The sequence below is a fragment of the Pseudophryne corroboree genome, chromosome 2, assembly GCF_028390025.1.
Source record: "Pseudophryne corroboree isolate aPseCor3 chromosome 2, aPseCor3.hap2, whole genome shotgun sequence".
Lineage (NCBI taxonomy): Eukaryota > Metazoa > Chordata > Amphibia > Anura > Myobatrachidae > Pseudophryne > Pseudophryne corroboree.
Genome location: NC_086445.1, coordinates 101377878 through 102531310, shown reverse-complemented (window position 1 = coordinate 102531310; position 1153433 = coordinate 101377878). Strand labels below are relative to the sequence as shown.

Here is a 1153433-nt window from a genome sequence, read left to right as displayed (position 1 = left end):
TTTGTTCATTTTATATCACCTAAAACAGTGTTTAATTACTATACATTATTATTTAGTTTATTTAGTTTTGGTTGCTCCAAACAGAAAAGCAATTGGCTGGGGGACCATGCACGATCAAGCTGCTTTGCCTTGAGAGGACAGATTGTGAGGGGCTGAAGTCTATGGACCAGGGAAGATAAAATAGAATCGTGATCCACAAAGCTGATGTCAATGTTTTGGAAACAATAAAATCGTGAAGGATGAAGCTGAAGTCTGCGAACGGCAAACAAACAAAAACTTTGAAGTGCCGATAAGGAAATGCAAATCCAATCTTTTTATAAAGACTGCTTACCAGGGGTGGACTGGGGTTCTAAAACAGCCCTGGCATTCAGTTTGACATGCATGTGACAAGGGTGTGTGGTATGAGTCATTACTCTCTGTATGCAGGGTGGCCGAGCAGAGCAGCGAGAGCTGGGGCTGTTTGGCCTGCCCCTGTCTCTCTGTGGGGCAGATTTATTAAGCCTGGTGAAGTGATAAAGTGGAAGGTGATAAAGTACCAGCCAATCAGCTCCTAACTGCCATGTTACAGGCTGGGTTTGAAAAATGACAGTTAGTAGGTGACTGGATGGTGCTTTATCACCTTCCACTTTATCACGTCACCAGGCTTAATAAATCTGCCCCTCAGTGCCGTGCAGCCGAGCAGAGCTACTTGGCCAGTCTTTTTGAGCCAGACTTGTCCTTCAGCATTTGCCAGAAGTGTCAGATGGCCAGTCCAGCTCTGCCACTTACAGTTAGGGGCTCTTTGCCTTAAATGCCTTGAGTATTTGCAGATGTCCTCAGTGTGCATTGGTATGTAAGAATGTTGCATCATCCACCATGCTTTTGTTGTGTTTACTGAAGATTCTGCAACTTTATGTGTAGATGGTACAATTCTTGTACAAAGTATCTGGACCTCCGTAGGGGCGGGGGTCTGCCATGGAAACAGAACCATGCCCCATGATGGAGCGCAACATCCCCCTTGGCTTATAGTGAGGGCACCAAATGGCATAGTCACATTTCAACTTTCTTTCATCATAGCAACAATATACAGTATGTTTGGCAACAGATCCAATGTGAATATTCTCCATTCGGATGATGTTGGCTCTACGTTTACAGTCTCTAATGAGTAAATTTGAGTCTCAATGTATTGGTGAGCTTAGCGTTAGATGAGCTTCAGACCTGGTATGATATACTGTAGCCACATTAGAAAACTATCCAGAAGTTGAAAGTAGTGATGAGCGGGTTCGGTTTCTCGGAAACCGAACCCCCCCGAACTTCAGCCTTTTTACACGGGTCCGAGGCAGGTTCGAACCTTCCCGCCTTGCTCGGCTAACCCGAGCGCGCCCGAACGTCATCATCCCGCTGTCGGATTCTCGCGAGGCTCGGATTCTATCGCGAGACTCGGATTCTATATAAGGAGCCGCGCGTCGCCGCCATTTTCACACGTGCATTGAGATTGATAGGGAGAGGACGTGGCTGGCGTCCTCTCCGTTTATAGAGAAGAGAGTAGAGAGTTAGAGACACTATTTGGTATTTACTAATTTTGGGGAGCATATTAGGACTGGAGTACTACTACTTGCTGATAGTGTGACCATTGACCACCAGTTTAATTAATCCGTTCTCTGCCTGAAAAAAAACTATACACAGTGTGACACAGTCACATACCATATCTGTGCTCAGCCTCAGTGTGCTGCATCATCATATGTAATACTGTATATCTGACTGTGCTGAGTGCTCACTGCTCACACAGCTTAATTGTGGGGGAGACTGGGGAGCAGTTAGAGCAGGAGTACATAAATAAATAATATATTTTAAGTACAGTGCACACTTTTGCTGCCAGAGTGCCACACTGCCAGTGTGACTGGCCAGTGACCACACTGACCACCAGTATATTGTGATTGTCTGCTTAGGACGGAGTACTACTTGCTGATAGTGTGACCAGTGACCAGTGACCACCACCAGTTTAATTAATCCGTTCTCTGCCTGAAAAAAAACCGATACACAGTGTGACACAGTCACATACCATATCTGTGCTCAGCCCAGTGTGCTGCATCATATGTAATACTGTATATCATTATCTGACTGTGCTGAGTGCTCACTGCTCACACAGCTTAATTGTGGGGGAGACTGGGGAGCAGTTATAGCAGGAGTACATATTTTAAGTACAGTGCACACTTTTGCTGCCAGAGTGCCACTGCCAGTGTGACTGACCACTGACCACCAGTATATTGTGATTGTCTGCCTGAAAAAGTTAAACACTCGTCGTGTGGTGTTTTTATAAACGCATTCTGCAGACAGTGTCCAGCAGGTCCGTCATTACATAATATATATACCTGTCCGGCTGCAGTACTAGTGTGATATATATATATATATATATATATATTTTAATTTTATCTCATTATCATCCAGTCTATATTAGCAGCAGACACAGTACGGTAGTCCACGGCTGTAGCTACCTCTGTGTCGGCAGTCGCTGGTCCATCCATAATTGTATACCACCTACCCGTGGTTTTTTTTTCTATCTTCTTGATACTAGTAGCTTACTTTAGGAGTCTGCAGTGCTGACAGGCAGTGTCCAGCAGGTCCGTCATTACATAATATATATAAACTAGTGATGAGCGGGTTCGGTTCCTCGGAATCCGAACCCGCCCGAACTTCAGGTTTTTTTACACGGGGCCGAGCGACTCGGATCTTCCCGCCTTGCTCGGTTAACCCGAGCGCGCCCGAACGTCATCATCCCGCTGTCGGATTCTCGCGAGGCTCGTATTCTATCGCGAGACTCGGATTCTATATAAGGAGCCGCGCGTCGCCGCCATTTTCACACGTGCATTGAGATTGATAGGGAGAGGACGTGGCTGGCGTCCTCTCCGTTTAGACTAGAGTACTAGAGAGAGACACTAATTTTGGGGAGCATATTATTAGGAGGAGTACTACTTGCTGCTGATAGTGTGACCAGTGACCACCACCAGTTTAATTAATGCGTTCTCTGCCTGAAAAAAACGATACACAGTGTGACACAGTCACATACCATATCTGTGCTCAGCCCAGTGTGCTGCATCATATGTAATACTGTATATCATTATCTGACTGTGCTGAGTGCTCACTGCTCACACAGCTTAATTGTGGGGGAGACTGGGGAGCAGTTATAGCAGGAGTACATATTTTAAGTACAGTGCACACTTTTGCTGCCAGAGTGCCACTGCCAGTGTGACTGACCAGTGACCACTGACCACCAGTATATTGTGATTGTCTGCTGACCACCAGTATATTGTGATTGTCTGCCTGAAAAAGTTAAACACTCGTCGTGTGGTGTTTTTATAAACGCATTCTGCAGACAGTGTCCAGCAGGTCCGTCATTACATAATATATATCTGTCCGGCTGCAGTACTAGTGTGATATATATATATATTTTAATTTTATCTCATTATCATCCAGTCTATATTAGCAGCAGACACAGTACGGTAGTCCACGGCTGTAGCTACCTCTGTGTCGGCAGTCGCTCGTCCATCCATAATTGTATACCACCTACCCGTGGTTTTTTTTTTTCTATCTTCTTGATACTAGTAGCTTACTTTAGGAGTCTGCAGTGCTGAGTCTGACAGACAGTGTCCAGCAGGTCCTTCATTACATAATATATACCTGTCCGGCTGCAGTACTAGTGTGATATATATATATATTTTAATTTTATCTCATTATCATCCAGTCTATATTAGTAGCAGACACAGTACGGTAGTCCACGGCTGTAGCTACCTCTGTGTCGGCAGTCGCTCGTCCATCCATAATTGTATACCACCTACCCGTGGTTTTTTTTTCTTCTATCTTCTTGATACTAGTAGCTTACTTTAGGAGTCTGCAGTGCTGACAGACAGTGTCCAGCAGGTCCGTCATTACATAATATATACCTGTCCGGCTGCAGTACTAGTGTGATATATATATATATATATATATTAATTTTATCTCATTATCATCCAGTCTATATTAGCAGCAGACACAGTACAGTAGTCCACGGCTGTAGCTACCTCTGTGTCGGCAGTCGCTCGTCCATCCATAATTGTATACCACCTACCCGTGTTTTTTTTTTCTATCTTCTTGATACTAGTAGCTTACTTTAGGAGTCTGCAGTGCTGACAGACAGTGTCCAGCAGGTCCGTCATTACATAATATATACCTGTCCGGCTGCAGTACTAGTTTGATATATATATATATTTTAATTTTATCTCATTATCATCCAGTCTATATTAGTAGCAGACACAGTACGGTAGTCCACGGCTGTAGCTACCTCTGTGTCGGCAGTCGCTCGTCCATCCATAGTTGTATACCACCTACCCGTGGTTTTTTTTTTTCTATCTTCTTGATACTAGTAGCTTACTTTAGGAGTCTGCAGTGCTGACAGACAGTGTCCAGCAGGTCCGTCATTACATAATATATACCTGTCCGGCTGCAGTACTAGTGTGATATATATATATATTTTAATTTTATCTCATTATCATCCAGTCTATATTAGCAGCAGACACAGTACGGTAGTCCACGGCTGTAGCTACCTCTGTGTCGGCAGTCGCTCGTCCATCCATAATTGTATACCACCTACCCGTGGTTTTTTTTTTTCTATCTTCTTGATACTAGTAGCTTACTTTAGGAGTCTGCAGTGCTGACAGACAGTGTCCAGCAGGTCCGTCATTACATAATATATACCTGTCCGGCTGCAGTACTAGTGTGATATATATATATATTTTAATTTTATCTCATTATCATCCAGTCTATATTAGCAGCAGACACAGTACGGTAGTCCACGGCTGTAGCTACCTCTGTGTCGGCAGTCGCTCGTCCATCCATAATTGTATACCACCTACCCGTGGTTTTTTTTTTCTATCTTCTTGATACTAGTAGCTTACTTTAGGAGTCTGCAGTGCTGACAGACAGTGTCCAGCAGGTCCGTCATTACATAATATATACCTGTCCGGCTGCAGTACTAGTGTGATATATATATATATATTTTAATTTTATCTCATTATCATCCAGTCTATATTAGCAGCAGACACAGTACGGTAGTCCACGGCTGTAGCTACCTCTGTGTCGGCAGTCGCTCGTCCATCCATAATTGTATACCACCTACCCGTGTTTTTTTTTTTTCTATCTTCTTGATACTAGTAGCTTACTTTAGGAGTCTGCAATGCTGAGTCTGACAGACAGTGTCCAGCAGGTCCGTCATTACATAATATATACCTGTCCGGCTGCAGTACTAGGGTGATATATATATATATTTTAATTTTATCTCATTATCATCCAGTCTATATTAGCAGCAGACACAGTACGGTAGTCCACGGCTGTAGCTACCTCTGTGTCGGCAGTCGCTCGTCATCCATAAGTATACTAGTATCCATCCATCTCCATTGTTTACCTGAGGTGCCTTTTAGTTGTGCCTATTAAAATATGGAGAACAAAAATGTTGAGGTTCCAAAAATAGGGAAAGATCAAGATCGACTTCCACCTCGTGCTGAAGCTGCTGCCACTAGTCATGGCCGAGACGATGAAATGCCATCAACGTCGTCTGCCAAGGCCAATGCCCAATGTCATAGTACAGAGCATGTAAAATCCAAAACACCAAATATCAGTAAAAAAAGGACTAAAAAATCTAAAATAAAATTGTCAGAGGAGAAGCGTAAACTTGCCAATATGCCATTTACCACACGGAGTGGCAAGGAACGGCTGAGGCCCTGGCCTATGTTCATGGCTAGTGGTTCAGCTTCACATGAGGATGGAAGCACTCAGCCTCTCGCAAGAAAAATGAAAAGACTCAAGCTGGCAAAAGCACCGCAAAGAACTGTGCGTTCTTCGAAATCCCAAATCCACAAGGAGAGTCCAATTGTGTCGGTTGCGATGCCTGACCTTCCCAACACTGGACGTGAAGAGCATGCGCCTTCCACCATTTGCACGCCCCCTGCAAGTGCTGGAAGGAGCACCCGCAGTCCAGTTCCTGATAGTCAGATTGAAGATGTCAGTGTTGAAGTACACCAGGATGAGGAGGATATGGGTGTTGCTGGCGCTGGGGAGGAAATTGACAAGGAGGATTCTGATGGTGAGGTGGTTTGTTTAAGTCAGGCACCCGGGGAGACACCTGTTGTCCGTGGGAGGAATATGGCCATTGACATGCCTGGTGAAAATACCAAAAAAAATCAGCTCTTCGGTGTGGAAGTATTTCAACAGAAATGCGGACAACATTTGTCAAGCCGTGTGTTGCCTTTGTCAAGCTGTAATAAGTAGGGGTAAGGACGTTAACCACCTCGGAACATCCTCCCTTATACGTCACCTGCAGCGCATTCATAATAAGTCAGTGACAAGTTTAAAAACTTTGGGCGACAGCAGAAGCAGTCCACTGACCAGTAAATCCCTTCCTCTTGTAACCAAGCTCACGCAAACCACCCCACCAACTCCCTCAGTGTCAATTTCCTTCTTCCCCAGGAATGCCAATAGTCCTGCAGGCCATGTCACTGGCAATTCTGACGAGTCCTCTCCTGCCTGGGATTCCTCCAATGCATCCTTGCGTGTAACGCCTACTGCTGCTGGCGCTGCTGTTGTTGCTGCTGGGAGTCGATGGTCATCCCAGAGGGGAAGTCGTAAGACCACTTTTACTACTTCCACCAAGCAATTGACTGTCCAACAGTCCTTTGCGAGGAAGATGAAATATCACAGCAGTCATCCTGCTGCAAAGCGGATAACTGAGGCCTTGGCATCCTGGGTGGTGATAAACGTGGTTCCGGTATCCATCATTACTGCAGAGCCAACTAGAGACTTGTTGGAGGTACTGTGTCCCCGGTACCAAATACCATCTAGGTTCCATTTCTCTAGGCAGGCGATACCGAAAATGTACACAGACCTCAGAAAAAGACTCACCAGTGTCCTAAAAAATGCAGCTGTACCCAATGTCCACTTAACCACGGACATGTGGACAAGTGGAGCAGGGCAGGGTCAGGACTATATGACTGTGACAGCCCACTGGGTAGATGTATGGACTCCCGCCGCAAGAACAGCAGCGGCGGCACCAGTAGCAGCATCTCGCAAACGCCAACTCTTTCCTAGGCAGGCTACACTTTGTATCACCGGTTTCCAGAATACGCACACAGCTGAAAACCTCTTACGGCAACTGAGGAAGATCATCGCGGAATGGCTTACCCCAATTGGACTCTCCTGTGGATTTGTGGCATCGGACAACGCCAGCAATATTGTGTGTGCATTAAATATGGGCAAATTCCAGCACGTCCCATGTTTTGCACATACCTTGAATTTGGCGGTGCAGAATTATTTAAAAAACGAGAGGGGCGTGCAAGAGATGCTGTCGGTGGCCAGAAGAATTGCGGGACACTTTCGGCGTACAGGCACCACGTACAGAAGACTGGAGCAACACCAAAAACGCCTGAACCTGCCCTGCCATCATCTGAAGCAAGAAGTGGTAACGAGGTGGAATTCAACCCTATATATGCTTCAGAGGTTGGAGGAGCAGCAAAAGGCCATTCAAGCCTATACAATTGAGCACGATATAGGAGGTGGAATGCACCTGTCTCAAGCGCAGTGGAGAATGATTTCAACGTTGTGCAAGGTTCTGCTGCCCTTTGAACTTGCCACACGTGAAGTCAGTTCAGACACTGCCAGCCTGAGTCAGGTCATTCCCCTCATCAGGCTTTTGCAGAAGAAGCTGGAGACATTGAAGGAGGAGCTAACACAGAGCGATTCCGCTAGGCATGTGGGACTTGTGGATGGAGCCCTTAATTCGCTTAACAAGGATTCACGGGTGGTCAATCTGTTGGAATCAGAGCACTACATTTTGGCCACCGTGCTCGATCCTAGATTTAAAACCTACCTTGGATCTCTCTTTCCGGCACACACAAGTCTGCTGGGGTTCAAAGACCTGCTGGTGAAAAAATTGTCAAGTCAAGCGGAACGCGACCTGTCAACATCTCCTCCTTCACATTCTCCCGCAACTGGGGGTGCGAGGAAAAGGCTCAGAATTCCGAGCCCACCCGCTGGCGGTGATGCAGGGCAGTCTGGAGCGACTGCTGATGCTGACATCTGGTCCGGACTGAAGGACCTGCCAACGATTACGGCCATGTCGTCTACTGGCACTGCATATGATTCTCTCCCCATTGAAAGAATGGTGGAGGATTATATGAGTGACCGCATCCAAGTAGGCACGTCAGACAGTCCGTACTTATACTGGCAGGAAAAAGAGGCAATTTGGAGGCCCTTGCACAAACTGGCTTAATTCTACCTAAGTTGCCCTCCCACAAGTGTGTACTCCGAAAGAGTGTTTAGTGCCGCCGCTCACCTTGTCAGCAATCGGCGTACGAGGTTACTTCCAGAAAATGTGGAGAAGATGATGTTCATTAAAATGAATTATAATCAATTCCTCCGTGGAGACATTGACCAGCAGCAATTGCCTCCACAAAGTACACAGGGAGCTGAGATGGTGGATTCCAGTGGGGACGAATTGATAATCTGTGAGGAGCGGGATGTACACGGTGATATATCGGAGGATGATGATGAGGTGGACATCTTGCCTCTGTAGAGCCAGTTTGTGCAAGGAGAGATTAATTGCTTCTTTTTCGGTGGGGGTCCAAACCAACCCGTCATTTCAGTCACAGTCGTGTGGCAGACCCTGTCACTGAAATGATGGGTTGGTTAAAGTGTGCATGTCCTGTTTATACAACATAAGGGTGGGTGGGAGGGCCCAAGGACAATTCCATCTTGCACCTCTTTTTTCTTTCATTTTTCTTTGCGTCATGTGCTGTTTGGGGAGTGTTTTTTGGAAGGGCCATCCTGCGTGACACTGCAGTGCCACTCCTAGATGGGCCAGGTGTTTGTGTCGGCCACTAGGGTCGCTTAGCTTACTCACACAGCTACCTCATTGCGCCTCTTTTTTTCTTTGCGTCATGTGCTGTTTGGGGAGTGTTTTTTGGAAGGGCCATCCTGCGTGACACTGCAGTGCCACTCCTAGATGGGCCGGGTGTTTGTGCCGGCCACTAGGGTCGCTTAGCTTACTCACACAGCTACCTCATTGCGCCTCTTTTTTTCTTTGCGTCATGTGCTGTTTGGGGAGTGTTTTTTGGAAGGGCCATCCTGCGTGACACTGCAGTGCCACTCCTAGATGGGCCGGGTGTTTGTGTCGGCCACTAGGGTCGCTTAGCTTACTCACACAGCTACCTCATTGCGCCTCTTTTTTTTCTTTGCGTCATGTGCTGTTTGGGGAGTGTTTTTTGGAAGGGCCATCCTGCGTGACACTGCAGTGCCACTCCTAGATGGGCCGGGTGTTTGTGTCGGCCACTAGGGTCGCTTAGCTTACTCACACAGCTACCTCATTGCGCCTCTTTTTTTCTTTGCGTCATGTGCTGTTTGGGGAGTGTTTTTTGGAAGGGCCATCCTGCGTGACACTGCAGTGCCACTCCTAGATGGGCCGGGTGTTTGTGTCGGCCACTAGGGTCGCTTAGCTTACTCACACAGCTACCTCATTGCGCCTCTTTTTTTCTTTGCGTCATGTGCTGTTTGGGGAGTGTTTTTTGGAAGGGCCATTCTGCGTGACACTGCAGTGCCACTCCTAGATGGGCCAGGTGTTTGTGTCGGCCACTAGGGTCGCTTAGCTTACTCACACAGCTACCTCATTGCGCCTCTTTTTTTCTTTGCGTCATGTGCTGTTTGAGGAGTGTTTTTTGGAAGGGCCATCCTGCGTGACACTGCAGTGCCACTCCTAGATGGGCCAGGTGTTTGTGTCGGCCACTAGGGTCGCTTAGCTTACTCACACAGCTACCTCATTGCGCCTCTTTTTTTCTTTGCGTCATGTGCTGTTTGGGGAGTGTTTTTTGGAAGGGCCATCCTGCGTGACACTGCAGTGCCACTCCTAGATGGGCCAGGTGTTTGTGTCGGCCACTAGGGTCGCTTAGCTTACTCACACAGCTACCTCATTGCGCCTCTTTTTTTCTTTGCGTCATGTGCTGTTTGGGGAGTGTTTTTTGGAAGGGCCATCCTGCGTGACACTGCAGTGCCACTCCTAGATGGGCCAGATGTTTGTGTCGGCCACTAGGGTCGCTTAGCTTACTCACACAGCTACCTCATTGCGCCTCTTTTTTTCTTTGCGTCATGTGCTGTTTGGGGAGTGTTTTTTGGAAGGGCCATCCTGCGTGACACTGCAGTGCCACTCCTAGATGGGCCAGGTGTTTGTGTCGGCCACTAGGGTCGCTTAGCTTTCTCACACAGCTACCTCATTGCGCCTCTTTTTTTCTTTGCGTCATGTGCTGTTTGGGGAGTGTTTTTTGGAAGGGTCATCCTGCGTGACACTGCAGTGCCACTCCTAGATGGGCCAGGTGTTTGTGTCGGCCACTAGGGTCGCTTAGCTTAGTCATCCAGCGACCTCGGTGCAAATTTTAGGACTAAAAATAATGGTGTGAGGTGTTCAGAATAGACTAAAAATGAGTGGAAATTATGGTTTTTGAGGTTAATAATACTTTGGGATCAAAATGACCCCCAAATTCTATGATTTAAGCTGTTTTTTTAGGGTTTTTTGAAAAAAAAACACCCAAATCCAAAACACACCCGAATCCGACAAAAATAATTCGGTGAGGTTTTGCCAAAACGCGGTCGAACCCAAAACACGGCCGCGGAACCGAACCCAAAACCAAAACACAAAACCCGAAAAATTTCCGGTGCACATCTCTAATATATACCTGTCCGGCTGCAGTACTAGTGTGATATATATATATATTTTATTTTTATCTCATTATCATCCAGTCTATATTAGCAGCAGACACAGTACGGTATTCCACGGCTGTAGCTACCTCTGTGTCGGCAGTCGCTGGTCCATCCATAATTGTATACCACCTACCCGTGTTTTTTTTTCTATCTTCTTGATACTAGTAGCTTACTTTAGGAGTCTGCAGTGCTGACAGACAGTGTCCAGCAGGTCCGTCATTACATAATATATATATACCTGTCCGGCTGCAGTACTAGTGTGATATATATATATATATATATATATATATTTTATTTTTATCTCATTATCATCCAGTCTATATTAGCAGCAGACACAGTACGGTAGTCCTAGATGGGCCAGGTGTTTGTGTCGGCCACTTGGGTCGCTTAGCTTAGTCATCCAGCGACCTCGGTGCAAATTTTAGGACTAAAAATAATATTGTGAGGTGTGAGGTGTTCAGAATAGACTGAAAATGAGTGGAAATTATGGTTTTTGAGGTAAATAATACTTTGGGATCAAAATGACCCCCAAATTCTATGATTTAAGCTGTTTTTTAGGGTTTTTTGAAAAAAACACCCGAATCCAAAAACACACCCGAATCCGACAAAAAAAATTCGGTGAGGTTTTGCCAAAACGAGGTCGAACCCAAAACACGGCCGCGGAACCGAACCCTAAACCAAAACACAAAACCCGAAAAATTTCAAGTGCACATCTCTAGTTGAAAGTATCCCCACCATAATCTACGTATCTTCACACATTATATATGGAGTAGACAATGAACATTTTGTGAAGGCTCAGCCCAAAATTCTTTATAAATGTATTTAATGTTATGCCCCATAGTAGTGCCCTAGTTTCTTTTATGAATGGCAGCAGTGATTAAGTTCACCCTATGTCACATTTCATAGCTGCCAGTACACATTATGCCACACAGTACCCCCAATTCACATTATGATATATAGTACTCCCTGTTCATATTGTGCCACATTACAGTGCCCCGGTTCATATTATATAACATTAAAATGCCCGCCAGTTCATTGTATACCACACTACAATGAGCAGGTCCAGGGGCATACCTAGATACAGTATATTGCAGGCCCCAAGGAAAAAGTTTGAAAGGACCCCTACATACCACCCAATGGCGAAAAATCTATATAACACATGTAACTGTGACAGGGAAGGTGGGCCCTCTCAGCTCTGGGCCCCATAGCAGCTGCACTTCCTGTACCTATGGTAGCTACACCCTTGGGTGCACTATACTAAGTGCTAAAGATGCTCCTTATAAAGGGGTGGGATTTATAATTACATCACAGGCAGTGCTATCATTGCACCCTCACTGAACTTTGCTTGCATCACGACACGCCTTTACAGCCCAGTCCAGCTATGCTTCATAAGCCACAAGTGTAGATGCAAACAAAAAGTGTGACATCTTCTGTACATGTTAGCGCTCACAGTGCTGAGCATGCGTGGTGTAAAAATAACTCTGCATAAGCCCCTCTATGTGCAAAACAGGAAAATAAATTGGAGTTATAGGGCCGGATGTAATAACGTCTGAGTTTGGCAGCAGTGCGGGATGCTGGATGAACTCAGAGGTTTTTTTGAAGGCGCAATAACTTACAAAGCATAATTTTGCCTTGTAAGTGATTGCTTCTTTAAAAAAATAGTCCGAGTTCGGCTGGAATCCCGCACGGTCGCTGAAGTCGGGCGCCATTACATCCGGCCCATAATATTAAAATGTAATACAGATCCATTCGCTATCATCATATCTTCTAAGGGGTCATTTGTTGCTCAATCCCAGTTGCGTAATTGAAAATGGTCCTTTATACCTGTGAGGAAAATGATACAGTCATAGACAAAATGACAGTTACAATTATACTGAATTGAATTATTTCGAATTCCTAAGGCTGAGTTTTCTTTCTTTACTAACAGACCTGGTGTAACTACAAATAATAGATATACATTACAAAGTCCAGCACAAAGCCAACAAAAATCAGCATCACATTGTTACAGTATAACCTCCACAGACATGTAAGGAAACGGCATACAATTAAAATACCGGATGTCGGAATCCCGGTGTTCAGGAGACGGAAGCCGAAATCCCGACACCCGGAGAAATACCGTCGGATGGAATCCCGACCTCCGCTGGGTATTCCCACTCGGTTGGTGGGTCCACGCCACGAACCGAGTGGGAATAGAACCTGTGGGATGCCAGACGGGATGCTATTGTCGGTATACTGATAGCCGGCATCCCGTCTGCCAGTAAAACATACCGATTCTAAGGAAACAAAAAAAAAATCTGGGTCCATCCCTACTGAAAACCCCACAATAGTATACAGAACAGTTTCTAACGTTACAGTGCAGACGGCTGCAGCAGGCAGATCTACTGCCTAATAGAGATGAGCGGGTTCGGTTCCTCGGAATCCGAACCCCCCCGAACTTCAGCCTTTTTACACGGGTCTGAGGCAGACTCGGATCTTCCCGCCTTGCTCGGCTAACCCGAGCGCGCCCGAACGTCATCATCCCGCTGTCGGATTCTCGCGAGGCTCGTATTCTATCGCGAGACTCGGATTCTATATAAGGAGCCGCGCGTCGCCGCCATTTTCACACGTGCATTGAGATTGATAGGGAGAGGACGTGGCTGGCGTCCTCTCCGTTAGTAGATAGAGACACTTGAGTTGATTACTTAGTAATTTTGGGGAGCATTAGGAGTACTCAGAGTGCAGAGTTTTGCTGATAGTTAGTTACTAGTGACTGACCACTTTATTATTTAATATAATCCGTTCTCTGCCTGAAAAAAAACGATACACAGTCACATACCATATCTGTGCTCAGCCTCAGTGTGCTGCATGATAATATCATCTATGTATATCTGACTGTGCTGAGTGCTCACTGCTCACACAGCTGAATTGTGGGGGAGACTGGGGTGCAGTTATAGCAGGAGTACAGTGCACACTTTTGCTGCCAGTGTGACTGACCAGTGACCACCAGTATATTGTCTGCCTGAAAAAGTTAAACACTCCTGTGGTGTTTTTTTTTTTAATTCTATAAACGCATTCTGCTGACAGTGTCCAGCAGGTCCGTCATTCATTATATTATATAAATATTTACCTGCAGTAGTGTTATATTTTTTTTGTTCATCTCTATCATCTTTATCATCTCTATATTAGCAGACGCAGTACGGTAGTCCACGGCTGTGGCTACCTCTGTGTCGTCAGTGCTCGTCCATAATTGTATACCTACCTGTGGTGGTTTTTTTTTTTCTATCTTCTTCATACTAGTAGTTTAGGAGTCTGCTGACAGTGTCCAGCAGGTCCGTCATTATATTATATATACCTGCAGTAGTGATATATATATATTTTTTATATCATTATCATCTCTATACTAGCAGACGCAGTACGGTAGTCCACGGCTGTGGCTACCTCTGTGTCATCAGTGCTCGTCCATAATTGTATACCTACCTGTGGTGGGTTTTTTTTTCTATCTTCTTCATACTAGTAGTTTAGGAGTCTGCTGACAGTGTCCAGCAGGTCCGTCATTATATTATATATACCTGCAGTAGTGATATATATATATTTTTTATATCATTATCATCTCTATACTAGCAGACGCAGTACGGTAGTCCACGGCTGTAGCTACCTCTGTGTCGTCAGTCACTCGTCATCCATAAGTATACTAGTATCCATCCATCTCCATTGTTTACCTGAGGTGCCTTTTAGTTGTGCCTATTAAAATATGGAGAACAAAAATGTTGAGGTTCCAAAAATAGGGAAAGATCAAGATCCACTTCCACCTCGTGCTGAAGCTGCTGCCACTAGTCATGGCCGAGACGATGAAATTCCATGAACGTCGTCTGCCAAGGCCGATGCCCAATGTCATAGTACAGAGCATGTAAAATCCAAAACACAAAATATCAGTAAAAAAAGGACTCAAAAATCTAAAATAAAATCGTCGGAGGAGAAGCGTAAACTTGCCAATATGCCATTTACCACACGGAGTGGCAAGGAACGGCTGAGGCCCTGGCCTATGTTCATGGCTAGTGGTTCAGCTTCACATGAGGATGGAAGCACTCAGCCTCTCGCTAGAAAAATGAAAAGACTTAAGCTGGCAAAAGCACAGCAAAGAACTGTGCGTTCTTCGAAATCACAAATCCACAAGGAGAGTCCAATTGTGTCGGTTGCGATGCCTGACCTTCCCAACACTGGACGTGAAGAGCATGCGCCTTCCACCATTTGCACGCCCCCTGCAAGTGCTGGAAGGAGCACCCGCAGTCCAGTTCCTGATAGTCAGATTGAAGATGTCAGTGTTGAAGTACACCAGGATGAGGAGGATATGGGTGTTGCTGGCGCTGGGGAGGAAATTGACAAGGAGGATTCTGATGGTGAGGTGGTTTGTTTAAGTCAGGCACCTGGGGAGACACCTGTTGTCCGTGGGAGGAATATGGCCATTGACATGCCTGGTGAAAATACCAAAAAAATCAGCTCTTCGGTGTGGAAGTATTTCAACAGAAATGCGGACAACAGGTGTCAAGCCGTGTGTTGCCTTTGTCAAGCTGTAATAAGTAGGGGTAAGGACGTTAACCACCTCGGAACATCCTCCCTTATACGTCACCTGCAGCGCATTCATCATAAGTTAGTGACAAGTTCAAAAACTTTGGGCGACAGCGGAAGCAGTCCACTGACCAGTAAATCCCTTCCTCTTGTAACCAAGCTCACGCAAACCACCCCACCAACTCCCTCAGTGTCAATTTCCTCCTTCCCCAGGAATGCCAATAGTCCTGCAGGCCATGTCACTGGCAATTCTGACGAGTCCTCTCCTGCCTGGGATTCCTCCGATGCATCCTTGCGTGTAACGCCTACTGCTGCTGGCACTGCTGTTGTTGCTGCTGGGAGTCGATGGTCATCCCAGAGGGGAAGTCGTAAGACCACTTTTACTACTTCCACCAAGCAATTGACTGCCCAACAGTCCTTTGCGAGGAAGATGAAATATCACAGCAGTCATCCTGCTGCAAAGCGGATAACTGAGGCCTTGGCATCCTGGGTGGTGAGAAACGTGGTTCCGGTATCCATCATTACTGCAGAGCCAACTATAGACTTGATTGAGGTACTGTGTCCCCGGTACCAAATACCATCTAGGTTCCATTTCTCTAGGCAGGCGATACCGAAAATGTACACAGACCTCAGAAAAAGACTCACCAGTGTCCTAAAAAATGCAGTTGTACCCAATGTCCACTTAACCACGGACATGTGGACAAGTGGAGCAGGGCAGACTCAGGACTATATGACTGTGACAGCCCACTGGGTAGATGTATTGACTCCCGCCGCAAGAACAGCAGCGGCGGCACCAGTAGCAGCATCTCGCAAACGCCAACTCTTTCCTAGGCAGGCTACGCTTTGTATCACCGCTTTCCAGAATACGCACACAGCTAAAAACCTCTTACGGCAACTGAGGAAGATCATCACAGAATGGCTTCCCCCAATTGGACTCTCCTGTGGATTTGTGGCATCGGACAACGCCAGCAATATTGTGTGTGCATTAAATATGGGCAAATTCCAGCACGTCCCATGTTTTGCACATACCTTGAATTTGGTGGTGCAGAATTATTTAAAAAACGAGAGGGGCGTGCAAGAGATGCTGTCGGTGGCCAGAAGAATTGCGGGACACTTTCGGCGTACAGGCACCACGTACAGAAGACTGGAGCAACACCAAAAACGCATGAACCTGCCCTGCCATCATCTGAAGCAAGAAGTGGTAACGAGGTGGAATTCAACCCTCTATATGCTTCAGAGGTTGGAGGAGCAGCAAAAGGCCATTCAAGCCTATACAACTGACCACGATATAGGAGGTGGAATGCACCTGTCTCAAGCGCAGTGGAGAATGATTTCAACGTTGTGCAAGGTTCTGCAACCTTTTGAACTTGCCACACGTGAAGTCAGTTCAGACACTGCCAGCCTGAGTCAGGTCATTCCCCTCATTAGGCTTTTGCAGAAGAAGCTGGAGACATTGAAGGAGGAGATAACACTGATCGATTCCGCTAGGCATGTGGGACTTGTGGATGGAGCCCTTAATTCGCTTAACAAGGATTCACGGGTGGTCAATCTGTTGAAATCAGAGCACTACATTTTGGCCACCGTGCTCGATCCTAGATTTAAAACCTACGTTGTATCTCTCTTTCCGGCAGACACAAGTCTGCAGGGGTTCAAAGAACTGCTGGTGAGAAAATTGTCAAGTCAAGCGGAACGCGACCTGTCAACATCTCCTCCTTCACATTCTCCCGCAACTGGGGGTGCGAGGAAAAGGCTCAGAATTCCGAGCCCACCCGCTGGCGGTGATGCAGGGCAGTCTGGAGCGACTGCTGATGCTGACACCTGGTCCGGACTGTAGGACCTGACAACGATTACGGCCATGTCGTCTACTGGCACTGCATATGATTCTCTCTCCATTGAAAGAATGGTGGAGGATTATATGAGTGACCGCATCCAAGTAGGCACGTCAGACAGTCCGTACGTATACTGGCAGGAAAAAGAGGCAATTTGGAGGCCCTTGCACAAACTGGCTTTATTCTACCTAAGTTGCCTTCCCACAAGTGTGTACTCCGAAAGAGTGTTTAGTGCCGCCGCTCACCTTGTCAGCAATCGGCGTACGAGGTTACTTCCAGAAAATGTGGAGAAGATGATGTTCATTAAAATGAATTATAATCAATTCCTCCATGGAGACATTCACCAGCAGCAATTGCCTCCACAAAGTACACAGGGAGCTGTGATGGTGGATTCCAGTGGGGACGAATTGATAATCTGTGAGGAGGGGGATGTACACGGTGATGAATCGGAGGATGATGATGAGGTGGACATCTTGCCTCTGTAGAGCCAGTTTGTGCAAGGAGAGATTAATTGCTTCTTTTTTGGTGGGGGTCCAAACCAACCCGTCATTTCAGTCACAGTCGTGTGGCAGACCCTGTCACTGAAATGATGGGTTGGTTAAAGTGTGCATGTCCTGTTTATACAACATAAGGGTGGGTGGGAGGGCCCAAGGACAATTCCATCTTGCACCTCTTTTTTCTTTCATTTTTCTTTGCGTCATGTGCTGTTTGGGGAGTGTTTTTTGGAAGGGCCATCCTGCGTGACACTGCAGTGCCACTCCTAGATGGGCCAGGTGTTTGTGTCGGCCACTAGGGTCGCTTATCTTAGTCACACGGCTACCTCATTGCGCCTCTTTTTTTTCTTCTTTGCGTCATGTGCTGTTTGGGGAGTATTTTTTGGAAGGGCCATCCTGCGTGACACTGCAGTGCCACTCCTAGATGGGCCAGGTGTTTGTGTCGGCCACTAGGGTCACTTATCTTAGTCACACAGCTACCTCATTGCGCCTCTTTTTTTTCTTCTTTGCGTCATGTGCTGTTTGGGGAGTATTTTTTGGAAGGGCCATCCGGCCTGACACTGCAGTGCCACTCCTAGATGGGCCAGGTGTTTGTGTCGGCCACTAGGGTCGCTGAGCTTAGTCACACAGCTACATCATTGCGCCTCTTTTTTTCTTTGCGTCATGTGCTGTTTGGGGAGTGTTTTTTGGAAGGGCCATCCTGCGTGACACTGCAGTGCCACTCCTAGATGGGCCAGGTGTTTGTGTCGGCCAGTCATCCAGCGACCTCGGTGCAAATTTTAGGACTAAAAATAATATTGTGAGGTGTGAGGTGTTCAGAATAGACTGAAAATGAGTGGAAATTATGGTTATTGAGGTTAATAATACTTTGGGATCAAAATGACCCCCAAATTCTATGATTTAAGCTGTTTTTTAGGGTTTTTTGAAAAAAACACCCGAATCCAAAACACACCCGAATCCGACAAAAAAAATTTGGTGAGGTTTTGCCAAAACGCGTTCGAACCCAAAACACGGCCACGGAACCGAACCCAAAACCAAAACACAAAACCCGAAAAATTTCCGGTGCACATCTCTACTGCCTAATGCTAATACAAGTGTCTATACGGCATCATGTGTATAGTCGCACGGACATCATCAGTATTAGCTGGATCGGTATGGGTGACCGGCGGACGGAATGCCAGCAGACACAATACCGATGCCAGCATCCAGATGGTAACGATCCCGACAAGGGGCGAGCTAAATATTCTTGAGTTTGTCCACAAGGTAGCTGCCCAATTGACACCAACAAATGCACATTATGCAGACAGGGAGAACAGCTGTGTACGGTACCGCCGTCGTCAAGGTGTGTATGTACGGCGGGGTAGACATGCAGAGTTCTAAATACCTCTAGATGTGCCCGCTTTTGGACTATGAGCAATTAGTGATGAGCGGGTTCGGATCCTCGGAATCCGACCCGCCCGAACTTCACCTTTTTTTTACACGGGTCCGAGCGAATCGGATCCTCCCGCCTTGCTCGGTTAACCCGAGCGCGCCCGAACGTCATCATCCTGCTGTCGGATTCTCGCGAGACTCGGATTCTATATAAGGAGCCGCGCGTCGCCGCCATTTTCACACGTGCATTGAGATTGATAGGGAGAGGACGTGGCTGGCGTCCTCTCCGAGTCCGTTGTATTATATTAGAACTTAGTTAGTTATAATTGTGGGGAGGATTGGGGACGGGGAGCAGCTGTTAGGGAGTACAGTGCAGGGTTTTGAGTTTAATCCGTTGTTTCTCTGCCTGAAAAAAAACGCTCCACCATATCTGTGCTCACTCAGTGTGCTGCACTGCTGCATGATATATCTGTGCTGAGTGCACTGCTCACACTGCCTAATTGTGGGGACTGGGGAGCAGTTATAGCAGGAGTACAGTGCACAGTTTTGCTGACAGTGACATCCAGTCCAGTATACGTTTGTCTGCCTGAAAAACACTGTGGTGTTTTTTTTTCTTTCTTCATGCTAGTTTGTTTAGCAGTCTGCTGACACTGCAGTGTCCACCAGGTCCGTTATACAGTATATTATATATATAATTAAGCACTAAGCAGCAGTACGGTAGGCCACGGCTGTACCTACCTCTGTGTCGACTCGTCACTCGTCGTCCATAAGTATAAGTACCGTATTTTTCGGACCATAAGACGCACTTTTTCTCCCCAAAAATGTGGGGGGAAAAGTATGTGCGTCTTATGGAGTGAATAAGACGTGTTTGCGGGTAGCGGCGGGTCCTGGATGCTGCTGCTGCACCGTCATCAGCAGAGCGCCCGCATCTCAGAGCCCATCTCAGCAGCAGAGCCGGCATCATGTGACTCCCCCGCTCCCCCCAACCTCCTCCCTCCTCAGGAGTGCACCGCGGGCAGCGTTAGCTGAGAGCCTGGACGCGGGGAACCACTGATACTGTCAGAGAGTGTGTGTGTGTGTGTGTGTGTGTGTGTGTGTCTCTGTGTGTATGCTGGCTCTGATGTGTGTGTCTCTATACGCTGGCTCTGACAGAAGGCTGCACTGCACAGAATCCTTGTAGGAGTCTGAGAAATCACACAAAAATATCTCTTAGAGGTTGGTGAAAACTAGAGAGGCAGCGCAAGGATGATAAAGCAGAAATGGTTCAGAATATTTTTTTTCCAGTTTTCCTACTCTGAAAACTAGGTGCGTCTTATGGTCAGGTGCGTCTTATGGTCCGAAAAATACGGTAATACTATCCATCCATCTACATTGTATACCTGTGGTGTTTTTTTTTTTTCTTTCTTCATACTAGTTTAGCAGTCTGCTGCTGACACTGTCCACCGGGTCCGTTATACAGTATATTATATTTATATATAAGCACTAAGCAGCAGTACGGTAGGCCACGGCTGTACCTACCTCTGTGTCGTCACTCGTCCATAAGTATAAGTAATACTATACTATCCATCCATCTACATTGTATACCTGTGGTGTCTTTTTTTTCTTTCTTCATACTAGTTTAGCAGTCTGCTGACACTGTCCACCAGGTCCGTTATACACACAGTATATTATATTTATATATACGCACTAAGCAGCAGTACGGTAGGCCACGGCTGTACCTACCTCTGTGTCGTCAGTGCACTCGTCGTCCATAAGTATAAGTAATACTATACTATCCATCCATCTACATTGTATACCTGGGGTGTTTTTTTTTTCTTTCTTCATACTAGTTTAGCAGTCTGCTGACACTGTCCACCAGGTCCGTTATACAGTATATTATATTTATATATAAGCACTAAGCAGCAGTACGGTAGGCCACGGCTGTACCTACCTCTGTGTCGTCACTCGTCGTCCATAAGTATAAGTAATACTATACTATCCATCCATCTACATTGTATACCTGTGGTGTTTTTTTTTTTCTTTCTTCATACTAGTTTAGCAGTCTGCTGCTGACACTGTCCACCAGGTCCGTTATACAGTATATTATATTTATATATAAGCTCTAAGCAGCAGTACGGTAGGCCACGGCTGTACTTACCTCTGTGTCGTCACTCGTCGTCCATAAGTATAAGTAATACTATACTATCCATCCATCTACATTGTATACCTGTGGTGTTTTTTTTTTCAGTAAAAAAATGACCCAAAAATCAAAATTTAAAGCGTCTGAGGAGAAGCGTAAACTTGCCAATATGCCATTTACGACACGGAGTGGCAAGGAACGGCTGAGGCCCTGGCCTATGTTCATGGCTAGTGGTTCAGCTTCACATGAGGATGGAAGCACTCATCCTCTCGCTAGAAAAAAGAAAAGACTTGCGGCAAAAGCACAGCAAAGAACTGTGCGTTCTTCGAAATCCCAAATCCCAAAGGAGAGTCCAATTGTGTCGGTTGCGATGCCTGACCTTCCCAACACTGGACGGGAAGAGCTTGCGCCTTCCACCATTTGCACGCCCCCTGCAAGTGTTGAAAGGAGCACCCGCAGTCCAGTTCCTGATAGTGAAATTGAAGATGTCAGTGTTGAAGTACACCAGGATGAGGATATGGGTGTTGCTGGCGCTGGGGAGGAAATTGACAAGGAGGATTCTGATGGTGAGGTGGTTTGTTTAAGTCAGGCACCCGGGGAGACACCTGTTGTCTGTGGGAGGAATATGGCCATTGACATGCCTGGTGAAAATACCAAAAAAATCAGCTCTTCAGTGTGGAAGTATTTCAACAGAAATGCGGACAACAGGTGTCAAGCCGTGTGTTGCCTTTGTCAAGCTGTAATAAGTAGGGGTAAGGACGTTAACCACCTCGGAACATCCTCCCTTATACATCACCTGCAGCGCATTCATAATAAGTCAGTAACAAGTTCAAAAACTTTGGGCGACAGCAGAAGCAGTCCACTGACCAGTAAATCCCTTCCTCTTGTAACCAAGCTCACGCAAACCACACCACCAACTCCCTCAGTGTCAATTTCCTCCTTACCCAGGAAAGCCAATAGTCCTGCAGGCCATGTCACTGGCAAGTCTGACGAGTCCTCTCCTGCCTGGGATTCCTCCGATGCATCCTTGAGTGTAACGCCTACTGCTGCTGGCGCTGCTGTTGTTGCTGCTGGGAGTCGATCGTCATCCCAGAGGGGAAGTCGGAAGACCACTTGTACTACTTCCAGTAAGCAATTGACTGTCCAACAGTCCTTTGCGAGGAAGATGAAATATCACAGCAGTCATCCTGTTGCAAAGCGGATAACTGAGGCCTTGACAACTATGTTGGTGTTAGACGTGCGTCCGGTATCCGCCGTTAGTTCACAGGGAACTAGACAATTTCTTGAGGTAGTGTGCCCCCGTTACCAAATACCATCTAGGTTCCACTTCTCTAGGCAGGCGATACCGAGAATGTACACGGACGTCAGAAAAAGACTCACCAGTGTCCTAAAAAATGCAGTTGTACCCAATGTCCACTTAACCACGGACATGTGGACAAGTGGAGCAGGGCAGACTCAGGACTACATGACTGTGACAGCCCACTGGGTAGATGTATTGCCTCCCGCTGCAAGAACAGCAGCGGCGGCACCAGTAGCAGCATCTTGCAAACGCCAACTCGTTCCTAGGCAGGCTACGCTTTGTATCACCGCTTTCCAGAATAGGCACACAGCTGAAAACCTCTTACGGCAACTGAGGAAGATCATCGCAGAATGGCTTACCCCAATTGGACTCTCCTGGGGATTTGTGACATCGGACAACGCCAGCAATATTGTGAGTGCATTACATCTGGGCAAATTCCAGCACGTCCCATGTTTTGCACATACCTTGAATTTGGTGGTGCAGAATTATTTAAAAAACGACAGGGGTGTGCAAGAGATGCTGTTGGTGGCCAGAAGAATTGCGGGGCACTTTCGGCGTACAGGCACCGCGTACAGAAGACTGGAGCACCACCAAAAACACCTGAACCTGCCCTGCCATCATCTGAAGCAAGAGGTGGTAACGAGGTGGAATTCAACCCTCTATATGCTTCAGAGGATGGAGGAGCAGCAAAAGGCCATTCAAGCCTATACATCTGGCCATGATATAGGCAAAGGAGGTGGAATGCACCTGTCTCAAGCGCAGTGGAGAATGATTTCAACGTTGTGCAAGGTTCTGCAACCTTTTGAACTTGCCACACGTGAAGTCAGTTCAGACACTGCCAGCCTGAGTCAGGTCATTCCCCTCATTAGGCTTTTGCAGAAGAAGCTGGAGGCATTGAAGGAGGAGCTAAAACAGAGCGATTCCGCTAGGCATGTGGGACTTGTGGATGGAGCCCTTCATTCGCTTAACCAGGATTCACGTGTGGTCAATCTGTTGAAATCAGAGCACTACATTTTGGCCACCGTGCTCGATCCTAGATTTAAAACCTACCTTGGATCTCTCTTTATGACAGACACAAGTCTGCAGAGGTTCAAAGACCTGCTGGTGACAAAATTGTCAAGTCAAGCGGAACGCGACCCGTCAACATCTCCTCCTTCACATTCTCCCGCAACTGGGGGTGCGAGGAAAAGGCTACGAATTCCGAGCCCACCCGCTGGCGGTGATGCAGGGCAGTCTGGAGCGACTGCTGATGCTGACATCTGGTCCGGACTGAAGGACCTGCCAACGATTACTGACAAGTCGTCTACTGTCACTGCATATGATTCTCTCACCATTGAAAGAATGGTGGAGGATTATATGAGTGACCGCATCCAAGTAGGAACGTCAGACAGTCCGTACGTATACTGGCAGGAAAAAGAGGCAATTTGGAGGCCCTTGCACAAACTGGCTTTATTCTACCTAAGTTGCCCTCCCTCCAGTGTGTACTCCGAAAGAGTGTTTAGTGCCGCCGCTCACCTTGTCAGCAATCGGCGTACGAGGTTACTTCCAGAAAATGTGGAGAAGATGATGTTCATTAAAATGAATTATAATCAATTCCTCCATGGAGACATTCACCAGCAGCAATTGCCTCCAGAAAGTACACGAGGACCTGAGATGGTGGATTCCAGTGGGGACGAATTAATAATCTGTGAGGAGGGGGATGTACACAGTGAAAGGGGTGATGAATCGGACGATGATGATGAGGTGGACATCTTGCCTCCGTAGAACCAGTTTGTGCAAGGAGAGATTGATTGCTTCTTTTTTGGTGGGGGCCCAAACCAACCAGTCATTTCAGTCACAGTCGTGTGGCAGACCCTGTCGCTGAAATGATGGGTTCGTTAAAGTGTGCATGTCCTGTTTTTACAACATAAGGGTGGGTGGGAGGGCCCAAGGACAATTCCATCTTGCACCTCTTTTTTCTTTCATTTTTCTTTGCGTCATGTGCTGTTTGTGGAGTATTTTTTTGAAGGGCCATCCTGCGTGACACTGCAGTGCCACTCCTAGATGGGCCAGGTGTTTGTGTCGGCCACTAGGGTCGCTTAGCTTAGTCACACAGCTACCTCATTGCGCCTCTTTTTTTCTTTGCGTCATGTGCTGTTTGGGGAGTATTTTTTTGAAGGGCCATCCTGCGTGACACTGCAGTGCCACTCCTAGATGGGCCAGGTGTTTGTGTCGGCCACTAGGGTCGCTTAGCTTAGCCATCCAGCGACCTTGGTGCAAATTTTAGGACTAAAAATAATATTGTGAGGTGTGAGGTGTTCAGAATAGACTGAAAATTAGTGGAAATTATGGTTATTGAGGTTAATAATACTATGGGATCAAAATGACCCCCAAATTCTATGATTTAAGCTGTTTTTTAGGGTCTTTTGAAAAAAACACCCGAATCCAAAACACACTCGAATCCGACAAAAAAAATTCGGTGAGGTTTTGCCAAAACGCGTCCGAACCCAAAACACGGCCACGGAACCAAACCCAAAACCAAAACACAAAACCCGAAAAATTTCAGGTGCACATCACTATGAGCAATGCAGAATCAGGCCCATTATATGTTCCTCTATAACGGAGTCTTATAAGGTATATGCTATCTAGCCTCCGCAATCCCTTCCTGCACTCAAACGTTAACACCCCTGGCACAGTACACCTCTGCAAGCATAAGTGGCTTCAAGTGTAAGCTACAGTACATGCATTTCCATACCACACTACATGTGTCCGCATACAAAGTGCTTGCAGTCACTCCAAACAGCCTTTCTTGACGCACCAGCTCCCAGACCACGTGGCAGTGACATTATTCACTCAAAATGTGCATCTTAGTCACACTAATAATAATAACACAACTGGAAATTACAACTGCTTAGATGGACTGCTTTGATCAATTTGACAGGTGACACTTGTATATCTGTGTGTGTGAATGAATCTGTATAAGAAGTGCTACAATGCATCAGCCATTACTTTTTTTCACACCAAGTTCCATTGTGCTTCATGTGCGACTTTATATGTGTTCAACGCCATTTCCTGTGTGGCTAAAGCCACATTCCAGCGTCTCCAATACAGACTGAGTGGTGTTACACTGTGCCTGCAATGTGAATAAGAAGCGCTACTCTACTACCCTACTCTACTCAGTGCGGGTCAGGCATCCAGGTCCAGGGTCATACAAAGTGTTACGCGGGCCCCGTTAAAGAGGCATGGCTTAAAAAAGGGGCGTGATGATAAAAAATATCAATATAAAAATATAATTGCGAGGTCTCCACAGGGGGACGCAGTTTTAATGCAGGGGGGCGCGGGGGGAGGGCACCTGCTTCCTACCCTACTTGAACGGGAAGCGGGAACCTCTGTCAGGGCCAGCGCTATCTTCCCAGTGATATTTGTGAAGATGACGCTGGCCACAGTGCCAGAGTCTTTGCTTTGTAAGTGTGGCACCATCTTCCCGAAGTGATCACTGGCAAGACGGTGCCGCCGATACTGGCAACAGGTATACTTGAGGGAAAGGTCAGATCCGAGCCCCCTCCGAGCCCCTCCAGCAGCCTGGGCCTGGGTAATTTGTACCCGATCCCCCCTCTCAGCGCCTCTACAGTTGGGAGATTAAAATAGAGGGAGATTAAAATAGTGTGGCACGCGTAGCGTGGCGAGCGCAGCGAGCCCGCAAGGGGCTCCTTTGCGCTCACCACGCTGTCGGTATGCCGGCGGTCGGGCTCCCGGCGCCGGTATGCTGGTCGCCGGGAGCCCGAGCGCCGGCATACCGTACTACACCCATTTGTTGCTCAATACCAGTTGCGTAATTGAAAATGAGCCTTTATATCTGTGAGGAAAATGATACAGTCATAGACAAAATGACAGTTACAATTATACTGAATAGAATTATTGCGAATTCCTAAGGCTGAGTTTTCTTTCTTTACTAACAGACCTGGTGTAACTACAAATAATAGATATACAGATGAGTCCACAGTTATCTTGGCTAGTTTGCTGCGCCTAGGCACACCATGGTTTATTAACATAAACCCTTCATCTATTGTTCTCAGCTGCAATACAATACAGAGAGCAATACAGCAGGGGATGTAGTCATTACAGCAGGGGATTAAGTCCGACTGCCCAGTCTCAGTTAATCCTATTAAAGGTCAAGATAAACATGGACCCATCTGTACATTACAAAGTCCAGCACAAAGTCAACAAAAATGTTACAGTATAATCACCGCAGACATGTAAGGAAATAGCATACAATTAAAATACCGAATGTCGGAATCCCGATGTTCAGGAGACAGACGCCGAAATCCCAACACCCGGTGAAATACTGTCGGCCGGAATCCCGACCTCCGCTGGGTATTCCCACTCGGTTGGTGGGTCCACGCCATGAACCAAGTGGGAAAAGAACCTGTGGGATGCCAGATGGGATGCCGCTGTCAGTATACTGACAGCTGTCGGTATACTGACAGCCGGCATCCCATCTGCCAGTAAAACATACAGATTCTAAGGAAACAAAAAAGAATTCTGGGTCCATCCCTACTGAAAACCCCACAATAGTATACAGAACAGTTTCTAACCTTACAGTGCAGACGGCTGCAGCAGGCAGATCTACTGCCTAATGCTAATACAAGTGTCTATACGGCATCATGCGTATAGTCGCACGGCCATCATCAATATTAGCTGGATCGGTATGGGTGACCGGCGGACAGAATGCCAGCAGACACAATACCGATGCCAGCATCCCGATGGTAACGATCCCGACAAGGGGCGAGCTAAATATTCTTGAGTTTGTCCACAAGGTAGCTGCCCAATTGACACCAACAAATGCACATTATGCAGACAGGGAGAACAGCTGTGTACGGTACCGCCGTCGTCAAGGTGTGTATGTTCGGTGGGGTAGACATGCAGAGTTCTATATACCTCTAGATGTGCCCGCTTTTGGACTATGAGCAATGCAGAATCAGGCCCATTATATGTTCCTCTATAACGGAGTCTTATAAGGTGTATGCTATCTTGCCTCCGCAATCCCTTCCTGCACTCAAACGTTAACACCCCTGGCACAGTACACCTCTGCAAGCACAAGTGGGTTCAAGTGTAAGCTACAGTACATGCATTTCCATACCACACTACATGTGTCCGCATACAAAGTGCTTGCAGTCACTCCAAACAGCCTTTCTTGACGCACCAGCTTCCAGACCACATGGCAGTGACATTATTCACTCAAAATGTGCATCTTAGTCACACTAATAACACAACTGGAAATTACAACTGCTTGGATGGACTGCTTTGATCAATTTGACAGGTGACACTTGTATATCTGTGTGTGTGAATGAATCTGTATAAGAAGTGCTACAATGCATCAGCCATTACTTTTTTTCACACCAAGTTCCATTGTGCTTCATGTGCGACTTTATACGTGTTCAACGCCATTTCCTGTGTGGCTAAAGCCACATTCCAGTGTCTCCAATACAGACTGAGTGGTGTTACACTATGCCTGCAATGAGAATAAGAAGCGCTACTCTACTACCCTAATCTACTCAGTGCGGGTCAGGCATCCAGGTCCAGGGTCATACAAAGTGTTACGCGGGCCCCGTTAAAGGGGCATGGCTTAAAAAAGGGGCGTGATGATAAAAAATATCAATATAAAAATATAATTGCGAGGTCTCCACAGGGGGACGCAGTTTTAATGCAGGGGGGCGCGGGGGGAGGGCACCTGCTTCCTACCCTACTTGAACGGGAAGCGGGAACCTCCGTCAGGGCCAGCGCTATCTTCCCAGTGATATTTGTGAAGATGACGCTGGCAACAGTGCCATAGTCTTTGCTTTGTATGTGTGGCACCATCTTCCCGAAGTGATCACTGGCAAGATGGTGCCGCCGATACTGGCAACAGGTATACCCGGGGGGAATGTCGGACCCGAGCCCCCTCTGAGCCCCTCCAGCAGCCCGGGTCCAGGTAATTTGTACCCGATCCCCCCTCTCAGCGCCTCTACAGTTGTCTTGCGCCATTTGGTGTATTGAGGTTTGCTGTATGAGAAAACGTTTGTATTTATCACATTACCTGCGCAGTATTCATTTTGAAAGTTACATACCCACTCTGGGAGCTACAGTATTAGCATCTTACACCTTTCACCTATTATATGTCCAACTGCATTTATAATGACGTTTACCATAATAATCTATTTTACTCTTTTCACTTAGTGACTGATTTACTTACTTCATATTGAGGTTTGCTTCTCCAGATCGTCTAATTAATCATTTCTTTTAATTCATGATCATCCCCATTGTCATATTTGATAAACCACAGATATAACTTTATTGTCATTTATTGATATTTTTTATCTATGCTGTTGTCCTCTAAGGGGGGTATCCAGTTAGCCGCGATAATGCAATTAGGGTTCGCAGCTAATGTTATCGCATTTATCTCCTGAAAAATCGCCTAATCGCGTCTGTGCACTCCTATTTATCGCACCTATCAGTTTTCAAAATGGTGGTAACGGGATTCACGTGATAATTCTAGCCGGCAAAAGCTAGGTATAGGGGAAAGTGGGAAAATCTGCCTGTACCCCCCAAAAAGCAAAACTGATATAGGAAAATATTATAGCAGTCTAATAATGGCCATAATTAAACTATTTGGTGTAATTAACTTGGGTCAAAACGATGTTATATGCATTTAGTTAAAAAAAGTGAAAAAATGATTAAAAGCTATATTTTTTCTGCAAAATAAGTGCTCTCATTAAATTTGGGGTACACAAAAATGGGTATAAGTATATATTTTGGTCATTTTAGGGTACTTATTAAAAAATTTGGAAACAGACCGATTACTCCCACCTGTAAGTCTAAAAACACTTGTCCCACTCATAAAGCATCCCAATATACCTGTCCCATACCTTGTCCCCGAATTTCCATCACTTTGCATTTTTTTACTCCAAAAATGACATTGTCCAATTAAAAATAATTAAAAACTTCTAAGTGCCTAATTAATCATTTAGGGGGGTGTCCCAGGGGTTCTGAACTAAATCCAGACATTTTTACCTTAAAATAGGGATTTTGCACTACTTATCACTTAAGAAAAAACATTTTGCTATCCCTAATGCACAGAGTGAAAAATAACACTACATAATAATCAGATAATACAAAGATCTCTGTATTATCTGATTATTATGTAATGTTATTTCTCACTCAGTGTGCATTAGGGATAGCAAAATGTTTTTTCTTACTCAGAATTACCCCTCCCTTTTAGCACCTGAGTGACATCACAATCTGATTGAGCAGCTTGCCAATAAATGTGCACTACTCATCACTTAAGGGCCCTACACACTGGCCGATTTTTTGAAAGATATGAACGATCTCGTTCATAAATGAACGAGAACTCGTTCATATCTTTCAGTGTGGAGACTCCTGCGATGAACGATGCGCGGCCCCGCGCTCGTTCATCGCTGGTCTCCCGTCGGCTGTGCATGCAGGCCAATATGGACGATCTCGTCCATATTTGCCTGCACTTCAATGCAGCCGCGTGACGGGGGGAGTGAAGAAACTTCACTCCCCCCGTCACTGCCCCCCCGCCGCCGGGTCGCTCGTCGGCCGTATCCGCCGTCGGGCAGCTCGGCGGCGGGTCGGCCAGTGAGTAGGGCCCTTTACTCAGAGATTCTGAAGAGAAATCCGCAATAAACCCTATGGAGACTTATCACAGATAACTTATCACCAATAATATGATACAGAATTATTACATTTGCAATCATTTATAGAGATGATATCGCGGCTAATTGAATACCCCCCTAAAGGACCAAACAGATGGGGCGATGTGGAAGGAGATGTGTGCTGAACGAACCGCTCAGCACGCATCTCTCCCCTGCTCAGCACAGCATGATGTATGCTGAGCGAGGGGAGGGGGCAAGGGGGCCGCTCATTTCACCCAGTGGTGAAATGAGCAACCTGCTAGATTGTGCCTAGCACCAGCGATAGCGACCCGCGGGACCACGCATCGCCGCCGCCGGCAACCCTACACACGGAGCAATGTTTTCTAATATCAAAGCAATCTAGTCAGATTGCTTAGAAATAAAGTGAACATTGCTCCGTAAGTGTAAAACTGTAAACGTGCCACAAAGTATTTGTTAAATTTTATGTGTTCAATTACACAGATGAAGATTATTAAATGTTTAAGATTTTATTAAAATTGCAAGAAGAGAAATGAAGGAACAGGAAGATAGGGGAAAAGGGAACACATTTTTTTTCCCCCTTTACATTTTCTTTATTCTTCCATTATTTTCATTTTGGGCTCATACTTTCCTATATTCCAATATTCCAATATTGCTTTTTTATTAATACTGGCTAAAGTTTTTTTCTTTCATTTTTCAATGTAGCCTTCTTCTTCTTCTTCTTCTTCTTCATCTTCTTTGTCTTCTTCTTCTGTGCGCACTCTTGTTACCAACAAAAGACATTTTATATTTTTATCTTTGGAGGGGAGTTGTGGAGGATCATGCAAGATATTTTAATTGTAATTGTTATATGAGTCAGGAAGATAATTTCACACAATTGATGAATAATTAAATTAACAAAATCAAAAATCAAATGAAGTTGCATAAAAAAGGACCAGTTGTATAGAGCTGAGCCATCAGTGTTGAAAAATGAGAAGAGAAGTCTCAGAACTGAGCTTACTAAAGTAATTGTTCTGGGATTTGGGAACAAGTTCACCACTTTACTATGTGGTTGCTCCTGCTATAAAAAGGTAAGAGCAATGCTTTTTTCTCAGATATGGGGAGTAATTCCAAGTTGTTCGCAGCAGGAAATTTTTTAGCAGTTGGGCAAAACCATGTGCAGTGCAGGGTAGACAGATATAACATGTGCAGAGAGAGTTAGATTTGGGTGTGGTGTGTTCAATCTGCAATCTAAATTGCAGTGTAAAAATAAAGCAGACAGTATTTACCCTGCACAGAAACAAAATAACCCACCCAAATCTAACTCTCCCTGCACATGTTATATTTGCCTCCCCTGCAGTGCACATGGTTTTGCCCAACTGCTAAAAAAATTCCTGCTGCGATCAACTTGAAATTACCCCCATTGACCTTTCGTATATCACAGGAAATTTTTCTACACTTAGAGGGAGATGTATCAAACCTTGGAGAGAGATGGGGCACCAACTAATAATCATCTTTCAAACATAGCCTGTAACATAACAGTTAGGAGCTGATTTTCTTTTTACTTTATTGCTCTCCACTTTATCTCTCTCCAAGGTTTGATATATCTCCTTCTTAAACTGGATAACACAATACATTCTAAAACCTATTTTTTAAACTACTAATTCAAGTTGACACATCACATTAATACATTGAAATAATATTAATACATAACTGATTTCTTCAAAGTTATTATTTTAAAGTTGTGTCACCTTATACTTTTCATAATATCGCCAATATATCACTTTGATAATTTTATAGATAGGGGCATAGCAGGTGCTATCCACTCAGCAAGGGTATGCAATGCAGGGAGGTGCTGGGCTGAGTAGGTGCTTTCCCTGCTCTGCAACCCTGCTGTTACTGCCTGCTGCCGCTGCGCCTGTCACACTGTATGACAGGCAGGGGGCAGGTGGCGGGAAATGCTGCTCTCAGTGTCAGGTCCCAAAAGCTCCCTCCTTTCTCCTCCAAGCTCTATGACAGGTAGCTGAGCTGGCAGCTTCAAGCTGATCTCCCATGTAAGTAGTGTACATTCACACTCTCTTCCCTGTTTGGGCATATGAGTAAGGGACACTACTTCTGTGGGCATCATGTGTGGCCTTACTACTGTGGGCATTATATGTGACACTACTACTGTGGGCATTATATATAAGGGGCACTACTACTGTGCGCATTATGTGTAACACTACTACTGTGAGTTTATTATGTATGGTGCACTACTACTGTGGGCATTATGTGTGGCACTACTAATGTGGGTGTTATATGTTAGGGGCACTACTACTGTGGGCATTATGTCTGGCACTCCTACTGTGGTCATTATGTGTAAGAAGCATTACTATTGTGGGCATTATGTGTGGCACTACTGTGGGCATTATATTTAATGTGGGCATTATATGTGGCACTACTGTGGGTGTTATATGTAAAGGGCACTACTAATGTGGGCATTATGCGTGGCACTACTACTATGGGCAATATATGTAAGGGACACTACTACTGTGGGTATTATGTGTGGCACTACTACTGTGGGCATTATGTGTAAGGGGCACTACTACTGCTGTGGGCATTATGTGTAAGGGGCACTACTACTGTGGGTATTATGTGTGGCACTACTACTGTGGGCATTATGTGTAAGGGGCACTACTACTGCTGTGGGCATTATGTGTAAGGGGCACTACTACTGTGGGTATTATGTGTGGCACTACTACTGAGGGCATTATGTGTAAGGGGCACTACTACTGCTGTGGGCATTATGTGTAAGGGGCACTACTACTGTGGGTATTATGTGTGGCACTACTACTGTGGGCATTATGTGTAAGGGGCACTACTACTGCTGTGGGCATTATGTGTAAGGGGCACTACTACTGTGGGCATTATGTGTAAGGGGCACTACTACTGCTGTGGGCATTATGTGTAAGGGGCACTACTACTGTGGGTATTATGTGTGGCACTACTACTGTGGGCATTATGTGTAAGGGGCACTACTACTGCTGTGGGCATTATGTGTAAGGGGCACTACTACTGTGGACATTATGTGTATAGGAGACACTACAGTTGGCATTGTGTATAAGAGGTACTACTGTGTAGCGTAACATGTATAAGTGATACTACTGTGTAGCTTAACAAGTAACAGGGTCACTATTATGTGGTGCAATATGAATCAGGGGCACTACGTGCAGTGTAATGTTAATAAGAATATGCTACTGTGTGGCATAATTTGAATTAGGGGTACTTTTATGTGACCATGCCCCTTCCTCATGAGACCACACCCCTTTGGTAAGCACTTCCCCTTTATTACATATGGGAGGTAGGGCACAAATTTATAGTTTGCAGTGGGGCACCGAACACCCTAGCTCTGGCTTTGTATAGGGCCCCCCACAAGTTTGTTGCCCAGGGACCCCCAAAGTCTTCAATCCAGCCCTGATTGGGTATACATATAAGTATATATACCTATAGGCGACATGTCTGATTCTAGTCAAATTTTTCTTGAACTATTCATCAGTATAATAATGTATTACTTGTTCATATTGCTTAATCGGGATGCATTCAGGATGCCAGCGGCCCGGATGCTAGCACTCGAAATATCAGCACTGGAATCCCAACACACGCCAAAATACAGATGGAGCCACGCTAGTTGTGGCTCCGTCTGTGACTAGACACGCCCCCCCAGGAGCACCTATCGCCAAGAGCGTCCCCGTCTGCCTGGGCGTGCGCTCCCGTGACAGAGACGCGCCCCATTCACTCTGAATGGGAGCGTCTCTGTGCACTCCAGGCGTGACTAGGCGGACAGATCGCCTAGTCGTGCCAGGAGTGCTCGTTTGCGATGGAGCCGTCTCAGGTGAGCGCGGCTCCATCTGTACCAGCGCCGGAACTCCAACATCAATTGGAATACATATGCAGGAATCCCGACCGCTGGCATCCTGAACATATGGGGTCTCCTAGATTTTAGATACGAGGATGGGGGGGGGGGTTTCGGCTGCAGGGGAGGGTTAGGCTGCTGGGAAAGGAGGGTTAGGGTTAGGCTACGAGGAGGGGGGGTTAGGGTTAAGCACTCCCGGGGAGGGTTAGGCTGCGGGGAGGGGAGTTTAGGGTTAAGCATCACCGGGGATGGATAGGGTTAGCTTGTGTAGGGGGGGGCTAGGGTTATGCTGCGGGAAGGGACGGTTAGGGGGAGAAGAGGAATTCTGTACATCAGGATGACCGCCGGCGTCCCATCTGCCGGGATTTCATATGTATTCCGTTTAATCCACTATTTATGTGCTGCTGTTGTTGTTGTTTGTTTATATTTTTCTGTACATCGCTAGTTATTATGCAATTTCTTTGCATGTCACTTTAATAATAAATGTTAATTTTTATTTTATTTATGACAACTGTGTATTTGCTTTTCGATTGAACAGTGAGGCGCTGCAGAAACTCTTTATTTCTTGCTTGGTACATTTTATGCTCTGATGATCTGAGTGTACTACAGCTTTTCCATCCTAGTTAATATTTCATACATGCAATCCTAGCTCATATATATATATATATATATATATATATATTTTTTTTTTTTTGTATTAATAAATTATAACTGAACAAAATACGTCATTAGTCCCATGTGTTTTGCTCAGTTATTTGTGGATAACCCAATTTAGAAAATCATGGTACTGTAGATTGGGCACCTCCAGTAGTAACTACCGGCCTGATTTAGAGATAGATGCAAATGCTGTCACAGCTTCTATCCCGGACGCAGCAGCTGTGTGAACATATGCAAATGTGTTAGCAGCTGGAATTTATGTTAATACGCTCCCTGGAGCCCCAAAATTATTCCGAACTGGGACTCGATTCGACTTACAACCCTTAATTTTGGGTTTGTTTGTATTGTAATACAGGAAAACCGAACATCTCTACTTTGGAGTTTCTTGAATTTTAGATTTAGTGGGTTACGGTCATTAGGTCAACACAACTTACGTCAACCACTGAAGGTCGACAATGCCATTAGGTCGACATGCATTAGGTCGATATTGCCGTTGGATTTTTTCATACTTAGCGATCCACGTGGACTACGATTGGAACGGTAATCTGTGCCGAGCAAAGCAGTAGCAGAGCGAGTGCATGCGAGTGAAGCAAGCCATGCGAGGGGACACGGTGCACTAATATGGGTTCCCCGTCACTTTACGGAGAAAACGACACCAAAAACAGTCAAAAACTTCATGTCGACCTTTTGACCTGTCGACCAAGTACATGTTGACCTAACGCCCATGTCGACCTAATGCATGTCGACCTAATGGCAATGTTGACCTTCAGTGGTCGACCTAATGAGTGTCAACCTAAGTTGGGTAGACCCAACGACCCATAACCAATTTAGCAATGGTCTTTTAACCACTTGTCTGACATGGTCGCATCAGATGCGACCAGACCAGAAAGTGCTTTATCTGTCCTGGTCGCACAGGATGCGACCAGTCAGATCAACAGTGTTAGCAGCTGCAGAGAAGGGAAACTTCCCTCCGCTGCTGCTCTCAGAGGGACCGGAAGGTCCCTCTGCCTCCTTGCACCATACCCTCAGTGTTGCTGTTCTGCTGATCATGGCTGATCGGCTAGCACGGCAGGACCCCCCACCCAGCGGCTGCAGACGATAGCAGCCGCTGGGGAAGTGTAAACCAACCCCCCAATCCCCCACCTTGTGTACCTGGCAGCTGTCTGGGCTGTAAAAAGTAATGTCGCGATGGTCGCAATGTTACCAATGTTCCCGACCGATGTTCCGATGTTTGAGAGGAAAAAAAACACATTTTTTTTTTTACTTTTTTTGCTTTTTTTTTTATGAAAAGTATTTTGAATAAGGTTAAATTCTTGTTCTTCAGCTTATTTACTCATTAAAAAACCCGACAATTTTGGAGCGGTTTTTGGGGTAAAAAATCGTCAGTTAAGTGGTTAAAGGTCCATCAGTGAACTTAAACTGGTGACACAATGGTCCTGTTGGTTGACACAGTTTTTGTTGCCTGTGAGTTTAATAACAAAGTGCATGGATTATCCTATTCATAGTTAGTTATTTGAGTCTGTGAGGCTAATTATACATAATACAGAAGGAAAAACCCAAAGTGTTCACTTGCACCCATGAAAGAGAAATGGTTTCTCAGATCTACTGCAAGAAATTACTGCTGAAGACCAAAAGGTTGAATAAATAAAAGCAGGCAAAAGAATATATTAAATTATAGTAATTACCACTGAGAGAGGCAGTAATATCAGTGGAAAGAGGCTTAGTAATATTAAAGAAAATAAAGATATAAAAGTAATTATTTCTATTCAGAAAATCATATCTAGGTGGATACAAAATAATTGCAACATAAAGAACATTTTATTCCAAGATTTCAGAAGGAGCAATAAAAAAGCGATTTATTTTACTTTAATAAAGCCTGTGCTTTCAGAAAGAATGCTCAAAAAATTAAACAAATAATCCATGGGAAAATTTGATGCAATACACTCGGTAAAGATATGTTATCTGGTACTTCTAATTTAAAATGAATGAAAGAATAGAGGAAGAAATACAGATTTAGATGTTACTCTAATTCAAAAGTGGCAGTAACAGTTTTGCAAAATGTTATACCGACTAGTAATCTACTACAGACCTGGACAGCAAAGTGACACAGTGGTTAGTACTGCTGTCTCGTGCTGGGGTCATGGCTGAAATTCTGACCAGGGTCATAGGCTAGCTGGCATCGTTTAGCAAAGCTGGGAAGTACAAGCAGGAGGCACGGGCAATTTTGCCAGCACACCATAACGGAAAAATAGGGGTGATGTACCATGAAGTCGTGATTTGTCTAATGTGGGTGTGGGTAAGGGCATAGCCAGAAAATTTGTGGGACACATAGCAAAATATTGAAGGGGTTCCTGACCCAGAGCTTCAAGAGAGACTCCTCTCCAGAGCAGTTGTTAATTTTATGCCCCATAATAGTGCCCTATTTAATTTTTCTGAACCACAGTAGTGTCCTAGATCGTTATGGCACATTGTAGGGCTGCTAGTAAACATTACGCAACAAAGTACATTATAACATACAGTGTCCCCAGTTCATATAATGCCACACTATAGTGCCTCACCTTCATATAGTGGTACATTATAATGCCCCAGTTCATATTATGTAACATTATAATGCCCTCCAGGTAATTTTATACCACATTACATAAGCAGGTCCAGGGTTTACCAACATATATTGCAGACCTCAAGACTAAAGTTTGCAAGGGCCAATATGTATCACCCAATGGTGAAAAATTTATATAACACATGTTACTTTGGCAGGCAAAGTGGGCCCCTCTCAGCAGAGCCGTAACTAGGTGTGTGCGGAAGGAGCGTTGCACACAGCGCAGTGTCTCTGTGAGCGCACCATCCGCATCCACACTTTGGCCGCCTAAGCTGCAGTGCTGCCCGCTGTAGTGCACTGTAGTGTACATTAGTAGCGCTGCACCCGGCTCCTACCCTGCCGGAGGCAGCGCTGCTAATATACAGTACCGTAGTTACAAAGAGTCTGTGTCTGTGCAGGGGCGGAAGTCCCGGAGTCCATGCAGTTGGTTACCGCCGGGAGCCTCCAGCAGAGAAGAGGTACCTGCTCCATTGCCGCCAGCCAGTTACATTCACTGGCCGCCCCCTGACAACCCCGCTGTACACTGTGTACAGCTTCCGCCCCAGACAACACTAGTCTGGCCGCACCGCTCCCTGGTCCCGTATCCTGACAATACGGCTGGCCGGCTCCCGCCCCCACACTACTCCGGCTGCCCTGCTCGCACCGCGACACCCCCGCTGGCTATCGCCTCCTGACACCCCGGCTGGCCGGCTCCCACACATCAGCAGCAGGTTCAGCAGCGGAGCGGCAGCTGCATGAAGAGCTGGTAAGAAGATGGGACTGACAGGGGAGAGTGACGGGGTAGGGAGAGATTGAATATCTGTGGCTGTGTTTGTATAACTATATATATTGATGAGTGTGTGTACATGTATACATGTGGATGTTTGTGTGTGGCTGTGTGTGTGTACATATACAGCATGTGGTTGTGTGTGTGTATATGTATATATGTGGCTATGTGTGTTTATATGTGGCTGTGTATATGTGTGTGTGTGTGTGTGTGTGTACACACAGTATATGTGAGTGTGTTTGTGTGTTTTATATGTGGCTGTGTGCAGGGCCGTTCTCCCTTACATGTCTCTTCCCTCCCAATGCCTCTCCCCACCCCATGCCTCTTCCCCCCCTTCCCTCCCCTCCCCATGCCTCTTCCCCCCCTCCCCTCCCCATGCCTCTCCCCCTTCCCCATGCCGTAATGTGTAAAAAGGGGGACGCTGTCTACCATAATGTGTAAAAAAGGGGACGCTGTCTGCCGTAATGTGTAAAAAGGTGGACGCTGTCTGCCGTAATGTGTAAAAAGGTGGACGCTGTCTGCCGTAATGTGTAAAAAGGGGGACGCTGTCTGCCGTAATGTGTAAAAAGGGGGCGCTGTCTGCCGTAATGTGTAAAAGGGGCTCTATCTGGTGTAGTGGCGCTACTGAGCAGCGTAATTTGAATGATGGAGACTACTATAATATGTAATATGAATTGGTATTATTGTGTGGCCACGCTCCTTCCACATGAAACCAAGCCCCTATATTTTTTGCGCGCGCCTACCTTATATTTTGCATAAGGGGGGGGGGGGGGGGGCGGGGCGCTGATGCCCTATCTTGCACACAGCACTAAAACGTCTAGTTGCAGCACTGCCTCTCAGCTCTGGGCCCCATAGCAGCTGCACTCCCTGCACCTATGGTAGCTACGTCCTTGGGTGTGGGTAATATAGCCATTGGGCAATAATTTGTTTTACGGAGAAATTTTTATTAAAATACACTAATGATGTCTGTACACTGTTGACAGAATGAAATGTCCTGCATTATACTTTAATTCTTCCTGGAAAACCTCACTGGTGGAAGATTTTCAAGTGCATCTCATTCTCATACTATTATGGTGCTGATGCTTACTGTAGTTTGATTATTTAATGAATGTTGTTGTGCTTTGGCGTTTATCTAATGGGTGCAATGGGCCCCTGGGTCCAGGGAGGTCCCACACCGCACCCATTGCAACACTTACCTTTCCGGAGTCCAGTGACGGGACCTGCAATCGCGGCGGAAATCGCCGCCAAAATGGCCACCGCACATGCACGGTAGCCAAATTGGTCTCCGGATCATGGCGGGCACCATGTTTCCGGAGACCTGCGCATGCGCAGTAGACTCCGGCACAATGCCGGAGTCTACAGCGCCGTACAGAGGAGGGGGCCCACCGGGAGGTGCACATGGGCCCCGTCCTCTGTAGAAACGCCCCTGTTGTTGTGTCATTTAATTTTCCATGTACAGTAGTATAGTTCATATCCAAGTAATAATGTAAATATGAAAACACTGTTTTTCACAAGTACTGTATTACTGATAACTTCAGAGAGAAAAAAATTTGATTAGAAAGCAGACACCAGACCTCTAGTGGCTTTTTATTGTATAGGGTTTGGGTGGACAATGACAGCTGGCTAGGTTATACATTGGTTCATGTTATTGACCCTGTCCGGCTTCCATAGGCAATAGGAGCCCTTCTGTAATAATACAGGTTGAGTATCCCATATCAGAAATGCTTGGGATCAGAAGTATTTTGGATTTCGGATTTTCCATAGTTTGGAATATTTGTATACCATGATGAGATATCTTGGTGATAGGACCAGGGGGGTCATTCCAAGTTGATCGCTCGCTAGCAACTTTTTGCAGCGCTGTGATCAGGTTAAAACTCGGCAGAACTGCGCATGCGTATGCACCGCAATGCGCAGGTGCATCGTACGGGTACAAAGAGGATCTGTGCTGGGCGATGGAAATAACGAAGCATCCATTCGCACAGTCGATCGCAAGGTAATTGACAGAAAGAGGGCGTTTATGGGTGTCAACTGACTGTTTTCTGGAACTGTTTGGGAAAACGCAGGCTTATCCAAGCGTTTGCAGGGTGGGTGTCTGACATCAATTCCGGGACCTGACAGGCTGAAGTGATCGCAGCAGCTGAGTAAGTTCTGGGCAACTCAGAAACTGCACAAAACTTTTTTTGTAGTGCTCAGCTGCACATGCGTTCGCACACTTGCAAAGCAAAAATACACTCCCCTATAGGAGGCGACTATCTGATCGCAGCGCTGCAAAAAATTGAAACCGTCAGTTGCCACCCACAAACGCCTTCTTCCTGTCAATCTCCTTGTGATCGGATGTGCAAATGCATTCTTCGTAAAATTAATCGCACAGCAACAATCCGCTTTGCACCCATACAACGCGCCTGCGCACTGTAGTGCATTCGCATGCGCAGTTCTGACTTGATCGCAGCACAGTGAAAATATCTAGCGTGCAATCAGGTCTGAATGTCCCCCATGGTTTTGCCCATTAGCTAACAAATGTGCTGCTGCAATCAGATCTGAATTACACCCAAAATTCACAATTTTATACACAAAATTCATTTTGTGTATAAAATTGTGTATACACAAAATTCATTTATGTTTCATAAACAGCTCGTATTCTATACTATGCACAGTGGTGGGGGTCAGCTTCTGTCTAGCTAAATAAATAGGCCAATCATTTTCTTGACCGATCTCCCTCAATATAGAAATCATGGGCGCGAAACAATAAACATCTCTTTGATTTATCAAGAAGTAGATCCGTCCATTGTTTATGAACAATCCGTCATTCCACCCGATCCGTTGGGAGGCCACTACGCAAATAAATCTGCTCAAGTTCACCACTCCTCTTTTCCAACTCCTCCTCAGATTTCCTATTAAATATCTTCAATTGGGCGACTCTGGAAATCAACAAACCATGCAGGAAAGCCTTACAGGCATCCCACACCAATGGGGCATTATTGCTAATAGGGTTATTAGTAAAGAACTCCTCCCAGAGCACAATTAGTTCAGAGGCTGCACTCATCTGCGTTAGCCAAAAAGGCTTAAACTTTCAAAAGGATGCCCCTCTAGGTATATCAAAGCCCAAAGACAGCAATATAGGGGAGTGATCAGATATCCCACGGGGCAAATATCTCATTGTGGATACACAGGGAAATAATGAGCGAGTAAGCAGTGCCATATCTATATGGGAGAACTTGAAAAACAGGAGAAACAGCTGACAGATGGGTTTCGCAAATGCCAGATGTCCTCAAGTCCAAACTCGGAGATCAGGCGTGCAGAGGCAGTGGGTCCAGTACTTGTACTCTGGGTAGCAGGCCTCCACCTATCGGTAGACTCATCCATAACAGCATTGAAGTCACCAATGCATATAGTGGGGAGAGAAGGAAATTCCTGCATAAAGGCACACGCCTTCACAAGAATTCCAGAGTTGTAAGGGGGGAGAATATATACAGCAAGCAGTGCAAATGGGGAACTATGAATTGAGTCGGCTAGAAACATCCCAATGGGTCAATTTGAACCTTAGTACACATAAAATTAAAATATTTATGTATCAGCAGCGATACCCCCTAGAGTGAGAATGGAAGGTGGAGTGAAATGTCCACCCCACCCAAGGCTTCTTAAGTGAAAGAACTCGTCCACCAATAAGATGCATCTCCATAAGGCAAACCAAACCTGGATTTTGGGTCTTAATGTATTTTAAAACCAGGGAAAGCTTGACCCTATCATTAAGGCCACGAACGTTCCAGGAGAGAATGTTTACCATGGGGACGCATAGAATTGGAGTACAGAAACACTAAGCCAGCATTGCCCCAGCACGGCATCAGCCACCCCCCATGCAGAAAAATCTCATACACAGAGCAGCACGCATAATACAAAACAATACAAAAAAGGCACGTACGAAAAAAAACCACACGTTAGAAAAATAACAAAACCCAACCACCCCCACCACGCATACCAACCCAAACATAGGACACCTAATCCCGAACATTACAGAGACTCTAGAAGAGAGTCAGACTATAAAGAAAGAAAAAAAATATATAAAAACCCCCCAGGGCAGCTAATACTATAGCCTATAGGACATGGTATTCCCAGCCAGCAGGCTGTAAGAAGCCAGCGGCTAAGCCCCAAACCAGATGGGGAGAGCCATTGTAAACCCCGTACATTTCCCTCTATATAACAAACAATCCCGTAGGAGAACCAGAAAAAACATCCCCCTGCATACTCTAAAAGTACATCAGGGAAATATTAACTATACATCACCCGTATAATACATGAATACACTGAGCATACGGAACAAAAAGAACAATAAAATGTGTGAGTTTAACATCAGGGTGGGGCAGCCCGCAGGACCGGCTGAAAGTCAATCCAGGCTGAAGCCTCCCGGGGAGAATCAAAAAAATGTGTACTATTACCAGCAACCACTCGAAGATGAGCAGGAAAGAGCATAGAGTATTGTAAGTGCAGGGTTCGCAGCCATTGCTTTATGTGCGAGAATTGCAAACAAAATTTCTGCACTTCGGCTGAAAAGTTCTGAAAAGCAGCCACCCGTTGACCTCCGTGATCCAAAGGACCCTGAAGTCTGGCAAGATGGAGAACAGCATCACGAACCTTGTAGTGAAGGAACTTAGCTATAAATGTCTGGGGTTGTGCTTCAGGGGGCAGTGGGCGAGTAGGCACTCTGTGCGCCCATTCAGCGGCAAATTGAGGGGTAAAGAAGTCCTTTCCAAACAAAGATAATAGCCAGGATTCGAGAAAGTGTTCAGGCTCCAAACCCTCAGCCTTCTCCGGTAGGCTCACAAAACTGACATTATTCCTACGGAGACGCCCCTCAATATCAGTCAGTTTAAGCTGGCATGCAGACATTTGAGATTCCAAAGTAGACAGGCGATTAGGGAATCTTCTGAAGTAGAAATGCGGTTCTCAGTAGGAACTGCTATCTAGTCCTGAGCTCCGCTCTGTCCTCATAAAAGACCAAATGCAGAATTTTATACGATAAGGCCCCCAATTCTGAGACCCGTCTAGTAGAATTGGGGGCCATCAGTAACATCACCGTCTTTCATGTGAGGTACTTCTACTGTCATCAGAGGTTCAAACCAGGAGCACTGTAGAAATCGCAATACCACATCCAAATCCCAAGGAGCGGTAGGCGGCACAAACGGAGGTTGGATGTGAAGCACCTCTTGCAAGAAGGTCTGAACTTCAGGCAGTACAGCCAGCTTCTTCTGGAAGAATATGGAAAGAGCCAAAAATTTTAACTTAAGGGATCCCAGACGTAAGCCTTGATCCACACCAGCCTGCAGGAAATGATGAACCTTCCCAAGTGAAAATTGGCAGATGGATATGTGCGTTCCTCGCACCAGGAGACGTATCTCTGCCAGATATTATGATAGTGTTTTGACATCACAGGTTTTCTGGCTTGCACCATAGTGGAAATGACCTTTTTGGAAAGTCCCTTGTGAGCTAGGATGTTCTGTTCAACTTCCATGCCGGCAAACCAAGCCTCCATAAGTCCGGGTAGATGAATGGTCCTTGTTGAAGAAGATCTCTTCTGAGTGGCAGAGGCCAAGGGTCTTCGACGGACATGTCCTGAAGATCCACATACCACGCCCTCTGGGGCCAATCTGGGGCAAGCAGAATTGCTTGTACTCCTTGATGCCAGATCCTTTTGAGCACCTTTGGGATCAATGTAATCGGAGGAAATATGTAGACCAGCTGGTAAGGCCACAGCGATGTCAGTGCATCCACTGCGCACGCCTGAGGGTCTCTGGTTCGTGAGCAATAGGAGCAAAGTTTCTTGTTGAGGCGAGATGCCATCATGTCGATCTGGGGGCAACCCCACTGATCAATGATCTGTTGGAACACGAGGATGTAGGTCCCACTTCCCTGGGTGGATGTCGTGGCGACTGAGATAGTCCTCTTCTCAGTTGTCCACTCCCAGAATGAAGATTGCGGACAGTGCTAGTGCATTTCTTTACACCCAGAGAAGTATTCTTCATACTTCTCGCCTGCAGGCCCTGCTTTTTGTCCCTCCTTGTCGATTGATGTACGCCACAGCCGTGGCGTTGTCCGACTGTACCTGGATTGCTTGATCCTGGAGCAGAAGGGAGGCTTGAATCATGGCATTGCAAATAGCCCGAAGTTCTAGGATGTTTATTGGAAGTAGGGCCTCTTGGGTAGACCAACTGCCCTGGAACTGCACCCCTTGGATGACAGCCCCCCATCCTCTCAGACTTGCATCCGTCGTAAGGAGGTCCAATCCTGAATCCCAAAGCATCAATCTTCCTGGAGATTGGAAGACTGCAGCCACCACAGGAGTTAAATCCTGGCCTGGGGTGACAGTTGAATCATCCGGTGCATCTGAAGATGGGAACTGGACAACTTGTGCAGGATGTCTAGTTGAAAGGGTCTCGCGTGGAACCATCCATCTGTCGGAGAACCATGCAAACCATCTCCTGGAGAGTTCTCACTTTGTCCTCTGGGAGGAACACTTTCTGCACTACAGAATCCAGTAGCATTCCCAGAAACAGAAGCCACTGGGACGGTTCTAGGTGGGACTTCTGCAGATTGAGGATCCAACCGTGTTGTGACAGAAGATGTTATAGTGCAATCTATATGGAGCAGTAGGAGCTCCCTAGAACTCGCTTTTATCAGGAGATCGTCCAGGTAAGAGACCACGTTGACCCTCTGGACCCTGAGCTGGAACATAATTTCTGCCATCACCTTCGTGAACACCCTCGGGGCTGTAGACAGGCCAAAGGGTAACGTCTGGAACTGGTAGTGATCCTTCAGCAGGATGAACCTCAGATAGGCCTGATGAGGAGGCCAAATTGGGATATAGAGGTAGGTGTCCTCGATATCCAGGGACACTAGGAATTCCTGGTGTTCCAGGCCTGCGATCACTGCTCACAAAGAATCCATCTTGAATTTGAAAACCTTTAGGTAAGGATTCAAAGATTCAAAATTGGCATCACAGACCCGTCCGGTTTTGGCACAATGAACAGACTGGAGTTGTAGCCTTGTCCTTGCTGTTGCAGGAGTACTGGAACACTGACTTGGGACTGGACCAACTTTGTGATGGCCTGTAGTAGCGTAACACGCATATTTTCCAAAGCTGGTAAGCTTGATTTAAAAATCTTTGGGGAAGAGCACCGTTGAACTCCAGCTTGTAACCCTGAGAAATAAGGTCCCTTACCCAGGCGTCCTGGCAGGAACCTTCCCAGATGTGGCTGAAGTGACATTACCTGGCTCCCACCTCGATATTCTCCCGGGGTGCGTGGGCACCGTCATGCTGATGTCTTTGTGGAAACTGAACCGGTATTTTGTTCTTGAGAGCCAGCAACGGCTGGTTTCTTAGGTTTACCCTTGGTTCCTCTAGCTGCATTTGATGCACCTCTGGCCCTAGATCAAAATCTGGTGGACCGAAAGGACTGAGTAGACAGTCCCGGGTAAGTACGTCTAGCAGGCGGAGCCCCCGAGGGAAGAAACGTGGATTTCCTAGCAGTAGCTTTGGAGATCCATGCATCCACTTCGCCTCCGAAGAGCCATTCACCTGTAAAGGGAAGAGATTCCACACTGCATTTGGAGTTAGCATCTGCAATCCACTGACGCAACCATATGGCTCTGCATTCTGACACAGCCATAGCAGTGGTTCTAGCATTAATATTGGCAATCTCTTTTAAGAAGTCACAGAGAACTCTTGCCGTGTCCTGAATGTGTTTCAGGAAAGTCTTCGTACTAACTAGGGTCATGTCACCTGAGAGACCCTCCTGAATTTGAGTAGCCCAGGTGTGAATTGCATGTGTCATCCAGCAACCTGCAATGACCAGTCTTCGAGATACTTCCGCAGCCATGTAGATAGATTTTAGTATGGCCTCAATTTTCCTATCCCCCGGGTCCTTTACCATAAAGGAACCCGGAGCAGGAAGTACCACCTTCTTAGAGAGGCGAGAGACCGAGACTTCTACAGATGGAGATTCTTCCCAGAACTTTCTACCCTCAGGGGCAAAGGGGAATGTATGCAAAAACCATTTTGACACCTAAATTTTTTTATCTGGATTCTTCCAGGCCAGTTTAAATAAATCATCCAATTCTTTAGAATCAGGAAATGTGACAGCCAGTTTGTCTTGAGGGAGGGAAAACGACTGCTGATTTGCAGTGTCCTCTAGGGGGAGCTTTAGCACATCCCTTATAGCTAAAATGAGGGGTTCAATACCCTGTGTAGGAGTGGAATCCCCACTTATGGGATCCACATCGTCCCCATCATCCTGTATATCATCATCAGTATCTGATAGAAGTGCAGGTAAAGCACGTTTATGTGGACCTGCAGTAGAGAGGGGGGGGGGGGGAGGATGGGGATCATCAGCCCTGGCAGCTAGATCTGCTACTGCTTTTTGCAGTTCTTGTGTTTTGTTGGCATTTGCAGTGAGCTGAGATGACATATCAGACATCATAGTTTTGATATCCCCGAGCCAGATGGGCTTGTGACTCTCCCCCTCATTGTCCACAGCATTTTGCGAGGACTGACTACACTGCTCACATGATATGGAACCAGATGAAAGAGGGGAGAATCTGGCATTATATACATTGCATAACTTTTGTTTTACCATAATGAAAACACAACACACATACAATACAGACTGATTACAATGCAAAACTGCCCTATTGCATGTGAGAGGAGACGCAGAGGAAGAGAGGACCCAGCACACCCAACACTGCAGAGCCACGTGAGGCTGTCAGCGTTTTACATAACAGTGAGAACTGCTTATACAATGTAATTCCCTTAGAGGAATAATATCTGTGCACAATGAGCGGCTCTACCCCTAATCAACACCCTGTACCAGTGATCCAGCGTGTGACAGTCTGGAGAGGCTGTGTGAGGATGCTGCTGCTGCTTATGCAGAGGAAGGAGCCAAAATGCAGCTGAGCCCGCCCTAATGTAGCTCCGCCCCCCAAAACTGCCTAGTTATATTTATAGTACTGGCCCTGTCTTCTAACCATGCTGTAGCATGAATGCTTGGTACAGCCATTGCTAGCCAGTCTCACGCAGGGGCTATAGCGGGTCCCCCCCAGGAGGGACTCGTATTCCTCACCCACGCTTCTGCCACACCATGAACCGAGGGACCCCCTAGTGGGGCCCCCGGTGTGTACTCACCACCGATGATCACCTTCAGGCAGTGTTAGGGGTCTGTGGCCTGCTGCAGTAGCGACAGCCAAGGTGCAGTGCCCCGCTGAACAAACAACCCCTCAGGAGGTGGTCCTGCAGCGGGGAAACGGCTCCGCACCTCAGGAGGCCGGTGACCGTCCCCTCCCCTAACTCCCACGGTGCAGGTATGCTGTTGCCCAAACAGCATACCGAAATAAAGAAAAGATTTAAAACAAAAAGAAGAAAAACTCTGGAGCTCAGAGATGTGCATCCTCTCCTGAGTGCACTTTTTTCTAAACTGCCTGTGGGAGGAGGCATAGAGGGGAGGGGCCAGCACACCCAGTGGAAAAAAATTAAAGTGCCCTGGCTCCTTTGGACCCCATCTATACCCATTATACTAATGTGTCCCCAATATCCCTTATGCATGCTAGAGAAAAACTCTGTATTTCTGAATTTTGGATATGGGAGACTCACACATAACTCGTCCCATTAAAATAGCCACGCTGAAAATAAGGAAAATAGCAAATGATATACGGAAATGGGTCAGAAACAACATGTAGCGGTCAGGAGCACAGGTCACTTCTCTGTAGCAATGACTGTCAATGGCAATGATTAGCCACCAGGCAATGTATTTAAGCTTGAATATACCAGTAGAATGAATGCTGTCACAAAAAAAACAGTTCTATGAGCTGGGGAGAGAAGTGTGGCAATATAGGAGTGAGGAATATATTATTGGGGATTCTCTGACAACACAAGCTATAGCTATTTTTCGGTGAATCTTTCCCTGAGCCATGACCCTGGTTAACCCGCCAATAACCCGGGTTATTTTGGTGGTGTGAAAGAAGGTATAAGTGACCCCATTATTTTTACATGACTCTTATTATGTAACGCTTTATGGTATTATTTAGAGATGAGCGGGTTTGGTTCGTTGAGATCCGAACCCCCCCGAACTTCACCTATTTTACACGGGTCCGAGGCAGCCTCGGATCTTCCCGCCTTGCTCGGTTAACCCGAACGAGGCGGAACGTCATCATCCCGCTGTCGGATTCTCGCGAGATTTGTATTCTATATAAAGAGCCGCGCGTCGCCGCCATTTTCACTCGTGCATTGGAGATTGAACGGAGAGGACGTGGCTACGTTCTCACCCTGAAAAGCTCCATATCTGTGCTCAGTGTGCTGCAAATATCTGTGCTCAGTGTGCTGCAAATATCTGTGCTCAGTGTGCTGCAAATATCTACGCTCTCTGCCTGAAAAGCTCCATATCTGTGCTCAGAGTGCTGCAAATATCTGTGCTCAGTGTGCTGCAAATATCTGTGCTCAGTGTGCTGCATTGTGGGGACCACCAGTATATAATTATAGTAGTACAGTACAGTAGGCCATTGCTGTATCTTGCAGCTCCGTGTCAGACTCAGTTCTAGACAGTATCCTGATCATCAGTGCTCAATATCTGCTGCATTGTTGTGTGACCAGTATATACTATATATATTATATATAGTAGTACAGTGCAGCATTTTGGTGACTTACAGTATATAGTTGTACAGTACAGTAGGCCATTGATGTATCTTGCAGCTCCGTGTCACTGCAAGTATCCATATCGGTGCTGCATTGTTGTGAGCAGTATATATAGTAGTACAGTGCAGCATTTTGGTGACCAACAGTATATAGTTGTACAGTACAGTAGTCCATTGCTGTATCTTGCAGCTCCGTGTCACTGCAAGTATCCATATCTGTGGTGCATTGTTGTGAGCAGTATATATAGTAGTACAGTGCAGCATTTTGGTGACCAACAGTATATAGTTGTACAGTACAGTAGTCCATTGCTGTATCTTGCAGCTCCGTGTCACTGCAAGTATCCATATCTGTGCTGCATTGTTGTGAGCAGTATATATAGTAGTACAGTGCAGCATTTTGGTGACCAACAGTATATAGTTGTACAGTACAGTAGTCCATTGCTGTATATTGCAGCTCTGTGTCACTGCAAGTATCCATATCTGTGCTGCACTGTTGTGAGCAGTTATAGAGTAGTACAGTACAGTGCAGCATTTTGGTGACCAACAGTATATAGTTGTACAGTACAGTAGTCCATTGCTGTATCTTGCAGCTCCGTGTCACTGCAAGTATCCATATCTGTGCTGCATTGTTGTGAGCAGTATATATAGTAGTAGAGTGCAGCATTTTGGTGACCAACAGTATATAGTTGTACAGTACAGTAGGCCATTGCTGTATCTTACAGCTCCGTGTTACTGCAAGTATCCATATCTGTGCTGCATTGTTGTGAGCAGTATATAGTAGTACAGTACAGTAGGCCATTGCTATTGATATAATAATATTACTGGCACATAATTCCACACATTAAAAAATGGAGAACAAAAATGTGGAGGGTAAAATAGGGAAAGATCAAGATCCACTTCCACTTAGTGCTGAAGCTACTGCTACTAGTCATGGCAGAGACGATGAAATGCCATCAACGTCGTCTGCCAAGGCCGATACCCAATGTCATAGTAGAGAGCGTGTAAAATCCAAAAAACAAAAGTTCATTAAAATGACCCAAAAATCTAAATTAAAAGCGTCTGAGGAGAAACGTAAACTTGCCAATATGCCATTTACGACACGGAGTGGCAAGGAACGGCTGAGGCTCTGGCCTATGTTCATGGCTAGTGGTTCAGCTTCACTTGAGGAATTGAGGATGGAAGCACTCATCCTCCCGCTAGAAAAATGAAAAGAGTTAAGCTGGCAAAAGCACAGCAATGAACTGTGTGTTCTTCTAAATCACAAATCCCTAAGGAGAGTCCAATTGTGTCAGTTGCGATGCCTGACCCTTCCAACACTGGACGGGAAGAGGTGGCTCCTTCCGTCATTTGCACGCCCCCTGCAAGTGCTGGAAGAAGCACCCACAGTCCAGTTCCTGATATTCAAATTGAAGATGTCACTGTGGAAGTACACCAGGATGAGGATATGGGTGTTGCTGGCGCTGAGGAGGAAATTGACAAGGAGGATTCTGATGGTGAGGTGGTTTGTTTAAGTCAGGCACCCGGGGAGACACCTGTTGTCCGTGGGATGAATATGGCCATTGACATGCCTGGTCATAATACAAAAAAAATCACCTCTTCGGTGTGGAATTATTTTAACAGAAATGCGGACAACAGGTGTCAAGCCGTGTGTTGCCTTTGTCAAGCTGTAATAAGTAGGGGTAAGGACGTTAACCACTTAGGAACATCCTCCCTTATACGTCACCTGGAGCGCATTCATCAGAAGTCATTGACAAGTTCAAAAACTTTGGGTGACAGTGGAAGCAGTCCACTGACAACTAAATCCCTTCTTCCTCTTGTACCCAAGCTCCTGCAAACCACACCACCAACTCACTCAATGTCAATTTCCTCCTTAGACAGGAACGCCAATAGTCCTGCAGGCCATGTCACTGGCAAGTCTGATGAGTCCTCTCCTAACTGGGATTCCTCCGATGGATCCTTGAGTGTAACGCCTACTGCTGCTGACGCTGCTGTTGTTGCTGCTGGGAGTCGATCGTCATCCCAGAGGGGAAGTCAGCAGATCACTTGTACTACTTCCAGTAAGCAAATGACTGTCCAACAGTCCTTTGCAAGGAAGATAAAATATCACAGCAGTCATCCTGTTGCAAAGCGGATAACTCAGGCCTTGGCAGCTGTGTTGGTGTTAGACGTGTGTCCGGTATCCACTGTTAGTTCACAGGGACTTAGAGAATTTCTTGAGGTAGTGTGTCCCCGGTACCAAATGCCATCTAGGTTGCACTTCACTAGGCAGGCGATAGCGAGATTTTACCAATTAATATAAGTGATTTATAATTCATTATTAATTACAGTGATCTTGCCAAATGATTCCAGTGATTTTGTCATTTTCTTCCAGTGATTTGGACCAATAATACCATTGATTAGAACGAATAATTCCTGTGATTTTGTCATTTTCTTCCAGTGATTTGGACCAATAATACCATTGATTAGAACAAATAATTCCTGTGATATTGAGGTGTTTGTGTCGCTTAGCTTAGCCATACAGCGACCACAGTGCACCTCTTTTTTTCTTTTCTTTGCATCATGTGCTGTTTGGGGCCATTTTTTTTAAGTGCCATCCTGTCTGACACTGCAGTGCCACTCCTAGATGGGCCAGGTGTTTGTGCCGCCCTCTTGGGTTGCTTAGCTTAGTCATCCAGCAACCTCTGTGCAAATTTTAGGACTAAAAATAGTATTGTGAGGTGTGAGGTGTTCAGAATAGACTGGAAATGACTGGAAATTATGGTTATTGAGGTTAATAATACTATAGGATCAAAATTACCCCCAAATTCTATGATTTAAGCTATTTTTGAGGGGTTTTTGAAAAAAACACCCGAATCCAAAACACACCCGAATCCGACAAAAATTTTTAAGGGAGGTTTTGCCAAAACGTGTCCGAATCCAAAACACGGTCGCGGAACCGAATCCAAAACCAAAACACAAAACCCGAAAAATCTCTAGTATTATTACAGTTATGCTTCTTTAATGTTCTGGATTTAGCACTTGCCTGTTCTGTCTTTTGCTTGTAGGATGTTTTATGTACTATGGGGGTAATTCTGAGTTGATCGCAGCAGGACATTTTTTAGCAGTTGGGCAAAACCATGTGCACTGCAGGGGAGGCAGATATAACATGTGCAGAGGGAGTTAAATTTGGGTGTGGTGAGTTCAATCTGCAATCTAAATTCCAGTGTAAAAATAAAGCAGCCAGTATTTACCCTGCACAGAAACAAAATAACCCACCCAAATCTAACTCTCTCTGCACATGTTATATCTGCCTCCCCTGCAGTGCACATGGTTTTGCCCAACTGCTAAAAAATTTCCTGCTGCGATCAACTTGGAATTACCCCCTATGTTCTATTTCACGACTACAGCGCTGCGGAATCCTGTGGCACCTAATAAAGAATCACAATAATAAAATAAACATTACAAAAAAACAGCAACTTTCAGCTGCCGTTAATTCGGGCTGAGAGGATGATCCTATTCTTATATCACTAAATTTTATGCCTCTGTCTTCCACAGGAAGATAAAATAACATCATTGACTAATGGCTCCATAGAGTTTGATTCATGCACTGAATCAGCCGTGAACTAATAAAAGGTCACAGCTTTCTTACAGCAGATGTCAGCAATGAATGCCTTTCATACAGTTTTCATCTAAGGATCCAAAGACAAATGGCAGTATTTGTAGCATAACCTGCAGTGGCTATTAAAGGAAACCGTTCAGATGTGCACGGAGGAGACATAAAATCGGGTTGTTTAAGAATAGAACACAAAATCTACAGGTATAAATAGAGATCTCATCATAACAGTGAAGGAAATATAACAGTCCAAAGAGAAATGTTGCCATACATTTAAAATTGCCCATTCAGCAGGGCTGACTCACTAAGCAAGACCCCAGGGGCCTAACACTGACGTGATGTGTTATATAACATCAGTGCGCAACATTTCTCATGCACACAAATTTCACATATACTACTGTATTATTTATAACATCTTCTTCTTCTTCTTCTTCTTATTATTATTATTCTTCAAATATTTTTGCTGTTTGTGGAATTGTAAGGAACCACAGTGCTCTGCAATGTTGGGCATACTTGCCTACCCTCCCACATTCTGCAGGAGACTCTCTGTAATAGTAGCAATCTCCCTGACTCCCTGAATAGACCAGCAATCTCCCTGAATGCACCTTGCCCCCATTATGTAGCTGTTACAGTCTTGGGGAAAAAAAAGGAAATAAGAGATACATACATTCAAATGGGCTCATCAGTGCCATTTCCCTGCATTGGTTATACACCACAATGGTTGCTACGGCTACATACATTTTACAGTAAATAAGGTTTCTCGTTGCCACTTACAGTATATGGAACTTCTTGTAAAACACGATACACGGACAAATCTTGAAAAATATCAGTGTCTTTTCTTCAACAAGTAGATCTTACTAACGTTGGGGCTCATTTACATTTGGATGTAAGTCATTTTTATGTAACGCCTCTCAGATGTAGCAGTACGTCCACGCTGATAGGTGTTACTTTCACAGTCTGCCTGAAATGCTTTTTCAAAAGTAAGCAAGTACGATATTGGGTCATGTAGAAAAAAGAGTATATAGCAAGGACAGAAAAGGTAGACAAGACAAATGAGGACGTGAAAGCAAATGGTAGGGAGGGACCTACCTCTGAGAGAGATTAAAATTTAATAAGATAAGGATACAGCTCAGACAAGTGGAGAGAGTGAGATTCAGAACAGAGGTTAGAACAGTAGTGAATTAAGGACCTGTTCCGGTTCACCATCTTTCTGAATATACAGTATAAGAGGAAAGATGGTGAAACCAAAACAGTCATTGGGTGAAGCCAGCTGCACATAGACCCCCAGCATTAAATCGTCCCTGCACACTGGTGTACTAGTCTTTGCTACACCTGTGCGGAGCCATTTTTCTGAATATATCACCAACCTAACACTTTATTAACACTTGTGTTTTTCCCTGTCACATTGTATATATTTTTGTATTATTTTAATCACACCTCACTTGCATAGCACTTATGTGCTTCTTATTAACCCTTACTAATTTTCACCTGTGTGCTGCCCTGGGGTAGCCGTCCTGTGCCGACATGATGGGGTCCCGCACCCCGGACCCACACCTAGTATTAGGGACCCCCAGTGACAGAGACGCCTTGCTGTTTGGCCTGGGGGCTTAACCCTATATCTGCAGATATATGTAACTAAGATACCTGTATTATCTGATTATTATGTAGTGTTATTTCTCACTTAGTGTGCATTAGGGATAGCTATATGTTTTTCTCTTACCCTGAATTACCCCTCCCTTTTAGCACCTGAGTGACATCACAATCTGATTGAGCTTACCAATAAATGTGCATTGAATATATCATCAGAAAGATAGCACCGCTGGACGAGTATAGGGAGCAGGGCACTGCATGGTATCCACAGTAGCAAATCAGTCAGTGCAGGGTGTTGGGATCCATTTTGCCTGTGTGCACCATGCATCCTGCACCCATGAGCGATATACCAAAGTTTGTGGTATATACTGTATAGGAGTAATCAGGGGTGGATTTAGGAATTAGGGTGTCCCTAGGCACAACAGTAATGGCTGCCCCCTTCTGTTCAATTTTAATAATTTCATTGTTTGGTTATAAACCCTCATTATTTATTATTATTATTATTATTATTATTATTATTATTATTATTAGTATTATTATTAGTATAAATTTATTAACTGTAACATTTAATTTTATTTTAACTACAGATGTGTTCACTTACATCTAGCCTCCCTGCTTGTTAAACAGCCCTTCTAGTTATGCCATGCTGTAGCACTGAGCTTCTTTATGTGCAGCGTTTGCCATTAAAATGCGCCTTAATCACAAATGGATCCAAATACAGTATGACGTACAAGCAACTTATGCTGATTCAATGATATGCATCATGCCTATATTCTGTGTGTGACCGCGTCTGTATCTGCATACGAAATGGAACATTACAGTGTTTTCCTAGCAACAGACGCAGACGCACACAGAATGTGGGCATGCCGCATATCATTTTAATCAGCATAAGCTGCTTGTGCATCCCATTCGATTAAGATGCATTTTCAGAAAAAAAGACACTCTATCTATCTATCTATCTATCTATCTATCTATCTATCTATCTATCTAGTAACCAGGGACTAGAATACACGTGCAGTGCGCACAGCAGCTAGTGATATAGTTATCTAATAGGAGGTTCTTCCCACCTCCACCACATAGAATGCACAGATAAAAAATACAAGTACCACTCCACATGCGCTCAGATTAATTGCTTATGGTCACTCCACTCCACCTAGGTAAGCCATCTCTTCTCAGGCTGGATTGACTTAGGTGTATAGTCCACCAATTACACATCAAACGGAAACCGAGAAGGAAAAAAAATGCAAAATAGTGTAATACTGTTTTTTTCTTAAAAGTACCACATTTAATCAATAAAACACATAAAAGACATCCACAGTGAGATGGTGTCCAGTATTTAGTAGAGATGAGCGCCTGAAATTTTTCGGGTTTTGGTTTTGGGTTCGGTTCCGCGGCCGTGTTTTGGGTTCGACCGCGTTTTGGCAAAACCTCACCGAATTTTTTTTGTCGGATTCGGGTGTGTTTTGGATTCGGGTGTTTTTTTCAAAAAACACTAAAAAACAGCTTAAATCATAGAATTTGGGGGTCATTTTGATCCCAAAGTATTATTAACCTCAAAAACCATAATTTACACTCATTTTCAGTCTATTCTGAATACCTCACACCTCACAATATTATTTTTAGTCCTAAAATTTGCACCGAGGTCGCTGTGTGAGTAAGATAAGCGACCCTAGTGGCCGACACAAACACCGGGCCCATCTAGGAGTGGCACTGCAGTGTCACGCAGGATGTCCCTTCCAAAAAACCCTCCCCAAACAGCACATGACGCAAAGAAAAAAAGAGGCGCAATGAGGTAGCTGTGTGAGTAAGATTAGCGACCCTAGTGGCCGACACAAACACCGGGCCCATCTAGGAGTGGCACTGCAGTGTCACGCAGGATGGCCCTTCCAAAAAACCCTCCCCAAACAGCACATGACGCAAAGAAAAAAAGAGGCGCAATGAGGTAGCTGACTGTGTGAGTAAGATTAGCGACCCTAGTGGCCGACACAAACACCGGGCCCATCTAGGAGTGGCACTGCAGTGTCACGCAGGATGGCCCTTCCAAAAAACCCTCCCCAAACAGCACATGACGCAAAGAAAAAAAGAGGCGCAATGAGGTAGCTGTGTGAGTAAGATTAGCGACCCTAGTGGCCGACACAAACACCGGGCCCATCTAGGAGTGGCACTGCAGTGTCACGCAGGATGTCCCTTCCAAAAAACCCTCCCCAAACAGCACATGACGCAAAGAAAAAAAGAGGCGCAATGAGGTAGCTGTGTGAGTAAGATTAGCGACCCTAGTGGCCGACACAAACACCGGGCCCATCTAGGAGTGGCACTGCAGTGTCACGCAGGATGTCCCTTCCAAAAAACCCTCCCCAAACAGCACATGACGCAAAGAAAAAAAGAGGCGCAATGAGGTAGCTGTGTGAGTAAGATTAGCGACCCTAGTGGCCGACACAAACACCGGGCCCATCTAGGAGTGGCACTGCAGTGTCACGCAGGATGTCCCTTCCAAAAAAACCCTCCCCAATCAGCACATGATGCAAAGAAAAAGAAAAGAAAAAAGAGGTGCAAGATGGAATTGTCCTTGGGCCCTCCCACCCACCCTTATGTTGTATAAACAAAACAGGACATGCACACTTTAACCAACCCATCATTTCAGTGACAGGGTCTGCCACACGACTGTGACTGATATGACGGGTTGGTTTGGACCCCCCCCAAAAAAGAAGCAATTAATCTCTCCTTGCACAAACTGGCTCTACAGAGGCAAGATGTCCACCTCATCTTCACCCTCCGATATATCACCGTGTACATCCCCCTCCTCACAGATTATCAATTCGTCCCCACTGGAATCCACCATCTCAGCTCCCTGTGTACTTTGTGGAGGCAATTGCTGCTGGTCAATGTCTCCGCGGAGGAATTGATTATAATTCATTTTAATGAACATCATCTTCTCCACATTTTCTGGATGTAACCTCGTACGCCGATTGCTGACAAGGTGAGCGGCGGCACTAAACACTCTTTCGGAGTACACACTTGTGGGAGGGCAACTTAGGTAGAATAAAGCCAGTTTGTGCAAGGGCCTCCAAATTGCCTCTTTTTCCTGCCAGTATAAGTACGGACTGTGTGACGTGCCTACTTGGATGCGGTCACTCATATAATCCTCCACCATTCTATCAATGTTGAGAGAATCATATGCAGTGACAGTAGACGACATGTCCGTAATCGTTGTCAGGTCCTTCAGTCCGGACCAGATGTCAGCATCAGCAGTCGCTCCAGACTGCCCTGCATCACCGCCAGCGGGTGGGCTCGGAATTCTGAGCCTTTTCCTCGCACCCCCAGTTGCGGGAGAATGTGAAGGAGGAGATGTTGACAGGTCGCGTTCCGCTTGACTTGACAATTTTGTCACCAGCAGGTCTTTCAACCCCAGCAGACCTGTGTCTGCCGGAAAGAGAGATCCAAGGTAGGCTTTAAATCTAGGATCGAGCACGGTGGCCAAAATGTAGTGCTCTGATTTCAACAGATTGACCACCCGTGAATCCTTGTTAAGCGAATTAAGGGCTGCATCCACAAGTCCCACATGCCTAGCGGAATCGCTCCCTTTTAGCTCCTTCTTCAATGCCTCCAGCTTCTTCTGCAAAAGCCTGATGAGGGGAATGACCTGACTCAGGCTGGCAGTGTCTGAACTGACTTCACGTGTGGCAAGTTCAAAGGGCATCAGAACCTTGCACAACGTTGAAATCATTCTCCACTGCACTTGAGACAGGTGCATTCCATCTCCTATATCGTGCTCAATTGTATAGGCTTGAATGGCCTTTTGCTGCTCCTCCAACCTCTGAAGCATATAGAGGGTTGAATTCCACCTCGTTACCACTTCTTGCTTCAGATGATGGCAGGGCAGGTTCAGTAGTTTTTGGTGGTGCTCCAGTCTTCTGTACGTGGTGCCTGTACGCCGAAAGTGTCCCGCAATTTTTCTGGCCACCGACAGCATCTCTTGCACGCCCCTGTCGTTTTTTAAAAAATTCTGCACCACCAAATTCAAGGTATGTGCAAAACATGGGACGTGCTGGAATTTGCCCATATTTAATGCACACACAATATTGCTGGCGTTGTCCGATGCCACAAATCCACAGGAGAGTCCAATTGGGGTAAGCCATTCCGCGATGATCTTCCTCAGTTGCCGTAAGAGGTTTTCAGCTGTGTGCGTATTCTGGAAAGCGGTGATACAAAGCGTAGCCTGCCTAGGAAAGAGTTGGCGTTTGCGAGATGCTGCTACTGGTGCCGCCGCTGCTGTTCTTGCGGCGGGAGTCCATACATCTACCCAGTGGGCTGTCACAGTCATATAGTCCTGACCCTGCCCTGCTCCACTTGTCCACATGTCCGTGGTTAAGTGGACATTGGGTACAACTGCATTTTTTAGGACACTGGTGAGTCTTTTTCTGACGTCCGTGTACATTCTCGGTATCGCCTGCCTAGAGAAGTGGAACCTAGATGGTATTTGGTAACGGGGGCACACTGCCTCAATAAATTGTCTAGTTCCCTGTGAACTAACGGCGGATACCGGACGCACGTCTAACACCAACATAGTTGTCAAGGACTCAGTTATCCGCTTTGCAGTAGGATGACTGCTGTGATATTTCATCTTCCTCGCAAAGGACTGTTGAACAGTCAATTGCTTACTGGAAGTAGTACAAGTGGGCTTACGACTTCCCCTCTGGGATGACCATCGACTCCCAGCGGCAACAACAGCAGCGCCAGCAGCAGTAGGCGTTACACGCAAGGATGCATCGGAGGAATCCCAGGCAGGAGAGGACTCGTCAGAATTGCCAGTGACATGGCCTGCAGGACTATTGGCATTCCTGGGGAAGGAGGAAATTGACACTGAGGGAGTTGGTGGGGTGGTTTGCGTGAGCTTGGTTACAAGAGGAAGGGATTTACTGGTCAGTGGACTGCTTCCGCTGTCACCCAAAGTTTTTGAACTTGTCACTGACTTATTATGAATGCGCTGCAGGTGACGTATAAGGGAGGATGTTCCGAGGTGGTTAACGTCCTTACCCCTACTTATTACAGCTTGACAAAGGGAACACACGGCTTGACACCTGTTGTCCGCATTTCTGGTGAAATACCTCCACACCGAAGAGCTGATTTTTTTGGTATTTTCACCTGGCATGTCAACGGCCATATTCCTCCCACGGACAACAGGTGTCTCCCCGGGTGCCTGACTTAAACAAACCACCTCACCATCAGAATCCTCCTGGTCAATTTCCTCCCCAGCGCCAGCAACACCCATATCCTCCTCATCCTGGTGTACTTCAACACTGACATCTTCAATCTGACTATCAGGAACTGGACTGCGGGTGCTCCTTCCAGCACTTGCAGGGGGCGTGCAAATGGTGGAAGGCGCATGCTCTTCACGTCCAGTGTTGGGAAGGTCAGGCATCGCAACCGACACAATTGGACTCTCCTTGTGGATTTGGGATTTCAAAGAACGCACAGTTCTTTGCGGTGCTTTTGCCAGCTTGAGTCTTTTCAGTTTTCTAGCGAGAGGCTGAGTGCTTCCATCCTCATGTGAAGCTGAACCACTAGCCATGAACATAGGCCAGGGCCTCAGCCGTTCCTTGCCACTCCGTGTGGTAAATGGCATATTGGCAAGTTTACGCTTCTCCTCCGACAATTTTATTTTAGGTTTTGGAGTCCTTTTTTTACTGATATTTGGTGTTTTGGTTTTGACATGCTCTGTACTATGCCATTGGGCATCGGCCTTGGCAGACGACGTTGCTGGCATTTCATCGTCTCGGCCATGACTAGTGGCAGCAGCTTCAGCACGAGGTGGAAGTGGATCTTGATCTTTCCCTAATTTTGGAACCTCAACATTTTTGTTCTCCATATTTTAATAGGCACAACTAAAAGGCACCTCAGGTAAACAATGGAGATGGATGGATTGGATACTAGTATACAATTATGGACGGGCTGCCGAGTGCCGACACAGAGGTAGCCACAGCCGTGAACTACCGCACTGTACTGTGTCTGCTGCTAATATATAGACTGGTTGATAAAGAGATAGTATACTCGTAACTAGTATGTATGTATAAAGAAAGAAAAAAAACCACGGTTAGGTGGTATATACAATTATGGACGGGCTGCCGAGTGCCGACACAGAGGTAGCCACAGCCGTGAACTACCGCACTGTACTGTGTCTGCTGCTAATATATAGACTGGTTGATAAAGAGATAGTATACTCGTAACTAGTATGTATGTATAAAGAAAGAAAAAAAAAACACGGTTAGGTGGTATATACAATTATGGACGGGCTGCCGAGTGCCGACACAGAGGTAGCCACAGCCGTGAACTACCGCACTGTACTGTGTCTGCTGCTAATATAGACTGGTTGATAAAGAGATAGTATACTCGTAACTAGTATGTATGTATAAAGAAAGAAAAAAAAACCACGGTTAGGTGGTATATACAATTATGGACGGGCTGCCGAGTGCCGACACAGAGGTAGCCACAGCCGTGAACTACCGCACTGTACTGTGTCTGCTGCTAATATATAGACTGGTTGATAAAGAGATAGTATACTCGTAACTAGTATGTATGTATAAAGAAAGAAAAAAAAACCACGGTTAGGTGGTATATACAATTATGGACGGGCTGCCGAGTGCCGACACAGAGGTAGCCACAGCCGTGAACTACCGCACTGTACTGTGTCTGCTGCTAATATATAGACTGGTTGATAAAGAGATAGTATACTCGTAACTAGTATGTATGTATAAAGAAAGAAAAAAAAACCACGGATAGGTGGTATATACAATTATGGACGGGCTGCCGAGTGCCGACACAGAGGTAGCCACAGCCGTGAACTACCGCACTGTACTGTGTCTGCTGCTAATATAGACTGTTTGATAAAGAGATAGTATACTCGTAACTAGTATGTATGTATAAAGAAAGAAAAAAAAACCACGGTTAGGTGGTATATACAATTATGGACGGGCTGCCGAGTGCCGACACAGAGGTAGCCACAGCCGTGAACTACCGCACTGTACTGTGTCTGCTGCTAATATATAGACTGGTTGATAAAGAGATAGTATACTCGTAACTAGTATGTATGTATAAAGAAAGAAAAAAAAACCACGGTTAGGTGGTATATACAATTATGGACGGGCTGCCGAGTGCCGACACAGAGGTAGCCACAGCCGTGAACTACCGCACTGTACTGTGTCTGCTGCTAATATAGACTGGTTGATAAAGAGATAGTATACTACTAATATTATATACTGGTGGTCAGGTCACTGGTCACTAGTCACACTGGCAGTGGCACTCCTGCAGCAAAAGTGTGCACTGTTTAATTTTAATATAATATTATGTACTCCTGGCTCCTGCTATAACCTATAACTGGCACTGCAGTAGTGCTCCCCAGTCTCCCCCACAATTATAAGCTGTGTGAGCTGAGCAGTCAGACAGATATATAATATATATATAGATGATGCAGCACACTGGCCTGAGCCTGAGCAGTGCACACAGATATGGTATGTGACTGACTGAGTCACTGTGTGTATCGCTTTTTTCAGGCAGAGAACGGATATATTAAATAAACTGCACTGTGTGTCTGGTGGTCACTCACTATATAATATATTATGTACTCCTGGCTCCTGCTATAACCTATAACTGGCACTGCAGTAGTGCTCCCCAGTCTCCCCCACAATTATAAGCTGTGTGAGCTGAGCAGTCAGACAGATATATATAATATTATATATAGATAATAGATGATGCAGCACACTGGCCTGAGCCTGAGCAGTGCACACAGATATGGTATGTGACTGAGTCACTGTGTGCTGTGTATCGCTTTTTTCAGGCAGAGAACGGATTATAAATAAAAGTGGTGGTCACTGGTCACTATCAGCAAAACTCTGCACTGTACACTACTGAGTACTCCTAATGCTCCCCAAAATTAGTAAATCAAGTGTCTCTCTAATCTATTCTAATTCTAAACGGAGAGGACGCCAGCCACGTCCTCTCCCTATCAATCTCAATGCACGTGTGAAAATGGCGGCGACGCGCGGCTCCTTATATAGAATCCGAGTCTCGCGATAGAATCCGAGCCTCGCGAGAATCCGACAGCGTCATGATGACGTTCGGGCGCGCTCGGGTTAACCGAGCAAGGCGGGAAGATCCGAGTCGCTCGGACCCGTGAAAAAAAACATGAAGTTCTGGCGGGTTCGGATTCAGAGAAACCGAACCCGCTCATCTCTAGTATTTAGCAGTGTGAATGGACAATTGCCGGCTGACGGTGAGAACTGCTAGACCACCAGTTCTGAACTTGTGGTCTATCAGTTCTCACCGTCAGCCGGTAATTGTCCATTCACACTGCTAAATACTGGACACCATCTCACTGTGGATGTCTTTTATGTGTTTTATTGATTAAATGTGGTACTTTTAAGAAAAAAACAGTATTACACTATTTTGCATTTTTTTTCCATCTCGGTTTCCGTTTGATGTGAAATTGGTGGACTATACACCTAAATCAATCCAGCCTGAGAAGAGATGGCTAACCTATGAGGAGTGGAGTCACCATAAGCAATTAATCTGAGCGCTGGTGGAGTGGTATCTTGGTATCTTGTCTTTTTTGTCTGTCTGTCTACATAACATACCATTGTTCTTATTTCATTACAGAATACCATCCACAATTATTGTACATCGAACTAGAATATCTAACACTACCTTCTATACAGTACTTATTTATTCTAATAGACCATACCCTCCAACATTGTACACTCGAAAACCGGTACAAATTAGGAAAAGGGGCATGGCCACAGGTAAAGGGGGCGTGGTGACACACACACATCCGGCTCAGGATATCTATGTATTAACTACCTTAAACTTTTATTCACAAACTCTTCCTCCTGTAGAAGATTTTGAACTATAGGTTTTATATTTTTTCGGGGAAAGAATTGGGGAAAAAAGGATGTCCTTAGCTTCCAACCACTAATTGGCTATTATCCTGACAAAGCCATCCTGTAGCACCCGCCTCTCTACAGTCATCATTATGAATTATAGGGAATTAACTACTGTATATGCCACTCCTGATGCATTAGAGTTCAGATTGACTGTTGGTGTATTACTGTTTCTATACTTCTTACAGTAATAATATGCCTCTTTTAATCCTGAGTTCTATGGGTGGTTTTCAAATTATATATCACGCCCAATCTCCTTTCTAAAATGATCCCTGTTATTCCGCATATCACGCCCATAGTAATCAGGTTTAGCTGTGTAAAGGGTTGGGTGCCTTGCTACCTCAGCGGTAGCAAGCTGAAATGATGATACCACGCCCCTGAGGGCAGAAACAGAATGGGTGTGGAAGGGGGTGAAAATAATTTAGTACCGCCCTATAGGTTAATATTCTCATAAGCTGCTATACTTAATTATCCAGGCGAATCAGTAGTTGTGCTGGAGAATGTTACTTCCCACTCTCTTATTATAAGAAAGAAGTACTCTCTGAGGTACTCCAATGTTATCCACATCTGGAGAGTCTTTTGCACATAATGTGGGGTTGAGTTAACAAAACTGTGCTCCCTTTGGCCCTATTAAGGGATTGGAGGTCCCGATCGCACGCTGCAGTTTATCGCAGCGGTGCGATCGGGACAGAACTGCGCATGCCAGATGGCCAAAGGCCGTCGCTGCGCTACGATCGCCTCTGCCTGATTGAAAGGCAGAGGCGGTCGCGGGGTGGGGGTGGTGGTGTGTGGAACGGTGGCGGTTGCCCACCGTTTCGTGGGCACAGTCCAGCCAATGCAGGCGTGGCCGGACCGTGTGGCGGGTGGGCCGCAGCGGCTGCATGTCTATGGTCGCGATCGTAGCCCTGCAAAATTTTGCAGGGCTACGATCAACTCGGAATCACCCTTATTGTCTGGTGAGGGTCTTAAGTGGGGAGAAGGGGTCTGTAGGTTTATAGATAACAATATAAATGTCTCTCTGTAACAATGAGCTGTAAAGGCGACTGCAGCTGTCCCTGGGCTGCTCTGTTAGTGCTCTTGATAGGTATTAATAAAATGACACAGCCCTACCTATCTCTCCAATGACTCCTCTTCTTCCAGAGCGGATCTTCTCTGCGATGAGGTACACTTTACAAATCACAGTTCTCAGCAGCACAGGGCAGTGCTTCTTTTACAGGAACTCGGCTGCAGGCGGCGACTCTGAGGGAAATCATCTCTTTCCTCTCAAGTCGTTTCCCTCCAGGAGGTCTAGCTCCTTTGCTCAATGCCCAGGAAGAATCTGCCTTTGCTATGACAGCGTCTACTGCAAGCTCGGGAAGACACTTGGTCACGCTGCTTGGAAGCCTCACAGTAGAGCCTGTCAGACAACGCCGATACTCCTCTGTCCCATGTGACAGTCACTTCCCGTGTGGACTTCCATTGCTACATCTTTCAGATGAGTATTTCTGCCCCTATCCTTAACCCTAATCCATACTCCTAATCCTTCCCCTAGTGCCTAACCCTAACTTTCCTCCTGCAGCCTAACCCTAATTCACCACCGCAGCTTAACCCTAACTGTCCTGCCCGTAGCCTAATCCTAACCATCAGCATCTTGAAACTGACATCATTTCATATTGCAACATTTCAGATGTCGACTATTATGAACCTACCAACAGTTTGAAGGCATCGACCTGGTGCCTGTCAACAGTTTGAACCTTGTCGACATTCTGATGTTGACATTGTGGTGTTGACCTTCTGAATGTCAACATGGTTACTATCGACCATTTGTCCACATACCGCCAGGTTCCTGCCCAGGATACTCGTGCCACAAGGCCCCTTCTTTTGCACCACTGTAGTGTAGAAGTAGGTCCTTGGATCTCCATGAGGGGCTCTTTTTTCTACAGTACTTTATTGGACGAGGCCAGACTTCCACAGCTTTCACTTGCACATTGTGAGTTGTTAGAGGCTGATATTATCGATGAATAAATCTATCTACAATGTCTTTGCATAATCTCTTTGTTCTGATTTTATTATACCATCCTCCAGGCTGAGGTTGCTCCCACCCTCTTAGAACTTTATTGTTCTATACACAGACAGCATTTCCTGTACTCATCTTTATTGCAGCCTACACAACTCTCATTCCGAAGTCAGGGAAGGACCCTCTATTACAGTTCTAGTATCACCCAATTATACTCCTTAATGTAGACTTTAAGATCTTATCTAAATGATGGTGTGTCATCTCCATCTCAGTCTACTCACTGCTCATGGGAACACCAGTTGGCTTTTGTTGCAGGCCGTCATTCTATGAAGGCTATTTGCTCTGCTATAGTGGTGGTGACATCATCGTCTTTAACATCTCACTTAGCATACTATAACATCTCCTCGTCCTGGATGCTCATAAGGCTTTTGACATCATATCTTGGTCTTATCTCCATGAGATTCTGTCTCGTCAAGGTTTTGCTACAGATTTCAGGGCCCTGGTGGATTTTTTATGCCACCCCAGTTGCCTCATTTCTTTTTAATGGTTTACGAGGTGGTGAACTCGAGATATTTTGTGGAATGAGCCAGGGCTGCCCTCTCTCCACACTCTTCTTTAATCTGGTTCTCGATCCTATTCTGAGAGTTATTCAGTCATTATTGGTTATTGAGGGGATTCAGATTGTTGATAGGTCCATTACAATTTTAGCTTAGCTGATGATACTGTATCTTATCATAAATCTTTCCAATCCAAAAGATTCCCTGAGTCCTGTTTAAATATAAAATTAAACAATTTGGTTTTGTCTCAGGTTTTGTGGTCCATTTTGAAAAGTTATTTGCACTATTGCTTAAAAGGGGATGCACCAAGGGGGTCATTCCGAGTTGATCGTAGCTGTGCTAAATTTAGCACAGCTACGATCATTCACAATGACATGCGGGGGGACGCCCAGTACAGGGCTAGTCCGCCCCGCATGTCAGTGCCGCAGAATTGCAAAGGCATCGCACAGCGGCGATGCCTTTGCACTTCAAGAGTAGCTCCCGACCAACGCAGCTTTAGCGTGCTGGCCGGGAACTACTCGTCGCTCCCCGGCCCGCAGCGGCTGCATGTGACGTCATGCAGCCACAGTGGCCCGCCCCCCTCCAGTACGGCCACGCCTGCGGAGGTGGCTTAACGCCGCCATCCAGCCCCCTCCCACCCATCGACTGCCTCTTCCTCAGAGCGATCGCTAGGCAACGACGGCTGCCATGCGCCGGCGCACTGCGGCGCCGGCGCATGCGCAGTTCTGACCTGATCGCTGCGTCGCGAGAAACTGCAGCGAGCGATCAGGTCGGAATGACCCCTCCAAAGCATTATGGATGCATAATATTGATCTTCAGTGGGCCAAACCATACGTTATTTAGGCATCAACTTTCAAAAGATATTTCTTGCCATTATTAATATTTCAGCTGAGATTTGTAGACTCCGTTCTGAACTGTTGGGTCAGAAGCATCTTAGGGCTCGATTCAGACCTTATCGTTGCTATGCTTGTATGCACAGTGGGCGATTATCGAACTACTGCGCATGCGTATGAACCACAATGCGCATGCGCGTCACCAAACAGCGACAGGATGGTGCGAAAATTTTTATCACACGGCTGTTCGCAAGGTGAATGACAGGAAGCAGACGTTTGTAGGTGGTAACTGTACATTTTCTGGGAGTGTCTGGAAGAACGCAGACATTCCCAAGCGTTTTCAGGGAGGGTGTGTGACATCGGCTCCGGCCCCGATCAGCCTGATTTCTTCGCACTGAAGGAGTAAGTATTGAGCTACGCACAGACTGCACACACTGCACAGAATGGGAAAAACATTAGATGGTGAGTGTGATGCGAAGGTTTTTCAGCTGTCCGCTGACCAGAGGTGTAACTAGGGTTTTTGGAGCCCAGGACAAGATCAATAATGGCGTCCCCCCACCCCCCCCCCCCCAAAAAAAAAAAAAACCCCAAAACCTACAAAGGAAAGTATGTACGCATGCCACCGGCGTGCACTGAAAAAAATGGCCATGGCCACACACCAAAAGGGGGCGTGGACACTGAAAATGGGACATGCCAGCATGACACTCCAGCTGTTTCATGTCATACTGGGAACATTCTTTTCAATTCCACATGCACCTTACTATCATCATCTCCTGCACAAATTATGTGTCACTGTATATAAAGATGTCAGGTTGTGTATGTATAGATGTAGGTGCAGTGGAATTTTTGAAGTGGGGGTATGGAAAGGTGAAGGGTGCAATTATGCACGTGCTCCGTGAAAGGGGGCGTGGTCACTCAAAAGGGGGGCTGTCCTTCAGTGTAGTAGGACACCTTATACTATCTATTACTGGTGCCCCTTTCACATTATAGCACACGGTATTGAGCCAAAATTCACATTATAGCACACAGTATAAGCCGAAATTCACATTGTAGCACACAGTATGAGTGGAAATTCACATTATAGCACACAGAATGAGCCGAAATTCATATTATAGCACACGGGATGAGCCGAAATTCACATTAGAGCACACGGTAGTAGCCGAAAATTCACATTATAGCACACGGTATGAGCCAAATTTCACATTATAGCATACGATATGAACCGAAATTGACATTATCGAGTGAGGAAATCCTACCCCCTTAATTAACTAATCCTGCAGGGCACTGTGGTGAGGGGAGCCTACCCCCTTAATTGAATAATTGCAGAGTTTAGCAGCGGAAGTATTGCAGCAATTTCTCACCCCAAGCTACGGCGCTTCTGCCACCTCCGACACTCCACATCTTCGGCACCACCTTGGATGCAGAGCACCGCAGCGGGGATACACCCTTTTCAATGTGGTCTGCTGTGCTCCAAAGGGGGATCTTCTCTCCTGCTGCAGGATCCCGATCTGCGCCGTCCTCCCCACTGTTCCGCGCCATCTTCTTTAAGCCAGCTGGGATCTCCTGCGTGTCCTTGCTCTGGTAAGCGGGTGTCCTCTGTGATGCTGGTGCTCCCGCCCCTTGTCAGTCTCCTCCCTTGCTGCAAGGTCCTGGTCCACTGGAGGTTGAATGTCCCGGTCCTGCGGCTGGCTGGACTCCTCTTCTGTGGCGTCTTCTCCACACAGCGCAGATGGCTCTGGTCGCTCCGGTGACAGACGCAGGCGTGGGCAGCTCCTCCTTGGCATTGGTACTCTCTTGGCCCTGCGGCTCGCTCCCTCGCATCTCTACAGCTGGTGCGCAGGTCTCCGCTCCTACTCCGGTCTTCGGTGGGATCCAGCACTGTTTTCCTGCAGCGAAGTCCACTCCCAGGTTGCGCGGCCAACTCTTTCTTCCAGGGTGAGTCCTCCAGGACCTCCGGCCTCCTTCCTATGTGCTGCTGCTGTCTGCACACTGCTAATTTAAAAAAATATATATACAGATGGGTCCATGTTTATCTTGACCTTTAATAGGATTAACTGAGACTAGACAGTCGGACTAAATCCCCTGCTGTAATGACTTAATCCCCTGCTGTATTGCTCTCTGTATTGTATTGCAGCTGAGAACAATAGATGAAGGGTTTATGTTAATAAACTATGTTGTGCCTAGGTGCAGCAAACTAGCCAAGATAACCGTGGACCCATCTGTATATACATTATATACTTCCAGGTCTGTGGAGAAGTGCCGGTATGCCATACCGCTGCATATCGGCCCACTTCGACCACTGTATGTGTGTGTATATATATATATATATATATATAACACACACACACACACACACACAGCCATAGAACACATAACCTTACTTATACACACACATACATGGAGCACACACACAAGTATACACAATTATACACAAACATACTGAACACATACACACATTAATATACACACAGATAGAAAATATACACACATGTAGAAGACATACACACAAATATTATGTACACAAACACACACTTACACTGTCACTGACACCTGAGGTCACTATGCTGCAGGAGATCAATGGCTGCTGGCGGAGCTGAGGCTCGGGCAGAACCAGGGGAACGTTCATCACTAGGTTCCGGCCCCTCACGGCTGTTTGCCGCGATTTGCGGGTCGTTGGGAGGAGGGGCAGAGCCAATATGACACCATTCAATGAGAAATATGTCATGTTGGCTCCGCCACTCACCAACCCACAAATTGCGGCATATAGCCGCGAGGGGTCGGGGCTCCAATTGCTGGCTGGACCCTGCCAGATTAAAAAAATAAATACATTTTGGTCTGAAACCCCCCATGCATCGTGACTCCCCCTGTGACATCACTCAGCACACCATCACCTCCCCCTGCGTCTTCATTCAGCACACCATCACCTCCCCCTGCGTCATCATTCAGCACACCATCACCTTCCCCTGCGTCGTCATTCAGCACACCATCACCTCCCCCTTGCGTCATCATTCAGCACACCATCACCTCCCCCTTGCGTCATCATTCAGCACACCATCACCTACCCCTGCGTCGTCATTCAGCACACCATCACCTCCCCCTTGCGTCATCATTCAGCACACCATCACCTTCCCCTGCATCGTCATTCAGCACACCATCACCTCCCCCTTGCGTCATCATTCAGCACACCATCACCTTCCCCTGCGTCGTCATTCAGCACACCATCACCTCCCCCTTGTCACGAACCGGTCTCTCACCTTTGCGGGTTCTGGGGTTCATCCGTTGCCAGTGCGGTTGCTCGCGGTGCTGTGCACCCGTGTGGGGACACGGCGTGATCAATGGCACAGGTAATGCAGAGTCTGGGAACTGTGAGTGCGGGGACCAAATGGCCTAAGGCACTGCGGTGTGTCTGCTGTAGAGGAGGTGGCCATGTTGGAGACCAAATAGCTAATACAGAGCACTTGTGAAAACACCTGTGGGCAGGTGTAAGCCAATCCCGTGCTTGTGCTGCCTTTAAGTAGGCTGGGATTATGTTACTCTGGGCCAGTGCTTTGTTGTATCAAAGCTGTGCTCTAGCTCTGAGCTCTCTCCGTGCATTCCTGTGTGATTCCCGTGGTCCAGATATCGCCTCCGTTCCCAGAGGTCCGTCTGCAGCCTTCACTGCTGAAAGATCCACCGGCTCTCCGCTGTGCTGTCAGTTAATTGCACTCCTATTGGAAATAGTTGGATTCCCAGTGTCCTGCATGAGGTTACCTTGTCAGTCTGCCTATCATTCAAAGTCTGGAGGATTCCGTTTCTCTCAGCTGTTCGTTTGTTCAACTCTGCATTTAACCCATTCATCACCTTGTCTTCTACTACAGTTTCACAGTGATCTCCGGAACCCGCAAGTAACCCAATTCAGTACTTTTATTTGCTATGTTGTCATTACAAGGATAATTCATCAGTCTCTCAGTTAACTCTCAAAACTCCATTGCCAATTCTTACAGTTAATTCTCCATGTCTGCATTAACCAGTTAAACACAATCTGCAGTTCAGCATCAAAGCTTGTTTATATTTGCTATGTTGTCATAACAAGGATAATTCTTCACAGTCTCTCAGTTAACTCTCAAAACTCCATTGCAAATCCTTACAGTTATCTCTTCATGTCTGCATTATCAAGTTAATCACATTCTGCAGTTCAGCATCAAAGCTTGTTTATATTTGGACAATCCAACATTTATTCATCAGCTTGTTTTGCATATGTTTCCATGAACATTTCTTTTATTTATTTTTGAGTTTTCTCTTGCATATTATTCCTGCAATACTTCAGTATAATATGATGATTAACAACTTGTCAGTTAACCCTTTACTGAATTGTTATTCTGAATAAATATATGAATCGGAACTTTCTTCGTCCTCCCTGCTTTCTTCATAGCCCAGCACCTACACCTGTGGTTGGTTCCGGGTTAACGGATTCACAAAAACACCCGGACCTGACAGTAAGCACTGGCCACATGGATCCGTCAAGTGACCAATTCGCAGGAGGCGGTGCTACGTCAGATATCCTTTCCCGTCTGGAAAACCAGGAGTCTATACAGACACAAATAGTGCAGTTTATGCAAACTATGGCAGACCGTTTAGAGACTCTCCATACGGCTATTAAAACGTCCCAAGTCCAGATTCCAACCCCGGATGTCCCAGTTACCACTACAGCTTCTCCTGTGACGCTGCCTACGTCCCGCTTGCAGTTACCCTCTCCGAGTAAGTTTGACGGAACTCCAAAACTTTGCAGAGGATTCCTGAATCAATGCGAGATCCAGTTCGAACTGATGTCCGCCAGTTTCCCATCAGCTCGTTCTAAGGTCGCATATATTATTGCCCTCCTCTCCGGTCAGGCTCTGGAGTGGGCATCACCATTATGGGAGAGAGGTGATCCTATCCTCTCGAATTACAAAGAGTTCGTATCTTCCTTCCGGAGAATCTTTGACGAACCAGGCAGGACCACCTCAGCATCCTTGGAGATTCTCCGTCTACGTCAAGGTTTACGTCCTGTCAGTCAATATATTATTCAGTTTCGCACGTTGTCTTCAGAGTTAAACTGGAATGAGGAGGCCCTGATCGCCGCGTTTTGGAATGGACTTTCAGAAAGAATCAAGGATGATTTAACTATCCGGGATGTGCCAATTAAACTGGATGAATTGATTTCTCTCTGTAACAAACTTGACCTACGCTACAGGGAGCGATGTTTAGAGAAATCCAGGGCAGAGCGATCCAGTCCACGTGATCATCCTAGACCTCGATAAGATTCTTCATCACAGTCTCTAGTAATGACTGAAGAACCTATGCAGATTGGGCGCTCTCGCCTCACAGAGGAGGAACGACTTAGTCGTCGACAGGGTAACCTCTGCATGTACTGTGGGTCCTCCGAACATTTAGTTAAATTCTGCAAACTCCGACCGGGAAACTCTCGCCTCCTAGCTTATTCAAGAGAGGTTAAGCTAGGAGTTACTTTAGAATCACGTTCTGGGAAAGAGCCGACCTTGTCTATTCAATTAGAAGTTCCAAGTTCTACAGTGAAAGTTTCAGCTCTCCTAGATTCCGGGGCAGCCGAGAACTTCATCTCCTCAGCCTTTGTCATACGGTCTAAAGTTCAAACCATGCCTCTGGAAGCAGCAGTTGCCGTTACAGCAGTGGATGGAAGTCGAATTCCAGATGGTATAATTACTCATCGAACCGTATGTCTCAAGATGAAAGTTGGTGAGCTCCATTCCGAATACCTCTCCTTCTACGTGATTCCCAAAGCCTCTCAAGATGTGATACTTGGTTTACCTTGGCTGCAGAAACATAATCCTCAACTTAATTGGCAAACCATGGTAGTCCTTTCATGGGGTAAATCTTGTACCAAGGACTGTGTAGCTACAATTGTACCTCTTCGGTCAATTAGCCTTTCCGATCTACCTCCGGTGTATCAATCCCTTGCGAATGTTTCCTGTAAGCAAGCAGCAGACTCTCTACCTCCTCATCGTGAATGGGACTGCCCAGTCATCCTGGTTCCGGGCAAGACCCCTCCTAGGGGACAAATTCATCCGCTATCCATCCCAGAGACGCGAGCTTTCCGGGATTGGTCCACTCCTACAACTCTCAAGGGGATTCAGCGATTTCTTGGCTTTGCTAATTTCTATAGGAGATTCTTTAAGAATTATTCTACGTTAGCTGCTCCTATCACAGCCCTAACTCGCAAGGGAGCAAATCCTACGAACTGGTCTTCTGAAGCAATCAAAGCCTTCTCTGATTTAAAGCAAGCCTTTGTGTCAGCCCCCATTCTTCGACAGCCTGATTTGAATCGTCCCTTTCTACTAGAGGTGCATGCATCTACAGAAGCAGTAGGAGCTGTGTTGTCACAAGTCTTTGAAGATAAAAAGGTCCATCCCTGCGGATATTTCTCCCGTAAGTTCCTCCCGGCAGAACGTAATTATGCAATCGGTGAGCAAGAGTTACTTGCCATCAAGTTGGCATTTGAGGAGTGGAGATACCTTCTAGAAGGAGCTCAACATCGCATTACAGTTTATACTGATCATAAGAATCTTCTGTATCTGCAGTCAGCTCAGTGTTTGAATCCACGACAAGCTCGATGGGCGCTTTTCTTCTCACGATTTGATTTCAAACTCACCTATCGTCCAGGGTCTCAGAACAAAAAGGCAGATGCCCTTTCCCGGTCCTTTGCTTCTTCTGAATTAAATGATGCTACCACGAATCAAGCCATTGTGAATCCTACGTCCTTTTTAATGACTCGAACCTCTCCAGTTCCTCCGCCTGGCAAGACCTTTGTCGCCACAAGTCTCCGAAAACGGCTGCTTACCTGGGTTCACTCCTCTTCCTTCATGGGTCATCCTGGGGTTCTAAAGACTCTCAAATTTATTCAACAGTCTTATTGGTGGCCACGTCTCAAAGCCGATGTCCAAGAGTTTATAGCAGCATGTCCTAAATGTGCCCAACATAAGAGTCCAAGAAGTTCTCCACCAGGGTTTCATCCATTGCCAGCCCTAGAGGTTCCAGCAGCAGATCAAGAGCTTCAACGTCTATCTAGCATCTGAAGTTGTGTACGTAAGTCCTTGGTCAAAACTTTCGCTCGTTATAAATCTTTTGTAGATAGAAAACGTAAAACTGTACCGAATTACAAAGTGGGAGACCAAGTTTGGATTTCTACACGCAATCTCAAGTTCAAAGTTCCTTCTAAGAAATTTGCTCCCAAGGTCATTGGTCCATTTCCCATTGTAAAGGTACTCAACCCTGTGTCATACAAAGTCAAGTTGCCACCGTCTTTGAGAATTCCTAACGCCTTTCATACATCTTTACTGAAGCCTTTGATTCTCAATAAGTTCCGTACTACCCAGTCCAAATCTCCTAAAGTTCACTCTTTGCAGAATGAGGAATTTGAAGTTAAAGAGATTGTGGACTTACGTTTCCGATATGGACGTTTACAGTTTCTGGTCGACTGGAAGGGTTACGGTCCGGAGGAGAAATCCTGGGTTTTCTCTGAAGATGTTCAAGCTCCAAGTCTGGTACAGAAATACTTCTCCAAAAATCCTGACAAGGTTCAAAGGTGTTCAGAGACCACCCGTAGAAGAGGGGGTACTGTCACGAACCGGTCTCTCACCTTTGCGGGTTCTGGGGTTCATCCGTTGCCAGTGCGGTTGCTCGCGGTGCTGTGCGCCCGTGTGGGGACACGGCGTGATCAATGGCACAGGTAATGCAGAGTCTGGGAACTGTGAGTGCGGGGACCAAATGGCCTAAGGCACTGCGGTGTGTCTGCTGTATAGGAGGTGGCCATGTTGGAGACCAAATAGCTAATACAGAGCACTTGTGAAAACACCTGTGGGTAGGTGTAAGCCAATCCCGTGCTTGTGCTGCCTTTAAGTAGGCTGGGATTATGTTACTCTGGGCCAGTGCTTTGTTGTATCAAAGCTGTGCTCTAGCTCTGAGCTCTCTCCGTGCATTCCTGTGTGATTCCCGTGGTCCAGATATCGCCTCCGTTCCCAGAGGTCCGTCTGCAGCCTTCACTGCTGAAAGATCCACCGGCTCTCCGCTGTGCTGTCAGTTAATTGCACTCCTATTGGAAATAGTTGGATTCCCAGTGTCCTGCATGAGGTTACCTTGTCAGTCTGCCTATCATTCAAAGTCTGGAGGATTCCGTTTCTCTCAGCTGTTCGTTTGTTCAACTCTGCATTTAACCCATTCATCACCTTGTCTTCTACTACAGTTTCACAGTGATCTCCGGAACCCGCAAGTAACCCAATTCAGTACTTTTATTTGCTATGTTGTCATTACAAGGATAATTCATCACAGTCTCTCAGTTAACTCTCAAAACTCCATTGCCAATTCTTACAGTTAATTCGCCATGTCTGCATTAACCAGTTAAACACAATCTGCAGTTCAGCATCAAAGCTTGTTTATATTTGCTATGTTGTCATAACAAGGATAATTCTTCACAGTCTCTCAGTTAACTCTCAAAACTCCATTGCAAATCCTTACAGTTATCTCTTCATGTCTGCATTATCCAGTTAATCACATTCTGCAGTTCAGCATCAAAGCTTGTTTATATTTGCTATGTTGTCATAACAAGGATAATTCTTCACAGTCTCTCAGTTAACTCTCAAAACTCCATTTCAAATCCTTACAGTTATCTCTTCATGTCTGCATTATCCAGTTAATCACATTCTGCAGTTCAGCATCAAAGCTTGTTTATATTTGGACAATCCAACATTTATTCATCAGCTTGTTTTGCATATGTTTCCATGAACATTTCTTTTATTTATTTTTGAGTTTTCTCTTGCATATTATTCCTGCAATACTTTAGTATAATATGATGATTAACAACTTGTCAGTTAACCCTTTACTGAATTGTTTTTCTGAATAAATATATGAATCGGAACTTTCTTCGTCCTCCCTGCTTTCTTCATAGCCCAGCACCTACACCTGTGGTTGGTTCCGGGTTAACGGATTCACAAAAACACCCGGACCTGACAGTAAGCACTGGCCACATGGATCCGTCAAGTGACCAATTCGCAGGAGGCGGTGCTACGTCAGATATCCTTTCCCGTCTGGAAAACCAGGAGTCTATACAGACACAAATAGTGCAGTTTATGCAAACTATGGCAGACCGTTTAGAGACTCTCCATACGGCTATTAAAACGTCCCAAGTCCAGATTCCAACCCCGGATGTCCCAGTTACCACTACAGCTTCTCCCGTGACGCTGCCTACGTCCCGCTTGCAGTTACCCTCTCCGAGTAAGTTTGACGGAACTCCAAAACTTTGCAGAGGATTCCTGAATCAATGCGAGATCCAGTTCGAACTGATGTCCGCCAGTTTCCCATCAGCTCGTTCTAAGGTCGCATATATTATTGCCCTCCTCTCCGGTCAGGCTCTGGAGTGGGCATCACCATTATGGGAGAGAGGTGATCCTATCCTCTCGAATTACAAAGAGTTCGTATCTTCCTTCCGGAGAATCTTTGACGAACCAGGCAGGACCACCTCAGCATCCTTGGAGATTCTCCGTCTACGTCAAGGTTTACGTCCTGTCAGTCAATATATTATTCAGTTTCGCACGTTGTCTTCAGAGTTAAACTGGAATGAGGAGGCCCTGATCGCCGCGTTTTGGAATGGACTTTCAGAAAGAATCAAGGATGATTTAACTATCCGGGATGTGCCAATTAAACTGGATGAATTGATTTCTCTCTGTAACAAACTTGACCTACGCTACAGGGAGCGATGTTTAGAGAAATCCAGGGCAGAGCGATCCAGTCCACGTGATCATCCTAGACCTCGACAAGATTCTTCATCACAGTCTCTAGTAATGACTGAAGAACCTATGCAGATTGGGCGCTCTCGCCTCACAGAGGAGGAACGACTTCGTCGTCGACAGGGTAACCTCTGCATGTACTGTGGGTCCTCCGAACATTTAGTTAAATTCTGCAAACTCCGACCGGGAAACTCTCGCCTCCTAGCTTATTCAAGAGAGGTTAAGCTAGGAGTTACTTTAGAATCACGTTCTGGGAAAGAGCCGACCTTGTCTATTCAATTAGAAGTTCCAAGTTCTACAGTGAAAGTTTCAGCTCTCCTAGATTCCGGGGCAGCCGAGAACTTCATCTCCTCAGCCTTTGTCATACGGTCTAAAGTTCAAACCATGCCTCTGGAAGCAGCAGTTGCCGTTACAGCAGTGGATGGAAGTCGAATTCCAGATGGTATAATTACTCATCGAACCGTATGTCTCAAGATGAAAGTTGGTGAGCTCCATTCCGAATACCTCTCCTTCTACGTGATTCCCAAAGCCTCTCAAGATGTGATACTTGGTTTACCTTGGCTGCAGAAACATAATCCTCAACTTAATTGGCAAACCATGGAAGTCCTTTCATGGGGTAAATCTTGTACCAAGGACTGTGTAGCTACAATTGTACCTCTTCGGTCAATTAGCCTTTCCGATCTACCTCCGGTGTATCAATCCCTTGCGGATGTTTCCAGTAAGCAAGCAGCAGACTCTCTACCTCCTCATCGTGAATGGGACTGCCCAGTCGTCCTGGTTCCGGGCAAGACCCCTCCTAGGGGACAAATTCATCCGCTATCCATCCCAGAGACGCGAGCTTTCCGGGATTGGTCCACTCCTACAACTCTCAAGGGGATTCAGCGATTTCTTGGCTTTGCTAATTTCTATAGGAGATTCTTTAAGAATTATTCTACGTTAGCTGCTCCTATCACAGCCCTAACTCGCAAGGGAGCAAATCCTACGAACTGGTCTTCTGAAGCAATCAAAGCCTTCTCTGATTTAAAGCAAGCCTTTGTGTCAGCCCCCATTCTTCGACAGCCTGATTTGAATCGTCCCTTTCTACTAGAGGTGCATGCATCTACAGAAGCAGTAGGAGCTGTGTTGTCACAAGTCTTTGAAGATAAAAAGGTCCATCCCTGCGGATATTTCTCCCGTAAGTTCCTCCCGGCAGAACGTAATTATGCAATCGGTGAGCAAGAGTTACTTGCCATCAAGTTGGCATTTGAGGAGTGGAGATACCTTCTAGAAGGAGCTCAACATCGCATTACAGTTTATACTGATCATAAGAATCTTCTGTATCTGCAGTCAGCTCAGTGTTTGAATCCACGACAAGCTCGATGGGCGCTTTTCTTCTCACGATTTGATTTCAAACTCACCTATCGTCCAGGGTCTCAGAACAAAAAGGCAGATGCCCTTTCCCGGTCCTTTGCTTCTTCTGAATTAAATGATGCTACCACGAATCAAGCCATTGTGAATCCTACGTCCTTTTTAATGACTCGAACCTCTCCAGTTCCTCCGCCTGGCAAGACCTTTGTCGCCACAAGTCTCCGAAAACGGCTGCTTACCTGGGTTCACTCCTCTTCCTTCATGGGTCATCCTGGGGTTCTAAAAACTCTCAAATTTATTCAACAGTCTTATTGGTGGCCACGTCTCAAAGCCGATGTCCTAGAGTTTATAGCAGCATGTCCTAAATGTGCCCAACATAAGAGTCCAAGAAGTTCTCCACCAGGGTTTCATCCATTGCCAGCCCTAGAGGTTCCAGCAGCAGATCAAGAGCTTCAACGTCTATCTAGCATCTGAAGTTGTGTACGTAAGTCCTTGGTCAAAACTTTCGCTCGTTATAAATCTTTTGTAGATAGAAAACGTAAAACTGTACCGAATTACAAAGTGGGAGACCAAGTTTGGATTTCTACGCGCAATCTCAAGTTCAAAGTTCCTTCTAAGAAATTTGCTCCCAAGTTCATTGGTCCATTTCCCATTGTAAAGGTACTCAACCCTGTGTCATACAAAGTCAAGTTGCCACCGTCTTTGAGAATTCCTAACGCCTTTCATACATCTTTACTGAAGCCTTTGATTCTCAATAAGTTCCGTACTACCCAGTCCAAATCTCCTAAAGTTCACTCTTTGCAGAATGAGGAATTTGAAGTTAAAGAGATTGTGGACTTACGTTTCCGATATGGACGTTTACAGTTTCTGGTCGACTGGAAGGGTTACGGTCCGGAGGAGAAATCCTGGGTTTTCTCTGAAGATGTTCAAGCTCCAAGTCTGGTACAGAAATACTTCTCCAAAAATCCTGACAAGGTTCAAAGGTGTTCGGAGACCACCCGTAGAAGAGGGGGTACTGTCACGAACCGGTCTCTCACCTTTGCGGGTTCTGGGGTTCATCCGTTGCCAGTGCGGTTGCTCGCGGTGCTGTGCGCCCGTGTGGGGACACGGCGTGATCAATGGCACAGGTAATGCAGAGTCTGGGAACTGTGAGTGCGGGGACCAAATGGCCTAAGGCACTGCGGTGTGTCTGCTGTATAGGAGGTGGCCATGTTGGAGACCAAATAGCTAATACAGAGCACTTGTGAAAACACCTGTGGGCAGGTGTAAGCCAATCCCGTGCTTGTGCTGCCTTTAAGTAGGCTGGGATTATGTTACTCTGGGCCAGTGCTTTGTTGTATCAAAGCTGTGCTCTAGCTCTGAGCTCTCTCCGTGCATTCCTGTGTGATTCCCGTGGTCCAGATATCGCCTCCGTTCCCAGAGGTCCGTCTGCAGCCTTCACTGCTGAAAGATCCACCGGCTCTCCGCTGTGCTGTCAGTTAATTGCACTCCTATTGGAAATAGTTGGATTCCCAGTGTCCTGCATGAGGTTACCTTGTCAGTCTGCCTATCATTCAAAGTCTGGAGGATTCCGTTTCTCTCAGCTGTTCGTTTGTTCAACTCTGCATTTAACCCATTCATCACCTTGTCTTCTACTACAGTTTCACAGTGATCTCCGGAACCCGCAAGTAACCCAATTCAGTACTTTTATTTGCTATGTTGTCATTACAAGGATAATTCATCACAGTCTCTCAGTTAACTCTCAAAACTCCATTGCCAATTCTTACAGTTAATTCTCCATGTCTGCATTAACCAGTTAAACACAATCTGCAGTTCAGCATCAAAGCTTGTTTATATTTGCTATGTTGTCATAACAAGGATAATTCTTCACAGTCTCTCAGTTAACTCTCAAAACTCCATTGCAAATCCTTACAGTTATCTCTTCATGTCTGCATTATCCAGTTAATCACATTCTGCAGTTCAGCATCAAAGCTTGTTTATATTTGCTATGTTGTCATAACAAGGATAATTCTTCACAGTCTCTCAGTTAACTCTCAAAACTCCATTTCAAATCCTTACAGTTATCTCTTCATGTCTGCATTATCCAGTTAATCACATTCTGCAGTTCAGCATCAAAGCTTGTTTATATTTGGACAATCCAACATTTATTCATCAGCTTGTTTTGCATATGTTTCCATGAACATTTCTTTTATTTATTTTTGAGTTTTCTCTTGCATATTATTCCTGCAATACTTCAGTATAATATGATGATTAACAACTTGTCAGTTAACCCTTTACTGAATTGTTATTTTGAATAAATATATGAATCGGAACTTTCTTCGTCCTCCCTGCTTTCTTCATAGCCCAGCACCTACACCTGTGGTTGGTTCCGGGTTAACGGATTCACAAAAACACCCGGACCTGACACCCCTTGCGTCATCATTCAGCACGCCATTGCACTCTGTGTCTCTGTGTGTGTCCCATGCGCTGGGAGCCCATGCTGCTGCTTTCAGGGAGACTGCAGCGCACCTGAGCGCCCTGTGCTGGCATTCTGACAGAGAGGGCGGGATCTATTATAATACAGCAATTGCATATGTACTAACATATGCGATTAACATCGCAATGCGGTAGACGAGCCCCCCTGCTATGTTGGCGGTGAGGTCGGCAGGGGTTTCCTTCACCTCCCAAATATGGGAGGTGACGTTTGCAGGGAGTCCCCGGCATCACAAAGGCTTGCTGGACGGAGGTATGCCGGAGGGGGGAGGTCATCATGAGCATCACGGGGCGGTAGAGGCGGTGGGATGCGGTGGCGGTTTGAAGTCCATAGGCTTCTAAGGTATCGCCACCAACAGATGGCGATACCCTCGGTGGCGAAAACCTGGTGGCCAGGGGTTAGTACATCCACCCCGAGTGAGAGTGTGTTTGCTTGTGTGTGTATGTGTTTGTGTGTGTCTGTGTTGTCCCCCCCCCCCCTCACCCCTTTTACCTTCAGACAGGAGCCGGGACAGGAGTCAGAGAGCCGGGACCCGGGAGTCATGGAGCCGCAAGCAGCGGGGAGCTGAGGGAGCGTGATGCTGGTGCCGCGGTCACGCTCCCTTCCAGCAACAGGAGACTGGCGCAGCGGTAATGGGCAGGACTGGAGGGCAGCATCAGCACATTGAAGGAGGCAGGTGGGCGGAGCAGGTACGATGCCATGGCCGGCGGCGCCCCCTTCTGTTGGGCCTGCCACGACACCCAGGGCACGTGTCCTGCTCGACATGCAATCGCACACTTGCACGAGGCGAATTTACACTCCACCTGGGTGGCGACTATCTGATCACAGGGCAGTGTAAGCAGCACAGCGATCAGGTCTGAATTATGCCCACAGTTTGTTCTACATGGGCAGAAGCTAACTTAACCAAAATTGTATCTTTCCCAAGGTCACTTTGGGGGTCATTCCGAGTTGATCGCTCGCTAGCTTCTTTTAGCAGTCGTGCTAACGCTAAGCCGACGCCCTCTGGGAGTGTATTTTAGCTTAGCAGAAGTACGAACGAAAGGATCGCAGAGCGGATACAAAAAAAAATTGTGCAGTTTCAGAGTAGCTCCAGACCTACTCCTAGCTTGCGATCACTTCAGACTGTTCAGTTCTGGATTTGACGTCACAAACAAGCCCTGCGTTCGGCCAGCCACGCGTATGTTTTTTCTGGCACGCCTGCGTTTTTTTGAACAATACCTGAAAACAGTCAGTTGACACCCAGAAAAGCCCCTTTCCTGTCAATCACTCTGCGGCTGCCATTACGACTGAAAAGCTTTGCGAGACCTTGTGTAAAAATACATCGGCCGTTGTGAAAGTACGTCATGTGTGCGCACTACGCCGCATACGCATGCGCAGAAGTGCCATTTTTTTGCATCATCGCTGTGCAGCGAACATTTTTAGCTAGCGATCAACTCGGAATGATCCCCTTTATTCTTTCCAAACTCTACCTTTGGTATTAGCCTCCAAAGAAGTCCTGGAAACAGACTTTTTCGTACATTTATTTGGTAGGATAAACCCAGTTTTAGTATTAGTAAACTTCAGCATTGTAAAGCCCATGGTGGTATTCATTTTCCAAACGTGGTATGGTACAACCAGGCAGCCCTTCTTAGACAGTTTAAGGACGGGGGCCAAAACTCTAATGTCTATATAGACCATACTTGCCTACCTGACCCTCTCCATGAGGGAGAAAATGCTCTGTTCCTGGACTTTCCTGGTAATGTATGATTGCCATCACTTTCTCCCTCATGGAGAGGGTCAGGTAGGCAAGTATGATATACACACAACCTAAAAACAGGGTTTCTTGGCAGATACTAATCTTTTAGCATTGTTACAGAACTGCAGAACTTACTCCTAGGGGAAATTCAATTAGCCCTTGTAATTTACTGGATGTGAAACAGGGTGGTAGCCTCAGGCTTTAATGCTCGGGGCCAGGCCCGGCGCTACCCGCTCAGCAAAGGGATGCAGTGCAGGTAGGCGCCAGGGAGGAGAGGCGCTTTCCCTGCACTGCATCCCCGCTGCTGCGCCGTCCTGTCCCCCCCTGCTGCCGGCTGCTGTGCCTGTCACTGTATGACAGGCAGCGGCGCCGGCAGATTAAAGCCTCCTCTCCCTTTGACATTCTCTACGGTAACAGTTCTCCTCCCCCAGGCGGCGCTAACATACGCTACCCATTGTTTTCTCCCCAGGCCTCCCCTCGCTGGAATTATACTTGCTCCGCCTCTTTTCCGCCGCGGCCACTCACGACATCCCAAGCAGCTGTGGCATGTGCGCATGCACAAGAAAATAGCAAAGGGGGAGCGCGGCATCAGCGACGCTGAGACCTGAGTTGCCACGGCGGAGCAAGTGTAATACCAGCGAGGGGAAGCCCAGGGACAAAACAACAGGGAGCATATGGCAGCGCTGGCTGGGGGAGGAGAACTGTTACCATGAAGAATGTCAAAGGGAGCGCAGTGAAGGCAGCTGAGTACATCCTGCCCTAACTGATCGGATGAAGGGGGGCGGAGCTTCACGGACGAAAGGGGGCGGAGCTTCACGGGTGAAAAGGGGCGGGGCTACATGGAACCAGAAGACTGCAGTACCACAGAGGAGCGGGAAGATCCTCTTCAAATGTAAGTAGTCTCTCTCCCCCCCCTCCCTCTCCCTTCCTCCCTACCAACTTGACACTTGCCTGCCGTACTGTATAAAATGGGGACACCTGCCTGCCGTACTGTATAAAATGGGGACACGTGCCTGCGTAATGTGTAAAATGGGGACTCTCGCCTGCGTAATGTGTAAAATAGGGACACTTGCCTGTGTAATGTGTAAAATGGGGACTCTCGCTTGCGTAATGTGTAAAATGGGGACACTTGCCTGTGTAATGTGTAAACTGGGGACTCTCGCCTGCGTAATGTGTACAATGGGGGCACTTGCCTGATGTACTGTGCAAAATGGGGACTCTTGCCTGCTGTAATGTGTTAAATGGGGACTCTTGCCTGCGTAATGTGTAAAATGGGGACTCTCGCCTGCGTAATGTGTAAAATGGGGACACTTTCCTGCCGTACTGTGTAAAATGAGGACTCTTGCCTACGTAATGTGTAAAATGGGGACTCTCGCCTGCGTAATGTGTAAAATGGGGACTCACGTCTGCCGTACTGTGTAAAATGGGGACTCTCGCCTGCGTAATGTGTAAAATGGGGACTCTTGCCTGCCGTACTGTGTAAAATGGGGACTCTCGCCTGCGTAATGTGTAAAATGGGGACACTTGCCTGCTGTACTGTGTAAAATGGGGACACTTGCCTGCCGCACTGTGTAAAATGGGGACACTTGCCTGTCGCATTGTGTAAAATGGGGACACTTGCCTGCCGCACTGTGTAAAATGGGGACACTTGCCTGCCGCACTGTGTAAAATGGGGACTCTTGCCTGCCGTAATGTGTAAAATGGGGACTTTTGATGTTTGTTTTTTTCCCCCTGTGGTGGCCGTGATGATATCAGATGAGACCACGCCCATATCAATGAGGCCACGCCCCCTTGCCGGGAGCGCACCCATACTTTTTCTTTTTATAGCTATGGGGGGGAGGGGGGGGGGGCGCTTTTTTTAAATGTAAGGGGGGGGGGGGGCGCATTTTGAAATCTCGCACTGGGAGCCAAATTGGCTAGAAACAGCCCTGGACCACATCCTTTTATTCAGCGGCGCTGTCCCTTTGTAAAGTATGGGAGGGCGCAAAGTTATAGTTTGCAGGAGGGCGCCGAACACCCTAGCACCGGCCCTGCTCGGGGCTATTCAATTAGAGCTCCTTTTTCTCGCCTGGTAAATCATTATTAATAATGGTAACGTCCATTAACTCATAGAATCCAGGAGAAGTTCCCGAACCAATGGGTTAACATAATTGCGGCATCTGAAAACGGGCTATTTATTCCTGTTAGCTGCACCCTGCAGTCTGCCTTTGGGGCTAATTGAATAACCCCGCTGCTTCAATCAGCTGTGGTTAATTACCCTGGCTAATTCCTAATGTTTCTAATAAACTTTTACTGATGTCCACCAAGAAGATGCGGTAAATTGTTTATAATAAATTAATATACACTCCTAAATGACACACATCACAATTGTTTACGTACAAATAGAGGCATTTTACTATTGGTAGTGCTGATTAAGCAAGGCTGAATAGCTGTTTGAACGTGACCTACATGAAAGCTATACAGCAACTCGCCATATTCTTACCACTACAAAATAAAATTGAAGAAAGCACCAAAAATACAGACTTAAAAACTAAAAATGAATTAGCCACACGATTTTCATAAAGTATTTATGTGAACATACCTAAACCAGCTTAAATATAGGCCATTACTATTTAATACAGATGAACAGTGGCAGACAACCAAATGTATCTCTAGGGAAACATCAAGCCCAGACACACACGTTACGTATAATGAGAAATAAAAATAACTTTGTTATGTTTGTCCAACACAAAACACACGTTTCTTAAATTAAATAAAACAAATTTTTGCTATTTGCAGGAAGAAATAGATGAACACAAGTACTGTTCTTGTGTGTCCGCAAGGCATTAATAAGGTGAAGACCGGATGGGCAGTATGAGGGCATAAGGCTGTCAGTTGGAGTGGACATATCACATGTAGGGCCTCACTCTGAGTCGCACATATCCATGTGTGTGTCTTTTGCTGGTTGCACTTCTGTGACATTCCGCCATTCGTTACAAGCCCTTACCTAGGGCACATCAGTGCCTCTAAATGTGTAAGGACTGAGGCGGCCACAGCAAGTGTCTTTAGATGGTCAAATACCACCAGTGTCGGACTGGGGCATGAAGGGCCCACCGGGGGAATGCAGTGGTAGGGGTCCATACTTAGGGGTGTGGTCAGCCTACAAAGGGGGTGTGACCAACCTCCACTGAGGCTTGAAATACACAATACACTTGTGCAGTGTAATGCAGCATATCTACCATGTATAATACAAGTGCACAGTCTGGAACCTGATCCCTAGAGGAAGGAGTGGGCTCCCAGGCAGTGGGGCCCACCGGTGGTTTCCTCTGTACCCTGGTGGGCCAGTCTGACCCTGAATACAACTTTGTGCATCTTTACACTAGAGATGAGCGGGTTCGGTTTCTTTGAATCCGAACCCGCACGAACTTCACTTTTTTTTTCACGGGTCCGAGCGACTCGGATCTTCCCGCCTTGCTCGGTTAACCCGAGCGCGCCCGAACGTCATCATGACGCTGTCGGATTCTCGCGAGGCTCGGATTCTATCGCGAGACTCGGATTCTATATAAGGAGCCCGCGTCGCCGCCATTTTCACACGTGCATTGAGATTGATAGGGAGAGGACGTGGCTGGCGTCCTCTCCATTTAGATTAGATTTAGAAGAGAGAGAGAGAGAGAGATTGCTGTGATACTGTAGATTAGAAGAGAGTGCAGAGTGCAGACAGAGTTTAGTGACTGACGACCACAGTGACCAGTGACCACCAGAGACAGTGCAGTTGTTTGTTTTATTTAATATATCCGTTCTCTGCCTGAAAAAAACGATACACAGTCACACAGTGACTCAGTCTGTGTGCACTGCTCAGCCCAGTGTGCTGCACATCAATGTATTGTATATAAAGCTTATAATTGTGGGGGAGACTGGGGAGCACTGCAGGTTGTTATAGCAGGAGCCAGGAGTACATGATAAATAATATTATATTAAAATTAAACAGTGCACACTTTTGCTGCAGGAGTGCCACTGCCAGTGTGACTAGTGGTGACCAGTGCCTGACCACCAGTATATTAGTAGTATTGTATACTATCTCTTTATCAACCAGTCTATATTAGCAGCAGACACAGTACAGTGCGGTAGTTCACGGCTGTGGCTACCTCTGTGTCGGCACTCGGCAGGCAGTCCGTCCATCCATAATTGTATTATAATATATACCACCTAACCGTGGTTTTTTTTTCGTTCTTTATACCGTCGTCATACTAGTTGTTACGAGTATACTACTATCTCTTTATCAACCAGTGTACAGTGCGGTAGTTCACGGCTGTGGCTACCTCTGTGTCGGAACTCGGCAGGCAGTCCGTCCATCCATAATTGTATTATAATATATACCACCTAACCGTGGTTTTTTTTTCGTTCTTTATACCGTCGTCATACTAGTTGTTACGAGTATACTACTATCTCTTTATCAACCAGTGTACAGTGCGGTAGTTCACGGCTGTGGCTACCTCTGTGTCGGCACTCGGCAGGCAGTCCGTCCAACCATAATTGTATTATATACCACCTAACCGTGGTTTTTTTTTCATTCTTTATACCGTCGTCATACTAGTTGTTACGAGTATACTACTATCTCTTTATCAACCAGTGTACAGTGCGGTAGTTCACGGCTGTGGCTACCTCTGTGTCGGCACTCGGCAGGCAGTCCGTCCAACCATAATTGTATTATATACCACCTAACCGTGGTTTTTTTTTCATTCTTTATACCGTCGTCATACTAGTTGTTACGAGTATACTACTATCTCTTTATCAACCAGTGTACAGTGCGGTAGTTCACGGCTGTGGCTACCTCTGTGTCGGCACTCGGCAGCCCGTCCATAATTGTATATACCAGTGACCTAACCGTGGTTTTTTTTTCTTTCTTTATACATACATACTAGTTACGAGTATACTATCTCTTTATCAACCAGTCTATATATTAGCAGCAGACACAGTACAGTGCGGTAGTTCACGGCTGTGGCTACCTCTGTGTCGGCACTCGGCAGCCCGTCCATAATTGTATATACCACCTAACCGTGGTTTTTTTTTCTTTCTTTATACATACATACTAGTTACGAGTATACTATCTCTTTATCAACCAGTCTATATATTAGCAGCAGACACAGTACAGTGCGGTAGTTCACGGCTGTGGCTACCTCTGTGTCGGCACTCCGCAGCCCGTCCATAATTGTATATACCAGTGACCTAACCGTGGTTTTTTTTTCTTTCTTTATACATACATACTAGTTACGAGTATACTATCTCTTTATCAACCAGTCTATATATTAGCAGCAGACACAGTACAGTGCGGTAGTTCACGGCTGTGGCTACCTCTGTGTCGGCACTCGGCAGCCCGTCCATAATTGTATATACCAGTGACCTAACCGTGGTTTTTTTTTCTTTCTTTATACATACATACTAGTTACGAGTATACTATCTCTTTATCAACCAGTCTATATATTAGCAGCAGACACAGTACAGTGCGGTAGTTCACGGCTGTGGCTACCTCTGTGTCGGCACTCGGCAGCCCGTCCATAATTGTATATACCAGTGACCTAACCGTGGTTTTTTTTTCTTTCTTTATACATACATACTAGTTACGAGTATACTATCTCTTTATCAACCAGTCTATATATTAGCAGCAGACACAGTACAGTGCGGTAGTTCACGGCTGTGGCTACCTCTGTGTCGGCACTCGGCAGCCCGTCCATAATTGTATATACCACCTAACCGTGGTTTTTTTTTCTTTCTTTATACATACATACTAGTTACGAGTATACTATCTCTTTATCAACCAGTCTATATATTAGCAGCAGACACAGTACAGTGCGGTAGTTCACGGCTGTGGCTACCTCTGTGTCGGCACTCGGCAGCCCGTCCATAATTGTATATACCAGTGACCTAACCGTGGTTTTTTTTTCTTTCTTTATACATACATACTAGTTACGAGTATACTATCTCTTTATCAACCAGTCTATATATTAGCAGCAGACACAGTACAGTGCGGTAGTTCACGGCTGTGGCTACCTCTGTGTCGGCACTCGGCAGCCCGTCCATAATTGTATACTAGTATCCAATCCATCCATCTGCATTGTTTACCTGAGGTGCCTTTTAGTTGTGCCTATTAAAATATGGAGAACAAAAATGTTGAGGTTCCAAAATTAGGGAAAGATCAAGATCCACTTCCACCTCGTGCTGAAGCTGCTGCCACTAGTCATGGCCGAGACGATGAAATGCCAGCAACGTCGTCTGCCAAGGCCGATGCCCAATGGCATAGTACAGAGCATGTCAAAACCAAAACACCAAATATCAGTAAAAAAAGGACTCCAAAACCTAAAATAAAATTGTCGGAGGAGAAGCGTAAACTTGCCAATATGCCATTTACCACACGGAGTGGCAAGGAACGGCTGAGGCCCTGGCCTATGTTCATGGCTAGTGGTTCAGCTTCACATGAGGATGGAAGCACTCAGCCTCTCGCTAGAAAACTGAAAAGACTCAAGCTGGCAAAAGCACCGCAAAGAACTGTGCGTTCTTTGAAATCCCAAATCCACAAGGAGAGTCCAATTGTGTCGGTTGCGATGCCTGACCTTCCCAACACTGGACGTGAAGAGCATGCGCCTTCCACCATTTGCACGCCCCCTGCAAGTGCTGGAAGGAGCACCCGCAGTCCAGTTCCTGATAGTCAGATTGAAGATGTCAGTGTTGAAGTACACCAGGATGAGGAGGATATGGGTGTTGCTGGCGCTGGGGAGGAAATTGACCAGGAGGATTCTGATGGTGAGGTGGTTTGTTTAAGTCAGGCACCCGGGGAGACACCTGTTGTCCGTGGGAGGAATATGGCCGTTGACATGCCAGGTGAAAATACCAAAAAAATCAGCTCTTCGGTGTGGAGGTATTTCACCAGAAATGCGGACAACAGGTGTCAAGCCGTGTGTTCCCTTTGTCAAGCTGTAATAAGTAGGGGTAAGGACGTTAACCACCTCGGAACATCCTCCCTTATACGTCACCTGCAGCGCATTCATAATAAGTCAGTGACAAGTTCAAAAACTTTGGGTGACAGCGGAAGCAGTCCACTGACCAGTAAATCCCTTCCTCTTGTAACCAAGCTCACGCAAACCACCCCACCAACTCCCTCAGTGTCAATTTCCTCCTTCCCCAGGAATGCCAATAGTCCTGCAGGCCATGTCACTGGCAAGTCTGACGAGTCCTCTCCTGCCTGGGATTCCTCCGATGCATCCTTGCGTGTAACGCCTACTGCTGCTGGCGCTGCTGTTGTTGCCGCTGGGAGTCGATGGTCATCCCAGAGGGGAAGTCGTAAGCCCACTTGTACTACTTCCAGTAAGCAATTGACTGTTCAACAGTCCTTTGCGAGGAAGATGAAATATCACAGCAGTCATCCTACTGCAAAGCGGATAACTGAGTCCTTGACAACTATGTTGGTGTTAGACGTGCGTCCGGTATCCGCCGTTAGTTCACAGGGAACTAGACAATTTATTGAGGCAGTGTGCCCCCGTTACCAAATACCATCTAGGTTCCACTTCTCTAGGCAGGCGATACCGAGAATGTACACGGACGTCAGAAAAAGACTCACCAGTCTCCTAAAAAATGCAGTTGTACCCAATGTCCACTTAACCACGGACATGTGGACAAGTGGAGCAGGGCAGGGTCAGGACTATATGACTGTGACAGCCCACTGGGTAGATGTATGGACTCCCGCCGCAAGAACAGCAGCGGCGGCACCAGTAGCAGCATCTCGCAAACGCCAACTCTTTCCTAGGCAGGCTACGCTTTGTATCACCGGTTTCCAGAATACGCACACAGCTGAAAACCTCTTACGGCAACTGAGGAAGATCATCGCGGAATGGCTTACCCCAATTGGACTCTCCTGTGGATTTGTGGCATCGGACAACGCCAGCAATATTGTGTGTGCATTAAATATGGGCAAATTCCAGCACGTCCCATGTTTTGCACATACCTTGAATTTGGTGGTGCAGAATTTTTTTAAAAACGACAGGGGCGTGCAAGAGATGCTGTCGGTGGCCAGAAAAATTGCGGGACACTTTCGGCGTACAGGCACCACGTACAGAAGACTGGAGCACCACCAAAAACTACTGAACCTGCCCTGCCATCATCTGAAGCAAGAAGTGGTAACGAGGTGGAATTCAACCCTCTATATGCTTCAGAGGTTGGAGGAGCAGCAAAAGGCCATTCAAGCCTATACAATTGAGCACGATATAGGAGATGGAATGCACCTGTCTCAAGTGCAGTGGAGAATGATTTCAACGTTGTGCAAGGTTCTGATGCCCTTTGAACTTGCCACACGTGAAGTCAGTTCAGACACTGCCAGCCTGAGTCAGGTCATTCCCCTCATCAGGCTTTTGCAGAAGAAGCTGGAGGCATTGAAGAAGGAGCTAAAAGGGAGCGATTCTGCTAGGCATGTGGGACTTGTGGATGCAGCCCTTAATTCGCTTAACAAGGATTCACGGGTGGTCAATCTGTTGAAATCAGAGCACTACATTTTGGCCACCGTGCTCGATCCTAGATTTAAAGCCTACCTTGGATCTCTCTTTCCGGCAGACACAGGTCTGCTGGGGTTGAAAGACCTGCTGGTGACAAAATTGTCAAGTCAAGCGGAACGCGACCTGTCAACATCTCCTCCTTCACATTCTCCCGCAACTGGGGGTGCGAGGAAAAGGCTCAGAATTCCGAGCCCACCCGCTGGCGGTGATGCAGGGCAGTCTGGAGCGACTGCTGATGCTGACATCTGGTCCGGACTGAAGGACCTGACAACGATTACGGACATGTCGTCTACTGTCACTGCATATGATTCTCTCAACATTGATAGAATGGTGGAGGATTATATGAGTGACCGCATCCAAGTAGGCACGTCACACAGTCCGTACTTATACTGGCAGGAAAAAGAGGCAATTTGGAGGCCCTTGCACAAACTGGCTTTATTCTACCTAAGTTGCCCTCCCACAAGTGTGTACTCCGAAAGAGTGTTTAGTGCCGCCGCTCACCTTGTCAGCAATCGGCGTACGAGGTTACATCCAGAAAATGTGGAGAAGATGATGTTCATTAAAATGAATTATAATCAATTCCTCCGCGGAGACATTGACCAGCAGCAATTGCCTCCACAAAGTACACAGGGAGCTGAGATGGTGGATTCCAGTGGGGACGAATTGATAATCTGTGAGGAGGGGGATGTACACGGTGATATATCGGAGGGTGAAGATGAGGTGGACATCTTGCCTCTGTAGAGCCAGTTTGTGCAAGGAGAGATTAATTGCTTCTTTTTTGGGGGGGGTCCAAACCAACCCGTCATATCAGTCACAGTCGTGTGGCAGACCCTGTCACTGAAATGATGGGTTGGTTAAAGTGTGCATGTCCTGTTTTGTTTATACAACATAAGGGTGGGTGGGAGGGCCCAAGGATAATTCCATCTTGCACCTCTTTTTTCTTTTCTTTTTCTTTGCATCATGTGCTGATTGGGGAGGGTTTTTTGGAAGGGACATCCTGCGTGACACTGCAGTGCCACTCCTAAATGGGCCCGGTGTTTGTGTCGGCCACTAGGGTCGCTAATCTTACTCACACAGTCAGCTACCTCATTGCGCCTCTTTTTTTCTTTGCGTCATGTGCTGTTTGGGGAGGGTTTTTTGGAAGGGACATCCTGCGTGACACTGCAGTGCCACTCCTAGATGGGCCCGGTGTTTGTGTCGGCCACTAGGGTCGCTAATCTTACTCACACAGCTACCTCATTGCGCCTCTTTTTTTCTTTGCGTCATGTGCTGTTTGGGGAGGGTTTTTTGGAAGGGACATCCTGCGTGACACTGCAGTGCCACTCCTAGATGGGCCCGGTGTTTGTGTCGGCCACTAGGGTCGCTAATCTTACTCACACAGCTACCTCATTGCGCCTCTTTTTTTCTTTGCGTCATGTGCTGTTTGGGGAGGGTTTTTTGGAAGGGACATCCTGCGTGACACTGCAGTGCCACTCCTAGATGGGCCCGGTGTTTGTGTCGGCCACTAGGGTCGCTAATCTTACTCACACAGTCAGCTACCTCATTGCGCCTCTTTTTTTCTTTGCGTCATGTGCTGTTTGGGGAGGGTTTTTTGGAAGGGCCATCCTGCGTGACACTGCAGTGCCACTCCTAGATGGGCCCGGTGTTTGTGTCGGCCACTAGGGTCGCTAATCTTACTCACACAGTCAGCTACCTCATTGCGCCTCTTTTTTTCTTTGCGTCATGTGCTGTTTGGGGAGGGTTTTTTGGAAGGGCCATCCTGCGTGACACTGCAGTGCCACTCCTAGATGGGCCCGGTGTTTGTGTCGGCCACTAGGGTCGCTAATCTTACTCACACAGCTACCTCATTGCGCCTCTTTTTTTCTTTGCGTCATGTGCTGTTTGGGGAGGGTTTTTTGGAAGGGACATCCTGCGTGACACTGCAGTGCCACTCCTAGATGGGCCCGGTGTTTGTGTCGGCCACTAGGGTCGCTTATCTTACTCACACAGCGACCTCGGTGCAAATTTTAGGACTAAAAATAATATTGTGAGGTGTGAGGTATTCAGAATAGACTGAAAATGAGTGTAAATTATGGTTTTTGAGGTTAATAATACTTTGGGATCAAAATGACCCCCAAATTCTATGATTTAAGCTGTTTTTTAATGTTTTTGGAAAAAAACACCCGAATCCAAAACACACCCGAATCCGACAAAAATAATTCGGTGAGGTTTTGCCAAAACGCGTTCGAACCCAAAACACGGCCGCGGAACCGAACCCAAAACCAAAACACAAAACCCGAAAAATTTCAGGCGCTCATCTCTACTTTACACACAACCAACAGACGCACCATCAATAACTGCACCAAACCCAGGCTAAGTGCAGTTCTTCCATCTGAGTGTGGTCTCCACAGTGTCTGTGTACATAACCGCTTCATTAACACACCTGCGATACACCCATAACATGGACCATCTCTGTGCGTCCAAATAGCCACCTCCCAGTCACCACCCAGGAATGTTCAATAAATTTTTAGTGCTACTGCAACCACTATGATGCAGGATGCATGCGTGGTGTGACTAAAACAAAAATTACTCAGCTGCATCCGACATCGACGTACAGTAGCATGCAACTCAGAATCTGCCCCTAATGATGGTGGTAATGTGACATTTGATAATATGTGGGAGCTGGGGCTGCACCACTACAACACATACTGCCTGCACTCACCAGCTACTTCCTTCTGGTCACTGTGTGCAGGACGTAGCAATCGTGAAACTGCAGCAAATCCTCCAAACATGCAGTTTTCAGTTTCACAGGTTTGGCTGTTTACTGCACATGCACCAAGCTCTGGAGTGTGATATATTCCAGAACATGGACGCAGTAGGAAACTCCATGTTCAGATGGCATTACCCTAAAGAAGCCTATGGGCTTCTTTTCGTGTTTTCCCCTGAGAGGGATATAATCGGATCCCTCCCAGCAACCCTTGCGGCGAGTGAGTTACTCGATACATGTGCTGAAGGACTCCTGGGTCCTAAACCTGGAAGTTCTTCTATCGCAAAGGACAACTCTTACTGGGAGAGCTGTCATTTGCAATTTTCTTCCAGCATATGGCCAGCGTTAATTAATGCCATTAAGGTTGCGATGACTGGCGGGATGTACAGCATGTTCTTGTTGCATCCCACCATGTGACTTGTGGTGCTGCTTAATGAGAATGCATGAGAAAAACAGATTTATATAATTGTACTACACACTCACCATGCTGGGGCTACTGAGTTGGTGCATTGGTCATGGACATTGACTCCTTGTACAATCTCTAGAGGAAGGATCCATAGACAGTGGGAACCAACCACCTGTCCCTGCTGAGGCTCTCCTCTCCTCCACCATTTTGTCTATGAGCCTCCTTTTGATGTCAGAAAAACTGTTTCGACAGTGCCTCTTGGACTTCTTCATGGGCCTACTGCATTCACAGACTGCACCGCATTGGCCTATAATTACTGATGTCTTGTCTCCGTAACATCTGGTTATAACACGGCATTATTGTGATGCACATTTCGGTAATAAAAAAGTGGATTTTATGGCCACATTTAGTTACTGCAGGCCTACTTTCTCCACCTCAACCTCTTGTGCCTCATCTGTCCCTTATCGATCCGTCTTTTTCTCACTACTGTCTCTTCTACCGACTTCCATTGTAAAAGAAATCACAACACAAACAAGCAGGATAAACAACCCAGACAAATAAACCCTACTCCAACACTGAGGCCAAATAAACGCAGACAGCATTTATGAGGGAAAAAAACCCCAGACACACAAAAATGGGTACCAACATGTAACCTGAAAAGACAATAGGAAAAAAGATAAGACCACAATCAGCAGCACTCACCATATAATTTAGAGTCTATTCATGAAGCAGTGAAAAGAGTGGAGAAGTAAGCCAGTGGAGAAGTTGCCCATGACAACCAATCAGTGTTGGGGTAACATTTATAAAGTGCATTCTATAAAATTATACGTAGCAGCTGATTGGTTGCCATGGACAGCTTGTCTACTGGCTCACTTCTCCACTCTTTTCACTGCTCCCAGTAAACTAGTTCTTTCTTTGATGCACTTTATAAGCTAGTGAGATGTCAAATCATGTGAGATGAAACACCAACAGAAAAGAACCATAAAGTGACTGTTGGTTTACTTTGGTCTTTCTGCAATTTCCAATGCTTTTGCAGCATACTTCAATAGGAAGCTACTAAACAAACATTGATAGTTTTCAAAACACTGCCAAAACCGGGTGTGGTATGGAAGGTAGATAGTAACTAGGTCGACAGTGTCTAGGTCAATCACTATTGGTCGACAGTAACTAGGTCGACAGGGTGTCTAGGTGGACATGGTCTAGGTCAACAGGTGAAAAGGTTGACATGAGTTTTTTTAATGTTTTTTTCGTGTTGTTTTCTTCTTAGAGTGACCGGGAACCCCAATTAGTGCACCGTGTCCCCTCGCATGGCTCGCTTCGCTCGCCATGCTTCGGGCAAGGTGCCTTGCTCCGCTACCGCTGCGCTCGGCACAGGTTACCGTTCCCAACTGTAGTCCACGTGGATCGTTAAGTATGAAAAGGTTCAAAAAAAGAAAAAAAAAATCGTCAAAAACGCATGTCGACCTTTTGACCTGTCGACCTAGAACATGTCGACCTAGAGACCCTGTCTACCTAGAAACCCTGTTGACCTAGTTACTGTCGACCAATAGTGGTTGACCTAGTGTCGACCCAGTTACTGTCGACCTAGAGTCCAGATCCCGCCAAAACTGATGCAAGGTATATATATATACAGTACTGTAATTCCACCTCAAAACTGCAGGTGATGCTCATCGGTTACTAAATGACCCATTGCTTGGTAAATTTACCCCTTCGAGCAGATTTATCGCCCTACAAAGACCCTACCCCCTCCAGTAGTGCTGCTGCCTCCTGCAGCAGCACTATTGGAAAATCCATCAATTATGGTGTGCAATGATCAGCGATGATCTACTATATTCAATTTCCCTTAATATCAGGATGAGTGGAATCCACCCTTCGTAGGCTTAGGATGCATATAGAGGACACTTAGCAGCCAAGGGGTTAAAAATGAATGCCACAGAGACTCATCTATTGCGGATATCTTATTGCGTTACTACATACTACCATGTAGTTCTAAAAATGGAATATCGCCATAACCCCTTTCCCAGGAGAGAGCATTAATTCTTTATGTTCTTTACTCTTTATTTTGGTGCACAGCAGGAGGGCTGGGAGGTATAGCGTTAGCCAGCCCAGAAGCTCGCTCACTATGCTGACAGGCAATATCACCTTCTAGGGCAAGCTTTAGGACTCACAGGAAGAAAGAAGCTTCCTCATAGTGCAGCTACATCATGCATAATATCCAATAAGGGTGCTCCCATTGAGATAATGGTAATTGCAGGGTTATGTCGGAATTATAGCTACAGGCATGCGAATTATGAGAAGTGTACTGGCAGGATTTGCTGAGCAGGAGGATCACAGGAAAAGGTGAAAACTCTTCAAACAGGAGCTTGTGGAGCTGCATGAGCATCCTTAGGACCCTTCAGACAGTGCCCTACTTCCCAGAGCCTGCAGTCCCGCCCCCTAAGCGAGTCATGGTTGTAGGGGGCGGGACCAGCACTGGATGGCAAAGAGCCCAGTTTTTGCTTTGTCCCAAATTATAACATAAATGGTGGCTGATTATATTTGCTGGAAAAAAGACTTTGCTACAGCACTAAAGCCTCCCAGGCATCTACAACAATCATGCAGGGTCATTAGTAACCCTTCCTTGGGATCTAGCCTGGTGACCGACTTAGCAGAAATGACATTTTGAACATAAATGAGCCTGCATGCTAAGTTACAATGTCTGAAATCCCTACTGCTCTCAGACTGAATTATCCTAATGCACGCAGCAACAAACATCTCTCTAATACCTTGATTAAATAATTCTAGTCTTCATTGGTTCAGCATAAACCGTCCGCGTCACATTACAAGCTAAATTTAGCCATTTGTTTAGGGAGTAGCGTTATATAAATGGGAGTAATATTCCTGTGAGGTATTATTTATTACTTCACATACCAATGTAATAAGCTCCTGGAAGAGCACTGCATTCTAGCAGAGAGAATTACATTTAAAAAGCCATTATATCTGTCACCATGGAAACAATACTTTAACAATGTAATGAAATGAACTGATACCCACAGGCTTACATTTTATATGGCTTTTGATGAACATTAACATTACCCTATTCTTCTGCAAGTTCTTCAAATTGTTCTGACAGAAACATTAAAAAAAATTAAATAGAATTTAAAGAAAGTTTAAGTTTAACAGAATACTTGGAATAATTGTTCAGTGATTTTTATATGGCACGCACATATTTACGGTATTGTAAATGTTGATTTACTTACAGGACTAAAAGCAACACTTTAAAAAGACATTCAATACACTTTAAATGGAGCCGCTGCGCCCGCTGTAATCAATCCTTAGCTTATGTTCTTTTTACCCAGTTTGCGTACAAAGCTCCGTACTGTGTACGCACTTTGCCGCGATGGTCGTACAAAGTACATGCGGTGCGTACACACACAAAGACACGCCGTAAGCACTTTGCAGCTAAACGTGTGACTAGATTACACTTATATAACACTAGCAGGGAAAGAGAAACAGAACACCAATTTGTATTTCAAAGACTATGTTGGGATCTGACCCACCAACGGTTCTTTACTAGCAGGGGGTTACAATAACAACAATACAATACAATAAGAAAATGGCTACAGTCAATGGTACATACGTTTTGGTTTCGCCTGTGCTTCCCGGTCCGGTCCTCAATCATCAAGGTTGATGATCTTCAGAGATTGAGAGAGTGGCCTGGCCTGCAGCTGGCTGTTTATACATTTGTCCAAAACCTAACATAATGGGAACTGTAATCTCTTTATCCATTGGACACAGGGATGGTCATTTACAGTACAGGAGAGGTCATAGGTCAGTTTGAATAGGTGGGCGATGTCTGTTCCAGGTGCACTTGCAAATGGTCTCCTCTGGGTTCCTGCCACATATCAAGTGTACAGTAAATACAGTTAATATTTATATTCTGCTCCTGCGCATAACTATGCGCAGGAGCGTGCGATCTTCTGCAAACTAACACCGGAATATTGCTCTTAAAATTCCCTACAGCTGGATACCAAACACCTCCTTATAACCTAGTTCTGTCCCCTCCTGTCCTGTAAAGGTGAATCCCTTTGTTCTTATAACATTTAAACATGTGTAACTCACTGGTGTGGTGCAGGGAGACTATGTGTACATTGTGCACTATTTGGATTAAATATGTAATGTGTTTTTTATGGCTTTTCCATGCGATTACAAACACTACCATAATTACTTATACCACACGCTAATACGCAGGACCGCGGGAGCGACCATACGCAAATTGTGAATATGCGCACGCACGGCAGAGCAAGTATGCACAAGGAGGCCGTCTGTGTGTAGTTTGTACGTGATGTGTGTACTGCAATATTTTTCGACTTCGACAGTATAAATGTATTGGAGGCCAGCTATGACCTTGGTATTTGCACCACTGCATTGATGTTCTGGCAATCTGGACACAAAGTTCAAATTTGATTTTGTTGAATCAGAACTTTAGGAGCAGCACTGAGCAAACATCAAGTCAACGTCTAACTTCCGACCCCTTTAATAACATCCCCTTTAACATCCCGCACTTACAGCCACTTAGCATGCGACTCAGAATCAGGCCTGATAAGTGTGCCCTTTGTTTTAAAGTTTTCCAGTAGTTCTTCCAGCAGCATCCCCAGAAAATGTCTATGGCTATATAAGGTTGAGCATCTCTGCTGTAGACGACACTCTGGCATTGCCATCTAAGTAACATACATAAGCATTTATTGGGCACTGATGCCAATTGGTAAGTGTTTCCTGGCTCTTTGCACTTGCAATTAGCGCTATTAAATATCCATTTCTGCACTAATCAATATATTTTATCGCCTAAACTAGGTCAGCTTTATGGCTATCCGTGCCGTATATTTGTCTTCTGAAATAAAAATAAAAACATTTATATGTTTAGAAAAAGATGATTTAACCGATACACTGACTAAATACCATTTACTGAGCACTGAGCTAAATCATTTCATAATGAGACTCCTGGATTGAAGATGTGTTTTGCTTGGCACAAAAATGTGTTTATTAAAAGCCATTCAGAATTTATACCCAAATAAATGTGTGTCTTAAAGGAAAAATGCATGTGTTATGGAATCAACACGCAGATGACAGCATCACAAAGAGACATAGGTGTACATTACATGACACATTGCACAATAAGGGAGCGCCCTCCAATTAAATCATACTGTACATTAAACACCTATCAGCAGTGGTGCTGAGGGGTGGGGGTGTGGGGGGGGAGTATTAATTACCCGGGCACAGGTCTTATAGAGGGGCCCAGTGGAGGCCCAAGTCCCCCCCCCCCCCACATCCTTACTTGGCATAAGAAGCTGCAGCTTTTCTCCTCAGTCCAGTATACACTGTATTTTTTTCTAAAGGTGCATGGCCTTGCCTCCTGTGATTAGGCCACGCCCCTGAAAAGTACCCGGGCCCAGCCAGGCTCTCGACTGCTCTGCCTATCAGACGTTCTCAAGAGAGCTTTCAACCTTCACTTGTAGTGTTTTTTTTTTTTTGAGCCAATTTTGTTTTTCAGCCTATTCAATTAACTACGTTTTCAGAGACACTGCCCCTTTCTATTATGTGGTCCTATACTATTAGTTTCTCTATGGGGCTCTTCATGTAGGTTAGTAATGTCTATGCATCACCCTGACAACAAACATACAAATGCAACACCCAAATCTATAGACAGGCTCCGGTAACAATGGATACTACACAGGCAAGATTACAGAGGATATGATACCCCACAACCATGATGTATCACTTTCACGGATGCTGTGATTGTAGTGAACTACACTTGGAAGAGTGTGGTGGTGTTTTTCTACCCGGAGGAGTGAGAGAGAACCAGTGTGCATGACAGGGTATAGAATGGGCACTTAGGGGTACATTTAATAAGCAGTGATAAGAGCGGAGAAGTGAGCCAGTGGAGAAGTTGCCCATGGCAACCAATCAGCACTGAAGTAACATTTATAATTTGCATACTATAAAATGATACAGAGCTGCTAATTGGTTGATGGGGAAATTTCTCCACTGGATCACTTCTCCACTCTTATCACTGCTTAGTAAATGTTCCCCTTAGTGAGTCAGCAGAAGCAATGGCTGGTGGTGGACCTCCGACGCCGTCCACAGGAGATGTGACAGCTCCCGGAGAGCTAAGTAGCGTGGTCTATGACTGGGGTCTCTAGTACAAGCTGTGACAGGTAATAGCTTATGTATTATAACTAGAGATGTGCACCGGCCCAAAACTTGGGTTTTGGTTTTGGAACTGTGTCTCCTTCGTGTTTTGGATCTGTATTGGTTTTGCCAAAACCGCCCTTGCGGGTTTTAGTTTTGGACATGTATTTTTTTAGAAAAAAATCATAAGAGTAGCTAAAAATCACAGAATGTTGGCCTGTTTTTGTTCCTACAGTATTATCAACATCAATAACATTCATTTCCACTCATTTCCAGTCAATTTTAAACACATCACAATATTGTTTCCATCCAGCGTCGGATCTTGCAGGGTTTGGATTCCATATAAGGGAGCAGCAGCTGGAACATTTTCACTCCCTTTCTGCCACAATGTATGCAATAAAGTGGAAATATGTTTAATTAATACAAACATTAGTTGTGCATAGTGGTCAAAAGCATTCATATTTATTTTAGTGATGAGCGGATTCGGTTTTACTCGGTTCTCAAAACAGAATCTTATTGGCTATCCAAAACACGTGACATCAGTGAGTCAATAAGATTCTGTTTTGAGAACCGAGTAAAACCGAATCCGCTCATCACTAATTTATTTACATGGTACTTCATACCTAGCGTAAAGCTGGCTGAACCACCTTGAGGCCCTCAACTCCAATGAGTGGTTAGCTACCTTCTCCAGGTCAAATATAACTTTCAGGAACTGATCCTACATTGAGGTTGAAAATAATCTGTACAGATGATTACAGCATCTATAAATATATATTCTACAATCAGGAACATCTCTAGAGAGGAGGGAACCTGCGTGCAGACTCCGTGTGTGGGCCCCCTCCTCTCCCGTAGCCGTCGCGCCACTGCTAGTGCTTTCAGCACTCTAGACTCACAATGCCAGAGTCTACAGCGCATGCGCAGGACTACGAAAAATGGCCGCAGCGCCATTTTTCTGGAGTCCTACGCATGCGCTGTAGACTCTGGCACTGTGCCAGAGTCTCTAGTGGTCAGTGCGCTAGCAGTGGTGCGACAGCTACGGGAGAGGTGGGGGCCCACACACGGTCAGCGATGGACTCCGGAAAGGTAAGTATAGGAGAAATGGGTGCAGTGTGTGCGGTATGGTCCCCCCCGGGACTCAGGGGCCCATGTGCAACGCACACACTGCACCCATTATAGAAACGCCAATGTCTACAATATATATTTTTCATTGTTTGTACTGTGGTCAAAATTGCCTAGAAATACCTGGAAATGAATGTTATTGGAGTTACCAATACTCTAGGAACAAAAAAAGCAAAAATCATGTGATTTTAGCTATTTTAGTAAAAAATCTTTAAAAAAATCTGAAACCAAAATCAGCAAAAAGGATCTGACAAAGCTCTTTATCAATAACTTGATCAGGGGCCCTATGTACAGTGCACCCGGAAAGTATTCACAGTGCTTCACATTTTGTTATGTTACAGTCTTGTTCCAAAATGGTATAAATTCATTTTTTCCCTCAAAATGCTACACACAATACCCTATAATGGGGCTAATTCAGACCTGATCGCTGATGTTTTTGCAGAGTGGGTGATCAGGTCTGAAATGTGCATGCGCAGGAGCTGCAGTGCGCTGGTGCATGCCAGAGATGCTATCAGAAACTCAGCCCAGCGATCACCTCTGCCTGATTGGCAGGCAGAGGCTGTTGCTTGGCGGGAGGGGGCGGACCAGCGGCATTAGGCCGCCATTTTGGGAGCACGGTCCGGGCAATGCAGGCACGCCGAACCATGTGGGGGGAGGGCCGCGGTGACTGCATGACATAATTGTCTTTGGACCTCCGAGACAGGATTGGTTCGAGGCACAAATCTGGGGAAGGGTGCAGAAAAATATATGCTGCTTTGAAGTTCCCAATGAGCACAAATGGAAGAAGTTCGGAACCACCAGGACTCTTCCTAGAGCTGGCCGGCCATCTAAACTGAGTGATCGGGAGAGAAGGGCCCTAGTCAGGGAGGTGACCAAGAACCAGATGGTCACTCTGTCAGAGCTACAGCATTCCTCTGTGGAGAGAGCAGAACCTTCAAGAAGGACAACCATCTCTGCAGCAATCCACCAATCAGGCCTGTATGGTAGAGTGGTCAGACTGAAGCCACTCCTTAGTAAAAAGCACATGACAGCCCACCTGAAGTTTGACAAAATGCACCTGAAGGACTCTCAGAACATGAGAAACAAAATTCTCTGCTCTGATGAGACAAAGATTGAACTTGCCAGGCATCATGTTTGGAGGAAACCAGGCACCACTCATCACCAGGCCAATACCATCCCTACAGTGAAGCATGGTGGTGGCAGCATCATGCTGTGGGGATGTTTTTCAGTGGCAAGAACTGGGAAACTAGTCAGGATAGAGGGAAAGATGAATGCAGCAATGTACAGAGATATCCTGGATGAAAACTTGCTCCAGAGCGCTCTTGACCTCAGACTAGCGCGACGGTTCATCTTTCAGCAGGACAACGACCCTAAGCACACAGCCAGGATATCAAAGGTGTAGCTTCAGGACAACTCTGTGAATGTCCTTGAGTGGCCCAGCCAGAGCCCAGTTTGAATCCAATTGAACATCTCTGGAGAGATCTGAAAATGGCTGTGCACCGACGCTTCCCATCCAACCTGATGGAGCATGAGAGGTGCTGCAAAGAGGAATGGGCGAAACTGGCCAAAGATAGGTGTGCCAAGCTTGTGGCATCATATTCAAAAAGACTTGATGCTGTAATTGCTGCCAAAGGTGCATCAACAAAGTATTGAGCAAAGGCTGTGTACACTTATGTATATGTGATTTCTTAGTTTTTTTTTTTTAAACACTTTTTATTGGGTGGATCACAAAGTTGTTACAGAAGAAACAAAACATACCAGGCAAAGTAGGTAGGCAAAGTACAGATGTAACTGCAATGAATTGTAACATCAACAGATTGGATCCATTTTTGAAATTTAAGGTAGTTTAAAGGGTTACTCTCGGCAACGGAGTGGCAGTCCGTCAAAGAGAGTTGGTAGTAGAGATTAGAAGAAAGTAATAATCGAAGAGAAAATAGAAGGAGTCAGGGAAACAGGGGAGAAAGAGCAGGTCAAGTCAGAATGAAAGAAAAGGAGGAGAGAGAAGTGGAGGGGTGGCCTCCAAAGACAAGAGGTTGGTGGAGCAGCAATGCAGGGTATCAAGTTACAAATGGGGAGGAAGCCTGTTGTAAGGCTAGCCAGGGAGACCATATTTTATCAAATTGTTTAGAGGAGTTACGAATAACAGCGGTCATGTATTCCATTTTTTGTACATACCAAATTCGGGAGATTATCACCGGCATTGGGGAGGGAGTCAGGCTCTTCCAGTCCGTGGCTATTTGGCATGTCATAGCCAAAACTACATGTCGAAATAGCTTGTTTTGGTGTCGATTAAGAGTAGGGAGAGTCATAGGGAGCAGAAAGTATTGGGGGTCAGGAGAAATGGAGATTTCGAATAGGCGCGAGAGCAAGGCAATAAGCTCAGCCCAGATTTTAAAAATTTTCGGGCAGGTCCACCAGATGTGTATAAACGAGCCTACGTCTGCACAACCCCTCCAGCATCTATCCGAGGTGTCGGGGAACATAGTATGTAAGCGGGAAGGGACATAATACCAGCGGTAGAGCAATTTGTAGATATTTTCTTTAATTTTAACACATATGGAACTGGAAGTTGCATTATCCCAGATATCTACCCAGTCTTCATTGTCAATAGTAAATCCCAGCTCCTTTTCCCACGACAATTCGTGAGGAGCCCGGGATGAAGTAGATTTGTCGCTAAGCAAAGCATAAATATCGGAAATGAGGCCCTTAGTGTTGGTGCGTTTCTAGCTAATGTATTCGAAGGGGGATAATTTTCTATTGAGAAGGATAGTGGTAATGGTGGAGTGGAAGTGTCTAATTTGCAGATAGTGAAAGAATTCCGAAGTAGGGATTACTGTTCCGTCGCGGATATCTGCAAATTGAGGGAAGGAAGCGTCAGAAGTAATGTCATTAATATACAATATACCGCTCGAGCGCCAGGTTGCATACGAGGATCTACACGTACCCGAGGGGAAGGCTGGATTATGGAACAATGGAATTAGCGGAGACGGGAGTGGGGTCAAAGTAAACCGTCTATTTGTCAAGTCCCATGTCGCTAATGAACTACATACCACGGGATGTGAAAGGACCGTACGGGGGTGCTGGTTCCGGCGAAGCCATAATAGGGAGGATAGTGTGGCCAAACCCATCTTCTCTGCCTCAATCCTCACCCAAACCTTCCCCGTCCCACCCTCGTTGCACCATTGTGCACACTGAAAGAGCTGCGCAGCATAGAAGTATTTTCTAAAGTCCGGGATACCCAGCCCTCCCTCTCTGGAAGGGCGCTGAAGTAGTTTAAGTCTGATGCGAGGGCGTTTACGGTTCCAGATAAAAAAGGACGTTTGGCGTTTCAAGGTCTTAAAAACATAGGGAGGAACATAAATCGGGAGAGTCTGAAACAAATATAAAAGTCGGGGGAGCACACTCATCTTGATAGAGTTTATTCTGCCTATCCAGGAGATGAAGTAATTGGACCACTCCAACAAATCATCTTTGATTGTTTGCAATAAGCGGGGATAATTTGCCTGGAAAAGTTGGTGGTGATGGTGGATCAAGTACGTACCGAGGTACTTGATTTTCTTTTTATACCAGTTATAGGGTAGCATAGTTTGTAAATCATGTTTGAGTGCTGCCGGGATATGAAAATCAAGGACCTCCGTTTTGTCAACGTTAATTTTATAACCGGAAAATTGAGAATACGAACGGATCTCGGATAAAAGAGAGGGAAGGGATTGGGCTGGATCCGTGAGAGAAATTAGGACATCATCAGCATATAACGCAATCTTGTGCTCAGTTAAGCCCGTGGACACCCCGTGGATAGCAGTGTTATTACGAATCTTTGCTGCCAGAGGCTCCATGACTAGTGCAAAAATTAAAGGAAAAAGTGGGCACCCCTGCCTGGTGCCATTGGCAATCCCAAAACTGGCAGATGAAACACCGTTAACCAAAACTTGGGCCGATGGGGAGCGGTAAAGTGCTTTGATCCCCTCTAAAAATTTACCAGAGAATCCCATTTTGCCAAGGACTGCGAAGGCAAAAGACCACGAAATGCGGTCGAAAGCCTTCTCCGCGTCAAGAGCCAGAATGAGGGAAGGAGACTTCCGCTTTTGGATGGAGTAGATTAGGTCTATGGCCCTTCTAGTGTTGTCTGACGCCTGGCGTCCAGGGATGAATCCGATCTGATCCGGGTGGACCAGACCGGGCAGCAGGGGAGCCAGACGGTTGGCTAATATTTTTGCATGTATCTTCAGATCAACGTTCAGTAGTGAGATTGGTCTATAATTTGAGCAACTAGTTGGGTCTTTATCAGGTTTTGGGATTACCACGATATCTGCCCGGGTCGTCTCCGGCAGAAAGGAGGCTCCCTCAAGAATATCATTGAATAAAGAGGAGAGGTGCGGGGCTAGCTCCTTCGCAAACAATTTATAATATTGGGCCGTGAGACCATCCGGTCCCAGAGCGGCTGACGAACGCATAGAGCGTATAGCAGCTATTGTCTCCTCATCCGAAATCCGACTATTAAGGGTATCTAACTGGGTGTCAGACAGGGCTGGAAGGGGGGTATCAGACAAGTATGAGTGCACTCCCCCAACTCCGTCAGGAGACAGAGGGGGCGAATCAGACAGGTTATAGAGGGAACTATAAAACAATCGGAAATCTTCGGTCATCACCTCAGGGTCATATGTATAGGTTCCCCTCTGTGGTGAGTACAACTTATCTATCGCGCCTAGCGCCTGTTTATGGCATAGTTTATTGGCCAGTAGGGAGTCTATTCTATCCATTTTATCATAAAAAAACTGCCGGAGTTTCCGGAGAATTAGTGCTGCACGGTTAGAAAGAAGGGTATTAAGTTGGCCCCGGAGAGAGTCGATTTGAGAGAGCAGAGAAGCATCGGGAGTTTCTTTATGTCGAGTTAGTAAAGTGGCTATTTCTGATTCGAGTGAGCGGATCTCCAGCGCAGCTTTTTTCCTAATTGCCGATGATTTCGCCATCAGAGCGCCACGTATTGTGGCCTTGTGAGCCTCCCAAAGGACACTAAGCGAGATGTCGGGAGACATATTTTAGGAGAAATAGAGTGTAATTGCTAACCGGATTTCCTCCAAAGCAGAAGGATGTTGCAAAAGCGAGTCGTCAAGACGCCATTTATATTTCCTATGAGGTGTGCGGTATATATCTATGAGGAGATAGACCCCAGCATGGTCCGTCCATGTCAGTGGCGTGATACCCGCATCAGTAATCAGTGGTACAAGGGTAGAGGAGATATGAATCATATCGATCCTAGAGTAGTGTTGGTGTGGAGCCGAGAAATGGGTAAAGTCTTTAGCGTGGGGGTGTTGGGATCGCCAGGTGTCACAGAGGCCGTGATGTTTCAAGGAAGCAGTGAGAGTACGGGAGGCCCGAGGTAGGGTCGTCATGGAAGCGTGAGGAGGAGGGCCGGATCTATCTAACAGCGGGTTGATGATGGTATTAAAATCACCACCCATAATAATGCTTCCCTGTGCTTCTTTGGACAGGCATTTAGACAAAGAGTAAAAAAACAGAGATTGATCATGGTTGGGAGCATATATGGAGACCAAAGTGAGAGTCACAGAGCGGAGGGTACCCATTACCATAAAAAAACGTCCGTCTGGGTCCTTTACAGTCCTAGAGTGGATAAACGGGATATTACGGTGAATTAAAATGGCCACACCACGTTTTTTACAGTCCGCCGAGGCAAAGTAGGACTGGGAAAACCATTTACCCCTAAGCCGGGTATGGGAACCAGTGAGATGGGTTTCTTGGAGAAAGGCTATATCGGCTTTTTCTCGCCTGCAGGCACTCAGAAACACAGTATGCTTCCTAGGAGAGTTCAAGCCATTAACATTGACCGAAAATATTTTATGGGACATGGCTATTCATATAAGGGAGTACGACATATTGCAAAAAATGACCAAATAAGGTACAATATGAGCCAGGTGGGGGCCACCCCTCGGAAAGGAGAGAAAGAAAGAGCGAAAATATCAGGAAAAAGCCAGAAGAAAGACGAGTAAGAGAAAAACGTAGAGAAGAAAGAACCCAAACGGGGAAAAATCCCTGAAATTGTGGGTCCCATTCAAGGACCGCAGGAGAAGAGAACTGCATAAAGAACAATGTATACAACAAAAAGGGAGTGTTGAGGGGTAACTGAGGTACCATGCAACATAGGCTAGACTGCCTGGACCATAAAAATTGAATGTGGCCGTGGCCACTTTACAGCTTTAGAGAACAATATATAACGTATAGGACTGTGTCCAAACAAAAGAGGGGGGGGAGAAAAAAGGGGAGGGGGGAGAGAAAAAGACCGGGAGGGGGGGGGAGGGGAGCGATGGGCAAAGGAGGGAGAAAGACCGGCATAGAAATGCATAATCACATACATAGCGTATATGGAAAAAAAAGAAAAACTAGAGTCCAAACTAATATAACATAACAGTAACAACAATAACAAAAACAGTTACGACAAAGGATTTTGGATGGAGGTCAGAGCCTCCGTCAGCCATCTGACATTGCGGAGGCATGGAGGCACAGCTCCGATACAGTGAGGGCAAATAGCAGCGGGGGATCCCCACAGTTCAAGGAGGATCACTGTCCACAGTGCGTTGGCGGGTCACCCTTGTCCAGTCAGGCAGGGGAGGCTGAGGGTGTAGTGATTTAGAAGATGAGGTCGCTGCATCGACTGCAGATGACGCTGGGAGGAGATCAAGCTTAGCCAGTAGTTCCTGCCCTTGGGTCAAAGTTTTAACAGAATGGACGGAGTTGTTGACTGAAACATGAAGTTGAAAGGGGAATCCCCATCTGTATCTTATCTGGTGCTGTTGCAAGACCCGGGTAACCGGTTGGAGATCCTGTCGTTTTTGGATAGTGGAGGGAGCTAAATCCTGGAAGACTTGTAACTGCATACCTTTAAACAGGATCTCTGGGGAGTCTCGTATAGAGGACAGGCCTTTCTCTTTTGAGCGGAAATAATGAAAACGGACAATAACATCCCTGGGCGGTTGAGTGGGAGAAGGTTTTGCACGAAGTGCTCTATGAGCCCTATCACAGAGACACTCTTCGTCTGTTAGGTCTGGTACGAGGTGTTTGAAGAAGTCTCTCAGGAATGACGGCAGCGATGGGCCAAGGACTGATTCCGCAACATTGTGTATTCGTAAATTGTTCCTACGAGAGCGATTTTCTTGGTCCTCTTGTCGTTCTTTAAGTGTCTCCATTTCCTCTTGCAATCTAGTGAGCTCTCTGTCAAGGTGATGTTGGGATCGGCAGAGATCGTCAGTCTTTAATTCCAATGCATCCGTTCGGTTACCAAGAGCTGTTAGGTCCGATTTGAATTCTGCAATAGCGTTAGAGAGTTCCTGTTTAAACGCAGATTGAACTCCCTCTAGTAGGCTCGTCATTACCGCTTGAATCTGAGGGTCGATACCCGCCTCCGACAAGCATGGAGAAGGAGGGGAGTTTGAGGGCATGTTGGGATTCTGCGGGCCCTTCGACTTTGATCCAAAGAAGTTAGTTGGGGCTTGCGCAACCTTCTTGTTTTTGGACATAATGATAAAAATAAAAGAAAAAAATAAATAAAAGAAAGGACACAGACTGTAAATAGAGTATCAGGTGAGCGGCCCAGGCAGGTCAAATTGTAGACTTACGGCTCCATCCCGGGCTCTTGTGGGAGTGAGAAGGCAAGTATTGCAAGCTCTAAAGAACTCGAAGGTCGGAGGAGGGAGCGGCAGCGGCTTCGTAGAGAATAACCAAGGTCAAAATTGTGAAATAAACCAAGCTTCAGTTAGTGTAGATCAAATAGATAACATCAGCGGCCACCAGAGGGGGGTAAAGTGTCAGCTTCAGGTACACCAACAAAGGAGCCGGGAGAAAGGTGCCAAAGACAATTATATATAATGTCCAGCTACACATATATGGCACGTACGATATTGTATTATATTGTATTATATAATAATAATAATAATAATAATAATAATAATAATAATACGGGGGTCCAGGTATCACAATAGTGGAGCCGCAACCCCTCCAGGAGCTATCCTTGCAGCTGGGGCTGAATGCAGCAGGGTGGGGGGGGAGGGCAGAAGGAGGGAGTCTTAGAGGGTGTCAATGATGGCTGAATAATGTAATACAGGGCAGGGAACAATGCTCAGGCAGCCATTAGTAGCAAAGGGGGAGAAGCAGAAGGGCTCTCCTCCAGTTGTTCTGACAGCCGTAGTGAGACTTCAGCAGGAGGGGAGCCACACTGTCTGAGTCCCCCAGTTCCCTGCAGACCAGCAAGCTGCGTTCCCCGGGACCCACCTCAGCAGGAGCCGCCGCCGACCACACTGGCACTGGAGCAATCGTGACTCCGTTAGAAGGAGGAGCGCGCTGTCCATACAGCTCCGGCGGGCGGGAGAGTCCGGGACCCGCTCACTAAGTCCGCGAGCCGGCCGCCGCTGACGGAGGCCAGGAGGACCCGCCCGGCCAGCCACAGCACGATCCCCAACCACCGGGTAAGGGAGGGACGTGGGGGCACCTCTTCCCGGCCGCTCAGGGCGCACCACCGTGGGGAGGAAGCGGGACGTGGGGTGTCCAGGCGCGCCGGAAGTCCGCCCGGGAGACTCAGCACACGAGGCCCCGGCTCTATGATCTCGGGGAGGCTGCAACCCGCAAGGGCAGTTGAATCTGTGCCCTCCGGCTCCGCAGCTCACCCAGGCAGAAGTCAGCAGGGATAGGGCTTGGTTGGCGATGCCAGGTGGGATGCAGCAGGGGATAGAAGGCTCAATAGAGAGGTATAAAGCAGGAGCTGATCCAAGGTACGTCTGCTCTGGTAGTCGGCCAATAGATTTTTTTATTTTTAATAAGTTTGCAAAAATAAAAAAAATAAAACTTTTTTCACGTTGTCATTATAGGGTACTGTGTGGAATTTTGAGGGGAAAAATTATTTTATTCCATTTTGGAATAAGGCTATAACATAACAAAATGTGGAAAAAGAGAAGCGCTGTGAATACTTTCCGGACGCACTGTATATGGACAGATCACCCCTTGTCAGATACACCACCAGATGACAGACAGAGCACCCCTGGACTGATACTGATAGGACACAGTTTTCCCACGCCTCTATTGCTATGTTCCAGGGAGGCTTCATGACCTACCCCAAGATGGCCACTAAAATCTCTACTGAGCATGTGAAAGGGGTTATCTTGTCTTGACTCCAGAGAGACCTGCTATTAACTGCAATCCACAATGAACAAATCCAGTGTTCCTGCACCACTACCCAATGCCTGCATACACTCACCGACTACTGAACTGTATGAAACTCCACTTGCTGAAGTCCCTACCTTCATGAGAACCAGTGTGTAACAGTGAGTACATGTATGGCTGTACCTGCTATCCATCAATAAACTAGCATCACTTGTTATGTAAATAGGCTGTTAATAGTAGTCATCTGCTGATGTGTGCCTATATCACCCTGCATTATCAATACCTGCACACACATCATTCCCAACAGATTTTTCATCTCATTTGTGGGTGTACAAAGAAAGAACGAACGAACACGTATTCATGGGGGTCATTCCGAGTTGATCGCTAGCTGCATTTGTTTGCAGCGCAGCGATCAGGCTAAAAAACATCAGGTATGCCCATGCATATGTGGCGCAATGTGCACGCGTGATGTACGGGCACAACAAATTATGTCATTTTGCACAGGGTCTATTGACCCAGAGTGATTGACATGTACTGGGCGTTTCTGGGTGGCAACTGACCGCTTTTAGGGAGTATGCGGAAAAACGCAGGCGTGCCAGGAAAAAGGCAGGCATGGCTGGGCGGGTTTGTGACATCAAATCCGGAACTGAATAGTCTGAAGTGATTGCAAGCGCTGAGTAGGTTTTGAGCTACTCTGAAACTGCACAAAAATGTTTTGTAGCCGCTCTGCGATACAACCGTTCGCACTTCTGCTAAGCTAATATACACTCCCAGTGGGCGGCGGCATAGTGTTTGCACGGCTGCTAAAAACTGCTAGCGAGCTATCAACTTGGAATGACCCCCCATATTTCTACATATAATGCAACTGGGGAGAAGACAGCACACAGGTTTTTATTCCAGAAACGCGGTAACCAGAGCAAATGCAAGTAATAATCTGCACACACGTAATATCTACAGTATCTGCATACTCCTCTTGTGACATTGTCTACCTGCTTGCAGTTCCATGTGGCTTGCTCTTTATCTTTTCTAGTTAATCTTAATTCATATTGCGTTTCTTCTTGCTTAATTCATAACACTGTGTCCTTTCCTCGTCTTGCACATTTGTCTTGATGACCTTCCAGTATCACCATGTATAATCAGACAAGGCATGTGCTTAAGAGCTAACTTCAGGAGTGACTTCATCAAGAAGGAGAACCCCAAGGACAAGCGTCATTATCCCTCTGTGTTTTCATAAAGGATCGTACTCATAGATCCGATGCCAAGCTAAAATATCTGTTTGTATAATTAATAACAAGCTTTTAATTAAAAGAAACGGGATACTTCACTTAGCACAAGTGACTAAATCTTTATCTCAAGAAATAAAACATCAGCACATATAGAGAAGCACAAGGCACCTTCACAAGATTTATGTATCGGCCTTATCTGTGCCAAGAGCTACCAGCTGCCAAATGGGAAATCTGCAAATACCACTTCTAATCAAACCTAACAAGCTAATTGTATCGATTGCTAGTGGCTGCCGGACATCTATAAAGTATGACAAGTGGAATTTTTTTCTGATGAAAATGATGTACTCTTTCCATGGTAGTAATCAGGTTCTCTAAGAATGCTGGATACAGATAGACAGAACAAAGAATTGTTTCACTCTGCTGAAACATTAGTTTTTCTCAGTAAAATTTGTTACATGAATCAGATTCCAATATATAGGTTTGTATGCCCTCACAAAGAAGACTCAGCAAAGAATCCATTACTTTCCACTGACAATGAAAAAGGCAACTGCAAAACACCTGTGAAAACATCTATAAATCCTATGCTTTGGCATTTTGTGTATGGTTCACACATGGGTAAAGGTAGTCTTTCTGTCACTCGGGCAAAGACTCAGCTCACCAATTTCTTCCCCAGTAGATAGTAGTCACCTTCTACCTATATGATCACCATATAATGCAGAGAGCATCAGTGACCAACATAATATATAGAAAGCCTCAATGACTGCCATATAATACAGGGAACATCTCAGTGACTGCCATTTAATACAGACAGCATCACAGTGGCTGCCATATGCTACAGAGAGCATCATGGTGACCATATAACAACAAGAGAATCACAGTGGCTGCCATATACTACAGAGAACATCAAAGTGACCGTTATATAATACAGAGAGTATAACATTGACTGCCATATAATACAGAGAACATCAAAGTAATAAAATGCAGAGAATTGTCACAGTGTAGCCATATACAACTGTGTCATCATTAGAGATGAGCGGGTTCGGTTCATTGAGATCCGAACCCCCCCTAACTTCACCTATTTTACACGGGTCCGAGGCAGCCTCGGATCTTCCCACCTTGCTCGGTTAACCCGAACGAGGCCGAACGTCATCATCCCGCTGTGGGATTCTCGCAAGATTCGTTTTCCATATAAAGAGCCGCGCGTCGCCGCTATTTTCACTCGTGCATTGGTAATTGAATGGAGAGGACGTGGCTACGTTCTCTCCCTGAAAAGCTCCGTATCTGTGCTCAGTGTGCTGCAAATATCTGTGCTCAGTGTGCTGCAAATATCTACGTACTCTGCCTGAAGAGCTCCATATCTGTGCTCAGTGTGCTGCAAATATCTACGTTCTCTGCCTGAAAAGCTCCATATCTGTGCTCAGTGTGCTGCAAATATCTGTGCTCAGTGTACTGCATTGTGGGGACCACCATTATATAATTATAGTAGTACAGTACAGTAGGCCATTGCTGTAACTTGCAGCTCCGTGTCAGACTCAGTTCTAGACAGTATCCTGATCATCAGTGCTCAATATCTGCTGCATTGTTGTGTGACCAGTATATATACTATATATATATATTATATATAGTAGTACAGTGCAGCATTTTGGTGACCACCAGTACAGTAGTACAGTACAGTAGTCCATTGCTGCATCTTGCAGCTCCGTGTCACTTCAAGTATCCATATCTGTGCTGCATTGTTGTGAGCAGCATATTAGTAGTACAGTGCAGCATTTTGGTGACCAACAGTATATAGTTGTACAGTACAGTAGTCCATTGCTGTATCTTGCAGCTCTGTGTTACTTCAAGTATCCATATCTGTGCTGCATTGTTGTGAGCAGTATATATAGTAGTACAGTGCAGCATTTTGGTGACAAACAGTATATAGTTGTACAGTACAGTAGGCCATTGCTGTATCTTGCAGCTCCGTGTCACTGCAAGTATCCATATCTGTGCTGCATTGTTGTGAGTAGTATATTATTAGTACAGTGCATTATTTTGGTGACCAACAGTATATAGTTGTACAGTACAGTAGTCCATTGCTGTATCTTGCAGCTCCGTGTCACTTCAAGTATCCATATCTGTGCTGCATTGTTGTGAGCAGTATATATAGTAGTACAGTGCAGCATTTTGGTGACCAACAGTATATAGTTGTACTGTACAGTAGGCCATTCCTGTATCTTGCAGCTCCATGTCACTGAAAGTATCCATATCTGTGCTGCATTGTTGTGAGCAGTATATATAGTAGTACAGTGCAGCATTTTGGTGACCAACACTATATAATTGTACAGTACAGCAGTCCATTGCTGTATCTTGCAGCTCCGTGTCACTGCAAGTATCCATATCTGTGCTGCATTGTTGTGAGCAGTATATATAGTAGTACAGTGCATCATTTTGGTGACCACCAGTATATAGTTGTACAGTAGGCCATTGCTGTATCTTGCAGCTCTGTGTCACTGCAAGTATCCATATCTGTGCTGCATTGTTGTGAGCAGTATATATAGTAGTATAGTGCAGCTTTTGGTGACCAACAGTACATAGTTGTACAGTACAGTAGGCCATTGCTGTATATTGCAGCTCCGTGTCACTGCAAGTATCCATATCTGTGCTGCATTGTTGTGAGCAGTATATAGTAGTACAGTGCAGTAGGCCATTGCTATTGATATAATAATATTACTGGCATATAATTCCACACATTAAAAAATGGAGAACACAAATATGGAGGGTAAAATAGGGAAAGATCAAGATCCACTTCCACCTAGTGCTGAAGCTGCTGCCACGAGTCATGGCAGAGACGATGAAATGCCATCAACGTCATCTGCCAAGGCCGATGCCCAATGTCATAGTAGAGAGCGTGTAAAATCCAAAAAGCAAAAGTTCAGTAAAAAAATGACCCAAAAATCCAAATTAAAAGCGTCTGAGGAGAAGCGTAAACTTGACAATGTAACCGATTACGACACGGAGTGGCAAGGAACGGCTGAGGCCCTGGCCTGCGTTCATGGCTAGTGGTTCTGCTTCACATGAGGATGGAAGCACTCATCCTCCCGCTAGAAAAATCAAAAGTGTTAAGCTGGCAAAAGCACAGCAAAGAACTGTGCGTTCTTCTAAATCACAAATCCCCAAGGAGAGTCCAATTGTGTCGGTTGCGATGCCTGACCTTCCCAACACTGGACGGGAAGAGGTGGCTCCTTCCACCATTTGCACGCCCCCTGCAAGTGCTGGAAGGAGCACCCGCAGTCCAGTTCCTGATAGTCAAATTGAAGATGTCACTGTGGAAGTACACCAGGATGAGGATATGGGTGTTGCTGGCGCTGAGGAGGAAATTGACAAGGAGGAATCTGATGGTGAGGTGGTTTGTTTAAGTCAGGCACCCGGGGAGACACCTGTTGTCCGTGGGATGAATAAGGCCATTGACATGCCTGGTCAAAATACCAAAAAAATCACCTCTTCGGTGTGGAATTATTTCAACAGAAATGCGGACAACTGGTGTCAAGCCGTGTGTTGCCTTTGTCAAGCTGTAATAAGTAGGGGTAAGGATGTTAACCACCTAGGAACATCCTCCCTTATACGCACCTGGAGTGCATTCATCAGAAGTCATTGACAAGTTCAAAAGCTTTGGGTGACAGCGGAAGCAGTCCACTGACAACTAAATCCCTTCCTCTTGTACCCAAGCTCCTGCAAACCACACCACCAACTCCCTCAGTGTCAATTTCCTCTTTAGACAGGAACGCCAATAGTCCTGCAGGCCATGTCACTGGCAAGTCTGACGAGTCCTCTCCTGACTGGGATTCCTCCGATGGATCCTTGAGTGTAACGTCTACAGCTGCTGGTGCTGCTGTTGTGCTGCTGGGAGTCGATCATCATCCCAGAGGGGAAGTCGGAAGACCACTTGTACTACTTCCAGTAAGCAATTGACTGTCCAACAGTCCTTTGCGAGGAAGATGAAATATCACAGCAGTCATCCTGTTGCAAAGCGGATAACTCAGGCCTTGGCAGCTGTGTTGGTGTTTGACGTGCGTCCGGTATCCAGCGTTAGTTCACAGGGACTTAGAGAATTTCTTGAGGTAGTGTGTCCCTGGTACCAAATACCATCTAGGTTCCACTTCTCTAGGCAGGCGAAAACGAGAATGTACACAGACGTCAGAAAAAGAGTCACCAGTGTCCTAAAAAATGCAGTTGTACCCAATGGCCCTCATTCCGAGTTGATCGGTCGCAAGGCGAATTTAGCAGAGTTACACACGCTAAGCCTACGCCTACTGGGAGTGTATCTTAGCTTCTTAAAATTGCGACCGATGTAATCGCAATATTGCGATTACAAACTACTGAGCAGTTTCTGAGTAACTTCAACCTTACTCTGCCTGTGCGATCAGTTCAGTGCTTGTCGTTCCTGGTTTGACGTCACAAACACACCCAGCGTTCGCCCAGACACTCCCCCGTTTCTCCAGCCACTCCTGCGTTTTTTCCGGAAACGGTAGCGTTTTCAACCACACGCCCATAAAACGCCGTGTTTCCGCCCAGTAACACCCATTTCCTGTCAATCACATTACGATCGCCGGAGCGATGAAAAAGCCGTGAGTAAAAATACTATCTTCATTGTTAAATTACTTGGCGCAGTCGCAGTGCAAATATTGCGCATGCGTAGTAAGCGGATTTTCATTGCGATGCGATGAAAAATACCGAGCGAACGACTCGGAATGAGGGCCAATGTCCACTTAACCACGGACATGTGGACAAGTGGAGCAGGGCAGACTCAGGACTATATGACTGTGACAGCCCACTGGGTAGATGTATTGCCTCCTGCAGCAAGAACAGCAGCGGCGGCACCAGTAGCAGCATTTTTTTTTTCCTTCAATAGCTCGCTTCCACCCCACCATGTGTTTTTCCTGTAATGTTTACCTCCACTGATTGCACACCTTTCCATTGTGCCCTACATGCAGGGTACATCATACTACTACATAAGCATCAGTTTTCCCATATATGAACTTGGCCCTTGTATGGCTGACCTCCCACAGTGTAACCTTCAAAGTGCGCCCAACATGGCTGCCCCATATGGTACACTTGTGGATGGGAAGAAAAATACATGGACCTTGTGATTTTATTGGAACCCTACTCTAAACTGTAGGACTCTGAAATCACCCCCATTTTGTGTCATCTCTTCTAGGGGTGGACTATTCCACCCTGGGTAATCCTACGCTGAGCGCCCAAGATGGCTGCCGCACTTGGTACCTGTGAGGGTGGAATACACAACCCTTGGAAGTTATTACCCAAAATGCCTACACCAATCCTGCATTATGCTTTCTGTGTGCTTAAGCTTTTCTTTTATGTCTGTGTGGCTTATCTATTGTTGTATTACTTAAATCCTCTATATCATGTGTATTGTTTTTGATGTCTGTAAAGCGCCTTGAGTCCTGTTGGAGAAAGAGCGCTATATAAATAAAATTATTATTATTATCTCGCAAACGCCAACTCGTTCCTAGGCAGGCTACGCTTTGTATCACCGCTTTCCATAAGAGGCACACAGCTGACAACCTCTTACGGAAACTGAGGAACATCATTGCAGATTGGCTTACCCCAATTGGACTCTCCTGGGGATTTGTGACATCGGACAACGCCATCAATATTGTGCATGCATTACATGTGGGCAAATTCCAGCACGTCCCATGTTTTGCACATACATTGAATTTGGTGGTGCAGAATTTTTTTAAAAACGACATGGGCGTGCAAGAGATGCTGTTGGTGGCCCGAAGAATTGCGGGCCACTTTCGGCATTCAGCCACTGCGTGCCGAAAACTGGAGCACCAGCAAACACTCCTGAACCTGCCCCGCCATCAGCTGAAGCAAGAGGTGGTAAAGAGGTGGAATTCAACCCTCTATATGCTTCAGAGGATGGAGGAGCAGCAAAAGGCCATTCAAGCCTATACATCTGCCTACGATATAGGCAAAGGAGGGGGAATGCACCTGACAAGCGCAGTGGAGAATGATTTCAACGTTGTGCAAGGTTCTGCAACCCTTTGAACTTGCCACACGTACAGTCAGTTCAGACACTGCCAGCCTGAGTCAGGTCATTACTCTCATCAGGCTTTTGCAGAAGCAGCTGGAGAGATTGAAGGAGAAGCTAAAACGGAGCGATTCCGCTAGGCATGTGGGACTTGTGGATGGAGCCCTTCATTCGTTTAACCAGGATTCACGGGTGGTCAATCTGTTGAAATCAGAGCACTACATTTTGGCCACCATGCTCGATACTAGGTTTAAAGCCTACGTTGTATCTCTCTTTCCGGCAGACACAAGTCTGCACATGTTCAAAGACCTGCTGGTGAGACACTTGTCAAGTCAAGCGGAACGTGACCCGCCAACAGCTCCTCCTTCATTTTCTACCGCCACTGGGGCTGCCAGGAAAAGAATCAGATTTCCAAAACCACCCGCTGGCGGTGATGCAGGGCAGTCAGGAGCGAAAAACTGACATCTGGTCCGGACTGAAGGACCTGCCAACGATTACTGATATGTCGTCTACTGTCACTGCATATGATTCTGTCACCATTGAAAGAATGGTGGAGGATTATATGAGTGACAGCATCCAAGTAGGCACGTCAGACAGTCCGTACATATACTGGCAGGAAAAAGAGGCAATTTGGAGGCCCTTGCACAAACTGGATTTATTTTACCTAAGTTGCCCCCCCTCCAGTGTGTACTCTGAAAGAGTGTTTAGTGCAGCCGGTCACCTTGTCAGCGATCGGCGTACGAGGTTACTTCCACAAAATGTGGAGAAGATGATGTTCATCAAAATGAATTATAATCAATTCCTTCGTGGAGTCATTCACCAGCAATTGCCTCCAGAAAGTACACAGGGACCTGAGATGTTGGATTCCAGTGGGGACTAATTATTACTCTGTGAGGAGGGGGATGTACACAGTGAAAGGGGTGAGGAATCGGAGGATGATGATGAGGTCGACATCTTGCCTCTGTAGAGCCAGTTTGAGCAAGGAGAGATTGATTGATTCTTTTTTTGGTGGGGGCCCAAACCAACCAGTCATTTCAGCCACAGTCGTGTGGCAGACCCTGTCGCTGAAATGATGGGTTTGTTAAAGTGTGCATGTCCTGTTTATACAACATAAGGGTGGGTGGAAGGGTGGGTGGGAGGGCCCAAGGACAATTCCATCATGCACCTTTTTATTTATTTATTTATTTATTTATCTTTGCATCATGTGATGTTTGGGGCCAATTTTTATTAGTGCCATCCTGTCTGACACTGCAGTGACACTCCTAGATGGGCCAGGTGTTTGTGTCGGCCACTTGGGTCACTTAGCTTAGTCATCCAGCGACCTCTGTGCAAATTTTAGGACTAAAAATAATATTGTGAGGTGTGAGGTGTTCAGAATAGACTGGAAATGAGTGGAAATTATGGTTATTGAGGTTAATAATACTATAGGATCAAAATTACCCCCAAATTCTATGATTTAAGCTGTTTTTGAGGGGTTTTTGAAAAAAAACACCCGAATCCAAAACACACCCGAATCCGACAAAAAATTTCCAGGGAGGTTTTGCAAAAACGCGTCCGAATCCAAAACACGGCCATGGAACCGAATCCAAAACCAAAACACAAAACCCGAAAAATTTCCGGTGCACATCCCTAGTCAACATACACCTATCCTTGTTGTGCCATTTGACACGAGATGTATGGAGCGACTTACAGTAGATGCTCCATTTTCCCCTGAATTGAATGTCTTTTTCACATCATAGCCACATACAAAGCTGCTTATAGTGTCCTAGAAACTATGAATTTGGTATTTTTGTCACAGAGGAATTGGTATAAAGTTGCAGATTAAGCACAATGATGCATAGCACTGCTCACTTATATTGGTCCTCGGTCCTTTTGCCTTTTTACCCAGATTAGCATCTGAGTCACAAACAGCAATTACATGCAGCACCATTATCCAGGGTACCTGTGCATTGTACTTCTGCATATTTTGTGAAAAAGTGCATGGTTATACGCATGGGTATGGCTTAGTTGCAAAGTCTGTGGTATGTCAAACAGGACTATTTGGTGCAATTTGTAGATAGGTGTAGGCAGAGGCATAGCGTGGAGACATGACACCTGGAGCAGGGTCATGTCATGGCGCCTCCACCCACCACCACACATACAGTACATACATACATAGATTCACACACATTTAGGCACAGACATACATAAACACACACACATACTGTACACAGATACACACACACACACACACACACACACACACACACACACACACACACACACACACACACTAATATACACACAGATATACATAAACATGCACATATACACAGATATATACACATATACACACAGATATACACAGACATCCATAAACACACATGTACACAGATATATACAATCTCATATACACACACACACACACACACACACACACACACACACACACACACACACACACACACACACAAACACACAAATATACACACAGATATACACAGACATCCATAAACATACATATACACAGATATATACACACTCATATATATACAGTACACACACATAAACACACAAATATACAAACAGATATACACAGACATACATAAACACACATATACACAGATATATACACACACACATAAATACACAGACATACACATATACACACCGACATACATAAACACACACATATACTCACACATATTGTATACAGATATATACACATAAACACACACACATACATGTATACACATGAACACACATATGAACACAGACATATACACACACACACACACACACACACACACACACACACACACACACACACTTACACACAAACACATTTCCACACAGACATATACACATAAACATACAGTATACACAGACATAAACACATACACACACATATACACACATTAATTCTCACCAAGAGGGCAGCATAGGGATGGCCATCGACCATCGATGATTCAAAATCATTGATGGTTTATGGCCAATGTAGAATACTTTTGCCATCGATGGGGGAGAACCAGATGGTTTCCCTCCATCGATGGAAAGGTATAATCAAATACTTTTTTTTTTTAATGTGGTGCTGGAACACGGAGCATAGCTCCATCCCCCGACACCCGCTAAGTCCCACCCCTGGTTTTTCATTGTTCCGCGGACCAGCCTGCACCTTTCAGTGGTGGCCATTGAGTGGTGCAAACCATCGATGGTTCACCATAGATGGTTTGTGTACCATTTATGGCAACCATCGATGGACACCCACCGATGGCCATCCCTAGGGCAACAGCAGAGCAGCTCCTTGTTCTAGCCTGGAGGGGCAGAGCTTCTATGTGATTGACAGGCTGGTCCTCCGTGAGTAGAAGGAAATGACTGAGGAAAGGGAAGGGGTTGCCACCACACTGCCTGCATGTTCCAGATCACTGAATCCAGAAAGCTTCTTCTGACAAGCCTCCAAACCTCCCCAGTTCCCTAACAACACACCACATTGTACTGGACTCTTTGCATTGCAATCAGTGACATGGAACATGCAGGCAGTTTGGTGGCCACCCCTTCCCTCTCTTCCAGGTATCTCCTCCTACCCCGAAATCCGTCTCTCAGCTGTGTTACAAGGAGCCGGCGCCTTCTTTCCCAGCGGCTCCTGGAGCTCGAGCTCCACTTGCTCCACCCTCCCTACACCCCTGGGTGTAGGTGGACATCTGTTCTACAGAGGTCAACAATGACTGCTATAATACAGAAGGTGTTAGTATCTTCTATACTATATAAAACAGAGAGCATCAATGACCATCATATAATTCAGATAGCATCAATGACTGCCATATGATACTTAGGAATATGATCTTCATACTGTATATTAGAGTGAGCATTAGAGACCATCATATACAGATCTAGCCACGCTCATCGATGCCTATGCATGGGCAAACGCATTGTGGCATAATGCTGTGACTGGTCGCAGACGGCGTTCGCTCCACAGACTTCAATAGGAGCACGTGCGTATGCACGCACACACAGTCTCGGGCACACTTGTCTTGCCTGGGTATGGGTCATTAGGTCGACAAGACTTAGGTCGACAGTCATTAGGTCAACCACTATTGGTCGACATGCATTAGGTCGACATGGTCATTAGGTTGACATGTACTAGGTCCACATGGAAAAAGGTCGACATGAGGTGTTTTTACCTTTTTTGGTGTCGTTTTCTTCGTAAAGTGATGGGGAACCCCAATTAGTTCACTGTGTCCCCTCAGATGGCTCGCTTCGCTCACCATGCTTCGGGCAAGGTTACTATTCCCAATCGTAGTCCACGTTGATTGTAAAGTATGAAAAAGTAAAATAATTGATTTTTTTGAATGACTCATGTTGACCTTTTTTTTGATATGTCGACCTTTGCCATGTTGACCATGAAAAAATGAAGAAAAAAAGTGAAAAGTTCATGTCGACCTTTTTTATGTCGGCCTAGTACATGTCGACCTAATGACCATGTCAACCTAGTGACTATGTCAACCTAATGCATGTCAACCAGTAGTGGTCGACCTAATGACTGTCGACCTTTGAATGCATCGCGGCAACGATGAGGGTGGTTACATATGTAATACAGAAAGCATCAGTGACTGCCATATAATACAAATGAGTGGGGCCACCATATAATAAAGAGAGCATCATAGTGACCCCCAACCCCCATATAATGCAGAGAACCTCAGAGTGACAGTCATATAATGCAGAGAATGGTCACAGTAACCGCCATATACATATGCCTATCCTGAACCATATGACACAAGATGTATGACATGACGGAGATGCTCCATTTTCCTCGGAATTCAATCTCTTTTTCACATCATAGCCACATACAAAGCTGCTTATAGTGTCATAGATACTATGGATTTAGCACTTTTGTCAAAAAGGATTTGGAATAAAGTTGCAGATTAAGCACAATGAAGCGTGCCACTGCTTACTTGTAACGGTCCTCAGTCTGTTGCCTTTTTACCCAGATTAGCACCTGACAGGGGCGTATCTACGGAGGAGGGGACCCGTGTGCAGTCTCCGTGTGCGGGCCCCCTGCTCTCCCATAGCTGGCAGTGCTATTAGCGCTCTGAGCACTAGAGACTCTGGCACAGTGCCAGAGACAACTGCACTTGCGCAGGAGCCTGAAAAAATGACGCGGTGGCCATTTTTCCAGAGACCTGCACAAGCGCTGTAGACTCTGGCACTGTGCCAGAGTCTCTAGTGTTCAGAGCGCTAACAGCGCTGCCGGCTACGGAAAAGGAGGGGGCCCACACACAGAGGACACCAGAAAGGTAAGTATACAAAAAAGGGGTGCAGTGTGTGCAGTGTGGGCCCCCTCTGGACTCAGGGGCCCGTGTGAACTGCACACACTGCACCTATTATGCATAAGCCACTGGCACCTGAGTCAACAGCTGCATAGAATGCCAGCACCAATATCCAGGGTGCCCGTGTATTGTATGTCTGCAAATTTTTTTGTGAAAAGGTGCACGGTTAGACGCATTCACGTGGTTTAGTTGCAAAGTCTGTGGCATGCCAAACAGGGCTATTTGTAGTGATTTGTAGCTAGATGTAGGTGGACACGTGTTATACACAGGGCAACAGTGGCAACCATATAATACTGAAGGCATTAGTGTCTGCCATACTGTATCATACAGAGAGCATCAATGACCACCAAATAATACACGGGGCATTAATGACTACCATATCATGCAGAGGAGTGTAACCGCCATATTAAAAAAGAGAGCATCAGTGGCAGCTATACAATACAGAGAGCATCAGTGACCACCATATAATACAGGGAACATCAGTGGCCACCATGTAATACAGGGAGCATCAGTGACTGCCATATAATACAGAGGAATGAGACAACCCTATAATACAGAGAGCATCAGAAACTGCTATATAATACATATATGTGTCCTCATACATGTTCCCTCAATATGCCACACAGAATGTGATGCCTGGTGGGAGTGGGTCATCAGGTCCCATGCAACTTTGCTAGCTCCAGGCATTTCTTTTTTTTTTGCCAAAAAGGCTTCTTAGTCAATGTGGTTAGGATGCACCAGGAGGCTGTGCTGATTCATTTGATATACAGTATGATACTTGAATAGAATGTGTGACTGAGTCTGTATACGTAGCACAATGGAACTTGTATTGGAAAAAAGCTGTGGCTGCTTCATTGTAGCACTGCACATACAGATTCAGAGACTCAGTCGCACACAGATTTACAAGTGTCACATATCAAATTATTCACTTCACGTTGCTACTTTGGCAAAAAAGACACATTGGGGCCATTGTATTAACCTGGAGAAGGCATAAGGAAGTGATAAACCAGTGATATGTGCAAGGTGATAAACACACCAGCCAATCAGCTCCCATATAAATTAACAGTTAGGAGCTGATTGGCTGGTGCATTATCACCTTGCACTTAACACTGCTTTATCACTGGTTTATCACTTCCTTATGCCTTCTACAGGTTAATACATCTACCCCAATATGCTTGTAGGGGTAAATTTACTAAGACTGGAGTTCTATTTAAGATGGGATGTTGCCCATAGCAACCAATCAGATTCTACTTCTAATTTATCTAGCATCTTTTAGAATATAGTACATGTAATCTGATTGGTTGCTATTGGCAACTTCCTATCTTAAATAGAACTCACATCTTGGTAAATTTACCCTGTAGCGTCTCACAGGACCTGGCTTGCTGAATTAGGCCCAATGTCTTAAGACAAAAGTTGAGTTTGATAATGCGGTTAATCAGCTGAGAGATAGATAATGCTTTCACAGGAGCTTTTAATTCTATAAACTTGGCATTAAATCTGGTCCCTTCCTCTAACCTGGTGAAAGGTAAGAGATCCTCCAAAACTATAACCACATTGCATAAAGATGATGGGCGGGATGTACTAATGTACATCGCCGCCCATCGCCGCCCTGCGCCACGATGCTGATCGCATATGTACTAACATATGCGATCAGCATTGCGGAGGACAGCTCTTCCGATAAGAGCTGTCCTTCGCGATGCGCAGCGGCAGCCTGACTTCCGGGATTCGGCCCCAGAAGTCAGTCTGCGCATGCGCGGGGTGACGGGAGCGGCCGCAGGGCATGCTGGGAGGGATCCGATCGGATCCCTCACACAGCGCCGTGGAGAGAAGCCCATAGGCTTCTATGGACGTACGCCAACTAAAGCTGGCGTACCCCGCCGCGGCGCTGTCCTGCCGGCCGGGGGTTAGTACATCAGGAAAATGCGGTAAACAGGGAGTTTACCGCATTTTCCGCTTAGTACATCCCGCCCGATGACACCAGAGTACAAAGAGAGATAAACATTATTACTAGAGGTGAGTAGTTCAGTTGTGTTGAAAACTGAACACACCCAAACTTTGGGGATCAGAGTAGAACCAAATCCCGGCTTGGAACACTTCTGGGGTTCTGAGTGGACTGAGTCCTGAGACGGTCTTCCCTCAAGTTTTAACCTTGTTTTGGTGAGGATTGAGAAGGATTGTAAAAATGCATACAGTGTACAGTACAGTACTTACTGTAAACACTTCAGAAAATGAAACACATTGATGCATACTGTATACAGAAATGTATACAGTAAGTTGGCGCAGAGAAGTGCAGTGGGATGCAGTTATGTGACCGGTGGTCAGGAAAACGCCGTCACAATACTGACACCGGGATCCCGATCCCTGAATATCCTGCCGCCGACTATTCCCACTCGTTGGTGTCCACAACACCCATAGAGTGGGAATAGAACCTGTGGTGAGCGCAGCGTGCCATCGTGCCTGCTACATTGCGAATGCAGTGAGCCCGCAAGGAGCTTCGTTATGCTCGCCTCCCCACCAGCCATCTAACAGCTGGGATCCCGGCGTTGGTATTCTGCCGGTCACACATACCCATTCCACTGCAGTATACCTATAGAACAATATATATAATACAGTATATCACTATACATTTATAGTCGTATAATTACTTAGATTTCTCATTTAAATCACACTACAAATTTGCAACTTGACACAAGGCAGCGACCCACAGTGCACAGTATAAAATGCACAAAAGAACTCTAACTACTGTTAGCCTATAAATACTGTAGCCTCAGGGGTTTATATCTACTGCCACTGACTGTGGTATTTTTGTTCTTACATCTTACCCCAATTACATCATTCTGTAACTCACCCCTCAATAACATAATGTAACCCTGCTGATAGGATATGCCCCAAAACTTATGTATTGTTAGACCTATTTCAAACTCCACAAAATGAGCAGGAGAGCATTAGGAAGAGATAAGGGGATTATGCAGAAGATAAGAGAATCACTGGGAACTTTACGGAGTGGTGAGCGCTGCAGACTTACTAAGACTTACTGGGAACACCATAGAAATTAGATACAATCTTCTAACAAGAATATTTCTTATTCATACCTTAATCTTTACATTATACAAATACATAACTGCTACATGACTTCTGATGAAATGAAATCATTTCTACTTTTCACTCTTGTTTTACTCCTGCAATCACCTGGGCTGAGATCATTATTTAGCTATTTATTATATGACTAAACAAATTCAACTCAAGATATTGCAATTGGAAAATCTGGTATGAGAAAACACAAATAGTATTATCTCAAAGTAAAAATAAATCAGGATGGCAGGCATGGAATACAAAGAAAATGATCTCTCTCTCTCTTTCTCTCTCTCTCTCTATATATATATTTATTTTTTAATAGAGAGAGGAGCCCATCATTAAAAACTAATGCTGCTCCTCTCCTCTGTGGGAGAATTCAAGTCTTTTGCATGTCAGCAGCCACTAGACGGCGCCTGACAGAGCAATTAAAGTGTGGCTCCATTCAGGCAAGCACAGCCGCCGGCGCTAACATTGCTTTTATGTTGTTCCGTCATTTTGACGAGTTGGTAATTAGTTATGTTATACTGGACCATATGAGTAACTGCTCTCATCCATATGCAGACTATTACTGTGGCACCTTAGGCAGTAGGCTATAAAGGGGGACATGTATCAAAGCTTGGAGAAAGATAAAATGGACAGAGACGCCAACCAATCAGTACCTAGCTGTCATTATACAAACACAGGCTGTAGAATGGCAGCTAGAAGCTGATTGGCTTGTACTTTATTTCTCTCCAAGCTTTGATGCATCTCCCTCCAAGCCAGGTTTACCCACCTTCAGACAATCATTTTATAGCTACCAACTTTTGTGTTGGTACCCTCTGGGAAATCTGGGAGAGGGAAACCCATGTGGGAGCTGCAGGGCTGTGGCTCCATGAGTTGCGTCACTGTGGTCCAGTACCTATGCCGGGATTTCAGGGTTCAAACCCCTGAGCTCCCACTTCATCAAGTAGTCCCACAGACATGCTGGGAGAGTAGCAATTATGGTGGCAACCTTCTGAGGTAAATGAGTGTGCCAGGCATATACAGTATGTGCAGTATAGGTGAAGGTAACGGGTTGGTAGAGCTTGGTGGTCACCATACCAATGCAGTGATTTCGGTATGGAGAGGGGGAGGGTGTGTGAGCACAACAAAGCCCCTTGCTTGGTGGGAATAGTCACTGTTAGTCAGCATGGCAGGGAATGTGAGGGGGCGGGGTGTAGGTGCCGGTATTGTGACCAGCGGTCTCCTGACCGCCTGTCACATAAATACACCCCGAAGGTAACAGCTAGTTAGAAAGGTGCTCTGGGATTTGGATGAGGAAAGAGTGCATCGGGGAAGATAATTATTGCCTCTTTGTATTGATATTCTGTTTACAGTAACTCATTGTTGTATTCCAATGCTAGCGATAGCGCTTTTTGCATGATAAGGTGCTGCCATCCAAATTCTGCACAGCAGCCAGATGTCAGGCACACAAAGCTTCATTCAATCGATTTTTGCAGCACAATTGCCCTCTGTGTCACCTTGTCTGAATAATTCCATTACACCTGATAGATGAACACAGACAATAAAGTTTCCTTGTTAAAAGTAAAAACCCTGAAAGCAAAAAAGAACAAAGCTAGCAAAACCTCCTCTTCTAATATCGCCTGTCATGTAGAGAGGCGGCTGCAGCTGTCTTTATCCACTCAGCCCTTATCCCTAAGTTCTGATGGTGAGAGCGGTAATATAGGCAGAGGAGATCTTGGTCTGTCTCCACGCCTCAGCCTGGACGTGTGACACCTCATCTGATGTTCTGTGCCACGAGCGGCTCGCACATCCCCCAGTAAACGTGCCCTGATTTCTCAGCTAGTTTCTTAGATTCAGGTTTCTGAAGCAGCAAAGTTGAATGCATTTCCTACACTGTCCCCTTCTAACACAGACTCATGTGCTTCAGTCCTGAAATGGTTTGCAGTAAACTAGTACAGGGAGTCTAACGATAGGAAGCAACATCTAGCAGAAGCGAAAAGCCAGGTGAATCTTAGGACACGACACAGGCAATATCACTGTAAGCGTCTCAAGAACAAAAACGTAGGTGTGCTTTTAAAAATAGAATAGCTCAAAGAATCAACAAATCCTTCCCTTGTGTCTTCTATACCAAGAAGAAAATCCGGACCTGAACAATTCCAAAGACACAGCAGAGTATTGTGTAAGACTACTAAACCCCTTACTGACCATGGGGGTCATTCCGAGTTGATCGCTAGCTGCAGTTGTTCGCAGCGCAGCGATCAGGCTAAAAATTGGCATTTCTGTGCATGCGTATACACCGCAATGCGCATGCGCAACGTACGGGTACAAAGACATTTGTGGTTGTGCTCGGGTTCTAGCGAAGTTTTCTTTCTCACCGGCGGCCGTAAGAAGATTGACAGGAAGGGGCGTTTGTGGGTGGCAACTGACCGTTTTCAGGGAGTGTTTGCAAAAACGCAGGCGTGTCTCAAAAAACGCAGGCGTGGCTGGGCGTTCGCTGGGCGGGTGTATGACGTCAAATCCGGACTCGAATAGGCTGAAGTGATCGCAAGTGTTGAGTAGGTTCAAAGGTACTCTAAAACTGCACAAACTATTTTTGCAGAGCTCGGCTGCACATGCGTTCGCACTTCTGCTAAGCTAAAATACACTCCCCAGTGGGCGGCGGCATAGAGTTTGCACGGCTGTTAAAACTAGCTAGCAAGCGATCAACTCGGAATGACCCCCCTTGGGCCTAATTCAGACCTGATGGGCGGGGGGTAGGGGGGGATGGGATTTGCAGATATAACATGTGCACAGAGAGTTAGATTTGGGTGTGGTGTGTTCAAACTAAAATCTAGATTGCAGTGTAAAAATAAATCAGACAGTATTTACCCTGCACAGAAACAAAATAACCCACCCAAATCTAACTCTCTCTGCACATGTTATATCTGCCCCCCCTGCAGTGCACAACATGGTTTTGCCCATCTGCTAACAAAGTTGCTGCTACGATCAGGCCTGAATTAGGCCCCATGTCCATTTGAAGCTTCATGACCTGACACAGCAGAGTATTGTGGAAGATACTGATTAACTAGTAGTATATCTATAATGCATACCTCCCAACTGTCCGAATTTTCGGGGGACAGTCCTATTTTCTTGGGACTGCCCCACTCACGGGCCGCAATGTACCGCGTGGGGGGGGGGGGTGCAGTTGGGAGGCTCCTGACACTCAATGCAGTGGTGAATAGACAGTGTGCGCATGCGCACAGCATCTATTCACTGGAGATAGAGGGAGAGGGGTCATGCCGGCAGCTCACAGAGCGCTGGGCATATCCCCTCAGTGATGAACACAGGGGCGTGGCTTGTGATTGCAAGCACTCCCGCGAAGCCACCCTCTTTCCCCATAGGCCATGCACCCTTTTCGATATTGGACATGGCTTCGCCACGCAAAAGTCATGAATCCCATATCATCAATGTTGAGAGGTATGATAATAGGTCCATGGGGGCCCACAATGCACCTACAGTATACAGCATACTTACCTCTCTGGAGTCCCACATGGGCGATGCACAAATCACAGATGAAAATGCACAAACACCACAGCTGCCAATTTCCCAGAGATTTGTGCATGCACTAGAGATGTTAGTGCACCCCCGTGTTTTGGTTTTGAATCTGTATTAACTTTGCGTGTTTTGGTTCAGATTCTGTATTTTTTCCCCCAAAATTGATAAATACATCTAAAATCACATAATTTATTCTTAAAGTATTATTACTCTCAATAACATTAATTTCCAGCCATTTCCAGGCAATTATGTCCACCTTACAGCTCACAATATTGTTCACCAATATAGGCCCACAACAGCATAAAGTGTCAGGGACAGTGATGATATGACTTGAACATTGTTTCCTGTCATCATCTCCAGTGCCCAGCATTGCAGTCATGTGCTGTACTGTCCACACCCCACTCAGGGCTATAATGGTGGTGAAGTTGCAGCACGATCACCGGAGTCTCAAGGCACCGCATGGGCACCACAAAAGCCGCACACTACAGCCCCTTGACTCAGCAGTAGCTATTCTTGGCTGCCTGAAAAAAGTGCCTCCGTATCCAGTTATATTGTATTCCTAGATGCCAGAGGGGAAACTGGAGGAGAAGCTGAGCTGCCAAGAGGAGCAAGTGAAGAGAACAGGCAAACTAATTCCTAGGGGAGGGAGCAAACTACAAATTATAGAGAAGGTGGAGTCTAGACACAATAATGTATATAAAGACTAGGAAGGTGGGGTACACTAATGTACATACAGTACAGACTAAGGGGATGGGGGCACACTAATGCAAATACAGATTAGGAGGGGGTGGGGCACACTAATGCATATACAGATCAGGAGGGGAGGGGGCACACCAATGCATATACAGGCTAGGAGAGGAGGGAGCACAATGCTGCACATACAGACTAGGAGGGGAGGAGGCACACAAATGCAGATACTTTTATGGACACACCCCTTTTCACTGGCCACAACCCCTTTTACGGCACAGGCAACAGTACTCCATTTTCATTTCCCATACCCCATGACTTTTTTTTTCTTCAGGTGAAGCCCAGAGAGGACATGCAGGCGATAACTCCAGGGGCTCTTCAGGTCATTAGGCTCCACTCCCTTTCCACGGTCCTGCAATTCCAGGTATTACTCTCCCCATCCTGTCCATTTTACTGGGAAGTGGGTGGGATGCTGGAGAACCACACACTCTCCTGGGGAGCCATGGGACTATCAGAAAATTCTGAAGTCTCTCAGACATTCCAGAACTATAGGTAAGTATACAGCAAGTTGTGGTGGCAGATCTAAATATACTGGAGCCAGAGGTGCTGATTTATGCTTTTGCTGGTGGGTACTCAAGCCTGTGACACTTGCCGGCGAGGGGGTGTGCCCCCGCTAAAACTGGCATGGCCTCGCTAAAATTGGTGTGGTGTTGCTAAAATGGGCATGGCCTCGCAGGAAAAGACTACCTTACACCCCAATTTTTTATACTCTGCACCAACAGACCTCGGTCACCACAGGGAAAAAATAAATAACACCATATTAAGCCCCACACAGTAATGCCCCCTGCACCATATTATGACATACACCACAATGCCCGTGATACATTATGCCCTACAGTAAAGCTTCTAATTACTTTTGAATTACTTGCTTGTTGCCAAGGGTTTCATGCGCTGGGTGTCATGATCATTACTAGGGGTTTCATGGGCTGGGTGTCTTGCTCGTTGCTAGGGGTTTTATGCTCTGGAATCCATGCTAATTCACAATGCTGCCACAGTTACCCGGCAACAGATCCTTCCATAACCTGTCTCCTCTACGGTTACCTGGCTGTCTCCTCTCAAGGCAGCCTGTCTCTAGCTGCCTGACATGTCTTCCTCTTATTAATGTGCTGTGATGAGGACATTGCAGCATCAGAGAGACCTGTATGACCAGTTCCTGGGGCCACCGGCGTATCTTCAGAAGAAATGACTGAAGTAAATTATCCTCTAACTGGGAGGGTTTACTTATTGTCCTCTGCTCTAGCCATTGTGTTACGGGAATAGAGCAATCCCATAGTGCACAGCAGCAGCAGTGATGTCTTTCCCTCCTATACTGCAGCACAAGCCGGCGCTTCCATCTAGGCTGCTGCTCAGCAAAGCCTCAGAGAGAGGAGCACCACCCCAGCACCCCCTCACCTCTGGCTGGCATAAAGGGGACAGCCATGGATAAGGAGGACCTGTCACGCTCCTGGTTGGCCATCACTCAGTTGGAGAGGAGTTACAGGGTGTGGCTGTTAGGTTGCCAAGGCAACTTACGGGGGATACGCTGGGAGCACAGCACCGCAGATCGGTCCTCCGATCTGCATGGTGGGCCCTTTATCCGGCTCAGATTCTTGAGACCTGACAGGTGCTAAGCAGCCCAGACAGGCGTGGCGTGTGTGCGCATGCCTATGGGTGCTCATCATTTTCTGTTGGTGCTTGGGCCCAGAAGCACTCATGGAATCGACACCTATGAATGGAGCAATTCAGTATTGCTCCGCTGCAGGGACAGCTGATTTGGAACCAACTGTCACATAAGGCCTATCACTACTACAGTACTTTAGCTGCTAATTAGTAGCAGCAAAAGTTTTAATTGCTGAATTCATGCATGCATGCATACAGCAAGGTCAGGGGGAGTTGGAGTGATCCAAATGGATAGCTTTTCACAAACCATCTTTCCCTTCAATGGGAAGGAGTGGGCTCAGGTCTAAAGTAGAGATGTGCACTTTAAATTTTTCGGGTTTTGTGTTTTGGTTTTGGGTTCGGTTCCGCGGCCGTGTTTTGGGTTCGACCGCGTTTTGACAAAACCTCACCAAATTTTTTTTGTCGGATTCGGGTGTGTTTTGGATTCGGGTGTTTTTTTCAAAAAACACTAAAAAACAGCTTAAATCATAGAATTTGGGGGTCATTTTGATCCCAAAGTATTATTAACCTCAAAAACCATAATTTCCACTCATTTTCAGTCTATTCTGAATACCTCACACCTCACAATATTATTTTTAGTCCTAAAATTTGCACCGAGGTCGCTGGATGACTAAGCTAAGCGACCCTAGTGGCCGACACAAACACCGGGCCCATCTAGGAGTGGCACTGCAGTGTCACGCAGGATGGCCCTTCCAAAAAACACTCCCCAAACAGCACATGACGCACAGAAAAAAAGAGGCGCAATGAGGTAGCTGTGTGAGTAAGATAAGCGACCCTAGTGGCCGACACAAACACCGGGCCCATCTAGGAGTGGCACTGCAGTGTCACTCAGGGTGGCCCTTCCAAAAAACACCCCCCAAACAGCACATGACACAAAGAAAAAAAGAGGCGCAATGAGGTAGCTGTGTGAGTAAGCTAAGCGACCCTAGTGGCCGACACAAACACCTGGCCCATCTAGGAGTGGCACTGCAGTGTCACGCAGGATGGCCCTTCCAAAAAACACTCCCCAAACAGCACATGACGCAAAGAAAAAAAGAGGCGCAATGAGGTAGCTGTGTGAGTAAGATAAGCGACCCTAGTGGCCGACACAAACACCGGGCCCATCTAGGAGTGGCACTGCAGTGTCACGCAGGATGGCCCTTCCAAAAAACACTCCCCAAACAGCACATGACGCAAAGAAAAAAAGAGGCGCAATGAGGTAGCTGTGTGAGTAAGATAAGCGACCCTAGTGGCCGACACAAACACCTGGCCCATCTAGGAGTGGCACTGCAGTGTCACGCAGGATGGCCCTTCCAAAAAACACTCCCCAAACAGCACATGACGCAAAGAAAAAATGAGGCGCAATGAGGTAGCTGTGTGAGTAAGATAAGCGACCCTAGTGGCCGACACAAACACCGGGCCCATCTAGGAGTGGCACTGCAGTGTCACGCAGGATGGCCCTTCCAAAAAACACTCCCCAAACAGCACATGACGCAAAGAAAAAAAGAGGCGCAATGAGGTAGCTGTGTGAGTAAGATAAGCGACCCTAGTGGCCGACACAAACACCGGGCCCATCTAGGAGTGGCACTGCAGTGTCACGCAGGATGGCCCTTCCAAAAAACACTCCCCAAACAGCACATGACGCAAAGAAAAAAAGAGGCGCAATGAGGTAGCTGTGTGAGTAAGATAAGCGACCCTAGTGGCCGACACAAACACCTGGCCCATCTAGGAGTGGCACTGCAGTGTCACGCAGGATGGCCCTTCCAAAAAACACTCCCCAAACAGCACATGACGCAAAGAAAAAAAGAGGCGCAATGAGGTAGCTGTGTGAGTAAGATAAGCGACCCTAGTGGCCGACACAAACACCGGGCCCATCTAGGAGTGGCACTGCAGTGTCAGGCAGGATGGCCCTTCCAAAAAACACTCCCCAAACAGCACATGACGCAAAGAAAAAAAGAGGCGCAATGAGGTAGCTGCGTGAGTAAGATAAGCGACCCTAGTGGCCGACACAAACACCGGGCCCATCTAGGAGTGGCACTGCAGTGTCACGCAGGATGGCCCTTCCAAAAAACACTCCCCAAACAGCACATGACGCAAAGAAAAAAAGAGGCGCAATGAGGTAGCTGTGTGAGTAAGATAAGCGACCCTAGTGGCCGACACAAACACCTGGCCCATCTAGGAGTGGCACTGCAGTGTCACGCAGGATGGCCCTTCCAAAAAACACTCCCCAAACAGCACATGACGCAAAGAAAAATTAAAGAAAAAAGAGGTGCAAGATGGAATTGTCCTTGGGCCCTCCCACCCACCCTTAGGTTGTATAAACAGGACATGCACACTTTAACCAACCCATCATTTCAGTGACAGGGTCTTCCACATGACTGTGACTGAAATGACGGGTTGGTTTGGACCCCCACCAAAAAAGAAGCAATTAATCTCTCCTTGCACAAACTGGCTCTACAGAGGCAAGATGTCCACCTCATCATCATCCTCCGATATATCACCGTGTACATCCCCCTCCTCACAGATTATCAATTCGTCCCCACTGGAATCCACCATCTCAGCTCCCTGTGTACTTTGTGGAGGCAATTGCTGCTGGTCAATGTCTCCACGGAGGAATTGATTATAATTCATTTTAATGAACATCATCTTCTCCACATTTTCTGGAAGTAACCTCGTACGCCGATTGCTGACAAGGTGAGCGGCGGCACTAAACACTCTTTCGGAGTACACACTTGTGGGAGGGCAACTTAGGTAGAATAAAGCCAGTTTGTGCAAGGGCCTCCAAATTGCCTCTTTTTCCTGCCAGTATAAGTACGGACTGTGTGACGTGCCTACTTGGATGCGGTCACTCATATAATCCTCCACCATTCTTTCAATGGGGAGAGAATCATATGCAGTGACAGTAGACGACATGTCCGTAATCGTTGACAGGTCCTTCAGTCCGGACCAGATATCAGCATCAGCAGTCGCTCCAGACTGCCCTGCATCACCGCCAGCGGGTGGGCTCGGAATTCTGAGCCTTTTCCTCGCACCCCCAGTTGCGGGAGAATGTGAAGGAGGAGATGTTGACAGGTCGCGTTCCGCTTGACTTGACAATTTTCTCACCAGCAGGTCTTTGAACCCCAGCAGACTTGTGTCTGCCGGAAAGAGAGATCCAAGGTAGGTTTTAAATCTAGGATCGAGCACGGTGGCCAAAATGTAGTGCTCTGATTTCAACAGATTGACCACCCGTGAATCCTTGTTAAGCGAATTAAGGGCTCCATCCACAAGTCCCACATGCCTAGCGGAATCGCTCCGTGTTAGCTCCTCCTTCAATGTCTCCAGCTTCTTCTGCAAAAGCCTGATGAGGGGAATGACCTGACTCAGGCTGGCAGTGTCTGAACTGACTTCACGTGTGGCAAGTTCAAAGGGCAGCAGAACCTTGCACAACGTTGAAATCATTCTCCACTGCGCTTGAGACAGGTGCATTCCACCTCCTATATCGTGCTGAATTGTGTAGGCTTGAATGGCCTTTTGCTGCTCCTCCAACCTCTGAAGCATATATAGGGTTGAATTCCACCTCGTTACCACTTCTTGCTTCAGATGATGGCAGGGCAGGTTCAGGCGTTTTTGGTGTTGCTCCAGTCTTCTGTACGTGGTGCCTCTACGCCGAAAGTGTCCCGCAATTCTTCTGGCCACCGACAGCATCTCTTGCACGCCCCTGTCGTTTTTTAAAAAATTCTGCACCACCAAATTCAAGGTATGTGCAAAACATGGGACGTGCTGGAATTTGCCCAGATTTAATGCACACACAATATTGCTGGCGTTGTCCGATGCCACAAATACCCAGGAGAGTCCAATTGGGGTAAGCCATTCCGCGATGATCTTCCTCAGTTGCCGTAAGAGGTTTTCAGCTGTGTGCGTATTCTGGAAACCGGTGATACAAAGCGTAGCCTGCCTAGGAAAGAGTTGGCGTTTGCGAGATGCTGCTACTGGTGCCGCCGCTGCTGTTCTTGCGGCGGGAGTCCATACATCTACCCAGTGAGCTGTCACAGTCATATAGTCCTGACCCTGCCCTGCTCCACTTGTCCACATGTCCGTGGTTAAGTGGACATTGGGTACAGCTGCATTTTTTAGGACACTGGTGAGTCTTTTTCTGAGGTCTGTGTACATTTTCGGTATCGCCTGCCTAGAGAAATGGAACCTAGATGGTATTTGGTACCGGGGACACAGTACCTCCAACAAGTCTCTAGTTGGCTCTGCAGTAATGATGGATACCGGAACCACGTTTCTCACCACCCTGGATGCCAAGGCCTCAGTTATCCGCTTTGCAGCAGGATGACTGCTGTGATATTTCATCTTCCTCGCAAAGGACTGTTGGACAGTCAATTGCTTGGTGGAAGTAGTAAAAGTGGTCTTACGATTTCCCCTCTGGGATGACCATCGACTCCCAGCAGCAACAACAGCAGCGCCAGCAGCAGTAGGCGTTACACGCAAGGATGCATCGGAGGAATCCCAGGCAGGAGAGGAATCGTCAGAATTGCCAGTGACATGGCCTGCAGGACTATTGGCATTCCTGGGGAAGGAGGAAATTGACACTGAGGGAGTTGGTGGCATGGTTTGCGTGAGCTTGGTTACAAGAGGAAGGGATTTACTGGTCAGTGGACTGCTTCCGCTGTCGCTCAAAGTTTTTGAACTTGTCACTGACTTATTATGAATGCGCTGCAGGTGACGTATAAGGGAGGATGTTCCGAGGTGGTTAACGTCCTTACCCCTACTTATTACAGCTTGACAAAGGCAACACACGGCTTGACAAATGTTGTCCGCATTTCTGTTGAAATACTTCCACACCGAAGAGCTGATTTTTTTGGTATTTTTACCAGGCATGTCAACGGCCATATTCCTCCCACGGACAACAGGTGTCTCCCCGGGTGCCTGACTTAAACAAACCACCTCACCATCAGAATCCTCCTTGTCAATTTCCTCCCCAGCGCCAGCAACACCCATATCCTCCTCATCCTGGTGTACTTCAACACTGACATCTTCAATCTGACTATCAGGAACTGGACTGCGGGTGCTCCTTCCAGCACTTGCAGGGGGCGTGCAAATGGTGGAAGGCGCATGCTCTTCACGTCCAGTGTTGGGAAGGTCAGGCATCGCAACCGACACAATTGGACTCTCCTTGTGGATTTGGGATTTCGAAGAACGCACAGTTCTTTGCGGTGCTTTTGCCAGCTTGAGTCTTTTCATTTTTCTAGCGAGAGGCTGAGTGCTTCCATCCTCATGTGAAGCTGAACCACTAGCCATGAACATAGGCCAGGGCCTCAGCCGTTCCTTGCCACTCCGTGTGGTAAATGGCATATTGGCAAGTTTACGCTTCTCCTCCGACAATTTTATTTTAGATTTTGGAGTCCTTTTTTTACTGATATTTGGTGTTTTGGATTTTACATGCTCTGTACTATGACATTGGGCATCGGCCTTGGCAGACGACGTTGCTGGCATTTCATCGTCTCGGCCATGACTAGTGGCAGCAGCTTCAGCACGAGGTGGAAGTGGATCTTGATCTTTCCCTAATTTTGGAACCTCAACATTTTTGTTCTCCATATTTTAATAGGCACAACTAAAAGGCACCTCAGGTAAACAATGGAGATGGATGGATACTAGTATACTTATGGATGGACGAGCGATTGCCGACACAGAGGTAGCTACAGCCGTGGACTACCGTACTGTGTCTGCTGCTAATATAGACTGGATGATAATGAGATGAAATCAATATATATATATATATAATATCACACTAGTACTGCAGCCGGACAGGTATATATATTTATTATGTAATGACTGATGACGGACCTGCTGGACACTGTCAGCTCAGCAGCACCGCAGACTGCTACAGTAAGCTACTATAGTAGTATGTATAAAGAAGAAAAAAAAAAAAAACCACGGGTAGGTGGTATACAATTATGGATGGACGAGCGACTGCCGACACAGAGGTAGCTACAGCCGTGGACTACCGTACTGTGTCTGCTGCTAATATAGACTGGATGATAATGAGATGAAATCAATATATATATATATAATATCACACTAGTACTGCAGCCGGACAGGTAGATATATTTATTATGTAATGACTGATGACGGACATGCTGGACACTGTCAGCTCAGCAGCACCACAGACTGCTACAGTAAGCTACTATAGTAGTATGTATAAAGAAGAAAGAAAAAAAAAAACCACGGGTAGGTGGTATACAATTATGGATGGACGAGCGACTGCCGACACAGAGGTAGCTACAGCCGTGGACTACCGTACTGTGTCTGCTGCTAATATAGACTGGATGATAATGAGATGAAATCCATATATATATATATAATATCACACTAGTACTGCAGCCGGACAGGTAGATATATTTATTATGTAATGACTGATGACGGACCTGCTGGACACTGTCAGCTCAGCAGCACCGCAGACTGCTACAGTAAGCTACTATAGTAGTATGTATAAAGAAGAAAGAAAAAAAAAAAACCACGGGTAGGTGGTATACAATTATGGATGGACGAGCGACTGCCGACACAGAGGTAGCTACAGCCGTGGACTACCGTACTGTGTCTGCTGCTAATATAGACTGGATGATAATGAGATGAAATCAATATATATATATATAATATCACTAGTACTGCAGCCTGACAGGTATATATATTTATTATGTAATGACTGATGACGGACCTGCTGGACACTGTCAGCTCAGCAGCACTGCAGACTGCTACAGTAAGCTACTATAGTAGTATGTATAAAGAAGAAGAAAGAAAAGAAAAAAAACGGGTAGGTGGTATACAATATTATATATATATATTATATACAATTATATATATATATATATATATATATATATATATATATATATATATATATATATTAAACTGGTGGTGATTATTAAACTGGTGGTCAGGTCACTGGTCACACTATCAGCAACTTGCAAGTAGTACTCCTAAGCAGACAATCACAATATATATTATACTGGTGGTCAGTGTGGTCACAATGGCAGTGTGGCACTCTGGCAGCAAAAGTGTGCACTGTACGTTATATGTACTCCTGAGTCCTGCTCTCAGACTCTAACTGCTCCCCACTGTCAGTGTCTCCCCCACAAGTCAGATATACATTATACAGTCACACTATCTATCTATCTATCACTTGAGCAAGTAGTAGTACTCCTCCTAATGCTCCCCAAAATTACTACTGTGTCTCTCTCTACTCTAGTCTCACTCTCTTCTCTATAAACGGAGAGGACGCCAGCCACGTCCTCTCCCTATGAATCTCAATGCACGTGTGAAAATGGCGGCGATGCGCGGCTCCTTATATAGAATCCGAGTCTCGCGATAGAATCCGAGCCTCGCGAGAATCCGACAGCGGGATGATGACGTTCGGGCGCGCTCGGGTTAACCGAGCAAGGCGGGAAGATCCGAGTCGCTCGGCCCCGTGTAAAAAAAAATGAAGTTCGGGCGGGTTCGGATTCCAAGGAACCGAACCCGCTCATCTCTAGTCTAAAGTAGAGATGTGTGGGCTCAGATCTCAGAGATCCAAGCTTATCCAAACTTTGCTTATCTGTGTGAATCCAACTGGCGACTCAGGTTTTCCTACCTTGCTAGGATTCCAAAACAAGGCAAAATGTCTTAATCCCGGTGTTAAATTCTCGTGGGTTTTGGATTCTATATAAGGACCCCGCGGCAGGGACTCAGCACTATACTGCGTCCATCCATAAACTCCAGTTAGTGCTGGTTGCTGGTTTGTGCTATGTCCATTGTACTGTGTCCATCCATACACTCCAGTCAGTGACTGCTACTGTATTGTGCTGTGTCCACTCCAAATACTGTATCAGAGGTGTGACTTTGCAGTATCATTTGCAGAAAAAGTAGTAATAAGTAAAAAAAAAGTAAAAAAAATGTTTGTACAAAGAGTGGTGATGTGTGCTCTACATCCAAGCATTTGTTTGCATACACATAAAAGCTTAAAAGTAGAAAACAAATATACTGTTTTATTGTTTGTTCTACATCTGTACGCTGCCCCCCAGTGCATTTGTTTGCGTACATATAATAGTGATGTGGCTCTACACTGTGTGAGCTCAGTTGCGATTTGAAAAAATAGAAAGAAATATATTGTTCTATTGCAGAGCTGGCCAAACCAGTCCTTGAGATCTACCAACAGTTCACATTTTCCAGCCCACCTAGCTGGTGCACAGGTGTATTCATTACTAATTAGGATGTGCTGCATTCATTCCTAACTGGCAATTCTACAGATCTCCAGGAGGCCTGGAAAACATGAACTGTTGGTAGATCTTGAGGACCGGTTTGGCCAGCCCTGTTCTATTGTTTGCACTACATCTGTGTGATATAGATAACGATCAGTAGAGAGATGAGCAGGAGCAGTAAGCAAATACTAGCGATGCAGCTGCTGCCACCAGTCATTATAATACTAGTACAGGGTTTAAGTCAGTACATCTGAAATAAAAAAACAACAACAATATTTTACAGTGGTAAAGAAAAAAACACACCTCGAATAAAGAGAAAGTTTAGAGCAATCAATATTTTTTTTATTCTTCTTTCATTGTATTCTTGCTGCTAGGCCTCACCTCACAGAGAATATGGACCATACAGTTGCCAATACCTACCACATTCAATCAATCAATCAATCAATCAATCAATCATTTTTTCATACTTTTATTGTGTTTTTGCTGCTAAGCCTTACCTCACTGTTACTTAGCTTAAACATCCAGCTAGCTTGGTGCAACCTTTTGGCCTGATCTGGATGAAAACAAGTGTTTTCACAAAAAAAAATGAGTGTGGTTTTGGCAAAACCAAAACACTAAGCTAATACAGATCCAAAACCAAAACATGGTAGTCGCACACATCTCTAGTCTAAAGAAGGCTTTTGTTTCCTCATTCAGCTTTCAGTTTTGAAGCTCATGGCACATAAGGACTGTGGTGTGTGCAGGAGATATCAGTGATAAACTACTATAACCACCTATATAATTGACCCATTTGCATTGATAAAAAAACTCCCCTTGGTGACCTTGAGCTAAAACAAGGGTTTCCATGTGTCCATGTGAATGAAATATTTTGGTTTGTACAGTATATACATGATACTTGCAGAAAACCTGCAGTGGACCACTGCTAAGGGTTGCGAATAAAATGTCATCATGTAGCACCACCACCAGGAGAATAGAAGTCCATGGAATGGGTGTGGTCAATCAGAAATAGATTGGCTGGGTCAAAAGGTCAACAGGGTCAATAGGTCCTATGGAAAAGGAAGACAACTCAAAAGGTTGACCGTTACAAAAGGTCGACACAAGCAAAACATCAACATGGAAATGGTCGACACAAAAAAGTTGACACAAGTTTTTTGGGGTTTCCATGTAATTTTGTATGTTTAACCACATGTAAGCCAAATTAGTTGAAAGGTGTACCCTCGGGACTCGCTTCGCTCACCACGTTTTGGGCAAAGTTACACATGGATGGTTAATGATGAAAAAGTAAGTAAAAAAAAACTTGCGTCAACCATTGTCATATCAACCATTTGAACTTATTGACCTTAAGCACTATAGACCTTTTACATGCTGACCTATTGACCATGTTGAATTTTTAAACCTGTCAACCTAATTCATGTTGACCATATGGGGTCGACCTCTTGACTGCCATTCTAATGACTGTCGACCTATCATCCAGAACCTCATGGAATGTGGCATTACGAAGAGGGTGCAGGTCTATGATAATGCAATTTGCAGAGTATGGTATAATCATGTAGCCCATCCTACCCATTTCACTATTACATGGGTGTTATGCGAAAGGGTTCCCCACTCTTCCAGGAGTCCATGGGCATCCAGAAACATTCAGTAGTATTCTGGACATTCTGGTAGTCTTTGCAAGTATGATGTACAATGATGCCGATTTTACTAAATTGTCACGATCCGGGTATCTGGACGCCATTACTTACCCTTCAGATGCCTCCTAAGGCTGGCTCAGCGTTCCAGGACCGGATCCCGCTGTTCCTGAGTTTCCACATGCAGAATGTCAGAGTGGTGATTTCATCAGCCGCGGCCTCCGCTGTGCCCGCGTGGTTAAATTTGCGCTTGTCAGTCTGGCGTCTCCTGTCTCCTGTGGCCGGCGTCGCCATTACTGTTTCAATTCTCACATGGATTACAAACCAAACTTCCCTCCAAGTGTCTGCATGGGCGCAGCCATCTTGGATTTTGTCATCTGATTATTTCCACCAATCTGCTGTCTGTATTGTTGATTTGCATAATTGCCTAGCCAACCCCTTCCTTGCTGCAGGTATAAGTATGCTGTGCCTGAGCAAGGAAGGCGTCAGTGCTTTGGTTGTCAAACCTAGTTCCAGTTTGTCTCTCTCCTGTGGTTGTCTTCCAGGTTCCAGCTCCTGTCTCCAGACTTCTGCTATAGAGACCCGCACCAGCATTCCATCTGCGGTGTAGCCTGACTCTCCGATCCATTCTGGACTCACCTGTTTCCAGTTACATCAATCACCTGCTTCCAGCTCAGCTTCCAGCAGTGTACAGCTTCTCTTAAAGGGCCGGTGTCCTTTCTGCAGTTTACCACTCTCCACCGGTATTATTATTTCACCGCTCTCAAACTCCAAACTTCATCAATCACCTGCTTCCAGCTCAGCTTCCAGCAGTGTACAGCTTCTCTTAAAGGGCCGGTGTCCTTTCTGCAGTTTACCACTCTCCACCGGTATTATTATTTCACCGCTCTCAAACTCCAAACTTCATTATTATTTCACCGCTCTCAAACTCCAAACTTCATTATTATTTCATTGCTCTCAAGTTCGTTTATTATTTAACTGGTTCCAGCCAGTATCCACTCCGTACCAACAACAGTCTGGTTCCAGCCAGTATCCACAGCAGCCGTTTTATCTTCAGCAACCCAGCCTTTCCTGGAACACCAGCTGGTACGATCCTGGGTTCTCTCCATTGCTACAGTCAAGCCTGGTAAGGACTTTCCAACTAGAAGATTATAAGAACTGTCTCACTCTACCAGTGCCTGTGGCCCTTGCCACCCTGTAGTACCCAGGAATTGTATTTATCCTCTGTTGACTTTTATGTTTCCTTTACTGCTGCTGTGTTACGGAGTTTGTCATAATAAACATCATTGACTTTTATCCTGGTTGTCGTGGTCACGCCTTCGGGCAGTTATTCTACATGTTACTTACATGTCTAGGGGTCTGATACAACCTCCCAGGTTCCGTTACATCTCAGCCCCTACAACTGAGGCTGCCTCCCGTCAGCTCAGGCCCTCAGTTGTGACAGTAAGCACTGACCTAATGAATCCAGCCGGAGACCAGGATCAAGCGGCCAGGCCGATGCAAGAACTGGCAGCCCGACTTGAACATCAGGAGGCTGCACAGGGCCACATCATCCGCTGTCTCCAGGATCTCTCTACACGGCTGGATGGGATTCAAACGACCCTCCGTGGACCTGGCACGTCCGGTGCGTCCACTACAGTAACACCAGCTGTAACCCCACCCACCTTACCCATTTCCAGTCCACATCTTCATCTTCCAACGCCAGCAAAATTTGATGGATCTCCAAGGTTCTGCAGGGGATTTCTCAATCAATGTGAAATCCACTTTGAGCTTCTACCTGGCAATTTCTTCAGTGACCGTACCAAAATTGCCTATATCATCTCCCTTCTCAGTGGCTCAGCCCTTGACTGGGCATCACCTTTATGGGAGAAGTCTGATCCCCTGCTATCCTCCTATACTGACTTTGTAGCTACATTCAGGCGCATCTTCGACGAGCCAGGCCGGATAACATCTGCTTCATCTGAGATTCTCCGTTTACGCCAGGGAACACGTACTGTGGGACAGTATCTTATACAGTTTAAAATCCTGGCATCCGAACTGGCATGGAACGACGAGGCCCTGTATGCTGCATTCTGGCATGGCTTATCAGAACGCATCAAGGATGAGTTAGCTACCAGAGACTTGCCCTCTAAGTTGGATGAGCTAATTTCTCTTTGCACGAAGGTTGATCTACGTTTCAGAGAGAGAGCAACCGAGCGAGGAAGATCATCTACTCCTAAATCTTCTGCTCCTCCTCCTCGTCAACCATCTCCATCCAAGGATGAGCCTATGCAAATTAGTCGTTCCCGTCTATCTCCCGCTGAGCGCCGAAGACGTCTCTCTGAGTCTCTCTGTCTCTACTGTGCAGCTCCGTCGCACACTATCAATGCCTGTCCCAAACGTCCGGGAAACTCCAGATCCTAGCTCGCCAAGGAGAGGGCCGGCTAGGAGTAATGATCTCCTCTCCATCTCCTCATGACTGTAACCTCCCAGTGTCGCTCCAAATTGCTCAACGTTACAGGAACGTCATTGCCCTTCTTGATTCCGGAGCAGCTGGGAATTTCATAACCGAAGCTTATGTTAAACGGTGGTCCCTACCCACCGAGACACTGTCCTCGTCCATCTCTTTGACTGCCGTGGATGGCAGCAAGATTTTTGACGCAGTCATTTCCTTAAGGACTCTTCCAGTTCGTCTGAGAGTGGGAGTTCTTCATTCTGAGTATATTTCTTTTTTAGTGATTCCAAGAGCCACACATCCAGTGGTTTTAGGCCTTCCATGGCTCCGTCTCCACAACCCATCAATTGACTGGACGACTACGCAAATACTGGCATGGGGTCCCTCCTGTGCTGAGACTTGTTTAGCCAAAGTTCTTCCTGTTTGTTCTTCCTTCCCCAGGTCATCTGATGTTCCGCCTCCTCCATATCAAGACTTCACGGACGTGTTCAGTAAAGCCTCTGCTGATATCCTTCCTCCTCATAGAGAATGGGACTGCCCAATCGACCTCATTCCAGGGAAGGTTCCACCGCGAGGCCGAACTTATCCGTTGTCTCTGCCTGAGACACACTCCATGGAAGAGTACATCAAAGAGAACCTGGCGAAGGGTTTCATCCGACCATCTTCTTCTCCAGCCGGCGCAGGCTTCTTCTTCGTTAAGAAGAAAGACGGTGGTCTGCGTCCGTGCATCGACTACAGAGGTCTGAACGACATTACCATCAAGAACCGATACCCTTTACCCCTGATTACCGAGCTCTTTGATAGAGTTAGTGGTGCAACTATTTTCACAAAGCTGGACTTGAGGGGTGCCTACAATCTCATCCGAATCCGTGAGGGTGACGAGTGGAAGACCGCCTTTAACACCCGTGACGGACATTATGAGTACCTCGTCATGCCCTTCGGATTGAGCAACGCTCCAACAGTCTTCCAGCACTTCGTGAATGAGATTTTCAGGGACATCTTGTACCGCCATGTCGTGGTTTATCTAGACGACATCCTCATCTTTGCTAATAATCTCGAAGATCATCGTTTCTGGGTAAAAGAGGTTCTTTCCCGTCTCCGTGTCAATCACCTCTATTGTAAATTGGAGAAGTGTGTGTTTGAAGTTAAAACCATTCCGTTTCTAGGTTACATTGTGTCCGGTTTCGGACTAGAGATGGATCCTGAGAAACTCCAAGCAATCCAGAATTGGCCTATACCCTTAAGCCTCAAAGGGGTCCAGAGGTTCTTAGGGTTCGCCAATTATTATAGAAAATTTATACGAGACTTTTCCACCATTGTGGCGCCTATCACTGCATTAACCAAGAAAGGTGCTAATCCGTCCAAGTGGTCCGAGGAAGCTACACAGGCCTTTCACCTTCTGAAGCAACGGTTCATCTCTGCACCAGTTCTGAAACAGCCCGACACCGACTCTCCTTTTATCTTAGAGGTAGATGCCTCCTCCGTTGGAGTAGGAGCAGTGTTATCCCAGAGGGCCAAAGATGGACATCTACATCCTTGCAGTTTCTTCTCCCGGAAGTTCTCCCCAGCTGAGCGCAACTATGCCATTGGCGATCAGGAGTTGCTAGCCATCAAGCTCGCTCTGGAGGAGTGGAGATACCTGTTGGAGGGAGCTTCCCACTCAATCACCATACTTACCGACCACAAAAATCTTTTATATCTCAAAGGCGCACAATGGGGTACATTTACTAAGATTCGTATTTTCCAAATTCATGTCCAAGTTCAATCACGAATGACATCGACAGTGTAAAATTGCAACTTTTTGAATTGATTACGATGGATTTACTAAGCTGTCGTATTCGGGTTTTTCTTTTGTTCCGATGTCGATGTCATTCGTGGTTTTTTACCTATTTTTACGGCAGTGATTAGCAAAACACTGCCGACTTTTTTTACAATCAATCTCGGCCGGATCTGTGTGATCCGTGCTGGGGTTTTTTTTTTTTTTTTTTTTTTAATTAAACACTGTAAAATAATTTAAAAAAATGCGTGGGGTCCCCCCTCCTAAGCATAACCAGCCTCGGGCTCTTTGAGCCGATCCTGGTTGCAAAAATATGGGGAAAAAAATGACAGGGGTTCCCCCATATTTAAGCAACCAGCATCGGGCTCTGCGCCTGGTCCTGGTCCCAAAAATACGGGGGACAAAAAGAGTAGGGGTCCCCCGTATTTTTAAAACCAGCACTGGGCTCCACTAGCTGGACAGATAATGCCACAGCCGGGGGTCACTTTTATATAGTGCCCTGCGGCCGTGGCATCAAAAATCCAACTAGTCACTCCTGGCCGGGGTACCCTGGGGGAGTGGGGACCCCTTCAATCAAGGGGTCCCCCCCCCCAGCCACCCAAGGGCCAGGGGTGAAGCCCGAGGCTGTCCCCCCCCCATCCAATGGGCTGCGGATGGGGAGGCTGATAGCCTTTGTTGTAAAAGAAAAGATATTGTTTTTAGTAGCAGTACTACAAGGCCCAGCAAGCCTCCCCCGCATGCTGGTACTTGGAGAACCACAAGTACCAGCATGCGACGGAAAAACGGGCCCGCTGGTACCTGTAGTACTACTACTAAAAAAATACCCAAAAAAAGACAAGACACACACACCGTGAAAGTATAATTTTATTACATACATACACACATACATACATACTTACCTTAAGTTCCCACGCAGGTCGGTCCTCTTCTCCAGTAGAATCCAAGGGGTACCTGTTGAAGAAATTATACTCACGAGTTCCAGGGGTCCAGGCTCCTCGGGAAATCCAGGGCTAATCCACGTACTTGCATAAAATAAGAAAACGGAAAGCCGAGCCACGAACTGAAAGGGGCCCCATGTTTTCACATGGGACTCCTTTCCACGAATGCCAGAAACCCACTCTGACTGATGTCTAAGTGGGTTTCTTCAGCCAATCAGGGAGCGCCACGTTGTAGCACTCTCCTGATCAGCTGTGTGGTCCTGTCCTCACTGACAGGCCGCACACGGCAGTGCTACAATGTAGCGCCTATGCGCTACATTGTAACCAATGATGGGAACTTTCTGCCCTGCGGTTGACCTAAAGTGACGTCACCGCTGAGCAGAAAGTTCCCAGCATTGGTTACAATGGAGCGCATAGGCGCTACATTGTAACACTGCCGTGTGCTGCCTGTCAGTGAGGACAGGAGCACACAGCCGATCAGGAGAGTGCTACAACGTGGCACTCCCTGATTGGCTGAAGAAACCCACTTAGACATCAGTCAGAGTGGGTTTCTGGCATTCGTGGAAAGGAGTCCCATGTGAAAAGTAAACATGGGGCCCCTTTCAGTTCGTGGCTCGGCTTTCCGTTTTCTTATTTTATGCAAGTACGTGGATTAGCCCTGGATTTCCCGAGGAGCCTGGACCCCTGGATCTCGTGAGTATAATTTCTTCAACAGGTACCCCTTGGATTCTACTGGAGAAGAGGACCGACCTGCGTGGGAACTTAAGGTAAGTATGTATGTATGTGTGTATGTATGTAATAAAATTATACTTTCACGGTGTGTGTGTCTTGTCTTTTTTTGGGTATTTTTTTAGTAGTAGTACTACAGGTACCAGCGGGCCCGTTTTTCCGTCGCATGCTGGTACTTGTGGTTCTCCAAGTACCAGCATGCGGGGGAGGCTTGCTGGGCCTTGTAGTACTGCTACTAAAAACAATATCTTTTCTTTTACAACAAAGGCTATCAGCCTCCCCATCCGCAGCCCATTGGATGGGGGGGGACAGCCTCGGGCTTCACCCCTGGCCCTTGGGTGGCTGGGGGGGGGGACCCCTTGATTGAAGGGGTCCCCACTCCCCCAGGGTACCCCGGCCAGGGGTGACTAGTTGGATTTTTGATGCCACGGCCGCAGGGCACTATATAAAAGTGACCCCCGGCTGTGGCATTATCTGTCCAGCTAGTGGAGCCCGGTGCTGGTTTTAAAAATACGGGGGACCCCTACTCTTTTTGTCCCCCGTATTTTTGGGACCAGGACCAGGCGCAGAGCCCGATGCTGGTTGCTTAAATATGGGGGAACCCCTGTCATTTTTTTCCCCATATTTCTGCAACCAGGATCGGCTCAAAGAGCCCGAGGCTGGTTATGCTTAGGAGGGGGGACCCCACGCAATTTTTTTTGAACAAATAAGCACTTTCCCACCCCTTCCCACTGATATACATGCACGGATCTCATGGATCCGTGCATGCCTATCCAATCACGAATAAAAAAAAAGGTCTGTTTTTTTTTAGCACTTTTTTACGAGTTGTAATTTTTCACGGCAGTGTTTGTTTGTTTTTTGCTTTGCACTTCTTAGTAAATGACCGAGATTCATACTTAAACAGCCGCGTTTTGACCGATGGTGTATTCATTCGTAATTTTTTACCTGAACTTGCAAAAAATTACGAATGCCCTCATCACTGCCGTGATTAGTGCTTAGTAAATTACCGAGATGACACTTTGATGAAAAAACGGCATCTCAGTCAAAATCGGGAGCTTAGTAAATTTCCCCCAATGTCTGAATCCTCGTCAGGCAAGATGGGCACTTTTCTTCTCTAGGTTTGACTTTAAACTCCAGTTCTGTCCGGGTTCTCAGAATCGTAAGGCCGATGCCCTTTCCCGCTCATGGGAGCAAGAAAATGAGTCCGAGTCTGCAGACAAGCATCCTATTATTAATCCGTTGGCATTCTCCGCGGTAGGGATGGACTCTACGCCTCCACCAGGGAAAAGTTTTGTTAAGCCAGTTCTAAGGAAGAAGCTCATGCATTGGGCCCATGCTTCCCGTTTTGCTGGACATACAGGCATTCAGAAAACCCTTGAATTTATTTCTAGGTCCTACTGGTGGCCAACTCTGAAGAAGGACGTTATGGAATTTATTGCCTCCTGCCCAAAGTGTGCCCAACACAAAGTCTCCCGCCAGTCGCCTGCGGGGCAACTGGTTCCATTATCTGTTCCCCGTCGACCTTGGACCCATTTGTCGATGGACTTTGTTTCCGATCTACCTATCTGCAACAAGTTTAATACCATCTGGGTGGTAGTTGACCGGTTCACCAAGATGGCACATTTCATCCCTCTCACCGTTCTTCCGTCAGCTTCCAAGTTGGCTCAAGTGTTTATACAAGAGATCTTCCGACTTCACGGTCTTCCTGAAGAGATCATCTCGGATCGTGGAGTACAATTTGTAGCCAAATTTTGGCGAAGTTTGTGTCAAGCCCTCCAAGTCAAGTTAAAGTTTTCCACGGCTTACCATCCTCAGACCAATGGTCAAACCGAGAGGGTGAATCAGGACTTGGAGGCCTTCCTCCGTATATATGTGTCTTCCTCTCAAGATGACTGGGTTCAACTCCTTCCTTGGGCCGAGTTCAGCCACAACAATCAATACCATTCCTCATCTTCTTCTACACCATTCTTCATTAATTATGGATTCCACCCTAAAGTCCCAGAATTTCAACCGCTTCTCGCAACTTCTGTTCCAGCAGTGGATGTCACCTTGCGTCAGTTTTCAAATAACTGGAGGAACGTCCGCGCAGCCCTGCTTAAAGCCTCATTCAGGTATAAGAAGTTTGCCGATAGGAAGCGTAGAGCGGTTCCTGCTCTCAAGGTGGGTGATCGTGTGTGGCTGTCCACGAAGAATTTGAGGTTGAGAGTTCCCAGCATGAAATTTGCACCTCACTACATCGGACCCTTCAAGATTGAACAAGTCATCAATCCTGTTGCCTACAGGTTACAGTTACCATCCTTCTTGAAAATACCCAGGACATTTCATGTTTCTTTGTTGAAACCGCTGATCCTGAATCGGTTTCATTCCGCACTTCCTCCAGCTCCCAAAGTTCAGACTCAACGGGGAGTCGAGTACGAGGTGGCCAAGATTTTGGACTCACGTTTCCGTTACGGTCAGTTACAATACCTCATTGACTGGAAGGGCTATGGTCCTGAAGAACGCTCTTGGACCAATGCCTCAGACGTCCATGCTCCTGCCTTGGTCCGAAATTTCCACGCAAAGTTTCCTTTAAAGCCTAAGAAGTGTCCTGGGGCCACTCCTAAAGGGGGGGGTGCTGTCACGATCCGGGTATCTGGACGCCATTACTTACCCTTCAGATGCCTCCTAAGGCTGGCTCAGCGTTCCAGGACCGGATCCCGCTGTTCCTGAGTTTCCACATGCAGAATGTCAGAGTGGTGATTTCATCAGCCGCGGCCTCCGCTGTGCCCGCGTGGTTAAATTTGCGCTTGTCAGTCTGGCGTCTCCTGTCTCCTGTGGCCGGCGTCGCCATTACTGTTTCAATTCTCACATGGATTACAAACCAAACTTCCCTCCAAGTGTCTGCATGGGCGCAGCCATCTTGGATTTTGTCATCTGATTATTTCCACCAATCTGCTGTCTGTATTGTTGATTTGCATAATTGCCTAGCCAACCCCTTCCTTGCTGCAGGTATAAGTATGCTGTGCCTGAGCAAGGAAGGCGTCAGTGCTTTGGTTGTCTAACCTAGTTCCAGTTTGTCTCTCTCCTGTGGTGGTCTTCCAGGTTCCAGCTCCTGTCTCCAGACTTCTGCTATAGAGACCCGCACCAGCATTCCATCTGCGGTGTAGCCTGACTCTCCGATCCATTCTGGACTCACCTGTTTCCAGTTACATCAATCACCTGCTTCCAGCTCAGCTTCCAGCAGTGTACAGCTTCTCTTAAAGGGCCGGTGTCCTTTCTGCAGTTTACCACTCTCCACCGGTATTATTATTTCACCGCTCTCAAACTCCAAACTTCATCAATCACCTGCTTCCAGCTCAGCTTCCAGCAGTGTACAGCTTCTCTTAAAGGGCCGGTGTCCTTTCTGCAGTTTACCACTATCCACCGGTATTATTATTTCACCGCTCTCAAACTCCAAACTTCATTATTATTTCACCGCTCTCAAACTCCAAACTTCATTATTATTTCATCGCTCTCAAGTTCGTTTATTATTTAACTGGTTCCAGCCAGTATCCACTCCGTACCAACAACAGTCTGGTTCCAGCCAGTATCCACAGCAGCCGTTTTATCTTCAGCAACCCAGCCTTTCCTGGAACACCAGCTGGTACGATCCTGGGTTCTCTCCATTGCTACAGTCAGGCCTGGTAAGGACTTTCCAACTAGAAGATTATAAGAACTGTCTCACTCTACCAGTGCCTGTGGCCCTTGCCACCCTGTAGTACCCAGGAATTGTATTTATCCTCTGTTGACTTTTATGTTTCCTTTACTGCTGCTGTGTTACGGAGTTTGTCATAATAAACATCATTGACTTTTATCCTGGTTGTCGTGGTCACGCCTTCGGGCAGTTATTCTACATGTTACTTACATGTCTAGGGGTCTGATACAACCTCCCAGGTTCCGTTACATCTCAGCCCCTACAACTGAGGCTGCCTCCCGTCCGCTCAGGCCCTCAGTTGTGACATAAATACTACTAAATACATAATTTTTGCTTTCTAGCTTCCTCCATTTATTTATATCATGGGTTTATTTTATTAGTGCAGCCCCGAGATACAGCTTTCTGGCTCTTTCAGCATACTGCATATGGTAGAAAACCACAAATATACTACAGTGCAGGTCAGGGCACCAACAGAATAAAATAGACCATATTTAAGTCAAATGCTTAAAAGCTGCAGAGCCCTAAGAGAGTGATCACTTAATCAGTGATAAAAGCCAAAGTCAGATTCTTCACTGCTTCCTTTATTATGCTTTAATAAGCCTATTTAGCTTGTTTAATTGCCATGGATTTGTTATTTTTAGCTATTGCCTTTGATGTTCTAACGCACTTTGAAATAAGCTTATATTAATGGGTATTTCTGAAAGGTTTTTTCTCTGACATAATTTACACATGGTTTATTTCTGAATGAATTGTATGCAGGAATAGATTCTGCTTACAGGAAGAACAAAAACAGATGCATGCATGTCTGTATATGTCTTTACACACAACTCAATAGGGTATGCAGTCAGGATCCCAGCAGTTGAAATCCCAATGGTCAGAATGCCGTTGATGCAGCATCAATGGGCAGACTCCCGATGGATCCCAACGGTAAGAACTGGGGTTCGGTTTAGGGCTAGTGTTAGATCCTAAGGGGAGTGTTAGGGTAATGCTGCAGGAAATAAAGGTTAGGGTTAGGCTGCGCGAAGGTATGGGTTATGGTTAGGTTGTGGGAGGGTTGGGTTAGGGTTAGGTTGTGGGAGAGGTGGGTTATGGTTAAAATACTCACAGGGATCCATCAGGATTTTGGATGTTGAGATGCCGCTGCTGGCATTCTGACCATCTGGAGTTCCACCACCGGGATATCAATACCATTCCCTCAATAAAGGTCCTTTACAGAAAATACTAGTATACATAAATGAACTATAATTAGGAAAAGGGTGCTATCTGGTGTCTACTGAAGTGATGACGTGAGGAGGCCTCTTTTTCCAATCACACTGGTATAACTATGGAAGTAATCTACAGTTATGTTACTATTAGAGTACTCTGAAGAATTTCTGGGGACTGGATGGCACAGCCCTTAGCTGGTTCAATTCATGTCTCACTGGCAGGTCACAGAGAATTTTGTCTGGAGTATACACATCATCGCCATTGCCACTGCACTGTGGTGTCCCACAGAGTTCTATACTATCTCCCTTGCTTTTTGCAGTATACAGTACATGCTACCACATGGTGAAATAATCAGACGTCATGGCCTGGTCTACACTGCTATGCAGATGATACACAACAGTACCTGTCCTTTGCTCCAGGTACTACCCAGAACCCAGTAACAACCCTGAATGGCTTTCAAGATGAGCTCCAGGAGTAGATAAGTGGCAGTTGGCTGTGACTGAACCCTGATAAAACAGAAGTCATTATGGTAGGTCAAAGGACAAGACTGCAGCACAGCCGACCAACCGGACTTATGCTTTAGGTTTCAGAACTACAAAATACTGAGCATTTGTCGAATCTTGGTTATGTCTTCGCTAGTGGCCTGACACTTAAACATCAGGTATGAACCACAATCAAATTCTCATTCTTTCATCTAAGGAACATAGCTAAAATCAAATACTTAATTCTCTCACAAGATCTGCCTAAAGTCATATATGCATTTGTATCATCACATCTACATGGGTTTGTAAGGAACAGATTATGTCAAACCAACCTAATTAGCTTCTACAAGGAAGTGAGCAAGAATCTTGACCATGGAAAAGCAGTGGACGTGGTTTACTTAGATTTTGCAAAAGCCTTCGATACAGTGCCACATAGGAGACTGGTCCACAAATTAAGGGAACTTGGCCTAGGAAATACTATTTGTACTTGGATAGGTAATTGGTGGGATAACAGGGAACAACGAGTAGTGGTAAATGGGATGTTCTCCAGCTGGGCACCAGTAGTCAATGGAATACCACAAGGGTCCGTTCTTGGCCCACTGCTGTTCATTATATTTATCAATGATCTAGGAATAGGCCTGGAAAGCACAGTGTCAATCTTTGCAGACGACACGAAACTGTGTAAGGTAATTAACTCAGAAACCGATGTGGAGTCTCTACAGAATGACTTAGTTAAACTGGAATTCTGGGCGTCTAAATGGAAAATGAGGTTCAACATAGAAAAATGCAAAGTTATGCATTTTGGGACAAAAAACACACTTACAACTTACACTCTAGATGGAGAAAATCTAGGGGTAACTATGGTGGAAAAATATTTGGGGTGCTCATAGATAATAGGCTTAGTAACAGTACACAATGCCAAACTGCAGCAAAGAAGGCAAGTAAAGTGCTTGCGTGCATTAAACGGGGCATTGAGACCAAGGATGAGGATGTAATCCTGCCGCTGTACAAATCATTGGTACGCCTACACCTGGAATATTGTGTTCAGTTCTGGGCCCCATATTACAAAAAGGATATTGCGGAACTAGAAAGAGTTCAAAGACGAGCTACTAAATTGATTAAAGGGTTAGAGACACTGGAATATGAGGAGAGGCTTACTAAATTAAATATGTATTCACTAGAAAAGAGGAGACTAAGAGGGGACATTATTAATATCTTCAAATATGTATAGGGTCATTACAGTAGCGGATCTTGCCACGGGCAAGCAGGACTTTTGCCCGGGGCGCCCCCTTCCAGAGGGCGCCGGCGCCATCCGGAGGGCGCCGCACAATGGCAAGATCCGCTGCTGCTGTGGTGCCCCCTGCTGCCGGTGCCCGCTGTCCCGCTGTCCTGTGAAGGGAAACTAGACGCTACGCATCTAGTTTCCCTTCCTGGAGAGGACCTTAACTGTAATGATGTGCGGTGCGCGTTGACGTCATCGCGCACCGCACAGCAAAGGTCCTCTCCACGAAGGGAACTAGACGCTTAGCGTCTAGTTTTCCTTCGTGGAGAGGACCTTTGCTGTGCGGTGCGCGATGACGTCATTGCGCACCGCACATCCTACTACAGTACAGGGGGCGTAACTTACCACGCCCCCTGTATGAAGCCACGCCCCTAATGCCGCCCGGGGCGCAAGAAGCCCCGGAACCGGCCCTGGGTCATTACAAGGAGCTAGCAACGGATTTGTTTATTAAAAGAACTCTGTATAGGACACGTGGGCACTCGCTGAGGCTAGAAGAGAGAAAATTCCGTACGCAACGTAGGAAAGGGTTCTTCACTGTAAGGGGAATAAAGATTTGGAACTCACTGCCGGAGGATGTAGTAATGGTAGACTCTGTAAATGCATTTAAAAACGGATTGGACAAATTTCTAACAGGAAAACGTATCCAGGGCTATAGCATTTAGCATATTGACATTAAAATTATCTGGGAGTGGTAGGAATCATTGCTGTCAATCAGTACTAAACCATTAATTCAGCATGCACATTATAAAATGAACAGATTAATGCAGAATACAGGTTGAACCCGATGGGCACCTTGCCTCTTTTCAACCTCACTGACTATGTAACTATGTAATACTCCCACATCCTGCCAGCTTTATTTTTACACTGATATCAGTTTGAAGACGCCCCACGTTACATCTTTTTTACTTACAGACATGAATCAAGCCCAGTGTCACAAGTAATAAAGTTAGTTTTGTTGAGTGTTGCATTGATGACTATTCCGTCTTGACACGAGTGCCACTGTCTTCCAAAAAGTCATTTGCAAATAATACCATTTCCACAACAAAGCTCTGTGCTCTTTCAGACAGCTATCACCCAACAGAACTGATGCATATGAGGTCTAATTCAGATGTGTTTGTTCTTGCTGCTGCTGTTGCTATCTTTTGCTGGACACAATCGTGACTAAATGCTAATATGGGCAGAAGCTAACCTGAGCATAGGGACACCCACTGCTGTCTCTTCATTTCTGTCCTACGGTGTACAACTGCTGAAACATTGGTACCATCGTCACATATTGGGTCATCACGCAGATTCAGAGTGCCTCTGAAGACGCCCAGGCTGAGCTGCTGTCCCGGGACGCAGAGTGCTGTCCAATAGCAAGTAAGATCCCAACTGCTTATCTATGCATGGCCAGAAAACACCATCTGAATGGCCATAAAACTGCTGCATTTATCCAATCACTCCCCGTTACCACCCCCAAACGCTGTCATCCTGTCACTCACTCTACGACTAATACCTCAATGCGACCGCCATCGCAATTCAATAAGTGGGCGTCCACACTGCGGCCCAGATGCATTTGCAATAGGAAAACATTGACCAATTAGTGTACGATAGCAGCTTTGGGACCACATCTGAATTACTGTAGGCCCCTTGGATTCAAATGCAAAACCACAAAAATCCCTGATCCCATCACATAGATTATAGCTGGGATTATTACAGGAATGCAGCACACACCTGTGTGTCATGGTTACAGTGCAATAACTTAAAAGTTATATGATCACATAGCTAACAATACAAAGTAGGGGTATTTTACGAGTGAAGGAATTTATATTTGATGGAACAAGTGTACAATTTTGTAGCTTTTAAAAAAGCATTTTGTAAGGATTACATGAGTCACCTGCAAATTCAAATGCGGCCAGCGATTATTAGCAGACTGCAAATCCGCCTCGGGGAACACTCCAATGTTTGCATATGTTCAAGTGATTCTGGGCTAGATGCATCATCGCTTGGAGAGTGATAAAATGGAAAGTGATAAATGACTAGCCAACCAGATCCTAACTGTCATTTTTCAAACAGGGCGTGTGACGTGGCAGTTAGGAGCTGATTGGCTGGTATTTTCTCTCTCTCCATTTTATCACTCTCCGCGCGATGATGCATCTAGCCCTCTTAGCCACTTCTCTCTGTCTGTCAATTGAGTGTTACTTGGTGGTAACCGGGTTAATGCATGCAGGAGAACCATCTCCTCGGCATGTAGTGGGGGTGTAGCTAGGCTTACAACATATTCCAAGTCGTGCCTTAGTTGATAAGTTTTTTGCTTCTGTCATATCCCTTGTACCTAGGATGGGGTAGCTGTTGTGATGATGGCTTCTCTAACTTACAGTGGGAGGGGAACAGTGAAGTCTCAGAGATCCGTGTGACTCAAAATATAGGCGCCTACTGTACTTGCATCAGACTTCCATTCACAGCTAGCGTATGGAGTTTCAGCAGAGTTACATGTACTGTAACATGGGGGACATGTACTAAGCAGTGATAAAAGTGGAGAAATTGCCCATGGCAACCAATCAGCTGCTCTGTATAATATTATAGTATGCAAATTATAAATGTTACTTCAATGCTGCTTGGTTGCCATGGGCAACTTCTCCACTGGCTCACTTCTCCACTTTTATCACTGCTTAGTACTTCTCCCCCAGCGAGTCAGGAGTACAAAGGCAAAACTCAGCCTTGCCTTTTATGGAGTACCCCTTAGTGTCCATGGAAAATCTTACTCCACTAACCCTTTTGATAAGGTAATCTGAGTGCTGATTTAAAATAGAGATGAGCAGTTAGGTTTTCCTGAAATAGGAACACACCTGAACTTAGGGGCTCCGAGTCGAATCAAGTCGCCGTTCGAATCACTTTGATGTTCCGAGTGAATCCCCAGCTCGGGTTCGCTGTCAATTTGGAACTCAGATTTAAAAACCAAACTTGGGTTTTGGATGCATGTAAACAGGTCCAAATATCAATAATTTTTATCAATGTATATCTATTTTAAAGAAGTCCAAAACGGAATCAAAAACTTAATCCAAACCAAAACACTTTGAGCATACCTCCAAACTTTTTCAGCCCTTTAATCAGGACCCTTGTGCGCCTACAGTGCACGCACGTGTAAAGGTGGTATGGCCTCAGGTGGAAGGTGGCATGGCCTCAGGTAAGTTGGAGTTTCCCCGTGGTACGACCCTGGTTTTGTCCTGTTGGGGGCGTGCCCCCAGGCTCACCTCCCTGCACTGATAAGATGCTGTGCACATCTATTCAGGGATCACCCGCTGCTTTGCGGAGGAGAGCAGCAGTGATCACGGGCTCACCTACCCAGCAAGTCAGTGTTCAATTAGTGGGACTGACCCACTGGAATCGGGACAGTAGGGATGTATGCTTTGAGAGTGGATTTACCAAAAGCCAAAACACGTTGATGAATTAGAACCAAAACACGAGGGCTGTGCATAAAGTGGCCAATCCCGGGCCACTTTTTCAATCCCGGTAATCGGGATTGAAAAATGTTCAATCCAGGGATACCCGGGATTGGCTGCATTTCCGTCTCGGGTTTGGACACCCTAGCTGGCCACCCTAGCTGTGAACATCTCTAATTTATTTTAAAATCATGAAGACACTGTCGTTACCAACTGACATGAAATTTCAGAGGAGTTTTAAAAATGAAACCAACTGCAAGTGCTGTATGTAATCATTCAACACCCAACAATTTGTTAAACGGACAGGCTCCAGGAATATTCTTTCATCTACCTTATTAAGTGCCACCAATACACTGTACACACTGCGTCCAATACACGTTTGTACGGTTTTATGCACAGCTGTTTTTAGATGGAACTTGTTATGATTTATTGTCGGTTTCTGCTCTGATTCGATAATGTTTCCAGGCAGTAAGGCTAGATGGTGTTATTATATTGCCATTTATAGTACAGTGACAGAGAGATAGCATCAGGATGAGAAATCTTCCATTCGTACATGAATAGTCTCGCACAGGATACAAAATAGCTGCCTGCCACAAGGCATTGTGGATTTTGATTTCAATTGCTGACAGCAATTCCTACCTCCTTCCTTGAATGTATATGTCTAAACAAATCACCCAGTTTCTTTCTTAATATGCTTATTTCTACATAGCCTAAGAAAAGAATCCATTCTCGTCTAGAAGCGCATTCAGTACGCATGTACTTTCTTCAGAATCACCCTATTCCCCAGCTGGTTGTGGGTCAGGCCTCAGGCTTCTACCTAGCACCATATTTTAATTCTGGGATTTCAAAAGAGCTTTTTGAAGACTGGAATTGAAATAGTCTGACAATTTGCAGCCGGAGCTTGTCAGCACATTGCAGAGCTGAAACGGGTGCACGTCTATTGGAGAGCTTGTTGCTTCCCATACTAATACAGTGTCTCAAAACAGCCCATCAGTGTTTAATTTACCAGACCGATTCCTAATAATGATTTAACATCCGTGCATCCTTGAAATTCTATTGTGGGCCAAAACACATCGGATTAGAAACATTTAGTATACAAAGTTACAAAGAACAATTTAAATTATTTCCAACCAATGCATTCAGTCCCATTTCTTTAATTCTGCAATTTAGAAGAAGGTAGGGGTGACCTGTCTAGGGTTAGTATATTCACTGAAGCAGTATACTGAACTAGCTTTATTATTTATTCATTATCTGGACCACTGCTGGACACATTTCTAAAGAGTACAATAGCATCAATTTTTTATTTTTGGTGTGTGCGATCTGTGTCTGTTTTGCAGCTTTCGCAATGGGAAGTCGCTTCATAAGACACATTTGAATGCGCTATAATTCACAGTAGAATGCCAACACAAAGCTAATCACGCCTTAGTTTGCACCACAAGTTGCACATTAAATTACACCACAAGTCTCAGTAAAGTGACAAAGGGCCTAGGGGGTCATTCCGAGTTGATCGCTAGCTGAAAATGGGGGTCATTCCGAGTTTGATCGCTGGCGATTTTCGCAGTGCAGCGATCAAGTGGAAAAATGGCAAAAATGCGCATGGTACGCAGCGCGCATGCGCTAAGTACTTTAACACAAAACTTTGTAGATTTACACAAGCTCGAACAACGTTTTTTCAATGCTCGAGTGATCGGAGTGTGATTGACAGGAAGTGGGTGTTTCTGGGCGAAAACTGGCCGTTTTCCGGGAGTGTGCTAAAAAACGCAGGCGTGCCAGGTAAAAACGCAGGAGTGGCTGGAGAAACGGGGGAGTGGCTGGCCGAACGCAGGGCGTGTTTGTGACGTCAAACCAGGAACTAAACGGACTGAGGTGATCGCAGTCAAGGAGTGGGTCTGGAGCTACTCAGAAACTGCAGGGAATTATTTAGTAGCAGTTCTGCTAATATTTCGTTCGCTATTCTGCTAAGCTAAGATACACTCCCAGAGGGCGGCGGCCTAGCGTTTGCAATGCTGCTAAAAGCAGCTAGCGAGCGAACAACTCGGAATGACCCCCAATGTTCGCTGAGCAGCGATGATGCAAAAAAAGGAACTTCTGCGCATGCGGCGCAATGTGCACGCGCGACGTACTTTCACAACGGTCGAAGTTGTTTCACACAAAGTCTAGCGAAGCATTTCAGTCGCAGTGCTGGCTGCAGAGTGATTGACAGGAAGAGGGCGTTTCTGGGTGTCAACTGATCGTTTTCAGGGAGTGTTCGAAAAAAAGCAGGCGTGCCAGGAAAAACGCAGGCGTGGCTGGGTGAACACAGGGCGTGTTTGTGACGTCAAAACAGGAACTGAACAGTCTGAAGTCATCGCAAGCGCAGAGTAGGTCTGGAGCTACTCTGAAACTGCACAATTTTTTTTTGTTGCCACTCTGTGATCCTTTCATTCACACTTCTGCTAAGCTAAGATACACTCCCAGAGGGCGGAGGCTTAGCGTTTGCATGGCTGCTAAAAACAGCTAGCGAGCGATCAACTCGGAATGACCCCCCTAATTCAGTAAGGATTGCAAATTCTGCTTAGTAGCAGAATTTGCAATCCTTGTAATCGCATGCTGACCGTCACCCCCCCCCCCCTTGACCAAGCAGAATTTGCAATCACACTGCAATTTCTGCTTGATCGAAAAAAATGGTCTAGCCTCCTGCGCCCGCAGAAGGACCGCCGCCATTTTTCTGATCACAGCGGCTGCGTGTGATGTCACGCAGCCGCCCCGAACATGCCCCCTATTTGCACCACCGCGTCCTGTTTTGAAGCCACGCCCAGACAACACTTCATTTCCACCTAAGAAATGGAGCGTTGCTGCCCCCCTCGCCCCACGAATGCCTCTGCCTGATTGACCGGCAGAGGTGTCCGCATTTTCTGCGGGCGCACGTAGTAAATGCAGGCGCATGCGCAGGATGGGCCCTGCACATGCGCCGACATCCTTTTAGTAATTTTTCCGGTTGGATCACGAATAGCGATCCAACCTGAATCAGACCCATAGTCCCAAATACATTCCGACCTGATGGTTCCTTTGTTCTGTTTCTTGATCCTGGGCCCTTTTAGTCAGCTGTTGAAGGCCACATGAAATCACTGCCTGCGTTTAGGCTACTGCATTTGTCATGGCTGAGAGTGGAAATTGAGCGCTGCCAGTAACTTAGCGGGCTTTTATGAGCATTCTGATTGGTTTAGTCTTCATTATAACGGTTTGCACCATTTGCTTTTTAGAAGTGGTGCATTGAGATGCATATATGGTGCAATTTTAGTGGTGCTTTGGTTGGGACATAGGGGGTCATTCCGAGTTGATCGCTAGCTGCCGTTGTTCGCAGCACAGCGATCAAGCTAAAAATCGGCATTTCTGTGCATGCGTATGCACCGCAATGCGCAGGCACGTTGTACCAGTACAATGAGCAACGTGGGTTTGCACAGAGTCTAACGTCTAACGAACATTCCAGTTGCACTGCCGAACGCAGGAAGATTGACATGAAGTGGGCATTTCTGGGTGTCAACTGACCGTTTTCAGGGAGTGCTTAGAAAAACGCAGGCATGGCAGAAAAAATACAGGCGTGGCTGAGCGTTCGCTGGGCGGGTGTGTGACGTCAAAAGCCGTCCCTCCGCACATGAAGAGTAACTACAGGGCTGGTCTTGTTTTGCACAAAATGATTTTTTGCTGCACAAGCATTTGCACTTCTGCAAAGCGAAAATACACTCCCTAGTGGGTGGCGACAATGCGTTTGCACGGCTGCTAAAAGTAGCCAGCGAACGATCAACTCGGAATGACCCCCATAGGCAAAAAAATGGTTTGCACATGCTCAAAAAATCAAAAAAATTGATTGATTTTGTGCAATGAGTTGCGATTTTGTAGTGATTTTGTAAGAAAATTTACTAAGTGGGGATTTTTTTTAGAACTGGTAATGTTGCTCCTAGCAACCAATCAGATTCTACTTAACAGTTGTCTAGCTGCTTCTAGCAGATATTAGAATCTGACTGGTTTCTATGGGCAAAATCACCAGTTATAAAAAAAAAAAACCCTCCCACCTTAGGAAATTTACCCTCTGGAGTAATTTTGCAAAGGTGATTCTTAAGGCCCCCACACATTATAATGATTTTATGTACGATGTGCTACATTTTGACACATTGGACAAATAAATCGTTAGTAATAGTGTAAATCATGTAGCTTCCACTAACGATAATAATCCGATGCACGGTCGAGTCTTCAGATCTTACCTACTGCAGGCAAGATTTGCCATTCTCCTTAGTGTTAGCCTTAGGTTGTTAGTAGTTTGTTTGTCAAAATGACCACTTGGGCACGATATTGTGAGTCTAGGACTGCTGGGGAGCTGCCGAGGAGATTAATTGAAATCATTAACGACATTGCATCATTTGCGAGTCATTCTAATTTGACACCAATAAGATGTTTGTTCTGATGCTTATTTGTGGCGATTTGTAGTGCAAAGTCGCATTTAACATACATATTCCAGGAAATTAATCCTTAATAAATTTGTGATTAGCAAAATTGTGGCTTTTTCCCAAAAATACAGAAAATCGACCAAAGTCTACTTTTAGTAAATTTACCTCCAGTTGTCTACACATCTCTTCACCACGTTCCCCGATTTCCGAGTTGCCAACTTTCTGGATGCCCCCTCCCCCGTGTTTTGGTTTTGGATCTGTATTAATTTCTTGTTTTGATTTTGTGAAAAACTGTCCTCACATGTTTTGGATCTATATATTTTTTTAAAAATTGATAAAAATTGTTAATATCAGATAATTTGGGCTTTTTTTTTTGTTCCTATAGTATTATTAACCACAATAACATTACTTTCCATCATTTCCAGTTAAATTTGACAATCTCACAGCTTACAATATTGTTTTTATCTAGTTTAAGCCAAAGACTGCAGTGAGCTGGTTGGTTAGTAAGCGACAGAGCAGCGGCCCATCTATGAAACAGGTGTCATATGGTTTACTGGTAGTCAAGTTGCCGGGGGTCAGAAAGCCAACTGTGACATCACGGTGGAGAGAATCCTGACAGGGGCCAGGTAAGAAACCTTATCCTCCCATAATACCCCCTAATCCTCGCTTCTGGCAGCTTAACCCTATCCCTCCCTGGTTATGCCTAAACCCAACCCTCCCTCCCTCCCCACACCCTAAGCCTAACCTTCCCTCCCCGGCAGCCTAACTCTAACCCTCCCCGGGGGTGCCTAAAGCTCACCCCCCTCCCCACAGCATAAACGTAACCCTCCCTTCCCTGCAGCCTAACTCTAACCCTCCCTAGGGGTGCCTAAACCTAACCCCTCCTGGCTAACACTAACAGTGGGTGGCATACTTATGATCGGGATTCCAGGTGTTGGGATTCCTGCATCTGCACTTTTTCTGCTGTCAGAGATCTGGCATCAACATTATGGCCATGTGTTGGGATTCCAGTGTCGGGGTTTTGACTGCCGGCATCCCAACTGCCATCATCAGGGCCGGATTAAGGGCCATATTGGCCTGGAGCTGAAACTGTGCAAAGGCCTAAACTATACTGAGAAGGGGAGGAACTGTGACCAGTGCCGTGTGAGTTTGGCCAGTTCCATGTGGGCATGTGCATCCCCTACACTATTAGACCTCTCTCACTAAATACATAAAAATATCATAACTTTGTAACAATTTCAATACTTATTATTTATGACCTACTCTGTGACGAACTAGGCAGTTGGTCATAACCTTTCTACCATCATGATGGGCCTATTTTTATTTGGAAGCCTGGAGCTTTAGCTCCATCTGCCCCATTGTTTTAATCTGGCCCTTGCCAGTATCCTGACCGCATCCCTATGAAACACTGCCACGCAGCAGTGGCAGAAAAGAAAAGTGGTGTAAGATGGAATTGTCTTGGGCATTCCCACCCACCCTTATGTTGGATATTTAAAAGGACATGCACAGTTAAACAAATCAAGCACTTCAGCGACAAGGACTTTTGTGGTTGAAGTGTCTGGTTTGTTTGGACTCCCACAAAATGCACTACCAATGTGCTAAAGGCAGCTAAACTAACAATACTGTCAATGATCTTTACAGTGGCAATATGTCATCATCATTATCAGCCTTAATCTCACCCTCATCAGTGTTTACATCATCCCTGCACAATGTTAATTCATCCTCGCGGGAATCCACTACCATGTCTCTGTACATTGATGTTCTTTCCGGTAAATGTCTTCTTCCTGGAATTTGTAGTTTATTTTTATGAACATCATCATTTCCACATTTTGAGAAATTGCTTTTTTGGTATAATGGATTTGAGATGGAATTTGTTAGCAGGGACACAGGACCTCAATTAACTGTCTAAAACTGACTGCATTAATTGTGGATATTGGAAGTAGATCTAATACTAGCATAGCCGTCGTGGCATCAGTGATTCACTGTGTGACTGAGTGACAGCTGTCATACTTGCTTCCTCTTGCAAAGGATTGTTTAACAGATAATTGTTGTTTTAAACTTCTAGTAGTCTTCTTGGTCCCCTTCTGGGATGAAGATCCACCCCCAGCATCAGCAAGTTTAGTGCTCAAGGATTCTTCTGAGGAATCCTGGATAAGGGAGTAGTCACCTACCCTTATCAAATTGGATGCAGGACTACCACCAATCATTAGTTAAGATATTGATGATGAAGGGGTTAAGAGGGGTACACATGGAGAGAACTGTGTTTAAATTCTGAGCAATCTGACTAGATTGTTTAGAAATTAAGCACGGATCTCTCCATGTGTAGGGTGCAGGCGACAGCAATGCGTGGTCCCACACGTCGCAATCGCCGGCTCTAGTGAGATCGCTCATTTCACCGTGGGTGAAATTAGCGGCCCCTCCACTGCCCCCATCACGGAACACACATCGCGCTGAGCGGGGGGAGAGATATGTGCTGAGCGGTCTGTGCTAGATCGCTCAGCACACATATCCCCCGTGTGTACAGGGCTTTAGAAGTGGAGATTGCAGGTGCTGGGATCTAGCTGAAAAAAGGGAGCTACCTCATGCTGGATGCTTGTTTTTATTTTTTTAATATAAGTTTCAGGTTTTCCCAGCAACTTTCCATGAACTTGCTGCATATGACGTAACAGGGAAGAGGTTCCTAGATGGTTAAGGTTCCTACCTCTACTTACTGTTGTTTTACAAAATGCTACAAATGGATTTAGGTAAAAAGGATTTAAGTAAAAATAATTCCACACATCAGAGGTACATGTTTTGGTCCTATGTCCAGACATTCCAATGGCCTTCTTCTTATCATGGCCAAGGACTGCTTCCACTGGTGTCTGACTTACACAAACATCATCCTTATCTTCCTTATCAATATCCTCATTAGTGCTGGCATCAGCTACACATATATCCCCCTCATCCTGTTTACTTCTACAGTGGCATCCTCAATTTCTATGTCACCAGCTAATTAAATGGTGGAAGGAGGCTTCTTTACGAGTACAGTATTAGAAAGGTCAGGCTCACACATAGCACTCATGGGCACACTTAGACTCTTCTCAGGGATTGTGGGACATTTCTGAACACTTTTACTGCCTTGGTGTTTTTTTTTTCAGCTCTGATTTTACAGCTTTTATATTTTTGACACTTCTTCTACACTCTGAGTGAGAAGGGCTTGCATCATCATGAGAGACAGAAGAAGATGCATTAATGACAGTTGCAGAACCACCACCATCATAAATAAAGGCCATAAATGAGTTTTCCTTGCCACTGTGTGTGGTGAATGGCATGTTGCCAATTTTATGTGTTTCTGCAGTAAACTTTCCTTGCCATTGTGTGTTGTGAATGGCATGTTGCCAATTTTATGTTTTTCTACAGTAATTTTTCCGTTTATTAGAAGTGTTTTTTTCTTTACCACCGTAAAATATTGTGTTTCTTTTATATTTAAGATGAGTTCGATGACCTGACTTAAACCCTCTATGCCCTGGGAATTGGCTTTTGTAGATGACTTGAAGGACTAGTATTGTCATGACCGGTGGCAGCAGCTGGAGTGCTTGTATTTGGTTGTTGCTCCTGCTCTTCTCTCAACTGATCATTATTGATAATGTCAATTATTACCATTAAGCATAAAGCTATACACTATTACAGACTGAGTATGCTATTTGCGTACTGCGTACCGTAGGGGCACGCACTTAGCATAACAGACGCTAGGCCGTGGGCGCGATGCACGAGCGACACGTACGCTCACGGATTCACGCTTCATATCGAGCACGTTATAGGCGTACCGAGTACCGTACTGCTACGCTATTGGCGTAGCGGACGCTGCTCCGTGAGAGTGAGACACGAGCGGAGCAGATGCTCACAGAATGATATGCAGTAAACCTTATTAATAAAACACAGTAAGAATATGCTTATTCTCTAAACCTTAGTAGTCAGATACTACAATGATGTAACGCTTAAAAACCTTAACAATGTGTATGCTGTTTGAGCGATTGAGACGCTAAGAAAAGCCCTTTGCAATAAACAGTGAAAACACAAGACCTGGTTTGGATTTAAAAACCACAGCAGCTCTAACACCGCCGTGGATGGTTTAGAGAAAAAGGGAAACACAATACAAGTTATACACTACAAACTAACATAGAAATCTAAACAGAATAACAGAAAATAATGTGAACAATGGCGAACAAAATGGCTACAGAGAATAATACATACGTGGGGATGATTCGCATGCGCGACCTGGATCCAGTCCTCAGCATTCAGGGAGAAAGCCTTCAGAGAGAGTGAGGCTGGCCAGGCAATTGTGGTCTTTATATAGCACAACATACATTCACAATACAATGGTACTTTGTATCTCATTGTTCATTGGACACAGGGATGTGTCTCTACATTATAGCAAAGGTCATAGGTGGATTTGAACAGCTGGGCTGTGTCTTTCCCCAACTGCTCTGGTGGGAGGTATCCTCAGGATTCCCGCCGCATGTGTAATTTACAGCAAATACAGTTAATGTTCATAAACTACATTTGTACATAACTATACGCAGGAGCGAGCGATCCTTTCCTTACTAGCATCGGAATGTTACCCTTAAAATACCCTACAGCTGGATACTAGACACCACCTTTCAACCTTTGTCTGACCCTTCCTATCATGTAAAGAGGAATCTCTCTGTCCAGGAACAGTTTAAACTAAACATACTCGCTGACATTGTGTAGGGGAATATTAACTACAAAACACACTATATGGGTTAAATATGCTACGATCGAGTCGCACGCTAGACGCTTACAAACTCTACCGTAAATGCGCATACCACGCGCGTGATCGCCGGAGCGATCTTTACGCAAATAGCGGATATGTGCACCCACGGCAGAGTGTGTGCACGCACAGCGGGCATGTGCATGAGGGGTTAGTACAAGGCATATGCATCATGATATTTTTCGACTTTGACATTATCATTATCCACAGTGGCAAATTTTCCATTAGGAATTAGAGATGAGCGCCGGAAATTTTTCGTGTTTTGTGTTTTGGTTTTAGGTTCGGTTCCGCGGCCGTGTTTTGGGTTCGACCGCGTTTTGGCAAAACCTCACCGAATTTTTTTTGTCGGATTCGGGTGTGTTTTGGATTCGGGTGTTTTTTTCAAAAAACCCTAAAAAACAGCTTAAATCATAGAATTTGGGGGTCATTTTGATCCCAAAGTATTATTAACCTCAAAAACCATAATTTACACTCATTTTCAGTCTATTCTGAATACCTCACACCTCACAATATTATTTTTAGTCCTAAAATTTGCACCGAGGTCGCTGTGTGAGTAAGATAAGCGACCCTAGTGGCCGACACAAACACCGGGCCCATCTAGGAGTGGCACTGCAGTGTCACGCAGGATGGCCCTTCCAAAAAAACCCTCCCCAAACAGCACATGACGCAAAGAAAAAAAGAGGCGCAATGAGGTAGCTGACTGTGTGAGTAAGATAAGCGACCCTAGTGGCCGACACAAACACCGGGCCCATCTAGGAGTGGCACTGCAGTGTCACGCAGGATGGCCCTTCCAAAAAACCCTCCCCAAACAGCACATGACGCAAAGAAAAAAAGAGGCGCAATGAGGTAGCTGACTGTGTGAGTAAGATAAGCGACCCTAGTGGCCGACACAAACACCGGGCCCATCTAGGAGTGGCACTGCAGTGTCACGCAGGATGGCCCTTCCAAAAAACCCTCCCCAAACAGCACATGACGCAAAGAAAAAAAGAGGCGCAATGAGGTAGCTGACTGTGTGAGTAAGATAAGCGACCCTAGTGGCCGACACAAACACCGGGCCCATCTAGGAGTGTCACTGCAGTGTCACGCAGGATGGCCCTTCCAAAAAACCCTCCCCAAACAGCACATGACGTAAAGAAAAAAAGAGGCGCAATGAGGTAGCTGACTGTGTGAGTAAAATAAGCGACCCTAGTGGCCGACACAAACACCGGGCCCATCTAGGAGTGGCACTGCAGTGTCACGCAGGATGGCCCTTCCAAAAAACCCTCCCCAAACAGCACATGACGCAAAGAAAAAAAGAGGCGCAATGAGGTAGCTGACTGTGTGAGTAAGATAAGCGACCCTAGTGGCCGACACAAACACCGGGCCCATCTAGGAGTGGCACTGCAGTGTCACGCAGGATGGCCCTTCCAAAAAACCCTCCCCAAACAGCACATGATGCAAAGAAAAAAAGAGGCGCAATGAGGTAGCTGACTGTGTGAGTAAGATAAGCGACCCTAGTGGCCGACACAAACACCGGGCCCATCTAGGAGTGGCACTGCAGTGTCACGCAGGATGGCCCTTCCAAAAAACCCTCCCCAAACAGCACATGACGCAAAGAAAAAAAGAGGCGCAATGAGGTAGCTGACTGTGTGAGTAAGATAAGCGACCCTAGTGGCCGACACAAACACCGGGCCCATCTAGGAGTGGCACTGCAGTGTCACGCAGGATGGCCCTTCCAAAAAACCCTCCCCAAACAGCACATGACGCAAAGAAAAAAAGAGGCGCAATGAGGTAGCTGACTGTGTGAGTAAGATAAGCGACCCTAGTGGCCGACACAAACACCGGGCCCATCTAGGAGTGGCACTGCAGTGTCACGCAGGATGGCCCTTCCAAAAAACCCTCCCCAAACAGCACATGATGCAAAGAAAAAAAGAGGCGCAATGAGGTAGCTGACTGTGTGAGTAAGATAAGCGACCCTAGTGGCCGACACAAACACCGGGCCCATCTAGGAGTGGCACTGCAGTGTCACGCAGGATGGCCCTTCCAAAAAACCCTCCCCAAACAGCACATGACGCAAAGAAAAAAAGAGGCGCAATGAGGTAGCTGACTGTGTGAGTAAGATAAGCGACCCTAGTGGCCGACACAAACACCGGGCCCATCTAGGAGTGGCACTGCAGTGTCACGCAGGATGGCCCTTCCAAAAAACCCTCCCCAAACAGCACATGACGCAAAGAAAAAAAGAGGCGCAATGAGGTAGCTGACTGTGTGAGTAAGATAAGCGACCCTAGTGGCCGACACAAACACCGGGCCCATCTAGGAGTGGCACTGCAGTGTCACGCAGGATGGCCCTTCCAAAAAACCCTCCCCAAACAGCACATGACGCAAAGAAAAAAAGAGGCGCAATGAGGTAGCTGACTGTGTGAGTAAGATAAGCGACCCTAGTGGCCGACACAAACACCGGGCCCATCTAGGAGTGGCACTGCAGTGTCACGCAGGACGGCCCTTCCAAAAAACAATACCCAAAAAGCACATGACGCAAAGAAAAAAAGAGGCGCAATGAGGTAGCTGACTGTGTGAGTAAGATAAGCGACCCTAGTGGCCGACACAAACACCGGGCCCATCTAGGAGTGGCACTGCAGTGTCACGCAGGATGGCCCTTCCAAAAAACCCTCCCCAAACAGCACATGACGCAAAGAAAAAAAGAGGCGCAATGAGGTAGCTGACTGTGTGAGTAAGATAAGCGACCCTAGTGGCCGACACAAACACCGGGCCCATCTAGGAGTGGCACTGCAGTGTCACGCAGGATGGCCCTTCCAAAAAACCCTCCCCAAACAGCACATGACGCAAAGAAAAAAAGAGGCGCAATGAGGTAGCTGACTGTGTGAGTAAGATAAGCGACCCTAGTGGCCGACACAAACACCGGGCCCATCTAGGAGTGGCACTGCAGTGTCACGCAGGATGGCCCTTCCAAAAAACCCTCCCCAAACAGCACATGACGCAAAGAAAAATTAAAGAAAAAAGAGGTGCAAGATGGAATTGTCCTTGGGCCCTCCCACGCACCCTTATGTTGTATAAACAGGACATGCACACTTTAACCAACCCATCATTTCAGTGACAGGGTCTGCCACACGACTGTGACTGAAATGACGGGTTGGTTTGGACCCCCACCAAAAAAGAAGCAATTAATCTCTCCTTGCACAAACTGGCTCTACAGAGGCAAGATGTCCACCTCATCATCATCCTCCGATATATCACCGTGTACATCCCCCTCCTCACAGATTATCAATTCGTCCCCACTGGAATCCACCATCTCAGCTCCCTGTGTACTTTGTGGAGGCAATTGCTGCTGGTCAATGTCTCCACGGAGGAATTGATTATAATTCATTTTAATGAACATCATCTTCTCCACATTTTCTGGATGTAACCTCGTACGCCGATTGCTGACAAGGTGAGCGGCGGCACTAAACACTCTTTCGGAGTACACACTTGTGGGAGGGCAACTTAGGTAGAATAAAGCCAGTTTGTGCAAGGGCCTCCAAATTGCCTCTTTTTCCTGCCAGTATAAGTACGGACTGTGTGACGTGCCTACTTGGATGCGGTCACTCATATAATCCTCCACCATTCTTTCAATGGTGAGAGAATCATATGCAGTGACAGTAGACGACATGTCCGTAATCGTTGTCAGGTCCTTCAGTCCGGACCAGATGTCAGCATCAGCAGTCGCTCCAGACTGCCCTGCATCACCGCCAGCGGGTGGGCTCGGAATTCTGAGCCTTTTCCTCGCACCCCCAGTTGCGGGAGAATGTGAAGGAGGAGATGTTGACAGGTCGCGTTCCGCTTGACTTGACAATTTTCTCACCAGCAGGTCTTTCAACCCCAGCAGACGTGTGTCTGCCGGAAAGAGAGATCCAAGGTAGGCTTTAAATCTAGGATCGAGCACGGTGGCCAAAATGTAGTGCTCTGATTTCAACAGATTGACCACCCGTGAATCCTTGTTAAGCGAATTAAGGGCTCCATCCACAAGTCCCACATGCCTAGCGGAATCGCTCCGTGTTAGCTCCTCCTTCAATGTCTCCAGCTTCTTCTGCAAAAGCCTGATGAGGGGAATGACCTGACTCAGGCTGGCAGTGTCTGAACTGACTTCACGTGTGGCAAGTTCAAAGGGCATCAGAACCTTGCACAACGTTGAAATCATTCTCCACTGCGCTTGAGACAGGTGCATTCCACCTCCTATATCGTGCTCAATTGTATAGGCTTGAATGGCCTTTTGCTGCTCCTCCAACCTCTGAAGCATATAGAGGGTTGAATTCCACCTCGTTACCACTTCTTGCTTCAGATGATGGCAGGGCAGGTTCAGTAGTTTTTGGTGGTGCTCCAGTCTTCTGTACGTGGTGCCTGTACGCCGAAAGTGTCCCGCAATTCTTCTGGCCACCGACAGCATCTCTTGCACGCCCCTGTCGTTTTTTAAAAAATTCTGCACCACCAAATTCAAGGTATGTGCAAAACATGGGACGTGCTGGAATTTGCCCATATTTAATGCACACACAATATTGCTGGCGTTGTCCGATGCCACAAATCCACAGGAGAGTCCAATTGGGGTAAGCCATTCCGCGATGATCTTCCTCAGTTGCCGTAAGAGGTTTTCAGCTGTGTGCGTATTCTGGAAAGCGGTGATACAAAGCGTAGCCTGCCTAGGAAAGAGTTGGCGTTTGCGAGATGCTGCTACTGGTGCCGCCGCTGCTGTTCTTGCGGCGGGAGTCCATACATCTACCCAGTGGGCTGTCACAGTCATATAGTCCTGACCCTGCCCTGCTCCACTTGTCCACATGTCCGTGGTTAAGTGGACATTGGGTACAACTGCATTTTTTAGGACACTGGTGAGTCTTTTTCTGACGTCCGTGTACATTCTCGGTATCGCCTGCCTAGAGAAGTGGAACCTAGATGGTATTTGGTAACGGGGGCACACTGCCTCAATAAATTGTCTAGTTCCCTGTGAACTAACGGCGGATACCGGACGCACGTCTAACACCAACATAGTTGTCAAGGCCTCAGTTATCCGCTTTGCAGCAGGATGACTGCTGTGATATTTCATCTTCCTCGCAAAGGACTGTTGGACAGTCAATTGCTTACTGGAAGTAGTACAAGTGGGCTTACGACTTCCCCTCTGGGATGACCATCGACTCCCAGCAGCAACAACAGCAGCGCCAGCAGCAGTAGGCGTTACACGCAAGGATGCATCGGAGGAATCCCAGGCAGGAGAGGACTCGTCAGAATTGCCAGTGACATGGCCTGCAGGACTATTGGCATTCATGGGGAAGGAGGAAATTGACACTGAGGGAGTTGGTGGGGTGGTTTGCGTGAGCTTGGTTACAAGAGGAAGGGATTTACTGGTCAGTGGACTGCTTCCGCTGTCGCCCAAAGTTTTTGAACTTGTCACTGACTTATTATGAATGCGCTGCAGGTGACGTATAAGGGAGGATGTTCCGAGGTGGTTAACGTCCTTACCCCTACTTATTACAGCTTGACAAAGGCAACACACGGCTTGACACCTGTTGTCCGCTTTTCTGTTGAAATACCTCCACACTGAAGAGCTGATTTTTTTGGTATTTTCACCAGGCATGTCAACGGCCATATTCCTCCCACGGACAACAGGTGTCTCCCCGGGTGCCTGACTTAAACAAACCACCTCACCATCAGAATCCTCCTGGTCAATTTCCTCCCCAGCGCCAGCAACACCCATATCCTCCTCATCCTGGTGTACTTCAACATCTTCATCTTCAATCTGACTATCAGGAACTGGACTGCGGGTGCTCCTTCCAGCACTTGCAGGGGGCGTGCAAATGGTGGAAGGCGCATGCTCTTCACGTCCAGTGTTGGGAAGGTCAGGCATCGCAACCGACACAATTGGACTCTCCTTGTGGATTTGGGATTTCGAAGAACGCACAGTTCTTTGCGGTGCTTTTTCCAGCTTGAGTCTTTTCAGTTTTCTAGCGAGAGGCTGAGTGCTTCCATCCTCATGTGAAGCTGAACCACTAGCCATGAACATAGGCCAGGGCCTCAGCCGTTCCTTGCCACTCCGTGTGGTAAATGGCATATTGGCAAGTTTACGCTTCTCCTCCGACAATTTTATTTTAGGTTTTGGAGTCCTTTTTTTACTGATATTTGGTGTTTTGGATTTGACATGCTCTGTACTATGACATTGGGCATCGGCCTTGGCAGACGACGTTGCTGGCATTTCATCGTCTCGGCCATGACTAGTGGCAGCAGCTTCAGCACGAGGTGGAAGTGGATCTTGATCTTTCCCTAATTTTGGAACCTCAACATTTTTGTTCTCCATATTTTAATAGGCACAACTAAAAGGCACCTCAGGTAAACAATGGAGATGGATGGATACTAGTATACAATTATGGATGGACTGCCGAGTGCCGACACAGAGGTAGCTACAGCCATGGACTACCGTACTGTGTCTGCTGCTAATATAGACTGGTTGATAATGAGATGTAGTATGTATAAAGAAGAAAGAAAAAAAAAACCACGGGTAGGTGGTATACAATTATGGATGGACTGCCGAGTGCCGACACAGAGGTAGCTACAGCCGTGGACTACCGTACTGTACTGTGTCTGCTGCTAATATAGACTGGATGATAATGAGATGTAGTATGTATAAAGAAGAAAGAAAAAAAAACCACGGGTAGGTGGTATACAATTATGGATGGACTGCCGAGTGCCGACACAGAGGTAGCTACAGCCGTGGACTGCCGTACTGTACTGTGTCTGCTGCTAATATAGACTGGATGATAATGAGATGTAGTATGTATAAAGAAGAAAGAAAAAAAAAACCACGGGTAGGTGGTATACAATTATGGACGGACTGCCGAGTGCCGACACAGAGGTAGCTACAGCCGTGGACTACCGTACTGTACTGTGTCTGCTGCTAATATAGACTGGATGATAATGAGATGTAGTATGTATAAAGAAGAAAGAAAAAAAAAACCACGGGTAGGTGGTATACAATTATGGACGGACTGCCGAGTGCCGACACAGAGGTAGCTACAGCCGTGGACTACCGTACTGTACTGTGTCTGCTGCTAATATAGACTGGATGATAATGAGATGTAGTATGTATAAAGAAGAAAGAAAAAAAAACCACGGGTAGGTGGTATACAATTATGGATGGACTGCCGAGTGCCGACACAGAGGTAGCTACAGCCGTGGACTACCGTACTGTGTCTGCTGCTAATATAGACTGGTTGATAATGAGATGTAGTATGTATAAAGAAGAAAGAAAAAAAAAACCACGGGTAGGTGGTATACAATTATGGACGGACTGCCGAGTGCCGACACAGAGGTAGCTACAGCCGTGGACTACCGTACTGTACTGTGTCTGCTGCTAATATAGACTGGTTGATAATGAGATGTAGTATGTATAAAGAAGAAAGAAAAAAAAAACCACGGGTAGGTGGTATACCATTATGGATGGACTGCCGAGTGCCGACACAGAGGTAGCTACAGCCGTGGACTATTGTACTGTACTGTGTCTGCTGCTAATATAGACTGGATGATAATGAGATGTAGTATGTATAAAGAAGAAAGAAAAAAAAACCACGGGTAGGTGGTATACAATTATGGATGGACTGCCGAGTGCCGACACAGAGGTAGCTACAGCCGTGGACTACCGTACTGTGTCTGCTGCTAATATAGACTGGTTGATAATGAGATGTAGTATGTATAAAGAAGAAAGAAAAAAAAAAACCACGGGTAGGTGGTATACAATTATGGACGGACTGCCGAGTGCCGACACAGAGGTAGCTACAGCCGTGGACTACCGTACTGTACTGTGTCTGCTGCTAATATAGACTGGATGATAATGAGATGTAGTATGTATAAAGAAGAAAGAAAAAAAAAACCACGGGTAGGTGGTATACAATTATGGACGGACTGCCGAGTGCCGACACAGAGGTAGCTACAGCCGTGGACTACCGTACTGTGTCTGCTGCTAATATAGACTGGTTGATAATGAGATGTAGTATGTATAAAGAAGAAAGAAAAAAAAAAACACGGGTAGGTGGTATACAATTATGAACGGACTGCCGAGTGCCGACACAGAGGTAGCTACAGCCGTGGACTACCGTACTGTACTGTGTCTGCTGCTAATATAGACTAGATGATAATGAGATGTAGTATGTATAAAGAAGAAAGAAAGAAAAAACCACGGGTAGGTGGTATACAATTATGGATGGACTGCCGAGTGCCGACACAGAGGTAGCTACAGCCGTGAACTACCATACTGTGTCTGCTGCGACTGGATGATAAATAATGATATAAAAAATATATATATATCACTACTGCAGCCGGACAGGTATATATTATATAATGACGGACCTGCTGGACACTGTCTGTCAGCAGAATGAGTTTTTTATTTTATAGAATAAAAAAACACCACACAAGTCACACGACGTGTGTTTAACTTTTACAGGCAGACATTCACAATACAATATAGTATACTTTATACTGGTGGTCAGGTCACTGGTCAGTCACACTGGCAGTGGCACTCCTGCAGAAAAAAAGTGTGCACTGTTTAATTTTTTAATATGTACTCCTGGCTCCTGCTATAACCTAACTGCTCCCCAGTCTCCCCCACAATTAAGCTGTGTGAGCACAGTCAGATATTATACATAGATGATGCAGCAGCACACTGGGCTGAGCACAGATATGGTATGTGACTGAGTCACTGTGTATCGTTTTTTCAGGCAGAGAACGGATTATATTAAATAATATAAAACTGCACTGGTGGTCACTGGTCAGTCACTAGTATAACTAACTAATACTATCAGCAAAATTCTGCACTCTCTGTCTGAGTACTCCTCCTAAGCTCCAGTAAATGAAGTGTCACTGTCTCACTCTGTCACTAGTATAACTAACTAATACTATCAGCAAAATTCTGCACTCTCTGTCTGAGTACTCCTCCTAAGCTCCAGTAAATGAAGTGTCACTGTCTCACTCTCACTCTCCTATCTATTTCTTCTCTAAACGGAGAGGACGCCAGCCACGTCCTCTCACTATCAATCTCAATGCACGTGTAAAATGGCGGCGACGTGCGGCTCCTTATATAGAATCCGAGTCTCGCGATAGAATCCGAGCCTCGCGAGAATCCGACAGCGTCATGATGACGTTCGGGCGCGCTCGGGTTAACCGAGCAAGGCGGGAAGATCCGAGTCGCTCGGATCCGTGTAAAAAAAGCTGAAGTTCGGGCGGGTTCGGATTCCGAGGAACCGAACCCGCTCATCTCTATTAGGAATGTGAGGTATATGCCTAGGGGCTGCACTTGTTTGGAGGTGACACTTGGATGCCCAAAAAGTACCACTACCCACAAAATATTTCCATTGTACTGTACCATATGCCATCTTGAATGGAGTGTAAATAGTTAGCACATGCACATACTGCCCCTGTAAGCTGTTCTACTTAGTAAATATGTATACATAATTAAAATGTTATAGTGACTTTTTTATTATTATATTAAATTGAATATCATCAAATGAGGGCTTATAACCAAACAATAAAAATAATAACATTAGGCAGGCAAGGGGTAGAGGTTACTGTTATGGGGAGGGGGGGGGGGGGGGGGGGTTAAAGTGGTAATACTGCACTGTGGCCACAGAAAAAAGAACACCAGTGTGCTCCAAAGGTTAATGCTGCCCTTGTATTAAAGGAGCTCTGGGCAACACTATGGGCAGTGACAAAAAATAAACATCAGGTTAATAAATTCTGCCCTTGTATTAGGAGCTCTGGGCTGCACTGCACGCAGTTACAGCACCAACGTGACTGTGCAACAATAGTTAAAGTAATGGTTACTGGCATTAAAAATAAATAATGCTGCTCTTTATTAGGTATCCGGTCTTTTAGTCAACAATACTTAGGTTGACAATCATTAGGTCAACCACTAATGGCCGACATTCATTAGGTCGACATGGTCAACATGGCAAAGGTCGACATATCAAAAAAGGTCAACATGAGTCATTCCAAAAAAATCATTTTTGGACTTTCTCTTACGTCCTAGAGGATGCTGGGGACTCCGTAAGGACCATGGGGTATAGACGGGCTCCGCAGGAGACATGGGCACTATAAAGAACTTTAGATGGCTGTGCACTGGCTCCTCCCTCTATGCCCCTCCTCCAGACCTCAGTTAGATCCTTCTTGGATAAGCGCGTTAAAGCTTTGTCCACCCTGGGCGAGGATTCCCACCGTATCCTGTCCTGTGCAGGGAAAGGGTATGCCATAAGAATTCTCTTGGGAATCTGCCGTTTCTTGTCTGGAGTTTCACAAGCCTTTTCAAATAGCGCGTTCAGCTCATGAGATGGGGGAAACGTTACCTCAGGTTTCTTTTCCTTAAACATGTGTACCCTCGTGTCAGGGACAGAGGGGTCATCTGTGATATGCAAAACATCTTTTATTGCAATAATCATATAATAAATACTTTTGGCCACCCTTGGGTGTAAATCAAAAAAGAAATAAATGAAGCGCCCGTGTCAGTATTGAACAGATTATTATTCTTTTAAATAACAACAATTGAGCCCACGTTCGCTCGACTCAAGGGGCTGTATACACCCCTATAACTAGACAATCAATAGACAACAAAAGAAAAGAGCCAAGCGCTCATGGGTTCATGCTAATGTTCAAATAAACGTATTCAGAGCCGGTAATTATATTTATTAAAAAGATTTGTTTATTAATACTTATAATAACATCGATAGTTAATATCCTAAAATATTGAATGCACCTTAAACAATGAATTGATACTTTTCCTTGCTGGCCAGCAGTTTTGTTATTGGCAAAAGAGAATCAGCTTCCCTCTATGAGGAGTATTTCACTTCAGAGGCTGCGTTGTAACACTGTCAGTATTTGAAACTTAATATAACCGCAAATTAGAGCTGTTTGAAAAAGAAATAATAGAGGGTAAAAGTAGGAAATTTGAGAGAGATGTGGACGATTACAACACCAATCGAGTGCGCTCCTATAACAAGAAACAACCCTTGAGAGGGAGAGTACGCAGTAGATCTAATATAAGATCCAAATTTAATACTCACTCCCGATCAAGGGATTATAATCAACAAAAAGGAGCCAGAGATCAAAGATCCGAGATATCTAATCCCACATACATATCACCTAGAAATTTGAAGTCCACGCAAAAATCTGAAACCAGGACTTATGTACCAACAAATGAACAAGTAGTAAGACCCAAAATAATTAATCAAGAACAGAAATCAGTCAAATATACAACATCTTTTTTAGGGAAAAATCAGTGGAGATACAAGACATTTTCCCCATATCATCAACACAACAGATACGATCCACTACAGACAGAGACCCCAAAAAGAAGAAGAGACCCCAGCATAGAGGAAGACGAGGAGGATATAGAATACAGGGGGAAAAAAAGAGATCTGAGGAATTAGATAGTTTTAGTATTCACAATCTTTCCTCCAAATCCCTTACAACAACTGATATTAAATTATTGAGTAAGGGTCTGAAATTTGCCCCCTCAAAACCTCCAGAGTTTTTTTAATCTTTTTGTTGATTTAAACAGGTACATCCGTACCCTAGCCAGAAAGAGGTATTTTGCCAATAAGAATATAACTAAAAACAAGGAACACGGCACTCCCATAATATTGGATGAAATGGATATAACAGGGATTAATATGCTTGAATCATTGTTACAGGAAAATATTTCTCATAGGGAAACTGTAAGGCTATATGACCAAGATAGGTCCACCAATAGACAATCAAAATTTAAAACTAAGTCTCAGTTTTTTCCGCTACAACACAGGAGTGTTCAGATAGATGTTTTCTATAAAAAGACTCTAGATGAGTTTAATACTTTGTGCTCAAAGGAATCCAAACGTTCAAAATATAGGCAAAACCTGGAAAGGAAAGAAAGAGCTTCTCTCATGAGATTGACTAAAGACCCCTCCCTTGTCATCAAGCCGGCTGACAAGGGAGGGGGTATAGTCATCCAGAATACTTCAGATTACCTATTGGAGGCCAATAGACAACTGGGAGATATTGGATTCTATAGAAAATTAGTTTCCAATCCGACTAATGAATATCTTGTTGCCTTGACTCTGTTGGTTAATAATGCCCTTAGGGATGGGGCGCTGTCGAGGGAAGAGGCACGATATCTGATACCAACACATCCAATCACAGCCACTTACTACCATCTCCCCAAAATACACAAAACACTCATCACACCCCCGGGCCGACCTATTATTTCGGGTGTGGGTTCCCTCACTGCCAATCTGTCACATTTCGTGGACTTTTTTTTACAACCTTATGCAGTCTCATTACGTTCACATATCAAAGATACAACATCATTTTTAAACAAGATCTCTACAATAAAATGGAAAAATTCATATTTTTTTGTAACATGTGACGTTCAGTCACTTTATTCTAATATTCCACATGCCAAAGGCGTTTCAGTGGTTGAATATCTATTAAGGACTTCTGATGTGTTACCATCTAGACTGCAAAGGTTTATTATAGACTCTATCACTTTTATTTTATCACACAATTATTTTTTGTTTAATAACGTATTTTATTTACAGACACTTGGCACGGCCATGGGGACGAGGTTCGCGCCAAGTTTCGCCAACCTCTATATGGGAGCGTTTGAAGACGCTCACATTTGGGGGCGGGACTTTGGCGCGGACCTTGTCTACTATGGCCGCTATATAGATGATTTATTTTTTATTTTTGATGGAGATTTTTCACTTTTCACGGATTTTGCCTCACAACTTAATCGAAACGAGTTTAATTTACAATTCACGTGCACTATCGATCGGACCTCTGTCTCTTTCCTCGACATCGCCCTGTCTATAATAAATGAGAATATTGTTACAAAAACCTTTAGAAAAAAGGTAGATAATTATAATTTTTTGCATTATAATAGCATGCATTTTAAACCTTGGGTAAAAAACATCCCTTATGGACAATTGCGTCGTATACGACGCAATTGCAGTAATCACACTGATTACGAACATCAAGCATCTGAACTTACCTCAGCATTGTTAGAAAGAGGGTATCCGAAACCACTAATTGATTCAGCAATTGAGAGGGTTAATAAATTAAGTAGGGAAGATATATTGATACACAAAACCAAAAAATCACTTTTTAATAAAGGTAATCCACATTTCATTTGTAAATATAATAATGCAGCCAAAAAAATAAAGAAAATAATGTCCAATAACTTTCCTATTCTTCTCTCAGACAAAGTTCTCAGAACTGAGATTGGGGATGTACCATCTGTGATCTTTAAGAAGTCTGAAAGTTTACAACAACATATTTCACCTAGCTTCTTTATTGATAAAAGAGCAGGTGAATCTGTAAATCAACAACCGTCCACACAGTGGCTCCCAATAAAACCTATGGGTTGCTACAGATGTGGACAGGGAAATTGTATCACTTGTTCCTTTATTAAAAATAATACACATACTTTTGAATCATCTGCTCATGAGAATTTTGCTATCAAGTCATTTATCAACTGTAATAGCACATATCTTGTCTATATCCTTGTTTGTACCTGTGGCCTTATTTATGTCGGTAGGACCACGCGCAGATTGAGGGTCAGATTTCTGGAACACAAGCGGAACATTGAGAAGGGTTGTCTGTTCCACAGTGTTTCCAGACATTGTTTAGAACATCATGCAAAAAATGCTAAGGACATAACACTGATAGGTATAGAACACATTAACCCTACCAAGAGGGGTGGGGATAGATATAGAAAACTATGCATAAGAGAGAACTACTGGATACATAAATTGAAGACCCTTGTTCCGGAAGGATTAAATGAGTCCATAGAAATAGATCTCTAGATTCTCTCCTATTGAACCTCTTGTTGTTTCATATAAATTATTAGATTGTCGGTTTATTATTATCATTTTCATTTACTTATTTTTAATTTATTTTTATTTTCAGTTTTATTATTATTTTTTAATATTTTTTATGATTTGATTATTTGGTAACATACATATGTTTAATGGAGCTGTGTAAATACAGCCAAGCTATACATGAGGTTATAATATTCATTGTCTGTTCTCCAGAAAGGTTCTCCCTCATTGTAAATATTTGTTTTTGGGATCTCTACTTGTTTAGTACAATTAGATTATGGTTATATTATGCTATCTGCCACTGGTTTATTATTTCTTGTGTAGATTTATTTATAAACCATACACAACCCTTATTCTGCAATATGCTGCTCCTTTTGATCCACTGTCAAATATGGTTTTATATTTGCTCTTTTTTATGTATATATGTATATATGTATATATATGTATATATATGTATACATATTTTTTACATAATTTTATATATTATCTTTCTCACATTTTAGTTTTTATAGATACTCTATTGAGAAAGTATAACACCTGGAAAACTAGTTTACAGAGCCGGTAAAAATGATTATGTACATTTGTTTTAAAAGGAAAAAACTCCCTGTGAGCTCCACAGCTGTAAGCACTAATTGAAGTTCCTTAAAAGTAATCCTATTAGGGTGAGGAGGGATCACTTTGAAAAAGTCACGTGCTTCCGTGACGAAACGCGTCAGTCTCCGCCCACCAGTTCGTCGCTGCAGCAGTGCTTTTGGCTAGCACGGAGGTGTACGGTCTCAGCAGAGCGGGAGTAACATCGGACTTGTGCCATCTGTCCATCCCGCTACGAGCTCTGCCATTTTGTGATGGAATAAACGGTTGTACCAAAAGATCGTCTCCACATCCTTCCTCCTACGGAATTATCTGCACTTACAGCCGGTGAGAAGATAGAGCAACCCCCGTGGACAAATCAGACACTGCCGAGGACGCTCGGCATAGGGGGCAGGACCACACCGCTGTATTTACAAAGGAGGTAATTGGATACATTTAAACGCTTTCTGCAGCCGTTACACCGCTACACTTTTCATGTGCAACAGTTACCATACTGACTGATACTAAGTTTCAAATACTGACAGTGTTACAACGCAGCCTCTGAAGTGAAATACTCCTCATAGAGGGAAGCTGATTCTCTTTTGCCAATAACAAAACTGCTGGCCAGCAAGGAAAAGTATCAATTCATTGTTTAAGGTGCATTCAATATTTTAGGATATTTACTATCGATGTTATTATAAGTATTAATAAACAAATCTTTTTAATAAATATAATTACCGGCTCTGAATACGTTTATTTGAACATTAGCATGAACCCATGAGCGCTTGGCTCTTTTCTTTTGTTGTCTATTGATTGTCTAGTTATAGGGGTGTATACAGCCCCTTGAGTCGAGCGAACGTGGGCTCAATTGTTGTTATTTAAAAGAATAATAATCTGTTCAATACTGACACGGGCGCTTCATTTATTTCTTTTTTGATTTACACCCAAGGGTGGCCAAAAGTATTTATTATATGATTATTGCAATAAAAGATGTTTTGCATATCACAGATGACCCCTCTGTCCCTGACACGAGGGTACACATGTTTAAGGAAAAGAAACCTGAGGTAACGTTTCCCCCATCTCATGAGCTGAACCCGCTATTTGAAAAGGCTTGTGAAACTCCAGACAAGAAACGGCAGATTCCCAAGAGAATTCTTATGGCATACCCTTTCCCTGCACAGGACAGGGTAAGGTGGGAATCCTCGCCCAGGGTGGACAAAGCTTTAACGCGCTTATCCAAGAAGGTGGCGCTACCGTCTCCAGACACGGCAGCCCTCAAGGATCCTGCTGATCGCAGACAGGAAACGACTTTAAAATCAATTTATACACATACGGGTGCTTTGCTCAGACCGGCAATAGCATCGGCTTGGGTTTGTAGTGCGGTAGCAGCTTGGACAGATACCTTGTCAGCTGATATTGATACCCTTGATAGGGATACTATTTTATTGACCTTAGGTCACATCAAAGACGCAGTCTTATATATGAGAGACGCTCAGAGGGATGTTGGGCTACTAGGTTTGAGGGCCAATGCCATGGCGATTTCGGCTAGGCGAGCACTGTTGACCCGCCAATGGACGGGTGATCCCGACTCAAAGAGGCATATGGAAGTTTTGCCTTACAAGGGTGAGGTTTTATTTGGGGAAGGTCTCGCGGACCTGGTTTCCACAGCTACCGCGGGTAAATCTACTTTTTTGCCTTATGTTTCCCCACAGCAAAAGAAAACACCACAGTATCAGATGCAGTCCTTTCGGTCGCATAAGTCCAGAAGAGGTCGAGGCTCTTCCTTCCTCACCAGAGGTAAGGGTAGAGGGAAAAGAATGCCTGCTACGGCTAGTTCCCAGGAGCAGAAGTCCTCCCCGGCTTCTACTATATCCACCGCATGGCGCTGGGGCTCCACTGATGGAGTCCGCGCAGGTGGGGGCACGACTTCGACTCTTCAGCCACGTCTGGGTTCAGTCGGACGTGGATTCTTGGGCGATGGAAATTGTATCCCAAGGCTACAAGCTGGAATTCGAAGACGCGCCTCCTCGCCGATTCTTCAAATCGGCTTTACCAGCTTCTCCCCCCAGAGAGGGAGATAGTTTAGCTGCAATTCAAAAGCTGTGTCAACAGCAATTGATTATCAAGGTTCCCCTAATACAACAGGGAAAAGGGAATTATTCAACCCTGTTTGTGGTCCCGAAACCGGATGGCTCTGTCAGACCCATTCTAAATTTAAAATCCCTAAACCTGTACTTAAAAAGGTTCAAGTTCAAGATGGAATCGCTCAGGGCAGTTATCTCCAGCCTGGAAAAGGGGGATTTTATGGTGTCACTAGACATAAAGGATGCATACCTTCACGTCCCCATATATCCTCCTCATCAGGCATACCTGAGATTCGCTGTACATTATTGTCATTACCAGTTTCAGACATTGCCGTTTGGGCTTTCCACGGCCCCGAGGGTTTTCACCAAGGTAATGGCGGAAATGATGGTGCTCCTGCGCAGGCAAGGAGTCACAATTATCCCGTACTTGGATGATCTCCTGATAAAAGCGAGATCAAAGGAACAGTTGCAGAAAAGCGTGTCGCTCTCCCTGAGAGTGCTGCAGCAGCATGGTTGGATTCTAAATCTACCAAAGTTACAGTTGATTCCAACGACTCGACTATCTTTCTTAGGCATGATTCTGGACACAGAACAGAAGAGGGTTTTTCTCCCAAAGGAAAAAGCCCAGGAACTCCAGAACATGGTCAGTGACCTGCTAAAGCCAAAAAGAGTGTCAGTCCATCAATGCACTCGAGTACTGGGGAAAATGGTGGCGACCTACGAGGCCATCCCCTTCGGCAGGTTTCATGCGAGGACTTTTCAGTGGGACCTTCTGGGCAAGTGGTCCGGGTCCCATCTTCAAATACATCAGAAAATAACCCTGTCCCCCAGGGCCAGGGTGTCTCTCCTGTGGTGGCTGCAGAGTGCTCACCTTCTAGAGGGTCGCAGGTTCGGCATTCAAGACTGGGTTTTGGTGATCACGGACGCAAGCCTCTGAGGATGGGGAGCAGTCACACAAGGAAGGAATTTTCAGGGACTATGGTCAAGCCAGGAGGCTTGTCTACACATCAACATACTGGAATTAAGGGCCATATACAACGCCCTATGACAAGCGGAGAATCTTCTTCGCGACCTACCGGTTCTGATTCAATCAGACAACGTCACAGCTGTGGCTCATGTAAACCGCCAAGGCGGGACAAGGTGCAGAGTGGCAATGGCGGAAGCCACCAGGATTCTGCGCTGGGCAGAAAATCACGTAAGCGCTCTGTCGGCGGTATTCATTCCGGGAGTGGACAACTGGGAAGCAGACTTCCTCAGCAGACACGATCTCCATCCAGGAGAGTGGGGACTTCATCAAGAAGTTTTTGCAGAGATAACAAGTCAGTGGGGACTTCCTCAAATAGACATGATGGCGTCACGCCTCAACAAGAAACTTCTGAGGTATTGTGCCAGGTCAAGGGACCCTCAGGCAGTAGCGGTGGACGCCCTGGTGACACCATGGGTGTTTCAGTCAGTCTATGTGTTCCCTCCTCTTCCGCTCATCTCAAAAATATTGAGAATCATAAGACGAACAAGAGTGCAGACAATACTCATTGTTCCAGATTGGCCTCGAAGGGCCTGGTATTCGGATCTTCAGGAAATGCTCACAGACGATCCGTGGCCTCTGCCTCTCAGAGAGGACCTGTTGCAACAGGGGCCCTGCGTGTTCCAAGACTTACCGCGGTTACGTTTGACGGCATGGCGGTTGAACACCGAATCCTAGCTGGGAAAGGTATTCCAGAGGAGGTCATCCCTACTCTGTTAAAGGCTAGGAAGGAGGTGAGGGCGAAACATTATCACCGTATCTGGAGGAAGTATGTATCTTGGTGTGAAGCTAAGGATGCTCCTATGGAAGATTTACACTTGGGCCGTTTTCTCCACTTTCTACAGAGATGAGTGGATATGGGCCTAAAGTTAGTCTCCATTAAGGTACAGATTTCGGCCCTATCTATATTCTTCCAGAAGGAATTGGCTTCTCTCCCAGAAGTCCAGACTTTTGTAAAAGGAGTGCTACACATCCAGCCTACTTTTGTGCCCCCAGTGGCACCATGGGACCTTAACGTGATGTTACAGTTCCTAAAATCTCACTGGTTTGAGCCTCTTCAAACAGTTGAATTAAAATTTCTCACTTGGAAGGTGGTCATGTTGTTGGCCTTGGCATCTGCTAGGCGGGTGTCCGAATTGGCGGCTTTGCCACATAAGAGCCCCTATCTAATTTTCCATGTGGATAGAGCTGAGTTGAGGACTCGTCCTCAATTTTTGCCTAAGGTAGTGTCATCGTTTCATATGAACCAACCTATTGTGGTGCCTTTGGCTACGGGAGACTTGGAGGATTCCAAGTCCCTTGATGTAGTCAGGGCCTTAAAAATTTACGTAGCCAGGACGGCGCGGATTAGAAAAACAGAGACACTGTTTGTCCTGTATGCAGCCAACAAGGTTGGCGCTCCTGCTTCTAAGCAGACTATTGCTCACTGGATCTGTAACACGATTCAGCAGGCTCATTCTACGGCTGGATTGCCATTACCAAGTTCGGTAAAGGCCCATTCCACCATGAAGGTGGGCTCTTCTTGTGCGGCTGCCCGTGGCATCTCGGCTTTACAGCTTTGCCGAGCGGCTACTTGGTCGGGTTCAAACACTTTTGCAAAATTCTACAAGTTTGATACCCTGGCTGATGAGGACCTCATGTTTGCTCAATCGGTGCTGCAGAGTCATCTGCACTCTCCCGCCCGGTTGGGAGCTTTGGTATAATCCCCATGGTCCTTACGGAGTCCCCAGCTAGGACGTAAGAGAAAATAAGATTTTAAACCTACCGGTAAATCTTTTTCTCCTAGTCCGTAGAGGATGCTGGGCGCCCGTCCCAGTGCGGACATATTTCTGCATGACTTGTATATAGTTATTGCTTACATAAGGGTTATGTTACAGTTAAGATCAGTCGTTGGCTGATGCTGTTTTATTCATACTGTTAACTGGTTCGTATATCCCAAGTTATACGGTGTGGATGGTGTGGGCTGGTATGAATCTTGCCCTTAGATTAACAAAAATCCTTTCCTCGTACTGTCCGTCTCCTCTGGGCACAGTTTCTCTAACTGAGGTCTGGAGGAGGGGCATAGAGGGAGGAGCCAGTGCACACCCATCTAAAGTTCTTTATAGTGCCCATGTCTCCTGCGGAGGCCGTCTATACCCCATGGTCCTTACGGAGTCCCCAGCATCCTCTACTGACTAGGAGAAAAAGATTTACCGGTAGGTTTAAAATCTTATTTTTTTCATACTTTTCGATCCACGTGGACTACGATTGGGAATAGTAACCTGTGCTGAGCGCAGTGGTAGCGGAGCGAGGCACTTAGCCCAAAGCCACTTGCCGTACGAGGGGACACTAGTGCACTAATTGGGGTTCCCAGTCACTTTCTGAAGAAAACAACACCAAAACAAAAAAAACTCATGTCGACCTTTTTCCATGTTGACTTTAGCCATGTCGACCTAATGACCGTGTTGACCTATTTCATGTGTCAACCTAGTCAATGTCGACCAATAGTGGTCCACCTAATGACTATTGACCTAGTTACTGTTGACAAAACAAACCGCACCCCTTTATTATTGGGCTGTGAAGTGTACCAGTAAAGTGTACCAGTAAATGATTAATATAATTCCTCCGCAGTGCAGTGGGTGAAGAGCCGGTCCTAACCAATATGATGCCATAGGCAAGATTTTGTATGGTGCCCCCTAGCACCACCACTAGTTACACCTCTGACCCTGTGCCCCTTTCCCAGCACCATCACCCCTCACTCATAGCAGTACTCATTTTGGTGTTCCTACTCCTATATTTTACATAGGAACAGTGCGCACATTTGGCGCACATCCCAAAAAGGGGTGTGTTCTTGCTGGGAAGGGGCATGGCCACACAATAGTACTTCCAATTCAAATTACTCCACATAGTGGTGCAACTTTATTCACATTTTATTATGCGATAGTGTCCCTTATTCACGTTACATCACACAGTAGTACCACTTTACCTTATATACATTACTCCTTACATTAGTGCCCCTTATTCACATTACATCACATTGAATTGCTCCTTATTCACATTAACCACACCATATTGCTCTTTATTCACATTAAACCACACAGTAGTGCCCTTTCTATACATTACGCCACACAGTAGAGCACCTTATACACATAATGACACACATTAGTATTGCATTTATACACATAATACACAAAGTAATGCCCCTTACACATATGACACACATTATTAATGTCCTTATAAACATAATGTGCCTTACATATTATGCCAACCTTTATTAATGCCCTTATACACATAATGTCCCTTACACATATGCTGCACATTATTAGTGCACTTATTCACATAATGACACACAAAGGGGTATATTTACTAAAATTCGTAATTTACTGAATGAGGTTAAAGTTCAAACACGAATGACATCGAATGTGTGAAATTGCAACTTTTTGAAATTTTTACGACTCATTTACTATGCTGTCATATTCTGCATTTTCGAGTTTTCCGATGTCGATGTCATTCGTATTTTCAGGCAGTGTTTTACGGGAGTGAATAGTAAAACACTGCCGACATTAACACAATGAATCTCGGCCGGATCTGTGAGATCCATGCAGGGCTTCATTGTGCACCTTTAAAAAAAAAATAAAGTGTTAAAAATAAAAAATAAAAATGCGTGGGGTCCCCCCTCCTAAGCAAAACCAGCATCGGGCTCTTTGAGCCGGTCCTGGTTGAAAAAATATGGGGGAAAAAATGACAGGGGTTCCCCCATATTTGATCAACCAGCACCGGGCTCTGCGCCTGGTCCTGGTGCAAAAAATACAGGGGACAAAAAGCGTAGGGGTCCCCCGTATTTTTTGTACCAGCACCGGGCTCCACTAGTTAGAGAGATAATGCCACAGCCGGGGGACACTTTTATATAGGTCCCTGCGGCCCTGCCATTAAATTACTAACTAGTCAGCCCTGGCCGGGGTACCCTGGAGGAGTTGGGACCCCTTAAATCCAGGGGTCCCCCCCTCCAGCCACCCAAGGGCCAGGCGTGAAGCCTGAGGCTGTCCCCCCCATCCAAGGGCGGCGGATGGGGGGCTGATAGCCTTGTGAAAAAATAAGAATATTGTTTTTTGTAGCAGTACTAAAAGTCCCAGCAAGCCTCCCCCGCAAGCTGGCACTTGGAGAACCACAAGTACCAGCATGCGGTGGACAAACGGGCCAGCTGGTACCTGTAGTACTACTACAAAAAAATACCCCCCAAAAAACAGGACACACACACCGTGACAGTAAAACTTTATTACCGGTGCTGGTACAAAAAATACGGGGGACCCCTACGCTTTTTGTCCCCTGTGCTGGTTGATCACATATGGGGGAACCTCTGTCATTTTTCCCCCCATATTTTTTCAACCAGGACCGGCTCAAAGAGCCCGAGGCTGGTTTTGCTTAGGAGGGGGGACCCCACGCATTTTAATTTCTTAAATTTAACCCTTTCACACCCCTTCCCACTGATAAACATGCACGGATTTCACGGATCCGTGCATGCCTATCAGAACACGGTAAAAAAAAGCAGGTCTATTTTAAAACTGCTTTTTTTTACGATTTGTATTTTTTCACGGCAGTGTTTGGCTATTGCCGACAGTGTTTGTGAAATAGAATTTTTAGTAAATTACTGAGTTGTATCAAATAACAGCCGTATTTGACCGATGGTGTATTCATTCGTATTTTTTTTCTTTGACTTTAAAAAAAATACGAATGCCCTCATCACTGCCGAGATTTGAGTTTAGTAAATTCTAGTGATGAGCGGGTTCGGATCCTCGGAATCCGACCCGCCCAAACTTCACCTTTTTTTTACACGGGTCCGAGCGACTCGGATCCTCCCGCCTTGCTCGGTTAACCTGAGCGCGCCCGAACGTCATCATCCCGCTGTCGGATTCTCGCGAGACTCGGATTCTATATAAGGAGCCGCGCGTCGCCGCCATTTTCACACGTGCATTGAGATTGATAGGGAGAGGACGTGGTTGGCGTCCTCTCCGAGTCCGTTGTATTATATTAGAACTTAGTTAGTTATAATTGTGGGGAGGATTAGGGACGGGGAGCAGCTGTTAGGGAGTACAGTGCAGGGTTTTGAGTTTAATCCGTTGTTTCTCTGCCTGAAAAAAAACGCTCCACCATATCTGTGCTCACCCAGTGTGCTGCACTGCTGCATGATATATCTGTGCTGAGTGCACTGCTCACACTGCCTAATTGTGGGGACTGGGGAGCAGTTATAGCAGGAGTACAGTGCACAGTTTTGCTGACAGTGATCACCAGTCCAGTATACGTTTGTCTGCCTGAAAAACACTGTGGTGTTTTTTTTTTCTTTCTTCATGCTAGTTTGTTTAGCAGTCTGCTGACACTGCAGTGTCCACCAGGTCCGTTATACAGTATATTATATATATAATTAAGCACTAAGCAGCAGTACGGTAGGCCACGGCTGTACCTACCTCTGTGTCGACTCGTCACTCGTCGTCCATAAGTATAAGTAATACTATCCATCCATCTACATTGTATACCTGTGGTGTTTTTTTTTTCTTTCTTCATACTAGTTTAGCAGTCTGCTGCTGACACTGTCCACCAGGTCCGTTATACAGTATATTATATTTATATATAAGCACTAAGCAGCAGTACGGTAGGCCACAGCTGTACCTACCTCTGTGTCGTCACTCGTCGTCCATAAGTATAAGTAATACTATACTATCCATCCATCTACATTGTATACCTGTGGTGTTTTTTTTTTCTTTCTTCATACTAGTTTAGCAGTCTGCTGCTGACACTGTCCACCAGGTCCGTTATACAGTATATTATATTTATATATAAGCACTAAGCAGCAGTACGGTAGGCCACGGCTGTACCTACCTCTGTGTCGTCACTCGTCGTCCATAAGTATAAGTAATACTATACTATCCATCCATCTACATTGTATACCTGTGGTGTTTTTTTTTTCTTTCTTCATACTAGTTTAGCAGTCTGCTGCTGACACTGTCCACCAGGTCCGTTATACAGTATATTATATTTATATATAAGCACTAAGCAGCAGTACGGTAGGCCACGGCTGTACCTACCTCTGTGTCGTCACTCGTCGTCCATAAGTATAAGTAATACTATACTATCCATCCATCTACATTGTATACCAGTGGTGGCTTTTAGTTGTGCGCAAAATATGGAGAACAAAAATGTGGAGGTTAAAAAAATAGGGAAAGATCAAGATCCACTTCCACCTCGTGCTGAAGCTGCTGCCACTAGTCATGGCCGAGACGATGAAATGCCAGCAACGTCGTCTGCCAAGGCCGATGCCCAATGTCATAGTACAGAGCATGTAAAATCCAAAACACAAAAGATCAGTAAAAAAATTACCCAAAAATCAAAATTAAAAGCGTCTGAGGAGAAGCGTAAACTTGCCAATATGCCATTTACGACACGGAGTGGCAAGGAACGGCTGAGGCCCTGGCCTATGTTCATGGCTAGTGGTTCAGCTTTACATGAGGATGGAAGCACTCATCCTCTCGCTAGAAAAAAGAAAAGACTTGCGGCAAAAGCACAGCAAAGAACTGTGCGTTCTTCGAAATCCCAAATCCCAAAGGAGAGTCCAATTGTGTCGGTTGCGATGCCTGACCTTCCCAACACTGGACGGGAAGAGCTTGCGCCTTCCACCATTTGCACGCCCCCTGCAAGTGTTGAAAGGAGCACCCGCAGTCCAGTTCCTGATAGTGAAATTGAAGATGTCAGTGTTGAAGTACACCAGGATGAGGATATGGGTGTTGCTGGCGCTGGGGAGGAAATTGACAAGGAGGATTCTGATGGTGAGGTGGTTTGTTTAAGTCAGGCACCCGGGGAGACACCTGTTGTCCGTGGGAGGAATATGGCCATTGACATGCCTGGTGAAAATACCAAAAAAATCAGCTCTTCAGTGTGGAAGTATTTCAACAGAAATGCGGACAACAGGTGTCAAGCCGTGTGTTGCCTTTGTCAAGCTGTAATAAGTAGGGGTAAGGACGTTAACCACCTCGGAACATCCTCCCTTATACGTCACCTGCAGCGCATTCATAATAAGTCAGTGACAAGTTCAAAAACTTTGGGCGACAGCGGAAGCAGTCCACTGACCAGTAAATCCCTTCCTCTTGTAACCAAGCTCGCGCAAACCACACCACCAACTCCCTCAGTGTCAATTTCCTCCTTACCCAGGAAAGCCAATAGTCCTGCAGGCCATGTCACTGGCAAGTCTGACGAGTCCTCTCCTGCCTGGGATTCCTCCGATGCATCCTTGAGTGTAACGCCTACTGCTGCTGGCGCTGCTGTTGTTGCTGCTGGGAGTCGATCGTCATCCCAGAGGGGAAGTCGGAAGACCACTTGTACTACTTCCAGTAAGCAATTGACTGTCCAACAGTCCTTTGCGAGGAAGATGAAATATCACAGCAGTCATCCTGTTGCAAAGCGGATAACTGAGGCCTTGACAACTATGTTGGTGTTAGACGTGCGTCCGGCATCCGCCGTTAGTTCACAGGGAGCTAGACAATTTCTTGAGGTAGTGTGCCCCCGTTACCAAATACCATCTAGGTTCCACTTCTCTAGGCAGGCGATACCGAGAATGTACACGGACGTCAGAAAAAGACTCACCAGTGTCCTAAAAAATGCAGTTGTACCCAATGTCCACTTAACCACGGACATGTGGACAAGTGGAGCAGGGCAGACTCAGGACTACATGACTGTGACAGCCCACTGGGTAGATGTATTGCCTCCCGCTGCAAGAACAGCAGCAGCGGCACCAGTAGCAGCATCTCGCAAACGCCAACTCGTTCCTAGGCAGGCTACGCTTTGTATCACCGCTTTCCAGAATAGGCACACAGCTGAAAACCTCTTACGGCAACTGAGGAAGATCATCGCAGAATGGCTTACCCCAATTGGACTCTCCTGGGGATTTGTGACATCGGACAATGCCAGCAATATTGTGAGTGCATTACATCTGGGCAAATTCCAGCACGTCCCATGTTTTGCACATACCTTGAATTTGGTGGTGCAGAATTATTTAAAAAACGACAGGGGCGTGCAAGAGATGCTGTCGGTGGCCAGAAGAATTGCGGGCCACTTTCGGCGTACAGGCACCGCGTACAGAAGACTGGAGCACCACCAAAAACACCTGAACCTGCCCTGCCATCATCTGAAGCAAGAGGTGGTAACGAGGTGGAATTCAACCCTCTATATGCTTCAGAGGATGGAGGAGCAGCAAAAGGCCATTCAAGCCTATACATGTGGCCATGATATAGGCAAAGGAGGTGGAATGCACCTGTCTCAAGCGCAGTGGAGAATGATTTCAACGTTGTGCAAGGTTCTGCAACCTTTTGAACTTGCCACACGTGAAGTCAGTTCAGACACTGCCAGCCTGAGTCAGGTCATTCCCCTCATCAGGCTTTTGCAGAAGAAGCTGGAGGCATTGAAAGAGGAGTTAAAACAGAGCGATTCCGCTAGGCATGTGGGACTTGTGGATGGAGCCCTTCATTCGCTTAACCAGGATTCACGTGTGGTCAATCTGTTGAAATCAGAGCACTACATTTTGGCCACCGTGCTCGATCCTAGATTTAAAACCTACCTTGGATCTCTCTTTACGGCAGACACAAGTCTGCAGAGGTTCAAAGACCTGCTGGTGACAAAATTGTCAAGTCAAGCGGAACGCGACCCGTCAACATCTCCTCCTTCACATTCTCCCGCAACTGGGGGTGTGAGGAAAAGGCTACGAATTCCGAGCCCACCCGCTGGCGGTGATGCAGGGCAGTCTGGAGCGACTGCTGATGCTGACATCTGGTCCGGACTGAAGGACCTGCCAACGATTACTGACAAGTCGTCTACTGTCACTGCATATGATTCTCTCACCATTGAAAGAATGGTGGAGGATTATATGAGTGACCGCATCCAAGTAGGCACGTCTGACAGTCCGTACGTATACTGGCAGGAAAAAGAGGCAATTTGGAGGCCCTTGCACAAACTGGCTTTATTCTACCTAAGTTGCCCTCCCTACAGTGTGTACTCCGAAAGAGTGTTTAGTGCCGCCGCTCACCTTGTCAGCAATCGGCGTACGAGGTTACTTCCAGAAAATGTGGAGAAGATGATGTTCATTAAAATGAATTATAATCAATTCCTCCATGGAGACATTCACCAGCAGCAATTGCCTCCAGAAAGTACACGAGGACCTGAGATGGTGGATTCCAGTGGGGACGAATTAATAATCTGTGAGGAGGGGGATGTACACAGTGAAAGGGGTGATGAATCGGACGATGATGATGAGGTGGACATCTTGCCTCCGTAGAGCCAGTTTGTGCAAGGAGAGATTGATTGCTTCTTTTTTGGTGGGGGCCCAAACCAACCAGTCATTTCAGTCACAGTCGTGTGGCAGACCCTGTCGCTGAAATGATGGGTTCGTTAAAGTGTGCATGTCCTGTTTTTACAACATAAGGGTGGGTGGGAGGGCCCAAGGACAATTCCATCTTGCACCTCTTTTTTCTTTCATTTTTCTTTGCGTCATGTGCTGTTTGGGGAGTATTTTTTTGAAGGGCCATCCTGCGTGACACTGCAGTGCCACTCCTAGATGGGCCAGGTGTTTGTGTCGGCCACTAGGGTCGCTTAGCTTAGCCATCCAGCGACCTCGGTGCAAATTTTAGGACTAAAAATAATATTGTGAGGTGTGAGGTGTTCAGAATAGACTGAAAATTAGTGGAAATTATGGTTATTGAGGTTAATAATACTATGGGATCAAAATGACCCCCAAATTCTATGATTTAAGCTGTTTTTTTATGGTCTTTTGAAAAAAACACCCGAATCCAAAACACACCCGAATCCGACAAAAAAAATTCGGTGAGGTTTTGCCAAAACGCGTCAGAACCCAAAACACGGCCACAGAACCGAACCCAAAACCAAAACACAAAACCCGAAAAATTTCAGGTGCACATCACTAGTAAATTCCCGAGATGACACTTTGATGAAAAAACACCAAATCGGTCAAAATCGGGAGCTTAGTAAATATAGTGCCCCTTACACATTTGCTGCAGATTATTAATACATTTACATACATGACACATATAGTGCCCCTTACACATATGCTGAACACTAATGTAGAACCAACCCACTCACACACAGCACTCACATTGCCGCTTACATTGTGACCTCTGCATCTGCTTGGATACAGATGTGTCCACATACATCTTGCCTCAATACGCCAAGCAGCAGGAGTTGCCTGGCGTGAGTCAGCTGGCAGCTCTGCTAACGTCGGTCGCCTTGTTTGATGAAAATACATCTTATCTGCATTACTATGTGGCTAGGATGCACAAGCAGATTCTGCCGATTAAAATTATATGTGGCATGCCTATATTATGTGGGCGACTGTGATTGTATCTGCATATGAAATGCTACGTTACAGCAATTTCCAGGAATACAGCCACAGTGACACACAGAATATAGGCATACTGCATATTATTTTAATCAGCAGAAGCTGCTTGTGCCCCTAGGCATACCAAATGCCCTAGGCATTTGCCTAGTTTGCCTAAGCCTAGGGCCGGCTCTGAGTGGGTGTGCTCCATGTCCGGTGTCTGCTGTGAAATGACATGTGTCAGTGCTGCATGCACTTATTTTGAATCCAAAACCTGCTAGATCCAACACCGGGATGATGACTTTTTTTCCTCATTTTGGAATCCAAGCAAGGTGGGAAAACCTGAGCCCCCACTCAGATTCTATCGGATCCCAGAAGTTCAGATGGGCTCAGTTATCATAGAACCAAGCTCGCTCATCTCAAGTTAGTCAAGCTGCTGCAAATGACACACAGACATACAAAGTGGTGGTTCAGGTGAATCTTACAGAACTCCATCTCGTGGACTAGTGAGTCTCTCCTCATATAGTAAATAGGCTGTGCGGCTGTCCAGCCAGAGCTGGCCATAGGCATAGGCAAACTAGGCAATTGCCTAGGGCATTTGATATGCCTAGGGGCATCAGCAGCTTCTGCTGATTAAAATGATATGCGGCACGCCTATATTCTGTGTGTAGCATTTCATATGCAGATACAGCCACAGTCTCACACAGTATATAGGCATGCTGCATATCATTTTAATCAGCAGAAGCTGCTTGTGCATCCTAGCCACATAAGATGCATTTTCATTAAAAAAGGTGCCCAACGTTAGCATTGAGGCAAGATTTATGAGGACACATCTATATCCAAGCAGAGGTCACAGTGTTAGTGGCAGTGTGAGTGCTGTGTGCATGTGAGTGGGTTGGTTGCTCAGTAGTGTTCGGAATATGTGTAAGGAGCATTATGTGTGTCATGTAAAAATGCATTAATAATGTGCAACATATGTGTAAGGGGCACTACGTGTGTCATTATGTGTATAAGGGCATTAATAATGTGCGGCATATGTGTAACAGGGTACTACTGTATGTTTGTCATGTGTATAGGGGCACTAAAAATGTGCAGCAAATGTGTAGGGGGCACTATGTGTGTCATTATGTGTTTAAGGGCATTAATAATGTGCAGCATATGTGTAAGGGGCATTATGTGTATAAGGGCATTAATAAAGGTTGTCATAATGTATAAGGCACATTATTTTTGTAAGGACATTAATAATGTGTCTCATATGTGTAAGGGGCATTACTGTGTGGAATTATGTGTATAAATGCATTACTAATGTGTGGCATCATGTGTATAAGGTGCTCTACTATGTGGCGTTGCGTATAGAAAGGGCACTACTGTGTCGTCTAATGTGAATAAAGAGCAAAAGGGTGTGGTATAATGTGAATAAGGAGCAATTCAGTGTGATGTAATGTGAATAAGGGGCTCTACTGTGAGGAGTAACGTTTATAAGGTAAAGTGGTACTACTGTGGGATGTAATATGAATTATGGACACTATCGCATGTTCAAATGTGAATAAAGTTGCAGTACTGTGTGGTGCAATTTTAATTGGGGTCACTATTGTGTGGTCATGCCCCTTGCCAGCAAAAACACACCCCTTTTTGGTCTGTGCTCCAAATGTGAAAACTGTTCCTATTTAAAATATAGGGGGTACAAACACCAAAATAAGGACTGCTCTGGGTGAGGGGTGATGGTGCTAGGAAAAAGGTGCAAGGTCAGAGGTGGAACCAGCGGTGGTGCTAGGGGGCACCAGCCAAAATCCTGCCTAGGGCATCATATTGGTTAGGGCCAGCTCTGTGTCCAGCTGAGCAGTGAAGCTACAAATGGGAGCTTTTTTATAGCCGTTCATCTGTCTATCCAGAATATGAGATTAGAACTTTGTTGAAAGTACGCAAAAGTGTGGCCAACTTGTTGGTGATGGCCATCAATACCATGTTAGCACTGCAGGCAGACATCAAAATTTATTTTATTTGACATATTTCTGTGTCTGACACTTTTTTTTTAAGGAATATTGGCAACAATGATGTTAATTTCCAGACATTAAACCTACACAGATGGACTAACTCACCTACGGAGCCTCAACAACACAATCGTCACATTTCCAATACAGATCGTGCGTCACAATCACTCCTACTGCAGCACTGTGCGTACATACAGAGTAACACATGCGCCTTACGGGCTTTTGGGGATTTTCGCACACGTGTGCATCTCTCTGAACATTGACTTTGCCTGCGGCTCAGGCCCTCTGTGTTTGCTCTGCCAGAGAAGTTTCTCCTTCCTAACATCGCATCCTGCCGCAGAGGAGCGAAAGAGGCACAATCAACATATTTAATAAAGAATAAACGCTGTCATTATATTCTTACTTATTATTCAGCTCAGTCACACACATCCTTTAATATATTTTAGCATGCCCCTTTTAAGATTCTTTTATCTTTAACTGCCTCTCCTACAGAATGTCTCCTCTCATAGCCGTCGATAATTAAATCAAAATATATTCACATTCTTATTGATGCAATGTTGTATTTTTGGATGGAACATAATTTTGGCAGCAAAGCTCTCTGTTTCGAGACATATGGGCACATTGCGAACATTGAAGGACAATAGAATAATACAGAGTCTGGAACAAGATCTCATTTAGATCCCCTGTATGAATTGCCACTCATATCAAGACAGGGCTGAGTATCAAGGGTAGTTCTCTCTGTCAGCAGAAATATGGATTTGACAGTTTGAGGTAAGCTTTGTGTTTCATTCCGACCTTTTGGGATTTTCTTATAGAAGTCAGTTAGTTAGGTTGCTATGGAAATGGCCATGTAAGTCTGTTTAACAAGCCATTCATGACAAAATATCTATTTGGGGGTGACCCACACAAAATAAGAGGTCAAGAACAGAGTCTGTGTTACGTGGGATCAGTTGGCCAGGAATACAATTTATTTTCAATGTGGTTTAAATGGAAACACTCTAGACACTTTCTGTCTGCTCAGCATACAAAATTGTTATATGTCTGACAGCAAAGTTCCTGGGTGGGGGGAGTCACTGAATTTTAGGGAGCTGAAAAATTTAATGTGAAGAAATTCTGTATTTGGCCCAACTAAGAGAGAAGTAATGTAAATGCAGCATATACAGAACACTTCCACATACTGTAGGTTACTAACCATTAGCAGCATTTGAAAAATATTTGCATTAGAGATGTGTGGTTCGGATTTAAAAAGAAATCAGATTAACCATGAATTTAGGGGATTCGAGTGTTTCCGAGTCGTAAGTTTCTCACTACAATCAGATCCCGACATGTTCACGGTGTTGTATCTTCTTTGTTTTGGGCTTCCCAGAGTCTGATCTTTTGTGGTTTGGCAGGGCCGCAACTAGGGGAGGGGGGGGGTGGGGGGCTAAGGGGGTATGCGCCCCAGGTGCAAGATTTGAGGGGGCGCAGGTTGTTTTTTTTATTAGCAGTGCTGTGCAGCTCCAGTGAAAAAGCAGATTGGGGGGGGGGGGGGGGGGGGCTGCTCCAAATTACTGTTTTGCCCCGGGTGACGATAATCCTAGTTTCGGCCCTGGGTTTGGATTTCATATAAGTCCCTCCCTCATGATCACGGGTATCATTTCACACTAAAGAGTGGAGGGAGAGGGTGTGGGACAGTTCTGGAGGCTGGAAAAAAAGTTGTTGTTTTTTTAAAACCTTTAAAATGAAATTAGCAGCATTTATTAACACACCGGGTGCTATTAGGAGGAGTAGGAGAGCTGTTATACAACATACCACTACGCTTTACTTCACTGGTTACTGCCTGGCTATCAGTGTCACTCTGCACTGCAGGCGGGAAGCAGTTACTTTCCCGACGGTCGGGATCCCGGCGGTCATAATACCGACACCGGAATCCCGACATCCATGGGAATCCCAGCAGTCGAAATCCAGTGGTCGAAATCCCGTCCAGGGTCCTAAGCGTGGTGAGCACAGCGAGCCTGCGAGGGGACAAGCTGCGCTCGCTGTCGGGATCCCGCATGTTGGGATTCTGGTGTCAGTATTATGACTGCCGGGATCCTAACCGTCGTGATCCCATACTGATTTCCTGCAGACATCATCATTGTCAGTGCACTGTTTGTCACACACACACTGCACAGTGCACAAATGCGCACACACACACACACACACACACACACACACACACACACACACACACACACACACACACACACACACACACACACACACACACACTCTCTCTCTCTCTCTTTTTGCAGAACCAAAAGCCATCCTTAGTGTTTTCCAGGCTGATAGAGGAAAAAAAAAAAATGTTTTTCCTGTTTAAGAAACCCCACCACTAATTACATTTTAGTGTTTTAAAGTGATAAAGCATATCATATTTGCTGTGTGGTGTTACATAAACATAATACATGCTGGGTGTCTGGCCTGTGTGATTCGCTACATACTGCCTATCTGTCTACTAGAAAACAAATCTTATTAATGAAGATGACCAGTTGTTCCTTTTACTTTTATTAAAAACTAAAACAAGTGATGCAACGTATCATTTTAGCTGGGTTACATTACATAATACATACTGGGTGACTGACCTGTGTGATATGTTATGTACCGCCTATCTGTCTACTAAATTTTTTTTTAATATTGAAGTTAACCAGTTGTTCTTGCTCTTTTAAATTTTACAATAGAACAGTCTGTAGAAGAGCAAGTGCAACCCAGTACTAGTGTTGTGGCTTCTGCCAGTCATAGTGCTTATTTAACATCCACTAAAAGTGGTCAAGGGAAAAAAAAAGTGTACAAAAGGGCACCTGCAATCTAGACAGCATTTCACAATGGTCAAGAAAACATTACCTCTAAATATGAGAGGAAAATTTACTGCCAAAATGTTTAAATTGCCAACATGCCATATGCCACATGCAGTGGCACGGAAAGATTAGACTGTGGTCTTTCTTTGCAAGTAGTGGTTCTGCTACTGCTGTTTCATGCAATAAAAAGGCCTATTGCAAAAGCCAGAGCAAAACACAGTCAAGCATCTTCTGTAACCATTCAACACCTAGATGTGTGACCTTTAAAACAGACAAATCAATGTGTCCCCATCCTCCCCCCCAAAAAAATAAGAAAATAAAATAAGAACACTGAGGCTGGAGAAGAAACTGTGCATCTATAAACTGCACAATTTCCTGAGGAGAGTCTAAAGGCATCCACGTTAGGGGATGTAGTTGGGATCCGGGCGGTCGGAATACCGGCAGCGCCACCATAGCTATTCCCACTCCTGGGAGTCCACAACACCCATGGAGTGGGAAGAGAACCTGTAGCGAGCAAAGCTAGCCACCGAGCCCACAGCCTGGTGAGCGTAGCGAGCCCGACAGGGGCTTCGTTTCGCTCACCCCCCTGCCGGCATTCTGACAGTATTTTGACTGCCGGGATTCCGTTCCAACCCCGCGTTAGCTATGTGTAAGTCTGAAATGGAAATTGATATTGCCACTGTGGAAGTGTGACAGGATGAGGGGGATATTTGTGTATCTGATGCTAATAAAAATATTTATGATGAATGTTTTGGACAAAAAGTTGAATTAAGCAGGAGGATATTGTTTGTGTCAAAGTAAGTCAGCCACCAGTCTCAGCAGTTGTTGACAGTGATGTCAAGAAGAAGGACATTGTCATTATGCCTCTCCCTGTTGCGTCATTTGCAGCAAGTTAATGCTATTTTTTTTAATCAAAATCTGAAAAAATCCTGTTAAATAATAACAAGCAACCAGGATCATTTACAAGCAGTTTGGACATGCACATGCAATCTCCACTGCCAACACCCTTATTCTCAACCTCTTATTTAGTGATCAGAGATAGTCTTTCCAAAAAATGTGGAAAGTTAGTGTTCATTAAAATGAATTACAAATTATATGGGGGAGACCTGTGCCGCAAGTTACAACAAACAGAATTTTCTTCTGTCATGATGGAAACCAGTGGAGATGAGCTAATATTGTGTGATAAGGACAATAATATAAACAACAGGTAGGAGGGTGATGGTGGGGATGATGATAAGTCTGACATGTTCCAAATGTGATGATGAATAACAACACTGTTAGCCGCCTTAAGCCCATTGGTAGTTTGATTTGTGGTGGCCCAACAAACCAAGCACTTCAGCCACAAAAGTGTCAGTTCCTGTTGCTGAAGTCAAGGGCGTAGCTACCATAGGTGCAGACAGTGCTGCTGCTATGGGGCCCAGAGCTGAGAGTGGCTCATCTTCCCTGTCAAAGTTACATGCGTTATATATATTTTTCGCCATTGGGTGGTACGTAAGGGTCCTTTCAAACTTTTTCCTTGGGGCCTGCAATATATCTAGGTATGCCCCTGGACCTGCTCATTGTATTGTTATAAAATGAAGTGGAGGGCATTTTAATGTTATATAATATGAATCGGGGCACTGTAATGAGGCACAATATGGACGAGGAGCACTATACATCATATTGCGAATTGGGGATACTGTGCAGCATAATGTGTACTGGCAGCTCTGAGTGAACTTAAGCACTTCTTGGATTCATAAAAAAAAACTAGGACACTAATATGGGGTATAACATTAAGTAAGGCTGTACTATGGTTCAGAAAATGAACTAGGGCACTACTACAGTTCAAAAAATTAACTAGGGCACTATTATAGGGCATAAAATTAACAACTGCTGCAGAGAAGTGTCTCTAGAAGCATTGGGACAGGGGGCCCCTTCAAAATGTTGCTATGGGGCACACAAAGTAATGGCTATGCCCCTGGCTGAAGTGCTTGGTTTGTTAAACTGTGCATGTCCTTTTTAATATACTACATAAGGGTGGGAGGGTCCAAGGACAATCCCATCATGCACCACTTTTATTTTCATTAAGGGCTGTATTTTTGTGGGGCATTGGAGATTTCTTCTTTCTCTCGCAAGTCAATTCTTTACCAGCTCATGCATCTTTTTTATCATGCTGTTTTGTGTTGGCTTGATTTCATTTTTAACCAGCAATAATGTGGTGCCTTAACAGAATTAATTGAGCATCTCCTATATAATAGCCCTGTGATTCTGTGCCTGGGTTTCTAACGCTGGGCGTGGCCAGAAGCTTTCATTGGGTTAGTGGCAGGTCTATCACACCCAGTCCACAGCTGATTGGGCGAGAAACGCCCTCCCACACAGGTTACATCCAATAGGAGGCTCTGCCCTTTGCCTGCTGTGTTTTCACAGAGCAGGATTAGCAATGGGACTGATGGTGATGAAGCTGCAGCTCCAGCCCCACAGCCCAAAATAGTCCCACTGCATCTGCAGCATCACACCCTCCAACACTTTACACATAAACATTGATACACATTCGAAAAGGGGCGTGGCCACGGGTACAGTGACGTGGCCACGCCCCTTTTCCAATACTTTCAATGGAAGCCTGGAGAGTCAAAAAATGGCACAGACCATAAAAAAAAGGGACTGTACCTGCCAAAAAGGTGCAGCTGGTGGGTATGTCACTGCATCTGCAGCAAGTCTCTGCACTGTAGATAGGGGGGAAACATCCTTTTCCTGCAGCATCCTATGGGGGTCATTCCGAATTGATCGCTAGCTGCATTCGTTCCTTGTGCAGCGATCAGTCAAAAACTCGGCACTTATGCGCATGCGTATGTGTTAGGGTCTCCTGCCCTGTGCTGCCACGTCGTCATGGCAACCGGGAGACAAGTGCTAGCGGAGTAACCTGAGCGCAGCTGATACTCCGGTTCGGGTCTTTTGCTGTGCAGTGGTTACAGGCTCTGTGCACGGCAGGGGATCCGGTGCTGGTTTTTGTGCTCACAGTCTGTGAGGTCTGAGTGGGGCGTGGACAGCACCTGCTTTATAAGGCCTCTTCTCAGGTTAAGCAGATGCTGCTGAATCTTTGTTGGTTAGTCAGTTCCTGAAAGTTAGCCAGTACTGTGTAGCTTTGTATTTGTTGTTGCTTACTGCAAATAGGCCTGGGGATTTGGTACTACACTCTGCCAATCCAGACCTAGCAGTAAGACTGGAGTCAGTCGTTTAGCTTGCTGGGGTTCTTTTACTACTCTGTGAACTTAGCAAGTTTGCGGCTGTATTCTAAGACTTGCCTGCCTAAATCCTGTCTCACTGTGCAAGGTGTCAGGTGTCAGTTTAGTGGCAGTAAGCTGAACCTGTGCACTGCAAGTGAGAATTAGGATTGTGGAGACTCTCCTTGTGTCTATCATTCCATCTCTGACCAAGGAGTTTACTGCCACACCCGTTGGTAACCCTTTGGGGTTTTGCTGTTGCCCTTAGCAACAGCATTTCAGGTTCTCTACGTATTAAAACACAACATCTTGCTTTTCCCATCTGAGCATTACTAATACTAGGGAGACACCCAGTTCCTTAGCCTCTGGGCTTCTCTGTTCACTTTGTGTGTATTTTGTTACCCCATCACCTTCTGTGTACGTAATGTCATATTCCCCAGTCTGTCTGTGAGTTCATTTGTTTTGCATACCTATCCGTTCAGACACCAGTACATTCCTGCAGGCACTAGTGTGCATAACAGTTCAAACACCAGTACATTCCTGCAGGCACTGGAGTGCATAACAGTTCTGACACCAGTACATTCCTGCAGGCACTGGTGTGCATAACAGTATGCAGCGCAATGTGCACGTGCGACGTACTATTACAACGAACAATGTAGTTTTACACAGGGTCTAGCGATGCTTTTCAGTCACACAGGCAGCCGCAGAGTGATTGACAGGAAGAGGGCATTTCTGGGTGTCAAATGACCGTTTTCAGGGAGTGTTCGGAAATACTCAGGCATGGCTGACCGAACGCAGGGCGTGTTCATGACGTCAAATCAGGAACTGAATAGTCTGAAGTGATCGTAGGTGTGAAGCTACTTTGAAACTGCACAAAAATGTTTTGTACCCGCCCGCCAATCCCTACGTTCGCAATTCTGCTAAGCTAAAATACACTCCCAGTGGGCGGCGGCATAGCGTTTGCACAGCTGCTAAAAACTGCTAGCAAGCAATCGACTCAGAATGACCACCAATGTCTTGCTGCCAGTCCACCTGCCCCCTCTGACATCAACAATCCCCACTCCCTAGCCGCGCCACAGCTGGATCAAATGCTGCCGCGGCCACCGGCATAGATGTGTATGAAAGCGGCGAAGCGGAAGGCTTTCATAGCCCTCCCTGCGCCGCATACTCTCTGAGCCCCAGAGCCTCCTCTGCGCGTGATGTCACAGAAGTGCCTGCCAGCCACAGTCGCACCCAGATCCCCAGAGGCCCTGACTCCGCAACACAGCACCTGGCCTGGAAGCCCCAAGATGGTTAATGTAACGGATAGAGTGGGTGATATCACAGAGGGTAATGTATGGACGCTGAAACAATGTAAAAGGTGACAGTGCTGTGCAGTGCAGTGGGTGTGCAGTCAGGGCCGGTGCTAGGGTGTTCGCGCCCCCCTGCAAACTATAAATTTGCACCCTTGCATACTTTACAAACGCACAGCGCTTATAATGACCCCTGTAGTACTTAAACACGTAACGCACCCTGTACCAGTGACGCTTACACACATTATGCAGCAGTCACACACACACACACACACACACACACACACACACAACAGACACATATATATACAAACACACATACACACATACATACTGTACATACATTACACACATACACAGTCACACATATATACAGTATACACAGACACTGTATATACACAGACACTCACTCTCTTTCCAGACACTTATCTAATGAAGTCTGGCTGGCCGAAGCTGTAGCAGCTCATCCTCCTGCTGCAGCATGGTCCCATGTAGCTCCGCCCCTTACTCCCATCTAGCTCCTCCCACTTTGGCTCCCTCCCGGCCACTGAATGTCACACAGGGGAGGGGAGGGGGGAGAGGAGGCTTTGTGCTGCCGGCGCCGAGGGGTAGAAAAGGTTTTGTGCTTCTGGCGCCGCTGCATGTGTGACAGCAGCCGGCAGCAGCAGCTCAGTACAGGGATGCAGAGCAGGGAGAACGCCTCTCCTTCCTGGTGCCTCCCTGCACTGCATCCCTTTGCTGAGCGGCTAGCGCCAGCCCTGTGTACAGTGTCACTGACACTGCACAGCACTCTCACCTTTTACATTGATTCAGCCAGTCACTCAGTTCTGCCAGCCAGTCACTATTTTAGCGCCAGTGTCCCAACACGCCGCATTACAGGGAAGTAGACACACTACATAAACTACAACTCCCAGCAGCCCTTAGCGCCGAAGCATTCCGCCCCTTAGTGCTGCTGGGAGCTGTAGTTTATTGCGTACATCTTCTTCTCTGTAATGCGGTGCGTTGGGACACCGGCGCGAACAATAGGACTGCCTGCTGTGCGAGTCTCCAGGAGAGCCACTGCCAAAGGGAGGACAGCAGCCTAGCTGCTCACAGGAGGAGAAGCAGGAGAAGCATTACCCGCCCCTCCCCCACTCACAGTACCTCCGGGCCCCATCCGCGGCTCCCCCACACACCCCCTCCAGCACCCCCGATAGCTCCGGACCCCCTCCACCACCTGCAGCGACCCCGCACCAGTACCTACCGCCACACCACTGCATCCGCCCCCTCCCTCACCCGGGGCAACCCCTGCAACTGCTCCTCCCCCACCCGCAGCGGCTCCGGACCACCACCCGCAGCACCCACACACCCTCCCCCACCTGCGGCACCACTCCCGTGGCACCCCAGGATCCCATTCGCCTCTTCCCATGCGCCCCCTACTCCCCCAACCAAAGCACCTACTAGGTGATTCACCAGGCCCTGCGTGCGCTGTTCACGCCATTGCAAGGGCCTTCCACCCCTTAACCATTTCACGCCCTTTGTCCGTGCAATATTTAACCACTCACACAATTATGATTGGATGTAATACTCCATATAATAAAAATATTGCACGCCACAAGGGTATGCAAGGGTTAAGGGGGTGTAGCCCCTTACGATGGTGTGAAGAGCGCCCGTAGGGCGCGATGAATCACCTAGTATTTAATATTGTTCAGTAATATGCACAAGAGAAATTATCCCAACAGAAATGCTTGTAATCTTGTAGATCATGGATAAGCAGAAAAAATCTCTGTGAACAAGATTTAGGAGAAAAAACATGGGGGTATATTTACTAAGATTCGTGTTGTGACTGCCTTTAGTCGAAATTTAATTTGACTGATATCGGCAATTCAAAATTGCAACTTTTTGAATATGTTTTCGGTAATTTACTAAGCTTTCGAGTTCTTCCTATTTGTATTTTTCGATGTCGATGTCATTCGTATTTCTGGCTGTGTTTTTACGTCCGAATGTGTTTTTTTTTCGGCCGAAGATGTATATTGTGACGCATGATTCGGATTTTTCCGGTGCGGCAGTGTTTTGTGGACTTTGTGGCCGCATTTTAAATTTTTCATTCGATTTTGCAGGTGAAGCGTGATTGGTTATGTGGAATATGTGGGAGTGTCAAAGCGCAGCCATATAAATACGCCCCAAACCGAACGAACTTTGTGGGTTCATTTAGTGGAGAGGAAAGAGGTAGTGCTGTGAGGAGGTTGTGAGTGATTTGGATTTTTGGTTAGCGATTTCTGAGTGCTGAGCTGTGAAAGTTGTCTTGTCTTTATTGTTGTCTTGTTACTTATTAGTGTGTCATATTTTCTGTCCTAGTTTTTTTTAAGTCTCTTGTCAGTGTGTGTGCGTGTGTGTGTGTGTGTGTGTGTGTGTGTGTGTGTGTGTGTGTGTGTGGAGCGCTGTGTAGATGTAGAGGAGGAGTGTGTTTTGTTTGTCTTTATTTTTTAGTGTTTAGTGTTGTCTGTCTTAAGCATGTCTGAGTCAGAGGTTAGTGAGGTTGGGGAGGTGGAGGAGGTTGGTGATGTGGAGGTTAGTGAGGTGGAGGAGGGTGTTCAGGGGGGTGAAAAGGTGGCAGAGAAAGCTCCTGAGTCCTCTAGTAATACTGATGTGGCTCCGCAGCCACATACCAGGACTAAGTCAGGGCGCAATGTGAAGTTCACGTTTGGCGAAAATGTTGCCTTGGTGAGGATGATAATTAAATTTCGTTGCCAGCTCTTTGGTCTGGAGGCAGCTAAGGTGTTAGCAAGGAAAAAAGCTTTAATGTGGCAGAAGGTGGGTGCTGCTGTGAATAGTGAGTTTGTGGTGCGGCGAACAGAGGAGACCTGCAGAAAGCATTTTTACAATATCAAGCGTTGTGTGAAATCGAAAATGGCGAAGGAGGCCAAGTCGGCGCGCAAACAGGAAGGGGAGGACATTTATCACCACTTATTTGGAATATGATGAGCCACTGCAGAACCTGGGGGGTAATTCCAAGTTGATCGCAGCAGGAAATTTTTTAGCAGTTGAGCAAAACCATGTGCACTGCAGGGGAGGCAGATGTAACATTTGCAGAGAGAGTTAGATTTGGGTGGGTTATTTTGTTTCTGTGCAGGGTAAATACTGGCTGCTTTATTTTTACACTGCAATTTAGATTGCAGATTGAACTCACCACACCCAAATCTATCTCTCTCTGCACATGTTATATCTGCCCTCCTGCAGTACACATGGGTGGTCATTCCGAGTTGTTCGCTCGGTCATTTTCTTCGCATTGCAGCGATTTTCCGCTAAGTGCGCATGCGCAATGTTCGCACTGCGACTGCGCCAAGTAAATTTGCTAAGAAGTTAGGTATTTTACTCACGGCATTACAAGGTTTTTTCTTCGTTCTGGTGATCGTAATGTGATTGACAGGAAGTGGGTGTTTCTGGGCGGAAACTAGCCGTTTTATGGGAGTGTGTGAAAAAACGCTGCCGTTTCTGGGAAAAACGCGGGAGTGGCTGGAGAAACGGGGGAGTGCCTGGGCGAACGCTGGGTGTGTTTGTACCGTCAAACCAGGAACGAAACTGACTGAACTGATCGCAGTGGCAGAGTAAGTCCCGAGCTACTCAGAAACTGCAAATAAATTTCTATTCGCAATTTTGAGAATCTTTCGTTCGCAATTTTGCTAAGCTAAGATTCACTCCCAGTAGGCGGCGGCTTAGCGTGTGCAATGCTGCTAAAAGCAGCTTGCGAGCGAACAACTCGGAATGAGGGCCATGGTTTTGCCCAACTGCTAAAAAATTTCCTGCTGCGATCAACTTGGAATTACCCCCTTGATCCCTACGGAGGTAGTGAGGGGGGCGTATGTACGGGATTCTGATCGCCCCAGGGCGGCTGGTAAGTTATGTTTTGTTTTTGTATTGGTTTATATTTTTTTGTGCCTCAAAAATCATCTTTTTTTTTGGTTTTGCCATCAATATTGCTGTCTTATTTTTGCACCTCATCTTCCATTGTGTGTGTGGTCCACACAGAAATGTATGTAGTGTTTATGGTTTAAAACACATAATTTTTTGCCCATTAGTTTTGGATGTGGTAGTCTGAAATAATTTTCAAGACTTTGGTTTTATTTCCCTGCACACCAGTCATTAATGTGGTATGTGTGTATTGTGCAGAAATAGTTTTACTCCTATACAGTTTTTTGGAAAAATAGTGTATTGTGTACCAAAATAAAAGATATGGTGATGTGTGTAATGCATAGGTAATTTTTTTTTGTTGCTTTTGCAAGCCTTTATATGGTGCCACATGTGTTTTTTGTTTTAAAAAGTATAGTGTACAATTTGGCCAAACATGAAGTCAGTGTCTTACAGTTCAATACAATAGAGAATAAGTATAGGGAATATAAACATAGAAGCGTCATTAAGCTGCACATTATAAAGTTTCTGCTTGGATGACAGGCTAAGGATTTTGTGTTATCAAAGGAATTCTTGTTATGAAGATACAGTCAGTAGCGGATCTTGCCACGGGCAAGCAGGACTTTTGCCCGGGGCGCCACCTTCCGGAGGGTGTCGGCGCCATCCGGAGGGCGCCGCACCATGGAAAGATCCGCTACTGTGCCCCCCGCTGTGTCCCGCGCTGGTCCCCCGCTGTGAAGGGAACTAGACGCTACGCGTCTAGTTTCCCTTCGTGGAGAGGACCTTTGCTGTGCGGTGCGCGATGACGTCATGGTGCACCGCACAGCATTGTGGGACCGACACAGACGCTAGGGGTCTTAATTGACCTCTAGTGTCTGTCTATGCTGTGCTATGGGAGAGACATCATGACGTCTCTCCCATAGACCCGAGGAGAGGAGCGGTGCCGGCGGTGGTCTGCAGCAGTCGGGAATCAGGAGCGGGGATTGTAAGTATTATTATTATTATTTTTTTCTTTCAGCGGCGCTACAGGGGGCACAAATGGGGGCGTAACTGGCCACGCCCCATATGAAGCCATGCCCCTATTTTTTGCCCGGGGCGCCACAAGGGCTAGAACCAGCCCTGGATACAGTACGTACAGAAAGAGGCTTGAAAGTGCATGAGGGAAAGGAGAGCTTACATAGTTTGTAGTTGTGTTTAAATGTATGCCGTGTGATTGTGAAAATATGTTTTTCTTACTGGTTTGTAAAATGTACGATATGGCAAACATCAGCTTAGGAGTAATGTGTTGCAACATTTTTATGTAGTTGTTTTTGTAGGTTAACATTTTAAAGTGCATCCTTTCCTTTTGCAGTGTCTAAACATTCACATAGAACTTCTGGCCATGCCTCCACTCTGACTGAAGCAGAGGTTGCTGCTGATGCTGGTAAATACATTAACATTGGGTGTGTTTTAGCCTCAATGTTGCATCAAAAATAACTCAACCACTTTTTCCGAAAGGTCCATCAACACACGAATTGCTCCCGCTGAGGTGCAGCCTGGGTGTGTCATCCAGACCACCACTACAGCCATCACCACGACGACGCATATCCCCTGTCTCAGCCGTGCCCCCACAGCAACTGCTGGACAGTCTGCCACCCATGTCACTGCATTCCCCACAGCTGCCTCGTGAGTTTATTTGCACATTCACACAACACACATATTTACACACACCCTTTACACTACTGAAAACAGTGATAAATAAAATATGCTGTACTAGTGTTGGCCTACTTAAGATGCCATGTTACCTTTAACAACCAATCACAGTAAACTTGACAATTATGTTTCACCTTCTAGAATGAAACACATGAAATGTGAATGAATGAGATGTCCTATATCCCACATTTAGGCAAAATGCAAGCTTACTTTAAATACTGCAATGTTTTCAGACTGATTTACTGTATGAAGAAAATTAGTGCACAACTTAATTGGTAAATATTTCCATGCAAACTAAATGGACAATATTGCCTCAAAACACTTAGGCCAACAAATGTGAGGTGCATATGTGTAAAAACTAAAACACAATATATGTGTCCAATATAGGCTTAGCAACACACACTAAAAAAACCTCACACAATAGTAGCAATAATAAAACAAAACACACTGGCAAAATAAATTTAAAAAAATATATATACTTACACACAACTGCTTTCTATTTTCAGCGGACACGAATCTTCAGGAAAGTCAGCCAGGCCAACTGCAGGCAACAGAAAATGAGGAAACATATACCCTCAATCTAACTGCTATACCACCGCCAGACCCAACAACCACACAGTTTGCAACTCCGCCCACTCACCAGAGTCGAAGTCAAAAATATTACATAGAAAGAACATACAAACTCTACACATATAAGTCGCTATACTTGCAAATACGCGCAGCGAGCACAGCAATATATGGTAACACATGCATTTACATGGACATGCCACAGAGATGGATTCAACACTTATTTCATACAGTACATAATTATAATAATATCAAGCGCCAGACATCATGATGCTTTAAAATTATATAATGAAGTAATGTATGTGTATTATTTGAACGAAGCAAGATAGACCTGTCATATTTAGTATTAAAGCAACCAGATTAATGTGTAGATTAATTTGATACTTGTTATTAAGTTGTAGGACATTGCAACAAATAGTTATGATTACATGTATGAAAACTAAAATCACTCTTATTAGGACATTGGACAGGAAATGCAGGCCAGCCCTTTGGATGTCTTCAAGGCTGAACCTGTTTAGCATACGAAAAGACTAGTGACTCATCATGAATGAGAAAGTTCCCTCCCCAAAAACTAGATAACACATTACAGAGACACACAGTTGCCAGTTGCTGTTTTGTGCCAGACGATGATGGAGGTGCTTCTAGATCAGTTCCTGTATTTATTTGCTGAGAGAGAGAGAGCTATATTAAGAGGAAGATGCATTGAGGGAATGGTATTATATGCTGGCCTGTAACTGTATGTATTTTGTATTAACTGATTACTGTATAAATTGTAACCACGTAACTATATGTATACTGTACATTGTAATATATTGAATCCATATCCTTTTAATAACAAATATATACATCAATGAGCTTTGGAACTCAGATAATGTGTGGGTGTATTGTTTTCTCTTATGGGATGCAGTGTTTTGCGATGTGTAGCGCACATTCATCGTATATGGTAATAAGATGTGCAGGCGTCTACAATATATATTAGAGCGGGCATTTTAAATATTTGTAAGGAAACAATTTGGTATTCACACCAGACACCTGAGCAGGACAGAAGCCCTACCACACCTATAGCACAGTCCCAAGACCAGGCATTTTGGGCCAGCTGGTCCACCCAGCAAACTAATAATTTAGATTGTTTAAGTAAGCAAACACTATATTTCCAATCTTCCCTATCATGTTCCACGCATCAGCAGACAAACTAATGAGCTCACCCGATTGGCAAACACATTAGAATTAATGAGGGTAGACAATAATCACATGATCGATACCTTCCAAAGAGTCATGGATGACAATCAAAGGCTACATCAAACTACCTGCAGATACTGACTGCAAACTAAACCACAAAAAACACCATGGTCAGAATCATGGAGAGCCACACGTCTGCAACTATTGACTTAAATTTGACTCTGACTACACTAACCCAGCATCTCACTCATCAAGGTGAGCACACAAGTTCGAGTTCCTCTACCAGAACCCCCTTGGTGACACCTGTAACGTCCCCTCCCAGACGTTCTGCCAGAAGTCATCCAGACACCAGCGAGAAAGGCCCATCCACCTCAAGAGGCTGACCTGCAAAATAAAATAACATAATCATGTTTTCAAAGTTTTCTTAAAAAATGTTATGGTAGCTGCATTTTTGAGTTTGCACTCACAAGTGTGAGAAGTGCTTTTTGTTTGTTAACTAAGTTTTTTAACAAACTAATGTACAAGTAAAAATAAGGTACAACATGATACAGTTGTTTTGGTATTGTCTACATAACAATTTTCTTAGAGTTGGTTAATGAAATCGTATGCATGCTCACAATCAAGATACATATCTTACTCATGCAGCAGAGGTTAAGTATTTATATTTTTACAAAAGAAAGTTACATTATATCATTCTATTAGGTAACGTTACCTAAGGATTATGTTTATGCATGAGGTTACATTCAGAAACACAAAACAGCACTACGTAAATGATGTGCAAATATAATGTTTACTGTAACAGGACAGAATTTGTAGAAAATTGGAAACAATACAAACACCAAAACAAAGTGTACTGTGGAGCAAAACATAACAGGTATCCTACAAAACACACACAATACAGAACCAACCATAAAAGAACCTTAATACACTTACCTTAGTAATTGACAAGTAGTGATAGATGTTAAACACGCCAGCCAAAAGCAGTTCTATTTGAACATAAAACTTTTGTACAATTCGAGGAAATTTGCGGCCGAGTTTAAGGTGTTTACGGCCGAAAACACAAATACAAATCCTTAGTAAATTACCGTGCTGTATAAAATAACAAGCGTATTTGACCGATGGTGTATTGACTCGTATTTGTGTTTGCGGCTGTGTTAAAAAATCAGAATGCTACTTTCTGGGTTAATAAATTCCCGAGATGCCATGTAGAGTAAAAAATGTAACTCGAATGGATTAAAATTAATTTGGGACTTTAGTAAATATACCCCATGGTATTATCCTTCATACTCAGGCTCTCTAATGCACCTCATAAATGTAGTACAGGCCGGGGAGTGTTACACAATTAGACAGGAGGGGAGGGAGGGGGAGTGTAGTATGGCCAACAGGTCAGCCTCCTAATATTTTTTAGTATGCAAGATAAGCAGCTTTGGAGTTTGCAGTTCTGTAGTGCAACTATTCATTTTCTTGGCTTCTCTTTCAACTCTTCTTTTTTGACCTTTTCTCTTCTAAGTTGCTGCAAAATAGATTATTAAATGTATTTCATTTTCTAAATTAATCAATTAATTAAAATAGTCAATTTCAATCAATTAATTCACTCATCAATCAATCAATGAATCAATGCTTTACCTCACAGGTTCTCAAACTCTGTCCTCATGACCTCACACAGTGCATGTTTTGCAGGCAACCCAGCAGGTGCACAGGTGTATTAATTACTCACTGACACATTTTAAAAGGTCCACAGGTAGAGATAATTATTTCAGTTGTGATTCTGTGAGGAGACCTGCAAAACATGCACTGTGTGGGGTCCTGAGGACTGAGTTTGAGAACCTATGCTTTACCTGCTTACCACTACATACTCCACCTCCATTTCCCTGTACTGCCTTGGGGCTTCTCTTTTTGAAAACGTACTTTCTATGGGGTCATATACAGTGGCGTATCTATAATAGGTGCAGTGTGTGCAGTGCACACGGGCCCCTGGGTCCAGAGGGGGCCCACACTGCACACACTGCACCCATTTTTTGTATACTTACCTTTCTGGTGTCCTCTGTGTGTGGGCCCCTCCTGTTCCGTAGCCGGCAGCGCTGTTAGCGCTCTGAACACTAGAGACTCTGGCACAGTGCCAGAGTCTACAGCACTTGTGCAGGTCTCTGGAAAAATGGCCACCGCGCCATTCTTTTAGGCACCTGCGCAAGTGCAGTTGTCTCTGGCACTGTGCCAGAGTCTATAGTGCTCAGAGCGCTAACAGCGCTGCCAGCTACAGGAGAGCAGGGGGCCCACACACGGAGACTGCACACGGGTCCCCTCCTCCGTAGATACGCCCCATGGGGGTAATTCTGAGTTGATCGCAGCAGCAAGTTTGTTAGCAATAGGGCAAAACCATGTGCACTGCAGGGGGGGGCAGATATAATATTTGCAGAGAGCGTTAGATTTTGGTGGGTTATTTTGTTTCTGTGCAGGGTAAATACTGGCTGCTTTATTTTTACACTGCAATTTAGATTTCAGTTTGAATACACCCCACCCAAATCTAACTCTCTTTGCACATGTTATATCTGTCCCCCTGCAGTGCACATGGTTTTGCCCAACTGCTAACAAATTTGCTGCTGCGATCAACTCAGAATTAGGCCCCATGTCATATAGTTTATTAAAATGCCATCCTGCTGTGGCACAATGTTTCATAGATGTGCTATATTCTTCCAAAGCAACTGCCTTGTATTTGTGCCTCTGCTCTATCACTTTGTTTAGCCAGCCAGCCTTTGGACAATATTGGTGAACAATATTGTGAACTGTGAGATAGTCAAAATTGACTGGAAATACTGTAATGTAATGATATTGAGGCTAATAATGATGTAGAAACAAGAACAGGCCCGAATTCCATGATTGCGGGCGTTTTTATCAGTTTTCATGAAATCCATAACCAATCCCAATCTGAACTGAAACACTTGAGGGTGGTTTTGTCAAAACTGAAAACCAAAACATAGAGGGTGATTTGGGCAAAACCAAAACACGAGGGCCAAAGCACATCTCTGATTTGTATATCTGTTGCAGTAATGCTCTTTTGTACTGCTCTGTTTAGAAACTATGGGTAAGATTTACCAAAGCTTAGAGACAGAATAGGATGAGGACAGTGCACTATGGAGAATGCTCACTGCAGACCTAGCATAGAGAGTATCTGAGGATACTTGTACATACGAAAGCTAATAGCCGCAACACAGGAGACAATGTAGATTCTGATATAACTGTAGTGTGGAGGGTTTACATAGCAATGTGTGATATACTGGAAACTGTGAATAATATAATTGTGTTCTGCGCTTGAAATAAAATGTAGCTGCTCAGATAAAATTAACGATATAGGTGTGGCAAACGAGCGCTAATAATGTGACATGAGTGGCACCTGTAAAAAAATGTTGTTGGTTAAAATGTTAAAAACAACTTGTTTACAGCTCTTTTGTAGAGAATTTGGTTGGTGGTGCTCAGGTTCGAGTGGGGACTCAGGAAACTAACTATCCCTAGCTTACCAATGTCCACGGGATTCCTCAGCCTCGATGTTCTCAGGCAGCTGTCCGTGGCTGGCTGTGTTGATCACGGCTCTCACCGCTGCGTCCAGCGGGAGAGAGGTGTAGCGGGGAAGCTGGAAATTACGTCAGTCCGTGTCTGCCGGGTCTGCCGTGCGGCAGTCTGGTTCTCTCCTCTGTAGTACTACTTATCCACCAACGCATTTCGTGCTGTCCATAGCACTTTTTCAAGGTGAAGGTACTGGAAACTGTGATGAGTGCTAAACAAAAATTACTGGTGCTCATGGTATTACAGGAGCAAACTGGAAACTGTGAACAATACCCAGTAGTAATGACTGGTGCTGAGGATATCACAGGAACACACTGGAAACTGGGGAATGCCCAGTAGTATTGAGTGACTGGTGCTGAGAGTGACACAGCAGCAGATGGAGCATGCTGAACTATGGAGCCAACTCTGGAACAACTGCACACAGGAAGCTAGATAGCAGACTGCAGCAAATGTTCTCGCAAAGGATCATCGCTAAGGGGAGACTTACAGTATATAGGTGCCCTGGCTGCTGATAAGTCACTGGAGTCATGTGCAGGGAATATGAGGTGTAATTCAGAGTTGACCGTAGCAGCAAATTTGTTAGCTAATGGGCAAAACCATGTGCACTGCAGGGAGGTCAGATATAACATTGGCAGAGAGAGTTAGATTTGGGTGGGGTGTGTTCAAACTGAAATCTAAATTGCAGTGTAAAAATAAAGCAGCCAGTATTTACCCTGCACAGAAACAATATAAGCCACCCAAATCTAACTCTCTCTGCAATGTTATATCTGCCCCCTCCCCCTGCAGTGCACATGGTTTTTCCCAACTGCTACCAAATTTGCTGCTGCGATCAACTCAGAATTATCCCCCACGCAGGGCCGGTTCTGGGGCTTTGCGCGCCCTGGGCGGCAATGGGGGCGTGGCTTCGTACAGGGGGCATGGTCATTTACGCCCCCTGTACAGACTAATGTAGCGCTCTGAACTGTAGCCCCCCGCTGGCCGCTGGCCGCTGTGAAGCCCTTCGTGGAGAGGTCCTTTAATGACGTCATTGCGCACCGCACAGTAAAGGACCTCTCCACGAAGGGAAACTCTAGTTTCCCTTCACAGCGGCAAGCGGCAGTGGGGGGGCAGCAGGCAGCAAAGGGCACAGCAGCAGCGGATCTTGCCCTGGTGCGGCGCCCTCCGGATGGCGTCGGCGCCCTCCGGAAGGCGGCGCCCCGGGCAAAAGTCCTGCTTGCCCATGGCAAGATCCGCTACTGCACCCATGGTCTGAGTTTGGCTGAGCAGTGATCAGTTGATTATAGGCAAGATGGCGACAACCATGTCCCGGAGGCGGCGTGAAACCAAACATGTGAAAACAAACAGTCTTTGGCAGCAATACAGCATGGGAGAGAAATGTAACACCATGAAATGACAGTAACGAAGACTGTCAGTCTGGCGCCCGACAAATCTCTCCCTCATGATTTCAGGTGCCAGTCACATGGTAAAGGAATGTTATTGATGATGATGATGATAATAATATAGGAAGGAAAGCAGTCCAAATTACATGAGTTTAGCTGTTTTTATCAATTATTAAAGATATCCAGATCCAAAACCAAAATCAAACCACGTCTGGGTGGTTTTGGCAAAACCAAAACAAGACAATGATTTAGAACCAAAACACAGGGGTCTGCGCACATATCTACTGTTTTATTGGATGTGGATTTGAGGGGATCTGGGGGGTCATTCCGAGTTGTTCGCTCGCTAGCTGCTTTTAGCAGCATTGCACACGCTAGGCCGCCGCCCTCTGGGAGTGAATCTTAGCTTAGCAGAATAGCGAACGAAAGATTAGCAGAATTGCGAATAGAAAATTATTAGCAGTTTCTGAGTAGCTCTAGACCTACTCACAGATTGCAATCAGCTCAGGCCGTTTCGTTCCTGGTTTGACGTCACAAACACGCCCTGCGTTCGGCCAGCCACTCCCCCGTTTCTACAGACACTCCCGCGTTTCTCCCTGACCCGCCTGCGTTTTTCCGCACACTCCCAGAAAACGGCCAGTTTCCACCCAGAAACACCCACTTCCTGTCAATCACACTCCGATCACTTCAACGATAAAAATTCTTTGTTCGGACGTGAGTAAATCTATTAAGTTTTGTGCTAAAATACTTCCCACATGCGCACTGCGAATCATGCGCATACGCATTTCTGCCTTAATCGCTCCGTTGCGAACAACTCGGAATGACCCCCCTGGTGAGGACCCCGGCGGTCCGTATCCCAACAGTCGGAATAACAATGGTGGAATCCCGACACTGCTCGGAATGCCGGTCCCAGCATCCTGACTAGGGACACAATCCCGTTACCAGAATCCTGATTGTCGGGATCCTGACCAAGTGTCTTCTGGGTCACCGGACAGGTAAGCCGCAGGGAGGGGGTTAGGTTTAGGCTGCGGGGGAAGGGTTAGGGTTAGGCTGCAAGGGGAGGGGTGTTTACAGTAGGTTTAGGCTGTGGTAAGAGGGGGTTAGGGTTATGCACCCTCAAGGAGGGTTGGGGTTTGGCTGTGGAGGTGGGATGTTGTGTTAGGTTTAGGCTGTGTAAAGAGGGGGTTAGGTTAAGGCACCACTGGGGAGAGTTGGGGTTAGGCTGCGGGGGGGGGGGGGGGGGGGGTAAGAGGGGCATTATAGAGAGGTATGTATACTTACTTTTCCTCTGTTAGGATTCTCAAAATCGGGATGCCATGTCGGTATGTTGACCACCGGCATTCCGAGTGCCGGCATATCGAACCCAACCCAATTTGATACCATTGCAAATATACAGCAAAAAAAAAGTAGTTTTGTCATTAATTTTACTTAGTTATCAATAGACCTAAAATAAAGCCAAAAGGTGTTTTACACATCAGTATAAATATAGTATTGTGCATTTAAAGAACACAAAGGAAACAAAGGCTGACATGACTCTAATGTCAAATAAAAGATCAATCTCCTTCATTTAATGGAAAAGTTTTGAGAGCATTTCTAATTACTTTACAAAGTTTACAGGGCTCGCTCTGTAATCACCGCTAGCAAAAATTCGTTTTTCAATTTAGAAACAGCAATTAGGAGGTAGAGACAATAAAAGTCACTCAGCCAAAACTGCATTGTTTAACATATATAAATAATCAGTTCTCCTCCCTGTCTCTTCATACACAGGGAAACGCGGTGAAGCGTAGATATTCCATTGCATAAGAATGTACTCGGAAATGTACAGTAAATGCAAATCAGACAGTGCACACTGCTATTGTCACCTGTGTAGCCTGATGCATGCCTCCCAACTCTGGTGATGAAGTCAGGACTAAATTAGGGGGTGTGGCTTACTGGTCAGGAGGCATGGTGTCACGGAGGATGCTGATACCACCAGCCAGGCCGCAGTTTTCGTCATGCTGGGGGCTTGCCCAGCGCTCTGGGAGGAGCTGGACAGCCCCCAGCCTCTTTCAGAATCGGCACAGTGTGGGTGGATAACCAGGGCCGAATTTAGGGGTCAGGCCGCCCCCCTAGGCACATTATTGGTTTCCGTTCCCCCCCCACACGCACACACACACACACACACACACACACACACACACACACACCTTCATCATATCATTGCCCCCTTCATTTAGAGTGCCAGTCCAGATGCCTCAAGACCACCAAAGCAGCCCTTATCTCACCCTATCACCAACTCCTGGACCACAATTTGCTGTCCATTGTCTTACCTCCCTCATTTGCTATATACTATATATATATACATTATATATATACATATATGTATTGGTGTAATGATGACAAAAAAAGAAGAATCATTTGGCTCTTATCAGCAAGGTGTTCCATCCCCCAGCACGTGCCTCACGTACCTAGTGGGAAATCCGCTACTGTGGATGCCAGGTGCAGCAGTATCAAAGTGTCCCCCCCAACCACCACCAGCCCACTGTGGCCCACGGATTTGACAGCAGGACAGTCCCAGTAAATGGGACTGTCCCACTGAAAGCGGGACAGTTGGGAGGTATGATGATGAAGGGAGGTATGAGGTATGATGATGTGAATTATAGATACGCACTCTGATAAACAGCATACTCCCCAACTCTCCTACTTTCAGTGAGACAGTTCAATTGTTCAGGGACTGTCCCACCCGTGTGGGGGTGGAGGAGTTGGGGGCCAAGTAGCTGCTAAACAGATGCAGAGCTTCTGCGAATGGCATCTATTCAGTGCGCACTGGGCAGCCCAACATCTCCTTGAGGGCCAGATGTACTAAGCCTGAAAAGTGATAAATATCACAGTGATAAAGCACAAGCCAATCGGCTCCTAACTGTCATTTTTCAAACACAGCCTGTAATATGGCAGTTAGGTGCTTTATCACAGTGATATTTATCACTTTTCAGGCTTAGTACATCTCCCCCTGAGTGCTTGCACGCCTCCAGAGTGATAAAAATGGGGGAATATCACAAGAACAGCATCCTGCCAGTGAGGCCTTGCCCTTTTTCCGAGGTCCCAAATTGAAACTTACAAATGTTGGGAGGCATAAAACAGGTCTATGGAATGGCAGTGATGAGTCTTTGCAAACAAGTATAAGGGCAATATTTTTTCTGAAGCAACGGCTTTTGGAAGCCAACACATCTCGGCAGGATACTAATCAGGCTAGCACTGGGGAGGAGCTTAGGTTTTTTCAGGCATGTGGGCAGGGCAATCGATGCTGGACCATCTTATTTAAACAATTGTGGGCTAAACATAATAGTATACTAAGTACTGCAAAAGATATAGGTTTGATTCTGTACTGGTATCAAATCATTGATAATTATTATGTTACCCAGTATTCAAATGATATCTAGCCAAGATGCTACTGCAAGTTACACTGGTGGTGCACCCAGAAGTCATTAATTGCTTACTGTATACCTGTTACACAAGAAGAAAAGAAAGAAGACTTCTTTGTGGGCGCACTCTTAAAGTCTTAATTACAATGTTACAATGATGGAGTTAAAATTTAACTTTTAATTGTATCTCGTAGAAAGGTTATCTCCTATGACAAATAGACATAACAAACAACAATACAAGGTAAAAACGGTTGGCAGAAGGAAAATCAATATTAATATTATATATAGCAGATAATCTATTCCCTTATAATTGGGAGATGTCCAGAGGTGAAAATCTCCATCAATAATTAAATAATAGGGGCCAGGCACTATTTATACACTGTCAATGCATCCAGATTAGATAGGGTAGGGCAGCATATGGAATTAGAGGCTTTTTGAGGTTATAAGCGGGGTGCCGAGATGGCAAAAAAAAAAATAAGTGTAAGGAATAGCGTGAATCTGCTGTCAATGTTAGACTGGAGTTGCGAATGCAAAAAGCAAATGCTTGTCATGGTGGAAAATAATGATTAAACACATACAATTTTCCCTAAACAATCCCAAGCACTGACCTTACATCGCCCACCTGTCTAGAACCGGCAGCCAATCAGGAGCCGCAGCTGACGGTCCGCGAGCTCTGATTGGCTCATGAACCAGCGCCTCATTTGAGAGACACGCCGCCTCCGGAGACCGGAAAGAGCACTGAGGGGCAGGAGAGACAAGCACTGCACTCTGCCATCCCCTCACACACAGAACAGCAGCATCTACCCTGCAAAGCATGGCGGTAGGGCCATCAGTACTGCGTACCAGCTGGCAATTTCTTACTGGTACGCAGTACCGCCCCGTACTGCCATACTTGCAGCACTGTTCCTTCTGGTGACATGGCTTCCCAAACTGGGGTCCCTAAGACCTTTGCCCATTATACTAAAAACCTTTCCATTAAGCGCACAATATTCAAATATACCATATACCTTAAATGAATTTTCGAAAATAAACTCCCAACAACCCTTTAAAAAACATTTATGGCTTAATTTGGCGTCATATCAGACGCAGTGGAGCGATGCTTTGCACAAGCATTTTAATTTTGCACATATAGAATGTCAGAACAGATTTGGATGCATGGTATCTGAAATGTAAGGGGCGTTCCTGTACTGTGACTGGGAGGTAACCGCGGGAGGGGCTAAAAAGCTGCACGGAAAAGTTGCAGCTTACGGGAATGTTGCAGGTGTGTTGCTGAAAGTGGTTGCATAGAAAGACGATAACCTGCTCACACAGTAGGCTATACTCAGGTGGAAAACCTGCACCTTGCATAGGGCTCCTGCAAGTTTAGATGGCGCGACATGACTGTTTTCGAAGAACAAAGTACTTCACTCGCTTCCGTGGTTCACATTAGACTAGTGTTAAGTAGTGTACAGTAATTGTTTGAACCAACTTATAATTTAGACAGTAAGTTCCAGTGGGTCAGGAACTAATATTGATGATTTTAAAAATCATATGTTTGCATTACATAAATAGGATAACTGATTAAATATAGGCTAACAAACACATGCTTAGACACACTAATAAATGCTTATATGCTCATTACACACTATTCTAAAAAAAAAAAAAAATGCTGCTTGTACACAAACACACAAGTAAAAAAATAATTTCACAATGCCCAACGATGGTCAATATTCCAAGCATGCTCTATAGTAGGGATGCTCAACCTGCAGCCCACCAGATGTTGTGGAACTACAAATCACAGTATGCCCTGCCACAGTTTTGCTATTGGGAAATGCTAAAACTGTTAAAGGGCATGCTGGGATGTGTAGTTTCATAGCTTCTGTAGGTCACATGTTGTTTGCCGCTGCTCTATAGGTTACAAAACCCAAGTACTGTATCGCCACTGTGGGAATGGGAGAAAAGATGAGGAAAGGATGGGAAAGGAAATGTATGATCTGTAGTTCACATGACATTCATGTGACTCTCACTGCCATATTCCTCACATGCTGGTATTTATTACTGTTGGGATACTGGAAAGATCTGACCCAGGTTTAGAACACACATCTCTTGGGCTGAGTCCACATAGTTTACATTTCACAAACGTCTGATCTCTTTGATTTCACAGATAATCTCCAGCAAATCTGCACACTTGCACACTGTAAATCACTTCTAGAAAACAAAACTCCCACAGTTAGTGTTTCCTTGCTGGAGAACGTTTCCAAGTCCAAGTTTAGCACAGTCCCCATGGGGCTCACCAGGAGCAGTTATTGATAAGAGAGGATGATAACAAACATACAGAGATGTAAACACGTAGGGCCTGATTGTGCGTCAGACACAAGTGGCATTGCAGCTTTCAGCATACTGCGCTTGCGCCAAAATAAGAAACCACCAGGTGGAGGTCACTAATGTGTACACAAGGATACATTGGTTGATGGACCATAGTTTATAGCATAAGGAATTAAGTTATCTGTTATGTGGAAGAGGAGTGAGAGATAAGGGTGACTCAGAAGCAGGCCTGTTGTATCTATATATTTCCATATTGTGCCTGATTTCCATGTACATTTGGTGACCGGCATTAAAAGAACAAACAGAAAGATGGATTTGTTATTCTGCGCATTAAGCTGGAAAATATGCAGCAGATCCTCTCACCTAAACAAGTAAACACTAAAAACTTGTTAATCCAATACACACAATAAAAAAGTGATGATAGGATTTTGCGCTGTTTCCAGAAAGATGTCCTTTTTCCCAAGTAAATATCCACACTTCCAAACCACTTATAGGTACAAGTAGGATATTACATTTATTGGGACAGGTGAATAAAGTGTATCATTTTACAAAGCAGGTTTAAAGTGTCACAGTGCACTAACTACTTGTAAACATTACACTTAAGACACTACAACACATAAAATACATAAAACAATAAAGTGCATTAAAAAGTGCATTAAAGAATAACTCCTTTTTTCATACCCTCTAGGGCTGGTGGTGTGTGCCTGATAGTGGTGAAATGGAATCCATATGTTAGGCCATTCAGCAACGCACCACCCAGCTTTGCCCAAAGCGTTTTGGAGAGAGTCTCTAGGAGTATCAATAGTTTAGCATCACGGCACGACGCGTTTCGGACCAAAGTGAATCCTATTTCAAGTGCATGATTTGCTGAACCACATCAATAACTATTTACACCCTAAATCCAGATATAACTTTTCCTATACTTCCGTTTATGTTTCCTGCGCTCACATTCCATTTGTCGCAGCTGGAAGTGCACGGTTTGCGTTCCACCATTGCCCGGAAATTTGCGATTTGCGTTCCAACATCAGACGGAAGTGCTGTGAGACTTGCGGTCCGCTACTTTAGCCGGGAAACAGATGATGTGTATACCGCTGTTCACCGGATATGGCTTGCGTTCCATCAACTTTATCTGAAGAATACAGGGAGATGTCTGAATCATCACTATGCATTCCACATCAGCCAGAAGCTGTAGTTTGTATTGGAAAGATAATGCGGTTCACAGCGTTCCTTTGTACATACATGTCCCATCATGGTGTATTTAAAACCCAGATATACTGGTGGTGGATGGATTTTTTCTCACAAACAAAAACTCCAAATTCCCCATTAAAAACTACCACAGTACTTCGTATTGCCTATATTGGGAATTGGAGTTTTGTTTTGTCCATTTTTCTTATATTGACTCCGGCAGAGTAAACATGTAAAAATAAAATAATAAAAAAATTATTAGGTCGACAACTTAAAAACAAAGCACCATACCTAAAAATACTTAAGGGAACTAATATATATATTTAAGATGTTACATTATGTCAACAAACCATTTTAACTCGAAATCGGCATTTAAACCCCCAGGAATCAAGCTATTTAACAGATATATCCATTGCATTTCTTTTCTAGCTAATATAACCTCTATATCTTTGGATTTCCATGATTCATTTCCTTGTTCTATGCCTAAAAACCTTTTAATACACATTTCTGAACCATTATGGACTTTCTTAAAATGTTCAGAAAGAGGTGGCTAAGGTTTCCTTTTTTAATATTATATACGTGTTCTGCCCTTCATGTTTTTAAATTCCTCATAGTTTTCCCTATATATGTTAACCCACATGTACATTCTGTCAAGTATATTATATTCCTTGAATGGCAGGTTATGAAACTGTTTATAGTATAATCTTTTCCATTAACCTGAAATGAGGTAGTCTGTCTTTGATTATCATGTTTTTACATGGAGCAACACATAAGGCAAGAACCGCATCTATGGAATCCTTTAGTTCTCTCACTCTTTGATTTTAACTCTTGTAGTGTACTTTTTTTTACTAAATTATCCTTTAAAGATCGGGCCCTTCTATATATAAAAGACGGTTTAGCTGGAGATGTTCTTTTAAAATGGGATCTTCTCTTAAAATTCACCAACTAAAATTATTCAGATTTAAAGACTAAAAAAGATAAAAAAGATAACGTCTATAAAACGGTACCAGCTATAAAAAAGATATCGTCTATGAAAACCTGGTGTGCTGGTACTGTTTTATGGACAATATCTTTTTTATTTGGCAAGGTGACCAAAAATCTTTACATTGTTTTTGTGAGTCTTTAAATCTGAATAATTTTAATATTACTTTGACTTTCACTACAAGCTGTACTCAATTGAATTTTTTAGATTTAAGTATTTATATCAAAGAAAATCATTTATACACTAACATATATAAAAAAGAAGCTGACTCTAATTCATATATAGATATCACTAGCAAACATCATCAGAATTGGCTGGAAGGAATTTCATTGGGCCAGTTTAAAAGAAACTACAGAAAATGAAGTATGTTTGGAAGAGATGGAAAAATTACTAAAAGATTTGAAGAAAAAGGATATTCAAAAAACAGGTTAATTGAAGCTAAAAGGAAGGTAATTGAAACTGATAGACGTGATCTTTTAAAAGACAAGGAAAAAGATGATAGAGGCCAAAAAAACTCAAAGTATGAATGGTCATATATAAGTCAGTACAGCTTGCATAATAATTGGCGAATTTTAAGAGAAGATCCCATTTTAAAAGAACATCTTCCAGCTAAACCATCTTTTATATATAGAAGGGCCCGATCTTTAAATGATAATTTAGTTAAAAAGTACACTACAAGAGTTAAAATATAAGAGTGAGAGAACTTTGTAAAATGATACACTTTATTCACCTGTCCCAATAAATGTAATATCCTACTTGTACCTATAAGTGGTTTGGAAGTGTGGATATTTACTTGGGAAAAAGGACATCTTTCTGGAAACAGCGCAAAATCCTATCATCACTTTTTTATTGTGTGTATTGGATTAACAAGTTTTTAGTGTTTACTTGTTTAGGTGAGAGGATCTGCTGCATATTTCCCAGTTTACTGCGCAGAATAACAAATCCATCTTTCTGTCTGTTCTTTTAATGCCGGTCACCAAATGTACATGGAAATCAGGCACAATATGGAAATATATAGATACAAAAGGCCTGCTTCTGAGTCACCCTTATCTCTCACTCCTCTTCCACATGACAGATAACTTAATTCCTTATGCTATAAACTATGGTCCATCAACCAATGTATCCTTGTGTACACATTAGTGACCTCCACCTGGTGGTTTCTTATTTTGGCGCAAGCGCAGTATGCTGAAAGCTGCAATGCCACTTGTGTCTGACGCACAATCAGGCCCTACGTGTTTACATCTCTGTATGTTTGTTATCATCCTCTCTTATCAATAACTGCTCCTGGTGAGCCCCATGGGGACTGTGCTAAACTTGGACTTGGAAACGTTCTCCAGCAAGGAAACACTAACTGTGGGAGTTTTGTTTTCTAGAAGTGATTTACAGTGTGCAAGTGTGCAGATTTGCTGGAGATTATCTGTGAAATCAAGGAGATCAGACGTTTGTGAAATGTAAACTATGTGGACTCAGCCCAAGAGATGTGTGTTCTAAACCTGGGTCAGATCTTTCCAGTATCCCAACAGTAATAAATACCAGCATGTGAGGAATATGGCAGTGAGAGTCACATGAATGTCATGTGAACTACAGATCATACATTTCCTTTCCCATCCTTTCCTCATCTTTTCTCCCATTCCCACAGTGGCGATACAGTACTTGGGTTTTGTAACCTATAGAGCAGCGGCAAACAACATGTGACCTACAGAAGCTATGAAACTACACATCCCAGCATGCCCTTTAACAGTTTTAGCATTTCCCAATAGCAAAACTGTGGCAGGGCATACTGTGATTTGTAGTTCCACAACAGCTGGTGGGCTGCAGGTTGAGCATCCCTACTATAGAGCATGCTTGGAATATTGACCATCGTTGGGCATTGTGAAATTATTTTTTTACTTGTGTGTTTGTGCACAAGCAGCATTTTTTTTTTTAGAATAGTGTGTAATGAGCATATAAGCATTTATTAGTGTGTCTAAGCATGTGTTTGTTAGCCTATATTTAATCAGTTATCCTATTTATGTAATGCAAACATATGATTTTTTAAATCATCAATATTAGTTCCTGACCCACTGGAACTTACTGTCTAAATTATAAGTTGGTTCAAACAATTACTGTACACTACTTAACACTAGTCTAATGTGAACCACGGAAGCGAGTGAAGTACTTTGTTCTTCGAAAACAGTCATGTCGCGCCATCAAAACTTGCAGGGGCCCTATGCAAGGTGCAGGTTTTCCACCTGAGTATAGCCTATTGTGTGAGCAGGTTATCGTCTTTCTATGCAACCACTTTCAGCAACACACCTGCAACATTCCCGTAAGCTGCAACTTTTCCGTGCAGCTTTTTAGCCCCTCCCCCGGTTACCTCCCAGTCACAGTACAGGAACGCCCCTTACATTTCTGATACCATGCATCCAAATCTGTTCTGACATTCTGTATGTGCAAAATTAAGATGCTTGTGCAAAGCATCACTCCACTGCATCTGATATCAGCACTGCACTGGGAGCGGTATGAAATACCTCCAATCAAAATCCAGATGGTTGAAATCCCGACAGCAATTGACAGACGGTTAAAATCCCGACAAGGTTAAAATCCCGACATGGACAAAATACCGACATTTAAAATACAGACAAGGTCAAAATACCGACATGTTAAATGCCGACAGGTCAAAATACCGACATGTGGTTTTCATTGTTTTTTGTGTGTGTGTCGACATAGGTCGACATAGACACCATATAAGTGTACCGCATCCCCTCGCATGGCTCACTGCGCTCACCATGCTTCGGGCATGGTGCCTCGCTGCGCTTGTCACACTATTATATTCCCCCTCCGGGTCCACTGGGATGGTAAAGTATGAACAAGTCGGTTTCAATGAAAAAATCATGAAAAACTCATGTCGGCATTTTGACCTGTCCGTCAAAACTAAAGGATTCCATAGATGCGGTTCTTGCCTTATGTGTCGCTCCACTTATAAACATAATAATCAAAGAAAGACTACCTCATTTCAGGTTAATGGAAAATATTATAATGTAACATCTTAAATATAAATTAGTTCCCTTAAGTATTGTGGCCGGAGACTCTGGTGGCCACATGGTTAATGGCGGCCACGGCACGTAAGGGGTTAAACTCCAAGTGCCCAGCCCCATTTTGAGGACAATAGGCACTTGGCGCAAATGTTAAACTGCACTGGCGCTAGGCCATTTTTAAATGTATTGTGGGTGCTAGGCACCAGGTATTTAAAATATGCTTAAAAATGTGTCATATGTTATATTGCTGCGCAGTGTGCAGTTGAAGAATGATGAACTGTATGGACAGGGCACTTAAGAGAAAAGTACAAGGTATTTTGTTTCTAAAAATGCCTTGAAAATAGTTCTTGAGACCCTTTTGCATAGGAAGTCGTATGGTAATTGTCCTAGCTCCAGACTTGCTATGTACAAGTAAGTGTCAAACATTCTCTTTGAAATACAAATGAAGGTGGAAGGAAGACTGTTTGTGTTGCAGCCTTTCCTGTTGTAATCCCAAACACTGGGTTTGCATGGAGATGTTAATGAGACAGAAGCATTTGTATTTTGAAGCTATGTGTTAAATGTATCAATGGCGAAGTGTAAACTCCCAGGTGGTAGGAATTGGAGTTTAAATTATACCAAACTTTGTGTGTGACAGGAAGGAGGAAATTGCTTCATGCACTTATATCCTTTTAAAATGTAATTTATTTATATTTTGTAAGATATCCTAATTGGATGGAAAGGACTGTGGTTTGTGATTTTATGTATAAAAAGAGGAAGCCTGTGAGCTCCAGAGAGTATTATACCAGTTTCATTCTGCTGTAACATCTTGCTGTATTGCTGAGTTCTTTTCAGAACTATTTGTTGGCATTAAACATCATCTGCCTCAAGAAGACTGCTTCATCTTGTGACCTACAGGGCTATGCCAAACATAGCCACGTTCTTCGGCTGTCCAGGGTGTAAACAGCATCTCCAAGTTCCGCCTTCCGTCAGCTACCGGTAGAGGCCTAGTCAAGCGACTAGTGGGGATTCGTCAACACCACAAAGGTGTGGTAAGGTGGCGTGTCGACGCATACAGAGCAGAACAGTGGTTCCAAACGCCACGGCAGGTTAGGAGTTTGGTGGTGGCAGCATAAACCTGCCCATGGCGCAGTGGGTGGAGTCAGTAACAGGCAGTTACTGACGGTAAGCGGGAATCCCCTATGTGGCCAGGTCCCGTGTAACCTAAACATCCATTCTGTGTACTGGGAATGGGACGCGAAAGCGGTGAGGGCTTTTGTACGGGACCGTCCAATCACAAGTATTTTTAGGTATGGTGCTTTGTTTTTAAGTTGTCAACCTAATATTTTTTTATTATTTTATTTTTACATGTTTACTCTGCTGGAGACAACAAAACTCCAATTCCCAATATAGGGATGGACAGCGCGGGAATACGAAGTACCGTGTTAGTTTTTAATGGGGAATTTGGAGTTTTTGTTTGTGAGAAAAAATCCATCCACCACCAGTACATCCTGCCGATGTGGAATGCATAGTGGTGATTCAGACATCTCCCTGTATTCTTCCGATAAAGTTGATGGAACGCAAGCCATATCCGGTGAACAGCGGTATACATATCATTTGTTTCCCATCTAAAGTAGTGGACCGCAAGTCTCACAGCACTTCCGTCCGATGGTGGAACGCAAATCGCGAACTTCCGGACAATGGTATAATGCAAACCGTGCACTTCCGGCTGCGACGAATGGAATGTGAGCACTGGAAAAATAAACAGAAGTACATGAAAAGTCATATCTGGATTTAGGGTGTAAATAGTTATTGATGTGGTTCAGCAAATCATGCACTTGAAAAAGGATTCACTTTGGTCCGAAACGCGTCGTGCCGTGATGCTGAACTATTGATACTCCTAAAGACTCTTTCCAAAACGCTTTGGGCAAAGCTGGGTGGTGCGTTGCTGAATGGCCTAACATATGGATTCCAGTTCACCACTATCAGGCACACGCCACCAGCCCTAGAGGGTATGAAAAAAGGAGTTATTTTTTTAATGCACTTTTTTATGCACTTTATTGTTTTATGTATTTTATGTGTTGTAGTGTCTTAAGTGTAATGTTTGCACTTTTTAATGCACTTTATTGTTTTATGTATTTTATGTGTTGTAGTGTCTTAATGTAATGTTTACAAGTAGTTAGTGCACTGTGACACTTTAAACCTGCTTTGTAAAATTATGCACTTTATTCACCTGTCCCAATAAATGTAATATCTTACTTGTACCTAAAAGTGGTTTGGAAGACCGGCATTAAATTTTTTTTAATATTTTCACAATATAGTCTAAAAACATCAGAACAAGAGTAAGTAACAGAGACAATATTGGCTGCTGGATTTTTATTTCCATACACAGGAAAGAAAGCAGGGGTAAGGAAGGATATGTATCAAATAAAACAGTCAGGAGTTTATAAAAGGCTAAGAACCTAATTCAGATCTAATCACTAGGCTGTGTTTTTTGCTGCCCTGAGATCAGGTAGTTGCCGCCTATAGCGGGAGGGTAAAATCGCTGTGCAAATGTGCGATCGCATGTGTTGCAGAGCTGCACAAAACTCAGTTTGTGCAGTCTCTGCGCAGCCCAGGGCCAGTATTTACTAAGAATCCGAGTTTGTCCGATTTGTGTTTTTTTTTCTAAGACCCAATCCGGGAATTCACTAAGCACAAATCTCGGCAGTGTTTGGACTATTCGTAATGCTTTGAATGACAACGTTCACAAATACGAATGAATAGACCATCGGTCAAACGCGGCTGTTATTTCATAGAATACGGGAATTCACTATTCATTCGTATTTGGGTGTTAGTCTCTGAGTGCTCAAATGCGGTCGTATTTTTTTGCGATTCGTTAAATAGACCTGCTTTTTTCAGTCGTGTTTACATGTGTTGCAAATAAAAAATCACTCACACCTGAATTAGGATGCCTATAAAAGGATGTTAGGCCCATTTCAATATACCTACACTCAGAAATGGCAGCAGGACTGTGGGCCAGTGATCTTTTGTGTGCTGTGGGATTCCTCAGACTCAGACATCAGCCTGTAAGTACCCAGGGCCAAGAAACTGAACATGGTCAGCAGGTTGTACAGGTTCCGCGGAGGCTGCGCAGGCCTCGTTTTTTTAGGGGGCGTATAAACTTGAACGCATTGTCCGATGATAAGGTCATACAGATGTTCCGTCTAAATCGTAACAACATTTTCCGTCTGTATGACCTTGTCAAACTGGGCCTAGACCCTGAGACAGCACGCTCTCGCTCTGTCTCAGGCCTGCACAAACTCCTGGCTGTGTTGCACTTTCTGGCTACTGGCAGCTTTCAGGCTGTGTCTGGGGATGTCATAGGAATCTCACAGCCCTCATTTTCCAGAATCTTAACACAGGTGATGTATACCTAACGACCTCTTCTGTTTTGTGTGTGTTTTAATTTCTCGGTGGCAAGTTCTGTCCTAAAATCTCATGTTTATTGTTCTTTAAAATATACACACAGGTGTTGGCTGTTTTGCAGCCCCACATCGAGGCCTCAATCTGCTTCCCTACCCAGGAGTTTCAGTGGCATGCCGTCAGGGTAGATTTCTATGAGCTGGCTGGCATGCCCAATGTGCTTGGAGCCATAGATTGCACACACATTCAGCTGAGACCACCTAGGGGCAGGCAGCACATATATACAAACCGCCATTTCGAACACTCCACAAATGTGCAGGTGGTTTGTGATGCAAATCTCAAAATAATGAGTGTTGTTGCTGGTTACCCTGGGGGCTGCCATGACTCCTTCATCCTCAGTCAGTCATCCCTCTTTGATAAGTTTGAGGACGGACAAATGCCAGATGGATGGCTGCTGGGTATGTAATTTGATATGTGTAGGCCTGCGTATACTTTGTCCAAATACAGGGGCAGATGTATTAACATGTAGAAGGCATAAGGAAGTGAGAAACCAGTGATCTGTGCAAGGTGATAAAGGCACCAGCCAATCAGCTCCAATATGTAAATGAACATTTAGGAACAGATTGTCTGCTGCCTTTATTACCTTGCACATATCACTGGTTTTTCACTTCCTTATGCCTTCTACAGGTTAATACATCTGCCCCACAGTGTGTTACTTATGTGTTGCTGTTAGGGTCTCCTGCCCTGTGCTGCCACGTCGTCATGGCAACCGGGAGACAAGTGCTAGTGGAGTAACCTGAGCGCAGCTGATACTCCGGTTCGGGTCTTTTGCTGTGCAGTGGTTATAGGCTCTGTGCACGGCAGGGGATCCGGTGCTGGTTTTTGTGCTCACAGTCTGTGAGGTCTGAGTGGGGCGTGGACAGCACCTGCTTTATAGGGCCTCTTTTCAGGGTGAGCAGATGCTGCTGAATCTTTGTTGGTTAGTCAGTTCATGAAAGTTAGCCAGTACTGTGTAGCTTTGTATTTGTTTGTTGCTTACTGCAAATAGGCCTGGGGATTTGGTATTACACTCTGCCAATCCAGACCTAGCAGTAAGACTGGAGTCAGTCGTTTAGCTTGCTGGGGTTCTGTTACTACTCTGTGAATTTAGCAAGTTTGCGGCTGTATTCTAAGACTTGCCTGTCTAATCCTGTCTCACTGTGCTAGGTGTCAGGGGTCAGTTTAGTGGCAGTAAGCTAAAACCTGTGCACTGCAAGTGAGAATTAGGATTGTGGAGATTCTCCTTGTGTCTATCATTCCATCTCTGACCAAGGAGTTTACTGCCACACCCGTTGGTAACCCTTTAGGGTTTTGCTGTTGCCCTTAGCAACAGCATTTCGGGTTCTCTACGTATTAAAACACAACATCTTGCTTTTTTCCATCTGAGCAGTTCTAATACAAGGGAGATACCCAGTTCCTTAGCCTCTGGGCTTCTCTGTTCACTTTGTGTGTGTTTTGTTACCCTATCACCTTCTGTGTACGTTATGTCATATTCCCCAGTTTGTCTGTGAGTCCATTTGTTTTGCATAACAGTTCAAACACCAGTACATTCCGCATAACAGTTCTGACACCAGTACTTTCCTGCAGGCACTGGTGTGCATAACATATTCAGCAGCCTAATACTCCTGTTGAAATTTTGTGGGAATATGGAGCATACCCCTCAAAATACGTTGCAACAGGTGGTCGATCAGGTGCAGGTCCTGACTCGACAATTTAATGATTTGTCCATTAAAATGCACACCTCCCAGGCTGCTGGCGGAGCTCCCACAGCAGCAGCACCTGCAGGGGTTAAGGAGCCGAAAGTAAATCTCCCGGATCGTTTTTCTGGAGATCGCTCGCAGTTCTTTTGTTTCAAGGAGAGCTGCAAGCTATACTTCCGGCTTAGGCCTCAGTCTTCTGGGTCGGAGATTCAGCGGGTGGGCATAGTGATTTCCTTGCTACAAGGAGACCCACAGGTCTGGGCATATGGGTTGCAGCCTGACTGTCCGTCGCTTAAAAGTGTTGATGCTTTTTTTACGGCACTGGGCATGTTGTATGATGACCCTGACAAGACGGCCTCAGCCGAGGCTCAGATTTCGATCCTTAAGCAAGGGCGAAGGCCAGTTGAGGTTTACTGTACGGAGTTTCGGAGGTTGGCCCATGATACCCAGTGGAATGACCCAGCCCTGAGACACCAGTACCGAAGAGGTCTTTCAAACCAGATAAAGGACCAACTGGTACAATATCCCTTGCCTGATAGCTTGGATCAGCTCATGCAGTTATCCATCCGGGTGGATAGACGGCTGAGAGAGCGTAGGCTTGAAAGGGAGACTGAGATTTCCTTCCTTCCCAAGGGAACCTCAGACTCTGAGGAATTTTCTGAGGAGCCTATGCAGATTGGGGCTACCCGCCTCTCCTCGCGTGAGAAGATGCGGAGGAGACAGCAGGGGTTGTGTTTGTACTGTGGGAATAAAGGTCATGTGGTAGTATCATGCCCAGAAAAGCCGGAAAACTTCAGGGCCTGAGGGTGATGGGAAATATCCTGTCAGGCCAGAAGTCAGAATTTCCCAAGAAGACTTTTATCATTCCGGTGACCTTGAAGATCCTCGGTCAAACTGTCAAGACTGAGGCCTTTGTGGACAGTGGGGCCGACGGGGTTTTTATGGACCGCCAATTCGCCCTGAAACACTCTGTTCCCTTAGTACCCTTGGCATCGGAAATTGAGATTTGTGGGTTAAACGGGGAACCATTATCCCAAGGTAAAATTACCTCTTGCACTAGCCAGATTTCTTTGTTTATTGGAGCCACACACTCTGAAAAATTGTCCTTTTATGTGACTGTCTGTACTTTTGCCCCATTGGTGTTGGGGTTACCCTGGTTAAGGGCCCACAATCCTCAATTTGACTGGGTCTCTGGGGAGATTCTTAGTTGGGGTACTGATTGTTTCAGGAGTTGCTTGAGCCTTCCAGTCAGGCTCTCGCAGCTAAGTTTGCCAGGATTGCCAGGGTGTTATGCAGATTTTGCGGACGTGTTCTCCAAAAAAGTTGCAGAGGTACTACCTCCCCATCGCCCCTATGACTGTGCCATTGATTTGTTGCCAAATGCTAAGCTTCCCAAGAGCAGGTTGTACTCCCTGTCACGTCCTGAGACTCAGGCTATGGCAGAGTACATTCAGGAGAACTTGGCTAAGGGATTTATCAGACCTTCACAGTCTCCAGTTGGGTCGGGGTTCTTCTTCGTGGGTAAAAAGGACGGTTCGTTGCGACCCTGCATCGACTTCAGGGAATTGAACCGTATCATGATTAAAAACTCATACCCACTGCCTCTCATTTCGGTCTTGTTTGACCAGCTTCGTACTGCCACCATTTTTTCTAAGATTGACCTACGCGGTGCGTACAATCTAATCCGAATAAGAGAGGGGGATGAAAGGAAGACTGCCTTTAATACCCACTCAGGGCATTATGAATATTTGGTGATGCCTTTTGGGCTCTGTAATGCCCCGGCAGTCTTCCAGGATTTCATGAATGATGTGCTCAGGGAATATTTGGATAGATTCTTAGTTGTATACTTAGATGACATCCTAATCTTCTCCCATTCCCTGGAGGAACATCGGAAGCATGTACGCTTAGTCCTCCAGAAACTCAGAGACCACCGGCTTGGGGCGAAGCTGGAGAAGTGCGAATTTGAAGTTCAGCAAATCGCATTTCTAGGATATATTATCTCCCCAGAAGGTTTCCAAATGGAGGGTTCCAAGGTACAGGCAGTCCTGGATTGGGTGCAGCCCACTAGTTTGAAGGCGCTTCAGCGTTTCCTGGGCTTTGCGAATTTTTATAGACGATTTATCGCTGGATTTTCGTCTATAGTGGCGCCCTTGGTGGCACTCACTAAGAAAGGGGCGGATGTTGCTCACTGGTCTTGTGAGGCTAAAGCGGCTTTTGCCCGTCTCAAAAGGGCATTTGTTTCGGCCAAGGTGCTGCGACACCCAGATCCAGAGCGTCCTTTTGTGGTGGAGGTGGATGCCTCTGAGATGGGTATTGGGGCAGTGCTTTCTCAGATGGGAGTGTCTGATAATCGCCTTCATCCCTGTGCTTACTTTTCCCGTAAATTTTCGCCTGCCGAGATGAATTATGACGTGGGTAACCGGGAATTGTTGGCTATTAAGGATGCACTCGAGGAGTGGAGACACTGGCTTGAGGGGGCTAAGTTTGTGGTCTCAATTCTCACTGACCATAAGAATCTGGCATATTTAGAGTCAGCGAAGCGTCTCAATGCCAGGCAGGCACGATGGGCTTTGTTTTTTGCTCGCTTTAATTTTTTGATAACATATCGCCCTGGGTCAAAAAACATCAAGGCTGATGCGCTCTCGCTGAGTTTTGCTCCAATCCAGGAGACCACCGAGGAGCCGTTGCCCATTGTTTCCCCATCATGTATTAAAGTGGGCATTACCCAGGACCTCTTATCATTAGTCCTTAGAGCACAGGAGCAGGCTCCTCCAGACCTTCCGGTAGGTCTTTTGTTTGTGCCTCCTAGGTTAAGACAGCGAGTGTTCCTGGAATTCCATGCCAAGAAGTCGGCAGGTCACCCGGGTATTGCCAGAACTCGGGAGTTGCTATCTAGGGCGGTGTGGTGGCCCTCGGTGGCTAAGGATGTGGATCAGTGGGTTCGGGCATGTGACATCTGTGCCCGAAATAAGACTCCTAGAGGGGTTCCTGTTGGCCCATTACATCCACTCTCTATCCCATCTAAGCCATGGACCCACATTTCAATGGATTTTGTGGTGGACTTGCCCAAATCCTCGGGGATGACAGCCATCTGGGTTGTCGTTGACAGGTTTTCGAAGATGGCGCACTTCGTTCCACTGGTTGGGCTGCCATCAGCCAGACGCCTGTCTGAATTATTTATGCTGCATGTTGTGCGTCTCCACGGGTTGCCACTTGATGTGGTCTCTGACCGCGGATCCCAGTTTGTGGCCAAATTCTGGAGGGCATTTTGTTCCGATCTCCAGATTTCTGTCAGCTTGTCGTCAGGCTACCATCCGCAGTCTAATGGGCAGACTGAAACGGTGAACCAGTCCTTGGAGCAGTTCCTCAGGTGTTATGTCTCCAAGTGTCAGACTGACTGGGTTGCTCATCTGTCCATGGCGGAGTTTGCCTATAACAACGCGGCTCACTCTGCTACAGGGATCTCTCCCTTCCTTTGTGTGTATGGGCATCATCCTAAGGCCAATTCTTTTGACCCCCTGGACTCCACGCCTGGTGGTTCCTCTGTGGTTTCGGTCCTTAGAGGTATTTGGCGGAAAGTGAAGAAAGCCCTTGTGTCTGTGTCATTAGTGACCAAAAGGGTTTTTGATAAGCGGAAAAGACCCTGCAGCTTCAAATTAGGAGACTTCGTCTGGTTGTCTACCAAGAATTTGAAGTTGAGACAGCCATCTCATAAGTTAGGGCCCCGGTTCATCGGCCCTTATAAGATCACCAGGGTTATCAATCCGGTGGCATTTCAGTTAGATCTGCCCCGTTCTTTGGGTATCAATAAAACATTTCATTGTTCCCTTTTAAAACGGGCGATTAGTAATCCTTCTTCCAGTGGAAGACCTTCCCCTCTTCTGATACGTGGCCAGAGGGAGTTTGTTGTTGAAAGGATTCTTGACTCCAAGTTGGTTCGGGGTCGGCTGTCATTTTTGGTGCACTGGAAGGGGTATGGCCCGGAGGAGCGGTCGTGGGTGCGCAGTTGTGATCTTCATGCCCCCAGACTGATACGCTCTTTCTTCTCGCAGTTCCCCGATAAACCCGGTGGTAGGGGTTCTTTGACCCCTCGTCAGAGGGGGGGTACTGTTAGGGTCTCCTGCCCTGTGCTGCCACGTCGTCATGGCAACCGGGAGACAAGTGCTAGTGGAGTAACCTGAGCGCAGCTGATACTCCGGTTCGGGTCTTTTGCTGTGCAGTGGTTATAGGCTCTGTGCACGGCAGGGGATCCGGTGCTGGTTTTTGTGCTCACAGTCTGTGAGGTCTGAGTGGGGCGTGGACAGCACCTGCTTTATAGGGCCTCTTTTCAGGGTGAGCAGATGCTGCTGAATCTTTGTTGGTTAGTCAGTTCATGAAAGTTAGCCAGTACTGTGTAGCTTTGTATTTGTTTGTTGCTTACTGCAAATAGGCCTGGGGATTTGGTATTACACTCTGCCAATCCAGACCTAGCAGTAAGACTGGAGTCAGTCGTTTAGCTTGCTGGGGTTCTGTTACTACTCTGTGAACTTAGCAAGTTTGCGGCTGTATTCTAAGACTTGCCTGTCTAATCCTGTCTCACTGTGCTAGGTGTCAGGGGTCAGTTTAGTGGCAGTAAGCTAAAACCTGTGCACTGCAAGTGAGAATTAGGATTGTGGAGATTCTCCTTGTGTCTATCATTCCATCTCTGACCAAGGAGTTTACTGCCACACCCGTTGGTAACCCTTTAGGGTTTTGCTGTTGCCCTTAGCAACAGCATTTCGGGTTCTCTACGTATTAAAACACAACATCTTGCTTTTTTCCATCTGAGCAGTTCTAATACAAGGGAGATACCCAGTTCCTTAGCCTCTGGGCTTCTCTGTTCACTTTGTGTGTGTTTTGTTACCCTATCACCTTCTGTGTACGTTATGTCATATTCCCCAGTTTGTCTGTGAGTCCATTTGTTTTGCATAACAGTTCAAACACCAGTACATTCCTGCAGACACTGGAGTGCATAACAGTTCTGACACCAGTACTTTCCTGCAGGCACTGGTGTGCATAACAGTTGCTGTATCTTAACATGAACCACGTTACTATATCTGTCTTTTAGGTGATGGAGTATATGGCTGTTTCTCTTGGCTTCTAACTCCATTGTCCCGACCTGATACCCCTGCTGAACACAATTACAATCATGCACATAAGTCCACGCGGAATGTGATTGAAAGATGTTTTGGTGTGCTGAAATCTAGGTTTCGGTGTCTGGATAAGTCTGGTGGCCTTTTGTTGTATAGTCCCTCCAAGGTGACTCAAATTGTGTTCTGCTGCTGCTTTCTTCATAACATGTGTTTGCAACAACATCTGCCACATGTTGAGGAGGAGGAGGAGGAGGAAGAAGAAAGCAGCCAGCAAGCAGAGGAATTAGAGACATCTGGTGATACTTGGAGTACAGATGTAGGGAGGCAGGTTAGGCAAGAGATCATCAATCGCTATTTCTAAGGTAAGTTTGGTTTGCTTATTTCATTTGTTGTGTAATCATAAATAGATGTTTTGCCTTTTTTTTCACACAACCATTACTCAGAATGTGTCTGTCTCCTTGACACATACAAACATACCCTCTCTTTATGAAAAACAAATGTCGCATGTGTATTGTGTGTATTTTTATACTCAAAACAACAGATTATGAGTGGCATGCATTAAGTCTGGATAAGTGTTCGTAAACTTGCAGTGCTAATTTCTTACAAGCCCACATAATCCATTTAGTATTTCACTTTATCACCTTATCATTGTGTGTAACGTCCTAATGCACAGGTTCACAAACTCGGCCCTCAGGACCACACACAGTGCATGTTTTTCACGTAACCCAGTAGAAGCACAGATGTATGAATTACTCACAGACATATGTTAAAAGGTTCACAGGTGGAGCTAATTATGTCACTTGTGATTATGTGAGGATACCTGCAAAACATGCACTGTGTGGGTTCCTGAGGGCAGAGTTTGAGAACCTGTGTTCCCAAAAAACACTTCTCAACATATAATATGTTAGCCTTGAGGAATACTTGTGTCCCTATGTGTGATGCACCATCATATTTAAGACACACAAACTTACTGTAATCAGGAATAATTTATTTCCTAATGTTTGATGCTGTAAACTTGATGATGTGTAAGTAAATACACAGTTTGCCACATATATACATTATTATACACATTCTTTGATTGTTGTTGTAAAAGTACATATTTGTTTGTTTCAGCATCATGTGTAAAAACATTCTTACTAATTTTTAACACACACAAACATGTCCCAACAATACTGACATTCATTTTGTCAATGTTTTTTTAAAAAAACAAAGCCAACATATTAAAAGCTTTTTACGCAACTCAATTGTGTTCTTCTTGTAATGTTGTATAGAGAAGAAAGCAAAAATATGTATCAATAACATTGTAATTTGGATTGTCTGCAAGAAAAGAGAATGATTGGAATCTAGAAAGAGTAATGATTAGAAAAAAATCAAGTGGTCAGTTTACTTCCTGCTAACATGTATGTGTGGCTCCATCAACATTTCCCTCCTCCGATACAAAAAAATGGTAAAGAATAAATGTGCGTACAAATTTTATGTTGTTGTTTGTACCACTTATAATTAATAATGTTGTATAAATTGTCAAGGAGCTAAGTGTTATATATTTTTTCCCAAAAAAAACCACTTACTAACTTTTTTGAGTTACTTATCACAAATGTCTAACTTGTTGTTTTTTTTTACGTTTTTTTGGTGGCTGCTTGTCCTGCCCTTTGCCTTTAGCACTGTCATGTTGTCGTGCTCTGGTGGAGCGTCTTGGTGGTGATGAGACTGGCGTGATATTTGGAGTAGTCGTACCAGAACTGCTGCTTGTTTGCTGTTGGTGCATGCATCTGAGTGTTTCATTCAGGTTAGTGAGGGTGGCATTGAGTTCACGTGTAGCAGCATTTTGATTGTCTACTATTCGGAATAAACTTTCATTAATCTTTTGATTGTTTTGAAAAATGTTCATATAACTTTGCTGTTGTCTGTGCTGTTCTTCCATTAGTCTGTGCTGTTCTTCCATTAGTCTGTGCTGTTCTTCCATTATGCGCTGTAAGTTGCCCATGACCTGTGTAATGTCTGTACGCATGAGTTCCATGGTATTGCCTATTCTGGTTGTTTGTTCATTTTGTCTACTCAGATTTCTTGATATTCTTCTGAGGTGAGATGGTAGGCTTGCAAACATTTGTGTCTGCTTACACAGGCAATCTTCATTAGTGGCCTGCTGTCTAGCCCAAATGGACCAAAACACCTGATCAGGGCCTTGTGTTCCTGGTGTTGTTGGGCTGTGTTGTGGTTGTGGTGTGCTTTGCTGTGGTGGTGTACTCACAGGTGCTGGGGGGCTCATTCCTTGCCTTAATGTCTGCATTTCTAAGATGTTTGTCTCCTCCATGTCACTGTGTTGCTGTTGTTGCAGAGGGATGCTGTTCCCAGGACTAGAAGCTGAAATGTTAAACAAATCTCTGTTAGCTATCCATATGTTTGAGAAATGTAAACAAATCACTACACATGGAACACATGTCATTCACTGTTGCTTTCAACTATTCTGCCTAGCAACATCATAACTCATAGCTTAAATACATACATATGCCTGTTTTTGGCAAATGTGTCTGGTTACTTAATTGTGAAAGCAAACACTTTAGTTTTATTGTAGCTCACACATACTCCACCATAAAAACACATTGGAATACATAATGTGTTACCTTATAGCTTTGTTAAAACAAACATAGTAATGTTTTTATATGTATTTTGCAATGTTACCTCAAACACACATGTGAAATTTGTAAAAACAACCTTACTTTTTGCATTTAAAAAAACATGCTTTTTTGTTGCAGCATCTTACACACAATGTCATACTGTATGGCTCAAGTGGACATACATATCTTTACTGGATGTGGACAAGGCCATTTAGCTTGGATTCCATTTCAGCTTTTACTTACTGCGGTAAGTATTTAAGTTTTTGATGTGTTTTGACTTAATGCGGTTATGAAATATTTTGATTACGTTCTGAAATTTAACTCATTTATTTCAGTTTGATACTCACAATCAATATTAGGGGAGTATGGATGACGTCTTGGAGGTGTGTCCAAAATTTGGAGTTGGGGGACAGAACATACGGACGATAATCTTCGTGGCGGGGTAGCCTGCTGTGTTTGGGCCGGGACATATGACATTGCTTTCTTTTCGGCCACAGGATTTTTGTGGTGATGTCTTACAGAAGTGCCACTTCTGCTGCTCCATACTTCTTTTGATGGACCTTTTAATGAAAGTGCAATTTTGTTATGGCCATTCCTTTACAAGCATACCCTATACTACAATGGACACTTTACCTGCTTCCGCAGCATCATCATCATCAGATGTGATAGGGGTTACTGGCCGACGAGTAGTACTGCTTTTTTCTAACACTGTATAAAAGTTTAAAAAAAATTTTTTGTCCAATACACATATGCACTATGGCAACATCAACACAGGAAAACATGTACAGGACACTGACATAGGCCACAAGTTAAATTTAAGAAAGAAAAAAAAAACACACACATCTTCATTTTGTATTGAAAGGATAAATATTACAGATGCAATATATAAATTGCTCTGTGATGTGGCACTCCAAAGACACATTACCACTATATGAGCCAAAACAAAATGTAGCAATTTTTAAAACAATACACTGCAGTGTGGTGTCACGGTACAAATACAAGCAAAAAATTATCTTAGAAATAGTGTTATTTAATTACATAATTAACATTATCTAATAATGACATTACACATGTAAGTGGTTTCCAAACCACTTTCCACTACTCCAGCATCTAACATGACAACCACTGTTTTTAAAACATTGCACAGGGATCACTTAAATATAAAACATAGTCACAATTTTTTATAAAAAAAACCCCAAAAGGAAAACATTATTGCAGGACAATTCAGAGACACACCAAGTCCAAACTACACATGCAAAATATCTGTCAGAAAAACACATGACATACAATAAAGTAAGATGTTACATTGGCTTTTGTATAAAACATTAACCAAAACAATGTATTTGCTGACACACACTTGAAGATGGGAGTAATATGCAACGTCACATGACACACATTTAAAAAAAACAAAAACAAAACATAGAATGTAAATGCAAATACACATGCTCACCATTCTTCCTGGGCCTATCTGAATCTCGGACATGGGTTGCAGAGACTACTTCAGGAGGTATGACACTCCGCATGGGCTCCTCATACTCCAGATATCTTGCAATATAGGGCTGCCCACCACCGGTTTTCCGAGCCGACTTGGCCTCCTTGGCCATTTTGGACTTGACACGTCGCTTTATGTCATAGTACCGTTTGCGGCACGTTTCCTCCGTCCGCTTGACCACCCCCTCACTATTGACAGCAGCAACTACTTTCGCCCACAACACCGTCTTCCTCCGTGTTGGCACCTTGGCGGACTCAGGGCCAAATAGCTGCCACTGATACTTCATCAGCTCACGCACCAATGCCACATTTTCTGCAAAACTAAACTTGACATTCCGCCCAGTCTTAGTAGTGGTGCGTGGCTGCGGAGCACTCTGACTGTCACTATCACTTGAGGCTGCTGCAGCAACCTCACCCACCTCCTCCACCTCACTAACCTCACTAACACTCACCTCCTCCACCTGACCAACCTCCTCCCCCTCACTCACACCCTCCACCTCACCCACCTCTGAGTCACACATAATTGTGTGTCTAAACAGTTAACACAGAAAAAACAATAGACAAACAACACACTCCTCCACTACCACTACACAACACACACACACACACACACACACACACACACACACACACACACACACTGACAAGGGACTATAAAGAAAAATAACTTGGACTAAAAATGAGACAAAACCACAAAATACAAGACAACAAGAATGACAATATGACTTTCAAACACAATACCACACTCAGAAATCGTTACCAACACTCCTCACCAAACCACAAATTCACCTACCTCCACAGCACAACCTCCCTCCTCCTCACCAATAACTAAACCCACGAGGTGCGGACGGTTTGGGGCGTATTTATATGGTTGCGCACAGACACTCCTACCAACTTAAACACAACCAATCACAAACGGGGATGCAAATCGAAACTGAAAGTGAAAATGCGGCCGCAGGGAAAAAAAAAACCTGCCGCGTTTAACTTAGGAAAAAAAACAGCAAATACAACAAAAACACGTACGCAAACGACAATTACGGCCGTAAATGTGCCAAAAAAAACGACTGCCATCGACATCGGAAAACACGACAACCATAAAGTCGACTGCTTCGTAACTTTGCGTATATGGATTCAAAAAGTTGCACGAAAATGCACCCGATACAAAACGAGTTTAAACACTACACAAACCGACTCAAACAGGAATATTAGTAAATATTGCCCCAGGACTTACTAACCCAGGGGGTAATTCAGATTTGATCGCTGCTGTGTGTTTTCACACAGCGCGCGATTACATCCGAACTACACATGCGTATGCACCACAATCCGCCGGTGCATCGGAAAGCTACAACGGGCTTCGCCGGTCACCGACGGGATAGTGCGAAGGATACATTCGCACGGGCGTTCGCAAGGTGATTACCAGTAAGATGCCATTTGTGGGTGGCAACTGACCGTTTTCAGGGAGTATCCGGGAAATGCAGGCGGGCTCAAGCATTTTCAGGGAGGGTGTCTGACATCAGCTCCGGACCCAATCAGTAGGATTAATTCACACTTCATAAGTAAGTCCTGGGCTGCGCAGAGACTGCACACACTGATTTTTGTGCAGCTCTGCAACAGAAGCGATTGCACACTTGCACAGCGATTTTACCCTCCCCCTGGAGGCGGCGATTATCTGATCGCAGGGCAGCAAAAACGCAGCCCAGTGATCAGATCTGAATTAGGCCCCCAGTGTGAATGAATCCTGCTGATCGGGGCCGGAGCTGACGTCAGACACCCTCCCTGAAAACGCTTAAGTCCGCCTGTGTATTTCCGGAAACTCCCTGAAAGTTTTCAGTTGCCACCCGCAAACGGCCTCTCTCTGTCAATCACCTTGTGAACACCTGTGCGAATGTATCCTTCCCACCATCCCGTTACTGACCGGCGAAGCCCGTTGTAGCCGTCCGACATGTCTGCACATTGCAATGCATACGCATGCACAGTTCGGATCTGATCGCCCACTGTGCGAAAATGCGCACAGATCTGAATGAGTAGAGGCATATTACAGTAAAAAAGGAGGAGGCCTGTGTGCAGTTTCTCTCTGTGCCTCCTCCTCTCCAGTCAGCAGCTCAGTTGGAATCTGAGCATTAAGGTCACTGGGGGGGAAGGGGGTAGGGTCGGGTGACCGGCAGTCGGGATCCCGACAGTCAGCATGCCAAAGCCGAGATACCGGACACCAGGGTGACGGCAGGGAGGCAAGCGCAATGAAGCCCCTTGTGGACTCGGTGGCTCGCTATGCTTGCCACAGGTTCTATTTCCACTCTATGGGTGTCGTGGACACCCATGAGTGGGAATTTTCTGGCGGCAAGGATCCCGGAGTCGGTATGTTGATTGCCAGGATCCCAACCGCTGGTCACCTGCTACATCCCACTAGGAGATACTAGCTCTGTACCAAAGTTCAGTGCGCATGTGCAGGTGTCCGGGAAAATGGTGCATCGGTCATGTCTTACTATGCATGCAAAATGCCAGGAAATTGTCCGCCACACCATTTTCTCGGTCTTTAGGGCTGCCACTGTAGACTCAAGGTTCCAGAGGACTCAATAAATGGGTGCAGGGCATGCGGTGAAACAATATCCCTGATAATGCCGGAAATTGGCGTCAATTGAATTACCCCCCCCCCCAAGGATCAATTAGCTACGGTAATTTACCATGGCTAATTGAATTACCACCTGTCTGACTGCAAATGACAGTGTTTCAGTACCAGAATGCTGCATCTGACCATCGTGTGATCGGCGACATTTAGCTGCTGACAAGACTGAAAGAAATGCATTCGGGCATTTAGGGAAAGCTGTGTAAGAAATAGTCAGTGTGCATGGGAACTTCTGCTGTATGTTGGAGAATTGCTAACCCTACTGAAAACAGCTACAGTACAAAAAATAATTTTCTGGAAATATAGGGGTGCTGGCCGCACCCGGGTGTGACGCCTGGAAGGGGTGACACCAAAATGTCAGCTCCTCAGCAGTGACAGGAGCCAGGTGCTGCAGTGTGAAAGTCTGATACAGCACCCGGCTCCTGTAATAGAAGAGGAGCCGAAAGTGCTGGTAGACAGTCTCCTGGGGCAGCCCAGTACAGTCCAGCATCTACGGAGATGCTGGGCACGACCCCAAAGAGACGATCGCGTGAAGCAACGTCCCCTTTATTTACGTCCATGCACCCTTTTGCCTCCAGCGCGCTGTGATATCAAGGGTGTGCATCGGGTGTCACCACACCCGGTGATGCCTCTGGGTCTGTGTAGCTGTAATCGCAGTGCCACCCGTGATTACTAATAGTTTATATCAAGGAATGTTATTTAATTTGTTAAAATATTCCCTCTATGTACGTTTTCCACAGACTCCTCTACACTTTCTGACACTAATACCGCTTTTACACCAACTGAGGTGGATCGCAGCCGGGAGCCTGACACGGGTGCTACCCGGCTGTGACCTGCCCAGGCCCCTTTCCCACTGCTGTCTCCAACCTGGCATATTGCCGGGTTGGTGACGCTGCTAGTGATGCAGTGGGGGCAGTGCTTGGAGATCACATGGTTCAACACGGCTCCCATTTACACAGCACATCATGACGAGTTAAACCCGTGTTCAACCCTGCAAACTACCCAAGTTGGAATACCGGGCCACTCGACCCGGATTATTCCAATTTGGCCCATTTACACCAACTAGCCACATGGGTTATGCACGCTCATGTGCAATAAGTCGTGTTAGAAGCTGGCAGTGTAACAGGGGGTATAACACTAAAGCTGGATGACATTTTTGTCTGTTTTCCAGTGTTTGGGAGCAAATGGTGGATTGTCATTTGCTCCCATATATATTACCAGATTTTTGTTCCAACCAGAAAGATTGGACAGATGATCTTATAGTGTGTATCTAGCTTAACACAGTTTTATTTACTGTACTAGAATATTTCAGAAAAGTACAGAGGCTGCAGGAGAGCAACTTTCAAGAGCAGCGATTCGTGACTCCAGCGCTTGTCCAAAAAGGGGGCATTGCCTTGGGAGGGAGTGGGCGTGGCTTTGTGGGAATGCTGCGATCGCGAGCCACTCCTCCCATCCCTATCACTGTCCTTAGGACTAGACAAGCGGACTTTTTGCATAATGCAGGACACAGGAAGGACTGTGGCATTCGGATGCAGTCCATCTGTTAACGCTCAATATTCAGACAAACTATATGTGGATGGGACAATGCAGACATCATTGTGACAACAAGATTGTAAATCATTTTAGCTGTATCATCAGTATAACTTTCTACAGTTTGTCATCAGAAATCACTATGTTTAACATTATACTGCATACATCCTCACTGTCCCGATTATTGCTGGACAGTCCCGTTTTTTGGGACTGTCCCGCTGGCCTACCCGCGGATCCCAGTGTCCCGCGGTGGTGGTGGTGGTGTGTGTGTGTGTGTGTGAGGGGGGGGCAGTTGGGGTCCCTCTCTCACATGCTGCTCTGCTTAGCGAGCACTGGGAGAGAGGGACAGGTGGCATGACCAGCAGGTCAGAGAGCACTGGTCATGCCCTCATAGCGATGATAACGGGGGCTCGCAATTGCGGCATTACAGCAAATCCATGCCCCCTTTTCCCAAGGTCATAATGCTTTAAAATTACAACTGTACCGGCATGATGACATCGTTACCGTCCTGTCCACATATACAGTAATTTGTTGACATTTTGGGGGGAATTCAAATGTTTGAAAAGTCGGTTGGGTGTCTGTTTTTTCCTGTCTATTAGAAAGGAAAAAACAGACACCCAACTGACTTTTTAAACATTTGAATTCCCCCCATTGAGTGTCAACAAACCTGATGTATTCCGTTATATTTGCCATAAAATACGTAAGCATTCCCTTGAATTTTGATATCACCAGATATGACAGAGAGAACTCAAGTAACAAAGTAATAATGAGAAAATAATACAGTCCATAAGAGATAATAAATATCTCATCATCTGACCATCATAGGAAAATTTATTTGTTGCAAAGGCTCCAGGCTTTTAGTCTCCAGGCTGAGATATACGGTTCTCCTAAGGCCTCAGGGTAATAAACCACTGTGTCCATTAATTACGGCTAATGCCAGGTAACAAAAGGTCACAACACAGAAGCAGATGACCTAACACTCTGCGGATGTAGCGATTAATAGTTTCTTGCAAACATTAACCACTCAGTTTTGCTCTAAAGAATTTGGATTGAACGCTCTATTTTACAAGCAAACTAAAAGGATCTGAGCTTACAGGATAAAGCTTTCTCAGGTCCTGAAAAGTAATATTTGATTCCTATAACAAAAGTAGAGATTTAAAAAAAAGAGCACACCTAGGGGCCAAATCAATTAGCCGAAAATCGCCTAACACGGCTGAAGACTTGCAGTCGCAACTTTTTGCTATTAAATCTGAAAAGCTATATCAAGTTTATAAGGGTCTCAATTGGAGTATGACCAAATTGTAGGTTGAGTAGGTCGAAAGCACAGTAAGTTTAAATCTATATTTTAAGGTAAAAATTTTGGAACTCAGGCCAGAACCTTTAGTACACCCCTCCCAATGGATAATGGGGGTAATTCAGACCTGATTGCTAGGCTGCGTTTTCTCACAGCCTGCGATCAGGTCTGAACTGCGCATGCGTATGCACCGCAATGCGCAGACGCGACGGACCGCAGCAACAGGGATCGGTGCATATCAAAGGGATGGTGCGAAAAAAGAAATCGCACGGGAGATTGCAAGGTGACTGACAGGAAGAGGGCGTTTGTGGGTGGCAACTGATCGTTTTCAGGGAGTGTCTGGAAAAACGCAGGCATGTCCAAGCGTTGGAAGGGAGGGTGCCTGACGTCAATTCTGGTCCCGGACAGGCTGAAGTGATCACAGCGGCTGAGTAAGTCCTGGGCTGCACAGAGACTGCACAAAATCAGTTTGTACAGCTCTGCTACACATGCGTTCGCACACTTGCACAGCTAAAATACACTCCCCCAGTAGGCGGCGACTATCTGATTGCAGGCTGCAAAAAACGCTGCCCAGCGATCAGGTCTGAATTAGGCCCAATGATACAAAACGGGGGTTTAAGCGCTTTGTAATTGCATAGCGTGGGTCACGGTTGTGCACATGATTAAAATAGGTTGTGACATGCAAGTTATGTTGACCAGCAGTAAAATCTTAATGCAGTTAATTGAATTTCCGCTTACTGTAGGCAAAATCAATTGCAACCAGAGCAAATTATCTATGGTGTGAGAAATGTTAGATTGTTACATTTGTTTAGCATAAATGGGGGGTGGAGCAGGTTCTAATTACCTGGGTCAGCTGCTAAGGAGGACACATCGTGCCTCTTTACATCGCTGCTGAGGAGAACCCAGATGGTCCTCCTCACAACAATCATAACATTTGTTTGAAAAGTGTTGCATCGATGTATAGCCTGTAAAGTATCTATAATGGGTATACGGTATATACTGTGTATACGGTGTTGCATCCTGGTGATGTCATCGTACAACAAAGCACGGACCACCTACAGATGGAGCCACGCTCATTGAGTGTGGCTACATCGCAGGTGGCGGTGAGCGGCGTGCCTTGTCGCACCTGCGACTCTGCTGGCCGCCGTGCGTACACAGAAGCTCCCATTCACTTACGATGCACATGCGCTCCATTTTCTCCCGGCTGACCGACTCGCCTGGCGCGACTAGACACAGATGGAGCCACGATTACAGTGTCACAATACGTGTATTATTATACACTACGGTCTGACTGGCTGTGTCACAGAAAAATAATAGTATAGTACACTCGGGTTTATCACCAAAATAAGAGTAGGTCCTGGGCTACGCACAGACTGGAAAAATCATTTGATGGTGAGTGAGTTGCAAATGGATTTGCAGCTGACCGGTGTACGCAGAGATTTTCACAAGGCATGCGCAGACTTGCACAGGGCAGGTATTCACTCTTTATACACAAAATATACAAAGATAGTAGACCACTGCGCTCACTGCGGCTGCAGTTATATAGAACCCTGGTGTCACTCAACACCATATACCGTGAACATAAACAAACAAAGAGAACTACCCAACTGCGCACAGCTTATGATGATTCACTTAAATGTAGAAAGTTTTTTTGAAAAATACGTCAGTTAAAATAATGGAGAGGAGAACGTTGTCCAATCTTCTTCTCCTCTTCTTTTCTTCCTTTCTGACTCCGATGAGTCCCCTTCAATTTCGCCAAATGTCCCTCAAAAACAGTGGAAGAGCTATATACTACCTACAGACTATCCAGACCACCATTGACTGAGATTGGAAGTACTCGTGAGTGGAGTTCCACTTCCTGGGAAGAGAGTGGAAAAAGAAACCGCTACGTGCTGGATAACATCATAGAAGATTGTAAGTGGGGTACGCTCACCCATCTACATCCTTACATTCATTTGATCTGTCTGAGTTTGGATTACTTTTAAAGATACCTTTATGGGTGTATTAAATATACTTGAAGTGTGAGTACGGTATGCCAGCTTATTTCCACCGGCTGCCAGTATAATTAATTGAATAAAATCGACTGTGATATATTCATTAATTGAGTATCCTTTCCCCCGGTATCTCCCACGCTGGGACACCACTCGGTGAGAATTTGAAAGAATACGACTAACAAACCATCCAGCTAGGAGAAGTTTCGGGTCCATAAAGAAACCTTTATACGTGTGAATTCCTCCGTATTAGACGTGAGTACGGTACGAACCATCTTGTTGAACTATACAATCCAGAACCCCCTGAAATTTAGGACATACTACACAATATTGCTCTTCCACTGTTTTTGAGGGACATTTGGCGAAATTGAAGGGGACTCATCGGAGTCAGAAAGGAAGAAAAGAAGAGGAGAAGAAGATTGGACAACGTTCTCCTCTCCATTATTTTAACTGACGTATTTTTCAAAAAAACTTTCTACATTTAAGTGAATCATCATAAGCTGTGCGCAGTTGGGTAGTTCTCTTTGTTTGTTTATGTTCAGGTATTCACTCTGTTTGGACGGCGACTATGTGAACACTAACCTCTGCAAATTTTCAGAGGAGCGATCAGGTCTGAATCGGGCTCCTTGTTCGATGTGAAACATAGGACAGATTGAACAGGAAGGTCATTTAACAGCAATCTCTATGGAGAATATTCTTTATTTTACCGCAATGAATGCTCCATAGAAAGAAGATCAATTGGTTCACACAATCAAGATGACAACGATGGTATTCAAGAATATTAAATCACTTTGTAGCATTCAATAAAGACTAATTTACTACAGCTCACATTACACTGGATGACTAAATGTGGCTCAGGCCTAACTCAAACAGTGGCTGATAAAGTATCTGATCTATAATCACTTTAATCACATATATGCAAGCATTAATCAGTACAATTTTCAAGAAGACAATGAAAAAGATGAACAAAAAACGAGTAATTTGCAAAATAATTAATTAAAGTCACTGAGACTCAGAAAAATCCAATTTTCTATTTTCCCTCAATATCCCTACACACAGTCCTGATCTTCATCAGCAATAACAACATTGGAGCTCATAGATCCTACAGTGTCACAGTGTTACATTGGGGTTCTGAGGCTTTAACTGAACTTGTTGCACAATGGTTTAGGCAACTCCTTAATGAAATATAGGTTCTGTAATCAATCTTTGACTCTCTGTATCAGGGTAGATGTGTCCCAGCATTCCAATTATGCACAGGGTCTTTGTGGAAAATATGTCTTTAGGTTCCAACTTAGTAAAATGTCTATGTAGCGATTGCTCAAAGTAATAAGTGTCTCTGTACTGACAGTGCTGCCTTTAGACAGGGATCAATCTGCCTCCAATCACTCTTCTCAAGGTGGTAGCTGGGCAGTGTATGTGTATGTGTCAATAGAAATCAGGTTTAACACTCACCCTCCTGCGGTATAACGATCCAGACTCTGTCCATTTAGATCCTGCCACCTCACTGTATAGAACATGTGACCGGGCACTGGTCCACTCTGTTAACTCTTGCTGTACATGTAAAATACCCACAAGTTTGCAAACACTGGGGGGTTTACAATTAAAGGAACCTACGCCTTTTTTTCATGGTGCCACACTCTAATTTTATGAGAGCATAAATATATTTTGTAAGTGGACTTTGATATTATGTTTATACTTCCACATAGCGCACCACTTAAAAATGATTCTGCCTTTGGTTTGGGTTTCTTGGGGTACTTTATTCAATACCATTGTATTTTGTGGTGTGCTTCATAAATAACTTTCCCTTTAGGTGGTCAGTATTATAGACAGTAGGTTCTTTATAATCTCACTTGACCCAGCCTGTAAATAGTAGTGATGTGCACCGGCAATTTTTCGGGTTTTGTGTTTTGGTTTTGGGTTCGGTTCCGCGGCCGTGTTTTGGGTTCGAACGCGTTTTGGCAAAACCTCTCCGAAATTTTTTTGTCGGATTCGGGTGTGTTTTGGATTCGGGTGTTTTTTTCAAAAAACCCTAAAAAACAGCTTAAATCATAGAATTTGGGGGTCATTTTGATCCCATAGTATTATTAACCTCAATAACCATAATTTACACTAATTTTCAGTCTATTCTGAACACCTCACACCTCACAATATTATTTTTAGTCCTAAAATTTGCACCGAGGTCGCTGGATGACTAAGCTAAGCGACCCAAGTGGCCGACACAAACACCTGGCCCATCTAGGAGTGGCACTGCAGTGTCACGCAGAATGGCCCTTCAAAAAAATACTCCCCAAACAGCACATGATGCAAAGAAAAAAAGAGGCGCAATGAGGTAGCTGTGTGACTAAGCTAAGCGACCCTAGTGGCCGACACAAACACCTGGCCCATCTAGGAGTGGCACTGCAGTGTCACGTAGGATGGCCCTTCAAAAAAATACTCCCCAAACAGCACATGACGCAAAGAAAAAAAGAGGCACAATGAGGTAGCTATGTGACTAAGCTAAGCGACCCTAGTGGCAGACACAAACACCTGGCCCATCTAGGAGTGGCACTGCAGTGTCACGCAGGATGGCCCTTCAAAAAAATACTCCCCAAACAGCACATGACGCAAAGAAAAAAAGAGGCGCAATGAGGTAGCTGTGTGACTAAGCTAAGCGACCCTAGTGGCCGACACAAACACCTGGCCCATCTAGGAGTGGCACTGCAGTGTCACGCAGGATGGCCCTTCAAAAAAATACTCCCCAAACAGCACATGACGCAAAGAAAAATGAAAGAAAAAAGAGGTGCAAGATGGAATTGTCCTTGGGCCCTCCCACCCACCCTTATGTTGATATAAACAGGACATGCACACTTTAACGAACCCATCATTTCAGCGACAGGGTCTGCCACACGACTGTGAATGAAATGACTGGTTGGTTTGGGCCCCCACCAAAAAAGTAGCAATCAATCTCTCCTTGCACAAACTGGCTCTACGGAGGCAAGATGCCCACCTCCTCCTCATCGTCCGATTCATCACCCCTTTCACTGTGTACATCCCCCTCCTCACAGATTATTAATTCGTCCCCACTGGAATCCACCATCTCAGGTCCCCGTGTACTTTCTGGAGGCAATTGCTGCTGGTGAATGTCTCCACGGAGAAATTGATTATAATTCATTTTAATGAACATCATCTTCTCCACATTTTCTGGAAGTAACCTTGTACGCCGATTGCTGACAAGGTGAGCGGCGCCACTAAACACTCTTTTGGAGTACACACTGGAGGGAGGGCAACTTAGGTAGAATAAAGCCAGTTTCTGCAAGGGCCTCCAAATTGCCTCTTTTTCCTTCCAGTATACGTCTGACGTGCCTACTTGGATGCGGTCACTCATATAATCCTCCACCATTCTTTCAATGGAGACAGAATCATATGCAGTGACAGTAGACGACATGTCAGTAATCGTTGGCAGGTCCTTCAGTCCGGAGCAGATGTCAGCACTCGCTCCAGACTGCCCTGCATCACCACCAGCGGGTGGGCTCGGAATTCTTAGCCTTTTCCTCGCACCCCCAGTTGCAGGAGAATGTGAAGGAGGAGCTGTTGACGGGTCGCATTCCGCTTGACTTGACAATTTTCTCACCAGCAGGTCTTTGAACCTCTGCAGACTTGTGTCTGCCGGAAAGAGAGATACAACGTAGGTTTTAAATCTAGGATCGAGCACGGTGGCCAAAATGTAGTGCTCTGATTTCAACAGATTGACCACCCGTGAATCCTGGTTAAGCGAATGAAGGGCTCCATCCACAAGTCCCACATACCTAGCGGAATCGCTCTGTTTTAGCTCCTCCTTCAATGCCTCCAGCTTCTTCTGCAAAAGCCTGATGAGGGGAATGACCTGACTCAGGCTGGCAGTGTCTGAACTGACTTCACGTGTGGCAAGTTCAAAAGGTTGCAGAACCTTGCACAACGTTGTTGTCTATCTATCTATCTATCTATCTATCTATCTATCTATCTATCTATCTGTCTGTCTGTCTGTCTGTCTGTCTGTCTCTCTGTCTGTCTGTCTAGATGCAAAGGAAACTTTTTACCAACGTAAAACAGGCGCTTGATACGTGGTTGTACCACTAAGCTGCCGCTGAAAAATCAGGTGAGTCACTCCTGGAATAAGCTAAACAAAAACAAATGGATAGCGGCCCTAAAATTGAGAAATGACTGGATTAATCTTAATTAAAATATTCATTACATTTAATACATCAATATAAAACAATCTCAAAATATGAGTTCATCTCATTCATCATATGCCATAAACAGTATATATAATGAATGCTTAAATGACAATAAAATTCAAATGACCATAAAAAGTTCAGTGTACACCTTCTTCGCTCCTTTAATTATACTGATTAGTATTGAACTATTGGCATCTGTTCCAATTAGTTACCTCTAATGGGTCCAAAAGTCTCTGTTTGACTTAAACACAGCACAGTTCAGCAGTATTGGTATATTTACCGGTCACCATTCATTAGAGGTGGAGATGCTTCCATTAAGTGGAGTCCTTGCTTGGAATCCTATGTCCTCATTTGATCTGGAGGTCACCATCTACGCTCCACGAACTTGGTGTCTGAACCAACCCCGGATCCATTAGGAACTTTATTGTCACATGCACTAAAGAAAGATAGCAGCATCACTTTACCAAATGAGGACATAGGATTCCAAGCAAGGCTCCACTTAATGGAAGCATCTCCACCTCTAATGAATGGTGACCGGTAAATATACCAATACTGCTGAACTGTGCTGTGTTTAAGTCAAACAGAGACTTTTGGACCCATTAGGGGTAACTAATTGGAACAGACGCCAATAGTTCAATACTAATCAGTATAATTAAAGGAGCGAAGAAGGTGTACACTGAATTTTTTATGGTCATTTGAATTTTATTGTCATTTAAGTATTCATGATATATACTGTTTATGGCATATGATGAATGAGGTGAACTCATATTTTGAGATTGTTTTATATTGATGTATTAAATGTAATGAATATTTTAATTAAGATCAATCCAGTCATTTCTCAATTTTTGCACCGCTATCCATTTATTTATGTCTGTCTGTCTGTATATCTTTATAGAATTGAGCACGTTTATGAAACCTCCCCCACTGAATAATCTGGGCATGCTCTCTGTAACAGATAAAATTTCATATACATTTGTGAGTCTGGACTGTTCCTTTTTCCAATTTGCAGTCAAAATCTCAGCAGACAGAATTATCAGCTTTTTATTTTGCTACTATACAAATGAAATGCGATTTTGGCTAGTGATAACGTTTAGCTCACTGTATTGTGTTATTTAGTATCTGTCAGAGCACGTTTCCAATTTTGCTGCATGACCTCTAAAACATCATTATCAAATCAATCAATGCTGAACAGTGCATTTCAGATAAAATGATGTCAAATTGGAAAATTAATGGTTTTGGATTTAAGAATAGTATAATAAATGTTTGTCAGAAGTTACATAGAAAATGTATTTTTGACAAAGTCAGGTCACATTCACATACATTTAAATCAGAGATGTGCAGTTTAGTTTTCCTGAAATATGAACACTTTCAAACTTAGGGGTTCCGAGTCAAATCGAGTCCCAGTTCGGAATCACATTGGGAATCACTCCGGTCTGTTGTCAGTTCGAAACCCAGATTTAAAAATTTTACTCAGGTTTTGGATTGCATGTAAACAGGTCCAAATTACATGACTTTAGTTGTCTTAATTGATTTTTATAGATTTGTTTTATCAATGTTTATGGATTTTTATTGATTATAAAGGAATCCAATATTAGACCAAAAACCAAATCTGAACCAAAACACTTGAGGGTTGTTGTGCGAGAATTAAAACCAAAACATGTGAATCAGAACCAAAACCAAACACAGGGTCTGTGCACATCTCTAATATATATCCACATCTTAAACTTGTTTCACTTGCAAAATACTCATTCTCTATTAGATTGCTATAATTCCTATAACCCCTCTTAGAAAAAAAAAGGTAAAACGTACACACAAAAACATGATATATGAACAAACAACAAAGAAAGCACCTATCAGTACTAGCTCTGCATCCGCAATCAGCTGATCCCAAGCAGTTCACTAGTGTTGTCAACCGTCATTATACTGCGTGATTGTATCCGTCCTAGGACAGCCCTAATGATATGGCCTGGCAGGTGTTTATGCATCACTTTACTGGTCTATATTTCTAAGTACATGATTAGTATACTCGTTACTATTAGTATATTTCAGTAGTATGCTATGACAGGTAATGGCGGTGGGATAGGAATCTCATACATCTGTATGGATGGATCAGGTTTCTGATGGTTTAGAGTAAAATTTGATGGAGCAACTAAGAATGTGGAGAACTTGATTGTAGAGCCACAGCAATGCCTTTGGTATAAAGTTGAGACAAATATCATAATGAAATAGGCTGCCCATACAATTGTATTAAACCCATTCATGACAGGGGCAGTTTAAGAGGGGAGAGGGCTCATGTGAATCGTGTTGGATTCCTCCTCTCTGGAAGCACACTTAGGCCAAGATTTATCAAGCATTGGATAGTAATAAATTGCAAAAGCCAATCAGCTCCTAACTGCCATGTTACAGGTGGCCCAGATTTATCAAGCCTTTAGAGTGCCAGAGTCTATTGTGCATGCAAAGGTCTTCGGGAATATGGCCTTTGCTCCTTGTTCCTGGGAACTTCTCTACTGCTCAAACGCAAATCACTGTGAAAATGGCCTCCTCAACATTTGCCTGGTGATTTCTGCTGCTCTGCATCACCGACCACACGGGACTCAAGAGATGGCAGAGAGGTAAGTATATGGGTGCAGGGTGTGTGGTGTAGGTCTCCCTGTACTCAGGGGCCTCTGTGCACCACACACCAATTATAGATATGTCAATAATTCACGAACATGTCCACTTTCTCAAGACCAATAGTTACTGTGCTGGGGCAAAATGAGTCTGCAGAATAAAATGGTGGGGAGTGGGCCATCCTACAGAACCTTCTGTTTCTAGCTCCGTAAACTGGGTCCCATTGGGTGGCTACCTGGTTTGTACCAGGCGAGCAACCTTACAACACAGCAACGGTGGATATAAATAAAGATTAAATGATAGGTATAAATCAGATTGTTTTGAGTCAACATACTGATAGCATCAAGCACTTGCCGTGTGTTCCTACACAATAATGGCCCTCATTCCGAGTAGATCGCTCGCTGCCGATTTTCGCAGCGCAGCGATCAGGTGAAAAAATGGCATTTATGCGCATATGCATGGTACACTGCACGCATGCGCTAAGTACTTTCACACAAAACTTTGTAATTTTACACAAGCTCGAGCGACGCTTTTCAGTCGCTCGAGTGTTCGTTATTTGATTGACAGGAAGTGGGTGTTTCTGGGCGGCAACTCAGCGTTTTCCGGGAGTGTGCTAAACGCAGGCGTGTCAGGCAAAAACGCAGGAGTGGCTGGAGAAATGGGGGAGTGGCTGGCCGAACGCAGGGCGCATTTGTGACATCAAACCAGGAACTAAACAGATTGCAGTCATCGCAAGCTAGGAGTAAGTCTTGAGCCACTCTGAAACTGCATGAGATTTATTAGTAGCAGAACTGCTAACCTTTCGTTCGCACTTCTGCTAAGCTAAGATACACTCCCAGAGGGTGGCGGCCTAGCATGTGCAATGCTGCTAAAAGCAGCTAGCGAGCGATCAACTCGGAATGAGGGCCAATGTTCGGGTGTGGTTCATCAAATCGACAGTATCTAGGTCGACAATGTTTAGGTCGACCACTATAGGTTGACAGTCACTAGGTCGACATGGATGGAAGGTTGACAGGGTTTCTAGGTCGACATGTGCTAGGTCGACAGGTCTAAAGGTCGACATGAGGTTTTTTGTTTTTTTTGGTGTCGTTTTCTTCGTAGAGTGACCGGGATCCCAAATTAGTGCACCGCGTCCCCTTGCATGGCTCGCTTTGCTCGCCATGCTTCGGGCATGGTGCCTTCGCTCCGCTACCGCTTCACTCGGCACACTTTACCGTTCCAATCGTAGTCCACGTGGATCGTTAAGTATGAAAAAATAAAAAAAAAGAATAATAAAAAAAAAACTCATGTCGACCTTTAGACCTGCCGACCTAGCACATGTCGACCTAGAAACCCTGTCGACCTTCCATCCATGTCGACCTAGTGACTGTCAACCTATAGTGGTCGACCTAAACATTGTCGATCTTCAGACCGAATCCCCAATGTTCTATATGGATTCCACAATAATTTAACCTGCATGTCCAATTCATAATGTAGCAAAAAATAGAATCTTAACTCAGCAATTTCCTGCTACACAGAAGAATGAGGTGGGTGACCAAGGTTTAAAAAGTCAATCCTGATTTTTTTTCTAGTGTAAGGGTAATTTTTCTGACATTTCATCCTTTTAATAGAATAAATGTAGCTTCATACATATTTTCAATTTATCCATAAATTGACAGGGAAATGGTACTGAACTCTGTAAAGCATTTAAAAGTTTTTGTGAAAGTTTCCAAGCTTCTTACCAATTAGTAGTCAGGACATAGGGCTCTGGAATTAATCTTTCCGCAGAGAAAATGCACCACTGCAATGTGCAGGGACTATATTCGTGTGCTATGGCTCACTAGTTTCATAATTTGTTTCCGTTTTTAGGCAATTTTACCTTTTGAATGCCTTTCATTTTAAGCTCATGACACAAAATCTTTCAATTTCCCAAGGGATTTAGTGGTCTAACTTTTATTTCATTGAAAGGTGAAGCCTAATATACAAGTTTTTACTTTGATGAACTGCCAACAAATTCAATTTTGAATTCACCGTCACACAAATTTGCAAACTCAGGTTACATTTTACTGCTGGAAAGTAATAGAAAGTGCTGTATTGAATGCATTCAACTAAAACCCAGACAGGGACGTAACTACCACAGGCAATGGAAGCATTGGCTGCCGGATGCCAGCTGTCAGGTGCAATGAGGAGGGAGAAAGGAGCAACAGTCAGTTTCAGACAGAGGCACTCTCTGCACTGCCTCTGTTACTTCCTGTAACGGGTGTGACCTCTGACCTGTGCCTTCTGCACATGTGCGACTCCCTGCTTCCTCCTCAAGATGCAGGCTGACAATGGGCTGTTGGCAGGGCCATATTATTCATAAGGCTGAATAGACTGCAGCCTAGAGGCTCCACAGGGACTGGTGGCCTGTCAATTTTCTTTGCTGAGACACTATTACCTTCACCTTAGGGCTCCAATGGTTAAAAGCACTTTGTACACCCATAGTCAGCTTAGGTTTGTTTTGAGACAATGGGGGGTGCAGCGGACCAATAGCACACTAGCGCCTGGGTGGTGATGTCATGCCGCCTCCTCCCTTATTACACCTCTATGAGCAATACATTCTAGTCATTACCTTGACTGCATGTGCTCTAATATTCCCACGGGCTATTGGGACCAACCAAAACAGTTATTATTTATATATTTTTAAAAAGAACAAAATGGCAAACAACATGTACAAGGACAAGTCAGGATTTGAAACGAGAACAAAAAAGGAAGAATGATTGCGCTGTGAGAAAATAGGTCAGCAGACTTTATTTCAACTGGTTATCGGTGTCCATATGAATACTGAAATTGTAAATGATGGTATAAACTCTGCTTCCCAGATGTCAGATATAGTGGGGTGAAAGATTTAAGCACCACAGGGGGCCCAAAATACATAAAAGTGTAGTGGCCTGGCCATGTGTTAATACGGCCCTGGTTGCTGGGGGGAGAGACAGTTTGTTAGGGGGTGTTGCCTCGAGACCATACATCCAGGTGCCCTGTCGGAAATTCCACCACTGGGCCCAGCTATTGTACCTGATGAGCCAAACATGTCCATTAAATGTCACAACTTTTTGCACTCACCATTTACAGTGGGCACTATTTATGTACTGTTAAATAAAGTTTATATTTGTTTTAGTAATCAGTTTTTTCCTATTCCCATAAAAGGACTGACCCTGAGTAGTACAGATGAGGCCTGATCCACAGATTGACACATCTTGCGGATTTCAGCATACTGCGCATACGATCAGAAAGAATTTGGTGACTGCGCATGCGCAGGATCGGCGACATGCCTACCAATGGAGATTGCTATTGTGTTCAGATTGATCGTATGTAGATAGACTACACTTCCAAAGAAATGGATGATTGTGGGTGGTGACTGGGTGGAAATCTTTTGAATGCATGGAATTGTTCTGTCTTGTGGGAGACGATCGTAGCGTGCGAATGCAGTTGGGACCTTTTGCACCCAGCATGGGGATGATGCAAGTCCAGAAACTAGTGATAACTGCTGCAGATGGAAAAACAGTGAGTGGGGCAGGCTTCCACATCCAGTTGCTGCATACTAAGGCAGACTGTCCCAGCAGCATAACATGGTAAGTAGGATGCTGGGGCCAAACAGAAAAGAAGGTGCATTTTGTATTTATTCACACAGCGTATGCTCCAACAGTGGATGCAAGCAAGTACAGGAAGTGTCAAACAGTTAATAATGAAGAGGTGATACTGAGTTGAAATGGGGTGAAAAGGGCAGAGTGACATCACTTCCAGGACTGGAAATGTTGCTGTGATCGAACAGCATGGAGGTGGTAAGAGCATAGCCAGATTAAGATGGAGGTGCAGGGGATAATGTACCTTGGGCCCCCTGGCCAGAGCACACTGACATCAATAGAACTCTCTCTTGTGCAGCAGCAAAACCAGGTAGTCAGAATGTGAGCAGGACAGTATGCAATACAGGCAGAGACACAGGAGAATCAGATTTCATGAGCTGCCTGACCAGAGGAGAGATACTGTAGAAGTGGGGAGAGAGCTTCTCCTCCTCCCTGCCTGGTTGAGAGCATTCGGCTCTAGAGAGAAAGACACACATAGAGAGTCCTCCTGAGTCCTCTCCCAGTGTGTAACATGACAATAAAACTTTATAAAATAGTTGTCTCTCAATTAGGTGGAGCTATAGACAGTACCCAGGCATTATTAAAGTTTTAGTTTAAATCTAAAATACATACAATATGACCTATGTTGCAATACCTTTCTTATAAATTAAATAGTTCAACACAGGTGAAGCCAATCATATATTAAGAGGGAAGTCCAGATAGTGAGCATTTTGTCACTCCTAGAATGGGTCATTCTGGGAGGAATGCACAATCTAATATACAACCCCCCCCTGCACAATCTAATATACACCCCCCCTATCCCCCAGGTCCCCCATGTCTTACGTGTCCCGGGCCCCCCAAGGCTTAACCTTGCCCTGGGTTAGAGCTGCGGGCGTCCGTGGGGTAAGGTATTTATTGTGTTTTTATATACTTGTCATTTGCGTGTTTTCCTGAGGAAGGGGAGTTCATCCCCGAAATGTTGACTTTTTTTGCTACCTTTATCATTGTTCTCTCTCTTTCTCTTTCTCTCTCTCTCTCTCTCTCACTCTCTCTAATATACACTGGCGTTTCTATAATGGGTACAATGTGTGCGGTGCACACGGGCCCCTGGGTCCAGGGGGGCCCACACCGCACACATTGCACCCATATTTCATACTTACCTGTCCAAAGTCCACCGCCTGGCGCTGCAGCGGCAGCCGTCACAGCCAAAGAACATATCAAAAATGGCCGCCGCGCATGCGCAGTTCAATTTTTGTCTCCAAAACATGGCGGGCGCCATGTTTCGGGAGACCTGCGCATGCGCAGTAGACTCTGGCATATTGCCGGAGCCTACGGCGCCGTGTAGAGGAGGGGGCACACCCGGAGTGTGCACACGGGCCCCCTCCTCTCTTAAGATGCCCCTGCTAATATATTTATACAGTATATAATTTGCACCCCAGCAATATTGATTGTTGAATTTTGTGAGTGCCACTACACACATTGGACTTTCTATATGAGGACTTTTTGCTTTTCCTCTTAATGTACACCCATTGGAAATGTTTTTTTCCTGCTTTAAGTCTATGCAAATTAAGATTAATGTTTAAATTGTGCATTGCTGCTACTGTTTAAAGATATCCGGATACAAGTAAGGAGTATTGCTCTCCACTTAAGTGGATTATTTTTCATCTGTAATATTTTTTCTGTTTAATTGCTTTTGGGTTTGTGGATCCTTGGGTCCGATATACCTCTGCTCATATATTAAATGGTGATCTGCCTATAAATGCATATTTAATTGATTTGTTTGGGTATTTTCTGCTATGGCCACTAGTTGTGGCTTTCTAGATGATGGTGCATTAAGTGATGCTGAAAGTAGGCAGATCAGCCTGACTGACGATTAAATTTAGAAAGTTCTGTTCAATTAACTGGAATTCGATCATTTGCACTCTGAAACTCCCTTAGATTTGTTTCATAAAGTGCAGCATCTTAAAAAATGTGAGATGGATCTTGCATTACATGGACAATTTTTGTAAGAATATTATTAAAAAAAGCATCCCGCTGGGCTTTAGGGTCAATAACTGTCTCACCATTGGTCGCAGAAGTCTTAGTTTCTGTGTCAAATGTTGTGGGGTGTTAAATAAGTATTCATTTGATCTTATAGCTCTAGTGATAGAAGAGGTGGACACTGAATTGCAAAAGAAAAAAGCTGAGATAAAAAATTGTGAGAAAGACTCATTGCCCATTCTGAAAGCGGATAAATCTGAAAACTGGGTAGAGAGGTTGCAAACACAGATAGATAAGTACAAAATAGATTGTATATCCTTTAAAATGAAAAAACTAGACATTGTTGAATCTGATTATTGGAGAAATTCTATATATAAATGGTTGTCAGGTGACAATAGTGGATCAATATAATTTTCGCTCCAGATGAGAGGCGGGTGTAAAAAAAAGAGGGTGAGAAAAATTTTCACTCCTCTTCCGAAGTTGAATTTTTTGAGAGTCTAACCCCTCTGGTTTATCTTTTTTAGGTGCAGATATCAAGACCGTAAGGAGTGGTTCTGGGCAAAAGCAGTGAGACCACACCCGAGGCGGGGTAGGGGTCAGGGGTCAAAGCCACCCAAGGGGTAAAAGAGGACAAAGGAACTGATTTTTAATCTTTCTTCCCATCCATTGAGTTAAGCTGGAAAATCATTATTATCAAAAGGACTATCATTTATTCGTACAACTCCATTTGATTCTTTTAATTGGTCTGTTGCGTTGAATTAAATTCATTCATAGGCTTTAAGAAGCAGGTTGATGAGCTGTTATGTATGGGTCAGACCCAGGGGTGGATCACTGAGGTGACTTAATGAGACGTTTTACACTGAATTGAGTCATTGTAATGCTGCTTCTTTCTTCACAATGCTCAGAATCGCGGCTTTGCATAGTGGGGGTGAAGCCATGAGGATACAACATGACATCACTCCCCCACACTGTCCACCAGCCTGCCCCCTTCCCTGATCTTCCACCTGGCTGCCCCCTAGTGCAGGGTACAGACAGGCCATAGCCAACTATGGGGTCATTCAGATCTGATTGCTGCTGTGCGTTTTTGCACTGCGGGCGACCAGGTACTACCTGCACAAGTGTATGCACCGCAATGCTCATGCGCGTCGGACAGCATTAAAGGGCATCGCTGGTCAGCGACGGGATTGTGCAAAAAATCCATTCGCACTGGCGTTCTCAAGGTGATTGACAGGAGGAAGCCATTTGTGGGTGGTAATTGACCATTTACTGGGAGTGTTCGGAAAAATGCAGGCGTGCCCAAGCGTTTTCATTGAGGGTGTCTGACGTCATCTCTGGCCCCGATCAGCCTGTTCTCATCACACTGTAGGAGGAAGTCCTGGGCTGTGCACAGACTGCACAAAGTGAATTTTAGCAGCTTGGCGTACACATAGGATCGCACACTTGCACGGCAAATTTACACTCCCCCTGGAGGCGGCGACTATCTGATTGCAGGACAGCAAAATTAGCAGCCCAGCGATCAGATCTGAATCAACCCCTATGTCTGTTCAAACCCAAATTTATTAAATGTATAGAAAAGTTCATCACCACTGATTGGCTTAAGAAATTGGAAGACAAGAATGCAGGATCTCTGTAGACAATGAGGACAATGTACAGCCTTATATAGTAGCCTGTGGGTTGCAGGCACAGACGTGATTCAGCAAGCGATAATTTATGGCAGGATTGAGCTCATGCCGCCACCTTGAAGGCTATTACGTAAAACCTATAATCTAAAACTGGTGGTACCTTTAGTTTATTTGGATACTGCCAGTATTCATCAATTCTTACCTGTCTGTCCATCACCTGCTCAGCAGTCTACAGCCCTAGCACCCAGCTTCACTGGTCCCCATTGCTGTATAAAGTTCCAAATTAAATATCACGTATTAATCTTCTGTTATATACTGATCCTACATTTTCTATCTATTTGTGCAGTTTGTGCTAGAGGAATAAGATTAAACTGTCAGAATTATAATTTACTTAATATAATATTTTTGTTACTTATCAGGAAAGCAAAACATATTACGCAAACATCTTGGAAGGATTATTTAGTTGCGTTTTTTGAATACAGAAGTCATCTTATCTAGGTCCAACTAGCTCAAGGACAAACAGCATGTGAAATGCGACTTCATAAATCACATTTAGGCATCATAAATCAAACAGGGTTTATTGTGTATTTTTTGTGCTTTATTTCAATGTTTTCTGGCAAAAGTAATTTGACCTCCCTTGTGAATTCAAAATGCTTCATTAATATGAAACATATACATATAAAGCAAGCTTGCAAACTGGAAACAATGCTATTATATGTGATAAAGAAAGTATAAAGTAACATTTATATTCTGACATTCTTGAATATTGTTATAATCGAGCAGTAATATATTATAAACAGAAAATGTAATTATAATTATCCTAATGTTATTTGAGGGAATACCATAGATTATAAGGTTATCACATGATCCTTGTCCTCTATAGAACTGCTTTGGTATTTTGTTTTTTAACCTAATTGATTACATCATAGAAAGCAAAGAGGAAGATTCTAGGTAATTAATGATACCACTTTAGGGAGTAATTAGGTTGTGGTGGGGGAAAGATAAAGTTAAGGGCAAACAGACTTTAAAAAGCCAGAAACACTCATATTTTATTATCAGTTTTTTTGGCACTTTTGTATGTTTCAATCAGGAAAAAACCCATAGCATAAAAACATCAGGAAAAAGGTGGGAAAAAATGTTAAAAAGAAAAAACCCAGCTTAAAACATTAAGAAAAAGGTGGAAGAAAATGTTAAAATAGAATAGCCCTACCATGAAAGGAAGAAAAACGCAAATACTATATACATTATTTATGAGTTATTTATAAGTGAATCAATTCTATTTTTATGATATTTTGTGTGTAATTTTCCATTTATATTTCAAAATGTAAACATTTTAAAATAATAAATAAATTCTATTTTCTGTGGATAGACAACATCTTCTATACCAGTTACCATTCACAGCACATTTACTCTCCGTTAGTTCCATGGTTATTCCAGTATTCCCGCGGAGGTGATGATCAGGTGTAATTATGTACTATTACTATCACAGAAAAAAAAATCTGTGCTGTAGTTTAGGAGGCTGAATATACTTGTAATAATGTCATATCGAAATAACTCATTGTTCCATTCACTTCTGTGTCACTTCGGGATCTGTCTTTGCATTTGCACTTCAAATAGATAATCTGGACACGTCTGGGCTTAATTTATTTCACGTCTTCTCAGCTGAAAGTAGAACAGTTTATCCTGCCCTGATTGGATGCCCTTGAAGTGACAAACAATACTTTCCTGTCCTGCTCTTGAATTCCGAAGAAATGCAATGGAAAAACGTATATGCTATATACAAATATATATATATATATATATATATATACTGGGCCGGCAACAGAAATCTTGGGGCCCGGTACAGTGATATCTCTGGGGCCCCCTCAGATTATATGTATATTATCTGCTAATAAATAAATTATATACATACCAGTGACGTGCGGTGAGGTCAGGGGCTGGGGAGGCACTGCAGCTAAACCCCCCCCCCCCCGGAAAAAAAAGTGCAGTCCCCCCACACCACTGAAAGCAGCACCAGGCAGAACCAGCCAGGGGGGATAATGCCATAGCAGGGGAGACACTCAGTGTGGGGTCCCCCTGCCATGCCATTAAACACCCCACAAACCAGTCAGCCCAGGGCTGGAATTCCTCGGAAAGTGGGGCCCCCAAAAAATCAAAATGGGGTCCCCCCTCCCGAGCAACAACCAGCACTGGGCTGATAGCCCAGTGCTATGCCCCGCACCCCTGGTGGCGGTGGTGCGGGGTTCATTGTATGTTCTATTCTTTACAGGTGGCCTACAGATCCCAGCAAGCCTGCCCCAGCACGCTGGCACTTGGAGAACCACAAGTGCCAGCATGCCCGGACATAAATGGCCCACTGGCACCTGTAGTCCACCTGCAAAGAATAGTAATATTGTTCTTTACAGGTGGACTACAGGTCCCAGCAAGCCTGCCCCAGCATGCTGGCACTTATAGAACCACAAGTGCCAGCATGCCCGGACATAAAGGGCCCGCTGGCACCTGTAGTCCACCTGTAAAGAAAATATATAAAAAAAAAACTACACATTCTTTAAAAAAACCTTTATTAAACTGGGTCTTCACCTGGGGGCGGCGGCCTTTAAGCTCTTTTGCGTGGCCGCCGCCTTCCCAGGGCTACCGGCGTCTTCACCTGGGGGGGCGCCACCTCCCCAGGGCTTCTGGCGTCTTCCTTCGGCGTCTTCACCTGGTGGGCGGCGGCTGCTAAGCTCTTTTGCATAGCCGCCGCCCATCCAGGACTTCCACGACGTCTTCGATCTTCAGGAGCTCTTCTCTGCTCCTCCTCCGCCGTGGGACTGACAGCCGCTGCCTCGCGCTGACTTATATAAGTCAGCGGGAGGGGGTGGGGCGATGACGCAGCGGCCATCTTGAATTTAAAAAATGACGCTGAGGCGCCATTTTTGAAATGGGTACCGCTTCCGCTGCCAAACTCTGCACAGTGCACAATAAGCCTCAATGCCGCGTCCCGCCGCTGCCCGCATCTCCGCCGCCAGCACCTCCGCCGCCAGCACCTCCGCCGCCTGGCCCGCCGCATCCCGCACCTCCGCCGCCCGCACCTCCGCCGCCACCGACGCCCACACAGTGATTGACAGCGGATCCAGTGACGGATCCGCTGGCCAATCACTGTGGCCTCACTCACAGGGACGTGCTTTCATAGGTTGAAAGCACGTCCCTGTAGGAAAGCGGCACCTCTAATGGTGCCGCTTTCCCATGTTATTTCAATGGGCTTTTCCTTCCCATTGCCAGGCCCCGCCCGCTCCCCGCTCCCATATCTTTTCTCAATCACTACGGGAGGCACCACGATGGGTGCCTCCCAAACTGATTAGGAACACTTTAATGATGAGCAAAATAATAAAGAAGATACTTATGTGTCATAAGTATCTTCTTTGTATTATTTTACTCATTAATGACAGGGGAGGCACTGCCTCCCCTGCCTCCCCTGACTGCACGTCCCTGATACATACAGTGGTCGAAGTGGAAATTGTGAAGTGGGGGTATGGAAAGTGAAGGTTGCAAATATGCTCTGGAAAAGTGGGCGTTGTCACTCAAAGGGGGCATATCCTTCAGTGTAGTTTACCACACCATATACCCCTTATACACATTATGCACCACAATAGTAGGACCCCTTATACTATCTAGTATTGGTACCCCTTTCACATTATACCACACACATTATACCACACAGTATGAGCCGAAATTCATATTATGCCATACAGTATGAGCCGAAATTCACATTATACCACACAGTATGAGCCAAAATTCACATTATTCCATACAGTATGAGCCGAAATTCACATTATACCACACAGTATGAGCCAAAATTCCCATTATAGCACATGGTATGAGCCGAACTTTACATTATAGGACACGGTATGAGACAAAATTCACATTATACCACACGGAATGAGCCGAAATTCCCATTATACCACACAGAATGGGACAAAATTTACATTATAGCACACGGTATGAGCCAAAATTCACATTATAGCACACAGAATGCCAGCAGGAGGCTCAGGTCTATTGCCACTCATGGGGATCCCGGCATCGGTATGCTGACCACCGGTCTCCCGATTCCAACCCCACCTGCCCAATACAATACTTATATAATGGGATCATCCCTTTCCAAAATTAAGATTCCCAGACCCACAATGGTCAGGCATTCTGTACTGTCTGTGCTGAGCAGCAGCTGAGCCTGAAAGACCAGTCACCACCACAGACATTCTTCTATGATCTCATCTGACATGCATGCATGCAGATACATCCATATGTGCAGAATACAGATGCATGCATAATGTGCATAATGTGCCTGCCCACAGCCCGCCCCAAACCAAACCCAAATACCTGAACATGCTGGAGTTGGAGAGCCTTACCAGCAGCAACGCACAGCCGCTGGCACCGCTAATTAACCAGCTCCGAGAGACAAGCTGCCAGCAGTCCCGCAGTACTGTCCCGGGCACTCCTGCTCCTCACACAGCAGAGACAGGGTGGCATGTGGTGACTCAAAGAGGAAGGATAGTCCGGATGAGCATCCTGCTGTGTGACTGGTGCAACGTCAGTGCACTGCACACGACACGGGGGGGAGTGGCTCAGGCTGACAGCTGACCTGGGCTGGGGGCAGTACACTGAGAGGTGACCACAAGTCTCAGTGGGGTCTGCTGAAAAAAAAGGTCTTAACCACACAGCATTGCTTGTGCAATGCCGCGAGTTATATAATTATTTACATTTATGATGACATGCTGCCGCTGCTGGACCTTGTGTCCCCTCACAATGACGGGGCCCGGGATGGGTGTCCCCTTTGACCCCCCTTCCTGTTGCCGGGCCTGTGTATATATATATATATATATATATATATATACAGTATATATATATATATACAGTATGTATATATATATACATTATATATATATATATATATATATATATACACACTGCTCAAAAGAATAAAGGGAACACTTAAGCAACACAATGTAACTCCAAGTCAATCACACTTCTGTGAAATCAAACTGTCCACTTAGGAAGCAACACTGATTGACAATCAATTTCACATGCTGTTGTGCAAATGGAATAGACAACAGGTGGAAATTATAGGCAATTAGCAAGACACCACCAATAAAGGAGTTGTTCTGCAGGTGGTGACCACAGACCACCTCTCAGCTCCTATGCTTTCAGGCTGATGTTTTGGTCACTTTTGAAAGCTGGCGGTGCTTTCAGTCTAGTGGTAGCATGAGACGGAGTCTACAACCCACACAAGTGGCTCAGGTAGTGCAACTCATCCAGTATGGCACATAAATGCGAGCTGTGGCAAGAAGGATTGCTGTGTCTGTCAGCGTAGTGTCCAGAGCATGGAGGCGCTACCAGGAGACAGGCCAGCCCATCAGGAGACGTGGAGGAGGTCGTAGGAGGGCAACAACCCAGCAGCAGGACCGCTACCTTCACCTTTGTGCAAGGAGGAACAGGAGGAGCACTGCCAGAGCCCTGCAAAATGACCTCCAGCAAGCCACAACTGTGCATGTGTCTACTCAAACGATCAGAAACAGACTCCATGAGGGTAGTATGAGGGCCCGACGTCCACAGGTGGGGGTTGTGCTTACAGCCCAACACCGTGCAGGACGTTTGGCATATGCCAGAGAACACCAAGATTGGCAAATTCGCCACTGGCGCCCTGTGCTCTACACAGATGAAAGCAGGTTCTCACTGAGCACATGTGACAGACGTGACAGAGTCTGGAGAACGTACTGCTGCCTGCAACATCCTCCAGCATGAATAGTTTGGCAGTGGGTCAGTAATGGTGTGGGGTGGCATTTCTTTGAGGGGCTGCACAGCCCTCCATGTGCTCGCCAGAGGTAGCCTGACTGCCATTAGGTACCGAGATTAGATCCTCAGACCCCTTGTGAGACCATATGCTGGTGCGGTTGGCCCTGGGTTCTTCCTAATGCAAGACAATGCTAGACCTCATGTGGCTGGAGTGTGTCAGCAGTTCCTGCAAGACGTAGGCATTGATGCTATGGACGGCCTGCCCGTTCCCCAGACCTGAATCCAATTGAGCACATCTGGGACATCATGTCTCGCTCCATCCACCAACGCCACATCGCACCACAGACTGTCCAGGAGTTGGTGGATGCTTTAGTCCAGGTCTAGGAGGAGATCCCTCAGGAGACCATCCGCCACCTCATCAGGAGAATGCCCAGGCATTGTAGGGAGGTCATACAGGCACGTGGAGGCTACACACACTACTGAGCCTCATTTTGACTTGTTTTAAGGACATTACATCAAAGTTGGATCAGCCTGTAGTCTGTTTTTCCACTTTAATTTTGAGTGTGACTCCAAATCCAGACCTCCATGGGTTAATAAATTTGATTTCCATTGATAATTTTTGCGTGATTTTGTTGTCAGCACATTCAACTATGTAAGGAAGAAAGTATTTAATAAGAATATTTCATTCATTCAGATCTAGGATGTGTTATTTTAGTGTTCCCTTTATTTTTTTGAGCAGTGTGTATATATATATATATATATATATATATATGAATAGTGGAGAACAGCTCCTATGTATATGTATTAGAACACAGGGATCGGAATGATTTTTTTCAGAACCTTTTTACACAACACACCTCATCAGTGGAATGAGTGGCAGCTCTTATACAGTGTGTGAATAAAGATAGGAAAATTGAGTAAATAAAAGCGCCTACTAGTGTCGGTGAAAAGACCTGTGCATTCAGGTGTAGTTATTAAAACAGTAAATAGCAACTTAGCTTTGAATACTTTCAGGCTGATGACTCTTAGAAGTAGGGCATGTGAAGAAAAGATAAAAGCAACATAGTGTGTACTGTTTTTTAAAACCAATAATTTTTACAGCAGCTCAAAAATTAGGAATTTTGGTCATTCCAATAATTTTTAAGAGAGCAGGTTAAAAATAAACAGCAACAATTTTAATAAACAAAATCCTGCCACAAATGCAGGTAACAGACATACAAGAATCTAAGTAAAAAAACAATTCAGTTTGATTTCACAGAAGTGTGATTGAGTTGGAGTTACATTGTGTTACTTAAGTGTTCCCTTTATTTTTAGATAGATAGATAGATAGATAGATAGATAGATAGATAGATAGATAGATAGATAGACAGACAGATATAGTAACATCGTTTTTGAGGTTGAAAAAAGACAAATTGTCCATCGAGTTCAACCTGTTAGCCTTAAAAATATTACAGTAGTAGATCACTAATTTTAACTTTGGTGAATGTTAACCATTATGTCGATTCTTATTTATTTATTTATTTATTTTTTATTATTATTTTATTTTATTAGTTTACTGCTTGATTTACATAGAAACATAGAATTTGACGGCAGATAAGAACCACTTGGCCCATCTAGCCTGCCCCTTTTTTTTTTATCCTTTAGGCAATCTCAACCCTTTTTGAACCTTAGTTCTTTGTAAGGATATTCATATGCCTATCCCAAGCATGTTTAAATTGCTCTACAGTCTTAGCCTCTACCACCGCTGATGGGAGGCTATTCCACTTATCCACTACCCTTTCTGTGAAGTAATTTTTCCTTTAATTTCCCCTGAACCTCCCCCCCCCCCTCCAGTCTCAGTGTATGTCCTTGAGTTCTAATACTTCTCTTCCTTTGAAGAATGTTTCCCTCCTGAACTTTGTTAAGACCCTTGATATATTTGAAAGTTTCTATCATGTCCCCCCTTTCCCTTCTCTCCTCCAAACTATACATGTTAAGATCTTTTAGCCTTTCTGGGTAAGTTTTGTGATGTAGGCCATGCACCATTTTAGTTGCCCTTCTTTGTACACTCTCTAATGTATTTATATCCTTCTGGAGATATGGTCTCCAGAACTGGACACAGTATTCCAGATGGGGCCGCACCAATGACCTATACAGTGGCATTATCACTTCTTTTTTTCCTGCTACTGATTCCTCTCCCTATGCAACCAAGCATCTGACTTGCCTTTCTCATTGCTTTGTTGCATTGCTTTCCTGCCTTCAAATCACTTGAAATAGTGACTCCTAAATCCCTTTCCTCCTCAGTAGTTTCCATTATAGTACCCTTGATACTATATTTAGCCTTTGGGTTTTTGAGACCCAAGTGCATGATTTTGCATTTTTTAGCATTAAACTGTACTTGCCATGTTCTTGACCATTTCTCAAGCCTACCTAGGTCATCAATTATTTGTTTTACCCCTCCCGGTGTGTCTACCCTGTTGCATATCTTTGTATCATCTGCAAAAAGGCATACCTTCCCTTCGAAACCATCTGCAATGTCACCAACAAAGATATTAAAGAGAACTGGACCAAGTACAGATCCCTGGGGTACTCCACTGGTAACATTTCCCTCCATAGATTGCACTCCATTAACTACAACTGTCTGTTTCCTATCCTGCAACCAGGTTCTTATCCATTTAACTGTTTTATAATCCACCCCCACGCTTTCAAGTTTATTTAGCAGTCTGCGATGTGGGACAGTTTCAAATGCCTTACTAAAGTCTAGATATGCTACATCGACAGCTCCCCCTTGATCTATTATTTTCAACACAGAGTCAAAAAAGTCAATAAGATTTGTTTGGCATGATCTCCCACAGGTAAATCCATGCTGTTTTGGATCCTGTAAGTTGTTTGATTTAAGATATTCCACAACTCTTTCTTTTAATAGTTTTTCCATTACTTTCCCTACTACTGATGTAAGGCGTACTGGTCTGTAGTTACTTGCTTCTTCCTTGCTTCCACTTTTGAGCAGTGGAACTACATTTGCTCTTTTCCAGTCCTCTGGAATAGCACCTGTATTTAGTGACTGGTTAAATAATTCTGTTAAAGGTGTAACCATGACATCTTTTAGCTCTTTGAGTATCCTTGGGTGTATCCCATCTGGTCCCATTGATTTATCTACTTTTAGTTTTGAAAGTTCTGTTAGGACCTTTTCCTCTGTAAATGTACTTTCATCTGCTTTATTTTTATGAATGTCCTTGCAACTTAACTGTGGCCCCATCCCTTCTTCTGTAGTAAATACTGAGCAAAAATAATTATTTAGGTGATCTGATATTGCCTTGTCTCCCTCCACCAAATGCTCACTCTCTGTCTTAAGTCTTATTATTCCTCCATTTGATTTTCTCCTTTCACTTATATACTTAAAAAAAGTTTTGCCCCCTTTATATTCTGACTGGGCCATTTTTCCTCAGCTTCTGCCTTTGCACGTCTGATCACTTTCTTAGCATCCTTCTGTCTGTCAAGATACACCTCTTTGTCGTTATTATTTTGAGTCTGTTTGTATTTCCTAAAAGTCATCTTTTTTGCTTTCACACTAGTTAATACTTCTTTTGTGAACCACACTGGCTTCCTTTTCCTGGTGCTTTTCCTAACCCTTTTGATACAAAGGTCTGTTGCCCTTAGTATTGCACTTTTCAGTATTTCCCACCTCTCCTGCACTCCTTCCAAGTTCTTCCAATGAATCACTTAAACATCTACCCATTTTTACAGTCAGCATTTCTAAAATCCAACACCTTTGTTTTTGTGTGACAGGAGTTGGATCCTGTCTTTATACTAAACCATACTGCTTGATGATCACTGGATCCCAGGTGCTCACCCACATATATGTTGGATATCCTATCACCATTTGTAAGAATTAAATCTAATATTGAGTCTTTACAAGTGGGCTCCCTCACCAATTGCTTGAGAGATGCTCCCTGTAAGGAATGTAGAAATTTGACACTTGTAGCTGAACTTGCAAAAGACCCCTCCCAATTTACATCAGATAAATTAAAGTCTCCCATGATTATGACTTCTCTCCCTTTAAATCCATTTTAGTGATGTCCAACAATAGGTTCCTGTCCAAATCCTGCCCCTGGCCTGGTGGTCTATAGATCACCCCAATGCGAATAATGTCCTTCTCCCCAGTTTCTATGGTGTCCCAAAGGGCCTCAGTTTTGTCTTCAATATTTTGTATTAAAGTAGAATTTATGCTTTTTTTCCACATACATTGCTTCCCCTCCTCCTATTCTTCCTATTCTATCCTTCCTAAATAAATTGTATCCTGGTATAGCTATGTCCCAGTCATGATTCTCATTGCACCATGACTCTGTAATTGCCACAAAATCCAGGTTATCCCTTGTCATTATCGCAATTAGCTCTGGAATTTTGTCTCCTAAGCTCCTAGCATTTGTTAGTAGCCATGTCCAGACTGTACAAAATAAATGACAAGTTTAAAGTTGAAATTACCTGTACCATGGGGTATAGACGGGTCCACTAGGAGACATGGGCACTTTAAGAATTTAATAGTGTGGGCTGGCTCCTCCCTCTATGCCCCTCCTACCAGACTCAGTTTAGAAAATGTGCCTGGAGGAGCCGGTCACGCTGAAGGAAGCTCCTGAAGAGTTTTCTGCATTTATTTTATATGTTTGTTATTTTCAGGCAGTGCTGGTTAGCACCAGCCTGCCTGCTTCGTGGGGCTTAGGAGGGGGACAGCCCAACCTCTTGAAGGGTTAATGCTCCCACTCCCCGCTGACAGGACACTGAGCTCCTGAGGGTTCTATTCGCAAGCCCCACCACGGCGAGCATACATTCCTGCAGCACGCCGACACCCCTAACAGCCAGAAGAAAGAAGAATGGTGAGTACTAAGCTGGCGTCCTGTCTAGCAGGTCACCGGCCATTATGGCGGCATGAGGGTATGGAGATGCATGGCTTCTAACCGGGGCGGAAAGCGTCTCCAGACACAGTACACAGCTGCGTCTCAGTACACTGTACACAGTACCCACACTGGCAAACACAACCTTAAAACGGTTTTCTCTCCATTTGAAGCAACAGATTACCTCAGCCACTATAAAAAAAGCGGAAAGACCACGCACCATTGAAGGGGCGGGGCTTCACTATGAGAGGATCTAGCAGCTCACCAGCGCCATTTTCCCTCTGCAGTGGACACAGATGCTGACTGACATAACCCTGTATATCCTTTTCCATTAGGAATTTATCTAGCCCATTCTTAAAAGTAATGACCGAGTCCGCCACAAGTCTGCTGTCTCAGGCTAGGAATTCCAAGTACGTATTGTCCTTACTATGAAGAAACCTTTCCGTCTCTGTGTGCAAAATCTCTTCTCCTCTAACTTAAGTGGGTGTCCACGTGCTCTTTGTGGTGATCTTACCAAAGTCAAATCCTCCACTAGCTCTGTGTATTGACCCCTTATATGTTTGTAAATGTTAAATATGTCCCCCTCTTAATCTTATTTTTTCCAGTGTAAACATGCCTAGCCTATCAAGCCTTTCCTCTTAATCAATTTGGTCGCCCGTCTTTGAACCTTTTCTAGTTCCAGGATATCCTTTTTGTACTATGGTGCCCATAATTGTGCACAGTATTCGAGATGTGGCCTTACTAGTGATTTATATAATGGCAGTATAACACTCTCATCCCGTGCTTCAATTCCCCGCTTTATGCATGCTAATACTTTGTTTGCCTTTTTTGCCGCATTCCTACTTTGGGTACTACTGCTAAGTTTGTTATCTATGTGAACACCTAAATCTTTTTCCAGCACAGAATCCCCTAGTTTCTCCCCATTTAGTATGTAGGTAGTATTTCTGTTCTTGCTACCAAAGTGCATTACCTTACATTTGTCTATGTTGAGCGCATTCTCCATTTAGCTGCCCATGTTTCCAATCTAAATAAGTCATTCTTTAGAGACTTAGCATCCCCGTCCGAATTCATAACCTTACACAGTTTGGTGTAATCTGCAAAAATTGACACTGTACTCTCTAGACCTACTTCTAGATCGTTTATGAAAATGACCCATGTGGCACACCACTTCCTACTTCAGTCCAATTTGAAAACGTTCCATTTACCACCACTCGCTGCTCCCTTTCATCCAACCAATTTCTAACCCAAGTGCATATTGTGCTCCCTAGCCCAAGTTCTCTTAATTTGTAGCTAAGTCTCATGTGAGGTACTGTATCGAAAGCTTTGGCAAAGTCTAATAAGATTACATCCACCTCTTTACCCAGATCTAGGTTCACACTAACCGTTTCATAAAAGCCTATTAAGTTAGTTTGACATGATCTATCCTTTACAAATCCGTGTTGGTTTCTATTAATAACCTTATTGGTTTTGAGGAATTTCTGTATAATATCCCTTAAAATACCTTCCAGTACTTTCCTCACTATAGATGTAAGACTTACTGGTTTATAATTACCCGATTCACATTTACTTCCCTTTTATAAATATCGGCATTACTTCCGCTATACGCCAGTCTTTGGGGAACATGCCTGATTTAAGTGAATAATTGCAAAATCAGGTATAGGGTCTTGCTAATTCTGAGTGCAGCTCCATGAGGACCCTTGGGTGAATTCCGTCTGGACCACATGATTTATTCATCTTAATTTTTTTTGAACGGTCACTGACTACTACCTCACTTAAATAAGCATTAAGCAGTGAGACATTATCATTGCTGAGGTTATGCGTCAATCCCGCCATCTGATCCTCTCTTGTGAATACTGATGAGAGAAACTCGTTTAATTTTTCCGCTATGTCATTGTCGTCTTTGATTAGGATGCCCAAATTGCCTTTTAAAGGGCCTATACTCTCTTTCTTTAATCTTATGCTGTTGGTGTATTTAAAAAACTTTTTGGGGTTTGATCTACTTTCCTTTGCTATAAACTTTTCCGTTTCTATTTTAGACACCCTGATTTTTGTGTGTGCATATTTTGTTACAATCCTTATAGTGCTGGAATGACTCTGCCTTCCCACCCGATTAATACTTTTGAAAGCTCACCTCTTTTTGGCCATTAATTGCTTAATCTTTTTATTAAGCAACATTGGTTTGTAATTATTACTCCTTCTTTTGCTGCCCATGGGAGGGAACTTACGAGTATAACTAGTGAGTAACATTTTTAATACATCCCACTTCTCTGTAGTATTCTTGCCTTGAAACAACATTTCTCAGTCAGTGTCATTTAAAGCTTCTCTCATCATGTCAAATTTGGCTTTGCTAATGTTAAGAGTCTTAGTTGGGCCTATATAGGGCTGCTTTTGAAAACTGATATTGAATGTGACCATATTGTGGTCGCTGTTTCCCATTGGCTCCCCTACTATAATATTTGATATCATATCCCCATTGTTTGTTAATACTAGATCTAAGATTGCATTGTACCTACAGATGGAGCCACGCTTGTCATGGCTCTGTCTGTGACTAGGCGCGCCCACCTGGACACGCCTAATGCCGAGACGGAGAGGCGCCCCATTCACTTGAATGGAGAGCGTCTCCATCCAGGCGGGCGCGCACGCCCAGACGTAGATTCTCAGAATGGGATCGTCTCTGTGCACTCCCGGCGTAACTAGGCAGACGGGTTGCCTACTCATGCTGGGAGTGCACGCCTGCGATGGAGCCATATCAAATGAGCGCGGCTCCATCTGTAGTTGGTTCCTCGATTAGTTGAAGTAAGTAGTGATAATTTAGTATGTTTAATAACCTAATACCCCTGGCAGTATCACATGAATAATTTGTCCAATCAATTTCTGGATAGTTAAAATCTCCCAACATTATTACGTCTCCTAATTTTGCCGTATTTTCGATTTGCTTCAGTAACAATTCCTCATCAGACACATTAATATCAGGTGGCTTGTAGCATATCCCTATAAGTATCTTTTTTGGTCCCTTTCCCCCGCATGCAATTTCTACCCATAACGTCTCCACAGTATTTATAATCCCATCATCAATGTCTTCCTTTATATCAGATTTAAAAAAAGGCTTTACATAAAGACATACCCCTCCAGCCCTTTTATTAAATCTGTCTCTCCTGAACAGCGTAAAACCCTCTAGATTAACTGTTCAATCATGAGATTCATCCCACCATGTTTCAGTAATACTTATAATATCATACTGTTTGTTTCCTGCAAGGACTTCTAGTTTCCCCTTTTTCCCTGTAAGGCTTCTAGCGTTCACATACATACAATTAAGATGTGTTACCTCTACTGCTAGGAACTTTATTTCCTATGTGCATTATCGGTCATCCGTGTTTATTGTTAAACTATGTTTCGGTAGTGCCCTTGGTAATACCCTTTCCGGCTGCTGGTTCCCTCTCCATTTCTCCACCCCCATCCAGCTCACTACCTCCATCCTTACTATTCTCAGTTTTTGACCCATAGTTTCTTGCTAAACCCTCCCCCCAGGCACCTAGTTTAAAATCTCCTCCAACCTTCTAACCATCCTTTCCTCCAGCACTGCTGCCCCCTCCTCATTCAGGTGCAATCCATCGCAACAAAAAAGATGGCGCCTGACTGAGAAGTCCACCCAGTGTTCAAGGAACACAAACCACTCTTTCCTACACCAGTCTCTAAGCCACATATTTACCTCCCTAATCTCCCTCTGTCTTCCTGGGTTAGCACATGACACAGGTAATACTACGGAGAATATTACCCTAGATGTCCTTGCCTTTAGTTTCTGGCCTAAGTCCCTATAGTCAGTCTTAAGGACATCCCACCTACCCCTAACTTTGTCATTGGTGCCAACGTGCACCAAGACTGACGGATCATTCCCAGCCCCTCCCAATAATCTTTCTACCTGGTCCGCTGCTGTAGATATAGATATAGATAGATATATATATATATATATATATATACATACAGGGGGGTGGGGGATATAGCGACCAACGGTGTCTTAAATTAATTCAATAAAAGTGGATCTAAAAGATATATATATAAGTATATGTAATATATAATGAATAACCAGTTCACTTTTATCCACTTAAAAAGTGGGATAAAAACAATGGACACAATGCAATATAATACCAGTTAAAATATGTGTTAAAATATGTAAAACAATTTTAACTTAACTTGGTATGAGGTCACTGCCAGGTAGCCCAACGCGTTTCATCATTCAGACTTCATCAAGGGGACCCCTTGATGAAGTCTGAATGACGAAACGCGTTGGGCATATTTTAACTGGTATTATATTGCATTGTGTCCATTGTTTTTATCCCACTTTTTAAGAAGATTTGCTGCTCAAATTTTAGTATAGTAATTTTAGTATAGCTGTATAATCATTGTTTATTTTAATGTATTAATAAATTCACTTTTTATAGATTCATTTGATCTGGTTATTCATTATATATTACATATACTTATATATATATCTTTTAGATCCACTTTTATTGAATTAATTTAAGACACCGTTGGTCGCTATATCCCCCACCCCCCTGTGTGTTTTTAATCCGTTGCTTCAGGGAACCACCATCCCTGTGTTTTGGGGGACAGCTGACGCCCTATATTAACCCTTAGGGAGTGTCATTTATTTCAACTATACGTGATTTTTGGTGTTGTACACAAGTGGCGCAATAATCTCCCCCCTACTTTTAATATATATATATATATATATATATTATACGAAAAATCCCTTTTGGCCGCGCTGACGTCCAGATCAAGCTGCACCTTTGAGGTAACTCTCTGCTAGTGGAAGTTGGGGAACAAGTATAGAGATGAATACCTCAGATGCAATAATATAATTGTACTATACTGAAACACCTTTGATAAATGGTCACAATGTTACAGTGTGATAAAGTAAATGATTAACAGGTTTTCACATTGAATACCTGAACATTTATTTCTGATAAAAGAACAGAGATATTAAAATAAGGTTTTTTTAAAAATACATACAGATGGGTTCACCGTTATCTTGAGTAGTTTTCTGTGCCTAGTCACAACATGACTTATTAGCATAAACCCTTCATCTATTGTTCTCAACTGCAATACAATACAAAGAACAATACTGCAGGGGATTAAGTCTGACTGGCCAGTCACAGTTAATCCTATTAACCGTCAAGATAAATGTGGACCCATCTGTACCGATGCATATCAATCTATATACATAGTAACTCCTGTGATATGTCATATATCAAAAGGGTGTGTTGTTAGGCTTATCTCTTCACCCTTGCGGGTGTGTGCTGAAGTGGTTATGTAATCCGAGAACAAACCTACGCATTTTGCCCCCTCGGGACTTCTTCAGGGGTATGGTTCGTAGTGGTCTGTAATGAACACTCTCAGCGATGATTAACAATCTCAGGGTAGATTGGATCCCCAAATAAGCTCTGATAGGCCGGAGGTCTTCCTGGGGTAAACAACCATAAATATAAAATTCCAACTGGAAACAATAGACTGAGTCAATTTCTCTGTGTGTGTCTCTCTCTGTTCAGCAGGCATAAAAAGTAATATTTCAAAGAAATATTACCCTACATGTCCTTGCCTTAAGTTTCTGGCCTAATTCCCTATAGTCAGTCTTAAGGACATCCCACCTACCCCTAACTTTGTCGCTGGTGCCAACGTGCACCAAGACCGCAGGGTCATTCCCAGCCCCTCCCAACAATCTTTCTACCCAGTCCACTACTGTAGATATGTGTATATATATATATACATATACACACACACACACACACACACACACACACACACACACACACACACACACACATATATACATATATATTTTATGCTGTATATAAATATTAATAGCAGAAAGATGGCTTTTATGAGTGATATATTTTTATGATGCCTTTGTCTGAGCAGGGCATATACCAAATTAAAGGCCTTGGTCCGTAGATTTGCAGAAAAATATTGGTGTTGTAAATGGTCACTTCGTTTCAGAGTTATGTGGTAAAAGTCCACTGGAAACTGTGACAGTTGTCGCAGCGACCCACAAGGCAGGGATTTTTTGCAACTTGACTCCTAAGGGAGTGAGAAGGAGTAAAATGTGCATCAGCTAGTATATATATATATATATATATATATATATAAAGTCAGTGACATGCAGTGGGGTGAGGCAGGTGAGTCAGAGCCTTTCCTGTCATAATAATGTTTTTGCCAGAGATTTGATGTATAAAGTATATGAAAAATACAAAGAATATGTTTACAATATCTTCTTTGCATTATTCTAATAATTTGTAAACTCTGGAGTAAGAAGTCTATGAGCCTGCTTAGCTTTTCTGCACATCTCTAATCAAAACTAACCACATTTCCAGGAGTGTATATTGATGCACCCGTGTATAATGAACAGATGTACCCTTTTGCTCATATTTTGTGTGTAAATCTAGCTCTGGTGCTAGCCAGTGTCTCCTCAGCCTTTTAGCTCACCGCACGTCCCTGATATATATATATATAGATAGATAGATAGATAGATAGATAGATAGATAGACCGCACACTCCCTATTGCACTAATTAATCAATAAGATAGAGATAGATTGATAGGCTGCCTTCTTACACTAAGCTCTCTGTTAGACTTAGCTAGGTTGAGCTATATACAAAACAATAGTGAAATTGGCGTCTTAGGGAACTAATTTTGGCCCTAGTGGATTTCATAAAATGAATAATAAGTTTCAAAACATATATTTTATTTTAAATTAGATAAAACATACAGCAGTGTTCATATAAATATGAATATCTTCATTGTATCAGCCCTCTAGCACATACAATAGGGGTCTGATTTGACAAGTATACTTAAATACTTCTTTCGTGATGTCCTCCTTCCAATATTGTAGATTGGAGGCAGGGCCGGTTCAAGCCCGCTCTGCGCCCCGGGCAGGAAACGGGGCGTGGCTTAATACAGAGGGCGTGGTCAGTTACGCCCCCTGTACATTAGTAGCGCCGCTTAAATGCTGAGCGGTGCGCAATGACGTCATCGCGCACCACACAGCAAAAGGTCCTCTCCACGAAGGGAAACTAGATGCGTAGTGTCTAGTTCCCTTCGTGGAGAGGACCTTTGCTGTGCGGTGCGCGATGACGTCATCGCGCACCGCTCAGCAAAGGTACTCTCCACGAAGGAAAACTAGACGCTACGCGTCTAGTTCCCTTCACAGGAGGCACAGACGGGGGACACAGTGGGCAGCGGAGGGCACAGCAGTGGCGGATCTTGCCATGGTGCGGTGCCCTCCGGATGGCGCCAGCGCCCTCCGGAAGGCGGCGCCCCGGGCAAAAGTCCTGCTCGCCCGTGGCAAGATCCGCTACTGATTTGAGGTCACATCAGGACAAGATAGAGTACCCGGCGCGTTTTGTCTCATAGAGACTTCATCAGGGGCGTATCTACAATGTCAGAACATAATCATTTAAGAATTTCAACATAATTACATAATACAAATATACAATATAAAAATACATATATATGAATTTGAACATCATGAAAAATAAAGTCCTGGAGTATAGACTGAGGTAAAAAAATTAGTACTAAGAGGAATGGAGATCATAAACATGCCTTAGTAACTATGTATATGCGGGAATTAAACCAATATATGGTGTTCTTGAATACTTTTATTTCTGAACAGATCTTGCGTTGTCAAACAAATTAGCTTTTGTGCCTATTGGAAAGGTATCCCATTTTAATCAATCAATATAGGCCATTTTAAACATTCAAATAGGCCTCAAATAGACCGCACGTGCAATATAAACTTGTTAGTAATATCAGGCCCACATACCTGACAGTATCAGGAGAAAAGCATATGGTACTTGAAAATTCAAACTCACAGGATAGTTTTTTCTTAAGATTAGCGGAATGAATCAACCTAGTGAGATAGGACCAGTGTCCAATAAAATAGCCATCTCTCCAACACCTCAATATTTACAGGGGATTCATTGCCTAGAATATGATATATTCAACATTCATTAAGTCAATAATTCAGACCCTTGTTTTAAATATCTTTATATGCACATGTAATTGGGTCAGACATATATGTCACATAATAATTAATATGCCTGAAAATCTTTATAGTATTTAAACTAATAATCCAGATCAAATTAGTAGCTAGTGCTCTAAAAGCATGTCACAATTTTACAACACAATTAATGGGTTCAAGTTCATTATACATAGATTGTAATTCATTATACACAATGCATAATAGCAAGATATACAGTAAGTGAGGTCAAAATCAAGGCAGTATATTATCCACTAGAGAACTTCTATATAGCTTATGGTGGGGTGTAGTACGGTATGCCGGCACTCGGGCTCCCGGCGACCAGCATACCGGCGCCGGGAGCCCGACTGTCGGCATACTGACAGTGTGGCGAGCGCAAAGGAGCCCCTTGCAGGCTCGCTGCGCTCGCCACGCTGCGGGCACTGTGGCGCAACATGCACGCCACACTATTTTATTCTCCCTCCAGGGGGGTCGTGGACCCCCACGAGGGAGAATAGTTGTTGGTATGCCGGGTGTCGGGATTCTGGCGCCGGTACACTGTGCGCCGGGATCCCGACATTCGGCATACAGAAGACAACCCCTTATGGTGGCCAATTTAGATGGTTATACATACCAACAGTGCATAGGTGTACAGAATACTATTATTTCTTTATTTATTAACAGTTACTTATATAGCGCACACATATTCCGCAGCGCTTTACAGAGAACATTTTTACCCATTCACATCAGTCCCTACCCCAGTGGAGCTTACAATCTATATCCCTATCACATGTACACACAGGCACATTCACACTAAAATCCCTAAATTGTTAATATATGTAGTATTTAAACTGGCATTATATATAGAACCGATAATGATACTTTCATAAACCCGAATAGAAGGAAGGATAGAAAGATAAATAGAGGGTAGGACCTACATAAAGGAGGCTATGTCTATACCCTCATTCAGACCATGAGGTGTTAAAGAATTTAAAGTATAGATCCAGAAACTTTCCTTTGTGGCCAAGGCTAGGTCCCTACTGCCTCCTCTAGATGGCTCTGTAACTAATTCCAGAATGGTAAAACGGAATGATTACTGTAGGCAGTAATCTAAGGTTATATTTATTCACTTTATATATTATATTTTTTTTACATTTTTCAATATATAATATTCACTTATACATCAGTTGTTCCCTTTAGGCGTTATAATAATAGTAATAATTAGCACACTCTTTAATATTAAAAGCCCCTTTATTCTAACTGAAACATAAAGTGGGAATACATTATCCTATATATCTAATTCTAATTCTAATTTACTAATACTTTAAGTCCCCTGATTATTTATGGAATGCAAAGCAGAAGTGTTTTATCCGCCAGTGGAACGCATTTAATAACATGGTAGACATGTTATTACTATCCTTTACCCTCTAAGTTCCCGAATTGCTATGTGGAATGCAAAGCGGAACTATTCCACCCGTTGGTGGGATGCATGTAGTAATGCGTTCCATGACATAAGATTTTTTACCGGAAGTACGTCACCCTGGAACGCATATAGGAAGTAATGTATGCCGTGGGTGGAACGCATACCGGGAATGCGTTCCACCGCGGATATTAGTGCTATTTAGTCACCTTCAGCTATTATCTATATACTATCCTTAGGCTGGTGAAGGTTCAGGCCACTAATACATCAATTATAAATGAATAATGTAGCACATAGAGGTGTTGTGGCTCTTTAAAACTGACCTTCCCCCAGTCACCCAATAACTAATAGGGAGGAAGTGAGGTTACTCTTAGTGGGGTATAAATTCCCCTCCATTCTCATTCACTTCACTTTACTACTGAACTCTGACAGATACACATCAGGCTATTGTAAGTACTCTTAGTTTGTAGTTGTTTTCACTGCTCCCATATATGAAATAAGGATGTTTGTACTTTGATACTGTATATATCCTTTGTGGAGTTCATTGTATGTACTTTTGCTTCAATTGTAATGTGTAAACTTTAAAGGAATTGGATAAATTTATGCAATATTTATTTTGATATTTTACTTAATTGTTATGGGCAATATTTACTTTACTATACACATCGATTATTAGGTGATCATATGGAAGTATTTTAGGACCTAATCAGGAAAATATTAAGAATTCTCTGTAATTGGGTTATATTGTCCCACCGAGAATTATCTCAATCAGATCTGTATGTTTATGTGTTCTGAATAATAATTAAAATGGCTAGTATTAATTATATCATACCTGAATATAAATAAGCAACACACATTCCTATGGTCTGAATAGATTCGGTATTTATAAGGAGTTTATTAGGTATATATAAACCCTCACAGATTAACTTCTATTACTGGTTAGGTGAAGTCAGTCTATCACCCTGGAACCAATAACAGTTTAGTAGTATTCTCTACACCTATGCACAGTTGGTATGTATAACCATCTCCATTGGTCACCATAAGCTATATAGAAGTTCTCTAGTGGATAATTTATTCAATTATTTCCTATTTTCTTTTTAGGTCCAACGATAGTGTGGGCCTTTTTATACTACAGTTCCCTCTGAGGATTTTTTTCAGTAGAAGAATCCTATTTGAAATTTATATTGATTGTATATGTGTAATACACTAATTTGGTATGTACATGTAACTCTACCTGCTCTCCTCTCTCTTGACTATTTAATTGTGAATCTTTTTTAGTAATATGAATTTATATGTTAGTTTCCAGATCACTTCAAGTTGGCACTTCTAATGATACATCTTTGTTTATCATGTTGTTTTTTTCAAATTTACTGGTATGTATTTATTATGTATTTATATTTACCTGCTATTATCAATACTGTGGTACTGAGTTGTTCTGTTTATCACTTAGATAATGTACCCCTGAGGAAGTCCTTTGGGACGAAATGCGTTGGATTCAATGTTCTTTTGATTTCAGTGCTACCATCTGAGCAATAATCCGGCCAAGAAAATTGTTATATCTAACTGGAAGGATTTGAATTGTATTCTTACGAAAATCTGTATATGTTTGTGCTTTCCTACTTTTTTAATGGAACTGTGAATAAATTTTAATCGATTTACATTTTATTATTTCTATTATGGTTACCATGTTTTAAATGTCAAGACTGTACTGTCTAGACAAATGAGACTAGTGCAATCAGAATAGCATTTTGTATTCCTTTCCCGAGCCTCTACTAGCGGGAGGCTTTTCTAGAGGTGCTGCTCTATACACACCCTAGCGTAATTGGGTATTTGTGTATATATATATATATATATATACATACAGGTTGAGTATCCCATATCCAAATACTCCGAAATACGGATTTTTTTGGGTGAGACTGCGATAGTGAAAACTCTGTTTTCTGATGGGTCAATGTACACAAACTTTGTTTAATACCCAAAGTTATTAAAAATAATGTGTTAAATTACCTTTAGGCTGTGTGTATAAGGTGTATAGGAAACAAATTAATTGTGTCTATGTATACAAACTTTGTTTAATGCACAAAGTTATTATAAACTTTGTTTAATGCACAAAGTTATTAAAAATATTGGCTACAATTAACTTCAGGCTGTGTGTATAAGGTGTTTATAAAACATAACTGCATTCTGTACTTAGACTTGGGTCCCATCGCCATTATATATCATTATGGTATGCAATTCTAAAAAAAAAATGTGGAAAAATCCGATATCCAAAATACCTCTGGTCAAAAGCATATTGGATATGGGATACTCAACCTATATATATATATATATATATATATATATATATACAGTATATGTTGTTTTTCTGAGGAGAGCTCTAATTCGATTTGTCTCAATCTTACCACTGTACCATCAAGGAATTGATAATGTCGATATTATCTTAAACCATAAAGCTATACCTTTAAACACACCTTTACCATGGAGCCGCTACGGCCGCTAAACTTAATATGCACTCTATGTACCTTTTACGCTATTTGCGTAAAGAGTCCCGTACCGTGTACGGACTCTGCGTACAAACGCCGTGCTGGGGGTACTAAATACATGCAGCGCGTACACACTCAATTAATACACTTTAAAACCTTATACAGTTAGGCAATGTAATACACTTTAAACCCTAGCAGGGAAAAGAGGACACAACACCGATTTGTAGTTAATCACTGGGTTCCGACACCACAGAGTAATATATCTGAAAGGGGGTTTAACAATACAAATTATGCACTAAAATACAACAGAGTAAATGGCTACAGTCAATGTACATATGTGAGAATATTCGCATGCGCTTCCTGGTCCAGTCCTCCGCTAATCAGGTAGATAGCGTTGAGAGTCTTGTGACCGGCCAGGCAGCAACAGGCTTTTTATACAATACTTCCAAAAGCAATACAATGGATACTGTAATCCCTTTGTCCATTGGACACAGGGATGCATCCTTACAGTACAGGAGAGGTCATAGGTTGATTTGAAAAGGTGGGCGATGTCTTTCTCAACTGCTCTTGTGGGTGGTCTCCTCTGGATTCCCGCAGCATACATAATATACAGTAAATAGTTTATATCTATATTCTGCTTCTGCACATAACTATCCACAGGAACATGCGATCTTCCGCAAACCAACACCGGAATGTTACCCTTAAAATACCTTACAGCTGGATACCAGACACCACCTTATAACCTTAGTCTGTCCCCTCCTATCATGCAAAGGTGAATCCCTTTGTTCTGGAATCATTTAAACTGTTGATACTTGCTGATGTGGTACAGGGGGACTATGTGTACAATGTGCACTATTTGGATTAAATATGGAATGTTTTGATAGCCCTCCATGCGTTCACAAACTCCGCCGTAAATACCCACACCACTCGCAGGACCGCGGGAGCGACCATACGCAAATTGCGGATATGTGCACGCACGGCGGAACAAGTGCACACGTAGTGGGCATGTGTGTGTATTTTATATGTGCTGCGTGTTCTATAATATTTTTCGACTTTGACAGTCCACCCTTTGGCAGTCATCAATAACTGCCACTATCTAATCACTAAACAGAAAAATATCAATACAATATCTACAAACGATTGGATGGTAGGAGGAGAGTTGTAGGTGGGAAATGTATGACCTAGTGGGATAGTAAAAAGCATGTATGTATGAATCCATGTCTGAGGGGCATGTATCATCGTGCCGTATATGTTCTAGATAAGCTTCGAGGTATTGCGAAGTATACATTAAATCCTTCTAATCCCGTATTAAGGGTCTGTAAGTGGGTCAACAAACACCACCGAGCTCTTTTTGGCTTCTTGTTCCAACAAATGGGGTGCACATTTAGTTGATGATACATGGAGGGGGAACATATGTGAGTGCTAGTATATGTGGATATCACCTGTCTTCTATGTGTGTCATTAACTGAAGGTTGTAGAGATGAAGATAAGACACATATCTAAAATACATTCACATAACATTTTCATAATCATTCTTGGGTAGGATCGATGTCTTTTCCGGATCGGTGTATCTGGGCAGAGGGGGAGACAAAGGAAAAACGGGTGAAAGAAACAGGCCATGGAATTCATTTGCAATCCTTATCATAACACTGTCTCTATGGATGGGTCGTAAATTAAATCTGCTGCTGTAACAATGCCCCCGCTCCTTAAACTCATCAAATTTGTGCTGTGCTTGCGCCGCGTTAGAATTCGAAAACACCTAAATATCAAACCAATAATTATGACGACTCCCAGGATACAAAGGAGAAACTTTCCTACACTCATAATAACATTTTGAGCCCACTCTCCTAATCCTGAGAACCAATTTCGTGGGTTCAACCATGAGACCCAGCCGGTCAGCTCATTACCCACAGCGGTCAGGGTAAGGTTGTGTCTCCTCCGGAACTCCCACTTCAACTGCAATATATCATCCATCTTTTGATTGATAATCTCTGTGGGGTCGTCAGTGCTGTTTGTAATATACGTGCAGCACTTCACACCATATTGAGTTGCCAAAGTGACACAGTACCCACCTGTCACGGCTGTGATATAATTGAGGACCATCCTTTGCTGGATCAGTTCTGTCTTGTAAGCTTGCAACTCCCTACCCGTATACCTGAAGGTGTCGTCATACATCTATACAGTGATATTATCTATCAAGTTCGCTAGCGCATGGATATACCTAGAATTTATAATTCCTCTGGCAGTACGGGTGATGTCTAATGCGAGAAGGAATTGAATCCCGGTGGATTTGTGGATCAAATCAGAGGCTACGTGCTCTGTCCTATCTATGAGGTGTCTCTTGACGATGTGTTCATAGTGAGTATGAGTATAAGGAGCCTGAGCACTGCGGTGAACATCTTTCATATTATCATGGGTTATGGTCATGACGTCTGGCAACACTCTTCCAACATAACACAATCCCTCTGAGTTTGGGGCAAGCCACTTATACGCCTTCCTCCCACATATGAAATAGGCATCATCGGGGAGAACATATGGGACAGAATATGACATTACCATATTACAAACTTTCCAAGTGAAAAACCCAATCCCTAGTTCTCCCATCTGTTCAGTACAAGTATCAGGCTGGATGATATGAGCACAGTACCCTGGTGATACTTCTCCAACCCACATGGTCTTGCTTCCTCGAGTATACCTATACCGAAAATACCTTCCACTGTTGGCTATTTGGCGTACAAGTTCAGAGTCTATGGGTAGTGTGGCCGGAGAGCCCCAGCCACGAGGCAAATGGCCGCCGCAGCACTGAAGGGGTTAACCCCTAGTGCCCGGCGCCATTTTTACAGACAATGGGCGCTTGGCGCCAGATTTGAAAATGTATTGGGCGCTAGGCGCCGTGTTGTATTAAATGTTTAAATTGTATTTTAAGATGTGCCGTGGTCCCGGACCTCTCCGGAGACCACGGCAGGGAGGACAGCCCCCCGGCGCGCTCAGCAGTGTGTGCGCGCCGGGGGAGAGAAGGCAGCCGCTGACCGCCGGAGTCCGGGAGCTCCGCTCCCGGCAGCGGTCGGTGAAGCCCCCGGGCGCACTGGAGTGTGCGCGCCGGGGAGAAGGGTGAGCACTGCGGCTGGGAGCTCGGCTCCCGCTGCAGTGCTCTCTGTAAGAGCCGCCGCTGGGGGCCGGGAGCTCTGCTCCCGGCGCCTCAGCCCAGCACGGGTGGCCAGCCGCAGCAGCCGGGACGGACGTCCCGGGCTGCTGGGCGGCGAGGGGGGTGCGCCGCAGCCCGGCTCCCCGCCAGACGCTGCGGCGAGGCTACCAGACAGGCGCCGCTCATGGGGGACCGGGCTAGCCGGCTCCCTAGCGGCGGGGGTGCAAATAGGCTGCCGAGCAGGATGGTGAGCGCTGGGGTCCGGGAGCTACGCTCCCGGCGCCTCAGCGCTGAAACAAGCCAGAGTCACGGCGGCCGGGACAAGTGTCCCGGGCCACCGGGCTTCGGTACAGGGGGGTGCGCCGCTGCGTGCGGCGAGGCCACTGAGTAGTGCCATGCTGGGGGGACAGGGAGAGTCAGCTCCCTTGACCCCAGAGGCAGGAAGGCAGGCTGGAGGATGGGGGAAGCCAGCCCCATACCTCCAGCACTGAGAGAGCCCTAGCAGCCAGGCTGCAGGGCTAGTACAGTATTCCACAAACCAGACATTGTGTAAAATAATAGGAAGTACAGTGTGTTGTAAGGCACTGCAGTGCCTAGGTATGTGGAGCCTGTGCAGGCTCAGAGTGTATTTAAATGTATAAACATGTACAGTGTGATTTAAATGTAATGTATTTAAAGGTAAATTGCACTTACTTGGTTGTGTGTCCCAGGAGGGGGGAACCCATGGCTGTGCAGGCTGATGGATTCTCCCAGACCTTTTCCCCAAAAACGGAATGCTTTCCCATCCAGCCTCACATTTCCAAGGGGCACAGGGAGAAAGAGAAGCAGCTCAGCTATGAAACGGGCTGAGTGGTTTCTTGGAGCTCCATGGAGATCGGCCGTGGTGGACTAGAGACCTGGACCGGGGAGCCAGGCTGCCCAGCTCTGGAGCCCGAATCCAGGCTGCAGGCAGTGAGCTGGGTCCCGGGCAAGTTTTTGGAGGTCAGATTTAGGAGGGAAAACTTCCCCCAGCCAGACTGAACGGCACCGGGGAGTATCCTGACTCTCCCAGATGGGAGAGTCAAAGAAGACCGACCACTCCCCACTGTCCATAGGGAACAATGTTAGCTGTGCATGAGACCAGAGCATGCACAGCTTATGGGTAAACATTGATTGGTTGTGCACCACAGGGCGGGCTTACCCCCTGTGGTAAGGGGTCTTGGAGAGGGATAAAAGAAGGGCAGCTGGCCCATAGGAGGTGTATTATTCCATCTTATTCTGCTGAAAACATCTGATTGTATGCTGTTACCCCTAGCAATAGGGAGGAGCCTTTTTAAAGGTTATTTGAGCAATAAACATCTTTGCCTCAAGAAGACTGCTTCATCTTGTGACCAACAGGGTTAGGCCAAACCTAGCCCCGTCCTCCGGCTGTCCAGGGAAGTACCTAGCGTCTCCAAGCTCCGCCTTCCACCAGCTACCGGTAGAGGCCTAGCAAGTGGCTAGTGGGGATTCGTCAACACCACACAGGTGTGGTAAGGCAGTGCGTCGGCACATACAGAGCAGAACCGTGGTTCCAAACGCCACGGCAGGTTAGGAGTTTGGTGGTGGCAGCAAAAACCCGCCCACAATGCAGTGGGTGGAGTCAGTAACAGGCGGTTACTGACGGTAAGCGGGAATCCCCTATGTGGTCAGGCCTCGTGCGGCTTGACCTTCCAATCTGTGCGCAGTCAACGGGATGCGAAAGCGGCGAGTGCTTTCGTACGGTACCGTCCTGTCACAGGTATCTTATCAGCTCTGTGTGAAAAGGCCATGGTCTGGTTATTCCATGTCACCTCCCAATTTCCTGGTTTTCGGTAATTGGAAATGTTGAAACACACTAAGGATCTATCTACATGATACTGGTGGAGCTTCAAACTAGGGGGCCTAGAAATATTAAATTTCTTGTCCACCGGTCTCCCACCCCGTAATTCGAGTACCTCATCTATTGCTAAAGGGTACGGTACTAATCCTGACTTGCTCTGACCTTGAGGTACTTGTGAGCACACCCAGCATTCTGTCTGGTTTAAGACCTTACCCACTAGTGAGTGGTAATCACTCAATGGATGACGGTCCATGTTGATATTAAGGCTGGACTGACATCTCTGGATGCACCCATCCTCGACTATGTTCTCACAATTCCTACAAATGCAATTTTCCTCAGCCAGTAACCCTTCACAGTGCCTCCGAGCTCCCTGACTACCAGATCGCTTTCTGATACTCGCCTTTGCTCGAGTGATGTGTTGCTCTTGAGATTCTACAAATACATCCTCGCCATCAGAACCCCTTCCAGATCCTTTCTCGACCTCTCTGGGACCATCACCGAAACAGACTGTCCTGTCCAACAACAGGATTAACAGGAAAACCCGGAACGCAGTGTCTTGGGGTAAGTCCATCTTGTTAAAGGAAGAGAAGGGAAACAAGAAGGGGGATAAAGGGAAGGAGAGAAGGAGGGTAGTGGGAGATGGAGAAAATAATAAAATAAAAAGAAAAACTGGTGCAACAACCGCCTCTGGTCTTGTTGTTCTCCGCGCTCAGGTGCCGTGACAACAGTCCTGCCTCTCAGCCTTCCCGGAACAGACACTCCAGTGATACGATGTTCTCTACACTCGGCTCTTTGTCACGGGTTCTCTCTGGGTCAGCGACCTTCTTACAGTGGGACAAGTGGACCCAAGTCTCTCTTTCGGCAACCTTTAATGCTGTCATGCTGGTTAGTAAGACTTGGTACGGTCCTTCCCACCTGTCAATGAGGCAACCTGAGCGTAGAAAATTTCGAATCATTACATAATCCCCAGGTTCAATGTCATGACAATTACTGTTCGGTAAGTCAGGAATCACCAGCTTTAGATTTCTGTTTTGATTCCTCAGCTGCTGGCTCATCTTAACCAAATATTTTACAGTCACTTCGTTATTGCATTTCAAATCATCCTGGGGGTCTATCATTACATGGGGTTGTCGACCAAAAAGAATCTCAAAGGGTGATAGGTTAAGGGGGGACCTGGGAGTGGTTCTGATGCTGTACAATACTAGTGGCAAAGCTTCTGGCCACAACAATCCAGTTTCAGCCATCACTTTGCTCAGCTTGTTCTTAATAGTGCTGTTCACTCTCTCCACCTTCGCACTCGCCTGTGGGCGGTACGGAGTATGCAGCTTGCTATTAATTCCCATCAGTTTGCACATAACCTGAAAGACTTCACCTGTAAAATGGGTACCCCTATCACTTTCAATTATTCTAGGGATACCATATCTACACACAAATTCCTGCACAATTTTCTTTGCAGTGAACGTAGCAGTATTTGTGGCAGCAGGGAACGCTTCTACCCAATTGGAAAACACATCAATACAGACTAACACAAATTTTAAATTCCTACAGGGTGGTAACTGTATGAAATCAATTTGTATTACTACAGGGTGGTAACTGTATTAAACCAATTTGTATTACCTGAAAAGGGCCGTCTGTCGGAGGGATATGGGATGGTTCTGTTGGTATTGACTTTCCAATATTCTTCCTCAAGCAAGTAAGACATGTCATTGCTCTCTTATCCGCATGAGAAGAGAATCCTGGCACACACCAGTAGGCTCTCACCAGCTTACACATACTCTCTTCACCCAGATGAGTCAGACAGTGTGCCGCCTCAGCTAAGCTTGGAAGATATGCTCTGGGGGCCACTGGCTTACCCTGTCCACCTGTCCAGAGTCCTGAGGACTCCTGGCCATACCCCTTTGACCTCCAGACCGCCTTTTCCTGTGGAGAACACAAATTTTGCATTTCAATTAATTTTTGTGTGTTGATTGTGTTGAATGTCATCAGTGATGTGATATCTGTTTGTATGGGGGTGCTGGCTGCTGATTTAGCAGCTTCGTCTGCCCGGCTGTTACCAAGTGAGATTGGCTCTTGGTTGTAAGTGTGTGCTTTGCACTTGATAACAGCCACTCGGTCTGGTTCTTGTATCGCTGTTAGAAGCCTTTTTATGTGGGATGCATGCGCTACAGGTGTGCCAGCTGCCGTCATGAAATGTCTGAGGCACCATAGGGCCCCGAAATCATGCACTACTCCAAAGGCATACCTAGAATCTGTGTATATATTGGCTGACTTACCCTTGGCCAATTCACACGCTCTGGTTAGGGCGACCAGCTCAGCAACTTGTGCTGAGTGCGGTGGGCCCAGGGGTTCGGCTTCTATGATACCTCTGTCATCTACGACTGCGTATCCAGTACACAGGTCTCCCAAGTCCGTCTGTCTGTGGCAACTACCGTCAGTGTAAAAAGTAAAATCTATACCTTCCAGTGGGTTGTCACTAATGTCGGGACTTGCAGTGAAAGTCTGGTTCAGGTATTCCATACAATCATGCGTGTCAGTGTCTGCACTAAATCCTCCTTCACCATCATTCTCATCCTCCACCCTTTGTGCCTGTCCAGGCACACCCGGCAGATAAGTTGAGGGTTTAGTGCGCTGCATCTCTTTATGGTGATGTTTACAGGGGCTATTAGTGCTAATTCCCACTTTGTAAACCGTGCCGATGAGACATGTCTGGTTTGGGCGGAGTTCAGTAAGGCTGACACTGCATGAGGTGTATGGATTGTCAGATTGTGTCCTAACACTACGTCTTCGCTTTTACTTACTAGCAAGGCTATCGCTGCAACACTTCGCAAGCATGTGGGGAGAGACCGCGCTACAGTGTCCAACTGTGCACGGTAGTAAGCTACCGGCCTGCTGGCATCACCATGTCTCTGGGTTAGGACACCTGCCGCACACCCAGCACTTTCCGTACCATACAATTCAAAGGGTTTCCCATAATCTGGCATGCCTAATGCAGGTGCCTGTGATAGGCACTGTTTGAGTCTGTCAAATGCTAGTTCGGACTCATCTGTGTGCGAGATCCGATCTGGTTTGTTCGAAGAGACCATTTCTTGCAAAGGTAAAGCCAGTATGGAGAACCCTGGGATCCAATTTCGGCAGTACCCACACATTCCAAGAAAGGTGCGGATCTGTTGCTGGGTTTGTGGCAGAGTCATGTCGCGAATCGCCTGTATTGTATCAGCGGTGAGGTGTCTAAGTCCTTGCGTCAAGCAATGTCCCAGATATTTTACCCTGGTCTGGCACAGCTGCAACTTATCCTTTGAAACCTTGTGTCCCGTATTAGAAAGGTGAAACAGAAGCTGTTTCGTGTCTTTCAAGGACGATTCGAGTGAATCAGAACACAGCAGTAAGTCGTCTACATACTGTATTAATACTGATCCGCTCTCAGGTTGAAAGGATTGTAAACAGTCATGCAAAGCCTGGGAGAAAATACTTGGGCTGTCAATGAAACCTTGGGGTAGAAGAGTCCAGGTGTACTGTACTCCCCTGTATGTAAATGCAAACAGGTATTGGCTGTCAGGGTGCAGAGGGACAGAAAAGAAAGCAGAACAGAGGTCAATGACAGTGAAAAATTTTGCAGTAGGGGGAATTTGCATGAGGATGATAGCTGGATTTGGCACTACGGGGAATTGGCTCTCAACTATCTTGTTTATCCCCCTTAGATCCTGTACTAGCCTGTAACCCCTCCCCCCACTCTTTTTCACAGGGAAGATGGGACTATTGGCAGTGCTGGACATCCTGACTAGGATGCTCTGTTGTAGCAAGCGCTCTATGACTGGGTACACTCCTAATTCCACCTCTGGCTTCAGAGGATACTGAGGGATTTTTGGAGCTATCCTACCATCTTTTATTTGCACTACTACTGGAGCTACATTCACCATCAATCCAGTGTCTTGTCCATCTTTGGTCCAGAGGGATCCAGGTATTTGTGAGATCATTTCCTCTACCTTTGATGGACACCTGTCTATAACAGCAGAGTGTGACATTAGCCTTTGTGGGGTGTCTAACATATCCTGCACTTCCTGAACGTGATTCTCGGGTATATCCAAGAAAACACCCTCAGGAGTACAATATATGACACACCTCATTTTACACAATAAATCTCTCCCAAGTAGATTAGTCGGTGCCGATGCAGCTAGCAAAAAGGAATGCTTGGTCTGCAAAGGTCCTATCGTAATCTCCGCAGGTCTACTCAAAGGGTAGTGTTGCACTACTCCTGTTACTCCCATTGCCGAAATTGTTTTACCCGTAGTTTTCATACCTACCATCGAATTTAACACTGACCTGGCCGCCCCTGTATCTACAAGAAAAGGTAATGATCTACCAGCTACATCAACTGTGACCTCAGATTCACTACCAAGGCTAGCAATCAACTTCACTGGCTGCAGACTACAGGTGTGGTCCAACCCCTATTGTATATTGTGACCCTCCCGCAGCGCACTGGCAGCTACAATATGTGAGGGGGGTAACTGAGAATTTTCGGAGGTCTGCCAGTCTCTCCTAGGTGGGTACCTCCTTGTTTCCCCTGAATGTGGCTCATAACTTCTCCTATGCGATCCCTGATCCCTATTATGTGTATTATAGTGTGGTTCATATCCTGGTCTAGGGGGTCGGTATACCTTATGTGTGTTTGTATACCTACAATTCCATGCAAAATGTCCTTCCTTCTGACAGTTATAGCATATTACTACACGTGACTTACCATTAGGGGTCTGGGGTTTTGGCTGATGCGGTTTTGTTGTAAGAGCATTTATACTTACTGTCATCAGCTTATCCCCCTGTGACTCCCTGTGCTTAATGACATTCCGATCGTGCTCGATAGCGGACTCTCTTAATGCAGCCACCGAGATACCTCTCCAGTTAGGTAGAGTGGTTTGTACCCTTGTTCTTAATGTCTCTTTTAAACCGTCCATTAATACTGACACAGCTACCTCCCTGTGATGTACATTGTCCTTAATGTCCTCGATCCCAGTGTATCTAGCCATTTCCTGCAGTGCTCGGTGGAAATATTCAGATGCCATTTCACCTTCTTTTTGTCTTATGGAAAAGATTTTATTCCATTTGACAACAGTAGAGAAATATACTCCTAATTGCAGATTGATTTGTCGTACATTCTCCTGAGTGTACTCATCAGTGAGAGGTACTTCTGCGTCTAATTTACAATCAGTAATGAATTTCGCGGGGTCAATATTGGAAGGTAAACATACTCGTAGCACTGTTCACCAATCTTTGTTTGTGGGTTCGGTGGCGTTACCTAATTCTTTAATGAACCTCTGGCATGCAACTAGATCCTTTCTGGGATCCGGAAATTCAGACATAATTGTCCTCAATTCTGTCCGGGACCAGGGACAATGCATAGCAATGTTCCTGATGGGAGTGACTCCTTGAGCGTCAGTCTTCCCATTGGGGACTGCAATCACCCTGACAGGATTTAATTCAATTACGTCATTCTGAGTTGACTCCACAATCTGAGGTGCTATTGTCTCTGCATAATGTATGGTACCGTACTTACCTGTGGACACGACCTCACTTATCCCTCCGCTAGGGGGCCTTACTACTGATCTTACTGGTTGGGCCGTGCCCACCTGAGTATTCTGTATGGTGGCTGCTAGAGAGAGTGCCGATATCGTGCTGGGCTCATCTTCTTGCTCGCAGTCCTGGGGAAAATTTAAAATGGGATACAGCTGGCAAGGAGTAGCGTTAGTAGATTTATCAATTATACTCTTATCGGATACCAATATGCCATTGTCTGTAGCCACTTTCTCCCCTGCAATATACGGTGGTGGTGGTGCGGTTGCCATCATTTTCCTGCTAGGTTTGGAACCTGCTGCGTGAGCTAATTCTCTTTGCATATCGCCTTCTTGCTGCCATAAATTTAAACAGTTTGTGTGTCTGACCCTTTGCTTTCGGGATTTTATCAGACATATCCTAATCCTTAAATTCTGCAATACCTCTGGTTCAAAACTGCCTACCTTAGGGAATGGTTCCCTATCTCCCGCAGTCATACGTTCCCATTCATTGCACAAAACTTCTGTGTGTGTTCCATACTTCTCACACATTATGAACCTCGCTGACCCCCTGGGCCGCGGTATGTCAACCTGAACCCTGGTTGAACGTCCCTTACTTGAGCAACTGGCCCCCATATTTTTGCAGGTATTGTCCTTTCGGCTAATCCCACAAAAAACCCCAAAATACTCAATATAAGGCAACAGTGAAAGTTCTCTGAGTGCTCTTCACCCGCTCACCGCCCACGTTGGCCAGTACTACCATACACTGTCGATAGCGAAGGCAATGTACCCAACTTAGGGCCCTATGTAACCTCTATTTACTGGAAGTTTCTGGGAATAACTTACCCTTTCAAGTAAATATAAGTTGTTGGAGATTTCCTGAGAGAGAGCAGCGACAACTCCCTAAACCTTTATTATACACAAATCACGCTTGCGTATGCTATATACAGCGCTAATGATACCGCGATTTTACGCAAAGCTTGTAAAAAGTGTATCACGTTGCGCAAAATATTGCACCCACGAACGCGGGGTCCAATCGCACAGCGTATAGGTACTTGTTACTTATCCGCCGTACGACAACTGGAATCGATTTTCAGGCTGCGAAACCTCAGCCAGAGCGTATAAAAAAAAACTAAATGGGTAAACCTTCGCTAACCCCCTGGGCTGCGGTACTCTAAACCTCGCTGACCTCCTGGGCCGCGGTACTCTGCTTCCTTGCTCCTTTGCACTTCAATCTATATTAATGTGAGTCAGCTATCTCACGCCACCAAGTCTCAACTCACTTGGTGTACCACTTGACGGGATCCCGAATTCCCTGGGTCCACAAAACCTTTATTATGTTTGCTCACTCACGTTCGTACACTCAAATACACTTTGGTTTTTTTCTGTACAGAAAATTATCTTTCATTCAGATAAACAGCCTTAGTACCAGAGGCAATGCAGTAAAAAAGGTTTTATTTAAACTAAATCTTGGAAACCGAGCAATTTGTGCTAATGTAGCGTGGCTACTGTCCCGCCCCTAAACTAAACAATGCTATTGTGTAATTTGTACTTAGCGGTCGTACCCTTACGCACGTTGCGTAAACACGCGACCGTGTGTATGTCTTCACGTTGCGTATGCAGTCCCGTACTTTGTCCGAGACACGTGTACAAAAACCGTACGTCCGCAATAGTACAAATCCCACACTTCTATAAATGTAAGCGATATTACCTATAATCGTTTACTTAACACAACACAGTTTCTCTCTGTATAAACCTGTTTAACTAGGCCAGACTGTATTTGTGTTTTACGTTTACTTCCTTAATATTTATTCTATATTTTTAACTAAATAGCAACAAATTTCTCCGCACAGGTCTAAATGAATCTAGTAATCAGTATTTATGGCAACAATATGAGCAGGTATACAAAGTACAGGTGTACGCTTGTGTTGTGTGCGCATTTGGCGCCAAACAGAAATTTACAGACTTTTTAAATAGCTTTGCGTATTTACTTTACGGGTCCCACCAGCATCCCTACAAACCATGGAGAGCAGACGCCATCTAATCAGCAATAAAATAGAGTTTCCCAGTGTATCCTGCGGCCAGAAAAAGGTTTACGTAGGATACCTGTCCACCCTTTGCTGATAGATAAAGTCTGCTTTAACCTGCTAGGCTGCGGGTATGTGGAAAAACCGGACGATGCCCCCAATTGATAATTTCGATATTATCTTAAACCATAAAGCTATACCTTTAAACACACCTTTGCCATGGAGCCGCTACGGCCGCTAAACTTAATATGCACTCTATGTACCTTTTACGCTATTTGCGTAAAGAGTCCCGTACCGTGTACGGACTCTGCGTACAAACGCCGCACTGGGGGTACTAAGTACACGCAGCGCGTACACACTCAATTAATACACTTTAAAACCTTATACAGTTAGGCAATGTAATACACTTTAAACCCTAGCAGGGAAAAGAGGACACAACACCGATTTGTAGTTAATCACTGGGTTCCGACACCACAGAGTAATATATCTGAAAGGGGGTTTAACAATACAAATTATGCACTACAATACAACAGAGTAAGTGGCTACAGTCAATGTACATATGTGAGAATATTCGCATGCGCTTCCTGGTCCAGTCCTCCGCTAATCAGGTAGATAGCGTTGAGAGTCTTGTGACCGGCCAGGCAGCAACAGGCTTTTTATACAATACTTCCAAAAGCAATACAATGGATACTGTAATCCCTTTGTCCATTAGACACAGGGATGCATCCTTACAGTACAGGAGAGGTCATAGGTTGATTTGAAAAGGTGGGCGATGTCTTTCTCAACTGCTCTTGTGGGTGGTCTCCTCTGGATTCCTGCCGCATACATAATATACAGTAAATACAGTTTATATCTATATTCTGCTTCTGCACATAACTATCCACAGGAACATGTGATCTTCCGCAAACCAACACCGGAATGTTACCCTTAAAATACCTTACAGCTGGATACCAGACACCACCTTATAACCTTAGTCTGTCCCCTCCTATCATGCAAAGGTGAATCCCTTTGTTCTGGAATCATTTAAACTGTTGATACTTGCTGATGTGGTACAGGGGGACTATGTGTACAATGTGCACTATTTGGATTAAATATGGAATGTTTTGATAGCCCTCCATGCGTTCACAAACTCAGCCGTAAATACCCATACCACGCGCAGGACCGCGGGAGCGACCATACGCAAATTGCGGATATGTGCACGCACGGCGGAACAAGTGCACGCGCAGTGGGCATATGTGTGTATTTTATACATGCTGCGTGTTCTATAATATTTTTCGACTTTGACAGAATATATATGAATGAACAGAGGATTCATATATATTCCTTGATGGTACAGCGGTAAGATTGAGACAATTCTAATTGGAGCGCTCCTCAGAAAAAAAAAAAATTCTATACTATCTTCCCAGGCCCATATTGACAAGGGGCCTAATTTTGAGGAAGCAGCCTAAGATATTTAATAAGTAAATCTTTAAAGAAATTAGCTAAAGCCAATGGTTGTGGTTCATATCCACCACTTATTATATTTGAATTGAATCCTTGTGGGTAAAAGTTACCTCGCATACAAGATAGCACACTAAAGAACCTCCAATATATATTTATAAATATATAGATAGATAGATAGATAGATAGATAGATAGATAGATAGATAGATAGATAAATATTGTGACTAGTCCGCGGTAATTATGCACACGTTTTTTGCTGCGGGCCTGGTAGCGATGAGTAGCTCCCGGCCAGCACGCTAAAGCTGCGCTGGCCAGGAGCTACTCTTGAAGTGCAAAGGCATCGCCGCTGTGCGATGCCTTTGTACTTCTGCGGGGGCCGGCACTGACATGCGGGGCGGGATAGCCCTGTGCAGGGGGCGTTCCCCCGCATGTCAGGGAAGAAGATCGTAGCTGTGCTAAATTTAGCACAGCCACGATCAACTCGGAATGACACTCAATATCATAACAAACTGCAATTTAATGGAAGAAAATAACCTCCCAGTGTGGATGGATTACTTAAGAGTACAGTGAGTGTTATAGATGACCATCATTTGTACCATAATAATGATCAAGCTATGACCTCAAAACTCCCAAAAAGAAAAAAAGAAAAGAAAAAGAAATAGATTGCATGCTCAGAAGGTCACAAGGGCCCTCATTCCGAGTTGTTCGCTCGGTATTTTTCATCGCATCGCAGTGAAAATCCGCTTAGTACGCATGCGCAATGTTCGCACTGCGACTGCGCCAAGTAACTTTACTATGGAGAAAGTATTTTTACTCACGGCTTTTTCTTCGCTCCGGCGATCGTAATGTGATTGACAGGAAATGGGTGTTACTGGGCGGAAACACGGCGTTTCAGGGGCGTGTGGCTGAAAACGCTACCGTTTCCGGAAAAAACGCAGGAGTGGCCGGGGAAACGGTGGGAGTGCCTGGGCGAACGCTGGGTGTGTTTGTGACGTCAACCAGGAACGACAAGCACTGAACTGATCGCACAGGCAGAGTAAGTCTGGAGCTACTCTGAAACTGCTAAGTAGTTAGTAATCGCAATATTGCGAATACATCGGTCGCAATTTTAAGAAGCTAAGATTCACTCCCAGTAGGCGGCGGCTTAGCGTGTGTAACTCTGCTAAATTCGCCTTGCGACCGATCAACTCGGAATGAGGGCCAAGATGTAAAAAAATGAAATAGTTAAAAAAAATAATAAAATGAGGAAAGCTTATATTAGAGAGGAAAAAATAACATTTAAAGAAAACAGGTAAAGTTGAATTTTTTATTAAGAACAACAGGTGCCAGTGCATTAAGGCGTATTTCTATCATGTTTCACGCCGAAGAAGTACTGCAGCTTGCACATTTACCCCCTCTTTTGAGTGGTGGAATATAGTCAATCAGTATAACTTTAAAGTCCAATAGATTATGACCCATTTTATGACCCATTTCTATGAAATGCCTGGCAACAGGTGGCGTGCCAGTGTCAAATGAAATAGAGGCTTTTTAAAGGGAAGATCTGGTAGAGCTATCCGCTCTTTTAACATCTGAATCATTTTGCCAATGTTGATCTGGTTACAAGGCACATTATGGCATTTATTACATATTTGCCTTCACAAGTAAGCTAATGATGAATCTTATAGGATACAGTATATAAGAGATACAGTAGAATCCTTAAAATGTTACCTAGTGAAAATGTATAGGCCAACAGTCCATGTTGGAACGTGGTTATCCAACAGATGGAAAAGTAGTCAAGAAGAAGCCGCAGGTCAGAAATCAATGTTTTACACAAGAAAAGGTTCATAGAACAATCACCTAGCACTGACTGCTAGGTGAGGTCTCACTATAAGTGTTAGGGGGTGTGGTTCCAATCACAAACAGGTTAGTTGGCAGCGCATGTGCAGGTGTGTTTACACCATATAGAGAATAAATTGAAAGCGCTATCCAGAATAAAGACTTAGGGGTATATTCAATTAGCAGTGATAACGGACTTTTCACGTGAAAAGTCCGGTTTTCGGGTGAAAAAACGGACTTTTCACGTGAAATGCAATTACAGGCTATTCAGTTATCCTGGAAAATTTATCAGTGATCATTTTTTCACTAATTTCACTTCACCTTCTCTGAAGCTGGTGAAAAGTTGGGAAAAGTCACTATTTTAAGGTAAAAATGTTTGGATATGGTACAGAACTCCTGGGACACCCCCCTTAATGACTAATTAGGCACGTTGAAGTTTTTAATTGGCCAATAATGACATGTCATTTTTGGGGTGAAAAAGTAAAAAGTCATGGAAATTGGGGTTCAAGGTATGGGACAGGTATATTGGGGTGCTTTATGAGTGGGACAGGTGTTTTTTAGGCTTGCAGATGGGAGTAATCAGTCTGTTTCCACTTTTTTTTAAAGTACCCTAAAATGACCCAAATATATACTTATACCCATTTTCATGTACCCCAAATTTAATGAGAGCATTTATTTTGCTCAAAAAAAATAGCTTTCTATAATTTTTTTGCATTAAAAAAAAAATGCATATAACAGCCATTTCACACAATTTAAGTCCCCAAAAACGCTCTAATGTGATCTCTAACACACTTCTCTTCTGTTTTCCTATGTTAGTTTAGCATTTTTTGGGGTACAGGCTGATTTCCCCATTTTCACCTGCACTTTTCACTGCAAGAATTTTCACGTGAAACCCGATCGGAATTGAATAGGTCAAATCGGGCGCAAAATTGCCGCGAATTTGCGGATAATTGAATACCCCACTTAATGTAAAAAAATGTTTTATTTATGATAAAACACTTGATATAAACACCTAATAAAAATCCACCTAAATGGCTACAATATGCCTCATTATTAGTGAAATTAATTAACACAGCTACCACTATGGTTATACTGGCAATGAATATTTCTTTCCTGGATGAAATAATGTAACATGTAATGTGATACAATTTACTCCACAATGTACAATCTTTAGTACTCAGTAACCACACTATATTAATTCAAATGGACCACTTAATTTCACAGCCCAAGCATATCTAGAGGAAGTGCATATAAATGATATTAGCTAGTAAACTCCCGCTGGGACAGTGTTGTGATGTAATGTGTCCAAATAGAACAAGCTGGATTAATTGCAGAGTGACTGTCGATATTAATGTCTCTTACAGAAGCAATCAGCTGGTTAACTTCTGACGGGCGTCCCCGTCTGTATAAAAGTTATGGAGTAAAGGTTCATATAATATAGTTCACATTAACTTATATATCCACTGCAGCTGTAACAGGCAGTGACGTGCGGTGGGGTGAGGCAGGTGAGGCAGAGCCTTTCCTGTCATACTTACGTTTAAACCAGAGTTTTGACTGAATAAAGTATATGAAAAATACTAATAATTTGTTTGAAATATCTTCTTTGCGTTATTCTAATAATTTTTATAGCCCAAACTCTGGAGTAAAAAGTCTATGGCAGGGGAGGCAGTGCCTCACCTGCTTATCTTTTCCGCACATCTCTAATAAAAACTAACCACATTTCCAGGAGTTTATACTGCTGCACCTGTGTATAATGCCCAGATGTACCCTTTGGCTCATATATTGCATGTGAATCTGGCTCTGGGGTTAGCCAGTGCCTCCTGAGCCATTTAGCTCACCGCAAGTCCCTGGTAACAGGTGTATGGCTTAGCTCACCAATACTTTCAACTACCGCGTCTCCCGCCGGGCTCCGTCCCCGTCACACTCAGCGCTCAGCGGCTCCACTGCTGGCGTCAGCGCTGTGATTCTCCCGTTGGTATGGGTTGTGTGTGGGCGGCTTGGATAGTGAAAGGTCCTCCGGCCAGTAGTTATAAACTCCATTGGCTAATGAGTGTTAGCCTGTGATCAGGGGGATTATGCAGAGTCTCACCGGCACTTGGAGGAGAAGATAGCTGCTTAGAGAGGCTTGTGTCCACAACAGGTTTAAACCCCTGCCCGCATAAGTTAATGTGAACTATATTATATGAACCTTTACTCCCATAACTTTTATACAGACGGGGACGTGATGGTCATAAAGGGCATAATAATGTATCCACTAAAATATATATGTGAAAGATGTAATCTACAGTAGGAAATAGTAGTACAAAAATAACGTGATTCCTATAGATGGTCAAAATACCGACAACCATTGATTGATGGTCAAAATAACGAAAAGGTCAAAATACCGACATGATCAAAATACCAACATTTAAAATACAGACAAGTTCAAAATACAGACACCATTTTAAATGTTAATATTTTAACCTTGTCTGTATTTTGACCTTGTCGGTATTTTGACCATCGGTCAATTGTCAGTTTTTTGACCGTCAGGATTTTGATTGTAGGTATTTCATACTGATCCCACCATAAGGGGCCATATGGGTGCAGGAGTATGTCAGCTAAAAAACATTTGGTCTACCAGGGGAGATTCTCGGTACTCAGATATCCCCGTTGCGTGCACCACTGCATATACACAGGGCCATAGTGAGAGGTGTTTCCTTGGGAAGAACCGAATGCCCATCTTCCTGTATGACATAATGAAGTCACAAGCACGGGGACAGGATGTGTTGGCACCAGAGGCAGAACTCTGGGAGGCAACGGAGTCAGCTGCCGCCGGGCTCCTGCTTTGAAGGGGGGCACCTCTCCTCCTGTTCTGTGTGTTTAGCGACATTAATCAATTAAGTTAATTGACAGCAGCCAGTAACTCTTCCGTAGGCAACTTCCCCACTAACCACTACACCTTACAAATCACACCCTCTTTTTTATAGATATACTGGAAGCAGACACCTTACTGATGAAGCTATTTGCTCCTATAAAGGAAGCATGAGAATTCTAACTATATGACCTTATTTCTCTGACAAGAACAAGTAACTTCATATAGTTAGAATTCTCATACTTCCTATGCAACAGCAGATATCTCCATCAGTAAGGTGCATGCTTCCAGTGTAATAAGTTGTGGGTTCTAATCCTGGATATGACACTTGCAAATTAATCGTCAGAGAAATAATCAGCATTGTGAGGGACTGAGCAGATCTATGTAGTGTGTGCCTGGACCCCTACATAGATCTGCCTAGTTGCAATGGTTTTGTAGTAGCTTCATATAGTTAGAATCTGCAGGCTTGCTATATGCAGGAGCACATTATATATATATATAGAGAGAGAGAGAGAGAGGGACACCAATATTTTTCTTGCCTCCGGGCAACTGGGACAAACTTACGCCACTGGTTGGCACAGGGTGCATCTCAGACCTGCTGCAATGCTGCCTAGACGTAAGAGAAAAGAGTGTGTTGGCAGTGTTTATTAATCAATGCAAATATAAACATAAAACATAACTTAATGTTAACAAATATGAAATTGCATAAAGGAAAAATCCAGTAAAATGAAATAACAGCTGTAGTTTTCTTCTTTAAAAATGAAATAGGTAGTGTAACAGGTCAGAGTTTAAAGAGTCACTTCCTAAGGTCAACCCACCCCTCATTTAGCACATCTCTATATACTGTAATGAGAGTGGACTTTAGGTCTGATCAGGGCAGCCATCAGGGGGGACTTCGGGGACTGAAGTCCCGGGCCCCATAGAGAGGGGGGCCCACTACTAACTCCTACCGACAATACCTGGAGAGCTGCACAGGTAGCGCAACAACAGCAGGCTGATGTGCAGGGAGGACTTAGAACAAGCCTCTCCTGTGCATCAGCTTTGTGAATTGTTTCTGCCGGTCCACCAAGCTTCACCTATATGTAACGTCATGATTTGTGACATCACATAGGGGTGATGTGGTGTGGCAGAATCTTATTTTTATCAGGGGGGGGGGGGGAGGGGGCGTCTATTTTTCGGTCCCGGACCCCACAATTTCTTATGGCAGCCCTGGGTCTGATGCACTTAGAATTCGCCCACATCCCTTTCCCCACCACCCCTTTTCTTCACTTTTTCCCCCTTGTCTTTTTTTAATATAGCTGCATTATTTTATTGCGTTAGTGTTTTCTTTTTAGTGTTTCTTTGTTTGCCACATGTCTTCTGTGTCATTTAATAAAAAATAGTTTATAGAAAAAAAAATGAAATGGGAATCTTCTTTCCTACAGCGGACCATATGGTAATTTCAATCAAGTAATGGGAATAGACAGCAGTGACTTAGATAGAGCTTTGATGCAAATGATAAAGTAGTATCTGCTGCAGTCAAGGCACAATTAGAAGCTGCTAGATAGTTTTGCTGATTCTGCGTCCAGGTCCAACAATGGGGCAGATGGAATACAGCTCCAGGCTTACACATAAAAATTGGCCCATCATCATGACAGTATGCTGAGTAGCCACTGAGCTGGCCCCAAAGTCGGATTTTATTCTATTTTCTTCTCAAAATAATGCAATTTTTCTATTGATATATTTAAATAGACATTGGGGCTGATAGTGCATGGGATGTACATGCCCATATGTCACTGTCAAAACACACACACACACACACACACACACACACACACACACACACACACACACACACGACTGGTCACAGCATCTCTATTTTTCACAATAGGCCCTGTATCATTTTCAGCCAAAGGCCCATGTGGCTGTTAGTCGCGCCATATCTGTGTCTATATCCAGGTCTACTTGAGTCACAAGTACATGAACATGCCCTTTCTGTTCTTGCTCTGGGCTTTGCCCCTCCACTCCAGTTTCTTTTAACCATGTACAAGATTATTTAGCTGATATTTAGCCAATAAGGTTTAACCAATAAGGTTAAAGCCAATAAGGTTTAAGGGGCGTTTTAAGAGAGGAGGGGGCCCGTATGCAGACTCTGGGTGGGCCCCCTCCTCTCCACAGCGCCGTACGTTTCCGACATTGAGCCGGAGTCCACTGCGCATGCGCAGGTCTCCGGAAACATGGCGCCTACCATGGTCCGTAGACAAATTTTGAACTGTGCATGCATGGTGGCCATATTTGGTTGGATTTTTGCCGCAAATGCAGTGGCTGTAGCGCTAGTCGCGGGACTCCAGAAAGGTAAGTATAAACAACATGGGTGCAGTGTGGGCCCCCCTGGACCCAGGAGCCCATGTGCACTGCACACATTACACCAATGATGTCATTGTGGGTTTGATTTACAAAGCACAATATATTGAAGCATGGAGTGCTCTACAGAGCTATCTCTATGAATACTCCTTTAATGAAGCATTCTCCTTTACCAAAATGGCCACAAGTGCCATCTTGCTTCTGTGGGGCAGATTTACTGGTGAAGTGATAAAGTGGAAAGCGATAACACTCCATCCAATCAGGTCCTACCTGTCAAGTTACAGGCTGGGTTTGAAAAATGACAGTTAGAAGCTGATTGGCTGGTGTGTTATCACCTTCCACATTATCACTTCTCCAGGCTTAATACATCTGCCCCTGTATTTGAATGCCTTCAGAGACTTACAAGTATCCTGCGTTGGAATACTGCACAAAACTGCTAGATTGTTGCACCACCACCTTCAAACATCACCTGTGCTCTGCATGTTCTGCTCAAGCTCCATTCCATCCAGATTGCTGTGTATAACAGTGAAAATGGTTGTATAAACAACTTTTACTGCACTTTACATAAACCAAACTCCTGATTACGTACAAGGGATGTTTAGTGCATCTGGTCTTCGATGGTATCTACTATCATAACCTGCATTCCACTACTAAAAGTACAAACATATCATTACAAAATGTACCTCGATTTGTACAAGTGCACCTTGATTCACAGTTTTGCAGTGGAGCAGAAGTTGGGTAGAGACCAAGGGTGGGCTGGGCAAGAGGGCATGTTCCCCAGAGTTGAGTTTTTTGGGCTTGCATCCAGCTTGCCATGTAATATTTCATGTATCCACTAAAGGCTGCCTATGCATGATCTATTATTATTAGTATTATTATTAGAACATTTTATTTATAAGGCGCCACAAGTATTTTGCAGCGCCGTACAAAGGCCACTACAGGGAGACAAAACTTAACATTACAGTAAATAAATAACAAAAATAGAGTACAGGTAACAAAGAGCACCACAATTGTCAAAACATAATACAGTTTATATGTACGTAGCGAGTGAGTGATCAACGCACTACTAGGAGCTGGTGGCCATAGATAGAGATGAGCCTTTACCAGCAGGAGAAAAAGCGGGTAAAGATGGTTGCTGAGTGGGAGAGGGCTGCGAGTGAAATGTGTCGAGAAGAGGGTTTTGACAACAAGAGGAAAGAGGGCCCTGCTCTGAAGAGCTAACAATTTAGTAGGAAGGGGCGACAGACAGATGACATAAGTTGCAATCAGGCGGGAGGTAGCCTGATGGCAGGATGTAAGCAAAGGGAGATGATCAAGGCATGAGGCAGGGGGATGGAGGAGCAGCCTCAGGACTAGGTTATGCTTTGATGAATAGGTGGGTTTTCATTGCCCGTTTGAAGCTTTGCAAGGTCGGGGAGAGTCTAATGGAACGGGGGAGCGTGTTCCACTGAAGGTGGATCTATGTGACTGCATCATTCATATCAAATGGGCTGATTAGGAAAAGTTTATGAAGACTTGGCCACCGTGATTCAGCCACCTGACCAGTCATCTTAGCTGTTCTCTAGGACACAGCTTCCCTCACAGTTGCCAAAGCTCCACCCATCCAGAACTCTGTGGTGTCCCTCAGAAGAAGGGCCAGACAGGCAGCAGCAGCCCTATGATCTTCTGTTTTGAAACTAGGTATGGCTGTTGATAATTTAATGATCACAATTGATGGTGCCATCAGAGGTTAACATTGATGGCATGAAACCACTGACAGGGAAAACTGCAGTGGGGTAGTCAAATGGCGAATTAATAAATCTCTGTGGCTCCTGTTGAAAAAAAATATAAAATGTGGCACCTTACACATCCCCAGCTGGAACATTGATGAAGCAAGGCAAGTGTGGAGGAGCCTCTTAATGAAATAAGGGTGAGGGCCTGGATTATTTATTAGTGTGGAGAGAACTAATCATTAAATGTAATGTGGATGGGATATTTTTATATTAGTGTGGTGGGGATTAATCATTGAATATAATGGAACTAAGGATTGAGACAATTATAATGGATTGTAATGGGGGTAGGTGGCTGGGTTGGTTATTGATGTGATGTATGGTAAATAATTTAATGCAACTGGGGTGGTGACTGGGCTATCCAGTTAATAGTGTGTTGGGAGATAATCATTTAATGGCGGATGGGAACTATTTATTGCTGTTTATTGAGGGCTGTTTAATATAATATAATATAATATAATAGTGGCATCTTGACATGCTTATTAATTTGAGGTGGGGAGAATAAGGGCTATTTATTAAACATGAATACTTTTTTTTTTAAAGATTCATATTGCATAAAAAAGTATTTACGCAAACTTCAAGGGATTGATATTAGACATATAGGGAGTAAGAGACAGGATGGGGATTAACCCCTGGTGCCCCCCAGCACACCAAACTATATGGGTAACATGACTTGAATACCTACATATAATAGAAATCCAGAGGTCTTCGTTACATATATCTGCAGAAATATGGCAAAGCCACCAGGCCTCGACAAGGCTCCTCTGATGCTGGTGGTCCTAAACCTAATACTATATCTGGGCCTGGGGTGCAGAACCCCACAAACCGGCACAGGCCAGCCACCCCAGGGCAGCACACATGTGAGAAGGTAAAGTGTTAGTATGTGTTAATTAAAGGGAACGCAAAATCTGTATACAAAAAGTGATACACTAGTGACGGTGTAATTAAAAGACCTAAAGGATTAATAACAGTGTTAAGGGGGGTGCTAAATAAATATTATAGTGTGCTACCCCACAGCAGCCCAGCCACTCCAATCAGGGGGAACTGCACCCCAGACCCATCTCCTAATAATAATAATAATAATAATAATAATCCTTCTGGGTCATACTAAATATAGTGCCACATGATAATGGCACCTACCAGATATACCCAAATTGAGAGCTAACTTACCTGGGGCCACCCCTGGGATCTCCATATGGCACTGTAGGAACCAGCATGCCCTCCAAACACTGGTCCCATCTATGCCTCTCATACTAGCAAAACAGAATGCAAGTTGCTCATATCAATTTGACAATATACTTCAGGTGCTTGAAAGGGAGGGGTAATTCTAAGCAAGAGACAGGATGGGGATTAACCCCTGGTGCCCCCCAGCACACCAAACTATATGGGTAACATGACTTGAATACCTACATATAATAGAAATCCAGAGGTCTTCGTTACATATATCTGCAGAAATATGGCAAAGCCACCAGGCCTCGACAAGGCTCCTCTGATGCTGGTGGTCCTAAACCTAATACTATATCTGGGCCTGGGGTGCAGAACCCCACAAACCGGCACAGGCCAGCCACCCCAGGGCAGCACACATGTGAGAAGGTAAAGTGTTAGTATGTGTTAATTAAAGGGAACGCAAAATCTGTATACAAAAAGTGATACACTAGTGACGGTGTAATTAAAAGACCTAAAGGATTAATAACAGTGTTAAGGGGGGTGCTAAATAAATATTATAGTGTGCTACCCCACAGCAGCCCAGCCACTCCAATCAGGGGGAACTGCACCCCAGACCACCAGCATCAGAGGAGCCTTGTCGAGGCCTGGTGGCTTTGCCATATTTCTGCAGATATATGTAACGAAGACCTCTGGATTTCTATTATATGTAGGTATTCAAGTCATGTTACCCATATAGTTTGGTGTGCTGGGGGGCACCAGGGGTTAATCCCCATCCTGTCTCTTGCTTAGAATTACCCCTCCCTTTCAAGCACCTGAAGTATATTGTCAAATTGATATGAGCAATTTGCATTCTGTTTTACATATAGGGAGTATTTTAATTTGAACGCATACCCATTAGCCCTTTGTACTACTGCAATGCTATCTGCTGTCAGAGATTAACTGTTAATCCCTATTTTCAGTGACACACATTTCACCAAGCAAATGAACTTTATTCAGTAAAGTACATTTTTTTGCTCCTAAATACTCCACCAATGTAATAAAAGTCTGAAAAAAATAGAAATGTGACTCATATAATAAAGACATTTCCCATACCCCTCTTCCTTTTATGATTTAATTAAAATATAAATGAAAATCCAACCACTTTATTCTATGAGAAACATTTCAATCAATTCATAAATGTTACATTTTTAATACTATATACAGGTCTACTTCTGAGTATCCTTCCTTTACGAGAGTATACACCACGTTATTTCCAAAACCGGGAAGAGACCGGGTGTGGTTCATTGGGTCTACCCTAACTAGGTGGAGGGTCATTAGGTCACCACTATTGGTCAACAGTGACTAGGTAGACTCCTGAAATAGGTCAACACGGCCAATAGGTGACATGTAAAAAGGTCGACATGAGTTTTTTTTAAAATTTGGTGTAGTTTTTCTTCATAAAGTGACCGGGAACCCAAATTAATGCATCGTGTCCCATCACATGGCTCGCTTCGCTCGCCATGCTTCAGGCAAGGTGCCTCGATCCGCTACTGCTGCGCTCAGCAGAGGTTACTATTCCCAATCGTAGTCCACGTGGATTGTAAAGAATGAAAATGTTTAAAAAATGACAAAAATTGTTACAAACTCATGTCGACCTTTTCATGTATCGACATTTGCCATATCGACCTACTGACCATGTCAACCTAAAGACCATGTCAACCTAAAGCATGACGACCACTAGTGGTTGACCTACTGACTGTTGACCTAAGTATTGTCGACCTAAAGACTGGATACCGAAGAGATCCTATGTTAGTGGACTCTTATAGGCTGATCACTCTTTTAAACACGGACTTCAAAAGTGTTTCAAAAATAACTAACTCCCATCAATTAGATTTTGTTTGCTAATGCAACTCAGTAAAGGCAATTTGAACCACAACTGCAGCAATGATAGCCTCTGTTCACAACCCTGGAACTAAAATGCTTGAATACACATAAGACCTTCGACACCGTGGCTTGGCACCATTTGAATAGGGTGTTGGAACATGGAGATTTTGATAACAATTTATTAAACTTATTCACTATTTTTATTTGCAGCTCTCAACAGCTTTATTGATGGCACGAGAGGCGAGCCTTTAATTAGACAACGTGGCACGAGACTGGGATGCCCGCTCTCATCACTTCTTTTTCAATAGACCCATTATTTAGGATTCTTCAAGTTACTTCTGTGTTTAAGAGACTATCTATAGGAGACGTGGAGATAAAGTTATCTGCCTTTGCAGTTGATGTTATGCTGTACATTGACAATCCTAAAGACTCTCTTGCAAAGATTTTAGATCTATTAAGTGAGTTCGGCAAAGTGTCAGGGTTTGAGGTGAATTTAACAAAATCAGTGGGGATGTACTTGGAGCCAGGGGTCACTAAATCAATGTAAAGTAAACAAATTCAATTGACCTGGACAAAATCTCACATTGTATATTTAGGCATTAAACTTCCAAAGTACCCTTTGGAATTATATTGGATAAATATAAAAGAAGCAATTACAGCTAACGCATCTAAACTAGTGGGTTGGAACCACTTATTGCTTTCATATCTTGGCAGAGCTAATTTAATTAAAATGACTACTTTCCCGTGTCCTCTTTAGCTCATACAATCTCTGCCTCTATTACTTGGTAAGGTGGATGTGGCTAAAATCAATGCTTTGTTTAGGTGATTTATATGGAAAGATAAAAGACAGCGCAAAGCATTGTTAAAATTACAACAACTTCAATCAGGAACATTTAAAATGTCCTTGAGAAGTTTGCATACCTATAACTATGTGTTTAGAAATCTAGGATCAGTAGGCTGAGAATGTGTTACATACTGAGTCTGACTTACTGTGGTACTCCCATATATTATATACAAATTAATGCCTAAAGTTTGTTAGCACAAACATGTGCAATACATAATCCTATTTCCTTCACAGCAGGTAATATTTTCTGCATATATGTAGAACACATAATTGTTCCAGATATATAAAAATATAAAACCTTACGTCCAATGTTAATTTTGACAAGGATTTTAAATTTACTTCTAGTCCTAATTGCTTTTGTTGCTTTGTTTTAGTTAAGATCTCGTCAATGGAACTCAGTTTTCATTTTAATTTCATTTTAGTCTAATTTTAGTCCTGAAATAAACTGTAGTCGACGAACACTTTTAGTTAAAATTTTTGTAGACAAGATTAACACTGCTAGGCTTCACTTATCTCTGGTAGAAGGGATGTTATGCTTACTGCTTGAACCAAGTATTAATTTTTACTGATTATTTTATGCGCATTTATGCCATGTAATTTGGGGAAAGTTTTATTAATGTTTATTGATTCTAATGCAAGTTATTGTAAATGTGAGATTGTATCCGTTGTTCAAACTTGAAACAGTACGCTTAATATCTGTGATGTGATGCTTTAATAAAAATGCTTAAAAAAAAGAAAGAGAAAAATTAAAATGTATTCTTTGTTTCCTGGTGTTTGAATCATAAATCCAAGCTATAATAAACCTCCCAATAAAAAAAAGTGAAAACTTCCCATTTGAACTGGTTCATCTCTGATGGGAAAAATTTTAATGCCCTGACGTACTCGATTTGTTTCATAAAAAGATTGCAGCTGAATTGTATTTTTAATCAGGAGCAATTTCATGTCTACCAAACACAGCCCATGCATTAACCAGATAATGCAATCTGAGGCTGCAGGTTGTTGAGATGATACTTTTGCAAACACTAATTTATTATAGAGTGAATTGGAAAGAGCAAGTAGCCATGTGAAGAGGAATGAAGTGGAGAATGGAAGAAAATACATTATGTTTGTCAGGTGAAGTCTTCGCCTGAACTAAAACAAGAGGTGCTTATATGAACAATAACAGCTAAACACAATTTGCTCTTTTAGAGGAAAATATTCTATAATAGTGCAGATGTATTGAAAAGTATTTTTGTTTTCATTGAAGCTAATTCAGTTCAAATCACTCTTAACTACCATGAATGATGTTAACCTTTAAGCAGACGGACTACTTTATCCAAATTACAGTACATCTTTTTTATAGCAATGCAATATGTTAGCAATTACTTGTACTGCTTGACAATCCGCTATCTCCTGCTGTCTCTATTAATCAAAACACTGTCCTCTGATTGGCCACTCATTGAGTCCTTAAGAATGACAGTTAGAACACAATTTTTAAAGTGGATGATCCCATCAGTATTTCCCTTTCTACCAAACTAGGGGGTTTATTTACTAAAGGTGCATACACACGGTGAGATTTTTACTATGTGATCTTGACTATGCAATATTGACTAGGTGTGTTTGCAATTTTGGTTATGTGTGATTTTGGCTATGGCCGATTTTGACTATACTTTGTACTAGATAGTCAAAACTGACTTGCCTGCACAGTCTATCTAACCTTGCAATACCAACCCCGCAGGAGAGCGAATCGGTATCAAATTGGTATCACAAGCTGGCTAACACCTTGCGATATGCACTTTACTTAAGGTAATATCACACCGTGTGTACACACCTTAAGACTTGGATGTAGATAAAGTAGATGTAGATAAAGTACCAGCCAATAAGATCCTAATTGCCATGTCACAGACTGGGTTTGAAAAATGACAGGAGCCGGTTGGTTGGTACTTTTGTAACAATGTAGTAATCAGATAAGTAGTAAGTTAAAATAGATATAACTGTGTTTGCCAGGTAAGTACTTATTTACTTTTAATTATACCTTGACTTATTCTCCCTTCTAGCTTTCTTAAGGACTCAATGAGTAGAAGAACTCACAATCACAAGATATTCAAATGAAATTACAATTTTGAAATACAGTGCAACTTGTACATTCAACACAATAAAAATAACATATTTTATTTTACTGGAACACGTCGATTTGTCTCTTCTTCACTTTAACCGAAATAATGCACTGTTCAATGGTGGTCATTCCGAGTTGTTCGCTCGCTGCTATTTTTAGCAGAATTGCTAATAGGCTAAAATCCGGCAGTTCTGCGCATGCGTATGCACCGCAGGGCGCACGCGCTAAGCAATTTTACACAAAACTATGCTATTTTATTTACGGGGCGAACAAAGCTTTTAAATCGCTCTGCTGATCGTAGTGTGATTGATAGGAAGTGGGTGTTTCTGGGTGGAAACTGGCCATTTTCAGGGAATGTGCTAAAAAAACGCAGGCGTGCCAGGTAAAAACGCAGGAGTGGCTTGAGAAACGGGGGAGTGGCAGGCCAGACGCTGGGCATGTTTGTGACGTCAAACCAGGAACTAAATGGACTGAGGTGATCGCAATCTAGGAGTAGGTCTGGAGCTACTCAGAAACTGCAAGGAAATACTTAATAGCAGAATTGCTAATCTTTCGTTAGCAATTCTGCTATGCTAAAATACACTCCCAGAGGGCGGCGGCTTTGCGCTTGCATTTCTGCTAAAAGTAGCTAGCGAACGAACAACTCGGAATGAGGGCCAATATGCAATAAACACTCTGATAGTATTAAACTGAGCTAGACTAATAGCAATATCACCTTTCAAAGTCACACTACAACATTACTATTGCAGTCTATCCGAGTACTCCTTCCTTGCTCTTTACCTCGTTGGTGCACATATAAAGAATCCTGTCCTACTGGTACCAGTGATATTTGTTGAGTCTCTCTTAGATAAACATGATATGTCTCTGAGACAAATGGGGCAATATCACGTCCTGAGTGATTAGATTCCACTGTTTTTTATGTCACTTGCTGCCTCTCACTAAACATTAGTGATGAGCGGGTTCGGTTCCTCGGAAACCGAACCCCCCCGAACTTCACCCATTTTACACGGGTCCGAGCCATACTCGGGTAACCCGAGCGCGCCCGAACGTCATCATCCCGCTGTCGGATTCTCGCGAGATTCGGATTCTATATAAGGAGCCGCGCGTCGCCGCCATTTTCACTCGTGCATTGGAAATGTTAGGGAGAGGATGTCGCTGGCATCCTCTCCGTTTATTAATGTTGCTGCAAATATTTGTGCTTATTGCTTAATTGTGGGGACTGGGGAGCAGCTGTATTATATAGGAGGAGTACAGTGCAGAGTTTTGCTGACCAGTGACCACCAGTATTATACGTTGTCTGCCTGAAAAACGCTCCATATCTGTGCTCAGTGTGCTGCATATATCTGTGCTCACACTGCTTTATTGTGGCGACTGTGGACCAGCAGTATTATATAGGAGGAGTACTGTGCAGAGTTTTGCTGACAGTGACCACCAGTATATATAGCAGTATGGTACGGAAGGCCACTGCTCTACCTACCTCTGTGTTGTCAAGTATACTATCCATCTAGATTCTATACCTGTGGTGCATTTTAGTTTTGCAGTTTGCTGATAGTGACCACCAGTATATATAGCAGTACAGTACGGAAGGCCACTGCTCTACCTACCTCTGTGTCGTCAAGTATACTATCCATCTAGATTCTATACCTGTGGTGCATTTTAGTTTTGCAGTTTGCTGACAGTGACCACCAGCATATATAGCAGTACGGTACGGAAGGCCACTGCTCTACCTACCTCTGTGTTGTCAAGTATACTATCCATCTAGATTCTATACCTGTGGTGCATTTTAGTTTTGCAGTTTGCTGATAGTGACCACCAGCATATATAGCAGTACGGTACGGAAGGCCACTGCTCTACCTACCTCTGTGTCGTCAAGTATACTATACATCTAGATTCTATACCTGTGGTGCATTTTAGTTTTGCAGTTTGCTGACAGTGACCACCAGTATATATAGCAGTACAGTACGGAAGGCCACTGCTCTACCTACCTCTGTGTCGTCAAGTATACTATCCATCTAGATTCTATACCTGTGGTGCATTTTAGTTTTGCAGTTTGCTGACAGTGACCACCAGCATATATAGCAGAACGGTACGGAAGGCCACTGCTCTACCTACCTCTGTGTCGTCAAGTATACTATCCATCTAGAGTCTATACCTGTTGTGCATTTTAGTTTTGCAGTTTGCTGACAGTGACCACCAGTATATATAGAAGTATGGTACGGAATGCCACTGCTCTACCTACCTCTGTGTCGTCAAATATACTATCCATCTAGATTCTATACCTGTGGTGCATTTTAGTTTTGCAGTTTGCTGACAGTGACCACCAGTATATATAGCAGTACGGTACGTAAGGCCACTGCTCTACCTACCTCTGTGTCGTCAAGTATACTATCCATCTAGATTTTATACCCGTGGTGCATTTTAGTTTTGCAGTTTGCTGACAGTGACCACCAGTATATATAGCAGTACGGTACGGAAGGCCACTGCTCTACCTACCTCTGTGTCATCAAGTATACTATCCATCCATACCTGTGGTGCATTTCAGTTGTGCGCAGTATATATAGTAGTAGGCCATTGCTATTGATACTGGCATATAATTCCACACATTAGAAAATGGAGAACAAAAATGTGGAGGTTAAAATAGGGAAAGATCAAGATCCACTTCCACCTCATGCTGAAGCTGCTGCCACTAGTCATGGCCGAGACGATGAAATGCCATCAACGTCGTCTGCCAAGGCCGATGCCCAATGTCATAGTAGAGAGCATGTAAAATCCAAAAAACAAAAGTTCAGTTAAATGACCCAAAAATCAAAATGAAAAGCGTCTGATGAGAAGCGTAAACTTGCCAATATGCCATTTACGACACGGAGTGGTAAGGAACGGCTGAGGCCTTGGCCTATGTTCATGGCAAGTGGTTCAGATTCACATGAGGAATGAAGCACTCATCCTCTCGCTAGAAAACTGCAGTGCCACTCCTAGATGGGCCAGGTGTTTCTGTCGGCCACTTGGGTCGCTTAGCTTAGTCACACAGTTACCTCATTGCACCTCTTTTTTTCTTTGCATCATGTGCTGTTTGGGGACTATTTTTTAAATCTGCCATCCTGTCTGACACTGCAGTGCCACTCCTAGATGGACCAGGTGTTTGTGTCGGCCACTTGGGTCGCTTAGCTTAGTCACACAGCTACCTCATTGCACCTCTTTTTTTCTTTGCATCATGTGCTGTTTGGGGACAATTTTTTTGAAGTGCCATCCTGTCTGACACTGCAGTGCCACTCCTAGATAGGCCAGGTGTTTGTGTCGGCCACTTGTGTCGCTTAGCTTAGTCACACAGCGACCTTGGTGCGTCTCTTTTTTTCTTTGCATCATGTGCTGTTTGGGGACTATTTTTTTGAAGTGCCATCCTGTCTGACACTGCAGTGCCACTCCTAGATGGGCCAGGTGTTTGTGTCGGCCACTTGTGTCGCTTAGCTTAGTCACACAGCGACCTTGGTGCGTCTCTTTTTTTCTTTGCATCATGTGCTGTTTGGGGACTATTTTTTTGAAGTGCCATCCTGTCTGACACTGCAGTGCCACTCCTAGATGGGCCAGGTGTTTGTGTCGGCCACTTGTATCGCTTAGCTTAGTCACACAGCGACCTTGGTGCGCCTCTTTTTTTCTTTGCATCATCTGCTGTTTGGGGACTATTTTTTTGAAGTGCCATCCTGCCTGACACTGCAGTGCCACTCCTAGATGGGCCAGGTGTTTGTGTCGGCCACTTGTGTCGCTTAGCTTAGCCATCCTGCGACCTCGGTGCAAATTTTAGGACTAAAAATAATATTGTGAGGTGTGAGGTGTTCAGAATAGACTGAAAATGAGTGTAAATTATGGTTATTGAGGTTAATAATACTATGGGATCAAAATGACCCCCAAATTCTATGATTTAAGCTGTTTTTGAGGGTTTTTTGTAAAAAAAACACCCGAATCCAAAACACACCCGAATCCGCCAAAAAAATTTCAGGGAGGTTTTGGCAAAAAACACTGCAGCAAAACCGAATCCAAAACCAAAACACAAAACCCGAAAAATTTCCGGTGCACATCTCTACTAAACATGCAGTAAACTCCTCAGGGAAGATGAGAATTAGGACAGATTTATTATGGTATTTTATAATCCAGTAGTATTATAATCCTGGTTGATCCTTAAAGAGAGTGGAATATCAGAACCATGTATCTAGAGTTCACTAACTAACACTGTCAATCACTGTTCCTTCCAGTAGGTGTGAATGATATAGTTTACTTGTGAACTCAAACTCAGCTGCTGCAAATTTATTACCACAGTCTTATGCCTGAGAAAACTAATACTCATGTGGTACAGTAGGTGGTGAGTAATTCAGAGTCTAGTATCAATTTCTCCTTACTGTTTGTCTATTAGAAAGACTCTGGAGCATCAGTAGACAGTTACTTCCATCAATCCAGCCCTCAATTATTAGCTGAATGTCTCCGTATTATGCAGGATATAACTCAGGGCTTTAGTGTAGAATGCTCACTAAGCAGCGTTTAATAGGAGGAGCTGCATATAGAAGTCAGTTCATATATAATTCTGTGTGAGACTATCACTGATGTCTGTTGGCAGCAATTAAATCAGTCACTGCAACTATCCTGACTGGACTGTTACAGACACACAATCAGGATACCTTATTAGGGCTCTCCGGTCCCTCCTCCAGATCCGCCCCGCTGCACTGCTTACTATGGGAGAGAGGGATGATGTCCCCGCCTGCTGCTGTCACTCCGTTTCAGGTCGTTCCCCAGAGGTGTCTCCAACCCAGTCACTCAGGCTTTACCAAGGGGAGGAAAGTCTGCCCTCTACCTTCGTCATCACTGACCTAGGCCGCCTCCCTCATCACTGACATGCGAGTTCTATGGGCGACCAGACCCGCTCCGCTCGATCACCGGAGCTCGTCAATTAAAGCAGGTACCGTCCTGAACCCAGTTACGATGCTGTCTGAGGCTGACTACACAGAGTAGAGCGTCCCTGTCAGTGCAACACCTCCGCACTATTTCTCCGTCCCCTCAGAGCTCTCCCAGCAGTTTCTCAGCAGCCCAAAATGTCCTCCCCACAGTTACCTCGGGGCTCCCCCAACTGCCACAAACTGTCCCTTCCTGTGCCACCTGACAGCGCTCATGTGACCTGCTCCTGACATCATGAGCAACTGCCAGGGATGCTGGGAATTATCTTCATTACAGATTAAAATAACTTTGTCTGACATATTATCATAAATAATTACCCATACACATACATATTATTGGGGCATGAGGCAGCACATATAAGCTCACATTTTCAAACAAGTGTGATACCCATATATCTATACAGAGGGCCATTTGCTCGGGTATCACACTTTATCACCGTCCACTTTTTCTCTATCCAAGGCTTAGTAAATAGACAACTTAGGGTATTAATTGGTATGCTGTCAAATTCCCAGCAGTTGGGATCCCAGCAGTCTGAAGACTGACAGAGGGAACCCGATGGACAGAAACCTGACACATCCAAGAGGTAAGTACTGGGGATCGGGATAGGGACCAGGTGGGGGGCTAGGGTTAAGGTGCTGGGGGAGTAGGGTTAGTCTGCACTAGTGGGAGGTTAGGGTTAGGTTGGCATAGGATTAGGGGTTGGCTACAAAAACTAACTGGAATGTGTTGGTATTCTGGCAGTTAAGATTCTGGATCTGCTAGGATTTTGTAGCCAATCTGTTTATTGGACCTAGTTCTGTTTGATAGAATTAAGCTGGCCATACACTTCTATATATTAATAGTGAATGGACACATATTATGTGTGACTTATTTCTATGATACCGTTGTCTGAGTAGGGCAAGCTATATACCAAATTAAGGGGTATATGCAATAGCGGGCGAATTTCAGAAAAAGTCGAATTCCGGAACGTTTTCGCCTCAAAAAATCAATTCGCCTATGCAGTGCAGTACTTTATCGCAAAAAAACGGACCTTCAAAATTCGACTTTTGTCAATTCGACTTTTTCCGCATTCGACTTTTCTGCAATGGTACAGATGCTGCAATTCGCCTCAAGCATATTCAATTCAAGTTTGGAAATTCGCCTGCAGTACTTTTCGACCGCAAATTCGCCTATTTTAGTCCGCCTCAGTTGACTGGCGGGTTCTCAAAAAAATTTTTTAGAACATCATTTTTTGGGATATTTGAGGATTGCTAGTAGCATATCTATTTATATTTGAAAGGATTATCTACTTGGTTTGTCTTTTTTTGACTCACAAGTATTATTTAATTGATTTTTTAAAGGAATATTTTTTTCTTCAATCTCCTGAGGGAAATTTACCCATGATTCCACAGTTTTACCCAGGATACACTTCTGCAAAGCCCCTCCTATCTCCTCACTCCTGGGTTTGAGACTGAGAAGGAGCCATTACAGTCAGCTCTCTTGTGGAATCGTTTTTTTAGGAAAATCCCTGCGTTTTAAAACACATTCCTATTTTTGTACTGACTACAATGATGGAGCCTTTTTCTGACCAGATTGTGTTGTTCATGCTGGCTGCAAGCTTGATGGAGGAAGAAAGTGCAGATGAACATCAGGATCCAGGTCAGCAAATGTCTGCATTGGGTGAGCCAGTATTGCGGGTTTCATTTCCACGTCCACGCCAGTATCGCACTAGGCGTGAACTGGAGGATCTCAGCGAGTTCGAGGTGATACAAAATTATCGCTTATCGACTCGCGACATATATTCGCTGTACGCTCTGTTGGAGGCCGACTTGGAACCTCGGGCACGGTCAAATCGTGCAATCAGCGGTTTTCAGAAACTGCTGGGGACGTTACATTTTTTGGCGTCAGGCACATTCCAGCCTACACTGTCTCAAACATGCGGTTTTTCTCAGTCGACTCTGTCGCGCTGTATAACCCAAGTCATTAGGGCTTTCCGCAAATTGACGATCCAGTACATCACATTTCCAGAGACGGACAGCGAATGTCGTGAGATCAAATTAGGCTTTTACAACAAATACAAATTTCCCAATGTGCTGGGCGCGATTGACTGTACCCACGTGCAGATCAGACCGCCACGTAATTCAGAGGAATGTTTTCGGAACCGAAAACAGTTCCATTCCCTGAACGTGCAGGCGGTCTGTGATGTAAATATGAGATTTTTGAATATTTTTGTGGGATTTCCTGGATCATCTCACGACTCCTTCATCCTAAGCCAGTTATCGCTGTTTGACAAGTTCGAAACAGGAAACATGCCTGGTGGCTGGCTGTTAGGTATGTATTTTCATTTTTTTATTATTTTATTATATTTTTTTTTATTATTTTTTACAAGTACCTAACATTTTTTTTATATTTTCTATAGGCGATGCGGGTTATCCAAACAAACCGTGGCTGTTGACCCCATTGTCTAATCCTGTTGGTAGAGCAGAAAAACGTTACCAAGAGAAACACATTGCATCGAGGGGAATAATTGAGCGTGCCTTCGGTGTACTTAAAAGCCGGTTTCGATGTTTAGACACTTCCGGCGGTGCTCTTTTGTACTCACCGTCGAAGGTTTGCGGCATGGTAAATGCATGTTGTATTTTACACAACATATGTGTCGCAAACCGTTTGCCGGTGACTCTTCGTCGTAGTGCTTTCCTACGCGGGAACCGGTCTTCTGCTCTACCGGTGGGTATGGACGAAGGAGAGGATTCCCGGCGGACAGTGATACAAAATTTTTTTGCAGTTACCTGTGAGTATACTGACAACATTTGTATTATCGTGTAAACTGACATTGGATTTTTTTAAAAAAAACCTCTTCATTTATCTATTACAGAGTTTTACATCCTGTTGATGTGTATCCCCAGGCCGTGTTTATACAGTTTGTTCCCCCCTGTTTTATCCTGTTTGGTTACCGCAAATATTTGACCCTTTTATCCAACTCTACCATGGGCGACCTAATGGTGATGTGGACCTGACCCTCCGCCATGTAGCAGACAACCCCCTCAGGTGAGATGGATTGCCCAGAACTCCCTTTGTCCAAAATCACCCCGGCATGTCCAAAGTGCAGCACTCCGGCATTTGCAAGACTGCACATCCAAACATTCCCTCCTGATACACCAATGCTGGTCAGGGAATGTTTGGATGTGTAGTGATGCAAGTGCCGGAGGGTTGCATTTGGGCCGCTGTAACCCGCTTGTGTTGTGTGGACTGTTGTATGTACCTCTTTTTTCAGCCCCAGGGTGACACTATCACCCATACCTGGAAGCTTAAACTGTTCTCTTCCACCGGTCCTGCGGTGTATCTTCCCAAGTGGCGTGGATGTGAGGAGACACGACATTTCACCTGATGTTCCATGGGTGACCCTACTGGTGATGTGGACCTGACCCTCCGCCATGTAGCAGACAACCCCCTCAGGTGAGATGCAATTGACCAACAAAACTCCCTTGTCCAAAATCACCCTGGCATGTCCAAAGTGCAGCCCTCCGGCATTTGCAAGACTGCACATCCAAACATTCCCTGAAACAGCAATGCTGGAGCGGGGAATGTTTGGATGTGTAGTGATGCAAGTGCAGGAGGGTTGCATTTGGACCCACTGTTCCCCGCTTGTGTTGTGTGGACTGTTGTATGTACCTCTTTTTTCAGCCCCAGGGTGACACTATTACCCACATCTGGTAGCTCATACTGTTCTCTTCCACAGGTCCTGCGGTGTATCTTCCCAAGTGGCGTGGATGTGAGGAGACACGACATTTCACCTGATGTTCCATGGGTGACCCTACTGGTGATGTGGACCTGACCCTCCGCCATGTAGCAGACAACCCCCTCAGGTGAGATGCAATTGACCAACAAAACTCCCTTGTCCAAAATCACCCTGGCATGTCCAAAGTGCAGCCCTCCGGCATTTGCAAGACTGCACATCCAAACATTCCCTGAAACAGCAATGCTGGAGCGGGGAATGTTTGGATGTGTAGTGATGCAAGTGCAGGAGGGTTGCATTTGGACCCACTGTTCCCCGCTTGTGTTGTGTGGACTGTTGTATGTACCTCTTTTTTCAGCCCCAGGGTGACACTATTACCCACATCTGGTAGCTCATACTGTTCTCTTCCACAGGTCCTGCGGTGTATCTTCCCAAGTGGCGTGGATGTGAGGAGACACGACATTTCACCTGATGTTCCATGGGTGACCCTACTGGTGATGTGGACCTGACCCTCCGCCATGTAGCAGACAACCCCCTCAGGTGAGATGCAATTGACCAACAAAACTCCCTTGTCCAAAATCACCCTGGCATGTCCAAAGTGCAGCCCTCCGGCATTTGCAAGACTGCACATCCAAACATTCCCTGAAACAGCAATGCTGGAGCGGGGAATGTTTGGATGTGTAGTGATGCAAGTGCAGGAGGGTTGCATTTGGACCCACTGTTCCCCGCTTGTGTTGTGTGGACTGTTGTATGTACCTCTTTTTTCAGCCCCAGGGTGACACTATTACCCACATCTGGTAGCTCATACTGTTCTCTTCCACAGGTCCTGCGGTGTATCTTCCCAAGTGGCGTGGATGTGAGGAGACACGACATTTCACCTGATGTTCCATGGGTGACCCTACTGGTGATGTGGACCTGACCCTCCGCCATGTAGCAGACAACCCCCTCAGGTGAGATGCAATTGACCAACAAAACTCCCTTGTCCAAAATCACCCTGGCATGTCCAAAGTGCAGCCCTCCGGCATTTGCAAGACTGCACATCCAAACATTCCCTGAAACAGCAATGCTGGAGCGGGGAATGTTTGGATGTGTAGTGATGCAAGTGCAGGAGGGTTGCATTTGGACCCACTGTTCCCCGCTTGTGTTGTGTGGACTGTTGTATGTACCTCTTTTTTCAGCCCCAGGGTGACACTATTACCCACATCTGGTAGCTCATACTGTTCTCTTCCACAGGTCCTGCGGTGTATCTTCCCAAGTGGCGTGGATGTGAGGAGACACGACATTTCACCTGATGTTCCATGGGTGACCCTACTGGTGATGTGGACCTGACCCTCTGCCATGTAGCAGACAACCCCCTCAGGTGAGATGCAATTGACCAACAAAACTCCCTTGTCCAAAATCACCCTGGCATGTCCAAAGTGCAGCCCTCCGGCATTTGCAAGACTGCACATCCAAACATTCCCTGAAACAGCAATGCTGGAGCGGGGAATGTTTGGATGTGTAGTGATGCAAGTGCAGGAGGGTTGCATTTGGACCCACTGTTCCCCGCTTGTGTTGTGTGGACTGTTGTATGTACCTCTTTTTTCAGCCCCAGGGTGACACTATTACCCACATCTGGTAGCTCATACTGTTCTCTTCCACAGGTCTTCCGGTGTATCCTTCCTAAGTGGCGTGGATGTGAAGAGACAGTTCCCCTGATGTTCCCTGGGCAATCTACTTACGTACAATTCAACTGCATTACAAATTTTAATAAAAACCACAGGAAACTTCTATTTTTAAAAGTTTATTGAAGAAAAAATTTTTTAAATAAAGTTTGAAAGTTAATTAAAACAAAAAAGTAGTTTGTTCTTCTTTACATTCTTTTCTTGTGTATATAGATATCTGTGGGGAAAAGAAAAAAAAAGTATATTAAAGTAAAGACACACTAAATTCATGTTCATTTTTTTTTCAATGAAAATTTGTGGAACAACACAGCCCAGCATGACCCATTGCTGGGCGGTGTTGTACTACAAAGGCATGCGGTTCAAAGTGAAAGAGTGGCGTCAGTGGTCAGCACTTTGACACGCTAACATTTGTGGAACAACACAGCCCAGCATGACCCATTGCTGGGCGGTGTTGTTCTACAAAGGCATGCGGTTCAAAGTGAAAGAGTGGCGTCAGTGGTCAGCACTTTGACACGCTAACATTTGTGGAACAACACAGCCCAGCATGACCCATTGCTGGGCGGTGTTGTTCTACAAAGGCATGCGGTTCAAAGTGAAAGAGTGGCGTCAGTGGTCAGCACTTTGACACGCTAACATTTGTGGAACAACACAGCCCAGCATGACCCATTGCTGGGCGGTGTTGTTCTACAAAGGCATGCGGTTCAAAGTGAAAGAGTGGCGTCAGTGGTCAGCACTTTGACACGCTAACATTTGTGGAACAACACAGCCCAGCATGACCCATTGCTGGGCGGTGTTGTTCTACAAAGGCATGCGGTTCAAAGTGAAAGAGTGGCGTCAGTGGTCAGCACTTTGACACGCTAACATTTGTGGAACAACACAGCCCAGCATGACCCATTGCTGGGCGGTGTTGTTCTACAAAGGCATGCGGTTCAAAGTGAAAGAGTGGCGTCAGTGGTCAGCACTTTGACACGCTAACATTTGTGGAACAACACAGCCCAGCATGACCCATTGCTGGGCGGTGTTGTTCTACAAAGGCTTGCGGTTCAAAGTGAAAGAGTGGCGTCAGTGGTCAGCACTTTGACACGCTAACATTTGTGGAACAACACAGCCCAGCATGACCCATTGCTGGGCGGTGTTGTTCTACAAAGGCATGCGGTTCAAAGTGAAAGAGTGGCGTCAGTGGTCAGCACTTTGACACGCTAACATTTGTGGAACAACACAGCCCAGCATGACCCATTGCTGGGCGGTGTTGTTCTACAAAGGCATGCGGTTCAAAGTGAAAGAGTGGCGTCAGTGGTCAGCACTTTGACACGCTAACATTTGTGGAACAACACAGCCCAGCATGACCCATTGCTGGGCGGTGTTGTTCTACAAAGGCATGCGGTTCAAAGTGAAAGAGTGGCGTCAGTGGTCAGCACTTTGACACGCTAACATTTGTGGAACAACACAGCCCAGCATGACCCATTGCTGGGCGGTGTTGTTCTACAAAGGCTTGCGGTTCAAAGTGAAAGAGTGGCGTCAGTGGTCAGCACTTTGACACGCTAACATTTGTGGAACAACACAGCCCAGCATGACCCATTGCTGGGCGGTGTTGTTCTACAAAGGCATGCGGTTCAAAGTGAAAGAGTGGCGTCAGTGGTCAGCACTTTGACACGCTAACATTTGTGGAACAACACAGCCCAGCATGACCCATTGCTGGGCGGTGTTGTTCTACAAAGGCATGCGGTTCAAAGTGAAAGAGTGGCGTCAGTGGTCAGCACTTTGACACGCTAACATTTGTGGAACAACACAGCCCAGCATGACCCATTGCTGGGCGGTGTTGTTCTACAAAGGCATGCGGTTCAAAGTTTCTTGAATTAAACATGGTTCTACTCACCTTGGTACGCTCAACACAAACTTATGCCGTCCACTTCATTTTTCCTCATCAATCCTATGAATAAGTAAAAAACACAGACTAGTGAATAGTAAATTCACACAATGAAAGTCTACTGTACATCATTACAAAAAGGATTTTTGGAAGAAAAAGGGGGTATCAGAATAGCTCTTTGGCCCATCATACATGTAGCCGCAAGGAGCTTTCATCCGTTACCACACGCGCCCGCATACATGCCCGCGCATGTATGCCTACACAAAGCTCCTTGGTAGTACCCGGTCACGGGTGGGGAAGGCCAACAAAGAAAAAACAATAGTAAGAAAAACAACAAACTAATGGGAGGGGAAGACAGGGATACATGAAAAACATTTTAAAGAAAATAAAATAATACGACCGGGTTTATGGTGGAAGTCTGTCCGGATCCTCTTCTTCCCCCTGATAGGGCGTGGATGTCCTGGGAGGCTGGGGAGTATGTTGACTGGCCCTCGGTGCCCATGCTGCTGAAGATTGTGCGGCCGGTGGTGGAGGCATCTGGGGGGTGGGGTACATCCCTGTATATCCCTGGTACATCTGTGACTGACTGTACTGGGATGGGACTCGAGGAAGGGTACGATGCGTCCTTGTGGCTTGCGACGGCGGATATGGTGGATCACCAGCGTGTTGATGAGCTGGTACTGGGAGCTTTTCATAGATCATCTGCAGTGTGGTTGCCATGACCTGTTGGCTGGAAGCGGAGTGTCGATGACTATCCGACATGTTCTTATTACTTTCTGCCAAACATGTGGTGTTTTCCACAAGCTTGACCAAGGAATCGGACATAATGTTAAGTACGTTCCTATTCTCCCTATGATCTTCAAGTATGATCTGTAGTATTGTGGCCGTGCTGTCGGAAAGAGTCTTCTGCAGTTCATGTAGACTGTTGGACATTTTCTCCATTGTCCTCTCAATGTTGTCCAGTCTGCTTCCCACAACATTTGTGTATGTATCCTGGCGTGTCCCAATCTCTGATGCCAGGGTGTGAACCCTCTGAACATTTGAGGGATTCTGCCCTTCCTGGATGTCTGCCACCACATGCATTTGGGCAGCTGAAAAGAAAATTAGACAATATTATACACATTCATCATACATTTTTTTGAAGGCTCACAATTCAATTTACTCACGCAGGGATGTAGCAACTGGAGCGTCCTGCACTTCCACCTCGCCATCCTCTGACGACTCCTGTAGGAGGAGATCCGGCCTGAAGTACGAACCAATCCCCGAAGCTAGTCCGCTGCTGGTTCGTGGCACCACTGTTTGCAAAATAATTTTTTTGGAAAAGTTAATAAACTTTACACAACTGCTGCCCCCCCCCACAAAAAACAAACAAACAAACAAACCTTCTCCATCCTGTGATGCCGCTGCTCCAGGAGCTCCACTTGTCCTCGTTTCGGAAGACTTTTCAAGGGTCTGGCTGGATACATCTGCACGGCTGTCCTCAAACCCAAGAAAAGTTTCGTCAGTTAACCCTGTAGACTCAAACAGATCGGGTGATGGGTCCACAAGGGTTGTGTCTTGAGGCTCTTCAGTCACAGTCCCAGAGCTCCTGGAGAGAAGACGATCTGGTGATGGCCTGCGCGCAGGAGCTGTAGTTTGGCGCCCATCTTGTGGTGTGGTCGCCGACGGTGTCTGGCGCACAGGTGAGAGTCTGTGCGCTGACGTCGTCTGGTGCACAGGTGACCAACTGCGCGATGACGAACTGTGGCGCACAGGTGACGATCTGTGTGCTCGCGATGCTTGCGGCGCAGTTGATGGTCCGCGCGCTGCTGCCGATGCCTGCTGCACAGGTGACGGTCCGTGCGCTGGCGATGTCCTGTGCGCAGGTGATGTCCTCTGGGCAGGTCTGTCTGAAAAAAAAAAAAGCACATTAGCACATACAAAAATTTTAAAGGGAACTACAGCTCATGTGAAAGTATTCTTACCATCAGACCTCCTTTTGGACGGCTGGTCTCCCGCCTTCCTCCGTCTTCTGGGCGGTTCTTCCTCCTCGGGAAAGCCAGCAGGACGGCTGGAGTCCACACCTCCGCGAACTCCTTCGACCATGGCAGGGTTCATGCGCCTTCTAATAACGTCCTCCCAGGGTAGCCACTTCAGATTGAGAGCCGGGCCACCTCCCGTAGCTGTCTCATGTCGGCGCTGAATCCCCATCTTCTTCTTGGTCTGTCTGCGGCAATCACTGTACCGCTTCAAGCAATTTCTGGTGCTCCGGCGGTTTCCAGAAATTGCAGTTACTTGACTGGCGATGGATTCCCAGATGTTCCGCATTACCTTAAATGCTGTTTTCTGTGCCCTTGGTCCATACAAAACGTCGTAGGACCTGTCGACGCAATCCACTAGGACACAGTTTTCCGCCTCAGTGTATCTGGGTCCACGCGGCTTTTTCTGTCCTGCATCTTCACCAGAGGCTTCCTCCTCCGACTGCTCCTCTGGCTGGCTTCTTGCCTTTAGGGATTAAAAAAAAAAAAAAATTATTTTTAAATAAGATCGGTATGTACCTGTGAGTGTCAGTATCCCTGGCATTGCACACCTATTACAGTAGGTGTGCATGGCATTGCACAAACTACAGTGGGTAAAGTTTGATGCTATTTGTGTCTGCAGGTGTGGTTAAGTACCTTTTTACTAGGCTTTTTCTTGGACTTCTCATGGGCCCTTGACGACCGCGGCTGGTCACTAGATGCCTGGTCGGTCGCATCCGCCTCCTGGGTTGGCTCCCACTCCTCATTGCTATGCAGGGATAGATCCGAGGGGGTGGGGGAAGGGGCGGATCGGGTCTGATTGTCCCTTGACATCTCTGTTATAAAAAAAAAATACATACATGTATAAATGGCTGCCCCTCACAAAATGGCTGCCCCTCACAAAATGGCTGCCCCTCACAAAATGTTGACCAGGCTGTCGACTCAACTTGCTCCAAATCACCCCAAAATGGCCAGAAAGCATCCCAGCACACTCAGGAGGCACCACACAGCAAAATTAGGCGGGAAAACACATGTTTGAAAAACAATCAGCAGCACATGTCAACCTGGCTGTCGACTCAACTTGCTCCAAATCACCCCAAAATGGCCAGAAAGCATCCCAACACACTCAGGAGGCACCCCACAGCAAAATTTGGCGGGAAAACACATGTTTGAAAAACAATCAGCAGCACATGTCAACCTGGCTGTCGACTCAACTTGCTCCAAATCACCCCAAAATGGCCAGAAAGCATCCCAACACACTCAGGAGGCACCCCACAGCAAAATTAGGCGGGAAAACACATGTTTGAAAAACAATCAGCAGCACATGTCAACCTGGCTGTCGACTCAACTTGCTCCAAATCACCCCAAAATGGCCAGAAAGCATCCCAGCACACTCAGGAGGCACCACACAGCAAAATTAGGCGGGAAAACACATGTTTGAAAAACAATCAGCAGCACATGTCAACCTGGCTGTCGACTCAACTTGCTCCAAATCACCCCAAAATGGCCAGAAAGCATCCCAACACACTCAGGAGGCACCCCACAGCAAAATTTGGCGGGAAAACACATGTTTGAAAAACAATCAGCAGCACATGTCAACCTGGCTGTCGACTCAACTTGCTCCAAATCACCCCAAAATGGCCAGAAAGCATCCCAACACACTCAGGAGGCACCCCACAGCAAAATTAGGCGGGAAAACACATGTTTGAAAAACAATCAGCAGCACATGTCAACCTGGCTGTCGACTCAACTTGCTCCAAATCACCCCAAAATGGCCAGAAAGCATCCCAACACACTCAGGAGGCACCCCACAGCAAAATTAGGCTGGAAAACACATGTTTGAAAAACAATCAGCAGCACATGTCAACCTGGCTGTCGACTCAACTTGCTCCAAATCACCCCAAAATGGCCAGAAAGCATCCCAACACACTCAGGAGGCACCCCACAGCAAAATTAGGCGTGAAAACACATGTTTGAAAAACAATCAGCAGCACATGTCAACCTGGCTGTCGACTCAACTTGCTCCAAATCACCCCAAAATGGCCAGAAAGCATCCCAGCACACTCAGGAGGCACCACACAGCAAAATTAGGCGGGAAAACACATGTTTGAAAAACAATCAGCAGCACATGTCAACCTGGCTGTCGACTCAACTTGCTCCAAATCACCCCAAAATGGCCAGAAAGCATCCCAGCACACTCAGGAGGCACCCCACAGCAAAATTAGGCTGGAAAACACATGTTTGAAAAACAATCAGCAGCACATGTCAACCTGGCTGTCGACTCAACTTGCTCCAAATCTCCCCAAAATGGCCAGAAAGCATCCCAGCACCCTCAGGAGGTACACCAATGCTAATAGAAGACCCAAAAAAGTAATTTAAAGAATAAAAAAAAAACGTGAAAAACTACCCCAAAACACAAGTCTCCCCCAAAAAATGCAGCAACACAAGCAAGGGGCTATACACATACCTGCACACATGCACACATGCACAAACACCCCATGTACACCTCATGGCAACCCCCACTACACAAACACATACATGCAACACCAGACACACATGTGGTACTTACCTACAAATGTAGTAAAAGCTCCTAAAATGGCTCTGCTCCGGGGTAACAGGAATCCTCCTGACTGTCCTGGAATAAAGCCTGCTGGGGTGTCCAAACGATATCCACAGCAAACAACCAAATTGCTAGCTCTGCTCCTCCTCACACCTCTCTGCAGGTTCACAAAATGGCTGCAGAGCACATGCAGCAAACAAGCCCTAATAAAGGGCTGCTTTAGGCGGGAAGGCGAATTCAGTACGCCCACTACTCGCCGATTGGCCGTAATCCGCCTGCGGGAGGGGCGAATCAGTTTTTCATTGAATATTGAGAATTCAGGGTCCCGGCGACAGGGCTGCGGCTGGCGATAGCGGGCGAATTATACAGAGGCGGATCTAATGACGCGATTCGCCCGCTATTGCATATACCCCTAAAGCTCTTGGGGCATATGTATTAACATGGAGAAGGCATAAGGAAGTGATAAACCAGTGATAAGTGCATGGTGATAAGCGTACCAGCCAATCAGCTTAAATATGCAAACTGACAGTTAGGAGCTGACTGTCTGGTGCGTTTATCACCTTGCACTTATCACTGGTTTATCACTTCCTGAGGCCGTCTCCAGGCTTAATACATCTGCCCCTTGGTTCGTAGGTGTGCATAATTTTATTGGCATTGTAATTGGTTGCTTTGTTTCGGAGTTATTTGGCAAAATGTTCACCAACTAATTACAACGCATCTTTATTGAGCTCTTTGAAAATGTGACAGTTGGTCAACTGTGCCTGTGCATCTGCCAGGTGACCTGGAACATGTGACCTGTTGGGTGGTCTGGAAACTGTGACAGTTACATGCAGCCACTCAATAAGAAGAGATACTATGGGGTATTGACTCCAAAGGGGTGGAAAGGGTTAAATGTATTGCTGGTGAGAAATTGGAGAAAGGGTGTCGCAGGGCACCAGTTCAAGCAGCTTGGAGTGGGTGCCTGTGTCCCTAGAGCAATAGCGGGCAGCTGTGGTGGTGCACATGTGGTATCTTGTACCCTAGTTGACCATCCCAGTTGCATCCCATACTTAGTTACAGCCCTCAGTGCCATGCGGTGAGTTTAATGGCTGGGGAGGAACTGGCTAAAATCAAATTCAGATTTTCACACATATATATGAACCCAATGGTTCATGTGGGCATGATAAACAAGTGCAGCAGTATATTCTGCTGCAATTTTGATGAGGTTTGATCAGAGATGCACAGACCAAGTAGGCAGGTGGGGCAGTGTACTGTCATAGACCAGTAAACTTCAGAGTTTTGACTATAAACTTGATTAGAATAATACAAAGAAGATATTTATAATGCACTGCTCAAAAAAATAAAGGGAACACTAAAATAACACAAGAATTTGGCAGGAGAAAATACTCGTATGAGCAAAATTAATTATAAATTTTACGTTCCTTATATGTCCACAATGATTTTCTTAATCCTCTGTCTTCAGTGCTTTTATGATTTGTTGTGATCAAAAGTTTCTCAGCTCCGGTCGATGTATGGAAAAAAGAAAACAGGTAATGTGTAGAAATGCTTTACACCCGTTTCATTTAGTATAGCCCACTGGACCCAGAGAAGAAGATACAGATATTCTGCAACTCGTACCCCAACTCATAATGGAGTGTCCCAAACTGTGTACGTAGCAGTTTCTTTATAACAGGACCATGTGTGACCTCCACCAAAGGATCTATAGGGAAGGATGCGTACCCTACTCACTTGTGAGGAGGGAGATCTCAAACCATAAAAGGTTTCTTTGATCTTGATATGTTGTGTGTACACTAATTCCTTTTTTATCCTCTATCTCAAAATAATTTTGTTGAACCAGGAATCCTCAGTTGCAGTGGGTATGCAAAGGAGAGATAACAGAACAATGTGTAGGAATATCATATGACTAATCAATCGTATAGACCCCACTAGGTCCCACGGGGAAAAAAGTGATGGTGATTTATAACGGGTGGTCTTCAGTATGCCGGCGGTCGGGCTCCCGGCGACCAGCATACCGGCGCCGGGAGCCCGACAGCCGGCATACCGACACTTATTCTCCCTCGTGGGGGTCCACGACCCCCCTGGAGGGATAATAAAATAGTGTGGTGCGCGTAGCGCGCCACCGTGCCCATAGCGTGGCAAGCGCAGCGAGCCTGCAAGGGGCTCATTTGCGCTCGCCACACTGTCGGTAAGCCAGCGATCGGGCTCCCAGCGCCGGTATGCTGGTCGCCGGGAGCCCGACCGCCGGCATATCGTAGTGAACCCATTTATAACGCGTACCACAACTCACAATGGAGTGCCCCCAGATGTGTACGTAGCGATTTCTTTATAACAGGACCACATGTGACCTACACCAAGAATTAGACAGAGAGGATGCGTACCCTACTCACTTATGAGAGGGAAGATGGCAGGCCTCAAAAGGTTTCTTTAGTCTTGTCAAATAGTAATCACACTGATACCTCCTTGTCCTCTATTTCCACTCTTTTAATTCAGCCCAGAGATCTCAATTCCAGTAAACACATGGAAAAAAATAGCAGACAATGTGTAGAAATGCCTTATGGCTATTTAATACATAGCCCTCTGGACCCAAAAGGAAAAAGAATAGGGGTAGTTTGTAAGGCGTACCCTAACTCACAGTGGTGAACATCACGGAATGTGTGTAATGGTTTCTTTATAACGAGACCACGTGTGACCTCCACCAAGAGATAATGGGGTATATGCAATTGTGGTCGAATTTTGGCTGGAATTCGACCGTTTTTAAATTCGACACAATTCGACAGTCACATTCCCTCCCGCCGGGACCCGAATTTGACATATTCAATAAAAAACGGATTCGACAGTCCCGCTGTCGAAAAACAGACCAATTGACGGATAGTGTGCGTCCTGGATTCGACTTTTTGGATGGCACAAAAGTGTGTAAAAAACCCAGAAAAAAATTGTGTGGGGTCCCCCCTCCTAAGCATAACCAGCCTCGGGCTCTTTGAGCCGGTCCTGGTTGTAAAAATACGGGGGGGAAATTGACAGGGGATCCCCCGTATTTTTACAACAAGCACCGGGCTCTGCGTCCGGTCCTGGTGCAAAAAATACGGGGGACAAAAAGCGTAGGGGTCTGACCATGAGTGACCTCACCGCTGACCGCAAAGTTCCCACCATTGAAGATAATGGAGCGGCTGTGCTATGTGTCGTCTGACAGCTCAGACGCGCACAGCCAATCAGGAGAGTGCCACGACGTGGCGCTCCCTGATTGTCTGAAGAGACCCTCTGTGACAGGAGTCACGGGGGGTCCCGGCATTTGGGGAAAGGGGTCCCATGTGTAAACATGGGACCCCTTTCACTGCGTGGTCCGGGTAATGTGGTTTGTTTTTTTGCCAAGTACGTGGATTATAAAGAGAAGAGGACAGATGCTACACAGGATTTTTGTGAGTATAATTTTATTTTCAGGTACCCCATGGATTCTACTTGGAGAAGTGGACCGAGCCTCGTGTCAACATAGGTAAGTATGTGTGTGTCGGTATGCATGTATGTAATAAAGTTTTACTTTCACGGTGTCTGTGTACTGTTTTTATTTGGGTATTTTTTTTGCAGTAGAACTACAGGTACCAGCGGGCCTGTTTTCCCCCCGCATGCTGGTACTTGTGGCTCTCCAAGTACCAGCTTGCGGGGAGGCTTGCTGGGACTTGTAGTTCTGCTACAAAAAAACAATATTCTTTTATTCGACACAAGGCTATCAGCCCCCCATCCGCAGCCCTTGGATGGGGGGGCAGCCTCAGGCTTCACCCCTGGCCCTTGGGTGGCTGGAGGGGGGGGGACCCTTTGATTTAAGGGGTCCCCACTCCTCCAGGGTACCCCTGCCAGGGGTGACTAGTTGGGGATTTAATGCCACGGCCACAGGGACGAGTATAAAAGTGTCCCCTGGCTGTGGCATTATCTCTCCAGCTAGTGGAGCCCAGTGCTGGTGTTAAAAATACAGGGGACCCCTACGCTTTTTGTCCCCCATATTTTTGCACCAGGACCGGACGCAGAGCCCGATGCTGGGTGTAAAAATTCAGGGGATCCCCTGTCAATTTCCCCCCCGTATTTTTACAACCAGGACCGGCTCAAAGAGCCAGCGGCTGGTTATGCTTAGGAGGGGGGACCCCATGCATTTTTTTTTTCAAGACTTTTAACCCATTCCCACCCCTTCCCACTGAAAAACATGCTCTGATCTCTTCATATTATTTTAGTCAGTAAAAAAAAAAAAAAATATTATTTTAAAAATATATAATAATACTTGTGGCTCCTAATAGACAAGCCAAGTAGATAATCCCTTCTAATATAAATAGATATGCTATTAGCAACAAAAAAACACAAAAAAAACATGTTTTGAAATTTTTTTATTAGATTCCGCCAGCAAAATGAGGTGGACTGAAATTGACGAAATGACTGTCGAAAAGCACTGTTGTCGAATCAACATTCTTCAATTCAATATACTTTTGTCGAAAAGCGACATTTTTACCATTGCAGACATGTCGAATTTGACAACTGTCGAATTTCAAAAAGTCGAATCTGAAACGGACTTTTTTTGTCGAAAAGTACTGTATTGCATTGTCAAAAAAAAAATTTGTGTCGAAAATGCCCCGTTTTTTGACATTTGCGGAAATTCGACCGCAATTGCAAATACCCAATAAAGGGTGCGTACCCTACTCACTTCTGGAAAAGGAAGTGATAGACCACAAAAGGTTTCTTTGATCTTATTAATGCATACCCTACTCACACGGTCAAACGGCGGTATCCCTCATATCTGGATTTCTTTTATCCATATCACAAAAAAATACCGTAGTATCCAATAGCAAGTAACAATGTGTGATAGTTCTTTTGGTCCCCGATGCTGCTAAAAAAATTAGAGTCACAATGCCAGTATCCGTCAATGCATTTCGGCTCTTATTGGAGCCTTTGTCAAGACATACTGGCACTGTGAAATACCTGGATAATTAACTGGTGGATAGCCAATCACGTCCCACCAGGAAGTGACTTCATAATTATGTACAGATACTTTAAATCTTGTAATAACCATATAAAAATCATATATCATTCATGAATATGACTATAAACATCATTCCGAATCCTGCTATATTAATCTCTAGTTTGTAACCAGGAAAAAACTTCTAAAACCAAAAGGTGCCTGAACCCGGAAGTAGATGCACGACAATCTCTCCAATTGTTCTTCCGTATTACTAAAGCAATACCAATACAGCAAAATCCCACATCACTCTCGAAGCAAAGAGGAAACATAGGTCCACCCAGATCCTATTTAGGTGATTGGATTGTGGTGCTGAATTTGAAATAGTGGGGAACGGCTTCTGCGTTCCACCACCGTATAATATGCGTGTCAGACACCATTTCTTTCTATACCGGAAGTGCGTGTCCGCTCCTAGGCGATGGGATAAACCACGCATGCGCAGTATAGCATGCGTTCCATCGCTAAGGAAATAGAGGGCGCCCTATGCGTTCCATAGGAGTGTGTATTTGCGCTTCACACACAAAAAATGTCAAAACAGATATAATATTATTACTAAAGCAAGCAGAACAAACGCCTGCTTGCAGAGAAAATATCTGTTTCTCCACTAAAAGAGACTACAATCCTGCTCCTATTAAAATCAATGTATTGAATATGGAAATCCAATCACATAAATTGGTACACACAAAAAAGATAAGTCACGCATATTACTGCACTATTGCCCAAGGCGGTGCTGATAGTCCAAAACCCACCAGACATCCACCATGGGAAATAGTTCACAAAAAAAGCCATATAGTCATAAGATGTACATTATAGATGGCATATAATGCATATAAATGTTGCAAACTCATTATACATTGATGTTACGATATATGTACATCAAGAATGGCATATAATTCATCATTTTTTTGAAGGCCGGAAGATTGGTCGACACATCATCATGTTCAGATTATTCCAAATTACTCAAAAATGGTCCATACCTAAAATAAACTGAGAATATATATCAGAAGCCCCCTTGTGAGACCATATGCTGGTGCGGTTGGCCCTGGGTTCCTCCTAATGCAAGACAATGCTAGACCTCATGTGGCTGGAGTGTGTCAGCAGTTCCTGCAAGATGAAGGCATTGATGCTATGGACTGGCCCGCCTGTTCCCCAGACCCGAATCCAATTGAGCACATCTGGGACATCATGTCTCGCTCCATCCTCCAACGCCACGTTGCACCACAGACCGTCCAGGAGTTGGCGGATGCTTTAGTCCAGGTCTGGAAGGAGATCCCTCAGGAGGAGCATGCCCAGGCGTTGTAGGGAGGTCATACAGGCACGTGGAGGCCACACACACTACTGAGCCTCATTTTGACTTGTTTTAAGGACATTACATCAAAGTTGGATCAGCCTGTAGTGTGTTTTTCCACTTTATTTTTGAGTGTGACTCCAAATCCAGACCTCCATGGGTTAATAAATTTGATTTCCATTGATAATTTTTGTGTGATTTTGTTGTCAGCACATTCAACTATGTAAAGAACAAAGTACAGTATTTAATAAGAATATTTCATTCATTCAGATCTAGGATGTGTTATTTTAGTGTTCCCTTTATTTTTTTTGAGCAGTGTATATATATATATATATATATATATAATATATACATGCATATACATATCTATATTAATAAAGATATATATATATATATATATATATATATATATATATATAACTCATCTGCCTCTGTATTGGGGGCCCTCTATCTGAAGGGCCCCGGGCCCCCCATAGTCTTAATCTGGCTCTGAACCCACCTCTGGTTCTGTATCCTCTTGTGAGAAGAAGATTTTAAAAACGTATTCAAGGAGGTACATAATATGTGAGTTTTAATAATTATGATGGAAGTGGGTAGATTAAGTGAAAGACAGATAAAGGAAAGAAGGGCTGATAAATGTAGTAATTTTGCTAGACAATGAACCTCCCCAATCGTAATTTCTGTTACCCTGGTCTTTTTCTGTATTTTTATATAGATAAAGATGTCAAAAAATGTTATTTAGGAAGTCGTTCAGCTTGAATATAGGTTGTTTTCCACTAAGAGGGACATTTAACCATCTAGTCAATAACTCAATACCTCTGATCCCAGCGAAAGCCTGCAGCTACTCTGCTCACACTAAGTTTATTTCAAAAAGCATATTATAGCAATATTTCAGTCCCCTTCATTGCTGGAGGGACCTATAATGTAATAGTATTAACAGTGTCCCTGACAGTAAGTGGGATGAAGCCAGATCTGCAATGTAGCACACTCTCTCTCTCTCTCTCTCTCTCTCTCTCTCTCTCGGGTAAACAAACACATTCTTGGATCTATTTTGGGAAACTCATATAAATTCTAAAACATTCTATTAATGAGTTCATTACCTCTAGCAGTTAATTGCAGATTGGACTTGATTATGCCAAGGAACTGAAACATACTGTATATGAGAGCAGGAATAGGAGCTGCAATATGTTCGTAGGCAATGCTTTAGAAATCTATGGCTAGTGTAAAATTCGGTATGGCTTCATGTGCGTTTGATAAGGCAGACTGAATTACTGGAGACATAGAACAGAATACTGCTTAGAAACATCTTACTTTAGCAAAGTTGCTTCACATTCATATGTGCAGTAGATATAGACCACAAAGTGCAACGCTATTAGCTTGTGGTTCTACTCTGTTTCAGAGAATACAATGAGAACAAATAAACATGGAATTATAAAATAACAGTGATAATGCTACTGTTTGCTGTTAAATGGAGGTAAAATATTGGGGGGCATATGTTTCAAAGCTTGTCGATTAATAAAGTGGAGAAAGATAAAGTACCAACAATTCAGATTCTAACTCTCATTTTTCAAACACAGATAGCTAGGAGCTGATTGGTTGATACTTTATCCATACCTCTCAACTGTCCCACTATTAGAGCCTAATTCAAGGTTGATTGTAAAACAAAAATTTTCTCTAATGGGCAATATCATGGGCAGTGCTGGTGGTGCAGATGTAACAGGTTCAGAGAGAGTTAGATTGGGGTGGGGTGTGTTCAAACTGACATCTAAATTGCAGTGTAAAAATAAAGCAGCCAGTATTTATCCTGCACAGAACAATATAACCCACCCAAATCTAACTCTCTCTGCACATGTTATATCTGTTATAGCCCTTATCTATTATTTTAGTCATCCAGTCAAAAAAGTCAAAAAGATTTGTTTGACATGATCCCCCCAGTAAATCCATGTTCTTTGAGATAATCTACAACTCTTTCTTTTTAGAGTGTTTGCATCAGTTTTTCTACTACTGATGTAAGGCTCACTGGTCAATAGTTGCTTGACTCTTTCTTGCTTCCACTTTTGTGCAGTGGGACTATGTTCATTCTTTTCTCGTCCTCTAGAATTACTCCTGTAGCTAGTGACTGGTTGAATAATTCTGTTAATGGTGATACCAGCACCTCTGTAAGCTCTTTTAGTATCCTAGGATGTATCCCATTTGGCCCCATTGATTTATTCACTTTCAGTTTTGAGAGTTCTGTTAGGACTTTCTCCTCTGCAAATGTACTTGTTTCTACTTATTTTTTCTTAATATACCTGCAACTTAACTGTGGCCCCTTCCCCTCTCTTTCAGTAGTGATACTGAGCAAAAATAATAATTAAGATGATCAGTTATTAAATGGTCTCCCTCCTTGCCACTGCTGTCCTGTGACATCTCTTGTACACCTGATTGCAGGCTCCTCCAGCAAGTGCCTGCTTCCACTGTAAGTCAGGATTAGCTACTCTCAGCTTAGTACTTTATCCTGACTTCTATTTCTAGTGGTCCCAGTCCAGACAAGACACAGATTCATATTGCATTGGGAGTGTAATAACACCAAACTGGGGCATGCCGGCATACCTAGAGATTCAGAAGCATTTGGTCTCTCACTGTCACCTTCACTGTCATTACAAAACATACTTGAGTGTATATTTACTAAATAAAGGCTTTTAAAAAGCCTTTAGTAGTGCCAGCAGAATTCAAAACGGCAACAATATTAAATGCAATGCACACAAGCTTTTGACTTTAATATTGGCATTTTAAGTCCAGTGGGCAAAACATGCTATGTTAGACAGTGGTATAACTCCATCTAAAGGCAGCCCAAGGTATTGCCAGCAAGGATAGCTGCTTAAGGTCCAATGTCTCAGGGGGCATGGTCAATCAGTGGCGGTGTCAGAATAGAGCTTCAGAGACACATCTGTCTGCCACTGTCCTTTTGGCATCTCTTTTAGTCACCTGGCTGCCTGAAGTCAAGGGATAGTTCACTCTGATATACATCTACACCTCTCTTTTATTTTTTAAACTTCCTTGCAAATTCCATTTTGCCAGCTGTCTTCCAACTGGTGGTGGAGGATTATAGTACTTTCAGTGACTGGAGACTTTGACTACTGTATTTCAGTAGGGTAATGGAGTCAAGGACAGACTTGGACGGTTGGTATGTTATGTTAATGGGTAAACTGGGGAACAAAGAACTCACTCTTGCCATTCTGGGGGTGATTCCGAGTTGTTCACTCGTTAGCTGCTTTTAGCAGCATTGCACATGCTAAGCGTACGCCTACTGGTAGTGTATCTTATAGTGATGAGCGGGTTCGGAACCTCGGGATCCGAACCCGCCCGAACTTCACCTTTTTTTGCACGGGTCCGAGCAACTTGGATCCTCCCGCCTTGCTCGGTTAACCCGAGCGCACCCGGACGTCATCATCCCGCGGTCGGATTCTCGCGAGATTCGTAATCTATATAAGCCGCGCGTCGCCGCCATTTTTCACTCGTGCATTGGAGATGATCGTGAGAGGACGTGGCTGGCGTCCTCTCAGTTTCTATGTTCAGTGGGCTGCAACTATCTGTGCTCAGTGTGCTGCAAATATCTGTGCTCAGTGTGCTGCAAATATCTGTGCTCAGTGTGCTGCAAGTGCAAATATCTACGTTCCCTGCCTGAAAAACGCTCCATATCTGTGCTCAGTGTGCTGCAAATATCTGTGCTCAGTGTGCTAATTGCTTTATTGTGGGGACTGGGGACCAGCAGTATTATATAGTAGGAGGACAGTGCAGAGTTTTGCTGACCAGTGATCACCAGTATTATACGTTCTCTAGATAATATACAATGGGCGCTATGTTTATTATACTTTCAATTAATTGCAGCTCACACAAGAAGGATCTGGAAGTCCTCCTAAATAAGGAAACACTGTACCTAAGCAATTATAATAAGATCATACGTGTGAGCGCACATATATTAAAAAATGTGGTTAATTAGGCTGCTGGTTAGATAAATAAAAATACTTTTATTATTATAAAGCAGACTGAATACATAAAAGAATATATTTAAAAACCATCAAAATGGAAATCACAGAATGAATTTATACATATATCCCCGCTATGGCCAATTGGACTTCATGTGATTAGTATTAAGCATGCATGCCTGTGGAGTTAGTTGGTTAGTTAGAACAAATCATAGTTCTTATATACAGTCCTGGTCGTTAGTACTGTTCAGTCCCTTCAGTGAATTTTTGGTAGTGCTGTTAGTATGTAATTGATTACAGGAACCAAAGGTTGTCCCTTAATATATTTTAATAGCACAGTCCATGAGAACAGCTTTCCTCAGGTAATGTTATATGTTACCAGTTGCACTGGTTGGGAGTGTGATACTGATGGTTTGTTTATAATCAGTTATTCCCCCGTCGTGACACTCGTATGGGCAATGCTTACCCTCCCACTCTGCGGCGGTTCACGTGTCCACGGCTGGGTTGAATCACACTGAGGGCAAGAACTTTGTCCAACTTGGCGGTAACACGCTCCAAGCGTGGGATTCAGCAGGGAGCGCTCGGCCGCGCGTCGCGGCTTCCGGATTGAGCAGTGCTTCCGGCTTCCGGTTTCCGATGCGCTCCACCTGCGTTCCACTTGACGCTGTTAAGTCACCTGACGCGTTTCTCCGCCTTTTTTGGGAGGCGGTTTCATCAGAGGTTCTCTGCCTGAAAAACGCTCCATATCTGTGCTGCATTGTAGTATATAATAGGAGGACATGCAGAATTTTGCTGACCACCATTATAACTATATATAGCAGTACGGTACAGTAGGCCACTACTCTACCTCTGAGTCGTCAAGTATACTATCCCATCCATACCTGTGGTGCATTTCAGTTTTGCACAGTTTGCTGACCACCAGTATATAATATATAGCAGTACGGTACAGTAGGCCACTGCTCTACCTACCTCTGTGTCGTCAAGAATACTATCCATCCATACCTGTGGTGCATTTCAGTTTTGCACAGTTTGCTGACCACCAGTATATAATATATAGCAGTACGGTACAGTAGGCCACTGCTCTACATACATCTGTGTCGTCAAGTATACTATCCATCCATACCTATGGTGCATTTCAGTTTTGCACAGTTTGCTGACCACCAGTATATAATATATAGCAGTACGGTACAGAAGGTCACTGCTCTACCTACCTCTGTGTCATCAAGTATACTATCCATCCATACCTGTGGTGCATTTCAGTTTTGCACAGTTTGCTGACCACCAGTATATAATATATAGCAGTACGGTACAGTAGGCCACTGCTCTACCTACCTCTGTGTCGTCAAGTATACTATCCATCCATACCTGTGGTGCATTTCAGTTTTGCACAGTTTGCTGACCACCAATATATATAATATATAGCAGTACGGTACAGTAGGCCACTGCTCTACCTACCTCTGTGTCATCAAGTATACTATCCATCCATACCTGTGGTGCATTTCAGTTTTCACAGTTTGCTGACCACCAGTATATATAATATATAGCAGTACGGTACAGTAGGCCACTGCTCTACCTACCTCTGTGTCATCAAGTATACTATCCATCCATACCTGTGGTGCATTTCAGTTTTGCACAGTTTGCTGACCACCAGTATATAATATATAGCAGTACGGTACAGTAGGCCACTGCTCTACCTACCTCTGTGTCGTCAAGTATACTATCCATCCATACCTGTGGTGCATTTCAGTTTTGCACAGTTTGCTGACCACCAATATATATAATATATAGCAGTACGGTACAGTAGGCCACTGCTCTACCTACCTCTGTGTCATCAAGTATACTATCCATCCATACCTGTGGTGCATTTCAGTTTTCACAGTTTGCTGACCACCAGTATATATAATATATGGCAGTACGGTACAGTAGGCCACTGCTCTACCTACCTCTGTGTCATCAAGTATACTATCCATCCATACCTGTGGTGCATTTCAGTTTTGCACAGTTTGCTGACCACCAGTATATAATATATAGCAGTACGGTACAGTAGGCCACTGCTCTACCTACCTCTGTGTCAATAAGTATACTATCCATCCACACCTGTGGTGCATTTCAGTTTTGCACAGTTTGCTGACCACCAGTATATAATATATAGCAGTACGGTACAGTAGGCCACTGCTCTACCTACCTCTGTGTCGTCAAGTATACTATCCATCCATACCTGTGGTACATTTCAGTTTTGCACAGTCTGCTGACCACCAGTATATAATATATAGCAGTACGGTACAGTAGGCCACTGCTCTACCTACCTCTGTGTCGTCAAGTATACTATCCATCCATACCTGTGGTGCATTTCAGTTTTGCACAGTTTGCTGACCACCAGTATATAATATATAGCAGTACGGTACAGTAGGCCACTGCTCTACCTACCTCTGTGTCATCAACTATACTATCCATCCATACCTGTGGTGCATTTCAGTTTTGCACAGTTTGCTGACCACCAGTATATATAATATATAGCAGTACGGTACAGTAGGCCACTGCTCTACCTACCTCTGTGTCGTCAAGTATACTATCCATCCATACCTGTGGTGCATTTCAGTTTTGCACAGTTTGCTGACCACCAGTATATATAATATATAGCAGTACGGTACAGTAGGCCACTGCTCTACCTACCTCTGTGTCATCAACTATACTATCCATCCATACCTGTGGTGCATTTCAGTTTTGCACAGTTTGCTGACCACCAGTATATATAATATATAGCAGTACGGTACAGTAGGCCACTGCTCTACCTACCTCTGTGTCATCAAGTATACCATCCATCCATACCTGTGGTGCATTTCAGTTTTGCACAGTTTGCTGACCACCAGTATATAATATATAGCAGTACGGTACAGTAGGCCACTGCTCTACCTACCTCTGTGTCAATAAGTATACTATCTATCCATACCTGTGGTGCATTTCAGTTTTGCAGTTTGCTGACCACCAGTATATAATACATAGCAGTACGGTACAGTAGGCCACTGCTCTACCTACCTCTGTGTCGTCAAGTATACTATCCATCCATACCTGTGGTGCATTTCAGTTTTGCACAGTTTGTTGACCACCAGTATATAATATATAGCAGTACGGTACAGAAGGTCACTGCTCTACCTACCTCTGTGTCGTCAAGTATACTATCCATCCATACCTGTGGTGCATTTCAGTTTTGCACAGTTTGCTGACCACCAGTATATAATATATAGCAGTACGGTACAGAAGGCCACTGCTCTACCTACCACTGTGTCATCAAGTATACTATCCATCCATACCTGTGGTGCATTTCAGTTTTGCACAGTTTGCTGACCACCAGTATATATAATATATAGCAGTACGGTACAGTAGGCCACTGCTCTACCTACCTCTGTGTCATCAAGTATACCATCCATCCATACCTGTGGTGCATTTCAGTTTTGCACAGTTTGCTGACCACCAGTATATAATATATAGCAGTACGGTACAGTAGGCCACTGCTCTACCTACCTCTGTGTCAATAAGTATACTATCCATCCATACCTGTGGTGCATTTCAGTTTTGCAGTTTGCTAACCACCAGTATATAATATATAGCAGTACGGTACAGTAGGCCACTGCTCTACCTACCTCTGTGTCGTCAAGTATACTATTCATCCATTCATGTGGTGCATTTCCGTTTTGCACAGTTTGCTGACCACCAGTATATATAATATATAGCAGTACGGTACAGTAGGCCACTGCTCTACCTACCTCTGTGTCATCAAGTATACCATCCATCCATACCTGTGGTGCATTTCAGTTTTGCACAGTTTGCTGACCACCAGTATATAATATATAGCAGTACGGTACAGTAGGCTACTGCTCTACCTACCTCTGTGTCAATAAGTATACTATCCATCCATACCTGTGGTGCATTTCAGTTTTGCACAGTTTGCTGACCACCAGTATATAATATATAGCAGTACGGTACAGTAGGCCACTGCACTACCTACCTCTGTGTCGTCAAGTATACTATTCATCCATTCATGTGGTGCATTTCCATTTTTGCACAGTTTGCTGACCACCAGTATATATAATATATAGCAGTACGGTACAGTAGGCCACTGCTCTACCTACCTCTGTGTCGTCAAGTATACTATCCATCCATACATGTGGTGCATTTCAGTTTTGCACAGTTTGCTGACCACCAGTATATATAATATATAGCAGTACGGTACAGTAGGCCACTGCTCTACCTACCTCTGTGTCGTCAAGTATACTATCCATCCATACCTGTGGTGCATTTCAGTTTTGCACAGTTTGCTGACCACCAGTATATAATATATAGCAGTACGGTACAGTAGGCCACTGCTCTACCTACCTCTGTGTCGTCAAGAATACTATCCATCCATACCTGTGGTGCATTTCAGTTTTGCACAGTTTGCTGACCACCAGTATATAATATATAGCAGTACGGTACAGTAGGCCACTGCTCTACATACATCTGTGTCGTCAAGTATACTATCCATCCATACCTATTGTGCATTTCAGTTTTGCACAGTTTGCTGACCACCAGTATATAATATATAGCAGTACGGTACAGAAGGTCACTGCTCTACCTACCTCTGTGTCATCAAGTATACTATCCATCCATACCTGTGGTGCATTTCAGTTTTGCACAGTTTGCTGACCACCAGTATATAATATATAGCAGTACGGTACAGTAGGCCACTGCTCTACCTACCTCTGTGTCGTCAAGTATACTATCCATCCATACCTGTGGTGCATTTCAGTTTTGCACAGTTTGCTGACCACCAATATATATAATATATAGCAGTACGGTACAGTAGGCCACTGCTCTACCTACCTCTGTGTCATCAAGTATACTATCCATCCATACCTGTGGTGCATTTCAGTTTTCACAGTTTGCTGACCACCAGTATATATAATATATAGCAGTACGGTACAGTAGGCCACTGCTCTACCTACCTCTGTGTCATCAAGTATACTATCCATCCATACCTGTGGTGCATTTCAGTTTTGCACAGTTTGCTGACCACCAGTATATAATATATAGCAGTACGGTACAGTAGGCCACTGCTCTACCTACCTCTGTGTCAATAAGTATACTATCCATCCACACCTGTGGTGCATTTCAGTTTTGCACAGTTTGCTGACCACCAGTATATAATATATAGCAGTACGGTACAGTAGGCCACTGCTCTACCTACCTCTGTGTCGTCAAGTATACTATCCATCCATACCTGTGGTACATTTCAGTTTTGCACAGTCTGCTGACCACCAGTATATAATATATAGCAGTACGGTACAGTAGGCCACTGCTCTACCTACCTCTGTGTCGTCAAGTATACTATCCATCCATACCTGTGGTGCATTTCAGTTTTGCACAGTTTGCTGACCACCAGTATATATAATATATAGCAGTACGGTACAGTAGGCCACTGCTCTACCTACCTCTGTGTCATCAACTATACTATCCATCCATACCTGTGGTGCATTTCAGTTTTGCACAGTTTGCTGACCACCAGTATATATAATATATAGCAGTACGGTACAGTAGGCCACTGCTCTACCTACCTCTGTGTCGTCAAGTATACTATCCATCCATACCTGTGGTGCATTTCAGTTTTGCACAGTTTGCTGACCACCAGTATATATAATATATAGCAGTACGGTACAGTAGGCCACTGCTCTACCTACCTCTGTGTCGTCAAGTATACTATCCATCCATACCTGTGGTGCATTTCAGTTTTGCACAGTTTGCTGACCACCAGTATATATAATATATAGCAGTACGGTACAGTAGGCCACTGCTCTACCTACCTCTGTGTCATCAACTATACTATCCATCCATACCTGTGGTGCATTTCAGTTTTGCACAGTTTGCTGACCACCAGTATATATAATATATAGCAGTACGGTACAGTAGGCCACTGCTCTACCTACCTCTGTGTCATCAAGTATACCATCCATCCATACCTGTGGTGCATTTCAGTTTTGCACAGTTTGCTGACCACCAGTATATAATATATAGCAGTACGGTACAGTAGGCCACTGCTCTACCTACCTCTGTGTCAATAAGTATACTATCTATCCATACCTGTGGTGCATTTCAGTTTTGCAGTTTGCTGACCACCAGTATATAATACATAGCAGTACGGTACAGTAGGCCACTGCTCTACCTACCTCTGTGTCGTCAAGTATACTATCCATCCATACCTGTGGTGCATTTCAGTTTTGCACAGTTTGTTGACCACCAGTATATAATATATAGCAGTACGGTACAGAAGGTCACTGCTCTACCTACCTCTGTGTCGTCAAGTATACTATCCATCCATACCTGTGGTGCATTTCAGTTTTGCACAGTTTGCTGACCACCAGTATATAATATATAGCAGTACGGTACAGAAGGCCACTGCTCTACCTACCACTGTGTCATCAAGTATACTATCCATCCATACCTGTGGTGCATTTCAGTTTTGCACAGTTTGCTGACCACCAGTATATATAATATATAGCAGTACGGTACAGTAGGCCACTGCTCTACCTACCTCTGTGTCATCAAGTATACCATCCATCCATACCTGTGGTGCATTTCAGTTTTGCACAGTTTGCTGACCACCAGTATATAATATATAGCAGTACGGTACAGTAGGCCACTGCTCTACCTACCTCTGTGTCGTCAAGTATACTATCCATCCATACCTGTGGTGCATTTCAGTTTTGCACAGTTTGCTGACCACCAGTATATATAATATATAGCAGTACGGTACAGTAGGCCACTGCTCTACCTACCTCTGTGTCATCAACTATACTATCCATCCATACCTGTGGTGCATTTCAGTTTTGCACAGTTTGCTGACCACCAGTATATATAATATATAGCAGTACGGTACAGTAGGCCACTGCTCTACCTACCTCTGTGTCGTCAAGTATACTATCCATCCATACCTGTGGTGCATTTCAGTTTTGCACAGTTTGCTGACCACCAGTATATATAATATATAGCAGTACGGTACAGTAGGCCACTGCTCTACCTACCTCTGTGTCGTCAAGTATACTAATCATCCATACCTGTGGTGCATTTCAGTTTTGCACAGTTTGCTGACCACCAGTATATATAATATATAGCAGTACGGTACAGTAGGCCACTGCTCTACCTACCTCTGTGTCATCAACTATACTATCCATCCATACCTGTGGTGCATTTCAGTTTTGCACAGTTTGCTGACCACCAGTATATATAATATATAGCAGTACGGTACAGTAGGCCACTGCTCTACCTACCTCTGTGTCATCAAGTATACCATCCATCCATACCTGTGGTGCATTTCAGTTTTGCACAGTTTGCTGACCACCAGTATATAATATATAGCAGTACGGTACAGTAGGCCACTGCTCTACCTACCTCTGTGTCAATAAGTATACTATCTATCCATACCTGTGGTGCATTTCAGTTTTGCAGTTTGCTGACCACCAGTATATAATACATAGCAGTACGGTACAGTAGGCCACTGCTCTACCTACCTCTGTGTCGTCAAGTATACTATCCATCCATACCTGTGGTGCATTTCAGTTTTGCACAGTTTGTTGACCACCAGTATATAATATATAGCAGTACGGTACAGAAGGTCACTGCTCTACCTACCTCTGTGTCGTCAAGTATACTATCCATCCATACCTGTGGTGCATTTCAGTTTTGCACAGTTTGCTGACCACCAGTATATAATATATAGCAGTACGGTACAGAAGGCCACTGCTCTACCTACCACTGTGTCATCAAGTATACTATCCATCCATACCTGTGGTGCATTTCAGTTTTGCACAGTTTGCTGACCACCAGTATATATAATATATAGCAGTACGGTACAGTAGGCCACTGCTCTACCTACCTCTGTGTCATCAAGTATACCATCCATCCATACCTGTGGTGCATTTCAGTTTTGCAGTTTGCTAACCACCAGTATATAATATATAGCAGTACGGTACAGTAGGCCACTGCTCTACCTACCTCTGTGTCGTCAAGTATACTATTCATCCATTCATGTGGTGCATTTCCGTTTTGCACAGTTTGCTGACCACCAGTATATATAATATATAGCAGTACGGTACAGTAGGCCACTGCTCTACCTACCTCTGTGTCATCAAGTATACCATCCATCCATACCTGTGGTGCATTTCAGTTTTGCACAGTTTGCTGACCACCAGTATATAATATATAGCAGTACGGTACAGTAGGCCACTGCTCTACCTACCTCTGTGTCAATAAGTATACTATCCATCCATACCTGTGGTGCATTTCAGTTTTGCACAGTTTGCTGACCACCAGTATATAATATATAGCAGTACGGTACAGTAGGCCACTGCACTACCTACCTCTGTGTCGTCATGTATACTATTCATCCATTCATGTGGTGCATTTCCTTTTTTGCACAGTTTGCTGACCACCAGTATATATAATATATAGCAGTACGGTACAGTAGGCCACTGCTCTACCTACCTCTGTGTCGTCAAGTATACTATCCATCCATACATGTGGTGCATTTCAGTTTTGCACAGTTTGCTGACCACCAGTATATATAATATATAGCAGTACGGTACAGTAGGCCACTGCTCTACCTACCTCTGTGTCGTCAAGTATACTATCCATCCATACCTGTGGTGCATTTCAGTTTTGCACAGTTTGCTGACCACCAGTATATAATATATAGCAGTACGGTACAGTAGGCCACTGCTCTACCTACCTCTGTGTCGTCAAGAATACTATCCATCCATACCTGTGGTGCATTTCAGTTTTGCACAGTTTGCTGACCACCAGTATATAATATATAGCAGTACGGTACAGTAGGCCACTGCTCTACATACATCTGTGTCGTCAAGTATACTATCCATCCATACCTATTGTGCATTTCAGTTTTGCACAGTTTGCTGACCACCAGTATATAATATATAGCAGTACGGTACAGAAGGTCACTGCTCTACCTACCTCTGTGTCATCAAGTATACTATCCAGCCATACCTGTGGTGCATTTCAGTTTTGCACAGTTTGCTGACCACCAGTATATAATATATAGCAGTACGGTACAGTAGGCCACTGCTCTACCTACCTCTGTGTCGTCAAGTATACTATCCATCCATACCTGTGGTGCATTTCAGTTTTGCACAGTTTGCTGACCACCAATATATATAATATATAGCAGTACGGTACAGTAGGCCACTGCTCTACCTACCTCTGTGTCATCAAGTATACTATCCATCCATACCTGTGGTGCATTTCAGTTTTGCACAGTTTGCTGACCACCAGTATATAATATATAGCAGTACGGTACAGTAGGCCACTGCTCTACCTACCTCTGTGTCAATAAGTATACTATCCATCCACACCTGTGGTGCATTTCAGTTTTGCACAGTTTGCTGACCACCAGTATATAATATATAGCAGTACGGTACAGTAGGCCACTGCTCTACCTACCTCTGTGTCGTCAAGTATACTATCCATCCATACCTGTGGTACATTTCAGTTTTGCACAGTCTGCTGACCACCAGTATATAATATATAGCAGTACGGTACAGTAGGCCACTGCTCTACCTACCTCTGTGTCGTCAAGTATACTATCCATCCATACCTGTGGTGCATTTCAGTTTTGCACAGTTTGCTGACCACCAGTATATATAATATATAGCAGTACGGTACAGTAGGCCACTGCTCTACCTACCTCTGTGTCATCAACTATACTATCCATCCATACCTGTGGTGCATTTCAGTTTTGCACAGTTTGCTGACCACCAGTATATATAATATATAGCAGTACGGTACAGTAGGCCACTGCTCTACCTACCTCTGTGTCGTCAAGTATACTATCCATCCATACCTGTGGTGCATTTCAGTTTTGCACAGTTTGCTGACCACCAGTATATATAATATATAGCAGTACGGTACAGTAGGCCACTGCTCTACCTACCTCTGTGTCATCAACTATACTATCCATCCATACCTGTGGTGCATTTCAGTTTTGCACAGTTTGCTGACCACCAGAATATATAATATATAGCAGTACGGTACAGTAGGCCACTGCTCTACCTACCTCTGTGTCATCAAGTATACCATCCATCCATACCTGTGGTGCATTTCAGTTTTGCACAGTTTGCTGATCACCAGTATATAATATATAGCAGTACGGTACAGTAGGCCACTGCTCTACCTACCTCTTTGTCAATAAGTATACTATCTATCCATACCTGTGGTGCATTTCAGTTTTGCAGTTTGCTGACCACCAGTATATAATACATAGCAGTACGGTACAGTAGGCCACTGCTCTACCTACCTCTGTGTCGTCAAGTATACTATCCATCCATACCTGTGGTGCATTTCAGTTTTGCACAGTTTGTTGACCACCAGTATATAATATATAGCAGTACGGTACAGAAGGTCACTGCTCTACCTACCTCTGTGTCGTCAAGTATACTATCCATCCATACCTGTGGTGCATTTCAGTTTTGCACAGTTTGCTGACCACCAGTATATAATATATAGCAGTACGGTACAGAAGGCCACTGCTCTACCTACCACTGTGTCATCAAGTATACTATCCATCCATACCTGTGGTGCATTTCAGTTTTGCACAGTTTGCTGACCACCAGTATATATAATATATAGCAGTACGGTACAGTAGGCCACTGCTCTACCTACCTCTGTGTCATCAAGTATACCATCCATCCATACCTGTGGTGCATTTCAGTTTTGCACAGTTTGCTGACCACCAGTATATAATATATAGCAGTACGGTACAGTAGGCCACTGCTCTACCTACCTCTGTGTCAATAAGTATACTATCCATCCATACCTGTGGTGCATTTCAGTTTTGCAGTTTGCTAACCACCAGTATATAATATATAGCAGTACGGTACAGTAGGCCACTGCTCTACCTACCTCTGTGTCGTCAAGTATACTATTCATCCATTCATGTGGTGCATTTCCGTTTTGCACAGTTTGCTGACCACCAGTATATATAATATATAGCAGTACGGTACAGTAGGCCACTGCTCTACCTACCTCTGTGTCATCAAGTATACCATCCATCCATACCTGTGGTGCATTTCAGTTTTGCACAGTTTGCTGACCACCAGTATATAATATATAGCAGTACGGTACAGTAGGCCACTGCTCTACCTACCTCTGTGTCAATAAGTATACTATCCATCCATACCTGTGGTGCATTTCAGTTTTGCACAGTTTGCTGACCACCAGTATATAATATATAGCAGTACGGTACAGTAGGCCACTGCACTACCTACCTCTGTGTCGTCAAGTATACTATTCATCCATTCATGTGGTGCATTTCCATTTTTGCAGTTTGCTGACCACCAGTATATATAATATATAGCAGTACTGTACAGTAGGCCACTGCTCTACCTACCTCTGTGTCGTCAAGTATACTATCCATCCATACATGTGGTGCATTTCAGTTTTGCACAGTTTGCTGACCACCAGTATATATAATATATAGCAGTACGGTACAGTAGGCCACTGCTCTACCTACCTCTGTGTCGTCAAGTATACTATCCATCCATACCTGTGGTGCATTTCAGTTTTGCACAGTTTGCTGACCACCAGTATATAATATATAGCAGTACGGTACAGTAGGCCACTGCTCTACCTACCTCTGTGTCGTCAAGTATACTATCCATCCATACCTGTGGTGCATTTTAGTTTTGCACAGTTTGCTGACCACCAGTATATAATATATAGTAGTACAGTACAGTAGGCCACTGCTCTACCTACCTCTGTGTCGTCAAGTATACTATCCATCCATACCTGTGGTGCATTTCAGTTTTGCACAGTTTGCTGACCACCAGTATATAATATATAGCAGTACGGTACAGTAGGCCACTGCTCTACCTACCTCTGTGTCATCAAGTATACTATCCATCCATACATGTGGTGCATTTCAGTTTTGCACAGATTGCTGACCACCAGTATATAATATATAGCAGTACGGTACAGTAGGCTACTGCTCTACCTACCTCTGTGTCGTCAAGTATACTATCCATCCACACCTGTGGTGCATTTCAGTTTTGCACAGTTTGCTGACCACCATTATATATAATATATAGCAGTACGGTACAGTAGGCCACTGCTCTACCTACCTCTGTGTCGTCAAGTATACTATCCATCCATACCTGTGGTGCATTTCAGTTTTGCACAGTTTGCTGACCACCAGTATATAATATATAGCAGTACGGTACAGTAGGCCACTGCTCTACCTACCTCTGTGTCGTCAAGTATACTATTCATCCATACCTGTGGTGCATTTCAGTTTTGCACAGTTTGCTGACCACCAGTATATATAATATATAGCAGTATGGTACAGTAGGCCACTGCTCTACCTACCTCTGTGTCGTCAAGTATACTATCCATCCATACCTGTGGTGCATTTCAGTTTTGCACAGTTTGCTGATCACCAGTATACAAGATATAGCAGTACGGTACAGTAGGCCACTGCTCTACCTACCTCTGTGTCGTCAAGTATACTATCCATCCATACCTGTGGTGCATTTCAGTTTTGCACAGTTCGCTGACCACCAGTATATATAATATATAGCAGTACGGTACAGTAGGCCACTGCTCTACCTACCTCTGTGTCGTCAAGTATACTATTCATCCATACCTGTGGTGCATTTCAGTTTTGCACAGTTTGTTGACCACCAGTATATAATATATAGCAGTACGGTACAGAAGGCCACTGCTCTACCTACCTCTGTGTCGTCAAGTATACTATCCATCCATACCTGTGGTGCTTTTCAGTTTTTGTGCACAGTATATATAGTAGTAGGCCATTGCTACTGATAAATATATTACTGGCATATAATTCCACACATTAAAAATATGGAGAACAAAAATGTGGATGGTAAAATAGTGAAAGATCAAGATCCACTTCCACCTCATGCTGAAGCTGCTGCCACTAGTCATGGCCGAGATGATGAAATGCCATCAACGTCGTCTACCAAGGCCGATGCCCAATGTCATAGTAGAGAGCATGTAAAATCCAAAAAACAAAAGTTCAGTAAAATGACCCAAAAATCAAAATTAAAATCATCTGAGGAGAAGCGTAAACTTGCCAATATGCCATTTACGACACGGAGTGGCAAGGAACGGCTGAGGCCCTCTCCTATGTTCCTCATGACTAGTGGGTCAGCTTCACATGAGGATGGAAGCACTCAACCTCCTGCTAGAAAACTTAAAAGACTTAAGATGGTAAAAGCACAGCAAAGAACTGTGTGTTCTTCTAAATCACAAATCCCAAAGGAGAGTCCAATTGTGTCGGTTGCGATGCCTGACCTTCCCAACACTGGACGGGAAGAGGTGGCGCCTTCCACCATTTGCACGCCCCCTGCAAGTGCTGGAAGGAGCACCCGCAGTCCAGTTCCTGATAGTCAAATTGAAGATGTCACTATTGAAGTACACCAGGATGAGGATATGGGTGTTGCTGGCGCTGGGGAGGAAATTAACAAGGAGGATTCTTATGGTGAGGTGGTTTGTTTAAGTCAGGCACCCGGGGAGACACCTGTTGTCCGTGGGACGAATATGGCCATTGACATGCCTGGTCAAAATACAAAAAAAATCACCTCTTCGGTGTGGAATTATTTCAACAGAAATGCGGACAACTGGTGTCAAGCCGTGTGTTGCCTTTGTCAAGCTGTAATAAGTAGGGGTAAGGAGGTTAACCACCTAGGAACATCCTCCCTTATACGTCACCTGGAGCGCATTCATCAGAAGTCATTGACAAGTTCAAAAACTTTGGGTGACAGCGGAAGCAGTCCACTGACACCTAAATCCCTTCCTCTTGTAACCAAGCTCCTGCAAACCACACCACCAACTCCATCAGTGTCAATTTCCTCCTTAGACAGGAAAGCCAGTAGTCCTGCAGGACATGTCACTGTCAAGTCTGACGAGTCCTCTCCTGCCTGGGATTCCTCTGATGCATCCTTGAATGTTATGCCTACTGCTGCTGGCGCTGCTGTTGTTGCTGCTGGGAGTCGATTGTCATCCCAGAGGGGAAGTCGGAAGACCACTTGTACTACTTCCAGTAAGCAATTGACTGTCAAACAGTCCTTTGCGAGGAAGATGAAATATCACAGCAGTCATCCTGCTGCAAAGCGGATAACTCAGACCTTGGCAGCCTGGGTGGTGAGAAACGTGTTTTCGGTATCCACCGTTAATTCACAGGGAACTAGAGAATTGATTGAGGTACTGTGTCCCCGGTACCAAATACCATCTAGGTTCCATTTCTCTAGGCAGGCGATACCGAAAATGTACACAGACGTCAGAAAAAGAGTCACCAGTGTCCTAAAAAATGCAGTTGCACCCAAAGTCCACTTAACCACGGACATGTGGACAAGTGGACCAGGGCAGACTCAGGACTATATAACTGTGACAGCCCACTGGGTAGATGTATTGCCTCCCGCAGCAAGAACAGCAGCGGCGGCACCAGTAGCAGCATCTCGCAAACACCAACTCGTTCCTAGGCAGGCTACGCTTTGTATCACCGCTTTCCATAAAAGGCACACAGCTGACAACCTCTTACGGAAACTGAGGAACATCATCGCAGAATGGCTTACCCCAATTGGACTCTCCTGGGGATTTGTGACATCGGACAACGCCACCAATATTGTGCGTGCATTACATCTGGGCAAATTCCAGCACGTCCCATGTTTTGCACATACATTGAATTTGGTGGTGCAGAATTATTTAAAAAACGACAGGGGCATTCAAGAGATGCTGTCGGTGGCCAGAAGAATTGCGGGCCACTTTCGGCATTCAGCCACCGCGTGCCGAAGACTGGAACACCAGCAAACACTCCTGAACCTGCCTTGCTATCATCTGAAGCAAGAGGTGGTAACGAGGTGGAATTCAACAATGCTTCAGAGGATGGAGTAGCAGCAAAAGGCCATTCAAGCCTATACAGCTACCTACGATATAGGCAAAGGAGGGGGAATGCACCTGACTCAAGCGCAGTGGAGAATGATTTCAACGTTGTGCAAGGTTCTGCAACCCTTTGAACTTGCCACACGTGAAGTCAGTTCAGACACTGCCAGCCTAAATCAGGTTATTCCCCTCATCAGGCTTTTGCAGAAGCAGCTGGAGAGATTGAAGGAGGAGCTAAAATGGAGCGATTCCGCTAGGCATGTGGGACTTGTGGATGGAGCCCTTCATTCGCTTAACCAGGATTCACGGGTGGTCAATCTGTTGAAATCAGAGCACTACATTTTGGCCACCGTGCTCGATCCTAGATTTAAGACCTACGTTGTATCTCTCTTTCCGGCAGACACAAGTCTGCAGAGGTTCAAAGACCTGCTGGTGAGAAAATTGTCAAGTCAAGCGGAACGTGACCCTTCACATTCTCCCGCAACTGGGGCTGCGAGGAAAAGGCTAAGAATTCCGAGCCCACCCGCTGGCGGTGATGCAGGGCAGTCTGGAGCGAGTGCTGACATCTGGTCCGGACTGAAGGACCTGCCAACGATTACTGACATATCGTCTACTGTCACTGCATATGATTCTGCCACCATTGAAAGAATGGTGGAGGATTATATGAGTGACCGCATCCAAGTAGGCACGTCAGACAGTCCGTACGTATACTGGCAGGAAAAAGAGGCAATTTGGAGGCCCTTGCACAAACTGGCTTTATTTTACCTAAGTTCCCCCCCTCCAGTGTGTACTCCGAAAGAGTGTTTAGGGCAGCCGCTCACCTTGTCAGCAATCGGCGTACGAGGCTACTTCCAGAAAATGTGGAGAAGATGATGTTCATCAAAATAAATTATAATCAATTCCTCCGTGGAGACATTCACCAGCAATTGCCTCCAGAAAGTACACAGGGACCTGAGATGGTGGATTCCAGTGGGGAAGAATTAATAATCTGTGTGGAGGGGGATGTACACAGTGAAAGGGGTGAGGAATCAGACGATGAGGAGGAGGTGCACATCTTGCCTCTGTAGAGCCAGTTTGTGCAAGGAGAGATTGATTGCTTCTTTTTTGGTGGGGGCCCAAACCAACCAGTCATTTTAGTCACAGTTGTATGGCAGACCCTGTCGCTGAAAGGATAGGTTTGTTAAAGTGTGCAAGTCCTGTTTATACAACATAAGGGTGGGTGGGAGGTCCCAGGGACAGTTCCATCTTGCACCTCTTTTTTCTTTCATTTTTCTTTGCATCATGTGCTGTTTGGGGACTATTTTTTGAAGTGCCATCCTGTCTGACACTGCAGTGCCACTCCTAGATGGGCCAGGTGTTTGTGTCGGCCACTTGGGTCGCTTAGCTTAGTCACACAGCTACCTCATTGCGCCTCTTTTTTTCTTTGCATCATGTGCTGTTTGGGGACTATTTTTTTAATCTGCCATCCTGTCTGACACTGCAGTGCCACTCCTAGATGGGCCAGGTGTTTGTGTCGGCCACTTGGGTCGCTTAGCTTAGTCACACAGCTACCTCATTGCACCTCTTTTTTTCTTTGCATCATGTGCTGTTTGGGGACTATTTTTTTGAAGTGCCATTCTGTCTGACACTGCAGTGCCACTCCTAGATGGGCCAGGTGTTTGTGTCGGCCAGTTGGGTCGCTTAGCTTAGTCACACAGCTACCTCATTGCGCCTCTTTTTTTCTTTGCATCATGTGCTGTTTGGGGACTATTTTTTTGAAGTGCCATCGTGTCTGACACTGCAGTGCCACTCCTAAATGGGCCAGGTGTTTGTGTCGGCCACTTGGGTCGCTTAGCTTAGTCACACAGCTACCTCATTCGCCTCTTTTTTTCTTTGCATCATGTACTGTTTGGGGACAATTTTTTAAATCTGCCATCCTGTCTGACACTGCAGTGCCACTCCTAGATGGGCCAGGTGTTTGTGTCGGCCACTTGGGTCGCTTAGCTTAGTCATCCATCGACCTCGGTGCAAATTTTAGGACTAAAAATAATATTGTGAGGTGTGAGGTGTTCAGAATAGACTGGAAATGAGTGGAAATTATGGTTATTGAGGTTAATAATACTATGGGATCAAAACGACCCCCAAATTCTATGATTTAAGCTGTTTTTGAGGGTTTTTTGTAAAAAAAACACCCGAATCCAAAACACACCCGAATCCGACAAAAAAATTTCAGGGAGGTTTTGCCAAAACGCGTCCGAATCCAAAATACGGCCGCGGAACCGAATCCAAAACCAATACACAAAACCCGAAAAATTTCCGGTGCACATCACTAGTATGTTAGCATAGCAGATTTGCTAACGAAGGGTTCGTTAATTGTCTCGTAACGATTACCCCGCAGTTTCTGAGTAGCTCCAGACTTACTCTGCCAGTGCGACGAGCTCAGTCCTTTTCGTTCCTGGTTTGACGTCACAAACACACCCAGCGTTCGCCCAGCCACTCCCCCGTTTCTGCAGACACTCCTGCGTTTTCAACTAGCACGCCTGCGTTTTTCCGCACACTCCCATAAAACGGCCAGTTTCCGCCCAGAAACACCCACTTACTGTCAATCACACTACGATCAGCAGAGTGATGAAAAAACTTTGTTACGCAGTGAGTAAAATACCAAACTTTTGTGCTAATTTACTTGGCGCAGGCGCGCTGCGTACAATGCGCATGCGCAGTTTGCGACTAATCGCTCCGTAGTGGAAAAAAATAACGAGCGAACAACTCGGAATGACCCCCTCTGTGCACTCTTTTCTTGGGTGATGTTGTTTTCTCCATTCTTTCTGACCTGTACAGTTTTTGGAAGAGGAAGACTGTGGTTTGAGGCGACATTAACACTGTCCTCTACGCACTCCTAGACAAGTTACAGCACTCTCCTTTTCCACTAGTCATAGTGGGCTCTAGGACACTGAATAAGGCTATCTTTTATGATGTGTGGAGAGTTTTAACTGCTTCTTAAGAGACAACACCTTTATTCTCACCCCCACATGACACATAGTTCTGGACTGATTTTCTTTGCTGGTCCATCCTGACCTAAACTCCAGTATATTTAGTTTCTCCAACACATAGAAGCCATTTTTCTCCTCTTAGAGGTCAAAAGTAGGGAGATGCTTCTAGCGGTTGAATAGAGCAGGCATCATTTACCCTGCACAAAAACAATATATAACCCACCCAAATCTAACTCTCTCTGCACGTTATATCTGCTCCAAATCCCCCCCCCTCCCTCCCCCCCCCGCTGCAGTGCACATGGTTTTGCCCATTAGGGGAAGATTTTGCTTTTGCAATCAACTTTGAATTAGGCCCTCAAAATAGATACTGTATCACCAAGGGGGTGCAAAGACTGGTTATCTAAAATATACATAACTATAAATATGTATTCATTGTGAACATAGAAACGTCAGAGCAATAAAGTAGTTTAAAATAAGAATCTCACTTTTACCAATAATGAGTATTAAGCGTTTTCTCTGATATATACTGTATAATACCAAATTTCATTCATTGAAAGTAATGCCTGGTGCTCCAAATTAGTAATTGCTGGCAATACTAATAAGCTCTAGAATTTTGTCAATACAGTTTTGCTAGTTGGGGCAATGCAATCAGAAAAATATTGTAGTTCTCGTATTAAGGTGGCGGTGAATGCGCCCGGATATATGTTTCTGTTTATCTGGGTTTATTCAAAATTCTGTAGTTCCAAAAAATGAAAATCCAAGATTATTTTAAGCTAAATCAGGTGCCATCTATTAAATGATCCTAACCAATGTAAGTCTAGGGCAGGTGAGCTGGCAACTGTACATACCCTTGTGGTGACAGTATAAAGGAAAGAAGGAGAAGGCTCTGCCCCTTTTGTCCTCTAACAGCTCTCACTGGCTGCCTGACTGTACACAGTCAAGCAGCCCTCACTGTCTTCCTGACAGACAAAGAGGGTCCCTAACTGCCCCTTACCCCGCTACTCCCCAAGCTAGGCTCTCATGTTACCCTCTTCCCCAGAAGATCCCTAACCAAATATTAGGGAGTACACAGTCAATAAGGTAACAGTATGAGATCCCGGTGTATGGTATCCCAGCGTGCGAAATACCGACGCCAGGATCCCGGAGTTTACAAGACTGACAGGGGTCAGTTAAGGGTGTTCTACCATCTCCTCACCCTAACCTTTCCTACCAGCATCCTAACCCTAACCTCCACGCTTTGTGCCTAACCCTAACCACCACTCAGAGGTGCCTAAACCTAACCCTCCTACCCCGTAGCCTAACCTTAAACCTTCAAGCGGGGGTGCCTAACCCTAACCTGCCCTCCATGCAGCCTAACCCTAACCCCCCAGGATGCAGCCTAGCCCTAACCCCCTGGCACGCAGCCTAAACCTAACCTCCCCCATGGCTTACCTGTGCAGCGCTGCGGTGCCTCCTCATTCAGGATCCTGGTTGCCCCCTTTCTGAATGCTGGTGTCGGCATTCAGAGTAGTGAAGGGATCCCGGTGTCGGTATTTTGACTGCCGGGTTCCCAACAGCCAGGATACCATCTGCTTCCCGTCTATAAGAGGGCACACATTGCAAATTACATAGTATACTGTATAAGGCAAGCAATCCCAACTTCAGCCCTAAATGCACATGAATAGTGCAGGTTTTAGTGATATCCAGGCTTCAGCTCAGATGGTTAAATCAAGAGTTATTAATTAAGTCAAGCATGGATATCACGAAAATGTGGACTGTTTGTGTGCCTTGAGGACCAAGATTGGGAATGCCTGGTAGAAGGGGACACATGGCATCACATAGTATATCAAACACATATTAGTGGGTACATATATAAGGGAACACACACACATTAGGAGGAACAAAGTAAGTAAGGGCACACACATCAGTTAGTACATAGTATAAAAGGGGGCATGAATATTAGGGGGTACACAGTATATTAAGGACACTTATTAGGGGCACATAGTATATAAGAAAACACACATTAGGGATACTTAGTATATAAGGGGACATGTATATTAAGGGGTCCATAGTATATAAGGGGATACACATTAGGAGGTACATAGTATAGAAAGGACAAACATTAGGGAGTGTATAATAAATAAAAGGACACACATTAGGGGCTACATCGCATAATATAAGGAGAACAGTTCTGTGTATGCAGAGTTGTAAAATATGTGGGCCCTCACTTCCTGGTGCCTTTTTATACAGTGCATTAATCTGGTAAATTATCAAGCATGGAATGTATTTAGAAAGGGGCCCAGACCATACATTCCCTAATGGTTATCCAAGCCTCAGTGTTGGCTAGCCACACCCCTAATCATGGGCCCCTACCACTGCATTTCCCCGGTAGGCCCTTCATGCCCCAGTTCTACTCTGTGTCTATGCCTGTGCCACCATATAGTACAGGAGATACAGATAACAATGTGCACTTTCCATTTCTGCCAGTTCTTTAGTTCCGCAAAACAAAATATTGTTTTTGGAAATGTTGCATGTGAGGAAATGAGGTCTGTGACAATTAATATAGATATGCCTCATTTCCCATGTCAAATATGTACTTTTTATACCCATACATTCAATTCGTCTCACCCAATACTGGCCCTCATTCCGAGTTGGTCGGTCGCAAGGCGAATTTAGCAGAGTTGCTCACGCTAAGCCGCCGCCTACTGGGAGTGAATCTTAGCTTCTTAAAATTGCGACCGATGTATTCGCAATATTGCTATTACAAACTACTTCGCAGTTTCAGAGTAGCTCCAGACTTACTCTGCCTGTGCGATCAGTTCAGTGCTTGTCGTTCCTGGTTGACGTCACAAACACACGCAACGTTCGCCCAGGCACTCCCACCGTTTCTCCAGCCACTCCTGCGTTTTTTCCGGAAACGGTAGCGTTTTCAGCCACACGCCCCTAAAACGCCGTGTTTCCGCCCAGTAACACCCATTTCCTGTCAATCACATTACGATCGCCGGAGCGAAGAAAAAGCCGTGAGTAAAAATACTTTCTTCATAGTAAAGTTACTTGGCGCAGTCGCAGTGCGAACTTTGCGCATGCGTACTAAGCGGATTTTCACTGCGATGCGATGAAAAAGAACGAGCGAACAACTCGGAATGAGGGCCTCTGTGTTTAAATCAACCTTAATATTGTTAATATGTGCAGTTGTGTTGTTATCTGTTACCCTTTAGATACTGTATTCATGTTAGACCTAGTTTCCTATTGTTTGCTAACAGCACAGTGGACACTCAAAGGGTGAGTCATATAAGGTACCATTGTCCCTTTTTGTTTACTCCCTATTGTCCAACAGTGAGCTGACCAGACATGGTGGATCTCTGGCTGATGTAATTACCTTGATTAGAATATGTATTGTATTCCAATGCTGTAAGATCCTAAGACAAAGAAGTCACACACACTCCTGAAATACGACGCTACTGGAGGTATAAATAGAGCTAACCAGAGAGCTGAAGGAGAGATTCTATGCTCCTTGACTAAGAAGTAATATTCTGTCAGGAGTTTGTGGTGGAAATTGTCATGTGGAATTGGAATACAGATGTGTGCTGAACTGTTTGTAACCCATTCTGTTTAATAAACCACTGTTGGTTTTTCATCCACCTCTGTGCCTGAGTGATTTGGAATCCGGTATCTTCACATTGCACGTAATAAGGCTCTCCAGAAGGTGACTTGCTAGGGTTTGCACTCAGTGGCTGATTCAGAGGTGGACGCTAATGGCAATCTAGCTGCGTCTTTGTAAGCGGCGGCTGTGCAAGATTATGCAACCGCCTTAGGAGGCATCTTAAGTAAAAAAGACGCCCACAGCAGGTTTCTGAGATCAGCTTATTGAGATCATCTGCGTGACCATTGGACATCTGAGTAACCCTCAGGTTACTCAGGAAGTCTGGTGAAATCACACTGCCAGGGCCAGTGAAGCAGCATCCAAGGACACAGCCACTAGCTACGGCAGAACCAGAAAATGGGGCAAGAGTGCTGACTTTTTCTGGAATGCTCCCCTAAATGCCAACACCATGTTAATCATGCTGCTGCCTTTGAGGTAATGCAGGCTTTTTCAACCAGTGTGCCGTGGCACACTAGTGTGCCGCGACCAGTTGCAAGGTGTGCCGCAGAGCCAGAGCAGCTTCCTGCACCTACAGAGTGAACTGTTGGCCCAGGCTCTTCTTAGAGGATCAGTCGTGCTCCGGCCGTGACATATGCCTTGAAAACGGTGTGATATCATAGGTCACGGCCGTCGCGACTCACCACCCAGCCAGCCCACCTGCCTGCATACACATCTTCCAGTTCCCACCTGCATACACAGCTTTCCTTGCCAACCCACATTCACACCTGCCCGACCGCCCGCTGCTCAGTATTCGCAGAACTCCACTATGAACAAACCCCGCCACTGAGGGACAGGGAGAGAGGACAGCTGATAATAATATTTGTTATTTTATTTCTCCTGTAGGGAACAACAGGATTTCAATAGGATTTATGTGGGGAGAATAAGAATTTATAGATTTATGGGGGGAACAATGTGAATAATTCATGTGGGGAGCAATAGGATTTATGTGGGGAGAAATGTGATTGATTTATGTGTGGAGCAATAGGATTTATGTAGGGAGGAACATGATTTATGTGGGGAGCAATGTGATTGTTTTTTCTGTGTAGGCCAATGTATGTGTGGATTTTTTTTTTACTGTGAGGGCCAATGTGTGTGTTTTATTTTTTTCTGTGGGGAACTGATGGTGTGCCTTGGCAATTTTAAAATATTGTTCAATGTGCCGCGAGTAAAAAAAGGTTGAAAATCACTGAGGTAATGTGACCAATGATTTACTTTATTGGAGATTTAATTTCTTTGGAGATTTACATAAATATCAGATTTACATACATCTCTGAATCAGACCTACAATGCATTTACTCCACATCTTTACTGACAATGAGTACATGTACTGACTGTTGGCAGTTGTGCCATAAATAAGGGACAATTGAGATTAAGGAACTCTAAACTAACAGACATACATAAAAGAGCGCAACATTAACCTGCAATATCTGTTTTCCAATAATTTTGACCATTTTTTACAGTGAATTGTGTAAAGTCACTGCTGGTAATATCTCATACTACATGATTTATGGTTTCAATATAATTTGTAGCTGTACTTTCCTCTGTGGGAAAGCGTTAATGGTACTATAAGAAAAAGCCTAAAGTCAAAGAAAAAGCGCAACAAAAAATGATTTAAAAAATGTATCGAAAAGTGCAACAATACACAAAGTACATAAAACTGGTTATGTAGAACTATAGTGTGCTAGGGAGAATTTCATCAGATTGTGATCAACACCATAGGTGTTAACTATATACATCAACCGTAAGATCAAAATCTTGGGCTCATTTAAATGCATTAGTAAATCTCATTTTTAATTGTTTAATTGTGAACAGTATTTTACCTGAATGCGCTAAAAGATCAGAGAATTTACCAGCTAGGACCAACTTGTAAAGCTGGGTTCACATTAAACGATGTGTACCCAGCGCAATGTCGTCAGTGACGGGATCCGGTGGCAGGGCCGGCATTGGCAAGTGCACACACACACACTGGTATCCAGTCTTTTGGTCGACCTCACTGAGGTCGACCACTATTGGTCGACATTCATTAGGTTGGCATAGTCAGTTGGTCGACATGGCGACACATGAAAAGAGCAACATGAGTTTTCAAATTTTTTAAACTGTTTCTTACTTTACTATCCACGTGGACTACGATTGGTAATAGTAACCGAAGCATGGTGAGCGAAACGAGCCATATGAGGGGACACAGTGTACTAATTGGGGTTCCCAGTCACTTTACGTAGAAAACGACACCCAAAAAAAAAAAAAAACATTGACCTTTTTTCTGTGTCGATCTTTTCTGTGTCGACATCATGGCCATGTTGACCTATTTCAGGTGCCGACCTAGTCACTGTCGACCAATAGTGGTCGACCTAATGACTGTCAACCTAGTTAGGGTTGGCCCAATGATCCACAGCCAATGCCGGCTACGACAAGCTACAGCGGGATGGGGGGGAGCTATGGCGATGCTGGTGATAATGCATTTTGCAGCATGGCCCTCACTATTGATGTCGCCTGTCGGATGTTGCCGACAATGCGCGGGAGTCCTGAAGAACTCAAAATGTATACTACAGTATGCCTTGGGAGACTAATAAAGAAAAGTAATACACAGTGCAGCACAGAAGCACCTGCATTTTCCTTTTCTCTGTGCGGTCCTACAAGTCTCAGCAAGGTAGCACCCCTCATGTTTAAAATTAGGGTGTGCAATCTCCCCCGCCCTTTACTCTTTAATTGTGTAAAGCACCCCACCCACCTGTGCTTTAATTGTGACCAAGCCTATCTACATCAGTTGCCACCTGCACAGATGAGTACTGAGACACCAGCTAAGATGTGTTTAAGGAACAGCATGCCTCAGGATTTTTCCACTTGTTTATATTATTTTGTTTCGACATGTTTTGAATTAAGTATATTGTGGGTTTTTTTTTCATTCTGTTGAATAAGCTATTGATTTTCTACATCACAGACTGTAGCAAAAATAGTACATACAGTACAGTAGTGAGTCAGCATTATCCATTGTCCAAGAGCATTCAGGCAATTTCACTTATCTTATCATTTTTCTTCTTTCGCACAACTGGTAATTGTTTTACACTTTAAAAAAAAAAAATTCTGATTGCATCAGAATGTGCTACATAGACGAGCACTGAATGCACCATTATTTCCTTTTCAAACAACAGCAGATATTGTAATGATAGTTTTCTGGAGAGTTTTTTGTCTCACTGAGCTGAACTAGATGGAACAATAGAACAATAGGAGCAGAGAGTGTGTATTGTCTCCATTACTACAAGCAATTATTGCTGCTGAAAGGAAGGAGAAGTAGTATAATTGGGTTATGCTTTACTAAATGTGGTCAAAACCAGACCCAAAATATCATAATTGTCATAACAGCAGACGAATATAGGTGGTCATTCCGAGTTGTTCGCTCGGTAAATTTCTTCGCATCGCAGCGATTTTCCGCTTAGTGCACATGCGCAATGTCCGCACTGCGACTGCGCCAAGTAAATTTGCTATGAAGTTAGGAATTTTACTCACGGCTTTTTCATCGTTCAGGCGATCGTAATGTGATTGACAGTAAGTGGGTGTTTCTGGGCGGAAACTGGCCGTTTTATGGGTGTATGTGAAAAAACGCTACCGTTTCTGGGAAAAACGCGGGAGTGGCTGGAGAAACGGAGGAGTGTCTGGGCGAACGCTGGGTGTGTTTGTGACGTCAAACCAGGAACGACAAGCACTGAACTGATCGCAGATGCCGAGTAAGTCTGGAGCTACTCTGAAACTGCTAAGACTTGTGTAATCGCAATATTGCGAATCTTTCGTTCGCAATTTTAAGATGCTAAGATTCACTCCCAGTAGGCGACGGCTTAGCGTGTGCAAAGCTGCTAAAAACAGCTTGCGAGCTAACAACTCGGAATGACCACCTAAGTCAATATAAAAAATAAACTGTATAAATAGCAACACCAAATGTATATAAACAATTTTCCACTTACTGAAGTAAATACAGTGGGTGGGATGTAATAAAGTCCGACTTTGGCAGCCGTGCGGGATGCTGGCTGACATTTCTTAAAGGGGCAATCATGTACAGGGCACGGGTTAGCCTTGTACATGATTGCCCCTTTAAAAAAACATCTGAGTTAGGCCGGTATCCTGCATGGCCACCGAACTCGGACGTCATTCAACCCGGCCAGTATGTTGATAGAAAATCAGATCTAATCCCCATAAAATAAGTAATAACCAGGTTACGTATTTTTGTATTTGTAGTGAGGACATTGGTACTTGTATGTTTATATAGATTTACAACTAATGGCCTGCACTCAGTACCAAATGTAGTTGCCGAGTACCTTCAGTAGAAAAACAAGTGAAGCAGATAGAAAGACCGTGCCGCTCTTAGGAATTGGTACTGTAACAAAAAATCTTGGTGCTGACCAGCTACGTGCAAGTCAACGTTTCAGTTTCAGTTTATTCAACTTTCACCAGGGCATTACATGTCCTGACGAAAGTTGAATGAACTGAAACGTTGACTTAACTTGCATGTAAGTGGTCAGCACTGGGATTTTTTGCTACAGCAGCAAGTTCAGAGAAAATAATATATATATATATATATATATATATATATATATATATAACCTGTTTTTGCCCGCCACCCTCAACACCTGGAACCAACTTTCTCTGGTGCACATCCAGACGCTATGTATATAGATATATTCAGTAGTTATACATGTGGTATCCATATATCATTCAAGGCAGTTTATCCACACATTAAACAATGCCTCGTCATTCAACAATAAATCAAAACTAAATAATATTTCTCATACGTCCTAGAGGATGCTGGGGTCCACTTCATGACCATGGGGTATAGACGGTTCCGCAGGAGCCATGGGCACTCTTAAGACTTTTCAATGGGTGTGAACTGGCTCCTCCCTCTATGCCCCTCCTCCAGACCTCAGTTTTAGAAATGTGCCCAGGCAGACTGGAAGCACTCTGAGGAGCTCTACTGAGTTTCTCTGAAAAGTGTTAGGTTTTTTTTATTTTCAGGGAGATCTGCTGGCAACAGACACCCTGCTTCGTGGGACTGAGGGTGCAGAAGTAGGAACCAACTTCCTAAAGAGTTTCATGGCTCTGCTTTTGGCTGACAGGACACCATTAGCTCCTGAAGGGAACTGAACGCTAGCTGTTCCTAGATGCTCACTCCCACAGCACGCCGTCACCCCCCTCACAGAGCCAGAAGTCAGAAGACAGGTGAGTGTTAGAAGACAGATCTTCAATCAAGAAAGTGACGGCTAAAGGTACCACGTGGCTGGCGGGAGCGCAGTGCGCCATGTTGCCCACACATACACAGGCACTGCAGGGTGCAGGGCGCGGGGGGTGGGGGGGGGCCTGGGCAGCAAGAAACTTATGGAAACTGGCATAAATAAGGGGCATAAGTTGCTGAGGCACAGTCCTATCCCCGCCAGTATAAAAAAATTGCCTCATAAAAGCTGAGGAGAAACACACCATTGAAGAGTGGAGCTTCCTCCTCAGTCAGCCAGCACACTGCTCAGTGCTATTTTCTCTCTCTCCTCAGGCTGCAGAGACAACACTTGTCCTCCTCCACTACTAAACAAGTATCAGGGTGCAAAACAGGGGGGGCCAAAGTGAATTTGGTGCTATATAATTGTGTGATTAACATTATAAAAGTGCTGAATGTCAGTGGGCATTTTGTGTTCACAGACATTGTGTTACTGGCGCTGGGTTGTGAACTGGCAAAATCCTATCTGTGTCCCTCTGACAGATTTTACTGTGGGTCTGTCCCCTATAAATCATGGAGTGTCTGTGGTGTGGTTCTGCACATGTGTGACATGTCTGTGGCAGGGAACTCTGTGGAGACATGTTAGGGACACAGAGGTGTAATATGACACCAAGAGTCTGACTGGGTGAAAGGTTACATGATAGTGTGAATCATATCAGTAAGAGGTTGGACTGAATCTCATACAGAAAATTAAAATAATCTGTTGAAGATGTGATTTTTAATAGTTCTGCCTTTCATCCACGGGGACCTTTCTGGGTCACATACAAATTTGCACAAGTAGTACAAACTGATACCGACACGGACTCTGATTCCTGTGTCCACACTAGTGATTCCAGGGGAATAGGTCCTAAGTTAGCAAAAAAGCATTCAAAACATGTTTTAGCTATAAAGGAGGTATTAGAAGTTACGAAGCCCCCTCTTTTACCACAAGGAGAGGGTTTACTTTAGTAAAGAAGTAATGTAATTTTCCCTCCACCTTAGGTCTGATTTAACCTGAAAAGAAATTTCAGATTCCCAAAAGGAATTCAGGGAGCTTACCTTTTTCCAAAAAAGGTGGGAGTCACCCCACATTTTAGACAGGGCCCTGTCATAAAAGAGAAAAGGTTTTTTTATCCCTGCGCCTGGAATGGCTTCACTTAAGGAGCCGACAGACCGCAAGTGAGTGAGGTGATTTATTGATGTGGCCAATGGGACACTACTCAGGCCTACCATTGTCTGTGAGTGGGTGAGTAGTGCTATTGAAAAGTGGTCAGAAAACTTGTCATTAGACATTGACACAATAGATGGAGACGAGATACTCCTAACGTTAGGTCATATCAAAGACGCTGCTGCGTACGTACTAGAATCCATGAAATATATTGGTTTCTTGGGATCAAGAACCACTACCATGGCAGTATCGGCTCGGAGGGCGTTGTGGATTCCCCAGTGGAATGCTGATGCAGATTCCAAAAGAAATATGGAGGCTCTCCCGTATAAAGGTGAGGCCTTGTTTGGTGATGTTCTGGATGCGTTTGTCTCGGCGGCTACCACAGGTAAGTCGACATTCTTTCCTTATGCTCCTACACCGGCGAAAAAGACACATCACTCTCACGTACAGTCCATTCGGCCCAACAAATACAAAAAGGCCAAAGATCTCCCTTTTTATTGCAGGTAGGGGAAGGGGAAAAGGTAAGAAATCTGCAGCGTCTCCCAGATCGCAGGAGCAGAAGTCCACCCCTGCTTCTGCCAAATCTGCAGCATAACGTTGGGGCTCCCTTGTGGGAGACCGCTTGGGTGGGAGCACATCTGAAACTTTTCAGCCAAATCTGAATTCAATCTGGCCTGGACCAATGGGTCTTACAAATAGTGTCCCATGGGTGCAAACTAGAGTTTCAAGACGTCCCCCCATGCCAATTTTTCAAATCGACCTTGCCAGCTTCTCTTCCGGGAAGAGAGGCAGTAACAACGGCAATTCAAAAATTATGTCAGGATCAGGTCATTGTCCTGGTACCCTTGGCACAGTAAGGAGAACGTTTTTTATTTAAACCTCTTCATAGTTCCGAAGCCGTACGGCTAGGTCAGACCGATTTTAAACCTGAAAAATCTGAATCTCTACTTGAAAAGGTTCAAGTTCAAGATGGAATCCCTGAGGGTAGTGATTTCCAGTCTGGAAGAGGGGGACTTCATGGTGTCAGTAGACATAAAAGATGCTTACTTGCATATTCCCATTTATCCACCTCACCAAGCTTATCTGAGATTCGCAGTACAGGATTGCCATTACCAGTTTCAGACGTTGCCGTTCGGATTCTCCACGGCACCGAGGGTATTCACCAAGGTGATGGCAGAGATGATAGTCCTCCTTCGTTAAAAAGGAGTTAATATAATTCCTTATCTGGACGATCTCCTGATAAAAGCGAGATCCAGGGAACAGTTGGTGCAGAACATCACACTCTCCCTGTCAATATTCCAACAACACGGTTGGATCATGAATTTTCCAAAATCGCAGTTGGAACCGACGACAAGATTGTCCTTTTTAGAGATGATTCTGGACACAGAAGAACGGAGAGAAATTTTTCCAGTGGAAAAGGCTCTGGAAATCCAGAAAATGGTCAAACAAATATTGAAACCAACAAGCGTGTCGATCCATCAATGCATTCGGTTGTTGGGGAAAATGGTAGCGGCCTACGAGGCCATACAGTTTGGCCAATTTCATGCCAGAGTATTCCAGTGGGACCTATTGGACAAGTGGTCCGGATCCCACCTACACATACACCGGAAAATAATCCTGTCCCCCAAAGCCAGGATTTCGCTCCTGTGGTGGCTACACAGTTCTCACCTACTAGAGGGACGCAGGTTTGGGATTCACGACTGGGTCCTAAAAACCACGGATGAAAGTCTCTGAGGCTGGAGAGCTGTCACACAGGGTGAAAGCTTCCAAGGAAAATGGTCAAGTCAGGAAGCCTACCTTCACATAAACGTTCTGGAATTGAAAGCCATTTACATCGGCCTTCAACAAGCGGTACATCTTCTTCAAGATCCCGTGCAGATCCAGTCGGACAATGTAACAGCAGTCGCGTACATAAACTGGCAAAGCGGAATGAAAAGCAGAGCGGCAATGGCAGAGGTGACAAGGATTTTCCTCTGGGCAGAAAGACATGTTAGAGCTCTGTCAGCAATTTTCATTTCGGGAGTGGACAACTGGGAAGAAGACTTCCTCAGCAGACACAATCTGAAATCCAGGAGAGTGGGGCCTCCACCAAGAAGTCTTTGCAGAGGTGACAAGTCTTTGGGGAGTTCCTCAAGTAGACATGATGGCATCTCGTCTAAACAAGAAGCTTCAGAGATATTGTTCCAGGTCGAGAGACCCTCAAGCAATAGCAGTGGATGCACTGGTGACCAAGTGGGTTTTTCGGTCGGTATATGTTTTCCCTCCACTTCCACTGATTCCAAAAGTTCTCAAAATAATAAGAAGAACAAGAGTTTGAGCAATCTTCATTGCCCCAGACTGGCCAAGGAGGGCTTGGTATCCAGATCTTCAGGAGTTGCTCATAGAAGATCCTCGGCCTCTTCCTCCTCGAGAGTACCTACTACAGCAGGGGCCGTGTGTGTATCAAGACTTACCGCGGCTACATTTAACGGCATGACTGTTGAGCGTCAGATCCTAGCCCGAAAGGTTATTACCAAGGAAGTCATCCCCACTCTTATTCAGGCCAGGAAAGGAGTAACGTCTAAACATTACCACCGTATTTGGAGAAAATATGTGTCTTGGTGTGAATCCAAGAAGGCTCCTATGGAAGAGTTTGAGTTGGGACGTTTTCTCCATTTTCTGCAGGCTGGTGTGGATGCAGGCCTTAGGTTGGGGTCAATCAATGTCCAGATTTCAGACTTATCAGTTTTCTTTCAAAAACAATTGGCCTGCTTTCTAGAAGTTCAGACGTTCGTGTAAGGGGTTCTGCACATCCAGCCTCCATTTGTGCCTCCAGTGGCACCATGGGACCTTAATGTGGTGTTGCAGATCCTTCAATCGGGTTGGTTTGAGCCTCTACAAGAAAAAGAGTTGAAGTTTCTCACTTGGAAAGTGGTGATGCTTTTGGCGTTGGCATCCGCAAGGCGGATGTCTGAACTGGGGGCCTTGTCCCACAAGAGCCCTTACCTGATCTTCCATGAAGATAGGGCAGAGTTGAGAACTCGTCAACATTTTCTTCCAAAGGTGGTTTCCTTTTTCCACATAAACCAACCTATTGTGGTGCCAGTTGCTACTGACACGTTCGCTGAGTCAAAGTCTCTAGATGTGGTTAGAGCTTTGAAGATTTATGTCGCTAGAACAGCTCGAATACTGAAAACAGAGGTTTTGTTTGTCCTGTATGCTCCCAACAAGATTGGGTGTCCTGCTTCCAAGCAGACTATTGCGCGCTGGATCAGAGGTACGATTCAGCAAGCTCATTCTACGGCTGGATTGCCGTTACCGATATCGGTGAAGGCCTATTCTACTAGGAAGGTGGGCTCCTCCTGAGCGGCTGCCCAGGGGGTCTCAGCATTACAACTTTGCCGAGCAGCTACTTGGTCAGGGTCAAACACATTTGCAAAATTCTACAAGTTTGACACCTTGGCCGATGAGGACCTTAAGTTCGGTCAATCGGTGCTGCAGGGTCATCCGCACTCTCCCGCCCGTACTGGAGTTTTGGTATAAACACCATGGTCATGAAGTGGACCCCAGCATCCTCTAGGACGTATGAGAAAACAGGATTTTGATACCTACCGGTAAATCCTTTTCCCCTAGTCCGTAGAGGATGCTGGGCGCCCGTCCCAGTGCATACTTTACCTGCAGTTTTGTTATTAGAGTTACACAAGTTGTGTTATATTAGTTTCAGCATGTTGTTGTATTTGGTTCATGCCTGTTGGCGTGTGTTCTGTTGAATGCCATGTTGTGCGGCATGGTTGAGGTGTGAGCTGGTATGTATCTCACCACTAGTTTAAAGTAAATCCTTTCCTCGAAATGTCCGTCTCCCTGGGCACAGTTCCTATAACTGAGGTCTGGAGGAGGGGCATAGAGGGAGGAGCCAGTTCACATCCATTGAAAAGTCTTAAGAGTGCCCATGGCTCCTGCGGAACCGTCTATACCCCATGGTCATGAAGTGGACCCCAGCATCCTCTACGGACTAGGAGAAAAGAATTTACCGGTAGGTATCAAAATCCTGTTTTATAAGATGTTAACTGTATATAATGTGACAAACCATTAATCACAGAAATTATGTCCATTGTGATTACAGATTATTACATAATCATATTGGGACTGATTCAGAATTATATGCTCTTTACACAGCCGCTGCATCTATGTGCGAAATGATGCAAAAGCAGGAAGAAGCATCTCAAGTAAAAAGACAACTGCATCTGAAAATGGAATCACGCTGCCAGATCCAGTGAAGCTGCATCCAAGGGCACAGCCACTGACTTCGGAACACACACCATCATGCCCTTCATTTTTTGGAACACTGCCCGGCACAAGGCACTAGTAAGCATCTCTGCTAAATAGTGATGAGCGGGTTCGGTTCCTCGGAATCCGAACCCCCCCGAACTTCACCCATTTTACACGGTTCCGAGGCAGACTCGGATACTCCCGCCTTGCTCGGTTAATCCGAGCGCGCCCGAATGTCATCATCCAGCTGTCGGATTCTCGCGAGATTCGTATTCTATATAAGGAGCCGCGCGTCGCCGCCATTATCACTCATGCATTGGAGATGATAGTGAGAGGACGTGCAGTGTTCTCTCAGTTTCTGTGTTCAGTGTGCTGCAAATATCTGTGCTCAGTGTGCTGCAAATATCTGTGCTGAGTGTGCTTGCAAATATCTGTGCTCAGTGTGCTGAAAATATCTACGTTCTCTGCCTGAAAAACGCTCCATATCTGTGCTGCATTGTAGTATATAGTAGGAGGACAGTGCAGAATTTTGCTGACCAGTGACCACCAGTATTATATAGCAGTACGGTACAGTAGTCCACTGCTCTACCTACCTCTGTGTCATCAAGTATACTATCCATCCATACCTGTGGTGCATTTTTGTTGTGCGCAGTATATATAGTAGGAGGACAGTGCAGAATTTTGCTGACCACCAGTATATAATATATAGCAGTACGGTACAGTAGGCCACTGCTCTACCTACCTCTGTGTCATCAAGTATACTATCCATCCATACCTGTGCTGCATTTTAGTTGTGCGCAGTATATAGTAGGAGGGGACAGTGCAGAATGTTGCTGAGACCACCAGTATATATATAGCAGTACGGTACAGTAGTCCACTGCTCTACCTCTGTGTCGTCAAGTATACTACAAAAGTTCAGTAAAATGACCCAAAAGTCAAAATTAAAAGCGTTTGAGTAGAAGCGTAAACTTGCCAATATGCCATTTACGACACGGAGTGGCAAGGAACGGCTGAGGCCTTGGCCTATGCTCATGGCTAGTGGTTCAGATTCACATGAGGATGGAAGCACTCATCCTCTCGCTAGAAAACTGCAGTGCCACTCCTAGATGGGCCAGAAGTTTGTGTCGGCCACTTGGGTGGCTTAGCTTAGCCATCCAGCGACCTTGGCGCACCTCTTTTTTTCTTTTAATCATGTGCTGTTTGGGGACTATTTTTTAAATCTGCCATCCTGTCTGACACTGCAGTGCCACTCCTAGATGGGCCAGGTGTTTGTGTCGGCTACTTGGGTCGCTTAGCTTAGTCACACAGCTACCTCATTGCATCTTTTTTTTTCTTTGCATCTTGTGCTGTTTGGGGACTATTTTTTAAATCTGCCATCCTGTCTGACACTGCAGTGCCACTCCTAGATGGGCCAGGTGTTTGTGTCGGCCACTTGGATCGCTTAGCTTAGCCATCCAGCGACCTTGGTGCACCTCTTTTTTTCTTTGCATCATGTGCTGTTTGGGGACTATTTTTTAAATCTGCCATCCTGTCTGACACTGCAGTGCCACTCCTAGATGGGCCAGATGTTTGTGTCGGCCACTTGGGTCGCTTAGCTTAGTCACACAGCTACCTCATTGCACCTCTTTTTTTCTTTGCATCATGTGCGGTTTGGGGACTATTTTTTAATCTGCCATCCTGTCTAACACTGCACTGCCACTCCTAGATGGGCCAGGTGTTTGTGTCAGCCACTTGGATCGCTTAGCTTAGCCATCCAGCGACCTTGGTGCACCTCTTTTTTTCTTTGCATCATGTGCTGTTTGGGGACTATTTTTTAAATCTGCCATCCTGTCTGACACTGCAGTGCCACTCCTAGATGGGCCAGGTGTTTGTGTCGGCCACTTGGGTCGCTTAGCTTAGTCACACAGCTACCTCATTGCACCTCTTTTTTTCTTTGCATCATGTGCTGTTTGGGGACTATTTTTTAAATCTGCCATCCTGTCTGACACTGCAGTGCCACTCCTAGATGGGCCAGGTGTTTGTGTCGGCCACTTGGGTCGCTTAGCTTAGCTATCCAGCGACCTTGGTGCACCTCTTTTTTTCTTTGCATCATGTGCTGTTTGGGGACTATTTTTTAAATCTGCCATCCTGTCTGACACTGCAGTGCCACTCCTAGATGGGCCAGGTGTTTGTGTCGGCCAGTTGGGTCACTTAGCTTAGTAACACAGCTACCTCGTTGCACCTCTTTTTTTCTTTGCATCATGTGCTGTTTGGGGACTATTTTTTAAATCTGCCATCCTGTCTGACACTGCAGTGCCACTCCTAGATGGGCCAGGTGTTTGTGTCGGCCACTTGGGTTGCTTAGCTTAGTCACACAGCTACCTCATTGCGCCTCTTTTTTTCTTTGCATCATGTGCTGTTTGGGGACTATTTTTTAAATCTGCCATCCTATCTGACACTGCAGTGCCACTCCTAGATGGGCCAGGTGTTTGTGTCGGCCACTTGGGTCGCTTAGCTTAGTCACACAGCTACCTCATTGCACCTCTTTTTTTCTTTGCATCATGTGCTGTTTGGGGACTATTTTTTAAATCTGCCATCCTGTCTGACACTGCAGTGCCACTCCTAGATGGGCCAGGTGTTTGTGTCGGCCACTTGGGTCGCTTAGCTTAGCTATCCAGCGACCTTGGTGCACCTCTTTTTTTCTTTGCATCATGTGCTGTTTGGGGACTATTTTTTAAATCTGCCATCCTGTCTGACACTGCAGTGCCACTCCTAGATGGGCCAGGTGTTTGTGTCGGCCAGTTGGGTCACTTAGCTTAGTAACACAGCTACCTCGTTGCACCTCTTTTTTTCTTTGTATCATGTGCTGTTTGGGGACTATTTTTTAAATCTGCCATCCTGTCTGACACTGCAGTGCCACTCCGAGATGGGCCAGGTGTTTGTGTCGGCCACTTGGGTCGCTTAGCTTAGCCATCCAGCGACCTTGGTGCACCTCTTTTTTTCTTGCATCATGTGCTGTTTGGGGACTATTTTTTGAAGTGCCATCCTGTCTGACACTGCAGTGCCACTCCTAGATCGGCCAGGTGTTTGTGTCAGCCACTTGGGTCGCTTAGCTTAGCCATCCAGCGACCTTGGTGCACCTCTTTTTTTCTTTGCATCATGTGCTGTTTGTGCCACTTGGGTCGCTTAGCTTAGCCATCCAGCGACCTTGGTGCACCTCTTTTTTTTCTTTGCATTATGTGCTGTTCAGGGACTATTTTTTGAAGTGCCATCCTGTCTGACACTGCAGTGCCATTCCGAGATGGGCCAGGTGTTTGTGTCGGCCACTTGGGTCGCTTAGCTTAGACATCCAGCGGCCTTGGTGCACCTCTTTTTTTCTTTGCATCATGTGCTGTTTGGGGACTATTTTTTGAAGTGCCATCCTGTCTGACACTCCAGTGCCACTCCTAGATAGGCCAGGTATTTGTGTCGGCCACTTGGGTCGCTTAACTTAGTCATCCAGCGACCTCGGTGCAAATTTTAGGACTAAAAATAATATTGTGAGGTGTTCAGAATAGACTGAAAATGAGTGGAAATTATGGTTATTGAGGTTAATAATACTATGGGATCAAAATGACCCCCAAATTCTATGATTTAAGCTGTTTTTGAGGGTTTTTTGTAAAAAAACACCCAAATCCAAAACACACCCGAATCCGACAAAAAAATTTCAGGGAGGTTTTGCCAAAACGCGTCCGAATCTAAAACACGGCCGTGGAACCAAATCCAAAACCAAAACACAAAACCCAAAAAATTTCCGGTGCACATCACTACTGCTAAAGCACTGCATCGCTATCCCCAAGCTCCAGCAGCATGTCAGTCATATGATTTATGGATCACTATAAGTGATATCGCAGACCCAGATCTGCACATGTATATTGTGCCTTCTATGCATGCGCAGATCTTAAAACTTTAGAGATGTGGGTTGACATCAAATTAAAGTACATCTCTGAATCAGACCCTTTGCCAATAAATGATTACATTGACAGGGAAAAATTCAAAGAATTGAATCTGAAAGTAAAAATTCAATGATATCTTAATTTCCAAAGCTATTTTCCATGTACTTGGAAAAGCAATTTGATAATTTCAGTAGAGAATAATATAGTAGTTACTGTTAAAGGATCCCTGTGAAAGACCATTTTTCAGTCTTTCCGCATGACCATTTCTGTGTCTAATCCAAGATTTTTGTTTGTCACTATAACCCTTTCAATGGATAAGATAATAATTATTGTTATTATCCTTTATTTGTATGGTGCTACAAGGGTTCCGCAGCGCCGAATTACAGAGTACATAAACAAATAATCAAAACAGTAAAACAGCAACTAATGGGTCCCACACACAGCGCGATCCACCTCCGAGTTGCCCGACGGTGGATACGGCCGATGGGCGACATGGCGGCAGGGGAACAGTGACGGGGGGAGTAAAGTTTCTTCATTACCCCCGTCACCCGGCTCCATAGCAGTGCAGGCAAATATGGACGATCTCATCCATATTGGCCTGCATGCAGAAGCGACGGGGCACCAGCGATGAACAAGCGCAGGGCATGCATCTTTCATCGCTGGTGCCTCCACACTGAAAGATATGAACGGTATCTCGTTCATTAATGAACGAGATCGTTCATATCTTTCATTACTATAGTGCAGTATGTAGGGCCCATTACAGTTGAAGACAATATAGGACAAGTACAGGGTAAATAAATATAGATTCAGCAGCAGATGACACTGGAATAAGTATCAGGTAGCAGAAGACTGCTGGATTTGGCGCAGTTGTACAGTATTAAAGTAAGAAAAGGATAAGTACATGAGGGAAGAGGGCCCTGCTCGTGAGAGCTTATAATCTAAAGGGGAGGGGTAGACAAACAGGGGTGACACAGATGGGGTACATAGAGAACATGGAACAGAGGATTAGGATGAGATTTGGCTGGGTTTGGTGAAGAAGTGGGTCTTAAGAGCACATTTGAAGTTTTGTAGAGAGGTGATAATGGCCTTGATCATAATCATTATCCTAGTCTATAATATTTTCAGCTTCAAACTGCTGACTATTAACAAGAACTGGAATTAGAGAGGGTGTGGCTCAAAAGATCGACAATGAATAGGTCGACTCCGTATAGTCGACATGCATTATGTTGACAGCATCAAAAGGTCACCAGTGCCAAAATATCGGCATGGAAAAGGTAGAAAGTACAAAAAGTGGACAGGTACAAAATGTCGAGAGGTTCAAAAGGTCAACATGAAAATGGACGACACCATTTTTTTTTAATCATTTTGTATATTTAATCATATATAAGCAAAATTAGTGGAAATATGTACCCTTGCAGGCTCACTTCACTCACTGTGCTTTGGACAAAGTGCATCACTACGCTTCTGCTGCACTCAGAGCAGGTTATTAATCCCAATCATAGTCCTTGTGAATGGTAAATGATGAAAAAGTTGAAAAAAAAACTTGTGTTAATCAGATGTGTGTTGACAATTTTCATGGCTACCTTTTGAATTTGTTGACATGCATCACTGTCAACCTTTTACTTCTCGACTTTTTGTACCTGTTTACCTTAATGCCTGTCATAGGGTATTGACCTATTGACTTATCATCCAGAACCCATTAAAGAGGTAGGGACCTTAGATCGAAAGTTCAGCAAATAAAACACTGGTTTAAATAGCAAGTAGTGGAAAGTTCAAGGAATCCTTACAAATTTGGCAGATACAGGTTGAGTATCCCATATCCAAATATTCCGAAATACGGAATATTCCGAAATACTGACTTTTTTGAGTGAGAGTGAAATAGTGAAACATTTGTTTTTTGAAGGCTCAATGTACACAAACTTTGTTTAATACAAAGTTATTAAAAATATTGTATTAAATGACCTTCAGGCTGTGTATATAAGGTGTATATGAAACATAAATGAATTGTGTGAATGTAGACACACTTTGTTTAATGCACAAAGTTATAAAAAATATTGGCTAAAATTACCTTCAGCCTGTGTGTATAAGGTGTATATGTAACATAAATGCATTCTGTGCTTAGACTTAGGTCCCATCACCATGATATCTCACTATGATATGCAATTATTACAGAATACGGAAAAATCCCATATCCAAAATTCCTCTGGTCCCAAGCATTTTGGATAAGGAAGACTCAACCTGTATAACTGAAAAGTGACAGAACTTAACTTTCCAATGCTCAATATAGCCAGGATTGACTTAACTGCACAGTATATCTTTCCTTGCGATAATGACCCTGCGGGAGTGCGCATCGGTATCACATCAGTATCGCAGCGGGCTAAAAACAGTGCAATTTGCACTAACTTTCCTTGCGATTTTGACTATACAGTATAGTCAAATCGAAAGGATAAATCTCACTGTGTGTACACAGCTTAAGGTTAGAAGGTCAGACCCTATTCCTAAATCTGAAATTACAGCTCTTCTTATGTTGATCAACAATTTAGCAGAAATTGCCACTTTCAACAGAGCTTACTAAACCTACTTGTAGATGCTCTTATGCAATGTGCAAAGGTTCCATTAATACCAGATGATTCCAGTTGTGGATTATCTAAGGAAAATGCCTTTGAGTGTTAAACATGCACTCAGAAAAATGGACGACAGCCAGACAATGACTGTGGAGCATTATTACAGACAAACTCTACCCATGGAAGTGATTCTGTATAGCAGATCTTTGAGGTATAAAACCATAATTCAATATTAAAACCCACTGACCATTGAGCAGATGTAACATGTGCAGAGAGATTTAGATTTGGGTGGATTATATTGTTTCTGTGCATGGAAAATACTGGCTGCTTTATTTTTACACTGCAATTTAGATTTCAGTTTGAACACACCCCAGCCAAATCTAAATCTCTCTGCATATGTTACATCTGCTCCACCTGCAATGCAACATGGTTTTGCTGAATTGCTAACATTTTTGGTTTGCTAACAACTCTGAATAACTCCCCATGTCTCAGAAAACCAAGAAAAGCCAACAGGCTTCTGCAACTTTCTTTGGAAGCAAGTCCAAAGTTTCTCAGGGCCAGATGTAACACCTGGAATCTCCCTCCTCTCCTCCTTCTGGAGAACCAGATATTGAAACCCAAATGCAAGCAGTAATGACAGGGCTGCTAGAGGGAGTACAAATGACCTTTAAGCAGGAACTTTTTAAAGCAATATCAGAATTAAAAGCTGATATGGCATAACTTGGCTCCAGAACGGATGCCTTGGAATCCAAAATGGGTGACCTATGTCACCTGCAGCATCGCCTTGACAAGGAACTCTCTAGACTCCATAATGAGATATAATTGTTGAAAGGCAGGATGACTAGGAGAACCGCTCTTTGTGCAACAACAACCTAATCCGAATTCTGCTAAAAAGCAGAATTCGCTATCCTTTTGCTTGCATGCTGGGGTCCGCCCATCGCAGGGAAGGCCACCTAGCATGCTACCTGCCACCTCCCCACTGCAACTATGCCGAAATTACGATCACACCACAATTTCAGCGTGAACACAGAAAGCAAGGAAGCCTCCTGCCAGCACAGCCTGGCTGCTTGGGCAGGAGGGCCACCACCATATTTTTGATCAGATCAGCTGTGTGTGACGTCATGCAGCCACCCCAATCACGCCCACGTTTGACTGCCGCCACCCCATTTCCTTGAAGCCATCCCTGCAATGCTCCGTCTTTGCCTATGAAAAGGATTATTGCTGACCCCCTCCCACCCTGCAAATACCTCTGCCTGATTGACAAGCAGAGGCATTCACATTTACTGTGGGGTGACTGCAGTAAATGTGGGTGCATGCACAGGATGGGCCCTACGCATGCTCCCACATAATCATCGTATTTTTTATGATTGGATCGCCAACTGCGATCCAACCTGAATAGGGTCCTTTGTGCCTAAGCTCATGGATGAATCTGTTCATGTGATAGAGCTCATGGAGCCCTTAGATCCAAGTCCTCCTTGTCTCAGCCTCCCAGGGATATTATAGTTCGCCTTCATTACTATTGGTCAAAAGAAATAATTTTGTCATTGACTTGATACTCCTCTGTGGTATCCTTTCAGAATATGCAGCTGCAAATATTCCAGGACTTGGCTCTCTTGATGATTTATTAACGTTGGGACCTTCACCCAGTCACGAAGATTTTCCATCAGCTTCAAATCCGTTACAGATGGGGTTTCCCTTAATAACTCTGTATACACTAAGAAGACCTTAACCCAGGGTCAACAGTTGTTGACCTTGACCTCTTACCGGGCTGACCTCTGCTTCTGCTACCTCAGCAGCCTCCAGAAAAACATCAGCGCTTCCAACCACTGCCACCAGATTGGACTAGAATGACTCGTCATCAGGATAAAGACAGCCACCCCATCTGATCCTTTGAGGTTGTCCTCAGAACTTTATCCTCAATGGGTAGTTACTTCAATCACCCAGAGACTTTTATTTGTGGTGGATGGGCTTCTTCTCACTTCTGTTTTGATACAACCTGAAGTATCCTTTAAATTTGCCAATTGCTATGTACAATGTTATGTCCTCACTAGTAATGACATTTACTGTTCAGCTGAAGTGCCTTTGAAAGGTTATTCTTTCTATTTTCTGTCTTAATTGGTGGACACACACTGTTGCTGCTCCTAATTCCCTCCGTCCCTTCCCCTTTCCTTCCCTTTGCATCCCATAGAAATGACACAGGTAATTTTCACCATTCTTGGAGTTTAATATAGATTTTTTATTTTAGTCCGAAATATTAGGTATCAGGCTGGTCTGATCATGTTGCAGTTCTACCACTACCCCCATGCTCCCTCTTTTTGATTGTTATAGCTATCAGTATCTGTGGCAGTCTTCTTACGGGACCTATTTTTACATTGTTTTTGCCCACATGGGCACATTTCCCTACCTGTCTTTTTTTAGAGTTTTTTTCTCTTCTCTTACTCTCTACTTCTTCCTTTCTCCTTTGGGGTGGGCCCTGATGGCTGCATCTCTACTTAATGGCCTCCTTGCACTCTATTAACGGAGATTATAAGTACACTATACCATGTTGCTTAAGCTACTGTCCATACATGTGATTGAGCTTAATTTCCCTAGGAAACTCATGGTGGTCCTGGGTGCCTATAGGAGGGAGAAAGTTGACATAGTCTTTCTTCAAGAGACTGATATCACGGGATTCTACTCCCAGTTCCAAGGTAAGCAATTCTTCCAGACCTTCTTTGTATGAGCCAACTGTAAGAAATGTGGAGTTGACATATTAATCTATCACAACATCCCATGTGTACACACTAGTGGTAGACCCAGAGGGATATTTTGTAATGATACTTGGTAATCTTTGCTCGAAAGTTTTAACCTTAATTTCAGTGTATGCTCTTAACCAGGACCAACTCCAATTTTTTCATTTAGTATTTTGTCATATTGGCAGAGTGGCACAGGGAACATATCATACTGGGGGGAACTTCAATACTGTTATTGACCCTGTTGTAGATAAATCTGGTCTTCCAGTCCATAAAATGGGCATTCTCCATTACAGGGCATCCTGTACTCTTGTTGCCTCCCTTAAACAAAACAACCTCCATGACTCATGATGCCTCAGGCACTCCTTGGCCAGGGACTATACCCACTTCTCTGCTCCACACCAGCTTTACTTGTGAATTGATATGAACCACTTCTTCTCTTCCATTGCCTTTTTGGTGGATGCTAGAATCACCCTGTTTGCGTGGACTGACTACATGGGAGTTGACGTTTTATTGGACCTGTAGAACACTCCTCCGCATCACAGAGAGCGCAAATGGTGCCTGGATGAGTACCTTTTACAACGACTTTCTGCTTTACCAGAAATAAAAGTAGCTTTACGACAATACATTGATGAAAATGCTTCTTCTGAAATCTGACCCGGTATTCTTTGGGTGGCGCATAAGACCACCCTGAGAGACATAATTATAGCCATGGTCTCCGCAATTTGAAAAAAGCAGCACAAGAAATTCTCTCTCTTGAATCACAAGTCTCTGTTTTAGTCACCCAACATAAACAGTCTCCCTGTGCCTCTTGCCTATACCAAATTTAATGCCTGAAGGGTCAGTTGAATACCCTTCAGTCTCATTATGCTACACTTGTTCTACAGAAGCTATGCCAATGTTTTTATGATATTGTGGACAAAATAGACTCCTTACTTGTAAATAAATTGAGGCGTAAGAAAGCAGCAGGGATGATAGATAAATTATACTCTCGTAAGTTGGGTTCAGTTATCTACAACCCCAGTATTCAGAGACTTCTTATCGTGGTTTCAGAATTCTTTAGATCTGGCTTGGGAACCTGGTTATGAGCTGAGGCATACAGAAAATAGTGAGGCTTGATGTAACTTGCACTCATAGGTTTTACAGGAAATTAAGCACACTAGTGACACACAGGAACCACAGACTGGTGACATGCAGTATAGTTACTGGCAAAACAGAACCAAAATCCAAATCAGGAATCTGAGTCTTATGTAACCAGAAAAGAGCTTGAGGAAGCTATATCCCTGGTACTGCTCTGAAGCAAGACCTGGCCCCATAATCCAAATGAGGAACTTAGAACAGAGAAGCAGACCAGGTAAAACAGTACTGGGAACCTGAATGCACAGACCGCAACCCAACCATGAACTCTAGACCTGGAACCAGCACCCTGTCCTGCCAGCCCAAGACAACACACACAGGACTGGGATTTGTATTAACAAGAGATATGCCGTTTAACCTGTGTGAAACACAGAGCAATGCTTTAGAGCACAGTCCAAGGAAGTAGTCAACCCAGACGTAGAACAGGATAAATGCAGATGGTACAGTATCTGGTGAGTACAGCAGCAGCTGGAATGAACTGCAGGTACACAGTCCATGGCAACGATGAGGTATCTGGAAGCAAGTCTGTATGCAGCGTGGAAGCCACAGCGCTGGTGGATGGTAATTCAATGGTAGTGTGAAGTTCACTAAATGCCAGCAGTGTGAGAGTCGCAGCACTGATAGATGTAATAACAGCAGCATGTGGTAATGCAGGTAACGGCAGCAGGATACAGAGAAGGAGAGTAGTCACTGGAGAATAATAACATGATACACTGGAGCCTAGAACAATATTTGGAAGGAACACAGCTGTTCAGGCAATGAGCTGATCCTTGAGGCTGATTAATAAAGGGAGTAGTATCAGCTCATTAGTCTGGCTGAGCAGGCGAGCAGTCAGGTAAAAGGTAATCACTGAGTAAGTCAGCATGGAGGTTTGGATACAGCAATGAATGAATATTAAACCCTGTAAGGGCGGTCTATAGTTTGTTAAATAACTTAGCGGACCCATCCTTGTCTTCTCCTATTGGATGTGAAAGAGTGTGTTCTTATCTGTCAACTGTCTGCCTACCATGTATCTTGGAGCCACAGCTGTCCATCTTAAATGAGAATATCTCAGTAGAGGAGACAATTGCTACGATCCTCAGCAGGTCTGGGTCCCAACCGGGTTAAAAGCCAAATATTGCAAACTATTTGTGAAGGAATTACCTCTTTATTTAAAGACATATTAGAGGGTTAGAACTTTGCTTCTGCCACAGGCTGGTATGGTAATTAAAAAGCCTGACAGAAACCCAGGCCAGTATTTACTAAAAATCCGAGTTTGGCCGATTTGTGTTTTTTTTTCTAAGTCCCAATCCGGGAATTCACTAAGCACCAATCTCGGCAGTGTCTGGTCTATTCGTAATGGTTTGAACGTCAACGTTCCGAAATACGAATGAATAGACCATCGGTCAAACGCGGCTGTTATTTCATAGAATACGGGAATTCACTATTCATTCGTATTTGGGTTTTAGTCTCTGAGTGCTCAAATGCGGTCGTTTTTTTTTGCGATTCGTTAAAAAAAGCGGCAAAAAAATAGACCTGCTTTTTTCAGTCGTGTTTACATGTGTTGCAAATAAGAAATCACTCACACCTGAATTAGGATGCCTATAAAAGGATGTTAGGCCCATTTCAATACACCTACACTCAGAGATGGCAGCAGGACTATGGGCCAGTGATCTTTTGTGTGCTGTGGGATTCCTCAGACTCAGAAATCAGCCTGTAAGTAACCAGGGCCAAGAAACTGAACATGGTCAGCAGGTTGTACAGGTTCCGCGGAGGCTGCGCAGGCCTCATTTTTTAAGGGGCGTTTAAACTTGAAAGCATTGTCCGATGATAAGGTCATACAGGTGTTCCGTCTAAATCGTAACAACATTTTCCGTCTGTATGACCTTGTCAAACTGGGCCTAGACCCTGAGACAGCACGCTCTCACTCTGTCTCAGGCCTGCACAAACTCCTGGCTGTGTTGCACTTTATGGCTACTGGCAGCTTTCAGGCTGTGTCTGGGGATGTCATAGGAATCTCACAGCCCTCATTTTCCAGAATCTTAACACAGGTGATGTATACCTACAGTAACTACCTCTTCTGTTTTGTGTTTGTTTTAATTTCTCGGTGGCCAGTTCTGTCCTAAAATCTCATCCCTACCCAGGAGTCTCAGTGGCATGCCGTCAGGGTAGATTTCTATGAGCTGGCTGGCATGCCCAATGTGCTTGGAGCCATAGATTGCACACACATTCAGCTGAGACCACCTAGGGGCAGGCAGCACATATATACAAACCGCCATTTCGAACACTCCACAAATGTGCAGGTGGTTTGTGATGCAAATCTGAAAATAATGAGTGTTGTTGCTGGTTACCCTGCCATGACTCCTTCATCCTCAGTCAGTCATCCCTCTTTGATAAGTTTGAAGACGGACAAATGCCAGATGGATGGCTGCTGGGTATGTAATTTGATATGTGTAGGCCTGCGTATACTTTGTCCAAATACAGGGCAGATGTATTAACCTGTAGAAGGCATAAGGAAGTGAGAAACCAGTGATCTGTGCAAGGTGATCAAGGCACCAGCCAATCAGCTCCAATATGTAAATGAACATTTAGGAACAGATTGTCTGCTGCCTTTATTACCTTGCACATATCACTGGTTTTTCACTTCCTTATGCCTTCTACAGCTTAATAAATCTGCCCCACAGTGTGTTACTTATGTGTTGCTGTATCTTAACATGAATCACGTTACTATATCTGTCTTTTAGGTGATGGAGGATATGGCTGTTTCTCTTGGCTTCTAACTCCATTGTCCCGACCTGATACCCCTGCTGAACACAATTACAATAATGCACATAAGTCCACGCGGAATGTGATAGAAAGATGTTTTGGTGTGCTGAAATCTAGGTTTCGGTGTCTGGATAAGTCTGGTGGCCTTTTGTTGTATAGTCCCTCCAAGGTGACTCAAATTGTGTTCTGCTGCTGTTTCTTCATAACATGTGTTTGCAACAACATCTGCCACATGTTGAGGAGGAGGAGGAGGAGGAAGAAAGCAGCCAGCAAGCAGAGGAATTAGAGACATCTGGTGATACTTGGAGTACTGATGTAGGGAGGCAGGTTAGGCAACAGATCATCACTCGCTATTTCTAAGGTAAGCTTGGTTTGCTAATTTCATTTGTTGTGTAATCATAAATAGATGTTTTGCCTTTTTTTTCCAAAAACCATTACTCAGAATGTGTCTGTCTCCTTGACACATACAAACATACCCTCGCTATATGAAAAACAAATGTTGCATGTGTATTGTGTGTATTTTTATCTCAAAACAACAGATTATGAGTGGCATGCATTAAGTCTGGATAAGTGATCGAAAACTTGCAGTGCTAATTTCTTACAAGCCCACATCATCCATTTAGTATTTCACTTTATCATTGTGTGTAACATCCTAATGCACAGGTTCACAAACTCGGCCCTCAGGACCACACACAGTGCATGTTTTTCTCGTAACCCAGTAGAAGCACAGGTGTATGAATTACTCACAGACATATGTTAAAAGGTTCACAGGAGGAGCTAATTATGTCACTTGTGATTCTGTGAGTAGACCTGCAAAACATGCACTGTGTGGGTTCCTGAGGGCCGAGTTTGAGAACCTGTGTTCCCAAAAAACACTCCTCAACATATAATATGTTAGCCTTGAGATATACATGTGTCCCTATGTGTGATGCACCATCATATTTAAGACTCACAAACTTACTGTAATCAGGAAAAATTAAATTCCTAATGTTTGATGCTGTAAACTTGATGATGTGTAAGTAAATACACAGTTTGCCACACATATACATTATTATACACAGTTTTTGTTTTTTGTTGTAAAAGTACATATTTGTTTGTTTCAGCATCATGTGTAAAAACATGCTTAATAATTTTAAGCACACACAAACATGTCCCAACAATACTGACATTCATTTGGACAATGTTTTTCAAACAAAACAAAGGCAACATATTACAAGCTTTTTACGCAACTCAATTGTGTTCTTCTTGTAATGTTGTATAGATAAGATAGCTAAGATATGTATCACTAACATTGTAATTTGGATTGTCTGCAGGCAAAGAGAATGATTTGAATCTAGAAAGAGTAATGATTAGAAAAAAATCAAGTGGTCAGTTTTCTTCCTGCTAAAGACATTCTGCCTGGCTGGCAATTATTGTATCTGCAGGCAAAGAAAATGATTGGAATCTAGATAGAGTAATGATTAGAAAAAAATCAAGTGGTCAGTTTACTTCCTGCTAACATGTATGTGTGGCTCCATCAACATTTCCCTCCTCCAATACAAAAAAAAAATGTTAATGAATAAATGTGCGTACTAAATTTTTTTTGGCCCACTTATAATTAATGAGTTTGAAAAAAGGGTCAAGGAGCTAAGTGTTATATTTTTTAAGCAACAAAAACACTTGCTAACTATTTTGAGTTACTTATCACAAATGTCTAACTTGTTTTTTTTCACGTTTTTTTGGGTGGCTGCTTGTCCTGCCCTTTGCCTTTAGCACTGTCATGTTGGCATGCTCTGGTGGACCGTTTTGGTGGTGATGAGACTGGCGTGATATTTGGAGTAGTCGTACCAGTACTGCTGCTTGTTTGCTGTTGGTGCATGCATCTGAGTGTTTCATTCAGGTTAGTGAGGGTGGCATTGAGTTCACGTGTAGCAGCATTTTGATTGTCTACTATTCGGAATAAACTTTCATTAATCTTTTGATTGTTTTGAAAAATGCTCATATAACTTTGCTGTTGTCTGTGCTGTTCTTCTATTATGCGCTGTAAGTTGCCCATGACCTGTGTAATGTCTATGCGCATGAGTTCCATGGTATTGCCTATTCTGGCTGTTTGCTCATTTTGTCTACTCAGATTTCTTGATATTCTTCTGAGGTGAGATGGTAGGCTTGCAAACATTTGTGTCTGCTTACGCAGGCAATCTTCATTAGTGGCCTGCTGTCTAGCCCAAATAGTCCAAAACACCTGATCAGGCCTTGTGTTCCTGGTGTTGTTGGGCTGTGTTGTGAGGGTGGTGTGCTTTGCTGTGGTGGTGTACTCACAGGTGCTGGGGGGCTCATTCCTTGCCTTAATGGCTGCATTTCTAAGATGTTTGTCTCCTCCATGTCACTGTGTTGCTGTTGTTGCGGAGGGATGCTGTTCCCAGGACTCAAAGCTGAAATGTTAAACAAATCTCCGTTAGCTATCCATATGTTTGTGAAATGTTAAAAAATCACTACACATGGAACACATGTCATTCACTGTTGCTTTCAACTATTCTGGCTAGCAACATCATCACTCATAGCTTAAATACATACATATGCCTGTTTGAGGCAAATGTGTCTGGTTACTTAATTGTGAAAGCAAACACTTTAGTTTTATTGTAGCTCACACATACTCCACCATAAAAACACATTGGAATACATAATGTGTTACCTTATAGCTTTGTTAAAACAAACATAGTAATGTTTTTATATGTATTTTGCAATGTTACCTCAAGCACACATGAGAGTTTTGGAAAAGCAAACTTACTTTTTGCAAACAAACCAACATGCATTTTTTGTTGCAGCATCTTATACCCAATGTCATACTGTATGGCTCAAGTGGACATACATATCTTTACTGGATGTGGACAAGGCCATTTAGTTTGGATTCCATTTCAGCTTTTACTTAATGTGGTAAGTATTTTAGTTTTGGATGTGTTTTGACTTAATGCGGTTATGACTGATTTTGATTATGTTCTGACATTTTACACATTTTTTTCAGTTTGATACTCACAATCAAGATGAGGGGAGTGTGGATGACGTCTTGGAGGTGTGTCCAAAATTTGGAGTGGGGGTACAGAACATACGGACGATAATCTTCGTGGCGGGGTAGCCTGCTGTGTTTGTGCCGGGACATACGACCTTGCTTTCTTTTCGGCCACATGTTTTTTGTGGTGATGTCTTACAGAAGTGCCACTTCTGCTGCTCCATACTTCTTTTGATGGACCTTTTAATGAAAGTGCAATTTTGTTATGGCCATTCCTTTACAAGCATACCCTATACTACAATGGACACTTTACCTGCTTCCGCAGCGTCATCATCATCAGATGTGATAGGAGTTACTGGCCGACGAGTAGTACTGCTTTTTTCAGACACTGTATAAATTGAATTATATTAAAAAATCATGTTATTGTGTATACATCCACCCATTATGCTTATAAACATTTATTCTTTTAGAAATGCTTGGTTTTTATTTAAAACAAACATAAGGACCAGAAATTTAAAAAAAACAATGACCAAAACGCATATGCACTATGGCAACATCAACACAGGAAAACATGTACAGGACACTGACATAGGCCACAAGTTCAAGGAAAGGTTTTAAAAAAAAAACAAAACACAACTTCATTTTGTATTGGAAGGAAAAATATTACAGATGCAATATATAATTTGCTCTGTGATGTGGCACTCCAAAGACACATTACCACTATATGAGCAAAAACAAAATGCAGCAATTTATTAAAAAATTACACTGCAGTGTGGTGTCACGGTACAAATACAAGCAAAAAAAAATGTTTTTTACATTAAATAATTAACATTATCTAAACCACTTTCCAGTACTCCAGCCTCTAACATGACAACGACTTTTTAAAAAAAATTAAACATGGATCACTTATATATAAAACATAGTCACAATTTAAAAAAAAAAACCCAAAAGGAAAACATTATTGCAGGACAATTCAGAGACACACCAAGTCCAAACTACACATGCAAAATATCTGTCTGAAAAACACATGACATTCAATAAAGTAAGATGTTACATTGGCTTTTATATAAAACATTAACCAAAACAATGTATTTGCTGACACACACTTGAAGATGGGAGTAATGGTGGTCATTGCGAGTTGTTCGCTCGCAAGCTGCTTTTAGCAGCTTTGCACACGCTAAGCCGCCGCCTACTGGGAGTGAATCTTAGCTTATCAAAATTGCGAACGAAAGATTAGCAAAATTGCGAATAGACACTTCTTAGCAGTTTCTGAGTAGCTTCAAACTTACTCGGCATCTGCGATCAGTTCAGTGCTTGTCGCTCCTGGTTTGACGTCATAAACACACCCAGCGTTCGCCCAGACACTCCTCCGTTTCTCCAGCCACTCCCGCGTTTTTCCCAGAAACGGTAGCGTTTTTTCACACACTCCCATAAAACGGCCTGTTTCCGCCCAGAAACACCCACTTCCTGTCAATCACACTACGATCACCAGAACGAAGAAAAAACCTCGTAATGCCGTGAGTAAAATACCTAACTGCATAGCAAATTTACTTGGCGCAGTCGCAGTGCGAACATTGCGCATGCGCAGTTAGCGGAAAATCGCTGTGATGCGAAGAAAAATACCGAGCGAACAACTCGGAATGACCCCCCAATATGCAACGTCACATGACACACATTACAAAAAAAAACAAAAAACAAAAAAAAAATGCAAATACACATGCTCACCATTCTTCCTGGGCCTATCTGAATCCCGGACATGGGTTGCAGAGACAACTTCTGGAGGTATTACACTCCGCATGGGCCTCATACTCCAGATAACTTGCAATATAGGGCTGCCCACCACCGGTTTTCCGAGCCGACTTGGCCTCCTTGGCCATTTTGGACTTGACACGTCGCTTTATGTCATAGTACCGTTTGCGGCACGTGTCCTCCGTCCGCTTGACCACCCCCTCACTATTGACAGCAGCAACTACTTTCGCCCACAACACCGTCTTCCTCCGTGTTGGCACCTTGGCGGACTCAGGGCCAAATAGCTGCCTCTGATACTTCATCAGCTCACGCACCAATGCCACATTTTCAGCAAAACTAAACTTAACATTCCGCCCAGTCTTAGTAGTGGTGCGTGGCTGCGGAGCACTCTGACTATCACTATCACTTGAGGCTGCTGCAGCAACCTCACCCACCTCCTCCACCTCACTAACCTCACTAACACTCACCTCCTCCACCTGACCAACCTCCTCCCCCTCACTCACACCCTCCACCTCTGAGTCACACATAATTGTGTGTCTAAACAGTTAACACAGGAAAAAAAAGACAAACAACACACTCCTCCACTACCACTACACAACTCACACACACACACACACACACACACACACACACACACACACACTGACAAGGGACTATAAAGAAAAATAACTTGGACTAAAAATGAGACAAAAACACAAAATACAAGACAACAAGAATGACAAGACGACTTTCAAACACAATACCACACTCAGAAATCGCTACCACCACTCCTCTTCAAACCACAAATTCACCTACCTCCACAGCACAACCTCCCTCCTCCTCACCACTAGCTAAACCCACGAGGTGCGGACGGTTTGGGGCGTATTTATATGGTTGTGCACAGACACTCCTACCATCTGAAACACAACCAATCACGAACGGGGAGGAAAATCGAAACTGAAAGTGAAAATGCGGCCGCGGAAAAAAAAAAACCCTGCCGCGTTTAACTTAGGAAAAAAAACATCAAATACAACAAAAACACGTACGCAAACGACAATGACGGCCGTAAATGTGCCAAAAAAAACGACTGGCATCGACATCGGAAAACACGAAAACCATAAAGTTGACTGCTTCATTACTTTGCGTATATGGATTCAAAAAGTTGCATGAAAATGCACCCGATACAAAACGAGTTTAAACACTACACAAACCGACTCAAACATGAATATTAGTAAATATTGCCCCCAGTGTCTTAACTAATGGGCAATTTAATTGTTAAACATAGATCTCAAAATTTAGCTAGCCTCCCCCATCCAGTCCACCCAGACCAGGTAGGATTCATACTGGATCACCATGTATCCGACAATACTAGAAGGGCCATTGATTTAATCCACTATATCTATAGACAGAAGATTCCCTCATTCTGGCATTGGATGAGGAAAAAGCATTAAATCACATTTTGTGGCCCTTTGCTTTAGAATTACACCAAAACATGGGTTTCTCTGGAAAATTCTATGCTGGTATTTCAGCCCATATCACTTCCCAATGGCAAGGGTCTCTGTCAATAATGTCACCTCTTCTAGCTTTGGAATCTCCAATGGAACTAGACATGGTTGCCAACTTTCAATACTAATTTTTGCTTTAGTTATGGAGCCCTTAGCGTAAAGGATCTGCTGCAATGCAGATATTACTGTGGTGAGATCCAGACCCTCAGAGCACAATCTGGGGTTCTACACTGACGATGTCCTAATTTCCCTTATCAACCCTGCTCAAGGCCTGCAGCCTCTCCTCTCCGAGATTGATCTTTACTCTCAATACTCATGCTATAAAATGAATACCAGCAAAACAGAATTGATTGATTGTTATATACCCATCCTTCTCCAAGCTATCAATAGAGGCTAGCTACATTCCCATTTACTTGGCACAAACAAAAAAATCAAATATATAGGCATTTATCTAGCTTATTGCCACCACCACCAGATTTTTCAAGTCAAGTTCCCCTTCATCTTAGACAAATTAAATCCTACCTTCACGTGTGGTCTAGTCACTTTATATCTTGGATAGGTCAGGTAAACTCTGTGAAGATGAACATACTCCCTTGGATCTCATACCTCTTTCAGACTCTCCCGATATATATACCTTACTATAGGTCGGATGTAATAAAGTCCAAGTTGGCCGGAAGTGAGGGTTTTTGGCTGAACTCAGACATTTTTTAAAGTGGCAATTATGTACAAGGCAAAACCATACCTTGTAAATGATTGCTGCAGGATTTGGATTTAATCTTGTCTTGCCTTGTGTTCATGATATTGCCCAGATGTTCAAGTAATCTGACCTTTAATGGTATGGTTGTTTTGCCAATGTAGATCTTGTCACAAGGGCATCTTAGTTCATAAACCACATCTGATTTTTGGGCAATATTCCATTTCCTTCTATATCTATCATGGAAACTAGTTAAGATCAGTGTCAGTTTGAAGGATTGGCCAATGTTTTTGTAATATGGTATTCATTTCATGCCATTTATTTTTGAACGTACCTGTAAGTCTCTCCGGGTTTTTTTTAATGGATTTTAGGTTTCGGCTTAAGTCTCTTGAATATGTTTTGATTTTCCTTTTAGCGGGCTTAATGATTTGATTGCTGTATCCCTTTTGTTTTAATCCGCCACAAAACTTTTTTTTTCTCACATGAAAATGTTCAACATTTAAACTTTATTGAAAAAACCAAACCAGAAGCTTGCCTTTTTTAGCGTCAGGCATGTACTCCTTCATTAAAATATGTTTAAAATAAAAGGTTGCTGTTAACCTTTTGTTTTGCTCAAGAAATAAAATAAATTATAAGAAACAAGAAAAAAGAAAAAGAAAAGACTAATAATAAAAATAGAAATAAAAATAAAGATAAATATAAAAACAAATATGAAATAAAAATAAAAATTAAATAAAAAAAGAGGAAATAAAAATGGCTAGGAGTAAAGCTAAAAAAAAAATACCAATGTAAAAGGCGAAAATAAACTAAAAGAGGGTTTTTGGAATAAAACAAGATTTTTATGAGTAAATAAGGTATGTGTCTTTTAAAAAGGGTGGGGGGCAGAGGTGTATGAATGAGATTCACCTTTTTATCCTATTTTTGTTTCACAATATTTCTTCTTTGTTCCTTATGATGAAGCTTTTTGATGTCAATCTGTGTGATATTTGTTCTTCATGATGAAGCTTTTTTTTCTTTCTCTTTCTCTTCCGATGAAGGCTCATTTTGACAGTAAGTTTCAGGTTGAGGTCATTGGTATTTAGAATGGATATTAATTATTTTTATTTATTTTGATTGCCATCCCATAAAAGTAAGACATCATCAATATACCTTTCGTAAAGGAGAATATGGTCTGTATATTTCTCATGACCCTCATGAAATATTATTTCTTTCTCCCACCATGAGAGGTAGAGACCGGCGAATGCATATTGCTGTACCTCTAACCTGGAGATAGAATTTTTCATTGCATGTGAAATAATTCTTAGTTAATATTATGTCCAGTAGTGAGTGGATAAAATAATTAAATAATTGATGTCTTCCCATATCTACAAAGTACTTAACTGCTTGTATTACCTTTGTTTGGTCTATGCTGGTATAAAGACTCTTAACATCATACATTGTTATCCATATTCCTGGGTTGACTGAGAGAACTTGTAGTTTCATCAGGACATCCATAGGGTTCCTGATGTATGATGGCAGACATAAAAAGAAAGTGTTGCAAGTATTGATCAGCATATATACTCACTTTCTCCCACTCCAGAGATGATTGTTCTCCATGGAGGGGCAATTTAATTTTTATGAACCTTAGGTAGCAAGTATAAGGTTGGTATTCTGGGTTTGTAATTTTTCAGGAAATTACAATCGTTCTTAAATATTATCCCACTTTATAAAGCTTTTCAGATAATGTTAGTATATTTGTGTTGGATATCAGCAGTCGGATTAAACAGCAAAGGTTTGTAACATGAACAATCATTAAGTTGTTTATTTAATTTTTCAATATACATTTGGTATTTAGCAGAGAGTAGATCTTTCTCCTCTTGTTAGATTGTCATTTTGAAAGATAGAGGAACTTGCTTGAGTAAATAAGTTATCCAAGTCTATTGCCACCAAATCCAAATAGGCTTTCTAAGGTGGACAAATGTTAAAGTCTTGAAACAATTAATATTTATTCTTAATTTTAGATGCATTGTAAGGTTGTATGACATGAGTATTGTCCTCTTGACCGGACTCATGTTCTTCCAATATTTGCAGGATATTTTGATCTTCAAAGGTAAGGCTAGATGTAGCGTCAGAGTCAATTTTGTAGCTTCAGAGTCAGAGTTTGAAATTGTTCTTGAAGTTTACATTGGTTACTGTAAAATTTCTTCAAGAGAATCTTTCTTGTAAACGGGTGAATACCCTTTTCACATTCAAACATCAGGTTTATAAAGTGGGGAAAGTCCTTTAGATAGTAGAGAGATCTAATCAATCATAACGGTTCTATCAGTCAGATTGATGGTTCTCAAATTATCTTGTGCTATTTCCTGTAGCGTCTCTGTTCTCTGGGCTCCTCTCTCCAATCGCACATGTCTCTCTTTCTTCTTTCTCCCCTTAACCCACTTGATCTTATGCTTGCCATACCTATTCCCTCTCTGATTTCCTTTGGGGTTTTCTCTAAATAAATCCTGCTGCGATCTCTTTATTAAACATACTGGAGGAGCTTTCACCTTCTGAAGAGTCCACATCTGAGGATGTATAATTAGTAACATTCATATTTCTGTTATATATAATATATTTTCACCTGTATACATTTTCCTATGCAAAATCAATCTTGTCTCTGTGAAACTTTCTGTGTTTTCTCTCAATAACACTCGGTTCAAATTCCTCAATTTCCGTTTTGCATTTATTTTATGTACAGATGTAGCCATGCTCATCTAGCGTAGCTACATCGCAGGCGGGCTCTCTTGGCGCGGCTAGGTGATCCGGGGCCTAACCTCGCCGAGGCAGCATACAGAGATGCTCCCATTCATGCCCACGATCACCCTGGTGTGCTGGGGCACAGATGTAACCACGACGAGCGTGGCTACATCTGCAGTCTGGAATTTATCCAGGGATTCAAATTTTTTACATTTATCTAAGTTGTGACTTCCTGTGTTTACTGATTTAAGAGTAATTCATCATTTTTTATGGTGATTTTCATTAGGGCATTGAGTTAGAGTAACTTCCCATTCTTTTTTCATATCCATATTGGCTAATTTGAATATTGGGAATACTTTGGGCATAAGGCCTTTTGTTGTTATGTTGTTCTTGATGTAACTATTAAAAGTTGTTTCATTCCACCAGGTTTTCCTCTGTTTCATAAGAATTAGCTTTCATGAATAAAGATCATCCAACCAATCTCTGTTTAATGAATCATTCGATAATGCATCTTTGGCAAAAATTAGATCCAATCCATTTTTTAGTCTTTCCCATCTTTCATCAAGATCTTTTGTTAGATTAAATGTCGCCATCCTGGACAAGAATTCTCGATTGGGTTAGGTATAGAAAAATGATCTTTCTATATTCATTTATAAGAGGTAAGTATTAAATAATATGAAGTAAATCATATATAATATGTTATTATACTGTTCTAGAAGTACTGTAAAGAATGTTGGATGACCAGTTTTCAGTAACTGTAGACAAGGCAATATGGGGGAAGGACTGAACTTCTGCACTAGTGGTTTTTAAATCACCTTTGTAGAATTCTGCAAATATTATTAACAATAGATAGTTCAATTTCTAGTGTGGGGGTGCTGCCCAAGACAGTGGCAACACAGCACAAAAAAGAGCAAGAAAGAATTGTCTCTTGGTTGGTGCACTTAGAGAGAAAATTGGTATAATATTAAAATGTGCCTATTATTTGTTATCAATTAAAATGCCTTGCTATGTGAAAAATAAGACAAACATGAAGTGAAAAACAAGAAATAACAGTGATTATTAAAAAATTAAAGACTCACTGTGTATTTATTGATTGTACTCAGGCCCGGCGCTACCTGCTCAGCGAAGGGATGCAGTGCAGGGAGGCGCTGGGAGGAAGAGGCGCTCCCCCTGCTCTGCATTCCTTCCCTGCGCTGCGCCGTCCTGACACCCGTGCTGCTGCTGCTGCCAGCTGCTGTGCGGCACTGGCAGCATGAAAAGCCCACTCCCCCCCTCCCCTCACTTGTGTGTCAGTGGCTCGGTAAGTATCAAAGGAGGGGGCGGAGCTACACGGACCAAAATGGGCGGAGCTAAACGGGACAGAAGGGGCGGAGCTACACGGACCAGGCTGCTGCAGTGCTGTACTGAGGGAGACAGTGGCTTAGGTAAGTGGAGGGTGACAGAGAAATGTGTGTGTGTGTGTGTGTGTGTGTGTGTGTGTTTGTGTGTATGGTGGGTGTGTATGTGTGTGTCTATGTGTGTGAATTGTGTGTGTGCGCACACGTTTTATGGACGCTACTACTGGGGGGGTGCATTACGTGTAAGGACGCAACTACAGGGGGGCATTACATATAATGACGCTACTACTACTACTACTGGGGGGCATTACGTATAACGACTCTACTACTACTGGGGGGCATCACATGTAAGGACGCTACTACTACTGGGGGGGCCATTACGTGTAAGGACGCTACTACTACTGGGGGGGCATTACGTATAAGGATGCTACTACTACTGGGGAGGCATTATGTATAAGGACGCTACTACTACTGGGGGGGGCATTATGTATAAGGACGCTACTACTACTGGGGGGGCATTATGTATAAGGACGCTACTACTACTGGGGGGGCATTATGTATAAGGACGCTACTACTACTGGGGAGGCATTATGTATAAGGACGCTACTACTACTGGGGAGGCATTATGTATAAGGACGCTACTACTACTGGGGGAGCATTACGTATAAGGACGCTACTATTACTGGGGAGGCATTATGCATAAGGACGCTAATACTACTGGGGGGGCATTATGTATAAGGACGCTACTACTACTGGGGAGGCATTATGTATAAGGACGCTACTACTACTTGGAGTGCACTACGTATAAGGACGCTACTACTACTGGGGGGTGCATTACGTATAAGGACGCTACTACTACTGGGGGGCCATTACGTATAAGGACGCTACTACTACTGGAAGGGGCATTATGTATAAGGACGCTACTACTACTGCTGGGGCATTATGTATAAGGACGCTACTACTACTGGGGGAGGCATTACGTATAAGGACGCTACTACTACTGGGGGAGGCATTACGTATAAGGACGCTACTACTACTGGGGGGTGCATTACATATAAGGACGCTACTACTACTGGGGGGCCATTACGTATAAGGACGTTACTACTACTGGAAGGGGCATTATGTATAAGGACGCTACTACTACTGGGGGGGCATTATGTATAAGGACGCTACTACTACTGGGGGAGGCATTACGTATAAGGACGCTACTACTACTGGGGAGGCATTATGTATAAGGATGCTACTACTAATGGGGGTGCATTATGTATAAGTAAGCTACTACTACTGGGGAGGCATTATGTATAAGTAAGCTACTACTACTGGGGAGGCATTATGTATAAGGACGCTACTACTACTGGGGGGGCATTATGTATAAGGACGCTACTACTACTGGGGGGGCATTATGTATAAGGACGCTACTACTACTGGGGGGGCATTATGTATAAGGACGCTACTACTACTGGGGAGGCATTATGTATAAGGACGCTACTACTACTGGGGAGGCATTATGTATAAGGACGCTACTACTACTGGGGGGGCATTATGTATAAGGACGCTACTACTACTGGGGGGGCATTATGTATAAGGACGCTACTACTACTGGGGGGGCATTATGTATAAGGACGCTACTACTACTGGGGAGGCATTATGTATAAGGACGCTACTACTACTGGGGAGGCATTATGTATAAGGACGCTACTACTACTGGGGGAGCATTACGTATAAGGACGCTACTATTACTGGGGAGGCATTATGCATAAGGACGCTAATACTACTGGGGGGGCATTATGTATAAGGACGCTACTACTACGGGTGGGGCATTATGCATAAGGACGCTAATACTACGGGTGGGGCATTATGCATAAGGACGCTAATACTACGGGTGGGGCATTACGTATAAGATAAATAAGATTGTGCTACATTTTGGCGTAATTTTAAATGAGGTTACTATTGTGTTGCCATGCCCCTTACTTGTGAGACCACACCCCTTTTCCCGGCGCGCGCCAAAGGATTATGGGAGGGCGCAAATTCATAGTTTGCAGGGGGGCGCCGAACACCCTAGCACCGGCCCTGATTGTACTTATTCACTTTGTTACTGATGCCAAATATATGTGTGAATTTAATCGTTATCCCCCAATAACATGTCAAATGGGTTCATCAGAGGAGTAATAATTTCAGCTCATGGAGGTGTTAAGTACTCCTAAAGTATCTATAGTATGAATGTACTGTAATTCCAATAACCAAGATCACAACTTGTGTTTCAATCAGTGTTACCCACCTGGATTCTAAGTTAATTTTAAACTCTTTTGTTTATGTTAATGAATAACATTATATGGCTTAACATTATAAAGAATTGCTTTTAGCAGAGATTGCAGATGTGTATTCCTCAATATATATCTGTTGTCAACTAGGGTGCGTGTTTCGAAAATCAATGTTGTGCACTCCACATATTGGGGGTCATTCCGAGTTGATCTCTAGCTGAAAATGTTCGCTGCGATTGAGTAAAAATCCGGCACTTCAGCGCATGCGTATGCGGCGCAATGGGCACGTGCGACATACTTTCACAACGGTCCATGTATTTTTACACAAAGTCTAGCAAAGCTTTTCAGTCGCAATGGCAGCCGCAAAGTGATTGACATGAAGTGGGCGTTTCTGGGTGTAAACTGACCGTTTTCAGGGAGTGGTCGAAAAAACACAGGCGTGCCAGGAAAAACGCAGGCGTGGCTGGCCGAACTCAGGGTGTATTTGTGACGTCAAATCCGGAACTGAATGGTCTGAAGTGATCGCAAGCGCTGAGTAGATCTGGAGCTACTCTAAAACTGCACAATTTTTTTGTGTAGCTGCTCTGCGATCCTTTCGTTCGCACTTCTGCTAAGCTAAAATACACTCCCAGAGGGAGGCGGCATAGCGTTTGCACAGCTGCTAAAAACTGCTAGCAAGCGAACAACTCGGAATGACCCCCATAGTCAAGTATACTAGAGGCTTCTGACAAAGGTGTCTCTTGCCTCGTCTATTATACAGATATACATTTTCAGGAGAGCTTGTGTAAATTAGAGATGAGCGGGTTCGGTTTCTCTGAATCCGAACCCGCCAGAACTTCATGGTTTTTTTCACGGGTCCGAGCAGACTCGGATCTTCCCGCCTTGCTCGGTTAACCCGAGCGCGCCCGAACGTCATCATGACGCTGTCGGATTCTCGCGAGGCTCGGATTCTATCGCGAGACTCGGATTCTATATAAGGAGCCGCGCGTCGCCGCCATTTTCACACGTGCATTGAGATTGATAGGGAGAGGACGTGGCTGGCGTCCTCTCCATTTAGATTATAAGAGACTGAGAGAGATTTACTGGAGCTGACTAGGAGGAGTACTGTTACTGTAGAAGTGTAGAGACTGAGTGGAGAGAGTTTACTAGTGAGGACAGTGCAGTTTACTTTATAATCCGTTCTCTGCCTGAAAAAAGCGATACACAGCACACAGTGACTCAGTCACATACCATATCTGTGTGCACTGCTCAGGCTCAGGCCAGTGTGCTGCATCATCTATTATCTATATATAATATTATATATATCTGTCTGACTGCTCAGCTCACACAGCTTATAATTGTGGGGGAGACTGGGGAGCACTACTGCAGTGCCAGTTATAGGTTATAGCAGGAGCCAGGAGTACATAATATATTATATAGTGAGTGACCACCAGACACACAGTGCAGTTTATTTAATATATCCGTTCTCTGCCTGAAAAAAGCGATACACACAGTGACTCAGTCAGTCACATACCATATCTGTGTGCACTGCTCAGGCTCAGGCCAGTGTGCTGCATCATCTATTATCTATATATAATATTATATATATCTGTCTGACTGCTCAGCTCACACAGCTTATAATTGTGGGGGAGACTGGGGAGCACTACTGCAGTGCCAGTTATAGGTTATAGCAGGAGCCAGGAGTACATAATATATTATATAGTGAGTGACCACCAGACACACAGTGCAGTTTATTTAATATATCCGTTCTCTGCCTGAAAAAAGCGATACACACAGTGACTCAGTCAGTCACATACCATATCTGTGTGCACTGCTCAGGCTCAGGCCAGTGTGCTGCATCATCTATTATCTATATATAATATTATATATATCTGTCTGACTGCTCAGCTCACACAGCTTATAATTGTGGGGGAGACTGGGGAGCACTACTGCAGTGCCAGTTATAGGTTATAGCAGGAGCCAGGAGTACATAATATATTATATAGTGAGTGACCACCAGACACACAGTGCAGTTTATTTAATATATCCGTTCTCTGCCTGAAAAAAGCGATACACACAGTGACTCAGTCAGTCACATACCATATCTGTGTGCACTGCTCAGGCTCAGGCCAGTGTGCTGCATCATCTATATATATTATATATCTGTCTGACTGCTCAGCTCACACAGCTTATAATTGTGGGGGAGACTGGGGAGCACCACTGCAGTGCCAGTTATAGGTTATAGCAGGAGCCAGGAGTACATATTATATTAAAATTAAACAGTGCACACTTTTGCTGCAGGAGTGCCACTGCCAGTGTGACTGACCAGTGACCTGACCACACTGACCACCAGTATAGTTAGTAGTATACTTATATTGTGATTGCCTGAAAAAGTTAAACACTCGTCGTGTGACTTCACTTGTGTGTTTTTTTTTTTTTTATTCTATAAAAATAAAACTCATTCTGCTGACAGACAGTGTCCAGCAGGTCCGTCATTATATAATATATAATATATACCTGTCCGGCTGCAGTAGTGATATATATATATTTTTTATATCATTTATCATCCAGTCGCAGCAGACACAGTATGGTAGTTCACGGCTGTGGCTACCTCTGTGTCTCTGCACTCGGCAGGCAGTCCGTCCATAATTGTAATACCACCTAACCGTGGATTTTTTTCATTCTTCTTTATACATACATAGTTACATAGACATCTTCTCTTTATCAACCAGTCTATATTAGCTGCAGACACAGTACAGTACGGTAGTTCACGGCTGTGGCTACCTCTGTGTCTGCACTCGGCAGGCAGTCCGTCCATAATTGTATACCACCTAACCGTGGTTTTTTTTCATTCTTCTTTATACATACATAGTTACATAGACATCTTCTCTTTATCAACCAGTCTATATTAGCTGCAGACACAGTACAGTACGGTAGTTCACGGCTGTGGCTACCTCTGTGTCTGCACTCGGCAGGCAGTCCGTCCATAATTGTATACCACCTAACCGTGGATTTTTTTCAGTCTTCTTTATACATACATAGTTACATAGACATCTTCTCTTTATCAACCAGTCTATATTAGCTGCAGACACAGTACAGTACGGTAGTTCACGGCTGTGGCTACCTCTGTGTCTGCAGTCGGCAGGCAGTCCATAATTGTATACTAGTATCCATCTCCATTGTTTACCTGAGGTGCCTTTTAGTTGTGCCTATTAAAATATGGAGAACAAAAATGTTGAGGTTCCAAAATTAGGGAAAGATCAAGATCCACTTCCACCTCGTGCTGAAGCTGCTGCCACTAGTCATGGCCGAGACGATGAAATGCCAGCAACGTCGTCTGCCAAGGCCGATGCCCAATGTCATAGTACAGAGCATGTCAAATCCAAAACACCAAATATCAGAAAAAAAAGGACTCCAAAACCTAAAATAAAATTGTCGGAGGAGAAGCGTAAACTTGCCAATATGCCATTTACCACACGGAGTGGCAAGGAACGGCTGAGGCCCTGGCCTATGTTCATGGCTAGTGGTTCAGCTTCACATGAGGATGGAAGCACTCAGCCTCTCGCTAGAAAAATGAAAAGACTCAAGCTGGCAAAAGCAGCACAGCAAAGAACTGTACATTCTTCGAAATCCCAAATCCACAAGGAGAGTCCAATTGTGTCGGTTGCGATGCCTGACCTTCCCAACACTGGACGTGAAGAGCATGCGCCTTCCACCATTTGCACGCCCCCTGCAAGTGCTGGAAGGAGCACCCGCAGTCCAGTTCCTGATAGTCAGATTGAAGATGTCAGTGTTGAAGTACACCAGGATGAGGAGGATATGGGTGTTGCTGGCGCTGGGGAGGAAATTGACCAGGAGGATTCTGATGGTGAGGTGGTTTGTTTAAGTCAGGCACCCGGGGAGACACCTGTTGTCCGTGGGAGGAATATGGCCGTTGACATGCCAGGTGAAAATACCAAAAAAATCAGCTCTTCGGTGTGGAGGTATTTCACCAGAAATGCGGACAACAGGTGTCAAGCCGTGTGTTCCCTTTGTCAAGCTGTAATAAGTATGGGTAAGGACGTTAACCACCTCGGAACATCCTCCCTTATACGTCACCTGCAGCGCATTCATAATAAGTCAGTGACAAGTTCAAAAACTTTGGGTGACAGCGGAAGCAGTCCACTGACCAGTAAATCCCTTCCTCTTGTAACCAAGCTCACGCAAACCACCCCACCAACTCCCTCAGTGTCAATTTCCTCCTTCCCCAGGAATGCCAATAGTCCTGCAGGCCATGTCACTGGCAATTCTGACGAGTCCTCTCCTGCCTGGGATTCCTCCGATGCATCCTTGCGTGTAACGCCTACTGCTGCTGGCGCTGCTGTTGTTGCCGCTGGGAGTCGATGGTCATCCCAGAGGGGAAGTCGTAAGCCCACTTGTACTACTTCCAGTAAGCAATTGACTGTTCAACAGTCCTTTGCGAGGAAGATGAAATATCACAGCAGTCATCCTACTGCAAAGCGGATAACTGAGGCCTTGACAACTATGTTGGTGTTAGACGTGCGTCCGGTATCCGCCGTTAGTTCACAGGGAACTAGACAATTTATTGAGGCAGTGTGCCCCCGTTACCAAATACCATCTAGGTTCCACTTCTCTAGGCAGGCGATACCGAGAATGTACACGGACGTCAGAAAAAGACTCACCAGTGTCCTAAAAAATGCAGTTGTACCCAATGTCCACTTAACCACGGACATGTGGACAAGTGGAGCAGGGCAGGGTCAGGACTATATGACTGTGACAGCCCACTGGGTAGATGTATGGACTCCCGCCGCAAGAACAGCAGCGGCGGCACCAGTAGCAGCATCTCGCAAACGCCAACTCTTTCCTAGGCAGGCTACGCTGTGTATCACCGCTTTCCAGAATACGCACACAGCTGAAAACCTCTTACGGCAACTGAGGAAGATCATCGCGGAATGGCTTACCCCAATTGGACTCTCCTGTGGATTTGTGGCATCGGACAACGCCAGCAATATTGTGTGTGCATTAAATATGGGCAAATTCCAGCACGTCCCATGTTTTGCACATACCTTGAATTTGGTGGTGCAGAATTTTTTAAAAAACGACAGGGGCGTGCAAGAGATGCTGTCGGTGGCCAGAAGAATTGCGGGACACTTTCGGCGTACAGGCACCACGTACAGAAGACTGGAGCACCACCAAAAACTACTGAACCTGCCCTGCCATCATCTGAAGCAAGAAGTGGTAACGAGGTGGAATTCAACCCTCTATATGCTTCAGAGGTTGGAGGAGCAGCAAAAGGCCATTCAAGCCTATACAATTGAGCACGATATAGGAGGTGGAATGCACCTGTCTCAAGTGCAGTGGAGAATGATTTCAACGTTGTGCAAGGTTCTGATGCCCTTTGAACTTGCCACACGTGAAGTCAGTTCAGACACTGCCAGCCTGAGTCAGGTCATTCCCCTCATCAGGCTTTTGCAGAAGAAGCTGGAGGCATTGAAGAAGGAGCTAAAAGGGAGCGATTCCGCTAGGCATGTGGGACTTGTGGATGCAGCCCTTAATTCGCTTAACAAGGATTCACGGGTGGTCAATCTGTTGAAATCAGAGCACTACATTTTGGCCACCGTGCTCGATCCTAGATTTAAAGCCTACCTTGGATCTCTCTTTCCGGCAGACACAAGTCTGCTGGGGTTGAAAGACCTGCTGGTGACAAAATTGTCAAGTCAAGCGGAACGCGACCTGTCAACATCTCCTCCTTCACATTCTCCCGCAACTGGGGGTGCGAGGAAAAGGCTCAGAATTCCGAGCCCACCCGCTGGCGGTGATGCAGGGCAGTCTGGAGCGACTGCTGATGCTGACATCTGGTCCGGACTGAAGGACCTGACAACGATTACGGACATGTCGTCTACTGTCACTGCATATGATTCTCTCAACATTGATAGAATGGTGGAGGATTATATGAGTGACCGCATCCAAGTAGGCACGTCACACAGTCCGTACTTATACTGGCAGGAAAAAGAGGCAATTTGGAGGCCCTTGCACAAACTGGCTTTATTCTACCTAAGTTGCCCTCCCACAAGTGTGTACTCCGAAAGAGTGTTTAGTGCCGCCGCTCACCTTATCAGCAATCGGCGTACGAGGTTACATCCAGAAAATGTGGAGAAGATGATGTTCATTAAAATGAATTATAATCAATTCCTCCGCGGAGACATTGACCAGCAGCAATTGCCTCCACAAAGTACACAGGGAGCTGAGATGGTGGATTCCAGTGGGGACGAATTGATAATCTGTGAGGAGGGGGATGTACACGGTGATATATCGGAGGGTGAAGATGAGGTGGACATCTTGCCTCTGTAGAGCCAGTTTGTGCAAGGAGAGATTAATTGCTTCTTTTTTGGGGGGGGTCCAAACCAACCCGTCATATCAGTCACAGTCGTGTGGCAGACCCTGTCACTGAAATGATGGGTTGGTTAAAGTGTGCATGTCCTGTTTTGTTTATACAACATAAGGGTGGGTGGGAGGGCCCAAGGACAATTCCATCTTGCACCTCTTTTTTCTTTTCTTTTTCTTTGCATCATGTGCTGATTGGGGAGGGTTTTTTGGAAGGGACATCCTGCGTGACACTGCAGTGCCACTCCTAGATGGGCCCGGTGTTTGTGTCGGCCACTAGGGTCGCTAATCTTACTCACACAGTCAGCTACCTCATTGCGCCTCTTTTTTTCTTTGCGTCATGTGCTGTTTGGGGAGGGTTTTTTGGAAGGGACATCCTGCGTGACACTGCAGTGCCACTCCTAGATGGGCCCGGTGTTTGTGTCGGCCACTAGGGTCGCTAATCTTACTCACACAGCTACCTCATTGCGCCTCTTTTTTTCTTTGCGTCATGTGCTGTTTGGGGAGGGTTTTTTGGAAGGGCCATCCTGCGTGACACTGCAGTGCCACTCCTAGATGGGCCCGGTGTTTGTGTCGGCCACTAGGGTCGCTAATCTTACTCACACAGCTACCTCATTGCGCCTCTTTTTTTCTTTGCGTCATGTGCTGTTTGGGGAGGGTTTTTTGGAAGGGACATCCTGCGTGACACTGCAGTGCCACTCCTAGATGGGCCCGGTGTTTGTGTCGGCCACTAGGGTCGCTTATCTTACTCACACAGCGACCTCGGTGCAAATTTTAGGACTAAAAATAATATTGTGAGGTATTCAGAATAGACTGAAAATGAGTGTAAATTATGGTTTTTGAGGTTAATAATACTTTGGGATCAAAATGACCCCCAAATTCTATGATTTAAGCTGTTTTTTAGTGTTTTTTGAAAAAAACACCCGAATCCAAAACACACCCGAATCCGACAAAAAAAATTCGGTGAGGTTTTGCCAAAACGCGTTCGAACCCAAAACACGGCCGCGGAACCGAACCCAAAACCAAAACACAAAACCCGAAAAATTTCAGGCGCTCATCTCTAGTGTAAATATGTATCTCAAAGGAGAATTCTGCTGACAGTGGCACTGTCTATCTTAAATAATATACTGGTCTATTTTATTGGTGAATCTTCACCTTAATCTTGTACAACACTTGCCATATTACTCTGTGCTACGTCTAGTACACAGGCGACTCCAACAGAGTCTTTATCAGTAATATTGAACACAAATTGCTAGAATGTAAAAAGTTCCCTTTATACTATAGTCTGCTGACTATGACAATGGGCACCTTATACGTTGTGCAGATTAATTACTTGATTAATAGAAAAAAGTTGTATTCTAATTCACACCAATGAAAGTATATTTTTTCCTATATATATATATATATATATATATACAGGTTGAGTATCCCTTATCCAAAATGCTTGGGACCAGAGGTATTTTGGATATGGGATTTTTCCGTATTTTGGAAAAATTGCATACCATAATGAGATATCATGGTGATGGGACCTAAATCTGAGCACAGAATGCATTTATGTTTCATATACACCTTTATACACACAGCCTGAAGGTCATTTTAGCCAATATTTTTTATAACTTTGTGCATTAAACAAAGTGTGTCTATATTCACACAATTCATTTATGTTTCATATACACCTTATACACTCAGCCTGAAGGTCATTTAATACAATTTTTTAATAACTTTGTGTATATAACAAAGTTTGTGTACATTGAGCCATCAAAAAAAACAAAGGTTTCACTATCTCACTCTCACTCAAAAAAGTCTGTATTTCGGAATATTCCGTATTTCGGAATATTTGGATATGGGATACTCAACCTGTATATATATACCGCAACAAGGTGCACTCTCGCCAAAATCAGTCTCTGAGTCCACTTGTTGAGTCAACTCGGTTTAATCAGTTTCAAAAATGATGCCGTTAATCATCGACGTTTCGGTCCATATGTGGACCTTTATCAAGACAGGCACTTCACAACATCTAAACAATAAACATTAAAAACAAATAAAAGCAATGTAGTATGAAAAAAACAAAATCACCTACACCATCACCACCAGTGCCTCCAAGGCCCTAATGACAGTCAAGGAATGGCTGGGGAATACAACTGGACAGTATTAAACGTGCTTATGGTGCATCACGTGCCCATGCTCCAATGATCAAGGGAAACTTCCACCTACACCTCATGCCTCAACGAGGAACAAATATACTTAACAGGTGAGATTACCTGGGCAAAACACCAATATCAGTATAACCTGATGTATGGTTCCTTTTAAATAGGACCCACTGTAATTAGAATAAGACATGTGGCCTGTCAGTGAAACCAACCAGGAGCAACTAAAAGTATATGAAAAAAACAACTAAGGGGGTATAAAACGTGCAACCCAATATAAGTCATACCTGGTGCAATATAAGACAACATTTAGCAGCTATTGCTCAATCAGCTAAGGTCAGCATGTCATCTGTAACCAAAAAGGAAAAAAGTACTTACAGACTGTTCGAAGAACAAACACCAAGGATAGCAGCAGAGGTAGCATACTTACAGCTCAGGTGCCATGAGCCTAATGGTAGCTGCATGCTGCATAGAACCAAAGCTAGGCTATTTAAGGCACTCAAACAGGAAGTGCCTATTAAAACTACAGAAGTGAATGAACACTGCTACAGGGGAAACCAACCGGTCTGATCGATAACCCTGCATACTAAGATAAGTAGTGCAGTGGCCGAATCAAATATGGGACACAAAGAACACCATAAATGTGTGAAACACATTCACTTACATTTAAACTGGACGCGCGCCGGGCACGCGACTTCCGCGTTCCACCAACCGGAAGTTGATGCGTTCCACTGACCGGAAGTAATGCGGCCTGGCACCGCCGAGCGGCGAAGCCGCTGAGAATACACAAACCCAAGAAACGGGGTATAAACAAGTAGGGCAATGAGGCAACTTTTCAAGGGTCAAGTGAGGTGGAGCCTATGGTATCATAACAGTAATCAAACTCTCGATCACTACAAAGTCTGGCCCCTGCTGGAAATGACATCAGGGCTCAGCAGGCTCTCGAGGGGTCAATAAGGCTGTCAATCACAGGGTATGTCTCAGTATGTAAACCCTGATCCTATGGTATTATATGGGTGAATGTGTTACGTTCCTGATGCTCAGAACTAGAAAGATGTTGCGAAGTCAGTCCAGAGCACCAGGACGTGACGCTGAAATAGGGAGGGAACGGGAATAGCCCCTCGCACCCTACCTCCGTTGTTTTACCCGTGTGGTCAGTTCACGCCTGAGTGACTTTGGTTTCTTGGGCCCACGGCAGCCGCGTTTGAAGGGCGGATTAGGTCTGCCCAACTCCGATGCCCCCAGGTCTTAGAGTGAGACAAAGCGTGAACCGAGACAGGATAATAACAAGGGGACCTCTAACTAAAGCAAACAGAAGCTAGGGGCTACTAACTACCCTAAAACTAAATATATGTGCGGCACGCCGCCAAAGGAAAAGAACAACAAAATATATCACTGTCCACTCCCCCACATGGCACCGCCGAGTTCCGGGGAGGACAGTGAAAAGCGGAAACCTCTGCAAAAACCACCAATACAAAAAGTACCAAAAGGACTAAGCGGCCTAGGCCGCAACACGTGGCAGAAGCCGCTACTCACGAAACCGGGAGAGAACCCCAACAAACGAGAACCCCCAGATGACTGCAACAGGTTCACTTGAACAGGAAGGATTCCCAGGACCGGCTTCAGAACTCCAGGACTCAGGAGCACAGGGAGCAGGATCGACCAGATACAGCTGACCAGGAACAGACGTTACAAGGCAGGAACAGCATACAGGAAGCTATCACCAACGTCTGTGCCAGGTAGTGAGGGAGAATATAACAGGGAGCCCTCCAATAGCTGCAGCGAAGCTTAATTAGTAATGTCGTGCAGCTGCCCTGCTGCACGACCAGAGCTAGCAGGTGTATTGATTGATAGGAAGCAACGTCTGTGGCGTCCCCGTTGCTAAGGGTCCGGCGGCTACGCGCGCACGGCGTCCCAGCGTTGCCAGGGACCCGGCGGCTCAGCGCGCACGGCGTCCTGGTGTTGCCAGGGACCCGGCGGCTCAGCGCGCACGGCGTCCTGGCGTTGCTAGGCGCCGGGCGGGCAGGAAGGGAGGAGCAGCAGCGGCCGTGAGCGTTGCTCGGAAGCAGACCGAGCGGCGCCGCGGACCGCGGCACCTGATAGTACCCCCCCTTGAGGAGGGGTTAAAGAACCCCTAAAGCCGGGTTTCTGAGGAACTTCCTGAAAGAATAATCTCTTAAATTTAGGGGCATGTAGATCCTTATCCAGGACCCAAGACCTTTCTTCCGGGCCATAGCCTTTCCAGTGAACCAAAAAATAAAGCCGGCCCGAGAAACTTTGGAATCTAAAACCTTCTCCACCAAGAACTCTTGTTGCCCCTGAACATCCACCGGAGGTCTACCCTGGGAAGTCTTCCGAGGGAATCTCCTGGAAGAAAAATACTGCTTCAGAAGGGATCAGTGAAAAGTATTGCCAATTTTGAGTGATTTAGGCAAGCGTAGCCGAAAAGCAACTGGGTTGACCTTCTTAATGATAAGGAACGGTCCAATAAATTTGGGTCCCAATCTAGCCGAGGGTTGTCGGAGCTTGATGTTGCTGGTTGACAACCACACCTTATCTCCAACCTTAAAAGTGCATGGGCGTCGGAACCTATCAGAAATTTTTTTCTCTCGGAAGGCAGCCTTCTTAAGGGCAAGGTGCACCTTTTTCCAAATCATTCTGAGACGGGAAGTTAAGGTCAACGAGGAGACTGGAAAATGAGGGTAAAAAGAATTGGCTCTAGGATGAAAGCCCAAGACCCACAAGAATGGGGACTCCTTGGTGGAAGAATGACAAGAGTTATTATAGGCAAACTCGGCCAAAGGAAGAAATTCAGACCAATCATTCTGAAGTTTGGCCGAATATAGCCGTAAATACTGTTTTAACGACTGATTAACACGTTCAGTTTGTCCGTTAGACTGTGGATGGTACCCAGATGTTAAAGAGAGTTTCATATTTAATGAGGCACAAAAACGTTTCCAGAAACGGGCGATGAATTGCGGTCCCCGATCAGAGACAATATCCCTGGGTAAACCATGGAGCCTGAACACATGGCGGAGAAATAAAACTGCCAACCCTTGAGCAGAGGGTAATCGGGGGAGAGCAATGAAGTGGGCCATCTTACTAAAACGGTCTACTACCACCCAAATGACTCGAAATCCAGCTGAAAGAGGAAGGTCCACCACGAAATCCATGGATATATGTGACCATGGCCTGAGAAGAACGGCTAAAGGTATGAGTTGCCCGACCGGCAACGATCGAGATACCTTGTACTGAGCACAAACCTGACAGGAACGGACAAATTCCCTTACATCTTTAGAAAGATTAGGCCACCACACTGAGCGAGAGATTAACTCCAAGGTCTTAGTGATACCCGGATGACCAGAAACCTTATTATCATGAAACTCAGCTAGAACAGTGCCTCTCAGAAATTCAGGGACAAAGAGACGATCTGCAGGAGTGACTTTGGGAGCCTGCTGCTGAAGCTGGACTAGCTGTGTAAATAAATCCTGTGTGAGGCCAGCCCGGATGACAGACGATGGAACTATGGGGGTAGTAGCCGGGTGGTTGTTGTGAACCGGAAGAAAACAACGTGACAGGGCATCGGCTTTTGTATTCTTGGAACCGGGCCTGAAGGTGATAATAAACCTGAAACGAGTAAAAAACAACGCCCAACGTGCCTGTCGAGCATTAATCCGTTTAGCTGACTCAATATACTGCAGGTTCTTGTGGTCAGTAAACACTGTTTACTAGCTCCTTCCAGCCAATGCCTCCACTCCTCGAAAGCCCATTTAACTGCCAACAATTCTCGATTACCAACATCATAGTTGGATTCTGCGGAGGAGAATTTCCTGGACATGAAGGCACATGGGTGTAATTCCTGAGACTCCGGGTCTTCCTGAGAAAGGATAGCCCCCACTCCAACCTCTGAGGCATCTACCTCGACAATAAAGGGGAGCTCCGGGTTAGGGTGTCTGAGCACTGGAGCTGAGACAAAGGCCTGCTTTAAGGCCAGAAAGGCAGACTTGGCTTCAGGCGACCAATTGGAAGGGTCCGCTCCTTTTTTAGTCAATGCTACTATAGGAGCAACCAAATCAGAGAAGGTATGAATAAAACGCCTATAGCAATTTGCAAACCCTAAAAAGCGCTGAATTGCTTTTAAGTTCGTGGGTTGTGCCCAATTTAGGATGGCCTGGAGTTTTTTTGGTTCCATGAAAAACCCCTTAGGAGAAATAATATACCCCAGGAAAGACACTTCTGTGATGTGGAAATCACATTTCTCCAGTTTGGCGTATAAATGATTTTCCCGTAACTTCTGAAGGACCAGTCGCACATGGGTAATATGTTGTTCTAAAGACTCGGAGTAAATCAAAATGTCGTCTAAATAAACGACCACGAACTTTCCTAGAAAGTCGTGAAGGACGTCGTTAATGAGATCTTGAAATACAGCAGGAGCATTTGACAGCCCAAACGGCATCACCAGGTATTCATAATGTCCCGACTGTGTGCTGAAAGCCGTCTTCCACTCATCCCCAGATTTAATTCGGATGAGATTGTAAGCCCCTCTAAGATCGATCTTGGAAAAGATAACGGCAGTCCGGAGCTGATCAAATAGTACTGAAATCAGTGGCAAGGGGTAGGTGTTTTTAACAGAGATTTTATTCAAAGCCCAAAAATCAATACATGGTCTGAGCGACCCATCTTTTTTCTCAACAAAAAAGAACCCTGCACTCAATGGAGATTTCGAGGGCCTAATGAAGCCTTTTTTTAGGCTCTCCTGTACATAATCATTCATTGCCGTAGTTTCCGGCCCAGACAGGGCATATAGTCTCCCCTTAGGTAAAGAGGCACCGGGAACTAAGTCAATAGCGCAGTCATAAGACCGATGAGGAGGCAGAATATCCGCATTACCCTTTGAGAAAACATCGGCAAAGTCCTGATATTCCAAAGGAATAAGTTCTGGGGTGATTGCCGCAACCCGGACTGGACGGGAAATACATTCCTTAACACAAAAGGGACCCCATCGGGAAATCTCCCCAGACTGCCAATCTATGGTGGGATTATGAAAGGCAAGCCAGGGGCAACCCAGAACTACGGGGACAGCCGGACAATGGGTAAGGTAAAATTCAATTTTCTCTGAATGTAGTGCCCCCGCTGTCAGTTGTACTGGAGGTGTGCGTAAGTGATTACCCCGTTAGAAAGCGGACCACCATCCAAGTCGTGCATGGTGATACGTTTATCCATTGATAAAGCTGATTATTTACCTTAGAACACAAGCTATTTATTAATATCGTGAAGCCGTAATGGCCGCTGTCCCTCGTGCACGTGCTACGCACTTCGTACGCTATTTGCATACAAAGACCTTGCACGTGGTACGCAAGTTACGTGCACACGCTGCGCTGTGAGTACGGGATACACACAGCGAGCGTACACACAGATAATAACCTTTTAAACCTTACACAGAGTATGCTTATACTGTAATTCTTAGTGTTGAGATACTGCAATGATATAACACTGTTTAACCTTGGTCTGTAAGCTAGCTGTTTGAGCGATTGAGACGCTCCGATTACCCTCAGCAATGTAATAAACACACAATACCTTGCTAAGGTTCCAACACCTTTACTAACAATATTTAGCTAAGTAAAAAGGGAAAAAACAGTTAACAGTTCATACACTACAGGCTAACATTAATAACTAACAGAATAACTAAACAGTAATATACACAACAGCGAACGATCGCAAACACAAATACATAGGCTAAAAATGAATGGCTTACATTAAACGGGTAACAAAGTGGCCACAGAGAAACATACCATACGGGGAACACTCGCTAGCGCAACCGGATCCAGTCCTCCAATTATCAGAGATAAATGTTGATGAGAGAGAGTACTGGCCGGTCTGGGGACAGTGACCCTTATATACACAACATACAGTGTACTACAAAGGGCCCTACAATCTTATTGTTCATTGGACACAGGAATGTCTCCTCGCATCATAACAAAAGGTCATAGGTTAGTTTGGACAGGTGGGCTGTGACTATATCAAACTGCTCAGGTGGGAGGGAATCTCAGAATTCCCGCCGCATGGATAATGAACCGCAAATATAGTAAATGTCCAGAAACTACTAATAGACATAACTATATGCAGGAGCGATTAATCTTTACCTAACCAGCACCGGATTGTTTCTAATAAAATGTTCTTTAGTTAGGTACCAAACACAACTGCTCAAACCCTGTCTGACCCTTTGTACCATGCAAAGAGGAATTCCTCTGTCCAGGGACCAGTTACATTAAACAAACTTACAGTTATTATTAAGGGGAACATTATCTATAAAACATACTATTTGGATTTATTATTTAACGATTGAGTCGCCCGCTAGACGCACACAAACTCTACCGTAAATGCACATACCATGCGCTCGAGCGCATGGCCGAGGAGGCGCCGTCACGCAACTGCGAATATGCGCACGCACGGGAGAGAATGTGTACGTGCAGCGGGCAAGCGCATAAGGTGAATATATGGCAACGTATAGCATGATATTTTTCCGACTTTGACACCATAGGTATCTGTGGAACGCCCAAAGCCTGAGCCCAACCAATATCCATGAAATTTCCCGCAGCTCCACTGTCGACGAAGGCCGACACCAACGTACTGAGGCTACCAAAGGAAATTTTTACAGGAACTAATAAGGAATCATTATAGGAGATTAACTGCAGACCCAAGTGAACCCCCTCACTATTCAGCGCGTTTCCCTGCTTATTCGGGCAATTACGTGCGATATGTCCCTTGCCACCACAATACAAGCAAAGACCAGAATTTAGCCTTCTGGTTCTTTCCTCTGGGGACAGCCGGGAGAGTCCCATTTGCATGGGCTCCTCGACGTCCTCAGGGAAAGTATACACACATGGACTAGGCCTGAAACTAGCTCCTCTTTCAGCCCTCCGCTCCCGGAGACGACGATCAATTTTAATAGCAAGCTCCATGAGTTTGTCTAGAGTCTCTGGAGCGGGGTACTGAAGGAGACTGTCTTTAATAACTTCAGACAAACCGAGGCGAAACTGACTGCGCAGGGCTGGGTCATTCCAGCCACAGTCGTTCGACCAACGGCGAAACTCGTTACAATACGCCTCTGCTGGATTTTTCCCTTGCTTAAGTGCACGCAGGTGGCTCTCAGCCGACGCTTCTCTATCAGGGTCATCATACAAGAGGCCAAAGGACTTAAAAAAGGCATCTACAGATAGCAAGGCAACATCATCGGCTTTTAGCCCAAAAGCCCAGGTTTGTGGATCGCCTTGTAGTAATGACATCACAATCCCGACCCGTTGAGACTCAGTACCACAGGATCGGGGCCTTAAACGAAAATAAAGCTTAGAAGCTTCCTTGAAATTAAAAAAATCCTTTCGGTTACCCGAAAAACGGTCAGGTAGATGCATCTTTGGTTCTGGAATCATACTCGGGGAGGCTCGCAAAAGATCTTCCTGCGATCTCACCCGAAGAGTAAGATCCTGAACCATCTGAGTTAGTTCCTGAATCTGGTTGGCCAAAAGCTGGCTGGGATTCGGTCCTAATACTGCCGGATTCATGAGGCCGAATTTCAAAGCCCACCAAACACAAATAACTCTTTTTTTGTCTTTTTTTTGTGTGTGTTTTTGGGCCGGTGATAATGTTACGTTCCTGATGCTCAGAACTAGAAAGATGTTGCGAAGTGAGTCCAGAGCACCAGGACGTGACGCTGAAATAGGGAGGGAACGGGAATAGCCCCTAGCACCCTACCTCCGTTGTTTTACCCGTGTGGTCAGTTCACGCCTGAGTGACTATGGTTTCTTGGGCCCACGGCAGCCGCGTTTGAAGGGCGGATTAGGTCTGCCCAACTCCGATGCCCCCAGGTCTTAGAGTGAGACAAAGCGTGAACCGAGACAGGATAATAACAAGGGGACCTCTAACTAAAGCAAACAGAAGCTAGGGGCTACTAACTACCCTAAAACTAAATATATGTGCGGCACGCCGCCAAAGGAAAAGAACAACAAAATATATCACTGTCCACTCCCCCACACGGCACCGCCGAGTTCCGGGGAGGACAGTGAATAGCGTAAACCTCCGCAAAAACCACCAATACAAAAAGTACCAAAAGGACTAAGCGGCCTAGGCCGCAACACGCGGCAGAAGCCGCTACTCACGAAAACGGGAGAGAACCCCAACAAACGAGAACCCCCAGATGACTGCAACAGGTTCACTTGAACAGGAAGGATTCCCAGGACCGGCTTCAGAACTCCAGGACTCAGGAGCACAGGGAGCAGGATCGACCAGATACAGCTGACCAGGAACAGACGTTACAAGGCAGGAACAGCATACAGGAAGCTATCACCGACGTCTGTGCCAGGTAGTGAGGGAGAATATAACAGGGAGCCCTCCAATAGCTGCAGCGAAGCTTAATTAGTAATGTCGTGCAGCTGCCCTGCTGCACGACCAGAGCTAACAGGTGTATTGATTGATAGGAAGCAACGAGGAACGCGGTTCGTCTGTGGCGTCCCCGTTGCTAAGGGTCCGGCGGCTACGCGTGCACGGCGTCCCAGCGTTGCCAGGGACCCGGCGGCTCAGCGCGCACGGCATCCTGGCGTTGCCAGGGACCCGGCGGCTCAGCGCGCACGGCGTCCTGGCGTTGCTAGGCGCCGGGCGGGCAGGAAGGGAGGTGCGGCGGCCGTGAGCGTTGCTCGGAAGCAGACCAAGCGGCGCTGTGGACCGCGGCACCTAACAGAATGATGTGTGGGCAGATTAAATGCCTGAGGGGCATAGCGACCAAAAATCTCACCAACCTCATACCAAATACATCTTAATCCATCAGACCAACAGAGAAATATTTCAAATTTAAAGAAATATACACAATGGGTAAAGGTTCAAATATTGTTTGACATAAAAGTAAAATCGGTCGTTGTATGGTGAGATGATTAGTCAAATGGCCCCCTCATGGTGTGTCAAGGACCTGGGATGGCTACGGGAATGAAAAACAACAAAAACTAACATAAAACACTTATTGGACCATAAGTGTACATAATAAATAATAAACGGATAAATGAGGAACATCAGAAGGAATTCACAGTATACATAGACATCTTGAATTGTATATGATTACGTATTCATACTGATGCGCCATATACTTAATCAAGTTGAAAGGTAACGAATGGGACAATCCAATAAAGTAACACCTACAAAAAAATGTTGAGAGGATTAGCCTCATTGAGGCCTCTCGGAGCTACCGTATTAAGTTTATGAATCCAGAAACTTTCCCTATGTTTTAGAGTTAGTGTTCGGTCCCCACCAGATTGGGGGGAGGAACCCAATCAATAAGTTGACATTTGAGGGTGGCTACTTGGTGTCTAGCAGACACGAAGTGTCGTGCCACTGGTTTATCAGAGGTGCCTGAAAGCAGGGCAATGTGGATGGACGAACGGTGGTTGGCCATTCGATCACGGAAGGGGCGCGTCGTCAGTCCGACGTAGCAAAGCCCACAAGGGCATTTTAGCAGGTAAATGACATAATCCAATCGACAATGAAGATGGTACTTGATGGAGATCTTTTTCCCTGTATGGGGATGGTAGAGAACGGGGCCACTTATCATCGATCTGCACGTGGTGAATCCCCCACATGAGAAACAGCCCGGCTTGGCCTGCATAAGATGAATATTAGACTTATTTTGTTCAGGGAAAGTGGTCGGCCTCATCAATAACTGTTTTAAATTAGCACCCCGCCTATAGGCCACCATTGGTGCTGGAGCCCTAGCAAAGGGCAAATGATTGTCAGATGCTATTATGGGCCAATGTCTCCGTAATGCTTTTCTGGTGACATTTGAAGTACTGTCGAATTGGGTGGAAAAGATCATACGATTCTCACTAACTGTGCTTTTAACCTGTTGCCCATTAAAAATATTATTCACTTTCTTTAGACACCTTGTGAGTACCGCTCTGGAATACCCTCGTTCCAAAAAGCGGGTGGTTATTTCAGCACATTGTAGGTCTTTGAGTGTAGAGGTGGAATTGATCCTCATTGCTCGGAGATATTGTGATATTGGTAAACCCTCTTTTAGTGCAGGAGGGTGATGACTGTTCGCATGTAGGGTCAAATTGCGGTCCATGGGTTTACGGAACATGGTGGTATCAAGATGATTCCCATTTTTGATAATATTGACGTCCAGGAAGTTAATGGTCGTAGCTGACACTGAGTATGTGAATTTTATAGGACTGTCTTGTGAGTTAAGTTGACTCACCATATTAGTGAATTCAAGTTCGGAACCTTCCCAGAGCAAAAAAATTTCATCAATAAACCTTTTAAAAAAAGGAATATGATGCCCATATCTCGGCAACAGATAAGTGTTCTCATAATGGGCCATGAAAAGGTTTGCGTATGACGGGGCCAAGTTTGACCCCATCACCGTTCCAGCAATTTGTAAAAAGTAGTCGTTTTTATACATGAAGTGATTGCAAGTCAAGACCAATGAGGTCAATTCCAACACAAACTCGGTGGGGTACTCTTTACCGGGAAAGTTAGAAAGAAATGTCCGTATTACCTCTAAACCCTGCTGGTGGGGTATAACCGTGTATAAAGAACACACATCCATCGTAACCAACAAAGTGTGATCACTAAGCTTGTCAAAATTCTGGAGATGGGACAAAAAGTCACCAGTGTCCCTAAGATAGCTCTCGGTTTTTAAAACTAAAGGCTGTAAAATGCTGTCAACAAAAATGGCAATGGGCTGCAAAAGAGAACCTTCTGCAGCAATAATAAGTCTGCCTGGAGGGCATACAAGCGTTTTGTGAATCTTAGTTAGTGTGTGCAAAATGGGACACCTGGGTGAGACTATAGTAAGATATTTAAGTAAATCCTCAAAGATGTATCCCTGCTCATAGCCTAGCTTCAAACACTGATCAATTTTAGATTTGATCTTAGGCATAGGATTGACGTTCAATTTGCGATAAGTCATAACATCTGCTAGTTGTCGGTTAATTTCTGTATCATAGTTAGTCCAATTTGGGACAAAAATAGCACCGCCCTTATCTGCAGGGCGGATCACTATATTAGAGGAGTCGCTAAGTGTTTGTATTGCTGTCCTTTCAGAAGGAGAAAGATTATCAAACATTTTTTTAGTAGGCAGGATTTCCGAATCCTGTTGTACCAGCCGTAAGAATGTTTTGATGATAGGGTTAGAGGATGGGGGATCAAATGTGGAATTGGGCCTGAAGTCTGACTTTACTTTATCGGTGGATTTATTGGCAAAAAATTCTCGTAGGCGAAGGGAACGCCCACATTTATATTGGTCAATAGACCTTTTGAACGAATTGGTTCTACAGGTGGGGACAAACGATAAACCCCGGGCCAGAAGTTTGGTTTCAGCTTCATTTAACTCAATGCTTGATAGAATGAAAACATTGTTTATTGTCGTCTCCTCCTCCCTCTTCTCCCGGTACCCCCCTCTCCTCGGGTGCGGTCGGTGCCGCTTCTTAACACCCTGGAACGATTGAAAGGTGTCTCGCCTCCTCGCTCTTAAAAAACGAGTAGAATCACTCGTTCCCTCATAGTAGTCGGTTTCGGAGGTACAGGCGGAGGAGACGAAGTCATGAGAAAAAGGTTGAGCCTTCCACCTTACATATGGCCTCTTTTGACGTTCATTGGTGCTACTCCCTAGTAACCAGTGATATACTGTATGATTTTGGTAGTCGCTGGTTACAGTGGACAATTTTTTTCGTTTAAAAGAGATTAGATCACATTTGTAGTTATCCACCTGAGACTGTAATCGCTCAATCCAATTTTGGGTCTTGTCATTCTCCAGCACGGTGGTGTGGCACTTGATAATGGTATCAGTGTCCGTTGATCATTTTTTTAGTTCAGTACCGACTTCCTCGACCACAAGGGTCATGAGGTCTAGTGAACACTTGTATAGTACTCCACACCACCGGCTGCAGAAGACTGTATTGTTTCTACCCAATGTCGGAACATTGGAAATTCGAAAGCCTCAGGGAATCTGTTTTCGTCTAAGATATTCGGAGAGAAACTGACCATGTAAGGTCAAATCAACCTCTCTTGTTTATGTTTCAACACCTTATAAAATAAATCAACAGGTGTTTCAGAGGGTAATGCTTCAAATTCAAGCTTATCAAACAATAATTTCTCAGTATCCTCATCTGTGAAGGAGACAATACCAGTTTCTGCTTGGGCCAACAGCCCATCATCCAACAGGTATACCCCACTTTGTGTCATAACACTGCTTCAGCAAAATAAATAATGAATAAATCCTAGAGAACATAAAATATCCAGAACAGTACAAATCTTTAGACAAACAACACATATATCATTCCCGATTGAAATGGTGGCTGTATATGGAGAAGTGTGATCTGGTATATAAGATGGGTGTCAGGAAGTAGGAACTGCTTAATGCAGCAGTTCAAACAGGAATATCCACAGAATGTCCTGCACTCTCATCAATACATAAAAGTAGGTATGCGGGTGCTCCTAATGACCATATATGGCCACCAATATACCGCAACTACCACCGAAGTGGAAGGTGCACTCTCGCCAAAATCAGTCTCTGAGTCCACTTGTTGAGTCAACTCGGTTTAATCAGGTTAAAAAATGATGCCGTTAATCATAGACGTTTCGGTCCATATGTGGACCTTTATCAAGACAGGCACTTCACAACATCTAAACAATAAACATTAAAAACAATTAAAAATCAATGTAATAAAAAACACAAGTACCAGCGCTGGCTGTAAGAATTATATAAGGACGGTTTGCTGAATAAAATGTCAATTTATTAAATCATTTAAAAAGACAGGTGTGAAATCCTGTTATTGATCTAAATAACACTTAAAATATAAAGTATAATAGTGCCCACTGGGTATAGTCACTTATACATCCACTTTCCTTTGGGACATATACAGATTTACACGGCTAGGACAGTCTCCAAAGTGGCAATCACTGTAGCAGCAGATAATTACCGGTTTCCACAGATGAGATGTTTAATGGCATCAGCTTTAGGAAGGGTCCATTGCTAGCTGTTTGTGTGGATCCGGTTCTTTATCCTTGGGGAATGAATCCTGAGGAAGCTGGATCACCTTGTTGCCAGCGAAACGCGTTGAGCCCTATACCCCACCTGGGCACCACTCCACGACACATTGGGACTCTGACATTCTCGGCATTCATTTGGACTTTGCTCCTATCACTGGGATTCATTCCCCAAGGATAAAGAACCGGATCCACACAAACAGCTAGCAATGGACCCTTCCTAAAGCTGATGCCATTAAACATCTCATCTGTGGAAACCGGTAATTATCTGCTGCTACAGTGATTGCCACTTTGGAGACTGTCCTAGCCGTGTAAATCTGTATATGTCCCAAAGGAAAGTGGATGTATAAGTGACTATACCCAGTGGGCACTATTATACTTTATATTTTAAGTGTTATTTAGATCAATAACAGGATTTCACACCTGTCTTTTTAAATGATTTAATAAATTGACATTTTATTCAGCAAACCGTCCTTATATAATTCTTACAGCCAGCGCTGGTACTTGTGTTTTTTATTCTATTATATTCTGGGATCTGACCATCCCCATACCAGCTGCTGCTGACTGCGCACTTACATATTCTTTTACTTTTCTAAAAATCAATGTAGTATGAAAAAAACAAAATCACCTACACCATCACCACCAGTGCCTCCCAGGCCCTAATGACAGTCAAGGAATGGCTGGGGAATACAACTGGACAGTATTAAACATGCTTATAGTGCATCACGTGCCCATGCTCCAATAATCAAGGGAAACTTCCACCTACACCTCATGCCTCAACGAGGTACAAATATACTTAACAGGTGAGATTACCTGGGCAAAACACCAATATCAGTATAAACTGATGTATGGTTCCTTTTAAATAGGACCCACTGTAATTAGAATAAGACATGTGGCCTGTCAGTGAAACCAACCAGGAGCAACTAAAAGTATATGAAAAAAACAACTAAAGGGGTATAAAACGTGCAACCCAATATAAGTCATACCTGGTGCAATATAAGACAACATTTAGCAGCTATTGCTCAATCAGCTAAGGTCAGCATGTCATCTGTAACCAAAAAGGAAAAAAGTACTTATAGACTGTTCGAAGAACAAACACCAAGGATAGCAGCAGAGGTAGCATACTTACAGCTCAGGTGCCATGAGCCTAATGGTAGCTGCATACTGCATAGAACCAAAGCTAGGCTATTTAAGGCACTCAAACAGGAAGTGCCTATTAAAACTACAGAAGTGAATGAACACTGCTATAGGGGAAACCAACAGGCCTGATCGATAACCCTGCATACTAAGATAAGTAGTGCAGTGGCCGAATCAAATATGGGACACAAAGAACACCATAAATGTGTGAAACACATTCAATTACATTTAAACTGGAAGCGCGCCGGGTACGCGACTTCCGCGTTCCACCAACTGGAAGTTGATGCGTTCCACTGACCAGAAGTAACGTGGCCCGGCGCCGCCGAGCGGCGAAGCAGCTGGAATACACAAACCCAAGAAATGGGGTATAAACAAGTAGGGCAATCAGGCAACTGTTCAAGGGTCAAGTGAGGTGGAGCCTATGGTATCATAACAGTAATCAAACTCTCGATCACTACAAAGTCCGGCCCCTGCCGGAAATGACATCAGGGCTCAGCAGGCTCTCGAGGGGTCAATAGGGCTGTCAATCACAGGGAATGTCTCAGTATGTAAACCCTGATCCTATGGTATTATATGGGTGAATGATGTGTGGGCATATTAAATGCCTGAGGGGCATAGCGACCAAAAATCTCACCAACCTCATACCAAATACATCTTAATCCATCAGTCCAACAGAGAAATATTTCAAATTTAAAGAAATATACACAATGGGTAAAGGTTCAAATATTGTTTGACATAAAAGTAAAATCAGTCGTTGTATGGTGAGATGATTAGTCAAATGGCCCCCTCATGATCTGTCAAGGACCTGGGATGGCTACGGGAATGAAAAACAACAAAAACTAACATAAAACACTTATTAGACCATAATTGTACATAATAAATAATAAACGGATAAATGAGGAACATCAGAAGGAATTCACAGTATACATAGACATCTTGAATTGTATATGATTACGTATTCATACTGATCCGCCACATACTTAATCAAGTTGAAAGGTAACGAATGGGACAATCCCATAAAGTAACACCTGCAAAAAAATGTTGAGTGGATTAGCCTCGTTGAGGCTTCTCGGAGCTACCGTATTAAGTTTATGAATCCAGAAACTTTCCCTATGTTTTAGAGTTAGTGTTCGGTCCCCACCAGATTGGGGGGGAGGAACCCAATCAATAAGTTGACATTTGAGGGTGGCTACTTGGTGTCTAGCAGACATGAAGTGTCGTGCCACTGGTTTATCAGAGGTGCCTGAAAGCAGGGCAATGTGGATGGACGAACGGTGGTTGGCCATTCGATCACGGAAGGGGCGCGTCGTCAGTCCGACATAACAAAGCCCACAAGGGCATTTCAGCAGGTAAATGATATAATCCAATCGACAATGAAGATGGTACTTGATGGAGATCTTTTTCCCTGTATGGGGATGGTAGAGAACGGGGCCAATTATCATCGATCTGCACGTGGTGCATCCCCCACATGAGAAACAGCCCGGCTTGGCCTGCATAAGATGAATATTAGACTTATTTTGTTCAGGGAAAGTGGTCGGCCTCATCAATAACTGTTTTAAATTAGCACCCTGCCTATAGGCCACCATTGGTGCGGGAGCCCTAGCAAAGGGCAAATGATTGTCAGATGCTATTATGGGCCAATGTCTCTGTAATGCTTTTCTGGTGACATTTGAAGTTCTGTTGAATTGGGTGGAAAAGATCATACGATTCTCACTAACTGTGCTTTTAAGCTGTTGCTCATTAAAAATATTATTCGCTTTATTTAGACACCTTGTGAGTACCGCTCTGGAATACCCTCGTTCCAAAAAGCGGGTGGTTATTTCAGCACATTGTAGGTCTTTGAGTGTAGAGGTGGAATTGATCCTCATTGCTCGGAGATACTGTGATATTGGTAAACCCTCTTTTAGTGCAGGAGGGTGATGACTGTTCGCATGTAGGGTCAAATTGCGGTCCGTGGGTTTAAGGAACATGGTGGTATCAAGATGATTCCCATTTTTGATAATATTGACGTCCAGGGATGTTAATGGTCGTAGCTGACACTGAGTATGTGAATTTTATAGGACTGTCTTGTGAGTTAAGTTGACTCACCATATTAGTGAATTCAAGTTCGGAACCTTCCCAGAGCAAAAAATGTCATCAATAAACCTTTTAAAAAAAGGAATATGATGCCCATATCTCGGCAACAGATAAGTGTTCTCATAATGGGCCATGAAAAGGTTTGCGTATGACGGGGCCAAGTTTGACCCCATCGCCGTTCCAGCAATTTGTAAAAAGTAGTCGTTTTTATACATGAAGTGATTGCAAGTCAAGACCAATGAGGTCAATTCCAACACAAACTCGGTGGGGTACTCTTTACAGGGAAAGTTAGAAAAAAATGTCCGTATTACCTCTAAACCCTGCTGGTGGGGTATAACCGTGTATAAAGAACACACATCCATCGTGACCAACAAAGTGTGATCACTAAGCTTGTCAAAATTCTGGAGATGGGACAAAAAGTCCCCAGTGTACCTAAGATAGCTCTCGGTTTTTGAAACTAAAGGCTGTAAAATGCTGTCAATAAAAATGGCAATGGGCTGCAAAAGAGAACCTTCTGCAGCAATAATAGGTCTGCCTGAAGGGCATACAAGCGTTTTGTGAATCTTAGGTAGTGTGTACAAAATGGGACACCTGGGTGAGTCTATAGTAAGATATTTAAGTAAATCCTCACAGATGTATCCCTGCTCATAGCCTAGCTTCAAACACTGATCAATTTTAGATTTGATTTTAGGCATAGGATTGACGTTCAATTTGCGATAAGTCATTCATCTGCTAGTTGTCGGTTAATTTCTGTATCATAGTCAGTCTAGTTTTGGACAACAATAGCGCCGCCCTTATCTGCAGGGCGGATCACTATATTAGAGGAGTCTCTAAGTGTTTGTATTGCTGTCCTTTCAGCAGGCGAAAAATTATCGAACATTTTTTAGGAGGCGGGATTTCCGAATCCCGTTGTACCAGCCGTAAGAATATTTTGATGCTAGGGTTAGAGGATGGGGTTCAAATGTGGATTTGGGCCTGAAGTCTGACTTTACTTTATCGGTGGATTTATTGGCAAAAAATTCTCGTAGGCGAAGGGAACGCCCAAATTTATATTGGTCAATAGACCTTTTGAACAAATTGGTTTTACAGGTGGGGACAAACGATAAACCCCGGGCCAGAAGTTTGGTTTCAGCTTCATTTAACTCAATGCTTGATAGATTGAAAACATTGTTTACTGTCGTCTCCTCCTCCCTCTTCTCCTGGTACCCCCCTCTCCTCGGGTGCGGTCGGTGCCGCTTCTTAACACCCTGGAATGATTGGAAGGCGTCTCGCCTCCTCGCTCTTAAAAAACGAGTAGAATCACTCGTTCCCTCATAGTAGTCGTTATCGGAGATAGAGGCGGAGGAGACGAAGTCATGAGAAAAAGGTTGAGCCTTCCACCTTACATATGGCCTCTTTTAACGTTCATTGGTGCTACTCCCTAGTAACCAGCGATATACTATATGATTTTGGTAGTCGCTGGTTACAGTGGACAATTTTTTCCATTTAAAAGAGATTAGATCACGTTTGTAGTTATCCACCTGAGACTGTAATCGCTCAATCCAATTTTGGGTGTTGTCATTCTCCAGCACGGTGGTGTGGGGCTTGATAATGGTATCAGTGTCCGTTGATAATTTTTTTAGTTCAGTACCGACTTCCTCGACCACAAGGGTCATGAGGTCTAGTGAACACTTGTTTAGTACTCCACACCACCGGCTGCAGAAGACTGGATTGTTTCTACCCAATGGCGGAACATTGGAAATTCGAAAGCCTCGGGGAATCTGTTTTCGTCTAAGATATTCGGAGAGAAACTGACCGTGTAAGGTCAAATCAACCTCTCTTTGTTTATGTTTCAACACCTTATAAAATAAATCAACAGGTGTTTCAGAAGGTAATGCTTCAAATTCAAGCTTATCAAACAATAATTTCTCGGTATCCTCATCTGTGAAGGAGACAATACCAGTTTCTGCTTGGGCCAATAGCCCATTATCCAACAGGTATACCCCACTTTGTGTCATAACACTGCTTCAGCAAAATAAATAATGAATAAATCCTAGAGAACATAAAATATCCAGAACAGTACAAATCTTTAGACAAACAACACATATATCATTCCCGATTGAAATGGTGGCTGTATATGGAGAAGTGTGATCCGGTATATAAGATTGGTGTCAGGAAGTAGGAACTGCTTAATGCGGCAGTTCAAACAGGAATATCCACAGAATGTCCTGCACTCTCATCAATACATAAAAGTAGGTATGCGTGTGCTCCTAATGACCATATATGGCCACCAATATACCACAACTACCACCGAAGTGAAAGGTGCACTCTCGCCAAAATCAGTCTCTGAGTCCACTTGTTGAGTCAACTCGGTTTAATCAGGTTAAAAAATGATGCCGTTAATCATCGACGTTTCGGTCCATATGTGGACCTTTATCAAGACAGGCACTTCACAACATCTAAACAATAAACATTAAAAACAATTAAAATCAATGTAGTATGAAAAAAAAAATCACCTACACCATCACCACCAGTGTCTCTCAGACCCTAATGACAGTCAAGGAATGGCTGGGGAATACAACTGGACAGTATTAAACGTGCTTATAGTGCATCACGTGCCCATGCTCCAATAATCAAAGGAAACTTCCACCTACACCTCATGCCTCAACGAGGAACAAATATACTTAACAGGTGAGATTACCTGGGCAAAACACCAATATCAGTATAACCTGATGTATGGTTCCTTTTAAATAGGACCCATTGTAATTAGAATAAAACATGTGGCCTGTCAGACAACCAACCAGGAGCAACTAAAAGTATATGAAAAAAACAACTAAGGGGGTATAAAACGTGCAACCCAATATAAGTCATACCTGGTGCAATATAAGACAACATTTAGCAGCTATTGCTCAAAAAGCTAAGGTCAGCATGTCATCTGTAACCAAAAAGGAAAAAAGTACTTACAGACTGCTTTCAGGCACCTCTGATAAACCAGTGGCACGACACTTCGTGTCTGCTAGACACCAAGTAGCCACCCTCAATTGTCAACTTATTGATTGGGTTCCTCCCCCCCAATCTGGTGGGGACCGAACACTAACTCTAAAACATAGGGAAAGTTTCTGGATTCATAAACTTAATACGGTAGCTCCGAGAGGCCTCAATGAGGCTAATCCACTCAACATTTTTTTGTAGGTGTTACTTTATTGGATTGTCCCATTAGTTACCTTTCAACTTGATTAAGTATATGGCGCATCAGTATGAATACGTAATCATATACAATTCAAGATGTCTATGTATACTGTGAATTCCTTCTGATGTTCCTCATTTATCCATTTATTATTTATTATGTACACTTATGGTCTAATAAGTGTTTTATGTTAGTTTTTGTTGTTTTTTGTTCCCGTAGCCATCCCAGGTCCTTGACAGATCATGCGGGGCCATTTGACTAATCATCTCACCATACAACGACCGATTTTACTTTTATGTCAAACAATATTTGAACCTTTACCCATTGTGTATATTTCTTTAAATTTGAAATATTTCTCTGTTGGACTGATGGATTAAGATGTATTTGGTATGAGGTTGGTGAGATTTTTGGTCGCTATGCCCCTCAGGCATTTAATCTGCCCACACATCATTCACCCTTATAATGCCTATGCCACAGGCGACGTAAGAACTGACATCCAACTTTGAGGATTGATACAATCGCTGTGAACAAAAAAGACCAGACCTACTGACGAAGTCGAATGACGAAACGCGTATGGGCGTGGTCTGACGTTTGGATTTGGAACTGAGAATGCTGGTTTGCACGGTGGGGTAAATCATATGCCGGTTATACGAGCGGTGGTTTGACCGCCTTTTATGGTACGGGTTTTTACTTGTCACCGATTTGGACTTTTTAAATAAAATTGCTGTATTCTTTTAATGCACTATTGGCGCTCCCTGCTTCTTCAATTTCTTGGCAGGACTACCACCCGTTCGGGATCGGGTAACATTGGGGAAGCGACAGCTGGAAATCCCAGAAGTGCGCACTGACAAGTCTCCTCCACCAAATAATATTGGCTGTCAGTGAGTTTGAGGAACATTGCTCCTAGTCCATCTTTTGACTTGTAGTTCCACGGGACTTTTTATATATATATATATATATATATATATAAAAAACTTTTACCTTGTTATTTGCGCTCATACTATCTGTTCTCATATATATATATATATATATATTTAGGATAAAAATATTCTGCTACTGGCACTCCTTTCATTTATCCATATATATTGCATATATTACTTTGGGGATTCATGGTGACTGATGTCTAAGATATGAACCTCCTAGTAATATTCAGTATATGTGTCTAACTTTTAGTCACCTGACATAATGTGAGTAATTTCATTTATTCTGATGATTTTTACTGTATGGTGTTAATTCTAAACAAAATTTTGGTTTAATTGGATATATAATCACACCAACATCCTGTTTAGTATCGTTATAGCAACTAATAATGTTCACCTTAAATAGATACAAAATGTAATCTTAGGGACAGTATACAGCTGTGGCTATTGCACTGTATTTATTTAAAGTATGTATTTCCAATACAAGAAACAATATTTATATATACAATTTCACTATGTTCTTTAGAGCTTTGGCACTATGTGTCACTTAAGCGAGTTCAGTGTTATGTTGGTGGGATCATCAGGGTCCGGGCAGGATCCCAACGGTCAGGATCCCAGTAGTCAAAATACAGATGCAGGAATCCTGATACTACTCAGAATGCTGGTGCCGGCACCCTGACTGGAATCACAATTGAATCCCAATCCCGGTGGCGAAATCCCAACTGCCAGGATCTTGAACAGGGCTGCGGGAAGGGTGGATTAGGTATAGATACCACTAGGGAGAGTTAAGATTAGGCTGCATGGGAAGGGGAGGGTTAGGTTTAGACTGTGGGAAGGGGGGGGGGGTAGGTTTAGGTACCACCAGGGGAGAGTTAGGGTTAGGCTGCATGTGAGGGGGAGAGTTAGGTTTAGACTGCGGGAAGGGGGAGTTAGGTTTAGGTACCACCAGGGAGAGTTAGGGTTAGGCTGCATGGTAGGGGGGGTTAGGTTTAGGCTGCAGGAAGGGGGTTTAGGCATAGGCACCACTGGGAAGGGTTAGGCTGTGGGGAAAGATGGCTACATTTAGGCTGTGGGAAGGGGGGTTAGATTTAGGCACCACTGGGGAGGATTATGGTTAGGCTGTATGGGTAGGGAGGGTTAGGTTTAGGCTGTGGGAAGGGAGGGTTAGGATTAGGGGCATTGGAGGAAGGTAAGTATACTTACCTTGCCCCTGTCAGGATTCTAACCATCAGGATGCAGCGGTTGGTATTCTGACCACCAGCATCCTGACAGCTGGCATACCAAACCCAACTTGGAACATCCACTTTATTGTTAACCTCTTAATAGGTACTTTACAGTCTCTATTTCTAATACAATATACCAAGTATCAATATACCTGTGAGGATACAGGCTTTATTGTGTAACACCTGTATGTTGAAACACTGTTCCTAATTACAATGCACCTCTCAGACACCATCAGTTTAAAGCTCCTCTGCACACATATAGTATTAGGGATACATATAATCAAAATATTTATTCAACATTTGTGAATCCATGATCGTGAAAATGCCAACGTGCACGTTTCACATAAAATGATTTTTAAAAAGGCAAAACTGATTGTTTACATGCCGCGGGAGCCAATCATTACGTGGTGGTGACTCATGTGATTTCTACAGCCAATAACCCCTCACTGGTGGGTGTTGGGAAATGTAGTCTTTACAGCAACACCTACAGTACTTTCCATTCCATGACCAATTACACTCATGGAAGCCAGGAAATGTCATTTCTGCTGTGGTCTCACTTACATATAGTCCCATGATCCAGCTGCTGCTGTGAGTGGATATTCATCCCTGAAGGGGACCAGGAAGACTACTTGTAGAAGTTCAACAAAACAATTGTTAAACAATCCTTTGCACGTCAATTTTGACCGCCTCACAGCTCACAATATTGTTTTCATCCAGTTTAGGCCAAAAGGTTGAACCAATATAGCCGACTAAGCTAAGCGACAGCAGTCGGTGGCACAAACATGTGGCACTTAAACGTCGGACAAGGTTCCCAGCTGTGCTGAAAACACTTTCTGAGTACACACTGGAAGGTGGGCAACTTAAGTAAAACAAAGCCAGTTTGTGTAAGGGCCTCCAAATTGCTTTTTTTTTTCCTGCCAGTGAATTAGATGACTTACATGCCTATTTGGATGCTATCACTAAAATAATCATCAACCATTCTTTGAATGGTTACCATATTATATGCAGTCATGGTAGACATGTCACTTATTGTAGGCACTTCCTTCAGTCCGGACCAGTTGTCAAAAGTTTTTGCTAACTGATCTGCATCAGCACCAGTTGGTCTTTTTTAATAAAATAGTGTTTTTTTCATGGTAACTACAGTTGCTAGAGAAACTAAAGGGGCAGATGTTGCCATGTCACATTCCACTGAAGCTGACAATTTGCTTACCAATAGCTCTTTGCATCTCTTAAGATTTGTGTCCATTGAAAAGAAAGACACAACTTACACCTAGAATCAAGTATGGTCACCAAAATATAGTAATCTAATTTCAAAAGATTGAAGACCTTTGGATCCTGGGAAAGAAATAAAGGTCTTGATCTACATGTCCGACATACTTAGCGGAATCACATAATTTCAGCTCCTCCTTCAGTTTCTCCAGCTGCTTTTTTAAGAGTCTAGTTAGGGGAATTACCTCACTTAAGCTGGCATTGTCTGAACTAACTTCACATGTGGCAACTTCAAAGGATTTGAGAACCTTGCTAAACACAGAAAGAATTCTCCACTGCACTTGACTAATATGTATTCCCCCTCCTTTCCCTATGTTATAGGTCATTGTGTAGCCTTGGATGGCCTTTTTCTGTTCCTCCATCTGCTAAAGCATATAAAGGGTTGAATTCCACCTCATTACTACCTCTTGCTTCAGGTGGTGGCAGGGCAAATTGAACAGTTCTTGCAGATGCTGCAATCTTCTACATGCACTTGCTGAATGGCAAAAATGTCCCAAAAATGTTTTCAGGCCACAGAAAGCATCTCCTACATGCCCCTGTAATTTTTTAAATAATGTTGCACCACAAAGTTAATGGAATGCACAAAACATGGGACGTGTTGGAATTCACCCAGCTGTAATGCTCTCACAATATTGGTGGAATTGTCCGAAATCACAAATCCCGAGGAGAGTCCAAGCGGAGTAAGCCATTTTGCAATTATTTCCCTGAGTATTTCTAAGATGTTGTCAGTGGTATGGCTCTTAGTCATTCACAGAGTGCCCTGCCTCTGAATGAGCTGGCATCTGTTAGATGCTGCTGTTGGTGCTCCTGAAGGCAATACATCTACCCAGTGGGCTGACACAGTCATGTGATCTATAGTTTGCCCTGTTCCCCTTGTCCACATATCTGCGGTTAAGTGGACTGTGGGTATAACAGTATTTCAGAGGATACTAATTAAGTTTTTTTTAACATTCTTGTACATACTAGGAAATATTTTTCTAGTGAAGTGGAATCTAGATGGGATTTGGTAGCGGGGACACAGGACCTTCATTAACTGTCTAAAACCCACAACAGTAATGGCGGATTCTGGACTCACACCTAATATCAGCATAGCTGTTTTGTCATCAGTAAACCACTATGCAACTGGGTGACCGCTGTCATACTTGTTCCCCCTTGCAAAGGATTGTTTAACAGTCAATTATTTTGTTAAACTACTACAAGTAGTCTTCCTGGTCCCCTTCTGGGATGAAGATCCACTCACAGCAGCAGCAGAAGGTGTACCACTCAAGGATCCTTCTGAGTAACCCAGAAAGGATTCAGTCATGCTTATGAAATTGAATGCAAGACTACTTTGGTTTATGATTGAGGATATTGACGATGAAGGTGTTGGTGGTGAAGATTGCAGGTTCTTGGGTCTAACAAAGAGAAGAGAGCTAGATGATGCTGGACTGGTTGTTAAATTTTTTAGCCAAAGTTCCTGAATTGGGGTACCACCTAGAGTGTCACAATACGTGTATGATTATTATTGCACTGCGGTCGGACTGGCAGTGTCAAAGAAAATAATAGTATAGTACACTGGGGTTAAGCACCCAAAAAATATATATTTTTACCTTTTATTGTGTTTACACTGGGGCAGAGCAACCCTGGATGGACACAGTAGCAGCCCCTTGATGGACAACACAGCACCCCCTTATGTACAATAAAGCACCCCTGGGGACAGACATAGCACTCCTTTATGTACAACAAACACCCCTGGCGATGCACCACCTACAGTTGGGGTACCACCTACAGCATCACAATATGTGTATGATTATTATTACACTGCAGTCTCATTGACAGTGTCACAGAAAAATAATGGTATAGTACACTAGGGTACAGCACAAATACATATATATATAGCTAGAGAGAGAGAGAGATTTTTATTATTATATTTTTAGCTTTTATTTTTTTTACGCTGGTGCAGAGCCCCTGGATGGATGTATGGATGGACAGAGCACCTCTGGAGGGTACAGTAACCATTTGATGGACTGACAGAGCACCCTAGATTGACAGAGAACCCCTAGATGGACTCAGCAGCCCCTTGTCAGACAGAGCAGCCACTTGATGGACAACACAGCACCCCTTTATGTACAACAAAGCTCCCTTGGGGAAGAACCACCTACAGTTGGGGTGAAATCCTACAGTGTCAGTGTATGATTATTATTACACTGCGGTCTGACTGGCAATGTCTCAGAAAAACTAATAGTATTGTACATTGGGGTATAGCACAAAAAATATATATATTTTTTGAAATTATATTTTTACCTTTTATTTTTTTTTACACTGGGGCAGAGGCCCTGAATGGACGAGAGAGGACCACTGCAGGACACAGCAGCAGCTTCATGGATGGACAGAGCACCCCTAGATTGACAGACCACCCCTGGATGGACACAGCAGCCCCTTGATGGATGGACAGAGAAGCCCTGGAGGATGCAGCAGCCCCTTGATGGACAGACAGAGCATCCCTGAATGGACACAGCTGCCCCTTGATGGACAACACTAGGATGGACAAGAGAGCCTCCCTGGAGGACACAGCAGCTGCTTGATGGATGTACAGAGCACCCTTAGATTGACAGAGCACCCCTGGAAGAATACATCATCTCCCTGTTGGACACAGCAGCCCCTTGATGGACAGACAGAGAACCCCTGGAGGATGCAGCAGCCCCTTCATAGACAGAGAGAGCACCCCTGGATGGACACAGTAGCCCCTTGATGGAAAAACACAACACAGCATCCCTGGATAGACAACACAGCACTCCTGGGGTTGGGGCTGAAATGCCGGTAGTTGGGATTCCAGCAGTCAAAATACCGACGGTGGCATCCTGATTATTAGAAACCCGACAGGGGTTGGGAAACAATGCTAACTAACTCCCTAATCCTAACTCTTCCCTCCTACAGGCTAAACCTATCCCTCCCCTGACCACAGCCTAACCCTAACCCTCCACAGTGGTGCCTAACCCTAACTACCCCTTACCACAGCCTAAACCTAACTTTCCGCCCCACCACCACAGCCTAAATTTAAGCCACCCAGGGGTGCCTAACCCTCCCTCCCCACAGCCAAAACCTAGCCCTCCCTTTCCGCAGCCTAACCCTAACCTCCCCTCCCTGCGGCTTACCTCTCTGGCGGGCCAGCAGTCCTTTGATCTGGATCCTGGCTGTCAGAAGGATGGCGCTGGCATTGTGATCTTATTCGGGATACTGGCGCCGGCATTCTGATCCAGGTCGGGATTCTGGCATCGGTATATTGACAGCCAGGATCCTGACCGTGGGATCCTAACCAGAGCCTCACAACTTGACGGACACAGCATGGACATGTCTGCTCAATACAAGCTCCACAGCTGGAGTGAAGATAGCGTGATCACTGGGAACCTTTATAGAATCCGAAACCTGCAAGAGTTTGACACCGGGAGCATAACGTTTTGCCTCGTTTTGTGATCCGAGTCAGATGGGAAAACCCGAGACAGACTCAGATCCCTGCTCAGATTGGTATTTTCCGGGTGGGCAGGTTATCAACTTCCCACTCCAATCACCCACTTCTCTGAGAAAGTCTGTGGATGTGGAAGACTGCTGTATTCTATCTTGATAGTCTCCTGGACATTTAGATAGCGTAGACCTGTATACATTTAAGTAATGAGGGGTCAGGGTGTAGTCCTCAATAGGTAATAACCAATGCTTCAATGTGTAATTTTCACTCTTGCCACCAAGGGGCGCACTTACACAAATTAAGTAGCACTATGAGTAAACATTTTTTGCACTTTGTAAATGAGCCTTTGGTGGGGTAAATTGCGCTTTTGTTTGTCCCTGATATTTATATCTTTATCCTTATAGTTATTACAATGGAAGTTCCCAAGCATGCAACAACTTAGGAAGTGTTTCTATTTCAGCTGCTATATGTCAGTTTTGTCACAACATACTGTAGAAGATAAATACAGTCTTCTGTTTTGAAAGTGCCGCATGTATTGTATGGGTGAATCGGGAGTGCAAGTGTAATATCCTGGGTTTTGTTTTTTTCAGCTTTCTCACTGAAATACAATGTTTACATATGAGCCACTGAGTTGTTTGAAATACTGTTGCTAATTACGCAGCTTAACGGTTTTCCTGTCACTTCAACAGCTCAGTGCACATCTGACAAATAGGAGTTTAGTGAGATGTTAAAGATGAAATCACATGCCTCAGATGCCGCATGAAGTTGTGGAAAAAACTGGCTTTCCATAGAGGTAAAAGTATTTCAGACCAGTCTGTGTGAGACTACAGGGGTGATTCCGAGGTGGGCGTAAGTAAAGCATAAGGCATAAGCATCCAATGTTTTACTTCTGCGCATGCATCCGAGATGCACTGCGCCTGCATCCCAATGGTTTCCGCCGGGGATGCATCCCACAATTACATGGCGAGCCATGCAGCTTTAAAGGGCGTTCCTGGGCAGTGACTGGGTGGGTGACTATTAACAGTGGGTATGTTGGGGAATGTCAGGGACAGCATCTGGGAGCATGTCAGGGACTGCATCAAAAAGCAGTTCCATGTTCCCTCGCATATTCTGAGTAATCGTTGGCTGCAGCCAATGTCCAATCGAAGGTGTGCACACATTGTCAGATTTGTGAGGCGGCCAGTAGGTGTCTTGGCAGCATGCCCGTTTTGGCTGCATCATTAGCATATACCAGTGGTAGCCAACCCTGGTCCTCGAGAGCTACCAACAGTTCACGTTTTTCAGCTCACCTAGCAGGTGCACAGGTGCAGTCATTACTCACTGACTCATTTTAAAAGATCCACAGGTTGAGCTAATTACTTAACTTGTGATTCTGTGAGGAGACCTGGAAAACGTTAAATGTTAATAGCTCTCGAGGACCAGGGTTGGCTTCCCCTGGCATATACTGTAGATGTGACTATAAGAAGAAAAAAGTATACTCTTGTGTGGGTGCACACTTCACGAACAAATTCAGTTCAATCTGACAATTTATAAAACATCATTTTTATTAGAGATACTGTAAAATATGTTTGTGTGTCTAAGTACAAAAGGAATGAAAGTAACAACTGTTTGTCCCTGAAACTGTCCTAGTCAAAGGTAAAATACCGTATTCCTGGACAGACAACCAGAGTCAAATTTTCAATTGATTCTACTCAAATTGGATTAATAATTCACAAGAGGCCAAGTCATGTGTTGAGATGACTGCTTAAACACCCTCCATTCACTAAATAAATAGTAAATGTTTTTCAAAGTACACTTCAAAGAATGATGGTGCTTTAAGGGTTGCTATTAAGTTACTGGCGGCCAGGACCACGATGGTCAACCTCCCGACGCCAGGATCCCGGCCGCAAAATGGGGGGGGGGTGCGAGTGCAATGAAGCCCCTTGCAGGCTCGTTGGCGAGCTGTGCTCGCTACAGGTTCTATTCCGACTCTATGGGTATCATGGAATAGTCCCTGTTAGTCGGCATGCCGATTGTTGGGATTGAGAGCCGGCGGGATGTCGTGGTCAGTATTGTGACCGCCAGCCACATAACTACAGGATTAGGATATATGTTGAGCCTTAGTATGAAGGAAGAAAATTTTTTGAATCTGCTGTCAGTGTTAGGCTCATAGTATCCTAGTTTCTACAACCTACAAAATTCGGTATTCCCAGGAGGTATCCCATCCAAGTACTAACCAAGCCCATCGCTGTTTAGCTTCAAAGATCATGGGGTCCCAGTGTGGTATGTTAGTAGGTTAATGGTTTTGCCTCCTCTGGGATCACTGATGAGAGTTCACCTAGCAATGAGGTTTTAGTATTAGGTTAGGGTGCCAGAAGATGGATTCAAGAACTGCATATATGAAGTAAAGTACTGGACTTCAGAGAATGATTTCCAGATTAAATATAGTATATAGCATATAGATAAAGAATTTGCTGCTACGGTGTCTACCTCCAAGCATCCCCTATGTCTGCTGCTAGAGTGAAGTTTAGTAAAAGCTCTGAAGTAGCTGTGAGGCTGTATAAACATGGACATCTATAGTACTGCAAAGAGGTTCATAAAAACAAGGGGAAGAATATCAGGCCATTGTAGTGGTACTGATCCTGTAGGGTGTATAGTTAAAAGCAAAATACAAACTAATTCAATTGATCTTAGATATAGAGGAGTCTATTTACTTATATTTGTTGATAAGGCTGATTTCCCATTGCCGTTTTTCTGCGCCAATAAAAATCACCTATTATTGTACTCAGTGAGTAAGATATCACCGAGGCAGATGAGCAATACACATTAGTCTCGGCAGTGTGGACCCAGATTTGTATCGTACCGATTCACCAGGCCAGTCTGAGGGGATATGCAAGCAGTTCATTTATATGCAGTTGAACTGAAATCCCAGACTTGGGGCTAAATGTAATAGGGTGCAAGTTCAGTAAATGTGCGAGTTTACCACAAAACTCACATATTTTGCAGAATTTACACATGTAATTGGGTGCAAGAACATGCAAACTCTATATATTAATACATTGTACACAGATACATTGTAGTCAATGATGGGAACAGCAAGGTTGACCTCTAATAAACTTGCAGTTCCCATCATTGACTATTACGTATCGGTTCCCATCATTGAAGTCAATGTAGCGATTCCCACTATTGACTTTGATGGGAGAAGGGGTGATTGTCTGGTTGCACACAACTAATCAGCAGGCTGCTCCTTCAGAAGCTTCTACTGATTGGCTGCCAGATCTCCTACTGACAGCAGTCACATGGAGGCCAGCATTCGCGAGAGAACTTTGGGTGTATTGGGTTGTTATTTTTTAACCCCTTGGAGGCCTACAGAGAACATGATCTACACAAGTGATAGGTGAATATAGAATTTTTTTTACAGCTACTATGGATTCTACTGGACAAGGGGACATGGTCTACACAAGGAATAGGTGAGTATGGAGGTTTTTTTCCCAGCTATCATGATTCTGCTGGACAAAGAGACATGATCTACATCAGGAATAGGTGAGTATGCGTGTGAGTGTGTTTGTGTATTAACGTTTTACTTTCACAATGTATGTGTCCTTTCTTTTTTTAACATTTTATTTTACAAGGGTACTATAGGAACCAGTGGTCCTTTCAATAGGTTCTCCAAGTATCAGATTGTGGAGAAGGCTTGCTGGGACCTGTAGTCCTCCTGTAAACAACAATATTATTTTACAAAAATCCAACTCTAATGCTACCAACTTGGCACCCACAGTCCAGTGCTGCCCCAGGCTTCAGCCCAGGCCTTGGGTGCCCTGGAGGAGAAAGCCTTATAATGGGGGGGGGTTCCCCACTTCCCCAGGAAGACCTGACCTGGGTTGACTAGTTAGGTGGGTTAATGCTTCAGCCACGGGACACCGTCAAGTGTGTCCCATGGCTGTCGCATTACCCCCCTGCTAGTGGAGCTCGGTTCTGGTTCTAAAAATATGTGGAACCCCTATTAATTTTTCCCACCATACGTATTTTTAGAACCGCTCCAAGATCCCAGGGATGGTTCTTAAAGTTCAGGGGAATCTCATGCTTCCCCCCCCCCCCCCCCCCTGAATTGTAAGAACTAGGACCAGCTCAAAGAGCCTAGGTCTGGTTATGCTTTACGGGAGGGGGGACACCCTCACACCATTGGGGGGGGGGGACCCACACACCATTTTTCCTTACTTTTTTGCTAACTTTTACCCACTGAAGTATGCACGGATGTCCCAGATCTGTGCATGCTTCTGAGAAACTCGCACCTTGTAATGAAACTTGCATTACAAAGTGTGAGTTTAACCACTAATAATTTTGCACTGACTTGCATATGTAATAGTCTTGAACAGTGCTTAAAGTGGTCTAGAGAGGTGGTGGAACTCACCCCACCTCCCCAAGGTGCCCATGTAATAAAGTTATTTTGCGTGCCTATCTTAAAAAGAAAGGGGTGTGGTCACACAATAGTAATAATGCCCACAGTAGTAGCACCCCATAATACACATAATGCCCACAGCAGTAGCTCCCCTTATACAATGTCCACAGTAGTAGTGCTCCTTATGCAGTGTCCACTGTACTGGTAGTGCCCACAGTGGTAGTGCCCCTTATATAGAGCCCATAGTAGTGGTGCCCCTTATGCACTGGCGGCAATAGTAGTGCCCCTTATGTTCCCAGGAGTGATGCCCCTTATGAAGTGCTCCCTTTACAATGCCCTCATTAGTAGTGCCCCCAGTAGTAATGCCCTTAATGGTAATGCCCCTGTGTAGTATTGCCCCCAGTAGTAATGTTGCCTGTAGTAATGCCCCCAGTCGATTAGCCCCATGTAGTTTATCCCCAGTAGTTACACCCCCAGTGGTAATGTCCCTGCAGTTATAACCCCAGTAGTTTAGCCCCTGTAGTTTAGCCCCCATGTAGTTTACCCGTTAGTAATGCCCCCAGTAGTTTAGCCCCAGTAGTTTGCCCACTTGTAGTTTAGCACCCAGTAGTAATGCTCCCAGTCGTAATGCCCCCCCTGTAGTTTGCCCCTTGTAGTCTAGCCCCTGTAGTTATGCCCCCAGTAGTTTAGCACCTGTAGTAATGCCCCCTTTTAGTTTGCCCCCTTGTAGTTTAACCCCCAGTAGTAATGCCTCCAAGTAGTAATGCCCCAGTAGTTTAACCCCTGTAGTTATGTCCCCAGTAGTTTAGCCCCCTGTAGTTTGCTCCAAGTTGTAATACCCCTGTAGTTATGCGTTATGCCCCCAGTAGTAATTCCCTCCTGTAGTTTGCCCCCAGTAGTAATGCCACCAGTAGTTTAACCCCTGTAGTTATGCCCCCAGTAGTTTAGCCCCCCCTTTAGTGATGCCCCTGTAGTTATACCCCCAGTAGTAATGCCCTCCTGTAGTTTTCCCCCAGTAGTTAGCCCCCATTAGTAATGCCCCAGTAGTAAGCCCCCGTTAGTAATGCCCCCAGTAGTTAGCCCCATGTAGTTTGCCCCCATGTAGCTTGCCCCCTTGTAGTTTAGCCCCCTGTAGTAATGCCCCCAAGTAGTAATGCCACCAGTAGTTTAACCCCTGTAGTTATGCCCCCAGTAGTAATGCCCCTGTAGTTATACCCCCAGTAGTAATGCCCTCCTATAGTTTGTCCCCAGTAGTTAGCCCCTGTTAGTAATGCCCCCAGTAGCTTACCCCCTTGTAGTTTGCCCACAGTAGCTTGCCCCCAGTAGTAAAGCCCCCCAGTAGTAATGCCCCGCCAGTAGTAATGCCCAGAGTAGTAAAGCCCCTAGTAGTAATGCCTCCAGTAGTAATGCCCCCCAGTAGTAATGCCCCCAGTAGTAAAGCCCCCCAGTAGTAATGCCCCCCAGTAGTAAAGCCCCCCTGTAGATGCGCCAGTACACATACAAATAAAACCAAAACACCATACTCACGAGCCCCGCTCTCGCGTCTGACCACTGCAGTCCTTCCGGCGTCCGCTTCTCAACACTATGGAAGAGACGTCATGACATAGCGCCCAGTGACAGAGCCGGAAGCTGGAGCTCAGTAGTGAGCTCCTGCCTCTGGCTGCCCGCTGTGGAGAGAGAGCCATGCGCCTGCTGGTAACACAATCTCAGCGAGCACCCAGCATCTTCCAGCGGTGCCGGGCTACCATCGGGTTAGTTGAGTCAGAGGAGATGGAACTGCATTCTGTCTCCAAGTGGAACTGACAGAACGCAGTTCCGCCCCGTTCCAGCTCACTTTAACCCCTGGTCTCGAACTCAAAGAATCATAGGCTATTACAGTTACGAGTTGCAGGACAAGCTCGCACCTTCAAAATGTGCGAGAAGGTGTGAGTTTGACTCACACAAAATACTCACACCCTGTTACATTTAGGTAGAGTAGACCTGTATGCATTTAATTAATGAAGGGCACTTCTTTCTCTTGATAATTGCATCATGTCAGGGCTGTTTATAAGCTCCATCACAGTCCTAATCATGGCCAGCTTGATTCAGGCACAATGATTCCTTTTAAGTTGAATAAGATAACAATAATTATCTGTTTACGCTATCTACTCAATTTTTCTCCATTTAATACATTAAAATATCCACTTTAATCACTTATAGTCTCAAGAGTTGTCTATTTTTTTCACTTCACTCAATTTATTTCACTGCACTTAATATATCGCCTGAATACGGTATTTCAAAATATATTAAATACCATTTCAGTAATGAATATTTCAGTAGCAGAATATATTTTCAGCCTTGAGTGCCTTAGGTTTGTACCGGCCTTATTTCCCTTTCTAATGCTATTTTGAACACTTTCTTGCTACAAATAACTGTTCAAGAGTTTTGTTTAATTCAAATTGATTTGAGAAATACAATTTATGGATGGGCGCCTTAGTGTGCAGTGACTGCAACCTGAAAACGCTGTTGTGTTGCTAATCCCGTGTCACAGTAGTGGGAGATCTGCCTCTCCTTTCTTCTCGGAATGCTTACTGATACAGAAACACCTGAATGGATGTTTTATTTGTGAGGACTAGATAAAAGTAAAACACAACTTTTTTTTTTTGTCGAGGATTAGGTGAACGTTTCAAGTGAGCTCGCAAATGTGCAAATTTTCAAGGAAACCAATATATTTCAGTGGGCTGAACGAAGGTTTATAAATCCATGCTGGCGATCTTTAAATAACATGTTGGAGTGGAGTGGTGCATATAGGAAACTTTATCTGTAAAGACCGCACTTTTCTTTAAAAAATAATATGCCGAAAAAAATACAGTATTCTTAAAAATAATATAGTGAAGCATTTTACAGGTTGGGTATCCCTTATCCAAAATGCTTGGTACCAGAAGTATTTTGGATATCAGATTTTTCCGTATTTTGGAATAATTGCGTACTATAAGGCGCCCATAACTTTATTGTGATTAACATAAACCTTTCTTAAGCTAGCTTATCACAAAAATAAAACGACACACACTGAAATAAAGACACGGACACGGTAGCTGGAGTTAAAGGTCAGACGATATTTATTGATCGCTGACCAACTCTTTAAACTATAATTGTAATTGAAATTGGAATTAATTTAGATTATAAAGTTACATTTAGATTGGAGGATGGCAAAGGAAAAGTCGCTACCAGACACCAGCTCCAGTCACTTAGAGGAAATCCAACAAACCAAGGAGGGGACTACCAAAACCCCGCCTCCTTCCTGCATAACCCGCATTGTGCTGGCTTCACCACTCTTTTCTCTGGCAAACGTTCGGTTCCCGCAGGGGAACGTCTAAATGTCCAACCGCAAGAGAAGGACACACCTGCTGTCCTTCTAAAGAGGGTGCCCCACAATGACCACTTATGCCTGTTTGACCGCTGGTTGGTAGCGACTTCCCGCCAATCTGGCTGTCAATAGCCAACTGTAGAGGACAAGAACAAATAAAAATAATCAGGGAGGGCGGGAGGGCATACAATAATGGCAAGAGGAAGTCTGAGGCACATGACTATGCCTTATATACTATACTGAGACCAACCCCTTAAAGCTTGACGGACAACCCTATGATCCTATAGGAAAAAACAACCGGAAACCATGATCTACCTAGCAACTGCTTAGTCATAACACAACCAATCACAAAAAATTGGGCTCTTATATGGCCTCAGGCTTATGCAGCCTTCAGCTAATCTAATGAGATATCATGGCGATGGGACTCAAGTCTAGGCACAGAATACATTTATGTTTCATATACACCTTATACACACAGACTGATGGTTATTTTAGCCAATATTTTTAATTACTTGGTGCATTAAACAAAGTGTGTGTACACTGAGTCATCAGAAAACAAAGGTTTCACTATCTCACTCTCACTCCAAAAAATCTATATTTCGGAATATTCCGTATTTTGGAATATTTGGATATGGGATACTCAGCCTGTAGTAACATAAGCTGACTCCTCTCCCCTGTTTCCTATGTAACATATAGAAGTATGGATGAACATTGTATGGAAAGTTTTGACATTTTATTAACAGAAATGTTTATTTACGTGGGAAAATATAACATTTACATTTTAAAAAAGGTTTTAAATGTATTTAATCAAGCCTGAATATTTCTTGATAATGAGCCTCCTTTCAAGGCTAAACCAATAATTTTGACCCAAAAAATTGAACATTAATTTAAAAACAACACAGCCATATTGAAAATGAATACTGATAGATTGCCAGAGTGGCGGTTTGTCAAAATATTTTCTGCTAATATTAAGGCCCTCATTCCGAGTCGTTCGCTCGGTAATTTTCTTCGCATCGCAGTGAAATTCCGCTTAGTACGCATGCGCAATATTCGCACTGCGACTGCGCCAAGTAATTTTACAATGAAGATAGTATTTTTACTCACGGCTTTTTCTTCGCTCTGGCGAACGTAGTGTGATTGACAGGAAATGGGTATTACTGGGCGGAAACACGGCGTTTTCGGGGCGTGTGGATAAAAACGCTACCGTTTCCGGAAAAAACGCAGGAGTGGCCGGAGAAACGGGGGAGTGTCTGGGCGAACGCTGGGTGTGTTTATGACGTCAAACCAGGAACGACAAGCACTGAACTGAACGCAGATGCCGAGTAAGTCTGAAGCTACTCTGAAACTGCTAAGTAGTTTGTAATCGCAATATTGCGAATACATCGGTCGCAATTTTAAGAAGCTAAGATACACTCCCAGTAGGCGTAGGCTTAGCGTGAGCAACTCTGCTAAATTCGCCTTGCGAGCGATCAACTCGGAATGAGGGCCTAAGTTTCTACAATTGTGACCTTAAAACTGGTGTTAAATATTAGGAGGTAAGGAACAGTCAACCTCAGAAAGGAACAATCCACTAGTTTAATGAATGAGCAGGGGCAGTTCGAGGGGTGGGCTATAAGAGCCGTTGCCTGGAGTGCTGATACTGGAAGGACGCAGCCGGAATCAGGGTTACAGTAGCGCACGCAGGGGGGGCGGGGTTTCTGAGTACCCAGAAACCCCCTCTGACAGCCCAAATTTATCTTTTTGAGATGGAGACAGCATGGCTCGCATTTCCCCAAGCCATCTCTGACTGCTCCGCATCCGGAGCCTCTGTCAAGCTTCCGTGGCTGGTCCCTCCTCCAGACACCTCTGTGCACTGACTGCACCAATCGAAAAACCCCACCAGCATTCAGAATCAGATGCATACATAGTACATACCCCAGCAGGCGTGCGGGCTCCTCTCTCTCCTGACACTGTCCTGCTCGGCCGCCCAGTCTCTCTCAACCCTCTCTCTCTCGTTTCCTTCTCATGTCTCTCTCTCTTTATACAAATATCCAGCACTTGCCGTGCTCATTAGCAGTATATGATTGTAATATGGCGGCTCTCGGAGACTTGATTAAGTGCAAAAAGCTGCTGTTTATTTCAATAAACAGAACCATTTTGCACTTTATCGAAACTCTGAGTGTATATATATATATATATATATATATATATAACATATCTGGAAACCCCCCTCAACAAATCCTTTGTTTGCCCCTAGGTTACCACCTTGCTGGAATCTGGAGCATTAGCAATTCCGGATGGGTGGTGTCAGGAATTGACAGCATCAGCTAGCGCAGTCTCCGCTTTGTCCTACCTCCCCTCCTGATCCGTGCAGCTGCTGCCTCTACTCTGCTCCGTCACCCCCCCTGGTCAAACCCCATGGTCTGTCCCACCTCTCCCCTGCTACATACTGCCTCCCCATGCTCCCTATTGCCTCCCCCTTGCTCTGTGGTGCTGTGTCTCCCCTGCTCTGTACCGCCTCCATCCTGTTTCAAGCAGCCGCTTCCTCTGCTTCGGCCTTTCCCACCTTCCCCCTGTTTCAGGTTTCGTTTCTACTATCCCTCAACAGTGCGATCGGCCTGCCAAGACCACCTTCCTGCCCCAGTAATGCAACCACATACCTCATAAAGAAGATTAAAGGTCAGATCTTCCTCTGTTCCAAACCCCTAGATTGCCCCATCTAGTATAGAGTGGTCAGTGACTGACCTCACAGGGTTTTCCTGTAGTCCAGCACCCCCAGTGATTTAATTGGGTTAAAAGAGGAGGCAGGGTCTCTGCAGCCTAGAGAGAAGTCATATAAAGTAGACTACTACAGGTTGAGTATCCCATATCCAAATATCCCAAATACGGAATATTCCGAAATACGGACTTTTTGAGTGAGAGTGAGATAATGAAACTTTAGTTTTTTCAATGGCTCAATGTACACAAACTTTGTTTAATACACACATTTATTAAAAATATTGTATTAAATGACCTTCAGGCTGTGTGTATAAGGTGTATATGAAACATAAATGAATTGTGTGAATGTAGACACACTTTGTTTAATGCACAAAGTTATAAAAAATATTGTATTAAATGACCTTCAGGCTGTGTGTATAAGGTATATATGTAACATAAATACATTCTGTGCTTAGACTTAGGTCCCATCGCCATGATATCTCATCATGGTATGCAATTATTCCAAAATACGGAAAAATCCCATATCCAAAATACCTCTGGTCCCAAGCATTTTGGATAAGGGATACTCAACCTGTAATTAGCTGAGTGTACATATGTTAGATTTTCGTCTTTTTCCCTAGCCCTGGGCTCCACTTGGTCTAGAACCGTCCCTATGAATGCAGCTCCCAATATTTTATGTGAATTGTGCTTATATTTAACTTAATATTCAGGCAAAAATCACTGTGGAAATAACCCCAGCTCATAATTCCTTTAGTGTTTTAAACACAATATTCATTGTCCCTGAGCATACAAGTTGCATGGAAGATGTGAAGTGCATGGGTGCCTGTAACCAAACAAATAATACCGTAAGGAAAAAGACATGGACTCCATTTGGTGTGTTGCGCCCTTCGACCCCCCCCCCCCCCCCTTCCCTCCCAGGGTTTTCAAACAAAGACTGCTGATAAAATTGCTAAATCCACAGCTGTTTGGAGATGCTGAGTTACCACATACATATAACATTTAGTAAATGCTCGGCAATCCGACCCTGGTTTGTTTCAGACACAAAGTTGCATGCTTTATTTACTTGCATGAATTAAGCCATGTGCACCCATATAGTGTCATTACACAGGGCTTGGATACAGTCAAGATTTCATAGCAGAATTACTATTGCTCATACTTTTAAATGTTTATGTTGTGCATTACTCCAAAAGTACAGTAAGACTTAAGAAATTCACATAGAGAAAAAGGGATGCAGGTGCACTATGCAATCATTACTACTCAAAATTTAAATAAATATTACAATTAAATATCATATGAGAGGTTGTTAGCATAAATCTGGCCAAAGAAATGGGCAGTCTAGAGCTCCTCCCCCTATGGCCAATCTTAAGCAATTCACACTGGACCTATGTCTGTCCTGCAGATTTATTGCTACAAGCGCTTCTGATCCACTAATGAGGATATTAACCTGTGTAGAGTAAACCGGGTCCCTTTTTTTCCCATAACAGTCTATCTGGCTCAGACATTGGGTAAATCCCAGACCATGACCAGAGGAGCAGGCCCAGGTCAGATAACCCAGGCTGAACAATTTACACAAACACACAACTTGGGTTTTCCCGGGCCCTTGCCTTGGTGAGAAAGGGGTGTTTGTGGTCTAAACCATTATTCAGCCTATCAGTGCTCTAAGGCAGTAATATCACTGCTTTCTAGTTAATTAAAAACCAGAAACCTCCTGAATATTGTTTCAAAAGACAGTATGGGTTCCTCAACGGGGGTGGTCTTCAGTATGCCGGCGGTCGGGCTCCCGGCGCCGGGAGCCCGACAGCCGGCATACCGACACTTATTCTCCCTCGTGGGGGTCCACGACCCCACTGGAGGGAGAATAAAATAGTGTGGCGCGCGTAGTGCGCCACCGTGCCCGTAGCGTCGCGAGCGCAGCGAGCCCGCAAGGGGCTCATTTGCGCTCGCCACACTGTTGGTAAGCCGGCGGCCGGCCTCCCGGCGCCGGTATGCTGGTCGCCGGGAGGCCGGCTGCCGGCAGATCGTAGTGAACCCCCTCAACGGTGTTCAGATCACTGTGCATTTTAACTCATTACAAAACCTATAATGCATCATACAGGTAAAATGCGTGGAAATTCCTATAGTGCCTTTAATGGCTGGCGTCCAAAATCTTTTCTAAATGCTGTAAAAAGTCCTAAACAGATCTACTGACAGTATAACAGTGGCCAATACATCCCCATAAAATCTCACTATAATTCCACAAAATTCTGTGTTTAACAAGTTAGAAACTGTAATGTTGGTTTGATGGACATAATCATGAGGCATATTGGCAAACATGTGTCTCTATCATGTGTAGCCAAAATCAGTGAAATGGCACAACCTTTACAGCAATAATTAGATGTGTAGAGTGAAGGGATTTGGGTTTGGAAATGGAAGCGGTGTCATTATAGCGCCATCTGTTACGGCAAAACAAATTAACGGCAGAATATACAGTAGTTCAGATTTAACCCTATAGGCTATCTGCCCATATAAGCTGTTTGCAATGGGACTAATTAAATGAATACATTTATTAAATGAAGTGAAATGTGCAATTCGGACAGTTCATATAAAATAGAAAATATAATCAATGTGGCTACTTATTAATATTACAGCTGAAGCAAGCATGAATTGGGAGACATGCATTATTAGCCAGCTGTAATTGCAACTAAAATTATTCTTTGAGGAAATATAGCCGTACCATAAGATGCCATATGTTGGCAATTAGAGATTGTTTTTCTGTTTGTGAATATTTATTATGATTGGGCAACTAATCAGTCAATTAATGCTATTTGCATTGTAATATTTTGAGCGTGTGCAGTGTATAAAATAGTTATTAAATAAAAGTATATGTTCTTGTCTTTGACAATGGTAATTAATGATTAAGGGGGTTATTCGGAAATGGACGCTAATTGCTAGAATCAGGGGTGTAGCCAGAACTTTATGTGCCCCATAGCAACCTTTTGAAGGCCCCCCCGTCCCAATGCTTCTAGAGACACTTCTCTGCAGCAGTTAATTTTATGCCCCATAATAGTGCCCTAGTTCATTTTCTGAACCATAGTAGAGCCTTATTTAATGTTATGCCCCATAGTAGTGCCCTAGTTTCTTTTATGAATCGTAGTAGTGCTTAAGTTTACCCTATGTCATGTTTAAGAGCTGCCAGTACACATTATGCCGCACAGTACCCCCAATTCACATTATAATATATAGTGCTCCCCGTTCATATTGTGCCTCATTTCAGTGCCCAGGTTCATATTATATAACATTAAAATGCCAGCCAGTTCATTTTATACCACACTACAGTGAGCAGGTCCAGGGGCATACCTAGATATATTGCAGGCCCCAAGGAAAAAGTTTGAAAGGACCCCTACATACCACCCAATGGCGAAAAATGTATATAACACATGTAACAGTGACAGGAAAGATGGACCCCTCTCAGCTCTGGGCCCCAGAGCAGCGCCACTGCCTGAACCAATGGTAGCTACGCTATTATAATGCTGCAGGATGTTTCTGAGGTAAAAAGATGCATACTGCTAGCATCGGAGATTCGAGTGCTGCTTCTGGGGATGCAGCATCACATTACCGTCACAATGTTTGCTGCAATAGCCATCTGAGAAGCCTAAGGATGCTGAGATTGGCCGACTCATCTATGCTGCCATTTTGGGAACGTTGCCCCGCGCCACCCCCTCCCTATACTCAAAGGTTCGGCTAGGACTTAGAAGGCACTGCATGTGATGGCGCAGTGACCGTTCTGCACATGCTCAGAGTGGGTCCTGCCCATGCGCAGTCCATCCGCCATAATAATTGTACTCAAACCGTTGTAATGCATACAACTATGATGGGTCTATTTACTAAGACTTAGATGCCGATAAAGTGCACGGAGATAAAGTCCCAGCCAATCAGCTCCTAACTGTCATATTTCAAACCCAGCCTGTGACATGGCAGCTTGGAGCTGATTGGCTGGTTCTTTTTCTTTATCCACTTTATCACCATTCAAGGCTTAGATAATAGATCCCGTAGACTCTTAATTATTTTGTATGCTTAATTGTGCTATTATCTGGATTCACAATGCATGCATTAAGTGTGAAAATAAAACATACTTTTATTAGACTATCAAAATATATTTATTAAAAGCCACAATTTATTTACATCTCTACCTTCCTTTCATGCCATTGTGTATAACCTGTTGTGTCTGGAACAAACCATGGGGGCATGGTCGCTGCTGTGCATTTTCGCACAGCGGGCAATCAGCAATAGACTGCACATGCGTATGCACCGCAATGCGCATGCGCGTCGGCCATCAACAACAACGGACATCGCCGGAAAGCAACAGGCTGGTCAAGTCAAATCGTACAGCCATTCCAATGCTGATTGACAGGAAGCGGGCATTTGGGGGTAGTAACTGGCCATTTTCTGGGAGTGTCAGGGAAAACGCAGGCGTTCCCAAGCATTTTCATGGAGGGTGTGTAACGTCAGCTCCGGCCCCGATCAACCTGTTCTCATCGCACTGTAGGAGTAAGTCCTGGGCTGCAAATAGACTACACACAGTGGAAAAAACATTAGATGGTGAGTGAGGTGCGAACGGATTTGCTGTCCACTGACTGAGGGATTTTTAGCAGCTTGGAGTACACATACGATCACATACTTGCACGTTGAATATATACTCCCCTTGGGCGGCTACTATCTGATCGCAGGACAACAAAAGTTTAGCAGCCCAGTGATCAGATCTCAATCACCACCCATGTTGCCATCTAAGGGGAGCAAATACATATATATTGTTTCTGTGCAGGGAAAATACTGGCTGCTTTTGCATGTCACCCACAAATGTCAGACAGCTTTATTTTTACATTTTTAAATCTTTCTGCATATGTTGCATCTGCCACACCTGCAGTGCAACATGGTTTTGTCCAGTTTCTTGCTTTTTTGCTTTACTTACAAACATGAATCAGTTCCAACGATACAGACAGTGCTGCAGAATATGTCAGTGCTTTGCAAATAGAAAGTAATCATAGTTATTTTAGTAACAATGGGGGTCATTCCGAGTTGATCGCTCGCTAGCTGCTTTTAGCAGCATTGCACATGCTAAGCCGCCGCCCTCTGGGAGTGTATCCTAGCTTAGCAGAATAGCGAACGAAAGATTAGCAGAATTGTGAATAGATAATTCTTAGCAGTTTCTGAGTAGCTCCAGACCTACTCACAGATTGCGATCAGCTCAGTCCGTTTCGTTCCTGGTTTGACGTCACAAACACGCCCTGCGTTCGGCCAGCCACTCCCTCGTTTCTCCAGACACTCCCGCGTTTTTCCCTGACACGCCTGCGTTTTTCCGCACACTCCCAGAAAACGGTCAGTTTCCGCCCAGAAACACCCACTTCCTGTCAATCACACTCCGATCACTTCAACAATGAAAATTCTTTGTTCGGACGTGAGTAAATCTACTAAATTTTGTGCTAAAATACTTAGCGCATGCGCACTGCGTACCATGCGCATGCGCATTTTTGCCTTAATCGCTCCATTGCGAAAATCGGCAACGAGCGATCAACTCGGAATGACGACCAATATTTGGTTTTCTTTATGATGTTTCTCTTCTACACTACAGCATGCCTGTTTTTTCTGCTGCAAACCGCACAGTAATATACAGTAATCCACATAGTTCAGTTCAACAATTATAGGTCTGTGGAACTGAAGGGATTGAGTCCTCCAGCAATGTGAACTGTGGCATGATCAGTTTCCTGGCCTCAGGTAATAGGGGAGTGTGGCCGCACAGCAGGAAACAGGTTATATTGTGATGAAAATCCATTTAATTAAGCTGAAGCTTAGAGGGTCATTTACAAAGCTGCAAATCTGCGGTGCCTCAGTGTAATTGGCATGTTGTGATGTTCTATGCCTGGTTATGAGCGGTTGTATCCATGGATGAGTATGTGGCTTCACGTTACAAGATTGTGGAGGCCGAGGCTGTAAAGTGATTAGAGAAACTGTGAGGGATCCCTTACTAAATGCGGACGAGCAAATGGCCTCATTTTTACAAATACTCGGAGGTGGTGGGAATCGGGCATGGCTTTTGCTCCTGTGTGGTACACTTAAAAAGGAATAACTTTTAAATGCACACATACAGGAGAACAATGTAAAACAAAAAAATATTTAAAATAAAGATTGAGTCAATGGGGGTACATTTACTAAAGCTTCTGGTGGTGTTGCCTATATCAACCAATCAGATACTGTCTATCTTTTTTTAGGTTGCAATAAAGAAATGATAGCTGGTATCTGATTGGTTGCTTTTGAATCACTTTCATTTATCAAAGTTTTAGTAACTCTACCTCAATGTCCCTTACATCCAAGGAGTTTTATTACCCTTTTGCTGCTATGTGCCACCACCAAAATGTCTTCTTAGATGGGCCCGCCTTTTTTTCACACTGCATCATATTTTCCAGAATTTTGTTTTCTTTATTTTATCTTTACTAAAGCAAATGTTATAATATTTATTTCAGGTCCTAGGTCATTTACTTGGAAACTTCGGTATGGACAATGTACCAAAACATGCTTACTTTATTTAAGGAACATGTTTATATTCACATGTGCAAGTGTAAGTGGATGAAATAAATAGTGGTTAATGGGCCTGGTGCCTGGTGCATTTTCATGGTCGGCTATGAGTGATTGTCATGCCGTGCTCTCCAAAAATGCAGATGTTCCAATGTAGGTGTGATTGTGTGTAATGTATACTTGTTATGTGCCTAAATACAGTAAATATATTACACTGCACAATGCAAATGATATGCTTGACTAATTTTCTCCTGGTGCTCTGACCTTGCTTCATTACTGCTCTAGTGGTTATCTGCCTGCCCTGACCTTGCATTTGGATGCTGATTTCATGTTGTAGCTGTCTGTCTGTTGCTATTGCCTGCCCTGACCATGACCTTGACTTCTATATCTCTGAACTTACATTTTGTTTTATTGATGACATTTCCTAACTGTTGCCCTTAACCTCTCATCAATAAGCCCTCTGCGTCATTGCCATCATTTATAAACCAGCAGCTCATAATCTTCTATAAAATTAGAATTTTTTTTTTTAATGTTCACCAGTATAAAAAACAAATAGGAAATGAGCAATGTGCCTCTTTCTCTTTGGACACTTTGCCCACAATGATAAAAAGTCAGGATACGTCAGATTCAGTGAGTCTGAGGAGAGACCCCCCTCCCCCCAGGCAATCTGGTACATTTGGTCGGATTCAGATTTGGTCACTATTTTGATATTATTTTGATCGATTATTGGCTGACTGAGCATGTGTAACCCCCGGGAGATATAGAAAGGCACCACATACCTTAATTTGGTAGCCGTTGCATGATCAGGTTACTTTGGTTCTTTTGTTCCAGTAAAGTTAGGAATCTACTTGCTTTAAAAGAATGGACAACTTTGTACTATTATAGCAGTTTTATTGAAGTGACCTCGAACCCTGATCATAAGTGACAACTTCCATCAATGGCAATAATCACATCTACCAAACAGGTAAGTACTGTAGTTGGCGCTGTAATATTTATGTGCACCTGTGAGTCGGCACGCTGGGCAATATGCTACCACGACTATGGAGAGTTCTCTCCCAGCGCAAGACAATGCTACCACCCAACCCCGTCCACAATTCTAATACTGCGTAATACCAGGTACCTGAGTACAGATGCAAATAATTTCCTTCTCCACATTTACCTTCTAAACGTATCAGGTATTATACTAGTGTTCAAGTATGGTATACCATATAAGCCTAATACTAGGTACCCAAGTATATTTGACTAGTGTAACACTCAAGTCCTGAAATGTTACCTGTGCACAGGATTTCAGTACTGTATGTCCTCAATAGGCTTTCCACGTCGAGTGACATGCCACAGTCCCCAAGTAACAGCCTTTTTAAAAAGTTATTAAGCAATATAGTCCCGAGTTCGGAGACCTGAGGTGGGGAGAGTCTGATATCCTGTCTGTAGTTTAAAACCAGTTAGCACAATATCATTTACCCCCACCAGATGGTGCAATTTGTTCCATAGATGCGTATCAAGGTTTAGATGTGGTATTCAATGTCCTCCCCATAACTTCTAATGCCCCTGATTCGGGGTAGTATAATTAGATGGTGATAAAATAAAGTCACTACTAGTTAGAGGGCCTTCCTCCCCCCTCACCGACAGCTTATACAGTCTCAATTAGGAACAGCTCTGTAATACTTGGCTGAAGAGGGCTGTTGGGCTGGTACTTTACTGGTTAACCCTAAACTCACATGATGGTGGGCACCCATTGGGTCTCTCTCTACACAGTGCCTGGGGAGGAATCACGGGGCTCCACTTTCCTCTTTGGTAAAGGTGTCTGAGTCCCTGATACTGTCTTGTCACTATTGGGGGTCACGCAATAACACAGGAGACTAAACTTTTCTGACATGCACATTATTCTGCTTCTCTGGACTTTTGTCTGCCACGTTCCTGCTCTCCCCTGGCGCTGTCTTGCATTACAGGATCTCTCTCTGCCGGCGGGACACTCTGTTCCCCACTGGCCTCTGCTGCCACCGTGCACCCACTGGACTTTGATCACACCACTCCCAGCTCACTCTAGCGGCCATCTCACACCCGCTAGATCTCGGGACTGCTTCTCCATCAGTGCATCACCGCTGGGGACTCGTGGATGCCAGGATCGCAGGAAGCGCCCGCCGGACCTCTGGACTGCTCCTCCTCCAGCGTATCACCACAGGAGACTCGTGGTAAGCACCCGCGGTCCTCTGATGCCGCCTCTCCATGCCCTTACTAGCGTGACATCACATGCCAACCTTCACTAGCTGCTCCACACTTGACCAGTGCTCCCTCCTCTTCCTGAGCTTCGCCAGCCAATCAGTTCTCCCACTTCCCAGGGATGTCAATCATCAGATCTGGCCAGTCTCGCCCCTCTGTGGAGCATGAAAGGTCCCTGGGCACACTTAATCCCTGAAATGCTCACACGTCCCTGTGCCTTCACAGTCCACCTTGGCAGTATATAAACACCACCCTGTGGGGTGTTACATATGTATCTTAGCCGCAATGAACCACGCAGCGATTGAATTGCAATGAAATGTGACTACGCTTGCAGTGAAGACTTATTTGCAAGTTATTGATAAACTTGGGCCATATTTGTGCGAGGTACCGGGGAGTGTCATCAAAAATTCAGGTGCATCATGACAGTTTTTGTGGCACCAGCGTCTCAGTTCACACGGTCATTCTGCGTGAGCATAGGGTTTATCAGATGGTCACTTATTAAATGATCTGAGCCCACTTCTGCATGTTTTTACGCAGTTGCATAGGTCTACGAAGCCACCGGTGGGCATTGCAATACATTTCCAGGAAGCCGTAGCATTAGCATATGTTGCATGGCAGCTGCATCAAAAATCACAGTTGCAATTGCATTAGTGACTACATCTGCTTCAGGCCCATTGTCCACAATTTATTAATAGGAGAATATAAATCTGTTTGGCTTTAAACTGGAAATTAAAAGAGCTCCCCTATGATAGACTCCTGGGCCAATAATTATTTTCTAGATGCTTCATTAGTTAAGCAATTGGATGACACACAAATTATATTGTCCATTATTTTCAGCAAAGAAGCAGGATCAGCAAATGGTCGACCACTCGAAGCAGAGACTATTCCCTGTTTTCATTGGAATGTAATAGAAAATTGGTTAGCCCTTAGAAACTGAGCCTTTTTATCTTGTAGACTCTGGAATATCCAGCGATTCCAAGATTTCACTGGATAAAACAGCACAATCCACAATAGATAGGGAAAAAGTAGATTGTCATAGTTTTGCCTGCTCACCTGGCCTAAGGCTGTCATGTAAATCTCATTACTGCATGTATGCCTTGTGATTGTTTTAAGTTAATGCTTTTTGGTAATGAAATGATACAAGAGAAAATATTTCTGTGCCTTCATTTGTAATAAGTTTCTTGAATGTAAGCAGACAAAAACAGGATGGCTTCAGACTCTTTACTGACTATAAGGGCCTCATAAAATACAGCATAAAAACAAATATCCCTTACAGTTCATTTCTGAACTTTTAAATAAACTTAAACTTTACCTTTGAGGGTCTTATAATTTAATAAGAACCCATGAAGGATATGAATGGAAGACAGCACTTAACCCATCTAATTGCCATTATGAATATGCTCTATGGTTTATGTAATGCACCAGCTGTTCCCCAAGTCTTTGTTAATTGTATATTTAGAGATTATTTAGGCAAGACCTTGGCAAGTTATCTGGATGACAATGTTATTTTTCCTCTTCTATCATTGATAGCGTTTCTCTTGCCCTTGTCTGCAGATGTCATCTATGCACCAAATTCAAACTAGGAGCACCTACAGTTCTAACAACACTCTGAGGCAGTGATGTAAGATTAACCCCTACGTGTTTGAGTAATAGCACAGAATAAAAGAACACACAGATAAAGTTAAAAGTGACATTTTATAGAAGTGCAGAGAACACAGGACACAGTATGAACTTTGCTAAGCTAAAAGGTTCAGAGAACTACACTACATGGAAGTTTGCCATGGAGATGCAGCTTAAGCGGGAAAAGTTGTGGAAGGTCACAAAAGACCCAGGAGCAGGTCCCAACCCAGATGATGTAGACAGAGCCATTGGGACAATAGGTTTAGCTGTGGAGCAGCATGTCTATTCAATAATCAGTGGGAAAGTGTCAGCTAAGGACATGTGGACAGCCCTGCAAAGTGCGCATGAAGACAGGGGTCTGATGAAAAGGATAAGTTTGAGACGCGTGCTATATGGAATGAAACTGAGTGCCTGCAAGGACATGAATGATTATATTGATAAGTTTAAAAGCTTCAGATTGTAGGATGAGAAATTCCAGTGGTGCGCAGAAGCAGTGTGATAAGCCAAACGAGTCAGAACTGAATGTAGCAGACAGTCACAGGAAGGATTGCTGGTACATGGACTCAGGGGCCACTAGGCATTTCAGTTGCAATCAGAATTGGTTCAATTCTTTAACACCGTGTGTACCCACTACAGTTACAGGGATTGGAAATAAAGTCCTTACTGCATCACAAGCTGGGACAATCACAGTGCGTTTAAGAATTGGAGGAGAAATAGTTGTTACAGACATCCAAGATGTATTGTTCGTTCTAGATTTGGGAAGTAATCTCATTGCTATCAGTGTCCTAGGGGAAAAAAGGCCACAGAGTCCAGTTTGAAAAGGGCAAGTGTATGGTGCAAAATTAAGAAGAGGGGCTGTTATTGCTTCAGCAACCCAGTACAACCAACTATATGTCCTGGACACTGAGGAGTGTACTGCAATGATGGCTACTGATACAAACCAGTCAATGGAGCTGTGGCACAAATGCTTAGGTCATCTATGATATGACAATGTCCAGAAACTGCTAGATGAATGGTAACAGGGATCACCATGAGCAACACTGAAAGACCCATGTGTGAGAGTTGCATAAAAGGCAAGCAAACTCGGAACCCATTTCCAAAGTCAGTTAGTAGATCAGGGACACCACTAGCACTAGTGCACAGTGACGTGTGTGGTCCAATGGAGGTAGAATTGATCAGTGGCTACAGGTTTTTCATGACTCTCATTGATGATGCCACAAGAATGACACACGTATACTTCATTAAAGAAAAGAGTGAAGTCATTAACAATATTGTGGAATACAAACATCTGGGGGAGACTCAGAGGGGTCAGAACCTAAAGATCCTGAGATCAGACAATGGTGGAGAATATGATAACAAAGTATTAGTCGCATTCCTTAGGCAATATGGCATAACGCATCAGCTAACAATTGCCTACAGATCGGAACAGAATGGCGTGAGTGAGCGGGCAAACCGTGCAATTGTTGAAAGAGCACGGACTATGTTAAGTGATGCTGGCCTGGAAAATAAATTTTGGGCAGAAGCAGTATACCTAAAGAATCTTGCACCTACAGTGGCCATCAAAGGCAAAACGCCACTGGAGGCGTGGTCCAGAGAAAAGCTAAGTGTCAGTCTACTTCATGTCTTCGGGAGCAAAGCTTTTGCACATATACCAAAGGAGAAAAGGAGAAAGTTAGATCCAAAATCCATAGAATGTATAATGCTCGGATACTGTGATGAAATCAAAGGATACAGACTTTGGGATGTTACAAACAAACATCTTCTTAAATCCAGAGATGTGGTATTCCATGAGACAGCACCACATACTGGGGCAGTGGAGCAAGAAGAGAATGTATTGCTAGATGTACAGGCAGCATAAAGCATGTCTGAATCTGATAGAGTCAAATCAGGGAACACAAGTTCCATAAGGAGCAACAAAGGTGTTCCAGCCAATAAATACAGTGAGCAGTACGCAAACATAGCTTACTGTGAACCTCAAAACATGCAAGAAGCAAAGTCAAGCAGTGATTGGACAGAGTGGAAATCAGCAATTGATACAGAACTGTCAGCACTGGAAGATAACAGTACATGGACTATAGTTGATAGGCCAAGTAACTGTATAACGATCAAGAACAAGTGGGTCTTCTGCAAGAAGTTGAATGCAGATGGTACAATAGCTCATTACAAAGTATCCCTTGTTGCCAAGGGATATACCCAGAAGTCCGGAGTCGATTACGGAGAGGACTACTCACCTGTCACAAGGTATAGCACTTTAAGGTTAGTGATTGCTATTGCTACACTACATGATCTACTGTTATACCAGCTACACTTTGATTCTGCATTCCTAAATGGAGAGTTTGTTTAGGAAATTTATATGGAAGCACCTGAACACTATGATGTGAATATATTCCAAACAGGAAAAGCTTGTCTCTTAAAGAAGTCACTATACGGCCTCAAGCAAAATGCTCGTTGTTGGTATGTGAAGTTGGATGCAGTGTTACTAGAAATAAACTTTGTTAGGTCAGAGACTGATCACTGACTATACCATAAGACTAAAGAATAAAATTGTTCGCCATAGCTGTGTATGTGGATGATTTACTTCTGGCAGGTCAGGAAAATCACATCTCTGATATGAAGCACCAGCTACAACAAAGATTCAAGTTGAAAGATCTAGGCCCTTATCACTTATTAGGCATGAAAATGTAACAAATCCTAAAAGAAGGGACTGTGACGATTGACCAACAAACATACATTGAGGCAATAATTTCCAAATATGGAATGACAGATGCAAAACCAGTAAGCACTCCCATTGACAAAAGTGTAAAGATGGTCAAGGCCATGTCACCAAGCAGCCAGGGGGAGAGAGAGCAAATGCAAGAAATCCCTTATCAGAATGCTGCTGGTAGTTTGATGTACGCAAGTATTGGGACACATCCTGACATCACACATACAGTGAGTTGGGCAAGCCAAATTACAAATAATCCTGGGAGACCACACTGGATTGCAGTAAAGAGAATCTTAAGGTATCTCAAAGGTACAAGTTCACTAAAGCTGAGATTTACAAAATCAAATGACACCAGCTTGAAAATATTCTGTGATGCCGATTAGGGGTCAGATAAGGACGACAGATGTTCCTACTCTGGATACTTGTTTGCACTAGCAGGTGCAGCTGTCAGCTGGGCAAGTAGGAAACAACCCACAATTGCTCTTTCTACAACAGTGGCGGAGTATATGGCACTCACAGAAACTTCAAAAGAAGCACTTTGGATAAAAGAGACTTTTTTTTTTTTTTATTATCCCCCAATGTTTCCTTAGTGATTTTTCTACATTCCTATACTGACTAGTAAAGGATGTGACAAATGCCCAGTCATACTTCGTTCCCCCCTTCTCCTTTTCTTTTGATACAAGTAATTGATCCCTATCAATGAGGGCTACCTTACTTTTCACATTGTCGATCTTCTCTTTCGGGTAACCTGATGCTGTAAATCTAGCTGCCATATCCTCTGCTTGTGTCTCATATGTCTGCATCTCTGTGCAGTTACGCTTTAAACGTCGGAACTGGCCTTCTGGAATTGAGCCCAGCCAGTCCGGATGATGGCAACTCGTTGCTCCTATGTACATACTAGAATCCGTAGGTTTCTTAAAATTCATGGTTTGTACTTTCCCATTCTCTATAAATACAGTGATATCTAGGAAATTAATCCTAGTCTTACTTTTCTCAAATGTGAAAAAAATATTTAAAATGTTGGTATTGAGATATGCAAAAAATTGATCTAAAAGCTCCTCTCCCCCTCTCCAAATAAAAAAGACATCATCTATGTATCTTTTCCAGGTCACCAGGTTCGCCCCGAAGGGACAGTGGTTCCAGATATAATCCTCCTCCCACTGCCCCATAAAAAGGTTGGCATAACTTGGGGCGAACCTGGTGCCCATAGCTGTCCCGATGTTTTGCAGATAAAACAAATTATTAAAAGAGAAATAATTATTCTCTAAAATAAATAAAACACCCTTCCGAATAAAATCCTGTAATCCTTCATCCAGTTCGCTTTTTTCTAGGGCTGTTGTCAGGGATTTCATGCCTGCTTGATGATCTATAATTGTGTAGAGGGACCTCACATCAGCCGTAACTAGCAAAAGTCCCTCTTCCCATTGTATTTCTGCAGTCACCTTTAAAAAATCTTTAGTATCTTTCAAATGTGATCTATTTTTTAAAAAAATTTGTAGACAAATCAAAGTCTGGCATGGAACTATACTGACGGTTATAGAGACTTTCATTACCGTGGCAACAGGGACGCTGTTTTGGCCGACGCATGAGAGCGGGATGACGTACACCGCTGTAAGACGTATTTCCGGATCAGGAGCAATGGGTCGCAATGGCAATGGGGACGCGGCCGGACGCAGGGATTACAGAGAGGGACGGGTTGCCAGGGCAACGGGGGAAGTGACGCACGGGTCCAGCAGAGGACCACAGAACTTTAGGTGATTGATGTATAGGGTCCAGCTGGACCTGTTGAACTATGATTGGTGCCCTGTTTAGTTAAATATCAGGATTTGTAAAGAGAGCTACATTGCACATTTTGCACCTTGAAAAAGACCCCAGCCCGGGGTGGAAACGCGTTGGTGAGATCCAGGGAGGTGACCACGGGTTTGCAGTGGAGTGGAGATACGGTTATAACAACATCTGACCGACTACTGGGGGAAATCCGGAATCCCTGCAGCTATATCTTCATGCCTATTTAGAACTGTTTAACCACAGTTCTGGAACATCTGGTAATACCCACTGCACCTGTTAACACTCCAGGATTTGTGCTGCTATTTTATTTGTTTTACTTTTGTGTGATAATAAATGGTGTTATGCTATATACATCTTTTTTCTTCCATATGATTTACTACGAGGACAAATAGATAAGGAATACGTCAGATTTTGGACGTCTAAACACAAGCGCTGGTTAAGTTTTATTCTCCATTTTTTACATATATTCAGTGTAAGGAGGTGGATGTAATCTTTTTAGACTTTGCCAAAGCTTTCGACACAGTAATAATAATAATAATTTTATTTATATAGCGATCTTTCTCCAATAGGACTCAAGGCGCTTAATAGAAACATAGCATAATATAGTAACAGAAAATAATAAAGTACAGTAATCGAGTGGGGCAGTATGGGGTCAGAAGCTGCTTCCGGTACCTTGGGACCTGGTCATGTAGGGCTTTGAAATTCAGTAAGCCAATCTTGAAGATGATTCGCCATCTTACAGGCAGCCAGTGAAGGGAGTAGAGGATGGGTGTTATGTGGCTAGAACGGGGCTGATCGGTTAACAGCCTGGCAGCTGTGTTTTGCACCAGCTGTAAGCGGTGCAATTCTTTTGCTGGGAGACCAAGGTAGAGGGCATTACAGTAGTCTAATCGAGATGATACAAATGCATGGATGACTTTTGGCAGATCATCTGAGGGAATTAAGTGCTTGATTCTGGCTATGTTCCTCAGGTGAAAGAATGAGTATTTGATTGTGGCTGATATCTGATATTTAAGGGTCAAGCCACCATCCAGGACAACGGCAAGATTCTGCACATGATCAGTGGTTTGTAATTCTGAATCCCCGAGTGTAAGTGCAGTTGGTTGGCTATGCTGCAGTCTTGACCTTTGATGTTGCGGTCCTATCATAAGGACCTCTGTTTTATCCGGGTTCAGTCGCAGCTAACTGGCACTCATCCATTCCTGGAGTTCAGCTAGACAGCCATTTAGGTTTGCTATTGAGTTATCAGTGCCCGGAGCAAAGGACAAGTACAGTTGTTTATCATCTGCATAGCAGTGGTAGACCAGCCCATGGCACCTGATTATTTCACCCAGCGGGAGCATGTATACTGCAAAACAATGGCACTGATGGTGATGAGTATACTCCAGACAATACTCTCTGTGACCTGCCTGTGAGAAATGATTTAAACCAGCTTAGGACTGTGCCATTCAGTTGCTCAATCAGAAGCCCATGGTTCACGGTATCAAATGCTTCAGAGAGATCCAGAAGGATTAATATTGAACAGTACCACACATGCGACTTATCTATAAGCGACAAGAAATAGGGCTAGGGAGCACAATATGCATGTAGGTCAGAAATTGGTTAGATAATAGGGAGCAGCGCATTGTGGTTAATGGATCATTTTCAAAATGGACTGAAGTGCTAAGTGGTGTCCCACAAGGGTCTGTACTTGGGCCACTATTGTTCAATATTTTCATTAATGACCTAACAGTAAGTCTACAGAGCATGGTGTCAATTTTGCAGACGATTTCAAATTGTGCAAGGTTATAAATACGGAGGGGGATGCTGAGTCTCTTCAGAACAACTTAGTTACAGTAAAAGCATGGGCAGCAAAATGAAGATTGCACTTCAATACAGACAAGTGTAAGGTAATGCACTGTGGTAGCAAGAACAAAAATAACACCTGCATACTAAATGGGGTAATATTAGGGGATTCTGTACTACAAAAAGACTTAGGTGTTCACATAGATAGCAAACTAAGCAGCAGTACCCAAAGTAGGATTACAGCAAAGAAGGCTAAAAAGATATTAGCATGCATAAAACGGGGAATTGACGTAAGGGACGAAAGTGTTATACTCCAATTATATAAATCACTAGTGAGGCCACATCTTGAATACTGTGTACAATTTTGGGCACCATACTACAAAAAGGATATCCTGGAGCTAGAAAAGGTGCAGAGGTGGGCGACCAAACTAATTAAGGGCATGGAGATGCTGGATACGAGGAAAGGCTTGCAAGGCTAGGCATGTTTACACTGGAAAAGAGGAGACTAAGAGAGGACATGATCAACATTTACAAATATATAAAGGGCAATACACAGAGCTTGCGTGGGACCTGTTTTTGGTAAGATCAGCTCAGAGGACACGTGGTCACTCTCTAAGGTTAGAGGAGAGGAGATTCCGAACAAAGCGAAGAAAAGGTTTTTCACGGTAAGGACGATACGTGTTTGGAATTCCCTGCCTGAGGGAGTTGTAATGGCGGACTCAGTCAACACCTTTAAGAATGGGTTAGATAAATTCCTAATGGATAAGGGTATCCAGGGTTATGGTGCGTAGTCACGCACTATAGTTATAAAAAAAAAAAAGAGGAATAAAACACAATGGCTGACATCAGCATCAGACAAAATTAGTCCAAAATTAATACTGCATAGGAGACCACAAATAGGTTGAATTCGATGGACAAATTGTCTTTTTTCAACCTTAGATACTATGTTACGTTACTATATCACCTGTTACTTGCATTCTTGAATGAATGTGGACTGGAATATGTTTAATGTTGATTTATTCTTACTATTTTTGCTTCATAACCATGTTTTCGGTTACAGGTATGACTTATTGAAAAATGTTTGATAAAATGTCATGTTCTTTTATATGTGACCGGCGACAGTCTTGAGCGATGGGGAGTGTTAGATAATGGTGCTCTCTGTACCTGTCTCCTATACATAGAATCACATGGGCGCATCTCCTAGTGTTCATCCCTCTAGTGCCGGAGTGTCTCATCGAGGCGGAGCCGAGTATATGCAGCGCTCCTCCATCTTAATGAGTGTGTCTGAGCTGAGACCGGAGAGAGGAGCTCAGAGAGTGAGAGTGTGAGACTTACAGCGTTCCACGTGTGCCACATGTACCGCGCCACCGAAGCGTACACAAAGAGCTGGGCGGTGCATTGCTTCTTAACAGCGGGAGTCAGACTGTACGGCCATGCAGTCCTCCGTCCCTTACCACCGGAGCCATCCCCTGCTGTCATACCACAGCCACATCAGCCTACTGATAAGGACCACATACAGTATGCGCCTTTTGCATTACCACTTTTGCACACAATGAGGGTGATTCTGAGATGGACACAAGTGGCAATGCACACAGATCTTGCTCATATCAGCATACTGTGCATGCACCAGCTAAGTCTTTCAGGGGGGGAGACTCTCAGGTAGGTCTCTCTGTCATGTGATTTGGCCTATCTTTGGAACTTGCCTGTGGTGCTTATTACTTTTGTTGTGATTAACCACCATCCTACTGTGGGGTCAGCGGCATATAGGGACACAGTGGGGTCAGTGGCATATAGGGACACAGTGGGGTCAGTGGCACATAGGGACACAGTGGGGTCAATGGCATATAGGGACACAGTGGGGTCAGTGGCATATAGGACACAGTGGAGTCAGCGGCATATAGGGACACAGTGAGGTCAGTGGCATATTGGGACACAGTGGGGTCAGCGGCATATAGGGACACAGCTGGGTCAGTGGCATATAGGGACACAGTGGGGTCAATGGCATATAGGACACACTGGAGTCAGCGGCATATAGGGACACAGTGGGGTCAGTGGCATATAGGGACACAGTGGGGTCAATGGCATATTGGGACACAGTGGGGTCAGCGGCATATAGGGACACAGTGGGGTCAGTGGCATATAGGTACACAGTGGGGTCAATGGCATATAGGACACAGTGGAGTCAGCGGCATATAGGGACACAGTGGGGTCAGTGGCATATAGGGACACAGTGGGGTCAATGGCATATAGGGACACAGTGGGGTCAATGGCATATAGGGGCACTGTGAGGTCAAATGGCATATAGGTGTACTGTGCGGTCAATGGTATATAAGTGCACTGTGGGGTCAATGACATATTAGGGTACTGTAGAGGCAATGGAAAATATAGGGGCACTGAGGGAGCATTACCAAATAGGAGGACTACAGTGAGGTTATATGGGCCACATGGTATACTATTTTGGGTTATATGGAGACATATTATGGTACAATGTGTGGTATTTCTGTGGGGGCACATGGGGCACTATTGTAGGGGCACATAGGGCACTGTTGTGGGGGCATAGGAGGCACTATTGTCGAGCATATAGGACACTATTTATGTGGCATATCTATGTGGCACTATGGAATTAAATAAAAATGTTGTTGGATAGAGAGGAGGGGGTGCTTTACAAATTCTGGAACAGTGTGCTAGTAGCCCTGGGGCCGCACTGGTGCTGGTTGCAAAAGATCCGTCTTAAAAAGATATCCCACTTCCGTCTGTACACTATGATCAAGCGTGAAAGTCAGCCTGTACACTCACAACACTCCTACTAGGAAGAAGAGATCTGTGCAGTTGCAATGTCGCCGCCCAGTAACGCTTATTTCATAAAGAGCGTGGTCTGTCATGTCAGAATGGATAAATTCCTACGCACTAGCAAACTCCATCCGTGTGCCTAAGTCTGACCTGGCGCATGCGTAGTCATCGATTTCTGTCTTTGGTGCATGTAACATCATTAAATACAATTAAATTAAATATAACCATCTGTTGTCTTCCCCAAATCGTATAGGAATCTACTTTCCAGTCAATGGGGTCTATTCATGAAGCAGTGAAAAGTGTGGAGAAGTGAGCCTGTGGAGAAGTTGCCCATAGCAACCAATCAGCTGCTCCGTACAGTTGTATAGTATGCAAATTATAAATGTTACGCCAATGCTGATCGGTTGCCCTGGGCAGCTTCTCCACTAGCTCACTTCTCCACACTTTTCACAGCTTCATGAATAAACCCCTAAATGTAAATGTCAGTTAAGTAATGCACACAGACAGCCACAATCTCTATAATATAGTAGCCACACTAATGATTTAAGTACCATCATTTTAGAAGCAAGTAATGATGCTTATCTTCTTATTTTACCAAGCGCCTGCAAGATATATACTGTATATACTCCCAGTGGTGACACCAGGGTGATACTGTATGCTGCCAATAGCTCTCTGATGTTCAAGAAAAACAAAAGGATTTTTCCCACGCACTCTGCGGGCTGTTAGTAACAAGAACTGTATACTATATAATAATAGAAAATTTAGAGCTCTTCGTTACATATTGTTTGCAAAAAATATGATAAGCCTCCAGGCCACTTCATGGCCTGGAGGCTTATAAAAGTGATACACAAGTGCTAAATGAATATTATGGCATGCCGCACCAAGCAATTATATGACCAATAGTGGATGGAATTATTATTATTGTTATTATTATTATTATTACTATTATTATGCTGTGTGTGAGTTTGGGGAGTGGTTAACCCCCCCCCCAGGTTTGGTGTGACCATAATATTCATTTAGCACTTGTGTAACACTTTTATTTTTCCACTAATTTTACTCTTTTGATTATTTTACTAACACCCTTATTTTTGTATCACTTTCTAACATATAGCTCCTGCTTCTTTCTTATTAACACATATTAACACTATAGTATGTCAATGGTGTGCTGCCCTGGGGTGGTTGGGCCTGAGCCGACTTTGTGGGGTCCACGCCCTGGACTTATACTTAGTATTAGGGCCTCCAGTAATAGAGCGGCCGTGAAGTGGCCTGGAGGCTTATCATATTTTTTGCAAAATATATGTAACGAAGAGCTCTAAATTTTCTATTATCATATTGTACACAGTTCTTGTTACTAACAGCCCACAGCGTGTGTGGGAAAAATCCTTTTGTTTTTCTTGTCTAGAAGTAATCCGCTCCTGCAGCACCTGAGGAGTATTACCAGTTTGATTAGAGCAGTTTGCCATTATATATTGCAGCTCCCTGATGGTGCGTGTGTCTGAAAGGAGGGTGTGGTCTTGCAGAAAGGGTGTGTGGCCTGGTCAGAGCCCCTGTTCTGCATCACTTTGGGGGGGTGGTCTCATGGAAGCTCCCGTTCTACATTACTCTGAGGGCGTGCCCAGCATCCCGGAGATAATTGTCTGCCCACGGAGACTCCTACTGCACTGCAAGCTCCTTCTCAGTGACAGGTGCCAGGCCATGCAGTATAATGTCGCTCTGCGGCACTCAGCTCCTATCACTGCGGATTAGCCAGCATTTTGGTGTCACACCCTCCGAGGAGCCCCGCACCCCTAGAACCAACCTGTGTCCAGGTATAACTTAATTGTAATAACCCATAGTGAACATGACCAAGGCTTCTTAGTGGCCAGATGTACTAAGCCTTGAGAAGATATAAATTTCACTGTGATAAAGTACCAGCCAATCAGCTCATAACTGTCATGCTACAGGCAGGGTTTGAAAAATGACGGTTAGAAGCTGATTGGTTGCTCACTGTGCAATCTATCACTTTTCAAGGCTTAGTATATATGGCCCTGTCCCTTTTGTTCCCATTCTGCTTCTCCACATCATGTAGAGTTTTCACAATCTGCATAAAGATATGGGGGTCTATTCATGAAGCAGTGAAAGAGTGAAGAAAAGGACCAGTAGAGAAGTTGCCTGTGGCAACCAATCAGCTTTGAAGAAAGTCTTTATCAAATACATTCTTTAAAATGTAAGGGAGATGCTGATTGGTTGCCATGGGCAATGTCTCCACTGGTCTGTTTCTCCATTCTTTTCACTGCTTCATGAAAAGACCCCAAAGTCATATATTTGGTTTTTTTTGTACACATGTGCAGTAAAAAAATAAAGCTGCATACTGTATATTTCATCTCTAAAAAATGGTGGCTCATTGGAAGCCCTATTCAGGGTGTGGCCATGCACAGGTGAGTGGGAGGGAAGGGAGGGAGAGGGGCACAGGTGCCCAGATTCCCCCGCTAGACCAGCTCTACTGACTACTGTATTATTATTGATAATTGTTTTACTGCTATATATAGAACTGCAGAAGAAGGCTGTATGACATTTAGTGACCTTATTTAAGAAGGCCTGCAGGGTTTTTCCATAAACAGTATTTTTCACCTCGAAAAATCATATCACAGTTATTCTCCCCCTTATACAACTATATTTTGTAGTACGTTTAAAACATCACCCAAATGTAACACTGTTAGCACCTTTCTCCTGAAAATGGCACCAGTCAATCCATCACGCACAGTTTACCCATTTTAGACTATTAAAAAAGCACAAGGGGTTGATTTACTAATGCTACTAAAAAAGACAAGTGGTGTTGCCGCAGCAACCAATCAGATACTAGGGCCGGGATGTAATGAAGTCTGGATTTGGTGGCCGTGCGGGATGCAGGCTGACCTCGAACGTTTTTTTTTTAAAGGGGCAATCATTTACAAGGGTAAACCATGCCTTGTAAATGATTGCCCCTATAAAAAACAAGTTTGGCTAGCATCCATCACGGCCGCCGAACAAAAACTTCAGTACACCCCGGCCTAGATATTTTTTCTCTATTGCATTCTAGAAAATGACAGAATATGATTGGTCGCTATGGGCAATGCACCATTTTATTTTGAAGATTTAGAAAATCTGCCCCCCAAATGCCCACTTTTACTTGTCGCAGTGTGTCAGAGTCGTGTATGAGAGTCACAGGCACGCGTCATCTGTTCAGAGCAGATGCAGCCTGCTACATCGTGTCTATGGTGTTTGAGCACAGACATTACTTTTAATTGAATATTTACAGTATATTCAATGGGGAATTACTGTTCCGTTATATTATTATGTGCTATTCATGGGAAATGCCTTCTCCTCCTTCCTGTCAACGGGCTCATTAATTATACAATGAGAAAGCTGGTTGCATCACAGACAGACGACAGTGAAATTCAGATGTTTGGCTCACAAGCCCCACAAATAAAGCTGAAAAATAAGATTATGCCGTGACAAAGTTGAGAAGCCAGTTGAGAATATTTTAGATGTAACTGGATTATGTGACTGTCAGTGCTCTTTAAATAGATGAAATTAACCAGGACGTTTTTGAATAAAGGATCAAAAATATTATTTGTTATTTATATTTTATACAATAATGCATTTATTGTGTATGTACATAGATCAAGTAATAATGTTTTGGTGCAAGAAAAAAGTTGAAATCCTTCCCGTCTCCTGCGTCTGACCTTGGGAGTAGCTCATCATAACACACATGATTAGAATTGCAGACCATGCACAACCAGAAGTCTGTTGCCGCTGGCTTATAACGTCAGATAGAGATGCTGTAAAATATGTGTATATTATATGTATATAAATCAGGAACCTCACCAGCGCTCTGCTCTCCAACGTTTGACTAAACTTTAACATTCTGCATCATGGAAATCACTAGCACAGAAGTCCTATGACATACTGTATATAGGTCACCAAGGGTCTAGCTCTAAGGGGGATATCCAATTACTGTTGAATTGACATCGGATCCGAAAAACGTCAGTTTTTTAGACTTTTTTTCCGATGTTTCAAACAATTCTTTTTACAAGCTATCCAATTTGGAACGCCCGTAAAAAAAAAGCTGACCTCCCGAAACCACACAGCTTCAGGGAAACCTGTGTGTTTTTGGTAGAAACAGCCCCATTTTCGCAAGAAAACAGGGCTGTTTCAGGGGATTTGGTTTTGCCTGCCTGAGGCAGGCGAAAGAAAATCCCTGATAACAGCGGCAACCTGCAGTGTCCCTCGTCCACCACAGCAGCTGCAGGCTGGGACTGCAGGGAGGGCGTCGCAGCCCAGGACATGGCACTTGGTGCTTAACCCCGGCAGGAAAGCTGTGGTAGCGCCACAACCTAAATCCCCCATCTTCCCCCACCCCTGGTCACATGGGGAGCGATCATGGGACCGAAGGGTGCTGGCTCTGCAGTGCTGCACCGGGAGCTGTCAGGAGCAGGGCCGTCTTTTCGTATGGGCTCAATGGGCTCTTGCCCAAGGGCCCCAGGAGTCTAAGGGACCTAGGCTGATATCTGAGGGTCCCCTCTTTCCAGGGGTACCAGATTTTTTAAAATCGGCCCTGGGGAACCGGAGATATCTGACTTCGAAGCAGTGGTCCCCATCCAAGACTGTTCATTGCTCTTCCCAGCCAGATATCTCGGGTTCTGTCTGACTTAGACTTTTTTTAAGTGCATTCTCCAAAAGCTGGGACTCTCCCCTTTCAGTGGACACTGGCAGCTTGTCTCTATTATGCCCAGAACCGGAGATATAAGCCTTCAAGCAGCTGATCCCTGCTCCAGCTCCACACATCTGGTTTGCAGTTTTATATTTTTGCCAGTGGATTGCGCCAGCTCCTGAACTCTGATCCCCAAGTCCCCAGAACCTCTTGAAAGGTGGGACTCTCTAGTTTTTTATCGCATTCAAAGCTAAGAAATCTATTTCCAGGAACTGGAGATATCTGCAGTCAACCAAGCTGCCCTCCCACCGGAAAAGGATGAATATTAAGTCCACTCCACTATCCACCCCTCCACTGCGTATTACACCCCCCCTACCACCCTGGAAGTTATGTACCAGGGCCCCTTCATTCAACCCAATGCCTCTTCTACAGTTTAGTGTTCTCTCTCCCACCCCATCTTACACCATCTGTGTAGTAAAGAAGTAATTAGCAGAAATTACTGCTCCAGGTCCTACATACTGAGTGGCAGATAGAACACCCCCTACCGCCCATGGGACATCAATGCTGCTGCTGATAGAACCCCCCACCCCTACCGCTGGAGGATGGGTAGGGGGCCCAGGCATGGCTGTGCCCAGGGGCCTGCACTGCTGTTAAGACGGCCCTGGTCAGGAGCCAGACCCCTGTGCAGCATCAGTTAACCCCCGATAAACTGCCGCTCGTGCCGGCTTATCGGGGCTAATTAGATAGCCCCAGGCGGCACAATTAGCCCCGGTAAATTACTGGGGCTAATTTGATATCCCCCTAAGTCGCACACTGTCCACATGCAATGCCAAAGTTCACGTACAGTAGTTGATTGACGTTTTGCAACTGCACATGCACGTAAAGGGCATTATTCAGTTGTGTTACAACACAAAAAAAGTAAGCAATTTGGCAAAACCATGATTAACTGCAGGTGGGGCAGATGTAACATGTGCAGAGAGATTTATATTTTGGTGGGTTATATTGTTTCTGTGCAGGGTAAATACTAGCTGCTTTATTTTAACACTGCAATTTAGATTTGAGTTTGAATACACCCTACCCAAATCTTACTCTCTCTGCACATGTTACATCTGCCCCACCTGCAGTGCAACATGGTTTTGACGATTAGTGTGCTTTTTTTGGTTTGCTAACAAACCTGAATAAGGTCCAAAGTTCTGAAAACCACTGCAACACGTGCATTACCAAGAGGTTATGCACAAAGATGAGACGATCGTCAGATGGTATCAGAATAAGAAAGGTGGCGGAAAAGTGAAAGGCGTTCCTGGGCTGTGACTAGGAGGTGGCTTGAAATTAACAGAAAAAAAGTTTGTCTTGTTAGCGTCTTATGGGACTGCAAGTGGCTGCATTCCCTGATGCACAGCTGCAAGCACCGGTGGCCCGGGATCGGACAGAGAAACGGCACCTGTTATGTGGAAGAATGCCCTAATCTGTACTGCAGCGAACTCAGGCGCTAAAAGTGAAAGTCTCAGTCTTTGCACAATTTGACACACCGAATCAGAATCAGTAATCCTAAGTGATGGGACTACTGACGCTAAAGGCCGTGGTGTCATTGTGGGATAGTAAGGAGAGGACAACGTCCCAGGGACACCATTCTGCTCTTCTGGGCATGAAGAGCGGTGGTAGGTGGGTGTGACAATGAATAAGCATTTAGGAAATGAGAAGGTGTGACAAGAGCAGGGCGTAGGGCTCTCAAAATAAAGATTGAGCAAGCTTGGCATCCCGTCTTGCTACTAGTCACCAGAGGTGAGGAGTAGTGTTAGACTTTTATTATATAGGAGGGGAATATGTACCAAACTTGGAAAGAGATAAAGTACAATCCGATCAACTCCTGTCATTTTTCAAACACAGCCTATTAAGAGCTGATTGGTTGATACCTAATCTTTCCACATTATTGCTCTCCAAGCTTTCATACAGTACACATGATCCTGTGTGCAGTATGGGCTCAATTAATTAATGATACAACATACCCACTGCATATTTAATTTCGTATCACTGTGATATTTATGAATATAACATGACTTACCTGTCCTTCAAGGTCCAGAGGTGTCCCCCTCCTTCTCCGCATCCTCTCCTGAGTTGCAAGCAGCCTAATTCTGACAGTGATGGGTTACTGACTGGTCTATTCGAGAAGCAGTGAAAACTGTGGAGAAGTGAGCCAGTGGAGAAGTTGCCCATGGCAACCAATCAGTGTTGAGGTAACATTTCTAAAATGCATTGTATAAAGTGATACGTAGCAGCTGATTGGTTGCCATGGGCAACTTCTCCACTGACTCACTTCTCCACACTTTTCACTGCTTCATGAATAGACCCCTAAGGCACATGCTCGATGGCTGTCTGCTCATGCGCATTGTACTTCAAGCCAGAGTGGGCTCAGCAAACCCTGGGAGGCTATTGATGGCTTAGCGCCAAGCTTAGCTTACCGGTCGTTTGCTAAATACTGAACAGATGCCCTAACCTCTTTAGAAGCACCAAATGGGTTTTGTCTAATTTTCTTAAATGTGACCATGTGGATTTGTTACGCACCGCTGATAATCACTACATATTCCTCTAAAAAAAATGTCTACACCCTGCCCGTATTTAGTTTCCAATCTGACTGATGCCAAACAGACAGCTACAATGACTGCTACCACTTTACATTAACCAGGGGCGGATTTAGGACTGAGGGCACTTATCAACACAACAGTAATGGCTGCTCCCCGCCTGCCTAATTTTTATTTTTATTGATTGATTATAGGCCCTCATTTGATGATAGCCAATTTAATAGAATAATAAAAAATTATTATACATATATACTAAGTAGGACAGCTTACAGGGGCAGTATGTGCATGTCCTACCAGTTTACACGCCATTCAAGATGGCATATAGACATATTTTGCAGCTATCGGTACTTTTTCGACTGACAGTATCAACACCAGCATCCAAGTGCCTCCCCTAGGCACATGCTTCATATGCCTAATGGGAAATACACCACTGACGTTAACTTTATATACTAGCATTCATCCAGAGCATCAAGGGGGTAATTTGGAACGCAGCCCACAATTCCCCTTTATTAGGGTGGTTGCTTCTTTGTATGGACAAACTGGACACTACTTGTCCAGAAGAACTCTGCACTGGATGCAACTGCCAATGTGCCACACGAGGAAAGATCCTTGGTGCCAGCCCCTTTGATTAGCCAATCTAGGCATAGCTCACTATCTAGAGCCCTCACATCACCCAAGCCAGGAATCCCACCAGCTAAAAATGGAGATTTCTTCCTGGTAACAAGAGAGGGGACATGTACTAAGCAGTGATAAGTGTGGAGAAATGAGCCAGAAGAGAAGTTGCCCATGGCAACCAATCAGCTGCTCTGTATAATTTTAAAGTATGCAAATTATAAATGTTACTTTAATGCTGATTGGTTGCCAGGAGCACTTCTCCACTGGCTCACTTCTCCGCTCTTATCACTGCTTAGTACATACCCCGCTTTTTAACTTGCATGTACGTCTGATCAGACTCCCAGACCTCTTTCAAGGATATGGCTTTAGGGGTCTATTTACTAAGCCTTGGGTGGAGATAAACTAAGTAGACGGAGTTAAAGTACCAGCCAACCAGCTCCTCTCATTTTTCAAACACAGCCTGTGACATGGCAGTTAGGAGCTGATTGACGGTACTTTATCTCCATCCAAGGCTTAGTAAATAGACCCCTGAGACTCTAATAACTTTTGTTGTGTGATGACAAAAGCTTGATGCACTTGGTCACTACTAGAGATGAGGGGGTTCGGTTCGTTGAGATCCGAACCCCCCCCACTCCACCCCCGAACTTCACCTATTTTACACGGGTCCGAGCCTCGGATCTTCCCGGCCTGCTCGGTTAACCCGAACGAGGCCGAACGTCATCATCCTGATGTCGGATTCTCGTGAGATTCGTATTCCATGTAAAGTGGCGCGCTTCGCCACCATTTTCACTCGTGCATTGGAGATTGAACGGAGAGAACGTGGCTACGTTCTCTCCCTGAAAAGCTCCGTATCTGTGCTCAGTGTGCTGCAAATATCTGTGCTCAGTGTGCTGCAAATATCTGTGCTCAGTGTGCTGCAAATATCTACATTCTCTGCCTGAAAAGCTCCATATCTGTGCTCAGTGTGCTGCAAATATCTGTGCTCAGTGTGCTGCATTGTGGGGACCACCAGTATATAATTATAGTAGTACAGTACAGTAGGCCAATGCTGTATCTTGCAGCTCCGTGTCAGACTCAGTTCTAGACAGTATCCTGATCATCAGTGCTCAATATCTGCTGCATTGTTGTGTGACCAGTATATACTATATATATATATTAGTGATGAGCGGGTTCGGTTTCTCGGAATCCGAACCCGCCGAACTTCAGCTTTTTTTACACTGGGCCGAGCAGGCTCGGATCCTCCCGCCTTGCTCGGTTAACCCGAGCGCGCCCGAACGTCATCATCCCGCTGTCGGATTCTCGCGAGGCTCGGATTCTATCGCGAGACTCGGATTCTATATAAGGAGCCGCGCGTCGCCACCATTTTCACACGTGCATTGAGATTGATAGGGAGAGGACGTGGCTGGCGTCCTCTCCGTTTATAGAGAAGAGAGTAGAGAGTTAGAGACACTATTTACTAATTTTGGGGAGCATATTAGGACTGGAGTACTACTACTTGCTGATAGTGTGACCAGTGACCATTGACCACCAGTTTAATTAATCTGTTCTCTGCCTGAAAAAAAACGATACACAGTGTGACACAGTCACATACCATATCTGTGCTAAGCCTCAGTGTGCTGCATCATCATATGTAATACTGTATATCTGACTGTGCTGAGTGCTCACTGCTCACACAGCTTAATTGTGGGGGAGACTGGGGAGCAGTTAGAGCAGGAGTACATAAATAATATATTTTAAGTACAGTGCACACTTTTGCTGCCAGAGTGCCACACTGCCAGTGTGACTGACCAGTGACCACACTGACCACCAGTATATTGTGATTGTCTGCTTAGGACGGAGTACTACTTGCTGATAGTGTGACCAGTGACCAGTGACCACCACCAGTTTAATTAATCCGTTCTCTGCCTGAAAAAAAACGATACACAGTGTGACACAGTCACATACCATATCTGTGCTCAGCCCAGTGTGCTGCATCATATGTAATACTGTATATCATTATCTGACTGTGCTGAGTGCTCACTGCTCACACAGCTTAATTGTGGGGGAGACTGGGGAGCAGGTTATAGCAGGAGTACATATTTTAAGTACAGTGCACACTTTTGCTGCCAGAGTGCCACTGCCAGTGTGACTGACCAGTGACCACTGACCACCAGTATATTGTGATTGTCTGCTGACCACCAGTATATTGTGATTGTCTGCCTGAAAAAGTTAAACACTCGTCGTGTGGTGTTTTTATAAACGCATTCTGCAGACAGTGTCCAGCAGGTCCGTCATTACATAATATATACCTGTCCGGCTGCAGTACTAGTGTGATATATATATATATTTTAATTTTATCTCATTATCATCCAGTCTATATTAGCAGCAGACACAGTACGGTAGTCCACGGCTGTAGCTACCTCTGTGTCGGCAGTCGCTCGTCCATCCATAATTGTATACCACCTACCCGTGGTTTTTTTTTTCTTCTATCTTCTTGATACTAGTAGCTTACTTTAGGAGTCTGCAGTGCTGACAGACAGTGTCCAGCTGGTCCGTCATTACATAATATATACTTGTCCGGCTGCAGTACTAGTGTGATATATATATATATTTTAATTTTATCTCATTATCATCCAGTCTATATTAGCAGCAGACACAGTACGGTAGTCCACGGCTGTAGCTACCTCTGTGTCGGCAGTCGCTCGTCCATCCATAATTGTATACCACCTACCCGTGGTTTTTTTTTTTCTATCTTCTTGATACTAGTAGCTTGCTTTAGGAGTCTGCAGTGCTGACAGACAGTGTCCAGCAGGTCCGTCATTACATAATATATACCTGTCCGGCTGCAGTACTAGTGTGATATATATATATATATTTTAATTTTATCTCATTATCATCCAGTCTATATTAGCAGCAGACACAGTACGGTAGTCCACGGCTGTAGCTACCTCTGTGTCGGCAGTCGCTCGTCATCCATAAGTATACTAGTGTCCATCCATCTCCATTGTTTACCTGAGGTGCCTTTTAGTTGTGCCTATTAAAATATGGAGAACAAAAATGTTGAGGTTCCAAAAATAGGGAAAGATCAAGATCCACTTCCACCTCGTGCTGAAGCTGCTGCCACTAGTCATGGCCGAGACGATGAAATTCCATCAACGTCGTCTGCCAAGGCCGATGCCCAATGTCATAGTACAGAGCATGTAAAATCCAAAACACCAAATATCAGTAAAAAAAGGACTCAAAAATCTAAAATAAAATTGTCGGAGGAGAAGCGTAAACTTGCCAATATGCCATTTACCACACGGAGTGGCAAGGAACGGCTGAGGCCCTGGCCTATGTTCATGGCTAGTGGTTCAGATTCACATGAGGATGGAAGCACTCAGCCTCTCGCTAGAAAAATGAAAAGACTCAAGCTGGCAAAAGCACAGCAAAGAACTGTGCGTTCTTCGAAATCCCAAATCCACAAGGAGAGTCCAATTGTGTCGGTTGCGATGCCTGACCTTCCCAACACTGGACGTGAAGAGCATGCGCCTTCCACCATTTGCACGCCCCCTGCAAGTGCTGGAAGGAGCACCCGCAGTCCAGTTCCTGATAGTCAGATTGAAGATGTCAGTGTTGAAGTACACCAGGATGAGGAGGATATGGGTGTTGCTGGCGCTGGGGAGGAAATTGACATTCTCCTACCCACCCGAACTAAGTTCTGATCAAAATGTTATCCCACTCCTACTTCTGCCACTAGTTACCTGCTATTGTGTTTTTTTTTTTTTTTTTCTCCATTGATCGCTTCCAACCCATGTGTTTTTCCTGTAATGTTTACCTCCACTGATTGCACACCTTTCCATTGTGCCCTACATGCAGGGTACATCATACTACTACATAAGCATCAGTTTTCCCATATATGAACTTGGCCCTTGTATGGCTCACCTCCCACAGTGTAACCTTCAAAGTGCGCCCAACATGGCTGCCCCATATGGTACACTTGTGGATGGGATGAAAAATACATGGACCTTGTGGTTTTGTTGGAACCCTACTCTAAACCGTAGGACTCTGAAATCACCCCCATTTCGTGTCATCTCTTCTAGGGGTAGACTATTCCACCCTGGGTAATCCTACGCTTAGCGCCCAAGACGGCTGCTGCACTTGGTACCTATAAGGGTGGAATACACAACCCTTGGAAGTTATTACCCAAAATGCCTGCACCAATCCTGCGTTATGCTTTCTGTGGACTTAAGATTTTTCTTTTATGTCTGTGTTGCTTGTCTATTGTTGTATTACTCAAATCCTCTGTATCATGTGCACTGTTTTTGATGTCTGTAAAGCGCCTTGAGTCCTGTTGGAGAAAGAGCGCTATATAAATAAAAATTATTATTATTATTATTATAAGATTCTGATGGTGAGGTGGTTTGTTTAAGTCAGGCACCCGGGGAGACACCTGTTGTCCGTAGGAGGAATATGGCCATTGACATGCCTGGTGAAAATACCAAAAAAATCAGCTCTTCGGTGTGGAAGTATTTCAACAGAAATGCGGACAACATTTGTCAAGCCATGTGTTGCCTTTGTCAAGCTGTAATAAGTAGGGGTAAGGACGTCAACCACCTCGGAACATCCTCTCTTATACGTCACCTGCAGCGCATTCATCATAAGTCAGTGACAAGTTCAAAAACTATGGGCGACAGCGGAAGCAGTCCACTGACCAGTAAATCCCTTCCTCTTGTAACCAAGCTCACGCAAACCACCCCACCAACTCCCTCAGTGTCAATTTCCTCCTTCCCCAGGAATGCCAATAGTCCTGCAGGCCATGTCACTGGCAATTATGACGAGTCCTCTCCTGCCTGGGATTCCTCCGATGCATCCTTGCGTGTAACGCCTACTGCTGCTGGCGCTGCTGTTGTTGCTGCTGGGAGTCGATGGTCATCCCAGAGGGGAAGTCGTAAGACCACTTTTACTACTTCCACCAAGCAATTGACTGTCCAACAGTCCTTTGCGAGGAAGATGAAATATCACAGCAGTCATCCTGCTGCAAAGCGGATAACTGAGGCCTTGGCATCCTGGGCGGTGAGAAATGTGGTTCCGGTATCCATCATTACTGCAGAGGCAACTAGAGACTTGTTGGAGGTACTGTGTCCCCGGTACCAAATACCATCTAGGTTCCATTTCTCTAGGCAGGCGATACCGAAAATGTACACAGACCTCAGAAAAAAACTCACCAGTGTCCTAAAAAATGCAGTTGTACCCAATGTCCACTTAACCACGGACATGTGGACAAGTGGAGCAGGGAAGGCTCAGGACTATATGACTGTGACAGCCCACTGGGTAGATGTATGGACTCCCGCCGCAAGAACAGCAGCGGCGGCACCAGTAGCAGCATCTCGCAAACGCCAACTCTTTCCTAGGCAGGCTACGCTTTGTATCACCGCTTTCCAGAATACGCACACAGCTAAAAACCTCTTACGGCAACTGAGGAAGATCATCGTAGAATGGCTTACCCCAATTGGACTCTCCTGTGGATTTGTGGCATCGGACAACGCCAGCAATATTGTGTGTGCATTAAATATGGGCAAATTCCAGCACGTCCCATGTTTTGCACATACCTTGAATTCGGTGGTGCAGAATTATTTAAAAAACGAGAGGGGCATGCAAGAGATGCTGTCGGTGGCCAGAAGAATTGCGGGACACTTTCGGCGTACAGGCACCACGTACAGAAGACTGGAGCAACACCAAAAACGCCTGAACCTGCCCTGCCATCATCTGAAGCAAGAAGTGGTAACGAGGTGGAATTCAACCCTCTATATGCTTCAGAGGTTGGAGGAGCAGCAAAAGGCCATTCAAGCCTATACAACTGAGCACGATATAGGAGGTGGAATGCACCTGTCTCAAGCGCAGTGGAGAATGATTTCAACGTTGTGCAAGGTTCTGCAACCTTTTGAACTTGCCACACGTGAAGTCAGTTCAGACACTGCCAGCCTGAGTCAGGTCATTCCCCTCATCAGGCTTTTGCAGAAGAAGCTGGAGACATTGAAGGAGGAGCTAACACAGAGCGATTCCGCTAGGCATGTGGGACTTGTGGATGGAGCCCTTAATTCGCTTAACAAGGATTCACGGGTGGTCAATCTGTTGAAATCAGAGCACTACATTTTGGCCACCGTGCTCGATCCTAGATTTAAAACCTACCTTGGATCTCTCTTTCTGGCAGACACAAGTCTGCTGGGGTTCAAAGAACTGCTGGTGACAAAATTGTCAAGTCAAGCGGAACGCGACCTGTCAACATCTCCTCCTTCACATTCTCCCGCAACTGGGGGTGCGAGGAAAAGGCTCAGAATTCCGAGCCCACCCGCTGGCGGTGATTCAGGGCAGTCTGGAGCGACTGCTGATGCTGACATCTGGTCCGGACTGAAGGACCTGACAACGATTACGGACATGTCGTCTACTGTCACTGCATATGATTCTCTCCCCATTGAAAGAATGGTGAAGGATTATATGAGTGACCGCATCCAAGTAAGCACGTCAGACAGTCCGTACTTATACTGGCAGGAAAAAGAGGCAATTTGGAGGCCCTTGCACAAACTGGCTTTATTCTACCTAAGTTGCCCTCCCACAAGTGTGTACTCCGAAAGAGTGTTTAGTGCCGCCGCTCTTCTTGTCAGCAATCGGCGTACGAGGTTACATCCAGAAAATGTGGAGAAGATGATGTTCATTAAAATGAATTATAATCAATTCCTCCGTGGAGACATTGACCAGCAGCAATTGCCTCCACAAAGTAGTACACAGGGAGCTGAGATGGTGGATTCCAGTGGGGACGAATTGATAATCTGTGAGGAGGAGGATGTACACGGTGATATATCGGAGGATGATGATGAGGTGGACATCTTGCCTCTGTAGAGCCAGTTTGTGCAAGGAGAGATTAATTGCTTCTTTTTTGGTGGGGGTCCAAACCAACCCGTCATTTCAGTCACAGTCGTGTGGCAGACCCTGTCACTGAAATGATGGGTTGGTTAAAGTGTGCATGTCCTGTTTATACAACATAAGGGTGGGTGGGAGGGCCCAAGGACAATTCCATCTTGCACCTCTTTTTTCTTTAATTTTTCTTTGCGTCATGTGCTGTTTGGGGAGTATTTTTTTGAAGGGCCATCCTGCGTGACACTGCAGTGCCACTCCTAGATGGGCCAGGTGTTTGTGTCGGCCACTAGGGTCGCTTAGCTTACTCACACAGCTACCTCATTGCGCCTCTTTTTTTTCTTCTTTGCGTCATGTGCTGTTTGGGGAGTGTTTTTTGAAGGGCCATCCTGCGTGACACTGCAGTGCCACTCCTAGATGGGCCAGGTGTTTGTGTCGGCCACTAGGGTCGCTTAGCTTACTCACACAGCTACCTCATTGCGCCTCTTTTTTTCTTTGCGTCATGTGCTGTTTGGGGAGTAGTTTTTTGAAGGGCCAGCCTGCGTGACACTGCAGTGCCACTCCGAGATGGGCCTGGTGTTTGTGTCGGCCACTTGGGTCGTTGAGCTTAGTCACACAGCTACCTCATTGCGCCTCTTTTTTTCTTTGCATCATGTGCTGTTTGGGGAGTGTTTTTTGGAAGGGCCATCCTGCGTGACACTGCAGTGCCACTCCTAGATGGGCCAGGTGTTTGTGTCGGCCACTTGGGTCGCTGAGCTTAGTCACACAGCTACCTCATAGCGCCTCTTTTTTTCTTTGCATCATGTGCTGTTTGGGGAGTGTTTTTTGGAAGGGCCATCCTGCGTGACACTGCAGTGCCACTCCTAGATGGGCCAGGTGTTTGTGTCGGCCACTTGGGTCGCTGAGCTTAGTCACACAGCTACCTCATTGCGCCTCTTTTTTTCTTTGCGTCATGTGCTGTTTGGGGAGTGTTTTTTGGAAGGGCCATCCTGCGTGACACTGCAGTGCCACTCCTAGATGGGCCAGGTGTTTGTGTCGGCCACTTGGGTCGCTTAGCTTAGTCATCCAGCAACCTCGGTGCAAATTTTAGGACTAAAAATAATATTGTGAGGTGTGAGGTGTTCAGAATAGACTGAAAATGAGTGGAAATTATGGTTTTTGAGGTTAATAATACTTTGGAATCAAAATGACCCCCAAATTCTATGATTTAAGCTGTTTTTTAGGGTTTTTTGAAAAAAACACCCGAATCCAAAACACACCCGAATCCGACAAAAAAAATTCGGTGAGGTTTTGCCAAAACGCGTTCGAACCCAAAACACGGCCGCGGAACCGAACCCAAAACCAAAACACAAAATCCGAAAAATTTCCGGTGCACATCTCTAATATATATTGTATATAGTAGTACAGTGCAGCAATTTGGTGACCACCAGTATAGTAGTACGGTACAGTAGTCCATTGCTGTATCCTGCAGCTCCGTGTCACTTCAAGTATCCATATCTGTGCTGCATTGTTGCGAGCAGTATATATAGTAGTACAGTGCAGCATTTTGGTGACCAACAGTATATAGTTGTACAGTACAGTAGGCCATTGCTGTATTTTGCAGCTCCATGTCACTGCAAGTATCCATATCTGTGCTGCATTGTTGTGAGCAGCATATATAGTAGTACAGTGCAGCATTGTAGTGACCAACAGTATATAGTTGTACAGTACAGTAGGCCATTGCTGTATCTTGCAGCTCCGTGTCACTGCAAGTATCCATATCTGTGCTGCATTGTTGTGAGCAATATATATAGTAGTACAGTGCAGCATTTTGGTGACAAACAGTATATAGTTGTACAGTACAGTAGGCCATTGCTGTATCTTGCAGCTCCGTGTCACTTCTAGTATCCATATCTGTGCTGCATTGTTGTGACCAGTATGTAGTAGTACAGTGCAGCATTGTAGTGACCACCAGTATATAGTAGTACAGTACAGTAGGCCATTGCTGTTTCTTGCTGCTGTGTCAGACGTGCGCCCGTTTTCCGCCATTAGTGCATTGGAATTTAGACAATTGATGAAGTTATTGTGTCCCCGGTACAAAATCCCATCTAGATTCCACTTCACTAGGCAGGTGATAGCGAGATTTTACCAATTAATATCAGTGATTTATAATTATTAATTACAGTGATCTTCCCAAATAATTCTAGTGATTTTGTCATTTTCTTCCAGTGATTTGGACCAATAATACCATTGATTAGAACGAATAATTCCTGTGATTTTGTCATTTTCTTCCAGTGATTTGGACCAATAATACCATTGATTAGAGAACGAATAATTCCTGTGATTTTGTCATTTTCTTCCAGTGATTTGGTCCAATAATACCATTGATTAAAATGAATAATTCCTGTGATATTTAGGTGTTTGTGTCGCTTAGCTTAGCCATCCAGCGATCACAGTGCACCTCTTTTTCTCTTTTCTTTGCATCATGTGCTGTTTGGGGACTATTTTTTTAAGTGCCATCCTGTCTGACACTTCCGTATATGTCCAGTGGTACTGCCATTTGATATAATTCCCGACAGTACTGCCATTTAATTCCAGTGATTTTGTCATTTTCTTCCAGTGATTTGGACCAATAACACCATTGATTAGAACGAATAATTCCTGTGATTTTGTCATTTTCTTCCAGTGATTTGGACCAATAACACCATTGATTAGAACGAATAATTCCTGTGATTTTGTCATTTTCTTCCAGTGATTTGGACCAATAATACCATTGATTAGAATGAATAATTCCTGTGATTTTGTCATTTTCTTCCAGTGATTTGGACCAATAATACCATTGATTAGAACAAATAATTCATGTGATATTGCGGTGTTTGTGTCGCTTAGCTTAGCCATCCAGCGACCACAGTGCACCTCTTTTTCTCTTTTCTTTGCATCATATGCTGTTTGGGGCCAATTTTTTTAAGTGCCATCCTGTCTGACACTGCAGTGCCACTCCTAGATGGGCCAGGTGTTTGTGCCGCCCACTTGGGTTGCTTAGCTTAGTCATCCAGCGACCTCGGTGCAAATTTTAGGACTAAAAATAATATTGTGAGGTGTGAGGTGTTCAGAATAGACTGGAAATGAGTGGAAATTATGGTTATTGAGGTTAATAATACTATAGGATCAAAATGACCCCCAAATTCTATGATTTAAGCTGTTTTTGAGGGTTTTTTGAAAAAAAGCACCCGAATCAGACAAAAAAATTTAAGGGAGGTTTTGCCAAAACGCGCCCGAATCCAAAACACGGGCGAGGAACCGAATCCATAACCAAAACACAAAACCCGAAAAATTTCCGGTGCACGTCTCTAGTCACTACCTTCATGACAGAGGTAAGACCAGGGATTTACTTAGAAAGAGCAGCAGACGGAGATCAGTGAGGAAGTAGTCTGTGACCGATTAAAACATTTAAAGATTAATAAATCACCAGGGCCCGATGGTATTCACCCAAGGGTTCTAATGGAGCTTCACTCTGAACTGGCAAAACCGCTATCTTTGATCTTTAAGGATTCAGTTATATCAGGTATAGTTCCCACAGACTGGCGTATAGCGGAAGTAGTGCCTATATTCAAAAAGGGAAGTAAAGCTGAACCAGGTAATTATAGACCAGTTAGTCTTACATCTATAGTGGGGAAAGTATTGGAAGGTATTCTAAGAGATAGTATTCAGAAGTAGAGATGAGCGGGTTCGGTTTCTCTGAAACCGAACCCGCACGAACTTCATGTTTTTTTCACGGGTCCGAGCAGACTCGGATCCTCCCGCCTTGCTCGGTTAACCCGAGCGCGCCCGAACGTCATCATGACGCTGTCGGATTCTCGCGAGACTCGGATTCTATATAAGGAGCCGCGCGTCGCCGCCATTTTCACACGTGCATTGAGATTGATAGGGAGAGGACGTGGCTGGCGTCCTCTCCATTAGAAATTAGATTAGAAGAGAGAGAGAGATTGTGCAGAGTCAGACAGAGTTTACCACAGTGACCAGTGCAGTTGTTGTTAGTTAACTTTTATTTATTTTAATATATATCCGTTCTCTGCTATATCCGTTCTCTGCCTGAAAAAAAACGATACACAGCAGCAGCCAGTCACACAGTGTGACTCAGTCTGTGTGCACTCAGCTCAGCCCAGTGTGCTGCACATCAATGTATAAAAGGCAAAGCTTATAATAATTGTGGGGGAGACTGGGGAGCACTGCAGGTTGTTATAGCAGGAGCCCCCAGGAGTACATAATATTATATTAATTTAAAATTAAACAGTGCACACTTTTGCTGCAGGAGTGCCACTGCCAGTGTGACTAGTGGTGACCAGTGCCTGACCACCAGTATAGTAGTATATTCATTGTTGTATGTATTGTATACTATCTCTTTATCAACCAGTCTATATTAGCAGCAGACACAGTACAGTGCGGTAGTTCACGGCTGTGGCTACCTCTGTGTCGGCAGTCGGAACTCGGCAGGCAGTCCGTCCATCCATAATTGTATTACAATATATACCACCTAACCGTGGTATTTTTTTTTCTTTCTTTATACCGTCATAGTGTCATACTAGTTGTTACGAGTATACTACTATCTCTTTATCAACCAGTGTACAGTGCGGTAGTTCACGGCTGTGGCTACCTCTGTGTCGGCAGTCGGCAGGCAGTCCGTCCATCCATAATTGTATTATTATTATAATATATACCACCTAACCGTGGTTTTTTTTCCATTCTTTATACCGTCGTCATAGTGTCATACTAGTTGTTACGAGTATACTACTATCTCTTTATCAACCAGTGTACAGTGCGGTAGTTCACGGCTGTGGCTACCTCTGTGTCGGCAGTCGGCAGGCAGTCCGTCCATCCATAATTGTATTATTATTATAATATATACCACCTAACCGTGGTTTTTTTTCCATTCTTTATACCGTCGTCATAGTGTCATACTAGTTGTTACGAGTATACTACTATCTCTTTATCAACCAGTGTACAGTGCGGTAGTTCACGGCTGTGGCTACCTCTGTGTTGGCAGTCGGCAGGCAGTCCGTCCATCCATAATTGTATTATTATTATAATATATACCACCTAACCGTGGTTTTTTTTCCATTCTTTATACCGTCGTCATAGTGTCATACTAGTTGTTACGAGTATACTACTATCTCTTTATCAACCAGTGTACAGTGCGGTAGTTCACGGCTGTGGCTACCTCTGTGTCGGCAGGCAGTCCGTCCATCCATAATTGTATTATTATTATAATATATACCACCTAACCGTGGTTTTTTTTTCATTCTTTATACCGTCGTCATAGTGTCATACTAGTTGTTACGAGTATACTACTATCTCTTTATCAACCAGTGTACAGTGCGGTAGTTCACGGCTGTGGCTACCTCTGTGTCGGCAGTCGGCAGGCAGTCCGTCCATCCATAATTGTATTATTATTATAATATATACCACCTAACCGTGGTTTTTTTTCCATTCTTTATACCGTCGTCATAGTGTCATACTAGTTGTTACGAGTATACTACTATCTCTTTATCAACCAGTGTACAGTGCGGTAGTTCACGGCTGTGGCTACCTCTGTGTCGGCAGTCGGCAGGCAGTCCGTCCATCCATAATTGTATTATTATTATAATATATACCACCTAACCGTGGTTTTTTTTCCATTCTTTATACCGTCGTCATAGTGTCATACTAGTTGTTACGAGTATACTACTATCTCTTTATCAACCAGTGTACAGTGCGGTAGTTCACGGCTGTGGCTACCTCTGTGTCGGCAGTCGGCAGGCAGTCCGTCCATCCATAATTGTATTATTATTATAATATATACCACCTAACCGTGGTTTTTTTTTCATTCTTTATACCGTCGTCATAGTGTCATACTAGTTGTTACGAGTATACTACTATCTCTTTATCAACCAGTGTACAGTGCGGTAGTTCACGGCTGTGGCTACCTCTGTGTCGGCAGTCGGCAGGCAGTCCGTCCATCCATAATTGTATTATTATTATAATATATACCACCTAACCGTGGTTTTTTTTCCATTCTTTATACCGTCGTCATAGTGTCATACTAGTTGTTACGAGTATACTACTATCTCTTTATCAACCAGTGTACAGTGCGGTAGTTCACGGCTGTGGCTACCTCTGTGTCGGCAGTCGGCAGGCAGTCCGTCCATCCATAATTGTATTATTATTATAATATATACCACCTAACCGTGGTTTTTTTTCCATTCTTTATACCGTCGTCATAGTGTCATACTAGTTGTTACGAGTATACTACTATCTCTTTATCAACCAGTGTACAGTGCGGTAGTTCACGGCTGTGGCTACCTCTGTGTCGGCAGTCGGCAGGCAGTCCGTCCATCCATAATTGTATTATTATTATAATATATACCACCTAACCGTGGTTTTTTTATACCACCTAACCGTGGCAGTCCGTCCATAATTGTATACTAGTAAACTATCCAATCCATCCATCTCCATTGTTTACCTGAGGTGCCTTTTAGTTCTGCCTATAAAATATGGAGAACAAAAAAGTTGAGGTTCCAAAATTAGGGAAAGATCAAGATCCACTTCCACCTCGTGCTGAAGCTGCTGCCACTAGTCATGGCCGAGACGATGAAATGCCAGCAACGTCGTCTGCCAAGGCCGATGCCCAATGTCATAGTACAGAGCATGTCAAATCCAAAACACCAAATATCAGAAAAAAAAGGACTCCAAAACCTAAAATAAAATTGTCGGAGGAGAAGCGTAAACTTGCCAATATGCCATTTACCACACGGAGTGGCAAGGAACGGCTGAGGCCCTGGCCTATGTTCATGGCTAGTGGTTCAGCTTCACATGAGGATGGAAGCACTCAGCCTCTCGCTAGAAAACTGAAAAGACTCAAGCTGGCAAAAGCACCGCAAAGAACTGTGCGTTCTTTGAAATCCCAAATCCACAAGGAGAGTCCAATTGTGTCGTTTGCGATGCCTGACCTTCCCAACACTGGACGTGAAGAGCATGCGCCTTCCACTATTTGCATGCCCCCTGCAAGTGCTGGAAGGAGCACCCGCAGTCCAGTTCCTGATAGTCAGATTGAAGATGTCAGTGTTGAAGTACACCAGGATGAGGAGGATATGGGTGTTGCTGGCGCTGGGGAGGAAATTGACCAGGAGGATTCTGATGGTGAGGTGGTTTGTTTAAGTCAGGCACCCGGGGAGACACCTGTTGTCCGTGGGAGGAATATGGCCGTTGACATGCCAGGTGAAAATACCAAAAAAATCAGCTCTTCGGTGTGGAGGTATTTCACCAGAAATGCGGACAACAGGTGTCAAGCCGTGTGTTCCCTTTGTCAAGCTGTAATAAGTAGGGGTAAGGACGTTAACCACCTCGGAACATCCTCCCTTATACGTCACCTGCAGCGCATTCATAATAAGTCAGTGACAAGTTCAAAAACTTTGGGTGACAGCGGAAGCAGTCCACTGACCAGTAAATCCCTTCCTCTTGTAACCAAGCTCACGCAAACCACCCCACCAACTCCCTCAGTGTCAATTTCCTCCTTCCCCAGGAATGCCAATAGTCCTGCAGGCCATGTCACTGGCAAGTCTGACGAGTCCTTTCCTGCCTGGGATTCCTCCGATGCATCCTTGCGTGTAACGCCTACTGCTGCTGGCGCTGCTGTTGTTGCCGCTGGGAGTCGATGGTCATCCCAGAGGGGAAGTCGTAAGCCCACTTGTACTACTTCCAGTAAGCAATTGACTGTTCAACAGTCCTTTGCGAGGAAGATGAAATATCACAGCAGTCATCCTACTGCAAAGCGGATAACTGAGTCCTTGACAACTATGTTGGTGTTAGACGTGCGTCCGGTATCCGCCGTTAGTTCACAGGGAACTAGACAATTTATTGAGGCAGTGTGCCCCCGTTACCAAATACCATCTAGGTTCCACTTCTCTAGGCAGGCGATACCGAGAATGTACACGGACGTCAGAAAAAGACTCACCAGTGTCCTAAAAAATGCAGTTGTACCCAATGTCCACTTAACCACGGACATGTGGACAAGTGGAGCAGGGCAGGGTCAGGACTATATGACTGTGACAGCCCACTGGGTAGATGTATGGACTCCCGCCGCAAGAACAGCAGCGGCGGCACCAGTAGCAGCATCTCGCAAACGCCAACTCTTTCCTAGGCAGGCTACGCTTTGTATCACCGCTTTCCAGAATACGCACACAGCTGAAAACCTCTTACGGCAACTGAGGAAGATCATCGCGGAATGGCTTACCCCAATTGGACTCTCCTGTGGATTTGTGGCATCGGACAACGCCAGCAATATTGTGTGTGCATTAAATATGGGCAAATTCCAGCACGTCCCATGTTTTGCACATACCTTGAATTTGGTGGTGCAGAATTTTTTAAAAAACGACAGGGGCGTGCAAGAGATGCTGTCGGTGGCCAGAAAAATTGCGGGACACTTTCGGCGTACAGGCACCACGTACAGAAGACTGGAGCACCACCAAAAACTACTGAACCTGCCCTGCCATCATCTGAAGCAAGAAGTGGTAACGAGGTGGAATTCAACCCTCTATATGCTTCAGAGGTTGGAGGAGCAGCAAAAGGCCATTCAAGCCTATACAATTGAGCACGATATAGGAGATGGAATGCACCTGTCTCAAGTGCAGTGGAGAATGATTTCAACGTTGTGCAAGGTTCTGATGCCCTTTGAACTTGCCACACGTGAAGTCAGTTCAGACACTGCCAGCCTGAGTCAGGTCATTCCCCTCATCAGGCTTTTGCAGAAGAAGCTGGAGGCATTGAAGAAGGAGCTAACACGGAGCGATTCCGCTAGGCATGTGGGACTTGTGGATGCAGCCCTTAATTCGCTTAACAAGGATTCACGGGTGGTCAATCTGTTGAAATCAGAGCACTACATTTTGGCCACCGTGCTCGATCCTAGATTTAAAGCCTACCTTGGATCTCTCTTTCCGGCAGACACAGGTCTGCTGGGGTTGAAAGACCTGCTGGTGACAAAATTGTCAAGTCAAGCGGAACGCGACCTGTCAACATCTCCTCCTTCACATTCTCCCGCAACTGGGGGTGCGAGGAAAAGGCTCAGAATTCCGAGCCCACCCGCTGGCGGTGATGCAGGGCAGTCTGGAGCGACTGCTGATGCTGACATCTGGTCCGGACTGAAGGACCTGACAACGATTACGGACATGTCGTCTACTGTCACTGCATATGATTCTCTCAACATTGATAGAATGGTGGAGGATTATATGAGTGACCGCATCCAAGTAGGCACGTCACACAGTCCGTACTTATACTGGCAGGAAAAAGAGGCAATTTGGAGGCCCTTGCACAAACTGGCTTTATTCTACCTAAGTTGCCCTCCCACAAGTGTGTACTCCGAAAGAGTGTTTAGTGCCGCCGCTCACCTTGTCAGCAATCGGCGTACGAGGTTACATCCAGAAAATGTGGAGAAGATGATGTTCATTAAAATGAATTATAATCAATTCCTCCGCGGAGACATTGACCAGCAGCAATTGCCTCCACAAAGTACACAGGGAGCTGAGATGGTGGATTCCAGTGGGGACGAATTGATAATCTGTGAGGAGGGGGATGTACACGGTGATATATCGGAGGGTGAAGATGAGGTGGACATCTTGCCTCTGTAGAGCCAGTTTGTGCAAGGAGAGATTAATTGCTTCTTTTTTGGGGGGGGTCCAAACCAACCCGTCATATCAGTCACAGTCGTGTGGCAGACCCTGTCACTGAAATGATGGGTTGGTTAAAGTGTGCATGTCCTGTTTTGTTTATACAACATAAGGGTGGGTGGGAGGGCCCAAGGATAATTCCATCTTGCACCTCTTTTTTCTTTTCTTTTTCTTTGCATCATGTGCTGATTGGGGAGGGTTTTTTGGAAGGGACATCCTGCGTGACACTGCAGTGCCACTCCTAGATGGGCCCGGTGTTTGTGTCGGCCACTAGGGTCGCTAATCTTACTCACACAGCTACCTCATTGCGCCTCTTTTTTTCTTTGCGTCATGTGCTGTTTGGGGAGGGTTTTTTGGAAGGGACATCCTGCGTGACACTGCAGTGCCACTCCTAGATGTGCCCGGTGTTTGTGTCGGCCACTAGGGTCGCTAATCTTACTCACACAGTCAGCTACCTCATTGCGCCTCTTTTTTTCTTTGCGTCATGTGCTGTTTGGGGAGGGTTTTTTGGAAGGGCCATCCTGCGTGACACTGCAGTGCCACTCCTAGATGGGCCCGGTGTTTGTGTCGGCCACTAGGGTCGCTAATCTTACTCACACAGCTACCTCATTGCGCCTCTTTTTTTCTTTGCGTCATGTGCTGTTTGGGGAGGGTTTTTTGGAAGGGACATCCTGCGTGACACTGCAGTGCCACTCCTAGATGGGCCCGGTGTTTGTGTCGGCCACTAGGGTCGCTTATCTTACTCACACAGCGACCTCGGTGCAAATTTTAGGACTAAAAATAATATTGTGAGGTGTGATGTGTTCAGAATAGGCTGAAAATGAGTGTAAATTATGTTTTTTGAGGTTAATAATACTTTGGGATCAAAATTACCCCCAAATTCTATGATTTAAGCTGTTTTTTAGGGTTTTTTGAAAAAAACACCCGAATCCAAAACACACCCGAATCCGACAAAAATAATTCGGTGAGGTTTTGCCAAAACGCGTTCGAACCCAAAACACGGCCGCGGAACCGAACCCAAAACCAAAACACAAAACCCGAAAAATTTCAGGCGCTCATCTCTATTCAGAAGTTCCTTGAAGTCAATAAGGTCATTAAAAGGAATCAACATGGGTTTATGAAGGACAGATCCTGTCAAACCAACTTACTTGGCTTTTATGAAACAGTAAGCGCAAACCTAGATCAGGGTAAAGACGTGGATGTAATCTTTTTAGACTTTGCCAAAGCGTTCGATACTGTACCACACATGAGACTTATCTACAAGCTACAAGAATCAGGGCTAGGAAGCACAATATGCACTTGGGTCAAAAACTGGTTAGATAATAGGGAGCAGCGCGTTGTGGTTAATGGATCTTTTTCAACTTGGACTGAAGTGCTAAGTGGTGTGCCGCAAGGCTCAGTATTAGGACCGCTATTGTTCAATATTTTCATTAACGACCTAACAGAAGGTTTAGAGAGCATGGTGTCAATTTTTGCAGATGATACCAAATTGTGTAAGGCTATAAATACAGAGGAGGATGCCAAGTCTCTTCAGAACGATTTAGTTAAATTAGAAGCATGGGCAGCCAAATGGAGAATGCGCTTCAACACAGACAAGTGTAAGGTAATGCACTGTGGTAACAAGAACAAAAATTACACCTACCTACTAAATGGGGTAAAATTAGGGGATTCTGTACTGGAAAAGGACTTAGGTGTCCTCATAGATAGCAAGCTAAGCAGTAGTACCCAAAGTAGGACTGCAGCAAAGAAGGCTAGTAAGATATTAGCATGCATAAAACGGGGTATTGATGCTAGGGACGAGAGTATTATACTCCCGTTATATAAATCACTAGTGAGGCCTCACCTTGAATACTGTGTACAATTCTGGGCACCGTACTACAAAAAGGATATCCTGGAGCTAGAAAAGGTACAGAGGAGGGCGACCAAACTAATTAAGGGCATGGAGACGATGGAATACAAGGAAAGGCTTGAAAGACTAGGCATGTTTACATTGGAAAAGCGGAGGAGACTAAGAGGGGATATGATCAACATCTACAAATATATAAGGGGACAATACACAGAGCTTGCGCGGGACCTGTTTTTGGTTAGATCAACACAGAGGACTCGTGGACACTCGCTCAGGTTAGAGGAGAGGAGATTCCGCACAATACGTCGTAAAGGCTTTTTCACGGTAAGGACAATACGTGTTTGGAATTCCCTGCCCGAGGGAGTTGTAATGGCGGAATCTGTCAACACCTTTAAGAATGGGTTAGATAAATTCCTAATGGATAAGGATATCCAGGGTTACGGGGCATAGTCATGCATTATAGTTACTATAAATAGGGATAAAATGCAACGGCTGACAGCAGCGTCAGAAATTTTGGTCAAATCATCATGCATAGGAGACCACAAATAGGTTGAACTCGATGGACAATTGTTTTATTTCAACCTCAGATACTATGTTACTATGTTACTCCCTATATGGATGGGTTGTGTGCAATGGTATGGTGTAGTATATAATGCTATACTATAAAGCTATAGGGCGGTATCCTATTAGCTGCAGTAAATTAAAGTGGCTATTTACCTTACCCTGGACTATCCAATTAGTCCCTATGCTGGCATTTATCAAGGATTTTGAGGCAGGCGAAACTAAAATATCAGTGATAAGAAGCCCTTTATTCCCAATCATGAAAATATATACTGCAGGTCGTATGTGTTTTCGCAAGAAAAACTGAAATTTTTCTGATAAAAAAAATGGTGTTTAACTGGATACCCCCAATTAAAAAAATATATAAAAAATCAGATTTTTTTTTTTTTTTTGCGAAAAACACCTGTTTTTCACATCCAATTTTTTTTTTGTGGCTCATAGGATGCTCCCTACAGTATTTCAGTGGTTTTGTGTTACTTAACAAAGCATGTTTTTTTTTTACCTCCCAGGGGTATCAGGTGTGCTTAGTTGGTGATGTGGTTGTCTCCAATTCATTCTGTGGCAGTTCTCACCAGTCTGCAAGGATCGGATTACAGGCAACATGGACCAGGGACTGAAAAAGATCATGGACCTATAGTGAGAAGCACAGGAGCTGTGACCAGTACTGTGTGGGTGTGGTCAGTGTTGTGTAGGTGTGGTCAGTGCTGTGTAGGTGTGGTCAGTGATGTGTGGGTGTGGCTAGCGCCATGTGGGCAAAATATATATTAAGCACAACTGATGAGAATATCTAAAAATTGAAAACAAGTAAAGAATGTGGCCATACAGTAAAAGTAAGCTGAACTTTAACGTTTCCAGGGTTGGCAGGAGATCTATATGGACCTGGTAATTTGGGGGTGTGGCCAATTATGGGAGGGGGTTTGGCTATGCCGGCTGTGTATGGTGGGGGCCTATTAACATGTGTGCTGTCATGAAAGAGATATGGCTGCGACCCTTACTACTCACCCCCCCCCCCCCCCACCCCTTGGATTTGCCCATTGTCTCCATTATGTGTATTTCTGGTGCAAACTCCAGTTGGGTTTATTTATTAAGTGTCAGGTTCTAAAACCTGGCACTTCCAATTCAGTTTATTATGCACACAAAATTTAAAAGGACAATGCGTTTACTAGCCATCATTAGCTAGTAAAAGTATTGCTCTCTTAAATTTGGAGCCTAAAACCTGACGTTTAGTAAATAAACCTGCAAAACTCTGCATAGTTTAAAAAGACCATACACATTGACATGCGCTTTGAGGACACAATGATGGGAGCTCTCGTTAACATGCTTGCATGTCCGCTATTTTTGTTTTACGTAAATGAACATAATGACAAAGAAATTTAGATTGATAGATTTTACATCATTCTCCCGTGTCTGTATTTTTACCCAAGCTGAATTATCATATTATATCTCTATGTTTGACCTTGCATGTAGACTGTTTCCCTTTGCCCTGAGCATGAAATTATATTAAAAGCATTTAGAACCCTTTTTATCTGCAGCATTGTATGTATGGAATTGTCAGTATTCTAAATTGTAATACGGAAAGCAGAGGTTTTCAGAATAGGCTGATGCTACGTAATTACATTTGATAAAAGAAAGGTCGGTTATCATTATCTCAGTGTGGGTTTTTCTCTTCTCAATCTCTTCTTTTATTTTAAAATACAAATTATCTTATTCCCTTAGACCGCAGAGGTATAGTGAAGAGGCAGAAAATGGGGGTCTCTAGTGAAGAAGATTAGTCTAAGTGAGCCCATCAAACAAATTTCAGAGCATAAGTAGAAGTCATTAGGAGAAATTGTTTCGGGTTATATGGTAGGTTCTGGATTATAGAAATTTCATTACAAAAGTGCAACATTTTATAACCTCTTTTCATCTTTTTTTCGTTACTATCTTACAAGTTCGAAATTAGTTTAATGCAGTGGTTCTCAAGCTCGGTCATCAGGATACCACACAGTTCACATTTTCCAGGCCACCTAGCAGGTACACAGGTGTATTCATTACTCACTGACACATTTTAAAAGATCCACAGGTGGAGCAAATTATTTCACATGCAATTGTGTGAGGGGACCTGGAAAATATGCACTGTTTGGGGTCCTGAGGACCGAGTTTGAGAACCTATGGTTTAAGGCAGTGATCTCCAACCCGTAGCTCGCGAGCTACCGGTAGCTCGCTGTAGTATTTTTGGTAGCTCACAGAGCGCACGGGCTTGGGCAGTCACTGGCACTCCTCCTCGCTTCATTTTTAAAATGGTGCCGGCCGTCAGCCAATAAGAGCTCATGGACCGGCAGTGGTGGCACCTGATTGGCTGCCTGACCGCGAGTTTTGATTGGCTCACTTACCAGCACCATATTTTAAATGCCCGACGCCGGACACTCTGTCACCCTCACCGCAGCCGCTCTCCGGACTTCACAGGAGAGGCGCGCGCTGCGCTCTCCTCCCCTTCTGTCCCTCATACAGGAGGAGCAGCACCGGGGGCAGTAGAAGAAGCCAGCAAGGGTTAGCACTGTGTGGGGCACTGTATCGGACACTGAGGGGGGGGGGGGGGCATTTTATCTGGTGCTGCGGGGGGCATTTTAAATGGCACTGTGGGGGGAATTGTATCTGGCACTGCTGGGGGGCATTATTTGTGTATCTGGCACTGCTGGGGGCACTATTTGTGTATGAGGCACTGCTGGGGGGCATGATTTGAATATCTGGCACTGCTGAGGGGCATTATTTGTGTATCTGGCACTGCTGAGGGGCATTACTTGTGTATCTGGTACTACGTGGGGGGGCATTACTTGTAGTTGTGAGGCCACACCCACTTTTGCAGGAACACACACGCATTGGGGGGAGGGGGTAGCTCCTTCAGAGGTTTTATTTTCCGAAAGTAGCTCACACCCCAATTAAGGTTGGAGGCCACTGGTTTAAGGCAAAGCATAATTTTAACCCTGGTATATGGAGCTAGTGCAAAATGCCCCATACGGCAAAGGTGCATCCTGTGGGTGAGAGGGAGGTGGGGAAAGCATTGATTACCCGAACTGGGCTAGCCATCAAGATAGAGAAACGCTCCCACCCTTGCTGTGCACAATCTTAATAGTGACTTCTTACCCTAGTGAGTGTGACCCACAGTGCTTTGCCATGCCCCCTTTTAGGCAATGGAGCCCACCAAATATCTCTGTGGACCTGTTGGGTGTAAAACTCCAAGTAGTTTGCCATATTCAGGAATTTCTGATTGTCACGATACAATTCATTCTGTTGAGTATCTACTTTTTTAGGGTCCAAGAATATTAATACACTAATTTGTACAGATGAGCGGGTTCGGTTCGTCGAGATCCGAACCCCCCGAACTTCACATGGTTTACACGGGTCCGAGGCAGCCTCGGTTCTTCCCGCCTTGCTCGGTTAACCCGAACGAGGCAAAACGTCATCATCCCGATGTTGGATTCTCGCGAGATTTGTATTCCATATAAAGAGCCGCGCGTCGCTGGCATTTTCACTCGTGCATTGTAGATTGAGCGGAGAGGACGTGGCTACATTCTCTGCCTGAAAAGCTCAATATCTGTGCTCAGAGTCAGTGCTGCATTGTGGTGACCACCAGTATATAGTACTATAGTACAGTAGCCCTTTATTGTATCTTGCTGCTCCGTGTCACTTCTAGTATCCTGAACAGTGCTCAGTGTCACTGGTCAGTGTCAGTGCTGCATTGTGGTGACCAGTATATAGTAGTACAGTACAGTAGCCCATTGCTGTATCTTGCTGCTCCTTGTCACTTCTAGTATCCTGAACAGTGCTCAGTGTCACTGGTCAGGGTCAGTGCTGCATTGTGGTGACCAGTATATAGTAGTACAGTACAGTAGTCCAGTGCTGTTCTCGCTCCCCAGTGTCAGTTCTAGTATCCTGAACAGTGCTCAATATCTGTGCTCAGTGTCAGTGCTGCATTGTGGTGACCAGTATATAGTAGTACAGTACAGTAGCCCATTGCTGTATCTTGCTGCTCCGTGTCACTTCTAGTATCCTGAACAGTATCACTGGTCAGTGTCATGTCAGAACAAAATGTTTTGGAGGTTGTGGAGGTGTCTTCCTCAGAGGAGTCTGTACCAGTTACTCAGGATTGCCTTTGGCTGGATAGCCTAGGAAATAAGATTCCTCAGAGTTCATTAGGGCATACTCTATTAAGTTGCTGGAAAAAAGCTACGAAGAATGCTCTAGATATGGATCAGTCCATTTCATCTAGGACCCCCTCAGCTCCTGATACACAGGTCTTGCAGGCCAACGCGGACATCAATGCCGACACAGGGATCGACACAGAAGTAAGAGGGGGGCACTATGATAGATTGGAATATCAAATTCAGCAATTTATCAGTGCCATTAGAAATACCTATACAAATAGAGGAAAATTCTTGTATGCTAACTGCAAAATCATTAGTGACATTCCCGGTTTCGTAAGAGTTGAATACCCTATTTGAAAGATTCTGGTTAAACCCAGAAGAGGTTTTTCACATCCCCAATAAAGTACTTAAGACATATCCCTTTCCTGAGGAGGATAGAAGGAGATGGGAGATTCCTCCCATAATGGACATTTCAGTGTCCAGGCCATCAGAGGTACTTACATTACCTGTACCAGGCTCAGCCTCGTTAAATGGAGCCAACTGACCGCAAGATAGAGACAACTCTAAAATCCATTTACATGGCTACTGGAGTCGCCTTAGGCCCACTATTGAATGCACTTGGGTAGCCAGGACTATGTTAAAATGGTCAGACAATTTAATAGAATACCTTGATACAATCCATAGGGATGATGTTGTCTTGATTCTAGGTCACATAAAGGATTCGGCTAAATTCATGGTGAAAGCCATGAGGGACATTGGGCTGATGAATTCTAGAGCATCCTCCATGGCAGTAGCGGCTCGCAGAGGTCTCTGGATCCACCAATGGAACGCAGATGCCGAATCCAAGAGGTACCTCCCCTTCGCAGGTGAGACACCGCTTGGGGACACTCTAAATACAAATCCTTCCGCAGCACCACCTGTGAGAAGACGTAACTCTGCTTCTCTGATGCAATCCCCTTGGGCTGCCAGATCGAGAAAATTTGGGAGGGCCTACTTCTGCATGAGGCTAGGCCATAGAAAGAGCAGAAAGTCTGCACCCTCTACAGGTGCACGGGTTCAGAGGTTGGATTCTACTCCCTTAGCGTCCTCAGCGTGACGCGGAAGGACTCCCATGTGGGGGTCCACTGGGGGGGGATCTCATCTACATCACTACAGGGGAGCCTTAGTGATTATTATTATATCCCGGGTAATAAAAATGATTACCCAGGGTTAGAAACTGGATTCAGGAGTTTCCCCCTGGCTGTTTGTTTAATCAGCCCTGCCAATTGTTAGGACAGTGGGTTTGTCCCTGTCATATAAAAAAAAAAGTTTTTTTTAAAGTGCCTACATGTCTGACACTTCCGTATGTGTTCAGTGGTACGGCCATTTGATATAATTCCCAACATTACTGCCATTTAATTCCAGTGATTTTGTCATTTTCTTCCAGTGATTTGGACCAATAAATAATACCACTGATTAGAACGAATACTTCCTGTGATATTGAGATGTTTGTGTCGCTTAGCTTAGCCGTCCAGCGACCGCCATCCAGCGACCTTGGTGCACCTTTTTTTTTCTTTGCATCATGTGCTGTTTGGGGACTATTTTTTTAAGTGCCATCCTGTCTGACACTGCAGTGCCACTCCTAGATGGGCCCGGTGTTTGTGCCGCCCACTTGGGTCACTTAGCTTAGTCATCCAGCGACCTCGGTGCAAATTTTAGGACTAAAAATAATATTGTGAGGTGTGAGGTGTTCAGAATAGACTGGAAATGAGTGGAAATTATGGTTATTGAGGTTAATAATACTATAGGATCAAAATGACCCCCAAATTCTATGATTTAAGCTGTTTTTGAGGGTTTTTTTAAAAAAAAACACCCGAATCCAAAACGCACCCAAATCTGACAAAAAATCTTAAGGCAGGTTTTGCCAAAACACGTCCGAATCCAAAACACGGCCGCGAAACCGAATCCAAAACCAAAACCCGAAAAATGTCCGGTGCACATCTCTACTAATTTGTAAAGTTCAATAATACAGTTGGTTTATTATAAACCAAGCATGTGCTTAGATTAGTAGAGAGAATATGTTTGCATTAATCTCTTATAGGGTGTCATGACATATGGGGTGTCATGACATGTGGGTGTAAAAGAGTCACTAAACATAAGCACCTTATCTGTCTAAAATTCCTACTCAAAATTCATCACACCTCTCACTTTCTGCCACCACTAACATTTAGCTTAAGGGCTGACATTATCCTTCCAAGTTGCAATTACAATCTATGTTAGGCAGAGATACTGTAAACCAAACAATTAACTACAGAGTGGCCATAATTAAACTTCCCTTATTCAGAGCTGTCTGTAGGTTTATCTAACAACCAGGATGTCTCTAGATTTGATAGTGAGACTAATTAGGATATGGGAAGCAGGATTCCATGAAAAAAAAATTAGTGCAAAAAGTTGTACAATGTGAAAGGGTGAAAATGGACAGACAAATGAATAACAAGAATATACTGTAATGAATGATTACCTTTATTGTGCCACAATATGTGTTGTATTTTACTGGTATGACTACTATCACTATATACATTTAATGTACGGATTGGAAGATAAACATTCCACAAACTCAAGATTACGTTGGTGATTCTCAAAATAAGGTCCTCACTGTTGGAGACATTCCCCTATACATGGCCATTAACCACCAATGGCTTGTAGCCGCTATCAATGTTTTCCCCATTGATGGGGGGTGGCTGATGCTACTCATCTGTGAGATGCCTGCAACATAGAAACATAGAATTTTAAGGCATACATGAACCACTTGGCCCATCTAGCCTGCCCCTTTTTTTATCCTTCAGGTAATCTCAACCCTTTTTGATCCTTAGTTGTTTGTCAGGATATTCATATGCCTGTCCCAAGCATGTTTAAATTGCTCTACTGTCTTAGCCTTTATCATCTCTGATGGGAGGCTATTATACTTATCCACTACCCTTTCTGGGAAGTAATTTTTCCATAAATTTACCCTGAACCTTCCTCCATGCAGTTTCAGTGCATGTCCTTGTGTTCTACTACTTCTCTTCCTTTGGAGAATGTCTCCCTCCTGGACCTTGTTAAAACCCTTGATATATTGGAAAGTTTCTATCCTGTCCCCCCTTTCCCTAATAACTATACGTATTGAGATCATTTAGTCTTTCCAGGTAAGCTTTGTGATGTAGGCCATGTACCATTTTAGTTGCCCTCATTTCTACGCTCTCTAATATATTTATATCCTTCTAGAGATATGGGAGCTGGATGTAATGGAGTGTGACACGGCCGGAGCTCCGAGATTCCAGCCAAACTCATAAAAAATTTTAAAGCAGCAAACATTTACAAGGTTTAGGGTTAGGCACCAAAAAGTTAGGATTAGGGTTAGGGTAGGGGGGAGGGTTAGACAACTTACTGCCCCTAGTTGGTATTTCAACTGTTGGGATGCCCCTGTTGGTCTCCCTGACCACCGGCATCCCGACAGCCGGAATTTCATACCCAACATGCTATCCACAAAAGAAAGGTATCAGCAATGTAACAGTCACCGGAGCATTGGTCTGTATTGTACAATGGTCACAGTAAAGGGCACCACACAGGTTCAGTGTGCGGGTATATGGATGGTGAATTAATGAATTATAATGGTTGCTATAGTAAATGGGCTTGGGCTACAGTTTGCTGACCGTTTTCTGTGGTGCTAATGTAGGTTGTTCCAACACTGAGCTCCTGGCTATCTCTGTCTGGAGAATTATGCTTAGGACATGTATGTTTGTATGTGCATAACTCAGAGAAGTATATTTGATGTTGTAAAATACTGACTAATATCATATTAGGATCTACACTCTCATTAAGTATTACATTGCTAATGCTGCTCGTTTCATCTATCTTTATTGTGATATAATCATTAGTGTAAGGAGACCAACCAAGGATTGCTTTTACCATACTTGCACCATGATGTACATTTGAGCCGTCTTTGGTTAATGCCCGGTCTTATGTAGTCTTTTTTTTTTTTTTTTTTGTGGTGCACTGGTCAGGGAATCTATGTAGGGCAAAAATAAAAACTCCTTTAAGCCCTCCTGTGTCTTGTTTGTAACAATAAAGTACTCCAGTCCATCCCATACTGTTCCATCATTCATCAGGTGCAATATCTGATAGAGCAGCCATTGCGTAGGATAAGTACATGCAGGTGGTATTTACCTATCACCAAAGCCACCAAAATTAAGTTCATCCTGTCACCTGTTGGTCTAATACACTTCAGGTCTCCGTAGGTGACCCTTAGGGAGATGAATAAGGTTTCTAGCATAATAACATCTCATGATGGAGACAACTCTGAAATGCCTGTACAAAATCTAAAAGGGACTCAGCTAGGCTTGTACATAAATTGCTTATAGTGCCCACAAATACCATACATGTAGTTGTCTCAGTTTGTGTATCTCAATATACACCCCCATGGGGCTGCAAATTATAATACGCAATGTACAGGCGATTTAGGGGTGATGTTGGGTGCCGTTGCCACAATGGTGTTACACTCGTCGATAGCTCAGAATTGAATTGACACCAAGTTCAGAACACAGGCTACTGCTTTCTTTCTCAACCCATCAAAGTTTATTATACATTGGCAAATTTAGACATACAACACATAGGTTAATAGATAAACTGGTGTATACAGCTGTCCAGAGTTTGATGAAGCCTATAAATCCCCATGCTCCTGTGATATGTGGCCACCAGGGTGCTCCAAACTGCCCAGAGTCCAGTGCTGTTGACACTGCAACCTACAGAATATGGTCGACCTACTTGACTGACAGATGCCTTCTAATGGCATGACATAATTACCAACATATAATGACTGCCTAGCAATCAGTCAGGCAAGATGTTCAGAGAATGTCATTCGTTGGATGATAGAAGAGGCTTGAAGCTCTTCAGCCAGCAACATTACTGTAATAAGCAGTGCCTCCCAGCTAGCATAACCCTTTACCGTAGGTTAGATCTTACTCCAATCACTTTCCCTATATGAATGAAGAAGACATCTAAATGAGAGCATGGAACATGGTATATTTACATTCCTACATACAAGGAGATTCGGTTATCTCTCTGTGATACATCTTGGTATAAAATGCTCACTCAGATATTTTGCCACAAGCTAACCCTGATGATAGTGTGAGGAATATAATGACAGTGCGAGGAATTTATATTGTGTGTGTCATTGGGCTGAGGCACAAGAGTTGTGTAAAAGGACAAAGAGGGAGATGTACTAAACCTTGGAGAGTGATAATGTGGAGAGAGATAAATTACCAGCCAATCAGCTCCCAACTGCCATGTTACAGGCTGTGTTTGAAGGGGTAGCAGTTGATTTACTGACGGATACAATACTGATGGTCGTAATCCTGACAGCCATTGACCGACAGTCAAAATACAGACACTGTCAAAATACCGACATTCAGAATGCCGGCATGTTTAAAATAAGAATACCAATATTTGAAATGCTGATATGTCAAAATGCCGACATGCGTTTTTAAGGATTTTTTGCCCCAAAACAGACTTGTTCATTATTTACTATCCCAGTGGTCCTGGAGGGGTATGTAATAGTGCCCGAAGCTGTGCTCGCCATGCGAGAGGACACGGTACACTTAGATGGTGTCCATGTCGACCTATGTCAACATTTACACAGAAAAACTAGAAAAACTCATGTCAGTATTTGACATGTCGGCATTCAAATGTCGCATAATGAATGTCGGTATTTTGCCTATGTTGGTATTTTGACTGTAGGTCAATGGCTGTCGGGATTATGATCGTCGGTATTGTGTCCGTTGGTAAATCATACTGAACCCGTTTGAAAAATGACAGGAGCTGCTGGGCTGCCACTTTATCTATCACCACTTAGTCACTCTCCCCGGCTTAGTACATCTGCCCCATAAGGCGGGATGCATCAAGCATCACATTTTCAGTGCAATACATCCCACCACTGATCGCATGCATAACGGCGTTTAGTAACACCAATTTGCAATTAAAAATGCAAAGGACAGCTCTTCCAAAAGTGACCTAAAATGGCAATTTTGGAAGTTTGAATGCATTTTTGAGAATAGTGCGCCCCGTCCTACGGGATAAAAGTACTAAGGGTTGATTTGAGGGTTTTAGTCGTTTTACCATCACTTTTGACAATCGACCATTTACTGAAGTAAAAACTAACGGCAAAACGATCAAAAAGCAAACTTTAGAACAGTGTAGAACATCAGACCAACTAGTGGTATTTTTACATAGACAAGTATAGGAGCTGCAGATTTGCCGATGGTTGGATTTAAAATTGACCGTAAAACGTCAAACCCACCCAAACAATAGACCTACTGTACCTGAGACAGGCAAGATTTGGTGGAGCATTGCACAGATCGCTATGATCTCTGCAGGCTTCCTTAGGTGTAAAACTATGTAGATAGTTAAATACCCCCCCAAAAAATGGTGTCCCCATACACACCCCTAAAACCGCTTCTGAGAATCGGCTGGTATTGGAAAATAGGTGGAACTAATGGATTGGGGTTATTTCTACTTTCCCATAACCAGCACCAGGGGGATAAAGCTACAGCAGGGAGACACACAGCGTGGGGTCCACTGCCATAATGTCAAGCAGCCTCAAACTGGCCTCTCAAGTCTGAAATCCCTGGAGATTTTGAGACCCCTCTTCCCCACACCCTCTTGGCTTTGGGTACAGGGGGGAAAAAGAAATAAATAGTTAAATAATATTATTTTTATAGGTACCATACAAGTCCCAGCAAGCCTACCCCAACATGATGGCACTTGTCAAACCACAAGTGCCGACATGCTTGGACATTACGGGCACCTGTAGTCAACCTGTAAAAAAAATATTCAAATAAAGACAGAACATGGACAGCGACTGTCGTGAGCATTTATTAAATTAACACTCCCCCACACATCCTTTGTTCTCTAGTTTATTTCTCACAGAATCTCGGGAAGAGGTCCTCTTCATTCCATGTAGGCATTCATGGGTCTTGGCAAAATACAAAAATGCAGAACTTCACTTTGATGGGCTGTGATGAAAGCGACAGCGTCACTCCCAAAAACTTTCAGCTGAAATGAATGGGACTGCGCTGATTAGCATAGAGCGGTAGCTCCCAAATTTTTTTTTTTTAAATCTATCTAGGCACTTCTAGTTGCCATCGGTTTTGATAGGCAAGGTCAAAACTGTCGTCAGATACAGTCGGCAAAAATGACGGACACAGATGTTCAATCAAAACTGAAATCTGACAGTAAATTGTCTTTTTTTTTTAGCAACACGTCATCTATACCCATCGTGAACCGTCGGGTTTGGAATAGTATAAATAAAATACATTTGCTCCTTAGATAGGAGTGGATGTTGTATTGTCATGGAAGATGTTGGCTTCCTCAGTATTTTTATTTTATCGCTGATTATGAAAACTGTTTCCGTTGTCTCTGATACCGCTTTCAGAGCGCAAATGCCGGGTAGCACCCAATAATTGGAAACGGTCCTTCCCGGGTGCGACCCGGCATTGGACCCTGAGAACTGGCGTCCCAACCCGGCAATATGCCGCATCGGCACTGGCATTTCTATAATGGGTGCAGTGTGTGCGGTGCACATAGGCCCCCTGAGTCCAGAGGGGGCCCCCACCGCACAAACTGCACCCATTTTCTAAATACTCACCCCTCCGGAGTCCAGCAGCGACGTTTACGGCAGTATTAAAACTCTGTGAAAATGGCCCAGCGGCCATTTTCACAGAGTTTGGCACATGCGCAGTAGAGAAATCTCAGGGAAAATGGCCACTGAGCCATTTTCCCAGAGATCTGCGCATGCACAGTAGAATCTGAGTGCTCTAGTGCTCAGACTCTGAGCGCTGCCGGCAGAGAGGAGGGGGCCCGAATGGAGGAGGCTGCACCCGGGCCTCCTCCTCTCTTAAAGCACCCCTGCGGATCGGGTTGCCATCGGGGGCCGCGGCAGCATCCGGTGCGGGGAGGAGGCGGCGCTGGGAGGTGAGATCATCTCCGTGCTGCCTCTCCCTATGCTGTGAACGGGTACCAGGTTGCATTGACCCAGGTAATCCGTTCATACTGCACCTGACCTGGTAATAACCCAGGAAAAACACTTCTTTATTCCCGGCTTGAATTACCGAGTCAGGCGGATGGGAGTGACCCTTTCACACCGCACAGCGACCCACGTTGACCTGGCAATATACTGGGTCGATATCGGGTTATTTGTGCGGTGTGAAAGGGGTATCAGTGATTGCTGGATACATACAGATTATGTAACCTAACCTAATTCTTTTTGAATGAAATTAGATAAAAACTTTGGACGCTAAAAATTTTTTTTTAGAACGCGTTATTTTAATAAAACGAAAATATCTCCACATTGGTAGTGCTTATTCTAAGCTGCTCCCAAATGACCTAGCAGTCACATAGATAATTAACATAAGAACGAGTTATACAAGTTACTCAATTAGAGAGCGCGTAACAATTTATTAATTTACACAATAATTTGATATATTAGAGATAAAAAAATACATATATAACAATAAAATCAATAATAGATTTGAGCAAGCCTACTGTACATCCAGAAAAGACTTATGGTTAGCTCTCCAAGATGTTTGGAATAATGTAACCTCCCTGCTGCATTCCTTCAAAAACTGTGTGCAAGTGTACCTAGAAGAATTGATGCTGTTTTAAAGGCAAAGGGTGGTCACAGAAAATATTGATTTGATTTAGAGTTCTCTTCATTCATCCACTTTGCGTTTGGTTAATTGATTTAAAAAAAAAAACACTATTACTATTTCTATTTTTTAAAAGCATTCTTACTTTGCAGTATTTTTTCCACACCTGCAATTTTGCACAGTACTGTACAGTATGTTTCTTGCAGGGTAGGGCTATGCATCAGAGTTTGGAAAGAGATAAAGCACTAGCCAAGCAGCTCCTGTAATTCAGACCTGATCGCTCGCTAGCGTTTTTTTGCAGCGCTGCAATCCGGTCAAAACTACGCATGCGTATGCACCGCAATTTGCAGGTGTGTCGCACGGGTACAAAGCAGATCACCGCTCAGCGCTGGGTTTGTGCAAAGGATCCGTTCGTACAGGCATTCGCAAGGAGACTGACAGGAAGAAGGCGTTTGTGGGTGTCAACTGAACGTTTTCTGGGAGTGTTTGGAAAAGCGCAGGCGTGTCCAAGCGTTTTCATGGAGGGTTCCTGACGTCAATTCCGGTCCTGGACAGGCTGAAGTGATCGCAGCGACTGAGTAAGTTCTGGGCTACTCAGACACTGCACAAGATCTGTTTGTACATGTCTGCTACACATACATTTGCACACTTGCAAGGCAAAAATACACTCTCCTATGGGCAGCGACTATCTGATCTCAGCAGTGCAAAAAAACCCTAGTGAGCAATCAGGTGTGAATTAGGCCCACAGTCTGTAAAATGACAGAAGCTGATTGGTTGATTGCTCTCCAAGATTTGATTTATCTCCCCCAGCATGAGAGGCATAACTGTGCCTTTGAATGTGTGAAGATACTACTCTGTGGGGTCTATGCCGTATTTTGGATTTGCATCAGCACCGCCACACTGTGTCCCCAGTTTTGACAAGGAGATCAGTTCTGCAGATGTGCATAATATAATCTTTAAATAGTTAAAAAAAAAAAACTTTCTAAACTAAATTAAATATAAAAATTTTTTTAGGATTGGTTTTGAAGAGATGGGGTTATTTTTTCTTTTTTTACATTCCTTACACACTACAGTTTATGCCCGTGTGTGTGGGTCGGGTGCGGGGTGGGGGGTGGAAGGGGGGGGTGCAACAACGCTTGGATAGAGATAAAGTGGAGAGAGGTCAGAGGAAACATGTATCAATGCTTGGAGAAAGGCACAGTGGAGAGAGATAAAGTACCAACCAATCTGCTCCTGTCTTTTTCAAACACAGCAGCTCTTTGATACATATACATAGTCCCCTTTATCTCTCTCCAACCTTTAATACATACGCTCCATAGCACCAACCAGTCAGTTCCTTACTGTAATTTTTCAAACACTGCCTGTTAAATGGCAGTTAGAAGCTAATTAATTGGTACTTTATCTCTCTCCACTTTATCTCCCTCTGATGTTTAATACATCTCCCCTTGTGTGAGAGAACATGAAAGAGATAGTGTAATGTATGTACTGTATCACTGCATGCAGTGGTGATGTCTGTGCCCCCGGGTGAGAGTGTTCTATACACAGTATACTGTATGTGCCACCCTGCTGGAGGGGTACTGCTTTGTGCAGCACTATGCCGGTGAACTGTGTGACTGTGGCAGAGCTGCACTAGCTTGCCATAGTGTGTAATTGGTACCCATAACTCACTATTACAGCTTTGTGTGTCAGAAGGAGGGGGACGTGCCTGTACATCACAGCTGTGAGCAGGAATTTCCACCAGGCACAGTGGTTGGATTTCACAGACCCTTTCTTCCTCCTCTTTGGCCATTGCAATAAGGGTGGGTGGGCTTGTCCCCTTCCCATGCCCGGGCACAGTGTGTCAGGCTGGTGACAGAGGACCAGCATGTGATGATATTGCAGCAGCAGCAGCCTGGGCAGGAGGAGAGGAGGAAGACACACATATAGGATGGGAGAAGGAAGAGCAGCTGCTGCTAAATGACAGAGGGAAAGAGGAGCAGCCAGACGCACGGTGCACCCAGCCGCACAGACACAGGAACAAAAGCGATGCACAGGGGGTGCCAGGCGGCAGAGCCACGCCAGGACCCTCTATATAACTGAGGAGCTGGAGCCCGGCATCGCACCCCAGCATGCCCGCCACCCTCCGCAGCCTGGCATAGCGCACTCAGCAGCTCATGGTGGTTCCCCCAGCGCCGGCAGCATGGCCAGGAGGAAGATCTCATCCGAATCCTTCAGCTCGCTGGGATCTGACTATCTTGAGACCAGTCCGGAGGAAGAGCCAGAATGCCCCTTGGCAAGGATGTGTTGGAACGGCAGCAGAAGCCCCTCGGGGTCGCAGGAGCAGCACCCACCGCCGGCTGTTGGCCCCAGAAGGGCGACCAGAAGGAGACGGGTGAATCTGGACTCCCTGGGGGAGAGCATCAGAAAACTGACTTCTCCCACGGTAAATGAGAGGGACCCTGTAGCGACCGGGCACAGATGGAGGGGGGTGGACCGGTTAAAGATATATAGGGATGCATGACCTGTCGGAACCAGTTACAAATAGGGGTGCATGACCCTGCAGCGATAAGTTACAGATGGATAGGGAAGCAGGACTCTGTAGGGATCAGTTACAGCCAGATAGGGATGCCTGACCCTATAGGCACCAATTACAGATGGATAGAAGTGGATGACCCTGTAGGGACCGGGCGGTTACAGATGGATAGAGGTGGATGACCCTGTAGGGACCAGTTTCAGATGGATAGAGGTGGATGACCCTGTAGGACCGGTTACAGATGGATAGAGGTGGATGACCCTGTAGGGACCGTTTACAGATGGATAGAGGTGGATAACCCTGTAGGGACCGGTTACAGATGGATAGAGGTGGATGACCCTGTAGGGACCGGTTACAGATGGATAGAGGTGGATGACCCTGTAGGGACCAGTTACAGATGGATAGAGGTGGATGACCCTGTAGGGACCGTTTACAGATGGATAGAGGTGGATGACCCTATAGGGACTGGTTGCAGATATATAGGGATGCATGACCTGTAAGGACCAGTTACAAATAGGGGGGCATGACCCTATAGTGATAAATTACAGATGGATAGGGATGCATTACCTGTAGGGACCAATTATAGCCAGGTAGGGATGTATGACCCTGTAGGGATCAGTTATAGATGTATAAGGATGCATGACCCCGTAGAGATCAGCATGACCCTGTAGAGATCAGCATGACCCTGTAAAGATATAAAGGGATGCATGACCCTGTAGGGGCTGGTTACAGTTGGATAGGAGTGCATGACCCTGTAGGGATCAGTTATAGATGTATAAGGATGCATGACCCTGTAGATATCAGCGTGACCCTGTAGAGATCAGCATTACCCTGTAGATATCAGCGTGACCCTGTAGAGATCAGCATTACCCTGTAGAGATATAAAGGGATGCATGACCCTGTAGGGGCTGGTTACAGTTGGATAGGGGTGCTTGACCCTGTAGGGATCATTTACATATGGTCAAGATGCATCACCCTTAGGTATCGGTTACAGATGGCTAGGGATACACAACCCTGTAAGGACTGATTACAGATGGACAAATATCTATGACACTGTAGATAGCGATCACAAATGTATAGGGATTCATAACTCTGTAGGGACCAGTTACAAGATGGATAGGGATGCATGGCCCCATAGGGATTGGTTACAGATGGATATGGATACATGACCTCGTAGGGATCGGGTACAGACGGATAAGGATTCATGACTTTGTCAGGACCAGTTACAGATGGATAGGGGTGCATGATCCTTTAGGGACCAGTTACAGATGGATAGGGGTGCATGATCCTTTAGGGACCAGTTACAGATGGATAGGGGTGCATGATCCTTTAGGGACCAGTTACAGATGGATAGGGGTGCATGATCCTGTAGGGACCAGTTACAGATGGATAGGGATGTATGACCGTGTAAGGATTGGTTACAGATACAGTAGATATGGATACATGACTCTGTAAGAATCAGTAACAAATGGATAGGGGTGCATGACCCTGTAGTGATCGATTATAGATGTATCAGGATGTATAAACCATTAGAAACTAGTTACAGATGAATAGGAATGCATGACCCAGTAGGGGTCAGATACAGATGGATAAGGGTTCATGACTTGAAGGGATCAGTTACAGATGGATAGGCATGCATGATCCTGTAGGGACCAATTACAGATTAATAGGGATACATGACTCTGTAGGTACCGGTTACAGTTGGCTAGGGCTGCATGACCCTCTAGGGACTGGTTACAGATGAATAGGGATGCATGACCCTGTTGGGGTCAGTTACAAAATTATAGGGATGTATGACCCAGTAGGAACCAGTCACAGATGGATAGGGTTATATGACCTAGTAGGAACCAGGTACAGATGGATAGGGATGCATGACCCAGTAGGAACCAGTTAGAGACGGATAAGCATGTATGACCCAGTAGGAACCAGTTACAGATGGATAGGGATGTATAACCCAGTAGGAACCAGGTACAGATGGATAGAGATGTATGACCCAGTAGTAACCAGTTACAGATGGATACGGATGTATGACCCAGTAGGAACCAGTTACAGATGGATAGGGATGTATGACCCAGTAGGAACCAGTCACAGATGGATACGGATGTATGACCCAGTAGGAACCAGTTACAGATGGATAGGGATGGATGACCCAGTAAGAACCAGTTAGAGACGGATAAGCATGTATGACCCAGTAGGAACCAGTTACAGATGGATAGGGATGTATAACCCAGTAGGAACCAGGTACAGATGGATAGAGATGTATGACCCAGTAGGAACCAGTTACAGATGGTTTGGGATGTATGACCCAGTAGTAACCAGTTACAGATGGATACGGATGTATGACCCAGTAGGAACCAGTTACAGATGGATAGGGATGTATGACCCAGTAGGAACCAGTTACAGATGGATAGGGATGTATGAGCCAGTAGGAACCAGTTACAGATGGATAGGGATGTATGACCTAGTAGGAACCAGTCACAGATGGATAGGGATGTATGACCCAGTAGGAACCAGTCACAGATGGATACGGACGTATGACTCAGTAGGAACCAGTCACAGATGGATAGGGATGTATGACCCAGTAGGAACCAGTTACAGATGGATAGGGATGTATGACCCAGTAGGAACCAGTTACAGATGGATAGGGTGTGTGACCCAGTAGGGACCAGTTACTGATGGATAGGGATGTATGACCCAGTAGGAACCCTTACAGATAGACAAAGATGTATGACCCAGTAGGAACCAGTTACAGATGGATAGGGATGTGTGACCCAGTAGGAACCAGTTACAGATGGTTAGGGATGTACGAGCCAGTAGGAACCAGTTACAGATGGATAGGGATGTATGACCCAGTAGGAACCAGTTACAGATGGATAGGGATGTATGACCCAGTAGGAACCCTTACAGATAGATAAAGATGTATGACCCAGTAGGAGCCAGTTACAGATGGATAGGGATGTGTGACCCAGTAGGAACCAGTTACAGATGGTTACGGATGTACGAGCCAGTAGGAACAAGTTACAGATGGATAGGGATGCATGAGCCAGTAGGAACCAGTTACAGATGGATAGGGATTTATGACCCAGTAGGAACCAGTTATAGTTGTATAGGGATGTACGAGCCAGAAGGAACCAGTTACAGATGGATAGGGATGCATGACCCAGTAGGAACCAGTCACAGATAGATAGGGATGTATGACCCAGTAGGAACCAGTCACAGATGATAGGGATGGATGACCCAGTAAGAACCAGTTACAGATGGATAGGGATGTATGACCCAGTAGGAACCAGTCACAGATGGATAGGGATGGATGACCCAGTAAGAACCAGTTATAGTTGGATAGGGATGTATGACCCAGTAGGAACCAGTCACAGATGGATAGGGATGTATGACCCAGTAGGAACCAGTCACAGATGGATAGGGATGGATGACCCAGTAGGAACCAGTTACAGATGGAAAGGGATGTCTGACCCAGTAGGAACCAGTCACAGATGGATAGGGATGGATGACCCAGTAAGAACCAGTTACAGATGGATAGGGATGTATGACCCAGTAAGAACCAGTTACAGATGGATAGGGATGCCTGATCCAGTAGGAACCAGACACAGATGGATAGGGATGTATGACCCAGTAGGAACCAGTTACAGATGGATAGGGATCTATGACCCAGTAAGAACCAGTTACAGATGGATAGGGATGCCTGACCCAGTAGGAACCAGACACAGATGGATAGGGATGTATTACCCAGTAGGAACCAGACACAGATGGATAGGGATGTATAACCCAGTAGGAACCAGACACAGATGGATAGGGATGTATGACCCAGTAGGAACCAGTTACAGATGGATAGGGATGTATGACCCAGTAGGAACCAGACACAGATGGATAGGGATGTATGACCCAGTAGGAACCAGTTACAGATGGATAGGGATGTATGACCCAGTAGGAACCAGTCACAGATGGATAGGGACGTATGACCCAGTAGGAACCAGTCACAGATGGATAGGGATGTATGACCCAGTAGGAACCAGTCACAGATGGATAGGGATGTATGACCCAGTAGGAACCAGTTACAGATGGATAGGGATGTATGACCCAGTAGGAACCAGTCACAGATGGATAGGGTTGGAGCGAGATGCAGGAATCTAGAAAAGTGTATGCATATATTAATTAGCACTTGTGGGGCCCAAGACCATTAAATGTAGAATTAATGAAAGAGAATCCTTTACACCCTGTGAGGACAGCATATAGGGACTGGCATGTCAGCCACTGAATGTCAGGCACTTAGTATAGATGAGTGACATTTGGCCGGACTGCCATTAGACATATGCTGCTCATTAGTGTCACAGCATCCAGAGACATGAGCCAGGTAGATGTACTGTATGGCCATATCCTACTTCAATGCCAGAGTATCTTATAGATTCCCTGGTATCCTATAGAACCTATAGATATCTCCTGTTTTCTAGCACATGATAGGTATGTAGAAGTAAAGATATATATATATATATATATATATATATATATATATACTGTGTATATATATATATATATATATATATGTGTGTGTACATTTATACAATGATGTCCATATCGAAACCTTCATTTCCATAGAAACACTATTCTATATATAAAATCCAGACATTGCAAGTAAAATGCAACTTGCCGTATTACTTATTATTTTACCTGATTTATCATGTGCTATTTTTTTGTAATATTACTATCGTTAACGTAAACATTAATGTGTGTGTGTGTGTGTGTGTGTGTGTCTGTATGTATGTATGTATGTGTCTGTGTGTGTGTGTGTGTGTGTGTGTGTGTGTGTGTGTGTGTGTGACTGTATGTGTGTGTGTGTGTGTGTGTGTGTGTGTGTGTGTGTGTGTGTGTGTGTGTGACTGTGTGTGTGTGTGTGTGTGTGTGTGTGTGTGTGTGTGTGTGTGTGTAGAGTGTTATGTAATTTGTAGTAGAGCTTACAGTACAGTAGAATTTTGTCTAGTTTGTGACGTGTACTCTGGTTAAGGAAACAGAACACATATATGGGGATACCCCAGGATAGGTTCATAATGATCTGATTTAAGGATGTTTTCATGTTGTATAGTGAGATAATCCTGTGTACAAAAACACAAAGGCACAGGGGTAGCTGTAATGGATTTAGTACTGATATACTATTTGTGTGTATTAGCAGTACATGGCTGTGGACCTTCGTCAGAGGAATAGACAATTTGTGGGGGTGTAGGTTGTGATCAAGGGTTGGGAGAATATAGAAACAGAAGGGACAGCACTGACATACCCCGTTTATCTTCACGTAGCTAGGAAATGATGAGAGCTAAGGGGCGTATAATCGGGGAAGAGAGCCTGGCTCATTATAGTCTACACAGTGCTTTGTCATCTGCAGTGTGTATTTAATGTCACAAGTCAAATCCACAAACCCAGCTAATTGCACAGTGACCTGAAATGCTTAAAGAGAACATGTTTTGTGAAGTAAATAGTAACAATCAATATAGAATACATAGTCACGTAAATCAGTTGTGAGTTAACTTCCTTGCACAGTAAATAAGGGGCAGATTTTTGGAGAGAGCTCGGAGAGAGATAAAGTACAAACCAATCAGCTCCTAACTGTCATCTTTTCAAAAACAGCCTGTGACGTGGCAGTTAGGAACTGATTGGCTGCTACTTTTTCTTTCTCCACTTTATCTCTCTTTAGGCTTTGATAAATCTATCCCTTAAACTAGTGCTTTAAAAAGTACATACTGTATGAAGAAGTAAATCTTTCCATACCTACGTGTAATAATGTATACCCAACACTTAGCGGAGGCAGCCATTTTGTATACAGTAATAATATTGCATATATATGATCACAAGTAAGTACTGACCAACGTTCTTCATGTCTCAGTGGTATATGTATTTCAAATGAATTAATAGTTTGTAGCCTCAAAAATATTGGTTAATTAAACAAGATGCTTAATTTCACTGTATGTAGGTAACTGTGGATTTTAGTGGTACACCTTAGCTACCAATACTTAGATAGGAGTCGGAGTACTGTAAGTAGATTTAGAGTGCACAGTATAGAGGCATCTGTTGATGTGACCAATAATCTTGTGACTTCTAGTGGTTGCTCTCCTATCCTCAGCCCACCATTCTGGAGCAGGGTGAGGTTACAGTGGGTGGAATTTGTGCAGATCATTAACCCGTGTCATGTCCGTTCTGTCCACATACATCTTTATGATGTGCTTATTATATACACGTTCATTGTGAAATTACAGTATGTTTTTATTTATTTATAAATACTGTTCTTGGCTCATACACACCTTACATAAAAATTCCCTTCCCCAACAGCAAGTGTTCTGGTTTACCCCCTTTCTAAGCCAGCTGTCTCTGTCTGACCATTATCATTCAGTCATATATAGGGGGTAATTCCAAGTTGATCGCAGCAGGAAATATTTTAGCAGTTGGGCAAAACTACAGTATATGCACTGCAGGGGAGGCAGATATAACATGTGCAGAGAGAGTTAGATTTGGGTGTGGTGTGTTCAATCTGCAATCTAATTTGCAGTGTAAAAATAAAGCAGCCAGTATTTACCCTGCACAGAAATAAAATAACCCACCCAAATCTTACTCTCTCTGCAAATGTTATATCAGCCTCCCCTGCAGTGCACATGGTTTTGCCCAACTGCTAAAAAATTTCCTGCTGCGATCAACTTGGAATTACCCCCATAGTTAGCAATTTAAATTTGATACATTTCCATGAGTATATGAATATATAGAACATATTGTACAGTATATAGAACAGTAAAACGTCCAACATTTTCATAATTGCCCTAAGCAACAAACCATTACAGATTGGGATACATGCACAATTTTTGATCTCTCCTCACAACTCTTCACCCTATTAAGTTATTTTATTTTATTTATTTATGTAGTATGTATGCACTGTATGTATGTATGTATGTATGTATGTATGTATGTATGTTTGTATTTATGTATGTATGTATTTATTTATTACTTTCTACCTCCCTTCATCCACATTTATTCTCCCATCAGAGCATTCCTCTGATGCCTCAATAATACAAAAGTGCCTCATCATTCTAGCTTACCACCTTTCTTGATATCCATCAACTCTCCTTAATTTTCCTATCATCATTATCTTCAGTACATAATTATTCTTCCTCATACCCTTTGGCTTCTTCACATCTCTTAATACATCCTCATTCTCCCTCAGACCCCGCTGAGTCCCTCACCACCTCATCTAATGCCCTCAACCGTCCCATCCATCATTTTTATAGTTGACTGATCATGATGTATCACAATTATGGAACTAAGCCAACACTGTACTTTAATGAAAGTTACTGTAGCTGAAACAGTAAATTTATCAGAAATGTCAGGGTGCATGAATAATCATGATATTTAGAGTCCTAAATTATTATATACCATTAATGGCGCAGTTGCCGTCTTATCCACTGTATTTTTGGTGTGGAATAATGTAGGACTTTAAACTTCATTTTTTCCACACATGGTCACTTTTGAGCATAAGCTGATACATGTCCATTCCTCAGAATTGCTACAATGTTTCAGATAACTATATAATTGTATCGTACATTACTTGATCAGCCATTAGATATGTAAACTGATTAAAATTTTATGAGTAATTGAAATAAACCAGAAATGTCCTTTAAATGTGTATTCCAGATTACATGTCTTAGCATACGGTATTAGCAATTGTAAACTTGCAATATTTGCAGTCAGTTCTTATGCAATATGAGTAATGTGCCAACAAATATAAAACTATAATAGCCCACCCTATAAAACTATAGTTTCCCACCCTATAAAACTATAGTAGCCCACCCTTTGACAGTGCTGTAGAGTTCAGCATAGTGTCAACGGGATCCAGTCTCTAGGTTGACAGTAACTAGGTCGACCACTATTGGTCGACAGTAACTAGGTCGACAGGGTCTTTAGGTCTACATGTTCTAGGTCAAAAGGTCGACACAAGTTTTTCACAATTTTTTTCGATACTTAACGATCCACGCAGACTACAATTGGGAATAGTAACCTGTGCCGAGTGCAGCGTTAGCGGAGCGAGGCACCTTGACCGAAGCATGGCGAGTGAAGCAAGCCATGCGAGGGGACACGGTGCACTAACTGGGGTTCCCGGTCACTGTACGGAGAAAACGACACCAAAAAAACATAAAAAACTCATGTCAACCGTTTGACCTGTCGACCTACACCATGTCGACCTAGAGACCCTGTCGACCTAAACTATGTCGACCAATAGTTGTCGACCTAGTTACTGTTGACCTTGCATACCACACCCGTGCCAACACAGGAAGCCACTTACCCAGTGTAACACAGCAGTGGCGCAGTTTTGGTCCTGCTATACGCCTTGATATGTCCAAGTGAAAATAGAGTATCACCTCAACAAATAGGCTTGCAGACTAACATGCAGAGGCAGAACTCTGGGAGGCAACTGAGTCACCTGCCGCCGGGCTCCTGCTTTGAAGTGGGGCACCTCTCCTCCTGTTCCGTGTGTTCAGTGACATTAATCAATTAAGTTAATTGACAACAGCCAGTAACTCTTCCGTAGCCAACTTTCCCACTAGTCACTACACCTTACAAATCACACCCTCTTTATTATAGATATACTGGAAGCAGACACCTTACTGATGAAGCTATTTGCTCCTATAAAGGAAACTTGAGAATTCTAACTATATGAAGTTATTTCTCTGACAATTACAAGTAACTTCATATAGTTAGAATTCTCATACTTCCTATGCAACAGCAGATATCTCCATCAGTAAGGAGCCTGTTTCCAGTGTAATAGGTTGTGGGTTCTAATCCTGGATATGACACTTGCAAAATAATTGTCAGAGAAATATTCAGCATTGGGAGGGACTGAGCAGATCTATGTAGTGTGTGGTAGAGATGAGCGGGTTCGGTTTCTTTGAATCCGAACCCGCACGAACTTCACTTTTTTTTCCACGGGTCCGAGCGACTCGGATCTTCCCGCCTTGCTCGGTTAACCCGAGCGCGCCCGAACGTCATCATGACGCTGTCGGATTCTCGCGAGGCTCGGATTCTATCGCGAGACTCGGATTCTATATAAGGAGCCGCGCGTCGCCGCCATTTTCACTCGTGCATTGAGATTGATAGGGAGAGGACGTGTCTGGCGTCCTCTCCATTAGAATAGAGATAGATAGATTAGATAGAGAGAGATTGTGCAGAGTCGCAGACAGAGTTAGTTTACCACAGTCAGTGACCAGTGCAGTTGCTAGTTAACTTTTATTTAATATAATATATCCGTTCACTTCTCTCTGCTATATCCGTTCTCTGCCTGAAAAAAAAAACGATACACAGCACAGTCAGTCACACAGTGTGACTCAGTCTGTGTGCACTCAGCTCAGCCCAGTGTGCTGCACAGTCATCAATGTATAAATTAAAAGCTTATAATTAATTGTGGGGGAGACTGGGGAGCACTGCAGGTTGTTAGCAGGAGCCAGGAGTACAATTATATTAATTAACAGTGCACACTTTTGCTGCAGGAGTGGTGACCAGTGCCTGACCACCAGTATAGTATTGTTGTATACTACTAATATCTCTTTAAATATCAACCAGTCTATATTAGCAGCAGACACAGTACAGTGCGGTAGTTCACGGCTGTGGCTACCTCTGTGTCGGCACACGGCAGGCAGTCCGTCCGACCAGAATTGTATTATTTATTATTATATACCTACCACCTAACCGTGGTTTTTTTTTCATTCTTTATACCGTCATAGTGTCATCCTAATTGTTACGAGTATACTACTATCTCTTTATCAACCAGTGTACAGTGCGGTAGTTCACGGCTGTGGCTACCTCTGTGTCGGCACACGGCAGGCAGTCCGTCCGACCAGAATTGTATTATTTATTATTATATACCTACCACCTAACCGTGGTTTTTTTTTCATTCTTTATACCGTCATAGTGTCATCCTAATTGTTACGAGTATACTACTATCTCTTTATCAACCAGTGTACAGTGCGGTAGTTCACGGCTGTGGCTACCTCTGTGTCGGCACACGGCAGGCAGTCCGTCCGACCAGAATTGTATTATTTATTATTATATACCTACCACCTAACTGTGGTTTTTTTTTCATTCTTTATACCGTCATAGTGTCATCCTAATTGTTACGAGTATACTACTATCTCTTTATCAACCAGTGTACAGTGCGGTAGTTCACGGCTGTGGCTACCTCTGTGTCGGCACACGGCAGGCAGTCCGTCCGACCAGAATTGTATTATTTATTATTATATACCTACCACCTAACCGTGGTTTTTTTTTCATTCTTTATACCGTCATAGTGTCATCCTAATTGTTACGAGTATACTACTATCTCTTTATCAACCAGTGTACAGTGCGGTAGTTCACGGCTGTGGCTACCTCTGTGTCGGCACACGGCAGGCAGTCCGTCCGACCAGAATTGTATTATTTATTATTATATACCTACCACCTAACCGTGGTTTTTTTTTCATTCTTTATACCGTCATAGTGTCATCCTAATTGTTACGAGTATACTACTATCTCTTTATCAACCAGTGTACAGTGCGGTAGTTCACGGCTGTGGCTACCTCTGTGTCGGCAGTCGGCAGGCAGTCCGTCCATCCATAATTGTATTATTATTATAATATATACCACCTAACCGTGGTTTTTTTTTCATTCTTTATACCGTCATAGTGTCATACTAGTTGTTACGAGTATACTACTATCTCTTTATCAACCAGTGTACAGTGCGGTAGTTCACGGCTGTGGCTACCTCTGTGTCGGCAGTCGGCAGGCAGTCCGTCCATCCATAATTGTATTATTATTATAATATATACCACCTAACTGTGGTTTTTTTTTCATTCTTTATACCGTCATAGTGTCATCCTAATTGTTACGAGTATACTACTATCTCTTTATCAACCAGTGTACAGTGCGGTAGTTCACGGCTGTGGCTACCTCTGTGTCGGCACACGGCAGGCAGTCCGTCCGACCAGAATTGTATTATTTATTATTATATACCTACCACCTAACCGTGGTTTTTTTTTCATTCTTTATACCGTCATAGTGTCATCCTAATTGTTACGAGTATACTACTATCTCTTTATCAACCAGTGTACAGTGCGGTAGTTCACGGCTGTGGCTACCTCTGTGTCGGCACACGGCAGGCAGTCCGTCCGACCAGAATTGTATTATTTATTATTATATACCTACCACCTAACCGTGGTTTTTTTTTCATTCTTTATACCGTCATAGTGTCATCCTAATTGTTACGAGTATACTACTATCTCTTTATCAACCAGTGTACAGTGCGGTAGTTCACGGCTGTGGCTACCTCTGTGTCGGCAGTCGGCAGGCAGTCCGTCCATCCATAATTGTATTATTATTATAATATATACCACCTAACCGTGGTTTTTTTTTCATTCTTTATACCGTCATAGTGTCATACTAGTTGTTACGAGTATACTACTATCTCTTTATCAACCAGTGTACAGTGCGGTAGTTCACGGCTGTGGCTACCTCTGTGTCGGCAGTCGGCAGGCAGTCCGTCCATCCATAATTGTATTATTATTATAATATATACCACCTAACTGTGGTTTTTTTTGCATTCTTTATACCGTCGTCATAGTGTCATACTAGTTGTTACGAGTATACTACTATCTCTTTATCAACCAGTGTACAGTGCGGTAGTTCACGGCTGTGGCTACCTCTGTGTCGGCAGTCGGCAGGCAGTCCGTCCATCCATAATTGTATTATTATTATAATATATACCACCTAACCGTGGTTTTTTTTTCATTCTTTATACCGTCGTCATAGTGTCATACTAGTTGTTACGAGTATACTACTATCTCTTTATCAACCAGTGTACAGTGCGGTAGTTCACGGCTGTGGCTACCTCTGTGTCGGCAGTCGGCAGGCAGTCCGTCCATCCATAATTGTATTATTATTATAATATATACCACCTAACCGTGGTTTTTTTTTCATTCTTTATACCGTCGTCATAGTGTCATACTAGTTGTTACGAGTATACTACTATCTCTTTATCAACCAGTGTACAGTGCGGTAGTTCACGGCTGTGGCTACCTCTGTGTCGGCAGTCGGCAGGCAGTCCGTCCATCCATAATTGTATTATTATTATAATATATACCACCTAACCGTGGTATTTTTTTTTCTTTCTTTATACCGTCATAGTGTCATACTAGTTGTTACGAGTATACTACTATCTCTTTATCAACCAGTGTACAGTGCGGTAGTTCACGGCTGTGGCTACCTCTGTGTCGGAACTCGGCAGGCAGTCCGTCCATCCATAATTGTATTATTATTATAATATATACCACCTAACCGTGGTTTTTTTATTGCGCCTCATTGCACCTCTTTTTTTCTTTGCGTCATGTGCTGTTTGGGGAGGGTTTTTTGGAAGGGCCATCCTGCGTGACACTGCAGTGCCACTCCTAGATGGGCCCGGTGTTTGTGTCGGCCACTAGGGTCGCTAATCTTACTCACACAGCTACCTCATTGCGCCTCTTTTTTTCTTTGCGTCATGTGCTGTTTGGGGAGGGTTTTTTGGAAGGGACATCCTGCGTGACACTGCAGTGCCACTCCTAGATGGGCCCGGTGTTTGTGTCGGCCACTAGGGTCGCTTATCTTACTCACACAGCGACCTCGGTGCAAATTTTAGGACTAAAAATAATATTGTGAGGTGTGATGTGTTCAGAATAGGCTGAAAATGAGTGTAAATTATGTTTTTTGAGGTTAATAATACTTTGGGATCAAAATTACCCCCAAATTCTATGATTTAAGCTGTTTTTTAGGGTTTTTTGAAAAAAACACCCGAATCCAAAACACACCCGAATCCGACAAAAAAAATTCGGTGAGGTTTTGCCAAAACGCGTTCGAACCCAAAACACGGCCGCGGAACCGAACCCAAAACCAAAACACAAAACCCGAAAAATTTCAGGCGCTCATCTCTAGTGTGTGGCTGGACCCAGTGGCGGTTCTTGCCACGGGCAAGCGGTACTTTTGCCCGGGGCGCCGCCTTCCGGAGGGCGCCGGCGCCATCCGGAGGGCGCCACACCAGGGCAAGATCTGCCACTGTGCCCCCCGCAGTGCCCTGCTGTGCCCCCCCCCCCCGCTTTGAAGGGAACCAGACGCGTAGCGTCTAGTTTCCCTTCATTGAGAGGACCTTAGTTGTGCGGTGCGCGATGATGTCATCGCGCACCGCACAGCAAAGGTCCTCTCCATGAAGGGAAACTAGACGCTACGGTCTAGTTTCCCTTCGTGTAGAGGACCTTTGCTGTGCGATGCGCGATGACGTCATCGCGCACCGCACAGCATAGCGGCACAGACACTAGGGGTCATAATTGACCTCTAGTGTCTATGCTGTTCTATGGGAGAGACGTAATAACGTCTCTCCCATAGATCGAAGAGAAGAGAGAGGGGAGAAGAGCGGTGCCGCCGGCGGAGGGGGTCTGGATCAGGAACGGGGATGGTAAGTATTCTTTTTATTTATTTTTTTATTTTCTTGCAGCGTCGTGACCACGCCCCCAAATGAAGCCACGCCCCCATATTTTGCCCGGGGCGCCACAACTCTTAGAACCGGCCCTGGCTGGACCCCTACTTAGATATGCCTAGTTGCAACAGTTTTGTAGTAGCTTCATATAGTTAGAATCTGCAGGCTTACTATGCAGGAGTAAATTACATACATGGGGGGGACACCAATATTTTTCTTGCCTCCGGGCAACTGAGACAAACTTACGCCACTGCTAACATGACAAGGGTTGTGGGAGAACAGAAGTTTGTACAGGATGAGGGGAACTGGGTGTCGTGAAGGGAGATGATAGTACAGCTATTAAAATGGCATATTGGTGGAGAGGGTACAGTTTTAGTAATGTTCATTGCTGTGCAGAGTGGCAGACACATTTTAATTTTGAAGAGATAACTTGATTCATCTTTGATTCATACCTGCTGGGTTTTAGAGCATCATCAATGTTTATTATTTGTCATTACAAATCATAGAAAATACAAATCATAAGTGTAAACAGAACAAGTATATACTGTGGTTCAGACCTGAGACATAGGCTGGAGAGGGGATAGGGTCGTTAGGTCGACCACACTTAGGTCGACAGTCATTAGGTCGACATGGTCACTTAGTCGACATGGAAAAAGGTCGACATGCGTTTTTAAAAAAAAAATGTCAAATTTTTTACACTTTTTCATTCTTTACGATCCACGTGGAATATGCTTTGGAATAGTAACCTGTCCCATGCAGCGGTAGAGGAGTGAGGCACCTTGCCCGAAGCATGGTGAGTGAAGCGAGCCATGCGAGGGGACACGGTGCACTAATTGGGGTTCCCAACGACACCAAAATAAGTAGAAAAACAACAACTCATGTCGACCTTTTTACATATCGACTTTGTTCATATCGACCTAATGACTGTGTCGACCTATTTCAGGTGTCGACCTAGTCACTGTCAACCAATAGTGGTCGGCCTAATGACTGTTGACCTAATGCATATCGGCCCTATGACTCATACCCGATAGAGAGGCCCTTCTTTTAAGAACTCAGTCTTGTTTTATGCTGTACATTGTCTCTGCGTGGCATTTCTGCATAAAAGTGCATATGCACTCACAAGAGTAATATCTACTAAAGTTCCCACTGTATGTCCCCCGACCTCTCTTGATTGTTTAAGCTGTTAATAAGTCATTGGATTTATTTATTTATTTTTGAGAAAAGTAGACAGTTAACTTTAAAGCAGCAATACCCAATAGAATATTTTTATTTTTAATTGCAAGTTAAGTACCCTTCTGCAGTCATCACACATAGGGGGTAATTCTGAGTTGATCGCAGCAGCAAGTTTGTTAGCAATTGGACAAAACCATGTGCACTGCAGGTGGGGGCAGATATAACATGTGCAGAGAGAGTTAGATTTGGGTGTGGTGTGTTCAATCTGCAATCTAAATTGCAGTGTAAAAATAAAACAGCCAGTATTTGCCCTGCACAGAAACAAAATAACCCACTCAAATCTAACTCTCTCTGCACATGTTATATCTGTCCCACTTGCAGTACACATGGGGGGTCATTCCGAGTTGTTCGCTCGGTAAAAATCTTCGCATCGCATCGATTTTCCGCTTAATGCGCATGCGCAATGTCCGCACTGCGACTGCGCCAAGTAAATTTGCTATGCACTTAGGAATTTTACTCACGGCATTTTCATCGTTCTGGCGATCGTAATGTGATTGACAGGAAATGGGTGTTACTGGGCGGAAACAGGCCGTTTTATGGGCGTGTGGGAAAAAACGCTACCGTTTCCGGAAAAAACGCAGGAGTGGCTGGAGAAACGGGGGAGTGTCTGGGCGAACGCTGGGTGTGTTTGTGACGTCAAACCAGGAACGACAAGCAGTGAAATGATCGCAGACGCCGAGTAAGTCTGAAGCTACTCAGAAACTGCTACGAGGTGTGTAATCGCTATATTGCGAATACATCGTTCGCAATTTTAAGATGCTAAGATTCACTCCCAGAAGGCGGCGGCTTAGCATGAGCAAATCTGCTAAAATTCACTTGCGAGCGAACAACTCGGAATGACCCCCATGGTTTTGCCCAATTGCTAACAAACTTGCTGCTGCGATCAACTCAGAATTACCCCCATAGTAATTTCTCTTAGCTAGCCTTCAACAAATCAGTATCAGCTTTCATTATCTCTCTGGAGGGTCAAACCTTTAAAAAAGGCTTCCTCACGCAAACACAATTAGCCTAGGCAAGATCACAGCACTCAGCATGTCATGTGATGGCAGTGGGAGGAGAAGGAGGATGTCACAGGACAGATAGAGCTCAGAGAGACATCCCAAAGCTACTCTGCTCACTACATCATCTATAGGATCTTGTGTCTGTGGTTGCCATGAAAATCCCAAATCATAAAACATGCTAAAGAAATGTCAAGTGAAAATTGGTAAACATCAATATTTTATTCTTACAGCCAACTCTAGGGAGTTTTCCGCCTCTCTGCACAGCTAGGTGTACTGCATTGTATAGACATCCGAAAGCTGAGTAGACGCACCTTGATTTGTTGTTGTAGCTGGGCATCCATGGTTTGATCAGAATGTGCACCGAGATTCTCATGTTACTTCTAGAAGTTATATTACAGGGTTTATAATAATACACAGTATCAGTTTGTACTATGTATGAATATAGTTTTAGGGGCTCATTTATCAAGCCTTGAAGAGTGATAAATAGCGAGGTGATAAAATATCAGCCATTCAGCTCCTAACTGCCATGTTACAGACTGGGTTTGAAAAATGACAGTTAGGAGCTGATTGGCTGGTACTTTATCACTGTGCTATTTATCACTCTCCAAGGTTTGATAAATCCGGGCATCAGGTGCTTTAAGTGTAGACCTGCATCTGAACCTTAGTTTGTTGGCTCTTATGGATCAATGCTTTAGTACGGGGTCAGGGAACTTTTCTACCTTTTACCCCAAAATATATTTAGTTACGCCGATGTTACCCCCTTGATTTGAAAGGAAGGAAATCATATATTATTGTGCATATATACTGGTTATCGCTGTTTATATGGCATTTCTGAGATACTGTATATATATATATATATATATATATGTATATGTATAGTATCTCAGAAATGTCATATATATATATATATATATTTTTTTTATATATACAGGTTGAGTATCCCTTATCCAAAATGCTTGGGACCAGAGGTATTTTGGATATCGGATTTTTCCGTATTTTGGAATAATTGCATACCATAATGAGATATCATGACGATGGGACCCAAGTCTAAGCTCAGAATGTATTTATGTTACATATACACCTTATACACACAGCCTGAAGGTCATTTTTAGCCAATATTTTTTATAACTTTGTGCATTAAACAAAGTGTGCCTACATTCACACAATTCATTTATGTTTCATATACGCCTTATGCACACAGCCTGAAGGTCATTTAATACAATATTTTTAATAACTTTGTGTATTAAACAAAGTTTGGGTACATTGAGTCATCAGGAAACAAAGGTTTCACTATCTCACTCTCACTCAAAAAAGTCCGTATTTCGGAATATTCCGTATTTCGGAATATTTGGATATGGGATACTCAACCTGTATATATATTTATAAATTATTTTATTTATTTTTTATTATTTTTGCTAATTATTTTTTGCCAATGAATGGGTTAATTAGCACTTTCTCCCCAAAACACCAGAATGACTGTAAGAAAGATGGATGAGGGTGGAAGGAGGGGGGACAGGCGACTTTTAGGAGGCAGATGGTCACATCCTCAACTCAGTAATGTCAGTGGGACTTTCCCACAGTTATGTGGGCCACTGTCTGATTTTGCGGAACTCCGTCAGTGGTCAGTCACAGAACACTTCAAGTTCTGTGTGTTTGTTGGCGGGCTGAGGGCGGGAGGACAGGACAGGGCAGGATGGGCGGGAGTGAGGGAGCGCGGTGTGACGTCAGCACATCACGAGCCAGGCGGTGCTGGACAGGGCTGTGTCTCGCCAGCGCGACCTTCCATTACCCCCAGGAATTTCATTTTTACCCCATTTGGGGTAATTTACCCCTGTTCCCTGACCACTGCTTTAGGAGCATCAATGTATCTTAATAGATACATTAAAGTTGTTATTCAAAAATGAGATTGCTGTTGATCCTGAGTCACAATATGACTTTGTTGTTTAAAGATGAAGCAGGCTGGCAGAATATTGTTATTATTTCATTTATTTAGTGCAATCATATTCTGTTGTGCTTTACAATTGGGAACAAAAGAGAAATAAATAGACTGGGTAGTAACAAACACACAGAGGGATAAGAGGGCCCCGCTCACAAGCTTACAGTTTTATAGCAGAATAGGTATTGGATGCATGAGAAGAAGTGCTACATGTTGCACATTGGTCCAGGCAGGATGATTGGTGGCGATATGATCCTGGGGTCGGCGGGTTATGTGAGTGTACAAAGAGAACTATGTAAAGTGATGTGTGGACTGTATAAAGGTTAACACTAGAAAGTTTGGAGGATAGAAAGTCTTGCCGTGCATTGGAGAAGGGTATGGGTCATTAGGTCGACCACTATTGGTCGACATGCATTAGGTCCACATGGTCACTAGGTCGACATATACGAGGTCGACATGGAAAAAGATCGACATGAGTTTTTTTACTTTTTTTTGGTATCGTTTTCTTCGTAAACTGACGGGAAACCCCAATTAGTGCACCGTGTCCCCTCGCATGGCTCGTTTCACTCGCCATGCTTCAGGCAAGGTGCCTCGCTCCACTACCGCTGCGCTCAGGTTACTATTCCCAATCGTAGTCCACGTGGATCATAAAGTATGAAAAAGTAAAACATTTTTTTTTGAAACTCACGTCGACCTTTTTCCACATCGACCTAGTGACATAAAGCATGTCGACCAATAGTGGTCGACCTAATGACTGTCAACCTAAGCGTTGTCGACCTAATGACCGTATCCCTTGGAGGGTACAGGCTCAGTAAAGCCCTGTGACTGTGGACAGGTAATTAGTGTAGGTGAGAGACACAGATCTTGCGCAGAGTGGAGGAGACGAGTTGGAGGTTTTTAGGATAAGAAAAAAGATGTTTGTTGGTGTTGGTAGGTTGATAGCCTTATACTGATGTTGGTAAATACAGGTAACCAATAAAAGGCAGAAGATGAACGTTTTGCAGAGGAAGATCACCCCCCCACAGCTACAATCAAAATAGATTGTAGGGGTGAAAATCTGTTTAGGGGGAGATCAGAAAGGAGACTATTGCTATAGTCATTGTGGGAGATAAGCGCATGAATTGAAGTTTTTGCAGTGTCTTGTTTGGCTTGTGTGTGATGTGGATGTATTTTGGATATGTCTCTTATGCTGCTTTCACATCGCAAACCCTGCTTTTAAAACGTTTCTTAAAACGGGTCTGAGCAGTTATACCCCTTTCACATCGCATGTTGTAACCAGTATATTACCGTTTCATTACCGTTTTGGTACCTTTCACACTGAACCTGTTTCACCCATAGAAAACAGTGGTTGTCATTTTAAATGGACTTTTCTGGCCCACACATATGACGTTTTTACACAATAAACTTATTAATAATTTAGGTAGTCGTACGCTGGAACCCAGCAGCTTCAAGCATCTTTACCATGTTTTTGTAGATTATTGCATCCTTCGCTGTCCCAGTGATTTGTCTAGCAATTTCTTTATCCCCTCTGATCCTAAGCAGCTCCCTAACCTCATCATCACTCCAATTTGCCATTTTAAACTGTATTCTGTATAAAAAAAATGCTTCTTCACTCTCATGTGTTTCCTCCAGTTTATTTCCTGCTTCTGCCTGGTGACATCACACATGGAGACAGCCTATCACCTTCTGTGCTTTGGAAATACCATTTTTGAGCCTTTCACATTGCACAATGAAACGGGTCTGAACCGTGTAGGACCTTGCTTTTTACCCGTTTTAAAATACCGGTAAATACAATGTGGCGCTTTCAGACCGCAGCTAGACCCGTTTTTGGAAGGCTTAAAAAACGACAATTTACCGGGTTATAGCTGCGGTGTGAAATTGCTATTAGTGTATGTAACATGATTTGGATACAGACTGAATGTGAGGCACAATGACAGTTCAATGATGACACCTAGGCAGTGAGTATAAGGTATAGGATTTATTGCTTTGTTCTCGACAGGAATAGAGCTGCCAGGTCAGCAACTGTTATTGGCTGATGGAAATATTATTTACTCTGTTTTTGAAAGATTGAGGTTGCAATGGCGAGATGACATCCAAGGTCAAATGGCAGAAAGACAGTCAGTGACACAGGCCAACATGGATGGTAAGAGATCTGCGGCGGGATGTACTAAGCATTGCTTCCACATCTATACTAATCGCATAAGTACTTACACTTAATTAGTATAGCAAAGGACAGCTCTCCTAATAAGAGCTGCCCTTTGCAGTGTCGGGACTGCTAGGTTTCAGTCCCAGGAGTCCATCCACGCATCCCTCCCAGGAGAAACTGTGGAAAGAAGCCACTAGGCTTCTAGCGTTACCCACTGCATTCAAGCCCGGAATGCATCACATTCCAGGGCTTAGTACATATGGAAATGCGCCCAAATCCAGAAAATTTCCATTTTCGGGGTTTTAGCCGCATTTTCCCTTTAGTACATCCCACCACTGGAGGGGATTGGTAAATTGGGTATCTTCTGCATACAGATTATACCAAATGCCGCAGCAAGATCTATGGGAATTAGAATGAATAATGGAGTTTAGTTTTAGCAGTGATCAAATCATTGACCACCTTTGTCAGTGCAGGGTCTGCGGAGTGTTATGATTGAAAACAGGGCCGGGCCACAGGGGAATCCCCCAGTGGGCCTCACTGCCAGGTCTCCAGGTGACTGTGCACTTGAATTATACATATGTTACCTTATACCACACAGGATTATGGTATAAACTGGCAGAAATGAATGCTATAAGTTGTGGAAGGAAAGAATGTGTGTGAAGCAGGTGTAGGCAAGTCTCTCAAGCAGTTTGTTAGGACATACAGTAGGAGCTGAGAGATAGGATGGTAAATTAGAGAGTTTGGGCCAGAATTCTGTTTTCAGAATACCTCTTTTTAACAAAAATGCCAGTACACCTTTAAAATATTATTTTTATTCTGTGATACTAAAGATACAAGATGTAGCTGCATAATTATTAAAGAATATTTGTGGAATATGCCCCACCCATTTTCAGAGGACATCCACAAATATTAAGGATCCCCGGGATTTAAAATGGAGGGACTGCAGCAGATACCTCTGATGTATGACATGGTCCCTTTATTTCCATAGATTCCTATGGAGGCTGTTATGCAGTCAGATTTACCAAGGTTTGTATTCGGAGGCTGGCCCCATCCACTAACGCTAATTGTAGATGGTGTTAGCCTAAAGTAGCCTATGGGCTACCGTATCAGCGATCCTTTAGGAGAGGGTTCCACACAGCTGTGCATGCACAGGATGCAGAGAGATAGCATAAGCCAGGACTCTGCCTAGAGCTCATCGCCGGCACAGGCTCTTATTGGCTGCATTCCATAACATATCGCATTCCAGAGCTTGGATCAGATGGGTAACACCATCTTTAGATGGCAATGCCCAATAGAAGTCTGTGGAATTCTTATCTCATGTTCCTCTGAGAGGAACCCAATGGGATTCCTCCCAGTACCCCCTGTGCACGTGTTGAAGGACTCGTGGGTCCTAAACCTTGAAGTCACTCAACAGGAGAGCTGTCCTTGTGAGTCTAATAGCATTTCTAGGTTACTAATGCTGGTATGTACCAGATAAGTAACGGGATGTATGGCGGATGCAATGCATAGTACATACCACTTAAATGTCTGAAAATGTAGTGATGTCTATAAATCATACTTGCTGACTTTAGATACAGAGGGCATATACAAAGTCATAGTTTAGGTAATGCCTGGCACACCAATCAGAGATGACGTGAATCGCATTACTACAATGACATGGGCCTTAATACCGAAGTCTTCCACCACTGTGCAATAATGCATTTTGCATAACTACGCAATGGGCAGTCATCCCCGACAACACGTATTATGGGGGTCATTTCAAGTTGATCGCTCGCTAGCTATTTTTTGCAGCACTGCGATCAGATAGTCGCCGCCTACGGGGGAGTGTATTTTCGCTTTGCAAGTGTGCAAACGCATGTGCAGCCGAGCAGTACAAAAAGTTTTGTGTAGTTTCTGAGTAGCCCAGCACTTACTCAGCCGCTGCTATCACTTCAACCTGTCCTGTCCCAGAATTGACGTCAGACACCCACCCTGCAAACACTTGGACACGCCTGCGTTTTTCCAAACACTCCCAGAAAACGGTCAGTTGACACCCATAAACCCCTTCTTCCTGTCAATCTCCTTGCGATCGGCTGTGCAAATGGATTCTTCGTTAAATCCATCGCCCAGCACCGATCCGCATTGTACCCATACGATGCGCCTGCGCATTACGGTGCATACGCATGCGCAGTTTGGCTGAGTTTTGACCTGATCGCAGCAAAGTTGTATTATTCTTCTTTAATCCAGGGAATAAATAGTGTGACAAAAGTGAATGTCATCTGAATGGTAGATATTTTTTATAGACTTTGTTTCCAATGCAGAACCTATTTATTTGAATGCAATTTTGTACTATTCACTCCTCTTGTAATTACCCCCTTCTATATAATGAACATGTGCTCAATCCGCCCACAGGCAAAGGCAATTAATACTAAAGCAAGGCTCTGTTACCGCTTCCTGTTAGTCAGCTGTTAAACATGATAAGATACAAAGTGATACATATAATCATTTCATTCTACAGTGCTGCATTTATATATGATGTGATCAAGTAAAGAAGCTGATGTTTTACGATGGAGGGATCATTATGTTTCTTGCATGACAATTAAAGCTTCTATAAAAACGCATTGCAATAGGTAAAAATGTGCAGCCAAAATCAGATTTTGGTACCGGTTAGAAAATGAATGCAAACAATGACTAATATTTTACCTTTTACAGGTCAGATCAATTGCTATATCATTTGGGATGCTGTTAGGAACCCGGCAGTTGGGATCAGGGCTGCCATCAGGAATTGTGGGGCCCGGGACTGACAAAAGAGACAGGGCCCTCCACCCCTATGTGATGTCACACATCGTGAAGTTACATATGGGTAGAGCATTACGGACCAGCAGGAACGATTCACAGAGAGCTGATGCACAGGGAAGGCTTGATTTAAGAAGTCCTCCCTGTGCATCAGCCCGCTATTGTTGTACACATCTGGTGCAGCTCTTCAAGTATCTGCGGTAGAAGCCAGAGGTGGGCCCCTCTCTCTGTAAGGGCCCGGGACACCAGTCCCCGCAGTCCCCCCTTGATGGCTGCCCTGGTTGGGATCCTGACAGTCATTATACTGACAGCGGGATACCGACGGTAGGAATCCTGAAGGTACATTAAGCATAGGGTTAGGCCATTGGTTCTCAAACTGTGTGCGCCTCGGGATACTTGCAGAGGTGCCCTGGGTTGGTGATCCAGGACCAGTTAAAATTATTTATGGTCAATGTAATAGGCGAAACCAGTGCTGCTGGCTGTCAATCATAAAATATGTGGATAAACAGAACCAAATCTTGTCCCTCACCATATAATTAAACCTAAGGATGACCTACAGTATAAACACAATTTACTTACCGTATTTGCCGGCGTATAAGACGACTGGGCGTATAAGACGACCCCCCAACATTTCCACTCAAAATATAGAGTTTGTTATGTACTCGCCATATAAGACTACCCCCTCTTCCGCACACCTTCCACACACCAAATAAAACGTAAAAGAACATCAGATTTGATTTGATTTCTCAGGAACACAGGCAGGCAGCCCACAACCCAGAGGAACTCTGGCAACACACTGTATTTTGCTATGCTATACTGTACTGTACAATGGTGCAGTACTGTGGTTGGCTGTTGGCTGTATACAAAGCCTGATTGGATTGGTCCCTGCCGTCTCCCTGTCACTAGCAGCTGTCTAGTCCGCCCTTGAATCCAAGGTACCTGTAGTACCAGTATTAGTACCAGTATTAACCCACCACATAAAGCTTCCCTGCAGTGCTGCCGCTGTCCCCCCTGCCTAAGCCGCTGTCCCCCCCCCCCCCCTTCTTATGCACCGCCTGTCACTGCTGAATGTCGGCTCCTGCTCAGTGACATGAGCCGGGTGCTGCACTGTAACAATACGTGCAGCACCTGGCTCCTGTCCCTGTGTAGGAGCCGGACTTCACACAGCTTCACCCGCCGGCAGCCGTACACTCACCGTACAGATAGAGGCACTTCACGGGGGAAGTGGGGTGGGCAGCCGACATCACCTTCTTAACCCCCTGGATTGCTGAAAACGGCGGTCCGACCTCGAGGCCACGCCCCCTTATGCTAGGCCACGCCCCTGTTTCGCGACTTCCCACAGCGCGACTTCCCGCCCGGCGTTTTAAGACGACCCCCGGCGTATAAGACGACCCCCCGTTTGGAGGCATGTTTTTCAGGGGTAAAAAGTCGTCTTATACGCCAGCAAATACGGTAATTTAAAATGTATTTCTAAATTTCTCTAAACTTTTGGCCTAGGGGGGTCGTGAAAAAAAATTCTGATACTCTAGGGCGCCGTGATTCCAAAAAGTTTGGAAACCACTGGGTTAGGCACAAAGGGGAGGGTTAGGGTTAGGCTGCAGAGGCGGTGTGGGTTAGATGTAGGGATAGGGTAAAAATAGCGTGATCCATCAGGATCCCAACTGCCAGGATTTCGGCCCAACCCATATAATTTACCTGTGTATAACATACGGTAAAAAGTGCTATTTAATGCTGGTCTTGAGTATACAGTAACTTTACAATAAAAACTTGTCAAATCTGAGTTTGTGCCCCTCAGGGAGTATTCAGTTAGCGGCACTGGCAGTGACTGAAAGGTGATGGCATTTGTCTTTCTAAGTACCTTTCAACTAACAACATCCCAGATTTTCCCTCGCACCCCTTAGAGGCACATTGTAAAATCAGTCATACTGAGCTACCCCAGGGCCGTCTTAACAGCAGTGTAGGCCCCTGGGCACAGCAATGCACTGGGCCCCCTACCCATCCTCCAGCGGTAGGGGTGGGAGGTGCTATCAGCGGCAGCTTTGAAGTCCCGCGGGCACTAGGGGGTGTTCTATCTTCCACTCAGCATGTAGGACCTGGAGCAGTAATTTCTGCTAATTACTCCTTTACTGCACAGATGGGGCTAAACTGTAGAAGGGGGAATTGGGCAGAATGAAGGGGCCCTGGTACATGACTTCCAGGGTGGTAGGGAGTGTTTAATACGTAGGGGAGGGGTGGATAGTGGAGTGGGCTTAATATTTATAAATTTCCGGTGGGAGAGCTTGCTTGACTGCAGATATCTCAAGTTCCTGAAAATGTATTTCTTAGCTTTGAATGGGATTAAAAAACCAGAGAGTCCCACCTTTCAGAAGGTTCTGGGGACTTGGGGATTTGAGTTCAGGGGCCAGAGCAATTTACCAATGAAAATCTAAAACTGCATATTAATCTAAAACTGCACTGGAGCAGTGAGCAGCTGCTTGAAGGCTGATATCTCTGGTTCTGGGCATAGAAGAGACAAGTTGCCAGTGTCCACCAATAAGGGAGAGTCGCAGCTTTAGGATTATACCTTCAGAAAAATTCTAAGTCAGACAGAACCCGGGATATCTGGTTGGGAAGAGCAATTAACAGGCTTGGATGGGGACCACTGCTTTCAAGTCGGATATCTCCGGTTCCCCAGGTCCGATTTGCAAAAATCTGGTACCCCTGGAAAGAGGGGACCCTCGGCTATCAGCCTACGGCCCTTATACTCCTGGGGCCCTTGGGCAAGAGCCCATTGAGCCCATACGAAAAGATGGCCCTGAGCTACCCTAATAATTAGTGCAGTACGCGGCTGCCAGTGGCAGTGTCACATTACTGCTAATTGCATATGGTGGCAGGAGAAGATCATCCTTGACCTTCCAGCATCCCTTATTCAACATAATGCAAAATACTTTGCTCCCAATCTACAAACTCATTTTCCAATTGCAGTAACCTGGGTTCAATTCATTAATTAATGAGAGGTCTGTTTTAAACCATGAGTTCATTAATTAATTAATTCTAAATCACCTATCTAGATCATCCCATGTCATTATTGCAATTAGTACTTGGATTTTATTTCCTAAGCTCCTAGCATTTGCACACATAGCTCTTAGAGTTTTGTTTGTGCTTCTCCTAGCTATGTTTAGCTCTTTGCCTAAGTTTATTTGGTTTTTATCTGAATTATCTTCTTTTGCTGTGGATATGCTTCTTATTCCATGTGCCTGCAGAAAAAATAGGTTTGGGGAGCAGATTGCTTTATTCATATTTGGTTCACTGTCCCCCTCTGCTAGCGTAGTTCTTGATGAAGCATCCAAACTGTTCACTTAGTATTCTCGTTCCCCTTGAAGATGGGTAGATGCGATCACTTTTGTATAAGCTTCTATCTTGCCAGATGGTTTGGCTTTGGCCTATAAATCCAAATCTCTCCTCATTACTCCTCTTATTTAGCCAAACATTGAAGCTTCTGATGCGTGAGTTCTATCTTCCCCTCTGTGTACGAATGATACTTAGGAAAAAGTTACAGTGGTTGCTACCTGCTTTAGAGCAGTCCCTAACTTCCTAAATTCATAATTTTTGACCATTACTTCAGCATTGGCCAGGTCATTTGTCCCAGGTGGACAATGACATCCATCTCCCCATCTTTTCTTGTTGCCTTCACAGTTCTTAGCATGTGCTCTTTACCATTATATTTTATTATTACTGCTAAAACCACACATTTGGTATGGGTCGATAGGCATAGAAAACCTTAGATGATATATCATAGCAACCAAATGTTCAGAGGTATGCCATCTCATTCCTACTTAGTAAATGTTGAGTGGTATACTATCTCAGTTCAAAACTAAAAGATGTTAGGAGGTATGCTATCTCAATTCCAAACTACGAAATGTTCATTGGTATGCTCTCCAGGGTTGTAAGTTCATCCCAGTTGCCCGGAGGCAATTCGGAGTTTGGTGCTCACCCACCTTGAAAAAAGGGAAAACAAATAAGGTGTGCTCTCAGCTGGTCTAAAGGGACCAGAGCCCACAGGAAATTGGCAGGGCTCCAGCTACGCTATGTGACAATGGCCGGTGGGTCAGGGTCAGACTCACAAGATTAAGCCGTTTGCAGCATGCAGAATCAGCATTCACAAGTAGGCCCCATTTCACAGTCCAGAAGCAGCGGCAGAAGCAGCGGCAGATGCACTGTTGCTGCAGGGCAAGGTGAGCGGTACCAGGCAGGAGCCGTCCTGCCTCCTGATGCAGGTGTTAGCAGAGTTCCTGGGAAAGTGCAGCAGCAGCTGCAAGAGCATTGCAGATCTCCGTTGGAAGAGCAGTGGTCACACTTAGATCCACACAGGTGCTGCAGTACATGCAGGTGCCCCTTCAGAGCTTGGAGCCCGGAGGCAGGCATCACCATTGCCTCTGGGAGTTCCACCCCTTTTGCTATCTCATTCCTACTTAGTAAATGTTGAGATGTATGCTATCCCAATTTAATACTAAAAGATGTTCAGAGGTATGCTATCCCAATTCCAAATTACCAGATGTTCAGAGGTATGCTATATCATTCCTACTTAGTAAATGTTGAGTGGTATACTATTCTAATTCAAAACTTAAAGATGTTAAGAGGTATGCTATCCCAATTCCAAACTACCAAATGTTCACAGATATGCTATCCCAATTCCAAACTACCAAATGTTCAGAGGTATGCTCTCTCAATTCCAAATTACCAGATGTTCAGAGGTATGCTTTCCCAATTCCATGCTACCAGATGTTCAGAGGTATGCTTTCCCAATTCCATGCTACCAGATATTCAGAGGTATGCTTTCCCAATTCCATGATACCAGATGTTCAGACGTATGCTACAGTATCTCATTCCTAATTCGTAAATATTGAGAGGTATGCTATCCCAATTCCAAGCTACCAGATATTCAGAGGTATGTTTTCCCTATTCCATACTACCAGATGTTCAGACGTATGCTATCTCATTCCTAATTAGTAAATGTTGAGTGGTATACTATCCCAATTTAAGACTAAACAATGTCAAGAGGTATGTTATCCCAATTCCAAACTACCAAATGTTCATAGGTATGCTATCCCAATTCCAAGCTACCACATGTTCAGGGGTATGATATCTCATTCCTAATAAGTAAATGTTGAGTGGTATACTATCCCAATTTAAAACTAAATGATGTTCAGAGGTATGCTATCCCAATTCCAAACTACCAAATGTTCAGATGTACGATATCTCATTCCTACTTAGTAAATGTTGCGAGATATGCTAGCCCAATTCCAAATAAAAAGATGTTAAGAGGTATAATATCCCAATTCCAAACTGACAGATATTCAGTGGTATGCTATCTCATTCCCAGTTGGTAGACGTTGAGAGGAATGCTGTGCCATCCCCGATTAGTAAATGTTGAGAGGTGTACTTACTATTTAGTAAAATTACCATATTGCAGTTATATAAATCTATGCTCTTTATATGACTGAAATGTATTTTGAATAGGTTTGAACTAAACAACATTGAATTACTTACCTGAGATGTTGTTATAACATATTTACGATTTAAAATCACAGATACTTTAGCTCTTTATTCTTACCTATTAAATTTTATAACCACAAGTATTGCTCCCAGGTTGAACAGACATTTTTAGATGAATATTTCCTTAAGAAGACACCTAAAATGAGATAATAATTGTGTATTACCTGATTGATATATATATATATATATATATATATATATATATATAAAAATTTTTACATCTTGACGAAATATTAGAACATTATTAGCTCAGGATATAAATAGCCATGGAACAAGATCTACGTGGTAAGCATTAGATAAAGCAATGTACTAGAAAACAGTTGCTAGGCAATGTTTTAGTTCTTGCCTTGGAAATGCTAACTTCAAAACCTGTAACTAATGATAACTTCAGTATTTTAAATTTCTCCACTAACTTGTGATGACATTATTCTGTATTCTTTGCCTGTTTTACCGAACGTGGATTTTCTGTACTATTTGCATAATGAAGGCTTAAGCAACCAAACATTCCAACATTCGGTAGAGATTCGCCACATGTTTAATCCCCTGTGCTCATGGGTTAACATTACTTCTATTTCAATACTTCCCAACGTTTTGCATTGTAAAATTGGGATCCCTAAGATGCTGAGCTGTCCCCAGACTGTCCCTGCACTGTAAATAGGTGCTCCTACACATACATACATACATACATACAAACACACACACACACACACACACACACACACACACACACACACACACACACACTATTCCTACTGTGAGACACTGCAGCATTCGGGTGGGATGGTGGGACAGTCCCCTAAAAAGTGGGACTGTCCCGACAATAGTGGGGGACAGTTAGGAGTTTTTAATTTCCATGCTATTTTCATGAAGCTAGTTCCTGATTCCTGCACGATTCAATTAGAAACTGCAGATTGCAGACGTTGTATGTTAACTTGGGGGTTATACTTTGTGAGTTCAGCACTACAAAACACTGAACTTGTGCGGAAACTTGACATTGTCCTGGATGATGGCTTGACGCTTAAACATCAGTTTCCTAACAATCAAATCCTTATTCTTTCATCTGAGGAACATAGCCAGAATCAAGCACTTATTTTAGAGATGAGCGGGTTCGGTTCCTCGGAATCCGAACCCCCCCGAACTTCAGCCTTTTTACACGGGTCCGAGGCAGACTCGGATCTTCCCGCCTTGCTCGGTTAACCAGAGCGCGCCCGAACGTCATCATCCCGCTGTCGGATTCTCGCGAGGCTCGTATTCTATCGCGAGACTCGGATTCTATATAAGGAGCCGCGCGTCGCCGCCATTTTCACACGTGCATTGAGATTGATAGGGAGAGGACGTGGCTGGCGTCCTCTCCGTTAGAATAGATAGAGACACTTGAATTGATTTACTACTAACTTAGTAAGTTTGGGGAGCTTTAGGAGTACTCAGAGTGCAGAGTTTTGCTGATAGTTAGTTACTAGTGACCACCACCAGTTTTATTTATTATTTAATATAATCCGTTCTCTGCCTGAAAAAAAACGATACACAGTCACATACCATATCTGTGCTCAGCCTCAGTGTGCTGCATGATAATATCATCTATGTATATCTGACTGTGCTGAGTGCTCACACAGCTGAATTGTGGGGGAGACTGGGGTGCAGTTATAGCAGGAGTACAGTGCACACTTTTGCTGCCAGTGTGACTGACCAGTGACCACCAGTATATTGTCTGCCTGAAAAAGTTAAACACTCCTGTGGTGTTTTTTTTTTTTATTCTATAAACGCATTCTGCTGACAGTGTCCAGCAGGTCCGTCATTCATTATATTATATAAATATTTACCTGCAGTAGTGCTATATTTTTTTTGTTCATCTCTATCATCTTTATCATCTCTATATTAGCAGACGCAGTACGGTAGTCCACGGCTGTGGCTACCTCTGTGTCGTCAGTGCTCGTCCATAATTGTATACCTACCTGTGGTGGGGTTTTTTTTTCTATCTTCTTCATACTAGTAGTTTAGGAGTCTGCTGACAGTGTCCAGCAGGTCCGTCATTATAGTATATATACCTGCAGTAGTGATATATATATATTTTTTATATCATTATCATCTCTATACTAGCAGACGCAGTACAGTAGTCCACGGCTGTAGCTACCTCTGTGTCGTCAGTGCTCGTCCATAATTGTATACCTACCTGTGGTGGGGTTTTTTTTTCTATCTTCTTCATACTAGTAGTTTAGGAGTCTGCTGACAGTGTCCAGCAGGTCCGTCATTATATTATATATACCTGCAGTAGTGATATATATATATTTTTTATATCATTATCATCTCTATACTAGCAGACGCAGTACGGTAATCCACGGCTGTAGCTACCTCTGTGTCGTCAGTGCTCGTCCATAATTGTATACCTACCTGTGGTGGTTTTTTTTTTTAATCTTCTTCATACTAGTAGTTTAGGAGTCTGCTGACAGTGTCCAGCAGGTCCGTCATTATATTATATATACCTGCAGTAGTGATATAAATATATTTTTTATATAATTATCATCTCTATACTAGCAGACGCAGTACGGTAGTCCACGGCTGTAGCTACCTCTGTGTCGTCAGTGCTCGTCCATAATTGTATACCTACCTGTGGTGGGTTTTTTTTTTCTATCTTCTTCATACTAGTAGTTTAGGAGTCTGCTGACAGTGTCCAGCAGGTCCGTCATTATATTATATATACCTGCAGTAGTGATATATATATATTTTTTATATCATTATCATCTCTATACTAGCAGACGCAGTACGGTAGTCCACGGCTGTAGCTACCTCTGTGTCGTCAGTGCTCGTCCATAATTGTATACCTACCTGTGGTGAGGTTTTTTTTTCTATCTTCTTCATACTAGTAGTTTAGGAGTCTGCTGACAGTGTCCAGCAGGTCCGTCATTATATTATATATACCTGCAGTAGTGATATATATATATTTTTTATATCATTATCATCTCTATACTATCAGACGCAGTACGGTAGTCCATGGCTGTAGCTACCTCTGTGTCGGCAGTGCTCGTCCATAATTGTATACCTACCTGTGGTGGGTTTTTTTTTTCTATCTTCTTCATACTAGTAGTTTAGGAGTCTGCTGACAGTGTCCAGCAGGTCCGTCATTATATTATTTATACCTGCAGTAGTGATATATATATATATTTTTTATCATTATCATCTCTATACTAGCAGACGCAGTACGGTAGTCCACGGCTGTAGCTACCTCTGTGTCGTCAGTCACTCGTCATCCATAAGTATACTAGTATCCATCCATCTCCATTGTTTACCTGAGGTGCCTTTTAGTTGTGCCTATTAAAATATGGAGAACAAAAATGTTGAGGTTCCAAAATTGGGAAAGATCAAGATCCACTTCCACCTCGTGCTGAAGCTGCTGCCACTAGTCATGGCCGAGACGATGAAATTCCATCAACGTCGTCTTCCAAGGCCGATGCCCAATGTCATAGTACAGAGCATGTAAAATCCAAAACACAAAATATCAGTAAAAAAAGGACTCAAAAATCTAAAATAAAATCGTCGGAGGAGAAGCGTAAACTTGCCAATATGCCATTTACCACACGGAGTGGCAAGGAACGGCTGAGGCCCTGGCCTATGTTCATGGCTAGTGGTTCAGCTTCACATGAGGATGGAAGCACTCAGCCTCTCGCTAGAAAAATGAAAAGACTTAAGCTGGCAAAAGCACAGCAAAGAACTGTGCGTTCTTCGAAATCACAAATCCACAAGGAGAGTCCAATTGTGTCGGTTGCGATGCCTGACCTTCCCAACACTGGACGTGAAGAGCATGCGCCTTCCACCATTTGCACGCCCCCTGCAAGTGCTGGAAGGAGCACCCGCAGTCCAGTTCCTGATAGTCAGATTGAAGATGTCAGTGTTGAAGTACACCAGGATGAGGAGGATATGGGTGTTGCTGGCGCTGGGGAGGAAATTGACAAGGAGGATTCTGATGGTGAGGTGGTTTGTTTAAGTCAGGCACCCGGGGAGACACCTGTTGTCCGTGGGAGGAATATGGCCATTGACATGCCTGGTGAAAATACCAAAAAAAATCAGCTTTTCGGTGTGGAAGTATTTCAACAGAAATGCGGACAACAGGTGTCAAGCCGTGTGTTGCCTTTGTCAAGCTGTAATAAGTAGGGGTAAGGACGTTAACCACCTCGGAACATCCTCCCTTATACGTCATCTGCAGCGCATTCATCATAAGTCAGTGACAAGTTCAAAAACTTTGGGCGACAGCGGAAGCAGTCCACTGACCAGTAAATCCCTTCCTCTTGTAACCAAGCTCACGCAAACCACCCCACCAACTCCCTCAGTGTCAATTTCCTCCTTCCCCAGGAATGCCAATAGTCCTGCAGGCCATGTCACTGGCAATTCTGACGAGTCCTCTCCTGCCTGGGATTCCTCCGATGCATCCTTGAGTGTAACGCCTACTGCTGCTGGCGCTGCTGTTGTTGCTGCTGGGAGTCGATGGTCATCCCAGAGGGGAAGTCGTAAGACCACTTTTACTACTCCCACCAAGCAATTGACTGTCCAACAGTCCTTTGCGAGGAAGATGAAATATCACAGCAGTCATCCTGCTGCAAAGCAGATAACTGAGGCCTTGGCATCCTGGGCGGTGAGAAACGTGGTTCCGGTATCCATCATTACTGCAGAGCCAACTATAGACTTGTTTGAGGTACTGTGTCCCTGGTACCAAATACCATCTAGGTTCCATTTCTCTAGGCAGGCGATACCGAAAATGTACACAGACCTTAGAAAAAGAGTCACCAGTGTCCTAAAAAATGCAGTTGTACCCAATGTCCACTTAACCACGGACATGTGGACAAGTGGAGCAGGGCAGACTCAGGACTATATGACTGTGACAGCCCACTGGGTAGATGTATTGACTCCCGCCGCAAGAACAGCAGCGGCGGCACCAGTAGCAGCATCTCGCAAACGCCAACTCTTTCCTAGGCAGGCTACGCTTTGTATCACCGCTTTCCAGAATACGCACACAGCTGAAAACCTCTTACGGCAACTGAGGAAGATCATCGCAGAATGGCTTACCCCAATTGGACTCTCCTGTGGATTTGTGGCATCGGACAACGCCAGCAATATTGTGTGTGCAATAAATCTGGGCAAATTCCAGCACGTCCCATGTTTTGCACATACCTTGAATTTGGTGGTGCAGAATTATTTAAAAAACGACAGGGGCGTGCAAGAGATGCTGTCGGTGGCCAGAAGAATTGCGGGACACTTTCGGCGTACAGGCACCACGTACAGAAGACTGGAGCAACACCAAAAACGCCTGAACCTGCCCTGCCATCATCTGAAGCAAGAAGTGGTAACGAGGTGGAATTCAACCCTCTATATGCTTCAGAGGTTGGAGGAGCAGCAAAAGGCCATTCAAGCCTATACAACTGACCATGATATAGGAGGTGGAATGCACCTGTCTCAAGCGCAGTGGAGAATGATTTCAACGTTGTGCAAGGTTCTGCAACCTTTTGAACTTGCCACACGTGAAGTCAGTTCAGACACTGCCAGCCTGAGTCAGGTCATTCCCCTCATCAGGCTTTTGCAGAAGAAGCTGGAGACATTGAAGGAGGAGCTAACACTGAGCGATTCCGCTAGGCATGTGGGACTTGTGGATGGAGCCCTTAATTCGCTTAACAAGGATTCACGGGTGGTCAATCTGTTGAAATCAGAGCACTACATTTTGGCCACCGTGCTCGATCCTAGATTTAAAACCTACGTTGTATCTCTCTTTCCGGCAGACACAAGTCTGCAGGGGTTCAAAGAACTGCTGGTGAGAAAATTGTCAAGTCAAGCGGAACGCGACCTGTCAACATCTCCTCCTTCACATTCTCCCGCAACTGGGGGTGCGAGGAAAAGGCTCAGAATTCCGAGCCCACCCGCTGGCGGTGATGCAGGGCAGTCTGGAGCGACTGCTGATGCTGACATCTGGTCCGGACTGAAGGACCTGCCAACGATTACGGACATGTCGTCTACTGTCACTGCATATGATTCTCTCACCATTGAAAGAATGGTGGAGGATTATATGAGTGACCGCATCCAAGTAGGCACGTCAGACAGTCCGTACGTATACTGGCAGGAAAAAGAGGCAATTTGGAGGCCCTTGCACAAACTGGCTTTATTCTACCTAAGTTGACCTCCCACAAGTGTGTACTCCGAAAGAGTGTTTAGTGCCGCCGCTCACCTTGTCAGCAATCGGCGTACAAGGTTACTTCCAGAAAATGTGGAGAAGATGATGTTCATTAAAATGAATTATAATCAATTCCTCCATGGAGACATTCACCAGCAGCAATTGCCTCCACAAAGTACACAGGGAGCTGTGATGGTGGATTCCAGTGGGGACGAATTGATAATCTGTGAGGAGGGGGATGTACACGGTGATGAATCGGAGGATGATGATGAGGTGGACATCTTGCCTCTGTAGAGCCAGTTTGTGCAAGGAGAGATTAATTGCTTCTTTTTTAGTGGGGGTCCAAACCAACCCGTCATTTCAGTCACAGTCGTGTGGCAGACCCTGTCACTGAAATGATGGGTTGGTTAAAGTGTGCATGTCCTGTTTATACAACATAAGGGTGGGTGGGAGGGCCCAAGGACAATTCCATCTTGCACCTCTTTTTTCTTTCATTTTTCTTTGCGTCATGTGCTGTTTGGGGAGTATTTTTTGGAAGGGCCATCCTGCGTGACACTGCAGTGCCACTCCTAGATGGGCCAGGTGTTTGTGTCGGCCACTAGGGTCGCTTATCTTAGTCACACAGCTACCTCATTGCGCCTCTTTTTTTTCTTCTTTGCGTCATGTGCTGTTTGGGGAGTATTTTTTGGAAGGGCCATCCTGCGTGACACTGCAGTGCCACTCCTAGATGGGCCAGGTGTTTGTGTCGGCCACTAGGGTCACTTATCTTAGTCACACAGCTACCTCATTGCGCCTCTTTTTTTTCTTCTTTGCGTCATGTGCTGTTTGGGGAGTATTTTTTGGAAGGGCCATCCGGCCTGACACTGCAGTGCCACTCCTAGATGGGCCAGGTGTTTGTGTCGGCCACTAGGGTCGCTTAGCTTACTCACACAGCTACCTCATTGCGCCTCTTTTTTTCTTTGCGTCATGTGCTGTTTGGGGAGTGTTTTTTGGAAGAGCCATCCTGCGTGACACTGCAGTACCACTCCTAGATGGGCCAGGTGTTTGTGTCGGCCACTTGGGTCGCTGAGCTTAGTCATCCAGCGACCTCGGTGCAAATTTTAGGACTAAAAATAATATTGTGAGGTGTGAGGTGTTCAGAATAGACTGAAAATGAGTGAAAATTATGGTTATTGAGGTTAATAATACTTTGGGATCAAAATGACCCCCAAATTCTATGATTTAAGCTGTTTTTTAGGGTTTTTTGAAAAAAACACCCGAATCCAAAACACACCCGAATCCGACAAAAAAAATTCGGTGAGGTTTTGCCAAAACGCGTTCGAACCCAAAACACGGCCACGGAACCGAACCCAAAACCAAAACACAAAACCCGAAAAATTTCCGGTGCACATCTCTAACTTATTTCCCTGAGAAGATTTGCCAAACGTCATACATACATTTGTATCTTCAAGCCTAGACTATTGTAATTCCCTCTGCCTTGGTCTCCCAGCGAAAGAATTGCACAGTTTTTACAAAATGCAGCTGCCGAGCTATTAACCAACCTGCCCAATTCCAGCCGCATAACACCTATTCTCTACTCCATCCACTGGCTGCCTGTAAGATGGTGAATTGTTTTAAAAATTGGCTTACTGACTTTCAAAGCCCTACATGACCTGGGCCCTAGATACTTAAGACAGCTTTGATCCCTTACTGTTCTGCTCGATTACTACAATCTGTAGATGAAGGACCTGTGATCAAGCATTGCGAAACGTACGTCAGGAAAGGAATACTGGGTGAGTCACGTGGTGCGCACACGTGACTCACGGGTCCGTCAGTCACAGTTAGCACTGTGGTAGCGTAAGCGGAGGAAGCGGCTATCCGCCGCTGATTGGAGCAGCCTTGGCAGGCGAGTCTCTGTGCGGCCAACGAGTGGGAGTGAGCACCCGATCGTGAGGACATTCTTGCACGGGACCCTGGGGCGGCATTTCCCCTCCTCTCCGAGGCTAGCTTCAGGAGTGGTAACCGTATGATCAACCACATAGATTCTCCTGCATGCTGCTAAATTTTACATGACACCTGAGACATATTATGCACACTGTTTTCCTCTTTATTGCTGTAAATGTCTTTATCTCCTCATATAGTATTATGCACTAATTGTAGCAGGATTGATACTATCAACTAAAGTGTCAATGGGTTGCTGATTAATATAACTGCACAAGATCACATTGTATCATTTGCAAATCACAGCAGCAGTAACACTATCTCTTAACTGCTACCTTGTTGCCAATAGACGTATCTGCTTAAGGGGGAACAGCTGTTTATGAATATCAGTTAATCCCAATAAGTTTGCACACGTTTTTCTTCTCTATTGCTGGAAATGTCTTTTCTCCTCATATGGTATTATGCACTAATTGTAGCAGGATTGATACCATCAACTAAAGTGTCAATTGGTTGCTGATTAATATAACTGCACAAGATCACATTGTATCAATTGCAGAAGTATCTACACAAAGGGGAACAGCTGTTCATAAATATCAGTTAATCCCAATAAGTTTGTGTCTCAATTATTACATCAGGATCTCAGCACTTGCCAATAACTGCTCAACGTTTAAATTGGTAGCTTTACACCCTTGGTGGAGCACGATTTTCTAACCCATAATTGAGGTTGTGAACCTAGTATAACTTCAATGTTTAAACTAAAACTTAGTAATATTGAGCAAATTGATGTATCTTATGTGTTATATACATCTGTGACTAAGCGAGTACCTACAGTACAATAAAGAATTTTAAGGAGTGTACCGCACTTGAGACCTAAGTGTAGGTTTAATATTCTCTGCACTGCCTGTTAAAAGGGCATCAGGGAGTACCTACCGTAGGTCACTCTGCTTGATACCTCCTCTTTCTTTCTTCTGGCCTAGTTGGGTGCACTTGCCCTCTCTCATTCCTCGTCCTATACCATTGGGCAAGACGAGAGAACAGCAGAAGGGCAGTCATACCTGTATCTTGGCCACTATACACATCTCTATCTAGTGCCAAAATCGTTATCAATACTGTCTGATAACCGGTGATTAATTGAGATACTTGTGCCATTTGCCATTAGCATAATAATTTTCTAAGAATATGCATTTTGGAGATTATGTACAGTTTAAAGAGAATTACTGCAATCTTATTGAACTGATGTGCTATTTATAAGTCTCTGGTAGAGTTACAAACCTCTGCAAACAATTAATGTGAATAACCATCATTATCATAATAATAATTTTTTCATACAGGTGGTAATATCACTAGGTGGGTGGATAACTCACTTATGCCCACCACTAACAGCTCCACAGATATTTCGTGCTGACTTTCAGGACTTGTACTGTTGTACAGGTGACCCAATCGAAGTTACGTATTAGTGACCCATGATTCAAACCAATTGCCCTGTGGAAATTGTGTATGGGCTATATGACTGATTAGATGATGGTCACACCTTTCAAATTTTACCACTTCGATCCCCAACGCATTGTGTTAAGGGAATCACCATATAAGACGGACCTTAAATACATTTAATGATTTAGGCTGAGGCCATTTTCAGAATAATATACACATTTTTCAAAAAAACATTTTCGCTCATGATCACACATTTATTTAATGAATGAGTATTTTTTAAGGCATATCAATAAATTGTTATATTTTATGATTGTTTCTTTTATAAAATTATCTTTTGTGTTATCTCAGATAAGAGTGCTCCCTACCAGGGTCATCTTTTGTCTTTTCTAAAAGTCTTCCTTTGTTCCGATATATGTTTCTATACCCTTGGGAGCACCACTGACCGTCAAAATCCTAGTTACCAATATACCAATTGGTGTTGGTATACTATTGACCAATTAAGGGAAAGAATATCCCGCGAGTGTCAGTTTTTCTGAGTTAACAATATAATTTACAGTTTTTCCTGTGCGGCCGTCCACAAACCTCTCTTTTTTACTAAGATTTGCCAAACGTCATACATACATTTGTATCTTCAAGCCTAGACTATTGTAATTCCCTCTGCCTTGGTCTCCCAGCGAAAGAATTGCACAGTTTTTACAAAATGCAGCTGCCGAGCTATTAACCAACCTGCCCAATTCCAGCCGCATAACACCTATTCTCTACTCCATCCACTGGCTGCCTGTAAGATGGTGAATTGTTTTAAAAATTGGCTTACTGACTTTCAAAGCCCTACATGACCTGGGCCCTAGATACTTAAGACAGCTTTGATCCCTTACTGTTCTGCTCGATTACTACAATCTGTAGATGAAGGACTAGTAACAGTACCTAGAATCTCCCGGAATTCATCTGGGGGTCGAGCTTTCAGCTTTGTGTCTCTGACTCTATGGAACGCTCTTCCTTGTACAGAGGCCCCACTCTAGAATCCTTCAAAAATAAGGTCCATACACATTGGGCGTTTTTGCCCAGCGTGTATGAACAGCGATGATGGCTGACATCGCTGGGCTGAAAAGCGCTCAGTGCATACACACTGAGCGCTTTTCCCCGCTGCCCAGCGATGTCAGCGGGGGTGAGCGGCTTTCCATAGCAGGACGCTATGGAAAGCTGCTCACCCCGCCGTTCATCTACTGGTAATACCAGTAGATGAACGGCGGCTGCCAGTGATGAAGCGGGAGCGCACATCAGCGCTCACCGCTCATCAGCGCTCACCGCTCATCGTTTGGCCATACACACTGGGTGGCTTTGAGCTGAAAGCAGCTCCAAACAGCAAAAGTGACCTACTTTCAGTTCAAAATCGCCCAGTGTTTATGGGCCTATAGGCTTAAGACTTTCCTGTTCACTCAAGCATTTCACCAATGCCCCTTGTTAAGCTTGTTTTGAAATGATTGTGCTATAATGTCAAATGTAAAGCACTTTGAGTCCTATTATGAGAAAAGTGCTATATAAATAACATTATTATTATTATTATTAATAATAATAATAATAATAATAATAATAGTAAGTACAGTATGTAGTGTGCAACCTTTGTGACGTTCAGGAAGGAATGGGGAAATCATCCTGAATGCCCCCCAAAAAGGGGCAAATAAGATGGCAGTGTATTGCATAAATAAAAGTAGAGAGCAAGAAAAATACTGTGCTCTCTCTCTCTCTCTCTTTCTCTCTCTCTCTCTCTCTCTCTATATATATATATATATATATATATCTATCATTTACACTCTGAGATGGAGTAAAATGTAGCTACCATTTTCTGAATTAACTTAAATAATAAAAAAGGGGGGAATGGTAATGGTGAACTATTCACCATAGGGAGTGCATTATATAACAATCAATACATATAAGAATGTTTTTACATTTAAATCAAAATAAATATGCATAACAAATTATCTATTTATCATTCACATTTACATATACTTCCTACATCATCACAGACAGCAGATTATTACCGTGCAGCCTACAGTTCAATAGTCCTTATAAATATTGCCAACAGATTACTTCTAGTCCATTAGATTAGGTTTTATTAATCATGTTAATTTGTTCCATCAAATTTTAAACAGAAACTTTTGGTTGCTTGCTGGATGCTGCAATCAAGGGAGAGTGCTGCCTACGTTAATGTGAATGGTATACAATTTTTTTTAATGTATATTTATTTTGAATTCTGATTTTTTTTTAAATGTAAATAAAATTTCTCTTATATATTGATTGTTATATAATGTCCTCCCTATGGTGAATAGTTCACCATTCCCCCTTTTTCATAAATAAAAGTGTGTAGAGTATTTTGGGGTACATTAAAATGCATCTGTGATTTTTAAGCATGTATTTATTTAATAATGAATACCTGATCTACCAAAATACCTCTCGATCCACACAGAAAAATGCCCACCTCTGACTTCCACCACACCCATATATTCAAATGTCCACAAATGTAGACCAAAAAATAGTTTAAACTTGTAAAAGCTCAATGTTGCAAGTTTCCAGCAATAAGAGATTGACCTATGGTCAGTGGCACCAAAAGGAAGGGGGAAGCTGTGGAACTTACTGTCATTCGGAACTTACTGGAAGTGAATCTACTACCGACCTACTGTATATGCAGAAAGGAATAGTATCAATCCGAACACACACACCACCCACCTCTGCCCTGCAGAGTCACATATTGGAGCAAATTAAGTTTTCTCTTACGTCCTAAAAGATGCTGGGGACTCCGTAAGGACCATGGGGTATAGACGGGCTCCGCAGGAGACATGGGCACTATAAAGAACTTTAGAATGGGTGTGCACTGGCTCCTCCCTCTATGCCCCTCCTCCAGACCTCAGTTACATCCTGTGCCGAAAGGAGACTGGGTGCATTACAGGGGAGCTCTTCTGAGTTTCTCTCAAAAAGAATTTTGTTAGGTTTTTTTTTTCAGGGAGCACTGCTGGCAACAGGCTCCCTGCATAGTGGGGCTGAGGAGAGAGAAGCAAACCTACTTAAATGATAGGCTCTGCTTCTTAGGCTACTGGACACCATTAGCTCCAGAGGGAGTCGGAACGCAGGTCTCACCTCGCCGTTCGTCACGGAGCCGCGCTGCCGTCCTCCTAGCAGAGCCGGAAGATAGAAGCCGGGTGAGTATACGAAGAAAGAAGACTTCAAAGGTGGCTGAAGACTTCAGATCTTTCATGAGGTAACGTGCAGGGGTAACGCTGCGTGCCATTGCTCCCACACACTACACACACTGCAGGCACGGATGGGTGCAGGGCGCAGGGGGGGGGGGTTGCCCTGGGCAGCAATAAACCTCTGGGACTGGCTCATAGGAATATACAGGCTGTGGTGGCAATATATTTTATAATCCCCCGCCAGTATAAATAAATTTGAGCGGGACCGAAGCCCGCCCCTGAGGGGGCGGAGCTTGATCTCACAGCATTAACCAGCGCCATTTTCTCCACAGCACACTGCAGAAGCTGGATCCCCGGACTCTCCCCTGCTGAACACGGTGACAGAGGGCTCAAAAAGAGGGGCGGGGGCACTTGTAAGGCGCAGTGAGTGTATAGATTTATCTATATGATTATATAAAAGTGCTGTTTATCTGGGAATTTGGTTTCCAGGGTTATTGGCGCTGGGTGTGTGCTGGCATACTCTCTCTCTCTGTCTCTCCAAAGGGCCTTATCGGGGAAACTGTCTTTATATATATATATATATATATATACAATCCCTGTGTGTGTGTGGGGTGTCGGTACGCCTGTGTCGGCATGTCTGAGGCGGAAGGCTCTTCTAGAGAGGAGGTGGAGCAGATGATTGTGGTGTCTCCGTCGGCAACGCCGACACCTGATTGGTTGGACATGTGGAATGTTTTAAATGCAAATGTGACCTTGTTACATAAGATATTGGACAAAGTAGAGTCCAGGGATAATACGGGGAGTCAATCAATGGCTTTGACGGTGTCACAGGGCCCTTCAGGGTCTCAAAAACGTCCCCTATCCCAAATAGCAGACACTGATACAAACACGGATTCTGACTCCAGTGTCGACTACGATGATGCAAGGCTACACCCAAGGGTGGCCAAAAGTATTCATTATATGATTATTGCAAAAAAATATGTTTTGCATATCACAGATGACCCCTCTGTCCCTGACACGAGGATACACATGTTTAAGGAAAAGAAACCTGAGGTAACATTTCCCCCATCGCATGAGCTGTGTCACAACTGAGGGCCTGAGCTGACGGGAGGCAGCCTCAGTTGTAGGGGCTGAGATGTAACGGAACCTGGGAGGTTGTATCAGACCCCTAGACATTTAAGTAACATGTAGAATAACTGCCCGAAGGCGTGACCACGACAACCAGGATAAAAGTCAATGATGTTTATTATGACAAACTCCGTAACACAGCAGCAGTAAAAGGAAACATAAAAGTCAACAGAGGATAAATACAATTCCTGGGTACTACAGGGTGGCAAGGGCCACAGGCACTGGTAGTGTGAGACAGTTCTTATAATCTTCTAGTTGGAAAGTCCTTACCAGGCCTGACTGTAGCAATGGAGAGAACCCAGGATCGTACCAGCTGATGTTCCAGGAAAGGCTGGGCTGCTGAAGGTAAAACGGCTGCTGTGGATACTGGCTGGAACCAGACTGTTGTTGGTACGGAGTGGATACTGGCTGGAACCAGTTAAATAATAAACGAACTTGAGAGCGATGAAATAATAATGAAGTTTGGAGTTTGAGAGCGGTGAAATAATAATACCGGTGGAGAGTGGTAAACTGCAGAAAAGGACACCGGCCCTTTAAGAGAAGCTGTACACTGCTGGAAGCTGGGCTGGAAGCAGGTGATTGTTTGAGAGCGGTGAAATAATAATACCGGTGGAGAGTGGTAAACTGCAGAAAGGACACCGGCCCTTTAAGAGAAGCTGTACACTGCTGGAAGCTGGGCTGGAAGCAGGTGATTGTTGTAGCTGGAAACAGGTGAGTCCAGAATGGATCGGAGAGTCAGGCTACACCGCAGATGGAATGCTGGTGCGGGTCTCCAATTTACAATAGAGGTGATTGACACGGAGACGGGAAAGAACCTCTTTTACCCAGAAACGATGATCTTCGAGATTATTAGCAAAGATGAGGATGTCGTCTAGATAAACCACGACATGGCGGTGCAAGATGTCCCTGAAAATCTCATTCACGAAGTGCTGGAAGACTGCTGGAGCGTTGCTCAATCCGAAGGGCATGACGAGGTACTCATAATGTCCGTCACGGGTGTTAAAGGCGGTCTTCCACTCGTCACCCTCACGGATTCGGATGAGATTGTAGGCACCCCTCAAGTCCAGCTTTGTGAAAATAGTTGCACCACTAACTCTATCAAAGAGCTCGGTAATCAGGGGTAAAGGGTATCGGTTCTTGACGGTAATGTCGTTCAGACCTCTGTAGTCGATGCACGGACGCAGACCACCGTCTTTCTTCTTAACGAAGAAGAAGCCTGCGCCGGCTGGAGAAGAAGATGGTCGGATGAAACCCTTCGCCAGGTTCTCTTTGATGTACTCTTCCATGGAGTGTGTCTCAGGCAGAGACAACGGATAAGTTCGGCCTCGCGGTGGAACCTTCCCTGGAATGAGGTCGATTGGGCAGTCCCATTCTCTATGAGGAGGAAGGATATCAGCAGAGGCTTTACTGAACACGTCCGTGAAGTCTTGATATGGAGGAGGCGGAACATCAGATGACCTGGGGAAGGAAGAACAAACAGGAAGAACTTTGGCTAAACAAGTCTCAGCACAGGAGGGACCCCATGCCAGTATTTGCGTAGTCGTCCAGTCAATTGATGGGTTGTGGAGACGGAGCCATGGAAGGCCTAAAACCACTGGATGTGTGGCTCTTGGAATCACTAAAAAAGAAATATACTCAGAATGAAGAACTCCCACTCTCAGACGAACTGGAAGAGTCCTTAAGGAAATGACTGCGTCAAAAATCTTGCTGCCATCCACGGCAGTCAAAGAGATGGACGAGGACAGTCTCTCGGTGGGTAGGGACCACCGTTTAACATAAGCTTCGGTTATGAAATTCCCAGCTGCTCCGGAATCAAGGAGGGCAATGCCGTTCCTGTAACGTTGAGCAATTTGGAGCGACACTGGGAGGTTACAGTCATGAGGAGATGGAGAGGAGATCATTACTCCTAGCCGGCCCTCTCCTTGGCGAGCTAGGATCTGGAGTTTCCCGGACGTTTGGGACAGGCATTGATAGTGTGCGACGGAGCTGCACAGTAGAGACAGAGAGACTCAGAGAGACGTCTTCGGCGCTCAGCGGGAGATAGACGGGAACGACTAATTTGCATAGGCTCATCCTTGGATGGAGATGGTTGACGAGGAGGAGGAGCAGAAGATTTAGGAGTAGATGATCTTCCTCGCTCGGTTGCTCTCTCTCTGAAACGTAGATCAACCTTCGTGCAAAGAGAAATTAGCTCATCCAACTTAGAGGGCAAGTCTCTGGTAGCTAACTCATCCTTGATGCGTTCTGATAAGCCATGCCAGAATGCAGCATACAGGGCCTCGTCGTTCCATGCCAGTTCAGATGCCAGGATTTTAAACTGTATAAGATACTGTCCCACAGTACGTGTTCCCTGGCGTAAACGGAGAATCTCAGATGAAGCAGATGTTATCCGGCCTGGCTCGTCGAAGATGCGCCTAAATGTAGCTACAAAGTCAGTATAGGAGGATAGCAGGGGATCAGACTTCTCCCATAAAGGTGATGCCCAGTCAAGGGCTGAGCCACTGAGAAGGGAGATGATATAGGCAATTTTGGTACGGTCACTGAAGAAATTGCCAGGTAGAAGCTCAAAGTGGATTTCACATTGATTGAGAAATCCCCTGCAGAACCTTGGAGATCCATCAAATTTTGCTGGCGTTGGAAGATGAAGATGTGGACTGGAAATGGGTAAGGTGGGTGGGGTTACAGCTGGTGTCACTGTAGTGGACGCATCGGACGTGCCAGGTCCACGGAGGGTCGTTTGAATCCCATCCAGCCGTGTAGAGAGATCCTGGAGACAGCGGATGATGTGGCCCTGTGCAGCCTCCTGATGTTCAAGTCGGGCTGCCAGTTCTTGCATCGGCCTGGCCGCTTGATCCTGGTCTCCGGCTGGATTCATTAGGTCAGTGCTTACTGTCACAACTGAGGGCCTGAGCTGACGGGAGGCAGCCTCAGTTGTAGGGGCTGAGATGTAACGGAACCTGGGAGGTTGTATCAGACCCCTAGACATGTAAGTAACATGTAGAATAACTGCCCGAAGGCGTGACCACGACAACCAGGATAAAAGTCAATGATGTTTATTATGACAAACTCCGTAACACAGCAGCAGTAAAAGGAAACATAAAAGTCAACAGAGGATAAATACAATTCCTGGGTACTACAGGGTGGCAAGGGCCACAGGCACTGGTAGTGTGAGACAGTTCTTATAATCTTCTAGTTGGAAAGTCCTTACCAGGCCTGACTGTAGCAATGGAGAGAACCCAGGATCGTACCAGCTGATGTTCCAGGAAAGGCTGGGCTGCTGAAGGTAAAACGGCTGCTGTGGATACTGGCTGGAACCAGACTGTTGTTGGTACGGAGTGGATACTGGCTGGAACCAGTTAAATAATAAACGAACTTGAGAGCGATGAAATAATAATGAAGTTTGGAGTTTGAGAGCGGTGAAATAATAATACCGGTGGAGAGTGGTAAACTGCAGAAAAGGACACCGGCCCTTTAAGAGAAGCTGTACACTGCTGGAAGCTGGGCTGGAAGCAGGTGATTGTTTGAGAGCGGTGAAATAATAATACCGGTGGAGAGTGGTAAACTGCAGAAAGGACACCGGCCCTTTAAGAGAAGCTGTACACTGCTGGAAGCTGGGCTGGAAGCAGGTGATTGTTGTAGCTGGAAACAGGTGAGTCCAGAATGGATCGGAGAGTCAGGCTACACCGCAGATGGAATGCTGGTGCGGGTCTCTATAGCAGAAGTCTGGAGACAGGAGCTGGAACCTGGAAGACAACCACAGGAGAGAGACAAACTGGAACTAGGTTAGACAACCAAAGCACTGACGCCTTCCTTGCTCAGGCACAGCATACTTATACCTGCAGTAAGGAAGGGGTTGGCTAGGCAATTATGCAAATCAACAATACAGACAGCAGATTGGTGGAAATGCTCAGATGACAAAATCCAAGATGCCTGCGCCCATGCAGACACTTGGAGGGAAGTTTGGTTTGTAATCCATGTGAGAATTGAAATAGTAATGGCGATGCCGGCCACAGGAGACAGGAGACGCCAGACTGACAAGCGCACATTTAACCACGCGGGCACAGCGGAGGCCGCGGCTGATGAAATCACCACTCTGACATTCTGCATGTGGAAACTCAGGAACAGCGGGATCCGGTCCTGGAACGCTGAGCCAGCCTTAGGAGGCATCTGAAGGGTAAGTAATGGCGTCCAGATACCCGGATCGTGACAGCACCCCCCCCTTTAGGAGTGGCCCCAGGACACTTCTTAGGCTTTAAAGGAAACTTTGCGTGGAAATTTCGGACCAAGGCAGGAGCATGGACGTCTGAGGCATTGGTCCAAGAGCGTTCTTCAGGACCATAGCCCTTCCAGTCAATGAGGTATTGTAACTGACCGTAACGGAAACGTGAGTCCAAAATCTTGGCCACCTCGTACTCGACTCCCCGTTGAGTCTGAACTTTGGGAGCTGGAGGAAGTGCGGAATGAAACCGATTCAGGATCAGCGGTTTCAACAAAGAAACATGAAATGTCCTGGGTATTTTCAAGAAGGATGGTAACTGTAACCTGTAGGCAACAGGATTGATGACTTGTTCAATCTTGAAGGGTCCGATGTAGCGAGGTGCAAATTTCATGCTGGGAACTCTCAACCTCAAATTCTTCGTGGACAGCCACACACGATCACCCACCTTGAGAGCAGGAACTGCTCTACGCTTTCTATCGGCAAACTTCTTATACCTGAATGAGGCTTTAAGCAGGGCTGCGCGGACGTTCCTCCAGTTATTTGAAAACTGACGCAAGGTGACATCCACTGCTGGAACAGAAGTTGCGGGAAGCGGTTGGAATTCTGGGACTTTAGGGTGGAATCCATAATTAATGAAGAATGGTGTAGAAGAAGATGAGGAATGGTATTGATTGTTGTGGCTGAACTCGGCCCAAGGAAGGAGTTGAACCCAGTCATCTTGAGAGGAAGACACATATATACGGAGGAAGGCCTCCAAGTCCTGATTCAACCTCTCGGTTTGACCATTGGTCTGAGGATGGTAAGCCGTGGAAAACTTTAACTTGACTTGGAGGGCTTGACACAAACTTCGCCAAAATTTGGCTACAAATTGTACTCCACGATCCGAGATGATCTCTTCAGGAAGACCGTGAAGTCGGAAGATCTCTTGTATAAACACTTGAGCCAACTTGGAAGCTGACGGAAGACCGGTGAGAGGGATGAAATGTGCCATCTTGGTGAACCGGTCAACTACCACCCAGATGGTATTAAACTTGTTGCAGATAGGTAGATCGGAAACAAAGTCCATCGACAAATGGGTCCAAGGTCGACGGGGAACAGATAATGGAACCAGTTGCCCCGCAGGCGACTGGCGGGAGACTTTGTGTTGGGCACACTTTGGGCAGGAGGCAATAAATTCCATAACGTCCTTCTTCAGAGTTGGCCACCAGTAGGACCTAGAAATAAATTCAAGGGTTTTCTGAATGCCTGTATGTCCAGCAAAACGGGAAGCATGGGCCCAATGCATGAGCTTCTTCCTTAGAACTGGCTTAACAAAACTTTTCCCTGGTGGAGGCGTAGAGTCCATCCCTACCGTGGAGAATGCCAATGGATTAATAATAGGATGCTTGTCTGCAGACTCGGACTCATTTTCTTGCTCCCATGAGCGGGAAAGGGCATCGGCCTTACGATTCTGAGAACCCGGACAGAACTGGAGTTTAAAGTCAAACCTAGAGAAGAAAAGTGCCCATCTGGCCTGACGAGGATTCAGACATTGTGCGCCTTTGAGATATAAAAGATTTTTGTGGTCGGTAAGTATGGTGATTGAGTGGGAAGCTCCCTCCAACAGGTATCTCCACTCCTCCAGAGCGAGCTTGATGGCTAGCAACTCCTGATCGCCAATGGCATAGTTGCGCTCAGCTGGGGAGAACTTCCGGGAGAAGAAACTGCAAGGATGTAGATGTCCATCTTTGGCCCTCTGGGATAACACTGCTCCTACTCCAACGGAGGAGGCATCTACCTCTAAGATAAAAGGAGAGTCGGTGTCGGGCTGTTTCAGAACTGGTGCAGAGATGAACCGTTGCTTCAGAAGGTGAAAGGCCTGTGTAGCTTCCTCGGACCACTTGGACAGATTAGCACCTTTCTTGGTTAATGCAGTGATAGGCGCCACAATGGTGGAAAAGTCTCGTATAAATTTTCTATAATAATTGGCGAACCCTAAGAACCTCTGGACCCCTTTGAGGCTTAAGGGTATAGGCCAATTCTGGATTGCTTGGAGTTTCTCAGGATCCATCTCTAGTCCGGAACCGGACACAATGTAACCTAGAAACGGAATGGTTTTAACTTCAAACACACACTTCTCCAATTTACAATAGAGGTGATTGACACGGAGACGGGAAAGAACCTCTTTTACCCAGAAACGATGATCTTCGAGATTATTAGCAAAGATGAGGATGTCGTCTAGATAAACCACGACATGGCGGTGCAAGATGTCCCTGAAAATCTCATTCACGAAGTGCTGGAAGACTGCTGGAGCGTTGCTCAATCCGAAGGGCATGACGAGGTACTCATAATGTCCGTCACGGGTGTTAAAGGCGGTCTTCCACTCGTCACCCTCACGGATTCGGATGAGATTGTAGGCACCCCTCAAGTCCAGCTTTGTGAAAATAGTTGCACCACTAACTCTATCAAAGAGCTCGGTAATCAGGGGTAAAGGGTATCGGTTCTTGACGGTAATGTCGTTCAGACCTCTGTAGTCGATGCACGGACGCAGACCACCGTCTTTCTTCTTAACGAAGAAGAAGCCTGCGCCGGCTGGAGAAGAAGATGGTCGGATGAAACCCTTCGCCAGGTTCTCTTTGATGTACTCTTCCATGGAGTGTGTCTCAGGCAGAGACAACGGATAAGTTCGGCCTCGCGGTGGAACCTTCCCTGGAATGAGGTCGATTGGGCAGTCCCATTCTCTATGAGGAGGAAGGATATCAGCAGAGGCTTTACTGAACACGTCCGTGAAGTCTTGATATGGAGGAGGCGGAACATCAGATGACCTGGGGAAGGAAGAACAAACAGGAAGAACTTTGGCTAAACAAGTCTCAGCACAGGAGGGACCCCATGCCAGTATTTGCGTAGTCGTCCAGTCAATTGATGGGTTGTGGAGACGGAGCCATGGAAGGCCTAAAACCACTGGATGTGTGGCTCTTGGAATCACTAAAAAAGAAATATACTCAGAATGAAGAACTCCCACTCTCAGACGAACTGGAAGAGTCCTTAAGGAAATGACTGCGTCAAAAATCTTGCTGCCATCCACGGCAGTCAAAGAGATGGACGAGGACAGTCTCTCGGTGGGTAGGGACCACCGTTTAACATAAGCTTCGGTTATGAAATTCCCAGCTGCTCCGGAATCAAGGAGGGCAATGCCGTTCCTGTAACGTTGAGCAATTTGGAGCGACACTGGGAGGTTACAGTCATGAGGAGATGGAGAGGAGATCATTACTCCTAGCCGGCCCTCTCCTTGGCGAGCTAGGATCTGGAGTTTCCCGGACGTTTGGGACAGGCATTGATAGTGTGCGACGGAGCTGCACAGTAGAGACAGAGAGACTCAGAGAGACGTCTTCGGCGCTCAGCGGGAGATAGACGGGAACGACTAATTTGCATAGGCTCATCCTTGGATGGAGATGGTTGACGAGGAGGAGGAGCAGAAGATTTAGGAGTAGATGATCTTCCTCGCTCGGTTGCTCTCTCTCTGAAACGTAGATCAACCTTCGTGCAAAGAGAAATTAGCTCATCCAACTTAGAGGGCAAGTCTCTGGTAGCTAACTCATCCTTGATGCGTTCTGATAAGCCATGCCAGAATGCAGCATACAGGGCCTCGTCGTTCCATGCCAGTTCAGATGCCAGGATTTTAAACTGTATAAGATACTGTCCCACAGTACGTGTTCCCTGGCGTAAACGGAGAATCTCAGATGAAGCAGATGTTATCCGGCCTGGCTCGTCGAAGATGCGCCTAAATGTAGCTACAAAGTCAGTATAGGAGGATAGCAGGGGATCAGACTTCTCCCATAAAGGTGATGCCCAGTCAAGGGCTGAGCCACTGAGAAGGGAGATGATATAGGCAATTTTGGTACGGTCACTGAAGAAATTGCCAGGTAGAAGCTCAAAGTGGATTTCACATTGATTGAGAAATCCCCTGCAGAACCTTGGAGATCCATCAAATTTTGCTGGCGTTGGAAGATGAAGATGTGGACTGGAAATGGGTAAGGTGGGTGGGGTTACAGCTGGTGTCACTGTAGTGGACGCATCGGACGTGCCAGGTCCACGGAGGGTCGTTTGAATCCCATCCAGCCGTGTAGAGAGATCCTGGAGACAGCGGATGATGTGGCCCTGTGCAGCCTCCTGATGTTCAAGTCGGGCTGCCAGTTCTTGCATCGGCCTGGCCGCTTGATCCTGGTCTCCGGCTGGATTCATTAGGTCAGTGCTTACTGTCACAACTGAGGGCCTGAGCTGACGGGAGGCAGCCTCAGTTGTAGGGGCTGAGATGTAACGGAACCTGGGAGGTTGTATCAGACCCCTAGACATGTAAGTAACATGTAGAATAACTGCCCGAAGGCGTGACCACGACAACCAGGATAAAAGTCAATGATGTTTATTATGACAAACTCCGTAACACAGCAGCAGTAAAAGGAAACATAAAAGTCAACAGAGGATAAATACAATTCCTGGGTACTACAGGGTGGCAAGGGCCACAGGCACTGGTAGTGTGAGACAGTTCTTATAATCTTCTAGTTGGAAAGTCCTTACCAGGCCTGACTGTAGCAATGGAGAGAACCCAGGATCGTACCAGCTGATGTTCCAGGAAAGGCTGGGCTGCTGAAGGTAAAACGGCTGCTGTGGATACTGGCTGGAACCAGACTGTTGTTGGTACGGAGTGGATACTGGCTGGAACCAGTTAAATAATAAACGAACTTGAGAGCGATGAAATAATAATGAAGTTTGGAGTTTGAGAGCGGTGAAATAATAATACCGGTGGAGAGTGGTAAACTGCAGAAAAGGACACCGGCCCTTTAAGAGAAGCTGTACACTGCTGGAAGCTGGGCTGGAAGCAGGTGATTGTTTGAGAGCGGTGAAATAATAATACCGGTGGAGAGTGGTAAACTGCAGAAAGGACACCGGCCCTTTAAGAGAAGCTGTACACTGCTGGAAGCTGGGCTGGAAGCAGGTGATTGTTGTAGCTGGAAACAGGTGAGTCCAGAATGGATCGGAGAGTCAGGCTACACCGCAGATGGAATGCTGGTGCGGGTCTCTATAGCAGAAGTCTGGAGACAGGAGCTGGAACCTGGAAGACAACCACAGGAGAGAGACAAACTGGAACTAGGTTAGACAACCAAAGCACTGACGCCTTCCTTGCTCAGGCACAGCATACTTATACCTGCAGTAAGGAAGGGGTTGGCTAGGCAATTATGCAAATCAACAATACAGACAGCAGATTGGTGGAAATGCTCAGATGACAAAATCCAAGATGGCTGCGCCCATGCAGACACTTGGAGGGAAGTTTGGTTTGTAATCCATGTGAGAATTGAAATAGTAATGGCGATGCCGGCCACAGGAGACAGGAGACGCCAGACTGACAAGCGCACATTTAACCACGCGGGCACAGCGGAGGCCGCGGCTGATGAAATCACCACTCTGACATTCTGCATGTGGAAACTCAGGAACAGCGGGATCCGGTCCTGGAACGCTGAGCCAGCCTTAGGAGGCATCTGAAGGGTAAGTAATGGCGTCCAGATACCCGGATCGTGACAAGCTGAATGCGTTATTTGAAGAAGCTTGGGAAACTCCAAACAAAAAACTGCAGATTCCCAAAAGAGTTCTTATGGCGTACCCTTTCCCGGCACAGGACAGGGTACGGTGGGAATCCTCGCCCAGGGTGGACAAAGCTTTGACGCGCTTATCCAAAAAGGTGGCGCTACCGTCCCCAGACACAGCAGCTCTCAAAGATCCTACTGATCGCAGACAGGAAACGACTTTAAAATCAATTTATACACATACTGGTGCTTTACTCAGACCGGCTATAGCATCGGCTTGGGTCTGTAGCGCGGTAGCAGCTTGGACAGATACCTTGTCAGCTGATCTTGATACCCTAGATAGGGATACCATTTTGTAGACCTTAGGTCACATCAAAGACGCAGTCTTATATATGAGAGACGCTCAGAGAGATGTCGGACTACTAGGTTCAAGGGCCAACGCGATGGCGGTCTCGGCTAGGCGAGCACTGTGGGCCCGCCAATGGACGGATGATGCCGACTCAAAGAGGCATATGGAAGTTTTACCTTACAAGGGTGAGGTTTTATTTGGGGAAGGTCTCGCGGACCTGGTTTCCACAGCTACCGCGGGTAAATCTACCTTTTTGCCTTATGTTCCCCCACAGCAAAAGAAACTCCTCAATATCAGATGCAGTCCTTTCGGTCGCATAAGTCCGGAAGAGGTCTGGGATCTTCCTTCCTCGCCAGAGGTAAGGGTAGAGGGAAGAGAATGCCTGCTATGGCCAGTTCCCAGGAACAGAAGTCCTCCCCGGCTTCTACTAAATCCACCGCATGACGCTGGGGCTCTCCTGAGGGAGGCCGCACCGGTGGGGGCACGTCTTCGACTCTTCAGCCACATCTGGGTTCAGTCGGATGTGGATCCTTGGGCGAGGGAAATTGTATCCCAGGGCTACAGGCTGGAATTCGAAGACGTGCCTCCTCGTCGATTCTTCAAATCGGCTTTACCAGCTTCTCCCCCAGAGAGGGAGATAATTTTAGCTGCAATTCAAAAGCTGTGTCAACAGCAAGTGATTATCAAAGTTCCCCTAACGCAACAGGGGAAGGGGTACTATTCAACCCTATTTGTGGTCCCGAAACCGGATGGCTCGGTCAGACCCATTCTAAATCTAAAATCCCTGAACCTGTTTTTAAAAAGGTTCAAGTTCAAGATGGAATCGCTCAGGGCAGTCATCTCCAGCCTGGAAGGGGGGGATTTTATGGTGTCATTGGGCATAAAGGATGCATACCTTCATGTCCCCATATATCCTGCTCATCAGGCATACCTGAGATTCGCTGTACAGGACTGTCATTACCAGTTTCAGACGTTGCCGTTTGGGCTTTCCACAGCCCTGAGGGTGTTCACCAAGGTAATGGCGGAAATGATGGTGCTCCTACGCAGGCAAGGAGTCACAATTATCCCGTACTTGGACGATCTCCTGATAAAAGTGAGATCAAAGGAACAGTTGCAGAAAAGCCTGTCGCTCTCCCTGGGAGTGCTACAGCAACAGGGATGGATTCTAAATCTACCAAAGTCGCAGTTGGTTCCAACAACTCGGCTGTCTTTCTTAGGCATGAGTCTGGACACAGAACAAAAGAGGGTTTTTCTCCCGAGGGAAAAAGCCCAAGAACTCCAGAACATGGTAAGAGACCTGTTAAAACCGAAAAGTGTGTCAGTGCATCAGTGCACTCGAGTACTGGGAAAAATGGTGGCGACCTACGAGGCCATCCCCTTCGGCAGGTTTCATGCTAGTACTTTTCAGTGGGATCTTCTGGACAAGTGGTCCGGGTCCCACCTTCAAATACATCAGAAAATAACTCTGTCCTCCAGGGCCAGGGTGTCTCTCCTGTGGTGGCTCCAGAGTGCTCACCTTCTAGAGGGTCGCAGGTTCGGCATCCAGGACTGGGTTCTGATGACCACGGACGCGAGCCTCCGAGGATGGGGAGCAGTCACACAAGGAAGGAATTTTCAGGGACTGTGGTCAAGCCAGGAGGCTTGTCTACACATCAACATACTGGAATTGACGGCCATATACAATGACCTACGACCAGCGGAGAATATTCTTCGCGACCTACCGGTTCTGATTAAATCAGACAACGTCACAGCCGTGGATCATGTAAAGCACCAAGGCGGGACAAGGAGCAGAGTGGCAATGGCGGTAGCCACCAGGTTTCTGCGCTGGGCAGAAAATCATGTAAGCGCTCTGTCAGCTGTCTTCATTCCGGGAGTGGACAACTGGGAAGCAGACTTCCTCAGCAGACACGATCTCCATCCAGGAGAGTGGGGACTTCATCAAGAAGTTTTTGCAGAGATAACAAGTCTTTGGGGACTTCCTCAAATAGACATGATGGCGTCACGCCTCAACAAGAAGCTTCGGAGGTATTGTGCCAGGTCAAGGGACCCTCAGGCAGTAGCGGTGGGTGCTCTCGTGACACCATGGGTGTTTCAGTCTGTCTATGTGTTCCCTCCTCTGCCTCTCATCTCAAAGATACTGAGAATCATAAGGCGAAAAAGAGTGCAGACAATACTCATTGTTCCAGATTGGCCGCGAAGGGCCTGGTATTCAGATCTTCAGGAGCTGCTCACAGAAGATCCATGGCCTCTTCCTCTCAGGGAGGACCTGTTACAGCAGGGGCCCTGCGTGTTCCAAGACTTACCGCGGCTACGTTTGATGGCATGGCGGTTGAACACCAAATCCTAGCTGGGAAGGGTATTCCGGAGGAAGTCATCCCTACTCTGATAAAGGCTAGGAAGGAGGTGACGGCGAAACATTATCACCGTATCTGGAGGAAGTATGTTTCTTGGTGTGAAGCCAAGAATGCTCCTACCGAAGACTTTCACTTGGGCCGGTTTCTCCAATTTCTACAGACTTGAGTGGATATGGGCCTAAAGTTAGGCTCCATTAAGGTACAGATTTCGGCCCTTTCTATATTCTTCCAGAAAGAATTGGCTTCTCTCCCAGAAGTCCAGACTTTTGTAAAGGGAGTGCTGCACATTCAGCCTCCTTTTGTGCCCCCAGTGGCACCATGGGACCTTAACGTGGTGTTACAGTTCCTAAAATCTCACTGGTTTGAGCCTCTTCAAACTGTTGAGTTAAAATTTCTCACTTGGAAGGTGGTCATGTTATTGGCCTTGGCATCTGCAAGGCGGGTGTCAGACTTGGCGGCCTTGTCTCATAAAAGCCCCTATCTCATTTTCCATGTGGATAGAGCAGAGTTGAGGACTCGTCCCCAATTTTTGCCTAAGGTGGTGTCATCGTTTCATATGAACCAACCTATTGTGGTGCCTGTGGCTACGGGAGATTTGGAGGATTCCAAATCCCTTGATGTAGTCAGGGCCTTAAAAATTTACATAGCCAGGACGGCTCGAATTAGAAAAATAGAAGCTCTGTTTGTCCTGTATGCAGCCAACAAGGTTGGCGCTCCTGCTTCTAAGCAGACTGTTGCTCGCTGGATCTGCAACACGATTCAGCAGGCTCATTCTACGGCTGGATTGCCGGTACCAAATTCAGTAAAGGCCCATTCCACTAGAAAGGTGGGCTCTTCTTGGGCGGCTACCTGAGGCGTCTCGGCTTTACAGCTTTGCCGAGAGGCTACTTGGTCGGGTTCAAACACTTTTGCTAAATTCTACAAGTTTGATACCCTGGCTGATGAGGACCTCATGTTTGCTCAATCGGTGCTGCAGAGTCATCCGCACTCTCCCGCCCGGTCTGGAGCTTTGGTATAATCCCCATGGTCCTTACGGAGTCCCCAGCATCCTCTAGGTCGTAAGAGAAAATAAGATTTTAAACCTACCAGTAAATCTTTTTCTCCTAGTCCGTAGAGGATGCTGGGCACCCGTCCCAGTGCGGACTAAATTCTGCAAGACTTGTATATAGTTTTTTGCTTACATAAGGGTTATCTTACAGTTTTGATCAGTTTCGGGCTGATGCTGTTTTGTTTCATACTGTTAACAGGTTAGTATATTCCATGTTATACAGTGTGGATGGTGTGGGCTGGTATGAATCTTATCCTTAGATTAACAAAATCCTTTCCTCGTACTGTCCGTCTCCTCTGGGCACAGTTTCTCTAACTGAGGTCTGGAGGAGGGGCATAGATGGAGGAGCCAGTGCACACCCATTCTAAAGTTCTTTATAGTGCCCATGTCTCCTGCGGAGCCCGTATATACCCCATGGTCCTTACGGAGTCCCCAGCATCCTCTGCGGACTAGGAGAAAAAGATTTACCGGTAGGTTTAAAATCTTATTTAAATAGTCATTGCTTTGAGCTGTCCTCCTACTAATCAGACTGAAAGGAGCAGACTACATTGGCCAAGTGGTTCTTATCTGTCATCAAATTCTATGTTTCTATGTTAATCTTTATCTCCTCTTCAAATTCCCACAGTGTGGCAAACAAAAATGGTTGCCAGACTCATACACAGTCAGTCTGCTGGACAGTTACATACCAATAGCCCTCACCATTTCTCGTAATGAGGAGGGGGTGTGGGGGTGTCAAGGTACAGACAGAACTATTGTAGCTAGGACATTCCAAAGCCTTTCCTTTAAATCATGTGCTGTGTGATTGTGGTTGCCATGGTTGTACAGAATAATAGATTAGTTTATAGCAACCTGGAGAAAAAACTATGTAACCTGTTCAGTGATTAGATTCTTTTTATAGCCGGCCGCAGCAGTGTTTTTTTTTTTTTTTATAGAATTGGTGTGTTTTTTTTTTAACGTAAATAGATTACCCAACTGAATTGTAGTTTTTGCCATGTCTCTTCCCCTATGCCTCTCGTAACGGGTCTTGTAACGATGTATGAGTATGTGACCTATATGGGAATGTGCTATCACAGTGTGCTACAATTGTTATTGTATAATAAAAAAATTCTATGGTAATCCCCAATCCTGATATTTCCCACATTACACTGCCTATGAAACGTTTGTTTACTGTATGTGATTTCTAAATCACAAGAAATACGCATCTGTCCTGGAACCTGAGAAATGTTCCGAGATATAGATTATCTGTATTAGGCTGAGAAACAGCAGATATCGCTGTCTCTTTCTGCCTGCACAATCCGAATCTTTGTTGCTTTTATTAAAGATTTTAACTCTTTATTGACTTTCATCTCACTCTTCAGAAACCGCTGTAGGGGACAATATGGATTACCTAGAGGGTAAACTCATTAAATGATACCTCCTGAGAAATATCTCTTTTTAAAAGAAATAATTCTACAATGTGCATTATTATTATTATTATTGAATAAGGGATGACAGCCACGGAAGGAAGTTAATTGAAAATGATATTCAGGCTGTGTGAGTTCCATCTCTGTTGAATGTCAGTGACACAATTAACCTAAGAATTGTATTGGAGGATGCATTATTGGAGCAGCAATTGTAATGTTTTTATTTTTTTTTAATCATGAAGTGTCGTACTCAGGGCTTAAAGTGGTCCTGGAGAGGTGGGGGAACTCATCCCCTTTATCACCTGCGCGCCGTAGGCGCGCGTCGCAGAAGGGTGTGTGGCCTCACTAAGAAGGGGCGTGGCCACACAATAGTACCCCCAATTAAAAATCCGCTCCATTACACCTAATTACATCACTGTTACTTTAACGTTAATGAAAAAACTGAGCCAGCCTAAAACTACACCTGCAACCTGGGAAGCATGTAACCCAATGCACAGCCAAGATGGGGGGACCCCAGTTGGATACATACAGAGCAGTATCACTATATATACACAGCGAGGGGGTCTCACCCCCGGTACTCACAGAAAGATCCCGAACAGCAGTGCAACAACTCCGAGCTCCTGTAGCAGCACCCTCATCGTCCACTGCAAGGGCAAACACAGGATTTGGTAGGATGGGGGTGTGTGTGTGTGTGTGTGATATATAAATAAAATGCCCCCGCACACACACTGGGACTGCAGACTGTACATACACACGCACACTGGGACTGCAGTCTGCCCCACCACACCATGACTGCAAATTACAAACACACACTGGGACCGCAGACTGTCCTCCCACCCCCACCCCCCCCACACACACACAGACACTTAAACTGCAGAATACATTACACACATGCTCACCCCCCCCACACACACACACATATACACAATGGTACTGCAAATTACACACACGCACATATGCTGGGACTGCAGATAGTACACACACACTCCCCCTCTCCCTCCTTCCCCAGGGACAGCAGCAGCTCACACACATCTGACCTGTGTAATAATGGGAGGCACTGGCAGCTGTGGACTGGAGCCGAGGAAGACGGAGTTCCTGCCGATGAGTAGTGCAGTGAGTGTCTGCAAAAGCTCTTGGGAGCTTCCTGGTCCCCTGCACTGCTTGGAAAATGAAAGGGCTGCACGGAGCTGTACCGCGGCAGCACAGATCACAGTTCAAGCTTGAGGCTTCTCTCACAAATAAATAAACAATAATCGGTGCACTGTGATGGGTCTGCCTGGCAGTCCTCCTGCATCGCAGTGCAATGATTATTGTTTATTTATTTGCTTGTTTGTGAGAGAAGCCTCAAGCTTGAACTGTGAAATGTGCTGTCCACCGGCATCATAGGGATTGGGACAGCCGGAGGCACTGCACTGGAGGGAGGCGGCTATCCGGGTACTGCACACTGCTAGATGCGGGAGAGAGGAGGGAGCACACCTCTGTCAGTGGGACGGAGGAGTAGCAGGGTGCGTCAGTGGGTCCCAGCTGTAGTGAGGTTTGACGTTGTCAGCAGCCGTCAGCCATTCCTGCGGACCTGCTGCTGATCAAAAGAAGAGGCCGCTCTTTGAATCTGATTATGGCGCCGATTGTGCACCAATCATGGCTGGCGGACCGCCAGCCAATGAGAAGATGCCACTAGGCAGCTTCTCATTGGCTGGCGGTGCGCGAGCCATGATTGGCTCACAGGCTCACCCAGTTGGAAAAAAAAAAGCCTTGCTTTCTTTTTATTGGCAGCCGGTCCGCCCATGAGCCAGGATTGGCTGGCGGGTGCTGCAAGCTACCAAGTTCACTGATCAGACGCTAGTGGTCGGACGGAGGCGGAACTGGTTCCGCCTTCAATTTGAAGTGACTGAACGCAGTTCCGCCCTGTTCCGGCCCACTTTAAGCACTGGTCGTACTTGCCTGCTTTCCTGGAATGTGAGAATCCTGAATGTTTTGTAGGTCTCCTTCCTGAACTTAGAGCCAGCCTTAACCAATTTATTGCCCTAGGCAAGAATATGTCGTGGTATCTTTTGTGCATGGCAAACGTGAAAAAGGAGGAATGGCCTCATGGAAGGGGAGTGGTCTTATGGAAGGGTGTGGCCTCATGGAGCTGTACTCCCCTTCCCTCATTGTGTTGTGCCCACCATACCACACAGTCCCATCCCCCCTTGTGTGTCTCCAGCCCCAGCCAACACAAGCTCCAGATTGTTATTAAAATAGTGCACTCTAATATATATATTACCTCAAACATGAATAAATCCCTGCAGACTCCGGCCCCAGCCCACACAAGTGTCTCTCCAGCCTTTATGATGTCTTTGGCTGCCCACCGCCACAGATCCCCTGCCCGTCTCAGCGTTGCTGCATGATATCATGACACCGCACACGCTGTGCTGCAATAAACTAAAACAAAACTTCATTGCACCAACGACCACCAGTGCAATAAAGCTACAGCCCAAAATTGCTAACTAGAATTTAGATGTCCAGCCTGCCCAGATGCCACTAGCATTTGCCTATACTGCTGCCTACGCCTAGAGCCGGCTCTGCCTGAACTCTTGGGATAGTAAGCCACTCTCCTGCCCATTTCCATTCAGTACGTTTTAGTTTGTGGTGGGGGCACCCTGAGAGTGGCATGTGATACTCAATCAAAAGGATTGGTGCAGCAATTCTAGTGCTCAACGTCAATGAAGTCCTGTTGGTTTGCTAGGGCTGTAGGGTTGTCTGACATTAGGCAGGGATCGGTCCATGTATGTTCCAACTGATGGGATTTGTTTACAAATATAATTTACGGGATATGAGAATAAGGTCTTTGTGTAAGATTTAGTCTGGTGTTGACATTTGTCACGCATTGTATAGGTTTTTAGTCCTCATACACTGTGAGTAAAGGGCACTGATGAAGGCGTGCTGTAGGTTGGCAAAATACTTCATGGGATTTAAAGAGCCTATAAGAATTATTAGCTAGTAGCTACTAGCGGATGTCACGTTCATTCCAACAGCACCACCTAGATTATGAACATTATGAAAGGGGTAAAATGCATAGTGAATATATGGAATAGAATGCACAGTTCATGTATGTAATAGAGTGCATAATGACTAAGTGTAATAGAATACACAATAAATTTAATAAAATGCATAGTTTGTATACTGTATATATTCAGAGGCATAACTCCCAGAGACACTGGAGGCACTGGCTGCCGGGCTCCAGCTGTCAGAGGGGCACCAAGAAAGAAAGAATGAGGGATCTACTGAACTAGGACACTCAACTCATTTCATAGTGATTTGCTACAGTTACAAACCTTCTTTGCAGCCCCCTTCAGCTGAAGAGTCTTGGAATGTGTAATAACAGATAAAAGTGTGTACTGTATGTAGTGAGCTACAGTTCTGCTGTTGTTTCTTCTATGGCGAAAGAAAGGAGAACAGAAGAGCAGAAGTTGTTTTAAGGAAATGCACTAATTACTATAATAAAACTTTTAGAGTGTTTTTTATTAAAGCTCAGAGAGAAATAAAATTGTGAGAGATAATGTACCAACTATACCGCTCCTAACTTTCATTTTTCAAACATAACCTGTAAAATATAAGGCAGAAGCTGATTGGCTGGTACTTTATTTCTCAGAATTTTGTCTCTCTCTGAGCTTTGATACCCCACCCCCGGGGTTCTATTTATTATAATTTGAAGCCAGCACCCAGAACTAAAGATTCCTTATCGTCACAATTAGCGGCAATAAGGAATCTTTATTCTCCCAGCTGTACCATCAACAAGTCGCTGGGACGTCAGAACATGTGCAAGCCAGAGCCACTGGGAGGGGGGGCACCACCTTCAATTTCTCTCCCATGAGCCTGCTAGGAATATGAGTATTAAAATAAATAATGAAATTTACATAGTAGATGTTTTAGAATGCATAGTGATTCTGCGTAATAGAATACATGGTGAATATGGGTAATAGAATTCATAGTGAATATGGATAATAGAATGCATAGTGAATATGGGTAATAGAATTCATAGTGAATATGGGTAATAGAATGCATAGTGAATATGGGTAATAGAATGCACAGTGAATATGGGTAATAGAATGCAATATAATGCATAGTGAATATGGGTAATAGAATTCATAGTGAATATGGATAATAGAATGCATAGTGAATATGGGTAATAGAATGCATACAGTACAGTAGTGAATATGGGTAATAGAATGCATAGTGACTACGGGTAATAGAATGCATAGTGAATATGGGTAATATAATTCATAGTGAATATGGGTAACAGAATGCATAGTAAATATGGGTAATAGAATTCATAGTGAATATGGATAATAGAATTCATAGTGAATATGGATAATAGAATTCATAGTGAATATGGGTAATAGACTGCATACAGTACAGTAGTGAATATGGGTAATAGAATGCATAGTGACTACGGGTAATAGAATGCATAGTGAATATGGGTAATATAATTCATAGTGAATATGGGTAACAGAATGCATAGTAAATATGGGTAATAGAATTCATAGTGAATATGGATAATAGAATTCATAGTGAATATGGGTAATAGACTGCATAGTGAATATGGGTAATAGAATGCATACAGTAGTGAATATGGGTAATAGAATGCATAGTGAATACGGGTAATAGAATGCATAGTGAATATGGGTAATATAATTCATAGTGAATATGGGTAACAGAATGCATAGTAAATATGGGTAATAGAATGCATAGTGAATATGGGTAATACAGGGCCGGTTCGAGCCCTCTCTGTGCCCCGGGCAGGAAATGGGGGCGTGGCTTAATACAGAGGGTGTGGTCATTTACGCCCCCTGTACAGTAGTAGCGCCGCTTAAATGCTGAGCGGTGCGCGATGACGTCATCGCGCACCGCTCAGCAAAGGTCCTCTCCTCCCCTCACAGACAGCAGCCACACAGTGAGCAGCACGGGGGAGGGGGGGGGGGGGGTCGTCGTCATGTATAGCTGGCACTGGGGGAATTGCTGGCACTGGGGAGTCATGTATAGCTGGCACTGGGGAGTCATGTATATCTGGCACTGGGGGGCATATCTGGCACTGTGGGCATTGCTGGCACTGTGGGGACATATATATCTGGCACTTGGGGGACATATCTGGCACTGTGGGGACACTGGCAATGGGGGCATAGCTGGCACTTTGGGGACATATATATCTGGCACTAGGGGCATAGCTGGCACTGTGGGGACATATATATCTGGCACTGGGGGCATATCTGGCACTGGGGGGAAATGTGTATCTGGCACTGTGAGGCATATATGTATCTGGCGCTGTGGGGACATATTTGTATGTGGCACTGTGGGGACATATGTTTCTGGCAGTGTGGAGGCACCCATTTTTTTAAATTTTTATATGTATGTAGCACTGTACTGGGGCATTATATGTATTTGGCACTGTACAACATGACTAAAAATGGAGTTATGACAGAAGGTCATACTCCTACAAACGTCATAACGAAAAGGTGTGCGCACAAAATAGGGTGTGGCTTTGTGTGATACTGGCTCTTGCCCTTGACTACAGATCTTTTCTGGCTCTTTGACTCTGACTGGTTGGCGACCCCTGGGTTAGAGCATAGGAAGACTATGTTCTGACCAATCAGAGAGTCCCAATGCATACCTGGGGCAGTAACAGTCAGCGAACTCGATGTTTATTAAATTTCCTCCAAAGTGTAATTTTTATATCTTATATCTTATTACTTTACAGACAATTTTCTGCTGCTTAATTGTGGTCAGTCTTAGGCAATTAAAAAACTAATTTGAGATGTAATTAGTTGTGCAATTTATTAGAAAATGAGGGATGATATATTGCCTACCTGATTAGCTTTTAACTGATGTCATTTAAATTTGTTTTTTTTATGGTAAATTAACTGATTTTCAGTTTTATAAGATACACTTAACTAAGTGATGGCATAATCGTACAGTCATAAAATATAATCTCACAGTTTGACCCATTTTACGGTCTACAAAATGCCCTACTAATGAATTTCCCATTTCATCTTTATTTATTTATTTATTTTTAATTCAAATCTTTCTATCAATTCTGAAACACATCTATTATTTTTTAGTTGAAACAGGCAGTGCCACTTGTGCACTAAAACATACACTTTACATTTGCATATCCTATTTTTCTGTCTTGTGTACATCATATTTGTATACTCTTCATGACTCCCGATTTTCAGGGCCAGAAGACTAGGCCACCTTCCAGTATTATTTTCTTGTAAAATGAGTGTTTGCATCATTGCACAGCGTTGGGCGGGGTCTGAAGACACAAAGTGCATCATCATGCCACAGTCCTCCATTATTTGAGGTGGGGCTGTAACAATGGTGGTCATTCCAAGTTGATTGCTAGCTGCATTCGTTCGCTGTGCAGCGATGAGGCAAAAAAATGGCACTTCTGCGCATGCGTATGCGGCGCAATGCGCACGCGCAAAGTACTATTACAACGAACAATGTAGTTTCACACAGGGTCTAGCGAAGCTTTTCAGTCGCACTGCTGGCCGCAGAGTGATTGACATGAAGTGGGCGTTTCTGGGTGTCAACTGACTGTTTTCAGGGAGTGTTCCAAAAAACGCTGGTGTGTCAGGTAAAACGCAGGCGTGGCTGGACGAACACAGGGCGTGTTTGTGACGTCAAAACAGGAACTGAACAGTCTGAAGTCATGGCAAGCGCTGAGTAGGTATTGAGCTACTCTAAAACTGCACAAAACAACTTTGCCGCCGCTCTGCAATCCTTTCGTTCGCACTTCTGCTAAGCTAAAATACACTCCCAGTGGGGCTGCTAAAAACTGCTAGCGAGCGAACAACTTGGAATGACCATCAATGTTACTTATATTGCACTCCCTGCCCTTACCTCCTGGACTTCTCATCTGGGATCTCCCAGTATGGCAAACATAGACACACACCGGAACTCCTGGCACATTTATAGCAGTTTTGAATTTATTGCAAAGAACTCTACATATGTATGCACATTGCTCTTTCTTGTGTGCTCCTTTTCCTATGTGCGCCAAAAACATGTATGGGTCCTACTCTTTGATTTTTAAATTATTTGAAGTTATATACTTCAGTGTGGAGAAAAGAAAACTCTATTTATTGGGGCACTCTGAGGGGTCTATTCATGAAACAGTGAAAAGAGTGGAGAAGTGAGCCAGTGGAGAAGTTGCCCATGGCAACCAATCAGTGTTGAGGTAACAATTATAAAGTGCATTATAGAAAATGATACTTAGCAGCTGATTGGTTTCTATGGCAACTTCTCCACTGGATCACTTCTCCACACTATTCACTGCTTTATGAATAGACCCCCTTAATCTAGTGTAAAACTTCACATTTATTTATAAATAAGGGACTCACAATTCTAACAAAACAAGACATATAACATACTCTAAAATCATTACAGGTTGAGTCTCCCTTATCCAAAATGCTTGGGACCAGAGGTATTTTGGATATGGGATTTTTCCGTATTTTGGAATAATTGCATACCATAATGAGATATCATGGTGATGGGACCTAAATCTAAGCACAGAATGCATTTATGTTACATATATACCTTATACACACAGCCTGAAGGTCATTTTAGCCAATATTTTTTATAACTTTGTGCATTAAACAAAGTGTGTCTACATTCACACAATTCATTTATGTTTCATATACACCTTATACACACAGCCTGAAGGTCATTTAATACAATATTTTTAATAACTTTGTGTATTAAACAAAGTTTGTGTACATTAAGCCATCAAAAAACAAAGGTTTCACTATCTCACTCTCACTCAAAAAAGTCCGTATTTCGGAATATTCCGTATTTCGGAATATTTGGATATGGGATACTCAACCTGTATTACTTCTGGTATAAAAATTTTTGGAACATGAATTACTACAGAAACCAAATGCTCATTTTCAGCATTTAATAATAGACAACATTTTCAAATAGCTGTATACTTAATTAACAATTTAGATAGTAGGTATACAGCCGACAGTCAACAAGTAATCACAGTAAGAATGTCTTTTAGTTCCCCATCAAATACCCTAACGTCTTTAATGTAAAGACCGAATAGGAATTGTAACTCCTAAATATAGGCTGATGTAATGTTGCAAACTTTAAACATTCTAATGTGAACAACGTAACAAATGGTCTAGCAATAGTAAGATGATATGCACACCTTCTAATAATAACTCCTCAGTTGTGCAATAAGCATGTATTTAAAAGTATGTTTCACTACTGCGGGAAAGGAGATAGAAAGGTGGAAATAGTGTATATAGTGTGTACCGGGTTTCTGCTATTAGCCATTTGTCATAGACATTGGACGGGTAATGAGGGCGCCCTATAGGTAAGCAAATATTAGCTCTGCATCTGCTTTTAATCCATATTTATCTCAATAGGTAAGAAAACTGTAGTTTAATGAAAGCACAGATGAAAAAAGGTCTATTGATGTGGATTGTCTGAAGCAATAATATTTAAAACAGATGTAGTATGAGTGGCCAGCAGCTGGGATCCTGGGGGACAGCATACCGGCGCCGGGATTCCGACCGCCGGCATACCGACAGCTGGGCAAGCACTAATGAGCCCCTTGTGGGCTTGCTGCGCTTGCCACGCTGCGAGCACGGTTGCGCAGTGCTATTTATTCTTCCTCCAGGGGGGTCGTGGACCCCCAAGAGGGAGAATATGTGTCGGCATGCCGGCGGCCGGGATCCCAGCGCCGGTATGTTAGTCACCGAGATCCATGCCAGCGGCATACTGAAGACCATCCATTTGAAACATATACATTGGTAATAGACAAATATTTTGACAATTGTGGGTGTTATATATTGTGTAAATATAAATTATCTCCAGGGCATCTTGGTGATTTCCATTTAATCAAAGTCAAAGTATTAATAACCCATTAAAACGGGATCCGGTCAGGATCCCAGCAGTCAGAATACCAATGACGGAATCCGGACACTATTGAAATGCCGTCACCAGCATCCCGAATAGGGTCCCAGGCCCGGCGCCGGAATCCCGATGGCCAGGATCATGGACGAGCAACCACCGCCATGCCAGAGTGGTAAGCCATGGCGGGGGGGTATATTTAGGCTCCGGGAAGGGGGGTTAGGTTTAGTTGCCACCAGTAGAAGGTTAGGGTTAGGCTTCGGGATGGGGGGGTTAGGTTTAGACTACAGAAATGGAGGGTTAGGGGCCGGGGGGAGGTAAGTCTACTTACCCTTCCCTGTCGGGATTCTAACCATTGAGATGCTGCGGTCGGTATTCTGACCGCCGGCATCCCAAATGCCAGCAAATCAATCCCGACCCCATTAAAACATATTGTGACCAGAAAGATATAGTAAGGAAAAGGAGCCCCATGTTTATATGATTGAATTCTACTTTTGTCCATTTTTCCCTTGGGGCAGCAGGGAAGGGTCAATAAGAGGACCAAACATATATAACAGAAAGATTCGTTATTCTGGCCACCAATGTATCACAGCTATTCATCTGCTGTGTATCGATGAGAGTCAGTGGCGGATCCAGGGGGGGGGGGGCACTCGGGCCCGTGCCCCCCCTGTCATTTGTGGCCCCATCCGTCCCCCCCGCTTGTCTCACTGAGACACGCTGCCGCTCAGTCCGGCGGCAGCGTGTCTCAGCTGTCAGGAGGAGAGCGCGGCTATCTGGCGGCGTGGTGCGGACTTCAAACCAGCCGCCGGTTCGTGAGCCAATCAGAGCTCGCGGACCGGCAGCCAATCAGGAGCCGCCGGTCCGCGAGCTCTGATTGGCTCACGAACTGGCGGCTAGTTTGAAGTCCTACACGCCGCCAGACATAGCCGCGCTCTCCTCCTGACACCCTCAGAGCCAGCCGGGCAGAGAAGCAGCAGCGGTAAGCAGCTGCAGAACTGCTGTGGGAGCATTTGTATAACTGCTGAGGGGGCATTTGTATACCTGGCACTGTGAGGGAAATTGTATACCTGGCACTGTGGGGGCAATTGTTTACCTGGCACTGTGAAGGCAATTGTTTACCTGGCACTGTGGGGGCATTTGTGTACCTGACACTGTGGGGGCATTTTTGGATCTGGCACTGTAGGGGCATTTTTGGATCTGGCACTGTGGGGGCATTTTTGGATCTGGCACTGTGGGGGCATGTGTGGATCTGGCACTGTGGGGGCATTTGTGGATCTGGCACTGTGGGGGCAATTGTGGATCTGGCACTGTGGGGGCAATTGTGGATCTGGCACTGTGGGGGCAATTGTGGATTTGGCACTGCACTATTGGGGGCATATGTCTGTGTATCACGTCTCATTTTAATTGGCCACACTCACTATATGACTGCGGGCATTACTACAGGCAACATTACTACTGGGGGCAATAGGGGCATTGCATAAGGGGCACCACTACTATGGGGTCTTTATAAGGGGCACTACCAGTACAGTGGACATTGCATAATGAGCGCTACAACTGTGGGCATTGTATAAGAAGCGCCACCTCACATGCACCGAAGCCGCACGCAAATGTACTTCCCCTTCCATGGTGCCCCCCCTATCATTTTCTTCTGGATACACCCCTGATGAGAGTACTTGGAATAGGAGGGAGAAGAGTAATGATACTTTACCTACTTGGTGTAGTCTCTCCTTACAGGACACAGGTAGAGACCCCGTATCCGCAGTCTCATGCTGAGGCCGATCTTTCCAATGTATGTTTCGTCCTTAGTTACTGGCTTTTTTATAGGTATTGAGAGACTGACTCTTAACTCTTTCATATGAAGGGTGAAATTAAAAATACCTGTCTTTTCTCCATTTGTTACATGGACCCCTTTATAACAATTTAAGTTGTCAACATTAGTCAATGATGTGTACCTGTGCAAATTAATTAATGACATTTATTTATCTTAGAAAACAGACAAAAGAACAGAGATTACTGTATTAGACAGCTATAAAATCTTCCCTATTGCAAAAAATGACCTGTCTACAATGGCAAGTAATACTACTTGTACATAATATAAAATACTTATTTTGTTTCCAAAAAGGCTTAAAAAATTTGCATTTGTCATCAACCAAAAGAGACAATTCTAATAACACATGCTAGCGAAGGTTTATTTCGTATAGTGCACCTGAGGTTGTTCGTGGTAATGAAGTCTGTTAGTTATATGTATGTTGCATCAATAATTGCATTTTCTTGCACACATTATTTAAAAAAATATTTGAAATCGTTTAGGCAAATTATCTGACTCACTATCTGTATAATACCCCTTTCACACTGCCAATGCCGGATCCCACCCGGGAATTGGAAATGGGTCCTTCCCGGGTGGGATCCGGCATTGGTCGCTGCTGCAGGCTTCCCCGACCCCGACCCAGCAATATGCCGGGCGGTTTGCCGTATCAGCAATATGCCGGGTCGATTCCAGGTTATTTGTGCGGTGTGAAAGGAGTATAACTGTAAATGTAAAATATAAAACATTAGATCCATTTATATATGTGAGCATATAATGATACAACTATGCGGCATATCCAATTTGCCGCATGTTTATTGTCCCACTGCTTATTGTCTGACCAATACCTTGGGCTTTACGAGAAAGTGACCTCTTCCTCTCTACCCGGGCCCAGGTCTGATGGAGCGGCCCAGGTGTCCTCCCCCTTGCCCTCTTACTTGGCTGCAGCAGCTACAGCTCTTCTCCTCAGCGCAGCACACGCTCAGTGTCGGACTGGGGCATGTAGGGCCCGCCGAGGGAATACAGTGGTAGAGGCCCATGTTTAGGAGTTTGGCCAGTCTCTAGAGGGGGTGTGCCCAGCCGCCACATTGGTTTGCCTAACCATTTTGCATGGGTTGGTCCCCTAGATAAATATATACAGTAAATACTGTAGTGCATGCATGATAATGTACTAGATTAGTAACAACACAGTCTGGAACCTAATCCCTAGAGGAGACGGTGGGTCCCCAGGCAGTAGGGCCCACCGGTGGTTTCCCCGGTACCCCTGTGGGCCAGTCCAAGCCGTGCAGGGCTGCAGTGTGGCCATGGAGGAACTTGAAGTACTTTTCTATATTTTATTCTAAGGGTGCATGGCCACACTTCCTGTGATTAGGCCACACCCCCTGAAAAGTACCTGAGCCCATCCAGGCTCTCTACTGGCCTGCATACTGTACATGAGACAATTCACCTTTAAAAATGGTTGCGTCATCCCATCATCTTTCAGATGAAATTATTTCAAAAGTACTGCAGTACATTGTAATATAATTAAAATATTAATCTAGATTGCAAATCTTTTTTTGAAGCAAGTTGAAATAAGTTTAATATATGTGGTCAGCTTTTGTATTACACATCAACAGTGAAGGGGAAAAAGTGACATGTTTTATTACAGATGTATCCATTTACATCTAGCCTCCCTGCACGTTAAACAGTCCTTCTAGTCATAACATGCCGTGGTGTGACTCGGTAGCGCCAAGTGTCTTTATGTGCAACTTTTTCCATTAAAAGTATTATTTCCAAAATGATGTGAATAGGATGCACAAGCAGACTCTGCTGATTACAGTGATATGCAACATGCCTATATTCTGTGTGCGGTCGTGGCTGTATCTGCATACGAAATGCAGATACAGCCGTGTTACAGTGTTTTCCTGGATATACAGCTGCAGTCGTACACAGAATATAGGCATGCCACATATAATTTTAATCAGTAAAATATGTATGTGCGACCTATTCCCATAGCGATGCGAATAAGACACAAGTTATTATACTGCATTTCTATCATTTTTTTTTATTTAAGTCCCTATATTTTCACTATAATGGTTTGATATTGAAAATTGTTCTTGTTATAGAATCATTAGCTTCTATGATGGTGCTAATTAGTAAGTTAGAATTGCTCATTATTCAGAGGGGGTGCCACTACTATTTGTCTCTTCCCCACAATCCCTTTCTCCAAAAATCCCCAAACTTGGATGCCGCAGGCACTTGCAGGGGTGCCAGTACCAAATCAGATTATGTATGGCCGATGTGATAGGCAAAGCAAGTGCCGGTGACTGCCAATCATAAAACATGTGGAGAAACAAAAATGTAACACTATCCACCACCCCATAAGTGAACCTCAAGCTGGGGACACACTGAGCGCTATTGTCAGGTGTTGATGTGATGTGATAACCTGACGATATTGGTAGCGACAACATGTACGCTAATGAAGGACGGAACAGTGATCGTTCCATACTTCATTAAACATCACTCAGGTACCGATATGTGGGCCCATCGGGCTGACATATCGGCTGGGCACACATCGCTCCACTGTGTCCCCAGCTAAAGGAAAAGAAAAGCACTATTTACTCAACTGTAGTCTAAACCTAACAATTTATGTAATGGAGGTTTACCAGATATACCAGGTGGAGGAGGCATTCCAGTTTTGGCACTTTTGGAGGAGAAACCTGTTGGATTCAGCAGCAAGGACGGATGTGAGTGGCGCTCCCGGGATTCCCACTTTATCACACAAGCTGTTTTTGAACTGTATAAAACACAGTTCCACCTTATCTGGTAAACCTCCATTACATAAATTGACTGGAATACCTACCTTGTCGAAAATATGCCATTTGCACAGACCTTTGGATTTTAACCTATATTTATGTTGTTTGCTAATTAAAAACTGTGTTACACTATATTCTCTATCCCATATTTTTTGTTACATATACAATTGACGGGGATGATCTGATGAGAATTGAGTGAATTATTGAATGAACAAACAGAAGCGCTGGTTAAGTGGTTTTTTCCATTTTCTCTGTTTACGTTTGCACTATTGGTGAGGGGTTAAGGATACCTCCAGGAGTTTACCACTGACAGACTGCTTCTTGCGCACGGAACAGTTCTTTTAATCTCTGGTTCTATGGTCAATGGTTTTTGACCGTCGGGATCTTGATTGTAGTTAAATTGACCACATCCCGATTCGAGAGCGTTTGGGAAACTGTCTTTATCTTTTGCCAGGACTATCCTGTCGCTCTTACTGATGAACAAAACTATTTGGAGCATGGTCTTTTGGTAAGGGACATTGAAGATGGATTACAAACTTTATTGGGCACATCCAGAAAGCTCTGAGAATATGACGGAGAGCAGGAAAAGATGTCAGACTCGACCACATGAGTTTCCTCATAGCCTGCACAGATTGATGACATAAAAATGTCTGGCATATGTACTCCCCGTGCTAGGCCCAATTCAATTTAAATCATTATTATTTTTTTAACCTGACAGTTTTTTAATATTGATTATTACTGTTTGTTTTGATGTTTGCTTTATCAAAGGTAACATTCTCATATTGCACTCATCCGGTCCTTCATTTGGAGGAATTTAGACTCATAAATAGATTCATGGAGCAGTTTTATAGTCCATCTGTTCAGATGCTTTATACAATTCTCATTTTACATGTAAATCAGATGCCATGAATTGCAAATTGAACTGACTAGAAAAATTCTCTGTAAAGCACTCCCTACAGTACTTCCACATTAGGATACGTTGTGTCCTTCCCGACATTACTGTACGTTGAACATTTACCACCTTCTCAGACTGTGCGTGGACATTTTAGTGCCCTGGCCAGAAGGCCCCTATTTTTTTCTGGCACCTTAACCATCAACCTTTCAAATGTATTCTATGGCACCAAATTACCTTCCCTCAGTTTTCTTTCACCACTGCAAGGATCATCTGAGAGCCGCTCTTTTTAGCCTGTCTTTTAATTCTTCTTCTTGTCTGCCTGCCATTTTCTGGCAGCTCCTGAGGGCTCCTCTTCACTGTGAGTGATATGACGAGATGATGTCACATGCGCTGGTAGAACAAGAAGCTGGTCGTGTCTTCAGCCTGTGTGCAGCTGTGGTTAGCACTTAAGCCTGGTCGCACCGCACACTGGGACTAATTAATGTTTGTACTTAAATGCAATTGTGATTCTCTTGGCTGTGGAGCTGCTAATGTTAGTAAGTGAGGCTGCCACCTGGAAATAATAATAATCATTTTATTTATATAGCGCTCTTTGTCCAATAGGACTCAAGGCGCTTAACAGATATGTAGCATAATATAGTGTGCAGAAACAATGACGTACGGAACAGCTTTTTATAAAATACAGAAGCATGGGCCTAATTCAGAGTTGATCGCAGCAGCAAATTTGTTAGTAGTTTGGCAAAACCATGTGCACTGTAGGTGGGGCAGATGTAACACGTGCAGAGAGAGTTAGATTTGGGTGGGGTGTGTTCAAACTGAAATCTAAATTGCAGTGTAAAAATAAAGCAGCCAGTATTTACCCTGCACAGAAACAATATAACCCACCCAAATCTAACTCAAATCTGTCACACCTGCAGTGCACATGGTTTTGCCCAACTGCTAACAAATTTGCTACTACGATCAGGTCTGAATTACCCCCATGTAGATACTAAAGGGACATTATGGAAATGCTTGATTAAAAAGGAAAGTCTTGAGTCTACTTTTGAAGGATTCTATAGTTGGGGCCTCTCGCACTGTGCGGGGAAGTGAGTTCCATAGAGTCGGAGCCGCATGACTAAAAGCTCGACCCTCAGATGGATTACGGGAGATTCTAGGTACTCCCTGCCTGAGGGAGTTGTAACGGCCAACTCAGCCAACACCTTTAAGAATGGGTTAGATAAATTCATAATGGATAAGGATATCCAGGGTTACGGGGCATAGTCACGCACTATGGTTATTATCAGTGGCGGATTTAGGGGGGGGGCACCAAGGCACGTGCCCCCCCTGTCATTTTTAACAGTCTGCGCTGCTACACGCACCCGGCACCCGACATGTCCCCCTCTCCTGTTAGTTGCTGCTCTGCATGTGTGTGTTCCTCCTCCTGATTGGCTCCCTGGAGAAATGTGACCTGCAGTCAGTGCAGGTCAGGAGCCGAGCAGGAGGAGGAACACAGATCCAGGCCACGGCGGCGGCTGAGGGACAGTGCACCGCTGCCGCCCGCCGCCGCTGGACAGCGCACCGCTGCCGCCCGCCGCTGAGGGACAGCGCACCGCCGCCGCCCGCCACCGCTGAGGGACAGCACCAAGGAACAGTGCACAGCAGCGCAAGGGTCCGGGAGAGCAGCCGCCAGCCGAGCAAGAAGACGACGCCTGCCTGACTGGCCCTGCTTTCTACTGGTGAGTGGTCTTTTGTTTGGGGAGGGGGGGGGGGGGGTGACCCGGGGACGGGATAGAATAGTTCTGCTGCCTGCTGTGAGTGGTCTTTTGCTGGGGGGTGATCTGGGGAGGGAGAGAATGGTGCTGCTGCCTGCTGTGAGCGGTCTTTTGCTGGGGGGGGAGTGGGGGTGACTGGGGGAGGGAATGGTGCTGCTGCCTGCTGTGAGCGGTCTTTTGCTGGGGGGGGGGGGGTGACCTGGGGAGGGAGAATGGTGCACTTTGAGCGCGGTTGATTCTATATCCGAGTGGGAGAAGGGAGCTTCTGACGTACTTAGGGGAGGAGATACGTCACCAGGGGGAGGAGCTACGGGCAAACAGGGTACCCGAAAAGTACCCTCGCGGGCTCGCTTCGCTCGCCACCTGATTACTAAATGTAATAGTTGGTGGCGTGGATAGTAGAGGAACTATCCCGCTGGCATAGCTCCTCCCCCTGATGGAGATGGTCCCTTAGCCCACTTGTTTCTAGCATCTACCCTTTGAGCACATTGAGCACTTGACCACACACCCTCACACAATTGGTCACACCCACTAAAACTTGGTCACGCCCACTCCACTTCTGACTCCACCCCTCCTTGATAGCACAACCACTTATGGTGCCCCCCCTGTAATTTTTTTCTGGATCCGCCCCTGGTTATTATAAAAAAGAGGGGTAAAACGTAACGGCAGTCATCAACTTCAGTCAAAATTTTATACAGAATAATCGTGCATAGGAGACCACAAATAGGTTGAACTCGATGGACAATTGTCTTTTTTCAACCTTAGATACTATGTTACTATGTTACTGCTAAAAGTCCTTCATCTACAGGTCGCAGTAATCAAGTGGGGCAGTATGGAATCAGAAGCTGCTTCAGGTACCTTGGGCCCTGGTCATGTAGTGCTTTGAAACTCAGTAACCCAATCTGGAAGAAATGAAAAAAGACGCTCACTGTAGCCATCGCAAGCTCAGTCGCAATTGCATAGACATTAGCGGACTATACGCAATTACATCAGGGTGGTCTATGGGTTCGCAGACTAGCCACAGCAGTAGTGACTCAGATGCCAAGTATTTGAACGTATGATCACGCAGACATCAGTAGATACACGCCTCAAAAACGGGCATGACAATGCGTTTCTACAGTCATTCCCCTTAAACTCCCCATTAACAAATCCATACGGCCACTTCCTGTCAATCACTCTGCGTCAAAGTTCTCAGTGTAATTAGGATCGCAGCAGCACCCTCACGCATGCGCATTGCGAGCGCCGCATATACACAGCTTACCGATAATCGCTGCATTGCGTGAACATCGGTCTTTGTGTACAAAGATGAATTAGGTTCACTGTACTTCTCTGAAATGTACTGTTCAGGAGACACACATCTAAATAAAAATTTCAGAAAAGACCATTATGCTATATCCTTTCTCCACATTTTCTATTTTAGGTATTGCTTCCCTCCAAGCATAACTTAATTTTGGAGCTAAGGCATATTGGCTGACACAGATATTATTCTGGGACAGACAGCAGAAAGCTTCTTTATATGCTGATCCTATGCTATTCTCCTGTAGTATGCAGCGGAGATGGCTGTGGGGAACAACTACAGGAGCTGCACGGATGGTAGCTATAAAGGGCTCTGTGACCATGGATTCCTGAACCTCATCTTGTACAAAACAGAGCTTCTTCTCCATACTTGCTTACTGAACCCGGATTGTACGGGAGAATCCTGAATTGTGAATGGCTCTCCCGGACTCCAGCAACAGCAGGCGAGTTTCCCGCATCCATTGATAGCCGCTTGCTGCCAGCCACTTTTTGAGTGAAGTGTGTGGTCTGGGTGGCATAATGACGTGATTTGAGGTAAAGACAACAGAAAAATAGGTTGTATCTGCCACCACCTCCACTAAGTTCTCCCTTACTGTCGATAAAGCTTCACAATTCCAGTAATCACTGCATTGTGTAGAAGGGGCGGGGCCAAGATGGAGCAATTGTGTCGCTACACACATGCCCACCTACTTTCCCAAGACATGTCCCTTTCTGAGCCGACCTGGCTGTTTCCTCTTCAAGTTCTGCTTTGGCGCATATGCGTGTAGTCTCTTAGTGGGATTGTACAGTGCAAACCTGTGCAATTAATGTTACAGAATCTGGCATAAGTTTTTAACTATGGGGGTCATTCCGAGTTGATCGCTCGCTAGCTACTTTTTGCAGCCGTGCAAACGCATAGTCGCTGCCCATGGGGGAGTGTATTTTCGCTTTGCAAGTGTGCGAACGCATGTGCAGCCGAGCAGGACGAAAAAGTTTTTTGCAGTTTCTGAGTAGCTCTGGACTTACTCAGCCGCTGCGATCACTTCAGTCTTTTTGGTCCCGGAATTGACGTCAGACACCCGCCCTGCAAACGCTTGGACACGCCTGCGTTTTTCCTACCACTCCCAGAAAATGGTCAGTTGCCACCCACAAACGCCTTCTTCCTGTCAATCTCCTTGCGATCGGCTGTGCGAATGGATTCTTCATTAAATCCATCGCCCAGCAACGTTCCGCGTTGTACCCGTATGATGCGCCTGCGCATTGCGGTGCATACGCATGTGCAGTAGTAACCTGTTTGCTGCGCTGCAAAAAACGTCAGCGAGCGATCAACTTGGATTACCCCCAATGTTCCATGTGCCTTTGGTTTTCTTACTTACTGTAATAAATGTACTGTTACAGTCCTGTCATCTTTGTATCAATACTCTCAGGACTGAAGCTAGAGCAAGCATCTTCTTATTACTGTACATCTGCTTTCCTACCAATGACTTGCAAATGAACCCACGGTCTTTCATCTCCACTCCCTGTTGCTAAATCAATGTTTTACATGTAGATAAATAAAATATGTATTTTTCCACCATAGCCGCAGTGGTTATGCTCTTTAGGCTACACAGTACGATGATGAGAGAGCCATTTCTCTGCCAATGTCTAATTGCTGCTATCATTTTGTTTCCTCTTACTACAACAATTAAAAATTTAAAATGGAATGTTATCTCCTTTGCACTGGGACTCCATTCCAGATGTTTCCATTTAACTTTGATGAGTGTATCCCTTTAATAATATGTTTCTCGTTGTATAATATACTGGCATAGGGCTCTGTTTCAGACAGAGAAAAGCCTGGAGAAAAATGATTTAGTTCTTCTCAGTATCTATCAAGGTGTTAGTACCAGCCACAGCACTGGTGGGGCTGGAGGTGACCCCTGTCGGTTATGAGGTTAGGGCATTCAATTAAAATATGCTTCATTATCTGGAATTGAAAATCCAAGTCAGGGATTCAGTTTGTGTTTTGGTTACAAAATGAATTTCATATTTTGTTTTTTTGTTTCCCAAACCACCCACAAATCATATATGTTGGAGCTATTTTTGAACTTACATGTATATTTATATCATTGATATTCATTTAAGTATTTAAAAAAAATGTAAGTTCATTTTCCAATGATACCCTCACAATTGATCAAATAACTGCTGCTGTCCATATTATTGCTACTCCCATCCATCTGTCATGTCCTACTAACCCCCCCCCCCCCCCCCCCCAATATCATGTCCCTACCAAATACCATGTCCCTACTACAACCTCCCTCCACATGTCATCTGTGTCCCTATGTCTACTGCTGTTCCTACTACTGCAACAAGAGCAACAACTCAGCCTCTGGTGTCCTCTTGCTACTGATACTTACCCCATATATGATCCTGTGTCCTATCTACTTCTACCCTGTGCTCAATCAATTAAAATTTATTATAGGGGACGGTGGGCCTTCAGAATTTTTTTTAGAGAAGCTAATTAGTGCATGTCAGTGAGCTGCAATTAGCAGCACATTGACATAGACCAGAAGTTGGACCCTACAACACACAAGCCCTTGATCAGGCAGCATAGAGTACAGGGTCAGGGAGGCAGGTACTATCAGGGTAATGTATGGACACCAGGCAGCTTCATTGTAGAAAATGAGGGCAAGCAGTGGTTAACCAGCAAGCAAGTGACCTGCAGGACTAGCTTGTCATTCATCACCAAAGCTGGAATGACAAGCAGTCTTACATCCTCAGAAGCGGTAGGAGCTGGATCATCACCAGGCAAGCCAAGGCCCATAGCAGACCCTGTGGATGTTACTGGCAGGTCTCCAAATAACTATCCATAATACGTGAGATGTGACAATTTCCTGGAAATAAAGTTTTGCCTCACTTTGAGTTCAGATTGCGGTCGGAGGAACCGAATACTGACCCAGTTCTGCTCAGTACCCAAATGATCAGTACTGTTGGATTTCTCGGAACCCCTGATCTCTAGTTATGCATGGGCATATCCACTAAGACAAACCGAGCGAAACAGTAAGTCTATTCTTACTGCTAAATCTACTCTTACTGCTGTGACCAGTATGAGTGTCACTTAGTTGCTACAGCCAGAGGCGGATTGGCCACAGGGCTTACAGGGAAGATTCCCGGTGGGCCGACGCACCCGTGGGGCCTGTTTTGTTTGAGGACATGTGGTCCTATTTATAGACATAATGAATAAGATGCAAAATAATTTGTATATATGAAAATTACTGCCACTTAGCCTGTGATTGCAGATGATCTAGTGTATGCTCTGTCTGCCTGCTTGGATGACATATACGATTGAGTGAATAGTGATTGGGATACGGTTGGTGTAATAAGCAAGAAAATATATCTTTCTAAAGAATGATATAGTTTCCTAAATTCTGACGGTGTATCATATAATGTGCTCATAATATTTAATTGTATTTCTTTTTAACTTCCCCCTTGATGCTGGACATGCCCACTATCTGGAAAGTCTTGGGGGGAGGGTGCTGCTGCCATGGCCCATGGCTAGACCTTACACCTCCGGTGCTGCCCATGTGGGGCCACTAGTATAAATTTTTCCAGGGCCGCTTTTTGTTCCCAATCCGCCCCTGGCTACAGCAATAGTTTCTTATTATTCATGGCCATAGGAGGTTTTCTGTGTCTGTGGTTAGTGAATCTTAATTAATAGGCCCACTGGTGTTAGAAAGGTTCCACTACCATCTGTAGTCAATCTGATGTAATATGGTTAAGAAATGACATAAGACTTTGTCGCTTGATTTAAAAAATGCCGTGTCTGATCAATCGTAAGGCTGAATAGGCTGCAGCCTAGGGAGCCAGGACTCTCAGGGGCACCATGCAGTTGGCAGCTGGGGAATAAAATGAAGACCTAATTAATTCCATGCTGGCAGAGACTGCACATATTAATTATTAAAGCTTAAGAGACAACTTGAGGCAGTGTTGAGGAAAGTTATTAATGAGACTCTAAGATGGCTCATGCAATGTGACCATGTGAAATACTGCTAAAATCTTTACGTACATTGGGGCTAATTCAGACCTGATCGTAGCTGTGCTAAATGTAGCACATCTATGATCAGCTTCCCTGACATGCGGGGGGACGACCAGCACAGCGCTAGTCCGCCCCGCATGTCAGTCCCTGCCCCGCCGCACAAGTACAAAAGAATCGCACAGCGGCTATGCTTTTGTACTTGAAGAGTAGCTCCCTGCCAGCGCAGCTCCTGTGCGCTGGCAGGGAGCTACTCATCGCTGCTTGGGTCGCAGCGGCTGCGTGTGACGTCACGCAGCCGCCACGCCCCGCTCCCCCAATGGTCCGGGCACGCCTGCGTTGCCCGGACCATGCTCCCTAAATGGCGGTCAAACGCAGCTGGCCTGCTGCATCCCGCCCAGTGACCGCCTCTGCCTGACTGACAACTGTCTGGCATGTGCCGGCGCACTGTGGCTCCGGCGCATGCGCAGTTCAGACCTGATCGCTGCTGTGCGAAAACGCACAGCAGCGATCAGGTCTGAATTAGCCCCCTTGTGCTACAGCGCCTGAAGAGCCTCATGTAATTATTGTTACAGTCTTCCTGGGGATCCGGTCTGAAGATCGACAGTATCTAGGTCGACAATGTTTAGGTCGACCACTATAGGTCGACAGTCACTAGGTCGACATGGATGGAAGGTCGACAGGGTTTCTAGGTCGACATGTGCTAGGTCGACAGGTCTAAAGGTCGACATGAGTTTTTCACATTTTTTTTCTTTTTTTGAATTTTTTCATACTTAACGATCCACGTGGACTACGATTGGAACGGTAATCTGTGCCGAGCGAAGCGGTAGCGGAGCGAAGGCACCATGCCCGAAGCATGGCGAGCGAAGCGAGCCATGCGAGGGGACGTGGTGCACTAATTTGGGATCCCGGTCACTCTACGAAGAAAACGACACCAAGAAAAAAAAAAATCCCCATGTCGACCTTTAGACCTGTCGACCTAGCACATGTCGACCTAGAAACCCTGTCGACCTTCCATCCATGTCGACCTAGTGACTGTCGACCTATAGTGGTCGACCTAAACATTGTCGACCTAGATACTGTCAATTTGATGAACCACACCCGTCTTCCTGGCATTCCCCAGAGGTCAGAGTCTCCTTTTTGCCCACAAACATCATTAGATCATTAGATGACAAGATCAAACATGTCAGTTGTACAACCTTCATTATCTGCACGTTGGCAGTACGAATGGTGAAGTCCTGAGCATGCATATGCACTGTGCTCTGTATTTAGCAGCATTACAGGGGGCGCTATGAGTGTATTAGCCTATTGCATCCGCAACACTTATACAGTGCAAAACACTCCGTAAATGGCATGAACTTTTAAAAATAGAGTCCTGAGGATCTGAATGTGCAAATAAAATTTTTCTTTGAACAGTTTGCACAGGTTCAACAATACTCAAAGGGTTATTCATGAATTTGGAAAACTGCTGCCCCATATTGTCAATTCTGTTTTGTGATGTAATTTAGGATTTGTCTACGTATGAGTGATTTAGCTTGTCAGGATGGTGTGGATTCTGGCTGTGCAAAGCTTTACACCTGATGTGCAGGTTCAAACGTTCCTGGCTAAGGGGCTGATTCTGAGTCATAACATATCTGCACAAGGATGCACTTAGCGCATAGTGCAGATGCAACGTTACAGATCTTTGCGTATTGTGGGACTAATTCAGAGTTGACCGCAGCAGCAAATTTGTTAGCAGTTGGGCAAAACCATGGGGGTCATTCCGCGTTGTTCGCTCGCAAGCGGATTTTAGCAGATTTGCTCATGCTAAGCCGCCGCCTACTGGGAGTGAATCTTAGCATCTTAAAATTGCGAACGATGTATTCGCAATATTGCGATTACACACCTCGTAGCAGTTTCTGAGTAGCTCCAGACTTACTCGGCATCTGCGATCATTTCACTGCTTGTCGTTCCTGGTTTGACGTCATAAACACACCCAGCGTTCGCCCAGACACTCCTCCGTTTCTCCGGCCACTCCTGCGTTTTTTCCGGAAACGGTAGCGTTTTTTCCCACACGCCCATAAAACGGCCTGTTTCCGCCCAGTAACACCCATTTCCTGTCAATCACATTACGATCGCCAGAACGATGAAAAAGCCGTGAGTAAAATTCCTAACTGCATAGCAAATTTACTTGGCGCAGTCGCAGTGCGGACATTGCGCATGCGCATTAAGCGGAAAATCGCTGCGATGCGAAGATTTTTACCGAGCGAACAACTCGGAATGACCCCCCATGTGCACTGCAGGTGGGGCAGATATAACATTTGCAGAGAGAGTTAGATTTGGGTGGGTTATTTTGTTTCTGTGCAGGGTAGATACTGTCTGCTTTATTTTTCTACTGCAATTTAGATTTCAGTTTGAACACACCCCACCCAAATCTAACTCTCTCTGCACATGTTACATCTGCCTACCCTGCAGTGCACATGGTTTTGCCCAGCTGCTAACAAATTTGCTGCTGCGATCAACTCCGAATTACCCCCTGTGTGTCCATCCTATCCTGAGTTGGATACAACTTGGCTGTATCTGTCTTTCCGTGAAACAGGGATGTAAATTGGGCGGTCGCACTTAACTATTCTAACTTGTGAGAGTGTCATGGGCGTGTACTGTTACCAGGGTCAGTTTGCCTGTTACGATGACTATGCAGGCATGTAGAGTGCCAGCCAACAGAAGGCGCTGTGAATACCTCCCTCATACTGCAGCACCATCTTCAAAGTGATCCATCAGCACTATGCACCATTCTTGAATGTAATGTTGGTGTTAGGCGCTGGTTGTGTAAAAAATAGTATTTTAATGTTCTTGATGTTCCACAGCGCACCGGGAGACTGTGTATAGAGTCACTGCAGTCAGTACTTAGTCTCAGGGCTGCAGGGCTGTGTGCAATGACCACTGAGGACCTGGGGCTTGTCTCCCGGCACCCCAGCACTACACAGCCTCAGTAATCTGGGATGTTAATCCCCGCTTCAGTGGGGGAGAGCTCTAGTACTACAATATGCAGGGCTGAGTGACGTACACTGGCGGAACAGGGAAAGCCAGCGATTCCAGCAGTAAACACTTGGGGGATCATTCCGAGCTGATCGCACGTAGCAACTTTTTGCTGCTCGTGTGATCAACCTGACGCCGCATATGGGGGAGTGTATTTCAGCATAGCAGGGCTGCAGTTTCAAGCAAAACTAAACCTGGGCTGCAGTTACTCACCCAGTGACATCAGACATCCGCCCTCCAAACGCCTGCGTTGGACTCACCACGCCTGGACAACGGTGAGTATCCGCCCCAGAACGTCTCCAGCCTGTCCGTCTTCTTACGATCGCCGCTGCAATCACATTTGTTGCTGGCGGTGTCGTTGTCGTCAGGCAGCGCCGCGCGTGTGCAATACGTCCGCCGCGCATATGCATTTCCGACCCGTTCGACCCGCAGCGAAGAACCGCTACGTGCGAACGGGTCGGAATGACCCCATTGGTGTGCTGCTCTGCATTTGGGGAGAAATACAGCCTGTACAGAGTCCCAGGCTACAGGAGTGGGACCAGGTGTTGTGCACTGGGCACTGGGTGTGCTGGGGACTGAGAGAGTAGCTCCCAGTACCACCAGTAGTGTAGGAATTAAAGCACACGTGTGCAAAATAAAGGGTATTACAATATAATATGTTGTAAGGCACTGTAGCCATACTACAGTGCCTGGCTGTGTTAAGCCTAGTGCTGAGCACTAGGCACAGAGAGTTATATATAATTCCAAAAAAGAAGGTTTAAGACTGTATTTAAAGTATTTAAAGTGGAATGCACTTACCATTTCCCTGGTATTCTATGGGGTAATCTGGAGCACCCTGTGGGCTGCTGGGCCCCCCTGTCCACCTCCCAGGAGACTCAGCTTCGGCATCTTGGCTGCCCATTTCTAGAGCTCAGGTTTGGCTAGAGATGGGCTAGATCCCTTAGCTGAATCCTGGAAGTAAGTTTTGGAGGAAACAATCCCCCCCACTCTAGACATGCCGGCATCTGGACGTCGATTATCAACCCATGTGGGCTCAGGCATAGAGGAGTGTACACTCCCCATTGTCAATTAAGGACCGTGTTAAAGGAGTGCCTGCCTCGTGCATGCCAGGCACATGTACTTAACTTGATTGGGTAAAAGCCAAAGGGCGGACTTGCGTCTGTGTTATTGTGTATTAGAACAGAATAAAGCCCTGAGGTGTGCATCTCTTCTACAATATCAAGAATTGTACTTCTGAACATTTGTAAGTTGCGATACCCCCAAGCAATACCTGCAAAGGGAAGAGTCTTTTTGAAGACTTTGTGAGCAAAACACTGGGGGGTAATTCAGACCTGATCGTAGCAGCAAATTTGTTAGCAGTTGGGCAAAACCATGTGGGTCTTTCCGACCTGATCGTAGCTGTGCTATGATCGGACCGCGCCCGCCTGCGTTGGTTGGACCGCACCCACAAAATGGCGGCCGAACACCGCCGTGCCGCCCCCCTCCCATCCAGCGACCACCTCTGCCTGTCAATCAGGCAGAGGAGATCGCTGGGCAATGACAGCCGTCGGCTGTCAGCCATGCGCCAGTGCACTGCGGTGCCGGCGCATGCGCAGTTCTGACCTGATCGCTGCGCTGCATGCAACTGTCCCTTTTTGCTTCATTTGGTACAAAATGCTTAGCATGGCTAAGACTAAGGTGCGATTGAATGGATTCCCACATTTATTTATTTTTTTGGCAACAAAAGAATTCATATAAAGTAGCAGATTAAAGCTGCATATCTTGTCGCAGATTCCATTGCATGGCTAATTTGGCCATACGACTTAAATTGGGAAAGGTGCATGTGGACACATTTGTACACAGAAGTAAATGGTATCAGGTACCAATTGTAGGAGTTGGTGGCAGAGTTATCCACCCTCTCCCCAGTGGCTGGAGTTACTGAAAGGATGAGATAATCCCACAATAGCCCAAATCCAGTGGGATCAAAGAAATTTGTGACCACCTGGTACACTGAGGTGTTTGTGGTCACACCCCTAAATGTGTTAAAAAGGAAAAAAGTTATTATGTACACATTACCTATATCATTTATTGTTTAACCTTTATACATACAGGAATAGTGAGTAATGGAGATATTTTATTATTCATATACATGGAATTAGGCTGCTGTGTATAGGTAAACCAACATGTATTACTTTTGTGAGTACTGCAGGAAATGTGAAAAAGCTGTAAAAACAAAATAATAAAAAGCTGTAATTAAAAAAAAACCTTTGTTGTTGATTCATTATAAAGTCATGCTAGAAACAAGGGATAGTTCTAGTAATACACGTACTGTAGTGTAGACTGTTTTGCATGTTGGTAATGCAATGCAACAGTTTTGAATTTGTACAGCATTTGTATAAACATTTCCTGAGAATTTAAACATCCTCCTACACACTGAGAACACACTGTAGTACAGGAAGGCATTACTAAAGGGTTGTGGAAATTATGGTAGTTTAGAGGATAAGATTTTGATGACTTTAGGGCTTTATTGCTGCAAGGTGCAGCTATAGGCCCTCATTCCGAATTGTTCGCTCGGTAATTTTCTTCGCATCGCAGCGATTTTCCGCTAATTGCGCATGCGCAATGTTCGCACTGCACTGCGCCAAGTAAATTTGCTAAGAAGTTTGGTATTTTACTCACGGCATTACGAGGTTTTTTCTTTGTTCTGGTGATCGGAGTGTGATTGACAGGAAGTGGGTGTTTCTGGGCGGAAACTGACCGTTTTATGGGAGTGTGTGAAAAAACGCTGCCGTTTCAGGGAAAAACGCGGGAGTGGCTGGAGAAACGGGGGAGTGGCTGGGCAAACGCTGGGTGTGTTTGTGACGTCAAACCAGGAACGACAAGCACTGAACTGATCGCACTGGAAGAGTAAGTCTCGAGCTACTCAGAAACTGCACAGAGAAATCTTTTCGCAATATTGCGAATCTTTCGTTCGCAATTCTGCTAAGTTAAGATTCACTCCCAGTAGGCGGCGGCTTAGAGTGTGCAATGCTGCTAAAAGCAGCTTGCGAGCGAACAACTCGGAATGAAGGCCATAGAGTATTATGTGCGGTTTACAGAAAATGCTAACACAGATATGTTAAGATGCAACCATGGCAGACAACTGTACATATTGGGAACAGATGGGGCTGATTTTGAGTTGTGAGCAAAGTAAAAAAGAGCAAGTAACTTTGCACCTTGGTCATACCATGCTGCATTGCTGGATGGGGGAGGGGGGGGGGAGGAGTGGGCAGATTTACAGTGTGCAGAGAGATTTATACTTGAGAGCAGAGGTTAAAGTGGGCAGGAACAGGGTGGAACTGCGTTATGTCACCTCTAATTGCAGGCAGTACCAGTTCTGCCTCCGCCCGGCCATAACTAAGCATCAGGTCCCAGCTGCATTGTAAAGTTGGCAGCAGCTACCAGCCAATCCCGGCTCTGGAACAGGCTACAGTGCCAATGAAAAGAAGGGGCGGCTATATCAAACTGTGACGTGAGCTAATCACAGCTCGTGGACCACCAGCCAATGAGAAGCTGCCAAGCGGCAGCTTCTCATTGTCTGCGGCCTGCGAGCCAATGAGTCCCTTCAGTTCATACCGCAAGTTCAGCCCCCATAGTCTGATTTACCAAGATCTGGATTGGTCGTTTTCTGGAGCTTCGCTCAAATAGCTAATGACCAGTGGTGGCTCCAGAGGTGGAGCTGCAGCACAGTCCAGAATTAAAATAGGTGAGCCACACCTACTGCCGCACCAAACGCTGCCAAAAATCGCTGTCCGGGACTCTCTGGCTCCCCTATTTGAATTTTGGACTGTGCTGCAGCCCCTACAATGACATCTGCAGATGACGTTAGCCTATAGTAGTTGTCAGTCCCTGGTGATGACCGATGCCCGTGTATGCGCAATGACCGAACCAGGAAGCAGTGTGATATCCTATGCAATTACACTGCTTACAGCTCTTCCGATAAGAGCCCATCTCCCAACAAGAGCAGAATAGTAAACTCAATATTTATTTTCACATCGTGAATGTGGGCGCGAAAAATATTTATCACATCCTCATTAAAAAAGGGGATTGTGATAAATACTGGGTAGGGTGCTGGATCCCTCTGCTCAGCTATTATGTGTTTCAGATTATTGTAACTAGGGTGTAAATAAGACTAATGTGTTACAAAAAGCCTAATAAGTGTAATATGAATCAGTAAGATGATGTATCTATTGTTGTATTTGTGGCAAAATAAGAGAAATGGTGTAATGTTACAAAAAAGCATTCTAAATACAGAACTTCACTTCTAACTGCATAAAACTCTTACCAATGATTAGGGCTGCCATGAGAAATTATGGGGCCCGGGACTGACAAGATAGACAAGGCCCCTCCCCCACTCCCTAAAAAAAGATTCTGCCGCACTGCTCCACCCCTATATGATGTCATACATTGTGACGTTACATAAAGGTGGGGTGCTGCGGACCTGCAGGAACGGTTTACAAAGAGCAGATAAGGCTTGTTTTAAGAAGTCCTCCTTGTGTATCAGACTGCTGTTGAGTTACAGACTGGTGCAGCTCTACAGGTGTTGGCAGTAGGAGCCAGGGGTGGGCCCCCCTCTCTGTAAGGGCCCGGGACACCAGTGCCCACAGTCTCCCCTCTGATGGCTGCCCTGCCAATAATGCAAATTGAAACATGTTGCTAGTAAAAGTAATTTTGTATCTTTTATTTCTGATGATACAATAGAATTGACAGTTACAGTAACGATGGGTAGTACAACTAATCTTAAGCAGAGCTCTATGCTGGGATTTGAAACTTGAGTTGATCAACACAAAATATCAACAAGACAGAGGGAGGAAGTGTGGGAATAGGGGTAAGAAAAGTGGGGTATCAGTTCTTACAACGGGATGTAGAAGTCAATTTGGTTTCTTCTTCTCATGGTATTGGCAGCACTGTAGATGCTGCCAGGTGTGTGGCTCCAGCAGGTCCGCTGTGATATATGTGCCGAGCCACAGATTGACTGTAGCTGTTGTTAATGCCCGTCGGCTACCCAGTGGATGCAGAGACAGCCTCCACAATCACAGGGACTGGCAACCTCACCGGGACAGTGCTGGATGTAATTACCGCAGCGGCGGCTGCACCGCAGAGGTTGCAGTATACAGCCCGCAATTGCAGGCAGAAGCTAGCTCACACAGAATCTCTATGCTGCCAAGTGCTGCTCACCTTGTGCCAGAGTCAGCAGGTCAGTTGCTTGCACTATTCTGGGGTGACCCAGTAGTCCTTCCATGACCCAACCTGGTGAGCTGCAGAGATGGCAAGTGCACCGACCGCAGCTTCAAATGACAAGTCACTCGTCCGACACCGCTCAGGTTCCTGAGGAGTCTACTCATGAAGCAGTGAAAAGAGTGGAGAAGTGAGCCGGTGGAGAAGCTGCCCATGGCAACCAATCAACACTGAAGTAACATTTATCAAATACATTCTATAAAATTATACGTAGCAGCTGATTGGTTGCCATGGGCAACTTTTCCACTAGCTCCCTTCTCCACTCTTTTCACTGCTTCATGAATAGACCCCTGAGACCGGTAGACTTATCAGGACTCAGTCAGATGTATTGCAGCAGTGGCAGGTGTGATGATGACAGCCACAGTACAGACTCAGGGATTCCGGCAGGCTTGGACTGGCCCACAGGGGTACAGGCGAAACCACCGGTGGGCCCCACTGCTTGGGGCCCACCTCCTGCTCTAAGGATTAGGTTCCAGACTGTGCACTTGAATTATACATTATACATATGTTACCTTATACTGGACTATGGTGTATTTTCTACAGTGCATTACTGTTATTAATCTGGTACATTATCATGCATGCAGCATCTGAATTACTGCATATATTTATGAAGGGGCCCAAACATTGCACTCTCTAATGGTTAGTCAAACCAATGAGGTGGCAGACCACACCGCCTCTGCGGACAGGCCACACCCCTAACATGGGCCCCTACCACTGCATTCCCCCAGTGGGCCCTACATGCCCCAGTCCGACACTGGATCCCGGACTGATAAGGGCAGCCCCTGATAGCCAGTGTCTACCTACTTATCGTTCAGTTGAATTAGAACAGTGATCATCGTGCCACTAGTTGGGAAAAATCAAACATGACTGACCATTTAAAAAAAATAAAAAAATCAGCATTTGGGAGCAAACAAACGATAGCCAGTTTAAGTGGACAATTACTGAGTCACACAGGGCAAGTTTCCCTTCAGTAAATGAAATCACAATTTAAAAACTGTATATTGTCTTTACTCACGTTGTCTTTGCCTTATATTCATTTATGTTTGAAAATCGCAATTAAGTGTGACAAATATGCAAAAAGAAAAGAAAACAGGAAGGGGCCAAAAACATTTTCACGCCACTGTATGTATCAGACTGCTAAAAGCCGAGAATGGCAATTCATCAAAGGTTTAACACCAGAGAAATCTCTTAGCCTATTCACCACAGATTTATGAAGTTCCTGGCGGCCGTAGATGGCCCCTCAAGTGGCTAGACGTTCTGATTTACATTGAACTAGTAGAAAAGGCATACCTCCCAACTTTCCCAATTTTCGTGGGACTGTCCCGCTGTCCCTCTCACAGGCCGCAGTGTCCCACGGTAGGGGTGGGCAGTTGGGAAGCTCGTGACACTCGCTGCTCTAGACGCTGTGCATTTGCGCACAGCATCTATTCACGGGTGACATAGGGTCTGGGTGCATGCCAGCAGGTCAAAGAGCGCTGTGCATACCCCTATAATGATGGAAAACCGGGGCCTGGCTCGCGATCTCGACACTCCCGCAAAGCCACGCACCATGTTTTATAGGCCATGCCTTTTCACCAGTGCGTGGCTTTGCTGCACTAGGGAGTCCTGCGTTGTTATCTCCCGATGTTGGGAGGTACGGGAAAGGTCACCTTACTGCGCAGGAATAGTCCAAAATGGTGCAGCCACTATATCAACTAGGGAGAAACACAAACTTCCCAAAATGAAAATGTACAAATAGGATGATTGATATAGAAGGCGTTACCGTATTTGGATTAATGTTACATTTTTCAAACAATAGACTTTTTTACCATTAAATAATGGAATATGCATATATTTTTTAACACAATACTCTGCTAGAGCAGGCAGGCAAAGACACTTGATATAACAGTAGAATAAATAGTTAAAAAGTTAAAAACATTTCAGGTGAAGGTATGACCCATTTTTCTCACTGATATTTGGCGGTGCAGTGGGCTACCACAGCAAAAGAAGTCCCGGGCATGAAGCTCGGGACTACCGCACAGGCTTAATTGGAGAGACTGGTAATCAGCGCTGGTCATCACCTTTCTGGTCCCTTTATGGCTTCCATTCAACGCGTTTCGGATAAGACTATCCTTCCTCACGTATGGCAATCAAAGACTGGTTATTCATCAAAGGTTTAACTCCTGAGAAATCTCATAACCTATTCACCGCAAATTTATGTAGTTCCTGGTGGCCACAGATGTCCCCTCAAGTGGCTAGACGTTCTGATTTACATTGCAAACTTATTTTTTCATATGGAGTTGTGCCGCCAGAGAGCTTTGTCACTAGGACCTTCATTCAGATGTGGTTGGATGTGCTGCGTCTGTCGCAAAGTACAGATTATCTACATGTGCAGGATCTGTTCTGCACATGTGCGATTGTGTCATGGGATGACGGAAGCAGATCGGCATCAGACTGACAATGATTGACAGTCTAATGCCGTTTGGGGGCGGGGAAGAGGCCACAACAGCCTTCACTTCTGCAAACAGGGGCAAGTCACTACTCTTGCAGGAGAGGGATGAGGCCAGGATCTCTGTCAGAGGACGGAGATTTCCTGGCCTCTAGGTAGCAGCTGCGGCGGCTGGCTTGCATGACCCTTGGGTCAAGCAGCCAACTGATGGTGTGAATACCAAGGTATATTTTGGGCGCTTGTTATGAGTTGTTGAGTCAAGCAGCTGCCAAATAACAGGATAGTCAATCCCATACAGTGTACAGTGCATCCGGAAAGTATTCAAAGCGCTTCACTTTTTCTACATTTTGTTATGTTATAACCTTATTCCAAGATGGAATAAGTTATTTTTTTTCTCAGAATGCTACACACAATACCCCATAATGTCAACTTGAAAAAAAAAGTTTTTTTTTGTGATTTTTGCAAATTTTTAAAATATAAAAAACTAAGAAATCACATGCACATAAGTATTCACAGCCTTTACCATGAAGCCCACAAATTGAGCTCAGATGCAGCCTGTTTCCACTGATCATCCTTGAGCTGTTCCTACAGCTTAATTGGAGTCCACCTGTGGTAAATTCAGTTGATTGGACATGATTTGGAAAGGCACATACCTGTCTATATAAGGTTACACACTTGACAGTGCATGTCTGAGCACAAACCAAACATGAAGTCAAAGGAATTGTCTGTAGACCTCCGAGACAGCATTGTCTTGAGGCACAAATCTGGGGAAGGGTACAGAAAACTATCTGCTGCTTTGAAGGTCCCAATGAGTCCCAGTGGCCTCCATCATCCATAAATGGAAGAAGCTCGGAACCACCAGGACTCTTCCTAGAGCTGGCCGGCTGTCTAAACTGAGCGAACGGGGGAGAAGGGCCCTAGTCAGGGAGGTGACCAAGAACCTGATGGTCACTCTGTCAGAGATACGGCATTCCTCTGTGAAGAGAGGAGAATCTTCCAGAAGGACAACCATCTCTGCGGCAATCCACCAATCAGGCCTGTATGATAGAGTGGACAGACAGAAGCCATTCCTTAGTAAAAAGCACATGGCAGCTCGCCTGGAGTTGGCCAAAATGCACCTGAAGGACTCTCAGACCATGAGAAACAAAATTCTCTGGTCTGATGTGACAAAGATTGAACTCTTTGGTGTGAATGCCAGACGTCATGTTTGGAGGAAACCAGGCACCGCTCACAACCAGGTCAATACCATCCTTACAGTGAAGCATAGTGGTGGCAGCATCATGCTGTGGGGATGTTTTTCAGCAGCCGAAACTGGGAGATTAGTCAATAGAGAGAAAGATGAATGCAGCAATGTACAGAGACATCCTGGATGAAAACCTGCTCCAGAGCACTCTTGACCTCAGACTGGGGTGACGGTTCATCTTTCAGCAGGACAACGACCCTAAGCACAGTCAAGATATCAAAGAAGTGGCTTCAGGACAACTCTATGATGTCCTTGAGTGGCCCAGCCAGAGACTAGACTTGAATCCGATTGAACATCTCTAGAGAGATCTGAAAATGGCTGTGCACCGACGCTTCCCATCCAACCTGATGGAGCTTGAGAGGTGCTGCAAAGAGGAATGGGCAAAACTGCCCAAAGATAGGTGTGCCAAGCTTGTGGCATCTTATGCAAAAAGACTTGAGGCTGTAATTGCTGCCAAAGGTGCATCAAGTATTGACAAAGGCTGTGAATACTTATGTACATGTGATTTCTTAGTTTTTTATTGTTAAGAAATTTGCAAAAATCTCACAAAAACTTTTTTCACGTTGTCATTATGGAATATTGTGTGTAGAATTTTGAGGGGAAAAATGTATTTATTACAGTTTGGACTAATGCTTTAACATAACAAAATGTGGAAAAAGTGAAGCGCTGTGAATACTTTCTTAATAAATACCTGGATGGGTAAAGGATATACATTTAATAGCAATTAAAATAAAGAGTGAAGAGTATATATTCAATATAAACACGTTAAATGAACCAGGTACACAAAAAAACACCTGCACCTCCCAGTAAGCAGGTTTCTAAATTAAGACCAATCTCTGAGGTGATTAAGTGTCCGTTGCTATTAGTACCCCCATTATTGTGTGTCCAGAAGAAATGCTAGCTCCTTAAAAGGAGGTTTGGTATGGGTGACCGGCTAGTCACCATATCGACGCCGGGATCCCACTGTTTAGATAGCCGGCGGGGGGCGTGTGCAACGAAGCCCCTTGTGGGCTTGGTGGCTCGCGCTATGGGTGGACACCCATGACTGGGAATAGTCCTTGTCAATCATCATGCTAACTGTCGGGCTTTCCACTGGGCGGGATTCCGGCGTCGGTACAGTGACCGGCGGTCTACCGACTGCCAGTCACGTAACCGCATCCCCTCCTTAAAAGTGGCACTGTCCATGTTTATAGTTACTGGTTCACCATTAGAGGGATACTGTCCTTCATGAGAACAAGTATTGAATGCGGAAGTCCCCAAGTCCTTTGCTTGTTTTTTTGCTTAGCCAACTGATGGTGCCGGGAAGACCCGATACTGCATCCTAGAACGGATCAGTAATGCAGCAAGAAGCGTGACCATATTAGTGCTATCGCTGCTGCTTCGATGTAAGCAGCAGCGATAGCTGCTCTAACCACATCTGAATGAGGGACTATGTGCTATAGATATACAAGGAAGTGAATTATCGTTTCTTATTTTCCAACAAAACCTAACATCCTAACATCGAATAGGATTGGGTGGTGTTGCTGGGGCTCGACTAGCAGCTTAGGCAGGTTAAATAGCGGCGATACTACGTTATGTATAGCTGCAATAGGCAGTAATACAGAATGATAATTAACATCAATATTGACTAAAAATAGTTTAATAACCTCCATTTATTTACAGCTAAATTGACTCTGCTCAAAAGAGTATAAATTAAAAATAGGTCTGGTTATTGAGAGGCAGACCACCTCCAGCCATGATGGGGTTAATGCCATGAAGATCTTTCCTATCTATCCAGCCATCTATTAAACACCTTCTTTCCAAACACAGTCTCTGTGCGGAGAAAAGCGCACCTGTAAAAGTTGACATTTTGAAAATAAGCCTTATCGTTCTATTGCTCTGCAATCTGGCACATTCAAGTTGATGGTGGCTCATTTTCTAAGGCTGGAGGCAGTAACCAGTAGTACTTAATGCTCTGTTTGAAAGCAGAATCCTGGGTGCAGTACATCCATGACACATACAGCAGGAGAAGAATAGATTCAATTTGTCAGCTAAACAATCCCCCTAATCTCCCAGCGGAGATGCTTTCGTTCTCCGAAAAGGTTAGACAGTCCCACTCCCGAGTGATGTGCATGTACAGAGCAAGGGCTCTCTCTCATCACCTCCTACCATTTATCAAGGTGTAAAACATGCAGCATTAACTGTACAAAGAGATCGAGAGATCAATGCTTAGTGGCGCCCTTTCTTTACAAGTCAGTATTTTTGTTCAATTTTTTATAACTGTCTACTGAAATCTGTAGATGCTCTTGTGTTGTGTTTAAGTTTATTGTTTAATAGCTTTAGATGATATCATCAATGGCGACTAATATTATTTATTTATTAACTTTCTTATATAGCGCAGCATATTCTGTTGCACTTTATAATTGGTACAACAGTGATAAAACAAACTTACAATCTATAGGATAATAGGCAATGATAACCAAGGATATGTGTTACATATTGCATATTGGTTCTGCCAGATTGTAAAGGTTCTTAATTGACTGCATGATAGGGTCACCCAGCAATGTTGGCTAAGGGCCAGGAGGATGTAAAAGTGAGGAAAGACAAATATGTGAGGTTATGTGTGGACTGTACAGAGTGGATGTAATTAGATAGGAGATATTGAAGGTTACGTGGGTGGCTCCGGAATTTGATAAGCTTGTCTGAAGAGGTGAGTTTTCAGGGAACGCTTGACGGTTTGGAGACTAGAGGTGAGTCTTATTGTGCATAGGAGGGCGTTCCACAGAGAGAGTGCAGCCCGGAAAAAGACCTGTAATTTTGAGTGGGAGCAACTAATGAGTGTGGATGAGAGATGCAGATTTTGTGCAGAGCGGAGAGGTCAGGTAGGGAGATATTTTGAGATGTACATTGGTGCAGTTTGGCTAATGGCCTTGTATGTAAGGAAAAGTGATTTATTGAATACGGTAGAATACCGGAGACCAATGGAGGGACTGACAGAGTGGATCGGCAGACGATGAACGTCTAGTAAGGAAGATTAGCCTCGCAGCTGCATTCAGAATGGATTGTAGTGGTGAGAGCCTATTTTTGGGAATGGAGACTTCAGCCAGTGATAACTGTACAATAGCATGTCATGGCTTCATTTTTAAAACAGAGGATTGTTGCCCAGACAATTCGTTTACACTGACCTGTAGAGTGATTGCTTTAACGATATTCAGACACACTAAAAGGAGAATAGACTTCTGGGTAAATCCATTTTCATGGTCCTTTAAGTCAAAACCTAACCGGTGTTCTTTTTAAATTAAAAACCATACTTACCAACACTGTAAATAATCTAATCTCCCAAACCACCCAAACCCTGCATTTATCTGCCCAAAAATGTTACGTATGTGCAAAATATCACTCAGTTTGTGTAATCCCTGTCTTTTTGAGATCTGTAAATCGTGACAGTTCGGAGTATGGAAATGGTCTTGTGCAGGTACAAAGTATCCAGCTGCAGACAGCTGGTATCAGACCTTCTCTGGCCTCCTTAGTGTAGGCTTTTCTGGTTGGTATATAAATTGCATACATTCAGCCACACTATGGAGCATATTTATTACTATTCATTAAAAAAATGTGAATATAATGCAAAAATATTGATTATATTCACGGGTTTGGCATCAGTCACATGACTGCTGGCATCCCATCCATCGAGATCCCATATTCATATTGTGATTTTTGCATTTATCACCTGAATGTATTGAGAGAGAGCTCTGCTCCTGCAAATCCCTCCCCGCACTTCTCATGGTATTCTTTCACAAAAAATACTATGAGAGTGTGTCTGTGCATGCACCACCGGCAACCCTCCACTGCCCCCCCTCCCCACGCCCCCGGTCCCAACTTCTATCCCTGATGGGTTTGCCCTTTGATCAGCCTGTAGTTTCTTTAGACACACAGGATGGTCACAGAACCCGGCTCCTGGCTCTGCTCTTCCTGTCAGTATGCAGGAAAGGAAGAGCAGGAGTGGGGAAAATGGAGGGAAGCATGCATAATGTCATCTGAAGATGATGGTAATATTGCAAGGCTCCCTCCAATATTTTTTAACAAAAAAAAAGGGCTTTTAAGGGCTCGGAAGAGAATTAAGTGTTTGGGGGAGAATTTTGTGAATTCTCCTCCAAAAGCCCATTCATACTGTAAATTTCAATGAAACAAATATAATGCAAAATGGGGTGAAAACACCCGTTTTCACATTATTTTAGTTAAAAAAAAAGATAAATACGCCTCTAAATGAGGAGAAATTAAGAAGATTTCTAAAATAGGATTTATAGTACAATATGTAATAATTCCAAAAATACAATACACTGCTGGATAATACAATTTTTTTGTGCTTTTCATTTAAAATATTTTTATGTATGTATGTTGTGTGTAGTTTGTTGTCTTTGTTTACCAGTAATAGGCCACACTCATAGCACTCACGGTTTTAAACCATCATACATTATACAGGTTGAGTATCCCTTATCCAAAATGCTTGGGACCAGAGGTATTTTGGATATCGGATTTTTCCGTATTTTGGAATAATTGCATACCATAATAAGATATCATGGTGATGGGACCTAAGTCTAAGCACAGAATGCATTTATGTTACATATACACCTTATACACACAGCCTGAAGGTATTTTAGCCAATATTTTTTATAACTTTGTGCATTAAACAAAGTGTGTGTACATTCACACATTTTATTTATGTTTCATATACACCTTATACACACAGCCTGAAGGTCATTTAATACAATATTTTTAATAACTTTGTGTATTAAACAAAGTTTGTGTACATTGAGCCATCAGAAAACAAAGGTTTCACTATCTCACTCTCACTCAAAAAAGTCCGTATTTCGGAATATTCCGTATTTCGGAATATTTGGATATGGGATACTCAACCTGTATATCGTACTGTGACTATTCTGAGTGAGATCAAAGAAACATATGGTCTTAATACGTAATAAGAACAATAAAATCTTTATATATTTTTATCATACATAGTTCCTTATCTTTTTGTCCTGGAGTTTGCGCTGGGGAACCCCTCCCCCCCTTTCTGAGTATATCTTATTCGAGTGGAGTTAGGTAGTGACCCCACTTTCTCCAGCAGCATTAAAGGAAAAATAGTAACTTGTCTTCCCTATAGCGCAGTGTCACCACCCCTGTTCTGGATAATACATGACATTCCTTTGAGTCAATGCAAAGCCAGTGAGTTTTCTGAACATGACAGCAGGATCAGTTGATATAGAACATCATCCTTTAGAAAGCTTACTTCTGTCTTATTTAAGCCCCTTTCGCATCGCCAATAACGAATCCCACCCGGGAATTGGAAACAGGTCCAGACCTGGCAATTTGCCGGGTCGGTTGCCATAGCAACAGGGGGGGGGGGCGGCAGCGGGGGCGGAGGCGGTGCTGGGAGATGATCTCATCTCCGCGCTGCCTCTCCCTATGTAGTAAATGCTTACCGGGTCGCATCGACCCAGGAACCCGTTTACACTGCCACTGACCCGGTATTCAACCCAAGAATAACACTGCTTATAGCCTGGGTTAAATAACCGGGTCAGGCAACCCGGGAATTCGACCATGGCCCTTCCACCCCGCACAGGACCCGCGTCGACATGGCAATATGCCGAGTCGATACCGGGTTATTTGTGCGGTGTGAAAGGGGTATTAATCTCCCCAGTACAGGTTCAAAACCTCATGTGAAGAATGCTATTAAATCTATTAAATGATTCTTATTGTTGTATTGATTAAGTACAGACTTAAAATAACATGAGAAAAATGATCATTTAAGAAACGCCATTCCTGCAAAATATAATTGTAGTGGAATAAATTGTTCAGTTTAACTGTATCGTGCCCAGTTCACAAAGGATCAGAACTTAAAAGCATTGCAGGATAACTCATACACCAGTATACTCTACTGTACATTCTCTCATGAGCAGGGCCCTCTCTACCCTATTTCCATGTTTGTCATTTACAGTATATTGTTTACCTTGAATATCTATTTTCATCAATGTCTGGCACTTTCAGTACTGTATCTTACAAATCAATGATATTACTAACATAATAATTTTGGGTCTATTGCATCAGTTTTATTGCATGTCGACATAGATTCTTCTGGTTATGCAGGTTAGTCAGGTAATTTTTGGTTTTGCAAACTCAAGGTCAGCCCTCAGAGATAGATCAGTGTTATTAACTGCCCTATTGTTTATAGTATTTTACTTGCACAAAAAGGAGGCAGCCATTTTGAACTTTGGCAGGGACTTAATGATGGCCCTTGCATTTGCCCCTTAGTTCTAAAAGTAGGCAAGCTTGTAATTATAACTGAGTTACATAGAAACATAGAATTTGATGGTAGATAAGAACCACTTGGCCCATCTAGTCTGCCCCTTTTTTTTATCCTTCAGGCAATCTCAACCCTGTTTGAACCTTAATTCTTTGTAAGGATATTCATATGCCTATCCCAAGCATGTTTAAATTGCTCTACAGTCTTAGCCTCTACCACCTCTGATGGGAGGCTATTCCACTTATCCACTACTCTTTCTGTGAAGTAATTTTTCCTTAAATTTCCCCTGAACCTCCCCCCCTCCAGTCTCAGTGTATGTCCTCGAGTTCTAATACTTCTCTTCCTTTGAAGAATGTTTCCCTCCTGAACTTTGTTAAGACCCTTGATATATTTGAACGTTTCTATCATGTCCTCCCTTTCCCTTCTCTCCTCCAAACTATACATGTTAATATCTTTTAGCCTTTCCGGGTAAGTTTTGTGATGTAGGCCATGCACCATTTTAGTTGCCGTTCTTTGTGCACTCTCTACTGTATTTATATCCTTCTGGAGATATAGTCTCCAGAACTGGGCACAGTATTCCAGATGGAGCCGTACCAATGACCTATACAGTGGCATTATCACTTCTTTTTTCCTGCTACTGATTCCTCTCCCTATGCAACCAAGCATCTGACTTGCCTTTCTCATTGCTTTGTTGCATTGCTTTCCTGTCTTCAAGTCACTTGAAATAGTGACTCCTAAATCCCTTTCCTCCTCAGTAGTTTCCATTATAGTACACTTGATACTATATTTAGCCTTTGGGTTTTTGAGACCCAAGTGCATGATTTTGCATTTTTTAGCATTAAACTGTAGTTGCCACGTTCTTGACCATTTCTCAAGCCTGCCTAGGTCATCAGTTATTTGTTTTACCCCTCCCGGTGTGTCTACCCTGTTGCATATCTTTGTATCATCTGCAAAAAGGCATACTTTCCCTTCAATACCATTTGCAATGTCACCAACAAAGATATTAAAGAGAACTGGACCAAGTACAGATCCCTGGGGTACTCCACTGGTAACATTTCCCAACATAGATTGCACTCCATTTACTACAACTGTCTGTTTCCTATCCTGCAACCAGGTTCTTATCCATTTAACTGTTTTATAATCCACCCCCACGCTTTAAAGTTTATTTAGCAGTCTACGATGTGGGACAGTGTCAAATGCCTTACTAAAGTCTAGATATGCTACATCTACAGCTCCCCCTTGATCTATTATTTTTGTCAAATAGTCAAAAAAGTAAATAAGATTTGTTTGGAATGATCTCCCACCAGTAAATCCATGCTGTTTTGTATCCTGTAAATTGTTCGATTTAAGATATTCCACAACTCTTTCTTTTAATAGTTTTTCCATTACTTTCCCTACTACTGATGTAAGGCTTACTGGTCTGTAGTTACTTGCTTCTTCCTTGCTTCCACTTTTGTGCAGTGGAACTACATTTGCTCTTTTTCAGTCCTCTGGAATGGCACCTGTATTTAGTGACTGGTTAAATAATTCTGTTAAAGGTGTAACCAGCACATCTTTTAGCTCTTTGAGTATCCTTGGGTGTATCTCATCCGGCCCCATTGCTTTATCCACTTTTAGTTTTGAAAGTTCTGTTAGGACCTTCTCCTCTGTATATGTACTTTCATCTACCTTATTTTTATGAATGTCCTTGCAACTTAACTGTGGCCCCATCCCTTTTCCTTCTGTAGTAAATACTGAGCAAAAATTATTATTTAGGTGATCTGCTATTGCCTTGTCTCCCTCCACCAAATACACACTCTCTGTCTTAAGTCTTATTATTAGTCCACAAAATGGCTGCTTCCAATAAGAAATCTATTATAGCGATGTATGGTCAATAAAATTTTTGACTAATACTTTAAATTTCACATATTTTTATGTCTAGGACTCTATTCATAATTATATAAGTGGGATATAATGGAGTTCGAGATAGCCGGATGTGCGGAATGCTGGCTGATTTCGGATGTTTTTTTAAAGGGCTAATCACTTACAAGGCATGGTTTTGCCATGTAAGTTTTTGTCCCTTTAAAAAAATGTCCATGATCGGCCAACATCCCGCACCTCTGGATAGCTCAAACTCCATTACATCCTGCACTTGTGGAATAATATGTAACCCATAGTTCCTACTCCCAATTTATTATCTCAAATCTCAGGAGCATATTTATCAAGCTATTTATTCAAGCATACATTTTTACCATAGCAGTTATTTATCGAAAGCTGAAATGAGAAGATTTGAGATATCTGAATATTTCAACTAAGTTGCTCAGAACACCGCAAGTTCCCATTATTGTCAATGGGGACTGTGGTGTGAAGTAATTTATCAATCTTCAAGAAGCTTAACTTCTCAGCACTTGATCCTCACATAATGATGGCCATCAATGTCTCTCTCATCGATGGTTGAGGCCGAGAGTTTTTCCCCATCAGCAGCAAAACCATCGATGGTCGATGGCCATCTCTGCCCTGACATCTAAAACTATTTGATGACAGTGTTAGTCACTAGAGCTACAATATCACTAGAGAGGGATCTTCCTGTTTGAACTGTATACACATATGCAGTACAAACATCTGATGGGCAAAACAAACACCTGATGGGCAAACACGCACAGTACTAACACCTGATGGGCGAACGTGCACAGTACAATCCCTTGGTGGGCAAACATCCACAGTACTAATACCTGATGGCGAACATGCACAGTACTTACACCTGATTTGCGAACATATAGAGTACTAACACATGATGGGCAAACATGCACATTACTAACACCCAATGGGGAAACATGCACAGTACTTACACCTGATGGGCGAACATGCACATTACTAACATATAATGGGCAAGCATGCACAGTTCTTACACCTGATGGGCGAACATGCACAGTATTAACACCTGATGGCTAAACACACACAGTACTAACACCTGATGAGTGAACATGCACAGTCCTAACACCTGATGGGCAAACATGCACAGTCCTAACACCTGATGAGCGAACATGCACAGTACTAACACCTGTCTGGCAAACATGCACAGTATAAACACTTAATGGGCAAACATGCACAGTACTAACACCTGATAGGCAAACATGCGCAGTACTAACACCTGATAGGTAAACATGCATAGTACTTACACCTGATTTGCGAACATATAGAGTACTAACACATGATGGGCAAACATGCACATTACTAACACCCAATGGGAAAACATGCACAGTACTTACACCTGATGGGCGAACATGCACATTACTAAAATCCAATGGGCAAGCATGCACAGTTCTTACCTGATAGGTGAACAAGCACAGTACTAACACCTGATGGGTGAACATAAACAGTACTAACACCTGATGCGCAAACATGCACAGTACAAACACCTGATGGCCGAACATGCACAGTACCAACACCAAGTCAGATCCCACAAGTACATTCCTTCGCTGTTCGTTCTGAACAGTGGTAGAGGTTCACGCAGACAGCGGACTTACCATTCTCAGCGCAGCACCTCAGCCAGTGAAACTGACGACATATCTACATCAGATCATCCTTCTTCTATGCAGGGGGCCCCTTTAGGGGCAATCACCAGGGCAGTTGCGTCCGGCAGAAGAAAACACCCACCCGCAGGGGCGGGCAGTCGAGGCGGCAAAAGGGGCGGGCGCCCCCCGAGATCGACTCGGACGTAATCTTCAACCTGTCCTCTAAGTCTCTCTCTCCGGTGGAAACAGCTGTCTTGGCCAAAGGACTGGCATACGTCCCTACCAAGTCTCCGGATAAATTCAAATGGAAGATTGAAACGTTCAAATTTAATAGATCTCTTAAACTCCGTGAACACTTTGACAAATCCACCACTCTTCTAGTTAAACCAAGTTCACAATTCCACAGCAGGAAATTCGGCTCTGCTTCCGAATTTGATCCTGTATCCACCAACTCGTCCATCAAAACCTTCACACGTATGATGGACAGTCTGCAAGATGCTCCTGTTCCCCGGGCCCATCAAAATCTTACCAGAGAAGAACAGCTGGCCCTGAAATCCCTGCATGAGAGGCAGGACATAATCGTGAGAGGAGCAGATAAGGGTGGTGGTATTGTCGTCATGGACACGGACTTCTATATTGCGGAATGTGACCGCCTTTTGGCCGATAGTGAGACTTACAGTAAATTGCCAGTAAATCGCACTGAAGAATTTAAAGCTGAGCTCGATGAGATTTTAAGCGCAGCTTTGGCTGAAGGGCTCATCACACAAGAAATACACAAAAAGTTGTGTTGTAGGTTTCCTGTCACCCCCATATTTTATGCTATTCCCAAAATGCATAAAGATGCTCAGCATCCCCCCGGTCGGCCTATCATATCCGCCAGGGGTTCACTGTGTGAGGCACTGGCCATTTATCTAGATGGGTATCTACAGCCTTGTATTCAGGCTACTTTTACTCACTTGAAGGATTCCAACACTTTGTTGAGAAAGCTGGTCAACTTTGGGCCTGTTGATAATCACACGACACTAAATACTCTTGATGTAACTAGCTTATATACCTGCATTCCGCACCAAGCAGATTTATCTGCAGTAAGATATCTTATCACCAGTAATTCACTGTATACCGGTCCAGACATAGATTTATTTATTACATTATTGGAGTTTACGTTAACTCATAATTATTTTTTCTTTAATGGTCGTTTTTTTATTCAGAAGAAAGGATGTGCTATGGGGTCAGCGGTAGCTCCGTCGCTGGCCAATACATACATGTGGGAGATAGAACGCAAATTGTTCTTTGAACATGTGTCCATCTCCAAGCACATTTCATTATATGTCCGGTATATAGATGATTTACTCTTGTTTTGGACATATGAATCCGAAGCACTTTGCACTTTAATTGAGGATCACAACAGGTCAGCTAGTCCGGTTAAGTTCACCCTCAATTCTCATGCTAATGAAATCTGTTTTTTAGATATCAAAATCATTTTACACGATGGTAAGATCCTTACCACACTTTACAGCAAGCCCACAGACCGTAACACTTTGTTACGGTATGATAGTTTTCACCCTAGATCCTTGGTGAGGGGTTTGCCGTATTCTCAGTTTCTCAGGGTTCGCAGAATCATCAGCGAACCTGATGACTTTGAAAAACAGCTAGATTTAATGTCTGAGAAGTTTCGTCAGAGGGGTTATCCACATGATATCTTGAAACAGGCACGCAAAAAGGTCATGGCCCTCAGTAGAAGTGAGGCACTGAGGGGTGATAGCCCTAAAGCAAAAAGCGACAAAATAACCTGGGTCAATGAGTTCAACACGAATAGCTCTAGGACCAATAAACGCATCAAACAAATGTGGCCCATTATTAGTTCTGACCCTAGTTTATCGTCCCTTAAACACACCAAAATAATGCCTTGCTATACACGCAGCGCCAACATCAAGGACCTAGTGGTCAAAAATGATGTCACCGGCTTTAAAACAGCCACAACAGCCACACACTTTTTGAGTCGTAAGCCCGGCTGTTTTAAATGTTTAGGCTGCACCACATGCAGCTACATGCTGACGGGTGATTTTATTTTACATCCGCATACAGGGAGAAAAATCAACATCTCATGGCCTTTAACCTGTAGTTCCTCTTTTGTAATATATGTATTGATTTGTCCCTGCAGCCTATATTATGTAGGCAAGACCCAATGCCTGTTCAAGGAACGTATGGCCCAACACAGGTCATCTATTAGGGCCGCCCTGAACACCGGCAAAAGCGACCAACCGGTCGCCCGCCATTTTACTCAGATGCGTCACAATTTGGCAGCTATTAGGTACAAAATTGTGGACCACATCCCAGTTTCCCACCGTGGAGGGGACAGAGCAGCCCAATTACTCAAATTGGAAGCCCGGTGGATTTTCAAATTAGATACCATCCACCCCAGAGGCCTCAATGAACAACATAATCTACAGTGCTTTCTTTAGATGGGCTTGACACCAGCTATCCATGTGTCGTGGCTGCTGCCTAATATGTCTGTGTAGTCAACTCATAATTTTGTGTTAGAAGTTAATTTCATTTTTTAACCTTTTTTGGGTCTACAACCCAAAATAACTAAAAATAAAAATAAAAATAATAAAACATAAGATAAATAATTTATTTAATTTTTTCCTTTTTCTTTTGATTATCCCAGATGCTTTGGCCACATATATCTTTTTAAATGGTACCCTTCGTATAAAGCATACAGCGATTATAAGCGGCCAATGCTATCCCTCCCGGTATTTAGCGAGATGAGGAGTAGGGTCCAGGTTTTGGTAGACGGCATCAGATTAATTTAGTACGAAACATATTTTATGAAGTTAATTAGATCCAGACACTTTGATTCAGGGTACCTATGGTTGAGAATCAGGTTGGTCTGGATATGATCATGGTTGCTATGATAATGGTTATGCAGGGCTGTTGTCTATAGTTAATCTGTGCGTTTATGTATTATGCATTCATATTCACTTTTTCACATGTTTTTTTGTCTGTTTTAATATTTACTGTATATTTGTTGCTATGTATCTAGGCCACCAGTTGTTATATTGTTTTTAAATTGTAGGTGTCACTTGAGACGGCGCAGCGTCGCGATGCTGCGCCGCGTCTCCATGGTAACCTGGTGTTCCTTTGGCTGCCGCCGCGTCATCAACGGGCCCGTGTGGTTGGATGACGCGACTTCCGGGCGCCGCTTGACGCACGTTGCCGGAAGTGCGGGCTCCACACTCCGGACGGCGTGGACGCGGAGACAGCCGGAGGTACCCGGGATTGGTAAGGTATTTAAGTTGTGTTCTTTATTATTGTCACTAGTTTGCAGTGTCCTGAGGAAGGGGGTCCGTCCCCCGAAACGTTGACCAATAAATGCACTTTCTATTGTGATTTACCTGGATGTGAAAGTCTCTGAGTGCCGCCGTTCCCCTCCACCTTGCATATTGGGGCTACCATACCCCTAGGAGGGCACCAGAGCGATACCCCGTCGGGGATAAAGGAGTGCCGGGCTGTTTCTATGGAATATATATATATATATATATATATATATATATATATATATATACAGGTTGAGTATCCCATATCCAAATATTACGAAATACGGAATATTCCGAAATACAGAATTTTTTGAGTGAGAGTGAGATAGTGAAATCTTTGTTTTCTGATGGCACAATGTAAAAAAACTTTGTTTAATACACAAAGTTATTAAAAATATTGTATTAAATGACCTTCAGGCTGTGTGTATAAGGTGTATATGAAACATAAATGAATTGTGTGAATGTAGACACACTTTGTTTAATGCACAAATTTATTAAAAATATTGGCTAAATTGACCTTCAGGCTGTGTGTATAAGGTGTATATGTAACATAAATGCATTCTGTGCTTAGACATAGGTCCCATCACCATAATATCTCAGTATGGTATGCAATTATTCCAAAATACAGAAAAATCCGATATCCAAAATACTTCTGGTCCCAAGCATTTTGGATAAGGGATACTCAACCTGTATATATATATTTACTGCATAAAAGTCGCTTAAACTATATTTTTTAACCAAAACCAAATAAAGGTTGAGTTTTAACTTCTGATCACATGAACATACTGTTGAATTTGATCTGAGTGCCCCCAACAGAGAGTCTTCTTTCCTTTCTCTTTTGTGTTTCTGACTATTATATCTGACTCTGGGGTGCACCGCAAACACCTCCAATAGCTGGGACACCACGATAACCCTATTAAAATTATATGTTAGTTGGCTTTACTTGTGATTTGTTTCCCTTGGTATAAATCCTGTTGCAGGTCACAGGAAACCATAGGGCATTCCAGTGCGGAACCCTCACCCTGTGTTTCTTCTTAGATCCTAACTAACACAGATTCCACTAAATGATACACAGTGACATTGACCCACTTACTGACACATCTTACTGACACACTAACACACACACACACACACACACACACACACACACACACACACACACACTACTCACTGACACATACCCCTTACTGACACAACCACCACTTACTGACAGCCACTCCTTACTGACAAAACATTGACACACACACACACACACACACACACACACATACATTAGAGATGAGCGGGTTCGGTTTCTCTGAATCCGAACCCGCACGAACTTCATGTTTTTTTTCACGGGTCCGAGCGACTCGGATCTTCCCGCCTTGCTCGGTTAACCCGAGCGCGCCCGAACGTCATCATGACGCTGTCGGATTCTCGCGAGGCTCGGATTCTATCGCGAGACTCGGATTCTATATAAGGAGCCGCGCGTCGCCGCCATTTTCACACGTGCATTGAGATTGATAGGGAGAGGACGTGGCTGGCGTCCTCTCCGTTTAGAATAGATTAGAGAGACACTTGATTTACTAATTTTGGGGAGCATTAGGAGTACTCAGTACAGTGCAGAGTTTTGCTGATAGTGACCACCAGTTTTATTTATAATCCGTTCTCTGCCTGAAAAAAGCGATACACAGCACACAGTGACTCAGTCACATACCATATCTGTGTGCACTGCTCAGGCTCAGGCCAGTGTGCTGCATCATCTATTATCTATATATAATATTATATATATCTGATTATCTGTCTGACTGCTCAGCTCACACAGCTTATAATTGTGGGGGAGACTGGGGAGCACTACTGCAGTACCAGTTATAGGTTATAGCAGGAGCCAGGAGTACATAATATATTATATAGTGAGTGACCACCAGACACACAGTGCAGTTTATTTAATATATCCGTTCTCTGCCTGAAAAAAGCGATACACACAGTGACTCAGTCAGTCACATACCATATCTGTGTGCACTGCTCAGGCTCAGGCCAGTGTGCTGCATCATCTATATATATTATATATCTGTCTGACTGCTCAGCTCACACAGCTTATAATTGTGGGGGAGACTGGGGAGCACTACTGCAGTGCCAGTTATAGGTTATAGCAGGAGCCAGGAGTACATAATATTATATTAAAACAGTGCACACTTTTGCTGCAGGAGTGCCACTGCCAGTGTGACTAGTGACCAGTGACCTGACCACCAGTATATATAATATTAGTAGTATACTATCTCTTTATCAACCAGTCTATATTAGCAGCAGACACAGTACAGTGCGGTAGTTCACGGCTGTGGCTACCTCTGTGTCGGCACTCGGCAGCCCGTCCATAATTGTATATACCACCTAACCGTGGTTTTTTTTTCTTTCTTTATACATACATACTAGTTACGAGTATACTATCTCTTTATCAACCAGTCTATATTAGCAGCAGACACAGTACAGTGCGGTAGTTCACGGCTGTGGCTACCTCTGTGTCGGCACTCGGCAGCCCGTCCATAATTGTATATACCACCTAACCGTGGTTTTTTTTTTCTTTCTTTATACATACATACTAGTTACGAGTATACTATCTCTTTATCAACCAGTCTATATATTAGCAGCAGACACAGTACAGTGCGGTAGTTCACGGCTGTGGCTACCTCTGTGTCGGCACTCGGCAGCCCGTCCATAATTGTATATACCACCTAACCGTGGTTTTTTTTTCTTTCTTTATACATACATACTAGTTACGAGTATACTATCTCTTTATCAACCAGTCTATATATTAGCAGCAGACACAGTACAGTGCGGTAGTTCACGGCTGTGGCTACCTCTGTGTCGGCACTCGGCAGCCCGTCCATAATTGTATATACCACCTAACCGTGGTTTTTTTTTCTTTCTTTATACATACATACTAGTTACGAGTATACTATCTCTTTATCAACCAGTCTATATATTAGCAGCAGACACAGTACAGTGCGGTAGTTCACGGCTGTGGCTACCTCTGTGTCGGCACTCGGCAGCCCGTCCATAATTGTATATACCACCTAACCGTGGTTTTTTTTTCTTTCTTTATACATACATACTAGTTACGAGTATACTATCTCTTTATCAACCAGTCTATATATTAGCAGCAGACACAGTACAGTGCGGTAGTTCACGGCTGTGGCTACCTCTGTGTCGGCACTCGGCAGCCCGTCCATAATTGTATATACCACCTAACCGTGGTTTTTTTTTCTTTCTTTATACATACATACTAGTTACGAGTATACTATCTCTTTATCAACCAGTCTATATATTAGCAGCAGACACAGTACAGTGCGGTAGTTCACGGCTGTGGCTACCTCTGTGTCGGCACTCGGCAGCCCGTCCATAATTGTATATACCACCTAACCGTGGTTTTTTTTTCTTTCTTTATACATACATACTAGTTACGAGTATACTATCTCTTTATCAACCAGTCTATATATTAGCAGCAGACACAGTACAGTGCGGTAGTTCACGGCTGTGGCTACCTCTGTGTCGGCACTCGGCAGCCCGTCCATAATTGTATATACCACCTAACCGTGGTTTTTTTTTCTTTCTTTATACATACATACTAGTTACGAGTATACTATCTCTTTATCAACCAGTCTATATATTAGCAGCAGACACAGTACAGTGCGGTAGTTCACGGCTGTGGCTACCTCTGTGTCGGCACTCGGCAGCCCGTCCATAATTGTATATACCACCTAACCGTGGTTTTTTTTTCTTTCTTTATACATACATACTAGTTACGAGTATACTATCTCTTTATCAACCAGTCTATATATTAGCAGCAGACACAGTACAGTGCGGTAGTTCACGGCTGTGGCTACCTCTGTGTCGGCACTCGGCAGCCCGTCCATAATTGTATATACCACCTAACCGTGGTTTTTTTTTCTTTCTTTATACATACATACTAGTTACGAGTATACTATCTCTTTATCAACCAGTCTATATATTAGCAGCAGACACAGTACAGTGCGGTAGTTCACGGCTGTGGCTACCTCTGTGTCGGCACTCGGCAGCCCGTCCATAATTGTATATACCACCTAACCGTGGTTTTTTTTTCTTTCTTTATACATACATACTAGTTACGAGTATACTATCTCTTTATCAACCAGTCTATATATTAGCAGCAGACACAGTACAGTGCGGTAGTTCACGGCTGTGGCTACCTCTGTGTCGGCACTCGGCAGCCCGTCCATAATTGTATATACCACCTAACCGTGGTTTTTTTTTCTTTCTTTATACATACATACTAGTTACGAGTATACTATCTCTTTATCAACCAGTCTATATATTAGCAGCAGACACAGTACAGTGCGGTAGTTCACGGCTGTGGCTACCTCTGTGTCGGCACTCGGCAGCCCGTCCATAATTGTATACTAGTATCCAATCCATCCATCTCCATTGTTTACCTGAGGTGCCTTTTAGTTGTGCCTATTAAAATATGGAGAACAAAAATGTTGAGGTTCCAAAATTAGGGAAAGATCAAGATCCACTTCCACCTCGTGCTGAAGCTGCTGCCACTAGTCATGGCCGAGACGATGAAATGCCAGCAACGTCGTCTGCCAAGGCCGATGCCCAATGGCATAGTACAGAGCATGTCAAAACCAAAACACCAAATATCAGTAAAAAAAGGACTCCAAAACCTAAAATAAAATTGTCGGAGGAGAAGCGTAAACTTGCCAATATGCCATTTACCACACGGAGTGGCAAGGAACGGCTGAGGCCCTGGCCTATGTTCATGGCTAGTGGTTCAGCTTCACATGAGGATGGAAGCACTCAGCCTCTCGCTAGAAAACTGAAAAGACTCAAGCTGGCAAAAGCACCGCAAAGAACTGTGCGTTCTTTGAAATCCCAAATCCACAAGGAGAGTCCAATTGTGTCGGTTGCGATGCCTGACCTTCCCAACACTGGACGTGAAGAGCATGCGCCTTCCACCATTTGCACGCCCCCTGCAAGTGCTGGAAGGAGCACCCGCAGTCCAGTTCCTGATAGTCAGATTGAAGATGTCAGTGTTGAAGTACACCAGGATGAGGAGGATATGGGTGTTGCTGGCGCTGGGGAGGAAATTGACCAGGAGGATTCTGATGGTGAGGTGGTTTGTTTAAGTCAGGCACCCGGGGAGACACCTGTTGTCCGTGGGAGGAATATGGCCGTTGACATGCCAGGTGAAAATACCAAAAAAATCAGCTCTTCGGTGTGGAGGTATTTCACCAGAAATGCGGACAACAGGTGTCAAGCCGTGTGTTCCCTTTGTCAAGCTGTAATAAGTAGGGGTAAGGACGTTAACCACCTCAGAACATCCTCCCTTATACGTCACCTGCAGCGCATTCATAATAAGTCAGTGACAAGTTCAAAAACTTTGGGTGACAGCGGAAGCAGTCCACTGACCAGTAAATCCCTTCCTCTTGTAACCAAGCTCACGCAAACCACCCCACCAACTCCCTCAGTGTCAATTTCCTCCTTCCCCAGGAATGCCAATAGTCCTGCAGGCCATGTCACTGGCAATTCTGACGAGTCCTCTCCTGCCTGGGATTCCTCCGATGCATCCTTGCGTGTAACGCCTACTGCTGCTGGCGCTGCTGTTGTTGCCGCTGGGAGTCGATGGTCATCCCAGAGGGGAAGTCGTAAGCCCACTTGTACTACTTCCAGTAAGCAATTGACTGTTCAACAGTCCTTTGCGAGGAAGATGAAATATCACAGCAGTCATCCTACTGCAAAGCGGATAACTGAGTCCTTGACAACTATGTTGGTGTTAGACGTGCGTCCGGTATCCGCCGTTAGTTCACAGGGAACTAGACAATTTATTGAGGCAGTGTGCCCCCGTTACCAAATACCATCTAGGTTCCACTTCTCTAGGCAGGCGATACCGAGAATGTACACGGACGTCAGAAAAAGACTCACCAGTGTCCTAAAAAATGCAGTTGTACCCAATGTCCACTTAACCACGGACATGTGGACAAGTGGAGCAGGGCAGGGTCAGGACTATATGACTGTGACAGCCCACTGGGTAGATGTATGGACTCCCGCCGCAAGAACAGCAGCGGCGGCACCAGTAGCAGCATCTCGCAAACGCCAACTCTTTCCTAGGCAGGCTACGCTTTGTATCACCGCTTTCCAGAATACGCACACAGCTGAAAACCTCTTACGGCAACTGAGGAAGATCATCGCGGAATGGCTTACCCCAATTGGACTCTCCTGTGGATTTGTGGCATCGGACAACGCCAGCAATATTGTGTGTGCATTAAATATGGGCAAATTCCAGCACGTCCCATGTTTTGCACATACCTTGAATTTGGTGGTGCAGAATTTTTTAAAAAACGACAGGGGCGTGCAAGAGATGCTGTCGGTGGCCAGAAAAATTGCGGGACACTTTCGGCGTACAGGCACCACGTACAGAAGACTGGAGCACCACCAAAAACTACTGAACCTGCCCTGCCATCATCTGAAGCAAGAAGTGGTAACGAGGTGGAATTCAACCCTCTATATGCTTCAGAGGTTGGAGGAGCAGCAAAAGGCCATTCAAGCCTATACAATTGAGCACGATATAGTAGGTGGAATGCACCTGTCTCAAGTGCAGTGGAGAATGATTTCAACGTTGTGCAAGGTTCTGATGCCCTTTGAACTTGCCACACGTGAAGTCAGTTCAGACACTGCCAGCCTGAGTCAGGTCATTCCCCTCATCAGGCTTTTGCAGATGAAGCTGGAGGCATTGAAGAAGGAGCTAAAAGGGAGCGATTCCGCTAGGCATGTGGGACTTGTGGATGCAGCCCTTAATTCGCTTAACAAGGATTCACGGGTGGTCAATCTGTTGAAATCAGAGCACTACATTTTGGCCACCGTGCTCGATCCTAGATTTAAAGCCTACCTTGGATCTCTCTTTCCGGCAGACACAGGTCTGCTGGGGTTGAAAGACCTGCTGGTGACAAAATTGTCAAGTCAAGCGGAACGCGACCTGTCAACATCTCCTCCTTCACATTCTCCCGCAACTGGGGGTGCGAGGAAAAGGCTCAGAATTCCGAGCCCACCCGCTGGCGGTGATGCAGGGCAGTCTGGAGCGACTGCTGATTCTGACATCTGGTCCGGACTGAAGGACCTGACAACGATTACGGACATGTCGTCTACTGTCACTGCATATGATTCTCTCAACATTGATAGAATGGTGGAGGATTATATGAGTGACCGCATCCAAGTAGGCACGTCACACAGTCCGTACTTATACTGGCAGGAAAAAGAGGCAATTTGGAGGCCCTTGCACAAACTGGCTTTATTCTACCTAAGTTGCCCTCCCACAAGTGTGTACTCCGAAAGAGTGTTTAGTGCCGCCGCTCACCTTGTCAGCAATCGGCGTACGAGGTTACATCCAGAAAATGTGGAGAAGATGATGTTCATTAAAATGAATTATAATCAATTCCTCCGCGGAGACATTGACCAGCAGCAATTGCCTCCACAAAGTACACAGGGAGCTGAGATGGTGGATTCCAGTGGGGACGAATTGATAATCTGTGAGGAGGGGGATGTACACGGTGATATATCGGAGGGTGAAGATGAGGTGGACATCTTGCCTCTGTAGAGCCAGTTTGTGCAAGGAGAGATTAATTGCTTCTTTTTTGGGGGGGGTCCAAACCAACCCGTCATATCAGTCACAGTCGTGTGGCAGACCCTGTCACTGAAATGATGGGTTGGTTAAAGTGTGCATGTCCTGTTTTGTTTATACAACATAAGGGTGGGTGGGAGGGCCCAAGGACAATTCCATCTTGCACCTCTTTTTTCTTTTCTTTTTCTTTGCATCATGTGCTGATTGGGGAGGGTTTTTTGGAAGGGACATCCTGCGTGACACTGCAGTGCCACTCCTAGATGGGCCCGGTGTTTGTGTCGGCCACTAGGGTCGCTAATCTTACTCACACAGTCAGCTACCTCATTGCGCCTCTTTTTTTCTTTGCGTCATGTGCTGTTTGGGGAGGGTTTTTTGGAAGGGACATCCTGCGTGACACTGCAGTGCCACTCCTAGATGGGCCCGGTGTTTGTGTCGGCCACTAGGGTCGCTAATCTTACTCACACAGCTACCTCATTGCGCCTCTTTTTTTCTTTGCGTCATGTGCTGTTTGGGGAGGGTTTTTTGGAAGGGACATCCTGCGTGACACTGCAGTGCCACTCCTAGATGGGCCCGGTGTTTGTGTCGGCCACTAGGGTCGCTTATCTTACTCACACAGCGACCTCGGTACAAATTTTAGGACTAAAAATAATATTGTGAGGTGTGAGGTATTCAGAATAGACTGAAAATGAGTGTAAATTATGGTTTTTGAGGTTAATAATACTTTGGGATCAAAATGACCCCCAAATTCTATGATTTAAGCTGTTTTTTAGTGTTTTTTGAAAAAAACACCCGAATCCAAAACACACCCGAATCCGACAAAAAAAATTCGGTGAGGTTTTGCCAAAACGCGTTCGAACCCAAAACACGGCCGCGGAACCGAACCCAAAACCAAAACACAAAACCCGAAAAATTTCAGGCGCTCATCTCTAACATACATACACACTTATTGACACAGACACACTTACTGACAGACACCCCTTACAGTAATTCTGTTAGGAAGTGGTGTGTCTGTCAGTAAGGGCCTTACTGACACACACCACTTACTGAGACACCAATTACTGACAAACACTATTTACTGACACACACAAAACAGAAACTTACTGATACAGACCACTTACTGACAGACATTATTTACTGATACACACACACAGACAAACTTACTGACACAGACCACTTACTGACATACACTACTTACTGACACAGACCACTTACTGACAGACACTACTTACTGATACACACAGACAAACTTACTGACACAGACCACTTACTGACATACACACAAACTTACTGACACAGACCACTTACTGACAGACACTACTTACTGACACACACACAAACTTACTGACACAGACCACTTACTGACAGACACTACTTACTGACATGCACACAGACAAATAAACTTACTGACAAAGACCACTTACTAACAGAAATTACTTACTGACACACACAGACAAACTTACTGACACACACAAACTTACTGACACAGACCACTTACTGACAGACATTACTTACTGACACACACACACACACACACACTTACTGACACAGACCACTTGCTGACTGACATTACTTACTGACACACACACACACAGACAAATACACCTACTGACACAGATCACTTACTGACATACATTACTTACTGACACAGACCACTTGCTGACAGACACACTTACTGACACAGACCACTTACTGACAGACATTACTTACTGACACACAGACAAATACACCTACTGACACAGACCACTTACTGACACAGACCACTTGCTGACAGACACACTTACTGACACAGACCACTTCACCTACTGACACAGACCACTTACTGACAGACATTACTTACTGACACGCAAACAGACAAATACACCTACTGACACAGACCACTTACTGACAGACATTACTTACTGACACAGACCACTTGCTGACAGACACACTTACTGACACAGACCACTTCACCTACTGACACAGACCACTTACTGACAGACATTACTTACTGACACGCAAACAGACAAATACAGCTACTGACACAGACCACTTACTGACAGAGATTACTTACTGACACACACACGCTTACTGACACAGACCACTTACTGACACACACAGACCACTTGCTGACAAACTTACTGACACAGACCACTTACTGACAGGCATTACTTACTGACACACACAGACAAATACATCTACTGACACAGATCACTTACTGACAGAGATTACTTACTGACACACACAGATACACTTACTGACAGACATTACTTACTGACACACACAGATACACTTACTGACACAGACCACTTACTGACAGACATTACTTACTGACACGCACACAGCCAAATACACCTACTGACACAGACCACTTACTGACAGAGATTACTTACTGACACACACACACTTACTGACACAGACCACTTGCTGACAAACAAACTTACTGACATACACAGACAAATACACCTAATGACACAGATCACTTACTGTAATATGGGCCTGGTGTGCTCTGCCCCTACTAAGGTGTCGCACGTCCGAGGCATGCACTGTGCAATCCATAACCCACCTCTCCTCACAGAGAGCAGCCCACTCCCCCAGCGCAGGTCCTTCAGACAGGCCAGAGAGCGGAGCTTTTGTCTGTTGTGGCATGATGACGCGTTGGATTGGTCTGGGGCGGAGCTTCAACAGATATAGGGCGGAGCTTCAAGTGGTATGAGGACAAGCTCCGGACTGGTGTGGGGGGCGGAGCTTCGGCTGGTCTGGGGGCGGAGCTTAGACGGGATCAGGGGCAGAGCTAGTATGAAGACAGCTTCTGATTGATCTGGGGGCGGAGCTTCGATTAAACCAGGGGGCGGGCTGAGTTCCGGCGGGTCTGGGCAGCAGCGCATCAGAGTGTCAGACTGACAAGCCAAGGCCATGGGGTGTTATGCACAGTGGCCAGCTGGTGCTACGTTGGGCACCTTGGGAGGTGAGTGCGGTGAGCTGCTGGTGGTGACAGGATTATTTTTTTCCTGTCAACACTTGCTGCACCGCATTGGCTCCTGTGGGCCTATTTTCAATGGGGGGCCTGGAGCTGCAGCTCCATCTGCCCCATTGTTAATCCAGCCCTGACCGTGTCATTCGTTGCAGCAATCATCGCACAGAATAAGTAACTACAGGGCTGGTCTTGTTCTGCACAAAATGTGTTTGCAGCCGCTCTACTGCACAGGCGTTCGCACTCCTGCAAAGCGAAAATACACTTCCCCATGGGCGGAGACTAGGCATTTGCACGGCTGCTAAAAGTATCTAGCGAGCGATCAACTCGGAATGAGGGCCTAAATAATGTTAGCTTTCCTATTGCCCATCCCATTTAATTTATGACTATACCCTCTTAGACTCCAGACCCATCTCTTTCATCCATTCTGCCTGATCTTGAGCAACAAAAGCATTTCAAGGGCATCTCAAACACTACCTGCTCCTGTCTGCCTGGCACTGGATAATGCAGTACTGATTTTCTCATAAACAAACATTATCCAACGTTAGTAAACATTCCAGTCTGCCCCGGTTCTATAAATCTCATTTGCTCCATAATACGACTGTAAATCTAGTCCAACATTCTTCTTCATTGAATTCCACGTCTATCCTCTTTTTGCGTGGTCATACCACACATCCATCACCCTTATTGTAAACCAGATATGACTTAATCAGGTCAGGTTCATACATAGCCTTCTACGCTCTCACATAAATAGTAAATCAGATGCTATCAGACCTCATCCTCAGTACATTATCTGACTGAGAAAAAAAAAATAGGCTGAAAAAGAGAATCATTTTTCTAAAATACAAAATCAAAGGTTAAAGAGAACAAAAGAGAAATAATTCCGCTATTTTCATTGCTGGCAAAAGAATGTGGATCCTGGTTTCCTTGTGCCTACAGTAAGCGCTTCTTCTGTTTTTTTATTCTGCAGCCTCAGACTATTCAGCAGACGTTACAGAGAACATTGCAGTATTATGAGCATCAAGTCATTGGGTAAGGACAAACTCTAGAGAATATTAATAATAACTAACCACTCAAGTGGATCATTTTGTTCTGGGGACTGTTCAGTGTGTAATGTTAATGTTTTCCTCTGTAGGACAAAAGCTTATACAAATAGTAATGATTACAAAATGTCGTGGATTACTTTGCTGCATTATTTTCTTATTCAATTAAGTAAATGGGAAAAAAATATAACCTTTTATTTTTGTTCCAGAAAATAATGACCAAGCCCATCATATGTAATCTTTATAATAAAATCGAGTGCTGATAAAAAATGATGTCATCTTAGTGGCATGGCACTAAATAAAAATAAGAATACTGTATACTGCACTTCCACAGACTAAGGTCACACTCAAGGCACACATGCCCAGGGGGCAAATTCAGACTGGATCGCTGCAACGGCAGCGATCACAGTCTAAATCCCTTTGTGGAGTGCACACGTGCACCCCAGGAGACCATTGCGATGCTAACAGTATCCCTGGGTTGCGATCGCCTCTGCCTGATTGACAGGCAGAGCTGGTCGCGGGGCTCGAGGGTGCGTGCCAAGGGCGTTAGAAAACCGTTGACGGGGCACGGTCCGGGCAACGCAGGCATGTCCATATCGTTGTGGGTGCGGGACGTGGCAGCTGCGTGACATCACATGCAGCCACTGCGTCCCGGGATGCGACTGGTAGCTCCCTTCCAGTGCGCAGGAGCTGCGCAGGCAGGGAGCTACTCGCCGGGTGGAAAAGCAATGCTGCCGTGCGATGCTTTTGCACGCTTGCGTGGGAGAGGGCTCAGCCAGGCATGCAGGGCGGACTAGTGCTACTGCTGGGCGTCCCCCCGCATGTCTGAGTAAATGATCATAGATGTGCTAAATGTAAAGTAGAAAGAGCCCTATTTTTATTTTATTTTTTGCTTTAATTTGCAACCTAAAAAGTACATTTCTGCAGCAGGTTACATTAGTTTCCACAGGGAAACATTGGGGTGTAGAGTGGATCTTGATCCAGAGGCACCAACAGGCTAAAGCTTTAGGCTGTCCCAGGATGCATTGGGGCCTCCTCTGTAACCCAGCCTCCAGGCACTGTGATCTCAGTTTGCACTGGGCATCCCTGAAAAAGCTTTTTCTTCAAAACTGGGCTGTCAGCGCTGTATGTTATGGTGACACTTCAGCGCTACAGATCCATCACCTCCCAAGTGGTGTCTCATACTCCCGCTGGCTCAGTTCCCGGGTACTTGCGGCGGAGACGCTCCAGCTTTAGGCACACGGTCGCAGTCGCTCTCCTTGTTCACGTGGCTGCTACGTGGAGGAGTAAGAGGGTTCCCCAGGTGGGACCCGCCATTAAATCGCATTCCGTCCACGACCTAGGGAGACGGGTCGCAGTGCTGGCGTGGACACTGTCACCGAGCAGGGACCCCACTACACAACCTGGGCGTATTGAGTACAGGTCGGGTGTACTAACACCCAATTTAATAAGGCTCACAGTACCCGGGGTGGAAGTCCAGCATAGGGGAGTCTGCGTTTGACCTGTAGCACCTCCCCTGGCCCAGTGCGCCATCTACTGCAGATTTTCCCGCCCTGGAGCTGCCTCACACTGTTCCTCACTCCCTGACTGAGACACTGGGCACCATCTTATAAGCATAGTTGCAGCTAGTCTCTGGGACTGCAGGGCAAGGTCTCTCTTGTAAAGCCACCTGTATACAGTGCTGTGACTTTACAAACACTTGAGTATTCTACATGTCTTTATACAGACAGCGTTAGCTAAGAAAAAGTGTACCTATTACAGGATATATTGTACGAGTATATATATCTGTACATATAATAGTCCAGTGCAGTTTTATTGTCATAATAATTATCTGCATTGCCTGTGACTGTGTGTGCCTGTATCTGCTGTGTGGTTTCACTTTCAGTGTTTCCCAGATATATCTATCACTATATTCTGTACCCTAAGGGACTAGGTACGTCAGGGTCATATATATAGTGAGTCACAGTATTTACCTATTACGTGTATTCTACTGTGTGTCACATAATACTGGGGTGTTGTGTACTGTGTCTACAGTCACATACTAACTGATTTATTTGCAGGTATTGTACTATTGTCTGGCTTTATCATACTAATTCGCTCTGTTGTTGCATTTGTGTACAATGTCTAACAAGAAGTCTGTGGATGCTCCTGCATCATGCAGAGCATGTGTCAAAGATTTACCGGAGGGGAAAGCTGTGTATGATGGTCTGTGTACTATGTGTCATACATCTCCCAGTCAGCCCGCAGCTCCTGTAACCAATCAGGAGTCACCCTGGGCTGCGTTCACAAATCTACTGGGACTCTGGTGGAACACCTTACGCTCCCTATGGGACCACCTGTGCCATTACAGCCACAAATTGTCCCTATGGTTAATCCGCCTTGGCCAGAAAATTTGTCTAACTAGCTGCAGCAATTAAATCAATCCTTGGTCAGACAAAAGTCTACTCTACTCTGGGTCATCTCTGCGGGCTGCTTCCTCCTCACAATCCACGAATCTCTCAGGTGTTTTTTTTCCATTGAAGAGGACGGGGGGCACACTGTCCTGTCAGACACTGAATCAAGTGTTAATGACAAGGATACGCCATTGCAAATTGATGTCCCTGCCCTTGTGGTTGCTATTAAGCAGATCCTACAAATCACTGATGATGAGAATTCCACTACTGTGGCTAAGAAAACTGATATGTTTAAACGGCAGAAAGTGGTTAAGAATCTATTACCCCAGTCTGGCCATTTAGTGGACATCAGGCAGGAGCCCTAGTCTGATCCAGGGAAGAAATTCCCTCTGTCTAAACAGACCTTGGCTTGCTATCCTCTCCATGCAGAGTTACAGTATGTAACAAGTGGGAAACTTCACTGCCGGTGGATTCTCATGTCACCCGCCTAGTGGTGTTGTCCACTCTGCATGTCACCACTGTCACTTCACTGAAGGAACCAACAGATAAGCTTGTTGAGGGATGCCGGAAATCAATTTACTCCATTACAGCTGCTGTACATAGACCCACTATTGCGACCTCTTGGGCTGCATAAAGAATTGAAGCATGGGTTCAGGCATTAGAGGAAGAGCTGCCCAAGGATATATCTGACAATGCCAGACAATACCTGTCTCACATTACCACCGCCGCCTATTTCATTCAGGAGGTGTCCTCTGAGGCGTGTGTGTTGGCAGCCAAGGCATCAATTACCTCTGTCCTGGCTCGCCGTATTCTGTGGTTGAGGTCATGGAAGGTGGACATAGACTCCAAAAAGACCTTGGAGGTACACTTCACTGGGGACATTTTGTTTGGGGAAGACTTGAATAAAATTGTGTCTGAATTAGCAACCGCTAAGACTGCTTTTCTCCCAAATATTAATCCTTCTGCACAGAAGGTAAAAGGTGCTGTACCACCTTTCGTTCCTTGTGGCCTCAAGGAAAAGCAAAAGGTCAGGCATGCCCGAGACAATCTCGTGCTCCAAAAACCACCAAACCCAAGGCAAAGCAGTCCTGGGCGGCCTGTCAGCCTGCTTCTTAACAAGACAAGCCTGCCGCATGACGGGGCGGGCCTCCCCCTTGGGGACCCCAGGGTGGGAGGCTGATTTCTGAAGTACACCCAGGTCTGGTTAAAGAACACTTCAGATGCATGGGTGCGGGAAGTTGTCTCTCATGGGTATGCAGTCTCCTTCAAGAGATGTCCCCCTCACCAGTTTTGCACCACAGTTATCCCTACGGATCTGTCAAAGGGACAAGCTCTGCAAAAGGTTGTGGGTTCCCTCCTGAATACAGGAGTGGTAGTGTCGGTTCCTCTGGCCCAGAGAGGCAGAGGTTACTACTCAACCCTGTTTCTAGTTCCGAAGCCCAATGGGTCTTTCCGGCCTATACTCAACCACAAATCCCTGAACAAGTTTGTGAGAGTGTCCAAGTTCCGTATGGAAACACTGCACTCGATTGTACTGGCAATGATACCCGTAGACTATATGGTATCCCTGGATATACAGGATGCGTATCTGCATATATCTTTTGCCATGTCGCATCAGCAGTATCTGCGGTTTGCTATTGGCAACCTCCATTATGAGTTCCAGGCTCTGCCATTTGGACTGGCTACAGCTCCTCAGATCTTCACCAAGGTCATGGCCGTAATGACGGACAATCTCCTTCGCCAGGGAGTCAGGATCCTGACGTATCTGGACAACTTGCTGATTCTGGCAAACTCCCATGATGTCCTCCTCAGTTATTTGCAACTGACGGTAAGCTTCCTATAAGCCCTGGGGTGGCTCATCAATTGGAAGAAATCCTCGCTGGTCCCAGCTCAGAGCATGGTGCACCTGCAGAGGTTAGTCTTTTCCAAGTGGGATGGCCTACCTCATTGGATCAGATCTCACATGATCACTTTGACTCTGGAGGTTCGTCTGTCACTGACCTGGTGGCTACATGACCCGCAATTGAGCAGGGGCCATCCCTTCTGGATCCCCGACTGGGTCCTGTTGACAATGCCAGTCTGAGGGGATGGGGTGCAGTGTTGGAACAACACTCTTTTCTGGGTGAGTGGACCAAGGAGGAGTCACTCCTCCCAATAAACATTCTGGAGTTGCGGGTGGTGTTCAATGCATTGACTCTCGCCCTGCCTCTGGAACAGAACAAGCCTGTTCAAGTACTGTCAGACAATGCCACTACGGTGGCATACATAAATCATCAAGGCGGCAATCGAAGATGCATGGCTTTGATGGAAGTGTCAAAAATCCTTTGTTGGGCGGAGCGCCATCTGCCAGCAATATCGGCAGTGTTCATTCCGTGCATCCTAAACTGGTAAGCGTACTTCCTCAGTCACCAGGACATGCACGCCAGAGACTGGAGTCTTCATCCAGAAGTCTTTCAACTCCTAGTGGACAAGTGGGGGCTACCAGATGTAGATCTGATGCCGTCTCAACACAATCACAAGTTTCTGGTCTATACATCAAGGACCAATGATCCCCAAGCAGCATTCCTGGATGCACTGGCAATTCCATGGAACTTTCGGATGCCCTACGTGTTCCCTCCAGTGTCACTCCTGCCCAGGGTCCTGCGGAAGTTCAAACAAGAAGGAGGATTTCTACTTCTAGCCGCTCCAGCGTGGCCAAGACGGCATTGGTTCTCAGACCTGCAGGGTCTATCGACAGAGCGTCCTCTTCTACTTCCTCAGCGCCCAGACCTCCTCATACAGGGCCCTTGTCTTTATCCGGACCTGGCCAGGCTGGATTTGATGGCGCGGCCCTTGAAGCATCACTCCTGATAGCCAAAGGATTCTCTGAGGCGGACATCCATACTATGTTAAAAGCCCGTAAACCGGCTTCAGCTCGGATTTATTGCAGGGTCTGGAATTCTTACTTCACCTGGTGTGCTGATAAGAATTATGATGTGTACAGATTCAGAACTTCCAGAATTCTGGCTTTTCTGCAAAGAGGCCCGGACTTAGGCCTTCGTCTGGCCTCCCTCAAGGTTCACATATCTTCCTTGTCGGTATGGTTTCAGAGAAAGATTGTGTCTATACCTGACGTTCATACATTCACTCAGGGTGTCTTACAGATTCAGCCTCCCTATGTCCCTCCTGTGGTCCATGGGATCTGTCTGTTGTCTGAATGCCCTGCAAGAGTCTCCATTTATTATTATTATTTATTCATTACCAGTTATTTATATAGCGCACACATATTCCGCAGTGCTTTACAGAGAATATTTGACCATTCACATCAGTCCCTGCCCCAGTGGAGCTTACAATCTATATTCCCTACCACATGTACACACATACAAAATCACACTAGGGTTAATTTTGTTAGGAGCCAGTTAACCTATCAGTATATGTTTGGAATGTGGGAGGAAACCGGAGTACCCGGAGGAAACCCATGCAAGTACGGGGAGAATATACAAACTCCGAACAGTTTGGGCCATGGTGGGAATTGAACCCATGACCTCAGTGCTGTGTAGCAGTAATGCTAACCATTACACCATCCGTACCGCCCGTTTGAACCTCTTGAGATGGTGGGGGTAATTCTGAGTTGATCGCAGCAGAAAGTTTGTTAGCAATTGGGCAAAACTATATGCACTGCAGGGGGGGGGGGGCAGATATAACATTTGCAGAGATCGTTAGATCTGGGTGGGGTGTATTCAAACTGAAATCTAAATTGCAGTGTAAAAATAAAGCAGCCAGTATTTACCCTGCACAGAAACAAAATAACCCACTAAAATCTAACTCTCTCTGCAAATGTTATATCTGCCCCCCTGCAGTGCATATGGTTTTGCCCAATTGCTAACAAACTGGCTGCTGCGATCAACTCAGAATTACCCCCGGTGGACCTTAAATGGCTCACGGACAAGGTCTTGTTTTTACTGGTTATTGCCTCTGCTAGAAGGGTGTCGAACTTAGGCGCTTTGTCCTGTCGTCCACCCTTTCTAATGTTTCATCGTGACCAGGCAGTTCTTAGAACTCACCCAGCTTATTTACCTAAGGTGGCGTCATCTTTTCACCTAAACCAAGAGTTTGTGGTTCCACCCTTTATCTCTTCTGATTTGTCCCCCAAAGAGCTGTCTTTGGATGTGGTACGGGCTCTCCATATATATGTGGAGAGAACTACCTCTATCAGGAGGTCAGACTCCCTTTTTGTCTTGTTTGGTTTTCACAAACGTGGCTGGCCTGTGAATAAGCAAACTTTCGCCAGATGGATTAAAATGGTGATTGCACAAGCTTATGCGCAGGCTGGTCTCCCAGCTCCTGCTGCTATTAATGCCCATTCTACTCAGTCTATTGGACCTTCTTGGGCGGCTCGCCATGGCGCATCCGCAGAACAATTGTGCAAGGCAGCTACGTGGTCCTCTGTGAACACGTTTATTAGGTTCTTTGTCTTTGAAACTTCCGCCTCCCAGGATGCTTCCTTTGGACGCTGGGTTCTCATACCTGCTAAGGCGCGTCCCCTCACTTGAGTAACTGCTTTAGGATGTCCCCGATGTTTCTCTGTGGAAACCAATGTAACCTGCTGCAGAAAAAGAGAGTTATGGCAGACTAACCATTGTTAACTCTCTTTCTGCGAGGTATATTGGGTTCCGCAGGGCACCCACCCTGACGCACCTAGCTTCTATGGGTTTATATGGCATTAGCTGCTGGTCCCTTCTCCTGTCGTGAGAATGTGGTTCTATGTGACTAACATATACCTTCTCTCTTACCTGCTCCTGCATTGGACTGGTTAACGAAACTGAGGAGACCCCAGTGCATCCTGGGACAGCCTAAAGCTTTAGCCTGTTGGTGCCACTCTACACCCTGATGTCTCCCTGTGGAACCCAATGTACCTCGCAGAAAGACAGTTAACAATGGTAAGTCTACCATAACTCTCCTTTTTAATGATAATTTAGCATTATTGTTATGATCCAGACACTCAGGTCAGGGGAGATCTTATACTGTGAGACCTGAGTACCAGGATGTAATGCTGGAAAGGGGAAACGGAATGGGAATAGCCCCTGGCGCCCTACCTCCGTTGTCTTACCCGTGCTGTCAATTCACTCTTGCGAGACTATGGTTTCTTGGGCCCATGGCAGCCGCATTTGAAGGGCGGATTACGTCTGCCCAACTCCGATGCCCCCTCAGGTCTTAAGGAGAGACAAAGAGTGAACCGAGGCAGGGTAATAACAAGGGGCCCTCTAACTAAACAACAAGGCCAGGGGCTATTGGCTAACCTGAAACTAAAAGTATGCGCGGCTTACCGCCAGGGAAAAGAACAACCAAAATAATCCACTTGTCCACTCTCCTACACGGCACCGCCGAGTACCGGAGAGGACTATGGAAGCGGAAACCTCCGCAAATGCTCCAATGCAAGAAAATAATACTAAAGCGGCCTAGGCCGTAACACGCGGCAGGGCCGCCACTCACGAAACCAAGTGGGAACCTAAATTGACTGCCACAGGAAAATGAGGACCAGGAGAACTCCTTGGGACCAGATGACAAACTCCAAGATTTCAGGGACTCAGAGAACTGGAGAGACCGGACACAGCAGACCAGGAACAGACGTTCACCAAACATGAGCAGCATGCAGGAAGCTATCACCGGCGTCTGTGTGATGCACTGAGGAGGCATTTAACAGGGAACCCTCCAATAAGAGCACAGAGCCTAATTACAATAAATGTCGTGCAGCTGCCTTGCTGCACGACCAGAGAACATGTGTGAACACTTAATTAATCAATCCCTGCAACGGGGAACGCGGTCCGCCTGTGGCGTCCCCGTTGCTAAGGTCCCAGCGGCTCGGTGCGCCCGGCGTCCTAGCGTTGCTAGGGACCCGGCGGCTCAGCGCGCCCGGCGTCCTAGCGTTGCTAGGGACCCGGCGGCTCAGCACGCACGGCGTCCCTAGTTGCTAGGCGCCGGGCGGGCAAGGAGGAGGGTGCAGCGGCCGCGGTCGTCGCTTGGAGATGGACCGAGCGACGCCACGGATCGCGGCGCCTAACAATTATGGTTTTGCTGCTCCAATAAGTGCCAGTCCTGGTGAAGAGCTGGAAGCAGATTAAAAGCACAAGCGTCATCAGGAGTCGACAGATACCCCTTTCACACCACACAAATACCCCAGTAAATTGCCGGGTCGACGCGGGTCGATGTGTGGTGTAAAAGTTGTAAGTCCTGAATTCCTGGGTCGCCTGACCCAGTATTTCAACCCGGGAATAAAACAGGGTTATTGCCGGGTCAGCTACGGTGTGAACGGGTAACCCAGGTTGATGAGATCCGGGACCCGTTCACAGTATGGAGGAGGTGGCGTGGAGATGATCTCATCTCCAAGCACTGCCTCCACACCTGCCCTTGATGACGCAGTCACAGCCTCCACTCCCGCTCCCAATGGCATCTCAACCCATCATTCGTTACCTGTAGCAGACCACTCTGCCTCTAGGACGGGACGTCACTTCATGCAGCTGGGAAGCTGCTGATCCCTAATATTGAGACATCTACATCAGGTAAGGAGACTGTGTCCAAATAAGGGAAGGAGCTACTTTATGTAACTGTTTTTTATTACCAAAGAACAAAAAATCTGTCTAATCGTCCCGCGTGTCGCGCAGTCTGAAAAAAAGGCTGCCCTATAGTTCCCGTGGCCAGGAACAGTGTTTCTCCAGAACACCACAAATTGCTAAACAAAGAAAAATTTTGGCTACGGGTACCATCAGGCGCCTAAATTCAATGAATGTCAAAGTGCTTTCATGCAGAATATATAAAACCAAAAACAAATATACAACCCTTAAGGTCGACGTGAAAGTCCAGTTCTCACTCCTCACACTTCCTCCTCTTATTGTGATAGCATGTAAAACAGAGGGGAGAAGGAAACCACATGTGCAGTACAGTAATTTAATAACATATACACACATACAAGGGACATGGGCAATCACAATAAAGGGTCACAGTAAAATGTGCAGAATAATAAAATTTTCCAGGTGTGACAGCCACAAGGAGATATGCAGAACAATTACCAGAGAGTCCGAGAACCCAAAAGAGTTCTCAAACACGTTCTTTAATTTCCAAAGTCCACCCGGGCAGGAGCTGGAAGATCCTCTGGTCTTTGAAAATGCAGACGACCATAGGTGCTGACCACAGATGAAATACGCCAAAGCGTTTCAACTCCTGTTCCTGGAGTCTTTCTCAAGGCTGGATTTCATCTGTGGTCAGCGCCTATGGTGGTCTGCATTTTCAAAAACCAGAGGATCTTCCAGCTCCTGCCCGGGTGGACTTTGAGAACTCTTTTGGGTTCTCGGACTCTCTGGTAATTGTTCTGCATATCTCCTTGTGGCTGTCACACCTGGAAAATTTTATTATTCTGCACATTTTACTGTGACCCTTTATTGTGATTGCCCATGTCCCTTGTATGTGTGTATATGTTATAAAATTACTGTACTGCACATGTGGTTTCCCTCTCTCCTCTGTTTTACATGCTATCACAATAAGAGGAGGAAGTGTGAGGAGTGAGAACTGGACTTTCACGTCGACCTTAAGGGTTGTATATTTGTTTTTGGTTTTATATATTCTGCATGAAAGCACTTTGACATTCATTGTATTTAGGCGCCTGATGTTTTTTATTACCTCTGACAGATGAGTGCTGACATTCCTTATTTCCACACGAAAGTCGGCCGGGCTGCCCCACTAGACGACAAAAAGACTAGCAGGAGGGAAGGAGGCCCCTGCACGCTCAAACATGCCTCCGCAGGCAGTGTACGTTCCCAGCACAGTTTGCGCTTCTTTAAACGACCGGAATGATGCCATGATATCACGCCGATCATTTACATCCAAAGGAGTCTCATACACCGAGCAGAAGAACAGCATCGCTGACACTGAACAGGCTGGTAGCTGCTGTGTCATGTAGCACACAGACGAACACTTTTGCAGCTAGAGCACCCTCTATGTGTAGCACTATAATCGGCCACTTACCTCACTTAATTATAGGACCAACCGTGCCAGTGAGTGAACATCAGATGCCTCTCTGGTAGCTGGACTATGGGCCTAATTCAGACCTGATCGCTGGGCAGCAATTTTTTCAGCCCTGTGTACAGATAGTTGCCGCCTACTGGGGGAGTGTATTTTAAATGTGCAAGTGTGCAAACGCATGTGTAGCAGAGCAAGGGCCGATTCTAGACCTTGTGGCGCCCAGGGCGAAAGTTTCCTGTGTTTCCCCAACCCCCCCCCCCCCCCTTCACAAGCAAAGTAGAGTTGGTGCACACCGAAGTTGCGCGCCCAAAAATAGGGGCATGGCTTCTTCATAGGGAAGGGGCTTGGCCACAGTTATCCCCCTGTACTTGTGCTCCCCTGTAGCTGTGCCCCCAGTAGATGTGTCCCCAGCAGCTGTGCCTTCTGTAGCTGTGCCCCCAGTAGCTGTGCATCCTGTACCTGTGCCCCCAGTAGATTTGCGCACAATAGCTGTGCCCCTGTAGCAGTGCCCCCTACCTGTGCCCCCAGTAGATTTGCCCCCAGTAGCTTTGACACCTGTAGCAGTGCCCCCAGTAGTTGTGACCCCTTGTAGCTGTGCCCCCAGTTGATTTGCCCCCAGTAGCTGTGCCCCCTGTAGCAGTGCCCCCTGTAGTAGTGCCCCCAGTAGTTGTGACCCCTGTAGTAGCGCCGCTTGCAAACACCCAAAAAAAAACCAACAAAACAAAAAAACAATACTTACCAGCCCCGCTCCTGCTTCTGGACTGCTGCTGCTCTGTCCTCCGTCTCTGGCTGCCGGCTCCTCTCTATGGGAGAGACATCATAACGTCTCTCCCGTAGCAGCGCTGCACAAAGACTAGAGGTCAATTATGACCTCTAGTGTCTGTCACTGGAGGCGGCTGCAGCGGGCGCCCACACAGCCCACGGCGCCTGCTGCAGCCAGGGAGAGCGGGGATCAGGAGTAGCGGCGCCCCGGGCAAAAAGCCTGCTTGCCCGTGACAAGAGCCGCTACTGAGCAGAGCTGCACAAACTGATTTTGTGCAGTCTCTGCGCAGCCCAGGACTTACTCAGCCGCTGTGATCACTTCAGCCTGTCCGGGACCGGAATTGACGTCAGACACCCTCCCTTCCAACACATGGACATCCCTGCGTTTTTCTAGACACTCCCTGAAAACAGTCAGTTGCCAGCTACAAATGCCCTCTTCCTGTCAGTCATCTTGCAATCGCCCGTGCGATCACTTTTTCGCGCCATCCCATCGCTATGCACCGATCCCCGATGCATACGCATGCTCAGTTCAGACCTGATTGCAGGCTGTGAGAAAACACAGCCTAGTGATCAGGTCTGAATTACCCCCCGTGCGCAGTAGCTTCCCCATGGTGTCTAGGAAGTAGAGTCTTTCACTGAAAGACTTCAACATGGGTAAGGTGCTTCACAGCAATGTGTTAGGTGCTTCACAGCAATGGGTAAGGTGCTTTACAGCAATGGGTGAGGCAATTCACAGCAATGGGTGAGGTGCTTCATAGCAATGGGTGAGGTGCTTCACAGCAATGGGTAAGGTGATTCACAGCAATGGGTGAGGCGATTCACAGCAGTGGGTAAGGTGCTTCACAGGGACAGTTTCAATTCAGCTTCAAGCAGTCACTGTTCGATAAGTCAAACCTGGGCAGTGCAAAATCACTTTTATTGATCAGTGAAAAACAATAAATAGGCCCCTAGTTTCTCCATTTAATGACTGCAGGATGAAGCCTGGGTGACAGCTTGTGCTTCCTCATGTAGTTAATGTGTGAGCAGTGCAGCCAATGCAGACGTTGGTCAGGAGGCAGGGAGAGCTTGACTCTGCTGCATACTTACCTACTTGACATTTCTCCTCTCCGGGAGAAACCCGGAGAGGAGACGCTGCAGAAGACTTGGGGAGGCGGACTGTGACTACATCAGGAAACGCAGCGATTCGCGGGTCCGCGGGAAGGGGCTAAAATGATGCGACTTGCGTAATTTTAACCCCTTCCCACTGCACGGACCAGCGAATACGGGAGATTGTCTCCATTCTGTCCGCATCACTAGGGTGCGAGCAGGATGCGGGAGACCTGCTTACTCTTCCGGGGGTGTGGGGGAGCTACCCCAAAAAACGGGAGCCTCCCGCAGGTTCCGGGAGAGTAGGCAGGTATTCTCTGCTGCAGCGTCTAGTCATCAGTAGCTCCCAACTTTGGCCAAGTCTAAACTGAGATGGCGGCGTTACTGCATCTTAAGTGCATCGGCACTTGCATATTTGCGCACAGCCCCTGCATACTGGATCGCAGCTGCGAAGGCATTTGCATACCTCTCTGAATCAGGTTCTTAGACCGTAACCGAAGGTTAGTGACATCACTTTACCTGGTTGGTCATTCAGTAGGCTTGACAAGAGGGAGTAGGCAGAAAACATTTGTTGGCACCTTGTGGACGTAGCCTATGGGAGGCCGCTGCTGCTGCAGTCAACTCTGAATTACCCCCTATGTCTTGTTACTAACAAGATCTTGGTAAACATAACCTAGAATGCATTTTGAGGAAGCATATCGGCTGCACTGTACTATTCTTAGCTGGTCTTTAGAGTCGGGTTTTCCTCGCATTAAATAAATCTGACCAAAGTAGTATCAAGATTTTTAGATAAAGTCTTTTTTGTTTTGTTTTATTTTTACAGTGTGCATGCAAGCGAACATACACACACACATCGTCTTTGCAAATTATCAGAGGGTTAAAAAAAAAAAAAGCTTATACTGTATATATTATTATAAATTTCATTAAATTCTCATGAATGGAAAATTGTATTGATTTGTGCACTCGGTGACCTACCAAATTAAGTTAAGTCTGTGCAGTCTACTTACTGCATTGAGCTGTAATCTTTTTATGCGGAAAGAAGCAGGGCGAGTTAAACCCCACTGGAGATAAATTGACAAACCTTTTGCAAGCAAAGATTCATTTAGAGAGATGAACGAGAAAATAAAAGATCACAGAAGGGTAAAAACATTAATTTTCACATTCATTCGCTTTGACTAGAAAGGGATTGATGTACAATATTTGTCTGACCTCTGAAGCACTCGTGATTTGATTTATCCTTTCATTCACTTGAATTACATTATAAGAATGTTTTTCCAACTTTTTCATGCACAGGGCACTTAGATTAAGATGCACAGATAGCTGTGTAGGAACCACAAACTATAAAACAAAGCCTGTGTAGCATGACTTGTCGACATGCAGCATGTCAGCATGTCATAGGACGCAGCATCGGATCTCTCTCCCACCATCGGGCGGCATGTGGCACCCATGCTGCCACGCAAGCCGCCCATCACAGAGGCCAGTAAATCTCCGTCCTACGACAGAGTTCCCTTACCTCTTCCCTCCCCCTAAACGGTGGTGACATGCATCCGTTTTCACACACGGAGGTCATCACTGACCCCACCCCACCCCGTACGATGTCGCAGGACCCATTTCCACACATGCAGAACGGGTCCTGCACACACGCAAAGCACCAAGGGGGTCATGCAGACCTGATCACACGCTACATTTTTTTGCAGCGCTGTGACCAGTTCAGAACTGCGCATGCATATGCTCCGCAATGCGCAGGCGCATCGCCCCCTAGTGACGGAAATCGCCGGACAGTGATAGGTTTAACGAAGAAAGCGATAGCATGGGCGATCGCAAGAAGATTGACAGGAAGTGGCCGTTTGTGGGTGTCAACTGACTGTTTCTAGAAAGTGTCCGGAAAAACGCTGGCATGCCCAGCCATTTGAAGGGAGGATTCCTGACGTCAGCTCCTGGCCGGATCATCGCAGCGGTTGAGTAAGTCCTGAGCTGTGCAGAGACTGCACAAACTTTTGTTTGAGCAGCTCTCCAAACAAGCATTGGCACCCCTGCACATCAACTACCCTCCTGTAGGCGGCAACTACCTGATCGCAGCACTGCAAAAAAACGCCTGCGTGCGATCAGGTCTGAATCACCCCCCAAATTCAGTACTTTGACATGATATAGCAAATACTACTGCCCCTGAATTACCTTCTATGTCTACCCGGATGATATACTGACATGTTAAACTGTCGACACACCATCTCTGATGGTTTAGTGCAGAGGTTCTCAAACTCGGTCCTCGGGGGCACACACAGTGCATGTTTTGCAGGTAACCCAGCAGGTGCACAGGTGTATTAATTACTCACTGACACATTTTAAAAGGTCCACAGGTGGAGCTAATTATTTCACTTGCGATTCTGTGAGGAGACCTGCAAAACATGCACTGTGTGGGCCCCCGAGGACCGAGTTTGAGAACCTCTGGTTTAGTGGCTTCTTACCTTCTCCTGGTGGCTCCAGCATCTTCTTCTGGGTCACGGTGGTGCTGTGACAGTGACTTCTGGCGTGGACCTGGGATGCTGCAGCATTCCAGTGAGTATCTATGCCTAATCCCAAACTCTGATCCTCTCCCTGGTACCTAACCATCCCCCCACCTAAGCTTCTCAACACTAACCTCCTCTTCCTCATGATCCTAAACCTCCCATCGGCACTAACCCATTTCACTTAGCGACGTTTTAGATGTCCGCGTTGTAAACCTGTCAACTGTTTGAGTATGTCGACATGTTGCTTATTGACAGTTTGAAACATGTTTACATACTGATGTTGACATTTCTGGTGTCGACATTATAAATGGCGGCATGGGTACCTTCTGACCGTATACTGAAGATGTAACACCTTTATATTATACAGTACACAAGTACATGTCTGCATGCTGCTTATAGGAAGAACCTACATGCAGACTTTGTGATATTCTAGTTCATAGTAGGACAGCACATGCTGGCAAAGTATAAATGTCCATAAAGATCCTACATACAATATTTTAAATAATGTCTTTAAAAAATGATTGTATTTTTGCATAAGGTATCAGGCACCTCATAGGAGACACTGTAACTTACATTAAATCAGCAGCCCCATGAAAATAATAAGGCTATACAACTATAAGAAGCAACTTGGTAATTACCTTTTTTTCTCCTTGGTACTGTATGTTTCTTCAGATTACTGTTAATGACTGATATTTCTGCAGATATTCCACAATGTCATGACAACCACAGTCACATGATGTAGTGAGCAGAGAGGCTTTGGAATGCTCCCTGAGTTCTCTCTTCAATGTAAAATACACGTCCCCTCTATGTATTGCTGACTGACTGTGTTTGTGTCTATCAGCAATACTTGCTTTCCCTCCAGAGACATTTTGAAAATGTGATCATTATTTTTGTGAGAGAAGAATTAAGGAAACTTATTCTCAGATGCATGCTTAACCACTTAAATGTCAAAGTTCTGGTACAAATGTTGCTGGAAAATTGCAAATTTTGTTATTTGATCAAGTTACCTCACTAACCGTTCCTTCTCGGTGTCTGCCTCCGGCACCACCTCACATCCTTCCATCCTTCCTGTTGGTGTCCCTCAGGGTTCTCTCCTTCGCCTCCTTCTGTTCTTCCTGTACACCTCTTTCCTGGGTGCGATCATTAACTCCTTTGGCCTTCAGTACCACCTCTTTGCTGATGACACACAACTCTACCTTTCCTCTGTCCCGCACTGTCCTCTCATAGGTTTCCAGCTGCCTCTCCACCATCTCCTCCTGGATGTCTGAGCGCTCTCTGAAGCTTAACATGGACAAAACTGAACTCATTATCTTTTCCCCAGCCAGAGTAACACCCCCTACCAATATCTCTATCACTGTTGACAATACCATCATCCCCCCATTCCCCAACTCCGCTGCTTGGGCGTCACTCTTAATTCCTACCTCTCCTTTGCACCCCACATCCAAGCTCTTTCGCAATCCTGTTGGTTCCATCTACGCAATATTGCTTGCATCAGGCCATTTCTCTCCCAGAGTGCAACTAAACTCATTATCCACTCACTGGTCATCTCACGGCTCAACTACTGCAGCATTCTCCTCACTGGCCTCACTCACTCCCGTCTCGCTCCCCTCCAATCTGGTCTCAACTCCGCAGCTAGGCTTATCTTCCTCTCCTACCGCTCCACTTCTGCCACACCCCTTCAACAAACTCTGCACTGGTTCCCATTCCACTAGAATTGTGGTGCTCATTGTTACCTGTAGTCGATCTTTGTTATTTATTTACTGTAATGTTAAGTTTAGTCTCCCTGTACTGTTCTTTTGTATGCCCTTTGAACGGCGCTGCGAAACACTTGTGGCGACTTATAAATAAAATGTAATAAAGATAATAACAATAATAAAAAGTTAACAACACTTTTTTAAATGAATGAACATATTCTTTGACAAAAATGTTTTGTGAGTGTCTCACATACCCCATATATCCATTGGAAGTAGCCCCCAGTGGTAATAGACCCATTGATCTTTTCAGTGCCGTAACTAGGCATTTTAGCGCTGTGTGCAAGAAATGACATTGGCGCCCCCCCATGTAAGATAGGGGCAGTGCGCGCCGCAGTCGCGTGAAAAAATTATAGGGGCGTGGCTTCATGGGGAAGGGGCGTGGCCACAAAATAATAGCAATTCATACTACGGTGCACAGTAGTCTCCATTATTCAAATTACGCTGCACAGTAGTGCCACTACACCAGGTAGAGCCCCTTTTATACATTACAGCAGACAGTGTTCCCCTTTTTACACATTACAGCAGACAGTACCCCTTTTTACACATTACAGCATACAGTCCCCCTTTTTACACATTACGGCAGACAGCGTCCCCTTTTTTACACATTATGGCAGACAGCGTCCCCTTTTTTACACATTACGGCAGACAGCGTCCCCTTTGTTACACATTACGGCAGACAGCGTCCCCTTTTTTACACATTACGGCAGACAGCGTCCCCTTTTTACACATTACGGCAGACAGCGTCCCCTTTTTACACATTACGGCAGCCAGTCCCCCTTTTTACACATTACGGCAGCCAGCCCCCTTTTACACATTACGGCAGCCAGTCCTCCTTTTTACACATTGCGGCATCCAGTCCCCCTTTTTACACATTACGGCAGCCAGTCCCCCTTTTTACACATTGCGGCAGCCAGTCCCCCTTTTTACACATTGCGGCAGCCAGTCCCCCTTTTTTACACATTGCGGCAGCCAGGCCCCCTTTTTACACATTATGGCAGACGGTGTCCCTCTGAGAGAAAGAGAGAGAGAGAGAAGAGAGAAGAGAGAGAGTGAGAGAGAGACATACCATCTCCGCGCTGGCAGTCAGGCTCCTCGTGCAGCTCCCTCGGTGCAGGCATCGGAGAAGGAGGAGGAGGGAGGGGGACTGGAGCCGCAGCAGCGCTATGTCATTGGTAGTAAGCGCCGCTGCAGCAGCCCCCTCTCCTTCCGTATTGGCTGCCCGGCGCTGCTGTGGATGCTGGGATGGAGGAATCGCATCCCAGCATCCACAGCAGCGCCGGGCAGCCAATACGGAAGGAGAGGGGGATGCTGCAGCGGCGCTTACTACCAATGAAATAGCGCTGCTGCGGCTCCAGTCCCCCTCCCTCCTCCTCCGCTGCCCGGCGCTGTAGCTCTCCTCCCCAGTGCGGCGGCGGCGCACGGCGCAGACTTCAGAGGCGGCATGTAATGAGTCAATTTGACTCATTACATGCCGCTGGCCGTGCGCCCTCAGGGCAACTGCGCTGTGTGCCAAGCCCACTTGGCACACACGTAGTTACGGCACTGGATCTTTTTCCCCACCATCATAGTGGTAAAAGAGACACCATGGGGTATATTTACTAATATTTGTGTTTTAGCTGTTTTTAAGGGTGTTTGATCTCCAATGGTATCGGGTGCATTTTACTGCAACTTTTTGAATCCTGATACGGTCATTTACTAAGCTGCCGAGATTTCCACATTCGTTTTTTCCGATGTCGATGTGATTCGTAATGTCAGGCAGTGTTTTACGGGAGTGATGAGTAAAACACTGCCTGACAAAACACAAGGAATCCCGTCCGGATCTGTGAGATCCGTGCAGGGCTTCATTGTGTGCATTGTGAGCAGTGCAGAATGGGTTAAAAACTGAAAAAAAAATTGCGTGGGGTCCCCCCTCCTAAGCATATCGAGCCTTGGGCTCTTTGAGCCGGTCCTGGTTGTAAAAATACAGGGAAAAAATTGACAGGGGATCCCCCATATTTTAACAACCAGCACCGGGCTCTGCGCCTGGTCCTGGTGTAAAAAATACGGGGGACAAAAGACGTAGAGGTCCCCCGTATTTTTCACACCAGCATCGGGCTCCACTAGTCAGAGAGATAATGCCACAGCCGGGGGACACTTTATATTGGTCCCTGCGGCCCTGGCATTAAATCACCAACTAGTCACCCCTGACCGGGGTACCCTGGAGGAGTGGTGACCCCTTTTATCAAGGGGTCCCCCCCTCCAGCCACCCAAGGGCCAGGGGTGAAGCCCGAGGCTGCCCCCCCATCCAAGTTCAGGCGTGCACAGCCAATCAGGAGAGTGCCATGACGTGGCGCTCCCTGATTGGCTGAAATTACCCTTTTTGACAGCAGTCACGGGGGGTCCATGTGTTTTATTCATGGATCCCCTTTCAGTGCGTGGTCTGGGTAACACGTTTTTTTATTTTGCCAAGTACGTGGATTACAAACAGAAGAGGACCGATCTACACAGGATTTTTTGAGAGTGTAATTTTTATTTACAGGTACCCCTGGATTCTACTGGAGAAGAGGACTGACTCTTCGTGTCAACATAGGTAAGTATGTATGAATGTAAGTGTGCATGTATGTAATAAAATTGTACTATCACGGTGTGTGTTTTGTTTTTATTTGGGTATTTTTTTTGTAGTAGAACTAAACAGGTACCAGCGGGCCCGTTTTCCACCCACATGCTGGTACTTGTGGTTCTCCAAGTACCAGCTTGCGGGGGAGGCATGCTGGGACTTGTAGTTCTGCTACAAAAACCAATATTCTTTTTTTTACACTATGGCTATCAGCCCCCCATCCGCCGCCCTTGGATGGGGGGGGGGGGGCGGCCTCGGGCTTCACCCCTGGCCCTTGGGTGGCTGGATGGGGGGGACTCCTTGATTTAAAGGGTCCACACTCCTCCAGGGTACCCCGGTCAGGGGTGACTAGTTGGTGATTTAATGCCAGGGCCGCAGGGACCAATATAAAAGTGTCCCCTGGCTGTGGCATTATCTCTCTGACTAGTGGAGCCCGATGCTGGTGTGAAAAATATGGGGGACCCCTACGTCTTTTGTCCCCCGTATTTTTTACACCAGGACCAGGCGCAGAGCCCGGTGCTGGTTGTTAAAATATGGGGGATCCCCTGTCAATTTTTTCCCTGTATTTTTACAACCAGGACCGGCTCAAAGAACCCGAGGCTGGTTATGCTTAGGAGGGGGGACCCCACGCAATTTTTTTCCAGTTTTTACACTAAACAGACCCTTTCCCATAGATAATTATGCACAGATCACACTGATCCGTGCATGATTATCCAAACTCGCCTGGAAAAAGCAGGTCTATTTTTTTGTTGGTTTTTTTTTTTAACGAATCGCAAAAAAATACTCCCGCACTTGAGCATTCAGAGACTAACACCCAAATATGAATTAATAGTAAATTCCCGTGTTGTATGAACAAACAGCCGCATTTGACCGATGGTCTATTCATTCGTATTTCCGAACTTTGCCGTCAAAAACATTACGAATAGCCCAAACACTGCTGAGATTTGTGCTTAGTAAATTCCCGTGTTGCCACTTTGAAAAAAAAAACACAAATCGGACAAACTCGGATTTTTGGTAAATATACCCCCATGTTGTACAACCCCCATCTCCTGGTGTAATACTGCATGTCCCTTTTTTTTTTTTTGCACACACAGCCCCATCCATCCCTGTGCCCCAAAGTCAAATCTCATAATTTGGCATAACACCTCTTCCACCACTCCCAGTACAAGTAATAACACCCTTGAGTTATTATGCGCAACCCCAAAAGGGAATTACCCTCCTTCTCCTATATTCAGAGCTCCCTGAGAATCGCGGGAGCGCACAAACCCTCAATAAGCCGATTTTCGTGCCAATTTTTTGGCGATGTCCTCGAAAAGTCTGATCGTGGTAAATTACCACATTTTTGCTGCTAATTGAATTCCCCCCATAATATCAAGGAAGGAATATGTCAAGTAATTAATTTTCTGTTTCCCGGAGTAAAGCTATTACTGAAACATGTTTCTTCACTTTTAAATATGTGGCCCCTTAATGATCCAATAAATTAGCACTAGTGATGCTAGCTAACAAATCTCATGGTGATATTCTGCAGTGCCATGTGTGAAATGATTTGCCTGAATACTATGTGTTAATTAAGGATTTGCTAACCGTTTAATGAGGGAAAGGCAGGCAGAAGGTTACACAGTGGTAAGGTTGTATTATTTGTTTCTTACGTGTAATCATTTCTTTTAAAGCTGTCGTGATGCAGAGAAGAATTTACACAATGCTTCAGTGAAATGTACCTACGCCGGTCTCTCTGGGAACGAAGACGAGGAGGATGTCTCAGGGATTCTGCAGTGTACGGCTAATGTGCTCGGTATGTTATCTGCATCGTTGCAATGTCTACATTTCCCTGATTTATTTTAAATCTTTGTAATGAAATATTCAGTATGTGTATATTATGTGTATACAGGGGTAGGAGAAAGTTTATATGTTTATTTTCTTTTACAGCTGATATTGATTGTGTTGTTTTTTTTATTATAAAATACATCACTATTTAAAGTACACTACATACAAAAATATTTTAAAACATTCTACATACTTATAGGGTTGCCCATGTTTTAATAAAAATAAAAGAGGGTACCCTAACAGCTCCCTATTACCTGTAGTTTGAAGGACAGAACATGTGCGGCACTTATTGCTGGAAGACCCTTCCTCTATTAGGATTTGGAAAATTACTGTATATATCTATTGAGCAAGATTTTATATTACACTCTAAACGGAAGGATGGGATAGATTATACATTTAGCTCTACTGAGGAAATTTGGATGGATTGTAAATAGATCTCTATTGAAAGGGTTTGTATAGATTGTATATATATATACTAGTGATGTGCACCGGACATTTTTCGGGTTTTGTGTTTTGGTTTTGGATTCGGTTCCGCGGCCGTGTGTTGGATTCGGACGCGTTTTGGCAAAACCTCCCTGAAAATTTTTTGTCGGATTCGGTTGTGTTTTGGATTCGTTTTTTTTTTACAAAAACCCCTCAAAAAACAGCTTAAATCAAAGAATTTTGTGGTCATTTTGATCCCATAGTATTATTAACCTCAATAACCATAATTTCCACTCATTTTCAGTCTATTCTGAACACCTCACAATATTATTTTTAGTCCTAAAATTTGCACCGAGGTCGCTGGATGACTAAGCTAAGCGACACAAGTGGCCGACACAAACACCTGGCCCATCTAGGAGTGGCACTGCAGTGTCAGGCAGGATGGCACTTCAAAAAAATAGTCCCCAAACAGCACATGATGCAAAGAAAAATGAAAGAAAAAAAGGTGCAAGATGGAATTGTCCTTGGGCCCTCCCACCCACCCTTATGTTATATAAACAGGACATGCACACTTTAACAAACCCATCATTTCAGCCACAGGGTCTGCCACACGACTGTGACTGAAATGACTGGTTGGTTTGGGCCCCCACCAAAAAAGATGCAATCAATCTCTCCTTGCACAAACTGGCTCTACAGAGGCAAGATGTCCACCTCCTCCTCATCGTCCGATTCCTCACCCCTTTCACTGTGTACATCCCCCTCCCCACAGATTATTAATTCGTCCCCACTGGAATCCACCATCTCAGGTCCCTGTGCGGCTGCACTAAACACTCTTTCGGAGTACACACTGAAGGGGGGGCAACTTAGGTAAAATAAAGCCAGTTTCTGCAAGGACCTCCAAATTGCCTCTTTTTCCTGCCAGTATACGTACGGACTGTCTGACGTGCCTACTTGGATGCGGTCACTCATATAATCCTCCACCATTCTTTCAATGGTGACAGAATCATATGCAGTGACAGTAGACGCCATGTCAGTAATCGTTGGCTGGTCCTTCAGTCCGGACCAGAGGTCAGCACTCGCTCCAGACTGCCCTGCATCACCGCCAGCGGGTGGGCTCGGAATTCTTAGCCTTTTCCTCGCACCCCCAGTTGCGGGAGAATGTGAGGGAGGAGCTGTTGACGGGTCACGTTCCGCTTGACTTGACAATTTTCTCACCAGCAGGTCTTTGAACCTCTGCAGACTTGTGTCTGCCGGAAAGAGAGATACAACGTAGGTTTTAAATCTAGAATCGAGCACGGTGGCCAAAATGTAGTGCTCTGATTTCAACAGATTGACCACCCGTGAATCCTGGTTAAGCGAATTAAGGGCTCCATCCACAAGTCCCACATGCCTAGCGGAATCGCTCTGTTTTAGCTCCTCCTTCAATGTCTCCAGCTTCTTCTGCAAAAGCCTGATGAGGGGAATGACCTGACTCAGGCTGGCAGTGTCTGAACTGACTTCACGTGTGGCAAGTTCAAAGGGTTGCAGAACCTTGCACAACGTTGAAATCATTCTCCACTGCGCTTGAGTCAGGTGCATTCCCCCTCCTTTGCCTATATCGTGGGCAGATGTATAGGCTTGAATGGCCTTTTGCTGCTCCTCCATCCTCTGAAGCATATAGAGGTTGAATTCCACCTCGTTACCACCTCTTGCTTCAGATGATGGCAGGGCAGGTTCAGGACTGTTTGCTGGTGCTCCAGTCTTCGGCACGCGGTGGCTGAATGCCGAAAGTGGCCCGCAGTTCTTCGGGCCACCGACAGCATCTCTTGCACGCCCCTGTCGTTTTTTAAATAATTCTGCTCCACCAAATTCAATGTATGTGCAAAACATGGGACGTGCTGGAATTTGCCCAAATGTAATGCACGCACAATATTGCTGGCGTTGTCCGATGTCACAAATCCCCAGGAGAGTCCAATTGGGGTAAGCCATTCTGCGATGATGTTCCTCAGTTTCCGTAAGAGGTTGTCAGCTGTGTGCCTCTTCTGGAAAGTGGTGATACAAAGTGTAGACTGCCTAGGAACGAGTTGGTGTTTGCGAGATGCTGCTACTGGTGCCGCCACTGCTGTTCTTGCTGTGGGAGGCAATACATTTACCCAGTGGGCTGTCACAGTCATATAGTCCTGAGTCTGCCCTGCTCCACTTGTCCACATGTCCGTGGTTAAGTGGACATTGGGTACAACTGCATTTTTTAGGACACTGGTGACTCTTTTTCTGACGTCCGTGTACATTTTCGGTATCGCCTGCCTAGAGAAATGGAACCTAGATGGTATTTGGTACCGGGGACACAGTACCTCAATCAAGTCTCTAGTTGCCTGTGAATTAACGGTGGATACCGGACACACGTTTCTCACCGCCCAGGCTGCCAAGGCCTGAGTTATCCGCTTTGCAGCAGGATAACTGCTGTGATATTTCATCTTCCTCGCAAAGGACTGTTGGACAGTCAATTGCTTACTGGAAGTAGTACAAGTGGTCTTCTGACTTCCCCTCTGGGATGACGATCGACTCCCAGCAGCAACAACAGCAGCACCAGCAGCAGTAGGCGTTACACTCAAGGATGCATCAGAGGAATCCCAGGCAGGAGAGGACTCGTCAGACTTGACAGTGACATGGCCTGCAGGACTATTGGCTTTCTTGTGTAAGGAGGAAATTGACACTGAGGGAGTTGGTGGTGTGGTTTGCAGGAGCTTGGTTACAAGAGGAAGGGATTTAGTGGTCAGTGGACTGCTTCCGCTGTCATCCAAAGTTTTTGAACTTGTCACTGACTTCTGATGAATGCGGTCCAGGTGACGTATAAGGGAGTATGTTCCTAGGTGGTTAACGTCCTTACCCCTACTTATTACAGCTTGACAAAGGCGACACACGGCTAGACACCAGTTGTCCGCATTTCTGTTGAAATAATTCCACACCGAAGAGGTGATTTTTTTGTTTGTATTTTGACCAGGCATGTCAATGACCATATTCGTCCCACGGACAACAGGTGTCTCCCCGGGTGCCTGACTTAAACAAACCACCTTACCATCAGAATCCTCCTTGTCAATTTCCTCCCCAGCGCCAGCAACACCCATATCCTCATCCAGGTGTACTTCAACAGTGACATCTTCAATTTGACTATCAGGAACTGGACTGCGGGTGCTCCTTCCAGCAATTGCAGGGGACGTGCAAATGGTGGAACGCGCAACCTCTTCCCGTCCAGTGTTGGGAAGGTCATGCATCGCAACCGACACAATTGGACTCTCCTTGGGGATTTGTGATTTAGAAGAACGCACAGTTCTTTGCTGTGCTTTTGCCATCTTAACTCTTTTAAGTTTTCTAGCGAGAGGATGACTGCTTCCATCCTCAGGTGAAGCTGAACCACTAGCCTTGAACATAGGCCAGGGCCTCAGCCGTTCCTTGCCACTCCGTGTCGTAAATGACACATTGGCAAGTTTACGCTTCTCCTCAGACGATTTTGATTTTGATTTTTGGGTCATTTTACTGAGCTTTAATTTTTTTGGATTTTACATGCTCTCTACTATGACATTGTGCATCGGCCTTGGCAGACGACGTTGATGGCATTTCATCGTCTCGGCCATGACTAGTGGCAGCAGCTTCAGCACGAGGTGGAAGTGGATCTTGATCTTTCCCTATTTTACCCTCCACATTTTTGTTCTCCATTTTTTAATGTGTGGAATTATATGCCAGTAATAGATCAACGTATAATACTGGTGGTCACTGGTCAGCAAAACTCTGCACTGTACTCCTCCTATATAATATACTGGTGGTCCCCAGTCCTCACAATAAAGCAGTGTGAGCACAGATTTTTGCAGCACACTGAGCACAGATATGGAGAGTTTTTCAGGCAGAGAACGTATAATACTGGTGGTCACTGGTCAGCAAAACTCTGCACTGTACTCCTCCTATATAATATACTGGTGGTCCCCAGTCCCCACAATTAAGCAGTGTGAGCACAGATATATGCAGCACACTGAGCACAGATATGGAGCGTTTTTCAGGCAGAGAACGTATAATACTGGTGGTCACTGGTCAGCAAAACTCTGTACTGTACTCCTCCTATATAATATACTGGTAGTCCTCAGTCCCCACAATAAAGCAGTGTGAGCACAGATACATGCAGCACACTGAGCACAGATATGGAGCATTTTTCAGGCAGAGAACGTATAATACTGGTGGTCACTGGTCAGCAAAACTCTGCACTGTACTCCTCCTATATAATATACTGGTGGTCCCCAGTCCCCACAATAAAGCAGTGTGAGCACAGATATATGCAGCACACTGAGCACAGATATGGAGCGATTTTCAGGCAGAGAACGTATAATACTGGTGGTCACTGGTCAGCAAAACTCTGCACTGTACTCCTCCTATATAATATACTGGTGGTCCCCAGTCCCCACAATAAAGCAGTGTGAGCACAGATATATGCAGCACACTGAACACAGATATGGAGCGTTTTTCAGGCAGAGAACGTATAATACTGGTGGTCACTGGTCAGCAAAACTCTGCACTGTACTCCTCCTATATAATATACTGGTGGTCCCCAGTCCCCACAATAAAGCAGTGTGAGCACAGATATATGCAGCACACTGAGCACAGATATGGAGCGTTTTTCAGGCAGAGAATGTATAATACTGGTGGTCACTGGTCAGCAAAACTCTGCACTGTACTCCTCCTATATAATATACTGGTGGTCCCCAGTCCCCACAATAAAGCAGTGTGAGCACAGATATATGCAGCACACTGAGCACAGATATGGAGCGTTTTTCAGGCAGAGAACGTATAATACTGGTGGTCACTGGTCAGCAAAACTCTGCACTGTACTCCTCCTATAATACTGCTGGTCCCCAGAATAAAGATATTTGCAGCCCCCTGAAACAAAGTGAGAGGACGCTAGCCACGTCCTCTCACTATCATTTCCAATGCACGAGTGAAAAATGGCGGCGACGCGCGGCTCCTTATATAGAATCCGAATCTCGCGAGAATCCGACAGCGGGATGATGACGTTCGGGCGCGTTCGGGTTAACCGAGCAAGGCGGGAGGATCCGAGTCGCTCGGACCCGTGAAAAAAAGGTATGGTTCGGGCGGGTTCGGATCCCGAGGATCCGAACCCGCTCATCACTAATATATACAGTATACAGGTAGGTCTATATAGCATGATTGGACTTCTAGAGGAGGACTGAAAAGCTTGCCATTAGCGCGCTAATGAGGAAAGTTGTGTGGATTGTATATGGAGCCATATTTAGGGAGATTGGACGTATTTTGTATTGAGTTCTAGAGGAGGACTGGATGGATTGTACATTTTCTTGTTATTATTTTTTATTGGTTATGTACCATAAGGTGCAGGCAGCACCATAGAAGAGGTAACATAAAAGTAGAGATGAGCAGGTTCGGTACCCAGAGAACCGAACCCTACTGGACTTCACTGCCCGAGCCCGGATCTGAGCCCAGCTCGTTTTTTCCCGTCTGACTCGGAAACCAGAACGAGGCAAAACGTCATCATCCCGCTGTCGGATTCTTGTGGTCTTTGGAATCCATATAAGGAGCCGCGCGTTGCCGCCATTTTCACTCTGGCATTGGAGAGTGTAGTGAGAGGACGTGTCTCCGTCCTCAGTGCCCTGTATCAGTACAGTGGTAGTGTCTTGTGCTGCATCAGTCCAGTCACAGTGGTGGTGTCCTCTGCTGCCATATGTCCTGTGCTGCTGTTTAAGTCCAGTCCATTGCAGTGGTGCTGTGTTGTCCTGCATCAGTCCAGTGGTGGTGTCCCTGTGCTGCTGTATATGTCCAGTGGTACTGCCATATATGTCCAGTGATAGTTGCCGTATATGTCCAGTGATACTGTCATATATGTCCAGCGGTACTGCCGTATAAATCCTGTGATACTGCCATATATGTCTAGTGGTACTGCCATATAATTCCAGTGATACTGCCGTATATATCCAGTGGTACTGCCGTATAAATCCAGTGGCATTGGCGTATAAATCCAGTCCAGTGATACTGCCCTGTATGTCTAGTGATACTGCTGTATAAATCCAGTGGTACTGGAGTAAAAATCCAGTCCAGTGATATTGCCGTATATTTGTCCAGTGGTACTGGAGTAAAAATCCAGTCCAGTGATACTGCCATATATTTCCAGTGGTACTGCCATATAAATCCAGTGGTACTGGCGTATAAATCCAGTCCAGTGATACTGCTGTATATGCCCAGTGGTACTGCCGTATAAATCCAGTGGTACTGGCTTATAAATCCAGTCCAGTGATACTGCTGTATATGTCCAGTGGTACTGCTGTATAAATCCAGTGGTACTGGCGTATAAATCCAGTCCAGTGATACTGCCGTATATGTCCAGTGATACTGTCGTATAAATTCAGTGGTACTGGTGTAGAAATCCAGTCCAGTGATACTGCTGTATATGTCCAGTGGTACTGCCGTATATATCCAGTCCAATGACACTGCCGTATAAATCCAGTGGTACTGGCGTAAAAATCCAGTCCAGTGATACTGCCGTATATATGTCCAGTGGTACTGCCACATAATTCCAGTGAAACTGCTATATATATATATATATATATATATATATACATACCCTGTTGCAAAGCGGATTACTGAGGCCATAACAACTATGCTCTAGTGTTAGACGTGTGTCCAGTATCCGCCATTAGTGCAGTGGGACTGCAGTGCCACTCCTAGATGGGCCAGGTATTTGTGCCGCACACTTGTGTCGCTTAACTTAGTTATACAGCTACCTCATTGCACCTGTTTTAAATCTTTGCATGATGTGCTATTTGGGGACTAGTTTTTTTTAAGTGCCATCCTGTCTGCCACTGCAGTGCCACTACTAGATGTGTCAGGTGTTTGTGCCGCACACTTGTGTCGCTTAGCTTAGCCATCCAGCTACCTCATTGCACTTCTTTTTCTTCTTTTTATCATGTGCTGTTTGGGGCCTAGTTTTTAAATCTGCCATTCTGTCTGCCACTGCAGTGCCACTCCTAGATGTGCCAGGTGTTTGTACCGCCCACTTGTGTCGCTTAGCTTAGTCATACAGCCACATCGGTGCAACCTTTTGGCCTAAAAACAATATTGTGAGGTGTGAGGTGTTCAGAATAGACCGGAAATGAGTGGAAATGAATGTTATTGAGATTAATCATACCGTAGGATCAAAATTACCCCCAAATTCTGTGATTTTAGCTGTTTTTATGTTTTTTTCAAAAATCATCCAGATCCAAAACCAAAACACGAAAGTGTGGTTTTGTTAAAACCAATCCAGATCCAATACACGAGCATGGAACCAGAACCAAAACACAAAACACTAAAAGTGCCCGCCGCACATCTCTACATAAAAGCCAATAAAGTAAACAACATAAATGAAATGCACAACAGTAAACATTCTAAGCATTCTCAATACACTGTATACAGGAATTGCAATAAAACCACAGACAGGGAGTGACAATTTCAGGGAAAGGGTACGGTAACTCAGGGCCATAACTAGGTGTGTGTGTGGAGGAGGTACCGCACATAGCACTTCAGGGTAAGGGCCACTGTTGGCGGCACTTGTCAATTATCTGTTTTTATTACTTTCACTTGCAGCTTCCCCCCTTTTTGAAGACCAGCATCTCCTGACTGCCCCTGTCCCTAATACCTTTACAACATTCATGAACTCAACTAGAGATTTCTTTGTTGTTTAGTCACACTGTCCTTTATTATATTTCAAGATTCTGATCCCGGGATTCAAACCCATCGCCTGTGGCATTGCAGTCAGACCAGCTATTCATTGAGCTATCTGCCCTTGCATAGAAAGGTAGATAATTTTAAGCTAGTGAACTCTAACTATTTGAAGCTTACAGTACCTTGTATATTGTGAAAAAATGATCAGCACTGCAGCTGAGCAGATTTATATAGTGTGTGGCTGCAAGAGATGGGATGTGTGGCTGCACACTAGCATGGAGCATTATTGCATGGTCTTTCTCTGGGATCAATCTTGTTATGCCCCTTCCCCACAAGGCTTTTTTGCTTTATGTCCCTATTAGAAAAATGGGGGGGCCAATTCTCTCTCTGGAACAGGGCACAAAAAAGTCTAGTAACGGCTCTCCTAACTCGCTGTAGCTACAGTCATCAGGCAGTGGTGACTTGCATGGTAAGGCAAATCAGCTCTTTGTGATCGTGAACCCATCATATGGGTGAGCAGACAGTGTCAGAGTAACTGAAGGGTAAAAGAAGACAAAAGACAGAGAGAGCTGGTGATTAGGATAGTCCAAGGAAAGGAACATGAGGGAGAAGGCCCTGTCCGAGAGCTTGGTGGAGGAAATAAGGGAGGATTTAAGATTTTAACTGGTAGGCTGTAGTGAAAAGGTGGGAAAGTGAAGGAGAGTGAAAGAATGTAGGATTTGGTTAAAGAGATTGTGGCGGAAGAAAGGATGTTTGACAGTGTCAAAGGCAACATAAACATCAAGGAAGATGAGAAGAGAGAAGTGATCCTTAGGTTTGATGGTGAGAAGGTAATTTGGGACCATGGTATGGGCAGTTTTCTTGGAGTGGAGAGGGAATAAATTAGAGTGAAGAGGGTCAAGAAAATGGTGGGTATATATGAGTACGGTCTTACTGAGGAGCATGGAGGTAAAGTAAATGGGAGAAGGGACATAGGATGGTAGTCGAAGAGAGAGTCAGGATCGAAAGAGTGTTTCTGGATGTGTGAAACAAGGGCATGTTTGAAATAGGATGGCATTGAGCCAGCAGAGATGGACAAGATGAACAGATGGTGTAATGGTTGGCATTACTGCCTCACAGCACTGAGCTCATGGGTTCAATCCCCACCATGGCCATAACCATGTGGAGTTTGTATATTCTCCCCGTGCTTGCATTGGCTTACTTACGTTACTCCAGCTTCCTCCCACAATCCAAAAATATACTGGTAGGTTAATTGACTCCAGACAGAAATGAACCCTAATGTGTAAGTGTGTGTGTATACATGTGCTTAGGGCAGACTAGATGGGCCAAGTGGTTCTTATTTGCCGTAAAAATCTATTCTAAGCTAAATTATGGTAGGAAGAAGCAAAAGGACAGATGGAGTAAACGTTGGAGGAATGAGTTCATGAGGTCAGGTGTTAGGGGAGGCAATCATAAGAGGGTGTAGACTTTATCTCCAATGTTGGAAAGAAGATGGAGAAGGTGGTCTGACCAGATGGGTGAAAGCAGGGCAAACATAGGAGGCTGGGAAGAGGAGATGACATACTTGGCTTCAAATTTGGTAGTGAAGTGGGTGGCAATATGAAATATAAAGGGCAGAGAAGGAAGAAGGAAGGGGAGGAGTAGGTATATTCAGACATTGTACGGAGGATTGCACGGGAGTTATTTTGAGGAATTTTGGATACATTTAGAGATTGTATATAAAGCTACAGCATACTTAGGAGGATTTAATATATTGTTCGCAAAGCTCAGAAAGAGAATTGGATTGTATAAAGAGCTCTATACAGAAGTATTCAACAGATTGTATATAAAGCTCTATACAAAGGGATTTAATAGATTGTAATTAGAGCTCTATTGAGGGAAATTTAATAGATTATACATATAGAGCTCTATAGAGAAGGATTCAATAGATTGTATATAGAGCTCTATACAGTGGGATTGAATATATGTATATAAGCTTAATTGAAAATAGTTGGATAATTTGTATATTGAGTTCTATTGAGGAGGAATATTTGGATTGTATGCAGAACTGTACCGAGCAAGACTGAACTTATTATAAATAGAGTTCTAGAAGAAGATTGGATACATTGGATATGTAACATTCTTAAGTAGTATTTCAATGATCATTTATAGATCTATATGGAAGAAGATTCAGTATATTTTATATAGAGCTCTATTGAGTATCGAATGGTAAGTATACAGACTTCTATTTAGGAAATTAGACAGAATGTACACTGAGCTCTGTTAAGGGTGTCTGGCTGGATTGTAGAAAGAGCTCTGAATTTGTATTGTCAGATTGTATATAATACTCTGCGGAGGACAATTGAATTTTTTTTTATACAGAACTCTATTGATGAGGATTAGACCTATTACAATACTCAGCTGTGATCTCCAGTTGCACTTCAGGGAAAATAAGATACATGAGTTGAGAACCTTGTATTATTGTATCAGGTGTCACAGTCCTAGTGGTGGAAGAGATAGGAATGCACATAACTTGGCTTTCCCCAGCGCCCCCCGCTGTGATCTACACTGATTGATTTTAGTAGTGATGCGAGTTTCCAGCACTTCAGTCACTGTAACAAAGTGACTAACGACGTGAGAGATGTATCATGGTGAGGAGAGAATAGAGAAAGACAGTGCAGGGCTATCTTAGCAGCTTTATAAGCCTAGGCAAAACAATGCATTGGGGCCTGTACCCACCCATTACATTAAACTAATTTATTATTATTATTATCCTTTATTTATATGGCGCCACAAGGGTTCCGCAGCGCCCAATTACAGAGTACATAAACAAATAATCAAACAAGAAAACAGCAACTTACAGTTGACGACAATATAGGACAAGTACAGGGTAAATAAACATAGCTTAGCTACATCAGCAGATGACACTGGAATAAGTATCAGGTGGCAGAAAACTGCTGGATTTGGTGCAGTTGAAGATTATTAAAGTAAGAAAAGGGTAAGCACATGAGGGAAGAGGGCCCTGCTCGTGAGAGCTTACATTCTAACGGGGAGGGGTAAACAGACAGGGGTGAGACAGATGGGGTACATAGAGAGCGTGGAACAGAGGTTTAGGATGAGATTTGGCTGGGTTTGGTGTAGAAGTGGGTCTTGAGAGCCCGTTTGAAGTTTTGTAGAGAGGTGGAGAGTCTGAGGGGGAGAGGTAGGGAATTTCAGAGAAGTGGTGCAGCGCGTGAAAAATCTTGGAGGTAGGAGTGGGAGGAAGTAATCCGTAGGCAGGAGAGTCGGCGAGCATTAGCAGAGCGAAGAGGACGGGTGGGAGTGTAAAGCGAGATAAGATCAGAGATGTAGATGGGAGAGGAGTGGGTGAGGGCTTTGTAAGCAAGTGTGAGAAGCTTGAAATGGATTCTGAAAGGGAAGGGGAGCCAGTGAAGGTCTAGTAAGAGAGGAGAGGTGGACGTAGTGCGTTTGGTGAGGAAAATGAGCCGGGCAGCAGCATTGAGGATAGATTGGAGTGGAGAGAGGTATTTGTCAGGAATGCCAGTCAGGAGGAGATTACAGTAGTCCAGTCTGGAGATGACCAGTGAGTGGATAAGAGTCTTAGTAGCATCCTGGGTCAGAAAGGGTCTGATCCTGGAAATATTTTTTAGATGAAAACGGCAGGTTTGTGAGAGGTGCTGAATGTGAGGTTTGAAGGAGAGGGAGAAGTCAAGGATTACTCCAAGACAGCGCACTTGGGGGGTAGAGGAGATAGTAGTGCCATCAATAGATAATGAGATTGTAGGAGGTGAGGTTATGCGGGAGGGAGGGAAGATGATCAGCTCGGTCTTAGACATGTTAAGTTTAAGAAAGCGCTGGGACATCCAGGAAGAGATAGCAGAGAGACAGTTGGAGATACGAGTGAGGAGAGTAGGGGAGAGGTCTGGAGAGGAAAGATAGATTTGAGTGTCATCAGCATAAAGATGATATTGGAAACCAAAAGAACTAATGAGCTTACCTAGTGAGGACGTATAGAGAGAGAAGAGAAGAGGACCAAGGACAGAACCTTGGGGTACCCCTACAGTTAGTGGAAGTGAGGGGGAGGTGGAGTCATGAGAGGAGACAGAGAATGAACGGTTAGAAAGGTAGGACGACAACCAAGAGAGGGCAGTGTCACGCAGACCAATGGAGTGAAGGATTTGCAGTAGGAGAGGATGGTCCACAGTGTCAAAAGCAGCAGAGAGATCAAGTAGAATAAGTAGAGAGTAGTGTCCCTTAGATTTAGCAGCATGGAGGTCATTGCATACTTTTGTAAGGGCAGTTTCAGTGGAGTGGAGAGGACGGAAGCCAGATTGGAATGGGTCAAGCAGTGAGTGTGAGGAAAGAAAGGAAGTAAGGCGGTTGTAGACAATACGCTCAAGGAGTTTGGAGGCAAAAGGGAGGAGAGAGACGGGTCGGTAGTTGGAGAGAGTGTTTGGATCAAGGGTAGGTTTTTTAAGAATAGGAGAGATGAGTGCATGCTTAAAGGCAGAGGGGACAGTGCCTGATGATAGGGAGAGATTGAGAAGGTGGGAAAGATGGGAACAAGCAGAAGAAGAGAGGTAGCGGAGGAGGCGGGAGGGGATAGGGTCAAGTGGGGAGGTGGTGAGGGGACAGGAACGAATGAGGGCCATGACTTCCTCTCCAGATGCATGGGAGAAAGATGACAGAGTTGGTGCGAGGGATGGGGAGGGTTGGTAAGGGATGGGAGAAGGCTGGTTACTGATAGTCTGGTGTGATGTGATGTCCTGACGTATGGAGTCAATTTTGGATGTGAAGTAAGTGGCAAAGTCAAGAGCAGAGAGTGAGGAAGGGAGACGAGGTGGAGGTGGGCAGAGGAGTGAGTTGAGAGTGGCAAAGAGGTGCCGGGGGTTGGAAGACTGGGAGGAGATGAGGTTCTTGAAGTATGACTGTTTAGCAAGAGAAAGGGCAGCACTGAAGGATGAAAGCATAAGTTTGTAATAAGTTACCCCTACTGCAGTCCCGCTCCCTCTCTCCACATGCAGTGAATGGCTGTAAGTAGTTATCCAATTGGTGGATAACTCTAGCCGTCCACCAATCAGCATGCGACAGCCTGCTCAAAGGCCCACAGAGACGTGGGGCCTATACGTTAACATGGCCCTGAGGTGGTAGTATCCCTCTCCTATTTTATACTTCCTTACCATGTCCTTACCATGTCTATCAATGCGCTTAATTATCTTCCTTCCTAAAACAATTTTGGGCAACTTTCTATATGTTTCTGTCATTTTATTTTAGTTCTAAATAGATAGCTCATTAGTTCTATATACTACTACTACTACTACTACTACTACTACTACTACTACTACTACTAATAATAATAATAATAATAATAATAATAATACTTATTTTTGTAATACCTTCATAAAATGTTAGCATTTTATTTATTCGCTCGCTGCCGATTTATTCGCTCGCTGCCGATTTTCGCAACGGAGCGATTAAGGCGAAAATGCGCATGCGCATGGTACGCAGTGCGCATGCGCTAAGTATTTTAGCACAAAACTTAGTAGATTTACTCACGTCCGAATGAAGAATTTTCATCGTTGAAGTGATCGGAGTGTGATTGACAGGAAGTGGGTGTTTCTGGGCGGAAACTGACCGTTTTCTGGGAGTGTGCGGAAAAACGCAGGCGTGCCAGGATAAAACGCGGGAGTGTCTGGAGAAACGGGGCAGTGGCTGGCCGAACGCAGGGCGTGTTTGTGACGTCAAACCAGGAACGAAACAGGCTGAGCTGATCGCAGTGTAGGAGTAGGTCTCGAGCTACTCAGAAACTGCTAAGAATTTTCTATTCGCAATTCTGCTAATCTTTCATTCGCAATTCTGCTAAGCTAAGATGCCGTCGCATATCACTGATTTTTTTATATAATAAATAAGTCTGGAAATTGTTCACATATCTAATAGTAAAATCTCCCAGATATTTCAAGATATTATTTTTTTGTATTCCCCACTATAAGTTATTTCTTCTAGGAGTCTGATGGGATTTTTTTAAAACTAAAGTGTGGGTTTATAGAAGTAGAGATGTTGCCCCTAGCAGCCAATCAGATTCTAGCTATTATCTTTGGGAGGTGCTAGATAAATGTTAAGTAGAATCTGATTGGTTGCTACTGGTAACATCTCCTGTTCTATAAAGCCACACTTTAGTAAATATTCCCCTGAGCGTCTGGAGTTATAAGTTGCTTTATCTTTCTAAGGTTGTGACTTCTCCTTAATGTTTTTATTGGTGGGAAAGTGAGCAAGTAGTAGTTATACATTGAGCACATGTTTGTCAGACATCTGCTCTCTGTTCAGACTCCTTGGAAATCTATAGGACACATTTATCAACGAGTTTTATATTACGCAACAAGTTTTAAAAGCCACTGAGTATGATAAATCATGCTCCAGCCAATCAGCTCCCAACTGTCAAAACACATGGCAGTTAGGAGCTGATTGTTTGGAGAATACTATATATTTTATTTTGCAATTGCTGTGCCAGTGATAGGGTTAATATAATTTTGCTCTATACATGAAGGGGATATCGCTGGTGGTAACACTGATATTTCAGGCAATAAAATAACCTGGGGGGAATTCAGTTGGTAGCGCAGGCAGCTGTCTCTCCTGCACGCCGGAAAGAGCTATTCAATTGTTGCTCCTTTTGGGCGCGAACAGCTGCCGGCATTTCAGCTTGCACCTCCTGGGTGTGGCGAGCTGACGTGCTAAAAGTGACCTGTTTGGTCCCCCAAATGGCACTTTTTCACGAATGCGCCCATTAGTTTAGTTGGGTTTAGCTGCATAAAGCAACACTAATGAGCGCGATAAGCAGCATCTGTTTAGACAGGAGATCGGGCAGAAATAACAATTGAATTCCCCCCATTGGCTGTAAGTTTTGCTGGCAAAAGCCTTTGCGTGAGGAAGCCTAATTAACAAGTAGCAATGTACCTGCACTGCTACCATGTCAGGAAGATCATTCACCTTTTTATATTTTATAAATTTGGTGTTTTATAAATGTAGTTTTTTCATTTTTTTTTTGTATATTTAATCTATTGGTTTCTGATTTATAAACGTATTTATTTTTAATGGAACTGAGATGTGCCGCTTAGAGAGAAATGTTTAAGTATGTTTAGATAAATCAATAATTTGATGTAAAATGCTGTTTCATTTAACCACTTAACTGACATTTTTTTTAACGTTTAATAAAATGTAAGATGTTTTCAAAAATATATTTAAATATTTTATAAAAACATATATTCTTAGGGGGTGTTTTGCACCTCACTTCCTACCCGCATGCCCATAGGCCCACATTGTAAAATACTTTCCCTCCCCAAGCAAAAATAGCCCGCCTTGTGGCAAAATAATCCCCAGCATTATTACACTCTACTAGTAATAGATCCCTGGGGCAGAGCCCCCACCCTCACCACCACTACTTATGGCTTCCCTTCCCCCTGTATCACTATAGGAGAGAGAATTGACTGCATAGGAAAGGAATGAGTTAAACATCTTGTGAGGGGTGGACCTAGCTGTTAGGAAGTACAGCCTTTGGAAAAAGGGGAGGGTTATTATATATAGGGAATGCTAGGCCAGATCAGTCTCTCTTGCTGCTGATTGCCTTGTGAGTGGGTGAGTGCTGCATAGCAGAGTCTCCCCATTTTGATTATTCGGTATCCATATTTATTTTATATCAAGCTCTCCCCTGCATCCCTCACTCCAGTTAGCATGGCTTCCCGCCCTCGACGTTCCGCCGGGACACCAGCTCGGTACCGCGCATCGGGCGGTGGGGCTGGGCCCGAGGACGGGCTGGCTGGCCAGGGAAACGGTGCCCCGTCCCCTGGGGCCTCCACAGGCTTGGACAGGGACACGGAGTGGCGGACCAGGTCAGCCTTGCCGCTGGGGGCCAGGGCCGGCTTTGCCGGCCGGGCGCGGGCGGCGGGGAAGGCCGGAGGTGCGGGCAGGCCGCACAGAGGTGGAAGGGCAGCAGCCCTCACCTCCGAGCGCGGCGGAGGAAACATCACGGCCGGATGCCCACGGGCGCACGCATGCGCGCTGCGGCGGGCGCCCGTCGACGGAGGTCCACTCGTCTTCGGTCGCTTCCCCCTTGTCAAGGCCAAGTAGTGGTGCCAGGCGAGGGGGGGGGACCAGGCGGGAGACGGCTATTAGCCGGGCGAGGCCTGTCGCGGGGCCTCGCCCGGCGGAGGATCAAGGAGATGCGGCCGGAGGCTTGATCGCGGGGAGCGGTGGGACGCGCGCACGGGGTGCGCGCGCGCCCACGCTCGACACAGGCGGCGCCGTTCGCGCACGGGTGCGCGCAGCGGCGCCGCTGGTCTCCCTGTCTCCCCAGCTCACTCCCCTGCAGCCGGAGTCCGGCGGGGAGCGGGGGAACAGGAGGGGCAGGGTGCTTTTCAGAGGCAATAGGGCCGTGCAGTACAGGGGGGACTCACGAAGCGGCACCCTCCCAGCGGACGGAGGAAGTTCTGAAGGGCTTTCAAGAGAGGAGGCCAGGGTTTGGTGGGGAAGCGGGCCGCTGATGGTCAGGGGCGCTGCCGTTTCCCCACCTGGGAGGTCTGGGGGCCTGACGTCGGGAACCCAGCTGGCGCCGGTCGTGCGTCGCGCGGGCAGGCGCGCACCTACACCGGCTGGGGGACCCACGAGGGACGCCGCCGAGTTTTGGAGTGGACAAGACCCCTCCGGGACACTGGCGTCGGCCTTGGCCACGGTTGTGGCGGCACTGGGACCGCTGGCCGCGGCCGCATACCCGGAGGTGGCAGGCAGTTCCGACACGCATGCAGTGGCAGGCGGCTCAAGTGCACGGACGGTTTCGGCGGCGCAGCGAGTTGCCCGCGCCTGCCGGGAGCTCGGGGCGGCCGCGCGCAGCTGGATCATAGTGCAGGTCAGGACGGGCCTGGGCGTGCAGCGGAGACGCCACCCCCCCCCACGAGGTGCCCGGCATGGGACGCGACTGCTCTCTGGGTCTTTTGCTCCTTTCTCTTCTGCAGGTGATCGCGGTGGAATGGAGATGGCGGGGACCGAGGATGAAGATGTCGATTTTGCCACGCCGGAGGATTCCGTGTCTGAGCAGTCGACGGCTTCAGGTGAGGTGGGGCAGTCGGGATCGGGCTCCTCCACGCGCTCTAGTTCTCGAAGCTCTTCCTCTTCCTCCTCTTCCTCTTCTCTGTCGTCGCCCGCGTCCGAAGTCAGTAGCACGACTAGGGCAAAGAAGCGCGCGACGAAATACGCCAAGCGGGCGGCGGGTCAGCAGGAGAGACGGAAGAGGCGCAAGCGGCTTTGCGAGGACGCTCGCAGGGCCAAGAAGCGGCGCGATTTGCCGGGGGTAGTCCACTGCGATTACACCGCCGTGCTGCGGGGACTGAGGGACAGCTGCCGTAGGAAGATTTGCAGGGGTGATTACGTTGATATGTTCGTATTGACGAAGGACGCAAAGAAGGACTGTAAGTCGGCGTCAGCCAAGAAGGGCATCGGGGCCGAGGCTTTCCGTACCCTCGATAACTGGCTGGCCGGTTTTTGCGTCTTCGCGGCTTGTTACCTGGAGGATAGGCCGGACGAGCATATGAATGTCATCCGATACCTGCATTTAATCCACGACATGCAGCGCACGTCGTCGGGCATCGAATGGAGGATGTACGACGAAAAATTTAGGGAAAAGCAGGACTGCTTGCAGGTTATAGACTTCGGTTGCAAGGATGTCGAAGTCTGGCTGCAAGTCACCCGGGCCTCTCAGCAGGCTAGGGAGCACCGGATTCCGGGGGCAGACTGGCCGTCCGCGGAGGGGGTCAGGCCGTCGCAAAAGGGAAGTGCTTCGCGTTTAACAATGCGACCTGTTCCTTCGGCAAGCAATGTCGATTTCGACATTTGTGCTTGCAATGTGGCGGCTCACACCCAGCCTCGGCCTGCTTCAAAGGCAGTCGACAGGGTGCCCGGAGTAAGCAAAGTTACTCAAGACCTGGCGCAGGCGGGAGCGCTCCGCAGAGCTCCAACGCCAATTAAGTTGGATACAATGGGCAAGTGGTTAAAGTGGTATCCGAATGGGGAGGACGCACAGTTTTTGTTTGATGGTTTTCGTTTTGGTTTTCGCTTGCCTGTTGCGAGCAGGGTTTCAGTTTGAGCCCCGCGGAATCTCCAGTCTGCTCGTGCCTTGCCATCGGTTCTGCGAGAGAAGGTGGACAAGGAGGTTAGGCTGGGTAGGATGGAAGGACCGTTCAGCTCACCCCCGGTGGATGACTTGGTCATCTCCCCGGTGGGGGTGGTTCCAAAGAAGACTCCAGGTGCTTTCAGGCTCATTCAGCATCTTTCTTACCCGTCGGGGTCATCGGTCAACAACGCGATACCGCCGGCTCATTGCTCGGTGGTTTATCAGTCGTTTGACGAGGCGCTAGAGCTGGTCCGTAGTTACGGGCCTGGGGCCCTTATGGCTAAGATAGATGTGGAATCCGCCTTTCGGTTGCTACCGTTGCATCCAGACTCATTCCGCTTGATGGGTTTTCGGATCGGATCGGAGTATTTCATCGACAAGTGCTTGCCGATGGGATGTTCCGTGTCCTGCTCATTCTTTGAACGGTTTAGCACATTCCTTCATTGGTGCGTGGAGTCTTCGTCGGGGGGTCACGGGGTCGCCCATTACCTCGATGACTTCCTGTGTGTGGGTCCGGCGAATTCACCACGGTGCGGCGACTTGCTGTTCAGCACCCGGGCTCTGTTTTTTCACTTCGGCGTTCCCGTGGCCGAGGACAAAACAGAGGGGCCGGTCTCCTGTTTGTCATTTTTGGGGATAGAGATCGACACGGTGGCGGGATCGTGTCGGCTGCCTCAGGACAAGGTTGCGAAACTCCGCGAGACTATCTGCCGGTTTGGAAGGTCGCGCAAGGTCACTCTGCGGCGGGCGCAGTCCTTGCTGGGCATTTTGAACTTTGCTTGTCGGGTAATCCCGATGGGCAGGGTTTTCTGCCGGAAGCTGGAAAGGGCGACTGCGGGTTGTGCCAGACCACATCATTTCGTGCGCTTGTCCTCCGAGATTCAGAGGGATTTGGCCATTTGGGCCTCGTTCCTGGAGGACTTCAACGGGGTGTGCATATGGCAAGCACCAACAGTCGACAGCGCCGGGCTGCAGCGGTTTACCGACGCGGCGGGTTCCTCTGGGTTCAGTTGCTACCTGGAGGGATCTTGGTGCGCGGCCTCGTGGCCGGCGGAGTGGCATCGCGAGGGTTTCACTAAGGACCTGTTGCTCCTGGAGCTTTTCCACATTATGGTGGCGCTGGAGGTTTGGGGCGATCGTCTGGAGCATCGCAGCATCTTGTTCAGATGTGATAATCTGGGCGTGGTGCATGCGATAAATAACCAGAGGGCAAAGTCGCTGGTGGTCCTGAGGGTGCTGGGCCAGTTGCTGTGGACATGCCTGCGTAGGAATGTGTGGTTCCGCGCACAGCATGTTCCTGGTTTGGAGAACGGAATCGCCGACGCGTTGTCACGAGGGCAGTGGGACAGGTTTTGTTTGTTGGCACCCGATGCCGACGAGCGCGGTTTTCAATGTCCCGGTTATGTCTGGCAGGTGATCGGGCCGGACTGGAGGGTCTAGCTATGCGGTCAGTCGCGCCGAACACGCTTAAGGCCTACGGGCAAGCTTGGAGCGAGTGGGAGGAGTTCGCCCGAGGACGAAGTCAACAAGGTAAGAGCGGGCATCGGATGATGCTTTCTTTTATTTGGCAGCTGTATGTTTCGGGTAGGTCCAGAGCGGTGGTATCCCGGTACTTGGCTGGTATTTCGTTCATCAGCAAAATCAATGGCGTCCCTGACGTGACAAAAAGCGGGATTCTGCTGAAGGCGATGAAAGGATGGGCGCGCGTGGCGCCGCCGTCGCCTGATGGGAGGCGGCCCATTGATGCGGCCTTGCTTCCGGCTGTCATCGGGGCGGTTGGCGGTATCGCGTCGTCCATGTTTGAGTCGCTGTTGTTCAGTCTGGCGTTCTCAATGGCTTACCACGGGGCCTTTCGGGTTTCGGAGTTGGTAGCGCCTTCTAAGCGAGCAGATTCGCGCATGCTTGTCGGGGACGTGGTGGTGGGTGAGAGGTCCTTGCTATGCAGATTGCGTCGCTCTAAGACGGACCAAGTGGGGAGAGGTCGATGGGTCACTTTGGTTCCGGCACTTGAGGAGAGCATTTGCCCAGTGAGGTTGGCAGTTCAGTATGCGGCTGTACGGCCCGACGGTGGGGGGTCATGGCTGCTGCATTATGATGGGCTGCCGGTGACTAAATATCAGTATCGTTGGATGCTGGGTCGCTGTCTGGCGAGTTTGGGCCTTCCACCCGCTGCTTTCGGGACGCATTCCTTTCGCATCGGGGCTGCGACGTCGGCTGCGTCGGCAGGGTTTTCCGTAGCTGAATCCAGGCGGTGGGGCGATGGAAGTCGTCAAGTTACAGACGATATATTCGCCCCGTTGCATGAGATGTTTGCTTGCGCGGGGTTTTTTGTTCAATTGTAGTTGTTATAAGTCATGTTGTTACAGTTCAGTACGTTCTTGTGTGGTACGTCTGTTTGTCTTCCCGTTTTTTATCCTACTCAGGGATTAGCCACTCGCCGCTGCTGGCATAAGCCGCAGCGGGGGTCTGGAGTTCTTTTGCGATTTTTTGCCTGACTTGACGGACTGAATTCTAATCCACAATTCGGCTGATCAGTTCTAATCAAAGTCCCTCAGCAGGTTTTTACGCTTTCACCTCCAGCTGAGTTCTTACATGTTTTTTCCCATTATATCCCCCCCCCTCCCCGTTTAATTTCTTAATTTTAATTTTGATCTTCCCATTTGTGTGTTTATGTTCTGCTTCAAATTGGCTGGAAACGTGCGCAGATCGGCTAGGCCGTGACTTCTGCAATAAACGAAAACTCAATTTTTTCTTTTGGCAGATCCTTCAGGTTAATGCGTTTAATAACAATGCTATAGATAATTAGTAACCAATTCTACCCCCTTTCCTTCTCTTCAGGTTGGTTTGACGATGACTTGGCTATCTGGGTGGTTGGCCACTCTTATGTGTATTGGGCAGCCAGGTTTTTGGCCTCGGAGGGGGCACAGATGTTTCCTAGGGCTCAGGGAGTTCGTTGGCTTGGTTGGCGGGGGATGATGTGGAAAGATCTGAAGAGTAGACTAGTCAGTCAGGCCAGCGAGCATGGAGTCCCTATGGTGCTGGTTGTCCATCTAGGTGGCAACGACCTGGGGAAGAGGACATCTTTGGAGCTGCGGTGGGCCATGATACAGGATCTGGCCAGTGTGGCCGCAGCATGGACAAATTGTGTCTTGGTGTTCTCTTTGATGGTGCCAAGGTTGAGTTGGCGAGGTGTGGCGGATGGTCGCCTGATTGATGAGTAAAATAATCACCAGCGCTAAAATGATATTGATAGTAAGAGTAATGATTGAATAATATTCTGAATAGAATTATAAAAAAAAAAAAAAAAAATATATAATCAGGACGGTAGGTTGGAGTTTAAATAGTATATATTAAATTTTAATAAAAAATTATAATAAAAATATACATATAATCACAGGTGTTTAAAGAGCAAAATTAGGAATTAAAAATATTCAATTGATAGAACACATCCACATATTTCCTCATCACAGTCTAATTCATACCCCGGCTAGGACTTCCTCTGGAATATTATCCGTATAATGTTTGTTTGGAGAATAGTTAATGCAAAGGAGTGTTGAAAAATCCCTTCTTAAGCATACCAATGCAGGCGTATCAGGCGGATTGGGAAACTCCAATTTTCTCCACAGATAAATGTCCAAGGAAATGCAGTCCAATTAGTGCCGTATGGGTGATGATGGTATTGATAAGGTCCAGTGAGGATGGAAGAGAGTTTGGGATGTGTCCTGCGGTCTCTAACTCAACGCGTTTCGCTGGTGTGGACACCCAGCTTCTTCTCCTGAAGAAGCTGGGTGTCCACACCAGCGAAACGCGTTGAGTTAGAGACCGCAGGACACATCCCAAACTCTCTTCCATCCTCACTGGACCTTATCAATACCATCATCACCCATACGGCACTAATTGGACTGCATTTCCTTGGACATTTATCTGTGGAGAAAATTGGAGTTTCCCAATCCGCCTGATACGCCTGCATTGGTATGCTTAAGAAGGGATTTTTCAACACTCCTTTGCATTAACTATTCTCCAAACAAACATTATACGGATAATATTCCAGAGGAAGTCCTAGCCGGGGTATGAATTAGACTGTGATGAGGAAATATGTGGATGTGTTCTATCAATTGAATATTTTTAATTCCTAATTTTGCTCTTTAAACACCTGTGATTATATGTATATTTTTATTATAATTTTTTATTAAAATTTAATATATACTATTTAAACTCCAACCTACCGTCCTGATTATATATATTTTTTTTTTTTATTTTTTTTTTTATAATTCTATTCAGAATATTATTCAATCATTACTCTTACTATCAATATCATTTTAGCGCTGGTGATTATTTTATTTATATTGCTGCTATACCTTTTTGGGGATTTACCACCCCCTACACCAGCAGCTCTCTGATAGCGCACTCCATTCTCTGTGTACTGCCTGATTGATGAGGCCAGGCAGAAGGTGAATGGGGCGGTGGCGAAGTGGGTGTTGTCCCACGGAGGCAAAGTAGTTCGCCACCCTAGGATTCGGTTCCGAGACAGTCACCTTTTTCGGCCTGATGGTGTGCATTGATCCAATGAGGGGATGATGTTTTTCCTGGAGGATCTGTGTTTAGTGTTGCAGGAGTTAGGGTGAGGTTATGGTGGCGGTGCGAAGACTCTGGGGAAGAGTCTTTCGCTGTTGGCGGAAAAGAACGGCAGTTTGTAGTTGTATGGTTAGCTGTAGTGATTTACAGTTTGGTGTGGTTTAGGTGCACTCACCTCCATCGACTTATAGGGTCGCTCGATCACCCGACCGGGGGCAGCGGCAGGCACCCATCAGGGTGGGTAGTCACTGTGGGGGTTGAGTTGGGCACCTATTACCGATTTTACAGTTTGTAGTTAAATTAGGACAGTTTTGAATTGTAAGGTTAGCGTTAGTTAAATAGAGCCGTTCTTTTTTCTGCCACCATATGCTGGCTGAATCGGCATGTTAACAAAGTTTTTTCATTTACAGGTTTGCTATGGTTAGGGTAAAATAAATAGCTAGCAATTTTTCTGCCAAATTCAAGTCTCTGTGTCTTTATTTCTTGGTATTAGAGGTAATGAATGCTTTACTTTGAATTAAGGGGTCCACCAAGTATCACTAGGATGTTTATAGATTATTTAGTGTTTATATACAGTATATATTTGTATTAAACAAAAAGCACTATTCCACGGCACTCACCTATTCCTAGATTTGGAGTACAGTGTGTGACTGTTTTGTTTAAATAGAAATCACAGGGGCTCTGCTCTCGCTATATTAACTAACAATAATAGACAGTGGAATTTTAGTTCATGTATTGATCAATGCATTTAAGCCTGCAGCCCCCGACAAGGGACCCCACTATACTGCAGGTCCTACTCTATTGCTCAAAATAATTATAATGAAAATAGCTGTCACATGAGTGTTAAACTTCAGGTGTGCTATCGAGTCTAAAGCTCACAGCAACTTTACTTATATAGTTGAGAAAGTTACCAACACACCTGTTTTAAAGCACTTAGGAGAACAGCTGACACTAGCTATAATTAAGTTAAAACAAGGTGCATAAAAAAATGTGATCACATAAAGATTAATTAAAACCTAAATTAAATGTGTTGGTAACGGTCTCACCTTGATGCAGTGTTTTTGTGGACACAGTCAGGACAACGCAGACATGCCTGGACCATTTTCGGGGTGGCTGTGTGACATCACACGCAGTCGCTCGGAGAAAAAAAATGGTTGCTCAGGAAAGGGTTGACCACAAATCAATGCGTTCACAATTACATTGCGAACACATCGCAAGGCGCCGCCACACACTTGCTGGGCAGCCTTGCCGTGTGCTGGATGGCCCCCAGCATGTGAGGAGATGGATGCAGCAAGATTTGCGTCCATCTCTGAATCACCCCCTTAATTTTTATTGTCCTTATGTGCAAATGAAGAATGGTTAAAGCACTGTGCCTAAGACAAGGACAGTCTCTCACAATGACCTTCAATCTGAAGACATACTAGAACTATATTGTCAGCTAGAGAATACAGTAAGATGACTTATACCACCTAATAATGTGGGCTTTTTTTGCTAAGCCCAAACTGTATTTTGTATTTAGAGATGAGTATTGATTTAACGGAGCAAAGATGATTGAGGACATCATCTGAAATATCCCATGATTGAATTGCTTTTTGTCCAATTTACCAGCAGGTGTTAATCTGTTTGAAACAGGTTCTCTGTTCTCAGATGTCTGGAAGCTATTTCCAAACAAGCAGTTTAGGACACTTCAAAGGGAATGGATCCAGAGAGGCTTCCCGATTTTATCGTGTAACCTTTTGAATATGCATACTGTAGCAGGCAATATGGAGACTTTGATTAATTCCCCATAGGAATTAAATATTTAAGCTGTTGGATAGAAATTAAACAAACTGAAAGGAAATTTATTTTCTGCTACTATTCTTTTTAGTGGGACATGACGTTTGAATAAATTGGTTTGGAAATCTAACTGGACAGTTTTTTCTGTTTCCGAAAATGTTGTTTAATCCACGCTGTTGATTTTATGTATTTATAATAGTTACCACTTCAAATTCAGAAAACTGGGATATTGCTCTTCAAATAGGGTCTCAAAGTACACACAAATTACATTTTAGTGTTCAATTTAACTCGTAATCAAACAAATCACAAACGAGTTCCTGTTCAAACTGTACCACTACACATACCACCTAAATATTACTGACCTGATGATTCCCCTAACAAGAGGATACAGATATGGGGAATCTGTATAGGAATGGGCTTGAGCAGGAAAGTGTGTGTGTGTGTGTGTGTGTGTGTGTGTGTGTGTGTGTGTGTGTGTGTGGTGGGGGGGGGGGAGAAGGGTTTTGGAGAAGGTGTTAAAGGGTCATCCATGTGCATACAGTATCTCTTGAGAATGGTCCGTGAATAACCTCTGATAGCTGCCAGTCAGTGACCTAGAGCAACTGAATATCGCTTAGCTACCTCTGTGATGTTGTATTGGTACACTGAGGTGATACTGCGATAAGGGGCATTAAAAGACTAGTCCTATCGCTTACTGTTAATAAATAGGCCAATAGATGTGAAAATAACATTAAGCAATTATATCAAATTGGAGGATGAAAAAAACTGGATGCACGATCTAACTAGTCTTTTAAAGGGATATAACAAAGCAAAGTAAGTGCACCAGGCTGATAGGGTTGGGTATGAAATCCTGGCAGTCAGAAGACTGACAGTGGAATCCCGACAGATCCCAGTAAGTATTTTCACCCTGCTCCTAATCCTAAACCACCCCTCCCGCAGACTAACCCTCATCTCCCTCTCCTGCAGCCTAATCCTAACCATCCCCCCACAGCCTAATCCTAACTGACCCCCCGCATCATAATCCCAACACCCCCTCCTACAACCTAACCGCCCCCCCCCCCCCGCAGCCTAACCCTAACCTCCCCCTCCCTCATCCTAACCCTAACTGTTCCCCTCACAGCCTAACCTCCCTCAACCTAACCCTAGTCCCCCCCCACAGATTATCCCTAACTGACCACCCCCGTAGCTTTAAACTAACCTCCCCCACCCCAACTCTACTCCTAGGGTTTAACCCTAACCATCCCCCTAGTCCATAACCCAAAGACCAGTGCTTAACTCCAGGATCCATCATCCAGACTGCAAGTATTTTTATTGCATCCCAACTAATAACCAAGCCCCTATTATGTGTGCACTGCGGACCTGATTCAGAGATTATTGTCCAACTGTGCATGCTGGGATTGTCTTGAGATGGCAGAGATTTAAGTAATTGACAGTCACTGACCATTTGGGTGAGGTAACGGGGAATGGCGGCAAAAACGCAGACATGTCACGACCGTTATCAGAGTGTGTCTCAGCCTGCGTCTGTTATCCTGTACGCAGGAACAGTGGCTCTAGCGTCTTACTTCCTGTGGCCATGATGTGTGTCCTTTGGGCTACTCAGAATGGACTGATCTGTGGCTCTGAGAACACTTTCGATGCTGTGGCAGCATCAAAGCACATCTCTGAGGTAGCAGTTGATTTACCGACAGACACAATACCGACAGTCATAATCCCGACAGCCATTGACCGACAGTCAAAATACAGACACAGTCAAAAAATACCGACATTCATTATACCAACATGGTCAAAATGCCGAAATAGTCAAAATACCGACATCTGAAATGCCGACATGCGGTTTTAAGGAATTTTTGCCCCAAAACAGACTTTTTCATACTTTACCATCCCAGTGGACCTGGAGGGGGAATATAATAGTTTGGCAAGTGCGGCGAGCCATGCGAGTGGACGCGGTACACTTAGACAGTGTTAGTGTTGGCCTATGTCGACATTGACACAAAAAGCAGAAAAAATCATGTCGGTATTTTGACATGTCAGCATTTTTAGTGTCGGTGTTCTGACTATGTATTTTGGACATGTCGGCATAATGAATGTCGGTATGTTGACCGTGTCAGTATTTTTACTGTAGGTCAATGGCTGTCGGGATTATGACCGGCGGTACTGTGTCCATCTGTAAATCAGGACAGAACTTTTACAAAAAAGAAAAATTATCATCATTTATTTTACTTATTTTTTGGCCGAGATATATAAGGCTATCAACTCATCTTTAAGGTTCAATGTTAGAAATTATTTTATTGCTTTTCATTTTTTTATTTTCCTAAAGCTCTTAAAAGTAAATAATTATCTCCCTACTCCGCTACAGACAGTGGAAGCTACAGTCACGTGTATATACCTGTAGGATGAAGTTCTAATGGCAATTGAGCCAGGTGTTAGACCTTCTACAGCAATGATGGTCATTTTTAAGGCCCCCATACATCTGAGATATATTGGAGCAGTGTCCCAATCCCCCAATGGCCAGGTCCAATAATTGGGAATATTACACATGTTTAAAATTCCAGATTCCCAGATCCCGACCAGAAACGGTCATTATCTGCAAATCAGGCATTTTTGTCATGTTTTATTTCCCTGATTCCCCAAAGGATTCTTGATCCTCGACTGATCAGCATTTCAGGTAGAGATGTGTGCAGACTCCTGTGTTTTAATTTTGGTTCTAATTCATCATCATTTTTTGGTTTTGGCAAAACCACACTCAAGTGTTTTGGTTCAGATTCGGTTTTGGCTCAGGTAAAAAAAAAAATCTTTAAAAGAAAAATTGATAAGCATTGATAAAAAGCAATCATTAAAAACAGCTAAAATCAGATAATTTTTGCATCCCTAAATTTGGATTTAAAACCCGAATTCCGAACCACGGGAAGATCCGAACCAGGACCCTCTTTGAAACTAATCTCCTCGGGAGATGGTTCTGTTTGGAACCGCAAAAGTTAGGTGGATTCGGATTTCTGTAGAACTGAACTGCACAGGGAAAGGGAATCGAGTCATAGATGCACGGTGGAACGGGCATTACCCCAATATATCTCAGATTTATGGAGACCTTCAGTTTTATAAATAGAAAAAATAGTCAAACTATTTTTGATTGAAAAACTAAAGATAAATACTTCTTGGCATGCAATATTCCCTTAAACAGTTAATAATAAATACCATGTGTTTCTGACTGTTTATATCTGTATTGTTTCAGGTCTGAAGTTTGAAGAATTGCAAGAAAGGTTTGGTGAGGAGTTCTTCAGCATCTGCTTCGAGGAGAATGAAAGAGTTTTACGAGCTGTTGGCGGGACGCTACTTGACTTCTTCAATGGGTTTGATGCATTGTTGGAGCACATTAGGACTTCAATTGGAAGACAAGTGACCCTTGAATCCCCCTCTTTCCTATGCAAAGAGCTTGCTGATGGGACCCTTGTGCTCAGTTGTTTTCACCTTCATCCCATGGTAGGTTTTGCTATGCTTGGCATGATAACGGCAGTGGGGAAGAAGATCTACCAATTAAAACTTGACGTGGAACAAATAAACAACGTGACTGAGAAATTGTTTCCTGAAATTATAAACCCAGGTAACTGTAAATCTCTTATCTTTAAAATCAAGGAATGTGATAATGCAAACATCACAAAATTACCTCCAATAAGATCGTCCCAGGTTCCATCTGACTTGAGGATCAGTATCAGCACATTCTGTCGAGCATTCCCCTTCCATCTGATGTTTGACCCCAATATGCTGATCTTGCAGCTCGGAGAAGGACTCCGGAAACTGATAAAGTGTGAAATCCACAAAACATTGAAGTTTCATGATAGTTTTGAAATAGTTTCACCGAAAATCATCTGTACTTTTGAACAAGTCCTGTTGAGACTGTCAACTCCCTTTGTCATACGGAATTCCCTAGATACGGCTGGCCTTGAGAATAAAGACAAGGTAATGTGCTTAAGATATTCACTGTAAATTTCAACTGTATTAATCATTATTAATGCCTGATGGCTACAACATACTGTAGATACTACTGATTGCACATTAATAAGATTCATAATATACACCAAAATGTATATCTATACAGTATCTGTATTTCTATCTGCATGTCTGTCTCTCTGTCAGTGAATGTACCTATGAAGTGGTGCTATAATTCTAGAACAATGGTGCATAGAGCACCAATCACTAGGAACCAATTACGCAGCCCATCTCTAAGTGCACCAAATTTGCATAGTAACCCCCTGGAGTGCACTAGGCTTCTGGGGCACAATTTGACATATCAAGAGACATGGGGTAAAGGAATCCGCAACCCTCCACTTTAATGTTTGGTAATGTTTTCTGCTGTTAAGAGGGAGAGAGGAATCCGAAACCTCTCTGAATGTAATACAAAGAGCAAGTTTCTCTTCAGCACAGTTTTTACTAAACCTGAATCAGCCCAGTAGTACAGTGTGTAGTCAATACAGGTTGAGTATCCCTTATCCAAAATGCTTGGGACCAGAGGTATTTTGGATATGGGATTTTTCCGTATTTTGGAATAATTGCATACCATAATAAGATATCATGGTGATGGGACCCAATTCTAAGCACTGAATGCATTTATGTTTCATATACACCTTATACACACAGCCTGAAGGTAATTTTAGCCAATATTTTTTATAACTTTGTGCATTAAACAAAGTGTGTCTACATTCACACAATTCATTTATGTTTCATATACACCTTATAGACACAGCCTGAAGGTAATTTAATACAATATTTTTAATAACTTTGTGTATTAAACAAAGTTTGTGTACACTGAGCCATCAAAAAACAAAGGTTTCACTATCTCACTCTCACTCAAAAAAGTCCGTATTTCGGAATATTCCGTATTTCGGAATATTTGGATATGGGATACTCAACCTGTACATATATTGCTGGATGTCCTTACATGGTTTACAGTTGTTCTCAATGTTCGTTTAGTACAATAGAGTGCAAACACTTGGTTTGATGTGTAGAATAATGACATTAACCAGTTACATGATCGGGGAGTGGGTAGATGCGTCTCTGTGAATCCTAGCTACTGTATGACTATTGGTCATAACTCACAGAGGGCGGCATGTACCAAAGCAAAAATGTGTTAAAAACCCAATTTTCTGGGTATTTACTGCATTTTCAAATGTAGTAAACCCTGGCCGCCAGGGCTCCGACGCGGAAGGTAATGTCAGCTTTTCCTGGCGTTACCGTATAGCAGCCTATGGGCTTCTTTCCGCATCATGCTGTGTGAAGGATCCGACTGGATCCCTCCCAGCATGCCCCATGACTGCCACGTCCCCCTGCACATGCGCACACAGACTCCCAGGGTCAATACCCGGTAGTACAGAGATGCATCACAAAGGATAGCTCTGAGCATAAGAGCTGTCCTTCGCAACACTAATTGCATATGTTAGTGCATATGCGATTACTGCCGATGCGATGTGTGGCGGGATGTACCGGCAATGGGGAAGCAGCTATGTATTGTATACTAGCCACTGGGGAAGGAGCTTTGCATTATATACTAGTCCCGGGAGAAGGAGCTTTGTTTTGTACACCAATGACCAGGGTAGGAGCTCTGTATTGTACACTAACCACCAGTGAAGGAGATTTGTATTGTACACTAGCCACCAGGGAAGAAGCTTTGTATTGTACACTAGCCACCAGGGAAGGAGATTTGTATTGTACACTAGCCACCAGGGAAGGAGATTTGTATTGTACACTAGCCACCAGGGAAGGAGCTTTGTATTGGACACTAACCACCAGGGAGGGAACTTTGTATTATACAATGTTCATAAGGGAATGAGCTCCACAATGTACACTAGTCACCAAGGAATAGGCTCTGTATTGTACACTAGTTACCATCCAATGGCTTCTCTTTTATAATAGCCACAGAAATGGGCTAAGTTCATGGTCATTGTGTTGGAACTAGAGATGAGCGGGTTCGGTTTTACTCGGATTTACCCTAATCTCCTTATTGGCTATCGGACGTCACGTGTTTTGGATAGCCAATAAGAAAAATCCAGAAAATAAGAAATGGCGATAATTCTGGCGTAGAGTACTGAGTAAATCCGAACCCGCTCATCTCTAGTTGGAACATGGCATATTTTGCCTAATTCAGACCTGATCGCTGCTGTGCAAAATCGCACAGCGGGTGATTATCGAATGACTGCGCATGCATACAGATCGTAATGCACAGACGCGAGGCGAAACTGCGAACAATTCAGTGTCTTTTTTTATTGCTAGGCGAACGCAGGCTGATTAACAGGAAGAGGATGTTGGGGGGAGGGGGGTACCTGGCTGTTTTCTGTGTGTATCAGGAAAATTGCAAGCATTCCCAAGCGTTTTCAGGGAGGGTTTGTGACGTCAGCCCGATCCGGGCTGTCCGGCCCGATCAGCCTGGTTGTTTCGCACTGTGGGGGTAAGTCCTGGGGTACGCACAGACTGCACTATTTATTCGATGGTGAGTGAGATGCGAACGGATTTGTAGCTGACTGGCGGTCTCTTCTCTTTTGTAGCACTTGTTGTTGGGTTCACTACTGGAGATTGTATACTGGTACGCCTTTTTGCATAGTGGTTTAATGTTTGACAAGTGTTGAAACTGTGGCATGGGAAGGCCACCTTTGCCTTATGTGTGAAAACAACTTGTTCCTCCATTGTGTTTAAGCCAGGATGTTGCATTTGCTAATGCCTTGTGATTGCATATTATTTAATGAATTACTGCTTAAATATTTTTTTAGATACTAGAACCTTGCTATAATAGCATGGTACCGGCAAAAAGGCTGATGCTGTATTTATTTGGCCGATATAGCTGCACTGTATTGATGATGGACAATGCATCTATGTCAGTGTCCGTCACAATATAGGTCTTACAGGACATCTATAGGCTACGTGGAGCTCTGTAGGACTAGTATTGTGTCAATTAATGATATGGCGGAAACCATGCATTGATGACCCACTGCTGCATCTAGTACTGTCCCGCCGGTGGGTTCCAACTGAATCCAGTCATTAGGGTTCTAACTCAACCCATGCCTGGAGAATAGTTATCTCATTGATGTAACTTGTCTGTCAATGCAAAATTTTCATCATGGGGTCTATTCATGAAGCAGTGAAAAGAGTTGAGAAAAGGACCAGTGGAGAAGTTGCCTATGGCAACCAATCAGCTTTGAAGGAAGCCTTTTTCAAGTACATTCAATGCAAGGGAGATGCTAATTGGTTGCCATGGACAACTTCTCCACTGGTCTGTTTCTCCTCTCTTTTCACTGCTTCATGAACAGACCCCCATGTCCCTTGATTGCTTCTGCTTATTCACGTCACATTAAGTCAAGGGGCCTCATTCAACATTGAACAAAAAATATGACAAGAATGCAAGATTAAGTTCTACACTTACCTTTTTATAAGTATGAGTATTTTTGGGTGCTCTTAAGATATATATTAATCTTAACAACTAGAGTATGGATGGTCCGGAGAATAGATAAGCCAATCATCATTATCAACTTATGTCCAGCATTTACTGTAGATACATCCAGGGCAAATATACAGCTGCAATCATCATAAACTTCCTGATAATTATAATTGCCATATATTTAATTACTAAAACAAATGTGTGTTTAAAATTAATCTTAATATAATCCATAACTTAAGCCAGTGCTGTACATACTGAGTTAGTTTCCACATAATTGAGATATGGGCATCACGAAGCTTCCCTCCAACAACAAAAAATGTGACACCATACTGGAAAGAGCTATTGCTCAAGTGACCAAAGTGGGAAGGGGAGACATCATGTGAGTTGATGATGTGAGCATACCATACAATATCCTGGTAGACGGCTTTGTTCTCAACAGGTTCTATTCCCACTGGGTTGGTTTCGTGGACCCACCAACCGATTGGGAATACTGGGAAGGTGTTGGGATTCTGGCTGTCAGTATATCACCCGGTTGTCAGGATTCCGGCATCAGTCTCCTGAATGCCGGGATCCTAACAATCGGTAAATTGACTGCATCCCACGCAAATACATTTTGCTTAGTTATGACTTACGGTAGGGCCAAATTCAGTAAGAATTGCAATTGCAAAACTGCTTGCAGCAGCATTGCAAATGCAATCCTTTGCAGTGCAAATGCAGGAGGAGGTGCATACCACATCCTTCCTGCATTTGCGATGCCATCACATCTGTAATGAGCATAGCAACCATCTGTCATCTGCGACAGCAAGCTAAGTACGCCTGAGCTTACTCAGGCTGCCGTCAAGGTGCGGCTTGTGAGGCCAAGGAAATTGTGTATCGCAATGCAGTCCTTGGCCTCATCGTTCCCGGGGCTCAATCAGGCAGAAGTGTTGGCATCCCTGCTTTGCGATCACAGAACCTGTTCTGCACATGCACAGAATGGGTCCTGCTTGCGCGCAGTTCCCGATCATCGGGGAAAATGCAGTAAGGATCGCATAAGCAATCTTTAATGAATTAGGCCCTTGGTTCATAGTGTGCAAGAATTATCATTCTGCCCGAGAGTGCTGGGCAAATTTACACATGTTGTGGACATCTACATAGGTGATGCAAAACTGGGAGTCTGAGACACAAATATAAAATCACATATAGCAATGTACCGGTACATGCATGTGTCACGCGTAAATAGAATACAAAACGATAGAGCAAGGTGGCAAATTCCGCCACTGGAAAAGGAGAATGTCATAATTATCTCGCTACCCTTGTAACTTAAACAATTTCTTTATTCATAAAAGATAAAGTGGGAGATGGATCAAAGGTTGGAGAAAAATAAAGCAGAGAGAGATAATTTACCAACCAATCAGCTTCTGTCACTTTTAAAAATGACAATTATGAGCTGAGTACTTTATCTCTCTCCACTTTACAATCCGCAGAATTGATTTTGCCTTGGAAAGTTTACAGACTTCTGCACCACTTAGCCCGTGATTGCAGATGATCTAGTGTATGCTCTGTCTGCCTGCTTGGCTGACATATAAGATTGATTGAATAGTGATTGGAATATGGTTGGTGTAATAAGCAAGAAAATATATATTTCTAAAGAATGATATAGTTTCCTAAATTCTGAAGGTGTATCATATAATGTGCTCATAATATGTAATTTTATTTATTTTTAACTTCCCCCTTGATGCTGGACATGCCCACTATCTGGAAAGTTTTGGGGGGAGGGTGCTGCTGCCATGGCCCATGGCTAGACCTTACACCTCTGGTGCTGCCCATGTGGGGCCACTAGTACAAATTTTTCCAGGGCCGCTTTTTGTTCCCAATCCGCCCCTGACTTCAGCCAATGGCCCTCATTCCAAGTAGTTCGCTCGTTCTTTTTCATCGCATCGCAGCGATTTTCCGCAAACTGCGCATGCGCAATGTTCGCACTGCGGCTGCGCCAAGTAAATTTGCTAAGAAGTTTGGTATTTTACTCACGGCATTACAAGGTTTTTTTCTTTGTTCTGGTGATCGGAGTGTGATTGACAGGAAGTGGGTGTTTCTGGGCGGAAACTGGACGTTTTATGGGAGTGTGTGAAAAAACTCTGCCGTTTCTGGGAAAAACGCGGGAGTGGCTGGAGAAACGGGGGAGTGTCACTGTCTGGGCGAAAGCTGGGTGTGTTTGTGACGTCAAACCAGGAACGACAAGCACTGAACTGATCGCAGTGGCAGAGTAAGTGTCGAGCTACTCAGAAACTGCTTAGAAATTTCTATTAGCAATTTTGAGAATCTTTCGTTTGAAAATTTGCTAAGCTAAGATTCACTCCCAGTAGGCGGCGGCTTAGCGTGTGCAATGCTGCTAAAAGCAGCTTGCGAGCGAACAACTCGGAATGAGGGCCATTGGACGAGTCAAATCAGTGAGATAATTATTTGAACACAGAACAATTTGGAAAATGTTTTTGACCAATCACGTTTCCAGTGAAATATGCTTGAAGGGTACCCATTGCATGCACACAGCAGAGGCGGAAATTTTGTGGGCTAAAATAGTAATCATGAGAAGGCAGCTGGTCAGTTACTTCCCAGGAGACTACTGTCCTCATCGAGCCATGAAGTACACAATTCCTGCTTAATCTTTGTGCAGGTGATGATTGCCCATTAAGTGATGGTGATTGCTATTTTATTCTGTGATCGAAGGGAGGATGACAGTAATGGCATAGCCAGGGGGGGGTGCAGGTTGAGCAGTAGCTCCATCATCTGAAAATTGGCATCTATGTTGGTCCCAGCGGGATGTAACCATGACATCAACAAAAGCATCCACCAAGGGCGTAGTGAGTGGAGCGTGGGCTCCTGGCACCAGCAGGGATAGGTCTAGGCTCATTTACCCAGGCAACTGTGTCATTTGCTGCAGTTCCCCTGTACCCTGCTCTACCACCTCCATGGAGCATCATCATCAAATAATGTTCTGGCTTCTTCCCTCACATGACACAGTTCATTGTCAGTTTTTAGCCACATGAATGCCCCACTCAAAAAAATATCTTCTCTTTATTATTTGTGTGACTGTCTGTTTCCCTCTCAGCCTCCCCCCTTCCCACCCCCTCCTTCAGTTTACCCTCATCAGCTATGAATTGCACAAGTATTTTGGTAGTACTTGTTTATTAATAAATGAGAATATCTATTCACCAGCTATCCCTTTCTCCCCGAGTCAAGGACCTGGAAAAACCCTGGGTCCATGCCGTAGGTTGGATGCAAGTTAGAAAGGATGTACCGGGTTACACTTCATGGGAAATGACCAACAAATTTAATTGGTCAGTCAGAGGCGTCAGAGGACGATACAATGATGTAACAAACGGACTACTGTGAAAGGCAAGACCTGTTTTTCCAGGGACTGAAGCGTGGTGATGACAGTTGCAAAATGGGTTCAATCCAGGTTTAATTTCCGTCCTTCTATAAGTTTCACATTTATTTTTATATTTAACAGTAGTTTTAAATTTACTCAATAGTGTGTACACAGGATATCAGAAGTTATCAAGATCATTTCATGTCTCATAAGACTCAGATTGTGAGAACAATCTTTCAAGCGTGTACCTAGCTTTACTGTAGTGGCCAATCCTTTTGTCAGTCAAGCAGGAGCCTTATCCACGTCAATAACAGTCTTGGCTTCCAGCTCACAATCACTGATTTCTTCACAGTTTTAAGTAGCAGTTCTTAGCTGGCTATCCAATATCAGCATCCAGGCTCTCTGTTAGAAGTCTTATGTCAAAGGGTTGAGACTTGTCTCCTACACATTACTGTACTCTTATTATCTGAGGGTTGGAGAACAAGTCTGGCACTACCCATCTCCATTGAAAAACCCCTTCCAGCAGCAGTTCCATTCTATCTGGATATGTAAGTCACACATTAGCTCTTCCTGATCACATTCTAATCACTGAGTTTTGAGAAAAGGAAGGCATTTTTCCCAATGCAGATCTGTGGCCCCATTATTGTAGATCTGCAAAGTATTGCCATGTGGAAACTGACCAGTCCAGCGCAATAGCCTAATACTGCTATCGGTTGTGACACGAGCCAACACTTATCGCTTCACTGGAACAGGCTGTTCTTGATTCCATCTCAACAGGATTGGACATCCCCTAGGTGGCAATAGCACACTTGAAGATCCAGTACTAGTGCCATCAGAAAAAAACACGAGTAAAATAGACATTAAACTGAATACATATTTTGGGCTTAACCTTTGTTGACTATGCCGGTAGATGCTGCTCATGCAACCTGGGATCAGAGGGAGAAAAGCAAATTTCTTACAGTCCGGACAGTGGGGGATATTTAATTAAACATAATTATCTCATAGAAGCTGAAAAATGTGATATTTACAGTATGTTCTCTGGAGATGGCGATAAATATATCCACTCCAGTGACAGTTGCAGAGCAGTCCAAAATTCAAACAGGGGAGCCATACCAACTGCCAGTCCCGAACAGCAATGTCTGGCAGTGTTTGGGGTGGCAGTTGGTGTGGCTCCCCTATTTGAATTGTGTACTGCACTGCAACTGCCACTGGAGAGGAGATATTTATCGCCAGAGAACATAATTATCACATTTTCCAGCTTTTATGAGATAATTATGGTTTATTAAATATCCCCCTTTATGAGCAAAGAGGTGCAGCAAGGGTGGTGTCAAATTAGCCCCTCTTTTCCTCACACAGCCCCTTACTATACTAACTCTACACATGACCTTCCCTTCCCTCCTGTCTATGTTCAAGGAGATGTAAGCATCAAATACGGCCAAGTCTGCATATGGAGACCAGTGCCTGATTCAGAGATGTACGCAGTTTCGATGTTGCATGGAGTGGAGCAATTGGCTCATGCTCCAAAGCTCCACTGCGCATGCACAGCAATTATTTATCAATAAGACATGCACAGGGGATTTATTCACAAAGTGAGTGACAGGTAGTCAGCGTTTGGGGGAGGTAACAGGCGGAGTGGCTAAAAAAAAATGGAGGCATGTCGGGACTATTTTTTGGGTGTGCCAAAATCAACCACTGCAAATTTTCTTGCAGCTAGAGAGCCCTCGACGTCCTAGGAGAAAACATAGACAAACGGCTTCCATACATCAGCAATCAATTGGGCAAATTTGGCACTTTGCAGATGATTGTGTAAATAAATCTGCAATGTATGAGGTTCACAGATCGCAGATTCAGACCAAAAATTGATTGGGATTGTTAAAACATGTTGAATTTCACAGATCAATTGGGGCGGTGTTGTTTGCTAGTGAATGTTAACAATCAGCAGATCTGTAGACCATTTCTACTGAACTGATGGGCCTTTCAAGATTGGCAGGTCTGTATTTTCTGAAAATGACCTGCAAACCACTGAAAAATATCTGTAATGTTTGGGCACAGAATGGTAGATTGGGGAATCTTTCAATCTGGGCAAAAAATCTCAGAATCTGCAAATTGTTTCTTTGTGATTGCTGATGTATGGGGGCATTTAGGGGGTCATTCCTAGTTGATCGCTAGCTGCATTTGTTCGCAGCGCAGCGTTCAGGCTAAAAAACGGCAGTTCTGCGCATGCGTATGCGGTGCATGACGTACGGGCACAACGAACTATACAGTTTTGCACAGGGTCTAGCGATGCATTTCAGTCGCACTGGTTACCACAGAGTGATTGACATGAAGTGGGCGTTTCTGGGTGGCAACTGACCGTTTTCAGGGAGTGTTTGGAAAAACGCAGGCGTGCCAGGGAAAATGCAGGCGTGGCTGGGCGAATGCTGGGCGAATGCTGGGCGGGTGTGTGACATCAAATCCGGAACTGAATAGTCTGAAGTGTTCGCAAGCGCTGAGTAGGTTTTGAGCTACTCTGAAACTACACAAAAACTTTTTGTAGGCGCTCTGCGATAAAAACGTTCGCACTTCTGCTAAGCTAAAATACACTCCCAGTAGGCGGCGGCATATCGTTTGCACGACTGCTAAAAACTGCTAGCGAGCGATCAACTCGTTAGTCAGAAGTTCAATGGGGGTCATTTCAAGTTGATCGCTCGCTAGCAACTTTTTGCAGCGCTGCGATCAGATAGTAGCCGCCTATGGGGGAGTGAATTTTCACTCTGCAAGTGTGCGAATGCCTTTGCAGCCGAGCGGTACAAAAAACAGTTTGTGCAGTTTCTGAGTAGCGCTGGACTTACTCAGCCGCTACGATCACTCCAGTCTTTTTAGTCCCGGAATTGACGTCAGACACCCACCCTGCAAATGCTTGGACACGTCTGCGTTTTCCCAAACACTCCCAGAAAACGGTCAGTTGACACCCATAAATGACCTCTTTCTGTCAATCACCTTGCGATCAACTGTGCGAATGGATTCTTCATTAAATCCATCGCCCAGCACCGATCCTCTTTGTACCCGTACGACGTATGCACCAAAATGTGCAGTTTTGCTGAATTTTAACCTGATCGCAGCGCTGCAAAAAGTTGCTAGCGAGCGATCAACTCGGAATGACCCCCAATGTCCGATGTGTGTCCAATGTTTCTGCTTTTGTACATAAGCACTGGATGTAAGCAATGCCGGATTACCAAATAGGCAGAGTAGGCATCGGTCTATGGCCTCCTTTTAGGGGCCCCACGACATCGGATCAAAATAATATTGATTTGATCTTTAAAGAAAATTACAATCAAGCTTTCTTACATTGTTTCAAAAAGATAGAAAAACTTAATCAACTCAAAGAAACAAAATGTTTACCTTAAAGACTCTACAGAGAAAGTACTGTATTAATGTAATGTACTCATTAACAATTTAAAGTATATAAACCATGGACTGTTAGTTGGTAAAATTAAAAACTTATAATTTGAAAGCAGGGCCCCGAGATTTCGACTGCCTTGGGCTTGGGGCCTCCACAGGGTTTAATCCGGCATTGGATGTGAGATGTCGGTAGTGGGCGTCTCTATGCGGAATATGGCTTCTGAGTCATTAGTATATTTTCGCAGTGTCACAACTAGCGGAATCGCATCTGTGATGCATTTCCATATCGCTGAGTCAGGCCTTCTGTGTGCATGCACTGTGCGGAAATGTGTATTTTATGCCAGAGGAAAAGCATGAGCCCCAGTATGCTCCTGTTTGAATAGAGAAACATTTTCTGCCCTGTTTTACATTTGTAGCAGATCAGTTTGGTTTATCTGCAATTACGCTGTTTATTTAACAATTACCCCAGTAATTACAGTGAGTGACTGTACTTTTAATCTCCTAATCATGCACTTGATTTGAAAATCATAACATCTCTGCATAATTATATATGCACATATACCTAAGAAAACATTATAAATGTCACTTCTAAAACCTAAAGCAGTTAGTTTTCAAATGACAAAGTTGATTGCTGTTTTGTGCCATAAAACTGAGTTATTACCTTCAGAAAGCTGTAGCCACTGTGTAAGGTCCAAACGTCTGTATTAGTTTATGTACTGGTGTATATTATAAGGCAGTGACAATACACATAGGAGGATTCCAGCAAATCTTTTGTCTTTCAACCCCTGAAGGATGTGTTGGTATTATGGCCTCCCCTCTTAGGTACATAGCATCCCCTCCCCCTTTATTCCCCCCCCCCCCTAAAAATCATAAAATACCACCGGTGTAACATCTTTTTACATTAAAGTTCACCTCTGACTCAATTCTCACTTCTTATTCTGAGGATAATATTTGAACTAACTAGCTTGCACAATGACACTCAACCGGATAATTGTCCAATAAAACATTACATATTCTGCACACACACCGCAGAAGTAAATGCAGACAAAAAGTAGCGTTTTACATACTGCAATACCATGAATGGCATGCACTGGAACTCCACAGCTAATTGAATCTGCCTCTCTTGGTCATGTATGCCCCTAAGCTACTGAGTTTCCCAACCAGTGACATTATGGGGGAGATCAGTGCCATCGAGGGTGGGGGGGTAGGTGCCTTGCTGGAGCGGCCCGGCAGGGGCTCAAGCATGCAGCCACTCCCTCCAGCCCCTAACATGCTGTGTCTCCCCAGCCCAGCACACGCTGCTGTGTGCTGTGCTGCAGTGGAGCCCAGGGAGTCTGTTGCTAGTCAGCTGCCTCGTCTGGCTGTATGGGAAGGGGGTGGCATTCACACTGATCACCCCCTCTCCCCCCTTCCCCAGAACTGCCACTGGCTCCCCAGATCTGCTTATGGCTCCCCTTGTTCAGCGGGTTTTATATTTTATCTAAAGGGGCGTAGTCACATACCCCGGTATTAGGCCACACACCCTACATTACTCTGGCCCGGCCAAGCTCTCTGCAGCTCTAAGGTGGGGGGGGGGGGGAGCATCAAACATTCTTGAGTGGACATGTGGACTTGCACAAATTAACCAATCAACTTCTAGCTATCATTTAGTCTATAAAATGATTGGTTGCTGCTACGCGCAACTTCACCTGTCCTATTTAGAAGGTTTGATTTTTATTTTTTAGCAAAGTAGCATTTTTATTCTTAAACTAGTCTTTAAAGGACATTGGTAGCAACGTAAACACCTAAATTAAAGCACACAACTTTATCTGAACAATTTACACTCGGATTTTGGATGTTTAATCCTTTGATGTCTCGTCTTCTTTTATCTATCTTTTCTTTACCCACCTTGTTTGCTGGAAGTATATTTTGGTGTCAGAATGTTTTTACTCTAATCGCTGTTTCCTACTCAGCAGGAATTTCTTTTTCTATTACAGACAAGTCATCAAAGGCCATTGGAACAGTTATTTAAGGGAAAAGCTCAGTATGACGCCATAAGGTTAATATTTCAGGCAAACAAGTGGCACTTTTATACCTCAAGGGTTGTGATCTATAGAAATAATCCAAATGAATCAGTGCTATCCTGAAGGTGGCACATGCTTGCTTACTTACTTTTACTTCCTCTCTGGTGGTGTGACCAGAATCTTCTCTTCATTAGGCCCCGTCCCATTCACAGAAGATGCTGCAAATCTCAGATCTGTGGGGAGGGGGTGAGATTAAAATGCTGCATTATACTGGCCAGGCTCCCTCCCTATGGACCACCGATTCTCTCTAGCAAGGGGGCAGGATGCGGGAGATTTACCTACTCTGTCAGGGGTCTTCTGCACTTTGCTGGGTGCGCATTGGGTATGGGATCTCGGCGGCCGGAATCCTGGCAGCAGGGTGAGTGCCAGTAAGCCCCTTACGGGTTTGCTGCGCTCGCTACGCTACGGTCTCAGTGCGCTCATCACAGGTTCTATTCCTAACCTATGGGCGTCGTGGACACCCACGAGTGGGATTAGCCCTGGTGCAGCTGTCGGTATTCTCGGCGGTCGGGATCCTGGTATCAGTATTCTGACCGCCGGGATCCCGACCGCCAGGATATTTACTACAACCCCTGGGCACTGTTTGGTAGACATACAGAATCCTTGTATTGAATACACTACAGATAGGTGCAGTCTACAGACTACTCGCCATGATTCAAGTATATTCAATACAGTGTAATGAATACACTAGATCTGCTTTGGTGGTCCCACACTACTGCATGAAACTAACACTTACAGGTGTTAGAACATACAGTGCAGGTGGTTTTTATGGCTTATCGGTGTATACACATATAGATAGATAGATAGATAGATAGATAGATAGATAGACAGACAGACAGACATATACTGTAGATTGATTGCAGCAGCGGATCAACCTTGCGCAGAACGCTGTGACTATCAGGCATCTGAGCAACCCCTCTGGTTTTCTGCCACAGTAAAGCTGCCAAAACCTGAAAATCTGCATTTGAAGATGAAGACACTGGTTTTGGGACACCCCCAAAACAGAGACATCACACCTCTATTTTGAGCATTGCCCACCTTCTCCTCCTTGCGCACTGCAACCCTTGTGCATGCCCAGTCCCGAAGCCATCGGTCACTTGCAACTGAATCTGGACTGCGTCCAGATACTGAATCAGGCCCATAGTTATTAGGATGTATGATATACAGCAGAGGTTCCCAAACGCGGGTCTCAAGGCACCCCAACAGTCCAGGATTTAGGTATAGCCATGGCTCAGCACAGATGGTTAAATAAAATTGACTGAGGTGCTAATTAAGGGGTCTATTTACTAAGCCTTGGATGGAGATAAAGTACCAGCCAATTGGCTCCTGACATGCCACAGGCTGTGTTTGAAAAATGACATTTAAATGCCGATTGGCTGGTACCTTATCTCCAGCGACTTTATCTCCAGCTAAGGCTTAGCAAATAGATCCCTTAGTCACCTGTGGCCAAGCATGGATACATGTACAACCTGGACCGTTGGGGTGCCTTGAGGACCGCGTTTGGGAACCTCTGATATACAGTAAAAGCATTGTCATTACATTGTGATTTGCTTATTTTTCATTTTCATCAGTGCCGCAATTCAGATGCAAATAGCTGTGACTTATGTCTTCATGAATACATAATTCATAGCACATATAGTGGATTTAGCTAAATACAAAAAAATATTCATGGACTGCCTGTACTGCAGAGAAGATCTACATTTTGCTCTTAGTTACTCTATAATATACAGTTACATTCATTTTGTTTTACTGAACAACATGAATAAGATAATTCATTAATGTGGAATCCAAAGACCATTAATTATGTTGCCCAGCAGCTTCTCAAACAGGTAAAACCCAAATAAGACACCACACAAGTGAAATACATTTCATCATTCCAAAATACACATAATCATTTGGCAGCAATAAATAGCTGTAATTCATGCAAATCTTACACTGTGACACTTAGAAAAGCGGATAAATATAGTTTGCAATACATAGTATTTGTTGCCAGGCAACACAAAAAGGCGACTGCTAGGATATGTGCTTCAATTGAGAATAGAAACTATATATTCATTTACCCCAACAATAGTGCCCAAAGAGGAGCTAGGCCAAGAAAACACTAACATCATTCCTGAATCCTGTATAAGCAAAATCTAAATAAAACATGGCCACTATCCTCAACCTCTGATCCTGATAGGCCAAAGTCCTGGATTATGGACATGTGTCCAGTCTGATAGGCAACATATTGTCTGGTCTTACATTCTCTACGGCACAGTGTGCGATGACTGTCCCATGAGTTAGCACGTTTTCTGGCTTATGTGACATTGAAAGGTGCCGATCACAGCAGAGAAGGTGGTTCTGGGGCACTTGCTAATTCAAAGGTGTTTAAGGGTAAGGGGGTGGTCTAGCACTTCAGAAATTCTAGATATGGTCCCATTGGCATCACCAATGCATGCTGATTATCATGTCGGCTACCCCCCTCTGAAGGAGCCATGGACATGTCCTGATTTTGAAATCTTAAATATCAGGATGTAAGAATCAGTGTCCTTTTGCAATCATTCAATGCCAATTTGCCTATGGTAAATGCACCAAGTTAATATGTCGGGATCCGGTCAGGATCCTGGTTGATCGAGATCCTGGTGTCAGGTCTCTGGTTTTGTTTGTCCCGGAGGGGGCACTAGTGGGTCAGTGTTGGTGTGATGTACAAAGCGTGGAGGCAGTATAAAAGTCCTGCGCATATGCACTGATGTTTATTAGCACAGAGGTCACAGAGCAAATGATATAACAGTGGATGATAACTAAGAACCAACAGTGAAGCAAATAATGATTGATAACTGAATCCAAGAAATAACTGAAAGTCTCTAGCAACGAAATATGAAATAACTTGGTAACTGAATGCAAATGAATTGGAAAACAGAACTCCGATAATACTTGAAAAGCACACAGTCTCTGTATGATACAATATGGAATAACTTGGTAACTGGATGCAACAGAACTCCGGTATTATTTGAAAACACACAGTCTCTGTATGACACAAGTCCTTATGGCCACGCAAGGCCCAAGCAGGAGACAGTCCCACTACAACAAGTTTTGTTTAACTGCTGAATGCAAAGGTGGATAAACTGATAACGAAGAGCACAGGTAAAGTAATGAAGTGAACACCTGAGGAGAGTCTCTTACTGCTGATGAACTGTGGCAGGCTGTAACTGGAGTCCGTAATAAACAGGAGAACTGCAGAGTGATGAATGGAATGATGAGAGTAATCACGGTGAATCGCTGGAGACAGGAACACAGGAACCAGGAGAACTAGACACACCATATGTGACTCATTGTCCGAGGCATTGTGACTGAGCCTGGACAACTTATACCCCTTGCTCTGCGGTGATTGGTCACTGTACTCTGGCTGGAAGCACATCACTGGATTGGATGCCTGGGTCAGCAGAGTGCAGAAGTCATGGCGGCTCCCATACAGACCGGACGCCGGCACACAGCAAGACACACACGGAGCTAGACTCAGGGGTACTTAGCGACACTGAAGATGACGCTCGCGGTCAGCGCATCCATGCAGCCGCAACTGGGGCCATGACCTCCGGAGGCCTGCACACCAGCGCACTGGTAAGTGAGACGCTGCTGAACGCCGATTCCTGACAGTACCCCCTCCTTTATGGGTGGGCACCGAACACCCTCGAGGCTTGGCAGGGGAGAGTCTATGGAAAGCTTGCACCAACCGTGGGGTGTGAACATCTGTGGCGTTGATCCAACTCCTCTCCTCAGGACCATATCCGGACCAGTCAATCAGATATTGCAAACAACCATATCGAAGCCGAGAGTCCAGGATCTTCTCCACCTCGTATTCCACACCCTGATGAGTCTGTACCTTTGGAGCTGCTGGAAGAATTCTCTGGAAATGATTAAGAATTAATGGTCTGAGGAGAGAAATATGAAATGAGTTGGGAACTTTCAAATAAGAAGGCAGTTTCAACTTATAAGCCACTGGATTGATAACACACTCTACTGGAAATGGCCCAATAAACCGTGGAGCAAATTTAATTGAAGGAACTCTAAGACGGAGATTTCAAGTAGATAGCCAGACTTTGTCACCCGGCTTTAAACTAGGAACTGCTTGTCTTTTTCAGTCGGCAAAAACTTTATACTGATGAGATACTTTCTTAAGGGATAAATTAATCTTTTTCCAGATCTGAGAAAACTGTTGAAGTGCTGAGGCAGCCGCAGGCACATCTATGATGGGTAAATCTTGAAAATCCGGTACTCTAGGATGTTGACCATAAACTGCGAAAAAAGGAGTAGTATCTGTAGAGGTATGATAACGGAAATCATGAGCAAACTCCGCCCAAGGCAATAAATCTACCCAGTCATCTTGCGAGGAAGAAATATAAAGTCTTAAGTAGGTCTCAATCTCTTGGTTTACCCTCTCTGTCTGACCATTTGTTTGAGGGTGATAGGCCATGGAGAATTTAAGTTTAACTTGCAGCGCAGAACACAGAGCCCTCCAAAATTTCGCCACAAACTGTACTCCTCGATCAGATATTATTTCTGTTGGAGGTCCATGTAACCTATAGATTTCATGAAGAAATAACTGTGCCAGCTTTGGAGCAGAGGGCAACCCCATGAGTGGAACAAAGTGAGCCATCTTTGAAAATCTGTCGACCACTACCCAGATGGTATCATACCCTTTGGAGGGAGAAAGATCCAAAATAAAGTCCATTGACAGATGAGACCAGGGACGCCTTGGAATAGAATTTGGTAGCAACTGGCCCGCAGGAGCCTGACGAGGAACTTTGTGTTGACCACACTTAGGACAAGAAGCTATAAATTCTTGGATATCTGCTTTCATGTGAGGCCATCAATAAGTTTGAGATAGGAACTTGAAAGTTTATAAGACTCCATGGTGACCGGTAAATTTGGACGGAAGATTTGGACGAAGCTCAGGAGAAACAAACATCTTGCCTGGAGGTGGAACTTGAGACACACCCGTAGCTGCAAATACCACAGGATTGAGTACTGGTCGAGAAGTATGTTCTGCCGATTCCTCACTTTAGCTCATAGAGCGAGATAATGCATCTGCCTTAACATTTTGTGAGCCAGGTCTAAACATTAACTTAAAGTCAAATCAAGAGAAAAATAGGGCCCACCTTCCTTGCTGAGGATTCAGACACTGCGCTGCCTTTAAGTAGAGGAGGTTCTTGTGATCCGTGTAGATGGTAGTAGCGAATCTCGCACCTTCCAGCAAATACCTCCATTCTTCAAGAGCCAATTTGATTGCTAACAGCTCCTGGTCACCGATGGCATAGTTCATTTCAGCAGGCAAGAATCTGCGAGAGAAAAACCCACAAGGGTGAGTCTTACCATCAGCGCCCAAGGGGACAGGACTGTGCCCACACCAACCATCGAGGCGTCCACTTCCAGAATCAAGGCCTTGTTGACATCTGGCTGTTGTAACACAGGAGCTGAAGTAAAAGCCTGTTTAATTTTATGAAAAGCAGACAGCGCTTCGTCAGACCATTGGGAAGGGTTTCCCCCTTTCCGAGTAAGGCAGGTAATTGGAGCTATTAATGTGGAAAAGCCTTTAATAAACTTTCTGTAGTAATTAGCAAAGCCAATAAAATGTTGAACTGATTTGAGTGTTGTTGGAAGAGAGCTAGTGATGTGCACCGGACATTTTTCGGGTTTTGTGTTTTGGTTTTGGATTCGGTTCCGCGGCCGTGTTTTGGATTCGGTCGCGCTTTGGCAAAACCTCCCTGAAAATTTTTTGTCGGATTCAGGTGTTTTTTTACAAAAACCCCTCAAAAACAGCCTAAATCATAGAATTTGGGGGTCATTTTGATCCCATAGTATTATTAACCTCAATAACCATAATTTCCACTCATTTCCAGTCTATTCTGAACACCTCACACCTCACAATATTATTTTTAGTCCTAAAATTTGCACCGAGGTGAATGACTAAGCTAAGCGACCCAAGTGGCCGACACAAACACCTGGCCCATCTAGGAGTGGCACTGCAGTGTCAGGCAGGATGTCACTTCAAAAAAATTGTCCCCAAACAGCACATGATGCAAAGAAAAAAAGAGGCGCACCAAGGTCGCTGTGTGACTAAGCTAAGCGACCCAAGTGGCCGACACAAACACCTGGCCCATCTAGGAGTGGCACTGCAGTGTCAGACAGGATGGCACTTCAAAAAATAGTCCCCAAACAGCACATGATGCGAAGAAAAAAAGAGGTGCACCAAGGTCACTGTGTGACTAAGCTAAGCGACCCAAGTGGCCGACACAAACACCTGGCTCATCTAGGAGTGGCACTGCAGTGTCAGACAGGATGGCACTTCAAAAAATAGTCCCCAAACAGCACATGATGCAAAGAAAAAAAGAGGTGCACCAAGGTCGCTGTGTGGCTAAGCTAAGCGACCCAAGTGGCCGACACAAACACATGGCCCATCTAGGAGTGGCACTGCAGTTTTCTAATGAGAGGATGAGTGCTTCCATCCTCATGTGAATCTGAACCACTAGCCATGAACATAGGCCAGGGCTTCAGCCGTTCCTTGGCACTCCGTGTCGTAAATGGCATATTGGCAAGTTCACGCTTCTCATCAGACGCTTTTAATTTTGATTTTTGGGTCATTTTACTGAACTTTTGTTTTTTGGATTTTACATGCTCTCTACTGTGACATTAGGCATCGGCCTTGGCAGACGACGTTGATGGCATTTCAACGTCTCGGCCATGACTGGTGGCAGCAGCTTCAGCACGAGGTGGAAGTGGATCTTGATCTTTCCCTATTTTACCCTCCACATTTTTGTTCTCCATTTTATAATGTGTGGAATTATATGCCAGTAATATATCAATAGCAATGGCCTACTGTACCGTACTGCTATATATTATATACTGGTGGTCAGCAAAATTCTGCAATGTCCTCCTACTACTGCGCACAACAACTAAAATGCACCACAGGTATGGATGGATAGTATACTTGATGACACAGAGGTAGGTAGAGCAGTGGACTACTGTACTGTACTGCTATATATTATATACTGGTGGTCAGAAAAATTATTCACTGTCCTCCTACTACTGCGCACAACAACTTAAATGCACCACAGGTATGGATGGATAGTATACTTGACGACACAGAGGTAGGTAGAGCAGTGGACTACTGTACCGTACTGCTATATATTATATACTGGTGGTCAGCAAAATTATGCACTGTCCTCCTACTACTGCGCACAACAACTTAAATGCACCACAGGTATGGATGGATAGTATACTTGATGACACAGAGGTAGGTAGAGCAGTGGACTACTGTACCGTACTGCTATATATTATGTACTGGTGGTCAGCAAAATTATGCACTGTCCTCCTACTACTGCGCACAATAACTAAAATGCACCACAGGTATGGATGGATAGTATACTTGATCACACAGAGGTAGGCAGAGCAGTGGACTACTGTACCGTACTGATATAATACTGGTGGTCACTGGTCAGCAAAATTCTGCACTGTCCTCCTACTATATACTACAATGCAGAACAGATATGGAGCGTTTTTCAGGCAGAGAACGTAGATATTTTCAGCACACTGAGCACAGATATTTGCAAGCACACTGAGCAGAGATATTTGCAGCACACTGAGCACAGATATTTGCAGCACACTGAACACAACTGAGAGAACGCTGCACACGTCCTCTCCCTATCATCTCCATTGCACGAGTGAAAATGGCGGCGACGCGCAGCTCCTTATATAGAATACGAATCTCGCGAGAATCCGACAGCGGGATGATGACATTCGGGCGCGCTCGGGTCAACCGAGCAAGGCGGGAAGATTCGAATCTGCCTCGAATCCGTGTAAAATGGGTGAAGTTCGGGGGGGTTCGGATTCCGAGGAACCGAACCCGCTCATCTCTAGAAGAGACCAGTTCTCTATAGCTTCTAATTTAGCTGGATCCAATTGAAGGTCTGTTCCAGAAATAATATATCCAAAAAAGATATTGAAGGAGCTTCAAACGTGCACTTAGATAATTTGCCGTACAGATGATTCTGTCGAAGAACCTCTTTTACCTGTTGGTATGGCCGTATGGCCACGCAAGGCCCAAGCAGGAGACAGTCCCAATACATACCTCCCAACTGTCCCGATTTTGGCGGGACAGTCCCGTTTTTCACGGTCTGTCCCGATGTCCCACCCGCGGGTCGCAGTGTCCCGCGGGTGGGGGGACAGTTGGGAGATCCCTCCCTGTCACTCGCTGCTCTGTGGAGAGCAGCGGTGAATAGATGCTGTGCGCATGTGCACAGCGTCTATTCACGGCAGAGAGGGACAGGGGGCATGACCAGCAGCTCTCACAGCGCTGTTCATGCCCCCATAATAATGAAAATGGGGCGTGGCCTGCAATTGCGGCACTTGCCGCGAAGCCACGCCCCTTTCCATTAGGCCGCGCCCCCCTCCACCGCTGAGATCAAAGTTGGGAGGTATGCCAATACAACAAGTTTTGTTTAACTGCTGAATGCACAGGTGGATATACTGATAACGAAGTGCACAGGTAAAGTAATGAAGTGAACACCTGAGGAGAGTCTCTTACTGCTGATGAACTGTAGCAGGCTGTAACTGGAGTCCGAAATAAACAGGAGAACTGCAGAGTGATGAATGGAATGATGAGAGTAACCACGGTGAGTCGCTGGAGACAGGAACACAGGAACCAGGAGAACTAGACACACCATATGTGACTCAGTGTCCGAGGCGATGTGACTGAGCCACGGACTGGAACTTATACCCCTTGCTCTGCGGTGATTGGTCACTGAACTCTGGCTGGAAGCACAGCGCTGGATTGGATGCCTGGGTCAGCTGAGTGCAGATGTCATGGTGGCGCCCATACAGACCGGACGCCGGCACACAGCAAGACACACACGGAACTAGACTCAGGGGTACTTAGCGACATTGAAGATGACGCTCGCGGTCAGCGCATCCATGCAGCTACAACTGGGGCCATGACCTCCGGAGGCCTGCACACCAGCGCGCTGGTAAGTGAGACGCTGCTGAACGCCGATTCCTGACACCTGAAACTCGATATGTCACATACTGTACCTTTTAGTGAAACTGCTGTAACCATCTCGGTATTTATCAAATTTTCAGAAAACCATTTGCATATTTTGTCACTTTAATCTAATGCTAATGTGATATTTAATGCACCATTTACATAATCACTGTAAGAAGCTATTTTAACAGTTCACCTAATCTTATTACTCTTTACCATTTTTTTTTTTTGCTGCATTCACCTACTGTAACTATGTTATAATGGCTAGTATGTTATTACATTAATGTCTTATTTTGTGAAGGTTTTTCTCTTATGTTCCCAGTTATCAGGCTGCGTTGAAAGTTCTGCTGTATTAAAGAACTAACCATAGTTATTCCAAAAAGCAGTTTAGCTCATCTCTAGCCATATTACAGTCTAGCCTCACCTAGGCAGGCAGCTTGAGGGTAGCTGCTGGTATATGTAGTTCTATTCTAGTAGCTTTGGTAGGTGTGTACAGTATGATACAAATCGGCCACTTTTTATAGACACTCCAGAAGTACAACTCCATTGGGTACTACTGGTACCAGATCACAGCTACAAGAGATTGTGCTATATTTTGACATTCATCACGTCGATATTCATGCTGTTGACATGAGAATAATGTCAATGTGCTTGGTGTGTCAACATTGACCATGTTGACATTCATCATGTTGACACTAATGAAATGTCAACATGATTAGAATGTCGACAAAACGTCCCTGCTGGTCCTGTGGCTCCAGCTGCTCTCCTGGGAATGGTTGTGACTTTGCACAGATCTTGTGGGTGCTTAATGCAGTAAGTATATTGCTAATCCTCCCCCTAGTGCCTAACCTTCCCTCTCACAGCCTGAACATCCACCTACAGTAGTATCTAACCCTATCCCTCCACCTAGTCCTAACCTTCCCTCCCATAGCCTAACCTTCGCCCAGTGCCTAACCCTAGCCTTACCTGGTGTAGCCAAACCTTCTCCCTAGTGCTTAACCCTCCACCCTCCAGTAATGCCTAACCCTAACCTCCCCTTCTACAACCTAACCCTCCCCTAATGCTTAACCCTAACTTACCTTCTCACAGCCTTACCCTGAGCCTAAATGTCTAACCCTAACCTTCCCTTCTATAGCTTAACCCTCCCCCTAGTGCCTAACCATAACCTCCCCTCTCACAGCCTAACCCTCCCCTAGTGCCTATCCCTAACCTTCCTTGGTGCTCCATACCTCTGGAATTCTCTACCTCTCCCTATCAGACTCGCCATCTCAATACAAAACTTTAAATGGGTCACAAGACACACTTCTTCATCAAACTCCACCATCTTTCATCCCTCTTCTGTGACATCTAGAAGAATTGTAAGAAGTTTCTCATGGCAACCAATCAGCTTTGAGGTAACATTTATTAAGTGTGAGATCTTGCGATGCTTGTGAAATCTCGCAGATGCCCAATGGAGCCAGTCGGGAGGAGAGACACAGCGCGTCAGCACTAGGCTGCTGCACTGTGGCGCTGGCAAACAAGATGTTAATAAATCTTGGTGGTACTGCTTCCTGCTTCACCTCAGTAAATAGGTTAAGCAGAAATCGCTAAAGTGACACGATACTGTATGTGCCGCTATAATACATCTCCCATTTTGAAAAAACAAAATTTTGACCCTAACTCTCTCGCAAACTACTGCCCCATCTCTCAGCTCCCTTGCCTCTCTAAGGAACTTGAGAGACTTGCCTACACTCGAATCACACACTTTCGTAACTCACACAACTTATTGGACCCACTTCAGTCAGGCTTTTCGTTCCCAGCACTCCACAGAGACAGCACTGACAAAAGTGGTTAATGATTTGGTCACTGCGAAGTCTAAAGGCCATTACTCACTTCATATTCTTCTAGATCTATCTGCTGCTTTTGACACTGTAGACCACTCTCTTCTCATACAAACACTAAAATCCCTAGGTCTCAAAGACACAGCCCTTTCTTGATTGCTATCCTACCTCTCTGATCGCTCCTTCGGTGTTCGCTTCTCTGAATCTACCTCTTTCAGTTGGAGTACCGCATGGCTCAGTCTTAGGTCCTCTGCTTTTCTTCAATCTATACCTCATCTCTTGGTAAACTAATCAGCTCTTATGGATTTCATCTGTAAGCAGATGATACTCAAATCTACCTATCCTCCCCTGATTTGTCTCTATTTGTACTAGATCGTGTCACTGAATGCCTGTCTGCCATTTCATCTTGGATGACATCTCGCCACCTGAAACGTAATATTTCAAAAACAGAGTTAATTATATTTCCATCGGCCAATAGTAGGTACCAACCTGATATCTCTATCACACTCAACAATCAACCCTACCCCACAAGCTCGCTGCCTAGGTGTCATCCTTGACTCTGATCTGTCCTTTGCTCCCACATTCAATCTGTCTCAAAATCATGTTACATGCATCTAAAAAACATATCCAAAATACGACCATACCTTACACAAGACACTGCTAAAACTCTAATCCATTCTCTCATTATCTTCCACATTGATTATTGCAATAGTCTCCTAACTGGTCTTCCCAAAATGAAACTCTCACCACCACAATCCATTATAAATGCAGCTGCGAGGCTAATCTTCCTCGCTAGACGTTCATCATCTGCAGATGCACTCTATCAGTCCCTCCATTGGTTACCTGTATTCTACCGTATTCAATATAAAATACTTTTACTCACACACAAGGCCGTTAACCAAACTACACCAACGTACATCACTTCGCTTATCTCAGAATTTCTCCCAACCTGACCTCTTCGCTCTTCACAAGATCTGCGTCTCTCATCCACACTCATTACTCACTCCCACTCATGATTGCAGGTCTTTCTTCGAGCTGCACCCACTCTGTGGAATGCCCTACCAGACTCTCCCCTAGTCTCCAAACCTTCAATCGTTCCCTGAATACTCACCTCTTCAGGCAAGCATATAAAATTCCAGAACCGCCCACATAACTTTCATAAACCTTCCTATCAAATCGCATCCACTCTGCACAGTCCACACATATCCTCCCATGTCTTCTCATTCTTCACTTATCCTTCCTCCCGACCCCGGTTCATCATTGCTGTGAGACCATATCATACAGCCCACCAAGAACCTTTGCAATCTGGTGGACAGCTATGCCATAGATAGCACCCATTCTTGTGTATCCATACCTGTTTCCCTATAGATTGTAAGCTTGCGAGCAGGGCCTTCCTACCTCTATGACTGTTTGTTATTACCCAGTTTTGTTATATCATTGTTATTTCCAATTGTAAAGCGCAGCGGAATTTGCTGCGCTATACAAGAAACTGTTAATAAATAAAATGAATAAATACATCTCCCCCTTGTGCCACCGCAGCCACTTTTCCTACATGGGACGGGAATCCGGACAAAATCCTAAATTATTATCCTACGTACTGGAGACAGATACTTTTTTTTTTTTAACATTAGGACATAAATGAGAATAAAGATAATGGAAACAAGATGTTGACGAAGACTTGGCTGATAACGGACTAACCATTTGATTTACATAGAAATGATTGTGAAATTGTTGGCAATGAAAACCAGCAAGAGAGAAAATAGATCTCACAAAACTCCGGTGCTGTCTGGGTCATGCAGGAAAAAAAAACATTGATTATGACGAGATCATCTTGACGGTCCCACAAGTTTTTGGCCACATTTTTTTGTGAACTGCTTGTTCATCCGTTATAAGCATCTTAGAGCAGCTACGGAGATACATCAAGTCTTTAAGAGAAATAAAGTAGAAAAGTTGCCCATAGCAATTAATCAGCTTTTAGCTGTCATTTTATAGACTGTGCTAGATTTATGTTAGCTAGAAGCTGATTGGTTGCTACAGTAGGGGCAACATCTCCACTTTCCAAGGTTTGAAACATCTCCCCTTGTGAGTCATAAGCATCTCAGTTGCTTCTCATTGGCAGCAGAATGGATTTTACTGAGGGTAACAGGGCAGAATTCTGAACAGCAGCACCCCATGAGCGAAGCAGCTGGATTCTGAGTGGTGAGTATGGATTGTGCCGTTATTTCAGTCACATTCTCTGCATCCAGGATGGGGTAGGGGCAAGTGCTGTTATTAGTGATGACATGGCCCAAGGGCTGGAAGCAATGTGATTGCATAGATACGGATACAGAATACAGGCAGATAGTCAGATAGGACAAAGGATCGCTGTAGGCAGTGTCAGACTGGCCCACAGGGCTACAGGGGAAACCACCGGTGGGCCCCACTGCTTGAGGGCCCACTCCTTCCTCTAGGGATCAGGTTCCAGACTGTGCACTTGTATTGTATATGGTAGATATGTTGCATTACACTGCACAAGAATATTGTGCATTTCAAGCCTCTGTGGAGGCTGGCCACACCCCCACCTTGTAGACTGGCCACACCCCTAAGTATGGGCACCTATCACTGCATTCCCACGGTGGGCCCTTCATACCCCAGTCCGACACTGGCTGTAGGCATCTGGAATTGTGACTCCATACCTCCCTGTGTCCCAGTTTTGACAAGACAATCCTGCTTTTTGAGCATTGTCCCGACATTCCAGTGTCCCGCAGTGTAGTGAAGGGGGGGGGAGTTGCGTGGCCCTCTCTCACCGCTGGCTTGCTTAGAAGAGCTAGTGGTGAATAGCTGCAGCGTGCATGTGCACAGAACTATTCACTGGACAGAGGGACTGGGAGCATGCCACCAGCATGACGAAAATGGGGGGGGGGGGATGGTTTGCGGGTACAGCTTTCCCCATGAGGCCATGCTTCTTGCAGTGATGCCACACATCATTTCCCTGTGCATGCCTTTGGCGCGAGCAATTGACCCAGCCGCCACTTTACAATAGTTGAAAGGTAGGCAACTGCATTATCTGCTGCTCAAAATTGTCATCCCGGCATTGAAGATCCCGATGTTGGAGCGGGTAAGTATTTGTAAAACCCCACTCCTCCCCTAACCCTGGTGGTGTCTAGGACTAACCCTCGTGGTGGAGGAGGGGTGGCTAGGGCTAACCCCCCTAGTCCCCTAACCCTGACAGTTACCCCGATACTTACCTTAGGCGGCTGTCTGTGTTCCACTGCCCGTCTCCCAAGTGCTGTCGGGATTCTGGTGTGGGTCACATCGTCCATCAGGTTGCTAAACACATCCCAAAACTATGTACTCAATTAATGTTTTTAATCATACAGCTAGATCAAGGTCCTATTCCAAAGACCAATACTGTTACACTGTCCCAGCATGTTAATAAAGAAACTGTGTGCCTTATTTAGTAATAGTGAGAAAATTAGTGATGTGTTTTAACTTGTAGCAACCAATCAGATAGCAGCTTGTATACCTTCTCTGGTCAGTAGAGGTGAATATGGTTTCTTAGACAAGCTGACTTTGTACAAACCAGACACACGTAACTCTCAGAATCCAGCTTTGGGCTAACTCTAATCTGCTTCTGCAGCAGTTGGACATACTTTGGGTCTCTGGGGTGAAACTGGCATCTGCTGTAGACCAGAAAGGGAAAGTGTCTCCCATGACAGCTAGCTTATTACAAACTACAGAGAATTTCTTCTGCCCAGATGTCAGCACATGTCCTGTAAAGGATATTTATCATTTGTTTAGAACAAGACAATTTACTATTAGGACATCATCTAAATGACATTATGGTGAGGAGAGAGCTGTTGAACATATTGTGAATGTCTGCTCCATTTATTATTAAACTTGTGTTTAGCCGCTAATCATTATCATAATTGGCAAGGAACTGAGGCAAAAAAAGCTTTTCAAATGTCAACTATCCGGCTTTGACCTTTCTAAATATTAAGGTAAATATTTGCCTTCGGAGCATGCAAATAACTTTCCTCGGAATATAAATCTCAATGTCAAATGTTGTGCATTTTCATTCTGCTATGCATATGATAATACGTTGCCTGAATCCATGATACTGAATTATAGGACAGTAACCATTAAGGTAAGTAATTACAATTTGAAATACAGGTTGAGTATCCCTTATCCAAAATGCTTGGGACCAGAGGTATTTTGGATATGGGATTTTTCCGTATTTTGGAATAATTGCATACCATAATGAGATATCATGGTGATGGGACCTAAATCTAAGCACAGACTGCATTTATGTTACATATACACCTTATACACACAGCCTGAAGGTCATTTTAGCCAATATTTTTTATAACTTTGTGCATTAAACAAAGTGTGTCTACATTCACACAATTCATTTATGTTACATATACACCTTATATACACAGCCTGAAGGTCATTTAATACAATATTTTTAATAACTGTGTGTATTAAACAAAGTTTGTGTACATTGAGCCATCAGAAAACAAAGGTTTCACTATCTCACTCTCACTCAAAAAGTTCCGTATTTCGGAATATTCCGTATTTTGGATATTTGGATATGGGATACTCAACCTGTATTCTAAAAATATTTTTTAAAAAGGTAACAATTACAAAAAAATAACTGAATTGAAACTGACTCACATTTATTTAAATTACAAACTATTTTTTGATACTGCTGTAGAAAATAATGTACATCCACGTAAACCAGGGCAGGGGGTGAGACCGCTACAAGGCAGAGAGATAAGCGGGACCAGTCTACCCGCTGAGGTCCCTGCTCTGCTCTTGAGAACATGAACAAATGAGTGCATGGTGAACCCAGAATAGGGGAACCAGCATTGCCAAGCCAACTCCCCCAAATTTTGCTTTTGGGTACGGCAGCCCAGAGATGCCACCTCAGCTCCATGACACAATTTTTTGATAAAATTCAGGAGGTTAATCATTTTGATCCATCCCAATATTCCAGGGAACAAATAGGGATAAACAGAGGCTCCCTAAAACCCTGCTATCCCACGGTGACTTTGGTTATACAGACATTTTTTACATCTTATTCTTCTATTAATGGGGGTAATTCTGAGTTGATCGCAGCAGGAACTTTGTTAGCAGTTGGGCAAAACCATGTGCACTGCAGGGGAGGCAGATATAACATTTGCAGAGAGAATTAGATTTGGGTGGGTTATTTTGTTTCTGTGCAGGGTAAATACTGGCTGCTTTATTTTTACACTGCAGTTTAGATTGCAGATTGAACACACCACACCCAAATCTTACTCTCTTTGCACATGTTATCTGCCTCCCCTGCAGTGCACATGGTTTTGCCCAACTGCTAACAAAAATCCTGCTGCGATCAACTTGGAATTACCCCCAATAAGTAGAAACCAGGGGGTATATTTACTAAGCTCCCGATTTTGACCGAGATGGTGTTTTTTCTTCAAAGTGTCATCTCGGGAATTTACTAAACTCAAATCTCGGCAGTGATGAGGGCATTCGTATTTTTTTGGAAGTCAAAGAAAAAAATTACGAATGAATATACCATCGGTCAAATACGCCTGTTATTTGGTAGAACTCGGTAATTTACTAAAAAGTGTAATTCACAAACACTGCCGGCAATAGCCAAACACTGCCGTGAAAAAATACAATTCGTAAAAAAAGCTAAAATAAAACAGACCTGCTTTTTTTTACCGTGTTCTGATAGGCATGCACGGATCCATGAGATCCGTGCATGTTTATCAGTGGGAAGGGGTTGGATTGTGTTAAATTTGCTGGACAAAAATATGTGGGGTCCTCCCCACTAAGCAGAACCAGCCTCGGGCTCTTTGAGCCGGTCCTGGTTCACAAAATATGTGGAAAAAAATGACCGGGGTTCCACCATGTTTCATAAACCAGCACCGGGCTCTGCGCCTGGTCCTGGTTCCAAAAATACGGGGGACAAAAAGCGTAGAGGTCCCCCGTATTTTTGAAACCAGCACCGGGCTCCACTAGCCAGGTACATAATGCCACAGCCGGGGGACACTTTTATATTGGTCCCTGCGGCCCTGGCATTACATACCCAACTAGTCACCTCTGGCCGGGGTACCCTGGAGGAGTGGGATCCCCTTAAATCAAGGGGTCCCCCCCTCCAGCCACCCAAGGGCCAGGGGTGAAGCCCGAGGATGTCCCCCCCATCCAAGGGCGGCGGATGGGGGGCTGATAGCCTTTTGTGAAAATGAGAATATTGTTTTTAGTAGCAGTACTACAAGTCCCAGCAAGCCTCCCCCGCAAGCTGGTACTTGGAGAACCACAAGTACCAGCATGTGGTGGAAAACCGGGCCCGCTGGTTCCTGTAGTACTACTACTAAAAAAATACCCCCAAAAAAACAGGACACACACACCGTGAAAGTAAAATTTTATTACATACGTGCACACCACCATACATACATACTTACCTATGTTCACACGTGGCTCGGTCCTCTTCTCCATGTAGAATCCTAGGGGTACCTGTGAAAAAAATTATACTCACATAATCCAGGGTATCTTCTTTCCTTTGTATAATCCACGAACTTGGCAAAAAAATAAAACGAAAACCCGACCACGCACTGAAAGGGGTCCCATGTTTACACATGGGAGCCCTTTCCCCGACTGCCAGGACCCCCCCTGACTCCTGTCAAAGAGGGTCCCTTCAGCCAATCAGGGAGCGCCACGTCGTGGCACTCTCCTGATTGGCTGTGTGCTCCTGTAGTGTCTGTCAGGCAGCACACGGCACAGATACAATGTAGCGCCTATGCGCTCCATTGTAGCCATTGGTGGGAACTTTGCGGTCAGCAGTTGACCGAAAGTAACCTCACCGCTGACCGCAAAGTTCCCACCATTGGCTACAATGGAGCGCATAGGCGCTACATTGTATCTGTGCCGTGTGCTGCCTGACAGACACTACAGGAGCAAACAGCCAATCAGAGTGTGCCACAACGTGGCGCTCCCTGATTGGCTGAAGGGACCCTCTTTGACAGGAGTCAGGGGGGGTCCTGGCAGTCGGGGAAAGGGCTCCCATGTGTAAACATGGGACCCCTTTCAGTGCGTGGTCGGGTTTCCGTTTTATTTTTTTGCCAAGTAAGTGGATTATACAAAGGAAAGAAGATACCCTGGATTATGTGAGTATAATTTTTTTCACAGGTACCCCTAGGATTCTACATGGAGAAGAGGACCGAGCCACGTGTGAACATAGGTAAGTATGTATGTATGGTGGTGTGCATGTATGTAATAAAATTTTACTTTCACGGTGTGTGTGTCCTGTTTTTTTGGGGGTATTTTTTTAGTAGTAGTACTACAGGTACCAGCGGGCCCGGTTTTCCACCGCATGCTGGTACTTGTGGTTCTCCAAGTACCAGCTTGCGGGGGAGGCTTGCTGGGACTTGTAGTACTGCTACTAAAAACAATATTCTCATTTTCACAAAAGGCTATCAGCCCCCCATCCGCCGCCCTTGGATGGGGGGGGGACAGGCTTGGGCTTCACCCCTGGCCCTTGGGTGGCTGGACGGGGGGGACCCCTTGATTTAAGGGGTTCCCACTCCTCCAGGGTACCCCGGCCAGGGGTGACTAGTTGGGTATGTAATGCCAGGGCCGCAGGCACCAATATAAAAGTGTCCCCCGGCTGTGGCATTATGTACCTGGCTAGTGGAGCCTGGTGCTGGTTTTAAAAATACGGGGGACCTCTACGCTTTTTTTTTTGGAACCAGGACCAGGCGCAGAGCCCGGTGCTGGTTTATGAAATATGGGGGAACCCCGGTCATTTTTTTCCACATATTTTGTGAACCAGGACCGGCTCAAAGAGCCCGAGGCTGGTTTTGTTTAGGGGGGGACCCCACGCATTTTTTTTTTAAATTTTTTTACAATGTTCTTTTTTTTACGAAAGGTGCACAATGAAGCCCAGCACGGATCTCACAGATCCGGCCGAGATTCATTGTGTTAATGTCGGCAGTGTTTTACAATTCACTCCCGTAAAACACTGCCAAAAAATACGAATAACATCGACATCGGAAAATTCGAAAATGCAGAATACGACAGCTTAGTAAATTAGTCGTAATAAATTCAAAAAGTTGCAATTTTACACTTTCTATGTCATTCGTGTTTGAACTTTAACCTCATTCGGAAAAATACGAATTTTAGTAAATATACCCCCAGGCATACATAATTATCACACCGACCAAATTAAACATTATTTTTATAGAATATACTTTAGATATTTGTTTATTTTAGGGGTGTGCACCTGGCCATTTTTCGGGTTTTGTGTTTTGGTTTTGGAATTATATCTCCTGTTTTGGATCTGGACTGGTTTTGCCAAAACCACCCTTGCGGGTTTTGGTTTTGGATCTGTATTTTTTCGATAAAAAAATCATCAAAACAGCTAAAATAACAGAATTTGGGGGTGTTTTTTTTCCTACAGTATTATTAACCTCAATAACATTAATTTCCACTCATTTCCAGTCAATTGTGACCACCTCGCTGCTCACAATATTGTTCACCAACATAGGCCAAAGCCTGGCTGTCTAATCTAAGCAACAGAGCAGCAGCACAAACACACGGCAGTTATTTCTTATTAAAAGTGTTTTACAGATTAGTAATGTATTAGCAATAAACAATCAAACCAACTCACAAGTATTATCAATAGAAAACATTCCAACACAGAAATTTCCTGTGTACAATATCATTGCTCTAAAGTAGTTACCAAACAGCAAACAAAAAGAATGTGTAAAATAGCAATAGCAGACATTGATGTCCATAGACATAGGCACATGACCCCAGCACATGTCTATTCTCAGTGCCCAGTCTGTACCTCCCTCCTGGGGGCCCTGGGTCACTGACAACTGTCATTCTGTGCCCATGTAAAGCCCAGATCAATCAGCCTTTTTGACGAGCAGCTCCCCAAAATGTCCCCAATCACAAAAAAACAGCATTCCGTACCTGCATAGTACAGTGCGGAATACTGTGGGGGACACAGTTAAATATTGACCAGGTTACAGTGCTGGTCGGATACAGTGCTGGTCAGACACAGTGCGAGTTACAGTGCAGGTTGGATACAAAGCGGGTCGGATACAATGCAGGTTACAGTGTGGGTCAGATATAGTGCAGGTGGATACAGGGCAGGTCAGAGTGTGGGTTGGATACGGTGTAGGTTACAGTGAAGGTTGGATACAGTGCATGTCGCATAAACTGAGGGTTGGCTACAGTGCAAGGTCAGATACAGTGCGTGTCGGATACAGTGCGAGTGCAGGTCAGATACAGTACGGGTCGCATACACTGTGAGTATGTATATATTATGGGTCAGATACAACGTGTGCCAGATAAAGTGCAGGTTACAGTGTGGGTTGGATACAGTGCAGGTCAAATACAGTGTGGGTTGGAAACGTGCGGGTCAAGTACAATGCAGGTCGGATACAGTGTGGGTCGGATACAGCACGGGTTTCAGTGCAGGTCAAATACAATGTGGGTCGGATACAGCACAGGTTACAGTGCAGGTCGGATACAGTGCAGGTTAGATAAACCAATAGTGCATTTACTGTGACAGAGGGTCCTCAGCCCGGGGTTGTCAGCGGTGTCTTCAGTGTGGTGGTGCCAGCAGTGTCGGCAGTGCAGGGGTGCCAGCGGTGTCCTTAGTGCGGTAGTGTCGGCAGTGCAAAGGTGTCCTCAGCGCGATAGTGTTGGCAGTGCAGGGGTGCCAACGGTGTCCTCAATGAAGTGGTGTCCGCAGTGCAGGGGTGCCAGCGGTGTCCTCAGTGCGGTGGTGCCGGCAGGGTAGGCTGTGCAAGGGTGCCAGCAGTGTCCTCAGTGCGGTGGTGATGGCAGTGTCCCCAGGGCTGGGGTGCCAGGAGTGTTGGCAGTATGGGCGTCGGTGTCGGCAGTGCAGGCATCGGTGTCGGCAGTGCGGGCAGCGGCACTATTAGCTCTGTGGAGGCATCCATCTTGCCCATAGTAGCCTATGGGAAGATGCTGATTGGCTGAGAGCCATGACAGACTGCTCTCTCAGCCAATCAAAGGTCTTCCATAGGTTACTATGGAGACCGGCGTCCGAGCCAAAACCTCAGGATCCGACAGCGAGATCCTGAGGTTTTGCCTTGATTGGGTATCCGAGTCAGGCGCACATAACCCGGACTCGGATCCGGGCTCAGATCTCCAAGTTCAGGCGGGTTCGGTTCTCAGGGAACCAAACCCGCTCATCCCTAGATTATATTTATTTATTTCGTTTAAACACTCATAAACGGCAAATGTCCGATTGTTGCCATAATACAACAACCCATTATCTTAAATAAACACAGGGACAACAGTATGGCATTAAAAAAAATGGTAAGTCTTTTTATTTATAGTTAAAGATTAAGGGGTCTATTTACTAAGCCTTGGATGGAGATAAAGTGGGCGGAGATAAGGTACCACCCAATCGGCTCCTAACTGCCATGTCACAGGCTGTGTGTTTTAAAAATAGCAGTTAGGAGCTGGTTGGCTGGGCCTTTATCGCCGTCCACTTTATCTCCATCAAAGGCTTAGTAAATTTGGTGGCAACACTCAGAAAGAACGGCAGCTAAAACAAAATAGCCAGATACCTTCCTAACTATACAATAAGAAACTTGTGAGGCAGATGTAACAAAGCTTGGAGAGAGATAAAGTGGAGAGAGATAACATACCAACCAATCACCTCCTGTCATTTTTCAAACACAGCCTATAACATGGCAGCTAGGAGCTGAATGAATGGTTGGTACCAGTGGCGGAACTAGCGAGCAGTGGGCCCAGGTGCGACAAAATGCTTTGGGCCCCCCTCATCCCATCCAAGTCCACCCCCTCACCCCTGGAGAGGATCTGGTGAGGGGGACCTGCTCAGGGCCAGGGAAATGGATACCTAGCAACAGTGCCGTAACTAGACATTTTAGCACTGTGTGCAAGAAGCGACATTGGAGCCCCACTCCTGCATGCAAAACAGAGGCAGTGCGCGCCGCAGGCGCGTGCAAAAATATATAGGGGCATGGCTTCATGGGGAAGGGGTGTGGCCACAAAATAATACCAATTCATATAACGGTGCACTGAAGTCTCCATTACTCAAATTACACAGTAGCACCACTACACCAGGTAGAGCCCCTTTTACACCTTACGGCGGACAGATTCCTCTTTTTACACATTACGGCAGATAGCGTCCCCTTTTTACACATCAAGGTAGACAGCGTCCCCATTTTACACATTAAGTCAGACAGCGCCCCCCTTTTTACACATAACGGCAGACAGCGTGCCCCTTTTTACACATTACGGCAGACAGCGTCCCCCTTTTTACAAATCACGGCAGACAGTGTCCCCCTTTTTACACATTACGGCAGACAGCGTCCCCCTTTTTACACATTACGGCAGATAACATCCCCCTTTTTACACATTATGGCAGACAGCGTCCCACTTGCTACACATAAGAAAGAAAGAAAGAAAGAAAGAAAGAAAGAAAGAAAGAAAGAAAGAATGAATGATACTTACTCTCTCTGCTGGCAGTCAGGCTCCTCGGTGCAGCTTCTGGCAGAGATCCCGGGCAGGAGAGGTGGAGGGAGGTGGAGGATGGAGCCGCAGCAGCGCTGTGTTATTGGTGGAGGCGCTGCTGCTGCTGTCCCTGTCCTTCACCATAGGCTGTTCTCCGCCGCTGTGAATGCTGGGATGTGCTTCACAGCGTCGGAAGACAGACTATGGTGAAGGAAAGGGACAGCAGCAGCGCCTCCACCAATAACACAGCGCTGCTGCGGCTCCCTCCTCCACCTCCCTCCTCCTCCTTCCCCCCAAGGCCTCTGCGCTCCTCTCCTGTCCTCGGCGGGCGGCGGTTGCCCGCAGCACACAGCGGCATGTAATCAGTCAGTTTGACTCATTACATGCTTTGGGCACCTGGATAGTGGTGGGCCCCAGTGCAAGGCACTGCCTGCACTGGCGGTAGTTCCGCCACTGGTTGGTACTCTGTCTTTCTCCACTTTATCGTTCTCCAAGCTTTTATACATTTCCCCCTAGGTCACCGCCCGTAAACCAACCCTTAATACCTTTATACCCAAACAATCATTACTATTAACCCCTAACAGCCCTAAAGCTAATAACTACAGCCAGCCAATTTTTCAAAACAACCCTGCACTAGGAGCACAATCCGCCCTTAACCTAGGGGTTTAAGGTTCATCATGCCAATTTATTTGTCCTCCGTCGTCAGTATTAAATATAAATGAGAATTATTCTGCCTGAGATGAATAGAGCAGTGTTTCTTTCATTGAATAACACATAATTATTCCAGAGAATACCTTGACAACACACACCTTTAGGGTTCCATAAGTACCTCTAGAATAGAGGATGATTATTAAAAACATTGGTTTTCTTTAAAGAAAAAAAAAACATGACACAAAAAGACTTCTTAAGGAACTTTTACATCCTAAACACTTTGTGATAGATTATTGTGTAAAACTTTATAAAAATTCTTACATCAAAGAAATTCAGAAGGGCGTCTTCAGATCCCTACTCATAAAAAAAACAACCCAAAAATTAGACTTTATAATAACTTATTGCCTCTTTTATCTGTAATTTTACTGTTTCGCCCGAGCAGATTAATTATGGCTGGACAATTTATGAGGCTTTGAAATGAGTTTCTGAATGGATGTTTTTTTGGGGCTTTTTCTTTTTTTTTAGAAGACCGTATTGGGAAAAGCAAAAAAAAAAATAGATGCGAGATGTTTTGCACTGATGATTTCTGTGAGTCCCCAGGAAAATCCATGTCTTAGCAACTCACATTTACAATTCAATAGAATTTTAAATCAGCCGAGATGAATGAATCTTGTGCACATTTGATTTATAAAGACAGTTTAATATGAGCAGTGCTTGAGTTTCAAAAAAACACATTAGTCCTTGATATCGTACAAATGTTTTCTCTCCAGTGTACTCCATAAATCATTTAGATCCGTTTTATATGTGCATATTGTCAGGCCTATTTATATTGGAACTGCAGCCGTCTTGTGAAACGCACTCTCTTATGGCACCTTAACGCCTGAACTAAGGGACCCGTTCACTAAAGGCTGAATGTCTTCTAATCAGAAGTGACTGTCTAAATTGAGAGATCACTTTGATCCTATGAGACTTTGCTATTGCCATGGCAATGGCTTTGGAGACTGAGAAGGGCACTTCGTATTGGTTCTCCATCTATACCTAGATAGATACAGTCTTGTGTGGAATTTTGAGACATTTTTGTAGCTGTTATGCTGAATGTTCTCCACATTCAGCATTTGGCTACAGAAACGTGAACGTTTCTCCAGGGGTTGCGGTCAATTTAACTACAGTCAAAATCCCGACAACCACTGACCGAAGGTCAAAATCCTGACTAGGCCAGGATCCCGACATGGTCAAAATACCGACATTTAAAATACCGACAATTCCCACTTTCTTATTTGTCAGGACGTGGAACCCCGCCACAGAATCAACTGACGCTGGGGTTGTCCCAGCTTTATTTAAGGACTAAATAAAAAAAAAAAATACATATACTGTCTAGAGGGAATACAGTTATAATGCTGTCAGTCGGGATCATGGGGGTCCGGATACCGACACCGGAATCCCGACTGCTGACAATGCCACAAGTCGGAATCCCGTCCAACGGGCTATTCCCACTTGTGGGTGTCCACGACACCCATAGAGTGCGAATAGTACCTGTGGTGAGCGCAGCGAGCCACCGAGCCCACAAGGGGCTTCGTTGCGCTCGTCCCCCTGCCGGCATTCTGATTGAATGACATGCTGTGGTGTTTGGGGTGTAGGCATGTTTTGTAGGCATGACGTCCTAAGGGTCATCGTTTTCGGATGCAGATTTCTGTACCCGGCAGAGGAGTTCCAACGGCCATTCTGAGTATGCTGAAGTGACGATGGTGATCCGATGTTGTGTTATCGGATGCAGCACTTGGATCACAGTTGCGCTGGCAGGAAGCGACTATTTCCTACAGACAGAGCTGGATTAAGGCTTCGGGGGGTCTGGGGTACTTAAGACAGGGGGGCCCTAAGATTTAAAATTAAAATCATGTGGGTTCCGGTAGCAGGTGCTGCTGACAAATGTACCCTCTACCGCCCCTGCAGCGGCATGTCTGTCGCCGGGCCTGCTGACCGAGCAAAGAGGGCGAGTGTAGAGAGGGAAGGGTCGGGTGGATGATGGACGCGGGTGTGGGCGGGCGTAGCGAGCGGCCGTAGGTAGCGGGATGTCTCTACGCGCAGGAAGTCTGTGCGGACGGCCGTAGAGAGCGGGCTGTCGGGCTTACAGTGTAGTCACAGTCAGGAATAGAACTGCACGCTCGGCAATGAGTCAGCTACAGTCGTGTGTGAGGGGGTGCTGAACATTAGGGGGTGCCAGGCACCCCGCCCCCCCCCCCCGTGCGCACGCCTATGATAAATATGTCTATAATACATACATTTACATATATATATATATATATATATATATACATACACACAACACACATATATATACATATATATATATATATATATATATACATACACACACACACACACACGCGTGTGTGTGTGTGTGTATATATATATATATACACATATATATATATATAAAAACCAGAACATATTGTAATGCAGCCTTACGTTTTTTTATGTGCTTTTGCACAGGTACAGGTAGCCAAGGAGTCCTCTGAGCTGGCTGAGAATGGGTGCTGGGCTTACTGCTGCCTCCACAGAGTCCACGGGCGGCTGTCCTCCTCCTCCCTCCCTGCAGCCTGCGCGCCCAGCCAATGACTGAGCCGCAGGCTGCTGTTCCTCACACTATTGGACAGCTGAGCCGTCACTCAGCTGTCCTTCTACCACAGGCAGTGGAGCCGCCGCTGAGAGCCGGAAGCCAGAGGCGTCAGGGACGGCTATCGCTGAGCTGCCCTGTCGCTGCGTGTGGCGCCGGCTCCCGGGAGCGCAGGGCAATACCGCAGATCGGATCTCTGTTCCGATTTGCGGCGCCGACGGGGGGCCCTTTGAAAAAAGGGGGCCCGGGGTACTTATCCCCGGGACCCCCCCCTTAATCCGGCTCTGCCTACAGACACCTCCTGCAGCATTAGAATATTAGTTGTACAGCATTGCATAGACCGTACATTTCTGAATCAGGCCCCAGAAATGGGTTTTCATGTCATATTATGTGAGACACCATCAGCTGAAGGCACATAAATAATGTGTGGGGGGAGGTCTGGTCTAGGTCGCTACCGTGCTTTTCTCTTACGTCCTAGAGGATGCTGGGGTCCATATTAGTACCATGGGGTATAGACGGGTCCACCAGGAGCCATTGGTACTTTAGGAGTTTAATAGTGTGGGCTGGCTCCTCCCTCTATGCCCCTCCTACCAGACTCAGTTTAGAAAATGTGCCCGGAGGAGCCGGTCAGAGCTAGGGGAGCACTACAGAGTTCTTTTAGAATTTTTTTTTTCTTTATTCAGAGTCTGTTATTTTACAGGGAGGCTGCTGGCGTCAGCCTCCCTGCAGCGAGGGACTGAGGGGGGGGGGAGCAGTGTCCGCCCTGCGGGGTCTTGAGCCACTGCCCCCGCTGACTGGACATTGAGCTCCACAGGGGTCTGATCGCGCCCCGCCACAGGGGAACGCTCGCCCCGGCAGCCACCCGCCACCCCCTTGCAGAGCTGAAGTGTGGCGAGTGAGTCACTGTCCCCTCTTGCAAGCGGGGGGACAGTGTGAAGAGGGCACCTAGAGGGTAGGAGCGCGGTTAAGACTGGAAGGCTCAGCGGTACTGCGGTGCGGCGCTGGGAGGGGCGTCCTGGGCTGGCTCCGGTCCCTCCACTGACCACTACAAGCCTGTCGGGGTCTGCGGATTCCAGGCCAGCACAAAATCCTCCGGCCAGTATAATCTTTCAAGGAGCGGGAAGACAGCGCCATTGAGGGGGCGGAGCTTCTCCTCAGAGAGGACCCAGCAGCGTTCAGCGCCATTTTCCTGCCTGCAGCTCACTGCCAGTGGATACACAGGTCCCTCCAGAGCGACTCCAGCTATCTGTACGGTACCAGGGGGTTGTAGAAGGGAGGGAAGGCTGTATGAAGACTGTGTCACCTATTAAGGGACACAGTCAGCGCGAGTTTAGGGTCTCCCTATACCAGTGACGTGCGGTGGGGTGAATACTCTAATAGCGCTGTGTGTGGGTTGGCTCCAATCTCTGTGTGTGTCTGCCATTCTTGGGGGGGAAACTCTGTCTGCCAGTACCCTGTGTGTTTGTGGGGTGTTTGGTGGGTGTGTGACAACATATCTAGGGACACTGTTTCATATGCTGCAGAGGATTTGTCTTCCCAGGAAGACTCCATTCCATGTAATCAGGATTGCACTGTTTTAGCACAGATCCCAGCTAGAGAGCCTGAATGGTTAGTCTCTCTGAGGGGGGCCATTTCTCAGATTTCTGATAGATTTGCTAGGACTGAGCATGCCACTCAGGTCCTTCAGTCCTCTATGTTTGTATGGTCTGATACTGCCTCCTCGGGGGCCCCCGCGGTACATTCTCACAAGCGTGCACTTGCAATTATGCAGGATGACACGGACACCGACTCTGACACTGCAGACGTGACAGGGATGTGTTAAGGGGGTCAGCATCACTTGCCAAGGGGGTGCAGTTGATGATTGAGGCTGTTAGGGATGTTTTACACATTTCGGACACAGCCCCGGAACAGGTGGAGGAGGCCTTCTTAACAGATACTAAGAAGTCCCCCCTTACCTTACCGGCATCCAAAGAATTAAATGCTATCTATGAAAAGGCATGGGGAACTCCAGAAAAGAAATTCCAGATTCCCAAGAGAGTCTTGGTAGCTTTTCCCTTCCCAGAGGAAGACAGGAAGAAATGGGAGTCCCCACCAATAGTCGACGCCTCTGTCTCCAGGATGTCCAAACGGGTGGTGTTACCGGTCCCGGGATCTACCGCCTTAAAGGACCTGGCAGATCGCAAGGTGGATGCTACGCTGAAATCCATTTACACGGCTTCAGGGGCTATATTGCGGCCTACTATAGCCTGTGCTTGGATTGCTAAAGCTATTGCCAGGTAGTCAATCACTCTGCAGGAGGAATCGACTACGCTGGATAAAGGTGATGTTGATTTATTTTTACGTAATATTCAGGATTCTGCAGGGTTCCCGGTGGATTCCATGAAGGACCTGGGTTCCAAGGCTGCGGGGATCTCCTCCATGTTCGTCTCGGCTCGCAGGGGTCTCTGGCTGCGCAACTGGTCTGCGGACGTGGAATCCAGGAAGTGTGTGGAGGGCCTACCATACAAAGGTCAGGCTCTCTTTGGGGAGGCGCTGGATGAGTGGATTGCCACGGCTACCGCGGGTAAGTCTCCTTTTCTCCCCTCAGCTGCACTGGCTACGAAGAAGCCCTTTTCATCAGCCACGTCACAGTCCTTTCGGCCCGCGAGGTCTAGAAAGAACAAGCTTTCGAACACCTTTTTCAGAGGTGGTCGTGCCAAGGGAAAGAAACCTGCTCCTGCAGGTTCCCAGACCCAGAAGCCCACTTCTGATACCCCTAAGTCCTTCGCATGACGGTGGACAGCTAGGCCTGGAGGAGGGTCAGGTGGAGGCAAGATTCCGTCAGTCAAGCCACGTCTGGGTGTCGTCGGGTCTGGACCCCTGGGTCCTGGATATAGTGTCCAGAGGGTACAGACTGGAGTTTCAAGATCCCCCGCCTCACCGTTTCTTCAAGTCAGGCTTTCCACCCCTACTGGCAGACAGGATGATTCTTCTGGAGGCCATCAGAAAATTTGTGGTGTCAGAGGTCATTGTTCCAGTCCCACTTCAGCAGTGGAACAAGGGTTATTATTCAAACCTTTTTGTGGTACCAAAACCGGATGGCTCGGTACAGCCTATTCTAAACTTAAAGTCTTTGAACCCTTATCTCAGGGAGTGCAAATTCAAGATGGAATCTCTGAGAGCTGTCATCTCAGGACTGTCGGAGGGGGAGTTCCTGGTGTCTCTGGACATCAAGGATGCTTACCTCCACATTCAAATTTGGGCATCAAACATATCTCAGGTTTGCGCTGTTGGACGATCACTATCAGTTCCAGGTGCTGCCGTTTGGCCTCTCCACAGCACCGAGGATCTTCACCAAGGTGATGGCGGAGATGATGGTTCTCCTCTGTAAACAGGGGGTGAACATAATTCCATATCTGGACGATCTCCTGATCAAGGCGTCGTCCAGGGAGAGGTTGTTGCGGTCCATCGCGCTCACGACACAGCTGCTCAGGAAGCACGGTTGGATCCCTGGGTCCTGGATATAGTGTCCAGAGGGTACAGACTGGAGTTTCAAGATCCCCCGCCTTACCGTTTCTTCAAGTCAGGCTTGCCAGCCCTGCTGGCAGACAGGACGATTCTTCTGGAGGCCATCAGAAAATTTGTGGTGTCAGAGGTCATTGTTCCGGTCCCACTTCAGCAGTGGAACAAGGGTTATTATTCAAGCCTTTTTGTGGTACCAAAACCGGATGGTTCGATACAGCCTATTCTAAACTTAAAGTCTTTGAACCCTTATCTCAGGGAGTGCAAATTCAAGATGGAATCTCTGAGAGCTGTCATCTCAGAACTGTCGGAGGGGGAGTTCCTGGTGTCTCTGGACATCAAGGATGCTTACCTCCACATTCCCATTTGGGCATCAAGCATATCTCAGGTTTGCGCTGTTGGACGATCACTATCAGTTCCAGGCGCTGCCATTTGGCCTCTCCACAGCACCGAGGATCTTCACCAAGGTGATGGCAGAGATGATGGTTCTCCTCCGCAAACAGGGGGTGAACATAATTCCATATCTGGACGATCTCCTGATCAAGGCGTCGTCCAGGGAGAGTTTGTTGCGGTCCATTGCGCTCACGACACAGCTGCTCAGGAAGCACGGTTGGATCCTGAACCTTCCGAAGTCTTATCTGGAGCCGACAATCGGCTGTCTTTCCTGGGAATGATCCTTGACACGGAAGTGCAGAGGGTATTTCTCCCGGTGGAGAAAGCATTGGTGATTCAAACAATGGTCCGGGATGTCCAAAAGCCTACCCGGGTATCGGTTCATCAATACATACGCCTTCTGGGGAAGATGGTTGCCGCCTACGAGGCTCTGCAGTACGGCAGGTTTCATGCTCGACCTTTTCAGCTGGACCTCTTGGACCAGTGGTCGGGCTCTCACCTACACATGCACAAGAGGATACGCCTGTCTCCGAAAGCCAGGATTTCACTCCTCTGGTGGCTGCAACTTCCGCACCTTCTGGAAGGGCGAAGGTTCGGAATTCAGGACTGGATCCTTTTAACCACAGATGCAAGTCTAAGAGGTTGGGGAGCAGTCGCTCTGGGGGAAACCTTAAAGGGACGATGGTCGGATCAAGAATCGCTTCTCCCAATAAACATCCTGGAACTCAGGGCCGTGTACAACGCCCTTCAGCAAGCAGCACACCTTCTACAGGATCGGGCTGTTCAGGTGCAGTCGGACAATGTGACCACAGTGGCCTACATAAACAAGGCAGAACGAAGAGCAGGGCTGCCATGTCAGAGGTGTCAAAAATCCTCATCTGGGCATAAAGGCACGCGGTGGCGATGTCGGCAATCTTCATTCTGGGCGTAGGCAACTGGGAAGCAAACTTCCTCAGCAGACACGATCTCCATCCAGGGGAGTGGGGCCTCCGTCCGGAGTTGTTCGAGGAGGTAACCGGTTGGTAGGGGGGTTTCTCACATAGACATGATGGCCTCCCGCCTCAACAAGAAGCTAGAGAGGTACTGTTCCAGATCAAGAGACCCACAGGCGGTGGTAACACCTTGGGTGTTCAAGTCAGTGTATGTGTTCCCTCCACTTCCTCTGATACCAAAGGTTCTTCAGCTCGTGAGAAGAACAAAGGTTCTGGCAATCCTCATTGCTCCGGACTGGCCAAGGAGGGCTTGGTACGCGGATCTACTGGATCTTCTGTTGGAAGATCCATGGCCTTTACCTCTTCAGGAGGATCTGCTCCTGCAGGGACTGTTCGCTGATCAAGACTTACCACGGCTACGTTTGACGGCATGGCGGTTGAACGCCAGATCTTAGCTCGGAAAGGTATCCCGAGTGAGGTCATTCCTACCCTGATACAGGCCAGGAAGGGGGTAATGTCTAAACATTACCATCGCATTTGGAAGAAATATGTTTTTTGGTGTGAGGCCAAGAAGTTTCCGGCGGTGGAGTTTCAACTTGGACGTTTTCTCCTTTTCCTGCAAGGAGGGGTGGATATGGGACTGAGATTGGGCTCCATCAAGGTCCAGATCTCTGCTTTGTTCATCTTCTTCCAAAAACAAATGGCTGCTCTTCCTGAGGTTCAGACCTTTATGAAAGGGGTTCTGCACATTCAGCCTCCCTTTGTGGTGCCCAAGGCACCATGGGATCTTGATGTGCTGTTGCAGTTCCTGCAATCTGCTTGGTTTGAGCCTCTACAGGAGGCTGATCTCAAGTTTCTCACGTGGAAGGCGGTCACCTTGTTGGCCTTGGCTTCTGCACGACGCGTGTCGGAATTGGGGACTTTATCTTGTAAAAGCCCCTATCTGATCTTCCATGAGGACAGGGCGGAACTTAGGACTCGTCCACAGTTCCTACCTAAGGTTGTGTCGGCATTCTATATCAACCAACCTATTGTGGTGCCAGTGGCTACTTACTCCTCAATTACTTCAAAGGCCTTGGATGTAGTGAGGACTTTGAAGATTTACGTGAAGAGGATGGCTCGTCATAGGAAAAGTGACTCTGTTTGTCCTCTTAAGATCCCAAGAAAATTGGATGTCCTGCTTCTAAGCAGTCGATTTCACGCTGGATCAGGTTCACTATCCAGCATGCCTATTCCACGGCAGTATTGCCGTGTCCGAAATCTGTAAAGGCCCACTCTACTCGTAAAGTGGGCTCTTCCTGGACGGCTGCCCGGGGAGTCTCAGCGGTACAACTCTGCCGAGCAGCTACTTGGTCTGGGTCGAACACGTTTGCCAAGTTTTACAAGTTTGATACTTTGGCCTCTGATGACCTCAGGTTTGCTCAAGCAGTGTTGCAAGAGCTTCCGCGCTCTCCCTTCCGTACTGGGAGCTTTGGTACATCCCCATGGTACTAATATGGACCCCAGCATCCCCTAGGACGTAAGAGAAAATAGAATTTTTGGTTACCTACCAGTCAATCCTTTTCTCGTAGTCCGTAGAGGATGCTGGGCGCACACCCAGCGCTACGTTTTCCTGCTTTGGTTTTATAGTTCAGTTCTGCCTGGTTCCTAGGTAAGTTCTGCATTATTTACGGTTTTCAGCTGTTGCTGAGTTTTTCCGACATGTTGGCCGGACTTGCATGTTGTGTGAGCTGGTATGAATCTCGCCACTATCTGTGTAATTCCTTCTCTCGAAGTTTGTCGTCTCCTCGGGCACAGTTTCTAGAGTCTGGTACTAGGGGCATAGAGGGAGGAGCCAGCCCACACTATTAAACTCTTAAAGTGCCAATGGCTCCTGGTGGACCCGTCTATACCCCATGGTACTAATATGGACCCCAGCATCCTCTACGGACTACGAGAAAAGGATTTACCGGTAGTTAACCAGAATCCTATTTTTACTTACAATGGATATATGTTTTCATCTGACATAGGTAAACAGGCTTCAGAAGCACTACAGGCTATTTCTGTTACCTATGAGACAACAAGATAACCACTCAGTGACTTATTTACTGCCAATAATTCCTTCTTTATCTACATGATCAAGACATTTTTTTAGACATTTCTAATGTCAGAAAATTATATAAAAATTATTATGTAAAGATAAATGATGTAGCTCAGTAGACAGGCCTTGCTTGGAGTATATCAGTACTATGGTAGGTGCAGGGGAAGCGGCTGCTACAGGGCCCGGCCATCCCCCTGCACCCAGTTATGCTGCTAGCAGGCAGGAGCTCACCTCCTGACCTCTCTGGGAGTCTACTACCCCTTAGCAGTGTGCTGCTGCAGGCACATCTTCTGTCCCAGCCGTCTACGTTTATCGTCACTGATGCTGGGAGGAGGCATGGGTGTGCTGAGCCTGCCGAAACATCCCCGGACCACAACCATGCCTCCACTCAGCATTGGTGGGGAAAGATGGATCCAGCGGGGAGACCAGATGCTGGGCCATTGAGGCAGTCACAGGGCCCAGGTATTGAAGGGGGTGTGGCTAAATATGGGAAATGTCATGTTCCACCTAGAAAAAGTAATGGAAATACTATTCACTGAGTTGAGAAGCGGCGCCACACGATGCAAAGGAGAACAATTATCCCCCTCAGCTGCTGGCTCCGCCCCCTCCAAAAGGCTCCAGCTTGTGTCTGTCGATCATATGGGGTCGACCTAGTAATGACTGTTGACATAGTGCATGTCGCCTTATAATCCGGATCTCCTGTTTAAAACTCAATGGTCTTTAGTACATGTATGATAGCCAAAACATTTCTAGTGTATATCAGTGGCGCACCCAGGGGGGGTTTCCGAGTACCCAGAAACCCCCCTCCACTAAAAAAAAAAAAAAAAAAAAAAAATATATTTTTTTTTTTTTTAGCTGCATGAGTTTTATTAATGACTGTCTAGCGTCCTCTGCAGCCTGCTGTCTTCCTGGTGGCACTTGCAAGTACAATAAAAGTCTACTTTATTTTAATTATAGTACATATATATCCATGTGCATACATATATACACATGTATATACATACATACATACATACATACATATAAACACACACACACAGATACAGTATGATATATATATACATGTGTATATATATGTGTACTGTATGTGTGTGTACATATATATATATATATGTATGCATGTTTAATATGCTATGTATATGTATATATGTATGTGTGTGTGTATGTATATATATATATATATATGTAGATATATGTATGTATATATATATATATATATACACACACACACACACATACTAGTTTTACGGACCCAGCATATACTGGGTCACCTCAGTCCCCACCCCGTGATTGGCTCCGCCCAGTTCTGGAAACCCCCCCATGCAAATCCTGCGTTTGCCACTGTATATGTATATATGTTGTGTCTGCAAATCACATATTTTGCCTTTATTGAATAAACATCTATTGCAGCCATATGATGGAAGGCTTATTTTCACTGCAATCTATGTACAGTAAGTGACTGATGTAAGCAGGAATAAGCTGCCAGGTATGAATTGTAATTGGTGTATAAAGCAAGCCATTGTCATGTGAAAGCTAGAGACGGCAAGTCTGTATTTATGGATCAACACACCTTTCGGATTCAATTATTTCATGTGTTTGTCCCACTATAATAACAGGCTGTCATCTGGTGACATGATTCAGACATTGGCCCTCATTCCGAGTTGTTCGCTCGCAAGCTGCTTTTAGCAGCATTGCACACGCTAAGCCGCCGCCTACTTGGAGTGAATCTTAGCTTAGCAAAATTGCCAACGAAAGATTCGCAATATTGCGAAAAGACTTCTCTGTGTAGTTTCTGAGTAGCTCGAGACTTACTCTTCCAGTGCGATCAGTTCAGTGCTTGTCGTTCCTGTTTTGACGTCACAAACACACCCAGCGTTCGGCCAGACACTCCTCCGTTTCTTCAGCCACTCCCGCGTTTTTCCCAGAAACGGTAGCATTTTTTCACACACACCCATAAAACGGCCAGTTTCCGCCCAGAAACACCCACTTCCTGTCAATCACATTACGATCACCAGAACGAAAAAAAACCTCGTAATGCCGTGAGTAAAATACCTAACTGCATAGCAAATTTACTTGGCGCAGTCGCAGTGCGAACATTGCGCATGCGCAATTAGCGGAAAATCGATGACCACCATTAATCTAACAGCTAATGATAGACATTAAGCATCATCATGGACCGGAGGTCCGTGGCTGTGATACAGTGGGGTCATATACGGTGACTTCTTCAGCAGGCAATTTATGCTATTGTATGTGCACAACAGGCCGACTTGAGAACAAAACTACTGGACTGACATCTTTAATTCTATTATTTGCATAGATTATGGACCTCATTATAGTGATACCAAAAGCCACTAGAGGAGCACGATATTCTCTCTTTTTCAAACCACGTTGCAATGCAGGGGCTACAAATGCACTCATTGTATTTTTGTTTTCTTTTTGCATATAGGGTAAATACTGACAGCTTTTGAATGTAATTTTAATTCCAGATCATTACTAGATAAACTAGATAATCAGGAAATAATATGCTAAATGCCCCTTCTGTGCTTCGGCATACCGGAGGTCATGTGGCCAACACCAAATCCCGACACCACTCAGGAGAACGGTGCAGGAAGGGTGGGGGGGTGGGGGGGTAGGGTTAGGCACTGGTGGGGTTAGGGTTAGGCACTAAGGGGGCACCTCCAGTGGGTTAGCCATAGCTGCTACCCCTGGAGGGATAGCCATTGCCGCCACCCCCAGAGAGTCAGGGTAGGGTAGGGTTAAAATGCTTACCCCGTCCGGTGTCGGGATCTTCAGTGTCGGGATGCCGCTGTTGGTCCTGTGACCGCTGGCGTCCGACTGCTGGTATTACATACCGAACCTGTTCTATCTTTCCCTGAAATTCCTCATGATAAGGGGGGTAATTCTGAGTTGATCGCAGCAGGAAATTTTTTAGCAGTTGGGCAAAACCATGTGCACTGCTGGGGGGGGTGGGGGGGGGCAGATATAACATTTGCAGAGAGAGTTAGATTTGGGTGGGTTATATTGTTTCTGTACAGGGTAATTACTGGCTGCTTTATTTTTACACTGCAATTTAGATTGCAGATTGAACTCACCCCACCCAAATCTAACTCTCTCTGCAAATGTTATATCTGCCTCCCCTGCAGTGCACATGGTTTTGCCCAACTGCTAAAAAAATTCCTGCTGCGATCAACTTGGAATTACCCCCAAGGTCTGGGAATGCAACATTTTCTACATACACAAAAACATGGAGTATTTACTCATTCTCTCATTCTTAGACCATGCATAAATTATAGCTAACAAAAAGGAATGCTGGCTGTGCCTCAGATCCTTCATACAGTGCATCCGGAAAGTATTCACAGCGCTTCACTTTTTCCACATTTTGTTATCTACAGCCTTAAACTGGAATAAATTCATTTTCCCCCTCAAAATTCTACACACAATACCCCATAATGACATCGTGAAGAAAGTGTTTTTGAGATTTTTGCAAATTTATTAAAAATAAAAAACTAAGAAATCACATGTACATAAGTATTCACAGCCTTTGTTCAATACTTTGATGATGCACCTTTGGCAGCAATTACAGCCTGAAATCTTTTTGAATATGATGCCACAAGATTGGCACACCTATCTTTGGGCAGTTTCGCCCATTCCTCTTTGCAGCACCTCTCAAGCTCCATCAGGTTGGATGGGAAGTGTTGGTGCACAGCCATTTTCAGATCTCTCCAGAGATGTTTAAGTCTGGTCTCTAGCTGGGCCAATCAATGACATTCACAGAGGTGTCCTGAAGCCACTCCTTTGGTATCTTGACTGTGTGCTTAGGGTCGTTGTCCTGCTGAAACATGAACTGTCGCCCCAGTCACTCTGAGGTCAAGAGTGCTCTGGAGCAGGTTTTCATCGAGGATGTCTCTGTACATTGCTGCATTCATCTTTCCCTCTATCCTGACGAGTCTCCCAGTTCCTGCCGCTGAAAAACATCCCCACAGCATGATGCTGCCACCACCATGCTTCACTGTAGGGATGGTATTGGCCTGGTGATGAGTGGTGCCTGGTTTCCTCCAAACATGATGCCTGGCAGTCACGCCAAAGAGTTCAATCTTTGTCTCATCAGGCCACAGAATTTTGTTTCTCATGGTCTGAGAGTTCTTCAGGTGCATTTTTTAAAACTCCAGGCGGGCTGCCATGTGCTTTTTACTAAGGAGTGGCTTCCGTCAGAGATAGTTGTCCTTCTGGAAGGTTCTCCTCTCTCCACAGAGGAATGCTGTAGCATATATACAGTATAGGACTCAACAATTGGTTGCATTTATCAAATTTTCTTACTGCTTAGCCATCATGAAACTAATATGAAAATGAATATGAAACAGTGATGGCCCTTCCCCCTTCATAGTGTACTTTATGACGGCTTATCATGTCTGCATGTAGAAATAAAGTATGATTTATTGTATTGCACCACCACTATAAACATACGTACATGGAAACTGATACTGTTGCTGGACTCGTGAATAATATCCTGGGTTGCAGTTCCCCAGAATACTGTAGATCAGCAGCATACTGTACATGATTTGATTTTCATGGAACGTGTCAAACCCATACTGTATACAGCAGCATACATTTTTATGACACCTTTCAGGGAGTCCTCTTTTAATCAATTTACACTCATCAGTATATAGGAACATAGGGGGTAATTCAGATCTGATCGCTAGCAGGCAATTTTTGCAGTCCTGCGATAAGATAGTCGCCGCCCATGGGGGGAGTGTATTTAAGCTGTGCAAGTGTGTGAACGCATGTGTAGCAGAGCTGTACAAACAGATTTTGTGCAGTCTCTGCGCAGCCAAGGACTTACTCAGCCGCTGCAATCACATCAGGCTGTTCAGGACCGGATTTGACGTCAGACACCCTCCCTGCAAACGCTTGAACACGCCTGCGTTTTTACAAACACTCCCTGAATATGGTCAGTTGCCACCCACAAACGCCCTCTTCCTGTCAATCCTCTTGCGAACGCCCGTGGAAATGGATTCTTCGCACAAACCCGTCGCTGACCGGCGATCCGCTTTGTAGCTGTCCATAGCAATGACAAAGGCTCCTTTCCCAATAGTCTCCAAACCTACTTATTATACTGTAATGAAGTAAAACAGGTGAATATGGAGCTTATTGTGAAATTAGGCTGAATAGCACCAGAAATGCGTCAGGCTGTGTTTATTGTCTCAGAAATGGTCACTGGATTTAGTCATGTGCTTTGGTGTCCTAAATACAAAATACCAGTGCCTCTGGCCAGTGTCGGACTGGGGCATGTAGGGCCCACCCGGGAAATGCAGTGGTAGAGGCCCATGTTAGGCGTGTGGCCAGTCTGCAGAGGGGGCGTGGACTGTCACCTCATTGGTTTGATTAACCATTAGAGAGTGCAACGTCTGGGCCCCTTCATAAATATATACAGTAAATTCAGCTGCTGCATGCATGATAATGAACCAGATTAATAACAGCAATGCACTGTAGAAAATACACCATAGTCCAGTATAAGGTAACATATATATAATATATCCTTAGAGCAGGAGTTGGGCCCCCAGGCAGAAGGGCCCATCGGTGGTTTCCCCTGTACCCCTGTGGGCCAGTCCAAGCCTGCCTCTGGCTTCCTCTGTGGTTACTACTTTGCTATCTTTCATATTACAGTCTCTAGCATGTGTTTTTTTGTTACCCAAATATGGAATTTGGGGAAATATAATACAATACAATACAATACAATGTGACTGTATGTGTATGATGTGCCTCTGGTATACGAATGACTGGGTCTAGCTTTGCCTGTTCCACCAAGTAATACATTTACTACAGTAAAAAAAATTCAAAATGCTGACATGCGTTTTTAATGAATTTTTTCCCAAAAACATACTTGTTCATACTTTAGCATCCCAGTGCAGGGCCGTAACTAGGTGTGTGCCGATGGTGCCTTGCCCACAGCGCACATGCACTGCAGGCGCACCATCAGCAGCACCCCCCCCATGTACGGCCGTCAGCCATCTAGTCCACTGAGTCTGTAATCCCCGCTGCCTGTCTCCCACTGCCGCCTCTGCAAGAGACGGGGAGCGGTGCCGCAGCCGCTGTGTGGCAGCACACACCCCCCGTCCCGTTATTCCTTCACTGAGACCCACCGCCCCCGCCGCCGCCTTTGAGAGCGGTGTGCTACAGCAGGTGGCAGGACATGAAGCCATGGATGCCGGATCGCCTCCCCCTCAGGTGATTCTGACACAGGGCGGAACTGCAGGAGAGGGAGACAACGGAAGAGGGCACTGGCTGAGTGACCCGCGACCTCGCCGGGAGGAAGTCGGCTTGAGGACAGAAAGATGCAGTGTCGGTCAGGGTGAGGAGAGGGAGCGGCGCTATCTTGAGGGCAGCCGGCGGTGGATGTGCGGGTGCTTGCTGTGGAGTCAGATGGATTTGAGGACTGCAATCAGGTCTTGCCAATTCTCACATATACAGTCTTGGTCCTGGTCCTCATATTAATATTTAGAGCCATAAAACTAACCCTTACCACCTCTCCCCCCCTCCCGTGCAGCCAAACCCTACCCTGCAGCCAAACCCTACCCTTAGTGTCTTACCCTAAATCTTCCAGTCACGCAGCCCCCTAGTATCTGACACTGACCCTCCTATCCTGCAGCTTAACACTAAACCCTCTCCTCCCGCAGCCTAAACCTCCCAGTGCCTTACCCTAACCCCTCACTCGCAGCCTTACCCTAACCCCTCCCCCTCAGCCTTACCTTAACCACATCCCCGCAGCCTTTCCCTAACACCTCCCTTGCAGCATTACCCTAACCCCATCCCCCGCAGCCTTACCGTAACCCCATCCCCCGCAGCCATGCTGGGGAATGCAGCATGACCCCCACTGACCCCCACCTGCCATCGCTCATTGCTGGCAGCATCGGCAAGTGTGTATGCACACACACTCTTCCTGCCATAATGTGTAAAAAGGAGAACTCTGTCTGCCTAATGTGTAAAAATGAAATGCTGCTTCCTTATTGTTGACAACACTGTCTGCCGTAATGTGTAAAAAGGGGACGCTGTCTGCCGTAATGTGTAAAAAGGGGACGATGTCTGCTGTAATGTGTAAAAAAGGGACGCTGTCTGCTGTAATGTGTAAAAAGGGGGATGCTGTCTGCCGTAATGTGTAAAAAGGGGGACGCTGTCTGCCGTAATGTGTAAAAAGGGAGACGCTGTCTGCCGTAATGTGTAAAAATGGGCACGCTGTCTGCCGTAATGTGTAAAAGGGGCTCTACCTGGTTTAGTGGCGCTGCTGTGCAGCGTAATTTTAATATTGGAGACTACTGTATGAATTGGTATTATGTTGTGGCCACGCCCCTTCCTCATGAAACCACGCCCCCATATATTTTTCACGCGCCTACGGCGCGCGCTGCCCCAATCTTGCATATTGGGGGGCGCCAACGCCGTTTCTTGCACACAGCGCTAAAATGCCTAGTTACGGCACTGTCCCAGTGGACCTGGGGCCTGAAGCATGGCGAGCGGACGCGGTACATTTAGACGTGTCCATGTCTGTATTTTGACATGTCGGCATTTGAAATGTCGGTATTCTGACTGTCGGCATTTTGAACATGTTGACATAATGAATGACGGTATTTTGACTGTAGGTCAGTGGCTGTCGGGATTATGACCGTCAGTATTGTATCCGTCGGTAATTCATACTGAACCCTTGAAAAAGCTGTTACTTCTGTAAAATGGCAATATTGGTGGTCATTCCGAGTTGTTCGCTCATTGCCGATTTTCGCTATGCTGCGATTTGTTGCTAAATGCGCATGCGCATGGTACGCAGAGCGCATGCGCTTAGTTATTTAACTAAAAACTTAGCAGTTTTGCTGTTGTCTGTGGGGCGCTTTTCAGTCGCACTGCTGATCGGTGAGTGATTGACAGGAAAGGGGCGTTTCTGGGTGGTAACTGAGCGTTTTCCGGGAGTGTGCTAAAAAACGCAGGCGTGTCAGGGAAAAACGCGGGAATGTCTGGAGAAATGGGGGAGTGGCTGGCCGAACGCAGGGCGTGTTTGTGACGTCAAACGAGGAACTAAACGGACTGAGCTGATCGCAATCTAGGAGTAGGTCTGGAGCTACTCAGAAACTGCAAGGAATTATTTAGTAGCAGTTCTGCTAATCTTTCGTTCGCTATTCTGCTTAGCTAAGATACACTCCCAGAGGGCGGCGGCCTAGCGTTTGCAATGCTGCTAAAAGCAGCTAGCGAGCGAACAACTCGGAATGACCAACATTATTCCAAGCAAAGCACATTTCCTGCAGTGACACGCCAAGAAGAGGCTTGCCAAACTAAATTTATCCCCGAGTCTTATCCCTTCATCCTGCACTCCTCCTAGCCAATTACATCACCTACTGACAGTGCACCAATGGGTTGACTGTTTTTGGAGCAATACACCCACTTCCACAACTGCCACTGCAATAATGCATGAAAAATGCATTAAACTCAGATGTGAATTAAAAAAGAAGTCGAAAACGTGTGTGGTATAATGTGTCGACAGTTATCGTGTCGGCAGTCATCATGTCTAAACTGGTTGAATGTTGACATGATGAACCATCGACAAACTGTGTCTGGTGGTCTATTGGCTTTTTAAATATTCCCGGCAGTGGCTCTAGCATTTTTTTCTGGGTCTCCGCGTTGCTGTGAGAGTGACTTCCGGCTGGGACCTATGATGCTTCAGCATTTCAGTGAGTATATCTCCCCCTTTCCCTAACTCTCCCCCTAGTGCCTAAACCCCCCTGCACCCTAACATCCCTCCCGCAGCCAAATCTAACCCTAACTCTAACCTCATCCCTCACAGCCTAACCCTAACCTGCCCTCGCAGCCTAACCCACCCACAAAGCCTAACCGTAAATTCCCCCTGCTTCTTAATCTTAACCCTTGCCCACAGCCTAACCTTAATCCCCCCAAAGGTTTAACTCTAACCTCCCCCCACCAGGGCCGTAACTAGGGGGGGGGGGGCTAAGGGGGCATGCGCCCCGGGTGCAGGATTGAGGGGGAGCCAAGGAGTTACAGAGGGGCAGGGTTGTTTTTTTTTACCGCCAGTGCTGTGCTGCTCCTGTGATACAGCAGACAGCTCCCGGGGCAATGTCTCTGACCCACCTGTCTGCCTGCAGCTGGCTGCAAAGCTGTGCAGGTGAGCTCCAGTACCTGGGATCTCTCCTATGCCGGCTACTGTCCTAAACTCTCTTCTTTGCCATGCAGTGCTGTGACTAGTGTGCGGTGCACCGTACAAGCTATAGAAGCACACTGTGCTCCCAATTAGCAGTATCAACCTCTTCTTTGCCTCCCAGATGGGGGGATTTGGTGTATCTTATAGGGGGGTGTAATGTAGTGATGTAGTGTACAATATAGGGTATGTAGTGTAGTAATGTACTTCAGTATATACAGTAGGGGCATGTAGTCCACTGATATGGTGTAGCATATAAGGGGATGTAGTGTAGCAAATAGGGTATGAAGTGCAGTGTATAGGGACATGTAGTGTAGTGATGTAGTTCAGCGTATAGGGGATGTAGTATAGTGATGTAGTGCAGTGGATAGGGGAATGTAGTGCAGTAATGAAGTGTTATGATATAGTGCAATGTATGGGGACACACAGAGGAGTATGTAGTTGAACACTATGGCGGGGCATGTGACGCCTAGGGTATTTGAGGCACATAGGGGAATATTGTCCAATATTAGTATCTTCTTTTCTCAAAATTTTGATAATCTGATTATTTTAGTCTGACAGGGTTTGTTATTTTTTGTTTTTGTTTGTTTGTTTGTTTGTTTTTGGGGGTGTGTGTGTGCCAAATTACTACCTTGCCCCGGGTGACGAAAATCCTAGTTTTGGCCCTGGGCCCCCACAGCCTACCCACACCTCCCCTGAACTCTAACCTCCCCCTCACAGCCTAACCCTAACCCAACTGCAGCCTAACCCTAATCCCCCCGGAGCATAAACACAACCTCCCTTGCAGCCTAACCGTACCCCCCCCCCCAACCTCCCCCCCGCAGCCAAACCCTAACCCTCGCTCAAGGCTAAAACTAACCTACCCACCGCAGCCTAACCCCCTGATCCGCAGCCAAACCCTAACCCCCTCGCAGCCTAACCCTGATCGTCGACATCCTGAAACTGCCAACATTTCACATGCCGACATTTCATATATCGGTATTGTAACACCTGTCAACAGTTTGAGGAGGACGTTGACCTGGTGCCTGTTGATAGTTTGATCCATATCTACATTCCGAGGTTGACATTGTGGTGTTGACATTATGAATGATACGGATAAACATTTGCACAAAAGATAAGCCAGGCTGATTTCCGTGTTTGCACCGATGGGCTGTAAATTTATTTCTAGTTCTACATAGAGATGAGCGGGTTCGGTTTCTCTGAAACCGAACCCGCACGAACTTCATGTTTTTTTCACGGGTCCGAGCAGACTCGGATCCTCCCGCCTTGCTCGGTTAACCCGAGCGCGCCCGAACGTCATCATGACGCTGTCGGATTCTCGCGAGACTCGGATTCTATATAAGGAGCCGCGCGTCGCCGCCATTTTCACACGTGCATTGAGATTGATAGGGAGAGGACGTGGCTGGCGTCCTCTCCATTAGAAATTAGATTAGAAGAGAGAGAGAGATTGTGCAGAGTCAGACAGAGTTTACCACAGTGACCAGTGCAGTTGTTGTTAGTTAACTTTTATTTATTTTAATATATATCCGTTCTCTGCTATATCCGTTCTCTGCCTGAAAAAAAACGATACACAGCAGCAGCCAGTCACACAGTGTGACTCAGTCTGTGTGCACTCAGCTCAGCCCAGTGTGCTGCACATCAATGTATAAAAGGCAAAGCTTATAATAATTGTGGGGGAGACTGGGGAGCACTGCAGGTTGTTATAGCAGGAGCCCCCAGGAGTACATAATATTATATTAATTTAAAATTAAACAGTGCACACTTTTGCTGCAGGAGTGCCACTGCCAGTGTGACTAGTGGTGACCAGTGCCTGACCACCAGTATAGTAGTATATTCATTGTTGTATGTATTGTATACTATCTCTTTATCAACCAGTCTATATTAGCAGCAGACACAGTACAGTGCGGTAGTTCACGGCTGTGGCTACCTCTGTGTCGGCAGTCGGAACTCGGCAGGCAGTCCGTCCATCCATAATTGTATTACAATATATACCACCTAACCGTGGTATTTTTTTTTCTTTCTTTATACCGTCATAGTGTCATACTAGTTGTTACGAGTATACTACTATCTCTTTATCAACCAGTGTACAGTGCGGTAGTTCACGGCTGTGGCTACCTCTGTGTCGGCAGTCGGCAGGCAGTCCGTCCATCCATAATTGTATTATTATTATAATATATACCACCTAACCGTGGTTTTTTTTCCATTCTTTATACCGTCGTCATAGTGTCATACTAGTTGTTACGAGTATACTACTATCTCTTTATCAACCAGTGTACAGTGCGGTAGTTCACGGCTGTGGCTACCTCTGTGTCGGCAGTCGGCAGGCAGTCCGTCCATCCATAATTGTATTATTATTATAATATATACCACCTAACCGTGGTTTTTTTTCCATTCTTTATACCGTCGTCATAGTGTCATACTAGTTGTTACGAGTATACTACTATCTCTTTATCAACCAGTGTACAGTGCGGTAGTTCACGGCTGTGGCTACCTCTGTGTCGGCAGTCGGCAGGCAGTCCGTCCATCCATAATTGTATTATTATTATAATATATACCACCTAACCGTGGTTTTTTTTCCATTCTTTATACCGTCGTCATAGTGTCATACTAGTTGTTACGAGTATACTACTATCTCTTTATCAACCAGTGTACAGTGCGGTAGTTCACGGCTGTGGCTACCTCTGTGTCGGCAGTCGGCAGGCAGTCCGTCCATCCATAATTGTATTATTATTATAATATATACCACCTAACCGTGGTTTTTTTTCCATTCTTTATACCGTCGTCATAGTGTCATACTAGTTGTTACGAGTATACTACTATCTCTTTATCAACCAGTGTACAGTGCGGTAGTTCACGGCTGTGGCTACCTCTGTGTCGGCAGTCGGCAGGCAGTCCGTCCATCCATAATTGTATTATTATTATAATATATACCACCTAACCGTGGTTTTTTTTCCATTCTTTATACCGTCGTCATAGTGTCATACTAGTTGTTACGAGTATACTACTATCTCTTTATCAACCAGTGTACAGTGCGGTAGTTCACGGCTGTGGCTACCTCTGTGTCGGCAGTCGGCAGGCAGTCCGTCCATCCATAATTGTATTATTATTATAATATATACCACCTAACCGTGGTTTTTTTTTCATTCTTTATACCGTCGTCATAGTGTCATACTAGTTGTTACGAGTATACTACTATCTCTTTATCAACCAGTGTACAGTAAGGTAGTTCACGGCTGTGGCTACCTCTGTGTCGGCAGTCGGCAGGCAGTCCGTCCATCCATAATTGTATTATTATTATAATATATACCACCTAACCGTGGTTTTTTTTCCATTCTTTATACCGTCGTCATAGTGTCATACTAGTTGTTACGAGTATACTACTATCTCTTTATCAACCAGTGTACAGTGCGGTAGTTCACGGCTGTGGCTACCTCTGTGTCGGCAGTCGGCAGGCAGTCCGTCCATCCATAATTGTATTATTATTATAATATATACCACCTAACCGTGGTTTTTTTTCCATTCTTTATACCGTCGTCATAGTGTCATACTAGTTGTTACGAGTATACTACTATCTCTTTATCAACCAGTGTACAGTGCGGTAGTTCACGGCTGTGGCTACCTCTGTGTCGGCAGTCGGCAGGCAGTCCGTCCATCCATAATTGTATTATTATTATAATATATACCACCTAACCGTGGTTTTTTTTTCATTCTTTATACCGTCGTCATAGTGTCATACTAGTTGTTACGAGTATACTACTATCTCTTTATCAACCAGTGTACAGTGCGGTAGTTCACGGCTGTGGCTACCTCTGTGTCGGCAGTCGGCAGGCAGTCCGTCCATCCATAATTGTATTATTATTATAATATATACCACCTAACCGTGGTTTTTTTATACCACCTAACCGTGGCAGTCCGTCCATAATTGTATACTAGTAAACTATCCAATCCATCCATCTCCATTGTTTACCTGAGGTGCCTTTTAGTTCTGCCTATAAAATATGGAGAACAAAAAAGTTGAGGTTCCAAAATTAGGGAAAGATCAAGATCCACTTCCACCTCGTGCTGAAGCTGCTGCCACTAGTCATGGCCGAGACGATGAAATGCCAGCAACGTCGTCTGCCAAGGCCGATGCCCAATGTCATAGTACAGAGCATGTCAAATCCAAAACACCAAATATCAGAAAAAAAAGGACTCCAAAACCTAAAATAAAATTGTCGGAGGAGAAGCGTAAACTTGCCAATATGCCATTTACCACACGGAGTGGCAAGGAACGGCTGAGGCCCTGGCCTATGTTCATGGCTAGTGGTTCAGCTTCACATGAGGATGGAAGCACTCAGCCTCTCGCTAGAAAACTGAAAAGACTCAAGCTGGCAAAAGCACCGCAAAGAACTGTGCGTTCTTTGAAATCCCAAATCCACAAGGAGAGTCCAATTGTGTCGTTTGCGATGCCTGACCTTCCCAACACTGGACGTGAAGAGCATGCGCCTTCCACTATTTGCATGCCCCCTGCAAGTGCTGGAAGGAGCACCCGCAGTCCAGTTCCTGATAGTCAGATTGAAGATGTCAGTGTTGAAGTACACCAGGATGAGGAGGATATGGGTGTTGCTGGCGCTGGGGAGGAAATTGACCAGGAGGATTCTGATGGTGAGGTGGTTTGTTTAAGTCAGGCACCCGGGGAGACACCTGTTGTCCGTGGGAGGAATATGGCCGTTGACATGCCAGGTGAAAATACCAAAAAAATCAGCTCTTCGGTGTGGAGGTATTTCACCAGAAATGCGGACAACAGGTGTCAAGCCGTGTGTTCCCTTTGTCAAGCTGTAATAAGTAGGGGTAAGGACGTTAACCACCTCGGAACATCCTCCCTTATACGTCACCTGCAGCGCATTCATAATAAGTCAGTGACAAGTTCAAAAACTTTGGGTGACAGCGGAAGCAGTCCACTGACCAGTAAATCCCTTCCTCTTGTAACCAAGCTCACGCAAACCACCCCACCAACTCCCTCAGTGTCAATTTCCTCCTTCCCCAGGAATGCCAATAGTCCTGCAGGCCATGTCACTGGCAAGTCTGACGAGTCCTTTCCTGCCTGGGATTCCTCCGATGCATCCTTGCGTGTAACGCCTACTGCTGCTGGCGCTGCTGTTGTTGCCGCTGGGAGTCGATGGTCATCCCAGAGGGGAAGTCGTAAGCCCACTTGTACTACTTCCAGTAAGCAATTGACTGTTCAACAGTCCTTTGCGAGGAAGATGAAATATCACAGCAGTCATCCTACTGCAAAGCGGATAACTGAGTCCTTGACAACTATGTTGGTGTTAGACGTGCGTCCGGTATCCGCCGTTAGTTCACAGGGAACTAGACAATTTATTGAGGCAGTGTGCCCCCGTTACCAAATACCATCTAGGTTCCACTTCTCTAGGCAGGCGATACCGAGAATGTACACGGACGTCAGAAAAAGACTCACCAGTGTCCTAAAAAATGCAGTTGTACCCAATGTCCACTTAACCACGGACATGTGGACAAGTGGAGCAGGGCAGGGTCAGGACTATATGACTGTGACAGCCCACTGGGTAGATGTATGGACTCCCGCCGCAAGAACAGCAGCGGCGGCACCAGTAGCAGCATCTCGCAAACGCCAACTCTTTCCTAGGCAGGCTACGCTTTGTATCACCGCTTTCCAGAATACGCACACAGCTGAAAACCTCTTACGGCAACTGAGGAAGATCATCGCGGAATGGCTTACCCCAATTGGACTCTCCTGTGGATTTGTGGCATCGGACAACGCCAGCAATATTGTGTGTGCATTAAATATGGGCAAATTCCAGCACGTCCCATGTTTTGCACATACCTTGAATTTGGTGGTGCAGAATTTTTTAAAAAACGACAGGGGCGTGCAAGAGATGCTGTCGGTGGCCAGAAAAATTGCGGGACACTTTCGGCGTACAGGCACCACGTACAGAAGACTGGAGCACCACCAAAAACTACTGAACCTGCCCTGCCATCATCTGAAGCAAGAAGTGGTAACGAGGTGGAATTCAACCCTCTATATGCTTCAGAGGTTGGAGGAGCAGCAAAAGGCCATTCAAGCCTATACAATTGAGCACGATATAGGAGATGGAATGCACCTGTCTCAAGTGCAGTGGAGAATGATTTCAACGTTGTGCAAGGTTCTGATGCCCTTTGAACTTGCCACACGTGAAGTCAGTTCAGACACTGCCAGCCTGAGTCAGGTCATTCCCCTCATCAGGCTTTTGCAGAAGAAGCTGGAGGCATTGAAGAAGGAGCTAACACGGAGCGATTCCGCTAGGCATGTGGGACTTGTGGATGCAGCCCTTAATTCGCTTAACAAGGATTCACGGGTGGTCAATCTGTTGAAATCAGAGCACTACATTTTGGCCACCGTGCTCGATCCTAGATTTAAAGCCTACCTTGGATCTCTCTTTCCGGCAGACACAGGTCTGCTGGGGTTGAAAGACCTGCTGGTGACAAAATTGTCAAGTCAAGCGGAACGCGACCTGTCAACATCTCCTCCTTCACATTCTCCCGCAACTGGGGGTGCGAGGAAAAGGCTCAGAATTCCGAGCCCACCCGCTGGCGGTGATGCAGGGCAGTCTGGAGCGACTGCTGATGCTGACATCTGGTCCGGACTGAAGGACCTGACAACGATTACGGACATGTCGTCTACTGTCACTGCATATGATTCTCTCAACATTGATAGAATGGTGGAGGATTATATGAGTGACCGCATCCAAGTAGGCACGTCACACAGTCCGTACTTATACTGGCAGGAAAAAGAGGCAATTTGGAGGCCCTTGCACAAACTGGCTTTATTCTACCTAAGTTGCCCTCCCACAAGTGTGTACTCCGAAAGAGTGTTTAGTGCCGCCGCTCACCTTGTCAGCAATCGGCGTACGAGGTTACATCCAGAAAATGTGGAGAAGATGATGTTCATTAAAATGAATTATAATCAATTCCTCCGCGGAGACATTGACCAGCAGCAATTGCCTCCACAAAGTACACAGGGAGCTGAGATGGTGGATTCCAGTGGGGACGAATTGATAATCTGTGAGGAGGGGGATGTACACGGTGATATATCGGAGGGTGAAGATGAGGTGGACATCTTGCCTCTGTAGAGCCAGTTTGTGCAAGGAGAGATTAATTGCTTCTTTTTTGGGGGGGGTCCAAACCAACCCGTCATATCAGTCACAGTCGTGTGGCAGACCCTGTCACTGAAATGATGGGTTGGTTAAAGTGTGCATGTCCTGTTTTGTTTATACAACATAAGGGTGGGTGGGAGGGCCCAAAGATAATTCCATCTTGCACCTCTTTTTTCTTTTCTTTTTCTTTGCATCATGTGCTGATTGGGGAGGGTTTTTTGGAAGGGACATCCTGCGTGACACTGCAGTGCCACTCCTAGATGGGCCCGGTGTTTGTGTCGGCCACTAGGGTCGCTAATCTTACTCACACAGCTACCTCATTGCGCCTCTTTTTTTCTTTGCGTCATGTGCTGTTTGGGGAGGGTTTTTTGGAAGGGACATCCTGCGTGACACTGCAGTGCCACTCCTAGATGTGCCCGGTGTTTGTGTCGGCCACTAGGGTCGCTAATCTTACTCACACAGTCAGCTACCTCATTGCGCCTCTTTTTTTCTTTGCGTCATGTGCTGTTTGGGGAGGGTTTTTTGGAAGGGCCATCCTGCGTGACACTGCAGTGCCACTCCTAGATGGGCCCGGTGTTTGTGTCGGCCACTAGGGTCGCTAATCTTACTCACACAGCTACCTCATTGCGCCTCTTTTTTTCTTTGCGTCATGTGCTGTTTGGGGAGGGTTTTTTGGAAGGGCCATCCTGCGTGACACTGCAGTGCCACTCCTAGATGGGCCCGGTGTTTGTGTCGGCCACTAGGGTCGCTAATCTTACTCACACAGCTACCTCATTGCGCCTCTTTTTTTCTTTGCGTCATGTGCTGTTTGGGGAGGGTTTTTTGGAAGGGACATCCTGCGTGACACTGCAGTGCCACTCCTAGATGGGCCCGGTGTTTGTGTCGGCCACTAGGGTCGCTTATCTTACTCACACAGCGACCTCGGTGCAAATTTTAGGACTAAAAATAATATTGTGAGGTGTGATGTGTTCAGAATAGGCTGAAAATGAGTGTAAATTATGTTTTTTGAGGTTAATAATACTTTGGGATCAAAATGACCCCCAAATTCTATGATTTAAGCTGTTTTTTAGGGTTTTTTGAAAAAAACACCCGAATCCAAAACACACCCGAATCCGACAAAAAAAATTCGGTGAGGTTTTGCCAAAACGCGTTCGAACCCAAAACACGGCCGCGGAACCGAACCCAAAACCAAAACACAAAACCCGAAAAATTTCAGGCGCTCATCTCTAGTTCTACTTCTACAGTGCTTGTTCTCAGTGCTTGTTTTAAAATCCAAATTGCAAAAACCTATGGTAATCTTATACTGCACACAGCGTTTTATAGTGCTTCTTTTTATTGCAATAAATCTGCATCCCTTAATTAACATTGCTGAGCATTTTTTAAAGCAATTTAATAAAAAACATATAGTAATATATAATAGTAAACTAAACACTGCAATAGACAGTTTAAAACGTCAAATGCTTTGATGTGAATGAGCTTTTACATAAAAAAGATGATAATAATAATAATAATAATAATAATAATAACACATTATGCTTGTGCTAACAATGTTGTGATTTTCTAAGTACAATAAAAAACAATCTTAGAAAGTAACAAATCAGTCATTTGATTCTCCTGTAATCATGTTACGGTGTTCTTGCATACTCTCTACAGTGTACAGTCATCTCCCAGCGTTACAATACTTCCTGCACTGCGTATCTGCTTCCCACTGTGCAATGATTACATTCTATAAATACAATCACAATCATTTCCCTTTTATCCGTGACACTGGAGTCTGCGCCGTCTCCCGTACTGCTGTTATCTTGCCTCATTGCCAAGTTTAGATTTATTCTTTAATATATTATTATTATAATCTTAGTCTTCAGCTTTTTATTCTGTGCCTGCATGTTTATCTCATTTTTTTCTTTTTATACTGGCTTTTGCTGCATGGCATTGGCATTTTACTGTACAGGAAATGCTTTCTTGTTTCTTCAAAACTTATGGATATAGTATATTATAAATGATAATAATCGTCATCATCGATTTCAAAAGAATTTACACAGTGGGGATACGGTCATTAGGTCGACAAAACTTAGGTCAACAGTCATTAGGTCAACCACTATTGGTCGACGTTCATTAGGTCGACGTGGTCACTAGGTCGGCAAGTACTAGGTCGACGTGGGAAAAGGTCGACATGCGATTTTCCAAAAAAAAACTATTTTTATTTTATTTTTCATACGTTACAATCCACATGGACTACGATTGGAAATAGTAACCTGTGCCGAGTGCAGCCCGAAGCATGGTGAGCGTAGTGAGCCGTGCGAGGGGACACGGTGCACTAATTGGGGTTCCCTGTCATTTTACGTAGAAAACGACAAAACCCCCCAAAAAACTCAAGTCGACCTTTTTCATGTCGATCTTGTTCATGTCGACCCAATGACCACGTCAACCTAATGCATGTCGACCAATAGTGGTCTACCTAGTCAGTGTCGGACTGGGGCACGAAAGGCCCACCGGGGGAATGCTGTTTTAGGAGCCCATGCTTAAAGGTGTGGCCAGGCTCCACTGGGGCGTGGCCAGCCACCACAGAGGTTTGGCTAACCATTACAGAGTACATTTTCTGTTCCCCTTGGTATAAACAATATTATTGTGAAGTATAATGTAACATAAGTATAATACATAATTCATGTGCACTAGGATAGAGTCTGGAACCTGATCCCTAGAGGAGGAGGAGGGCCCACCGGTGGTTTCCCCTTTTCCCCTGTGGGCCAGTCCGACACTGTACCTAGTGACAGTCGACCTAAGTGTGGTTGACCTAATGACCCATACCCACATAGTGCATTAACCAGAAAGATATACAGTACTTGGCAAGCAAGGTATTGGACATAGAATGCATAGCTCTGACGATGTCTGGATGATGAAACGTGTAAGGGGCGTGGCCTATACATGCACTGAACGTCTTGCTGTAGAAGGATCTATGTAAAATCTCGCCAAGACTATGGTTGTATTGTTCTACCTGCTGATGTTGGCCTCCGCTGTGGAATGCTTGCCAGTAAGTCTTCCTGACACTATTTGCACAGACCGATGAGTGGATTTGGGTAAAGGGGGAGACGCAGATAAGTGGTTTCAGTGCTTATGAAAGAACACTGATCTCATAGAATTTTGAGACTATTCTGTGGCAAATCATTATTGTGGGACATGTAATTCATGTGGACTGTAAAATGCACACCACTGTTTTCTCTAGATATATAGTCTGTATATACACAATCACAGCACCCCTCACAAGTCGCCAATAGGTCAAACAATGCAGGTGCCCTCCTCCTTGACTAATCACTGGATCTCCATGTATATAACAAACTATATAGGTGACACTCGATGCAAACATATGAAACTGGACGCGGCTACCATGTCGATACCAGCGTCCAGTTTCATTTGTTTGCATCAAGTGCCACCTACAGTATACACTTTGTTGTACTATATGATTTGTAAAAATGAACGGTATCCTCTTTTGCTGCAGGGGAATGAGCAAGGGGTAAGAGAGAGAGGCTTGTATCAAATGTAATTCTAGACTGCAGTTAATACTGTTTCACTTGTTCTTCTAGTAATGGATTTAGAAGTTACGGTGTGTGGATTTTCAATAACTCAGTGGACTGAACCACCTGCAAATATAATCGTCCACTGTGACACAGCACTATTGATGTAATCTCCATGTCCCTTTCTTTGATCTCATAAAAAATAAAAAATTTGCTAGGAGAATTTGGGTTAACCCACAAAGCGGAGTGCAGGAAGCATGTACTCTCCTGATTTGTGGCATAGTGGTTGGCTTTGCTTTCTTACAGTGCTGGGGACATGGGTTTGAATCTGATTAGGGACCTATCTACAGTATGTGGAGTTGGTGTGGGTATCCTCTCAGTGGGCCTGATTCTGAGTTATACACAATGCCAATATTTATGGACTTGAGATTATCAGTAAAATGGATATGTATCTAAGCCACACTGCGCATGTACCTAGGTACCTTAGCTATGCCACTCAGAGTGTGAATGTATTTGCAGAGTGACTGACAATCAGAGACTGCTTGGTGGAGGTAACGGGGAGTGGTGGCAAATACACAGCTGCGTCACCAGCGTCCCAATTCCTGCAGCCATTCTTTTTAACCATAGGTTACTCAGATGGTCGATTATGAAAGGATGTGCGACTGGCACTGCATCTTTGTAGGCAGCCACTTGGATTGGCAATATAACCTGTGGGCGTTTCAATGCATTTCCAGACGGTGGCAGCATCAGCAAAATTGTGCACATTAGCTGCGTGCTAAGGGCCTAATTCAGTAAGGATTGCAAATTCTGCTTATTAAGGGCCGCCCATCACAGGGCAAGGCCGCCCAGCATGCCACCCACCGCACACCCACTGCGATCATGCTGTAATTGTGATTGCGACACAATTACAGCGTGGTCGCAGAAGCTGTGGATGGCTCTTGCCGGCGCAGCCTGGCTGCGACGGCAGGAGTCCCATCGCCATTTTTAGATCGGAAAGGCTGCTTGTAATGACACGCAGCCGCCCCTAAAATGCCATCAACATGCCCCCATTTCCCCGGCGCTGCCCCAGAAACGCTTGGTTGTGGCCCCCACCGAACGCCTCTGCCTGTCAATCAGTTAATGTGACCCAATAACATGAAGTGCACGTGCAGGATGGGACCTGCGTGTGCGCTGAGCGCACCTTTCTTAAAAAATGTGCTTGCATCGCGAATTAGGCCCTAAGACAGTAGGTTATTAGGCTTCTAACAAAATGAGTCCTGGTGTGTATCCATATGGTGGCGGGTTTCACTTATTCCACTGGGGAAATGACTGATGCATACTTGCCGACTTTAAATATATTCTCCCGGAGTGGAGACACTGCAGGAGACTGGGGCTGGGTTAAGACATCATTAAGCCCCACCCCCACGTCGGGAAACTCAGTGATTCGCCGGTCCATAGGAAGGGGGTGGGACTAAAATGACGCAATTTGCATCATTTTAACCCCTTCCCCATCCCACGGACTCTCGTATACGGGAGTCTATCTCTTCATCCTGCCCGCATCACTAGGGTGCGAGCAGGATGCGGGAGGCCTGCGTACTCTTCTGGGGGTGCGGGCAGCTACCCCCAAAAAAACGGGAGCCTCCCACAGCTTCCGAGAGAGTAGGCAAGTATGGACTGATGTGACTGATTACATTCTGTCTGCAAAGCTATGTATAAATATGTAGGCTCTACATAAATAACTGTTAATAATTAAATGAGCATCAATCTGGAAATTCCAATACTATTGATTGATCAATATTCAGTAAAATTACCATAATTGATAAATAAGGGGGAAAAAACTGAAAATATCAAGTGACACTTCCCTATGTGGACACTTTTACTGTGTAATAACACTATCCAATTTCATTTTGGAATTTATCCTATATTTCGTTAATGCTCAAAATAAAATCAGACGTACTAACACCCACCAACTTGCTATAATTATTAGTTGGTCCATGCATGGATGACATGAGTGGGGAATGTTATATCTGAGAAATGATGGCAACATAAAGATAACAAAGAAATTGTGTGCTCCACATGTGACATTAATAAGCTGTTATGATTTAGAAACTTAATAAAGTGTTTTAATAACAATCAGTTAAGATTATCTGACCTCAGAGGTTTACTTAAATGCTCATCGCTATTACTACTTCCGTGGAGGGATGCAGTCAATTTACTGACAATCAAAATCCAGACGGTCGAAATCCTGTCAGCAACTGACCGACGGTCAAAATCCCGACAAGGTCAAAATCCCGACATGGACAATATACCGACATTTAAAATACAGACAAGGTCAAAATACCGACATGTAAAATGTTGACAGGTCAAAATGCCGACATGAGTTTTTCATGATTTTTTCATTGAAAACGACTAGTTCATATTTTACCATCCCGGTGGACCTGGAGGGGGAATATAATAGTGTGCCGAGCGCAGCGAGGCACCGTGCCCGAAGCATGGCGATCGCAGGGAGCCATGCGAGGGGACGAGGTTCACTTATACGGTGTCCATGTTGACCTATGTCGACATACACGCTAAAAAACAATGAAAAACTCATGTCGGTATTTTGACCTTGTCGGTATTTTAAATGTCGGTATTTTGTCCATTTCGGGATTTTTACCTTGTCGGGATTTTGACCGCCGGTCAATTGCTGTCGGGATTTCGACCGTCGGGATTTTGATTGTAGGTATTTCATACCGATCCCTCCGTGGGTGTGGGGGGCTACCAGTAAAATCGTGATTCTCCCGCAACTTCCAAGAATGTAGGCAAGTACTGTATGTATTGGTGCATGATGCTGAATGTAGAATGCAGTACTTCTGCTAAAGGGGTCATGTGACACAGGCAGCCTTTGCACTTGATTGTTATATGTCACATTGACATGGTATCTGGTTGATAGGTCTACAGTAAAAAGATAGACAGTCAATAAGTCGTCCCCAAATGACGGGGTCAGAATTCTACAGACAGTGATTAGAGCGACATGTTCAAATGGTCAACAGGTTGAAAAGATTGACATGACAATGTTTGACATGCATATGGTCATTTTCTGAAAAAACAAAGTCAACTTTTTCATCAATTTCCATCCACATGAACTATGATTGGGAACAGTAACCTTGCCCGAAGCGTGGCAAGTGAAGCGAGCTCGCAAAGGAACACATGTCCACTACTTTGGCTCAGATATGGTAAAACGTACAAAATAACACCAACAAAAGAGAAAACATATTGCTATATTTGACAATGATTAACTCCGTAAACATGTCATAGGGACTGCTCATATATATTATACTAGGTGATTCATCGCGCCCTACGGGCGCTCTTCACACCGTCGTAAGGGGCTACGCCCCCGTAACCCCTACAGAAAGGTGAAGGTGTAGAGTAATGGGTGGTGGAGTTTCACATGGCTTTGTAGTGTTCATGGGAGGAGTGGGGTAGGCGGAGGTTGATGGTTTTGTTGATGTTTAGGAGGAGGTGGAGGGGTGGTGTATTTGAATAAGCTGTGTGTCAAGGATGGGGCAAGGGGGTTGGGTGGATGTTAGTGTGAGGCGTTGTGGGTGCTGGGCATGTGTGTGTTGTGCGAGTGTGGGGCAACAGTGTACATGGTGTGTTGTGTGAATGTGAAAGGGGGTGGGTGTAGTGAGGTGGAGGTGTGTGTGTGTTGGCGTTGTCCTGTGATTGTGGTATTGACTGGTTGTGTGGAGGGTTGGTGTTGTAGGTGGTGTGTGTGGTGGATGGTTGTGTGTAAAATTGACTTGTGGACAGGGATGTTGGTGCAGAGGTGGTGTTGTAAATGGGGTATGTGGATGTTGTGAGTGGTGGAGGGTTGCCAGGGGGGGTATGGAACTGTTGAAGGGGGAACTGATGTGCTGTGTGTGATGGAGAAATGTGTGGTGTGCAGGTGGGTTGAGGGTGTTTAGCATTTGGCAGGGTGTTCATAAGTGGTTAGGGGGTGTTGTGAGTGTGGTGGGTTGGTTAGGTGGGTTAGGGTTTGAGGATGTATGTGATAGGGAGAGTGGGGGTTGTGTTTGGAGTGTTGATGGTGGTGATGGTAATGGGTTTGGTGTGGTGGTGTGAGTGTTAGTAGGTTAGGGCTGTGGGTTGGTAAGATGCTGGGGAGGGTGAATGAACGTGTATGGGCTTACCCATGGATGGGGGCCAGTGACTGCGTATATAGTGGGCAAGCGGTAAGGGATGGTGTAGGTGCTAGGAGGAATTGTATTTGTTGGATTTGTGTTTGTGGGGTACACGGGGACATGGGAGGGTGTTGGAAGGTGGGGGAGTTGCACATGGGGAGTGTGGTGGGATGATGTAGGGTATTTGGGGTAGTGTGGTGTAATTTAGGAAGGGGGGTGGGGATTGTTGTAGGGGGATGGTGAATGGGCTGGTCAGGTGTATGGGGCAATGGTTGGGTGGTGTCTGTGTGGATGGTGAGTGTTAGGTTGTATGTGGGATGTGCTTGTGAGGTGCAGGGGATGTGGTGGAGGTGGGTGAGTTGAAGGCGTGGGTGGGGTTGTGTTGAGGGGTAGGGGTTTGTTTGTGGTGGGAGTGTTTTATGATGTAGGTAGTGACAGTGTGCAGAGTGGGATGGTATTGTGTGAGGTGGATGTGGAGGATGGTTTTTTGGAAAAGGGGCGTGCGGATGGGGGTGATGTTTTTGAGGGGTGGAAGAAAATGTGGTTTGTACATGATGTGAGTAGTGGGTGGTTAGCATTGGGAGGGATGGCAATAAGGGAGGGTGAAGGTAAAGTGTGTGTGTGTGTGTGTGAGGGAGGAAGGGTTTGCGGGCAGGTAGGTTGAGAGAGGGTGCAGGGTGTGTCTATGGCATGTGCAAGGGGGACTTGATGGGGGTGTAGGGTGTGGGTGGGGGTGTATGTTGGTTAAGGGTAGGTTGAAAGGTTGGATCTAATAGGTTTAGGGCGGCTTTGGTGTACATTGTGGAGGGGGGTGAAGGGACTGTGGTTCGTGGACTGTTTTGTGTGAAGGGGTACATGGATACGGCTGTCTGTCCGTAAGAAGCTGTGGTTGGTGGCTGACCACAGTAAGGCTGGACGGTGGATGTGGTCCGGTCACTGTATACTTTGGGCTAGGGGTGAGGTTGGTGGAGGGGGCCTGAGGTACTGCACTTGGCGGAGTTGTAGGTGTGTGGATAAGGGATAGGGTGTGTAAAGGTGCCATGGCGCAGGGTTGTCTGGATAGCGTGAGGTGTGTAGGGTCGTGTGGTGTGTGCATGGGAGGATGGGGGGTGAGTAGGCTAGGGGGATGTGGAAGGCTGTGTTGAGGTGCAAGGTGGGATGTATTTATGGAAGGGGTGTGTTAGGTATTGTGCTTGGGTGGTAGATGGATGTGTTTGTGAGGTGTGGTGGTTTAATTGTAGTGGGGGGGGTGTAGTGTGTTGAAGTTGTGGGTGGGTGAGGTTTTTGTTCAGAGGTGTGATTTGTCAGATGGCTAAGCTTGTGCTTTGGTGCAGGGGGTGTTGGATGGGTGTTGTAGTTGTGGAGGGTGTGTGGGAGATATGGGGTTGTGGGATGGGGTTGTGGTGTGCGGGGGGTGTTGTACAGGTGGTTGCGGGGGTGTGGGGGTGTTTGTGAAAAGTACTGCTGGTTGTGTAAGTTATTTTTTTTGTTGCTGGTGGAATTAGGGAATTAGTGCCTTTAGGATATGGCGGTAGTGTTGTCGGGTCATTGGTGTTTTGATGGTTTGGGCGAATAAGTTGGTTGCAGAGGGAGGGAGGTGGGTGTGCGATAGGGTTAGGGTGGTGTTTGGTTGTTTTTTGGAGGGTTATGAAGGGAAGGTGCGTGGTGGACTGTTACTTGTAAGGGGCGGCTAGTTAGGCGTGTGGTGTTCTGTGATTTATGGTGCTTTGGCAAGTGTGTGGAGTGGCTTTGCTGCCTGTATATGTTGTTGCGTAGTGGGGAGGGATGGTGGTGGTGACCGGAGGTGCAGTGTGGGATGCAGATGTGGGTGGGAGGTGGATGGGGGAGGGGGTTTGAAGTTTGCATGGGTGGAGGAGGTGCACATAAGATGGGTGGGTGCATGGTGGAGTGTTTTGGTGGGTTTGTGATGTGTGCAGGGGAAGGGGAGGGGAGGAGACGGAAGGGGAGGGGAGGAGACGGAAGGGGAGGGAAGGGGGCAGGGGTGGTGGTGTCTGGATTAGTCAGATGGTTACGGTTGTGCTGGGGTGCAGGGGGTATTTGAGGGGTGTTGTATTTGTGGAGGGTGGTTGGCCGGTATGGTGTTATTGGGGGTGGGTGATGGTCTTGGGGTGTGTGCGGGTGTTTTGGAAAGGTGGTTGTGGGTATGTGTGTTAAAAGTAGTGTTGGGTGTGTTTTGTGTTGGGTTGACCCTAATTGGTGTAGGAGTGGTTGTTCTTGGGTGGTGGTGTAGTCCAGATGGGCAAGGTGTTTTGTGGGAGGGGGGAGAAGGGGGGGGGAGGGAGTGTGTGTGTGTGTGTGTGTGTGTGTGTGTGTGGAAGTGTGTGTGTGTGTGTGTGTGGAGGGTGTGTGTGGAAGAGTGTGGAGGGTGTGTGTGTGTGTGTGTGTGTGTGTGTAAGAGTGCGGAGGGTGTGTGTGTGGAAGAGTGTGGAGGGTGTGTGTGTGTGTAAGAGTGTGTGTGTGTGTGTGTGTGTGTGGAAGAGTGTGTAGGGTGTGTGTGTGGAAGAGTGTGGAGGGTGTGTGTGTGTGTGTGTGTGTGAGAGGTAGAAGTGGTAGCAGTGTTAGATTGTGGGATGTTTGGTGTCCGTGGGGTGGGGGTGGGGGGGTGGTAGGTAGGGTAAGCCACATGCATTAGAGGGGTCTGGGGGCAGCAGACAGCAGAGGCTGGTAGAGAGGCAGGTGCGGCGTGTAGTCGGGGTGATGGTGGGCGGCATGAACGTGTGGCTTAGTTCCAGAGCAGCGTGTGCCGGCGGCTCCTGGGCAGCGTGTACATGTGGAAGCTGGGTAGGGGGGGAGGGGGTTGCGGAGGCAGGCTGTCGGAGTGCGGGTGTCAGGCGGCTCCCGTCCAGTGCTGCCCGTGAGTGGCTGGAGGTGGGAGCTGGGGACGGGGTGGTTGCGGAGGCAGGCTGTCGGGGTGCGGGTGTCAGGCGGCTCCCGTCCAGCGCTGCCCGTGAGTGGCTGGAGGTGGGAGCTGGGGACAGGGTGGTTGCGGAGGCAGGCTGTCGGGGTGCGGGTGTCAGGTGGCTCCCGTCCAGCGCTGCCCGTGAGTGGCTGGAGGTGGAAGCTGGGGACGGGGGGTTGTCGAGGGAGGTTTTGGTGGTGCGGGGGTTAGTGGGTTCCCGGCCAGTGTGTTGCGCCAGTGGCTGTATGTGGGAGCTAGTGCCTAGGTGTTGGGGAAGGAGGATTCGGTGCGTTGTGTGTTGCGGGGGAAACCAAGGGTGGGGTGTGGGTATGTATTGTGGTACCGTGCACGGTGGAGTGTTTCCCTCTGATGGTGGCCGGTTTGTGTGGCTGATACTGCTGGCGCTGTCCACCTGGCTATGAGTAGGTAGTGTTGTGCTGGGACACAGCAGAAGCAGGTGACTCCGCCCAGCCCTGTGACTCCACCCAGCGTTACGGCCACGCACAGAGTCACAGATTTGGCCTAATATATAGGAGATGTTACAATAATCCAATGTTCTCTAAAGGTCCAACAATTAATATCTGAAACTCATGTGTATCAAAGTCTGTGTAGTACTGTTCACACAAAACTGTACCTCAAATAACTGAAAGAACAACTTGTTTGGGGGAGGTCCTTTTCTAACTAAACAGGAAGTTCAATCACAGCTTGCAAATGCTCTCTGCCCAAATGCACTGTTTCGATTGGTTGATGCATTTATTCATAGGGTGATGTCACAGCAGTTCAAATAACTACAGTCTTAGGTTTTTGGCCTACATCAGATCCTAACAGGTCTAAATGTAAAGAAGGAAACGTCTGCCGTTAGTAACGGAGATAGGAGAAAATATTTAATTTTTTAACTGAGCTACCATGCAATGTATGGTTACTGCTGAATAATGTATTGTACCTTTTCTGAGTCATTTTGTAAGATTTGCATTTTGGAGTTAGAGTTCCTCTAATTCTATATTATATTTCATTATTGCAGGTGATGGAGGTAAAAGGACAAATGATCCACGTCCCTGAGTCCAATTCTATCCTGTTTTTGGGTTCTCCTTGTGTTGACAAACTGGATGAACTGATGGGACGAGGCTTGCATCTTTCTGACATACCTATCCACGATGCCACCCGTGATGTCATATTAGTTGGTGAACAAGCCAAGGCTCAAGACGGACTGAAAAAACGCATGGATAAATTGAAAGATACTTTAGAAAAGACCCACCAGGCTTTGGAGGAGGAGAAGAAGAAAACAGTAGACCTTCTCTGTTCGATATTTCCAGGAGACGTAGCTCAGCAGCTTTGGGAAGGGAAGACTGTGGAAGCCAGGAAGTTTGACGAAGTCACAATGCTCTTCTCGGACATTGTTGGGTTCACCGCGGTCTGTGCTCAGTGCACGCCCATGCAAGTGATTAGCATGCTGAACGAACTGTACACTCGATTTGATTATCAATGCGGCTTTCTGGATATATATAAGGTAACACTCACATTTGCAATTTCTTTCTCGGTATTAAGTAATTCACATGTACAGCAAAAAGTAATACAGGTGTCTACCATATCCAAAAATCCCAAACTTTTTGAGCGTGATGATGGTTCAATGTACACAGACAATTAAAAATATTGCATAAAATCACCTTCAGGCTATGTGTATAAGGAGTATATAAAACATAAATGAATTCTGTGTTTGGACTTGGGTCCCATTCCAAAGATATCTCATTATGGCATGCAATATTGAAATTACGGAAAAATCAGTGTCGGACTGGGGCCTGAAGGGCCCACTGGGGGGATTTAGGGGAATGGCCAGTCTCCAAAGGGGGTTTTGCCTGCCACCACATTGGTTTGCCTATCCATTAGAGAGGGCATGGGCTGGGCCTCTTGACAACCCTGGGGGTTTCCCCTGTGACCCAGTCCAACCCACAGACGTGAGATATTCAGAAAGACCGCTTTGGCATGAGAGCAGTGGAGGTGAATGCTGACAGGTCTGAGAAGTGGAAATTAAGATGATTTATTTAGAGAAAATGTGGAAAGTCCACACTTTTTATTGTATTTTATTGCGTTTTCATACAGGGTTCTTGGACATTGGGAATTACCGTATATACTCGAGTATAAGTCGACCCGAATATAAGCCGAGGCACCTAATTCTACCACAAAAACCTGGGAAAACTTATTGACTCGAGTATAAGCCTAGGGTGGGAAATGCAGCTCTAGCCGTACACAGCCCTCAGTGCCAGATATGCCCTCATACTGCCAGATATGCCCTCATACTGCCAGATATGCCCTCATACTGCCAGATATGCCCCCACACTGCCAGATATGCCCCCACACTGCCAGATATGCCCACAGTGCCAGATATGCCCCACAGTGCCTGATGTGCCAGATATGCCCTCATGCTGCCACATATGTCCCTCATGCTGCCACATATGACCCTCATGCTGCCACATATGCCCCTCATGCTGCCACATATGCCCCTCATGCTGCCACATATGCCCCTCATGCTGCCACATATGCCCCCTCATGCTGCCAGATATGCCCCCTCATGCTGCCAGATATGCCCCCTCATGCTGCCAGATATGCCCCCTCATGCTGCCAGATATGTCCCCTCATGCTGCCAGATATGTCCCCTCATGCTGCCACATATACCCCCTCATGCTGCCAGATATGCTCCCTCGCCAAGTGCCAGGTATGCCCCACAGTGTTGTTACTTACCCCTCCGTCGATCCCGCGCTGTCTTCTGGAGGGACACGAAGCGCACAGCACGCGCCTCTCCTGTGTCCCTCCTGCATCTTCGGCGGCCGCGGCAGGTCTATTAAAGGAAGTGCCGGTTCGTGATCAGAGGTCACGAACGGGTACTTCCTGTAATAGAACCGCCGCTGCTGCCGCCGGAGATGCAGGAGGGACACAGGAGAGCCGCGCGCTGTGCGCTTCGTGTCCCTCCTTCACACTGCTCTGCCTCTGCCTGTCACTGACTCGAGTATAAGCCGAGGTGGCTTTTTCAGCACAAAAAAAAGTGCTGAAAAAGTCGGCTTATACTCGAGTATATACGGTAATTCATTGGATTTCATTTAATTCTTATGCAAAATAATTTTTCTTTTCATGCTATTGGGAGATTGCGGCAATGTAGTTATGTTTTTATTATTTTTTATTTAGAAAGGTTCTGTAGCACTGTACATAGGTTATAGAATGAACACCAAGTTGCATATGAACATCATTGAGTAAGTTATGGCTTACCTACAGTCATAATTTCGGCAGTGACTCGGTAGACACCAGAAAGCCGACATCGGGATTCGGACGTGGTATATTAATCATGCGGACATTATAAATTAACTTTATGCAGTCCACTGTAGGAGCATGTTTAAAGTTATAATGGCTGCACGGTTAAAACATTTTACTTAGCATTTTAATCATGTTGGGATCTCTGCACCGGCTTATTTGCGTCTGTGGAGTTACCGTATGCATAGTGACTGTAGACATCTGAGCTGCATCCCACACAGTTGTGGATTTTACCTTGTTGCTGTAGGATTACTACCCCTCCCACAGTAAATCTGCCACGTGAAGTGTCTGCCTAGTGCCATAGGAAGCACTCACTGCAAATCACAGCCACACAGGCAGACCTAGGGAGATGTGTTTTTACCCCCCTGGGAATGCCAGTCCGCTTGCGATTACAGAGAGAGTGCTTCCCTTGGGACGCCACACCCCTGCTATAACGTCAGCCATATGTGACTTCTATGGACTTCAACTGATACATTCCCTAGAAGACAGCTTGTTTAGCAGTGCCAGAGTTAATACCCGCCACTGGACCTAAGCCCTGCCTTACTGCAGCCGGACCTAAGCCCTGCCTCACTGCAGCTGGACCTAAGCCCTGCCTCCCGGTGATAACAGCCATCAATCACTGGGAGAAGGCGAAGGATGCGAGCGGACTCCCCAGCCAGACAGCCAACAAGCCACCACTTATCCCACATCATAAGTCTGTGCAAATCACAAAATTACATTGAAAAAACAAATGGGCGAAGAACCGGTTTTAAGACTTTACAATCTGCAGTACATGATCTACTATCTTAACTGATTGGGATTTTGTATGGAGCACCATGCACTAACATATATATACCCCTGTGTCTTCTTCCAATGCATCTGGCAACCTTCTCCTCGTTATGTTTTGTATCTGTGCTCCTCTAATCTAGGAAGAAGCACTGTTGGTGAATTAGGTGTGCATGGAATCATAACAGTCAAGTTACACTAATTTATTATAAACTACTGTAGTGATAATAGCTATAATTTATGACTTTTGATGTCATCACTTCATTGTTCTTTAGGTAAAATGTTTAGAACAAATGACAATATACAATTTTCCAAGTTAAATAATGACAGTCTTGTTCATTGATATAGTCACATAGCTGTTCAGTGACTAAAACATGCTTATAATTGGAGATGTGTGCCGACCCTCATGTTTTGGTTTGGTTTTAAGTTTTGGCAAAACTACCCTCAAGTGTTTTGTTTCGGGTCCGGATTTGGTTTTGAATCTCATGAAAATTAATTGATTGATTCATTGATTCATATTGATTGACTAAGTAATTGACTGAAATGGATTAGTTCATTTATAAAATTTGAATTAAAGATTTGGGGGTATATTCAATTAGGGTCGGATCCATTCCGACATGCATTTGTCGGAATGGATCCGACAACCCCTATTCAAATCTCATCTCAATTCGACTTTTAAAAAGTCGAATTGAGATGAGGGACCCAGAGGAGGAGAGGGGGGAGCCGAGGGGAGACCAGCGGGGCCAGCCGCGGACAGATGGAGGAGATCAGTGCTACAGTTGCGCTGCAGGAGGATGTCACACAGCCTCACGGCAGTGTCCACCCGGCTCCAGCAAGCGTGACCTCACTTGCTGGAGCCGGGTGGACGCTGCCTTGAACGGTGCGGCTGTGAGACATCCTGCTGTAGCTCTGTGCTGTAGCGCTGCCCTCCCCTGTATGCCCACGGCTGTCCCCCTGTCTCCCCGGGGCTCCCCACCTCCTCCTCTGGGTCCCACATCTCAGTCCGACATTTTTTTATGTCGGACTGAGATGGTCGAAAAGGGGGCCAAATCGGGTTTGGCCCCATTTTCGACACAAGCACGTGGATCGGCAGCTATTCCGCCGATCCACGTGCTTTTCGACAAGTCGAATTCCTCGACTTGTCGAAAAATTTGGGGTTTGATTGAATAGGTCGAATCATGATTCGACCTTAAAAAGTCGAAAACTGCCGTCTTTTCAACAGACGGCAGCTTTCGACATCAGTTGAATATACCCCTTAGAATACAATGTTGATAGCCAGCGAATCCCTACAACAAGGGTTCAAAGGGAAGTTGAGAAAATTAATACCTGTAGTTCCAAATCAGCTTATCTTACTCTAACAAATGTTATGAGGCTGACCTACTGGTCATATAACACCCCCCCCCCTACTTCCTATTTGTGTAATACACCCCTCTAGTACATTTATGAGGTTCACCAGGGAGTCTGAGTACGAGGAATAATATAATATTTTTTCTCCTAAATCTAGTCCACATGCAGAGGTTTTATGCTAATCCATGATCTACAAGCTTGCAAGCATATTTATTGACTGTTGTTAATAATTTCTCTTGTGCATATTACTAAATAATATGAAATATGCTCCATAATTCTGTATTTGTTTGTTTTGTGAGACACCACATTATTTCTAGTTAAAAATGTGTGGCAAATTAGTAATGTATTAGTGCAATAACTAACAAAAATGTTTTATTGCCCTCTCCAAAAAAAATAGTATATAAATTGTTATTCTTTCTAATTCATTTATTATATACTGCCAGTCATGCACCCACAAGACAGCATCACAGAGGAGCATCAACAATGCCTTCTCAAAATACAGCCCATAATTGAAAGAAAAGTGGTGCATGATGGCATTGTCCTTGGGCCCTACCATCCACCCTTATGTTGTATGTTAAAAAGGACATGCACAGTTTAACAAACCAAGCACTTCAGCGACAGAAGTACCACTTTTGTGGCTAAAGTGCTTGGTTTGTTTGGGCTCCCACAAATCATGCTAAGAATTGGCTTAAGGCGGCTAACAGTGTTGTTATTCACTGTCACATTTGGAACATGTCAGACTTATCATCATCACCCTCCTCACTGTTTTTAATATCATAATCACGCAATATTGTACTTAGCGGCACAGGTCTTCACCATAGAATTTGTCATTTATTTTAATGAACATCAGTTTTTTTCACATTTTTTGGAGGTAGCTCCTTATCCTATTGCACTTCCACAGTAGCATCCTCAATTTCTATGTCTGAACAATCACCATCCTTACTTTAACTACTACTCATCCTCACATTTGCAGAGGGTACATGAATGGTGGAAAGAGGCTCTTCTAGGATTCCAGTGTCTGAATCAAAAATGTCAGACTCAGACATAGCTAACATATACACCCCTACACTCTCCTCAAGAATTTGCAAAGATTCTGAAATGCACAATTTGTTCTTCAACCATGTTTTAGGGCACTGATTTGTCTATTGTAAAAGTGACAGATCTAGGTGTTGAAAGCAAGGTTACAGAAGATGCCTGACTGTTTGGCCCTGTCTTTCACAAATTCTGCGATATGCCTTTTATTGCATGAAAAGCAGTAGCAGCTCACAAAGAAAGGCCATGGTCTGAGCCTTTCTTTGCCACTGCGTGTGGTGTAAGGCATGTTGGCAATTTTATATTTTTTGGCAGTGAATTTTCCTCTCATATTTAGATGTAATGTTTTCTAAACCATTTTGAAATGCTGTTTAGATTTGAGGTGACCTTTTGTACACTTTCTTTCCCCTTGACTACCTTTTAGTAGATGTTGAAGAAGTAATATGACTGGCAGCAGCCGCAGCACTAGTACTGGATTGCTCGCCAGGCACTACCAGTAATGTAAGAATGATAAAATACCCAATGGGTAGAATCAGGCGCTTTTGGGTGAGTTTTTCTAATTCTGCTGATAAAATGTAGGTGTTAGTCAAACCTACCAACCAATTAAAATACACAAAGAAATAGCAGCGCTAAATAGTCATAATGAATTGAATGGATGGATGAATGAATGAACAGGTGAAAACAATTTATTAAAACAATCTAAAACCATGCATAACAGATCCCCTAAATTTGGGGGTGTTGAGATTTCTAAAAATCAGAACCACACATCTCTATTTATAATATGTAGCAGGGCACATTATGCCATATATTACAAAGCATAATAGCACCAGAAATGTTTTATTTTTTTTCTGGTATTTGTGCAGCCCTTGGTAACAGGCTTCTCAATAAGATATCCAATTCTTACAGCACCAAGTAATAATCTAATTACTAAAAATATTTGATATTATGCAGCAAAAAATATATAATTGTACACAATAAAGAAAAATGACTGCAGACTTATATTTCCAGATTACTTGAAGGTAAGTAAGCAGCATAGTCCAGCATTGGGAAATAATAATTTGCAACTGATATTGCTTTAATTAAAATACAATACAATATTAATTCAAAGCTACTGCACAGGTCCCAAATGTCTCTAATATCCTGTTCCAAAAATGTATAGAACCTCTGATTTAATGTACTGTACATTGTCAACATGCTCATGCTGTCTATATAACTTGAAATGCCGTAGCAGCTCCCTCCCCCATATAGAAGAGAAATAGGAGTGTGAGAAACAAGTTGGTGTCTTTGATCCAGCATTTTCTTTCATGACTTACACAATTCCCACATTAAATTAGACATGCTTGCCTCTAGGGAGCATTAGCGTTGCTGTTCCCATGTTCCTGTTTTGCTGTGGATCCTGAACAGTAGGTTGCAGGGAAGACTCTTGGTGAAAATGAGTCATACATTAGGGGCTTGAAGCTTGTAGCTTGTATTTTCGTTACTACCTATATAAATAAAATAACAGAACATGTTCACACAAATATTTGGCTGTAGAATTGTCAGACTTGCCAACTTTGGAAAAACGATTTCTAGGAAACTGTACAAGGAACACCTAGGTGTGACAACAAAGGGGGCATGTCCTACTCTGGCCAAGGGGAATGACTATTTCCACCCCCCCTTTCCTGCTCATCCACCGTGCTGCACCAAGGGGGCAAGTGCTACTCTGGCCAAGGGGAATGTATAGGTTCACCTCTCTCTCACGCTCATCCATCATGCTACACCAAAGGGGACATGTCCTACTCTGGCCAAGGGGAATGTCTATCTTCACCCCTCTCTCCCACTCAATCACCGTGATATACCAAAGGGGTCATGTCCTACTCTGGCCAAGAGGAATGTCTATTTTTACCCCTCTCTCCCACTCAACCACTGTGCTACCCCAAAGGGGTCATGTCGTACTCTGGCCAAGAGGAATGTCTATCTTTCCTCTCTCTCCCACTCAACCACCGTGCTACACCAAAGGGAGTATGTCCTACTCTGGCCAAGGGGAATATCTATCTTTACCCCTCTCTCCCACTCAACCACTGTGCTACACCAAAGGGGTCATGTCCTACTCTGGCCAAAGGGAATGGCTATCTTTTCCCCTCTCTCCCACTCAACCACCGTGCTACACCAAAAGGTGCGTGTCCTACTCTGGCCAAGGGGAATGTCTATCTTTCCCCCTCTCTCCCACTCAACCACCATGCTACACCAAAGGGAGCATGTCCTACTGTGGCCAAGGGGAATGTCACTCTTTTCCCATTTCCCACAGTGCTCATTTTGGCAAGGATATGCAATTTAGTTTTAGTTGCTGACTTAAATTTGTAGTTTGTTTAAAGTCACATTTTAGTCTTTTTTATTGCGTCATTTTAGTCAAGATTTAGTCAGTGGATCCCAGTTTTCATTTTAGTTTAATTCTAGTCATTGTTTTAGTTGGAACTTTTGCAAACAGCTTAATGATACTGTAATGGATTTTGCTGAAGAAAGAATTATTTCCTTGAGAAGTTTTCAAACAGTACCTTTATCTATGTGTTTAGTAATCTAGGCTCTGTAGGCTGAGAATGTGTTTCATACTGAGTCTGACTTACCGTAGTACACCCATATATCATATACAAATGAATGCATTAAGATTGTTAGAACAAACAAGTGCAATACACAGGCATATTTACTTCATAGCAGGTCATATTTATTTTCTGCAATTATCTTGAACACATACTTAATCTTTAAAAATGTAAAACCCTATTTCCAGTGTTAATTTTGACAAGAATTTTAAATTTAGTTTTATTCGCTTTTTTTTGCTTTGTTTTAGCTAAGATTTAGTCAGTGGATCTCAGTTTTAATTGTAGTCTAATTTAGTATAATTTTGTTCATGAAATACACTGTAGTTGACGATTACTTTTAGTCAAAATTTTTGTTGACAAAATTAACAATGCTCTCCCAATCAAGGGAGCATGTCCTATTCTGGCCAAAGGGAATGTCTATCTTACCCCCTCTCTCCCGCTCATCCACCATGCTGCACCAAAGGGAGCATGTCCTATTCTGGCCAAGAGGAATGTCTATCTCCCCCCCCCCCCTCCCACTCATCCAGCACACGCTGCATCAAAGGGAGCATGTCGTATTCTGGCCAAGGGGAATGTCTATCTTTCCCCCCTCTCTCCCGCTCATCCACCATGCTGCACCAAAGGGAGTATGTCCTATTCTGGTCAAGAGGAATGTCTATCTTCCCCCCTCTCTCCCGCTCATCCACCATGCTGCACCAAAGGGAGCATGTCCTATTCTGGCCAAGGGGCAAAGCAAAGGGTCAACAAAGATAATGTCAACATGGTTAAAATGTGAACGTCATTAATGTTTACAACTACAAAATGCTGACATCTCTATGAGGCTTAGCATTGGGTTGGGTTTTTATTAGAGTTACTGTTTGGGTTAGTGTTAGGGAGGCCAATCCCGGGATCGTCAGTATCCCGGGATTTCTGCCCAAAAACGACCGGTATTCAATCCTGAGATTGGAAACTCCAATCCCGGGGATTGAGGGATCAGCATTGAGCATCCTCAGGACGCTCAGACGCTGGCCAGCTTCCTCTTCCCGGCTCCCCAACGCAGTGTGACGTGCAGTGAGAGGTCACACTGTGCCGTCACACACCGCTGGGAGCCGACGGGAGAGTGAAGCTAATTGTTTCCACCCGCCCGCCATCCCGGTGCTATGATGAGCTATGTGTGCGGGGCGGGGTGAGGAAGGCGGCCACACACGGAAACACCAATCCTGGGTATCCCAAGATTGACCATTTTTCAATTCCGATACCCGAAATTGAAAAAATGGCCCGGGATTGAAAAAAATAGCCCGGGATTTGCCTCCCTAGTTAGGGTTGACAATGGAGATAGGGTTAGGGTTACTGTTAGGGTTAAAGATAGACTAGAAAAACATTATGTCAAGAAGATTCTAAGAATGTTGAAATTATGACCATGTTGACATTTTTCATGTGCACATAATGGGGTCAATTCAATTCAACGCGGACTGAATAGCACCCGGAGGGCGCAACAGGGTCTTTAGTCGCGAGAACGGGCATTCTCTGACTAAACTGCCTTGCCGCTTTTTGCGCAGTTCTAGGTCACAAAACAGCATTGCAGACCTAGTGTTGTCAGATTTCTGCGCTTACCCCCTCTAGTCAGGGACAACATCGCACTTAACTGAATAGCTCCGTGAGCTCCCTTCCAGCGTTATTCAATCTGCATTAAATTGAACTGACCCCAGTGATTGTCAACATTGAGAATGTAGAACACATATACTGACAACCCCTGACAGTGCAAATACTATATTGAGATTATATATTGTGTAAGGGTGTGGTTCGTTTTATCGACAGTATCTAGGTCGACAATGTTTAAGTCGACCACTATAGGTCGACAGTCACTAGGTCGACATGGATGAAATGTCGACAGGGTTTCTAGGTCGACATGTGCTAGGTCGACAGGTCTAAAGGTCGACATGGGGAATTTATTTTTTTTTTGGTGTCGTTTTCTTCGTAAAGTGACCGGGATCCCAAATTAGTGCACCGCGTCCCCTCGCATGGTGCCTTCTCTCCGCTACCGCTTCGCTCGGCACACTTTACCGTTCCAATCGTAGTCCACGTGGATCGTTAAGTAGGAAAAAATCCCCCCCCCAAAAAATGTGAAAAACTCATGTCGACCTTTAGACCTGTTGACCTAGCACATGTCGACCTAGAAACCCTGTCGACCTTCCATCCATGTCGACCTAGTGACTGTCGACCTATAGTGGTCGACCTAAACATTGTCGACCTAGACACTGTCGATCTTCAGACCGGATCCCATTGTGTAATGAGTCTCATACCACAGGGTTACATGTTAACTAATGTTATGGAAGTTTAGTATTTATTCATAAACAATAAATGCAATAAAGTTATATATAGTGGAAATTTATATTTCTATTATTTCCCACCGATATCTGTATAAACTGTAGGTAGGAAAGTTCACCAAGACGGTGTAAAATGGCATGTGCAATCTGCTAAACCAAGCAATTTTGCTCAAAATTAGGACAACATCAAAAGGCTTCATCTGGACCTGGAACCCACGGTTTTATAAATGACCCTTACAGTCTTCAAAACACTATTCGAGATGACTCATTATCATTAATTTCCAAAGGAGTTACATTGGATCTGATAAGAATTATACACTAAACTGCTCATTTTTAAAACATTCGGCCTTTTCCATTTGACATTAAATTCCTTTTCTGAAACGTCGCATGACAAGAGATAAAGAATTAAAGCGGTGTCCTAGGACTGTGGTGTCACACTGAATTAAAGGTTGTGAGTTTAACTAAAGTGCTGTTTTCAGAAGATTTCGATTAAAAATGTAGACTGTTTTTCTCCGACAGAGAGAATGGATATCTGTGGTAATAGCTTGCAGAAAGTGCAGCCATTTAAAACATGAATGCACAATTAGGATAATTGGATGTTGCTGCCATACAGTGAATGTAATCATGTTCTCAGGAAATTCAGACACAGCTTTATTGATATACTGTATTTAACATTGAATTCAGAGGTATGGCATTGGCAATTTCTAACCAAGAACGTTAATCTATTTCTTTTCTCGGTAATGTTTTACTCTTGTCTGTCGTGGATCTACATCCATGATTTGTATCATGCTTGCCTACTTTTTGTCTGCTCCCTACGGTGCAGCAATTTTTGTCAGCCTCCTGGCCTTTCTTGGAGGGTAGGCAAGTATGATTGTAGACTTCCTGTCAGTGATGTATCTGTACTGGGTGCAGGGTGTGCAGTGCACACAGGCCCTGGGCAACTTATATCTCTGGAGTCGATGCTGCACAAATGAGTGGGGGAAAGATCAGGCAGCATTTTCCTGAAGATTTGTGCATGCACAGTACCAAAATCACAGGGAACTTGGTGCCATATTCCTGGAGACCTGTGCATGAGCAGTAGGCTGAGTCTACTCACATGTGCTGCATGCAAGAGGAGGGGGACAGTATGCAGACTGCACGTGTCCCCTCCTCTCTTTATCCGCCCTACTTCCTGCATTGTGTAACTATGGGAAAAAATACAGAGGGTTTAAATCATACTTGCCTACTTTCCCGGAAAGGCCGGGAGGCTCCCGAAAATCAGGTGGCACTCCCGCCCCCCCGTGGAAGTGGGCAAGTCTCCCACATCCTGCCCCCCCACCGCACTCCCCATTCACAGCCAACCCACAGTCCCGTGGCAACCCAGTACAGGACAAGTGGGCGAGGCGATGATGTGATTCGCGCAAAATCACGTCATCGTAGCCCCACCCTCTGCTTTACAATGCTGGTAATGTGGGCATTGTAAAGCGGGGGGTGGGCTATGATGACACAATTACATCACCACACCCCCAACCTGCCTCCTCTATGCCCCCCGTGTGACCTGGCTGCTCCCTTCCGGAGGGAGCAGCCAGAAAGTAGGCAACTATGGTTAAGTCTAAAGTAAAAATGTACTATAATAATATACATGGCCTGGTACTACTGGCAGAGATGGTCCATGTGCCTGCAGCCTGTTTTCCAGGGTCATCAGAAATATTTGTAAACAATTATTTTTTGTAAAGCATTTTATATTGATCAGTGCTGTAACAAGGTGTGTGCACACTGTGCCTTGCACACAGCGCACTTGTGATAGGAGCGCATCATGCCCCTTGACCCCGATTGAGCTCCCTTGTAGTGTGCAAGTGACAGACTGAGCGGGTTCCGTGCGTACCCACTGCTGCTCTGTTTCAAAGTGTCCCGGCTGCTCCTCCGACAGCCCTGGTGGTCTAGTGTTTTACGCGTCTGCTATCTGACCGTGACTGTCGGCTCCAGCCACGGTCACACACGGCACGGGGAGCCACGGGCCGTTGTTACAGCGTGTACAGCGCTGTAACTCCTGTAAACTCCAGCGCTGTAACGCTGTAAAGTGGAGGCAATGTGTTAGAGCCTCGGCCATCGCTGCAGCAGAAGAGAGGACCTGGTTCTGAGATGAGCTCGGTGACGGAGTTTGGGGTGGAGGGAGAGGCGGCTACTGCTTCTGCTGCTGTTGTTGCTGCTCCAGCACTCTGAACAGCCTGGATCTTCCTGTGGTACCGCTCATCATGTCACATATGGTAACAGGTAAGTATAATTCTCTATCTCTTTCTCAAAGGGGGACTCTGCTGACTATTGTGTAGAAAAGGGGGACTGCTGCCTATTGTGAAGCAAATGGGGACTCTGTCTGCATAATGTGCACAAAAAGGGGACTATGCAGCCATAATATATAAAAAAGGGGACTCTACCTGTTTAATGTGTAAAAAGTGGGACTCTGCTGCCGTAATGTGTAAAAAGGGGAGCTCTGTCTGCCGTAAAATGTAAAAAGGGGGACTCGGCAGCCGTAATGTGTAAAAAGGGGACACTGCTGCCTAATGTGTAAAAAGGGGCACTCTGTCTGCCTAATGTGTAAAACGGGGGACTCTGCTGTCATTATTTGTGAAAAGGGGGATACTGTCTGCCGTATTGTGTAAAAGGGGACTCTACCTGGCGTAATGTGTGACAGGGGCTCAACCTGATGTAATGTGTGTAAGTGATGCTACTGTGTGGCGTAATTTGAATAATGGAGACTACTGTACAGTGTAATATGAATCAGTATTATTTTGTGGCCACGCCCCTTCCCCAGGAACCTATGCCCCTATATTTTTGGTGACCCTGTAATATGATAGATAGATAGATAGATAGATAGATAGATAGATAGATAGATAGATAGATCACATATCGAAAGGGCATATTTATAAAAAAAAATGACAGGATATTCCTCTAAAAACAGCCATTTTCAGGGGATATCTGCAAATATTAAGTATCCCCCGAATGTACCATGGGGTGGTCTTCAGGCTGCCGACTGTTGGGATCCCGGCGCACAGTATACTGGCGCGGAATCCCGACAGCCGGCATACCGACAGATTTTCTCCCTCGTGCGGGTCCATGACCCCCCTGGAGGGAGAATAAATAGCGTGGTGCACGTAGCGCGCCACTGTGCCCGCAGCGAGCCTGCAAGGGGCTCATTTGCGCTCGCCACGCTGTCGGTATGCAGGCGGTCGGGCTCCCGGCGCCGGAATGCTGGTCGCCGGGAGCCCGGCCGCCAGCATACCATACTACACCCTGTATCATGGAGGGACCACAGCAGATATCCTCCATTTCCAAAAGCAGCCACAACCTTCATAGGTTTCCATGGTTTCTGCGAAGCTGTCAGATTTTTCCAACCCCTGTGGGGGCAGTAAAGCTGTCAGATTTGGCTCCGGCAGCTACAGCCATCTGAAGATGGCGTTAGTTTGTATTAGTCTAAAGGCTACATTTCATAAATATTACCACTGCACATGCTTGGTTGGTAGACTGTGAATGTGAGGAGTCTCAATAGAGGAGTGAAGAGATCGCTGATGCAGAGACGGCTCCTTTCTATTTTTAGACATTCATTTCATTTCTTATTGCCACAAATTAGAAACAGTCTAATGGTCTTGATAAAAATGTGCCATTATCTATTTAATTATAAAAAAAAAAAAATGAAATTGTTATTTACTTCTTATTATTTATTAAAAGTTATTTATATAGTACACTCATATTACACAGCACTGTACAGAGAATATTTAGTCCTACCCATCAGTCCCTTCCCCAGTGGAGCTTGCAATCTATGGGGCCCAATTATCAATGAGTTTTAGCTATTCAAAGATGACAGAAGCTGAATGGCTGGAGCGACATTTTTCATATGCAACGAGTTTTAAATCTCTAAAACTTATTTATAACTGGGAAATTATATACCCTACCATAGGGAAACACTAAGGTTTATTTTGCCTGAAGACAGTGTACCTATCAGGCAGGGGCGTTTTAAGAGAGGAGGGGATCCGCGTGCAGCCTCCGTCGCAGGCCCCCTCTTCTCCGGCAGCAAGTAGACTCTGGCATACTGCAAGAGTGTACTGTGCATGCGCAGGTCTCCGGAAACAAGGAGTGCGCGCTCCTTGTTCCCAGGGACATCTCCAGTGTGCATGTGCAAATCACTCGGATATGTCCACGGCAGCCATTTTCCGAGTGATTTATGCCTGCACTAGAGGGCAGTCGCCGAGGGACTCCGGAATAGTAAGTATATTAAATGGGTGCAGTGTGTGCGGTGTGGGCCCCCCTGCACCCAAGGGCCCGTGTGCACCGCACACACTGCACCCATTATAGAAACGCCAATGGTACCTATAGTATAAGTATATTTTTGGAATGTAAGAGGAAACCCAAAAATACCGCAGAAATCCACGCAAACATAGTGGACAACATTGTAACTATACACACAGAGATGATGAATTAGGGGCATATTCATCATCCTTTAATTGTCACAATTTCTACAGGGGGGTACACACGGAGAGATCCGTGCTTAATTTCCAAACAATCTGACTAGAGTGCTTAGAAATTAAGCACAGATCTCTCCGTGTGTATGCCCATAGCGATAGCAATGCGCGGTCTCGAGCGTCGCTGTCGCCGGTTCTAGATTGTGCCTGCATGCAGGCACAATCTAGTCAAGTCACTCACAGCACCTCTGTATGAAGTGAGCAGCCCCCCGCCGCCCCCCTTCCGCTCAGCACACATCGCACTGAGTGCTGAGCGGGGGGAGAGATGTGTGCTGAGCGGTCTGTGATAGATCGCTCAGCACACAACTCTACCATGTGTACCCCCCTTTACAGTGACCCTTTACTGAAATAAGATGCTGGGGGTAGGGGTGGGGGTAATGATATGGGTGGGGGGGGGGCTACAGCATGACCTCTGAGGCTGGGCAGTGGCGGTAATAAGGTGTAGGCGGGAGGGGGTATGCGGCTGCTGAGGGCCCAGGCAAATAATGTCCCGGTGGGTGGAGGGGGGCTATGGCTGCAGAAATGAAAGTGTCAGCAGTATACAGTGAATATTAATAGAATATTCACTCCCTTGTTCAGGTGCTGCACATGCACAGCATGAAGAACACAGAGGAGACAAGTGTGCTGCAAAGGGGAAAATTGTCACTTTCCGAAAAACTGTCTCAAACAGACCCTTTTTTTCGGAAGTGTTAATATTATGATAAGGGCATAATGAATACTGAAAAAATGTGAAAGAATACAATGAGAATTTAAAAATAAAAAAATCTCATTGCACAATTTTTTCATGATGAATATGCCCCAGATAACCACACAAACATAGGAGACAACATTCTAACTATACACACAGAGTTAGACTAGTTAGGGAATTAATCTCAGTGCTGTGAGGCAGTAGTTATAGACCTGGGTCTAATTTTGACTGTTTGATCAGATTAGAGGATATGCCTATTTAGAACCAAATTAAATTGCTCTACCCAAAGCTAAATCTTTAAATGGCAATGGTTTGTTTGGTAAAGATGCTCTTTCCCACTGACTGCAGTAACCTGGCAGAAGAACACCTACAGTAGCTTCAGGCAAATCCAGATTGTGTAAAAGAAAATAACTCATACATAGAGCAGTTCCTTCTAAATCTTCTAAATTGCCCTTTAGTAATATTCTTAATCTAAAATATTTGACGATTGCTTTTAAAGTGAGTATTACTGTTGCAATCTACAGTTTTATGGTAGGTTTCTAAGATAAACGTATTGCCATAGGCTGTGAGGGTGATATCCAAATATTTTATTTATGATTAATCATAACTGCTAGTAAAATAGAGTAAAGGATTTGGTACTGTATTTAAGCGAGTGATAAATAGAATGTATATCCCATTCCAAGTGAAAAACAAATCATCAATATATCTGGAATAGAGCACTAACTTAACTCAAAACGGACTTTCGCAGATATATTACTCTTCAAAAATACCCATGTATAAATTGGCATTACAGTAGTTTAAGTCCAGAACAAATTTGGCAGTTCTAAGGTTCTATAGAGTGTGTGTGTTTAAATATAAAATGTATGTAAGACAAAAGCTCATGTTGCCGCCTCAAGTGTATTAAGGGATTTATGTACTATGCCTCGGAGAGAGATAAAGTGGAGAGATATAAAGTGACCATACTGTATCATACAGCCCATTGAGAACCTTTGCAATCTGACTGGGCCATTATGCAGTAGCAGGGACGTGCAGTCAGGGGAGGCTGTGCCTCCCCTGTCATTACTGTTAAAAAATAATACAAAGAAGATACTTATGACACATATTCTGTGTCATAAGTATCTGCTTTCACCTTTGTATTATTGTAATAATTTTTATCGGCTTTAAAGCTGAGTTAAATGTGTTTAGGAGGCACCACTCACAGTGCCTCCCACTGACAGTGTAAAGGGCAGGAAGCGGTGGGCGGGGCCAAGCGTTCGGCAATGAAAGCCCATTAAAATAAGCAGCTGAAGCGGCACCTAACGGAAGTGCCGCTTTCAGCCCGTCCCTCTCACATGCAGATACAGTTGAGCAGTGGCTTCGCTGAAATCGAGGGAGCGAAGGCAAATTATTATTATTTACATATCCCCGCCCCTCCCCTCCCTTATTTTACTGAATATGTGCAGCGGCGATGGATGCTGTAAGTTGCAGCCGCTGCACCCACCCCTTTCAGCTGCTGTCTGGCCGGGAATGCAGACATGTCACAGTCTGACATGTCTGCTGCAGCATAGCCAGCAGCAGCAGTGCCCGATGCCCATCTCTTCCCTATTTGTATGGCTGTTCCCTCCCAAGAGACCAGCCACCAGTCTCCTGCATCTGTATGTACCGTCGCAATACCCTCCTGAGGCTCCGCCCCCTCACGACAGAGGCCACGCCCCTTTCCTGCTCTTGTTGGGAAGATCTGATTCCTTCCCAGCCAGCTCTGTGGGGTGAACCAGGCAATACAGTATATAGACAGTGACTGCAACCTCCCACAGTCAAAAGTAAGTATCTGTGGGGGATGGGTGTGTTTTTTTTATACATGGGGGTTGGGGTATATATTAATATTAGCTAGGGGTGTTGTGTTAGTATTATCTAAGGGAGTGGGTTGGTAAATAGTATTGTGTGGGGTGGGGGTTGTATCACTGTTATGGGGTTGTGTACTATCTTGTATTATAGTATGCTGAAGTTACTTGAAGATGGTGTAATGTGTGTGTGTGTGGGGGGGGAAGTAATGTTTTGTGAAAGTTGAGGAAGTGTATGTATTATTGTTGTCTATGTACTGTACATACAGAGCACATGGATTTTTTTAATTTTTTTTACACACACACACACACACACACACACACGGTATGCGGTTAAAAAAACGATTGTCGGGATCTCAGCTGTCTCAATACAGACACCGGGATCCCAACATACCGCCACTGGAATATCGGCGAGGTTAGTGATTCCCCCTCTGTGTGTGTCCATGACATCCATAGAGGGAGACTAGAACCTGTGGCGAGCGAGACTCAACACTGAGCCGGCAACGTGGTGAGCGCGGAGGGCTTTGTTGCGCTCGCCCCCCCTCTGCCGGCATTCTGGCTACTGACATTCGGCATCCCATGCAATGGAATCCCATACCGATCCCACACAAAGGTATATTCAGCAAGGAGGGGGTCTGTGTGTCATCTCCATCCAGGCCCCCATCTCTCTAGCCGGTGGTGCAAGTGAGTAGACTCTGGTGCTGCCCTAGAGTCTACTCACCAGCTTTTCCCAAAAGTCAATTGTGCAGGTTTTTGAGGGAGGATGGGTGGTAGGCTAAAATGTAGGGTAGGGCGCAGTGCCACCGTGCACCGGCCCTGCTCCCAGCAACACCTGGAGCCCTGATAACAGAGTAGTAACCCCAGCATCCTGCAGCCCTGTACAGGTGGAGCTAGGAAGTACTGAAGGATGAGCAACCCCGCCACAGGGACCAGGTTTGTTGTTTCCTCTCTCTGTTACCGGTGGCGGCGGGGGCTGGCTAGGATTTGCAGGGGAGAGTGGCGGGTACTTTACTTTGACATGGGCTAAGCTCATCGGGGACCGGGCTGTACTGCTTATGTTCTATGCTGTACTGCCAACATGCTCTCCTTAGTATCACCCTCTCCCTTTCACCCTCTTCTGTCACCCACTGCTGTCACCCTCTACCTGGCATCACCCTCTTCCTGTCACCCTTTCCCTGGCATCACCCTCTTTCTGTCACCATTTCCCTGGCATCACCCTCTCCCTGGCGTCACCCTCTCTCTGGTGTCACCCTCTTCCTGTCACCTACAGCTGGCACCCTCTCCATGTAACCCTCTTCCTGTCACCAGCTCCGTGGCATCACCCTATCCCTGTCACCTACTGCTGTCATCCTTTAACTGACATCGCCCTCTTCTTGTCACCATCTCCCTGGCGTCACCCTCTTCCTGTCACCAGCTCCCTGGTATCACCCTCTCCCTTTTACCTACTGCTGTAAAACTCTCCCTGGTGTTACCCTCTTCCTATCATCCTCTCCCTGGTGTCACCCTCTCCCTGTCACCCACTGCCTCTCTCTGTCACCCTTTACCTGTCACCGTCTCTCCGTCATCCTCTCCCTGTCACCCACTGAATCTCCTCTGCATCACTGTCTCCCCATCACCATCTCTCTCCAGTCACCCACTGCCTTTCCAAGGCATCACCCTGTCCTGATCACATGGATACAGCATTCCCATTGAGGCCATGCCCCTTGTTGTGAGGCCACACCCTCATTGCAAGACTACACCCACTTTTCCAGGAGCATGTGTGACTTTGACGCATGCAAGGACAGTGGTGGCAGCGGGCACGGACTCGGCGGCGGTAGCTTTTATCAACAAGGCTCGGCGGACATTATGGCTGCAGTGCCTCACCAGCCACTAACCTCACCGCACGCCACTGTGCAGTAGGTAGCACCTACTCTTGTGTATCCTCTCTAGTCCCCTATAGATTGTAAACTTGCGAGCAGGGCCTTTCTACCTCTGTGTCTGTCTGTGATTTCCCAGTTTTGTTCGATTACTGTTGTTCCAATTGTAAAGCGTAAATGGAAAATAATAGAAACTGTTAATGAATAATAAATACTAAAGTACCAGCCAATAACTGCCATGCTACAGACTGTGTTTGAAAAATTACAGGAGCTGATTGGCTGGTGCTTTATCTCCAACCATTTTATCTTTCTTCAAGGGCTTAGTACATACCTGTATGTCTCTAAGTCAGCCTCTAAGTCACAAAAATGTATTATTTAATTAATGGACAAATATAAGTTAGATACATAAAATATATGTGACAGATATATATATATATATATATATATATGTTGATGAAATTATTTATACTTATGTCACACTGAGCTTTACATTTATCTATGTACCACATACTGTACAGTGTAGTGTAAAAATACAGTTGCTGCACTTTTCCTATACTTGCATAAGTGGATGTGTGTTTTTAACATTTGCGACCAATCAGATACAGTCATTACCATCATCAGTGTACAACTTACACTGACATATGCAAGCTGTGGTTGGGAGCTTTGGTCCAGTCTTTTTAGTCAATTCTCAACCCGCCTACCACACTCACTTAGGGGTATATTCAATTAGGGTCAGATCCATTCCGACATGCATTTGTCGGAATGGATCCGACAACCCTTATTCAAATCTCATCTCAATTCGACTTTTAAAAAGTCGAATTGAGATGAGGGACCCAGAGGAGGAGAGGGGGGGGAGCCGCGGGGAGACCAGCGGGGACAGCCGTGGGCAGACGGAGGAGAGCAGCACTACAGTAGCGCTGCAGGAGGATGTCACACAGCCACCATACCTCACGGCAGTGTCCACCCGGCTCCAGCAAGCGTGACCTCACTTGCTGGAGCCGGGTGGACGCTGCCGTGAGCGGCGCGGCTGTGAGACATCCTGCTGCAGCGCTGTGCTGTAGCGCTGCTCTCCCCTGTATGCCCGCGGCTGTCCCCCCCCTCCCCCCCACCTCTCCTCCTCTGGGTCCCACATCTCAGTCCGACATTTTTTTATGTCGGACTGAGATGGTCGGAAACGGGGCCAAATCCTGACGAATTTGGCCCTGTTTCACTCAAAAGTATGTGAATCGGCAGCTATACCACCAATTCATGTACTATTCCACAAGTCGAATTCCATGACTTGTCGAATAAAAACTGCTGGGACTGAATAGGTCGAATCACGATTCGACCTTAAAAAGTCGAAAACTGCCGTCTTTTCGACAGATGGCAGTTTTCGACACCAATTGAATATACCCCTTAATGTACTTTGGCTGCCCCTGCATACCCTCTACCTGTGTCTATCTGCCTATTCCAACCCCAGTCTTGGCCTCCTATATTGTACGTAGGTCTAGAGTACCCCGGAAAATAAAGAAAAGAAGCAGTGTTAAATATTGCTGTCTATTACAGATACTGCATGTCCAAGACCGTGGGACGGTTTTTGAGGGAAAAGGGACATGTCAAAATAGCGTGATTGAAAAAAAGGGGTGTGGCCAAGTGGAGATATCATCAAAGTGGGGGTATAACTATAAAGGAGACAGGTTAAAGGAGACAGGTTTTCCCACCTTTGGGAAGACATCTTAGAGCTGGGTAGCATGAAATGAGCTCCTGTGCCCCCCTTGAGGGGATACAGGTCAGGGCCATTCCCAGCATTTCATAGTTGCCAGGCTTCATAACCATTCAGTGGTATAACCATACCCTTGTGCATGAGCTCTTTAGTCAAGATGTGGATACCACCAGCCAGCCATTAGATAGGCATCTGAAAGATGACAACCATCAAATACCTGCAATTCGATGGAAAGAGTACTTTCCTTGGGAACATCAATGGTTGGAGCTGCGTGGCTATATTAGTCATCCCTGTAGGACTGCAGCTGAGAGCACACTGTTGAGATTGTCATAGCTGATTGGTAGAAGTCTGTATACTGCTGCCCCGTGTGATGGAGTATGGGTCAAAGAGAGGCATATATGTATGTGACTATCCGTATATTGCTGGCAGAGAGGCAGACTGGGTGTGAGGCATTGAGTACATTGTCTGTGGAGAGGCACAGTGTAGTAGCACACAGGGGTGAACTAATGCACTTGCGTAGGGTGTGTCCTACATTAAAGCTGCCAGTGTAGGACCAAGTGCACTTGTGTGTGCTTTAATACTGGGCTGGTGGAAAAGAGTGTGAGGTACTATAACCGCATCCTTTAAGATTTGCACTAAAATTTTCTGACTGGTCACATCAGATGCGATCATGTCAGGGAAAGCCCAGCCCGGCGTGGGTGGATCAGATGCGATCATATCAGGGAAAGCCCGGCCCGGCGTGGATGGATTAGATGCGATCATATCAGGGAAAGCCCAGCCCGGCGTGGATGGATTAGATGCGATCATGTCAGGGAAGCCCAGCGTGGACGCTTCAAATGCAGTGATGTCAGAAAGCCCAGCCTGGTGTGGACCCATCAGATGCGATCATGTCAGGGAAAGCCCGCTCGGCGTGGATGCATGTGATGTGATGGTGTCCGGGAAGGCCCAGCCCGGGGTGGATGCATCAGCTGCCATCATGTCAGAGAAGGCCCAGCTCGGCGTGGGCGCTACAGATCTGATTGTGTCAGGGAAGTCCCAGCCCGGCGTGGATGTATGTGATGCGATCATGTCAGGGAAAGCCCGGCATGGATGCATCAGATGTGACCACACCAGGCAAGCGGTTAAAGAACTGTTGCTGCATATGTCTATACCGGTGAATGTGTGACTGTTATGGAGCATATATATACACTGCTCAAAAAAATAAAGGGAACACTAAAATAACATATCCTAGATCTGAATGAATGAAATATTCTTATTAAATACTTTGTTTTTTACATAGTTGAATGTGCTGACAACAAAATCACACAAAATTATCAATGGAAATCCAATTTATTAACCCATGGAGGTCTGGATTTGGAGTCACCCTCAAAATTAAAGTGGAAAAACACACTACAGGCTGATCCAACTTTGATGTAATGTCCTTAAAACAAGTCAAAATGAGGCTCAGTAGTGAGTGTGGCCTCCACGTGCCTGTATGACCTCCCTACAACGCCTGGGCATGCTCCTGATGAGGTGGCGGATGGTTTCCTGAGGGATCTCCTCCCAGACATGGACTAAAGCATCCGCCAACTCCTGGACAGCCTGTGGTGCAACGTGGTGTTGGTGGATGGAGCGAGACATGATGTCCCAGATGTGCTCAATTGGATTCAGGTCTGGGGAACGGGCGGGCCAGTCCATAGCATCAATGCCTTCGTCTTGCAGGAACTGCTGACACACTCCAGCCACATGAGGTCTAGCATTGTCTTGCATTAGGAGGAACCCAGGGCCAACCGCACCAGCATATGGTCTCACAAGGGGTCTGAGGATCTCATCTCAGTGCCTAATGGCAGTCAGGCTACCTCTGGCGAGCACATGGAGGGCTGTGCGGCCCCCAAAGAAATGCCACCCCACACCATTACTGACCCACTGCCAAACCGGTCATGCTGGAGGATGTTGCAGGCAGCAGAACGTTCTTCTTGGCGTCTCCAGACTCTGTCACGTCTGTCACATGTGCTCAGTGAGAACCTGCTTTCATCTGTGAAGAGCACAGGGCGCCAGTGGCGAATTTGCCAATCTTGGTGTACTCTGGCAAATGTCAAACGTCCTGCATGGTGTTGGGCTGTAAGAACAACCCCCACCTGTGGATGTTGGGCCCTCATACCACCCTCATGGAGTCTGTTTCTGATCGTTTGAGTAGACACATGCACATTTGTGGCTTGCTGGAGGTCATTTTTCAGGGCTCTGGCAGTGCTCCTCCTGTTCCTCCTTGCACAAAGGCGGAGGTCGCGGTCCTGCTGGGTTGTTGCCCTCCTATGGCCTCCTCCACGTCTCCTGATGTACTGGCCTGTCTCCTGGTAGCGCCTCCATGCTCTGGACACTACGCTGACAGACACAGCAAACCTTCTTGCCACAGCTCGCATTGATGTGCCATCCTGGATGAGTTGCACTACCTGAGCCACTTGTGTGGGTTGTAGGGAGGTCATACAGGCACGTGGAGGCCACACACACTACTGAGCCTCATTTTGACTTGTTTTAAGGACATTACATCAAAGTTGGATCAGCCTGTAGTGTGTTTTTCCACTTTAATTTTGAGGGTGACTCCAAATCCAGACCTCCATGTGTTAATAAATTGGATTTCCATTGATAATTTTTGTGTGATTTTGTTGTCAGCACATTCAACTATGTAAAGAACAAAGTATTTAATAAGAATATTTCATTCATTCAGATCTAGGATGTGTTATTTTAGTGTTCCCTTTACTTTTTTGAGCAGTGTATATATATATATATATATATATATATATATATAGTGGCATGCAGTTAATTTACCTACAATCAAAATCCCGACGGACAAAATCCCGATAACCATTGACCGGCGGTCAAATTCCCGACATGGTCAAAATACCAACATTTAAAATACCGACAAGGTCAAAATACCGACATTTAAAATGTCGACAGGTCAACAAGTCGACATGATTTTTTCATGATTTTTTTTTATTGAAACCGACTTGTTCATACTTTGATGTTTTTGACCTGTCGACATTTTAAATGTTGGTATTTTGACCTTGTCGGGATTTTGACCATCGGTCAGTTGTTGTCAGGATTTGGACCGTCTGGATTTTGATTGTAGGTCATACTGATTCCATATATATTATAGCACACTAAAATAGTGGTTACTATCAGGGCCGGATTAAGGCTGGTGGGGGCCCCCGGGCAATGAACGTGTGGGGGCCCCCACCACTAAAAATTGCGGCCAAAGAAACCCCCCCCGTACGCGGGCGGGTCGGCGGGCACTCGCACACTCACACACATACACACAATGACTCACACACACATACTCACCCACATATGGAGCAGCAGCTTCACAGCTGCACACGCCGGTGGCTCAGTCAGTGTCTCGCGGGGCAGTGAAGTGAAATCCCACGAGACGCTGACTGATCCGCCGGCGTGTGTTACTGAGTCACACATTAGGGGCCCCCACAGACAGCGTTTTAAATTGGAGCAGTCTGTCAGCAGCCGCCGAGGAGCTCCGTGTACACTCTGTGTACACGGAGCTCCTCGGCGGCTGCTGAGGGAAACTGCTCCGATTTATAACGCAGTGTGTGGGGGCCCCTAATGTGTGGGGGCCCCGGAACGGCCGCCCTTCTCGCCCCTAGTAAATCCGTCTCTGGTTACTATTCTTTGCCTGGTAGACCTACCCTTTAAAATCAATCTGTGAAAATGTGCTGTAGTAGTTATAATTAATTTTCCAAGTTTAATAATTAGCTTCTGGCAACAGACCTTCCTAATGATACAGTTATCATCTCCAAGTCTCATTACACGACTCTTTAGAGCTACCCACGATTGATTATTGTGGGTAAATATTTAACAAGTATCTGTTTACGCGTCCAGTATCTGTATATGTTTTTCCTGTCTGTTTTTTATCGACAGGAATAAATAAAAACAGCGGAAAAAAGCAGCGGATCAGATTTTTCCCAGAATACTCCTGAGCTTGCCAGGATTCCGAATCATTAAGTTGTATGAAACGCCCTGAGGTCTTGTGAGAGCTATTGCTTCTTAATTAGGCTCTCAGGGAAATCGCTAAGCTTTATAACTAAGGCACATAGGTCTTTAAAGAAAGGACTCTGCCAGATGAACATATCCAATAAATCCCTTGGGTGAATACTTAAAACAATCCCACTGTACAGGAGATGGGAATTCCAGCAGTTAGGGCCTTATATTTTACTTATTTAGTATGCACAGCAATCAATTGAAGAAGAACTATTGCATATCGTGTCAATGAAAGAACAATGTGTCATGTAAGATTAATTATTACACTTCATGATGGTTTATTAATTAATTCCTGATGTGCGCTTACCTTGTACAAGATGTAGCAAACAATCCTGACTTATACTGACTGACATGTTGTTGGGAAAATAAAGGGTTCTAGAGATGATCTACACGTAAAAGCTAATTTATATACTGTATTATACTGTATTTGGGCTGGTATATCGATAAATTAGAGATGTGCACCGGAAATTTTTTGTGTTTTGTGTTTTGGTTTTGGATTCGGTTCCGCGGCCGTGTTTTGGATTCGGACGCTTTTTGGCAAAACCTCCCTGAAAATTTTTTGTTGGATTCGGGTGCGTTTTGGATTTGGGTGTTTTTTTTTTCAAAAAACCCTGAAAAACAGCTTAAATAATAGAATTTGGGGGTCATTTTGATCCTATAGTATTATTAACCTCAATAACCACAATTTCCACTTATTTCCAGTCTATTCTGAACACCTCACACCTCACAATACTATTTTAAGTCCTAAAATTTGCACCGAGGTCGCTGGATGACTAAGCATAGCGACCCAAGAGGGCGGCACAAACACCTGGCCCATCTAGGAGTGGCACTGCAGTGTCAGACAGGATGGCACTTAAAAAAATCGGCCCCAAACAGCACATGATGCAAAGAAAAGAGAAAAAGAGGTGCACTGTGGTCGCTGGATGGCTAAGCTAAGTGACACAAACACCTCAATATCACAGGAATTATTCGTTCTAATCAATGGTATTATTGGTCCAAATCACTGGAGGAAATTGACAAATTCACTAGAATTATTTGTTCTAATCAATGGTATTATTGGTCCAAATCACTGGAAGAAAATGACAAAATCACTGGAATTATTCGTTCTAATCAATGGTATTATTGGTCCAAATCACTGGAAGAAAATGACAAAATCACTGGAATTATTCATTCTAATCAATGGTATTATTGGTCCAAATCACTGGAAGAAAATGACAAAATCACTGGAATTATTCGTTCTAATCACTGGTATTATTGGTCCAAATCACTGGAAGAAAATGGAATGGATGGATACTTGCAGTGACACAGAGCTGCAAGATACAGCAATGAACAACAAACGAATCCCCTCCTGCGCTATAAATGTTATGATATGGCTCAGAGTTCAATGAAAAACAAATATATAACTTATTATATTATATATATTTTTATTTTATTTGATAGTATTTCATATAAATATATGAATAAAATACACTTCAGACCGGTCAAATATGAAAAAACATTAATAAATCTCTTGCCTAACTATAGGAGGTGGATCTTAGATGAACTTCTGTGCACAGAAAAAATGTAAAAATATGTAAAATTAATAAAAAATCAGTCCATATGAAAAAGGTTACCAGCTAGATTCACACCCATGAAATAGGTAGCATAATTCATGTGTTGTATTGTAATGGATATCCTCAATACGTTACCACTTTGCAAAGAAGACAATGTTGTGCAATAGAACTGCTCCCCGCAGGAGCCTTATATGCGGCTTGCACCAGTGGTTGTCACACGGGAAAGTTCAAATGACATGTGAGACGGACTCGGGCTGCGGGAACGGCGCTTCACTAGCGCCTGCTGTGCTGATATTCCACCCGACTTCCAGGCTCTATGAGTCCACGTCTCCGAGTGCCGTATGCAGACACCTAAGTCACGGTTGTGATGTCCCGTTCTCCGTTGCTTCCACAGAAAATGCTGCTGAATGAAGATCTATTATAAGGGTGTAATATAGCTGGTATATGGGTCCAAAAAGATCTGCTTCTGACGCGTTTCGCTCCTCTTATGGGGGCTTCCTCATAGAATTCTATGAGGAAGCCCCCATAAGAGGAGCGAAACGCGTCAGAACATCAGCACAGCTGAATATCAGCACAGCAGGCGCTAGTGAAGCGCCGTTCCCGCAGCCCGAGTCCGTCTCACATGTCATTTGAACTTTCCCGTGTGACAACCACTGGTGCAAGCCGCATATAAGGCTCCTGCGGGGAGCAGTTCTATTGCACAACATTGTCTTCTTTGCAAAGTGGTAACGTATTGAGGATATCCATTACAATACAACACATGAATTATGCTACCTATTTCATGGGTGTGAATCTAGCTGGTAACCTTTTTCATATGGACTGATTTTTTATTAATTTTACATATTTTTACATTTTTTCTGTGCACAGAAGTTCATCTAAGATCCACCTCCTATAGTTAGGCAAGAGATTTATTAATGTTTTTTTCATATTTGACCGGTCTGAAGTGTATTTTATTCATATATTTATATGAAATACTATCAAATAAAATAAAAATATATATAATATAATAAGTTATATATTTGTTTTTCATTGAACTCTGAGCCATATCATAACATTTATAGCGCAGGAGGGGATTCGTTTGTTGTTCTAGTGTTACCGGTGTAGTGCCGGTTCTTTTTGACTTGACTTACCCCAAGTCAAGCTTTCTCCTGCAGCTGGTTTGTACGCAGAATGAAACATCGTTTATAAAGCAAAGATTTTTTACCAGTAATACTATTATCTAAATATGGTAATGATACATTAGCGCCTGGTTATAGTTTTTTTGTAAGATACAGCAATGGCCTACTGTACACAACTATATACTGTTGGGTCACCAAAATGCTGCACTGTAAAACTATATATATACTGCTCACAAAAATGCCGCACAGATATGGAATGGATACTTGCAGTGACACAGAGCTGCAAGATTCAACAATGGCCTACTGTACTGTACTACTATAATTATTATATAGATGACAGATATAAAGTTACATTGTGGGGGAATCCAGTATACGTTCTGTCACCAGGTACCAGTGAATGACCACATCATGTATATATATATATATAGGTGACAGATATAAAGTTACATTGTGGGGGAATCCAGTATACGTTCTGTCACCAGGTACCAGTGAATGACCACATCATGTATATAGGTGACAGATATAAAGTTACATTGTGGGGGAATCCAGTATACGTTCTGTCACCAGGTAGCAGTGAATGACCACATCATGTATATAGGTGACAGATATAAAGTTACATTGTGGGGGAATCCAGTATACGTTCTGTCACCAGGTACCAGTGAATGATCACATCATGTATATAGGTGACAGATATAAAGTTACACTGTGAGGGAATCCAGTATACGTTCTGTCACCAGGTACCAGTGAATGACCACATCATGTATATATATATATAGGTGACAGATATAAAGTTACATTGTGGGGGAATCCAGTATACGTTCTGTCACCAGGTACCAGTGAATGACCACATCATGTATATATATATAGGTGACAGATATAAAGTTACATTGTGGGGGAATCCAGTATACGTTCTGACACCAGGTACCAGTGAATGACCACATCATGTATATAGGTGACAGATATAAAGTTACATTGTGGGGGAATCCAGTATACGTTCTGTCACCAGGTACCAGTGAATGACCACATCATGTATATATATAGGTGACAGATATAAAGTTACATTGTGGGGGAATCCAGTAGATGTTCTGTCACCAGGTGCCAGTGAATGACCACATCATGTATATATATAGGTGACAGATATAAAGTTACATTGTGGGGGAATCCAGTATACGTTCTGTCACCAGGTACCAGTGAATGGCCATATTATGTATACAGGTGACAGATATAAAGTTACATTGTGGGGGAATCCAGTATACATTCTGTCACCAGGTACCAGTGAATGACCACATCATGTATATAGGTGACAGATATAAAGTTACATTGTGGGGGAATCCAGTATACGTTCTGTCACCAGGTACCAGTGAATGACACAGAAGGGATAGATGACATTCTTTACAAATGACTCTTCAGACATGGGGGCATATGTAACAGGGTCCGAGTTTGCCAGGAGTGTGGGATACTGGCCGGTCTCGGCAAAACCATACCTTTGTAAATGATTGCAGCTTCAAAAATACATCTGAGATCGGCCGGCATTCCACACCTCCCGCAAACTTGGACCCTATTACATATGCCCCCTAGGGCGAGATGTACTAAGCATCGCATCCACGATGCGATACATCCTGCCACCTATACTTAGAAATGCAATTAAAATTGCAAAAGACAGCTCTCCCAATAAGAGCTGACTTTTTTGATAGAAGGACTTCCGGGTTTAGGACCAGGGAGTCCTTCTGCACCAGCTCAGAGTGACACGCCGCCGCGAAGGGGGCTGGGAGGAAACTGATTGGATACCTCTCAGGGGGAATTGCAAAAAGAAGCCAATAGTCTTCTATTGGGTAATGGCATATAAAGAGGGCGTTATTTCCCTGACCCAAGCTCTGGAATGTATTGCACATATGGGAAATCCAGCCAAAACTCAGAAAACTGGATTTTCGAAGTTTTGATCACATTTTTAGTATTAGTACATTCCGCCCATACTGTATTATGGATGATAGGACAGGGAAAGGGAAATAAGCAGCAATCAGGAAGAGATGGGATTTGACAGAATGCTTAAAAGTTTGAAGGTTGAGGGAGTCAGTTCAGGCAGGTTGGTGACTTCCAAAAGTTGGGAGTAGGAGAAGAGAAGTCCTGTAGGTGGGAGTGAGAGTTGGTAATCAGATAGGAGATGAGGCACAGACACATGTGACACGTACTGTAAGAAGACCTAAGGGAGAGCATCTTGTGATAAGGGGGGAAATGTATTAAACCTTCAAGTGGATAAGTTTTTCATAGCAACCAATGAGCTTTTAGCTAGCATTTACCAAGTTGCTATGGGCAATGCCTCCACTTGTCCTCTTCTTCAATCTATAGAAGGTTGCAGATGTCTCCCCCATGGTCAGAGTTATATGTGAGGAAGCTGTTGCTGCAAACTTTGAAGATGAGGGTGAATAGCATGAATTCTGATTCTTGGGAATATTGGGAACCAGTGTAGAGGTTTGCAGAGTCATGTAGTGGCTATGTGGAGCGAGATAAGAAGACCACTCTGACTATGGTATTTAAGACAAATTGTAGTGGCGATAAATGGGTGAGGAGGTAGCAGAAGTAAATAAGGAAGATAATGAGAGCTTGGGAAAGAGTATTGAAATGTACTGGGATTTTTTTTTACATAGGAAGTGACATGACATGGCGAGCAACTCTATGTGTGCAGTGGACTGGAAGAGTCTGATATTCTCAGTGGTGAGGGACACCAGGGGAATAGGGTAATGACGCTGGTAGGTAGGACTGTAGCATTGTGACATCAATGGGGAGATGGTGCACATTCTGTTGGACATGTATGGATAAACAGAAGATATGTTATGTGTGTTTCCTGCAAAGTGGTGGAAGTGAAGGCCAAATGATCATATAAGCTCATCAAGAGAAGTAGTTAAAATAGAGAAAAACACATAACCAACGACAGAGACTTTATCAGATACCATAACTGATAGAGGCAGTAGAGTGTAGAAGGTGTCAGAAGTAAAGATACTAGAAAAGATAGGAGTTAAATCAGGAGAAACAAGTGCCACTAATGCCAATGCAGTAAAGGATGTGCCGAAAAGGGTGGTCATCTATAAATTAATTGCAGAAGGACGAGTTTTATGAGTGACATATTTTTATGATGCCGTTATCTGAGCAGGACACATCATATAACAATTAAAGGTCTTGGACTATAGATTTGCAGAAAAATATTGGCATTATAATTGGTTGCTTCATTTCGGAGTTATGTGGCAAAACATCTGCTTGCCATTTACAATGTGGACATTTTACAGTTGGTGAACTCTCCCTGTGCACCTGCTAGGTGACCTGAAATATGGGACCTGCTGGGTGGTCTGGAAACTGTGACAGTTATTTGCAGCCACCCACTGAGCAGGTATTTTTCGAAATTCAACTCCTAAGGAGGTGAAAAGCGGTAAAATCTTCTGCACAGCAAACCTTTGCCTGGTTAAAACCAGGCACATCAGTTAGTTTGTATCAATATTCGGACAGTGGTCAGTGGTCACTAAAGTAGGGAGAAGTGGTTCAGGCAGTATTGGTGGTGTGTAGGGGGCAGATTGCAGAGGGTTGAGGAGGGAATAAGAGAAGAGAAACTGGGTTTATTGTTCACAAGACGCAAAGGGAAACAGAGAACCAGGACAATAGGTGGAGAGAGAAATACAATTGAGGGGAATCCAGTGGCGCACCCAGGGGGGGTTTCCGAGTACCCAGAAACCCCCTCCACTAAAATATTTTTTTTTTTATTTTTTTTTAAGCTGCATGAGTATTATTAATGGCTGCCTACCGTCCTCTGCAACCTGCTGTATTCCTGGTGGCACTTGTAACTGCAATAAAAGTTTATTTTAATTATAGTACATATATATCCATTTGCATACATACATATAAACACACACACACACACACGATAGATATATATATATATATATATATACATGTTTAATATGCTATGTATATGTGTATATGTATGTGTGTGTGTGTGTGTGTGTGTGTATGTATATATATATATATATATATATGTATGTGTATATATATATATATGTGTAGATATATGTATATATATACACACACACAGACACACTAATTTTACGGACCCAGCATATACTGGGTCACCTCAGTCCCCGCCCCCGTGATTGGCTCCGCCCAGTTCTGGAACCCCCCCCATGCAAATCCTGCGTTTGCCACTGGAATCGGTCACCATACCACTAGTCAGGATCCTGGATTTCACAATACCGACGTCAGAATCTCGACTAGTGGGGAAATACCAACAGCGGAATCCCGGCGCCACAGGCTTTCCTGTCTCTATGGGTGTCCATGACACCCATAGAGGAAGAATAAATCCCATGGCGAGCGCAGGGAGCCACCGTGCCCACAGCGCGGTGAGCGCAGCTAGCCCGCAAGAGGTTTGCTAGCGCATACCCCACTGCCGGCATACCCGTGGTCGGGATCCCACTGTTGGTATACTGACGGCCATGATCCCAACCGCCGGGATTACATACTGATCCCCAATTGAGAGATGATTTTTTTTTTTTAAGATTAACGCAGGTTTGAAGGCAGTGTGGAAAGTGCCAGTGGGGAGGCATACGGTGAAGAGGTGAACTAGTTGTGGGTACAGGGGAGAAACGGGTTGGGAGGGAATGGCTCAAGGGGGCAGGTTGAGATGAAGAGGAAGAAAGTTGTGTGACGGTCTTATCCTCAGTAATGGGAGAGAAAACACAGGACAGACAGGGGAGGGAAAGACAAGGTAAATGTGGGTGCTGTATCTGATAATAAGACGTTTCTTGATGGATACTGTTTATTTACTTGAAAGTTTTGAAGTACAGTAGATGATGTATCTGGAATGCCTAAAACTAGTTTTATTTTTAATAAATATGTCCAGCTAAAAAGACGTCAGATCATGCTGATTTACAGTGGAACATATACTTTAGTTTAACTTGGCTAGTGCCGTTGAACCAATATGATATTTGTACAAATTCCAGATTCCCAGGATTCAATGATAAAATATCCCTATATCCTAGTCCTGGCATTTTGAGCAAAGTAGATATCCTTCTCACTATCTATTCTTACTCTTTTGGCTTTCTTAGTTAATATTTGCTGAAGGGGAATATGTATAAGGCAAAAAAGTATATAATAATATTGAGTAAACCTGACACACTAGAGAACATAGTGCTTTAAGGTCAGCTGAAACATACTGAGATACACTGACTGGACAGCAAAGTGCCCAAGAAGATTATTTTAAAACATTGGCAACTATAGGTCTGATTCTGAATTGCAGCATGTCAGAATGTGACTGCATTTTGCCACTTCTAGTAAACTGCGCAAGTGTTGTAGCTGACAAATGTAACTTACAGTAGCTAATAACTACATACAATATATATATATATATATATATATATAAACATATATACTGTGAAAAGGGTCACAAACGCTGGATTAAAAAGTTCATGCCACTGGCGTATTTACAATGGGTACAGTGCGTGCGGTGCACACGGGCCCGCGGGGTCCAGGGGGGCCCACACCCAGTGGCGTCGAGAGAGGGGCGGAGAGGGTACAAATTACCTGGGCCCAGGGCTGATAGAGGGGCCCAAGTTCACACCTCCTTTGATTAGGCCATGCCCCCTGAAAAGTACCTGAGCCCATCCATGCTCTATACTACCCTGGCTGGGGTTCATGCCATGCTCCTGTGAGTTGGTGCTTCTGATGTGCTAGACACGCCCCCAAAGAGGGGGCAGGGGGGCCTAGGAAGTTGTTGTATCGGGGCCCAGAATTTCTCTTGCCAGCCCTGCCACACCGCACACCCTACACCCATTATTTTTAATACTTACCCTCTGGAGTCCAGCGGCGCAGAAGCAGCGCTGCAGAGATCATGGGGAGAATGGTGCAGCGCCATTTGCCTGGTGTTTCGCTCATGCACAGTAGGAAAATCACTGGGAAAATGGCCACTGCGTAATTTTACCAGTGATCTGCTCATGCGCTGTAGACTCTGGGACAGCGCTAGGGTTCCCTAGGGTCCCTAGTGCCCAGAAATCATTGCTGCCACCTAGAGAAGAGGGGGCCCATAGAGAACCTGCACACAGGCCTCCTCCTCTCTAGAAACGCCCCTGGCTGTGATGTAACCCATAGTAACCAATTTTCAAGTGGAGAACGTGCCAAAATCAACCAGTCATAATCTACCTATTATTTAGCTAGTACATTCCATGACATGATAGTTAAAATCTGATTGGTTGCTATGGGCAACTTCTCCACCTGTCCTTTTTTGAAGACATCTCCCATCTACTGGTACATCTCCCCTTATATCTTACTACAGTATTAGTTTGGGAAAACCAGTTATCTTTTGGTTACTATGGGTTACAGAAAACCGTGTCTTTATGGACAACATTATGAAATCATTCCCAATCTGTGCCTCGTTAGCTATTGTTGAATGTACTGTGAATAATATCATCCCTAAAGCTAAGGAATCAAGTCAGCACATTGCAGCTTAGTGACACACAGCTATTAGTGTCATAGGATTCTGTCTTGATCCAGCTGCATGGAATATGTAAAAATACTAACGGAACGTATTGATATCTTGGATGATTTTACTCCCCAGGCTGGCTAGTGTCAGAGTCAGGTAGTATCAGATGATTATGACATAATTCTGAAACAGAATAAGTTTACTAGAAGAAATACAGTATAATGCTGAATTGCAGTGGCTGGGCTGCTTCAAGGCATCACAATGTAACACTTATTTTAGCACTTTATAGCACTCTGTTTGTTTGTTATCCATGTAACACTTCTCACACATTTATTTTTCACCCCTGTAACACCCCTGACACATAGTAGCTGCTCTCGCTTCTCTAACACGCTTTAACACTTCACCTGCTACAGTATCTCTCACTGGTGTGTTAACTTCGGGTGGTTTGGTTGGGCTGGCTTGAGGGTGTCCCACGCCCTGGACTTGAACCCAGAGAACTTACCCGATGATGAGGTTACCTGGACGCTGTGAGTAAACCCATAACTTTGGCCAAAATAATGCAAAAAAAACCTCTTTTACTTGATGTTTGATTGCAACATTTACTACAATTCTGATTAATAATGTTTGGAAAGTGCAACTGCATTCTTTGTTTCTGTGTGGCACTAAATGGGTGTGCAGTCTAGCCCCCCCCCCCTCCCCCCCATAATACTGAAACATGAAATGTGTTTGATATTGAGGACTGTATATTAATTTGGGTTCTAGTCCCGATAATTAAGATTTCTTATCACCACTTATTATATCAATATAAAAATAAGTTTCACAGCAATGTGATATAGTCACCTGCAGGGACAGGGGCTCCGAAAGGAAGCCAGTTCCCTGGTGTGTAAGAAGGGATGAGATTGCTAATACAGGTTGAGTATCCCATATCCAAATATTCCGAAATACGGAATATTCCGAAATACGAACTTTTTTGAGTGAGAGTGAGATAGTGAAACCTTTGTTTTTTGATGGCTCGATGTACACAAACTTTGTTTAATACACAAAGTTATTAAAAATATTGTATTAAATGACCCCCAGGCTGTGTGTATAAGGTGTATATGAAACATAAATGAATTGTGTGAATGTACACACGCTTTGTTTAATGCACGAAGTTATAAAAAATATTGACTAAAATGACCTTCAGACTGTGTGTATAAGGTGTATATGAAACATAAATGCATTCTGTGCTTAGATTTAGGTCCCATCACCATGATATCTCATTATGGTATGCAATTATTCCAAAATACGGAAAAATCCGATATCCAAAATACCTCTGGTCCCAAGCATTTTGGATAAGGGATACTCAACCTGTACGATCACATGCCTTCTTCTTCAGGACTCTGTGGCGCCACTGAACTTTATTATTATTATTATTATTATTATTATTATTAATATCATCTAGAGATGTGCGGCGGGCACTTTTCGTGTTTTGTGTTTTGGTTCTAATTTCCCGTTTGTGTTTTGGTTTTGGAAAAAAAACGGCCAAAATCACAGAATTTGAGGGTAATTTTGATCCTACGGTATTATTAACCTCATTAACATTCATTTCCACTCATTTCCAGTCTATTCTGAACACCTCACCTCTAGTGGTCAGTGCGCTAGCAGCTACGGGAGAGGAGGGGGCCCACACACAGTCAGCAATGGACTCCGTAAAGGTAAGTATAGGAGAAATGAGTGCAGTGTGTGCGGTGTGGGCCCCCCCTGGACTCAGGGGCCCGTGTGCACCACACACACTGCACCCATTATAGAAATACCAATGCACCTGGTCCATCTAGGGTTGGCACTTACAAGTTCAAAAACAGAAACAGTATGAACAAAACAAGAAAGAAAGTGACTACAGTTCAGAACATTAGTTGGGCTTAATTCAAGGTTGATTGCAAAACAACATTTTCCTCTAATGGGCAAAACCAGGGGGGTAATTCAGACTGGATCGCTGCAGCTGCAGTGACCGCAGTCTAAGTCCCTATGTACCTGGGCGCACTGCGCATGCGCACCCCCGGAGCCCAGTGAGATGCTAAAAGCATCTCAGGGCTGCGATAGCCTGAGATCACCTGCGATCGCTGTTAGAATGCCATTGGCGGAGCACGGTCCAGACAACGGAGGTGTGTCTGGACCATTGCAGGGCAGGCTGCGGTGGCTGCATGACATCACACGCAGCCACTGCGACCCGGGACGTGGCGAGTAGCGACCTGCCAGCGCGCAGGAGCTAAGCTTGCAGGAAGTTACTGTGCGGGTGCCAGAGAATCGCCGCTGTGCAATGCTTTTGCATCTGTGCGGGGGGGGGGGGGCAGGGCCTGACATGCAGGGTGGACTAGCCCTGTGCTGGGTGTCCCCCCACATGTCTGAGAAACTGACTAAATTTAGCACATCTACAATCAGATCTGAATTACTCCCCATGTGCGCTGCAGGTGGGGCAGATATAACATGTGCAGAGAGAGTTAGATTTGGGTGGGTTATATTGTTTCTGTGCAGGGTAAATACTGGCTGCTTTATTTTTACACTGCAATTTAGATTTCAGTTTGAACACACCCCACCCAAATCTAACTCTCTCTGCACATGTTATATCTGCCCCCCCCTGCAGGGCAGTGGCGCACCCAGGGGGGTTTCCGAGCACCCAGAAACCCACCTCCAGCCTGTTGTCTTCCTGGTGGCACTTGTAAGTGCTTAATAGAAGTTTACTTTATTTTAATTATACAGGTTGAGTATCCCATATCCAAATATTCCGAAATACGGAATATTCCGAAATATGGACTTTTTTGAGTGAGAGTGAGATAGTGAAACCTTTGTTTTTTGATGGCTCAATGTACACAAACTTTGTTTAATACACAAAGTTACAGTATTAAAAGTATTGTATTAAATGACCTCCAGGCTGTGTGTATAAGGTGTATATGAAACATATATGAATTGTGTTAATGTAGATACACTTTGTTCAATGCACAAAGTTACAAAAAATATTGTCGAAAATGACCTTCAGGCTGTGTGTATAAGGTGTATATAAAACATAAATGCATTCTGTACTTAGATTTAGGTCCCATCACCATGATATCTCATTATGGTATGCAATTATTCCAAAATACGGAAAAATCCGATATCCAAAATACCTCTGGTCCCAAGCATTTTGGATAAGGGATACTCAACCTGTAGTACATACAGTATATATCCATGTGCATGCACATATATACATATATACATATATACATATAAACACACACACACACACACACACACACACACACACACACACACACACACACACACACGATATATATACATGTGCTGTGTATATATATATATATATATATATATATATATGCATGTTTAATATGCTATGTATATGTGTGTGTATATATATATATATATATATATATATGTGTGTGTATATACGGTATATCTATGTGTGTAGATATGTGTGTATGTTTATATATATATATATATATATATATATATATACACAGACACACTAGTTTTACGGTCCCAGCATATACTGGGTCACCTCAGGCCCCACCCCCGTGATTGGCTCCACCCAGTTCTGGAAACCCCCCCATGCAAATCCTGTGTTTGCCACTGCTGCAGGGCACCTGGTTTTGCCCATTAGAGGAAAATTTTATTTTGCAATCAACCTGACATTAGGCCCATTGTTTTCAAACATTGCTGCATCAGTAGTCATAATTACCAAATAAGCAGTAGGGCAGCAGAGCCCAAAGGCTAGGAGCCATTGTAGCTGGTGGGGAATTCTAGCGCATTTGTTTAGAGTAAAACCATAAGACTGGCTAAATCTTAAGGACCCCATACACTACAACGATATGTCTGAGCGAGGCTGAAGTCGGATGTAATTTCCCTTGAACTCCCCCGGGACCTTCCCGGCAGTGATTCCATACTATTTGGTACTTTTGTGCTATTTTTGCATGTGATATATCGCATGTGATTGATGAAGCTGCTATACATCGCATGCAATATATCGTACGGCATACAATTGTACCATGAGATATATCTGATTGGCTGGATAGAGGGCTCTGGGAGCTGGGAGTGTCCTGAGAATGCCAGTCAAACTTCCCTGTGATACATCGCATGCGATATGTCACATGCACAAAAAACACACTTTTTTCATCCGATTCCATCCAATTCCGATATATCATTAGTGCGGCACCAACAGCCTAGGGGATCATATCCGACAGCCATGGGGACGTGCATCAGATTGGATACGATCTAAAAACACATACGATTGTACACAATTTCATACAATATATCAGACGGATATATCGGAATTGTATGAAATCGTGTAAAATCGTCCTAGTGTATGGGGCCCTTTATACTGCCATACTTTCCAGTACAAATAAATACAGCTGGCCACTAAACTGCAATAACCAGGGTACCAGTTTATCGGAGCTGGTCTATATTAAAAGCAAAAAATATGCTTGAAACTAATATGTTACAGGAATATGAAAATTCTGCACTAAATCCAATTTAAGGGTTATAAATCCAATCATGAAGCTTATTAGGTCCTGGAAAGATGGAATTTATATCTTACACCACAGGCTGCCATAAACCTCAATATAAGACCCCAACTATACTCCAATAGACCCCTGCTGGGATTTCATGTACCGTTTTGATTATTTCCTCTGCAAAGACAATAATTATCTGTACTGGCTGTCAGTCAGTCAGTCAGTCAGTCAGTCAGTCAGTCAGTCATATCACTGCATCATTGGCACTTACATTTGGGTAGGAATAATATATTCAGGGAGGATGCATAGTACATGCTGGGACTGGTAATTGTAGTTTACTCTTCAGAGCAAAAATAGTATAAGCAGGGAAATTTAATCACTTTAAATGTACAGTTTTCACTGTAGTGTTGTCGAGGATAGTCAGGGGCGGTTCAAGAGAGTTGAGGGCCTATGAGGTGTCTCCATGTGGACCTCTCCTCCCTGGCAGCACAGTAGATTCTGGCAGGGGCGTAGCCAGAACTTTGTGGGCCCCATAGCAACATTTTGAAGCAGCCCCCGTCCCAATGCTTCTCTGCAGCAGTTGTTAATTTTATGCCCTATAATAGTGCCCTAGTTTATTTTCTGAACCATAGTAAAGCCTTATTTAATGTTATGCCCCATAGTAGCGCCCTAGTTTCTTTTATGAATCGCAGTAGTGCTTAAGTTTACCCTATGTCACATTTCAGAGCTGCCAGTACACATTATGCCGCACAGTACCCCCATTATGATATATATAGTGCTCCCTGTTCATATTGTGCCTCATTACAGTGCCCTGGTTCATATTATATAACATTAAAATGCCCTCCAGTTCATTTTATACCACACTAAAATGAGCAGGTCCAGGGGCATACCTAGATTTATTGCAGGCCCCAAGGAAAAGTTTGAAAGGACCCCTACGTACAGTACAGTGCCGTAACTAGGCATTTTAGCGCTGTGTGCAAGAAACGACAGTGGCGCCCCCCCCCCCCATATAAGATAGGGCAGTGCGCGCTGCAGGCGCGCGTAAAATTTATAGGGGCGTGGCTTCGCGGGGAAGGGGCGTGGCCACAAAATAATAGCAATTCATACTACGGTGCACAGTAGCCTACATTATTCAAATTACGCTGCACAGTAGCGCCACTACACCAGGTAGAGCCCCTTTTATACATTACAGCAGACAGCGTCCCCCTTTTTACACATTACAGCAGACAGTCCCCATTTTTACACATTGCGGCAGCCAGTCCCCCTTTTTACACATTGCGGCAGCCAGGCCCCCTTTTTACACATTGCGGCAGCCAGTCCCCCTTTTTACACATTGCGGCAGCCAGGCCCCCTCTTTACACATTGCGGCAGCCAGTCCCCCTTTTTACACATTGCGGCAGCCAGGCCCCCTCTTTACACATTGCGGCAGCCAGGACCCCTTTTTACACATTGCGGCAGCCAGGACCCCTTTTTGCACATTGCGGCAGCCAGGTCCCCTTTTTACACATTGCGGCAGACGGTGTCCCCCTGAGAGAGAGAGAGAGAGAGAGAGAGGGATATACTTACCTTCTCCCCGCTGACAGGCTCCTCGTGCTGGCATCTCCCTCTCGGTGCAGGCAGTGAGGTGAGAAGGAGGAGGAGGGAGGGGGAGCAGGGAGCCGCAGCAGCGCTATTTCATTGGTAGTAAGCGCCGCTGCAGCATCCCCCTCTCCTTCCGTATTGGCTGCCTGGCGCTGCTGTGGATGCTGGGATGAAGGAACCGCATCCCAGCATCCATAGCAGCGCCGGGCAGCCAATTCAGAAGGAGAGGGGGATGCTGCAGCGGCGCTTACTACCAATGAAATAGCGCTGCTGCGGCTCCCTGCTCCCCCTTCCTCCTCCTCCTTGTCCGCTGCCCGGCGCTGGTCTCTTCTCCCTCCAGCGCGGCGCACGGCGCACACAGCAGAGGCGGCATGTAATGAGTCAATTTGACTCATTACATGCCGCTGGCCGTGCGCCCTCAGGGCAACTGCGCTGTGTGCCAAGCCCACTTGGCACACACGTAGTTACGGCCCTGGTACAGTACCACCCAATGGCGAAAACTGTATGTAACACATGTAACTGTGACAGGGAAGGTGGGCCCTCTCAGCTCTGGTCCCCATAGCAGCTGCAGTCCCTGCACCTATGGTAGCTACGCCCTTGGATTCTGGCTTTGTGCCAGAGTCTACTGTGTACATGGCTGGATAAAGGCTTTAGGGGCCCGGGGCACCTCTGACTGGGGACCCTAAAGAGAAACATTTGGGATACAGGGATAAGGTTATTGTGTGCAAGTCTTCAGCATGTACATGAAAAAAGGATGTGGTCACACATCATGCCCCCATTTTAGGTGCGCACATCCCTGCTGCAGCTGTTGGGCTGGACCCTCGTGCGAATAGCAGGGGAGAGTGTTTCCTCCCAATCCGCCCCGCGGGACACTGCAGCCCACACATATACACATACATACAGTCACACACATACATACATACATACATACTGTCATACACCAAACCACATACACACATACATACATACTTACATACATACTGTCACATGCACTTACATACAGTCACATACAGCCCTGTGCATCACCTGTCCTGCGAACAGCACTCAAAATGTCATAACTAATCGCCCCAGGAGGCAGGCAGGTGGGTGGGTCACTAGCCTGCTGCTCTGAGCATCATACAGACGCTCCAAGCAGCAGAATAACTCCCATGGTACTAGAGGAGAAGACATACGGGTATATACAGTTAAAGCCGGATCCATTCCGACATGAATTTGTCAGAGTGGATCCTGTCGGATTTGGCCGTTCCTGACATCTCAAACCGACTTTAAAAAAAGTCGGATTGAGATAAGGGTGCTGAGGGAGAGCAGCGGGTAGACGGGGAGAGCAGCGGGGAGATGTCGGTGAGCACCGGGGAGATGGGGAGAGCATTGACTACAGCAGCTTAGCCGGAGGATGGGGCACCGCTGTCTGACCTCACTGCAGCGTCCACCCCCTTTTCTGGTGCCTGAAAAGGGGGGGTGGCCTACTAAAAAGGGGGCATGGCTTCACGGGAGGGGGAGCTGCTGGCATGCCCCCTCTCCCTCCACTGAGTATGCGCAAAGCGAGTGACAGAGCCTCCCAATTGCCCCCCACCACCACCACCACGGGACACTGCGACCCACGGGTGGGACAACGGGACAGTCCCAAAAAAACGGGACTGTCCCGCAAATATTTTCTAGTATCATTGGCCAGTATTTATCACACATCGCATCTTGAATGTGGTACATTCCATCACATGCATAGCGGCATTTAATAATGCCATATGCATGTAAAATGGTAAGAACTGTCCTTTGCAGTGAGGGGACTTCCAGGTTTATAACCGGGAGTCCTTCTGTACATGCGTGCCTTTTGGGAATACTGGGAATTATGCGGAAAGTGGCCCATATACTTGTATAAAGATGGCATTGCCTACAGTATCTGGTTCAGGCTCTGGAAAGTTTTGCAGCCCTGAGTTTGAAACATACGGGGATTGTGGTCAATACTCAGATGTAACATGTGCAAAGAGAGTTAGATTTGGGTGGGGTGTGTTCAAACTGAAATCTAAATTGCAGTGTAAAATAAAGCAGCCAGTATTTACCCTGCACAGGAACAAGATAACCCACCCAAATCTCACTCTCTCTGCACATGTTACATCTGCCCTCCCCTGCAGTGCACATGGTTTTGTCCAGGCTGGGATCAGATCTGAATTACCCCCATAGACAGCTACTACATGAGTGTCAGTATCATGCAAGTCTGCTTCAGCGCGTAACCATGCTCCCACTCTCTGGGCATACACATAGCAGTGTCATGCAAGCTACACTGTGCACACTTACTTCCGGCCAGTGTTAAATGACGCCCAATATGAGAAGATTTTAAACCCAATCAATATTCTGTATTAACAATAATTGAGCTTGCCGTTTCCTGGACTTCATTTGCTTTTTTGCTCTCTATAATTAGCATTTCACTGCATTATTGAATTTATGTTAAAATTTGTTTAAAGAGTTTTTTGCTGATGCATCAACTGTGATTTTTATTATTGAACTTAACATTGCAGGCTGTTAGAGAAACAAGTCTACCTGTTCATATAGGGGTATATGCAATTGCGGTCGAATTCCCGAAATTGTCGAATTTCGGGTCATTTTCGACCAAAAAAAAAATTCGCCTATGCAATTCAGTGCTTTCCGACCAAAAAACGGACTTTCAAAATTCGACTTTTTGAAATTCGAATTTTTGCAAATTCGACTTTTCTGCAATGATACAAGTGCTGCAATTCGACCAAAGCATATTCAATTCAAGTTTGGAAATTCGACAGCAGTGCTTTTAGACAGCAAATTCGTCATTTTCAATCCGCCACACTTTGGAGGGTGAAAACAAATAAAAAAATTTTAAACATGTTTTTTTTTGTGTTTTTTTTTTTTGGGAATAGCAGATCTATTTATATTAGAAGGGATTAGGTACTTTTTTTTTTTTTTTTTGGAGGCACAAATATTATTTATATATTTTTTAAAATATTATTTTTTTTTATTTTTATTTTTATTGCTGGAACGGTAAAATCCTAAAAAAAAATGGCGTGGGGTCCCCCCTCCAAAGCATAACCAGCCTCGGGCTCTTCGAGCTGGTCCTGGTTCTAAAAATGCGGGGGAAAAATTGACAGGGGATCCCACGTATTTTTAAAACCAGCACCGGGCTCTGCGCCTGGTGCTGGTGCCTAAAATACGGGGGACAAAAAGCGTAGGGGTCCCCCGTATTTTTAACACCAGCATCGGGCTCCACTAGCTGGACAGATAATGCCACAGCCGGGGGTCACTTTTATGCCGTGCCCTGCGGCCGTGGCATTAAATATCCAACTAGTCACCCCTGGCCGGGGTACCCTGGGGGAGTGGGGACCCCTTCAATCAAGGGGTCCCCCCCCCAGCCACCCAAGGGCCAGGGGTGAAGCCCGAGGCTGTCCCCCCCCATCCAATGGGCTGCGGATGGGGGGGCTGATAGCCTTTTGTGATCATGAAAAGAATATTGTTTTTTCCAGCAGTACTACAAGTCCCAGCAAGCCTCCCCCGCAAGCTGGTACTTGGAGAACCACAAGTACCAGCATGCGGGAGAAAAACGGGCCCGCTGGTACCTGTAGTACTACTGGAAAAAAAATACCCAAATAAAAACAGGACACACACACCGTGAAAGTAAAACTTTATTTCATACGTCGACACACACATACTTACCTATGTTCACACGCCGACATCGGTCCTCTTCTCCATGTAGAATCCAGGGGTACCTGAAAATTAAAGATCAATATACTCACCTCAGCCATGGTCCAGAGATAAATCCACGTACTTGTAGAAAAAAACAAAACGCAAATACCCGACCAAACGGACTGAAAGGGGTCCCATGCTGACACATGAGACCCCTATCCCCGAATGCAGAGAGACCTGTCAGTGACAGCTGTCACAGAAAGGTCTCTAAAGCCAATCAGGAAGCGCAACTTCGTTGCGCTCATCTGATTGGCTCTGCGCGTCTGAGCAGACAGCGCATCGCACAGCCCAGTCCATTATATTCAATGGTGGGAACTTAGCGGCTAGCGGTGAGGTCACCCGCCGGTCAGCGGCTGACCGCGGGTTAACCCCACCGCTACCCGCAAAGTTCCCACCATTGAAAGTAATGGAGCGGCTTTGCGATGCGCTGTCACAGCACAGACAGCGCACAGCCAATCAGATGAGCGCCACGGAAGTAGCGCTTCCTGATTGGCTGAAGGGACTTCAGTGACAGGAGTCACGTGATGTCCCGGGATTCGGGAGAAAGGGGTCTGATGTGAAAGCATGGGACCCCTTTCTTAGTCCGGTATGGATCGGTGTTCGTTTTTTTGTTTTGCCAAGTACGTGGATTATCTCTGGACCTGGATGTACCTCTGGACGCTGGAAGGTGAGTATAATTTTTTCACAGGTACCTCGGATCGTCGGAGACCGTGGCAGTCGGCGTGTGAACATAGGTAAGTATGTGTGTGTCGGTAGTGTGTAATAAAGTTTTACTATCAAGGTGTGTGTGTGTACTGTTTTTATTTGGGTATTTTTTTTTCAGTAGTACTACAGGTACCAGCGGGCCCGTTTTTCTCCCGCATGCTGGTACTTGTGGTTCTCCAAGTACCAGCTTGCGGGGGAGGCTTGCTGGGACTTGTAGTACTACTGGAAAAAACAATATCTTTTTATTATCACAAAAGGCTATCAGCCCCCCAATCCGCAGCCCATTGGATGGGGGGGGACAGCCTCGGGCTTCACCCCTGGCCCTTGGGTGGCTGGGGGGGGGGGGGGGGCCTTGATTGTAGGGGTCCCCACTCCCCCAGGGTACCCCGGCCAGGGGTGACTAGTTGGATATTTAATGCCACGGCCGCAGGGCACGGCATAAAAGTGACCCCCGGCTGTGGCATTATCTGTCCAGCTAGTGGAGCCCGATGCTGGTGTTAAAAATACGGGGGACCCCTACTCTTTTTGTCCCCCGTAATTTTGGCACCAGCACCAGGCGCAGAGCCCGGTGCTGGTTTTAAAAATACGGGGGATCCCTGCCCAATTTTTCCCCTGCATTTTTAGAACCAGGACCAGCTCGAAGAGCCCGAGGCTGGTTATGCTTTGGAGGGGGGACCCCACGCCATTTTTTTTCCGGGTTTTTCCCCGTTTTTTAAAATCGCGGCAAAATCCGCCAAATCGGCCGATTTTCGCCCGCGATTCTGGCGAATCCGTTTTTCATTGAATATGGTGAATTCCGGAAGCCACCTTCCGGAATTCACCTGTCGAATTAAGTCGAATTAAAAAACGGCGAAAAATTGCCGCGATTCGCCGTGAATTGCATATACCCCATAATGATTTAAAAGGCAAATCAGATTGATTTTTATTGCGACATTATTAAATGATCGCCACTTTAAGAAAAATGGTCAGACTCACCGTCATCACGCGGGATGCAGTCAGTTTACGTCCAATCAAAATCCCGACGTTCAAAATCCCGACACCAATTGAGCGATGGTCAAAATCCCGACAAGGTAAAAATCCCAACATGGACAAAATACCGACATTTAAAATACCGACAATGTCAAAATACCGACATGTAAAATGCAGACAGGTCAAAATACCGACATGAGTTTTTCATGAGTTTTTTCATTGAAACCGACTTGTTCATACTTTACCATCCCAGTGGACCTGGAGGGGGAATATAATAGTGTGCCGAGCGCAGCGAGGCACCGTACCGGAAGCATGGCGAGTGCAGCGAGCCATGCGAGGGGACACGGTACACTTTATATGGTGTCCATGTTGACTTATGTCGACATACACACACAAAAACAACAAAAACCGCATGTCGGTATTTTGACCTGTCTGCATTTTACATGTCGGTATTTTGACCTTGTCGGTATTTTAAATGTCGGTATTTTGTCCATGTCAGGATTTTGACCTTGTCGGAATTTTGACCATCGGTCAATTGGTGTCGGGATTTTGAACGTCGGGATTTTGATTGGAGGTATTTCATAGCGATCCCCATCACGCAGATGTCTGTCGCAGGCTATTTAATTCCCCCCGACGGGCCTGATTCAGATGTGGACACAGAAGAGCCTATTGATGGTCATCCATTTGTGATTTTATGCAAGTAGAGGTGTTTCTCATAGCAACCAGTCATCTTCTACTTTCATTTAGCGCCTTCTAGAGGATAATAGCTAGAATCTGATTGTTTGCTATGGGCAACATCGCAACTTCTAAAAACCCACACTTTAGTAAATATACCTCTATGGGGTAAATTTACTAAGATGGGAGTTCTATTTGAGATGGGATGTTGCCCATAGCAACCAATCAGGTTCTACTTCTCATTTATCTAGTACCTTCTAGAAGATAATACCTGAAATCTGATTGGTTGCTATAGGCAACATCTCATCTTAAATAGAACTCCCATCTTAGTAAATTTACCCCTAAGAGTCAATGATACCAAAGAAATTAGCAGTCACCACTGGCACACTGAAGTATAATTATTTTAATAATGGCAGTTTTTCTGTGGTACCATTTCTGATTCTCCAGTGACAGACAGTATACCCCTCATTTGTATTCTGCTCGACAGAAAGAGGGAAAGATTTCTGGACTATAACATTTCAGTCTATAGAGATGCGATGCAGATTAAATTAATTATTCACTAATACAGTAATTATAGTTTAAAAATATCCCACATTTATAACAAACAAAAAAAGTACCTCTAGAGATGGAAACCACAAGGTCACTAGAGGTGAAGGTTGTGGTTTTCAAAGATTATAATGTAGGGAGACTCCTGTATACTTTCAGAGGTGATTTCCCACCATTGAAATTTATTGGGATTGGTTTGAGTGACAGCTCAGCGGCTCACAGCCAGTCAGGGGGCAGCTTTTACTTGGAATGGACTGATCTACACAGGAAAATAGGTGAGTTTTTTTTTTTTTATACAGATGTTGTGGCTTACTACTGTAGAAGAGAACCGAGCGGGCAACAACTCCTATCAAAAGGGGACGTGCAATTTACACAGGTTCTTTTAAGTGTCAAATGTCAACAGCTATGATGTTGACATTATAGACATGCCGACTGGCAACATGTCGAAATTCTCAGAATGTGGACATTAGGGTTATGCTGCAGGCAGGAGGATTAGGGTTATGCTACTGAGGGAGGTTAGGGTTAGGCACGAGTGGGACTAGGGTTAGGTATATGGTAATAATGTAGGAATGCCCGAGGATCAGACATCTGGCCCAGAAATGACGGTCACATGACCGGCAGGATCCGGAAGTGGATGTTGGAGTTGCTGCAGCTGCCAGGACCAGGTCAGTCACCACTGGGCCACCAGGGATGATACAGTATGCCTATATAATCACATGTTGACGTTTCATCACTGTCTACATGGGTAATGTCAACATGATCAAAGTGGACATTATAACCATATCTACATTCTCATAATGATTGTCCACATATGAGTATCATACCACACTCCTACATACATACCTCCCAACATTTTAAGTTAAGGAAATTTGCAAATATGCGTGTCTGCATTAAGAAGGGGCATAATCATGTACTTCGGGGGGTGTCCATGACTCCAGACAAGCTGGACTTCCCACTCCTCCCCACCTCCTTGTGTGAGAGCCGCATACATCCGACTTTCCACCTATGAATTGGATACACCTCCCAAACTTCCGACCGAAAGCTGTCTCTTTAGGAGGATGGGGCTTAGCCCTCAAATTGTGACCATCCCACATAATCAGACCATTGGATGGTATGAGGGCATGGGACTTAAATTAATGAAGCCTTCCTTTTAGATAGGAAATTAATTTATGTTTGATGATAAATACTGTAGATTACTTTTCAGCATTTCATGATAAGAAATAAATAAAAAAAAAGTTAAACCAAGGTATAAATAAGGAGTAACAAATTGACTCATACTAATCTTCTGGTCTATTTTAATGCATTTTGCCATGGGAAGAGAAAGGATTTGCTAAAGTCATTTTTGTGTGTTTTCTGTGCTTTTGTTGAAGCAGTGACACCTTACAAAACGTATTTCAGGCAGACAAACAAAGTAAGGATTTTATTTACGAGTACACATGCTGTTTCCATTTCATATAGTATGAGTTCTCTAAAGACATTTAAAGATGGATTCCACCTACAGACTTCCCTTGTGAAGCCTTGGCTCTGCTCCACCTGATCCGTCAGAACGTAGAACCTTTAAAGGGTTGGCACACATAACAAGGAGAGAATGGTGAAGGAACATATCAGTTATACAGTATGCTCCCTCACCACTCTCCCCATGAATTCCAAGCCTTTCTCCTCACACAGGCTACTACTGTTGTACTGCTGTGCATCTCTGCTGTATCTCTGTTGTACTGATGATGTCACCAGTGCTGTGTGCAGAGCACTGGCAACATCATGAAGCAGCAGCATGCACTGTGTACTGTAACACTCCATCCTACTCCTACACTCAGGAAAACATTGTGATTGTGCTGTATAGCTCCCCAAATTCAGGACTACAGGATAAGTACAGTCTGACTTTGCTGCTTATTCCTACTTGTTCTAGCAAGATCCTGGAATGTTGCAACCTGTTTCATAGAGCGATACAGTAGGTACACTTTAGACACCACTACTCCCACCCAACACTGGCATTAAATCAATAACACCCACATTTAACTAACAGACACCCTTACCCCAAGTAGCTCAGTCATGAAATGAATCACTTATTATCACTTAAATTTAATACAGATCCCCACATTGCTTGATTCCCGACCCCCCACCCCCACAAAATATTAATAGTCTCCTAAAATGGAAACTGCTAAATGAATAAATCCAAATAGTGGCTACTCCAGATGTGGGACTGCAGTGCAGTCTACAATTCAAAAAGGGAAGCCACCCCAACTGCAACTGAGTCCCGGCCGGCAGTGCAACTGGCAGTGTTTGGGGGGCAGTTGGTGTGGCTCCCCTTTTTCAGTTATGAACTGTACTGCAACTCCACATCTCTAGCCACCACTGAACACAGATATGACATTAGTAAGGGATGTGTCAAAGCAAGCTTCATAAAATGTGTATATCTGCTAAGCACACCCACTATGATGATGTCACACCCCAGTGTGTCCCGGCTAATCCCCTGTCCAATCCTTACTCTACCCATGTCAGAAGGGATGTATAATGTCAGTAGGATGTCATTCCCCATTAACTGTCTAGTAAGAGAGGGTTTGTAAGGTTTTTGTGCAACACACTGGTGATAACACTATTCGCACTATGGGGGTGATTCCGAGTTGTTCGCTCGCTAGCTGCTTTTAGCAGCATTGCACACGCTAAGCCGCCGCCCTCTGGGAGTGTATCTTAGCTTAGCAGAAGTGCAAACGAAAGATTAGCAGAATTGCGAATAGAAAATTCTTAGCAGTTTCTGAGTAGCTCCAGACTTACTCAGCCATTGCGACCAGCTCAGTCCTTTTCGTTCCTGGTTTGACGTCACAAACACACCCAGCGTTTGCCCAACCACTCCCCCGTTTCTCCAGCCACTGCTGTGTTTTGCAACTCGAACGCCTGCGTGTTCCCGCACACTCCCATAAAACGGCCAGTTTCCGCCCAGAAACACCCACCTCCTGTCAATCACACTACGATCAGCACAGCGATTAAAAAGCTTCATTATGCCGTGAGTAAAATACCTAACTTTTGTGTAAAATAACTAAGCGCATGCGCTCTGCGAACCTTGCGCATGCGCAGTAAGCGACTAATCGCAGTATAGCGAAAATCGGCAACGAGCGAACAACTCAGAATGACCACCTATATTAAGTATACATAAATTTGCAATGGTTGTTGTTCAAATAAAAAAAAAAATAAGACCTGAATTTTGAGTGGAATATGGGATGATAAGAGAATACAACAAGCTCAGAATTACTGTTTTATTAAAGAGGGGAATACCAATTCACGTGGCCCGTGCTAGAACCGCTGCCCCAAGCAAAAAGCCATGGAGAAAAAGCTATTGTTTGGTAATTAGGTCAGAGGGAGAATCAGTCACCCCCCCCCCCCCCCCCCATCCCCACGGACACAGGGGCCCGTGTTCATAGCACACATTGCACCATTCATAGAAACACCAATGCCCTGAAGGTCATCTAGCCACCTCCTTCAACATTTATAATAGAGATGTGCGGTTTGGTTCTCCAGAAATCCGAATCCAAAACTGGAGCCGAAGCGAGTCCCGGTTTGGCTCTTCCCGCGGTTCGGAATTCGTATTTCAAATCTGAATTGCAGGTTTTGGATTGCAAAAATTACGTGATTTTAGCTGATTTGGCGATTTTTATCAGTGATTATCGATAGTCAATATTTTTTTTAACTGTACCAAAAACCGAAACCAAACCAAAACACTTGAGAGTGGTTTTGCCAAAACCAAAACACGATTATGAAGTAGAACCAGAACCAAAGCACGGGGGTCAGCGCACATCTGTAATTTATATATAATGCCTAAAATTTACCTTCAAACCTTCTGGATATTCTCTGGGGAGAAGTGTCTGTGGCAAACAGTGTTAAAATAAAATATTTGGGGATCTGGGCTGTTCATATTGATCCCACATGCACTCCTACCCCTCAAATGACTCTTAGCATAAAGTAAGTTTGACTTGTAGTCAAACCAGAATGAATCTTCCAAATGCACCTCTCCCCAGTGCCTGGCTCATATTATACCCTAGTACTCTTGGCACTTATAACCATTATCATCCCTTTGTCACATATAACCAATAGTCACACATCATATGGAATGTAGTTAATATCCCGGCACTCAGAATCCCGACGTTCAGAATGCCAGTAAGTACTGGGAGTTAGGTTTAGGGTTAGGCACAGGATTAGGCATTAGGGGGAGGGTTAGGGTAAGGTACTAGGGGGAGGGTTAGGCAGGGTTGGACTGGCCCACAGGGGTACAGGGGAAACCACCGGTGGGCCCTACTGGGTGTGGGCCCACCCCCTCCTCTAGGAATCAGATTCCAGACTGTACTGTTAGTAATCTAGTGCATTATTATGCATGAACTACAGTATTTACTGTATATATTTCTAGGGGACGAACACTTGCAAAATCGTTAGGCAAACCAATGTGGCGGCTGGGCACACCCCCTCTAGAGACTGGCCACACCCCTAAACATGGGCCCCTACCACTGTATTCCCCCGGTGGGCCCTACATACCCCAGTCCGACACTGGGGTTAGGGTTAGATTGTGGGGGTGTAGGGTTAAAAGACTTACCAGTATGCATTTTGACTGTCGGGATTCTGTGCCTTGGGATATTGATACCAACCCATTATATGTATACTGGGAAAATATAACTTGTAGGATGCATTTAACTGTGATCACTATTGGGGTAAAAAAAACCTACTGGGTTGTAGATTACATTTTCAAACATGAAGTAGAAGCATTATAAGTGTAAACCGGTTAAAATACATTACTGAGCACAATGAGAGCCTAGAGACTAAATGTAATAGACTACAAGTTTCTGGAGGTGTGGGACTTTGTGCGAGTCTGACGATTTTATTTTAATAAGCAATCATTTACAATGCGAAACCAACCTGGTCAAAGTCACGCACCTCCAGAAACTCGGAGGCTATTGCATTTAGCCACAAATATCCAGTAGTTTTATACAGTGACTCCAATTAAGATGTAGGAACATCTCAATGAGGATCATTGGAAACAGGATGCTCCTGAGCTTAATTTTGAGCTTCATGGCAAAAGGCTGTGAATACTTATGTACATGTGATTTCTTATTTTTTTTTTTTTTTAATAAATTTGCAAAAATCTTAAAAAAACCTTTTTCACGTTGTCATTATGGGGTATTGTGTGTATCATTTTAAGGGGAAAAATGAATGTATTCCAGTTTGGAATAAGGCTGTAACATAACAAAATGTGAAAAAGTGCAGCGCTGTGAATACTTTCTGGATGCACTGTATATAAAAAAATTTTTTATGCAGATACACTATTCAAATCACAGATGTACAGTAACTATACTTAGACAGGATGTGAAGCAATTACATACCTGATCCAACCAGAAACTGGGTGTTTCTGAGAAGATCAGGGCAAGTATTGTCAGATTAGGGTGGAGCTGATATTGTCCTGATTTTGCATATGTAAATTTTGGCATCCAAGTATTTATCTAGCAATCTAATTGAAGAGTCCATCCACATTTTCGCATAGGACTGGAGGGTGAGTGCTAATTATTCACCATGGCTTCCTTATACAGTATGTAGCAAAAGCCAATGAGACCGCACCCCAAATAGTCCACATATCAAACCCTGCAAGGTCCCAACATTCAAGGTAATTGGCATTGTCTGTCTATCTTGATGTCAGTGCTGAACTACTGTAGACCTACCACTTATTCTAGTAAAGAGCATCGAAACCATTTGTATAGTTTCTACTTCACACGAAAACTAATTACGTCAACTAATAGAACTATGCTTTTTTAATGTACTGTAGAAGGTGAAACTTCCATACCTGTTACATCGATGACGTGTGTTGGATATGATTCTAGGTTACATCTGCATCATAATTTCTCTATTCATATATACGACTATTTAACTGGCATTGGACAGTACTGGCACTCTGTTCTAACTGCCATGTTGCAGGCTCTGTTTAAAAATTACAGAAGCAGAGTGTTGGTACTTTATCTCTATCTGAGCTTTGAAAAATCTCCTTCTAAGTATTAAGGGCCTGTTTCAGAGATGGACGCTATTCACACTAGAGATGAGCGGGTTCGGTTCCTCGGAATCCGAACCCGCCCGAACTTCAGGTTTTTTTACACGGGGCCGAGCGACTCGGATCTTCCCGCCTTGCTCGGTTAACCCGAGCGCGCCCGAACGTCATCATCCCGCTGTCGGATTCTCGCGAGGCTCGTATTCTATCGCGAGACTCGGATTCTATATAAGGAGCCGCGCGTCGCCGCCATTTTCACACGTGCATTGAGATTGATAGGGAGAGGACGTGGCTGGCATCCTCTCCGTTTAGACTAGAGTACTAGAGAGAGACACAAATTTTGGGGAGCATATTATTAGGAGGAGTACTACTTGCTGCTGATAGTGTGACCAGTGACCACCAGTTTAATTAATCCGTTCTCTGCCTGAAAAAAAACGATACACAGTGTGACACAGTCACATACCATATCTGTGCTCAGCCCAGTGTGCTGCATCATATGTAATACTGTATATCATTATCTGACTGTGCTGAGTGCTCACTGCTCACACAGCTTAATTGTGGGGGAGACTGGGGAGCAGTTATAGCAGGAGTACATATTTTAAGTACAGTGCACACTTTTGCTGCCAGAGTGCCACTGCCAGTGTGACTGACCAGTGACCACTGACCACCAGTATTGTGATTGTCTGCTGACCACCAGTATATTGTGATTGTCTGCCTGAAAAAGTTAAACACTCGTCGTGTGGTGTTTTTTTTTATAAACGCATTCTGCAGACAGTGTCCAGCAGGTCCGTCATTACATAATATATATATACCTGTCCGGCTGCAGTACTAGTGTGATATATATATATATTTTATTTTTATCTCATTATCATCCAGTCTATATTAGCAGCAGACACAGTACGGTAGTCCACGGCTGTAGCTACCTCTGTGTCGGCAGTCGCTCGTCCATCCATAATTGTATACCACCTACCCGTGGTTTTTTTTTCTATCTTCTTGATACTAGTAGCTTACTTTAGGAGTCTGCAGTGCTGACAGACAGTGTCCAGCAGGTCCGTCATTACATAATATATATATACCTGTCCGGCTGCAGTACTAGTGTGATATATATATTTTATTTTTATCTCATTATCATCCAGTCTATATTAGCAGCAGACACAGTACGGTAGTCCACGGCTGTAGCTACCTCTGTGTCGGCAGTCGCTGGTCCATCCATAATTGTATACCACCTACCCGTGTTTTTTTTTTCTATCTTCTTGATACTAGTAGCTTACTTTAGGAGTCTGCAGAGCTGACAGACAGTGTCCAGCAGGTCCGTCATTACATAATATATATATACCTGTCCGGCTGCAGTACTAGTGTGATATATATATATATTTTATTTTTATCTCATTATCATCCAGTCTATATTAGCAGCAGACACAGTACGGTAGTCCACGGCTGTAGCTACCTCTGTGTCGGCAGTCGCTGGTCCATCCATAATTGTATACCACCTACCCGTGGTTTTTTTTTCTATCTTCTTGATACTAGTAGCTTACTTTAGGAGTCTGCAGTGCTGACAGACAGTGTCCAGCAGGTCCGTCATTACATAATATATATATACCTGTCCGGCTGCAGTACTAGTGTGATATATATATATATATTTTATTTTTATCTCATTATCATCCAGTCTATATTAGCAGCAGACACAGTACGGTAGTCCACGGCTGTAGCTACCTCTGTGTCGGCAGTCGCTGGTCCATCCATAATTGTATACCACCTACCCGTGGTTTTTTTTTCTATCTTCTTAATACTAGTTGCTTACTTTAGGAGTCTGCAGTGCTGACAGACAGTGTCCAGCAGGTCCGTCATTACATAATATATATATACCTGTCCGGCTGCAGTACTAGTGTGATATATATATATATTTTATTTTTATCTCATTATCATCCAGTCTATATTAGCAGCAGACACAGTACGGTAGTCCACGGCTGTAGCTACCTCTGTGTCGGCAGTCGCTCGTCCATCCATAAGTATACTAGTATCCATCCATCTCCATTGTTTACCTGAGGTGCCTTTTAGTTGTGCCTATTAAAATATGGAGAACAAAAATGTTGAGGTTCCAAAAATAGGGAAAGATCAAGATCCACTTCCACCTCGTGCTGAAGCTGCTGCCACTAGTCATGGCCGAGACGATGAAATGCCAGCAACGTCGTCTGCCAAGGCCGATGCCCAATGTCATAGTACAGAGCATGTAAAATCCAAAACACCAAATATCAGTAAAAAATGGACTCAAAAATCTAAAATAAAATTGTCGGAGGAGAAGCGTAAACTTGCCAATATGCCATTTACCACACGGAGTGGCAAGGAACGGCTGAGGCCCTGGCCTATGTTCATGGCTAGTGGTTCAGCTTCACATGAGGATGGAAGCACTCAGCCTCTCGCTAGAAAAATGAAAAGACTCAAGCTGGCAAAAGCACAGCAAAGAACTGTGCGTTCTTCGAAATCCCAAATCCACAAGGAGAGTCCAATTGTGTCGGTTGCGATGCCTGACCTTCCCAACACTGGACGTGAAGAGCATGCGCCTTCCACCATTTGCACGCCCCCTGCAAGTGCTGGAAGGAGCACCCGCAGTCCAGTTCCTGATAGTCAGATTGAAGATGTCAGTGTTGAAGTACACCAGGATGAGGAGGATATGGGTGTTGCTGGCGCTGGGGAGGAAATTGACAAGGAGGATTCTGATGGTGAGGTGGTTTGTTTAAGTCAGGCACCCGGGGAGACACCTGTTGTCCATGGGAGGAATATGGCCATTGACATGACTGGTGAAAATACCAAAAAAATCAGCTCTTCGGTGTGGAAGTATTTCACCAGAAATGCGGACAACATTTGTCAAGCCGTGTGTTGCCTTTGTCAAGCTGTAATAAGTAGGGGTAAGGACGTTAACCACCTCGGAACATCCTCCCTTATACGTCACCTGCAGCGCATTCATAATAAGTCAGTGACAAGTTCAAAAACTTTGGGCGACAGCGGAAGCAGTCCACTGACCAGTAAATCCCTTCCTCTTGTAACCAAGCTCACGCAAACCACACCACCAACTCCCTCAGTGTCAATTTCCTCCTTCCCCAGGAATGCCAATAGTCCTGCAGGCCATGTCACTGGCAATTCTGACGAGTCCTCTACTGCCTGGGATTCCTCCGATGCATCCTTGCGTGTAACGCCTACTGCTGCTGGCGCTGCTGTTGTTGCTGCTGGGAGTCGATGGTTATCCCAGAGGGGAAGTCGTAAGCCCACTTGTACTACTTCCACCAAGCAATTGACTGTCCAACAGTCCTTTGCGAGGAAGATGAAATATCACAGCAGTCATCCTGTTGCAAAGCGGATAACTGAGGCCTTGACAACTATGTTGGTGTTAGACGTGCGTCCGGTATCCGCCGTTAGTTCACAGGGAACTAGACAATTTCTTGAGGTAGTGTGCCCCCGTTACCAAATACCATCTAGGTTCCACTTCTCTAGGCAGGCGATACCGAGAATGTACACGGACGTCAGAAAAAGACTCACCAGTGTCCTAAAAAATGCAGTTGTACCCAATGTCCACTTAACCACGGACATGTGGACAAGTGGAGCAGGGCAGGGTCAGGACTATATGACTGTGACAGCCCACTGGGTAGATGTATGGACTCCCGCCGCAAGAACAGCAGCGGCGGCACCAGTAGCAGCATCTCGCAAACGCCAACTCTTTCCTAGGCAGGCTACGCTTTGTATCACCGCTTTCCAGAATACGCACACAGCTGAAAACCTCTTACGGCAACTGAGGAAGATCATCGCGGAATGGCTTACCCCAATTGGACTCTCCTGTGGATTTGTGGCATCGGACAACGCCAGCAATATTGTGTGTGCATTAAATATGGGCAAATTCCAGCACGTCCCATGTTTTGCACATACCTTGAATTTGGTGGTGCAGAATTTTTAAAAAAACGAGAGGGGCGTGCAAGAGATGCTGTCGGTGGCCAGAAGAATTGCGGGACACTTTCGGCGTACAGGCACCACGTACTGAAGACTGGAGCACCACCAAAAACGCCTGAACCTGCCCTGCCATCATCTGAAGCAAGAAGTGGTAACGAGGTGGAATTCAACCCTATATATGCTTCAGAGGTTGGAGGAGCAGCAAAAGGCCATTCAAGCCTATACAATTGAGCACGATATAGGAGGTGGAATGCACCTGTCTCAAGCGCAGTGGAGAATGATTTCAACGTTGTGCAAGGTTCTGCAACCTTTTGAACTTGCCACACGTGAAGTCAGTTCAGACACTGCCAGCCTGAGTCAGGTCATTCCCCTCATCAGGCTTTGCCAGCCTGAGTCAGGTCATTCCCCTCATCAGGCTTTTGCAGAAGAAGCTGGAGACATTGAAGGAGGAGCTAACACAGAGCGATTCCGCTAGGCATGTGGGACTTGTGGATGGAGCCCTTAATTCGCTTAACAAGGATTCACGGGTGGTCAATCTGTTGAAATCAGAGCACTACATTTTGGCCACCGTGCTCGATCCTAGATTTAAAACCTACCTTGGATCTCTCTTTCCGGCACACACAAGTCTGCTGGGGTTCAAAGACCTGCTGGTGAGAAAATTGTCAAGTCAAGCGGAACGCGACCTGTCAACATCTCCTCCTTCACATTCTCCCGCAACTGGGGGTGCGAGGAAAAGGCTCAGAATTCCGAGCCCACCCGCTGGCGGTGATGCAGGGCAGTCTGGAGCGACTGCTGATGCTGACATCTGGTCCGGACTGAAGGACCTGACAACGATTACGGACATGTCGTCTACTGTCACTGCATATGATTCTCTCCCCATTGAAAGAATGGTGGAGGATTATATGAGTGACCGCATCCAAGTAGGCACGTCAGACAGTCCGTACTTATACTGGCAGGAAAAAGAGGCAATTTGGAGGCCCTTGCACAAACTGGCTTTATTCTACCTAAGTTGCCCTCCCACAAGTGTGTACTCCGAAAGAGTGTTTAGTGCCGCCGCTCACCTTGTCAGCAATCGGCGTACGAGGTTACTTCCAGAAAATGTGGAGAAGATGATGTTCATTAAAATGAATTATAATCAATTCCTCCGTGGAGACATTGACCAGCAGCAATTGCCTCCACAAAGTACACAGGGAGCTGATATGGTGGATTCCAGTGGGGACGTTGATAATCTGTGAGGAGGGGGATGTACACGGTGATATATCGGAGGATGATGATGAGGTGGACATCTTGCCTCTGTAGAGCCAGTTTGTGCAAGGAGAGATTAATTGCTTCTTTTTTGGTGGGGGTCCAAACCAACCCGTCATTTCAGTCACAGTCGTGTGGCAGACCCTGTCACTGAAATGATGGGTTGGTTAAAGTGTGCATGTCCTGTTTATACAACATAAGGGTGGGTGGGAGGGCCCAAGGACAATTCCATCTTGCACCTCTTTTTTATTTCATTTTTCTTTGCGTCATGTGCTGTTTGGGGAGTATTTTTTTGAAGGGCCATCCTGCGTGACACTGCAGTGCCACTCCTAGATGGGCCAGGTGTTTGTGTCGGCCACTAGGGTCGCTTAGCTTACTCACACAGCTACCTCATTGCGCCTCTTTTTTTCTTTGCGTCATGTGCTGTTTGGGGAGTGTTTTTTGGAAGGGCCATCCTGCGTGACACTGCAGTGCCACTCCTAGATGGGCCAGGTGTTTGTGTCGGCCACTAGGGTCGCTTAGCTTACTCACACAGCTACCTCATTGCGCCTCTTTTTTTCTTTGCGTCATGTGCTGTTTGGGGAGTGTTTTTTGGAAGGGCCATCCTGCGTGACACTGCAGTGCCACTCCTAGATGGGCCAGGTGTTTGTGTCGGCCACTAGGGTCGCTTAGCTTACTCACACAGCTACCTCATTGCGCCTCTTTTTTTCTTTGCGTCATGTGCTGTTTGGGGAGTGTTTTTTGGAAGGGCCATCCTGCGTGACACTGCAGTGCCACTCCTAGATGGGCCAGGTGTTTGTGTCGGCCATTAGGGTCGCTTAGCTTACTCACACAGCTACCTCATTGCGCCTCTTTTTTTCTTTGCGTCATGTGCTGTTTGGGGAGTGTTTTTTGGAAGGGCCATCCTGCGTGACACTGCAGTGCCACTCCTAGATGGGCCAGGTGTTTGTGTCGGCCACTAGGGTCGCTTATCTTACTCACACAACTACCTCATTGCGCCTCTTTTTTTCTTTGCGTCATGTGCTGTTTGGGGAGTGTTTTTTGGAAGGGCCATCCTGCGTGACACTGCAGTGCCACTCCTAGATGGGCCAGGTGTTTGTGTCGGCCACTAGGGTCGCTTAGCTTACTCACACAGCTACCTCATTGCGCCTCTTTTTTTCTTTGCGTCATGTGCTGTTTGGGGAGTGTTTTTTGGAAGGGCCATCCTGCGTGACACTTTAGTGCCACTCCTAGATGGGCCAGGTGTTTCTGTCGGCCACTAGGGTCGCTTAGCTTACTCACACAGCTGCCTCATTGCGCCTCTTTTTTTCTTTGCGTCATGTGCTGTTTGGGGAGTGTTTTTTGGAAGAGCCATCCTGCGTGACACTGCAGTGCCACTCCTAGATGGGCCAGGTGTTTGTGTCGGCTACTAGGGTCGCTTAGCTTACTCACACAGCTACCTCATTGCGCCTCTTTTTTTCTTTGCGTCATGTGCTGTTTGGGGAGTGTTTTTTGGAAGGGCCATCCTGCGTGACACTGGGCCAGGTGTTTGTGTCGGCCACTAGGGTCGCTTAGCTTACTCACACAGCTACCTCATTGCGCCTCTTTTTTTCTTTGCGTCATGTGCTGTTTGGGGAGTGTTTTTTGGAAGGGCCATCCTGCGTGACACTGCAGTGCCACTCCTAGATGGGCCAGGTGTTTGTGTCGGCCACTAGGGTCGCTTAGCTTACTCACACAGCTACCTCATTGCGCCTCTTTTTTTCTTTGCGTAATGTGCTGTTTGGGGAGTGTTTTTTGGAAGGGCCATCCTGCGTGACACTGCAGTGCCACTCCTAGATGGGCCAGGTGTTTGTGTCGGCCACTAGGGTCGCTTAGCTTACTCACACAGCTACCTCATTGCGCCTCTTTTTTTCTTTGCGTCATGTGCTGTTTGGGGAGTGTTTTTTGGAAGGGCCATCCTGCGTGACACTGCAGTGACACTCCTAGATGGGCCAGGTGTTTGTGTCGGCCACTAGGGTCGCTTAGCTTACTCACACAGCTACCTCATTGCGCCTCTTTTTTTCTTTGCGTCATGTGCTGTTTGGGGAGTGTTTTTTGGAAGGGCCATCCTGCGTGACACTGCAGTGCCACTCCTAGATGGGCCAGGTGTTTGTGTCGGCCACTAGGGTCGCTTAGCTTACTCACACAGCTACCTCATTGCGCCTCATTTTTTCTTTGCGTCATGTGCTGTTTGGGGAGTGTTTTTTGGAAGGGCCATCCTGCGTGACACTGCAGTGCCACTCCTAGATGGGCCAGGTGTTTGTGTCGGCCACTAGGGTCGCTTAGCTTAGTCATCCAGCGACTTCGGTGCAAATTTTAGGACTAAAAATAATATTGTGAGGTGTGAGGTGTTCAGAATAGACTGAAAATGAGTGGAAATTATGGTTTTTGAGGTTAATAATACTTTGGGATCAAAATGACCCCCAAATTCTATGATTTAAGCTGTTTTTTAGTGTTTTTTGAAAAAAACACCCGAATCCAAAACACAACCGAATCCGACAAAAAAAATTCGGTAAGGTTTTGACAAAACGCGTTCGAACCCAAAACACGGCCGCGGAACCGAACCCAAAACCAAAACACAAAACCCGAAAAATTTCAAGTGCACATCTCTAATTCACACAGCAGCTGTTTTTTATGTCTCTTGAAATTATGCCTCTTGCTGGCTTCTTGTGATCCGTCGCTGCGTCCGAAGAGGCAGCATCGGATCATTTGGGTGAACATTGGTCATCTGAGTAACCCTCAGCTTACTGAGGATGTCCACTGGCTTCTGCACGTCCAGAATATGGGAGCAACACCCCCCCCCATTTTCTGCAACACTGCCTGATGGCACCCCTATTCGGCTTCCAATCAGCTTAGGGGCACTACGAGTAATGTTGTAGAATGAGATCTGCACAAGCACAGCTCAGACCATCTAAGATGTATGTAGACCAACGGTTTCCATACATCCAGTGTTGGACTGGAGCATGAAGAGCCCACCGGGGGTATGCAGTGGTAGGGGCCCATGATTAGAGGTGTGGACAGCCACCGCAGAGGTTTGGATAACCATGATAGAGTACCTGGTCTGGACTCCTTGATAGTTTGCATAGTAATTAATGCTAGTGCATGCATGATAATGTGCCAGATTAATGACAGCAATATACTGTAGAGAATACATCCTAATCCTGTGCAGTATGAGGTAACATATGTATAATATATAATTCAAGTGCACAGTCTAGAACCTGATCCCTAGAGGAGGAGGGGCCCCCAGGCAGTGGGGCCTACCGGTGGTTTCCCCTGTACCCCTGCGGGCCAGTCCGAGCCTGCATACATCTCTGCATGAGGCCCGAAGACAAACACATTTAACACATTCATTTTAGAGCCCACATTTCATTGTCCATGCCACATACCTTTATGCTGCCACCACTGAGATTTTATTATACTCAAAGTCTAGAAGGCCTGGTACTTTAGATGTTTAATAGACATACGCTAATAGTATACTGCAAAGACATACGCTAATAGTATACTGCAAAGACATACACTAATAGTATACTGACATACGCTAATAGTATACTGCAAAGTAGACAACGGTAGTTAAGAAAAGCTTGAAAAGAAACTTACAGTAGGACACCCAAGAACTACAGATACATAAATTACATTGCTGGACTCCACTGTTGCCTCCTGGGCCTCCTACTCTGCTCTCGAAAAAGCATAGTGGGGACCTCTTCTGATCATGCCCATTCAGCCATATGCACAGATCATAAGAGGCATCTGCCTTGCTCTTTTGAGCAGGGGCCTCAGGGAGAGCTGACCCCTCACCTCTAGTTCTCACCTTGGTCACACCCATTGTACTGCCTGTAGTTTTGCTCTTCCCAAAGGCACTTGCAGAAGATATATTGTCGTACCAATATTTAGTAGTTGCAACCTAAAATGTTGAACACATTTTTTTTTTCTTATTTTTTTTTAATCTGTTTGCTCAAGGTCTCTGATAACCAGTCATAAATTCAGGGTACCCACACTTGAGAAAAGAGGGGTCCCATCTTTCAAATGGAGACCCCTAGTAGCTATTTTCTTTGATCTCCTGTCAATGTTATCCTACAGTACAGAACACAATGGTCTTTCATAGGGGAAGCAGGGATACCGACGCCGAAATCCCGACAGCCAAGGGAAACCCGGCGGTCAGATTCCTGACTGGGGCCTGGAATGCCCACTCAGGGGGCTGTCCAGCCACCCCTCGAGGGGAAATAAATTAGTGTGGTGAACGCCACCCTTCGCGAGGGGACACGCTGCGCTCACTGGGGGTCATTCAGAGTTGTTCGCTCGTTATTTTTTTCTCGCAACGGAGCGATTAGTCGCTAATGCGCATGCACAATGTCCGCAGTGCGACTGTGCCAAGTAAATTTGCTATGCAGTTAGGTATTTTACTCACGGCATTACGAGGTTTTTTCTTCGTTCTGGTGTTCGTAATGTGATTGACAGGAAGTGAGTGTTTCTGGGCGGAAACTTGCCGTTTTATGGGTGTGTGCGTAAAAACGCTACCGTTTCAGGGAAAAACGGAGGAGTGTCTGGGCGAACGCTGGGTGTGTTTCGAGTAAGTCTCGAGCTACTCAGAAACTGCACAGAGAAGTCTTTTCGCAATATTGTGAATCTTTCGTTCGCAATTTTGATAAGCTAAGATTCACTCTCAGTAGGCGGCGGCTTAGCGTGTGCAATGCTGCTAAAAGCAGCTTATGAGCGAACAACTCGGAATGACCCCCCCTGTCGGGATTCTGGGAACAGTCTTATAACTGCCAGGATCCCGATCGTTGGGATCCCATACTGAATCCTTTCATAGATGGGGTGGCCACAAAATGTGCCCTCTTTTCCCCATATGGGCACAAACGCACATGGGAGCACAGTCGTATATCACTAGTTGTCTGGTTATCACCTGTGACCCAGGAGGCTGCCTTATCTTCTTAGAAGCCCAGAAGAGCTCCCTTAGATTAATGAGGCTACATTACAGTACATTCCAAAAGAGTAGGCAAGTGTGTTATAAGACTATAGTAGCAAAATAAAAATGTCTTCATTTATAAATAAAAAGTGACACAGCTATAGTATGACAATGGGCAGAGTAGATGGACCAGATATTTCCTTTCTGCTGTCAAAGTTTTGTTTTGAAAATAAAAAACAACTCTCCTTAACAGCGTTGAAAACCTAGCAAGCACTTACAAGTCATTTTTATTTTATCATAGTAGATATATTATTTACAGTATTTATTGAATTACTTACTTTGCAAGTGATGACATAACCCACATTTAGGACACGTTAATGTAGGGTACAGTAAAAGGAGATCTGCACTTTTTTAAGCAGCGTTCAGTATTAGTATTTACTGGATTAAATATTCTAGATTGATAATAGACCATTCTGCTGTGTCACAGTGTTATTGGCGATGAAGTTTGTGTGTGAGAAAGTATTAAATATTTTAGAAACCCAATTTATTGATAGGCATCATCTTTTTGTAGTTCAGTTTTTAAGCCACATGAAAATATTAACTGAACTGTAGCTCATTTTGTGGATTACTGATCTGTGTTTTTATATCTACTGCTGATTAGTAATTTCTAAGTAAATCCGTTTTTCATGGGAGCGGTAAAATATTCCCTACTTGTCTTATTTATTTTGATTTCACTGGGATTTGCTCAACTTGTTCTTGGTCCACTGCACAGTAAAAACCTACGGTATATTAGGCTGGGCAATGAATGAAACATAACTTTAATGGTTGACTTGTTGTTTGGTCTAGCTTGTAATTTTTTATATCCCTAATGCTGAACTTTACATAATCATTCTCCTGTAAAGCAGTTATGCAAACAATACCATTTTTCAGGTCAGTGTAGATGATTATTGCTATTGTTCAGATTATGTGCCAAATACAAGTTAATTGAAAAAAAATATATATATATATGTTATTAATAAAAAACTTTGAACGCTTGTAAATATTTTTTCAGTATTTTAAAGATGTAAGATTTTTACAGGTATAATTTGGCAATAATTTCCTATCATCGCTAATGTAGAAAATCAGTCATGGACATAATTTATAATCAGCCTCTTTGCCCTGGCCAATGAGTGGGGCTCATCTTCCCCTGTAAATTGCGGACAATTGGTGTTGACCATTGACTGGTCTTCCATCGATGGTCAATGGTTTGTTTATGCACAAGTACAGTTGGCACATGTGTTATAAACATCTGCGATTTACCATCAGGCACAGCCATCGATATTGTACTATTGCTAGTGAAACCACTCGCCGCTAGCAACAGACCATCGATGTCATCTAAACCATTGATGGTCAATGTCCAGCCCTACAACAAGCCCCACTCGTACCTGGGATGGCTGTAGTGCTACTTGTATTTCCAGAGACCTTGTATCATTGTGTTCCTTGTTTAACAAATCGGAACAACCCAACTAATCTTTTCACCGGTGGGGGCTACATGAATGGCTGATTTCGCCGGAGATAATGCTTTGATGGCAGTTACTCCTTGATAAATACGGTAAAGCCCTATAAACTTTTGGTCGATAGGGCTTTTTCAATACATTAGAGATTGTTCTCCATCAAACTGATCATTTTGGATATACACTTCTTTCATTTTTGTGATTTTAACAGAATGGCAAAGAAGCATCTGAACTTTTGGCACAAATACTTTGCCTAAAAGTTACACTAAGGGCAAGTTTCAGAGGTGGAAGCTGTGGCAATATCGGATGCAGGCAATGTTTTCCTTCTGTGCATGCTTCAGCAGGGCTGCTGGCATCCAAATGGAGACTGCGCTTCAACACAGACAAGTGTAAGGTAATGCACTGTGGTAGCAAGAACAAAAATAACACCTACATACTGAATGGGGTAAAATTAGGGGATTCTGTACTGGAAAAAGACTTAGGTGTCCTCATAGATAGCAAGCTAAGCAGCAGTTCCCAAAGTAGGATTGCAGCAAAGAAGGCTAATAAGATACTAGCATGCATAAAACGGGGAATTGATGCAAGGGACGAAAGTGTTATACTCCCATTATATAAATCACTAGTGAGGCCACATCTTGAATACTGTGTACAATTCTGGGCACCGTACTACAAAAAAGGATATCCTGGAGCTAGAAAAGGTTCAGAGGAGGGCAACCAAACTAATTAAGGGCATGGAGACGCTGGAATACAATGAAAGGCTTGAAAGACTAGGAATGTTTACATTGGAAAAGAGGAGACTAAGAGGGGATATGATCAACATCTACAAATATATAAGGGGACAATACACAGAGTTAGCGCGGGACCTGTTTCTGGCCAGATCAACACATAGGACTCATGGACACCTGCTCAGGTTAGAAGAGAGGAGATTCCGCACAATATGTCGTAAAGGCTTTTTCACGGTAAGGACAATACGTGTTTGGAATTCCCTGCCTGAGGGAGTTGTAATGACGGACTCTGGGGGTAATTCCAAGTTGTTCGCAGCAAGAAAATTTTTAGCAGTTGGGCAAAACCATGTGCACTGCAGGGGGGGCAGATATAACATTTGCAGAGAGTGTTAGATTTGGGTGGGTTATTTTGTTTCTGTGCAGGGTAAATACTGGCTGCTTTATTTTTACACTGCAATTTAGATTGCAGATTGAACTGACCACACCCAAATCTATCTCTCTCTGCACATGTTATATCTGCCTCCCCTGCAGTGCACATGGTTTTGCCCAACTGCTAACAAAGTTCCTGCTGCGATCAACTCAGAATTACCCCCTCTGTCAACACCTTTAAGAATGGGTTAGATAAATCCCTCATGGATAAGGATATCCGGGGTTATGGTGCGTAGTCACGCTCTATAGTTACTATAAAAAAGGGATAAAATGCAACGGCTGAAATCAGCATCAGACAAAATTTTAGACAAATTATCGTGCATAGGAGACCACAAATAGGTTGAACTTGATGGACAATTGTCTTTTTTCAACCTCAGATACTATGTATGTTACTATGTATCTCTCTGGGCCTCGGTACTCAGAGGGGGAGTGGCCAACTCAGAGAGGTGTGGCCAGGTCCTCTCCTTACTAGCAGATATACTATGTGCATGCCTGTGCCCCACACAGGGTGGCGCAGTGGCTCAGGGTAAGCTAGTCAGAGGGGCAGAGTACTGGCGTGTGCTAGCTGAGGAGAGAGTCTCTTTTTCACTGCCTAAAGTTCCGGTGCAGTTTGGTAGGCAAGACGGATGTGGGTCCCCGCCAGGCCCCTGCAACAGGCCCAAGTAAATAGTACCATCCATCTCTGCTGCCCTGTGCATCCAAGCTGCACTATGCATGTCCATCTGAGATACAGATCAAAATTACATAAAGATCCATGTAATATCTGCAGGTGCTTCTGGGTAGTAACTGGGAGGGAGGGCTAGTGCAATGTCCAAGAGTGAATCATAATTTGCACATCAGCGAATTAGCCTTGCAGCCAGTGGGTGTCTCAGGAGTTAGACCATCAGTTGCAAAATTAGCATGCGAGACACAGTAGCGGCAGCATAAAAAGACGAAGTTGCGGCTGCTAGGGTTCTTCTCTGAATCAGGCCCTAAGTGGCCAATTCTATTAGCTGTGTTGGCCACAGGAGAGGTCAGAACTAGAGATGAGCGCCTGAAATTTTTCGGGTTTTGTGTTTTGGTTTTGGGTTCGGTTCCGCGGCCGTGTTTTGGGTTCGACCGCGTTTTGGCAAAACCTCACCGAATTTTTTTTGTCGGATTCGGGTGTGTTTTGGATTCGGGTGTTTTTTTCAAAAAACCCTAAAAAACAGCTTAAATCATAGAATTTGGGGGTCATTTTGATCCCAAAGTATTATTAACCTCAAAAACCATAATTTCCACTCATTTTCAGTCTATTCTGAATACCTCACACCTCACAATATTATTTTTAGTCCTAAAATTTGCACCGAGGTCGCTGTGTGAGTAAGATAAGCGACCCTAGTGGCCGACACAAACACCGGGCCCATCTAGGAGTGGCACTGCAGTGTCACGCAGGATGGCCCTTCCAAAAAACCCTCCCCAAACAGCACATGACGCAAAGAAAAAAAGAGGCGCAATGAGGTAGCTGTGTGAGTAAGATTAGCGACCCTAGTGGCCGACACAAACACCGGGCCCATCTAGGAGTGGCACTGCAGTGTCACGCAGGATGTCCCTTCCAAAAAACCCTCCCCAAACAGCACATGACGCAAAGAAAAAAAGAGGCGCAATGAGGTAGCTGACTGTGTGAGTAAGATAAGCGACCCTAGTGGCCGACACAAACACCGGGCCCATCTAGGAGTGGCACTGCAGTGTCACGCAGGATGGCCCTTCCAAAAAACCCTCCCCAAACAGCACATGACGCAAAGAAAAAAAGAGGCGCAATGAGGTAGCTGTGTGAGTAAGATAAGCGACCCTAGTGGCCGACACAAACACCGGGCCCATCTAGGAGTGGCACTGCAGTGTCACGCAGGATGTCCCTTCCAAAAAACCCTCCCCAAACAGCACATGACGCAAAGAAAAAAAGAGGCGCAATGAGGTAGCTGACTGTGTGAGTAAGATAAGCGACCCTAGTGGCCGACACAAACACCGGGCCCATCTGGGAGTGGCACTGCAGTGTCACGCAGGATGTCCCTTCCAAAAAACCCTCCCCAAACAGCACATGACGCAAAGAAAAAAAGAGGCGCAATGAGGTAGCTGACTGTGTGAGTAAGATAAGCGACCCTAGTGGCCGACACAAACACCGGGCCCATCTAGGAGTGGCACTGCAGTGTCACGCAGGATGGCCCTTCCAAAAAACCCTCCCCAAACAGCACATGATGCAAAGAAAAAAAGAGGCGCAATGAGGTAGCTGACTGTGTGAGTAAGATAAGCGACCCTAGTGGCCGACACAAACACCGGGCCCATCTAGGAGTGGCACTGCAGTGTCACGCAGGATGGCCCTTCCAAAAAACCCTCCCCAAACAGCACATGACGCAAAGAAAAAAAGAGGCGCAATGAGGTAGCTGACTGTGTGAGTAAGATAAGCGACCCTAGTGGCCGACACAAACACCGGGCCCATCTAGGAGTGGCACTGCAGTGTCACGCAGGATGTCCCTTCCAAAAAACCCTCCCCAAACAGCACATGACGCAAAGAAAAAAAGAGGCGCAATGAGGTAGCTGACTGTGTGAGTAAGATAAGCGACCCTAGTGGCCGACACAAACACCGGGCCCATCTAGGAGTGGCACTGCAGTGTCACGCAGGATGGCCCTTCCAAAAAACCCTCCCCAAACAGCACATGACGCAAAGAAAAATAAAAGAAAAAAGAAGTGCAAGATGGAATTGTCCTTTGGCCCTCCCACCCACCCTTATGTTGTATAAACAAAACAGGACATGCACACTTTAACCAACCCATCATTTCAGTGACAGGGTCTGCCACACGACTGTGACTGATATGACGGGTTGGTTTGGACCCCCCCCAAAAAAGAAGCAATTAATCTCTCCTTGCACAAACTGGCTCTACAGAGGCAAGATGTCCACCTCATCATCATCCTCCGATATATCACCGTGTACATCCCCCTCCTCACAGATTATCAATTCGTCCCCACTGGAATCCACCATCTCAGCTCCCTGTGTACTTTGTGGAGGCAATTGCTGCTGGTCAATGTCTCCGCGGAGGAATTGATTATAATTCATTTTAATGAACATCATCTCCACATTTTCTGGATGTAACCTCGTACGCCGATTGCTGACAAGGTGAGCGGCGGCACTAAACACTCTTTCGGAGTACACACTTGTGGGAGGGCAACTTAGGTAGAATAAAGCCAGTTTGTGCAAGGGCCTCCAAATTGCCTCTTTTTCCTGCCAGTATAAGTACGGACTGTGTGACGTGCCTACTTGGATGCGGTCACTCATATAATCCTCCACCATTCTTTCAATGGGGAGAGAATCATATGCAGTGACAGTAGACGACATGTCCGTAATCGTTGTCAGGTCCTTCAGTCCGGACCAGATGTCAGCATCAGCAGTCGCTCCAGACTGCCCTGCATCACCGCCAGCGGGTGGGCTCGGAATTCTGAGCCTTTTCCTCGCACCCCCAGTTGCGGGAGAATGTGAAGGAGGAGATGTTGACAGGTCGCGTTCCGCTTGACTTGACAATTTTCTCACCAGCAGGTCTTTCAACCCCAGCAGACTTGTGTCTGCCGGAAAGAGAGATCCAAGGTAGGCTTTAAATCTAGGATCGAGCATGGTGGCCAAAATGTAGTGCTCTGATTTCAACAGATTGACCACCCGTGAATCCTTGTTAAGCGAATTAAGGGCTCCATCCACAAGTCCCACATGCCTAGCGGAATCGCTCCGTGTTAGCTCCTCCTTCAATGTCTCCAGCTTCTTCTGCAAAAGCCTGATGAGGGGAATGACCTGACTCAGGCTGGCAGTGTCTGAACTGACTTCACGTGTGGCAAGTTCAAAGGGCATCAGAACCTTGCACAACGTTGAAATCATTCTCCACTGCGCTTGAGACAGGTGCATTCCACCTCCTATATCGTGCTCAATTGTATAGGCTTGAATGGCCTTTTGCTGCTCCTCCAACCTCTGAAGCATATAGAGGGTTGAATTCCACCTCGTTACCACTTCTTGCTTCAGATGATGGCAGGGCAGGTTCAGTAGTTTTTGGTGGTGCTCCAGTCTTCTGTACGTGGTGCCTGTACGCCGAAAGTGTCCCGCAATTCTTCTGGCCACCGACAGCATCTCTTGCACGCCCCTGTCGTTTTTTAAAAAATTCTGCACCACCAAATTCAAGGTATGTGCAAAACATGGGACGTGCTGGAATTTGCCTATATTTAATGCACACACAATATTGCTGGCGTTGTCCGATGCCACAAATCCACAGGAGAGTCCAATTGGGGTAAGCCATTCCGCGATGATCTTCCTCAGTTGCCGTAAGAGGTTTTCAGCTGTGTGCGTATTCTGGAAACCGGTGATACAAAGCGTAGCCTGCCTAGGAAAGAGTTGGCGTTTGCGAGATGCTGCTACTGGTGCCGCCGCTGCTGTTCTTGCGGCGGGAGTCCATACATCTACCCAGTGGGCTGTCACAGTCATATAGTCCTGACCCTGCCCTGCTCCACTTGTCCACATGTCCGTGGTTAAGTGGACATTGGGTACAACTGCATTTTTTAGGACACTGGTGAGTCTTTTTCTGACGTCCGTGTACATTCTCGGTATCGCCTGCCTAGAGAAGTGGAACCTAGATGGTATTTGGTAACGGGGGCACACTGCCTCAATAAATTGTCTAGTTCCCTGTGAACTAACGGCGGATACCGGACGCACGTCTAACACCAACATAGTTGTCAAGGCCTCAGTTATCCGCTTTGCAGCAGGATGACTGCTGTGATATTTCATCTTCCTCGCAAAGGACTGTTGAACAGTCAATTGCTTACTGGAAGTAGTACAAGTGGGCTTACGACTTCCCCTCTGGGATGACCATCGACTCCCAGCAGCAACAACAGCAGCGCCAGCAGCAGTAGGCGTTACACGCAAGGATGCATCGGAGGAATCCCAGGCAGGAGAGGAATCATCAGAATTGCCAGTGACATGGCCTGCAGGACTATTGGCATTCCTGGGGAAGGAGGAAATTGACACTGAGGGAGTTGGTGGTGTGGTTTGCGTGAGCTTGGTTACAAGAGGAAGGGATTTACTGGTCAGTGGACTGCTTCCGCTGTCGGCCAAAGTTTTTGAACTTGTCACTGACTTATTATGAATGCGCTGCAGGTGACGTATAAGGGAGGATGTTCCGAGGTGGTTAACGTCCTTACCCCTACTTATTACAGCTTGACAAAGGGAACACACGGCTTGACAAATGTTGTCCGCATTTCTGGTGAAATACTTCCACACCGAAGAGCAGATTTTTTTGGTATTTTCACCAGGCATGTCAACGGCCATATTCCTCCCACGGACAACAGGTGTCTCCCCGGGTGCCTGACTTAAACAAACCACCTCACCATCAGAATCCTCCTGGTCAATTTCCTCCCCAGCGCCAGCAACACCCATATCCTCCTCATCCTGGTGTACTTCAACACTGACATCTTCAATCTGACTATCAGGAACTGGACTGCGGGTGCTCCTTCCAGCACTTGCAGGGGGCGTGCAAATGGTGGAAGGCGCATGCTCTTCACGTCCAGTGTTGGGAAGGTCAGGCATCGCAACCGACACAATTGGACTCTCCTTGTGGATTTGGGATTTCGAAGAACGCACAGTTCTTTGCTGTGCTTTTTCCAGCTTGAGTCTTTTCATTTTTCTAGCGAGAGGCTGAGTGCTTCCATCCTCATGTGAAGCTGAACCACTAGCCATGAACATAGGCCAGGGCCTCAGCCGTTCCTTGCCACTCCGTGTGGTAAATGGCATATTGGCAAGTTTACGCTTCTCCTCCGACAATTTTATTTTAGGTTTTGTAGTCCTTTTTTTACTGATATTTGGTGTTTTGGATTTGACATGCTCTGTACTATGACATTGGGCATCGGCCTTGGCAGACGACGTTGCTGGCATTTCATCGTCTCGGCCATGACTAGTGGCAGCAGCTTCAGCACGAGGTGGAAGTGGATCTTGATCTTTCCCTAATTTTGGAACCTCAACATTTTTGTTCTCCATATTTTAATAGGCACAACTAAAAGGCACCTCAGGTAAACAATGGAGATGGATGGATACTAGTATACAATTATGGATGGACTGCCGAGTGCCGACACAGAGGTAGCTACAGCCGTGGACTACCGTACTGTACTGTGTCTGCTGCTAATATAGACTGGATGATAATGAGATGTACTATGTATAAAGAAGAAAGAAAAAAAAAACACAGGTAGGTGGTATACAATTATGGATGGACTGCCGAGTGCCGACACAGAGGTAGCTACAGCCGTGGACTACCGTACTGTACTGTGTCTGCTGCTAATATAGACTGGATGATAATGAGATGTAGTATGTATGTATAAAGAAGAAAGAAAAAAAAACCACGGGTAGGTGGTATACAATTATGGACGGACTGCCGAGTGCCGACACAGAGGTAGCTACAGCCGTGGACTACCGTACTGTACTGTGTCTGCTGCTAATATAGACTGGATGATAATGAGATGTAGTATGTATAAAGAAGAAAGAAAAAAAAACCACGGGTAGGTGGTATACAATTATGGATGGACTGCCGAGTGCCGACACAGAGGTAGCTACAGCCGTGGACTACCGTACTGTACTGTGTCTGCTGCTAATATAGACTGGATGATAATGAGATGTAGTATGTATAAAGAAGAAAGAAAAAAAAACCACGGGTAGGTGGTATACAATTATGGATGGACTGCCGAGTGCCGACACAGAGGTAGCTACAGCCGTGGACTACCGTACTGTACTGTGTCTGCTGCTAATATAGACTGGTTGATAATGAGATGTAGTATGTATGTATAAAGAAGAAAGAAAAAAAAAACCACGGGTAGGTGGTATACAATTATGGACGGACTGCCGTGTGCCGACACAGAGGTAGCTACAGCCGTGGACTACCGTACTGTACTGTGTCTGCTGCTAATATAGACTGGTTGATAATGAGATGTAGTATGTATGTATAAAGAAGAAAGAAAAAAAAAACACGGGTAGGTGGTATACAATTATGGACGGACTGCCGAGTGCCGACACAGAGGTAGCTACAGCCGTGGACTACCGTACTGTACTGTGTCTGCTGCTAATATAGACTGGATGATAATGAGATGTAGTATGTATAAAGAAGAAAGAAAAAAAAACCACGGGTAGGTGGTATACAATTATGGATGGACTGCCGAGTGCCGACACAGAGGTAGCTACAGCCGTGGACTACCGTACTGTACTGTGTCTGCTGCTAATATAGACTGGATGATAATGAGATGTAGTATGTATAAAGAAGAAAGAAAAAAAAAACACGGGTAGGTGGTATACAATTATGGATGGACTGCCGAGTGCCGACACAGAGGTAGCTACAGCCGTGGACTACCGTACTGTACTGTGTCTGCTGCTAATATAGACTGGTTGATAATGAGATGTAGTATGTATGTATAAAGAAGAAAGAAAAAAAAACCACGGGTAGGTGGTATACAATTATGGACGTACTGCCGAGTGCCGACACAGAGGTAGCTACAGCCGTGGACTACCGTACTGTACTGTGTCTGCTGCTAATATAGACTGGATGATAATGAGATGTAGTATGTATAAAGAAGAAAGAAAAAAAACCACGGGTAGGTGGTATACAATTATGGATGGACTGCCGAGTGCCGACACAGAGGTAGCTACAGCCGTGAACTACCGTACTGTGTCTGCTGCGACTGGATGATAAATAATGATATAAAAAATATATATATATCACTACTGCAGCCGGACAGGTATATATTATATAATGACTGACCTGCTGGACACTGTCTGTCAGCAGAATGAGTTTTTTATAGAATAAAAAAAAAACACCACACAAGTCACACGACGAGTGTTTAACTTTTTCAGGCAATCACAATATAGTATACTATACTGGTGGTCAGTGTGGTCAGGTCACTGGTCAGTCACACTGGCAGTGGCACTCCTGCAGCAAAAGTGTGCACTGTTTAATTTTAATAATATGTACTCCTGGCTCCTGCTATAACCTATAACTGCTCCCCAGTCTCCCCCACAATTAAGCTGTGTGAGCACAGTCATATATTATACATAGATGATGCAGCACACTGGGCTGAGCACAGTGAGCACACAGATATGGTATGTGACTGAGTCACTGTGTATCGTTTTTTTCAGGCAGAGAACGGATTATATTAAATAAAACTGCACTGGTGGTCACTGGTCAGTGGTCAGTCACTAGTAAACTCTGCACTCTCTAGTACTCCTAAGCTCCAGTAAATCAAGTGTCTCTGTCTCAATCTCACTCTCTCTCTTCTAATCTAAATGGAGAGGACGCCAGCCACGTCCTCTCCCTATCAATCTCAATGCACGTGTGAAAATGGCGGCGACGCGCGGCTCCTTATATAGAATCCGAGTCTCGCGATAGAATCCGAGCCTCGCGAGAATCCGACAGCGTCATGATGACGTTCGGGCGCGCTCGGGTTAACCGAGCAAGGCGGGAAGATCCGAGTCGCTCGGATCCGTGTAAAAAAAGCTGAAGTTCGGGCGGGTTCGGATTCCGAGGAACCGAACCCGCTCATCTCTAGTCAGAACGCTGGCACCACAGCATTTAAAACTAAAAAAGTAATACATTTGAATTACAACATAAAGTAAGAATCACCCGTGTTGTTGGTTTTCGGTAGCCGCTTACTGTACAGGAACTTTGCCCTGCAGTGAAACATAAGCACATTCAACTTCTCCCATAATATTGCTTTGTTCCTGCACCTGCTGATATATCGTGCTCTCTGCTTGTTTACAAATATTTATGTTCTTGCAACCATCTGTCCTTAAAGTGAGTTACATTTTTATTACTTCAAAAACTGCTTTATATCGTAACCCGCCACAAGGATCTCCAAAGTAGTTGGAAATTTCATGCAAAATCCTATTTGACTTTGTAGGCAGATGAAATAGTCAGTGATGCAGCTACCGTGTTTGAAGATGGGGCTGTCATGAAACCCTATGTAGTCTACAGACCGAGTAAGTCATGGTGTAATCTGTTAGCTTTCTGTTCTAAAGTGTTTAAGAGAATCTGCAGTATTTATTAGAGATGAGCGGGTTCGGTTCCTCGAGATCCGAACCCCCCGAACTTCACCTATTTTACACGGTTCAGAGGCAGCCTCAGATCTTTTCACGCCTTGCTCGGTTAACAAGAATGCGCCCGAACGTCATCATCCCGCTGTCGTATTCTCGCGAGATTCGTATTGCATATAAAGAGCCGTGCGTCGCCGCCCTTTTCACTCGTGCATTGGAGATGATAGCGAGAGGACGTAGCTGCGTTCTCTCAGTTTCTGTGTTCAGTGTGCTGCAAATATCTGTGCTCAGTGTGCTGCAAATATCTGTGCTCAGTGTGCTGCAAATATCTACGTTCTCTGCCTGAAAACGCTCCATATCTATGCTGCATTGTAGTTGTGCGCAGTATATAGTAGGAGGACAGTGCAGAATTTTGCTGACCACCAGTATATATATAGCAGTACGGTACAGTAGTCCATTGCTCTACCTCTGTGTCGTCAAGTATACTATCCATATCTGTGCTGCATTGAAGTTGTGCGCAGTATATAGTAGGAGGACAGTGCAGAATTTTGCTGACCACCAGTATATATATAGCAGTATGGTACAGTAGTCCATTGCTCCACCTCTGTGTTGTCAAGTATACTATCTGTATCTGTGCTGCATTGTAGTTGTGTGCAGTATATAGTAGGAGGACAGTGCAGAATTTTGCTGACCACCAGTATATATATATAGCAGTACGGTACAGTAGTCCATTGCTCTACCTCTGAGTCGTCAAGTATACTATCCATATCTGTGCTGCATTGTAGTTGTGCGCAGTATATAGTAGGAGGACAGGGCAGAATTTTGCTGACCACCAGTATATATATAGCAGTACGGTACAGTAGTACATTGCTCTACCTCTGTGTCATCAAGTATACTATCCATATCTGTGCTGCATTGTAGTTGTGCGTAGTATATAGTAGGAGGACAGTGCAGAATTTTGCTGACCACCAGTATATATATAGCAGTACGGTACAGTAGTCCATTGCTCTACCTCTGTGTCGTCAAGTATACTATCCATATCTGTGCTGCATTGTAGGTAGACAGTATATAGTAGGAGGACAGTGCAGAATTTTGCTGACCACCAGTATATATATAGCAGTACGGTACAGTAGTCCATTGCTCTACCTCTGTGTCGTCAAGTATACTATCCATATCTGTGCTGCATTGTAGTTGTGCGTAGTATATAGTAGGAGGACAGTGCAGAATTTTGCTGACCACCAGTATATATATAGCAGTACGGTACAGTAGTCCATTGCTCTACCTCTGTGTTGTCAAGTATACTATCCATATCTGTGCTGCATTGTAGTTGTGCGCAGTATATAGTAGAACACAGTGCAGAATTTTGCTGACCACCAGTATATATATAGCAGTGTGGTACAGTAGTCCATTGCTCTACCTCTGTGTCATCAAGTATACTATCCATATCTGTGCTGCATTGTAGTTGTGTGCAGTATATAGTAGGAGGACAGTGCAGAATTTTGCTGACCACCAGTATATATATAGCAGTACGGTACAGTAGTCCATTGCTCTACCTCTGTGTCGTCAAGTATACTATCCATATCTGTGCTGCATTGTAGTTGTGCGCAGTATATAGTAGGAGGACAGTGCAGAATTTTGCTGACCACCAGTATATATATAGCAGTACGGTACAGTAGTCCATTGCTCTACCTCTGTGTCGTCAAGTATACTATCCATATCTGTGCTGCATTGTAGTTGTGCGCAGTATATAGTAGGAGGACAGTGCAAAATTTTGCTGACCACCAGTATATATATAGCAGTCCGGTACAGTAGTCCATTGCTCTACCTCTGTGTCGTCAAGTATACTATCCATATCTGTGCTACATTGTAGTTGTGTGCAGTATATAGTAGGAGGACAGTGCAGAATTTTGCTGACCACCAGTATATATATAGCAGTACGGTACAGTAGTCCATTGCTCTACCTCTGTGTCATCAAGTATACTATCCATATCTGTGCTGCATTGTAGTTGTGCGCAGTATATAGTAGGAGGACAGTGCAGAATTTTGCTGACCACCAGTATATATATAGCAGTACGGTACAGTAGTCCATTGCTCTACCTCTGTGTCGTCAAGTATAGTATCCATATCCGTGCTGCATTGTAGTTGTACGCAGTATATAGTAGGAGGACAGTGCAGAATTTTGCTGACCACCAGTATATACATAGCAGTACGGTACAGTAGTCCATTGCTCTACCTCTGTGTCGTCAAGTATACTATCCATATCTGTGCTGCATTGTAATTGTGCGCAGTATATAGTAGGACAGTGCAGAATTTTGCTGACCACCAGTATATATATAGCAGTACGATACAGTAGTCCATTGCTCTACCTCTGTGTAGTCAAGTATACTATCCATATCTGTGCTGCATTGTAGTTGTGCACAGTATATAGTAGGAGGACAGTGCAGAATTTTGCTGACCACCAGTATATATATATATATATATATATATATATAGCAGTACGGTACAGTAGTCCATTGCTCTACCTCTGTGTCGTCAAGTATACTATCCATATCTGTGCTGCATTGTAGTTGTGCGCAGTATATAGTAGGAGGACAGTGCAGAATTTTGCTGACCACCAGTATATATATATATATGGCAGTACGGTACAGTAGGCCATTGCTATTGATATATTACTGGCATATAATTCCACACATTAATAGATGGAGAACAAAAATGTGGAGTGTAAAATAGGGAAAGATCAAGATCCACTTCAACCTCGTGCTGAAGCTGCTGCCACTAGTCATGGCCGAGACGATGAAATGCCATCAAATTCGTCTGCCAAGGCCGATGCCCAATGTCATAGTAGAGAGCATGTACAATCCAAAAACCAAAAGTTCAGTAAAATTACCCAAAAATCAAAATTAAAAGCATCTGATGAGAAGCGTAAACTTGCCAATATGCCGTTTACGACACGGAGTGGCAAGGAACGGCTGAGGCCCTGTCCTATATCCATGGCTAGTGGTTCAGCTTCACATGAGGATGGAAGCACTCATCCTCCCGCTAGAAAAATGAAAAGACTTAAGCTGGCAAAAGCACAGCAAAGCACTGTATGTTCTTCTAAATCACAAATCCCCAAGGAGAGTCCAATTGTGTCGGTTGCGATGCCTGACCTTCCCAATACTGGACAGGAAGAGGTGGTGCCTTCCACCATTTGCACGCCCCCTGCAAGTGCTGGAAGGAGCCCCCGCAGTCCAGTTCCTGATAGTCAAATTGAAGATGTCACTGTTGAAGTACACCAGGATGAGGATATGGGTGTTGCTGGCGCTGAGGAGGAAATTGACAAGGAGGATTCTGATGGTGAGGTGGTTTGTTTAAGTCTGGCACCCGGGGAGACACCTGTTGTCCGTGGGACGAATATGGCCATTGACATGCCTGGTCAAATTACAAAAAAAATCACCTCTTCGGTGTGGAATTATTTTAACAGAAATGCGGACAACAGGTGTCAAGCCATCTGTTGCCTTTGTCAAGCTGTAATAAGTAGGGGTAAGGACGTTAACCATCTAGGAACATCCTCCCTTATACGTCACCTGGAGCGCATTCATCAGAAGTCATTGACAAGTTCAAAAACTTTGGGTGACAGCAGAAGCAGTCCACTGACAACTAAATCCCTTCCTCTTGTACCCAAGCACCTGCAAACCACACCACCAACTCCCTCAGTGCCAATTTCCTCATTAGACATGAAAAACAATAGTCCTGCAGGCCATGTCACTGGCAAGTCTGACGAGTCCTCTCCTGACTGGGATTCCTCTGATGCATCCTTGAGTGTAACGCCTACTGCTGCTGGCGCTGCTGTTGTTGCTGCTGGGAGTCGATCGGCATCCCAGAGGGGAGGTCGTAAGACCACTTGTACTACTTCCAGTAAGCAATTGACTGTCCAGCAGTCCTTTGCGAGGAAGATGAAATATCACAGCAGTCATCCTGCTGCAAAGCGGATAACTCGGGTCTTGGCAGCTGCGGTGGTGTAAAACGTGTGTCCGGTATCCACCGTTAATTCACAGGGAATTAGAGAATCGTTTGAGGTACTGTGTCCCCGGTACCAAATACCATCTAGGTTCCATTTCTCTAGGCAGGCGATACCGAGAATTTACACAGACGTCAGAAAAAGACTCACCAGTGTTCTAAAAAATGCAGTTGTACCCAATGTCCACTTAACCACGGACATGTGGACAAGTGGAGCAGGGCAGACTAAGGACTATATGACTGTGACAGTGTGACAGCCCACTGGGTAGATGTATTGCCTCCCGCAGCAAGAACAACAGTGGCGGCACCAGTAGCAGCATCTCGCAAACGCCAACTCGTTCCTAGGCAGGCTACGCTTTGTATCACCGCTTTTCATAAGAGGCACACAGCTGACAACCTCTTACGGAAACTGAGATATATCATCGCAGAATGGCTTACCCCAAATGGACTCTCCTGGGGATTTGTGACATCGGACAACGCCACCAATATTGTGCGTGCATTACATCTGGGCAAATTCCAGCACGTCCCATGTTTTGCACATACATTGAATTTGGTGGTGCAGAATTATTTAAAAAACGACAGGGGCGTGCAAGAGATGCTGTCGGTGGCCCGAAGAATTGCGGCCCACTTTCGGCATTCAGCCACCGCGTGCCGAAAACTGGAGCACCAGCAAACACTCCTGAACCTGCCCTGCCATCATCTGAAGCAAGAGGTGGTAACGAGGTGGAATTCAACCCTCTATATGCTTCAGAGGATGGAGGAGCAGCAAAAGGCCATTCAAGCCTATACAGCTACCTACGATATAGGCAAAGGAGGGGGAATGCACCTGACTCAAGCGCAGTGGAGAATGATTTCAACGTTGTGCAAGGTTCTGCAACCCTTTGAACTTGCCACACGTGAAGTCAGTTCAGACACTGCCAGCCTGAGTCAGGTCATTCCCCTCATCAGGCTTTTGCAGAAGAAGCTGGAGAGATTGAAGGAGGAGCTCAAACGGAGCGATTCCGCTAGGCATGTGGGACTTGTGGATGGAGCCCTTAATTCGCTTAACCAGGATTCACGGGTGGTCAATCTGTTGAAATCAGAGCACTACATTTTGGCCACCGTGCTCGATCCTAGATTTAAAACCTACGTTGTATCTCTCCGGCAGACACAAGTCTTCAGGGGTGCAAAGACCTGCTGGTGAGACACTTGTCAAGTCAAGCGGAATGTGACCCGTCAACAGCTCCTCCTTCACATTCTCCTGTAACTGGGGCTGCGAGGAAAAGGCTAAGAATTCCGAGCCCACCCGCTGGCGGTGATGCAGGGCAGTCTGGAGCGAGTGCTGACATCTGGTCCGGACTGAAGGACCTGCCAACGATTACTGACATGTCGTCTACTGTCACTGCATATGATTCTGTCACCATTGAAAGAATGGTGGAGGATTATATGAGTGACGGCATCCAAGTAGGCACGTCAGACAGTCCGTACGTATACTGGCAGGAAAAAGGCAATTTGGAGGCCCTTGCACAAACTGGCTTTATTTTACCTAAGTTGCCCACCCCTCCAGTGTGTACTCCGAAAGAGTGTTTAGTGCAGCCGGTCACCTTGTCAGCAATCGGCGTACGAGGTTACTACCAGAAAATGTGGAGAAGATGATGTTCATCAAAATGAATTATAATCAATTCCTACGTGGAGACATTCACCAGCAATTGCCTCCAGAAAGTACACATGGACCTGAGATGGTGGATTCCAGTGGGGACGAATTAATAATCTGTGAGGAGGGGGATGTACACAGTGAAAGGGGTGAGGAATCGGACGATGAGGAGGAGGTGGACATCTTGCCTCTGTAGAGCCAGTTTGTGCAAGGAGAGATTGATTGCTTCTTTTTTGGTGGGGGCCCAAACCAACCAGTCATTTCAGTCACAGTCGTGTGGCAGACCCTGTCGCTGAAATGATGGGTTTGTTAAAGTGTGCATGTCCTGTTTATACAACATAAGGGTGGGTGAGAGGGCCCAAGGACAATTCCATCTTGCACCTCTTTTTTCTTTAATTTATCTTTGCATCATGTGATGTTTGGGGCCATTTTTTTTAAGTGCCATCCTGTCTGACACTTCAGTGCCACTCCTAGATGGGCCAGGTGTTTGTGCCGGCCACTTGGGTCGCTTAGCTTAGTCATCCAGCGACCTCGGTGCAAATTTTAGGACTAAAAATAATATTGTGAGGTGTGAGGTGTTCAGAAAAGCCTGGAAATGAGTGGAAATTATGGTTATTGATGTTAATAATACTATAGGATCAAAATGACCCCCAAATTCTATGATTTAAGCTGTTTTTGAGGGGTTTTTGAAAAAAAAACACCTGAATCCAAAACACACCCGAATCCGACAAAAACTTTTCAGGGAGTTTTTGCCAAAACGCGTCCGAATCCAAAACACGGCCATGGAACCGAATCCAAAACCAATACACAAAACCCGAAAAACGTCCGTTGCACATCTCTAGTATTTATGGGTTAGAAATCAGATTAAGGGACATATCTCTCAATATGAAGCAAAAATCATAGCCAATAAGAAATTAACATTAGCTGGGATGTATCCAGAAACACCTGCAGGGGCAGCAGCTCAGATAGCGTTAGCTGCAGTGGTGCAAGTAGAAAAAAAATCTTAGCGGTACTGTGTGTGCATGGTGAAGGCACATGGAAAAAAATGGGTGGAGCCACATGCCGCAAGGGGTGTGGTCACTGAAAATGGGGGGAAGGGGGTGTCAACATGACACGCCACCCATTTCTTGTCACTCTGGGAACATTCCTTTCCATTCCAAATGCACCTTACCTATATGGTTGTTTCTCACAATAGGGATCCTCTGAAAAAATGTATCCTTCCTGGTCCGACAGCGTCTTCAGTCGGTATTCATTATTCATGTAGGAAATCACATGGTCTGGAAGATGCCTGTTTGTGTAGGAATTAGAGATGTGCACTTGAAATTTTTCGGGTTTTGTGTTTTGGTTTTGGGTTCGGTTCCGCGGCCGTGTTTTGGGTTCGACCGCGTTTTGGCAAAACCTCACCGATTTTTTTTTGTCGGATTCGGGTGTGTTTTGGATTCGGGTGTTTTTTTCAAAAAACACTAAAAAACAGCTTAAATCATAGAATTTGGGGGTCATTTTGATCCCAAAGTATTATTAACCTCAAAAACCATAATTTACACTCATTTTCAGTCTATTCTGAATACCTCACACCTCACAATATTATTTTTAGTCCTAAAATTTGCACCGAGGTCGCTGGATGACTAAGCTAGTGGCCGACACAAACACCTGGCCCATCTAGGAGTGGCACTGCAGTGTCACGCAGGATGTCCCTTCCAAAAAACCCTCCCCAAACAGCACATGACGCAAAGAAAAAAAGAGGCGCAATGAGGCAGCTGTGTGAGTAAGCTAAGCGACCCTAGTGGCCGACACAAACACCTGGCCCATCTAGGAGTGGCACTGCAGTGTCACGCAGGATGTCCCTTCCAAAAAACCCTCCCCAAACAGCACATGACGCAAAGAAAAAAAGAGGCGCAATGAGGTAGCTGTGTGAGTAAGATAAGCGACCCTAGTGGCCGACACAAACACCGGGCCCATCTAGGAGTGGCACTGCAGTGGCACGCAGGATGGCCCTTCCAAAAAAACCCTCCCCAAACAGCACATGACGCAAAGAAAAAAAGAGGCGCAATGAGGTAGCTGTGTGAGTAAGATAAGCGACCCTAGTGGCCGACACAAACACCGGGCCCATCTAGAAGTGGCACTGCAGTGTCACGCAGGATGTCCCTTCCAAAAAACCCTCCCCAAACAGCACATGACGCAAAAAATTAAATTAAGAAAAATTAATTAATTAATTAAATTAAGAAAAATTAAAGAAAAAAGAGGTGCAAGATGGAATTGTCCTTGGGCCCTCCCACCCACCCTTATGTTGTATAAACAGGACATGCACACTTTAACCAACCCATCATTTCAGTGACAGGGTCTGCCACACGACTGTGACTGAAATGACGGGTTGGTTTGGACCCCCACCAAAAAATAAGCAATTAATCGCTCCTTGCACAAACTGGCTCTACAGAGGCACAATCTCCACCTCATCATCATCCTCCGATATATCACCGTGTACATCCCCCTCCTCACAGATTATCAATTCGTCCCCACTGGAATCCACCATCTCAGCTCCCTGTGTACTTTGTGGAGGCAATTGCTGCTGGTGAATGTCTCCACGGAGGAATTGATTATAATTCATTTTAATGAACATCATCTTCTCCACATTTTCTGGATGTAACCTCGTACGCCGATTGCTGACAAGGTGAGCGGCGGCACTAAACACTCTTTCGGAGTACACACTTGTGGGAGGGCAACTTAGGTAGAATAAAGCCAGTTTGTGCAAGGGCCTCCAAATTGCCTCTTTTTCCTGCCAGTATAAGTACGGACTGTGTGACGTGCCTACTTGGATGCGGTCACTCATATAATCCTCCACCATTCTTTCAATGGTGAGAGAATCATATGCAGTGACAGTAGACGACATGTCCGTAATCGTTGTCAGGTCCTTCAGTCCGGACCAGATGTCAGCATCAGCAGTCGCTCCAGACTGCCCTGCATCACCGCCAGCGGGTGGGCTCGGAATTCTGAGCCTTTTCCTCGCACCCCCAGTTGCGGGAGAATGTGAAGGAGGAGATGTTGACAGGTCGCGTTCCGCTTGACTTGACAATTTTCTCACCAGCAGGTCTTTGAACCCCAGCAGACTTGTGTCTGCCGGAAAGAGAGATCCAAGGTAGGCTTTAAATCTAGGATCGAGCACGGTGGCCAAAATGTAGTGCTCTGATTTCAACAGATTGACCACCCGTGAATCCTTGTTAAGCGAATTAAGGGCTCCATCCACAAGTCCCACATACCTAGCGGAATCGCTCCGTGTTAGCTCCTCTTTCAATATCTCCAGCTTCTTCTGCAAAAGCCTGATGAGGGGAATGACCTGACTCAGGCTGGCAGTGTCTGAACTGACTTCACGTGTGGCAAGTTCAAAGGGCATCAGAACCTTGCACAATGTTGAAATCATTCTCCACTGCGCTTGAGACAGGTGCATTCCACCTCCTATATCGTGCTCAATTGTATAGGCTTGAATGGCCTTTTGCTGCTCCTCCAACCTCTGAAGCATATAGAGGGTTGAATTCCACCTCGTTACCACTAGAGATGAGCGCCGGAAATTTTTCGGGTTTTGTGTTTTGGTTTTGGGTTCGGTTCCGCGGCCGTGTTTTGGGTTCGACCGCGTTTTGGCAAAACCTCACCGAATTTTTTTTGTCGGATTCGGGTGTGTTTTGGATTCGGGTGTTTTTTTCCAAAAAACCTAAAAAACAGCTTAAATCATAGAATTTGGCGGTCATTTTGATCCCAAAGTATTATTAACCTCAAAAACCATAATTTCCACTCATTTTCAGTCTATTCTGAATACCTCACACCTCACAATATTATTTTTAGTCCTAAAATTTGCACCGAGGTCGCTGTGTGAGTAAGATAAGCGACCCTAGTGGCCGACACAAACACCGGGCCCATCTAGGAGTGGCACTGCAGTGTCACGCAGGATGGCCCTTCCAAAAAACCCTCCCCAAACAGCACATGACGCAAAGAAAAAAAGAGGCGCAATGAGGTAGCTGTGTGAGTAAGATTAGCGACCCTAGTGGCCGACACAAACACCGGGCCCATCTAGGAGTGTCACTGCAGTGTCACGCAGGATGTCCCTTCCAAAAAACCCTCCCCAAACAGCACATGACGCAAAGAAAAAAAGAGGCGCAATGAGGTAGCTGTGTGAGTAAGATAAGCAACCCTAGTGGCCGACACAAACACCGGGCCCATCTAGGACTATTGGCATTCCTGGGGAAGGAGGAAATTGACACTGAGGGAGTTGGTGGGGTGGTTTGCGTGAGCTTGGTTACAAGAGGAAGGGATTTACTGGTCAGTGGACTGCTTCCGCTGTCACCCAAAGTTTTTGAACTTGTCACTGACTTATTATGAATGCGCTGCAGGTGACGTATAAGGGAGGATGTTCCGAGGTGGTTAACGTCCTTACCCCTACTTATTACAGCTTGACAAAGGGAACACACGGCTTGACACCTGTTGTCCGCATTTCTGGTGAAATACTTCCACACCGAAGAGCTGATTTTTTTGGTATTTTCACCAGGCATGTCAACGGCCATATTCCTACCACGGACAACAGGTGTCTCCCCGGGTGCCTGACTTAAACAAACCACCTCACCATCAGAATCCTCCTGGTCAATTTCCTCCCCAGCGCCAGCAACACCCATATCCTCCTCATCCTGGTGTACTTCAACACTGACATCTTCAATCTGACTATCAGGAACTGGACTGCGGGTGCTCCTTCCATCACTTGCAGGGGGCGTGCAAATGGTGGAAGGCGCATGCTCTTCACGTCCAGTGTTGGGAAGGTCAGGCATCGCAACCGACACAATTGGAGTCGGACTCTCCTTGTGGATTTGGGATTTCGAAGAACGCACAGTTCTTTGCGGTGCTACTGCTTTTGCCAGCTTTAGTCTTTTCATTTTTCTAGCGAGAGGCTGAGTGCTTCCATCCTCATGTGAAGCTGAACCACTAGCCATGAACATAGGCCAGGGCCTCAGCCGTTCCTTGCCACTCCGTGTGGTAAATGGCATATTGGCAAGTTTACGCTTCTCCTCCGACAATTTTATTTTAGGTTTTGGAGTCCTTTTTTTACTGATATTTGGTGTTTTGGATTTGACATGCTCTGTACTATGACATTGGGCATCGGCCTTGGCAGACGACGTTGCTGGCATTTCATCGTCTCGGCCATGACTAGTGGCAGCAGCTTCAGCACGAGGTGGAAGTGGATCTTGATCTTTCCCTAATTTTGGAACCTCAACATTTTTGTTCTCCATATTTTAATAGGCACAACTAAAAGGCACCTCAGGTAAACAATGGAGATGGATGGATTGGATACTAGTATACAATTATGGACGGGCTGCCGAGTGCCGACACAGAGGTAGCCACAGCCGTGAACTACCGCACTGTACTGTGTCTGCTGCTAATATATAGACTGGTTGATAAAGAGATAGTATACTCGTAACTAGTATGTATGTATAAAGAAAGAAAAAAAAACCACGGTTAGGTGGTATATACAATTATGGACGGGCTGCCGAGTGCCGACACAGAGGTAGCCACAGCCGTGAACTACCGCACTGTACTGTGTCTGCTGCTAATATAGACTGGTTGATAAAGATATAGTATACTCGTAACTAGTATGACTATAAAGAAAGAAAAAAAAACCACGGTTAGGTGGTATATACAATTATGGACGGGCTGCCGAGTGCCGACACAGAGGTAGCCACAGCCGTGAACTACCGCACTGTACTGTGTCTGCTGCTAATATATAGACTGGTTGATAAAGAGATAGTATACTCGTAACTAGTATGTATGTATAAAGAAAGAAAAAAAAACCACGGTTAGGTGGTATATACAATTATGGACGGGCTGCCGAGTGCCGACACAGAGGTAGCCACAGCCGTGAACTACCGCACTGTACTGTGTCTGCTGCTAATATAGACTGGTTGATAAAGAGATAGTATACTCGTAACTAGTATGACTATAAAGAAAGAAAAAAAAACCACGGTTAGGTGGTATATACAATTATGGACGGGCTGCCGAGTGCCGACACAGAGGTAGCCACAGCCGTGAACTACCGCACTGTACTGTGTCTGCTGCTAATATATAGACTGGTTGATAAAGAGATAGTATACTCGTAACTAGTATGTATGTATAAAGAAAGAAAAAAAAAACCACGGTTAGGTGGTATATACAATTATGGACGGGCTGCCGAGTGCCGACACAGAGGTAGCCACAGCCGTGAACTACCGCACTGTACTGTGTCTGCTGCTAATATAGACTGGTTGATAAAGAGATAGTATACTCGTAACTAGTATGTATGTATAAAGAAAGAAAAAAAAACCACGGTTAGGTGGTATATACAATTATGGACGGGCTGCCGAGTGCCGACACAGAGGTAGCCACAGCCGTGAACTACCGCACTGTACTGTGTCTGCTGCTAATATATAGACTGGTTGATAAAGAGATAGTATACTCGTAACTAGTATGTATGTATAAAGAAAGAAAAAAAAAACCACGGTTAGGTGGTATATACAATTATGGACGGGCTGCCGAGTGCCGACACAGAGGTAGCCACAGCCGTGAACTACCGCACTGTACTGTGTCTGCTGCTAATATAGACTGGTTGATAAAGAGATAGTATACTCGTAACTAGTATGTATGTATAAAGAAAGAAAAAAAAACCACGGTTAGGTGGTATATACAATTATGGACGGGCTGCCGAGTGCCGACACAGAGGTAGCCACAGCCGTGAACTACCGCACTGTACTGTGTCTGCTGCTAATATAGACTGGTTGATAAAGAGATAGTATACTCGTAACTAGTATGACTATAAAGAAAGAAAAAAAAACCACGGTTAGGTGGTATATACAATTATGGACGGGCTGCCGAGTGCCGACACAGAGGTAGCCACAGCCGTGAACTACCGCACTGTACTGTGTCTGCTGCTAATATAGACTGGTTGATAAAGAGATAGTATACTACTAATATTATATATACTGGTGGTCAGGTCACTGGTCACTAGTCACACTGGCAGTGGCACTCCTGCAGCAAAAGTGTGCACTGTTTAATTTTAATATAATATTATGTACTCCTGGCTCCTGCTATAACCTATAACTGGCACTGCAGTGCTCCCCAGTCTCCCCCACAATAATAAGCTGTGTGAGCTGAGCACAGTCAGATATATATATACATTGATGCAGCACACTGGGCTGAGCAGTGCACACAGATATGGTATGTGACTGAGTCACTGTGTGTATCGTTTTTTTCAGGCAGAGAACGGATATATTAAATAAAACAAACAACTGCACTGTCTGGTGGTCACTGTGGTCGTCAGTCACTAAACTCTGCACTCTCTTCTACAGTATCACAGCCTCAGGTCAATCTCTCTCTCTCTCTCTCAACCCTAATCTAAATGGAGAGGACGCCAGCCACGTCCTCTCCCTATCAATCTCAATGCACGTGTGAAAATGGCGGCGACGCGCGGCTCCTTATATAGAATCCGAGTCTCGCGAGAATCCGACAGCGTCATGATGACGTTCGGGCGCGCTCGGGTTAACCGAGCAAGGCGGGAGGATCCGAGTCTGCTCGGACCCGTGAAAAAAACATGAAGTTCGTGCGGGTTCGGATTCAGAGAAACCGAACCCGCTCATCTCTAGTTACCACTTCTTGCTTCAGATGATGGCAGGGCAGGTTCAGTTGTTTTTGGTGGTGCTCCAGTCTTCTGTACGTGGTGCCTGTACGCCGAAAGTGTCCCGCAATTCTTCTGGCCACCGACAGCATCTCTTGCACGCCCCTGTCGTTTTTAAAAAAATTCTGCACCACCAAATTCAAGGTATGTGCAAAACATGGGACGTGCTGGAATTTGCCCATATTTAATGCACACACAATATTGCTGGCGTTGTCCGATGCCACAAATCCACAGGAGAGTCCAATTGGGGTAAGCCATTCCGCGATGATCTTCCTCAGTTGCCGTAAGAGGTTTTCAGCTGTGTGCGTATTCTGGAAAGCGGTGATACAAAGCGTAGCCTGCCTAGGAAAGAGTTGGCGTTTGCGAGATGCTGCTACTGGTGCCGCCGCTGCTGTTCTTGCGGCGGGAGTCCATACATCTACCCAGTGGGCTGTCACAGTCATATAGTCCTGACCCTGCCCTGCTCCACTTGTCCACATGTCCGTGGTTATGTGGACATTGGGTACAACTGCATTTTTTAGGACACTGGTGAGTCTTTTTCTGACGTCCGTGTACATTCTCGGTATCGCCTGCCTAGAGAAGTGGAACCTAGATGGTATTTGGTAACGGGGGCACACTACCTCAAGAAATTGTCTAGTTCCCTGTGAACTAACGGCGGATACCAGACGCACGTCTAACACCAACATAGTTGTCAAGGCCTCAGTTATCCGCTTTGCAGCAGGATGACTGCTGTGATATTTCATCTTCCTCGCAAAGGACTGTTGGACAGTCAATTGCTTACTGGAAGTAGTACAAGTGGGCTTACGACTTCCCCTCTGGGATGACCATCGACTCCCAGCAGCAACAACAGCAGCGCCAGCAGCAGTAGGCGTTACACGCAAGGATGCATCAGAGGAATTCCAGGCAGGAGAGGAATCGTCAGAATTGCCAGTGACATGGCCTGCAGGACTATTGGCATTCCTGGGGAAGGAGGAAATTGACACTGAGGGAGTTGGTGGGGTGGTTTGCGTGAGCTTGGTTACAAGAGGAAGGGATTTACTGGTCAGTGGACTGCTTCCGCTGTCACCCAAAGTTTTTGAACTTGTCACTGACTTATTATGAATGCGCTGCAGGTGACGTATAAGGGAGGATGTTCCGAGGTGGTTAACGTCCTTACCCCTACTTATTACAGCTTGACAAAGGCAACACACGGCTTAACAAATGTTGTCCGCATTTCTGGTGAAATACTTCCACACCGAAGAGCTGATTTTTTTTGTATTTTGACCAGGCATGTCAATGGCCCTATTCCTCCCACGGACAACAGGTGTCTCCCCGGGTGCCTGACTTAAACAAACCACCTCACCATCAGAATCCTCCAGGTCAATTTCCTCCCCAGCGCCAGCAACACCCATATCCTCCTCATCCTGGTGTACTTCAACACTGACATCTTCAATCTGACTATCAGGAACTGGACTGCGGGTGCTCCTTCCAGCACTTGCAAGGGGCGTGCAAATGGTGGAAGGCGCATGCTCTTCACGTCCAGTGTTGGGAAGGTCAGGCATCGCAACCGACACAATTGGAGTCGGACTCTCCTTGTGGATTTGGGATTTCGAAGAACGCACAGTTCTTTGCGGTGCTACTGCTTTTGCCAGCTTGAGTCTTTTCATTTTTCTAGCGAGAGGCTGAGTGCTTCCATCCTCATGTGAAGCTGAACCACTAGCCATGAACATAGGCCAGGGCCTCAGCCGTTCCTTGCCACTCCGTGTGGTAAATGGCATATTGGCAAGTTTACGCTTCTCCTCCGACAATTTTATTTTAGGTTTTGGAGTCCTTTTTTTACTGATATTTGGTGTTTTGGATTTTACATGCTCTGTACTATGACATTGGGCATCGGCCTTGGCAGACGACGTTGCTGGCATTTCATCGTCTCGGCCATGACTAGTGGCAGCAGCTTCAGCACGAGGTGGAAGTGGATCTTGATCTTTCCCTAATTTTGGAACCTCAACATTTTTGTTCTCCATATTTTAATAGGCACAACTAAAAGGCACCTCAGGTAAACAATGGAGATGGATGGATACTAGTATACTTATGGATGGACTGCCGAGTGCCGACACAGAGGTAGCTTCAGCCGTGGACTAACGTACTGTGTCTGCTGCTAATATAGACTGGATGATAATGAGATGAAATCAATATAATATCACTAGTACTGCAGCCGGACAGGTATGTATATTTATTATGTAATGACTGATGATGGACCTGCTGGACACTGTCAGCTCAGCAGCACCGCAGACTGCTACAGTAAGCTACTATACTATAGTAGTATGTACAAAGAAGAAAGAAAAAAAAAAACCACGGGGAGGTGGTATACAATTATGGATGGACTGCCGAGTGCCGACACAGAGGTAGCTACAGCCGTGGACTACCGTACTGTGTCTGCTGCTAATATAGACTGGATGATAATGAGATGAAATCAATATAATATCACTAGTACTGCAGCCGGACAGGTATGTATATTTATTATGTAATGACTGATGACGGACCTGCTGGACACTGTCAGCTCAGCAGCACCGCAGACTGCTACAGTAAGCTACTATACTATAGTAGTATGTACAAAGAAGAAAGAAAAAAAAAAACCACGGGGAGGCGGTACACAATTATGGATGGACTGCTGAGTGCCGACACAGAGGTAGCTACAGCCGTGGACTACCATACTGTGTCTGCTGCTAATATAGACTGGATGATAATGAGATGAAATCAATATAATATCACTAGTACTGCAGCCGGACAGGTATGTATATTTATTATGTAATGACTGATGACGGACCTGCTGGACACTGTCAGCTCAGCAGCACCGCAGACTGCTACAGTAAGCTACTATACTATAGTAGTATATACAAAGAAGAAAGAAAAAAAAAACCACGGGGAGGTGGTATACAATTATGGATGGACTGCCGAGTGCCGACACAGAGGTAGCTACAGCCGTGGACTAACGTACTGTGTCTGCTGCTAATATAGACTGGATGATAATGAGATGAAATCAATATAATATCACTAGTACTGCAGCCGGACAGGTATGTATATTTATTATGTAATGACTGATGACGGACCTGCTGGACACTGTCAGCTCAGCAGCACCGCAGACTGCTACAGTAAGCTACTATACTATAGTAGTATGTACAAAGAAGAAAGAAAAAAAAAAAAACACGGGGAGGTGGTATACAAATATGGATGGACTGCCGAGTGCCGACACAGAGGTAGCTACAGCCGTGGACTAACGTACTGTGTCTGCTGCTAATATAGACTGGATGATAATGAGATGAAAACAATATAATATCACTAGTACTGCAGCCGGACAGGTATGTATATTTATTATGTAAGGACTGATGACGGACCTGCTGGACACTGTCAGCTCAGCAGCACCGCAGACTGCTACAGTAAGCTACTATACTATAGTAGTATGTACAAAGAAGAAAGAAAAAAAAAAACCACGGGGAGGTGGTATACAATTATGGATGGACTGCCGAGTGCCGACACAGAGGTAGCTACAGCCGTGGACTAACGTACTGTGTCTGCTGCTAATATAGACTGGATGATAATGAGATGAAATCAATATAATATCACTAGTACTGCAGCCGGACAGGTATGTATATTTATTATGTAATGACTGATGACGGACCTGCTGGACACTGTCAGCTCAGCAGCACCGCAGACTGCTACAGTAAGCTACTATACTATAGTAGTATGTACAAAGAAGAAAGAAAAAAAAAAACCACGGGGAGGTGGTATACAATTATGGATGGACTGCCGAGTGCCGACACAGAGGTAGCTACAGCCGTGGACTAACGTACTGTGTCTGCTGCTAATATAGACTGGATGATAATGAGAAATCAATATATATGTATATATAACATCACTAGTACTGCAGCCGGACAGGTATATATATTTATTATGTAATGACTGATGACGGACCTGCTGGACACTGTCAGCTCAGCAGCACCGCAGACTGCTACAGTAAGCTAGTATAGTAGTATGTATAAAGAAGAATGAAAAAAAAAAAACCACGGGTAGGTGGTATACAATATTATATATATATATATATATATATTATATACAATTATATATATATATATATATTAAACTGGTGGTGATTGATTATTAAACTGGTGGTCAGGTCACTGGTCACACTATCAGCAACCTGCAAGTAGTACTCCTAAGCAGACAATCACAAAATATATTATACTGGTCTGGTGGTCAGTGTGGTCACAATGGCAGTGTGGCACTGACTCTGGCAGCAAAAGTGTGCACTGTACGTTATATGTACTCCTGAGTCCTGCTCTCAGACTCTAACTGCTCCCCACTGTCAGTGTCTCCCCCACAAGTCAGATAATTAATACAGTCACACTATCTAATCTATATCACTTCAGCAAGTAGTAGTAGTATAGTAGTACTCCTCCTAATAATGCTCCCCAAAATTACTACTACTGTGTCTCTCTCTACTGTCTCACTCTCTTCTCTAAACGGAGAGGACGCCAGCCACGTCCTCTCCCTATGAATCTCAATGCACGTGTGAAAATGGCGGCGACGCGCGGCTCCTTATATAGAATCCGAGTCTCGCGATAGAATCCGAGCCTCGCGAGAATCCGACAGCGGGATGATGACGTTCGGGGCGCGCTCGGGTTAACCGAGCAAGGCGGGAAGATCCGAGTCGCTCGGACCCGTGTAAAAAAAACTGAAGTTCGGGCGGGTTCGGATTCAGAGGAACCGAACCCGCTCATCTCTAGTAGGAATAGGAGCATTTTCCTAACACCATCCACAACAGCGGCACGATCAAGTAGAAGGAGCGGAACAAGAGACTGAACCCGGTCACGTGACTGAAGACCAGGAAGTGTCTGCGGGTCACGGACGACGGAGAAACATCAAGGAGACAGCTTGCCACTGACACAGCCAGCAGTGGAGAAGGAGAACTAAGATGAGTCTCTGTAGGCGGAGGGAGTGCAGCAACGAACCGCTCTGAGAGCGGTCGCAGTGCGTGCATCTCCCCCCCCAAGACAGGCACCGAACCCAGGCTGACCAGCCTCCGACCTGTGACCGAACACAGTCACAGCGACGGCGGCAGAAGCAGGGGGAGGTTAGACCAGTCCGGAGTCCCTTTCTTTCTCACGCAATCTCCACTACTGCTTGAGCATCAGTGACGGCATGTCATTTTAAACAAGTGCACTCAATTCATACAGACCAGCGGGACGCCGCGGCCTGTAGTTTAACGAATAGACTTTTCCACCTTTTTCATTTTTTCCTAATCCACTTATCAATTTGCTTATGGACTTCATTTCATTATATCTAGAAGCAAGCGTGCTCCTGCACAACTAGCATAAGGCTTATTATAGCCAAACAGAGCTCATTCACGCATATATACGAATTCTGGACTATCAATTATTGTATTTAAATAAATATCATTTTGAAACGTATTCAAACATTTCACCATTTATTGCACTAGTGCATATACATGCACAATTAGAAACCGGGGGTGAGCGCAGTGTAAAAATCTCTATTCTTGTGTAGTAGGAATAGAACCAAAGTCATTGTAATACAACAGAGGTTTAACCAGACTCATGCCCCTTGTGGCAACTCGTGCCCCCTGCATCTCTCAGCTACACTGTGTCTCTCAGCCTGCCCCCCCCCCCCCCCCCCCATTCACTCTGTCTCTCAGCTTGCCTTCTCCCCTCACTGTGTGTTTCTCTGTGTTCTCCTCTGTGTCCATCATCAGGCTCCCCCTCTGTGTCCATCAGGGACGTGCAGTCAGGGGAGGCAGTGCCTCCCCTGTCATTAATGATTCAAATTATATAAAGAGGATACTTATGACACAGCTACTGTGTCATAAGTATATGCTTCAGCCTTTATATTAATTACATGATTTTTATTGTGTAAAATTGTTTGAAATGCGTATCAGAGGCACCGCTCTCGGTGCCTCCGATTGTCGTTGTAAAAGAGCTGGAAGCGGGGGGCGGGGCGAATCATCGGGCGGTAAATGCCCATTAAAAATAGCCCTGTAAGCGGCATCTCTGGAAGTGCCTCTTTGACAGGTGCGTGCTTTCAGCTCATATGAAAGCACGCCCCTGTCACTAGAACAGATGTAATTGGGCAGTGGGCAGGGCTGTTCTGCAGATGGGCCGGTCCAGCTAAGCAGCAAACATGCTGTGCTCGGCGGCAGGGCCCATTGTTTTATCTGGCGCTGGCCATCACCAAGTCTCCCCCCTTCCCGTGCCAGCTGCCACAAGCATTAGCCACCCACACCCCGTCCAGCTTACATGTGCAGCTGCCAAGTCGTCCCCCCCCCCCCCTCCGGCTTACATCCCCGGCTGCCAAATCCCCCCCCCCCTCCGGCTTACATCCCCGGCTGCCAAATTCCCCCCCTCCGGCTTACATCCCCGGCTGCCAAGTCCCCCCCCCCACCGGCTTACATCCCCGGCTGCCAAGTTCCCCCCCTCCCCCCTCCTCTCCAGCTTACATCCGCGGCTGCCATTTCCCCCCCCCCCTCCAGCTTACATCCACGGCTGCCATTCCCCCCCCCCTCCAGTTTACATCCATGGCTGCCATTTCCCCCCCCCCTCCAGTTTACATCCGCGGCTACCATTCCCCCCCCTCCAGTTTACATCCGCGGCTGCAATTCCCCCCCCCTCCAGCTTACATCCGCGGCTGCCATTCCCCCCCCCTCCAGCTTACATCCGCGGCTACCATTTCCCCCCCTCCAGTTTACATCCGCAGCTGCCATCCCCCCCCTCCAGTTTACATCCGCGGCTGCCAGTACCCCCCCCTCCAGCTTACATCTGCAGCTGCCATTACCCCCCCCCCTCCAGCTTACATCTGTGGCTGCCAAGTCCCCCCCCCCTCCAGCTTACATCTGCGGCTGCCAAGTCCACCCCCCCTCCAGCTTACATCTACGGCTGCCATTCTCCCCCTCCAGCTTACATCTGCGGCTGCCAAGTCCCCCCCCCCCTCCAGCTTACATCCGCGGCTGCCAAGTCCCCCCCCTCCAGCTTACATCCATGGCTGCCATTCCCCCCCCCTCCAGTTTACATCCGTGGCTGCCATTTACCCCCCCCCCTCCAGTTTACATCCGTGGCTGCCATCCCCCCTCCAGTTTACATCCGTGGCTGCCATTTCCCCCCCCCTCCAGTTTACATCCGTGGCTGCCATTCCCCCCCTCCAGCTTACATCCGTGGCTGACATCCCCCCCCTCCAGTTTACATCCGTGGCTGCCATTCCCCCCCCCTCCAGCTTACATCTGCGGCTGCCATTCCCCCCCCCCCTCCAGCTTACATCTGCGGCTGCCATTCCCCCCCCTCCAGCTTACATCTGCGGCTGCCAAGTCCCCCCCTCCTCCAGCTTACATCCGCGGCTGCCAAGTCCCCCCCCTCCAGCTTACATCCATGGCTGCCATCCCCCCCCCTTCCAGTTTACATCCGTGGCTGCCATTCCCCCCCCTCCAGTTTACATCCGTGGCTGCCATTCCCCCCCCCCCCTCCAGTTTACATCCGTGGCTGCCATTTCCCCCCCCCCTCCAGTTTACATCCGTGGCTGCCATTCCCCCCTCCAGCTTACATCCGTGGCTGCCATCCCCCCCTCCAGTTTACATCCGTGGCTGCCATTTCCCTCCCCCCCCTCCAGCTTACATCCGCAGCTGCCATTCCCCCCCCCCCCTCCAGCTTACATCTGCGGCTGCCATTTTCCCCCCTCCAGCTTATATCTGCGGCTGCCATTCCCCCCCCTCCAGCTTACATCTGCGGCTGCCAAGTCCCCCCACCCCCCTCCAGCTTACATCTGCGGCTGCCATTTCCCCCCCTCCAGCTTACATCCGTGGCTGCCATCCCCCCCCCTCCAGCTTACATCTGCGGCTGCCAAGTCCCCCCCCTCCAGCTTACATCTGCGAACAGAGCTGCATGGGAGGTCCTGCCCCCTCCCAGGGCGCCGACTGTCACACACAGCGCCAGCTCAGGGGAATGTCTGTGGGCTGCAGTGATGAGCTGGCCACTGCTGCATGCAGGCTGTAAAGATGGTGCGGAGGTGCACGCCACCAACCTCCCCAACCTGATCGCAGGCCGTATCCACCTCCGTGTTCAAGCTCCCCAGGGTATAGACGAGTGTGAGCTCAGCTACCAGATGAGCGGAACCCATCAGCTGTCCGAGTGTCCGTCCTGCGTGAGCATGGAGGAAGTAGCCGGGACCCGGGAGCTTCAAAGAGAAGGTGAGATCCTTTTCTAACTTATGCTCCTCGTGTCCCTTCCACTGCCATCCTGCCCACTTCTTCCCACCACTACTCCAATTCCTGCCCCCCCTTCTATAACTTCCTGCCTGCCACCTATTCTGAACTACTGTTACTCAAATCATGTCCCCAACTACTTCCATCCTTCCCCCTGCTACTACTCTAAGTTGGGCCCCTGATCCCTACTACTACTCCCAGCCTGCCCCCACTGCTCCTCACTACTACTACTCCCACTCCCAGCCTGCCCCCACTGCTCCTCACTACTACTACTCCCAGCCTGCCCCCACTGCTCCTCATTACTACTGCTCCCAGCCTGCCCCCACTGCTCCTCACTACTACTACTCCCAGCCTGCCCCCACTGCTCCTCACTACTACTACTCCCAGCCTGCCCCCACTGCTCCTCACAACTACTACTCCCAGCCTGCCCCCACTGCTCCTCACTACTACTACTCCCAGCCTGCCCCCACTGCTCCTCATTACTACTACTCCCAGCCTGCCCCCACTGCTCCTCACTACTACTACTCCCAGCCTGCCCCCACTGCTCCTCATTACTACTGTTCACTACTACTACTCCCAGCCTGCCCCCACTGCTACTCATTACTACTACTCCCAGCCTGCCCCCACTGCTCCTCATTACTACTGCTCCCAGCCTGCCCCCACTGCTCCTCACTACTACTACTCGCAGCCTGCCCCCACTGCTCCTCACTAGTACTACTCAAAGCCTGCCCCCACTACTCCTCACTACTACTACTCTCAGCCTGCCCCTGCTCTCCACCACTACTACTGCTCTCAACCTGCCCCCTGCTTCCAACTAGAGTGTACAGAGCTTGTGCTCCATGCCTCACATTATACTTAGAGATGAGCGGGTTCGGTTTCTCTGAATCCGAACCCGCCAGAACTTCATGTTTTTTTTCACGGGTCCGAGCGACTCGGATCTTCCCGCCTTGCTCGGTTAACCCGAGCGCGCCCGAACGTCATCATGACGCTGTCGGATTCTCGCGAGGCTCGGATTCTATCGCGAGACTCGGATTCTATATAAGGAGCCGCGCGTCGCCGCCATTTTCACACGTGCATTGAGATTGATAGGGAGAGGACGTGGCTGGCGTCCTCTCCGTTTAGAATTAGAATAGATTAGAGAGACACTTGATTTACTAATTTTGGGGAGCATTAGGAGTACTCAGTAGTGTACAGTGCAGAGTTTTGCTGATAGTGACCAGTGACCACCACTTTTATTTATAATCCGTTCTCTGCCTGAAAAAAGCGATACACAGCACACAGTGACTCAGTCACATACCATATCTGTGTGCACTGCTCAGGCTCAGGCCAGTGTGCTGCATCATCTATATATATTATATATCTGTCTGACTGCTCAGCTCACACAGCTTATAATTGTGGGGGAGACTGGGGAGCACTACTGCAGTGCCAGTTATAGGTTATAGCAGGAGCCAGGAGTACATAATATTATATTAAAATTAAACAGTGCACACTTTTGCTGCAGGAGTGCCACTGCCAGTGTGACTAGTGACCAGTGACCTGACCACCAGTATATAATATTAGTAGTATACTATCTCTTTATCAACCAGTCTATATTAGCAGCAGACACAGTACAGTGCGGTAGTTCACGGCTGTGGCTACCTCTGTGTCGGCACTCGGCAGCCCGTCCATAATTGTATATACCAGTGACCTAACCGTGGTTTTTTTTTTCTTTCTTTATACATACATACTAGTTACGAGTATACTATCTCTTTATCAACCAGTCTATATATTAGCAGCAGACACAGTACAGTGCGGTAGTTCACGGCTGTGGCTACCTCTGTGTCGGCACTCGGCAGCCCGTCCATAATTGTATATACCACCTAACCGTGGTTTTTTTTTCTTTCTTTATACATACATACTAGTTACGAGTATACTATCTCTTTATCAACCAGTCTATATATTAGCAGCAGACACAGTACAGTGCGGTAGTTCACGGCTGTGGCTACCTCTGTGTCGGCACTCGGCAGCCCGTCCATAATTGTATATACCACCTAACCGTGGTTTTTTTTTCTTTCTTTATACATACATACTAGTTACGAGTATACTATCTCTTTATCAACCAGTCTATATATTAGCAGCAGACACAGTACAGTGCGGTAGTTCACGGCTGTGGCTACCTCTGTGTCGGCACTCGGCAGCCCGTCCATAATTGTATACTAGTATCCAATCCATCCATCTCCATTGTTTACCTGAGGTGCCTTTTAGTTGTGCCTATTAAAATATGGAGAACAAAAATGTTGAGGTTCCAAAATTAGGGAAAGATCAAGATCCACTTCCACCTCGTGCTGAAGCTGCTGCCACTAGTCATGGCCGAGACGATGAAATGCCAGCAACGTCGTCTGCCAAGGCCGATGCCCAATGTCATAGTACAGAGCATGTCAAATCCAAAACACCAAATATCAGTAAAAAGCCTCTTTTTTTCTTTGCGTCATGTGCTGTTTGGGGAGGGTTTTTTGGAAGGGACATCCTGCGTGACACTGCAGTGCCACTCCTAGATGGGCCCGGTGTTTGTGTCGGCCACTAGGGTCGCTAATCTTACTCACACAGCTACCTCATTGCGCCTCTTTTTTTCTTTGCGTCATGTGCTGTTTGGGGAGGGTTTTTTGGAAGGGCCATCCTGCGTGACACTGCAGTGCCACTCCTAGATGGGCCCGGTGTTTGTGTCGGCCACTAGGGTCGCTAATCTTACTCACACAGCTACCTCATTGCGCCTCTTTTTTTCTTTGCGTCATGTGCTGTTTGGGGAGGGTTTTTTGGAAGGGACATCCTGCGTGACACTGCAGTGCCACTCCTAGATGGGCCCGGTGTTTGTGTCGGCCACTAGGGTCGCTTATCTTACTCACACAGCGACCTCGGTGCAAATTTTAGGACTAAAAATAATATTGTGAGGTGTGAGGTATTCAGAATAGACTGAAAATGAGTGTAAATTATGGTTTTTGAGGTTAATAATACTTTGGGATCAAAATGACCCCCAAATTCTATTATTTAAGCAGTTTTTTAGTGTTTTTTGAAAAAAACACCCGAATCCAAAACACACCCGAATCCGACAAAAAAAATTCGGTGAGGTTTTGCCAAAACGCGTTCGAACCCAAAACACGGCCGCGGAACCGAACCCAAAACCAAAACCCAAAACCCGAAAAATTTCAGGCGCTCATCTCTAATTATACTACCCATTCCAACTAACGGGTGTAGTATGGTTTGCCGGCGGACGGGGTCCCGGCGACCAGCATACCGGTGCCGGAATCCCGATCGCCGGCATACAGACAGCTGGGCGAGTGCAAATGAGCCCCTTGTGGGCTCGCAGCGCTCACCACTCTGCGGGCACGGCACGCTATCTATTCTCCCTCCAGGGGGGTCATGGACCCCCAAGAGGGAGAAAAGATGTCGGTATGCCAGCGCTGGTATGGTGGTCGCCGGGAGCCCGGCCGTCGGCAACCCCCGTCCTCCTGCACATACAGTACCCCTTCAGGCCAGCGGGTACATACACAACCCACTTTACTACCTCTTCCCCCCTGGCTCCAGGGACACACATTCTCCACCCTACACACTGGACCCCTAGACACAGTACCCCCCCACAATGGGGCAGTAGCCATTAGCAGTAGCTGGCATTGGCTTGGCGGCGGTAGGAGTCTTCGGCGGGACTCAACAGACAGTATGGCTGCAGTGCCTCACCAGCCACTGACCTCACCGCACGCCACTGGGGTCCATCATCAGGCTCCCCCTCTGTGTCCATCATTAGGCTCCCCCTCTGTGTCCATCAGCAGCCTCCCCCTCTGTGTCCATCATCAGGCTCCCCCTCTGTGTCCATCATCAGCCTCTCCCCTCTGTGTCCATCATCAGGCTCCCCTCTGTGTCCATCATCAGCCTCTCCCCTCTGTGTCCATCATCAGGCCTCCACATCTGTGTCCAACATCAGCCTACCCCCTCTGTGTCCATCATCAGGCTCCCCTCTGTGTCCAATCATCAGGCTCCCCCCTCTGTGTCCATCATCAGGCTCCCCTCTGTGTCCATCATCAGGCTCCCCTCTGTGTCCATCATCAGCCTCCCCCTCTGTGTCCATCATCATCCTCCCCATATGTGTCCATCTTCATCCTACCCATATGTGTCCATCATCAGCCTCCCCCCTCTGTGTCCACTATTAGCATCGCCTGTCTGTGTCCAACATCAGCCTGCCCCCTCTGTGTCCATCATCAGGCTCCCCCTTCTGTGTCCATCATGATCCTCCCCCTCTGTGTCCGTCATGATCCCCCCCCTCTGTGTCCATCATCAGCCTTCCCCCTCTGTGTCCATCATCAGCCTTCCCCTTCTGTGTCCACTATTAGCATCGCCTGTCTGTATCCAACATCAGCCTCCCCCCTTTGTGTCCAATCATCAGGCTACCCCCTCTATGTCCATCATGATCCTCCGCCTCTGTGTCCAATCATCAGCCTCCCTCCTCTGTGTTCATCATCAGCCTCCCCCTACTGTGTCCATTCATCAGCCTCTCCCCTCTCTGTCCATCATGATCCTTCCCCTTTGTGTCCCATCATCATCCTCTCCCTCTGTGTCCAACATCATCCTCCCCCCTCTGTGTCCATCATCAGCCTCCCCCTCTGTGTCCATCATGATCCTCCCCCTCTGTGTCCATCATGATCCTCCCCCTCTGTGTCCATCATCATCCTCCCCCCTCTGTGTCCATCATCTGCCTCCTCCTCTGTGTTCATCACCAGGCTCCCCCCTCTGTGTCCAATCATCAGCCTCCCCCTACTGTGTCCATTCATCAGCCTCCCCCTTCTGCATCCATCATGATCCTTCCCCTTTGTGTCCATCATCATCCTCTCCCAGTGTGTCCATCATCATCCTCTCCCTCTGTGTCCATCCTCAGGCTCCCCATCTGTGTCTCCAGCCCAGCCTTATCTCTAGCAGCCTGCTGTCTCCTCCATCGACGTGTGCCCCTCTTCGTGCTCTTCTTGCTGAGTAGGCAAACAGGAAGGGGCACCGCCACTGGGTCCTCTTCGAGCCTGTGAGCATGCTCCCGGAGAAATAGGAGGTGCTGCTGCTGTGCTGTCACGCCGCCGAACTCCCTGAGTGAATCAGTGATGCAGGCTTTTTTAAAAATAGCGGAGCCATGGCAATAAGGTTGTCGGATGGTACGGTGTACCAGCTACTCATTTCTTAATGGTACGCCGTACCAGCCCGTTCCACCATACTTTCACTACTGGTTAGCTGCAGGGGCTTGATAAATCTGACGGCTTTACAGCCCTCATAGAAAACTATGGGGGCTGAGGCTGGTGTCAGAAAAGGAGGGACAGCGGCAGATATGGACAGTTCTCTTGTAATCCCTCTAATTTCTTCTGTTACACCAGTCCCAGGTATTTCTGTATGAAGATATGTTTCTGTTATTGTCCAGGCTAATTCTTTCCAGTGAAGCTGGTGATTGTAGTCTGTTTTTCAATTGGTTAACTAGGCAACACCATTTGAGTTCATAGGACTATGCAGGACAATGCGCAATGTTGAGCTACCATATACATGTATATAGGGCATAACCCGGACTTCATATGATGTTGAATTGAATTGACCCCATAAAATTGTGAAGAAGGGAAGAGGTCAGGGGAGAAGAGGTAGATTTGGATGTTGTCAGCACAGAGGTGGTATTGGAGGCCCATTGAGCTAAGTTTTTCACCAAGATACAGGGCGGTAACTAGGGTGGTGCAACATGTGCCACTGCACAGGGTACCGCAAGGCAGTGGTGTTGTTCTGCAGCACTTGGTAATTTTCTGTTTTAATCAATCTCATTTGCAACTTTCTCCTCTTTAATCCCAGGGATCACCTGGCAGCTCGCATCTCCCTCTCACATCCCTAAGCACCATCAGTCACACACTCCTTTATTTAAGACACACATTTCAAAACACTCTCATACTTCCCGTACAGGAAAAAAATGATTTATGAGTAAGGTGTCTGACTGCAATATGGAAGGTTTTGAGTTTGAACCCTGGGTATGACAGTATTTTGAAATGTGTGCTTTAAATAAAGGAGGATGTGACTGAAGGTCCTGGTTATGACTGCTAAGAAATGTGAGATTTAAAATAAAGGCTAATGTAACGTAAGGACAAAGAGCTCTTCATAAATAATGCTAGTGGGGAATGCAATATAATTCAGGTTGAACACGATGGACCACTAGTCTTTTTTTTAACCTCACCGACTATGGGGGTAAATCAGAGTTGATTGCAGCATCAAATTTGTTAGCAGTTGGGCAAAACCATGTGCGGTGAAGGGGTGGTGGCAGATATAACATGTGCAGAGAGAGTTAGATTTGGGTGGGGTGTGTTCAAACTGAAATCTAAATTGCAGTGTAAAAATAAAGCAGCCAGTTTTTACCCTGCACAGAAACAATATAACCCACCCAAATCTAACTCTCTCTGCAAATGTTATATCTGCCACACCTGCGGTGCACATGGGCCCTCATTCCGAGTTGATAGCACCAGGCAACTTTTTGCTGCTGGTGCGATCAACTAATCTCCGCCTACGGGGGAGTGTATTTTAGCATAGCAGGGCTAAGATCGCTTGTGCAGCCCTGCTATGCTAAACAGTTTCACACAAAACAAGACCAGCCCTGGACATACTTACCCTGTGCGACGGGTCCAGTGATGATGGTCACGGCTTTGACGTCAGACATCCGCCCTCTGTTCGCCTGGAAATGCCTGCGTTTTTCTTACCACTCCCCGAAAACGTCTTCAAACGGTGAGTTGACGCCCTGGAACGCCTTCCTGCTGTCAATCTTCTTGCGGTTGCCGTTGCGACCTCTTTCTTCGCTGTCAGCATCGTTGCACGCCGCGCAAAGAAGTGCAGCGTGCGATCGGGTTGGAATGAGGGCCCTGGTTTTGCCCAAATGCTAACAAATTTGCTGCTGCGATCAGGTCTGAATTACCCCCTATGTTACTGTAAGAGGATTGTCGTCCAAATCCATTTACTTGGGAGTGTTCTGTACGTATAGGTGTTGTATAAGTAGCAGAGCAGGGGATCAAGTATGGAGCTTTAGGGAACCCCCATATGAAGTGGGGACAGAGAAAGAGATGGTAGAAAAACAGAATGGGTGACTGGAAAGATAGGAGAGCACAGTGTTGCACAGACACATGGAGTGAAAGTTATGTGGGAGTGTGTGGTATAGGGTATGGGAAGTAACAAAGAAATCAAGAAGGATAAACACTGTAAAGTAATCCTTTAATTTACTGTATATAAGAGATGATTGTTGGTCACTTTGGTGAGGGAACTTTAGGGGATAATTGGAATGGAACTCTGGAGATTTATCAACCTTTATGAAGAGGACAGGTGGGGAAGTTACACATACGGACCAATCAGATGGTAGCTGTGATTTTATACAGTGTTCTTGTTAAACGATAACTAAAAACTGGTTGGGGTGCCCGTCAGATGCTTTTATTTCTACCAGGGTGAAATGTTCTAGGATATACAAACCATTTCCATTGTACCATACCGTACACCATCTTCAGTGGAGTGTGGATGAATAGGACATGCATGCGATACAGTACAGTGGAAATATTTTTTACTTACTGGGAAATGGAAGCATCCAGGCCTGGGGGCTGGCCAATCAGCTGAAGCATCTCTCTGAGTGGTGAAACTTTAGTAATGTGGATGGATGACTTGCACCAGAAGTGTCTGAAATTTGGGAAGACCAGGGATATGCATCCTGAGACATTAGAACAGTTTAACTTCAGTTCCAGGTACTAAAGTTGTAGTTTACAGATAGGGACAGTGTCGGAGTGGGATTATTAAGGGCCCATCGGAGGCTTGGACAGATATTAGAGAACTTGTAACTGACTCTCTAATAGAGTAACATTGTTTAATTTGAGTGCAGTGTCTAGAACTTGCAGTGTCTAGAACTTGATAACTTGTCTAGAACCATGTGGGCAAGTCTGACCCTGGATAGGGAGTTTTGTCCTAGCGCTTTCTACAGATGGAGCCACGATCATCTTGATTCTATGCTGCACCTAGTCACACCATAGTTTATTAGCATAAGCCTTTCTTCTATTGTTCTCAGCTGCAATACAATACAGAGAGAACAATACAGCAGGAGATTAAGTCATTACAGCAGGGGATTAAATCCAACTGCCCTTGCTCAATTAATCCTATTAAAGGCCAAGATAAAGATGGCTCTATCCGTATGTCTTATTGGTGTGCATAAATGATATAACTTCCTCCCATTAATGTGGTTATAAAATAAAAAGAACAGAAAATTAGATCATAGTTTATACTTTTGTACAGTTGTGTAGGTGTATGGTGCAATATAAAAACTCACCATATAAATGACAAAGGTAGATGTTGGACAATCTTAACACTGTTGTCCTGTAGTAGCTGCTCAGCAACATTGTCCTCTTTACATCCGTGTGTTCAGTATCATGGATACAATACTCAGGAGATAGGGAAAAACGTGAAACATACAATTGTGTATATCTTTCAAACCTAGTGATGGATACAAATGTTTATAATGGTTGCACTCACCTTTAGTAAATTACTAGCTGTAGTACCTGGTGTTGCCGGGATAAAATCTTGAAGTTATTAATTTATCAATGAGTTGGATGTAACTGTCAACATTTTAAAAAGAATTAGCAACTTATCAGCTCTTCCAACACACCCATGAGGTGGCTGCCCAGTGTGTTTTTTTTTTTTTTTTTTTGGAGTGTTACCAGTGGCCCTAATCCCCAGTTTTTCTTTCTGTTCAGTTTTATAATAATTTTTTACATTGCGAGATGGGTTTAAAGTTTCCCTTCTGTTATCAATGTTGCTATTCCAAGGCTTTTGGGTACACAAGATTGTTTGTGTTCCTGCCTCAATTTCTGTCAATTATTTTAGGTTATTTCAGTCAGTTATTTCAGGTAATTGAATTATGGTTGTTTCTGTCACTCATTACAGTTCATTAACGTTTTCATCCAAATCCATCCAGTGGCAGGCCCAGAACAGTTCAAGGTTCTGTCTGGCATACACCAACGGGAGGTCCAACCAGGACCTCAATCCCCTAGTATGTCTTTTGGGATACAATGTTGTCACTGTGTGAAGTTTTCATCTAAATCCATCCAGTGGAAGGCTCAGGATAGGCTCCCTGGGTCAAAGTTCTGGCCAGCATACACCAACCCGGAACCTAACACCCCCCCATCTAAAACCTGTCCAGGATCCAACTGGACCACCTCCCATTGGTTTCATCCCAATCGGTGCAGGGTTGTCCGAATGCATAACCGGACAGACAAACAAACATACCAATACATTTTATATATTTTAAGATTATTCTAAAAATCATCCATCTGCATGACATACTTATAGAATTTATCTTAAAGTAATACTGTACTTTCACTTTAAAAATGCTTTGTTGTGTTGATGATACGTCATGTTGTTGTGAGGTTTCCTTCCACCAAACACTTGTTTACAACAAAAATTATGTTTTTAATATTTGTTGTACTGTCGCTTTGTCAAATTGTCACGTTGTCACTATCTGGTTTAAAAACTTAGATTTTTTTATACAAAACAACTGTAAGATTTGGCAGCTTCACCTTCAGAGATGTGGAAGATATCTATATACAAACAAACTTACTCTTTTATATACATATTTTATATATATATATATATATATATATAAAATACTAAAAAATCCCTTAACGCGCTCTAAAAATGGAAGAAGCTATAAATTTAACGTATATTGATTTCTCCAAACCTATACCTTAATTGATGGGCAAGCTTCCACACAGAGATGATCCCCCGTCGAAAGAGACTAATAATAAACTGAAACAGAATGTATCTCTGTGGAGCGCACCTATTGTAATATGTCTTAATATTATACTATCTAAAGATTCAATTTAATATAATTATATATTCGGTTGCTGATGAAGATAGGATAACTTTACAAACACACCTTTTTTCTTCAAAAAACACTTATTTTTTATTTCTAAAAATGATTTAAGATTTTCATCTCATTAAAACAAATTAATAAACATTTTCACAATGTGTTTTTTGTTCATTGTATACATAGTATTGAATTACAACTTTTCCAAACAATAAAACATGTACTTTCACCCAACGCGTTTTGTCTTATATAGACTTCTTCAGGGGTGTTTTTTTTTATAGGTAACGGATAATTATTTAATTTGAAATGGCTGTTTTTTCATGAAAATATAATCCATATTAAACTGGAAGTTATTTTTATTAAAAAACTCCCATAATTTAGCTGTGTTTGTAGAGCTTTCTATTTGAAACCACTGAAAATTTGTATTATTCTTAACAGACTTTTTATTTATAATCCTCCCACAATTTTTCATATATCAACTTTGTGAGTTTTGAATCTGTATTTGCTTTGGATCTCTATTTAAAAAAAACAACAACATAAAAACTGCTAAAATCAAAGATTTTGGGCCTGTTTTTGTTCCTATGGTATTATTAACCTCAATAACATTAATTTCCACTCATTTCCAGTCAATTGTGATCCCTCACAGCTCACATTATTGTTTTCATCCAGTTTAGGCCAAAAGGTTGCACCGAGGTAGCTGGATGACTAACTAAGCAACAGCAGTAGGTGGCACAAACACGTGACACTTAAATTTCCAACATGGCACATCTAGGAAACAGAATGACACTGCAGTGGTAGACAGGGTGCTAGTTTTATAAACTATACAAATGTTTGTCATCACAGTCAGCAATGCTCTAAATAGCACATAATGCAAAAAAAAAAGAGGTGCAATTTGGAATTGTCCTTAGGCACTCCCACCCATCCTTATGTTGTATATATTAAACAGGACATGCACAGTTTAACAAACCAATCATTCCAGCGAAAGGAACTGTCACTTGTGGCTCAAATGATTGGTTTGTTTGGGCCCCCACAAAACAATTTTTAAAGACTACCTCGGATTGGGGTAAAAATAATCCCACACCCAAGAGGTGGCTTTTTTGGGCCTATGACTAGGCATCGCAATGGCTTTCTTTTTATCACGGTCAACAACTGCAGCCACCGGTGGCTGACTTACACAAACAACATTATCAACATCCTCCTCGGTGTCAGATAGTAGTAGTATACACATATCCCCCTCATCCTGTTCCACCTCCACACACAAATCCTCAATTTCTATTATGTCCTCCTCATCATTACCATCTTTACTTGTACTGCTCCCCACATGTGCAGATGGTTCAGAAATGGTGGAAGAAGGTGAAAGAGGCTTCTCTATAAGGACAGTGTGAGAAATGTCATACTCACACATAGCTGACGTGGACACCCCTAAACGTTCCTCAAGAATGTCTGATGGTTCTGAGTCTGAATGCACAATTTGTCTTAATGTCTTTGCAGCTAACTTTACTTTTGATTTTTTTTCTTTACCACTGTAAAATTAAATGATTTTACATGCCCCGACTTAAGTCCTCTATGCCCCTGGGCATATGACTTAGTAGATGATACTGACGGACTTGTATCGTCATGACTGGTGGCAGCAGGGCCGAAACTAGGATTCTTGACACCTGGGGCAAGGCAGTAATTTGGCGCCCCCCATGCACACACACACTTTGGAACCATGTCAAAAACACAGTAAAAAACAGTTTGCAAAGTGACAACCAGCACCGTCAGGGTGCATCCAGCACACATTCACTAGGAAAATGCATAGGAACACAAGAAAACTAACAAGCACCTCAGATAAAGTATTGTCGGGGACTCTGACTGGCCAAATGCTGTAGGACTACAAAACCCAGCATGCCAGTCAGGACCTAAGGCAAATTAAAGAGAAAGAGTACCAACTTTCTGGGGAGGGGAGATACACAGTGTGGGTTATATTGGCTGCATAGAGGAGTCCCTAGGACTGGCTGGTGTTATATGCCTAATATAAGCCATGCAATCACTGGGGGGAGGACTGCAACTGGACAACTGCTGTAGGACTACACAGCCCTGCATGCCAGTTGGGACCTAGGACCACTCTTTGGAGAGCAGCAGCTGTCCTGGCGTATAGAGACCTCACCTCAGTGCCCAGACTACTTATCGGCGGCTGCTGCTTCCTTTTGCCCTGGCCTGGGGGAGCTGCCGTGCAGGAAGGGGGAGGCCCTGAGGAACAGGGCCGGGGGCAGACATAGTTTACACAGGCACAGGAGTGTGTGAACGGCCAGTCCCGCCCCATTCATAAGTGTTCTAGTTGCCAGGGCTGTAGTTTCCCAGGAGTCCACATTGGTGGTACTGAGAAGCGGGGACCTACAGTGAGGGTTCTGTCTGGGACCCGGCAGTAGGTAGCCCCTAAGGGCCCTGTCCTCCTCTGGTGGAGCTGTGTGCGGGAAGGGGGAGGCGCTGGGGAACAGGCCTGTGGGCAGACATCGCTTACACAGGCAAGGAGTGTGTGAGCAGCCACGGACAGCACTCCGGAAATGAAAGGGGGCAGCTGGAGAGTCCTTGGTCACCGCCCTTGACAGATTCATTAGTGTTCTAGTTGCTGGGGAGGGGGGAGTTTCCCAGGAGTCCACGCTGGTGGTTCTGGGGAACGGGTACCTGCAGCCATTGTTCTTGGGGGCTAATTCAGACCTGATCACTAGGCTGCGTTTTCGTACAGTGGGCGATCAGGTCTAAACTATGCATGCGTATGCACCGCAATGCGCAGGCATGTCGCACGGGTACAAAGCGGATAGCCACTCAGCGATGGGTTTGTGCGGAGGATCCATTTGCACGGGCGTTCGCAAGGAGATAGACAGGAAGAAGGCATTTGTGGGTGGCAACTGACCATTTTCAGGGAGTGTTTGGAAAAATGCAGGCGTGTCCAAGCGTTTACAGGGCAGGTGTCTGATGTCAATTCCGGTCCTGAACAGGCTGAAAAGTAAGTCCTTGGATACTCAGACACTGCACAAATTCTGTTTGTGCATCACTGCTACACATGCATTCGCACACTTGCACAGCTAAAATACACTCCTCCTGTAGACGGCGACTATCTGATCGCAGCATTGCAAAAATCGCCTGCGATCAGGTCTGAATTAGGCCCTTGGACTTGGCAGAAGGTAGCCTCTTAGGGTTGAGAGGAAGGAGGGGAGGTAGAGTACCCATCTCTGCACCCTCTCAGATACTGCACCCAGGGCGCATGCCCCCTTAGCTCCCCCCCCCCCCATAGTTGCGGCCATGCTTATGAAAATAAAATAAAAATTGTATAGTACACTGGGGTACAGCACACAAAAATATTCTAATTATATTTTTAGACTTTTTCTTTTATAACTTTTATTACCCCTTTTTTCAGATACAGCAGCCAGAGCACCCCTTTTTCAGATACAGCAGACAGAGCACCCTTTTTTCCGATACAGTAGACAGAGCAGCCCTTTCAGATACAGCAGACAGAGCACCCCGCTTAGACTGATACAGCAGACAGAGCACCCCGCTTAGACTGATACAGCAGAGCACCCCTTTTAAATACAGCAGACAGAGCACCCCTCTTGGACTGATACAGCAGGTCACCCCTTTAAGATACAGCAGACAGAGCACCTATTTCAGATACAGCAGAAAAAGCACCCACCCCACGCCAGACAACACAGTACTGAGATGGACACGTTCGCCCAGTACACTCTCCACAGCTGGAGTGAAGATGGCGCTGATCACCAGGGACCTTTATAGAATCCAAAACCCAAGAGAATCTAACAGCGGGATGAAGTCGTTCGGCCTCGATTTGGGATCCGAGTAAGACAGGAAGTCCCAAGCCGGACTCGGATCTGGACTCAGAATGCAAAGTTCGGGTGGATCCGGTTGTCGGAGAACCAGACTCGCTCATCTCTAATCTATATAAGTCGCCCATAAGTTTATTGTACTAATCTTCGAGTTGCTGTCATTTACCGTCCACCTGGCATTTCCTCCAAATTCCTCGACAACTTTGCTTCCTGGCTACCTCACTTCCTCTCTTCTGACATTTCCTCCATTATCCTAGGTGATTTCAACATCCCTATCGATAACCCCACAAAACCACCTGCCTCTAAACTCCTTAACCTCACCTCTTCACTTGGTCTCTCCCAGTGGACCACCTCACCCTCCCATGTGAACGAGTGCTCACTGGATCTGGTTTTCACTCACCGCTGTGATATTTCTGATTTCTCCAATTCCCCTTTTCCCCTCTCTGACCACCACTTGCTCTCATTCAACTTATCTATCTCTGCTCCCCCATCTCTCCCTCCTAAGGCTACCATCACTAAGCGTAACATTGAGGCTATTGACACCTCATCCCTATCCTCCCTGTTTGACTCACTTCTCTCTCCTCTTCTCTCTCTCACATGCCCTGAACAAGCCACATCCCTATACAATGCATCTCTTACTTCAGCCCTTGACTCTGTTGCTCCGCAAACCACTATTCACCCTCGCAGATCAACACCTCAACCCTGGCACACCAAATGCACCAGATATCTACAAAAATGCTCACGTACTGCCGAGCGACAGTGGAGGAAATCATGCTCTAAAGCAGACTTCCTCCATTTCAAATTCATGCTCTCATCCTTCAGTGCTGCCCTTTCCCTCGCTAAACAATCATACTTCAAAATCCTCATCTCTACCCAGTCTTCCAACCCCCGGCACCTCTTTGCCACTGTTAACTCCCCCCTCTGCCCACCACCACCTCCTCTCCCTTCCTCGTTGTCTCCTCTTGACTTTGCCACTTATTTCACATCCAAGATTGACTCCATACGTCAGGACATCACATCCCACCAGACCAGCAACCAGCCATCACCCATCCTTTGCCTCCCCTCCCCTTCCCTCTTACCAACTCTGACATCTTTCTCCCATGTATCTGGCGAGGAAGTTATGGCCCTCATACATTCCTCCCCCCCCCCACAACCTCCCCACTCGACCCTATCCCCTCCCACCTCCTCCGCTACCTCTCTCCTTCTGCCTGTTCCCATCTTGCCCACCTTCTCAATCTCTCCCTCTCATCAGGCACTGTCCCCTCTGCCTTCAAGCATGCTCTTGTCTATCCAACTATCGACCCATCTCTCTCCTCCCCTTTGCCTCCAAACTTCTTGAGCGTATTGTCTATAATCGCCTCACTGCCTTTCTTTCCTCTCACTCACTGCTTGACTTATTCCAGTCTGATTTCCGCTCTCTCCACTCCACTGAAACTGCCCTCACAAAAGTCTGCAATGACCTCCATGCAGCCAAATCTAAGGGCCACTACTCTCTGCTTATTCTTCTTGACCTCTCTGCTGCTTTTGACACTGTGGACCACCCTCTCCTTCTACAAATCCTTCACTCTCTTGGTCTACGCGATACTGCCCTCTCCTGGCTGTCCTCCTACCTCTCTGATCGTTCCTTCTCTGTGTCCTCTCATGATGCTACCTCGCCCCCACTTCCACGAACTGTTGGTGTCCCCCAAGGTTCTGTTCTTGGTCCTCTCCTTTTCTCTCTCTATATGTCCTCTTTAGGTGAACTCATTAGTTCTTTTAACTTCCAGTATCACCTCTATGCTGATGACACTCAAATCTACCTCTCCTCCCCTGATCTCTCCACGGCTCTCCTCACTCGTACCTCTAACTGTCTTTCTGCTATCTCTTCCTGGATGTCCCAGCGCTTTCTTAAACTCAACATGTCTAAGACTGAGCTGATCATCTTCCCACCCTCCCGCACAACCTCACCTCCCACAATCTCATTATCCATTGATGGCACGACTATCTCCTCTAGCCCCCAAGTACGCTGTCTTGGTGTAATCCTTGACTGCTCCCTCTCCTTCAAACCACACATTCAGCCCCTCTCACAAACCTGTCATTTTCATCTCTAAAACATTTCCAGGATCAGACCTTTTCTCACCCAGGATGCCACTAAGATCATTATTCACTCACTGATTATTTCCAGACTGGACTACTGTAATCTCCTCCTAACTGGCCTCCCTAACAATTACCTCTCTCCACTCCAATCTATCCTCAATGCTGCTGCCCGGCTTATCTTCCTCACCAAATGCACTACGTCCACCTCCCCTCTCCTACAAGCCCTTCACTGGCTTCCCTTCCCTTTCAGAATCCAATTCAAACTTCTCACACTCACTTACAAAGCTCTCACCCACTCCTCTCCCATCTACATCTCTGACCTTATCTCCCTTTACTCTTCCACCCGTCCTCTTCGCTCTGCTAATGCACGCCGACTCTCCTGTCTTCTGATTACTTCCTCCCACTCCTATCTCCAAGATTTTTCACGTGCTGCTCCCTTCCTCTGGAATTCTTTACCTCTCCCCCTCAGACTCTCCACCTCTCTACAAAACTTCAAACGGGCTCTTAAGACCCATTTCTTTACCAAACCCAGCCAAATCTCATCCTAACCCTCTGTTCCACGCTCTCTATGTACCCCATCTGTGTCACCCCTGTCTGTCTACCCCTCCCCTTAGAATGTAAGCTCTCACGAGTAGGGCCATCTTCCCTCATCTGCTTATCCTTTTCTTACTTTAATAATCCTCAACTGCCCAAATCATGCAGTTTTTTGGCCACCTGGAGCTTATCTCTGTCATTTACTGGTGTAGTTATGCTTAGTTACCCTGTACTTGTCCTATATTGTCTTCAACTGTAAATCACTGTTTTCCTGTTTTGATTATGTGCATATGTACTCTGTAACTGGGCGCTGCGGAACCCTTGTGGTGCCATATAAATAAAGGATAATAATAATAATAATAATAATAATAATAATAATAATAATAATTGTAACACACTTAAACATATATATATATATATATATATATATATATATATATTTAAACTAGCTTAACACTAAGAAATAACGACACGGACACCAACTGCTAGATTTAAAATGTCAACAGGTATTTATTGTTTGATGACCTAATTTTAGCCCTGTATTGGAGGATGGCAAAGAAAGGCGCTACCAACTCACCAGCCCCAGTCAACTAGAACAGCCTCCTAAAGCATAACCCGCAATGTGCAGGACTCACCACCCTTTAATCTAGCAGGGCAATGGACGAAACCGTCCGAAGTCCACCCGCAGGGGGAGGACACACTCGCCGTCTTCCAAAAAGGGGTGCCCCACAATGACCACTTATGCAAGCTTTTGACCACTGGCTGGTACCGACTTTCCGCCCATCTGTCTGTCAAAGCCAACAACTATAAGAAAACAGAAGGCAAAATAGCGAACCAAAAATCAAAGTGACAAAATGCAGGGTGGGTGGGAGAGGCTTCCAAATGGCAAAGAGAAAGATTGCCCCCAGGACCTGCCTATTCAATTTCATACTGTATTGTACACTCCTCCTACAATCTCTCTAATAGGCAGACAAAAACACTTGACCCAAAATGACATCACTAAGCTAGTACTGCCCTGTCTTTAACCCATTAGTCACAAAAATCAGGGCGCTTATGTGGCTTCATGCTTAGGCAGCCTTCAGCTTGCTTTATTATTATTTTCACAACTCTTTTACCTTGATATCAATCTATTGTATTCGAATGTGGACATTTGTTGGTATTTTGTAATTTGCTTGTTTTATTTACTATGAAACATTTAATGTGTTGTGTGAGCCGTATCACAGGCATTTTTTATTCAAATTACTGATATTAATTTCTAAGACCTGCTGTAGGTTTGCAGTCTGCCTGGCTTATCATGTTGTTTTTTCTAACTGAAACAGGTGGAAACTATCGGTGATGCTTACTGTGTGGCAGCTGGGCTGCACAGGAAAAGTAAAAGTCATGCCAAGCCAATCGCACTAATGGCTTTGAAGATGATGGAACTTTCTGAAGAAGTTCTCACACCTGATGGGAGACCTATTAAGGTAAGATATATTCTTATCACTAAAATGAGAAGCACATACAGTATGTGGATATTATTCTGCCATACTATACATGTTTCTCTTATCCAAACTGGTACAAAATAGAGCATCTACAGTATATAAGATTTGTGAGTGCTGGTAAAAATGACCAACGAGAACACACATGGGACCTTACATGCAGAGCACATGCCGTCTGCAATTAGGGGGTAATTCAGAGTTGATCGCAACAGCAAATTCGTTAGCAGTTGGGCTAAACCAAGGTGGTCATTCCGAGTTGTTCGCTCATTGCCGTTTTTCGCCACGGAGCGATTAGGAGGAAAATGCGCATGCGCATGATACGCAGTGCGCATGCGTTAAGTTATTTAACACAAAACTTAGTAGATTTACACAAGCTCCAGCAACGTTTTTTCAACGCTCGAGTGATCGTAGTGTGATTGACAGGAAGTGGGTGTTTCTGGGCGGCAACATGGCGTTTTCAGGGAGTGTGCTAAAAAACGCAGGCGTGCCAGGTAAAAACGCAGGAGTGGCTGGAGAAACGTGGGAGTGGCTGGCCGAACGCAGGGCGTGTTTGTGACGTCAAACCAGGAACTAAACAGACCGAGGTGATCGCAGTCTAGGAGAAGGTCCGGAGCTACTCAGAAACAGCAATGAATTATTTAGTAACAGTTTTGCTAATCTTTCGTTCGCATTTCTGCTAAGCTAAGATACACTCCCAGATGGCGGTGGCTTAGCGTTTGCAATGCTGCTAAAAGCAGCTAGCGAGCGAACAACTCGGAATGAGGGCCCATGTGCACTGCAGGGGGGGTGGGGGGGGGCAGGTATAACATCTGCAGAGAGAGAGTTAGATTTGGGTGGGTTATTTTGTTTCTGTGCAGGGTAAATACTGGCTGCTTTATTTTTACACTGTATTTTAGATTTCAGTTTCAACACACCCCACCCAAATCTAACTCTCTCTGCACATGTTATATCTGTACCCCTGCAGTGCGCATGGGGGGTCATTCCGAGCTGATCGCTCGCTGCCCATTTTCGCAGCGCAGCAATCAAGTAACAAAAAGGCATTTCTGCGCATGAGTATGGGCAGCAATGCGCACGCGCGTCGAACGGGTACAAAGCCCGTTGTGGTTGTGCACAGGTTCTAGCAAAGTTTTTCTTCGCACTGACGGCCGCAAGAAGATTGACAGAAAGGGGGTGTTTCTGGGTGTCAACTGACTGTTTTCAGGGAGTGTTTGCAAAAACGCAGGCGTGTCTGAAAAAAAGCAGGCGTGGCTGGGCGTACACTGGGTAGATGTATGACGTCAAATATGGACACGTATAGGCTGAAGTGATAGCAAGGGCTGAGAATTTTCAGAGCTACTCTGAAACTGCACAAACTGTTTTTTGCAGCGCTCGGCTGCACAAGCGTTCGCACTTCTGCTTAGCTAAAATGCACAACCCAGTGGGCGGCGAAATAGCGTTTGCACGGCTACTAAAACTAGCTAGCCAGCGATCAGGTCGGAATGACCCCCGCGGTTTTGCCCAACTGCTAACAAATTTTCTGCTGCGATCAACTCTGAATTAGGCCCCTAGTGTCTGGTTGGTGCGACATCTGAATGAAGATAACCCTGCACAGGAAGAGGAACTGCAGCGCATAAATAAGAGAGTCATAGTGGAGAAGAGTGAGAGACAGAGGTGTAGGAGAGAAACAGACTCACTGAGGGGCAGAAGAGCAAAAGTGAAAAAGTGGGTGAAAAAGGAATAGGGGGATAGAAAAAAAGAGAAAAATGGACAGAAAGAGGAGGGAAGCAGGACAGAGTAGGCGATGTATCAATTTTTGCAAATAAATTGCAATAGTCCTGCATATTAGATCACCGGTATGCAGGATTACGTATACGCTGGGACAGCTCTTCTGATATAGACCTGTCCCAGTGATGCTAATCTTTCGTTCGCAATTCTGCTAAGCTAAGCTAAGATACACTCCCAGAGGCCGGCGGCCTAGCGTGTGCAATGCTGCTAAAAGCAGCTAGCGAGTGAACAACTCGGAATCACCCCCATAGTGTATTCATTTGTTGTTTTCTATCTATACTGTTCTTGATGTCTTTCAATAAGTAAAACTGCTATAAAACGAATAAAAATTACAATTACCTAAAAACAAAAACAATAATGTTTATGCAGGTGTCCATATATCATGTAATATGACATTTATTTGATGCACAGTTATACATCATTGTAGAGAAAATACCTAATAACACAAAGAGTGCAGTATAGTGTGTGTGTATATATATATATATATATATATATATATATATGTTTCATATACATGTTACAGCTTCTGTTGAAGTTGGTGGTTGGTTCTGTACCTTTTGTTTTGGCAATGACCTAACATTCTGATTGGTTAGTCCAGTGTCATCCAATCCTGCGAAAGTTGATCAAATTGACTACTAGCTGATTCCACCACCTTGAGTTGTCTGTTCATTGGCTACAGACTGATTCTCTACCTGCCTAATGCAAAACTGTTTACATGGCATACAAGGTTTTTAGTCACTGATAGAGCAACACTGAATGGGGTAGACGAGTGTCTGAGTACAAGTGACTCTTATAGCCTGTCACAGTGATTTTTTTTTTCCATGGGATTACTAATTTAATTAAGTAAAGAACAAATTTAGATTTTGCCATTTAAAACTTCTTTCTTGCCACAGCCCAAATGTAAATGTCTGAGAGGCGCTTTCCCTACTCTGTGACCTTACTGATGTGCGCTCTTGCTGCCATCTGCCAGCGCCTGTCACTCTGACAGGCAGTAACGGTGCCGGCAGCAGGAAGAGCGGTTCCCCCCTTCCTGCCTTCTCACCATCACAGCCCTTACCTTGGTGGCAGTGTGAGCAAAGCCAGCGCTGAGGTGACCCGCTGAAAGGAGCCGCGCTGCGTGTTACTGCAGCGCTGACAGGCTCCAGTAACTCACGTCTCCCCACCAGACCCAGTGTTTACCGGATCCAGCGGGGAAGGAAGTGGCAGCCGCGGCGGAAAACGCAGGAGGTCAGTGATGACAGGTGCAGCCCACCCTGAGAGGCGGCCCGGGCAGTACTTGGAGTGCAGTGACGGGCTTCCATCTCTGCCTGTCCGGAGCAGAGGCGGAAACCATGAGCTTGGGACTGTGGGCGCCAGGCAAGCAGGAGCGGGAGGAGCGTCAGTTGGGGGGGAGGATATGCGGCCACTCGGGGTGTATGTAAAAGGTGTGCCAACAGGGCAAATGCGCTGTGGGCAATGCACCTTCTGCACACACCTAGTTATGGCCCTGTATAGCAGTATATACTGTACTAACACAATACAGTAAAAAGCTGCTGCTGCAGAGTATGATAGTAAAGGAAATGTTATTCCATATTAATAAAAGTAACCAAAAATAATTTGTTCAACTAAACTTAATTGAAAATGTTGGCTAAATGAACCTGAACAATATATTTCTTATTTCAAGTCAGTCTGTACTGTGTATGACAGCATAGTTGCCAACTGTACAGAAAATAAATAGCCCGCATTCAGCTGATCCCATACCATCCACAGTACCAGCTGCATGTCAGTATAAATGCATTACGTATACACATAATACATTCCAAAAGCACAGATGTCAGGGCTTATCCTTCCTCTTACAAACCTGCACGTATCTAGCAAAATGACAGCGTGATGTATTTTTACATACGTGCAATTGTTGCTAGTCCTACTGTAGTTAAAATAAAATATACTCACCTCTCAGAAATTTAGGCTAACATGCAGTAAAGGGTGTTTTCTAATTCACACCAAATAGCAATATATAGGATGGAAGGACAGTTACTAAGACAACATTGAACTACTGTATATTTAGAAACAAAATAATTATGGCGGATCTTCTGCTTCTTTATGTTAATAACAGGATCTTCATTTGAAAGGGGAGAGTCTCCTGTTAGGTCCTCTTAGTAGTTATGGCCTGAAAATGATCACACAATAACATTATATACTATATTATATCATCAGAGATGAGGATGTCAGGGGTAGCAGTTGATTTACCGATGGACACAATACCGACGGTCATAACCCTGATAGCCATTGACCGTCAAAATACAGAGACGGTCAAAAAAACGGCATTCATTATGCCGACATGTTCAAAATGCCGACATAGTCAGAATGCCGACATAGTCAGAATGCTGACATATGAAATGCTGACATGCATTTTTAAGGAATTTGTGCTCAAAAACAGACTTGTTCATACTGTACCATCCCAGTGGACCTGGCAGGGGAACATAATAGTGTGCTGAGCGCAGTGGGGCACCGTGCCCGAAGCATGGCAAGCGCAGCGAGCCATGCAAGGGGACACGGTACACTTAGATGGTGTCCATGTCGAAATATGTCAGTATTTTGACATGTCGGCATTTCAAATGTCAGTATTCTGACTATGTCTCCATTTTGAACATGTCACATAATGAATGTTGGTATTTTGACCGTATCAGTATTTAGACTGTAGGTCAATGGCTGTCGGGATTATGACTGTAGGTATTGTGTCCGTCGGTAAATCATACCATAATCTGCGATAGTCAGTATTATGTACAGTAGTGATGTCCAATAAAACATCTGTCTGTATCAGTTGTAAAAGTAATGCCCAATAAAATTCCACCAGAAGTACCTTGGGGCAGATGTACTAAGCCTTGTAAAGTGATAAAGTGAAGAGAGATAAAGTACCAACCAATCAGCTCCTGTTATTTTTCAAACACAGCCTGTAACATGGCAGTTAGGAGCTGATTGGATGCTGCTTTATCTCTCTCCGCCTTATCACTCTCCAAGGTTTAGTACATCTGCCTCCTAGTATCTAGGTTTGAATCTGAATGTCCATTCTTACCTTGTTTTCCACTAACATTCCCTGTCCTGTCTCAATGCCTTGGTTCCCCATTTCTTTGAACCTGGTTCCTCATCTCCAAGTCTAACAATCCTTTACATCTCTATGTAGGTATCTGGAATTAGGAGACTCTGCAGAAAAGTTCACCCTCCTACCATTTTAACAAAATTTACATTTTTAGCCTTTAAGTCAAGAGTATATTGATGCCCATTGACCATTGATGGTTTGTTACTGATGGTCGATGGTTTTACCACAGATGGAGGAGGGCTAAGCACGCCCAATTAATTAGCCCCATTCATGTCACCTAGACACCACCCCCTTTCCTGATAGGACCACTAACTTGTCGTGATTGAGAGCAGGGATACCCACTGATCATTGAAACCATCAATTGTGTAAAACACTGATGGCACCATCGATAAAGACCATAGGTCGTGAGTGAGCTCTCCAAAATTTGTAAGTCCGGGAGAGTGAGCAAGAATGACCTAGATGGCAATGCACTAAGTTTGGCTCCATCTCGTCTCCATTTGTCAAAAAAAAAAACATCCATTGAACTAGGAGCTAGAGGCTTAGCAGATGATCTGACTATAAGGATAGCAGTATAATTCCAGACAGTACTGTGTAACATAATGCAAGACCAGATCAGCCCTTGTGTGACATAAATAGGGCTCAATTATATTTTTTACTTTATTTTAGTAGAAAACCTGGAGAAGTGCTCACATACTGTATAAATGATGATAATATGAATGCTTATTTTCTGCAAATGTGTATTTCTGCATTCTCTAGTCTTGATACTTCGCCTGGACTTCTTGGCAGACTGCCACTGACATTTTCTAAAAATGAGATGCAAGTTGGCTGACGTGCTTACTGAAGAGATTGGCATTGTATCATTAGCAGAGAGACTCTCATGCAATTCTTTCTCCCCCTATGCAAAAGTAGTCATTATTAGAATCATACTATTGTGTCTTGTCTAACAAATAGCAGATGTTTTGTATGAGTTTATAAGAAAGTTTCTTAGAAATGTCACCTTGAAAACGTTCCTAAGCAACCGTCTATCTCTTACAGTTGTCTGTTCATGTCAGGCAGCCGAATACAAATAAATGTTCTTTTTTTTAGGCAATATAAAAATTACTTTCAGATGTTAGATTAATATTCAATGCACCAGTGCCAACATTAGATGTGTGATGTGTGTAAGAACAATGGGCCCGATCCCGGTGGAACTTACACAATGGTGTATCTATAATGGGTGGCAGGGTGTGAGGCGCACACAGGCCCTACTGCCCAGGGGTGCCTACACCGCACACCCTCATCAGCGCTGCAGAGCAGCAAAAATCATTGGGAAAACAACATGGCGGCCAATTTCCTGAGGATTTGTGCATGCGAAGTAGAGAAGCCCTTTGGGAACAAGGCACAAGCACCATGTTCCTGGAGACCGGTGCTGCGCTGCCAAAGAGGAAAGGGTCCGCACATAACCTGAACACAGGCCCTTTCATCTATTAAACCGCCCTGGGTTTGTGCATGTTTGATGGAAACTGGGAAAGATACTGTATATGAAAAGACCCTTGGAGGACACCTACAGGAAGAGGAAGGGATGGTTATATGGTGTCAGAGGTAGAGACAGAAGAGAAGGGGTTGGTTAGCCAGGAGGTGAACAATGATGGGACACAGTCCACTGGATTGGAGGATGTGACGGAGGAGGGGGTGGACAAAAGCATTAAACATGGCAGACAGATATGGGAGGATAAGGAGAGAGAATGCCCAAACACTGTCTTCTATAAATGACAATTTGTATCCAGGAGATAATATTACGAAGTTTAGGGAAACATATTTTCTGTGTATTGTAATGATTTTGAGGTGATGTTCGTGATAATAATAATAATAATAATAATAATTTTATTTATATAGCGCTCTTTCTCCAACAGGACTCAAGGCGAATACTGAACATTTCTACTGTGTGTTCTAATTGAAAAATAATTTAAAATTGGGAACAGCAGAACACTTATGACAATACTTAAAGGAATCCAAAACCTAACAGTCTAGTTGGCATAACCTGAGATGTTCAGGATTACCTGTGCACTTGCTGTGCAGTTGAATACAAACTTCTGTCCTCTGTTATCTTTCAGCTGTCTTCTGTTTAAAGAAGCTGACTACAGTGTCCTTCAATGGGATAACTGATGGGAAGTCTTCTACTGTATTCATTATATCTACCCAACTGGTCCCAATCTTTCCTACATATTTTCTGAAAGTTACCGAAGCTTTTACAATACATATTGATAAATGTTATCAGTAGATCTTTTGTATAAGATAACCCACATGCTTTAAGATTAATGATCATTTAAATGAATATGTGAAAAAAATAAATTGATTTCTAAAGCTTTGATACTGTATGGTCCAATAATAGTATTATCTGTTTGCAGATGAGAATAGGCATTCATTCCGGCTCAGTGTTTGCTGGGGTTGTTGGTGTGAGAATGCCTCGGTATTGTCTGTTTGGAAACAACGTCACATTGGCTAGCAAGTTTGAATCAGGGAGTCACCCTCGACGCATTAATGTCAGTCCAACAACATACCAGTAAGTACTTGTACTGTTTATATTAAGATTTTAACCTTTATTCATTCTTTAATGTATATTTATATTATCTATAAGGTATCCTTCTTCCTTTACTTAGTGTTTTTCTTATTTAATATGAAACTACATTTAATTTACTATTTCATTTCCACATTTCCCTGTATTTATATCACCTCCTGCTAATATGAAGACGAAGGGGACCTATAAATGTTCTGCATATTTAAGTGGTTTCTAAGTCATCACTAATGTTTTATATTCTCATAGTAGCTCTGCCCAGATGATTCAGTTATGAGATAACATCATAGTAGCCAACTTTCTGGCTGAGGGGACTGACAGGTCGGTGGTCAAGGGGGTGTGGCTGTCAAGAGAGCAGAGCAGGGAGAGTGACTCTGCACTTGTATCATTGTGGCCCCTCCACTATCATTGTTGCAATTGCTAGTATTGTAAAGTGGAGGCGGGTCCATGATGACATGATTCAAAATTAGTGGGCAGCTATGGGTTGCCTGCGGATTCCCTCCAGGAGACTTGTCTACTTTTCCAAATATCTGGGAGAGACACCCAAGATTCGAGAGTAGGCACATATGGATAACAAGCCTGATTATTTTGGAGTTCTAGCAACTTTAAAACAGGTAAAAAATTAGCGAAAAGCAGTGGCAAGTTATATGGCCGTGCCAAGGAGTCTTCACACCATAGGTAATTTAGAAGGTCTACTGAATGCAATCCCAGTATATATGCTGGGCTGAGTGAGCTCAACTATTATTGCTCTTGCTATCTCTCTTCCTTCTTTTGTTATCTCCACGACCTCCTGTCTTCACTCTCCACTGTCTCCCTCATCCCACCAGTGAAGCACTCCTGGTAGCTGCACAAAAAGGCCAGTTGACAATGAAGGCTTTATTATTGGTTGGCTGATACTCTCCCCACAAACAGCTACAGTTGTTATTCCATTACCTTATGTATGAAGTGTACCCCTTGCTAGTTTGTGGGCTCATTTGGCTGGGGTCATCATTACTTTCGGTTTTGTGTCTTTATGCAATATGTAATTTGTGTTGCGATCAGTATCAGAACTCCCAGAGGCAACAGCCAAGTGTGCTGGGGGGAGGGCACAGAGAGGAGAGGAGGGAATACCAGTATATTTAGTCCTGTGCTGTTTGCACACTGTATAGCCATCCCCACGAACCAGAGTGCCGCAATTAAGACCAGCAGTGAGTATTTTAAGGGAGTGGAGGATCAAAACTTTGGTCAGTTGGATGGCAGATAATGAGATGGTGTAATCAGGTGATCCTGCCTCCAGTCACCGTACTTCCACCACTAGCCTTAATCCTATTATACTGTTCTTAATAATACTACAGTGGTTTATAAAAACAAAGATGTTAAAAATAATGATGATGATGAAGTACAGTATGTTTAAGATAGTCAGCAAGATTGAGTATTAAGACCATTCTAAGGCCCCACTTTCATATATGCAGTCTATTGTAGGAAATGTTCTCCATGTAGAAATAGGCTATGCCATGTTGAGCTATGTACATAGGTATGTGCCCAGTTTGCACTCGCTTACACCTTAGGCATCTACAATCTCTACTTAAAGTGCCCCCCTCTCCCCCTGTATCTCTGCCGATAGGGCCAGCCTCTTTTTGAATCCAAAATGGCCGATGTGAAACTGCTGTATCTGACAAGAGGAATTTCACATTGGCCTTCTTGGGTTTAAAATGTGGCAGCCTCTTTCCTGGGAGCCAGCTGAGATGCAGAGAGGAGACAAGGGGAGTAGCCTATGTCCCATGGGAGGGTGGTCGAACAATCAAGTTACGTCCTGGAGTGCGGTGGTACGTGATTGTGCACATCTGTGGCTCTGTGTGTATGTGTGTTTTTGTTTTACACAAAATTCCCATTTAAGTTAGGAGTAGCTAAAAAATGAACATTTCTACTGTAGGTAAACAGTAAAACTTGTCTAGCTTCAGGCTATTTGTATTCTTCATTTGACCTCCAGCTGAGTATTGAGGCTAGTTAATAGGATTAAATTAGAGATAGGGTCGACACATATAGAGGAGCCTACTGGAATGTACAGTAATCCATCTTCTGGTTCGATTTAGCAGCAAAAGGTGTATAAACAGAGAGATAACAGACTAATTTCTCCAGAGGCCGTCCAGGGATTGAAGATACGGGATAATTGAATTACATATTTAAGAGGATCTATCGCTCCTGTGACGTGAGCAAGGATTTTTATATTGGAATATAGGAGAAAAAACTACACATAGCATTTCACATTTCATACTGTGCCTCCAAAAAATTAAATTACAGCTATGTTTTGTTGAAACAGTGGTATAGATAATAGAGTTCATGAATAAAGAGAAAAGTGAGGTAGAGTATGAGCAAATGGAACACACATTTTTAATTGCGGTTGGATTACTTGATCCTTGAACCAACTCTACTGTCTATCATACATCTCTGCATGTAGGAGAAGATTTTTCAAACGTTCGAGAGAGAGAAAGTGGCGTAGATCCCCATAGCAACCAGCTTCTGTCATTTTATAGACTGTGCTAGATAAAACATAAAAGGTGATTAGTTACTATTGGCAACTTCACTTTATTTCTCTTGAAGGTTTGATACATCTCACCTGTAGCCTCATAAATTAACATATAGCATCATACTGAAACCATAGTACCCTCATAATATTTCTATAATGTCAACATAAAACTTTAAAGGCTACCAAATCCTCATGCCTTGGAGTACTCATCCCATTTCTAGGGTCACTCTACTGCCTTTTGGAGCTTGAATTCACTCAAGAGCCATGACCCAATGTCCTGACTCTTGTGTTCCACTGCTGTGGATTACTACCATTGCTTATAGTCTACCCGCAGAACTCAATGTGGTACTTCTTGTTGTTTTTTTGTATCAATCCATTCAATTGAGATTTTTCAAAAGCAATGGGGAATGGGTACAAAAAAAGGAAGGGAAGGGAAATGAGAACATTAACACATATAACATAACATAACATAACAGATCAGTTAAATTCAGGAAAATCTACAAGAGCAATGTACTATAGCATGAAACAACAATGCTTAGGGGATTGATCCCAAAATGGGACAGCATTATGGCACTCCAACAAGGCTGAACATGAGAGAAAGGACAACAGACTTTGGGGGGCTGAAAGTGGGTTGCTCCTTTGCCTCCAATCACATATAAAAGAGAACCACTTGACCACTTGGGAGGATACAGAGGTAGAGTAGGGGGCACTGGCTGACTAGAAAATAGAGAAAATGCAGCTGCATACTCATACTCTAGTACTAAACATTGCTTATCTGAATAATTCTAATAAACTCTGCAACATAAAGTAAAATGAAGGTGCTTGGCATAATTTTGTCCAAAATATGGGCCCACCAACCGCGACCAGGTGACCCTATCTGTGGGTCCCTAAGATTAAGGTTCAAGTTCAGAACACAGGACCCCCCAGGCCAGCACAAATCAACAGACCCAAGGCATCACACTAGTGAGAATTAGCAGTGTGTTTATAGTGTTACATAAGAAGCAGCAGCTATGTGTAGAGAGTATTACATAGGTGAGAGGTAAGAATTAGGGTGTTCAAAAGTTTTACATTGGTAATAAAAAATGTAGGTTCTAAAAAAGTGCTAGATTAAGTGTTACACTGTGATGCTCCAAAGCAGCCAGGCCACAGCAACCCAGGGGGCCCCACACTCCAAACTCATCCCTAAAACTAACAATTAGCTGTCTCAATCAGGAAGGCATACTGAGTTTTGAAAACAACTGTGTGTTTAGGAGGTGTGGAAGTGTACAAGGCAATAGAAATTTGGTAGCATTTTTGTTATTGTCTAAAACAGTGCAGTGGTTGGTGATGTTCAAATGCAATTTCTAACTCTATATTGTAAATGGATATGCACAAGCTTATCACAGTTAGCAGCACAATAAGAACCATACTTGGAACCTGTGTACAGGCTTGGACTGGCCCACTGGGGTACAGGGGAAACCACCGGTGGGCCCTACTGCCCGGGGGCCCAACTCCTGCTCTAAGGATCAGGTTCCAGACTGTGCACTTGACTTCTACATTAGACATATGTTACCTGATACTGGACTATGGTGTATTTTCTACAGTGCATTGCTGTTATGAATCTGTTATTAATCTGGTACATGATCAGGCATGCAGCAGCTGAATTTACTGTGTATATTTCCGAAGGGGCCCAGACATTGCACTCTCTAATGGTTAGTCAAACCAATGAGGTTGCAGGCCACACCCCCTCTGCAGACTGGCCACACCCCTAACACAGGCCCCTAGCACTGCATCCTCCCGGTGGGCCCTCCATGCCCCAGTCCGACACTGCCTGTGTATATTCAGGCCCAAAAGCAATAGCCTGCGAGATGCAACCAGCTGCAAGATTTCGGCGATGTAGGTGCTAGATTTAAAGTGCCTATTTGTGAAGGCAAAATCATTACAGTTTATGTAGTGTCTACATCAACAAGATCTCGCTGCTCTCTTAATGAATGCAGATTAGCTGGCGCTGCAGATGGAACAAGGCAATAGGACATGCTCCAACTATGGTCTGTCCTGCATTCACTTCACAGGGTTCAGTGATCACTATTGGAAGTGCTGATTGAGCTGCGTTTAAACAACTGGACTCAGCATAGATACAACAGATGCAAGGGAAGCCCCATTGTGTAAGAAGCTTACACAACATAACTACAACCAATCAGGCTGTTTCTAATGATATTACTGCCGTGTTCCATTGAATGGAAACTTACGCAACCTCTTTAGATCAGTATGCAGTCAATGGGGTATATTTACTAAAATAGGAGTTCTGTTTAAGAGGGCATGTTGCCCATAGCAACCAATCAGATTCTACTTCTCATCTGTCTAGCACCTTCTAGAAGATAATACCTGGAATTTGATTGGTTGCTATTGGCAACATCCCATCTTAAATAGAACTCCCATTTTAGCAAATTGACCCCAATATGTCAACATTCACTATGTCAACAGTCATATGGTCAACACCAGAATGTCAAATGTTGTGACATCAACATGGTTAAAATGTCGATATTGAACATGTTGACATCTGCAAAATGTTGACACACTTAAAATATAGATGTGGCATGTCAACATAGAATGTTGACAGTGTTAGTGTACAAGTTATCAATAGGGTTAGGCTAAGTTTTAGGATTCGGGTTAAATTAGGGTTAGTATTAGGGTTAGGGTTAAATATTAGAATTAGGGTAAGCATTAGGATCAGAGTTCGGATTAGGGTTGGGGTTAGCGCTAGGATTAGAGTTAGTGGTTAGGGTCAAGATCAGGATTGACGTTAGTGGTACGCATCAGGATTAGGGTTACAATTGCTTGTTGACATTGTCACCATGTTGACTTTTTGCCATTATTGAAAAGCTGCACTTCAATCTTGTGAACGTCAAATGTGAACGTTGACTTAATATATAGAACCCCATTAGATCTTCAGTTCTTACAATTTGACAGACATTATCAAGTGCATCCTATGGCTATAGGGAAGTGCCCCAATGTTAGTCATCTTCTAGGAACATATCCCACAAACATCTTTCTACTTTACACGGCAGAATTGGAGTGATTAGCCCGGGAGCTCTACTAAAACAAAACGTTTTTACCAACAGCAACGGATGTGTGTATTGGGCACAATTCTAAAAATGTCAGCGTTTTCAGACAAAGGAAAGCAAGTATACTGTATATTGTAAGTTTTTCACTTAAATGGGGAAAATTGGCCTCACATTTATATTGCCTTATTAGTTATTGTAAGCTGTCAAATTATTTATGCAAGCTATTTGTTTTGTCCTGGATTTATTCAGCAGTATAGGTGGTAACAGCCGCAGTCTTTATTCAGACCTGACAATTAAACTGTAAAAAAATAACGCTGCTGTTTCCAGGCACAGTACATTTTCACATAAGCATTTGATTGATCCGATCCTCCATATTGTGTTTACAGTTGCCTTTCTTCACCTGTGCCGGACTATAACTGTAAATATAATTTTAGTTGTTTTAGTGAATCCAGAAGTTATTTTAATATATATAAGGGAACAATCTCTGGATATATGGGCACAACAAGCTTGGACTGTCAACATGAGGCAGATCATCCATTAGAGAACCAAGGCTCCTGCCTAGGACCCAGGGAACAGAAGGGGACCCTATTACCCAAACCCTTTTTAGGTTACATTTTTATTTACGTAGGAACACAGAACAATATATTGCCCAAGGATCTGCAAATGTTGAAAACCTCGGGATGTAGTCAGCTACCCGACGCACTGGATGCTGTCAGGTAACCGACCCCAGAACCCCGACACATCGTGGAGTCCCGGCGCCAGATCCCTGACAAACGGCATCCCAGTGGTGATCATTAGGCTGAGGTTTGGTCTGGGGGGTAGGGTTCGGTACTGCAGGGTTCGGCATTACAGGGGGGGATAACCGTAGCTGCCACCCCCCAAGTCTAAGCCCTAGCTGCCACTGTCCATCATTAGTCGCAGCCGACATCCCCTGTATCCTTAGCCGTCACCACATGCGGATTAGGGTAGGGGCAGAGGAGGGGTAATTTATTTACCCCGCCCCATGTTGATATTATAAAAAAATGGGATGCCACGGTCACATGACGGCATCCTGATCGTCAACATTTTATATCACACCCAAAACTTCCACTATAACCATCTGCAATGCTGGTATTCGGGGTCCTCTGTTCTCCCTTTACTGTCCTGAACAGTAATGAGTCTGTTGTGCCCCAGTCCCCAACCTGACAGCAGTGTTCACCCACTACCTCTAGGATGACTCTTGGTTCTGCTGACATAGGCTAATGCTGCCTAATATACCCTACTCTACTGGAATCTTCAGGACACTCCTAAAGTAGGGAAGGAAGTTCGCTCCCACATCACACCCATTTCTCAAGCGAAGTGTTATGCAGCAGGGAGTGATGTGAATTGTGTCACCATGGACCACTTCAAGACTCAGTGTCATGTTTCACATAGCGACAAAAAATAAAGATAGGTAAGTATGTTATGTAGACTTTCCACAAATCTAGGCTTGAGTCTCATTGCAGGTAGCATCATCTGCTAGAGTCTGCACGGAATTTTTTTTCCTGGCCTGACGCTTCTGACAACTAAGCTTTTTCCATCCTGCTTTAAAGTATCAGTTATGGAACCAACATCGAAGACTATGCTGACCATGAACCAGGAGAGACTACCTGGCCTCGGGTGGCTTTTCTTTTTTGAAGAAAAAAAAGAACTCTGATTTGTTTTTAGGAAAGGGATAAATCCATGTTGCGTTAGAATGGATGATAACCTTATTCTGCCTCATCATACTTCCATCCTACATGATGTTTTCTCTTGTCAGTTCTCTATTATTTACTGCGGAATGTAACCTGATATTACTGTTTATGTAAAATCAATGCATGTATCCTTGGCTTTGTCTGGAAACAAGTGCGGAATTTAGAACACTTTATTTATTATTATTCAGACAGGGATAAGATTTCCAGGAGGTTTTGCTTTCCACATCATAATAGCCTTCAGCTGTGATTCTACAACAATTGCTCATATTACAGATAATTATAGCACTTCTTTAAAAGGATGAATACTAATGATATTTTTGCAAAGCTAATTGCTCTTTTTTTTGCATCTATTTCTCGTGGTGAGAAAACAGCACAGGGGGCCCTCTAATCACTTTCACATTTTTATAAATTACTGACAGATAATCCCCAAATGTCTACCCCACTGACAATGTGTAGAGGATAATCACTGTATTGTGTTGATTTCAGGTGAAAAAAAAGGGAAATGCACAGTACTGTGCAAAAGTCATACTTACCTACTCTCCCTGAAATTGCAGGAGGCTCTCGATTTTTGGGAAAGCACCCCTGGTAGAGCAGGCAGATCGCCTGCATCATGCCCGTACCCTAGTAAAGCGGGCACGAAGCAAAGATAATCATCTGCATTGCGGTGTCCGTGGGGAGGGGAAGGAGCTAAAACAACACGAGTCACTGTGTTTTCCCAAGGTTGGGGCAGGACTTGATGACGACAAAGCCCTAATATCCCCCCTCCCCCCAAAGATCCTTGCAGTGGTACATATAGCTCTGAGTGCTGCTCACTGTAACGTAGATCAAGCGGAGAGATGTGGCAGGGAGGGGAGCCTTCCTTTGAGCTCTGTAAGGGGCAGATGTACTAAGTCTTGGAGATTGATAAAGTGGAGAGAGATGAACTGTCAACCAATCAGCTCCTGTCAATTTTCAAACACAACCTGTAGCATGGCAATTAGGAGCTGATTGGCTGGTACTTCATCTTCCCCCAATCTTGAAGGCTTACTACATCTGCCCCAAATTAGTTAAAACAATATATTTAATCAAAGATAGAGGTTCCTTCCTATCTATATTAGCATATCAGCAAGTATGTTAATGTAAGATAAACATGTTTGCTACAAACTTAACCAAACACATCTGACAGTAAAACAGGAAGGAGCTGGGAGCTGCCGGTGAAGACTCGGAGGATCACCGGTTGCCCATCACTTGCATAGGCCTATTCCTTTTTCTAAGCTCTTTAAATGAAGTGCTAATAGTGTTTGTTTGTTTTTTTGTTTTTTTACAGAGTATATGTATTTTCTGTAATTATGTTTGTATTCTCTTTCCCTGCACACAGGCTTTTAAAAGGGGAAGAATCTTTTCAATTCGTTCCCCGGTCACGTGAGGAGCTTCCAGAAAACTTTCCAAAGGAAATCTCCGGGATCTGCTATTTCTTGGAGGTGACAAGTGGTCAGAAACAGCCAAAGCACTCCATAACATCTGTGAGAATGAGAAAGGTTTCCTACAACATTGGCACTATGTACCTGAGGGAGACGAGCGTATGAAATCTTCAACAGATCAAAGACTCTTGAAAAAAAAAAAAAAGCACAAACCCTTAACTGGGTCAAGACAGGAGTATAGCGCATCCTTCTGTGCCATTAAACTGCAAAGAACTCAGCGCTGAGAACTCTGCATTAAGCCAGGCAATAATTCTTTATTTTGGTGGTGAGTGACATGTGTCCGGAATCAAGCTGGTGATACACGGAGGGTAGAACACAGATGTTCCGTTCCTCTGTGTTTCCATTTGAACAATGATCCATCTCACCCCAAAATATCCAATCTAGGAGTCCACAAAATGTTTCACAATATTCATACTTATAATAAGAGACTATTTTAGGTTATATTTTGTCACAGTGTTTGTACACCTGATTTTTAACCATCTGCTTGTGAACACCTTGAACATTCACCATGTGAATGACAGCTCCGTACCCAACCAGGATTTCATAGCCAAACTCCACAGTGTCGTGCAATTGTTAGTTAAGTGACCCGTAATGATATAAAACTCATTTCAATTTGGAATATTACCATGGCCAATATAATTGTAACACAGAATCATCATAAGTTATGATCTCATAGTTTTGTGCAATACGCAGCTGTCATACCACATTGGTAGGCGACTATTTTCAATGTAGTGTTACGAATTTCGGTTTCTGGTTGTTGTTTTTTTAGTTTCGTTTTACCTGTATAAGCAGGATTTTTAATCAGCATGTGTATAAAAATAATATATATTTTAATTATGTCTAGTTGCGTAAAACTTAATATGCAGCATCACATGAGTGTATTACGGTAAGAATATAACTGACCACCATTAGCATCTGAATGTAATTTATAAATGCTGTTATATTGTAAACAGGAAAGCATTTTTTCTGACCATTTCTATTGAAATATTTAACCGTTCATCAGTTTCTTCACTGTATATAATGATAGGAACAAACATTTTTTAAAAATTCAGCGAAACGCGTGACTTCCTGTATATCATTGCATTAAAATAGTTGTCAGTGTAACAAATGGCATTAATACGTATACCAAGTATTACTCTATCCTAACTAACAGCCATGCTTACACAACAAAATTTAGGCACTTACAAAAATGCACTGTATGGACACTTAAATTTACAATAATTTTATAAAGAAATATATTAATGCATATAAAAAAAAATCAGCCATTGTTTTTGTAATGTTTGATAATTTAATTCCTGAACATTTAGTAAAAAGGTAATTGTAATAATTTACCAAACTAAGGGCCTAATTCAGACCTGATCGCAGCAGCAAATTTGTTAGCTAATGGGCAAAACCATGTGCACTGCAGGGGGCAGGGCAGATGTAACATGTGCAGAGAGAGTTAGACTTGGGTGCTTTTGTGCAGGGTAAATACGGGCAGCTTTATTTTTACACTGCAATTTAGATTTAATCTAACTCTCTCTGCACATGTTATATCTGCCGCCCCCCCTTCCCCCCGCAGTTCACATGGTTTTGCCCATCTGCTAACAAATTTGCTGCTATGATCAGAACTGAATTAGGGCCTAAGGGGGTAATTCTGAGTTGATCGCAGCAGGAACTTTGTTAGTAGTTGGGCAAAACCATGTGCACTGCAGGGGAGGCAGATATAACATGTGCAGAGAGAGTTAGATTTGGGTGGGTTATTTTGTTTCTGTGCAGGGTAAATACTGGCTGCTTTTTTTTACACTGCAATTTATATTGCAGATTGAACACACCACACCCAAATCTAACTCTCTCTGCACATGTTATATCTGCCTCCCCTGCAGTGCACATGGTTTTGCCCAACTGCTAACAAAGTTCCTGCTGCGATCAACTCAGAATTACCCCCTAAGTACTGTGATGTTTTTTTTTTACTTTGTCCTAACATTTCATCTTAAGACACACTTTGAAAGATGTTCTCCCTTTTTCAGGTCAAGCAGTACTAAATTTATTTTTTACCTATTTCTAAGCATTTTGATGCTTCTGAGACCTGTAGAAAGGAGAACATCTCTTCAGAAGTTGGTCTTGAAATATTAATTGTTATTCTGAATATAAAATCATCAAATATTACAGTAGTCAACTTTGAAAATTCACAACTGAAGTTCTTTTTTCCGCCAGAATGAATAACTAGTAGAAAAAAAAAATGTAATAATCATTTTCTTCCTTTTTTTATATAATGGAGGCGGGTGAGACTATAACACACAACCAAAACTAATAGCAGGCATTTTGAGGAAAATGTTGATGTTTCGTTGATTTAGCTATGAGGTTTAAAGCAGCAATTGTATTGAAGGTATGCGGTTAGCATCCCAGTAGTTGGGATGCCAGTGGTCATGTGACTGACACCGGAATCCCGACACCACGTGGAATCCCAACGCGTGGAACACCAACCGCAGATTGGGGTGAGTGTTAGGGTTGGGGGGGGGGGTTAGTGTTAGGCACTAGAGGTAGGGTGGTTAGCAACAGCGGCCACCCCCCAAGTCTTAGCCCTAGCAGCCACCCCCCAAATCTTAGCCCAACCCACCACCCCAGGCGGGTTAGAGATAGGGGACAGGTAAAATAATTACCCCATTTCCTGTTGGCATTGAAGGGATGCCTGTGTCGGTCATGTGACTGCTAGCATCCCGACAGCCGGGATCCCATACCCAATGAAGGTGCTGCCTTTAAAACGGGTGTAGTATGGTATGCCGGCTGTCAGGGTCCCGGCTCACAGCATACCGGAGTTGGAATCCCGACCGCCGGCATACCGACAGCATGGCGAGCGCAAATGATCCCCTTGCTCGCTGCGCTCGCCATGCTGCGCTTACCACATTGCGGGCACAGTGGCGCGCTATGCGCGCCACGCTATCTATTCTCCCTACAGGGGGTCGTGGACCCCCAAGAGGGAGAAACGGTGTCGGTATGCCGACTGTCAGGATTCCGGTGTTGGTATACTGTGCGCCGGGACCCTGACAGCCGGCAAACTAAAGACCAAAAACAAAACAATTGCTGGTTTAAATAGTTCAACTAAATCACAGATACAGCTGCACGTTTTTTCTACCTGCTGCAGGCAATTACATTGGGTGTATAGAGGGATGCATGAAAATATTAACACAATTAACTACTTTCACTACTAATCACAGTTATTGAATTATTGGGAAATAGTTATCTGGCTTCAAAAACTAACCCTTAGAAGATAATTTGGGATTTGTGCTCTTCCTTTCACTTTAGGTGGCAGTTTATTTACTTATTGGACACAGGTATCAATGTTGCTGCCCCTGTCTATGGAAAGCTTTTATGAAATCTATAGAGTAGAAATATTTGCACAGTATAATCACTGTCATTTATAGCAGGAAGTGCGAAGCAAAAATTCAAAGAGACAATCTTTAAGATTGAGGGGAGACACTGCGGACCTGATACATGTTTGTAACTAAAGCAAAAAAAGCAAGTAACTTTGTGTCGGGAACAAACTATGTTACCATGCAAGGGGAGCAAATACATTTATATTTTTTCTGTGCAGGGTAAATACTGTCTGCTTTTCTATGTAACATATAATAATAATAATAATAATAATAATAATACTTTAATTTATATAGCACTCTTTCTCTAATAGGACGCAAGGCACTTAACAGATACATAGCATAATATAGTACAGAAAATATTAATAATGAAGTACAGAACAGCTTTTCATAAAATACAGAAGCATGTAGATACTAAAGGGACATTATGGAAATGCTTGAGTAAAAAGGAAAGTCTTGAGTCTACTTTTGAAGGATTCTATAGTTGGGGCCTCTGTGGGGAAGTGAGTTCAACAGAGTCAGAGCCGCATGACTAAAAGCTTGACCCCCAGATGGATTACGGGAGATTCTAGGTACTGCTAAAAGTCCTTCATCTACAGATCGCAGTAATCAAGTGGGGCAGTATGGGGTCAGAAGCTGTTTCAGGTACCTTGGGCCCTGGTCATGTAGTGCTTTGAAACTCAGTACATAAAATTTAAACTTTATTTTTACACTTCAATTTATATTTCCGTTTGAACACACCCCACCCAAATCTAACTCTGTCTGCTAGAGGCGTTTCTAGAGAGGAGAGGACCCGTGTACAGATTCCGTGTGTGGGTCCCCTCCTCTCCTGTAGCTGTCACCGCCACTGTTACTGCTCTCAGCACTGAGACTCTGGCACAGTGCCAGAGTCTACAGCGCATGCACTGGGCTCTGAAAAAATAGCCGCCGTGCCATTGTTACGAAGTCCTGCGCATATGATGTAGAGTCTGGCACTGTGCCAGAGTCTCTAGTGCTCATTGCGCTAGTAGCGGTGGTGACGGCTACGGGAGAGGAGGGGGCCCACACACAGTCACCGATGGATGCAGAAAAGGTGAGTATAGAAGAAATGGGTGCGGTGTGGGCCCCCTCTGGGCCCATTATAGATGTGCCACTGTTCTCTGCACATGTTACACCTGCCCCACCTGCAGAGCAGCAAGGTTTTGCCCAGTTGCTTGCTTTTTTGCTTTACTTACAAACATGAATCTTGCCCTCTTAGCAGTGTAGGGCCGTAGAGAACAGCATTGGGCCTAGGCACTGCTGGAAGGGGCAAGTCCTAAACAGGGGGGCATGCCCATGTCCCCAACAAGGACTTGCGTGCTCCACCTGGGGTGCCATTCAGATCCAGGAGTAGGGGGGGTTGTGAGGGAGCACTGCAATCTTACCATGCTTGCTCCTCAGCCGGCAACATGTTCCCAGTGATTATTGGGAAGATGTTGCCTGTTCACTAAAGAGCCTTTGCTCTTTAGTGTTTGCCAGAGTCTTTGCTTTTAATGTGTGGCACCATCTTCTTGAAGATGTCACTGGGAAGATGGTGCCGGCCAAGGAGGATGGACCTGCTTCTCAGATATAGGTCAGTATACTTGAGGGGGAAGCAGCAGACCCAGGCCCCTCCAGCAAGCCCGGGCTGAGGTAATTAGTACCCGCTCCCCCCCCCCCCCCTCCCTCTGGGCGCAGTGTGACACTGTGCATAGCTTTGGCTACCTTGGATGGTTCGGGTTTGTGCAAGTCATGCTAATGTATTTCCTGTCCTCCTATTGACTTGCTTTCTTCGCAGTCATGGTCATAATATGGGCTTATAAACTTGGGGCCTGATTCTGTGTCTCATGCAATTTTAAATGCAACAGTATCAAAGGTTTTTTTTTTGCCTACTTCTCATGCATCACGGGCAACATACATCTCTGGGTGGCAACTGGGCAGCAAAAATGTCAACACATGCAAGAGAACCATATCTTGGGTGTGTCTTAAGTGTGTAGCTAGAGTTGTGTGTAAACACTGTAGATGCCAAATTAATTTGTATCTCTTGGGGTAGGTTTAAGTGCCAATGATAATGATGACAGCTTCTCTCACCTATGGAGAGAGTGGACAGGCTATTGCATAGGTACGTACGCTTTAGAATGTGCATATAGAAGCCTTCACTTTCAGTTTGCTTTGTTTTGCATGGTGGGCATCCAGAGTTGCATTTGCATTATGTATGACTGAGAATAATACTCGGTTTGTCATGCATGTCATGTATGTTTCAGCTATGTTAGGAAGCTTTAACGGTTGGCCTACCTTTTAGAACTCCCCTCAGGGTAATCCCAAAGGAGAAGTCAAAAGGAAATGTGAAAGGAGTGTGATGGCCCAAATTTATCCTTGCCCTTGACAGAATTCATCACAAAGTGGGGGTTGTGAGTTTATGGTAATGCCCCAAGAGTAGGGAGAACTAGCCAGGTGGCTGACTGTTCCTTTGCCGAAATTCTGGAGTCTCCGGGAGAGTAGGCAAGTAAGGTCTGACCTATATGACCCTATTACTTGTGTTTAAGTGGAAGGTTTGCATTGTGAACAAATCTTATACATGTAGCACACATATTTCTAAGTGCGTTCATTCTGGTGCGTTTCATTGAAGAGCTACATGTTTTTATACACTGACAGTTACAGTGATCACTTTAGTTGGGTGAGGAATGTACGGTAGTCCAGGAGAAAATAATCTATGTTGCAGTTGAATAGTAAAGAAGGAAAAGCAGGAAGCTAGAAAGCCGATAGGTGATGTGCTGCTGATGATGTTAGTTAATAATAGTTTGTGAAAAGTTACAATTTCCCAAATATTTAAATAGAAGCCATATTGAATATGTGTTAAGTGTATAAGTGATTTCTACACTTCACAAATTCATTCAAACTCCTTCTTCCCCAATTTTGTTTAAAAATAGAATCTGAAATACAGTATGACACAACTTTCTCAAGAAAGCAGAGATGCCATATTTACATAGTGGGATTAATTGAACCAAGTAGTTTAGTCTGGATTTATAGCCACATGCAGAACGCAAACTCTGCTGTTAACATACTATCCATTACATTTAAATCTTTGTGGGTAGGATCTTCGATTTGCTTTCAAAAACGTATCTTACCCTATTCTAGATTCTTCACAGCAGTTCTAGGTATGTGCGGGTCTGTGTATACGGGTCTGTGTATACACGCAACAGTAATTATTCTTCATGATTGAAATGTTAGGAGATATAATATCACAAAGCACCATTTATACTATGCTAACATTATGTTATCTAAATGAGTTTGTGTGTATATTAATAATACTTGTGAATTGCTTGTATCCCCTGCCTTTTATAAACTGTGTTTATGCCATAGCCAGTACCAAACACAAGATAACTAGTGGTAATTTCTATGACAACATCAATTAGAATTTAAACCAGCAAGCCTACACTAAAGTGGAGACCCTGGAAACTACAACCATTATGTCGACTGCTTCAATGTGCCGCCTATCCTCTACAGGGGCGTAGTGGAGGCATGGTTAACAAAGTTATTTTAATAATAGTTGCGTGGCTGTGCGCTCCACAAGGGGGGGTGAAATATTAACATGGGGGTGGGGGCTGGGGCATGCAGGGGAGGGCACACTCTTCCTACCTTACTTGGTCTGGATGCGGCTCCCTCCTCCCGGACAGCTCCATCTTACCAGTGATATTTGGGAAGATGACACTGGCCATTAGAGCGCAAAGATTCTTTGCTCTCTATGTGAGGCGCCATCTTCTTGAATATATCATCGGGAAGACGACGCGGCTGCCAGCCACAGCACAAATATGCTCGGGGGGAGGGGTGTGTGTGTTGTGGATCCGGGCCCCTGCCGGCCATCCAGCATCCCTGACCAAGGTAATTTCTACCCCCCCCATCTTGGCGCCAGCCACTGATCCTCAAGGAGCTACTGATTTTTTAATGCAGCTCTACGACAGCCAGACCTCTCCATAGATAGTAATAGCAATATCATGCCAGGAACTACATCCAAATAAAGAGGTGAAGAGACATTCATGCAAAATAATAACAAATAATAATGTTGTTGTTTTTTAAGAAATACCTTGTAAAGTGATCCTTATGTATTGCCCTTTTATAGCCTAATAACAATGTTTAATGATCACTTTAGAGGACATTGTGTATACTGTGTTCATGCCCTGTCTACATATTTTCCATTTATATATATATATAAAAAATATATGTATAACATAAAACACCCAATAATTGCATGGTAAAGTATTGTCATAGGAGCTCCTGAAATTATCTACAAATGGTATTATTTGTTATTCAATCAAATTTATTCTGTAATACGATTGTTTTATTTTAGGTTTATTGTAAGTGCCATAAGTCTCAACATGTTATTCATCAATACATTATTATTGTATATAGAGTATTTCAGAGTCATCTATATAGTCACTTTAAGGCTGTAGAAGATGTATGATTGACATAATTTAAGATTTTTATTAGACAAGTGTTAAAGTTATTACACAAATTTTAAGAAAAATGATGTCATTAGTTTGGTTGAGTACGAAAAAAAAAAAAAAAGCAATTGCCAAGAGGTGACCAAAATATCACAGATATAAAACTTATTTTGGTCCACAATATAAAGTCTCATTTTTCCTAACATGCACTAAAATATCTATGAATGTAACCATTTACTAACATTAATAAAACTGAAGATATATGGTTCATAACTAACGTTTATACGTGTTTCAGTTTTTGTATGTAATGGCCATATCTTTACACCAAACACTCTTCAGCAAAGCAATTCGGCAAGCTCAGATAGCCCACAGAGATTGGGTCTAGAATCAACCGATGAACTGATTCTTGGGAAGGTCACTAACAGACGAATACTTGACAAGTGGAATTAATACAATTGTTATTTGAATGGTATTATGGAACAATAATTTACAAAAGAGGTTAAAAAAAAAACATTTACATTTGCATCTTTAGTAGTGTTGCTCAACTTTAGTCTATAAGCTTTAAAAAAAGGTATTTTTTCTGCTGCAAATGTGGCAGCGCAGTAGACAACTGTCATACGTGTCAGGTCTTGTACGCGGTACAACCTATTCATAAAGACTTGGTTAACTCCTGAATAATTAGGGGACATGTGATGTTGGAAATTTATTTTTTTCATTATTCTAAAAACATTCAATTGGAAGAAAGTGTTTTTATCTTGTTTTGTACTTCGTCACTAATTTTTGTAATAATTCTTAATCTTTGTTTCTCAGAATACTTATTACTTATATTTACTTTTGCATGTGGTCTAGAGAAGCTAACATTGAAGCTGATGTCCAGTTTTGGACAACCTGTTCCCTCTGCTCTGCCTCTCCATTTACCTTTAAGCTGGGAACCATTTCACAACAATCCACCTGGCCTCTTCTATAGACCTTCACGGAAGTCTTTTTTTAAGAGGACCAGAGAAGTTGAGTCTTCCTGCACTGCAAGCTCAGAGTGCTATATGTCTTTCGATGGGTCCTGATAACAATAGATCAACAGATTAAGGGGTGTGTGTGTGTGTGTGTGTTGGAGGGGGGGGGGGGGGGGACACACAAAAGACGGATCAAAGTGGGTTCTTCATGGGTACTTAATATCTTATCTTCATGGGTACTAAATATCTCATCTCAATGGGGCATTCCTTACAAATGACATAGAGCAGGGGTATTGAATGTGTGATCCTCCTGCCATGGTTTTAGCATGGCCTAACAGTAAAACTGTGCCAGGGCATGCTGTGATGTATAGTTCCACAGCAGCAGGATTCATGGGGGGGGGGGGGATCCTTCTGTGCATGCATGTGTGTGTGTTAGGTCATGGAACCAGTTTATGGCTGTGTCAGCCAACATTAATGCGTGATAATGTCACACGCCGAATACACTGTCCAGTGCTGGTCACCAGGAGATACCAGAAGATATGTATAGAGATGCCATGGCAACATGTAAACAATAACATAATGTAGTAAAGACCCTGTTGTAGAATACTTGAAATGTGCAAAACATACAAGAGTGAAAAAGTGCATAATATACAGTACGTACATGTAAAACGTGCACCAATACCCATGCTATCAATAATAACATCCATGAACCATTTCATGTGTAAAAAACAGTTAGTGCATAGACACCGAAATATACGAAATATCCTTAATAAAGCAAACACGCTCACTGAGTGTTGTAACATGTCCACCACCAGTATCTACTATAGAGCTAGCTATACAGTACATTCATATACAGATTAGTAATAAAAGATTTAAGCCAGCACCAATCAGTACAAGTGCTACTCCTAACGATTAGTTCTGCACCATGTATTATAGAGTACCCATTTGGACAGGGGCTCTGAGTGGATGAGATGTGCTCTGAGTGATGCTGGGGCTCCTGCACATGGACTTTTTTTTTCATTGTCATCCGATAACAAAGACGCTGATGTGTAATCTGCAACAGCAATTTTTAGTTGAGATGGATCCATAAAGATTCTAAAAATATTTACAGTATAAAAGATTGTGCACCATCTACAGTCGTGCTGACTGTGCTTTCATTGTCACTGGAGGTTACACTTTTTTCCTGTACTGTATTGAGGTATGTGCAATGTCTCAAAACTGATATTTACTCTGCGTAAAACAGCATGAAATATATAAATAAATATATATATTTTTTAATCTTTCGAGTTATTCGGTCACAGCAAACAAATTATTCTATTTTTTCTCTTGTTTTTTTTATTTTTGATTATTAACAGAAACTACATGTAGCTAGACATGAGCAAAGTTTTAAGAACCGTTTTATGAAAATTCACCTCATTCCGCTTTTGACCGCAGAATTATTTGACCACAGAATTTGGCAAATTCCTTGTTGGACTTTAGCATTCTGTATTGTAATTTACCCAAAAATATTTTTATTCCATCCAGACGTCCCCCATCATTTTTGTTTTCCACATAACCTCTTTACACTGTTACTTCAGCATAGAGAAGAATGCGGAATTGACAAATACTTTATAGTGCCATCAAATAAGCAACATTAAAAGACTGTGGGGCAGATGGGTGTGGTATAGCTCATAGACAGTTAAAAGATAGACAGCCATTAGGTAGACACTATATGGTCGACAGTCAAAAGATAGACACGGTCGAAAGTCAAACAGGGTCAAAACAAGTCAGACAGTCAAAAGTCAGAAATTCAAAAGACTGACAAGGTCAAAAGTCCGACAGGGTCATAAGTCAGACACCAAAAATATATATATTTTTTAGTGTTTTTAAACATTTTTAACCCAAAATTTTTTTAACCCACGCTTCGGGCTCGGTGTCTCGCTTTGCTCGCCACAACTTTGCTAAGGGTAATTTATTGTGACATGGATAGTAGTGATGTCCTATAGATTGTAAGCTTGCGAGCAGGGCCTTCCTACCTCTATGTCTGTCTGTTTTTACCCAGTTTTGTTCTATTACTGTTGTTCTAATTGTAAAGCGCAACGGAATATGCTGCGCTATATAAGAAACTGTTAATAAATAAATAAATAAATGAGCGGGTTCGGTTCCTCGGAATCCGAACCCCCCCGAACTTCACCCTTTTTACACGGGTCCGAGGCAGACTCGGATCCTCCCACCTTGCTCAGTTAACCCGAGCGCGCCCGAACGTCATCATCCCGCTGTCGGATTTTCGCGAGATTCGGATTCTATATAAGGAGCCGCGCGTCGCCGCCATTTTTCACTCGTGCATTGGAAATGATAGTGAGAGGACGTGACTGGCGTCCTCTCACTTTGTTTCAGGGGGCTGCAGTGCAAATATCTTTATTCTGGGGACCAGCAGTATTATAGGAGGAGTACAGTGCAGAGTTTTGCTGACCAGTGTCCACCAGTATTATACGTTGTCTGCCTGAAAAACGCTCCATATCTGTGCTCAGTGTGCTGCATATATCTGTGCTCACACTGCTTTATTGTGGGGACTGGGGACCAGCAGTATTATATAGGAGGAGTACAGTGCAGAGTTTTGCTGACCAGTGACCACCAGTATACGTTGTCTGCCTGAAAAACGCTCCATATCTGTGCTCAGTGTGCTGCATATATCTGTGCTCACACTGCTTTATTGTGGGGACTGGGGACCAGCAGTATTATATAGGAGGAGTACAGTGCCGAGTTTTGCTGACCAGTGACCACCAGTATTATACGTTCTCTGCCTGAAAAACGCTCCATATCTGTGCTCAGTGTGCTGCATATATCTGTGCTCACACTGCTTTATTGTGGGGACTGGGGACCAGCAGTATTATATAGGAGGAGTACAGTGCAGAGTTTTGCTGACCAGTGACCACCAGTATTATACGTTCTCTGCCTGCAAAACGCTCCATATCTGTGCTCAGTATGCTGCATATATCTGTGCTCACACTGCTTTATTGTGGGGACTGGGGACCAGCAGTATTATATAGGAGGAGTACAGTGCAGAGTTTTGCTGACCAGTGACCACCAGTATTATACGTTCTCTGCCTGCAAAACGCTCCATATCTGTGCTCAGTGTGCTGCATATATCTGTGCTCACACTGCTTTATTGTGGGGACTGGGGACCAGCAGTATTATATAGGAGGAGTACAGTGCAGAGTTTTGCTGACCAGTGACCACCAGTATACGTTGTCTGCCTGAAAAACGCTCCATATCTGTGCTCTGTGTGCTGCATATATCTGTGCTCACACTGCTTTATTGTGGGGACTGGGGAGCAGCTGTATTATATAGGAGGAGTACAGTGCAGCTGACAGTGACCACCAGTATACGTTGTCTGCCTGAAAAACGCTCCATATATGTGCTCAGTGTGCTGCATATATCTGTGCTCACACTGCTTTATTGTGGGGACTGGGGACCAGCAGTATTATATAGGAGGAGTACAGTGCAGAGTTTTGCTGACCAATGACCACCAGTATTATACGTTCTCTGCCTGAAAAACGCTCCATATCTGTGCTGCATTGTAGTATATAGTAGGAGTACAGTGTATAATTTTGCTGACCTCCAGTATATAATCTATAGGAGTACGGTACAGAAGACCAGAGCCGGATTAAGGGGGCTCCAAAAGGGCCCCCTGCCACACTGCAGATCGGATCTCTCTTCCGATCCGATCTGCGGTGCTGTGCTCCCCGGCTCCCGTCCTCACTGCAGCAGCAGCTGCGCACAGACAGGACAGCTGAGCTGAGCGACGGCTCAGCTGTCCAATTATGTATCAATGAAACAGCCTGCGTGCCCAGCCAATGACTAAGCGGCAGGATGCTTCATTCATACTTTATTGGACAGCTGAGCCGTCGCTCAGCTCAGCTGTCCTGTCTGTGCGCAGCTGCTGCTGCAGTGAGGACGGGAGCTGGGGAGCACAGCACCGCAGATCGGATCGGAAGAGAGATCCGATCTGCGGTGTGGCAGGGGGGACGGGAGTGCAGGGCACATACATCCCATAGCGCTCTACCTCCCAACATACCCTACTCCAGTCCCCCCATACAATACACCCCATAACCCTCTACCCCTGCCACACACCCTATTCCCCCACATACACCCCATAATCCTCTACACCCCACAGCCTAGTCCCCGTGTTCACCCCACATACACCCACATTCTCTAACCCCACCACACATCCTACTCCCACTGTCTCCCACATTCACACCCCATAAACTCCCTCCTAACCCCCGCACCCGCACCTGGGAAGGGACCTCCTCTGGGATATACAGTGGAGGGACGGGGACCAAAGGGGTGTCAGGTACAGGAGGCACAGGGGAGTGGGTATGTGAGGCTGACAAGGGGCATGGTATACAGCCGGCTCTAGGCTTGTGTTGTACCCCACTAGTCCCTGCGAGGCCCTGGGTGTGTGTGTGTGTATATATATATATATATATATATTCTGCCTTCTCTATTAGGGGCCCCACTCTCTTAAGTGCCCCGGGCCCCCCATGGTCTTAATCCGGCTCTGCAGAAGGCCACTGCTCTACCTACCTCTGTGTCGTCAAGTATACTATCCATCCATACCTGTGGTGCATTTCAGTTTTGCACAGTTTGCTGACCACCAGTATATAATATATAGCAGTACGGTACAGTAGGCCACTGCTCTACCTACCTCTGTGTCGTCAAGTATACTATCCATCCATACCTGTGGTGCATTTCAGTTTTGCACAGTTTGCTGACCACCAGTATATAATATATAGCAGTACGGTACAGTAGGCCACTGCTCTACCTACCTCTGTGTCGTCAAGTATACTATCCATCCATACCTGTGGTGCATTTCAGTTTTGCACAGTTTGCTGACCACCAGTATATAATATATAGCAGTACGGTACAGTAGGCCACTGCTCTACCTACCTCGGTGTCGTCAAGTATACTATCCATCCATACCTGTGGTGCATTTCAGTTGTGCGCAGTATATATAGTAGTAGGCCATTGCTATTGATACTGGCATATAATTCCACACATTAAAAAATGGAGAACAAAAATGTGGAAGGTAAAATAGGGAAAGATCAAGATCCACTTCCACCTTGTGCTGAAGCTGCTGCCACTAGTCATGGCCGAGACGATGAAATGCCATCAACGTCGTCTGCCAAGGCCGATGCCCAATGCATAGTAGAGAGCATGTAAAATCCAAAACACAAAAGATCAGTAAAATGACCCAAAAATAAAAATTAAAAGCGTCTGAGGAGAAGCGTAAACTTGCCAATTTGCCATTTACGACACGGAGTGGCAAGGAACGGCTGAGGCCCTGGCCTATGTTCATGGCTAGTGGTTCAGCTTCACATGAGGATGGAAGCACTCATCCTCTCGCTAGAAAAATGAAAAGACTTAAGCTGGCAAAAGCACAGCAAAGAACTGTGCGTTCTTCTAAATCACAAATCCCCAAGGAGAGTCCAATTGTGTCGGGTGCGATGCCTGACCTACCCAACACTGGACGGGAAGAGGTGGCGCCTTCCACCATTTGCACGCCCCCTGCAAGTGCTGGAAGGAGCACCCGCAGTCCAGTTCCTGATAGTCAAATTGAAGATGTCACTGTTGAAGTACACCAGGATGAGGATATGGGTGTTGCTGGCGCTGAGGAGGAAATTGACAAGGAGGATTCTGATGGTGAGGTGGTTTGTTTAAGTCAGGCACCCGGGGAGACACCTGTTGTCCATGGGACGAATATGGCCATTGACATGCCTGGTCAAATTAAAAAAAAAATCACCTCTTCGGTGTGGAATTATTTTAACACAAATGCGGACAACAGGTGTCAAGCCGTGTGTTGCCTTTGTCAAGCTGTAATAAGTAGGGGTAAGGACGTTAACCACCTCGGAACATCCTCCCTTATACGTCACCTGCAGCGCATTCATCATAAGTCAGTGACAAGTTCAAAAACTTTGGATGACAGCGGAAGCAGTCCACTGACCACTAAATCCCTTCCTCTTGTAACCAAGCTCCTGCAAACCACACCACCAACTCCCTCAGTGTCAATTTCCTCCTTACACAGGAAAGCCAATAGTCCTGCAGGCCATGTCACTGTCAAGTCTGACGAGTCCTCTCCTGCCTGGGATTCCTCTGATGCATCCTTGAGTGTAACACCTCCTGCTGCTGGTGCTGCAGTTGTTGCTGCTGGGAGTCGATCGTCATACCAGAGGGGAAGTCGGAAGACCACTTGTACTACTTCCAGTAAGCAATTGACTGTCCAACAGTCCTTTGCGAGGAAGATGAAATATCACAGCAGTCATCCTGCTGCAAAGCGGATAACTCAGGCCTTGGCAGCCTGGGTGGTGAGAAACGTGTTTCCGTTATCTACCGTTAATTCACAGGCAACTACAGACTTGATTGAGGTACTGTGTCCCCGGTACCAAATACCATCTAGGTTCCATTTCTTTAGGCAGGCGATACCGAAAATGTACACAGACATCAGAAAAAGAGTCACCAGTGTCCTAAAAAATGCAGTTGTACCCAATGTCCACTTAACCACGGACATGTGGACAAGTGGAGCAGGGCAGACTCAGGACTATATGACTGTGACAGCCCACTGGGTAGATGTATTGCCTCCCGCAGCAAGAACAGCAGCGGCGGCACCAGTAGCAGCATCTCGCAAACACCAACTCGTTCCTAGGCAGGCTACGCTTTGTATCACCGCTTTCCAGAAGAGGCACACAGCTGACAACCTCTTACGGAAACTGAGGAACATCATCGCAGAATGGCTTACCCCAAATGGACTCTCCTGGGGATTTGTGACATCGGACAACGCCAGCAATATTGTGCGTGCATTACATCTGGGTAAATTCCAGCACGTCCCATGTTTTGCACATACATTGAATTTGGTGGTGCAGAATTATTTAAAAAATGACAGGGGCGTGCAAGAGATGCTGTTGGTGGCCCGAAAAATTGCGGGCCACTTTCGGCATTCAGCCACCACGTGCCGAAGACTGGAGCACCAGAAAATAGTCCTGAAACTGCCCTGCCATCATCTGAAGCAAGAGGTGGTAACGAGGTGGAATTCAACCCTCTATATGCTTCAGAGGATGGAGGAGCAGCAAAAGGCCATTCAAGCCTATACATCTGCCTACGATATAGGCAAAGGAGGGGGAATGCACCTGACTCAAGCGCAGTGGAGAATGATTTCAACGTTGTGCAAGGTTCTGCAACCCTTTGAACTTGCCACACGTGAAGTCAGTTCAGACACTGCCAGCCTGAGTCAGGTCATTCCCCTCATCAGGCTTTTGCAGAAGAAGCTGGAGTCATTGAAGGAGGAGCTAAAACAGAGCGATTCCGGTAGGCATGTGGTACTTGTGGATGGAGCCCTTAATTCGCTTAACCAGGATTCACGGGTGGTCAATCTGTTGAAATCAGAGCACTACATTTTGGCCACCGTGCTCGATCCTAGATTTAAAACCTACGTTGGATCTCTCTTTCCAGCAGACACAAGTCTGCAGAGGTTCAAAGACCTGCTGGTGAGAAAATTGTCAAGTCAAGCGGAACGTGACCCGTCAACAGCTCCTCCTTCACATTCTCCCGCAACTGGGGGAGCGAGGAAAAGGCTAAGAATTCCGAGCCCACCCGCTGGCGGTGATGCAGGGCAGTCTGGAGCGAGTGCTGACATCTGGTCCGGACTGAAGGACCTGCCAACGATTACTGACATGTCGTCTACTGTCACTGCATATGATTCTCTCACCATTGAAAGAATGGTGGAGGATTATATGAGTGACCGCATCCAAGTAGGCATGTCAGACAGTCCGTACCTATACTGGCAGGAAAAAGAGGCAATTTGGAAGCCCTTGTAGAAACTGGATTTATTTTACCTAAGTTGCCCACCTTCCAGTGTGTACTCCGAAAGAGTGTTTAGTGCAGCCGCTCACCTTGTCAGCAATCGGCGTACGAGGTTACTTCCAGAAAATGTGGAGAAGATGATGTTCATCAAAATGAATTATAATCAATTCCTCCGTGGAGACATTCACCAGCAATTGCCTCCAGAAAGTACACAGGGACCTGAGATGGTGGATTCCAGTGGGGGCGAATTAATAATCTGTGAGGAGGGGGATGTACACAGTGAAAGGGGTGAGGAATCGGACGATGAGGAGGAGGTGGACATCTTGCCTCTGTAGAGCCAGTTTGTGCAAGGAGAGATTGATTGCTTCTTTTTTGGTGGGGGCCCAAACCAACCAGTAATTTCAGTCACAGTTTTGTGGCAGACCCTGTCGCTGAAATGATGGGTTTGTTTAAATGTGCATGTCCTGTTTATACAACATAAGGGTGGGTGGGAGGGCCCAAGGACAATTCTATCTTGCACCTCTTTTTTCTTTCATTTTTCTTTGCATCGTGTGCTGTTTGGGGACTATTTTTTTGAAGTGCCATCCTGCCTGACACTGCAGTGCCACTCCTAGATGGGCAAGGTGTTTGTGTCGGCCACTTGTGTCGCTTAGCTTAGCCATCCAGCGACCTTGGTGCACCTCTTTTTTTCTTTGCATCATGTGCTGTTTGGGGACTATTTTTTTGAAGTGCCATCCTGTCTGACACTGCAGTGCCACTCCTAGATGGGCCAGGTGTTTGTGTCGGCCACTTGGGTCGCTTAGCTTAGTCATCCAGCAACCTCGGTGCAAATTTTAGGACTAAAAATAATATTGTGAGGTGTGAGGTGTTCAGAATAGACTGAAAATGAGTGGAAATTATGGTTATTGAGGTTAATAATACTATGGGATCAAAATTACCCCCAAATTCTATGATTTAAGCTGTTTTTGAGGGGTTTTTGTAAAAAAAAACACCCAAATCCAAAACACACCCGAGTCCGACAAAAAATTTTCAGGGAGGTTTTGCCAAAACGCGTCCGAATCCAAAACACGGCCGCGGAACCGAATCCAAAACCAAAACACAAAACCCGAAAAATGTCCGGTGCACATCACTAAGATAGTAAATGAGGCAAAAGTTATAAAAAAAACACAGAAAAACAAAAAACTTTTTTTTTGTCTGACTTATGACCCTGTCTGACTTTTGATTGTCTGACTTTTGACCCTGTTGGACTTTTGAATGTCTAACTTAGTTTTGACTGTCTGACTTTTGACCCTGTCTGACTTTTGACTGTCGACCATATAGTGTCTAACTAATGACTGTCTATCTTTTAACTGTCTATCTATAGACAGGAACCCGGGCAGATTTATTAAGCCTGGTGAAGTGATAAAGTGGAAGGTGATAAAGCACCAGCCAGTCAGCTCCTGTCATTTTTCAAACCCAGCCTGTAACATGTAAGTTAGGAGCTGATTGGCTAGTACATTATCTCCTTCCACTTTGTTACTTCACCAGGCTTAATAAATCTGCCCCTGCATCATCTTAATTTCACACATCAAAGGTCAGTAGCGGCTCCAGAGGTGTGGCTGCAGTGCAGTCCAAATTTCAAATAGGAGAGCTGCACCAACAGCCAGTGAGTCAGTTTGGGATGACAGTTGGTGGCAGTAGGTCTGGCTATTCTATTGGAAATTTGGACTGCACTGTAGCCCCACCTCTGGAGGCGCCACTGCCCAAAGTCCTGTTCTGCTGCAACTTAGCACATCTCTAGCTATAGCCTTGCTAGCATTTTAGTACACGTAGGTTGATGTATGAAGCAGTGAAAAGATGTTTCCTAATCAGGACTACTCCTATATCACACACCTGGACTGAATACTGTCATAAAAGAGTTCCAGACCAGCCACCACAGCCAATACGGACCTGCAATCTTTGAAAGCTGGATTGGGAATCACCAGCAAGGAAAGGACTAACACTTTTTCAACCGCACAATCTGAGGATTTATCTTCTTCATGGGACTATGGGCCTAATTCAAGGTTGATTGCAAAACAACATTTTCCTCTAATGGGCAAAAAAACCCATGTGCACTGCAGGTGGGGCAGATATGACATGTTCAGACAGACTTAGATTTGGGTGGGACTTAATGCTCATATGAGATTATTTTAGGAATGGACACTCCTGCACAAATGTATTTGAATTTAGATTATATTACCAGGTGTTATGACAATTTAACATGAATTTGAAATATTATTATTGTTAAAATTATTATTCATTATTATTGCTGTTTTAAATGTTAATGTATAATAAACATGAATTAGATTTCATAAAGAAAACTAATATCAATTGTTCCATCTGGTAAGGTATATTCACTTTTAGCGCTACTATCTTCCCTTTCTTTTCCTAAATTTCCCAATCAGCCTCCAGGTAACATTTATCTAGTATATTCTATGAAATGATAGGCACAAGCTTCTCAACTCGTTCACTTCTCCAGTCTTTTTACTGCTTGATACTCCAACACTACAGTGCACTGGTTTCCAGACTATAGGTTGACAGTCAAAAGGTCTGCAGTCAATAGGTCGACCACTAATGTCGGCATGTAAAAGGTTGGCAGTGCTTATGGTCCATAGGTGTAAAAGTTTGACAGGTTCAAATGGTCAATGTAACAATGTCGACAACATGGCCGACACAACTTTTTAAGGGGTTTTTTTTCTTCATTTTTCCAGTCTTTTTCATACTCTACTAACCATGTGGAATACACTTGAGAATAGTAATAACCTGTGAGGGAAGTGACCCATGCAAGGGGATGCAGTACACTAATTGGGGTTCCCTATTCTCTGACAGCGAAAAGGACACCAAAGATATTTTTAAAATGATGCGTCAACATTTTTCATGTCGACCATTTTCCCATGTCAACCTTTTGTACCTGTTGAACTTTTTTATTGTCTACCTTTTAGATGTAAATCTAATCACTATATTGACCATGTCAACCTTTTCCATGTCGGCCATATGGGGTCAACCTATTGACTGTTGACCTAATTAGGGTGGACCTAATGATGGAAAAGACCTAAAGTATTTGGTGAAACTTTTTGTTTTAAATCTAAAGTTGGTTTAGTTCAAAGGATAATGGATTTTTTAATGCAAATTAGAAATAATGTAATGTTATCTTCCCAACATGTAAAGTAAATAAAACATATTTGTTAATATTAGCTGGAAATGTACATTTCTATATAATAAAATGTGTTATGTGAAATATGTCTTGTAATATGTGTAGCTAAGTATAGCTAAGTTTAAAAAATATATATATGCTGTATAATATATTAGTTTTACTAAAAATAAATATAACTGCCTTATACCTGTGTCATATGGGTAACTATAAACTCATACATACAGGACGCTACATAGAATGACAAAAGTTACATCTATTCTAGTAAAAGAGCCTAAAACATATAGGGGATATTCAATTACCCGCACCGACTGTGGGTGTAAACGTATCGTCGGAGGGGGGGGGGGGGGCTATCTAATTAGCCCCGATAAGACGGTGCGTGCTGCAGCTAATCTGGGATTTTGTTTCACCTGCCTCCGGCAGGCGAAGCAGAATCCACGATAACAGCCCCGTTTTCATCCAAAAATGTCGCTATTTCACCCGAAAACACACAGGTTTCACTGAACCTGTGTATTTTCGGGTGAAAATTCACTTTTTAACGGCCGGTCAAATCGAATAGGCCAACCACAAAATCCGAAGAAACATCGGGAGATTTTTCTCCCGATGTCTCTTCGGGGGCTAATTGAAAATCCCCCTAACTCTGAAACAAAAATTTTAATTGAAATAATTTGCTTTTTATTTTTTATTAGCGATAATGGATTTCATCTTTTTTTTTTCTTTTAATGACACTGCCTCTTATTATAGTATGAACCTTCTTTGGTGTGCTTCCACCAGTGACTTGATTCATGTAAGGCAGCACAGACAGCGTAATGGTTAGCATTACTGCCTCACAGCACTGAGGTCATGGGTTTTATTCCCACCTTAGCCCTAACTGTGAAGTTTATTTATAAGCTGCTCATAACTTTATTGTGATTCCATAAACCTTTTCTTTAAGCTAGCTTATCACTAAATAAACCACACAACACACTGAAATAAAGACACGGACACAGTAGCTGGAGTTAAAGGTCAGACGATGTTTATTAATCGCTGACCAACTCTTTAAACTAATAATTGAGGCCGAATTAGAATTGATTCGAATATATATATTTAAATTTAGTTTGGAGGATGGCAAACAGAAAGTCACTGCCAAACACCAGCACCAGTCACCTAGATGAAAAACCACCAAACCAAGGAGGGGAGTACACATACCCCGCCTCCTTCCCGCATAACCCGCATTGTGCTGGCCTTACCCCTCTCTCTCTGGCAAACGTTCGGTTCCCGCAGGGGAACGTCTAAATGTCCAACCGCAAGAAAAGGACACACCTGCCGTCCTTCTAAAGAGGGAGCCCCACAATGACCACTTATGCCTGTGTGACAGCTGGTTGGCAGCGACTTCCCGCCAATCTTGCTTTCAGTAGCCCACAGCAAGAACAAAAAACGTAGCCGCATTCTGGGAGGGCGGGCGGGCATAAAATGAATGGCAAGAGGAAGTTTAGCAAAATGGCCACCACCTATATACTAACATAAGACCCTCCTCTTCATCTTGATGCACAACCTTCTAATCCAATAGGAAAAAACCAACCGGGAAAACTGATCTGCCTAGCAACTGCTTAGTCATTTAAACAACCAATCACAAAAAGTTGATCGCTTATATGGCCTCAGGCTTATGCAGCCTTCAGCTTATCTAAGCCGCTCATAACTTTATTGTGATTCCATAAACCTTTTCTTTAAGCTAGCTTATCACTAAATAAACCACACAACACACTGAAATAAAGACACGGACACAGTAGCTGGAGTTAAAGGTCAGACGATGTTTATTAATCGCTGACCAACTCTTTAAACTAATAATTGAGGCCGAATTAGAATTGATTCGAATATATATATTTAAATTTAGTTTGGAGGATGGCAAACAGAAAGTCACTGCCAAACACCAGCACCAGTCACCTAGATGAAAAACCACCAAACCAAGGAGGGGAGTACACATACCCCGCCTCCTTCCCGCATAACCCGCATTGTGCTGGCCTTACCCCTCTCTCTCTGGCAAACGTTCGGTTCCCGCAGGGGAACGTCTAAATGTCCAACCGCAAGAAAAGGACACACCTGCCGTCCTTCTAAAGAGGGAGCCCCACAATGACCACTTATGCCTGTGTGACAGCTGGTTGGCAGCGACTTCCCGCCACCAAGGTTTACCAAACCGCCACCGCCATCCGCAACCACAACATTAACCAAACAAGAAACTAACTAGCTCTACCGAAAAAGACCAAAAATATCCTCCAGAAAAAACTGCACTCCTTCCGGCGAAAGGTGAACCCCATCGTCTCTGTAGAACTGCCTGTTCCGTAGCACCAGCAAAGGATGCTTGATTGCCACTCAGCCTATGGCCTTGACAAAAAGAGACACCGTAGAATTCACCTTTTTGCGTGCTTTCTCCAGCGCCGAGAAACGCACCGCACCACGCCAATGGAAACGGGGCACCATTTCCGACCAGACGATGCATACCCCAGGCCAGTGACAACGGATCGCCACCACATCCGCCTTTATAGACAAAATCAAGTCTATGCCTTTCACTCGGCCTAGATCATTACCACCCAAATGAATGATAATACAACTGGGGCGACCCCAGCAGCGCTCCCGAGAAAAAAGGACGCGCAACAGATCACCCCATAACATACCCCTAACACCTAACCATCTCAATTGCCTGGACCCAAAAATCTCAGTCGCCCTAGATGCCATGGGATGTTTTTCCGCCCAAAAAATATAGGAATGACCAACCATCCATATGTGGTCTCCAAAATTGATGACAGCTGCAAAAGAAATATCCTAACATCAGATTATGCACATAATCCATAACTTAAACACAACGTAACAAAATTAAACCCAAGTGAAGGAGAAAACTAAAAAAAACTCCCGTGGACCTTGATAGAACAGCCAATTGAAATTAGGCCCCCTCGGAGGAAAAATTTTAAAAATTCACTTCACACCCTCGATTCCTGAACGGTAAGCGTTCAAAAACCGACGAGTAAACACGTTTTTGGGTTAACGCAACAGGCGCACTTATAACTTATCTATACGGACATAGGACTTATAGGAGGCCGACTTCCAGCGACCCAACTCCCGAATAGCCGCAGGTGATGAACCGGCAGCCGCCGCATGGGTAGCCGCCCCAATCCGAAAGGAATGAGTACCGAAGTCCGCCTCCTGCAAGCCCAGCGCCGTCAAACATTTCTTGAACACAGACGCAAACTGAAATTTTGTCAGAGGGTCAGACTGCGCGTGCACCAGCAACTGGTTGCCCCCCCGGAGGTCTGAACCGCACATACTCTTGCGTCAACCGCAGCGGGCAAACGCCCGGTTCCTCCTGAGCCTCCAAGGACAACCAGCGACCCCGACCTGTTTGATCTGTCTTGGATCGCACAATCCTACAGAGCAACAGGCCCTCCTGCAAGCGCACATTCTCGTAGAGCAAACCTGAGTCCCGGGACGCCTTGCTGCCCGCCACTAATTCGCTCACCCGGAAAGCCCCGAAAAAGGCCAGGGCATACGCACAACTAAACAATGCCACCTCAAATTCCGAGGACGCAATCTGAGGTAGCACACGCAGCAATTCTGCTAGCAGTTGCAATGTTATTGGCCTACGGGAATCCGCAGGCGCCGGGTGCAACCTAGCCCAACCTTTCAGCGCTCTGGAAAGGACAAACGACCCCATGGGGTCAGTCACCCCGTGGAGCCGCGAGTGAAAGGCGATGCCCGCAAGGGCAGTAGCCATGGCCGCTTTTGACCTACCGTTTTGGTAATGTTCCCAAACAAAGGTCAACAGGGCGTCGGCCGAGGACTCACCTGCTACCCCGTACCTACTCTGAAAGGCCGACCAATCCCGCCATGCTGCATCATACGCTCGTAAAGTGGAGGGAGCCAGAGCGCACCTGGCTAAAGCAGTTAACCCGATTCGACCATCTGCCAAACAGAAGGAGGGCACTGTAACCCCTCCGCCTCCGCTCCCGGAACCAACGTCCTGAATTTGTCAAATTGGAACTGGGACAATGCATCCGCAATTCCATTGTCAACTCCAGGAACGTGGCGAGCCCTAAAATTAACATTGCGCTGCAAACAAACTAACACTAAATGCCTTAGCAGTCTCAGTGCCTGCGGTGAGGAGGAACGCTGATTATTAATCGCATGCACTACCCCCAGGTTGTCGCAAAGGAACAAGATGTCCCTATTTGCGAACCGTCCGGCCCATAACTCAAGCGCCACTATGATAGGGAACAGTTCCAGCAACAGAAGGTTCTTGGTAAACCCGCGCGTTACCCAAGATGCCGGCCAAGTCGCAGCGCACCATGCGCCAGCGAAGAACGCGCCAAACCCTAGACTGCCTGAAGCATCCGTGAACAACTGCAGCTGCTCACTGGAACAACAAGGAGCGGGCCACAAAACCTCCTTGTTGAAGGACCCCAGGAAAGAGACCCAAATCCGCAAATCATCTCTGATCTCGCGGGAAAGGTACACGGAGTGATTCTGCCGTACCGTCCCCGCCGTGGCCCGCTCGAGTTTGCGACAGAAAATCCTACCCATGGGGATAATCCGACACGCAAAATTGAGAGAACCAAGCAAGGACTGCACCTGCTTAAGCCGAACCCTGCGTTTGCCTAAACAATCTGTAATTAGACCCAATAGCTTCCGCACCTTATCGTCGGGCAAGCGACAGCAACCCCCCACCGTGTCAATTTCGATACCTAAATAGCTAAGACAAGTGCAAGGGCCCTCGCACTTATCTTGAGCGACCGGCACCCCTAAAGCGCAGAATAACGACCTGGCCACCGAGAGAATGTCCCCACAGACCGAACTGTCCCCGGGCCCAACAAAGAGAAAGTCGTCCAGGTAGTGAGCCACCCCCGTTTGCCCGGAGGCGGTCTGGACGCACCAGTGCAAAAATGTGCTAAAGCACTCAAAGTAGGCACAGGAAACCGAGCAACCCATGGGGAGACACCGATCCACGTAAAATTCGCCCCCTAATTTGAAACCCAGAAACCGCAGGGAATCTGGGTGTAGCGGGAGTAGACGAAAGGCCGACTCCACGTCCAATTTCGCCAACAGACTCCCCGGACCACAATCCCGCACCAAGCGCAGCGCGTCGTCAAAAGACTGATATCGCACCCTGCACTTGGCCTCCGGAATAGCGTCGTTGACCGACAATCCCGGAGGGTGCGACAAGTGCTGTATCAAACGAAACTTGCCCGCGGCCTTCTTGGGCACCACCCCTACTGGGGAAATGCACAAGGAGGGCAGCGGGGAAAAGGCGTAGGGCCCGGCCATGCGCCCCAGACCAATCTCCCCGTCAACTTTCCGCCGGACTTCCTGCGGGAATTCGCGAGCCGATCTCAAATTCTGGCGCGCAACCACATACACCGAATCCGAAATGGGCAAACGAAAACCGTGCCGGAAGCCCTCCAATAGAAACGATGCCGCCGCGTCATCGGGGTACAAGGTAAGCCAGCGCTGCAACTCGGGAACTAGAATCGGGGAGAAGGCCTTACTTGCCAATTCCCCCGGCCTCGGTGGAAGCGGCGGGCTTACCGCCTGTCGCCGCGGTGCACTCCTTGGCCGGGTGACTTGCTCCACACAACCTACATGAGTGGCGAAAACGACAACTCGTTCCTTTGACGCACTTGCCGTCGTTGTAGGCAAAGCACTTGCCTTTCCCCGTCAATCGGGAAACCGCCGCCCCGGCCGCCCCAAGCTTCTTGGCCGTGACGTCCGGGGTGGGTTTGACCTGTTGCGTGACCTCCAACCACACCTCAACATCCTTGAAACCCGCGGGGAGGATGGGGTTGCCATCCTGATTGCGACGAAACTTCTCGTCGTAATCCCGCCAAGCGGAACCCTTGGATTTCAAGTACATATCGTGTACCAGAAACAAATATTTAACCAAGTTGGCATACTCCGAGGGCCGAGATTCCATGTAGCACGCCGTGAACACCAAAAACCCCCTCAGCCACTGGTGAAAATTGCGAAACGCACTTTCCCCAATACCACCCGGCTTCTTGGCTGCGTCAAAGCCTTGCCGCATTTCCTCCGTAAGGGTGAATATGTCTACATACTTCCCCTTACGGATTTTTTCCCGCATGCGCTTGCGAACCCCCCTTGTAACGGCAGTGTTGGCGCAATGAACCATCTCCCCATAACGGGGGGGGTCAGGAGGGACCACCGGCGCAGGAGCGGCCACCCTATGCGCCTCCTTAGCCATTCGCCGCGCGATGAGTCTAGCTAATTTACGCGGGCGCCGCGGAGAGCCGGATGACACGCTGCTAAAAGATGAGGAACTACAAGTTGTAACGTGTAAAGGAATGTGTAGCTCACCGGAGTTTGAAGGACCCGGAACCGCGTCGTCCGCTGCAGCCGCCTCCGCTGATGGCCGCACCTCCACGTTCGAAGTCGCGGTCGTCCTCGACCCTCGTCTCCTGCCGGGCGTAGCCCCTGAATTGGACGGGACCTGTGAGGGAGAAACAGAGGGGACAACAGGCGCAGGGGGAACCAACACATCATTAACAAGTGGATGAACCAGCGGAGGCGGAGGGCCCGCCCCGCCGCTCCCCGGCGTATGGCCGCCTGGAAGCTGCAGGGGGGGGGACCCCCACCGCGGCGTACCCGACCGACTGCGTAAAGGCCACCCCACTGACTGCACCGAAACTCGTGGGGTAAGGCGGCCGCCACGCAATATGCGGCGGGCAGGCGCTTGCCCCCGCCCATCCGGATGACACCGGAAGGAACTGAGGGGGCGCCGGGAGAGGGGGCCAACCCTGCGCCACCTGACTCCCACCGCCCGGTGCCTGCCCTAACTGCAGGCCCGCAAAGGCCGGAAAGGGCACCGCGACTCGGGGGCCGCCGACCGACCATGTGGTCTGCACGCCGGCGCCCGCCCCGGTCCCGTGCGGGGAAAATTGTGTGCCGGACGCCGTCGCGAAGCCCATGGAAGGCATGCTGGCGGCCAAGGGGAATGCCGGTGCCGAAGGCCACGAAAAACCCCCGGGGAAGGTCTGGCTCCCCGCGAAGCCTTGCTGCGCTGTTAACGAAAGCGCCGCGCCGGGCGTCATGTAAGCCGCCGAGACGGCCGACTGTGTGGACCTGAACTGAAATGGACCGGGCAGGGCGTGGGGAGGGGTTTGAAACCCTACAAACGGGGATGCCTCTAAAGGCGGCGGGGCGACTGACGCCCAGGGGCCGCTCAAGCAGGCCCCCGCGGACGGCGGGAACCCCTGCCATGTGACTGCCGCCGGGGTGGGAGCGGCAGCAGCCGCTGCCACGTCCCCCGCCCCAGCAACACCGGGCCCAAAACGCCCCTCATTAGTGACCCCGTCCGAGGATGTGCCAGGCCCATCCCCAGAGAGGGGTAAACTGGGGCCCTGCTTAGTTCCTAGGACAGCGGGAGCCACTACCCGCTGTCCCGGACTCATATTCCCCTGCTGATCATCTTCCCCCCCCTCGCCCCCCGCAGCTCTGCCGCGGCCGTCCGGCACCACTTGTGCCCCCAGGACGCCGCTGAGAGCCGTACTCGGGGATGGAGGAGGAGGACCGGCGCCGAGAGAGGGGGAGTGCGGCGAGGCCTGGACTGCTGAGCGCGCCGGTGCGCGCGGCCCGGCGCCACGTGACGAGCGGTTGCTGGCCGCTTGTCTCCGTCCGGCTGGGAAGCGGGCTGTAACTGCCCGCCCCCGCCGCGTGTCTACGACAGGGGAAAAACTTCTCCGGAGCACTATGCTCGGGGAACGCGAGCGGAGGCCGCTCCCCGCCTCCACGAGGCGGCGGGGGGGGGGGGTGCTGAACGTCTGGGACGCGGCATAACGGCGGGGGGGAGATACTGATAAAAACCCACTGGCACCTGGTGAGACAAAGTGCAGCAACAGGGGGGAGCAACAGGGGGATATAATGCCCAGAGAAGCAAAATGCAGAATAACAATGTAATAGCAATTTGAAAAGGAATGATATACTCAACCTTCCTGGGCCATAAAATGAATGGCAAGAGGAAGTTTAGCAAAATGGCCACCACCTATATACTAACATAAGACCCTCCTCTTCATCTTGATGCACAACCTTCTAATCCAATAGGAAAAAACCAACCGGGAAAACTGATCTGCCTAGCAACTGCTTAGTCATTTAAACAACCAATCACAAAAAGTTGATCGCTTATATGGCCTCAGGCTTATGCAGCCTTCAGCTTATCTTCTCCCTGTGCTTGCGTGAGTTTCCTCCGGGTACTCCGGTTTCCTCTCACAATCCAAAAATATACTGGTAGGTAAATTGGCTCCCAACAAAATTAACCCTAGCGTGAACGTGTGTACATGTGGTAGGGCTATAGACTGTAAGCTCCACTGGGGCAGGGACTGATGTGAATGGCCAAGTATTGTGATTGCCGTGTGCTCACAGACTCAGTGAGTTTCGATCGCAAATTGATTGAAAGTAAGTGACCGTTTATGGGGGGCAACATGGCGTTTGTGGGGAGTGGCAGAGAAAATGCAGCCTTCCAGCGCACCGAGGGCTAATATTATTCACTGCTGCTGGAGAAGGTCCGAGCCTTGGCAGATCAAACAGCATTTTTAAACACATTTTTAAGTACCTAGCGACATTAATGCATTTTGGCTGGGACCTAGCGCCTATTGTCTTTTTAATAATGGCACAGCAGCACAGGGTTAACCCTTTCAGTGCCATGGCGGCCATTTTCTCCACGTTGGTCAGGGCCTCCGGACACACTTGCAATTAAAACCATGGTGGCGGTGCGACTGCATCCGCATTATTCTGCTTAGGCATGGGTCAACCGCAACTGTCGACGGTACTCGGTTTATCCATATGGATCGCAGCTCTGAGAGTTGTGAGTGCATCATTGGGCGTTTTTTACCATTTCAGGGCGGCTCTTCACTTGTGATTTTTAGCAGAAGCAGTTTTGAGACAATCGCAATTTCAGTCTCAATGGCGAACCATGCTGAATGAGGGCCAAATTACCAAGCCATCAGCTCCTAACAGTCATTTCTAAAACACAGCCTGTGACATTGAAGTTAAGAGCTGATTGGTTGGTACTTTATCTCTCTCCAAGATTTGCGATATCTACCCCATAGTGTGAATACATTTATCATAAATTCTTAATTTGTATCAGAATCTCTACTGGCTGGTGTTAAAATAGTGTCTTCATTTTCATTTATTTATCTATGTCATATTGTTAGCACTTTAGGTTTTTTCCAGTGCAAGTTAGAACTGACAGCTCAGTCCCTAAAGTCTTAGGGCCTAATTCAGACCTGATCGTAGACGTGCAAAATTACGATCAGCCACCATGACATGCGGGGGGATGCCCAGCACAGGGCTAGTCCGCCCCGCATGTCTGGGTCTCCCCCCACTACACAGGTACAAAAGCATCGCACGGCGGCGATGCTTTTGTACCTGAAGAGTAGCTCCCTACCAGCACAGCTTCTGCACGCTGGCAGGGAGCTACCCGTCACTCTCCGGTGGCAGTGGCTGTGTGTGGCGTCGCACAGCAGCTGCAGCCCTCCCCCGCGCGGTCCGGGCACACCTGCGTTGCCCCGAACGCGCGCCCCCCCCCCCCCCAAATCAGCGACTCTAGTTCAGGTTAGACCTTTTAGCTTAATGCCTTCAGAATTTGGGACAGTTCCAAGCTCAATCCCTGTAGTGCTAGGTAGAGATCCTCCTGAAGCGCCATGACTCCACTGCAAATTATAGCTCCTTTCTCAGTGCTACCAGTACAAGTTAGAGATCTTAGCTCAATGCCTCCAGTACAAGTTAGAGCTCCTAGTTACAAATACGAAGTTCAAACTCTCAAACTGGGTAAACAATGAGTCCATGTGTAACGGGATGATACGGCGGCCATCGAGCCGACATATTGTTATCACGGTACACATCAAAACGATGTGCACGGTCCTGCATGCGATATCATCCAGTCGGATGTGCAGCATGGCTGTCCAGACGATATTGCATGCGAATATGGGAGCACGCTATTTGCCGGTGCACACTAGAAGATCCAGCCAATATAGCGTTCTTATTTGGCCGGAAACAAGATATTGGGCCGATATCATCTCAGTGAGTACTCACCCCTAGGGGTCTATTTACCAAGCCTTGGACAGAGATAAAGTGTACGGGGATAAAGTATCAACCACTCATCCTGTCATTTTTCAAACACAGCCTGCAATATGGCATTTACGAGCTGGTACTTTATCTCAGGTGTGGATCATTGGGTCGACTAGTATTAGGTCGACAGCCAATAGGTTGACCTCATATAGTCGACATGCAACTGCTTGGCAATAGGTCAATAGGTTGATATGTAAACGGTCGACAGGTATAAAAGGTCAACAGGGTAAAAGGACGTCATGAAAATGGTCGACATAAAAAGGTTGACACAAGTTTTTTTTTCTTTTTTGGGTGTCATTTTCTTTGTTAAACCACATGTGACCCCAATTAGTGTAGTTCGCCCTTCGCCCCCTCGCATGGTTCACTTCTCTCGCAATAGCTTGGGAAAGGTTACTATTCCCAATTGTAGTTCATGTGGATGGTAAACTGTGAAAGAGTTGAAAAAAAGAAACAAGAAAAAAAAAAACCTTGTGTCGCCCAATGTTGACCATTTGAATCTGTCGACATATTGTACCTGTCGGCAGAATGCACGTCGACCACATGGGGTCGACCTATTAACTGTTGATCTAATAATGGTTGACCTATCATCCAGATACCACTAGCACACTGCATCATTTGCAAGACAGTGCTGCCTCCCGTGCTTTGCCCTACACATCAAGGGGTTACTGTCACTATGGGGGACATGTACTAAGCAGTGATAAAAGTGGAGAAGTGAGCTAGTGGAGAAGTTGCCCATGGCAACCAATCAGCATTGACATAACATTTCTAATTTGCATGCTATAAAAGTATACAGAGCAGCTGATTGGTTGCCATGGGCAACTTCTCCACTGGCTCACTTCTCCACTTTTATGACGGCTTAGTACATCTCCCCCTATATATGATAGTAGAAAATCATTAGCAAAAATGTTTTATGTGAATAAACGCATTGTTTCAAAGCTGAAAAGTTTTAACTTTGTAACCCACAGCCGGTCTATCTTTGCTAGTTTCATTGTTCACGAAACCATAGCAACCAAAATAACATTTGCTGTCGTAAGTGTAAACTGCTAGGCAATCAAAGGAAATATCTGATTGGACGCTACGTTTTAGTAAACATTCTCAACTACAGTAGAGTCACAGGGGTAAATTTACTAAGGTGGGAGATTTTTTTAGAACTGGTGATGTTGCTCATAGCAACCAATCAGATTCTACTTAACATTTATCTAACTGCTTCTTGAAGATAATAGATAGAATTTGATTGGTTGCTATTTTGCAACATCACCAGTTCAAATAAAAAACCTCCCATCTTAGTAAATGTATCCTGTAGAGAGCTCCAATGTGTTTATGTACTACTATCATTGAGTTTACAAAGAAAGCCAATAAGATAAGATAAGATAAGATAAGAATAATTTATTGTCACTATAACATGAACATGTATAGTGAAATTACATGCAGTTCTCATATCATATACACCAGATAAAATTAGTGATGTGCACCTGAAATTTTTTGGGTTTTGTGTTTTGATTTTGGGTTCGGTTCCGTGGCCGTGTTTTGGGTTCGGACGCGTTTTGGCAAAACCTCACCGAATTTTTTTTGTCGGATTCGGGTGTGTTTTGGATTCGGGTGTTTTTTTCAAAAAACCCTAAAAAACAGCTTAAATCATAGAATTTGGGGGTCATTTTGATCCCATAGTATTATTAACCTCAATAACCATAATTTCCACTAATTTTCAGTCTATTCTGAACACCTCACACCTCACAATATTATTTTTAGTCCTAAAATTTGTACCGAGGTCGCTGGATGGCTAAGCTAAGCGACCCTAGTGGCCGACACAAACACCTGGCCCATCTAGGAGTGGCACTGCAGTGTCACGCAGGATGGCCCTTCAAAAAAATACTCCCCAAACAGCACATGACGCAAAGAAAAAAAGAGGCGCAATGAGGTAGCTGTGTGACTAAGCTAAGCGACCCTAGTGGCCGACACAAACACCTGGCCCATCTAGGAGTGGCACTGCAGTGTCACGCAGGATGGCCCTTCAAAAAAAACCTCCCCAAACAGCACATGACGCAAAGAAAAAAAGAGGCGCAATGAGGTAGCTGTGTGACTAAGCTAAGCGACCCTAGTGGCCGACACAAACACCTGGCCCATCTAGGAGTGGCACTGCAGTGTCACGCAGGATGGCCCTTCAAAAAAAACCTCCCCAAACAGCACATGACGCAAAGAAAAAAAGAGGCGCAATGAGGTAGCTGTGTGACTAAGCTAAGCGACCCTAGTGGCCGACACAAACACCTGGCCCATCTAGGAGTGGCACTGCAGTGTCACGCAGGATGGCCCTTCAAAAAAAAACTCCCCAAACAGCACATGACGCAAAGAAAAAAAGAGGCGCAATGAGGTAGCTGTGTGACTAAGCTAAGCGACCCTAGTGGCCGACACAAACACCTGGCCCATCTAGGAGTGTCACTGCAGTGTCACGCAGGATGGCCCTTCAAAAAAATACTCCCCAAACAGCACATGACGCAAAGAAAAATGAAAGAAAAAAGAGGTGCAAGATGGAATTGTCCTTGGGCCCTCCCACCCACCCTTATATTGTAAAAACAGGACATGCACACTTTAACGAACCCATCATTTCAGCGACAGGGTCTGCCACACGACTGTGTCTGAAATGACTGGTTGGTTTGGGCCCCCACCAAAAAAGAAGCAATCAATCTCTCCTTGCACAAACTGGCTCTACGGAGGCAAGATGTCCAGCTCATCATCATCGTCCGATTCATCACCCCTTTCACTGTGTACATCCCCCTCCTCACAGATTATTAATTCGTCCCCACTGGAATCCACCATCTCAGGTCCCCGTGTACTTTCTGGAGGCAATTGCTGCTGGTGAATGTCTCCATGGAGGAATTGATTATAATTCATTTTAATGAACATCATCTTCTCCACATTTTCTGGAAGTAACCTCGTACGCCGATTGCTGACAAGGTGAGCGGCGGCACTAAACACTCTTTCGGAGTACACACTGGAGGGAGGGCAACTTAGGTAGAATAAAGCCAGTTTGTGCAAGGGCCTCCAAATTGCCTCTTTTTCCTGCCAGTATACGTACGGACTGTCTGACGTGCCTACTTGGATGCGGTCACTCATATAATCCTCCACCATTCTTTCAATGGTGAGAGAATCATATGCAGTGACAGTAGACGACTTATCTGTAATCGTTGGCAGGTCCTTCAGTCCGGGCCAGATGTCAGCATCAGCAGTCGCTCCAGACTGCCCTGCATCACCGCCAGTGGGTGGGCTCGGAATTCGTAGCCTTTTCCTCGCACCCCCAGTTGCGGGAGAATGTGAAGGAGGAGATGTTGACGGGTCGCGTTCCGCTTGACTTGACAATTTTGTCACCAGCAGGTCTTTGAACCTCTGCAGACTTGTGTCTGCCGTAAAGAGAGATCCAAGGTAGGTTTTAAATCTAGGATCGAGCACGGTGGCCAAAATGTAGTGCTCTGATTTCAATAGATTGACCACACGTGAATCCTGGTTAAGCGAATGAAGGGCTCCATCCACAAGTCCCACATGCCTAGCGAGATCGCTCTGTTTTAGCTCCTCCTTCAATGCCTCCAGCTTCTTCTGCAAAAGCCTGATGAGGGGAATGACCTGACTCAGGCTGGCAGTGTCTGAACTGACTTCACGTGTGGCAAGTTCAAAAGGTTGCAGAACCTTGCACAACGTTGAAATCATTCTCCACTGCGCTTGAGACAGGTGTATTCCACCTCCTTTGCCTATATCGTGGCCAGATGTATAGGCTTGAATGGCCTTTTGCTGCTCCTCCATCCTCTGAAGCATATAGAGGGTTGAATTCCACCTCGTTACCACCTCTTGCTTCAGATGATGGCAGGGCAGGTTCAGGTGTTTTTGGTGGTGCTCCAGTCTTCTGTACGCGGTGTCTGTACGCCGAAAGTGGCCCGCAATTCTTCTGGCCACCAACAGCATCTCTTGCACGCCCCTGTCGTTTTTTAAATAATTCTGCACCACCAAATTCAAGGTATGTGCAAAACATGGGACGTGCTGGAATTTGCCCAGATGTAATGCGCGCACAATATTGCTGGCGTTGTCCGATGTCACAAATCCCCAGGAGAGTCCAATTGGGGTAAGCCATTCTGCGATGATCTTCCTCAGTTGCCGTAAGAGGTTTTCAGCTGTGTGCCTATTCTGGAAAGCGGTGATACAAAGCGTAGCCTGCCTAGGAACGAGTTGGCGTTTGCGAGATGCTGCTACTGGTGCCGCTGCTGCTGTTCTTGCAGTGGGAGGCAATACATCTACCCAGTGGGCTGTCACAGTCATGTAGTCCTGAGTCTGCCCTGCTCCACTTGTCCACATGTCCGTGGTTAAGTGGACATTGGGTACAACTGCATTTTTTAGGACACTGGTGAGTCTTTTTCTGACGTCCGTGTACATTCTCGGTATCGCCTGCCTAGAGAAGTGGAACCTAGATGGTATTTGGTAACGGGGGCACACTACCTCAAGAAATTGTCTAGTTCCCTGTGAACTAACGGCGGATACCGGACGCACGTCTAACACCAACATAGTTGTCAAGGCCTCAGTTATCCGCTTTGCAACAGGATGACTGCTGTGATATTTCATCTTCCTCGCAAAGGACTGTTGGACAGTCAATTGCTTACTGGAAGTAGTACAAGTGGTCTTCCGACTTCCCCTCTGGGATGACGATCGACTCCCAGCAGCAACAACAGCAGCGCCAGCAGCAGTAGGCATTACACTCAAGGATGCATCGGAGGAATCCCAGGCAGGAGAGGACTCGTCAGACTTGCCAGTGACATGGCCTGCAGGACTATTGGCTTTCCTGGGTAAGGAGGAAATTGACACTGAGGGAGTTGGTGGTGTGGTTTGCGCGAGCTTGGTTACAAGAGGAAGGGATTTACTGGTCAGTGGACTGCTTCCGCTGTCGCCCAAAGTTTTTGAACTTGTCACTGACTTATTATGAATGCGCTACAGGTGACGTATAAGGGAGGATGTTCCGAGGTGGTTAACGTCCTTACCCCTACTTATTACAGCTTGACAAAGGCAACACACGGCTTGACACCTGTTGTCCGCATTTCTGTTGAAATACTTCCACACTGAAGAGCTGATTTTTTTGGTATTTTCACCAGGCATGTCAATGGCCATATTCCTCCCACGGACAACAGGTGTCTCCCCGGGTGCCTGTCTTAAACAAACCACCTCACCATCAGAATCCTCCTTGTCAATTTCCTCCCCAGCGCCAGCAACACCCATATCCTCATCCTGGTGTACTTCAACACTGACATCTTCAATTTCACTATCAGGAACTGGACTGCGGGTGCTCCTTTCAACACTTGCAGGGGGCGTGCAAATGGTGGAAGGCGCAAGCTCTTCCCGTCCAGTGTTGGGAAGGTCAGGCATCGCAACCGACACAATTGGACTCTCCTTTGGGATTTGTGATTTCGAAGAACGCACAGTTCTTTGCTGTGCTTTTGCCGCAAGTCTTTTCTTTTTTCTAGCGAGAGGATGAGTGCTTCCATCCTCATGTGAAGCTGAACCACTAGCCATGAACATAGGCCAGGGCCTCAGCTGTTCCTTGCCACTCCGTGTCGTAAATGGCATCTAGAACTACTCTCATCTCCGCCAGTTATCAAACCCACCAGAGTGGTATCATCTGCAAACTTTATCACAGAGATTGTTTCTGAATTAGACTCACAGTCAGAGGTATACAAGGAATATAAGAAGGGGCTTAAAACACAACCCTGCCGAACTCCTACGTTTAATACCAGTTCCGAAGACAAGTCAGAGCCCAGTCTGACTACGGGCGATCTGTCAGGACATCCAACAGCCAATTGCATATGGCCGTATCATATCCGATCTCTAAAAGCTTTTTTACTAACACCGCTGGCACTACCGTGTTAAAAGGTGAAGCTATAATCCACGAATAACAATCTAGCATAGGAGTCTCTATTTTCAAGATGACAAAGTACCTTGTGAGGCACCATAAGAGCTGCGTCTTCAGTTGATCTGTTCGATCGATAGGCAAACTGATTAGGGTCAAATCCCAATGGTATGACACTTTTTAGATGGACCAGAACAATTCTCTCAAAACATTTAATAATCAATGAAGTGAGAGCAATCGGACTATAGTCGTTCAGACCAATGACCGACGCAGTCTTCTTAGGAATTGGAATGATTATTGAAGTTTTAAAACACTGTGGGACAGTACATTGACAGTAATGTACTCTCGTATATTATAAAGAACAAATGAGGAAAGGACTCAGCGTGAACTAATAAATTCAACAGTGAAATACAAATATTATTGTGGAGACTGCAATTATGCATGCACAGTAGCTAATAGTACCATTAGGAGTGTTAGAAATAAAACGCATTTGAATCGTATTTTTATAACACACCGACGTTTGCTATATGAGGTTTTCATGCAACACCGGCGGCTGACACCCCCTTTATTTCGTTTCTTTTTGTTTTATTTGTAATACCACACGTTGGCATCTTCCGCCATCATTATCAGATCAATGCTTATGGCTGGTTTGTTTCTGCCCATGCTGTTTTTTGCAGACAGCAGTCAATTAAATATCAATTTTCGGAGGCTATATTTAGCAGCCAGCCTGCTGTATTCTCAAATTTGAGGCTAATAAATGCATCAGAAAATGACATTACCAGCAGAAAAAAATGAAAAGAGATTTCGGCAGCATTTTCGGAACATTCCGTTATAGCATAACGCATTTTGTAACATTAATCCTTGGAAGGGAAGCTACAGAATTCAGGGATCCATTACCTGCACAACAGAAGTTTCAACCCTGCGGCATGTTTCAAGTCATTTATAATCGAAGACAAAAGATGCCAGTTAATGTTGCCACGGAGACAGTGACGACTTTTATGAATAAATCAGCAAGCCAAAGACACCAAATGTATCTAAGTGTGCAGTAAACAGTATGCTCACTCCTTACTAAGTTATTGAACGTTAATCTGTTTCAATCAAGAGATAGCGATAGCTTCTGATGATGATAAACTAGGAGTTTATGATTGGAGGAGTCATTGAGATTTTCATTATTTTTAATATCGTTTAATTATAAGCCGCCACAAATACCCGCAGTGCCGTAAGTTTTTATTGGCTATTCAGCCCGTAAAACTTTATGTGTACCTGGCATATGAGCAACATTTTTTATTTTCCTTTTTTTTTTTTGCCAAAAGTTCCTACATTTTCCAATTTAAAAAAAAAAGTGTTTTGATTTTAAAATGGCATTTTTATACAAATGTACATTCAATTGTTTTTTTCCTTTTTAAATGTCCAATATATTGGGGGTCATTCCGAGTTGTTCGCTCGCAAGCGGATTTTAGCAGATTTGCTCATGCTAAGCCGCCGCCTACTGGGAGTGAATCTTAGCATCTTAAAATTGCGAACGATGTATTCGCAATATTGCGATTACACACCTCGTAGCAGTTTCTGAGTAGCTCCAGACTTACTCGGCATCTGCGATCATTTCACTGCTTGTCGTTCCTGGTTTGACGTCACAAACACACCCAGCGTTCGCCCAGACACTCCTCCGTTTCTCCGGCCACTCCTGCGTTTTTTCCGGAAACGGTAGCGTTTTTTTCCCACACGCCCATAAAACGGCCTGTTTCCGCCCAGTAACACCCATTTCCTGTCAATCACATTACGATCGCCAGAACGATGAAAAAGCCGTGAGTAAAAATCCTAACTGCATAGCAAATTTACTTGGCGCAGTCGCAGTGCGGACATTGCGCATGCGCATTAAGCAGAAAATCGCTGCGATGCGAAGATTTTTACAGAGCGAACAAGTCGGAATGACCCCCATTGTTCCATACGAGTATGGGTCGTTGGCTTGACACAACTTAGGTCGATAGTCATTAGGTTGACAACTGAATGTCGACATGGGCATTAGGTCGACATGCACTAGGTCGACACTTGCATTATGTCGACATGTACTAGGTAGAAAGGTGAAAAGGTCGACATGAGTTTTTGGACTTTTTTTGGTTTTCGTAAAGTGATGGGGAACCCCGATTAGTGCACCGTGTCTCCTCGCATGGCTCGTTTCGCTCACCATGCTTCGGGCAAGGTGCCTCGCTCCACTACCGCTGTGCTCAGCACAGGTTACCGTTCCCAATTGTAGTCCATGTGGATCGTAAAGTATGAAAAAGTAAAAAAAAATTTTTTTTAAACTCAAGTCAACCTTTTGACCTGTCGACCTAGTACATGTCGACCTAATGCCGATGTCGACCTGGTGCATGTCGACCTAATGCCCATGTTGACCTTCAGTGGTCGACTTAATGACTGTCGACCTAAGTTGTGTCGACCTAACGACCGTATCCCGCATGCAAAATGGAGAGATTGGGAAATAGAGGGGCATGTCACGTGAGAGTTACAAATGCAGGGAACTCTTTTTGGGGGGTGTTTCTGTTTGCCCAGAACCCCCCCTGCTCTTGGTTTGCAGCTCAGATTATCAACAATAGTAATAATATATTATACGATTACTAGAGTTGCTGCCACATCATGCATTTTAAAGCTAGGTACACACTATACAATTATTGAGCCAATTTCCAATAATCGGAAAAACAATCAAAGTTATTGTATAGTGTGTAAGAACGATAATTTTGGTGCACATCTTGCCCACACACACACAAACAATCAATTTCCGATCTGTCGTCCCAAATCAAAAATCTCGGCCACAATCTCTCGATACCGACCAGTGTGTGTGCATTCTCAATAATCTGCCCATATTTCCTTGGTTTACCTGTCACTATGTTATCCTCCTTGTGGGCGGACATATGCAAATGCAGTGTGATGTGGCAGAAAATTGGTAACTTTAAAAAAAAAAATCTTTTAGTGTGTAGCTCAGATATTGGTGCCTACAATTTCCAGAAAAATCGTCCGATTGTCGGGCCGACCAAAATCTGACAGTGTGTACCTAGCTTTAGGGACAGAGCAGACCTGCTGCACATGCCCAGTGGTAGCAGCTTCTTCTACCAAATTTGCTTTGTGTGTGTGGATCTGAACCCTCAATCAGTGCACTGGACCAGAGAGTAGCTGCCAAGAAGAAGAGACAGGCGAATTACCACGAAGTGGAAGAATGTGCTTACAAAATGCATTTCTGTCCCCTACTGATTCTATTATGTTTATTTATCTATTTATTTATTTATTCATTTATTTATTTATTTATTATGTAATGTTTAACTTTTCCTGAACACTTATTTTATTTATATTAGTTAAATATGTATAATACAGCCTATACTATAGACCATCTATAATGTTAAATATTAATACTGTATTCCATATACTATCCACTGTATTAAAAGACCAATGTGTAGATTAATGTCAAGGGTTGGTACTAGGTTCTTCCACCCCTCCCCCAGACTCCCGCGCTTGCTCCAATGTCTCCAATGGGAGATTGTGGATTACATTTGGAAACCCCCCTCTAGAAATTCAGGTTTGCCTCTGCCCACTTCTGGTTCCTGTGGGTTAAAATTAGCACAGGGGAGACTGATAACAGTAGAACAGAGGTAATGCATTTACATCTACACAGTCCAGCTTCTAACCATGCTTTCTAGTTCTTCAATATTCCCAGAACTGCACAAGAAACTGGGAACTACAGAAGGGCAGACAAGGTTGGCAGTACTGAGTAGATAATTGCATAACAAGAAAGACAAAGACTCAGTATCTAAGACAAGGCTGATAAATGCCAGGCGTGAATTGGTACAGACTATGGTAGGACACACATTGACAATAATGTGACAAGACTACAACTAAGATTAAAATCACTAAGACCACAGAAAAGGTCTTTTTCGAGACGTTTTCAACTGTGAAGATCATATTTGAAGATCAAGGTTCTGTAGCTCTATTATCATGTCTGCAGACCCCTAGGGAGTGGTTTCATTTGAATTTATGTAAAGTATATTCAAATTAATGAATATTTTATGTAATCTGTTTCAGTAGACAATACTCTCAAAATGCAATATCCAATACAGATTGGGGCCTTCCTACAGCTCGTGAATGTCTAGTTCCGCTACTATATCTTGTTCTACTTCTAAATAAGAAATTGAGTGGAAGATGTACCAAGCCTTCTAAAGAGGACAGGTGGAGGTGTTGCATAGCTTCTAGCTAATTTATCATTTATCTAGTACAGTCTATAAAATGATATAGTATCTGATTAGTTGCTATGGGCAACTATCTCCCCTTGTCCTCTGTAGAAATGTTGATACATCTGCCCTTGTATTCCAGTGCCTAATATTCCTGTTGCCCCCCAAAAATGACTAATATAAATTTTTCTTAACTACTACAATATCTAGAAGTCTGATAATAAATTGCTGTTGTGTTGCTGTAACACTGGTCAAATTAAATGTTGTGATGTTCATAATGTTGACAGAATAGTGGCTCATGGTGGTGCGGCATTACTGACCTCCGTTCATCTCTGGGAGTGAGGTAGTGTCTTAGGGTCTGGTTGTGTCAGGTAATGTAGAATTCTGGTATGCTAACCCCTATCCCTAACCCTTCCCCCACAGTCTAACCCTAATGGAAATGCCGATATTCTGCAGAATGTCGGCATTTGACAAGCCGACATTTCAGACATTCTGCGGATGACAGCTTGTACAGTGATGACATTTCAACAACGTCAGCATCATTATAACTGTCGACATTCAAATGTTGACATTATGACTGTCACATCTGCATTCCCGTTAGTACAGTACATTCCTCATACAGAAAAGAAAGTCAGGACCAAATAGTTTAAGCCCCCGATCTGATCCGTTATTTTCCAATGCACCAAGCCCTTGCCCAAATCTTTCTATTAAAGCCTACATTATACAGAAACCTCATGCTAAAAACGGGATCCGGTCAGGATCCCAGCCGTCGGGATCCGGGCAGTCGAAATACCGATACCAGAATCCCGACACTACTTGGAATGCCGACACTGGCTTCCCAATTAAGATCATAAGCCCGGCCCCAGGATCCCAACCGAGTGACTGCCAGGCTGCTGCAGGAGAGGAAAGCTACGGGGATGGGGGGGCATTAAGTTCAAGCTGTGGGGGGGAGGCTTATGTTGTGGGGCAGGGGGGTTAGGTTTAGGCTGCGGGCAGGGGGTTTAAGGTTTAGGCACCACCGGGAGGGTAAGGGTTAGGCTGCGGGGGGGGGGGGTAGGTTTAGGCTGTGGGGACGGGAGGTTAGGTTTAGGCACCCCTGGGGATGGTCAGGGTTAGGCTGCAAGGAGGGTTAGGGGGCCATTGTGTGACGGTAAGTATATTTCCCTTCCCCTGTCAGCATTCTGAACATCGGAATGCCACGGTATTCTGGCCGCCGACATCCCGAACGCTGGTATTTCAGTACCAACCCTAAAAATGTTTATAGCATTAAAACACCTTATTCCAGTCAGTTCATTGGGGGGTCATTCTGAACTGCGCATGTGTATAGAGTGCAGTGGCGTTCGGTGAGGTCATTGGCTGGTGAGGCACTGCAGCCATAATGATACGCAAAGTCCGGCAATGAACCTTACCGCCACTTGTGATGTCATGGAAGTAGGCTGACAGTGCCTGCCTACTTCTATTTTTTTATTTAAACATTTATTTATTTTTTGCAAATATGTTTTAGGTAGCCCTTGAGTTGAAATAGTTGGGGCATTGGGATCAGAGTTAGGTACCCCTCTTTTACACATTACGGCAGACAGCGTCCCCTTTTTACACATTACGGCAGACAGCGCCCCTTTTTACACATTACAGCAGACAGCGTCCCTTTTTTACACATTACAGCAGACAGCGTCCCCTTTTTTACACATTACGGCAGACAGACCCCCTCTTTTACTCATTACGGCAGACAGCATCCCCCTTTGTTACACATTACGGCAGACAGCGTCCCCCTTTTTTACACATTACGGCAGACAGCATCCCCTTTTTACACGTTACGGCAGACAGTCCCCATCTTTTACACATTACGGCAGACAGCGTCCCCCTTTTTTACACATTACGGTAGACAGCGTCCCCTTTTTACACATTACGGCAGACAGTCCCCATCTTTTTCACATTACGGTAGACAGCGTCCCCTTTTTACACATTACGGCAGACAGACCCCCTCTTTTACTCATTACGGCAGACAGCGTCCCCCTGTTACACATTACGGCAGACAGCGTCCCCCTTTTTTACACATTACGGCAGACAGCGTCCCCCTTTTTACACATTGCGGCAGCCAGTCCCCCTTTTTTACACATTGCAGCAGACAGCGTCCCCCTTTGTTACACATTACGGCATTTTTTTTTTACACATTATATCAGCAGACGAGAGAGAGAGAGAGAGAGTGAGTGTGTGTGTGTGTATGTGTGTGTGGTACTCGCCTTGGGGGGGGCACGATCCACTATACACAGACACACTCTCCTAGGGTCCTGGCAGCTGCGGCGACGCTCCGGAGCGGACAGCCGGCGGCAGCAGGAAGAAGCAGGTCTCAGGGGCTGAGTAGTGATGGCGGCGGCGGGACTCAGGTACGACAGCGGCGGCGGGACAAGGGGAAGGCGCACCTTACACTTGTTACAAGTATATAAGCGAAAGGAGAAAAACAAAAGGCGGAATTATAAAACTAAAGACGGACACTGGGAGTCTTGTTGAAGGAGACAATTTAATAGCAGATCATCTTAATGATTATTTTTGCTCAGTATTTACTACTGAAAGAGAGGGGAAGGGGCCACAGTTAAGTTGCAGGGATATTCAGGAAAATGAAACAAGTACATTTACGGAGGAGAAGGTCCTAACAGAACTCTCAAAGCTGAAAGTGGACAAATCTATGGGGCCAGATGGGATACATCCAAGGATACTAAAAGAACTTAAAGAGGTGCTGGTAGCACCATTGACAGAATTATTCAACCAGTCATTAGCTACAGGAGTAATTCCAGGGGACTGGAAAAGAGCAAACGTAGTCCCACTGCACAAAAGTGGAAGCAAGGAAGAGGCAAACAACTACAGACCAGTGAGTCTTACATCAGTAGTAGGGAAATTGATGGAAACACTCTTAAAAGAAAGAGTTGTAGATTATCTCAAATCCGGCAATTTACTGGATCCCAAACAGCATGGATTCACTGGGGGGAGATCATGTCAAACAAATCTTATTGACTTTTTTGATTGTGTGACTAAAGTGATGGATAAAGGTGGAGCCATGGATATAGCTTATCTAGACTTTAGTAAGGCTTTTGACACAGTTCCACATCGCAGACTGCTAAATAAACTTGAAAGTTTGGGATTGGATATTAGGATTATTGAATGGATAAGATCTTGGTTGAAGGATAGAAAACAGAGAGTTGTGGTAAATGGAGTGCATTCACAGGAGGGAAATGTTACCAGTGGAGTACCCCAGGGATCTGTACTTGGACCAGTGCTTTTTAATATCTTTATTGGTGACATTGCAAATGGCATTAAAGGGAAAGTATGCCTTTTTGCAGATGACACAAAGGTATGCAACAGGGTAGACACACCAGGTGGGGTAAAACAAATGATTGAGGATCTAGGTAGATTAGAGGAATGGTCAAGAGTCTGGCAATTACAGTTTAATGCCAAAAAATGCAAAATCATGCACTTGGGTCTCAAAAATCCTAAAGCTAAATACAGTATTAATGGCACTATACTGGAAACTACTGAGGAGGAAAGGGATCTAGGAGTCACTATTTCAGATGACTTAAAAGCAGGTAAGCAATGTAACAAGGCAATGAGGAAGGCTAGTCAGATGCTTGGCTGCATTGGGAGAGGAATCAGCAGCAGAAAGAAAGAAGTACTAATAATGCCACTGTATAGGTCATTGGTACGGCCTCATCTAGAATACTGTATTCAGTTCTGGAGGCCATATCTTCAAAAGGATATTAATACATTAGAAACTGTACAAAGGAGGGCAACTAAAATGGTGCATGGCCTACATCACAAAACATACCCAGAAAGACTAAGAAATCTCAATATGTATAGTTTGGAGCAGAGAAGGGAAAGGGGGGACATGATAGAAACTTTCAAATATATCCAGGGTTTTAACAAAGTCCAGGAGGGAAACATTCTCCAAATGAAGAGAAGCAATAGGACACGAGGACATGCACTGAGACTGGAGGGGGGGAGGTTCAGGGGAAATTTGCGGAAAAATAATTTCACAGAAAGGGTAGTGGACAAGTGGAATAGCCTCCCATCAGAGGTGGTAGAGGCTAAGACAGTAGAGCAATTTAAACATGCATGGGATAGACATAAGGATGTCCTTACAAAGAAATAAGGATCAAATAAGGTTAGAGATAAAAATAATATAAAAAAAAAAAAAAAAAAGGGGGCAGACTAGATGGGCCAAGTGGTTCTTATCTGCCGACAAATTCTATGTTTCTATGTTTCTATGATAGAGACCGGGACTCGCAGCTCCCCTCCTGCTCTGTGGATTCCGGACGCTGCTGCTGCTAGTCAGTCTTGGCGACAGGGGCGTGCTATGGGTTGAAAGCACGCCCCTGTCACTCCCCTGTCAAAGCGGCACTTCCACTAAGTGCCGCTTCAGCTTCATTTTTTAATGGGATTTTACTGCCCAATTCTTAGTCCCGCCTCCCCGCTTCCTGCCCTTTTGCACTGATAGCGGGAGGCACCGACAGCTGTGCCTCCTTAACTCTTTTAACTAATATTTTAGACACTAGGAATCATTAAAATAATATAAAGCCTAATGCATATACTTATGACACAAAATATGTCATAAGTATTTTCTTTATATTATTTTAATGATTATGACAGGGGAGGCACTGCCTCCCCTGCCTCCCCTGACTGCACGTCCCTGATAGAGTGCAATGCGCAGGCGCGTCGTATGAGTGCAAAGCGGAGTGCAAAGCGGATCGGCGCCTAGCGATGGATTCTATGTTGATATCCGTTCGCAAGAAGATTGACAGGAAGGAGGCATTTCTGTGTGTCAACTGACCATTTTACGAGAGTGGTTGGAGAAACGCAGGCGTGTCCAGGCGTTTGCAGGGCGGGTGTCTGACATCAATTTCCGAGACTAAACAGGCAGAAGTGATTGCAGCGGCTGAGAAAGTTCTGAGTTACTCAGAAACTGCACAAATTGTGTTTGCATCTCTCGGCTGCAAAAGCGATTGCACCCTTGCACAGCAAATATACACTCCTCGGTGGGCGGCGACTATGCGTTCGCACGGCTAATAAAAACAGCTAGCGAGCGATCAACTCGGAATGACCCCCATTGTTTTAACCTATTGGATGAATATGGAAATTCTTCCGTTTGCATTAAAACCAAGGGACCAATCTGAGCTAATGGATCTCCCTAGAAGTCACTAATATTAGAGGAAAAATATATAAATCGGATTTTCTTATAATTTTAATTTTTCTAAGTAAACCTTTGTTCCTTTTTAGCTACTCAGAACACCTACGAGAATTCACAACTGGAAGGGCACAAAAGTACTTATAACATCATCACTTGAGAATAGAAGGATAATCCCAATTATTGCAGACTTAATTGCCATTATTTGTACTTGTGAAAAGAGAAAAGCCCATTTAACTAAGTACATAGTTTAGGACACAGCATGGCTTGTTGCTCCTTATAGTTTCTTATGGGGGGGTTTTCCTAAAAAGAATGTTTATGAAAGAATAGCTATTACATATTCATATTGCCAGGATAATTTGTTTTTGACAATTATACAGTATATCACAAATTGTCTAAACCTGCAATTACATTTTCAATGCTATTTAATTTTTATAATGTCCAATTACTTTCTTTAATCTGTAATGTCAGCAGCAGCACGTAATTCTGATGCATTAATTTAGCTACGGACCTCGTTACGTCAGGACTACAAAAGTGGTTTTGAGCGAGTGAGTGTGGGATTAGCTGCTTGTTCCATTAAACACAACTGAGGGGATTAATCACTTGACAGTGATATGAGGCAATGCACAAGTGCGATGCGGTCCTTAGGTCGACCTTATCTTAGGTCAACACTCAGTAGGTCAACCACTATTGGTCGACATGCAATAGGTTGACACCTGGAAAAGGTCTACATGAGCATTATGTCAACATGGCATATGTCGACACATGAAAAGGATCGATATAAGTTTTTAACTTTTTGATCTTTTTCATACTTTACGATACACGTGTACTACAATTGGGAATAGTAACGTGCCCGAAGTTCGCTCGCCGTGCGAGGGCATACAGTGGACTGATTTGGGTTCCCAGTCACTTTACAAAGAAAACAACACAAAAAAACGTTAAAAAGTTGTGACGACCTTTTCCATGTCGACCTGCTGACCTTATCGACCTATTTCAGGTGTCGACCTACTGCCTGTCGACCAATAGTGGTCGATCTAATGATTGTTGACCTAAATAGGGTTGACCCAACAATCCCATTCCGCACAAGTAGATCACTGTACAACAAAGTGATTAAAAAAGTTTGTATAGCAAAGATGACTTTGGAAACAATAAATTACAAAATGAGCATTATTATTAATGTTAGCAATCGAGATTGCACAATTAAAAAATGGCATTTAGGCTTACCCTTATTATTTGTGCAATGATATTTCACATATACAGTATTAGTGTACATACTAAGTGGGGTAATGATGTACAGTAACTGTATAATTACACATGCCAATGCTTAGTTCTGATAAGACACTTATTTATATTTAAATTATGGGATCCTGTTGTTTTAGAAGAAGAGTGATGGTAAAGGCTTTTAACATTAGGAACCCAAGAAAAAATGGTTATGGATCAATAGATCGACCTGAATTAGGTCGACAGTCAATAGGTCAACCACTATTGGTCAACATTGACATGGTCGACACATGAAAATGTCAACCTGACATTTTTATGCTTTTTATGCTTTTTTATGTTGATTTTTTTGCGTAACAGGACCAGGAAAGTATGAAAAAGTAAGAAAATAGTAAAATGTCATGTCAACTTTTTCATGTCTCTCGTATTGACCATTTTAATGTGTCGACAATTTTCCTGTGTCGACCATGTCAATGTCGACCAATAGTGTTCGACCTTTTGACTGTTGACCCAATCCATATTGACCTACTATCTGTATACCAGGAAAAATATACTATATAATTTTTTGGAAGATCATATAAGGTCTTGCACCCAACAAGGAGCACCAAGAGCACCAAGGAAGAAGCAGCCACTTGGAAAATACCAGTGAATCAATTGAAAGAGCACAAATACAGCTATGTAAAAGTGTATTACAGTCCTACAGTACTGAAGGAGATCTCTAAGGTGTTCAAAGAAGCAAATGATTGTGACCCCTATGGTTTCCATATCACATCTAAGTTCTTGACGAAGGCAAATCATTCACCCTAGTTGTCTGGATGAAGGTTCAAGCACATTACAGGTTAGGCATGTAGAATATGAATCCAGCTACCTGATACTGTTATAACACTATCATATAAATAATGGTATAGTCTGCTTTGCCTCCTGAACCCTGCCTATATATATATACTGACATCATAAATGTTGACACTTGGAAAATATAGATTTGAATGAAATGCTGACATAAAATGTCGACGTAGTGAAGATATTGACATTACTGTTAGGGGCTCAGGGTTAGAGTTATGGGTTAGTAGATAAGTCAGCTAGCCTATGTTTTTTCAGCTGAAACAGCAATCGGCAGCTCACATCCATTACCAGTACTAACACATTAAAAAGTATACTGTGAGTATCGCTAATACAGCCAGGTGTAGCAGATGATGCAGAAACTGAGGAGTGCTCATATGCAGTTGTTGGATCTCAAACATGCACAAAATAGAGCATACAGCAGACATATGAACCAGCGCCTTTAGCTGAGTGCCTTCTGAGGGTCCCACTGATTGCACTGCATGGAGTGGTACAAAAGGTAAAGACTCGCAAAGCAGGAAAACAAGATCTGAACTGGCATTGAGGAGTTATGTGGTAGTAGAGGGATGTGGCTTTGTGGTCAGACTGGACCATCTACTGCATGTTTAGTGGTGGCAACAGATCACCCTTTTGCATCATCCCCTCTCCTCAGAGATAATAGGTTCCCATACAGTGTCAGATTTTACCTATGGGGTGCAGGGCTGCAGTCTCCCCCCCACACCCTCCCCCCCCACCAGTAAAATCCACAACCACAGTGATCTGGTTGCAGTGACTGGCAGTGTCTGTGACTGGCAATGACGTGACTTCCCATTGGAGGTGCCACCTACCAGTCACCAGCATAACAAGCAGTCCCATTCAGTGTTAATTTTGTCAAGGATTTTCAATTTAGTTTTAGTCTTAGTCACTTTCTTAAAATTTGACTAAATTTTAAAAGCCACATTTTAGTCTTTTTTTTTCTTTGCGTCTTAGTCAAGATTTAGTCAGTGGGTCTCAGTTAACATTTTAGTCTAATTTTAGTCAATGTTTTAGTCATAACTTTGCAGTTTAATGAAGAACATTTCTCTATTATTCCCTTGATATTTACTTTGTATACCTTTCACTGTGTCACGTGTTAAATAATCACGGTAACAACAAACAAGTTCAACACAATGATATTTCCTTCACAGCAGGTCATTTATTTTCTGCATATATCAATTCAAGAATACAATTGTTCTTTAATTAAACATTTTAAAACCTTACCCTACTTAAGTACTGTAAGTAGTAGTTGAAATTCAATTCACACAAGATGTAAAAAGTAATGTACATATACATACTAGTAGTACGTACTGATAAAATAAAACTGTATTATTCTCTCTTATGTCCCAGCCTTGCTCCCCCTGTTGTGATAGGTCCAGATCACTCAGGTCCCTTGCCAGTGCCCTATAACATGACAACAGAAATATACCTGCTTGGCAGGCAAAAGCCTGTGATGCAGCAGCAGGCATTGCAACTATTCTAGGGCCAGAGAGGCTTGATAAAAATTTATAAAAAAGACAGTATTAATTAAAGAATACAATAAAGCACTAGAAAAATACAACCTGGCTGATACAAGTAGTAGTACAGTACTTATACAAAAAAATTAAGCCGTAAGGATGCATATCCTTATGTTAATATATAGCTATTTAGCTCAACTCAGTGATTTTCGTGACAAAGAGTTGTTGTGCAGCGCAAGTAAATCTAGCGCTAGAGAGGATGGATAAAACTGTATAAAAATACAGTATTATTAATTAAGGAATTAAAAAATCAATCACTAGAAAAATACAACCTGGTTGATCCTGATACAAGTAAGTAGTAGTACAGTAGTACTACTACTGCTACAAAAAAAAATGAAGCCGCAAGGATATAGCTATTTAGCTAAACTGAGTGATTGTCGTGACTTACATACAGTTGATGTTACTTATTTAATTTCAGGAAGGCACTTCTCTCTAAGATGACCCTTGCCCTATTGCGATGGGCCCTTGACAGGTCCCCTGTTACACTAAACACCCGCACGTCAAAAGCCTATGATGCAGGCATTGCAAGTAAATCTAGGGCCAGAGGCTTCAAATTCACATATGCCACAGAGTTTTGTGTCAACCAAAAGTCAATCCTACGTTCCAAATTGGAGATCTTTTGAGTTGAAAGCTCTTCTTTGCATTTCCTTAAATCCTGTTGAACACTGGGCTTGGGTGGTTTTGAGATTGAAGATGCCGACCTGGTGGACAAAAACCTAAATCGCAGTTGCTTTACTCCTGAGGGCACCTCTTCAACATCTGCATCATCATCCTTCATTGATGTATCCCCATCATCTGTCTTCAACCCATCCTCCACCTGTGCTGTGTATGTTGTGGATGCACTGAGGAGGACACATTTTTCTGCTTCTTCCAAAAGTTCATTGATTCCATTATCTATGTTTTCAATTTGTGCATTTCCAGCAACTGTTGGGTCAAGAAACAAGCAGCAACTGCAAGTAGAGATAACTTTGGTTCATTGGGAAATAGGAAGTAGATGAAGCATTGTTCCCGGTTTACTTTCATTTTATCTGCCACTCCACGCAGGTCTCTGTGAGCTGATACCCGAGAGAACTGGGAGAGGTGAGTAATCAAGTCCAGTAAGGCTAGCACTATGAAAGACAGAGACATTATATCACTTTGAAGTGTTTTTATATGGTCAGCAAAGGGCAGCAAGAGATCTCGTACAGCAGTTAGCTTCATCCACTCACTTGGCAAGAGAGAATCCCAACCCATTTCATCTGCAACATGGACCACAGAATCTTTTACCTGAGGAAGGTGTGAAACCATCTGAAATGTGCTGGACCATTTTGTCACACAATCTTTAATTAGAGTAAGTCCACAGAGCTGGCGAAGTTTCTCCATTGTAACTGAAGACCTTCGAAACTGCTTGACAACTGCTTTCACCTTTTCCAAGAGACGTGCAACAGAGACTTCATTGTGGACAATGTTGACGACTAACTGCAATGTGTGAACAAAACAGGGTGTCCGCTCCATAATGCCTCCATACATGAGGAACAGACCAAGTGAAAAACAAAGTACATCATTATTTTTTTAAATGAAAATGTTTTTTGTAAATGTACTTTTATTTCAAATGTAATAAATCTAATAGTCTTACCTTGACTCCTCACTATCATGTTCTCCCTCACTCTCCTCATCCTCTTTGGAATCTGCACAGCTTATTTCCTCTTCATCCAGTCTGAATGCAGCAAACATGTTGCTCCCATTATCTGTGATGACTGTAAGAATCTTGTTTTCTGGTATTCCCCACATTCCAATGCACTGGTCAACACAAGCTTTGATGGAATGAGCAGTATGTGGATGGGAGATCTCTTCAAGACTGAGAAATATGTGTTCAGGTTGGTTCTGCACAGTGCAAAAGTAACAAGCACTTATAGCAAGGTAGGAAGCAGTAAGTCCCTTGGTTGTCCAAATGTCTAGACCAATAGTTATTTTCCGTCCATTGGCTACTCTATCTTTAAATTTCTTTCATTCATCCATATAAATGCTATCAATGAGGTTGTCAATTCTGGTTTTCTTAGGGATGGTCAGTCTCCTGCCAAACACCTCAATCATGTGAATTAAGTCTTTGTCCTCCACTGTCCGGGCTGACAGACCACTACGACCTATCCACAAGGCTAGAGCTCTCTCTTTACTTTTTTGTTCTTTTGCATCTAGATGGTACTTTGAAGCCAAAGCAATCACATTCGGAAGAGTTGTCTGTTGTTTATCTTTATCTTTTTCCCTGCCTGTTCTCTGTACAGCGATAGTCTCTGGAATCTGGAGGATTAAAAAAGTGTTTTATATTATTACTACAGCCGAGGCCATTGAATTACATCATAATCAGTCTATGTGGACAATGTTCCTTCCCAGATGTATTATCACTATTTGTATTGGTCCACGTCACTGAATGCTGCACTGAACTGAACTGTTGTTAACTCTATACACTAAACACCACAAGCTCGCTGCCTAGGTGGTGTCATCCTTGACTCTCTGAATTGTCCTTTTGTTCCCCACATTCAATATGTTTTGACTCAAAATCATGTTACAATCTGTCACAGATTATATCCAGTCATCCACACACATAAGACTCTCTACTAGTCTCTCAACTCCAAACCTTCAAATTTAAGCATTTCCTGAAAACTTGCCTTTTCAGGGCAGCTTATCAAATTCCAGAACCACTGACATACGCTTCACAAGCTATCTAATTTACATACCCAGCCTACACAGTCCTCCCAACTCCACACATATTTTCTCTTTCTCCACTTCCACATTCTCCTCCTCCTGTATGACTGGATCGGAACTGATCATAGTACAGATGGGTCCTCCGTTATCTTGGCTGGCTGGGGCATTAGTCGCGGTCAGGAATACGCAGCATGCCGGGGCACAGGGAGGCGCGCCTGGTCGCAGAGAGGCGCGCCTAGTCGCAGGGAGGCGCACAGAGAGTTTGTCGTTACCTTTAAGTGTAATACCTGCGATCATCCACCAGATGTCGCTTTTTACAATCACCACTGTGCATGCGTGTGGTTTCCCGTAAAATACAATACTGAAATACATAGTAAGAACTACTTTACTAGTGCGTCTCATTATGCTACATTATTTCATACAGTATATACAGTACAGACGCAAATAGTACAGCATATACAGATGCAAACAAACGTGATAAAGCCACAGTATGGTCAATTTACAGTACTTTAGGAATATGTGAGCGTCCAAGTCCCGCAGACAAATCAACATAAAACCAGTAGTGTACACAGACGCAAACGGACGTGTTACAAGTACATTGGGGGTCATTCCGAGTTGTTCGCTCGTTGCCAATTTTCGCTATATTGCGATTAGTCGCTGACTGCGCATGCGCAAGGTTCGCAGAGCGCATGCGCTTAGTTATTTTACACAAAAGTTAGGTATTTTACTCACGGCATAACGAGGTTTTTTCATCGTTCTGGTGATCGTACTGTGATTGACAGGAAGTGGGTGTTTCTGGGCGGAAACTTGCCGTTTTCTGGGCGTGTGCGAAAAATGCTGGCGTTTCTGGGAAAAACGTGGGAGTGTCTGAATAAACGGGGGAGTGTCTGAGCGAACGCTGGGTGTGTTTGTGACGTCAAACCAGGAACGAAACTGACTGAACTGATCACAATGGCTGAGTAAGTCTCGAGCTACTCAGAAACTGCTAAGAAATTTCTATTTGCAATTCTGCTAATCTTTCGTTCGCAATTCTGCTATGCTAAGATACACTCCCAGAGGGCGGCGGCTAAGCGTGTGCAATGCTGCTAAAAGCAGCTAGCGAGCGAACAACTCGGAATGAGGGCCCTTGTTGCCTATTGATGTTAGGGATATTGTATGTTAGCATCCTAATCCTGTGGATTTATTCATCTGTCGGCGGCGAAGTGTCCGAGTGGTGAAGTGTTCCGCTTCTCAAGCTTAGAGTCCCGGGTTAGATTCCTAAAGTACGAATGCATGTTAGTTTCTTCCACACACTTTATTAGTTGTTTTGTTTTTATATCTATCGTACCGTAGTATACTTTCACATTCAATACAAGTGTGCACACAAGTGTTACATAAAGCAGGGCAAAGTTGCAGGAGCGTTTCTACTGTTAAGGTTCTATGCACCGTACGGTACACATACAATTCTGTAGCAGGGCAGACTCAATGGAAATGGCTACCGCCTGTGACTCCTTGCCCCATGGAGGCACTCAGCTGCGGAGCAAGTAACAGCACAGGTTTTGCAGGCTATGGGCCAATGCTAAAGAAGCGCCACAATCCCCTAGCTAAAATACAGAGGGGCGATAGGGATAAGCGAGCTCTGTGCACATAGCGATACACCGGACTCAATCGCATAGCAAGTTGACAAAATGGTCGCCGCCCAATTCCCCCCACCTCGTGGCAGCCCTCAGCTATGGAGCGAGCGACGGCATAGGTTTTGCAGGCTACTGGGCAATGCTGAAGGGGCGTCACAATACGCTAGCTACTCCGGCTGTACTTCTGTAGGATCTCCCTGCGAGCCCTCTGATAGGCCCTAATCTTCTCCTCATTGCTGGCGAGAGGTCTGTCTTGCTAGCAAACGAGGAGACGAAGCTACCCAAGAGAATAGGGGCAATCCCTGGCAGACATACTGTACTGTATACAGTTAATAACCGCAATGAGCATCTCAGATATCGTGCGTTCCGGGCATCCCAGGTTGTTACGTCAGTTCCCCTTGGTTTTGATTATGCCTTTTCTTTAAACGCTGTATTTTCAACTGCCTCGCCCTACCCTCATCCCACTTTCTCCTGGGAGCCTGCACAGTTCATGCAGTAGACAAGGAGGGAGTTAAGATCAGGTTACAAGACATGTACAACAGTATACTGTGTAGGAAAATCACATAGAGAACTGCAGTCGCGTTGATACTGTGTAGATGTGTAAATGGTACAGTAGCAGTGATCATTTCTCATTAAATACAACACAGATTCTCACAACATAGATTCTCTAATGCCGACGATTTACAGTACTGTGTTGCTCAAACAGTTAGTTGTGTCAGAATACACTAATTTATATTTACCGGTACTGTATGTCTATTGGTGCTCATTACCGCTGTGTATTGTATATAGCGGAATGAGTCGCTCCTGCAGATATGCTCTGATTTATGTGAAACCTGTGTGCACCCTTTCATTGAATGTGTTACAAAGACAAAAAATAATAATAAAGTGAATGTCACGGGAACACACACAAAAAGAAGTTGGCACTTTGGAAATCGAACCCGGGACTCTCAGCATGGAAAGCGGGAGCCTTCATTGCTAGCCCACGACGCTTCATGGAAGATTCACAAGTTCATGTGTAAAAGTACTGCAAAGAGCGATTCCTTCCCATTGGTGTTGGTTTATGCCTTAGGGGACTCGGATGCTCATACATGTATTTCAAAAGTACAGCATTTTCCACCGCCTCCCCCTACCCCCATCGCCCTTCCCCCCTGGGAGTCTGTACAGTTCATGCAGTAGACAAGGAGGGAGTTCAGGTCAGGTACAATACACAAACGCCGACGATCTACAGTACTGTGTTGCTCAAACAGTTAGTTACGTCAGAATACACTAATTTATATTTACTGGTACTGTATGTCTTCGGGTGCTCATTACCGCTGTGTTTTGTATAAAGCAGAATGAGTTGCTCCTGCAGATATACTCTGATTTATGTGAAGCCTGTGTGCACCCTTCCATTGAATGTATTACAAAGAAAAAAATAATAATAAAGTGAATGTCACAGGAACACACACAAAAAAAAGGTTGGCACTTTGGAAATCGAACCCGGGACTCTCAGCGTGGGAGGAGGGAGCCTTCATCACTAGCCCACGATGCTTCATGGAAGATTCACAAGTTCATGTGTAAAAGTACTGCAAAGAGCGATTCCTTCCCATTGGTGTTGAGTTATGCCTAAGGGGACTCGGACGCTCATACAGTATTTCAAAAGCACGGTATTTAGTGCACTGTACATACTTTAAAGTCAATGAGCTACATTATTCTTTTCACACATTAGTTGCGTCTGCATACACAATCTTTAGTTGCGTCTGCATAGACAAGTGTTTTAACATGTTCGTTTCTGTCTGTATAAACTATTTATTTATTTAACTCTCTCCATCTGACCACTGGTCACCATCTATTAACATTACAGTCGTCACTGACCATTTGCCAGAGCTTGTAGATCAATCCGCCGCTATTCAATCTAAAGTACTGGATTAGTGGAGCATTAGCCACCCAGTGGTGGAGATGTGTATTGCATGCTGAGTATCTAGTCGCGCCTCAATGCGCCTGTCTGTGATTAAACTCAGCAACCTAAGCTATCGCGTAGGCATGACTAAACCTCCGTCTAGGTGCAGAAAGAGCCAAGATAATGGAGGACCCATCTGTACATACAGGGCAGGCCAATATATGACAGTTTTTCTTGGGCAATGTTATGTTATTGAAATAGCAATCAATCAACATATACAACAAGTCATATTTACCTTAGAAAAACTGAAGGATGGCATGTCTTCAAGTGTCTCTTCAAATTTGTAGTGTTTTTTCCAGCCATCTTAATTCCACACAGCACTCCATCCTCACTGGAAATAATACAATGTGTATTTCTTTCAGTTTTACAATAACTGAAGTGTGTCCATAAATCATCTTTCCATTTCCTTCCCACTGCCAATGCTGTAGTCGCAGGCAAAGTTTCAGAACTTTCAGCATCATTCAACACTGCATGCCCCCACATTATATGCCACACTGCCTGTTCATGCCCCCACATTATATCCCACACACTGTATGTGCATGCCCCCCACCCCAGTTCACATTATACATGCCACCGCAACACCATATATATATATATATATATACACACACACAGTGTATAAAGGATCAGCAGCACTCCTAGGAATTTTTAAAGCAAGTAAAATATATTAAACCAAGTATACATATATATATGCCACACTGCCTGTGCATGCCCTCACATTATATGCCAGTACCACACACTGTACGTGCATGCCCTCCCTGCCCCAGTATAAAGTATAAAGGATCAGCAGCACTCCTGGGAATTTTTAAAGCAAGTAAAATATTTTAAAGCATTACAGCAATTACAAAGTCCACAACTGTGTCCACCAATGTTTCAGGGCATGGTATACCCTTTTGTCAAGGTGGCAGTCGGACCAATGAAGCAGACAAAACAAAAAAAGCATATATGAACAAATATATATATATATATATATATATATATATATATACACACAACACATGTACCGGCTCTCCCATCAACTGTGATAAATATAGCGTCGGGTGCCCGTGCTATATACGTAATACACTTCTCCAAAGGCACAGCACTCCAGACGGCTTGTAAATAATGACAGACAGCAGTATATAGCAACGTTTCAATGTTATTCACATTGTCCTCAGGCTTACAAACAGTGTGATACATACTTACATAAATAGAGACCTCACCAGGTGTGAAACGCCGTCATCCCGAAAGCGGGACAATCACCCGCCCGGCGGCGTGTCCGTCAATGATGACGTCATCCATGTGCTCACCAGTCACCATAGCAACCATAAACATTGTCACTGGATGCACCACATGCTAATCTATGCATACAGCATTGACCATTATGCCCACTAATCTGTTAATACACATACCGCATGCTCCTATTCCCATAGCGACTTAACTAGAACCATATTTAGACAGTAGCATTTTATCTAAAATAACTCAAACTCAGATTTTCATTTAAACCTCGTGGTGACACAGTATCTAAGCGTTGTATCCACTGCGCCTCTCTTTGCAACAATTTTAACCCCCGGTTACCACCTCTTAATGACGGCGCAATGTGATCTATCATTCTGTATCTCACCGATGTCAGCGAGTGGCGAGCCACACAGAAGTGACGTGCAACTGGCTGGTCACTTTTACCAGTCTGAATAGCTGCCTTGATTGCCGACCTATGGGCTGTCATACGTTCCTTGAAAGATCTCTCTGTCTTCCCGATGTATGACAGCCCACAGGGGCAAATCAATTGATATACTATAAAACGCGACCCACATGTGAGTCGGTGTAGGATTTGATACGTTTTCCCAGTGTGGGGATGTTGAAATTTATCTCCTGATATTAAAAACTGGCAAGTAGTACATGTACATCTATAGCACCCTAATCTCATGCCGTGGAATACTGATTGTGGCTTGGGGTCAAATATATCTGTTCTAACTAGTATATCCCGCAGATTTCTGGTTCTTTTATAACTGGACATGATTCTAGTATCGGTCAATTTTAAATCCGGATCTGATTGTATGAGATCCCAATGTTTTTTAACTGAACCATTAATAGAGTTACTAACAGAATTGAATTCTTGTACCCATGGAATGCATGGTTTGTGTGACCGATTTTTTTGTGGATAAAGTAATTGTTGTCTATCTAAAGCCAAAGCTTTAATTTTGGCTTTCTCTAACAGAGCAGGATGGTATCCTCTCGCCAAATTTTTTTTTGCCATATCATCTATTTGTTCTATTACTAGCTTAGGGTCTGATGTAATGCGCTTGGCCCTCAGAAATTGGGAATAAGGGAGACCCCGCTTGAGAGGTAGTGGGTGACAACTTTTAAAGTGTAGTAAGTTGTTTCTGTCTGTAGCTTTTGAAAATAATGATGTAACTATTCTCCCCTCAGAGATAGTCAATTGCACATCTAAAAACTGGACCGTTTCCGCTGACGTTGAATACGTCAGTTTGATGGGGTGTTCCTTATTGTTATGTGCCTCTATGATGGAAACAAAAGACTCTTCCGTACCCTGCCAAATCACTAGCAGATCGTCTATATATCTGCAGAAAAAGATTATATTACGTGAAATCTCTGTGTTGGCAAAAAACAATTCCTCCTCAACTCCAAACATGTAAATGTTTGACTATGATGGGGCCACACTGGACCCCATCGCACACCCTTGGCGCTGCAAATAAAATCTGCCATCATATAGAAAGTAGTTTTTACACAGTGTCATTTCTAATAATTTCAAACATAACGAAATGTCTGGTCCATCATAATCACTTTGTGCATTTAAAAACCTATCCACTGCTGCCAGACCTCCCTTATGGGGTATAGACGTATATAAGTTCTGCACATCTATTGTACAGAGCAGTGTATTGGTCGGCAGAGAGGATAAGTTTTCAATGCGTCTCAATAATGTACTGGTATCTAATAGATACCTAGGCATGCGCTGTATGTAAGGCTGAAATATCTCATCCAAAAAGATTGCTACCGGCTGGAATAACGAGCCTCTCGCCGATATAATTGGGCGGCCGGGAGGCTTGTCAAGCCTCTTATGAATTTTTGGTGTTGCATACAAAATGGGGACTAATGGATTAGCTGGAATTAGCACATTTCTAACCTCCTCTGGAATAAGATTCGTCTGTACAGCTACATCTAAACAATCTATAAGGTCCTTGGAGAATCGCATCGTAGGGTCACCCGTTAGCTGACAGTACGTACAACCATCACCTAATTGGGACTCAATCTCATCTTTATAGTCTTTGAGATTTTGCACTACCAGGGCACCCCCTTTATCTGCTGGTCGAAATATTAAGTCTCTATTGGCTACCAGATGTGCTAATGCCTCATGTTGGCCCTTCATCAAATTATCCCTGACTGGGGTAGTTTATCCACTAATTGGTCACAGTCCTGTTCAATGAGACGCATGAATGTGCATATGGAAGCATTACTTGATTGCGGATCGAATGTCGACTTCGGCAAAATTTTCTTTAACTTGTCTGGCACTTCCATACTGGCTGCGGCTGGAATAGAGGTCACCTTTGGTGGCTGTTTTGCAAAAAATTCTTTGAATTTTAAAGTTCTGTTTAAGTTATACTTTTCAATCTTCCATTGTAATTGCTGTGGTTTTGGCAATGGGACAAATGACAGTCCTTTCGATAGAACCTGTAGCTCTACCTCGTTGAAAGTATAATCTGAGAGGTTGATTATGGGACTTTCTTCCCCTTCGGCGGTTTGGCTGCTTTGCCTCGTCCTCTGCCTTTTCCATTGCTAGCCTCATCGCGTAAAGGCACGCCATCTTGGTCGCCTTGTATTTTGGCCCTGGTGGTTACCCCTAAAGGGCCACGCTTCTGTGATGATGCGGCATGTGTATCAGACTCACTTGCTGTTGAATTATATTCATTAGATGAGTCTTGGTTGTGTTTATTACCATGGCGGCGACGAAAAAAAGGTCTTTTTTGGCCATATTGTGGCTGATTATCATTCCACCGGTACACATTATTGTTGTCATAATCTTGTTCCACTTTACTTTTCTTCTCTGCCTTAAATTTTATCAACTCTCTCTTATACGTCTGTAATTGATTATTTAATTTATCATACCAATGTTATGATTTCAGCACTCTGGTCAGAGGAGATCTTATGGCAAGGACCGGAGCACTGGAACGGAATGCTGGGGAAGGGAGCAGGACAGGAAAATAGCCCCTGGCGCCCTAACTCTGTTGTCTCACCCGTGTTGTCAGAAATCCCCTGCGAGACTATGGTTTCTTGAGCCCTTGGCAGCCGCGTTTGAAGGGCGGATTATGTCTGCCCAACTTCGATGCCCCCTGGTCTTAATGAGAGACAAAGGGAAACCCGAGACAGGGTGATAACAAGAGGCCCTCTAACTAAACAACCAGGCCAGGGGCTAAGCAAACTCAAAACTATAATATGTGCGGAGAAACCGCCAGGGAAAAGGACAACCAAAATATCCACTTGTCCAATTCTCCTACCCGGCACCGCCGAGTACCAGAGAGGACTTGTGGAAGCGGAACCCTCCGCAAATGCTCCAAACACAAAATATAAAAGGTAAAGCGGCTGAGCCGCAACACACGGCAGAGCCGCAACTCACGAACACCACTGGATATAAAACGGTGATCAGTCAGGACTCCAGGGAACCAAACGACCTCTTGGGATGAGATGACAACTCCCGAATACCGGACTTCTGAGGACTGGAATGACCGGATACAGCAGGACTGGAAACAGACTCTCAGCAAACAAAGGCAGCATGCAGGAAGCTATTACCGGCGTCTGTGAGAAGCCCTGGGAGTGTATTTAACAAGGAGTCCTCCAATCAGCTGCTAAAGGCTGATTAGAATAAATGCAGTGCAGCTGCCTTGCTGCACGGCCAGAGAGCAGGTGAATATCTTAATTTCCTAAAGCCTAGCAACGGGGAACGTGGTCCGCCAGTGGCGTCCCCGTTGCTAGGGTCCGTGCGGCTCAGCACGCCCGGCGTCTAGCGTTGCTAGGGAGCCGGCGGCTGTATGTGCATGGCATCTCTAGTTGCTAGGCGCCGGGCCGCGCAGACCATCAAGCGGACCCCGGCGCCTAACAGTACCCCCCCCTTGAGGAGGGGTAAAGGAACCCCTAAAGCCAGTTTTCTGAGGAAATTCCCGAAAAAATGCCCTCTTGAGCCTCGGGGCATGAAGATCCTTATCCAGGACCCAAGACCTTTCCTCCGGACCATAGCCTTTCCAGTGAAGCAGAAAATACAGCCGATCCCGGGACAATTTGGAATCGAGAACCTTCTCTACCAAGAACTCCTGTTGTCCCTGTACATCCACTGGAGATCTACCCTGAGAGATCTTCCGAGGAAATCTACTGGAAGAAACGTATTGTTTCAACAGGGAACAATGAAACGTATTTCCAATCCTGAGAGATCTTGGTAAACGTAACCGAAAGGCAACTGGGTTGACTCTTTTAATAATAAGAAATGGCCCAATAAATTTGGGTCCCAGTCTAGCCGAGGATTGTCGAAGCCTGATGTTGCGAGTCGACAACCACACCCTATCTCCCACCTTAAAAGTGCAAGGACGTCGGAGCCTGTCAGAAAATTTCTTCTCTCGAAAGGCCGCTTTTCTGAGAGCAAGGTGCACCTTTTTCCAAATGGCTCTGAGATGGGAGGTTAAGGTAAGCGAGGAGACTGAGGACTGGAGCCGAGACAAAGGCTTTTTTCAAGGCCCGGAAGGACAACTCAGCTTCACGCGACCAGTTGGTAGGATCCGCTCCTTTCTTTGTCAGAGCTACAATGGGAGCAACCAGGTCAGAAAAAGAATGAATGAACCTCCTATAATAATTCGCAAACCCTAAAAAGCGCTGAATTGCTTTTAAATTGGTGGGTTGCGCCCAACTAAGGATGGCCTGGAGTTTCTTTGGTTCCATGGAAAATCCCTGAGGGGAAATTATGTACCCTAAAAAAGATACTTCCGTGACATGAAACTCACACTTCTCCAGCTTGGCATATAAATTATTCTCACGTAACTTTTGAAGAACCAGACGCACCTGGGTAACATGTTGTTCCATTGATTCAGAAAAAATCAGGATGTCGTCTAAGTAAACGACCACGAATTTCCCTAGGAAGTCACGGAGCACATCGTTAATGAGGTATTGAAAAACTGCCGGAGCATTGGACAGGCCGAACGGCATCACCAGGTATTCGTAGTGACCCGACTGAGTACTGAAGGCCGTTTTCCACTCATCTCCAGATTTAATTCGGATGAGGTTGTACGCTCCTCTAAGGTCAATTTTAGAAAAAATCACAGCAGAACGTAACTGATCAAAGAGTACAGAAATCAACGGCAAAGGATAGGTGTTTTTAACTGAGATCTTATTCAGGGCTCTAAAATCAATGCAAGGTCTAAGCGAGCCATCCTTTTTCTCCACAAAGAAGAAGCCTGCACTTAAAGGAGATTTTGATGGTCTAATAAATCCTTTCTCAAGGCTCTCCTTTACATAATCATTCATAGCCGCAGTTTCTGGCCCGGATAATGCATATAATCTTCCCTTTGGCAATGCGGCACCAGGAATTAACTCAATAGCACAATCATAAGGCCGATGGGGAGGCAGAATGTCCGCATTGCCTTTGGAGAAAACATCAGCAAACTCCTGGTATTCCACCGGAATGAGTTCTGGAATGATAGCTGCTACTCTGACTGGAAACGTGATACATTCCTTATCACAAAAAGTACCCCAATGTGAAATCTCCCCCGACCGCCAATCAATGGTGGGATTATGAAAGGCCAGCCAAGGGTGACCCAGAACAACTGGAACTGCTGGGCAATGTGTAAGAAAGAACTCGATTTTCTCGGAATGTAGAGCTCCTACTGTAAGTAGTACAGGGGGTGTACGGAGAGAAATAATCCCATTAGACAGCGGACTCCCATCTAAGCCATGCATGGTGACACACCTACCCAAAGGTAACTGAGGAATGCCTAAGGCCTTAGCCCAAGTTAAATCCATAAAGTTTCCTGCAGCTCCACTGTCAACAAAAGCCGACACCGAAGAACTGAGGCTGCCAAAGGAAACTTTAACTGGGACTAAAAGGGAGTTATTCGAGGAGATAAGCTGCAGACCTAGGTGAACCCCCTCACAATTCACCTGGTCAAAGCGTTTCCCGACTTGTTCGGACAATTACGAGCAAAATGTCCCTTACCCCCACAGTACAGACAAAGACCAGAATTTTGCCTTCTGGCTCTTTCTTCAGGAGACAGCCGGGAGAGACCCATCTGCATGGGCTCCTCTACGTCTTCAGGAATGGAATATACACACGGACTTGACCTTACAGGTGCTCCTTTTTCAGCCCTCCGCTCTCTGAGACGACGATCAATCTTAATAGAAAGCTCCATGAGTTTATCGAGAGTCTCAGGAGCGGGGTACTGAAGGAGACTGTCTTTTATAGACTCTGATAAGCCGAGGCGAAACTGACTGCACAGGGCTGGGTCATTCCAGCCACAGTCGTTCGACCAACGGCGAAACTCCGTACAATAAACCTCCGCAGGATTTCTACCCTGTCTGAGAGCGCGCAACTGACTTTCAGCGGACGCCTCTCTATCAGGGTCATCATACAAGAGCCCTAAAGACTCAAAAAAAGCGTCAACTGACAACAATGCCGGATCCTCTGCTCTTAAACCAAATGCCCAGGTCTGAGGATCCCCCTGGAGCAAAGAAATAATAAACCCGACCCGCTGAGATTCAGTACCCGAGGAAGTCGGTCTTAAATGAAAATAAAGTTTACAGGATTCTTTAAAATTAAAAAACTCTTTTCTATCACCAGAAAAACGGTCAGGCAAATGCATCTTTGGTTCAGGGACTACCCTTGGGGAAGCTCGCAAAAGATCTTCCTGCGACTTCACCCGAAGAGAAAGATCCTGAACCATCTGAGTAAGTTCTTGAATCTGGCTGACTAAGAGCTGACCAGGATTTGGCCCTAAACCTGTTGGATTCATGAGGCCGATAAACTCTCACAAAACTGAATGAGAAAAAATTAAACCCCGTTTAATTTTAAGTTTTGGTATGGCCGGTAATAATGTTATGATTCCAGCACTCTGGTCAGAGGAGATCTTATGGCAAGGACCGGAGCACTGAAACGGAATGCTTGGGAAGGGAGCAGGACAGGAAAATAGCCCCTGGCGCCCTAACTCTGTTGTCTCACCCGTGTTGTCAGAAATCCCCTGCGAGACTATGGTTTCTTGAGCCCTTGGCAGCCGCGTTTGAAGGGCAGATTATGTCTGCCCAACTTCGATGCCCCCCGGTCTTAATGAGAGACAAAGGGAAACCCGAGACAGGGTGATAACAAGAGGCCCTCTAACTAAACAACCAGGCCAGGGGCTAAGCAAACTCAAAACTATAATATGTGCGGAGAAACCGCCAGGGAAAAGGACAACCAAAATATCCACTTGTCCAATTCTCCTACCCGGCACCGCCGAGTACCAGAGAGGACTTGTGGAAGCGGAACCCTCCGCAAATGCTCCAAACACAAAATATAAAAGGTAAAGCGGCTGAGCCGCAACACACGGCAGAGCCGCAACTCACGAACACCACTGGATATAAAACGGTGATCAGTCAGGACTCCAGGGAACCAAACGACCTCTTGGGATGAGATGACAACTCCCGAATACCGGACTTCTGAGGACTGGAATGACCGGATACAGCAGGACTGGAAACAGACTCTCAGCAAACAAAGGCAGCATGCAGGAAGCTATTACCGGCGTCTGTGAGAAGCCCTGGGAGTGTATTTAACAAGGAGTCCTCCAATCAGCTGCTAAAGGCTGATTAGAATAAATGCCGTGCAGCTGCCTTGCTGCACGGCCAGAGAGCAGGTGAATATCTTAATTTCCTAAAGCCTAGCAACGGGGAACGCGGTCCGCCAGTGGCGTCCCCGTTGCTAGGGTCCGTGCGGCTCAGCGCGCCCGGCGTCTAGCGTTGCTAGGGAGCCGGCGGCTGTATGTGCACGGCGTCTCTAGTTGATAGGCGCCGGGCCGCGCAGACCATCAAGCGGACCCCGGCGCCTAACAACCAATTAGTTTCCTCATCCGCCTCCATAGCCGGTTTGTGTATGGCTTCAATTTCTGCAATTTTCTCTTTGATTTGATTCATTTCTTTAGTGCTTTGCTCAATGATTAGCAACATAAGATCCATAGAGCATCGATTCATTATGCCCACCCACTTTCTGCAATAGGACGGGTCATGACGGCCTATTGTAGGCACATTTTTGATTCTGAGTCCGCGGGGTATCTTTTTCAACCGATAGTACTCGCTGAGTGATAAACAATGATACAGGTTGAGTATCCCTTATCCAAAATGCTTGGGACCAGAGGTATTTTGGATATGGGATTTTTCCGTATTTTGGAATAAGTGTATACCATAATGAGATATCATGGTGATGGGACCTAAATCTAAGCACAGAATGCATTTATGTTTCATATACACCTTATACACACAGCCTGAAGGTAATTTTAGCCAATATTTTTTATAACTTTGTGCATTAAACAAAGTGTGTGTACATTCACACAATTCATTTATGTTTCATATACACCTTATACACACAGCCTGAAGGTCATTTAATACAATATTTTTAATAACTTTGTGTATTAAACAAAGTTTGTGTACATTGAGCCATCAAAAAACAAAGGTTTCACTATCTCACTCTCACACAAAATAGTCTGTATTTCGGAATATTCCGTATTTTGGAATATTTGGATATGGGATACTCAACCTGTAGTAGAAATCTATCTCTTTGCGTTTAGATTTTAACAGCTTGCGAAAAACATTGTCCAGCGAACTGGCCTCCGCTTGATCCTGTTATACAGCATCATATAGTATCCCCTCTGCCTCGGACTCTGAATACATATGTATAATGCCAAGCGGACTGACCCTGATCATATAGCCACTGATATTATCCTTATTTGCAGTGGGTGCCGACATATTGATTGAATGTGGTATGAGCAAACTAAATCACACTGCTGGATGATTAAAGTGCCAGTGCAGAGTATAATAGCTGATATGGTGCACTCCCCCTTACTGAATAGTGCAAAAAAATGTATTAAAGTGCAAACAATGCAACAATAAAAGTATTAAAAAAGTTACCAACAGGCTTGTAACTGAGCCATGGATGCCTGGATGTGGACTCTTGAATTACTGCTGGGGAGCCTTGTAAGATAACCGCAGTCACTGCCCCCAGTGCGGCTAGGTAATAGACACAACACATGTACCGGCTCTCCCATCAACTGTGATAAATATAGCGTCGGGTGCCCGTGCTATGGCCCTCATTCCGAGTTGGTCGCTCGGTAAATTTCTTCGCATCGCAGCGTTTTTCTGCTTAGTACGCATGCGCAATGTTCGCACTGCGACTGCGCCAAGTAAATTTGCTATGAAGATAGTATTTTTACTCACGGCTTTTTCTTCGCTCCGGCGATCGTAGTGTGATTGACAGGAAATGGGTGTTACTGGGCGGAAACACGGCATTTTATGGGCGTGTGGATGAAAACGCTGCCGTTTCCGGAAAAAACGCAGGAGTGGCTGGAGAAACGGAGGAGTGTCTGGGCGAACGCTGGGTGTGTTTGTGACGTCAAACCAGGAACGACAAGCATAGAACTGATCGCAGATGCCGAGTAAGTATGAAGCTACTCTGAAACTGCTAAGACGTGTGCTAATCGCAAAATTGCGAATACTTCGTTCGCAATTTTAAGAAGCTAAGATACACTCCCAGTAGGCGGAGGCTTAGCGTGAGCAACTCTGCTAAATTCGCCTTGCGAGCGATCAACTCGGAATGAGGGCCTATATACGTAATATACTTCTCCAAAGGCACAGCACTCCAGACGGCTTGTAAATAACGACAGACAGCAGTATATAGCAATGTTTCAATGTTATTCACATTGTCCTCAGGCTTACAAACAGTGTGATACATACTTACATAAATAGAGACCTCACCAGGTGTGAAACGCCGTCATCCCGGAAGCGGGACAATCACCCGCCCGGCGGCGTGTCCGTCAATGATGACATCATCCATGTGCTCCCCAGTCACCGTAGCAACCATAAACATTGTCACTGGATGCACCACATGCTAATCTATGCATACAGCATTGACCATTATGCCCACTAATCTGTTAATACACATACCGCATGCTCCTATTCCCATAGCGACTTAACTAGAACCATATTTAGACAGTAGCATTTTATCTAAAATAACTCAAGTTACTTTATTTGCAGCACCAGGGGTGTGCGAAGGGGTCCAGTGTGGCCCCATCGTACTCAAACATTTACATGTTTGGAGTTGAGGAGGAATTGTTTTTTGCCGACACAGAGATTTCACGTTATATAATCTTTTTCTGCAGATATATAGACGATCTGCTAGTGATTTGGCAGGGTACGGAAGAGTCTTTTGTTTCCATCATAGAGGCACATAACAATAAGGAACACCCCATCAAACTGACGTATTCAACGTCAGCGGAAACGGTCCAGTTTTTAGATGTGCAATTGACTATCTCTGAGGGGAGAATAGTTACATCATTATTTTCAAAAGCTACAGACAGAAACAACTTACTACACTTTAAAAGCTGTCACCCACTACCTCTCAAGCGGGGTCTCCCTTATTCCCAATTTCTGAGGGCCAAGCGCATTACATCAGACCCTAAGCTAGTAATAGAACAAATAGATGATATGGCAAAAAAAAATTTGGCGAGAGGATACCATCCTGCTCTGTTAGAGAAAGCCAAAATTAAAGCTTTGGCTTTAGATAGACAACAATTACTTTATCCACAAAAAAATCGGTCACACAAACCATGCATTCCATGGGTACAAGAATTCAATTCTGTTAGTAACTCTATTAATGGTTCAGTTAAAAAACATTGGGATCTCATACAATCAGATCCTGATTTAAAATTGACCGATACTAGAATCATGTCCAGTTATAAAAGAACCAGAAATCTGCGGGATATACTAGTTAGAACAGATATATTTGACCCCAAGCCACAATCAGTATTCCACGGCATGAGATTAGGGTGCTATAGATGTACATGTACTACTTGCCAGTTTTTAATATCAGGAGATAAATTTCAACATCCCCACACTGGGAAAACGTATCAAATCCTACACCGTCTCACATGTGGGTCGCGTTTTATAGTATATCAATTGATTTGCCCCTGTGGGCTGTCATACATCGGGAAGACAGAGAGATCTTTCAAGGAACGTATGACAGCCCATAGGTCGGCAATCAAGGCAGCTATTCAGACTGGTAAAAGTGACCAGCCAGTTGCACGTCACTTCTGTGTGGCTCGCCACTCGCTGACATCGGTGAGATACAGAATGATAGATCACATTGCGCCGTCATTAAGAGGTGGTAACCGGGGGTTAAAATTGTTGCAAAGAGAGGCGCAGTGGATACAACGCTTAGATACTGTGTCACCACGAGGTTTAAATGAAAATCTGAGTTTGAGTTATTTTAGATAAAATGCTACTGTCTAAATATGGTTCTAGTTAAGTCGCTATGGGAATAGGAGCATGCGGTATGTGTATTAACAGATTAGTGGGCATAATGGTCAATGCTGTATGCATAGATTAGCATGTGGTGCATCCAGTGACAATGTTTATGGTTGCTATGGTGACTGGGGAGCACATGGATGACGTCATCATTGACGGACACGCCGCCGGGCGGGTGATTGTCCCGCTTCCGGGATGACGGCGTTTCACACCTGGTGAGGTCTCTATTTATGTAAGTATGTATCACACTGTTTGTAAGCCTGAGGACAATGTGAATAACATTGAAACGTTGCTATATACTGCTGTCTGTCATTATTTACAAGCCGTCTGGAGTGCTGTGCCTTTGGAGAAGTATATATATATATATATATATATATATATATATATATATATAGTTAAATTATATAAGGAAGATAAGCCTAGCTGCGGAGTTGAGGACAGATTGGAGGGGAGCAAAATGGTAGCAAGTGAGGCCAGTCAGGAGAACATTGCAGTAGTCAAGTCGTGAGATGACCAGTGAGTGGATGATAAGTATAGTTGCACTAGATTGCGCCAGAGCTTGGATGTGGGGTGCAAAGGAGAGGGAGGAGTCAAGAGTGACGCTCAAGCAGCGGAGTTGGGGAACGGGGGAGATGGTGGTGTTGTCAACAGTGATAGAGATATTGGTAGTGGGTGTTACTCTGGTTGGGGGAAAGATAATGAGTTCAGTTTTGTCCATGTTGAGCTTCAGGGAGCGCTCAGACATCCAGGAGGAGATGGCAGAGAGGCAGCTGGAAACCTGAGAGAGGACATAGTGGGACAGAGAGGTAGAGTTGTGTGTCATCAGCATAGAGGTGGTATTGAAGGCCAAAGGAGTTAATGAGCGCACCCAGGGAAGAGGTGTGCAGGGAGAACAGAAGAGGTCCGAGGACAGAACCCTGAGGGTCACCAATAGGAAGGATGGAAGGGTGTGAGGTGGTTGCGGAGGCAGACACAGAGAAGGAGCGGTTAGTGAGGTAGGAGGTAAACCAGTCAAGGACAGTGCTAGAGCGGCTAATGTTTTGGAGTGTGCCGAGGAGGAGAGAATGATCCACGGTATCAAAGACAGCAGAGAGGTCCAGACGGATAAGCAGAGAGAAGTGACCCCTGGATTTGGCCAAAAGCAGGTCACTGGTGACTTTCACCAGGGCAGTCTCAGTGGAGTGGAGTCGGTGAAAGCCAGATTGTTGTAGATCAAGGATGGAGTTGTCAGAGACGTAGCACTGAAATGGTGTTAAACTTAAAAGAATGTCCCACTCCTGAGTCCGACTCCCGGTCAGTGCTCTGGTGCCTGTGCTGTTTGAAATTGTGATAGCATCCTCATCCTCTCATCTGTCTGTCCGGTCACCGCACAGTGACCACCACATAGTGACTCACTTTTCCCCACTCCGAATCTAGATTCCACTCCAGTCACACCACACTACGCCACGAGTCCCGTATCCCACGTCCAGCATCCTGCAGTGCTTCCTGGGTAGTTACTATCGTGAGACCTGCGGGCGGGGCCGGCGGCGTCCAAATGAAATAGACACAGCTTTTTCGACTTGCAACTAATACATCAGTATCTTATGAACATTGCATGCTTCATTTAGTCATACCCCATAAAAACGAAGCTTCTGACATGGAATATTACAGAGGCAACCCGTGCCGTGGCTTGGTGTTAAAGGATCTACCTGGATTGTGTGTCCTGGGACCGCTACCATCATGACCAATGTCGAACCCGGGACTAACCCAGGTACCTTGCAGTGTGAAGGCGCAACTTGGGTTATCTAAACCCGGGTTACGCTAATGGAACAGAGAGGATCCGATCTTTGGATGAAAAAGATCTGCAAACCACTGACAATATCACCAATGTATGGGTGCATGATATGGGTGTATTAGAGAATCATTAAATCGTGTGGAAAAAACATAGACTCGTTTTTGTGTGATTGCTAATGTATGGGCCCCAAAAAGTACTTTTTTCAATGAATACTTGTCACTGCAAGTGACAATTTTCAATTGTATTGAAACTGATTCTCTTTTCTTCTGAGTAATGTGCTATTATTTGACCTTATTACAACAGTTTTTTAGATCAATTGGAACTACACGTCTATTACAGCATATACCACTTTAAATTGCTATGATAGTTATTGCTTTGACACATTTTACGGTATTCCAAATGATGGATGTTGCTAATTAATATCTTTTATATAATTACATTTGCCTGCTGGCTTATACAGGTACTGTATAGTGAACCTCTGATCCATTTTTAGATATATGTTTTTATAATATCTTGTATTACTATATATTTCACACACATGTTCGTTTTTAATTCCATCCTAAGCGCTGTCAATATAATTTCATATTGGCTCCTAGACCCCTTTTCCCCCTGGCAACAGGTAATGGTGGCCAGGGAGGTAAACATTGCTTGGTTTCGATTTGAGAAACAGGCCACAACATCTGATCTGTTACTACCTGCAGTACAGCTAAGGAAAATCATTGTTGTCTGAGAATCATTCAATGATACTAATCAGCCAAAAAAGACATGGAATATTGAGGCAGATGTATTAAGCCTGGAGCAGTGATAAAGAAGTGATACTGTAAGTGGAAGGTGATAACTCACCAGCCAATCAGCTCCTAACTGTCATTTTTCAAACCCGTAATGATTGGCTGGTGCGTTATCACCTTCCGCTTTTCACTTCTTTATCACTTCTCCAGGCTTAATACATCTGCCCCAATATTCCATTATGGCTTACGTGACACTGGGCCTAATTCAGAGTTGATCGCATCAGCAAATTTGTTAGCAGTTGGGCAAAACCATGTGCACTGCAGGGGGGGCAGATATAACATGTGCAGAGAAAGTTAGATTAAAAAAAGAAAAAAAGAAAAAAAGCCATGTCGACCTTTTCATATGCCGACCTGTTACGTGTCTACCATGTTCATGTGCCGACCATGTGTCCATGTCGACCATGTCAATGTTGACCAACAGTGGTCGACTTAATGACTGTCGACCATAACATGGTCGACCATCCAAACGGCTACCCATCTTTTGTATGTGTTACAGGGCAGGTGCAAGCATACAGTAATGGTGATGACTTCAGTAAACAAGGTTTAAAAGTTGCCAATGCGTAGGCATATATAATTTGAGTTACGGCTCAGCCACTATTTTTTTTTTTATATATTCTGTCTAGGCTGTTTCAAGTTAATTTCTACACTCTTTGGTATTTACCTTATTCCCTTACATATCTGTGGTTACGTGGATAGTAGTTACAATGGAATTTGTAGGCCAATAATTAGGTTTTTTTTTAACCTCCCAGTACAGGTAAGGAATCGCTGTTCTGGTAAAATGAAATTGAGGTGGAATTTGGTATCGGGAACGCAGGTCCTCACTTAACCATCTAAAACCAGATGCCTTTATGTCCTGCTGGCCATACTACCGGCCCTCCTCCTTCATAAATTTTCTCAATCAAACAATTAATTTAAATTAACCAACCAACCAACCAACCAACCAACCAACCAACCAACCAACCAACCAACCAACCCTTCTTTTTTTAACAGCAACTAAGGAGAGAAATGGTCATAAGTATTTTCGATCATTAATACAGGTTGAGTATCCCTTATCCAAAATTCAAAATCCCACATTTTTTGTTCCCATACTGAGATAATAAAATATATATATATATATATATATATATATATATATATATAAAACTACAGATATGTATACATATAATTTATATAATATATATGCTATTATCTCAGTATGGGACCGAAAATTTTTAGATTTTGAATTTTGGATAAGGGATACTTAACCTGTACCATTCCCAGTTCCCGCATTAATTAAAATGTTCGGAATCAAACAATTAAATAAAATTAACTTATGAATCAATCCTTACTTCCTTTACCTGCCTACCACTCCATACATACTCCAACTCCCTCGGGTCTCTTATCTAGTACTTGATTAATTAAAACATTCCTGGTTACTTTCTATAGGGTTACATTCTATAGGGTTATTAAACTGCTTTCCTGTATTGCACTGCAGTGCCACTCTGTTTCCTAGATGTGCCATGTTTGAAGTTGAACTGCCAAGTGTTTGTGCTGCCCAATGCAACCTTTTGGTCTAATCTGGATGAAAACAATATTATTGTGAGGTGGTCAAAATAAACTGAAAATGACTGGAAATTAATGTTATTAAGATAACAATACTGTAGGAACTATTGTAGGTCCAAATTACCTGATTTTAGCAGTTTTTTTGCATTTTTTAAACTAAAATACAGATCTAAAATGAAAACACACATAGGTGGTTTTTGTCAAATTAGAACCAAAATGAAAACACAAAATTAATACAAATCCAAAATCAAAACACGTGGGTCAGCGCACATCTCTAGTTTTTGTGGGATATCCCACAAATAGTCTATGCTAAATAGGTCCCTCCCCCTATTAATATAATGGGGAAATGCACGTATTAAGCACTATTTTATGTTTACAAAAAAAACCTATCCACTATATTTTTTGTTCTGAATTGACATCATCACTTTTTCAAGTATGAATAAATCAATTCACTTTTGCCCACATCCTCTATCTTTGTTTAAAATATGCATCAGTGTTTTACCATTTTCATTTAACCTTAGATACTAATAAATTCTTTATCAGCATATCCTAATATTTTTACCAAGTATTCAGTACCATTGTAATACATAATTGAAATGAATCGGTGATATAAAATAAAATAATTTCCCGGTGTCGTAGATATAATCTTGTTTTAGGAGAGAGCTTGACTGTAGTGGATGGAACTCGGTTTTGATGTGAATCCTTCAAATATATTTAGATGGGATTTATCATTTCAATAATTTTATTAAACGACCTCTTCAAATGATCCTGATTAATTCAACTTGAAAGCAAACAGATTAAAATGAGTCTATGATGAAAAATCTTACAGAACACAGGTCTGTAGATAAACAAAATAGAATGGATTTATTTTAAAATCTAATTTTCTGTAACATATTCAATATTTTTACCTATCGGAAAAGGTATTATTCTGCGTCTGCAATCTTCAGTTGCTCTGCAATTATACAATTTACCAATAGCAACTAATTATATGTACAGTAGTATGGTTTTACAATGATATTCAAGATCCAAAGTCTAAATACTACAGACTTTTATTTCTATTAGGTCACAACTGATAAAAAAAAAAATTCCAGGACCATTTTATTCCATTTCATTTTTCAGAAACTCCCTTACAGTTGATATCTGCAGTTTACCTCCAAGACTGTAAAATCTTATATATATAAATATATATATATATATATATATATATATATATATATACTAGAGATGAGCGGGTTCGGTTTCTCTGAATCCGAACCCGCCAGAACTTCATGTTTTTTTTCACGGGTCCGAGCGACTCGGATCTTCCCGCCTTGCTCGGTTAACCCGAGCGCGCCCGAACGTCATCATGACGCTGTCGGATTCTCGCTAGGCTCGGATTCTATCGCGAGACTCGGATTCTATATAAGGAGCCGCGCGTCGCCGCCATTTTCACACGTGCATTGAGATTGATAGGGAGAGGACGTGGCTGGCGTCCTCTCCGTTTAGAATTAGAATAGATTAGAGAGACACTTGATTTACTAATTTTGGGGAGCATTAGGAGTACTCAGTAGTGTACAGTGCAGAGTTTTGCTGATAGTGACCAGTGACCACCACTTTTATTTATAATCCGTTCTCTGCCTGAAAAAAGCGATACACAGCACACAGTGACTCAGTCACATACCATATCTGTGTGCACTGCTCAGGCTCAGGCCAGTGTGCTGCATCATCTATTATCTATATATAATATTATATTATATATATCTGTCTGACTGCTCAGCTCACACAGCTTATAATTGTGGGGGAGACTGGGGAGCACTACTGCAGTGCCAGTTATAGGTTATAGCAGGAGCCAGGAGTACATATTATATTATATAGTGAGTGACCACCAGACACACAGTGCAGTTTATTTAATATATCCGTTCTCTGCCTGAAAAAAGCGATACACACAGTGACTCAGTCAGTCACATACCATATCTGTGTGCACTGCTCAGGCTCAGGCCAGTGTGCTGCATCATCTATATATATTATATATCTGTCTGACTGCTCAGCTCACACAGCTTATAATTGTGGGGGAGACTGGGGAGCACTACTGCAGTGCCAGTTATAGGTTATAGCAGGAGCCAGGAGTACATAATATTATATTAAAATTAAACAGTGCACACTTTTGCTGCAGGAGTGCCACTGCCAGTGTGACTAGTGACCAGTGACCTGACCACCAGTATATAATATTAGTAGTATACTATCTCTTTATCAACCAGTCTATATTAGCAGCAGACACAGTACAGTGCGGTAGTTCACGGCTGTGGCTACCTCTGTGTCGGCACTCGGCAGCCCGTCCATAATTGTATATACCACCTAACCGTGGTTTTTTTTTCTTTCTTTATACATACATACTAGTTACGAGTATACTATCTCTTTATCAACCAGTCTATATATTAGCAGCAGACACAGTACAGTGCGGTAGTTCACGGCTGTGGCTACCTCTGTGTCGGCACTCGGCAGCCCGTCCATAATTGTATATACCACCTAACCGTGGTTTTTTTTTCTTTCTTTATACATACATACTAGTTACGAGTATACTATCTCTTTATCAACCAGTCTATATATTAGCAGCAGACACAGTACAGTGCGGTAGTTCACGGCTGTGGCTACCTCTGTGTCGGCACTCGGCAGCCCGTCCATAATTGTATATACCACCTAACCGTGGTTTTTTTTTCTTTCTTTATACATACATACTAGTTACGAGTATACTATCTCTTTATCAACCAGTCTATATATTAGCAGCAGACACAGTACAGTGCGGTAGTTCACGGCTGTGGCTACCTCTGTGTCGGCACTCGGCAGCCCGTCCATAATTGTATATACCACCTAACCGTGGTTTTTTTTTCTTTCTTTATACATACATACTAGTTACGAGTATTCTATCTCTTTATCAACCAGTCTATATATTAGCAGCAGACACAGTACAGTGCGGTAGTTCACGGCTGTGGCTACCTCTGTGTCGGCACTCGGCAGCCCGTCCATAATTGTATATACCACCTAACCGTGTTTTTTTTTTCTTTCTTTATACATACATACTAGTTACGAGTATACTATCTCTTTATCAACCAGTCTATATATTAGCAGCAGACACAGTACAGTGCGGTAGTTCACGGCTGTGGCTACCTCTGTGTCGGCACTCGGCAGCCCGTCCATAATTGTATATACCACCTAACCGTGGTTTTTTTTTCTTTCTTTATACATACATACTAGTTACGAGTATACTATCTCTTTATCAACCAGTCTATATATTAGCAGCAGACACAGTACAGTGCGGTAGTTCACGGCTGTGGCTACCTCTGTGTCGGCACTCGGCAGCCCGTCCATAATTGTATATACCACCTAACCGTGGTTTTTTTTTTCTTTCTTTATACATACATACTAGTTACGAGTATACTATCTCTTTATCAACCAGTCTATATATTAGCAGCAGACACAGTACAGTGCGGTAGTTCACGGCTGTGGCTACCTCTGTGTCGGCACTCGGCAGCCCGTCCATAATTGTATATACCACCTAACCGTGGTTTTTTTTTCTTTCTTTATACATACATACTAGTTACGAGTATACTATCTCTTTATCAACCAGTCTATATATTAGCAGCAGACACAGTACAGTGCGGTAGTTCACGGCTGTGGCTACCTCTGTGTCGGCACTCGGCAGCCCGTCCATAATTGTATATACCACCTAACCGTGGTTTTTTTTTCTTTCTTTATACATACATACTAGTTACGAGTATACTATCTCTTTATCAACCAGTCTATATATTAGCAGCAGACACAGTACAGTGCGGTAGTTCACAGCTGTGGCTACCTCTGTGTCGGCACTCGGCAGCCCGTCCATAATTGTATACTAGTATCCAATCCATCCATCTCCATTGTTTACCTGAGGTGCCTTTTAGTTGTGCCTATTAAAATATGGAGAACAAAAATGTTGAGGTTCCAAAATTAGGGAAAGATCAAGATCCACTTCCACCTCGTGCTGAAGCTGCTGCCACTAGTCATGGCCGAGACGATGAAATGCCAGCAACGTCGTCTGCCAAGGCCGATGCCCAATGGCATAGTACAGAGCATGTCAAAACCAAAACACCAAATATTAGTAAAAAAAAGGACTCCAAAACCTAAAATAAAATTGTCGGAGGAGAAGCGTAAACTTGCCAATATGCCATTTACCACACGGAGTGGCAAGGAACGGCTGAGGCCCTGGCCTATGTTCATGGCTAGTGGTTCAGCTTCACATGAGGATGGAAGCACTCAGCCTCTCGCTAGAAAACTGAAAAGACTCAAGCTGGCAAAAGCACCGCAAAGAACTGTGCGTTCTTTGAAATCCCAAATCCACAAGGAGAGTCCAATTGTGTCGGTTGCGATGCCTGACCTTCCCAACACTGGACGTGAAGAGCATGCGCCTTCCACCATTTGCACGCCCCCTGCAAGTGCTGGAAGGAGCACCCGCAGTCCAGTTCCTGATAGTCAGATTGAAGATGTCAGTGTTGAAGTACACCAGGATGAGGAGGATATGGGTGTTGCTGGCGCTGGGGAGGAAATTGACCAGGAGGATTCTGATGGTGAGGTGGTTTGTTTAAGTCAGGCACCCGGGGAGACACCTGTTGTCCGTGGGAGGAATATGGCCGTTGACATGCCAGGTGAAAATACCAAAAAAATCAGCTCTTCGGTGTGGAGGTATTTCACCAGAAATGCGGACAACAGGTGTCAAGCCGTGTGTTCCCTTTGTCAAGCTGTAATAAGTAGGGGTAAGGACGTTAACCACCTCGGAACATCCTCCCTTATACGTCACCTGCAGCGCATTCATAATAAGTCAGTGACAAGTTCAAAAACTTTGGGTGACAGCGGAAGCAGTCCACTGACCAGTAAATCCCTTCCTCTTGTAACCAAGCTCACGCAAACCACCCCACCAACTCCCTCAGTGTCAATTTCCTCCTTCCCCAGGAATGCCAATAGTCCTGCAGGCCATGTCACTGGCAATTCTGACGAGTCCTCTCCTGCCTGGGATTCCTCCGATGCATCCTTGCGTGTAACGCCTACTGCTGCTGGCGCTGCTGTTGTTGCCGCTGGGAGTCGATGGTCATCCCAGAGGGGAAGTCGTAAGCCCACTTGTACTACTTCCAGTAAGCAATTGACTGTTCAACAGTCCTTTGCGAGGAAGATGAAATATCACAGCAGTCATCCTACTGCAAAGCGGATAACTGAGGCCTTGGCATCCTGGGTGGTGAGAAACGTGGTTCCGGTATCCATCATTACTGCAGAGCCAACTAGAGACTTGTTGGAGGTACTGTGTCCCCGGTACCAAATACCATCTAGGTTCCATTTCTCTAGGCAGGCGATACCGAAAATGTACACAGACCTCAGAAAAAGAGTCACCAGTGTCCTAAAAAATGCAGCTGTACCCAATGTCCACTTAACCACGGACATGTGGACAAGTGGAGCAGGGCAGGGTCAGGACTATATGACTGTGACAGCCCACTGGGTAGATGTATGGACTCCCGCCGCAAGAACAGCAGCGGCGGCACCAGTAGCAGCATCTCGCAAACGCCAACTCTTTCCTAGGCAGGCTACGCTTTGTATCACCGCTTTCCAGAATACGCACACAGCTGAAAACCTCTTACGGCAACTGAGGAAGATCATCGCGGAATGGCTTACCCCAATTGGACTCTCCTGTGGATTTGTGGCATCGGACAACGCCAGCAATATTGTGTGTGCATTAAATCTGGGCCAATTCCAGCACGTCCCATGTTTTGCACATACCTTGAATTTGGTGGTGCAGAATTTTTTTAAAAACGACAGGGGCGTGCAAGAGATGCTGTCGGTGGCCAGAAGAATTGCGGGACACTTTCGGCGTACAGGCACCACGTACAGAAAACTGGAGCACCACCAAAAACTACTGAACCTGCCCTGCCATCATCTGAAGCAAGAAGTGGTAACGAGATGGAATTCAACCCTCTATATGCTTCAGAGGTTGGAGGAGCAGCAAAAGGCCATTCAAGCCTATACAATTGAGCACGATATAGTAGGTGGAATGCACCTGTCTCAAGTGCAGTGGAGAATGATTTCAACGTTGTGCAAGGTTCTGATGCCCTTTGAACTTGCCACACGTGAAGTCAGTTCAGACACTGCCAGCCTGAGTCAGGTCATTCCCCTCATCAGGCTTTTGCAGAAGAAGCTGGAGGCATTGAAGAAGGAGCTAAAAGGGAGCGATTCCGCTAGGCATGTGGGACTTGTGGATGCAGCCCTTAATTCGCTTAACAAGGATTCACGGGTGGTCAATCTGTTGAAATCAGAGCACTACATTTTGGCCACCGTGCTCGATCCTAGATTTAAAGCCTACCTTGGATCTCTCTTTCCGGCAGACACAGGTCTGCTGGGGTTGAAAGACCTGCTGGTGACAAAATTGTCAAGTCAAGCGGAACGCGACCTGTCAACATCTCCTCCTTCACATTCTCCCGCAACTGGGGGTGCGAGGAAAAGGCTCAGAATTCCGAGCCCACCCGCTGGCGGTGATGCAGGGCAGTCTGGAGCGACTGCTGATGCTGACATCTGGTCCGGACTGAAGGACCTGACAACGATTACGGACATGTCGTCTACTGTCACTGCATATGATTCTCTCAACATTGATAGAATGGTGGAGGATTATATGAGTGACCGCATCCAAGTAGGCACGTCACACAGTCCGTACTTATACTGGCAGGAAAAAGAGGCAATTTGGAGGCCCTTGCACAAACTGGCTTTATTCTACCTAAGTTGCCCTCCCACAAGTGTGTACTCCGAAAGAGTGTTTAGTGCCGCCGCTCACCTTGTCAGCAATCGGCGTACGAGGTTACATCCAGAAAATGTGGAGAAGATGATGTTCATTAAAATGAATTATAATCAATTCCTCCGCGGAGACATTGACCAGCAGCAATTGCCTCCACAAAGTACACAGGGAGCTGAGATGGTGGATTCCAGTGGGGACGAATTGATAATCTGTGAGGAGGGGGATGTACACGGTGATATATCGGAGGGTGAAGATGAGGTGGACATCTTGCCTCTGTAGAGCCAGTTTGTGCAAGGAGAGATTAATTGCTTCTTTTTTGGGGGGGGTCCAAACCAACCCGTCATATCAGTCACAGTCGTGTGGCAGACCCTGTCACTGAAATGATGGGTTGGTTAAAGTGTGCATGTCCTGTTTTGTTTATACAACATAAGGGTGGGTGGGAGGGCCCAAGGACAATTCCATCTTGCACCTCTTTTTTCTTTTCTTTTTCTTTGCATCATGTGCTGATTGGGGAGGGTTTTTTTGGAAGGGACATCCTGCGTGACACTGCAGTGCCACTCCTAGATGGGCCCGGTGTTTGTGTCGGCCACTAGGGTCGCTAATCTTACTCACACAGCTACCTCATTGCGCCTCTTTTTTTCTTTGCGTCATGTGCTGTTTGGGGAGGGTTTTTTGGAAGGGACATCCTGCGTGACACTGCAGTGCCACTCCTAGATGGGCCCGGTGTTTGTGTCGGCCACTAGGGTCGCTAATCTTACTCACACAGCTACCTCATTGCGCCTCTTTTTTTCTTTGCGTCATGTGCTGTTTGGGGAGGGTTTTTTGGAAGGGCCATCCTGCGTGACACTGCAGTGCCACTCCTAGATGGGCCCGGTGTTTGTGTCGGCCACTAGGGTCGCTAATCTTACTCACACAGCTACCTCATTGCGCCTCTTTTTTTCTTTGCGTCATGTGCTGTTTGGGGAGGGTTTTTTGGAAGGGCCATCCTGCGTGACACTGCAGTGCCACTCCTAGATGGGCCCGGTGTTTGTGTCGGCCACTAGGGTCGCTAATCTTACTCACACAGCTACCTCATTGCGCCTCTTTTTTTCTTTGCGTCATGTGCTGTTTGGGGAGGGTTTTTTGGAAGGGACATCCTGCGTGACACTGCAGTGCCACTCCTAGATGGGCCCGGTGTTTGTGTCGGCCACTAGGGTCGCTAATCTTACTCACACAGCTACCTCATTGCGCCTCTTTTTTTCTTTGCGTCATGTGCTGTTTGGGGAGGGTTTTTTGGAAGGGACATCCTGCGTGACACTGCAGTGCCACTCCTAGATGGGCCCGGTGTTTGTGTCGGCCACTAGGGTCGCTTATCTTACTCACACAGCGACCTCGGTGCAAATTTTAGGACTAAAAATAATATTGTGAGGTGTGAGGTATTCAGAATAGACTGAAAATGAGTGTAAATTATGGTTTTTGAGGTTAATAATACTTTGGGATCAAAATGACCCCCAAATTCTATGATTTAAGCTGTTTTTTAGTGTTTTTTGAAAAAAACACCCGAATCCAAAACACACCCGAATCCGACAAAAAAAATTCGGTGAGGTTTTGCCAAAACGCGTTCGAACCCAAAACACGGCCGCGGAACCGAACCCAAAACCAAAACACAAAACCCGAAAAATTTCAGGCGCTCATCTCTAATATATACACAAGCAGAGGGACACGGCACTCACAGGTCTAAAAGTCACGCAGCGAAATGGTTCAATACATCAGACTGAGCTGCTTGTAGCTTTTCAACATATCATTTAATTCTAAATTTCGTCAGGACATAGATAAAAAACAATCAAAAATGTTTACCTTAAATACCCAGCACCAAACAGACCGCCACTGTGCACAGCATCCACGTCCTCGTCGGGGGCCTATGACGTCACCGTAAGGCGATGTGCGTTGTCCAGCACCGTTTCCACGGCAACCCGCCAGACGTGGCAGAGGCATATAAAACAATATGGACAAAAGTAGATTTAGGTAAAATTTATATTGACATCAAACTAATTAAGTTCAAAGTTAGTTTGGTGGTGGACAACAAAGAACAAGCAACTACTAGAACATGCCTACAAAAAACACTTGGTGTTGAACTCTCCAGAGAAAGCATGCCTGGACAGTCTGTGCCATTTCCCTGAAACTGAGTAAGGAGGGCACACTCATCTAAAATACGAGGGTGGTTCAATAAGTAAGGTATCAAGACCTCGTACATGTGTAATTTTCTCTATTTCATTCTAAGTTCCTGCCAGGCCAGAGCAAGTAGGCCACTGCTTTCCCTCATGGCCATTAGACTGCGCCTCATATCAGTTATTCTATCCCAGCATCAGGTGTAAGATGGCAGGGCTGGCGGAAACATGGTCGAACGCTGAGGTGCATAGTGTAATCAGATTTATAAGTCTGAAGGGCAGCTGAAATTCATCGCCAACTTGTCGAGGTGTACAGTGATAATGTCATGTCATGGAAACAGGTTTGGATTGGTGCAATGCCATGTTTCCGCCTGCTTACAGCTGATGCTGGGACAGAATGACTAATATGAGTGGAAGCAGTGGTATACCTGCTCTGACCTGGTGGGAAATTAGAATGAAATAGAAAACATTACACACATGAAAAGTTTTGTTACCTTACTTATTGATACACCCTTGTATATAAATAATTAACCAAACTACCGCTCTTTCTACCACAACAGAAAAACATACTAACAAAGATAGTGGCGGCATGGGGGTCAGTAGACACCTGGTGGGACCAATAGTTCCCCTTCGCACATTGAACGCATGCACAGGCCAAAAAAAATGTGGCCTATGATAATAATTAATAATAATTTTATTTATATAGCGCTTCTACAGGACCCAAGGTGCTTTACAGACATCAAAACAATGCACATAATACAGAAGATTTAAGTAATACAGCAATTGACAAGCCACACAGACATAAAAACAAAACCTTGAGCACACAGTAAAAATATTGCAGGATTGGTATAGGCATTTTGGGTAACAACTTCCAAGGGTTGTATATTCCAGGTACCAGGTGAGGCAGCCATCTTGGGCATGCTACTTCGGATTACCCTGGGTGGAATAGTCTACCCCTAGAAAAGAAGACACAAAATGGGGTGATTTCAGCATCCTAATGCTAAGGGTAGGGTCCCAACGAAACAGTCAGGTCCATGTATTTTTCATTCCATCCAAAAGTGTATCAGATGAGGCAGCGATGCAGGTGGGCGCACTGCGAAGATGGGCGCACTACGAAGGTTACGCTGTGGTAGGTGAGCCATACAAGGGTCTAATGCATACATGGGAAAACTGACAATTGTGTTGTAGTAGTAGTAGTAGTAGTAGTAGTAGTAGTAGTAGTAGTAGTATGATATATCCTGTATGGAAAGATCCACCTGAAGAACATCCTACCCACAGAGGAACCATCCAAGGCCACCATCTGGGGTGCACTGCGTAAGTCACACTGGCAGGGTGTGTAAACAGTGGAGGTAAATATTACAGGCATAGCACACAGTTGGGTGAAAGAGAGAAAAAAACACATGGTAAAAAAACATTTGCAGGTAACCAACAGAATGGGGAAGATTAGGATAAAATTATTTTGATAAAACTATAAATGTCCTGGTCTCATGGGAGCAGAAAGGATGGGTATGAGAATGTGGGAGCACACTCATGTCCGACAGAAATGTCGCTGCTGAGCCTGCTCCTGGTGCTCTTCCCCATAGCTCCCTGCTTATGTTGAGGGCTAGACCTGGGGGCAGACCTGATGTTTTCAGCCGGAGGGGTGGTAAGCCTGGTCCTGGAGTTCTCATTGCAGAGGTGTGGAGAGGCCACATAATGACCCTAAGCTTTGTGGTTATAAGACAGTCCTTCTATAGAATGTTGGTTTGTTGTTTGTTTGTTTGTTTCCTTTCAGTGTAACGCAGGATTAACGCTACTATTGATTTTAACATGCCATTTTCTAACTAGCCACTTCATATACTAGGCACTGTAGTGTCCCAAAGGACTGGCGTCCTAACCTATGCTGAATAAATAGGACTACTGAAACATGTGTTCATCCTGATTACAACCCCCACCCCCACATATCAACCCTCCACCTCCAGCAAAAGGTGTTATTTAAATTTAACAAATGTAAGGACAGTAAACCACACTCGGGGGTAAATGTATGAAGCAGTGATAAGAGTGGAGAAGTGAGCCAGTGGAGAAGTTGCCCATGGCAACCAATCAGCTGCTCTGTATAATTTTATAGTGTGCAAATTAAAATGTTGCGTCAATGCTGATTGGTTGCCGTGGGCAACTTCTCCACTGGCTCACTTTTCCACTATTATCACTGCTTCATACATTTACCTGTCAGTCACTATAAGTTCTTAACATAGTACAGATATAAATCCACTTATAACTAGAGATGAGCGGGTTCGGTTCCTCGGGATCCGAACCCCCACCGAACTTCACCTATTTTACACAGGTCCGAGGCAGCCTCGGATCTTCCCGCCTTGCTCAGTTAACCAGAACGCACCCGAACGTCATCATCCCGCTGTCGGATTCTCGCGAGATTCGTATTCTATATAAGGAGCTGCGCGTCGCCGACATTTTCACTCGTGCATTGGAGATTGAACGGAGAGGACGTGGCAGCGTTCTCTCCCTGAAAAGCTCCAAAATCTGTGCTCAGTGTGCTGCAAATATCTGTGCTCTGTGTGCTGCAAATAATCTGTGCTCAGTGTGCTGAAAATATCTACGTTCTCTGCCTGAAAATGCTCCATATCTGTGCTCAGTGTGCTGCAAATATCTGATCAGTGTGCTGCATTGTGGGGACTGGTGACCACCAGTATATAATAATTATAGTAGTACAGTACAGTAGGCCATTGCTGTATCTTGCAGCTCTGTGTCACTGCAAGTATCCATTCCATATCTGTGCGGCATTTTTGTGAGCAGTATATATAGTATTACAGTGCAGCATTTTGGTGACTAACAGTATATAGTTGTACAGTAGGCCATTGCTGTATCTTGCAGCTCTGTGTCACTGCAAGTATCCATTCCATATCTGTGCTGCATTTTTGTGAGCAGTATATATAGTATTACAGTGCAACATTTTGGTGACTAACAGTATATAGTTGTACAGTAGGCCATTGCTGTATCTTGCAGCTCTGTGTCACTGCAAGTATCCATTCCATATCTTTGCTGCATTTTTGTGAGCAGTATATATAGTATTACAGTGCAGCATTTTGGTGACTAACAATATATAGTTGTACAGTAGGCCATTGCTGTATCTTGCAGCTCTGTGTCACTGCAAGTATCCACAGAGCCGGCCATAGGCATAGGCAACCTAGGCAATTGCCTAGGGCATTTGATATGCCTAGGGGCATCACCAGCTTCTGCTGATTAAAATGATATGCGACATGCCTATATTCTGTATGTAGCATTTCATATGCAGATACAGCCACAGTCTCACACAGTATATTGGCATGCTGCATATCAGTTTAATCAGCAGAAGCTGCTTGTGCATCCTAGCCACATAGCAATGCAAATAAGATGCATTTTCATTTTTTTAAAAAGTGCCCAACGTTAGCATTGATGCAAGATTTGTGAGGACACATCTGTATCCGAGCAGAGGCAGAGGTCACAGTGTTAGTGGAAGTGTGAGTGCTGTGTGCATGTGAGTGGGTTGGTTGTGCAGTAGTGTTCAGAATATGTGTAAGGAGCATTATGTGTGTCATGTAAAAATGCATTAATAATGTGCAACATATGTGTAAAGGGCCACTATGTGTGTCATTATGTGTATAAGGGCATTAATAATGTGCGGCATATGTGTAACAGGGTACTAATGTATGTGTGTCATTATGTGTATAGGGGCACTAATAATGTGCAGCAAATGTGTAGGGGGCACTATGTGTGTCATTATGTGTATAAGGGCATTAATAATGTGCTGCATATGTGTAAGGGACATTATGTGTAAAAGGGCATTAATAAAGGTTGTCATAATGTGTAAGGTGCATTATGTTTATAAGGACATTAATGTGTCTCATATGTGTAAGGGGCATTACTGTGTGGAATTGTGTATAAATGCATTACTAATGTGCGGCATTATGTGTATAAGGTGCTATACTATGTGGCGTTGCAAATAGAAAGGGCACTACTGTGTCATCTAATGTGAATAAAGAGCAATAAGGTGTGGTGCAATGTGAATAAGGAGAAATTCAGTGTGATGTAATGTGAATAAGGGGCTCTACTGTGAGGAGTAACGTTTATAAGGTAAAGTGATACTACTGTGGGATGTAATATGAATTATGGACACTATCGCAAGATAAAATGTGAATAAAGTTGCAGTACTGTGTGGCGTAATTGGAATTGGGGTTACTATTGTGTGGCCATGTCCCTTCCCAGCAAGAAGATGCTCCTTTTTGGGCTGTGCGTCAAATGTGCTAACTGTTCCTATTTAAAATACAAGGACTGCTATGGGTGAGGGGTAATGGTGCTGGGAAAGAGATGCAAGGTCAGAGGCAGAACCAGCGGTGGTGCCAGGGGGCACCAGACAAAATTTTGCCTAGGGCATCATATTGGTTAGGGCCGGCTCTGAGTATCCATTCCATATCTGTGCAGCATTTTTGTGAGCAGTATATATAGTATTACAGTGCAGCATTTTGTTGACTAACAGTATGTAGTTGTATGGTAGGCCATTGCTGTATCTTGCAACTCTGTGTCACTGCAAGTATCCATTCCATATCTGTGCAGCATTTTTGTGAGCAGTATATATTGTATTACAGTGCAGCATTTTGGTGACTAACAGTATATAGTTGTACAGTAGGCCATTGCTGTATCTTGCTGCTCTGTGTCACTGCAAGTATCCATTCCATATCTGTGCGGCATTTTTGTGAGCAGTATATACAGTATTACAGTGCAGCATTTTGGTGACTAACAGTATATAGTTATACAGTAGGCCATTGCTGTATCTTGCAGCTCTGTGTCACTGCAAGTAACCATTCCATATCTGTGAGGCATTTTTGTGAGCAGTATATACAGTATTACAGTGCAGCATTTTGGTGACCAACAGTATATAAGCACATGAGGGAAGAGGGCCCTGCTCGTGAGAGCTTACAATCTAAAGGGGAGGGGTAGACAGACATGGGTGACACAGATGGGGTACATAGAGAATGTGGAACAGAGGGTTAGGAATCAGGATGAGATTTGGCTGGTTTGGTGAAGAAGTGGACCCTCAGAAGGCACAAGTCAATACTTAACATTGCAACATTTTACTGGGCTATGCAGGAGAAAATTAAAAATAGGGGGGAAAAAAAAGAATCAATAACTTCTTCCGCTTTCAAAAAGGTCAATGGAAGCTGAAATAATGGACAACTACCTCATGGAAGCCAGATACAGTATACCAAACAGTACTTAGCAGAGTTAGGAATGAGTGCTTATTAAATACAGTAACATTTTGTCATAATATTTCAGAAACTGCATGGCTGGTCTCTTGCACTCTTTTGCTCTAATACACCACCTGCTTTAGGATTTATATTCAAAAACATTATGTCTCCATAATCCCAAAAACGTCAGTCATCATGGAAAGTGGTTTGTTCCTTTGTAAGGGAAAGAGAACAAACGTTCTCAAACAACGGTTTCTCAATTTCTTTTTCCTCTGGGAAGGATTGTGGATTCGCAGGAATATCTGAGCATTTCTGTAATCAGAAAGCAGCGACTTTCTACAAATGTTTACGAATAATTCCTGTGATTTTGTCATTTTCTTCCAGTAATTTGGACCAATAATACCATTGATTAGAACAAATAATTCCAGTGATTTTGTCATTTTCTTCCAGTGATTTGGACCAATAATACCATTGATTAGAATGAATAATTCCAGTGATTTTGTCATTTTCTTCCAGTGATTTGGACCAATAATACCATTGATTAGAATGAATAATTCCAGTGATTTTGTCATTTTCTTCCAGTGATTTGGACCAATAATACCATTGATAAGAACGAATAATTCCAGTGATTTTGTCATTTTTTTCCAGTGATTTGGACCAATAATACCATTGATTAGAACGAATAATTCCAGTGATTTTGTCATTTTCTTCCAGTGATTTGGACCAATAATACCATTGATTAGAACGAATAATTCCAGTGATTTTGTCATTTTCTTCCAGTAATTTGGACATATAATACCATTGATTAGAACAAATAATTCCAGTGATTTTGTCATTTTCTTCCAGTGATTTGGACCAATAATACCATTGATTAGAACGAATACTTCCAGTGATTTTGTCATTTTCTTCCAGTGATTTGGACCAATAATACCACTGATTAGAATGAATAATTCCTGTGATATTGAGGTGTTTGTGTCGCTTAGCTTAGCCGTCCAGCGACCACAGTGCACCTCTTTTTCTCTTTTCTTTGCATCATGTGCTGTTTGGGGCCAATTTTTTTAAGTGCCATCCTGTCTGACACTGCAGTGCCACTCCTAGATGGGCCAGGTGTTTGTGCCTCCCTCTTGGGTCACTTTGCTTAGTCATCCAGCGACCTCGGTGTAAATTTTAGGACTAAAAATAGTATTGTGTGGTGTGAGGTGTTCAGAATAGACTGGAAATGAGTGGAAATTGTGGTTATTGAGGTTAATAATACTATAGGATCAAAATTACCCCCAAATTCTATGATTTAAGCTGTTTTTGAGGGTTTTTTGGAAAAAAAACACCCGAATCCAAAACACACCCGAATCCGACAAAAATTTTTAAGGGAGGTTTTGCCAAAACGCGTCCGAATCCAAAACACGGCCGCGGAACCAAATCCAAAACCAAAACACAAAACCCGAAAAATGTCCGGTGCACATCTCTACTTATAACAGCTTTCTAAAGTTTTAACTGTGCAATGTAATCACTGCTATAATATAAAAACACAGTTCACTTAAATCCAATGAAAGTACTAATTGATCAAATTACCTAGTAATACTGTATTAACAATAGTTGAAATTGTCTGCAATTGTGATCCGAATACCTAGTTATACCTAGTTAACAATAGTTGAAATTGGCTGCATGATGAAGGGGCATGGCCTTGCGGAGTGCCCCCTCTACCATTGCAGATCAGCGTTGCCTAGCGGGAAGCCCCCCTCCCTCGTTACATCACTTTAGGGGTGTGCCCAGCATCCCCGAGATACCGGGTAGCCCAATTGTGAGTTTCCTATTAGGCACGTGCCTAGATGCGACACCTGTTTGGGGGCGGCACTTGGATGCTTGTGTTGGTACTGTCAGCCCAGAAATTACCAGTAACTGCAAAATATGTCCACTGTACTGTACCAAATGCCATCTTAAAAGGAGTGTAAATGAGTAGAACATGCACAGGCTGCCCCTGTAAGCTGTCCTACTTAGTAAATATGGATACATAATTAAAAATGTCATAGCTAGTGGCTTTTTTTTTAATTCTGTTAAATTGGACATCATCAAATGAGGGCTCATAACCAATCAATAAAAATAATAATAAATAATAATCTAATTATAGTCAGGCGAGGCGTAGCCATCACTGATGTGCCTAGATGCTCCCTTACCCCTAAATGCGCCCCTTGGGCTGCCCGCAGAGGCTTGTGCCTGCAATCCCAGCTCCTTCTCAATGACAGGAGCCGAATGCTGCAGGATAATGTCACACTGTAGCACCCGGCTACTGTCACTGCAGAGGACCCAGCATGTCGGTGTCACCCCTCCAAGCGTGACACCTGGGATCGGCCTGAACCCCCCCCCCTTCCCCATTTGACGCCTGTGACCAGTGGCAGTTCCAGAGTTAGGGCTGCAGCACACACAAACTACCAGTGAGTTTGGGATGACAGTTGGTGGCAGTGGGTGTGGCTCCCCTACTTGAAATTTGGACAGCGCTGCATCCCCACCTCTGGAGCCACGGCTGCCTGTGACTGAGGGGGACATGTACTAAGCAGTGATAAAAGTGGAGAAGTGAGTCAGTGGAGAAGTTGCCCATGGCAACCAATCAGCTGCTCTGTATATAGTATGCAAATTATAAATGTTACATCAATGCTGATTGGTTTCCACGGGCAACTTCTCCACTGGCTCACTTCTCCACATTTATCACTGCTTACTTAGTACATGTCCCCCAAAGAGACCTGCTTTCTGGTGATGAGCACTACTATCACAAACCAACCACACACACACACACACACACACACACACACACACACACACACACACACACACACACACACACGAGCCTTATAGGCTGTAATAAATTTAATTTCAAAGACTATGCAAAAGTTCTAATTCTTAAAGGTCACCCTGCTCCTACAGCCTCAGGGTTTCACTCGGCTCAGGTAGATTGTCACTGCCTTATGCTAATCTTCCCAGCACTGTGGACATCTCCATTGCTTTCTAATACCATATAAAGATACAAAGTGGGGCTGATGTAGAGCTAAACGCAATGTTTTTGCACACTGGGCTGATTCAGAGATGGGTGCAGTATACATGTAGCTCATCATTGTGATTTACATTTACACATGGTATATTGCATGCAATGGTATACACTATCAAATATAAAATGCATTGTTTGGCCAAGAGATACTTCATTGGTATGAAGTATGAGAAGACGTCATAGGGGCTAATTCAGATCTGATCGCCGCGGTGTGTTTTCGCACAGCGGGCGATCAGATCTGTACTGCGCATGCATATGCACCGCAATACGCAGGTGGGACGGAACCGCAGCAACGGGGATCACTGGGCAGCGACGGGATGGTGCGAAAATTCCGAACGCACCGGTGATTGCAAGGAGATTGTCAGGAAGATGTTGTTTGTGGGTGGCAACTGACCGTTTTCAAGGAGTGTCCGGAGAAACACAGGAGGGACCAGGCGTTTGGAGGGAAGTTTCTGATGTCAGCTCCGGCCCCCGATCATCACACTGGAAGAGTAAGTCCTGGGCTGCGTAGAGACTGCACAAAATGAGTCTGTGCAGCTCTGCTACACATCCGAATGCACACTTGCACAGCGAATCCCCCCCTCCTCTGTAGGCGGCGACTTCCTGATCGCAGGGATGCAAAAAACACACCCTAGCGATCAGGTCTGAATTACCCCCATAGTGTATACTGTATTCACTGCCTGCTAGGATCTTATATACAGAAGAGGAAGAAAATAAATATCTGCAAGCAGCCAATGCAGGAGACATTAAGCAATAAAATGAAGAAGGTGATCGCTTAGGAGATCATCAATAATACATACATTACATGAGGAAAAGTGCAACAAAATTGTTGTCATCTATTATTCAGTGTTTGATAATCTGTTCCAACTTGATAATGACCTTTCTTTGTTTTATTAGATTTATTTTTTTAATAACTAACTGGACTATTAAAAAAATGAAAGGTTAAAATATGTAGTATCATAACATTTTACAAAGATGTGATTACAGTGAGGTTAAGGAGCGGGAACATATCTGAGATAGCTGGAAACATCCATATACTGTACAGTAGGCCAAAACAAGGAATCCAGAAGGGTTGAGTATGGGTGACAGGGGCTTGGAATCCCGTCGGTCACCATACCGCCGCCGGTATGAGAATGCTGGGGGATGAAGCCCCTTGCGGGATGTCGAGGGGGCGGGATGTAGGCGTCGGTATTGTAACCGGCGGTATCCTGATCTCCTGACCGTCAGTCACATAACTACATTCCATCCAGAAATATTACTGTATTTTTGAACTACTGTACTCCTGTAGATATCACTTTTAAAAAAGTCCATTCTACGTTAAAAATCTGATGAAACGTTGGAGGTCATATGCTACTTCATAATAACCTCTTTATATGGTGTTTACATTCGGGAAATCAACATTTTCCTCTACAAAGAAATGCCACTGGTCACCAGGTGTCTCAAGGGAAGTTCCCCTGTGTTTGCATGCCCGAAGGAATCAACAGCACCAACAATATACACTGCTCAAAAAAATAAAGGGAACACTAAAATAACACATCCTAGATCTGAATGAATGAAATATTATTATTAAATACTTTGCTCTTTACATAGTTGAATGTGCTGACAACGAAATCACACAAAAATTATCAATGGAAATCAAATTTATTAACCCATGGAGGTCTGGATTTGGAGTCACCCTCAAAATTAAAGTGGAAAAACACACTACAGGCTGATCCAACTTTGATGTAATGTCCTTTAAAACAAGTCAAAATGAGGCTCAGTAGTGTGTGTGGCCTCCACGTGCCTGTATGACCTCCCTACAACCCACACAAGTGGCTCAGGTAGTGCAGCTCATCCAGGATGGCACATCAATGCGAGCTGTGGCAAGAAGGTCTGCTGTGTCTGTCGGCGTAGTGTCCAGAGCATGGAGGCGCTACCAGGAGATAGGCCAGTACATCAGGAGACGTGGAGGAGGCCGTAGAAGGGCAACAACCCAGCAGCAGGACCGCTACCTCTGCCTTTGTGCAAGGAGGAACAGGAGGAGCACTGCCAGAGCCCTGCAAAATGACCTCCAGCAAGCCACAAATGTGCATGTGTCTACTCAAACCATCAGAAACAGACTCCATGAGGGTGGTATGAGGGCCCGACGTCCACAGGTGGGGGTTGTGCTTACAGCCCAACACCGTGCAGGACGTTTGGCATTTGCCAGAGATCACCAAGATTGGCAAATTCGCCACTGGCGCCCTGTGCTCTTCACAGATGAAAGCAGGTTCTCACTGAGCACATGTGACAGACGTGACAGAGTCTGGAGACACCAAGGAGAACGTTCTGCTGCCTGCAACATCCTCCAGCATGACCGGTTTGGCAGTGGGTCAGTAATGGTGTGGGGTGGCATTTCTTTGGGGGGCCGCACAGCCCTCCATGTGCTCGCCAGTGGTAGCCTGACTGCCATTAGGTACCGAGATGACATCCTCAGACCCCTTGTGAGACTATATGCTGGTGAGGTTGGCCCTGGGTTCCTCCTAATGCAAGACAATGCTAGACCTCATGTGGCTGGAGTGTGTCAGCAGTTCCTGCAAGACGAAGGCATTGATGCTATGGACTGGCCCGCCCGTTCCCCAGACCTGAATCCAATTGAGCACATCTGGGACATAATGTCTCGCTCCATCCACCAACGTAGCGTTGCACCACAGACTGTCCAGGAGTTGGCGGATGCTTTAGTCCAGGTCTTGGAGGAGATCCCTCAGGAGACCATACACCACCTCATCAGGAGCATGCCCAGGCATTGTAGGGAGGTCATACATGCACGTGGAGGCCACACACACTACTGATCCTCATTTTGACTTGTTTTAAGTGTCACAACTGAGGGCTGGTGCTGACCAGGGGGAAGCCTCAGTTATAGGGGCTGAGGTATATGTGTACCTGGGAGGCAGTACAGGGTTCTTAGACATGCAGGGAACCTTTAGAACAAATGCCCGAAGGCGTGACCAAGACAACGAAGGAAAGTTCAAAGGTTTATTAAACACAGTTCAGAGGAATACTGATGACTTGGTACAGGTAACAGGAATCACAGTTCAGAGAAATACTTGGGATCGATGACGGAACACCGATGGTGACTTGGAATCTATGACGGAACACTGATGGTTACTTTGGGATCGATGGCGGAACACTGATGGTTACTGGAGATCGATGGCGGAACACCGATGGAGACTTGGGATCGATGGCGGAACACCGATGGTGACTTGGGATCGATGGCGGAACACCGATGGAGACTTGGGATCGATGACGGAACACTGATGGTTACTGGGGATCGATGGCGGAACACCGATGGAGACTTGGGGTCGATGGCGGAACACCGATGGTGACTTGGGATCGATGGCGGAACACCGATGGAGACTTGGGATCGATGGCGGAACACCGATGGTTACTGGGGATCGATGGCGAAACACCGATGGTTACTGGCAGGGCAGAGCACTGCTGGAAGCTGGTGTCGGTAACTGCCAGTCACAGGATGCAATGATGAGACACTGCAGAGTCAGGCTGTACTGCAGAGAAAGTCCATGGGAGGACTGCACACTGGGATCACTGAAGACAATTGAAGCACTGACCTCTTTCCACCCCAGGAACAAGATATTTATACCAGCTGGGAAACAGGGATTGGCTGGATGATTAACCAGAGACCAGAGTGCAGCTGCTGGGTAATCAGGCTGAGAGCAGAGTGCAGCTGATAGGCTGAAAGGTAACATGTGATTAGGAAAACATGGCTGCGCCCATGTTAGCTTTTGGAGGGAAAGATTGTTTTTAACTTGCATGTGAAACTTAACCCTGATGCTGCCAGAATCACAGTAAAGAGATTAGAGACAATGAGATGCAGCGTGCTGCACACAGACAGTGCAGATGGAATCCAGGCTTGGAACACTGGGACAGTCTCAGGAGGGACTTGGAAGGTAAATACTGATAAGGAATTACCTGGATCGTTACAGCACCCCCTCCTTTAGGAGTGGCCCCAGGACACTTCTTATAAGTTCTTTACCTGAACAAACGGAAGGATCTAGATTGAGTCCTGATGAACTTGAACTGGCTGGAACCAGAGGAGACTGTACCGGACTTATGGACGAGACCAGATTGAGTCCAGACAAACTTGAACCGGCTGAGACAGGTGGAGTCTTTAGACCGACGGATAGGGCAGCATTAGATCCGAAGGTACTGGAGTCGGCTGGAACCGAAGGAGGCTCATCCGGACAGACGGATGGGACCGGATTGGGTCCGGAAAAGCTTGAACCGGCTGGGACCAGAGGAGTCTTTGGATTGACATTCGAATCAGCTGGAACTGAAGGAGTCTTTGGACCTACGGATGGAACCGGATTGGGTCCAGAGATATTGGAATCGGCTGGAACCGAAGGAATCTTCAGACAGACGTATGGAACCGGATTGAGTCTAAAGACAGTTGAATCAGCTGGAACTGAAGGAGTCAGAATCCGGTTAGAACCGGAATGAGTGGTATCCGATTGTTCATTTAGACCATCCTGGATCTGGTCCATGCTAGATGCCAACAGGGTGGTGCTCTCTGAAGACGGCAAACAGGAGTTAATAACTGCATCTGTAGCACAAAAATTTCCATCTGGGAACTTGGCTCTGGATACTACCCTTGGGACTGAAACTTTGGTGACCCCTCCTGGGGTTGATGAATCAGACACCTCTCTCAGGGTTGTTTTCTCCAGCACCCCTCCTGGGGTTGACAGATCAGAAACTCCTTTTTGAGAAGACTCATATGCCCCTACTAGAGCTTGAACATTGGATACCCCTCCTAGGGCTGTAAACACAGACGCCCCTTCTTGGGCTGTAGACAGAGACGCACCTACTTGGGCTGAGTAAAGAGCATCATCATTCCAGGAAAGCTCAGAAGCTAGGATCTGGTACTGTACCAGATATTTACCGACTGTTTGTGTCCCCTGACGTAGCTGGAGGATATCAGAGGAGGCTGAGGTCACACGACCTGGTTCGTCAAAGATGCACCTCAAGGTTGCCACAAAGTCTGCATATGAAGAGAGCACGGCATCCGACTGCTCCCATAGAGGTGATGCCCAATCGAGGGCGGAGCCACTGAGGAGGGAGATGATGTAAGCAACCTTGGTGCGGTCAGTTGGGAAACTGCCAGGCTGTAACTCGAAATATATCTCACACTGATTTAGGAAACCCCGACAGGCTTTTGGGGAACCATCAAACTTGGCAGGTGTCTGTAAATGGAGACAAGGAGCAGAAACGGGAATGGTGGGTGGGGATACCACCAAAGGTACTGCAGTCGGCACACTGGACGCCCCTGAACCACGGAGGGTTACTTGTATTCCATCCAGCCAAGAGGAGAGGTCCTGGAGACAGCGAATCACATGGCCCCGTGTAGCCCCCTGATGTTCAAGGCAGGCTGCAAGTTCTTGCATCGGTCTGGTCGCTTGGACTTGGTCTCCGGCCGGATCCATGGGTCAGTGCTTACTGTCACAACTGAGGGCTGGTGCTGACCAGGGGGAAGCCTCAGTTGTAGGGGCTGAGGTATATGTGTACCTGGGAGGCAGTACAGGGGAACCTTTAGAACAAATGCCCGAAGGCGTGACCAAGACAACGAAGGAAAGTTCAAAGGTTTATTAAACACAGTTCAGAGGAATACTGATGACTTGGTACAGGTAACAGGAATCACAGTTCAGAGAAATACTTGGGATCGATGACGGAACACCGATGGTGACTTGGAATCTATGATGGAACACCGATGGTTACTTTGGGATCGATGGCGGAACACCGATGGTTACTGGAGATCGATGGCGGAACACCGATGGAGACTTGGGATCGATGGCGGAACACCGATGGTGACTTGGGATCGATGGCGGAACACCGATGGAGACTTGGGATCGATGACGGAACACTGATGGTTACTGGGGATCGATGGCGGAACACCGATGGAGACTTGGGGTCGATGGCGGAACACCGATGGTGACTTGGGATTGATGGCGGAACACCGATGGAGACTTGGGATCGATGGCGGAACACCGATGGTTACTGGGGATCGATGGCGAAACACCGATGGTTACTGGCAGGGCAGAGCACTGCTGGAAGCTGGTGTCGGTAACTGCCAGTCACAGGATGCAATGATGAGACACTGCAGAGTCAGGCTGTACTGCAGAGAAAGTCCATGGGAGGACTGCACACTGGGATCACTGAAGACAATTGAAGCACTGACCTCTTTCCACCCCAGGAACAAGATATTTATACCAGCTGGGAAACAGGGATTGGCTGGATGATTAACCAGAGACCAGAGTGCAGCTGCTGGGTAATCAGGCTGAGAGCAGAGTGCAGCTGATAGGCTGAAAGGTAACATGTGATTAGGAAAACATGGCTGCGCCCATGTTAGCTTTTGGAGGGAAAGATTGTTTGTAACTTGCATGTGAAACTTAACCCCGATGCTGCCAGAATCACAGTAAAGAGATTAGAGACAATGAGATGCAGCGTGCTGCACACAGACAGTGCAGATGGAATCCAGGCTTGGAACACTGGGACAGTCTCAGGAGGGACTTGGAAGGTAAATACTGATAAGGAATTACCTGGATCGTGACATTAAGGACATTACATCAAAGTTGGATCAGCCTGTAGTGTGTTTTTCCAATTTAATTTTGAGTGTGACTCCAAATCCAGACCTCCATGGGTTAATAAATTTTGATTTCCATTGATAATTTTTGTGTGATTTTGTTGTCAGCACATTCAACTATGTAAAGAACTAAGTATTTAATAAGAATATTTCATTCATTCAGATCTAGGATGTGTTATTTTAGTGTTCCCTTTATTTTTTTGAGCAGTGTATAAGTGACGCAACACAGTTTATTCATAAACACATAGTAACGGAGCAGAAATGTAAGTACTGAAGGCTGGAAACACAGGTAACCGCGGTTTACAGTAAATGAGGAAAGCCTCCTTCGGGTCCTACTGATTCCAGTTCCTCCAAACCCGATCCAGTTCACTCCAGTGTTTCAAGTAATGAACTCCTGTCAACATGTCCAGAGTCCACAGTTCTTGCAGATATCGCAACTGCCTCAACCCAGATGGAGGCTCTAAACATCTTACCCCAAGATGAAAATTCTATTGTTCAGTCAACTTCAGCTGGGAACTCCAGTCAGTTGGTTCCAGAGATGATGTCCTCTCTCCACCCTGGAGCATCTCAAGTTGAATCTACTCCTGCTTCTGAATTTTTATTACAGTCAACTACTCTCAAGTCTCCTACAGTACATTGTCTTCCGAGACTTCAATTGACATTCAGCCTTCCAAGTGTCCACTTGATACTCCAGCTCCCATTTACTTTAATAGTATGCTCAGTTCCGTGCATTATCGAGCCAATACCTCGCTGTTACTGAGTCGGGATCTTCAATGAGTATTACTCCAGTCAATGCAATCAGATATTTTCTCCTATTCTTTAGAGGTAAAGCACTGGATTGGGCAAATCCTCGCATTGAATCTAAAGATCCTCAACTGAATGATCTTGCCGCCTTCCTCGAAGCAGCACAACAGGAGATTGCTCCAAAGTTAGGCCTTTTAAAGCCACCTGGGCAATCTGTCCAATTTGTCAATAGTCTGCCTACTGCTAATTCCTCCCCAGCATCGCTGTCTGTGCAAGATCAGGCTACATTAGACCAAGCTATCAATGATTTCCAAGCCACGAAGAAAGGAAACTTCACAAAACAGGGATCTCAGACTTTGGATTTGAAAGTTGCATATACTTTCATGCCTCCATTTTACAGCAACGTTTATGAAAGTATTGACTGCCCGGGTTCTGCATCTACTCAGTCTTCTGAACAGTCTGCCGGTTCTCAATTTTTCGATCCAACGCTTTCCAAGAATAATCAGGCTTTGTTGAATCATTGCATCAGAGATTTCAAGAATTACAGGAATTGTAGAACTTCAAAACCAGTTAAAAGTCTACCATCTGTTGACTTAAGAATTGACAACACTTCTGTTAACTCCATTCCTGGTGTCTCACATAGTTTCAAATTCATTAGACCACAGGTTGACACAGATATGGTTGTTCCTAAACCAAAGACTTCCATGACCACACTAAACCTGGACTCTGAAAGTGAGTTTGTTGATGATGACTCAAGTTACATTATGGGAGGTTCTATCCTTCCTAGCTATGTCTTCTCCCAGGAAGAAATTTCAGAACTGCCAATAAGATCTGTGGGTTCTCAGAAGAATGTTCTTCACAGATGTCAATCGAGTTATCATAAAACTACAGTTTCATGTATTAAGTGTCCTCAAACTTCAGTTCCTAGGGAAGGTTCTTATGCAACTGATCCGTTGAACTTCTTAGATGAAGTAAATCTGTCTTAAATGACGGTGAATGGTCTACTTGTTCTGATGATAAAAGTCTTTCTTCCGAAGTTGGGAAGACTTTTGAGGACCTCTGCTTTTGTTTATTCAGAAGCTCTGTTGAATTTCGCTATTCCAAGTTCTTCTACAAGGATCCTCAAGTTCCAATGTGGGTGTTCGGTGCCTACTCATAAAGGGGGGGGGGGTGCTGTCAGGAATCTGCCTTTTTGCATCACGTCACTTACCGGTGCTCTGATGTGCTGGCTTCTGGAGGTCACATCCTCAGCCTGGCAGCATGTTCCAAGATTGCCTGCAATGTGCAGAGACTCTCTATAGTGTGTACCCCGATTGCCATACAGTGTGTACCCCAATATATTCCCACCATCTCCAGAGTATGGGCACCGCCATGGCACCTGCAGTCAGCTGACTTGGTGCTATCCTCTCCAGAGCACTGGAGCTCTCACATGACTAGACTCTACAATCCCTGCTGACCAGGGGGTATATAGCCAGAGTTCCTGCTCAGTATCATTGCCTTTGAACAACACATCACATCCTGTGAACAAGCATCTCCTGGCTCCAGTCTCCTGAGACTTTCCTGTGTCAGTGCTCTGTGGAACTACAGGCACCAGCCATCTAGTTCAGTTGCAGCTCCATCTGTATTCTGCTCCAGCATTCACTAGCAGTCAGACTCTCTCCAGGTGCAGCATTATTACTCACACATGTTCGTTAGCTGCCTGCAGCAGTGCCATTCTATCTTCATTGTGAATCATGCTTTATTCCACAGCTGTCTCCTGCTTAGCCAAACCTGGTTCCATTGCTACTTAGTGTACCAACTGCCCGTGTCATTCCAGCACCTGCTCACCATCTGCTTCTATGCTGATCATCAATTGTTCCTGTTCACAATTGATTCCCAGGCCAATAGTCCTCTGTTGCTGTTTACAACCGGTTTCCAGGCCGACCATCGATTTCTCCAGTTCAACATTGGTTTATCATCATCTGTTCCTGTTCTCCATTGGTTCCCGGGCCAATTATCATCATCATCATCATCATCATAATTGCTCCTGTTCACCATAGGTTCCCAGGTCGATCATCAACTGCTCCTGTTCACCATCAGTTCCCAGGCCAATCATCGGTTGCTCCCAGTTACCATCGGTTCCTAGACTTAACTATCTCTAAGTGACTGTTTATTTCAGAGACTCTATCAGCTTCCTTGCTGAATCATACGTTTAAATACCATTTGCACACATGTGCAGGAACTCTCTTCAACCTCCTTGGTTCATCCATCTCACCACCACTGACTCAGTAGTGCCCCCTCCGGGAACAGACACAAACCCATACCTGACATCTGTCTGATGAAGTATACATGTGTCATCCTTGTAAAGTCATCTGTAGACGGCACAAAGTATCTGTATCCCCTTACAGACTTTACTTCCATTGAACCACACACATCTGAATGTACTATTTCAAGTGGTTTTGTGGCTCTGCTTATTGATTTTGGAAATGGATGTGTTTCCCCACAATACAGCTCTCACATATGGGTTTCTCTGCATTAGTGAGACATTCTTGTGATGATCCCATTTTGTAGTTGTTGATACTTGTAATATCCAAGTTGACAAAATCTATACCAGAATTCTAGTGACTGCGAGTCACTTGACATCATTGCGTAACAATGCTGTGTATCAAAGACATACAATTTGCTCACATCTTGCGCCTGTAGCAATGACTGTCCCTTTTCTGTTTCGCTCAAAACATTTTTCTCTAGTGAAGTGAACTATGTGGCCTCTTTGTTCTAGGACATTGTTGGTGATAAGATTTGTTCCCAATTCTGGCACATAAAGTTTGCATTGAATTTCTTTGACTCTTGTTCTTGTTACAATTTTTAAGCAAGCTTCAATTGTTCCAACTTTTGAAGCTGTAAGCACTAGGTTGCCAATCCCTTTAATGGTGAAAGTGTCACAGTTGATTAACATGGTAAACCACTCCTCATTGCATCTGAAATGCCTTCTTGAATCTGAATCGATATACCACCAATCTTTTTTGCTGCTATCTGTAACACACAGGGCTGATTCATCTTTGCTGTTGCATTTCTTTCTTTGCATAGAATCCACAATATTTTACAGTCAATTGCTCTGTAACCTATCTTGGGACAATTGTAGCACTTGATCTTGAATTTTCTAAATCTCTAACTTTTTGTATGCAATGCTCTAGTCTCAGCACTTGAATCACAGGGCACACATTCTTAAAAATAACTTTTCTCTGACTGTGCCTGTATTTGATTGCAATGCCTAAAATAAGAAATCAAAATCAGGTGTAAAGGTCTGTAAAATTGCTGTCGCAATCTCTTCATCAACTTGCACTCCAAGATCTGCTGAGAAACAGACATCATTTTGTCTATGTAATCACTCATACTGCTGCATTCAGTCAACTTTGTGTTATACAATACACGTCTCATGAGACCTCCATCCTGGTTCTCTGCAGTAGTGTGGTCCACATGTCTTCAGATGACATCTTCCCATGTATAATAGAGTAGACATGTTGCTCCACACTCTCCACAGCTCTATGGCTCTCTCTACATCATCTGGACTTGGATCTACACCGGGATCTATTGTAACCTTCAGCAGTCATTCACACTTCAATTGCATTTCCATAGCAAACGTAAGGTGGTATAATTCTCTGCACCTTTTAGCTTGATAAATCCCATTATGCGTGTAGCGCCTCTTTTCATTCTTCTTGAAGATCATTCTCTGTACTTCTACATTGTGCTGGAAACACTGCTGTCTTCTGTCTGTGTTATATGGCAGTTTGCACTACATGTATGCTTCAGACGGCATCTGTACGCTGTTCTGGGTATCCTAGTAACTTGAGGCTTGTACACTTAAACTTTGTGTGTCTGTACCCATAACCTGTTATAAATGATGCGTGTGCAGGTGTTCATATTGCACAGTTTGAGAACCACTGACCCAACGAATGGTCTGGCAGGTCTGAGTAAGGGTATTTCTAGTAAAGTACAGCGTCGAATCACTGTTACTCATAGCTTTGTAGTACAATGCAAAAGCAAGACTAATATAGATATTTGGTATTGTAGAAGACTGGAACTGGTGTGTTTGGGTCTAGGCTTACATACCATGGATATAAGATGTATGCTACTTCTTTGTGTACCCCATTAACTTCCAAAGCAGTGGTAGCACCAGGGTCAGTGACATTTGGGGGGTCATTCCGAGTTGATCGCTAGCTGTTGTTGTTCGCAGCGCAGTGATCAGGCTAAAAATCGGCATTTCTGCGCATGCATATGCACCGCAATGCGTATGCGCGTCGTACGGGTACAATGAGCATTGTGGGTTTGCACAGAGTCTAACGAACATTCCAGTCGCACGGCTGAACGCAGGAAGATTGACATGAAGTGGGCGTTTCTGTGTGTGAACTGACTGTTTTCAGGGAGTGCTTAGAAAATGCAGGCGTGGCAGAAAAAACGCCGGCATGGCTGGGCATTCGCTGGGCAGGTGTGTGACGTCAAAAGCCGTCCCTCTGTCGGTAGAATCAACGCACACAAAGAGTAACTACAGGGCTGGCCTTGTTTTGCACAAAAAGATTTTGCAGGCGTTCTGCTGCACAAGCGTTCGCACTTCTGCAAAGCGAAAATACACTCCCCAGTGGGCGGCGACAATGCGTTTGCATGGCTGCTAAAAACTGCTACCGATCGATCAACTCGGAATGACCCCCATGGTACGCTAAAAGTACTTGAAGGAAGCGTGGCCAATAGCAAGGGGCATAGCCTATATGACCACCCAGATTGCTGGCCTGTCCCTGGAGACTCTGCCTGCATTGCTGTATCCTGCTCAGTGACAGGAACTGGGTGTTGCACAATAATATCTCAGTGCAGCACCCAGCTCCCAGTTACTTGAGGGAGCTGGAAGAGTGACTCCAGGGTGTGGCCCGAACCCCCGCATACCCCTAGCGATTCCTCTTTCCAAAGCCAGATTGAAATCTCTGGATTATTTCCAATCAGTTATGAAGGATAACTCATGTGCAATGATTTTGTTATACACCGAAGGGGTTATTCAATTTGTCCCGAGGGTGCGGGTGATAAGTATCGCCGCCGGGGGCTATTTAATTGGCCCCGATAAGCCGGCGCGTGCTGCGGCTTATCGGGGGATTTGCTTCACCTGCCTCCGGCAGGCGAAGCAAAATGCCCGATAAAAGCAAAACGGGGCTATATCACCCGAAAACACACAGGTTTCACTGAACCTGTGTGTCTATGGATGAAAAACCAGGTTTTACCGGCCGAGCTAATTAAATAGCCCGACCGCAGCGCCCGAAGAAACATTGGGGGTTTTTACTCCCAATGTCTCTTCGAGCCAAATTGAATATCCTCCACAATATTTTAGCTCATTTTTCATAACTCCCAGAAAATTATTCAAAAGTTTTGAAGTAAAATGAAACACTTTCCTACTTTTCCAGGGATTTTGATTCTAAAACTGATTTCAGTAAACTGTTACATGTTTCTAAGGCAGGCATGTGGAAACACTCATGTGGAAAATAATTGATAAACTCGTAGAATAATTGATATTAAAGCCAGTGCCAGGGGAATTAGTAACATAGGGTCACATAAATTATCAGTCACTTGCAATTTGGGACTTTCCATCAGAATATCTGACATTTCCATGTATCTATGAGACCAGTTTTGATAACCCCATTAATCTCATTTTTGCACATGAGAGAGGTGTCACCTGTCAGCGATGAACAGCTGGTGGGAGACAGCTACTGTTCAATCACTGCCTTGTATACTGAATTATTTCTCTATAATACAGTGTGTATATCTTTTCCTGCAGTGAGAGTGCTGTAATTAAATCCATCATTATTGTTTTGCTAGAAATAAGAGAACAATGGTGTAAAGGCTACCACTAGCTAACCTGACAAGCAGGAATGTTATTAAAGGTTAAAGATTATCAATGTAATATACAGAGTATCTGGTCACATGGTTGCTATTAACTGTGTCGACACTCATAATGATGACAACACAATGCCAACATCAAAACGTCAATATGGTTACAAATGCCGATGGGCACCAAATTGCATAACTCCCAACATGAGGGGTAATTCTGAGTTGATCGCAGCAGGAACTTTGTTAGCAGTTGGGCAAAACCATGTGCACTGCAGGGGAGGCAGTTATAACATGTGCAGAGAGAGTTAGATTTGGGTGGGTTATTTTGTTTCTGTGCAGGGTAAATACTAGCTGCTTTATTTTTACACTGCAATTTAGATTGCAGATTGAACACACCACACCCAAATCTAACTTTCTCTGCACATGTTATATCTGCCTCCCCTGCAGTGCACATGGTTTTACCCAACTGCTAACAAAGGGGGTAATTCCAAGTTGATCGCAGCAGGAATTTTTTTAGCAGTTGGGCAAAACCATGTGCACTGCAGGGGAGGCTGATATAACATGTGCAGAGAGAGTTAGATTTGGGTGTGGTGTGTTCAATCTGCAATCTAATTTGCAGTGTAAAAATAAAGCAGCCAGTATTTACCCTGCACAGAAACAAAATAACCCACCCAAATCTAACTCTTTCTGCACATGTTATATCTGCCTCCCCTGCAGTGCACATGGTTTTGCCCAACTGCTAAAAAAATTCCTGCTGCGATCAACTTGGAATTACCCCCAAAGTTCCTGCTGCGATCAACTCAGAAATTACCCCGATGATCCATTCCAGGAGGGACAAAATCCTCTCTACCTGCACTTCCATCTTATTATATGATTGGTGTCATCTGTTTGAACTATTTAATTGATAAGAAAGGTGTTTCAGCAGAGGTGATTACAATCATAAATGAAGAGGGAAGTCCAGGTAGAGAGCATTTTGTCCCTCCTGGAATGGATCATGTTGGGAAGTAGGAGATTGTCATAAGCGAAATTGTCGATAGGCTCACAATGTCAACATCTGAAATGTCGCCATGTGAAATGTCGCCATTCTGAGTATGCAGATGGTTAGTGTTTAGGCAGCGGCGACAGGGCTACAGTTAGGCTGTGGGGGGTGCTAGGCTGCAGAGAGGGAGGGTTTGAGTTAGAGGGGAGGAATTGGATTGGGGACAGTGGGAGAAATACTCACCGCCAGGACATGGAAGATGACACTAGAGCCACCGCTGCCACTGGGAGAAAAAAAGAAGCTAGCAACTAGGCCACCAGGGACAGTTTGTTGACAGTTCATCATGCCCACGTATCATCCAGGTAGAATGTCAACATGGTCACCGTCAACATGCTGCATGTCGACAGTTCGACCCTATCAATATTCTCATGTCGACCTGATGACTGTCGACAAGTTATACAACACCTAAATACAGAGATATGTTTTTTAATTCATTTGTCAGCAAGTGATGAAGTATAAGTACATAAAAGAGATGGTGCTGTCCTAATTAGAAGTAGTCTTACCACAATGAGTAGAACAGTGAGGGGTCAAAGTACTTTTTTCTCTCCTACATCACTCTATCCTCCCAATAATATCACTATCATAGAAAGGCTGCTTAGCTTATTCAGCATTCATCTTCATACAGCCACTTCGGGAGCTCCCCTCCTGGAGATCCCAGAGAGGAGGCCCAGTGGCAAGTGCAGTGGGCATGACAAATCTGTTGGCATAATCATAGCTCTACCCCTATGGTTTATAGCTGCAAATTGCCCAGCCCATTTCACTAAATTTCCCCGCTCTCCCTGCTCTCCCATGAGTAAGGGGGAATTTGAAAGTCTTATTTTCTGAACATTCTGGGAGAAAGACAGGTATGCAGATAACCATGATAAGGGCGGTGAATGTATTTGATATAACCTCACATAAGCATCGCACACAAAAAACAGCATTCACAAAAGAGCAGCACATCCCCACCTTACTGACAGCAGCACATCCCTACCTCACTGACAGCAGCACATCCCTGCCTCACTGACAGCAGCACATCCCTGCCTCACTGACAGCAGCACATCCCGCCTCACTGACAGCAGCACATTCCCGCCTCACTGACAGCAACACATCCCGGCCTCACTGACAGCGGCACATCCCCGCCTCACTGACAGCGGCTCACCCCCACCTCACTGACAGCGACACATTCCTGCCTCACTGACAGCGGCACAACCCAGCCGCACATCATGGCCTCACTGACAGCGGCATATCCTGGCCTCACTGACAGCGGCACATCACCGCCTCACTGACAGCAGCGCATCACCGCCTCACTGACAGCAGTGCATCACCGCCTCACTAAAAGCAGCACATCACTACCTCACTGACAGCGGCACATCACCGCCTCAATCATAGCCTCACTGAAATCCCTGCCTCACTAACAGTGGCACATCACTGACAGCAGTGCATCCCCGCCTCGCTGACAGTGGCACATCCCCGCCTCACTCACAGTGGCACATCCCCGCCTCACTGACAGTGGCGCATCCCTGCCTCGCTGACAGAGGCGCATCCCCGCCTCACTGACAGCGGCACATCCCCGCCTCACTGACAGTGGCGCATCCCCGCGGCACATCCCTGCCTCACTGACAGTGGTGCATCCCCACCTCACTGACAGTGGCACATCCCCACCTCACTGACAGTGGCACATTCCTGCCTCACTGACAGCGGTACATCCCTGCCTCACTGACAGTGGTACATCCCCGCCTCACTGACAGCGGCACATCCCTGCCTCACTGACAGCGGCACATCCCTGCCTCACTGACAACGGCACATCCCTGCCTCACTGACAGCGACACATCCCTGCCTCACTGACAGCGACACATCTCTGCCTCACTGACAGCAGCACATCACGGCCTCACTGACAGCTGCATATTCCGGCCTCACTGACAGCGGCACATCACCGCCTCACTGACAGCGGCACATCCCTGCCTCACTGACAGCGGCACATCCCAGCCTCACTGACAGCGGCACATCTCTGCCTCACTGACAGCAGCGCATCACCGCCTCACTGACAGCAGCACATCACTACCTCACTGACAGCGGCACATCACCGCCTCAATCATAGCCTCACTGAAATCCCTGCCTCACTAACAGTGGCACATCACTGACAGCAGTGCATCCCCGCCTCGCTGACAGTGGCACATCCCCGCCTCACTGACAGTGGCACATCCCCGCCTCGCTGACAGTGGCGCATCCCTGCCTCGCTGACAGTGGCGCATCCCCGCCTCACTGACAGTGGCGCATCCCCGCGGCACATCCCTGCCTCACTGACAGTGGTGCATCCCCACCTCACTGACAGTGGCACATTCCTGCCTCACTGACAGCGGTACATCCCTGCCTCACTGTCAGTGGTACATCCCCGCCTCACTGACAGCGGCACATCCCTGCCTCACTGACAGCGGCACATCCCTGCCTCACTGACAGCGACACATCCCTGCCTCACTGACAGCGACACATCTCTGCCTCACTGACAGCAGCACATCACGGCCTCACTGACAGCGGCATATCCCGGACTCACTGACAGCGGCACATCACCGCCTCACTGACAGCGGCACATCCCTGCCTCACTGACAGCGGCACATCCCAGCCTCACTGACAGCGGCACATCTCTGCCTCACTGACAGCAGCGCATCAGCGCCTCACTGACAGCAGCACATCACTACCTCACTGACAGCGGCACATCCCTGCCTCACTGACAGCGGCACATCCCTGCCTCACTGACAGCAACACATCCCTGCCTCACTGACAGCGACACATCTCTGCCTCACTGACAGCGGCACATCACCGCCTCACTGACAGCGGCACATCCCTGCCTCACTGACAGCGGCACATCCCTGCCTCACTGACAGCGACACATCCCTGCCTCACTGACAGCGACACATCTCTGCCTCACTGACAGCAGCACATCACGGCCTCACTGACAGCGGCATATCCCGGACTCACTGACAGCGGCACATCACCGCCTCACTGACAGCGGCACATCCCTGCCTCACTGACAGCGGCACATCCCAGCCTCACTGACAGCGGCACATCTCTGCCTCACTGACAGCAGCGCATCAGCGCCTCACTGACAGCAGCACATCACTACCTCACTGACAGCGGCACATCCCTGCCTCACTGACAGCGGCACATCCCTGCCTCACTGACAGCAACACATCCCTGCCTCACTGACAGCGGCACATCTCTGCCTCACTGACAGCAGCGCATCAGCGCCTCACTGACAGCAGCACATCACTACCTCACTGACAGCGGCACATCCCTGCCTCACTGACAGCGACACATCCCTGCCTCACTGACAGCGACACATCTCTGCCTCACTGACAGCAGCACATCACGGCCTCACTGACAGCTGCATATTCCGGCCTCACTGACAGCGGCACATCACCGCCTCACTGACAGCGGCACATCCCTGCCTCACTGACAGCGGCACATCCCAGCCTCACTGACAGCGGCACATCTCTGCCTCACTGACAGCAGCGCATCACCGCCTCACTGACAGCAGCACATCACTACCTCACTGACAGCGGCACATCACCGCCTCAATCATAGCCTCACTGAAATCCCTGCCTCACTAACAGTGGCACATCACTGACAGCAGTGCATCCCCGCCTCGCTGACAGTGGCACATCCCCGCCTCACTGACAGTGGCACATCCCCGCCTCGCTGACAGTGGCGCATCCCTGCCTCGCTGACAGTGGCGCATCCCCGCCTCACTGACTGCGGCACATCCCCGCCTCACTGACAGTGGCGCATCCCCGCGGCACATCCCTGCCTCACTGACAGTGGTGCATCCCCACCTCACTGACAGTGGCACATTCCTGCCTCACTGACAGCGGTACATCCCTGCCTCACTGTCAGTGGTACATCCCCGCCTCACTGACAGCGGCACATCCCTGCCTCACTGACAGCGGCACATCCCTGCCTCACTGACAGCGACACATCCCTGCCTCACTGACAGCGACACATCTCTGCCTCACTGACAGCAGCACATCACGGCCTCACTGACAGCGGCATATCCCGGACTCACTGACAGCGGCACATCACCGCCTCACTGACAGCGGCACATCCCTGCCTCACTGACAGCGGCATATCCCAGCCTCACTGACAGCGGCACATCTCTGCCTCACTGACAGCAGCGCATCAGCGCCTCACTGACAGCAGCACATCACTACCTCACTGACAGCGGCACATCCCTGCCTCACTGACAGCGGCACATCCCTGCCTCACTGACAGCAACACATCCCTGCCTCACTGACAGCGACACATCTCTGCCTCACTGACCGCAGCACATCTCTGCCTCACTGATAGCGACACATCCCTGCCTCACTGACAGCGACACATCCCTGCCTCACTGACAGCGACACATCTCTGCCTCACTGACAGCAGCACATCACGGCCTCACTGACAGCGGCATATCCAGGCCTCACTGACAGCGGCACATCACCGCCTCACTGACAGCGGCACATCCCTGCCTCACTGACAGCGGCACAACCCAGCCTCACTGACAGCGGCACATCTCTGCCTCACTGACAGCAGCGCAACATCGCCTCACTGACAGCAGCACATCACTACCTCACTGACAGCGGCACATCCCTACCTCACTGACAGCGGCACATCCCTGCCTCACTGACAGCGACACATCCCTGCCTCACTGACAGCGACACATCTCTGCCTCACTGACAGCAGCACATCACGGCCTCACTGACAGCGGCATATCCCGGCCTCACTGACAGCGGCACTTCACCGCCTCACTGACAGCGGCACATCCCTGCCTCACTGACAGCGGCACATCCCAGCCTCACTGACAGCGGCACATCTCTGCCTCACTGACAGCAGCGCATCACCGCCTCACTGACAGCGGCACATCACCGCCTCAATCATAGCCTCACTGAAATCCCTGCATCGCTAACAGTGGCACATCACTGACAGCAGTGCATCCCCGCCTCACTGACAGTGACGCATCCCCTCCTTACTGACAGCAGCACATCCCCGCCTCACTGACAGCAGCGCATCCCCACCTCATTGACAGCAGCACATCCCCGCCTCACCGACAGCGGCACATCCCTGCCTCACAGACAGCAGCACATCCCCACCTCACTGACAGTGTCACATTCCCACCTCACTAACAGTGGCACATCACCGCCTCGCTGACAGTGGCACATCCCGGCCTCACTGACAGCGGCACTTCACCGCCTCACTGACAGCGGCACATCCCTGCCTCACTGACAGCGGCACATCCCAGCCTCACTGACAGCGGCACATCTCTGCCTCACTGACAGCAGCGCATCACCGCCTCACTGACAGCAGCACATCACTACCTCACTGACAGCGGCACATCACCGCCTCAATCATAGCCTCACTGAAATCCCTGCATCGCTAACAGTGGCACATCACTGACAGCAGTGCATCCCCGCCTCACTGACAGTGACGCATCCCCTCCTTACTGACAGCAGCACATCCCCGCCTCACTGACAGCAGTGCGTCCCCGCCTCACTGACAGGGGCGCATCCCCGCCTCACTGACAGTGGCGCATCCCCGCCTCACTGACAGTGGCGCATCCCCGCCTCACTGACTGTGGCGCATCCCGGCCTCACTGACAGCGGGGCATCCCCGCCTCACTGACAGTGGCACATACCTGCCTCACTGACATCGGTACATCCCCGCCTCACTGACAGCGGCTCATCCCTGCCTCACTGATAGCAGCGCATCCCCGCCTCACTGACAGCAGCGCATCCCCACCTCATTGACAGCAGCACATCCCCGCCTCACCGACAGCGGCACATCCCTGCCTCACAGACAGCAGCACATCCCCACCTCACTGACAGTGGCACATTCCCACCTCACTAACAGTGGCACATCACCGCCTCGCTGACAGTGGCACATCCCTACCTCACTGACAGCAGCACATCAATGCCTCACTGACAGCGGCACATCCCTGCCTCACTGACAGCGGCACATCCCTGCCTCACAGACAGCGGCTCATCCCCACCTCACTGACAGTGGCACATTCCCACCTCACTAACAGTGGCACATCACCGCCTCGCTGACAGTGGCACATCCCTACCTCACTGACAGCAGCACATCAATGCCTCACTGACAGCGGCACATCCCTGCCTCACTGACAGTGGCACATCACCGCCTCACTGACAACAGCACATCCCCGCCTCACTGACAGCATCACATCACCGCCTCACTGACAGCAGCACTTCCCTGCCTCACTGACAGAATCACATCACCGCCTTACTGACAGTGTCCCATCACTGCCTCACTGACATCCCTGCCTCACTGACAGCGGCACATCCCTGCCTCACTGACAGCAGCACTTCCCTGCCTCACTGACAGCATCACATCACCGCCTCACTGACAGCAGCACTTCCCAGCCTCACTGACAGAATCACATCACCGCCTCACTGACAGTGTCACATCACTGCCTCACTGACAGCAGCACATCCCTGCCTCACTGACAGCAGCACTTCCCTGCCTCACTGACAGCATCACATCACCGCCTCACTGACAGCAGCACTTCCCAGCCTCACTGACAGCAGCACATCACGGCCTCACTGACAGCGGCATATCCCGGCCTCACTGACAGCGGCACATCACCGCCTCACTGACAGCGGCACATCCCTGCCTCACTGACAGCGGCACATCCCAGCTTCACTGACAGCGGCACATCTCTGCCTTACTGACAGCAGCGCATCAGCGCCTCACTGACAGCAGCACATCACTAACTCACTGACAGGGGCACATCCCTGCCTCACTGACAGCGGCACATCCCTGCCTCACTGACAGCGACACATCCCTGCCTCACTGACAGCGACACATCTCTGCCTCACTGACAGCAGCACATCTCTGCCTCACTGACAGCGACACATCCCTGCCTCAATGACAGCGACACATCTCTGCCTCACTGGCAGCAGCACATCACGGCCTCACTGACAGCGGCATATCCCGGCCTCACTGACAGCGGCACATCACCGCCTCACTGACAGCGGCACATCCCTGCCTCACTGACAGCGGCACATCCCAGCCTCACTGACAGCGGCACATCTCTGCCTCACTGACAGCAGCGCATCACCGCCTCACTGACAGCAGCACATCACTACCTCACTGACAGCGGCACATCACCGCCTCAATCATAGCCTCACTGAAATCCCCGCATCGCTAACAGTGGCACATCACTGACAGCAGTGCATCCCCGCCTCACTGACAGTGACGCATCCCCTCCTTACTGACAGCAGCACATTCCCGCCTCACTGACAGCAGTGCATCCCCGCCTCACTGACAGGGGCGCATCCCCGCCTCACTGACAGGGGCGCATCCCTGCCTCACTGACAGTGGCGCATCCCCGCCTCACTGACTGTGGCGCATCCCCGCCTCACTGACAGCGGGGCATCCCCGCCTCACTGACAGTGGCACATACCTGCCTCACTGACATCGGTACATCCCCGCCTCACTGACAGCGGCTCATCCCTGCCTCACTGATAGCAGCGCATCCCCGCCTCACTGACAGCAGCGCATCCCCACCTCATTGACAGCAGCACATCCCCGCCTCACCGACAGCGGCACATCCCTGCCTCACAGACAGCAGCACATCCCCACCTCACTGACAGTGGCACATTCCCACCTCACTAACAGTGGCACATCACCGCCTCGCTGACAGTGGCACATCCCTACCTCACTGACAGCAGCACATCAATGCCTCACTGACAGCGGCACATCCCTGCCTCACTGACAGCGGCACATCCCTGCCTCACTGACAGAATCACATCACCGCCTTACTGACAGTGTCCCATCACTGCCTCACTGACATCCCTGCCTCACTGACAGCGGCACATCCCTGCCTCACTGACAGCAGCACTTCCCTGCCTCACTGACGGCATCACATCACCGCCTCACTGACAGCAGCACTTCCCTGCCTCACTGACAGAATCACATCACCGCCTTACTGACAGTGTCCCATCACTGCCTCACTGACATCCCTGCCTCACTGACAGCGGCACATCCCTGCCTCACTGACAGCAGCACTTCCCTGCCTCACGGACGGCATCACATCACCGCCTCACTGACAGCAGCACTTCCCAGCCTCACTGACAGAATCACATCACCGCCTCACTGACAGTGTCACATCACTGCCTCACTGACATCCCTGCCTCACTGACAACGGCACATCCCTGCCTCACTGACAGCAGCACTTCCCTGCCTCACTGACAGCAGCACATCCCTGCCTCACTGACAGCAGCACATCACCGCATCACTGACAGCGGCACATCCCCGCCTCACTGACAGCAGCACATCCCCGCCTCACTGACAGCAACACATCCCTGCCTCACTGACAGCGGCACATCCCCGCCTCACTGACAGCGGCTCATCCCCACCTCACTGACAGCGACACATTCCTGCCTCACTGACAGTGGCACAACCCAGCAGCACATCATGGCCTCACTGACAGCGGCACATTCCTGCCTCACTGACAGCGGTACATCCCTGCCTCACTGACAGTGGTACATCCCCGCCTCACTTACAGCGGCACATCTCTGCCTCACTGACAGCAGCACATCACGGCCTCACTGACAGCGGCATATCCCGGCCTCACTGACAGCGGCACATCACCGCCTCACTGACAGCGGCACATCCCTGCCTCACTGACAGCGGCACATCCCAGCTTCACTGACAGCGGCACATCTCTGCCTCACTGACAGCAGCGCATCAGCGCCTCACTGACAGCAGCACATCACTACCTCACTGACAGCGGCACATCCCTGCCTCACTGACAGCGACACATCCCTGCCTCACTGACAGCGACACATCCCTGCCTCACTGACAGCGACACATCTCTGCCTCACTGACAGCAGCACATCTCTGCCTCACTGACAGCGACACATCCCTGCCTCAATGACAGCGACACATCTCTGCCTCACTGGCAGCAGCACATCACGGCCTCACTGACAGCGGCATATCCCGGCCTCACTGACAGCGGCACATCACCGCCTCACTGACAGCGGCACATCCCTGCCTCACTGACAGCGGCACATCCCAGCCTCACTGACAGCGGCACATCTCTGCCTCACTGACAGCAGCGCATCACCGCCTCACTGACAGCAGCACATCACTACCTCACTGACAGCGGCACATCACCGCCTCAATCATAGCCTCACTGAAATCCCCGCATCGCTAACAGTGGCACATCACTGACAGCAGTGCATCCCCGCCTCACTGACAGTGACGCATCCCCTCCTTACTGACAGCAGCACATTCCCGCCTCACTGACAGCAGTGCATCCCCGCCTCACTGACAGGGGCGCATCCCCGCCTCACTGACAGTGGCGCATCCTCGCCTCACTGACAGTGGCGCATCCCCGCCTCACTGACAGTGGCGCATCCCCGCCTCACTAACAGCGGGGCATCCCCGCCTCACTGACAGTGGCACATACCTGCCTCACTGACATCGGTATATCCCCGCCTCACTGACAGCGGCTCATCCCTGCCTCACTGATAGCAGCGCATCCCCGCCTCACTGACAGCAGCGCATCCCTACCTCATTGACAGCAGCACATCCCCGCCTCACTGACAGCGGCGCATCCCTCCTACACTGACAGCAGCACATCAATGCCTCAACGACAGCAGCACGTCCCTGCCTCACTGACAGCAGCACATCCCTGCCTCACTGACAGCGGCACATCCCTGCCTCACAGACAGCGGCTCATCCCCACCTCACTGACAGTGTCACATTCCCACCTCACTAACAGTGGCACATCACCGCCTCGCTGACAGTGGCACATCCCGGCCTCACTGACAGCGGCACTTCACTGCCTCACTGACAGCGGCACATCCCTGCCTCACTGACAGCGGCACATCCCAGCCTCACTGACAGCGGCACATCTCTGCCTCACTGACAGCAGCGCATCACCGCCTCACTGACAGCAGCACATCACTACCTCACTGACAGCGGCACATCACCGCCTCAATCATAGCCTCACTGAAATCCCCGCATCGCTAACAGTGGCACATCACTGACAGCAGTGCATCCCCGCCTCACTGACAGTGACGCATCCCCTCCTTACTGACAGCAGCACATCCCCGCCTCACTGACAGCAGTGCATCCCCGCCTCACTGACAGGGGCGCATCCCCGCCTCACTGACAGTGGCGCATCCCCGCCTCACTGACAGTGACGCATCCCCTCCTTACTGACAGCAGCACATTCCCGCCTCACTGACAGGGGCGCATCCCTGCCTCACTGACAGTGGCGCATCCCCGCCTCACTGACTGTGGCGCATCCCCGCCTCACTGACAGCGGGGCATCCCCGCCTCACTGACAGTGGCACATACCTGCCTCACTGACATCGGTACATCCCCGCCTCACTGACAGCGGCTCATCCCTGCCTCACTGATAGCAGCGCATCCCCGCCTCACTGACAGCAGCGCATCCCCACCTCATTGACAGCAGCACATCCCCGCCTCACCGACAGCGGCACATCCCTGCCTCACAGACAGCAGCACATCCCCACCTCACTGACAGTGGCACATTCCCACCTCACTAACAGTGGCACATCACCGCCTCGCTGACAGTGGCACATCCCTACCTCACTGACAGCAGCACATCAATGCCTCACTGACAGCGGCACATCCCTGCCTCACTGACAGCGGCACATCCCTGCCTCACTGACAGAATCACATCACCGCCTTACTGACAGTGTCCCATCACTGCCTCACTGACATCCCTGCCTCACTGACAGCGGCACATCCCTGCCTCACTGACAGCAGCACTTCCCTGCCTCACTGACGGCATCACATCACCGCCTCACTGACAGCAGCACTTCCCTGCCTCACTGACAGAATCACATCACCGCCTTACTGACAGTGTCCCATCACTGCCTCACTGACATCCCTGCCTCACTGACAGCGGCACATCCCTGCCTCACTGACAGCAGCACTTCCCTGCCTCACGGACGGCATCACATCACCGCCTCACTGACAGCAGCACTTCCCAGCCTCACTGACAGAATCACATCACCGCCTCACTGACAGTGTCACATCACTGCCTCACTGACATCCCTGCCTCACTGACAACGGCACATCCCTGCCTCACTGACAGCAGCACTTCCCTGCCTCACTGACAGCAGCACATCCCTGCCTCACTGACAGCAGCACATCACCGCATCACTGACAGCGGCACATCCCCGCCTCACTGACAGCAGCACATCCCCGCCTCACTGACAGCAACACATCCCTGCCTCACTGACAGCGGCACATCCCCGCCTCACTGACAGCGGCTCATCCCCACCTCACTGACAGCGACACATTCCTGCCTCACTGACAGTGGCACAACCCAGCAGCACATCATGGCCTCACTGACAGCGGCACATTCCTGCCTCACTGACAGCGGTACATCCCTGCCTCACTGACAGTGGTACATCCCCGCCTCACTTACAGCGGCACATCTCTGCCTCACTGACAGCAGCACATCACGGCCTCACTGACAGCGGCATATCCCGGCCTCACTGACAGCGGCACATCACCGCCTCACTGACAGCGGCACATCCCTGCCTCACTGACAGCGGCACATCCCAGCTTCACTGACAGCGGCACATCTCTGCCTCACTGACAGCAGCGCATCAGCGCCTCACTGACAGCAGCACATCACTACCTCACTGACAGCGGCACATCCCTGCCTCACTGACAGCGACACATCCCTGCCTCACTGACAGCGACACATCCCTGCCTCACTGACAGCGACACATCTCTGCCTCACTGACAGCAGCACATCTCTGCCTCACTGACAGCGACACATCCCTGCCTCAATGACAGCGACACATCTCTGCCTCACTGGCAGCAGCACATCACGGCCTCACTGACAGCGGCATATCCCGGCCTCACTGACAGCGGCACATCACCGCCTCACTGACAGCGGCACATCCCTGCCTCACTGACAGCGGCACATCCCAGCCTCACTGACAGCGGCACATCTCTGCCTCACTGACAGCAGCGCATCACCGCCTCACTGACAGCAGCACATCACTACCTCACTGACAGCGGCACATCACCGCCTCAATCATAGCCTCACTGAAATCCCCGCATCGCTAACAGTGGCACATCACTGACAGCAGTGCATCCCCGCCTCACTGACAGTGACGCATCCCCTCCTTACTGACAGCAGCACATTCCCGCCTCACTGACAGCAGTGCATCCCCGCCTCACTGACAGGGGCGCATCCCCGCCTCACTGACAGTGGCGCATCCTCGCCTCACTGACAGTGGCGCATCCCCGCCTCACTGACAGTGGCGCATCCCCGCCTCACTAACAGCGGGGCATCCCCGCCTCACTGACAGTGGCACATACCTGCCTCACTGACATCGGTATATCCCCGCCTCACTGACAGCGGCTCATCCCTGCCTCACTGATAGCAGCGCATCCCCGCCTCACTGACAGCAGCGCATCCCTACCTCATTGACAGCAGCACATCCCCGCCTCACTGACAGCGGCGCATCCCTCCTACACTGACAGCAGCACATCAATGCCTCAACGACAGCAGCACGTCCCTGCCTCACTGACAGCAGCACATCCCTGCCTCACTGACAGCGGCACATCCCTGCCTCACAGACAGCGGCTCATCCCCACCTCACTGACAGTGTCACATTCCCACCTCACTAACAGTGGCACATCACCGCCTCGCTGACAGTGGCACATCCCGGCCTCACTGACAGCGGCACTTCACTGCCTCACTGACAGCGGCACATCCCTGCCTCACTGACAGCGGCACATCCCAGCCTCACTGACAGCGGCACATCTCTGCCTCACTGACAGCAGCGCATCACCGCCTCACTGACAGCAGCACATCACTACCTCACTGACAGCGGCACATCACCGCCTCAATCATAGCCTCACTGAAATCCCCGCATCGCTAACAGTGGCACATCACTGACAGCAGTGCATCCCCGCCTCACTGACAGTGACGCATCCCCTCCTTACTGACAGCAGCACATCCCCGCCTCACTGACAGCAGTGCATCCCCGCCTCACTGACAGGGGCGCATCCCCGCCTCACTGACAGTGGCGCATCCCCACCTCACTGACAGTGGCGCATCCCCGCCTCACTGACTGTGGCGCATCCCGGCCTCACTGACAGCGGGGCACATCTCTGCCTCACTGACAGCAGCGCATCACCGCCTCACTGACAGCAGCACATCACTACCTCACTGACAGCGGCACATCACCGCCTCAATCATAGCCTCACTGAAATCCCCGCATCGCTAACAGTGGCACATCACTGACAGCAGTGCATCCCCGCCTCACTGACAGGGGCGCATCCCCGCCTCACTGACAGTGGCACATACCTGCCTCACTGACATCGGTACATCCCCGCCTCACTGACAGCGGCTCATCCCTGCCTCACTGATAGCAGCGCATCCCCGCCTCACTGACAGCAGCGCATCCCCACCTCATTGACAGCAGCACATCCCCGCCTCACCGACAGCGGCACATCCCTGCCTCACAGACAGCAGCACATCCCCACCTCACTGACAGTGGCACATTCCCACCTCACTAACAGTGGCACATCACCGCCTCGCTGACAGTGGCACATCCCTACCTCACTGACAGCAGCACATCAATGCCTCACTGACAGCGGCACATCCCTGCCTCACTGACAGCGGCACATCCCTGCCTCACAGACAGCGGCTCATCCCCACCTCACTGACAGTGGCACATTCCCACCTCACTAACAGTGGCACATCACCGCCTCGCTGACAGTGGCACATCCCTACCTCACTGACAGCAGCACATCAATGCCTCACTGACAGCGGCACATCCCTGCCTCACTGACAGTGGCACATCACCGCCTCACTGACAACAGCACATCCCCGCCTCACTGACAGCATCACATCACCGCCTCACTGACAGCAGCACTTCCCTGCCTCACTGACAGAATCACATCACCGCCTCACTGACAGTGTCCCATCACTGCCTCACTGACATCCCTGCCTCACTGACAGCGGCACATCCCTGCCTCACTGACAGCAGCACTTCCCTGCCTCACTGACAGCATCACATCACCGCCTCACTGACAGCAGCACTTCCCAGCCTCACTGACAGAATCACATCACCGCCTCACTGACAGTGTCACATCACTGCCTCACTGACAGCAGCACATCACAGCCTCACTGACAGCGGCTTATCCCGGCCTCACTGACAGCGGCACATCACCGCCTCACTGACAGCGGCACATCCCTGCCTCACTGACAGCGGCACATCCCAGCTTCACTGACAGCGGCACATCTCTGCCTTACTGACAGCAGCGCATCAGCGCCTCACTGACAGCAGCACATCACTAACTCACTGACAGCGGCACATCCCTGCCTCACTGACAGCGGCACATCCCTGCCTCACTGACAGCGACACATCCCTGCCTCACTGACAGCGACACATCTCTGCCTCACTGACAGCGACACATCTCTGCCTCACTGACAGCAGCACATCTCTGCCTCACTGACAGCGACACATCCCTGCCTCAATGACAGCGACACATCTCTGCCTCACTGGCAGCAGCACATCACGGCCTCACTGACAGCGGCATATCCCGGCCTCACTGACAGCGGCACATCACCGCCTCACTGACAGCGGCACATCCCTGCCTCACTGACAGCGGCACATCCCAGCCTCACTGACAGCGGCACATCTCTGCCTCACTGACAGCAGCGCATCACCGCCTCACTGACAGCAGCACATCACTACCTCACTGACAGCGGCACATCACCGCCTCAATCATAGCCTCACTGAAATCCCCGCATCGCTAACAGTGGCACATCACTGACAGCAGTGCATCCCCGCCTCACTGACAGTGACGCATCCCCTCCTTACTGACAGCAGCACATTCCCGCCTCACTGACAGCAGTGCATCCCCGCCTCACTGACAGGGGCGCATCCCCGCCTCACTGACAGTGGCGCATCCTCGCCTCACTGACAGTGGCGCATCCCCGCCTCACTGACAGTGGCGCATCCCCGCCTCACTAACAGCGGGGCATCCCCGCCTCACTGACAGTGGCACATACCTGCCTCACTGACATCGGTATATCCCCGCCTCACTGACAGCGGCTCATCCCTGCCTCACTGATAGCAGCGCATCCCCGCCTCACTGACAGCAGCGCATCCCTACCTCATTGACAGCAGCACATCCCCGCCTCACTGACAGCGGCGCATCCCTCCTACACTGACAGCAGCACATCAATGCCTCAACGACAGCAGCACGTCCCTGCCTCACTGACAGCAGCACATCCCTGCCTCACTGACAGCGGCACATCCCTGCCTCACAGACAGCGGCTCATCCCCACCTCACTGACAGTGTCACATTCCCACCTCACTAACAGTGGCACATCACCGCCTCGCTGACAGTGGCACATCCCCGCCTCACTGACAGCAGCACATCAATGCCTCACTGACAGCGGCACATCCCTGCCTCACTGACAGTGGCACATCACCGCCTCACTGACAACAGCACATCCCCGCCTCACTGACAGCATCACATCACCGCCTCACTGACAGCAGCACTTCCCTGCCTCACTGACAGAATCACATCACCGCCTTACTGACAGTGTCCCATCACTGCCTCACTGACATCCCTGCCTCACTGACAGCGGCACATCCCTGCCTCACTGACAGCAGCACTTCCCTGCCTCACTGACGGCATCACATCACCGCCTCACTGACAGCAGCACTTCCCAGCCTCACTGACAGAATCACATCACCGCCTCACTGACAGTGTCACATCACTGCCTCACTGACATCCCTGCCTCACTGACAACGGCACATCCCTGCCTCACTGACAGCAGCACTTCCCTGCCTCACTGACAGCAGCACATCCCTGCCTCACTGACAGCAGCACATCACCGCATCACTGACAGCGGCACATCCCCGCCTCACTGACAGCAGCACATCCCCGCCTCACTGACAGCAACACATCCCTGCCTCACTGACAGCGGCACATCCCCGCCTCACTGACAGCGGCTCATCCCCACCTCACTGACAGCGACACATTCCTGCCTCACTGACAGTGGCACAACCCAGCAGCACATCATGGCCTCACTGACAGCGGCACATTCCTGCCTCACTGACAGCGGTACATCCCTGCCTCACTGACAGTGGTACATCCCCGCCTCACTTGCAGCGGCACATCTCTGCCTCACTGACAGCAGCACATCACGGCCTCACTGACAGCGGCATATCCCGGCCTCACTGACAGCGGCACATCACCGCCTCACTGACAGCGGCACATCCCTGCCTCACTGACAGCGGCACATCCCAGCTTCACTGACAGCGGCACAACTCTGCCTCACTGACAGCAGCGCATCAGCGCCTCACTGACAGCAGCACATCACTACCTCACTGACAGCGGCACATCCCTGCCTCACTGACAGCGGCACATCCCTGCCTCACTGACAGCGACACATCCCTGCCTCACTGACAGCGACACATCTCTGCCTCACTGACAGCAGCACATCTCTGCCTCACTGACAGCGACACATCCCTGCCTCAATGACAGCGACACATCTCTGCCTCACTGGCAGCAGCACATCACGGCCTCACTGACAGCGGCATATCCCGGCCTCACTGACAGCGGCACATCACCGCCTCACTGACAGCGGCACATCCCTGCCTCATTGACAGCGGCACATCCCAGCCTCACTGACAGCGGCACATCTCTGCCTCACTGACAGCAGCGCATCACCGCCTCACTGACAGCAGCACATCACTACCTCACTGACAGCGGCACATTACCGCCTCAATCATAGCCTCACTGAAATCCCCGCATCGCTAACAGTGGCACATCACTGACAGCAGTGCATCCCCGCCTCACTGACAGTGACGCATCCCCTCCTTACTGACAGCAGCACATTCCCGCCTCACTGACAGCAGTGCATCCCCGCCTCACTGACAGGGGCGCATCCCCGCCTCACTGACAGTGGCGCATCCTCGCCTCACTGACAGTGGCGCATCCCCGCCTCACTGACAGTGGCGCATCCCCGCCTCACTAACAGCGGGGCATCCCCGCCTCACTGACAGTGGCACATACCTGCCTCACTGACATCGGTATATCCCCGCCTCACTGACAGCGGCTCATCCCTGCCTCACTGATAGCAGCGCATCCCCGCCTCACTGACAGCAGCGCATCCCCACCTCATTGACAGCAGCACATCCCCGCCTCACTGACAGCGGCGCATCCCTCCTACACTGACAGCAGCACATCAATGCCTCAACGACAGCAGCACGTCCCTGCCTCACTGACAGCAGCACATCCCTGCCTCACTGACAGCGGCACATCCCTGCCTCACAGACAGCGGCTCATCCCCACCTCACTGACAGTGTCACATTCCCACCTCACTAACAGTGGCACATCACCGCCTCGCTGACAGTGGCACATCCCGGCCTCACTGACAGCGGCACTTCACTGCCTCACTGACAGCGGCACATCCCTGCCTCACTGACAGCGGCACATCCCAGCCTCACTGACAGCGGCACATCTCTGCCTCACTGACAGCAGCGCATCACCGCCTCACTGACAGCAGCACATCACTACCTCACTGACAGCGGCACATCACCGCCTCAATCATAGCCTCACTGAAATCCCTGCATCGCTAACAGTGGCACATCACTGACAGCAGTGCATCCCCGCCTCACTGACAGTGACGCATCCCCTCCTTACTGACAGCAGCACATCCCCGCCTCACTGACAGCAGTGCATCCCCGCCTCACTGACAGGGGCGCATCCCCGCCTCACTGACAGTGGCGCATCCCCGCCTCACTGACAGTGGCGCATCCCCGCCTCACTGACTGTGGCGCATCCCGGCCTCACTGACAGCGGGGCACTTCTCTGCCTCACTGACAGCAGCGCATCACCGCCTCACTGACAGCAGCACATCACTACCTCACTGACAGCGGCACATCACCGCCTCAATCATAGCCTCACTGAAATCCCCGCATCGCTAACAGTGGCACATCACTGACAGCAGTGCATCCCCGCCTCACTGACAGGGGCGCATCCCCGCCTCACTGACAGTGGCACATACCTGCCTCACTGACATCGGTACATCCCCGCCTCACTGACAGCGGCTCATCCCTGCCTCACTGATAGCAGCGCATCCCCGCCTCACTGACAGCAGCGCATCCCCACCTCATTGACAGCAGCACATCCCCGCCTCACCGACAGCGGCACATCCCTGCCTCACAGACAGCAGCACATCCCCACCTCACTGACAGTGGCACATTCCCACCTCACTAACAGTGGCACATCACCGCCTCGCTGACAGTGGCACATCCCTACCTCACTGACAGCAGCACATCAATGCCTCACTGACAGCGGCACATCCCTGCCTCACTGACAGCGGCACATCCCTGCCTCACAGACAGCGGCTCATCCCCACCTCACTGACAGTGGCACATTCCCACCTCACTAACAGTGGCACATCACCGCCTCGCTGACAGTGGCACATCCCTACCTCACTGACAGCAGCACATCAATGCCTCACTGACAGCGGCACATCCCTGCCTCACTGACAGTGGCACATCACCGCCTCACTGACAACAGCACATCCCCGCCTCACTGACAGCATCACATCACCGCCTCACTGACAGCAGCACTTCCCTGCCTCACTGACAGAATCACATCACCGCCTCACTGACAGTGTCCCATCACTGCCTCACTGACATCCCTGCCTCACTGACAGCGGCACATCCCTGCCTCACTGACAGCAGCACTTCCCTGCCTCACTGACAGCATCACATCACCGCCTCACTGACAGCAGCACTTCCCAGCCTCACTGACAGAATCACATCACCGCCTCACTGACAGTGTCACATCACTGCCTCACTGACAGCAGCACATCACAGCCTCACTGACAGCGGCATATCCCGGCCTCACTGACAGCGGCACATCACCGCCTCACTGACAGCGGCACATCCCTGCCTCACTGACAGCGGCACATCCCAGCTTCACTGACAGCGGCACATCTCTGCCTTACTGACAGCAGCGCATCAGCGCCTCACTGACAGCAGCACATCACTAACTCACTGACAGCGGCACATCCCTGCCTCACTGACAGCGGCACATCCCTGCCTCACTGACAGCGACACATCCCTGCCTCACTGACAGCGACACATCTCTGCCTCACTGATAGCAGCACATCTCTGCCTCACTGACAGCGGCACATCCCTGCCTCAATGACAGCGACACATCTCTGCCTCACTGGCAGCAGCACATCACGGCCTCACTGACAGCGGCATATCCCGGCCTCACTGACAGCGGCACATCACCGCCTCACTGACAGCGGCACATCCCTGCCTCACTGACAGCGGCACATCCCAGCCTCACTGACAGCGGCACATCTCTGCCTCACTGACAGCAGCGCATCACCGCCTCACTGACAGCAGCACATCACTACCTCACTGACAGCGGCACATCACCGCCTCAATCATAGCCTCACTGAAATCCCCGCATCGCTAACAGTGGCACATCACTGACAGCAGTGCATCCCCGCCTCACTGACAGTGACGCATCCCCTCCTTACTGACAGCAGCACATTCCCGCCTCACTGACAGCAGTGCATCCCCGCCTCACTGACAGGGGCGCATCCCCGCCTCACTGACAGTGGCGCATCCTCGCCTCACTGACAGTGGCGCATCCCCGCCTCACTGACAGTGGCGCATCCCCGCCTCACTAACAGCGGGGCATCCCCGCCTCACTGACAGTGGCACATACCTGCCTCACTGACATCGGTATATCCCCGCCTCACTGACAGCGGCTCATCCCTGCCTCACTGATAGCAGCGCATCCCCGCCTCACTGACAGCAGCGCATCCCTACCTCATTGACAGCAGCACATCCCCGCCTCACTGACAGCGGCGCATCCCTCCTACACTGACAGCAGCACATCAATGCCTCAACGACAGCAGCACGTCCCTGCCTCACTGACAGCAGCACATCCCTGCCTCACTGACAGCGGCACATCCCTGCCTCACAGACAGCGGCTCATCCCCACCTCACTGACAGTGTCACATTCCCACCTCACTAACAGTGGCACATCACCGCCTCGCTGACAGTGGCACATCCCCGCCTCACTGACAGCATCACATCACCGCCTCACTGACAGCAGCACTTCCCTGCCTCACTGACAGAATCACATCACCGCCTTACTGACAGTGTCCCATCACTGCCTCACTGACATCCCTGCCTCACTGACAGCGGCACATCCCTGCCTCACTGACAGCAGCACTTCCCTGCCTCACTGACAGCATCACATCACCGCCTCACTGACAGCAGCACTTCCCAGCCTCACTGACAGAATCACATCACCGCCTCACTGACAGTGTCACATCACTGCCTCACTGACAGCAGCACATCACGGCCTCACTGACAGCGGCATATCCCGGCCTCACTGACAGCGGCACATCACCGCCTCACTGACAGCGGCACATCCCTGCCTCACTGACAGCGGCACATCCCAGCTTCACTGACAGCGGCACATCTCTGCCTTACTGACAGCAGCGCATCAGCGCCTCACTGACAGCAGCACATCACTAACTCACTGACAGCGGCACATCCCTGCCTCACTGACAGCGGCACATCCCTGCCTCACTGACAGCGACACATCCCTGCCTCACTGACAGCGACACATCTCTGCCTCACTGACAGCAGCACATCTCTGCCTCACTGACAGCGACACATCCCTGCCTCAATGACAGCGACACATCTCTGCCTCACTGGCAGCGACACATCTCTGCCTCACTGACAGCAGCACATCTCTGCCTCACTGACAGCGGCACATCCCTGCCTCACTGACAGCGACACATCCCTGCCTCACTGACAGCGACACATCTCTGCCTCACTGACAGCAGCACATCTCTGCCTCACTGACAGCGACACATCCCTGCCTCAATGACAGCGACACATCCCAGCCTCACTGACAGCGACACATCCCTGCCTCACTGACAGCGACACATCTCTGCCTCACTGACAGCAGCACATCTCTGCCTCACTGACAGCGGCACATCCCTGCCTCACTGACAGCGACACATCCCTGCCTCACTGACAGCGACACATCTCTGCCTCACTGACAGCAGCACATCTCTGCCTCACTGACAGCGACACATCCCTGCCTCAATGACAGCGACACATCCCAGCCTCACTGACAGCGGCACATCTCTGCCTCACTGACAGCAGCGCATCACCGCCTCACTGACAGCAGCACATCACTACCTCACTGACAGCGGCACATCACCGCCTCAATCATAGCCTCCCTGAAATCCCCGCATCGCTAACAGTGGCACATCACTGACAGCAGTGCATCCCCGCCTCACTGACAGTGACGCATCCCCTCCTTACTGACAGCAGCACATTCCCGCCTCACTGACAGCAGTGCATCCCCGCCTCACTGACAGGGGCGCATCCTCGCCTCACTGACAGTGGCGCATCCCCGCCTCACTGACAGTGGCGCATCCCCGCCTCACTAACAGCGGGGCATCCCCGCCTCACTGACAGTGGCACATACCTGCCTCACTGACATCGGTATATCCCCGCCTCACTGACAGCGGCTCATCCCTGCCTCACTGATAGCAGCGCATCCCCGCCTCACTGACAGCAGCGCATCCCTACCTCATTGACAGCAGCACATCCCCGCCTCACTGACAGCGGCGCATCCCTCCTACACTGACAGCAGCACATCAATGCCTCAACGACAGCAGCACGTCCCTGCCTCACTGACAGCAGCACATCCCTGCCTCACTGACAGTGGCACATCCCTGCCTCACAGACAGCGGCTCATCCCCACCTCACTGACAGTGTCACATTCCCACCTCACTAACAGTGGCACATCACCGCCTCGCTGACAGTGGCACATCCCGGCCTCACTGACAGCGGCACTTCACCGCCTCACTGACAGCGGCACATCCCTGCCTCACTGACAGCGGCACATCCCAGCCTCACTGACAGCGGCACATCTCTGCCTCACTGACAGCAGCGCATCACCGCCTCACTGACAGCAGCACATCACTACCTCACTGACAGCGGCACATCACCGCCTCAATCATAGCCTCACTGAAATCCCTGCATCGCTAACAGTGGCACATCACTGACAGCAGTGCATCCCCGCCTCACTGACAGTGACGCATCCCCTCCTTACTGACAGCAGCACATCCCCGCCTCACTGACAGCAGTGCATCCCCGCCTCACTGACAGGGGCGCATCCCCGCCTCACTGACAGTGGCGCATCCCCGCCTCACTGACAGTGGCGCATCCCCGCCTCACTGACTGTGGCGCATCCCCGCCTCACTGACAGTGGCACATACCTGCCTCACTGACATCGGTACATCCCCGCCTCACTGACAGCGGCTCATCCCTGCCTCACTGATAGCAGCGTATCCCCGCCTCACTGACAGCAGCGCATCCCCACCTCATTGACAGCAGCACATCCCCGCCTCACCGACAGCGGCACATCCCTGCCTCACAGACAGCAGCACATCCCCACCTCACTGACAGTGGCACATTCCCACCTCACTAACAGTGGCACATCACCGCCTCGCTGACAGTGGCACATCCCTACCTCACTGACAGCAGCACATCAATGCCTCACTGACAGCGGCACATCCCTGCCTCACTGACAGCAACACATCCCTGCCTCACAGACAGCGGCTCATCCCCACCTCACTGACAGTGGCACATTCCCACCTCACTAACAGTGGCACATCACCGCCTCGCTGACAGTGGCACATCCCTACCTCACTGACAGCAGCACATCAATGCCTCACTGACAGCGGCACATCCCTGCCTCACTGACAGTGGCACATCACCGCCTCACTGACAACAGCACATCCCCGCCTCACTGACAGCATCACATCACCGCCTCACTGACAGCAGCACTTCCCTGCCTCACTGACAGAATCACATCACCGCCTTACTGACAGTGTCCCATCACTGCCTCACTGACATCCCTGCCTCACTGACAGCGGCACATCCCTGCCTCACTGACAGCAGCACTTCCCTGCCTCACTGACAGCATCACATCACCGCCTCACTGACAGCAGCTCTTCCCAGCCTCACTGACAGAATCACATCACCGCCTCACTGACAGTGTCACATCACTGCCTCACTGACATCCCTGCCTCACTGACAACGGCACATCCCTGCCTCACTGACAGCAGCACTTCCCTGCCTCACTGACAGCAGCACTTCCCTGCCTCACTGACAGAATCACATCACCGCCTTACTGACAGTGTCACATCACTGCCTCACTGACATCCCTGCCTCACTGACAACGGCACATCCCTGCCTCACTGACAGCAGCACTTCCCTGCCTCACTGACAGCAGCACTTCCCTGCCTCACTGACAGAATCACATCACCGCATCACTGACAGCGGCACATCCCCGCCTCACTGACAGCAGCACATCCCCGCCTCACTGACAGCAACACATCCCTGCCTCACTGACAGCGGCACATCCCCGCCTCACTGACAGCGGCTCATCCCCACCTCACTGACAGCGACACATTCCTGCCTCACTGACAGTGGCACAACCCAGCAGCACATCATGGCCTCACTGACAGCGGCACATTCCTGCCTCACTGACAGCGGTACATCCCTGCCTCACTGACAGTGGTACATCCCCGCCTCACTTACAGCGGCACATCTCTGCCTCACTGACTGCAGCACATCACGGCCTCACTGACAGCGGCATATCCCGGCCTCACTGACAGCGGCACATCACCGCCTCACTGACAGCGGCACATCCCTGCCTCACTGACAGCGGCACATCCCAGCTTCACTGACAGCGGCACATCTCTGCCTCACTGACAGCAGCGCATCAGCGCCTCACTGACAGCAGCACATCACTACCTCACTGACAGCGGCACATCCCTGCCTCACTGACAGCGGCACATCCCTGCCTCACTGACAGCGACACATCCCTGCCTCACTGACAGCGACACATCTCTGCCTCACTGACAGCAGCACATCTCTGCCTCACTGACAGCGACACATCCCTGCCTCACTGACAGCGACACATCTCTGCCTCACTGACAGCAGCACATCACGGCCTCACTGACAGCGGCATATCCCAGCCTCACTGACAGCGGCACATCACCGCCTCACTGACAGCGGCACATCCCTGCCTCACTGACAGCGACACATCCCTGCCTCACTGACAGCGGCACATCTCTGCCTCACTGACAGCAGCGCATCACCGCCTCACTGACAGCAGCACATCACTACCTCACTGACAGCGGCACATCACCGCCTCAATCATAGCCTCACTGAAATCCCCGCATCGCTAACAGTGGCACATCACTGACAGCAGTGCATCCCCGCCTCACTGACAGTGACGCATCCCCTCCTTACTGACAGCAGCACATTCCCGCCTCACTGACAGCAGTGCATCCCCGCCTCACTGACAGGGGCGCATCCCCGCCTCACTGACAGTGGCGCATCCTCGCCTCACTGACAGTGGCGCATCCCCGCCTCACTGACAGACGCGCATCCCCGCCTCACTGACAGCGGGGCATCCCCGCCTCACTTACAGTGGCACATACCTGCCTCACTGACATCGGTATATCCCCGCCTCACTGACAGCGGCTCATCCCTGCCTCACTGATAGCAGCGCATCCCCGCCTCACTGACAGCAGCGCATCCCCACCTCATTGACAGCAGCACATCACCGCCTCCCTGACAGCGGCGCATCCCTCCTACACTGACAGCAGCACATCAATGCCTCAACGACAGCAGCACGTCCCTGCCTCACTGACAGCAGCACATCCCTGCCTCACTGACAGCGGCACATCCCTGCCTCACAGACAGCGGCTCATCCCCACCTCACTGACAGTGGCACATTCCCACCTCACTAACAGTGGCACATCACCGCCTCGCTGACAGTGGCACATCCCTACCTCACTGACAGCAGCACATCAATGCCTCACTGACAGCGGCACATCCCTGCCTCACTGACAGTGGCACATCCCCGCCTCACTGACAGCATCACATCACTGCCTCACTGACAGCGGCACATCCCTGCCTCACTGACAGCAGCACTTCCCTGCCTCACTGACAGCATCACATCACTGCCTCACTGACAGCAGCACTTCCCTGCCTCACTGACAGAATCACATCACCGCCTCACTGACAGTGTCCCATCACTGCCTCACTGACATCCCTGCCTCACTGACAGCGGCACATCCCTGCCTCACTGACAGTAGCACTTCCCTGCCTCCCTGACAGCATCACATCACCGCCTCACTGACAGCAGCACTTCCCAGCCTCACTGACAGAATCACATCACCGCCTCACTGACAGTGTCACATCACTGCCTCACTGACATCCCTGCCTCACTGACAGCGGCACATCCCTGCCTCACTGACAGCAGCACTTCCCTGCCTCACTGACAGCAGCACTTCCCTGCCTCACTGACAGAATCACATCACCGCATCACTGACAGCGGCACATCCCCACCTCACTGACAGCAGCACATCCCCGCCTCACTGACAGCAGCACATCCCTACCTCACTGACAGCAACACATCCCTGCCTCACTGACAGCAGCACATCCCTGCCTCACTGACAGCAGCACTTCCCTGCCTCACTGACAGAATCACATCACCGTCTCGCTGACAGTGTCACATCACTGCCTCATGGACATCCCTGCCTCAGTGACATCCTGTGTTGCGTCCACCTTTGGTCAGCCCCATAGATGTAATGCTGTTAACCACATTTAAAAGGGTATTGGGTTCTAACATGCTGGTATTTCAGTGTCCCCATAGAGACTGTCAACATCCTGACCATTGACAATCTAACTTCACCCCTCCATAAAGCATTCTTTATGGAGGTGGAAGAAAGAGACAGAGGAACATCCCAGTGAGAAATAGTCCCAATATCCCTGATTATATTTATGTCTTTATAAACACAGCTGTACCCCAGCTTTATTATGCTGTAGATCTCTCTAATAGCAGAGGAAGTTCCCTTAGCAGAGTCAAAGGGAGATTTTATATGAGGATATTTGTCCTCCCACCGCAATAGTTATATCCAGCTGTATCAGATAATTAATGAAATAAGGAATAACCTAAATACTGTTGTTATGTGAGAAATAGACTTTAATTGTATTTATTTATTGTGTTCAATTTCTTATTTTGTCTGTTTATTTAATAAATATCTCTCAGTTGTGTCCCGTATCTATATTATCATCCTTTATACGTTGGGTGTTATTCAGATGTTGTCAAATACGAACATAAATTCACCAAACTGAATAAAATCGAATAAAAATTGTGCCTTCAGCATGGTTACACTACCTCCAACTTAAATATTGGGTAGATGAATTGGCAAAAAGCCCTAAAGTTTTTCAAACTCCCCCTGATCGTATTTTGAATAGGTTAACTAATCCCTCATCGTGCGGTGCTATTTACTGTTGGTACAGTTTGCTCTTACCTCCAGACTTGACAACTAAGACCTCTCCCCAACTTGGTTGGGAGAATGATCTTCAGCGTACATTCACTCTAAAACATACTTGCCTACCTGACCCTCTCCATGAGGGAGAAAATGCTCTGTTCCTGGACTTTCCTGGTAATGTATGATTGCCATCACCTGTGGTGAGCTAGTTAATTGATAAGAAAGGTGTTTCACCACAGGTGATGACAATCATACATTACCAGGAAAGTCCAGGAACAGAGCATTTTCTCCCTCATGGGGAGAGTCAGGTAGGCAAGTATGCTCTAAAACACAGGTTCTCAAACTCGGTCCCCAGGACCCCACACAGTGCATGTTTTGCAGGTCTCCCCACAGAATCACAAGTGAAATAATTATCTCCACCTGTGGACCTTTTAAAATGTGTCAGTGAGTAATTAATACACCTGTGCACCTGCTGGGTTACCTGCAAAACATGCACTGTGTGGGGTCCTGAGGACCTATGCTCTAAAACTATGGGAAACTATACATCTCTCTTCTTTTTCCTTGTCCAAATGCACTAACCATGCTGAAATGCACATTCAATTACTAAACGGATTTAATTTTACCCCTTCTAAACTACACAGGATTTAGCCCGCTACTTCTAAATTCTGTTGGCATATGTGTCACTCTGAGGGTACTGTTCTCCATGTCTTTTGGGAGTGCCCTGCCCTACGTCCCTTTTGGACTAAAGTATTTCAGCTTATTCAGGATGTTATCGGCCTTACCCTAGCTCAAGATCCCTCATTGGCTCTTTTACACTGGTATCCTAATGCTGTCCCTAAATCCTCTCGATATGTTCTGGGCCACATCTTGGTGTCCGCAAGAGCTTCCATTGCCCAGCACTGGAAATCTCCTTCTCCCCCACCTTTTGAGAAAGTCAGGGCCGTTTCTTGGGGCAGGCGAGCAGTGCAACCGCACTGGGCGCACGCCGCGGCACTAACTATGGCTCCTTGCTTCCCCCTCCTATTTCTCCCCGAGTAACCTGCTCGGGGGCGGAGTTTCACGGAATGACGCGGTTGCGTCGTTACGTCACGACGCAACCCCGTCACTCTGCGAAACTCCCCCCCCCCCCCGAGCGGAGTACAGAGGGGGATCCAAGTTAGGAAGAGGGAAAGGCCGGCGCGAGGAGCGACTGGTGAGGCAGGCCAAAGAGCGGTAATCGCCTCTGTAAGTATTCTCTCTCTCTCTCTCAATGTGTAAAATGGGGACACCTGCCGTAATGTGTGAAATGGGGACTCTTGCCTGCCGTAGTGTGGGGATTTAATGTATCGAGGGCACTGCAGTGTGTGGCATAATATGGTGCAGGGGGCATTACTGTGTGGGGCTTAATATGGTAGTATTTTTTTTTCCTGTGGTGGTCGTGATCTGTTGGAGCAGGGTCAAAAACTGGATTGTGAGGTAGTCTTTTCAGACGAGGCCATGCCCATTTAAATGAGGCCACACCCATTTAGATGAGGCCATGCCCCCTTGCCGGGTGCGCGCGCAATTTTTTTTTTTATCTAGTTGTGTGTGTGTGGGGGGGGCACATTTTTTATGTCATGGGGGGCGCATTTTTAAATCTCGCACTGGGAGCCAAATTGGCTAGAAACAGCCCTGGAGAAAGTTGTATCCAAGACCCACTTCCATTTTGAAATGGAGACTAGGGAGAATGTATACTCTTCTGCCCCATCTTTCCCTATTATGAAGTGGTTCCCATGGCATGTTTACGTTACAGAGGGAAACTGTACTACCAACTCCACCCCGTTGAGCACTCCTTTCGGTTTGAATGATACCCCAACTGAGGACGTTACTTGACCTGTACGACATACTGTACCTATTGTATTTGCTTGATTCTGTTGTATAGCCTGTCTCCTTTTTCTTTTGTTTTATTGCCCACTCTCTTTTCTGTATTTCTTGGTTTTTTTTTTTACAAATATTCTTAATAAAAATTTAATGTTGAAAAAAAAAAAAAAAATCGACAAACACTTATGTATTCCTATTGGCCCAAACATAGCAAGCATCATAACCTCATTATAATAACGCTGGCACACACCCAACCTAATGGAAAGGGAGTTTTGTGGTGTGCGAAGAGTGTTTGTCAGGAGACAGAGCGGGAAAACCATTTAAGAGACACAAAAAGAGTGCTGCAAGTTTTGTCTTGTCTACGGGCTCGATTCAGGTTGGATCGCTAATCGCGATCCAACCGCAAAAATTCCTAAAATGATGTATGTGCATGCGCAGTGCCTGTCCTGCGCATCCGCCCGCAGAAAATGCGAACGCCTCTACCTGTCAATCAGGCAGAGTCGTTCGCAGGGTGGCAACGCTCCATTTCCTAGGCGGAGACTGAGCGCTGCAGAGGCGTGGCTACAAAATGGAGGCTTGCCGGCGTGATGGGGGGTGTATTTAGGGTGGCTGTGGGACATCACACGCAGCCACCACAATCAAAAAGATGGCATTGCGTCTCCTGCGGGCGCAGCCAGGCGGCAACCTTAATTTTAGCAATCAAGCAGAAATTGCAGTGCAATCGCAATTTCTGCTTGATGGAGAGGGGGGAGAGGTGGTCAGCATGCTGGGCAGCCTTGCCCTGCGATGGGCGGCCCGCAGCATGCGTTCACAAGGATTGCAAATTCTGCTACTTAGCAGGATTTGCAATCAAAACAGAATCAGGCCCTATTTCTGTATTTTGTTGTCATTTTGAAGTTTGTCACATTTTTGGTCTGGTCTCATTTATTATTTATGTCTTTCTCTGTGTTTCTGTGTGTGTACCTGTGGAGAGTGTTTTCTTTTTTTTTTCTTTTTTTTTTAAGTTTAGGTGTGTTTAGGACTTCCGTTTCCGGTCTCATGCAGGACGCAGCTTAGCCCTGCTGCTCCGTCCAACACCCGGCGATCAGACCTTCTCAAGGCTGTAAAAAGCCTCCAGCACCTCTCACCCAGACACCCAGGGACACAGCGGGACCCGATGGACAAATACCTGGCATCCCCGCCGGCTTCCAAGACACCGCAGTCCCGCCAGGAGAAACGCCGCGCGGACCCTGTCATGGCGCCAGACGCTGACACGGCGCCCACCGCCCCAGCACATAAGAAAGCCGCAGCTGCAGCGACAGAGGACCCAGATTCTCCCCAGGTACGGAGATCCCCTGACTCCCCAGTCACCTACAGGGACATAGTGGAAGCAATACAGAACACCATGAAACCCTTACTGACGCAAGCAGTATCAGAGATCACACAGCAGCTGCAGCACCTGCAGGGAAGAGTCTCAGATGCAGAAAACCATATTGGCTCTCTGTCCCACGATCTCTCAGAAGCACAATGTCACATCCTGAGGCTGCAGAAAGAAAACAATCAGCTTTGGAACAAAGTAGATGATATCGAGAACAGAACACGTAGATGCAATATCAGGATAGTGGGAGTTCCAGAGTCAGTGAAAAGCACAGATATAACAACATTCATCACTACAACCCTCCCCAAACTATTGAAGATAGAAGCAGAATGTAAAGACCTAATAATTGAAAGAGCACACAGAGTGGGTCCCCCACCCAAACCACACGACAAAAGACCCCGTGTCATAATATTTAAATGTCTCAGCTATCTGCATAAGCTGGCTATATGGAAAGCTTCCAGACAAATTCCTGAACTGATATGGGAGGGAAAACGCTTACGTCTATTCCAAGACTTCTCAGTAGAACTCTCCAGGGCACGAAAAGCCTTTTCACCAATATGTACAGCCCTTGTCTCAGACAAAAGAAGATTTGCACTTATGTACCCAGCGCGACTACGCATCTTCTATGATGACAAACATTATGTCTTTAACTCTCCAGACGATGCACGTGCTTTCCTGAGAGAGGAAAATGGAAGAACACCTGAAGACATCTCGGACCCCTCTCCTCCACAAAAATAGACATTTCTCATCCCACCCCATCCAGATATATCTTCACACCTTAACACAGCTTTAGCAAGATAAATATTATAATTGTTATCAGGCTTTTCCTCATTAGATAAACCTCCTGCTCTACAATGCATTTACCAAATACATTCAACATATAGACCACTATCAACACCCCCCCCCCTTTTTTTCCCCTTCCCCTCTAGCCCCTCTTCCCTAACCCCCCCCTATCCCCTATACCTCTCCTTCTTATCCCCTCACCCCCCCCCCCTCCCCTTCCCCCCCACCTCTGTACCCACACTTCTGATTCTGACCGCCCATACCATAAAGAGACACACCCCATCTAACACCATGATCTATATCCCCCTTATATTACTCCTTCTCTACACCCATATATACACCTCAACCCACACTACCCTGTTACAATATCACATTCACTAACTCTAGAGAGGCTGCGTTGCTACTATCTTGGGTACTGGAACGCCTGACATGTACCGATAAGTTTTACTCTAAATATGCAATTCACTAGAAAAGAATTGCTTAATTCTTACCATTTTTTTTTCATGTTACGGAAGCATTATACCATTTGGTATAGGAAAGATACATTCCTCACGAGATACTTATTCATGAAGAATCTATTTTCTTTAGCAGTTATGATGTCTTGTCTCCCCCCCCCCCTCTGTGTCCCATCCTCATGTTTTATCCCTACAGCTAGTTACGTCGTCAAGTATAGAAAGATGCATGTGATGCTCCTGATTTTACCTACTGATCAAACTGTATGTCCACACTGAAGATCGGATCTGTTAATGTGGGAGGCTTCAACTCGCCTGCGAAACGACGTAAGGTACTGGTATACCTAAATAAACAAAAACTAGACATAGCTTTTATACAAGAGTCACACCTCACAGCTATAGAAACAATTAAGCTTCAGATGCTCAATTGGAGACTCTTAGCATCAGCACCCTTTAACACTAAATCCAGAGGAGTAGTTATATTGATCTCCAAAACTATCCCTTGTCAGACCCTATCAATCGAAGCAGACCCAGAAGGAAGATTTGTCATAGCCTCAGTCAAAATTAACTCCACCAACTATATCTTATGCTCCATATACGCCCCCAACTCTAAACCTAAATCCTTTTTCTCTACTTTAATACAGAAACTCCTACCACATACCTCTTCGAAAATAATTCTAGGAGGAGACTTTAATTTAATCTCTCACCCTTACTTAGATAAATCCCAGCATAAAACAATAGCCCAGACACTACCTAAGATAGGAGTCCCATACTTTCTAAATATGAACAGTCTAGTAGACGTATGGAGAGCCCTTAACCCTACGGAACGTGAATACACATGCTTATCTTCAGCACATAACACCCTTTCTCGTATAGATTATGTCACTATATCAGGAACCCTCCTTCCCCAAGTCACAGACTCAGGTATAGAGCCAATAATCGTATCAGATCATGCCTTGGTATGGTTCACTTTAAAAACCCAAAATGAAACCTCTACACATAGAACTTGGAGATATCCGGCCCAACTGAATAATTCTCCAGCATTCATAGCACACCTCCTAAAAGCCTGGGAAGATTATCACGAACATAACATACACATATTAGCTACAGACCCCTCCCTTTACTGGATGTCTGCGAAAGCAGTACTCAGAGGATCCATCATGCTATATGAAGCCCAGAGGAAGAAAAGGAATTCGCTCCATTATATTTCACTTCAACAATCCCTCTCCAACGCATACTCTATATATTCCCAAAATCCCTCTCCTACCAACAAATCCCTATACTTAACAACCAAACTTAAATTTGATGAACTGTTACAATCAATTTCAGACAAATCCCAATTCTTCTCTAACTACCGATATCATAGATTCGGTAATAAGGTTAGCAAATTTTTAACAAATATATTAAATGGCACGAGACCCCCAATGAGAGTCCACCCACTACTCCTTCCAGATGGTACACATTCCTCCTCAAACAAACAAATTACCCAAATAATGAAAGACTTCTTCACTGACATATACTCTACCGCCCAACCAGTAGCACCCTCTAATCCAGGAGAGAAAACACCTGACACAATCAATAAAGAGAATTCTTCTCTCCCTGCAAACCCTCCTAACATCTGGCAGTCACTGTCATATCCTCAAATTCCTCAAGATTCAATCCCATCACTGAGTAGCCCAATCACGGCAGAAGAAGTGAGAGAGACGATTAAAACACTAAAACCAGCAAAAACCCCAGGCCCAGATGGATTCAGCGGCGAATTTTATAAATTACTTATTGATCGATTGGCTCCAGTATTAGCCTCAGTTTACAATAACATACTATCTACTGCTTCACTCCCCTTATACTTCAACTCAGCAATTATTAAACTGATCCCAAAACCGGGAAAGGATCCTGCACTTCCGGGATCTTATAGACCAATCTCGCTACTAAATAATGACTATAAGTTACTCACCAAAATCTTATCAACTAGATTGAACCCGATACTCCCTCTAGTAGTCCATTCAGACCAGACAGGATTCATTAAAGGTAGACATTCTGTCACAAACATACGTAAAGTTTTAGCAGCAGTCCAGGCTGATAGAGGGGGAACAGATGAGATCGATGGAGAAATCATTCTCTCTGTAGACGCTGAGAAGGCCTTCGATTTGGTTCAGTGGTCTCATCTCTTCCTCACTCTGGAGCGTTTTGGATTCCCTAGCGTATTTATATCCTTCATCAAGACAATATATACATCCCCAACATCCCAAATTGCCTGCAACGGATTCCTCTCATCCCCTTTCCCAATACAGAAAGGAACCAGACAGGGATGTCCTTTATCACCTCTACTATTTGCTCTGGCAATTGAACCTTTGGCAATTGCACTCCGACAGGCACCCCAATTTTCAGGTATACACATCTCAACCACAGAATTAAAACTCTCATTATTTGCTGACGACATGATTCTCTTTATCTCTCAACCAACAAAATCACTACCAATTATACTTGATCTCATTTCCTCATTCAGCCCAATCTCAGGATATAAAATAAACATCACTAAATCGGTAATCCTACCCATCCGTCCATTAACTCCTAAGCTCAAAAATCATCCAGCCCTTTCCCAATTCCAGATCCAATCATCACAGATTGCGTACCTTGGAGTACAAATCACAAATTCCCCCCCAACACTTTATTCAGCTAACTTTAATCCACTTTTCTCTAAGATACATACTCAATTACAATCCTGGGCTAAACTCCCTTTATCATTATTTGGAAGAGCTGCGGTCTTAAAAAGTGTCATCTTCCCAAAAATCTATTATATTTTACAAATGATTCCATGCTTAATATCAAAAAAAGACATCTATACACTAGAAAAAGCCTTATCTTCCTTCTTATGGAATGGTAAGAAATCGAGAATCGCATTAAAAAAACTTTACAGAACAAAAACCTCAGGAGGCCTCAATCTTCCCGACTTCTCACTATATGCACTCACCACTCACTTCCGATATATTGCTGACTGGCTCAACCAGACCTCCGCCTATACAAATAAAACACTAGAGCAACACATATTCCACCCATATTCACCAGGAGCTCTCCTTCATACTCCGATCAACCTTATCCCCAAACATATTCTACAACATAATCTATTTAGACATACATATAACACCTGGAATAAAATTAACAGAATACTTAAATCTTCTCGCACCAAAACCACATACACCCCACTATGGGGCAACCCTAACTTCCCACCATCTATATTAAACAAAAATCTAAACCACTGGGCAGAAAAAGGACTAAATCTTGCAACAAAATTATTCGACCCAGGAGGCAATATACTCCCCTTTTCTTCACTCAAAGAATTGTACTCAATACCTAACTCCCACTTCTATCTCTATCTCCAAACACGCCACTTTGCATTATCCCTGAACCCTCCCAACTCAAGTCACAAAGAGAACCATCCCCTAGATACATTACTCAAATCTCTTCAAAAAAAGAATTTCAAATCTAAACTATTATACCACATCCTATCTTCCACAAACTCAGAAACCTACCTAGAGACGCTTACCCGCACTTGGAAAACAGACATTCCCACTATCTCAAGAAATGACCTCTTCAATAATAGAACCCCCCAGATAATGAGCATCCTCCAATCAGTATACTTGCAAGAAGTCCATTTTAAATCTATTCATAGAATATATATAGCCCCAGCTCAGAGGCGATTTATGGCAAATCTAGAATCGGGAAGATGCCCGAAATGCTCTATGACCAATGCAAAGTTCTACCATTCCTTCTGGGCCTGCTCGAAGATATTGAAGTTCTGGCGAAAGGTCATTGCCTTCCTTAACTCTTCTCTCATTACAAATTTGGAGGCAAACCCTCTTGCATGCCTCTGTCTGAACTTTGAGAGTTGGAATCTCCCCACTGCAGATCGTGATATATCCCACTTTCTCGTCGTAGCCCTAACCATGGCAAAGAAGCTCATTCTCATACATTGGATAGAGAAGAACTCCCCATCTATTCAAGAATTAAAGCATAAACTACTACAACTCATCTACTTTGATAAGAGAACCCTATCACTAGACCCAAATGGAAAAGTAAAGAAGTTTTCACAAAAATGGTCCAGATATGTGAACTCACTAGACCCTGTAACACAAAAAGATATCTGGGATAATCTTCATAATCCTTTGATTAAAACCTAAACCGACATTTATTAACATTAATAAATCTTAGGCATCCGTGCACTTTGAGAAGTAATCTAAACCCACATTTTGACTTCTACCTTCCCCCCCCCCCCCCCCACCCCCCGTCGATGTCTTTGTCTGTACTGTAAGGTTTCTCTATTTTTGGTAACAAATAGTCATGTCTTAGAAATAATACCTATATCTTAGTCAATGTTTACCATAATTCCTTCTTCCTATACTGTTCATTGATTAATACAAGAGATGAAAAAGCCTAAGCAACAACTGAATATCTCAAGTAACTTTGAATTTCATCAACATGTACTATCACCTAATTGTACAATTCAACTGTTTATATATACTCAGTTTAAAGATTCTTCATATCACGAAAATTGTTATAATCCAGTCCTCATGGACTACTTTGCTAATTCCTCAACTTTGTAACCTTTTATAGCATTCATGATTGTTTAAAACTAATAAAATTCTTAAACCAAAGTTTAGGTGTGTTTTTTTGTTTGTTTGTTTTAAGTTTGTTAGTGTAGTTTTTTTTTTAACAATCTTTTAAATAAAAGAATATAAAGAAGAGGTTACAACGATTATGCAAAAAAGTAACAAAGCTTCCCAGTAAAATCAGAGGCATATTAATTATTTATTATAGAGGCTGGTAGGAGTAGGGAGGAGGAGGTGGAGGAGGTTGTTCAGAGAAGGGGTTCCACTTTTATAGGCATCTCAATTAAAGTCCAACCAGTAGAATGTATTTTAGAAGCTAAAATCACCTGCCTGTTATTAGTCTATTATTTTGGGGATTTGTGTTGGTTTTGTTTGATTTTCATACCAAACGTTAGTAAATCCAGGGATCCTGTAGTCATCTTTGTAAAAGTACCGATATTTGGTTGACAGGCTTTCCCCCAGTCTATCCTATCAGAATATAGAAACAGATCCCCCTGGATTGTGTTATTGTTTAAAATAATCAAAAGACAAAAATGTATGTTGTCGTTGTTGTAGGTTTACGGTGGCGCTAATAAATTAAACAAAATCATTATATGCTCCAAATATTTTATATGCCTGATACCAGAAGATTTGCAATGACGAATGTGGTTTATTATACATGGAAATAGCTTACTCATGTACTGTAATTGGGCTTTATATGCGCGGGATCAATTCCGGCAGACCTTAATAATGGATCTATTTGTCAAAATAAAAGGTATATTGTTATTAACACTTCCATTTCACAATAATGTGTTGTATAAATGAAAGAATGTGATGATTTATGACATATAAAAATATATGTTTATTTAAAGCCTGCACCTAAATAATCCACACAACAAGCCATAACGCAAGGCAAAATGAAATAATGGCATTCAGTAATGTACTGTATATGTGTATAAAGCAACAATTAATAGTATATAGGCCCAGATTTATCAAGCCTTGGAGAGTGATAAATAGCACAGTGATAAATGACCAGCCAATCAGCTCCTAACTGTCATTTTTCAAACATTGCCTGTGACATGGAAGTCAGGAGCTGATTGGTGGTACTTTATCACCGTGCTACAGTATTTATCACTCTCCAAGGTTTGATTAATAAGGGCCATAGGTGTAAATGTATGAAGCAGTGATAAGAGTGGAGAAGTGAGCCAATGGAGAAGTTGCCCATGGCAACCAATCAGCTGCTCTGTATAATCTTATAGTATGCAAATTATAAATGTTATGTCAATGCTGATTGGTTGCCATGGGCAACTTCTCCACTGGCTCACTTCTCCACTCTTATTACTGCTTCATACATTTACCCCATAGTATCAAAGGCAATAAGCACCCATTGTGCTCATTAGGTATTTCAGGAGTTCAGCTATTATAAAACATGTACTTACAGTTGTGTCTTCATACACCTAGCCGCAATACACCATGTGCCGTGAGACACCTGGCTCAAGTTAGTCACGCCAAATGGAGTTGCGTAATGGCTTTTCTTTATGTTTTCGTCATATTCGCATGTTCAGACACAGCGAAACACTGCTCATTCTGTACCAGAAACGCCAGAATTTTAATCGCACATGATTTAGTTATAAATATGTACAAAGTCACGGATGAAGCACAGCGGATCTTGGTGTGAAAACAAAGCCACGGCCACTTTATCGTGGAACTTCGTATACAGAGTCCGACTCACACAGATGGACAATTGCTGCATATCATATTAATCACTGCGAAGCAGTTTTATTGTACCATATTATGACTCAGATGCACATTTGAGCAAAGACGCCTGGCGCAAGCCGAGCTGCATGGGACCTAGCACACCAAGAAGAGCCATTTGGCGCTACTACGGCAATAGTGTATGAGGCCACATCTGTACCAAGTGTAGAACGTTCTTCATTTCCCATGGGTTCCTTGATGGCTGTATCAGTCCCACACCACACCCTTCTCTCCTCTGCTTCCAACACAACTTTCCATTTGCATGAATGATCCTGCAAAGGTCACATTTACGGTAAGTCCAGTTTTGTTTTTTTCATATTGCCCCAATATTTTATGACACTAAGTAATGTTTTACAGATTTTGCAGACTGTAGTTCACAGTATGTGTGGATATCAAAGTGTCACAGCTAAAACCCACTCATATCAAGCGAGAAGGTCATTCATGTTTTGGTCTTCATCATTGCCACATGTGAGGTAAGGCACCTCACAGGAGACACCTGCCCCTTCTCTATACTAAATATATCATGTCAAATAAGAAAGAATCGAAAATTGTGTCATTTCTCCATTTTCTCAATAACAACACGTTAGCTAATATATTGTTAAAGACCCCACCATCGCTGTTACTGATCTACATCCGTCCATCATATTATCAGGTCTATAAAAGCTTGATTAAAATAATCTATGTAGCTGCAGCAGTCTCTTGTTTACTTGTAGTTACTGACTACCTTTTTTGTCACTGTAGACCAAGGTTGAGCAATCTGTGGTTCTCTTAAGGTAGGTACACACTGGCCGATATATCGGCCGTTCTATTGAACGACCAATATACAGTATATCACTGGTCCGTCGGCCAGTGTGTAGCGCCGATATGTCTGTGAAGTCCGTCGTTCACAGACATATCGCGTCAGCCCCGCAGCACAGCCGACGGCCAATATATCTACCGATATATTGGTGCATCGCTGTGTGTGTACGGGCGTACACATGCTGCGGCGGCCAGCGGTGATTGACAGCTGAACTGGGCGGGCGTGTGTACATGACGTTCATGACGTCAGTCCCCGACGGATCCATCCATAGATATATCTGCCGATCAATTGATCGGCAGATATATCTATCAGTGTGTACCCACCTTAACTGTTATGGAGCTACAGTAACCTTACTAGGTTTGGGCGGGATGTACTAAGAATTGCTTCTGCAATGCAGTCCACCCCGCCACTTACCACATCTATACTAATTGCATATGTACATACAGATGCGATTAGTATCGTAAAGGAAAGCCCCCCGATAAGAGCTGCCCTTTGCAATGTCGGAACTTACAGGTTTCCGCCCTTTGAGTCCCTCTCCAAAAGCACAGAAGGATGCGGTGACCGCAAGAATTGATGGGAGGGATCCGATTGGATCCCTCTCAGGAGAAAATGCAGAAAAAAGCCCATAGGTTTCTATAGGGTAGATGGCAACAAAATTTGGCACTACCCACCGCATCAAAGCCCCAGAATGCATCGCATTCCGGTGCTTAGTACATATAGGAAAGTCCAAAAATGGCTATTTTTGTGGTTTTGGACATATTTTCCCATTAGTATCCGTCCCTGGTATGAAATGTCGACATTAAGATTGTCAACAACCAGTATATCAACACTGGAATGTCTACACATTCTGAAAGATAACATTCAGGAGGTCAACAAGACCGATATGTCGACATGTGGTATGTCGACATTCACTTTGCCGACATGGTTATATTGTCAATTTGGCCAGAATGCTGATATAGCATTGGTAGGGTATTTCCTTCCTAACTCTACCCTAATCATAACCTAACCCTAAACCTAACAATAACATGGACTGTCGACATTTACAATGTCTACATTATGTCCATGTCGACGTTCTGGTGTTGACATTTTGCGTATTAACATAATGACTGCATACTTATAGTGCTAAGTGGAAGACTGATCACAATACTACATTCCATTGAGTACAGACACAGATTACACACAACCCACTGAAAGTGTGGACAGGACGGCAGGGATGTTTTAAGATAAACTGCGTCCCAATGGAGGGAGGCCTAAAAATGTTTCTTCTTTGCCATTACTGCTTAACATATATTGTATGCAGATGTTTAAGTGGCGTGATTACTATGTTCAGAGAACACATGCACTTTGCACAGTTCTTTCAGAGGCTGCAACAGAATTGGCGTTTTTAGTGTAAAAACTGTTCAACAAAAATCAAAAGCTTGTGTCAATAATATCTCTTAATGAGCAGCACAAACAATATCTCTTAATGACCAGCATACGTTATAGTCCCCAATGACCAGCATACTGTCTATAATAGACTGCACTGAATGGGATACAGTATATGGTTTAATAAGCAGCATATTTGATTGCCCTAATAACTACATACTTCTACAGTAGTCTCTAGTGACATTTATGCACAGTATACAGTACAGCCCCAATTGCCTGGTTGGTTGCAATTCTAACTCCACTAGACTGCTTGTAGCTGATAGCGATGAAGGGGGTCATTCCAACCCGTTCGCACGCAGTGGTTCTTCACTGCGGTGCGTACGGGTCGGGACTGCGGGTGCGCGGCGCCCGCAATGCGCATGCGCGTCGCTGCCTGGTGACAGTGGGGAGGTGTTCTGTGGCGTCTACTCACCGTTTTTCAGGTGTGTAGATCCGAACGCAGGCTTGTCCAGGTGTTTGGAGGGCAGATGTCTGACGTCAATCCTGGGACCTTCGTCGTTGGATACATCGCACAGGGTAAGTAGGTCTGACCCTGCTCTTGTTTTGCAGCAATCTTTTTTAGCATAGCAGGGCTGCACATGCCCTGCTATGCTAAAATACACTCCCCCCATAGGCGGCGTCTAGTTGATCGCACGGGCTGCAAAAAGTTGCTACGTGCGATCAACTCGGAATGACCACCGAAGTTCTTATCATAAAAAGACTCCTCTAACAAGTTTCAACAGCCAGAGAGATGCATGTACAGTATATTATTATGACATGTATTTAGTGATACACAGCAATCAAAGTCAGGGCAGCTGACCGTTCAGGCAATCTCCTCTGTAGGGATCACAGCTATGTCCACTCATTACGTATACAGCAATGGTACACGTTGTGGCAGAGTATACTCCATAGGGCATGTTACTAGCATTGTGCATGGGGGAAGGGGAGAAGGTGTCTTTGTCTCCCCTGCACCCACAGGCCCACACAGAGGCCTAGGCATGGGTTATATATGTACCCTCATCCAGAAGTGGGCCAGTACACAATGGTATGCCGTACATACACTGGTTTCACTGTACAGCTATCAAATTTAGTTGATGTAATTTTCCTTTTCACCACTTTCAATTTAATTGAAACATTTAAAGAGCAAAAACTTAATTAAGAACCATCTCTTGCATTTCTGGTTTGCAGTCTGGCTTTAACCATTTAACTGTCATGGTCGCATGAGATGTGACCAGGTCAATCTGCAATTTTTCTCACCAAGTCGACCATGTCAAAGGAGTCTGCCGGCACCTGCTGGAAACTAATCTTCCAGCAGCTGCTGGGATCAGCCCAACCTGGACAGTCCCTCGTTTCCTGCAGCATCCATCCCCAAGCCTCCTCCTTCCTGCTTGGCTACAGAAGGGAGACGACCCTAAAAGGATTGACCACCTGCAGCTGCTGGTGACTGTCTTCCAGCAGCCTGGCCTCACGGAAGCCGCAGCTCCTCTAATTTTTCACAGTTACAGGCACAGCCGGGGGGCCACTGTGGTTGTCAATCTTAATAGGACCGCCCACCAACATTGCAGCAGCCACGCCTCCCCGTGGTCTCTTTTGCTCCCAGCCAGGAGTGAGTGATGTATGATCCTAATGATTGCCCAGCCCCTTCTGCTGGATGCTCTTCTTGTGAAGTCCTGCAAGAAGAGTACAGAAAATTGTTTAATATAGTTCAAAAAAAATCTGCATATGTGTTAATAAAATTATAATGAATCAGGTTTACATAGCTATTATTTGTATAGATAGATTTTTTTTTTTTAAATCTCCAAATTTTTGGAAATTTTTGGAAATAATATTAGCAGTTAAGTGGTTAACTTGAAAAAGTAAAGGTGGGTACACACTAGGCGATGTGCTTGGTGAGCGATATCGCCTAGTATTTCCCCTCCTGGGCCGGGACGCCGACGGAGAGCATACACACTGTGCGATATCACTAATGATATCGCACAGTGACACCATGCCGCGGTTGTCTGGAGCATGCAGCTTTGGACGATGAGTCCAAATCAAGCTGCACACATGGCCGAGACTAAGGTTCGTTAACGACCCGCAAGCTGCGTAACGCTCGGCATCGGCGGCATTCACACTGGGGTGACGGGCACCGGAATGCCAGCACCTGGGGTGAACGCAAAAGAGTCCCTTGTGGGCTTGCTGCGCTCGCCACACTGCGGGCACAGTGGCGCACTACGTGCACCACGCTATTTTATTCTCCCTCCAGGGGTGTCGTGGATACCCCAAGTGGGAAAATAGGTGTTGGGATCCCAGCGGTCGGGATCCCGGCGCCCTTAACAATATAGTGAACTATAATGCTAATTTTTGCCCTTTTTAGCGATATAGTTTACTATATCGCTAAGCAGGGTGAAAATTAGCAATATTGGGGGTCATTCCGAGTTGTTCGCTTGTTGCCGATTTTCGCAACGGAGCGATTAAGGCAAAAATGCGCATGCGCATGGTACGCAGTGCGCATGCGGTTAGTATTTTAACACAAAACTTAGTAGATTTACTCACGCCCGAATTAAGCTTTTTCATCGTTGAAGTGATCGGAGTGTGATTGACAGGAAGTGGGTATTTCTGGGCGGACACTGGCCATTTCTGGGAGTGTGCGGAAAAACGCTGGCGTGTCAGGGAAAAACGTGGGAGTGTCTGAAGAAACGGGGGAGTGTCTGGCCGAACGCTGGGCGTGTTTGTGACGTCAAACCAGGAACGAAACCGACTGAACTGATCGCTATTTGTGAGTAAGTCTGGAGCTACTCAGAAACTGCTAAGACATTTCTATTCGCATTTCTGCTAATCTTTCGTTCGCTATTCTGCTAAGCTAAGATACACTCCCAGAGGGCGGCGGCTTAGCGTGTGCAATGCTGCTAAAAGCAGCTAGCGAGCGAACAACTCGGAATCACCCCCATAGTTCACTATATTGCTAAGGGGTTGCATCCAATATCCCGACCACTGGTATCCCGACAACTATTCTCCCACTTGGGGTGTCCACGACACCCTTGGAGGGAGAATAAAATAAATAGCGTGGCGCATGAAGCACGCCACTGTGCCCGCAGTGTGTCGAGCACAGCGAGCCCTCAAGGGGCTCTTTTGCGTTCGTCCCAGTTGCTGGCATTCCGGTGCCCGTCATCCCGTGGTCAGGATTTTGACCGTCGGGAAGACAGGTGCTGGTATATTGATACCAACCCATTGCTAAGTGTGTACCCAGATTAACACTACTAGATAACATCTTAGAGGCATGAAAGGGGAAGCTATGACATAGGACGACTGCACGCAAGTATCTTCAACAAAGTACAATTCTTTATGCTAAGGGGTTGCATTCAATATCCCGGCTGTCGGAATCCTATATATATGGATGCTTAGTCGATAAAGACCAATATCACTGTCCATCATATTATATTATGTTTGAGTTTAACTGCTAGAAATGAGCCCTTACAGTCAGTGGCGTAACTAGAAATTTTTCTCCCCCAAGCCAAAAAATCCTTCGGCGCCCCCCCCCCCCCCCATAATTGGCGCTAGTAAAGGGACAAATATGCGCGCGCCGCAGGCGCGTGCTGCCAAAAAGGGTGTGTGGCTTCGTTGAAATGGGCGTGGCTTCGCGTAAAGGGGCATGGCATTGCAGGAAAAGACTACCTTATACCCCAGTTTTGCAACCTGCACGCCCAGACGTTGGCCACCACAGGAAAGAAAAATAATCCTGATTCATGCCCTTTACATTATTTGTCATTTTTCCTCCTTATAGTAATGCCCAGTATACATTATGTCACATACTGCAATGGCCCTTAGACATTATGCCACACACAATAATGCACATGACACAATATGCACACACTGTAATGCCCCCGACACATTATGCCACACACCGTAATGCCTGTGACACATTATGACAGGAATCGCAATGCCCGTTATACATTATGCTACACACTGTATCTGTGACACAGTATGATACATACCACAATGCCCGTTATACATTATGCCACACCGCAATGACCCCGAGACATTATACCACATACCACAATGCCCGTGATATAGTATACAACACACCGTAATGCCTGTGACACATTATGACAGGAATCGCAATGCCCGTTATACATTATGCTACACACTGCACTGCCCCTGATACATTATAGCACATACAATGTCTGTGACACAGTATGACACACACCACAATGATCCTGAGACATTATACCACATACCACAATGCCCGTGATATAGTATACAACACACCGCAATGTCCGTGATACATTATGCCAAACACTGCAGTGACCCTGAGACATTATACCACATACCACACAATGCCCGTGATATAGTATACCACACACCGTAATGCCCATTCAGAGCTGGATTAAGGCTTTGGGGGGCCCGGGGCATTTAAGACTGGGGGGGCCCTCATTCAGATGTGGACGGAGTAGCTATCGCTGCTGCTTACATAAAAGCAGCAGCGATAGCACTAATGTGGTAATGCAGCAGTAGGTGTCATGCCTCCAGCTGCATTGCTGATATGAACTATGTCCAAGGATGGGGATTTAGTTGGTCACAAGTTCACAACACCGACGGTTACATCCCAAACCCGCTAAATCCTGACAAGCATTGGCTGGCTGCGTGACCCAAGGGGTTGCGCAAGCCGCCTGCCACAATACCTACCAAGAGGCCAGGAAATATCCGTCCTCTGACAGAGATCCTGGCCTACTGTGTCCCCGGAGACACGCCTCTGTTTGGAGAAATGGAGGCCGTCGCTGCCCCCAAACGGCATCAGACTGTCAATCACTGACAGTCTGATGCCGTCTCATGTCTGGCGCCACAGACCCGTACTGCGCACATGTAGTACGGGTCTGGTCCATGCACAAAGTACTGAACATCGGTACTTTGCTGCATGAACCGCTACTCATCCACATCTCAATAAGAACCATAGTGCGCAAGCCTTCTGTGTGTACATAAACAGGGAGCATGGACACACGTCACGCAAAAAAATTCACTTCACATGCCCCCAGAATCATGCACACAGCAGGTGGGAGCGTTCCCTCCCTACCTTTTCTCCATCCCACAGGTGGGACAGTACCCGAAAACAAGACGGTCCCACCAAAACGTGATGGTTGGCAGGAAATGCATGCATTCATACTCATATACACTCACACACACACACTATATATATATATATATATATATATATATATATATACAGTGTGTGTGTGTGTGTGTGTGTATATATATATATATATATATATACACACACACACACACACACACACACACACACACACACACAAAAGCATACATACAGTCTCACACGTATACACATGCATGTATACTGTTACACACTGACAGTTACACACTTATACACATACATTCACAAACATAGTCACACACTTCTACATATATATATACATTAGTCACACACAGTCAGAAACATAAACACCTTACCACAAACAATCACACATTTATACACATATTATACAAATACTGTAGTGTGCTCCTCTCCCTCTTACCTCACTATCACACACTGACTGGGTGGGCCGTGGGCACCTGTCTGTAGCTGCTCCTACTGCCTTCTCTCCTCCCTCCTCTCCTCACATGCTGCCTGCAGTGAAACTGAAAGCAGTGCCGTGTAGCCCCGCCCCCCGGCTCGGATTCCACCCCTCTGCCCTCTCCCTCTGCTTTCTTTAGACTTTATGGAGCTTGCGGTGCACTTTGCACTGCAGCTGCACACTGAACTGTGGGGCCCCTAGCAGCAGGGGGGCCCAGGGTAATGTACCCCCTGTGACCCCCCCTTAATCCGGCTCTGTGCCCATTACACATTAAGTTCTACAGTAAGGCTTCCAATTACTTTTAAATTACCTGCTCGTTGCCAGGGGTTTCATGCTCTTGGTTCCATGCACGGTGCCAGGGGTTTTCATGCTCAGGGTGTCATGCTCGTTGCCAGGGGTTTCATGCACTGGGTGTCATGCTCGTTGCTAGGGGGTAGTGCTTGTTGCTAGGGCCGTGCTCCCAGTGCCACATATGCTCCCAGTGCCAGATATTCCCCCACAGTGCCAGGTATATGCCCCCAGTGCCAGATACCCCCCCCCCCCAGTGCCAGGTATATGCCCCCAGTGCCAGATCTTCCCCCACAGTGCCAGGTATATGCCCCCAGTGCCAGGTATATGCCCCCCCCAGTGCCAGATATTCCCCCACAGTGCCTGCTTCCCCCCCAGTGCCAGATATTCCCCCCCAGTGCCAGGTATATGCCCCCAGTGCCAGATATTCCCCCCCAGTGCCAGGTATATGCCCCCAGTGCCAGATATTCCCCCACAGTGCCAGGTATATGCCCCCAGTGCCAGGTATATGCCCCCAGTGCCAGATATTCCCCCCCAGTGCCAGGTATATGCCCCCCAGTGCCAGGTATATGCCCCCAGTGCCAGGTATATGCCCCCCCCAGTGCCAGATATTCCCCCCCAGTGCCTGCTTCCCCCCAAGTGCCAGGTATATGCCCCCAGTGCCAGGTATATGCCCCCCCAGTGCCAGATATTCCCCCCAGTGCCAGGTATATGCCCCCAGTGCCAGATATTCCCCCCCAGTGCCAGGTATATGCCCCCCCAGTGCCAGGTATATGCCCCCAGTGCCAGGTATATGCCCCCCCCCCAGTGCCAGATATTCCCCCACAGTGCCTGCTTCCCCCCCCAGTGCCAGATATTCCCCCCAGTGCCAGGTATATGCCCCTAGTGCCTGGTATATGCCCCCCCAGTGCCTGCTTCCCCCCCCCCTTGTGTTGGAGGGACACGGAGCGCATAGCGCGCCTCTCCAGTGTCCCTCCTGGCTCTCCCCAGGCCGGTCTAATAAAGGAAGTGCCGGTTCGTGAGCCAATCAGAGCTCACGAACGGCACTTCCTTTATTAGACCGGCATGGGGGAGAGCCAGGAGGGACATAGGGGGGCGCGTGATGTGCGCTCCGTGTCCCTCCTCCTTACAGGGCGGCTCAGCGGCGGAGGAAAGAGACCACAGATTGACATGCGGACGCTCGTCCGCATGTCAATCTGTTCTGTCAGTGGCGCCCCCGCAGCCCCTCGCCCCCAAGCCACCGCGAGGACTGCGGGGGCAGTAGTTACGCCACTGCTTACAGTAAGTAACAAAAGGTAGCCTTACAGTATATCATATATATTTATTGCTTTTAACTAGTGATGTGCACCGGACATTTTTCGTGTTTTGTGTTATTGGTTTTGGATTCGGTTCCACGGCCGTGTTTTGGATTCGGACGCATTTTGGCAAAACCTCACCGAAATTTTTTTGTCGGATTCGGGTGCGTTTTGGATTCGGGTGTTTTTTACAAAAAACCCTAAAAAACAGCTTAAATCATAGAATTTGGGGGTCATTTTGATCCCATAGTTTTATTAACCTCAATAACCATAATTTCCACTCATTTCCAGTCTATTCTGAACACCTCACAATATTATTTTTAGTCCTAAAATTTGCACCGAGGTCGCTGGATGGCTAAGCTAAGCGACACAAGTGGCCGACACAAACACCTGGCCCATCTAGGAGTAGCACTGCAGTGTCAGGCAGGATGGCACTTCAAAAATAGTCCCCAAACAGCACATGATGCAAAGAAAAAAAGAGGCGCACCAAGGTCGCTGTGTGACTAAGCTAAGCGACACAAGTGGCCGACACAAACACCTGGCCCATCTAGGAGTGGCACTGCAGTGTCAGGCAGGATGGCACTTCAAAAAAATAGTCCCCAAACAGCACATGATGCAAAGAAAAAAAGAGGCGCACCAAGGTCGCTGTGTGACTAAGCTAAGCGACACAAGTGGCCGACACAAACACCTGGCCCATCTAGGAGTGGCAGTGCAATGTCAGGCAGGATGGCACTTCAAAAAAATAGTCCCCAAACAGCACATGCTGCAAAGAAAAAAAGAGGCGCACCAAGGTCGCTGTGTGACTAAGCTAAGCGACACAAGTGGCCGACACAAACACCTGGCCCATCTAGGAGTGGCACTGCAGTGTCAGGCAGGATGGCACTTCAAAAAAATAGTCCCCAAACAGCACATGATGCAAATAAAAAAAGAGGCGCACCACAGGTATAGAATGTAGATGGATAGTATACTTAATGACGACACAGAGGTAGGTACAGCAGTGGCCTTCCGTACTGCTATTATATATAGTATATTGGTGGTCACTGTGTCAGCAAACTGCAAAACTAAAATGCACCACAGGTATAGAATGTAGATGGATAGTATACTTAATGACGACACAGAGGTAGGTACAGCAGTGGCCTTCCGTACCGTACTGCTATTATATATAGTATACTGGTGGTCACTGTGTCAGCAAACTGCAAAACTAAAATGCACCACATGTATAGAATGTAGATGGATAGTATACTTAATGACGACACAGAGGTAGGTACAGCAGTGGCCTTCCGTACTGCTATTATATATAGTATACTGGTGGTCACTGTGTCAGCAAACTGCAAAACTAAAATGCACCACAGGTATAGAATGTAGATGGATAGTATACTTTATGATGACACAGAGGTAGGTACAGCAGTAGCCTTCCGTACCGTACTGCTATTATATATAGTATACTGGTGGTCACTGTGTCAGCAAACTGCAAAACTAAAATGCACCACAGGTATAGAATGTAGATGGATAGTATACTTAATGACGACACAGAGGTAGGTACAGCAGTGGCCTTCCGTACCGTACTGCTATTATATATAGTATACTGGTGGTCACTGTGTCAGCAAACTGCAAAACTAAAATGCACCACAGGTATAGAATGTAGATGGATAGTATACTTAATGACGACACAGAGGTAGGTACAGCAGTGGCCTTCCGTACCGTACTGCTATTATATATAGTATACTGGTGGTCACTGTGTCAGCAAACTGCAAAACTAAAATGCACCACAGGTATAGAATGTAGATGGATAGTATACTTAATGACGACACAGAGGTAGGTACAGCAGTGGCCTTCCGTACTGCTATTATATATAGTATACTGGTGGTCACTGTGTCAGCAAACTGCAAAACTAAAATGCACCACAGGTATAGAATGTAGATGGATAGTATACTTAATGATGACACAGAGGTAGGTACAGCAGTGGCCTTCCGTACTGCTATTATATATAGTATACTGGTGGTCACTGTGTCAGCAAACTGCAAAACTAAAATGCACCACAGGTATAGAATGTAGATGGATAGTATACTTAATGATGACACAGAGGTAGGTACAGCAGTGGCCTTCCGTACTGCTATTATATATAGTATACTGGTGGTCACTGTGTCAGCAAACTGCAAAACTAAAATGCACCACAGGTATAGAATGTAGATGGATAGTATACTTTATGATGACACAGAGGTAGGTACAGCAGTGGCCTTCCGTACCGTACTGCTATTATATATAGTATACTGGTGGTCACTGTGTCAGCAAACTGCAAAACTAAAATGCACCACAGGTATAGAATGTAGATGGATAGTATACTTAATGACGACACAGAGGTAGGTACAGCAGTGGCCTTCCGTACCGTACTGCTATTATATATAGTATACTGGTGGTCACTGTGTAAGCAAACTGCAAAACTAAAATGCACCACAGGTATAGAATGTAGATGGATAGTATACTTAATGACGACACAGAGGTAGGTACAGCAGTGGCCTTCCGTACTGCTATTATATATAGTATACTGGTGGTCACTGTGTCAGCAAACTGCAAAACTAAAATGCACCACAGGTATAGAATGTAGATGGATAGTATACTTAATGACGACACAGAGGTAGGTACAGCAGTGGCCTTCCGTACCGTACTGCTATTATATATAGTATACTGGTGGTCACTGTGTCAGCAAACTGCAAAACTAAAATGCTCCACAGGTATAGAATGTAGATGGATAGTATACTTAATGACGACACAGAGGTAGGTACAGCAGTGGCCTACTGTACCGTCCGTAATGCTATATATTATATACTGGTTGTCACTGGTCAGCAAAACTCTGCACTGTACTCCTCCTATATAATATTATACTGGTGGTCCCCAGTCCCCACAATAAAGCAGCACACTGAGCACAGATATGGAGTATTTTTCAGGCAGACAACGTATACTGGTGGTCACTGTCAGCAAAACTCTGCACTGTACTCCTGCTATATAATACAGCTGCTCCCCAGTCCCCACAATTAAGCAGTGTGAGCAAAGATATATGCAGCACACTGAGCACAGAGCGTTTTTTTCAGGCAGAGAACGGGTAACTGGTGGTCACTGATCAGCAAAACTCTGCACTGTACTCCTGCTATATAATACAGCTGCTCCCCAGTCCCCACAATTAAGCAGCGTGAGCACAGATATATGCAGCACACTGAGCACAGATATGGAGCGTTTTTTTCAGGCAGAGAACGGATAACTGGTGGTCACTGATCAGCAAAACTCTGCACTGTACTCCTCATATATTATACAGCTGCTCCCCAGCCCTCCCCACAATTAAACAATAGTGCACAGCACAATCAAGTTCAACAATAACGGAGAGGACGCCAGCCACGTCCTCTACCTAACATTTCCAATGCACGAGTGAAAATGGCGGCGACGCGCGGCTGCTTATATAGAATCCGAATCTTGCGAGAATCCGACAGCGGGATGATGACGTTCGGGCGCGCTCGGGTTACCCGAGCCATACGGGAGAATCCGAGTATGGCTAGGACCCGTGTAAAAAGGGTGAAGTTCGGGGGGGTTCGGTTTCCGAGAAACCGAACCCGCTCATCACTACTTTTAACTGACATTAGAACAGATGTGGAAGGAATAGTAAGTACATCAGGGGGAAGCTGTTTTTAAGCATCTTATATTTTATTGAAATATTAATATTATTTGCTTCCATGTTACTATTTGTACAGTGGTTTTAGAAGATGAAAGCAAACAGTAAAATCAATATTCCAATAACAAGACCTGACATTTGATTTGACTACAAATGGGAATACAGTAGAGGCGAAGAAATCAAATAATACGGATATTTGGTTCTCAAAAAGAACAGGATTGAATGAGGCTGATAGAGAAGGAAATGCATTTTCTGTCGGAATGTGAGCACATGATGTGCAATTACTATACCAGCTAAACAGTGCAGATAAATGCTAATTATATTTCTGATAGTGTATCAGTTATCTCTACACAGGGGAGGCTACACATAGGGGGTCATTCCGAGTTGATCACTCGCTGCCGATTTTTGCAGCGCATCGATCAAATGAAAAAACGGCATGTATGCGTATGCCCGGCAATGCGCACGCGCGATGTACGGGTACAAAGGCATTTGGTGTTTTGCACAGGTTCTAGCGAAGTTTTCCTTCGCACTGACGGCCGCAAGAAGATTGACAGGAAGGGGGCGTTTCTGGGTGTCAACTGACTGTTTTCAGGGAGTGTTTGCAAAAATGCAGGCGTGTCTGAAAAAACTCAGGCGTGTCTGAAAAAACGCAGGCGTGGCTGGGCGTTCGCTGGGTGGGTGTATGACGTCAAATCCGGACACGAATAGGCTGAAGTGATCGCAAGCGCTGAGTAGGTTCAGAGCTACTCTGAAACTGCACAAACTGTTTTTGCAGAGCTCGGCTGCACAAGCGTTCGCACTTCTGCTAAGCTAAAATGCACAACCCAGAGGGCGGCGGCATAGCGTTTGCACGGCTGCTAAAAACCTCTAGCGAGCGATCAACTCGGAATGACCCCATAGTCCTATCAAAGTCCTGAAGAAGCCCAGGAGGACTAAGGGCCTTTTTCAGGTTAGTGAGCAAACCAAAAACGTAAGGAATTAGGCAAACCCATGTGCATTGGAAGTGGGACAGATGTAACAAGTGCAGAGAGAGTTAGATTTGGGTGGGGTGTGTTAAAACTGAAATCTAAATTGCAGTGTAAAATAAAGAAGCCAGTATTTACCATGCACAGAAACAATATAACCCACCCAAATCTAACTCTCTCTGCACATGTTACATCTGCCCCACCTGCAGGGCAATACGGTTTTGCCCAATTGCTAACTTTTTTTGGCAAGGGAAAAGATCAGAACAAAACATAAAAATATAGTCGCACAGAAGATGTCCAAATTTTGTTGGCCAATATGCTTGACTGGAGAGAACTGGACAGACTGAGCCCATCTGCCATTAGGTTAAAATATGTTCTATGAGTTATAATGTAGGAGGGAATGGAGAAGGGGTACAGGAGTGCATGGCACGGCGACTTCAACAGTGTGGACAGAATGATACAAAGCTGCAGGGTGGTAGTTTTGGACCTCGTCTAAAATCAATACAGGCTTATAAATTAGAACCATTGATGAAGTATGGTTCCTAGATGCTATGAGCCTGATAAAGATATTAACACAAGTCAGTTTTGCAAATGTACAGTATCTTGGGGTTCTTCTCACTGCTCTAGAGTTGATCGTACTCATCTACTGTATATGTGAAGCTGAGCTGTAAGGAACTGCTTCACATCTACTCCACTTTGTTAATGAAAGAGCATAACTCGATGGTAAAGAAACCTTCACTCATAGGCTGAGATTAGCGAGGCCGTGTCAAGAACGGTATCCGGACTCCAAGTCGACAACAAAAAGGTCGACACACCTTAGGTCGACACCAATTGGTCGACACACCTTAGGTCGACATGGACAAAATGTCGACAGGATCAAGGTCGACACGGAAAAATGTCGACATGAGTTTTTCACAATTTTTTTCTTTTTTGGAACCTTTTCATACTTAACGATCCACGTGGACTACGATTGGAACGGTAATCTGTGCCGAGCGAAGCGGAGCGGAGCGAAGGCACCATGCCCGAAGCATGGCGAGCGAAGCAAGCCATGCGAGGGCACGCGGTGCACTAATTGGGGTTCCCGGTCACTCTACGAAGAAAACGACACCAAAAAAACATTAAAAAACGCATGTCGACATTTTTCCATGTCGACTTTTTGTCCATGTCGACCTTTTGTCCATGTCGACCTAAGGTGTGTCGACCAATTGGCATCGACCTAAGGTGTGTCGACCTTTTTGTTGTCGACCTGGAGTCCCAGACCCGTCAAGAACATGCGGGCTGTGCAGAGCTTAGTGTACACATTAATATATCTGTTTTCAGATGCATCTCTTACACCAAGAGTAGAGCTGGAGCAAGTGTGCACTAATGATGAAAGCCATCAATCTGAATGCACATAGAGTTATGGCGCAGTCACATCGGTGTCTACAACTCTGCACATAGATGAATTAATGCAATTAGGTCTGTGCATGCAATGCGAGTGAAATTGCGGGTGGCATAGGTTAACCCCTGCAAACCAGTTTTACTCAAATCTATGAATGGAAATTTAGGTCAAGGTTAGTCTAGTTTTGTTCAGTGGAGCTGCATGAATTACAATTATATTACTTCCTCTCACCCCTAAAGTGATCAGTACCATATGTCTGTTGCTGAATGGATTGCAGACCGATGGATTCATTAACTGTAATTAAAAATCCCTCAGTTTATAATGACTCGGGCAAAAGTTCATAAACTCATTATACTTCCAACATCAATTTTAATTGAAATCATTATAATTTACATAGTTCTGTGTCACATTCATTTGACGTGCAATTTAAAATGATTATTATATGCAAGAAATGTAATTATGGCATCCTCTATGTCATATAATGCCTCAGTTCTTGGTGCACGGTGGCAGACAACATGGAATGGAATAAATATCATTAAACTCTATGGAAAATGACCTTTACATGATGGCAGTCCTTTTAGGCAGTGCTTTTTCAGAGTGGTAAACAAGCCCGCACTGGGGAAGAGGGAGACATTTATCAAAGCTTAGAGAGAGAGAGGTAAAGTGGAGAGAGACAAAGAACCAGCCAATCAGCTCCTAACTGCCATGTTACAGGATGTGTTTGAAAAATGACAGTAGCTGATTGGTTCGTACTTTATCTTTCTCCAAGCTTTGATAAATCTCACCCATAATGAAGAATGAAGCAGCACATAGTAATAGACACTTGTACTAAATCTATACACAACAATTCATTTGACCAGTAGGTAAGTCATTTGCAAATCATGCGGAGAAAGGACCTAATTCAAGGTTGATTGCAAAACAACATTTTCCTCTGATGGGCAAAACCATGGGCCTAATTCAGACCTGATTTTTTTTTTACACTGCAATTTAGATTTCAGTTTGAACACACTCCACCCAAATTTAACTCTCTCTGCACATGTTATATCTGCCCCAACTGCAGTGCACATGGTTTTGCACTTTAGTGGAAAATGTTGTTTTGCAATCAACCTTGAATTAGGCCCAAAGCTATGTAGTATTAAAAAATATAAAAAAAAAAAACACTTTAATGGTCAATAATAAATGTCAGCAGGGATATTCATGAATACTGTCACATATTTGCTTAGGTCCCTTCTCCTCAACAGACCCAATACATGGGTATCAATTAGCGATAGGCCAATATAAATAGGTTGAAAGTTTGCAATGGGCCAAGAGTATCACAAACAGTCCAGCAATAATAGCAGTAATATGGAAGTTACATTACCACTCGAAAGGGGCGCTGAGAGGGGGGCTGGGTAAAATTACCTGGGCCAGGGCTGGCTCGAGGGGTCCGGCCGGCACCCAGGTCAGTAGCACATCAGGCAGGGAGAGGAGGTGATTGATTGCTGCACAGTGACAGCAGTCTCTCTCCCCAGCCCACCACTGATTCCCCTCCCATCCTTCCCTCCCCCCTCCCCCCTCCCCCAGATCTGCCCCCTAGCGAAGGGGACAGATCTCCACCCCCCTTCCCAGAGCTGATTCCCTACATTTCACCTACTCTGGAGGTGAGAGCTACAGTAAGTGGTGCTTTAACTCTCTTTTAGACTGCATTAACCTACAGTACATTAACTTAACATAGATATAACTGAATACCAAAAACTCGCTCTTGCAGGTATTTAACATTAAGCAATTTTCATCCAGTGAATCTTTCCCTCCAAATTTCGCTACACATGTTTGTGGGCACTTTTGACCATATGTAATGATGTATTTACATTCTCCATGACCTTGGAGAACATTCTATGAATTGGCCCTCCTGAGTTATTTGTTTTTGTGTCAGTACATATATCTCTTACCACTCACTAAATTGTACAGTTGACATATCTGTGAGTAAAACCTTCTTGTCACAAAATAAAGTTGAAAATAGTTACATGTCCATTGAGAATGACCTTTTATGCATTAAAATTGCGTTGACTATTTTCGGGGATTCATTATTAGTGAGTGGATGTCTTTCCAGAAAGAAAATCATTTTGCAATAAAGTTGCCCATAACGTTTTGGTATTCCTGGGAGACTTGTGGCTGTGGTGCTCGGCCTGAGGCCCATATAAAGCTTGGTGGCCCATTGTTTTCAGGCAATATGTCACTGCTGCAATGGAGTGTGTGGAGAGGATTGCTGGTCCCCACACTATTGTTAATTTATCCCACCTAAAATCGCCAATTTTCCCACCAACAAAAATGTCCATTTTCCTGCAAAAAAGCACCTTGCATTAATTCCCCTACAGAGTAAGAAGAGCACAAGGCCCTGATGAATAAAGAAAAGCTGGTGAGCTGATGGGAATACACGGCATGCGCCATGTTTTTTGAGATCTGTGCCGCAGAAGTCACCAGGAAAATGGCATCCACACCATTTTCCCGGAGATTGAGCATGCACAGTAGACTCTGGTAAGTGCCGTGCCAGAGTCTACTGTGGAAAAGGCCGGTGGGCTAGGTTATGTGTAAACTGCAGGGTTAATATAATGTGTAGACTTGTATGAGGTGCACAAAGGTATAACTGGTTGGAAACAGTACTATTTGTAAAATGTAAATGCTATTGATTTAGGGGCTTTAGTTATAGCCTGTGAAATGCAGGGTCTGCCAAGTCCACAGACAGTCTGCCCATATTTTTAAAGAGGTAATCAGGCCATAGCTACGGGGTGTGCGACCGGTGGGGCCACAGAGAGCGCAGGGTTCTATGGGTGACACTGTCGCTGCCCCACGGCCATTGACGCAAAGGGGGCGAGACTGACAAAGAGAGCTCAGAGGCCTTGTTATGGCCCTGGGCAAAACCAACCTACTGTACTTTTAACTTTTAAAAATATGGGTAGACGAGCCAGAATCTGAGCAGAGCCTGCATCTTGCAGGTTACAGTATCCCACTGGAGAAGAGAAGATAGGTTATACAATTAATCTGAATGCTATTTAGTGTTAGGACTGTGTGGGAAAATAAGCCTACTTACTGTGAATATTATCACTATGATTTGTTGCTTGGTCTGGTTGGGAGAAATGGTCTTAACGTTACGTTTCAGGAGGTGACAAGAAGCCTTCTCAGCATTGTCCTTGTTCATGCTGCTCCACTAGTGAAGGATGAGCCAAAAAGGGATTATTAATAAATGGAGACAGCTGCCTTCCTGTGATGAATAGTCTCTGAGTATCGATTTATAACACAAAACATTGCCAAAATAATTAGCATACAGGTAAATATAGCTGCCATTACCACAGCCTGAATTTTTTTTATAAGCAGTTAAATATACTGTTGCATATAAGTGCATATTTTATTAGCAGCAGCAAGGATGGGGTAGTGGTTCACATCACTGCCTCACAGCACTAAGATCTTTGGTTCGATTCCCACCGAGGACCCAACTATGTGGGTCGAAACTGCGCATGCGCGGTGGGTGCAATGCGCACGTGCGTCGTTGCCCAGCGACGGCTGTGACCGGGCAGCGGCTAGAAAAAAGAAGAAAGTGATCGCTAGCGTGATCGCAAGAAGATTGACAGAGGGGAGGTGTTCCGGGGCGTCTACTCACCGTTTTCCGGGCGTGGAGATCCGAACGCAGGCGTGTCCAGGCGTTTGGAGGGTGGATGTCTGACCTCAATCCCGGTCCGTCGCACAAGGTAGGTAGGTCTGACCCTGGTCTTGTTTTGCAGGAAACTTTTTTAGCATAGCAGGGCTGCACAAGCGATCGCAGCCCTGCTATGCTAAAATACACTCCCCATAGGCGGCGTCAAGTTGATCGCACGAGCAGCAAAAAGTTGCTACGTGCGATCAACTCGGAATGACCCCCTATATGTATTTTGCATGTTCTCCGTGGGTTTTCTCTAGATGCTCCAGTTTCCACCCGGATATGGGTCGTTGGGTCGACACAACTTAGGTCGACAGCCATTAGGTCGACCATTATTGGTCGACATGCATTAGGTCGACAGGGTCACTAGGTCGACGTGGTCATTCGGTCGACATGTACTAGGTCGACAGGTCAAAAGGTCGACATGAGGTTGTTGTTTTTAGTTTTTATGGTGTCGTTTTCTTCGTAAAGTGACGGGGAACCCCAATTAGTGCACCGTGTTCGCTCGCCATGCTTCTGGAAAGGTGCCTCGCTGCGCTCGTTACAGGTTACCAATTGTAGTCCACGAGGATTGTAAAGTTTGAAAAAGTCCAAAAATGTAATCTTAAAAAACACACCTCATGTCGACCTAATGGCCATGTCGATCTGGTGACCCTGTCAACCAAAAGCATGTCGACCTATAGTGAAAAAGCAAGGTAAATGGGCGCCCGTAGCCTTCAACTCTATGGGAACTTCCTATTGCTGCACAATTTGGTAAAAAGGGGAAAGTTGCTGACCCCCGAAAAAGCAAAATAAACAGAAAAAACCAATCTGTGCGCAACAGGATCACTTTTGAATATAATTGTTTTTATTAATAATCCAAATTATGGATAGGAAAAATAAAATATGGTATATATAAAATATAATATATAATATATATACTATATACTTCAGGAGTGACCACACAATGAAATAAAACAATTTAACAAATTTTAAACCATCTGGACCATAAGAAGAAACCTGCAAAGGTATCACATTAGCTCTAATCTGAACTATTGGTATAGTAATCAGAATAGAACCCCTAAATAAAAATCACAATAACAGTGCACTGAGTCATTGATTATAAAATGTCCACATAGGCTGGCCAGCCGAATTTAAATAAGGTGTAATTCACCCAAAAGGTTCATCCTAAGAGATCAGTTAATTTTGTATAAATAGTGTCTATAACACAATGCTGTGATTATAACGAAGAAGAGGTCACCATACAATTAGACCATCTGCATACCAACCAATTGAGTACCGTCGGTATGTAACGAGTGTCTCCTCCAGCCGAGCGGTAAGTCTCCTCCCCGTATCACTGATGTAAGGTTGGCTGGGTATTCCTTTGTAGCCGGAGTCCAATGTACAGAGATGTACGGAGTCCCTTGCAGCGGGTTTTGGATGTTATAATTACCCGGTATTAGGGCAGTAGTAGATGATCCAAATAGAGAGGTCACTCCAAAGCCGTCACCTAACGCGTTTCTCGACCATTAGCCCCGGTTGTTTCATCAGAGGTAGATACTAATTATAACATCCAAAACCCGCTGCAAGGGACTCCGTACATCTCTGTACATTGGCTACAAAGGAATACCCAGCCGCGCTATCTGGCTAGCATCCAGGCAGCACGGTGAATGCCGGCTAACACTGCCCTATTTGCTGGGTAATTATAACATCTAAAACCCGCTGCAAGGGACTCCGTATATCTTTATACATTGGACTCCGGCTGCAAAGGATTTTCCAGCCGCACTATCTGGCTAGCACCCAGGCAGCGCGGTAAATGCCGGTACGTGGAATACGGACAACGGAGGTCTCGGGTGATCCCAGCAAGTGAACTGGTGAGGGTGTAAGAGGCAGCACGAAACGGTTACTCAGCAAAATTATCCCCACCAAACAGCTCCTTACATGCGGGTTTCTTCTTATGGTCCAGATGGTTTAAAATTTGTTAAATTGTTTTATTTCATTGTGTGGTCACTCATGAAGTATATAGTATATATATTATATTTTATATATACCATATTTTATTTTTCCTATCCATAATTTGGATTATTAATAAAAACAATTATATTCAAAAGTGATCCTGTTGCGCACAGATTGTTTTTTTCTGTTTATTCGACCTATAGTGGTCAACCTAATGACTGTCGACCTAAGTGGTGTCGACTTAATGACCGTTTTCCTTTCCACCCACACTCCAAAAACATACTGGTAGGTTAAATGACAAATGATTGATTTTTCTGAGTTTTCTCACTCTGGCAAGAAAAAGTAACTGGCAGAGAAATCCATTTTGTCGGAGACAGGGATCGATGACATCCCTCCCCATCTTGCTCAATATGCTCCCTACCTCTAGTATATCACTGTGTGTAGACAGCCAGCAGTGTGGACCAACTGTATGCACTGTACACTAGTTTCCAGGCGGCCTCTCTCCTGTGATTGGCCAGCTATAGGCCACAGTGGAGGGGGCGGTCTCTGTGTGTAGATCTCAGCTGTACTGGTGAGGTGAGGGAGGTGGGAAAACAACAGCAACAGCTTCCCCAGAAAGCTTAACTGTGGGCAGAAGTACATGTGTCCCGGGCTGTACTACCACAGGGCATTTTGGGGCACCTCACTGGTAGTCCAGCAGAGTATCTGATAACAATCGAGAGCCAACTATCCATTGCAATGCCTGCCATATTATACAGAGAGCATCCCAGTAACCACCATATAATGCAGGTAGTGTTGCAATGTCAGTCATATAATGCAAGGGGTATTGCAGTGACCTTCATATAATGCAGGAAGCTTGCAGTGACAACCATATAATACAGGGAGTGTCACAGTGAACACCATGTAATGCAGGGATCATTGCCATTACTGCCATATAATTCAGAGAGCGTTGCAGTGACAGTCATATAATGCAGGGAGTGTAAAAGTGACCTCCATATAGTATAGAGAGCATTGCAGTGACAGCCATATATAAACATAGACTTTGACAGCAGATAACAACCACTTGGCCCATCTAGTCTGCCCCTTTATTACCATATTTTTAGCTCCAACCTTATTTGGTCTTTATTTCTTTGTAAGGCTATCCTTATGTCTATCCAATGCATGTTTAAATTGCTCTTCCGTCTTAGCCTCTACCACCTCTGATGGGAGGCTATTCCACTTGTTCACTACTCTTTCTGTGAAGTAATTTTTCATCAAATTTCCTCTGAATCTACCTCTCTCCAGTCTCAGTGCATGTCCTCGTGTTCTAATACTTCTCTTCATTTAAAGAATGTTTCCATCCTGGACTTTAAAACCCTTGATTAATTTGAAAGTTTCTATCATGTCTCCCATTTACCTTTTCTGCTCCAAACTATACATATTGAGATTTTTTTTTGTCTTTCTGTGTAGGTTTTGTGATGTAGGCCATGCACCATTTTAGTTGCCTTTCTTTGCATAGTCTCTAATGTATTAATATCCTTCAGAATATATGGCCTCCAGAATTGAACACAGTATTCTAGATGAGGCTGTACCAGGAAATAATTCAGAGAGCATTGTAGTGACCACTAGTGATGAGCGGATTCGGTTTCCGAGAAACTGAACCCACCCGAGCTTTACCTTTTTTACACGGGTCTGAGCAGACTCGGATCCTCCCGCCTTGCTCGGCTAACCCGAGCGCGCCCGAACGTCATCATCCCGCTGTCGGATTCTCGCGAGATTTGGATTCTATATAAGCAGCCGCGCGTTGCCGCCATTTTCCACACGTGCATTGAGATTGATAGGGAGAGGACATGGCTGGCGTCTTCTCCGTTTATATACTAGTTATATACTACACAGTACACAGTTGATCTGATTGCTTAGCTTATTGTGGGGAGGATTGGGGAGCAGCTGTTAGGAGGAGTACAGTGCAGAGTTTTGCTAATAGTAACCACCAGTTTTTATCCGTTCTCTGCCTGAAAAAAAACGCTCCATACCATATCTGTGCTCAGTGTGCAGTGCTGCATGATATATCTGTGCTGAGTGCTCACTGCTCACACTGCTTAATTGTGGGGACTGGGGAGCAGCTATAGCAGGAGTACAGTGCACAGTTTTGCTGACAGTGACCACCAGTATACGTTTGTCTGCCTGAAAAACACTCCTGTGGTGTCTTTTTTTTTTATACTATAAAGTATAAACGCAGTCTGCTGACAGTGTCCACCAGGTCCATTATACTGTATATAGCAGTACGGTAGGCCACTGCTGTACCTACCTCTGTGTCGTCACTCGTCGTCCATAAGTATACTAGTATCCATCCATCTACATTGTATACCTGTGGTGTCTTTTTTTTTATACTATAGTATAAACGCAGTCTGCTGACAGTGTCCACCAGGTCCATTATACTGTATATAGCAGTACGGTAGGCCACTGCTGTACCTACCTCTGTGTCGTTACTCGTCGTCCATAAGTATACTAAGTATCCATCCATCTACATTGTATACCTGTGGTGTCTTTTTTTCTTTATACTATAAACACAGTCTGCTGACAGTGTCCACTAGGTCCATTATACTGTATATAGCAGTACGGTAGGCCACTGCTGTACCTACCTCTGTGTCGTCACTCGTCGTCCATAAGTATACTAACTAAGTATCCATCCATCTACATTGTATACCTGTGGTGTCTTTTTTTCTTTATACTATAAACGCAGTCTGCTGACAGTGTCCACCAGGTCCATTATACTGTATATAGCAGTACGGTAGGCCACTGCTGTACCTACCTCTGTGTCGTCACTCGTCGTCCATAAGTATACTAACTAAGTATCCATCCATCTACATTGTATACCTGTGGTGTCTTTTTTTCTTTATACTATAAACGCAGTCTGCTGACAGTGTCCACCAGGTCCATTATACTGTATATAGCAGTACGGTAGGCCACTGCTGTACCTACCTCTGTGTCGTCACTCGTCGTCCATAAGTATACTAAGTATCCATCCATCTACATTGTATACCTGTGGTGTCTTTTTTTCTTTATACTAAGTATAAACGCAGTCTGCTGACAGTGTCCACCAGGTCCATTATACTGTATATAGCAGTACGGTAGGCCACTGCTGTACCTACCTCTGTGTCGTCACTCGTCGTCCATAAGTATATTACTAAGTATCCATCCATCTACATTGTATTCCTGTGGTGTCTTTTTTTCTTTATACTAAATATAAACACAGTCTGCTGACAGTGTCCACCAGGTCCATTATACTGTATATAGCAGTACGGTAGGCCACTGCTGTACCTACCTCTGTGTCATCACTCGTCTTCCATAAGTATACTAAGTATCCATCCATCTACATTGTATACCTGTGGTGTCTTTTTTTTTTTATACTATAAGCGCAGTCTGTTGACAGTGTCCACCAGGTCCATTATACTGTATATAGCAGTACGGTAGGCCACTGCTGTACCTACCTCTGTGTCGTCACTCGTCGTCCATAAGTATATTACTAAGTATCCATCCATCTACATTGTATACCTGTGGTGTCTTTTTTTCTTTATACTATAAATGCAGTCTGCTGACAGTGTCCACCAGGTACATTATACTGTATATAGCAGTACGGTAGGCCACTGCTGTACCTACGACGAGTGTCGTCACTCGTCGTCCATAAGTATACTAAGTATCCATCCATCTACATTGTATACCTGTGGTGTCTTTTTTTCTTTATACTAAATATAAACGCAGTCTGCTGACAGTGTCCACCAGGTCCATTATACTGTATATAGCAGTACGGTAGGCCACTGCTGTACCTACCTCTGTGTCGTCACTCGTCGTCCATAAGTATACTAGTATCCATCCATCTACATTGTATACCTGTGGTGCCTTTTAGTTGTGCGCATTAAAATATGGAGAACAAAAATGTGGAGGTTAAAAAAATAGGGAAAGACCAAGATCCACTTCCACCTCGTGCTGAAGCTGCTGCCACTAGTCATGGCCGAGACGATGAAATGCCATCAACGTCGTCTGCCAAGGCAGATGCCCAATGTCATAGTACAGAGCATGTAAAATCCAAAACACAAAAGATCAGTAAAATGACCCAAAAATCAAAATTAAAAGCATCTGAGGAGAAGCGTAAACTTGCCAATATGCCATTTACGACACGGAGTTGCAAGGAACGGCTGAGGCCCTGGCCTATGTTCATGGCTAGTGGTTCAGCTTCACATGAGGATGGAAGCACTCATCCTCTCGCTAGAAAAAAGAAAAGACTTAAGCTGGCAAAAGCACAGCAAAGAACTGTGCGTTCTTCAAAATCACAAATCCCCAAGGAGAGTCCAATTGTGTCGATTGCGATGCCTGACCTTCCCAACACTGGACAGGAAGAGCTTGCGCCTTCCACCATTTGCACGCCCCCTGCAAGTTCTGGAAGGAGCACCCGCAGTCCAGTTCCTGATAGTCAAATTGAAGATGTCAGTGTTGAAGTACACCAGGATGAGGATATGGGTGTTGCTGGCGCTGGGGAGGAAATTGACCAGGAGGATTCTGATGGTGAGGTGGTTTGTTTAAGTCAGGCACCCGGGGAGACGCCTGTTGTCCGTGGGAGGAATATGGCCATTGACATGCCTGGTCAAAATACAAAAAAAATCAGCTCTTCGGTGTGGAATTATTTCAACACAAATGCGGACAACAGGTGTCAAGCCGTGTGTTGCCTTTGTCAAGCTGTAATAAGTAGGGGTAAGGACGTTAACCACCTCGGAACATCCTCCCTTATACGTCACCTGCAGTGCATTCATCATAAGTCAGTGACAAGTTCAAAAACTTTGGGCGACAGCGGAAGCAGTCCACTGACCAGTAAATCCCTTCCTCTTGTAACCAAGCTCCTGCAAACCACACCACCAACTCCCTCAGTGTCAATTTCCTCCTTACCCAGAAAAGCCAATAGTCCTGCAGGCCATGTCACTGGCAAGTCTGACGAGTGCTCTCCTGCCTGGGATTCCTCCGATGCATCCTTGAGTGTAACGCCTACTGCTGCTGGCGCTGCTGTTGTTGCTGCTGGGAGTCGATCGTCATCCCAGAGGGGAAGTCGGAAGACCACTTGTACTACTTCCAGTAAGCAATTGACTGTCCAACAGTCCTTTGCGAGGAAGATGAAATATCACAGCAGTCATCCTGCTGCAAAGCGGATAACTGAGGCCTTGGCAGCCTGGGCGGTGAGAAACGTGGTTCCGGTATCCATCGTTAATTCAGAGCCAACTATAGACTTGATTGAGGTACTGTGTCCCTGGTACCAAATACCATCTCGGTTCCATTTCCCTAGGCAGGCGATACCGAAAATGTACACAGACCTCAGAAAAAGAGTCACCAGTGTCCTAAAAAATGCAGTTGTACCCAATGTCCACTTAACCACGGACATGTGGACAAGTGGAGCAGGGCAGACTCAGGACTATATGACTGTGACAGCCCACTGGGTAGATGTATTGCCTCCCGCTGCAAGAACAGCAGCGGCGGCACCAGTAGCAGCATCTCGCAAACGCCAACTCGTTCCTAGGCAGGCTACGCTTTGTATCACCACTTTCCAGAATACGCACACAGCTGAAAACCTCTTACGGCAACTGAGGAAGATCATCGCAGAATGGCTTACCCCAATTGGACTCTCCTGGGGATTTGTGGCATCGGACAACGCCAGCAATATTGTGCGTGCATTACATCTGGGCAAATTCCAGCACGTCCCATGTTTTGCACATACATTGAATTTGGTGGTGCAGAATTATTTAAAAAACGACAGGGGCGTGCAAGAGATGCTGTCGGTGGCCCGAAGAATTGCGGGCCACTTTCGGCGTTCAGGCACCGCGTACAGAAGACTGGAGCACCACCAAACACACCTGAACCTGCCCTGCCATCATCTGAAGCAGGAGGTGGTAACGAGGTGGAATTCAACCCTCTATATGCTTCAGAGGATGGAGGAGCAGCAAAAGGCCATTCAAGCCTATACATCTGGCCACGATATAGGCAAAGGAGGTGGAATGCACCTGTCTCAAGCGCAGTGGAGAATGATTTCAACGTTGTGCAAGGTTCTGCAACCCTGTGAACTTGCCACACGTGAAGTCAGTTCAGACACTGCCAGCCTGAGTCAGGTCATTCCCCTCATCAGGCTTTTGCAGAAGAAGCTGGAGACATTGAAGGAGGAGCTAAAACAAAGCGATTCCGCTAGGCATGTGGGACTTGTGGATGGAGCCCTTCATTTGCTTAACCAGGATTCACGGGTGGTCAATCTGTTGAAATCAGAGCACTACATTTTGGCCACCGTGCTCAATCCTAGATTTAAAACCTACGTTGTATCTCTCTTTCCGGCAGACACAAATCTGCAGGGGTTCAAAGACCTGCTGGTGAGAAAATTGTCAAGTCAAGCGGAACGTGACCCGTCAACAGCTCCTCCTTCACATTCTCCCGCAACTGGGGGTGCGAGGAAAAGGCTAAGAATTCCGAGCCCACCCGCTGGCGGTGATGCAGGGCAGTCTGGAGCGAGTGCTGACATCTGGTCCGGACTGAAGGACCTGCCAACGATTACTGACATGTCGTCTACTGTCACTGCATATGATTCTCTCACCATTGAAAGAATGGTGGAGGATTATATGAGTGACCGCATCCAAGTAGGCACGTCAGACAGTCCGTACGTATACTGGCAGGAAAAAGAGGCAATTTGGAGGCCCTTGCAGAAACTGGCTTTATTCTACCTAAGTTGCCCTCCCTCCAGTGTGTACTCCGAAAGAGTGTTTAGTGCAGCCGCTCACCTTGTCAGCAATCGGCGTACGAGGTTACTTCCAGAAAATGTGGAGAAGATGATGTTCATTAAAATTAATTATAATCAATTCCTCCGTGGAGACATTCACCAGCAGCAATTGCCTCCAGAAAGTACACAGGGACCTGAGATGGTGGATTCCAGTGGGGACGAATTAATAATCTGTGAGGAGGGGGATGTACACAGTGAAAGGGGTGATGAATCGGACGATGAGGAGGAGGTGGACATCTTGCCTCTGTAGAGCCAGTTTGTGCAAGGAGAGATTGATTGCTTCTTTTTTGGTGGGGGCCCAAACCAACCAGTCATTTCAGTCACAGTCGTGTGGCAGACCCTGTCACTGAAATGATGGGTTCGTTAAAGTGTGCATGTCCTGTGTATACAACATAAGGGTGGGAGGGACAATTCCATCTTGCACCTCTTTTTTCTTTCATTTTTCTTTGCATCATGTGCTGTTTGGGGAATGTTTTTTTGTAGGGCCATCCTGCGTGACACTGCAGTGCCACTCCTAGATGGGCCAGATGTTTGTGTCGGCCACTTGGGTCGCTTATCGTAGTCACACAGCTACCTCATTGCGCCTCTTTTTTTCTTTGCATCATGTGCTGTTTGGGGAGTATTTTTTTGAAGGGCCATCCTGCGTGACACTGCAGTGACACTCCTAGATGGGCCAGATGTTTGTGTCGGCCACTTGGGTCGCTTATCTTAGTCACACAGCTACCTCATTGCGCCTCTTTATTTCTTTGCATCATGTGCTGTTTGGGGAGTATTTTTTTGAAGGGCCATCCTGCGTGACACTGCAGTGACACTCCTAGATGGGCCAGGTGTTTGTGTCGGCCACTTGTGTCGCTTAGCTTAGTCACACAGCGACCTTGGTGCGCCTCTTTTTTTCTTTGCATCATGTGCTGTTTGGGGAGTATTTTTTTGAAGTGCCATCCTGTCTGACACTGCAGTGCCACTCCTAGATGGGCCAGGTGTTTGTGTCGGCCACTTGGGTCGCTTAGCTTAGTCACACAGCTACCTCATTGCGCCTCTTTTTTTCTTTGCATCATATGCTGTTTGGGGAGTATATTTTTGAAGGGCCATCCTGCGTGACACTGCAGTGACACTCCTAGATGGGCCAGATGTTTGTGTCGGCCACTTGGGTCGCTTATCTTAGTCACACAGCGACCTTGGTGCGCCTCTTTTTTTCTTTGCATCATGTGCTGTTTGGGGAGTATTTTTTTGAAGTGCCATCCTGTCTGACACTGCAGTGCCACTCCTAGATGGGCCAGGTGTTTGTGTCGGCCACTTGGGTCGCTTAGCTTAATCACACAGCTATCTCATTGCGCCTCTTTTTTTCTTTGCATCATGTGCTGTTTGGGGACAATTTTTTTAAAGGGCCATCCTGTCTGACACTGCAGTGCCACTAGATGGGCCAGGTGTTTGTGTCGGCCACTTGGGTCGCTTAGCTTAGCCATCCAGCGACCTCGGTGCAAATTTTAGGACTAAAAATAATATTGTGAGATGTGAGGTGTTCAGAATAGACTGAAAGTGAGTGGAAATTATGGTTATTGAGGTTAATAATACTATGGGATCAAAATGACCCCCAAATTCTATGATTTAAGCTGTTTTTTAGGGTTTTTTGAAAAAAACACCCGAATCCAAAACACACCCGAATCCGACAAAAAAAATTCGGTGAGTTTTTGCCAAAACGCGTCCGAATCCAAAACACGGCCGTGGAACCGAACCCAAAACCAAAACACAAAACCCGAAAAATTTCCGGTGCACATCACTAGTGACCACCACATGATAAAGAAAATTTGGGCTTCAAAAGTTCAGGCGCTAACAGCTGGTTCTCCAGAGTAGAAACCACCTGTCACTATTTAACTAGTTCAATGGTACATGCTGGGCAGCATCACCCGAACACCTCCCCCACCATAGGGGGTAATTCTGAGTTGATCGCAGCAGGATTTTTGTTAGCAGTTGGGCAAAACCATGGGGGTCATTCCGAGTTGTTCGCTCGCAAGCTGCTTTTAGCAGCATTGCACACGCTAAGCCGCCGCCTACTGGGAGTGAATCTTAGCTTCTCAAAATTGCGAACGAAAGATTTGCAATATTGCGAAAAGACTTCTCTGTGCAGTTTCTGAGTAGCTCGAGACTTACTCTGACAGTGCGATCAGTTCAGTGCTTGTCGTTCCTGGTTTGACGTCACAAACACACCCAGCGTTCGGCCAGACACTCCTCCGTTTCTCCAGCTACTCCCGCGTTTTTCCCAGAAACGGTAGCGTTTTTTCGCACACACCCATAAAACGGCCTGTTTCCGCCCAGAAACACCCACTTCCTGTCAATCACATTACGATCACCAGAACGAAGAAAAAACCTCGTAATGCCGTGAGTAAAATTCCTAACTGCATAGCAAATTTACTTGGCGCAGTTGCACTGCGGATATTGCGCATGCGCATTAGCGACTAATCGCTCCGTTGCGAGAAAAAAATAACGAGCTAACAACTCGGAATGACCCCCCATGTGCACTGCAGGGGAGGCAGATATAACATGTGCAGAGAGAGTTAGATTTGGGTGTGGTGTGTTCAATCTCTAAATTGCAGTGTAAAATAAAGCAGCCAGTATTTACCCTGCACTGAAACAAAATAACCCACCCAAATCTAACTCTCCCTGCACATGTTATATCTGCCCCCCCTGCAGTGCACATGGTTTTGCCCAACTGCTAACAAAAATCCTGCTGCGATCAACTCAGAATTACCCCCATAGCTCACTAAGCCCTGCCCCCTCATAGAAAGGGGCCGAACCTTGAAGCAATGGGGCCCACTGGGGAATTGCCTGGTATCTTGACGGGAAGTCAGACCATGCTCTGCAAAGCATTGTATAGTATGAGTGTATTATATAAATACAGTAACTGTCAGGTTCAGACTGGTTTGTGGATCCTGACTAGGTGATGTTACAGGAGCAGAGCGTGAAGGTTTTGGTTGGAAACTGGGCGGCCTAATGTAATTCCCCCACATGCAGAATAGGTGAGCGAGAAGATTAGGATTGTTAATTACTTGCTGCCGGGATAAGGAGCAGAACCAGCTTGCAGGATCGCGGGGATACGGAGCAGGACCGGGTACTTAGACTTTGAAGCTGGTAAATGGAGCAGGACCATCTATGCAAGAGTACTGGGATGTTGCTGTACCAGATAAGCGGGAGCACAGGGATAATGCAGTACCAGCAAGTGCCGCGATGTTGCAGTACCAGCTATGCAGGATTACTGGGATGTTGCAGTACCAGATAAGCAGGAGCACTGGGTTGTTCCAGTGCCAGCTATGCAGGATTACTGGGATGGTGCAGTACCAGATAAGCAGGGGCACTGGGATGTTCCAGTGCCAGCTATGCAGGATTACTGGGATGGTGCAGTACCAGGAAAGTTTAAGCACTGGGATGCACTGAACCAGCTAACCAGTTACTGGAGTCAGTGAGTGCCGGAGATGGGAAGTGCACTGTAGACAGATAGCTGAATGTTAGCCTGAGGGATACTCAGCATGTGTTTCAGTGGATATAGACAACTAAGCACTGACAACAGGAAGTGCTTCTGAGGGGAATTTATACCCCCGGACCTCTGGAGATTGGCTGTTTGCCGCTGATGCCGCTTACTGCAGACTCCCATTGGTGCTTCCAGAGTGCACGCCACTAGCCAACATGGCGACACCTGTCGCCAGCTCCACGTGGGACGCCAACCGCCATGCCCACAGTGGACAATGGCTGGATCCAGCGGCACAACTGTCCGACACCGTGGCGAGAGGGAATTGACCAGAACAGGAGAGGTAAGTGAGTGCCCAGCAGGGCAGCACAGGCCGCACCCGCCTTATAAAAAACTGTTAATAAATACATTTGTAGACTTATTGAATTTTCTTTGCTGACCTCCCTTCCCCTACAGTAGTTTTAGGTTGTCATCCTAACATTCAAAGGGGTTGGTATCGCGTGACCGCCAGTCACAATACCAATGGGATGTAGGTGCCAGTATCGTGACCGGCGGTCTCCTGACCGCCGATCACATAACTACATCCCCATTCAAAGCACTCAATCACTCCTACGTCCCTATTTGCTTTCTCCAATTTTCCTCTGACCGTCACTTTACCCTTTCCCACTCTCATTCCCTTTTATCTTACAATGTTCCCTTCCTCTGAATATCTACCCTGCACCATCAGACTGGCACTGCTTCAAATGCTCCCTGAAAACACCCCTGTTCAGTAGCTTTCCTTACATTCGTAACAGTCACAGTCACTTATTAGAGGGAGATGTATTAAACATGCTAAAGAGAATAAGTAGAGGAGATGGCCACAGAGGCGTTGATATTCAAAGTGAGGAGCACTACTGCACAGACTCCATCTCCACGGAAGCTTTGTGCCCAGGCTAATACTGAGCATGTGCAGAGCCATTTTGAGACTGTGTGAGAGTGAAGTAGTCTTCTACATACCTCCAGTGAGACCCAACTTTTCTCATTTTCTGCTTCATCTACCATTGTGTATAGCAGTCAGTACAGTGGTACCTGCTTTATCTAAAATTAAACCACCCCACTGGTTAAGTAACTGGGCTGGGCTCCTCAACAATGACAGCTAGAATCTGATTGCAGTGCAGAACTTGTGAGTGGTGGACCCAGGTGCACAAATATGCTTTGGGCCCCCGTACTCCACCCCACCCCAAGTTCATAATATGTCACAAGTCAGTCGGTAACAGGGAGAGGTAGAGGGTGATGGGGAGAGGCAGTGAGTGATGGTGAGAAGCAGTCGGTGACATGGAGAGGCAGTGTGTGACAGGGAGGGGAAGGGGTGTGGGTCATAGGGTCGACTACACTTAGGTCAACAGTGTCTAGGTTGACCACTACTGGCCGACAGTGACTAAGTCGACACCCAAATAGGTCGACACAAGCATTAGGTTGACATGAGCAAGGTCGACATTACAAAATGTCGACATGAGGTTTTTTTATTTTTTGGGGGTGTCGTTTTCTTCGTAGAGTGACCAGTATTTAGGGTATTTAGTGCACCGTGTCCCCTCCCATGGCGAGCGAACAAGGTGCCTCGTTCCGCTACCGCTGTGCTTGGCACAAGTTAACGTTCCCAACTGTAGTCCACGTGGATCGTAAAGTATGAAAAAGTTAAAAAAGGAAAAAATTTAATGTCGACCTTTTGTCATGTCGACCTAGAATATGTACACCTAGAAACCCTGTCTACCTAATACATGTCGACCAATCGTGGTCGACCTAATGACTGTCAACCTAAGTGTGGTCGACCTAAAGACTGGATACCGAGGGGAAGAAGGTGAAAGGGAGAAGCAGAAGGTGACGGGAAGATGGTTAAAGGCAGAGGAAGAGGGTGACAAGCAGAGGAAAAGGGTGATATGGAGAGGATGAGGGTGATGGGGTGGGGTTGACAGGGAGTGGGTAAAAGGAAGAGGCAGAGTGTGATGGGGAAAGGAAAAGGGTGATGGGGAGAGGGTGAAAGGTAGAGAAAGAGGTCTACAGGCCGAGGAAGAGAGTAACAGGGAGCGAATGAGAGAGACGGGGAGTGGAAGATGGTGACTGGGAGCGGGTGAAAAGGAAAGGCAGAGGGTGATGGGGAAAGGAAAAGGGTGACAGGGAGAGGATAACAAATATATTACATATTCATTTGTATACAATTTTCTTACCTGGGCCCACGGTAGAGCTGTAGCACATGAATGGTGGCTCATCAACTCCTCACACAGATCATTACCACAGAGCCCAGTGATGATGGCAAGAGCAGCTGCAGGACTTCCTTACAGAACTGGCAGGCAGTCACTGGCAGACAGAGGTAGGAAGTGCTGAGGACTTGAAGAGAGCTGAGGGGAGGAGGGAGGAAATGTGTTGGGCCAAGGGCCCCTCCTCCTTCTTCCGGGTGGACCGTGCATCAGTCTTTATTCTCTTCCTACTTGGCCTGGATACCAGCTGGTAGCTGTATGTGGAAATGGCACAGCCACAGTCACACAGAGGAAGGGGAAAGGGGAGGAGCTCAGAGGAGAGCAGTCTCTCCTCCACATCTGGCTAGGCCCGGACCTCAGAACAGCAAAGTTCAGCGCTAGTGGGAGATAGACGGTGGGTGGCTCAGTGGCTGGCGGTGGTATATTATGAGTCAGTGGGGTATATTTACTAAGCTCCCGATTTTGACCGATTTGGTGTTTTTTGTTCAAAGTGTCATCTCGGGAATTTACTAAACTCAAATCTCGGCAGTGATGAGGGCATTCGTATTTTTTTTTACGGCTGTGTTGTAAAAATACGAATGAATACACCATCGGTCAAACGCGGCTGTTTAGGTATAGAACTCGGTCATTTACTATGCATTCGTATTTGAAATCTCTACCGTGAAAGAGCATTTGCGGGCGTAAAAAAATACAATTCGTAAAAAAACACGGGAAAAAAGTAGACCTGCTTTTGAGAAGCATGTTTACATGTGTTCCAACTTCATCATTAATCACACCTGCATTTTTGGCCCTTTAAAAGGTGGGCCAGCACATTTGCCAAATCAATCACTCTGAAATGGCTGCTGCCGTGTGTAGCAGTGAATTTGGTTTTGCTGTGGGATTCCTGAGACTGCTCCATGAGGCTACAAGAAACCAGGGCCAGGAAACTGAACATGGTCAGCAGGATGTACAGGTGCCGTGGAGGCTGCGCAGGCCTTGGTTTTTTAGGGGGCGTTTGAACTTAAACGCATTGGCCGATGACCAGGTCATACAGATGTTCAGGCTAAATAGGACCAACATTTTCCGTCTGTATGACCTAGTCAAACTGGACCTAGACCCTGAGACAGCACGCTCTCGCTCTGTCTCAGGCCTGCACAAACTCCTGGCTGTGTTGCACTTTATGGCTACTGGCAGCTTTCAGGCTGTGACAGGCGATGTAATAGGAATCTCACAGCCCACCTTTTCAAAATATTTAAATCAGGTGAGGCAAACCATACATACTCCTCTATGCCCCATTTCTGTATTGTGTAATGTGAATTTATAACAGTATATTTGAACAAAGTGCTTAAGACACTCACCTTATATTTTTGACTGTACACTCAGGTTTTGGATGCATTTGAACCCCACATAGATGCCTCTATCTGCTTCTCTACCCAGGAGTCTCAGCGGCATGCAGTCAAGGTAGCTTTCTATGAGCTTGCTGGCATGCCAAATGTGCTGGGTGCCATAGATTGCACACACGTTGAGCTGAGACCACATAGGGGCAGGCAATATATTTATATAAATAGACATTTTGGGCAATCAACTAATGTCCAGGTGGTTTGTGATGCAAATCTCAAAATTATGAGTGTTGTTGCGGGTTACCCTGGCGGCTGCCATGACTCCTTCGTCCTCAGTCAGTCATCCCTCTTTGATAAATTTGAGGCTGGAGAAATGCCGGATGGCTGGCTGCTGGGTATGTACCAAGTATTTGTGTTTAATTTTGTGCTTACCTCAACCTGCACATTATGTTAGCACTGTGTTTGTGCATCAATATTTTACAATGCTGCTAATCTCTGTTTTTCAGGTGATGGTGGTTATGGCTGCTACTCTTGGCTTCTGACTCCATTGTCCGCCCCTGATTCCCCTGCTGAACACAATTACAATCATGCACATAAATCTACGCGGAATGTGATAGAACGATGTTTTGGTGTACTGAAATCAAGGTTTCGGTGTCTGGATAAGTCTGCTGGGCTTTTGTTGTATAGTCCCTTAAAGGTGACTAGGATTGTGTTCTGCTGCTGTTTTCTTCATAACGTGTTTGCAGCAACATCTGCCACATGATGATGATGATGATGATGAAGAAAACAGTCAGCAAGCAGAGGAGTTAGAAACATCTGGCGACACTGTGAGTACAGATATAGGGAGGCAGGTAAGGCAAGACCTGATTTTGGCACATTTTAGTGGTAAGTAAATTTGCCTGTGTGCTTTTTATATGAACAATTAAGGCACACCAATGTATTTTCTGTAGTAATGTGGCTCTTGCTCCCTCTTGAGCTAGTCAGCTGAGTGTTGTTTATTTGCTTGATATGTGTTTATGTCTAACTGTTGGGTATCAGTTACTTAGCTATTTGTATAGCGTTTTTGGTTAGTAATTATGTGTTTATAATGTTAAAAGTTTCTTTTTCACATTCAAAGGTAATGTTTGCCACAATACTACATAATAATTTAGTATGCACTAACAACCATTATTGTTTAGCCTATTGTTTGTGTTTGTTGTGTGTCGACTTTCTTCTAAAGCTGTGTTTGAAATATGTTACCTCATTAGCACAACATAATGGACATTGAGTAATGTGTGCCAATTAGCCAAACATACATTGACTAACACCAACCTTACAAAATTGTTTACACATAATTATGGCTGTGATGTGGTAAACGTTCATGTTAGTAATGATGCTAGAATATTCCCAACACATGTGAGTGTTAACTCTAAAAAATTTCCTCTTACACTGACAGTTTTTTGCACATAACACATTGCACATCAATCACTTTTCACATTTATTACTGTACAACATGTGTTTTCATTACAAATAACTGCTATTGTGTAGACCTAGTTTTGTCAACAATGTGTCTCCAGCTGCAGGGTGGCCTATTTCTTAGGCTGTTCTTTGGTGGCTGACGTGGGTTTGGTTCAGGCAGTGGAGCGGGTTCGGCTTGATCTTCGAACTGGTGATGAAATTGGGGTCTGTGTAGGTGTGTTGGTCCCTGAGCTGGAACCTTGTTGGTGTTGTGCCAACAAATTAATAATTTGACTGAGGTTAGCCAGGGTTGCCGTAAGTTGTGTTGTGGCTGTTGTGTTGTTGTCTATGATGCGAGACATGGTTTCTGATATAATTTGATTACTTTGAATTAACTGAATGAGGACCTGTTGATGGCAGTGTTGCTCATCCATTATGCGCTGAAAGGTAACAATAAGTTGGCTGTTATCTGCTCTCATCTGCTCCATACTGTTTGCGACTCTGCATAGCTGGACATTGAGCCTGCTTTTGTTTCTACACAGTCTCGGGAGATGATGGGGCAGACAGGCTAGGTATTGGGTGTGTGTGCGTAGGCAATCAATATTCTGTGCCTGTTGTTGGTTCCATGTTACCCAAAATGATGGTTCAGGTTGTTGCGCGGGGGGGGGGGGGTTGTTTGGCTCAATTGTGGGTGTGGTGACATTTGAGGTGGCGGGGTACTTTCCTGAGGCGTGCTTGGTTGGTTAACATCTATTGCCTGCAGATGGAGGGTGTATGTTTCCTGTTCAGATTCCTGCTGGGCTTCCGGGGGCATGATGTCTGGTTCTGTATGGGGTTTAAGGGGACAACATTTGAGTGTATTCGAAAATTATGCTGGTTTTGATATTTAGTTTAACCTTCTAGACTTGTTTGTCAAACATTTTTCTAAAGCAAATTAGGATGTTCACCAAGACTCGTATACACAATCAAAAAGGCCAATTATGTTGGTTTTTATGTTAACAAAAATGACTTCAAAACAAAAGTGGACACATGTTTGACAAATACCACACTTACGAAACAAACACACAGATGGGAGCCATTTGTCCACTGGCTCCCATTCCCCTACAGAATCCTCTTCAAACTCCTCACCCTCACATACAAGGCCATCTCTAATTCCACTGCTCCCTACATCTCCAACCTCCTCTCCCTTCATACTCCCTCCCGCCCACTACGGTCGGCTGATGACCGTCGCCTCTCCTCTGCCTTGGTCACTGCTTCCCATGCACAAGTTCAGGATTTTGCCCGTGCTGCACCCCTTCAGTGGAATGCGCTCCCCCGCTCCATTAGACACTCCTCGACCTTGCAAAGCTTCAAACAGGCACTGAAAACCCACCTATTTATCAAAGCGTACCCCTCCAATGCATACCCTAGTCCTTAGGCTGCTCCTCCATCCCCCTGCCCCATGCCTTGGACATCTCTGCTTTGCTCGCATACCACCATCAGGCTTCTACCTGCTTGCTTGCACCTCATGTCATCTGTCTGTTGCCCCTCCCCACTAGATTGTTAGCTCTTCAGAGCAGGGCCCTCTTTCCTCTTGTCTAAGCCCTCTTCCTGACACATTTCACTCAGCGACCATCTTTACCTGCTTTTTCTCGTGCTGGTAAATGGCCCCTCTCTATCTATGGCCGCCAGCCCCAAGTAGTACAATGATTACTCCTTCGCTACTTACATCTAAGCTGCATTATGGTTTGAGAATTGTGGTGCTCTTTGTTACCTGCACTCCATTTTTGTTATTTATTTACTCTTATGCTAAGTTTTGTCTCCCTGTACTGTCCTTTGTACGGCGCTGCGAAACACTTATGGCGCCCTATAAATAAAATGTAATAATAATAAAATAAAACAGAGGTACAAAGTTTACACCATGAAAAAAAGTGATTTGTCACCCGCCATATCGTACTTGCATTAAAATTTCAAACAGTAAATGACAATATGAATTCTATCACCATTGTGAAAGGGTGTGAATCTACCTGAAGCTCAATATTTTACTATTCAAATAAATAATGACAACACAATACTACTGTAAGGCGCAAGAGAACACTCTAAATTTGCAAACATTTTTTAGTGGTTTTTGGATTTTAACAATTTGCAAGCCATGTGCTTGCTGCTGTGGATAAGTACTAGGATTATTTCATTTTTTGGCTGATGTGTAATTTGTGTTTTGTGTTTACTCACCAGACAGCTGAGGGGAATGTGGTCCCGGTGATTGAGTACTCTCCAAAATGTGTTCTGGTGGCAGAGGCAACACAGTTGAAATACAACGTGGGGGTGTGCTTAATGCTGGTGTTGGTGCGACATCAGGATGACGTCTCTTGCTAGGCCTGCTCGTGTGGCTGCCAGACCCCTGTGAAGGACGTCTTTGTGGACTGTGATGCGATGTTGAAGTTCCTATGGATTAATGCAAACATTAGATTTTTTTTGTTTTTTTGTGGTGTCCACATTAACAGGTGTCATTTTTGTGTTACCTGTATTGCCAGCATCCACAGCTCTTGACAGTGTTGCTTGTGTTCTTGAAGTGGTGGCTTGCTTTCGTACTGTAAAAATGATACATTGGTGTTTATGACCTTTAATTACAGTGTGTACTTTTGTAAGCAGCAACATTTAGTGATGTGGACCTATGATTACCATTATGGGTACAGTTTCTAACAATAAATATTGAATGAGATTCCATTTCCAAAGACAAAAACATAGCCAAGTAGTCTAATTTTCCATGGCCAACAGCTGAATATACACACATGTATTACAATATATTTTACATTATTACATTAATGAGTACATTTGAAAATAAAATTATAAAAACCGAAAAATTAGAAACTATTATAAAAATAAAACATACAATACTTAGCCATCTACACTAACATATTGGCCACAAAGACAAGTAAAATACAGCAGAAATTAAACAAAGAAACCCCCCAAAAAAACATTACTATCTAACACCTCACTATACAAACACAAAATATTTAAAAAAAAAATACAAATAGATAATCAATTTAGAACATAAAAATATATTAACGATACGATATCATTTTTAAAATACTAATTAGACATAAACACATATGCAGATATAACAGATTTGTAAAAATAAACTCACCATCAGGCCTAGGACGATCCGAATCCCGCACATTAGTCACACCAACAACTTCATGCGGAATAAGGGTCTGCACAGGTTCCTCCCACTCCCGATAAGACGCTATAAAGGGATGGCCACCCCCTGTTTGCCTGGCTGACTTAGCCTCCTTTGCCATCTTGGCCTTGACACGGCGCTTGATGTCGTAGAATCTCTTCCGACACGTGTCCTCGGTCCTCTTCACCACACCCTCACTGTTTACTGCCGCTACTACCTTCCCCCACAGAACAGTTTTCCTGTGCAAAGGCACATTGGCCGCATCACGCCCAAACAGCTGGCGATGATGGCGCATCAACTCATGCACCAAAGCCATATTTTCCGCAAAGCTAAATTTAACATTTCTGCCCGTCTTGGTAGTGGTGCGTGGCTGCGGAGCAACACCACCATCACTGTCACTATCACTCGAGGCCACAGCAGCAACCTCACCCTCCTCCACCTCACTAACCTCCTCCCCCTCACTTACCTCCTCCACCTCACTCACCTCCTCCACCTCACCTCACCTCATGACAATAGACTGAAAGTAAAATGCACAAACACTAAAAATGACACAAACTTTGAAGAGACTACACAACAATTACCACAAGACTACTTACACACTCAATACAGCACTCAACAATCGCAAGAAACCTCCAAAACCGACCAACAAATCACCAACTCCAAAACACCAACTTCCTCTCACCTCTCCACTAGCTAAACCTACAAGGTGCGGCTGGTTGGGGGCGTTTTTATACTAATGAGCACAGACACTCCTCCATGACAAACACAACCAATCACGGACGAGTGACGAAAACGAAAGTAAGAAAATAACGCGGCCGGGAAGGGTCAAAAACACTGCCGTGGAAATTAAAGATACGAATTCGTAAAAAGACCAAAAAAATACTGCCGAAAAAACAAGAGTCGGCCGCGATCACATAAAATATATTACGAAATGACATCGACATGTGTGTGAGTTTGGGGAGTGGTACCCCTCAGGTCTGGTGTGACTGGGCTACCTTGGGGTAGCGCACCATATTATTTATTTAACACTTATGTAACACTCCTATTTTTTCACTAATATTACTCTTTTGAGTATTTTATTAACACCCTTATTTCTGAAGCACTTTCTAACCCATAGCTTCTGCTTCTTTCTTAACACATATTAACACTTTAGTATTCAATGGTGTGCTGCCCTAGGGTGGTCGGGCCTGAGCTGACTTTGTGGGGTCCAAGCCCTGGACTTATGCTTAGTTAGGGACCTCCAGTAATAGAGCAGCCGTGAAGTGGCCTGGAGGCTTATCATATCTTTTGCAAAACATATGTAACGAAGAGCTCTACATTTTCTATTATTACATAGTATATAGTTCTTCTTACTAACAGACAGCAGAGTGCGTGGGAAAAATCCCTTTTGTTTTTCTTGTCTAGAGTAACCCCCTCCCGCAGCACCTGAGGATTGTTACCAGCTTGATTAGAGCAGTTTGCCACCATTTATTGCGGTTCAGTGAGGCATAGATGGAGCCAGCATTAGGAGGGTATGCTGGGTCCTGTGGTGCCATTTGGAGGATACAGGGGTGCCTCCAGGTAAGCTAGCTCTCAATCTGGATATGTTTTGTATGTGCCATTATCATGTGGCTGTACATTAAGCAATTGTATGACCCATTGTGATTATTATTATTATTATTATTATTATTATGCTGTGAGTTTGGGGAGTGGTACCCCTCAGGTCTGGTGTGACTGGGCTACCTTGGGGCAACACGCCATATTATTTATTTAACACTTATGTAACACTCCTATTTTTTCACTAATATTACTCTTTTGAGCATTTTATTAACACCCTTATTTCTGAAGCACTTTCTAACCCATAGCTTCTGCTTCTTTCTTAACACATATTAACACTTTAGTATTTCAATGGTGTGCTGCCCTAGGGTGGTCGGGCCTGAGCCGACTTTGTTGGGTCCAAGCCCTGGACTTATGCTTAGTTAGGGACCTCCAGTAATAGAGCAGCCGTGAAGTGGCCTGGAGGCTTATCATATCTTTTGCAAAACATATGTAACGAAGAGCTCTACATTTTCTATTACTACATAGTATATAGTTCTTCTTACTAACAGCCAGCAGAGTACGTGGGAAAAATCCCTTTTTTGTTTTTCTTGACATCGGAAAATACGAAAACACAAATTACGAACGCTTAGTAAATGAGTAGTAAAAAAAACAAAAAGTTGCAAATTCACACTACCAATGTCAGTCGTGTTTCAACTTCAAACAAATTCTGAACATTACGAATCTTAGTAAGTATACCCCAGTGTGCCTCATTCTAATTCCGCCAGCTGTGGGCAATGCATCGCCACTAGTTCCGCCATTGTCTCATTGGTTGCTATGGGCAACACCTCCACTTTTGCTCTTAAGAAAGTTTGATCGATCTTCCCTAAGTCTGAAAGCACTTACAGACTGGGCTCTCTACCCACTTGTTCTCTCCCTACACTATCCATGTCTCCAGTGTGCTCCCACTTGCAGTCAATGTCTGTGATCATAACTGTCCACCCACCTAGGGCACTGTGTCATTAAGTTTATGATCACTCACTTTATTATCTTATTATTTTACTGTTTAGTTTATCCCCATGTATATACGTTTTTATATTGAATTGGCTGTGTTTCACTGTATTTTTTCCCTGTACGATACTACGGATACTTGGTGGTACCATATAAATGAATCTACATATATAAAAGCCAAACACCACTGACTCACTGACTCATCACGAAATCTCCGGAACAATGGCCCTCATTCCGAGTTGTTCGCTCGCTAGCTGCTTTTAGCAGCATTGCATACGCTAGGCTGCCGCCCTCTGGGAGTGTATCTTAGCTTAGCAGAATAGCGAACGAAAGATTAGCAGAACTGCTAATAAATAATTCTTTGCAGTTTCTGAGTAGCTCCAGACCTACTCACAGATTGCGATCAGCTCAGTCCGTTTAGTTCCTGGTTTGACGTCACAAACACGCCCTTTGTTCGGCCAGCCACTCCCCCGTTTCTCCAGACACTCCTGCGTTTTTCCCTGACACGCCTGCGTTTTTCACACACTCCCGAAAAACGCTCAGTTACCACCCAGAAACGCCCCTTTCCTGTCAATCACTCACCGATCAGCAGAGCGACTGAAAAGCGCTGCAGAATCCACAGCAAATCTACTAAGTTTTTAGTTAAATAACTAAGCGCATGCGCATTTTGCAACAAATCGCAGCATAGCGAAAATCGGCAACGAGCGAACAACTCGGAATGACCCCCCATGAGGACTAGGAACTTGAAATTTGGACGCGAGCTTTGTTTTGTGACGTAGGCACAAAAGTCCACCTATAAAGAGGGAGAAAGGGGTGATATGTTTTTTTTTGCTTTTTTAAAAAAAATAAATTCATTATCTCTTAATCCAGATAAGAGTTAGATTTTCCATACAAATGTTACCTAATTAAGGGGTGATTCAGAGTTGATCGTAGCTGTGCTAAATTTAGCACCGCTACGATCAGGCACACTGACATGCGGGGGGACGTCCAGCACAGGGCTGGTCCGCCCCGCATGTCAGACCCTACCCCATAGCAGAAGTACAAAAGCATCGCACAGCGGCAATGCTTTTGTACTGTAGGAGTACAGTAACTCCCTGCAAGCACAGCTCCTGCGCGCTGGCAGGAGTTACTAGTCACCGTGAGGGCCGCAGCGTCTGCGTGTGAAGTCACGCAGGCGCCGCGGCCCGCCCCCCCCCCAATGGTCTGGGCACACCTGCATTGCCTAAACCGCGCCCCCTAAACGACGGCCGAACGCCGCCGGTCCGCACCCTCCCGCCCAGCGTCCGCCTCTGCCTGTCAATCAGGCAGAGGTGAACGCTAACCTAAGACAGCCGTCGGCTATCTGGCATTTGCCGGCGCACTGAGGCGCATGCGCAGTTCAGACCCGATCACTGCTGTGTGAAAACGCACAGCAGCGATCGGGTCTGAATGACCCCCTAAGTGCCTAAATTCAAGGTGTATTTATGTTTAGCAGCATGTTAATCTAGGTTTAAAAACAAATAATTTTTTTAACAATTTTTTACTGACAATCTGTTGATTTTATTTCATTTTAAATTGGAGTATTGTTAGGGGGCTTCTTAAGCATCCACCTAAAACTGTCTTCATTGTGAGAATTCCTCTGATCCAGTGGCGGATCCAGGTTGCAGGCACTCTGGCCCGTGCCCCCCCTGTCATTTGTGGCCTCCGTCCCCCCCAGCGCCGGCGCCGCACAGGGAGATGACGGGCGCCCGCTGAGATTGTGTTACCAGCGGGCGCCCATCTCCCTGCACAGCGGCAGCCGGAGGCAGGAGCTCAGTACTGAGCTCCGGCTTCCGGCGCTGTCACTGTGCGTCGTGCGCTATGGGAGAGACGTCAGTCATGACGCCTCTCTCATAGTGCTGACTGAGGAGCGGACGCCCAGGGAGGAGGAGGACTGCAGCGGTCTGGAAGCGGGAACGGGGCTTGGTAAGTATGTTCTGTTTTCTCTTCCTCAGTGCAGCGGGGTCATCTACTGGGGGCAAACTACGGGGGGGGGGGACATTACTGCTGAGGGGCATCAACAAGGCAACAAGGGCATTACTACTGGGGGGGGCATTACTACTGGGGGCATTATTACTGGGGGAGCATCTACTGGGGGCATTACTACTGGGGGGCATCAACAAAGGGCATCTAATGGGGGCATTACTACTGGGGGGCATCAACAAGGGGCATTACTACTGGGGGGGGGCATTACTACTAGGGGCAAACTACTGGGGGCATCTACTGGGGGCATTACTACTGGGGGGGCATTACTACTGGGGGAAAACTAATGGGGGCATTATTACTGGGGGGCATCTACTGGGGGCATTACTACTGGGGGGTCATCTATTGGGGGCATTACTACTGGGGGGGCATTACTACTGGGGGAAAACTAATGGGGGCATTATTACTGGGGGGCATCTACTGGGGGCATTACTACTGGGGGGTCATCTATTGGGGGCATTACTACTGGGGGACATTTTTACTGGGGGAAATCTACTGGGGGCAAACTACTGGGGGACATTATTACTGGTGGCATCTACTGGGTGTATTACAACTGGGGGGCATCTACTGGGGGCATTACTACTGGGGGACATTATTACTGGGGGGCATCTACTGGGGGCACACTACTGGGGGACATTATTACTGGGCGCAAACTACAAAGGGGCATTACTACTGGCGGCGTAACTACAGGGGCATTACTACTTGCGGCGTAACTAAACGGGCATTACTACTTGGGGGCTAAAATAAAGGGGGGGGCATAAGTGCAGGGGGCAAACTACTGGGGGATAACTACAGGGGCCAAACTACTGGGGGCATTACTACTGGGGGCTAAACTACAAGGGGGGCATAACTACAGGGGCTAAACTACAATGGGGCAAACTACAGGGGGGCATTACTACTGGTGGCTAAACTACAAGCAGGCAAACTACTAGAGGCATTACCACTGGGAGGCTAAACTAAAGGGGGGTAAACTACTGGGGTCATAACTGCAGGGGCATTACCACTGGGGGCATAACTACTAGGGCGCTAAATGACTGGGGGCATTACTTCAGGCAACATTACTACTGGGGGCAAAACGAGCATTGCATAAGGGGCACCACTACTATGGGGTCTATATAAGGGGCACTACCAGTACAGTGGACATTGCATAATGAGCACTACAACTGTGGGCATTGTATAAGAAGCGCCACCTCACATGCACCGAAGCCGCACGCATATGTACTTGCCCCTTCCATGGTGCCCCCCTATCATTTTCTTCTGGATCCGCCCCTGCTCTGATCCCATCAGACTACCGTTTCCAGTTCAAACAAATGCAGTTCCCGTTAAAGGTCTGCTACGCAATGACCATTAACAAAGCTCAGAGGCAGAGTTTGAAGTGGCTGGTGTGGATCTGAAGAGTGACTGCTTCTCATATGACCAGTTGTATTTTGCCTGTTCCAGAGTCAGCACCTCTGACAGCCTGGCCATTCCCCAGCCTGAAGGAAAGACTAATAGGCCCAGACCCTACACACTGGGCAATATTACAGAAAGATATGAATGATCTCGTTCATTAAAGAACGAGATACCGTTCATATCTTTCAGTGTGGAGGCAGCAACGATGAACGATACGCGGCCCCGCACTCGTTCATCGTTGGTGCCCCGTTGCTTGTGCATGCAGGCCAATATGGACGATCTCGTCCATATTTGCCTGCACTTCTATGGAGCCGGGTGACGGGGGGAGTGAAGATACTTCACTCCCCCCGTCACTGCCCCCCCCGCGCGCTGCCGGGTCGCCCGTTGGCTGTATCCGCCGTCGGGCAGCTCAGCGGCAAATCGCATAGTGTGTAGGGCCCTTAGGGGTTACATTTACTAAGATGGGAGTTCTATTTAAAATGGGATGTTGCCCATAGCAACCAATCAGATTCTACTTCTCATTTATCTAGCACCACCTAGAAGATAATACCTGGGCCAATATTTACTAAAAAAATCGAGTTTGTCCGATATGTGTTTTTTTTTCTAAGTCCCATCACGGGAATTCACTAAGCACCAATCTCGGCAGTGTTTGGACTATTCGTAATGGTTTGATTTGCAAAGTTCAGAAATACGAATGAATAGACCATCGTTCAAACGCGGCTGTTATTTCATACAACACGGGTATTCACTATTCATTCGTATTTGGGTGTTATTCTCTGAGTGCTCAATTGCGGTCGTATTTTTTTGCGATTCGTTAAAAAAAGCAGCAAAAAGATAGACCTACTTTTTTCAGCCGTGTTTACATGTGTTGCAACTCAAAAATCAATCACTCCTGATTAGGGATGCCTATAAAAGGATGTTAGGCCCAATTCAATCCACCTCCACTCAGAAATGGCAGCAGGACTGTGGACCAGTGATATTTTGTGTGCTGTGGGATTCCTCAGACTCAGACATCAGCCTGTAAGTAACCAGGGCCAACAAACTGAATATGGTCAGCAGGTTGTACAGGTTCCACGGAGGCTGCGCAGGCCTCGTTTTTTTAGGGGGCGTTTAAACTTGAACGCATTGTCCGATGATATGGTCATACAGATGTTCCGTCTAAATCGTAACAACATTTTACGTCTGTATGACCTTGTCAAACTGGGCCTAGACCCTGAGACAGCACGCTCTCGCTCTGTCTCAGGCCTGCACAAACTCCTGGCTGTGTTGCACTTTATGGCTACTGGCAGCTTTCAGGCTGTGTCTGTGGATGTCATAGGAATCTCACAGTCCTCATTTTCGAGAATATTAACACAGGTGATGTATACCTAACTACCTCTTCTTTTTTTTTTTTTTTAATTTCTCGGTGGCCAGTTCTGTCCTAAAATCTCATGTTTGTTGTTCTTTCAAATATACACACGGGTGTTGCTGTTTTGCAGCCCCACATCGATGCCTCAATCTGCTTCCCTACCCAGGAGTCTCAGTGGCATTTCGTCAGGGTAGATTTCTATGAGCTGGCTGGCATGCCCAATGTGCTTGGAGCCATAGATTGCACACACATTCAGCTGAGACCACCTAGGGGCAGGCAGCACATATATACTAATCGACATCTAGAGCACTCCACAAATGTGCAGGTGGTTTGTGATGCAAATCTCAAAATAATGAGTGTTGTTGCTGGTTACCCTGGGGGCTGCCATGACTCCTTCATCCTCAGTCAGTCATCCCTCTTTGATAAGTTTGAGGTCGGACAAATGCCAGATGGATGGCTGCTGGGTATGTAATTTGATATGTGTAGGCCTGCGTATACTTTGTCCAAATACAGGGGCAGATGTATTAACCTGTAGAAGGCATAAGGAAGTGAGAAACCAGTGATATGTGCAAGGTGATAAAGGCACCAGCCAATCACCTCCAATATGTAAATGAACATTTAGGAACAGATTGTCCACTGCCTTTATTACCTTGCACATATCACTGGTTTATCACTTCCTTATGCCTTCTACAGGTTAATACATCTGCCCCACAGTGTGTTACTTATGTGTTGCTGTATCTTAACATGAATCACGTTACTATATCTGTCTTTTAGGTGATGGAGGATATGGCTGTTCCTCTTGGCTTCTAACTCCATTGTCCCGACCTGATACCCCTGCTGAACACAATTACAATCATGCACATAAGTCCACGCGGAATGTGATAGAAAGATGTTTTGGTGTGCTGAAATCTAGGTTTCGGTGTCTGGATAAGTCTGGTGGCCTTTTGTTGTATAGTCCCTCGAAGGTGACTCAAATTGTGTTCTGCTGCCTCTTTCTTCATAACATGTGTTTGCAGCAACATCTGCCACATGTTGAGGAGGATGAAGAAAGCAGCCAGCAAGCAGAGGAATTACAGACATCTGGTGATACTTGGAGTACAGATGTAGGGAGGCAGGTTGGGCAAGAGCTCATCAATCGCTATTTCTAAGGTAAGTTTGGTTTGCTTATTTCATTTGTTGTGTAATCATAAATAGATGTTGGTCCATTTTTATTTTAAACACCATTACTCAGAATGTGTCTGTCCCCTTGAGACATACAAACATACCCTCGCTTTATGCAAAACAAATGTCGCATGTGTGTTGTGTTTATTTTAAAACTCAAAACAACAGATTATGAGTGGCATGCATTAAGTCTAGATAAGTGTTCGTAAACTTGCACTGCTAATTTATTACAAGCACACATAATCCATTTAGTCTTTTACGTTATGATTGTGTGTAATGTCCTAATGCACAGGTTCTCAAACTCGGCCCTCAGGACCCCACACAGTGCATGTTTTGCACATAACCCAGTAGAAGCACAGGTGTATGAATTACTCACAGACACATTTTAAAAGGTTCACAGGTGGAGCTAATTATGTCACTTGTGATTCTGTGAGTAGACCTGCAAAACATGCACTGTGTGGGTTCCTGAGGGCCGAGTTTGAGAACCTGTGTTCTAAATAAACAGTCCTCAACATATAATATGTTAGCCTTGAGGAATACATGTGTCCCTATGTGTGATGCTCCATTGTATTTAAGGGCCACAAACTTACTCTCATAAAAAATAATTTATTTCGTAATGTTTGCTGCAGTAAACTTGCTGATTTGTCAGTAAATACACAGTTTGCCACATATATACATTATTATACACATTATTAGTTTTTGGGTTAAAAATTACATTTTTTTGGTTTCTGCATCATGTGTAACAACATTATTACTCATTTTTAACACACACAAACATGGCCCAACAATAATGACATTCAATTTGGCACTGAAATATCTAAATTCAATGACAACATATTAAAAGCTTTTTACGCAACTCAATTGTGTTATTCTTGTAATGTTGTATAGAGAAGAAATGTAAAAGAGTTAACAATCACATTGTAATTTGTATTGGCTGCAGGATAGGAGAATGATTGGAATCTAGAAAGAGTAATGATTAGAAAAAAATCAAGTGGTCTGGTTACTTCCTGCTAAACATATTGTGCCTGCTTGGCAATGATTGTGTGTGCAGGATAGGAGAATGATTGGAATCTAAAAAGAGTAATGATTAGAAAAAAATCAAGTGGTCTGGTTACTTCCTGCTAAACATATTGTGCCTGCCTGGCAATGATTGTGTGTGCAGGATAGGAGAATGATTGGAATCTAGAAAGAGTAATGAATAGAAAAAAATCAAGTGGTCTGGTTACTTCCTGCTAACATGTATGTGCAGCTCTAACAACATTACCCTCCTCCAAAAAAAACCAAAGATGGTAAAGAATAAATGTGCGTACAAATTTCATGTTGTTGTTTGTACCACTTATAATTAATGATGTTGTATAAATTGTCAAGGAGCTAAGTGTTATATATATTTTGCAAACATACAATTACTAACTATTTTGATTTACTTATCAGAAATGTATAAAAAAAAAATTGGGTGCCTGCTTGTCCTGCCCTTTGCCTTTAGCAATGTCATGTTGTCGTGCTCTGGTGGAGCGTCTTGTTGGTGATGAGACTGGCGTCATATTTGGAGTAGTCGTACCAGAACTGCTGCTTATTTGCTGTTGGTGCATGGATCTGAGTGTTTCATTCAGGTTAGTGAGGGTGGCATTGAGTTCACGTGTAGCAGCATTTTGATTGTCTACAATTCGGAATAAACTTTCATTTATCTTTGATTGTTTTTAAAAATGTTCATATAACTTTGCTGTTGTCTGTGCTGTTCTTCCATTAGTCTGTGCTGTTCTTCCATTATGCGCTGTAAGTTGGCCATGGCCTGTGTAATGTCTGTACGCATGAGTTCCATGGTATTGCCAATTATCGTGGTTTGTTCATTTTGTCTACTCATATTTCTGTTTATTCTTCTGAGGTGACATGGTAGGCTTGCAAACATTTGTGTCTGCCTACGCAGGCAATCTTCATTAGTGGCCTGCTGTCTAGCCCAAATGGTCCAAAATACCTGATCAGGGCCTTGTGTTACTGATGTTGTTGGGCTGTGTTCTGGTGGTGGTGTGCTTTGCTGTGGTGGTGTACTCACAGGTGCTGGGGGGCTGATTCCTTGGCTTAATGGCTGCATTTCTAAGATGATTGTCTCATCCATGTCACTGTGTTGCTGTTGTTGCGGAGGGATGCTGTTTCCAGGACTAGAAGCTGAAATGTTGAAAAAATCTCTGTTAGCTATCCATATGTTTGATAAATGAAAACAAATCACTACACATGGAACACATGTCATTCACTGTTGCTTTCAGATATTCTGCCTAGCAACATCATCACTGTGAACTGAAATACATACATATGCCTGTTTGTGGCAAATGTGTCTGGTTACTTCATTGTGAAAGCAAACACTTTAGTTTTATTGTAGATCAGACATACTCCAGCATAAAAACACATTGTAATCCATAATGTGTTACCTTATAGCTTTTCTAAAACAAACATAGTAATGTTTTTATATGTATTTGGCAATGTGAGGCCAAACACACATGTGCAAATTTGTTAATCAACCTTACTATTTTCAAAAATTAAACATGAGTTTCTGTTGCAGCTTCTTACACACAATGTGCTACTGTATGGCTCAAGTGGACATACATATCTTTACTGGATGTGGACAAGGCCATTTTGCTTGGATTCCATTTCATGTTTTACTTACTTCGGTAAGTATATAAGATTTTGATGTGTTTTGACTTAATGCGGTTAAGAAAAAGTTTGATTACGATCTGAAATTGTTTACATTTTTTTCAGTTTGATACTCACAATCAAGATGAGGGGAGTGTGGTTGACGTCTTGGAGGTGTGTCCAAAATTTGGAGTGGGGGGACCGAACATACTGTCGATAATCTTCGTGGCGGGGTAGCCTGCTGTGTTTGGCCCTGGACATCAGACCTTGCTTTCTTTGCTGCCATAGGTTTTTTGTGGTGGTGTCTTACCGAAGTCCCACTTCTGCTGCTCCAGACTTCTTTTGATGGACCTATTATTGAAAGTGAAATTTTGTTATGGCCATTCCTTTACAAACATACCCTATACTAAAATGGACACTTTACCTGCTTCCACAGCGTCATCATCCTCAGATGTGATGGGAGTTACTGTAGGACGAGTAGTACAGCTTTTTTCAAACACTGTAAAAAAAAAAAACATGGATTCATGCTATTGTTGATACATCCACCCATTATGCTTATAAACATTTATTCTTAAAGAAATGCTTGCTTTATTTTTAACAAAAACATAAGGACCGGAAACCAAAAAACCACTACATAAAACAATAAACATTGTCCAATAGCCATATGCACTATGGAAAGTGCAACACAGGAAAACATGTACAGGACACTGACATAGGACACAAGTAAAAATACATACATTAACAACCAAAAACACACACATCTTCATTTTGTAATGAAAGGAAAAATATTACAGATGCAATATATAAATTGCTCTGTGATGTGGCACTCCAAACACACATTACCACTATATGAGCCAAACAAAAACAAAACACAAATTAAAAAATTACACTGCAGCGTTGTGTCAGGGTACAAAGACAAACTCAAACTGAACAAACAAATAGTGGATTTTTTAAACAATATATTACATTCAGTAATAATGACATTACACATGTAAGTGGTTTCCAAACCACTTTCCACTACTCCAGCCTCTAACATGCCAACCACTGTTTTGGAAACATTGCACATGGATAACCTAAATATAAAACATAGTTCAAATTAAATAATTAAAAATGTCCAAAAGGAAAACATTATTGCTGGACAATTCAATGACACACCAAGTCCAAACTACACATGGAAAATATACCGGAAAAAAACACATGACATACAATAAAGTAAGATGTTACATTGGCTTTTGTAGAAAACATTACCAAAAACAAGGTATTTGCTGACACACACTTGAAGATGGGAGTAATATGCAACGTCACATGACACACAATTGAACAAAAAAAAAAAAAAGGTCATAGAAATTTAATGCAAATACACATGCTCACCATTCTTCCTGGGCCTATCTGAATCCCGGACATGGGTTGCAGAGACTACTTCAGGAGGTATTACACTCCGCATGGGCTCCTCATACTCCAGATATCTTGGAATATAGGGCTGGCCACCACCGGTTTTTCGAGCCGACTTTGCCTCCTTTGCCATTTTGGACTTGACACGTCGCTTTATGTCATAGTACCGTTTGCGGCACGTGTCCTCCGTCACGCTTGACCACCCCCTCACTATTGACAGCAGCAACAACTTTCGCCCGCAACACCGTCTTCTTCCGTGTTGGCACCTTGGCGGACTCAGGGCCAAATAGCTGCCGCTGATACTTCATCAGCTCCCGCACCAATGCCACATTTTCAGCATAACTAAACTTGACATTCCGCCCAGTCTCAGTACTGGTGCGTGGCTGCGGAGCACTCTGACTGTCACTATCACTGTCACTTGAGGCTGCTGCAGCAACCTCACCCACCTCACTAACCTCACTCACACTCACCTCCTCCACCTGACCGACCTCCTCCCCTCACTCACACCCTCCACCTCACCCACCTGTGAGTCACACATAATTGTGTGTCTAAACACTTAACACAGAAAAATCAAAAGACAAACACACTCCTCCACTACCACTGCACACACACACACACACACACACACACACACACACACACACACACACACACACACACACAGTGACAAGAGACTATAAATAAAAAAACTTGGACCAAAAATGAGACAAAACCACAAAAAACAAGACTACAAGAATGACAAGACTACTTTCAAACACAATACTACACTCAGAAATCGCCCAAAAAACTCCTCACCAAACCAACTACTCACCAACCTCCACAGCACAACCTCCCTCCTCACCACTAACTAAACCCACGAGGTGCGGACGGTTTGGGGCGTATTTATATGGCTGCACACAGACACTCCTACCATCTGAAACACAACCAATCACGAATGGGGGTGAAAAACGAAACTGAAAGTGAAAATGCGGCCGCGGGAAAAAAAAAACCCTGCCGCGCTTAACTTAGAAAAAAAAAACAGCAAAAAAAAACAAAAACACGTACGCAAACGACAATGACGGACGTAAATGTGCAAAAAAAAACGACTGGCATCGACATCGGAAAACACGAAAACCATAAAGTCGACTGCTTCGTAACTTGGCGTATATATTTTTAAAAAGTTGCATGAAAATGCACCCGATACAAGACGAGTTTAAACACTACACAAACCGACACAAACACGAATATTAGTAAATATTGGCCCTGGAATCTGATTGGTTGCTATGGGCAACATCCCATCTTAAATAGAACTCCCATCTTAGTAAATTTACCCCTAAAAATGTAGTTTACCACCAAGTCCTTCAAAATTTAAATTCTGTAGTGAAGCACAGGTATTCAGCTAGTATATATTAAAAATAGAATAATAGAATTATACAGGGATGGAATGTGCCTCTAAGTTAGCCTCGGCATCCCTGACTGTGCATATGCCATATGTGCACATGCACAAAAAGAGGCGTGGCCACACATCACATGGGAGGTGATGGTGTTGTGAGTGACAGTGCTTGGCCACACAGCATGCCCCGTTTCTGAGCAGACTGCAAATGGCCAGTCCGGCTCTGGAATTATGGCCCTCATTCCGAGTTGTTCGCTCGCAAGATGCTTTCAGCAGCATTGCACACGCTAAGCCGCCGCCTACTGGGAGTGAATCTTAGCTTAGCAAAATTGCGAACGAAAGATTCTCAAAATTGCGAATAGAAATTTCTTTGCAGTTTCTGAGTAGCTCGATACTTACTCTGCCACTGCGATCAGTTCATTCAGTTTCGTTCCTGGTTTGACGTCACAAACACACCCAGCGTTCGCCCAGACACTCCCCCGTTTCTCCAGCCACTCCCGCGTTTTTCCCAGAAACGGTAGCGTTTTTTTACACACACCCATAAAACTGCCAGTTTCCGCCCAGAAACACCCACTTCCTGTCAATCACACTATGATCACCAGAACGAAGAGAAAACCTCGTAATGCCGTGAGTAAAATACCAAACTTCTTAGCAAATTTACTTGGCGCAGTCGCAGTGCGAACATTGCGCATGCGCAATTAGCGAAAAATCGCTGCGATGCGAAGAAAATTACAGAGCGAACAACTCGGAATGAGGGCCTATGTGTAGAAGATAGCAAAATAAATGTAAAAAAATGTATTTGTTTTTCCAAGGCACACTGGGCTACACTTGTGTAAACCAAATGCATTTATAAGACCCATTACATGCAAGTCTCTATGTAACACCTCGGGGTTGGCGGTTATGTCTAAGTGGTTGAGAGGGGTATCACATGTATTGGATGGCTATGTGACGGACCATTCCCCTGAAATCCCCCCCCCCCCCCTATACAGTACCTTGTTCTGTAGTACCATGTTCAGAGAGGTAGAATAGATTAATATGAAACAGGAGTGAGTCATCAATTCCAAAAGGATGTCTTATTATTGAGCCGCAGTGAACTCGGGATTGAGAATGATGATTGGTTCATTGGCATAAAAGATGAATAATTACAAGAAGAATTGGGCATCAAAGAGGGACCAAGAGAAGATAACTGGCTACAGTTCACATCACAATGGATCACTAAAAAATGCAAAAGACAATCAATTGAATCACAGATATTGCATATTAGAATCACAATCACAATCTATAATGTTGAAAAATATACTTGACAATAACAATTACTAAATTTCTAGCTTTACCTAGCCAAGGTGCAATGATCTTCACTGGCAAATAACATTGGAGCTCTTGCAGAAGTTTGTGGTGCAAAGGGGGAATTGGCACGCACTCATATAAAGAATCCCGGGTTGTCATAATGTCAATGTATCTCAGTTCTATACAAAGAAGATATAGCTAGCAAAGGGATGGTAGTGTCTCCTGACAAATATAACTCAGTTGGCAATGAGAGTCTCTTGGTTAAATAAATTCAGAGGTAAAAGTTTTAAAGTTTCTAAAACAGAATTGGTAATGTTGCCCATAGCAACCAATCAGGTGCTGTATATAATTTCTCTATTGCCCTTTAGAAAATAATAGAAAGCATCTGATTGGTTGCTATGGGTAACATCACCAATCCTCTGTTTTAGAAGCTTTAGTACATTTACTCCTCAGTCTCTTTCAGTTAAAGGAGCTTTCTTTCACTTGCACAAGTAACTCAATCTTTTCCAAATGAAGTGTCTCACTTGCACCAATAACTCATTCTCTATTGTCCCAACAGTGTTTTAGCAGAGGTATGGTTGCTTTTACTGACCCCTTAGCAGGAATAGACGTGTGGATATGGCACTATGCCACATACACTGCACAGCGTGTGACTACTTGGATACTTGAGCTGGATGTCAGGTCTACCCATGGATTGGGTCACAATCAGTCTCAGTGTCATTACTCAGAACTCTAGGACAGAGGTATTCACTTGCTGGACTAGTTTCAATGGCTCCTCACTAGTACAAGATGGCCGCGGCATCCGTGCCTTTCACTAGCCTTGGCGGTGTCCGGTCCCCAGGTGCGACGTCTCACCCTCTCTCACCCAGCTCTCGGCTTCCCGGTAGCACCTCGCTGCTTCTACTCTACAGTGCTGCTCTCACTACCCAGCAGGACCCTACGGTTGGCATCCATTCTCCGCTCCCGCTCAGCATGCGACCAGCACCTCCAGTCACTTCTGCAGACTTCTCCTTCTTCCCACAAGGCTCCTCTGCTCCCCGCCTGCCCTGCCCAATCAGCCATCATTATCGAGACCATGTGATCGGACCAGGATCCACACTCCTGCTGTGCCAGCGCTTCCCCTTTCTGCTGCGAGCCTGTAAGTAAAACTTTAAAGGGGCACCCCACACCATTTTCCGGGGTGCCACATCTACACATCTTCTACTAAACAGATATTTTTTTCATTTACACATCAGACAGTCAAACTGTAGATTATGTAATGCTTACGGTATGTGAACTGTGGGTGCATTTTGATCATACACAGCCTGTATCCTCCTTTATTAACATTTCATCCTATACTCACGTTTCCAATGAATCATTTAGGAAGCTACCAGTCTCTAGGGATGCAAATTCTAAGCACAGTATTTTGTATTGATTTTCCTGGTCATTTGTTGTTGATTTTCAGTGTTCTTTGTATTGCTTTAAACACTGAATATACCTTAGAGACAACAATGCACGCTGCTGTGCAATTAATTGAATTTCTTTTCCCTAGCTTAGCACTCTAAGTCGAAATATTCTTTTAAACTTGCATAAATATATACATACATAGATGCATTCTCATATACTTAAAACTGTTATTTAACTTTTTGATGTATGATCTCTGTGTATCTTCTATCTGGATGAGCATCACGTTGAGCAGATATATGACCTAGAAGGAGGGAGGAATAGACATTGGGGGTCATTCCGAGTTGATCGCAGCTAACAACTTTTTCCTGCTGCTGCGATCAACTATGGGGGAGTGTATTTTAGCATAGCAGGGCTGCGATCGCTTGTGCAGCCCTGCTATGCTTAAAAATTTTCCTGCAAAAGAAGACCAGGGTCAGACTTACTTACCCAGTGCGACGGATCCAGCGACGAAGGTCCCGGTTCTGAAGTCAGACATCCGCCCTCCGTTCGCCTGGACACGCATGTGTTCTTCTTACCACTCCCCGAAAACGGCCTCCAACGGTGAGTATCCGCCCCACACCGCCTCTCCACTGTCAATCTTCTTCCGTCCAGCGCTGCGTCTTTTCTTCTCGCTAGGCGCTCCATTGCCTGGCGACGTTTGCCGCCGGGCAACGACGCACGTGCAACCGCTGCGTGCGAACGGGTCAGAATGACCCCCATTGGTAGGTAAGTGAGTTCCGTGACTTCTTGTTGTTGGGAAATGTAGCCATTACCAGTATTACTGTGGGCATACTATTAATACTGGCATCTAATGGGCATTGTAATAGACATCTTAGAGGGTTTATACTGCTGCTAATGGGGATCTAACTGTTCACTAGTTTGGCTGATGTTTCTTATTATTGGTCATTTTGTTTACTAATGGGCATCTAGTAGTGTAGTAAAGCCACTAATAGCATCTTACTGGTAATAGTGATGGAGAGCTTTTACATTAGAACAGGAAATCTCAATGTCGCTGGTTTGTGACCAGAGTTAAAAAAAATATATATATTCACGGAACATATTTATTTAACAATAAAATACAATTACAGGTCATCTTCTCAACTTGCTTTGAAATGTGTCAAATTTATCATGGAGATAAAAGGCAGGATGTTTCAACATTAAAAATATGGGAAAACCTCCGAAAAATGGCATAGGGGGTAATTCCAAGTTGATCGCAGCAGGAATTTTGGGGGTAATTCTGAGTTGATCGCAGCAGCAAGTTTGTTAGCAGTTGGGCAAAACCATGTGCACTGCAGGGGTGGCAGATATTACATTTGCAGAGAACGTTAGATTTGGGTGGGTTATTTTGTTTCTGTGCAGGGTAAATACTGGCTGCTTTATTTTTACACTGCAACTTAGATTTCTGTTTGAACACACCCCACCCAAATCTAACTCTCTCTGCACATGTTATATCTGCCCCCCCCTGCAGTGCACATGGTTTTGCCCAACTGCTAACAAAATTGCTGCTGCGATCAACTCAGAATTAGGCCCTTTGTTAGCAGTTGGGCAAAACCATGTGCACTGCAGGGGAGGCAGATTTAACATGTGCAGAGAGAGTTAGATTTGGGTGTGGTGTGTTCAATCTGCAATCTAATTTGCAGTGTAAAAAGAAAGCAGCCAGTATTTACCCTGCACAGAATCAAAATAACCCACCCACATCTAACTCTTTCTGCACATGTTATATCTGCCTCCCCTGCAGTGCACATGGTTTTGCCCAACTGCTAACAAAATTCCTGCTGCGATCAACTTGGAATTACCCCCATTATCTGAAGTTTTCGACATTCTCCAAATGCATAAAAGTGATCCACAGTGGATATCTGCTGAACCGCCGGCACTGCAGTCCCTATAGCATGTTATGCAATGTGTTGCTATGGCTCAAGCTCCAGAAAGCGAAGCTTCCATAACTTGAATCCAAGACAACGCCATCTATAGATTACATTTTCTATAGAAGCCTATGGGATTCTTTACACAATGTGTCCCTGGGAGTTCCCTGCATGTGCAGTAGGACTCCCGGCGGCCAGTAAGCCTGCGGTCAGAAGACCGACCGTGGCATCCTGATGCTTAGAATCCCCACATGGGAAAGGTACGTTTACTTACCTTACCCCAGTGCCCCCCTAACCCTCCCTCCAAGGCCTAAACCTAACCCTGATATAAACCTAACATATACAGTATATATATATATACTGTATATACTAGCTGAATACCCGTGCTTCGCTACGGAATTTCAAGTATTTCCGTGCATATAACTTTAATTTTGAAGGACTTCCTGTTAAACTAATTAAACTTACAACAGGACAGGGTCGGCCCGCCGTTGCCAATCTTTGTCAGGCCACACCTCCAGGCAGGCCTTCCTCGGATTGATGCTGTCAAAAGGCTGGCACTGAGGAGAATAATCCACCTCCCTCTCTGCCCCATCCCACCTCTGATGCTGCCCTGCTCAGTGCTGTAAATACTGCGACGACAGACCAAGCTCCGCCTGCTGTATCTTAAATATGTAAGGTTTGCAGGGGTAGGCTGACTATTTCAAAGGGCTCTAGGTCTCCTGGTTTAGCTTCTCAATCACTGACGCCCGTCTCCCGCCGTCTGCCTGAGCTGCCGTTTCTGAAGGGACTCTGAGCGCAAATCCCCCCCCCCCACCCGCAATGCTGCGATCTCAGGTCTCTGAGACCCACCTGGCGCCTGTCTCCCGCCACCAGCTACTGGTTCTCTGCCTCTCCCTGACACTCAGCCTGCCTGGAATCAGCCCTGGATGCCGAATCACAGTATTTTATTCCAGATTGTAAGTCATATGTGTACCAAGTTTGGTGTAAATTGCTCTAGGCATTCCAGAGTTATGCTGAAACATACATACATAAATCCATTTATAGATAGATAGATAGATAGATAGATAGATAGATAGATAGATAGATAGATAGATAGATAGATAGATAGACAGATATTCAAAACAATTAGCAGTCACTCCCCATTTTACAGTAGTTTCACTTGCCGTGGTGCCCATTCCACATAAACCACATATCTTCCGAAGGTATGGCACTCACCGGACTTATTCAGAAGAACATCAAGCAGTCAGCTAATTAGCAATATTTCGGGTTTATTCACCCTTTTTCAAGCAGCACTCACAAATACACACACATAATTACCTTAAATACCCTCTACTTAATTAACAGTCCCTGAATTCAGATAAATTACAGTTTGAAGTATTAATATGAGGTGAGTGCTGAATTTGTATGATTTTTATATTTAAATGGTGTGGTCACAAATACCACTGGCACTGCGGATGTATGAGTGCTGTGGGTTCTAGCCTATTGTTTATGTCAAATTTTTGCGGTCGCACTTTTTCTTGCCCCCCTGTTGTCCATATGTAAATTAAATGTTAAGAAATTCCCCAGGTGTTTATTAACTGATATGCTTGGGTGTGGTTCCTGTCTCTTTAGAAGAGTGAGACAGGGCCTAAACCCATGATAGAAGCATACTGTGTATTTAAAATCCAAGAGATGCCTGAGAGCAATGCTCACATTTTTGAAAGTCAGAGTAGGGACTGATATAAAGGGAAGGCAGTGAAGGGGCTTGTCAGCTTATCAAACTATTGCAATATTTTGGAACTAATACTCCCTGAATTCAGATAAATTACAGTTTGAAGTGTTGATATTAGGTGAGTGCTGAATTTGTATGTTTTTTTTAATTTATATACGTAAACCCCGCACTCACATGAACAACTTACAGAGGTGCCCCCCTAGAGACCAAGGTGGGCTCACAATAGTAAATCCAAATACGGAGCCACTCAGCAGACTGTTTAGTGCAATTTCATAAAAAAATACTTTATTCCAAACTTTTTTGGGGATCGAGCCCCGTCATCAGGGACAGCAATACATACACTGAACATTACCCACAACATATAAATAGTACCTTCACCAGTAAAATTAATTAGACATAATTAAACACACTGAAACTCACCAGCAGAGCACTTGATGAATACACCCATCCTGCCAGGGGCGTTTTAAGAGAGGAGGGGACCAGCGTGCAGCCTCTGTCGTGGGCCCCTCCATAATGACAGAGTCTACTGCGCATGCGCAGGTCTCCGGGAACATAGCGTCCACGCCTTGTTCCCGGGGACACCTCCAGGGTGCAGAAATTGCAGCGGTGGCCATTTTCCAAGTGATCTCCGGAGAGGTAAGTAATATTTATGGGTGCAGTGTGCGCGGTCTGGGCCCCCTGGACCCAGGGACCCGCATCCATTATAGAAACGCCTATGCATACTGCCCTGCACTGAAACACGCATCTCAGAATTGGTGATGTCATCAGAACGCTGCTGCAGGGAGACACTGTGTGTTGTTGCTAAGATACAGTGTAAACAAATTGGTCTCAAATAAAGTTTCAAACATAGAAGTGTATAGAAGTGTATCATACCATAAAATGTTACAATATCACTGAAACATTTACAAGTATCACAATACAATAAAAAAATAAAAATACATGAGACAAGTGAATAGAAGCAACCCACGTTATAGCATTATCAGGTAATAAAATGTATGTAATAAGATTTAATGACACATAACTATTTCAATAATATCGTTAAACACACCACTAGTAGATTAACACAACAGTTGCTAGGAAGGGCAGCTAGTGACAGGAGGATCCCAACTGCCCCCCCCGCCCCCCTTACCCCCCCCCCCCCCCCACCCCGTGCCAAAGCAGGACACTGCGGCCAGTGGGTAGGACAGCGGGGACAGTCCCAAAAAAGGTATTGTCCCGCGAAAATCAGGACAGTTGGGATGTATGCCATGGGTCACCTCTAGGAGTCAATGTTCTTCAGTATTGCGTCAGTGCTGCATATGAGTACGCAACAAGGAAGGACTTTTTGATGGCTCCGGTGGGCATCTATCTTCTTTCCAGGGTGGCAGCTTCACTTGTAATGATTAGTAGTTCCGTTACCTAGAAAACGCAGCTGCATAGGCATTTGTACACAAACATCAATTATTCCCATAGTGCAAAGCTCCACTGCAACCGTCTAATGGGCAGCTCACCACTCATATCTACAGTATGCTGGGCAGAATACACTGCACATCAGCTAGCCAGGAAAACCGTAGTTGAAATAAGACAATGCAATAATATTTATGTGGTGTTAAAACCTTCATATTCTTCTCTTTAGTCAATTGTATTTGTGTCCTGCATGAGTGGAGCCAGCTTGTCCCGTGTACAGCCCTATTTTGTGCATCTACAGTAGGTTAATACCTGATTACTCCCCCAGAATTTCAGAGACTTTTGGGGAGTTTTCCGGGAAGAGTAGACAAACATCCAAGATCATAATCAATCATAATTTAATTAGCTATGAATCACAATATCATGGCCAAGCTCCTCCCATCTGGCTACATCCCTCCAGCAGGCCAATAAAGTTGGAAGGTATGGTAAATATGCATAGTGTCCACAGTATATACATTTTCCAAAATGTAAAAGTAGGGACACTACTTCTGAACCAGAGTATGTCACATGACCTTGTTGTACCTTTCATGACATAGGGGTCTATTTACTAAGCCTTGGATGAAGTTAAAGTGGACGGAGATAAAGTACCAGCCAACCAGCTCCTGTCATTTTTCAAACACAGCTTGTGACCAGTGCCGGATTTCCCACTAGGCATGTGAGGCACGTGCCTAGGGGCGGCACCTGCCCCCAACCACAAACCAGAGGAGCACCGCAGCAGTCCTCTCCCCTCCTCGTGGCGGTTTTAAGTGCGGCGGGGCTAGCAGGCTGGGAAGTCACCCCACCAGCGCCATCAGTGGCCGACTGCTGACCACACTCAGCAATGGCTATCTATCACCCACCGTGGCCGGCTACCAGGTGCAACGTGTATAATGGGCTACCTGGTGGAATGCTATAAGGGGCTACCTGGGGCAATGTGTATAATGGGCTACCTGCTGCAATGTGTATAATGGGCTACCTGCTGCAATGTGTATAATGGGCTACCTGGTGCAATGTGTATGAGGGGCTACCTAGTGCAATGTATATAAGAGGCTCGACCTGGCACAATGTGTATAAGACGCTCTACATGGCACAATGTGTATAAGAGGCTCTACCTGGTGCAATGTGTATACAGCAGTCCCCCCCCCCCCAACCCCGCATCAGAGCAGCATGGCATTCTCCCCTCCCACTGCCGCATCAGAGCAGCAGGGGACGGACAGGTGGGTCAGGGAGGAATAGCTGTAGAGGCACCGAGCACCCAAGCAAAGGTACAGCTGGTGAGTTATTAAGCCCTGGGGGGTTTGGATGTTCAACGGATGATACTGTGTTTGGGGGGTAGGGGGAGAAGGACAATATCACTGTGCCCAGGGGTGGCCTGACCCCTAAATCCAGCTCCTCAAGATGGCAGTTAGGAGCTGATTGGCTGGTACTTTATCTCCAACCACTTTATAGTCACTATATAGTCATAATCCCATTTTTTGCTTTTTAAAAGCTCATTCCGAATAAATATTACTTTACAAAGCTCATAAAATAACAGCGGTAGTGAGAAATGCATCTTATATACAGAACAAGGTAAATGGCATGCTGCAGTTCCTCAGTGTTAAAAAAACTAGGAAATTCCACAGCTAAATATATCTAGGGACAAACCAGTAAAAGCTGATACTCCCCCAGGAAATTAGGCTGGAAACTGTGTATGCATATTAATATACGTGTGGTGCCAGATAAGTACGCGGCAGCACACAGTGTAAATGACAAACACATTGAAATAAACAGCAACTTCAAACATAATGATACAATAGGAAAGAGTCCCCAGTCACTAAGTGCTTCCACACTAATGAGGTAGGTGGAGGACGGTGTAAGTACGTTTTGTAGACTGAGGATCTATGGGAATATTCCATGATAGCGAGCCAACTTATTTTTGTCCAGGCTCCAGGTGTGCTTTGATAGGAATACAGAGCACTGATCCCACATATGCAGGACTGTATTTATCATTTGGGCAAACAAATGCCTAACGAAAATCAGTGGCGTTTTCACCACCATTGTAAAAATAAAAATAGCTTCTTACACTGTAAAGAACACACTTAAGTTGCGGGGGACTACCTGTGGGGGACTACCGATTTTTTTGGTAGAACCCTGCACCCCTGGAAGAGCAGGCAGATCTCCCGCATCACACCCATTTCCCAGTGAATTGGGCAGGATGATGAGACAATCAGTGGCAATTGTGGCACTGCAGGGAGGAGCCGGGCTAAATGACACCAGTTGCATCATTTTAGCCCCATCCCCTCCCAGCAGACACATGAATCGCAGTATTTTGCAAAAGTGGGGGCAGGATTTGATTATATCAGAGTCTCCCCCACCCCCCTGAAGTGCCCAGTAGCGTCTCCTCTCCGGGCTTCTCCCGGAAAGGAGTTAAGAAAAGTAGGGAAGTATGAGCAATCACTAAGCTTCTAGCTATCATTTATATAGCACATTCTATAAAATGATGGCTAGAATCTGATGGTTGCTTTTCAAAGTCTAATTTTCCAAAGTGCAATAAAATGGCCTCTTGAGATTACTGCCAGGGCCGTAACTAGGTATGTGCCGATGGTGCCTTGCGCACAGCGCAAATGCACTGAAGGCGCACCATCTGGGACCACACCCGCTCGCACAGCCGACATCTCCAGTCAGTCACTCCAGAAAGTGCCGCTGCCACTGCTTTTCTTTGTCCTCTGCAAGGGACAGGAGTGCAGCCATAGCCACCATCTAGCAACACACACCTTCCCTCTGTCCCGTTGCTCCGTCACTGAGTCCAGCAGCTGACGTCCTTGAGTTCCACATCTGCTGTCCGTGAGTCTCGGCGCCACCGTCCCTGAGTCCTGCTGACTTTGCGCCGGAGGCGCCATCTGACAGCAGGCATCCCTCCACACCGTTCCTGAGTGCTGCGTCGCCACCTGTCACCTCAGTAAAGGGATCTGTAGTGTTACCGCAGCCACAATGTCCCAGACCTGAAGAGCTCTGTCTCTGCCTCCTCTGTATGCTGGCTCATGTACACCTGGTGAGTAAGAGAAACAAAATGCACCCCCCCCTGCCTAATTTGTAATGCACACACACACCCTGTCTAATTTGTAACACACACACACACACACACACACACACACACACACACACACACACACACCCTGCCTAATGTGTAAAAAAAGGGTGACTGCTCATGTAATGTGTAAAAATATAAAAAGGGGGACCCTGCTAATGTAATATGTAAAAAATGTGGGGACTCTACTGCCTAATGTGTAAAAAAGGGAGACTCTGCTGATGTAATGTATAAAAAAAGGGTGACTCTGCCTGCTTAATGTGTAAAAAGGGGGACTCTGTTACTGTAATGTGTAAAAAAGGGGGACTCTGTTACTGTAGTGTGTAACAAAGGGGGACTCTGCCTGCTTAATGTGTAGAAAGGGGGACTCTGTTACTGTAGTTTGTAAAAAAAAGGGGGACTCTGCCTGCTTAATGTGTAAAAAGGGGGACTCTGTTACTGTAATGTGTAAAAAAGGGGGACTCTGCCTGCCTAATGTGTAAAAAGGGGGACTCTGCTTGCTTAATGTGTAAAAAGGGGGACTCTGCTACTGTAATGTGTAAAAAGGGGGACTCTGCTGCTGTAATGTGTAAAAGGGGACTATATCTGCCGTACTGTGTAAATGGGGCTCTGCCTAACGTAATGCTTAAAAGGGAGCTCTGTGGCCAAAACCACTTCCCCATGTAGCCACGCCCATTGACCCTGTTTTGTATATGGGGGGAGGCGATGCTGTTTCTTGCACACAGCGCTAAAATGTCTATTTACGGCTCTGATTCCTGCACTGTAGTGCAAATGCGCAGTCACCAGGGGTCAAACAGACCCTGCAAGTGAGGCTGACAATTTATGTAGCTTACAGGCATATTTATCAATATTATATGAGAATACTTTTCAAATAATATTTATTGGGGGGTAGACGGTGACACATACACAGGCACTGGCTTCAAGATATTTATTGCGAAAAATACCCTGAGAAATGTGGGGAGAGGATTCACAGGGACAGAACATTATTGCAAGATCTGTCCCTGCGTACGAGATTTGTTATATCCTTGAGATGTATTCAAATATTGCGTTGCAAATTTGTGAACATTTATAATATCTCATTGGCATCTGAGATGCAGATTGTGATAAATGCACCCCATAATCTTAATTATCAGATATTACACTTCATTACAGGAGCACAAACTTTTCTTTCTGGACAAATTCTGAAATATGAGTTTCGCTGATTCTCACCAGTATATAGTATACAGTATATACATATCCGACTCACCGACCCTGGTGTGCATAATGGTAAGTAACCCTGATTAGTGGTTAAAATGCTATATGTGAGGTAAAAGTTGTTGTAATTCAAGTCATAACTTTATACTGAGAGAAATAAATGTGAAATATATATTTATAAATTATTAATTTAATGTATTTATACCTCAGAGAATTATAAATATACCGTATATATATTACAAATGTCATATTAATACTTTATTTACACTTAACTGATATGCCCGCAGCCCACCCTCCAACATGACCCATTTCCTTAGGTACAAAATGCTGTTCCTGGTTTCTCTTGCCAGTGGCAGTTACGGAGGTGGGGCTGCAGCACAGTCCAAAATTCAAACAGGGAAGCCACATGCAGGGACGGCTCCAGGCACGTTCCTTAGGAGCGGCCGCGCTGGGCGCTGACTCCTAGGGGCGTCCGGTAGAATTTGAAATCAGCCGTCGGTCTGTCAGCCAAGCAGTGCTCGCGGACTGGCAGCGGCAGCAGCTGCTGGACTGACTGACGGACCGGTGGCTTCAGGCAGGGGGGTGATGGAGACGGGACTGAGGGGCAGGAGAGATGCATGTTGTGCTCTCCTCCCCTCACGCAGAAGCAGCGGTGGAGGCGGCGGCAGCAGCTGGAGAGGGCAGCGGCAGTGAGCAGCACTACATGGGGCGGCCATGTGTATCTGGTACTTTGGTGGACAGGTGTATCTGGCACTGTGGGGGGCACGTGTATCTGACACTATGGGGGCATGTGTCTTTGGCAATGTGATGGGCACGTGTATCTGGCACTGTGGTGGGCACATGTATCTGGCACTGTGGGAGGCACGCGTATCTGGCACTGTGGGAGGCACGTGTATCTGGCACTGTGGTGGGCACGTGTATCTGGCACTGTTGTGGACACGTGTATCTGGCACTGTTTGAGTCACGTGGCTCTGGCACTGTGGGGGGCATGTGTATCTGGCACTGTGGGGGGCATGTGTATCTGGCACTGTGGGGGCACATGTATCTGACAATGTGGGGGCATATTATGTGTATCTGACACAGTGGGGGCATATTATGTGTATCTGACTGTGGGGGTATATTATGTGTATCTGGCACTGTGGGGGCATATTAAGTAGAGATGAGCGGGTTCGGTTTCTCTGAATCCGAACCCGCCAGAACTTCATGTTTTTTTTCACGGGTCCGAGCGACTCGGATCTTCCCGCCTTGCTCGGTTAACCCGAGCGCGCCCGAACGTCATCATGACGCTGTCGGATTCTCGCGAGGCTCGGATTCTATCGCGAGACTCGGACTCTATATAAGGAGCCGCGCGTCGCCGCCATTTTCACACGTGCATTGAGATTGATAGGGAGAGGACGTGGCTGGCGTCCTCTCCATTTAGATTATAAGAGACTGAGAGAGATTTACTGGAGCTGACTAGGAGGAGTACTGTTACTGTAGAAGTGTAGAGACTGAGTGGAGAGAGTTTACTAGTGAGGACAGTGCAGTTTACTTTATAATCCGTTCTCTGCCTGAAAAAAGCGATACACAGCACACAGTGACTCAGTCACATACCATATCTGTGTGCACTGCTCAGGCTCAGGCCAGTGTGCTGCATCATCTATTATCTATATATAATATTATATATATCTGTCTGACTGCTCAGCTCATACAGCTTATAATTGTGGGGGAGACTGGGGAGCACTACTGCAGTGCCAGTTATAGGTTATAGCAGGAGCCAGGAGTACATAATATATTATATAGTGAGTGACCACCAGACACACAGTGCAGTTTATTTAATATATCCGTTCTCTGCCTGAAAAAAGCGATACACACAGTGACTCAGTCAGTCACATACCATATCTGTGTGCACTGCTCAGGCTCAGGCCAGTGTGCTGCATCATCTATTATCTATATATAATATTATATATGTCTGTCTGACTGCTCAGCTCACACAGCTTATAATTGTGGGGGAGACTGGGGAGCACTACTGCAGTGCCAGTTATAGGTTATAGCAGGAGCCAGGAGTACATAATATATTATATAGTGAGTGACCACCAGACACACAGTGCAGTTTATTTAATATATCCGTTCTCTGCCTGAAAAAAGCGATACACACAGTGACTCAGTCAGTCACATACCATATCTGTGTGCACTGCTCAGGCTCTGGCCAGTGTGCTGCATCATCTATTATCTATATATAATATTATATATATCTGTCTGACTGCTCAGCTCACACAGCTTATAATTGTGGGGGAGACTGGGGAGCACTACTGCAGTGCCAGTTATAGGTTATAGCAGGAGCCAGGAGTACATAATATATTATATAGTGAGTGACCACCAGACACACAGTGCAGTTTATTTAATATATCCGTTCTCTGCCTGAAAAAAGCGATACACACAGTGACTCAGTCAGTCACATACCATATCTGTGTGCACTGCTCAGGCTCAGGCCAGTGTGCTGCATCATCTATTATCTATATATAATATTATATATATCTGTCTGACTGCTCAGCTCACACAGCTTATAATTGTGGGGGAGACTGGGGAGCACTACTGCAGTGCCAGTTATAGGTTATAGCAGGAGCCAGGAGTACATAATATATTATATAGTGAGTGACCACCAGACACACAGTGCAGTTTATTTAATATATCCGTTCTCTGCCTGAAAAAAGCGATACACACAGTGACTCAGTCAGTCACATACCATATCTGTGTGCACTGCTCAGGCTCAGGCCAGTGTGCTGCATCATCTATTATCTAAATATAATATTATATATATCTGTCTGACTGCTCAGCTCACACAGCTTATAATTGTGGGGGAGACTGGGGAGCACTACTGCAGTGCCAGTTATAGGTTATAGCAGGAGCCAGGAGTACATATTATATTAAAATTAAACAGTGCACACTTTTGCTGCAGGAGTGCCACTGCCAGTGTGACTGACCAGTGACCTGACCACACTGACCACCAGTATAGTTAGTAGTATACTTATATTGTGATTGCCTGAAAAAGTTAAACACTCGTCGTGTGACTTCACTTGTGTGTTTTTTTTTTTTTATTCTATAAAAATAAAACTCATTCTGCTGACAGACAGTGTCCAGCAGGTCCGTCATTATATAATATATAATATATACCTGTCCGGCTGCAGTAGTGATATATATATATTTTTTATATCATTTATCATCCAGTCGCAGCAGACACAGTACGGTAGTTCACGGCTGTGGCTACCTCTGTGTCTCTGCACTCGGCAGGCAGTCCGTCCATAATTGTAATACCACCTAACCGTGGATTTTTTTCATTCTTCTTTATACATACATAGTTACATAGACATCTTCTCTTTATCAACCAGTCTATATTAGCTGCAGACACAGTACAGTACGGTAGTTCACGGCTGTGGCTACCTCTGTGTCTGCACTCGGCAGGCAGTCCGTCCATAATTGTATACCACCTAACCGTGGTTTTTTTTCATTCTTCTTTATACATACATAGTTACATAGACATCTTCTCTTTATCAACCAGTCTATATTAGCTGCAGACACAGTACAGTACGGTAGTTCACGGCTGTGGCTACCTCTGTGCCTGCACTCGGCAGGCAGTCCGTCCATAATTGTATACCACCTAACCGTGGATTTTTTTTCATTCTTCTTTATACATACATAGTTACATAGACATCTTCTCTTTATCAACCAGTCTATATTAGCTGCAGACACAGTACAGTACGGTAGTTCACGGCTGTGGCTACCTCTGTGTCTGCACTCGGCAGGCAGTCCGTCCATAATTGTATACCACCTAACCGTGGATTTTTTTCAGTCTTCTTTATACATACATAGTTACATAGACATCTTCTCTTTATCAACCAGTCTATATTAGCTGCAGACACAGTACAGTACGGTAGTTCACGGCTGTGGCTACCTCTGTGTCTGCAGTCGGCAGGCAGTCCATAATTGTATACTAGTATCCATCTCCATTGTTTACCTGAGGTGCCTTTTAGTTGTGCCTATTAAAATATGGAGAACAAAAATGTTGAGGTTCCAAAATTAGGGAAAGATCAAGATCCACTTCCACCTCGTGCTGAAGCTGCTGCCACTAGTCATGGCCGAGACGATGAAATGCCAGCAACGTCGTCTGCCAAGGCCGATGCCCAATGTCATAGTACAGAGCATGTCAAATCCAAAACACCAAATATCAGAAAAAAAAGGACTCCAAAACCTAAAATAAAATTGTCGGAGGAGAAGCGTAAACTTGCCAATATGCCATTTACCACACGGAGTGGCAAGGAACGGCTGAGGCCCTGGCCTATGTTCATGGCTAGTGGTTCAGCTTCACATGAGGATGGAAGCACTCAGCCTCTCGCTAGAAAAATGAAAAGACTCAAGCTGGCAAAAGCAGCACAGCAAAGAACTGTGCATTCTTCGAAATCCCAAATCCACAAGGAGAGTCCAATTGTGTCGGTTGCGATGCCTGACCTTCCCAACACTGGACGTGAAGAGCATGCGCCTTCCACCATTTGCACGCCCCCTGCAAGTGCTGGAAGGAGCACCCGCAGTCCAGTTCCTGATAGTCAGATTGAAGATGTCAGTGTTGAAGTACACCAGGATGAGGAGGATATGGGTGTTGCTGGCGCTGGGGAGGAAATTGACCAGGAGGATTCTGATGGTGAGGTGGTTTGTTTAAGTCAGGCACCCGGGGAGACACCTGTTGTCCGTGGGAGGAATATGGCCATTGACATGCCAGGTGAAAATACCAAAAAAATCAGCTCTTCGGTGTGGAGGTATTTCACCAGAAATGCGGACAACAGGTGTCAAGCCGTGTGTTCCCTTTGTCAAGCTGTAATAAGTAGGGGTAAGGACGTTAACCACCTCGGAACATCCTCCCTTATACGTCACCTGCAGCGCATTCATAATAAGTCAGTGACAAGTTCAAAAACTTTGGGTGACAGCGGAAGCAGTCCACTGACCAGTAAATCCCTTCCTCTTGTAACCAAGCTCACGCAAACCACCCCACCAACTCCCTCAGTGTCAATTTCCTCCTTCCCCAGGAATGCCAATAGTCCTGCAGGCCATGTCACTGGCAATTCTGACGAGTCCTCTCCTGCCTGGGATTCCTCCGATGCATCCTTGCGTGTAACGCCTACTGCTGCTGGCGCTGCTGTTATTGCCGCTGGGAGTCGATGGTCATCCCAGAGGGGAAGTTGTAAGCCCACTTGTACTACTTCCAGTAAGCAATTGACTGTTCAACAGTCCTTTGCGAGGAAGATGAAATATCACAGCAGTCATCCTACTGCAAAGCGGATAACTGAGGCCTTGACAACTATGTTGGTGTTAGACGTGCGTCCGGTATCCGCCGTTAGTTCACAGGGAACTAGACAATTTATTGAGGCAGTGTGCCCCCGTTACCAAATACCATCTAGGTTCCACTTCTCTAGGCAGGCGATACCGAGAATGTACACGGACGTCAGAAAAAGACTCACCAGTGTCCTAAAAAATGCAGTTGTACCCAATGTCCACTTAACCACGGACATGTGGACAAGTGGAGCAGGGCAGGGTCAGGACTATATGACTGTGACAGCCCACTGGGTAGATGTATGGACTCCCGCCGCAAGAACAGCAGCGGCGGCACCAGTAGCAGCATCTCGCAAACGCCAACTCTTTCCTAGGCAGGCTACGCTTTGTATCACCGCTTTCCAGAATACGCACACAGCTGAAAACCTCTTACGGCAACTGAGGAAGATCATCGCGGAATGGCTTACCCCAATTGGACTCTCCTGTGGATTTGTGGCATCGGACAACGCCAGCAATATTGTGTGTGCATTAAATATGGGCAAATTCCAGCACGTCCCATGTTTTGCACATACCTTGAATTTGGTGGTGCAGAATTTTTTAAAAAACGACAGGGGCGTGCAAGAGATGCTGTCGGTGGCCAGAAAAATTGCGGGACACTTTCGGCGTACAGGCACCACGTACAGAAGACTGGAGCACCACCAAAAACTACTGAACCTGCCCTGCCATCATCTGAAGCAAGAAGTGGTAACGAGGTGGAATTCAACCCTCTATATGCTTCAGAGGTTGGAGGAGCAGCAAAAGGCCATTCAAGCCTATACAATTGAGCACGATATAGGAGGTGGAATGCACCTGTCTCAAGTGCAGTGGAGAATGATTTCAACGTTGTGCAAGGTTCTGATGCCCTTTGAACTTGCCACACGTGAAGTCAGTTCAGACACTGCCAGCCTGAGTCAGGTCATTCCCCTCATCAGGCTTTTGCAGAAGAAGCTGGAGGCATTGAAGAAGGAGCTAAAAGGGAGCGATTCCGCTAGGCATGTGGGACTTGTGGATGCAGCCCTTAATTCGCTTAACAAGGATTCACGGGTGGTCAATCTGTTGAAATCAGAGCACTACATTTTGGCCACCGTGCTCGATCCTAGATTTAAAGCCTACCTTGGATCTCTCTTTCCGGCAGACACAAGTCTGCTGGGGTTGAAAGACCTGCTGGTGACAAAATTGTCAAGTCAAGCGGAACGCGACCTGTCAACATCTCCTCCTTCACATTCTCCCGCAACTGGGGGTGCGAGGAAAAGGCTCAGAATTCCGAGCCCACCCGCTGGCGGTGATGCAGGGCAGTCTGGAGCGACTGCTGATGCTGACATCTGGTCCGGACTGAAGGACCTGACAACGATTACGGACATGTCGTCTACTGTCACTGCATATGATTCTCTCAACATTGATAGAATGGTGGAGGATTATATGAGTGACCGCATCCAAGTAGGCACGTCACACAGTCCGTACTTATACTGGCAGGAAAAAGAGGCAATTTGGAGGCCCTTGCACAAACTGGCTTTATTCTACCTAAGTTGCCCTCCCACAAGTGTGTACTCCGAAAGAGTGTTTAGTGCCGCCGCTCACCTTGTCAGCAATCGGCGTACGAGGTTACATCCAGAAAATGTGGAGAAGATGATGTTCATTAAAATGAATTATAATCAATTCCTCCGCGGAGACATTGACCAGCAGCAATTGCCTCCACAAAGTACACAGGGAGCTGAGATGGTGGATTCCAGTGGGGACGAATTGATAATCTGTGAGGAGGGGGATGTACACGGTGATATATCGGAGGGTGAAGATGAGGTGGACATCTTGCCTCTGTAGAGCCAGTTTGTGCAAGGAGAGATTAATTGCTTCTTTTTTGGGGGGGGTCCAAACCAACCCGTCATATCAGTCACAGTCGTGTGGCAGACCCTGTCACTGAAATGATGGGTTGGTTAAAGTGTGCATGTCCTGTTTTGTTTATACAACATAAGGGTGGGTGGGAGGGCCCAAGGACAATTCCATCTTGCACCTCTTTTTTCTTTTCTTTTTCTTTGCATCATGTGCTGATTGGGGAGGGTTTTTTGGAAGGGACATCCTGCGTGACACTGCAGTGCCACTCCTAGATGGGCCCGGTGTTTGTGTCGGCCACTAGGGTCGCTAATCTTACTCACACAGTCAGCTACCTCATTGCGCCTCTTTTTTTCTTTGCGTCATGTGCTGTTTGGGGAGGGTTTTTTGGAAGGGACATCCTGCGTGACACTGCAGTGCCACTCCTAGATGGGCCCGGTGTTTGTGTCGGCCACTAGGGTCGCTAATCTTACTCACACAGCTACCTCATTGCGCCTCTTTTTTTCTTTGCGTCATGTGCTGTTTGGGGAGGGTTTTTTGGAAGGGACATCCTGCGTGACACTGCAGTGCCACTCCTAGATGGGCCCGGTGTTTGTGTCGGCCACTAGGGTCGCTAATCTTACTCACACAGCTACCTCATTGCGCCTCTTTTTTTCTTTGCGTCATGTGCTGTTTGGGGAGGGTTTTTTGGAAGGGCCATCCTGCGTGACACTGCAGTGCCACTCCTAGATGGGCCCGGTGTTTGTGTCGGCCACTAGGGTCGCTAATCTTACTCACACAGCTACCTCATTGCGCCTCTTTTTTTCTTTGCGTCATGTGCTGTTTGGGGAGGGTTTTTTGGAAGGGACATCCTGCGTGACACTGCAGTGCCACTCCTAGATGGGCCCGGTGTTTGTGTCGGCCACTAGGGTCGCTTATCTTACTCACACAGCGACCTCGGTGCAAATTTTAGGACTAAAAATAATATTGTGAGGTGTGAGGTATTCAGAATAGACTGAAAATGAGTGTAAATTATGGTTTTTGAGGTTAATAATACTTTGGGATCAAAATGACCCCCAAATTCTATGATTTAAGCTGTTTTTTAGTGTTTTTTGAAAAAAACACCCGAATCCAAAACACACCCGAATCCGACAAAAAAAATTCGGTGAGGTTTTGCCAAAACGCGTTCGAACCCAAAACACGGCCGCGGAACCGAACCCAAAACCAAAACACAAAACCCGAAAAATTTCAGGCGCTCATCTCTAATATTAAGTGTATCTGGCTTCACTCACCACCAGGTTACTACAGGGAGTAGTTGGTGACATGGATAGTGAAAGAACTATCCCGCCGGCCTTGCTCCTCCCCCTTACGTCAGAAGTCCTTTAGCTCACTTGGTTCTACCCAAGACTCACTGTAGATGAATATGACTCATAGTGGGTAATTCAGAGTTGATTGGAGCAGCAAATTTGTTAGCAGTTGGGCAAAACCACGAGCACTGCAGGTGTGGCAGATATAACATTTGCAGAGAGAGTTAGATTTGGGTGGGTTATTTTGTTTCTGTGCAGGGTAAATACTGGCTGCTTTATTTTTGCACTGCAATTTAGATTTCAGATTGAACTCACCACACCCAAATCTATCTCTCTCTGCACGTTATATCTGCCCCCCTGCAGTGCACATGGTTTTGTCCAACTGCTAACACATTTGCTGCTGCGATCAACTCTGAATTACCCCCATAGTTATAAAGCAAAGAGAGAGAGAGAAAGGGGAGATTATTAATTTGGCTACCGTTAGCAGAGCTACAATGTATCCCATTAGGAGCATTAAGTTATTCCTTCAAGGATACAACTGACTACTGTATTTGTTGTTGCATCTCTGGAATCCAGTCAAACTTATCACCTCAGTACTGATGTAGCCACATTCATCCAGGTGAGCCCGCACCACACACCCTGCACCCATTATTTTTAATACTTACCCTCAGGAATCCCACGGTGCAACAGCAGTGCTGCAGAAGTCACTGGGAAAATGGCCGCCATGCCATATTCCCGGAGATCTGAGGCCCTAGTGCCCCAAGCTACAGCACTGCCGGCAAGAGAGGAGGGGGACCAGATGGAGCTTGCAGACGGGCCTCTTCCTCTCTAGACACGCCCCTGCTAACTGCCCTTGTTTTCTGTGTAACAAATTATCCTAATGTTATGCTGACATGATATTTATGTATTAACCTCTTAGCTGCTTTGGCTGAATGGGACCCTACATGCTGCCTAAAAGTACAATGAGTCCCACTCATCCAGCAGCTAAAAAGAAGAAAAATAAATAAAACCCACTGTTCACTCTCCAACATGATTGGTGAGTATTCTGGTAATGCTATTATGAGCATTAGAAGATCTCATCTTGTTCTCCTGATCTATGGCACACAAAAACTTTGGGATACTTCTGAATGGAAGGAAAAAGCCCCTATTTTAAACAAAGGCAACGGTGTTTAATTATTGCCGGCTCGTCGTTTTTGGTCAGTGGACAGTAAAAAACATAAAATGCAATAGATGGGCATACCTCCCAACTGTCTCGAATTCAGCTGGACAGTCCCGCTTTTCGGTCAGTGTCTGTCACTGCCGCTCTGCGGTGAATAGATGGTGCTCGTCATCCCTAATGTTGGGAGGTACAGGAGAAGGGGGTTCTTTAAAAAGAGCCCAAATCTCATCCTTTGTGTTTCAAAAATAAGATTTTAAACCTACCGGTAAATCTTTTTCTCGTAGTCCGTAGAGGATGCTGGGACTCCGTAAGGACCATGGGGATAGACAGGCTCCGCAGGAGACATGGGCACTTTAAGAAAGACTTTGACTCTGGGTGTGCACTGGCTCCTCCCTCTATGCCCCTCCTCCAGACCTCAGTTAGAGAAACTGTGCCCAGAGGAGATGGACAGTACGAGGAAAGGATTTTAGTTAATCCAAGGGCAAGATTCATACCAGCCACACCAATCACACCGTATAACCTGTGTTAAACTAACCAGTTAACAGTATGAAAAAACAACATAGTTTCGGTACAAAACCGATGAAACTATAACATAACCCTTATTTAAGCAATTACTATATACAAGTCTTGCAGAAGTAGTCCGCACTTGGGACGGGCGCCCATCATCCTCTACGAACTACGAGAAAAAGATTTACCGGTAGGTTTAAAATCTTATTTTCTCTAACGTCCTAGAGGATGCTGGGACTCGGTAAGGACCATGGGGATTATACCAAAGCTCCCAAACGGGCGGGAGAGTGCGGATGACTCAGCAGCACCGATTGAGCAAACATGAGGTCCTCCTCAGCCAGGGTATCAAACTTATAAAACTTTGCAAAGGTGTTTGACCCCGACCAAGTAGCAGCTCGGCACAGCTGTAGTGCCGAGACCCCTCGGGCAGCCGCCCAAGACGAGCCCACTTTCCTAGTTGAATGGGCCTTAACCGATTTTGGTAACGGCAATCCTGCCGTAGAATGCGCCTGCTGAATCGTGTTACAGATCCAGCGAGCAATAGTCTGCTTTGAAGCAGGGCCGCCAACCTTGTTGGCTGCATACAGGACAAACAGTGCTTCTGTTTTCTGATCCTAGCCATTCTGGCCACGTAAATTTTCAAAGCCCTGACCACATCAAGGGATTCGGAATCCTCCAAGTCACGAGTAGCCACAGGCACGACAATAGGTTGGTTCATATGAAAGGATGAGACCACCTTAGGTAGGAATTGAGGACGGGTCCGCAACTCCGCTCTATCCATATGGAAAACCAGATAGGAGCTTTTATGTGATAAAGCTGCCAATTCCGAAACTCGCCTAGCCGAAGCCAAGGCTAACAACATGACCACCTTCCAAGTGAGATATTTTAACTCCACCGTTTTGAGTGGTTCAAACCAATGTGATTAAGGAAACTTAACACCACGTGAGACCTGTGTTCCGACTCCCTCTGGAGCTAATGGTGTCCAGTAGCCTAAGAAACAGGACCTTGAAACTCAGAGAAGTAGGGCTGTTTCTCTCTCCTCACTCCCACGATGCAGGGAGTCTGTTGCCAACAGTGCTCCCTGAAAATAAAAAAATAGGATTTTGGTACTTACCAGGTAAATCCTTTTCTTTGAATCCATAGGGGGCACTGGAGTACTCTTGGGATATGGACGGCTTCAGCAAGAACAGGGCACTGAATATTTAAATTTAGAACTCTCCTCCCCTCCATATCCCAGAGTACCTCAGTGTTTTTTACTGAGCCGAAGAGGTTGACAATGGAGAATTACATATAACATAACGGACAACAATAGAGTTGACACATAACGTTACTGACAACTAAACAGTTGACACCATAACCGATAGAACTTGAAAATTTGAACCAGTTGGTGAGAGTGTGTTACCATAAGATCCCCTGAACTTACCACAAACCAGGTAAAACTGCTCTGGGTGGGCGTCCAGTGCCCCCTATGGATTCAAAGAAAAGGATTTACCTGGTAAGTACCAAAATCCTATTTTCTTTTTCATCCACTAGGGGTCACTGTAGTACTCTTGGGACGTACCAAAGCTTCCCCCGTGGGCGGGAGAGCTGTTTGGCACCTGTAACACTAGGCGGCCAAAACTAGATGCTGATGCCGCAAACGTATCAAACTTGTAAAAGCGCACAAACGTGTGCACTGATGACCATGTAGCCACACAGCAAAGCTGCGTCATAGAAGCCCCACGACCAGCTGCCCATGAAGTTCCCACAGAACGTGTGGAATGAGCTGTTACTGATGTAGGCGGCTGTAACCTAGCATGAAGGTAAGCCTGACGTATGGTCAGTTTAATCCATCTGGATAAGGTCTGCTTAGAAGCTGGCCAACTAATCTTGGCAGCATCATAGAGAACAAACAACGTATCCGTCTTACGAACTGTAGACGTTCGGGATACATAAATGCGTAGTGCGCGTACCACATCCAAAGTTCCAGAATCTTCTGTTAACACAGGAACTACTATTGGTTGATTGATGTGAAAAGATGACACTACCTTTGGTAGGAAAGCGAAATTCGTCCGAAGTTCCGCTCTGTTATCATGAAACAACAAATACGGTGGCTTGCATGACAAGGCACCCAAATCTGAAACACGCCTTGCCGAAGCTAAGGCTAGTAGAAAAATTGTTTTCCAAGTGAGAAACGTAATATCAACTTGTTGTAAGGGTTCAAAATATGAAGACTGTAAGAAATCGAAAACCAGATTCAAGTCCCATGGCGCTGTAGGTGGAATGAATGAAGGGTGTACACTGAGGACACCTTGTAGAAAAGTGTGTACCGACGGCAATAGAGCCAATCGTCTTTGAAAGTAATTTGACAAAGCAGATACCTGCACCTTAAGTGTAGATAAACGCAGACCTCCATCTAACCCCGTCTGTGGAAATAACAAAAGACAGGATAACTTGAAAGATGAAGTCGGAAACTTCCGAGCTTCACACCAACCTATATAGGCACGCCAAACTCTGTAATAGTGAGCTGCCATAACAGGCTTCCTAGCTCGTAACATGGTTGGTATAACTGATTTTGGAATGCCCTCTCTTCGTAAGAGGGCGGTCTCAACAGCCACCCCGTCAAACGCAGCCGCGCTAAATCGGGGGAAAGGAACGGACCCTGTTGTCTCAGGTCCGGACGTAGTGGGAGCGGCCAAGGATCGTCTGCGAGTAGTCCACGGAGATCCGAGAACCAAGCTCTCCGAGGCCAATGAGGCGCCACTAGTATGACTGTGGCGGACTCTCCTTTGATCCGTTTTAGCAACAGAGGGAGCAGCGGAAACGGTGGAAACAGATACACGAGGCCGTACGGCCACGCGATTGTGAGAGCATCCACCGCCACTGCCCTTTGGATCTCGCGTTCTGGACACATACTGGGGCGTTTGGTGATTGTGGCGAGATGCCATCAGGTCCACTTGAGGGTAACCCCACCTCTGGACCAACATGTGAAACACTTCTGGATTTAATCCCCATTCTCCTGGATGAAAATCCCGATGGCTGAGATAATCCGCCTCCCAGTCGTCCACTACCAGAATGAACACTGCCGACAAAATCACTTGGTGATGCTCGGCCCAAGTGAGGATTCGAGCTACTTCCCGCATTGCCATGCGGCTTCTCGTTCCTCCTTGTTCGTTGATGTTTGCGACCGCTGTCACGTTGTCTGACTGCACCTGGACAGTCTGAGACCGAAGCATGTGCACTGCTCGTCGTAGCGCATTGTAAATTGCCCGGAGTTCCAGGACATTTATAGACAGCAATATTTCGTGATCCGCCCAGAGACCCTAGAGCTGACAAGTTTGAACTACAGCTCCCCAACCTCTGAGACTCGCGTCCGTCGTTAGAATTATCCAATTCCAGGCGACGAACCGTTTCCCTGCGGTTAGATTGTGTACTTTGAGCCACCAGAGTAGAGATACCCCGGCCCGTGGCGACAACCTCACCCTGTGGTGAATCTGCAGATGCGAGCCCGACCACTGTGCGAGCACATCCAGTTGAAAAGGACGTGAGTGAAATCTTCCGAACTGAAGCGCTTTGAAAGCCGCCACCATTGTGCCTAAGAGGCAAATGCACAAATGTACCGAGACTGTGCGTGGCTTGAGCACTAATTGTACCAGATGACGAATAATCTGCACTTTCTGTTCTGGTAGGTAAATTCTTTGATTTACCGTATCGAGAATCATACCTAGCACTCAAAGTCGTTGAGACGGAAATAGATGTAATTTCTTGAAGTTGACAATCCAACCGTGCTGAACTAGTACATTGTACGTTAGCAAAGCATGTTAGAAGGGCATTTGTTGGGACGGAGCTTTGATGAGCAGATCGTCCAAGTACGGAACTATCATCATTCCCAGGGATCTGAGATGAGCTATCATCACAGACATCACCTTGGTAAATACCCAAGGCGCTGACGAGAAGCCAAACGGTAGAGCCTGAAACTGGTAATGGTTCTGCCGTATCACAAAACGCAAGAACCTCTGATGAGGTGGCCAAATCAGAATGTGTAAGTACGCATCCTTGAGATCTAGCGCAATCATGAATTCCTGTGGCTCAAAACCTGCAATTACTGACCGCAGAGATTCCATTTTGAATCTGTAGTGAGTGACGTACTGAGTGAGACCTTTTAAGTTCAATATTGGCCTGACGGAGCCATCCGGCTTTGGTACCTCAAACAGACTGGAATAATAACCCTGACCTTGTTGGTGTACAGGGACCGGAATCAAAACTGCTGAATCCAGCAGGGACGGAATGCAATTTGCAGAACCGCCCTCTTGTCATCCGACAGAGGCAGTCCTGTCTTGAAAAACCGCAGTGGCGGGAGACAGTCGAACTCTATTTTGTAACCTTTTAACACTAAATTGTGGATCCACCCATCTGTGGATGTCTGAAACCACGCCAAATGGAACGTCTGAAGGCGTGCTCCCACAATTGGAGATCCGAGATGGGCTGGGAGCCCGTCATGCCACTGGCTTGTCGGTGACCTTAGCGTCCTGACGACTGGTGTTGGTTTGTTGAAAACCACGTCCTCGACTGCGTCTTCCAGGTGTGGCTGTTCCTCTACCACGGCCTCGAAAGGGCTGAGGTCTAAAGGATTTGAACGCCGGGCCAGAGCATTTCCGTCTAGGTACCGTTTGAGGCAATGGTAGGAAAACAGACTTTCCTCCGGTGGCCTCAAAAATCCATTTGTCCAATTCAGGACCAAACAACTTCTCGCCACTGTAAGGCAACGCCTCTATACCTCTTTTGACCTCTGCCTCCGCTTGCGAAGAACGCAGCCAGAGTGCTCGTCGTGCTGTAACTAGCGACGATGAAAGGCGAGAAGTGAGCTGACAGACGTCAGTAGAAGCTGTACATAGATAATCAGCAGCTTCCCAGATTTGATCAGCGAGAAGTATAAGGCAGACTTGAGTCCTGTTATCCATACCATTAGCGCCTTAGTGACCCAAATGCCAACCAACCCAGGTCTAAGCAACACTCCTGCTGCTATATACATGGACTCTAGCATAGCTACTATTTTACGGTCTGAAGGGTCTTTAAGCGTAGTAGCAGTTGGTACTGGTATGGTTAATTTCTTTGTAAGTTTAGACACAGACGAATCCACCAATGGCGGATTCTCCCATGTAGCTGTCACAGACTCTGGAAACGGGTAACGAGTCTTAAGTCTGCGAGGTATAGAAAACCGTCTATCCGGATTCTTTCGTGTTTCCAGTAACATCTTATTAAGAGATTTTGAAACAGGAAAACACATTGGAGTTCTCGGTCGTTTAGGAAAGATGACTACATCATTTGTCAGAGGCTCCTCAGTTTCTGTAAACGCACTGCTCAAATGAGATTATCAACGCCTGGGCTGTCAAAAACCTCACTATCTGACTGCTGGTCTACTTCGCCCTCCTCACCCTCATCTTGCGCAATGAGGACTGGCATAGAACCGTCAGAATGCAACATCGCAGAAACAGGTAAATCATATGAAATTTATCCCTTCTACCCAAGGTGGACTTGGACCTTTGGCAAAGCTGAGACCCCACCGGTAATTCTAGCGGTCTCACCCTAGACTCAGATCCGGGGATGACACCGGCATTAAAAACGGAGCCGAAATTGTATTTGTAGTGTTACAGACATTGCAGTGAAACTGCTTTTTCGTTTCTGCTGGTGCCTTACTCATTATGCAGACAGACAACACAATATACAAAGACAGACAACTTGCACGACTCAGTAAAACAGTACTAAGGTGTCTCTATATATATATATATATATATATCTGGCCAAGAGCAGTGCACGTGACCAGTACTATATGAAATCTGATCCCAAATTCCCACTAACACCCCTGCGCCTCCGGTGGAGTAGAGATGTAGTACAGGAACGTCTGGAATCACAACAGGAAGAACAGGAAGCATGGTTAAAATGGCCCCCATGCCATGCTTACAGGTAAAACAGTGTACAGGGTATAACATTTTTCAAACAGATATAACCTGGGATCATCCTGCTAAACAAAGGCTTAATAGCCTATCTGTGTAATAACCCATGCAGCGTTTCATACTGCTGCTGCTATGGGCACAATCTCCCCCCTTGTGTGTGCTCCCCCCCCCCCCGTGCTCCGTGTACCACTGCCTATTCCAGCGGAGAGCGGGTACACGGAGCCGGGGACCTTACATGCGATGGCAGAGGGTCATGGTAGAGGGAGCCGGGGAGCGGGCATCCGGGCAGCGGATAGCGGGAGCCGGGGAGCGCGCTGCATACAGCCGTGGAGCGGCGGCTATGTGTGGCAAGTGCGGCTGGCGCGGCTCTGAGAGCGGTGGGAGGCGGCCTACATAGCGGCGGCGGGAGCTCACATAGCTGCGGTGTCCTGGCAGCGGCGGCGGGCGGCTCACATAGCGGCAGGCGGCGCTTCCCAGTAGTGTCCCCACACAACGGGGCGGCAGCGTGAGCTGACCGCCCCTGTCCCCAACATACCTGGACGCCTGTGGTGAGGGGCTATGACGGTGCTTCTTCTGTATGCTCTGTCCAGCCTTTCCTGCAGGTAGTCCTGCACCTGGCAGTTAGGGAGCTCTTTTCAGAGAGGCCCGACACGCAACAGCTGCTCGTAGCAGCTGCCACGATCCCGGACCCATGCCTATTGAAAGAGGAGAAGGGATGTGGAAACTGTAGTTAAAAAAGAAAAAGCAAAAATAAAAATAAAAATATTCAAAAGTAGTGTGGATAACCACACAAACCCTGTTGCTACTATGAGCACAGAAAAAACACTGAGGTACTCTGGGATATGGAGGGGAGGAGAGTTCTAAATTTAAATATTCAGTGCCCTGTTCTTGCTGAAGCCGTCCATATCCCAAGAGTACTCCAGTGACCCCTAGTGGATGAAAAAGAAACCTAATTAAAATACTTTCTTAGCAGGAAACTCAAGAGAGCTCCCTGCAGTGCACCCATCTCCTCTGGGCACAGTATCAAACTGAGGTCTGGAGGAGGGGCATAGAGGGAGGAGCCAGTGCACACCCAGAGTCAAAGTCTTTCTTAAAGTGCCCATGTCTCCTGCGGAGCCCATCTATCCCCATGGTCCTTACGGAGTACCAGCATCCTCTAGGACGTTAGAGAAATAAACATTAGCAACCTCGTTTGAAAGAGGGGAGTACTGCCAAATAATAATGTCATTAAAGTATACAGAAGTAGGAAATAGGCACTGACACACACTTGCCTACTTTGCTCCCCCCTCCTGCAGGAGGAGGTAGCGTTGTAGGTGCATGGGGGTGTGGCCGGCAGCAAGATGAGCGGTCCGGGGGCGTGACAAGAAGCAATGTCTGCTGTCCGAGGGGCGTGACCGGCAGGGAAGTGGTCAGTCCCGGGGCGTCAACGTGGCTCCGCCCCCCACTCTACAGTGCTGAGAAAATAGGCACTGTATAGTGGGGGGCGGAGCTACGATGACGTGACTCAGCGCGAATCACATCATCGGGTCCCCTCGGACCGCCCACTTGTTCTCTGCTGTGGTTGGCCGAGGAGGGGTGTGGAGGGGCTGCAGGGAAAGCGGGAGGCTTGCCCACCTTTCTGGGGGGCTGGGAGGACCACCCAATTTTCGGGAGCCTCCCGGCCATTCCAGCAGGGTAGGCAAGTATGCACTGACATGTTCATCAAAGTGTACCCTTCCGCTGCATAAGCTAGTCTTGAGGCTACTCTCTTATCCCCCTGCCTCATGCCTTGGCCATCTCCAGTTTACTTACTTCCTGCCATCATGTCACCTTCTGCTTGCTCGCACCTCATGTCACCTGCCTGTCTCCTCCCTCCCACTTGATTGTAAGCTCCTTGGAGCAGGGCCCTCTTCCCTCCTCTTCTCACAGCCCTCTTATCTCACACTTCAATTATTCCTCTATCCTACTTAGCAACTGTCTATACCCGCATCTCCTCTCGTTAATCTCTTCCAACGGCTGCCTGCCCCTAGTAGTACGTTGATTACTCTTTCAGTTCCTTACATCTGAGCTGCAGTGTGTACTGATAATTGTGGCGCTAATTGTTACCTGTGCTCTGTTTTAATTTTTCAGTTACTGTAATGTTAAGTTCTATGTGCCCTGTATTGTTCTAATGTCTGCCATATGTACGACGCTGCAAACCACTTGTGGGGCCTTATAAATAAAATGTAATAATAATAATAATAACAATAATAATTTTAATAATAATAATTAAAAAAAAACATTATTACCCTCATTATAAAGAGTTCCCTCTTTCAAATGATCTTGCCCCTCTTATCTTGTTTTTAAAAATAAACATGTTTTTTTTGTTTGTAACTAGTTAGAGGAGGAGCTCTTATATGTAGTGCCACAAACCTACTTCATGACTTTGCTTAAAAAAAAGGAGAACCGTTGTTTGAAAGCGTTAATTAATTTTCTCCCCACTTCTCTGAATATGTAGAGGCATGGAAACCCCTTTTTAACATATTTTCTGTTCAACACCAGACAAGTAAACAAATATTTATATAATGAAAAGTGGTAATTTGTGACTGGCTGTACTCCTGTAACCTTTTTATACAAACCCATACACATAAGATACTAATACTATAAACCTCCTAGTGATAATGTGTGGACCCCTTACTCAAAAGTAAAGCCTTCATTACCTTTAATACCAAGAAATAATGACACGGAGACTTGAATTTGGCAGAAAATTGTTAGCTATTTATTGTACCTTAACCATTAGTAAACCTGTAAATTGAAAAATGTATTTAACATGCCGATTCAGCCGGCATATGGTGGCAGAAAAAAGAACGGCTCTATTAAACTGACGCTAACCTTAAAACGTTAAAATTCAAAACTATCCTAATTTAAATACAAACTATAAAATCGGTAATAGGTGCCCAACTCAACCCCCACGGTGACTACCCACCCTGATGGGTGATGCCGCTGCCCCCGGACGGGTGGTCGAGCGGCCTTAAAAGTCAATGGAGGTGAGTGCACCTAAACCACACCAAACTGTAAATCACTACAGCTAACAAGACAAACTACAACCTGCCGTTCTTTTCCGCCAACAGCGAAAGACTCCTCCCCAGAGTCTTCGCACCGCCACCATAACCTCAACCTAACTCCTGCAACACAAGAAACAGATCCTCCAGGAAAAGCATCATCCCCTCATTGGACATATGCACACCATCAGGCCGAAAAAGGTGACTGTCTCGAAACCGAATCCTAGGGTGGCGAACCACTTTGCCTCCGTGGGACAACACCCACTTCTCAACCTTGGCACCATCATTGAGAACACCAAGACACAATTGGTCCATGCTGCGGCCACACAGGCCAGATCCTGCATCATGGCCCACCGCAGCTCCAAAGATGTCCTCTTCCCCAGGTCGTTGCCACCTAAATGGACAACCAGTACCCTAGGGACTCCATGCTCGCTGGCCTGACTGACTAATCTACTCTTCAGATCTTTCCACATTATTCCCCGCCAACCAAGCCAACGAACGCCATGAGCCCTAGGAAACATCTGCGCCCCCTCCGAGGCCAAAAACCTGGCTGCCCCGTACACATAAGAGTGGCCAACCACCCAGACTGCCAAATCATCGTCTACCCAACCTGTAGAGAAGGAAAGGGGTAAAAATTTGGTTAATAAAAATCTAAAGCAGAGTTTATTAAATGCATTAACCTGAAGGATCTGCCAAAAGAAAAAATGGATTTTCGTGTCTTGCAGAAGTAACGGCCTAGCCGATCTGCACAAGCTTCCGGACAATTTGAAGTAGAACATAAACACACAATGGGAAAATCAAAATTAAAATAAGAAAATAAACGGGGGATGGGGGGGGGGGAGGGGGGTATAAAATGGGAAAAACATGTAAGAACTCAGCTGGAGGTGAAAGCGTAAATACCTGCTGAGGGACTTTGATTAGAATTGATCAGCCGAATTGTAGATTAGAATTCAGTCCGTCAAGTCAGGCAAAAAATCGCAAAAGAACTCCAGACCCCGGCTGCCAGCAGCGGCGAGTGGCTAATCCCTGAGTAGGATAAACAGGGGAGACAAACAGATACACCACACAAGGACGTACCGAATTTACAACAGGACTTATACAACTACAAATAAACAAAACCAATTCAAGCAAACATATCATGCAACAGGGCAAATATATCGTCTGTAACTCGCCGACTTCCATCGCCCCACCGCCTGGATTTCAGCCACGGAAAACCCTGCCGACGCAGCCTACATCGTAGCCCCGATGCGGAAGGAATGCGTCCCGAAAGCATCGGGTGGAAGGCCCAAGCTCGCCAGACAGCGACCCAGCATCCAACGAAACTGATATTTCGTCACTGGCAGACCGTCATAATTTAGCACCCACGACCCCCGACCATCGTGCCGTACTGCCGCATACTGAACTGCCAACCTCACTGGGCAAATGCTCTCCTCCAGCGCCGAAACCAAGGTGACCCATCGACCTCTACCTACTTAGTCCGTCTTAGAGCGACGCAATCTGCACAGCAAGGACCTCTCACCCACCAGCATGTCCTCGAGAAGCATGCGCGAATCTGCTCGCTTAGAAGGCGCCACCAGCTCCGAAACCCGAAAGGCACCGTGATAAGCCATTGAGAACGCCAAACGGAACAGCAGCGACTCAAAAATGGACGACGCGATACTGCCAACCGCCATGATGACAGCTGGAAGCAAGGCCGCATCAATGGGCCGCCTCCTATCAGGCGGCATCGGCACCACGCGCGCCCACCCCTTCATCGCCTTAAGCAGAATCCCGCTCTTTGTCACGTCAGGGACACCCTTGATTTTGTTAAAGAACGAAATACCAGCCAAGTACCGGGATACCACCGCTCTGGACCTACCCGTAACAAACAGCTGCCAAATAAAAGAAAGCATCAGCCGATGCCCGCTCTTACCTTGTTGACTTCGTCCTCGGACAAACTCCTCCCACTCGCTCCAAGCTTGTCCGTAAGCCTTGAGCGTGTTCGGAGCGACTGACCGCATCGCTAGACCCTCCAGTCCGGCCCGATCACCTGCCAGACATAACTGGGACATTGAAAACCTTGCTCATCGGCCTCGGGTGCCAACAAACAAAACCTCTCCCACTGACCTCGTGACAACGCGTCGGCAATTCCGTTCTCCAGCCCAGGCACATGCTGCGCGCGGAACCACACATTCCTATGCAAGCATGTCAACAGCAACTGCCCCAGCACCCTCAGGACCACCAGCGATTTCGCCCTCTGGTTATTTATCGCATGCACCACGCCCAGATTGTCACATCTAAACAAGATGCTGCGATGCGCCAGACGATCGCCCCAAACCTCCAGCGCCACCATAATGGGGAAAAGCTCCAGCAGCAAAAGGTCCTTAGTTAAACCCTCGCGATGCCATTCCACCTGCCACGAGGCCGCGCACCAAGATCCCTCCTGATAACAACCGAACCCAGAGGAACCCGCCGCATCGGTAAACAGCTGCAGCCCAGCGCTGTCGACTGTTGGGGCCTGCCATATACACACTCCATTGAAGTCCTCCAGGAACGAGGCCCATACTGCCAAATCCCTCTTAATCTCGGAGGACAAGCGTACGAAATGATGCGGTCTGGCACACCCCGCAGTCGCCCTTTCCAGCTTCCGGCAGAAAACCCTGCCCATCGGGATTACCCGACAAGCAAAGTTCAAAATGCCCAGCAAGGACTGCGCCTGCCGCAGCGTGACTTTGCGCGACCTTACGAACCGGCAGATAGCCTCGCAGAGCTTCGCAACCTTGTCCGGAGGCAGTCGACACGATCCCGCTCCGGAGGCAGTCGACACGAGGCCGCCACCGTGTCGATTTTTATCCCCAAAAATGACAAACAGGAGACCGGCTCCTCCGTTTTATCCTCGGCCACAGGAACGCCGAAGTGAAAAAACAGAGCTCGGATGCTGAACAGCAAGTCGCCGCAGCGCGGTGAATTCGCCGGACCCACACACAGGAAGTCATCGAGGTAATGGGCGACTCCGTGACCCCCTGATGAATACTCCACGCACCAATGTAGGAATGTGCTAAACCGAGCAGGAAACGGAACATCCCATCGGCAAACATTTGTCGATGAAATACTCCGCTCCAATCCGGATGCAACGGCAGCAACCGAAATGCGGATTCCACATCTATCTTAGCCATCAGGGCCCCAGGGCCGTAACTATGGACCAACTCTAGCGCCTCGTCAAACGACTGGTACACCACCGAGCAATGAGCCGGCGGTATCGCGTCGTTGACCGACGACCCCGACGGGTAAGAAAGATGATGAATGAGCCTAAAAGCACCTGGAGTCTTCTTGGGAACTACCCCCACTGGGGAGATGACCAAGTCATCCACCGGGGGTGAGATGAACGGTCCCTCCATCCTATCCAGCCTAATCTCCTTATCCACTTTCTCCCGCAGCACCGACGGCAAGGCACGAGCAGACAGGAGATTCCGTTGGGCCCGGACCGAAACCTTGCTCGCAACAGGCAAGTGAAAACCAAACTGAAAACCGTAAAACAAAAACTGCGCGTCCGCCTTATTTGGATACCAATCCAACCACTTGGCCATTGTATCCAAATTAATTGGCGTTGGAGCTCTGCGGAGCGCTCCCGCTCGCGCCAGGTCTTGGGTAAGATTGCTTACCCCGGGCGCCCTGGCGACAGCCTTTAAAGCAGGTAGAGACTGGGTGGGAGCCGCCACATTGCAAGCACAAATGTCGAAACCGACACTGCTTGCCGAAGGAACAGGACGCATTGTTAAACGTGAAGCACTTCCCTTTTGCGGCGGCCTGCCCCCCCCCCCCCCCACGGACGGCCAACCTACCTGTCTTGCCCGATCCGCCGTCCGCGCCGGTCCCTTGGGCGGATGACCCTGCGCGGTGCCCGTCCGCCCCCGGATTCCGGGGCTCCCTAGCCTGCTGAGAAGCTCGGGTGACTTGGAGTCAGACTTCCACGTCCTTGCACCCAAAGTCAATCACCTGCAAGCAGTCCTGTTTTTCCCGGAATTTCTCGTCATACATCCGCCATTCGATGCCCGACGATGTGCGCTGCATATCGTGTATTAAATGCAGGTACCTAATGACGTTCATATGTTCGTCAGGCCTATCTTCTAGGTAACAAGCCGCGAAGACACAAAAACCGGCCAGCCAGTTGTCGAAGGTACGGAAAGCCTCGGCCCCGATGCCCTTCTTTGCTGACGCCGACTTATAGTCCTTCTTTGCGTCCTTCGTCAAGACGAACATATCAATGTAATCGCCCCTGCAGATTTTCCTACGGCAGCTATCCCTCAGTCCCCGCATCACGGCAGTGTAATCGCAGTGGACTACCCCAGGCAAATCGCGGCGCTTCTTGGCCCTGCGAGCGTCCTCGCTAAGCCGCTTACGTCTCTTCCACCTCTCCTGCTGACCCGCCGCCCTCTTGGCGTATTTCGTCGCGCGCTTTTTCGACCTAGTCGTGCTACTGACTTCGGACGCCGGCGACGACAGAGAAGAAGAAGAGGAAGAGCTGCGAGAACTAGAGCGCGTGCTGGAGCCCGACCCCGACTGCTCTACCTCACCTGATGCCGTCGACTGCTCGGACAGGGAATCCTCCGGTGTGGCAAATGCGACATCCTCATCCTCGCTCCCCACCATATCAACTTCTCCGCGATCACCTGAAGAAGAAGACGGAGCAAAGGACCCAGAAACCAATCGCGGCGCATGCCTAGCACCCCGGGGCGCAGGCGTTCCCGCTTCGCGCCCCTGCTCGTCCCGCACGGAACGATGACCCAGCTGCGCCGCGGCCGCCCCCAGCTCGCGGCAAGCGCGAGCAACTCGCTGCGCCGCCGACACCGCCCGCGTACCGGACCCGCTTGCTACTGCATGTGTGCCGGAATGCCTTGCCACCCCCGGGGATGCGGCGGCGGCCAGCGGACCCAATGCCGCCACCACCGTTGACAGGGCCGACGCCAGCTCTCCGGAGGGGTCCTGACCACCCCAAAACTCATTACCGTCCACCGCGGGTTCCCCCGCAGAAGCCGGCGCGCGCCTTCCTGCCCGACGCCCGACAGGCGCCAACCAGGGGCCCGATGCCCGGAGCCCAGACTGGCCCGGTGGGGAACCGGCAGCGCCCCTGACCACCAGCGGCCCGGTCCCCCACCAGTCACTGCTCCCCCCCAGTGTCTGCCTTATGGTGCCAGCGCTGCCTCCGCTGTCAGACCCCCCGCGCGCACCCTCCCCCGCGGCGTGACTCCCCGCTGCCCTGCTAATTTCTGCTGCTCCTGCTGTTTCCCCCCCTCCCCCGCTCCCCGCCGGACTCCGGCTGCAAGGGAGTGAGCCGGGGAGACAAGGAGACCAGCGGCGCCGCTGCGCGCACACGTGCGCGAACGGCGCCACCTGTGGAGAGCGCGGGCGTGCGCGCGCCCCGTGCGCACGGCCCGCCTCTTCCTTCCACTAACCCTCCGTCTGCGCCTTCCTGTGGAACTGACGGACGAGACCCCGCGAAGGCCTCGTCCGACTTGCCGCCACCTCCCGTCCGCTCAGCCCCACTCGCCTGGCACCGCCTCACGGCCGCGACGAGGGGGAAAAGACTGGGGACGACAATGCATCCTCCGTCGGCCGCCCACCGCGGTGCGCGGGCGCCCGAACGCGGCACTGAGGCCTCCAACGCTGCACCCGGAGGTGAGGGACGATTCCCGTCCACCTCCGGGCGTCCTGCCTGCACCCCCAGCCCTCCAGGCTGCCCGCGCCCGGCCGGCAAGACCGGCCCGGAACCAAGCGGCCAGGATGACCGGGTCCGCCGCGCCCCATCCACACCAGCGCCCGTGTAGGCCCCAGAGGACGGGAAGCCGTCCACAGGGCCAGCCAGCCCGTCCTCGGGCCCAGACCCACCGCCTGATGAGCGGTAACGGGCTGGGGTCCCGGCGGCACGGCGAGGGCGAGATGCAGCCATCACAAACAATTGAGAACTATTGAAGGGAAGTGGCTTGTAATTAAAGGATCTAAAGCAATACAAAAGCCAACAATGGGGAGACTCTGCTATGCAGCACTCACCAAGGCAATTCAGCAGCAAGAGAGACCGAGATGGCCTAGCATTCCCTATATATATTAACCCTCCCCTTTTTCCATGAGCTGTACTTTCCTCACAGCTAGGTCCACCCCTCACAGGATGTTTAACTCTCTCCATTCCCATGCAGTCATTTCGCTCTCCTTCTTGTCAGGAGACCAGCAGTTACTCAGAAAGGTATTACTATCTTTTTCAATTGTTTACCCAACTTAATTTAGTAAGTAAGTAAAAAAAAAATGTTCGGGTAACGCACCATGCTGTAACTTCACACCTATTCTGCATTCCAGAAAGGTAATTTACCTTATACTTAATTCAAAGAGGAAGACTCATATGTAAAACACAAAAAGTGAAATATACTGTATGTTTTTCACAGTACTGGTACTAGTGTCAGATTAAACCCTGTGGAGGCCCCTAGGCAGTCAAAAGCTCGGGATCCCCCTCGCAAATCATCTCCTAATTAGAGATGTGCACCGCACATTTTTCGGGTTTTGTGTTTTGGTTTTGGATTCGGTTTCGCGGCCGTGTTTTGGATTCGGACGCGTTTTGGCAAAACCTCCCTTAAAAATTTTTGTTGGATTCGGGTGTGTTTTGGATTCGGGTGTTTTTTTTCAAAACCCCCTCATAAACAGTTTAAATCATAGAATTTGGGGGTAATTTTGATCCTATAGTATTATTAAACTCAATAACCATAATTTCCACTCATTTCCAGTCTATTCTGAACACCTCACACCTCACAATATTATTTTTAGTCCTAAATTTTGCACCGAGGTCGCTGGATGACTAAGCTAAGCGACCCAAGTGGGCGGCACAAACACCTGGCCCATCTAGGAGTGGCACTGCAGTGTCAGACAGGACGGCACTTAAAAAAATAGTCCCCAAACAGCACATGATGCAGAGATACAAAAAAAAAGAGGTGCAAGATGGAATTGTCCTTGGGCCCTCCCACCCACCCTTATGTTGTATAAACAGGACATACACACTTTAACCAACCCATCATTTCAGCGACAGGGTCTGCCACACGACTGTGGCTGAAATGATTGGTTGGTTTGGGCCCCCACCAAAAAAGAAGCAATCAATCTCTCCTTGCACAAACTGGCTCTACAGAGGCAAGATGTCCACCACCTCCTCATCGTCCGATTCCTCACCCCTTTCACTGTGTACATCCCCCTCCTCACAGAGTATTAATGCGTCCCCACTGGAATCCACCATCACAGGTTCCAGTGTAATTTCTGTTGGCAATTGCTGGTAAATGTCTCCACGGTGGAATGTATTATAATTCATTTTTATGAACATCATCATCTCCACATTTTCTGGAAGTAACCTCCTACGCCTATCGCTGACAAGGTGACCGGCTGCACTAAACACTCTTTCGGAGTACACACTGGAGGGGGGGGCAACTTAGGTAAAATAAAGCCAGTTTGTGCAAGGGCCTCCAAATTGCCTCTTTTTCCTGCCAGTATACGTACGGACTGTATGACATGCCTACTTGGATGCTGTCACTCATATAATCCTCCACCATTCTTTCAATGGTGACAGAATCATATGCAGTGACAGTAGACGACAAGTCAGTAATCGTTGGCAAGTCCTTCAGTCCGGACCAGATGTCAGCACTTGCTCCTGACTGCCCTGCATCACCGCCAGCGGGTGGTTTTGGAAATTTGATCCTTTTCCTGGCAGCTCCAGTGGCGGGAGAAAATGAAGGAGGAGCTGTTGGCGGGTCACGTTCCACTTGACTTGACAAGTGTCTCACCAGCAGGTCTTTGAACATGTGCAGACTTGTGTCTGCCGGAAAGAGAGATACAACGTAGGCTTTAAACCTAGGATCGAGCACGGTGGCCAAAATGTAGTGCTCTGATTTCAACAGATTGACCACCCGTGAATCCTGGTTAAGCTAATGAAGGGCTCCATCCACAAGTCCCACATGCCTAGCGGAATCGCTCCATTTTAGCTCCTCCTTCAATCTCTCCAGCTGCTTCTGCAAAAGCCTGATGAGGGGAATGACCTGACTTAGGCTGGCAGTGTCTGAACTGACTTCACGTGTGGCAAGTTCAAAGGGTTGGAGAACCTTGCACAACGTTGAAATCATTCTTCACTGTGCTTGAGTCAGGTTTATTCCCCCTCCTTTGCCTATATCGTAGGCAGATGTATAGGCTTGAATGGCCTTTTGCTGCTCCTCCATACTCTGAAGCATATAGAGGGTTGAATTCCACCTCGTTTCCACCTCTTGCTTCAGCTGATGGCAGGGCATGTTCAGGAGTGTTTGCTGGTGCTCCAGTCTTCGGCACGCGGTGGCTGAATGCCGAAAGTGGCCCGCAATTCTTCGGGCCACCGACAGCATCTCTTGCACACCCCTGTCGTGTTTTATAAAATTCTGCACCACCAAATTCATTGTATGTGCAAAACATGGGACGTGCTGGAATTTTCCCACATGTAATGCACGCACAATATTGGTGGCGTTGTCCTACCTGTATGTCACAAATCCCCAGGAGAGTCCAATTGGGGTAAGCCATTCTGCGATGATGTTCCTCAGTTTCCGTAAGAGGTTGTCAGCTGTGTGCCTCTTATGGAAAGCAGTTATACAAAGCGTAGCCTGCCTAGGAACGATTTGGCGTTTGCGAGATGCTGCTACTGGTGCCGCTGCTGCTGTTGTTGCTGCGGGAGGCAATACTTCTACCCAGTGGGCTGTCACAGTCATATAGTCCTTAGTCTGCCCTGCTCCACTTGTCCACATGTCTGTGTACAACTGCATTTTTTAGGACACTGGTGACTCTTTCTGATGTCTGTGTACATTCTCGGTATCCCCTGCCTAGAGAACTGGAACCTAGATGGTATTTGGTACCGGGGACACACTACCTCAAGAAATTCTCTAAGTCCCTGTGAACTAACGGCGGATACCGGATGCACGTCTAACACCAACATAGTTGTCAAGGCCTGAGTTATCCGCTTTGCAACAGGATGACTGCTGTGATATTTCATCTTCCTCGTAAAGGACTGTTGGACAGTCAATTGCTTACTAGAAGTAGTACAAGTGGTCTTCCGACTTCCCCTCTGGGATGACGATCGACTCCCAGCAGCAACAACAGCAGCGCCAGCAGCAATAGGCGTTACACTCAAGGATCCATCGGAGGAATTCCAGTTAGGAGAGGACTCGTCAGACTTGCCAGTGACATGGCCTGCAGAACTATTGGCGTTTCTGTCTAAGGAGGAAATTGACACTGGGGTGGTTTGCAGGAGCTTGGGTACAAGAGGAAGAAGGGTACAAGAGGAAGAAGGGATTTAGTTGTCAGTGGACTGCTTCCGCTGTCACCCAAAGTTTTTGAACTTGTCAATGACTTCTGATGAATGCGCTCCAGGTGACGTATAAGGGAGGATGTTCCTAGGTGGTTAACGTCCTTACCCCTACTTATTACAGCTTGGCAAAGGAAGCACGGCTTGACACCGGTTTGTCCGCATGTCTGTTAAAATAATTCCACACCGAAGAGGTGATTTTTTTTGTATTTTGGCCAGGCATGTCAATGGCCATATTCATCCCACGGACAACAGGTGTCTCCCCGGGTGCCTGACTTAAACAAACCACCTCACCATCAGAATCCTCCTTGTCAATTTCCTCCTCAGGGCCGGCAACACCCATATCCTCATCCTGGTGTACTTCAACAGTGACATCTTCAATTTGAATATCAGGAACTGGACTGTGGGTGCTCCTTCCAGCACTTGCAGGGGGCATGCAAATGGTGGAAGGAGCCACCTCTTCCCGTCCAGTGTTGGGAAGGTCAGGCATCGCAACCGACACAATTGGACTCTCCTTGGGGATTTGTGATTTAGAAGACCGCACAGTTCTTTGCTGTGCTCTTGCCAGCTTAACTCTTTTCATTTTTCTAGCGGGAGGATGAGTGCTTCCATCCTCATGTAAAGCTGAACCCCTAGCCATGAACATAGGCCAGGGCCTCAGCCGTTCCTTGCCACTCCGTGTCATAAATGGCATGTTGGCAAGTTTACGCTTCTCCTCAGGCAATTTTAATTTAGATTTTTGGGTCATCATTTTGGTGAACTTTTGCTTTTTGGATTTTACATGCTCTCTACTATGACATTGGGCATCGGCCTTGGCAGACGACGTTGATGGCATTTCATCGTCTCTGCCATGACTAGTGGCAGCAGCTTCAGCACTAGGTGGAAGTGGATCTTGATCTTTCCCTGTTTTACCCTCCACATTTTTGTTCTCCATGTTTTATTGTGTGGAATTATATGCCAGTAATATATCTGGAATTAGATGGCAGTAATGTCTGGAATTAGATACCACTATAGATACCAGATACCACTGTGACTGGAATGATGATGCGCTATGCACAGTGACAGGACACTACCACAGCACCCTACAGCAGCAAGATGCAGCACAAGACACTGGACTTTTAGTCACCACAATGCAGCACTGACACTGAGCACAGATACTGAGCACTGACCAGGATACTAGAAGTGACACAGAGTAGCAAGATACAGCAATGGCTTACTGTACTGTACTACTATATACTGGTGGTCACCACAATGCAGCACTGTACTACTATATACTGGTCACAACAATGCAGCACAGATTGAGCACTGATCAGGATACTAGAACTGAGTCTGACACGGAGCTGCAAGATACAGCAATGGCCTACTGTACTGTACTACTATATACTGGTGGTCACCACAATGCAGCACACTGAGCACAGATATTGAGCTTTTCAGGCAGAGAACGTAGCCACGTCCTCTCCGCTCAATCTACAATGCACGAGTGAAAATGGCGGCGATGCGCGGTTCTTTATATGGAATACGAACCTTGCGAGAATCCGACAGCGGGGTTATGACGTTTGGCCACGTTCGGGTTAACCGAGCAAGGCGGGAGGAACCGAGGCTGTCTCGGACCTGTGAAAAACACGTGAAGTTCTGGGGGGTTCGGATCTCGACGAGATACGTCGAACCCGCTCATCTCTACTCCTAATATGTTTTTAATTTTTATTAACCAACAGTCTGCGATCTGGAAACTGTAATGTGAATCTGATGTCTATGGTTTATGTACTTTAAGTTATTAATAGGTACATTACATTAATACAGCATTCTCTCTATAGAGTCTTTAATGTAAAGTTTTTGTTTCTTTGAGTTGATTAATTTTTCCTATCTTTTGAAAACAATTTAAGAAAGCTTGATTGTAATTTTATTTCAAGATCAAATCGATATTATTTTGATCCATTGCAGGGTCCCTAAGGGATGAAACACACACGCTGGCTCCCGCCGCCCGGCAAAATCCCGCCCTGCTTTTTACCGCTGCCGTGCTGCAGAGACACATGCAGCGCAATGTGTCCTTTCACACAGCACGGCCCCGGCCCGGCTGCCGGGTTGCAGCTGGAAATATCCACTGGAAGGTCCGGCTGCCGTGCCGGGGCCGTGCCGTCTTTGTAGGCAGTGGCAGGGGAGCTTTCACACACAACGGTTTTTTTAGCCGCCGCCGCCGCTGCTGCACATGGGCACAGCATTACACACGGCTCAAAGCCATTGTGTGTGAAAGACCCTCCCGGATGGCAAAAAGCCGGACAAAGTTTGTCCGGCTTTTTGCCATCCGGGAAAAACCGGAGCGTGTGTTACAGCCCTAAGAAGTGTAGGGACCATAGGCCAGTGCCTACTCCGCCTATTTGGTAACCCGGCACTGACTGGAACACCCAGGGCTAATAATACGTGGACCACTGATAATATCTCTTGCTTTCAGCAAAGTAATAATGGCTACCGCAGTCCCCTTGTTTTCCATGGGGACTGCGAACTTTAGTTATTTATCAAGCTCCGAAAACCTTTAATGCCAATGTAAGGTGCAGAAATCAATGGGCACATTACCGCAGGAGAGGAAAGTATTTGGGGTACGCAAATAGCGCTTGTCTGAACTTTGGTCGGCACATGAGCAGATGACAGACACAAATAAGGAAGTCAGAAGACAACAACTGACCAGTGTATGTTCTCTGGGGCTGTCATTTACTGGTGTCCCAGTCCGGCTGAACTTACTGTACTTCAAAACATAATTTGTCTCTGCAGGAAAAGATAACTAACAGGACAAAAATGTGTTGTATCATTTTAATGAATGCTGGATCAGTCTACAAAATGGCCGCCCTTGTGTGTTTCCAGAGGGTTAACTTTAAGCTCATTTCAATTTGTATAACAATCCTACTAATCATTTCAGTCACTCCACTGATGTAATCACGGAATATTATTGTAAGTACTTGTTTCTAATTACATTGTTCTGCAGTTTCTGGTGACTTGCACAACAGTTTCAGAGATTGCCCATTAATGATATGTCGCTGTTAGTTAATCTGCTTCCTTTTAAGCCAAATTGTAAATTCGGAGTTTGATCATTTCAGCCTTACATTTGCATTCCAGACTCTCAGGTGTATTCATCCTGTAGTTAATATTTTGCAGTTCATCTCCTCTGTTGACTGAATGCAGTACATTATGTTGCCAACATTAATAAATCAGATTTTGGAAACTATAAACCTTTCAAGTGAGAAGAAAGCAAAAACTGATTACAAACTGACAGCTATAACAAAGCTTTCCAAGTTGAAAATGCAAGATAATATTCATTACTTTCAGAAAGTAATTAACCTTGGTCGTTAAAACTTTTATCATTGTTCCAATGAAATACTTCTTTTTCAAACCATTCCTCCTTGTCTAATGGCCACACGTACTGTGTGTATCTTTGTGATGTATGGTTGTATAGATAAGGCTTGCATTATGTTTGTGACAAATTTTATAGCTTCTTTACGGGTATAATTTATTTTCGACACGGCTCGTGTGTGTTAGTGCTTTCATGTTTGTGTTCCTCAATGTGTTTGTATGTAAGCCAGGCTAAAGTGGGCACAGATAGGACCTCAGCAACCATCAGAGGTCTGGATTTTTGAAAGAACATCAAAGAAAAGTTTGGCTGGGCTCCATAAGAGGTCCATATATTGGCTTTGTACATCTATCCCCAGGATATGAACGCATCCTTTCATTTCATATAATAAAATACAGAAAAAATATTATAGGAACACATCACTGAACCCATATGAACAGATAAAAACATTACCTCTTAAGTGTTACCATATATGCTTGTGCATTCTAAATATATGGTCAATAATGAGACAAAGAGATTTACGCTAAAGGCACCGCAACTGCGTCCAAAGCTGTGAAAGAAGGCTGAAAACTCTCTCCGCCAACATCTCGGAAGTTGCAGCATCTGATCAACATCACGACCATCAGTCACAGCAATGCCAGTAAATCTGCATCAGAAGTCGCAGGCGCTTGCCTCGGCAAGCCTTGATTACAATGCAGACGCCAAAGGTTTCGAGAATGCTCCCAATCGCTGCCTTAGCCCTGCCCTCTAAAGTGGCTGCAGTCTGCCAATCAGGTTGCAGCTTAGGGATCACTGCGTGCAATCTCGCAGACCAATTAATGTGTTGCCTTATTTTTTTTTAAATGCATTCTGTAAAATATATAGTCCCCATTCTTCTTCCTTAGCAAGGAAATGTAATGTATGTTTCAAAGACCAATAATCATTGCTGAGGGACTGTGAAATGGTATTATTTCAAAAAGTGGAAGCAGCTGAATGCTGCAACAGGAAGCGTCAGACGTAATGCTGTAATGCTCTAACAATCCGGGCTCAGCTGCAGCGCCAAGAAAGTGGGTACAAAAGGAGGGAATGTCACCATTCATGTAAGGGTATGAGAGTAACAATAGTAACATTATCAGTGTAGTAACAATTTCTAAATTTGCAATTAATATGATTCATTCAGGTCTCTTATGTCTATGTCCACCCTTATTGATGCATAACAGAATTGCAGAAAATTGTTCTTTTTAATTCCCAAGTTTAATTCGTAAACTGCCATGAAATACAGTATATTAAAGGAGTGATTGTCAGTTCCTTTGCCCACTAACTTCAAGTTGGAAAATAAAGTCATTTAAAATGTATGAAATTTTTTTTATAAATAAAGAGCGGGATGTACTAAAGGGAAAATGTGGTAAAACCCCTGTTTTTGGGGGTTTTACCGCATTTTCATATGTATTAAGCCCCGGTCGCCAGGTTATCGACGCAGAGGGCAGCGCAACAATCTTTTTGTGCGATACCCTATAGAATCCTGTGGGCTTCTAACCATCGCTGCTACATCCCGCACCGCTCACGATGACATATCCCCCCCCCCCGGCATTCCTCTGTCCAGAAAGCATCCACGATGCTGGTGCGGCCCCCCACCTCCACAGCCATTTGTCCTTCTGGCTACAGGGGGGAGAAGGAGGAGCCCGTGGACTCCCTGCAGACGTCACCTGCCGGGTATGGGAGGTGACGGAGACTCCCGCCGACCCCTGCAGAACTCACCACCAACATCGCCGGGGGCCTCCTATACCGCATTGCGATGTTAATCACATATGTTAGTATCGCGGCAGTGGGCAGCGAGGGGCGGCAATGTATTTTAATACATCCCACCCAAAGTGGCTAAAATAATAACCATAGGGTAGGTGTATAATGCAGTGTAAATAGTGAAGTTGCCCATAGCAACAAATTAACCTTAGAGAAGGCATTTGTTAAGTACATTCTAAGGGCAGCGTCTCCACACATTGCATTACTTGATACATCTCCCCCATAGGTACAGAGCTCTTGTATAACTGTCACCATTAGCACAGACAAATGATGCCGCTTTGAATAGAACCTGTAGGAGTAGCAGACAGAACTACACAGAACATCACTGGTAACAGCTTTTGTGATGTACAGATCCACACATTAGACTCCATTATCAGATCTGAATGAATAGACATAATAGTAATACCCATACATTAATGCCATACAGAACATACCTTATCAAATAATTTATCACGCTTTTTATCTCTGTTCTACATTTACTTTAAAATTCATCCTCCCACGGCATAAACACACTAATGGTAAAATGGAATGCTATTCTCGCTGCAAAATTCTTTCAATGAGATTGTTTGCAGTTGTCAGTGGAATATGACATCACACCTCACTAGGGCCTGCACCTGAGTTCCCCCTACGTACGGCACTTCCTGTATTCTCAGCACTCCTTGCCTGAGCCAGTTATTAGGTCTGAGTACATGCTGTATAAATTCCATTGGCTGATGATAGGCTGCTTGGTAATTTTCTACACCTGACAGTAATGTTTTTCAATAGTTAAAGAAAATGAGACACTTAGATCCCTGAACAATTACTCACCAATAGAGAGGTGTATACTGTCCAACTGATTTCAGGCCACAACTGTCTTTTTATTGAAAATGTTAATGACAATAATATTATTTTGGGGATGGAGTATTCAGAATAATTTGTTATTCATTATTATTAATAATAACACATATTGGGGGTCATTCCGAGTTGATCGTATTTATGCTAAATTTAGCACAGCTACGATCAGGCACTCAGAGAAATGCAAAAGCATCGCCCAGCGGCGAGGCTTTTGCATTTGGGGAGTAACTCCCGGCCAGCGCAGCTCCTGGGGCTGGCCGGGAGAACCTCGGTGCCTGGGTCGCAGCGGCCGCATGTGACGTCACGCAGCCGCGGCGGCCCACCCCCCCAATGATCCGGCCACGACTGCGATGGCTGGACTGCGCCGCCGTACAGCCCCCTCCCGCCCATCAACCGCCTCTGCCTGTCAATCAGGCAGAGGCGATCACTAGGCAATGACGGCCTTCGGCCGTCTGGTATGCACCGGCGCACTGCGGCGCTGGCGCATGCGCAGTTTCGACCCGGCGATAAACTGCAGCGAGCGATCGGGTCGGAATGACCCCCATTATACACTTTCAGTAAATTATGTCAAATAATTATGTCAAATAAGCCAACAAAACCTCCTTTCAAAAAAAAAAAATCTTGGTTCACATAAGCTGTAAAATGGCCCAAATGTAAAAATAAAGCATAAAATCTTTTTTTTTTTTGTCATATTTCACTTCTCAAGTTCAACGCGTTTCTCACTTCTGAAGCATAATGCACTGCTAAAGCACAACCCATGGTCCCTGAAATATAATATGTATATATATATATATATATATATATATATATATATATTAGTTATGAGCAGGTTCGGTTCCTCGGAAACCGAACCCCCCCGAACTTCACCCATTTTACACGGGTCCGAGGCATACTCGGTTTCTCCCGTATGGCTCGGTTAACCCGAGCGCGCCCGAACGTCATCATCCCGCTGTCGGATTCTCGCGAGATTCGGATTCTATATTAGCAGCCGCGCGTCGCCGCCATTTTCACTCGTGCATTGGAAATGTTAGGGAGAGGACGTGGCTGGCGTCCTCTCCGTTTTTATTCATTGTTGATGCAAATATTTGTGCTTGCTTTGTATTATTAATATAGGAGGAGTACAGTGCAGAGTTTTGCTGATCAGTGACCACCAGTTTTATCCGTTCTCTGCCTGAAAAAAACGCTCCTTATCCGTTATCTGTGCTCAGTGTGCTGCATATATCTGTGCTCACACTGCTTAATTGTGGGGACTGGGGAGCAACAGTATTATATAGGAGGAGTACAGTGCAGAGTTTTGCTGACAGTGACCACCAGTATACGTTGTCTGCCTGAAAAACACTCCATATCTGTGCTCAGTGTGCTGCATATATCTGTGCTCACACTGCTTAATTGTGGGGACTGGGGAGCAGCAGTATTATATAGGAGGAGTACAGTGCAGAGTTTTGCTGACAGTGACCACCAGTATACGTTGTCTGCCTGAAAAACACTCCATATTTGTGCTGCATTGTAGTATATAGTAGGAGTACAGTGCATAATTTTGCTGACCACCAGTATATAATATATAGGAGTACGGTACAGAAGGCCACTGCTGTACCTACCTCTGTGTCGTCAAGTATACTATCCATCCATACCTGTGGTGCATTTCAGTTTTGCACAGTTTGCTGACCACCAGTATATAATATATAGCATTACGGTACAGTAGGCCATTGCTGTACCTACCTCTGTGTCGTCAAGTTTACTATCCATCCATACCTGTGGTGCATTTCAGTTTTGCACAGTTTGCTGACCACCAATATATAATATATAGCATTACGGTAAAGTAGGCCACTGCTGTACCTACCTCTGTGTCGTCAAGTATACTATCCATCCATACCTGTGGTGCATTTCAGTTTTGCACAGTTTGCTGACCACCAGTATATAATATATAGCATTACGGTACAGTAGGCCACTGCTGTACCTACCTCTGTGTCGTCAAGTATACTATCCATCCATACCTGTGGTGCATTTCAGTTTTGCACAGTTTGCTGACCACCAGTATATAATATATAGCATTACGGTACAGTAGGCCACTGCTGTACCTATCTCTGTGTCGTCAAGTATACTATCCATCCATACCTGTGGTGCATTTCAGTTTTGCACAGTTTGCTGACCACCAGTATATAATATATAGCATTACGGTACAGTAGGCCACTGCTGTACCTACCTCTGTGTCGTCAAGTATACTATCCATCCATACCTGTGGTGCATTTCAGTTTTGCAGTTTGCTGACCACCAGTATATAATATATAGCATTACGGTACAGTAGGCCACTGCTGTACCTACCTCTGTGTCGTCAAGTATACTATCCATCCATACCTGTGGTGCATTTCAGTTTTGCACAGTTTGCTGACCACCAGTATATAATATATAGCATTACGGTACAGTAGGCCACTGCTGTACCTACCTCTGTGTCGTCAAGTATACTATCCATTCATACCTGTGGTGCATTTAAGTTTTGCACAGTTTGCTGACCACCAGTATATAATATATAGCATTACGGTACAGTAGGCCACTGCTGTACCTACCTCTGTGTCGTCAAGTATACTATCCATCCATACCTGTGGTGCATTTAAGTTTTGCACAGTTTGCTGACCACCAGTATATAATATATAGCATTACGGTACAGTAGGCCACTGCTGTACCTACCTCTGTGTCTTCAAGTATACTATTCATCCATACCAGTGGTGCATTTCAGTTTTGCACAGTTTGCTGACCACCAGTATATAATATATAGCATTACGGTACAGTAGGCCACTGCTGTACCTACCTCTGTGTTGTCAAGTATACTATCCATCCATACCTGTGGTGCATTTCAGTTGTGCGCAGTATATATAGTAGTAGGCCATTGCTATTGATACTGGCATATAATTCCACACATTAAAAAATGGAGAACAAAAATGTGGAGGTTAAAATAGGGAAAGATCAAGATCCACTTCCACCTCGTGCTGAAGCTGCTGCCACTAGTCATGGCCGAGACGATGAAATGCCATCAACGTCGTCTGCCAAGGCCGATGCCCAATGTTATAGTAGAGAGCATGTAAAATCCAAAAAACAAAAGCTCAGTAAAATGACCCAAAAATCTAAATTGAAAGCGTCTGAGGAGAAGCGTAAACTTGCCAATATGCCATTTACGACACGGAGTGGCAAGGAACGGCTGAGGCCCTGGCCTATGTTCATGGCTAGTGGTTCAGCTTCACATGAGGATGGAAGCACTCATCCTCTCGCTAGAAAAATGAAAAGACTTAAGCTGGCAAAAGCACAGCAAAGAACTGTGCGTTCTTCTAAATCACAAATCCCCAAGGAGAGTCCAATTGTGTCGGTTGTGATGCCTGACCTTCCCAACACTGGAAGGGAAGAGCTTGCGCCTTCCACCATTTGCACGCCCCCTGCAAGTGCTGGAAGGAGCACCCGCAGTCCAGTTCCTGATAGTCAAATTGAAGATGTCACTGTTGAAGTACACCAGGATGAGGATATGGGTGCTGCTGGTGCTGGGGAGGAAATTGACAAGGAGGATTCTGATGGTGAGGTGGTTTGTTTAAGTTAGGCACCCGGCGAGACACCTGTTGTCCATGGGACGAATATGGCCATTGACATGCCTGGTCAAAATACAAAAAAAATCAGCTCTTCGGTGTGGAATTATTTCAACACAAATGCGGACAACAGGTGTCAAGCCGTGTGTTGCCTTTGTCAAGCTGTAATAAGTAGGGGTAAGGACGTTAACCACCTAGGAACATCCTCCCTTATACGTCACCTGGACCGCATTCATCAGAAGTCAGTGACAAGTTCAAAAACTTTGGGTGACAGCGGAAGCAGTCCACTGACAACTAAATCCCTTCCTCTTGTAACCAAGCTCCTGCAAACCACACCACCAACTCCCTCAGTGTTAATTTCCTCCTTACACAGGAAAGCCAATAGTCCTGAAGGCCATGTCACTGGCAAGTCTGACGAGTCTTCTCCTGCCTGGGATTCCTCCGATGCATCCTTGAGTGTAACGCCTACTGCTGCTGGCGCTGCTGTTGTTGCTGCTGGGAGTCGATCGTCATCCAAGAGGGGAAGTCGGAAGACCACTTGTACTACTTCCAGTAAGCAATTGACTGTCCAACAGTCCTTTGCGAGGAAGATGAAATATCACAGCAGTCATCCTGCTGCAAAGCGGATTACTGAGGCCTTGGCAGCCTGGGCGGTGAGAAACGTGGTTCCGGTATCCACCGTTAATTCAGAGGCAACTAGAGACTCTAGGCAGGCGATACCGAAAATGTACACAGACCTCATAAAAAGACTCACCAGTGTCCTAAAAAATGCAGTTGTACCCAATGTCCACTTATCCACGGACATGTGGACAAGTGGAGCAGGGCAGACTCAGGACTATATGACTGCGACAGCCCACTGGGTAGATGTATTGCCTCCCGCAGCAAGAACAGCAGCGGCGGCACCAGTAGCAGCATCTCGCAAACGCCAACTCGTTCCTAGGCAGGCTACGCTTTGTATCACCACTTTCCATAAGAGGCACACAGCTGACAACCTCTTACGGAAACTGAGGAACATCATCGCAGAATGGCTTACCCCAATTGGACTCTCCTGGGGATTTGTGACATCGGGCAACGCCACCAATATTGTGCGTGCATTACATGTGGGCAAATTCCATCACGTCCCAGGTTTTGTACATACATTGAATTTGGTGGTGCAGAATTATTTAAAAAACGACAGGGGCGTGCAAGAGATGCTGTCGGTGGCCCGAAGAATTGCGGGCCACTTTCGGCATTCAGCCACCGCGTGCCGAAGACTGAAGCACCACCAAACATTCCTGAACCTGCCCTGCCATCATCTGAAGCAAGAGGTGGTAACGAGGTGGAATTCAACCCTCTATATGCTTCAGAGGATGGAGGAAAAGGCCATTCAAGCCTATACATCTGCCCACGATATAGGCAAAGGAGGGGGAATGCATCTGAATCAAGCGCAGTGGAGAATGATTTCAACGTTGTGCAAGGTTCTGCAACCCTTTGAACTTGCCACACGTGAAGTCAGTTCAGACACTGCCAGCTGAGTCAGGTCATTCCCCTCATCAGGCTTTTGCAGAAGAAGCTGGAGACATTGAAGGAGGAGCTAAAACAGAGCGATTCCGCTAGGCATGTGGGACTTGTGGATGGAGCCCTTCATTCGCTTAACCAGGATTCACGGGTGGTCAATCTGTTGAAATCAGAGCACTACATTTTGGCCACCGTGCTCGATCCTAGACTTAAAACCTACGTTGTATCTCTCTTTCCGGCAGACACAAGTCTGCAGAGGTTCAAAAACCTGCTGGTGAGAAAATTGTCAAGTCAAGCGGAACGTGACCCGTCAACATCTCCTCCTTCACATTCTCCCGCAACTGGGGGTGCGAGGAAAAGGCTAAGAATTCCGAGCCCACCCGCTGGCGGTGATGCAGGGCAGTCTGGAGCGAGTGCTGACATCTGGTCCGGACTGAAGGACCTGCCAACGATTACTGACATGTCGTCTACTGTCACTGCATATGATTCTCTCACCATTGAAAGAATGGTGGAGGATTATATGAGCGACCGCATACAAGTATCCAAGTGATATCACCTTGACAAAGGGGCACCACGGCCCCGAAACTTTGGTCACCTTATTTCAATATGGATTAAAATGTTTGCACTTTATCTTCTTTGAAAAAGTCTCCTGAGTGCCGCTGCCTGTTTACTTCTGACTGTACATCCATGGGGTAAATTTACTAAGCTCCCAATTTTGACCGAGATGCCGTTTTTTCATCAAAGTGTCATCTCGGTAATTTACTAAACTCAAATCACGGCAGTGATGTGGGCATTCGTAATATTTTGGAAGTTCAAGGTAAAAATCACGAATGAATACACCATCGGTCAAAATACGCCTGTTTAGATATGAATCTCGGTCATTTACTAACCATTCGTAATTGTAATATCTGCCGTGAAAATGCATTTGCGGCCGTGAAAAAATACAATTCGTAAAAAGTCCTAAAAAAAAACGCGGCTGCTTTTGAAAAGCGTGTTTACATGTGTACTCAATTATCCATTACTCACACCTGAATGTTTGGCCCTATAAAAGTGTTCCAGGCACATTTTGAAATTCTCTCACTCTGAAATGGCGGCTGTGGTGTGTGCCAATGAATTTATGTTTGCTGTGGGATACCTTAGACTGCTCCATGAGGCTTCCAGAAATCAGGCCCAGGTAAGTGAACATGGTCAGCAGGTTGTCCAGGTGCCGCGGAGGCTGCGCCAGCCTCGTTTTTTTAGAGGTCGTTTAAACTTAAACGCATTGTCCGATGATAGGGTCATACAGATGTTCCGCCTAAATAGAACCAACATTTTCCGCCTGTATGACCTTGTCAAACTGGGCATAGACCCTGAGACAGCACGCTCTCGCTCTGTCTCAGGCCTACACAAACTCCTGGCTGTGTTACACTTTATGGCTACTGGGAGCTTCCAGGCTGTGGCAGGCGACGTGATTGGTATCTCACAGCCCACCTTTTCAAGATATTTGAATCAGGTGAGTCAAAAAATACATAGCCGGTTATGTCTAAGTGTTGCTTCTGTAAGTACAAACAACACAGTATTGTATAGAATACCTAACATGACACTCACCTTAGCTTGTTTAATGTCCACTCAGGTTTTGGATGTCTTGGATCCACATATTAATGCCTCAATCTGCTTCCCTACCCAGGAGTCGGAGTGGCGTGCTGTCAGGGTAGCTTTCTATGAGCTTGCTGGCATGCCCAATGTGCTGGGGGCCATAGATTGCACACATGTTCAGCTGAGATCACCTAGGGGCCGCCAATACATATATACGAATAGACATCTGGCCCAATCAACTAATGTCCAGGTGGTCTGTGATGCAAACTTTAAAATTATGAGTGTTGTTGCAGGTTACCCTGGTGGCTGCCATGACTCCTTCATCCTCAGTCAGTCATCGCTCTTCGATAAATTTGAGGACGGACAAATGCCTGATGGCTGGCTGTTGGGTATGTTTAAAATGTTTTGTGTGTATGTCTTTTAACCACAAACTCGAGTTTTGACTAGGGGAATGAATAATCTAACACATGTACTAATGTTGACTATATCTGTTTTTCAGGTGATGGGGGTTACGGCTGCTACTCTTGGCTCCTTACTCCATTGTCCCAACCTGATTCTCCTGCTGAACACAGTTACAATCATGCACATAAGGCTACGCGGAATGTGATAGAAAGATGTTTTGGTGTGCTGAAGTCACGGTTTCGGTGTCTGGATAAATCTGCAGGCCTTTTGTTGTATAGTCCCTCAAAGGTGACTAGAATTGTGTTCTGCTGCTGTTTTCTCCATAATCTGTGTTTAAGTCAACATCTAGCACATGATGAGGGAGAAAGCAGTCAGCAAGCAGAGGAGTTAGAAACATCTGGTGACAGTGTGAGTACATATGTAGGGAGGCAGGTACGGCAACAAGTGATCCAGCGGTATTTTTCTGGTAAGTTTTTGTAGGATGTAATTATCCTTGACTAAACACTTTGCAATACAATCAATTGTGTGTTTTGTTACTTACTGTTTGTTGTTTATAGTGGTGTGTACATTGTACTTAGTTTATGTTATCAATACATTTTCAGACATTACCCATGAAAAACATACATACATACATAGCAGCTTCTACAATGTTTGAGACGGACACAGGAAGTTGTGTGTTTGACAAAACTAAATTTTTATTGCGTTACTCAAATTTTTCAAAAGTCTTATTTTTTCCGCTTGTGTGTGCTGGGTGCTGTGCTTTGTGCTGGCTCACTGGCACGTGCTCGGGAGGAACGCCGAACAGGGGAGGTTACTGGCGTTTGGATAGGGGTTGTGGTTCCAGAGCTGGAGGTCACTTGTTGAGCTGCCATCAATGTTATGTTGTTGCTCAAATTATTTATGCTTGCATTCAGTTGTGTGTTGGTTGCAGTGTGGCTGGCTACAATCCGGGATAAAGACTCATTCACAACCTGGTTGTGCTGTATTAGTTGTACGAGTGTTTGTTGGTGGCGCTGTTGCTCATCAATGATGCGCGTTAAATGAGCCAGCATTTGGTTGTTGTCTGCCCGTATTTGCTCCATCGATGTTGCGATTCGGCCTACTTGGACAATCAGTCTGCCCGAGTTGCGACTAATGCGCGGTAGATGATGGGGCAGACTGGCAAGGTGTTGGGTATGTGCGGTCAGGCTGGCATTGCTTTGGGCCTGTTGGTTTGTCCAACTGGACCAAAAGTCATCTGGTATTTGTGGCTGGGGTGAAGCTTGTGCCAGTTGTGGACTCATGGAGGCTTGGGGGATATCCTGCAGCTGTATTGGCTGGCTCGGGTCAACAGGTGTTAGTTGCAGTGTGAAGGTTGCCTGTTGGTCTTGTCCCTGCTGGTCCACGTCGGCCATCAAGCTTGGCTCTGTATGGGGTGGCCAACATGCAATGTTTACTTTTCTAAAAATATATTTGCTAGTTCTAAACATTACTACATTCATAATACTCCATTTCTCAAGTTTTTAGAGTTGTTTTTCTTAACTTATAATTTGTTTGTTCTCAAAAAACATATATACCATCACAGGCGTGCACATAGACAGACTTGCGGAATCCTCACCTAACTACCTCCCCTCCACAGCATTACAGTGTTATGTCACCTCCCCTGTCCACGATATAGACTGCTTACCTGGATAGTCCAGAGGAGCGGAGCAAGTAAGCAGTCTACATACCGGACAGGGGAGGTGTGTGAACACTATAATGTTGTGGAGGGTGTTTTTGAAAAAAGTCATTTTTTTTTTTTTTTTTTTATGTGCACGTGTGTGGTCAAAATATTTACAAATGTATGTTCTTTTTTAAAAATGATGTTGGCGATATCAACCACTAAGACATTGAAAAATTAAGCATTTGCACCTTTAACAATTGAAGACGTAACATCACATTGCTTGTTATGGCAAACATGTAATCTCAACTCCAACTCACAACATAGTAACTGTACTGTGTAGATTATTTGCTATGTGTTTAGTTTCTGTTTTGACTCACCAGATAACTGAGGTGATCGGGGCTCATCACTCTGTGGACTCGCCAATAGTGCCAGTGGTGGCTGGGGTGACACTGCAGAAATGCGCCGCCTGGGTGGGGAAGATGGAGCCGCAGATTCCGTGCCAAGACGCCGTGTCTTACTTGGCCTCCTGGGTAAGTGCCCCGAGCCCTGTGATGGGCGCCTTAGAGGAGGTAGGCTTACAGAAGCAGAACCTATGAGAATATATAAACATTAATATTTTGTACTTCTATGTGTTTGCAGAATATGTGACTACAGTGAATTCTTACCTGCAATCCCAGCATCATCCTGAGTTGTCTGAGGCCTGTCTGGCCGGCTGGTCTGTCGGACTGTTGAAAAAGTGGCGAAAACATTATTACCATACTTTGTGTAAAAATTCTAACTGCAAAGCTTTAGTGTACTGTAACCATCTATTAGGTATTGTAAATTAAACTAATTTCTGCTTAAGATCTTCGTGCTTCCTTAATTTGTGGTGTATAGCAAAATGTACATGGTGTTGCACCAAATAAATCTGTTACATTTGAGAATTATGTGTCAGATATTGCATAGATTGAATACTTGCAAATTGAACCAAAATGTTTATTTGAATTTGTAGAAACCTTTTATTTAAAAAAATAAATAAAAATAAAATAAAAATGCTATTAGATACAACACCGATGTCCAAGCAATATCTCATAATAATTATTGCAAATACACATACCAGCAGGCATTGCACCTGTTTTTGCCAATAAAAAATAAAAAGCTACAGCCAAGGCAAGATTGAAAATGCAGTTTCTAAACACAAACACACCTTAAGGGTGCATAGGCCTGCAATACATGACCAACAATTTTTGCATCCTTTAACCTTTAAAAAAAACAACATTATCATTTTGAGGACATTTTACAATATTTAACAAATATCCAACTCACCATCCTGCGTGGGTCGGTCCGAATCCCGGACATGAGTTGCAGACACCACTTCTGCAGGAATCAGTGCCCGCACAGGCTCCTCCCACTCCCGATAGGTTGCCCGGAAAGGGGGGCCACCTCCGGTTTTGCGGGCTGATTTTGCCTCTTTGGCCATCTTGGCCTTGACACGCCGCTTTATGTCATAGAACCTCTTGCGACACGTGTCCTCAGTCCGCCTCACCACACCCTCACTATTGACGGCAACTATTACTTGCCCCCACAGGACAGACTTCCTGCGGGAGGACACCTTGCCAGCATCCTGACCAAACAATTGGCGATGGTGCTTCATCAGCTCACGCACCAACGCCATGTTTTCAGCATAGCTGAACTTAATATTCCTGCCAGTCTTGGTAGTGGTGCGTGGCTGCGGAGCCACAACACCATCACTATCACTGGAGAATGCAGCAACAGGCACCCCCTCCTCCTCCTCCTCACTAACCTCCTCCCTTTCACTAACCCCCTCCACCTCACTAACAGCCTCCACCTCACTAACAGCCTCCACCTCACTACCAGCCTCCACCTCACTAACCTCCGCCACCACACTGACCTCTGAGTCTGACATGAGGACAAACGACACAAAACACAGAAAAATCAATACAAAAAACACACTCCTCCACTACTACTACTACTACTACACACCACACAGCCAACACACACGCTCACTCACTCACTCACAAACAATGACAAAAGACTATAAAAAAAAAACAAGGACAAAAAAGTTGACAAACTGTGAAAAAACAATACTACAAATATGACAAGACTACTTACACACACAGTACAGCACTCAACAATCACAAAACTCCTCTCCAAATCCACCAAAAACACCACCAAACTCACCAACTCCAAATACACCTTCCTCTCTCCTCTCCACTAGCTAAACCCACGAGGTGCGGTGTGTTTGGGGCGGTTTTATAGTAATATGCACAGACACTCCTCCTTCACGAATACAACCAATCACGGACGCGTGACAAAAACGAAACTTAGGACTAAAAACGCGGCCGCAATATCAAAATCACTGCCGTAACAGACATGTGACGCAGTCGTAAAAAAAACCCACAAACACGGCCGCAAAACAACAAAATCGGCCGCATTCTACAGCTGAAAACCACGAATGACATCGACATCGGAACAAAAGAAAAACCCGAATACGACAGCTTAGTAAATTAGTCGTAATCAATTCAAAAAGTTGCAGTTTTACACTTTCGATGTCATTCGTGATTGAACTTTGACCTGAAACGGGAAAATACGAATCTTAGTAAATTTACCCCCATGTTTCCAGAGGGCACCGGAGCATTATTTATCTAGGGGGAGTGCCGGTTCTAGCATCCGTATATATATATATATATATATATATATATATATATATATATATATATCTATCACAAACAATACTAGAAGCATTGGGGATAATCGTATATTAATGTTTTGTGAAATAGACATTTCCTTCTGCTTGATAATATACAGTACAGTACGTGTTAATGATATTGCAAATAATATGAGAACATTGGGGAAAGTGTATGTATAGTTGTAGGAGGCAGCGCTCATATTTAATTTAGTACATAAGAGCTATGTAGTGAGATTGTGTAGCTGGATAGAGCTATGTGTTTAGATTATGCAATGACAAATATACAACTTGATGGGATTATGATGCATGTCATAGTGGTCATACAGGTACACTGTACTAGAAAATGATCAGCAATGCAGCACTGATCTCCTGGATTGTGGACTGCTGTCTCCTACATTACTGTGGCAGTGTCGATATTTTTACACTTTCACCATGGAGACCAAAGTACATTAACATGTTCATTTCCAAGACAATCTATCTGTAGATTTAATTTCTCCACAAAATATTGAAGCATCGTTAATAGGTTTATTTTACATATGGTTTTTATGGAGATGCCCAGAAATATTTCTCCTACCACTTAGAAAAACTGTGTTCAGTACACACTCTTCCACTGGGCTTAATGGGGAGTTGCCCAGGGGCCCCAGGATTGTAAGGGTCTGTGGACAATAACCCTGCCCCCCTTACCTCACAGACAGCTGCCGCCAATAGTACAACCCCACCCTCGTGCATCACAGCCAGTCACCGATAGCATCCAACACCCCCCTTCCCAGCCACCACAACCACCACCAGTAGCACACTGCCCTCCACAGCTGGAGGACCGGTAGGGGCCCCTGTGCATTGTTTTATCCAGGGGCCTACACTGCTGTAAAGAAAAGCCGAGCTTGTGTTATTATTAACATTGACATGAGTTAATCACAAATTTAGACTGTATCTATGAGAGAAGACTTTCTTCTGTTTTCTTCATATATATTGTATAAGCCTTACCTTTTTGCTTTTCATCCTTACTATTGGAATTTTTGGTGTGGTTTTACTTTTTCTCTTCTGCAGAGTGTTTTGTCGTTCAGTATGTGGCCTGTGCATCCCAATGTGCTTTTTTATTTCCTTCTATTCTGTTATACATATTTGGATGTGGATAACGTTGTGATGATTGGGTGATTTTAAGGCGTGTCTTCAGCATGAGATAAGTAAGTATGGGAAATAACAAATGTTTGGCGATTGTAGATGAAACTCACTGAAAGTAACATCAATGTTACTGGTAAGAGGGGTCAGAGTTCATATGTGCCAACTGCAGGGCCGGTGCAAGGTCTCTCTGCACCCTAGGCAAAGCTTCAGCATAGCGCCCCATAACCTGCAAACCCCTGCAACATTTTTTTTACTTTGTCACAATATACTTTCACTTTAAAAGTCCTTGAGTGCCACCTATTCTTTATATACTGTATAATACCATATATGGGGTTTGGTGGGGATATTTAGGAGGTCATTCCGAGTTGTTCACTCGCAAGCGGATTTTAGCAGATTTGCTCATGCTAAGCCGCCGCCTACTGGGAGTGAATCTTAGCATCTTAAAATTGCGAACGATGTATGCGCAATATTGCGATTACACACCTCGTAGCAGTTTCTGAGTAGCTCCAGACTTACTGTCTGCGATCATTTCACTGCTTGTCGTTCCTGGTTTGACGTCACAAACACACCCAGCGTTCGCCCAGACACTCCTCCGTTTCTCCGGCCACTCCTGCGTTTTTTCCGGAAACGGTAGCGTTTTTTCCCACACGCCCATAAAACGGCCTGTTTCCGCCCAGTAACACCCATTTCCTGTCAATCACATTACGATCGCCAGAACGATGAAAAAGCCGTGAGTAAAATTACTAAGTGCATAGCAAATTTACTTGGCGCAGTCGCAGTGCGAAAATTGCGCATGCGCATTAAGCGGAAAATCGCTGCGATGCGAAGATTTTTACCGAGCGAACAACTCGGAATGAGGGCCCTAATTGGGATTGGGTACGGGATGCCACCAGTCAGAATACCGCCGGCGGCATCCCAACTGCCATAATACCATCATTACCCTAACCCTCCATCCCCACAGCCTAACCTAACCCTCCCCAGCATACTAACATTCAGGATGCCAGCTGTCGGGAATCCGGCATCAGCATTCTGAACACTGGGATGCCAACTACATCCATTTAATTGTATGTGTATACATACATATATACACAGACATACATATATTTGTATGCTCCTTATTGTGTTCCATCGCCCCATCTGTAAGTTCATTACTGACCCGCATTCAGTTTTTTGCTGGATGAATTCAGTAGTGCCCTCCAGTGGTCGGCGCCCCTAGGCAGCCGCCTAAAGCTGTTTAATGGTTGAGCCGGCCCTGACCAACTGTTATCAATAGCCAACATGATGACATCATTTTTTTTTATCAGCAATCAATTTTAATATATAGATCATTGGAGTGGTCGCCTCTATTATAGCCTGCCAGTGGCATTGATATATTCCATTCTCATGAGGGCAAACTGTAAAATTGTTGTATAAACTGTGTGTAGGAAGAAGGAACTTGTTATTAATGTAGTCAAGCTGACCAAATGTTTTCATATTGTAGGCACCATTGTAGTGTCAAGATCTGTGATCATTGTAGCAGCATTTACTATTGTGTGAGCAGGTCAGTAGTCAAAGAACTCTCAGCACTTATGCAGCTGCTCCTGCAATCAAAGGCATTATGTAATCTGGCTGAACCGAAAGCTAGGTCCATACAATACAATTATTGGGACGATTTGTCAATAATCAGTTGATCGGTCTGTTTTATAGTGTAATGTGTAGGCATGAGTATTTTGGCAAAAGGCTGATAAAATGGTCCAAATGTCCAGAAATGCTTGGTTTCAGTAATTATCTAATTAGTCATACCTGCCAGAAGGGATCATCCAAAAGTTCCCGATATCATGCAGTGTTTGGGCATTCTTAATAATCTGCCCATACAGTATCTCCCACAATTTATCCTGATTGCCTCATCCTCCGTGTGGGCTGACATATGCAAATTCAGTGTGGTGTGGTAGAAAAACGTTAACTTTAAAAAAAAGTTGCTTAGTGTGTAGATTTGATATCGGGAACTTCCACTGACAGAAGAATCAGACCATTTGTCGGTCCATTTGATTACATCCCACAATTTACTGTATCAGGTACGTCCCGGTATAAGTAATGCTGGTATGTCATAAGAAAATCGCAAAGAACAGCTCTCCTGATAAGAGCTATCCTTTGCGATCACAGGACTTCAGGGTGTGTGACCCAGGAGCCCTTCAGTGTGACCCGTGGCGACTGCAAGGGTGCTGGGAGATATCCGATTGGATCCATCTCAGAGGTAATTGCGTAGAGAAGTCCATAGACTTTTAGTGGGTAATGCCACCCATAAATGGCGTTATCCACCGGCTCCAAGCTCTGGAGCTTAGTATATAGCAAATGCGGGCAAATTCTGAGAACGGTAGTTTTGGGAATGTTGGCAGCATTTTCCCTTTAGTACATCCCGCCCTTAGTGTGTAGCTAGCTTAACACTTGCTTTCCTGGAGACAATGAGTCCTGGCTTTCCCCTGGTCCTGATCCTAATACATTTCTGCATATGTGGTGGTCAGTCTGCTGCCGGAATGACCTATCAGCAATGATCGGCAGCACAGCAGGCACTGGGGAGGAGGGGGGGGGGGGGGGGGGGGCAGGAAGCAAAGGGACCTGCTGCTGTCACAGTGAGCTTTTTGAGTGATCGCATCAGATATGACCATGTCAGAGAAAGCCCAGCCTGGTGTGGTCGCATCAGATGTAATCATGCCAGGCAAGTGGTTAAGCAGGTAAGTTGTCATGTTCATTTCTGTGATTGCACACTTCCCTCCATATTGTTTTGTGCTAACTTGCAATTGACTCTTACTGTATTTCCTTGTTCTGACACATATCATAAACATCTTACTATCTCCTGTTGTTGTGTCAGACCATTACGCAGAGCAAAGTGTAAGATACTAGGTTTTACCAGGTAATATAATAAACAAGTAAAACCTATTTTTTTTTCTAGTAAACTATATTTTTTCTTTATACTGAAATGTCGATCTCTCCAGAATACTCTTCTAAAATAGGGACGCTCGTATTTTGGACACCCCATTTGCCATGTCGCATACCTCCAAACATGACCCTCTCCAGGAGGGACAGAATACTCTGCTCCTGGACTTCCCACTTAATATATAATTGCCATCACCTGTGCTGAAACACATTTCTTATCCATTAACCTATTCAAAACAGGTGCCAGCAATCATACATTAAGAGGAAAGTCCAGAAGCAGAGCATTGCCCTATTCCTCCTATCTCCCCAATTGCTTCCATCTCCCCCTATTCTTACCCTATTCCTCCCATCTCCCCCTATTCTTGCCCTATTCCTTCCATCTCCCCCTATTCTTGACCTATTCCTCCTATCTCCCACTATTCTTGCCCTATTCCTCCTATCTCGCCCTATTCCTCCCATCTCCCCCTATTCTTACCCTATTCCTCCCATCTCCCCCTATTCTTGCCCTATTCCTCCCATCTCCCTCTATTCTTGTCCTATTCCTCCCATCTCCCCCTTATTTCTCCTTCTAGTCCTCCCATCTCTCCCAATGCAGGCAGGGCCATTGTTGTGTGCTAGACAGTGTTATAGGTGTAGGTGGATATTTATTTATTACCAGTTATTTATATAGCGCACACATATTCCGCAGCGCTTTACAGAGAATATTTGGCCATTCACATCAGTCCCTGCCTCAGTGGATCTTGCAATCTATATCCCTATCACATGTAGACACAGACACACACACACATATTTACATTAGGGCTAATTTTGTTGAGATCCAATTAACCTACCAGTATACTTTTGGATTGTGGGTGGAAACCGGAGTACTCGGAGAATATACAAACTCCACACAGTTAGAGCCATGGTGGGAATAGAACCCATGACCTCAGTGCTGTTAGGCAGTAATGTTAACCATTACACCATCCATACTACCCTAGATGGAGATGAGGATTTAGGCTTGTGGGCGGGCAGAGGTTAGTCGGAGGCAGGTAGATCGGACCATTGGCCTGTATAGCAGCACTAAGAGCCCTGCGGGGGCGGGGCTTCACCTCATTTCTAGTCACAGTTACTAGACAGAATTTAAGCTGTTTACATAATGGATGTTGCCAGGAACCTTGACCAGAAAATGTTATCACATCGTCAATACACTTAATCTCTGAAATACAGATAGATTATTTGTCACATTTTGTCAAATCCTATCAATATGGAGCAATACATCTCTAAATTAGTATGTTGATTCACTAATTTATAGAAAAGCACTTTTTTATCTAAAGCACAAAAATAGAACAGTTTGCGTAACAGGAAGGTACCTGGATTAACAAAAAAAAAAAAATCTTTCATGTTGTGCTGCTCTCACAGACGGTGAGGAGAAATATATTCCAGACTGACATAGATATCATCACGGTGAAGACAGTTACTATAGTTATACTATTTCAGTGAGACATATGCTATACTGATGCAAATATGTTCAGGAAGGAAATGGATATAATCTATAGCTTAGTGCCTAATTGCAAAGCAATTCTCAATATCCCTGAAGGAAGATTTTAAAATTATGGCAAATAGAACAGTAACGTTACAGTTTTTTTTATGTCTTTGCAATGTTTCATCTTTGAGACTCTAATCTCAATCTGAATTAAGGCGTTGGATTGGGAGCAGCAATGTGCATAAACTGCTTAATGCGAAACCAGGAATTTGTTCCAAAGGCTTATAAATGAAAGGGCTCAAACACATTTGGTCTGCACCCAGAGAATGTCTAGTTTAAGCTGTAGAAGCTTAAACGACTGAAAAGAAAGATCTAAAATGAATAAATTCCAGAACTCTCAATAGGTCGTGAACACAACAAGTGCTGTATAATGACACCACCTTACAGATCAATGATCTTTATTTGCCCAGTTATTCAACGTTTGGTGAAAGCAGCTTCAATGGAGAACACCATAAATGCTAAGTGCTTCTTCGTGTGCATCTACTGTATGCTTGGCACTTCAGAAAACTAATTCCTTGTTCCTAGCAGATTATGGGCGGGATGTACTAAAGCAAAAATGCGGTAAAACCCCCGAAAACGGGGGTTTTACCGCATTTTCATATTTACTAAGACCCTACCGCAGCGTTTTCGGCGTCCAGGGTTTCGCCATCCCTGGATGGCGAAACCCTATAGAAGCCTATGGGCTTCTTTTCGCCGACCGCCGCAACCCGCCGACACCGTCGACCCCCGCCGCAGACGCCGACCCCCCTTCCCCCTTGCTTACCTTCCTCCAGGCTGCCCTGGACCCGGAAGGTAGTGTCCTCCTCCCCCTAGCAACGCAGCCGGACGTCCTTCCGGCTGCAGGGGGGAGGAGGAGGTGCCGGGGGCAGCCTGCTGCTGCTTCCCGGCATCTAGCCAGTGTGGGGACCCCGGGGAGGTGATGGAGACCCCCCGCAGACCACCTAACAGGTATCGCGGGGGGCCTCCGTCACCGCATCGCGATGTTGATCGCATATGTTAGTACATATGCGATCAACATCGCTGCGGTAACCGGCGAGGGGCGGCGATGTATGTTAATACATCCCGCCCCATATGAGTGAGAGTCATGAAAAGCAGAATTATACACCAGCAATTTATCTATCACTACTAATTTTATTTGCTCATGCCCCCTGGGCCTACTCATTATCGGGAGCCTATTGGCGACCCCTAACACTGCTACCAAAGTAACAGTGATACTTTCCCCTGCCAATCTTGCATGCATGACCTGAGTTCACACATACGCACGGCTGCTGGACACATAGGGGGTCAATCTGACCCGATCGCACGATGCAGTTTTTCGCAGCGCTACGATCGGGTCGGAGCTGCGCATGCGCCAGTGCCACAGTGCGCCAGCGCATGCCAGATGGCCGAAGGCCGTCGTTACCTAGCGGTCGCCTCTGCCTGATTGACAGGCAGAGGTGTTCGCTGGGCGGGAGGGGGTGGCATGACGACGTTTAGCTGCCGTTTTCGGGGCGTGGTCCGGCCAACGCAGGTGTGGCCAGACCGTGCGGGGGAGGGGGGGCGGGCGTGCCACAGCGGCTGTATGACGTCACACGCAGCCACTGCGACCCGGGGCAGCAACGAGTAACTCCCGGCCAGCTGCAGGAGCTGCACTGGCCGGGAGTTACTCTTCAAGTACAAAAGCATCGCCGCTGTGCGATGCTTTTTTACTTGTGTGTATGGGGGGGGGGGAGCCGGACTGTGACATGCGGGGCGGACTAGCACACGTCTGGAAAGATGATCGTCCCTTCACATGTCTGGAAAGATGATCATAGCTGTGCTAAATTTAGCACAGCTACGATCAACTCGATAGTGGGGAGGTGGCAGAGGAAGAAGCGGGCTCCAGAAATCAGCACCAGCTGAAAATGTCATAGGTTCCTGCAGGTAAACTCCAAATATTCCACACATGTAATGGAATCATAAATTATAATGAACAGACCCCTGAGGTTCTAAATGTCGTACTGTAAAAGTTTCGATTGTTTTAAAAATGTTTTTAAAATACTCCTTTTGAATAAATGTATGAATGAATGTATCATTTTTAATTTTAACATCATATTTTAACATCAGTTCAGGGGCGGATTGGGATCGAACACCAGCCCGGGAAATTTATGGAAGCAGCCCCAATGGGGGTGGAGTCTGTTGAGGGGGAGGGGTCTGTCAAGAGGGCGAGGTCACTCTTCAGAGGTCTTGATTCTGAGATAGACACAGTTGGGGCCTCCTTTGCTTTACGTTTTGCTAATGTTTACCTGCGACTTTATGCATATGCTGCTACAATGCCCTTCCCTGATGTACATCTATATGTCTGAATATACAAGGACTGATAGGCACACTTTCAGTGTCTACTGACACTGCAGTCATGCCTTTAATCTACTTCTGATTTTATTGATTTTTCATTCTACAAACCACTTTTTTTTAACCTTATATGTTTCAAAGTACAGGGAGGAGGAGCACACACTACATACAGCACAGTACAGGGAGGGAGCACACACTACATACAGCACAGTACAGGGAGGGAGCACACACTACATACAGCACAGTACAGGGAGGGAGCACACACTACATACAGCACAGTTCAGGGAGGGGGAGCACACACTACATACAGCACAGTACAGGGAGGGAGCACACACTACATACAGCACAGTACAGGGAGGGAGCACACACTACATACAGCACAGTACAGGGAGGGAGCACACACTACATACAGCACAGTACAGGGAGGGAGCACACACTACATACAGCACAGTACAGGGAGAGAGCACACACTACATACAGCACAGTACAGTACAGGGAGGGGGAGCACACACTACATACAGCACAGTACAGGGAGGGGGCACACACTACATACAGCACAGTACAGGGAGAGAGCACACACTACATACAGCACAGTACAGGGAGGGGGAGCACACACTACATACAGCACAGTACAGGGAGGGAGCACACACTACATACAGCACAGTACAGGGAGAGAGCACACACTACATACAGCACAGTACAGGGAGGGGGAGCACACACTACATACAGCACAGTACAGGGAGGGGGCACACACTACATACAGCACAGTACAGGGAGGGGGAGCACACACTACATACAGCACAGTACAGGGAGGGAGCACACACTACATACAGCACAGTACAGGGAGGGAGCACACACTACATACAGCACAGTACAGGGAGCACACACTACATACAGCACAGTACAGGGAGGGAGCACACACTACATACAGCACAGTACAGGGAGGGAGCACACACTACATACAGCACAGTACAGGGAGGGAGCACACACACTACATACAGCACAGTACAGGGAGGGAGCACACACTACATACAGCACAGTACAGGGAGGGAGCACACACTACATACAGCACAGTACAGTACAGGGAGGGAGCACACACTACATACAGCACAGTACAGGGAGGGAGCACACACTACATACAGCACAGTACAGTACAGGGAGGGAGCACACACTACATACAGCACAGTACAGGGAGGGAGCACACACTACATACAGCACAGTACAGTACAGGGAGGGAGCACACACTACATACAGCACAGTACAGGGAGGGGGAGCACACACTACATACAGCACAGTACAGGGAGGAGGAGCACACACTACATACAGCACAGTACAGGGAGGAGGAGCACACACTACATACAGCACAGTACAGGGAGGGGGAGCACACACTACATACAGCACAGTACAGGGAGGGGGAGCACACTCTACAAACAGCACAGTATAGGGAGGGGGAGCACACACTACATACAGCACAGTACAGTACAGGGAGGGAGCACACACTACATACAGCACAGTACAGTACAGGGAGGGATCACACACTACATACAGCACAGTACAGGGAGGGGGAGCACACACTACATACAGCACAGTACAGGGAGGAGGAGCACACACTACATACAGCACAGTACAGGGAGGGAGCACACACTACATACAGCACAGTACAGGGAGGGAGCACACACTACATACAGCACAGTACAGTACAGGGAGGGAGCACACACTACATACAGCACAGTACAGGGAGGAGGAGCACACACTACATACAGCACAGTACAGGGAGGAGGAGCACACACTACATACAGGACAGTACAGGGAGGAGGAGCACACACACTACATACAGCACAGCATAGGGAGGGGGAGCACACACTACATACAGCACAGTACAGGGAGGGAGCACACACTACATACAGCACAGTACAGGGAGGGAGCACACACTGCATACAGCACAGTACAGGGAGGAGGAGCACACACTACATACAGCACAGCATAGGGAGGGGAGCACACACTACATACAGCACAGTACAGGGAGGGGGAGCACACACTACATACAGCACAGTACAGGGAGGGAGCACACACTACATACAGCACAGTACAGGGAGGGAGCACACACTACATACAGCACAGGGAGAAGCACACACTACATACAGCACAGTACAGGGAGGGGGAGCACACACTACATACAGCACAGTACAGGGAGGGGGAGCACACACTACATACAGCACAGTACAGGAAGGGAGCACACACTATATACAGCACAGTACAGGGAGGGAGCACACACTACATACAGCACAGGGAGGAGGAGCACACACTACATACAGCACAGTACTGGAAGGGAGCACACACTACATACAGCACAGTACAGGGAGGGAGCACACACTACATACAGCACAGTACAGGGAGGGAGCACACACTACATACAGCACAGGGAGGAGGAGCACACACTACATACAGCACAGTTCAGGGAGGGAGCACACACTACATACAGCACAGTACAGGGAGGAGGAGCACACACTACATAAAGCACAGGGAGGGGGAGCACACACTACATACAGCACAGTACAGGGAGGGAGCACACACTACATACAGCACAGTACAGTACATGGAGGAGGAGCATACACTACATACAGCACAGTACAGGGAGGGGGAGCATACACTACATACAGCACAGTACAGGGAGGGAGCACGCACTACATACAGCACAGTACAGGGAGGGGGAGCATACACTACATACAGCACAGTACAGGGAGGGGGAGCACGCACTACATACAGCACAGTAGTACAGGGAGGGAGCACACACTACATACAGCACAGTACAGGGAGGGGGAGCATACAAGTAGTGAAACACAGAAACAGGGGACCAGCATAGCTGAATTTGTCCCATTGACCAGTCCGCCCTAGATTACATACATAGCCACCACATTATTACATGAATAACATCACATTGCATGAATAGCACCACATTACACGTATAGCACGGCACTATACATATAGCACCGCATTATACAAATAGCACCACATAACACGAATAGCACCACATTACAGGTATAGCACCACATTACACGTATAGCACCACATTACACGTATAGCACAGCATTACACAAATAGCACCACATAACAAGAGTAGCACCACATTACAAGTATAGCACCACACTACACGTACAGCACCTCATTACACAAATAGCACCACATTACATACATAGCCACCACTTTACATACGTAGCCACCGCATTACGGCCCTCATTCCGAGTTGTTCGCTCGCTAGCTGCTTTTAGCAGCATTGCACACGCTAAGCCACCGCCCTCTGGGAGTGTATCTTAGCTTAGCAGAATTGCGAACAAAAGATTAGCAGAATTGGGAATAAAAATTTCTTAGCAGTTTCTGAGTAGCTCCAGACTTACTCCTACATCGCGATCAGTTCAGTCAGTTTCGTTCCTTGTTTGACGTCACAAACACACCCATCGTTCGCCCAGACACTCCCCCGTTTCTTCAGACACTCCTGCGTTTTTCCCTGACACGCCAGCGTTTTTTCGCACACTCCCAGAAAACGGCCAGTTTCCACCCAGAAACACCCACTTCCTGTCAATCACACTACGATCACCAGAACGATGAAAAAGCTTTGTTATGCCGTGAGTAAAATACCTAACTTTTGTGTAAAATAACTAAGCGCATGCACTCTGCGAACCTTGCGCATGTGCAGTAAGCGACTAATCGCAGTATAGCGAAAATCGGCAACGAGCAAACAACTCGGAATGACCCCCATCATACGTAGCCACCGCATTACACACATAGCCACCGCATTACATACGTAGACACCGCATTACATACATAGCCACCGCATTACATACGTAGCCACCGCATTACATACATAGCCACCGCATTACATAAATAGGCTCATCATCATGGACAGACATTGGGCAGCTATAGGGTTGAAGGACTTTGCATTAGAGATTGTCCCAGGGCTGACTGTGAGTGAAGCCTGATCAGCTGGCATCCTGAGAACAAGGTACATCCTGCTCCTGTCCAGTCCCCAAACCATACACTGTGACCGGGGACGCTCTAACCCTTACACAATCATGATAATGGAAATAATAATAATAAAAATAACCTCTCTGCCGGGTCCCCTTCAGTGCTCAGTCGCCACTCCGGCCAGTTCAGTGAGAGTGCGGGAGCTAGGGTGGCGGCAGGTGTAGTGAACCCGGCTTCGACCATCGCTATGCTGCTGCTCCCGAGCCGGACTCGTTGAAGAGACCTTTGGATGCTGCTGGGCTGGTTAACTTTCTCCAGGTCCCTCCTATGGTAGAAAAGCTTCACCACTTCTCACGGCTAGCGGCACCTGGAAGTGCCCGCTAGCCTAACTTCCGGATTCTGTTTCAATGAACTGCAAATACTGGAAGCAGTGTGAGCCAGCCCAGCCTGAGTGTGAATCGGCCTGGCTGAGGGGGATATGGGACCGGCCCATCGGAATCTGTCCTGGTGGGCCAATCCGCCCCTGCCCAGGACTGCCAGGGAGCTGCCGGAGGAGTTCAAGGGAAATCATTAAAGATAAATCATCCCTAACAGGTCATCTAGTGTATGGGCCCCTTAATGGTGCCCATACACTTATGCGATTGAGCGTGATCCGATATTGCGCTTCGATTTCCCTTGAAGCTCCTTGTGCGATAAATCGCATAAAAAGTGCTTTTTTTGTGCATTCGATGCGCATACAATCATGCGATTTACCACATGTCCCTTGCGACCAGAAATCGGGTGACCAGAAATGGGTGGAGGGGAGTGTCCAGGAAGTGAGCTAAATACCTCACAGATCTCACATCGCAGTGCGATAAATCGAATGTGGTAAAAACAGCATGCGATCGCACGTGCCATCCGATACATATTAAGTGCAGCACATAATATCATGAGATGCGAGATTCGACCAGCGTGCCCGTGCATCGCATCCGGGGACACATTGGATGTGCATACAATCCTGCAATTTATTGCACCGAAGCGGTTGAAATTGAAGGGTTGTTCCAGATATATCACAAGTGTATGGGCACCATAACGGTTGCATCTCAGTTTTAACTTTATTTTAACGAAAACACTTTTTAAATAATATTTTTGATTATGAGTTCTTTACCTTTTGTTTTTAAATAGGACTGAGGGCCTAATTCAGAGTTGTACGCTATTGCAATTGTGATTTTCTATGCTACGCAACTGCTAATGTTAGGAAGTGAAGACAGTGATTGCTGGTCGGGGGGTCTCTCCATTCCCCCCTCCGGAGCCGGCCATAGGCATAGGCAAACTAGGCAATTGCCTAGGGCATTTGATATGCCTAGGGGCATCATCAGCTTCTGCTGATTAAAATGATATGCGGCATGCCTATATTCTGTATATAGCATTTCATATGCAGATACAGCCACAGTCTCACACAGTATATTGGTATGCTGCATATCAGTTTAATCAGCAGAAGCTGCTTGTGCATCCTAGCCACATAGCAATGCAAATAAGATGCATTTTCATTAAAAAAAAAAGGTGCCCGACGTTAGCATTGATGCAAGATTTGTGAGGACACATCTGTATGCAAGCAGAGGCAGAGGTCACAGTGCTAGTGGCAGTGTGAGTGCTGTGTGCATGTGAGTGGGTTGGTTGTGCAGTAGTGTTCAGAATATGTGTAAGGAGCATTATGTGTGTCATGTAAAAATGCTTTAATAATGTGCAACATATGTGTAAAGGGCCACTATGTGTGTCATTATGTGTATAAGGGCATTAATAATGTGCGGCATATGTGTAACAGGGTACTACTGTATGTGTGTCATGTGTATAGGGGCACTAATAATGTGCAGCAAATGTGTAGGGGGCACTATATGTGTCATTATGTGCAGAGCCGGCCCTAACCAATATGATGCCCGAGGCAAGATTTTAGCTGGCGCCCCCTAGCATTGCCGCTAGTTCTGTCTCTGACCCTGCGTCCCTTTCCCAGAACCATCACCCCTCACCCATAGCAGTCCTCATTTTGGTGTTCCAACCCCCTATATTTTAAATAGGAGCAGTACGGACATTCGGCACACAGCTCAAAAAGGAGTGTGTTCTTGCTGGGAAGGAGCATGGCTACACAATAGTATCCCCAATTCAAATTACGCCACACAGTATTGCAACTTTATTCACATTATATTGGCCCTCATTCCAAGTTGTTCGCTCGCTAGCCGCTTTTCGCAGCATTACACATGCTAAGCCGCCGCCCTCTGGGAGTCTATCTTAGTTTAGCAGAATTGCAAACGAAGTATTCGCAATATTGCGAAAAGATTTTTCTGTGCAGTTTCTGAGTAGCTCGAGACTTACTCTTCCAGTGCGATCAGTTCAGTGCTTGTCGTTCCTGGTTTGACGTCACAAAACACCCAGCGTTCGCCCAGACACTCCTCCGTTTCTCCAGCCACTCCCGCGTTTTTCCCAGAAACGGCAGCGTTTTTTCACACACACCCATAAAACGGCCAGTTTCCACCCAGAAACACCCACTTCCTGTCAATCACACTCCGATCACCAGAACGAAGAAAAAACCTTGTAATGCCGTGAGTAAAATACCAAACTTCTTAGCAAATTTACTTGGCGCAGTCGCAGTGCGAACATTGCGCATGCGCAATTAGCGGAAAATCGCTGCGATGCGAAGAAAATTACCGAGCGAACAACTCGGAATGAGGGCCATCATGCGATAGTGTCCCTTCTTCCCGCTACATTACACAGTAGTACCACTTAAACTTATAAACGTTACTCCTCACAGTTGTGCTCCTTATTCACATTACATCACACTGAATTGCTCCTTATTCACATTACACCACACCATATTGCTCTTTATTCACATTAGACCACAGTGTAGTGCCCTTTCTACTGTATATGTTATGCCACACAGTAGAGCACCTTATACACATAATGCCACACATGAGTAATGCCTTTATACACATAATACCACACAGTAATGCCCCTTACACATATGACACACATTACTAATGTCCTTATAACCATAATGCGCCTTACATATTAAGCCGCACATTGTTAATGCCCTTATACACATAATGACACACACAGTGCTCATCACACATATGCAGAACACTACTGCACAACCAACCCTCCCATACACAGCACTCTCCTGGCCGCTGACACTGTGACCTCTGCCTCTACTTGGATACAGATGTGTCCACATACATCTTGCCTCAATATGCCATGAAGCAGGAGTTTCCTGGCATGGGTCAGCAGGCAGCTCTGCTAACGTCGGGCACCCTTTTTGATAAAAAAAAATGCATCTTATTTGCATTGCTATGTGGTTAGGATGACAAGCAGCTTCTGCTGTTTAAAATATGAAGCATGCCTATATTCTGTGTGTGACTGTGGATGTATCTGCATACGAAATGCTACGTTACAGTGATTTCCAGGAATACACTGTAACGTTTCATTTTGTATGCAGAAACAACCGCAGTCACACACAGAATATAGGCATGCCACGTATCATTTTAATCAGCAGAAGCTGCTTGTGCCCCTAGGCATACCAAATGCACTAGGCAATTGCCTAGTTTGCCTATGCCTAAGACCAGCTCTGATTATGTGTATAAGGGCATTAATAATGTGTGGCATATGTGTAAGGGACATTATGTGTAAAAGGGCATTAATAAAGGTTGTCATAATGTGTAAGGTGCATTATGTTTATAAGGACATTAATGTGTCTCATATGTGTAAGGGGCATTACTGTGTGGAATTGTGTATAAATGCATTACTAATGTTTGGCATTATGTGTATAAGGTGCTCTACTATGTGGCGTTGCATATAGAAAGGGCACTACTGTGTCATCTAATGTGAATAAAGAGCAATAAGGTGTGGTGTAATGTGAATAAGGAGCAATTAAGTGTGATGTAATGTGAATAAGGGGCTCTACTGTGAGGAGTAACGTTTATAAGGTAAAGTGATACTACTGTGTGATGTAATATGAATTATGGACACTATCGCAAGATAAAATGTGAATAAAGTTGCAGCACTGTGTGGCGTAATTGGAATTGGGGTTACTATTGTGTGGCCATGCCCCTTCCCAGCAAGAAGATGCCCCTTTTTGGGCTGTGCGTCAAATGTGCGAACTGTTACTATTTAAAATATAGGGGGTACAAGGACTGCTATGGGTGAGGGGTGATGGTGCTGGGAAAGAAGTGCAAGGTCAGAGGCAGAACCAGCGGTGGTGCTGGGGGGCACCAGCCAAAATCTTGCCTAGGGCATCATATTGGTTAGGGCCGGCTCTGCCCCCCTCTCCCGTCCCTATATGCACTTTGTGGTTGGAGTTGCTACCGCTGCTGCTTACATAGAAGCTCAGCGATAGCGCTAATACAGTAATGCAGCAGGGGGCGTCACGCCTAATGCTGCATTACTGATCCAAGCTGCGTTGTAGGACACAGTATTAGGTCATCTGCAACACCATCGGCCGAGCTTTGTGACCCATGGGATTGTGCAAGACCGTCGACAATAAAGAGGCAAAAAATTCTCTGTCTTCGGACAGAGATCTTGGCATTGTCCCTCCCCCGCAACAGCTGTGACACGCCTCCATTTTGGAAAACAGATGCCGTTGCCTCCCTCTCCCCACCCCAAAATGGCATCAGATTGTCAATCACTGACAGCCTGATGATGTAGTGCGACCGACATCACAGACCTGTACTGGACTTGCTCAGTACAGGTCCAGCGCATGCACAAAGTACATCAGCACTGTGCGGCATGCACCGCTATAGCAACAGGACCTGAATCTGGCCCCTACTGCACATGTCCATCTCAGGACATGTCAACATCGATTATTATACAGATACACTGTCTTTATTTTCTACAGTGTGGTAACATATTCTAAATATACAACAAACACAAATAATTATTGTGTGTACAAGCTTCATTATAATAGTGTACAAGAAGCAGAAGGCTGTGCATCCTGATTGTAACACATTGTTAGTATTAGGTCACAAGCAGAGGCTTCGGAACGGGGGGGCAAGGGGGCAGCATGCTCCCTGCAAACCAGACAGATGCGCAGGCATGGGTGAGGGGGAGCGCTTACCCCCAGATGATCCCTATGGGAGAATCCTCCTTTAAAAAGTGCGCTGCCGCAGCCTGCTATTCCCCACGTGCTGTCCTAGACTCTTCACAGATGCATTACTGGGAGGAGGCATGGCCATGCTGAGCCTGCTGGGATATCCTCGCCTCCTCCCAGTAATGCATCTATGGAGAGCCGGCTAGGAGGACATGGGGCATAGCAGCAGGCTGCGGCAGCACACTACAGGAGGAGTCGCCCGTACCGTAGGTAATCGCTCACCCGCAGTGGGGATGGGGGTGGGGAGGTTTGGGGGGGAGCGCCATCATGTCATTTTTTTCTGCGCCCCCATCTAAACATTGCAGCACCCCTGGTCACAAGTAACGCTACATTTTCTGTTAGGCGTAAGAACCTGAACATTTATTAAAAATATTGATTTTGGCCATAGAGCAAACAGGAGTCCTTTGCAAACAAATTCTGAGCAGCATAATATTAATCTCGCCAGGTATCCAGTAAAAAATGCTTAAACGCTTGGAATCATTGCAGCAAACAATTCTCATTTGTAACAAACTATCAGGTCTTGTACAGAAGAGAGGTGAGAAATGCTAGTTACCTTTGTATTCAAAAACTTGGTACTTGTCCTTCACTTCAACAGAGCATTAGACGTGTGTTACAGAGACTCCAAGTTTACCTGCAGGAAAGTGTAGCATGTCCTTAATAAGCATTCCCACATACTGTCAATGTATGGTACAGAGGGATAACGTTAATGAATACTGCTTGTCAGCGAGTGTGAACGAACTGGTCCATTCCCTTACATTATGTGGGGACTCTGTGTGTTATGATTCCAGCACTCTGGTCTGAGGAGATCTTATTGCGAGGACCGGAGCACTGGAACGTAATGCTGGGGAAGGGAGCGGGAATGGAAAATAGCCCCTGGCGCCCTAACTCCGTTGTCTCGCCTGTGCTGTCAGAAATCCCCTGCGAGACTATGGTTGCTTGAGCCCATGGCAGCCGCGTTTGAAGGGCGGATTATGTCTGCCCAACTCCGATGCCCCCTCAGGTCTTAATGGGAGACAAAGGGAAATCCGAGACAGGGTGATAACAAGGGGCCCTCTGACTAAACAACCAGGCCAGGGGCTACAAGAAACTAAAACTAGAATATGTGCGGAAAAAACGCCAGGGAAAAGGACAACCAAAATATCCACTTGTCCACTCTCCTACCCGGCACCGCCGAGTTCCGGAGAGGACTTGTGGAAGCGGAACCCTCCGCAAATGCTCCGAAACAGAATATAAAGATAAAGCAGCTGAGCCGCAACATACGGCAGAGCCGTAACTCACGAACACCACACGATATTCTCTGGTGATCATTGAGGACAACAGGGGACCAAACGACTTCTTGGGATGAGATGACAACTCCAAGATACAAAACTTCTGAGGACAGGAATGACCGGATACAGCAGGACAGGAACAGACGTTCAGCAAACCAAGGTAGCATGCAGGAAGCTATTACCGGCGTCTGTGTGCAGCACTGAGCAGGTATTTAGCAGGGAGTCCTCCAATCAGAAGCTTGGAGCCTGATTAACAAGATGCCGTGCAGCTGGCTTGCTGCACGAGCAGAAGACAGATGTGAAAGTTAAAGCTTGATTAGATTGACCCTGCAACGGGGAGCGCGGTCCGCCCGTGGCGTCCCCGTTGCTAGGGTCCAGGTGGCTCAGTGTTACTAGGGAGCCGGCGGCTAAGCGCGCACGGCGTCCAAGCGTTGCTAGGGACCCGGCGGCTCGCACACCTGGCGTCACTAGTTGCTAGGCGCCGGGCCGCAAGGACGTCGCGGACCACGGCGCCTAACAGTACCCCCCCCCCTTGAGGAGGGGTCAACGAACCCCTAGAGCCAGGTTTCTGAGGAAATTCTCGAAAAAATGCTTTCTTGAGTCTCGGGGCATGGAGATCCTTGTCCAGGACCCAAGACCTTTCCTCCGGACCATAGCCTTTCCAGTGCACTAAAAAATAAAGCCGACCCCGGGACAATTTAGAGTCAAGAACTTTCTCTACCAAGAATTCCTGTTGTCCCTGTACATCTACTGGAGATCTACCCTGAGAGATCTTCCAAGGAAATTTACTGGAAGAAACGTATTGTTTCAACAGGGAACAATGAAAAGTATTTCCAAACTTAAGGGATCTTGGTAAACGTAGCCGAAAGGCAACTGGGTTGACCTTCTTAATAATAAGAAACGGTCCAATAAATTTGGGTCCCAATCTAGCCGAGGATTGTCAAAGCCTGATGTTGCGAGTTGACAACCACACCTTATCTCCCACCTTAAAAGTGCAAGGACGTCGGAGCCTGTCAGAAAATTTCTTCTCTCGGAAGGCCGCTTTTCTGAGAGCAAGGTGCACTTTTTTCCAATTTGTTCTGAGATGGGAGGTCAAGGTTAGCGAGGAGACTGGAGAATGATGAAAAAAAGAATTGGCTCTGGGGTGAAAACCAAAAACTGAGAAGAATGGAGACTCTTTAGTGGAGGAATGACAAGAATTATTGTAAGCAAATTCAGCCAAAGGGAGAAACTCGGACCAATCATTCTGGAGTTTGGCTGAATACAAGCGCAAATATTGTTTTAATGACTGGTTGATTCGTTCGGTTTGCCCGTTGGACTGTGGGTGGTAACCGGATGTTAACGACAGTTTCATCTTTAATGAGGCACAAAAACATTTCCAGAATTGTGCGATGAATTGTGGACCCCGATCAGAAACAATATCAGTGGGCAACCCATGAAGCCTGAACACATGGCGGAGGAACAAAACTGCCAACCCTTGAGCAGAAGGCAATCGGGGAAGAGCAATAAAATGAGCCATTTTACTAAAACGGTCCACTACCACCCATATGACTCGGAATCCGGCTGAAAGGGGAAGGTCAACCACAAAATCCATGGAAATATGAGACCATGGCCTGAGAGGAACAGTTAACGGCATAAGTTGCCCGATAGGCAAGGAACGGGGAACCTTATGCTGTGCACAAACCTGACATGAATAAACAAATTCCTTAACGTCTTTAGAAAGACTAGGCCACCATACTGAGCGAGAGACTAACTCCAATGTCTTAGTGATTCCCGGATGCCCTGAAACTTTGTTGTCATGAAATTCAGTTAAAACAGTGGCTCTCAAAAATTCAGGGACGTAAAGACGACCAGCGGGAGTAAATCTAGGAGCTTGGTGTTGAAGCTGGTTTAACTGGGTAAATAAATCCTGTGTGAGGCCTGCCCGGATGACCGAAGATGGAAGTATGGGGGTAACAACAGGATTGCTATTGTGAACCGGAAGAAAGCTACGTGACAGGGCATCAGCTTTAGTATTCTTGGAACCAGGCCTGAAAGTGATTATAAATTTGAAACGAGTAAAAAATAATGCCTACGTGCCTGCCGGGCATTAAGCCGTTTAGCTGATTCAATGTATTGCAGGTTCTTATGGTCAGTCAAAACCGAAATAGTATGTTTTGCTCCCTCCAGCCAATGCCTCCACTCCTCGAAAGCCCACTTTACCGCCAGTAACTCCCGATTACCAACGTCATAGTTGGATTCATCGGAGGAGAATTTCCTGGACATAAAGGCACAAGGATGTAACTCCAGAGACTCCAGATCCTTTTGAGAAAGGACAGTCCCCACTCCAACCTCTGAGGCATCAACCTCCACAACAAAGGGCAACTCCGGATTAGGATGTTTGAGAACTGGAGCCGAGACAAAGGCTTGTTTCAAGGCCCGGAAGGACAATTCAGCTTCATGCGACCAGTTGGTAGGATCCGCTCCTTTCTTTGTCAGAGCTGCTATAGGAGCAACCAGGTCAGAAAAAGAATGAATGAACCTCCTATAATAATTCGCAAACCCTAAAAAGCGCTGAATTGCTTTTAAATTGGTGGGTTGCGCCCAATTAAGGATGGCCTGGAGCTTCTTTGGTTCCATGGAAAATCCCTGAGGGGAAATTATGTACCCTAAAAAAGATACTTCCGTGACGTGAAAATCACACTTCTCCAGCTTGGCATATAAATGATTCTCACGTAACTTTTGAAGAACCAGACGAACCTGGGTAACATGTTGATCCATTGATTCAGAATAAATCAAGATGTCGTCTAAATAAACGACCACGAATTTCCCTAGGAAGTCACGGAGCACATCGTTAATGAGGTCTTGAAAAACTGCTGGAGCATTAGACAGGCCGAACGGCATCACCAGGTATTCGTAGTGACCCGACTGAGTGCTGAAAGCCGTCTTCCACTCATCTCCAGATTTAATTCGGATGAGGTTGTAAGCTCCTCTAAGGTCAATTTTAGAAAAAATCACAGCAGAACGTAACTGATCAAAAAGTACAGAAATTAACGGCAAAGGATAGGTGTTTTTTACTGAGATCTTATTCAGGGCTCTAAAATCAATGCATGGTCTAAGCGAGCCATCCTTTTTCTCCACAAAGAAAAAACCTGCACTTAAAGGAGATTTTGATGGTCTAATAAATCCTTTCTCATAGCTCTCCTGAACATAATCATTCATGGCCGATGTTTCTGGCCCGGACAATGCATATAATCTCCCCTTTGGCAATGTGGCACCTGGAACTAGCTCAATAGCACAATCATAAGGCCGATGGGGAGGCAGAATGTCCGCATTGCTTTTGGAGAATACATCGGCAAACTCCTGGTATTCCACAGGAATGAGCTCTGGAATGATAGCTGCCACTCTGACTGGATACGAAATACATTCCTTAGCACAAAATGTACCCCATTGGGAAATCTCCCCGGACCGCCAATCAATGGTGGGATTATGAAAGGCCAGCCAAGGGTGACCCAGAACAACTGGAACTGCTGGGCAATGTGTTAGGAAGAATTCAATATTTTCAGAATGTAAGGCTCCTACTGTAAGTACTACGGGAGGTGTACGGTGAGTAATAATCCCATTGGAGAGCGGACTCCCATCTAAGCCGTGCATGGTGATACACCTATCCAATGGTAACTGTGGAATGCCTAAGGCCTTAGCCCAAGTTAAATCCATAAAGTTTCCTGCAGCTCCACTGTCAACAAAAGCCGACAACAAAGAACTGAGGCTGCCAAAGGAAACCTTAACTGGAACTAAAAGAGAGTTATTCGAGGAGATAAGCTGCAGACCTAAGTGAACCCCCTCACAATTCACCTGGTCAAGGTGTTTCCCGACTTGTTCGGACAATTACGAGCAAAATGTCCCTTACCACCACAGTACAAACAAAGACCGGAATTTTGCCTTCTGGTTTTTTCCTCAGGAGACAGCCGGGAGAGACCCATCTGCATGGGCTCTTCAATGTCCTCAGGAATGGAATAAACACAAGGACTAGACCTTACAGTTGTTCCTCTTTCAGCCCTCCGCTCTCTGAGACGACGATCAATCTTAATAGAAAGCTCCATGAGTTTATCGAGAGTCTCAGGAGCGGGGTACTGGAGGAGACTGTCTTTAATAAACTCTGATAAACCGAGGCGAAACTGACTGCGCAGGGCTGGGTCATTCCAGCCACAGTCGTTCGACCAACGGCGAAACTCGGTACAATAAACCTCTGCAGGATTTCTACCTTGTTTGAGAGCGCGCAGCTGACTTTCAGCGGACGCCTCTCTATCTGGGTCATCATACAAGAGCCCTAAAGACTTAAAGAAAGCGTCTACTGACAACAACGCAGGATCCTCTGCTCTTAAACCAAATGCCCAGGTCTGAGGATCCCCCTGGAGTAAAGAAATAATAATCCCTACCCGCTGAGATTCAGTGCCAGAGGAAGTAGGTCTTAAATGAAAATAAAGTTTACAGGACTCTTTAAAATTAAAAAATTATTTTCTATCACCAGAAAAACGGTCGGGCAAATGCATCTTTGGTTCAGGAACTACCTTTGGGGAGGCTCGCAAAAGATCTTCCTGCGACCTTACCCGAAGAGAAAGATCCTGAACTATCTGAGTAAGTTCTTGAATCTGATTGACTAAGAGCTGGCCAGGATTTGGCCCTAAACCTGTCGGATTCATGAGGCCAAAAAACTTTAACAAAAACTGAATGAGAAAAAATTAAACCCTGTTTAATTTTAGTTTTTGGTATGGCCGGTAATAATGTTATGATTCCAGCACTCTGGTCTGAGGATATCTTATTGCGAGGACCGGAGCACTGGAACGTAATGCTGGGGAAGGGAGCGGGAATGGAAAATAGCCCCTTGTGCCCTAACTCCGTTGTCTCGCCCGTACTGTCAGAAATCCCTTGCGAGACTATGGTTGCTTGAGCCCATGGCAGCCGCGTTTGAAGGGCGGATTATGTCTGCCCAACTCCGATGCCCCCTCAGGTCTTAATGGGAGACAAAGGGAAATCCGAGACAAGGTGATAACAAGGGGCCCTCTGACTAAACAACCAGGCCAGGGGCTACAAGAAACTAAAACTAGAATATGTGCGGAAAAACCGCCAGGGAAAAGGACAACCAAAATATCCACTTGTCCACTCTCCTACCCGGCACCGCCGAGTTCCGGAGAGGACTTGTGGAAGCGGAACCCTCCGCAAATGCTCCGAAACAGAATATAAAGATAAAGCAGCTGAGCCGCAACATACGGCAGAGCCGTAACTCACGAACACCACACGATATTCTCTGGTGATCGTTGAGGACAACAGGGGACCAAGCGACTTCTTGGGATGAGATGACAACTCCAAGATACAAAACTTCTGAGGACAGGAATGACCGGATACAGCAGGACAGGAACAGACGTTCAGCAAACCAAGGTAGCATGCAGGAAGCTATTACCGGCGTCTGTGTGCAGCACTGAGCAGGTATTTAGCAGGGAGTCCTCCAATCAGAAGCTTGGAGCCTGATTAACAAGATGCCGTGCAGCTGGCTTGCTGCACGAGCAGAAGACAGATGTGAAAGTTAAAACTTGATTAGATTGACCCTGCAACGGGGAGCGCGGTCCGCCCGTGGCGTCCCCGTTGCTAGGGTCCAGGCGGCTCAGTGTTACTAGGGAGCCGGCGGCTAAGCGCGCACGGCGTCCCAGCGTTGCTAGGGACCCGGCGGCTCGCACGCCTGGCGTCACTAGTTGCTAGGCGCCGGGCCGCAAGGACGTCGCGGACCACGGCGCCTAACACTGTGTATAATAAGGATTATTAAATCTTAAAAGGCCTATGTATTAATAACTGTGGTATCGCGATTGATATTTTCATTTTGAATTGAAAATATCCCCGCTATGAACTAAAGCTGTCTTACAGCAGTGATCACGCTGAGCAAAATATTTTGTGGGTTCCGTCACATATTATGGGGCATTGAAAGACTGCGCACTCCAAGACTTGCTTTTCAATAGAATATATTAAAGCTCATAGCATGTTACATTCACTGACGTTTCATTGCTAACCGATGTTTTCCTGAAGGTATACTGTACATGCACTGACAATACAGGGGCAGTGCATGTACACTTTTTTTTTTTTTGTATTGTCAGTCCATGTATACCTTGAAGAAAACATTGGTGGGCATTGAAACGTCGGCGAATGTAACATGCTATGAGCTATAATATATTCTATTTAAAAGTAAGTCTTGGCGTGCAGCATTCTTTCATTGCCTACCACTACTTTTGCTGAAGGCACCAAGCAAGCTAAACCTTTGTATGTGAGCGAGTGTTGGTGGTTCATTAACCATATAAAATATATATATATATCCCAATATGAACAAGCAGCATTCGAAGACTGAGTTATAAAGTCAATGTATTAACACACATAAGTGCATAGTATTTCAACGTTTCGCTGCACAACTGCCCCTTTGTCAAGGTGTGCCCAGAAACGTTGGAATGTTATGTGTTTTAATACATTGACTTTATAACTCAGTCTCCGAGTGCTGCTGCTTGTTCATATTGGTTTCTATTGGATTCGTACCAGAGGGCACCGCAGCAGATAACATTCTACAGGAGAGTGGTGGGGTGTGTGAGGTCATGCTGTGATGTCATAATGGCAACTACCTATATCAGGACTGTGCTGTTCCTGTCTCTTGCATATGCCTCCAGATGCCTGGGACGGCATAGCACACTGGTAGAAGGTTAGTGACTGGACAAAGATAAGGGTAGTTTAGTTCGAAGCGTCGGCAGACTTTTAGCATGACTACTATAATATATGACTTATGACCTTGGGGATAGCATAGTATTGGATAAAAACAAAATCTCACACCTACAGGGACAGTGCTGTTACTTAACAACCACAAGCGCCTGCAAATGGGTCATTGGAGATATTTGAAGAGCGCTGTCTAGATGGGCCTATAATGTCCCTCATTAAATCCTTTCTGTCCGGCTGCACCTATGACAGCTCCTTGGAGTTGTTTGGTGAGCCTCGAATGTTGCAAGGTAAATCCTGTACTCTCTCTCTCTCTGCCTGCCTAAATCCCAGTGTACCAGTTTTGCAGTATGTTCCATTTCTATTAATTTGCAGAGGTGTAAGAGAATTATAATGTGCTTTAGTCAATACTTTTGTTTTTATCCAATATTATATACAGATGTAGCCACGCTGATCATGGCTACATCTGAGGTAAACGTGCACCCTCGACGCAGCTATGCGCACCTGTGCCTAGCCATGCCAAGCTGCGGCATTTGCCGCTGCCATTAATGAGAAATGGATGCACAAACATCTTAGACGTCCAGACGTACGCGGCGCGGTCGCGCCTAACAAGGTGCAATCGCGGTATGATGTAGCCACGACGAGATTGGCTACATTTGTACAGTTGTAACTCCCTGTGAGCTTCAGAGACGAGTGCTATGGTGGTTATGACTGTCCCCCTCCCCCCCATCTCTTGCTCTCTTTTTTCACTCTCTCACCATCGACTGTAGGTGCGTTCTTCACCTGCCGGGTAATAGGTCAAAATAGCAGATTTTAGGTGACAGAAGGGATGACTGGGTTATGTGAGGTTAGTGGGTGGGCAGGTGGTGTGGACAAACTCTGCATAGTCTCTTAATGCCTAGAGGGACGGGCAGTCCTTCAGCTATGGGTCCCCAGAGGTTTCCTCCACAAGGAGGTTTTTCCTCTCCTGAGTGCTGAAGGATGACTCTTCATGAGTCATGAGGCTACCGCCATCTGGTTCCTCTTATAGGACAAGTTTGTAAGATTTCTGGATCAATCTTAGTCCGAAATTCCCTAGTTTATAATGCAGAGTAAATAATAATAATAATAATTACAAAAAATAATAATAATAATCAGAAGAAGAAGAAGAAGAAGAAGAAGAAGAAGAAGACTATATTTTACTTTAAATAAAAATAGACATTTATTTTTTAAATATATTTTGCTTGAAGCTGCCTTTATTTTTATTAATGAATTCTCTCAAAAGGTGAAGAAATAACATATTTGGGTGACAAAATATTAGGAGAGTTCAGAACTATACATTGTATATTCTACACAAGAAAGTACAAGGCGAGGCAGCCATGTTAAGCTCATTACATAGGTTACACAGTGCGATTAGCAAAACATGGCAGTAATTCATACAAGGGTAAAATGAAAAGCAAGTAACAGGACACCTAGGCCCTCATTCCGAGTTGATCGCTCGCAAGGCGATTTTAGCAGAGTTACACACGCTAAGCCGCCGCCTACTGGGAGTGAATCTTAGCTTCTTAAAATTGCGAACGATGTAATCGCAATATTGCGATTACAAACTACTTAGCAGTTTCAGAGTAGCTTCAGACTTACTCGGCATCTGCGAACAGTTCAGTGCTTGTCGTTCCTGGTTTGACGTCACAAACACACCCAGCGTTCGCCCAGACACTCCCCCGTTTCTCCGGCCACTCCTGCGTTTTTTCCGGAAACGGTAGCGTTTTTATCCACACGCCCATAAAACGCTGTGTTTCCGCCCAGTAACACCCATTTCCTGTCAATCACACTACGATCGCCGGAGCGAAGAAAAAGCCGTGAGTAAAAATACTATCTTCATTGTTAAATTACTTGGCGCAGTCGCAGTGCGAATATTGCGCATGCGTACTAAGCGGAATTTCACTGCGATGCGATGAAAATTACCGAGCGAACGACTCGGAATGAGGGCCCTAGTTCTTCAGCTTACACAGTAAGGAAAATGGTCTTACTCTGTAATTGCTTTTAGACATTTTTCTCCTTTATAACAATTTTCAAGTGAGCTGAGGGGAAAATAACAAAAGAGGGTCAAGTTATATTTTGAAATCATTTACAAAAAAAATAATAATCTGACAAATAAAAAAAAATAAAAAGTTATATTAATTCTCCAACATTCCGAAGATGGTAAGCTCATACAGGGGCGGATTGGGATCGAACACCAGCCCGGGAAATTTATGGAAGCAAACCTAATGGGGGCGGAGTCTGTTAGGGGGGAGGGGTCTGTCAAGAGGGCAGGGTCACTCCTCAGAGGTCCTGATTCTGAGATAGACACAGTTGGGGCCTCCTTTGCTTTACATTATGCTAATGTTTACCTGCGACTTTATGCACATGCTGCTACAATGCCCTTCCCTGATGTACATTCACAATTCATGATCTATCTCTTTATTTGCTAGTACAATAAATGATTTACTTACCTTTACCCAGGAAACTTTCATACTGTACCTCTCACAAATATATATGGTTGTTCCCGGTAAAGATAAAACATTCTGTACAACTGTCAAAACATGTTTGAAAAGCAGCAGCAGTCATCGCATCAACGGAGGGCACAAAATAATGAAGGAAATCATGTTCTATTGCGCTGTCATTCTGAACATAAACTGGACCTGTCACCTACATTAGTTCCTAAGTAACCGATAAGCTGTATTCTCAAGAGCATTGGTTCACACTGCACAATGATTGGCTGCAATATATGAAGGAAAGAGAACCATTATAACTTTTTTTTTTCAATTGTTCAGTAAAACTGAAATCGTGTTTCCCATTATGGATTAAAAAGCTATTAGCAAACCCTTAGCAGTTTATTCATTTAATCATAGTATTTCTGGAAATCAGTTGTATAAGAATAGCTGTATTGTCATATTACTATTTCATTTCAGACTTCACAGTTTTAATGAACAGTTGTTAGAAATACAGCACAAATATCTAATTAATTAATTAATAAACAACTTACAGTAACAACAAATTTGCATCTTTCTTTCTATTCTTTTCTTTCTAGTACTTTCTCATACTTAACGATCCTTGCGGACTACGATTGGGACCTTGCCTGAAGCATGGTGAGCGAAGCGAGTCATGCGAGGGGACACGGTGCACTAATTGGGGTTCCCGGTCAATGTACGAAGAAAAAAACACCAAAAAACCATTAAAAACTCATGTCGACCTTTTGACCTATCGACCTAAGTTATATCGACCTAGAGACCCTGTTGACCTAGTTACTGTCGACCAACAATGGTCGACCTAGACACTGTTCCATACCACACCCACTGTAAGAAGTGACTGTAATAAAGTGCACGTAATAATCTAACACAAATATAAAATGAATTAAATTAAATGATACAGGCTCAGGGTTTTATGTATATATATATATATATATATATTTTTTTTTTATTTTTTTTCTAGAATTTGAATTAATTATCTGTCTAAAATCTAAAACAAATACCTTAATATTTCCCAACACTGTCTGCCACTGTTTTCCACCCCCAACCATAATGGTTTAGCAGTGCTCCTCAGTGGCAAACGCAGGATTTCTAGAGGCGGGTCCCAAATGCAATCCACAATCTCCCACTCTGCAGAACATGGAATACAGTAGTAATGTCACAACTGAGGGCCTGAGCTGACGGGAGGCAGCCTCAGTTGTAGGGGCTGAGATGTACCGGAACCTGGGAGGTTGTATCAGACCCCTGGACATGTAAGTAACATGAATAATAACTGCCCGAAGGCGTGACCACGACAACTTAGATAAAAGTCAATGATGTTTATTATGACAACTCCGCAACACAGCAGCAGTAATAGAAAACGTAAAAGTCAGCAAATAATAAATACAGTTCCTGGGTACTACAGGATGGCAGGAGCCACAGGGCACTGGTAGTGTGAGATAGTTCTTATGATCTTCTAGATGGAAAGTCCTTACCAGGCCCGACTGTAGCAATGGAGATAACCCAGGATTGTGCCAGCTGGTGTTCCAGGAAAAGCTGGGTTGCTGAAGGTAAAACAGCTGCTGTGGATACTGGCTGGAACCAGACTGTTGTTAGCACGGAGTGGATACTGGCTGGAACCAGTTAAATAATAAATGAACTTGGGAGCGATGAAATATGAACTGAAATGTAGAACTTGAGAGCGGAGAAATAATAATACCGGTGGAGAGTGGTAAAGTGTAGAAAGGACACCGGCCCTTTAAGGGAAGCTGTACTCTGCTGGAAGCTGAGCTGGAAGCAGGTAATGTTGTAGCTGGAAACAGATGAATCCACAATGGATTGGAGAGTCAGGCTACACCGCAGGTGGAATGCTGGTGCGGGTCTCTATGGTGGAAGTCTTGAGACAGGAACTGGAACCTGGAAGACAATCACAGGAGAGAGACAAACAGGAACTAGGTTTGACAACCAAAGCACTGACGCCTTCCTTGCTCAGGCACAGTGTATTTATACCTGCAGCAAGGAAGGGATTGGCTAGGCCATTATGCAGATTAACAATACTGACAACAGATTGGAGGAAATGATCAGCTGACAGAATCCAAGATGGCTGCGCCCATGCAGACACTTGGAGGG

At 45.3% G+C, this 1153433-nt stretch overlaps 3 protein-coding genes and 2 long non-coding RNA genes across 5 annotated transcripts; 2 read left to right on the top strand and 3 right to left on the bottom strand.

Moving 5' to 3' along the window:
- The first annotated feature begins 319907 nt into the window (after positions 1-319907).
- LOC135001308 (putative nuclease HARBI1) lies at positions 319908-321357 on the top strand. Its single transcript, XM_063951571.1, has 3 exons — positions 319908-320761; positions 320850-321221; positions 321306-321357. Coding segments are annotated over exons 1-3 (1137 nt in total). The 5' UTR covers positions 319908-319998; the 3' UTR covers positions 321308-321357.
- A 4355-nt stretch (positions 321358-325712) lies between these two features.
- Positions 325713-327990, bottom strand: LOC135001280 (uncharacterized). Its single transcript, XM_063951570.1, has 4 exons — positions 327662-327990; positions 327080-327586; positions 326864-326992; positions 325713-326788 (listed from the first exon to the last, which is right to left on the bottom strand). Exons 1-4 carry the CDS (start codon positions 327885-327887, stop codon positions 326103-326105), a joined length of 1548 nt encoding a protein of 515 aa, XP_063807640.1. The 5' UTR covers positions 327888-327990; the 3' UTR covers positions 325713-326102.
- A 6-nt stretch (positions 327991-327996) lies between these two features.
- Positions 327997-330616, bottom strand: LOC135001297 (uncharacterized). Its single transcript, XR_010202819.1, has 3 exons — positions 330264-330616; positions 328352-328530; positions 327997-328181 (listed from the first exon to the last, which is right to left on the bottom strand). It is a non-coding gene; the product is annotated as an uncharacterized LOC135001297 (long non-coding RNA).
- Positions 330617-386820: 56204 nt separating this feature from the next.
- Positions 386821-563849, bottom strand: LOC135001269 (uncharacterized). The gene is made up of 5 exons (XR_010202794.1): positions 563704-563849; positions 563249-563310; positions 389078-389152; positions 388792-389004; positions 386821-388189 (listed from the first exon to the last, which is right to left on the bottom strand). It is a non-coding gene; the product is annotated as an uncharacterized LOC135001269 (long non-coding RNA).
- On the top strand, positions 504933-879804 carry GUCY1A2 (guanylate cyclase 1 soluble subunit alpha 2). Its single transcript, XM_063951569.1, has 8 exons — positions 504933-505685; positions 620674-620735; positions 641510-641631; positions 669497-670221; positions 742911-743396; positions 856584-856727; positions 863973-864127; positions 872759-879804. The coding sequence occupies exons 1-8, from the start codon at positions 505443-505445 to the stop codon at positions 872964-872966; spliced, it is 2145 nt and encodes a 714-aa protein (XP_063807639.1). The 5' UTR covers positions 504933-505442; the 3' UTR covers positions 872967-879804.
- Positions 879805-1153433: the final 273629 nt, after the last annotated feature.

Coding starts and splice junctions, on each gene's coding strand:
- LOC135001280 (XM_063951570.1), bottom strand. CDS start 327,887: ATGGGGATTCAGCGCCGACATGAGACAGCTACGGGAGGTGGCCCGGCT. Junction 327,587..327,661: donor GTCCAAAAGGAGGTCTGATG/GTAAGAATACTT, acceptor TTTTTTTTTCAG/ACAGACCTGCCCAGAGGACA. Junction 326,993..327,079: donor GGCATCACAGGATGGAGAAG/GTTTGTTTGTTT, acceptor TTTTGCAAACAG/TGGTGCCACGAACCAGCAGC.
- LOC135001308 (XM_063951571.1), top strand. CDS start 319,999: ATGATGGAGCCTTTTTCTGACCAGATTGTGTTGTTCATGCTGGCTGCA. Junction 320,762..320,849: donor GCCTGGTGGCTGGCTGTTAG/GTATGTATTTTC, acceptor TATTTTCTATAG/GCGATGCGGGTTATCCAAAC.
- GUCY1A2 (XM_063951569.1), top strand. CDS start 505,443: ATGGCCAGGAGGAAGATCTCATCCGAATCCTTCAGCTCGCTGGGATCT. Junction 670,222..742,910: donor GCCTTGAGAATAAAGACAAG/GTAATGTGCTTA, acceptor TCATTATTGCAG/GTGATGGAGGTAAAAGGACA. Junction 743,397..856,583: donor GCTTTCTGGATATATATAAG/GTAACACTCACA, acceptor TAACTGAAACAG/GTGGAAACTATCGGTGATGC.